Source organism: Pipistrellus kuhlii, unplaced genomic scaffold (assembly GCF_014108245.1).
Source record: "Pipistrellus kuhlii isolate mPipKuh1 unplaced genomic scaffold, mPipKuh1.p scaffold_m20_p_6, whole genome shotgun sequence".
NCBI classification, from domain to species: domain Eukaryota; kingdom Metazoa; phylum Chordata; class Mammalia; order Chiroptera; family Vespertilionidae; genus Pipistrellus; species Pipistrellus kuhlii.
Window position 1 is genome coordinate 31198591 of NW_023425562.1, and position 1137236 is coordinate 32335826.

General features: G+C 39.6%; 8 protein-coding genes, 3 long non-coding RNA genes, 3 other non-coding genes and 2 pseudogenes across 54 annotated transcripts; 6 read left to right on the forward strand and 10 right to left on the reverse strand.

Annotated features, from left to right (window-relative positions):
• Positions 1-24441: 24441 nt before the first annotated feature.
• Positions 24442-596468, forward strand: DLGAP1 (DLG associated protein 1). 12 transcript variants are annotated; one of them, XM_036418494.2, is made up of 14 exons: positions 24442-24917; positions 106484-106645; positions 218511-218613; positions 361333-362421; positions 425915-426129; positions 462086-462263; positions 467720-467960; positions 516810-516839; positions 553566-553855; positions 557026-557117; positions 570192-570613; positions 585826-585917; positions 590240-590392; positions 593122-596468. In XM_036418494.2, exons 4-14 carry the CDS (start codon positions 361405-361407, stop codon positions 593329-593331), a joined length of 2940 nt encoding a protein of 979 aa, XP_036274387.1. In that variant the 5' UTR covers positions 24442-24917; positions 106484-106645; positions 218511-218613; positions 361333-361404; the 3' UTR covers positions 593332-596468. The 12 variants fall into 12 exon arrangements, with proteins under 12 accessions (XP_036274387.1, XP_045430203.1, XP_036274389.1 ...); XM_036418490.2 differs by having other exon boundaries at positions 24443-24917; positions 553482-553855; XM_036418491.2 differs by having other exon boundaries at positions 24443-24917; positions 218516-218613; positions 553482-553855.
• On the reverse strand, positions 34714-34817 carry LOC118708515. Its single transcript, XR_004984595.1, has one exon. It is a non-coding gene; the product is annotated as a U6 spliceosomal RNA (small nuclear RNA).
• Positions 198472-198635, forward strand: LOC118708579. Its single transcript, XR_004984645.1, has one exon. It is a non-coding gene; the product is annotated as a U1 spliceosomal RNA (small nuclear RNA).
• On the forward strand, positions 259988-260092 carry LOC118708623. Its single transcript, XR_004984676.1, has one exon. It is a non-coding gene; the product is annotated as a U6 spliceosomal RNA (small nuclear RNA).
• Positions 528996-546882, reverse strand: LOC118707734. Of its 2 annotated transcripts, XR_006740243.1 has the most exons (4): positions 546114-546882; positions 542660-542950; positions 529836-530031; positions 528998-529219 (listed from the first exon to the last, which is right to left on the reverse strand). It is a non-coding gene; the product is annotated as an uncharacterized LOC118707734 (long non-coding RNA). The 2 variants fall into 2 exon arrangements; XR_004984377.2 differs by having other exon boundaries at positions 528996-530031; positions 546114-546875.
• A 21227-nt stretch (positions 596469-617695) lies between the features above and the next one.
• Positions 617696-625461, reverse strand: TGIF1 (TGFB induced factor homeobox 1). 3 transcript variants are annotated; one of them, XM_036419612.2, is made up of 3 exons: positions 625351-625461; positions 619471-619694; positions 617696-618691 (listed from the first exon to the last, which is right to left on the reverse strand). In XM_036419612.2, the coding sequence occupies exons 1-3, from the start codon at positions 625364-625366 to the stop codon at positions 618116-618118; spliced, it is 816 nt and encodes a 271-aa protein (XP_036275505.1). In that variant the 5' UTR covers positions 625367-625461; the 3' UTR covers positions 617696-618115. The 3 variants fall into 3 exon arrangements, with proteins under 3 accessions (XP_036275505.1, XP_045430296.1, XP_036275504.1); XM_045574340.1 differs by lacking the exon at positions 625351-625461 and adding an exon at positions 624469-624491; XM_036419611.2 differs by lacking the exon at positions 625351-625461 and adding an exon at positions 624018-624256.
• A 68990-nt stretch (positions 625462-694451) lies between these two features.
• On the reverse strand, positions 694452-696559 carry LOC118708332. The gene is made up of 2 exons (XR_004984539.2): positions 696406-696559; positions 694452-695272 (listed from the first exon to the last, which is right to left on the reverse strand). It is a non-coding gene; the product is annotated as an uncharacterized LOC118708332 (long non-coding RNA).
• A 5915-nt stretch (positions 696560-702474) lies between these two features.
• On the reverse strand, positions 702475-719991 carry LOC118708330 (myosin regulatory light chain 12B). 6 transcript variants are annotated; one of them, XM_036419615.2, is made up of 4 exons: positions 719858-719991; positions 709854-710052; positions 707787-707948; positions 705188-705603 (listed from the first exon to the last, which is right to left on the reverse strand). In XM_036419615.2, exons 2-4 carry the CDS (start codon positions 710035-710037, stop codon positions 705431-705433), a joined length of 519 nt encoding a protein of 172 aa, XP_036275508.1. In that variant the 5' UTR covers positions 710038-710052; positions 719858-719991; the 3' UTR covers positions 705188-705430. The 6 variants fall into 6 exon arrangements, with proteins under 6 accessions (XP_036275510.1, XP_036275508.1, XP_045430609.1 ...); XM_045574653.1 differs by having other exon boundaries at positions 719855-719968; XM_045574656.1 differs by lacking the exon at positions 719858-719991 and adding an exon at positions 718878-718898.
• Positions 719992-723752: 3761 nt separating this feature from the next.
• On the reverse strand, positions 723753-733983 carry LOC118708329 (myosin regulatory light polypeptide 9). 3 transcript variants are annotated; one of them, XM_036419614.2, is made up of 4 exons: positions 733865-733983; positions 728520-728721; positions 727726-727887; positions 723753-724251 (listed from the first exon to the last, which is right to left on the reverse strand). In XM_036419614.2, exons 2-4 carry the CDS (start codon positions 728701-728703, stop codon positions 724079-724081), a joined length of 519 nt encoding a protein of 172 aa, XP_036275507.1. In that variant the 5' UTR covers positions 728704-728721; positions 733865-733983; the 3' UTR covers positions 723753-724078. The 3 variants fall into 3 exon arrangements, with proteins under 3 accessions (XP_036275507.1, XP_045430608.1, XP_036275506.1); XM_045574652.1 differs by lacking the exon at positions 733865-733983 and adding an exon at positions 733471-733489; XM_036419613.2 differs by lacking the exon at positions 733865-733983 and adding an exon at positions 729969-730094.
• Positions 733984-742565: 8582 nt separating this feature from the next.
• LOC118707906 lies at positions 742566-747734 on the reverse strand (annotated as a pseudogene).
• Positions 744960-854235, forward strand: MYOM1 (myomesin 1). 2 transcript variants are annotated; one of them, XM_036418951.2, is made up of 38 exons: positions 744960-745128; positions 748666-749002; positions 760891-761031; positions 765643-765874; positions 766458-766615; positions 774344-774436; positions 776139-776227; positions 776337-776399; positions 777476-777640; positions 779478-779639; positions 784351-784492; positions 787144-787343; positions 789163-789219; positions 794295-794419; positions 796690-796873; positions 797651-797825; positions 801850-801971; positions 803158-803445; positions 805591-805787; positions 808693-808819; positions 812082-812266; positions 819237-819351; positions 828635-828791; positions 829361-829467; positions 829668-829712; positions 832269-832405; positions 834747-834891; positions 836056-836115; positions 836842-836909; positions 839845-839958; positions 840454-840541; positions 841815-841853; positions 841944-842049; positions 845181-845347; positions 848005-848041; positions 848307-848329; positions 850592-850647; positions 853475-854235. In XM_036418951.2, the coding sequence occupies exons 2-38, from the start codon at positions 748689-748691 to the stop codon at positions 853763-853765; spliced, it is 4974 nt and encodes a 1657-aa protein (XP_036274844.1). In that variant the 5' UTR covers positions 744960-745128; positions 748666-748688; the 3' UTR covers positions 853766-854235. The 2 variants fall into 2 exon arrangements, with proteins under 2 accessions (XP_036274844.1, XP_036274845.1); XM_036418952.2 differs by lacking the exon at positions 803158-803445 and having other exon boundaries at positions 744961-745128.
• A 22024-nt stretch (positions 854236-876259) lies between these two features.
• On the forward strand, positions 876260-954212 carry LPIN2 (lipin 2). 4 transcript variants are annotated; one of them, XM_045574714.1, is made up of 21 exons: positions 891260-891264; positions 892276-892284; positions 917245-917445; positions 924516-924611; positions 928011-928306; positions 930641-930748; positions 931382-931505; positions 932835-933177; positions 936481-936580; positions 940593-940780; positions 942334-942427; positions 943447-943516; positions 944266-944355; positions 945038-945120; positions 946633-946777; positions 947619-947767; positions 948275-948361; positions 949235-949387; positions 950019-950133; positions 950808-950911; positions 951216-954212. In XM_045574714.1, exons 3-21 carry the CDS (start codon positions 917254-917256, stop codon positions 951358-951360), a joined length of 2682 nt encoding a protein of 893 aa, XP_045430670.1. In that variant the 5' UTR covers positions 891260-891264; positions 892276-892284; positions 917245-917253; the 3' UTR covers positions 951361-954212. The 4 variants fall into 4 exon arrangements, with proteins under 4 accessions (XP_036273498.1, XP_045430670.1, XP_036273497.1 ...); XM_036417605.2 differs by lacking the exons at positions 891260-891264; positions 892276-892284 and adding an exon at positions 876260-876476; XM_036417604.2 differs by lacking the exons at positions 891260-891264; positions 892276-892284 and adding an exon at positions 893832-894058.
• On the forward strand, positions 901856-903271 carry LOC118707402 (annotated as a pseudogene).
• A 1603-nt stretch (positions 954213-955815) lies between the features above and the next one.
• On the reverse strand, positions 955816-995879 carry EMILIN2 (elastin microfibril interfacer 2). 3 transcript variants are annotated; one of them, XM_036417600.2, is made up of 9 exons: positions 995540-995876; positions 994984-995106; positions 973223-973398; positions 970332-972221; positions 967978-967979; positions 960690-961050; positions 959514-959546; positions 958745-958873; positions 955816-957838 (listed from the first exon to the last, which is right to left on the reverse strand). In XM_036417600.2, exons 1-9 carry the CDS (start codon positions 995659-995661, stop codon positions 957501-957503), a joined length of 3174 nt encoding a protein of 1057 aa, XP_036273493.1. In that variant the 5' UTR covers positions 995662-995876; the 3' UTR covers positions 955816-957500. The 3 variants fall into 3 exon arrangements, with proteins under 3 accessions (XP_036273493.1, XP_045430669.1, XP_036273494.1); XM_045574713.1 differs by lacking the exon at positions 967978-967979 and having other exon boundaries at positions 960690-961055; positions 995540-995879; XM_036417601.2 differs by lacking the exon at positions 967978-967979 and having other exon boundaries at positions 960690-961048; positions 970331-972221; positions 995540-995873.
• LOC118707403 lies at positions 981204-991643 on the reverse strand. Its single transcript, XR_004984260.2, has 3 exons — positions 991071-991643; positions 981988-981991; positions 981204-981214 (listed from the first exon to the last, which is right to left on the reverse strand). It is a non-coding gene; the product is annotated as an uncharacterized LOC118707403 (long non-coding RNA).
• Positions 995880-1009297: 13418 nt separating the features above from the next.
• On the reverse strand, positions 1009298-1121996 carry SMCHD1 (structural maintenance of chromosomes flexible hinge domain containing 1). Of its 14 annotated transcripts, XM_036417726.2 has the most exons (48): positions 1121423-1121995; positions 1119014-1119089; positions 1117667-1117828; positions 1113075-1113157; positions 1112131-1112261; positions 1106734-1106848; positions 1106496-1106615; positions 1100634-1100800; positions 1099165-1099255; positions 1098310-1098520; positions 1095362-1095482; positions 1095100-1095283; positions 1093299-1093493; positions 1089270-1089383; positions 1087852-1087958; positions 1086868-1086950; positions 1086603-1086716; positions 1084367-1084444; positions 1084167-1084286; positions 1079242-1079386; positions 1073927-1074023; positions 1070926-1070998; positions 1068641-1068783; positions 1067902-1068036; positions 1063422-1063649; positions 1058281-1058429; positions 1057326-1057414; positions 1055640-1055758; positions 1050984-1051151; positions 1049859-1049984; positions 1045849-1045928; positions 1045196-1045353; positions 1042909-1043024; positions 1041874-1041938; positions 1039038-1039125; positions 1037604-1037735; positions 1036620-1036772; positions 1031361-1031487; positions 1031087-1031206; positions 1028334-1028419; positions 1026114-1026236; positions 1022042-1022232; positions 1021513-1021622; positions 1021177-1021247; positions 1018761-1018932; positions 1013464-1013625; positions 1012852-1012966; positions 1009298-1010477 (listed from the first exon to the last, which is right to left on the reverse strand). In XM_036417726.2, the coding sequence occupies exons 1-48, from the start codon at positions 1121609-1121611 to the stop codon at positions 1010453-1010455; spliced, it is 6027 nt and encodes a 2008-aa protein (XP_036273619.1). In that variant the 5' UTR covers positions 1121612-1121995; the 3' UTR covers positions 1009298-1010452. The 14 variants fall into 14 exon arrangements, 11 of the variants coding, with proteins under 11 accessions (XP_036273619.1, XP_045430848.1, XP_036273623.1 ...); XM_045574892.1 differs by lacking the exon at positions 1050984-1051151; XM_036417730.2 differs by lacking the exon at positions 1036620-1036772.
• Positions 1121997-1137236: the final 15240 nt, after the last annotated feature.

Consider the following 1137236-nt stretch of genomic DNA (forward strand, 5'->3'; position numbering starts at 1 on the left):
GTTAATTTGTATACTCGCTCTGATTGGCTGGGGCGTGGCTGGTGGGTGTAGCGAAGTGATGGTTAATTTGCACATTACTCTATGATGAGGTAGGATTGAATTGAGTGGGCACCCAAGATCGTCAATCACATGGGTGAAAGTAGGTGCTGGCCATTGGCTGGGAGCTATACTGGACTGTTGAGGAAGCACAGATTCGGTCTTTTCAGTATGGCCGTCTCAAAATGAGTCAGATTTCTTACATTGTGCCTCACTGCTCAATATGAATAGCCATTAAAAAAGAGAAAATACAACATTTTTTATGACGTAGCATCTGAAGTCATATAACATTGCTCTCACTCCTTTCTATGCAAACAAGTCACAAGTTACATATCAGTTAGAGCTGAAATACAAAGAGCCAACTTCTTCAGCTAATTTCTATTGGAAGCCTTACAAAATAAAGGTTATTGTTATCTCTTGATTACTCTATTGAATTGTTATTACTTTTTAATTTCCAAGAGATGGAAACCAGCCCTTTTCTAGGAAAGAGGTTTATTATTGTGAGCTATCTTTTTAATAGAATGTACAGTCATAAAAATGATTTCAATAACAAGAAACATATTCATTTTACTTTTTAGTCATAGAAAAGTCAAAGGGTAAAATGACATTGTTGTATTTATCCAGACAAATAGAGCTCAGTTAAATTTTGCCTAACTGCCTGGCAGATAAGCTGAATTTGATAAGCTGCTGGCTGAGAGGGAAGACATGCAGTATAGAAACTTTATCAGTGAAATTTTTTGTTATCACAGAGTAATGGAACATGGCACTCTTTATAATTAAAAATAGTTTTCTCATCATTACACAGAGGAAATCTATCCTTAAAAAAGTCAAACTTTGGGCAAATATACATAGTCATAGAGTATCATTTATGTTTTTAAAATATTAGAAACATCTTAAATGTCCAAAGTTAGGGAAGATTCTGATGAATGTAGCAAATAACAAGTATATTTTTTAGGAAGATTATATTATATGGGAATCAAATGGAAAAATGCTTAGAAAGTACTTATTGAAAACTCAGAATATAAAATAGTACATGCCAAATTGTTTCAAATATGTAAATAGAAAAATTTTAAAACCCCAAATTTTATAAACCATTAATAAGACAAATTATAGAAAAATTTAAAATTCTTGTTTTACTTATACATGTATACATTTCCCTTTTATAATAAAAACCTATAACAGAGATATTTCTACTTTAGAATGTTAAAAAATAAAATGTATTTTATAACTGAATACACACCCACTCAGGTTTACAATTCTCTTCCTTCATACACTTGTCTTACTATATTATAATCTGGCATATTTTCTGACGATGCCAAAGTTATCAATATATCAAATACAACTTTTTTGTTGTTTTTTTCAAATATATCCAGAGAGAATTCTTTGCTCTTAAAATTGTGTTCATATAGGATATTTTTAAAAATAGAGATATAATTTATAATAATAAAATTCACCCTATTAAAGTATATAATCCAGTATACTTTATTACTTCAGTAGTTTTTACAATATTCACAAAGTGGTAAGACCATCACCACTATTTTAATTCCAGAATACTTTTGTCACCTCAAAAAAAAAAAAGAAAAAACACACACAACAACAACAAAAAACCTGTGCCTATTAGCAGTCGTATTTTATTCTTCGCTTTCCCAGACCCTAGAAATTATCAGCTTTCTCTCTCTGCCTATTGTAGACAATTCAAATAAGTGAAATCATATAATTTATGGTTTTTTGTGTCTGGCTTCTTTTACTTACTATAATGTTATAAATATATATCCATGTTAGCATCTATTATTATTTCATTCCTTTTTGTGCATTATTCGATTATATGGATATACCAAATGTTCATACTTTCATCAGTCATTAGGCATTTGTATTATTTCAACTTCTCTGGCTATTCTGAATAATGTTGCTATGTACATGTATGTACAAGTTTTTATGTGAACAGATGTTTTCCATTTTCTTGGGTACATAACTAGAATTGTTTTTGCTGGATCATATACTAAGTCTATAACTTTTTTGAAGAACTGCCAGTTTTCCAAAGTAGTTGTACTATTGTATAGTCCCACCAGTCATGTAATGATTCCAATTTCTCTACATCTTTGTTAACACTATTCATTTTTTGTCTTTTTAATTACAGCCATCCTAATAGGTGTGAAATGGTACCTTATTGTAGTTTTGATTTGCATTTCTTAGTAACTAAAGATGTTGAGAAACTTTTCATGTGCTTATTGGCCATTTGTCTACCTTCTTTGGAGGACTGTCTATTCAAATTCTTTGCCCATTTTCAGTTTTTTTTTCTTTCTATTATTGAGTTATGAGTTCTTTATTCATGCTGAATACTGGTTGCCTGTTACATATATTATTTACAAGCATTTTCTATGATTTGTGGGTTGCTTTTGTACTTTCTTGAGAGTGCCCTATGAAACACAAAAGCTTTTAGTTTTCAACAAGTCCAATTTATCTATATTTATCTTTGATTGCTTTGCTTTTGGAATCATAGCTAAGAAGCCATTGACTAATCTAACTACACAAAGATTTACACCTATGCTTATCTCTAGGAATTTTATCGTTTTAGCTCTCACATATAGGTTCATTATTCATTTTACAGTGATCTTATAGATGGCACATGGAGGACTTTATACAGAACTTTTTATTATACTTGATCCTGTATCACACTTTACTGAATTTATTCTTTACTTTCTTCCTTTATATTTTGATCTCCTAGAATAAAGCACACGAACTGGTAGTAATAAGTCTGAAAAAAATGATTATTTTTTAAAAATGGAATTGAACTCAACAGGTTAAATGGTAGCATTCATGTATTACCTCAAGTCTGTTAACTTTACATGAGTTTCCATGATGGTGGAACAAATGCCAGAAAACTAGGAAGCATGGAATAGGAAGCTTTACTGTGTCTTTATTTTTTTTATTTATTGAATTGAGAGAGAGAGAGAGAGAGAGAAAGAGAGAGAGAGAGAGAGAGAGAGGGATTTGCTGTTCCACTTATCTTTGCATTCATTCATTGATTCTTGTATGTGCCCTGACCAGACATTGAACCCACAATCTTGGCTTATTGGGATGAAGCTCTAACCATCTGAGCTACTCAGCCAGGGCCCCTTTGTATCTTTAGATGTGCCATCAGAAGAAAGATTTTGAAAATGCTGAGGATATGATGTCAAAGAAGGAATCTTGTCAGCTGTACTTACCAAATATTAGCTTCACATTCAATGTGTTAATTAAATTATATATAAATTTATATAAATATACTAGAGACCCAATGCATGAAATTCATGGAAGGGACTCAGCTCTCACAGCCCTGATTTCATCCAGAAAGATGTCTGGAGGTCATTCATCTGTCCAGTCTAATTAGCATATTATGCTTTTATTATTATAGATATGAATTACATATATAAAAATTTTATGATTAAAAATTCCCATTATTTCATATAATTTCAGTTGTTAAGTATCAGAAAAAGCAAATAAACTACAACTTGCCATTCACTCCTATCAGTAGAAAGGGAACTCACTTGTAGTGTACTTACCCCAGGTGAGCTTCTGTAATATAAAGAGGGCTGATGAAGTGGGAACTATTGTACAATAGAGACATTTATGACCTTCCTCATGTAAAAGAAGAGACCTTCCAGGAGGAAGACAACAGGGAAAAGTGAGAGTAATTGTTTCTAGACAATGATCTTAGTAACAACCTAGACTAGAGGAAACAGAAGTCATCTCCTAAAGCAGAACTCAGAGTAGTAGTGCTTTCAATGATAGTCTTGTATAGGAGGGTGAGGAGTTGGAAAAAAAAAGGCCTCAGACTAAGCACATGTGAGAAAGAAAGAACCTAATGTATGCAACCTAATGTAGAAATGTATACAAATAAATTTGTAGAAAATGTAACACATTGCAATTAAGTATTGAGAGACATATAAATGTTTGTGGGTTTTTTGTGTGTTTGTTTTAATGTTTGCTCTGATGGAGCATATTAAGCTGTTTATGGATTGAAAAGAAGAGATTATAGCTATCTGTGCTTTTAAGTTATTAAAAAACTTTCATGAAATAAAAACAACTAATAAAATTGTTTTCAATGCAAAATAAATCATGCACCAATGTTGGAAACAGCACTTACTTTAATGATTCCATCAATTCCATGTGGTGATCCTAGCAGACAAATTTGGCTATCTAAGCTTAAGTAAATTTAGCTAAATACTTCCCCAGGGGGGTTATAAAACAAAGAGAAAACAGCATATCCAAATTAATGAATTTAAGGCTTTGAGATAATTTCAGTTTCTAAAATTATTAACAAGAACACACTCAATGGCAGTGAGTGTTGTAGAAAACGTTTTGTTGCTGTTTGTAGTAATAGCTTACATATGCACAAAGGAAGAGAGGGGAGGGTAAAATAGAATCACTCTATCAATGTTCTATTTTTCTGTTAATAAAGTGAAATTTAGTATATATCTTATTCAAAGGGTGTGTTAATGTAATATAACTTTTTTCAATGAAATATCTATGTAATAGCATATGAAGTGCCAACTCTATGCCATATTCAATTCTATCATGCTGTGACTGTCATCTGTAGCAGTGGGGACTGGAGATGAGAGCTTGGCTAAAATCAGTTTAGGTTCTTGTGTTTATTCACTTGCATTTTGAAGGAAATGTGTATTTGGAGCCTGAACTAGCTAGAGAACCTCAGACAGAATCAAAGATTTTGAAAGGTACAGAATCACAGAGACCACTTAATGTGAAAGAATGTGTAAAGATGAAGAAATTTGCCTATAATTTAGTCATTTGAATTTGATTAAATTTAGAACTTAGCACAGAACTTCCTCATACTTCAACTCCCCCTTATAATAAGTGTGCACAGATGATCGAGTAGATCTCTAATATCCCAATCACCCATCCCCTTTGTTCAATCCTCCAATATGACAGCCCTTATCTTCCCAATCTGGAGCAGAACCATGGTTTCCTAACTGATATTCCATCTTTCAGATTTGATCACCTCCAAGATTTGAAACACTCTTCTTCATGTAGTAAATTTTCAATATATGTTCATGGAATTAAAAGTTGTCTTGGCAATCACAAGAGAAACAAAAGGGCTTTACAGATAGGTGAAGTGCAGGGAATTATGAAAGGGGGCAGTGTTTCCTGAGAATGGTGGTAACATTTGTTTAACTGGAGAATATGGTCATATGTAATGGACACTGGTGGTATTTGTTGGGGTTAGGTTGCAAAAGAACACATATGACCAATGTAGGCGCTCTTAGAATAATATAGGAAATGAAAGCCTGACCTTCCCAATGGCAGATTAAAAGATAGGCATATCTGAAGACAAAAATCATGCCCATATTATATGTATGAAGTAAAGGTGTGAAAATAGAAATCACTTTGTGGTTTCAGCTCAAGAAACTAGGTTGATAATGACATCATTATTTGATGATAAAGTATACAGGAGGTTGACCCAAAATTAGGACACATTTTTTTTCCAGAGAGGGAATTTCAGATAGTGGAAGGATATACTAGTAGAACTTGGCTATTATTCACATACAGTAGGAGGTTGAATTTTTTGACCTTACCATCTCTGAGATGATTTCCATTTAAGATTGGACAACTTTCACACAATGATTAGAGTAAATTCTTTGTATATCAGAAGGAATTTTGGAAAGGAGGACCATATGGCCACCTCTACCCTAAAATCTCTTCTTTGCCTTGATGAAAAATGTCAAAAGAAACAAGCAAAATATTATCTCAACAGCAGCCAAAAATAACATATTGCCTCTCTCTGTACATCCTCAGAGCACCTGGAAAACAGTGAGAACTTTACTGTTGGGCCAAAGTCTGTGCTTAATAATTGAAATAAAGGGAATAACATGCTTTTGTGACTACATCTGGGAATCACGTGGAACAGAGTCCTAGTTACTAAATTGTTATCTAAAGGTTATATCACCAAGCAGGATTATGAAAATCCAAGTACCAAACAATTGCCTTTATTTAAGTTAAAGGCCAACCTGATAAGTTAATTCTGAATATTATCTGGACAAGGGTACAACTGTTTCTTCATATTGTCCCTTGTCCAGAAAGTTTCCTCACTGAAATAGTTTAAAAACAATTCCTTTGGGTGAGTTTTGACTTACTTTCAAGTGTCCTAAATCAAAGGCAATACAGTGTTAGAACCATCACAAAATAGTCTATCTCAATGCAAGACAAAAAGTAAAAAACATGTGACATAATTATATGTTTAAAAAGACTTCTTTATCTAGAGGACTGCAGTAGGTCTTGAACATAGCTTGTTTCATATACAACACATTTAATCTTTCATAACATTTATTGACCACTCTATTAGGCATGAAAATACAACAGGAATAAGTCCTCTACCTTTTGGACTAAATGCTCCTGTGCTTTCAGCAACTTCTTGTGTAATAGCATTTCAGTGCCTGCAACACTGTTTCTCCTGCTCTGAAGATATTCCAGCTTCTTGCCAACAACTTGAAATATAACTAGCAGAAAGAATTTTAATCCTTCAGTAATCAACTGAAATAAGATGTGAAAACTAGAATTCTCAATTTCCCAGATTGGAGAGTTATATGTCTGTTAATGAAACCATGTCTTACATTATATTTTTAGGTAGGCCTGCCTTCTTTTGATTTACATTGAGCTTATATTAAGCTTTTTTAAAAAACAAAACATAAATTGCCATTATATTTTTCTAATCTACTTGATCAGGTGATCTGAATATGGTATGGGGGATAAATGGTGATGGGGAAAAATAATATGAAATAAAAGAAGAAAGATATAAAAAATAATGGGAAAAAGTTCTAACAAGAGGTCATAATATTTATTCTTATTTTGTTTCTGAGCATGCCAAGATCTTTGTGAGTAAATATTTGGTCCTCTGATGTCATCCTTTTCTAGGAATATTGTGGCATTGGCAGATTTAATCAGTTTACCTTCTTTATTCAATTTAGTGACAACATTGTAAAAAGGACACTGGAGAGCCCTGTTTTGTACTGCTATTGATTTTTCTAATTGTTTTCCTCAGTAACTGAAACCATGCATTAATCAGCATTCTTGAAATAAAAATGTTCAAGTAGATATGATTTCTGCTAATTGGGCTATAATCCAGTGATCACTTTTCAATCTGTGCACAGGATATGAGGGTGTATTACAAGCATCACTGAAAATCAAGGTAACTTTCTAGTATTTGTAAGCTTCTCCAGGTTTAGTCAATAATCCTATCTGATTAAAAGTTAGCCTATGAGGATTTTTCCTTATGCATGTTTATTGGTTTGTATTAATGGCTAGTTTCTTTGTTTAAAGAGAGTTATTATAATAAATCATCTTTTCCAAAGTTCTTTGTAACATTTTGCTGGAAATGACATCAAATTTGGCAATATTTAATACTAGAGCTTTTTTTAAAATCTTCTTTTGAAAAACATTATGGTAGCATTGGTACATCTAAGGTCAAAAGTCACCAAACACTTTTTTTTCATCAACAATATTTCTTCACTTGTATTTGCAAGTTGATTCAAAATATTTTCCTTCTACACATTTTATGTACCTAAGGCTGTTTTACCATATCTCTCATTTATCAAGTTTCATCTCTCTTAATAAAGTTTTTAAAACTTTTCTATATTGCAAGACTTTCTCTTTGATTAAAAAATATCATTAACAATAAAAAGGACATGGAAAACAAGTCAGATAGTTTAGTAGCATTATGTTATCTGCCTAAATGATTGTGCTTAGGCCATCTTTGCTCTAATTTCAAATTTGTTTCATAAGTCATCTGTTTTTCCTTACACTAAAATCATAAGAATGGGGGCTGGACCATGTTGTCATAGATATTCTTCATTCTCTGTTTGTCTTTCAACATTGGAAATTGTGATTTTCAAAATCTGAGTTCAACAGAAACACCCCATTGAAAGTCATTTTGTTTCTTTAGAAGCTTTGGTCTTTCTGTGAATTAGGAATAATGTGTGAATGTATTACTTTTAGAACAAATCAGTTTTGAATATCCTACGAGTGTCTATTACATCATATCTATTTCCTCTCTGTAATTTGGAAGTGAGGGAGTCATGCATCATTATAACAATATATTTTTTATTTTAATGTCTTCCTATGTCATTTTCACTTAATACATTCCAGTTTTTATGGTTTCCCTTATTTTTAACAAAGTAATGCTTGGACATGGTAAGAATTAAGTAGTATTAAATAATTTACAGTATTTAATATTACTTCTTACTATTTCCAGTCCTGATACTGAAAAGCAAGCATATTTAGCATATTTAGTAGTTCTTATAGTTATTCTTCTGGTGGTTATACCTTTAATTCAATAATACCTTTAATTCAATTTCTTGATTTATCATACAATTTTATTTATTTTCTTGTGAGTGATTAAGAATTTAGCTCATTTCAAATACCCCTGACTAGCATCTCACAGTGTTTCTAATTGTATTAGTTATTTTATTATTTTAGTTCAGTCATTACATGATTTTTTTACTTTAAATAGAATTGTCTATACAACTTGATCCATCAACTTCAGTCTCTGCTTCAGTTGAAGATATTAGCTCTCCAATTTTCCTCACCTTCCTCCCATTGACCTTCTAAATTCTGTCATACACGGCTTTATCTTTACATATATATTACATATATTGGCAATACCAATAACACTTTATATTCTTTTGCAACTATATTTAAATTTTGCATAAGTTGATTCTGGAAACTCAGTAAATTGTACTTACATTATTACTGCTGTGCAACAATTGCTCCAGGAAGAACACACTGGTCCAGTGTACCCAGGGCCACCAGAGAAAATAGTTGCTTAAATCCCAATCAAACAAATGTGTTTTTTGTATACTTCTTCGATGGCCTGAAATCATGCCTATTTTAATTTGTTAACCATGGAGTTTAGTATAATTCTTTATTTTTCTTGAATTTCTCCTTTGTCCTACGATGCCCTGGGTCATAGAAGAAATATGCAGTCTTCAACATAAGAATGTCCAGTTCCTAATTATTTCATCTATTATTTGGAATTTATTTCATTCTTCTGAAAGTCTACTTAAAGTCCACCGACTGACATCTGATTTGATCCAGTACTTCTAGGCTTACAACAGACAAGTCACTCCAGAATGTTTAATTTTATTCTTAACTCAGTTATAGTTTCCTTCTTGATTTTTACCTTTAGTTTGCTATTGCTTTTATTATTAATTTAAGAGAGAGAGAGAGAGAGAGAGAGAGAGAGAGAGAGAGAGAGAGAGAGAGAAGAGAGAGAGAGAGGGAGAAAGAGAGAGGAGAGAGAGGAGAGAGAGAGAGAGAAAGAGAGAGAGAGAGAAAGAGAGAGGAAAGAGAGAGAGAGAGAGAGAGGAGAGAGAGAGAGAGAGAGAGAGAGAGAGAGAGAGAGAAAGAGAGAAACTTTGATTCATTGTTTCACTTATTCATGCATTCATTAGTTGATTCAAGTATGTATCCCGACCAGGGGTCAAACCTGCACCCTTGGTGTGTCAGGATGATGCTCCACACCAACTGAGCTACCAGCCAGGGCAGAACTTTCTTTAGAATGGGCACACCAAAGGTGAACTTTCATTGTTGCTGCAAGAATTTGCAGTGTCTTTTTGTACCTACAATCAAGTGACAGTTTGAACAGGTATGGACTTATAGGCTGCTTATAAATCTACTGGCAGTGGGATTCTAATTTTGTAGGTTTAATGTTTCTCTCTATCTCTTGCAGATTGATTTTAATTTGTAAAATGATGCTCTATTATACTTTCTAAAAGGATATTTTTACCTTTAATTTCCCAGCCTTCAGCTCCCCCTCCACTGGAAAAAAAAAGAAAAAAGAAAAAAATATTCTGTCAAAATGATTTAATCTCATTGTGATGATGACCAAGTTCACTCAGTTTTCCTTGAAGTAGCCCAGGTTGGGTTTTTAATCAGAAATGGGTTTCCCTCTGGATAGTGGTTCAGGACTACCAGGATCATATCAGAAGTGAAAAGGTCCTCAGAAGTCCCTCTTCCTCCTCATTATACTCTCTTAACTCTATTTTCTATTTCCTGCATCTTTTTGTTACTGATTTAAAGAACAAAAATTGAATGTTTTGCAGGACTGTATGAGAATGAAAACAAGCCCTAAAGAATGCTCCTGTTTAAAAATGCGATTTCTGACTTCTTTTATTACTGCCTTCAGTGATATCTGAATTATTTATACTGTTCTTCATTCTGGACTAACACATGTCAGCGGCTCCCCATTGTTAGCTTACCAATGCTACATGCGTCTTGCTCAATGACACTGAGCATGGGGCTCTCCTTACACTGTGCTGAGTGAGGTGCGTAACAGAGACAACACTGTGGCACCACTAAAACTTGACCCTCTTGTTTCCCAGAGGTCATGAGAAGAGTTGAGCACTGCACTTCTAAGCAAACCTAAAGGTGTTATATTGTGAAGTAAAACTTCTACCAGAAATTTCTTTCTAAATGCCTCTGTGGTATTGGAATGCTAACACAGTACAACACCAAAGTATAATTCTCTGTGGTAGTTTTTATAACCTCCTCATTATTCTGAACTTGGATGCTATCAATCGGTAAAAAAAAGAAAGAAAGAAAATGAATTGCCTAAAATGTCAGGAGGCTTTATTTTCACTTAAGACTTGCAAAGAGCCTAAATCTATGCTACTAGTTCCAGATTTAACTGGAGCAGGTGCCTCATATTTCACAACCAAATAGTCAAGGGGTCAAGAAAGCATCATATAAGGGAAAGGGTACTCTTTAAAAGTATAATGCACTTTGTCTTAGCAGGTGTGGCCCTGTTGTTTGGGAGTTGTTCCATGTACCTAACAATTGCCTATATGTAAGCCTTGATGACTTGGCTAGTGAATTTTACCATACACTTACTAAGGAAATAATAACAATTCTATGCAAACTCTCAGAAAATGAAAACCCATTTTACAAGGCTGGCATTTCTCTGATATTATAACACAAAAATATTACAGATCTACATGCCTCATGAATATAAATGAAAAACAATTAACAATATTTTAGCAAATTGAATCCAGCAATATTTTAAAAGGATAATAAATCATGAGCAAGTGAAGTTTATCACTGGAAATCAGAGTTGGTTTAACATTGCAAAATCAATCAATGTGATTCACCATTAATAGATTAAAAAATGTGATCACCTCAATAGATTCAAAAAAGGCATCTGACAAAATAACAACTGTTACTGATAAAAGTTCTGAGTAAGCTAGCTATTGAAGACATCTTCCCCAACCTGCTAAAAAACATCCATGAAAGTACTATATGTAACATCATAATCAATGACAAATAATTAATATTTTCTTGCTAATTTCAGGAACACATAAAGAATGTCTACTTTCACTACTTCTATTCAATATTCTACTGGAGTTTCTAGACATGAGGGAAAAGAAAGGAAGGAAGGAAGGAAGGAAGGAAGGAAGGAAGGAAGGAAGGAAGGGAGGGAGGGAGGGAGGGAGGGAGGGAGGGAGGGAGGGAGGGAGGAAAAGAACCAAAATTATAGAAGTAAAACTATATTTATTCACAGATAACATCCTGTATATTTAGAAAATCCTATGGAATAAAAAAAGTACTAAAACTAATGAGTTTAGTGGCTCTTCAGAATAGAAAATTAATCTACAAATATTAATTGTATTTTCATATACTTTCAGTAAACAATTATAATTTAAAATCAGAAGTGTTTCATTTATAATTGCCTTAAAATCTAAAAGTCTTCATATAAAAGGTACAACAGTTGTTTGTGTGCTGAAAGCTACAAATATTGTTGAGAGAAATAAAGACCTAAGTCAACGGAGAAATACGCAGTGTTTATGTTAGGACTAGTAGCCCTGCACACGAATCCGTGCACCAGTAGCTCTCCAGTAGCTCACTGCTGCCCTTCTGTAGCTCTCAGCTCAGTGCCTCGCCCTCATGTAGCTCCCCCCACTCTCCCCTTATGCCCCCCTCATAGCTTGCTGCCCTGCCCCCTCCTGTACCTCTCTGCCGCCCACTTGTAGTGGCTGCCCCACCCTCCTGCTGATCCGTGATCCAGTTGTTACAAAGTTGGTCGTTATGCTACATCTTTATTATATAGGATAGCATTTTTCCCCAAGCCAATCTTTAGATTCAAAGGTATCCCAATTAAAATACCAACAGTCTTTTAAAAAAATAAATAAATAGAAATTGATATCCTGATTCTAAAATTAATAAAGAAATGCAAAGCATCAAAAAGTAGCTAATTATCTTTTAAAAGGGTGAACAAAATTGAATTCAATAACTTATACAATCTGACTTTATGATTTATTATAAAGCCATAGTAATCAAGATAGTGTGGTATTGGCATAAAGATCTATACCACAGAATACAAAGTCCAAAAAAGACTCACACATCTGGTCAATTCATTTTTTTAAAAGGTTGCAAAGGTAATTTGGTGGAGAGAGGATTGATTATCTTTTCAACAAATGGCACTGAAACAATAGCATATTTGTATGCAAAAAAATAAAATTTGATTCTCTTCAGTATTTATCCTAAGAAATTAAAGCTTAGGTGTATACAAAAACTTGCACATAAATGTTCAAAAAAGCTAATTTGTAACAGCCAAAAACTGGGAGAAAAATCCATCAACATGCGTATAGATAAACCAGTTGAGATATATACATGCTAGGAAAAACTATCAACCACTATCAATTACACAACAAAGTGGATGACTCTCAGATACTATGTTGAGTGAAACAAACCAGAGGGAACAAAGTAATACTATATGATAACATTTCTACAAAATAAAAACAAACACGGTAATAAGAGGCAAAATGTCCATTGCATTAAAGGAGCAGGTTTTTGGTAAAGGGTGGTAGGAAGATAAAGAGAAAATTTTGGAGGGAATAAATATGTTATCTTGATTGCTGTAATAGCATCATAATTATTTCATACTACACACACCACACACACAACTTGATAAAAATTTATTAAGTGTTATTTAACATGTGCATGTTATTGCATATCAGTTAGATTTTAACAAAGCTGCTTAATGCAACTGCATAGTTATTTACCATTGTATAAAAATAAAATTCCATTTTTCTGCCTAACTCAAGTAATTATTGGGTATATTAACCATGTTTTAGGGTCATAGTTTATGGATAATGTCAGTATCTCTAAAGTTAATTAGGCCCATTTACCCACACAAATAGCCCTGGTTTTTAATGGTTTGTAAAATTTTGATTCAGCTTTTTACAGTTTATTTGTTGCTGGTGATTTCAAAATTGCTAACTTTTGAATTATTGTTTGGAATCTGTTATAGAAATGAAACACATAATTTAGTGTTAAAATTCAACCAAAGATTATAAGATACTAGATGCCTTTGCATGAAGATTCATGTAATTGGCCTTCCTTCCCCTGTCTGCCTATACTGGTTTTTCTCTGGCACCCGGGACCCAGGCCTTCGCTCTGGCCACCGCCTTCTGATTTCCCTTTGGCCAGAGCCTTCAGTCTTCGCTGCAGATGGAGCACCACTCCTATAGCTCCCTTCCACCCCCAACCCACCTCACCCAGACACCCCATCTAGCTGTTCCATGCCTGCATGCATGCTGCCCAGAGGCCCGGAGTACAAGGAGGAGGCCACCACCATCTTTGTTGGGTTAATTTGCATACCCACTCCTGATTGGCTAGTAGGTGCCTCACAGTGACAGTTGATTTGCATAATTCTCTTTCATTAGTGTAAAAATACAGTCTTTGAGGCCAATGAACTTGGGTTCAAATTCTGACTCTGCCACTTACTGTCTATGGATACCAGGAAAATTTTATAACTCAAGTGTCAGTTTCCCCATTGTGGATAATTTGTAAACTTGGTAGGGGGAAAAATAATTCTGTGTATGTAAGGTCTAGTACATAGTAGACACTCCCCAAATTTTTATTTCCTTTCTTTACTGTATTGAATGAATTAACCCTAGCTCTGTAGCTGATAAACCTCAAAACCTCAGAGGCTAAATGCATTAGAAATTTCTTTCTCATAGAAGATCCAATTGTAATTGGTTGTTTTTGTTTGTTTGTATGTTTTGTTTTTGTGGGTCTGTGCCATTTTCAGTACAAGCTACACTCTATATGTTAATATTCAGCCAGGCTTTCAAGAGAGAGAGGTAGTGGAAAATATGGTAAAAAATTACCACAGACCAGACTTGGATGTAGCACATGTCATTTCTACAACTGTATTTATTTCACCACAACTCAGTAATATGGGCATAGCAGTGATGTAGTCTAGGAAAGGCAGATTAGCTCTGTGCCCAGGAAAAAGTCAGAATCAAGTGAACAACCTGTATATTTTTACCATCACTTCAACACACAGGATGGCTGCCCCCATGTGGACATAAGATGGCTGCCAAAAGATGGCCAGCAGGGGAGGGCAGTTGGGAGGTGATCAGGCCAGCAGGGTAGGGCATTTGGGAGGGACCAGACCTGCAAGGGAGGGCATTTAGGGGTGGCCAGGCTGGTAGGGGAGCAGTTAGGCCTATCAATCAGGCTGGCAGAAGTGATCAGGCTGGCAAGAAGAAGCAGTTAGGGGCAATTAGGAAGGCAAACAGGTGAGCAATTGGGAGCTAACCCGAATTGTGAGAGGGATGTCCTACTGGGATCAGGCCTACATGGGCAGTCGGACATCCCTCGAGGTGTCCCAGATTGGAGAGGGTGCAGGCTAGGCTAAGGGACCCCCCCCCCCCCATGCATGAATTTCATGTTCCGGGCCTTTAGTTACTTAATAAAATTATATACATATCATTTCTTTGGAATGCCAACTTTTTAACAAACATTGCACTGTGAATTTTATTAATTTCTGCTTTACAGTATAGAATTCTTAAGGACAAAGACAGCTTTTGGTGTTTTATTTTTTTCCTTCAAGTTTCCTGATATTGAGTAGAGTAAGAACAGTCTGTGACATTTTTTGAAAGAAAGAATATTAGAAACTGAATTCTAACTGCTAGAAAATATACCTCTGTCATTCTAGCTTCCTAGACATGAATGTATACTCACCTTTAAAAGAAAAATGTATCTTAAAATATCTTAGAATGGACATGTCAGTATTAATAATGCATGTCTGAAAGCTATTCTCCGGAGGGTTCAATAAAATTATAACTTATGACAAATTTGTATCTAAAGAAATTGATTCTTGGAGAATATGGCTTATTCATGAAATTTTTTGTGTGTCGCTTATTCAGCTCTTCACCAATCACTAGAAATTCATTGCTGACTTTCTCTAAATTACACATTCTCTCACTAACAAAGGAAGATGATTTTCTTTTAAACCTTTTGAAACAATAAAAACAAAGTAAAATTCGACACAAGCATATGTCCCCATTGCTGGTTAGTGCTGGTGTCTGCTAATTTCAGGCCATTCCAGTCTTATGAATTATTTTAATCTAGATTATCTTTAACAAGCATCATGTTTAAATTGGTATTTTCCTCCAGACTTATCAAGAACATATCAATCTTTCTATGAAAAACTGAAATATGAACTGGAGTTGAAACAGTCAAATTAAATGTAATTGAAAAAATTATTAAGATTAATAACATAATTATTCTTTCAGTTGGCTGGATATATTGCATATAAAATTAAAGGTCAAATTCTAATTACATTATTTGTTTTTAAACAGTTTTACTTAATGTAGTCTGTCAAGAACATTTATGTCTCTGAAGAAATTAGAATACTACATAATTGTAAGCATTTTCTTAAAAGGGTAAAAATGTCTTGCTCAATTAAAATACTAAAAGGAAGATTCCTGTTTTCAGCTTTATTGAGATATAATTGACAAATTAAATTTTAAGATATTTAGCTCTAGATGGTTTGGCTCAGTGGATAGAGCAGCAACCCACAGACTGAAAGGTCCTGGGTTTGATTCTGGTCAAGGGCACATACCTCAGTTGTAGGTTTGATCCCCAGTCCTGGTCTGGCCACGTGCAGGAGGCAACCAATTGATGTGTCTCTCTCATATTGATGCTTCTGTCTATCTTTCCGCCTCCCTTCCATTATCCCTAAAAGTCAATGGGAAAATATCCTTGGGTGAGATTAACAAAAATAAATAAACGAAATATAAAACTTTTAAGATATTTAAAGTGTGAAATATGATAATTTACATATACACAAATTAGTATATATACATATATACATACCTATATACATATATACATACTCATCAGCTCACATATTTCTTTTCCTTTTGATGAGAACATGTAAGTTCTACTCTCTTAGCAAATGTCAATTATACAATACAGTGTTGTGAACTGTAGTTTCCATGCTTTACATTATCCTCAGTTTTTATTCATCTTATCTATAAGTTGGTATTTTCTTATTGATATAGGCATTCTGTGGGTCCAGGAACCCCAAGGTTTGTGACCCACTGCCCATTCTTGGCTTCACACAGGAAAGAATTCAAGTGCCAGATAGGATAGAGTTTAAAGTGAAAGTGAACTTAGTGAAACAGTGATACAGGGAATGGACTACTCCACAGAAAGAGCAGCCCCCTTTAGTGGAATTTACTTCATTTATTGAGGTTCATTTACTGGGGATATTCAATAAGGGAAAGGAATATTTAGGACCTTCCTGAGGAAAAGATGGGGATATCCCAGAGGAGCTCGGTGGGCCATCTTGTATTGGTTTCTAACCATAGTGGTACGGATTTTATCTTGTAGTATGTTAATGTGTTACAATCAGAACATAATCAGGCTAGGGGTTACCATTAGGTGCAGTTATTCGCCATGTTGGATCCAGTGAGTCTGCCAGTTTTAAGCCATAAATTCAATCTGATGGGTGTGGTCTTCCCTCATCTTGACAACTACTGTAATGTTTATTGTCACATATGAAACCTCATTATCAACTCCTCCCTATTTCCCACCTTCACCAGCCACCAGCAACAATTTTAATGCTCTCAAGGTTCATCCACATTGTTACATATGGCCGGGCTTCCTTTTGTAAGGCTGAATAGCACTCCCTTGTATATATATATATATATATATATATATATATATATATATATATATATATACTTATATGTATACACACACACACACACACACACACACACATACATATATATATTAGAGTCCTGGTACATGAAAATTCATGCTCTGGAGGGGGGTCCCTCAGCCCCGTCTGCCCCTCTCACATTCTGGGAGCCCTCAGGGCAGGAGGCAACTTGGCGATCAAAGGAAGGCGACACCCCCATCACACCTCTGCTGTTGCCACTGCTGGCAGCGCAAGCCTCAGTCAGCCCTGGTTACCTGAGCCTCAGGCAGCCCTGGATGGGTGGGCAGTTGCCATTCAAAGCTTGCTTTCACCTCAGGCCAGCCCTGGGCAGCTGGGAAGCCAACATCAAAGGTTTGCCTGAACCTCCGGCTGGCCCAGGGTAGCTGGGCAACCACCATCTGAGGCTTACCTGCACCTAGGGCCAGCCTGGGCAGCTGCAGGACTGAGGAAACTAGGGTTTCCTAAAGGCAGGTGCACAGAGCTGAGGGTACGGGGCATCACTATATTGTGGCTATGGGAGGAGCTGGCTTTAGGAGCCTTCCAAATCATCACCTAAATGGGCTCTTCCTATGATATTCATTCTTTATTTTTAATTTCTTGAGAAACCTCCATACTGTTTTCCATAGTGGTTGTACCAATTTACTTTCCCACCAAAAGGGATCTCTTTTATCCACATTCCCACCAGCATTTATTTCTTGTCTTTTTTATAATAGATATCATAACAGTTTTTAAATTGGGTTATTTGTTTTTTGGCTATTGAATTGTATGAATTTCTTGTATATTTTAGGTATTAGCTTCTAATCAAATACATGGTTTGCAAATATCTCCTTCCAAAGATTGTCTTTTCATTTGTTGATGGTTCTTTTGCTGTGGAAGCTTTTCAGTTTGATGTAGTCCTACTTGTTTATTTTTGCTTTTGTTGCCTTTACGTTTGGTGTCATGTCCAAAGAGTCATTTCAAGACCATTGTCAAGGAGCTTGCCTTCTATGTTTTATGTTCAAAAGTCTAATGGTCTCAGGTATTACATTCAAGTCTTTAACCCATTTTCAGTTGATTTTTGTGTATGGGGTAAGATAGTGGTCCAGTTTCATTGTTTTGCATGTGGCCATTCAGTTTTCTCAGTACTGCTTATGGATGAGATTGTCCTTCTCCATTGAGTATTCTTGGCTCCTTTGTTGTAAATTAATTGACTCTATTTTCATGAGTTTATTTCTGGATTCTCAGTTATTGTCCCCCATTGGTCTATGTGTCAGCTTTTATACTGTACCATACATTTTTTTATTACTATAGCTTTTACTCTAGTGCAAAATCAGGAAGCGTGATGCTTTCAGGTTCCTTCTTATTTTTCAATATTGTTTTGGCTATTCAAGGTCTTTTATGGTCCTGCACAAATTTTAGGATTCTTTGCTTTTATTACAGGGGAAAATGCCATTGGGATTTTGATAAAGATTGCATTGAATCTGTAGCTTGCTTTGGGTAATATAGATATTTTAACAATATTAATTATTCTAATCCATGAGCACAAAATATCTTTCCTATTTTTTTGTGTTTCTTCTTCAGTTTTGTTCATCAATGTCTTATAGATTTTAGTATACAGATCTTTCACTTCCTTGGTTAAACTTATTTCTACTTTATTTTCATTGATGCTATTGTAAATGGGTTTGTTTTAAAGGGAATTCTTAAATGTTATACTAATATGCAAAAAGTATGGAGTACATCTTTCTCACAATATATACAATAATATGTAATTAATCTTTTTTTTTAGTTATCAAGATATTCTGAATTTTCCTCCTTTTACTATTATGCTAATGTATAGTTGGTCTGGCGCATGCACTGGAGTATATATGGATGAATGCATATATATGTACTATTCTTTCTTACATTTATCATTTTTAGATTCATTCATATTTATTTTTGCTATAAATTATTATTTCCAACCAATCAAAAATAATGTTAATAACGTTTTTAATTCAGTAGTTAAGAGTCACGCCACTCAAATAAATTATTTTTATAATTTATAATGAAGAAAGAATTAGATTGGACAAGGCTTTCTATGTTATACCTATACTTTGATTTTATCTTGAAGATAAGGAGATGATTGATAAATGTTAAGCATTCAAGTGAAATAGCTTATTGTTCTGTGAAGTTAAAAAAAAAACTTGGTGACTAGATATAGTGGATATAGTGGGAGGAAGAGTCTCCAAATGACTTCTACATTTCTGCCTTTAGTATCTGAATATATGTGCATGGATCAGTAGTGGGAAACTATGGAAAGGCTTAATGCTGGACCAAAGATGGCCCCTTTGGTTTGTATGTACTGAGTTTGTGATTTCTATACATTTCCTGCAGGTGGAGATGTTATATGAGTAGAAATTCATGTTGAACAATCCTATCTTCTAAAACTTTCTCATTCTTTGGTTTCCATGGAACTGCTGTCTTCAGGGCCTTGTGCTTCTGGGTTTTCTCCCACCTCAAATGCTGGGCTCTTCATTCTTCACCAGGGGGATTGCAGAGACTTCCCAGAGCCCTGACCAAGAGTGCTTTCTCTTCAGAGATCTCACTCTCACCAATGCCCTCAGCTACTGTCTTGGGGGCATGATAATTACAGATGTGGTAGGAAAGCTTAAGGGCAGGTAAGTAGAAGGAATACCAGGAGACAGTAAAGTAATCAAAGTTTATAGTGAAAAAATTGATAAATCAGTTATTCACAGTATACAATTCTAATTAGATATCAAGGAAATACAAACTTCAAAGGATCATTTGTTGGGAAAATTAGACCACCTTTATCAGAACAAAGCCAGGTTGCATGCACAGGCCTCCCACCATATTGCAATGGGTGGAAAGTAAATAGAGGTATAGAGAGGTGACAGGCAGAGGAGACCATGTGTTATAGATTAATGTGCAAACAAAATGACCCGTATAAAAGAAGGGCTGAAGCAGAAGCTAAATCAAACACATTCCAGCATTTATATCTTTAATACAAAATGTTAAATAAAACATAAAGCAAAAAAATATTACTTGAAAAGCATTTGAGAATAGCAAGACTATTTCATTTTCTTTTTACTACTAAAAAGAAAAACTAGACACGATGTCTTCATATGTCTCCTCAATATTTTTTTGTATTCTGTTAGCATGAAAAGAAAGCTTTTCCTTTATTAAACCTGATGAGCAATGGGTTTTATTATCTAGCTACAGTTATATTATGTTATACATAGGGTTCTGCTAAATTATATTAAGATATATACTGACATTACAAAATATTCTCTAAGCAGTTCATCTTAATTCAGTCTAACAAATATGTATTTATTTTCTATTGAGAGCTGATTACTATGGTAGGCATTGAAGTACCAAATATGGATAGCTATAGTCTCCAAAACACAACCCAGATACCCTGAAAATGTTAATATAATGTGGTAAGTACTAAGGTAGCAGTAAGTGCAGTGAGTATTGGCAACACTTAATCCAACTGAATGGTTTAGGCATGAGGTAACTGAAACAAGGATAGAAGGAGAAATAAATATTAGCCAGTAAAGGCAGAGAGAGGTCATTCGAGACAGAGACAATAATGTGAAAAAGTTATAGATATATTTCAGAGCACGCAACATGAATGGCATTATAAGCAGCAGTCGGATGTATTGAAGCATAATGTACACAATAACAGGAACAAAGGCAGAAGAAAGAGGTAAAAGCACGTTTCTGAGAGCCTTGTATGTTATTATAAGGAGCTTAACTGTAGGTAAAGCACAGGATTAACATGCTCAGAGTGTATTTTTAAACAACCATTCTTGCTGAAATGAAGAGGAGTAAGACTAGGGGCAAGAAAAGAAGTTAGGAGGATAATAAACCTAGGATGAGATGACAAAGGCAGATGGGGACATAGGAATGATTCATAGGAATGATTCAAGATCAGTTCACATGGTAAGAGAAATCAACAATGTTTATTGATGGATTAGACATCATTGGTGAGTACAGGAGAAGATAACTTGCAAGGTTCTGGGATTGCTGAGTTGGTGGATGGTAGTGCCATCAGTTCCTAAGGTGTAACAAGAAAAGGAATAAATTTGAATGGAGGGAACAGGCAGAAGGTGGTGAATTTAATTTGCAGCTGTTAAGTCTGTGGGACAAGTGCAAATTTCAAATAGATTTGTTTAACAGGTTTTTGGATACACAAATATCTAAACTAGGTGAGAGATCAAAGCTAAGGATATAGATCTGGGATCGCCATTTAAATGTTACGTAAGACCATGGGAATGAATGAGAATGCTTTGTTAATGGAGAAGAAACTTGTATGTCTTCCACATTTACCATTCACATTGCCCTCTGAGTTTTTTTCACAACTATACTTCAATTTAATGGGATTTTTAAATCTGTTTGTCCATGTTGTGGTCTAAGAAGAAAGCAACCATTTTGATATGACCAGAGACATGGATAGGAACCCTGTCTATCCATGTTTTCCAATCTCCTGTTCTTACCAATACATTGCTGACCCTGCCTGCTTTAAGTTATCTTCTCCAGAAGTAAATAGACCTTTGTGCTTCTTCCATAGTAAGAGCTCTCAGGACACCTGCTACCAATAGTGTGCTCCAAGGATTAGCTAAGCTGTCTATGTCAGTTTCCTATGGCTGATGTTGCTAATTACTAGACACTTGGTGGCTTAAAACAACATGAATTTATCATCTTGCAGTTATGGAGATCAGTAGTCTGAAATCAGTTTAACTGAGGTAAAATCAAGAGGTTGACAGACTGGCATTTTTTCCCTGAAGGCTCTAGGGAAGATTCTTTTTTCCTTTTTCAGCTTCTAGAGACTATCTGCATTCCTTTGCTTATCGTCACCTTCCTCCATCTTCAAAAGTGCATCACTCTAACCTTTGCTTCCATCATCCCATCTTTTTTTCCTGCCTTCAACTTTCTTAATTCCCTCTTATGAGAGCCCTAGAGTTACCCCAGCCCATGGGGTAATTCAGGATAAATGTTTCATCTCAAGATTCTTAATTACATCTGCAAATTTTTATGAAAGATAACAGTCACTGGTTTGAGGGATTGGGACATGGACATCTTTCCTGGGCTATTGTTCAGCAACTATACTATCTATGACTAGAAATGAACACAGTTGCTAGCCCTGGCTTGCAGTATTGCTTATAGGCACTATGCTTATATAAAGTAACTGGCCATATATATGATATTTAAATAGCATTCCTTAACTGAAAATAAGTATATGCACAATTACTACAAAAAAGTGCTATCAGTTTTAGTTGCACAATAGCACTGTTCATTTCCAAATACTGTAACTAAGAAATAATGCAAATTTTATAGCTGATCAATGTAACAGACATTGATCATTTTCTGATGTCATCATCAAATGCTTTTTTTCTGTGTTTTTGTTTGTTTGTTTTGTTTTAAATTCTCTCCTGATTATATTTTTTCCATTGACTTTCAGAGAGAGAGAGAAAGGGAGAGAGGGAGGGAGAGAGAGAGACATCTAGTGTTTACCACCCTCATATCCTGACCAGGGCCAGTGATCAAACCTGCAACCCAGGTACACACCCTTGACTGGTAATCAAACCCTGGACTCTTTGGTAAGCAGGCCAACGCTCTATCCACTGAGTCACACTGGCCAGAGCTCAGATTCTGCTTTTTAATCACTCCCTGAATTTATTTTGAGAAATTACTTATTTCCAATCATGTGTACTTTTGGAAGGGTAATAAAACCATTCTGGAAGTAAAAAACCAGTCCTCTCCCTATGTGGGTACAGCCAGGGAGTTAGTGACTGAATGCAGTTTGGCTAGTCAAATGCTCTGCCCTGTGACATTTTGATCCAGTAATGTGAGGTTGGAAAGAACAGATGGCATTTACTCATATTGACTGAGCAGCACCAACCCAAACTGGTTTTGTCTTCCCAGCTTCCTAGCCCTCCAGTACTATCTCAAACCCTGCTTGTTTGCAAGATTGCTCTCCAGCCCTGCTAGGTCACCGAAGGAGGAACACATGAGGCTAGAATGGTGAGGGATTACAAATGTATTCGACCATCAGCACACCAGGTGGCTGAACTTGGATAGCTCCAGCACCCAGTGAAGGGAGTCGGTGGCTCTTTCTGGGTGGAGAATTCTCTGTGCATACCAGGAGGGGAGATCATGGAATGCGATCACCAGCAGGTAAAATTTGTCTCAGCTAAAGGAATGTCCACAGTGAAATGGCCTTGAAAAGCCAGTTCCTAGGGGATGGGAATCAATTCAATTGCTCTGTCAAACCTAATACCCTCCCTTCAACCATGGAAACTTTCAGTATCTTCCCAATACATTACTTTCTCTTAAATTAACGATACTTGGTTTCTGTCACCGATGACTACCCTGAGGATTTACCTCCATTTCTTTGAGTGTTTAGTAATGGAAAATCACTCAGTAAAATTGCAGAAAAGCGATTATTTTTCTGAGTCATATCTTTATGGAAACTGGTTTTCACTTCCCTGCATTTTTAGAACTGTTTTCTTGAAAAACGGATATTCTATTAATATTTATAATTAGATATCACACAAAGCAGATGCTAAATCTTATGCTATAACTTTATGGGTACAATTACATAAAGAAGATTATATACTCTTTGGCATCATGTTCTCTGTGGGAGCTGTGGTACAAAGGACAGTCTCCTATTTTTTATTTTATTTTTTTTAGTACAGGGGAAACAGGCAAACAGTGATTGACCACTTACTTTTAACTATTAAACTATTATCATTGTCATCTTGAACATCAGTTGATTGACTTTTTTTCTCTTTGGCCCTCATCACAATTCACCCGTCACACCATTTATCGCTCTTCTTACCCCCAGGGCACAAGGATTATGTACTGTTTTCAGAGAATACCCAAAGGTGAGGAGCCTGGCTTCCGAAGGCTCTTGGGGTGGGGGGTGGGAAGTTTCAGAGACCAGAGAAGAGGAGAAACAGATTTACTTTTCTGATTACCCTCTGAATACTACACACAGGAACCGGTGGCCTATAGTATAGTGTGCGATCTAAGCCGCACATTCAAGAACTACAGTGGTAGAGATGGGGAAACGGAGGCATAATTGTTTGAAAGTAATGGCACAGGGTTTCAACGTCGGCCCTTGTGAGGCTAGATTCTTCTCCACTCCTCCATCTCCTCTCTGGTGATTACTTCTTTAAAAATTCTACTAGGGACCTCGAGGATAACAAGGAGAGGACAGAGAGACTCTGTGTGATGAGCTGCTGATTCCCTCCCTAAAGAAGGCCAGGTTAGGAGCAGGGTGCCTTCTCCAAGGACCAGGACACCGCTGGAGGGAACGGATGGGCACGCCCACTGACGGGTGGCCGCCTCCCGGCTCCATCCCTGGCTGCTGGGGCTTTCCTCTCGGGCGGGTGTGAGCGCACTTGTCAGGCGGAGGCTGAGCAGGCAGCACCCGCAGGCCGAGGGCACGCCGGGCCGGGGCCGGGGGCCGTGCCGGGGTGGCCGGGGCGGATGGAAGCGGCCAGCTCCCTGCGCCGCTGCCCGCCCGCCAGCTCCGGTGCGGGGGCGGAGGGAGCGCGGGACTCCTCCCCGCCGGATTCACAGGCACCCAGAGGCGGGTGACCAGCCCAGCTCCTGTGTCCCCGCGCTCAGTCTCTGCGCCAGAGGCTGGCGCTGCGCTCAGGTCGCCAGGATCCCGAGGACACGGCCTCTTGGACACCTGGCGCCCCGGTGGATCGGCAGCATCGGCGGCAGGAGTGGCCGCAGCCGCCTTGGCTCTGCTCCCCGCACCCCGCTGAGAGCCTGTCCCGATCCGGGACACCCCTTTCCTCCCCTTTCATCCTCTGTCCGGAGCTCCTGGGACAGACAGACGGCCTCAGGGAGGACCGAGGGCCGGACTGAAAGCAGCGGCCAGGTAACGCGGGCTGCGCCGGGGAGCTGGGGCGTGAATGGGCGGTGGCGGCCCGGGAACCCAGGACATCGCCACTGCCGCGGTGGTCGGGGTGGGTCGTTGCGCGCTAGGTGTCTTGCCCACGGGGAGATTTCTGCTTCACTCCCTGGGGCAGGGATGTGGGATGGGCTCCTGGTCGCCCGCCCCCCACAGGGACCACTTCCCCTTGCCTGGGATGCACTCCGGGCTCCGGGTTACTCCCTCCCCACCAAGGATCCCGGGAATCCCGGGGCCAGCGCGGCCCTCTCCGGGCGGGTGTCCTCTTCGCTCTCCCAGGGCCAGGGGAGGGGATGGATTTCTAATTGCGACAGGGTCCTGGCAGGGGGAGGGGACCAGAACCCCGCTCCTGGTCCTCTCAGAGAGCCAAATCCACACCCCTCCGCGTCCCCAGCCCCTAATGCACCAGGCAGGAGAGGAGGGGGCTGCTCCCTGCAGGGGTTTTCTCCACTCCTGAGTCGTTTCCAAAGCAAGTTGTTGCACTTGCTTTTAGATGACATTTTGGCATTGGTTGCGGAGCCTCCTCCGTGTGTGTGTGTGTGTGTGTGTGTGTGTGTGTGTGTGTGTGTGTGTGTGTATGTGTATGCGCCCGCGCAAGAGAGAGAGAGAAAGCCAGAGAAACAGAGGCACAAAGAGAGGCAGAGGCACCGGGTGAGATCAAGGTAGAGCAACACACACACACACACATACACACACGCACACACACATGCAGGCACACACACACACACACACACACACACACACACACACACACACACCAGGGTCCTAGGAGGAGTCTACTGGAGAGTTGCTGGCGAATGGGGCGGCGGGCGATGAGACCCAGTATTCAGCGACTTGAATGAGCGCAGTTGGAGCCCAGACCAGATGGGGACCTTTCCTTGCAGCCGGGAGGGATAACAAATTGCACTTTCATTGAGGGTCGGCTGCAGCTGCATGCAGGACGGACCTTCCCAGGGCCCCGCGGGATGAAGACGCTGCATTCAGGGCTCTGGCTGCCTCGCTCTCCAGGCAATGCGAGCTGCCCTTGCGTGGTGGATGGCAGTGAGTGGAAGGCGGCCTGGGAGGGGGCGGCCCGCTGCCTTCGGGCTCCGGTGTCCGAGACATTGAATGCCTATGCCTATGCCTATGCCTATGCCCATGCCTATGCCTGCGCACCAGTCTGTCCCCGCTCCTGGGCTCGCCTCCCTCCTGGCCAGGAGCGCTGTGGGCTTTTCTGTCTGAGCAGAGGGAGGCTTTTGGAGGGGGATGCATTTGAGGTGGAGAGACAGTCCGGACAGGCACCCCAGGTGGCGGAGATGTTGTTTCTTTTATGGACTCAGGCGAGATGGTACACGCTGGACACAGTGAGTCTGGCTCCGCTGTGGGAGAGATCGATGCTTCCTGTCTCACCCGGGAAGAACACGTGAAGTTATGGGATTACACGTTGGAAGACGTATAAGAAAAGTGTCCATGAAAGGCAGAGCTGTAGCTTTGGTCGTCTTCACAGATGACTTTGTGGAACAATGTGAGTTGTAGTCAGACGCTTGGAGGGGGAGTGTGTGTAGAACTAGGAAAGTGATTTTGGCACCAAATGTGAACACCACACCATGTACATGGTTGTTACCAGAAAGGTGCTCATTGCCTTTTGACTTATTTATAGAGCATTTCGTGGCAGGAAACAGCTTTGCACTGGCCTACCTAATTTTGCATACATAGCAATACTCTTTTCCCAACTTGAATGGAAATGACATGAAGGCAAAGATGCTACAAGTATCCTAATTTATTTAATGTCAGAATAAAGTTGTTGTTTTTTTGCTTATATTTTTAAAAAGGAAATTCAAAGCCCAAAGGAAATATTGAATCTATCTAAAATGTATGAAATTTAATGTTTTGAATATAAAAGATTGGTTCAGAAAATCATATGCTGTCATGACATAGAAAAGTTCATAGAAATCTAATGTCAATAGCCTTGTTATTTATTTCCTTAGGATTTATTAGTTCAAAGTTTAAAGGTGCTATAAAGGAAGTCACTGCATTCAAATATTCCTAGTTCCAGACCTAAAATTCCCTGATTTTTAAAAATTGTCTCCCTGAGGAGAAAGTATTAGTTTACTTCGTATGAGGAAAACCTGAATGCATTTGCAAGTATGGGGTCTTTTTTTTTTTTTTTTTTTTTTTTTTTTTTTTTTTTTTTTTTTAAGATTTACATGTGTCTATAAAACACAGAAACAATTGTGCTTGGGCAGAATAATACATATGAGTTATCTTTATGGGATATATTTATGATTTAGTATCTTTAATTTCTTCTTCAATATAAACTTTGTTCTGCCAGGATGAAAACCTTGTGAAACCATATCAGTGATTATTGAAATCAAGACTTTTCTCTCAAAATATTATGGAGCCCATAAAAAGAAATAGCCTAAAACTACATGCTGTTCTACTTTTTAAGTCCTATTAAGCGCAAGAGCCAAATTGAATCACCCTTGGAAATACAAATTACATGTACTTAGATTTAACTCCATTGGGTATATATGTCTTTGTTTCATATAGCCAACTAGATTGGTCTTTTAAAACATAAAATTGAAATTCAGAAGAGGGTAATTGAAGTATTACTGTCTACTCATTTAGCATACTTAGTAGCGTAGTAGTAGTTCAGCTACCACTTAATTGAGACGTGTACCATATTCTCTGAATAGAAACTTCTCTGGAAACGAAGAATTCAGCATTCTGATTTTGTATTTCAAATACATCAAAAATAGTAAAGTGCTATCTAGCTGTATATTTTTATAGTGACATTTCTATGATAGATTCAAATTCACATTGTGGTGCCTTCTTGGTCATTCCCACAAATTGTCCCGCCCTTTATCTGAGCAATTCTGCTCCAAGCTGAAGGATCTGTTTCCTCTTAGGAAATATTCAGTTGGAAGATTTTTATGAAGGTTTCATCTCTATAGAAACCATACTTGGCCTCTCCATGCTTAATTTAAAGCTCTTTTGTTTCTTTTCTCTTTTCCCTTTGGCAATTATTTTCTCCTGCTAAAGGAGCACCATTTAACAGGAAGGCTGTTAAAGGGCTTATGGAAAATCGAAACACTTTTCTCCAATCCTCACCTCCCACACTTAAATCGTATGCCTTATGTCTGTGGTATGTTGTTCTCTTTATATATTTTTATTTTAAAACACAATCAGAAGAAGGCTTTGCTTACGTTCTAGAAAGCTTTGTGCTGCTGAGACACTTGGAAGTTTAAAAGCACCCTATGTCTTGGGCTGTCTCTTTTATTTCCAGAAGCTCTAAGGGCTTATAATTCTCTACTTTCAGAAACAAGGATAATTCCAATGGTCCCAAATGTCTTCCTCCCCCTGCTTAAATATATATATAACATGGGACATTTGCAGCCTGTTACTATCCAGTGAAGGTGATTTTCTCTGGATGAGTGGTCCATCAGGAATTGCCAAAGATGTTGTTTCTAGGAAGGTCTAAAACATTCTTCAAGCACAGAGGAGGATTTAGAACTCATCTTCAGTCATTTACTTTAATTTAGTAAAACATTCACTGGCAACTCATTGTATAGGATACCACGTACCAGTTCCTTTTCTGCTAACACATACTATCTGGCTTATGCAAAACATATATTTGCTATATACAATGTACCATTAATGCATAAAGCATTGCAGCATTTGCATATATATGCTACTTTTTTTTTGTGTAACCCTGCAACATACAAACCTGCAGAGTAAAGCATGGGACTGAGAGCAGGAAAGTTGAGATGTGGCTATTGGGAGGCTAAAATGGTGAATGACTTCCCTTTGAGGTCTTTTCTTTCTTACTCCGATTGCACAGAGTTTGGTATTGCATCTGAGATGTGATGACCTATCAATGTTATATCCTCCACTGTAGCAAATGGTAGGGGCCAGACAACTGGTATATGAGTGAGAAACTTGAGATATTCTCTGCCTTTATTGGCTTAAGATTTCTCCTGATTGGTATTGACGATTATTTTCTCCTTCCTATAGTAGTTGATGATGCCTGGATAAAAGTGACATCCCACTTCAAAAGACACATCACATAAAGGAAGCCCTTTGGATATATATAGCCACAAATCATTGGCCCAGAATCTTGGGCTTTTTCTTGGGTAGTTGAGAACCAACATAATTAGCCTGTGGTTGACCCACATGGGGTTGTTGTGAACTGGGTATCAATGCTCTGGATCTGCTGTCAAGACACAAACCCACAGTCCTGGCAATGGTCTGAAACCAAACTGTGCATTTTCATAGTCATTTATAGCTCACTCATCTGTTGTCGTTGACGATTTCTGAATCTTCTCTCCATTTGTTCAGATTTGTAAAATCATATTTGTAAGCAGCAACACAAAAGCAAGCATGAAAAGTGTGATTTGGCAGCATGTTAACTGCCTAGACCTGCCAGGTCTTCTTAGTATTCAGCAAAGTAGAGGGCTTTTGGAAGCCATGGATAAGCATTAAGAGAGGAGGATTTGTTCTGGGACTCACTCACCCCCCTGGTTTGTGCATCCCAGTTTGCAGCAGGAGGACTCAGAGACATTTATTTAAATGACTCCCTTCGACAGCTCTTGGGAAGGTCTCTCTCTTTAGGCACATTTCCAGCTGACACGGTTTTGGCTAATTTGAAAACATTTGCTAGAGTAACTTCCCTTTTCACTCTGCTACTTTGGAATGGCTAAGAGTATATGATAGGAGGACAGACATGAACCCTTACTCTAACTCCATAATTATAAACTTTCCCAGGGGACCCTACCTTTCCTGGTTTCTGTTATATTTCAGGGGAAATGCAGTATGAATGTGAATATATCTCTGGACTAGAAATTCCCCTGCTAGATATCACTGAGATTTCTTTACAAAGCACATGCTGCAGTTTCAGAGGAAAGTGGCATTTTGATCTTGTCTCAGACTTTGCAAACACTATCCTTTGATGTGATGCATTGCTCTACTCTAGCAAAAAGACAAGGCACAGTTCCTCCTTAAAAGTTCTTTTCCCAGACATGAACCCAGAAGGCAAAGGAACAGTTTTCATTTTTCTTTCTAACAGGCAGGCACTTTTCCAGTGAGAGCTTGGAGTGGGCAGCGAAGGAACCTCGGGGCTGTAAAACCTTTAGAAGTTTATTGTGTGAACCCTGGCCTAGCCATTCAGATGAGACTTACTTGACTCTGTAGCTTCTATGCAACTGAATGAGATGTCTTTCCCCCTCACTCGCCCTGCAACGCTGCTCACATTATTTCTTCTTTCTTAAACATCAGCTGAAAAGTCATTTAGTCAGTAAAGCTTGCCAGCTGAATGCACTTTTAGTGCTCTATATATTTTGGTGTGATCCTTTTATAGTAAATAAAGAGTTGACTTTTGTTATTATCCAATAGACTGCCTTCCCTGCTGAACTGTGCATTCCAGGAAATCAAGAACTCATTATAGCATGTTCACTAAATATCACTGCCTAGCACCAAACCTGGCACTTAAATAAGCATTGGTTGAGGGAATAAACAAGTGAGAGAATGGTCCAACTCTTTAAGGACCATAATTCCAAGGGTGGCATTAACCTGGCTTTGCATGGCCCTACTTGCAGTCTCAAACTCTTTGCCCTCAAGCATACTCTGAAAATACCCAGTAGGTATTTTCATAGAGCTAAAAAGAAAAGGATTAAAAAGCAGAAAAAGATTCCTTCTTACTCAATATATTAATAGCTTCACCACTCCCCTTGTCTGCACATTGACTGTATCCTTGCCTTTCAAGGCTTAGCTCAAACTTCTTTCCTGAACTTTACTCCATCAGGTTGAATATTCCTTCCTGTGCCTCCAATGAATCTTCTCCTTACTTATATCTTGGTTTTGCATTTCATTTTTTTGTTTATGAGACCTTAAGGTCAAGGGATAACAGAGATAGGGGCTAAGATAAGGTTTGCATATGGAAGGGTTACAACTGTTCATGGAGGAATGAAAGATGACAGGGATGAGAGACAAATGTAATGGGAAAAAGGGTGGTGACTACAACTGATTCTCTTCTTTGAGGTTGATTTCTGTATAGGTATTAGTTAGTCTCTCATTCATAGGAGAAATTGAAACTTACCATTTAAAATTATATGAAATCATAGTCTTCTAGGTATTTCCATGATTTTTTATACTAATTTCTGGCCAGCCATGGGATATATTCTGACCTATTCTATGCTTTAGATATTCTGCTTTAAGAGTCCTAAGGGATCTAGATTACAGGTATTAGATATTTGCCCTGAATATATTCATTCTAAGAATCAGCAAACAAAAAACAATGATAATATCTCCAGTAAGTCATTAGTGTGGATAATACAGAAGAGCAAAACATAATTCAAATCCCTGGGAAACTTAAATGCAAAGGATATATCCATTTAATGCAAAGGATAAGATTAAGATGCAATCTTAAGAAGTAATTTGTGCCCAGCCAGTATGGCTCAGTGGTTGAGCATCAACCTATGAACCAGGAGGTCACAGTTTGTTCCCCGGTCAGGGCACATGCCTGGGTTTCCAGCTCGATCCCCAGTGCGGGTTATGCAGGATTGGGCCAATCAATGATTCTCTCTCATCATTGATGTTTCTATCTCTCTCTCATCCTTCTTCTCTGAAATCAGTAAAAATATATTTTTTAAAAGTGCTTTGTCAGAATGTGTTATAAAATAAAACTAAGTGCTTAAATATCTGGGACTAATCATACTTCTTCTTATTTTTTTTTATGGAGAGGCAGAGCTCCACAAAGAATGGGATAATTGTGTAATGCTTCCCAAAGAGGAAGGTCTTAAACTGGACTAGTGTGGTTGGATAAGGATTAAATGGAAGAAGCGTTGGCTTTTCTGATAAGGCAGAAGGTTGTTAACAAAGACATAGAGATGCACTGTACTGGCACAAGAACAGACATATAGATCAATGGAGAAGAACAGAAATTCCAGAAATTGAATCAAGCCATTGTGGTCAATTAATATTTGGCAAAGGAGGCAAAAGCATACAGTGGAGTCAAGACAGTCTCTTCAGTAAATGTGCTGGGAAAATTGGACAGATACATGCCAAAAAAAAAATGACCTAGACTACCATACACAAGAGTAAACTCAAAATGGATAAAAGTCTTAAATATAATTTGTGAAACCATAAAAATCCTAGAAGAAACCACAGGCAGCAAAATCTCAGACATCTCTCATAGCAATATGTTTACAGATACATCTCCTAGGGCAAGGGAAACTAAGGAGAAAATAAAGAAATGAGACTAGCCAAAACAAAAGATTTCTACTCAGCAAAAGGAAACAGTATCAGCATGAAAAGGGATTCCACCATGGGAGAACATAATATTTGGCAATGATACATCTGATAAAGGGTTAATATCCAAAATATATAAGGAGCTATACAACTTAATAAAAGGAAGACAATCCAATTTAAAATATAGACCTGACTAGACTTCTCCAAAGTGGACATACAGAAGGCCAAGAGATGTGTGAAAAAATGCTCAAAGTCACTGATCATCAGAGAGATGCAAATTAAAAGGATAATGAAGTATCACCTCCCATCTGTCAGAAAGGTTACCAACAACAAATCAACATATGACATGTGCTAGCAAGGATGTGGAGAAAAGGAAACCCTAGTACTGGTGGAAATGTAGACTGGTGCAAACCCTATGGTTTCCTCAAAAAGTAAACACCCAGTGATCCCACTTCTAGAGATATATCTTAAGGGACCCAAAACACCAATAAGAAAGAATGTATGCACTCATCTGTTCACAGCAGAGTAATTTATAATAGTTAAGATCTGGTAACAGACCAAGTGACCATCAGTAGATGAGTGGATAAAAACGTGGTACATTTATGCCATGCAGCAATAAAAAAGAAGGATCTCTTGCCTTTTGAGACAGCATGGAGGGACCTGGAAAGTATTATGCTAAGTGAAATAAGCCAGTCAGAGAAAGATAAGTATCACATGATCTCACTCATATGTGGAATATAAGGAATAAAATAAATTGATGAACAAAATAGATTCAGAGACATAGAAGCATGGAACTGATTGAAATCTCAGAGGGAAGCCAGGGAAGAGACCTACCAAAGAACTTGTATGCATATATGCATAACTCATGGACACAGACAATAGAGTGGCAAAAACTTGGAGCCAGGGATGGAGGTTAGAAAAGGTCAATGGGGGAAATAAAGAGACATATGTAATACTTTCAGCAATAAAGATTTAAAAAAATAAAGATATATAGATGCAAACCAATGACATTTTCCTGGTTGAGGAGAATGGTATTCTGTTCTAGTTCCTCTAGTGCATTTTAATTAGGGCTGGAGATGAATTTGATTAGGAAAGATGAATATATACTGAGTGGCCAGATTATTATGATCTCTAAACATATAATAATCTGGCCTCTCAGTGTGTGTGTGTATATATATATATATATATATATATATATATATATATATATATATTATGGAGTATTTCAATGACTACATAAGAATGTTCACAATGGATAGCAACATTAGAAGATTTTGAGTGGACAGCAACATGAACAAGTGGCCTCTTGAATTGATGGAAATAGATGAGTCTACAACTAGATTGGGACAGAGAGAAGTATTAAGAGGCTTTTGCACTAATCAAGCAATAAATGATGAGAACCAGGTCTAGGGAATTAAGAATGGGAGAAAAGAAGACATGAAATATTTTGAAAAATTTTCAAGTATTATTTGACTCTCACTCTCCACTTACTCAGTATCTGTGTCACAAACTATTTTTCAATTATTTATTATTAATTAAAAGTTATTGTGAAGTATTTCACTAACACCCAAAATTAAGTAACAATATAATAAGCACTATCTAGATTTTGAAATAAGTATTAATTAAATATGTATATTGTTATTATTCCCAGTGTACTCTCTCTCCAAGCATGTCTCCCCAAGCTGTATGCTAAATTTATGTGTAACATTTCCATGCATTTCCTTATACTTTTCTATGTATGTATATAAACCTAAGCAATATAGTCTCATTTTGCTTTATGCTGTTTTTAAACTCTGTGTAAATAGTAACATGCTTTTTATAGTCTTCTTCCCCTTGCTTTAATTGATTCGTGTTTTATTCATTCATGTAGGTTTTATTTATTCATTGTTACTGCTATATGGTATTCCATTGAATAATATATCATGAATAATGAACCAGTCTTCTGTTGATAGACATTTAGGGTATTTTCCAGCAAGGTTGAATTGAACATTAATATGTATACTTCCTTGTGCTAACAAAGAGGATCCTTTTCATAGACTATCTCCTTTGGAGTGGAATTGTAGAAAGATGGGATTTATATGTTCACAGTTAGCAAATAATGCTAAATTACCAAAAAGGGTTGTGCCTCTTTATATTCCCATTAGCAGTCTACAAGAGCGCCTTTTTGTCCCATATCCTTGCAAACGCTTGATACATTTTATTTTTTTGGCCAATTTTATGGATGTGGGGTGATATCTCCTTATAGTTTTAATATGTTCTTCCCTGATTGCTAGTCATGTTGAACTTTTTTCCTATCTTGATTAGTAATCAGGTATCTGTGGAATGCTTAGTTATATATGCTGTCCACTTTTTTTTTTTTTTAAATCGCACTGATTTATTAGAGCTATGTATACTAGATACAAGACTATTTCTGTAATATGCACTTCAGTTATCTTTGCTGAACTGGTGGCTTGTTTTTCATTTTTATTATGTCTTTGAATGAAATGATTATTAATTTTTTAACTTTATTGTTCAAAGTATTACATATGTCCCTTTAAAAAAAAATGTGGAGTGCTTCATGAATTTGTGTATTATCTTTGCGCAGGGGCTATGCTAATCTCCGTATTGTTCTACTTTTCTTGTATGTGCTGCCAACGCAGGCACAAAAAGATTGTTTAAAAAGATATAAAGATTTATACTTTTCTCTTTTTTATTTATTATAAGGTATAATTGATATATGTTATAAAAATGCATTTTTTTATTCTTCTTTTTATGGTATAGAGAAGTTATCTTGTTTAAGAAATCTTTTCTAGTTCTGAAGTGATAAAAGGTATTATCCTTTCACATCTCATAAACGATTTAAGTTATGGTTTTGCATTTAGTTTTTCAAGACTTTTTTTTTTCAATGGTTACTTTATAAAGCCTTTAATTTATAACTTCTGTAGGTCTAACATTTCTTTCTCATTTAGTTAGAGTTTGAAGTAGTTGTACTCTAAGAATTCTGCTGCCGCAGCTTTAAAACTTCGTCATTTTATGCCTGGAATATACAGAAGGCTTTTAATGGAACTTCTTGACTCCAGGGTCTCCTTCTAATTACACTTGCACCTAGATTTACTTTTCTAAAGAACTGCCAAAGTCATGGTAAGACTCCTCAGACTTTGTCTTTGAAACAGAAGTGTAACAATCCCATTAATTTTTACTCCCCTGGGTCCCTCAGGTCCCAGCACATACCTGGCCTCTGTTTGGCCTTCAAATGTGTGATTGGACACATGTGTGAAGGTACAGCCGGTTCCCTTTGTTGCTCAGTTGCATTTGTAATTAGTCCCTAACATCAAACCTTTTCCCCACCATGACCACCCCTGCTTGTCAGACTGGGCTTTTCTGGCCTCTTTACTCTCCTTTTGTTCTTTGTACTTCATGCATTTAAATCCTTGTCTATTTGAATTCCTAGAAAAAGAAGAATCAGGGTCCACCTCACTTCATGATCTTCTATTCAGTTTAAGCATTTTATCATGAGCAAGGATTCATTTTAAAATAATTATTTCAAAGCCCTCTTTCTTTCAAGGCCCAGGCAAATCTCACCTCTCACCTGAAGCATTTATGACCACTCTACCCAGGATAAACTCTCCTCTGACTTCCAGTTACATTTTTCTGGATCATTTACTTTATGGTTTGTATTTTGAATATTTTGTCTGCACACTCCTAGATGTTAAGTTCCTTTAAGGGATGTATTGGCTTTTGTTTCTCTCCTAGGCCTGAACTCCAAAAGGCAGGAGAGTGGTTTTTCAATATAGAGCAGCTGCTTTATTTTTATTTTATTTTACTTTTTAAAAATATATTTCTTGTTGAAAATATTATGTATGTCCCATCTCGCCGCCCCCCCCCCAGTGATCCTTTCTGTCCTGCCCCACTACCCTAAGCTTCACCATCCTATTGTATATGTCCATGGGTTATGCATATATGCATTCAAGTCCTTTGGTTGCTCTTTTTTCACCCACTCAACCCACTCCTACCTTCTCTCTGAGATTTGAAAGTCTGTTCCATGCTTCTTTGTCACTGGATCTATTTTGTTCAGATCAATCTTTTTTGATGATGATTATTTTTTATTGGAGATGGCATAGGCTGAGTGGAAACTTGGAGTGTGAGGACATTGGGAATAGTGACATTGCTAGAACATATAAGAGTTTGGAATTAAGAGCTAATTTGTAGTGAGAAAAACTGAGCTCTATTTAAGTCATGTTGATTTTTTGAGACAATATTGGGTACGACTCTCCAGCAAATTGGGAAACAATGAAATCTGAGGTGTTGATTAGGGCATTATCTTTTGGAAGGTGACCATCAGATTCATGATATGAGCAGTGTGTTTCAGGTAGAAATGTTGGCCCTGTCCTTCCCTGCCCTCCAGTTTTGATTCTACTGTTCAGTCATCTAGCTCAGTGGTCGGAAAACTGTGGCTTGCGAGCCCCATGTGGCTGTTGACTAATGAGTTTGCCAACCACTGATCTAGCTAGCTGGATGACTAGAAAGTTAATCTTTTTGAGCCCAGTTTTCTCATCTGAAAAAGGAGAATAATTAAAGTTACATATCTGAGTTTTTGAAAGGATTAAATTTGCTAATCTATGTGAAGTATCTAGTTCAATGGGGGGCTCGTGGTGGGCAATTAACAAAATGCTGTTATTAACAGTATGTTTTATCTGCAATGACTAATCTGCCAACCATCTCTTTATATCAAAGTAGATCCCATTAAAGAATTTAAGCAATTTCTTATCTAGTCATGAAGTATTTTTCTTCTCCTATTGAAAATTCCTATATCTTACTTATTTCACTTTTCTTTATTATGCGGTAACAGTGACAGCAATTCACCAAACAAATTCAGTAATGGCAAGTACTTATTAAGCACCCTGGCCTTTGGGTCCTTGAAGGATACAACTTTCAGTATTTCCTATAGGCTTCATGGGCTGCATTTATAGGGAAAGAGGCCTTCAGCTCCTGTAGCCCAGCCCGGACATGGTACGCTATGCTGTGAGGAGACTACAGGAGAAATCAAAGTCATGTATTTTCCCCAAATATTTAATTGTGAAACATTCAGTGCCTCTAAAGCAACATTTAGAATGGACATTTAATTTAGTCTGGTCAGAATGAATATTTATTAAGGCAAGCTGGGATATGGGAAAAATCCAGAGGCTAACCAGAAAGAAGCAGTTGTGCTTTGACCCTTAGGAGGAACGTCTCATAATAGTCAAGGTGAGCCCAGAGGTGGATTGACATCAGCACGCGGAGCACACAAGACTTCTGATTGCATCCTTCTTCTCTGCTCTGTGTGGCTTATCTTCTGCCCTCATGTCACGTGCCTTCAGTCTGCTCATAGTTCCTTTCTTAGAAAGGGCTCAGCAGATGAAAACCAATTCAAAACTTTATTGATTGATAGGTGGGAAAATGCTATTTTTTTTTCATTAAGGGAAAGGTTTCTGGACAGATATATATTAAAGACACTTTACTATATATGTAGATTATTTGGATCTTAGAGGCTTTCTTATAGTAACACAATATTTCATATCTTGTGATTTCAGTTTAAAACTCAATAGAACCAAATACAAAATAGTTTTTCTTTAGTCCTTATCCTTTCAGGAATTCCTTTTGGGTAGAAATGTTGGCACACATAAAATGGGTTGAGATGGTCCAAAGAGAGCTAATAAACTCACATGAAATCTGATTTAAATATTGGCAATGCTAATTAACAGATAAGGTGTATTTCAAAGGTTTGCTTATAAACTGAACATTTTTAGACATCAAACAGAATTACCACATAGAAATTGTCTTATCTTATGGTGGCTGGCTTCTAAATTTAAATATCTACATCTTTTTGACCCACTTCCTGCAAACAAAATAATACTACTCTTATGAAAAACTCAGTGCCCTATAACTATGAAAAAAGAAATCTTAAATTGTAACTAGGAATATACCTCACCCCTTCTGCCAGAGAATTTGGCATCTCCTGTGTGACACTCAGGCTATAGCAGGTACCATCCCAGAGTCTGGTTTCCCTTGATCTAGGACCTGAAACTGATGAGAGAATGAGAGACCCAAGGGATCTTACACACAGGCACTAATAACTGTCAAATATCTTTATTTATATAAACTATTACTCTTTATTTAAAATTGAGTGAAGGAAGGAAAGTCTAGAATAGCCCAGTTGTCCACATTGTGCCCTGCATCGAGAACCAACATGTGTAGGTTACTTATAAATCAGATGTCAGGAAGTTAGGAAAGTTAGGAGTGATAGACAGAATTGTATTCCTCTGTACTGAGGTCATTTTTGCCAGACAGTTTTTTCTATGTATTTTAGATCCTGAAGATGCCCGCTGTTAGGTGATGGGAATTACCAATTCATTCATTTATGCATGCATGCATGCATCATCAACCAATAACTTATTAAATAACTAGTACAAGCCAGGTACTATTCTAGGTCTTTTGAATGCAGTCTTGAACAAGGACAAAAGACAAAAGGCATGCTCTTGTGGGGTTCACATTTAAGTGGCAGGACGCAGACAACTAACAATAAACATAATGCTTCTTTTAGAATGTTAGACAAGAATAACAAACAAACAAACAAACAAAACAAACAAACAAACAAACAAAAAAACCCAGAACCAGACTAAAGGGGTTATTGAAGTACTTAGTTTTTTTATAGAATTTTGGCATAGAAGGAAATAGGGTTTTTTTTTATTTTTAAAAAATTAGACCTTTACTTGAAATATTCTAGCTTTATGGTTTAACAAACTCTAGGAGAGGTACAGATTATTTTCACTGCTGTGTCATTCTGTTATCCTTTCTGTCTTAACAGCAGTCTATATATTCCTTAGAAACAGTATCTACCTTATTGCATTGTAGCTACTTATTTTTTTTAATTTCCCACTTGACTATGAACTGTAACATAAGGCATGTTGCTTATAAATTTATATCCCTGTAATAATAATTCTAGTAATAATAATAGTAATTATATTTCTAATTGAATGCTTTCTGTGTTACTAAGCCCTATGTAGAAAGTGATATCATGCTTTACAGAATATGTTCTCAGACCACAGAAGTTCCATGGGTAGAGCTGGTAATTGAACAGCGGCCTGTCAACACGAGGCTCTGTGCTCCCTGGGGACCTAACCCAGTGCCTGGCATTTGGTAAGCATCCAAGAAGCTGTAGAGTGAAATGGAAATCAAGTAAGCTGCAGGATTGCAAAACTGATTGTGCTCGGTGTCTCCAGGTGCCTGCAAGATATACTCTCCCCTAGTTTTAAATTATTTCACTTCACAGCCTGGCTGGCCCAGGAGGTGGTTATTTGGAAATTTCTTGAAGTGACACTTCCCTTATTTTTCTTCAGTTCCTGCCTCCTGTTTCCATACGTCTCATAGGGGGAGAACACAATAGAGACAGAATTCCTGTTTACTTCTGCTAACATCACAGTCCTCTAGTTGGAAGGTGAAGCTACTTTGTTCTATAATGTCCATTGTATTAATACCATATGATCTCTCTTGTAGGTAGAATCTAATGAGCAACATAATCTGAGGAAGAAAATAGGAACAGGGGCAATGAAACATGGGACAGACTGACAGCTATCAGAGGGGAGGTGGAAGGGGGACACTGGAGGAAAGAAGATGAAGGGATTAGCCAAAGAATATATTAATATATGCATAACCCATGGACACAGACCACATTGTGGTGATGGCTAGAGGGAAGGGGGAGGGCCTTGCATGGAGGTGGGCGAAGTGGAGGACTGAAGACATCTGGAATAGAGTCAATAATAAAAATAAAAAAAAAAAATATTCCATAGCTTGTTTTTTTACCTTGTGTTTTAGTAGTGCCTGCTTCAATGGGTTCTTTCAGGATGCAGGCATTTTGAAGGCATTGAAACCAAGAGCATGCTTGGCTCCCCTCTGCTTTCCACCTGCCTCTTCCCGCTCCTCAGAGAAGTTCTGTGTGACAGAGGTGAATCTCTGTGGGAGCTTTTGGGGTGTGACCATCTGCTTGCTCAGATGAAAGTCAGCCCCTTCTTTCCAGGAAAGGATTGGCAGGCTGCAAGAGGAGCTTTAGCTCTCTGCTTCCCACTGAGTCATCTATTTGAAAGGATAAATGAGCGCATCCCTCAAAGACAAAGAAACACAAAGACCAGTGAAGTTTGCCATAAGGACACAAGCTAGGAACACAGCAAACCTGCCACACCTTTGGCAATGTGATAAGGACTTTAATGGCAAGCAGAAAAAGCTGTTAGATCATCCTCCTGGTATATCCCTGAAAGAATGTGCTCTCTGCCTCAGGATTCTTTGAAATTCAGCTGGAGAGAATGAAAAACTTCAGGCGGTTTACAGGGACATTGACAAATCAGCATTGCTCTATCCTTAACTCAAGAGCAAGGTGATTCAAATGGACAGTAGAATACAAGAATGCCACTATATATTCTTTTAACTTTAATTTTTTAAGAAAAAGCTAAGTTGACTATAAGCATCCCTTCCTCAGATAAGTAAATATTGGTATGAGATGTGTGGCTCGTGTAAGTTAACAAAAGGGGAAAGGAAGGTGGATGCATACAAAACTGCTAGCGTGGCGAAGGCCCATTAGAAAGTCCTTGCTGTCCTTATGTCACAGGCAACAAATCTTACATTTTCCTCCTGTGTTAACATAAAGATCATTTCCAAGGCTTTTGTTTTCTTCTGAATTATATTACATTCCTGACTCAAAGTAAATTTGAATGTTCAGTTGACAAAAGACAAACTTGTGAAAATTCTAGACTGGTTCTAATAATAGTAATACATATACTAATAAATTAATCTGTTGATGACAGGGAATCTTATGTCTGGAGGGTTGGCCTTTTTTCAATCTACAAGTGCCCCACATTGAAATCCAAATTCAATTAGTTTATATTAGAAAGTTTTAAAGTTAATTTCTATAAGCATGTATGGAATATATATAGTATTAGTCAAATCAGCCTATCTAATATGCAAATTAACCATCACTCAGTTACAAAGATGGTGGCGCCCATAGCCACAAGAAGGTAGCGCCCAGTCCCCTCAACTTTGCTAGAGTCCCAGTCTTGGGGGAGGCTGCTGCTGAGAGCGGGCAGCATGAGCAGCTTGGCAGAATGCTTGTTTTGTCACTGTGGTGACACCCTGGCAGTGGAGGGCCTTTGGAGGGCAGGAGGCTGGCCCCACAGCCTCTACGAACAAGTGCAGGCTCAGAGAGGAGATGGTGGGCCCGCCTCCCATGGAAGCAGCAGGGTCCCCTCACATGGCTCCTGGCTGCTCCTGCAGAAGCAGCCGGCAGCCTACTGCACGCGATATTGTGTGATGGGCTACTACCTTTATTATAATTTCTATAACTGAAATTAAGTAGTTCACATCACATAGTCATATATGTTTAAGTATAAGAAGTAAGGCTAACTAATATTTTTTAAAGATATTTTGTTCTCTTTGGAATTTTGCCCTTTTCTCAACTCCTTTTCACGTGACTGTCATTTTTTTTTCATTAATGCCACTCTTGACCACCATTTATAAAGTAGTTCAACCCGTCCCCATTATTTCCTTCCTCAGCATCCTGGTTAGCATAGAACTTCTGTAAAATATTTGTTAAATATCGGTTCTTAATATTTGCCCAAAGAATGAAAGTGAGGTCACAAAGCACATAGTAATTTACAATTCTTGCTTATAATAATAGGGCATATTTGAACAGAAAGTTTAACTACATTTTAGTTGAAGAAGTTGTGCTTAAATCTTTGGTCTTAAGTCTGGGTTCTATGAATATGCCAGCTCCTAATAAGAGCTTGGCCCATCCGTAGAAACGGCATCATCCCCATTTCAGTGAACTCACAGGCTAGTGAGAAAGAAGGAACAGAAAAGGGTTCAATCCACTGAGGGCAGCGGGATGATGGGGTGTTACAGGACACTGCGGTAGGACTGAGCAGGATACTTAACTCAACAGGAGAGAGTCTGGGCTGGTTGCTCAGAGGAGGAATGAGTGGTGTCAGGGGTGGGAAGGAAGTGTGCAGTGGTTCTTTCCTGAGCCTTTTAAGTCCATTCATAGGAGTCTCCTCCTCTGTAGGTTTCCAGCAAGAATACTCTGTGGCCTGTAATGTGCACCTCTCTCAGGGCCTCAGTTTACCCAGATGTCAGTTGACAGGTCGACCATGTGATTTTGAGGTTCTCTGAAAATACTAATATTCTGTGAGCTGTAATCTTAGGTCAGAGTTGTTCCATGGACATTTCAGTGAAATACCCACTGGAGTTGAACTGTATAATTGTAATGATAAGCAGGGGATCTGAAGTTAAGTTTTGAAACACTGGAAAGTCTGTGAAGGAAGGTTGGCATAGTTCATGTAAATTAGGTAAGCAGCAAGTGTAACAAAGGGAGCTGAAGATAAACTGCATTTCTTGGGGGGACTTTGGGATATACTCGTAGAAAGAGTGGCTGATGAAAGTGATGAAGGGAAAAATAAATGGGGAGAATGGAGATAATGAGGTGGGATTAGTGGGTAAGTGATTGATCATTAGGAGAAAGCATGAGAGATTTTAAGCAGTTGCCTTGAATTGAAAATCTTGGAATAAAAAAAAAACATCAGCAGGCAGTCAGGCTTCAAGTCATCACAATTCTCTCTGTATATATACTAGTACAAATGAATAAATGAAGGTTGTGAATACCTTTAAGGAGCATGAGTTAAAATGTGATAGCCAAAATGATTTTTTAAGGAGGTAAATTAATGTAGAACCTATTAGACAATAGCATCAATCTAGTACTTTCATAACATCTATTGATGCTTTCTTTGCCATGTACTATGTTTGATACTGAGACACAAAGGATCTGCATAGAAAAAAAAATGGGCGATATGTTGTAGAAATTGCACATGAGTTATGATAGAACCTGGGGGATGTGTAAATCTCCCAGAGAAAGTTGTGTAAGCTTTCAATTGTTTTCCTAAAGGGGACAGTCCATTATCTTGATGATAGAATGTAACGCTACTAAAAAGAAACACATCTTTTAAAAAACATATATTAGTCAATGAAGAGAAATTGGTAAACAAAATTAAGAACATTCCATTATAATATGTTACATTAGTTATTATTAATTGATCAATTATTTAGTAATTCTGAAAAATACAAAAGAGCTCAAAAACATTATTCCTACCTTGAAGGGTCTCACTTGGCAAGTATGTTGCAAGAGACTTAATGAATTTTCTCCATCTCTTAAGTTGCATTAAAAATCATTGCTACCCTGGTTGGTTTGGCTCAGAGTGGATAGAGCTTTGGCCTGTGGACCAAAGGGTCCTGGGTTTGATTCCAGTCAGGAGCATGTACCTCAATTGCAGGCTCCTCCCTGTTCCCTGGCCCAGGCCCTGGTCAGGGTGCATGCAGGAGGCAACCAGTAGGTGTGTTTCTCTCACATCAATGTTTCTCTCTGTTTTTCTCTCTCTCTGCCACTTTCTTTAAAAATCAATGGAGAAAATGGCCTCGGATGAGGATTTAAAAAAATCATTGCCAATATTTGTCATCCTTTAACTTTACAGCCATATGTATCAGCAACTCTCAACCATGTGTAGACATCGGAATTATCCAGAAAATTAAAAAATATATGATCTCAGGCTCCATCCTAAGCTTTATCTCTAGGTTAAGTCAGGTATGAGAATTTGCAAAGCTTGTCACATAATTCTAGGACATATAGTTCTAGGTATAAGAACTGATGACCCATAGAAGTGGTTCTCAAAGTGTGGTCTTAGGACCAGCAACATTGCATTATTTGGGAACTTCTCAGAAATGAACATTCTTGGGTCCTACTCAGACTTACTGAATAAGCAGGAGTGGCACTCAGAAATCATTGTTTTAACAAGCTCTCTAGGTGATTGTGATGGATGATAAGAATCAGAACCACTGGCCTTTAGATCCCTACCTCCAGCTAGGTATGCATGTCTCTGTCTGCAGGTCCCACTCAACTTGTGCTTAGGAATTGGCTTTTGCATAGAGGAAAAAACATAGGTCACAGATTGAAACGGGATCATTGCTAGAGTCTTCCTTACGTGTCGCTATGTTTGTGCACTTTCTAGAACACTTTTCTGAGAACTCTCCACCATACCTTCTCCTGGGGATGTTTCTCTGAGCTTCTGACTTTCCCCTTTGTTACCTAAATCATCTTGCATATTTTGAGCTTCTTTGCTGGTCATTCTGGCCACCTTACCTACAGTCTTCTGGTTTCTATCCATCTAACTCGTCTAATTTCTGTTATCTGCCTATAAGAGTTTTGAGACCCTGTGCCCTGAGCTCTTCATGCATTCATAGCCTTTCCTCACCTCTCCTGGTCCCACCCTGTGACCTACTGCCACCGTGCTTTGGTGCTATGAATATGTTAGGAGATGGAAGTGAAATGAAGAACTTATAAAATAGGCAGCTTTCATCTCTCTAGAATTACCTTTTTGTTTAGGGTGTTTTTATTACTGTAATTAAAGAGTTACGTGTTTATAGAACATCTGGAGCAATTGCACTTAAGTATATAAAAACCTCTTCCCAGAGTTAAATTATAGATGTAGCCAATCACCATAGATGGTGTTTGAATTCTGCTCCAACAGGGCATAGCATTCACATTGGAGAGGCAAGTAGATAGATGGGTGTCTCTGATACAGAGCAGCAGAGGAAAATGCTGTTGTATAAGAACATAATGCTTTCAAAATGAAGAACAAGTTTCAATTTATAAAATGGAGAATAGAATGGAGAAGGCTTTATGAAAGACATACATTTTGGGTTGAGCTTTAAAGGAACACTTTCATAGCCAGGCTCAAGTGTGTGAGTAAGCAAAAGGGCTAACATGCAGAGAGCAGTCATTACTTTGTGATGGCTGGAATTTACAGTGTGTGGTAAAATATACAACACAGAGAAGCTTTGGGACATAAACTAGAGAGTTAGGTTTTATTCATTATGCAGCGAAGAATCACTTTTTTTTTAAACTGAACTATCCTCTAGATCCCATCAGATTTTGATGCTAGCTTATTCTTGAAGTGACTGAAGAAGACTATATGAAAGTCAATTAGGGGTTTACGTCCCCAAATCTCTAACATGTAGGTAAAATACTTCAAGGTTCCAGTGATGAGATTATGGAATAATTGGTGAAAGTGATGAAGAATATCCTTGCTGTTATCTTTCAGAATAAGTACTTACTTGCTGTGACAGGAATATAAGCTCTATAGAACGGTGTCAAGTTCGTAAATATTAGATTACCAAGTGAATTAGGAATTTCTATATGTGTCCCCATCACTATGTGTACCATACCATTTCCATCTACTCTCTTCAAAAACAAAGTATTCCAGGAAGAGCTAAGTGGTCTTTACAAATTTGGTTTTTGTAACTGATTTTAGCAAGCTACCATATATGAACCTTTTATGTTAACAGTTGATTATTAGGTTAAAAAAAATAGTTCTCAAGAGCAAACTTAAATTAGGTAAAATTATACTATGCTGAGGCAGGAATCATATTGTGCTGGTTCCCAGAGAGCTTTCATCCATTTCTGGCACCTTATTACAGATTAATTCATTGAAGGCTAGGGAACATAAGTGACAGGCTGAATTATCCAACCGGTGAATGTCTGAAGCCATGATTGGGAGTTATCTTCTAATATGCGGTCCAGTATTATTTCCATTGAATAATGCTTCATGCCCTTTGATTTTAAAGTCAAATCTTAGCTTGAACTATATGAGAAAAAAAAAAAATCTCCATCTTGCTCTGCTAAATTCCCAGAGGGGGAAACCACTTTCTATGGCTGATGAAAAATTTAAATCCTAGGGTGCCAAAACTCAGTAAAGGAGAGGAAATTGACTGTGTTAGAGTTAAAGAACTTGGCATTTAAAAAAATTAAAGAGACATAAGTAGACACATACATTTGATTAACTTCTTATTGGCTTGTTTTTGAGCGTTGGCAAACTGGACTTTTTCTGAGAAAGTAGGCCCAGAGACTTCTTTATTTCTTTATTTTATTATTATTTTTAATCCACATCTGAGGATACTTTTCCATTGATTTTTTAGAGAGAGTAGAAAAGAGAGGGAAAGACAGAGAGAAAATCAATATGAGAGAAACACATTGATTGGTTGCCTCCTGCATGAGCCCTGACCTGGGAGAAGCCTGAAACCCAGGTATGTGTCCTTGATTGGAATTGAACCCATGACTCTTCAGTCTACAGGCCAAGGCGCTATCCACTGAGACAAACTATTTAGGCAGTAGGCCCAGAGATTTATAGAATTACTAGAAGCCCAGTGCATAGATTCGTGCACTGGTGGGGGTCCTTCAGCCTGGCCTGTACCCTCTGCCAACCTGGGACCCCTAAAGGAATATCAGACTTCTGGTTTTGGCCTGATCCCCACAGGCCAGGCCAAGGGACCCCACCAAGCCTCCAGTATGCATAGAAGATCTTCGGTTAATCTCTTCCCGCCCTCCCCCTTCTCCACTTCCCTCTGAGATTCACCAGTTTGTTCCATGTTTTCATGCTGTGCATTGAGTGTCTGCCTCCTGGTGGTCAGTAAGCATCACAGCTACCAGTTGAGCAGTCAAACAGTGGAATGGTCAAATGGTCACTTAGGCTTTTATATATATAGTTAATAATATCCTCTAGAAAAGCCATAAGGGATTGCTACCTAAGACCTGTATTTCCAGGTTGGAAAAAGAAGATCCCAGAGAGATTAAGGAACATGTTCAAGGTTAGAAAACTTAATGACTGTATTGATACTAGAAACCAAAACTCTTAGTTTCTTAATTTGGGAGAAGTGAATATTACTTTTCAGGTATAAAATGCACACTTTTAAAGGAAATTTTTGGGGCTTAAGGTGATGCATTTTTAAAAATATTTTAACTATTTTATTTCCATTTATGATGTGAAACACAACAATTTAACAAATACTATGAGCATCCCATCCATTTTAAGATAGGAGGTCATTGTCAGCCATGAAATGCTCCAAATGCTCTCAGCTTCCTAACTTCAGTGCCTTCCTTCCTCCACAATGAACTACTCTCCTGACCTTTACTTTGTTGTCATATTATCTCTGTTCTTTATTCTTTTGCCATTATGAGCATCATACCAAATTCTATCTTTAATTTTGCTTGCTTTTAGGCTTTACTAAAATGGCAGCAAAATGTTAATATTCTTCTCCTATTTTCTATTTTCATTTTAACAATATGGCTTGAAGATCCAGCATGCTGATGTAGATAGTTAATAATTCTAGTTTTTGACTCTTCCACAATTTGTTTAACCATTCTCTTATTTTTGTATATTTGGATGCTTGATGGTCAATTTTGCTTGTTTGTTTGTTTTTATTGTTATCCACCAGGATGCCATATACATTCTTGTTCATGCATGCCTCTTGATAAGTATGTGCATGTCTCTTGATAAGTATGTATAATCCACCCACTTTCTTTTTTTAAAATATATTTTATTGATTTTTTTTTACAGAGAGGAAGGGAGAGGGATAGAGAGCTAGAAACATCCATGAGAGAGAAACATCGATCAGCTGCCTCCTGCACACCCCCACCAGGGATGTGTCCACAACCAATGTACATGCTCTTAATCTGAATCGAATCTGGGACCTTTCAGTCCGCAGACCAATGCTCTATCTTCTGAGCCAAACCCTTTTCAGCTCCACCTACTTTCTTTAAGTGGATTCCACCCTTTAATGGTAACAAGAGGCTGAACTATGCAGGTGCCAGCTTTTCAAGATAATAACTAGCTGTTTTGCAAGGTGACTGTGCCAATTTGGACTCCCACAAGCGGTAAATAAGACTCCCCAATGTTACAAATGCTTGCCAATACTGTCACCAGCCTACTTAATTTTTGCCAACTTGGTGGGTAGATATTAGCACTCAAAGGTTATTTGTGTGTGTGTATGTGTGTGTGTGTGTGTGTGTGTGTGTGTGTAATTGATTTCAGAGAGGAAGGGAGAGAGGAAGTCAGAGATAGAAACATCAATGATAAAAGAGAATCATTGATTAGCTGCCTCCTGCATGCCCCACACTGGGGATGGATCCCACAACCTGTGCATGTGCCCTGACTGGGAATTGAACCATGACCTCCTGTCAGTCAGGCTTAAATGTTATTTTTACTGTGATTTGGAGTCCAGTATTTTTCTGTAAGAAATACATGTACAATATTATAAGAGGATGCAAAGTTAAAACTTTTTATAAATATTCACTTTAGACAAACTGTGTAAGAAAACCACAACATATTTAGATGAAGAAAGTATGATTTTATTAGAGGATAGGTATTTTCACACATTCAGAGTGATGGTTGTTAATGTATTCAGCAACACCTTCATGCTTGTTAATATTTAATGATAATCTTGAATTAATTAAATGAATAAGTTGAATTTATTCATAGTTATATTATGCTGTTTTTAACTCATTCTGGACTAGAATATACTGAGATGGGAACTATATTAAATATACATGCTATACACACACTTTATGTATTTTATATATATAATTTAGGATAAAATCATATATTGACCTAAATAGATTACATTGTAAAGTTTATAGAAGTAGTAACACACTGTAACTGTTAGGGCTCCATTGAGATTTCCCCAATTTAATATTTTTAAAATGCTTTTAGGTCCTTATTTGAAATGTGCCATTGGCTGTGTTTAGTATGTAATAATTAATGACTATTATGTGACCTGGACTCTTCTGGCTCATATTATAGGTTGGTTTCTGCCCCAGTGAGGTCTGATATAGTAACATCAACTTCTTTTTAAAATATATATATATATATATATATATATATATATATATTTCTTTGTTGATTTCAGAGAGAAGGGAGAAGGAGAGAGAGATAGAAACATCAACAATGAGAATCATTGATCGGCTGCCTCCTGCATGCCCCCTACTGGGGATCAAGCCCGCAACCAAGGCAAGTGCCCTTGACTGGAATCAAACATGGGACACCTCAGTCCGCAGGCTGACACTCTATCCACTCAGCCAAGCCGGCCAGGCCAACTTCTTATTTTTATTTCATGGTAAAATTAATATGGTGCTACCCACCATATTGTGGTACTCACCTCCACCCTCCACTGAAACAAACAAGAGCACTTTGCTATAATAACTTGATACCAAAAATAGAAGAATGAACTCAGAGAAGTGGAATATCTTTTGGTAAAGAGTCAGTTAAATGAGATTTAATGAATATCTTCCTCTATGATCACAGATCTGCACAGTTTACATGTAGGTTTGACAGAAAAGATCATCTTTTTATGATGAAGTTATTTTGTAATGAGATACTGAACATGGATACAATGGGGTCACTTCACGCATTACGATTGCCAAAAGATTTGGGGCGGTCACATATCAATAATCAGAAGAGATAGAGTGTGGTTTATTTTAGGATCTACTTGAAGGTTAGCTTTTCCTTCATAACTTACACTTCAAACCTGTGACCATCCAGAGTTTCTAAAACAATGGATGACAGAAACAGATGTTTTTTTCTATCTGAAACTAGGCTGAACAGGCCTAGGCACTTTTAAAAAATACATATATTTTATTGATTTTTTACAGAAAGGAAGAGAGAGGGATAGAGAGTTAGAAACATCGATGAGAGAGAAACATTGATAAGCTGTCTCCTGCACACCCCCTACTAGGGATGTGCCCACAACCAAAGTACGTGCCCTTGACCAGAATTGAACCTGGGACCTTTCAATCCGCAGACCGACGCTCTATCCACTGAGCCAAACCAGTTTTGTCAAAGCCTAGGCACTCTTGATTCCTACCCATCCCTCCTACTTTCTTTAGGTGGATTTCACCCTTGGCTGGTAATAAGGGACACAATCTAAATCCCAAGCTGTGAAAACTGCCAGAAGCCCTGCCAATCTAATAAAAGTGCTCAAAATGATAAGCTCTAATAATCCTAGTTTCGTTCATTGCATTATGAGGCCCAAAAGGAGACAATATGGATTCCTACACACCTGTTTTTCACTCCAGATTTGCATGATTCAGAACTGAGAAGTTTAGAATAGCCACAGGTGCCTCCTGAGGTTCCATCCTTTGTATATTGCACGTCCTCTTCCCAACTCCACCTCCAACCTTCACTCAAGGTGGACCTAACCCATCTGCTTGTTGCTTTGTCCCCATTTATTCTTCACTTCCTCGGAATGAGACTTTTCTCAACATGATATCACTAGCATGGGAAAGCAGTCTTTCTGCTCCATTTGGTTAATTAATCTCCAACTGTGTCCGTGGATCACCTTGTTCACATGTTTACAAGATTATAAAATATCTGGAACTCCCTTCTTAGTTTTCCTGCATCTTTTTAAGGTAGTATGAAACAAACTCTAATTCAAAAAATTCACTACATTCATGCATTCTGTTTTTACTCACTTAGCATCTATAATACCTCCAACATTAATAACCTCATAATCACTCTCAACAAATCATCTTAACCATATACTTCCAATGTACTTCTAATACTTATTTCATAGTCTTATAATTTAACCCAATACACTTCCTCTTTTATTATAATGCATTTTCCTTGATTATTGCTACTGAGTACCCAATCACATTTTATTGGTTTTACATGATTTCAAATCTTATTGAGAAGATAATGCATATATAAAAGGAAAACATGACAATTTAATAATAGCTAGAATTTCCTGAGATCTTGTGTCCTGGGCAAATAGTAGTTGGCTACATGTATTCTGTGTATAACCATTAAATTCTTACAGTAACTCTATGATGAAGTAATATTATTATCCCCATTTGATGAAAATGGAAGCTGAGATACAGAATTGCCTGTGGTCACACAGGGAGTAATTTGCAGAACCAGGAGAGAGATGATGCAAGCACGAGAAGTCTGGCTTCAGTCCCAGCATTCTTCCTCCCCAGAATCTACTTCTTCATTAGTGTGATACATATTTCACCCTTTATACATCCTTTTTGAACAGATAGGTCTTTTAAAGAAATAAATCTGTTCCTTAGTCCAAGAGTAGTACAACGATGCAAAAGGAGAAGCTGTCACATCCAGTGTTTATTTTTAAAAGAGAGTTTCATGGCTTGAAGGTAGAATAGGACATGACTTTCAAATGCCTATAAAGACCATTTTGGGAGAGATTTTTTAAAAAAATTATTGATTTTAGAGAGGAAGGGAGAAGGAGAAGAGAGATAATGATGAGAGAGAATCATTGATGGCTGTCTCCTGTATGTCCCACACTGGGGATTGAGCCCGCAACCTGGGCCTGTGCCCTGACTGGGAATCAACCATGACCTCCTGGTCAGTGCTCAACCACTGATCCACACTGGTCAGGCTGGGGAGAATTTTTAAATAGAGAACATTACTTTTACAATGGCCTCAAATCTGGCCATAGGATTTCCCACATTCCTTAAGAGTGTGGAGACAGAGGTGAGGGCCCTGGGGTCCTTAAAGGATCAGCTGTTTGTGTGCATTGATAAATACTTTTATCTATGCTTCATAGTGTTCAGGATGCTGTGACTTCTTTCTGTTATTGCTTTTATCAGGAAGTGAATATGGTCTTATCCATTTTGCAAGAAAAAAGATGGTTCAATGTGAACTACTAGGCAATTGGATGTCAGAGGAAGTCATACAATTTTTTATGATGTAGGGTTCCCGCCTTCAAGGAATTTACTATCCTGTTAAGAGAGAAAAGACTGGTGCAATCAAATTCCCTAGAGAAAAACAACAACCTTAATGCCAGTCTTTATAGATGCCACCATAAAACCATTACAATCTGGTTGTGTAAGTTAGAGCATTTGCAGATGGAGAGAGCTAAGGAATAGGGTTGTCTACTTCTCTTCCAACACGGCCTCACTATATTCTATTGTTGAAGTTCCTTCAAAGTAGTGGTCATGTCTGTCTTGGTCACTGCAATGTCCTCAGCATAATGCCCAGCCTGCACAGATGCTCAATAAATGTTTCAAAGAAGAAGCATTTGGGGCTGAAAAATGCGGGGAAACAGTTTTCTGTATGCCCCAAAGCAAATTGATTAAACATTGTGTTTTCAAACAGAAAGGTAAGCATTCGTAGAACCAATTCAGTTCTCTCTGCAGTGTTGTGCTAAGTGTGCCGTGTGGTAGTGGCTGTGTCCCTGGGCCGGTTTCTGGAAAGTGGAGCTGACACCTTTCTCCCCTTGGTATCAGTGGTGAGACATTAGGAGCCTGATCTTAAATCTGGCTCAAATAAGAGCATGAGCGTGTCCAACTTCAGGGCTGGTGGCCAAATATTAAGCAGTTTTGCAATTGGATTTCAAAAACAGTATACAGTATATTATTTTGTTCAAATATGAGTTAACTCTTATAGTGATGATGTGCGGAACCATTTATTTTTTAACTTAATAGTTTTGCAATGTTTTCCTAGATTTTGAGCTTGAAATAATGATAAAGTAAATAAAATGCAAATCAAACTTTAGCCCACTGAAGAATATATAGTAATGTTTCATTTCCCTGGACACTTGAAGGGAATTTGGTATATACTGGACACTGCACATGGGTTGGAGTGCTTAGATAAAATATAGATATAACTATTTTTAAGATTTAAAAGAAGTTTTTCCCCCCAGTAGAATAAGCAAGACAGTAAATGTTAAATTGTTCCTGCTAAGGGAAATTGAGCAATTAATTTATCTAGTAATTGGTTTTGGAAAAGTAAGTAAAGAAAAAGCTTTGAATTTAGTAGTCAGTTTCATAATCTCTCGTATATGCACTTTTTTTTTCAAACAAAAAAAAAATTAAAAAAGACTTTAAAGAAATAAATACTTCAGAAAAACTACTGCTTTCTCCCACCCCCTTCCATTCCCCAATTTGTGATTAATAACTTCGTACTTTCAGATATGCCATGAATTAAATCAGCATCCCACAGAGAACAGTACGCTCAATATTTGGTCACAGTTTGAAGGCAATCCAGATGGTTTTAAAGAAAAAAACTAATTTGAAGAGAATGCAGTATAATTGACTCGTTTTAGTATTTGAAATTATTAAAAGCCCCTTTAAATCAAGAACTGTAGTCACCTTGTATTATCTTAAATGTACATTAATTTAAATATATATTAAAATATTAAATAATAATAAAGCTAGGAAGATGCCATAACAACCAGAAACAAAAGAAAATGGTTGCTAATTTCTGGAGGGAGACAGTTAGCACCTGAGATATGGGACCCAGCGTGGTATCAATGCAATTATATATCTAGAATCAAATAAAATCAGAAAGGAGGAGAAGTTTGCTTAGGCACCCTTCTGATCTACATGGATCCTAGTGTATCCTTTTAGGATTCTCCAGCAACCTTCACCAAGGGCCTCCTAAACTCGTGTGGCTTCAAATTCTCTGCCCTCTTCCCTAGGCAGTGATCTTTTCTGGCTACGTCACACTGGCCTAATAATATCTCAGGCCCTCAGAATCCCAAGGATCTCAGGACACTATAAATGTTGTTCTGAAGTAGCTAACCCCAACCTTTTAAGAATCTTATGAGCTGACAACATCAAAACAGCCTTTTTATGATTAACTTCTGTATTTAGAAGAGGCTCATTTAAGGAGCACTGAGTTTTCTCATTAATAGAAGTGGGGATTAGCATGTCTACCCCCCTGTTTTTAAAGTCAGGCATTAGAATAATCTATTCTGTTGATACAATATGAATTTCGAAAATTTTCTCTTAGATGATGTATGCTGCCAAAAAAGTTTAATCATTTACTATACTTTGTTGTATGAAGGTTGAGAATTCCAACCTGCAAAAACAATTCCCATAAGGAAATGCATTCTTATAGCTTATGGGAAATGCCTTGTGCTTAGTAGGCAAACAGGTAGTCATAATGAATTTTTAAGAATATAACAACCAAATCACTTTCAGAGTTTTTTAATGAATTCTGAACTACTTCTCACTTTAATGTTAATGCAAATGTTCTGCCAGTGAACACTGCACAATTTCTGTTTTTCATTTTATGAAGGGTTCCCCAAGTCCTTCCTAAAACTCTAAGAAGACATTTTTTGATTATCCATTTTCCAGATGAGAAAGCAAATACCAGTGGAGGTGAATATTTATTGGGTTTGGAAGAATTGGTGGATCACATTTAATGATAGCAAAACAGTATCTTCATATTTTTTAGGTTTGGGCTATAAATTATATTCTGCACTGGGAGTATATAAAATATTATTCTTTTATGAACTAAAAATAAATCTTGAAATACGCATTTTCTGAGCAATAATATCACTAATCATGACACTTAATAAGATTAGAACCTCTTCCAAAAGCCATTAAATTTTATAATTTATGTTTATAGCTGTAATTCATTCACAATCTCATTTACTAGGCACACATACACATAACTGGCTTTATAAATGGCTCATGGAATGTATTTACAGTTATAGGTAGCTTTATTTTTATACTGAATGTTTATTACACTCAAGAATAGATGTTTATTCATTTATTATATAAATAGATAATACTATTATTAATATTTTTACTTAGGCAGTTCAATTTTTTTCATATTTGAACTTTTTAATTTGTAATTTTATTTATTTTTAATTGATTTTTTATTGATTAAGGTATTACATATGTGTCCATATCCCCCCACTCCTGTACATGCCCTCACCCCCTTGCTGTCTCTGTCCATTGGTTATGCTTATATGCATGCATACAAGTCTTTGTAATTTTTAGCTAGCAGATATTTGTTTTTTTCCAGATTCACTTGTATATATTTCTATATAGTTTTCTTTTTTAATTGGAAGGTAATTTATGGCCTAATTACATTCAAATGTCTGAAACTTTAGGAAGGATTACAATTATATTTTGAAGAAAAGTGAATGCATTCCTCACACATTAATTCACTTTTTAGTAATTTAAAATTATAAGTAATCTCAGTGAGAAAAATTTTAAAAATTATAGATATAACAAGTTAATAGCATTTTAGTGATTCTATTGATATTAATATTTATAAGATCAAGTAATTGAGATTCTTTTTTATATAATTTGATTACCTTTTTATTTGATGATATTGCAAATCCTTTGCATGTTATAAAAATGGAATTATATTACCAATTTTGATATCTATACAAGTCACTGTATGAATCCAATATATATATATATATATATATATATATATATATATATATATGTCCCACAAATTTTGGTATGTTGTTTTTATTTTCTTTCAGTTCAAAATTTTTTCTTTCTTTCTTTATTGATTAAAGTATTACATATTTTTAACCTTACACATTTCCTATTTGGCTCATAGGTTACTTTGAGAATATACTTTTTATTACTTTAACCCTCTGGGATAGGTTATCAATTGATTTATTTTGTTTTTGTTTTCTTTTCATAGCTGCAATAGAGTCTTTCCAGTGCCCAGAAGTGATGCTATTAGTTTTCTTCTCCTTACAGATTAAACTCATGAGAGAAAGAGAGTAAAAATAGACAATGATATTTTAGTGTTATTACAAAATAGTTATTTGCAGACCCTCCCAACAAGATGTGGATTTCTCCCATGATATTCTATGTGTCATTAGCACATATTTCCTATAATATCTTATATTGGTCTTCCAAACCCGATAACAGCACCTCTTGTCCTCTATAGCTATAAACCAATGTTTAGAAGAGTTTTGGATCTTTATGGTAAGTTTAATGATAAACATTACCCTTGGATATGTAGAATTTTGTATGTCTGTATGTATGCAGGCAGTTCATAGATTTTTTTTTTTTACTATTTCAGGCATTAATCAAACATGTTAAATACTTTTTTTTTATTGTTGACATTATTATGTATGTTCCTATCTCCCCCTCCCCCTTTGCCTGCCTCCACCCTGCTCCCACCCCCCTTTCCTCTGGCCATCACCACACTATTGTCTGTGTCCATGGACTATGCATATATGTTCTTTGGCTAATCCCTTCTTCTTTCACCCAGTCCTGCCCTCACCCCATTCCACTGACAGCTGTTAGTCTATTCAATGTATCTTTGCCTCTAAAAATCATATTGTATGTTTTATGAAGGTCTTATGGTGAAATTCTTACTTGAAACAGAAAATGGTTGATAGCTATTATACATGCAATTATTTTATTTTTCATCAATGAAAGGAACTCAAAGTATAGAATTTGTTGTTAATAAAATGTGCCTTTGTTGATAGTTCCTTCTAATGTAGCATGACTCAAATTAGTGGCCTGAATGCAACCTGACCTTGATAGAGTTCATATATTGAATTAGAAATTATAAGTTATCATGAAGGACACAATTGCTAGAACACCTGATAAAAAAATGACAGGATGGGCAATATTATGTAATGAAGTGTGACCATTTGGTTTGTTCTTTCTTAAAGGACACTGCGTATTTGTAGAATTTCAGATTATATTAATATGTCACTATACATTTAGGTCCTGAAGTACAAATATATATTCTGGCCAGAATGCTTGCCAAGATACCAATGCCAGAATTGAAATACTGTATTTATTGAACAGTATAAATGTAATGAATAGAGTCACAAGTTTATATTTTACTATAAAACCTCAGAGTGACTAAAAGAGAAAGAGAGAAAGAGACATGGCCACTTTGTTTAAATACCATTTGTGTTACCATTGAAGTTGTCAAGGGGGGGCTGGCTGATGTCAGCTGACCATAACATTTATCTACCTGATTGTATCGACTTCTTCTGTGGTGGCTGCTCTCTGGGAGGTTGTAACATGGGGATAACAAGCTCTTTAAGCTGTGAACACTTGTGCCCACTTCCATAGGTCTTTCAAGGTCCATCTTTCCCAGACATCCTTTTTCCCAATTTTCCAATTATTTTCTCCCCCAAGCCTCTGACCAACCAAGCAAGTCATACACCACTGCCTGTACACTGTATTTAACAATCCTTGATACGTATACATATTCTTCCCTTCTCCTATTTTTGGATACCTTAGTAAATGGCTGTCTGCCCCTTAGGGAGAAGGACTGTGAGAATCATTATCATACATACTTGGGTTTCTTGGTCCTTCTTCATAGGAACATTTTTTTTCCTTTAGTTAACAGGCTTGGTGGCTAAAAACTGGCTCAGGTCCACACATTAGGAAAGGGATCATAAATTTTTAATGAGGCAGCTCATATTAACTTGGTGAACATCAACCTTTGGTTGGCTTGGATCATATAATTGAACAGTACTCTTGTTGGATGCTCATCTATCTTTCCATAAAGAATGCTCAAAGACTGAGTTTTATTAGTCATCACCATTACCCGACATGGGTCAAAAAACCCCAATAGCCATTCTGACTGCCATTGTAAGTAATTGTGCTCTAGAGCAATGATAGCCCTTTAGAGATGACCCACACTGAAGCAATGGTGCCAGGCCCACCTCAACCATTCATTGGATGAGTGTTGCTCTCATTGGCAGAAGGAATTCAGGCATGAGCCTTCAGTAGGTGTCACTCCTGGCAGTCAGGTAAATGAATGCCTTGGGTTAAGGAGAGGATTCTCTGTGGCACATCATACCATCCACTACAATTTCTTTTGTTGATCATGACTGTGTAATCCATCCATGTTGGTGAGTATGGCTATTAATTATTAATTCTCATTATATGACTATACTGAAATGTATTCATTTATTCTATTGCTATGAATATTCTTCACCATACATTGTGATGAATATATACATATATAGATGTATGTATTATACATCTATATATCTATATCTATATCTATCTATTTGGAGCGGTTATATACCTGAGAGCAAAACTGCTAGGTTAGGCTAAAGGGTTTGGCTACATGTTGTCAAATTACCTTCAAAAATATTTTTATTGACATTTCTTGGATTTAGACTTTTCTTGGAAATTTTATTATTTCTTTTGCAAAATGCCTTTTGCTCATTATTAATTGGTTTGTTCATTTTTTATTAGTCACTACCAACTATAAACCCTTTGCTATTCCTATGCCTATATATCCCATATGTTATAGCTTATAAGTTGGTATCCTGATTCTATCTTGCCATTGCTTTTCAAATCTTACTGTAATTTTGGCAAATTATTATTTTTTGTTTATGGTTCATGATTTGCCCTATGCTTATAAAGACCTTTCCAACCCCTTGTTTTCCCTCTGATATATACATAAAGTGGTATGTATCGGCCACAGTGGATTGCTTACTGTCTTAGTTCTATGCTGTTCCATGGTCTTTTCTATGCCTGGCCTAGCACTCCTCCATCATACATACAAATACACACATCACTACAACTATAACCAAGAATAAGTACCTGATAAAATATCACCCTTTGGTCAAGACTTAGATCAAGGATACCTTTTCTTTGGAGCCCTTCCCAAGTCTCCTTCTTTCCTCCCCTCTATAAAGCTGACTTCTTTTTCTCATCATCCCCTCTAGGATCACTGAGTAGCTATCGTAATACCTCCAGCATGTTAAGGTCTAAATTGATTGTAGGTTTGTATACTGTCATAGAACTGTAAATCCTTTGGACAAAATATATATTATGTCCATGTCTATATCCCCAGCAGTGTAGGATAATTACACACCAGGTGTCTATTGAGTACCTGTTGGTTATTTTCAGATACACAATAATTGAGTAAAATGGTTTGCCCAGGCTTAGGGAGCCACTAAAAAGCACAGCCAAATCTAATCCCAGTGCTCTGTTCTTTTGACTGCACTGTGTTATCACTGTTCTACTTGTGAGGGAAAGAGGACCAATAAGAGATGTCTTCTATGCAGATAATCTAACAAGTTCAGATCCAATTCCCCTCTTTATGCTACCTAGCTTTCATGCAGCCAGGACTTTTTGCATTTACTTATGTGAAGATGGCATCTTTTTCTCCTCCAAGGGAAAAACTTGAGGATCAAATAATACTGTGGGGTGGTTTTATGGAAGATTTTTTCATTTTCTTTAGCATGAAGTCCTCCCACCCCCAATTTTCTTGTTTCTTGCTGCAAATGTTGCTTTTTTCCCCCCCTTTTAATTGAATTGTGTTTTGCCCATTATTTTTTCTGGTTGGTAAAATTTGTATTGCTAAAGTGGGATTCAACTTAATGGTTATTGTTTTGCGGTTAGAATTGCATGGAATAAGCCACCTTCTTACATAAAGTAAATGGATTTCATGGTTCAGCAACTAACACCAAACTAATTTAATGTGACAGGAGACCACAAATTTAAAAGCAAAGATCCAGATGAGTATATAATAACTGACTTTTTTTTTTTTTTTGAGTTGGTAGAGACCATAGAAACTGCTGTGTCTTTACCTCACCAAAGTCTTATAGGAGAAATAGGCTTAGCCAACTTTTGACTAAATTGTCTCCATTTGCATTTTCTCATAAGACCAGTAATTTTATAAAATTCTAGTTATTATAAGTTCTTTTTATTTTGAGTACTATTGGCCCCCTTATCTCTCCATAACACCTATTTGTTGGGCAGTTACTAAGTTCTCTCTTACTTAGACTGTTGCAATACTCTTCTAACTTTTCTGCTTGTTCCCATCTAAGTCACACAACCACTCCCAACCCATATTCCACACTAATTCTAATGTGATTCAGGCTGCCAAAGGATATATGCCTACCACTTCTCTCATTTCATCTGGTGGAAAATTTGCCACTCCCTGGCAATGTGACCTTGAATGTTTACTGAATTTCTCTTAACCTCAGCATTTTATTTTTAAAATGTATTTACATTCTTTATTGCTGAAAGTATTACATATATCTCCTTTATCCCCCATTGACCTCTTCCCACCCGCTCCCACCCCCCAGCACAGGCCTTTACCCCCTACTGTCTGTGTCCATTGATTATGTTTATATGCATACATATAAGTCCTTTGGTTGATCTCTTATTCACCTACCCTCCCCTGCCTTCCCTCTGAGTTAACCTCAGTATTCTAGGTTAGAAAGGATGATAATACCTCTCCCACCTCTCAGAATGCTTTCACAGGTTAAAATGTATGCATACTAGTAAAAGCCACTATTTAAAATTATGCACAAGGTTTCATGCTAATGAGGACAATGTCCCAGAGGTCTATATCTCTTTTGTGGAACTATCACAGGAAATGCCTAATCGTATCCAACACAGCCTTCTGAATTTGAAAGCCCCACTTGTGTGTCTAAGTTCTGTCCCTTTCAACTCTCTCTCCTTAAATCTCTGCAGCCTGTTCACTGCTCCTATTCATTTGCTTGTAATTGATGCTGTAATTATTACTGTTTCTGCTCCCGAGCAGCAGCACTTTTCCCCCCTGATTTTCTGTTCTTTCCAGTGCCTTTCAGGATGCAGTTCTTATTTTCTCAACACTCTGGCACCTTCCCTCGAGGCCAGCCTGTTCTTGAAAGTTAGTTTTGGTTCCCAGTGAGTGTCACCATTGATCCTGGTCCTCTAAGTGAATTCCCTGGACCCAGGCTCTGTCTTGAGATGGTCCCTGAATGAATACACAGGATAAGCCAATTAGGTGGGAATCAGAAAAAGTCACTTTGTGTTAGATGTGAGAGTGGAAAAGGTCAACTGTGAGAACAACGGGCAGCTATTATGCCCCCTCCCACTATCTACTTTATTGTTATATTTTTAAATTCTCAGATGGCAATTGATTTTCCAAGAAAAGAAGATAAATCAGCACTGAAAAAATATGTGTGTTTTCTTTTGAATAGTGCCTGACACAGTACGAGACTTCAGCACCTATGGGGTTTTCTCCTTCCCTCATCCTCACAGTTAATGATGAGTGTTTCTATGTGATGTTAAGATTACAGAAAGTATCCAGGAAAAATGATCCAAGATGTGCTGCTAAATCTATCATGTGTGTTGTCCACCAGTGGGAACACAGGATGGTACCCTATGATTTTGATCCCATCAAGAAATAGCTATGGTTCGGACACTCTTGCTTTGCTATTGCGCTGTTTTTGGTGCTGATGGAGATTCAGTTTCTAGTTGTTGTTAGTAATGGAGTCTAACCACTAACTGCACAAAACACTGGAACTTCATCTAGGAATGTGAACATTTTCCCAACTGAGTGTAACTAAATATGCTTAATCTTAAGTAGATCTCTGATATTTCTGTTTTTTCTAGACAGCGAAGATTCCATTCTCCAGCATGTCTATTCTCTAGCTCAGGGATTTGCTCAAAGCATAGGTAGGATATAGTTTCCATTTTTAGCTTTTATCTCAAGATCATTGGAAGGCCTGGGAAGAAGTGCTTTTATTTCAGTTTTATGTGGATATCCTATACAGTCGCCCGTGTAAACATTGGGAGAATGTTTCTTTCTTCTGCTGAGTCTTTAAATTTGCTAGGTTTGCCTTGCTGTGTTTCCATGTGTTGTTGCACCCACTGTTTTAATCCGATTTGATGTTTACATTGATATTTTTCCTTTGAAAGTATTTGAAATGATATATGGCAAAATTATGCAGAATAAGAAAATATAGAGCTCATTCCAACTCATTAGATTTATTTTAAACCTTAAAGCTGTTTCTCAGCAATGCATGTGAATGTATGTCACTTACTGCTCATCAGTGTATTTGTATATGCAGTATAACCTATGGTAGTTGTAATTAGAATATACGTTACACCTGGAATTTTTCCTGTGACAAGTGTGTATGTGTGTGTGTGTGTATATATATATATATATATATATATATATATATATATATAGTATGCTAACTTTGGCCTCCTACTTGTCACATTTTCTTACTGTATCACAGAGCATTTGTTAATGTGCTCAATAAATGCAAACTCATTTAAGTAATTGTTAAGAAGGAAAAATGGTTTCATAGGGGAAAGTCAAAATATATTTCAAACTAAACTAGAGCTGAACTTGGGTTAATTAATGATTTTAAATGAGTTCTCATTTGCTTATATTTCTTAATGCATATTGTTAAGAGCTATCTTCTATTCTTTTCCAAGTAAAAAATAGTGAAATACTTATATGCTTGTAAAAAAAAAAAAAGAATGTTGGGTGAAGAACATTTTCATCACTACCTATATTCCTTTTCCCCTTCCATCCCTCTAGAGAGTCTTGGCTTTGGTGTCTGACATAAAGCTTCTCTCATTCAACACTAACCATCTGTAGCATCTGTATAGACCTGGAGTCAGAGCAGTTAGCAGAGAAGTTTTGACTGGGGTTGGGGCACTTACTACAATAGTAAAGGTTGATGACTCAATAATATAGGAAGGAGCAACCACAAGTGAGCAAGTAGGGAAAACAAGCTGCAGAAGCGAGTCAGAGCGAGAAAAATACAATGAGCTTAAGTTCTCTTTAATATTCATAACCTGATATACACATAAAAGTTTCCCCCAGAACATAAAATCCATCCTGCAAATAATCCATGGACTATCAACTAGAGTTTTGCCAGAAAAAAAGAAAGAAGGAAAGAAAGGAGAGTGGGAGGGTGGGAAAGAGGAAGGCGGGGAGGGAAGAAAACGAAGAGAGGGGTGGCTATTTCCATTCTAAGATACAATCTCAGCTGTTTGGGATAATTTTTTTTATTTTTATTTTGCATAACTTGAGTACAAGGTTCTCAGTTTAATATGTAAGGAAACACTGATTTGCATAATTGGAACATTTCTTAAAACATAATTTAGAATTTGGCAGTAATATAGACTTAAAAGGGGAACAACTTTATCCTCAGAATTTTTATATTGTTAAGCATACATGGTGAAATGTTACTATCATTTAAAAAGATTCTTATGGAGAATTTCAGCCAAAGACATCACTAATATTTTTTTCTTTTATAACATGGACAGCATTAAACATGTTGACTATAAACAAAAAGGCAGGTATTTCTTCAACAAAAAGGTTTTATATGGGGGAGGCAGTGGAAAGGATTGTAAGCCAGAACATGCAACAATGGTAAGCCATATGTAATTTTGCTAGAACAAAGGAAAGTAAATTCTTATAGAGAAAGGAAGAGGAAGTTAAGAGGACTCTTACAAAGAGAGTTCTCTCCAGGGCATGATAGCTTCCCCTACAGGCCCTCCAGATTCTAATTTTGGTTGAGGTCTATTTTTTGTTTATTTGTTTACAAACATCATCATTTTAATACTGCATTTGAAAGATGGAAAGAATGAAATAGAATTATTATCTTGGTCAAATTACATTATATTATCTGAATTTTTAAAATTCTACTTATCTGTTCCAGGTATATTGTAGTAAATATTTATAAAAACCACAATACCCGTCCAGTCGCCTTTTTGGCTAAACTTTAACACTTTGTTTATTGACCAGGTAAACATTGCATTTCTTAATCCCCATTTGTGACTGACTATTCACATGTTACCATGGAAACTTTTAAACAACAATAGGGTTTATAATTAAAAAGTAAATTCTAATGTGTCAACTTTAAAATTTGCTGACATTTTCAAATCAGGACTAAGAGTATCTAATGTTATTTAGGAAACAAGCCTTTTGTTTGTGATATTATTCAGAAAAAAAGAAAAAGACATGATAAAGATAACTTTTAATCTGATATTTATTAGCCAGGGCAGGCTCTACCATAACTGAAATATTAAGCTATTACCTTCTGCAATATGATGTTAAGTGAGAATTTTGAAGTAGTCAGTATTGTTGGGGATAAGATCATCTATAAATCCATGGAGTCTTTATTAAAGCTGGCTTGACCGGTTAACTTTCCATATAATTACTTTGTGGGGAGGGGAGGATAGAGAGAGAGAGAGAGAGAGAAGAAGGAAGAAAGGAAATGAGGACGAGAGACAGAAGAGAGAGAATGAATGAGAAGGAGAGAGATTTTTATGGGGGTTGTGGTAAAAACAATAAGACAGGACCCCCTTTGCTGCTGATTATTGTCTTTTCATTAAGGGATGTAGCAGTCTTTTTTACTTTTCTTTTTTCCATCCTCAAATATTGCTTGTGAAATTTTACCTTTGGTTTGCCCATGGAAAACCTTCTAGACGACAGTATTATGTAGAAAATGTGAGTAGGAGTAAAGTGAAAAGTGAGTATGATTTTCAACATAATAAAGAACCCACCTGACAGGCAGACATAAAACAGGACTTTAGCTATTTAAGAATAGACTTTCCACAGGCAAATATAAGACTGAAAATAATTAAAATTATTGTTATTTGTTTTAGATAGATTAACCATTTTACAAAGAAACTTTTACAAATCCATTGTTTTTTTAATAATAACAGAGCAATACTGTACAGTGCGAAAGTCTTAATATCAGAAAACTTGTCGTTGAGATCTGATTTTGATGTTCCTGGGTCATGTGATCTTGGACCTGCTTTTTTAATCCATCTGAATCTGTGTAATTTGTAAAATAGAATTAACATGCTTGGCCTTATTACCTCACATAGTTTTCTTAAAAAGCAAATGAGGTAATAAATGCTTATTATTTTCGGTTCTAACAATGATATAAATGGAAATACCTCTTTCTGTTTAACTTGGCTAAAAATAATCAATGCAAGAATAATTTTCTCAACTTTATTGGATTTAACAAAACATTGCAATAATATAGTTGTGAGTTCAACTATGATCCCTCATACATGTTAAGTGTCCTAAGGAATATGAAACATCTTGTCTATTTTCACAGCTAGATAACATGAAGTTATTAAGTTTAGGTGCTTATTCATCAAAGAGGAGCGGGACCCAGCTGTCACTCTATGGGACCATAAATTTCGTTCTCTGAAAGCTGCAGTCAGTAGCCCCTGGGGCTGGGCTGTGTAAGACCCTGGTTCCTTTCTTTCAAGGAGCTCTGGGCACATTGCTCCCCCTTGTCTGTGCTCTGCAGCTGAGGCTCCACCAGGCTGCTTGTTAAAACACAGCTTCGTGGGCCCTTTTGCCAGTGTGGTTTGGGGATTATGCTTTTTTTTAATAAGACTTTCAGGTGCCACCGAAGCACACCAATGACTAAATATCACTGCTTCTTGGTCACTGCATGCACACCACATTTTATTGCGCTTCCGGGTGTTGTGGTCTTTACAAATTGAAGGCAAGACCCTCTAGCAGCAAACAGAGTATGACTCATTCATCGTATTGTGATCCTTGCTTTATTACTGTAGTCTGGAGCCAAACACACAATAGTTCTAAGGTATGCCTGTAAACTCTGTGTCTGACAATTCACCATGTGTTATTCTTACAAATGTTATACAAGGAAAACTCAGGGGAAAAGAAACTGTCATGTTACTATTGTACTGGTGCTTTTGTTTTAGGTCTTTTTGCCAGTAGTTGTGGCCAGCTTTTTCATTTCATCCAGGACAAACAGTAGTATTTTTTTTTTTGGGGGGGGGATTAAAAATACAATGATGAAGTTGAAGGATTCAAACTTCTATCTCACCTATCATTCAATGAGAGCCTGTGCATGTTAATTGCTAAATTATGCTACCCATTTGGGCAGGAGAATTTTGTAGTGCGAACTGAAATAAGCATTGGTTTGGCTTAACCTATAGCCAAAATAAATGGTCAAAATTTTTCTTCTGACCATTGACCATTTGGGTATAACAGTAACTGTATAACTTGATTCCTGTTTTGTACATGATTTACACAACCTGATATTAGTCTAGATTCCTGGTAATGTCAAGACTTCAAAGTAATTTAGTTTTTTTTTGTTTTGTTTTTCTTTTTTTTGTCATTTTTTTAAATACCCAAGAGGAGTTATCTTGTGATAGATGATGGAAAAGAGGACATCCAGGGCTTTCAGAAAAGGTAAACGTTGGGAGGCAGAGGTAGATGGGAGTGTAAGAGAAAGGAAATCTTCAAAACGTTGAAGCCAGAATTTTCGTTCTGCAGCAATAGCTCTTAAAATGTTTTCCCTTGGCAGGCAACAGGATCAGGACACATTGGAGCTTGTCAGAAATGCAAATTTTCAGTCCCCACCCCAGATTGGCGGAATCAGGAACTCTGGGAGTGAACCCAGCAATCTGTGCATGAGCAAGCAGTCCAGGTGGCTCTTATGCATGCTCGCTCGCGCTGGAGAACTGCTGCTCTAAAGCGGAGTTTGGGAATCCTGAGATGCAGTCTAACTGGGCCGTCTTTCAGTATGTCCAACCTCCAACAGCTTCTGCTAGTCCAGCATGGAGCAGCCCACATGAAAGTGTGCACGGGGGCTGCTGTGGACGCTGTAAGAGCCGACCTGAGAATTTGCTTCTGATGGTCTAGATCAGCGTCCCTCTGGTCCAGCCTGCTCCAGAAGCACTGCCAGCGATCACCCGCCACTAGCCACTAACAGATGCTGTAGCAGCAGGTTAGGAAGCTCAGTCTGTCCTTTCTCTGTTCAGAACAACAGCAGGACCATGCACATGAGGCAAAACCTGCGTGTTTTTACCACTAATCCAGATTATCTTGTCTCTAGCTGAAATCGACCTTATTTGGCCACCTATGAACATATTGTCAAAATCTTTGATGGTCTCCTCTAAACCCATGTCTGCATCCTTCTCTGCTGCCTGTGTGTTTGGGGCAGATCCTGCGTGTGTTGGTATCCCAGGTCTTTCCTTAGTTAGTAAAGGCTTTGGTAATGATCTCAGGACCATTGTGAGGTTTGACATAGCTAGCTTTTTGCCCCCATCAAGTTGCTACTTAAATGATATAGTTGGTTTCAGAGAGGAAAGGAGAGGAAGAGAGAGATAGAAACATCAATGATGAGAATCATTGATGGGCTGCCTCCTGCATGCCCCCCACTGGGGATTGAGCCTGCAACCCAGACATGTATCCTGACCAGGAATCAAACCATGACCTCTTGGATCATAGGTCAGTGCTCAACCACTGAGCCACTCCAGCTGGGCTCAGGTTGCTACTTTGTCTGCATGATAATTAGACTTTTCTTATACACACACAATTATGCACAGAAGGGGATATGGCAGTAGTTGAGAAATCCAGGGCACTTACCCATCAGGCACTCCAGCTACATACACAACTTGAAGGTTTCTTTCCTTTTCCCTGCTCTTTCCAATAGCTAGTTTTTTTTTCTCTTTCTTTCTTTCTATGCTACCTGCTTCTCTAGCTGACTTTTTAAATAGAGCCTACACCTGCAATTTGAAACAAAAAAAGTCAAGCATCAATATTTTGGGATTAATTGTGCTGAGTCATAGTGCTGGCTTTATTTCCAACAGCCTTAACAGAGGATTACTGAGAGAAGATGGGGGAAAAGCATTCTTGAACATCATAGCGTAGAGGGGAAATAAAAAACAAACCTAAAACACTCAACATCAATTATTATGGTTACATTTTTTGTACACTCATTTGATGTTTAACTTTGGACTTTCTGGCTCTCAGTTTCATCACTTGTTAAATGGGATAATAATACTTATTTTTTACAAGGATTTGTGTGCTAGATATAATTACTAGAAGGTGCTTGCTGTCAACTGTCATTTGTAACTCTTGTTATTTTTAGGATTTCCTGTTGGTAGTATATTAAATTTGTTTGCAATATAGAAAAGACAAGTAGTTTTTTAAAAATAGAAATATATCCTTTTTAACAATTTGACATTGAAGTAAGTTATCAAAAAAATGTTTTGAAATTGCTTTCCCTAAAGGTCTTTAAAATAGGTCACATGTGATTTGGAATAGTCTGGCTTGTTTTAGATGACTAAACTAAAAATATTCCCTTTTTGGAGATTTAGTGACTTATCTCTGGCCTAATAGACACATAGAAAATTGATTTAAATGACACAGATGGAAGCAAAGGGATAACGGTTGCTCTCCATTTACCAATTTCCAGTGATTGTGAAGTGGTTTCTATATTTATGTTTTAGTGGCAGCAGTAACATTTCCAACTTCCATCCCTCTAATCATATTCCATCACTTTCAAAACATTCTCTCTACCAGTTATTACGTTAATAGACATTTCAGGCCTGTTAGACTCAGAGTGGGCAAACAATTTGTCCTTGTTAGACAGGGGCAGGCATGTGTAATTTCAGGTTAGTATATTTACTGAACATAAATGCAGTTTCCTTTTTGCTATATTTGTCTTCAACCTCTAAGGTTATTCCTAATAATGAAAAAATTATTAAAGTTTCTTTTTTTTGTATTCCTGAAAAAAAAGCAGAGGAGACTGATACAATACGATATATGTATTTGGTCTTCATCCTGTTGCTGTCTGTTTTAGAGCTCCTAAACTCTTGAAATTTCCTAATTGAGGAGAGCAATAAAAGTGTCTTGTTATGTTAATGAGTGACTTCACCAAAGGATGGAGGCTGGTTGCCAGGGGAGCCAACCATGTGATTGCAGAGTTGGAAATTCCAGTCCCATCCTGGGACCTCAGGGGAAGGAGAGGAGCTGGAGATTGAATCAGTGTCCAAGGACCAATGATTTAATCAGCCACGCCTTTGTAATGAAGACTCCATAAAACTCAAAGGCCAGGATTCAGAGCTTCTGGGCTGGTGAACACACCATGGAGATTCAGGAAGAGTAACATGCTTAGAAAGCACGGAGGCTCTGAGCCCACTCTCATACTTTGTCCTATGCACCTCTTCCATCTGGCTATTCCTGAGTAATATTTTCTGTAATCAACTGGTAATCTAGTAAGTGCACTGTTTCTCTGAGTTTTATGAGCTACACTAGCAAAGTGTGTGTGGCGGGGGAAGACCCCACACACATTGGAATTGGGGTGCAGGATATTAGGAAGAAATCAAAATGTGTAAGATGCTGCCTACTGTTTAAAACAAAAATTGAACTGAGTGAGCATTAAAGATCTTATTCCCTTTGGCAAATGATTCATGAATTGGGCAGCATTCAATGTAGCAGATAAAAAGGAGCTCCAGAGAGTTATACAAAACAAAAGATTGTTTATAAGAAGAAGGGAACAGGACTAAGGAAATTATACTGGACAGCTAGTGGGTAGTTATTGCAAGGCCACTTTCCTTAGAGGATGGCAGGGGGCTATCAGGCAAATTGGTTAACTAGTGGTGATAAGGTAATTCCTGAGAGACTGGTTAAAGATTTTCTTTATCTGAGAAGCAGAAACTATAATTGTCTCAGGTTGGTGGTGTGGAACATAGCATAAGCAACTCCATTTTGGGACTCTTGTCTTGTTTGTTACACTACTCAATGTGTTTAAAATGCTTAAACATATGCTGCTCTTTTCACTGCTTGCTGCACTTAAGTATGCCTTTCCTCTCAATATTATTTTATAATAAGAATTTACAAAATATTTGTTTACTTTAAATTAATATTAGCTATACACTGTATATACATATATACATGCACACACAACAGATATCTTAATACATACATTAAGAACTCATATAACTTTATAGCAAAAAGCAAAACAATAAAATTGAAAAATGGGCAGAGGACCTAAATAGGCATTTCGCTAAAGAGGATATACAGATGCCACATACATACATATGAAAAGATGCTCAACATCACTAATAATCAGGGAATTACAAATTAAAACTACAATAAGGTATCACTTCACACCAATCACAATGGTTATAATCAATACGTCTACAGAAAACAAGTGTTGGTGAGGATTTGGAGAAAAGGGAACCATTGTACACTATTGGTAGGATTATAAATTAGTGCAGCCACTATGGAAAACAGTATGGAGGGTGCCTCAAAAAATTGAAAATAGATCTGCCATATGATCCAGGAATTCTACTTTTGGTTATGTATCAGAAAAACAAACAAATGAACTACTAGTTTTAAAAGTTATATGCCCCTTTATGTTCATTTTAGTGTTACTAGTAATAGCGAAGATATTGAAGCAACCTAAATGTTCTACCAAAGATGTGAGCTATTTATAGTTATAGAGATGTAACTATATGGGTTTATAGTTGTTCATATGGAAAAAGAACAACTATGGCTCTTTCTGAACTGTAAACCTACTTTTGCCAACCCCTGTATATACAATGAAATATTATTTAGCAATAAAAAAGAACAAAATATTGCCATTCATAATAACATGGATTGTCCTAAAGGGTATTCTGCTGAGTGAAATAAGTCAGACAGAGAAAGACAAATACTGTCTGATCACTCTTAGATAAGGAATCTAAAAAATAAATAAATAAACCAAAGTAAATGAATAAACAAAACAGAAACAGACCTATAGATATAGAGAACAAACTGATTGTTGCCAAAGGGAAGGAGGTTGGTTAATGAAAAAAAAAAAAAAATGTTGTTTTTTTTATTTTTTAGAATTAATAATATGTGTGCCTTTTTATCAAATAATTGCAAGAAAATCAGCTTTCTGAAATCAAACTAAGGAAATACAGTTTTTTAATAACTTATACATCCTGGTTATTGAGTAAGCTATTCTATCTACTAAAGAGGGAACATGTTAATTGATTGTCATTTCCTCACAAAGATGGTGGCACCCACAGCCAATAAGGAAGGAATATGCTAATTGACTGTCATACCTTCAAAGATGGCTGCACCCACAGCCACAAGATACCGGTGCCCAGCCCTCTTACCCCACTGGGGTGGCAGGCACGTGGCACAGGTGAGCCTCAGATGGTGGCTACCCAGCTGCCCAGGGTCACCTGAGGCTCAGGTAACCAGGGCGAGCTGAGGCTTATGCTGCTGGCAGTGGCAGCAGCAGAAGTGTGATGGGGCCGTCACTTTCCCCTGATCACCCAGTTGCCTCCTGCCCCTTAGGGCTCCTGGACTGTGAGAGGGGACAGGCGGGGCTGATGGACCCCACTCCTCCAGTGCATGTATTTTCATGCACTGGGCCTCTAATACTAATAATAATGATTATAACCACTTGCTATACTTTTTTCCACTATGTATTATGTTAAACACTTTAATGATTTATTTCCTCCTCACCATTACACTATGATGGATTACTTTACCATACCTATTTGACAGGTAATGGCACAGAGGCTAGGAGAAAGAGAGAAGAGAGAGGGGGAGGGGGTGAGATTTGTTGTTCCACTTATTTATGTAAATTATGAGCATCTGTCTGGAGGTCATGCACTGACTTCTCCCAATAGGATAGACATTAGAAATTATAATTTAAAAAATGAGACAAAAATATTTATTTTAACTTGCTACTTCATTTAAATAAGCTTATCTTGATTTATTTTAAGAGACTATAATACCCACTTTTCTACTTTTTTAGAAAAAAGCAATATAAAAAGATAACATTAAATAAAATTGCTCATTTGGAATTTCATTGTTTCCTCCTTTTTTATCTTGATAGGGAGAAATGTGAGCTTAGATAAGGAATTCCAAATGCAAATGTGCTCTCTTTTACAACATATCTTTCACTGGAACACTTTTTAAAAACAGTAACACTTTTGTTGGAACACTTTGAAGTTACATATTATAAAATTCAAATGAAAGAGTGTAATTTCTTGATAAATAAATAAGACTCCTCCTTCTTTTCTTTCACATTATTTAACACTATTCTCTGACTAGCCTGGGGAAGGTTTTATTTCTACTGCAAACTCCTGGTGTATTTAAGCTTGGCTGGGCCTAATGAAGATATTCTCTGTGTGTAGCTCATCTCCACTTGCTGGAGCTGAGCATGCTTTCCTGTCAACAGAGAACTGAACCCCCGCAAAGCAATTTATGAAATCCCTGAAGAGAAAAGAAATCTTGAAATGTCACTATTGACATCAGAACCTTACTAATTCCTCTGATTATCAACATCTTGATTTCTAAAAATGTACTTGTTCCCACCTTCTTAAAATATCTGCTTAACTGGGAGAGGAATTTATATTACAAATGAAGTTTTCATTTAGGAGCTACATTTCATGAGTAATTCAACTATTTTGAAAAGCTATTTGATCCAGAAATTCGGGAGCTTTTTATAGAGGGGATTTTCCCCCCCCTTCAAATTCTTCTCCAAGAAAATATTTCCATTTACAAGTGCATCTTTCTGTGGTGTTGTTTTATTGTTTAGATGTTGTCATACTTAGATTGAAGGAAGTTCTTTTCAAAATGCCAGTGAAATGAGAATGGAGAAAAAGCATATTTTAAATTCTTACCATTTCAAACTTAGATAGATTCCTGTTTTCTCCTGATTAAACAACAGTAGACATTTGATAATTGATACTTATTAAAGTTTCAACAATGCATTGGCAACAGCAAAATCCATGTCATCTAGTAAATTGATACTTTTTGAGGCTGATGAGGCTCACCATCAGATAAAAGTCTGGTTTGAGATAGAAGCAGAGGACATATAGAAAAGGAAATCATTTCCTGATGCATTTTGGGGATTAAGTAGACATGACTTGCTAATTGAATATGAAGGGAGAGGGGAGAAGCAGGTGACTTGTGTGTTTCTGGATGTCACAGTTGTTCTCTGGTGCCATATTCCAAGAGGGAGAAGCTTGAAGTTTTGAACAGTTGGAGGTCAGGAGTCCAGTGTTTGATTTTGGTCATTCTAAGATTCAAAAATCTTTGAAACACTTAAGTTAAAGTGCCAAATAGGTAGTTTGAAATGTGAGGCTAGATTTCAGAACTGAGATGCAGTCTGGAGATATAAATGCGGGAATCTTAAAACATAAAGACGGTATTTAAATTCAAGAGCCTGAGTAAGATCATCTTAGACTATACAAATATTATAGAGAGATCAATAGGTTATAAATTTTTCTGTCTAATATTAGCCTTTAAACTTAAGCAGGCTGATCAGCCAAGATAAGATATATAGCAGTATCTTTTGTTAGTTGTGCTCAGGAAGTTATTTTTAAGTATAATATGACATGAGGCCAAATTCTTTGTCTTCCTGGAGCAACTGAAGCTTGGCTAATGGTCTCAGAATAAATAATACTCTAGTAAGTGGTATATATTGGGACCTCCAGATCCTTGGTAACCTTTTGAGATAATTCTGATGTATTTTCACTTTTTCTGGTTTTAAGAATCCAATCAAGCTAAACCGTATTTTCCGGTGTATAAGACAACTTTTGAAACGAAAAAAGCCTGCTCAGATTGGCCAGAGTCAGAGAGGCGGTCTATTAAAAAAAGAACTGGTGTTGCCTTGGAAGTGGGGGGTAGTCTTATACAGCGAATATAGGCCTAAACCTATGTTTTAACTGTAAAATTAGGGGGGTCATCTTATACACCGGAAAATACGGTAAGTAGAAGAATCATGCAGCAACCAAAGTGAAGGTGGGTAAGCTCTGCCTGGGAATAACCTGCTCTTTCACTAACATGCCATAATGATGTGAAGTAGGAGACTTTTGTCCGTGGATCTCAAGTTGTGTCACTTATACCTTGTCTGCTTTGGAGATTCCCATCTGGGTTGCTTATGGCAATTTCTGGTACCAGGTCTCATTTTTGTATGACATATGACCTATGAGGAAAAAGTCTCCCTTTCCCTTGATCCATTCTTGCCAAAAGAATAAATCTCAGATTGCCCCCTGAAGTTTTTGCCCCCCAAAAATACACAAATAATAATAAATCAATAATAACAATGAACCTAATACGTTATTCCCCTTTGTCATACAAAATGCCTCAACATTTATTTTTAGGTTAGATAAAGAGGGCCTGATAATTAAGCAATATGTAGATGTGATTTGATCAAGGCCAGACTGTTTCCCTGTTTCAGTGAATTACTGTCTACGGATATTCAGAAACTTCTTCTACCCCAGGGAGATGATTCTTCAACCTGAGAATATCTGCTTCAGGTAGCATACTTTAACAAAGAGGATAGGTCACCTTGACCATGATATAACATAAGAGCCAATTCTAGTGAGCCCAGCTGGCTTGGTTCAGTGGTTGAGCATAGACCTATGAACCAGGAGGTCATGGTTTGATTCCTGGTCAGAGCATATTCCTGGGTTGCGGGCTCAATCTAAAAAGTGGGGTGTGCAGGAGGCAGCCAATTAATGATTCCCTCTCATCATTGATGTTTCTTATCCCTTTATACCTTGCCCTTCCTCTCTGAAATCAATAAAAATATTTTAAAAAAAACATTAAAAATAATTCTAGTGAACAATTCTGAAGGTTGCTGCTGTTGAGAAGAACCAGGTCATTTAAATTGCAAGTCATAATTCAGGGCACTGCTGTGGGCCATGTGGCTGTTTCTTCAATTGCCTTCAAATTAAGGAGATTTTTATGAATTAATACCACTGAAATCATTGAAAATATGTGATAGCCTGCTATTGGTTGGGGGCAGCATCTCTCAGCACTCCAGTTGCAAAAATTAACCAATGACTCAACTGTAGAGGATGGTGTAAAGGATAAAATAGGCTCTTAATTGAGCAATAGACATGTAAAAAAGCCCACTTTGGTTCATATTGGCCAAAGGCAAAATATTGATGAAGAAAGCAAATTTTCTGAGCACATTCTCAGCAACTGGACTTGTCACTTTTCTTGAATGAGAGAAGGGTGAGTAAAGTAACCTAGTTAAATTTCCCTAGTTATAGAAGTTTCCTGCCAAGTGCTGTTGAAAAACTGGTGCTCATGTTTGAGAAAGGGATCACAGGAAGAGCTTTCTTCCCTAGGAAGTACTTTGTCTTGTGGCATTGACAGACAAGCTATTAGCTTATCAGGATAGGCTGTATTAAGTTGCTGTAATAAATGATGCTTTTTGTGATAAATATCCATTTTGGATTAATGATAGCCCTGTTTCCAAACATGCCATATTGTCTCATGAAAAAAAACATTATTTTGTGGAGGGGGGAGGGAGACTTTAGAATGCTGTTTAGAATATCATTATCATAGACAGATGAGAGTGAAGAAGAGATTAAGTTCAGAGGTTAAGTAAGAAAAGAACCAGATAATGAAGTATCTAGTCTGGTCTCAAGAGATTGGACCTTTTTCTACAGGGATTGCGTGCCTAAGCTGGAAGTATGGGGTAAACTGTCTGGAGGACAGATTGGAGACTAGCTATCAACATCAAGATATGTTCAGAGATCTTTGCAGTGTCCCAAGAGAGAAACAAGGTTCTGTGTTAGGGTAATAGCAATACTAAAGAGACATTAAGAAATGGAATAGTTATAAGCTAGAATGTGATACAGAGAGGAGAATTCTAGAATGACTTTGAAATTCCTGATTAGGGGTACAGTGAAGCTAATGATTGAGAAGGGTTTTGAGGGAAAGAAGATGGCTTCCATTTTGGACATATATTTATGGCGCATCCATTTGAGGATGTATAGTGGGCAGATGGGTATGCAGTTTGGGAACCCAGGGGACAGTCATTGCCTTGGAGATTTAGAACTAGGAGTCTTCAGTGAAGACACAGAGACAGTGGGAAAGGATGAGCTTGCCTAGTGAAAGCATGCAGTTCAGTAACAGAACCATAGGGTCAGAAGCATGTCATGGATGAGTAAGGCAGAGAAAATTAAGAAGGAATAATGAGGTAATGAAACTGTTGCTAGCAAGACTCCCGAATTTATCTTTAGCAGGGTCTTTATTAACTTCAGATATCACATTAACATTAAAAAAGTTACTCTCCCCAACCTTCTTTAAGTGATAACTCAAAACTTATATGAATTTGGCACTTGTATTAAGAGGTATTTAAGATCTAACTTAAATCATCAATCTCAAGGTGAGAAAATTTTAAATTGTTCATCTTGTCAGTGATATGGCTTTACTTTAATCTATTAAATGAATTTTTAAAATATGGCCTTTGCATTATTTTCATTCATGTATCTCTTTTTAGGCTATTAAATTCTTCTCACATAGTCTAACAAAATGCCTTATACTAGTAGACGTGTTTGTAATAGGGGCTCAATAAACTGATTTTTCCACTCAACCTCACCCCATCATTCCTACCCTTTTATCTATTCCCAGGGTTTTTATTACCATTCCAATGAGGATGTGAGCAGTTATAACACTGTAGGTGTTCAATAAATATTAAAGAAGAATAGCAAGACTTCCCTTACTAACTTAAATCTTGTTTTATTTATAGGATATTTAGATTAGGTATTTTTATTCTTATTTATCTCTAAGAATTATAGAGGCAAAACTTCTCTTTCACTTCATTTACTCTTGCTTCACAGATTTTATACCCTAATTATACCTATTATGTAGTTGTGATGCTTCACTATGTTTCTTTCTTTGCCTCATTTTGTTTAACTGGCATTTCCTCTATTCTAAACATAGTCTACTTTCTGCATGCTCATCTTTATTCTTGCATTTCTAGGCCATAACAGTGTTGGTCTCCCTATTAGTCATCTTCTCATGGGCTCTGAAATAGTTCCTTCCTGCTACTCCATTTCCTCACAAATGCTATGCATATGTGATCCTTCCCATTAATACAGGACCTCAGAAGACTTCTGCCCATATTTTCCCATTACCACCTGTGCTGATTTTAACCAGCTCTTTGACTTTGGGTAGATTTATTGGCATACCCAGGCATGGCTAACTTAAAAATGTGTGATAACTGTAACTCTTCCTTCTATATAGTACTAATATAGCAGTAACCATGATGAACTATAGTTATATTTGGTAATTTGCCATACCCAGTGGATTATATGTTCCTGAAGAGATGTTTTATTTCCCAAAGGAAGTCATAGCTATCATTGTAATCGCCCCACAACCCATTCCTGGTCACAAATGCACTTAAAAATTTTTGAGTAAATGACCCTTAAGCGGTAAGACACTTCATCAGCTCACATCATTACTTTTCTAAATCCTTAGGGCTGTTTTTTAAGGTCATGTCTTATATTTTATGTAGTTCTTTGTGCTTTACTATTCTTGGAAAGCTTTCATAAGATCTACAAAATGGCAAGTTCTCTACAGACATGATTTGAACAACAGTGCAACATATAGTCTATACTTAGGGACATGGTTTCCTATCTGTATTTGATATTGCTCCACAATTAATATAAGATTGTGCATGACTAAAATGATGAAAGTGAAATGTAAAAAATAAATCTAATTACTAGTATATTATGTGTATGTATATTTTTATTGTACATCTTGTTTTAGAAATCTCAGGATGGCAAGAACCCTGAATTCATAGATTTCTTTTACAGGACCAGCCAATCAATTGTAGGATACCCTGTGGCTTTTTCAAGTTCCATATGCTAATTGCCATTGCTCTTATTTTATTTATTTCTAGTATATAATGTAGCACATTATTCCTTAGAACAACAAGCAGTCTGCATCTCTCAAATCAGTTGTAATCAGCAACAGAAGGGCTTTCTGCTAAGTTATGGACCCTTGACAAAATAAATGTATTGCAATATTTAACTGAAAGAAAATGAAAAATAGATTTGCAGTCTTCTTAATATCATTTTGAACCAGATTTTCCAAGGTCTAAAAAAGGCATTTTAAGAACTAAATCTTCCTCAGTGATTGTGCACCAGTTAAAGATCTCAAATATTAGAACAGGTTTCATTATCTTACCATTACTTTAGCATTTTTTAAGTTAAAAGCTTCATGCTGCTGATATTATCTGGGAGTCCAAATATGAAAGTGAAACTGAAAAAGAAAAAAAAAAGAAAAGGGAAATTTAGTGGCCTAATGGCTAGATCAAAAGAGTAGTTATTAGTGTCAGTAAGGCTGGTTCTATTTCTGGCTCTGCCCTCCCTTCCTGGCTAGGTACAAGCTGCCTCAGCTTTCATTATTACTTATTTTATTGAATTGTATTGTTTTTTTAAAGTGATTATTTCCATGGCAACAAGGCACTGTTCCAGACATCAGGGAGGCATGACAGTCACAGTGGAGTTGGGAATGAGCAAAGATAAAGGGAGAGGAGACAGGAGTGGGGTATGAAGAATTTTGAGGGCAAATGCGTGGGATGGACCTGGAAAAGTACCAAAGACATTTTAATTTTAAATATCAGTTAATGGAAATTTTTTATTTGTTCTTGTTTACTAAGTCAAGCAAATATTGTAGGTGTTTTTATTTTTCTCACAGTAAAAAGAAAATACAGGTGATACTGCCGATGAAATAAGATCTAACCTCCAAACATCAATAGGTAGTCTTTCTTGATCTGGCCCGTCATACTTATCTTTTTATGGGTATCCAAGTTGTCATGGTATTAGCTTTGTCAGAATAATGGAATATTTAGAGACTACATGACCTTGAGGTAGCTCTGACATTGGGGGGAAAAAATACTCCCACTGTTGCTGTTATGGTTCCACTTGTTTTCTAAAGATGAGGAATAAAATTATTTTGATGAACAGGACATGGTAAATAAAAATTGATTAGTCCCTACCATTCCATTCTGTCATCAAGGTGGACTGCAGAGTCTCTATAGGAAAACAAAGGTAGTTAACAGATTCATCATCATCATCATCATCATCATCATCATAATGTAAAATGTAAAAAAATAAATCTAGTTACCGTTATATTATACATATGTATAAATATGAATATATATTATGTATTTTTATAATACAAATTCAACTTGAGCATTTGTAAGATTCAGATACTGCTCTAACCAGTTTTATTTTATTTTAAAAATATATGTTTATTGATTTCAGAGAGAGGAAGGGAGAGGGAGAAAGAGATGGAAACATCCATGATAAGAGAGAATCTTGGCTTGGCTGCCTCCTGCACTCCCCACACAGGTGATTGAGTCTGCAACCTGAGCAAGTGCCCTTGACCAGAATCGAATCCAGGACCCTTCAGTCTGCAGGCTGATGCTTTAGCTACTGAGCCAAACTGGTTAGGGCTCTAAAAAATTTTAATTCATTAAATTACTAAATTTTCTGATAGAGGGAGAATTTTAGAAATCATACTTAGTGTGTACAATTACCTTCCTAATGAAAATCTAGCTCTTACTATATCCTCTGTGGACCTCGAGAAACCCAGATAAAGCTGATGTGAGGTAGGTTAGATACTTTTCAATATTTGTCAGGTACAATATTAAATCATGTATTTAATTCTGTCTTGAGTAGTCATCTTAGTAGAAGGACCAATTTCTTTTCTTTTCTTTTTCCCAATCCTCACCCAAGGATTTTTTTCATTGATTTTTAGAGTGGAAGAGAGAGGGAAAGACAGAAATATCACTGTGAGAGAAACACATCAATTGGTTGCCTCCTGCACGAGCCCTCACCAAGGCCTGGGCCAGGGAGGAGCCTGTAACTGAGGTATGTGCCCTTGACTGGAATTGAACCCACAGGCCAATGCTCTCTTCACTGAGTCAAACCAGCTAAGACAGGAAGCCCCATTTCTGTTGATCATAACCATTTTGGGGGTATACAAATTGTTTCTTTTTTCCAAAAAAAAAAAAATTTTATGGAATTACCATAGTTTTTGGCAACTTTTTCTACTTGTGCACATCTTATTAGTATAGTGGAAGTGCATTTTGCACTAATCTTTTCCAATTCAGTGAGTTCCAGAGAACTGATCTAGAGTTATTTTATTTATTAAATGAGAGCCATTGCAATAATCTCAGCTAACCTTATTCTCAAACTTGTGAATTACATGCACGGGTAGTGGAAGTTCAAATGGAAATGAAAGAAGCTAAATTCTTCAGTGTTATAATGTATAGCTTTTCTCCATTTGGTTACTTAAGAGGGACATATGGTCACATTACATGGGCTTAAAAACAAAGAAGTATACCTATACATCATATTTGAGCACTTTGCATTCTATATAGCATAGTCCCAAAACAATTGCACTTGTGCCTCGAGTAAATATTCCTTTTACGTGTATTTCTTTTCTTTTTTTTCTATGAGTGGGGGTGCTTAGCTTTATACCAATCCATACATAGTTAATTTAATGACTAATCAGTTTAGAACTTTTACCTCCCAGCCTAGTTTTCTTTCCACCACAGCTTCCTACCACTAAACCAGAGATAGAGATCTTACATAGAAATTTTATTATGATTATATTTTCAAAATTTAATTATATAAAGTAAAAGAACGTGAATGTTAATGAAAACTATGAAAGTCTTATTAATATACTGAATATTTTAGTATAAGTCCATATTATTGTACTTGTTAATAAATATGCTTGCACAGTAGTTGACTTTTAAAAGTTAAAACTACAAAAGGTAATGAGCTTTCAATTAGATGAATATTAGAACATTATTCCCCAGGTAATATTTTAATGTTTTTCTTGTGTGTGTGGTTTTTTACTATCTGCAAGATAATGCAGTAATTCCTAGGACATTTAGTCTTTGTAGGAAGAGAGAGTGAAGCTAATTAACCTCAGATTTCTTGGCTGTACTCTGTTAGTGGGCGGATCTGTCATTTGACCGTTATTAGGCAAATAATGTGGTGCAAAGACATGACCAGGAATCCTCTATTAATTCTAAATGCTATTACTGAAATACAACTAGTTTTATGCATGTTTCTTGGTTTCCAAAGTATTTATATGTAGCTGCTTTAGCCTTGAGATAATTCAGCATATTGCTATTTAACCTGCATTGCTGAAATGTACCATGAAATTCATGTTTGATTTAAAGAACTTTAGGAGACCCATTCAGCAATCTTCATTAAATTCTATGTTTTTTAGGTATTATGCTGAAGAGGGAATTGTATATATGTGAGGTAGCATAAAATAGAAAACAAATGGTAGAGAAAAAGTTTCATATTTTAGATAGCTTTTTAAAAAAACATCTATTAACATTCTTATTTTTGAGGATTAGCAGGTAAATACACATATTTTATATCAATATATAATACACATATATTTATATAGATTTGTGTTCTACATATATTATAGTTATACTATATGTATGTATATATTATAATGGATACATATATAGTAAAGTTCAGTAAGGGGGACTGCAAAATGGAATCCAGGTGGCTATCACTGCAGAACTGGCTCAGTCATCCCATTCCACTGGGTGAGATAAGAACAATCTGAAAACTACACTGGAAATTTAGAGTAGGAAGAGACCCATCCCTTCATAATGAAGAGATCCAAAAAAGATTTCATAAAAATGGTGGTGATTTAACAGGACTTTGAGGAATGAATAGGATTTGAGCATATACATGCTAGTGTAAAAATAACATCAAATCAATTAAATATTAATCAGAGTTTATTGTGCATAACAGAACAGTTCATGATCTGGGATTTTTTTAAACTAAAAGTGGAATGAAGCTCAAAGGTGCATTGTCATAGGACAGTTTACAAAGCAAAAAATGCAGAAGCTGTTCAGTCTTTACAATGATTGGTTATCACAATGGAGGTGTCCTGATGGCAGGGAATTACTTAAAGATGATATATTATATCATGTTAGGAAAATGATTTGTTTTGTTCATTGTTATTGGAGGCATTTACAAGAAATAACCTAAATTAACTTTTGCTTGTGTTGCAGAATAAGTTAGATTAGGTTTTGCATACATGGCTTAACAGATTGTCTGTGTGAGGGATTCTCAAGTCAGGTCCCCACTTTATTTTATTTTACATTAGTGAGTGAAGAAGGTTAAACACCAAAGGAATAGGAAATGGTTGGTTCTTATCTGTTGGAACATGAAATGGAAAGCAAGACAGAATGTTAGAAAGTAAGAAATACATTATGGCAGACTTAAAGTGTGATATAATAAAAAGGCACTAAGAGTTCACTAATCTAAATGCTTTTGCTTTATCACATGAAAGATTACTTTTGAAGGGAGAAATCATATTCATAAAAATGTTAATGGACTGACTATTGCAAAATATACTTCCTGTAGCTTCTAGCAATTGGAGATATTTTTGTGATCATATGTTATAGCATAAATGCATCTCTGAATATTATCAGATTAGTATTTCATTTTTGTATTATCATTTTTATATCTATCTATCTATCTATCATCTATCTATCTATCTATCTATCTATCTATCTATTACTATGAAAGCAATCATTGGCCAACCCCAATACAAGAATGGCCACATAAGTTCTAGAACTTCTAGGTCTGAGAAAACAGAAACAAAAGCTCAATAATTTTAACTTGGCAAAACTCTTCAGTAAGCTACATGTCAATCATTTAAAATGGACATATAACCTGGCCAGCGAGGCTTAGTGGTCAAGTGTCAACCTATGAATCAGAAGGTCATGGTTTAATTCCCTCATAGAATACATGCCCGGGATTTGAGCTTGATCCCCAGTGTGGGGTCTGCAAGAGGGAGCTGATAAATGATTCTCTCTCATCATTAATGTTTCTATCTCTCTACCTCTCTGAAATAAATAATAAAAAAAGTATTAAAAATGAAATGGATAAATATATTTTATACACATATTCTATATATATATTACATATTGAGTAGTATTTATTACCTGAGAAATGGTACATGATAGACTGGTTGGAAATTAATGATTAGTAGTGGGAAATTAATTGAACAAATAAATTAGTATTCTTGATTGTTGATTAAAGCTCCTTCCATGTTGACTCAAGATGTGCCTCATGCTTCTATTTAAATTAAGTGACTGGTGAGGAAAGTTGTATGTATACGTGCAGAATAGAACTAAACTGGTAACTACATCACTAAGTTGCCTTCTAGAATATATCTTAAGAGAGGCTGAATCCTGATGCCAGAATGAGGATTAAAGAAAGTCATATCTCATCAGTGTTGGGTCTGAGCAGAGGAGATAACATTGATACGCTGGATACAAGCAAAAAGTTGGGATCTTAGAAAACATATTAATGTTATGGCAAAGCTTAAGTGGGGTAGACAAATAGGAAGTCAGAGGTTATAAAGATGAGGAGATAGTTCATGGTGAATATCTGTTAGATTAAACTCTACTGTCAATGGTATCCCTTAACACTCAATGTGCTTCTTGCAACTGGGTGCAGGTCAGCCTGTAAAGAATACTGTAATTTTGAAAGAGTATTATTATGTTTTAGTGGGAATTAGAACAAGAATGGTTTTCAGAATTTATATTCCTTTTACTTTCTAATGAATACTATTTGGAAAATCATGAAGGATTGTGTTTGTGAAGTAGTATATTACCTATTAGATTATATAACGTTTGATATTCATGAGTATAATTTCACTTAAGATTTTCATCTATCTCATTCTATTTCTGGAAGAATATTTGTAAGGGATATAACACATCAACAATAATATTTTACTTGTAGTCTTTCTATGAGATTGCATCTGGGTTTTGAACATGAAATTGGTGCTTGCCACATGTACTTAAACTAATTCTAAATGTTTAAAGTATATATATTCGTTTATTTATTTTTTTTCAAAATTGCCTCCCATTTTCTAGTATAAAAACATGTCTTTAGAGAACTCTTTTTTCATTTAAATATTTTTATTAGATCTCAATGGTAAAATACATGCCTTAATTACTCATTTCAGTTGAGTGAGATTTAGTTGTATTTTTGGAACATAGGTTTAGCAACTTAGTCAATATAATTCTTGAATGCTTAAAGTGCTCAATATAAGAAAACTATTGTAGAAATGGAGTACTTTATTTTTATTTTTTAAAATCCTCATCCACGGATATGTTTTGCATTATTCCATAGAAGGAAGAAGGGAATGGGAGAAAGACAGAGAGAAACATAGATATGAGATACATCAATAGGTTGCCTCTCATATATGCCCAAACCAACAATTGAACCCACAACCTGAGTATGTACTCTAACCAGGAATCACATGTGACCCTTCCATGTATAGATGATACTCTAACCAACTGAGCCACACTGGCTAGCGCAGAAATGGAGCACTTTACCTCTGCCCTAAAGGAAATCTCAGTTCAGTTAATCGTGTCCTATTCAAGTCATTGCATAACAAAAGGAAGTTACTTCCTTCTAAGGTGCAATTGTGAGGCACAGACTGTGGTGGGGTACACATTGAGGGAGGGAATAACTGCTGTAAATTGGAATTCTAGGGAAAAAAAAGAATTTGGTTGAGCCTTGAAAGATGGGTAGATTCAGAATAGATATAGGGACAGCCTTAGGAATATTCTTTATCCAATATCTAAGACAAAACCAAGCCAAGTTAGCTTAATTAAAATTATTTATTAAAAATAATATTGTTTCCAGTAAGACCAAAGAGACAAAGAACCACTGGGTTTTCTCACGGGTAGAACTAAAAAGTTCTGGGGAAGAAACCAGCTCTGCCTGTCCCCTCTCCTTTTCTCTACTTGTGTCTTCACTCTTGTTCTCACTGACATCATTTGGTTCTTATTCTGCTTCTAGGTGCCTGCAACCTCACTCTCTTCATTTAATAATTCATTTAATAATTAGCACAAGTAGCCCCAGGGGCTTCCTTGTCTCCTGATTCTTCATGCTTGTCCAGCTCCAAGAGCAACTAGTAATTGATTCAGTCTTGGAACAGCCAAGGTGTTTTCCACAAAGCTTGTATTCACTTACACTCCCACCAATAGTGCTATTATTTGTTTATTTCCCCCTCACCAGTTCATAAAGAATGTTTTCTTGACCTCCTTTCTAAGTGAATTATGATCATGTTTATATTTCCTCAGTGATATGGATTATATATTTCATAAAAAAGTAATAATGTACATGTCACAACATAGGGACAATATAAAAGAAATTCTACAAGCAATTGAAGATGAAGTTAATTTTTTAAATCCTGAGGAATATAATATTCTTCAACAGAACTTATTTATCTTTTAAAAGCACATGTTTATTATTCCAAACTCATTGAGATAAAAATATATTTCGTATTTTCTTTAACAAGGAAAACATGACCAATGACTAAAGGTTTTAGAGTTTTTATAAATACTTGACATTTTTCATGAAATTTATTTGAATGAGAAAAATTATCTGGGAGTGTAGGAATAATTAACTTGGATGAATATGCCAGCTTTTTTTTCTATTTAGAACTTGATTGTCTTCTTGAGTAGATTAGAATGGTAGTAAATGTTCTTTCCAGTTGCAAGATAGAACACATCATTCACCTTTCCTTATCCTCTTCTTTGCACCACCCACAAATGTAGCCATTGCCATCATGCCTGAAGTGTGTGTGTGTGTGTGTGTGTGTGTGTGTGTGTGTAATAATGAATACCACAAATAACTCTCTAATCCTGAAAATGCATGGCTTCCATGGTAGAATCCAGACCTTTGAAAGTTCATTATGTTGGGAATAGTGCCTCCCATTGATTTACTAGATGGAGTCAGAATTTATGGAATCAGAAGACTCTGACTACAATGGACCTAATTTATAAGTAATTTAGATAAATCATTTGTCAAGAAAATTGTATTTTCAGTGTGCTCTGGATGGTTGTCAGTTAATCTTCTATTGCCTAAGTATCAAATACCTAAAATCCCAGAGCACTGCTTTGTGTCCAATAAGCACTTAATAAAATTTGTTTCACTTCTACCTATTAAAGAAGAGAAATACTCATATAGCCAATTAAGAATCACTGATCAATTGCTCAGAATCATTCTTCAAATAAGCCTGCCTTTTTAATAAAACTGCCCTTTAAGACTAAAGACTGTTTATTCTTCTGACTTATAAAGTTCCCTGTTGACACTAGTTATATCTTGGCTAAAACAAATATTTCCTAAATTAATGGGCTTTCCTTAATAAGAAATGACAAAGATCACAGTCCTCAGGTAGGAGCAGTAGAGTTCCTATCGACTGAGATGTGGTAATGAAACATCTTTGGTTTCCATAGAAATTAAAACAACCATTTATAACAGTGTGAAGCTACGTGAGATAAAGCACAGGGAGAATGGACATTGAATTCAGCTCTTTTTATGTAGATTATAATATGGATTTGTGGTTTACATCATGGAAAATATAATCAGATTGAAAGCTCTCGAGACAGGAGAGAACAAGTTATGGAACTCTAGGACGTGCCAAAAGCAATTACTGGATATACTGAAAAATAATTTTAGTAAGTTGTGTGGGAGAACACAATGACATTAACATCTGGTTATTGCCTTGACCCACATACAGTATTTGAAATAACAATATTATATATTCCAGGTGTTATTTATGCTTGTGATGGTTTTTAGGCAATTTGATATTTTATGTGATCAAATAGGATTCAGAATTTGAAGTTGGTTTTCATACTCTTATGAAAGTTAATTTTATAATCTACAGATTTTCATTTTTATATTAATATATCAAATATAAATGTATTATAAAGTAAAACCACCCATGTTTGCCAAATTTCCATGTATCATTTATTTATTATTTTAATTTTTAAATTACTGTTGACTAATATTATATTAGTTTTAGGTATACAATCAAGCAATTAGACTTTTATATGCTTTATGAAGTGACCACCCCAATAAATCTAGTATCCATCTGCCATCACATATAGTTATTACAATATCCACCATACTTCTTTGCTATAATTTATATTCCTGTGACTGTTTTGCAACTACCAATTTGTACTTCTACATCCCTCACCTTTTTCACACATCTCCTGAGAGGAACTATCCTCTGGCAACTATCAAAATGTTCACTGTATCCATGAGTCTGTTTCTGCTTTGTTTGTTCATTAATTTTGTTCTTTAGATTCTACATATAAGTGAAACCATACTTGACTTTCTCTGACTTATTTCACTCAACATAATATCCTTTAGGTCCACCATGTTGTCACAAATGGCAAGATCTCATGCTTTTTTATGGCCAAGTAATCTGCCATAGTATATATGTATCACATCTTTATCCATTCATCTGTTGATGGACCCTTAGGTTGCCTCCATAGTCTGGCCACTATAAATAATGCTGCAATGAACATATGTGTTTTGGGTTTCTTCTGATAAATACCCAAAAGTGAAATTACTGGATTCTTCTTCATCTCTTGTTATAGACTTTGTTTCAAAGTCCATTTTATGTTATATAAGTATTGCTGTACAGCTTTTTAAAATATATATATTTATGAAATGTCCTTTTCCATCCCTTTATTTTCAGTCTGTGTGTCTTTCAATCTGAAGTGAATCTCTTGTAGACAGCTTATGTAGGGTTCTGACTTTCTTTTCCATTCAGCCACCCTGTGACTTTTTATTGGAACATTTAATCCATTTGCACTTAAAGTAATTGTTGATAGATACGTCCTTAGAGCCATTTTATCATTCATATGTTTTGCTTTTTTTCTTCTTTTTAAAGAAGACAACTTAACATTTCTGAAAAGCCAGTACAACAGGTTACTGTACAAATCAACACAAGATCCAATCAAGCACCAGAGAAATGATGTGATCAAGAGTTGTGGTAAACACAAGATCTATGAGGCTGCCGCTGGTGTAACTTGGCATTTTGTTTTACAGCAAGCTTTTTTATAAGTAGAAAGAGTATACTCTAAAATAACAATAAAAAGTATATTTGACAAGATATATATGTTAAATATTTGCAATGACTTCTCTACTCCCCATACTTGTAAGAAATGCAGATCTAGGGAGGATTTTTCTTTGGATGAGAGGGCTAAAAGGGGTCAAATTAAAGAAAGAGGCTAACATAATTTTACATAAGAAAAGTGAAATAGAAAATTCTGAGTGTGTATATTGGAGAGGTGAAAAGGAGAAAATGAGAAGATAGAAATGAGAGGAAGAAAGAGAGACCAATGACTGTGTATGTATGCGTGTGTGTGTGTGTGTGTGTGTGTGTGTGTGTGTTGATGCTGATGCCGTGCTGGGCAAGGCTGGCCAAGGGCTGGGCAGTATGTGTAATCAGGGGAGTCATGAAGTGGCCTAGTTATATTGCCTTCACTCTTGGGATTTCTTTTCTGACCCATGTCAGCACCCTAGTCGTCTTGTATTCCCCCCGATCCTTCTTCACCTTCTGATTTCCTCCCCTCCATGGCCCCATGAACATTAACCTCTGCTTTCTGTTGATTCTGCTTCTCATCTGGCCTTTCCTGTTCATTACCACTGCCTGTCTGTAGTTCCTGCCTTAGGCAGGCGTTGATCCTTTCCCCTTGGACTATTACTGTAGCCATTTTTTTTCCTCCTTCCCTACAATCAATTATAACACTATTATTAGAGTGATCTTGCTAAAATTTAAATGCACCTTTCTTCAGATTGTTTACCCAGTGGCTCCCTACTTTCCATACTAAACAGGATAAAGCCCAAACTCCTTAGCATGGCAGGTGACCTGACTCTGGGTGCTTTTTTACCATCTCCCACACACTTCCTATGCTGCAGCCATACACAATTACATGTGTTATTTTTTGCATTTCTTATATTTGTTCTTTCTTTGGTCTGTACCTTTTCAAAGTGGTGTTTGAAAAGGTACAGATCTGCCTCCTCCTCACCATAGCCTCAGTTCCTGTTTCTTCAAGACTCAGCTTTAACGGTACTAGAAAGCTCTCCTTTGTACCTACGCTCTCCCCTTCCCACCCCCTCCCCAAGTACCTTCAATCTCGGGTAGATGGCACTGTTCTGGTCCCATTTATACCCTATGTGCGTGTTTCCCCCCTAGCTTGTATTATTTCAAACTCATTACTTAAGCAAACATTAATTATCAGTACCATGGAATCACTCAACTGAGTCCCTTAAAAGGTCATATCCTGATTCTCCATGGCTACCATTTTTCATAGTGCCTACTAGTGGTAAACAAATGGTAAATGTTTGTTAAGTGAATGAAGTAGTGATTCATTCATGTTTGTATTTATTTAAATATGTGTAATAGGTCACTATTAATGTTACTTATTAGCTATTTCATGCCTGATTATGTATGCCTTGTGGCCCCAAAAGTCTAAGCTCTTCAAGAAATAAACCACAAATTACATTTCTTTTAATCTACACCCACCCCCATCTCATAGCATTTTCTGTTTATTAAGTACACTGAAATTACATGACTGAGAACAGCAACCTGGTCTTGAGAACAGCAAACCTGGTCTTCATATTTCATGTTTAGAGCGATGCAATATATCAGGTTAAAAATGACACCTGTTCCTGTGTCCTACTTCATGACAGGAAATTAAAACAACAGAGCCTTGATAAGAATTAAACCATCAAGGTCATGGGGCGGTATTGAGTACAACATAGAGAGGGCTTGCTGAAAGAAGGACAGAAAACAGAAGATAAATTCAGAAATCAGACTTTTCCTGCTTTGCCACTTTGCCTCAGGCTAATGCAAACACCAAAATATTTACTCTCTATGTGAAAGCGTCATACATTTGTAATCTTCCTGTTTTTTTTTTCTATTCCTAACTGACATAGATGACAGGAGCCCAATTTTAATGATTAAAGACTCAATGATTCAAATTAGAAGTTGTGAGGGTGATTTAAAAAGCTTAGCTCAGTGATGAAATAAAGCAGGTGAGCATAATGACATTTGAAGGGAGGTAGGGTTTGAGTCATCCAAGTCTCTGTGGGTTAAGAGAATTGTCTATTTATCTCACAAATGGATGCCATATGATCTTCCCTAAAACATCACATGGGTAGATATACAGAATGCAAGTTTTAAAGCTAAGCTGCTTAACCATGGATTGCTTAATGCCATGCTTTTGCACAGTTGAGGTAAATAGAGTTTTCTTATACTACTCTCTTAACTGCTCCCCTCCCCCAATCCTGCACTTAGCCAGATACATTGCACTTAACAAAGTGTATTGCAATGGCCTATTCACTTGTCAGTTTTCCTTGTCAGATTATAAACTCCTTGAGAATATTGACATACTTTATCCACAGTTGTATCTCTGCTACCTAGCAATGTATCTGATGTAATATATTAATTTTGGATGAATGAACGTAATGGCTTCTCTTTATTGTTCATGTCACCTCTGAAATTTCTTGAATATTTGTTTCATTTTTGTTGAGCATGGCTCTGTGTGTGTGTGTGTGTGTGTGTGTGTGTGTATGCGCACGCGTGCACACATACACATGCAATATTGTTTTTGTTATGCTATTTTTGTCCAAAATATACACTAGGCTGAATATTGGGGAATGATATGCTATTAAATAGAATTAGTTAATTACCTCTGATGGCTCTCCCATCATAAGATTTTTGACCTTAGAAATCTATCTTTCTTTATTTGAACCTCTTTTTTTCCCTTGGAAAACAGCTATCTCTGGTGCAATGGAGGATGCTGCTCAACTGTATTGTTTAAAATGTTGTAGTTGTCTGTAACCTACTTCATTGCACAGCACTGCTCCATCGATGTTTGCAACAGAAAAATAGAGTGAATGGAAGAAATACCACTTGTTCCTCCCCTTCTTTCTCTCTCTCTGCCCCTCCTGCCTTCCCTCCTTTCTCCCTTAGCCCTCTGCCTCCCTTTTTCCTTCCCCCACACCAAGTGAGAAGTATAAAGTTTAATAACAGTTTTATTTCAAATGGCATTCAATGGATGTTATTAATAAGTTCTTTATGTAAAACCTTTCATAATAAAGGTACATGTGAGGACACAGAGGTGGCATCTAGACTTGGTATAGCCTGAGACATTGGCTGAGAGGCCTCAAACTCAGCACTGCCACTGAATTTGAAACTGTATCAATCTGGTGATTACCACCTGCCCCAAGGAGGTAAAAGACCTATACTCTGAAAAGTGTAAGACACTGAAGACAGAAATTGAAGAGCATGCAAATAAATGGAAGCATATCTGTGTTCATGAATAGGAAGAATTAAGATAATTAAAATGACCATATTGTCCAAAGCAATTTATAGATTCAACACAATTTCTGTCAAGATACCAATGGTGTATTTCACAGAACTAGAACAAATATTCTAAATATTGATATGGAATCACAAAAGATCTCAAATAGGCACAGCAATATTGGGAAAGAAGAAAGTTGGAAGAATTATGCTATATGATATCAAACTATACTGCAAGGCCATAGTAATCAAAACAGCATGGTGCGGGCATAAAAACAGACATATAGATCAATGGAACAGAATAGAGAGCCCAGAAATTAACCTTCACCTTAATGGTAAATTAATTTTTGACAAAGGAGGTAAGAGCATACAATGGGGTAAAAATATTCAAAACTATTCAATAAATGTTGTTTAGAAAATTGGACAGATAATGTGAAAAAAATGAAATTAGACCACCTTCTTACATCATACACAAAAATAAACTCAAAATGGATTAAATACTTAATTTAAATGTTAGATTTGCGACCATAAAATCCTAAAAGAAAACATATTCAGTAAATTCTTAGACATTTCTTGTAGCAATATTTTTTTATACGTGGGCAAGGGAAACAAATGAGAAAACAAATAAATGGGTCTATATAAAACTAAAATGTTTTCTCACAGCAAAGGAAACTATCAACAAAATGAAAAGACAAAACACTGAGTGGGAGAACATATCCATCAAGGATACATCTGATAGGTGTTTAATATTTAAAAAATATAAAGAACTTCTACAATGGAACACCAAAAAAACAAATAATCCAATTTAAGACGGAAAGATGCTCATTATCAATAATCATCAGAGAAATGCAAATTAAACCATGATGAGATATTCCCTCATATCTGTCCGAATGCCTGTCATCAGTAATGAGCAGACAAGTGTTGGCATGAACGTGGAGAGAAGGGAACCCTCATGCAATGTTTTTGGGAATGCAGATTGGTGCAGCCACTTTGGAAAGCAGTATGGAGTTACCTAAACATTAAAAATGGAACTGCCTTAATGCCCAGTGATTCCACTTCTGGGAATATATATACTGTATGAAGAAACCTGAAACACTAATTTAAAGTAACATGTGCAGGTTATTGCAGCATTATGTATAATAGTCAATATTTGGAAGCAGCCCAAGTGGCCATCAGTAGTTGAATGGATAAAAAAAACTGTGTTACCTTTTCATAGTGGAATACTGCTTGGCCATAAAAAAAGAGAGATCTTACCTTTTGCAACAGCATGGATGGACTTGGAGAATATTATGCAAAGTGAAATAATCCAGTCAGAGGCAGACAAGTGCCATATGACTTCATTTGTATGTGGAATCCAATGAACAAAATAAACTAACAAACAAATTAGAAATGTAGAGAACAGACTGACAACTGTCAGAGGGGTGGTGGGTTAAGGGGCTAGGTGTAAAAGATAAAGGCATTAAGCAAAAACAAATAAACAAACAAAAAACCCACATCATAAACACCAAGGACAGTATTATGATTACCAGAGGGAAGGAGTAGGAAGTAGTGTAGAAGAGGGTGAAGGGGGGGAGGGGGAAAGGTCAGGGGATAAAGGGAGATGAAAAATTGACAGGGTGGTGAGCACACAGTACAATATTCAGATGATGTATGCCTGAAAACTATATAATTTTATTTAACAAATGTCACCCCAGGTAATTCAATAAAAATAAAATAAAGTCTTCACAACATCCTGGCATGTTTGCCCAAATACCTGTGACCTAGCCAAGCTAATAAAATTAACCATCATAATATCTAAATCATAAAAAGTAAATATTATTGGCCACATTGGAGATATATCATAATGGGTAGGAATAAAAGATTTGTTAGAAAAATCTTAAATTGTCAGAACAAAAATTTAGCCAAAATGATGCTTTTGATTTACCACTATTTATAAGATGGGTGTTGTGTATAATTATTTTTTCTTCTGAAAATTATGAATTTACTTCAGTGTATGGTAGTCATACATATGTGTACTGCTATTAGTTTGAAAGGTCAATAAAATGAGCCCATTTGTTCTTTACACAATACATGTTGATAAAATAAGGTTCATTAACCTTTTTAGCATTTTGAGTAAAATGTGTGACCAACTCAATACTAAAGTAGTACTTGAAGAAGTGAATTTACTATTTCTGAAGGTAGTCCCTCTGTTTTTATAAAACATTTTGAGCGGGGAGGTATAACATTTGATAGAAGTGCTAAATACTTATAAATATGTGATTTCTTAGTGCTTCATTTATTTTTGTATATGTTTTTATTGATTTTAGAAAGAGAAAAGGCAAAGGAATAGAGAGATTGATGTCCCTCTCATTGATGTTTCTATCTCTCTGTCCCTTAATAAGTTGCCTCATACACTCCTGGTACTGGAGATCAAGTCAACACTGGGCATGTGCCCTGGCCAGAAATCTCTTGGTTCATGAATCAATGCTCAACCATAGGCCATACTAGCTGGACCCTTAGTACTTCTTAAAGAAAAAGTTACTTTTAATTAGGAAACTTTGTAATTTTTTAAATTATAAAATCAAGCTTAGTTTGTAAGATTAAGTAGGAGCAATGTAAAGAGGTTTTAGGAAAGTGATAATGGATATATACTTTGAATCTAAAAATATTGAGCCAAATCACTGACCATTTATTTCTTAAATAGTTCTAAAAGCAGCATGCCAACTACATTTTCTGTAATTATACTATGTCAGTTCTTCTAATGTATCTCCATTGCTATTTCTGAATAACTAACTATATTTTAGACATAATTGGTGTTTAAAATTAGTTTGCCTGATAGACTTGAAGCAAGTCCTTTATAATTTAGGTCAGCAGAGAAAATGCCAGTGTGCTAGATTAGCACAGTTCTCTCTGTTCCCGATCAGCAGCTGCAGGGTAAGAACGCTGAAGATGAAAGCAGTATGCCAAATCATTATGCAGAATTTACTTATTATGAAAGTAAAGAGCAAAAATCAATTTTTTCATGAAATTACCTTGCTATCTGTTTATATTGTGTTTGGTTTGTGGCACAAAAGATCACAGACACTATTGACTTTTCAGATACAGCCTCTAGAAATATGTGTGGAAAGCTTTTTCACATTCTTGATAATATCTCCTGTTATGAGGTAGAAAGAATTCACTTTGGTAAAGGTAACTCACAGATTCTTCTTACCTGAACTGAGAATTTTTGAAAATAAGGAGTGGAGAGCTAAGTAAGTCATTTTGAAATTGTCTGTAGAAGGATCATTTGCAGAAGTGTTTTTCATCTTCTTATCATTGCCTCACTGACATTCCTACATGGAGGTTTTTTTTTCCCTATTTGCTCCTGCATGGAACTTTAATATCCTGAGTATACTGTGTTCTCTTTATGTACTCTGGCCCTTGGAACACAAATCATGGGACTAAGATTTGTCACTACCTACAAAAAGTAATCCTCATGTTTTGAATACTGCATGACTTTCTCTTTTCAGCTCTTCTCCATCAGATTGAGAAATGATTCAGAATTTTTTCTTCAGAAACCTAATTTTCCAAGGAAAATGCACTCCCAAACTCCTTTAAAATGTTTTTATTTTATTTTATTTTGACAGTTTATTTAACAGAGATTTACAACTAAAAACCGGGTAGGGGTGGTTTGGGAGAGAATAATCAGAGCACTTACATGCATATAGATATAATGCATGGACACAGACAATAGTGTGGTGAAGGCCTGGGGCGGTGGAGGAAGTCAATGGGGAAAAATGTGGGACATCTGTAATACTGTCAATAATAAAGAATTTTTTTTTCAAAAAGAACAGCAAAGAAATAAAAAGATTATTGAGCGTTAGGACCCAGACAGTTTTCAAGGCTTTAGTATGATATAAATTCATTTTATATTGGAGCTTGGGTCAATGGAATCCAGATCCAGAGGAGTTTTATTGCCGAATGTAGCAGTAGCTACAAAAATATGGAGGGCTCAAGAGATTGCTCTTTCATTTTGTAACTTTTTATTTTGAAGTTGTAAATTCATAGCAAATGGCAAAAAACAAACAAAAAAAACTGTATCCTTAGCTCACTGGTGAGAACTTGCATAACTACGATAAATTATCTAAAGTGGGAAAAAGACATTGGTATTATTCACAAAGATTATTAAGATTTTACCAGTTATACATGCCCTCATGTGTATGGATGTGTATTTTATGCACTTGTATCACATGTATAGATTTGTGGAATCACCAAGACGATCAAGATCCAGAAGTATTTATAACCATGTGGCTCCCACATACTACCCCTTTAAAGTACACATTTCTTATCCCTAACCCTGGCGATAACTAACATGTACTCTACCTGTATAATTGTTTTAATCCTCACCCAAAGATCTGTTTTTATTGATTGAGAGAGGGGAGGGGAGGGGAGGGGGGGGAGGGGAGGGGAGGGGAGGGAAGGGAAGGGAAGGGAAGGGAAGGGAAGGGAAGGGAAGGGAAGGGAAGGGAAGGGAAGGGAAGGGAAGGGAAGGGAAGGGAAGGGAAGGGAAGGGAAGGGAAGGGAAGGGAAGGGAAGGGAAGGGAAGGGAAGGGAAGGGAAGAGAAGAGAAAAATTAGATTAGTTGCCTCCTGTATACCCCTTGACTAGGAATTGAACCTGCAGCCAAGGTATATGCCCTGACTGGGAATTGAACCTTCAATCTTTTGTTGCTCCAGCCATCTAAGCCACCCAGCCAGAGCTCTACCTGAATAATTTTGTTACTTTAAGAATGTTATTTGTGTCACGCCAGCAGGGCTAAGAGTGAACCCGAGTGAGGGAGATGAAGGATTGAGAAAAGATAAACAAGAGAAGGAAAGCTGGGACTCGATGGGACGCTGCTTCCCTGATGGGGACCCGGCATTGCCACAGACTGCAAATGGAGTCTTTATTTTATAGCCAGATGCCCCGAGGCAAAAAGGCGTGGTCAAGATGTTTACTCATGGGTTTTGATCCTACTCAAATACCTTGCTTCCCGGAAAATAGGACATCCTCCGAAAATAATACCTACTTACAGGTTTCCTTCTGAGTGAAATATAAGGCATCCCCCGAAAATAAGGCCCCCCTAGGCTAAACATGAGAGATTTGGTCCACTGATTCTGAAAGAAATTGAGTCACAAGAAATTCACTAGGAAATTCAGGAATTGGATTGTTATGATGATGTTCAAGAAGATGATGACATGTCATTGAATAAATGAGTAAATTCTTGTACTGTAGGATTCACAGTTTGTCTGGTTTGTGTTGACAACTACCGTACTCCCATACCGTATGCAGATAATAAATTTTCTTTATTTTCATTTAACAATAAATGTGTACCGTATTCTTCTTCATGGATAAATAAGCCATTCCCTGAAAATAAGACCTAGCACATCTTTGGAAGCAAAAATTAATATAAGACACTGTCTTATTTTCGGGGAAACAGGGTACATGCACTTGATCAAGCTTTGTTTAATTGCAGCCTATATCACTTAGGCAGGTGGAGGCAGTGTTCAGACCATAGGTTCAAGCTTACAACTACAGCTGTTGGCTATAATTGTGCTGGGAGGGCTCTGCCCTCCAAGCGGGGACTTGCACGTGGCCACGAGAGAACTGTGCCCTCTCATCAATCCAAGGCTTGAACCTGTCTAAACACTGTAGCCATGCCCCACAGTTATTTATTTAAGTGGAATCATACAGCATACACCCTTTGGGGACTTCTGCACTCAGCCTAATTCTCTTAACATCGATCCAAACTGAGTCTTATCAAACAGTGTCTTTTAATTGCTGAATGGCATTCCATGGTGTGTCTGTATCTATTCAGGCTATTAAGAAAAAAAAGTTACTCTGAACAATTGTGAACAGGTTTTTATGTGAACATAGTTTTTATTTATCTGGGACAAATGCCCAAGAGTGCAATTGTTATGCTCTCTGTTAAGAGCCTGTTTAGTTTTACAAGATGCTGCCAAACTGTTTTCCACAGTGGCTGTCCAACTGTACATTCCCAGTAGCAATGTATGAGTGACCCGATTCTCCACATCCTGGCAAGAATTTTGTGTTGTCTTTTTTTTTTTTAAAGCCATTTGGTTGTGTACATAGGGAGATCTTTTTTGTTTGTTGTTTGTTTGTTTGTTTAAGTGACTAATTGCAGAAAAGTCGGAGCCTACCTATACCTCCAGCTTCTTCTGAGGTAGCTTGAAGTTTGCTAGAAACTGTTCATATTTCAAAATATTGAGCAGCTTCCGTGACCTGCACGTACATATACGTGTTGTCTGTTTAAAAGAAGGCTGTTCTTTGTAGGTTTGTGGGTGTGGAGATCAACTTGGTCTATGGTATGAAGGGCAGAAGCTCATGTTTTTCACAGACCCCACACCTATCACCCTTGGGAGCAGTGGCCAATGAGTGTTTTCATTTATGCCCCAGCCTGAAGGCTTATTCATCCACATCATCTACTTCTGGAAACTAAAACTACTCAGGCATTAGGGTAAGTGCAGTTAGCAACAACCCAGGAATTATCAATTTTATTTCTTGGATTTTTTTTTTTTCATCTGTCAGTTTGTCAGAGGGACAGAGAATATTTACCTTCAAAGTATCTATAAGTTGATATAGTCTTGTAAAATATAGATGAGCCCAAGGCTAAACCACAACACAGAAAAATCTTGAAAAACAGAGTGGCGAGGGGAGAGGCCTCTTGCAGTCCAGAACCCCTTGGGGGGTGTCCAACTGCTGACTTAGGCCTGCTCCCCACAGTGGGACATCCCCTGAGGGGTCCTTAGCATTGCCATGAGCTTCTGGCTGAGTGGCACTTTCCCTGAGGGAGTGCACTGACCACCAGGGGGCAGCTCCTGCATTGAGTATCTTCCCCTGGTGGTCAGTGTGCATCATAACAACTGGTCATTCTGGTGGGTTCAGTCAAATTGGATATTAGGGTTTCATTATTTAGGATAGATAAAGAAATATTACATCAAATAAGAATAAGAGTTTACACATTTCCATATATATAATATTAATAAATGTATATGTATTATTTGTATATGTGTCATATATATTTAAAGTATCTTATAAAGGTTCAAGCTTTCCACATTATTAGGACATTAATGCTTCTCATTCTTAGTCTGACAGTAATATTTTCTCCAAGTCAAATTTGTTCATCATGAAAAACAAAACAAAACAAAACAAAACAAAACACAATGGCAGCAGAGAGCCTTTTATAATGAAGAAATAATCTCGTGATGGAGACAGTGAGAGCTGCCAAGTGCCAATCATGGGAGGCTGCAGCCGGCTGGGGACCAACAGTTGTGCTGCGGTTGTGTTTCTCAGTGTGGGGCTCCCTCTTGAAGCTGCTTGTAATGACTTGCCTGAACAGATGTAGCCACTTCAGGTCACTGGGAAGGTGTCAGCTCCGGAAGGAGATCCTCACGGTGTCCTGACTTGCTGCCCCTTGCTCAGGGGAAGCCTGTTTTGAGCCAGTGCATCCCCTGGGACCTTGAAAGGAAAAACAAGACAAAAGAAAGCAAGAAATAAGTGGCCCTGGGTCCTGGAGGCAGAGTGAACTGGAAAACAGCAGAAAGCTTCAGGGTGCGGTGATTTGTGTTTTAAATGTCATACACTTCTGACATCATTTAAAACAGGAGAGTCCTTGAGAGCCAGACATGTTGCCCACATTCTTGCTTTCTGGTCTTTGGTCACTGTACTTCATAGAGGGCCTTTTGCCTCATAATTTTATCCAGGCTTTTAGAGAATGAGTTAAGGAGCATCCATAACTCCAGGCTGATATTAGCATAACCATAGAGGATATTAGAGTTTGATTGTGCTGAAGGCTCAGAACATCACAAGACCCTCTTTGGAGCTTAGGAATTTGGAGCCCCCTATATGAAAGTAATGGAGAGTCACACACAGAGGGTCACTGGTAAAGAAATATTAAGTCAAATAAGAATAAGAGCTTACACATTTCCGTAAAATACTGCTCATGAGGATATGTTTTAAGGACAAAAGGTAAGAGTGTACAGAATTCCAGGTGGTAGTTGTGGGGGAAGGGAATGTTGGCTTTTCTTAATTCACCTGGAGAGCTCATGGGAAAGATAAGATGTCAGGTCTGTCTACATGGATGAGAGATTATTTGACTCCTCAGATATGATGGAAATTTCAGGCATCCAGCTACTTTATAAAACAAACAGGAATCACAGAACATTTATATTTGTTTAAGGAAAGCTGTTGAGTGTTCCTCACAGTAAGTAAATGTGCTCAGAAAATGTCATTAGCTTGATCAATAGACTTTGAAAAGGATGAGGGGATGGCTGTAGAAGCTACGGTAAGAGAAAGTGGTGTGAATGAAAGTGCTAACTGCGCAAACTCGCAGGATAAGGTGTAGAGAAAAGGGAGCATTTTTCTCTGAAGGCTGAAATTCATGGCATGTGTAATAAAATGGACTTGTCACAGTGCAGTTAGTGTCTAGAAGCCTAGTGCAATTTTTGTTTTAGGTTGCAAGAGAGAACCTTCCAAATTGGGGAAGAAAGAAATTTGGCAAGAAATAGGGAGTTGAATTCTTGTTTTGATGAAAGTGGTAAATGCTTCTGAACGATTGGGTAAGAGTTTTGATGTTTTTACAAAAGTTGTGCAAAGTTTTCTAGAAATAGTAGTATGGATATTTTTCTTCGATGATCATGTTATAGTTTGGCACATTTAGAGTTTTATTCCAGATTTCTAAGGTAAGTGTGGCAAGACAAATCTGTGAGATATGATTCTTTTATTGCTTATAACTACAGAGAAAAACACTGCACTTAAATGATTAAACATGTCAAAACAAACTCCTTATAATGGAGGATATTAGTTTAAAATAGTAGCATAGTTCATACAAAATCTATCAAATATATAATAATAAAAGCATGCTAATTAGACCGGACAACCAAATGACCTTCTGGATGTCCTTCTGGACGAAGCCGTAGCAGTGGGGACTGAGGCAGAGGTGGTTAGGGGTGATCAGGCATGCAGGTAGAGTGGTTAGGGGCAATTAGGCAGGCAGGTAGGCTAGCAGTTAGGAGCCTGCAGTCCCAGATTGTGAGAGGGTGCAGGCTGGGATGAGGGACTCACCCCCATGCATGAATTTCATGTACTGGGCCTCTAGTAAACAAAATAAATTTGAGCCTAGTATAGCTAAATATAACTTAAATTAATGATGGCATTATATATTAAATCTAGGATATTCATGATGGAATTCTAATATTTTGATAAATAATCAGTCTTATTTTTATTGAAAGGAGTAAGAATAAACTGAAGCAGAAATACATAGTTTAGATATTGCTTATCCTTACTTTATTATCAAGTGCTATAGATTCGAATATATCTTATTGTGCTGTGTATATATAGTATGAACATTAGATAGATTTTGAGTCAGAATGATCTCAGATTTTAGCATGTGTAATAAAATTATTTATTTCAGAACTCCTAATACCTTACAAATGATGACTGACCCTGAAATAAATAAGTATGGCTATTTTAATAAATTCTTACAAACCAGAAAACTCCTCCCCAAATATGTCAGGCTTAATTTTCTGCTCCGTGGAGCACAGCTAGGAGGCTAGCAAAGCCCAGTGACATTTTCCACAGTGTGAGTTGCCAACCATTAGAAGCCTGTGGCAATGTTTAAATTTACAGCAAACAAGCTAACAATTGGTTGAAGAAAGGATTATGTAATGCGTTAACATTCCTTTCTGTAGCGTTCACATCACTATTGGAGAGAATCCTAAAGACAGAACTGGTGACTGTCTGCTAAGGTAGCATCTCCTTATAGCTATGAGCCGATATAGCCTTTATGCTCGGTTATTTTGGCTCTCCTCCCCATCCTTTGCTAAGCTTCTACGAAATGGATCATATTGGAGCGTGCTCACGTCAGTGTGTGTTAGAGCTGTGATTTCAGTGGTCATTATTTCTGCAGAGTGGCCTATATTAATTTCAAAGTCTCCTGGAGAGCATTAATTAGTAAGATAATTACATGGTGCTACTTGGCTTATCATATTTCGGTAATTAGTTCCAACCTTCAAATGGAAATGTTGGTAATGGCAATAGGAAGAGTTCAGTTTGGAGGAACTGAGAAACTGTATTTACTAGATGAATACAGTAGAATAAAAGTCAAAAGAGAATCTCTACAAAAGAGTTTGTATGTTCAGATATCCTATTAAAGTTCTAGGAAAATGTGGTTATCCAAATGATCAAATTGCAGCTACTCATTTCCCCCTCCCTGGATCTGTAAATGACATTTGTGTGTATGCACAATAATATCTCATTTACCTGGAGATGGTATTGAACAGAAGGGTGATAAATAGATTTTCTAGATAATTGGAACACATCCTAACTGCTAGACTTAATTTATTTTATTGTTTTGATTTTCAAAAGTGACAGTGTATGTATTTCCCAGCTTTTTCCTATCAGAATATGGTGATCATAATTGCATCTTTTCCTTTTGCCTTCAGGTTGTTATCCTATGGAATTTAGGAAAGCAGTATGTTTATGTCCAGCCATGTCCGGTCCTGTAGGTGGTATAAGGGCTCATAGAAATCCTGATTATCTCAGATCAGTACTTATGTGACTCATACTCACATTTCATATGTTGACTATGGATTTAGTTATATTATAATCCCCTTCCACAACAGAATGAGAAATCCTTAAGGAAAGGGACTGTATATTGGTATGTTTTGTAAATTATTGACAGTATTACAGATGAACCCCAATTTTCTCCTCCTTGGCCCTTGACCCTCCCAGCCTCCGTCCTCCTCCAAGCCTATCCTGTACTAATGTCTGTGTCCATTGACTATGTATATTAGTTCTTTGGTTAATCTCTTCCAGACCTGCTGTCCCACCCTCCACAAGATATGTCAGTCTGTTCTTTAAGTGAAATTTTCTCAGAGAAAATAAGCTCATGATTGCTGTTTAAAAGATTTCAAACTAATGCCCAGCCAGTGTGGCTCAGCAGTTGTGCATCAACCTAGGAACGAAGAGGTCACTGGTTTGATTCCTGGTCAGGGCAAGCGTTTTTAATTTATCAGGCAACATCTATTCAAAAGACCCAGTTTATTGTTTTTCCCACTATTGTTTTGACATCTTTGTTATAAATTAGGTGGCCCCATAAGTGTGGTTGTATTTCTTGATTCTCTGTTCTGTTTTATATGCTATTGGCATAAAGTTTTTCTTAGACACTTTTATTTATTGGGGTGATGCTCTCATTTTCAGGTCATATTGCTAAATTTTATTTTCCTTGTTGATCAGTCTTACTAAGAGTCTCTAGAAACAATTTTTGACATAGTTATTTTCATTATATATCTTTTTTAACTCAATTGATTTCTGTACTTATTATAATATTTATCTATTGTCTTTGAATTTAGTTTGCTCTTCTGTTTCTAGGGGCTTTTAAAATGTTTTTAAGCTTTCATTTTAAAATAAGTTGGGTTAGAAAACATTTAAAAAATTTTACAAAGTTTCTATATACTCATTGCCCAGCTTTACTAAATGTTGATGTATTACATAAACTGTGGCACAATTTTAAAATCATGAAATTAACATTAAAACATTCTATAAAGATTCTTTAAATTTTGCAGATTATACCATAAATGTTATTTTTTTCTAATTTAGGATTAAATCCAGTATTATACATTGAATTTAGTTCTCATGTCTCTAGTGTCCTTTGATTTGGGGAATGTCCTTAGATTTTGTCTCTTTTCATGACCGTGACAATTTGGAATAGTGCTAACCAGTTAATTTGCAGTGTCTCTAAATTTGAGTCTGTCTGATGTTTCTTCATTGTTAAGTTCAGATTACTCATTTTTGGCAAGAATAAAACAGAAACAAAGATGTGACAAAAGTGTGTCATATTAGGAGAAACACACATGATGTTGACATGTCTTATTCTTGGTGGTGTTAAGCTTGAACACTTGATTGTGATGAAATCTGCCAGTTTTCCCCACTTACATTTTTTCCTCTGCAGATAATAAATATTTTGTGGGGGAGACAGTTTGAGACTATGCGAGTATCCAGTTTTCGCATATACTCATTTTAGCCTCTATGAGTGATTCTTGCCTGTGCAACAACTATTACTGGGGTATTTGCAAGATGTTAATTTTCTATTTGCATCATCCCTTCTATATTAGTTGAATTCTCTGGCTGGTGGTTCAGTTGGTAAGAGCCTCATCCTGTACACCAAAACGGTTACAGTTTAATTCCCCTTCAGGGCACATACTAGGTTTCAGGTTTGATCGCCAGTTGGGGCACCTAGGGGAGGCAACCAATCAATGTTTCTCTCTCACATTGATGTTTTTCTTTCTCTGCCTTCCTCTGTCTTTAAAATCAATAAACATATCCTCAGGTGAGGATTTATAAAAATAAACTGCTTTATTCTTATTTATTCATTCAAATAATTATTTTGGGGATGAATCAAGAATATATAGATTTTATTCCACAAGATGAAATTAATTATTGTTTGTTGTTCACTTTATCGTAGGTTTGGCCATTGGGAGCGCCTTCGGGCTGACTCTTCTGTCTTTTTGACATATCATCAAATTTTGAGCAAGACTGGCTGAGAGACAGTTCATTAGGTGTCATCTCCAGCTTAGACTGCTAGACATTTGAGTGTGTTGAAGATGATTTATAGAAAGAGTAATTGCTTTGACTTTTCATTCTCTCTAAAGCCAAAGGTTGGCAGGGGTGCTGAGAAAAGCATCAGAGGTTGGGAATGCTGGATGAGTTATTCACAAAATGAACAAAATTTACTCACTAAGTGAGCAATGTAGAATGCCCAAGATGGTGGTAGATGATAAGAGTGGGTAGAATGCAATGAACTGCAGGGAGTCTGGAGTTTCTGAAAGATACCAGTGTTGGAGATTATGGGATGTTTCCGAGTCGTGAGAAGCTGAACTGAAAGAAGAATCATTGCAGAACATTCCAAGGGGTTTCCCAATAATTCCTCTCAGCAGTTCCCAAGTGAATGGTGGGAGTGGGGAGGAAAAGAGGGAAGGAGGACCAGTGAAGGGAGAGAGGGAAGGAGGGAAGGAAATCCTGCCTCTCCAGATTGAAGGGACTTGGAAAGGAGACTTCTTCTGGATGAACATTACCACAGTTACCACATCTCACAGGTGGGAAATGGCAGTAGCCTGGGGCTGATGGGTGACAGAGACAAGCCTGGAAAAGGCCTTGCATGATATAAGCATAACCAATGGACAGAGACAGCAGAGGGGTAAGGGCATGTACAGGAATGGGGTGGGAGGGCAATGGGGGATATGGACACATATGTAATCAATTAAAAAAAGCACAAGGAATAGGAATATCCCAATAGATAATTATCACTCCAAGTATCCAAAGGCTCTGTAAAGATAATTGAAGGAAGAAAAAACAAATGTGATGACAAAAATAAGCAAACATGCTCATCATCATCAGGAAATGCAAGTTAAAATCAAAGCAAACCACAGAACTAATTTTCTTTGCCTACCAAATACCAAAAATTTAAAATATAATAGGTATAACCAAATGAGAGTGATGATATGAAATTCCTGTTGTTCCCAGTCACTATTGGTACAAATACCATACTTAAGAAGACTATCAGTATACAATATTATAAAGTGTTTATTAATTTTGAAATTCTACTTCTGAGAGTGAAGCATAGTGATTAAGAATTCTGAAATAAGCCGAAACCGATTTGGCTCAGTTGTAGAACGTAGGTCTGCAGACTGAAAGGTCCCAGGTTCGATTCCGGTCAGGGGCATGTACATTGGTTGCGGGCACATCCCTGGTAGGGGGTGTGCAAGAGGCAGCTGGTCGATGTTTCTCTGTCATTGACGATTCTAGCTCTCTATCTCTCCCCTCCTCTCTGTAAAATATCAATAAAATATATTTTTAAAGAAAAAAGAATTCTGACATAAGAATGCAGATACTGTAGTTAGACTGGATTAAAGTCAGAGTTCTGTCACTTCATACCTATATGGATTTCAGCAAGTCATGTGGTTCTTTTTGCCTCAGTGTCCTAATCAGTAAAATGGGATTAATTATAGTAACTAGCTTAAAGTATTATATGGGATATATTGGCTATATTATATAATGCTCCCCACTAGGTTCTGGTTTCTTAATCTTAATCTTCAAAAGAGATTTGGGGATGGATTTTCATACATCAAAGATATTTTAGATCTGAATTTCATAGTAATAAAAATATTAAAAGTTAAACTTTTATGTAAAATGTGTATTGCTACTTTATTTAATAAAGAAAATGTTTATAAACTACTAAACCTTGAACTGTTTATATTATGTCATAAAATAAATAGGACACAATATTGTGTTATGACTCCAGAAAAAAAATAACTAACCATAGAAAAATAGTCTAGAAGAAAAATATTCCACATTATTAGCAACAACTATGATGATATGGTAGAATTATAATTACATATATTTATTTATTTTATACTATTTGCATATTTTTAATAAAGATAGTAAATTTACAATGAAAAAGTAATTTTTATCAACTTGACTTTATGGTCTTAATCTATAAATTTGACTATAAGCAATTTGAAAAGTTGCCTTTTTTGTTAGTTATATTTTGATGGAGGTAAATGTCACTAAGTATCTTATGATAGAGAGGCAAATAGAGAAATTTCTTTGAATATTGTTTAAATTTGTTTTATGTGCTGAATTTTTGCTGGCTAATTTTCATCTCAGTCACTCTGCCTCTTAAAATTTAGTGTAAGTAAATGTAAGTCAAAGTTTATAAAAGAAATAGATTTTTTAATATTTTAATATTTAATAATTTAAGAATTAGATTTTTTTGTGTTTGTTGTTTCTCTGTGAACAGAATCAAAATACAACAAATCACCCCTCTAGTACAAAAGTGTTCAGAAGTAGCAAGGACTTTGATAGTTTAAGTCCCAACTCTACTCCTTTCTTATAGTTGACTTTGACAAATTACTAGTTCCCTGAATCTCAGTTTTCTAACTTTTAAAACGGAAATAATATCCCATTTAAGGATCAAGTGAGATAATTTTTATATTGTACTAGAGGCCCAATGCATGAAATTCGTGCAAGAGTAGGCCTTCCCAACCACGGGTGGTGATCTGAATCCCTCCCTCACAGCCACGGTGACTTCCTTGATCCCATGGCTACAGCCCTGACTTTTTTTTGAAGGACATCCAGTCTAATTAGCATATTAGGCTTTTATTATTATAGGTGCTCAATAAGTGGGCATGCTCTCTGCCTTCTTTCCTAAGTTTTAACCAAGAACAGAAAAAAATGTAAGGGAAGGAATAAAATATAGGGAAGCACTATTTATCAAGCACTGCTAAAAGTACTTAACTCATATTAATTGAATTATTCTTGTCACAGTTCTCTGCAGAGGGCCTACATAGCTTGTCCAAAGAACAAGCTATGCTCTTTGGCTGGGCGGAAACATTAAGCTTGGTGATCTGACCAAGAGCCCATGCTCTTGATGACTTGAGTAGCCTGCCTCTGAATTATGAGTTAAAACATAAGAGTAAGGCTGCTCTTCTTGTAGTTTTCCATCTATACTAATAAAAGCCTATGTGGCCCTTATGTCCTCAGGCGATGCACAAGATTGCCGCCACTAGATGGCTGCCAGGGGAGGGCAGGTGGGGGCCATCAGGCCTGCAGGGGAGGGCAGTTGGAGGCAACCAAGCTGGCAGAGAAGGGCAGTTGGGGGCGACCAGACTGGCAGAGGAGCAGTTAGGCATTAAACAGGCTGGCAGGGGAGTGGTTAGGGGGCAATCAGGCTGGCAGGCAGAAGTGGTTAGGGGCAATCAGGCAGACAGGTAGGCGAGTGGTGAGGCCAGTAGTCCTGGATTGTGAGAGGGATATCCCAGATTGGGGAGGGCGCAGGCTGGGCTGAGAGAGAAACCCTCCCCAAGTGCATGAATTTTGTGCGCTGGGCCTGTAGTGTATAAATAATAGTGAAAAGTTAATGATGAAGTTTGGCCAATATGGCTTAGTAGTTAAGCATTGACCTGTGAACTAAGAGGTCATGTTTCGATTTCCTGTCAGGACTCATGCCTGGGTTATGGGTTCAATCTCTGGTGTGGGATGTGAAGGAGGCAGCTGATCAATGATTCTTTCTCATCACTGGTGTTTTTAACATTTTCTCCCTCTCCCTTCCTCTCTGAAATCAATAAAAAGTATGTCTATATTTTTAAGAAGGTAATGAGGAAGCTCTGCTAACAGTGGCATTTCTGTTTTGGCCCCTCTGTATTTCAGCACATAGTGAGCAGTGCTCTGGGGAGCCATCTATGATTACAACTTGCACCTTTTCTTGGGACACTTTCTTGAAAGGATCAGCAGACATCCAATTTACTCAGATCTAATCCCAGATTAATGGAGTTTTTGCAGAGCTGATTACACTTGACTTACCAAGAGTGGGTAAGTGTTTAAAAATACATTTGCTGTTTTGCAGGTGATATTTGATGTCATGCTGTTTGGAATATTTCTGTCTTGATATAAATTGGAAAGTTATATTAACTTAAGTAGACACATGGTTGGAGGGAAAATTGGTTGCCAGAAAATGGTACATTGATTAATATGTTTATCATGAGCTAAGCCCACACTGATGTATTTAAAGATACTTTTATTACTTATGTGAAGTCTAATGAGTTTACATTTAGTGTAAGGGGAATTTAATGACAAACATTCTTCTTTTAAAATATAACTGCAAACTGTTTTATGAAACCTGTAATTGCTACAGTCTATGTTGTTTCTGCAGCTATAAAATCAATAACTGTAAAACGGAAAGGCTATTTCTTTTAAATTGGTTATGGTGATGTTTATGCAAATCTTTCCCTGTGAGCTTTCCCTACCTGTCTTTCTGGGGCATATAGTCTTACTTCTGCATATCTTTTCCTCAATGTCAAACGTTTCTGTTCCAATATACTAACTTGCCAGTCACTCTAGTCAAGGTTAATTAACAAAACAGAGACTTGGGACTGGGGTGGGGAAAGAGAGCACTGTTGAATCAGATGGAATAGGAGTCGTTACTGCAGAGAAAACGTGGGAGGTGAAGAGGATCGCAGAGGTGACTCTTCCTCAAGCATACAAATGATTCTGCATCTCAAATCCACGAGATTTGAGATGAGTCAGTGCCTCTTAGACATAAATAGAAAGATATTTATGTACTAGACCTCTCAAAATGTGCATTTGCCTATTTTTTCAAGTATTTTATACAAACTGTAGGGAAAGGATATTCCCAAAAAGTCCCTAGTGTGCAAAGCCTGATAAATGGAAACATGAAAGTGGGTGCCCCTGGTTACAGCACAATGGCCGAGAACATCGGCTTTACAAACAGATCGGTTTCTCTGGTTTGAACACTTACTCCCACAGTTTGGTCATGAATCTGGGGTAGTTGTACAAGTTAAGTGAGCCAATTTACAAAGAGTGCTTAGTATTGGACCTGGCACACAATACATCTTCAATAAAATGGATGTTACTATGTTAAATGATTATACAGACATTTATAAGGATATTTGTAACTTTGCCAGTCTTCGATTTTAATAAAGTTTTCTTTATACAAGCTTTAATTTGTCATCTATAAACTCTCTTACTATGTGGAATTTTCTTTATTTTCACCTAGCCAATTATAATTGAGAAGACATTACTATATTTTTCAAGATTATTTTTTTTTTCAAATCTGGCATGTATTAATTTCTGAAGGGCATTGATATTTTAAATTTTACTAATATTGATATAAAACCTGTAGTTTTACAGCATCTTAATATTGGGTAAATTATCTGACTTTTCTAAATTTTATTATATTTGAAGTGAGAAAAATAGAATAGCTATCCAGGACAATTTTTTGTAAAGATCAAGTAATATAATATACAGTGCATGACAAAGAAGTATCCAAGACATGTGAACTATTATTAATGATACTAATATTATTATTACAAATATTTTTCTTAAACATATTCTTATCTACCTTTGTCAGATTGCTGATGCTGTCAGTCTTTAATTTGTAGAACTTGAAGCAGGATATTCTATAGAATTTTTTAAAATAGCATATTAATATGTACAAAATCTCAGGTCACTTTAAGTTTTGAAGACATGACTCACCATTTTATACACTTAAAGTACAATATATTTAATTTAAACACAGATGTCATTTCATGACTTTACTAAATTATCTTCAAGGACAACTGCCTTTAAAACTCCTTAAACTAGATTCTTTCCAGAGGACATTATATAGCTGCCATTTTAAATTGCTTCACATTTTGATGATTCTTAGTGTCAAAGTTTGGCTGTTCCACCCTTAATTTTTCACCTTTTAAAATATTCAGCCCACCTTTTGAATATATAAAGTTATAAAAATAAATACTAGGTAATCAGGATACCATCAGTCTCTACTAACTACTTTATCTAATCTTTCTGAATTTGTATTCTGTCTTATATCCAATGTTCTGAATGCTTAGAATTTGGTTTCATTATTCAACCTTAATGCCCAACTCTGATTCAGATTATATTCACCAGTGAATTTTAGGATCATTTTGACCCCATCTCTAATAGGAAGATCTGATATTGACCATGCAAAGCTATGCACCGGGGTTGATGATAATGTTTTCTATGAATTATTGTAAACAATAAAATAAAAATTTTTGTTTAGATTTTTTATCTTTGATTTTTTTCATTATTTGCTTTATTTAAATGAGTTAGTTGTATGAGCAAATATTTCAATACATATCTAAAGATTTATGACATATGTAGAATTAACCAACAAAGTGAACATTCAATAGAGCCAATTAACTTATATATAACCTGGGCCTATACCACATATATATTTTTAAATATATTTTATTGATTTTTTATAGAGAGGAAGGGAGAGAGATAGAAAACTAGAAACGTCGATGAGAGACAAACATTGACCAGACGCCTCCTGCACATCCCCCATCGGGGATGTGCCTGCAACCAATGTACATGCCCTTGACCGGAATCGAACCCAGGACCCTTCAGTCTGCAGACTGATGCTCCACCACTGAGCCAAACTGGTTTTGGCTAAACCATATTTTTTTTTACAAGAATAGTACTTTACTTACGTATTTTTCTTTTGTTTGGACTAACTGATAACCCTCTTTATTAATCATAATTGATAATAAATAACTAGGTTATTTTTATAAATCTTTACAAACTGAGGTCTAGAAGCTTCTAGATCATCAGAGCCAGAGGAGTCATTTGCTGCATACAGTAACAGGGAGATGTTTTCACAGCAACAAAATCAGGTTCGGAAATAGGTAATTCACAGGGATCATATTGCCCAATCAAGAACTTGAGATATTCTACTTCCTTTGATCAATTTTTATGAAAATGGCATTAAAGTTCTAACAACTACAACAAAAAGTTAATTGGTACTTAAATTGTCATGCAGTGTAAGATATGAATTGAACTGACATAGGGGTCTGTTCATTTAGTAATGTATTTGGTTAGAAATGAGTGCCTTTCATATATGATAGGCATTGATATTAGGATTTAAAGGAAATGCTTGTTATTATTTTTTTTAATCCAAGAATGTTCTCAATTATGAAAATGACCACAAATTCTATATTAATGGTAGTGTTACAGATCTTCCCATCTGAAGTGGGTTGTTTTGGTCAATTGGATGTAGCAGAAGTGATTGAGTAGTCTTGAAAAGTTCTTACACAGTGGACCTTGCCCTCTTGATGTTTTTAATACTTAGTATGCATGGGGAGAAGCACAGGCCACCTGCTAGATGATGAGAGACATGTGACCCCATAACCAGCCAACTGCCATCTAAGACCAGACCCCCAAGCCTACTGTCAAGCTCATCTCAAATGCCTGAGCCAATCTAGCCAATATCAGCTGAACTTGACCTAGATCAACAGAATAGCAAGGCAAGCATATCATTGAGCTAATTAAATGGTTGTGAGCTAGATAAATGGCTGTTGTATTCAGCCATTAAATTTTTGGGTGGTTTGGTAAACAGCAAGTGTAAACTGATGCAGAACATGAAAGTAATGTACCGTATTTTTCGTACCATAAGACGCACTTTTTTCCCCCCAGAAGTGTGTGTGGGGGGGGAAGTCCCTGCGTCTTATGGTCCAAATATAGCCTACACATATACTGTAAAAAAAAAGTTTTTTTACTTGCCCGGCTCTGTGTGGTCTCTGTGTGCTTGCCCGGCTCTAAAATGGTTCTAAATGCTGCTGTTTACTTTACAGGGTTGATTACATGTGTTTATGACTGTGATGTTGGGTTTTAATGCACATAAAATATTTTAGGACACTATTTGTTTCAGAATCTTTTTTTCTTCATTTCCCTTCTCTAAAAACTGGTGCGTCTTATGGTCCCATGCGTCTTATGGTCCGAAAAATACGGTACTTTTAAAACATATAATATATGGTTAAATATCACCAACTTCAATTACTAGAATTTGCTGACAGAGAAATTTTATCCAGTTGGGAAAAATTGAGGAAAAAGAATTTGGCTTTAAGTTCAACTTTAATTCAAATGATGTCCTATTTCTACTAAATTACTAGCCTTCCCTCCAATGCAGGCACTTTGAGGTGACAGCCCAGAAACAAATCTAAAATGTTCTAATGTTCCTGTCCCTTATATTGTCCCATTGTACTTCTCGTTTTAAATTCAGATCAAAAGAAGAGTTGAATTGGGTTGACATATTTGAATGAGGCCTAAGAAATGTGCTTTTAGAATTTCTTGTTTTCACAAAATTAATCTTTACATTCATATAAATAAGTTTTTATTTTACTAAGATTATAAATTTATAATCTCAAGTTTATACACTTGCTATTACTCTTTCCTTAGCTCTTCTATTTTATGGTGCACAAAATATCATTCTTCTCCATTTGAAATAATAAGCCCATAATTTTGCTGTTAGATATATGACAAGAATGTGCCAAATTGAGAGTTGTTGTAACTAATTACTAATCATGATGTGTCTAATGAAAATTGTGATAATACTAGTATATCTCGTTAATAGCATTTGAGCTAAAATTACAATTAATATGCTTTTTATTTCTACTGAAGTCACACTATGCCATTTAACTCTCACTCCCCTTCAGATCATGGTCAAAGAAACCTTCCTCAAATAAGCCTGTTTACAAATTCAATCTATTTCAGTTTACTATGGGTTTTCAAAAAGCTGTGTTTCTTTCTTCATTGGACTTTTTCTTTAAAAAAATGTTTTTATTGACAGAGAGGAAGAGAGAGATAGAAACACTGATGAGAAAGAAACATCTATCATCTGCCTCCTGCACCCTCCCTACTGGGGGGGGTCAACCCTGCAATCCAGGCATGTGCCCTGACTGGGAATCGAACCAGTGACCTCTTCATGCATGGGACCATGCTCAACCAACTGAGCCACACTAGATAGATTATGAGACTTTTTCAATGAATATTTAGTTTTATTCAATGATGTCAGTCTTCTTCATTGAATTGTAAGCTCCTTGAGAGCATAGATAAAACATCTTTAAACTTTCCATTTTATTTTCAGCACACAATGCACTGTCTGATATTTAGTATGCATCAAACAAATATTTATTGAAAAATAAGTTAATGAAGAGCTTTTATTTTGCATGCATAAGGTCTTAGTTTAAATGGTAAGAATAAAATTGCTGAGGTGAATTTATTCCATCCAGAGACAACTGCTGAAATTCTAAACAGAAAAATAAAGTAAAAATAGATAAATAAATCTAGAGATATTCCATATTCATATATTAAAAAGTCCAATATTGTTAATGTTGCATTATATCCAAAGTGATCTATATTTTCAATGTAATCTGAAAATCTCGTAAGTCCTTGCCAGGTAGATCAGTTGGTTAGGGTTGTTGTGCCAAGATTTGTGGGTTCAACCCGTGGTTAGGGCACATACAAGAACAACTAATGAACATATAAATAGGTGGAACAGCAGGTCTCTCTCTCTCTCTCTCTTTCTCAAATCAATAAATTAAAAATAAAATATCTTAATAGATTGACTATTTGATTCTGTAATGCACATGATATCACAAAAAGGGGGGGAGAATCAAAATAATTTTCAAATAGAAAACCAATTTGAACTTACAGTACTTGATTTAAAGTCTTACCATTAACTATATTAGTACATTATAGATTACATTAATCAAGACAATGTGGTGTTCAAGTAAAAATATTTATAATGCTCAATGCGGAAAAAAAGAGAAAGTCCATGAATATAGTAAATTGAATTTTGCCAAATTAATTCAATACAAAAATGCTGTTTTAGTAATTAATGATGTTGGAACAATTGAATATCCATGTGGGAGAAAAATGACATGACTCAACCATTAACTCACATCCTACACAAAGACTGATTCAATCTGGTTTATTTACCTATAATCTACAACATATGTGGGAGGGGGAAAAACAAAGGAGAAAATTTTTGTGAATTTGGGTGAGGCAAAAACAATACGTCTTAAAATGAAAAAAAATTAATAAATTGGATTTTTTAAAATTAAAAGATATTGCTTTCAAAATACACTACTTAGAAAAGTTAAAGACAAACCACAGACTGCAAGAACATATTTGTAAAACTGATGATAAAAAATCTGTATCTAGTATATATAAGAATTCCTAACACTTAATAACAACCTGATATTTTTTAAATGTCATCATTTGAAATGTCATTATTGAAGATAAAGGAATGGCAAATAGCTATTGGCTAGATACTCAACATCATTAGTAATTAGAGAAATGAAAATAAAAATAAAAAATAAAATCATTTATGACTTGCTGAGATGGCTAAAGTAAAAACAGGACTGACAATCACAAAAGCTAGCAAGGATGAAGAGCAACTAGAAATATCATACGTTACTAGTAGAAATGTACAATGGTGGAACTTCATTGGGAAACAGTTTCACAGTTCAAGTAAAGCAAATACTATCTGTGTGTCCCAACAACATTAGCACTAGGTATCTCTCCAAGAGAAATGAACACACAAGGTTACACAATGACTTGTAGTCAAATGTTCTTGGCAGCTTTATTTATAATAACCAAGTTCCCATCAACTGGATGCATAGGTAAAGAAGTTGTGGAATATGGATATAATGTGATGCTATCAGCTTTTATAAAGAACAGATTATTAATTCATACAACATGAATACATCTCAAAATCACTTTACAAAGTGAAAGAAGCCAAACTCAAAACATTCAATACTATATGATTCCATCTACATGAACCTCTGGAAAAGGCAAAACTACAATGACAGAAAAGGCAAAACTACAATGGTTTTCAATAGCTGGTAGTCAGGTGACAATATAGACTACCAATGGGCACAAGGGAACTTTCTGGAGTATAAAAAATAATCTATATACTGATTTAGATGGGGTCTATATAAGGGCATACTTTTTACAAATATTATTAGGTTGTACATGAGCATTAGTAAATTTTATTGCATGCAGTTTATATTTCAACGAAGTGCATTTTATATAAATGGTTGATTTTCTACCAAGACTTGCGCATAACTCATTACATTTACAATCTTGTGTAATTTCCAATTCTAGATCTTTAGATTCATTAAAAAATTACAGAATTTAAAAACTCTTCGTTACTTAAAACTCTGTAGAATAAAAAATATTGGGGAAATATAATTGTCTAAAACAATATTGGTATTCAGTTCAGCCAACTTGGCTCAGTGGTTGAGCGTTGATCTATGAACAAAGAGGTCATGGTTTAATTCCCAGTCAGGGCACATGCTTAAGTTATGGGCTCGATCCCAAGTGTGGGGTGCACAGCCAATCAATGATTCTTTTTCATCATCATTGATGTTTCTATTTCTCTCTCCCTCTCGCTTCCTCTCTAAAATCAATAAAAATATATTTAAAAAAGCAATAACATTGGTCTTCATAAAGAAAATATTCCTGAAAATATTCCTGAAAAATTACTACCTGCTACCTCCTCATTTTATTACATAATACCCAGAATCACCTAATGTCTTAAGTGATAAAATGTATTGATAGAATGTTCTTATATCAGTTTCTAAATTTTCATAATTTGAATGAATTGTTTTAATATTTTCCCCAAATGACTATCGGTTTGGCTTTCACTTTTCTTGGAGGGCTTAAAATCTATCTTTGATGTCCATATGGATACTATCAAGTTTAGAAATTATTAGTGTCTTTAGAGTTTGATTTTAAAGTAAATGTGGCCAGTGGACTAAGGGACTGATTACTAATTATTACTAGTAATCTTAGGTAATTTTTTACTTTCTTTAAGTTGGAAGTTGCTAGAGATAAATCCTCAAATTGTATGAGAAGCAGCTCTGCTATTTTTCACTGTTGTTAAAGGGTCAGTGACAAACTGTCCCCATCCCCAGTCTTGGAGCTGCTGAGTGTTTAGTAGCTGTCTCTCCTTGTCAATGATTCAGTGATTTTGACCATGAGCATGAAGCTCATTAACTGGTAAAATGATCACGATCATATAAAACTTGTAATTATGTAATTTTTCTTATGGCTAACACAGATTGATCTTGTGCAAATTATTCCTGCTAATTCATTTTCTATCACTATTAATCACATAGAGGGTGTCCAAATAAAGTATACACACTCTGAATGATTATGTCAGTGTTTATTAACATATAGCTCATTTTCAAAATTTAAAAGAATCTACAGAAGTTAATTTTTTTTTGTCCCTGCCTGTTTTCAATTTATGACCATTCTGGTTCCGGCACTGCTGATGACACAAAGCAATGAAATCACAAACATCAAGAATAATTTCATTCGGCATTTGTGCCATAAAATCTATCTTTTATATATCCCCTTTAAAATGTCTAGTGGATAAATTTTCTTTGTTCAAAGTTTAGTTTAGCTTCACTCATTATTTGAAATTGGTTAAACCTTAAAAGATGTGAAAATTAAATGAGTTTTCAGCTGTTAAAGTGTATATACCTTTTGATCTGTGTCCTCCCAAAAATGTATACACACCTTGAATAATTATAAAGGTAGTGTTTGTACTTAAACTGTGTTTTCAAACTTGCAGTAGAATTTTAGGGTGAATTTCCTTTGTTCAAAGCTTTTTTCTGACTGAAAAAAAAGAGACATTAATTAAGCTATCAGCTGATTAAGTGCATATACATGTTTCAGAACACCCTGCATATTCATAAATTTATAGTGAATATAAATTCTGACAATCCTGAGGAATCTAAATTTTGCATGTTGAAAATGATGTTTTTTTTTCTCTTCTTCCTAAATGCTTAGTCCTCACACTGAGAGATGAGAAAAAAGCACTGATAAAATTGCTTTTAAAAATAATTTTATCTTATGAATGATGACAAAATTAATAACCTTTTTGTTGTATCTAGTGCTATTTATTAAACATATCTACTTTTCCATTCTTAAATTCAGGAATTAAAATAGTCATAAAGGCTATTTTAAAGTTAGCACCCAGAAAGGCTTCATTAGGGCTCACAATGCATAATAGATACAAGGAGAACAGTGATTTTAGGTAATTTTAAAAATGTATATATTTTATTGATTTTTTTACAGAGAGGAATAGAAAGTTAGAAACATTGATGAGAGAGGAACATCGATCAGCTGCCTCCTGCACACACTCCTCCCCCCTCCACTGGGGATGTGCCCGCAACCAAGGTACATGCTTTTGACCAGAATCTAACCCAGGACCCTTGGGTCCGCAGGCCAATGCTCTATCCATTGAGCCAAACAGGTTTCTGCCTTAGGTAATTTTTTTACTTTCTTTAAACAACATCAAGAATCTTGAGTTAGTCTGTTTTTTCACTCTTATGAGGGTTTTTCTCCTGTGTCATTATTTGTATGTGTGTGTGTGTGTGTATGTGTGTGTGTGTGTGTATAAAACTGTAATTAGTATTTTCACCACAGATGTCTTTTTTAAAGCTTGGAAAGGGCAATTTTAATTCATTATAAATGAGGGCAAGAATGAATTAAAATCATACTTTTTGATTGTGCTTATAGGAAAGACAGTGTTGATTGTACAGCCCGCCATTTGACAGATCTCTTTGGCTGTATGTATTTATCGCCTACTCAGTTTTGCTATTTCTTTGGTTAAGAAGAATTTCAAAATTTACTGTGCAAGTGTGCTCAAGAGAGCAAAAGAATTACAGCTTGAGACCATGAGAGAATATATAAAAATATATTAAATTTACAGAGACAAAAAAAATAGGTTTAATTAAGCTGTTTGGCTTGAATACATTTAGGGGGAAAAACTGCGCTCATCAAATTGCCATCTTCCATATGTGGAGCTGGTATGGTCAGTTTCCTTAGCCCTCCTCCCATCCCAAGCTAGAATGATGCAATCAGCTGTAAACGTGTGGGAGGAATAAACAGTGGGAATGTGAGCAATTTACAATGTCTCTGTCTTTCCCAGAACTGCCTCCTTTCAAAGCATGCTGTGATTAGGGGGGGAAATGTCCGCAGCAGCACCTTCTAGCCTGCTCCCGATAGTATTTTTTAAAGTGATTCTACTGGAATTTAATTAACAATTGATAATAAATTCTTACCACAAAGTGTTAATAACAAAGACACAGTTGAAGGTAGAAGGAAAGGGAGACAAATGATGGGTCAATTTCCCTCTAGGAGTGCAATGGGCTGAGAACTGACCAAAAGGGGATAGATTGGCCCCATAACAATCTTTGCTGGTAGTGGCCTCTGTTCCCAGGTGTGATTGACAACAAGTATCTTTGCTAGTCCCTCCCCTCCCCCTCCAACTTTCGTGGGCTGTGTCTATTCTACCTTTGCTCCTTTCTTGTTATTGCTACTAGGTTAATTATAATGATATCAGGCTTAATGCATTATTTTAGATTTTTGCCTTCGCTTGAATTGGGCTTTGATTTTAATGCCATATTACAACTTTCAGATTTCCTACTATCTTTCACACAGTGCAATTTTATGGTTCATAACTTCAAATCTTAATCCTTATTCTTTATAAAACTTTATAAATTATGCTGTGTCAAGCAGTAGTAATGCACTGAATTTTTCTTCAAATTAAGAAGGGTGAAACTATAAGAAAAATGTTATTGTTTTAATGATGTCTGAAATAAAAAGAATCCTGGGAATTATCCGAGTCATTTGCTATATCTGGATGCTATGATATGCCTTTCTTTTTAACTGAGTCTTTCCTTTTTAGTGTTACCTCATAAGCAGAGAACTACTCCTGTTAAAAAAAAAAAAAAAAAAAAAAAACGTTTAGTCTTTCTACAATTATTAGTCACCATTTTATATGTTTCCAACTGTAATATCTGCTAAAGTTTGCATTTTATCATTTTTGGTGTCAAATTCTAATTATTCTTCAGCTCTTTGCCTTTATCCTCCATCCCATATTTGCACTTGAGATTCTGAAGTGAAACAAGAGAGATACTTAAATAGAAACATAATCATGAGTGAATAGGATGTATGCAACTCACTTTGGAGAGCTTGTTCACTTTTAGACTTCTTTGATATCCATGAATTCAGTGGGGAAATTAGTCATGAAGTAGTGACTTCTGAGTCCTGAGAAACATATTTTACCTTCAATCTTTATTCCCAAGCAGCAGAAAATAGAACAAGAAATATACTCCAATGCAGGAAACTACATTGAATAAATTTTGGTAAAAAAAAAGATTAAGGTAACTCCCACCATGGTATTTTAAAAATTATAATACTTTAATTTTAAATAGTTTAATTCAATAATGGTATATCTATTCTTTTCTATGTCATATATCGGGTCTAGTAATAATTAATGTCGTTTTTTAACATTCGTTTAAAACACATGTGTCAAACACAAGGCCCGCGGGCCAAATCCGTCCCGCCAGGCCTTGCAATGTGGCCCGCACCGCGCTGTCATCACTGCACTCCGCTGCGTTTCCATCACAATGACAGTTTATGACTGTTCAGTAAACCATTCGGCCCGCGATTTAGGCTGGATTTTAGATTTTGGCCCCTTCTCTGATTGAGTTCGACACCCCTAGTTTAAAATCTTGCTTGGCATTGACTTGTATTGATATAACCTTCAAACACGTGGTATTTACAGAACGTGTGAAGTGCAATTAACAAGTTTTGCTTGAAAAAGTTTGTGTTTGGTTTGGTTTTTGTCGCAAAACTAGGGCTAAGAAGATGGCGGATGAAGAGCATATTCGGCACTGCATGCTTTATGAGTTCCAATTAGGAAGAAAAGCAAGTGAGGCTGCAAAAAACATCTGTAGTGTTCTTGGTCAAGATGCAGTTAGCGCCAGAAAATGCCAGCGTTGGTTTGAGAAATTTCGCGAGGGAAATTTTTCGTTAGATGACAAGAGTGGTCGAGGCCGTGTGTCCAATTTTGATCAGAAGCTCTTCAAGCTCTTTTGGTGCAAAATCCTCAAATTACCCAACAAGAGCTTGCGACAACTTTAAATTGTTCACAAAAAACAATTTCCAATCAATTGTGTGCACTTGGCAAAGTCCAAAAGTTTGGAAAATGGGTTCCTCATGAGTTGACCGACAACAACCGTAATCAAAGAGTCACAATTTGCAGTTCGCTCCTCTCTCGTCAAAACCGTTTGCCGTTTTTAGAGCAAATTGTTACCGAAGATGAAAAATGGGTGTTGTATGTTAATTTGAAAAGGCGGCCTCAATGGTTGGACAAAAATGAGGCTCCGCAGCCCACGCCAAAACCTGACTTGCATGCGAAAAAAGTGATGTTGTGTGTTTGGTGGAATTTTAAAGGAATTCTTCATTATGAACTTTTACCATCTAACCAAACCATTACAAGTGCAGTGTATAGTGCCCAACTGGAAAGGTTAGCCCAAGCTTTAAGAGAAAAAGAACCCGCGCTGATTAATCGGAAGGGCGTAATTCTTCACCAGGATAACGCACGACCGCATACTGCAAGAATCACTGCTGAAAAACTGCGCCAGTTGGAATGGGAAGTTCTCCCTCAACCTGCATATTCTCCTGATATTGCCCCTTCCGATTACCATTTGTTTCGTTCTTTGCAAAACTTTCTTCTTGGAAAAAAATTTAATAATGAAGAATGCCTCAAAAATGCATTGACCGAATTTTTGCATCAAAAACACAAGAATTTTACAACAGAGGGATTAAAATGCTTCCTGAACGTTGGGCACAAGTAGTAGAAAACAACGGCAACTATATTGTTGATTAAATTTTGTTGTATTGTTTAAATAAATTCGATTTAAAAAAAGGTATTAGAAAACGACATTAATTATTACTAGACCTAATAATAATTTGTCATGACCTGCCATATGTTATTAGAGCAAAGTAAACATGGTAATAATTATAGTCCCACAAGCAGATCATATCATTTGGAAAAGCTGGTACCAGATGAAAAATTGTATAAGCAGGTGAACATGTTAGTAACAGAATTCCAACAATAAGTACTGACTAGGTGTCCCAACAGGTGCAGAGCAGAGAAGCAGGAAATCTAAGGTCAATAGTGTGATATGACCATATGTATGAAATGGGAAAGCATATAGATTTAATCTTTATGCACAGCACTCTTTCAAATTTTGATTGGAAATAGTAGAAGTTGGACAGATTTCAAAATAGGCAAGTGACATCTCCAGTTAGGATGTCTCATGCCCAGGGCATCTCTCAATGCGGACAGGAGGCCTGGGTGGAAGTGATGTAGTAAGAATGACTGGAGTAGGGTAGAGATTGCTAGTAAAAGATGCCCCCCCCCACAAAAAAAAGCCCACAAAACACACACACACACATGCACACACAAAAAAGAAAAAACCCTCACCATAAAACCCTGACGCAGAGGCGGCAATAACAGTCAAGATCCATGTCCTGAATAAACTAGCAAGCTCAGCAGGGATATGGGCATGGGGGGAAACATCATGGATCTAGTGACCAAATTGTGGCATAAGGTATACAACAAGTCTTAGAAAGGTTGATCCTGATGATTTAAGTAATAACCAGGGCACAGAACAGTGCCAGGACTCCATGCAAAGTGACAGTGTTCATCTCAAGTGCCTTCAGTCCTTCCTGACATGGCCAGGATGTGGCTGCTGCTGTGCAGAGAGTGCAGTGGCAGAGACCTGTGGCTGACGCTCTTCGTCCATGGGCTTCCTTCTTATCTTCTGTGCTTGGAGACCCCTCTACTCAGCCACCGTCCTCCTGGACTCAGTTGCAGCAGGGGAGAGAAGCATGGTGTTCTGGGTTGTCCCTGAATGAGACTGTGCCAGAATGACAGCTGAAGCAGAGCTTCTACCTACAGCTGCGCCACCCTAGCCTTGCCTGATGACCCTCTTCCCCATCCATCCCATCATGTCACTTTACCATAGGAAGGGAGGAGAGACAAGCTACTTGTTTTCTGTGTTGTACACCTGTGTATAGTAAATAGAACTTGTGGTATTATGACATATCAGGCAAATAATGTGAATATTTATAAACTGTATTCAAAATGTTTTTGTATTTTTATTAAATTCCTTTAATATCTGCTACGTAGGCCACATTACCTTTTCTTAGTTTAACTTTGAAAATAACTTTATTTAAAAGCTAATTGAACTTCAAACTGATTTAAAAGGTATAATTGCAATGAATTTGGTCATTAGAGGCATAATAAATAACATTGAATGCATAACATCTAGAAGATTATACCTTTTCCCCTTGTCTACTTTTACAGAGAATTTAAGGAAATTTACTGTTTAAAACTCCCATATACCAATATAATTAGAGAGTATTCAAAAGACATATCAAAAGCTCATTAACAGGAGAATGAGGGAACTTTCAGTACCAGAAATGTTTGTTATGACAACTAAGCATAATTCACTGTGAAATGTCTATGTAGTAACATGGTTACCTGTAGAGTCCATATTCTTGAGAAATATGTAGATAACAACAACAACAATATTAATTAGATGATCTCTGAGTGCATAATAATCTGGCCACTTGGTATATATATTAGAGGCCCAGTGCATGAATTTGTGCATGGGTGGGGTCCGGCCAGCCTGGCCATGGGAGGGGACATGAGCAGTTGGCCGGCCTGCCTGCTGGTCAAACTCCTGGTGGAGGGGACAATTTGCATATTAGCCTTTTGTTATATAGAAAGGAGGAGAATATACACTGAGTGGCCAGATGATTATGCATTCAGAGGTTCTAAAACTCTGGCCACTCAATGTATATCCCACTTACCGTATACCAGGTACTATTATAAGCACATTGCATATACTATATGATTAACTTCTTATAACTCTAAAGTTCAGTTTACAGTTACTATCCAATTTTGCAGATGAGAAAATTAAAATAAGTCACTTGTCCTAGTGAGGAAAACCTAGGGAGACCTCCCTCCTGGTGTGATTCCAGGTCCTATGCCCTCAACCCTCACTCCCAATTATTAAGTGAATGCCCATATGGATAATATTTTAATATTATACAGAATAAATTTTAATTTAATTCTCAGATTTTAATGTTTGGGAAAAATACGGATTTGTTCTTTAGATAATGTTTCTAATAGTGTCCATCTATAAACCATGAAGGAATAACAATGTTTAAAATTATTGATATCAGCAAATTTTCTTTATTTCTGTAGACTCTGGGTATTTAATTATGCTTTTTTTTTTAATCTGGCTTTTAACTTTTTGTTGTTTTTTTTTCCTCTCTTCACCACTATCCATCCCACTAAAATAGCTGTCAACAGTTTTTGCCATAATCATTCCTGAGGCTCTGTTTTCTGGATGTTCATTTAAGGAACATTTATTGTATTTCCTTTCCTGGGCATTGGGCTAAGCCCTGGGGGGAAAATGGGCAGTAAGAGCAAAACTCCTGTTTTTTTTTTTCTTATAAAGGTTATATTTTAGAGGGAGAGACATGCTACAAATTACAATTTTATGATTGTGGATTTAATTACAAGTACAGAAATTCTATGAGACTGTAAAGCGAAGAAACTTTATATAGTGGGGGATCTGGGAAACCATCAATGAGGAAGTAATATTTGAGTTGAGAATAAATAGAATAACAAAAATTAGAAGTTTGCAATTTGGGAAATTGCAGAGGTTTATGAAATCTTTCTAAGTCCTCAGAGCAGCTGTTGCTTGTTTATATTACCAGATGCTCTTTCTCAGATCCCTGTGCATTATTATGTGGTATTAGTGTCTTCCGTGCAGTTTCTAGACATCAGAATCTGCTTACCCAACACTCTGAACCAATTTAATGCTAGTTTGCTCACAATTTAACCCTCAGGCATTTGGAAAATCAGTTTCCCAGTGTTTTGTATATGCAGGACTCTTGGCGTTGCTTTATTTACAACTGCATGAAGAAGATGGGTCTTTCTCTAGCCCACAAAGACTTCTCTTCTTTCTCTGCTCTTGGAGAGACTGAAAATTTTGAGGCTGGCTTCTGAAACCGCTGTCATTATTTTTATTCTCATCCGCCTGGTGGGGGAGGATGTTCTCCATCTGACCTGCAGACATTCCTCTCCTGAACTGCCTTTCTCTCACAAACCTAACTTTATCCAGCATAGAAGTTTTGTAGAAAAAGTTATAGTCATTCCTTTCTTATCAATGTCTTTATTCAGTGTTCCTGCAGCATACTTCCTAGGCATTTTTATTTTATTCTATCCTTTGGTGAAGTTCAACTTGATACCCTTCTTTTTCAACTGATGAAAATAGTAAATGCGATCATTCCAGGAGCCTGTCATCCTGCCCTCACAGTTCCCAGTTGATGAACTCTCTCTTTTTTTAAAATGTTTGAATTTCAATTTCTTATCTCAGGTATTCTTCTAAGCCAGAGTCAATTTGTAGGAGAGAAATGATGACCATCCTGGGCTTTTGACTGATCAGTCTAGTACTTTAGACTTTAAGCTTTCTCTAACACCATATTTTGCTAACACTCAGAATAATAAGATTTTACAATTAGTTTGAAGTATTAAACACATTCTCAACTAACCCGGATACATTTCCCTTCAATAGCCGATGGCTGGCTGGCTCTCTTCCTTCAAGTCTTTTTTGCACAGATAGTCCTTTTTCAACAATGCCTACTCAGACCTCCCTGTTTAATGTTCCAGGATCACTTCAACTGCAGCTCTCCAGCAGTTTTCATTAACTAACCCATCTTTGTTTTTTTATGTTATTCCATAGCACATAGCATCTTTTAACCTCATATAAAGTTACTTATTTATTACATCTACTGTTTATTGCCTGTCTTCTGATTCTAGAGTGTAAATGTGGCAGATATTTACTCTGTTTGCTGATGTGTATATGCCAGTCACCATGAACACTGCAATCAACAAATATTTGCTGGATGATTTAACATAATAGATAAAAAACATTGCAAGCATTTAGTAGAAGAATAAATGGGCCATTTTAAAATTGTATGTAGAAATCTAGGAAGAAAAGTGAATAAATAATGTGGAAAAGCAAAACTGGAATGATTTTTTGTGTGCATGTATAAGCATGCATGCTTGTGTAGTTCACAGCAAAGTATTAATATTAATATTTACTTAATAAATCATTTTATTTTTCCTATACAAATTTTCCAAAGGCATTATTATACTTAACATACTAAAAACATTTATAGTTGTTTTTTTCTCTTTAACATGGAATATTATGTATAGTATAATAAAACATATATTGATGTGTTTATCGATGTTAGAAAGAGAAGAAGGGAGAGAGAAAAACATGGATGAAAGAGAAACATCCACCAGCTTCCTCTTGAACACCCCCTACTGGGGATCTAGCCTGGAACCCAGCTTGTGCCCTAACAGGAATTGAACCAGTGACTTCTTAATGCATAAGTCAATACCCAACCAACTGAACACCACTAGCCAAGCTAAAAGCATTTATATTTTCATGAAAATTAGAAATAATAAAAAATTTCTATCAGTTGGTATAGAGCTTATTATATAAAAATTATTAAGTATGAGATTAGTAATAAAAAGTATTCAAATAAAACTAATATAAGACTAAAAATACGACAATTAAGTTTAATAGTTTTGTCAGGCAAATAGTTTTATGATTCAACTTCATTTTTCAAAATTGAAAAATCCTCAATACTATAGTATAAACTTTGTTTAAGATATAGTGGTTAAGACCATGAACTCAAGAATCAATATGTTCAAATACTAAATTTCCACCTTCTTAGTTCTGAGATATTGAACAAGTTTTAAAATACATCTCAATTTTTGTCTATAAATCACTTTTAAAATATATATTTTATTGATTTTTTTTTACAGAGAGAAAGAGAGAGGGATAGAATTAGAAATATCGATGAGAGAGAAACATCAATCAGCTGCTTCCTGTAAACCCCCTTCTGAGGATATGCCCAAAACCAAGGTACATGCCCTTGACCAGAATCCAACCTGGGACCCTTTCAGTCAGCAGGCCAGTGCTCTACCCACTGAGCCAAATGGGTTAGGGCTGTAAATCACTTAAAACATTGTCTGTCAAAGTGTAAGCACTAAGAACATTTATTACTGAGCTATTCCTTAGAAAATTTTTAATGAAATGATTGGCTTTGGGTCTAGAGAAAACCATTTAATGGTTCACATGCAGAATTAAGTACCAATAATGCACTGCTAAAAATATTTTCAAGAAGAAAAAATTTTAAGTGGCACACTAATGGCCTATAATTTCTCCTGTTGGAATCAATATAGAAATCTCAAGAAGAAAATAAACAGAACTTGACTCTAATACAGCCCCTAGACTATTAAAAAGGATATATTAAAAACCTGGTATTATTGTCTCACACACGTTACATGCATATATTGTGGTTAGTGCTATAGATAGAAAGTGCGAAGGCATCCCTTGCCTTTGGGCTGCTTCTCCAAATGGAGCAGGCAGAAGGGAAACAGCCAGTATAATTATCTCAGTGGGTGCTCTAAAAAAGTGAGCCTGATGTGTAAATCCAGAGTTTTTGTTAATTACAGGGTGAGAAGATTTCTGCCTTTGTCAAAGCTTAGATGTATGCAATAGCGTGCTGAATGGTGCTGCTCCACGTTAGTGCACAGGAGCTCTGAGACAGATGAATTTGCCCCAAAGGGAGAATACTTTTTTTAAATTTTTTAAATATATTTTATTGATTTTGTACAGAGAGGAAGGGAGAGAGATAGAGAGAGAGTTAGAAACATCGATGAGAGAGAGTCATCGATCAGCTGCCTCTTGCACACCCCCTACTGGGGATAGGTCCGCAACCAAGATACATGCCCTTGACCGGAATCAAACCGGGGACCCTTCAGTCCCCAAGCTTACGCTCTATCCACTGAGCCAAACCGGTTTTGGCGAGAATATTTTCTTATCCAGTAGGATACCTGGGCCTCATGCTTTGGAAATGCACTTTGACTAACACCTATGTTTTCTTTGTTTAATGCTGCAGATTTTTTTTTTTGAGTTGTTTTCCTTTGTGGACCTATAATTCATAGGGAAAAAATAAATCAGCATTGTGTAGCTCGAGCACAGAATACATTGCATTTTGTGAGCTAAGTAAAGAAGAACTTAAAATACTGAACTTAAGAGAGAATTACGGTCATGCACTTCATAATAATAAACTTCTGTCAGTGAGGGGCTGCGTATACATCAAGGGTCCCCTAAGATTATAATGGAACTGAAAAATTCCTAGCACCCTAGTGATTCCATAGACATCATAACATTGTAGCCCAGTCCATTACTCACGCGTGTTTGTGGTGATGCTAGTGTAAACAAATCCACTCTACTGCCAGTTGTATAAAAATGTAGAATACACAGTTATGTACAGTACATATAATAATAATATGTGACTATATTACTGGTTTATTCACTTACTGTACAATATGTGTTTTATTGTTATTTTATAGTGTGCTCTTTCTGCTTGTTAAAAACTTTGCTGTAGCTGAAACTGGTTTGGCTCAGTGAATAGAGCATAGGTCTGCAGACTGAAAGGTCCCAGGTTTGATTCCGGTCAAGGGCATGTACCTTGGTTGCGGGCACATCCCCAGTGGGGGGTGTGCAGGAGGTAGTTGGTCGATGTTTCTCTCTCATTGATGTTTCTAGCTCTCTGTCCCTCTCCTTTCCTTTCTGTAAAAAATCAATAAAATGTATTTTTTTTAAAACTTTGCTGTAAAGGATTATGCAACTTTGCACCTGTAGCAGTCTCATCTCATGTTTACCACATCTCTTGATTGCATAATTTTCTCCATTTGAGTTCATCTCTTTGTAAAGTAGCAGGCTGATTGAGCTTGTACTGTACAATCAGTAGGCTTTGCCATGCAGCCTAGGTGTGTATAGGCTATACCATGTAGGTTTGCATTTTTCAGAATGTATCCCTGTCATTAAACAGTGTATGACCACACTGAGATGGTCTGTAAGGCACAGCACTGGAGAATTCCTTTTGTGAATGAAGATCTGGAACAGGGAGATGCTATCTTATATTTGAGATTGACTTGGAGCAGCATTGAATAGAGAATGAATGAAACCTTTCTTTTTTGATATATGGAATACTATTTACTATTTAAATGATAAAGGAAAGAGTATTTTTTTTCTGCCTCTAGATAAGTATCTTGTGTTGTCTACTGAGCACCTTATTACATGCCAGGCAACTAAATTCAGGATAGAAAGAGGAATTAGATGGTTCCTGCCCTGTAAGAACTCACAGCCTAGTATAGTAAATAATATAAAAACATATATATTGTGGGGAACATCGTACTACATATGTATTCAAGGTATTAGGAAATCTAACAGAAGGGGCATCTAATCTAGTTGGAGAGGAGTGGGTTATGGAAACCTTTATGAAGTCATAAAAGTTGAACTAATTACAAAGATTGAGATAAGAGACTTCCTGGGTAAGATGACAATCGACATGTCCTTAACTACTCATACGTATGTACCCCTACACACACCCACAGAACCACACACACTGTTAAAAAAAGAATGAAGACAAAGAAAGTGTAAAATTGAATGCAATGGGGGGAGGGGGGAACTAGCAGCCAAGGACATGAGGAGGATCTTCTGTCATTGCCCTCAGGGATGATTCTTAGCACATTAAACCTTGTATAAGACTTTTTTTTTTCTTTTAGCCAAGTGTTTCATAAGTGAGAAAAGAGCCCAGTCATTCTAACAAGGATGGCAAAATGCCTTGACTGAGACGTTCTCATTTCTCTTGCAATCTCATTACAAAACTATGGCTAGATCACAAAATGTTTAGCCCTAAGTGTAGTTTGGATGGGGAAAAACTCATTTCATGTCTAAGAAATCACTCACCTTCCTCAGAGCAAGTACTTGGGTCCTAGTTTTTGAAAAGTGATGTAAAGAAAAAGGAACTAAACAGTATCATAAAAATTTCATTTTCAGAGAGCCTATGAATTGCATCATATTGCCCCCATCTTATTGGTCAGAAAACTGAGGTTTAGAAATGCTAAGTAACTTGCTCTTGATCACATAAGTAAGAAAGCTCTGGAATGAGAATTTGCAGTCATTCCTGAGAGCCAAAACTGCTGATTTTTCTGACACATCCTGTGAGTCCTCGCCTTCAATAATTATCTTTACTTTTCAGCTAATTTTGAAGACATTGGGTTAAGGAAGAAAGAATGAGCCAAACTGAAATTGTTTTATTTCTCTTTGTGTCTCACTTCTATGAGTAAAGTTTGGCGAAGGCAAAGGCTAGCTTTTAGAATGACGTGCTTAGTTCATTCTGACCTTTAATCTTTCAGACTTGACCTACTCGTATATGAGTGATCTTGTACCTTTTCAATTCCCATCAAAACTGCAGAACTCAGTGCACTTTCTTTCTCTCTTGCTTTGCAAATCTACCTCAGCTTTTAAAAACTTTTCTCCCTTAGCCCACAGAAATCAGCACTGGCTTACCTTCTCCCACATATTTAGTATTATTTCTGTGTGCACTGTTTTCATTTCCCTAAGAGGTTTAAAGGCCTGATGTACACAGCTTAAGATACAACTTTCTCCTTGAGACCCCAAAGTACAAGCTGAGCAATCTGCATTCTCCAGGACCCCTGCTGTCAGAAAGTATCCAGGTAACTTCGTCCTAAATGCAAATGAAACTATATGATGTCATATCTTGACTACGTACAGTGAACCCGGTCATTGTACAGTTTATTGCATGTTTCCAAGTGCATTATTTTAATTTACAGTGTATTAAGTGTATTTAGATGACTCAGTTCTTGTAATGATCTGGAGGTGTTTAATTTTAATCCACTTGCTAATGAATGAAGTAATTACACTTGTTCTTCTGGCCTCCATGTCATTGAAAGACTTGGATTTCACGTCTTATACTGTCTAACAGATTAGTTTAGCTTGGTGAGAGCTTTACAAGGTGAAGTTCATTTTATTTGGTAGAGTGTGATAGCAGTTCCCTTGCCTGAGGCTTTGTGTTTTGTTAATTGGGTTGGCTGCCAGCTTTTCCCTTAGTTGTCCCTTAGTACTTTTCTCCTTTTCCTTTCGTTACGTGAGGCTCTATTACTGTTTGTACAAATGTAAGCCTTTGCTGTTGTGCACCACGCCTGATCTGACTTTTGTAAATTTTTGTCAGCAAGCTCAAGGACAGCCCATGCTTTTTATTATTAATATGATGGAGAGATTTTATGATTTTCCAACATCCCCCCCAAAAAATAAGATGTTTAAAATTATACATATGGTATTTAAAAAAATAGAGAATTTTCTCTTTACTTAGGGTTTTCCAGTTCAATTTGTCTTCCATAAAATTGAAAAAGTCACTGGAGGGAGATATTATAGCTTTCCATATGTGAATTACCATAAAGAACAGCTGTTAGATACAGCCGTTTTTTATCTTGATTTCATGTTTCTGGTCTATTTACCGTATTTTTCGGACCATAAGACGCACCGGACCATAAGACGCACCAGTTTTTAGAGAAGGGAAATGAAGAAAAAAAGATTCTGAAACAAATAGTGTCCTAAAATATTTTATGTGCATTAAAACCCAACATCACAGTCATAAACACATGTAATCAACCCTGTAAAGTAAACAGCAGCATTTAGAACCATTTTAGAGCCGGGCAAGCACACAGAGACTACACAGAGCCGGGCAAGTAAAAAAACTTTTTTTTTTTTAAAGTATATGTGTAGGCTATATTTGGACCATAAGATGCAGGGACTTTTCCCCCCCACTTCTGGGGGGAAAAAAGTGCATCTTATGGTCCGAAAAATATGGTATTAACTGTGTTTTATGTGACTCCACATAAGTGCATATTTATTAAGTGCTAGTGGAAATTGGCGCACAGCTATGGGCTACACGCAGCTTATATGAGGGGAAAAGGAAACAGATACCTACAGGAGGAACTCAGGTTCCAGACCAAGCAGTCCTGAGGTCACATGTCCACTGGCAGTTTGGCAGACACAACCTCCCTCAAGTTAGTCCCAGTTGCAGCAGTTTCCTCGTGTGTTCATGGAAGTAATCATAATGCCTTGCTCATCAATGTGGGTTAAGGTTCAAACAGGATGACGGGTATTTAATGGGTAATACAGAAACTGGCATATCATATGTTCATTACTATACTCTGTTTTTTTATTATGAATAATCAGAATTTCTAAAAATCAGTAATTCTATTTTTAAAATCAAGGCATATTCCTACTAGGGACAGTGATAAAATAGGCTTTTCGTTTTCACTGATGCTCAATACAGATGATTATTTTTAGCTTAAGGAATGAAGTATTTAGAATTGAGGAAACTTCTGAATAGAGCTAAATCAGGGTCCTGAATGTAGAGTTTGTACTACATTAGAGAATTTTTTTAATCAGTACTCAAAATGCATACTAGTAGGAATTATTTCTTCCAAGAAATATAAACTATTTTGGAAGTAGAGCTATTGTGTGTTCAAATTGATTTATGTTATTAAGGCACATGAAATTATTATAACTAGAAAAATATGAAAAAGTACATTTTGGCAATTCATGTTAATGAGAAGCCCCTGGTTAGGTTCAGGCTACCTCTAGTTGTGCCCAATAATGAAGGCAGTGCTGACTCAGATTAGACATTTATTGAGAAGGCTAGTCAACCAAGAAGACAGGGTGCTTACAAGCATCAAATCGTGCCTTTCAGCAAGGTGCAGAGGATGGGATTATATAGGGGAAGGGTCCAGGGTGAGAGCAGGAACGGACATTATCAGCTATTGCCCTTTAGTCATCAGGCGATGAGATGATGTTGATGAGATAATGTTTTGACTTCTAGTGGGTCAGCCTGACATGGCCATGCTTATTGGTTCTGCTTGCTGGATTCACAGCTGAGTCACCTCAATTGCTTTGCACAAGCCTTGAAAAGGAAACTTAAGGAAAAACTTAACCTCCTATTCACGTATAAGAAACTTAACCCCTGTTCTAAGATTTAAAATAACATAATTACTTTTCAGATTAATTTAGTTGCTCTATCTATTGGGTTATAGGTCTCCCTATTATTCATAAAGTTTAATGTGCATCAGAATTACCCAAATGGCTGCTTAAAAAATAAACCGCTGAGATGTAACCCCAGAGTTGCTGATTCAGTAGATCTTAACTGAGGCCCAATACTTCTTTGCTTCTCTAACAAGTTCCCCACATGATGCTATAGCAGCTGGTCCAGGAACCAATTTTGAGAACCTCTGGTGTTAATTCTGAAACTGAGAAGGCTTTCAAATTACCCATGATGTGAGCTAACAAGTTAGCCTGCTGGTTTTATACACATATACTAACAGAAGACATGAAATCCTAGGTTAGAGACACAAGTGGCTTATTACTCAGAAAAAGCAGCAGCCAGAGAACTACCTTGCTTTGGTTGCAGCTCCCCACAACCCAGGCCCCACAGGGCAACGCTCTAAGGCCAGATGTGTACCTGCACTTGCAGTAGGTGTGAATCACAGGGGAAGATACACAAGTGAAGTATCCTGGCATCATTGTTTCTCAAGGATGGGTGAAGAGCGCATGTTAAAATGACAGCTATTTCAAATTGCTAATCAAATACCTTTTCCATTTTCTCTTCATGAATGTTATAACAATAAGGATTTATTAAATTTCCCATACATATATTACATTTCGGTAATTCTTTTGCCCATGTCATGGATCTTCTTAAGCACTATTAAGTATAGATGCAATTCCTTCCGGTCACAAGGTTAAGTAGGCAGAGAGAGATCTTCACAATCAGCTTCACCCTCTGTTGCCACTTGTTAACTTCCTAGCTTGATGGGAAACCTTACTTAACTTCTCTGAGTCCCAGTTTCCTCACTTGTGCAATTGGCATCCTTCCTTTATTCTATTGTTAAAAAATCAAAATAATATTGATCTAGTGCTTTGTATAGCACCTATCACACAACAAGTTTTCAAAAACGGTAATTAGAATTATCAGCAGAGTCCTCTGCTAACCCAAACTAATGCACAGATCTATTTCATGCCCAATTTAGGTGAAATATCAGTGTCATTACCAGGAAAATAACTTCACATGATGCACCGCTTATGGCGAAGTCTTATATGGTGATTAGTTGGAGGTTTAAATCCATCTATTGTCTGAGCAGGAAGTGGCTGCTTTGCCAGGCCTAGGAGAACTGCTTGGGCAAATGCCACCTGTTCCACCAATTTGTCCACAGGTGATAGGCGAAGATAGGAAAATATACTTCCCCATGATGATAGCCTGGCTTCCAAAATGTGGTGGCAGGGGGTGATTTATTCTCTTGCAGCTAAAGTTGCCAACATATAGAGGTAAAGAATTACTTAGGAACACAAAATATTTCATCCAACAGGGAAGGTAGACATTACAGAGCTATTAATCAAGGCAGCCTAGCTGAAAGGGGCATTAAAGGCAGGAGTGAGGAGAGAAGGAGACTGGAGTCAAACTATAAAATGATTCAAGACTGAAGGAGGATGAGCTAACTGACCTGCAGATTTTAGAAATTCAATAAATTGTCCCAGAGAACATGGAACTGAAAATGTGAGCATATATTTCATTTGGGTGGTCTTTTTATTTGCTCATTGCCAGAATGTTTCCTTTAATTTGCTGTTCTTTCCACCAACATGGACCTAGTTTCTTTTCTTTTCTACATTTCTGTGTGTGTGTTGGCGTATGTATACTCTAGTTTTGAACTGTGAGGGCTATAAAGGTGACACCACCTGTGTCCTCAGTGAATTTACAATTGAGCAGGAAGGTAATGCATAAAGTGATAATAAAGCAAAGTCTAGCAAAACCAAGACAAGGAGAGAATGGGCTAAAGAATGTGTTTCTACCTTAATAGCAATTGGCTTGAGTGTTGTATATTTACTAAAAACCTGGGTTATGGAGTGAGAATGTCTTTCTCTCTGATTTATCTTGGTCCTATTATACTCCAGTAAGCCTGTTTCCTCATTGCTAAAATTGTATAATACCACAAAGATGAAATGAGTTGACAGATGTCTGACCCATAGTGAGCACTCAATAAATACTGACTCACTTGACTCTCACATTACTTCAATTATTAATCTCTTTAAACACAATATAATGATAGTAAGTAATATTTCTTAGGAAGAAACCTGTGTTTCAGGTACTTGCTCAGCATTTTACCTACTTTTATTTGATTTTATGAACATTCCTAAGATCTAGGTACCTTCTTACCCCCACTTTATAGATAATGAAATAGAAAATTAGACAGTTTATGTAATTTGCCCAAGGTCACATAGTTAGTAAGAGGAAAACCCATTTATCTGTCTGTCCATCTATTATCTGTCTCTCTACTCTCTCCTGGGAATGTAGAAAGGTCTCTTAAACACTGATTGCATTGAGAAAATGAAGTAGGAATGCATTATCTTAAAATATTCTGTCTTAGTATTAAAACCTTGAATTCTCTCTGATATGATGTTGGGGTGAAGATGAGGTAGGGAGGAAATGGGCTGCAGAAAAACCATTAAAATGCTATATTCTGCATCATAGTTGTTAATTATTTTAAACGCATAAGTTTCTCAGAGTTAAAAGCTTTTTGTCATAAAGATATTGATTCTCTATTCAGGAAAACACATACAAACATAACCTCTTTAACAAATGTCAAATTGTCTTTTACACCTCTGAATAAAAATGAGACTTGGTAATGACATAGAGTCTAGAGAATTTGAGATTTGGTGACCTAATTGTTTTGTCTTTGTCTATGGAAACCTCCAAGAGGACACTCTACTTTTCAATGAGTCAATATCAATATTGTTTTGGAGTGTAGTTTAGTCTGACATTGCCAGAATCAGTGTTCTCATTTTAATCATTGTAACTGTGATCTCTATTAATATTATTAAATGTAGCATATAAGCCAGATTTTATCTGTCTCTTCTAGAAATTAGAAGAGTTGTTTCAGAGTTAAAGTTGGCTCCATCACAGACATTTTTTCAGAGTTATTGCTGCAGGTAGTGTTGCCTCTACTCCAATATGATAATCACATTCTTCATTATTGGAGCCAGCCCCTACCTTTGGCCATTTGCTTTTATTAGCTAGCTCTATACAGAGAAATAAGAAATGTTTGTGGCAGCTTCCAGACATTAGGATCATATTATAATTACCTTTGTCCTTAAAGAGCACCTTGAGGCTGTCTCCTTTTCATTGTGTTCTTTGGAATACTGCGTGTATTGTGATCACAGCTTTCCTTATCCAATCCTATATAATTAAAGGCTAATGTGCAAATTGACCCCAATGGTGAAACAACTAGTCGCTATAACGCATACTGATCACTAGGGGGCAGATGCTCAATGCATCTGGTGGTCAGTGTGCTTCCACAGAGGGAGCACCCACAGCAGAAACCAGCTCATGGCTGGCCAGCACAGCAGCAGTGATGGGAGCCTCTCCTGACTCTGTAGCAGCACTAAGCTGTTGTCAGGCATCCCCCAAAGGCTCCCAGGCTGCCAGAGGGATATCTGATGGCCAGTTTAGGCATGATCCCCCAGGGAGTGGGCCTCAGCCAGCAGTGGATATCCCCTGAGGGTCCTGGACTACAAAAAGGCATAGGTTGGGCTGAGGGATACCTCCCCCCCTCCCCGTCCCCACTCCCTGTGCATGAATTTTCATACACTGGGCCTCTAGTCAAGTAATAATATTCAAATTTTCAAGGCTACCCCTTCCATAGGAATTATAAGCGGGCTACAGCAGATCTTCCCTGCTTACTCATGCTGTTGGCATTTCCTAGGACAATAAGGACAGGGTTGCAGACAGACTGAACTTCACACCTATGGTGATTAGCAGCTTCTCTCAGTTAAAACTCTTTACCTCAAACTGCTTCATATTTTTAAAACTTACTTTACAAACTCTACTGATGATGACGCTTTCACATCCTGCCATTTAAAGTTGCACATAAGGTTTCTTAAAGAAAAGGATGTATAGAGTGAAACACCATGAAATTATTTCCCCCAGAGTGAACAGACCCTGTCAGTTACTTTCTAAAAATGTTTATATTTACTTTTAGTGGCCCTTCATCCTTAGCTAGCTACTAATATATTTAGGCGATAGTACTGGTTCAGGAAGCCAAAATAAATGTAATCCTTCTGCTACATAATATTTCGTAAGATATTTAAAAGCACAAATACTTTCCTAACTTTTCCAGTCTGCATATTAACATCCTCACTTTTTTAATTATCAGTCATATTGCAAGCTTTCAGGAACATTTAATTAATTCAGAAAGCACTTGCACTCATCAATGTTCCTTTTGAAAAGTGACTTCCATAAGCAGTGTTGTACATCAGATGTAGTCTGATTTGTGTCAAATACAATGAGATGATCACTGCATTTCATTCTGTAGCCTAATATATTGTTAGCTTCTTTTGACAGCTTTGTATGCAATAGACTGATATTGAGCCCACTTGTTCCATTTATTTTGTCATTATTCATATGACCCAATGTCAAAACAAGTTTCCCACAGCCTATGTGGCTAAGGTTAACACTGTGAACAAACTGATTACTATTTTTTTGACCAAGTACTATAAAGCAATGTAACAGAGACAGTGCTGTCAAGACAGTATATTATCCTGTGCTAATATGTGACGTATTTCCTGAAATTATTTGCTAGTATCACATCCATATTCTGTACAATTTGACTTTAAGTTGGAAGCATGCTGGCATGGCATAACTAAAAGTGTGCTATTTCGCCGAAACCGGTTTGGCTCAGTGGATAGAGCGTCGGCCTGTGGACTGAAAGGTCCCAGGTTCCATTCCAGTCAAGGGCATGTACCTTGGTTGCAGGCACATCCCAGGTAGGGGGTGTGCAAGAGGCAGCTGATCGATGTTTCTCTCTGATCTATGTTTCTGACTTTCTATCCCTCTCCCTTCCTCTCTGTAAAAAATCAATGAAATATATTAAATAAATAAATAAATAAATAAATAAATAAATAAATAAAAGTGTGCTATTTCTTTCAGTGCTGGGCCTTATTATATGATCACAGAGCATGTTGCTTCTATTTTTTAAGTGCATAAAGTTAACCAGGCTTTGCTTTCTTCAATACAGATACTGATTTAGTAATGCTTTAATTATGGGAAACACGTCTTTTCAGGACAAAGGCATTTTAGTATTTTCTGAAATGCTAACAATGCTGGACATAAACTAGATGTATTGCTTTGCTTGAGTTGAAATGAAAATTGATGATTTTGGTTAAAACTAGATTATGCTTTGTATACCCTAGTTTTATTTTTATAAGGGACTAACTTATTAGAGTATATGTTATCATGAGTATATGTTATATGATACAGATACTTTATCTGTATCAGCTCTACTCACAAAATCATGATATGCCACCAATAGAAAATGCCATCATATTTACTCTTTTGTCAAAAACATTTTCAAAGATATGTATACCAATTAGGGATAATGATCAAGTATATTATTAATAAAATGTTTAGATATTTCTTAGTGACACAAGTTCTCATAACCACGTAGAATTATTTTTAGAATTAATTAAATAGACTCCCTTTTCTAGGAGTTTTATTCAGAGAAAGTCTTCTTAATGATATACAGAGTCATAAAAATAGGAAATATTGATGCATATTTATGTTATATTTATTTGTATGTATACATTTATCTATACGTGTATTTATTTGTTTGTTTTGTGTAAGAATGTGTAAGACTAAGGAAATTAAAAAGTGAGCTCAATGTATTTTTTCCAAAGAAACCCTGAATGCTTATCTGGCAGAAAAATAGCTGTATTCTCTTAGGGATATTGGAAACAATTGGAAACAGCAACTGAAAAATAAGATGAGTGAAAGCTAAAAATAACCAATATCAATGCAAGCTTTGTTGGTGGAACACATTTTTTTTTTTTAATTTGAAACTAAGAAAACAAAATACAACTGTTTGACTCTAACATTTCTCCAACATTTACATGTCTTAGAAGCAGCTAGCTTCTAGCATAATATAGATATAAATTCTAGTACTCAAAAGGTATTTTTAAAATTTCAAATGATAAAAGAGAAAAATAGAATAAAATTATGTTGATAGTTTATTCCAAAATAGTAGGAAAAAATATTATATTTCTTGTAGGGTATGTCAAGTTCTAACCAATGGCAATTTTAGGGTTAAAAGGAAATTTATTTTTGTACTAAGACCATAAAAAAAAAACAAAAAAACCTAACAGACTCATTTGGAAAGAACACAGAGGGAGGAATTAGTAGCAATAGCTTAAATTTTTCTCCAAATTTTTAATCAGAGGTAATCAGTCACTGAATATTCAATGCCAATTCTGTGCCCCATGCTGTCAGAATCACAATTATAAGATGTGATGATTGTTTACTTCAGAATTTGGAAGATAAGACACAAGGGAAATGTGTCACTGTAGATGCTAAAAATTGTATTATTTTTGTCATACTGTAGGAGATAGATAATATTTGATAGATTACTATTTAAAAGTTATTATAAACAGATGAGTCGGTAGTGGGATGGGAAGAGTGGAGGAACAGTGTAGAATTGTAAAAATATCCACAGCCTGAGATATTTTAATCCCAACTATACCATTAACTAGGTATATGATGATTTGAAAATAAATATTTACAATTATACTAATCATATGCTTTTGGACAAGTAATTTATTTACTCTGGGCCTTAGTTTCCTCATTTGTTTTAAGTGAAGCAATGAAGTGAGAGCTATTACCTGTTTTATTCATTGATGTATTCCAACAACTAAGAACAGTGCCTGATAGGATTATTGTCTCAATAAATATTTGTTGGATAGATGAATGAATGAATGATTGCCAGAACAGCAAAAGTGATTCTCATTATATTTTGATTAATTTTTTCTTTGAAGGCATGGCTTCACATTAATTTTTTTTAATTACAATTAAAATTTATTGTTTTAGATTCAGTTGGACAACATAAGGTGAGATATTTATATAACTTATGAACTGATCATCCCAATATATCTAGTACCCATCTGACACCACTCATTACAATATTACTGACTATATTCCCTATGCTATATTTTTTACATCCCTATGCCTATTTTGTAACTACCAATCTATACTTAATCCCTTCCCCTTTTTCACCGTCATCCCAACACCATCTGGCAATCATCAAAACGTTCTCTGTATCCATGTGTCTGTTTCTGTTGTTTGTTTTGTTGTTTATATTCCACATAAAAGTGATATCATATGGTATTTTGTCTTTCCTGTCTGATATATTCCACTTAGCATAATAACGTCTAGGTTCATTCATGTTGTTTCAGATGTCAAGATCCCATTCTTTTTTATAGCTGAATAATATGCTTTTGTATGTATATATGTACCACAACTTTATCCATTCATCTGTTGATGGACATTAGGTTGCTTCCATAATATGCTATTGTAAGTAATGCTGCAATAAACATACCTTTTCAAATTAGTATTTTAGGTTTCGTTGGCTAAATACCCAGAAGTGAATTTGCTGGATCCCTCTTTGTTTCATTCTTGTGATTGCTTTGGCTTTTAAAGTCAGTTTGTCTGGTATAAGTATTGCTACCCAAGCTTTATATTTTTGTTTCCTTTTATATGAAACATATATTTTATCCCTTTACTTTTAATAGATAATATGCTTTTAAGTTTTATCAAGTTTTAAAGAGTTTTTTTAACTATTTGAAAAAATTTTAATACTAGTAAATTTGATATCAAATCATAGGGCTTATCTGCCTTATAATAAATATTTAGTTACAACAAAGAACAATTGTTTTTTATTTCTCTTAATAATATTTAGAATGTCAAGCACATTTAAATCATTTTTTGATTAAAAATATAGTCACTCAAGTGTTTGTTGAATTATGGAAGACCAGATAATTTTACTTACCTACAGATATGTCTGAATTTTATTCATCATGAACTTCACCTCTAGGACCAAGATTTAATTAATGTTTTAATTTTAAATCCCATATAGTCTCCCACAATTAAGAAGGACCTTTGACTATTACCTTAAATTTAATCTAAGTACTCACAGCCTCTTATGTCAACTAACCTTAATATGATAGACATTTCACTGCATATATGTATATCCAATCACCACCTTGTGTCCTGAAATAGTTATATGCCAATTGAATCTCAACAAAGCCGGCAAAGAATCTATAATAACCAAAGCATAACATGCTAATTAGACCAGATGTCCTTCCTTCTAGACAAAGCCACAGTGGACAGTGGCCAAGGCAGAGGCAGCCACCACAGTGGCGGGGACCAACTCCCTTGCACGAATTTCATGCATTGGGCCTCCAGTAAATAATAAGTACTCACAGCCTCTTAAATCAGTAAAATAACATATTACTTGGTGTATCTAAAATACAAGAGATGTTGGATAAACAAAAATTAGTAAATGCCAGTGCTACTTTTGTTCTTAATCTAATGTTAAGAATAAAACATTATGGATGTGTAAGGTTTTTCATTTTAGAATATATTTTCATGAATGCTACTAAGATTACAGTGTGAAGCATTATTATCCCTACTTCATGGAAGAAGAACAGAACATTTAAGTGACCTAAAGATAGTTATACAGCTAAGAGCTATTAAACACTTAAATGCAGGTCTGCTGTTTCTTACTTCAGTGATCAGGGTAATTAGGGGTTTTTATTGTTGTCATTTGCTTAAGAGGACCAAGGCACTCTTTCAGATTGACATTGTGATAATAGGAGTACAATACTGTATCAATGCACAAATAACCCTCTCACGTACAAATTTAACCTATATAACATGACCTTTTTAAAAAAAACTATAGATTTGAAATGAGAATGTTATCACAAAATGTTAAACAACAAAAGAGAAATAAAGAAACAAAGGTACCCAGCCAGTGTGGTTCAGCAGTTGAGCACTGACCCAGGAACCAAGAGGCCGTTGGTGCAGTTCCTGGTCAGGGCATATACTCAGGTTGCAGGTTTGATCCCCAGTGGAGGTGCATGCAGGAGGCAGCCTAATGATGATGTTTTTCTGTCATCTATGATTCCAGCTCTCTATCCCTCTCCATTCCTCTCTCTAAAAATCAATAAGAACATTTTTTTTTTAAAAGAACCAATGTAAGGAGGGTCTTTTTCTCTTCTCAGTCAATTTGAACATGTCCAGGAATTAAAAAAAAAAAATCCAAAAAAGTTTTCTCCCCCTCATTAGATCACCTAACTCTGTGGTTGGCAAACTGTGGCTCGTGAGTCACATGTGACTCTTTGGCCCCTTGAGTATGGCTCTTCCACAAAATACCACGGTCTGGACAAGTCTATTTTGAAGAAGTGGCGTTAGAAGAAATTTAAGTTTTAAAAATTTGGTTCTCAAAAGAAATTTCAATCATTGTACTGTTGACATTTGGCTCTGTTGACTAATGAGTTTGCCGACCACTGCCCTAACTAAAGGACAATCAACAATAGGTTTATAAGATAGTAAAAAAGACGAGAGAAAGGCTTTTAGAGGAGTAGACACAGAGTGAGTGTAGACAACTGAAACTCCATGAAGAATTCAATTTAATGCCAATATTATTTGTTATTTAGGCAAATAAAAATTCAGACAACCAAAATACATAAAGTGAGAGTAGAAGGTAACTTTGTGCTACTCCTGTTGAGTTCTATCGCAGTAGTATCTCTGGACACTGTCTGGGTTATAGTTATATGTGATAACAATCCACAAAAAGCAATTGGCATTAAAAAAAACCCAATAAAGTAGTTACAGGAAGTATAATTGCAAACTGGTTTTTTATACAAAACTAATTCTGGAAAGGTTTTCTTTAAGATGCAACAACAACAAAAAATGGTCTATGGTTTATATACTAGACATCCTTTATAGATGGCATGACGTATATCTTCCCCCACATAAAACCCACACAAACTATTCTTACTTTCCAAATAGGAACATGCCTTTGGTGTTTATGACATTTTAAAATGATCAAAATTGAGATTACAGTTAAACAGTGCACAGTGACTTCACACACACACACACACACACACACACACACACACACACACACTTTCCCTGTTTGTGAAATTGGGTTGTAAATAAAATACTAGGAATTCTGTAAGCAAGTTTTAAATCGTCTCAAATGTTGTAATTCCAAGTATTTATTAATGTTCTTTCTGGTTGGACAAACTGTGGCGTTATTGATCATGAGAAGCTCTGCTGCACACAGTCCCCAGCGGGAGCAAGCCTATTTTTACAGACCTGTATGACCTACATGTACAGAGAGATGATCAAAAGATCATTATACTGGGAATGGGGGAAACCTCCTACTGTTCTGGTGACATTTTATTCCAACTTTTCCTCCATTTTAAAAATCAGCATGAACTAAAGCTACTAAATATTTATTTGTGGTTTAGAAGCTATATTCATTAAAGCCTAATAAGGAACTGAAATATGTAATGAGTTGAGAAACAATATTTGTGATTATTTAACAAATAAAGATAAACATTCCTTTAAATATTACCTACAGTCAGATACCTAGAACTATTTTTAAGCCTTTCTTACAGGTTAAACATGTCATTTAGAGTTTAGAATGGCAGATGTTCATTACTTGGGTTTCTCTGATCTTATAAAATAAAAAGTAGATTTTTAAAATTACCTGTTGGTAGAATCATACTGTGAGACATATACTTTTACCATAAAATATTCCTAACTATGCTAAAATACAATTATTTAATTCGTTTTAACCTCTGTCTATGAACAGAAACTCTGAGAATATCCTAAATAATCAAAAGAACTCATAATTCCTCAGACTGTAGCCCAAGTAATTTCACCAGAGCATAATTATGATCATCTCTCATGGTTCTCCACCCCTCACTTTTCCTAATAAAAAAAACCAAATGTTAGTGACTTTCCATTTATTTGGAGAATGGCCAAAGCCATCACATAGGCTAATTATCTCTCTCTCTCTTTGTTCCCGTTGCCCACAGGACATTTGCACATACTCTTTCCTTAGAAACTCTTTCTTTCCTTGGTTAACTTGGTTATATTCATACCTCAATTCAGTAATATATTTTTATATTTAAGCAAAAGTGTTCCTCATCAAGGAACTCTACCTCCAAATACAGATATTGTTCCTTTGTTGTATTTCTATAGCACATTTTCCTTCAAAATATGTATGTATCTTCAATTTACAATCTGTTATGAGTAATGTTAATTAATGTCCATCTCCCTCTTTCAAAAACAAACTCCCCAAGGGTAGAGAACACATAAGTTTTTACACACAAAGTAACAGTATGGCGAGCAAAATATTTATTGAGCACATAGTAAGTACTCAATAAGTTGTTTTTTTTTTTTTATAAGAATGAACCAAGCTCTTTTCTGGGCACTTAAAATATTCAAGACAGGGTTGGGGGGAATAGCCAAAATCACTTCTTCCTTAAGATGTAATTCTAGCTAGGGCAGAAGGGCCAAAAGTGCACATAATAAACAAATAAATTACGAGGTCTGTTAGAAAATCATAAATGCTATGAGACACAGAAAAGGCTATATGAGTAAGAATAGCAAGAGTGCCAGGGGGAAGGAGACATATTGTGGAAGGTGACATGTGAGCAAAGGCTTGAAGGAAGTGAGCAAATTCACCATGAGGCTATCGGAGTGTGCCTGGGAGAGGGAATGCCATGCAAACTTGGAAGAGCTCCTGGAATGGCCAGGTGGCCAGTGTGGCTGGGTTTGAGTGAACATGTGGACAATAATTATCAGACATAGTAGTAGAAACAGTGAGGACCAGGGTCCGTGAATGGAAGTATTGAGAAGTATAAGATTTTGAAATGCATTTTGATATTGTCTCATTAATATTAATCTGATTTGTAATACTGAATATAATTTTCTACCAGACAAGATTATTATATATTTTCAGATTAATTCTCCAACTGTCCAAATTAGAAGTCATTCCCATTCTGGCAAATAATCTTTTCTTGCATAATGGCCAATCTAGGAAAACAAAAACAAAAACAAAAAAGTTTATTGGAAGCACTTTTATTTATATTTATTTAAATTTGCAGCGGTCAGATTTACATATAATTTTATTTTCACAAAAAGTCTTATTTTTCTGGAGGGAAAAGATACTATAAGCTATAAAAACAACATGCCAACATGACTGTATTGCTGTGCTTTTGAACATATGTGGCATGGTAACTGGTGGTGCAGGGTGAGGTGTTGGAGGGATTGCTTGGTTTAGCCAAGACCAGGAAAAGAAAAGTGAACATCAGTAATGAACCATGGTGCTGGGGAGGCAGAAGGGAAAGAGCTGGTGAGGAGAGATGGATGATTTAAGAGATGCAATCATTGCCCAGCCAGCATGGCTCAGTGGTTGAGTATTGACCTATGAACCAGGAGGTGACAGTTCGATTCCAAGTCAGGGCATATACCTGGGTTGCTGGCTCCACTCCTAGTGTGGGGCATGCAGCAGATCAATGATTCTCTCTCATCATTGATGTTTCTACCTCTCTCTCCCTCTCTTCCTCTAAATCAATTTAAAATTTTTACTTAAGAAAAGAGAGAGGGGTGCAGCCATTTCCCAGTATGGTTGGAAATAGTACTTTCTTTTCTTCCTCCCAGGCTTGTTGATAGAAAAATTCTTGTTTCAATGCTATAATATATTAGTTTCCTAGAGCTTAATTTTCCACACACTGGGGGACTTAAAACAACAGAAATTTACTCTTTCACAATTCTGAAGGCTGGAAGTCCAAAAACAAGATGTTGGCAGGAACACTGTCTCCTTGAAGGCTTCCTTGACTCTTCCTGGTTTCTGGTGACTCCCTACAATGCTTGCCGTTCCCGCCTTGTAATTACAGTCTCTGCCTCTGCCTTCACTTGCCCTCTTCTCTGTGTGCATCTCAGCATATCCTCTCCACTTCTTACAAGAACACCAGTTACTAAATTCAGGGCTCCTCTGATCTAGTGTGATCTCATCATAACTACTTACCTCTGCAAAGACCTTCTTTGCAAATAAGGTCATATCACAGGTACCATAGGTTAAGATTTGAGCATATCTTTGGGGGAAGGTATAATTCAACCAACTACAAATGCTCTTTTGGGAGGACAGTTAGAGTAAGTAGGGAGTCCTTTCACATGTATTGAATTGATATCTCTTGCTCTTTATCTTATTTGGCGTTGCAAAGAGGACCAACCCTGTCATAGAGTATACTCCCACCTTGGCCTGCTCAGGCTCAGCTTGGGAACCAAGGGACTAAGTAGGATTGTTATATGCCGACATTCGCATTTTTAGGTGTTTTGTAGCTGAAATCACTTCACAGGTTGTATAGTGATACTAGATAGAAGTTCGATGTTTTAAAGGGAGTTTCGCTTAGGGATACTATTTTGTGAGGATATATGTGCATCTCATATTAAAAATATGTTTCATATGTAAAAATCTCTCCTGGTTCTAAACCAAATAACACAAAAATGTAGAATGAACTGAAATCACACCACACCATATAGTTTGATCTTTTGATGGATTCTTCTAAAAGGTTATAGAAGAGGAAATCTTATATAAGTTTAGAGGTGAGAGTTTTTAGAAGTAGGCAAAGAATTATGCAGTTCTAAAAAATGAAATACATATTTCTTATATAATATTTTAATACTATCAATATTATTTAACACTGTTAATACTACTCATCTTAATATTCTACTTTCATAAAGTTAGAATACACTCTGCAAAGATTAGGAACCTCATATGTGAAAAGTCAAGGAACCATGAATTACATCTATTTTCAAGACATTCATACAGTTTTTCTTTGCTATTTGACATTTTCTAGCACAGTTATTGCTTATTCTCTCCAATGTTTAGGGATTAGAACTGGGTGCTAATGATAAATATTTTGTTGCAGTCAATACACTATCTTTGAGTTCTTCCAAATTATAAGTTAGGTGCTCTGATTTGCTGTGAAAGCATAATTAGCAATTATAGCACAGAAAATGTCAGCATAATATCTGAAGTACATGTGGACTATAAATTTGGTAATTGCATCTAGTATCATTTTTCTCACTAATTATAGGACCTCTACTTGGAAGAATTGTTGACTAAAATATCACTTCTCAATTTATCCTTTGTCATTACATTTCTAACTGTTTTTCTAATTTAGATCATTTGCAATCAACTAGATTGTGACCTGGGTGATCTCCAGCCCCTTCATCAGGCAGAGTGATTTTTGCTTAGGGCTGGGGAGCATTCAGGGAGGATAGCAGTGCTTCAACTCATGTTCAAGGTCATCTCTTCTCTCTGAAACTTCCAGCCATCTCTCACTAAGATTGAGGCTCTAAATAACCTACATTTTTAATATAAGAATATCCCATTTATCTAGCAGTCAAATTTATGCCAACATAAATTTCCTGAATACCTTCATGAAAGGAAAAACATCGGTGAAGAATTACAAGGAAGACATCAGTCATAGTCTTCACATGCTTGCCTTTGTAGGAGAACAGACATCCCTACATCCTCACAACAGAGCCTCCCGACCATAAATTGTATGCAACATCAAAAGGATTTGATTTAATAAGGGTGATTACCTAATCTCTCTAGCTTTATGATGTTCTCAAATTATATTAAGTCATTATAGCATAATCAATATTGGCATCATTAGATTAGAAGCAGGAAGGGCAAAAGCAAAGGGAAATGGGTGGGTGAGGAGAGACAGTTAAAAATATTAAATAGTACCTAGCCTGTGTGGCTCAGTGGTTGATCATCAACCCGTGAATCAGGAGGTCACTGGTTGGATACTTGGTCAGGACACATGCCTGGATTGCAGGCTTGATTCTCAGGAAAGGGTGTGCAGGAAGCAGTCCATCGATGATCTCTCATCATTGATGTTTCTCTCTCTCTCTCTCTCTCTCTCTCTCTCTCTCTCTCTCTCTCTCTCTCTCTCCTTCCTCCCTCCCTTCCTCTCTCTGAAATCAATAAAAACACATTAAAAAAATACTAAGCAGTAATTGAAACTGAGGATGATAAGTATCACTACCCTCAAAGCTTTCAAACTCTGACTCCATTTAGTGAAGGTGCTTAAGTATCAAAAAGAAAAGATAAAACAATCACAGATATCTACAAGGATGATATTAAACTATCAAGAAAAGATTAAAGTATATTTACTATATTTTCCTCAGGGCAAGGAGTTATGTAATATTTATTGGAAAGAGTTCCAACAAAAATTGTTAAATATTTACCATCTTTGCCTTGATAGGCTAGATTACTATATTTGGAGAATTATTTCACTCATAGTAAATGTTCCTAAAGGAGAGTAAATAAGTGATATGTTCTTTAAGATTGCCTTATTTTCTATCAACTCGTGTATATGAAATTGTATTGTATTATAAAAGACAATGTCAACAAGTAAAGTCTTTATAAATGTTGTACTAGCTAGAGGTTTGCAATCATGGTTGCATATTAGAAACTCCTGGAAAGCTTTAAAATATTGGCCCCGGAGCCCCAACCCCGACCAAAGTCAGATCTCTGGGCATTATTCTGGGCTCTTTGTAAAATGTAGAAGTTCTTTGTAAAATGTTCCCAAATGATTATAATCTTCAACCGGTTTGAAAAAAAAAATAAGAAAAAACAACAACAACTCTGTTCCAAATGAATAAAAAACATTTGTGTATCACAAGAATCTCTGGCCACCTTCTAAACAAGGCATATCCCGGTTTGTTGATGGAGTTGTGAGTCAGTTGGTCTTTGTACTTTCTGAAATGAGTGAGCAGGAGGACTGCTTCTGAAATCCTGGGCCCGTGCTTTAGAAAATAGGAAAGGAAACTTACCTTTTGAAACTGTTACTTCATAAAGGTTAGAGTGAAATAATTCAAACATCAAAGTGACATGGGGAATAGGAAATATTATTCATCATGAAAATTCTAAGGGAGAAATCAACAGCTGAGAGCAGCCTCTGACACATGCCCACACAAAATGCATGACTAGTTCTACAGAAAATTGTTCTTGGAATTTTACTTTGGAGAAGTAAGCTTACCCCAAAAATCTGATTACTGAATAAGAAATTCATATATGCTAGGAGTAGCCATAAAATCCTTCTCAGAGATTTTGGAAGCTTAATTGAGAATAGTTGTGTGTGGGGAGGAGCAGGCATAATTATAAGTTTCCATTTTCCAAAAATGATAAATAATCTAAAATATATATTTTTATAATAGAGAAAAAATAGAAATTCCCTTTTTGTGGTATGTAGATGATAAATAGATATATATATTTAAATGCCCTTCATTTTCCTCTTAAGAAAAGCATATCAAATATTTAAAAGTTTTACTTTTGTGGGTTGAAAACACAAAAAACATTCCGTTTTGGTGAACTATTAATTTATCATGAACTTATTTATTATCCTGGAACGATGTTTCCTGAAGTTTTAAATGAACAGGTCAGTTATTCTAACTGAATATTTTCTCCATTCTCCAAAATGGAGTCATTGGCATTAATGGGATACACCCTGACACCAGGAGCTGGAAGGAGAAAGCTCGCTGCCCAGGAGCAGGGTTAGCACCATGAGGCTTTGCTCTGTATCTTTAAATCGGCTGTAGCTGTGAAGAGCACAAAGTGAAATGAGGACATTGCAAAATGGTCTGCTTGCGAGGTGCCACCTGTTAATAAATCAGCCCTGCACCAGGCAGTCGGCAATACTTTGAACAATGCAGGATTGATTTTCTCAGGGAGTGGGTTCTGGTTCCTCCAGTGAGAGACATTTTGATCATTTTGTCTGAAACAAAATTTTGACAGAGAGCTTATGAACAATGAAAAATGTATTGTTATGAAATGTGAAAGATCCTATCATGAATAGTATGAGTTTGTATTTTCATCATTAGCTTGATAAATATAACCAGGTGCAACAAGGAAACTATTTCTTTAAAAAAGAGCTAGAAGGAGGACATTAGAAACATAATGAGAAATAGAGCTTTGTATGAAATTTTTCATGAATTGTATGGATATCAGGCTTGGCTGGGATGTCAAAGTTACATAAAGATTACTGTGCTTTATTTATGTTACCTAATAAGTCACTAAAAGTTATACATGTAGCCCTCATGCTGATAACAGAAGCCTTCATTTATAACTGTTAACGGAGGAGAGCAGGTCTCATCTCCCCCAGTCCCTTGTGGGAGTGGAATTCTTACAATATCCCGAGAAAAGGGATTTTCTGAGACTTACATGGAACAATGGGTGCTTTTTATTTGAGTGGAATTAAACCCTTAAGTTTCCAAAGTCCCATTTCTCTTAGTTCAGTCATAGAGGACATGGGGCTTCAATAGAACTACAATTAGAGCGAGAGCCCAGAGTTTCCTCTCCATGCTGGAGCCCAGTGCAGTGCAGTGCAGCATCAGGCTAGCTTAGCGTGTGTTTCCCACCTTAGTCCATTGCCTGCGGGGTCTGCACGGGCCATAGGCACCAGTGCAAGGAAGCAGGATCAAAAGAGCCCCACAGGCCAAGAGTCAAACTACGGCCCGCGGGCCACATGCAGCCCGCAGAGGAGTCTGATCCGGCCCCCCAGGTTTTTTGGGCAGTGAGCGCAGCCAAGGTGTTACAGTAGGAATTAGTAGTTCATATAGTCCGGCCCTCCAGCTCTCTGAGGGACCGTGATCTGGTCCCCACTTTAAAAAGTTTGAGGATGCCTGGTCAAGAGCAACAAGAGGAAGGGAACTGCTTTGTTTAGGAGATTATATCCTCCGATTATATCCATGCCCATTCTGGCCAACCATTTCTGTTCCCAAGTGTGATTGGCAGGCAAGTGCCTTCCCTATGTCACACCACCTTCTCTGGGCATGCGTTTGTTTTTTCTTTGCCCAGCATTTTGCATGGAATCAGCTGGTGGTTCCCTGGGGAGTGCAAAGCTGCAGCTTCACCATGAAGCTGCCCAAATGACATGCCTGTAACGCCCAGCCTTCCTTTTGCTCTTTGCCTATGATTAATAACTAGTTAATTACAACAATATCAGAACCATTACAGAGAACTTGTTTGCACAGAATGCAGCTGATTCTTGACCATTGTTGTCATACGACATGGACAAATGTAGACTACTAAATTCACCCAAAGCAGTTAGTTTTCAGTTTTAACTTTCTCCTTCTACTGGAAATGCCCATGAGCAGTGAAATAAATAATAAAATGAGGAGACAAAGAAAAAAACCAAGGACCTCTTGGTATAGCTGGCCCTAAAGAGTTCTATGCTGACCATTTCACTGGGTAGACACAGATAAATGGTTTTTCCCACTAGGAGTCCTCGGGTTCTGCTGTGACACTGATTTTCTATGCTCCCTAGCTCCATATTCTTGTTTTCTTTATCATATAAGCAACAAACAATAGAATCTATTTGTGCATTATCAGTGGAAAATGCGAATTCACATTCTGTCCCAAATTGAGGACTGTTTGTTTTATAGTTAACTGGAATGTAAAGTTACATACAGAGGTGAAGCGATGGAGGTTGGTGTTAATGAGGTAGTTTTATTCAATCTAATTTATTTTTGAAAATCAGCTAAAAGAAAATGGTTCCCTGGTCAAAGTGATCTCTCTGGTATTCTACAAAGTTTAGAATATATTCAATCATTGAGATTCATAATCATATTTTAAAAGCAAAATGTCACAGTAGAGTTCTGCATACTGAACAATCTAGTGGTAATTGTATTAACTGGATTAAAATTTACCAGAAATCTGTCATTTTTAAGTGTTTTAACTGATGCACAAGGAATAGGAAGGAGAATCTTGAGAAGTTCTAGGTGGGTATTGATTGTATTGCCCAGAGGAACATTGAAAAAAAGAAGTGAAAAACACGAAAGAAATTCAAAAGTGATATTGAAAGATTCCATTGACAAATTCTGCCTCTTCATGGTTTTGCTGAGGGCCACGGTAGCAATCGATGAACCTGGAGAAAACCCTGGCATCTCTCCCTTCCCACACAGCTGCAAGTTGGCCTCTGCTGGAGTTGTGCTTCAGAACCAGTTGGAAAGGCTAAGAACTTTAGTTACTATCAATTTAACAAATTTCATCTAAATTTAACCAATTAGCCTGCATTTCCATATGTAATTTCCATCCTTTAATACTAAACATTGAAGGAGAAAAGCAAGTGGAAGTAATGTCCTATTAGGGTTTGGCTCAAGGTAGGGAGGGATTCTGAGAAGAGGGGTGGCAGCCAGCTGGGCTGAGAACAAGCTGTGGGGAGGTAGAAGCCAGGACCAGGTAGGTGCAGCGTTGCAGTGTAAATGCCTCTGGGAAATGAATCCTGTGGACCAAAATGGATGCAACGGCAGTCATCTAGCCCCTGAGAGAGGGATCATCAAGGACAATGAAGTTGGGCTCCTTTCCTCTTGCTGGGTTGGATCTCATTGTGGGAGCCCACCACAGACATCTGATGGCTTAGAGGAGAATGACGCTCAGTGTAGGATGAAGAAACCAACAGTTGCCCTGGAGTGATTATAGCATATAGATATACTCCCTCTTTATTTGTAGTTCAATGTAAAAGGGTTTCCCTGACTCCAGGAATTATTGACACCTTTAAAAAAAAAAAAAAAAGAATCTGCTGGAAAGTGTTATAGACTTTTTTCACCTATAATTTATTTTATCTACCAGACATTTGCCCTCAGAATGTAAAGTAACAAAGCCCATATGACCTTTTCATATTTGTAAGAAGTTGTGGGGAAAGTTGATCTTTGTGTGTGCCGTGTTAAAAAACAAACAAACAACAAAAAAAACACCTTAAATAGAAAATGATTATTTGCTTTAATTATTATATATCTTGGGCAGTTCTGCTATAACAGATTACCATAGGCAGGGTGGCTTATAAACAATACTAATTTATTACTCACAGTCCAAAACCAAGGGGCTGGCAGACTCTCTGTCTGGTGAGAGTCCTCATTCTAGTTCACAGTTGGCTGGCTGTCTTCTCACCCTGCCTTCATGTGGTAGAAGGTGCGAGGGAGCTCTGTGGGATCTCACTTGTGAGAGATTGACCCCATGCATGAGGGCTCCACTCTTGCGGCCTACCTACCTCCCAAAGGCCTCACCTGCAAATATCATCATATTGAAGATTAAGTTTCAATACAGAGATTTAGGAAAGACACGAATATTTAGTCTGTAGCATAATTGATCAATATTAAATGAGTAATGTATTCAGATATATTGGTATGCTGTTGCTTGAGTGACTAATAAAATACAAAATCATGTAAAGGCATTGTTGAATTTTCTTGGCAGTATGTATAACTTTAAAATAAGCTATAGGATCAATGATTTAAGATCAAACAGGATTTCAAAGTCAAGGAAAAAGCAAATGTCTAGGAAACCATTGCATTTTCCACTTCATTTATTTATGTATTGTGACCATTTTTATTTTGGTACATGCACTAGGATAATGGGAGGTATTGTTTCTAATGAATTATCAGTTGGAAAGGTATTGAATCAATTAAATTGAATTATTTTTTTCAAGTCATTAAATTTGATTCCAATGTATATTTTAATTATATAGATATATTTTTTTCAATTTTCAAACTTAACTTAGGTTCTCATCACTTTCTTTGGAAAGAAAAAGTTCAGAGGAATACCATTAATTCTTTTGAAGTAGGAGGACTTGTGTACAGAAGTTTGATTTTCATTACCGGCGTCGTTTTTGACGAGGTGTGCCACAGGGCCGGCCAGGAACGCTGTGCATCAAATGGTTTGCTTGTGTTAATGAGGAGAGTCAGTAGTTCAGCTTGGATTAGCCTCTTCATACTTCTGTGTTGCCTTGAGTTGTCAGAGAACTCTGTGCCTTCCTCCAGTCCTTGTTCTTACATGTGAATATTAAAATAAAGGATTGGATGGGACAGCTCAAAATCTAGTCTTAAATTCTATTGCTAAAAAAATTAATTATTGATACTAAATTTCCTTAGGATTGATTGAAATTTTCTTGATTAAGAAATCCATAGCATTTTATATTAAGCATTATTGCCTTTTTCTTTTGCAAAAGTGAAAAATTTTAAGTTTATATTTAGGGAAAAGTTAAATTTATATAAACTTTAATTGAGGTGTAAGTAGTAACACCTCTGAGCCTTGGCTTTAGACCTGAGCATGTGGAAATGATTTATAAGATGTGTTTTTGATAGACCACTGTGGTGGAAAGATGCTGAGTTTCATCAGTGGTATTTTTTTTTTCCATGCTAAGTTGGCACTTCACTGAATAAGATAAACAATGGCCACTAATAAGCATAGTTTTAAAAATATAAATATATGTATGAGTAAGTAAAGCCACTGAGAAAGACAGTCAGAACAAACAGTGAGGGAAAACAGAATTTCTTTTGCAAGATGATGAAGAGGCAATATTTTGCCAAATAAAAGCATGAATTAAGAGCTCAGAAATCTGCAATTTAGGACTAATGAAAACAAGTTTTTATATTCATTTGTCAGCTTTTTATGTGTCCACCTCCGCTTCCCACATAAGCTTAGTAAATTGTAGCAAAAGGCAATCTAAAGAATAGCTGAAGCTGAATGCAAAATCTATTCCATAATGCATTAAGTCTAAATCCTTGTGCTGGGGTTTTAATCTGGCATGCCTGAAACTAATTTCTACATTATTCCCCACTGTGCCCCAGCACCTCTTCTCTGCTTTGTCCAGGTTGGTTTGGTTTCTTCACTGTTTTGGCATGCTGATTCTGTACCTTGATTGTGGTTTCTCTCTCCATCTTTAAAGGCTGCACATTCTTTTAAGATGTTGTTCTAGTGAACTCCATTCTATTTCTCACCGGATAACACCTGACTGCAGACTGTCTTGACCTATGCTTTTGTATGTTCATACTGAGATGGACACAGTAGGCTTACAGTTATTTATGTGGAAAATAATACAATAATTAATAATAAACTCTGTTTCACACACTCACAACTATAAACCTAATTTAGCCCACTGGGTTTTCTCTGCAAGTGAGCTGCTTCTGTTGTGTTTCTCCAGTTCTCAAAGAATCAAGGTTCACTGCAAACTTTCCTAGATTCATTGTGTTTCCGTGAGAACTCAGAAATAAAGTCAAATGGGAAGAAATGTTTTCTCTTCAACCTTTCCCCAATTTTCATAGACTGGGACAGGCCAAAATGTGCATATTTGTGTTAAAAATAGGCTGAAATTTTTGTTTTCTTTGATTATTGACCTCAGAAAATGGTCTCGTTGTCTGTCTTCTGAAAATAGAAGTAATGTGAGTGAAAGCAGCATTTTAGATTTGGGTATGCTCCCAGAGGCAAGACATTTGCTAGAGATAAAGGTGATATCTTGCCGAAACCGGCTTGGCTCAGTGGTAGAGTATCGGTCTGAGGACTGAAAGGTCCCAGGTTCGGTTCCAGTCAGGGGCATGTACTTTGATTGCGGGCACATCCCCGGTAGGGGGTGTGCAAGAGGCAGCTCGTAGATGTTTCTCTCTCATCGACGTTTCTAGCTCTCTATCTCTCTCCCTTCCTCTCTGTTAAAAAAAAATAAAATAAAATAAAATAAAAAAAAAAGTGATATCTTGGCTGAGGTGTGATTGAGATTAATAAAAACCTACATATTAAACCTGAGTTAACTATACACTGTGGGAGATCTCAGCATTAACATCTTGAACTGTCAATTTTGTACAAGCTGAGTGACCATTGGCATAGTGTTTACCTTCTCTGGATATGAATACCATCAATTTCAAGGCAATTTGGACCAGTTCATCAATTTCTAGGTAATCATTCAGCTTCAAAGTTTGTTTTTTGTTTGTTTGTTTGTTTGTTTGTTTGTTTAATTGTTGATAACTGTGATAATCAACAGAAACACAGTAGGGTACATATGGATCATGGCGTTTCGAGAGAAAAATCATTTCTAGGAATTAGGATTCCAAATTCCAGATCTTGGGAAGAAGGAACCCCCTGTGAAATATTAGCCAAGAATAAGATACAGTCTCTCTCTCTCTCTCTCTCTCTCTCTCTCTCTCTCTCTCTCTCTCTCTCTCTCTCTCATCAACAGTCTCTACATCCTGGGCACAATAATATATGTTGATCTTCACAGTTATTGTGTATGTCTAGAGGGGTGATGAAGGGGAAGAGGGATAAAATGTAAGATGTTATCTACCAAAGACTTATTTTCATCTTCTCTGAAGCATAAACATTTTAGAAAGGAAAGGAGGAAGAGGGTGCTGATACTGAGATGGTAGACAAGAGTGCCGAACCTGAGAGCAAAAAGTAGAAACAACAAGCAAAGTATAATACAAATGTAAGTGGAGGGAACCAATGAATTCCAAAGGAATTTAGTCTTGTCTTCAGCAAAATCTGCCAAGGTTTGGGTAGGGGTTTATGATCATTGTGGCCCAAAGTCATCAGTGTCTAGAGCCTGAATTGTGATTCCTTATAAGTAGGGATGCTGTCCTCAGGTAAAATAGTTCTAAGAAATATGTTTTGTTTGTTACATTTGAATGTTTTAGAATGTCATTTTCCTTCTCTCATTGAAACTTATCTTTTGGATAAATCATAATCCCACTGCTTATTATTTTGTAACTACTCCTAGCATCTTGAAAAAGCTTAGTTAGGGCTGGATGAATGCAGTTGATTAGCCACAAAATCCTACTGCATAGTGCATGGATGTTTTCCTTAGGATTCTTCCTTTAGGTGACTTTACTGAGTTAGTGAATGTCCTTCGCCTCTTCTCCAGAAGCAGAACAAGTTGGTGAGTAGGCTGACATCTCACTTTGTATTGTTCATACTGAGGCAGTCACCTGCATTTATAGTCTTCTGGGAATTTCAAATGCCAGCTATCAGCACTAGGCTTGTTGGTAATTTTTTTTTATCTCTAATACTATGCCACTTTGAGGCTGAAGAGCAATCTCCAAGTGTCTTTAAAGCATTCAGCTTCAAACAATTCTTGAAAGTAAGAAAAAGATGTCTTTGTTTAAGAAAGTAAAAAAGGTGGCTTGTGATAAGTGTGATGGCCCTTGTGATGTTTGAATTGGTTTCTAATGTTCAGCTCTGAGGCAATAAATGGCAGTGACATCTGAGGCAATGGTCTCTGGTCTCATCAGCAAATGTTTTATCTTCAATGACTGCATTTCAATTGTGCAAAAACTGCTGTTCTTGGATTTGAAGGTAAATCTAACCGCTTTGTTTTGTTTTGAATATCCAGCTTTCCCTTCCTTAGCTATTAGTCTAAAGGGAGAGCACAAATGTGTTAAAAGCCTGCTGCTACAAGAGTTGCAAGTTTTCCCTTGTGGAACACAAGAATCCAGAATACAATGCCTCATGGGAATGTTGCCGAATTTTTCATTTTTTCTTCTTCTTTTCTGACTCTCCTCAATAAATAAAATGAACACAAACTTTATTTTCAGTGAAGCCATTGCTAACCTCAACGTCAAATACTCTCATCAGATCCCTTCATCAATACTGAAAGTGATTTTATTTAGTTTCAAAAAATATACCCCTCCAAAATAGATTGTGTGTCAGGTGCCCATTCAGTTTACAGTGACCTAAATGTGTAGACATCATTTTCACACTCACAGTCTCAGAATAACCAACATAAGGCAAAATAGATATGAGAGCAGCTGAGAATTCCACAGAATTCCTTGCTCTCTGTTCCCCAGGAAGGCATTGCCACTCACATGACACACACTGGGCAGACTCCCTGAAGTTCCTTCATGGGTTGTGACAACTCAGTATACTGCCATGTGGGTCACGCTCTCTTGGGTTCCAGGGGTCTGGATACTTATTGAGATATTTAGTCCAAAGCTCTATTAGCCCCACTCTTGAGCTCACGGAGAATCAGAGTGGTGCCTGGGATAGGGTAAATGCACAATCCTTGTGTGCTACCCACCCTCTGTCTATGCTGCCAAAGTATATATGAGGACTTAGAAAGAGGAGCCATGGAAATTATCAATGGTTTAGAAATAGATGAAAAGGTTCAAATTATTTGTCCCAGATACACATAAACTGAAAGTTATACCAATATTCTCTCATCTACAACAGTGGCTTCAAATGTGTATCCAGGATACTTCCAAAACTCAAGATGGAGAAAGGTTCAAGGAAGCCCCACTTATATTTTCTTTAGAGAAGCTCAGCTTCCATCCGTTTTAATATTGAATATGTGCAATTTTATTTGAACTAGGGGTTATAAGGATAGCATATTATTTAAAATCCTATTTTATTTCATAAAGAAAAAGCGTGTGGCAAGAAAATGTACTCTATTTTCACTGGGTTTTAAATGAGGCAAAGCACTTGTGGACATCTGCTTACTCATCTGTCAAATGAAACATTGAATTCTTAATGGGTATTTTTCAACTCTAAGAAAAGTCTGTAATTCTCCAAAGAGACTGTCTCCTATTTTGGTCACTAAGAAAAGCACCTGGGTCTGAGTTAGAAACTTTGTTGTCCAGCTTGACCACATGTTACTGCACTCCCTCAGAGCTCAGTGTTCCAGAAGATCAAGTTTTCAGAGGAAATAAAGTTAACCCTTTGTCCAGCCCCATATCTGGAAAACTTCCTTAAAAGACAAACAATTTATAGGATGTATATCTATGAGAAAGATTCAGATCCATCCCCCTCTCTCTCAGTGTATCAAGTGACTCTTGCAGGAGGTTTGAGGCCTTGTAGAGTAGTTAATGCTCTGACACTCCAGTTCCTCTCAAGTTTTTCTGGGCATTTTAGATTTTACTTGAGTAAATTCTACTTGGATTTTTGTGGTCTCTTTCAACCGGATATTAGATGGGATTATTCTGATGTTGTTTTTTATGGATGGTGTGTATGGTTTTTTTGTTTGTTTGTTTGTTTGGTTGGTTGGTTTTTTTTTAGTATTGAATGTAATGAACACATTAGCTGGCTCAACTTAAATTCAAAAGTTTGAACAAAGTCTTCTGTAGTTTGGCTCCACATGGAGAATCTGGATGATGGAAGTGACATACTGTCACTCCACTTCATGGTGGGAAGTGTCATTGCACAGGCACAAAGACAGCTCTTCTCCTTAAAGGGAAGCTTCTCCGTAAGCTTCAGAAATCCTGCTGAAGAATGAGGGTGACAGGCACGAGGAGGTGCAATGCGGCTAAATAGGAACATACAATTACGAGAACAAATGTTCCTGAGCTGAAAAATAAATTAGCCCCTCAGTAATTTAATTGAACGTGAAATAGAAAACAGTAGCAAAATTCTCTAAAACGAGTAATCTTCAAAATTGTTAGCACCAAACCTCTCAGGTACAGACAGATAAACCACACTGGCAGGTTTAATTGTCTGTTCCAGAGAGTGACAGCCGGGAGCGTTGTACCTGATGGTGGAAGTGAGCTCACCAAGGTGAATGCAGGGGTAACTTCTCCCGGATAACCAGGCCTTCTGTTTCTTCTGAGGGATAACTTCTCTTTGAAGCTGCTGTGGGCAAAGGGCAAAGAAGTCTGGATCCTGGAGTAAAAGAAAAAGAGCACCCCCAACCCTGGGGTATCTGCCCTGCCTTCAGTGAAGTCCCTGAGGAACTTCTGCTAGACTTTAAGTGTGGGACCTACAGCCTTTTCTTTATAAAAAAAAAAAAAAAGCACAAAGAGGTTAAGTTACCTGCCCATGGCCATGTAGCTGAAGAAGATGAGCTTAGAGATATGACTGTGGGCTAAGGAGAGTTTAAAAACGGCCTACTCTTGATACTAAAGTCTGTCATTCCTGAATGGCTACTGTACTTAAACAGAGTAAATGTGTTGCCTGACTCTATTGGTGAGCATATCTAGAACCAACATTCACTGCCATTTATTACTTTTGCCAGGACGTGCAACCACATCAGATCATTAATTTAATGGGCTCGTTAGTACTCTCAAGTAGCCTGGTGCACAGTTGGTCCTTTCACAGTTGGTCTCTTTTCCTTATTTAATAAAATGAAATTCCACTAGTCATTCATTTATTTCCTCATTCATTAATTCAAGAAATATGCATTGAGCACTTAACTATGTGCCAGACAGGATTCTTTGCATTGGTACTAGATCAGAAACAATATAGACCAAGACTGTCCTCCTTCCATGCACACTGTAGAGTGAGTATGCAATTATGAACAAAGTTATGACAACACTAGAGGCCCAGTACACAGCATTTGTGCACTTGGGGGTTAGGGGTACCTCATTCATGCCTGTACCCAGTCCAGGAGGCCTCGGAGAATGTCCAACTTAGTGCTGCCCTAGAGGCAGGCCACTGCGCTCACCAGCTGTCAGCCCAGCCTGTGGTTGAGCAGTACTCCTCCTATGGGAGCACACTGACCACCAGGGGGCAGCTCCTGTGTTTAGCATCTGCTCCCTGGTGGTTAGTGTGTGTCATAGTGACAGGTCGACCAGTTGTTGTGGTCATTCCACCATTCCCTTGCTGGGCTTTTATTATATAGGATATACAATGTAGGCTATGGTGATAAGTGCAATGAAGAGACATGAAGCAGGGGGATGACTGGAATAGCTGAGGACAAAGTTGCATCTTTCAATAAGGGAGCGAAGGAAAAAAAGCCTCACTGAGCAAGTCACAATTGCATAAAGATGGAAAGTAGACAAGTGTGATGCAGACACCTGGATGCTCCAGACAGACGGAGCACACAGGGCCCTGGAATAGGGTGCTGTCTGGCAAATTCCAGAAACTGCATACAGACCAGTGAGCTGGAGCAGCAGGGGTGATGCACATGGGTACAAACACCTTGCAGGACTGAGTGTCCACCGGGATGTCTTCAGCTTTTACATTTTGAGAAAGGAGTAGCATGGTGACTTTTTTTTCAGCTATAATTGACATATAAGATTATATTCGTTTTAAGTGTAATTGACTGGCTTTCTAAGAGGGTAAATCTGACTCCCGTGTTGAGAATTCACTGAAAGGGAGACATGAGGAGGTCATTGGTAAGCATGGGTCGTATAATAGGTATCAGGTGGAGACAGCATGATGAATGTATGAATCTGGAGTTCAGGAGAGCTCTCCACGGATATTTCTAGCTCTCCTTTTCCTATATTCATGACAATGTTTCTAAATGTCTTCCCTCTTCCCCCCTTGAATAATTAAACACTCAGCAGCTTCTATAAGAAATGGATATGAAAGACAGTTAATTAGAGAGCAATTCATGAGCCTGATTTTCTGGAAAAATAGTAGAGGAGAAAAGGAAGTTTACTTCAGGATAACATAAATCCTTATGGAGTGAAATATTCACAAGTGGTGCTGACTCAAATGAGTAAATATCCTTATGGAATTGAAAATATAGTCAGGGCTCCTGAGTTAATGTTCTTCCTTTCACTGTGAAGGTCATTGTTAATTGTTTAATTTGAGGTTTAAAGTCAACATTGATGCTAATGTCTTCAGTTTTTTAATATTTTTCTCACTAAGCTAATTAATGTGGTTCTATAGGAACGTGGGCCAGGCATGTGGGCAGACATCATGGGCTTGTGGTTGGGGCTCCTGAGGAAAGGGCCAGGGAGTCAGGAGTGTGGCGTCTAACTCCGCCATTTGAGGGTGACTTTGATCAAAATCACCAAGGTTTTGTTCATCTCTCAGTCCCCCTGCACCATGTTAATACCCAAGATTTAAAATAGTTTTGCTTTCTATCACTCACATATTGAATTTTATATCTCAGTATATGCTGAATTTTTAGGTTATAGAGCTTTAATTTTATAGTGGAAACCATAGTGAAAAGTTAGGCTACGTTCCCATATCTATCATTCAGTGACCTTGGAAAAGGCATTTAATATTTTTGACTACAGTGTTTTTATCTTTCAAATATATTCTGTGAAAAACATATAGGATAATATTTATGAGAATGCTTTTCATAGCAATGGGCATAGAATTGAGGCAGTATATTATAGTCATGAAACCACAAAAGCTGAGACTAGTCTATGTGGCTTCAAATTTTGGTTCTATTCCTTACCAGCTCATTGAACTTGACTAGGTTTCTTAACCTCTCTGTTTTTCAATTTGATCATCTGCAAAAGGCACTGAAAGTATCATGTGTCATTTAGCTGGTGGTTCTGAAGATTAACCCATAAAAATACTGACAAACATGCCAAATGCATGAACTCACTTAGTAGTGATTCGCAATAAATATTACTATCTTGACTAGCAGTAGTCCTACCCTTGCAACTGCTATGTTCCTCTTCCTGCTACTTCTGCTCTAGGTGAAATCCTAAGATTAGCCAAAGCTTCTTCATGGTTACCAGAATCCCAAGACATTGTATTGGAATAAGATAAAATACAATATCTCATTGGACTTCATAGCTTTGAAATAAGATATAATAATGAAAAATTCTCTCTCTCTCTCTCTCCCTCTTTCTCTCTTTCTTCTCCCTCCTTTAATTTTTCTCTTTTTCTCTCCTGAATGAGATAAATAAAGCTAAAATGAATTGAAAAAATGTCACTACAAAGTTGAAAAGAAACCTAACTACATTGGAATCTTCTCATTCCAAATCAGTGAAATAGCACATGAAGCTTATCATCCATTGTGTAGGCCACAGTGATTCTTGGATAACCTTTGTTACTCTTTTTTTTTTTTCATTCTATGTTAAACTAGAAGAATCTTGTTTTCTCCACTGTTAGGAAAATGTCCTGATAAATAAGGAGAGGTGGTAGAGGCAGATGGGAACATACCCTATAAACAGTCGGAACTCACACGGGCCTAGGAAAGTTGGCCACCTCCTCACTGGAACAAGATATCATAGCCTGTTTGTTCTCTGCCAGACCCTCAGCACCCAGACATGCCGAGTACATAGTGGTCTCACAGTGGAGGGAAATGGAAGCTAACGGTGTGGCAATGTCCTAGATATCGCTGTGACATTTCATTGATGCCAATGCCCTCGAGCTCTGAGTGCTTAGGAAACAGCCCACTTTGAAGCTATCTTTTAGAAAGCAAAACCACCCCCACCCAGAACACTTGCTAATAGAGACATTTTATGTGAGTGAATAACACAGAACAAGGATGGAATAGTTTGAAGTGATAGAGATATGATAGCTATTTACAATTAAGTGTCTACTTTATGGAGTTAGCCGTGTACATACAAATGCTAACAATACAATGTTTGTGCTTCTCTGTTACTGCCAAATCATCCAATTCTATTGCATCCAAAACTGTTATACATAAGTGCTAGAAATTCTAAAGAGAACTGTTCAGAAATAACACTACCTACCTTGGCTTATTATTTTCTCTTTTAATTCGGGGAAGTGAAAAAAATCATTCAGAACATTTTCTTAGTATGTTAAAAAGCGAAATGTAACTGAGAAAATGTTAAAGATCTTATTATCAGGCTGATTTCCCAAGTAGTGCTGATCAGGTGATCCTGAGTGACTGGTTTAAGATTGCATTTCTCAGAGAGCCAGAAACTGTAATTAAGTTAAGGCTAGGTTTGGTGATATGGGGCTTAGTCTACGTCACTCCATTTAAGGCTTGTTATCTTGTTTTATCCAGTATCTACACTAAGTACTTCATAAAAAATATGCTTTATTACATTTTATAATTTTCTCATGCTCTGCTTCTTCTTGAAAATATTAGATAAATTCCCCAAGATTCATTCATACCTCCCCCCCTCATAATAGCAAAGCTATAAACTCTCCTATAATAACTAAGATAAAAATATCCAGCAAAAATTTTTTTATCATCAGCAAGTGGTGCTAAAAATTGCAGGTTTTCAGTGGTAATGTTCATTAAGAAAAACAAAAACAAAAAAAACAAAAAATTCAACTGAGTCCCTTTAAAGATCTAATTGGCTTTATTCAAGGGTTCCAGGGAAGGTCACCTTCCTTCAGAAGACGGTAGAGGCAGATGGCCTTACTGGGGCTGACCAGTTCATTCCAGGTTGGCTGGCTCATGGTTACGTTCCTCGAAGAGATTGAGACTGCAACTAGGTTAGCTATTATGTGTTGCTTTGTTGATGTAGGGTTCAGCACATGTGACTCCATCTTGGAACTTGTTTCTTTTTAGCAGTTTGCATGTGTAGTAGTTAAGGCACTGGATTTTTATGAAAAAGGTTCTCTCATTCCAGGAGGATGCCTTACGCTGGAACTTGCATAGAAAAAAAAATGTAAGCATCTGAACCCTGCCCCCAATCCCTTTGCCTTATTTCCAGCATGTAGGTGTGATCATTTCAGATGAATAAGAGAGCAGGTTTGCACTTTATTGATATAGATGCTCTCAAGCTCTCTAGAAATAGCAGCCAAATCAAATCTTCCTTTAAAAAGGAAGCCTAATGCTTCTTGGCAAAATGATACTGTCCATGTGGGTTCTGATAATGCATCATTACTTCCTGCTGTCAGGTCAATGAATTGCTCTGGGACTCTGTGTGTTATCTCTGTGCTATTATGGTCTGGAACTTGCTGCTCATTTAAAAATCTAGGCCTATTGCTTATAAAGAAAAATAGCTTTGCTAGAATTAAAACTTTTTTGAGATGAAATATTTATTTTATTGCATTAAAAAAACATAGCAATAGAGCTGCTAAAACAGCAAGCTTTTTCATCATTGTTGTTCTGAAATCCCTTACTTTGCTAAAGAAACATGCTGGGAAGTCTCTTTGTAACATAAGCTCCTGAAAGAGAACGTATGTGTGTTTTTGTGGGTTTGTGGTCACCTTTGCCACTCATCACAAGGCCCACTTTTGTCATACTGATGGGAGAGAGGGTATGCGTAGAATGTTGGGGCATGCATAGCAATTAAAATGAAAATATTTGGACTTTACAGAATTAATGCTCTAGCAATAGCCCTCGTGAACACCGTGTGCCAAGCATTCTCCCAAGCACATGTACGAGCTTCCACAATTAGACTATTGTGGTAATGGTCTGAGTCGTCACTAAAATAGCAGTAGACTGCAGCGATCACAGTTGCTGGGAAGTACAATACAAAACTGCTAATATTTGCTCACTTTTATCCTAAAGAATGATAATTTTATACAAATTAGCATTTCTATCCATATAATAGGGATAAGGAACTGAATGTTTATAGAATTTTACAAACTGTTCACAAACTGTATTGGTAGACACTTGCTGCACTTGAAGTAAAGCTCGACCAATAGGGTGTGCTATCACCATGGCCTCGGTAAGCCCCGTTTGTTTTGTTTACACCAGATGCCATTAAGGTAGTACTCAGGGTTTATGCTGCTCTGGATCTCCTGTGAACCAAAGGCAATCTTATCCTACATTCTGTAGCCTGTTAATATCCTTGTGATGGGGAAATTAAAACTTAGAATGATTTTAAGTAACATGTGTATCAAGAAACAGATTTTTATGTGTCCACGGATGACTTTTAATGCTCATGAGTGACTCCCCACTCAGCCACTACACTGAAGTGCACAAGCTTCACAATTGGTTGCCGAAGGACAGCTTCATCGACAAAATGAACTCTGGGTTTGCGGCCGCCGGGAGAGCAGGTGTGCTGGTGGGTGTGTGTCCACCCTCCCCTCTGACTCCGAGGTAGTGCGGCCTTGCTGCTGTGAGCTGCAGCAGCCGAGCAGCTCCCGGGCACAGGCGTCCCTGCGGCTCTAGCCCTCCTCCAGGGCACTGCATGGCTGAACATGCGCAGCGCCAGCTCCCTCATGTCTACCGCTGCCGCCTACCTTCTCCCTTTATTTGTTGCCCCCATGTCCTAATGTTTCTTAAGATATTTTTTACATATATTGATGATTTTTTTTTTTTTTTTTTACAGAGAGGAAGGTAGAGGGAGAGGGAGTTAGAAACATCAATAAGAAAGAAACATCAGTCAATTGCCTCCTGCACACCCTCTACTGGGTATGTGCCTGCAAACAAGGTACATGCCCTTGACCAGAATCGAACCTGGGACCCTTGAGTCTGCAGGCCGACGCTCTGTCCACTGAGCCAAACTGGTTAGAGCTGAAGAGAATTTTTGAACAGTGATATTTCTTTGCTCTGCCACTTTTCCAAGAATATCATGACTCTTTTCTGAAGCAGAAAATTATTTCTAAGTGTGCACTTCCAAGACCAGAAATACCCCAAACTACCCTTAGTGTCAGGGCACCTGTGTTCTTGGGTTTAGGTCTGTCACCCAGAATGAATGCTAGGTGTATGGCGTATGGGCCAGCATACACCAGAGCAGTCAGCTGCCAGAATGAACGGTGTCCTGGGAAAGGACATGGATTCAAAAAATAGGAGGCAAAAATATTTCAAGGTGAATCTTGATCAAGTTGGGACTGGGAGACTAGTCTTACCTTTAAAAAGACCTGAGAGGAAGCTGTCATTTTCTTAAAACAACAAAATGGAATGCATTTTATCATTATGGAGAAAAACATTCTACAAACTGCAATGATGGGTTTAAGGCTGTGGGTTGCAGATATGTGTAACTCTGATGATTTTACTGATGGAAGCAAGATAACACATTATTTTTCTATAAATGGTAGATGAGCATCCCAGATAAATAACTATAAAGGAGAAAACCCCAAGATAGTATCACTGGCCACACAGTATACTAGCAGAATCATTGTCTAGGCTTCTTTCCAAAATATCCAGGAGCACACTAATGTGTAGCAATATAATGGCAGTCCATAAAATCAATATTATGTAAAAATAGAATAAAGGGAAGGAGTGGGGCCCATACTTTACACTAGTAGCATACTATATCTTACAGCCTAGGCTATTAGATTTTGCATTTCTACTTGTTTCAGATTGGAAGCAATTATTTCCTTTTCCTTAGTCATCCATTCAACAAAGATATGCCTCTTTGTAGGTGCTGTGTAATTTCTATCATATGAAACTATTCTTTCAAAGATGTGTAGTTAAGCTGATGCAGTATATTTTTTGCCTGATTTTATCTATAGACTTGTGGTGAGATGTCATCATAATAACTTAATGAAAGTGAAAGGCAGTTTGTGAAAATTCACAGGTAGATTAACTCACCAATTCTGTGACCAAAATGTGGTTCCCAGACAGTACTCTGAGCATCATTGGAAACTTGTCCAGAAATGCCAATTTGGGGGCCTAACCCCAGGTGCACTGAATAAGGCATCAACAGTCCATATTTGAAGGCTTACCATTCATCAGAATCCCCAGGAAGTTTGCTCAGTCACACAGAGCTGTGCCTCATCCCAGGGATCCCAGCAGAAACAGCCAGGAGCAGGGGAAGTTTGGAACAGTGATGAAAGACCTGGCCCAACGCCTGGTAACTTACTGCTTCGGCTTTTAATAGACAAAGACGAATTTCTCAAGTTAACCAAGAAAAGAGATGAAAAAGCCATTGTTTTTATTTATTTTGTCCCTCCTATTATTTTCAGCATCTCCATCGAAATGGTGAGTAAAGTGATAGTGAGTGATGGGCCCATTAACAGTGAGATCAAAGGACTTGTGCATCTTATATTATGTTAGGTATCCGTCATCATTGAACCCAAATGAATGGGTGTACATTCATATGATAGGATGGAAAACCTCATGGGACTTATAAGAAGCCCATCAATTGTTAATCTTTTAAACAGGACCGTAATGCACCTTGAAATAGATCTGAGTATGCCAGTTTTTAATAAAACCAGTTCTCTATTTCAGTCCTCTCAGCAACACAGTTCACAGCATAACAGATAAAGATTTTTCTGTGGATCATAATTAAAATTTTCTAGAAGGCTCTGTTTATGTGTATCATATTATAATACATTTTTTTCTGCTTATTTGCATATTTACTTATATAAAGGAAGAGGAAATTATTGCACAACTTAATCTCTTTTTTCTCGGGTTTTCAACTTGATCTTCCACTTTTGTCAGAAAATCTAATTACTAGAGATTGTTATTAGTCTGATATTGATTTTCTAGGAACATTCTATCATTAAAAAAGGGTCATTTTCTGATGATCCTACATTATTTTCCCTTTAATTCTCAATTTTTTTCTAAGACAATATTTTTATTTTAACTTTTTTCTGTAATAGTATGCTTAAATGTAATAGTATTTATGGAAATATTAAGCATAATAGTTTATTTGTAATAGTATGCAATAAAGTTATGGCATCATGGTGTTTATTCTCTCTGATAAAATATACTGACTAGATTTTGATGCATATATGATTAAAAAACACTTTGTTTCATTAAAAACACATAACAAGTGAAAATCAAGTAAACTAATTATTCACTGGGATTTTCTTGTTAAAAACAACAACTCATGTCTGATAAATGTGTACTGCCTTCCTGTAAAGGTCTATATGGCTAATTGAGAATTTCTAACAAGTAAATTACAAGATGAAAGAAATGTCTCTTTGGAGGACAATCTTGACATGCTTGCAGAACTAAAGATGAAAGAAGATATGTAAACAAATGAGTCATGGGGGGGTGGGGAAGGATAACAATGTGGATCAGGAAATAATATTAGGTTGATGCTGATGGATTCAGTGTTGAACCTGAACAGCTTGGATAACCTGCACTGAGGCAGGTGATACTTTATAACCTCCCCAAACAATATTACATTAGATTCAATTACCGAAAATATCACTGATAATGCAGACAACCGAGGAGGCTTGGGTAGTTTGGTTTTCAATTGAAGACACTTTGCTTAGCATTTGATTTGAGAAAATAGGTGTTGGGATGCTACAGTTCTGACTGTGGCTCTTGAAGCCACTCACCATGATTATCACTGAGCCATAGCATTGACTAGTTTTTATAGTTGAGATTACTTTTTAAAGAAACAAACCACATTTTGTACTACTGCCAAGGGAAGAAATATATTTTTAGATAGATTTTTTTTCTCTTTGGAGGTGTTTTAAATGTATACTAAATAACCAAAGAGTAAAGACCATTAATTCACATTAGATAAAATTGCTTATTCAATACTCTATTGGTCTAAGTGTTCTAACAAAGGATTTATTTCTTTCTTCTTCAGCTCCCTAGTTTAAAAGCCCAAACTCCATCAAATAAATGATGAAACAAATTTAATTTGCCAAGTGATAGATGATCTATTTAATATGTAAAGGGTAGATCAAAATGCAACCCTTTGTATATCTCATACTTAATGGCATTGATCACTGAGGTTTTGAAAAGTGCAAATGCAATGGATTTTCTCAGTTGCTGTTTTGGTAATTATTCCTTAGCAGTTATAAGGTATGAATTAAGTTTGGAGATCAGAGCTTCTGTATATCAACATTGATATCAGCAACACCCTCCAAAGATGTTCAGTGTACAACTCTTCTAACATCTTGTAGTGATTCTATTATGCCTTCGTTCAGCTCAGCGATAAAGTCAACTATAGATGAATTTTTACATGAAAATGCATGGGGCATTTATTATGATTGCTCATTTCTGTTTTCTACTTCTCAAGAAATGGTAGTTTAATACATCAGAGGGTTGGGAAACATTTCACAAGTCTTTACTCTATTAAAAAGTTATTTCAAGTAATTTAATGAAGGTGGTCCATGGATTACTCTTGGAGACATCTTTGCCTGGAGGGTACCCACTTTTAATCATCTGAAAGCACTAAGCAGCTCCCATTGCTAGCTCTTTTGCTTTCAGTAGCCTAAAAGGGCAGTTACATATTTTGATTGGAAATAATGGTGCACCCAGCTGGCCCAGCTGGTGTATCTCAGTGGTTGAGCATCAACCTCCCATGAACCAAGAGATCACTGGTTCAATTCCAGGTCAGAGCACATGTCCGGGTTTCAGGTTCAATCACCTGTGGGTGCATGTGGGAGGCAGCCTATAGATGTTACTACTATCTCTCTCTCCCTCTCCTTTCCTCTATCTCTAAAATCAGTAAAAACATATTTTTTAAAAAAAGAAATAGTGCTACTATAAATGTATAATCCCTTATTATCTTTTTTCATCTTCTTTTTTACTGAGTAAACATTCTCAATAGTTACTGAATATGTATTTTGAAGGAAGGATACAAAAAATAAAATGTGAGAGCAAATATAATTACTCAGTTTTACTGTACATTTACATAGTTGAAGAAATTTTTGGTAACACTGAGAAGACTTTTCTACTTCTTTTTAATTAAAAAACATGCACAATTCATCTATGCTTTGTTGGGATGTTGTCAAATTGACCTAAAAGGCTAAATTTATTCTTTTATATAATTTCAATAACTTCAGATATCAGTCCTTTTTTTTCTATTTAACAAGGGCATAAACCTGACCTTTGGTTATCAAATAGAAAATAGTTTGGAATTGCTATTTAGATTTGATTCATAATTTATGGAGGGTCTTCAAAGAACTTGCATGGATATTCATTTAACTTATGATACTTTGAGGAAGTCAGTATTCTCTTTTACAAATGATGAAACAGACCGAGAGGAAATTTACATCTTACGAATATAGATCGCCATAGCTGAAATATTTTAAATGGTATAAGTCATCTACAAATTTATTTTGGAGGTTGGGAATTTTAATGAGTTTTTATTGTACATAATAATATTGCGTCATAATGTTTTTATTATAGCTTTACAGCTCATAATAATTCATTTGATGCTAGTCATAAAGTAATTACAAAGTGATTCATGTTAACATTAACTTTGTTTAAGATGAAAAATTCACACAGTCATTGAAGCCATTTGTACATATTGCATTTCATCTACTCATAACTCAGGCAACAATTGCTTACTCTTTATTCAGAAACTAACTCTGTGTAACATAAGCATATCAGAAATTTAATAGAAAGATCTTAAGAAAGCGAACAAGTTTGACGAGAAGGCGACAGAGATTATTTCAAAAAAGGTAGTCAATGGCTGCTTGGTGGCTCAGTCTTGGAACTCTTTCAGCTCATTTAAAAGTAATAATTTGCCCCAGAAGCTTCCTTGAAACATTACTTTACCAGAGTGGCCCAGTGGCAAACTGCATTGACTCTTGCACAACTCAAGTTCTCCAGCTGTAGGTCTCCACGAAGCTGCAGGAACTACAAATCTATCCTGTCCTGCAGATTACAAATGGATCATAGTCTTATTTGGTAGTGGAAGTCACCCTGAGCATTCCTCTCACGAGGGCATTTTCTGTCATAAGAGTGAGTCACCAGGTGGCCTTTGACTGTTGACTGCATCCTCTGGGAAGTATGATGGAGTTAGCGTAGTCTTGGCTTGTTTTATATGAGGGTAAATATGTCTGGACCAGAAGAAGCAGTGCACCTTGTTTTCTGAGTTTTCAAAAATAGGAAAATTGCTGATAATCTATCTCCCATGCTAAATTGTGCCACTAAGCCGAAACCGGTTTGGCTCAGCAGTAGAGCGTAGGTCTGCAGACTGAAAGGTCCCAGGTTCGATTCCGGTCAAGGGCATGTACATTGGTTGTGGGCACATCCCCATTAGAGGGTGTGCAAGAGGCAGCTGGTCAATGTTTCTCTCTCATCGACGTTTCTAGCTCTCTATCTCTCTCCCTTCCTCTCTGTAAATTGAATAAAATATATTTTTTAAAAATAAATAAAAAATAAATTATGCCACTAAGAACATTTCTTGAACTTCTCAATAAATGTTTGCTAAATAAAAATGGAGTCCAAGCCATCATCCCATGCACCAAAAATGTTGCGGGTTTGATCCTGGGTAAGGGCACATATGGGAGATAACCAAAGATGTTTCTCTCACATCTCTCACATTACTAGCAATTTGGAGTAGAGAGGATGCTCCAAATTAATGCTGAGCGCTCTCTCTTTCTTTCTTCCTTTCTCCCCCTTCTTCTCTCTCTAAAATCAATAAAAAACATAATCCTAGGATAAGGATTTAAAAAATGGAGGAAAAAGAATGAAGGATTTATATGCAAACAATTGGCTGTTCACTGTTCTAGGGATTGATAGGGATCTGAGTCTTACATATTTATAGATCAGCTAGAACAGTGAGTGTGTAGATAGTATTATTTTCTTTTATGTTGTAGAATTCATTTCCTCTTAGATGATTATTAATAGAAATAACTCAATATGGGAAATCAACAGCATTGCATTGAAATGTTAAGATCATTCATTTAAGGGGAAAACATGGCACAATTTATTTGTAAACTTACAGGGCCTGTGTTATGCAGCCTGGGGATCAGTGAGTCATTTTGACTGGCCTTTAAAAATGTTAGCTCAGTGTACCTGTAGAGCCAACCAATTCCTGAGTTTTATTTGGAAGAGATATAAAAACAGAAGTCAAAATATTACAACATTTTTATACCATTCCAAGTTTCATTGGCACATATACTATGTGCACTTTGCATACTATCCCAAGAGTTATGATGGACTTGATGAAGATCCAGAGAAAGGAAACATGAATGATTAAAGGGATCGTGGCACTTCTACTAAAAATCATTATATCCAACACTGCTTCAATCCTTAGTGTATGCCAGTCAGTAAGGGACCTGTATTTACAGAATAAGTCCTTATAAAATCCTATGGGACAGGTAATGACATTTTATCCCCATTTTACAGATAAGATTAGGTAGGATCAGATAACTTAACTGACTAGCCAAGTCAGACATCTACTAGTAAGTGGCTAAAGCAAGATTTAAACCCAGGCAATCTGGTCCTAAAATCCATGGGCAGTTTAGCATCTATATTTATAAAGTCATCTGTAAGATATGTAGAATTCATTTCCTCTGTAAATTGAATAAAATATATTGAATAAAAGATCTCTGTAACCTAAACACCATTTTCAAATAAAATGGTAACAATATTCTGAATGTGTATGCATCATTTTCTCGATTTTCTTTTTGTTTATAGTCACTCCAATCTTAACTTATCCTTTTATTTTTCTTCTACTTTTTAACTCCATCAAATTAGACATTATGGTTTTCCTGAGTAAATGTTTGTGTACATTAAGTCACGTATTTGCCACTTTCCTATTCCTCAGTATTCTTGCATCTCAGATTTCCATCTGGTGTCACTTTCCCTCAATATATCTTTCCTAAAATATATCTTTTGGAATTCCCTTTACAGGGGAGGCACTGGCAATACACACTCTTCATTTTTTATTTATATGAAGAACTACTTAATTCTGTTTTGTTCTGAAAGATAATTTTTACTGACTAAACAATTCTAAGTTGATGGTATTTTAGGAATCAGTGGGTAAGAAGCAGTGACTTTAAAGGATACAACGAGTTTGTGTTTTCTATAAATGCTTCATGTTTATTCCTTTTTGTCTCTACTGCTTTGGTACAAACATTAACCTGTTCCAGTGAATTCCCCATGTCTGTCTTCCTCCCAAAGCCCATTCCAGCTCGCATTTTTGGCAAGGAGAAAGTACCTTCATTTTAAGAAAAGCTGCACTGCCGATGATGTGATTTTGTTTATTTGCTTTAAAATAATTAAATTTGTTGGGGTGACATTGTCACAATCATAATGGAAAACCATTTGGAGGCTCCTCAAAAAATTAAGAATAGAGTTACCATATGACCCTGCAACCCTTCTTCGGGTATCTATCCAGAAAACGTGAAAATATTTATTTGCAAAGATATATGTACCCCTATGTTTGCTGCAACATTATCAATGCTTTTTTTTTTCCTTTGCTGTGGAAATTGCCCTAATGCTTGTTTTAAAAATGCACCAAATCATTACCTGAGTGTTTAATATCTGCCAATATCCTTGGCACAGAGAAGATGCTCCAAATTAATGCTGATCCTCCTCATTTTTGTTCAGTAAATGAGCCGCTCTGTTTTAATGAAAGGGGGGAAATGTCCTTTTTACTTGCACATAGAACCAGAAGTCTTCACTGAAGTATCAAAATGGTAGGTGTTCCCAAGAGTATTTAATTTTAAGGTTTATTTGGTAAATCAATTCAATAAAAACAGTGCGGCTGGCTGAACCCTACTAGTTAATCATCTGAATGTACTCTGCAAAGGAAACTGTGTTTGCCTCTCTGGTATCTGTTACTATGGTTCACTCTTTCTCTTGAAAATCTTGGTCATTGTGTGAGCCCGTCTCTGAGTGTTGACATAGGTCATTGTAGCAACATAGATGCTACATAAAATAGCATTTTGTCATACATAGCATTTAATATATTATACTGTGATGTCTCTCAGTTGATATACATCTAGATAATTTCACTGCACGTTGAAGTCCTTTTTTTCTTAAATAATCAAGGGTGCTATTTATCTGTATACTATAAAACAGTTGATGCATATGGTAGGATTTCAAAGTATTTTAGAAGAGTTTATTACATTTTTCCCTATTAGGTATAGGTATATGGGATAGTAATAGCACAGGAGTATTTTGCATCTTGTAAAAAGGGAAGCTGGGTGTAAAACATAATGAAATAAGGTGAAGAATAAAAAGAATACATGCCCTGGCTAGTGTGGGTCAGTGGCTAGAGCACTGGCCTGCACACCCAAAAGTCTCAGATTCCATTCCTGGTCAAGGTCACATACTTGGATTGCAGGTTCGATTCCCAGCCCCAGTCAGGGTGAGTGCAGGAGACAACCAGTAGATATGTCTCTCTGCCATCAATGTTTCTCTCTCTCTTCCCCTCCCCTCCTTTTTTACTCTCTCTAAAAAAATCAACAGAAAAAAATATCCTCAAATGAAGATTAACAACAACAATAACAAAAGATATATTTGATATTATAGTAAAATAATTCTCACCTTCCCTGCTAAATTTGCCTAATTTTTTCATTTATCTCTTTCCTTAACTATTTAAGGAAACCATTTTTGTTTAATTGTGTATTTTCTTAGAGGAAATACACACTGTATCAAGAATTGCACTGTAATCCTAATAATTAAGGTAAAACTTATGATGTTTATATGTTTTGTTCCATTAGGGTTCTTTTTCTAAATGAACTGGATAATCAATCATGTTCTCCAAAGTGGAAAATTGGCTTGATTAGACCAAGGTCAAAATGCAATTCACTACTAAAGTTAATTAATTCCAGTCCCCTGGCTAGATTAATAACTAATCTAGCCATCTCAAGTGGTCAACATTTATAAGCTTGTGGCTTGCAATTATATTAGAAGGGGTGGACTAATTTAATATTGGCTTTAAGAGATAGAAAGCTATATAGGCTCTTTCATGTCTAAGAGATAGAAAGATACATAGGGCTTTTCTGTACTCATTGCAAGCTATAAATCGATGTTAAGATTACCACTCTGCCTTGGGTTTAGAAATGTATGTGTGCGCCTCTCTTCATCCCACTCTTAAAGCCGCAGTTTCCTTGTTGGCAGTGCCTCCTCACTTCATTGGTTTCTCTCACTTTCTTTTGATTCTCTGATATTTCTCTTTCTGTTGGTTCTTTAAACATTTCTGCCTCCAAACAATAATCAAAGCCCTCTTTGGACTCCTTCTCCATCTTCATACTTTTTCAGAGATTCAGCGTCTGGGCTTCTTGGAGGCATTAACTGCACTTGACGTCTCCTCCTCTCAGCTTCTGTGGCAACTCCCCCCTCATTCGGGGGCTCTGTGGCCTCCAAGGACACTTCTTTGGCCAAGGTTCCCGAAAACTCTTGGGTGCCACATGAAGAGGCATTCCCACCTAAGACTCCCATGCAATGCATGCTCTCCGCCTCATTCTCTTTCTCTACCTTTGATTTTCAGGACACTGACACCACTCACAACTCTGCTTTTCCTCCTGCTAATCTGGCTAATTTCTGATCTTGTCACAGTCTTCACTCCCTAAGGTTTGGGAGACCAAGGCTTGTTCTTGCCTTTGTCTTGTTACTCTCAGAAAATATTCTCTGGGATGGGGGGATATTCCCATGGTTTTCTGTAGCTGTTAGACACTGCTGATGACTCTATGTTTATAGCTCCCACTTAAAAAGCTCCCAGGGGAGCCATTTCTATTGGAATTTCCTATTGACTTTCCAGTCCCTAAGTGTATCTTATCATGTCCCTGTGATAAAGTTTGCTGTTCTTCCCGTGTTTCACATCTCTGTGAGTGGTCCCATCATCTCTTCAGAGACCCAAATTAAAGTTAGAATAGCCTCCCTATCATTAATCCTCAAACCAGTAGCGAATTCTACACTCTCAGTGTCTCCTTGATGTTTCTATACTTGTCTCCATTCTTCCCTTTGACTGTTCAGGGGCATGCCTGTTTTCATTTCTTGCCTGAATTACTGCAATGGCTGGCCTTCTAGCTGGTTCCCGCCAATAATTTTCCACACCAATCTAAATGCAAGCTGATTGTGTCACATCCTCCTGCAAGCCCTTCAGCTGTTCTCTGTGGCCCTCAGAGTGAAGACATAATCCCTCAGGATCAATGCTGATATTTTGGCCCCTGTTCACTCTGGAATCTGCTTCCATGCAGAGAATGTGTCTTATTAATTTGTATACCCTCATAACTCTAATTTAGTAGCTTGTATTAAGTTAATGCCCCAAACATATTGCTCAATACAGATGAAAATATAAGTAAATACTTTCATTAAACTTTAATACATAGAAGAGAAAGTACCTTATACTATAACATAAATATAACTTAGTTGCCATTTTATTATCCATAGATTTTTTTTGACTTGGTTCCCCCCACTTATGATAAATATGATGTTCATTTTAATATCCTGAGTTACTGGGGGAAGTTTTACAGAAAATTTTTGAATGGTTAGAAATTAATTATCTCAAGTATCATTTCAGCAATGGGATATTTTATATCTATTAAAATTTATGATCCATAAAAATTAATAATACACATGTTATAAGACTCCCTGTTAACCAAAATATTGTAAACCATATTAATAAAAGCATATGACATATCCACTAGGCTATGTAATTTTCATAAAGGTATAATTACTACCCCTATTTTAAAGAATTAATCACCCGATTCCCTTCTCTTACATTCCAGATTAATAGCAGAATAGGTCAGTTTGGGAGTTGTTGACACAAATGCTGTATTTTAGGGACTAAGTGGCTCTGCCAACATCCTGAGGTTTAACAGGCTCCCCTCAAAGTCATCCTGTTTGATGTGCCCCTTGTCCTTCCTGTCAGTACCATCATTAGGCACGAGTTGCCTGCCTTCCTGTCACAGTTAAATGGTGTTTAAATGGACCTCTGTAGATTCTAATACTGCAGGGAAAATGTATTCCTATTGGGAACATCTACTTTTGCTAAAATCTACTTTTGTGGTAAATTAGTAAATTTTTAAAAATGCAAATAATCATATATATATATATATATATATATATATATATATATATATATATGTAAAATATATTTTATTGACCTTTTTACAGAGAGGAAGGGAGAGGGAGAGAGAGTTAGAAATGTCGATGAGAGAGAAACATCGACCAGCTGCCTTTTGCACACCCACTACCGAGGATGTGCCAGCAACCAACGTACATGCCCCTGACCGGAATCGAACCTGGGACCTTTCAGTCCGCAGACTGACGCTCTACCACTGAGCCAAACCAATTTTGGTTATATTTATATTTTTAAAAAGACTTTTATAAAACTCTGAAAACATCAAAACACACTTGCATTTTCTCCTTTACTGGGTGAATGAGCTATGAAAGAATGACCGAAAAGAAGAAAAGGTAGGAAATGAGCTAGAACGTAATTCAGAAAAGCCTAATTGGTACAGGGACTTACACTGATGTCACAAAAGCAGCTTCCCATCTGTCACCTGTATTTTACCTAGAGACATAGTATTTTGTCCTCATCTCAAGAGATTTAAGGAAGATCTTGACCATTGCTTCTCTGTGCAAGCATACTGAGTGATTGCTGATTTTTTCCGGGTAAAATAAAGGGAATAATAGTAGTGATTTATCCCCAAGCTTTTCAAGTAGCATTTGTGCCAACATAAACTGATTCTATCGGGGACCATGTAGGACATTCCACTGAGGAAACACTGAAAAGGACAGAGGTCTTGCTGGCCTCTAATGAGACATCAACTTGTGTCACCCTCTGCCTTTTGCAATGAGTAGGTTTAATGCCTCTGGGATTTAAAGGTCCCCCCCATAAAGAACAATTAAGCAACCTCCTTTGATAGAATTCTAACATTTAATAAATAAAAAGAGTTCATGTATACCTGGCTCAAGCCTGTAACATTACATTGTGAGTCCATCTTTATTTCTTCTGTTCTTAGGGATTATGAGGAACAGATGTTTATTATTCCCTATGAGCTGTTTGTTATTAATGCCAATGATAACTCACCCCTCAGTGAAAAACATCCCGCCATCTGTAGATCTACTGTCATCATAAAAATAGGTGAGGCTTCTTGTAACCTTAGTTCACTAAACAAAGTGGCTGCATGCTAGTGTGGTCCCACCTCACTCACTGTGACAGTGCTCCAGCAGAAAGAACTATTGACTCCCTCTAACTTCAACAGTGTGCTGTGAAGTGAGTTAAGATATACTATCCCTTTTTTATTTTATTCTTCCAACATCTGGTCAATGCTTACACTTCTTTAGAACGATGTGGACTCTAGCATCAAGGTTAAGAGAAGGAACTTATAGTCCTAGCTCTGCCAGTGATGCCCTGTGCATTGCCAAGTCTCTCCTGAGGTCAGTGTCCTTTTGTGGAAATGAATGAGTTCAGCTGGATCAGACGTTCTCTTTGCACAGCAGGACTGCCTGAAGAGTTTTAGAGATTCTTACAGCTCAGTAATTAGCATCTTCTGGGGCTGGAACTAGGAATCTGGAATTATGGGAAATTCCTCAGGTGCTTTCATGTATTAGTAGCTGTTCTATATCTCAGAGTCACTGATTTAGATAAACCCCGTGTCCACTCCAGATCTTCAGAGTCAGGTTTGTTCTCTGAGAAGCAAGTACCTGCCTTTTGTCTACAGAGTTTTCCATTCCCTGGGCCCACTTTCCTGAGTAGTGTCATGTGAATATGGAATATGCAATATGCCATGGCAAAAAATGTCATGGTTAAAAGGCTCTTGTACTTCAATAATTTTTTCCTATCCCTAGTCCAACACATGAGTTATTAATAACTCTTGAGTCCAAATGTTTCAGTCAGTAGTGTCCCACCTCAAGTCAGTCTATGAGCTGACTTCTCATACATCTGCACCCTTTTCTTCCTTGACCCACTGCTTTGAACTTGATGCTTCTCATTATGATCAGAGTCATTCTTCCACTCATTTACTCATTCTTTCATCCATGAATGACTTACTCAACACCTTTTAGTTACATTTTTTATAGGGAAGTGAATTTAATGATGAACCTAATTGAAATGGTGCCAGCCCTCGGGGAGTTAACAGGCCTGGAAGGAATCAGACTGATAATGAATTGTGTATTAAAATGTATGATGAGTCATAGATGACCATGAGAACACTTGGATGGAATAATTCAGTCTACATGGTGAAGAATAGTTTTCCAAGAGAACTTTTCAAGAGAACTTAAGTAAGCTGAAAGAGATTATGTTCAAGGCCAATGAAAAACCACCAGTAAAGACATGGAGAGAAGTTTTAATGGAGGACAGCTGAAGTCAGATTGCAAGTAAGTTAAGGAGCAGGTAGGCGGCCAGGAAGTATAGATAGTGAATGTTTTGTATTTCTTTTGTGCCAGTCATTACTTCTCCTCTTTCATTTCTGATTTTACTTATTTTTTTCCTTACTGAATCTGGTTAAAGATTTGTCAATCTTGTTTATATTTTCAAAGAATCAGCTCTTGATTTTATTGATATCTAATTAATTAATATTAACTAAGGATTTTTGAGATTTTTGGATGTGAAATTCACCCCTCCTGGTCCCATTCCTCCTAGATTTCAATAGCACATATCTTACTGACAGATGGACCATCAACTCCACCTATGGCTAAGACTCCAGCATTAAATTAGTCAAGCCAAGGAAACACTGGACTTTTGTATTGGTTCAAAAGTGTTTAAATGTGTGTTAAAGGAAAATAAACTGTGATTTCATATGCTATTTTCTATTATTTCATGGAAATGTATGTTTTTTTGAGTGCATTATGTCTCAAATTTGCTTTTATGAGTTGGCTTGGAAACCTAATTTGTGATATTTTTCCTGTGGAAATTACGTTCTAGGTTCCAAACATGCAATTTACAAGGGAACTTCCAACCACAGCCTGCAACTACGGTGAATTCATACAGGAAATCAGTATAGCAGCAATTTTAGGTCTTATTTTTCTTTGATTGTTGTCAAGGATAAATAGAGCAATTTTTCATTTTTAAATCTAATTGTGGGAAATTCTCTGTGAATCCTTTTGTAAACCAGCAAATAAACACAGATGCCTTCCTAAGAAAAAAAGCAGAAAAGTGATGGAGATGAATCAACGTGGCAATAGCCTTGGAGTTGGAGTGTATTTCTGTTTTCTTTGCAAAGAAGGGAGCTTAGTAGCTTAGAATAAAGAGGATGGGATGGGCGAGAACTCTGGGGGAGGGAGTGTCAGTATGAAGAAGAAGTAAAATACTGAAGCCTTCAGCTGTGGTGCAAAACACAGCTGATAGTAGTAGACCTTGAGTGATGATGTGGACTCTCTCTGAGTTTGGGGATAATAAAGATTTTTCTTCCGGAAGAGTCTCTCACACCTTGGAGTTAGGGTGACACTGGGGAGCAGCCCCCACTTCCCAGTATCCTCAGATGGCTCTTATCCTTTGCACTGCTTATTTGCAGCTAGTAAAATTAAGTAAAAAAAAAACAAAAAACCTTAAGCCTAGTCTAAGCCTTCATTTTTGCCAATCTGAGGCTCAATTCTCCTTTCTTGTTTCACCTACTTTAAAAACGTTAGGCGTCATGTGAAAGCTGAGAATGCTTGTTTTTAGGCAATTGTAAAAGGATGTTCCTTATAAAGGAAAAATGATGAGAAATTATTTTTGAAACCTATTAGCCCAAACCTCCTCTCTAATCCCCAGGCCCTTACAACACAACAAGTCAAAAAATAAACTAATCTCCATGCTCCAGCCATTGTAATGGCCCATAGCGTCTTCCAGTGAAGGCATCACCAACTTCCGTTCATCTACACTAGAAATTAGCATGGTCCTCTTGGTTCTGCCCCTTTAAATAGGCAGCTTCTCCCACTTTCCCACAGCTACCAATTTAGTGCAGTGTCTACTCTCTTTCCTTCTAATTGGCCCTCTGCCACCAGCCCCAGGGCTAAGCTAGTCCTTTACTTCACATCGATTACTTTTTTTAAATCAAGCAGAGTTACAATCAGGTCAGTCTCCACATTGTAATTAGCAAATGGCTGAGGTTTCTCCTTATTTAAGGCAATGCTGTCCAACTGAACTTTGCAGTGACAGGGAAACACGCTGTATCTGTGCTATGTAGCCAGGAGTCACATGTGGCTATTAGGCATTTGAAATGAGGATGTTGCAGAATTTACCAGGCGACCAGAAAACACACAATGGGTACTCAGAAGATTCAGGGAAAACCCTGTATTTGCAGATGTACTAGTACGGTGACTCAGGGGAGTCGGTTTTCAAAGCCTGAGTACCGAATGCAGAGGGTCTCCCCATTTTCCCCACTTGGTTTCTTTGTCTCCCCAAATATGGACTGGGCTTCTGGACTTTTCACGGGCTTTGCAGTCCCTCTGTGAGTTGGGATGGCAGAAGTGAGATTAAACCCAAAGACCTGGTCTGGGTGGTGCCTGTGATCTTCCCTCTGGCTAACCTGTTACATTCTTGGTGTATGGCCCTTGTAAACTGGAAGTATTTAGGAAACAGAATATTGCCTCAGGAAGGTGCAGTGACTTAATTATAGGCTAACAAGAATGTGCATTAAGATATTGGTTACTGGCACATATTCAGATTGCTAGCCCCCAATTGTTTTATATTCCTCTTCAAGGCTACTGCAACTTAGAAATTGAATATTTGCTTGTATTTATTTAATTTACATTTAAACAGCCACATGTGGCTAGCAGCCATCATATTGGTCATTGAAAGTCTGAAGGATAAGATCTACAATGTTTGGCATGGTATGTAAGATCCTTCACAGGCCAATCACAGCTTTCCCGTCCCCTCTCCCCTCTCATTCATCTGGGAACATAGCTGCTTATCACCTCCTCCAATAGGACCTCATGTTCTGGCTTCTTCTATATGTGTATTGATTGTGTATATTTTTAAAAAATATATTTTATTGATTTTTTACAGAGAGGAAGGGAGAGTGATAGAGTCAGAAACATCAATGAGAGAGAAACATCGATCAACTGCCTCCTGCACACCCCCCACTGGGGATGTGCCCACAACCAAGGTACATGCTCTTGACTGACCCTTTAATCCGCAGGCCGACGATCTATCCACTGAGAAAAAATGGTTATGGCAATTGTGTATATTTTTGCCTAATACAATACAATACATTCTTCCTCTTCTTAACGTCTTGTGAACACCTATAAATGTTGTAAGCTATTCTCAAACGTGATTTCTGAAAGCCTCCTTTTATCTCGTTGGGCATCAGTCCATTTCCTTTTCAGCCTCCCATTACAATTTGTATATTCTCTAACAAAGCATTTAACATACTGACTGGCAATTAGTTTCCTGTCTATTATCCTAAATCTCATGTTTACCCTTAAACAGTTAGAAAGTAAGTTTGAAAATTATTACCTATGGATAGGTAATATGTTGGATCAGAAAGAAAGGTCAAGTGAAATTTCAAATGAATTAGGAAAGAAACCATTGACAAGTAAAGTAGTAAGGGGGTCACCACAGTTACCACCAGTACATACATTGATGCATCTTTTGAAAGAATATAAGGGAAGGGGTGAGCTTTGACCTTCATAGAACATCTAACTTTTTTTTTTTTTTACAATCCCAAACTGTATTCTTTTACATTTTAAGTTTGTCTACATTTCAAATTATTTCTGTCTCATGCCAAATCTCTAAAAACTATAAGTGATAGATTTTTCCATTGAGCACAACATATATATTTCAAGGTTAAGCAAGAGTGAAACACTTTGCCTGGATTTTCTATTATGAAATTGACGGGGAGGGAGAAGGATATTTTTAAAGTGATGCACTGCAGTGGAAAAAGAAATCTGTCAGTTAAAACTAGTACATACAGGCATCCTTATAAATGTTTTACAATCATTGTAAGAAATCAAAGCAAATTAGTGATATTTTTGAAATTTCCCATGAAAAAAAAACCAACAACTTCCTGCACATTAATTATCTTGGCAACAGTTCTACCTTTTGAGTTCACTGGAGGGTAAAGAGAATAGCATCCTTTTTGTACTGATTTTATGGAAAGCAAAGCGATCTGTTATGTTTCTGAGGATGCTATTATTGCCATTTTAAAAAACTGTTATTTGAAAGAGTCTGATCCTTAATACCTATTAGTACCTATTCAAATTATTCTAGTTTCATTGATACTATTATGTACAGGATTGGAAAGAATTATGACTATTAAGCAGATTTGATTACAATACATGAATACATAATGACTGGGTCTCTGTTACTTCCTATTTTTACAGTTTTATACAATAGTTGACAGATTTAACATTATGGACCATGAGTTATTGGACAGTCAAATCTAGGAATGGTGATAACCCTTAGCCTCTTGTTTTGATGGGAATTACTAGTATAATATATCAGGAAAGAATTATGAGGAAGGGCTTAAGCATTAACCCGGTCACCTCTTCTTTTTATGACCTTCAGACTTCCTCAGGCTGAGAGGGGAAATTCTCCTTCATGCTCCAAAGCAACCTGTGTAGACATACATTTATCGTTGGACTTACTGGGTTATATTGTAACTAGCTGTATGAATTTCTGCATCCCCACTAGCTTGCATTTCTGGAAGCAAAAGTACCATGTCCTATTAGTCATAATCGCATCCCCTGGAGCTCAATCCATTGCCTTAATATGAGGTAGGCACTCAGTAAATGTGTCCAGGTGGGAGAAGAGGAGGAAGAGAGGAACTCTGGAGGGGGTTATTTTCTATTATAGGCAAAATGAATGATGAGCATATTCTCATTAAATTTTATAATATCTAAAACCCTAAAGCTCCTCAGTTTTAAAAGACCTAAGAGATTTAAATTGTGTCAATGTAGAAGCTCAAATAAAAACTTATGGTAAACAAATATATATTTTCAAACATTAATTGATAACTACTTCTATATGAAAAATCTGAAAAATAGAAATAGATTCTACCCATTCTTTTATTTTATTTTTTTAAATTCTCACTCAAGGATATTTTTCCATTGATTTTTTTTAAGAGAGAGAGAGAGAGAGAGAAAGAGAGAGAGAAAGAGAGAGAGAGAGAGAGAGAGAGAGAGAGAGAGAGAGAGAGAGAGAGAAACATCAATATGAGAATGACACATTGATTAGTTGCCTCTTCACCACCCCTATCAGGCTGGGGATTAAACCTGCAACCCAGGTATGCACCCTGAACCAGGAATTGAATGGAGATCCTTCTGTGCACAGCCAACGTTCTAACCACTGAGCTAAACCATCCAGGGCTCTACCCATTCTTAAAGTAATTTCTCACAACGAAGTTATGGCCCCTTTGAAAATATAGAATGGATATCAAGGATGCATTCTTGCAACTAGGGAGTATTTTGTACTATATTTTTGCTTTAAAATAACACCCCTTTCGTAAGAGTTTCATGTTTTAATAAAAGTGGTCAGGACCAACTCAGAGTGAAAATCTTCCTATGTTATTTTGTACCTACCCTGTTTCCCCAAAATAAGACAGTGTCTTATATTAATTTTGCTCCCAAAGATGCGCTAGGTCTTATTTTCAGGGGATGTCTTATTTTTTCATGAAGAAGAATATGGTACACATTTATTGTTAAATGAAAATAAAGGAAATTTATTATCTGTATACGGTACAGTAGTTCACTAGTTGTCAACACAAACCAGACAAACTCTGAATCCTACAATATCAAGAATTTCAATGACAATCATGTCATCATCTTCTGGAACATCATCATAACAATCCAATTCCTGAATTTCCTGGTGAATTTCTTGTGACTCCATTTCTTTCAGAATCAGTGGATCAAATCTCTCATGTTTAGCAATAGCACTGTCTTTAAATGAGTACTTCTTGTCAAGGTAGCCTGCTCTCAGTGCATTTGAAATGCAACTGTCAGTGATTTTCTTCCATGAATTCTTCACTCAAGTCACAACTTCTTGCAGTTTAGGTTTCACAAAGTTTCCATGCTGACTTCTCTCCATTCTATTTTCAATGTAGTCATTAATTTCCATGCGCAAGTTGTCTTTGAATGGCTTGTTTGTTACAATATCAAGAGTCTGGAGATAGGTCGTCATTCCTGAGGGAATCATTATCTGATCTATTTTTCTTTCGTGAAGAAATGTCTTAATGTCTTTAGCGCAGTGAGTGCTGGCTGCATCCCAGACTAGTAGACCTTTTTTGGCTCCCTCGCATAACAAGTGGCAGCATTAAATCGACCCACTTCCTTATAACTGCTTGATGGCCCAGGCTTTTTCAGTTTCAAGAATAAAAACACCCAAAACACGTTCAATCTTTTCCTTCTTGCCCTTAGAAATTATTAAAGGTGGGATTTTAGTGCCATCCAGACGAATTGCCAAAATACAGGAAACAAGTGCACTTTCATAAGCAGTGGAGGGAATGTTCTCTAAAGAGGCACCCCACTGTTCAATTATTGTTTGAGATGATTGGCCCATAAACACTGCAGTTTCATCCATAGCAATCATTTTGGAAAGATTGTATTTAGAGAAGTCAGCATCATCAATAAAGGACTTGAATGCAAAGTGCTCTCTTAATAACTTGAGTATCTTCCAACCTAAACAATGTGGTAGATCTTCTTAAAGACAGTTCACTTTGCTGAAGGAAATTATCCAGCCAGTGTTGTGATGCTTTGAAGTCTTCGGGGGATATGTCAAACTGTGATGCCATTGCAAGGGCAAATTCTTGAATCTGAGCCCTATTCACAACCAAAGCCTCTGCTCTCCTGTCAACAACCCATTCACAGATCAGGTCTTCCAGCTCGGAAAATAATGGTTGCTGACCTGATCCACACTTGTGCTTTTTAGCATTTTCCTTGTCAACTTGTTCAATGAGGTTACCATACTCTGCTTGCCATTTTCGGACCAATCGGATACTCAACATCTTCTCTTTGCAGAAAGCAATAAGATTTTGGCCCCAAGAGTCTTCCACGATTCCTTTCTTGTACTCCACGGAGTAGCTTTTTCTTTTTGCGCTCATTTCTAGGGGTAAAAAAAAGGAATTGGGGTATCAAGGTGGGGGGAGGGGATCACTTAAAATGACACAGGGGGGATCAGAGGGGGAATCAAAATGGCACAGGAGAATCAGAGGGGGGATTACCATTTTAATAACCCCTTTTGATCCTCCTGTGTCATTTTGATTGCCCCCTCTGATCCACCTGTGTCATTTTAAGTGGATCAGAGGGGGCAATCCACTTACAATGGATTTAAATTGTTGTTTTCCTATTTGATCATATTTTTAGCATATGGTGTTTATGTTGGAATAGTTGCCATGTGAAGTGAGTGAGCAGATGTTGCTCATCATAGTTTGTGTTGCTATGCTTCATTGATATATGCATGCCACATTGCAGGACCTCCTCAGCGAGAGGGTCATAATAGATAGAATTCAGTTATGTTCTCATATGTTTAGTAATCCTACCCAGCATGACAGATATGTCCACATTGTCTTGACCCACCTCTGACTATGCTAGTTATTATGTTACTAGAGGCCCAATGCACAGATTTGTGCACCAGTGGAGTTCTTTGGCCTGACCTGCACCCTCTTGCAATCTGCAATCCCTTTGTGGTTGTTTGACTGCTGGTTTCAGCCTAATCCCCGCAGGCCAAGGGACCCCACTGGTGCACAAATTCATGCACTGGGCCTCTAATATGCTTATAAGATCTTTGGTTAATCTCTTCCCACCTTCCCTCTAAAATTCAACAGTCTGTTCCATATTTTCATGGCTATGTATGGAGTGTCTTCCCCTTGGTGATCAGTGTGCATCATAGCTATCAGCCAAATGGTTGTATAGGCTTTTATATATATAGATTAGAGAACTATATAGATAATATCATATGATTTGATGATTTTATATTTGGGTTTTGGAATGTATACTCACAAAATCACCATAGTTTAATTGCTAATTTTAGGTAGCAAAAAAACAGGTTTTTTTAAAAGGTTTTGACTAATTTTATACGTTGGCAACTTTCTGAAGTGAACTAGCCTTTCAACTGTAAGCACAGGTACTTTGGACACTGACCCCTGACTAGTGGCTATTTACTCTGTACTGTGTTCTGCTCTCTCTTCTACCAGATCTCCCCCGCTCCTCCCTGCACTTACAAGTTTGCTTTTTGTTGTATATACCAAAGACCAACCATCCTAAAATCTGACTTCATTTTGCAAGTTCTGTTCTGAAACATCTTAGCCTGTTTGTTTCACCAAACAAAGGAATAGACTAAAACTAACAGGTTAAGTGGTAGTATAATCTTATTGCAAAACCATTCTTATCTTTCTTTTTCCAAACAGAGGTAAATATTTAAAATGCCCTGAATTGTGTTTATAATCATTCTTAAATACATATCAATTGAAAAAATTACAAGAATGAATAATATTTACCAACAGTACTGTGATATGGCATTTTCAACTTTCATTATTAAGTACAAAATTTGCATTTTTTTTCTTTTAATATTTTAGAAATATTTTCTAAGTGATTTTGGCTTGCCATAAAGTGTTGATGTTAGTGTTGGTTTTAACAATATTTTATTTTTCTCCTGGCTATGGCTTATCTTTCTGATCAAATTTTACTCAAAATAAAGTAAAAAAAATTGAGCAAAGAAGATTCCCATTACAAAGTTGTGATGATAATAATGAAGAGAGCCTGATCATTTGCCTATTATCTTCATGATTCCTATACTTTCTACCTCCCTAGTATTCTGAAGTAAATCCTTTATTAGAAAAATAAAAATGCATTTAATACCATTGTAGGGATTGTGACCAAATAATTGCCTTACACGTGGAAGGTTAAGGGCAAAAATTACCTTTGTTTCAACATATAGTAAAATTAGTTCCCAGATAAAAATAATTTATCTGGAAACTATAGAAGTCATTTGTCTTTAAATGAAAAATATAATAATGGTACTTTATATCACCATAATAATTTAATATTGTTTTGAAAGTTCTGGCCAATACAATAAGAAAAAATAGATGTAAACATGTTAGAAATAAGCAGTTATTCTTATTCTTTATGTGATATTTGTATATATCATATATCAAAAGGAATCAACTAAAATTTAAAATTAATAAAATGCTGTTAATTTGGCAAGATAAAAGATATTTTGTAATTGTAACTTTGTGAACATTTTTCAGAAAGGAAAACAATTTATTTTTAGTGGCAAAATTAAATAAAGTAGCTAGTAATCATTTTAATAAGAATTACATATGACCTATGTGAATAAACAAAAAATCTTAAGAGAAGACATGTTTCTAAAAAGAGAATAGTATATATTATAAATATTTAATTACCTACAATTAGACAGGTTTATTACAAACTCAATAAAGCCTTTAAAAACATATATTTTTTAAAATACATTTTATTGATTTTTTACAGAGAGGAAGAGAGAGGGATAGAGAGTTAGAAACATCTATGAGAGAATCATCAATCAGCTGCCTCCTGCACACCCCCTACTGGGGATGTGCCCACAATCAAGGTACATGCCTTTGACCAGAATCAAACCTGGGACCTTTCAGTTCACAGGCTGACGCTTTAGCCACTGAGCCAAACTGGTTTTGGCAAAAACATATTTTTATAAGACAGTATTTCTAAGTCACTATTCTAAAATATTGAAAAGGAAATAAATGGGTAAGAAGGTTACAAATGAACATTGTGAGACACTGTCCAACAATAATTAAAGTCATTTGTTGTTATCTTGATAATAGACAGATGGATTATTTTCCATAGAAATAGACTCTAACAAATCTAGAAATTTAGTATATTACTAGAATTATCATAAATCTGTGTAGAAGATAAAAATTATTAAACATACAGTATTAGAAAAATCGGCTAATAAAAAGAGTCAAATCAATATAAACCCTCCTCTCATATAAAGTAGTAAAATAAATCCTTAAGAATTTAAACATTTATTTTTTTTATAAGAGCATTTGAAGAAAACTCAATTTAATATTTACCAACTCTCTGGATGGTCTGAAAGAGATTTCTTATGCTTTAAGAAATGCAACAAAAATAGACATAGTATTTAATGTAAGTTTTTCAAATTCTCAATATCAAAAATTTCCATGTAAAGAGACATAAACAGAATGTTTCATAATATTAAAAAGATTATAAAAATTGAGTGAGAAAACTATTTCAACATACATGAATCTTTAAACTTTATACTGCCAAGTTTTGGAAACAATAGTGAAAATCACATGTAAAATACAGTACCATTTATTTTAAAAACTATTAAAGATGGGCAGCTAATAAAGGTTGAGCATCATTGACAAAATACTTGTAATCCAATTGTCACTAAATAGACACAAGTTACAAAATTGTATATGCATATGATAACAGTGTAAAATATGATATCAACAAAAGACTAGAAGGAAACACATCCCATATTATTACCAGTTGTATTAGGGTGATAGGATAACTTTGACACTTGGAATGTACAGCCTTTTGAAGAATGAAGTTATCTAGGTAATCAAGCTACCACTATGCTGCTCAGTCTCCTGCAAAGCTCTTGGGGAAATGTTTTGCAACCACAAGGAGACCTTTACATCCTCTTTATAATGTCAGGGATGCCAACATTCTCAGAGGAAGAAATACCGTACCTCTGGGATTCAAACACACTACCTTGCCTCCATTATTTTCCTTGGTCCTAAAGCTGAACTGTGAAGATAGTTTTCCGGTAGTTTTCCAAAAACTTAATTCCTAAAGGCAAACCCAGAAATCAGATCTCCTCTATGCATATGTGGTGATTGTTTTAAGGCGGTGTTTAAATAGGAGGTCATTTTCCCTCTGTTCAGACATGCCACATACTATCAGCATGAATGACACACTCCTTTTGGGATGATTATTCATAATTATCTTCATTCAGCAAGTTTGATACGGGTTGTAAAATACACTGTCTGAAAAAATGTTTGTAGATAAACTACCACATGCCATTGACTGGAAGAAACACCCTTATTTTGTAGATATTAATGTCTTTTAGAAACAATGATGTTAACTTGCTTTTTTAAATATATTTTATTGATTTTTTTTATTTATTTTTTTACAGAGGAAGAGGAGAGGGATAGAGAGTTAGAAACATTGATGAGAGAAAATCATCAATCAGCTGCCTCTTGCACACCCCCTACTGGGGATGGGCCCGCAACTAAGGTACATGCCCTTAACCGGAAACTAACCTGGGACCTTTCAGTCCTCAGGCCCACGCTCTATCCACTGAGCCAAACCGGTTTCTGCAATCACTGCTCCTTTGCCCTAATCAGGGAAACATGTTGGATTCAAGCAAGAAGAGATTCATGAGGATGCTTTCCTCCAGTTTGGGCAGAAGGCCCGACCTCCCGAAGGACCAAAGGGCAGGGCAGGAAGGTCAGTGCTTCTGTGCTGCTTCCCTGAGCACCTTGCATACAGGCTCAGAGTGCTTTTTCTCTCGTTCCTTCTTCACGCTCACAAATGCCCCATCGGCATGCTTGGCCCATGATAAGCAGGTGCTGCCTCGTAGGGCCCTTCTAGAGCACCGCCCAAGGCTCAAGTGCTCCCAGCTGCGCCTCCTGCAGGAGGCGGAGCGCTGCAGACTGCGCATGCCCCTGGCTGGCCCTCACTCTTTAGTTTCCTGTGGTCCTCACCTGACAGCGCTTGCTTTCCGTTTGAGCCACAAGATGCCGTGGTGTTTGCGTCCCACTTCGATGCAAGTAAGTGAGAGTGGCATTCCTGGGAGGCCAGTATTTAATGTATCTTTGTGTTGGTTTTATGTGTATCATTGTAAAACTTCAGTGGGTAGCCAACCATTGGGTGCTCACCTATGCGGAGTTCAGGGAGAAAGGTGAAGCTTGGCTTGAGGTTTCTAAGGTATTTCAAGTACCATAAATATCTTGTTCTTATTCGTGTTAAACTTCCGGCAAATTGGACCATATTAGAGATACAATTTTAAAAAAAAACTGCTCAATGAGAACCTTTTACTACAATATCGTATTTTGATAGTCTGGCAGTTCAGACACACCTGGCAACTCTTCATCCTGTTCAATTTGATGAGCTTCGTTTTTGAGGTCAGAGAGTTTTTATTATATTACCAATGATAATCCTAATACGTTTTTCAAGGATTACAAAGGGTGATAGCTGGCTGATGCAGTATTTAATTATGGATTATTGAAATATGTCCTCTAATAATGACTCCTCATAGTTTAGTGGACGCATTACAGTGTTTAAAAAGAAAGAAAGAGAAAGAAATACATGTTGTCGGGACATTTGCGGGGACAGAAGCTTATCACTTTCATTATTAAACCCTTATTGGAGATGCTCTTGTTGGGGGGAGAGAGAATCTAGTTTCTTCCCCAGGTGTAGCTTGTACCTTAAATAGGTCATGACTGTCTTTTCTAAGATTTGGTTTCAGCATCCTTGTCAGCAAGGATTTTCAACTCCCCACATATTGCAGCAACTCTGGGAAATCAGTGCTGCTCCCTACTATTTTCAGTCAATATTTTCTCCAGTTACCTCTACTAGAAATCCCAGCCCTACATATTCTGCGGACAGCATGTCTGAAATGGAACCCATCATCGCAGCGCCCATACCTGTCCCTACGCTCTTGTATTCCATGTAAAACATTGCGGTCCTCTCAGGGTCCCAGGCTAGAAACATCGGGAACGCCTTTAACTCTGCCCCCATTTAGATCCCACACTTAATCCCTTGTAAGTCCAATCTGTCTGATCACGCTCTGCAGGCCGCACTGCCCCAGAACTGTCCTGCTCACATGTGGACTTGAGCATCGTTGCCATGGCACTGCCACACTCGCTGCTAAACTCCTAGCATGCCCCCTTCAAGGCCTTTTGTAGTGTAAAACCAACCTCTTTCTGCAAAACACCTGCCTCGTCTCCTCCCATGGATCTGTAACGCGATTTACCGACGGGGCCTCCTTCCCTTCCCTAGCTCAGCCTTTGAGCTTCCTGCCTTCGTGCCTTCTCTCGTACTTGGGTAGCTCCCCCAGTTTGAGAAGCCTCGCTCTGGAAAGGTTGCCACTCCTGTTTCTCCCTCCCACCCCCCAATTTTCCCTTAAAAATCGTTTATTTGTGCCTCTCCTGTCCAAGTGAAAGGTTTAAGATGCCTCACCAAAAAATGCGCATATATGCAACACTGGGAAATTACATATCATGCAAGTGATGCAAAACCGAAATAAACATACTCCCATAGCGCAAAACCAAAATGAAATTTAAAAATAAAAGTGTGACAATTGGTTTCATGCACTCGCTAGGGCAGCTTTATCATCAGCATAGCCTCTACCTGTCCCTGTGCTTCCTCTGGCTCTCCGTTTCTCCTCTGTCTATCCAACACATTTTACGGTGCCCACAACATATGTCTTTCTGTCTAAGTAGTCAATAAATGCATTGGAAGTAGAAGTTATGTCACACTCCTATTTGTCTTGTTGACAGTACTGCATAAGCACTGGCCGTTCAGGAAACACTGTGTTTTGATCAATGGATTATCCATGAATAGTTCACAAATAAGATCCGCATGTCTTGCAAAGTGTTGGGGGGATTGTTGTTGTTGATAAATCGTTGATGTACAGTCTCCTAGGAGTCTCAAGCATACAATATAGTGATTCAAAATGTATACATATCACGAAGTGATCCCCATGGAAACCCTAATTGCCGTCTGTCACCGTCCCAAGTATTACAGTACTCCTGACTATATTACCAGTGTTTACATTACATGCCCATGATTTATTTATTTTGTAACCAGAAGTGATGTCTTTGTTTGTTTTTTAAATTTGGGAGCGAAGAAGTGTTATTTCTCAAGCCTAGCATCCATAGAAACTCTGCCTGAATCCAGACGAGGTCAGTTTCTGTTCTCTTGGAGACCCTTTCTCCGGAGCCCTGTTACAGTTTGTAAGAGTTGATGCAGCAGCGCGATGCCTTGCTGTCTCCTTTACTGTACTGTCCATGAGAATGGACACCTGCTTGGTCCTCTGCATGACGATAGCCCAGTGCCTGGCTGGACGCATTCAGCACCAGGGGATCGAATAGCGAGTGAAGCACTGCAGGAAGGGCCCGGGCCCACGCTGATTTCGGTTCCCGCTGCCTCTCCTCTCCTCGCTGCAGGAACACTAACGCAAGTCCCGGTGAAGTGTCCCTCCCCACTGCCCACGGGGCAGGGCATGAAAGCCAGCTCCCCCACCAGCATCAGCAACAGCAAAGACACAAGCAGAGTGGGTTTCTGCGTTCTCCTTTTCATACTCCTAAGGTTTATCTTCTGTTTACAAACTTCCCTCATCTTTGGTCGTATTATCTGCTCTAGAGAACAGGTCACCTTTTGGGAAGCAGTGTTTTATGAAAGAAACAGTGCCATCTGATATTCCGATGAATGATTTTAAAAAGGTTTAAAAGTTTGCAGGCCAATTTTGCCTCATGTCATTTTTAGAATAGTTTACAGACAATGGGGTTAAGCATAATATTTTAAGTGTACTCTGCTTATGCTTATGTGTAGATTTAGACTTTTGTAAAAATGCACGTTTCCTCAAATGCCATGTTCTTTCCTGGAGTTGATTTTCATGAAGTTAAAAGGATTTTTACAGCTTCTTAAGTTCTATGTCTCATGAATGTTGGATGGAATTGCTTAATGTAAGAGTCTTCCAGTGCCCATAGACTACCTGTGATAAACTGTTGTACATTTCTATAAGATATTCCTCTCTGTCTCTCAAAAAGTCATCATTGTAGGGGGCTCCTCCTTTTGTAATTGAGTCTTGATTGCTACCGGCCCATTCATGTGTGAGGGCCACCCTTTAGCGGCTGAGGGCCAACCCCAGCTCCAGTGCAGCTGCTGTGCAGGTGCTGGCCACACGGAATGCACCTCTGCAGGGTCTGGGGCCCGCTGAGATGTTTCTTCGCATCTGCTGCTTGTGAAACTTACTGGATCCTACTCTGTTGTCTGAGGCTGGCCACTGGGTGGGCTCGTTCTGAAGCCTGTGGGGAAAAATTCTAATGCAGGCCAATGTCAGACGCTGCCTGCCACTGGCCTTGAGAAATCTGTTCTGAGCTACAAAGCTATGCACAGGTTGTGGCTGCCGCTGCTTTCCTGGGTGTGTGCAGAAAGAACCAAGGTGTATACCAAGGTGGCTTTTACCAGCACCAGGCTCAGGGGAAGGTCAGCAAAAGTCCCAGTGCACCCCAAGGTCCTCCTCCGCATGTCTCTGCCTACTGGTCCCTGTTGGGCTCAGTCCCTGAGAGAGCCTCTGGTGGGACTCAAGTAGGTTCTCCGTGAGTCACGAGGAGGGGCGAGTGGTATACCCCTGAGTGATGAAGGTTCAAACTCTGTGCCAGTGCCAGGTCTGAGGCCACTTAGCAAATGTCCCAGGGAACACAAAGCCTCGCTGCCACTTGCTGGGTGGTCGCAGACCTCTGTGGTGGAATTCAACCTCCAGGGTTCGTCGGGGAGAGAGCTGCAGAGTTTATCAGCCCCCAACATAGAATACGTGGCCCATGGCCAGGGGGCTGCTCACCAGTCAAGTGGGTGAGGGAGGGAATGGACCCCACACTCCTCAGGGGGGACCTTTGTGGCTGAGATATTCCTCAGAGATCTCACCTGCCACCCATGAGAGTGGGCAGGCCCTTTTCAAATCTCTGCTCTTCCTACCATCCTCAATGTGGCTTCTTCTGTAAGTCGTTGGTTGTAAGACTTCTATTCAGTGAGGCTTCAGTTAGTTATTCAGGTTGATTATATATTTTCATGTAATTCCAGTTTGATATGGGAGGAGGTTAGTGTAACATCCACCTAATTTCCCTTCTGATAGTCGTTTATTTATTTAACCAATAATGATAAAACACTAGCAAGAGTCATATTTTTCTCCAAATATCATCAAAACATCCAGTTATAAAATTTTACAGTTCATCATCATTGCTCTAATCATGTCTTTTTCAACCAAAAGCCAAAAAGCTGTTGCAGGGTATTTGCTGTTTATTCCTTTTATAGATATCAGGATTGAAACTGGTGTTAGCGCAGTCAGTGTTTGACTTTTGTTTCCAAGTGATTGGGCAGTTTCACACAGTCATAATGTTGGCTCCACTCAACTACAACTGCAAATCTTCGCTAAGCCTTTCTTGCAGATGAGACAAATCGCAAATGTGAATTATTAACTTTCCTTAACTGATGATTTTATTTTTATCTACTTTCAATAATTTATGCATAATTTAGAAAAAATAAAACATTTGAAAATAAGATTGAAAAAATGAATGCTAGCCAGAGCTGGCTGTCAGGACTGAAATCCAGGCCAGGCTTTCATCCAGCCCAGGCTTTGCTCTGTAGCATGCTTCCAAGAAGCCATGTTGTTGTAGCAGAGCAAGTGGAGTCTTCCGTTCTCTTGGCTTGAGTATGACAACATATTTGATAGCACTGTTTTTTAATTTCACACAGTCGCTGGTTCATCAGTGCCAGCAAAAGCCTATACACATGACACACATTAGAAATTTAAAGTAAATGTCAATAAGAGGAGATGTGAGAATCTCCTACCCTGTGTGGTTTTACATCACCCTTCAAGGGTAAGCTGATTAAGATTTTTTTTTCTTGGGATTTGGATTCTGAGTGCCTTTCTTCAGTGAAGGTTGTTTACTACTTTCACCTCTCTTCTCCCAGGAAATTCATCAATAACTTCTGTCTACACCTTGTCCAAAATGTAGCCTGAATTTCTCCAAAGCCTATGCATCTATGATGTGGCATCTGGCCTCTGTCTCCGGCAGCCACATTGGCCTCCACTGGCTCCCTCTCCCCACCTTAGGGAATAGTTTCTCTTTCCTTTACTTGGAATTTGCTTCCTCTAGATCCTCTCTTGGCAAACCCCTCTTGGCTTCCATGTTCTTTCCTCTTAGGGACAAATGATATTGTTATATTGTTAGGCAATCATAGAAATGGGAAAGATAAACAGATTCCACCTTTTACAGAGTGTGTTCTGGTTGTCTTTCTGGTAAGATGCCGTAAGTATGGAGCAGTGTAGAGAACCAAGTGCAAATTAGTCGAGATTACAAGCAAATAGCTTTGGTAGTTAAGGATTAAATTTATTTTATCCTGATACCTTTCTAAGAACTTGCTGTTCAGGGGAAAGAATAAGTTGCAGTGGTTATCACATAGCATGCTTGTAATACTATCATTCTTGCCTTGAAAGGTACACTTGTACAATCCATGATTGCTATAAGTAAGGACCACTCTGCTTTCTTATACAAAATTGACTCATCAGTCAAATGGATTATCAGTGCCTTTCTTCAATGAAAAGAATAGAATTTCAAACCAGGGCTTTTGGGTTCCTCATAATGTTTCTCTCAGGAGAATGGGAGACAGATTTTGACAAATAGAATCTTCTTTCTTCACACATAGAAAATTTCATAATGAGAGGCTTTTTAATAGTCAGGGGAAAATGATATCCCAAACCAAATGTGTTGAAGTTTCTTTTTCCATTTAGTTAATTATCTTATCTAATTTGATTCTTTCTCTCCTTTGTAATTCCTTTGCAGTGAACCTTTGTGTTGCTTTTGCTTTTTCTTGTTGTACAAAAATTAATTCAAAATGGATCAAAGATCTAAATGTAAGACCCAAAACAATAAATTACACAGAAGAAAACATAGGTACCAAACTTATGGACCTTGCTCATAGAGGACATTTTATGACCCGAAGGACAAGGGAAATAAAGGCAAAAATAAATGAATAGCACTATATCAAACTAAAAAGCTTCTGCATAGCAAAAGAAACTGTCAGTTGTTTGCCTTTTTGTTTTACTGTCAGTAAAACAAAAAGGCAAACAACTGAATGGTAGAAGACATTTGCAAATAACAGCTCTGATAAGGAGTTAAAGTGCAAAATACATAAAGAACTCAATGCAACTCAACACCAGACAAACAACCTAATTAAAAAATGGGCAGAGGACATAAACAGGCACTTGTGGCTTACAAATGGCCAACAGGTATATGAAAAGATGTTCAACTTCACTAGCTATTAAGGAAACACAAATCAAAATTACAATCAAATACCACCTCATACCTGTTGGGAAGGCTATTATCAATAAGACAAGTAAGAAGTGCTGGAGAGGTTGTGGAGAATAAGGAACCCTCATTCATTGCTGGTGGGAAGGTAAACTGGTACAACCACTATGGAAAATAGTACGCAGTATCTCAGGAAATTAAGAAGAGACCTACTTTATGACGCAGCAACCCCTCTTCTGAGTATTTAACCCCAAAATTCAAAAAACATTTGCAAAGATATATTCTGCACCCCTATGCTCATTTCAGCATTATTCACAGTGGCCAAGTCACAGAGATAAGCAAAGTGTCCTTTGATAAGAGTATTGGATAAAGAAGATTCGGTAAATATATACTATAGAATACTACTCATCCATAAGAAAAGATGCAATACTACCATTTATTATTATGCTAAGCAAAATAAGTCAGTACAAAAAAAGCTAAGAACCATATGATTTCACTCATATGTGGGATATAAAACTGAAATTCATAGACAAAGATAACAGTTTGGTGGTTACCAGAGGGGAAGGGGTGGGGATATAAAAGGGTTAAGGGGGCCAAATATATGGTGATAGGAGATGATTTGACTTTGGGTGATAGGCACACAATGTAATGCACAGATCATGTATCACAGAAATGTACACTTGAAACCTATATGATCTTATTAACTGATGTCACCCCAATAAATGTAATAAAAGTTTTTAAAAAAAGTAATATTGGTAAAGTTATTATTTCTTGAAAGAAATTTAGTTATCCAAAGGTCTACCAGTGAATTTATGTAATTGAACTTTATCTGTCCATGTCTTTTTAAAATGCTTTGCACTGTTGCAAAGAGAAACTGATGTGACGTGAATGAATCCTATTGGAAAATATTGCCTAACACATAGTTGGTTTTCAGTAAATGTTGGAATTTAAATTAATGGCTGCATTTTACAGTGAATAAATTAACAAATAAGTAGGGACAAAGAGAAAGTACTCACAGAGTTTTAAGATAAATCCAGTAAGCGGGCAGAAATAACAAAAATATGTACCATCAATTTTTGAAAAATTGCTAGAATTAGGTAAGGATCGAATCATTATATTATATACTAAAACTAATGTAATATTTTAAGTTAATTATACTACAATAGAAGAAAAACTAAAAATTACTAATACAGGATTAGCTTTTTATCAGTCAAAGCAAGGAGGGAAAGATAATCAGATACCAATACTCTTTAGATATAAATTTTAGTCATATAATTTATTATAAAATGAACATAAAATTTTTTACTCACAATACTTCAATTATCTCACAAGAGAGATTACACTCTTCAGTTAGATTTTTTATAAAATATATTGTATTGGAAATAGCCCAAATTTCACCAAAGCAATACAGAAAATTAGCGATAATAATTAGTTTGCTTTTCATCTAACTGAATTTATATGTAGGCAAATATGGGAATATATAAATATGTATAATTTTGTGTCTATATATGTGTATATCTCACATTATGCACACTCAAAATTATATAGTATATATGTGTATCTTTTAGATATATATATTAATACATTTGTATTATATATATGTGTGTGTATACATATATATATATACACATATGTATTAATTGAAAAGGGGAGTTTCCCTAAAAATGGTGTTAGTTCTTAATACTTCTGCATCCAAATCTTCATATAAAATACTTTAAAGAGAAAATTTAAACTTTAAATACAAATACTAGTTTGGTGCATCTATTGGAGTATTTAAAGGAACATTTACTCATGCCTTACACATACTGAGCAAATACTGAGGTAATAGTATCTAAACAGGCACTAAAGCCCTGGGAATTAAAGATAAATAAGCAAAGGATGACTAGGGGAGTACACAGTCTCGTAGAAAGGCAGGAATATACACACGATTAAAATAAATTGTATTAAGTGATCCAATGTTCACAGAATGTCAAAGGCCCAGGAAGTCAGCAGGGAGAAATAAGAGTTTAAAAGGCTTGTCAGGATGGGAGCTACTCAGCTGGGCCCTGCTGGACTTCAGGACAGGGTATTGAGCGGGACAGTCCCAGGTGGGAGGGCAGGCTGGGAATAGGGGGGGAAACACCCATAACTTCTTCTTCTTTCTGTCCACTGGTCTGCAAGCAGGAAGAGGCTGAGGCTAGGCTGGCTGGGTCTGGATGCTCACTTCCCATGCAGCAGCATTTGTCCTTTCTCTCCCTTCCCTTCTGTTCCCCACATGCCCTCTTCCTGCTCAGGTGGGACTGAAGAGCTGGAAGAAAGCAGTCATTATGTGTCCCACCGATTCCCTTTGAAGGTCTCCCCTCGCCTCTGGTCTCTTCCTTGCCTGATACAGGGGATCACTTCTGGAGAAGAATCACCACTCTCCTCGATGTGTCCCACGCCTGGAGCAAACCCGCCTGCTTGGCCCACCAGCCGTTTCAGGAATTATGTCCTGAGTTTCTGTCGCTTTGAGACTCACCAGGTGTGGTTGGACTTGTTCTGAGGGGGAGGAAATATTGGCCCTTCTATTTTCTTACCCCACCATATGCCTTTTGGTCTTTGATGTCCTCCTTCCTTCTTAGCACCCACGGGCACGAGCAAAGTGCATCTAACTCCTGGGACTTTGTCGTAAAAGGAAGCCCAAGCTTCTCACATTCCCTTCTTCAGTTTGGTGTGAGATGAAGACATGTAGCATATTTAATGTATTTTGAACAAAGGCAAAATACAGGTTCTAACCACTTAAATATATAGAATTCCTTCATTAAGGCTGTATACATCATAGTTTGTTTAAATGCATGGTGGGATCCCAGAATGATGGGCAGATTTTACCGCTAGCATGAAAAAAAAACAAAACACTCCTGACTTGTCATTTTATTAAAACCATAAAGTCTGAGGGCTGTTGGCTTTTTCCCAAGTAGTGAGGCCCTAGGTGGTGTGCTGTTTGCTCTTCAAAGATTTATTGATCTTTAGAAACAGTGCCATTGAATGAAATCAGTGTGTCTATTTGTGAGGGTCATATATAATCCCAATTTTTATATAAATTTAAAATAATTACCTTTATACTGAGAGCTCTGTCTTCTCTGGGTTAAGGAAGGTTATGGTCTGCTAAAGCCTAATGGGAGAGTTAATGGTGTTTGAAACAGTATATTTTATTTTATTTTTTATTTTTTAAAATATATTTTATTGATTTTTTACAAAGAGGAAGGGAGAGAGATAGAGAGCTAGAAACGTTGATGAGAGAGAAACATCGACCAGCTGCCTCCTGCACACCCTCTACCGGGGATGTGTCCGCAACTAACGTACATGCCCCTGACCGGAATCGAACCTGGGACCCTTCAGTCCGCAGACCAACGCTCCACCACTGAGCCAAACCGATTTCGGCTGAAGCAGTATATTTTAATGCAGTATCAACCAGTAAAGACCTCACTAGCATGTTGTCCAACAAAATGATCTTCATCTCTATATTAAATATAAATAATTATGCTGCGATTGGGTAACATTAGGATGGCTGTGGATTTTCCTCCCCAGGGTACTGGTTCCAGTGCCTAATGCAGCCCTATATATTGAGTAGAAGCAGATTTAGGTCATGATCAATAGGAGCAATTAAAAAGCCTTTGTAACGTGGCTAAGCCTTTGAAATAAAATTATTTCAGATCCAATGTGGAAAAGAAAAGGTTACTTTTCTCTTAAAATTTATCCAGAATTATTCCAAACATTTGAAGATTTTTCTTCTTTTCACAGTACAGATTTCCTTTGCATAAAGGAGTCCTATTAATCTAAAAATAGACTCCTCGTAGAGTATTATTAACTTTCCTGCGTGGGCATTAATGTACATTGTGTACCATCACTGTCTGGAACAGATGAGAAAATACCCTCCCGTCTCTGTTTTAGGCTGTGAAGGCTTTCTGGTAGAATAAAATGAAAAGGCCACTTAGACAGTATTTAATGTGAAGAAAAGCAATGTTTTAATACCTTACTGGGTGACTAAGAGGCAGAATTAACTTATAGGTACAACTAACCCTTAACATCATTGAAGAAGTGATTTTGCATGAAACACATGTTAAAAGATTACTCGGTTCTTTCAAAGAAACCCATGCGAAACTAAGTTCTTCTTGGCTTCTACAGAGAAAGTTGAAATCCATGGATCTTGCCTTTCTGAAAGAAAGAGGACATGGGTCAGCCAAAAGTAGCGAAAAGAATAATAATTTACAAAGGTAAAGAAATGGGTACAATACTTACCTGGCAAGAGAGATACCATGATCATGAAGGTGGTTTTCCCAGGGCAAGGCTTATCTATTGCACTCTGGATGTGCTGACCCCTGCGATTTCCCCAAATGTGGGAAACTCAACTGCATAGTTTGTGGTAGTGGGGGACTGCATTTGCGCTCTCCCCTGGTAAAAAACAAAAAACAAACAAAAAAAAGCAAACAACTAAACAAAAGTGTTTTATTTTTTTGTTTTTTTTATCCATATAAAAAAAAAATGGATACAAGCTAAGGAAAGTGAAGTGATATTGCAAAAGGTACCAGAGACATTTGTTGATAATATGGTTTTTATCTGAAACATTATGTTTAATAAACATAAGCAGTTTATAGAAATATAGTTATGCATGGAGAAGTAATGTACAAGGAATCTACTCTTTGACCTGCCTGCTCTTACATCATCTAAGAAATCCTATATATCCCTGATATATACCTCTTCTTTCTAAATATTTATTTCCTCAATTAGCATTTTACATTAAATCAATAATTAAATTTTGTGCTAGAATTAAGATTGCCTATTAAAAAAATTAGAGAAGAATCTTTGCTTTGTAGACTCCAAGTGATATACAAAAGGAACTCATGTCTTTCAGCTTTAATTGTATATTCAACTTTCTTGCATAATTAGGATGCCAAGAATTTTATTTAATATACTTTTTAAAATTTCTAAAGAGGTTTCTCATTTGTTCATATTTTTTTAGTCTAACCAGCAGCCATTAGCCAATCTGTGAGGTAGTAGGGATTTATGATTGCTATTTCTAAGGAGCCCAAAAATGATCATCTTTATCTGAAAAGAGCTTTCTTCCTTGTCTGTAATCTTTTCCACACACAGGTCTCTTCCTCCTGAAATGAATTCAAAGTTATCAACTGTTACAGACCATACCTAAGTAAGCTCAACACATTTTTATTTCACTCAGTTTTACCTGTCCATATACCAGCACTTATACATGGTCCAGAATCACAATCCAGAAATACTTTATAGGCAGTGATATGCTGGCAATATTTAATAACCAGATTTCAGAATAAGATGTATAATATTTGCTGGTTTTCGTGTTGTGTATATTTTCTCCATGGCCAACTTTAAGCTACCAGCAAGTCTTCACAGACCTCTGCATTGGGAAGAGATGAGCACAGTCTCCCAGCCACTACCAACAGGCCCCAGCACAACCCTGTAAAATAAACACACACCCGAGGCTCTGCCCATGCCTCCATCACATTCTCTGTAGTTGGCTGCACTGCAGATTGGAATACACATGATGCTCTTAGTGTTTCTTCTAATGTAAGAAAGCAACCGCTGTATTTATTAGTACTACTGCTACTGCTTTCTCAGTAAGAACTCCCCTAATTTCTTTCATTGGAACAAACAGAACATTATCTACCCAAAGTGTCAGCTGGAGATGTGTTTATTAGAACTACCCATAAATTAGGCCCATGTGAGAAGGGAGGGAGCCAAAATACCAGACACTTCAAAAAGGGAGAATGCCAAAGAGATTTTTAACAAGGGAGTAGTCAAGTAAGTGAAAAGTTGATATTTTTTTTTTGTCCAGATGTAGTAGTAAACACTGATCCTTGAAGTTCTATGAGATTAGATAAGGTTACGTCATGTTATGTATAACAGTGTTTTCCACCAAGATGGAGGTATTTTTTTTCTCGTTTTTTAACGTATATTCTTGTGCCACAGGTAGCCATTGCTGAATTTTCTCCTTTATTCTCTGTGAGTTTACTTTCCAACCAACTGTGAAATTAAGAAATTCTCCCTGCAGCAGTCGAATGCAGTGTGTTCAGTTTGTATCTTATCAAAAACAGTTTAAATGGATCTCTGGTGGCATTTCAATGAAAATTAAAAGCACAATTCCAATGTTTGGGAGTAAAGAATGTTTCCCGTTACTTCTTAACTCATTTGGTTTAACTGCCACAAAACTAATCCATCGCATGCAATAACAGAAGTCTAATTCTTTCTCTGGTCTTTAAACTTTGTCACTTCACTTATGAATAACTAGAGTGAGAAAATGGATGTGATAAATGGGTCCCTGTTTCTTAAAAGAAATGTGAAAAATCTTACACATCAATCATCTTATTAAGTTAGGTCCCATAGGCAAGAACATGTGAGGCGCTGTTATCTATTTGGGCAGTAAGAGGATATTTCATTTTTCCTTAAACCCACCAGTGGCTCCTCCCAGCAGAGTTTCTTGGTCCTGGAACTGCAGAGAGCCCTGTTGACCCGTCTGTCTCCAGACTTTGTTCCTTCTAGTCCTTAAGAGACACCTTTAGGCTCATTCTACTCTTGACACTTTTACTGTTGGTTGCCCAACTCTAAGGATCCCTGGCTCCCTCAGAACAACCTCTTCAAAACTCAAGGAAGAGCAGGTATTCATGGAGTTTGTCCTTTCCAAGCAGACCCTATTATGGTGGCTGCATGGGCTTTTGATTCACAAGAGAAAGTCTCAGACTCTACTACACTCGGAAAATATCCTGTGATCAGATTCTTTTGTGACATATGTCCCAATTCTGTGCAAATGCTCAGCTCATAGCCTGGCAAATCCAAAATCTAATCTTACCTGTTTTAATTTTAATGAAATTTTCACCTTGGCAGGTGTGCTAAGTAGTTAGAACTTCAGCCCACAAACTGAAGAACTGCAGGTTCGATTACCAGTCAAGGAAACGTACCTGGATTGTAGGTTTGATTTCTGGCCCTGGTTAGGGGGTGTGCAGGAGGCAATCAATTGATGTGTCACACATCAATGTCTCTTTATCACTCTTTCTCTTTCCTTCCTTACCTCCCTCCCTCCTTTCCTTCCTCCTCTTCCTCCTCCTCCTCTTCCTCCCACAGCCTCCCTCCCTTCTACTCTCTCTAAAAATCAATATCCTTGCATAAGGGTTAAAAAAATAAAATAATATTAGAGTATTTATTTTAATCAATATATTTCATATTACATTTGAATATTCTTCATGTTATATCTTAATATTGCCAATGAGTTAAACTTATAATTTCAGTAAATTCTTCTTCCAAATGATTCTTTTAAAAATTGTGGAAAGACTTTTATCTGAACAAAATAAATTGAAAAAGATTGTTCTCTAGCTTTTTAAGGAACATAACAGTTTGGCTGAGAACACCTAGGAAGTTTTAGCTTCAAAGTACTTGGCCTTGAAATTTATCAAAGTGGCATTCACCCTGCATGGGAGAATTTACAGTTGTTAAGGAATAGCATCATTTAACACATGCACTCAGAGGGTTTTTGTTGTTGTTGTTGAAGAAAATGTCATATTTGACTTTAACATGGATTACATTTTTTCCAAGAATATTGCTTCTGATTTTTCTGTGGCAAAGTAGCTGCTGTTGCTACGCCATCAGCTCTGTTGCTATGGGGGATGGCTTGGGTGTTTGCCAGACTAGGATTGGTTATTTCAGCACCCTTATGTTCGGCAGTTGACATTTTTCTGTGTTGAATCATGCCATTTTATCTTAATTCCATGGACAGGTTCAATGTTGATCAGCCTGGAAAGAACAAAATCAGATATAAAGGAATCCAACTATTTCTTTAGAAGACTTAAGAATTCAAGTGGTATGTGTGAGAAGCATACATTTATGCACTGACATGTAAGACTAAATGTGATATATCTAGAAATTGGCCTGGTTACAAGACGTGTGATTAAGTCACGAGGTTCAGAGAAATAAAAAGGGACAAATGTTGGCATTTATTCTGAACAGAGAAATTATTTTAAATTGGAGTTGACCACATATTGTCAACTTCATTGACAACTGTCAAAATTAATATAACTACTATTTGAGGTAAACACAATTCTCCATAAATGCAATTCTCTGCTCTCCTCTCCGCTTTTAAGATGCTTGTGCCATTGGTAAAGGTTCTCTGCCCCAGAACTAACTTTCTAATGAACTGCCTTTGCCTCTGTAATATGGTGACATTAACTGAATATTTAAGACCGTTGCCAAACCAAAATTCAAAATTCTTTGAAAGGAAAAAAAAAAAGAAGAAGAAACACAGCATCACAATGATTGTCCCCTGGTTTGGTCTTTTTATCTCAAGTGCGGAAGAAATAGCCTTTGAAACACAAGATCTAGGAGCTTCTGTACCCTAGTTGCTTAATCACTAGTCTATTTTAATAGGATAAGGCCCAAATTTGTAATTTTCCCAAATATACATTCACATGTGGGCTCGTAAAAGGGATGTGCAAGTTGGCTTAATAGTGGGGGAATCAAGCTTTTATTACTGAAAAGCATATAATGACCATATATTGTAACTATTTTTACTATGGCATTTTTAATATTCAGCATTAGAGAATACTGGAAGCTAGGTTTTTGGGTGAATTTGATATTTCTGCGATAAAATTTATTTTAGCAAATAACAATCATTTCCTGGAAGCATTGATTGTCAACTGCCGCATGGATTTTTATCTCAATAATTTCTCTCTAAAAATTATTCCTGTTTTTAAGAATTACAAAGGCTATACACATCCAGGTTGCAGAGAACACAATATAGTGTTAATTTCAAGGAATTATGTATTGAGTATATAGGTCATTTTAGACTAGTGAAGTATATATGTAAATGTAGATATAGTATTCTTGAATAAAAGGTACTATTTTAGATGACAACTAAAGAGGACTTCAAAACATGAATAATTCTTATGTCCAATTTATGATAGTATAGTATAGTATATAGCCATATGCGTAATTAAGCCTTAAAATTGAGGTACCTTTAAGAAACAGAGCACAGTGCAGAAATAAGGACAGAAGCACACGTGATTCTCAAGCTGAGTCCTCATCTCCCCCTTTCACCCAAAAGGAAACAATGTTGCATAGAATCTGAATGAGCACTAGTATTCCATGTCAAGATTTGCAAAATAATTCAAATTATTCTGTTTGTTGTGGACATTTGGGAGAAGGGTCGGAGGTGTGCAGGACAGAGAGGCTCTCTGGGCAGGGCCACTTGTCAGGTGGGAGAGTTTAATAAAGGCAACCTGGTGTAACAAAATTTGGAGAGAAAAAAAAAGAGATATAAAAATGGGAAGGAGATGTACAGAAATATGCCAAAGACAAAAACGTGTCTTTCATAGCCTTTTTTTTTTTTTAACAGATGCCCCTACACATTTCCCATCCATGTTGGAAATAAAGGAAATAGAAAGAGGCTCCCTAAACTTCTTTTGCCTCTGGAATAGATTTTCTCACCTAAATACTATAAAAATGAGCACTAGGGCCCTCTATTGCAGCAGACATTTTATTATGATTGCACTGGCAAGTGTAGCAGGTGCACAATTACCTTCTCCTGGATCTTGTGCCCAGTGTGAACCATGAGGGAACCAAAGAAATTGTTACAGTAAATTGCACTTTGGGAGCACTCCACGGTTTACAGCGAACCTCGGCACCTGGACATGGTTCCCTCACTAGGCCTTCGAAAGGCACAGTGAGGAACGGAGGCATGAACAATACAAGGTAGTTCAAATATTATACAATTGCTAGCCATTTAGAGTTTTCTCCACCAGTTGCCATTCAAGGTATTTTTAAAGGTGAATTCTTGTGTCTTTATTCTTCAAAAAGTAGTGAATAAGAGATTCATAATAGATAAAAGCACACTTCTGAATAGTGAGTATATGTATATTACATGATGCATCTTCAGTGGTTCAGCACTTACATGCAAGCTGATAAGTGTAGTGGTTATGAATTTATAACAATAAATTATGTTTGACTTTTCACATCTTTCTGTTGCTGGTCTTTAGTCAGGATGTTTTAGTGTTGTCTCTCAGAGGTACAGTTTTCAGGGAATACGAAGTCAACCATATCTGTTCACTGTACTTATTAGGTGGGTGAGTCAGACTAAAGAATTTTCTATCTTGGAAGACACAAAAGCATAGTTTATGATCTGCTCAAAATATAACATTTTTAAAAACCCTTATTATTGCAGATAAGGGCATTATTGACATTGCAAAATTTTGTGATTAAAAAAATAGATTTAGTACAGTACTTCAAACTGCTCTGCCTCTTGTTTTCCATCATGAAATGGCTTTAAGGTGGCTGTTTCAGACTAAAAGCAAATGCAGCCAGCCTTTGTGACCAAGAGTTCAATTTTGTCACTTTATTATAAAAAAAAAGAGAAGAGATTGTACATTGATTTAGAGGCAGATTTACATTTTTATTATTGTTATTCTTCTGCTCCTGAACAAGTTGACACAAAATAAAGTATGCATAATTTTTTTAAAAAATGTTAAATAGATCAATTTCAGAACACTTAACTGGGGCTTGGGGATTTCAGATTATTCACTTAATTATAGCTGTAATTCTCAGCAGCTATGGAAAATTACTTTTAATGGTCATAAAGGTAAGTTTTAAATGCTGTGGAATTTTCTTAAAGTAGTTTAATTTGAGAGGAAAATATTTTTTCTCTAATCTATGTGACTCACTTTATCCTTAAGTTCCTCAAGAGCAAGAACCTTACCTTATCTATCTTTCTGTTGGTACCACAAAACCAACCACCACCCCTATTTATGTATAATGACTGAGCTTTAATTTTATGTGCAATATAGTAAGTATAGTAATTACCTCTTATGTCTGTTAGGCATTATAACTTTGGATTATCCATATTTCAGGCCAGTATGTCTTCAACATTTTTGTCAGTGAGTAAATTCAAAGTAATTAAATTCATATAATATTTTATGGTTTAAAAGTTTATTACATTTTACCATAACAATACCAGGATGTGAAGTTCCATGAAGGAATTTGTTTCCTGCCCTAACCCCAACACCTGAAACAGTGTTCTAGCACATAGTAACCATTCAATATCTGTTGAATGTATCAATACATTTTTTAAAACACTGTGGAAAAAATAAGTATAGGCTGCCTTTGTGGTAAGGTATGAAGACCCCATATTTAGTATAAAGAAATCTAAATTAGTGTCCCCTCTGCTACTAATTTGCTGTGTGATATCAGATATGCCACCTAACCTCTCTCTGTCTTTCTAATCTATGAAGTGAAGAAATTAGATTTGATGAGTGATGAATTACAGCCCATGTTTAAAAGTGCGTAAGTCACTGATTCATGATTAGTAGTATTCATCTGGGAAGCAGCCAACTGGAAATAAAGTTACAGTTTGTGGCCATGACACCCGTGTTTGCCAACTGGCACGTCAGGGCTTGGAACCAAGACTGGTCTCTGGCTACTAAAAATTTGGCTCTTAACAGTTAAACTAATTACAACTTCATTCTTTTAAGGCTTTTCTAAACTTTGGCATGGCAAGTTGATTTTTAAGAATAAAGAAAGCCAAGTCTGATGCAGAAGAGAAAGGTGTAATGATAAAAATGACTAGAATCAAATCCTGGCTCCAAAATTTTCTGAGAGGTTGGCCAAGTAATTTAATCTCTCTATGGCTCAGTTTTAGCATCTGTAAGTAAGGATAATGATAATATCTAAATGAAGTGATTTATTTCAAGTTCCTGGGACATGATAAGCTTTGACAGCCTTACAGCCAGGCAAATGTAAAGTAATTAGATGAGTGAAAAAAGTGTTCATGAAAATAAATCTGTGTATTTGGCTTGAGGCACTGAAAGGTGAAACTGTGTGAGCGCCTGGCTGAGGCGGTCTGCATTGTGGCACCTCCACCTCCCAGCATTAATAATTTAGGCCAATTCTTAACATCTTTACATCTAGGTCTTTTCAGCTGTAACGTCAGATAATAATAGCAATCAATGTGCATAGAACAATGCCTGGCATGTTGTAAGCCCTCAACAAATTGAGCTATTCTTATTATGTTCCGGTAATTTTTTCCAGGCAGGAAATTAAAAGAGATGTGGAAAGACTATAAGTCCACTGAATGAAGAAAAAACAATGGGAATTCAGCGGGCCCAATAGATAATAATCTAGTGCAGTGGTCAGGAAACCGCGGCTTGAGAGCCACATGAGGCTCTTTGGCCCCTTGAGTGTGGCTCTTCCACAAAATACCACGGCCTGGGAGAGTCTGTTTTGAAGAAGTGGTGTTAGAAGAAGTTGAAGTTTAAAAAATTTGGCTTTCAAAAGAAATTTCAATCATTGTACTGTTGATATTTGGCTCTGTTGACTAAAGAGTTTGCCAACCACTGGGCTAGTGGATTGTTGTGTTTTGTGTGCATTTTATTTTAACTATTTACAAACATATTAAACTTTGAGATTTCAGGGGAAACATGCATGATGTTGAGAGATCCCACTTAAGTCATTGACAATAAATATCCAATTTAATATAAAATTATACAATATCCAGTTTTAAAATCTTGGGTGATGGACCCTTCCCTTCTTATTTTCTTAATCCTCACCTGAGGATACATTTTTATTGATTTTTTTAGAGAAAGAGGGAGAGACATCAATGTGAGAAAAAAGCATCAGTTGGTTGCCTCCTGGATGCACCCTGGCCAGGATCAAACCTGCAACCTGGATGGATATGTGCCCTGACCAAAAAGCAAACCCATAACCTTTTGGTGTAGGGAACAGTCCTCCAAGGAACTGAGCCACCTGACCAGGCAGAACCTTCCTTTTAACTGAGAAACCTGCCCAAGGGAGAAGGTCTTTAGTCTTCTGCCACATGGATTGAAAGACACTGCTAAGCAATGCTCTAAAAGTTGTAAATAGATTAGTATTCTTTTGCTGTCACAGGTGTGACAGCACAATGAGTCCTTGCACACCTGCTGTTCCCCGGGAGCCCCAAAGCATCCGGTCTGTGGAGAAGTGAGTTTGTGTTTGGGGCAGTCCCTTACAATTCCAGCACAGAGAGTTCTTTAGCCAAACTGAAGCTGCAGAGTTGCCACGGATGGACTGAGATATAAAGGAGAGGATGGAAAATAAAGAGTACAGGTCAAATAAACAGAGGCAATTAAATGGAGGCTAAGTTCCCACCTAGCACTACATGTTTTAAGGTGCTTTGTTTTCAGCTGTAACGTCTTTTAAGGAGCCTTAAAGAGACATGAAATAAACACATATTGCATGATTTTGAAGCCGTTTTCAGTTGATTGGAATATTTTTTTGGTTATATCTGAGTGCACATTGCCTCATTTTAAAAAGATCATGTGCAGTTGTTCAGAAATAGGTATAGCCCATTCTTCCAACAGGTTTAGAGTAGAAGGGACTTAGCAGAAAGTCATGGAAAGTATCCTCCCTTAAAATTATTTGTTACACAGTTTGTTTAAACTTAGCAAGAAGCTAAAACCAGTTTGGCTCAGTGGATAGAGCGACAGTCTGTGGACTGAAAGGTCCCAGGTTCAATTCCGATCAAGGGCATGTACATTGGTTGTGGGCACATCCCTGGTGGGGTGTGCAGGAGGCAGCTGGTTGATGTTTCTCTCTCATCATCGATATTTCTAGCTCTCTATCCCTCTCCCTTACTCTCTGTTAAAAAAATCAACAAAATATATTTTTTAAAAATAAACTTAGCAAGTAAGTGCTTCTTTAAAATATAAACTGGAGGCCTAGTGCACGAAATTTATGCACAGGGCCAGTGGAGTGTCCCTCAGCCCAGCCTGCACCCTCTCCAATCTGGGACCCCTCAAGAGATGTCTAACTGCCCTTTTAGACCCGATTTTGTCGGGTCTAAAAGGGCAGTTGGACATCCTTCTCACAATCAAAGACTGCTGGCTTTCAGCTGCTCGCTTGCCTGCCTTCCTGGTTGCCCCTAACTGGTTCTGCTTGCCAGCCTGAACACCCCTAACCACTCCCATGCCAACCTGATTGATATCTAACTGCTCCCCAGCCAGCCTGTTTGCTCCCAACTTCCCTCCTCTGCTGGTCCAGTCACCCCTAACTGCCCTCCCCTGCAGGCCTGGTCATACCTAACTGCCTTCCCTGCAGACTTGATCACCTCCAACTGCCCTCCCTTGCAGGCCTGGTGTCTCCCAACTGCCCTCCCCTGCTGGCCATCTTGTGGTGGCCATCTTGTGTCTACCACATGGGGGCAGCCATATTGTGTGTTGGAGTGATGGTAAATCTGCTTATTACTCTTTTATTAGATAGGATAGAGGCCTGGTGTATGGTTGGGGGCCAGCTGGTTTTCCCTGAAGTGTGTCCCAAATCAGGGTGGGAGTTCCCTTGGGGCGTGGTGTGAAGGGCCTGTAGTGGTTTGCAGGCTGGCCATGCCCCCTGGCAACCCAAGGAGATGCCCTGGTATCTGGAATTTATTTACCTTCTACAATTGAAACTTCGTAGCCTGGAGCGGAGTCAAGCCTCCTGCTCACTCTGTGGCTGGCAGCCACTTCTTTTGGGGTTTGCGTATCTTCTCTAATATGATAGAAACTTTGTAGCCTTAAGCAGAGTCCTGGGCAGGCCAGGATGTGCAGAAAGCTTGGCTTCCTCCATTGCTGGGGGCAACCCTAGCCTCCCGCTCTTTCCAACTGTGGCTGCCACCATTTCTGTTTGGATCTGTTTACCTTCTATAATTGAAACTTTGTAGCCTTGAGTGGAGGCCTAGGCCCACAGGGCAGGTGGAAAGCTTGGCTTCCTCCATTGCCTGGGAAACACAAGCCTCCCTCCTGTTTTCTGTGGCTGTAGCCATCTTGGTTGGGTTTATTTGCATACTCACTCTGGTTGCCTGGTGGGCATGGCTTGTGGGTGTAGCAGAGTGGTGGCTAATTTGCATATTACTCTTTTATTAGGTAGGATATCTCTCAAAAGTGTAAGGTATCTCTTTTATTCACATATTAAGAGTAGATTGTTTTTATTGTCAATTTTTCTCTCTTTCCCAACTGAAGGTTTGACCTTGAAGGCAGTAGAGTGTGAAATGGAAGATTTAAATTAAATTAAAAACAGAGGGACTTCTGAGGTCAGTTGGTTCAATAAAGGAGCTTTGGTCAAATGTGCAAGAAGCTATTTGGGAAAGAAGAAGACATTAGAACATGTGAAGAGAACAGTCTAGATTAATTTAGTTTGCTGTTATATTAGGATTTTCAGTCCATTTCCAATATCCTACACTCAATGCTTAAACTATACATTAATGCTTGAAGCACTTGCTAGAGTGTGTGCCGGTTCATTGCAACAGGGTAAATGTTAATGTCACATAACTAGCAAGGCCCAGGGCATAATGAAAATACAGGTCACTTGTTCCAAAGGCAGGGCAGAAGGTTTGTTAAATGTTCGAAAATACAAGACTGTTTCTTTCTTCTGCCATTTCTCTCTCAACTTATCATAATGTTTACATGTAATATAGTTCTAAGCATAGAAAAACAAAAGTTAAAATTGTTAGCATGAGTTCTACTATTCTACTATTCATCTTTATATTGTAAACTAAAGAATATTTTTAAGTTATTTGCAAAATCACCAAAATTACAATTTATATTTAATAGAATATATATATATATATATATATATACCATTATTACCAGAACAGTGGAAACACTACATAAAACTTTACTGTTTTATTTCACTTCTTGATATGTGTACATTCTACCAACCCTCTCTCTCATTGACTCACTGATGAGTAGGGAAGAGTTGAACAAAAGGAACTGTGGAATGCACTTTCTTTCTCTTTGCCATAGTTTTCAGCAAAACTGGGCTAATACAAGTGAAAAAAACACACAAAGAAATAAAGATGTAAGTGTAGAAACAGAAGAAAAAAAAAGTCCTTCTTCCCTCCTAGGTTCTTTGCCTGATCTAGTAATTAATATGGCATAGCATAAGTTAACAGAAAAAAAAAATTAATTTCTTAGGTATTGGAGCCCCATAAAAAAACAAAAAAACAAAAAACACACAAAAAAATAGACTTGAAAAAGTGACCAATTTACACCTTTTGGACAAGGAAACAATAAATTTGTGGCAAACTAACAAGACAAAGATGTTTGGTGAAGAAGTAACAAGGTTTTCTTATATAGCCTCATGTCCCTAAATTTTCTATCTCTGATGATGAGGATGGTTTACACTGGTACACGGAGAGTATCTTTCCCAGAGGAAATTAATCTTATGCTTTCAGAGAAACAATGGAGAGGGTCAGAGTGTTCTTACACAAGCTGTTTCTCAAGTGCTTTTAATTCAAAATAATCAATATACCAAAGAGGTGTATTTTGGGGTGGCATATTCAGCTCCCCTTTATAGGGCCCCTTGGTCATCTGTGCTTCTTAGCACCATTCCCTTCTTGTGAAGTTCACAGCAAATTCTGGTGGGACGGACAACATGGCCCCTGGGGACTGTCAGCTTCCCCACTTACTTAGTCATGGACATAAATACTTGGCCTCATTCTCATATTGAATCTCACTGAGGCCCCAGAAACCCTGGGTCCACCAGAATTCTCCATCGTGCACACACTTACATGCAGATGAGGTAGCAAGGGTGGCTGCGGACATGCATGATGTGCAGATACCTGCTGCTCACCCACATGCTCCACTGTGCTGTTGTACTCAATCCACAAAACACTGTTTAAAGATAAACACTAAAGCACAGGGCCATTCTCAGCAGGAGGCTTTGTGCAGCGGCCCAGGTTGCACGCCTGTGCATCCAGCTTTGCCTTGAGGTTTCTTATACACAAGCAAGGGATCAATTAGCTAAGTGGTTTGCAAAGGAAGTGGAAAGGGGCTAGTCTTTTCTTTTCTTTTTCTTTTTTTTGTGATCTGACACTGTCTCAGACATATGGAAAATCACAGAATAAATGAAGACCTCTGAAATTCATTCTCCAAGATCTGCAGGCATGAAAAGACCAGGAAGCAGATAATTTAACTTTGCCTTCAAACAATCATTACCTTATGGGCTTTAAAATTTGAATAAAAATTATAAGATAAAACATTATATTTTAAATAATGCTGCTTACTCAGTAGAAGAGGTAATTGGAAAATGAGAGAGATTGATACGGAAGATAGCTATATTACAAGTTAGAAGGCCTAGGTTAGCTCTGGCTTTGCTATTGGCTACTTGTGGCCTCAGACAAGCAATTTTATCACTCTAGTCCTCGTTAACCTAGCTCTAAAACAGGTTGCAAACTTAGATGGCTTCTAGTTTAAAATTTGTTTAATCAAAGAGGCTTTTTATAAATCAAGAGACCCATTTTAAAGATATAATTGTAAACTGTGAGGAATTATTTCCAGAATGTCCAGAGCTCCTGAAATGTGGTTCCTCCACTATATACTCAGCCCTATGGTTTGCACAATCATTTTGCCCATTTTCTGCATCGTCTTTACCCGAAACTACTATTAATTACTGCTAAAAATCCAGAGAGATTTGAGAAAAGTTGAATGACATTTTAGATCTATGAAATTCAGTTCTTTTGATTTTTTTTTTTTTAGGTCCTTTAGCTCCATGGTTGGCAAACTGTGGCTCATGAGCCACATGTGGCTCTTTGGCCCCTTGAGTGTGGCTCTTCCACAAAATACCATGGCCTGGCCAAGTCTATTTTGAAGAAGTGGCATTAAAAGAAGTTTAAGTTTAAAAATGTGGCTCTCAAAAGAAATTTCAATCATTGTACTGTTGATATTTGGCTCTGTTGACTAATGAGTTTGCCGACCACTACAGTTTAGCTTGTATGCAAATCATAATTTACCTTCATATTTTTATCAGGGGATTATTTTCTACATTTTAAAAGAACAAGATAAAAATCATTTTTAAAAAAAAAACTACCAAAATGGAAAGTATGATTTATATTATGTCTGGCAGAAATTTTATTTCTTTTCCACAGAAAGGTAGACTGAATGTTAAAATATAGTCAATAGAGAAATAAAATTTGAAGCAGGAAACAGAAGGAAATGAATATATGTTGAGCTCCTATTTTGTACCAAGTACTGTATTTACATTTTTTATTTTGTTTAACCCCTACATAATCATCTCTGATAGGAGAAAATAATATTACCAGTCACCTATGCTAAGCCAGAAAGTCTTCCAGAAGCTTTTTTGCAAACTCCAGCTCAGACTTCTCTCCCACATCCCAGTTCAGTATAATTCATCCACCTGCAGGACAAGCCCACTTGGCAACATCATCTCAAAATCAATATTGCCAAACTAAGCTCATCCTCTCTCCCCTCAAGCCTCCTTCAGCCACAGACTTTTTCATCTCAAGGGATGGAGATGTACTCTATCTACTGCTTAGGCTAGCAACCTTGGAGTCATCTTGCCTCCCTCTCTTTTAACCCTCTCCACCCAATCCATCCGGAGATCCTTTTGACTCTTGCTTCAGAATAAGGCCAGCATTTTCTCTCTCCAAGATGATGATCTTTCCACTTGTCTCTTTCCTGGGTTCTTAGGTCTGTTCCCAATCAGCAGCCAGGATCAGCCTATTGAAATATAAACCATGGGAATTCTGAACACATACTCCTGTAGTGATCTCCATCTTACTCTTAAAATCTAAAAGCCTTGAGAGACCCTTGATCTATCCCTCCCTCCACCTCTCTACAGCACCCTCTACTATCCTGCCATTTCTTCTAATTTCCCCCCTTCCTCTCTTTATTCTATCCTTATTGGCTTCTTTGCAATTCCCAGAACAACTGAATACACTCCCAAATTAAGGCCTTAACCTTGGTGATTTCCTCTGCCTGGAAACCCCATCTCTTGCACATTACTGATTCGCTCACATCTTTTAAGTTTTTGGTCATGTTTCCCTTTCATAGTGAGGTTCCCTTAATACCCCATATCCTCCAATCCATGAACTTCTGCTCCCTCTTAACTTTTTCTATCTTTCTTATAAGTGAGCATGTTTTACCTTCTAAAATAATCTATACTTTATTCTATCACCCTGTTTATTATTTCTTTTCTGTCTACTCATCTTCACCAACATAAAATGTTCATTGATTATTCCAAGTACCTAGCATTGTCTTGACATGTAAGAGTTACTCAGTAAATCTTTGTGGATGGTGGAATGAATGAATGTGTAAATGAATGAGTGAATGAATAAATGCGTTTATTTATTCCTCATCATAGCTTGACCCAGGTTGGTTTCATTGCCTCCCTTTACAGATAAGGAAATTGAAAGTCAAAAACGATAGCTAGTTAACTTTCACAAGTCAGAAGCCTCATCAGAGACAGAGCTGAGATTTAATGACTTCTGTAATCTGGACCTTTTTCCATTTCTCTCACTGTGGAATGCACTCTACGGAATATAGGAATTCCATAAAATGCAGTGCACTTATCCTTTCTATTCCCCTCTCTCCCTACTCTCAGCCAATGTTTTTTAAATGAACCTCTTAAAATACTCTGGTTTATAGACTAACTCATATGAAATGAATGCTATGAGGTGTATTAGTAGGAGCTGTGGCTGAAGAGTAATAGAAACAAAATAGCTTGAGTTAGCTTAAGCCAAAATAGTAACATAAAAATAAATAATTTTTAAAATCTGCCATAAGGATATGAGCTCATAGAAGCCAAAAGAAAAATAAAGGAGAGCAGGAATCAGATGAGTTTAGAGAGTTCTAGCTCCATCTTCCACGTGTCTCTTTCACTCTCCTTTCTCCCTCTGCCTTGGAGGAGCAAGATGACCAAGCTCCAACCATAACTCTCTGGCCGGAATGAGACTACGATCTCCTAGTTTCAAATTTTAAGCCCACTGTGGGTGAAGTACCTCTCCTGGTCCAATCAACAGTTATCAGGGACATCTCTGAAGGTCGGGACATGCTGAGTGCTGGGTGGAGTCTAGAAAAAGGGGCTGAGCAGACACCCCAAAAGTAGCAGCTGTAGAAGAACCTCATGGAATAGTGGAAAGCACACTTTTAAATCAAACAGCTTAAGTTCAAACTTCCAGGCTTTGTTTTTCTTATTCTTTTTTAGGGTTAGGGACTAAATATTAGTTCTTGGTTATAGGAAATAGCAGGAAGAAAAAAATAAAAGAAGGACTCTTGGGGTAAGGGAAAGGAAAACAATACCAGGAAATAATGATTTTAACATTCTAATCTCAATTCTGTCACCCAGGGGCAAGTACCTTGGGCAAGTCAATTCCCTGGTCTGAGTGACCATACTGGTTTTGAGATGATAGTGCCACTTTCCTCATCTTTATAATGAGGAGCCTTGGCAAGAATCAGTTAGTTTCCCAACCTATTGATCAGGAGAAGGAACTGGGGAGTGTTTTCAAAATGCAGATTGCCCTGACTCTATCCATAAATACTCTCATTTAATACCTGTTGTGTGAAATTCTATAATTTTTATTTTTGGCAGCCTTCCAGGCAGTTATGATTATCAACTGTTTTGGGAACCACTAGCTAGATGACATTTAAGCTACCACCCAGTATTTAAGGTGCTTCTTTATATTAAGTAATTTAGAGAATACTGTAATTGTAATAAAATTGATTTTTTTTTATTTTGGTAAGCATTACCTGAAGACATGATTTCCATTGATTTTTAGAGAGAATGAAAGGGAGAGAAGGGGGAGAGAGAGAGACATCTATGTGAGAGACATATCCATTGGCTGCCTCCTACATACATCCCTACTGGATCTGGGGATCAAATCTGCAATCTAGATCAAAACCAGTTTGGCTCAGTGGATAGAGTGTCAGCCTGAGGATTGAAAGGTCCCAAGTTCGATTCCAGTCAAGGTCATGTACCTTGGTTGTGGGCACATCCCCAGTAGGGGATGTGCAAGAGGCTGCTGATCAATGATTCTCTCTCATCGATGTTTCTAACTATCCCTCTCTCTTCCTCTCTGTAAAAAAAAAAATCAATAAAATATATATTTTTTAAAAATATGCAACCTAGGCACATGCCCTTGACTTGGAGTTGAACCCAATACCCTTCTGTGATAGGACTGACACTCTATTCACTAAGCCACATTGGCCAGGACTAAAATTGATTTCTTATTGTATATCTGGGTTCTGGGATTCTTTTCCAGAACTTGCATATTCTTTCCATTTTGTTTATATGGTCAATAAAGAACAATGTCTAGCACAAAATATATTCTCGGTAAATACTTATAAAGAAATAAATGTCAGTTCTGTATGTTTAACAATAATCAATTTTCCATTATCTTCTTAAGTTATCAATTCTCCATATTTATAAGGGGAAAATTCTTTTCAGAGTTTGTCTGGTTTAGTGGTATAATGAGAATATTTAATAATTATATTTAAATCATGAAAATCATACTTATACTTGATAGCCTTTGATAATGCAATCTCATTTTTATCCTTTGTAACCTGAGTAAATGAGACATATGTGAAAATATAATATTTCCAGCATGTTTTAAGTGTTATGAAAGTACATACTATTGTTATTATTGTCCTTGCAATTTATCACCCACAGCATTATAATTCTTAACCTGTCAACTGTGCCAGTCTCAAATATTGCTCAAACAAGTTCTGTAGAGAATTGTATAAGCCCTCAACTTTTCAAATGTTTGGTATTCTTTTTAGTTTGAGTTTCTAAAGGGATTGCACTTCAAGGCAGAGATTCTGTATGAGTTTCTAAAGGGATTGAACTTCAAGGCAGAGATTCTGGGATGTCCTTCTGCCTTTGTTATTAGCGCAGTAAGATTGAGCTAGCCCCTTCACCTGATCTGGCCTCTAATTCCTCTTCTGTAAGAGAATTTCTACATTCATTTAGGCACTTACATTCTTTTTTTTTTTAAGACATATTTTGTATAGATTTCAGAGAAGAAGGAAGAAGGAGAGATAGGCACATCAATGATGAGAGAGAATCATTGATTGGCTGCCTCCTGCACACCCGCTAATAGGGATCGAGCCCATAACCCTGGCTTGTGCCCTTTACTGGACCCTTCGGTCCGCAGGCCAATACTCTATCCACTGAGTCAAACCAGCCAGGACCAAGCACTGCCATTCTTATAAATAACTTCAAAGGTTAAAGAAAATTATTCACACCATTCAGGATTCGCAATTCTGAATATCATTACATCTCCACTTAATACTTAAGTTTACTATTTTCTTATTCTTTTCTGATAATATTTTAATATGCTAGGTAGGGCCACAAAAGTATATTATTAATACTTAAATGAAAAAAGGAGGCAGAACTCTGTTAATTCTGTCCCTTTCAACACCAGCTCATTTTTGTGGGTAACAACGTCTCTTCTTTGTAATCTTTTCGAAAGGATAGTCACAGTTCATATAAAACAAGTTATGTGAGGATATGTACCTCTGTGTTCGCTTGGGCCCGAGCAGAAGTCCCATTTTAGCACTTTCTTGAGAAGGCATCATTAATCATGAGGGGAATGGTGTGGCAGAGACAATAACAAGCACCTAGTGGTACACTTGGGAAGATTAGGCCATGTCTGTTGCCTTCCTGTGATGTCAGATGAACTACTCTGAAAAGAAACAATCTTTTTTACCTCCCTTGTTAGTCACAGCAGCTGTGTTGAGTGTTGCTACAACAATGCACAGGAAGTAAATACAGTCGTGTGTGTAATATGTCTTATAAAATCAGTGATTGATGCTTGCATTTTATTGCTTTTTAAAGAAGATATAATCGCAAATACCCTGTTTCCCCGAAAATAGGACAGTGTCTTATATTAATTTTTGCTCCCAAAGATGCGCTAGGTCTTATTTTTAGGGGATGTATTATTTTTCCATGAAGAAGAATACGGTACACATTTATTGTTAAATGAAAATAAAGGAAATTTGTTACCTGTATACGGTACGGTAGTATGGTAGTTGTCAACACAAACCAGACAAACTGTGAATCCTACAGCAGTGTTTCCCAACCATCTCTCATGATGAGAATCACCTGGTGGAGTTGTTAAAACACAGATTCCTGAATCCCAACTAAGAAGTGCTAAACTAGAATTTTTGAGAACATATAGGTAAAATTGCATACCTAACTTAGTGCTCTGTATATAAAATCTGTCTTAGAGCACTAGTTAAGTATACAATTTTACCTATATGTTCTCAAAAATTCTAGTTTAGCACTTCTTAGTTGGGATTCAGGAATCTGTGTTTTAACAACTCCACCAGGTGATTCTCATCATGAGAGAAGGTTGGGAAACACTGTCCTACAGTATGTTAACAACAAAAAAAAAAAACATTGAAACCTGTAAAGAATTTTTTCATGAGTTTATTTGAGCCAAAACTGTCGACAATTGCTGAGAAGCAAACCTCAACGGACTGAGATAATGCTCCGAAGAATGGCGGGTTACATTTCTCTATTTATACACAGAAATCAAAGGAGGGACATAGGTGGGTTACATGAAATTCATTGGTGATGGAGTAAGGAGGCGGGAGAAAACAAAGCAGTGGGAAACTCCTGGGATTGGATAAAAAGTAAAATGATGGATGTGTACTCTGGTGAGTACAGGAACAATTAACATGATAACGAAGGAATTTGAGGCATCTGTCCTGACGCCCACCACATCTGGTTGTTCCCCAGGGGCTCCGGAAAAAGGGAAGCTACAAGTTACCCAGACATCTCACAGATATGTTATTTTAGAGGCAAAAAGGCAAATGGGCTCAGTAAACAGATCAAAGTTGATCTTTGTCTGGGAAAATATCTGGGACATGACTACCTACTATAATCTGTTAGATATTTAATTTTCAAACCATCTTTTGTGGTTATCTTAGGTCTCTGGGTTTGCAAGACTGCCACGCAGGCCTTCCCTGAGCTTGTCAGGTTAGCATGTGGCTTTTTTCTTTCACAAGTATCAAGAATTTACTCATTTATTCAATGACAATCATGTCATCATCTTCTGAAACATCATCAGAACAATCCAATTCCTGAATTTCCTGGTGAATTTCTTGTGACTCCATTTTTTTGAGAATCAGTGGACCAAATCTCTCATGTTTAGCCTAGGGAGGCCTTACTTTCGGGGGGATGCCTTATATTTCACTCAGAAAGAAACTTGTAAGTAGGTCTTATTTTTGGAGGATGTCTTATTTTCGGGAAAACACTGTAGTAGAAAAATAGGTTGTAGAATATCAAAGCTACTTATTTCAGTGATATTTTTATAGTTGATTTGATTTTCTGAAAAGCATAGAAGTACAAAGTTTTTTCTTCATGCAAGACCATGGCCATGTAACTTTTCTAGGAACCGGCTCCTCACCTCATTGAGTTGGAGCCTGCCAGAGGAGTTCTTATGAGATCTTCTTATGAGTCTCTTTTTGCTTCAGGCTAGTTATTGCATCTAATTTTTGCATTTTGTTGTTTCAGAACAGTTGCACATCACATGCCCCGAGTGATAAGGGACTAAAACTGCCAAGTTCATATCTGTCCTGTCTTAGAAGCGAGAAAAATGGAGAATTGATATTCAAAGGTAAGCTGTCTTTTTTTCTTTCTTTCTTTATATATCATATCCTTACAGCTTTCTTTTCAACCATCCAAGAAGCAATTGCTTTTTATTTTGAGGGCATGGTATATTTGAATATAAATTTTTATGGATTGTAATTCCAGACACATTAACAGGCAACTGAACTTAAAGACTGTGATTTTTAACTTCCTGGTTGTCTGTACGGATTCTGAATGAGATGTGTTTTACATGTTTCACCTTCATTCTTAATTGTTATTCTGGAGTGGCAAATCGGGCAAATGCCATTTGCATGACTGTGGACCAAACTGTTGTACTTTAGGTTAAGCATGGAATTGTGAAAACAGGTGGCAATCGTATCAGCTTTTATTTTTTCTTAGAGTGTTGTACAAATGTTAATTTATCAGCCTAGACATGCTCAGTGTGATCTACATATGCTAAGAAGGGCAGGGGAAACACTCCCTTTATTTCATTAGCTTTGGAAAAGATTAAAAGAAGGGTCTTAATGAAGTATGACTCAGGAATACTATGCGTGTGGAGTCAGCTACAGGAGATTGATATTGCTGAGTACTTCCGTAAACTAGCATCTTTGTTTAGGGGCTTGTATGAGAGAATTACATGGATAGTTCTCCCATGGATCAAGAATTAGAGAGCAGAGGGTGAATCAGGAAGGAAAGAAGAAAATAAGGGTGGGTGCACTAGTCCTCCACTGTGGACCAGGGGAACTTGATTATTCTGGGACCCCTAAGATGATAGAGATATCTTCCAGAAATTCTGCCTGAAGGGTTTGCAGCAAGTTTATCCACTGACCTTTCCCCTTGTTGTCAATTGCTCCCAGGGGCATTGACAGCACCTTCTTCTGGGCTATGCTGGTACCACATGAGGTAGAAAGCAGAAAGAGTTGTCACTGGAGGCAGACCCTGAAAAGTCCAGAGAACCGAGTGGCACAGAGGGATATGTCTGTGAATGTGGCTGAGGTCAGAGGTGAGCCAAGGCGGGGTGACCCAGGGAGCCAGAGGCATCTATCATAGTTCCTTCTACTTCTTTTCAAAGCATATAATAAATCACTATTCTTCCTCCTCAATGAACTATCTCCAGGAAGAAAATGTTTTGTGTTTTAAAGTTGTTAATAGTGACTTCCTAATTTCACAGAACCAGAGTGAGCTCTGTTTCAAAACTAACTTATTCATTGATTAATTTCCCATTTCAGAATGAGAAGTATATAATGGTCCACTTGTGCATTTGAGAAATTAAATTATAAGATTTGAATATGACCAAAACATTGGAATTACAGATAATGTAATAACAATATACCTGTACTTATTATTTACTGTATATTGTTTTATATATAAAAGGTACTCGTGGACACAAAAATATCTAATTATTATCTTTCCTATCTGGAAACAACCAGTTAGCAATGTCATTATTTGTGTGAAATGAGTGACTTAAATTTGCATGTCAGAACATAATGTGGCAGCGATGGTCAGCCAGCAAAATGGATTTAACACAGTAAAGTGATTAAGGGTTTGTTTGTTATTGTGATGTAAGGATTATAATAAGGATTGACATAAGATTAAAATAAAGTCAGGTAAAGCCTTACATTGTGTTGTGACCTTGGAAGATAATCTGTTTAGAGGAGGGATGTAATTGGTGAACTCTGTAAGGAGCATCTATTAAAACAAACCAGTAACAAACATTTAAAATTAAAGAATATACAGTAGCATGCAAATTTCTCATGAAGAAATGAAAGTGGAGGGGTGGGGAGGGAAAAGGGCAGTAGAAAAAGGCGGGAAAGGGAAACCAGGGTAGTGGCAGATGACAAGACAGAAATGCCAAAGAGGAGACAGAAGCAAACCTTGGGGTGAAGAGAATGGCTGACAGTAGAGAGTATGTCTTAGAACAAATCACATCCCGAGCACAGAATGCAAACTCAGTGCACAGTCCCAGTCACTTTCCTGAGTTATCAAACCAAGAATAAATGACTATTGCCTTCTTACCCGAACGAGGCGATCGCCTGTATGGTCTCATTCAGCTCGGAAGACTTGCTAAATAAAAGTTTGGTCATGTCTGCTTTTTGCTCAGTAAATATTCTCTGATTTATCAATTCGCCATTGTCCAAACTTCTTAACAAATAGTTAAAAACTGCCACCCTGTTTTCCTGACTTATTTCTAATGACTTCACTTACTAGTGGTCTGGACCACTGTCTTGTTCCAAGTGATTTCAATGTACTTTGGTCCTAAAACATGGATTGGCCTGGGATGAGGTTTGGGCATTTGCATTTCTAAGAAGTTCCTGAGTAATGCTGTCCTGCTGGTGCAGAGAACCTACTTTGGGAACCACTGAGTAAAACAAACGATCCATGCCCTAACCGATTTGGCTCAATGGTTAGAGCTTCAGCCTGCAGACTTGAAGGGTCCCAGGTTCTATTCTGGTCAAGGGCATGTATCTTGGTTGCTGGCTCATCCCCAGCAGGGGTTGTCCAGGAGGCAGTTGATGGATGTTTCTCTCTCATTGATGTTTCTAACTCTTTATCCCTCTCCCTTCCTCTCTGTAAAAATCAATAGAATATATTTAAAAAACAAAACAAAACAAATGATCCAGGTTGGCGTCACATGTTCTACATTTTGCAGTTGCAGTCAAGACTTCTGGCAATAGGAGGGCTTGCTTGCCAACTTCCCCGTGTGGGAGGTGTGTCTTCTGTTCAGATACTGGCTTAATATCACAAAATTTTCAATAGTCTTTTGATACATTTTATGCCCTGCTGTGTTATATACTTTAGGTTTATAAATATGTGTTGGATGGTTGGAAGGTGGGGGAAGGGTGTGCAGGGAAGAGAGGAGGGAGAACAGGAACAGATGGACAGGTTTGGAAACCAAGGGTTGGTTTCAGTGAGAAACGTAACTTCTTACAAAGAAACTGCTCTGGCATATGTCATTAGGGAAAAACTAATTCCCTTTGCATGTTAACCTCCCTATTGTATAAGACCATACGTACTCAATATAGAAGACATTTTATTAGGTGGAATAGCTCTGTGCTTCAGAGCCTGAATGTCTGGTTATCAATAGCATTGTGCTCTCTAATAAGCAGAGTCGTTCATAAAGGAAGTTCTGCTTTTTTATTGAGTCCAACGAGGGAAATGTCATTTATATCAAGACAAATTGTACGTTTTACTTTATAAAAGAGGCACTGGGTATGTGAAAGCAGAAAATCACATCTATTTAATAAATTCCTTTTCAAATGTCTCTTCCTTGAGTTTAAATTTTGCAGCTGCAGCAAAATTTGAGTGTTTGTTCACATTTAGGACAATTGAGCTTTCTGTTTTTTTGCTTTCTTGCATTCAAATGTGTTCACGTATCAACATTGCACATTTTCTCTCTGCATCTTTTTATCTGCATACATCATCCGGTGATTGGCTTGATAAATTTATCTCATTTTTCGTGCTAAAATAACTGTTCCTGCTGTCTGTTTTCTGCCTACTCTTTGATTTATTCCAGAAAGTGGGCTCCATGCCTACTTTTTAGAGCTGTGTGAAATCTGTTCTGTGTGTTTCTAAACCAAGTCCCCACATTTTTCCCCCCCTGTGATTTGCTCTGTTGTAGCATCAGCTTCAAAATGAACTCTGGAAAAAGCTTATTGCAGCCATGTATTAACATAAATAGTAAAATATATGACAGCATGAATCTTAAACATTTATTTTTAAAAATTATTTTGTAACTTATTTTAAGAGTAGGACATTAAATTTTTCATGTCATGTTATGGCATTCCTGTTAAGCTTAAATGAAAAATCTCGCTTCCAACATTGTTATTACTTTCTTATATGACCTTGGCTGATTCCTTAGGCCTCAGTTACCTCCATTATGAAAAGAAGGATTTAGGATAAATGTCCCCCGGGGATTCATTCTACTGCCTTATCTTGCAATCTCAGGATGCATATCATAAAGTGCTACATAAAATTATGCACAAGAGTATGTGTGTGTCAATCGACGAATGCCACATATTTGACAATAAAGTTGAAAGAACACGGTTGTGAATACAGAAAGATCTGAGTTCAACACTTAACTTTCACCTATTAACAGCATGCACTTGGAGAATTTACTGAACTGCTCTATGTTGGCTGAATTATTTCGTTCTTGCTATATTCTCATCACGTGCTAGAAATTTTCACATAAAGTGTGTGTGTGTGTGTGTGTGTGTGTGTGTGTGTGGCTAATATGCAAAGTGTCCCTACAGGAGTTCAACCAGGAGACCAGGAGTTAGATCACTTGCTATGACATGTGCTGACCACCAGAGGGCGGTGCAGAATGATTGAAGGCCCTAGCTGGCAGCCAGGGAAGGGAGGGCTGGCTGGCAACTGGAAGGCCCTGATTGGCCCTGATCACCAGCCAGGCCTAGGGACCCTACCTGTACAAGAATTTCATGCACTAGTTTTTATATAAAAGCTAAGGTTAGAAAAAAGATGATACCATTTTAATTAGTGTCAGAATTCTTTACCATTCTCATGTAATCTGGGAATTATAAATCAAAGAAGGTACACATTTGACAATGATAGTGATATACAATGCATATCTCTCTGGTACTTCAAATATTTGAGGACTTTTTGGTTATTGGTATTTATTTATGATTAAAAATATGATAGCAGACATGATTTAAATACTTAGGTATATGCCATTGTAGGAGAGATATCCTAATACTACGTAAATTGACCATCACTCCAACACACAAGATAGCTGCCCTCATGTGGATACAAGATGGCTGCCACAAGATGGCCAGCAGGGGAGGGTAGTTGGGAGGGACCAGGCCTGCAAGGGAGGGCAGTTGGGGGTGATCAAGCCTGCACAGGAAGGTAGTTAGGGGTGACCAGGCTGGCAGAGGAGGGAAGTTGGGATGTACCAGGCCTACCAAAGAGGGAAGTTGGGGGTGACTGGGGCTGCAGGAAAGGGCAGTTTGGGGGGACCTAGGCCTTTAGGGGAGAGCAGTTGGGGGGGCGAGGGGGAATTAGGCCTGCAAGTGAGGTCAGTTGGATGCAATCAAGCCTGCAGGGAAGGGCAGTTTGGGGGAGCCAGGCCTGCAGGGGAGAGCAGTTGAGGGGGGACCAGACCAGCAGGGGAGAGCAGTTAGGGGCTATGAGGCTGGCAGGGGAGTAATTAGATATCAATCAGGCTGGCAGAGGAGTGGTTAGGGGGTGATCAGGCTGGCAGGCAGAAGCGGTTAGGGCAATCAGGAAGGCTGGCAGGGGAGCAGTTGGGAGCCAGCAGTCCTGGATTGTGAGAGGGATGTCCGACTGCCTGTTTAGGCCCGATCCCAATAGGATCGGGCCTAAACAGGCAGTCGGACATCCCTTGAGGGGTCCCAGATTGGAGAGGGTGCAAGCTGGGCTGAGGGACACACACACTCCTGCATGATGTTTGTGCACCAATCCTCTAGTAATTTTATATTTACCCTTAGGGTCTTTGGCTGCTGATATAAGACAGATTAACATGAGAAAAGCACACGAATTTGGGTGTGTTTCTATTTCCACATGTTTGTTGTTGTGTTTTTTTTATTTATTTAAATCTTTATTGTTGAAAATATTACATATATCCTCCATTTTCCCCTATTGACTCCTTCTAGCCCACCTTGTCCCCTGCCTCAGGCCTTCAGTACCTTATTGTCTGTGTCTATGAGTTATGCATATATGCATATAAGTTCTTTGATTGATCTCTTCCCACAACCCACCCACTTCTGCCTTCCCTCTGAGATTCCAGTCTGTTTCATTCTTCTATGTGTCTGGATCTATCATATTTTGCTCATCAGTTTATTTCACTCATTAGAACCATATATTATATGAGTGAGATCTTGTGATACTTGTCTTTCTCTGACTGGCTTATTTCACTTAGCATAATATGCCCCAGGTCCCTCCATGTTGTCTCAACAGGTAATTTTATTTTCCTGCTTTTTTATAAGTTCCTTTGGCTCAAAATAATCCCTGTGCCAAAGTGCCATATTTGGGGGTGGCATATTCTGACTCCCTTCACCAGGCATTGTTTTAGCATTTCACCTAAGTTACCTCACTTAATCTTTACTATCACTTGTGAGAAAACTTACTGTGCAACTACAGGGAGAAATCATCAAATCTATCATCAAAGTAACAGATTCCATGATATTTTCTCAATCATAGAGGAAGCTCACAAAAAATTTGTTGAAGATACAGAAGAATTGAACAACACACAAATACGATTTCTTTACTGGTTATACATAGACTTCTTCATTCAACAGTTGGAGAATACTAACTCTATTCAAGTACATGTATAATATTTTAAATTATGTGCTAAGCCATGAATCAATTCTCAAATGTACTCTTCATTGCAGAGATGAAGAATCTGTGGAAACACTAAATAACTTGCCAAAGAACACAGAGCTAGTATGTGGCAGAGCAGGGCACAAATCCAGACATTCTGCCATCAAGCTACTTGGCTACTGTGTTATATATTCATATTGATTTTACAGGTGGAAAGCAAAGAGTTGGTCTTTAAGAAATAATTTAAACTTTTATATCAGGAGGAGAGAGTAATAGATTAAATCTAATGTATTAAGTTATATTTTAACACAAGGATACTACCAATTTGAGATTAACCAATTGGAGTGTTATATAACCTATGAAGCTAGACTTAGAAGAAAACTGTTCAAACCATAAATTAAAAGTAGGTTTAAATGATTCCCGAATGTTTGAATAGCAAAAGCAAAGCCAGAATGACCTAGTTTGAGTTATTACTAAATTTGTTTCCTTTAATAACCCAGGCATGAATTATTCATCATGTTTGGGGCCTATGTATGAAACAGGAGGACATTCATTGGTGTTTCACGGTCACATTTAACTCATTATTTCCAAAGCTAAACTCATAAATGCCGCCTCCTATCTGCCCCTCCCTCCTCTGCTCTTCTCTGCCCCCACCTTTGTCACCACTACCCACACTCCCAATGGCTTAAATTAGAAATCTGGGACTCATCTCTTAAATCTCTTTGCCTCCCACGTTGGGTAAATTTGAATGAATTTGTTGAATGAAATTCCATATTACCCAAATAGTATTTTATTGCCCTAGTTAGATGGTTACAGTCAAAGAGAGTGCAGATATCAAACTTTTGCTCTGATGATGTTTTCAAATGTGTTTTGGTTTCTGGCCACGCTATTCAATTCCCATGTATGGTTTGTTGTTGTGTTGTTTGCATTTTGTTGTTAGTGGTTATGTTGGTGTTGAGTGTAAACATGTTCATGGAAGATCCACTATAGAAGGTTAAGATGCTTTCTCTTCTCCATACAAATACTGCATATGTTGACAAGTAGAGTGTTTTGCCTTTGACAGCCACACATTCCCAGCAGTATTTCACTCTTTAGTTATTTTCCATGGTGGGGAAATTGGTTTCCTGGCAAGGCAGCTTTCTTAATCAAAGACTTCCTGGGTCTTAAGTAATAGGAAACTTAAATGTTTCTAACTGAAACTTATAGTGCGGCGTATTGGCCATATATTTCAATCTCCTTTTGGGATCTAAAACTCTAAACCTTATATGTAAGAAAATACTTTATGAGGGACACAAGGAAAGTCTCACACATTTGATCCATTTTTATTTAAGAGAAGTAACTGGCAAATAACATATGCATTGGTATTAAAAGCTTGAATAATTTATCTCTTCCTTGACATTTAAATTGCTCCTTCTTTTCTGCTATGTTCATTATATTTAACTCAAACTTGTATCTATGTATGGAGAAATTGTGCATAGTTAAAACATGGGGAACGGTTCTTTGGGCAGGTAAACTGAGGGCCTGAGTTCCAATAGAATCTTAATGTTAAGAGGAACCCTGCTCTCCAACCTCTTACCCCAGGGAGTCAGGTAAAAGAAGAATTATGGATTAAATTCCTGGGAAGACCTTCATTTAAGGGGGCGCAGGAAAGGAAGAAGGAATTAGCTGGGAAGTTCAAAGAAAACCAGAGCTCGACACTAGTTAAAGTATTAAAAGCAAATTTATTCCAGATCATTACCTCACAAATCTCCTTCTAGACATTTCTCTGGTGTAACTGTCCTCGAGGAGGATTGTGTCTCTCCTCCAGACACCAATAGCCTCTCCTCATGGTGTTGAGAACCTGTCATATAGCCATTGTGTAGGGATCACATTTGAGTCTCACAAAATTTTGTTGGGATTCACAGAGCTATGTGATTCGCCTCTCTAGATTACATCTGAATCGCCTAATAAATGCTCAATAAATACGTAATGAGTACATCAATTACCTGTACCTGTTTATATATTTTATTTTATTGAGAAGATTTAAAGCTACTAGATAATAGGAATTATCTTTTTCATGCTCTTGTATCCCTCATACCTACCAAAAAGTAAATTACAGAGAGCAAATAAAAGCACTAGGTTTATTTCTCTTAACGGTTCTTTATGTTGTTTGCCTTGTTCCATGTTGAATGCAAGATAGTTTAGAGTAGAACTTTAAGTGAGTATTGTTTTGCTATAAATTAGTATATCACGAGGCTCTCTTAGAAGCTCATTTCTGCCCCAGGATTACAAACTATTTACATATTAGATAACTGTTTTACTTGGTTGAATGAAAATAGAGATGGAAATAATACCAATTTTTATTGAAACTTGACTGTGTAACAGGCTCTATGCCACATAGTTTACAGATAATATAACATTTTATTCTCACAATACCCTATGGAATAGGTAGTATTTTAAGCCCCCTTTTATTAGTGAGCAAGGAAGGCACAGAATTCAAGTAATGTCCCCAAGGCCACACAGCTAGTAAGTGACAGAGCAGGGATTTGAACCCAGGCACCATGGCACAGAGTCTGTGTTATTCACTCAATTATTAAGTATTTTTATATCATAGTATGTATCAGGCATGATTTTAGGTTCTAACAGGTGACTAATGAATATGTATTTAATGATTATACTATATGAATTCTAGTCAAGGATATCCACTGACTGATGTATAAAAGTAGAATTATGATTTAGGGGTGATTGACTCATTTCAGTGAAAAAATTATTTGCCTAAAGCATTCATTTTTAGTTTTCAGATATTACATGCTATACCAATTCATCCTCAATTAAAAGAAAGCAATTGCAAAGTGACTTGGAAATTGTCAAGTATTATTCAAGCTGCCAAGCTTTAGGAATTAGCAATCTAGAATTTGCAAAAATATAAGCCAGGAAAAAGAAGTCAGAAAGCGCCATTTGTACTGTTTTTGAAATGCCGCCAGATATTAGTAATTGCATTATAATTTGAATTTTGGAATCATAAAATGTCAGAGTTGGATGGGAACTGCAGGATCATCTGTGCCAGCTGTCTACTTAGTGCCAGCTTGTTCGCACACATTCCTAGAGCTAGAGCTTTGACAAATGTTCCCCTAACATCTGCATCTAGTCAATAGTGACAGTTAATGGAATTCTTTACACTGTTACATGACTCAGTGCCTGTGGCTAGCAAAATATGAGGGTATTTGTCCAATCCAGCCAAGGAGGGACTCTTGTCACTCTTTCTGGGATCTCTTCCATGCCTCCGTTTTAGGAATCTGCTTGATACTAGGAGCTGTTCTATTGGGTGTCATTTTGCAATTGTCCCCTAATCCACTAAAGCAGGGGTCAACAAAATCTATCCCATCTCTTCCGAACAGAAAGGTTTATGAGACCTGTTCTTTCACGTACTGTCTGTGGCTGCTTTTGTACCACAAAGGCCATGCCTGGGCAGTTGGAGTAGAGACAGCATGACCCACAAAGCCTAAAGCAGGACTCCCTGACCCTTTGAGAGAACACTTTACAACCTCTCCTCTGAAGTATCACAGCTCTTTGTTATATTTTTTAAATGTCATTACTTCTCATTTTCCTCGCCATGTGAAATAAAATGTTTGTGGTAGACTGAACTTAAATATGAAGAGCTGCACATGTTATTTTTTTCATAATAGTATATAATTATTCTCTCTCTCTCCCTCTCTACCCCACTTCTCTCACTCTCTCTCTCTCTCTCTCTCTCTCTCTCTCTCTCTCTCTCTCTCTCTCTCTCTCTCTCACACACACACACACACACACACACACACACACACACACACACACACACCATGCTGATAAACTGGCCACAGAAATGGTTTTTGTTTCTTTCTGTGCAAAGTCTGAGTGTCTGCAGTTGCCCTATACCAATGGCGTAGTAGTTACATAGTATACTAGCATATCTGAAAAAAAGACATGGTGATGTTTTTTGTGATCATTTAAAGGACTTTATTTATTAAGACCACATAGTGTTCTGTGATATTTTTTTTTCAATAGAATTTGGTGCAAATAAAGACATGAATAAAGCTTTTCTTAAATAAGCCTCATCCTTTCTTATGATCCCTCCCACTAGCTACCTCCTCGCAAAACAAGGAGGATACTTTCCTAACAGTGTTTGCAGAGCCAACTTCTTGCTTCTCCTACCCAAGCATGTTTTGGGTTTGTTTTTGTTTTTTTTTTGGGCTCCAATATCCTTCTTTAGATTTGTGCTAAAATGTCATCAGAGTAGTCTTCCATGACCACTCATTAATGTCTACCTCAACTTTTATTATGTGATATTTTGACTCCACAGTGTATAATTCTCTCATTGTCCACATTCCTGATGTGTGTGTGTATTTGTGTGTGTGTAGGGCTGGTACCTGACCTCTCTACTGGAATATAAACTTCACAAAGTCATTTACTGAATTTATCTTGTTCACTGTTTTTCTAATATTTAATATAGTAGGTGCTCAATAAATATTAAATATTCAGTGTTAAAATGGCAAGAGATATTAATGCACATTTAAATACTATCAGGATCTTTTTAAAAATATCTTATTTTTTACAGAGAGGAAGGGAGAGGGATAGAGAGTTATTTACATCAATGAAACCTCAATCAGCTAGCTGCCTCCTGCACACCCCCTGCTAGGATGTGCCCACAACCAAGGTACATTGCCTTTAACGGGAATCAAACCTGGGACCCTTCCGTCTACAAGCCTACGCTCTATCCACTGAGTCAAACCCGTTAGGGCTATCATCAGAATCTTTACCCAATTCTGCTGAAACCATTTATGCATTAATTTACTAATCGGTCACTTATCATTGCATAGTCATTATTTCAGGTATACATATGTCCCTTTCCTTCTTAAAGTGATGTGGGTGCATTCATGTCAGTGATTTCTCTGGAATAGACACATTTAAACAGTTTGAGAAATAGCAAATAGTTACTTGTCTATATAACTGAAAAAGTTTTATAGGTCAAATGGAGTTTTAGGAATAGCCTGAAAGACCAGCAGGGGGAAAAGATGTTTAATGTTCTTGTAATGAAATCGAAAGGACTACAATAGTGTAAATCACAGTATTGGGGAAAGTTTGATTATGGTAGAAATGCAGTCAATGATTGTGTGATTAAGCTGCTTTGAGAAAATATGACAAGGCATGTGTTTTGCATGCTCTGGATAAACTCCAGAATATCCTGTTCAGTTATGTAATAAATAGTTCAGGATGGTACTAATTGTGTTGATTATTAATTAAATGAAATAAGCATTTACCTAGTGGTTAAAATACTTGGAAAATTATCTTGTAGATTCTTACATCATTTTTTCAAATCACTATTTTAGAAAGAGGAGACTATTTGTCCAAGTCATCTCCCTTGTTCCTGGAATTGCTGCAGGCTGAGTGCCATAGCCCTGACACGCCTGAGTAAGCCATTGCCGAAGTGGACATTGAGTGGAATGTTCCAATGGGTGGCGTGGTCAGAGGCAATTTAAAATAGTCCACAGCTTCCCACTCACCCTTCTCACCTCCCTATAAGTCAGATGTCTTCAGGAAGCCTGCAGCATTCATTATAGTCACTGATGGATCAGTGTGCCTGACAACTTTCACTCCAGTATGTACCATTTCCCAGCCTCTTCAGAATTAGAGAAAAACAGAAGGGTTGACCAGCATGGCCCATTACAGTATTTATATAGAAAAATAGTTTTGCAATCACTACATCTCCATGCATTCCTCTTAAACATGCAGAAACTTTAAAGGCTCCTCTTGTCATGGCTGGTTTGGCTCAGTGGATAGAGCATGATCCTGCAGACTGAAGGATCCTGGGTTCGATTCCAGTTAAGGACACATGCCTGGGTTGTGGGCTCTATCCCCAGTAGGGGGCATGCAGGAAGCAACCGATCAATGATTCTCTCTCATCATTGATGTTTCTCTCTCTCTCTCTCTCTCTCTCTCTCTCTCTCTCTCTCTCTCTCTCTCTCTCTTCCTTCCTTCCTCTCTGAAACCAATTAATATATTTTAAAAATAAATAAATAAGCTCCTCTTTCTTCTCTCCAAACATCATGGTTAGTCTTTCTGTTGAAATTTTCAGAGGGACATCTTTATTTCTTGCGCTGAATGCAATGACTAGAAATTTAGCTCTCACATTTCTGTAGCCCTTCTGTTATGATGTATTCATTAGTTTGGATAGCACAATTGTGCTAAAGGATGGCCTTAGACTGCAATCCCACTCTCCTCTACCCTGACCCCTACATGGTTCTATATGATCATTAATTGTTATGAGTTTACTGCTACAGAACACTGACAACAACCTTTAGATGGAAAATTTTTAGGAATTTTGGAAAACCTTTAAAGTAAAATGACTTAATTTCCAGTTTTCCCCCACCACTTACCAATTCAGTTGGGTCATTGGAATACCATAATCTGTGGCCCAACATATCATATTGGAAATCAAGAAATCTTGCATTTGTTTCTAGCTTGAACACTGATTCTGCTAGCCTTTGGGTATATATTTTACTCTCCATTTAGTGAATGTGTCTGACCTTGGCGGTTTTGTGGATTAACTTTTATTTTTGCTGATAAGAAGATCCATTTTCCTACCACTCTGTACCCATGTTGCCTTTTAAGGAACTTCTTATCCTGTAAGGACTCAGACACTCATGTTGTTCCCATCTATCTTGGCTTTCTGTTTACTGGGGCCTTACTTCACTCATTTGAATAGCATAAGGAGATTATAGGTATCATCATATTTTCACGTGTGAAGTCAGCAGCCACAGGAGTTACACAATTGTCTCTAGTGATATAGAAAGCTGTTACAGAACTTCGTAGTATTTTTGAGAAAACATTATGTAGTTTACAAAGGAAAGAAAAGTTGCATTAAAAATAGGATTTACTCAAACTCAAAATGCTTTAAAAACTCAGTCTTGCTGTGGACTGTTGTATTCAGTAATGTCTTCTGACATGTGAACCTATTTTATACAGTCTTGAACCATGCCTAGTGAATTTTCAGTGATTAGATGATTTAAAATTAGTTGAAAGCCATTAAATTATATGTGCAAATTTAAGATGTAATGTTAGATGCTTTGCTATACATGAGATAGGTATCTTTAAAATCTCTTATATTCAGGTTTTACTTTCCAAGGTTTAAATTTACTATTATGAGAAGAGAAATAGCAACAAAATAGGATTTTTAAATTTAAGTTTATTAAAGTAACAATGATTAATAACATTATATATGTTTCAAGTTTACAACTGTATAATACATCATCTGTATATTGCATTGTATGTTCACCACCCAAAGTCTACTTTCCCTTCATAACTTTGATCCCTTTATTCGCTACACCAAGCATGTCAAACTCAAAGGCTAACCCCGTCCAAATAATGAGGCATGCGACTTATAGGCCTCCAGTTTGACATGCTTGCTCTATACCCTCTTCCCACCCCTCTTCCCACTGATAACCACCCTTCTATTGTTTGTATTTATGAGTTTGTTTGTAACAAAATAGGATTTTAGTAGGTTTTCCTATTTTATAGCACACATGTGCTCTTCACAATTGTGTTCAATTATTCTTTCACGTAATACCTTTTTCCTTCTAAAGAAACATTAAAGCAATTGCTAGTGAGTACACTATTATGGCAATACCGATTTTGCTCCTTTAAATCAACTGACATTTTTTTGTTTCATCAGTGAGTAAACTTAAATGTTTCCAACTGTTCTCTCTGCTGTCCTTTCTCTGCATCTGAGCTCTTCCTTCTATTTCCCTTTCCTCGGCCCTCTTTTCCGTCATACTTCTCTATCTCTCCATTTCTGCAGTAAAATTTGACTAACCATTCTAAGGAGAGTGTCAATACCCTGAGATGTCAGGGAGAAGGAATTAAGTGATTCTTTTCTTTTCAGACAAGTGTTTATTCTTTTGAAATATATTATTGGGGGCTATTCTGTTCTCTCAGCTGTTAACCACATCCTACTTGGTGAAGAGTGAAATGTAGGTGTGCACATGGGAGCCCGTGTTGGTGATCAGAATGTCCACCTTATCTATATTTCAACTCAGATAATTTATTCTAATTCTTTCTTAAAGGATGTAATTGTTCCTAGAAATTTCAACTGATATCACCATGTTCTGAGTAAAATGAGTAGAAATATGAAAGTGCCATTATGCCAATCTTTGTCTTTAAAGTAGAACTAAAAGGCTACTGCTCTAAGTAACAAGAAAAAACAAGTGAAGGAGGTTCATCTTCTGGACATACTGTTCTGCTACCTTTTGTTATGAAGGGGAAACTTGCCTTGATCTGGGGCAGCTATCTGTAGAGGCTTTATCCTTTTTGAAGAGAAAATCTCTGAAAAGTTTCTTTAATATCTAGATATCAGGTTGCTATGATTTAAAAGTAAAAACCTATTTGGCACTATATGTAATCACCATTAGAGTGATAGGGTTGCTGCAACTAAATTGCACAACACATGCTCTGGTTTCTCTTCAGATTGCATAAATCTTTCGCCTTTTAAATTGCACAACACACTTGTGGGTCAGGGGAAAGGCCATTTTATGGTTTTAAGCAGATTAAATATCCTTAAAAGTATATTTCAGTAAGAAAGGCATCTCTATTTTTTTCAAACTATAAATGCATGGCTGACATATATACATACATAAAAATATGCTATATATTTAAACCATCCACATATACATATAAATGCATATACATACACATGCCTTAATTTTGATAACTACATAATCAAAACAAATAGGAACAGAAATGTTTGAAAATGTTGTGCAAGTACTTTATGTATTGGTGCATGGAATTGAACAGGTTAACCCTGGGCTGGCCCTTTTGTGAGCTTTGCATTTTAACGAAAGGAGTAATATAGAAATTGTTCCTTTGTTATTGTGAGCAAATGAGTTTGTGCACAGCTGAGATTCCTGTGGTAATATCTGCGCTTAAGGTAGTACAAAGTCAGCTCCGAGACAAAGTGTTTAATAACGGTACGGAGAGCCCCCATATCCATCTTTGCAATATCTTTTAATGACTCCCCATCCCACCCAGGAGAGGATTCACTTACAAAAGGCTACAGCTGAGTTCCTGCTCGGCATGCTCTCTTGGCCAGGTGCTTCTAATTGCAGGCTTCCGTCTAGAAGCCCGAGCCCAGCTGTGCTGGGATTGATTCCTGCCACACAGGAAACTGAAGTGAAAGTCTGAACTAGGTCACAAAACTGCCTCACTCATCAGGCCGCACAAACTCGGCTGGTGCCCGTATTTCCTTCTTCACCACTGCCTTCCCGCCTGGTCTCTGTGGTTCCTGGACCTGGTGGCTTCAGTCACGCTGGCCCGGTATGGAGGCTGTAGCCTCCGTCTGTGGGCCCAGCTCTGTGCTCTGACTCCAGGACAGGTACTTGGCCTCAGACCAAGTCATAAAGAGCAGTAAACCTCTGGCCAAGAAACAAGTCAGTGTGCATTTAACCTCAGTGTTTGGTCAACTCCCATTAGTTTCTTCACTGTCCTTACTTTTCCCTCTGATTGCAGGTCATGCCATGGAATTGTTTATTTATTTTTGGTCCACAGCTCAGCTCTCCTGAGGGTTACCACATCCATGATCCACATAGACCTGCCTCTTGAATCTTCATTATCTCAGTCCTATTTCTACACGGTAATACACCGGGTCTGAGTCTTTTGCTAATACTGTTCGGTTCTCTGCAATCTGTTGAAACACAGTTTGAGACCACTCTGTTGTTATTAATAACTACAATGCTGATTTCTTTGGTCTGACCAGTTGTTCTGCATCTAGGATTCAGCTCAGGTATTAATTTATAAGCCTCTCTTGCCTCCCCCGCCACCTCACACTCCCATTGCTAGGTTGGGCTAGATGCTTGCTAACTGTGCTCTCCAGATGGCCTGTGCATATTTCAAACATATGCATTGACTCATAATTATCCATTTATATATCTCACCTCCTTCCCCCCACACACCAGTCTTTGTGTCTCCTGGTACCTGGAACAAATATGTGCTTTTAAAAATGTTTCCTGAGTAAATAAGTGAGAATTAAGATTTGCATTCTTAAGTGATAGGTCTACATATACTAACTGACCCTTTGCCTGTATCCTATGTATACCTCCGAGCTTCATCCAGCTATCATTAGGCTTTGCTGACCATTGTCTATGCTTAAGCTATGACATTTGACCACCAAACTAGACTCTATGATTGCCTGCCTGGTGCCCTATGACCTGATTCCCAGGTGCCAACTCTTGCCCATTAACTCTGGCTAGTGGTGGATTGTGTCCTTAAAGATCTGTTGTAGTTTCCATTGGAGTTGACAGTGGCTAAATGTCTGGCACAGATGCTCTCTCTGTCTCAGGCTGGGAAATAGGAACAGAAATGTTTGAAAATGTTGTACAAGTACTTTATGTATTGGTGCATGTCATATGTGAAGGTCATATGATTCTCATGAACTCTGAGCATGCCAAGCCTAGACCTTCCTCCTCAAAAGGAAAATAAAAGTATTGAATGAATCGCCTTTAACACCTTTAATGGTAATTAACAGGATACCAAAGTATTTTCTGGTGAAGGCCTAAAAGGTCAAGGGCATTATTTCAAAGTGAGCAGATGGTGTCAACTGAAGCCCAACTCTGCTGGGTCAACAGCCATTTTGGACCTTGTGGGCCAGAGGCCCTGCTCTGGGGCTGTTTCTACATCAGGGGTCCCAATGTCAGAGAGAGGCCTTTCCTCAACAACACTCAAATTCAAAATACTAAGCTATTTATGGTTGGTGAGAGAAATAACTACTTGTAGAGACAGTATTTAACATTTTTTTTAACCAAAAGTATTACACTTTAATAATTCATCTTGGGAACAAAAATCAACCCATCAGAAATATGCTTTGCCCCCAGCATTCTGTTGGGGTTTGCCCAAAATCTCTATAAGAAGTTGTGCTTAGACTAAGGCACCGAGGAGAAGGAAAGGTGGCCTTCACTTTCCGGATTCCCAGAGCAGAGGCTGAGAGGTTCCACGGTGGATCTCAGAACTCTTAGGTCTCAAGCTGTTCAGGCAGTGGGTCCAGTTTCTTCCTTCACCATTAAAGAGTGAAAACAGCATTCCTAATTGCTCTGCCCACTGGGACTTCTGATCATTTGGGGATATTAGGTAAGGATTACTCCAGATTATCATTTTTTTATATGTTCCTGCCAGAACATAGTTTCTCTCCCAAGTTATGAGTATATTCTAATAAAAATCTATCCACATTTTCTTCAGTTCATTTTAGGGATTCTGTCCTTGCTTCTTCTGAAATGTCCTCACAGTCCATCCTTTCTCACTCTCAGGTCTCAGAGTTATGTCTTTAAGAAAGCCTCCCTTAATGGCCCTAATGAAAGTGCCCTGGTCTCCACCCCATCTCACCCCACCTCTGTTACTTTTTTCATAACACTTTTCATAACCTGAAGTCAACATGTATTTGTTTACTTGTTAGCTGTCTGTTTGTCCCTCCTCCAGCCAACGTCATTAGGATGTGAGTGTTGAGAATGGGGAGTATGTTTACTTTGTTCTCTGCTGTATCCCCATTTTCTGTCAAAGTGTGAAGCCTATTGTAGGCATCTAATGCATATTTGAGGCTTGAGTCAAAGAAAGAAAAATAAGGGGGAGGAATAGAGGAAGAGAGAGAGGAAGAAAGGAGAGAAGGAAGACAGGCAGGCTTTGTGAATGATTTGTATGCATGGCTGAGTACTTTAAATTGGGAAGAAACCCGGAACCTGTGCAAATAGTGGCCAATTACTCTGCCATTTTTTTTTAATCTCTTTTGTGAGGATAAATCTTCAGACCTCCCTCGCTGATTTGAGCACAGAGCTCGTTCCTACCTGTCTATCATTGCCCGACTGACACTGCAGATTTTATAATTACCAGTTACCGCTCAGTGATTCACTTCAAGATTAATCTGTGGGCAATGACTATGAAAAGTCGAGAGACATGTGAAATTCTCCTTTTCATGCTGGCTTTCAGGCATGATATGGAGTAAATACAGAGTCAGTATTGTCTACATCATTTCCTTTGTGACGAAGGCAATAGTCTTTCCACCGGTCAGTGATGCCATCTGATGACCTGTGACCATTTAAATGGGCACCCTGACATATCTAGTAGCAGCTTACTGCTCTTTTTAGCTAGGTGAGCAAATACTATGCTAACATAGTCTGAAGGGGGTTTACTTTTAGGGGTGTTTAATATCATGGCTGGCATGTACACATAAGGAACTATCTGACATTGAAATTGGGACTCAAAAGAACTGTTGGCCCAGAAAGGAACTCACTACAGACTAATTCATTTGCCTCTCAGCATAACTATTATGGCTTGTTGCAGTTTAGGTTCTTACAAGGGTATTTCTTAGATCACATGATCTCACACATCTAGAGGAAATAATGAACAACATAAACAGACCCAGAGAAAGAGAAGCAGTGATCAGACTCTCAAACCTCAGAGGGAAAGTAAGGGAGGGTGGGGGTAAGGGGAAGAGATCAACCAAAGGACTTGTGTGCATACATATGGGCCTAGCCAGTGGCCATGGACAACGAGGGTTGGAGGGGGGGGGGATATCTAGGGAGGAGTTTGGGATGGGAATGGGGAATAAGGACAATTATGTGAGACCATAATCAATAAAATAAAATAAAAAGCATTGTAATAATCTTCATTTGTTTTTAGCCAAGGTAAATATTCATTCTCAAGATAGTGATTGAGTTGATGAGAATCCTTCAATTAAATATGAACCGTAATTCAACACATTCCCTCTTAATAATTCAGCCAGCTGCTTCTGTCAAAAGATTTTTTTTAAATTGTCAATAGCTTTTTTACCTCAGAGAGATACTTAAAATGTAGTCATTGTATCAAGTAAAGAATAGGGGTGTGTGTCAAGTAATTTCACCAGTGAGATGTTTTTATATATCCAAGTGCTGTCTCATTTCATGGGAAATCTTATCAAAAGCACAAGTCTCATCACATTGTGATTGAATTAAAATATGGAAAGAGAAAATTTCTAGTCTAATAATGATCTAAATCTCTGTGGGTAGATAAGTTACTCATCCAGACATAAAATAAACAGATTTTTTTTACAGTACTACTTCTAATGAAAAGAGTGAGAGTTGGCTTCCAGTCTAGCTCTGCCACCAATCACTTGCACGCCTTAGGCACTTATCTTCATTATATGTCTTATGGGTAAGAAGATTCCAGCCCCTTCCCAATGAGTACAAATGCTGTTAAAATTTCAATAGCATTGTGAAACAATAAAATGCTGTTTAAATATAAACCAAGTTGAGAGGGCATGAGCTTTTCTCTGTCCTATAATGCATTAATTATTGGTGACTCCATTATTTAAAATATTGAAATAAAATTATTGGTATATAAAAGCATGTGTGAAACTAATAGAAGGCACCATCTTTGTGAGAAAATTTTTAAAAAGTTTATCCAAAAGGAGTCAATATTTGTATTTGCCTTATTTATAATGCAAAGGAAAAGATGACAGATGACTTCCAGAATAGAAACGAGGATCTCTGCAGATTCTCTTCCTAATAAACAGTCACTCAACTGGATACAGCAATTATTTCTTTAAAATAACCATTTAAAGAGAACTGTCCAAAAGACATAGAACAAATAGAGAAATACTCATTCCAGAAAATGAGAAAAATCTCCTTTAAGGAAGATTCTATAACATTTGAACTATGACCCCCACCTCCCACCCCATGTTCCAGATACTTTAATTCAGAAAATCGGGCACTTTCTTTTCCCCAGCTCCCAGTGTGGGGCCACAATTTCACCTTGGGAAGGACAGGCTGCTGCCATCCTCATCTGCTCCAGCCCCAAGTTGTAAAAGCCCAATTCTAGACAGGCATGACTAAGAGATCCAGGGCGCCTTTATGCCACTTGAAGTTTCATTTGTAGAAACTCTACTCAAGTTCAGCAAACTGGTTCCCTGGTCTCTCTAGCCAGCTCACTTGTAAGGCCAAGTTTCCGCAGGAGGAAAAGCCAAGAAGATGGGGCTATCTCTGCCTCTCCTCTGCTGACCAGGCAGGTGTCACTCTGGGAAAGGTGACACCGCGTGTCCTGCCCCAGCTTTTGCTTGGTGATACTGATGTTCTGCCTGGGCAGGAAGTAGGTCTCAAGAATGCTGAACTCCCCAGTTCTGCCAGAGGAAGCTGACTTTATTAGGAATAGAGCATGGAGAGTTTCATACCCAAGGACATTGTCAAAAGCCATGAACACCTGGGTAGAGAGCATTTAAGAAGGCACTCATGGCTCCATGATACAAACAGAAACAGGCAAAACAGCAGAGCATTGAGAAGTTGGACAGAGAGAAGCAGTGGAAAGAAGAGCCTGCCTGAGATCATGGTGGTCACATGGTAGTCAGGAAGGCTGGGCGCAAGTGCTTGGCTGCACCCATTCAGGAGCAGTGGGAGCTGGAAGTGGACAGGCTAGAAAGCATCCCCTAAACCTGTGGTCGGCAAACTGTGGCTCGCGAGCCACATGCGGCTCTTTGGCCTCTTGAGTGTGGCTCTCCCACAAAATACCACAGCCTGGGCGAGTCTACTTTGAAGAAGTGGCATTAGAAGAAGTTTAAGTTTAAAAAATTTGGCTCTCAAAAGAAATTTCAATCGGTGTACTGTTGATATTTGGCTCTGTTGACTAATGAGTTTGCCAACCACTGCCCTAAACCACATAGAGATCAGTCAGTGAAGGGCAGAAGCCTCATTGGCATTAGGGTTCCAGCAAAAACTGTCTCAACAAAATCATACCTTGACCCAGAGGCAATTCCTCAGAATGCAGGCACGAGAACAAGTTACACCTGGCCCGACAGTCTGCAAGGCCATGTGCATGCCTAAGACGGCTCCTTCTCAGGAGCACTACGGGGGCAGAAATCCAAGCTAGTAGTCCCTGACTAAATGTGGAGGCAACCATTTTGGCCAATAACTGGCTTATGCTGCCCTAGGAGAAATCCCACGGCAGCCAGGCTAAACCATAAAACAAGACAATCTATGGGCTGGGGGAAAGAGATTTCAAGTCATTAAATATATAAATGAATGGCCAAGGAAACAATAACTAACACAAGGGGGCAGGAGTGCAGGCAGTAGGCACAGTTTTTCAGGCTGAAAGCAAATCACACTGGAGAATAATTTGAATCCACATGAGAAAAGAGAGTGCTAATCAAGGTAATTATGTAGGTTAAAATAAAAGAGTGTGTCATTCATTTTATTTTACTCTCTAACCTGACTTAAGAGCAATTAAATAAGACATATGCAATATGATGGTATTGTTGGATTTATAAAATGCATAAATTTAACAACATATGTCATAGTAGCAGCACAGATAAGGTGCATAGGAGCCAAGTTGCAGTGGGCTAGTGAAATGGCATCAGTAGTAATTCAACTCCACAAGAAAGCAATGAAGAGAATTTAAATGGTGTGAAAAGATTAGCATAACCAACTAAGTAAATAGATATTTTCCTCTCTGTTACTTTAAAAGTCATGAGTATATAAATTATGTAATTTTTTTTTTTGGGGGGGGGTTGGTGCTATAGAAAGTAATGGAATAGAGCTATACATAATAAAATTTCTTAATTTTATCGAAATAAATTTTGTATAAGTCTGAAGTGCATTTTGGTAAGTTAAAGTGTGCATTGTAAGCACTAGAACAATACATAAGAAAATAATATATATAAATAGAACTAAAAATTAAAAGAAATAACTTACTACAGTTGAAAATACCATTAATAAAAAGAAAGCTGTAAATGAAAATTGGGGGGGTGGAGGGGGGAGAAACAGATGAGACATATAGAACCGAAAAAATGAAATAACAGATAAAAATCCAAATATATAATAAAAATATCAACCAGTTAACTGCTACGCTTTCAAAATGGAAACCATTCCTACAAGCATCAATATTTTTAACTTAATTTTAAAAATCAATTTGCACTCTAATCGGTTTGACTCAGTGGATAGGACGCCAGCCTGCAGACTGAAGAGTTCCAGGTTCAATTCCAGTCAAGAGCATGTATGTACTTTGGTTGTGGAGACATCCCCAGTAGGGCTGTGCAGGAGGCAGCTGATGGATGTTTCTCTCTTATCAATGATTCCAACTCTCTATCCTTCTCCCTTCCTCTCTGTAAAAAATCGATAAAATATATATACTTTTAAAAAATTTTTAAATCAATTTGCAATGAATAGTATAAAATAAGCATATTACTCACAATCCGGGTGTTCTTGGATATTGTCAGTGAAAATTCTCACACAAAAAAATGATTAGCCTCTGATGTCTCTGACCAGTACCAAGTAGACCATTTCCTTCTTCAGTCTCAGTACTTTTCTTTAAAAATGCTACCTAAATTTGCTGTAAAACATGTTGCTGCATATCACATGACTAGTTCATTTTCATTGACAGGAAATTATCCCAAAACTCATTTTGCATATAATCACATAATAAATGGCTTTAGATAAAAAAAGGTTTAAAATAAGACAAATACAAGATTCTGGATTATTTCTTTAATTATATAATACTAGAGGACCGGTGCATGACATTTGTGTGCGGGTATGGTTCGTAGGCCTGGCCTGTGATCAGGGCCATCTTCCCTGGCTGCCACCCCCCTTCCCCAATTCCCCATTCGCCATCAGGCGATTGAACCTGCCGTTCACGGAGAGTAACCAAGAGGTCAGCCCTTCCCACCTGCTCACCTGCCCCACCCTTGCCACAGTCACCCTCTGTGTGGGGGGCAATTGGCAGGGCAGGGGCCTTGGCTTGGTACTGCCCACATCCCCCACCACCCATCCCCAGTTTCCTGTTCACCATTGGGCTATCGGAACCTGCCACCTGGGGGAGGGACTGAGAGACGGTCAGTCCACCTCATAGTGACTGGTCGAGTGGTCATTCTGTTCGTTCTTGCCATTAGTGTCGATTTGCATAGTCCCCTTTAATGATATAGGACTAGAGACCTGGTGCATGGATTCAGGCACCAGTGGGGTCCCTTGGCCTGGCCTGTGGAGATTGGGCTGAAATCAGCCCAGTGCACGGGTTCTTCAAGAGCATGTCTGGCCCATCTCGCCCTATCAGGGCCAATCAGGGCCGTCTCATCCAGTCGGGGAGGGACCACGGGAGGGCTCCAGGGCATGTCTGGCCCATTTCACCCAGTCTAATTGGCTGAACCCCAGCATCTACCAGTTGGAGCATTTGCCCCTAGTAGCTGGTGCACGTCATTGTGACTGGTTGAACGGTCCAATGAATGGTCGGATACTTAGCATATTAGGCTTTCATTATATAGGATATGTTTACAATTCTTTTCTAGTACAGAAACAAACGAGGCTAACTTTTAATCAGATCAGAGCATAGAAAGAAAATCACATACACCCTACATGGAGGTATAACAAAATGAAAAAAGAAATGGAATCCAAGAACTAAATGATCTTTCTTGATACCCATTTAGTTGAAGGTTGAGGTCAAACATTCCTATCTAAATTCATTACTTTCTTAGTGGAATAGAGAAATCTTCCCTTTATTTTAACAGCTTTATTTTTTGACTCTGTAGATATCTTAAATTCTTTATTTTAAATTGTTGAAATTCCTGAGCATTCTCTCTATATTATTGTTAGTTAGTCATTGTCATTAACCTTTTTTTTATTGTTTTTATTCTTTCTTGAGATTGGTTTGAATATATGTACTTGTCAAGTTATGGTTAAAAATTTTTTCAGTGTCTGAATGACACCTTAGGGAAGAGATGAGAATATGATTAGTAAAAAACAGAACAATCTATATACTAGTGAAGGGAACAAAAATATTTCAAGATATAAAGTATTAAAGGTAACATCTTTATTGATAAATAATTCATATACCATACAGTTCATCCATTTAAAATGTATGATTTAATTTGTTTTTCTGCCAGGCCAGCTCAGCCAAGGGTCCCTTCGAGGGAGGGCAGCAATAGAAAAGACAAAGAGAATAAGCTGGGTCTAGGGGATCTCCTGTGCCTGGCTGAGACACAGAGAGAGATCCAAAGGGCAAGCTGAGCCTTTATTTTATAGCCAGAGGTAAACAAGATAGTGGTCACCAAAGTTACAATGTTCTTGTGCGTTTCACTTGTTTTGGCAGCACTTGCTGTACCTCCCACAGCCCATTAGCTACCCAGGAAGGATCTATGGAGTGTCAAAAGGTCCAGCTTAATTATGCTAAGAGGGCTGTGTCCTCTAAGCTGGGACTTGTTTGTGGCTTTGCCAACAGGTCAGTCCAAGACTTAACCCTATAGCCACTCCCTATACTTTTTAGTGTGTTCATTCAGTGTTGTGCAACCATTGCCATATTCAAATGTGAAAACAATCCATCCATCAAGAAAGAAATCCCCCCCCCCAGTCCCTTTATTCATAATAGTGAGGTAGAAGGCACTGTCATGCATTTGGGTCTTGAGGAAAAGTAAATTGGGAAATGGGAAAAGGGAGCAAGCGATGGGTAAAGGAATGTCTATATTCTCTGTGGATCCAACTGGATTGCTTTGCTTCTCTTAGAAGGCAGACATCTTCAAAAACAGTTTTCCCTAGTAAATTTAGCTTGTGGAAAACTCACTGTGTGATTCCACTTAAACCTAATGGAAGTGTCAGAGCTTATAAAAAGGCTGAGTTGAGAATTACATTCCTCACCACCGGGTTCTCCCTTGCTTTTCAAAAAGGGTTCAGGCTGAAGGAGAATCTAAGCACAGTGTGTATCTTGCTTCAGTAAAGAGGCAATTGTAATCAAGTGGTGCTGTGTTTTAGCTAAGCAATTTAAAAACAAATGCTTCATCCGGTTGCTTTTCATAAGGCCTATGAGGGGTTTTTGTTTTTTCTTTTCTTTAGGATTCAGGGACCAGAGTATTAAAGAAAATCTAGTGCATTTTATTTTTTAATTATCAGAATGTGAATGGAATGTTTATTTAAAGCACAACAGCTATAACAAAATGCATGATTTTTTTTCTGAGAGTTATAAACTCTGCATTGAGCTAAGACTTGACTAAAATTTGAATGATGGCTGGCACTGGCTGTTTATCTTGTTCAGACCTCATTTGGGTGTATATAGAAGTCTTTAAGTCAGAAACATCAAGTATTAAATTAGATATATTGATATAATATTAAAAGTCCTGGTTAATGCCCTTCTTCAAAAATGCTATTTTTCTTTGGACTGTTTTTCTAAGTGGAAAACACTTTGGGGGTTGTCCTTTGTGAATATAGACAGGGCATGACTGTCTCCCAAGTTCTGTGCCTCTGCTCCCTCTGCTGGTTGAAGAGGAGTACTACAGGCATCTCCTGTGTTTGTTGCAGCTCTTGTGGGAGCACATTTTTTGGTCTGTGCCATTAAAAGAGCTCAAAGATGCTGGTGGGCTCAGTGGTTAAGCATCATCCTATGAATCAAAAGGTCAGGATTCGATTCCCAGTCAAGGCACATGCCTGGGTTTTGAGCTCAATCCCCAATAAGGGGGTTGCAGAAGGCAGCCAATCAATGATTCTATCTCATGGTTGACGTTTCTTTCCTTTCCTCTCCCTTCTTTTCTGAAATCATTAAAAATTTAAAAGAGCTCAAGGAAATGCAATGGTCAGTATTAAATTTTCTAACAATGCATGACATTTCTTCTACCCACTCCTACGCACAGGAAGGACTCTCTCCTTACACATCTCCAAATGTGGAAAGGTGACAGATGCAGGGCTTGGGGACATGACAGCTGATAGGGCAGCCTTGTGTCAGCCAATGAGATGCTCATGTAGTGGTTGTAAAAGCAGTGAACTCAGAGAAAGACATTTTGTGTGTGCCGAGCTGTCTGGAAGGGTCCAGGATTCTGTAGGACCTCTAGTGATGTCGGTTGTTTTATATTATAGTATACTATAGTATTTCATAGTACAGTATCTTGGCACTGAATCTGCTGCTCTCTGAGTACAGATAAGGAATGTGTGCTCTCCCTGCCACGTGTTATCTCTAAACTATAAAAAGTAATTGCTGCTTCTTTTAAAAAAAATTATTCTAAGTTTCTTTTTTAAGTTAAATAGGTTTGTTGTTGTTTTCAATTAGTGCTTTTAAAATCCTCTTTCCCTAGATATTTGGATTGGGGTTAAAGAGGTAGTGAGAATTTTTAGAAATATATTGTTCTTAAATTATATTAGATAGCAATGAATGTCTTGCATCTACATGTTTCTTTGTATTAACCCTAAAGGTTAAGGCTAAATGCATTCACGAACTCAATGATAAATGAGTATAATATGGCTTTAGGCAACAAGCTAATTTACAACTTGAGAATGAACTTACAGGTTACTTTAAAATGGTCTTTCTACCTCTGAAATTTTGACAAAGAAGCAGGAAAAAAAATAGCAAGAGACACTTTCTCTACCAGGTATCAAAATGTACTGTTGAGGGTTTCAAACGCCGCCCTCTTCCAGTTTGGGAAATAATTAAACTACCATTTCCTTCGCTGGCGATAAAGCCAGAGTGGGGAATGCAGCGTGGGCTTCCTCTGTCTTTCCTTAAACTTAACTTACCCGCCAGGCCACAGAGAACAGAAGGGGGGACGCAGGTGGCTCCCAGATTGCTGAGGAGGACCGCCAGGAACCTTACCCGGGAGGGGAGCCAATGGGAGTGCACAGGCCTGCAGGTCCTGCCAGTCCCAGAGACAGTGGCCAAGCTTCATTTTCTCAAATCACCCACTCTCCTGGGGGAGACACAGGCGTGGGGAATCCCCATTTAGAGGCATGGGACTGAGTCATGGAGTCTCCTAACACTAAGTACAAAGCAATTAAAACAGCTTACTGTGGGCACACGAATGGATTTAACTGCTTGTGAGAACAGAAATGAGCACCATAACGCATCCAGGAACATGGAGATACTTACTGTAAGGTGCAAAGAGCTATGGCAGGTGTGGTAACAGAAAATCTTATTTCTGTTATCTTATAAATTAAGGTCATTTCGTGGCACTGTAACTGAAAAGTCTGAGGGGAAATGAACCATGGCTTCAGGTAGGGCTTAGTCCAAGGGCTTTACAAACATCCCCAACAATCAATGATCCTGTGTCTTCCTTGTGTCTGCTCTGCTTTCCATGATGCAGGTTTTATTCAATGGGGGGGTGGGGGGGGAGGGGGTCCCTCTCGTGGGTATGAGGAGGCTGTCCCTCACATCTAGTGTAAAAGTGGCCATCGCTGCTCAGCATTCCATGCAAAGTTTTAAGTTTCATTCTAAGTGGCTTAAATTACATACCTAAGCCTCATATGGCCATTATGATACATGGCTGATGGACCCCTCCCAACCCTGAGCATTGGTTCAATTTACACAGCCCATAAGGCTGCTATTAGGTCAGATGGGGTTTCTCAGTCTTTCCAGAAGGTGAGGCAGGAGACACTACAGTAGTACTTCTGCACAGATGGGAAAGAGACAGCAAGAGAAAGTAAGACGAGGAGGTCTTTAGAGGGAAAAATTAAATTCTTGCAAAGTTTATATTTAAAATTCCAGCCTTATTGATATATTAAAGTGGTAAGGCATTCTTCTGTGTATTAAAGGGGGATATATTGTATATATATATATATATATATATGCATTTATATATCCTTATTTATAGATACTGTGTGTAAGCAGTTACAAATATATATTTGCATGTATGTGTGTATATGCACACACACACACATATATATATATTAGGAAACACTAGAAAAATAAGCTAAATTAAATGGGTAAATACAGTGGCAAGATGATAAATAGGTAAAATAAATTCAGAGTGGATAGCAAGACTTTTTAGTACATATTTTTTTATATAGCTGGTTTTTTCCAGCATGTAAATGTATAACCTAGATTTTTTTTAAATATAGAAAATCTAAACTGCAAAGAGCAATTTAAAGAAATGAAGTATACATTTATAACTTTGGAGTAAGAAAGACTTTTCTAGAAAAAAAAAGATACTAACTGTAAAAAAGGGTATAAAGAAAAAAAGCTGATACATCGACATCAACATTTAAAAAATTCACAACTATTTATAAAGCACATAGTTACAGTTAAAAGGCAAGGTAATGACTGTCACAAATACCCACAAAGAACAAATAGTACAAATATATGAGGAATCCCTACATGTAAATAAGAAAAATATCGATGGCAAACTTAAGCAAAGGATACAAACATTCAAATCCAAGAAGAAGAGATATAATTGACAAGGGAGCCTTCCACTTTAGTGTGTTGGTTGTACTTTTTTTATGCCAAAAACATTACATTATATATTTTTGGATTAAAAATCAATTAGCATCTCAGGGGGTGGGAGAAGAAGAATGAATGGACAGAGGAAGAGCACATGATACTCAACCCCAAGGCCACTCTCACCAAGGGGAAGCCCACTGCAAACCCAGGCTCAGTGGCACCAGATGCAGGGCAAGCTGGAAGTGTGAGGCAGGCATAGGGAACCCTGAAAGAAATGAGGCCCCTAAAAAAGCAGCTGGCTGCAGTCGTGTAATTGCTCACTTAAAAGGGTAAGTGAACAGCTCCAGTTTCTCTACCAGGGGAAACTCAGTCAACAGAGCAGCAAGCCGTGGCTCGTGGCTCGCAAGCCACAAGTGCTGAAGAACCAAAGTTTGCCGACCACTGCTCTAGCCCTTTTCAATAAATTTGAGCTTATTTTTCATTCTTGCTGTTGCTTAAAAATACACAGTAAACAAAAGGAAAAGATAAGCAAGCTTGCTTGTTCCCTACAAATGTAATCATTTAATCATTTTACATGTTTTCTTTCAAGAGTGGACAAGTTCACCAAGAGTTTTGACAGCTGATGATAGACTTGTCTCTTAGTTACACGAAATAGAGCTTTATTTATCATAAAGCAGACAAATCTGGAAAATTCACACATATGTGACGATTAAACAACAAGCTCCTGGATAACCAGTGGATCAAGGAAAACATCAAAAAGTACCTTGACCCAAATGAAAATGGAAACACTTATGGGATGCATTAAAAAATGGTTCTAAGAGAAGAGTTTATAGCAACAAATGCCTGTGTTAAAAAAGAGAGAGAGGGGGGGGGGAGGGGGAGAGAGATCTTGCTTGGCCAAGGTGGTTCAATAGTTGAGTGTCAACCCATGAACCAAGAGGTTACCAGTTTGATTCCTGTTCAGGGCACATCCCTGGATTGCAGGCTCCATCCCCAGTACAGGGCATGCAGGAGGCAGCTTATCAGTGATTCTCATCATTGATGTTCCTATCTCTTCCTCTTCCTCTCCGAAATCAATAAAAACCTGGGAAAGAAGGAAGGAGAGAGAGGAGGGGTTAAGGGGGTGAGAGGGGGAAAGAGAAAGGGAGAGGGAGAAAATAGAAAGAAAAAGGAAGAAGAAAAAGAGGAAGAGGAAGAGGAAGTTTTGTGGTACCAGAGGAAGGGAGCAGGGGAGGAATGGGTGAAGGTGGTCAAAGGGTACAAACTTCTAGTTATAAGATGAACAAATTCTGGAAACATACGATATACCATGGTGTCTATAGTTAACACTGTGTTATGTATTTGAAAGTTGCTAAAAAGGTAGATCTTAAAAGTTCTCAGCACAAAATAAAAATTACCTGTGAGATAATAACTAACCTTATGGTTATTTCACTATATATATATATATATATATATATATATATATATATATATACATACACACACACACATACACACACACACATACACACACACACACACACACACACACTAGAATTTGAATGATGTCTGGTCAAGACATATACTAATAAGTTAATGGTAGTAAAGCCATTTTTTACTTAGCACTTTGAAATTTAGAAAACAGTTTATTTATAAATATTATTTGGTCTTAACTCTGAATAGACTAAGACCCAGACAGCAGTTGAATGACTAAACCCAGGCTCAGCAGATGGCTAACTAAGCCTATTCAAAACCCAGTGCTCTTTGGAATGGCCTCTCAGCCTTCTCTTTTCTAAGTTTGATGCAGCAATTTTTCCAAAGTCCCTCCTCACACTTCCTCCCTCAAACCCCGTACTCCTCGGCACCATTTCCCATTTCTGAGCTACATTATCTCCACTAGTGAGAGAGAAATAAAATAAAGAAAGGTATTTATTTAAGATAAAAAGTTCTTCTTTCCCTGTTTCCACCCAGTTTAAATTTTGTGGAAATTACCAAATTATTAAATCAAACCATGTTGATGGCAAAGACAATAATCCCTTTCAAAAGAAGTTTCTGCAGTAAATGGAGATCATCAAGAATGCAAAAGGGAATAAAAACAGAGCCACCTCTGAAACGGGGGCAGGCAGGGGGGAATTGCAGGAGGCAGTTGCAGTTTGTTTGCTTGGACCTGGTAATTAGCTGTGAGGTTATCTAAGGAAACCCTTTATGTTTAAAGCAGGGAAAATACATTTTGGGTTTTTTTGTTTTATTTTTTGTGTTTATTTTTGGGGGGTGAGGGGTGGGGGGAGGGCTGAGATCAAGCAGGATGTCTGATAAGGAGAGGATAAAGGTTTCCTCAGGACCAGACTTCTGATTTCAGCTGGTTTTGCTGAATTGAACAAAGGAAGCAGATTCTTCAATGAAGATACAGCTCCTAATTAGCATGGAAGTGAATAGGATGCTGATGCATATAATCACTGCTTGGGGGAAATAATCAAACCCCAAGACAGCCCATATTTTTTTTTTCTGCCTTGGTGACTTGTCTGTGCAGTAAATAATTAGCTTCTTGATTTTTAAAGAGGTTGACATTTGGAAAGCTTCTGCAAATAGTGTTTTCCCTCTCCGTTTTCATTTATGCATTTAGTTTACTATTCAGTTGCCCTGAGACTGCCTGGTCTGCACAGCAATTTTCTTCTAGTATATATAGAATGGTATGGAATGATCTGCTCTGTATTTATGTCCTGTAAGTACAGAAAACCCTTAGGATATGCAGTTTTGAGTACGTGGTATGTTCCCCCTCAAGTTGATATCTGTTCTTGAAGCATGCTGTCCTTGATTAGAGTCGAGCACAAAATAAAAAGCTTAAAAAGGAGAGAATAAATTCAAATTTTTAACACTGGATAAGGTTGTTAAACAAGTTTTGTAAAGAACCGGTTTTTTCCACAAGAGAAGTTCTTAGGATAAAATAAATGAGAAAACAATATCACGTGAATTTTGTAAGTCCACGTAGATATACATTGATCAATTAATCAACTTGTAAATAAAACATATCTATCCTTATATAAATGCCTAAGACAAAATGATGAATACCAAAATATTTTCTCTACTTGATAAATTATGGGTAATTTTGGTTGCCTTCATATTTTCTAGAGGGAACATGCATTACTTTTATTTTTTTAATATTTTTTATTTATTTTCCACAGAGAAGAAAGGAGAGGGACAGAGAGTTAGAAACATCGATGAGAGAGAAACATCAACCAGCTGCCTCCTGCACACCCCCCACCAGGGATGTACCCGCAACCAACGAACATGCCCTTGACCAGAATCAAACCTGGGACCCTTGAGTCCACAGACCAACGCGCCATTCACTGAGCCAAACTGGCTTTGGATGCATTACTTTATCATCCAGAAAAAGATACATTGTTTTCATAGAAAGAGAAATATGAGCAGAAGGTAGAGACCTTTGTCCTTAATGTAGCCAAGATAAATTAAAATGTTATGAAACAAAACAAAATTAGAACAAACTTATTTGGTCAGGAACCTAAACCTTTTTTAACATAAAGTAAATAATATTTAATCTGCATCTTTACAAAAGAACATCAAAGTGATGCTCAATAAGTTACATAGCTATTTTCTAAAAACACTGCCAAAAAACTCAAGATAAAACAGTAGGAATAATATTTTAACCAATGTTACTCAAAATTAAAAATAAAGTCATCTATGCACTGGCCCGTATGGCTTAGCTGGTTAAGCATCATCCCATGCACCTAAAGGTCACTGTTCCATTCCCAGGCCAGGCACCCACCAGGGTTTTGGGTTCCATCTCGAGTAGGAGGCTTATAGGAGGCATCCAATCAATGTTTTGCTCTCACATCAATGTTTCTCTCTCTCCCCCTCCCTCTCCAAAATTCAATAAAAACATCTTTTAAAAAATAAGTTCCCAGGCCTCTTGCTCAGAGTTGCTGGTACAGTTGGTCATGAGCAGGGCCTGCAATTTTAAAAATAGAGTCATCTGTCTCTTAAATATATTTGAATTGCTGACTTTTACAGTAGGATTTCTACAGACAATTAGATGGGCCTTTCTAGGCATTCCTTCCCTGAGCAGCTTTGTGCTCCGCCCTCTGTGTAGCAGTATAGTGGGGAGCATGTGACATATATCTCTTCTAACTTTGAGTTTGAAATGCTTGGGAGATCCTAACCTGAAGCAAGCCAGGGAAGTGAAGTGAGCTACGTAACTTGCAGGGCCCAGTGAAGAAAAGATTAAAATATGGAATCCCTGGCTCTAAAACTGAGAACTTTGAGGCAGCTACAGCAGAGCAGTAAACCAAGCGCGGTGCAGCTTCCACACACCTGAAGCCAGCCCCAAAGTGAACATGTGCAGGACAGGGCTCAGAATCCTGTCTGGAAACCAAGTGCCTGACTTTCACACATTACTTAACCTCTGCCTGCTCCCAGGGCCAGCCTACATTCCTGTCAGGGGAACTTGCCACTGCCTGTGGCTCAGAGCTCTTGAGTATCAAATGCTTTCCTTTACAGAGGCCTAACAACCTGCAAGGGTAGTCTACTGGCTGGTTTACACTTACATAAGGTTTTGGCACCTACATATTTTTAAACAGTTCACTTTTCCTATTGTCATCTGTAAGATTTAGGAAATTTGTCATCAATTATAGCTCTTCCCTACTTAGAATTACATACATTTTAAATTAGTGTCACCTAAGAAATTACTTGGTACTTAGCCACTTATTTTAATCCATTTCTTAACAATATTTGCATAATTATGCATTTTAAGTGATAAAAGACAAAGAGGACAAAACTGAATTCTTTAACCATGACCCTTTGGGCTACATAGAGTGGATAAACTAATTACATAGAGATCTATTGGAGACCTGCTCTGAGCAGAACCAGTTCCAACTCAGGGCCTCCTTCATTCTTGCGAAGGAAATGAACATCCAGCAAACAATCCCTTATGATATAATAACAAAGAGTGATAAATGCTATGAAGAAAGAATGAAAATAGGTATGTAGCCAGGGAAAATGGGAGCATGGTTTAATATACAGGCACACCTCATTTTAATGTGCTTTATTGCACTTCACAAATACTATATATATATATATATATATATATATATATATATATATATGTGTGTGTGTGTGTGTGTGTGTGTGTGTGTGTGTGTGTGTGTAATATATATATATATATATATATATATATATATATATATATGTATATATTATATATATTTTTTATTATTTTTTACAAACTAAAGGTTTGTGTCAACTTTGCCAAGTAAGTCTTTTGGTGCCATTTTTCCAACAGCATTTGCTCATTCTGTGTCCCTGGGTTACATTTGGTAATTCTCACAATATGTAAAACATTTATTATATTTGTTATGGTGAGCTGTGATCAGTGATCTTCGAACTGTTGCAATCTCTTGATAAAACTTGAAATGAATGAGGAGTTGCTCTGCATGGATGAACAAAGGAAGTGGTTCCTTGAGAGGCTCTGCTCCTGCTGAAGAGTCCGTGAAGTGGGCTGAAATGATGACAAAGGATTTAGAAAGTTCCATAGACTTAGCTGACGAAGCAGGAGCAGGGTTTGAGAGGATGGACTCCAATCTGGAAAGTTCTACTCGGGGTAAAGTGCTGTCAAACAGCGTCTGGTGCAATAAGGAAATCAGTCCTGAGAGGAAGAGTCGAGTGATGCGGCAAATGTCCATTTGTCCCGTTTAAGAAATCGCCACAGTATCTCCTGCCTTCAGCAGCCGCCACTCTGATCACTCAGCCCCTCAGTGCTAAGGAAAGTTTATGACTCACTGAAAGCTCAGGTGATGGTGAGCATGTTTTTAACCAATGAAGTATCTTTTTAATGGGTGTGCATTGTTTTTTAAACAATGCTATTGCACATCTATAGACTACAGTATAGTGTGAACATAACTTTTTATACACTGGGAAAACAAAAAATATGTGTGGCTCACTTTATTTTGATATCCATGTCATTGCAGTGATCCTGAACCAAACCTGTGATATCCCTGAGGTGTGTCTATAATGGAGAGGGCAAAGTACTGAACGAAGGCACAGCCTTTAGTAATGATGCCTCCAAGTACAGTGTGCAGACTCTTCATTGTTAAAACTTAGTTTTGTCCCATTGGGATTTTTTCTTTCATTTTTCTCTACTTCATTGTCTAAGTTCTCCATGTTGAGTCAATTCCATACATAAAAAAAAATAAAGTTTCAACACTGCTAAGATATAGACTAGGTTTTAATGCTGTAGTGCAGCGATTTTCAACCAGTGTGCCACACAAATGTTTTAAACATGCATAGTCAGACACTGACCTCTTTTCCCTTAGATTGTCAGTAAAAAATGGCAACAGCCAGCAAAACAATAGCTGTACAGGGTGAATGCATCAAATCACTATATCTATTTTTTGTCAGATTGACAAAACATATAATTTTGGTGTGCTGCAGAGTTTTAGTAATTAGTTTGTGTGTGCCATGAGATGAAAAAGGTTGAACATTGCTGCCTCCGTAGATGAAGCTTTTATTACTGCACCTTTGTTCACTCTCAGTTCTGGCAAGTTTCTGCCTGGTCCAGTCAAATGGACCAACTCTAGGGCGCTCTTTCCATTTTATATAATTTATAAAAATGTGTTATTCTAAGGAGACAAGAAAAACAGTACAATTGAAGAAAACTATACTGAGCTGAAAACCAAAAGTGAGCTTCAGTTATTTTTTTTTAATTCTTTATTGTTTAAACTATTACTTGAGTCTCCCTTTTCCCCCCATTGACCTTTCCCCCATCATCCTTGCCCCCAAGCACAAGCGCCACCACTGTCTATGTCCATTGGTTTTGCTCATATGTATGCATACAAGTCCTTTGGTTGATCTCTTACTCCCTCTTTCTTCTGCACTTCAGAAGGCATGGAGCAAGGAGGGACTGAGGGCGTGAGATGAGCTAGCTGGAGAGGAGCTCACAGAAAACCAGGGTCTTGGAAGTTCAATAGCATTGGGGGATGGGAGGACAGAGGGACACGTATGAGAAGGAAAGGGGAGAGATATTGAGAGTTAGCAGTGAATTCAGTTCCAATATCAGCTCCATTATTAAATTACAGACAAGTTCTGATTTTTAAACATCTTTAGATTCTTTTCGGATCATCAACATGTCTCTTGTAAGACATCATAAACTCATGTTGCATTTCAAATACAACTGAACAAAGAACAGCACTAATGAGAAACATTGTTGACTTGTTGCTAGTGTGAAGAAATGTCAAGCTGAATCTGTTATTGTCGCACTTTTAATGTTATTATTAATATTTATGTTCTAGATAATTGAAGAGCATTCTGTGCTTGCTGTTGTTTTCCAGATTAATGATGCCAGACAAACCCAGCTGTCTGTCTCTGGTTTTGCTCAATGAGATTCTGGCCATTCATTATTTCCTGTCCATATTTTAGGAACAGTGTACCTGTGACTGAAATCATGAAACTAATTAAAAGTCCAGTCACATGTAAATGTAGCCAGAAGGAAATATAGCTGCCTTCAAATGGAATAAAGTTGCTCAATTCTTTTATAGTTAGAAATTCAGGACATTTTCTATTCCAGTTGGTTATTTTTTATTTTCTTACATCTGTTGAGAAAGGAAAGAAAAGAAAGTAATTTTATTTTCTAGTTATTTTTTATTACACAATAAAAAAAAAGTTTAACCTAATCACAACCTAGAAGCCTAGAATTAGCCATCCTACTAAAATGTTGAAAAATGTTGCCATTACAGCACTTTATGGTATTGAAACAAGAAAGCTCTGGAGAAATGATTGTCACTGATTTTTTTTTCCTAGTGTAGTGACCTGGGAAAGTTGTTGAATGTCAAATGTCTGGCCCCATGAAGTAAACAAGAGGAAAATTCCCATTGGCAAATAGTGATGATTCTGAAGTGGCAAAAGTTTAAGTGATTTTACTGTCAAGAAAACTAATGGGACTAAAGATTTGACCTTCAAAATGTTAGATTATGGAAAAGGGAGAGAAATGTTTTGAGCAGGAATCGAAGTTTCTTTAGTAGAATCTGGATGTCTTAATGCTCTGATTTGTCCTGTGTGTATTAGATGTGGTGATTCACCCATTTATTCAGGAAACATTTTCTGAGTGCCAACAATATGCCAGTATGCGGTATACTGAATGAACACTTACATTTACATTTACAGGACAAGAAAGGATAAAAAACACAAGTGGTCTTTATCTGCAAGTTGTGTTTGTTCAATTAGGCATTTATGAGTTTGTATTTGTTCAATTAGGCATTTATGAGTTTGTTAGCTTGGTGAACATACAGTAGCTAAGAATAATACTTTTAAATGTTTCTTTAAAAATTCCTTGGCCCTGAGGGAGAAGATATTTAGCGTGGTAATATAAGTGGCTGGACTATTTTTAAAGCATACATTAACTTTTAAAAATATTTGGCAATTGATTTGTCTTTCAAAAATAAGATTTAAATGAGTTTCTGAAGGCCATCATAAAATTATAGAAAATTGGTAACAGTGAGACTTTAGAATAAACTTATTTCTGTGGTAAAAGATCCTCTCTTTTCTCCCTCCACTGCGCTCTTCGAAATAGAGCAGTCATTTTTACGACAATTTAAGGGAGAGAAACTTGCGGAACCTTTTCAAGCCCTAATAAATGCGTAATTAAGCAAAGTGTCTAGCTAGAGTGTTAGAAGTAGAAAGAATCTTAAAAATAATATATCTATTCAACATTCTGACCTCCAGAAAAGTTACAGATGCACTAGGGGGTCAAGTCTAATACTTACCCAAGTGTGGGCAGTTAACAGGACTAGATTTAGAATCCATATCTATTAGCTCCTAGTTCAAAGCTCTTTATTTTATAAGAAGCATTCATGTCTCTTCTACTGCATGCATGTTACCTGATGAGTATTTCAAACTTTACAAAGTATTAGTTGTGGGGAAAAGATGAATTTCACTTATTTTCTTCAAAATCATCTATTCCAATAAATGTTCTCTGCTCACAACTAGGTTATTGTAAAAAATGTTCTTCAGTGCCTCTCCATCATCTTATGCCTTTCTGTTGAAAATATGGACCTTGCTTCATCCCTTTTATCTCCAAAAACATCTTACTGGGTTAGTTACTTGTTGTGTTTATCAGAGTTTAAATTGTGAACTAAGACAATCTTTGCTCTAAATAATCTGACTTTTATTAACTCTTTTGGCAAAGGAACTCCAGAAGAGGGTAATTAATATCTAAATGTTTCCTCCCAGTGTTGACAAATTTTTTTTATTATTATTATTAAGCAACTAATGTTGGAGGAAAATACTAGAATTTCTATCCATTTAGTTTTTCATGTGTAAAGAACCTCTTTGTTCCTGGCTAACATTAAAAGAAGATCACTTTGATGTATGCATTGAAACACTTGTCAGAATTTTTAGATTTGCTTCTCTCTCTTGTTCCCCCTTCATTATCCTCAAATGGCACTGCCTGAAGGTGACTTATCTGATTTTAAAGTGTAAAATTGGAGGTTTAAAATGAATTCATCTACTTTTGGGGGAAATGTGCTATATTCGAGGTCACAGGACATTTTAACCTCTTATTTCTCTCCTTACCAAAGTAGGAACTCTTAATTTCATTTTCCTCTTAGATAAACAGCTGCATCTTCTAGGGTTTGTATAGATTTTCACCTTGGCCTGTGCATCAGAAATTGGCATTTTCCAAACCCGACTCTTTTTTTTAATATGCCATCCAGTTTGCACAATCTTCACTCTTCCTACAGTACTTTTCCTCTTCTTCATCCCATCTCAATCTCTATAAAGTATGTCCATGATTATGCACCAGGTGGTCACACTGCTTGTAGTGGGGGAGCCAGATTTTGAATACAAGAAGATTTACTCCAGAGGCCAAGTTCTAACATTGTCACCATATGAAAGTTATTTAAATTCCCTGGCCTCTGTCTTCTTGACAGTCAATTCAAGGTGAAATAATACCTACCTACCTGCTTCATTGAATTGAGTTAAATGACTTAACACTTATAGATAACTCCTAACAGTAAAAACCATAAAGATAATAGTGATGAAAATTTTGATGATGATGATGATGAAGATGAATGTTGATTTCTAATATGATTAATACATTGACTAACGAGGGCAGATCACCTCTAAGAGAAGCTTGTCTCCATCTATGAAAAGAAGGTTTTACCTTCCCAGTGGAGTCAGATTTCAGCTTGAAATGCAGTCAGGGCCTCTTGCCTTGTGGCTCTAAATTATCTGAGCTCAAGAGAATTGTTCTAAAGAAAAGGTCTGCAGAAAAACATGATTCTAAATGTCTACACAGAACCACTGCTACCTGTTTAATAGTCATTATCCATTGTACTGGGGCATGTAACACAGACTGGCAGAGCATGTGCCCTCAGTCTTTACAAGGTAGTTGAAGGAATCAAGAGATAATGAAAATGTACTAGTAGACACAGGTATGTGGGCACATCCCTTATCTTCTGTGTGAAGAAATACTTTACAATGGAGAAAAATACATGTCCTTAAATCAACTGAAACTCTTTTTGCAATACAGCTATTAGGGCTGCATTATACTTGGGAATAATGGGAATTTTGAATTACAAAGTTGACTTTCTCTCTGTAACATGAATGGGTATTTGAATGGAGTTAGAGAAATCCTAATGATAGCCTGAAAGTAGGAAGGCTGTCATTGCCTCTTATTCTTCTCCTTCAAGATAGCTCCAATGAGCAGGCCCATTGGACCTATTACAGTATCAAAGAAAAACTTTTTGTAGTAAGGGGCTTCATACTGGTGTCATTATGATACATTCTGAAATAGTAATTACTAAGACAATGGGGCTATTAGAGGCAATTCTACCTTAGAATGTGGTGATTGCTTGGGCAATCTGAGGTTTGGTTAGTTGTGCTTCAAATCATTAAATCAGGAAGCATTTTAAATAGAAAATGGACAATTGACCAGAAAAATTTAAACAATTATAAGACTTATCAGTTTATCTTTTCAATGTTCAATGTTATCATCTCTTTGTGGGAAAGTATTTATATTAATATTCAATTGTCCCTAGGAAAGATTCAAATAGGAACCTGGGACTTCTCAATAATTTTGCTTTTCCAAGAAATATTTTTGTCAAGTATTTTTGTGTATGTGTATATATTTATAAACATACATACTAGTACATGTGTATATAGTAAAATTTTGTGTGTGTATATATGTATATATTAATATACATAATATACATATGTATTAATATACATATATGTGTATATAGTAATATCTAAAAGACAAAAATAATAATTTAGTCAATCAATCCTACATTAGCTTTGGTTATCTCTGATTTTTAAAAATCACATTTATCAAATTATTAGGGTTCCCTGAAGAAGCATTTCTTGTTTGAGTAGAGATGATAGTAAAGATTATGTTGTTATTTTTACATACAGCTAGTTTCTAATTATTTTTATGGTCTCTAAAGTCTGAGAAATGGTGTTTTAATTCTCACTTTTTAAAAATTTTTAAATCACGTGACAGGTAGATTTCTGAGAGGCATTATTAAAGTCTCTCAACATGATGTTTGACTTTGTACACTTATTAATTTTTGCTTTTCATATTTGAAAAGCTGTTTTATGTTTAGGATTTTTATATCTTTGTAGATTGAACCTTTTTATCTATATTGAAAATATCTTTTAGTCCTGTTTAATATTCTTTGCCATGAATTCTATTTTACCTTATATTAATGTTTCTTTACTTCCTTCTTACCAGTCTGATACATATTTTTAAACCCACTTCTTGCAATAACTCTGTGTCATTTAGTTTTCAATATGTTTGCTGCAAGCAGGCATTCTTTTGTTTCTATTTTTCTTATTTCCTGTGATGCAGGAGTCTCTACATTATAAACAGGGAATTTTATCCATTTGAATGTATTGTGATAACTCGTGTTTGAAATCATAATTTTCTTATTTTGTTTTCATTTTTTTTCCTCCTAATGTAGTTCAAGAATCTTATTTCTAGTCCTATAGGAGTTCTAGTATCTTTAGATGATCTGTCAATATCTGTAACCTTCCCCAATTAAGATAAGAACATTAACATGTTTTTAACTTTCTTTCTACAGCCTTCCTCACTCCCCATTCTTGTTTGATCCAGGTTTAAATAATCTGGGATCTCATTCAGTGCTATTATATTTTTACGTTGTACATCAATTATAGTTTTCTGTGTTTAATCTGTTACTTTATTCATCACTATTTTTCATAGTCAATTTTCTTTTCCTTAGAGTCATGTTTTGTTTTGCCAGGGTACAAACCTATGCCACTTTCAAGAAAAAGACTAGGTTAGGTAGGCATAAAATTAAAGATTCAAAAACAGTTTCCATCTGAATTTTGAATATATTCTTCCATTACATTCAGGGCTCTTGAAGAAAGAAATCCTATTAAATTGATTATCTTTCTCTTCTTTTTAAGTCACTTGTCTGCTCTGCCTAGAAGCCTGTACGAGTTCATATTTATCCTTGCTTTCCGAAATATCCACATAATATGTGAGTCAAGTCTCTTCAGTCACTCTTCCTGGCACTCACAGGATCCTTTTCACCCAAAGACTTAGGACTCCTAAGCTATGATATAGTAATTAAATTATTTACTTTATATCTATTACATATATATATATATATATATATATATATATATATATATATATATAATCCAGTAAAACAGGTGCTGGAGCCCTAACCGGTTTGGCTCAGTGGATAGAGCATCAGTTTGTGGACTGAAAGGTCCCAGGTTCGATTCCTGTCAAGGGCATGTGCCTTGGTTGTGGGTGCATCGCTGGTGGGGGGTGTGCAGGAGGCAGCTGATCGATGATTCTCTCTCATTGATGTTTCTAGCTCTCTATCCCTCTTTCTTCCTCTCTGTAAAAAATGAATAAAATTATATATATATATATATATATATATATATATATATATATATATATATACACACACACACACACACACACACACACACACACACACTACTCTGTTGTGCTTGCTTTGGCAGCACACATACTAACATTGGAAAAATAAAGAAGATTAGCATGGGCCCTGGGTAAGGATGACACACAAATTCTTGAAGCATTCTATATATTTTTTTAAAAACCATCCTCATTGTTCTCTTACCACAAATATTTTAAAACCCAGAATATTAGTCACTGATTGTTCCTTAATTGGTTCTTCTGACCTATTTCTTAGCTTTGATCTCAGAAAATGCGGAACTGTTTCATATCCATCATACTTAGGAAAATTGTTCTGCAAGAATGTATATCTTTACAAGTAACTTTCTTTTAACGTATTTGTACCAGAACCATATAATTTTCTAAGACTAATATTCTTTCAAAAATATGATAGATCATAAATGTATGATTGCTCTGAAGGTATTAAATAAGTCTGGCATTTAGCTATCTCTATTATTAAAAAAAGCAAAAACAAAAAAAACCTTGGCCGTGACGCTGCCACACCATAACGACCAAAAGCCTGGTCACCAAGAGACTGTGCGCGGGTGGGCGGGGTTGTGTGCATGGCAAGGCACCCGCGGGAGGGTGGGGACTTGACTCTGGGTCTTGCCTCCCACCAGGCGCGGTGGGCATCAGCCTGAGTTCTGCCCGCAAAGCGGGTCTGGGTCTCACACAGTATCGCGCACTGGGTCTCTAGTTGTAAATACTTTCACAGAATAGAAAATGTGAATATTCTGAAATATGACACACAGAGATTGATTTGCATGAAACACACACATTCACAGGTTAGAACACCACCTGAAAAGCAAATGAAGAGATAAATTGTTCAGCATTACTTGCCCATTACAGACTCATCAATCCCCAATATGTGGTTTTAAGTGTAATTTGTAATGCGAAGTGAGGGATCTCTCTGTGATATGTTCAGGAAATATTTATTAAGGACCTGTGATGAACCAAGTGCTTCAGATACTTTATCTCACGAGGAATTTAAAGCTAAAATGCTTTTGCCATAAAAGAACTTATATATATGCAAGATCACGATAATTATTATTTCTTCAACGGTCATATGGGGCAGGTGACATAGCTATATCACATAAAATTCTCACATAAATCATATAATGTGAATATTATTAACCTCAAGAGAACATTAAAATTCAGAAAGACTATGCAACCTGTCAAAGACCACATAGTCAGAATGCTACCCTGAGTCTGTCTAACTCCAGAACTTGTGTTTTTTGCTACTGAACAGCACTTTCTTCACATTCTGCTCTTCTAATAACAAGACAGACAACAAACGTGTAAGCCGCTTAGTTTCTAGTGTCTCTGTTTTCTTACATGCACATGTGGAAGTTGGTTTGAATAGTTTCTCGGGTTTTGGACATTTGCCACATTAACTGTTGTTTTACCAACACATGGCACTGTTGTATAGTTATGATTTATACTTGTTGGTTTCCTGTAGTTATTTACCTGGGGCTGTTCTATGAACGGTGGTCTACTCCCTGCAGAATAGGGATTTTTTTCAACTTGGAAGAAATAGATACTCTTCAAAGACAGACTGAAGGCTTACTTTGCCATTCTGAGAAGGATATTGATTGATTAAAACCCTTGAGAAAAATTTAATTCTAAAAGACCCCACCATATGAGAGATTTGGGGGTATTTTTCCTTCCTATTAATACAGTATCTGTCATGGGGCCCTCAGGTGACAAGTGCATGGTAATACTATTCAAAATATCCTCAGAGAATATACATTTACTAGTAAACCTAAAGGATCAGAGAGCAAGTAAGAACCAGCAGGAGAAAGTTCTTCATTCTACAAAGCCAAGTGACAAAATCACCTGAGGGCAAATGGCATAGAAAGGACCAGGACTGCAGTCACACTTCCCATTGAGCTCACCCCAGTAATTCTCAGGTTGGTTTCTGATTAAGAGAATTAAAGAGTTACAAGTGACTCTTTTTTTAGTTTCTATAATACTCTTCCTTCAAAAGAATCATGATGCATAAAATTCACATTTAAGGATGAAATCACCTGTCTCTTATCTTTGGAAGATGTGAGATCATTACTTAACCCTTACCAAAAAAGCAAGTAGTTCTTGAAATATTTTCCAAAGAACACTTGGAGGCTTTTTGACTGATGCCGCACTGTGGTATTTTCCTCACCACCAACCTCTATGGAGAAGATTTGCCTCTTATCTGTTTTTACATGTATGTTTCCTTTCTCTTTCCTCCTTCTTCATACACAGATATGACTTTCATTTCTTTAAACAGCCAGTGTCCTTGAAACTGCAGTTAAGAGTTTACTTTTACGGTGCTTCCTTCAGTCCACCAGTTAGTAGTTTTTCTGTTGTTTTTTAATGCCAAGCAAAATTCAAAGAGGACCCAATGACCGCATCTTGCCCAATCTATTTTTCTATCTACCTTATTTCTGGAGTGATCTAGTTAACATTAAATTAATAAATGGTAGGAATGATGAAGTAATAAGACCATGATAAAAAATGTATGATGTCATATCTGCTAGAAACTCAAAATTTGAATAACTAGAAATTGGAAGCTAATGATCAGTAATTGTTGAAATATTCCAAGGAGTTATCAGGTCCTTTTTTCCTTTATGTTGGACACATATGAAACTTTTTTTTTCTTCAAAAGGAGGATACCCTTGTGGTAAGGAGAGACTAAGGTACCTGAATGAGAAAGACACTAGAAAGTCAGTGAGAGATAGGAGTGGCTAGTCCTGATACCCTGTTGCCCATGAGGACAGACCATCCCTAGAAGAGAAAAGGTAATATGGACTTGAGAAATCAATTTGGCTTAAATATAACTTGTCTTCAGTCATTATTTATGAATGTAGTTATTTCATTGGTACTGGTGTTTGTTGGTGCTTGTTGTGTTTTTGTATTTTTGTTTGTGAGCAGAGGAGGCGTTAGCAAGCAGTGTTTCAGAACCTGCCCGAAGATAAGGCTCACTAAGACCACTGTGCAAATGCAGATTATCAGAATTGTTTCTACTCTTCATTATACCTGAGGTCAAGCTTGGGAATGTGTATTTTTACCAAGTGTTTCTGTTCTTTTTCAATACTGGACAACACTATGGGAAAATGTCTACTTGCTTAATTATGTGCTGATTGTTGTGTTCAAAATACGGTTTTGTAGTGATGTTCTTTGTGGCTTCCTACTATTGGGGGTCACACCCCTATTTTGGGAGGCTTCAAACTGTATTTAGACAGAGCTCATTGATTGTGGGGTGGACCGACTATGAATATCCTCAACCAGATATTAGATGAAGTGATTGACCTCTGTAGGAAAGACAATCAGACTTGAGTAGACTCTGTAAAAGAAATATCATTTGTCCTTTATGCTTTGTCCTTGTCTCTTATTAAAAACTTGTCCTTTAATCTTAAAAGTTGTTGAAGGAATTCTGATTTGCCAGAGGTGAACTTTGCATTTCTTATTTCTCATTCCCTTATCCTTATGTTCAGCCCTTTCACTAATGATGCCCTCTGTTTTGTAAATTATCTTTGCAGTTTCTGTGTTCAGTACACAGCATAGAGCAAATGCACTCTATTACCTAGTTTATGTTTAGTACCAATTTGAAGTGATATTTTAAATGTACATGACATTCATCAGTTTTCATTATTTACTAAGATAATGTTCTCAATTTCCCCTACTTAGTTTTCATTTTCTAACACTTGAAAAAATAACGTTAATAACTGACCAACAAGTTTCTGATTCAGCTTCTTTTTCTCTCAAAACATTTTTCTGAGATTTGCTAGTTCTGTTGCTCATCAGAAAGATACACACAAAAATTGCCTCTGTGTCTGTGGATATTATAAATCTAAGTAGTTGTCCATGAAAGCTTAGTGTACTTGGCTGTCTAATTTATTAATTTGAGCTAGGGATGAGAAAGTATAAAAGAGAAAAATGTGCCTGTCTTTCCAAGATGATCTACAGAGATGAAATGCAAAAAATAAGAGGTAGGTTAGATCTAAATTGATCGAAAAGATATAGGTGATATCTAAATCTTTTTAAATCTTTCACACAGAGAATATTCTCCACTTAACGATTTTATGTGGCTGAGTTAAATATGACATATGTTTGGTTGGTTTTTTTTTTAATATAAATGAATGTTAGTTTCATCAGAATAGAAGGGGAGAACTTCTGAAGAACCATTATTAAATACAGTAAATATTGTTATGGTTCATACATTTCTGCTTTGACATATTTTTGTTTCAGTGTCATAAAATTGGGGATTAATTTCAGGCTTATCATTTTATGTTTCTTTTTATCGAACTTATTTTGGTGGAAAAAATATATATAGTTTTTTAGTACAGTTCTATAATACATCACTTGCATATTGTACTTGTGCACCACTGTGCATTCATCCCAAAGTCAAAGTCACCATCCAAAGTCAACTCTCTTTCCATCACCATTTAGCCCCCCTTTATCCTCTTCTACCTCCGCCTATAGCCCTCTCCTCTTATAATCACCACACTGTTGTCTGTCTATGAGGATTTAACCACAGCTGAACGAGTGGAGACAGCTGGGACTTGACATGTATAAACTATGTTGAGAGAGCAAACCTAGTAAACACACTGTGTCAATGTGACCATCTTAAATCTCTCTAGTGAAGAGATGTGGACTGAGGCAAACCACATGTTTTCTGGCAAAGAAACTATGAGGTGACAGCCAGTACTTTCTAAGGGTTCCTGACAAAGAAATACTGATTTGGAAATTAGGAATATTCTACCCCAGTTAAAGGGGCTCTGAAAATCAAGGGAGGGCCCACGCTGCCCAGTGTGGGCCCTCCCTTGATGTTTACAGCCCATTTTGTGTGTGTGATCACGTTAGAACTCAGTGTCTTTGTTTCAAAAAGTGAGAATCTGCGTTAAATGCTCTGCAGGATCCTTCCAAGTGACTGAATTTCTAGACTAATTCTTATGTTTTCCTCACACCTGCTTTGGGTTTTAACATATCTGTTATTGGAGATGCTTAAATTGATGACCAGCTGAGTTCCTTTTAGCACTGCCTCGTATCAAGGTTTCTAACCCACTTAATAAAAAATATTTTAAAGCTGGCATAGAAAACTGCTAGCTTTAAAGGCGCCTGGTCTATTTTTTCCATAACCGAAAAATAAACTGTAATCTTTCCAAATGCATGATACTTCTAGGCTTCCTAGGTAATATTTGTCAAAGAAGTGGACATGAGTTGTAAATATCGTCAATACTAAATCTGTTGTCACCAAAATTAGACTGACCGTGTACTTAAGAATTTTCAAAACAACAGAACTAAGTGCTATATTTTGGAATGAGATTAGCCAGTGGGCTGTGGTCCATTGGAAAGAGGTGATCCCTTGGTGGTTAAGACAAAGAAAATCAAATCCTTAGCCAGAAACCATTAGCAACTGATACAGTGTCAAATGAGCAGGCAGCCTTCCAGCAGCATGAGAGCTTTTTAAGTGTGTGAGTTACAATTACCTCTTGTTCTCAGATCAACAGATGTATTTCAGAACGTTTATTTTAAAGTGTTTTTCATATATTAGTTTACTTGGTATGTCAGGATTCTTTTTTTTTTTCTTTATTGATTGATGTATTACATATGTGTCCTTATCCCTCCAGTGCCCCCCACACACACTCATGCCCTCCCCCCCTAGTATCTGTATCCACTGGTGAGGCTTATATGCATGCATACAAGTCCTTTGGTTGATCTCTCCCTCTTCCCCCCACCCTCCCCTTCCTTCCCTCTGAGGTTTGAGCATCTGATTGATGCTTCTCTGTCTCTGGATCTGTTTTTTGTTCATCAGTTTATGTTGTTCATTATTTTCCACAAATGAGTGAGGTCATGTGATATTTATCTTTCTCTGACTGGCTTATTTCGCTTAAAAGCACTGGGGATCTGCACAAAAAATCATTTAATCTTAATAGGATGAAATCGGTGAGTCATAGTGAAAACTTATGCACTTAAATTTAAGCATGTTTGTTATAGTACCATAATAGTTATATATAATTTATTAAATATCTTGAAAGTCTTTAATCAGATAAATTTTCAGGGGCTGAAATGCTTATGTCCTGAGTGTTAGAATCTACTGTAGTTTGGAGACCCCTGAGAAAAGAAGGTGAAGCATCTTTGAAATTACTAGATAAGTCTCTGTATAGAACAGATTTATTGCAAGTATCTTTTTTAATCTTCACCCAAGGATATGTTTTTATTGATTTTTAGAGAGCAAGGGAAGAGAGAGAAACAAGGAATTTAATACACCTCATCCTATATAATAGAGGAATATGCTAATTATCCATTATACCATGAGGCATAACGACCAGATCATGGACCTGCAGGAGGGTGGGGCATCGAACTACAAGTGGGTGGTGGAGAGCTACAGGAGAGGGCAGGGCAGTAAGCTGTGAGGAGATAGCAGCAGGGCAGCTACAGAAGGGCAGGGCAGTGAGCTACAGGAGGGCTGCAGCGACTTACTGGCGCACGTATTCATGCATAGGGCTACTAGTATTCAATAATATCCCATATACACCTCAACGGGAGGTGGAACCCACAACTTAGTTGTATGCCCTGACCAGGAATTGAACCTGTAACCTTTTTGGTATATGGGACAATGCTCCATCCAACTGAACCACCCAGGCAGGGCCCAAGCAAATAATTCATAGAACTTCTTTTGTAATGTGGAGTAAATTAGGGGCATCATCTAACATAAGAATGCATGATGTTGGGGAAATGTCTTTGTAATTAAATTGCTTGCTGCAAGGGTGAGCAGGTCCCAGCACTCAGAGGAAGAGGTGCTGGATCATTGGATTTAGTGGAATAGGTTGTACTCAGAAACGACCTTCACAAAGAACTTTAAATGATGATTATGATTGCTGAAGAGCTCCAAGCAGGAAGAGTTGTTAATTTTGGAAAAATTCACTCAATGATGCTTTTTTACTTCCCTCTGCTGCTTCACACAAGACTAATTGTTTCTTAAAATATGTTAAATTTGCTACCAAACTCATACATAGTGGAACGATCACTATTTCACAGTGACTTGGAAAGTGCCCTCACTTATTGAACTTCTGTCCTTAAATCAGAGCTCCTTTAGAAACCTTAATCTGAATAATTAAATGATTAAATTACAAATTAAATTACATACAGATATCTGGGATGGAAGTTAATTTTGGTGTTTGTTTGTTTTTTCATTTAAATTCCTTCTAATGATTTTTAAATTCAGTGCTCACCATTCTTTATGTGCAAATTATATGTTAATGACTCTCTTCAAATATTAAACCTGCCAGTGTTAGTGGATGCTGTAATTGGCCAAGGCATTGGGGCCAAGGTGTTTAAACACTGCTGGGAGTGTTGGCAGCTGGTGGCTCTAAAGCTGTATCCCTTCTGGTGAATTGCCTTTGCTTAAAGGGAGCTGCCTCATCCCCATGGCAACCCACATCCAATGACTGGTCAGTGAAAGGGATACAAAAGCCCAGCCCCCTCGCCTCAATTTGGGACAATTCTGAGAAGCCATCTCAGCTCCAGAGTTCAGTATTTTCCTCCACCCCATCCTCCTTTCCACTTTAGCTGTGTTTTTCCCCAGTGCTCCCCCACTGAACTTTCTGCTCATATCTCCATTCAAGAGTCTGTCCCCAGGAAACCCAACCTAAGATACACTAAGCCATAGCTTGTCACCTGCAAGAGCCATTCTTCACAGTTCCCATCATGTCAAATTCATGGCCGGCAGGCTACATGCCTTTGACAGGCTTGGTTCAAGTTACCCTGTTTCCCCGAAAATAAGACAGTGTCTTATATTAATTTTTTCTCCCAAAGTTGCGCTAGGTCTTATTTTTGGAGGATGTCTTATTTTCGGGGAAACACAGTAGTATAATTGTAGCTTGTTTGACCAACCAGGATAGCCAACATTGAGAACTAGCAAACAATTTCACCTGAGTGTTTATAATGCAGATGAATTACTTTTTCTCATGCCTCAGACTTTGCACCTTATACAGTTTTTTCCCAGCTATCTAAAGTAGAGTATTCCTGTGAAACCTTTGTAAACCAAAATGGCATAAGGACAGAAAAGCAATTATCAGACCTGGGTAATTGAGTCTGGATCATTTTTAGTGTTCCCAAACTCAAACAAAACTACCAAACCATATCAACAACACATTAAAGCCAAGATAGCATTAATATATTGTTAGAACAGAAATATTGTAGAAATACACAGCCTGTAATAAAGTAGAAATAATATATTTATAGCATCGTTTCACTTAGCAGAATTGGGAAGACAGCACATTGGAAGGCTGAGAGGTGGTGATGTTGGGTGGACTCATCAGAGGTTGGGGTAGTAGGAGCTACAGGAGAGTGGGGTATAAGAAAAGAGAAAGGAGTTATCTCTTGACATCTTGTCCTCTGAATTCATCAGGGCAGGCAGGTCACTAATTTCTACACCTTCTATGCCTGCCTGCCTCAGTGTCCAACATTGACATCTGTTGTTTACTAAGACTGATGGGAAGCCTTGAGATAGGACAGTAAGCTTGACTGCTTAGCCTCATGCATTTTTCTGTTACACAATGTTGGTAGGCATGCAAAACATTCTGCAAACCTGCTCTAATCCTATGTGCCCTTTTGAAAGTCATACTTTCCTGCATGGATGGCAGCACTGTCCATCATAGCAAAAATCTTACGCCCGTGCTTCATGTTCAGTCCTGGACAACTTCACTTTTGGCCCCTCTGCTCTTGTGCTTGGTTTCTCTTTCTGTACTTTCCTCTTATGATTGCATCAGTTTGCCTGCCAGTCCTTAGCCATGAGCTGGTCATAAAATAGTTCTTTTGGTGTGTGAAATTGATAGATTACTCAGTAATTACAAGTAAATTCATTACATTTAAATGTTTAATACTCACCAAGAAAGGAAGCCACAAGTTGATAACTTTTAAAGGAATTTAGGGTTTTGTAATTTCATGATGTTAGAAGCATTCTATAGGTATGCAGTGGCCCTACAAGATTGCTTCTATTTCTTCATGAAGGATGAGAAAGCTGCACTGAGAGTGGAGGAGGAAAAGGAGAAATGTCAGAAGTTTGAGGAGAGGAAAGCAAATTAGAAATTGTCACTGGGGTTTGTCCTCCCAACACAAAAGTAGATATAACCTCTGTCAACCACCTAAATTAAGCAATTTAATGCTAAAAATTTTAAATTATAGACAAATATCCAAAATGCACCACACATTTGAAAAGTAGCATATAATAAGATTCTAGGGCCAGATTATCTGGATTTGGATCTAACTAAACTGTGTGATTGTGGGCAAGTAATGACACTCTGCCTCTGTGTCTTCATTTGTTTTATAGAAACAGTAATAGAACCTACCTTAAGATGAATTTTAAATGTTAAATGATCAGTATATATAAATGCTTACAATAGGACCTGATACACAGTAAGTGTTAGCAATAAATACTTAAGGGAAATCAACAGCATGCAAAATTAAAGCTAAAATGAATAAATGACCCCAATGACAAAATAAAAAAAAAACTCTTAGAAATTAGAATTTAATATTATTAAATATTTTCACAGAATATTAAGAAGCTACTACAGTCATAAAACACAAATATGAAATAGGAACAATTTGTCAATAAATGCCAGAAAGCATAGCAGCAACCCAGTCATCCGTGGCCACTCTTTGATGGAAAGGATCAGGAGGCAGAAGGAGTATAAGTGGAGTTGAAAAAGAGAAGGTGGATGTCCCTCCATATTTCTGGTAGAAAGGCTGTATCAGCATTTGCTCTTCTACTTCTGCCTTTGAGTAACCCAGTTTCCCATTGTCTGCATTTGTTCATAGAAGGAAGTTAAATAGAACTCTGCAAAAGAGCATACTTAGTACTTGTGCTACCTGAACAAAAAGCATATGTGAATGTTTATAAATTGTGATCATTATTTTCTCCCATCATCAGTTTGGTTTGTCTTTTATAGCATGGGAATAAAGCAGTTTTGCAGAACAATTCAGAAAGTTGGGAAATGCCGGGCATGAAAAATGATTTTTTATTTTTGCATAGAGATACCTTCAGAAGCTATTTATATCCAGCAACTGTATGTCTTATGATTATTTTTTTTATAGCAAAGCCTCAACAGCTTTCTGCATAAAACTTGGGTAAGTCTTTTGCTACTTGTATTTAGATACTTGTATTTAGAGAGATCCTAAGAGAACATGCAAAAACCTTGTAAAGATAGTCATTTTTTAAGTTTATGTTTAATTTTGTAAAAAGTTAAGTTGATATCTTTTCACAGAGTAGCTGGACATAGCAACATTGTTGTTGCAATATCAATTAAGTTCTCTGAAAATCTTAACGAGTGGAGTGCTCAGCTAGGGGAAACACCCAGCAGGATATGTTAGTTAGTGACTGAATCATTCTTTAAAATGGTTTATGTGATAATTAAGCAAATGAATATTCAAATTGCCCAAATTTGAATTCTTAGCTTGCCATTAACATAAAAAGAAAAGGTATTAAGACAAACTAAAAAGAAAAGGTATTAAGACAAACTAAGAAAAAAAATAAGAAAATCAACTTAAATGTCGACTAGCATCCAAAATACTTATAAATTATATAATGATGAAATAGAAAACCAAGACATAAATAGAGACTATGTCTGCTATGATGAAAATATAACTGCAGTTACATGCTTAGCATGGACCAGGTGCTTTGTTGGATGTGTTGTTCCATGGATTACTCATCACAGACCTATTTCTATGTAATTTGTTTCTTATGGCCACTATCTGCAGTTTATAGAAGGGGAAGTTCCAGTTTAGTTTAAACTGGCAGCATAGGAAGATCCTCTTTCCACAGAATCTACAGCTATAGGTTTCCTCTGTGGGGAGAACCTAGCTGAGAGAGTCCTACAACCTGGGTGAGTGAATATGGGTGAGGGAAACACAAGAGAGGCGGAGGGACAATCACACCATGAACCCCATCCCCCCCAGTGTGGCGAACCACGTGGGAGGAAATTCGCAACCCAGAGCTTTTCCGTGAGGAGCAAAGGGTTTGAGCCTCACCTCTGGCACCCCAGCTTTTAAAACCTGCACCTGTGTATCGAGTCCCCAAAACATCTAGCTTTGAGAGCCATTGAGGCGTGCACAGGTCCCATGCAGAGGCACCCACTGAAAAGGGCCCGTTTTTTGTGTGAAAGAGACAGCCTGAGGGGGAGGCATCCAATTTAACACACATCTAGGGGCCCACTGAAAGGCTGAGGGGCAGCATCTCGGTCCTGTCCTGCCTCCCTCCTCAGTATCTCTCAGAAAGGAAATTGTGCCATTGACCTTAATTTTACGGCTGCTGCCTAGGGGGTCACCTGGCTCTGGTGGCCAGTGGTGTTTGAGGTTTCCTCAGGACTATTACAAAGGAAAAAAAAAGTTCTTAATTGGCTACTGCACAAGGGCATGCCCCCAGTATGTCTATGAAACAGGCCTATCATTCTTCATAGCTGTGGCCTGAGGGGCAGGTTTCTACTCAAACACACACCTAGGGGCTGACTACAATCCTCTCCAGAGATGGGGGAAACAAGCGGGTACCCTTTTCCCCACCCTCCCCCGGTCACCAGTGTCTCCGTGAAGGAGCCGGCACCCAGCTCTTGTCTGCCACCCAAGAACCAGTGTCTGGTGGAGCTTGTGTTCCTAGGTTCAATGGGATGATAGCAAAGAAACAGCTCTTCAGTGGCTGTCCCCGAGGTGGAAGTATAGGGGGAGCACACAGAAACACCCCTCTGCCAGTCTTCCCCTGAAAGGTACACTTGCAGATTTGAAAGCTGCTGCCCATGGGCATTGTTTCCAATTAGCCTGAATCCATGTGCTGACTGAGGTTTTTTGCTTTGGAACACTGACAGGTCTTGGGACACCCTCACCTGCTGGGAGCCACTACAGTAGGCTGTTTGGACAACCATGAAGGTTTGAGAGACAACCAAGAGCAGTGTCATGGTTGAACAGTCAGATTCATTCCTACATGAGGCCGCTCTCTCTGGTCTTGGAGAGGTGGCTATTTTACCTAACACATGGAAACTAACACAGAAAGTCAGGAACACGGAATAAACAAACAATATCTTCCAAAGGAAAGAATAGAGAAAACCTTTGAACAAAACTTAATAGCCATAAAGCTGCTCAAATTCATGAGATAACTAGATGAACAAAGTGAGAATTTAAACAAATAGAAAATATAAGTGCCAACTAGAAACCACAGAGCTGAAGAATACACTAAAGCTGTTTAACAGTGGACTTAGGTAAGTAGAAAAAAAAAGAAAAAAGAATCCGTAAACTTAAAAATAAGGCAGTGAAGCTCAACCAATTAGAGCGTCAAAAAAGAGGAGAGGTAGCTTAAGGACAACATAAAGTGGATCAACATTCAAATTATAGGAAGAAGAAAAGGGTAGAAAACTCTCTGAAGAAAAAATGGCTAAAAACTTCCTAGAGAAAGAAATGGAAATCCAACTCCAAAAAGCCCAGAGAGATCCGATGAGATAAATTAAAGTGACCTACACCAAGACATATTAACTAGTGTCAATAGTTAAAAGACATAGAATCTTAGAAGCGGCAAAGGAAAAAAAAGCCAAAAACTTGGATATCCAAGATAAAACAAGACCTGAAACCACAAAAGTCGTGGGAAAAAACAGGTAGAAAACTTAACATTATTCTTGGTGATGATATTTTGGAATTCATACCGAAAGCAGAGGCAAAAACAAACAAAAATTAATAAGTAGAACTACATTAATCTAAAGAACTTCACAGCAAAGAATCAGATAAGAAGCTAACCTATAGAATGGGGAAAAAATTGCAAATCATATATCTGACACTGGGTTGATACCCAAAATATATATAACAAACTTTTACAGCTCAACAGCAAACAAAGGAACAATCTAAATAAAAAATGGGCAAAGGATCTGAAAAAGTCATTTCTTCAGATACATGAAAAGATACTCAATATTCCTAAACATCATGGGAATGCAAGTGAAAACCAATGATATAGCACTATATATATATATATATATATATATATATATATATATATATATATATATAAATATAAATTAGAAAGATATATATAATATATATTATAATGATATATATAATGGAACAAACCATGGAACAAACCGAACGACCACTCAACCAGTTGTTATGACACCCACTGACCACCAGGGGGCAGATGTTTGATGCAGGAGCTGTTCCCTGGTAGTCAGTGAGCTCCCACAGTGGGAGTGCCACTTGGCAAATGAGGATGAATGGCTACTCCTACAGCAGGCAGATCCCTGCAGGTCACACCCCCCACCAGTGCAGGAATCCCGTGCACCAGGTCTCTAGTATATATATATAATGGCTGTTATAAAAAAAAAAGACAAGAAATAAGTGGTAGTGAGGGTGTGGAAAAAAAGGAACCCTTGTACACTGCTGGTTAGAATATATTTGGTACAGCCAGTATGGAAATGGTAATAGAGATTCCCTGATAAATTAAAAACAGAATTACCAGCTGATCTAGCAATTCCACTCTGAATATTTATCTGAAGGAAATGAAAACACTAAATAGAAAATAATATTGGTGCAACATTATTTATAATTGGTACAATATTATTTCCCATAACTATGGGAAAACTTTATCTATCCATGGAAATTAGTGTGGTGTATGTATTATTCAGTCAATACAAAAGAAAATCTTGTCATTTGCAACAATACTGGTACACCTTGAGGGCATTATCTTAAGTGAAAATGAAATAAATCAGACATAGAAAGGCAAATACTGCATGATCTCACCTATAGGTAGAATAAAAACAAAGCCACAGAGCCCAGCCTGTCGATACTGCTCCTACTACAGTGATTCACTGGATTGCCTTGAGAAGCCACTTACCCTATACAAGCTTCAATTGTTTGTTTTTTAACCTATAAAATAATAGTCATAATACATGCCTTGCTTATTCAGAGAATTAAATGACGTAACATGAATATACTTTGTAAATTGTAAAATGGATTACAGTTATTAATATGGTGTACACCTATTAAATAGGGATTCCCAAAAAGACTGCAACTTTAAAGGAAATCCTCAAGAACTATTCAGACCCACACACGTACACCTGGAGGCAAATATGGGGGCCACAGAGCCTGTTGAGGAAACTCTTGACTTTTTGAAAACATAATCCGGAAAGAAATGTGGGAGGGAAAAGGTCAGTGCACAATCAGAAATCAAAGCCATCCTCTGTTTGTTCAAGCTCTGCACTAACATTTTAATTCTAAAAATGTGCCAAATTATTTCCAGACTGACTTCTCACTGATTTTATATAGGTAATTTTGATAAAACCTGAAAATCTTTCACACCCTGGTTATTATATACTATGTAGCCAAAATTAACAGACTAGAAACACCCTCATTAGTGATTCACTATTTTTCCTCCTCTGATTCATATGGTTTTTCTTTTCCTTTTCTTTTTTTCTTTCCCCAGGATATATATCAGGGAATACTCTAAAAGTCTAATTCATGTATACTTCAGGGCTAAAAAGAGAACGCTAACATTATTAACTGAGGGTAGGAACAGATAATGTTAGCATCACCTTTGTCTATGAAGAACTGCTCCCAGAGAGAGAATTGAATTTCGATTACCTTCAATCATGTAATCCTTCCTTAATTATGGAAGAAACAGCATCTGAAAAAGAGAAAACATCAAGCGCTCAGAAATATAAAGTTACCATCTCTGAAGTCCACATGGCAAGTCTTGCTTACATATAAATAAACTAGTTGTTCAATGACGATGTGATCTTAAGTTACTAATATTCCCCCAAAACTGTAGCTTCTATAGATTCCTCAAAATTTACCCCAGATATATTTTATGCCAGCAATTTTCAACTGCTGTGCCGCCAGGATTTTTAAAACATGCAAAACCTGACTATTTAGTCGGGGCACTGACCTCTTTTTCCATAGATTATCAAATTAAACAATGACAACAGCCAACACAACAATAGCCATCCAATGTGAATGACTCTATTATTTTGTCAGATTGGCCAAAGTTATAATATTGTTTGGTGTGCCAGTGAATTTTAGTAATTAGCTATTGTGCACTATGAGGTGAAGAGGGTTGAAAATTGCTGCTTTAAGCGATTAAGCTCTTGAACGGTCCACCAGGACTTCAGCCAGACTGTTGGCTATTTGATTCCTCTCTACCTGGAGCTCCATCACCAAACACTGATGGCCCTCCTTCCTGGAGCCTGAGGCAGGGCCAGCCCTGGCATCTGTACAGACTATTAAGGCACCTACAGAGCACCGCTATTTGTGTACAAAGGAAGAGAAACACATTTAGGAAGTTGGCTAATGATCACCTCCACTGTCTGCTTGCTGCTCCCTATCCTCTTGGGTATTTTCTCTGTGTCTGTGATGCCCCTCTTCCCAGCATCTCTGCCTGCCTGTATTTTCTCCCTCTATTAAGCCAGCAGCAGATCCCATGAGCATCTGTTTGTCTTTGATAGGAACACCTTCACACAAAATGCCGCCTCTTTCAAAATTCCCCATTTGATGCCTTTGTGAGCCAATCTTTATCTGTAAAGTGAACGATTTTGTTTTCTGGTCAGAGTTGAAAGAGTTTCTGAGCTGGGCATTTCGAAGGGATAACTTTAAATGCCTTGAAGATAAACCTGCTTTCTATGTTAAGCTGCCTGAAGAAAATGAAAATTAGATCCTCAGGCCACTGTCTTCTTTTGTTTCTTTTTTCCCATCTCTTAAGTGTCATTCTCTTCCTATTCCTCTGCCCACACTGCCCAGCTGGACCGGACACAGGACCGGTTCTTATGGTGATCTCTCCCTCTCCACCACTAAGAGCAGAGAATCCAAATATATTTTAAAATATACAGTTATCCCTCAGCATCAACAGGGGATTAGTTTCAATCAGATACTAAAATCCACAGATGCTCAATTCCCCTATAAATAAAGTGGCTTAGAATTTGCATATAACTTACACATGCCATTTCTTACATGTTAAATCCTCTCTTAATTATAACACCTAATATAACGTAAGTGCTATATAAATAGTTATACCATATTGCTTAGGGAATAATGATAAGAAAAAAAGTCTGTACTTGTTCGGTTTGGGTGCAATCATTGTAGGCCCATCTTCATAGCACATGTCAGCAATTATATATATTCTTTCAAATGTTTTCAGCCTGTGATTGGTTGAATCTGTAGATGTGGAACCTAAGGATCTAGAACCTGCAGAATGAAGGGCCGCCAACTATATAAGGTCATACATTGCCTTAATGATGGAGACACATTCTAAGAAATGCATTGTTAGGCACTTTCATCATTGTGCAAATATTATAGGACAAGCCTACATGGGTTAGCTTACTGCACACCCGTGGCTCCTAGACTACTAGCCTGTACAGCATGTTACTGTACAAAACAGCACAAGATTAAGTCAAGCACAAAAGAAAATAGGGCCATCAAGAGATGTGGTAAACAGGAGAGCTAAGAAACTGCTGCCAGCATAAGACAACATATTGTTTTACAATAAACTTTTTTATAATAGTAGAAAGTACACTCTAAAATAACATTAAGCCCTAGCCAGTTTGGCTCAGTGAATAGAGCATCAGCCTGCAGATTGAAGGGTCCCAAGTTCAATTCTAGTCAAGGGCATGTGCCTGAGTTGTGGGCTCGATCCCCATTAGGGGGCATGCAGGAGGCAGCCAATCAATTATTCTCTCTCATCATTGATGTTTCTCTCTTCCTCTCCTTTTCTTTCTAAAATCAATAAAAACATACTTTTTTAAAAATAAAGTAAAATAATATAATAAATACATAAACCAATAACATAGTTTATTATTACTATCATGTATTATGCACTGTACCTCACTGTACATGCTATACTTTTATATGACTGGCAGCACAGCGGGTTTGTTTACACTAACATCACCACAATTACATGAATAATGCATTGTGCCATGACGTTATGGCATCACTAGATGAAAGGAATTTTTCAGTTCCATTATATTCTTACTAATGACCCAGTGCACCTGGTGCACAGATTCGTGCACATTGAAAGGAAATTAATTAGAAGATGGCTGGTGAGGCAGGACTGGGCAAGACGGGCCCGACACTACCTGGAGCTAACCTCCTGTGGTCCGCCTCTGGCCAGCTGCACCTGGGGTGATACCATGGCTTGAAATGTGTCTGCAGAGTGAGCAGGGTCCCTCTGGCAGGTGGGGTCCCTCGGCTTGGCCTACAGGAATTGGGCCAACACCGGCTCTCCAACATCCCCTGAGGGGTCCCGGAGTGCGAGAGGGCACTCTGCAAGGTTGCTGTCATACAGGGTGTGGGTGTGGAACCTAAACACAAGTGTGGAATAAGCCAGATTAGGGCCGACAGTGCCCCATCAACAATATAAGCTACAGCCAATAGTGGAATTGTGCAGCCCCACAAGGAATCAGACTCTCTGCTCTCTGGTTCGGGGTGAGTCACCTGAGAACTACAGCTGCTAAGTCACTGCAGCTTGGCAGCTCCTGCATTTAGTGTCTGCCCCCTGGTGTTCAGTACATGTCATATCAATCAGTCTTACAGACACTTAGCATACTAGTTTTTATATGTATAAAAGATAGATGGGACCACAATCCTATATGTAGTTGGTCATTGAGCAAAATGGTTATACAGTTCATGACTATTTTTAAAAAGACAGATAATAGACAAAGGAGCTCTAAGGCATCAGTAAGTGAGAATCAGTGTAACATAAAAGACCAAATATGACCAATTGTAATTCAAGAATACTTTCCTGAAATTAAAAAAGAGAGAGATTTGTACTACATATTGAAAGGACATACCTGGCAAAATATTCCCAGAATAGCCTTTACCTAAACATAGTCTAATAAAATTATTGATCTTTAAATTTAAAAAAAAATCCCTTTGGGCACCAAATTAAAAAAGAAAGAAAATAAGATTGTCATCAGACTTCAATGGCATTCTCTAGGTCAGAAGATAATGGGGTAACATTTGAGAAATACAAAGAAAACAAACACAAGCTAAGGATTTCATATGCATCACCACTGATCTTTAAATGTAATAGTCACAGTTTTTATGCACATGTAAGAACTGAGGGAGTATAGTTCCTATGAGCCTTCCCTAATTTACTGAAGAACAAGCTTCAGACAACCAAGATGAATGAAGAGATATCAATAAAACTGGTGGTAAACATTAACTACATATTTATTTGTATAACTTAGAATACCTGTAGGTTAAATGGAGAGGGTATAAAATCTAATGGCCATTTGCTTTATATACATTCAACTGAACTGTCTAAAAATGGAGGGAAGTCAATTAAAAAGAACAGGAGACAGAATAGGAATAGAATCAATTCTCTGATTTCTCAAAGGTATCAATGGGGAGTAAGTGGTACTACTATACTAGCAATAAGCTATTAGATAAAATACAATAGTAAAAAGGGGTTAAAGTAAATACACAGATATCCATAAATTCATAAATTATCCTATATAATAAAACCCTAATATGCAAATCTACCAAATAGTGGAATCACCGGCAGAAAAACCAGTCGCTATAATATTCACTGATCCCCAGGGGGCAGATGCTCAATACAGGAGCTGCCCCCAGCCCACAGGCACCAGGCTAGCCAAGGCAGGTGGCATCGGTGGCCCCAATTGCCCCATCAGTCAGCCCTGATTGCCAGCCAAGCCGAGGGACCCTACCCATACACAAATTTCATGCACCAGGCCTCTAGAATAATATAAATTAATATAAAGATATTAATAAAAATGCATTTGGAAGAGAAATGCATACCTAAGTATAAAAATATACACAAAAGAGAAAGCAAATAACCAGTGCTTTTCAAATGATCTATAATGAAGGGAACAGTTGTTTTCCACAAAATCACATGCTTGGACTTTATAGCAATGACAAATTGCCTAAACATTTCTAAATGTTTCTTTTTCTACTTTCTGTACATATATATGGGAAAATATGTAACATAAATATAACAATAGTGATGTCTGTTAAATTAATTAAACAAGGAGGCCATTAGACTGAGATGGCTCCAGTGCCATAGCAGCCTATATAAACACACCAAAATCTAAGCCTGTAAATGCCTCAAGGCTACAAAACTGAAACCTAAGGGCAACCATTCACAACCAACCAACTAGGCTTTAAGCTGTACTCAATCATTTCCCTGCTTTGCTTCCACCTTTTTCTGTAAAAGTCTCTCCCCATGCTCCTAATGGTGGAGTGCTCCTACCCACTTCCAGTCGAGCTCTGCCCAATTAGAATCCACCCTTCTTCTACTTTATCTGGACTACAAAGCCATTCACATAACTTATTGCAGTATATTCTTACAATTGTACTGTTTTATTAGTTATTGTTAATTTTTTATGATGCCTAATTTATAAATGAAACTTTGTCATAGATATGCATGCATAGGAAAAAACATATAGTATATATGATTCAGTATTATCTGCAGTTTCAGGTGTCCACTGTGGGTCTTAGAACTTATCCTCGAATGGGTAAGGGGGGCTACAATATTATAATGTATAATTATTATATATTTTACATATGTGTACTTTTCTCCACTTGGAATAATATGTATATAACTAGAGGCTTGGTGCACAAAATTCATGCATGGGGGGAGATTGTCCCTCAGCCCAGCCTGCACCCTCTCCAACCTAGAACCCATCGGGGGATGTCCAACTGCTGGTTTAGGCCCAATCCAACCGCAGTCACAGGCCCTGGAAACCAGGGGTGGCTTCACCCAGGCCAGCCGCAGGCGCTTGGGACCCCAGGCTGCTTCGCCAGGGCCTGACTTTGTCAGGAAGGAGAGCCAGAAGGTCATCTGGAAGATATCTGTTCTAATTAGCATATTACCCTTTTATTAGTATAGATTCTTTTTGGTGGAGAAAAGTCTACAAATTATGCTATCATTTACCTAATAAAAAGGAAGAAAAAATACATGAGATATATATATGTGTAAATTTTATCTATAATAATAAAAGCGTAATATGCTAATTAGACCAAACGTCCTTCTGGATGAAGCCGAGGCTGCAAGGGAAGCCCAGGTCGCAGGTGCCTGCCAGTGGCCAGAGGGAAGGAAGGCCTACTCTTGCTCAAATTTCATGTATCAGGCCTCTAGTATATTTATAAATAAGTATATGTTAACATATTAATGAAAGGATATCATAGCAATAAAAATAACAGTTACCTAAAGATAGAGGGAAAAAATAGAAGGGGAAATATCTAAAATCAAATAAAACTTTACATAATTATAAAACCAAATTAAATTTAAAAGACAGCAATCCCTGAACATCAAAAGCAGATTGAAACAACTGAGCCTGTATATCCAGTAGGTGGCACAACAACACTAAGTCCAAGGGACTTTAAAACAGGTTTGGATCTTGTTCTAAGTAGAATGTTATCATAACGACAAAAACACTGTAAAGAAGCTTAAATTGGTTTTTAAATCATTTTGCTGGGGAGGATCTTAATATTTATTCTGAAACTGTTAAATATTTATTGCTATATATATAGCAAATGAGCAATTACAATCATGTCATTAAAAACCTGAATATTTAGCCGAAACCAGTTTGGCTCAGTGGTAGAGCATCAGTCTGCAGACTGAAAGGTCCCAGGTTCGATTCCGGTCAGGGACATGTACCTTGGTTGCGGGCACATCCCCAGTAGGGGGTGTGCAAGAGGCAGCTGGTCGATGTTTCTCTCTCATCGACATTTCTACAATAGCTCTTTATCTCTTTCCCTTCCTCTCTGTAAAAAATCAATAAAATATACTTTAAAAAAAACTGAATATTTAACAGAGAAAAAAAAACACATGATAAAAAAATCTTGTTGAATCTGAATAGGAAATATTATTTCATAGTTCATATTTTATAAAACTAAATGATTCCTAGCTTTGTCCTCTGAATAGACTGAGAAACAGTGCTGACATAATGGTCTTCACATACCATTTTCCACTAAAAGGGATCAAGGATCCCTTGAAGAAATAGCTGATCACAGGTATGTGGTAGGAAATGTACTAGTTGATCCCAGGCTGTCAAAGGGCGCTTCCATGATATCAGAGTGCTGACATCAAGTTGAAGATGCTCCCAGTGACCAAAGACAAGAAAAGTCTAATAATGTTAAATAGAGCAACTGCAATGGATTGAAACACATCAAATGTGTTCAAGTTTGTGAATTTCTAAAAAGACTGAAAAAAATAATATCGGTCGTCCTTGAAAACGTGTGGAAGCCAAAATCATTACTTTACAAACTAGCAACTAAAGGAGCAGATCAGCATTTATTCTGCCTTTCCTACACAGACTATTCCCAAGCAGATGCATAGTTGATGAGATGTTTCTTCTTGTATTAGTATTCCACTAATTAAAGAAAGAAAATTTAAAATTTCAATATCACCGTTTTACAAACTTTAATGAATTATTAGATCGAGACAATGGTAATCAATGACTGGCAATATCACACACAAAAAGCCACCAGGTATGCTTCTGGATGGAAGTGGCCTATATAAACACACCAAAATCTAAGCCTGTAAATGCCTCCTTTAAGATATTTTGCCAGTAACTGAATCTTAATCTGACAACATCCCTAGGTCTCTGCTATTCAATACTAGCCATATGTGGTTACGGAGCAGTTGAAATATGGATAGGCCAGATTGATAAGTGCCATGCGTGTACTATGCCCATTGAACTGCAAAATTGTATGGCTGGACTGGCATGGCTCAGTAGTTGAGCATCAACCTGTGAACCAGGAGGTCAGCGGTTGGATTCCCAATCAGGGCACATGCTTGGGTTGCAGGCTCTGTCCCCAGTGGGAGGCATGCAGGAGATAGCCAATCAATGATTCTCTCTCATCATTGATCTTTCTTTCCCTTTCCTTTATTCCCTAAAATCAATTAAAAAAAATTTTTTAATGTAGTATGAAAAAAAGTAATCTATCAAAGTCTGGATATATTGGATTAAAATTACATTATTAAGCTAATTTAAACTATTTTCCTTATTTAAATGCCTTATAAATTCTTATATTTATGGCTAATATTATATTTCTATTTGGACAGGACTGCTCTAATTGTAACTACAACTTACAGAAAATACCTTCGACCAAGGAACATTTGAATTGACACTAGAAGAATGGAAACAGCAAAATCCAGGCTTTCAGAAGCACTGAAATTCATATTTCTAATCCATTTCTAAGAGTCAAAGTTAGTAGAAACATGTGCTTTAGCCTTATAATTCATGTTTAAAGTAGTCTTAGATATTAATATCTATTAAATTATGGTTTGATATTCAGTTTTACTTTCACTGTTGCTCATAAAAAATAAGTACCTTTAAACACATATCTTGCATTGCCTAAAATAATTTATCACTATTGGTATGTAAACTGATGTAAAATACTATAATATAATTTACCCATCCTGAAGTGTTCAGTTTTTAAATATAAACGTTTTTTAAATCTTCTCTATTCTCTATCCATCTATTTTCCCAAATTAGAGATAAAATTAATAAATTATTATAAAATGTCAGAAATTTTAAAAGTTAGGTATTGGATTAAGTTTACTAAGACTTTACTTTGAATATGATCTTTCTTAGCTAACTAACATAGCAGGCACCCAAAATATTAGGTAATTTGTTTCTCACTTCATTAAGTCAGAAATTATATAATGGTTTCTACTTCTTTGTTTATTCATTATAAAAAACGTTTCGAGATTAGCATGCTCTAATATTTTATCATGACAAAAAAATTTTAATTCACAGAAAAATATCTTACACTCCCATATAGTCACACACTGGGTATATATATTGAAAATAAATCTTGTAATTTTTTTCTTTACTCATAGTGCACTAAAGCAAGAGAACGCTAGGGGGCAGTGTTGTCAGCACAAAGATCTCATGGGGATTGGAAAGGAGGACAGCTCAAATCAATCAACTGCTAATTTGGTAGAATAACGACAAAGAATTTGTTTAACCTTCCTTTTCTGAAGAGGAGCTTTGCTGAGACCCTGAGTCTTTTAGCTTGGTGACATCCTCAATTTAATTCAGTTGAATTCTTATTTAACAAAAATATATTAATTGATTAGCCCTATGGCTTCTTGGCCTTTCAACTAAGATCAAGTATAGTTATTAACCTATAATGTCACTCACTACCCACAAAAAGAATAGGGCCAAAACTCAAGGTCAATGCTAAAAAATCAAAAGCTATGAAACCTTTTTACATTTTATAAAATTATATGTTTGGGGTTTTTTTTTTATATTGCAAGGGCATAAATTCTTGTGAGCATTGACTTTATGGTACATTTTGGAAAGTAATGGCATAGTATATAGATGGTTAATATATGACAGTAAGGTAAGCATTTACATGTCAGATAAGAACAAACAGGCTGCTAAGTTCCAATCCTATATAACAAAAGGTTAATATATAAATTGTCCCCTTGACCAAGAATTTAATGGGGTGGGGGGAAGGTAGGGGGAGGCTGGTGGGCCAACTGCCCATGGCCCCTCTCCTCAACTGGCCCTGCCCCTGGCCAGACCCCACCTGTGTATGAATTCCTTCACCAGACCTCTAGTATTTTTAATTTTCTAATATCAAGCAACATACATTTTCTTTTAGAGTATTAGAATCTATGAGTATTTTATGAACTATACTCTGAATTGTAGGTTTAAACTACTTAAATTTAAAAAAAATAATTCTAAGGAGTTTACATAATTTAGTTTTGAACAATTCTTGAAAGTCTATTTGGAATACATAATTTAGCAGCAGGTGAGTCAAGTGATTATAAAAGTACATAATTAATATAATTAATCCTAGTTGATTCTGACTCATTTCTTCAGATCTTTTTGGCTTTGAAATTATAGTTGGAATTTCTGTTTGTCTTGATGTTTGAATAAACAATAAATGATTCACCTTCCTCCATAAAGTGGCAATCATAAAAAATTAAAAACAGAACTTCCATTTGACCCAGGGATCCCACTTCTGGGAATATATCCTAAAATCCCTAAAACTCCAATCAGAAAGAATATATGCATCACTATGTTCATGGCAGTGTTATTTACAATAGCAAAGAGAGAATCTGAAAAGCAGCAAGAGAAATGCAGTGGAAGAGGAGGAGGAGGAGGAGGAGAAGAAACAAATCTGAAAAAAATGGCAATTATTATATAATAAAGAGGTAATATGCAAATAGATCATCATGCTCTACACAAGATAGCCACCCCATGTGGTCACAAGATGACCAGCAGGGGAGGGCAGTTGTGGGCAATCAGGCCAGCAGGGAAGGATAACCAGTCCAGCAGGGAAAGGCAGTTGGGGCAACCAGGCCTTCAGGGAGGGCAGTTGGGGATGATTGGGCCAGCCAAAGAGGGCAGTTAGGGGCAATCGAGCCGGCAGGGGAGCAGTTAGGCATAGATCAGGCTGGCAGGGGAGTGGTTAGCAGGTGATCAAGCTGGTAAGCTCCTTTGGAGGGAACTCTGGAGCACTGTCTGAAAACTAAGAGAAGGCACCCCACCTTCAACAGATGAGGAAAGTTAATCCAAGAGAGGTTAATACCCCCATTCTCAAAGCTAGCATGTTCAGAATGCTTTCCAGAAAATTACTAATACCTACTGTGCCTGGAAACATGATGCTGTTGATCCTATGGTGTCAGGCATTAACTCTTCAGTTGCTAAATTACAGGGCTCTTTTGTGGAAGGCAGGAAGGCGGGGAGCCAGGGGCTCAGGACAATAGTATAGAAGTGTTTGAGATGTCCTCTAGAAAAACATCATATCTGATTAGAACCCTGCTGAGAACAGCTATCCTATAAATGGAAACTGGAGAACTCTATTTCCTCTCACTTTGTCTTTTTAGAAATTAAAGTTCTGTTCTCCTCTGGCCTCTTCCAAAACATTTAGGCACTTTTTTGTCTTCCAAAAAGGAACTATTGATGATGTTCACCATGTTTAAAGAAGGTAACAATGTGAAATCACCTTAGATGGGAGAGAATAATGTGAACCAAATATCCCATTGCCATAATGAGTTTGTCTGTAATAAAGAAGTATTGTTAAGTTGAAATAAAATTATAAAACCCAGCTCATTGCAGACAGTTGAACAGCAGTTGTCTTTGATAGCAACTGCAAATGATTGCTTTGCATTTATCATCCAAAATAAGTTGAGCAGTTCAAAGTGATTGCTGAAAGATAGTAATTACAGGAGTCGATTTAAAACTCCATCTTTACAAAAGAATTTACAAAAATACTTGTCACTCCCTTGAAACAACTTACTTCTGCCAGTGGTTTTGACACAGACTACCTACCTACTAGGCAATGGGCAGGTGGGTGATAGAGACAGGAGGGGGTGAAAAAAGGCAAAGCCCTCAGGGTGTTCCAAATGGGAGGCTTGATAGTCAGGCTGTGAATGGGAAGAGAATGTTTGAGAGGTATGGGGGGAGAGATGGGAATGAAAGATGAAGCACTGCATGCGTTAGCAGGACAATCGAAGCATATATAAATAGCTTATTAATATGAGCAAGGATGGCTTCTTTGACTTCATGAAGTTACGATTCCCATGTCCAAGGCAGATCTATTCCTCTTTAGTAGTCCAGAAAAATATCTGTCTCACTTAGCTGGCTCCCTGAGGGAAGGAAAGAGGCGCATGAGAAAATTGATTTAAGTCTATGATTTAAAATGAAGAGCTTTTGGCTAATGAGTAAGCAGCTGCTTGGTTAAGCAAATGAGTCATCCTGGGATATTTATGGAGCACAACTATTTTTTTTCAAGCCTACAAAAATATAAAGGGGAAAAGTTTTCCTAAGATCCAAAAACAGATGCTCAGTAGAAAAAAAACAAAACAAACAAACAAAAAAAACACTACTAAACAATAAGCTCTTCTTTCTGGTTTATCAATTTATCTATGGAAACATATGTGGGTCTTTCTAATGAGCCTTACATTTCTTTTCATTGAATGAAGAACCTTTACAGAGTGCTCATTTTATGTCAGGCATTTTTTTATGCAAAAAAATAAATAAATAAATGAATAAATAAATTAATTAAGACAAAGACCCCAGCCTTGAAGGGTAAAATCTGATAGAAAAGTTCCATCACACATCCCCAAAATATAATAATTAAAAGTGATTTTATATGTATATATGTTTTAATCCTCACCAAAGGATTTTTTTTTCATTGATTTTTAGAGAGAATGGAAGGAAGGAGGAAAGGGAAGGAGTGAGAGAGACATATTGATTAGTTGCCTCTGGCACACGCCCTGACTAGGGCCAATGGTCCACCTGCAGGTATGTGCCCTTGACCAGGAATCGAAGCCTTGATCTTTTGGTGTGAAGGCCAATGCTCTAACCACTGATCCACACCAGTCAAGGTGAAAAATAAGTTTTTAAGATGACAACATATGACTTTCATTGACTATACGTGGCATAACTTTTTATTTGCTTATAATTTAATTAAGTATAGAAATTATATCTTAATTATATAATGTTAGTATTGTTTATATATTAATGTTACATATTATAATTATTAGTAGCTTAAAATTAATAGTTGAAGAGTTCGCCATGAGACAGGTCTTGTGCATTTGAGGCCTCTTGTTATAAGAAAAGTATGAATTCCTAAAGGAGTTAAAAGTGTACCTAAAAGAAATCTCACACTGAAGAGAGAGGTCTGACTGTAGTCTGAGATAAGAGGTTACTATTGGGATGGAGCATTATATTTGGCTCAGAGATACTTGCTAATCAAGATACAGTAGCAGGACATGTTACTGGAGTTCAAGGAGGCAGATCACCTAGCTGTTATCTTTGAATAAGAGTTCACAAAGGAATTAGAGCTGAGATTGCCTTTGAAGAATGGATTAAGAGTCCATAAATGGAACGGATTTCTGAGAAGGAAAAATGGGTTGAGCAAAAACAGCGAGGCCAATAAAAATTGCAAATGATTGCTTTGCATGGCCACTACTCTGACAGAACACAGGCATCTCAGAGCAATAGGTGTGCCTGTTAGATTAGAATGGAGGACACATGTGGGGAATAATGGGCAACAAGGATGCCAGGAATCAAACACCAGAGAGCTTTCAGGGCAGGTAAGTTCTGTGGGCAGGAGAGAGGCTCAAAGCCTGGATCTGTGGTGGGCTGATTGCAACATGCATGGCTGCCCAGTGGGACTGGAAGTGGGGATCTGGTAAGGAGTTCACTGTACCCTGGCCTAGGAAAAAGGTACAGTAGGTGCCAGTCATGTTGGTCTAGGGTCCACAAGACTGAGGCAGACTAGCTGAGTGGAGACTGGGGGTACCATTTGAATAATCTAGTACAGGTGAAACTGGGGCAACTGAAGTGATGAGATAGCTGAAAGAAGGTTGAGGAGAAAGCACCCCTTAGTACAGGGGAAGAGGGAAACCTATTGACAAATACAGGATTTGGCAAAAAGTAGGTCTACAGTTGTTCATATGGAAAATGGTGCAATAATTAATAAATAGGAATATAAGAATAAACTGTTTTTGCATACTCACAACTGTAAACCCACTTTTGCCCCACCCTGGTCCTCTCTTAAAAGTAAAAGAGTTTGGTTTCTCCCACAGCCTCTCTCCTGGCCTTGCAGATGGAAGTCTACATGCTCTTCCCTCTGTGTCTGGGTCCAAACTTCTTCTTATAAGGATGCCAGTCATGTTGGATTGGGACCCACCCACCTGACCTCATTTTATTTTCCATTTAAAGGCTCTCTCTCCACATATAGTCACATGCTGCAGCACTGGGGTTTAGAACATCAACATATAAACTTTGGAGGAACACAATTTAACTCATGAAAGAAGGCAAGAAAACATAAATAAGCATTAAAGCTTTAACCAAAGCAAAGGACTAGAGAATTACACAGAACTGACATTCTATGAGTTCTTCCCGATTAAACATTATAATAGCATTGCAAAGTGAATTTTCAACATTGTATCTTTTCAATTCTATGTATCATGGAGCATAGTGGCTCTACTGAGTCAAAATTTTTACTAAAGTTGACCTAAATGTGTACAGCAAATTAGCTGAGAAATATACATGATACTCAACATCTTAGGTGGAGTTGATTTTTGTAGAGTAATTTTTTTTAATAGCTTTAAAATTGGCATCCCAAAAGCAAGATGGAAGCCACAAAGAGAAATGGTTAAGATACTGTACACTTTGTTTTAGGATTTTCTGATTATTTTTTTCAAGACTACAAACTAGGGAAGTACCCAAAGCCTTCCCATTCACTGGGGCTGTTTTTTTCTTTTCTTCTGTCTGTCCATAGTAGCCTCTTCTCTTCTTTCCATTATCGCTGACCAAATAGGATGTGCTGTGCCTTGCTGTCTGTTCAGAATTTCAAATCACCTGTCTTTTCATATCGCCTCTTAAAATCACAGCTCCAGGATCCTGTGCTAGCATTTCAGTACCTACTGTCATCATGTAAGCTGAAAACTGCCCGCTGTAACCTTCCTACTGTTATCTCTTCAAAATTAATAGTAATATAAGAGATAATAATAATAAATCATTAGAATGGGCTGATGATTTATTTCCTTATTCTGGAGAGTTTTGCAAATGCTTTCCAGAATGGAAGACTTTTTTTTTTTTTAATTTAGATTATTTTTGTTCTTGGCATGTGGATGGGGTGTGAGGAATGCCATAATCTCACCTACATGGTGGTGTTTGTCATTCTTTGCTTAATTTATGTTCTTTTACAGACTTAATCTGGTACTCACTTTCAAAAGAACATTTTTAAAATTTTATATTGTTTTTAATAAATATAGAAAACTACACTTAAGAAAAACTTTTAAAACAAATTTCATAAAACATACAACCATTTGAGGTTTCCTATTTTCATCTTTCACTCTTCTGTCACATTCTCAAATCAGTAACTGTTAATCATTTAAACTCTGCAAGGCCCTGTGCTTGAGTGTATAGATATATAAGAAAGGACAAAACAGGCTGCTATTATCACTGAGCTGCCAGGCCAGCTGGGAAGAAAAGGCAGAATGATGAGGGTAGAGAGGGCTGTAAAGGAGATGAATGTCTTAAGGGCCTACTGTGTATCAGGCACATAGATAGTAAGGATTTACCATAGGCTACCCTGCTGAAACCTCACCACATCTCTGAGAGGTGTTTGGCATTACCCATCAGTATTCAGAGAAGGTTATCAGCCCTAAATCACAGGTCTGTCTCTCCTGCCCTAAAAGCATAAGTATTTTTTATAAGTCAACTGTGGGCAACAGCATCATGATAATAAACAGTTAACTACAAAAGAGTTGTCATATGGTAATAGCAATGAAAATGTGACTTGAGAGATCTGAGGAGGGAATAGAACGATCTAAGCCATGGATTAGAACGATCAAAGAAATTCCTACAAATACAACCCAATATTATAACATGTATATGGTACAGTATCATGATAGATAGATGATAGATTAGTTAGATAGATGATGCAGCACACCACAAATTCTCTGTTATCCAGCCCAGTCCATCCAGGGACACCCAGCCAATATTTGAACAGCTTTTATTTTTAATTTCAAACATTTTAGTCCAACTTATACAGAATCTGAAAAACATTAAGAGATGCGGGGTGAGCTTTTCTCACTAGTTGACTCTCTGAGCTCTTTGCAGGCCTCTGTCTTCAGTTATGGGACCATCTGGAGCACATGGGCCACCCCTTTAATAGGCAGAGACCATTCCCTCAGACTCCTTCTTCCTTCCTGTCCTCTATGTCCCTAAATTGTTTTGTAACCTTTTAACTCTGTCCCCCATTGTTTGCCTCATCTTGAGGGCTGTCTTCTCGGCCATGTCTGAGTTATGCTAGTGCATCTATTTCCTTACTAGGTTTGAATCATGTCACAAAAGGTGACAGGAGGAGGAAGAGGGGAGAAAATCCAAGCCTCCTCCAAAAACAACAATGATCAAAGTCTTTTAAAAGGAATTCTGATTTAATAAACAAAGCACAGTTTTCCCCACAGTGGCAAATATCCTGCCCTTTGCCTATCCAGAAATATGAGCCTTTTATAGGCAGCCATTTCTAATTTTAATTTTCTTGCATTTTGATATTCCACTGTTTTTGATGTTTTTATTTGAGCACCTTTTAAAAATAGGAATCTATATAAAAATGAACTAAGATCTTGTCTTTAAAAAGCAGCTTCAGAAAATGGAAAGCAGTTAGCATATAGATATATTATCTGGATCCCAGAGAAAGAACAACAGATTGAAAACTGGTGATTTTTTTTTTATTAGAGAAGAATAAGGAAGATATGTGGCAATAACATCTACATACATATCCAATGCAAACCTGTTATTCTGCTAGAAATAAGAACAATGCCCTACCTTTTGAAAACACAATTTAAATTTCATTGAATAGAATTACCAAGGGCAAAGATAAAAACCCCACCTCATTTGGGGTGGAAATTGTTATAATGCCAAAAGCACTTCCTACTTCTGTGCATCAGGCACTGCTCCAAAACCTGAACTCTCAGATTTGGCAAAGTCTTTCTTGTCTAGCTGATGTTCCTGTTCAAAGGTGGGCCACTGCTCCCAGGTCCTGCTACTTTCAATTAGCCAAGAGCCATCTGAGGCAGGTATACCGCCTCCAGAATAGGCCACAGTGCTTTACATCAGAATCTTGTCCATTCCTCTTTTTCCTTCTCACCATCTCTACCTCTCACCATACCTACATTCCTCAATGCAACTACCTCATCCAGACAAGTGGATTATTCTTATGCTTTCTACATATTCTTTATTTAATTCTACTTCTAAAACATTGCTTTATTCCCACTTCTGCCTCCCTGCCCATCAAAATTTGTCCTATGGACAGAGCAAATTCAAAATGGAAATGAAGCAGAGTATGCAAAACCAAACCAGAAAAAAACTAGGAAGAAAAAAAAGAAAGAAAAAAAAAGGTCTTTGAATATTCTAGAATGGGGAGACTTTTTTAAGCTTTAGAAAAACAGAAAAAACTATAAAAGTTAACACACTTTTAAACTGACACAATTACAAATATATAACATTTATATATTTTAATATGGCTTATAAATAAATGAAAAGTATTATAAAATGCTATATAAAAATATCAGTAGGTTATGTGTCAAGGGAATTTTAAAAAGAAAATATAGTTACTAAAGAGTCACATGGAGACATGTTAATGATTGAATGTCACTAGTAATTTAAAGGAATACAAGTTTAAATCATGAAATGCAATTTTTCCCTATTACATTTACATACTTTTTAATATGTTATTAGAGATAGGTCATGACTTTACATACTTTTTAATATGCCACTAAAAGATAGGTTATGACTTTTTACCTTGCTGATAGCATTATGATTTAATACAGATTCTTTGAAAGGCAATTTGGTTTATACATTAAATTCTGAAAATGGATTATGCTTTAACTCAATGATTGCAATACCAGAAACTAGTCTAAGAAAATAATATAGTCTCTTCAATAAATGGTGCAGAAAACTAAAACAGCCACATGCAAAAGAATGAAACTGGACCACTGCCTTACACTGTACACAAAAAACAACTTAAAATGGATTAAAGGCTTGAACATAAGACCTGAAACCATATAACTCCTAGAAGAACATATACATGGTAAATTCCTTAATATGGTTGGGGACAATAACCCTTTGGATTGGACACCAAAAGAAAAGGCAACAAAAGCAAAAATAAACAGGTGAAACTTCATCAAACTAAAAAGCTGCACAGCAAGGGAACCATCCACAACCTATGGAATCAGATAAAATTTCTGCAAATCATATATCCTATCAGGGGCTAATACACAAAATATATAAAGAACTTATACAACTCAATTTAAAAAATCAGTTAATAATTGGGCAGAGAATCTGAATAGACATTTTTCCAAGGAAGACATACAAATGGCAAACGAGTACATGAAAAGGTGCTCAACATTCTTAATCATCAGGGAAATGCAAATTAAAACCACAATGAATGAAAGGTGAAGGCATGGGCCAAAGAACATATATGAACAACCCATAGACAGCAGCAATGTGTGGTGGTGGCAGGAAGGAAGGGAGTCAGCGGTTGGGTGGGGGCAAGCAAAGGGGGGGAAATGGGGACATCTGTAATAGTGTCAACAATAAAAATAAAGGAAAAAAGCACAATGAGATACCACTTCATACCTATTAGAATAGCTATTATAAGAAAAGATAAGAAATAAATGGTGAGGATGTAGAGAAATGGGAACTCTTGTGAACTATTGGTGGGATTATAAATTGGTGCAACTATTATGGAAAGCAGTATAAGGGTTCCTTAAAAACTTAAAAATAGAATTACCATGTGATCCAGCAATTCCACTTCTGGGTATATATAAAAAAAAATTAAATCACTATGTTGAACAGATATTTGCCCTCTCATGATGACTGCAGCATTATATGCAATACCCAAGATACAGAAACAACCTTAGTGTCCCTCAGCAGATGAGTGAACAATATGAGATTATATATATATTAAGGAATATTATTCAGCCATACAAAAGGAAGGAAATCTTGCTATTTGCAACAATATGGATGGACCTTGAGGAATTATGTTATGTGAAATAAGTCAGAAAAAGAAAATTATACTATAGAAGCCCAGTGCATGAAATTTGTGCACGGTTGGGGGGGGGGGGGGGGGGGGGGGGGAGGGTGTGGTTCTCTCGGCCCGGCCTACCCCCTCTCCAATCTGGACCCCTTTGGATCAGGCCTAAACCAGCAGTCACAATTCAGGACTGCTGGCTCCTAACTGCTAGCCTGCCTGCCTACCTGATCTACACCCCTAATAGCCTCTGCCTGCCAGCCTGATTGCCCCCTAACCACTCCCATGCTGGCTTGATGGTGCCTCTAACTGCTTGCTCGCCCATGCCAACCTGATTTCACCCCTCACTGCCTCGGCCTCGGCCTTCTGCCACCATGGCTTTGTCATGGAAGGAAGGTAGGACAACCAGAAGATGTTTGGTCTAATTAACATATTAATCCTTTATTAGTATAGATTATTTCACTTATATAAAAACTACTTTAAAAAATGAACTCATAGATACAGAGAACAAATTGGTGGCTGCCAGAGATAGGGCATGAGAGAAATAGGTGAAGGTGATCAAAAGGTATAAACTTCTAGCTATAAGTCCTGGAGATGTGCAGCATGGTAAAGAATAGTGAATAATATTGTTTTATATATTTAAAAGTTGCTTAGAGAGTAGATCCTAAAGGTCCTTATCACAAGAAAAAAATTGTAAATATGTATAGTGATGGATTTAACAAAACTTCTTGTGTAATCATTTCACAGTACACATACATCAAATGTATGTGTACTGTGAAATGATTTGTATACCCCAAAGTAATACAATATTACATGTCAATAATATCTCCATTTTTTAAAAGACCATTCAAACCAGGATTGAAAAAAATGCAAACAAATCATCTCAAATATTCTTAAGATTTAAAACTAAAGTTCTGATCATTTCGCCAGAATAAAATTCAATGAAATCATATTTTCAAATGGAAGAAGGGAGGGATAAAGTGCATGAACACAATGATAGGTATTCAACTTGTTTTCAATTGTGCATTTTTATGTTTGAAATATGTTCTTTTCATCCTGCTCTGTAAAAATGTGCTCTCTTGCTCTACCTACAATGACAAACATTATTCAAACTTACATTACTAAATGCCGATTAAACGCCTACAACCTAACACAACAAATCTGCCAGCTTCTCTGCCTGTGCCTTCCATCTTAACAGAAGGACAAGACAGCCAAACTGAAGAGAGCCTTTAGTAAAACTGGTCATTCCTAGAGTCTTCCCTTACATATACTGAACATGCAAGGCATCTTACAGGAAGCACATTAGAACATTAAATAAGCATCGTCTTTGGATAGAGTCTCTTAGCTACAATCTGAAAGACAGAATAGCTGGCAGAAGAACGTTGGCACCCTTTATTGAGGACAACATTTTTATTTTGCATAGATTTGTCAATATTCACAGCTAAAATTAAAACTTGAAGAGCTGCATCCTCTTTGCTAATTGCTTAGAAATTGTGAAACATCTTTAACTTGGGCCATGGCACTCCTTTTCTATGAATGAGGGCATCTTTACTCTAGATCTCTTCTATAAATTAGGGCCTGGACCACCCTCTTTTTGCTACGTATATCTTTTTTGTTTTGAGAACAAGCATACTCCTCTCTTTCATATTCTTTCCTACAGCTGGATGTGTCAGTGATGCACCATCAAGTTACTAATGAAGTAGAATGTACAGCAAGGTATTTTGTGCAAGCCAACGGTCACTGGATAATTGGAGACTTCTTTGTGTGTCTGCCATTTTGTCTTCAAGAAGTGACTAAAATACTGATGAACAAGAATAGATCCAGAGACAGAGAAATGTCAATCATACCATTAAACATCAGAGGGAAGGTAGGGGAGGGTGGGGGTAAAGGGGAGAGATCAACCAAAGGACTTGTATGCATGCATATAAGCCTAACCAATGGACACAGACAATAGGGGGATGAGGACATGAGTGTGTGTGGGGGGGGGGAAGGGGGGAGGGTAAGAGGGGTTAAGGGGGAATAAGGACACATATGTAACACCTTAATAAATAAATTTTAAAAAATAAATAAAAGAAGTGACTAAAAACTGTATTTTTTGGAAATTTTGTGTTGATGGGCCATTTGATAATTAATGAGATTTCCAATATAGCTCCAAATATTAGTACCATCAAACTTAGCACATGTAATTGAAAATATTTTTTACCTGAAGAGTTAAACTATCTTAAACTTCCATTTTTTCCCTCTATACTCTTTCATAGTAACTAACTAGTCATTATTTCCTTTGAATATTGTTGGGGAAATAAGTATTTCTCCTTCAAAATATATTCTCTGTCTTCCCAATGCTGCTCATTCACTAGTTACCTCTTTTCCCTTGTTTCATGGGCCTCTTGCCATCTGCAGCATATGTATTTTAAAGGTTGGAAGATGACTCTTCAAAGAAAAAAATCAGTTGTTTTGTTTGTGATTAGTTCCTCTTCTTTACTTCTCATTCTGATGCAAAATGTTGTGCGGTAATTCTATTAGCTCCATAAAGTTGGACATGGTGAAAGAGAAATAAAAAGCCTCCTTCACATGGTATTACTTGTTTGCTGTTCCAATGAAACCTTGATTGGCTATGATGACTTAAGTTTTAAGGAACGGTCTTTTCATTGAATTTCAATTATCTTTACTGTTTCTAGATAACATTTGCACAAATTCTTGACTACCCATTCTATATCATCTCCCAAACATGACTGTGCTCTGAACTCCATTAAACTATTATTTGTCTTTTGAGGACTGGGAATATAAAGATAACTACTTAAAACTCCCAGGATGGTTTCATTTAGGTCAAGAAATGATACATGGTATAGTTTGGTAACTTTCTGTATTTTCAAGTTTTTAAATGCATCCATTCAGCCATTTTATTTTACAAATATTAACTGACTGCCTGTCTGGAGCCAAATGGCAAGCTGGTTGATGAGAATGTGAAGAGAAAAGAGAAATTGTGCTCCATAAAATAAAAGATTGCGATCAACAGCTTAAAAATTATGTGAAATTGAGGCACAATTTAGTTTTTCTTTTTAAGATCATAGAGCTTTGAAGCATATTAAATGCTGCAAGAAAGATACTGATGGGCAGTGGATGGTTTAAGACAGAGGAGGAAGGTGGGGACCTGGGGATATTATGCTTATATTAGAGTTTCTTCATCTAAACATGATCAAAGAAGGAAAGGTATGATGGAATTAGGTACATTTTCAGGATTGGTATCAGGAAGTTTATTTAACTAATAGCATATTTTACCCATGAAGAATAAGAGGTAATATTATTTATTGGGAATGATAAGCAAATAACCAAATAGAAAGTTTTAAACCATTTCTGGGAGAAAGGGAGGCAGTGCTGACAAGGAAAAATGGGCTCCCACTTGGCATCGAAGAGCCATACATCTATACTGGGGCCAATCTGCACTGTTGGCTGATTTCTCAGGAGCTCTCAGTTTTACTTCTATAATGGAAATAAATAACCCCCAAGAGTTTTAAATAGCTCCACATAATCTGAATCTAACAGTAGATTCAAATACACGCTAAGCCAAAATAACCAAGTACTGGCTTCAGAAATGGAACAGAAAGTGATGAATACCACCATTACCTCTGCATGTGATATGTTCTCACTTGATGCGATAATTTTTCCAACGGAGCTTAAATGAGCAAACTTTCCCAATGACCGCCTGCATTCTCCTTACTGGTTCTCACGTGTGTACATGCCTCAAAGTCACCTGGGGGGCTTGCTGAAACACAGATTGCTGATTCAGTTTCTGATTCAGGAGGTTTGGGATAGGGCCCTAGAGTTTGGATTTCTAGTAAGTTCCCAGGTTCTATTGAGGCTATTGGTTCATTTTGGGAATCACTGCTCTAAATCAAAGTCTGCAAAACCAGGATGAGTATCTGAAGTGGCTGAAGTCACTGGAGCACCGATGTTCAGGATCTCTCTCTCTCTCTCTCTCTCTCTCTCTCTAGGTCTCTCTCTAATATATTCATCTTTAAAGTGTATAGTTGGTATATATTCTTGACATTTATTTTTTTATTTTTTCAACTACAAATGACATACAATATTATGTTAGTTTCAGGTATATAACATAGTATTAGATATTTGTATAACTTACAACTGATCACTCCCATGAGTCTAGTACCCATCTGACACCATACAATACTATTGACTACATTACTTATTCTGTAATTTCCATCCCCATGACTGTTTTGTAACTGGCAAGTTCTACATCTTACTCCCTTGGGATCTATTTCTCATTCACTGCAGATTCTCTCCATGCCTATCACAGTGCCTAGCACATAATGGCGCCCCATAACTGTTTTGAGGAAGGAATGTTTGTAAACTAGCATTTCCCGAATGTCATCTACAATTGTGTCAGGCACATTCTGTGAATGCAAAGACACACACACACACACACACACACACACACTAACTCTGATACATCTCTGTACCAAAGGAATAAAATACCATGGCATTGACATAACCTCAGCTCCTAAATAAATAACATTTATTTCAGGATATCTTAGCACTCCATAAAGATAATAAAAGGTCACAATTAAATAAAAATCATTGAAAAGTATAAAATGTCAAAAAGTAGCCCTGGCCAGGTGACTCACTTAGTTGGAGCATCATCCCCTACACTAGGGGTGTCGAACTCAATCAGAGAAGGGGCCAAAATCTAAAATCCAGCCTAAATCGCGGGCCGAATGGTTTACTGAACAGTCATAAACTGTCATTGTGATGGAAACGCAGCGGAGTGCAGTGATGACAGCGCGGTGCGGGCCACATTGCAAGGCCTGGCGGGACGGATTTGGCCCACGGGCCTTGTGTTTGACACATGTGCCCTACACGGTTCCATTCAGGGCACTTACCTAGGTTTCGGGTTTGATCCCTGCAAAGGCGGCAAACAATCAATGTTTCTCTCTCACCTATATGTTTCTTCTCTCTCTCCCCACTTCCTCTCTCTCTCTAAAACATGAATTTTAAGAAAATATCCTCGGGTGAAGATATTTTTAAAAATATATTTGGTATTTTACTCCTGTGCACAAAGCATTATAAATCCCAATTTTAGGGAAAATCTTAAGTAATGTAACCTAAGGCTTTGGTCAGTTTTCTCTCTGTGTCCTATTAAATCACTCAGCAGTTTGCACCAGTTGACGAATCCTTTTTAAACTACTCTCTTCTCTAGGCTCTTCTTCACCTTACCTCCTAGTTTCTCTTTCACTTCTTTAGAATCATTGGAATTCCCCAGGGAGCTCTTTTCCTGACTGCCTTCTCCTCTATTCCTGGATGATCTCATCTGGTCCCATAGATGCTGAGAACACCAATGGGCTGATGTCACCCAAGTCTACAACTCCAGCCCAGGCTTCAGGCTCATTTGTTCAACTGCCAACTTGGCATGTCTTCTTGAATGCCTGATAAGCATCGAAATGCAACAGGTCCAAACCCAGATCCTCAATTGTCTAAACAAACTTGCCCCCAGTTTTCTCCATATCAGCACATTATCACCCACATACATCAGTTGCTCAGGCCAAACTCTTGGGCATCACCTTGAATGTCTTTCATGTGCTAACTTTTCACAAACCCATTTGATCAGCTTTCACTCCCAAACTGTTCCTGATCCAAGCTCTTTGTATCATCTCACCTGCTGCTCCACAGCTGAAACCACTTTCTCTCTCTTCCCCTAAACTAGGACAATAGCTTTGTGACTCCTCTCACAGTTCCCACTCTCACCTCCATTGGTCTGTCCTCCACTTAGCTGCTGGGGTGGAGCACAATTCTCTGATTATAACCTGCCCGAGACTTCCCTCCTCAAACAGGATAAAATTCAAGCCTATAGAGCACTACTTCTCTGTCCTCATCTCCTACTACTTCCCCACACACCCAGCCCATGGGATTTCAGCAATCCTACCATTCTGTCTCCCTCTTGAACATTCTGCCTCTTTCCCTTTACACTGCTCTTCCCTTTGCCTGCAGTGCTCTCCTCAACCTAAGGCCTTTCCTAAGCACTTTGGGCAAAGTGGTTCCCACCACCACATCACTCTCTGTCCTATTTTTATTTCCTTTACAACGCATTTAAAATTATTTATATAGTTGTTTGTCATGCATTTATCTGTAGCTGGCAACTAAAATGTAAACTCCAAGCAGACAGAAATCTGTGTCTTCTTTACTGCAGAATCATTAAAAACCTAGTACACTACACGAGCACGGTGAACTGATGGACTTTAAATCTATTTTTCTTCTTTTACAACACCATGTTGGTGACTTTTTAGGTATTATTTTATAATTTGATCAGACTTCACTCCAATATCTGGATAATGGGTATTCTAATCAGTGTAAACTCATACACACTCCCATGCATTTTTCTTGAATGCCGAAAGTGATAATGTGGATTCAAGACAGGTAACTGGGCTGTTTAACAGAAATCACATGCCGTTGTCTTTGTGTAGTCCTTAGTATTTATTTTTAATTTAGACCATAGACTCTATTTTTGAACTCAATATAAAAACCCCTTCTGGCTAGCATTTTTTAATGTAATAAACAAGATCAAGTTTTTCATTTGAAATAGACTTCAACTTGAGAATTAAAAGTTTCCATGTTGACCTGAAGCCCTGGCTCAAATATATTTGACATTGATTTTATGCTTTGTGGTGTTGTTCAGCATTATGTGTTCCAAGTTTACACCATGGGGAAAAAAATAAATAAAAAGAATTTATGCCTTAATCTATTTACAGAGTTCTTTTTTCCCATGTTTACAGCATCAAAACCAACCAGAATTTCCCCTTGACCAGGTACTTAGAATTTGACACAAATTTGATTACAATTTCTACCATGGCTAATTAATTTTCTTAGTAGAATCTTTTATAAACAAGCAGGAATAAGAGCTAATTCATTCCTCTCAATCTAGCCCAAGGTAAGACTCCCTTGTTTCCATGGCACTCTTTGTTCCCAGGTTTGTACTTTTTCCTCATATTTATGTGCCACGTCTTAAAACCTTTGACTGATAAAAGCTTCCGTGGTTAAAACATGTTCAAGTAATTCCTGAAACATGAAGTATATTTAAAGCTACTATTGACACACATGTCTACCTGTGGCCTCCCTTGTGCCAATGTTATGGGAGGTCTTGGAATATACAAGTTTATCAAGGTTCGTTTTATTAATACACCCTTTTCATTCAAAGCTTTTCATCAGCCAACTCTTCAATGGTGGGCTTCCCAAAGCACCAATGGTCACATCCACTGCATGCACGCTCCTATGTACCAATCCGTAGCCCGATGCTCTTTTCTCAGCATTGTTCATGCTGTTATCTATCTGTTGGACATGTGATAGCCCCAGGACACCTAAAATACCACAATTCAAAACCAAACTGATTATCTTCACACTTCCACTGTCCGTGTATCACTGAGCCCTTTCTTCTTGAATGGTCTCACAATTCACAGGATTAAAAGGATGGTTATTGACCCATTGTCTCAAGCTTGAAACACTGGATTTTTTCCTGAGCTTTCTACCCATCATAAATGGATACCTAAGTCACATAGATTCTACTAAATAATATACCTGTGGTCTGGCCTCTCCTTTTCATCCACACTGCTACCTTTAGGAGATTAACTTATTATAGTCTTTTGTGTTTTGTGATGCGCTGTGAGTATGTATAATCTGTATTCATATTAAATTCATTATCTTAACCCAATCCTCTTAATTTTGTCTAAGGAACAACTCTGCAGCAGTGTGAGTAGTGCTGTTCAATGGAAATAGAATATGAGCTACATATGCAATTTTATACTTTATAGTAGTCACATTATGAAAATAAAAAGAAATAAGTGAAATTAATGTTAAGACTATATTCTATTTAAATAAATGCATCTAAAATATTAAAATATCAAACTGTAGTTAATATAAAAATTAATAGATATTTTACATTTCTTTTTTTTTAACAAAGTCTTCAAAATGAGGTGCTCAGTGGCTTTATATGGTTACTGGCTATCACATAAGATAACATAGGTTTAAGGGGGTGAACTGGAGTGGGACTAACACTCATGTGAAAAGATATGCCTCTAGCTTCAGTGAGAGAGAAGGCCCATGTTAAGGTAATGAAAACAAAGAGGCAATTCATAACTACACTGAGAAGCATTAAGGGAGCTATCAGTGTAGAATTTATAAGGCAGATGGAATTAAAATTAGGATTTAAAAAAGCCCAAATTGGAGAGATGTTGGTCAAAGGTACACATCTGCAACTAGAAGATAAGTCCTGGAGATTTAACACACAGCATAGTGATTAGAGTCAACAATACTGCATTATATATCTCAAAATTGCTAAGAGATTAGATCTTAAGTGCTCTCACAACACACACATACAAAAAAATGATAATTATATGACATGATAAAGGTGTTAGCTGATGCTGTGATCATATTGCAATATGTAAATGGACCAAATCAACATCTTAAACTTACATAATATTATATGTCGATTACATATCCATTAACACATACACACACACACACCAAAATAGACACAAGAGAATGGACCTTCAAGGGTAAAAGTAAAACAAAAACAAAAATGCTCTAAAGAAGCCAGAGGCAAACTGTACCAAGCACTAGGAAGGGCCTGGGGCAAGTGAATCAGTAATTAGGAATGGACTTCCAAACAGTCAGGTAAGTAGGGCACCTCATCCTCAGGCACACATGAGCCCAGAGAGCTGTGATATTTCCCTCCAGGCTAATGGACTATTCTCCCAACAAAGTGAAAGCTCTTCTGCTGCCTTAGGTAAAGAGAAATTCCCTCTCCCTTACCCTGCCAAGCAAGGCAGTCTCACCCATCCTGCTCTTCCCATAATTACAGAAGGCAGACTGCAGAGGTCAGAACCCATATTAACAGAAAAGTTAATAGGATTTCTTGTTTGATATGAGGAAATTCAGTCTTCAATCCTATCCTTTAACATAAATGTAGACAGAAAACCAAAAATCATCACATTTTGAAAGAAAACTATACATTTAAAGAGAAACATCAAACTCAACAAATGGAAGAACTAACCCTGAGGAAACACTGTCAATAAAAAACTAAGGCAACTTTAAAACAACTATGAAAATAAAATAATTATCCTCCTCAAATAGTCAAAGACATTAATAAGAATAAGCCACTATTTTTTTGATTTTCCAGAAGTTACCCATATGATCCAAAAACAAGCACATACTCTCAGTCTAAAGACTTGGTTGCAGGATGAATACAGCTAAAAGAATGTATGTTCTAGGATTCTCAAAAATATCATGTAAACAAACAGAGAGGTGGAAAGAATGGACAGAGTCAACACTTGTAGGAATAAAGAATAGAGTCAAACTTCCAACATCTAATAGTTTTAGAAAAGCAAAAGAGTGAGCAAATTCAAAGAATATCACCCTGAACTGAATGACAGCAGCGTTCACTTCCAGAATACCCAGATATAAATAAATTTATGAATACATAAAAGGTTTCCAGCAGGAGGGAGATGTGGACACAGATTACTCACAAGGAAGGAGGAGCAGATAGGCTAGACATTTCATCAGTGAGTCTGTGTCACGAGTGATAGGATCAGTTTTCCAAAGTGCTGAGGGCAAATGAATATCATCAGTTTGTCTCTACTTCCTACTCAAATTTAATATGAAAAAACAGTCTTCTGAATAGATTTTTACCAAATGAGGTCCTTTCTGGAAAAAAAAAATAATGAATTTATTTCAGCAAATAAATCCAATGAAGAAGAAGGAATAGGGTTTTTAGAAATGAGAATAAAAGAAAATCTTACCACTAAGGTTGAAATGCCTAGGGTTCATAATGCAATACATTAAAACAAAACAAAAACAAAAACCTCAAAACTTTCCAGATTTTTTTAAGTAATACACTAAGCAATTATCTTGTTCCAAAGAATGATCAGAGTATTAGACATGCCCTGTTACTACTCAGCAGTGGAAGCCTTTACTGTGAGTCCAAGAATCTGCTGTCACCTGAGCATCCCTCATCTAGTTCTCTACGAGACCTGAGCAACCTGGAGCCACTGCCTGAGTGTTCCGCTTTAGAAGGCCTGAGGTGGCCTTCATTTTGTTGTTTCCCTTGTGGTAGCATGTGGAGCCTGTGGATCCCCCAAAGCCAAGCCTCCCCTTGCCTCACATTTAGACCATGTTCCAGGTCTCAGGGATGCTGGAACCACCAGTCCAAAGGCCCTGCACCCACTTCCAACACGTCATAGCTCTTCCCCAGATCTTCCCGCCTATGGCTGACCAAGCACTAATGGGTGCACTCAGATGAAGGATGGCCAAAGGGTGTGGGTTACAGGAAGGGGGGGAGGTAAGAACAGAGCTTGGACACACTGGCAGGAGCCCACGTGCATGGCTGTCATAGCATGAGAAGAGAAATGGGCAAGGCCACTAGCTAGGACCTTCCATTTGTGTTCCTATCCTAAACCTCAACAATAAAAAAAGATAGGGAAGGAAGAGAGAATTCAGTAGAGAAAGAAGTGGGGCTGAAAGCTGGCTTAAGAAAAATACCACCCATACATGGTAATTGGAGAGGGAGGGATGGAAGCTCTCACAGGAAGTGTTGGGAAGTTCTCTTCAGTCAGGGACAGAAAACCCAGGTCAAGATGACCTCATTGACATGTACACTTCCTAGTGCTCACACCACAGGAGGGAGGCCTCAGATGGTTTCTTTCAGCAGCTCAGTGAAATCCTCAGTCATCTCTCTCATCTCTGTCTGTGGTCACTGCGTGGCTTGGCCTCTTTGGCCGTCCCCTCAGGGACTCAGGATGATGACCGTAGTTCTGAGGGATGCACCTAAGCAACAAAAACAGAGACTGGAAAAGTGCAAGCCTGTCTGTGTCCCCCTGGCAGAGTATGCAAAGCTCTAGAAGCTCCCCTATCTGCCACCTCCCAGATCTCATTTGTCAGAACTCAATACAGGCCAGAGCAACTGCATTGATCACTGGCCAGGATGGAACCAGGCTAATACAAGGTTGGCCCTGACCCTGGTGAGGGCCCCTGACTGTGAACCGAATGGGGGCTCTAACAGCCATGGCAGGCACTTCCAGGGAGAAAAATCAGAGTGTCAAGGACAGACACTTGAAAGCAATGGTTCTCAGAGTGGTGTTCCCAGGCCAGCAGCAGGGAACTTATGCAAATTCTCTGGCCTCACCCCCAAATCTTTGGAGTCAGAAACTGGAAGTGGAGCTGAGCAGCCAGTGTTTTAACAAGTCCTCCAAAAGACTCCGAGGCACTCTGAAGTTTGAGAACCACAGCCCGTCTCCATCCGCTCCTTTAGGATGAATGCATAAAGGAGAACTAAGGGAGGAACAGATAGGCAGCTGTGAAAGCAAACAAGGGCAAAGAAGGAGAGAGCTGTGAGCAGCGACTAACGCAATGATGCGGCCCCAGTTTGATTTAAATAGCTTATCAGGGGTAGAAAATTGAGAAATGGAACTCAAAGCGGTGATAATTCAAGTGAAGGGCTTTCAAGGGACATCTATGCAGTTTAAAGGCAAGAAAAAAAAAATTCCAATAACAAGCTAAAGATACTGGAAATTAGGTAATACTCAGGGAAGAATTTTCCTGAGAACTGTGAAGAGAGAGATTGGAGCCATGATCTCTAATACATTAACCGCTTGTCAAGTGTGTCTGTGGAGTGATTGGGATGAGGCTCCTCTGAACTGAAATGTACCGTATTTTTCGGACCATAAGACGCACTTTTTTTCCCCCAGAAGTGGGGGAGAAAAGTCCCTGCATCTTATGGTCCAAATATAGCCTACACATATACTTTAAAAAAAAAAGTTTTTTTACTTGCCCGGCTCTGTGTGGTCTCTGTGTGCTTGCCCGGCTCTAAAATGGTTCTAAATGCTGCTGTTTACTTTACAGGGTTGATTACATGTGTTTATGACTGTGATGTTGGGTTTTAATGCACATAAAATATTTTAGGACACTATTTGTTTCAGAATCTTTTTTTCTTCATTTCCCTTCTCTAAAAACTGGTGCGTCTTATGGTCCGGAGCGTCTTATGGTCCGAAAAATACGGTAAATGTAACATACACACTGGGGTCAGAGCCTTTGTATCGATAGACAGAGAGGACAGGCAACAGCCCATTACTAATTTTATACTGATTACATAAACGTTTTTTGATATGCTAGGTCAAGTAAAATATCAAAATTAACTTCAATTTATCTTAATGTGGCTACTAGAACCTTTTTCATTACACTTGCGACTCACATGTTTCTGATGGAGAGCTCTGGTCTCGAGCAAAGGAAGTCTAATAAATTTGGAGAAAAACTAGATGAGATAGAGTTTAGAAGTTCCAGGTCAACATAAGGGCCTAAGAAAAAACACTTGCAATTGTTTCTCCTCATGTTAAATTGGGTCTTCAAGTATTGAGAGAAAAGTGTTTCTGCTCCTTGAAAAGGAAAAAAAAAAAAAAAATGAGGTTATAAAGATATAAAAGCCTATAAAAGACTGGCTTGTTATTTAAAGTTGAAAAAGACTTGAGTTCAATGAGTGGGGATATAATTTGGTGCTAAACTTTCTTCTGCGTTTGAAAGAAAGTTCCAGTAGGTTAAATTAAACTATTGGTGGGCGGAAGAAGAAAAAAAGACCAAACATTATTCCTTGCTTTTTTGGTTACATGCTTGAAAGGAAAAGGTCAGGGTATAAGGATAAGATGCCTGAAAACTCTCTTAATTATTGCCTTTTCTCGGTTTTCATTTGTTGTCTTGGCTACTCCTAAGTACTTGACTTGGCTAGGAGACAACTTCTAGTTTATTCTGTCTTTTTGCCTCCCACAAATTGTCTCTTAGCAATAGCATTACAGTCCCAGCTACCATGCCAGACTGCTCCCCTCAACTACTACTCCTACCTGCTTTTCATGAATAACCACTTCTTCCTCGTTGTGGTTTTAAAAAATGTGAAAATGGGGAAAATGTAAAATGACCCCATTGGAGAAGTTACTTCCATCAAATATAGACATTATTTTAATATTCCCCTTCTAGGTTTTCCTTTGTTTAATATGAAAAAGAGAAGAATAACGAGGATCATAAGAAATCCCTTTAATTGGAGAACTTTAGATTCAAGTACTTTTCTGACAACAGTAAAAGCTTTTACCAGTTAGAGATTTTAAATTTTCAAGTAAACAACATCTAAAATAATTTTGGAACAGAAATGTTTTGAATTTTTCAAGGTTAAATTATGCAAGGTAGAAAGGAAATATTAGTGTGGTTATTAACAAACAGGTAAAAGTTTTAAAAATATCTAACACATGTAAAATCTACCTGGTTATGCAGTCAATTAGAACCCAAATTTCATCCTCTGAATATAAGTGTGTTAGTTTCCTATTGCTGCTATAACAAATTATCATAAATATAGTGGCTTAAAACAGCACAAGTTTATTACCTGCATTTCTAATGGTTAGGAGTCTAAAATGGATGTCCTTGGGTATTCTTCTTCTGGCAGAGATTAGATTTCTAGATTGATAGGATGGTTTGTTTTTTATTTTTAGTGCTTTAAAAGTATGTATATTACTTCTGTGATAGCTGCTGCCATTCTTACCTGTATTCCTCTGTATATACTGTCTTTTTTCTATGGCCGCTTTCAAGATCTCCTGTTTATCACTGGTTTTGTACAATTTGATGATGGTGTGCCTTGAATTCCCATCCTCTTACAGGCATAAACAGAGTTCTAATTATGATGAGAGGGGAGAGGTTTTTAAGATATCTTTTCAGAAAGATAGGTTTATTCTAACACAGATTTGATCTCTTAGTCTTCCATGTCTTTATCTTTTCCACATTTGAACAGTCCCTTCCTTAAAATATAATACCTAAGGCCCTAGCTGGTTTGGCTCAGTGGATGGAGCATTGGCCAGTGGAGTGAAGGGTTCCAGGTTCAATTCTAGTCAAGGGCATGTACCTTGGTTGCAGGCATAATCCCAGTAGGAGGTGTGCAGGAAGCAGCTGATTGATGTTTCTCTCTCTTTATCCCTCTCCCTTTCTCTCTGTAAAAATTTAATTATATATATATATATATATATATATATATATATATATATAATTCCTATGCGTTTGTAAGTGGTAAACAATCGCCTATAGCTTTTATATACTGAGATAAACAAAATAAATACCAATATTTACCTACTATTAAGGACAAGAGATGAAGTCCTTGTCCTTAATACTGTTAAAAATAGTTTCCTTTTTCAGTACAACCTGACAGTGGTGGAAATAAAATGTTTCAAGCAAAAAGCTGGATGAAAATAATTTCATCCAAGCCATGGAGCCCTCAGCCATTTTCTTCCATCTTACTAAAGCCTGCTTTATAAGAATTCCAAAGGGATGACTAAAAAGGGTTCCTTGTCTAATTCCAATATGGGGTGACAGTTTCCGTACCCATCAAGCAATTTTTCACCACCTGAGTGTCCTACTCAATTCTGACCCTGTCTACCTGGAGTTAGCACAGGCCTCACAGCTTCTGGCCTCAATCCTACAACATTGCCCCCTTCCTCATTCCTTCCCTCATGTAAGATTGCAAGTCCAGGTTGTCACCAGTACTTCTGACCTATGGACTAAATCCCACAACTCCCTCCTTGCGTTCCATTAATTTTCTAGAATCCAGGAAACCAGTTTGCTCACTAGATTGCTGCTTGATCACTAATAATATTTAAAAATATGAATCAGCAGCCAGATGAAGTGGTACTTAAATAAGGTCCATGGGGCAAGGACACCCAGCTTCTATGCCCTCCCTGAGCATGCCACTCTCCCCAAGTTTCCACATGACCCCCCACCAGAAGCTCTCTAAACCCTGTTCATTTGGGTTTAAACTGGACGTTTCACTACATAGTCACACTTGCTTAAATCATTGGCCATTTGCAATTGAACCTAACCTTCAGCCCCTCTCCTCTTCTGGAAGGTCAGGGGGATGGAAGGAAAAGTTCTAATGTTTTTCTCACAAGGCTGGTTCTCCTGGCAACCAGCCCTTATCCGCATTCCAAAGTCACTTCATTAACATAATGGAAGGCTTTATAGCTCTCATCACTTAGGAAATTCCAAGGGCTTTTGGAACTCTGAGTCAGAAACAGGGATGTAAACTAAACATATACTTCTTATAAATCACAATATCACAATGGCATAAAAGCTGAGTGTTATTATTACTTGCTGATTGTGATATATCAGATACCTTACTATCAACATTGAACAATATCTCAATGGTTAAAATATATCCACTTGAAAAGTAAAATATGTTCCACTGAGACATACCATTTGCAGGAACTAAGGAAATGGGAAGACTGTTTACTTGCAAACCTGAGATAAAGCAATTTCTTACAATTTTTTTAAAGACCTATTCTTATTTGCTATACTGCATATTTAGTTTACAATTAATAGACTTCAAAATAACCAAGTTCATATTAGAAAACTAACAGTCTTCTAAAGACTGAACACAGAGCCTAACCTTAGTAGGAACTCAGTGGATGAATCATTTCATGGTTAAATATGCAAATGTCCCTATATATCAAGAGAGTAACATGTAGCAATCTGTTCTGAATTGTTTAAAGAGATTCTAAGTACTTATTTACTTATTGTGAACTCCCTCCTGCCTGTAATTTTATTCCATTGCTGATGATTTTGTGGCAACAAAGACAAATTGCTCAGGATCTCACAAAATCTTTTATCTATTATACTTAAAAGTGTACCTGATAGCCATCCTTCGTTATGTAAGACAATCTCATTGAAGTTTGAAAGATGAGTATATATTCAGTTGAATGATCAACATCAAGGTATCCTCTTCTCTGAGAACATTTGCAATGGTTTTGTTTCTGTCCTCAGTATGCTCTTTTGTGTCACCTCCAGCTCAGTCAGTAGAAACACAAGGCTAGTGGGGTCAATTTTGTAGGCTTGTGGCCAAAGTCAGCCAGTTGACTAAATGGAAAGCCAACCCCCTGGCTGTGGTCAAAGGCTACTCGGTTTTCTCCATTTGGGCACCTGGTTAACTCATATCACAAGCGGGACTTAGCCAGCAATGGAAAACCTGCTTAGGGTGTAGGCTTGGTCACAATGCCAGGGCAAGATTATCTGATACATGATGTTAAAGAGCCAAGGAGTTTAAGGAAACCTTCTTTGATATTTTCCCATCTAGCACACACACACACACACACACACGCACATACAAGTATATATGTGTATATATATATATATATATATGTGTGTGTGTGTGTGTGTGTGTGTGTGTGTATGCCAAACAACCAGATGGTGGAAGAATCAGAATGACCGGTCACTATGACACACACTGCAGTGGCCAACTGGCCCAATGGGGCCTCAATCGCCCCTCCCCCACCTTCTGTGACCCCTCCCCCAGGCCAGCCATAATCTTCCCCCCCAGCTGGCCTCCTGTGTGGCCCCCATCAGCCCCCATTGGAGCGGGCTGGCTGGACCCCACCTGTGCACAAATTCATGCACTGGGCCTCTAGTAAAAAAATAAAAGCAGTAAAAATTATTTCCAAGATGGGGAAATATTGTTTTCTTCCCAAAAAAAGTTATAATCTGAGTCCATATTAGTTTACTTTGGTCAAAATTCTACACATGGCATCTTAAAAGCCAGCAAATCTCTAGCAGAATGTAATATGCTATTTATAACTGTCTTTCTTCAGTATAGCAATTTCCCTGTGTTTTCCTACCATCCCACATTGCTCAATAAATCTAATAACCTAAATCTTCAAGAAAATTAGCACTTAATTAACAAGTCAAGTTTTCTTCTTTGTAAACTTAAGAGGTTTTTGGAATTATAAAAGACTTTAGTGGATGCATTTGAAATTAAATTCATTCAGAAAGTAGGACCAAACGATAAACCAATAAACAAAGAAAAATAAAAATGAAGAACCAGTACACCAATTTCAAAATACTTTGATAACTACTCTCCAAACATTTTTAATATATTCATCAAAATGCATATTTTACATTAAAATTTAAAAATCAATTATTTAAGAATTATAAAATACATGTGTTCATTCCAACTGTATTATAATGATTTTCTTCCCTAGTAATATTTTTTATGTATTTATTTGTATATCTGTGTAATTGGATGCTTTTAATATTAGTACTGAGAATGCAGGACCAGCACAAAACCACTGCCAATCACATTTTAATTCACTCATTTTGTTCCAACTAGAATGCTACAGTTTGACTAAGCTCTAGATAAACTGCATTAGTCTTATAGCATGGGGCACATGTGTAGAAACCAAGTGAGCTTTTTTCAGTCACTGTGTAGGTTCTGCTAACCACCAAACCACTTGATTTTTTTTTATATGAAAAGATGAAATAATTTCTCTCTTGAATTATTATTCATCTTTATATGCTTCTGTTTAAGGTACACTCTTTTACTCCTCCTGCTCCCCATTCCCACCCATACATACCCCATCCTTTCACCCCCTACCCCCCACCCCCATGTTTGAACTCCTTCCCAATCTTTCTATTCCTTGAGGATGGATAACTGTCTCCAATAATCTTCTATAATTCATTGATATCTATGCCTTTCTTTTAAATTGTTGTCCAATCGAAATTCCCTTTCAGTTTTATTGTATCACTACAATTAGAATATCTAGTGAACAAATGGTCCCTTTTGAGAGCTGGTAGAGATAAGATGATTTTTGCCAAGTGAATTTACCTCCAGAAAGAACAAATGAAAGCAGAGTTTATGAGTTACCTGGAGTTTCACTTGGAAGTTAGAGCCAGTTTCAGAGCTGTTATCATTTCCTAACCTTGAAAAGTTCTGTGCCTATTTTTCATTCATCCATTCAATTGGCTTGTACTAACTATTCAGTATGTGCTATTCACTAGGAAAATAAACAGCATTGGAAAGAGTCCTTGCCTTGATAGGGCCTGCTGTGTAGTAGGAAAGAGAGATGCTTTCAATAATTAAGCAAATATGTGCTACTGAGGGCAGGCATGGTCTTTGTGACTTGACTGTAACAGAGGGAATTTGACTCTGTGAAGAGGTGTCAGTTAACCCCAGATCTGAAGGTCAAAAGGAGTGAACAAGACAAGAGAGAGATCATTCAAGGAAGACGTACACATGTGTGAACCTATCCCTTAATTTGGGACTAACAACTATTATAATACAACTCTCCATATATGATGACATACTATAGTTTTTGAAGTTTATGCCCTGTAAGTTTATTAAGTAGTTCTGTAAGGTTTTAAGGGATACTCATCCAATTGTGCATTAAATGGTAAATCAAATAGGCAGAGAGACCTGGTCAGCTTGTTCCTGAACACGAAGATATTAAATCTCTGAGTAATGTGGCATTCACTTCCCACTCTGCCTTCAGATCTTAGATATTATTATAAAGCTGCATCTATTCAAATGGGTTTTTTTTCTAGCATATACCATCTGTGTTTTAAGATTTAAATAAATAAATTTATTTTCCCTTAAACAACCCACCATGTGAAGTACAAAATGTGTTGACAAGTGGTCTTCAATAGTGTACATATTTCTCAGTGTGATTTATGCTACTATTTAGTCTAATTATTACAAACAGCTCACCTGTCTTATAAATGATCTTCTTAGAGAGAGAAAATAACAGATTTCTTTTTTGAGAATAAAAAAAAAATAGTATGTATGCCAAATGTTTTATCTACGTGATGTTATATACAAACAATTACAAATTATATTGAGTTAACTACATAAACCCAAATAATGCTACTTAACTCTGAGATAATGTTATGCTATATAGAAAAAGATGTTTAATAAATATAATAAAAATGTTCTGACTAGTGAAATTATCTATAATAATAAAAGTGTAATATGTTAATTAGACTGGACAGACAAATGACCTTCTGAATGTCATTCTGGATGTCCTTCCAGGCAGAGGTGTTAGGGGTGATCAGGCAGGCAGGTGAGTGGTTAGGGGTGATTAGGCAGGCAGGAGAATGGTTAGGGGCCATCAGTCAGGCAGGCAGAGGTGGTGAGGGGCAATCAGGCAGGCAGGTGAGTGGTTAGGGGCAATCAGGCAGGAAGGCAGGCCAACAGTTAGGAGCCAATGGTCCCGAATTGTGAGAGGGTTGTCTGACCCCTGTGGGATCAGGCCTAAATTGGCAGTTGGGCATCCCCTGAGGGGTCCCAGATTGTGAGAAGGTGCAGGCTGGGCTGAAGGGGCCCCTCCACCACACACACACACACACACACACACACACGCACACGAATTTCATGTACCTGGCCTCTAGTCTATAAGATAATGGAGATATAATAGCCATGGTCTTGTGAGGAAAATAGAACCCATGCCACATTACTCACTAGAGGTGATTTAATATAAGAAATTGGTTACAAAGATGGTGGTAAGAACTGTAAAGGCACTTCTATACCACCCTAGAACTGGAGTTGGAGACACAGGGAGCAGGTGTGTCATGAGAACCCAAAGCCACAGCTGGATCCTATGGACACTGAGGCCACTTGAAGCAGAGAGAAGGAGAAACACCCTGGTTTCTCCCTTGCTCCCACCCTTCAATTTCCCACTAAGCCTCCCACAGACTCAACCTAACTCAAGCCAATTGTAAGGGAGGCTGGGAAGTGGAATTTGCAACCAGCCCAGTGAGGCAGAACAGAGCAGGGGAAGTGCAAGGTGTGAACCTGAGGGCAGGCAGACAGATAACTAGCTCATTGCCAGACAGTGATGCTGAACAATACCATGCATAAGGACTCAGGGCCAACAGCATCATCCCCAGTTTTAGTTAATCTGATCATTTTCATCAGCAGAGATTCTAAATCTGTAGCCTGAAGTTATCTTAGGCATCTACTCTTAGAATTATCCTATATAATAAAGAGGTAGTATGCAAATTGACCTTCACACCATAACGCTATCACAAGATGGCAGCAGGTACAGTGGAGGCAGGGCAGCAGGCAGCAGCCATTCCATGCAGCTTCCATTGGGGTTCCTGCAACCCCCCCGGGGGTGTGGGGGTCCCTGCATCAGCTTTGCACAGCTTCTGCCAGGGTTTCCATGGCCCTGTGTGCAGGCCACAGGGGTGGGGCCTCGAGGCCGCTGCACATGGCACGGAGGCAGGGCATCCGGGAAGCACTCCAGGACTCGGGGCCATCCCGAGGCACACTGGCCACGTGGGATGGGACTCGGGGTAGTCCCATGGTGCCGTGCGGGGGGGAAGGGTCCTGAATCTCACGTGATTTCATGAGAAAAGTCACTAGTATGCTATACTTAAAGGAAACCTCATTATTTGAGACCATTGTTTTACAGGACATCTTAACTCTCAAGATTATATATTATTGTTCTTGTTTTATATAAAAGGTACTAAGTAAGTATTTTAAAATTTCTTGGTATTGCCCAGCCGGTGTGGTTCAGTGGTTGAGCTTCGACCTATGAATCAGGAGGCCATGGTTCGATTCCCGGTCAGGACACATGTCCCAGTTGCAGCCAATCAGTGATTCTCAATCCTCTCTCACCATTGATGTTTTTCTCTCTCTCGCTCCCTTTCTCTCTGAAATCAATAAAAACATACTTTTTTAAAAAAGAATTTTTGGTGTTTTCTCTTTCAAAATTTACCTTGGCATTCACTTTAACCTTTTATTAAAGCTCTGCATAAATGTTAGCACTAACCATAGTTATACTTCTAAGCCCTCTATCCTGCTCCAAACTATATTTAAAATATTATTATTATATACTCCAAAAGCATGACATATTAAGAGATCAAAGAATGATGTATGCTTGTTGCTTCAAGTTTGCTTCTGTCTTATAGTCTAGCTCACACTTTGACTGGCGAGTTCTATTTTCTTCTAAAGCACAGTAGTAAATACAACTGGAGATATTCTCTTAGGCAGTGTTAATGAACTCAGACCAGGCACTGATCTAAGGATTTTACATGCATTAACTCATTTAATAGTCATCATACTGATGATGTAAATATCATCATTATTCCCATTTTAGAGACAGGGAAACAGAACACAGAGAGGTTAGTTGGGAACAGGTGAGATTCAGACCCTGGCTCTCCATGGAGTCCCAGAGCCTGGCTTTCAATGGCTCTGTTGCTTCTGAGAGTCTAACCTAGACAAAGAATCCTAAGGGATTTTTGAAAAGAAAACAAAGTTAATATGATGAAAAACCACCCAACTATTTATTTAAATATCAACCTAACTCAGTTAAAAGAACCAGATTCACTGTGTTTTTTCTACAGGGTTACAACAGGCAGGTTCCAAACCTGGGGAGAAGGTTTTGTGAGTCCCTCCGTGGACAAGTATATCCTTCTGTCTGTCTCAAAGGCCTAAGGTAAAAGCACAACAGGGAACCTCTCAACAGAAAGGTGATTCTCAACTTCTTGCTGCCTGTAAGGCTTCTGAGGGAAAATACCTTCTTCAGCACAGTGTTCATTACAGACAGTAATTCTTAAACCAAAGCTGAGCATGCTCCCTCACTGGGCTCTGTCAGTCTGCTGAGGCCTTGGCAGCAAGCTGGCTGGGGTGTCTGAGAGTCTATGTAAGAGGTGATCTGGGGGTGGGGAGGAGAGGATGAGGCCAGAGAAGAAATGTGGGGGTTAGTAGAGAGCTGCCTCCACATGTAGAAGAACCACCCTGATCCCCTTCACTCAGCGGGGAGGACGGCCCTCGAGGGCCTCCCACAAAGGCCCAGACCCCACGTTGAAGTCATGAGGCTGCAGGTATGGTTTGCAGCCTCGGCTATCTCCTCCCTCCAGTGGCTGGCTGGTTCTACTGATTTGCAAATTCATAAAGTGAGTAATCCTGTTAGGCCCAGACCATTTCCTGGCATCCATGTTCTTTTCTTAACATCAGAAAAGAAAAAAAGAAAAAAGAAGAAAAGAAAAAAATCTCTATGACAGTCACTAATCCTCCATCTCTGTAGTTGATCTTTTCAAAACCTTCACAGGGATAAGCTCTTTGTGGATATGGAAATCAACATAGTGTCTCGTCACTAAGTCAGCGACGCCTGGCAACCCTTGGAGCCAAACCTCCAAACCCTCTAGTACAGGTTGTTTTTCTCTTTTCCATCCCTCAAAGCATGTATCTGTCAGTTTAACCTTTTTCGTCCTTGGAAAATGACAGAGACGGGCAGATTCAGAAATGGAAGACAATAGTGAAATTAACACAGAGACTGATCCCAGAGAACTAAATAGTCAGAACAGAGATGGGAAATGGGAGACTGAGTAGAAAGCAAGAAAGAAAATGTTAGCCAATTTTCTCTGAAAATGAATGGTAGAAAAAGCGGAAAATGAAACCACATTTTATATCTTCTTAATAGCTACATCAAGAGATAGCTTAGATAGAAAAGAATGAAAAGTGTTATCAGTCCTGCTTCTCACTCTTAGGCTACATCTGCCCCCCCCCCCCCCAAGTGCCCCATCTCTCAAATTCTATCCAACCGCCCCCCCCCCTCATTTCCAATGCTAAGAGGGTATATCATGGGTAGAAAAATTCATTTTCTTCATAGTTTGGGCAAAACAAAGAATTTTTCATTAGAATTTTGAAAATACATGATTTTAACTCAAGAAACATTAATAATCTACTACGTGTTAAGTACCGTTCAAAATTAATTTTGGCCCTCAAGGAGAAAAAGGCCCAGAGCAGATCAAGGTTTCTGGTCTTAATTCTAGCTACCAGCTTGGCTCACCAGGAAGGGGCAGCTTTACTCCATCACGTTCTGTTCCTCCCATCCTATTTGGGATGGGCAAGACAGTAAGATACCACAGGCCTTTCCTTGAGCAAACTTGGTTGTCACACATTTGTATCTAATAGATTTGCTCATCCTTCTGAGAACTCACTTCCAAGTCTGAATATGATTTTCCTCGATAATCTCTTCTGTCTCCAGGACCTGTAATACGCATTATATTCTGTCGCTTTCCCCTTCCAGGGAGGAGGTATATAATGGAGAGGAGAGCTCCGCCTTCAGACACCAGCACCTTTAGTTCTGAGGCTTTGGGCAAGTGACTTACCAGTAGTCTTCCTTTCAGCCTCAGTCTCCTCAGCCATAAACTGGAAGAACACCACTCAGAGGGCTGCTGTGACAGCCAGTGAAAATGTGTGCAAATCACTGGACACGGGGCCTGGTACACAGTGAAGGCCCTCAGTAAACCACTACTATTGTCAACAGGATGAGATGACCTTGGATGATGCTCTCTTGGATCAAGAAAAGTCTCTCCCTCTCCCCCTCTCTCCCGAGGGTCTTCAAGGCTTCTGATCTTACAGTTTTTCCCTTTGTCCTTTCTGAAATCCTCTGTCTCCAGATTCTGGGATGTAACCTTCTGTCTCAACCTAATTTCCTCTGGCCTGTTCTCTTTCTCATCCTATTGTTAAGACTCCTTCCACCTTGGTTCAGGCTAGGCTTCTGTCCCCAAGGCTCTTGTCAGCATCCCCGTTTAGGCCCCTACAACAGGCCCCCTGGGAGGAGAGCCCATCCCCGGAGCCTGAGCTTACTTCAGAATCAGCGACCTTCCTCTGCTGTCTCAATGGGGGTGGTTCCATTTTGAGCATCGTTGCCCTGCACCCTGCTTCCTGTCTGACAAGTGCAAACCACTGGCTGAGCATAGATCACTGGCTCACCACTCACACTCAGAGGGATATGTTTGTGCCCCACTTGCAAGTCCCATTCATTCACATCCAGATTTTCTGATTTTCTAGAATTTAATCATTGCAGTTTTGTCTTTACTGTGCACTTAAAGGATTATGGCAAACTATCCCATGTCATTTACAACAAGGGAAGAAAATGCTATTACCACTTCATAGCCCGTGGCTTTCTCTACTGTGATGGACTGGGGTGTTCATTTGTTCCTGCCAAGTTTCGTAATAGACTAAAAGGATTTTCATACACCATTCTCTCTTGGGCATGCTCTCTCTCTTTCTCTCTCTCTCTGAAATTTTTAAGTCCTTACTAAAAGTCAGGAAATGCAAAATTATTTCACTCACTTAAGTTCATCTGTTTATCATGTGTACTACGTATATACCTGTCTTTAAAACTCTGAAGAGAACAAACAGAAGAGATTTCAAAGCAAGGAGTATTTTTTTCAGAAGTCTGGATGATAAGCAAAAGGAAGCTTTAATGAAACCCATGATGTAATCTTAGGTCTCGTTTGTCTGTTAAAAGATGCTACTGAGGTGACTGTAGTGCCAACACTTGATTTACAAGGACCAGTTTTCCAGAACTTGATTTTATCTGACCAGGTGTTTACTTATTTTGACTTAAGTTAATCCTTTCATTATTTTTAAAAATATTTTCATTGATTTTTAGAGAGAGGGTATGGGAGAGGGGAAGAGAGAGAGACACATCAATGTGAGAGAGAAACATTGATTGGCTGCCTCCTGCATGCCCCCCAGGGAATGGAGCCTGCAACCTGGGCAGGTGCCCTGATGGGGAATCGAACCACAACCCTTTGGTGCACAAGACCACGCCCACCATCTGGTCCCTGCCCCCAGCTCCTTCTCCAAGAGGCTTTCTCTGGCATCCTCACTACTTCTTCCCAAGCGCTGCTTTATTTTCCCTCAAACCACCTATCATATCTGGTATTGTATGTTCATCTGTTAAATGTCCAGCTCCCTGGTCAGACTGAAAGATTTAAAGGATGGAACGTTTTTCAATTTTTTTTTCTAGTTATTGGACCAGTAGCCCTGAACTATTAACCTTTTTATGCGTGTTAGTGTTCTGATACCCACATGGCCACCACCACCTCAGCTGCCTCCACTCTCAGCACGTCTGCCTTAGGACCACCTTCTTGCTGCTTCTGCTCGGCTCCGAGCTTAGGAACTAGCTGGCTGCACTTTGTAATTATAGCCAGTGCCTGCTGGGTGCTGCCATCCTCATAGCAACCCCATTGGTTATGGTCTATTATTTCTGCTGTTCAATTCAGGAAACTGAGGCACAGAAGGTATACATAGCTTGTTCCTGGTGGCTCAGCTAATGAATGTCAGAGCCAGATGAGAATGAAAGCAGTCTGGCTCCAGAGCCCTCACCCATCACCACCGTAATACAGGCCTATCCCTCTCCACCCGCGCATAGAAAATATTCAATAAAAAGATAAGTTGGCTCTGAGTGAGTGTCTGAAGGGACCTGCTGAGAGTAAAGGACATCAAATTTCATGTGTGGGTTTCGTGACATACCCACTCTGGTTACTTCTCATTTAGCCCTGCATCTCAGCCAGCCGAAAGCAATAGGTGGCTAGTTTCTAGATGTGCAAGTCGCTGTCTTCTTGTGTAAGCAAGACCCGCAATAAAGGCAGGAGCGTAATGGAAAGCAGATGGGAAGTAATGCAGTCCAGAGCACTTGCTTCTCTTCCCACACACACTATTGCAGGAGCTGGCCTCTCCAGAACTCATTCTCTCCCTGCGTCATAAGCTCATCATGTGCTCCCTCTTGGAGTTCTCAGCAAACCAATGTTTGTGGGCGCTTACGTGTCAGACCTGACTAACTTCAAACACCCACACAAAATTAGCATTATCTCTTTATCTCCATCCAGCTTTGATGGATTTCAGCATGGAGATCAGAACTGCTCAGGAGTAGGTCATCATCCCTGGTTCTTTGTTCTTGTGTGAGCTGACAATTGCCACAATATCCCACATTAGGCTCCAAACTGTGAATAGTTTATGTAGACGTTGGCATGCTGGAACCTTTCTAGAATGCTGTTCAATAGCATTCTATTCATTCATTTACTCACTCACTTATTCATTTAAACTACTCTCGGCCAGAACTTCTGCAAGGGTGATCAGACAGACAACAGGGCCTTTCCCCAAGGCATTCACAGTTTAACAGAGAGACAGAAATATCCCTGGTGACTTAATACAGTCTCACAAAATCATAGAAGCCCCTTGGAGGACAGAGCGCCTATCCTGGAACAATGGGCAAACTTGAATAAGCCCTTCTCAATCTAATTTGCCCACCAGTGACACATCAATCTTCCTAAAGTGTGATTATTCTTAAATTTTTCTGTTTTGGAATGTTCAGTGGTATAACACCTTAACTATTCCTTGAGTTTTTGTTTGAGCTAACAGCAAAGTGCTATTGTATTTCTTTCTATTTCCTTAAGGAGGGTAGTTGAGTAGAAATCTCATAGGACCAATAAATGGAGGATGCTTATACTTGCTTTAACCAATTCACAAGGTAGTGGTAAGAATCAAATGAGAACTAGCTGTAGATGTGATGTAAATATGTTACAATGCACTACCTATTGGGTGGGACAAAAGTAGGTTTATGGAAGATAATACAATCTACACTAATAAAAGAGAAAATGCTAATTGACCGTACCTTCACTGTGCCCACAGACAATCAGAGCAAGTATGCCAATTAACCCAACAAAGATGGCAGTTAATTTGCATACTCTGAGAAAGGGAGAAGTGAAGACAGAAGACAGCTTAGAAGGAAGAGGGAGGAAAAGCTGAAAGCAAGGAGGTGGTGTGTGCAGCTATGGTGGCCACTTGCAGATATCTTCCTACAAATGGGCTCCTAGTAATTAATAATAATACAAGAATAGACTGCTTCTTGTACTCACAACTGTAAACCTACTTTTGTCCTACCCTCTACAAGAGAAAAGGGAACTAGCCTTTACTGAGGACCTACTATATGCCAGCCAGGCATGTATTCTTTCTGATGGTCATTACAGTAACTCCATTTGTTCCATTGTCAAAGACTAAATCAATCTGAGAAGTCCTTTGGGCAAACATACACAGCTGTCAGAAATGACACAGGGGGTTACTTTCAGAACTGTGTTTCTGAGTCCTCATTATTCTGCCTTGTGGTGCTTTTAAAAAGAGCCCCTTCTCCAGCCAGGCCGATTTGATCACTGCTCCCTGGACACATTTTCTCTTGGCTGTCTGTCCACATTTTACCCCTCTTCACCACCCTGCTGAGGACCCGGCCTGACCTCTATCAGTCTGTCACTTTCTTTTCCCTTCAACTCTTTATTTGGCACCAAATTATAATGCAGACAGTATGAGGGATCTTTTGTACTATTGTCTGAAATTATTCTTAATTCTGAAAATATTATTTTACTCTGTCTATGTATAATCTTAGGTTACCAAGAGGTGAAGCCTTTTGAAGGCAGAAACTGCACTTTTGTTAATAAAGCCTAGCATGCTATCTCATTCATCCATCCATCCATTCATCTAGATGCTCCTAAATTTAAACATTTTTTTGAATGAGTGGAGGAAGTGAATGAGTCAACAAAAATGAGTCTGAATATTCTCACCTCTGTCGCCTCCTCTGGGAGCCCCTTAGCTTGTTCCCTGCAATGAGCCTTGAAAGCCTTCTGCTCAGACCCAGAACCTTTAGGTAAATTCATACAACTGACATCTACGTTTACAGATCTCAGGCATGGTCGCTAATTAAAAGGAATGAAGAAACTGCAATAGAAATATATGTACATTGTTGCTAACTTCTTTTTAATCAAAGCAACTCCATTTTTAGTGACTAGGCAAAGTGACTATGTAAAAGTAACAATTATCTAGGAGTCCCACCAGAGAGGCCCTCCTTCCAGCACAGATGCTCTCTGTCTGGGATGACACAAAGATCTGACCCCAAAAGGAGTATGTTAGAGCCCACTTGACTGCTTCTCCTGACTCCAAGTGACCCGATACTCAGCCACCTGTTGTCTTCAGACCAGACTATCCATGGGAGACTGTTTTGGGAACACAATGCAAAAAAAAAACACCATCTCTTTTTAGAAGGCTATTAATTTGGTGGGTCCACCAGCTTTTCTGTACAACTGTGGTCCCTGTGAAGGCACTGTACTGGACCCTCTCCTTGTAGCCTAATCTCCTCTACCTGCCCCTCAATTCTGTCTGAACAGCAGGCCAGGTCCCAAACCAATAAGGGTGTGAGAGATGGCGCATTTGCACCATATATTCACTTCCTCTCCCGGAGGGGACTGCACACAATGGTGAGTAGGTTGTGATTAAGGTCAGTGACCCGTGGCCAGGAGGCCCAGGCATTCGGAAAAAGAACAATAAGCTGCACACAGAGAAGTCCCCTGCCCAGAGCTGCGGTGTTGTGTCATTTGTTTGCTCCCCATAAAACCTCGGTGAGAAAGGGTGGAGAGAATAACTCTGGGTAATGGAGGGGATCCTTTCATGGAGTTTAAACTTTGGATCCATCACATTTGATTTCTAAATTGACTATGAAATTATCAAAATGTTTTTTTGGGAAAAACTCCTTAGCAGAAATGGGGTCCTGGGAATAAATTGAATTCAATCTGGAAAAACAGAACATTTCATTTCTGCCACCAGAATTGTGACTCTAAATTCTGACCCTGCTGCCTGTATTTGGTGATGCATAAGCTACAGGAAGGCAGAGGCATCTGTAGTTTCCTTTTATCCTCAGCTCTGAGTTCAGTGGACACTCTACAGAGCGGCAGGAGGCAGAATAGTAAAGAACAAGTACTGCCTCTGAGGTTAGAAGACCTGAATGTTAGCTGCATAAATGAATGAATTCCCAAGTGCATTGCACCACCCAGAGATCCACTACCTTGAACCCACTCCAACTGCCAAGGGCAAATGTTTTCCCACTCATCTGCAAGTTGTAGAGCACGCACTTGGACAGCAAGCTAAAGCCCTGCCCCTCACTCCTCACTAGTCTGCCTTTAGATCTTCCAGTAAGAATCAGGCTGGACCTATCTGCCTTCCACATTGCACCTCAGGTATATGTTCTCAAAACTGGATCTTATTTCTTTTTCTAATAATCTGCACAGCAATTCCTGGTTTTCTATTTCTGGCTAGTACTAACTAGCATCAAGTGGTCAAATGAATATGAAATGGGGAGTTAGGGAAAGCCAATTCTAAGTGGATTTTGTCCATTGGTTCCGTTCATGTGTCAGTCATGCTCCTGATTTCATTTTTACTTGTGGGATATACTGGACAGAAATGAGAGCAGATGGGTTCTGCTACTTTTGTCACATCCAGATTTGACCTCATCATCAGCCAAACTCCCTTTAGCCCCTCAAGGATCCCTGGAGGTGAGCAGCACGTTCTTCAACTTTCCATCTTAGAAGGTGATGCCATAACTTCATTCTGGCACAAACTTGGAAGGGGGTTGTTCCCATCTGCCCCTGCACTTCTGCATGTGCCAATGAGGCATTGTTATTGACTAGATCTCCAGAAGGAAAAACATGCACAAGAGGTCTTTCTAACCCCACACTCTAGGAGGTGGGATGTCATGAATTCTTTGATGTGGGCTGTATCCACTCCCTCATCTATCCTCACCTACCCTCCTGCTGTGGCAACCTCCATCTGCCCTGTGGCTTTCAAATGGCACTTCCCAAACAGGCACCAGTGTGCCAGGTCTCTTTAGATTAAACCAGGTGGGCGAGTTCCATAGGAGCCTTATTAGACTGACTACATTCTTGACACCAACACAACCTTTCTACCTCTGAGATTGGCCTGTGGGTGTCTGATGCAGCAGCCCTCATTACAAGAGAAGTGAGAAATGCAGGTAAGGAGGCAATCTGAGCGATGGGGTGGGAGGGAAGCAAAGAGGCCCAGGGACCAGGAGGACGCAGACGAATCCATCTTGCCACCTCCGGGAGAGGAAATGAGTCACAATCAAGGCCAAGATGACGAAGGAAGCAAAATGTGGATTCCCAAATGCCTTCCTGGGTGCTGTGTTGATAATCTGTACATGCAAAAAGCCTTCTTCTGAAACTGAGGCTAATTACTGCCATAATTACTTTGCATTTTGTAAAATAACCTCTGTCTAAGAGCAACACTTAACTGCTGTTTAGATTTTGGAAAGGAGGACGTTGAAAGTGATGCACCTTTAGATTTTTTTTTTAACCAGGACAAGTGAAATGTTCCTCCCAATTCTCCCTCAAGTTTTTTCTTTAAGAATGCCAGATGGGCTGTGTTAGAATTACTTCAGACATCAACTAATTATAGGCAGATTTCCAGGCCCTATCCTATCCTATTGAGTCAAAAGGGAACAGGGCCACACATCTAGATTTTAACAAGGGTTCCGATTTATTCGGACTTATATGGAGATCTGAAAGCTATTATACTATCTGGCCACCGTCAGCCCTGCCTCTCACCTCCAGTTCCTCATCCGCAGGCCCAGAACCAAGTGAACAGTCCCATCAGCTTAGTGGGCCAGAGCCAAGGTAAATGGAAAGACAGCTTTTGTCTATTTTGCCTCTAATTCCAAAACTCAAAGCTTGCAGCTTACCTCTCCAAGCAGGAAAGGCAGTAAGTGCCAGTTTGATGCCCACGAAAGGCTGAAGGGAACACAGGTGACAGCCTATTTGCCACCACACCAGGCCTGGGAGGAGTGAGCAGGTAGAGGCAGGCAGCAGCACATACAGTTGGCCCAACCTTTAGCTTGGCACAGTGTCCGCGCCCAGGGGCCATGCTGTGCCCTTAGGACCTTCTTCCGGGAAAGGAGGGGCAGGCGGTAGAGAAAATGCTGCTTAGGCTCTGCTCAGAAGCTAATAGAGGGGCCAGCTTAAACCAACTTTCACATAACCATGACAACAGGGTTGACAGTTTCCAGAACCACCCAGGGAAGAGTCTGTCTCATAATATTTCATGAGTTGTTGCTGGGTTTTCTCAATCCCAGTGCTATGTGGCTTCTAGGTGCATGGACAAATATCCAAGAGTTCTCCAGACTGTTTTTATCCCACATTTTACTGTCACTGGAAGGTGGTGTCATTATCACTCATCACACCTACTCTTCTAGTTCTGTCTCTGTGGGATCCATGGGAAGAGCAGTCTTACAGGGATGCTCACAGAGGCCCTGCAACCTAAGTCGGAGGTTCCCACTGAGTCACAGGCCAGAGCGTATGAGGGCGTGACCAGGTGCACACCCTGTTGGGCTGGACCTTTCCAATGGAAAGTGGGCTCAAGGCTGCACAGATGCCTGGAAGGGTAGCCGACATAGGCTCTGAGCCTCAGTCCCCCCACTCAAGCTGTGAAATGCTAAACATGGACAAATGCCAACTTCTAAAAGACTGCTCCAAACACTGCCTCAAGAAAGTAGAGTGAGGATGCTATTAAAAGAGTATTTTAAAATGCAAACCACCTGAGAAAATATATTCTTTTTTTTTTTTAATATATTTTATCGATTTTTTACAGAGAGTAAGGGAGAAAGATAGAGAGCCAGAAATGTCGATGAGAAACATCGACCAGCTGCCTCCTGCACACCCCCCACCAGGGATGTGCCCGCAACCAATGTACATGCCCTTTACCGGAATCGAACCTGGGACCTTTCAGTCTGCAGATCGACGCTCTACCACTGAGCCAAACCGGTTTTGGCAGAAAATATATTCTGTGTATTTGAAAGCCATGGGCTCAGCACTGTGCTAGGCACACAGTGATTAGCTGGCATGTTGAAGGTGTTATTGTTGTCATTAAAATAGAGCTTTCTGCCCTGGCTAGTGTGGCTAAGTGGAATTTCTGTCCATGCATCTTAGAGTCACAGGCTTGATTCACAGTCAAGAACTCATGCCTGAGTTGCAGGTTTGATCCCCAGCCCTAGTTGGGAGGCAACCAATAGAGGTGAGTCTCTCACATCAATGGTTCTGTCTCTCTTTTCTCCTCTTCCTCCCTCACACTCCTTCTCTCTTTCCCTTCCATTCTCTTTAAAAATCAATGAGAGAGAAAAATATCCTCAGGTGAGGATTTAAAATAAAAATAAAAAGAGAACTTTCTGTTAAGTCAATAGAAAAACAGGAAAAGAAAGTGCTCATGGCAGATAGTCCACAAAGGATGAGATTTATATGGCACACAAAGCATAGAAAATAGTACCCTCAATTAGAAATCAAATTAAGATAATGAACCGCCTTTTCCCCAAACGTTGAATTGGCAAAGTTTGCTTTATGCTATTATTTTAAGATAATACTCTGGGGTGGCCAGAGAGCAGCCTGACACTCAGACACTTCCCATAGAGTGAACTGCCACGTCACCTCACAAGATTACAAACATTGGAAATGTCTGTATAGATTTAATGCAGTAATTACACTTGTATGGAATTCGTTCTAAGAAAAATGTAGAGCATGCACAAATACTTTACTATATAGAATGCTCCTCGTACTGTTATTTATAAGAGAAAAAAAATAGAAACTATCTGAATCGTCAACAACAGAGGTTTGACTAAACATATTATTGTACAACGTAAAGATGTTCAGACCCATCAATGATGTTGCAGGCTTTGTTCTCTTATCATACAAATATAGCCAGATAGCCATGATTGGGAAAAGGAACTTACAAAAGGAGCTGATAAAGGTGTAGAAAAAGGTAATGTGAGATAACAATGACTGTCTATACATGGTGGATTTACAATTTTGTGTTTTGTTCTGCTTAAAAGCATTTTCTAATTTTTCTGTAGTGCATATACATTGTTTCTGTATTGAGAAAAAATTTTACTTAAAAATTTTACATTTAAGATTTCAGGATATAGTTGAAGACTTAAATGCATGTCTGAATTGGGATTTCTCTTTTTTCCCTCTAACATCTACAGAGCATTCATATATGTCAGACTTTGTGCTGGTGATAGCAATATTAGTAGACATGTTAGCTGTTGACTATTGGCTTAGTACTTGTTTTACAATATTATTACTAGTAGTACTGGATGGAGATTAGTATTAGTTTTATTAGGGTAGTGAGAACAAATACACAGTCACTGCAGCATAATCATTTCAAGCACTGGGAGATACATGAGTGTCACTAACCCAGATTTCAAAGGTCCAAAGACAGAAGTTTTCCTGGGAAGATGATTAAGTGCCGTATTTTTCGGACCATAAGACGCACCGGACCATAAGACGCACCAGTTTTTAGAGAAGGGAAATGAAGAAAAAAAGATTCTGAAACAAAAAGTTCAGTGTTACCACTACAATGTGTAAACCCATATATCATGCAGAGACTTTCTATGCTTTCTTTGCATAGTTTATGGGTATCTACACATTGTAGTGGTGAGAGAAGAGGCTGGAGAGTGTTTTACATTATGGTAAATGTTATTGGTTTGGTATCACAGAAAGTCTCTGCATACAATATACCGGTATGAAGTTTGTTGCAGTACAAACATTTTGACAGTTACCGGTATAATAGTATGAAGAGAAATTCTGACGTGGCGGCGTTATCAATCAGGGCATCCAGCGGAGGGCAGAGTTTACTGGTGGGCGGAGATCTACAGTATGCCTACCCAGTAGTCAAGCACGGCAACAGAGGGCGGAGAGGAATGATTGGGGGAATAGACGCGGCATTCTTCCGGGCACGGAGTACGGGCCAGCAAGGGGTACAGGCGATGATTACGGTTTGGATTACGCAGTTACCGTACACCGCACCTGGGCTGACATGGAGATATGGCTGCAGCGAGGGCATGGAGGCTGACTGCCATACATGGGAACTCCTCTACCACTCGGGGTTTACAGAGCGGGGCAGACACTCTGGGCACGGAGGAATGGACAATGGCTGCAGCAAGCACACAGAGCCGGGCAAGCACACAGAGACCACACAGAGCCGGGCAAGTAAAAAAACTTTTTTTTTAAAGTATATGTGTAGGCTATATTTGGACCATAAGACGCAGGGACTTTTCCCCCCCACTTCTGGGGGGGAAAAAGTGTGTCTTATGGTCCGAAAAATACGGTATTTACTAGAGGCCCGGTACACAAAATTCACTGTGGGGAGAGGGTGTCCCTCGGCCCAGCCTGCACCTTCTCCAACCTGGGACCCCTCAGGGAATGTCCAAATGCCCTACGAGATCAGGTCTAAACTAGCAGTTGGACATTCCTCTCACAAACTGCTGGCTCCTAACCACTTGCCTTTTTACCTGCCTGATTGCCTCTAACTACTTCTTCCTGCCAGCCTGATCACCCCCTAACAGCTCCCCTACCAGCCTGATTAATGCTTCCCTGTGAGCCCAATCACCCCCAACTGTCCTCCCCTGCAGGCCTGGTTCCTCCCCCCTTCCCCAACTGCTCTCCCCTGCTGGTCTATTCACTCTCAACTGCCCTCCCCTGCCAGCCATCTTGTGACAACATTGGGGAAGGGGGGGAGGAGCATGGGTGGCCATCTTGTGATAATGTGAATGTGTGAGGGCCACCTAGGCTTTTATTAGTATGGATAAGGAAAAAAGGAAGAAATAGTGTTACTAGCAGAAGGAACAGCACAGGAAGAGAATTCAGTAAAAGAGCTGGTACCAAAAAGAACAAAGTTAGTTTGGCTTGGATGCTGCAGTCAGGTGTGAAGGAGCAGAGATGGGGCAAGGGGTAAAGAGAAGAGGTCAACTGCAGTCAGAAGCAGGAGGCCTTGTACACTGTGCTGTGGACTCTGAATGTGGCTTGAAGCTTTTGGATGAGATTTGCTCTATGGGAATGTTTCCTGTTGTGTGGAGAAGATGCCTGAGGCCAGCAGGACTGGAGTCATGGAGCCTCATCTCTCCTCTCCCTTGATTTGGTTTGTGGGGGTCTATATTCCTAATCTGCACATATTTGGTGTTGGCTATAAGTGTGTGTCATTTCAAGACACCTCTGCTAACCTTCCATTACACTTTCAACTATAAGAAGATCCCTGCCTTTTAGCTGAATTCCGATAATCCTGCCACCCACCCCACTGAGTGTTATTGCACTAAAACTCCTTCCCACCTTTCTGAGGAGAAATCGCGTTACTACTCAGCTTGTGGAAAGTACTCCAACTCATTAAAAACTAAATGATTTGTGTCCTTCCTGCACTTTTCTATCCCCTGCTACCTTGGGCTCTCTGTTTTGTTTTGTTTTGTTTTCCTGAACACAGCCCCTTTGCAGAACCTTTGATAAATGCAAAAGGCAAGTTTTGTTATGAGTAGACAACAGCAATCCACAGCATAGAATTTAAAGTTCAGCAGAGACATACAGATTGGGTATGGAAAACATTTCTGGAGATTCTTCTTCTCTTTAATTTATTTATTTTCACTTATGTGTTGCATATATGTCCTTATCTCCTCATTGCTCTCCCACACACCCACTCATGCCTTCACACACACACCAGTATCTGTGTCCATTGGTTATGCTTATATACATGCATATAAGTCCTTTGGTTGATCTCTCCCTCTTACCCCCACCCTCCTCTATCTTCCATCGATCATTGACAGTCTGATTGATGCTTCTCTGTCTCTGGATCTGCTTTTGTTCATCAGTTTATGTTATTCATTATATTCCACAAATGAGTGAGATCATGTGATATTTATCTTTCTCCAACTGACTTATTTTGCTTAGCATAATGCTCTCCAGGTCTATCCATGCTGTTGCAAATGGTAGGGGTTCCTTCCTTTTTACAGCAGAATATCCCATTCAATAGATGTACCACCATTTGTTAATCCACTCATCTGCTTATGGGCACGTAGGCTGTTTCCAAATCTTAGCTATGGTAAATTGTGCTGCTATGAACATAGGAATGCATATATCCTTTCTGATTGGTGTTTCTAATTTCTTGGGATATATATTCCTCAAAGTGGGATCACTGGGTCAAATGGGAGTTCCATTTTTAGTTTTTTGAGGAAACTCCATATTGTTCTTCACAGTGGCTGCACCAGTCTACACTCCCAACAGCAGTGCATGAGGGTTCCATTTTCTCCACATCCTCGCCAGCACTTGTCATTTGTTAATTTGTTGATGATAGCCATTCTGACAGGTATGAGATGATGCCTCATTGTCATTTAGATTTGCATCTCTGAGATGATTAGTGACTTTGAGCATTTTATATAATAAAAGCATAGTATACAAATTGTCCCCTTGACCAGGTGTTTGTCTGGAGTTTGATCAGGGGGCAGGGCCACCTGGGGGAAGGGAGGGAGTACCCAGCAGGCAGCCAGCAACTGCTAGGGACCCTACCAGAGCACAAATTTCATGCACTGGGCCTCTAGTGTTTTCATGTGTCTCTTGGCCTTCCTTATATCCTCTTTCAAAAAGTTCTGGGGATTCTTCTGTTCCCCAGGGAGATGTTTATGAAGGCCTTTCTCAGCATGCACCTAGAAACTGGACAGTTCTGAGAGATGGCCTTGGAATGGCACACAGCAGCATCCTTCTCTGCCTCTGAACACTGGAATCGGAACAGAGGCAGCTAGAAGAGCATTTCCCATCATTGACATCACTGTTGGCATCCGGCAGAAAACCACATGTGTAGCTTCCATTTCAGTGAGCCACACACCTCGGCCCTGTGAGGGCTTCCCTCTTCTCACACAGATGCAGTGACCCAACACCATTGCTGGGATGGTCAGGGCTGTGGGAGTTGTTCATTTCAAATGCATTTGCAAATCTCTTGAGGTAGTATGCCAGGCCTTGATAGCTTCCGATGTAGAGGTCTCAGCTTAGCATGAGATTAGGTTAGGTAAGCAACCTTACTTTACTCTTCAGTTCAGCAGAGTGGGTAGATTTCTGTCTTTAGTGGAGGTTCCATGACTTATCAGCTTTTTTACTTTGTACAAGTTACTTAACCTCTCTGTAGCTCAGTTTCTTCGTCGGAAAGTGGGAGGCTAATTGTACCTACCCTGTGGAATTGTTGTCAAGGTTAAGTCAGCTAAAGTGTTAGAAGTACATGGAACCATGACTGCCACAAAGAAAGGTCTCTACACAAGCCAACTATTATTATCATCATTATTAGCAGCAGCAGTAATATCTCCGTTTACTTCTTAGTTTTTGCTGAAAGTAATCAATTAGAGCATTTAGTCACACCTTTTTTGTGCCTCTTTATGAATATTTTTAAGAAGCAAAATGAATGTCGGCATGATGACTAATGTGAGAAATGTGTCTCTATATTTAGGCGCATCAACATGGCAATAATTTAACTGTTAAAGGGGTTGGCAAAAGGTCTTGTTCCAACGGCCCAATACCTAGCTTCCTAAAAATGAAAAATTACAAGCGTGTCCTTAATGGTCACATAAGTTCAACAAATATATTGAATACCAGGTGCTATGTAGGATATAAATACAGATAGAGGACATGTCCACAGAAACCATAAAGAAGAGAAAAAATAATGATGATGTAGATGGGGAGAGGGGAAAAGGGAGGAGAGGAGGGTGAAAAGTTCACACAGAGGAACATGAACTGCTAAAATGTGTAAAAAATCCCTAAGCAGATAAATCTTCCAGGTCTTCTACTTCATGTGACTAGTTTGCAAGTCAGTTCATCTCAGTATTGTAAAAACTATTATAATAGGGATGAATCTTTTTGTATTGGTGTGTACAGTATAAGTCAACAAAAGTGTAAATGATTCTAACATTACATTTTAAAACCAATTCATACTGTTTAAAAATATAATAAATAATTTACATTTTTACAGTTCTATTTCTTAACAAGTTCCCTTAGTGGCATCCCCATCAATTTACTCTAGTGGACCTTATATTAAAGTACTACAAACATAAAGGAATTATTCAAATTTGCCTTTAAGCCCCAGCTGATTTGACTCAGTGGATAGAGCATTGATTGGCCTATGGACTGAAGAGTCCCAGTTTGATTTATGTCAAGGGTGTGCAGGAAGCAGCTAGTCAATGATTCTCTCTCATCATTTATGTTTCTATCTCTCTCCCTCTCCATCTCCTTTCCTCTCTGAAATCAATAAAGATATACTGTAGTATATATATATATATACACATTAATATTGCTTTCCTTATCCCATGAGTAGAAATGGTTTTTCCAGCATTAAAGTTGTAAATCATATGCATAATTGAAGGCCTAAAACTTTTCTACTATATTTAGGCTAAGAAAAGTACAACTAGCTGCTTTCCTCGTGATTCAATGGAAAATTTATGATTCTTATATTGATGCAACAGCCATATATCATACATTAATGGGAATACAGCATTCATTCATTTTAAAGAAATGTTTTGACAGGCATTGGTACTAAGTACATTATACATGCTCATTTGAATCTGGAATGTGCCAAAATTTAGGCTTCTTTCAATCTTCCAATAAAAACATTTATACAAGAATTCAATCATATACTCATTTAAGCCAGTGGTTTTCCAAAAATTTTAAGTTGTAACTATACTGATACCCACTTTTCCCTACTAGTTTAGGCACTCGTTGGTTATTCTCGCCTGAATCAATTATCAGCCTATGTAATCTTCTAATTATGGGATCACTGATTTCTCATTAGTTCATATTCCACTATATTAAAGAGCTTTCTCTCTAATTTACTTTGTATAGACTGTGTATTCTTATTTTATTCAATTATTTGTTTAGCTGCTCAAACATTTTTTTTAATTTATTTATTTTTAATAGATTTTATTTATTTTTTTACAGAGAGGAAGAGAGAGAGGGATAGAGAGTTAGAAACATCGATGGGAGAAGATCATCAATCAGCTGCCTCTTACACACACCCCACTGGGGATGTGCCCACAATCAAGGTACATGCCCTTCACCAGAATCAAACCAGGGACCTTTCAGTCCTCTATCCACTGAGCCAAACCGGTTTCGGCTGCTCAAACATTTTTAATCTGGTGCCCCAGATTTAGTCCTAGGGAACAACTTTAAGCAAGCTCCTTATGTCATTTTAATATGTCCCCATTATTGTTTTTAGCTTTTTCTTCCTTTCTGGCATAAGAAGATGTTTCAGGATCATCTTGTACTTCCCCAGCACCAGCCCTGGTGATGACAGGGGAGCCATTTCTCCAAGGAGTCCAGGTTCCTTTTTGCCAAGAAGGGCAGTTAGAACCCAAGACCTAGGTGCTAGTTGTGCTCATTGCTACCCTCCTGTCACTGCTTTGAAGTCCTCCCAATAGAAACAGGAAATATGTGAGTGTACATATTCATCTCTAATCTATTAAAAACTATCAGTTCAGACCAGCTATTAGCTATTCTCCCCTGGGGCAATTTTCCCCACAAAAGACATTTGACAATGTCTGGAGACATTTTTGCTTCTCAGAGCTGAGGACAGCAACGGTACTACCCACACCTAATGAGCAGAAGCCAGAGATGCTGCTAAATATCCTACAAAACACAGGCCAGACTCCCACAACCAAGAACTGACTAACCCAAATGCCAGGAGTGCTGAGGTTGAGAAACCCTTGCTTATACTGTTACCTCTCCTTTTAATCCAGCCCCACAAACTTCCTGCTCATGCAGTGAGAAACATGGCCTCCCTTAGCCACATGGCTTCCTTGTGTGATCAATCCTCAATACACAGAAAGCATTCTTCTGAAATTGTTGTCCCATCCCTCTGCAGAAAAATAAACCTACTTACTGAACTCAGTATATTTGTTTAAGATGGGATTTTTAAATATATATATTTGATTGATTTTTTTTTATTTTTTTTACAGAGAGAAAGGGAGAAGGATAGAGAGCTAGAAACATCAATGAGAGAGAAACATTGATCAGCTGCCTCCTGAACACCCCTCACTGGGGATGTGCCCACAACCAAGGTACATGCCTTTGACTGGAATTGAACCTGGGACCCTTCAGTCTGCAGGCCAACAGTACCCACTAAGCCAAACCAGTTAAGGCAAGATGGGATTTTTTTTAGTTTTATTTTTGTTGGTTGTTTTTCTTTTTTTCTTTTTGGTCATTGGCATGAAGATAGTCAAAATACTATATCCAAAAGCTATTTGTTTGTTTGTTCTCTCCTGAATCTGATAAATGCTTGGGACCAGCTTAAGCTTTACTGTTTTTTGTTTTTGCTTTTTTCTGAATCTTAACTTTGAAAACAAACTATATTTTACTTAGGTCTGTATAGCCTGGAGTTTAAAAATATTTAAATGTATTAGCTCTACTGGCCTATATAATTTTTCTGACTAACCTTCTGCTTATACCAAAGGAAGCTATTTGCATAATAGTGTTTTTGCCTTATCCTTTTACTTTAAGAGAGCAAATCATGATTCATGATTATGGCAATTCCAGGGTAAGCCAGGGCATCCTAAGGCTGGATCTGAAAGTGACTGCTCAGGGATAAAAACCAGTGGACAGTCTTCATGTCTAAGTTAGAGACAAATACAAACTCCTAAGCATAGACATGCTACTACTAGGGATTATGGTAGATGTAGTGCAAAATAAAATCTCCATGTTTGCAGATGACATTTTTGGGGATATAATTTTTTTTAATATCAGAAACCTATTATTAAATATATTATAAATGCAACAAAAATGAACTTATGTGGAGTAATGCTACTGGGCAATTTTACTCAAGGATGATGCACTTTCAAATTTGTTTACAACTCTAGAACAGATTTTAGATATCATCATGGAGAATAATCAAAAGGCAGGCAAAACAAGCAGACAGAAAACAAGGAACAAAAATGAGGTGACTTTATTTTTAAATCTAGATCTCCCCTTAGACCACTCCGTATGCTGGATGGCTCCTCTTAAAACCCCACAAGCACCCACTCTCATCAAGTCTAAAGTCGATTGTATTACAGTTAATAGCAACTACAGTTGCAGATGAGCTGTTCTTATGCTGAGCAGAGAACTGGAACATGCTTATTGCCATAGCGCAGCTCAGAAGCTAGGTAAGCAGGTAGTTGGCCCTGTGACCTATTTAATTGACTTGGCAGTATATGCTTTTGTTCACTTATGGCCCTTAATAAGGCCTACATGAGTTTTTCTATTTATTCTGGCATTTACATATTACTTTACAATTTACAGTGTGGTTTAATATTTATTTAATTGTCTCAGCAATCTAACCTTTTGCCTTTTCTTTTTCAAGAAATTCACTGTTTAACAACATTCTCAAATGTATAGGTATAGAAATTGATGGAGCCAGACTTCACACCTGAAAGGCAATATTTAAGTTTCTCCTGTGGTGATTTTACCAATGTTTGCACACACATACCCATTCATTTTTTTCCTCAAATCAATTCTTACAACACTTTCAAGTAGTCTTCCCATTTTATAATTGGGGAAACTCTGGCTCAGAATATTGGATTATCTTGCCCAATATTACCAAGAAAATGACAAAGGTAGAACAAGAAACTAGGTATGAGGGTAGTTTAATTTTTTTCTCTTTACATTTGTGGCTCATACAAGAATGAATGATTCCCTGACACATGCTTTTTACTTTGGTTTAGCTAGAGAATCATCCCAAATTACATCAGTAAGTTGGGAAATTAATCTCTTTTGCCAATGTAGTGATAATAAATGTAACAGAACTACAGTTTTATAAACATACAAGATGGATTTGGGATGGTTAGAGCTGTTGCTGAAAAGGCAAAAAAAAAAAAAAAAAAGTTTTCTCTAACAGTTATGAGTACTGAGAATTTAACTTTTGCCAGAAGAAATAGAAAATAAATAACATTACTGGATGAATCAGAATGTAGCTCTTAATGTTGCGTGAAACTATTAAAAATGGGAAGCAATTGACAAGTGATCTCTTCCTTAAAATAAGATGTGACTAGTGATTGCTATCTGGTCAAAAAGACCTTTTACAACAATAGACATTACTTCTTGGATATCTTGACATGAATCTTTGGGTGGGGTGGAGTGGGATGGGAAGAATAACTGTACTCTAAGAGCCCAATACAATACAACAGAGCACAACACAGATTTACCTCATTGACATCAGGGGAAATTAAAGGATGAGATATGTGGCAATAGGCAGCACTAAATATCCTCTGGAAAAGAAATGGGGCATACATCACAACTGCCAGGAGGCCGCATGGGGAAGGTAGAAAATTTTTAAAGTGGTCCACTCCAATTTTAATGAGTTTAATGGTAGACTGGCTTCTAATGCATCAGAGAAATGGTGAGAATAACTCACATGCCAAGCCCATTCCATCCTACTAGTTCTGTCTCAAAAGCAGAGTTGTTCCTTTTTTACATTTAAGGAGATGAATATAAAAAGGAAGGGTTCTTTTCTCAGGCCTTTAACATCTGCAGAGAATCCACCAGGGAGATGATTCTCACCTCCCAGGCAGCTTTATCTGCCAGTGCTGAGCTCTGCTTCACAGTGCTTCTCACTAGCTCTTCCTTTTCAATGTCACTTTCTTAACTTACTGGTTAAGAGCACAGGTATAAAGTCAGATTACGTCTTTGTTCAAAGCTGGCTCGGTCACTTGGCCTTGGGCAAGCATAAGCCCTACAAGTTGAAGCCTCTCTGGACTCTTACCACCTTACTAAAGGCCTGGTACATGAAATTAGTGCATGAGAGGGGTTGTCCCTCAGCCTGGCCTGCGCCCTCTCCAATCTGGGACCCCTTGGACAACCCTCTCCCAATCCAGGACTGCTGGCTCCTAACCACTCACCTGCCTGCCTGGCTGATTGCCCCCTAACCACTTCCCTGCCAGCCCTATCACCACAACTGACTTCACCTGTTGGCCTGATTGGCCTCTTCTGCATGAGGCAGCAGAGATGCTGGGACCAGCCTCCTCCACACCACACAGAGCCATGGGACTGTGCAGAGCGGCCACCAGGCCCTGCCTCAACTGTGCACAAGGCCATCTTGTAGTGGCCAACTTGTGGCAGCCATCTTTGTGGTGGCCATCTTGTGAGGACCATCTAGGCCAGTGGTCGGCAAACTCATTAGACAACAGAGCCAAATATCAATGGTACAATGATTGAAATTTCTTTTGAGAGCCAAATTTTTTAAACTTAAACTTCTTCTAATGCCACTTCTTCAAAACAGACTCACCCAGGCCATGGTATTTTGTGGAAGAGCCACACTCAAGGGGCCAAAGAATCTCATGTGGCTCTTGAGCCACAGTTTGTCGACCATGGACCTAGGCTTTTATTAGTATAGATATCTAACACATTTCAGTAGGCTCCTCTTTGACAGGATGACTCAAGAATCCTACTTTGGTGGATCCATTTTTCCTTTGCTGCCATTTTAGCTTGCTAAAGTTCATGACTATGATACCCCTTGTGCAACAGCCATCAGCAGCCTCAACCCCTTATCAATCAGTAAATTTAAAATGTCATCTTTTGCAACCTAATTTCTAGCCTTATCTCCCAGTTAAACTCACCAGGACTCTCTATGCTCTGGCCCCAATGCCTTGTGCTTCTGCAATGAACTATCCTTGCACATACAAACTTGGTGAGATCTGTTGTTGGTATCAAGTTTCCTTAACCACCAAGGAAGGGAACTGTTTGCCAAGAAGAACCTTCAAACAAAGCTAAGGATGATAGATGTGTGAATTTCATGTCTTTTTCAAGTGCCTTCAGGGAAGATTAAAATTATTCAGCATGCTTACAAACTGAGTCCAGAGAAAGATCAAGGCCTCCACCAATCTTTCTCATTGACCAACTTTATCTATGTTCGGGAATCTTTGATATGGCATGTATGTCAATTTGGCAAAACTCTTTGTGCGTGTCACAAATCACCCAATCTTTTTGTCCATCCCTTTGCATATGCAGAACTGTGTGTAACTCTTAGGATCCTGTACAGTGCCTATGCTGGTTGGTTGCACTGCATACAGCTTCCCCAGATCTCCATTGCTAGCACTTGCAATTCTTTCCTGATCTTTGTCTTCTTCAATTCAGCTTCACAGTAATTCTGCCATGTTTCCCTTCCTGTCCAGCCCTCCACCACCTGCTGCCCTAGTTCAAAGCCCCATCACTAATACCTCTATTGAAATAGACAAACTCCTAGTTCCCTCCCATTCGGTTTCTCTGGCTGCCACCAGGAAGCGAAGTCTGCTCAGAATGCCAGTTCCTGGAGTAACTTGTAACATGGGTAGAAATTACTCTTTTGCAGAGAAAATTTGTGGAGAAAAGACTCCAAAAACATTGAACGGCTTTCCCAGGGTGCCTCAAGTTCCTGAATTGAATATTCTGTGATATAATCCCATGAGTGGTATTTTATCACTTATCCCCCTTAACACCTGTGTTTTGTTGGTTAGTGGTTGGCTGTTAATCTCTTCTCACCTGTTAATGGCTAAAGATACTTGGAAAACATCTTATATTTATTTTAAAGAAACTGCGGCTCAGATCAATGAAATCACTTATTTGACATATTTGTTCAAAAGTAGAATTATTCTGTGTTGATTTCTACTCTAATCAGCTTACATATTTCAAATCTTAAGTCTGGAGTGCTTCGGTTTCATAGCAACAGACAGGATTTTGAAAACAACAACAAAGCACACAGCTAGTCCAAGAGCCAGGTAATAAGGGGCGTGGTGTGTTTCACAGCTCAGTTTGAATAGAGATGATTACCAAGGACCAAAGAAATGCAAATGTGCAAAGCATCCTCACTCATTGTAATGCTAATATCCTAGCTCTTCTCTACCAGATACTCTGGCTTATTGTTAGATGGGAGGAAACCTGTAAAGTTGTTTTCCTCCTTTTTAACATAGTTAAGAGGAGGGAGGGTTGGGGAGAGAGCTGCAGGAGAGAAGCAAGCTCATTTTCTTTATCTTCCTCCTCCTTTTCTTTCTGCCACAACCATTCTATATCCACAACCTGTGGGGGTAAATGTGGTATTTGCTCATGTTGATATATTTATCTGATATTTTTACTTTCCTACAGGTACCAACTTTTCCTTGTACTCAATTATCATGATATTAGCAAGTTTAATATGATTATCATTGCTCTAGCAGAGTATTTACTACATATCATTACATACATAATGCTGCATGAAGAACCACCCAATATATGCCCAATAGTTCCAGCACGAAAGTCTCCTCTTATTCTGGGATTTGTTTGGTAGCAAATGAAGTTGGGGCAGATGCGTGATATTGGCCAGGTTTGTGTCTAATGACTTGATAAACTTCCACATTTATAAACACTAATGTAGTCTGTTACTCTAGTACATGAAAAAAACTTTATCATCTATTAGGTGACTCTTCCAGAAATGAGGACATAAAGACAACACTGACTGAAAAACAGAGCTATCAGGGTCCTTGGAATGTAGCCATTACTCTTAGAATGTCCACTAGTGCCTTCCCATTCTTGTCCATCAGTACAACGGCAGGATGCTGCTGGCCCCCCTCTATTGGTCCTTCACCCCTTAATGCAACCTGCCTTCCCCAATGGACAGTACAGTTATTTCCTGGGAAATTTACTATAGTGTATGTGAAACAGGGAAATCCCGATGCATCCTCTGTGTTCTTTCTTCCTACCCTTCCCACTCCCCCTGCTACCAGCTAGTCCCCCTCACCCTGCCAAAAGCATCAACCCTAGATTTGAGGGGTGGGGAGGGCAGTAAAGCCTAGTGGTTACAAGCACAGACTCCAGCACCAGCCTCCCTGTACTGGCCTCCTGGCCCCCCCTACTTACCATCTACTAGTATTATTACTTGGGGTAAGTTACTTTATTTCTTGGTACTATACTTTTCTCCTTTGTAAAAGGGGAAAATTAATATTACCTACACTGTAGAATTCTTAACAGGATTTGATGGGTTAGAGCATACAAAGAACTTAAACAGGGCATCTGAAATAGAAGTTTAGTCTTTTAGGGTATCCTGCTCAGTAAAGAACCAAACTGTTAGCAGTGCTTTTGAGAAATAACTCAGAGGTTTTAAAGGACATAGTGATTAGTTTGGATAAGCTTCTACCAGAAGCCTTCATGGCAACCTTGTATGGCCATTGACTACATAGCAACTGTATGTTTTGTATTTTTTTCATTTGGTCAGTTGTAGATGTTGGTCCAAGTTATAAGGGAAAGATTTTCAGGGTGTTAAAGGGATGCTACAAAAGCCAGAATTTCATTTTTCCCAATAACAATAATTCCCACTGCCATCTTCATACCTTACTGATTAGAAGCACAAATAGAAAAGGAAGAGAGTTATACCTCGGACTCAATTTATGGGGGAGGATATTATACTAAACAACTTCTTGGAAACTAAAGGGATGAGTTACTGGGCAGCAGTTCTGTAAACATTATTATTATTATTCACAACAATTATGTTTATATAGCATGTGAATGAATGTCCAAACTTCAGCCTAAGCAGAGAGGAGGGATTTGCTGCCCTCAAGGTCGTATAAGTTAACCCGGGAGCGCTTTGGGGAGAGTTAAGAGGAGTGGAACAAAGTTATTTTTGGCATTCAGCTTCTCACAGTCCCCTTTCGAAAATTGTTCTTATTTGATGCCAAGCAGGTCCTTCTCTGTGGAAATCGTTATCTCCCAAGCATCAGTGCCAGCTGGGATCACGTGCAGTCCTCCTGCCCACTCTTGACAGATGGCAAGGAGCCCAAACCTTCCATATGTGCCTCTCTTCTCTGGGAAGGCATGGCACTGGAACAAATTTGGCTGGTGCAATTGTGACTGTGGGTGTCTCTCAAGTAGCATCGCTGTCCTTGGGCTACTTAGCATCAGACAAGGTTCCAACAAGTTAAACACATTCTGTGGTGGACATGGACAGCACAGAAAGCAAATCAAAACACTCTCAGGTGTTTAACTATAGAACTATTTTTGATTCCCAAGGGCATGTACCTCGGTTGCAACTCAGTCCCCAGGAGAAGTTGTGCAAGAGGCAGCCGATCCATGACGTTTCTCTCATTGATGTTTCCATCTCTCTATCCCTCTCCCTTCCTCTCTAAAAATCAATAAAAACATTTTTTAAAAGAAATTACAACAGAACATGTTTCCAGAATAGGTTTCCCAATAGTCATTTATTTGAGTATTATTCTCTTGGTTTCTGTTTGGAAAAAAATTTTCTTTCTTGTTATAATGTTTTTAAGCTAGCAAGAGATATGGCAGAATATAATTTCAGTCACTGTATGAATTAGGTAAAAGTAGATTTACAATTGTGATACAAATAAATAATAAGATAATTATTAATAATACAATGATAAAACTTTCTTCCTGCACTCACAATTGTAAACCTACTTTTGCCTATCCTGTATATCTATAAGTAGAAGACTAACTGAAGAGAAGTATTTAGTTTAAGGATAAATAATAATGAAAACTGAACTATTAAGACATTTTTCTCATTCATTTGAGATTCTGATATATTTTGGTCCAAGTCCAAAAAGGTGCATATTTCAATTCCGTCATAGAAAAAAAATTTTCTGTTGCTAAATCAGGAAAGTAGAAAAAGTAATTATATGCCTCTTCAGGAAAATTCAGGAATTCACCATTTTTCTACTTTATGATAAATAGAAGCTGTGTTTAACAGAAATATTTACCACTTTACCTTAAAATGTAGTCCCATAACAACTTCCTGCAAAGAATTCAAGGCAATTTTTTCTTACTAATGAATTCTCCCAGAAAGTTCATGAAGAAGTAGCAACTAGAGAACTGTAGGCTGGAACAAACCTGATATCATCTAGCTCAGAGATTATTTTTTGATTCAGCTGTGAAATCTTTTTCTCAAACAAAAACTTACATGGGGCTTGATATATAAACAGAGAAGTAAGCTTCTGTTCTGGTTGAAGCAGAAGGCACGGAGTTGTCCCAGTTTTTGCCTCTTCCAACTCCTAAACCAACAGCAAAGGGGCCCTTTCAAACCACAGTTCAAGCCCCACCTCAGACTATTTTAGAAGCAAGGAAACAGAGGCGCAGAAAGGAGACACGTTGGCATGGCCAAGCTCACCTGTTTAATCATAGAACTGAGGCCTTGGTCTGATCAAGACCTTGTAGACACACCAGCCACTTATAGCACTTGTGAGTTTCTATTTAAGGCTCAACCTCTGCTCCCTGGTTTTTCATTTACTCTTGACATGCAGTATATTTATTTTGTGTGTCTATATATATATATATATATATATATATATATATATATTAGAAAGAACTAGTCTTAATTCAAGGGCATTTTCCCCACAGTTATTAATGTGGATTGAAGTTGCCCCACCTGAAATTATAGTCCATATTAGGTAATAGCCTAATATTTCTAATAACCTACAGTTGTTAGGAATACAAAAAATCTTATTTTAGTTTGTTAAATTTAACTATCCATATGGAATAAATTAACATGTAATGTAATCTCTTATTTTCAAGATAAAAGTAGGTCCAAGCAGTGTTGTTAACTGGAGCATTAAATATCATCGATCAGAGATTTCAAAACAATAGCAGATAATCAGAATCACAGGTGATTTCTATTCTAACTAGAGGCCCAGTACACAAAATTCGTGCATGAGTAGGGTCCCTAGGCCTGGCCAAAGATCAGCTGCCCCCTGCTGGCACCTGCCTTGGCTGGCCTGTCGCTACCCACCCACAAGCCCTGCCCCCTGCCACTGCCAGTCGCCTCCCTCAGAGGGTTGACTAGCAGGGCAACAGGGGGGCCCCAGCTGGCACTCACCTTGGCTGGCCTGGGGCCTGTGGGCTGGAGGCAGCTCCTGCACTGAGCATCTGCCCCCTCCAGATCAGTACATGTCATAGCGACTGGTCATTCCACAGGTCGTTCTGCCATTCTATTTATATATTAGGCTTTCATTATATAGGAAGGATAAGTGCACAGGTGATATTGATGCTTTATCACATGTGTCAAACACAAGGCCCACGGGCCAAATCCGTCCCGCCAGGCCTTGCAATGTGGCCCGCACCGCGCTGTCATCACTGCACTCCGCTGCGTTTCCATCACAATGACAGTTTATGACTGTTCAGTAAACCATTTGGCCCGCAATTTAGGCTGGATTTTAGATTTTGGCCCCTTCTCTGATTGAGTTCGACACCCCTACTTTAGATCAAGAGACCAACTTTGAGACCAAACTACCATTGACCTTTCTTTGTGATGCATTAATTTGACATTGAGTAAAATTTCGACTGCTGACACATGTTGAGTCAGTAGCAACTAAGTAGATGCTATCACTTAGCCTCTTTGGCAGCCCCACTATGGTCCAGTAAAAGGAATCAGGATTTATTTCAATTCCTGCCAAAATTTTCACAGAAGAGCCATCAAGCAAATCAGTAGGAAAGGGACTGGAACTGCCATCTGAAGAACTGCAAATTTAAGTAATTTTCTCGTTGGGTGATTCTGTTAGCTATAACACATCAAATCACTATATACCCCACAATGAGCAATACTCTAGTTATTGGACAACTTAAAAGTTAGCAACTGCCGAAACCTGTTTTGCTCAGTGGATAGAGCATCGGCCTGCGGACTGAAGGGTCCCGGGTTCGATTCTGGTCAAGGGCATGTGCCTTGGTTGCGGGCATATCCCCAGTAGGGGGTGTGCAAGAGGCAGCTGATTAATGACTCTCTCTCATCGATGTTTCTAACTCTCTATCTCTCTCTCCCTTCCTCTCTGTACAAAATCAATAATATATATATATATATATATATATATATATATGTATATATATATATATATATATATATATATATATATATATGTTTTTTAAAAAGTGAGCAACCATCATCTAAGTATTCTAATCCATCTACTGACAGAGTCTAGGAGTAAATTTCTCCATATAAAATGAAGGGAAATTCATTCATATTATGGGGGATAAAGAAAAAAACTTGTTTTTAATAAGGATCCAACTTTAACTTTCTTTGCATGATTACTATCTGTCACACCCTCACCCATCAGAGAAAAGGATTTTTCCCCTTCATTTTTGAGATAATGCATGCAAAATTAACTCAGTTCAATATTTGAGTACTGCAGATAAGCCAACCACTGTACTAAGAATAATCAAATATGTGTAAGAGCCAGCCTTCATCCTAAAGGCCTGCACACTACACATAAAGCTAGATGTCTCAATTGTGCTCCAAAGTAAATGCCCAGGAAACTTTGTCTTCAGAGAGAAAGCAAGTTTCCCTGATAGGCATTTACCATCACGAACTTTGCAATAGGAGTTACATATTTGCTGTATTTGTACTCATCTAATTGAGGTAAGGCTTTCTCAGCTCACAGCTGGAAAAAATCAAACTCTGGAGGGTTTAAATGCCTTATCCTCAAGCAATGTGTGAGCCAAAAACCAGGATTAGAGCTATGACTCCTGATTTCCGGCCAAGTAATCATCCTTGCAGGTTTTGTAGACATTTTCTCTCACTTCCACCCAGCCTCTTGGCATTTATGTTATTTTAGACACCACGGATGGCATCAGAAAGATTCCTTCTAATTTTCTTCAATATTTTTATATATTTAGAAAATGAGGTATCCTTTCTCAATCCTTCATTTCTGTCTGAGAGAGGAGATGAGTCACTCCCCTGAAGCTTGCTAGAAATACAGCTCTATAATCAACATCCCCTGAATGCTACAGAGGCAGGTGCTAGCAGATGGCATTGATTTCTGGTCACCAATTTTGCACATATTCCAAGCAGTCATTTAGAGAGTGTTAATTGCCCTAGAGTGCACTAAGAAGATACTATAGTCCACCTGAAATCACCTACCCAAATGTTGCATTTCATTCTAAGTGGTTATCAAATTTGAATTTGGCCTATAAGAAGCAGGAATTAATGCATGAAATTTTTGGTCTGAAACTATTTGGTTTAAAAAAAAATCAAATTCCATTCTTCATTCTTTGTCTTAAAATCACTAAAATTCAATTTACTCTCATTCTGTTGTAACTAATAGCAACACAGAAATTGCCAGTAAATGTATTATATTTTTATTTCTTTGAAAACAGGGGTGTAAGACAGGGGGTGGGAGCTATTCTGTGGATAATAACATCTCCAGCCTGGCTGTATGGCTCAGTGATTGAGCATCAACCTATGAACCAGGAGGTCATGGTTCAATACCAAGTCAGGGCATATGCCCTGGTTGTGTGCTTGATACCCAATTTGGGATGTGCAAGAGAAAGCCAATCAATAATTCTCTCTCATCACTGATGTTTCTGTCTCTCTCCCTCTCTCTTCTTCTCTGAAGTCAATAAAAAATATAAATATATTTTTAAAAAAATAACATTTCCAAATTACTTGTTTGTGTCTTTTTAGAATTTAAAGGATATAATGGCACATGCTCATTTGAAAGACATTTTAATTGTTTTTTAATACTAGGTAGGAATACTAGATGGCTACATTTATTGAAATGACGTTTTTATAATCCAACCACTAACTTATAAAAGTTTTTAACCATGAAAATGTAGTAAATGATTACTTCTATTTTCTAGGCTACTGCAAGTGCATTCTCCAGAACCTATCAGAAATAATGCTAGGTCAGGAAAGCTGCAGTTTATCAGTATGAGCCTTGAATTTAAGTCACCTTAAAAACAGGAAGGAAAACTACATTTCTTCTAGAAAACTCAAAACGAGTTGAACACAATAGTGTCAGACATCTAGGCAAGGGAAAAACGTGTATGGAATATCTAATTACACTGAGGTTCTTTTTTCAGCATTCCAAGTAAATAGAAAGGTGAAATTATATCACAGGAGTCTTGTAAGGTAGGCAGTCAACAATATCTGAACACCTTCTGTATGTCATACACCAAGGAGATGCCAAAAATGAAGCAGATGGTCCCTGCTGTTCCAGGAATTCACCCACTATTAATACTATACTGGAAGGATTAAGGGCAAGAGAAATCTATAAAGCTCTAAGTCCAATGTTTTCTCTTTTTATTCAAATGCTATTTCTGTGAAATAGGAGTACTTACTACTACACAAAATAAGTAGTTTGTGTAGTAGTAAGTACACAAACTACTTATCGCCAATCAGTAAAAATCAAGAGCAAGAAAAGATCCATAGTCAATAATGTCAACAAACTAGTATCCAGGGTTTTTTGTGTCACTACTGGAGAATTGGTCCCTTTTAAAACTCAGTCTTGCCATGTTATTTATAATAGCCAAGATTTGGAAGCAGCCCAAGTGTCCATCATCAGATGAGTGTATGAAACAGCTGTGGTACATTTACACAATGGAATACTACTCAGCCGTAAAAAGGAAGAAAATGTTACCCTTTGGGACAGCATGGTTGAACCTGGAGAACATTATGCTAAGCAAAATAAGCCAGTCAGAGAAAGACAAGTACCATATGATTTCACTCATATGTGGAATTGAATGAACAAACTGAAATAAGAAGCAAAATAGAGACAGACTATAGATGGAGAGCAGACAGACAACTCTGGTGAAGAGCGATGGTGTGTGGGGGGAGGTGTTAATTGGGGGGAGGTTGAGCAATTGAGCAAAAAAGAAAAAAGGAAGAGCTCATGGGTAGGAACAACAGTGTGGTAATGGCTAAGGGAAGGGGATAAGTGGAGGTAGAAGAGTGTAAGGGGGATAAATGGCAATTAATATAAAATAGAGGAAAAAATAAAACTATAATTAATGGTTTGCCAAGATAGTAGTAACCAATAACAGCACTTTGATACAAAAGTGCAAATTAACTGTATCGCTAGCCAAGGACTGAAACCTCTATTTCCACCCCATTGTTTGGCTTATATGATCTTAAATCTTGAATAAGAGAACTTAGTTGCTAAAACCCTGTATGACATGAATCTCACAAGTCTTCAATGCTTATGGTAAAAACTTAGGAGATGTTTTCACCAACTAGTTTCAACTGTTTAGGACACAAACTACTTTTACCACGCTTTGCCTTCTGTAGCAAAAGTACAATATTACCAATGTTAGATTGTCCAACGTAGAGAGAAGTTCGTTTCTAACTGTGCTCCCTCCTACCACTGCCATATTTCCAGTTAGCATACTTTTTTTACCTACCGATTTCAGCACACAAGCTAGGGTTCCCTGAACACACACACCCTGCCACCAGAACCACGAAGAACAAGGTTAATGAGGCCATTACTGTGGGTTAAGCATCTTAAAAACAAACATGCCTCATAACATCTATTATTCAAGATTAAGGAGTAGCTTATTAAAAGCATGTTCTAGCCCTAGCTCGTTTTTTTCAGTGGTTACAGCATTGGCCCTCGAACTGAAGAGTCACAGGTTCAATTCCGGTCAGGAGCACTCAGTTTCAGGCTCAATCCATTGTCCCGGTATGGCATGTTGATAGGTCTCTCTCACTGTCCCTACCACTCCCTCTCTAAAAAAATCAATAGAAAAAAATATCCTCCGGTGAAAATTCACAACAAAAATTTTAAAGTGTGTTCTAATTAATGCAGAATTGGAGGTTTCATAATATATGTAAGGATGTTTTCTCACTAGAAACATATTTGAGAGAGCCTAGAACAGTCATTTCTGTCCTCTCAAGAATGCCACATAAATAGCCAGGCGCACGCAGATCGAGCAGCTATCAAAACACACATAACCCTGTGGCAGTAGCTGCCCATCGGAGCTGCACAGCAGCCTCCTCTGGCCCCGACAAATCTCAGGCTTTCAGGAATGGAGGCCAGAAACACTCATTTTTCAGAAGCGCTGCCAAAGACCCTGAGTCGCAGCCAAGCAGAGTGAAGAGCAAAATCCTATGGTTACAGACTATTTTTGAGGTGTTTAATCAGCGGCGTGTGAGTGCAGAGCTCTCAGCCCCTATGGCAATTACCTTTAAATATGTCCTGAGATTATTTCTACTTCCCAAGCGCGTCCCACTCACACTCACCGTATCCCTCCCCCCACACACTGCCGCTGGGTAGGCTGTGTTCCTCTCATGCTGCCCGTGAGCCAAGTGAGCAGGGAACCTTGTCAGATTCAGTGTTCGGTACAGTGTCTAGAACATTGGCACGAATTAAGTGTTAAAAATAACAGTAGGAACCGCATGTCGCGTTCATGCACCAAAAATTCTTTCCATGCTCGAATGTCAGGTTTCAGGCCTGCAGTCACAAATCAGATGTGCGGCAACGTAGCTATCCTGAGTTTCCGCAGCAAAGTAAGCTTACCTCCGAGACCCCAACTCTAGTCAAGACCGAGAACGTGGAACACTGGCTCCGCCAAGGTGACAGTCCCTCTGGGCAAGGTTCTTCTGCCTTTTGGATGGAACTTTGGGCAAACTAAACATTCTCGCTGGGCTGGCAAGCGTACCCAGCCTTCTGAGCCGGGCTGGCTCCCCAGAGCCTGCCCTCCCTGGTCTCCAAGCTTCTGCTCCTGCGCCCTCGTCCTTTGTGTTAGCTGAGAAGTGGCGGCACCTGCCTGGCCTCGGGCCCGCTCTGCTGCCTGTTGCTGCCCGCACCTGTGGTCCATCCGCAGCCTCTGATGGTGCCTGTGTCCTCCACGCCCCAGCCACGCGCCTGTGGTTCGGGCAGCACTTCCACAGCCGCTCGGAAACCATCCTCTGCTCCTTCCTTCCCCAGCCAAGGAGGGAGGGGCTCTCGGAGGTCACTCGTTCACCAAGTCAGCCCTCACCGATGACAGCGTGAATCAAACCCCAATATGAAGCTTTCAGTGTCGACTTGTCTTTCCAACTTGTCACTCAGGCAGGAGATCTGGGAGGTTCCCAGACCTATCTCTTCTCTGTGTTTCTATTGATTGCCTAGATGTTGATATGGTCAGCAATGAGCCTTCTATAATGGCAGCACCAGTCATTATATCCACACTGTGTTCTGAAATGTGAGTCAAGGAATAATGCAGTGTTCATAGCCAGTATTTTTTTTTTTTTTAAATGAAGGCTGCTCACCGTACTTTCTAGGGAATGGCCTCTTTATTTTATTTATTATTATTTAATATATTTTATTGATTTTTTTACAGAGAGGAAGGGAGAGAGATAAAGAGCTAGAAACATCGATGAGAGAAACATCAACCAGCTGCCTCTTACACACCCCCTACCGGGGATGTGCCTGCAACCAAGGTACATGCCCTTGACTGGAATCGAACCTGGGACCTTTCAGTCCGCAGACCGACGCTCTACCGCTGAGCCAAACCAGCTTCGGCCATAGTCAGTATTTTAAAATGAAATAGAATCAGGTAGGGTGGCACAGGATCGAGTAGAATAGAACATCCTGCTGGATTTCTTTTATACTGGATCAATAAGGAAGCTACATATTTCTTACTATACTTTTAATCAAACATGGATCAGAAACTCTGGCCTCTCCTTTTGTCACCTTTCAACTCCTCTCTCTCATCTCCAAATGAGGGTTTTTATCTCTGATATCACTGCTTTCCTCCCTAAGAAAACACTCCTATAGAATAGCATTGCCCTTCAAGCTCTCTATTCTGCGGTCAATTTTGTAAACTATACACCGGGTCTCTAAACTCTCTTATGTCTACATTTCTTCTCTCCTGTGTCTGGTCCTGCCAATTTCAACTCAAGATGTCCTAGAGATGACTGCATTTCTTTCTCTTCTCTCCTTTAGCAGCTGGGCTGCCACAGAGGTCAAGTGATAATATTTATTTTTCTGGCTCAGCATATGCCAGCAGTGGAAAATTACTTAATGTTAGATTAGTGCATCACCATGGAAGGTCAGTGGTGGTTTGTTCTCAAAGAGGGTCCCTGGGCCTAGAGCATCAGTACCACCTGCCACTTGATAGAATGCAAGTTCTCAGATGCCTGGCTGGTTGAATCAGGTTGGTTTACCAAGCACTTCAGGTGATTCTGATACCTGCTAAATTTAAAGAGACACAACTCTTTGTGTAACTTTTTGGAGAAACGACTCTTCTGCACTCCTACTTCAACACTCTTTATAATATTTATTTAAATTACATAATTGTGATTCCAAATAGCTAACATAAATAGATTTGAGGGGAAGTCTAAAGAAGCTCTAGAGTCACTTTACTGTGTGAGTACTGTGCCTTGGGCAGCCTGTCTGTGTTTTCAGAGAGAACTGAAGAGTTTCCATTAAGCTGGGAAGTGGATGAGGGAGAATTCTGTGGAAAAGGTTTTACTCTACTTGGGGGAGGGCAGGGGGGAACTCACCATAAGATAAAACAAAGTGCAGGCTGTAATAATTTCTAACAAGCGACCTTATCTACTGGAAAAAGCCCTTTTTTCATGGGGGAAGAAGAAAACAGAAGTTGAGGAAATTCTAAATTCTAGACACAGACACTGGTTAATTGGTGGCTTTGAATAAATCGATTAAACTTCCTAGAGATCAGTTTTTATTTTAAAAATATAGGCATCTTCCACTTCAAAAACCTGTTAGTCATACTTACACAAGATTCCTGTGGGTAAAAGTGGTTTAGGTAAAAAGAGGGAATCATGATCAATTTCTCCATCTGTGAAATGAGGGACTTAGCGGTCAGCAATTCCTCTGGTATGTTTTTTGAGAAGTGGCAAGAAATAGTCTTCAAAAAGTCAGCGACCAGACAATTTTACAAAATGCTGGGTAAAATGTTAAAAGGTTTCTTAACTGCAACACTTCACAGCCTGTAATAAGCTATAACAGGTGTTTCAAATCTCTAAAGAAAGGGTATTATTAACAGCTTTCCTTAAGCATATTGCACCAAATATTTGTGTTGTTGTTTTTTACTTCATGGAATCTCTCTTAGGATTAGAGATCCACAGAACATACCTTGGGGAATTTCTATGGTCCTTTCTAACTCCAAATCTATTCTTCTGCTGGGTCCCTGCATCATGGACTCAGTGATACTTTTAGGCAAATGGTGTTGGAAATGGCCAGAGAAGCAATTGGAATTATTTTTAAAAGACAAAATCTTGGACAACATTAAGAAGGGGATAGACAGTTACCAGAACCTTCTTTGATATTTTCCTTGGCACCAAATAATGACCACCACTAAACTTCGTAATTATAAAGAAATTTGGCCCTAGTTGGTTTGGTTCAGTGGACAGAGCATCGACCTGCAAACGAAAGAGTCCTGGGTTCAATTTTGGTCAAGGGCATATACCTTGGTTTCAATCTCATCCCGGCCTGGGCCCTGGTCCAGGCACATGCAGACAGCAACCAATTGATGTGCTCACATCGGTGTTTTTCTCTGTCTTTCCCTGTCTCTTCTGATCTCCCAAGAAAGAAAGAAGGAAAGAAAGAATGTTGTATAAAGTATTGGATTGATAGAGGTGATTTCCAAATGATCTTTATTAGTTCTTTAGTCCCTGCTCTTATGTACATACATTTCAACTGTCTTGATTTATTATTTTTCTAATGCTAGTGAAAGTACTATATAAAATAAACAGAACAGAAATTAAAGATGATTATGATGATGATGATGATGATGATGATAGAATTGGGCCCTTCTATTAGAAAACCTTGCAAATTCATGCATATTCAGGTGTCTAGAAAATGAGAGAGAGAGAGAGAGAGAGAGAGAGAGAGAGAGAGAGAGAGAGAGAGAGAGAGAGAGAGGGAGAGAGAGAGAGAGAGAGAAACAGAGAGACAGACAGACAGAGAAAGAGAGAGAAAGAGAGAAGATGCAAGAAACAGACATGTTATCTATTAAACTAACATTTAGTGAGCACCTGCTGTGTGTTTTCTAAACACCCATCATTTATATCCCACCATCATGATGTTTATGATACCCACTTTTGTTGGCATTGTTTTTTAGTTCATACTTTTCTAAAAATAGACTCACTTTTAATTTAAACATTTTTATAAGAATCTTTATGTCACTTCCATTTACCTTGCCTCCAGTAGAAGTTAGCTTAAAAATAAGAACAAGGAAAGCAAAACAAGTTGCTCACTTAGGTAGATGCTTAAAAGGGAGGAAAGGCTAGAAGAGGTATTAAAAACATAACATCAAGAATTAGATTTTTTTTTTTTTCTACTTTGACAGAACTAAATGGAATGAAAGAGAATTGAAATGGAAATGATTTTCTCACTATGCCATTTAATGACAAATACTAGGATACCTTGCTCTGGACCAGCTAGTGTGCTGGGCACTGGGAATGCAGACCTTCACTTTCTGTACCCAGAAAGCTCAGTTGAGTAGGAAAATAGGTATTACACAAATGAACACTGCATAGCGCAAGAAGGAAAATCTAGTGTACTGTGGACATTCTAGGATATGATTGGCCAATTGAGAGCTTGAGGCATTCCTTTTAGATTTCTCCCTCAGCTCATTATCACTTGGAAATTAAATTCAAGTCCCAGGGTTTAATTTAATTCCTACTCCATGTGTGGGCTGGTTTCTTACCTCGAGTTGCCGAGAACAAGCATAACAACCTACCTTTATTTTCTGAGAAAACAAAACTAAGGGGAGATTTCTTAGGCTGAGCAGAAATGTTAAAATATGGTCGGAAATACCCAACATAGGTAGAAATATTGCCACATATGGGGATCCAAGAGGCTGTGGGTCAGGTGTCAGATCCTTCTCCCCTGTCAGAGCTACACCCTGTGATGAATCAACCTCTTTGCCCAACCCAAGATTAGATGGTCGCTGGGAGCATAGAGGCCACTATTCCTAGGCAACCAACTCCTAAGTTCTTTCATGTGGTTTAGCTTTTATAGTTTTCAGAGATTATAAAGCTCATTATTGATGAACAGTGTGGAGGACTTTTCCCAGGAAATAGGGATATGTAAAAGAGTGAGGCTCTCTATGCCTACTAGAATCTCTCAGGGTCTACTGAGAAACATATGCATATAAGAAAATCAAATACAGGCATTTCTAGTGGTTGTTAACTCTGCCTACTGATACAACAAATGTATCACAAAAAAAGTGACAAGGGAGCTGGGTCTTTGAAGGAAAAATACGAGTTTAGAATAGTGGAGGAAGGAAGATGTGCATTTCAGAAAGAATCACAGATGTAAGAAATAGAGAGTCTCATTCTCTCCATTTAGCTGGACCAACATCAACATCGCTAGGGGATTTGTTGGAAATGCAGACTCTTGGAAACCACCCCAGAAACTCTTAGAATGGCTTAGGATGGGGTCCAGCAACCTGTGTCTTAAGCCCTCCAGCTGATTCTTATACACACTCAGGCTTGAGAATCATTGTTGTAGTTAATTGATAGTATCAAGTAAGAGAAAAGATAGATTAACATTTTATATTTTGCAAAATAAAGAGATACCTAGATAGATATAGACTTGTCACCCCCACTCCATCTTTTTCACAACTGTTTTACTAGATTATATAGATACTAGAAGCCCGGTGCATGAAATTTGTGCACTAGTAATCAGGCTACCAGCTCCTGGCCAGGTACTCCCTCCCTTTCCCCAGCCTGCCTCAACCCTTGGTCAAACTCCCAGATGAACTCCTGTTTGAGGGGACCATTTGCATTCTACGCTTTTATTATATAGAATGAAAAGGGATAAAGTATATTGCCAAAGTAAAGCTAATGAAAGTAGAATAAAAGTGTGTGAGGGGGGGAAATAAAACCATTAGTGTTTTGTCAGAAATTTGCCAATAAACTTCCTGGTATTCAAGGCCTAAGTGGAAATGTATTCAGCTTCTAAGAGCTATAGAACTGGCGAGATTAAATGGCAGTCGTTAAACACACAGCCTTGCTAATACTAAAACTAGAGGGGTATATCCTCTATGATGCCTCATTCACAAGACACTTTTTTTGTGGAATATATAACATCCAACAATAACAGCCATGCAAGCATGAATACCTGTTTCTTATAATTCCTTTCGACAGGCCAGTGGCTTACTATAAAAGAGAAGTTGAGGGAAAGGAACCTTAACAATTAAGTCAGGTTTACAGCTCTCAGATGATCTGGCTTCCATTTGGATGGAAGTATCAACAAAGATGAAAGCAGAGTAGCATTAAAAAAGCCCAAGGAGAGATGGAGTACTTACACTAGGACATGCACTGCACTTTGTCCTAAGAACTTTATCTCTGAAGAATGTGCTTCCCTACACTCTCTAATCCTTCTAAATTGAAATGTCTTTCATTCCTTAACTTTTGCACCTTTTAGAACTGTTTGTTTTTTTCAAAGGCTTTTTACTTGGGGTAACATATACCATAAAATCTAGTGCTTGCTTGATTAGATTTTGATATATTATTTCCTGATTGTTTCACATTTATGTGGGTTTTTTCTTAGACTAGTTTGTAAATTAGATGAAGCCTCTCATTTCCATGTTTTCTTTAGCACAGGGACTATTTTAAAAGGAGGCTATATCTGTACCTCCTCTGGCGGGAGGAATAAGAATTTGCTCAGTGAATGGAAGTCAGTATTTGAGAGAGCAGGAAGCACAAACAGAACATGGCATATGGGGAAGAATACAGAGGCCAGTGTTGCTGGTGTAAGGGGTGGGGTGACAGGAGACAAGGCTCTCTTGTAGATAGGGAGCAGAACATGAAGATCTCTGCTCTGGGAATGTTTAGATTATATCGTAAGTGTGTGGGGAGTCTGGGAAGAATTTATAGAATGGCACAATCAGATAGCAAAGCTCACATTACAAATCATATTGTTAGCATTGTGAAAAAAACTGCAGAGTGTCTGTGTTAAAGGTGGTGAAACAAAGTCATTAAGGCCTAGTGGTTAAGAGCATGCCATGTTCAAAATTTACTAACTGTATGATTTCATACAAGTTATTTAATCTTTAGTAGTTTGTTTTCTTATCCAGAGAATAGTCCCTACCATACATTGTTTGAAGTTGTCAACATGTGCCTGGTATATAGATGCTCAAAAATTTTGTAATTATTATGGTTACTAGAGGTAGAGGGACCATGCCTTTTTTTATTCGCAAGTATTTATTGGTCTTTGTTTTTCCAACCAAGTCCAGATGAGAAATAATGAGTGGAACCAAGAACTTGGAATAGCATGAACAGAAGCATGAGACTATTCCTAATCAGCTCCGGGAACAGAGCTGAGATTGGACACAGGGAATTTGTCATAGCACCAGTCTCATTCCCAGTGACACTCAGCAGCCCCCCATGTAGGAGGATAGAAAGATGGTGGCATCTGTCCTTGGTTTGACATAGTACAGAAAAGATGAGGCAGAAAGGTCACAGAGCAGGGAGCTGAGCGGAATAACAAAGAATGTTTGGTGTGATATGTCTCCTAGGCTGGCAAGGGAAGGGAGTTAGACCAGATGGGCTAATGGTACTAAAGAAGAGGGAGGAGTTGAGGAACCAGAGAACAGAAGAAATTATCATGGGAGTTGCTTGAGAGCAGTGGATGTGGGAGTAAGGGAAGGAGAAAATTTGAGATATAGGAAGTTGAGGGTGGGATATTAAAAATCTGTAATTCTCTTTCCAGTACTCAGTACATGTAAACAATAGTTATTTAATAAATAAATGTTGACATAAGTTCATGTATATTGATTTGATTTGACTTCATGTCCAGTACATTTCAAGAGTATATTGACTTCTGTCTTCCAGGCTATCAAAACTAAACGACTTTAGCTATCAAAGCTAAATGATTTAACATAAGGACAATGAATGTCATTATGTTTTCCTCTCTAACACTCAGAAAGTTTAGTGGTGAAGGATTTGCTTGTTTAAAATTTACGATTAGATGTAGAAGTTTAGTGGGGAATGAGAGACTGGTTCTAATAGTCACAAAGCTATTTAGGTGAAGAGTGAACACAGGCCCTTTAAAAATTATGTGCAGATGGAAGCAGAAGAAAAGAGTGGTGCTTGAGGAATTGCAAATCTAATTCCCATCAATAGCAGCCATTGCCATGTGCAGGTAAGGCCAAACTCACACGGGGAAAAACCCTCCACCGGACATTGATAATGGCTGACTGCCCAACCAGTATGGCTCAATAGTTGAGCATTGACCAGTCATGATTTCATTCCTGGTCAGGGCACATGCCCAGGTTGTGGGATTGATCTCCAGTTCGGAGTATGCAGGAGGCAGCTGATCAATAATTCTCTATTATCATTGGTGTTTCTATCTCTCTCTTACTCTCCCTTCCTCTCTGAAATAAATAAAAAAAATTTTTTTTTATAAAACACACAATAAAAAGAAAATTGCTGGCTGCAGGACTGCCCTTTCTCTCACCCCCTCTGTGCCATCTGACCACTTCTCTTTCATGGGAGCATGTAGGTACCGGTGATAGTTTTGAAAGAGGGAATATGAAATCTGAATCAGTTTAAGTAGTTTATTGAAGCAATAAATACTTAAACTGGAAAAGAACTATATAAAGACACCTGAGCAATTTCTGAGAGCGCTACTTCTGAGACAGACTCGCATCTGGCCTGTCTGGGTCATAGAGCACTTTGGCAGTGGTTCTATTAAGCCTGCAATTGCCCCAGCTGGACAGGAGGGCCCCTTGGATGAGTATGCTTTTGTGGGCCTTCCATGGTTCTGCCACAGATGACTGCAGGTTCTCAGCTCTGGACAGGAAGCTGGGCCTGACTAGACCCAAACGATTGTTAGGCAGCTTCTCTCTGTTTCTTCCCCTGGGGTGACATGGAGACTAGATCTGCTTCCCTCTGCATGTTTGCTTCTCTCTTCCATCTCACACCTTCCTCTGCAGGGCCCTCTTTCTTCTGCCCCACACTTTCTGATAGCTCTGGCTTCTCACAGTGCCAACACTGACCCTTTCCTTTACTTGACCTTGTAGATAAGAACACCAGGATTCAGTGACTCTAGGGACATTTCCATTTACGTTTCCAGGAGCCAGCATCTGATTAGCTCAGCTAAGCCTCTGCATAGATACCCCTGAGTTGGGTCTTCAAATCTAGTTCAATCAGCTCAGAGGATGTGGTGATTGCCTTCAATGTTCCCAGCCAGAATGTTTTCAGCAGATGCTGCGATTAGGGGGAAAAATTCCCCAAAGCAGGTGTCAGCTGAACAGCTACCACAATAAGGACACACTATAGGCACTCAGTAAAGTAAATTTGTATAGCACATTCAGTAGGAAAAACAACAGCATTTAAAAGAAGGGAATTTACCCTTTTTCAAAAGGTCAAGGAACTAAGCAAAAAACAACAACAACAACTCATAGACATAGACATCGGTATGGTGATTACCAGAGGGAAAGGGGTGGGAAGTGGTAGAGAGGGTAAATGGGGAAGAAATAGTTATGGAAGGAGGCTTGACTTTGGGTAGTGAACACACAATGCAATATATAGATGATGTATCATATTAATAGAATGGCACACCTTAAACCTACGTATATACTTTTAAGCAATGTCATTCCAATAAATCCAATAAAAACGTTTTAAAAATAAAGAACCTGGATTTGCCAACAACCACAGAAGACCAATAATTGACTCTTTTAGTTACTTGAACTAGACATAAATAATAATCAATAAGACACTCCTTAAATTTTATTTTAAAAATAATACAAATTTTAAAAAGAAGGGAATTTATGGGAGGAAAACATTGGATTCAGGCAAAACAAAAACATAAAAATCAACTATATAGTCTGGATGTGAAGCAAGTTGTCTAGAATGTGCCAGAACATGTTCACAAGACTATTCAGCTAGTTATGAGAGATACAGACAAAAATAACTCAGCTTTCATCAGAGGCTATTTTAGCTTATTTTTTTTTTTTCAAATTATGTTGTTGTGTTGTTTTGATTACCATTGTGTTTGCATTTTTTTTCATTTTCTATCATGGCTATCTTTATATCTCTTTCATTTTATTAAATCCTCACTAGAGGCCCAGTGCACAAATTTGTGCATGGGTGGAGTCTGGCTGCTCCCCTACCACGCCCCCCCCCCCCCCCCCCCCCCCCCCCCCCCCCCCCCGAAAGCCAATTGGGCCAGGCAGCAGGGTGGAGGATCCATGGGAGGTTGGCTGGCCGGTCCTGCCCCTGATTGTGCAAGGCCAGTCAGGGGAAGAGACAGCTAGGGGGAGGAGCCTAAGCCAACTAGGGGAGGGGCTGCAAGAGGTTAGCCAGCTGGCCCCACCCACCAATCAGGGTGGGGGGGCTGATCAAGGGCTGCTTCCCCCCCTACCCCCGACAAATTGGGCTAGTTGACTGGCTGCATGGGACATCATAGCAACTGGTCATTCCAGTCATTTTGGTGTTCTGGTCGCTTGGCTTTTATATATATAGATTTCTTTATTCCTGTTTCTCCTAGATTAGTCAATGGCTTGCATGTTTTTCTGAACTAACTTTTTTTTTTTAGTAGACATTGAGGGAATTTACATTCCCTCTTTCAAAACTATCACTGGTACCTACAAGCACCCAAGATTAGACACCTTTTTGCTCTTCTGTATGAAAATCCTGCTGACATCTGTTTTACACCCATACGAAAGGGTATCCCCCTGCCCATGGGGTGCCACCTTAAGAGCTATTTGTCATGTGTGGTCTCGGTGACCACATTCTTTCAGCAACTGCCAGGAATCCAACTGTGGGCATAGCTGAGATAATCAGACACTCTCCTAGAAATCTAAAGGGGAACGATTCCATGGGGAGCACATCTCCAAGGTCACATAGAGTCAGGACAGCCCCCTTTCCTCTTGTGTCAATTCAAAATAATATCATGAGGTTTTAAAATGTACCTCCTCAATTATCTCCACATAAAAATCCCCTCCAAAGTCTAATGATATCTTACTCAACCAGCAATAGGTATACACCAATATTCATGACTTACTAACCATTTCTTAAGGAACACCATCTTTCACCTATTTATGCTCAAAACAGATATGAAACCACTCTTTTAAAGGTTTTATGTGAAAACAAACCAATTGTAATTATACTACCTACTGTGACCAAATTGAAGAAGGTTTTGGATATTATTGAGGGTTTTTTGTTGGTTATTTGTGTTGTGTGTTTTCTTGTACAATACCGTATCTTTTGAAAGGAAAATGCTTCAGAGGCATTTATTTACAGGAGCTGACTCAGATTGATTGAAGGAGGTATGCACAAACAAATTCTAACTGCAGATGATTATGATCATAATTAATATTAAAAACAAGCCAGAATACATACCATGTATAGAAAATGGCTTACCATTGTACTTAGAGCAATATAACCAGTATATTTCAGACTGTGCTTATTCAAAGGTGCCCGAATGGTACTTACATGACTTTTTTTTAAGTATACAACATCTGTAAACCTTCAAGTAGGGAAGCTTAAAAAAGTGAAAGAAAATGGCATTCAGCTCTCCACTGCAGCCACAAATTCAGAAGGTCAGGAAATATCTGAAAAGTGGGCTTTTGGCCATTGTCAACCTCTGTTAAGTTTTATGTTTATTTTTTACCTTAAATTGGCATGTTTTTGTGTTTTAATAATATATTAATTAGAACTATTTCCTTATTTTAAAATTATTTTTATTTAAAATCATAAGCCTGTGCATTTATATGATTTTTCATTTTCAATCTTTATAAAATGGAGACTTATTGTTAATAGAGGAAAAATTGATAATAAAATCTGCATCCATGTTACAAAGAATTTTCTTCTGGAAAAAGTGTCATGTGTTTAAATTGTGGCAGCAACACACATGTATGAGCAGGGAGCCTGAGACAGGCACAGCCCCAGCTGGCCATTCTCTCTTCTGGTTTTCTCCAGTGAACTGCCCAAGCAAGAAGTAACTGCTTCTTTAGATGTTCTTGGCCTCTCCCCACACCTAAATCTGGGCTCTAGCTACAGCCAGAAAAATATTTATAGAGGAAGGCCATGTCACCATCTGTTTTCAATCATTCTCATGGAGCACCTCCACCCACAAAGTGAGGTCCTTTGTACCAGGGTCACAAACAAAGGCTCTCCAGGATTTGGTCCTCACTACCCATCTTACGTGGGAATAGGTCCAGATGAAATGTCAGAAAACAGAAAACCAGTGGCAAAGACAAAGATAAAGATCTGTTTCCTCCCACCTAAACAAGATCCAGGGATGAACTGGTCCTCCACTGTGGTCTGGTCCTTTACCCTGTGCTGCTCCAATTACTACTTCTGCCTCATGTACCAGATCACTCACTGCTTAGCCAGCCTTCAGCTCTGCATTCCAGCCAGGGAAAGGGATATTAAGGGTATGTCCTTCATGTCAGAGACACTTTCCAGAAATTGCACATGCCATTTCAGATTGTATTTCATTAGTCAGAAGTAGTCACCTATGCATATCTAGGGAGACTGGGAAATAAAGTCATTATTCTGGGATTATTTTATACTCTTCAATCAGGGAATCCATTCTTTCTCTTTAGTTGTCTATTATAACCTGGCATGGGTAGGTCTCATGGAGGGAAACCAAAGAAGCCACTTGACCCTGAAAAAATTCACGGAGATTTCTTCTTTCTGATGTCACCCCAAACCAGAACCCTGTTCTCCTGGATGGGGTTCCCCACATTGTTCTTTCTAAAGCTAGTCATTGTTCTTTTCTAAAGCTGCCAGTCCTCACTGAGAGAGAGAGTGGAGCCCTCCATGTGGCTCTTCTCTCTGCATAGAAAGAAAATCAAGAACAGCAGATCTAAATAAAGACATGCACAGAAATCAAAATGAAATAAGGAGTTGCCAGCTTTGCAACACTGTTTTTCTGCTGTCAGCATCTTCTAATATGTGGTCTGTTTTTTCCTTGGTCTAATAAATTACCTACCTTGAGAATTTCCTTTACCTTGCTGCATTATTCTTGCTTTGGTCATCATTTTTACAGGTGTGGCAAGTCCGTGAAAACCAGGTACGTCTTGCCTTGCCTGGTTGGCATGGCTCAGTGGTGGAGCTTCAATCTAGGAGGTTAGGGTTTAATTCCCAGTCAGGGCTTGATCCCTAGTGTGGGACATGCAGGAGGTGTCTGATAGATGTTTCTCTCTCATCATTGATGTTTCGTCTTTCCCTCTCACACTCAGAGCTCATCTCAGGATATCCAATATACTCAAAGAATTTTCCAATCCCAAAATCAGGACATGTTGTCTGATAGCAAAATTAAACTTAGGAGAACAACAAAACATCATTTTAAAGTCATGGTAGACACCCCCCCAAAAAAAAGAGAGGATCATCATAGAAACTGTTATGAAGGCACATTCACCTACAGTCCCCGCCCACACTCAAAGGGGAAAGTATGAAAAGAAATTTCCTTTTCTATTTTCAGAAATCTCTTACAGCCACTTAAAATCTAATTCAAGGGCTAGCAGCTTCCTTATCCAAGAATGCAGACGATAATAAGAATTTTTTTTTTTTTGTATCTTTTTCATGATGAGATGGTGTCTCTCTGAGCACTTCACAAGCTCTTTGGCCCGTAGGGACTGCAGTGTGCATGCTCAGGTCTGCAACAGCAAACCCTGGACTCTGCACAGGAGAGATACACAGTTACACCACAGGCTGGAGCAAATGAGGTCCATGGATGCCACTTACATTCATTGGGAAGGGAAGGGGAAGAATTGGCAGGAAAAAGTATGCTGGGAAGGAAGTTTAAGAGTAAGACCTCACTTTGCAGGTAGAGATGCTTCTCCTTCTCTCATTCTTCATTGTCCTCTTCCATGTGTAATCATAAGGCTTTCTATCTGACTCTAATCCTATTAGATTGTTATTTGTGCTTTTTTAAAATATTTAAAACCATATTTAAAAGGCAAAAATGTCCTCAACAGGACTTGTTTCATATAGACTTCCTCATACAATGGATTTTTTCATCTAAATTAGTTTATGCCACAGTTTTGCTAAAATCATGTATTTAACCTTCTGATATTCCTTTTTCCACACATATTCTTGGAGTTATAATATAATACAAAGCAGTTCCAAAGTATTTTATACTTAAGTTTCCTTTTTCATGAGTCTCTCCTCAGTGGGCAAGTTTTAATTTACAGGCTCTTCCTAATCCATGGGTATTATCTATAATAATAAAAGGGGTAATGTGCTAATTAGACCAGACATCATTTGGGACATCCTTCCTGACAAAGCCAGGTCTGGAGGAAAGCCCAGGTCCCGGATGCCAGAGGGAAGCTGGTGCTGGCAGCTGGAGGATGGAAGGCGTACTCTTGCATGAATTTTGTGCACCGGGCCTCTAGTGAGTCCTGATTTTCCTTTTCAGAGTCAACTTCTTTCTCTCATTCAAACAGATTGTCCTCTATTTGGCAATCATATAAACAGGAGACCAGGCAAAACCTTCAAATTTTTACTCTAAGGCAGTTGGAACTTACCGAGGTGGGATAGTCTTTGCTGGGTTGTGAAGAGTTGGGGAGTGGCACAAAGACCATTCACCTGCCTTACTCTGAAAACCACTGGTTTGTGGAATGCTTGTGAAATGGTCCCTTCCTTCCTTGGCTTGGCCCTTCCCTTATAATACAGTCTTCTTTCCATTCAATAAATGTGACTTGAATCACAGTACAGACCACTCTGGGAAATTTTGCACTAATACATTGATTTATTGAATAAATACTGAGTTCCCACCAACAGCCAGCCAAGCACTTTTTTGGGTGCTGGATGGGTAAGACTCGGGCTGTCAATAAGAACTTGGTCAGCAACTGGAGAACACACACTGTTAGAGTCAGAAAATCCTCTGCCTGGGGCAACAGCAGCCCCTGTTACTAAAGCCAAGGGGAGGCCTGGGCTCGGAGCCAATGAGCTCCCACAGTGGATCTGCAGGAGGGACTTCTCACAGAGGCTGAGCTGACCTTAGCCCAGGTGTTTCGTGGCCTTAGGAACATTTCCAGGACCTTCCCTTTGGCCATCTTGCCATCGTTTGTAAACATTTAACCAGAAACCTATAATCTGGGAAGAGCAAGCAGGTGCCACGTTATTCAAGCTAACCCACTCAAGCTTATTCCTTCTTCAACTGCTCTAGGTTTGTTGACCCTTTGATGACAGAAATATAGGGGCAGGTTGTCTCTACAGCTCTGGTTTATTTGCCAGAGTGTTACTTTTATCAACTCTGATTACCGTGGTGGGGGAGGGGCGCTTGTGTGGTGTAATTGTTACTACAGAATTCTAATGGGAAAGCATGTGACAGAAGATAGAAAGTTATATCTTCGAGTTATAAGGTGCCAGTACACTCCTTTATTTATTCACTTATTTTTATTCGCATTTATGGGATGCTTACTGTATGTGTCCGCATGGCTTGCCTGGTGCTAGGGAGAGGGAGAAAAAGGTGCCTAAAGGTAGGCGGGTCTGCAAGGAACTGAAGCGATCTAGGAAAGCCAGAGACAAATCCGCTGAAGCTGAGAGAGAAGCTGGTGGGGAAGCACAGAGAGGAACTAGTTCTGTCTGCAAAGAGGGGTCGGCAGAGGCTTCCCAGAGATAGTGAGCCTTCGGTGAGTTAGAATTCCCAGTCACATCCAGTTAAGAATAAAGCCAGAGAAGCAAGGGGAAGATACAGCCAGCTATTAGAATCTTGGAGGAAGGAGGAAAGGGGTCCCTTTCAAATAATTTTAAATCATTTTAGCATTTCTATAGTTTCCTTTTTCAGGTTTACTAGCTTTCACCCCTACAGTCTCCCCATGGCTGATTCGAGTCGGCTTCCCCGCCCTACAGAGGTAATAGAGTTTTTCCAGTAATGCCTTACAACTGCTTTCAGGGAGAGTGATGAGTTCTTCTGCCAGAACACAAGCACAGTAGCAGACAGCACCGCCAGACAAAGCAGTATCTATCTACCAAAGGACCTGATAACCATGTCCCCCTCCTGTTCCTCCCTCCCCTCCCCCACCCAGGTCTTGGCGGGAGACGGGTCTGGCACCTGACCACGGGGTGTCCATGACCCCGGCGGTTGCGCCCCATCCGCAATGAAAGGGTTATCCGGCAGCCGCAGCCATCACCACGGGGTCACCTGCGATTCCGCCTGCGACTCGCACCACCACCACCACCACCACCAGGACCACCACCGCAAGCCCTACCAGCTGAGCCCCGTGGAGCAGCACCCGGAGCACCACCCGGCGGACCACCCGTACTACACGCAGCGCAACTCCTTCCAGGCCGAGTGCGCGGGCCCCTTCAGCGACCCGCTGGCAAGCAGCACCTTCCCTCGCCGGCACTACACCTCGCAGCAGGAGCTCAAGGACGAGTGTGCCGCCCTCGTGCCCCGCACCCTGGCCACCAAGGCCAACCGCCTGCCCCCCAACCTCCTGGACCAGTTCGAGAGGCAGCTGCCGCTAGGCCGGGATGGGTACCACACGCTGCAGTACAAGCGCACGGCCCTGGAGCACCGCAGCAGCGACAGCCCGGGCCGCATCCGCCACCTGGTGCACTCGGTCCAGAAGCTCTTCACCAAGTCGCACTCCTTGGAGGGCCCAGCCAAAGGGCCCGGCAGCGTCAACGGGGGCAAAGCCAGCCCCGACGACGCGCAGACCCAGACCGTGCGGTATGGCAAGCGCAGCAAGAGCAAGGAGAGGCGCCCCGAGCCCAAGGCCCGGCCCAACACCTCTCCCAGCACGTCGTCACCGGGTTGGTGGAGCTCTGATGACAACCTGGACAGCGACATGTGCATCTACCACTCCCCGTCGGGCGTGATGACCATGGGCAGGTGCCCCGACCGCTCGGCCTCGCAGTACTTCGTGGAGACCTACAACACCATCAGCGAGCAGGCGGTCAAGGCCTCCCGCAGCAGCAACGACGTCAAGTGCTCCACCTGCGCCCACCTGCCCGTCAGCCTGGACGCGCCGCTCCTCAAGAAGAGCGCCTGGTCATCCACGCTCACCGTGAGCCGCGCCCGCGAGGTCTACCAGAAGGCCTCGGTGAACGTGGACCAGGCCATGGTGAAGGCGGAGTCGTGCCAGCAAGAGCGTTCCTGCCAGTACCTCCAGGTACCATTGCGGTCGGGTGGTGGGTGTGCAGAAATTGTACCTGCTAATTGGATGGTGACTTCTCCTGGGTCTTAGGACTGGCTCTCTTGGGAATTTTCTGCATGAAAAAAAAAAAAAATTGTTTTAACATTTCTGTGTCTAAGGGCTAGTGCTCTTATCAGGAAACAAACCTGCTACCATCTTCATCTGGTTAATCTTGAGTTACCAGAAAGCAAAGTGCTTTGAAAAGCACACCCGCCTAAAGGCAAGGAGTTATTCGTGTTCTGTGTTCTCTTGTCTGAAGGATCGTGGGATAGAGAGGAGAGGAAAGGGGAGCCTACACGGAATTTTAAAATAGATCCACCTTTTTACAAAAGTCAACAATGGCCTTTGGAATTTTGGAGTTTAATTGTGTCTATCTAGAGTTGTTCATTTATTTTTGTTTGTTTTATTTTTAGTTGTGAAATTCTGTTTGGAGTTATTAGTTTGGGGAAATTGATCTATCTTCACCATTGTAATTGTCACACCAATACCAGCACTAACTACACTCCTACCTACCTAAGCCCCCACTGCCCGGGGCACAGGGAATGAGGGAATGCCCTGAGCACTGGGAAGGTGGAGCTGGAGCCAGTTTGGGAGCCTGACAAGCACAGCTGCAGAGACCTAGGACTGCAGAGAGGAGGAGGAGGAAAGCGGGGAGCATCCACACAATGAAATGCAATTAGTGTCAGCGTGTAAATCCCACACACGTACAAACCCACCCCCGGCTGCTGCTCCTCTGCCACAACCTCCTCATGCTTTCCTACTGCCCTCCAGTCACTTAAACTAGATTTCACCTGGAGAGAAAGAAGAAGGGAAGAGTATTTCTCCTCCCTACCACCTTCCTCTAGTATTGTCATTTTTCCTACGACACAACCCTTCATAAGAATGACCCTCATAGTCTTCCTTGTTACAGTGTCTTTTGGCCACTTTCTCCTACTATCCCCATCTTTTTAAAACGTTTTTTACTGTATTATAATAATTTCCCACTCTAATCTTAAGAATTAATGCTAGAAAAAACAGTCTTCCACTGAGAAATTTATCATCTTGCTCTATTCCTGACAAAACTGGTTCCATTGGGCATGCGTCTACAAACCCTGAGAATATTCTAGGCTGGCAGTCAGTGAACAAGGTCAGTGCCAGAGCCCTTACCCAGACTTCAGAAGAAGCCACCAACATGTGGATAGTTTTCACAAACACTACACAATTACATGGTGTGTTGCCTAAATTAGAGCTAAGGAATCATTTAATCCAACCTCTTCATTTAGCATATAAAAAAAACTATACTCAAAGTAAGGTAAAGACTCAGTGGTGTACTGTTAGTGTGTGGCTCTGGTAGGACTAGAATCCATGCCTCTTTATTTATGGAAATGACCATTATAGGAATTATATCAGAAAACTTTAGAACTGCCTTAAGCACATAAATTTCATTCATCACTGAGAATAAAATACTTTGATAAGACTGTCTTGAAGAAAGAATGGATAATGAGATAGAAGCCTGAGAATATATTTTGTCTATAAAGTTTCTGTGACTAGCAGCAAAAATAGAGTAATTAAAAAAAAAAAAACTGGACTTCAATAAATAGTGATGAGATTAGATAAGAAATATCAGATTAAAGAAGGATACTTACATGCATCTGGAGCTAGGCTTTGTTAGTAACAAAATGCTTCCATTGTGTTGCATAATTGCCTATGTTCTTCCTACCTAAAATTCTTTTCTCTTTTCTTTTTATGCCATTGTGAAGTAAAAAGCTCAAGAAGTGGTGAAAGTGGAGAGAGAGAGAGAGAGAGAGAGAGAGAGAGAGAGAGAGAGACTAATATTAATTGAAAACTTACCAAATGCTGTGGCAAACCTTTTCATATTAATTCTCATAATAATTTTGAGAGCTAGATATAATAATACTCTGTTTTTACAAGAAAGGAAACGAAAGCTTGGAAATATTAAGTGAGCTAAAGATATGTGGCCAGCAAATTATAGAACTGAGATTTAGACTTAGATGTATGTGATGCAGAGTAGTTCTTTCCTATATACCCAGCACAACCCTGGAACCAAGGGCATGAAAATGGTGAGCAAGGAGAACAAAAATCTTTGAAGTAAACCTATTATGTATGTTCTTTAGTAAAATGAGAATGAAAGCTTGAAGGTTCAAGTATAGGATTTAGCACAGGCATATTAGTGGGTCTCCTATCATAAAGATTTGGAAATTCTACTTTCAAATTATTTACCTTATTTTAAGCAAATTTTTAAATGAAATACTTGAGGCTTACAAAAAGGTATTTAAAAAAAAAAGTAAAATACATTCCCCTTATACATCATTCAGCAATAGAAATAAAACCTTAATTGCAATGGATCTCATACATTCTTTCCTCAATCCCACTTCCCTCCTTTCCTCCTCAGAGTAATCACTAATCTGATTTTGATACACAAAGCACCTTTATTTCTAATTCTGAAATTATCAAAATATTGAAAACATTTAATACTTTCTGTCCTATACTAGGTAATAATTAACCCTAGCCCAAGCTAGTTCAAGTCTTTAAATATAACTGAGAGTAGAGTTATACTTTCTTTAACAAATGTTGATATTTATTGAGCTCCTATTCTGCACAAGGCTTTCAAACTGAAATATGGTGTAGTAGTAGTTTAGTGAGTAAACTAAACGTAGAACAGTGTGTTCTTCTCAGCCATTGTGCTGATGTCGGAGAGTTCCTCTAAAAAGAAGTGAGGGTGCTGGACACTGGCAAGGGGAGGCAGGAGAATGGGCAGCGCCTGAGAACTGGACGTTCTCTCCAGCTCCTGTCTTGCGTTAGAGGAAAAGGAGAATCTGCTGTCCTGTGCAAGCTCCTCTCAGAAAGATGGATGTAGCCAGCTCCTGCCAGCTCCTATGGGATAATTCCATTTGTAGGCTCATCCTTAGTAGCAAATATGCGAAATTCAAGAGAGATGGGATTTGTGTGTGTGTGTTTCTAGTTGTATTGTTTTAAATACCACCTAATACTGAAATTGGATTTCCAATGTGTTCAATTTCAACATCACAGGGTTTAGTGGACAAGGTGTTGAGCTTTAAATGAGGGTCTGTGTTCTAATCCCTCCTTACCACGAAACGGTGATGTGGATGTTGCCTGGAGCCATTGTTTCAGCTCTTCAGGGTCTCCTTCCTCTGCTATAAAGGGAGACACTTGATCTAAAGGCCTGTGATTTCAGTCTACATCTTTAAACTCCTAAGTTAGATATGCAGAGTACTAATTAAAGCAATTTTCGAGAGCCTGGAGCTCTCACTTAATAAATACCTTCTAAAAGCGAATGTTCTCCCAATGTTATTTAATTTGCTCTTTAAAACCGAAAGGTATTTTACAGTCGAAGAAATTGAGATTTAGTAAATTAGGTTAAGTACCTTGCCCAAGGACACAGCTAGTCCATAGCATCATGGTGGGTCAAAACAGATGTCTGCCTGCAAAACCTGAATTCTTCCCTTTCACTATGCCCAATCCCAACCTTCTTCCAAATATAAAACAAAGTAGCATATATCAAATACTTTTATGTGCTAGAAATCATACAGTATCTCATTTAGTACCTAAAACAACTTTGTAAAGTATCACTGTTTACTCCAGCTTACAGACAACATAACTGAGATACAAAAGATCTGAAATCATTTGCCCAGGAATGCATAGATTGTAAGTGGAAGAGCTAAGTCTTGATCCCAGATTGGACTGAGTCTCTAATGAGCTTCAGAAATAGAAATAAATGTGTTGGGTGTTTTGACCTGATGTATGTGCCTGCATGTTTATGAAATGTGAGCCATCTTAGACAAGCAACAGAATGACTGAAAGGTTCCGAATTTGATTAAAAAATGAGCAAAGATTAAATTAATAGTTACCAATAATAGCATCTAAATACAGTTCTGATTCTCCCTTTGTCCAATTATCACTTAGAATTAATTTAACATAGACCATTGCTGTGATTATATAGAAAATGAGAGGTCTGTAGGTATTTGGCCTCTGTCTGACATTAATTTCAAAATGAAATATTGTAGCTTGAAATCATTGCCAGTTCCAGTTAATACAATCAATTGGTGATAATGTGCTCACTCACAAGCTGTTTGTAGTTTTTTTTAAAAGGACTCTTCGCCCCCCCCCCCAATATTGTTATTTTTAAATGTCAAGAATCAGATGTCTGCTGTGTAGAATTATTGTACCACTGCCAGTGACTGTCTGTATCAGGCTTTGGATCAGGGACATGGATTTGAAGACATTAAAACTGTTTAATTCTCAGTTGAGATGTGGTTGGCTTTTGTACATTTGGAATAGAGCATTTATGGCACATCTCAGGGTAAGTGCTAATAGTTAAGTAAATAAAATAGGAATGGGATGAAAGGAGTAAAAGGAGCTTTTGTTGTGGTTTTGTTTTTGCTTTTAAAAAGCAAGGTTCTTGGTTCTGTATATGCGTCTTTATGTAAACGTTATATGTTGAATGATGGGTATTTAAAGCCATTCAGAAGAGCAAGATTTTAGATTTCCAACTGTTAGCCTAAAAAACAAAACCCCTTCAAGTCATGGATTTTGCGTTCATTCAGCAGCAGAAACAGGAAAAGAGAAAGAAAGCTCTCTCCGGTAGAAGTAGAGAGAGGCACAGAGGGAGAGAGAGAGAGCAAGACAGACCCGGGAAAGAAGGCACTCACAGAGATGAAATTTTAGGAGAGCAACATGATCGACCTCTTTAAGGCTGAGTGGGTTTCTTCAGTTTGTGTGCAAGTTTCAAGAAATGGAAGGACTAACCAGGTTTGGGTACAACTCTTTCATTACTTTGTGTTTGGTGACAGTATGTTGCTGGTTTGTGTGGTCTGAGGTGGAGGAGAGAAGGGGCGATTGTGCTGTTATTTTATTTCTTCTCTAAAGACTGAAAGAGCTAACAAACTAATGTTTGTGCAGATGGTAAGGAAACAGGTTGATACTTCGGACACCCACAAATCTGTGTCCCCAACAGGGGCTTTGTAAAACCTTTAATTGACACAGATGATCTAAGGTGCCAGGTGCTATTAGAGGACATTATGTGGCTAGTGATTGAAATGTGATTAGTTGTTTTCCATGATAAGAATCCTGAATGCTTACTGTTTTGTTGCAAAATTAAAATTTCTGGAGGGTTGAGGGGCTTGGGGGGGGGGGGGGGGGGGGGGGAGAGGGGAACAGCACAAAAGATCACTGAAGTATCATTCATAAAACAGAAACCCAGGATTCTTTTTCAATGCAGGTTCAACTGTTTGTCAACATTTTGTTCAAGATTATTTCAGTCTTTGCCCAGTGAGGTTTTTCTGCCCCTGGTTGAGGCTTTTCTTCCTCTTGTTTTAACACAATGAAATTATACTGAACCAACTAAACTACTTTATGTGAAAGGTATGACAGTGCTGAGCAATTCTGCTAGTGACTTTGGTTACTGTGAGGTTTCCTTGCTGCCTTTTTAAAACCCCCATCAACCACAGTCCTTGATGATTTTCTTTGTTGTTGTTGTTGTTTGTTATTTAAATTGCTTTAATAATCCAGCAAGGAGTGTCAGAAATTTTAATGTATTTCCTCTTTGTCTTGCACAATCTTCTCCCTACTTGTCACTGATCTCAGTAGAGGGGTCCTTCTTTGTTGATTGGAAAATGAGGCTACTCCTGCCTGCTGCTAACTTTGAATGTAGGATCAGTGATCAGCAGCAGAAACCTCACAATCCTCTCCCAGGTTTTCTGCAATTCTCACTATCGCCCATATCCAAGAACTGGGGGGGGTGGGGGAGACAACTGGCAAAGCACTATGTGAAAGCAGGGCTCCAGAAAGACTCAGTGGTGGTAAAGGGAAGATCGAAATGAAATAGAAAAAAAAAATAGGATATATGTCTTGAAGGTTGTTAAAGAAACTTAGTTATTCTTGGTCTACAATTTCATTATTCTAAAGACATTTTCGATAACACCAGAAGTGCTTGGTTATCTGATCCCACAAAGTCCAATGTATTTATTGGAAGCTTTCGCATTGGTTAGCACTGAGTAAAAGAGGAAAACTAGCCTTAGGTCTCTCAGTGGTTTATTTTTCTCAGCTCCCATGCATCCTTCTAGGGAAGTTGCTTGGTTGAAAATTAAAGATAGTAACCCATGTAATAATTTACCATTCTGCAGAAAAATATTTATCCATCATCTCTGGTCCACTTGAGATCATGGCTTTACACAACTTTACACAGTGATCTGTAAATGGTAGAACTCATTATGTTTTGTTTGAGGTTTTATAGGAGCCACTAAAAACACATGCAGTGTTACCAAGCTGGCTCTGATTTGGTGACTAGATTGTTGTTTGTTTGTTTTCATCATTTTGATTTTTGGTTTCAATGTGACCACCTCTTAGTATATTCTTGTGCTCATTGAGATGGAGTTGAATCAGAGGAAATTTCATTTTTATAGATCTAAACAGTTAAAATTACAAATATGAGGTTCAAACTATAGCACCTCATTATTAATAGATTATTTTCTGTCATTTGCTAGGAAAGCTTGGCTTTTTAAAAATAAAAATTGGACTGTTTAAGTAAAATGAGATTACTACTAACAAGCCTATGAAGAGTTATATAATCTCACCTGAAATTTTGAACCTGTAACTTTTCCCACTGGGTAGCAATAACATGAATGTGTGACTTCACATCTAGGGCTCATTGACCTGCTTCTCAAGACCATTTTGCCTCATCCCCTGCCTTCTGGCTCCACCACTGATAACTCCCATTTGGAACAGATTATGGCACAGGGAAAATTCTTTCACTTTATTTTTGTAAGTGCATATTTAGGTGTTTTTATAAATGCTTAATCTGAAACCACAGTTGGAGGGGGTGCTTTAATTTTTTTCAGTGAATCATTTATTCTCTTTCAACCCAGTTCTCTCTATTTGTAGCTCAAAAATAAAGATATAGAAAATGAATGAATCCATTGCTGTTATTCCATTAACAGAGGTAAAGGAGACAATATAGTGTAATGAGAGACATATACAACTCCTTCTGTTACTTTGGACCAATTTCTTATTTCTACATCTTTTTTTTTTTTTTTTAAGAACATTCATTAAGAAACAATGACCAAGGAAAGGCCTCTTCTGATTCTCTAATCTTTTAAGTGTGAGAATATATAGAATTATCATTAAAAACTAGGTAGTTTATTTTTCATTTTCTAAAGTTTGGCAATATGCCCTATGTTATTTCTATTTCTAAGATAAAGAGACTTTTAATTACATTTGCAAAATAAATTTTCTAGATAGGTAGATCTTTTCTTTTACTATTAAGTCATTATATTCTATTAGTTATAGTGCCTTACTCATTGTTCTTACAGAATTAGGAAATGTTTTACAAAATTTAGGCTTGTGATATCACAGAACTGTCTATGAAGCAAAATAATGTGGAGTCCAGGGTTAGTGTTTATTATATGCATGTTGTGACCTATAATTCTATGGTTACAAATGGCATGTAGTATTTTTAACCCCTAAAATAAAGAAATGAGTATGTTTTTTCTCTTATTCCCATCAGTCCCTCCTGCATTCCAATGGTTTTATTATGAGTGAACCACATGCCAAAGGAGAACAAATGGAGATGTGATCTTTAGGCACAGAGGCAGAGCCCTGATTACAGATTTTCAAGACAATGCTCTTCTTGCTGACATATCCCACTCTCTTGGCAGCCAGTTTTCCTCACCTCTCATGTCACTTTCCTAAGATAAAAATTGTTAACATATCTGTAACTGTATTGTCCAAATGTGACATGTAAGAGAGAATTATGGGGCTATGAGGCCTTTACATCAGGACAACTCTAGAAATATGTAAGAGAGATGACCTGACCTCTTGGTCATTACTTTCAAAATGAAAAAGTAAGTAAATGCAAAAAAAACCAAAAAAAAAAAAAACCATCTAGCTCTAAAGTTGAAAATACTATATGAGGCATTATACACTGAGTGCCCAGATTATTATAATCTCTGAACACATAATAATCTGGCCACTTAGTGTATATCCTATATAATAAAAGGCTAATATGCAAATTGTCCCCTCGACCAGGAGTTTGACCAGCAGGCAGGCCGGCCAACCACCCATGTCCTGTCCCCCTAGCCAGACTGGCCAGACCCTACCCATGCACAAATTCATGCACCAGATCTCTAATAAATTTTATATATATATATATATATATATATATATATATATATATATGTGTGTGTGTGTGTGTGTGTGTGTGTGTATGTATATATATACTGAGTTGCCAGATTATTATGCTCTATGAACTATGAATTCATAATAATCCAGCCACTCAGTATATTTATGAAGGTTATTATGAATTCATAGTTCATAGATCATAATAATCTGGCAACTCAGTGTATATATTGGCATCCATATGGGTAAAAATTAGCATAATACCACATTCATCTGCATGTATAGAATCATGTATGTGTGTGGTCACTTGCTTTATCATTGAATATGAGGACAATGGTTCCTCAATTTTATGTATGCATGAAAATCAGTTTGAAAGTGTCTATAAAATGAGCCTTTCGGGCATCAAACCAAAGAGATTCTGATTCTGTACATCTGGAGTGATTCTGTTACAGAGATAAATCCAAGAACCACACTTTAACACAGCTCTGGGGAACAAACAACTAAAGTTATCATTTTACCTACTGAAGGGGGCAGTCAATCCTAAAAAATGAAAACATGGGGTTTAATATTGCCATTGACTTCCAACATGACTTTGGGTTCCCTCTAATTAGTATTTCCATTTCTGTATCTGAAAAGGGTATAATAACACAACCTTTGTATTTGTTCAGGTGTTTAACATTTTTTAACTTTTAAGTTTTCTAATAAGTAAAAGATCTAGTGTTAAATGTTTTGAGCTTACAAATCCTGACGTTAACATGCTTCTCTGCTTCTTCCTGTGATTCACGTACCTTCCCACTTTTTCTTTTATGTTTTGCTGGATCGAATTTTTATTAATCCACAGTCTGATTCCATGGTAAAGGAAAGCCCTCTCCCAGCATTGGATAACAGTAGGTCTTCATCACAGGGTAGGTTTTAGGCTTCTTCGTCAACGTGCTAACTACACATAAAGCTTTGTTTACAAGTGAAAAGATCATAAAGGATTGATCTTTTGAAAGCTTAACATCAGTGGGTCAGATTTTCCCTTGCCTTGATATTTACTCATGGAGCACAATTTTTCTAGCCTCCTCGAGGTTTAGTTTGTTCAAATAAAACCTCCTTTTATTTTCATACCTTAAGTCTGTCAAGACACTGGTGCCTTATTCCAGGAAGCTTAGGTATGTCAACAGGATAATTCAATTAACAGTCACAGCTATGGGGATTGTCTACAAGGGACTCTATATATTCTTCATTGTTTTCTTTATTGGCTTATTCAGGTTCTCTGAGGAGTGTTTCAACCCTGGCAACTTTCATAGGTGGGAGTTCTTCTGCCATTGCTAGCAGATGACAGAAGCTCCTTCTTCGTCACTCTTCCTCACTCCCGCCCAAAGTCCCTGATTAATCCTCTCTATTCTCTGAAGCCAACTGCAGCATACTTATAAGGCTGCAGAAATTCAGACGAAGAACATGAACATCGAAGCCAGCTCTCTCTCAGGAGCTCTGTCCTCCACAGGACCATGGGGAGCTCAGACTTTCTCAGGCAGCCACATACTAGCTATCTCACCTGCTTCCATGTTGCCACTAAAACAATAAAAATAAAACCAATTCTCATTCATGGGAAGAATGGACTACAATTTAATAAAATGATGAATTTTAATTGTGAAAAGTTGAGCAAATAGTTTGCCATTTTTCTTTATAAAAATGGAAATGACTAAAGATAAAGATCCTCCTGTGGGCGCAGTAGGACTCTTGTAAGGTCACCCAGGAACTGCAGCCCATCCTTAGGCCATCTGCTAGCCCAACTTGGATTATGGGCATCGGTCTTGACTGGTGACTCCTCCTGCAGTGAATACGTAGAGAGAGACACGCTCCTGTAGGACTTTGCCTTCAAGTCCCTTAAAGCCATGGTCGGCAAACTGCAGCTCGCAAGCCACATGTGGCTCTTTGGCCCCTTGAGTGTGGCTCTTCCACAAAATACCATAGCCTGGGCGAGTCTATTTTGAAGAAGTGGCGTTAGAAGAAGTTTAAGTTTTAAAAAATTGTCTCTCAAAAGAAATTTCAATTGTTGTACTGTTGATATTTGGCTCTATTGACTAATGAGTTTGCTGACCACTGCCTTAAAATATCCTAACTACTTATAATCCTTAGAGAATTTGTCTTTTTTTTTCCCCCTTCTCCTCTTAACTAGTAGTTTAGCTGGCTTTTCTGTGACTCAGGAGGTGTCAGTGAAAGTAACTGTCATTTGTTTGCAAATGAACCCTGAGCTTTCTGAAAATGACTCCCATATGAAATCTTTCCCCCATAACACTCCTCCAGCCTTCTAGTTGATTTTAGATAGTTTCCTGTTCTCCCACCTCTTGGAACTATTCCATGGCACGCAGAGCAGACACTTTTAGTCAAAAAAAAAAAAAAAAAAAGCCTATAAATAGCTGATTTTCCTACTTGCTGCCTTTCCTCTGAGGCTTTCACAAAGGAGGTGAAACAAATCCACCAGAAACAAGAACTCTCTGTGAGGGGTGAGTGGCAAGGCTTATGGAAACTCGTTTCCATAGGCTGAAAATTGTCGTGTAGGTTTGCCATATTTGACTTATGCAATCATTGAACAGAAAAAGAAACATTTTATTTCATGCTAGATGATCTCAAGAACTAAACAATCAATCAAAAATATCTCATATGAGCTTTCATACTACTTTAAAAATATATATTTTTACTTTCATGCTTTTTTTAATCCCCAAACCAACTATATTTATTAGCTTTTATTGGTAAATTTAGATAACTAAGCCCTATAGCTATTTCATGACAGGAAATTTGAATTTTCCAAGTTATTGTCCTTGCTTACAAAAGGTTTTACTATTTAGCCCAGCTTCTCTTTGTCTTCTATGTGATGCCCCCTGCAAACCCTCCCACCCTCACCCCGCCATTGTTGTCAACACCACCAAATCTCACATAATGATATTATAGAACAACCTGGAAGACTGCCCATACTAAGCAAGACCTTACTATCACCCTCATTTACCTTATTGAAATCAACCTTAGAAATCAGACATGTGTTGAAACTGGTTTGGTTCAGTGGATAGAGCGTTGGCCTGCCGACTGAAAGGTCCTAGGTTCGATTCCGGTCAAGGGCATGTACCTTGGTTGCAGGCACATCCCCAGTGGGGGGTGTGCAGGAGGCAGCTGATCGATGATTCTCTCTCATCAATGTTTCTGACTCTCTGCCCCTCTCTCTTCCTCTCTATGAAAAGTCAATAAAATATATTTTTTTTTAAAAAGAAAAAAGGGGGGAAAAAAAGAAATCAGACATGTGAGGTTGATTATACTCACACCCACTTCCAACTTCCCATGACCTATATCCTTCTGAGCAAAAGAGAATTGGGCTTAGCAGTACTTTCCCCTTTTCCTTTCTTCCCCTTACTTTTTAGATAGCTATTTTATAATATAATTTGGAATAGGAAGCCATCAGTTTACAGATGAGGAGACTGAGGCCTGGAGAAATTAACTGGCATTCTCATGGCTTCTCTCTTGTAGAGGGTCATGCAGAAGTAGGGATAGTAGGAAGTCTTCCTCTTATTCAATCTGTTAGTGTTCCTCAATCATGTAACACAAAACATTCATTTCTCTTAACTACTAGAGGCTTGGTACCCAAATTCATTCATGGATGGGGTCCCTCAGCCTGGCTGGTAATCGAAGCCTATGGAGGGCCCACCAACTGAGGGGAGAGACCCTGGGAGGTTAGCCAGCCAACCCCACCCCCAATTAGGGTGGAGAGGCCAAATTGGGGGAGGAGAAGAGAGGGGCCATGGGAGATTGGGGGGCCAATAGAGGCCCAGATTGGGCCAGTTGGCTGCCACAGTGCCCGCCATAGTCTTTTTGGTCATTGCACCATTTGGTTGCTGGGCTTTTATAGATAGATAGATAGATAGATAGATAGATAGATAGATAGATAGACAGACTCAAGAAATTTGGCCTCCTGCCCCGCCCCTTGCTTTTTTTACTTTAGGCTTTGGGACTCATTTGGTTGTGGCTTACTCTATTCTGTAGTTTCTGGAAAGTGCATCTCGTTGTGCCTTTCTTCTTTATGCACTCCCAGTGAACATGCACAGTCAATATAAGCAGTTATTGGCAAGAACTTCAAAGATCAGTCATCTCAGAGCATTTTACACTTTTAACCATGGAATTTCTTATTTGTATAAAATAATTTAAAACAGAGCTATGCCTAATGAAGCAAGAAGAGGAAGAAAAGGAGGATTCAAGTCCAAATCCTCTTCCCCCATCTACTGCCCCGCATTCACGTTTTCCTGGGGTGGGGAGAAATTTCACACACACACACACACAATTTGAGAACTATTGCCCATTCCTTCCCCAATAAGCAGATCTAAGCTATCAAAGAGAGTTTAATGCCCAGGTAGGTGGAGGGGATATTATATATTTACTCTTGATAAATCTAATAAATCAGAAGACCCTGATAAAGTCCAAAAAATGTTAAGTAATTATCCCATGCTTGGTAAGTTTAATTCTTTGCATTCCTAGAATGTAGTCCTAGTGCCCTGTCCTTTATGAAAACACAACTGAGCATGGGTTGCCAAAAATTCATGATTAATTCACACTATAGAATCACTTCTTAGCTATAACAGAAAATTATTTTTTTAATGTTTTTGTTTATTCCAGAGAGGAAATGATAGAGAGAAAAAGTTAGAAACTTCAATGATGAGGAAGTATTATTGATCGGCTGCCTCCTGCATGCCCCCTATTGGGGATCGAGCCCACAACTCTGGGCATGTGCCCTGACTGGGAATGGAACCTACGGAAGGTCAAGCTCAACCACTGACCAGGCATAACAGATCAATCTATTCACTTTCCCAAAACCATGCAGTGTAAATAGTCCCTTTGATCTTTTTTTACAAGAATGTTTCTTGATGAGAATTTATTTTAATACCAATTTTAAAACATTATTAATTATGGATCCTACCATTGAGCTTAACTGTAAACCCAAGTCTAGTTTGGAGAGTGGTCATGTTAGAAAGCAAGTAATATATGAGGTTCATTTGCAAAGTCAGATATATAAAATATCATTTCATGTAACAGGAAAACTATGTCTCAACCTGAGAAAGAACCATTGCTCCAGGCTGTTTTTGCTTTTTTGTTTGTCTCAATGAGAAACAGTACTATTGGCCCCTTGAGACTGCCAACTTGATTGTAGTTATAACATTGTTAAAACACTATAAAGTTATATCTGAATAATCATTGTCTTCTCATTTTCCATCCTTTCCTTGGATTAACTTGGGAATGTTTGCTTCTATAAGAAGTAATTTCATTGAAATGATGATGAAATAAACTAAGGAGTCCCAAATATGATTCCTCTAAATAAGCATGACTTTATATTTGTCCTTTAGGGAGACCAGACAGTTATTTTCCAGGCATACTGTGAGCCAGAATTCTGTTTGGTGCATGAACTCCTATAATCCAGATTATTAACTAAATATTGGAGAAACTCACCAATTTTACTATCTGATTAATTATTACTCTAATCCATAAGGAAAAGAGATGTTTCCCTAAAGATTTATCTTTAGAATGCTTATAAATTACCTTATAAAAGTATAACCAAATCAAGTCAAGAATATCCAGGACGGAGTACTCATGTGTGTTAGCTTAGAGCTGGATACCTATATCCAATGCATAAACAGCGCTATTTACAGATATTAGTAGAGTTTAAACTGAATTCCTTTAATAAGCAATCATATAGAATGTTCAAACTTTTTAAGTCCATTAAATAGGTACCATATTTAATTATGAACTTGAAAGTCAATATTTATTCTGATTCTCAGCTTATTTTGGATTTTTCCTCAGGTACATGTAGCTCATTGTAGATAATTTCATGTTATAGCAAGCCTTTTTTAATGCCCTGTCCTATTTGTTTAAGCCCAGATGAAGTTAATTTTAAGTAATGGATACAGGCTTAGTATGTTCCACAGCCTTCACTTTCTCTTGATTCAAGATTTTATAAAATATCCCCATGCATAAAATAAAATGTTAATAATTCACTTAATAGGGCTTTGAAGATGATTAAGAAATAAAAAAAATTCCCTAAAATTAAGCCATGCCAATTTAATTTCATTTATATTTTTGAAATGTTTTATTAGATTAATGAATGAATAGAATGTAGCAATGTCTTTCTTATTTTCAGCCAGTGAGGAATCCAACCAAGTATCAAAATATATAATCCCTTTGCATCGTCTAGGTTGTAGAAAGAAAATTTTTGTTGAATGATTTAATAGAACTGCCATTCTCAACAAGTCTTTCATTCAACCAAGATTTATTTAGCACCTGTTCTATCGACCCAGACTGAACTCCAGGAGAGGTGACTAGATACTAGTAAAAGTGGGAAAGGGCTAAAGACCAGCTTGGGGTAAAGAACAGAACTAGATAGCTAACCAGCAGGCTGGCGAGAATAAGTGCAAGTGCATTGAGGATTGGATTGAGTCCCTGATAGACAAGATGATATGGAATCATTTTTTTTTCTAAAATATTCACATTTCCCAAAGATGGAGAATATGATCCAGCCTAGACACCAGGCCCAAGCAATTTAACACTCTGAGCAGAATATATCAGGATAAGCAATGGTGTGAAGGTGACAGAGAAGACAGACAACTCCCCAAAGAGTATAGGAAGCATCAGACTCCTGAGTCCAACAACCAATCTGCTGGCCCTGGAGGCAGTGGGGCTGCCCAGGCCCTAGAGAAAAAAATCTGGATAGTAAGCAGAGTCCTGTTGGAAAAGGAAAGCATCCTCAACATCAGTACCAGGCCAGTAGGAGGCGCTCTCCTGGATTCTGTGGGCAGCAGCAGCAACACTGTACCCAGAAAATGGAGATGCAGTGGGGCTGCCCTTAAAGACATAGAAGTTCAATGGTATGAAAAAAGCAGAGAGAGCAAGTCCAGAGATAACCCCTGGGAGTAAGAGTGGATTTATGATTACACTGAAACCTAACGGCATCCGCAGATCATACACCTGAGAATGGAGCTATTAGATCAGGAAGAGTTTTCTAACAAAGGCATCAGATCTCAAGTAAGATGAAGAGATTCTTGATATTAAAAATGTGTAAAGGAAGGCTGGGTGGACATCTCAGGGGTGGAACGAAGGAAATTTATGGTAAAATGATGGCAGATGGCACATTGGATTCCTTTTAATCAAACAGTCTAGTTCTGTCTGCCCAATATGGTAGCCACTAGCCTCATGTGGCTATTTAAGTTTACATTAACAAAGTTAAATGAAGATGAAAATTTAGTTGCTCAGTCACAGTAGCCACATTTCTAGTACTCAGCTCAGTAGCCAGGTATGGCTGGTGTTTACCACATTGGACAGCACAAATATACAATATTCCCACCGTCACAGAAAGCTAGTAGACAGCATACCTCTTCTTCTTTTGAGTTGGTAATGTGTGTGTGTGTGTGTGTGTGTGTGTGTGTGTGTGCGCGCGCGCGGGCCTGTCTTAATGCACTGATTTCTACTAGATTTGGGGTTTTCCCTATGGAGGTGGCATCCTGTTATGATGTCTCAGTGCTCAGCAGTGTCAGGGCTGGTCAATACTTCTCTGTGTGTGCCTGTGGCAGAGGACAGCTCAGTGAAAGTGAGAGCTGCCCTGTGGGAATGCCTGTTCCTCCACTTACCCACTAGGTGGCATTAAATAATCCAGTCCACCACTCTTAGCTTCTGTTTCTTCCTTTGAAAAAGACTCTCCTCGTGGAGTTATTTCGAGGAATCTATTCTATAGTGTACCTAGTTTTCAATAAGAACAATCAACTTTCACTAGAAACCTGAGGATTTGCCCAGATTCTCATTGAGCATTTACCAGCTACATGTTATGTACGTGGAGCATTGTGCTGGGAGTTTATTTGTTCCCCTGGATCTGCCCTCAGCCCTGGCACCAGCCCTTCCAGGAGCCCTGCTCTGCCCCTGCCTCATATTGTGTGCCTGACTCACCATTAGCCAACTGGGAAGTACCTACAATAATATTTCCATTCACACTCTGAGCTTTGCAACTGAAGCTCTGTCTCGGACACTAAGCCTCATTTGTGATTCTCCTCCTTATTTATAAAAGAAGCCTGTAAAGCATTCCTCCTACTCATAGTTATTTGTAAATTACAATGTTTTGGCACCTGTAGGAGCTGAGCCTGGGTGCAAATGGACTCAGAGCTTGGCAAGGCTTAGTGATTTCTGCTACAGCCAGTCACACCACTGGTGCCAATCCAACAGGCCCTCTCCCCAGCCATCAGGCATGGTTAGCATCTTACCTGAGACACTTCTGTCTACATCACACTCTCCTGCCTTTGATCAAAAGGCAAGAGCTTTCTAGAGAGACCCTACTTGCTATGGGTTTTCCAAGGCAGTGTTTGCATTAACCCTATTCATGAGGTGAGTGAGTCTCACACCTTACCTTTGCACACTAGAAATTTAATTCATGAGTGTCCATGTGAGACTTAAACACACTATTCTGAATTGTAAATGTAGTTACCTATTTACATAATAGGCAGCAGTCGAACAGTCACGGGGATGTCCTTTTGAAAGTAGATTCTTGTTTTGGGGAAACCGGTTTAACCAAACATGTGCTGTCTGGTTTCCTTCGTTTACTTACCGAGCTTCAAAGCCATGTTTCTCATATTGCTCTCTGAAACCCAGTGTTCTTTGGCCATATTTGAGACCTGGGGAGAGAGATGCTTCAGCCCAGAAAGACATGAAATGGTCACAAGCCAGTTGGAAAACTTTACTTTTCAGAAAAGGCCTTTTTAGAAAAGCTTACTGAGGCAGGAAACCCTAATGGAGAGCCTCAGAGGGTTTCCAGGCCTGGAGTGTTCATGGAGAGGTTACTCATAGTTGAAGCAACCAAAGAGCAGAACTGAAGGGCAGCTGGATTGACTGCTGAAGTCATTCTATCTTGAGAAGACCCTTTGGTAGGATAGAGAACAGGGATGGGTATTGAGGAGAACTCAAATGCAGAAAGGCTGGGCATATCTACCTACCTACCTACCTAATTCAAGTGTTCTTAGACTGGAAATGTAGGGTGGGCAAGAATGAACTCCAGGTACTCAGTAAATTCTTGATACTATATTAAAAATTTGGGAGGAGTGTTTTATATTCCTTTTGCTTGGGAGAAAATTTCTTAACATTTATCATATTCTCAAAAGAGATAAGGAGCCATTAATCATGATATTGTTAAATATCATTGTAGTTTTTTTTAATTAGGTAGTTTCCAAAAAAAACTTAGAATTGATTACTTTTCTTCTTTCTTATAACAGTCCATTAGAAAAACCTGTTGGTCATGACCGCAAAATAATTTGAGGAATGTGCACTTGTTAAGGAGTTGTTGTGGTAGCATATTATTTGAAATAAGTAGATTCTCTGTTGGAACTTGAATATCCTATTACAAAGTAAAGCTTATACTAGGATTTACTGTGAAGGAGCGTTTACTGAGTGATCAAGTAAAATAGCAAAAACAGGAGGATCTGATGTGTACAAGGGTTGAAGCTGAGAGAAGAGAGGAATTCAAAGATTTGTAAAATAGTTCCTACTCTCAGAGAGTTTACAGTCAAGTGGGACACCACATAGTTAAATAAATATATAATACAAGGCAAAGTAAGAAGTATAAAGATACCTGAACAAAGAATATGGGGTTTTTTAAGAATAAGAATCCCAACCTGAGCTTAAGAAAGGAAGGGTAGAGGACAAGAAAGATTTCCCAACTGGAAATGCTGTATCTCTAAAGCTTTTCTATAATTTCTATGAAAGAATATTGAAATTTCTCTTAGCATTTTTCCATGTTTATTAATTGCTCAGTAATTCAACCTTGCATCCCCCAGGCCTAACTTAGTGTTTAGCAAACACAATTTATGTGTGGATGGATGGATGGATGGATGGATGGATGGATGGATGATGATGGTCATAGGCAGGAACAAGTGAAAGCCCAAGGGAGAGAAGGGAGGGAGAAAAGAAGAAATAAAGTGTACACCTCTACACAGTCCTTATGTCAGCAGCCAGCTCAGTTCAGAGTTTTGCAGAAGAACAATCAGAGAGATTTAAAAGGTGGACATTTTCATGGATCAGAAGTCCAGGCATGGCCTGGCTCAGCAGAGTGCTGTGCTCAAGGCCTCCCAGAGCTGAAATAAAGGTCCCAGCTTGCCTGGGCTCTTATCTGCAAACTCTGGGGAAGACTCTACTTCCAAATGTGTTCAAGTAAATGGCAGAATTCAGCTCCTGTAGCTGTGCAACTGAGGTCCCTTCATCTGCCAGCCAACAAACGGCACACTGAATTTTTATCATGCTTTGAATTTTTCTAATTCTGCCACATCTTTTGCACTGAGGCAGCAGAAAGCTCTTCTCTTTCATTTTATTTTATTTTATTTTATTTTATTTTATTTTATTTTATTGCAGTAAAATACATGGAACAAGCTCTTCTTTTAAGAGCTCCTGTGATTACATTGGGAATGCCAGATTAATCCAGGATGATCTACCTATTTTAAGATCACTGATTAATGAATGGCCTTATGGCATCTGTAAAGTCCCTTTTGCCATGAAATGAGATCCTGGGAGCCAAAATTCTGTCTACCACAATAGTTATCGGCAGAGTGAGTAAATATAAATAGCAGGTTGGTGAGGGAGTTCCTCCTCTGACAGCCATGCATTTTGAAGGCTACAAAGTTAGTTCTAGGAAGAGTTTTGGAGTCAGGCAGCTATGTTCAAACTGTATTTTACTGGTTATTCAACTTTGAATGCATATGTAACCTCTCTCCGCCTCAGTCTCCTCCGAAGGTTGTGGAAAGGATTAAATTAGCTAATGTAATATAAAGGGCATAGAACAATACTTGGGAAAGGCACATTACATAATGCCTCAATAAATGCTATTATTTTTAGTAAGCCTGAAGGTAGTAGCAACGTAAAATGCAACAACAAAATAGGTTTCAGAGCCACTGCAGGGATTTCATTTTGTCAGGCTTTGGATGGAATGAAATCCTATAGCATCTGTATGTGTTTCCTACTGCTGCTATAACAAGATACCCAACCTCGTGGCTGAAAGTAACGCAGATTTATTATCTTACAGTTCTGGAGGACTGAAGTCCAAAGTGGGTCTGTGAGCTATTGGGTCGGCAGCTAAGTAATTGCGGGTTTCACACATATATGGCTTCAGTTGAATTTTTAGGTTTGCAGACGTAGTACAAATGTAAAACACATTTTGTTATTTGATAGTTGGCTATTCAGCTGTTAATCAGTAAAAAAAAGTTTTTTGATCTGTTTTGTAGTTTTTGTTTGGCGTTCGTTGAAAAATGGAAAATCAAAAGGAACATTTTTGTCATATTTTGCTTTTTTATTTCCACAAAGGGAAAAACGTATCCCAAGCTCATAAAAAGTTATGTGCTGTTTATGGTGACGAAGCCTTAAAAGAACGGCAGTGTCAAAATTGGTTTGCCAAATTTCGTTCTGGTGATTTTTCACTCAAAGATGAAAAACGCTCTGGTTGTCCAGTTGAAGTTGATGACGCCCTAATCAAAGCAATAATCAATTCGGACTGTCACAGAACAACACGTGAGATTGCAGAGAAGCTTCATGTATCACATACATGCATTGAAAATCACTTAAAACAACTTGGCTATGTTCACAAACTCGATACATGGGTTCCTCACGAACTGAAAGAATCACAGTTAACGCAACGCATTAGCAGCTGCGATTTGCTAAAGAAACATAGTGAAAATGATCCATTTTTAAAACGACTGATAACTGGCGATGAAAAATGGGTTGTTTACAACAATATCAAGCGGAAAAGATCGTGGAGCAGGCCAGGTGAACCAACTCAAACAACATCAAAAGCTGATATTCATCAAAAGAAGGTTTTGTTATCAGTTTGGTGGGATTACAAAGGAATTGTCTACTTTGAACTCTTACCACCCAACCAAACGATCAATTCTGATGTCTACATTGAACAACTAACGAAATTAAACAATGCAGTTAAAGAAAAGTGGCCCGAATTGACAAATCGAAAAGGTGTTGTATTCCATCATGACAATGCAAGGCCACACACATCTTTGGTCACTCGGCAAAAATTAATGGAGCTTGGTTGGGATGTTTTGCCACATCCACCATATAGTCCTGACCTTGCACCATCTGATTACTTTTTGTTTCGATCTTTACAAAACTCCTTGAATGGTAAAAATTTCAATAATGATGATGATGTCAAATCGTACCTGATTCAGTTTTTTGCTAATAAAAACCAGAAGTTTTTTGAACGTGGGATTATGATGCTGCCTGAAAGATGGCAAAAGGTCATTGATCAAAATGGGCAATACATTACAGAATAAAGTTATTTAGTTCCATGAAAAAATTGTCTTTGATTTTCTTTAAAAAAATCCGCAATTACTTAGTTGCCGACCCAATAAAACCACAGGAATAGCTGATCTCAGTTCTTTCTGGAGGTTCTAGGAGAGAATCATTTTCTTTCTCTTCCAGCTTCTAGAGGTAGCCTGTATGCCTTGTCTCCTAGCTACTGCTTTCTTCTTCGAAGCCAGCAGTCACCTCATTCTGATGCCACTTCTGTGGTCACGTCCCCTTCTCTGACTTTCCCATCTCTTCCTTTCACTTACCATTGGGACCACCTGGATAACCAAGATAAGCTTTCCGTCTCATGATCATTAACTTAATGATATAAGTGAAGTTGTTGTTTTGATGATTAGTGACTTTAAGCATGTTTTCATATGTCTCTTGGCCTTCTGTATGTCCTCTTTCAAAAAGTATTTATTTAGATCTGTTGCCCATTTTTTGGATTGGATTGCTTATCTTCCTTAAGTTATATGACTGTAAATGTTGGAGATTAAACCCTTGGAGATAACATTGGCAAATCTGGATATTTCTTTTATGTGGAGATAGAAAGAATTCATATGTTTGTTAGACTACTTTAAACTATTAGACTATTTTACTATTTTAAACTAGACTATTTAAACTATGTTAGTCTATTTTAAGCTATTTTAGACTATATTAAGTGAGTAGGTTTAGATTCTCCTTTACTTATGAATCGCATATTTGCTGTTTCTTTTTTATCTAAAGTGTTTATTATTCACTTTATAGTAAAACCCAAAATATTTATATCACTTGAAAACTCCTTCCAATATCTATAAAAATATATACATTTTACACATTTTCAATGATTGTGTCATATACTTTTTTGTCTTTTTTGTACATAATATAATTCTTAATTCAAGGAGCATTAACTATACATCAGACACTCTGATAAAGGCTGGGGCCATAAAGTTGGGGGGGAAAGGCTGATTCCTGTCCACAGACGCTCTCATTATCCTGGAAGAGGGGAAGGATCCTGATCATAGCAATTTTTAAAAAGGAGAAAACATGCCTGAAATACATAATCGCCTGTACTTGGCGAGTGAATGATTGAGTTGTCAGAAAGAGAGGAGTAGGAATGAAAAACAATTCATTACTTGAAAAATTTGGTGCACATCAGTACCTCTAGTTCTGACAGATAATATGGGAGAAAGAATACGTTTGGATGGAGACAATGATTTCGTTCTAGACATTTTGAATTTTATGTGCCGTTTGAAGATGTCCCAGAGGCAGGTATTCATTTATTCAAATGTTTGGAGGTTATTACAGTAATCTAGACACAAGATTATTATGGTTCAAGCAATGAAAGTAAAAGCAAAATAACTCAATTGGTTGGATGGTGTCCTGAACACCCAAATGCTGCTGGTTGGACATGCCCGGGTTGTGGGCTCGATCCCCAGTAAGGGGAGTGCAGGAAGCAGCTGATCAGTGATGTTTCTTTCATCAATGTTCCTATCTCTCTATCTTTCTCTATCTTTATCCCTCTAAAAAAAAAGTCAGTAGAAAATGTTTTTTAAAATTCAGGTGAGGAAGATGGAGAAGTGAAAGCAGCAAATTTTTTATTCTGAAGTTCAGGAAAATGACAGGAATGGAGAAAGGTCATTTGGAAATTACCATGTGGAAGAATCTAAGTGAACGAGATCACATTGGGGGCAAGTGTAACTTAGAAGATGAGCAGCATAAGCCAATTTTCTGAGCTACCCAGACTTTAAGTACAGACAGAAAGCAAAAGGAGAACAATAATAAAGAGGCCAAAAGAAAAACAAGACCATATGGAAGCAAAGGGAGAAGAATATATCACAAAATAAAGAAGCTTCAACAAGATCATCCACCAAACAGTAGTTGAGTCAGGCAAGGAATGAAAGTCTATTGATAAATCTGACAATTAGGAAGAAACTATTGCATTTGCCAGCAGTTTCCCTAAAGTGATAGGGTAAAAATCATGCTGTTCGTTTTAATAAATGCTTATTATTTTAGTAGTATAATTTTAATGAAAATGTACATAGCTACTAAAATATGCTACATAGTATACCATGGTTAAACCCTCCATTTCTCAGTTATTTGGCATTTAAATATTTTTACAATTTTTCAACATTCTGAGTAATGTAATAAGTGTTGTTTTTTATAAATGTGAAAAATTCTTTTCTGGTTAGTGTTCCCAAATGCTATACACTATTCTTCTATTCAAAAAGAGAAGTACAAGTAAATCTTAGTATTTTAAAATAATTTTAGTATTCTAATTTTGAATAATTATTTTTCAGAGATTCCCCCCCCCCCCCGCTCTTTCCATTATTTTCAATAGAGACGATCACAAATGTCTGGACTTGTCTAACCTGGAGTGCACCCTTCTACACAAGCATTGCCTCTACATACTACATCCTGAAGCGCTCTATTAATGCAGCATTATGGTACACAATATTCCGCTTCCTTACTCTACATTATAAACAATTTGATGCCCATTAGTAATAGATTTCTTCACTTTCAAATAATTAATTTCCCACCCATTAGCTATTTTTGTTGACCTCACTTCACAAGAGATCCTCAATCTAAGTTTTATTTTAGTAATCACAATTCTCTCATCTAATTAAAAAAATTGGGCCATTGCCTCAGTGGCCTGCATTCAACCTTATTTTGACTGGTGATTTTCTAATAATATCTCACTCTCTTTTTCACCCCTGTACTTAATATAATAGTAGTTTCTGTTCCATTGAATTCATTCTCTCTTCCCAATTCTCTTTGCCCCACTCTGGTTTTTGTTTTGACATTTCTTTTTCTTTTCCTTCTATTAATTTAGTAACCTATTCAAATCTTTTACTGATACAAATACCTCAAGGGGCATCCGATTATTTATTCAGTAGAAATTCCTAGAAGTGGACGAGGTGGATCATGGAGTATGTAAATTAAGGATTTTTGCATATACCTCTGCATAGGTTGTCTGAATTTTCAGCACAGTACCAATTGCCATACTGGACAATTCTTCTCTATTGTGAATACAAATCCACTTCCCTTTAACTTGGATGGAGAGCCATATGAAATAAACATAACTACGCTTCCACATGGCAGTCCTGCAAATGCTTGATGAAAAGTTATCTGTCCCTAAGTCTTCACTGGTCCATCTTCAAAAGACCTAGTTTCTTCAGCAATTCTCTAAGAGGATTTCCAGCACTGTCAACATCCCAACTGACAAACTGTATCTTGTTCCAAGAAAGCAATATCCCTTTTACCTTATGGTATAATTGTGTGAACAATGTTATAGTTGAATTAAGACTTCACAGCACCCATTAAAAATCTTTGGATATAGCCAAAGCCGGTTTGCCTCAGTGATAGAGTGTTGGTCTGCGGACTGAAAGGTCCCAGGTTCGATTCCAGTCAGGGGCATGTACATTGGTTGCGGGCACATCCCCGGTAGGTCGATGTTTCTCTCTCATCGACGTTTCTAGCTCTCTATCCCTCTCCCTTCCTCTCTGTAAAAAAATCAATTATATATATATATATATATATATATATATATATATATATATATATATAGATAGATTGATATATATTAAATCTTTGGATATAAACACCCTTCTTCTATCAATGCACTAGCTTGTCTGGCAGCCATGCTAACCTATCTCATACTCAGATAAGATTTTCAAAAGCCATTTTGTCACATGAAATGTTGTTGACATGTTTCTCCCACGCTGTACTGTGCACTTGGATCGTGCACAGTACTACATAAGGTAGAATATTATTATATTTATTTTTATTAAATGTCATCGTACAGATATAGATATGCCTTTCTAGCCCAGGGCCACCCCTGACTGTGATGCAGATTATGTGCTAACTGTGGGTGAACATCGTTTATATCAGTATTATCTTACTGTTATTTATTTATTATTGAATACTATGATTTTCCAGCAAATAGCAGTAGAATCTCAAGGAAGAGACAGCTTGTTTCCAATTCCCCCACCTGAAAGTGCCATTTGGACTACCAAAAAAAAATGTCTCTGCTGTCAAAATTTGAGAATACTAAATCTGAAATCTAATACTTTAATTTTTCCCAAGATATGTTATATCTTATAATAGTGTCTAATATATCATCATCAATGTTGATTATTAAAAAATGTTCAGAATAAGGCCAAACAGAAAGGCTTATGCAAACCTCTAGAAACCATTCTATAGTGTTTAATGAAAACATTTATATACCATGTAGAGAAAGCCATTCAACCAGTTATGAATCTCCTATTTAGTTCATATGTCTTTACTTTGTTTCAAAGTATATAATTTTATTATAGGTATTATTGGGGAGGTTCGTAAACTTAATATACAATTACTGAGGAAATTTTGTAATATATATAAGAAAATAAAGATAATAGAAATTACCCAGAGATCATCACTCTGAACATTTATGTGTTGTTGCTGTTCTTTGAAAATATTGGTCATATTGAGGACTAAACTACCTAGTGAGAAAAATAGAAAGCATAATATAAACATTGTCAGGAATGAAGACAAGAACATGGATAACTGTACAGTAGAAATTAAATCTATCATATGAATAGAACAGAAATAGACTTTGTAAACTTAAGTGGGTAATTTTTGGAAAAATAAATTCTTCAAAACTCAATAAAAACAGACAGCTTGAATATATCTACAACAATTTAAAAAAAATGGCACATTAGCTTAAAATTTACACAGAAAATAAAGACCAGACCCAAATAGTTTTATGAAACCTGCAAGGAAAATGTGATCTCATACAAAAATTCTTTTAGATATCTGAACAAAAGGAATGTCCCATTCATCTTAGGATTTAATACATTCTTAAACTGACAAGGACAATTTGAGAAAGAAAAACTTTAATGCAATTTCTTTCATGGACCTGATACAAAAATCCTTAATAAATATTTGAGTAAGATTAAACAATTATTCAATGTAATGTAAAATAACATGACCAGGTAGGATTTATTTGGTAATAAAAGGAAGGCTTAACATTCAAGAAGATATTCACATAATTCACAGCATTAGAAGATTGAAGTAGAAAACACATAGGACTATCTCATGTGCATGAAAGGCATTTCATCATATTTAACAGCCATTAATGATTTAACAAAAATATAATAACAAATTAGCAATAGAAAACAATTCTTAGAGTGTATCTACTTATATATAGCCGACAGGAACTTCATGTGAGGTTGCATCTTCAAAATAATTGCTTTTAAATCCATTAAGAAGATAAACCTCTTCTAAAATGTACTGAACTAGATTTGGCTGCTGTGTTTTTTTGTTGTTGTTGTTTTTTGTTTGTTTGTTTTTTCAATTGGGATATACTTGACATATAATATTAGTTTCAGGTATACAACATAATTCAGTATTTGTATATATTGCAAAATGATTACCACAATAAGTCATTATTCATCACTATACAAAATTTTAAAAATTATTTTTCTTTGATGATAACTTTTATGAACTATTTAACAACTTTTAAATATGCAATACAATATTATTAACTACTGGGGCCCAGTGCACAAATTTGTGCACCTTGGAAGGAACTATAGAGAGTGAGACTGCAGTGGGTAGAGGGGTAGGTCTTGGTCCATCCTATATGCTCCCACCCAGCCCTCCTGCTATGGCCCCCAGTTCCCTCTTAGCCAGCAGCCCTGCTCCCACCACTGCCATTTCCATGTGCTGACGTTACCAGCCATGCTCACACCTGCTAATGGCGATTGGGACCATCACCAGCAGTGGGCATGAGTTGTGGCTGCTGCCCCAAATGCCCCTCAGGAGCAGGGGGAGGTGGAAAAGCCCTCAGGGGCTATTGGGGCCAGCAGCTGATGCTTGTACCCGCTGATGGCCCAGAGCAATTGGGGCCAGTTCCAGGTGCCAGCAGTGGGTGCAAGTGGTGGCTCTGGCACTGGCTATGGGTGTGAACAGGGCCAGCACTAGCAGTGGGTGTGAAGGCGGCTCTGGCACTAGCAGCAGGTGCAAATGCCGGTCAGGACCACGGAATGCAGAAGCAAAGAATTTTCAGAAAATTCTTTGCTTCTGCATTCCTGACCTTGGTCTGGCGCCCCCGCTCACCTGCTCCACCATCCCACTGCAGCTGATGCCCACCATGTCCTGAGCTCTGCCACCTGCTCAATGCCCTCCATGGCTCTACAGCAACAGTTGCTAGTGGTTGTAACCCACAGGTTAAGAACCGCTAGCAGGGTCATCTAAGACCATCGGAAAACACAGATATTTACAATTCATAACAGTAGCAAAGTTACAGTTATGAAGTAGCAACAAAAATAATTTTATGGTTGGGGGCACCACAACATGAGGAACTGTATTAAAGGCTCACGGCATTAGAAAGGTTAAGAACCACGGCTCTAAAGAGACTGCTGGGCAGTAGTCTCCCAAGCATTCATGATCCCGGGGCTTCTTTTGCTGTTGCTGTAGTTATCAACTGTTTGTTGATGATATAATGCATCTATGTAGTCACACATCCTCTGACTCTCAAACCAAACCTACTTTTTTCCCCTCGGTTATTTCATGGATGAACTCACAGGCTGCCTGTCACATGAGAACCCTAATGATAGTCATTTTCAGAAAGAATTTTTCTGGCCCTTCATGAGATTGGCCCACTCACTCTCCATCACCTCCTTAGACCTGGCCTTCTCCACAGCATGCGCTTCTGAGATGGGGCCCTCACTTTGGGGGAGGATATATTTAATGGAGTTTTCTAGGTTCAACTCATACCTCCTGTTTACCTACCACATTGTTATGACCCCTCTTAGATGTTCTGCCTGACTCTGACTGTGGAGTTTGGGGATTTTTCAGCTGGTTTTGCTAAAAATGTGATTTGTGGGTATGGTTTTTATTGTGGTTTTATTGTTTGGAATGGATTCTAGGTTAAGTGAGAAAAACTCTGTTTCTGTGAAAACCAGTCTTGTTAACATTCAGAAACATTTCCCTACTGTTTTCTCTCTATAAAGATGACTGCATAAGAAAGCTCAGGGTGTGTGTTTACTTATCAACCAAGTTAATCTTCAAAAATAAAAATAAAGCACAGGCAGCTTAGCATACTACTTTTCCATAAGCCCAGGCTGCTTCTCTTAGTGCTCAGAGACCTTCCACTTAACACCATGTTCTAGGATGAGGCTGTGTTATATAAATCCAAGCCCATTGGATATTTGGTGATTCAAAAGTCTTGTCCATCATCATTCTTTGCTGCCATATTTCCCTTAGCAATCTTTAAGATTACCCACCTTGATGCTGGGGTCCTCCTGGAAGCTCTCAGAGTACACAAAGACATCATTGGCCCAGGCACAAAAACGTAGGCTTAACGGTTTTAGGTGTGCCCTTTTTTAAAAAAGGAAAATGTCTTCATTGGAAAATTAAATTATTAATCTAATAAATCTCTTGGTATTTTAAATCAACATCCTGCCTGCTCATTTTCTAAGCAAAATGTGTATATTTAATTAATAGTAGTCTTCATGCAGTAATGACACCATAGCCATGTTAGCTAGGGAAAGATATAGAACAGTGAGACTTAATAAATAAGACTAGTCCTCACACCTATCGTAGAACACATGCTTTACATTATTTTGCTGGTAGCGATTATGCTAAATTGCCATTTCACCACAGCCTGCCAATTTCAGAGCTCTTTCATTTAGTCATTCAAAAAAAAAATATTTATTAAATGCCTACAATTGTCAGTCTCTGTGTAAATGCAAAGAATACAAAGATGATCAGAAATAGGCATGATTTCTATTCTCTCCCTCCTTATTGTCAGTGAGAAGATAACATTACTCAGACCAATCACACAAATAAATGTAAATGTAGTATTACCATGGTAGGGACTACTGTTGGATTATGATGGGAGCTCTTCCCTGCGTGTGATCAGAGCTGTTTCTTTCTTCACTGGTACCACGCTGAATATCTTGCACCTGATATCAGAGTGCTGGGTTCCTGAACCCAAAATGTTTATTCCTTTTGCCTTCTCTCCATGAATGCCTCATACTTGCCCTCTTAGGCCGCCCTGCTAGCAATTCTCAATCTGTGAGTCTCGACCCGCAGATTGAGAACCGCTGCTGTAGAACCTAAAACCATTGGAAAACAAAGATGTCTACATTGTGATTCATTAACAGTAACAAAATTATAGTTATGAAGTAGCAACGAAAATAATTTTATGGTTCAGGGTCACCACATGAGGAATTGTATTAAAGGGTCGCGGCATTAGAAAGGTTAAGAACCACTGCCTTAGATAAAGTCAAAAGATAGTTAAAATGGAAGGAGAACCAGTTAGAAGACTAAGGTAGTACTCCAGGTGAAAGAAAATGGACAAAGATGGTGCCATGATATTGAAGCAAGTGAATGGTTTCCAGAGATCACAAATCTACAGAACTGAGTTTTGTGGAAGGTGAAGGACGTGTTCAGAATGATACCTATCTTTCTGACTTTCTCAAAGATGGTTTTTCATTCACTGAAGTAGGGAACACTAGAAGAGGTACAGTGAGGACATGGGGGGGGGAGGGGGCGGGAGGAGAGATGAGAAGACGATTTGACTTTAAGTGCTTTGAGGTATCTGAGTGAAGTTATCAAGTAGCTGAAGTCCATGTGGGAGATAGGGAATAAAATGTAAATCTCTGAGTCATCTGCATGAAAGAGGTTTTCCTGGAATTTACATGTCTCTTCGCCGTGCTTTTTCTTCTACACTTTCCAATTTGAGAATCATTTTCTTTGATAGAGAAAATGGTGAAGTTTGAAAGTCTGGTATTTTGTCCTCTTTTTTCCTCCTCTACATTGCTCCTCCTCCTGCTGCTCTTCCTCCCCTTCCTCCTCCTTCATCATCATCATCTGTTCACATTACCATACACCATCTGCACCAAGCCCTGGGATTGTCCTTGTTCTTCTGTGTTCCAATTCATATATTTTTAAATGGCCTTTTTTTCTGTTCATAGTTTTTTTTTTTTATTATTCCTTTTTTAAAAAATTCACAAACTTCATTTTATTCTGTGCTTTAGCTCTTTGATAAAATTCTTGTATATGCTCCTCGTTCACCTGTATTCTTTTTTATTGTGAACTCATCTCTCAAGTTTGAATCAAAGTCCTTTAATTTGAACACTTCAAAACTCTCCTTCTACAATTCTTTGGCCAATTTAAAAGTATTCTTTTATTCTCATTGCAATCATTTCATATTGTAATATCATCAGAATTAAGGTTTGTGATCCCACTTTCCCTCTTGAATAATCTGCCCTTTTATGTTATCTAATCAAAAACAAGTATCCCCCTATTCTCATTTTCCTCCTTTCCTTTTTCTTCTATTTTTCTGCATCTTTTTTTTTTCTCCTCCTTTTCCTCTTTCTATTATTCTCTCTGTTTTTAGAGTTTTGTCTTATTGAAATTTAGGCATGATTATGCCTTGGCTGGTATTGCTAAGCAGTTAGAGCATCAGCCTGCACACCGAAAGGTTGCAGGTTCAATTCCCCATCAAGGGCATATACCTGGGTTGTAGGTTTGAGCCCTAGTTCTAGTTGAGGTACTTGTGGGGTATATGTGTCTCTCTCATATTGATGTTTCTCTCTCCTCCCCCTTTCTCCCTCCCTTTCACTCTCTCTAAAATAAAAATAACCAATGATGCTGAAACCAGTTTGGCTCAGTGAATAGAGCGTCGGCCTGCGGACTGAAGGGTCCCGGGTTTGATTCCCAATCAAGGGCATGTACCTTGGTTGCCGGCACATCCCCAGTAGAGGGTGTGCAAGATGCAGCTGATTGATGACTCTCTCTCATCGATGTTTCTAACTCTCTATCTCTCTCCCTTCCTCTCTGTAAAAAATAAATAAAAATATATTTTAAAAATAAATAAATAAATAAATAAAAATAATCAATGGAAAAAATGTCATTAAGTGAGGATTAATAAAAAGAAAGAAAGAAAGAAAGAAAGAAAGAAAGAAAGAAAGAAAGAAAGAAAGAAAGAAAATTAGACATGACTAAACACTAGCACAATGGTTCTCTAGATATGTTCACAGCTGATGAGTCCTCAAGGATTTTCTAGGTTTGGGAATGTCCCTACTCTTTTCTAATGCTCCCTATCTACTTTCTACAGAATTTATAATATAAAATTATTATAATTACAAACATAGCATGACAATATTTCTTTTAAAAATTAATAATTTTATTAATATATTTATTGAGATATAGTTTGAAAATCATTAAATTTACTTATTTAAAGTATAGAATTCAATGGTTTCAGTACATTAACAGAGTTGTACAACCATCAATCTAAGAACAGTTTCATCACTCCAATAAGAAACATTCACTTCCCAGTACTCCTACCCCAAACCCAGGAAAACCACTAATTAATCTACTGTCTCCATAGATTATCCATATTATGGACATTTAATATAAATGGAATCATATATATGATCTTTTGTAACTAGCTTTTTTCAAACAGCACATTGTCTTCAAGATTTATTCATGTTATAGCATATATTGATACTCAGTTTATTTTTAATGTCAACTAATAGTCCACTGTCTGGGTAGAATACATTTTTAAATCATTCATCAATTGAAAGAAATTAGGGTTTTTTCCCCCTACTTTTTGGCTATTATGAATAATGATTCTATAAACATTTGTGTACAAATTATTGTGTGGGTATATGTTTTCATTTCTCCAGGATATATACCTAAGAGTGAAATTTCTGAGCCAGATAGTAACCCTATGTTTATCATTTTTGAGGCAACTCAACTAAATATTACTTTTTTCTTTATTATATCTCACTAGAGTCCTGGTGCACAAAATTTGTGCACTTGGGGCGGGGAGGTCCCTCAGCCCTGCCAGTACCCTCTCACAGTCCAGGAGCCCTCAGGAGATGTCTGACTGACAGCTTAGGCCTTCTCCCCTTAGCACTGCTTCAGAGGCAGGAGAGGCTCCCACCACCACTGTTGCACTGGCCAGCTGTGAGCCTAGCTCAGGGCTTCTGGCTGAGCGATGCTCCCCCCGTGGGAGCACACTGACCTGCGTTGAGCATCTGCCCCCTGATGGTCAGTGCACATCATAGTGACTGGCCGTTCCACCTTTCAGTTGATTTGCATATTAGCCTTTTATTATATAGGATTAGAGACAGCCATAGTCTTATTAATTCAGGAGAGGGAAGTTCTAGGGTCTAGTTTGCACCGTGCCAAAGACAAGAAAGGTTTAAAAGTATTTGCTAAGTCACATTGTCCTTGTCTATTGATAACTTAAGACTGGTCTTGCTGTGATTGCACAGTTTACTTGATAAAGCTGGATTTAAAAATTGCTGCCTGCTCAAATTCAATGAACTGAAACACCTGGAGAGGAAGCTGCAACAGCTCTTCTGCCCATCTGGAAATGAGGCACACTTTAAGGAAACAAGATTTTTCTGGAGCACTTTTTACAGAAATCATTTGTTCAGAAGGAAAAAGTGTTTGCCAAAATCAACTCTAAAATGTGTTTATTTCATTTGAAGAAAATTAATGAATTATTAAAGACTATGACATTTTTTTTCTACAAAGAGAATGTGCTGTCCAGAGAACAGATATTTATTGCTATTTTACCTCCGGAGCCCTAAAGTCTCTCTCTTTATTAGCTTTCTGAATGTTGTATCCAATTTGTGTGCCTATACACTTACCTTCAAATTTGTAAAATACATTTGTCATTCCATTGCTAGCAGACTATCACAGGTATTCTAAAAAAAAAAAAAAAAAAAAAAAAAAAGCAGAGATTGCTTCCCTATGTGGATTCCTCCTTGACAAAACATACATTATCCACTTTATGTGAATCAATAGCCTAAGAACCCACTGAGATAATGAAAAAAATAGCAATGTAATTTTGCTGGGGTAGTGAGTATATAGAAGACTGTTCTTGCAAATATTATGCAAAATTGCATAGGCTTAAAATTTTGCACTAAGTATTCACCAACGTGATATTCTTCAGTGATAAGATTTGATTTTATTAGGTATCTTGATATGAATGAAATGTAAAGTTGCAAGTCTAGCATTGTGAGCCACAGCCAACCACTCCCTGCCTCCCAAGTTCTGTGTTTACTGCCTTACTCACTCACTTTGCATCGGCAAATCATAGAGAGAAGCTAAATGCTCTCAGCTGCACTATACCAAATCAACGCTGAGATGAATAATGAACTTAATTTTCCATAAAGACATTCTGTTTGGCATTTCAGCTAATAAGGTAAGCTAATGGCAATTCTGGGCTATGGAAAAGAAAATAAATAGTCTCGTTGTGCTTGATTTCTGTGCTAATCCATAATTCTTCCTTTAATATGCTGCAGTTAATTTCATGTTTCACTATGTCTGTGAATGTGGGATGGACAATTTTATGAAGAGTACCCCTAATGCACCCTTTGCCTCTGATTAGGTTGCTTATGTATTAGAGGGGCAGAGGGAGAAATCCAGCCTTTTAGTAAGAATGTTATCTATATAATAATTTTTTACCGCCCATAGTGCAAAGTGAATTTAGCTAAACAGCAGAAAATTTAGATGCAGCAGAGATAGACAAATGTATTTAAGCACTGCTTATTGAATATCTTTAGCATTTAGTATGACATATAAATTGATATTGAATGTGCTCTAAAGAAAGCAGAATACATAAATCATGTTGGTTTCTGAGTCATTTCATTTCTAAGTACATGTTATTCTCAAGAAGGTAATATTTTCCGTTGCTAACATTATTCCAGCTTTATATGGGTTTTATTTTTTTAAAGATTGTATTTCTAAAATAGCAGCATAGCAGTAATATGAATTTAGGCTATTAGTGTCTTACTTACCAGGGCTGCAATGATTTTAGTTCATATGGAAAATGTACTAGTACTTGTATATTCACTGAAGTTCATGGAATTAAAAACCATGAGACTTTCATATCTACTTTGGTTATGCTTTTTGTGATCAGTTTTCCAGCCTTTAACACAAAGGTTTTTATTTTTGTCAGATTGGAGCATAAATCCCTGAAACCAGCAAAAGCTTAGCAAGATAGGAAGGAAATTACAATCTTTTCTGTAAGGATGAAAAAAAATATGATCAAGATTTATGTTCTCTGGGCTCATTGCTGTGTCACCTGAAAATTAGAGACTCTATTCTCTCAAAGTAGGTGACCTCAAAAGGCATTTTCAGAAGGTCTATTCAAAAGCAGCCAAACTATGTGGAAATTTTGGAGAAATGGAAAGGAAATGTTTCTTCTATTCCTATTGCCAAACCTTCCCATTCTGTTTTCCTGAGTAGGGAGTGGGCTATAGCCACCTGATGTTTTTGTTTTGTGGCAATCTTTAAACATCACAGGCTTTTATAGAAATGAAAGAGTTTTTATGACCCACCCCCCTTTAAAGTGTCCACAGTGCCTGTGTTCCTTAAAAGTGTAAACAGGATGTTTGAGTACAAGTAGTTAGCTGCCACTAATGATTTAGTTCCACTTAAATATCATCCATCGTCCACCAATAAATTTGAGCATTTCTCTTGAAATGCCTCTAATATAGTACAACCATGTAAAGGAGGAGTGTGTCATTTTAGTCTACCACAGTTCATTTTTAAGAATACCAAGACAGCCCTGGCTGGTTTGGCTCAGTGGATAGAGCGTCAGCCTGCAGACCAAAGGGTCCCAGGTTCGATTCCAGTCAAGGGCACATGCCCAGCCAGGGTTGTGGGCTCGATTCCTAATGGGGGGAGGGGCATGCAGGAGGTAGCCAATCAGTGATTCTCTCTCATCATTGGTGTTTCTATCTCTCTCTTTCTCCCCTCCTCTCTGAAATCAATAAAAATATTTTTTCTTAAAAAAGAACACCAAGACAGACAGACATATGTTACCTGTTCTTATTTCAGGACTTTAAGATGTATTCAATTCCATTCTCTGTTTATAGAACTCTGTTGGAAGTGCAATTTGCTGGCTTGGTTTTTATTTATAAAGTGTTCATTTTCTCTTCATCTTTCCCCCTTTCCCTCTCACACCTCTTTGCTCCAGTCCATCCTTAGCTGCCCCATGCACTCTTTTTCTCCTTTAAATTCTAATATCTTTTTTCCATTGCCTTACATCCCCTGGAAGAAATTAACTAGAAAACAAATTTTTGTAACCACCACGTTGTTTTCTTCAATTTTCTGTCCTTTGTACAACACAAAATATTTTATACCAGCATGACATTTTATCCACTATGGCTACCTAAAACCAACCTGCTGATGTCAGTCTGCAAAGCTGTCTGACCAGCTTCCCTCTCATGATTCTGTTGTCTACAATGGTCAACCCACTCATGTTCAAGATGATATGCAAAGCTGCCAAATGCAAGGCATGTGTTATTTACAGACTCACATGTTAACGCTCAGTGTTAATTAATGCAGAAAATCTAGAGGAAGCAGCACCCCCACCTTTCCTTCACACACCCACAGAGCAAAGACCACAGAACAGCCATCAGCTGGGGACAGTGGTAACAGAGACAGCGGCATTGTTACAGATGGCCCGCCATCATAAGACGTTCCTGGCATGATGGCAAGGAGGCCCAAGCAGAAGGCAGCAAACAGATTTGTTCCCAAACACATGCAAAGCTCATTCTTGGGGACAATCAGAATTAAGTGGAGGAGGAGCAAAGATGAGGGAGGACTAAAATATCACTAGACTTGCTTATTGTTGCTAATGTTACCTCATGTAAGCTCACAGTCTGGGGAATGAAAGGATGTTTGCATTATGAAAACAAAGGTATTACTCAAAAGCTAGCATGTCTAAAACTGGGCTTAGTATATTCCCCATGAGCCTCCTTATCCTGTTTCCTACCTCTGTAAATAGCATCCCTGCCTACACAGTTTTTTCAATCCCAGAACATGGGAAAACCTTGATTTTCCCCACCTCTATCTCACCTTCACATTTCCAAGGTAAACTCATAAAAGTCGGTTGGATGAATGGATGAGTGAAGAAATCACAAAGTCTTATAAATGTTATTTCTATTCACTTCTCTCCATTCTCTCTGCCACTATTCTAGTTACATTTCTCTGGTTTCTCACCTTGATTTTTCTAGATACCTCCAAGTGGTCTTCCTGCCTCTGGTTTGCCCTTACTCCAGTCCATTCTGTGTCCTATAGCCCCAAAATGTTTCTAAAATACAGATGAAAATCACCAAACCTACTGCATATAAGTCATCAGTGATTCCTCCTTACTCAGGGGATAGAGTCCAAACCCCTTAACATGATTTACAGGGTATGACATAGGTGGAGACTTTTTCTCCACAGCCTCATTTCCTAGCACTCCCCCTGTTTAATCTTCATTTCAGCCCTACTGATTGCCTTCTCACTTTCTCAAAGGTGCCATGTTCTCCTGCCCAGGGCATTTGCATGAGCTGCTGTCTCCTTTGTTTCTTCCATCCATCTATCCCAAATTTTTCTCTCCCCTGCTTAAACCCTTTACAACCTTCAAGCCTCCTTTGATGGCACTTCCTCCAAGGAGCCCTCGTTGGCCAGGTTTGAGTTCAGTACCCTCTCCCTATATGTTTTCACAGCATCCATAATTTCTTTATCATGCTTCTTCTATTTATAGTATTATCTACTTCACTAACCTACCAATTCCATGGAGGAACATATCCAGTCTCTTACCCAAAGTTAGTAGCCATATAGAATTCATTCAAATTCTATATGAATGCGTGAATAGATACTTGGGCTCCATAACAAGCTTTATTATCTTTTATTTTGGTGGTGTTGCAGAAAGTGTACTCAATGATTCTTTGTTATTTATTCCTGCAAAGTACTGTGATAAAGCGGTTCATCTGTTCCTATCATCCACGCTGTCATCTTGTTCCTATTCCTATTTTATAAATGAGACACCTGAGGCTCGAATTGCCACCAGTCATGTGCCCCTTGGTCTGCTTAATTCCAGGGGCCATCTCTTTCTATCCTCCATATGGGCCACTGCTTCCTAAGAATGAGAGGAAATTTTCATCTTAGAAAATGAACAGTGGATTGGGTAAAAAAAATTTTTTTTAAATCCTTAATTTGTCACTGCCTACCTATTCATTTGCTTTTTGACCTCCAATGGTCTGCCCTGGGTGTGCTTTTCCTTTATTGTTAATCTGAAAGTGCCTTTCTTTGTTCCATATTCTTTATCCTCCAGCTTTCTTCTATAGCCCCTATGTCTCCGGGAGTTTTCTGCTTTTCTTGCTCTCTCCACAGTGCAAGTAGCTGGGCCTCACATTTCTGTTTCATTTCCATTGTCCTTTTCAACACGATTTTTCCCAGTCCTGCTCTATGATTACTCTTTCCACGGTGCTTTTGCCTGAGCTCAGTGAGCCCTTAATGTTCGCCAGCCATAGTCTGATGGCAGACCACTTAGGGGGCTCCCATTGGTCTTTCATCGGGGAAGCAAATTGCTACTTGTTACTACCCAAGCACTTAATGAGCAGTGCTCTCTGTGGGAGAAATATCTGGAAGTACAGCTAGAGAAGGGAAATGTACAATTTCTGGAAAATGTTCCATTTTGTGTCGATTGAGATAGTCTTCAGGTCCTAGTGATGCAAATCAATACACCTTGCACACAGTCTCAGAATGTGAGAGGCAGTACAGCCTTGTGTGAGGAGCGAAGGTTTCTGAGTTGACAGACATTTGGTTTGGATCCTGTTTCTAACATTTCTCTGTCTATGTGACCTTGACCAAATCAAGTAACCTTTCTGCACCTCCATTGCTTCACCTGTAAAACAGAGATAATTATGGTGCCTATCTCATTAAATGATGCCTGGCACAAAGTAGGTACCCAGTTACCTATAATGTGTAGGTGGTTGTGGTATGTGGAAAGTGGCCCAGAATATGCCCATACCCTGATCCAGGAAATAACCAATGTTACCTTACATGGCAAATGTGGCTTTGCAGATGTGACTAAGTTAACAATTTTTGGATGAGGACATTTTCCTGGATTATCTGATCAGGCATGAAAGTTATCACAAGTATTCTTATAAAGAGGAGGCAGAGAGAGACTTGGTCCCAGAAGAAGGCCATGTGACCATAAGAGCAGAGAGGTTTGAAGAGGCTGTGCTGCTGGCTTTGTGATGGAGGAAGGGAAGGAATGCATCTCTAGAGGTGGAAAAGACAAGGGCATGGGTTCTCCGTAGAGCTTCCAGAGGGAGCTCAGCCCTGCCCAAACCTTGGTTCTAGCTCAGTGAGCTGATTTCGGACTTCTAGCCTCCAGAACTGTGAGAGAATAAATGAGTTACATTTAGCCACTAAGTTTGATCATTTGATATGGCAGCCATGGGAAGCTAATACTGTGGTGATACTTTGGGAAATGAAAGATAACTCTGGAAGAGACATGACAAAGGTTGACGTGTTGGGCTGAGAAGCCCTGTAAGTGTACAATGTGCACCCAGAGGCACGGTTGGAGGGATCACAATGTCAGTGTCGTGGGCCAGAGGAAGTGCAGAAGGAGGAGGTGAAAGGGTGAAGCCATGTGCGGGGATTTTAAACATCAGAAGTGAGGTCTTGTGGGGAAGGGAGGAGATAAATAGTGACTGAGGGTAGGATGTGACAGTGCATGGTGGCTGAGCAGATGGTGAATAGTCTGTTCAGGAAAGACAGAGCAGTTAAGAAGAAAGGCTAGTTTGGGTAATTTCCCTGGGCAGCCAGGCTTGCTGAGAAAGGGAGGAAACATGGATTTAGAAAATACGACCTGTGTCCCAGAAACAAAAGCAGCCATGCCTATTGCTTTCAGTGCCATATTATTGGGGGGGGGGGGGGGGGGGGGGGGAGGCAAGCCAATGAAAGGAATTCTGGAAAAGACATGTGCTTTACATCTAGTCAAGACCATTAGCAGGAAACTGAGAGCCTTCAGCTTAATCTATTTCTAGCAGTACCCAGAGAGGCCTCCATCTGAAGGGAAGTCTGTTTCATTTCAACTCTCCGTGTATCATACGTAATTTGTACCTCATACAGAACACATAGCACCATTTCACATGGCCATGCCTCCACATACACTATTTCCTCTCCCTCTTGCCCTGGGCCCAGCTGGCAAAGTATGCCCATCGTTCAAGTAGCTCATCAATATGACCTCTTTGGACCACCTCCCATGCTAATTGCACTGTCTGGTATGTGTTTTCTAGCAATTTCCACAGTTGATTGTAATCACACTGGAGTGCTTGTTACTCCCTCCCTACCACTTTACCCCCACTAATCTCACCGCTCCCTCCAATAGATAGAAAGATCCCTGAGGGCAAATGCAATTTACTGATACTTATATCTTCTGCTCCCACAGTGCTTGGCATATAAGAAGCAAATAAAAGTGAATGGATGGATGGATGAATTGATTCATTGATCAAATCCTATGGGGAGAGTTATCATGGGATAAAAAAAAATAATAATGAAGTTCATGAACCCTAGGTCAGTGTCCAAAGAAAGTAGTCCTTCCATCCTACTCTTCAAAAGCAAGAAATAATAAGAGAAAGAACTTTTTCATGCATGAAACAGGGATTAATTCCTTTATCATTTGTTGTTTGGTTCAAAGTGCAACTCATTATCTGAGCTAGAATTTACAAACAACTTTTCTCCACGCCCAGATCTAATTTGTCATTTCTTTTATGACATGATTTTTTTTTTTTTACCAAGGCAGCCTACAAAAGGAGAATAACAAAATACTATGTTAAATGATGCACACTAATTTATTTTCAAATATAATAAAACCACAGGTTGGTTTTTACCTATTGTGTTGCACATTTGAGGGAAAATTTCCAAGGTTCATATTTTTTCTTTAAAAAGAGATACATATGCTCAATGCAATATTTATAAACAAAGGCTACTATTATAGTTTCATTACAAATATAAATAGTAAGAGCAGCAGTAAAACACATCCCATTCACAACTGAAACAAAATTACAGTAAAACCTCGCCATAATGGACTAATTCGGGCTAGGGGTATCTGTTAAAGCTGGAAGTCCATTATATAATAAAGTAGGTTCTCCAACTGTGTTTATTTTAAAAATTGATAAATTAGTTTACCTGTTTTTACTGATGTAAAACATGTAGACATGTTTGACTAATTAAAATTCAGTATGTATGAAAAGTTTAAATTCCCAGAAAAGCTTTCTATATGTTATTACTATAAATTTAAATTTATACTGAATAGGTCTAGTGAATGGGTGCATTCACCAGTCACCGTGAGTAAACAAATGTAGCCAAAACCAACCGGTTTTGCTCAGTGGATAGAGCGTCGGCCTGCGAACTAGAAGGCCCCAGGTTCAATTCCCGTCAAGGGCATGTACATTGGTTGTGGGCACATCCCTGGTAGGAAGTGTGCAGGAGGCAGCTGGTCGGTGTTTCTCTCTCATCGACGTTTCTAACTCTCTATCCCTCTCCCTTCCTCTCTGTAAAAAATCAATAAAATATTTTTTAAAATTATAAAACAAAACAAATGTACACGGCTGGGGCGTGGTTTAGCACACGTGGGAACATTGGCCAGCACCAGTCAAAACTCTTGCAGAAAGTCACACCGGCCACAACACAACCAATTGCCCTGAGCCATGCCCTGTGATCACACCCTAATCATCCCCCAAACATTGTTCACAAGCAGTGATTCTTGGATTTCAACAGGAAGATTTTAGTTGTACATATGTAATATTTATTTATGTCGGTGAAATTACTACAGGTTTTTTTCCCCCAACACATGGCCTATTCCGTAAATTGTTGTTAAAAATATCAGTTCCAAAAAAATAACCTGTTAACTTATTTATAAGAAAATCTTGGTTTAAAAGCATTTAAAAATTAACAGGGTATTAATTTTCACATATGACATACAGGCTGGAAATTTTGCCCGTCCAATCCGAAGTCCGTTAAACCAAGGTCCACAAAATTGAGGGTCTACTATAATCATAGATATTGACCACATGGTCGAAATTCCTTTACAGAGCCACCTAGATTAGTGTTTGGCTAAACAGCTGGGTACTCTAGCCGGGCCAGGTGGCCGTCTAAGCTAACCTCTGCAGGTGGGAACTTGAGTGGTAGCCTCTGGGGTAGTGGTTGGGAGACTCTGGGCCCAACAGGGACGCTGCAGCGCGAATTGTTACAAAGGTTCTCTTCAGCTGCGTTCTTTCTCCTAAGTTAGTTTGGGTCAAAGACCTCAGTGTAAATAGCAACTGTCTGACCAGCTGCCCAGGAGGCCAGCTCGCAGCCATCCCAGCAGCGTGAGCCTCTGCTGTGCTGACCTGGACCTGCTGCCTTAACACAGTGCCTGGCCCGTCCCTGTAATGGACATGTTTTTAAGAGTGAGGAAATCAATTGTGAAAATTTTGCTTCTTGCTGACAAAGGAACAAAAAAACCTACAGTCACACGCAATGTCACATCACATGAAACAACTAGAAATTTCAGGAACCGATCAGTTAAGCCCTTCTACATTCTAAAAGACCCATATTTCCATAATGACCTGTCTTAATAAAGCAAATAGAGAGCCAACCTGAAAAAAAAATATTTACTCTAACATACTACTAATGTAACACATATCACATTATTTTAAAGCCAGCTGTTTACAAATCTGCCGCACCCAGCAATCTGTGAGCCGCTTGAGGGAAGGGGTGATGTCATTCATTTGGCAGAGGCTGTGTCCTATTCATGCCTATGTTTCCAGTTACAAGGAGAGTCAAGTAAATAAAACAAAACTACTCACCAAATCTTTTGTTTTTATTGTCTAACGTTTTAAATATGTCTCCTTTTCCCAGATTGACCCCACCACCACCACCACCACCCTAGGCTAGCCATTTCCACCCCGGGCAAGCCCCCACTGCCCCAGAGTCTGTGTCCATTGGCTATGCTAATATGCATGCATCCAAGTCCTTTGGTTGCTCTTTTAACACCCCCCCACCTCCACTGCCTTTCGTCTCTGGATCTATTTTTGTTTATCAAATTATGTTGATCATTCTATTCCACATATGAGTGAAACCATCTCACCAAATCTTTTTTACCACGTAGCCTGAGTTATACCTGACTTATTTATTAATCAGTTCAGGATTTAGGAACCTTTAACCCTGGATCTTTCTTCACCAGTGGTGGGGGAGAAACATGGCAGCAGGTCCGGAAGGGCCCCTGTGCATGAAGGAGCTGGCGGGTGTAGTATCGTGGAGGTAGGTTTGAATGGTGGACTCATAACCGGTATCTAGAGGAGAGCATTCCAAGATGGAAGAGGTTGGGAAATGCTCTCTATTGCACTGCTCCCTTAAAGTGTTGCCATCCATATTAGCATCTAAAGATTCCAGATGCCTGAGTATATGGCTGAGTTTATCAGATTCAATTCCTTTTCTTCACATGTACATCTGTTCATTCACCTCATTTACAAATGAAGAAACTGATACCCAGAATGTAAATTGCATTTTACATGGCTCGTAAGGGGCAGAATTCAACTAGAAATCAGATCTTTCTCTTGGACCTGTGTGCTCTCAGCTTTATCATATTGTAACTGTCTACCACTGAGCTCAACAAAATAAAAACATGATTAATCTAGCCCTAGCTGGTTTGACTCAGGGGATAGAGCATGGGCCTGGGGACTGAAGGATCTTGGGTTTGATTCTGGTCAAGGGCTCATGCCTGAGTTGCAGGCTCGATCCCCAGTAGGGGGTGTGCAGGAGGCAGCCAATTAATGATTCTCTCTCATCATTAAAGTTTCTCTCTCTCTCTCTCTCTCTCTTCCTCCCTCCCTCTCCCTTCCTCTCTGATATAAATAAAAATAAGTTTTAAACATGATTAATCTGTATGAATAATTTTCACCCATTTGCAAACTCTTTTGATCTCCCTGTATGGAGATGTAGAAGACTAAATTGGAGGTTTGGAGGTTGGTTGCTTTCTCTGTGGAAAGGAAGAACCATAACAAAAACCCAGTCTTCAGGAATTTACACTTTGTGTCAAGCCCATGCCATTGCTTATTTCACTCAAAGAATCTGTGTTCATAAAACATAGCACTAGATGCATGAGAGTGGCGTTGACCTGTAGAATTAGGCATGTGTCACATGTTTTGCATTTTATATCATGAACCTAGACCATGCCAATCTTTCCCAGTAAAAACAGTAATGAGGTAAGAATGTCTTATTTAGGTAATAAATGATTATCTCTGGGTCCAAAGAACCTTCTATCACCAAAAACTGACTGGAATTCTTCAGTATTCTCTCTCATACACACATGAACACATATGCACGCTTCATATTCAATGTTTTCCCTATTACATTTTAAACTACCCAACGACAGTAACTATTTTTTTCATTTGAGGAAAAAAGAAATTTGGCCTTTTTTTCTTTCTTTACCTTTTTGGTAATGAGTCAAAATGACCTGATTTGGGTTCTTCAAATATTCATACTTCCCAGTGACAAGGCTGCCTTCTGCAAGTCACAGCCACCTCACTGCAGCAGAGCGATTAGGCACTTCACTTCCCACTCAAGTTTGCAATTGTTTGTGCAGAGTAAAAATTCTGAATTAATAGACAAACATTCCACTAAATGCCCCTCCTAACATCCTACTGGACAAAAAGGAATTACTTTCTTTTTCCCTGAGCTATATTTGGATAACATCCAGAACCAAATAAAAATCAAACTGTTTGGTGTCACAATGTCCAGAGGGAACATTTTTTTCATGAGACATAATTTTTAAATAAAAATTTTAAAAAAAAATTAAGCAGCTTCCTAGCTTTTGTCCAAATCAGTCTAATGTCCCCGATAATACTGGGAGAAGTCTGGAGCATAGAGCATATATTCTGGGGTAAGTAGGCCATTATGGGGTAGTCAGAGGCTGAAGGGGGGCAGCTGAGTGCCCGCCCAACTGCCACAGTAGAGGGCTAAGACTAGCTTTGTTCCTTGTACTCCCATCCATCTGGCACCTTGGATTTCTTCTCTTCCACCCGAGATATTGCTACATGTAAATTTTGACCTGATTTCCATTGTAATAAATATACGGGCATAGAGGCAAAAGCAGCTCAGGAGCAATTGTCCCTACCTGGGATTTTTTTTTTTTTCGGGTTGGCTTCTTGAACAAAAATCACTTAAGTAACAATTGATTTTTCTGCCCAGTTTTGCAGAAAGCATAATTTTCTTGAATTTTATGTGAAAAGAGAAGTACATTTATTCACTTTGTTTGGGTTTACAAGACAGCTTCCTTTTGTTCTGATGTTATGCAGACACCAAAAGGAGGTATAAAAAAATGTCTGGGAGGCATTTGGGCATCATAAAATATTTAAATCAGCAGTTTCTCCCACATGTGGTCAATAGAAATAGAGGGAAACTGAGGCATCTGATCTGATGGCCTTTGGAGAATTATCATAGCTTCGTGTAGGAGGATTCAATACGGATACAATTTTAATGTAAGGTACTTGAGAATGTAGATTTTCAAAACATAGAGTACCTCACTGAAAAAAAATTATGTTATTACATTAATTTAATTAATCATAAACAATTCCCATTTTATTTTTAAGAGGTTAATTATATAAAGAAAACATTTAGAGGCTAAATATACTAAAATAATATCTGCAATTTATTCAACTGATAAATTAGCATAAAGATTTACTTATTAGGTGACTCATTGCAATCCTCTTTGAGAAAAATAAAAATATGATACTGAAGTGTCCCTCAGTGTACTGTTAATATGCTAGTTCCTCCATCTGTGATGCTCAAACGTAAAGTGTGGTCTTCATGAAGGCAGGAATTTGGTTTTGTTCAGTTCTGCACCTTCAATGTCTGAAGTGGGCCTGACACATGGAAGGTGAGCATTAATCATTTGCTTACTGAATGAATAGTCCCATATAATAAAGCATTTCATAGCTATTAGGAAGAAGGAGGTGGATCTATAAGCGCTGACATGCAAAGACCAACATATACTAAAGTAAAAGTGTCAAGTGCTGAACAATATTTATGCTTTAATACCAGTTAGTTAAAAAAGAAAATGTGCTTATATATGGATATATAGATATACACACATATATATGCATGAAATATCAGAAGGAAAATGTGAAAGTGATAAGATGGTAGTTACCTATTTTAGGAAGTAAAAACTTGGAGAGCTGGCAGCAGGAGACTTCTACTTTGAACTCTATACCATTTAGAGTGTTTGTGGGGGGTTTTCCATAAATAACATATATAACTTTTATTAAAAAATTAATTCTGTGGAAAGCCACCAAACCCATTTTTATTTTTAAAGATGACATCTGTGAGGGATCACAAGCCTACTGCCAGGATGGGTCTGTTTTTGAGAATTTGTGTTGTCTGTACAGGATCTCAGTCTCCATCACTGGCAGGAAAAACATAGGGGAAAAGTTATAGCTGGAAATTAGTGAATGTTGGGTAGGAGAATTAGAAAGTAGGATCTTTATTATTAAAGTCCTTTTTCCCCCATTTTTTCAGCTTGGGCTAGAATCTTATGTTCAAGGAAAACGTACATGTAACTGAATGCAAAAAAAAAACAAAAAAAAACATATGTTCTGAGTCAGTCGGCACCATTTATTTTCAATGAGATAAAACAGCTTATTTAAACTTTGAAATTTCCCATTGGGTTTAGACGATTCAGCTGTTTATCCAGCAGCACTCTGCTTAAAAATAGATGGAATGACATTTGTGGATGCTTTAAAAAAAATATCCTTTGGAGAAAGAAGCAGAACTCTAATGCCACATTTACCATCCATGTTATGTAAGGAAGGCAAGTTTTATGCTGTGAGGACTCAAATTATTCTTCTTTCTAACCTATATCAACTCTTTGGAACCAATCACCATCATTGAATATATGATATATATATAGACAAAGACATCCCAGCTAAGTTTTACTTTTTTGGTGGCTGTAATTAATTTAATGGAAATCTAAATGTGGTTGGAAAGAGTTTTTAATAATTGCACATGAAGAATGTTTTCTTTTTTCACCCTTCTAATTATGTACTCTCCCATAATTCTTTTGTCAACTATTTATTGAATGTGGCAAATACTGTGGCTGCAAAACTAAATATAGAGATAACTTTGAGTGTATTTTACCTGACTTTACCCATATGTAATAATGTATATAGGAACCTGCCCCAAATAAGTGGTTAATAGTAGCCTAATACTAGCTGTCAAATGACTCCACGGAGTCTAAGATAATAATTCAAATAGGTTGAGCTGAAGTATATACTATCACCCAAATTTTCAAACTGAGTAGACATTCAGAAGCACTACAGTCCATTAAAGTATGAAATATTAAAATCAGTCTTCCAATCTTGGGAGAATTGCTGAAGGCAAAAGATTATGACACAGGGAGAAAATGAAACCGAATGCATCACTTTCCCACCCAGAAAAATACACCTATCTTAGAATCCTCCCGGTTGTATTTATTTAAAAAACACACTTCGGGAGGAAATTGCATTTATTGGCTAATAAGAAAAAGGAAACCAGGTCCGTGTAAGGGCAAAGGCATATGTCATCCTATGCAGCTTGTTTATCCTGGGTTCTTTTATAAGTTTTCTCTGAGTGCTCATAAAAGATAATGGGATTAGATTCTGCTTCTTCCTTCGCCAGGCATTCTCCTGACCCTGAATGCTGTCACACAGATGGCAAGCGAATGGTGTTGGCCCCCTGGGAAGGAATTGTACTCTTCACCCCTCCATTATGTGACTTGAATACCCACCTGGTTTACCTCACTTTGAGCTTGCACCTGCTCCAGCTGACCCGAAACCATGGCAGGGAGTGGTCCGGTTAAGATGGAGAAAGAGTCCTCCATCACCCGTTCTCCCATCTCTACTGGGAATCTGCCCCTCAGAGGGAGCCTAAATGGCCCTCCCACTGGAATCATTGCTTTAACACGACAGTATTTTCCCTTTTTTAGATTCTGTAAACGTTTGGTCCAGGGGCAAGGAGCTTGTGTTTGTTTGTTTTTTACTAGGCGGTATAGTTGAGAGCAGCCCTGGGCATTCTGTACAAGTGATAAATACTCATGATGAACAATGGGGCCGGCTCTGGAGGCCCTGGGGCTGGCTCTAGGAGAACTCAGAATGAGGGGGAAATAATCAAGTTCTAATATAAAGGCAAGATTTCGCCTCTCATTAGGCCCAATGGCTACAGGTGGGAAAGTGTGTTAGTAAGATGGCACGGGGATTGTGTTGAGGGGCTATGGTGGGGGCGGGGGGAGGCCTTCGTGTGGTCTAGGCTTTCAAGATGTGTTTTCTATCTTCTTTCCAGCCGGGGTGTTATGTTATAACAATCCAAACCTAAGTTATTTTCTTTCCCCTTTTCCTTTTATGATTAAACCTTCACTATCACAAGTTAGCTCTCCCTCCTCAATGAACAAGAGTGCTTGTTTCTTTTTCACAAAAATGAAGCCTTTAGACAAGGTGATATTTATGTACACTCTCTCTTATGACCCCTTTCAGCTTTATTTGTATGTGAATTTCAACTCGGGTGTGGACACATTAGTTCTGTCAACAATGGACATTAATCTTCTACTTGATACAAATGCATCATCTTTATAAACAGAACTTTCAGAAATGCCAACAATTGTAACATCTTAGACATACTTTATCATTGAGAAAGCAAAATAGCCCAGATTATCCAAGTCATGTGCAGTGATGAATGCCCCAAACATGTTTTTCTCTCTCCAAACCCGCATGGTAGTTTAGAAAAAAAGAGAAAAACATTTTTAACCAGTAGTACAATATTAGTGGATGACATCCAATTTCTTAGAGATTTAAAATAATGTAGATTGGGATGGAGCCAAGGAATTAAAACAATGGGGAGAGAGAGAGAAGGGAGAAATCGTGTTAGAATAATAGTCAGCCCTCTGTGGTAAGAAAGCTTCAGTGAGTGGATTAAAAAAACTTGAGTCTTGCTGGTGTTTTAGCCCAACAAAATGATTCTCCTATCACTAGCGCAGCGCTTAGAGACAGTAATAAAATCTAGTAAAATATCACTATTCTCTTTGAGATAAGAAAATGTTACAGTGGTAGTTGTTCTTTCTTCAAGGCAATTTTTATAGCAATTCATCCATTTTAATCACCCTGGTCAGAGTTTTTCAGTGGTTAAGGACTATTCCATTGTGTGGTTTACAAACAAATATGACTAGAAATTCTCAGCAGTTATAATAGTAACTGGGCACTCGTGGGACCCATATTTGCCCCAGCAATGCCTGGCACTGTGCTTTGTACACACAGGTGGGCTTCCCATTTTCCATGTTCGCTGTATGATGAAAGTGTAGGAGCTCACTCTTTCCCACCACCACCGATTAACCTTTCCGGTAGCAAGCAACAACTTCTTCTGAGTAATGAGTACGCTCTTAGAGCCAGGTTGTTAACTGTGTAATTCTAAATTTTCTAAATATTTCCAATGGAAGTGGATAAAGATAAAATAGTTTATAACTTGTTCTGAGACTTGGACAATCTAATTAGGCCTTCGAGTTGCTTGCTTGTTGTGGGAAGATGCTCTTTAGTAGCTTGATCATTTGTTGCGATGTGCTTAATTCATATAAGATCCAGCAAACCCTCAGTCTTGCAGACCTCTATTTAACAGACTTAGAATATAGAGGACAACATTTCCAGTTCATATGTCATACATGGAAAGTAAAGCCCAGTTAACTTTCAAATGCTTCTAACCAAGATGTGCTTATAATTAAATTAACAGGTTATTTTTTTGTTATTAATTCACTGTTAGTTTTCACAAATTTTAGGGAATAGACCATATGTTGGAAAAAACACTAGTAATTTTGCTGATATATCTACAACTATAGTCTACATATTTAAATCCAAGAATCGCTGCTGGTAAATAATGTTCGGCAAATGATTAGCATGTGATCACAATGTAATTAGTTCTGCTATCTCATGCAGTGGCTTTCTGCAGAAGTTTTAGCATCTGCTGGCCTATGTTCCCTTGTATGTTAAGCCACGCCCCAGCCGTGTGCCTTTTTCACTTGCTGTGACTAGTGAATGCATGAATTTACTAGACATATTCAGTATAAATTTAAAATTACTGTGATACATGTGGAAAACTTTTCTGTGAAATTAAAATGTTCATATATACTTAATTTTAATTACACAAACATGTCTACATAAGTAAAAACAGGTAAGCTAGCTAATTTGTCAATTTCTTTAACATATGCATTTGGGAAAACCTACTTTATTATAGAACAGACTTTCGGCTTTGACACCTCCTCACCCAATTAGTTCCTTATATCCAGGTTTTATTGTAGTTGACTCTAAATTAAGGAGGTTACCCTAGATAATGGGGGTGGGTTTTGTCCAATGAGTTGAAAGGCCTAAGAGCAAACCATATGCTTTCCCTGAAGAAATTCTGCCTCAAGAAAGTCTTCAACTTAAAGTCCTACCTGAGTGTTCAACCTACCAGTCTGCCCCAGAGGTTTCATAACTGCCACCCCCCACAATCATGTGGTCCAGCTCTTTAAAACAAATCTCTGCTTTTTCTGTTTTGCTCTGAGAACCTTTACTGGCCCACCAACTCTTACACACAGATCTCTGGAGATTCCCCCCAAGTGCACTCATCTTCCTCACCCCAGGTTGAAAGAGCCTTAGAACTATTGCATCATGCCTCATGGTTCAGCTCTATTGAGTTAAATAAGCTATAGGAGTTTGCCCCACATGGAAATTTAGGCATCACTTAGAACACAACTTCTACAAGAAAATCAGCTGAATTCCAAAAAACAAGTTTTTATCTTATGCATATACTGTATATGTATACTTTTATATATTCTTTATCTTCATAGTAAATTAAGTCCCTGAAGTATGTGTGACTGTCCTCATTAGATGTTTGAGAACACTAATGTCAAAAGATGTTAAGGTAACTGGGCCAAAATCACATATCTCATAAGAAATTTAGATTTGGACCCAGATTTACCTGACTCCAAAACCTATCTATGTCCATTGCACCAAGCTCCTTCCATGTGGGTGAAAACCTACAGCAGTAAGAATTACATAGTGGGAAATATCCCACTTTCTTCTGTGCCACTTCCTTAGGTGCTGTGGAGAAGGATTTAAGCATCACCACCTGATATTTATTGAGGAGTTATGTGCCAAGCTTTTGTTTTAAAAATGTTTTAAGTGAAATGTCTAGATTTAATTATACCTCATATGTATAGTTGGACTTTTCAAAATTCTGAGACATGCTATTACTAATGATTTTGTTCTAGACCATCTATTTCAATTGTTGGATATTTGTTTCCCCTGTTCCTAAATGAAAGATGTTTCATGTTGACATTTAATACCTTATTAAGTAGAATAAAAGATATAATTGTTCTAAGGTAATGAAAGTCTTTTTTTCAAAAAATGTGCAAATTAGTTTTGTTTTTAAAAAATATTTTGAACCCTATCACCCCTGCCCCCCAAGGCTGATATCCAAGACATGCAATGAATTCAACATTAGTTAGTACTAACCCTCCTAACGAACCACTCCATCTGATTAGCATCTCTCATTCTGGCCAGAGTATTCTCTCACTCTAGCCTACAGGGGCCCATTCAAAAAGACACTTCCATCTGTCCTCAGGCTGAACATAGAGCGCTCTTAAGAAATATTCTTCTACACAAATACAATCAGTAAAAGTAATGGTAACTCAATTAAAGACGTATTACTTTAAGATCTCAAAGCTATTCATTCAACAAGAACACATTAAGCATTTGCTTTACAGAAGGTACTTTGGGAGAAACGAAGATGAATAATGTTGTCTCTGACTAATAATGAATTGTGGCAGTGCTCTGTACTGGATGTTCTAAAAGTGGTGCTTTTCAAACCAATGGCTGCAATCAAACTAGTGATTAGTGAAATCAGTCCATTGGGTCGTCTGAACAACATTATTTTTAATTAGATAGATTATAATAGAGAAAATGGAAAAGACGATAGAGTGCATGCATGCAGAGAGGTTAAGTATGTCTTTCTTTCAGCTGCATATGTGCTCAGACTGGTTTCCAGAGTAAGTTGCATTTCTTGCTGTGAAATGTAGTCAAAAAACTCTTTAAGAGCTATCACTCTAGAGAGAGAGAAAGATGAAAACAAAAGCCTTGATTTCAAGAAGTTTGCTTCTTGCTGGGAAGATGCTAATTCATGAACAGCAGAACCCTTTGTATAAAAGCAACTAATGACTACGGGATAAGAGCAATGTTGCTAATGTAATGTCCCAGTGGGAGTAAGGTCTAGGGAAAATCACTGTGATAATGTATTACTCCTTCCTCCTTGAAAAGCTTTCTTCTGGTCCCTTCTTACCTGCCCATCTTCTGAGGCTGGATCAATGACAAATGGGCACAGCTCTTGAGCCAGTTCTCTTTCTTCTGACACTCACTTCTCAGGTCACCTCATTCATTCTCAGAGCTGTGAATGCCATGTGAAGGCCCTTGTTTTTTTTTTTCCAGCCCAGATTGCCTGAAATCCGAAATCCCAGATTGGTATATTAAGGTCTCTAGTCAACTTCTCTACTTAGATGGCTCATGGGCATCTCAAACTTAATATGTCCCAAACTGAACTCCTAGTCCTTGTTCCCTTAGGCCTTCTCATCTCAGCTAATGGAAATGCAATTTTTCCTGTTGATCAGACCAGAAACCTCAAAGTTATCTTTGACCCCTTTCTTTCTCTCAAGTCCATGTTCAAATCATCATTAAGAAACATATTGGCCCTATCTTCTCTTGATTCCCATGCTAGCACCACTCCTCACTCTCAACTCTATTCTGGATTATCTCTGAGCCTCCAAACTCTCCCTCCAATTCCACCCTTACTCTAGTCATTCTCAGTTCAGCAACCTAAGTACTCCTTTTAGACTAGAATGTGTGACGTCTCTCATTAAACCTCAGATCTATTCCCATTTCACCAAAATTCTGCTGGTGTGACAACTCCTGTTAGTTCTACTTGTCATGAGCCACAGTTTTTACAATGGCCTGCAAGGCCCATGTGATCTGGATCCCACACCAGTCATTACTTTGTGCTCGCCTTCCTTCTCTTCTCACTCCACTCCACCCACCTGGCCTCTGCCTGCTAGCAATGCAGGCCTGTCTCCCCTAGGGACCTTCTTATCAACTCTTCTTTCTGCCTCAAGCACTCTCCCAGGGCTAACTCCCTCCACCACCCACTGTTCAATCTTTACTCTCTGAGGTCCTCACTGACCATGCTCTCTAACCTAGCATGTCCCTCACCCTCCCATCTCCACATACACACTCTGCTTTCTTTTCCTTCATGGTACATGTCATCATCTAACATACATGTTACTCATTTTGTTAATGCCTGTCATCCCCATTCCCCAGGAAGGCAGATTTTTTCTGTTTGTACATTGCTACATTCTTAGTATCTAAAGCAGCACCTACTTCACAATAATGTGCCTTTAAATATTTTGAAAAAGTCATTAAACAAATGGTAGTTTAACTCCAGCTTAACCACTAAGTGAAGGAAGAGAATACCATAATAAAGTTTTGTGTAAGAAACCTTACCTCAACCCCTACAGTGAACATGCCAGTTGGGACATTTCCTTTCAAATGGGGCTCAAGCTAATTTGGAAATATGGGCCCAAAGAGCAATAGAGTATATCACACTCCCCTCTGCATAAAATTCTGTGTACAAAATTCTGCTGGTGTGACAACTCCTGTTAGTTCTACTTGTCATGATGCCTAATACAGGCTCAAAGGTTGGAATATAGGCTCAAAGTACAAACCTCGAGAGACAACTTCCTAAAGTGAAGGTTATTAAAATGGAATTGTGTATTACCCATGTGCGTAAGGACACCCTAAATAGTATTCCGTTCTTCCCAGATATCAAGAGTTAGATTCACATAATTTGAAATATGATGGTTTTATTGTATTATATTGACTGAGATTCATGAAGAATAGATTCTATTTTGGCCCATTTGAATATAGTATCCTTTTAGGAATTGTGAATGTAACTTGGACTAAACGCCTAAACAGCACCAAGATAGAGTAGTGATGATGAAAAGCAGGAAATGTTGAGTTGTGTCTCTTCTTAAATATGTTATCTTTTTCTTTACAGATGCCAAATAGCTAAGTTAATAATTCACTGAATTTATAGTAATACTTTATAGCCTCATTATCCCAAAAATCAAGCAATGATAGAGAAACTAAAGAAAAATAGTTGCTGAAATTTATTTTAAAATTCATAATTTTGGAATTAATTATTAATACTGGAGATGATGCAAGATATTTTATAGACTGTAAACTAGTTGTAGCATTTGTTCATAATAAGGTTATCAGACTTTACTAGTATGTTCTGAGAGAAATGATTCATACTCATAAGCATTTGACAAGGAGTGGGGTCTCACTCCTGCTGAGAAAGTTGTAAGATTTTGGCCTTGAAGCTTAGTTTTATGAACGATGGTTCTACATCTGGGTTTCCATTGACCCCAGGAGGAAGATCGCTAACCTTCTACCACATCTGTGATTCTGATCACCAGACACAGAATTCTAGTTTGCCTCGGGGAATGTGCCTCAGAGAATGTGGTAGACAGACATTACACTAGTGACCACTGTAATGGAAAAACACTTAGCCCCTGAAACCCAACAGAAAGGCCTCTAAAATGCCAGAAAGACATGTTAAAAATGAACAGCTTCCTTAAAAACTAAGGGCTCTAAATTAACATATCTCCTATGTAGTCAGTAAAAAAATATATAAGATATTCACCATAAGTCTCTGTTGTTTTTATCTTGTAATCTTTAGGATTTTTGTGTTCTTCCTGCTCTTTCACTAAAACTTATAGCCAACTGTGGCTGCTGGGTGATGGGTGTTGTGTGGACTTTTTTTTTTTTTTTTAAGTCTTTTGGTTTTTCCAAGCATCTTAACCTTCATTCCTTATCACAAATTTCAAAATATTACATAGTGTTGTTATGTCCCAGCAACCTCACTCCTGAGTTTTATATTTAATGAAAACTCATTGTCACTAAATTTTGAAACTCATAGACAGCAACCTGGTATAAGGAAAAGAGCACAGAAATTGAGTGAGACAAACCTGCCTTTCAATTCTATGATTTTACTAGCTGAAAAATTTAGTGTAAATTATTTAATAGCACTAAGTCTCAATGTTCTCACTTTTGCAATGGCATTAATAACAAACATAGGGTTCTGGTATTCTGTGACATAATGTAATTATGTATTATAATTATAATATAACATAGGGTTCTGGTATTCTGTAACATAATGTAATTAGGGGTTATACACGAATACCAACAACCGTATTGATATCCGAAATGAGAGAAAATACCTTTTTCCCAGCATTCCGAGGTCCAGAGGCATTTGCTGATTGAACAGGCTTGGGTCATAGGCTCAGCCCTGAACTAAGCAGTGGAGCTGGGGATGTGATGTGCTGATTGGCTGGGCCCAACTCCTGTGTTACTCCTGAAATACCTGGGCCCTGAGGGGTGGGGAGGAAAGTTCCCCCAAAGCAAAATCACGGGGATGTGACTACAAGAACCAGAAGTGGGAGTGGGAGAGCACAACCCACAGATGCCCACTACCATCAAAATACCTGGTGGGTGATGAATGAAATTCACTTTCTTCCCTGTCCCCACATGATACCCGAGTGCAGTATCTTAGCTATTATTTCTTGGTGTGGTATCACAAGGACATCTTCCCAACACTAGTGCCCCCTTTGATGCCAGCCATCACCTCAGTAGCATTTTCTACTGAAGGCCCATGGAGTCCCTCCCCTGTGAGGGTCCCAGGCCTGGCTCCTCTGCGTTGCGCCTGCAGTGCCACTTCTCAATGGCATCCATGCACTTCACACACACAGTCAACTCCCAGGGAACGGCACTACCACCAGGGAAGAGGATTTCTAAGAACAAGCTACCAACACAGTAGGTAATTCATGGGGACTAAAATGTAGTGCTCAACTCAGCTTGACTTGCTTTGAAACCGTTTTTACTCTTTTTCTTCATCCATCCCCCAGAACTGCCTAATCCACTTAAAACTTATAAGCCTCTTTGAGACTGTTTTACAAAATGCTTTAAGTGTTTACCTGGCACCAACTACGGTTTTGGATAGATACCTCGAAGGTACCTGTACATGTCTCTGTGTTAGAATAATTCCATAGGATCTGAGTGAACAAGTCACCATTGCAGAGTACTATTTACAACGTTCTGTTAAATAGCATTTAAAAATATTGTTTGGAGGGAGATGTGGCAAAGGCCATATGTCCTATTGTAAAAGAGGTGGGTATTTACTCATCCTTAAGAGGTCATTTTCGAGCAATCTGATGCAATATAAGATTTCCACCAGCTTCGAACTTCAAGGGGAGTTAGAAAGGGCGGTTACCAGGGAAATCTGATTGGAAAACACCAATCTGCATGCTGCGTAATTGTAATTTTCCTATTCTTGCTCTTTTTTTTTTTTTTCTGCTTTTGCTATGAGAAGAGTAAGCTAAAAAGGCTACAGGGACATTTTTGCCAAGTCGCATTTGTCAAGTTGAAAGCTGTGTGGAGCAGAAAAGCAGTTCTCCCCGCTGCAAAGAAGATGCACAGGAGCCGAGTGAGTAGGGAATCTGAGAGCTCACTAAAAGTGCTTAGAAGGCCCATACATTAAAGCCATTCCTGAGAACAGTGGTAGGCAGGAACTGGAATCCGGGGCGGAGGCTCTACCAAATGCTGAAAAACCAGGGGTGCTTGGAGGCCCCAAAGCCACCCTTGAAAGGTGTGGCTCTGCCGTAAGTTTTCTGATTCCCCCCAAACTGTCCATTTGTGTTTAAGCAGTAACTGATAAGACCTTCAGTAAGTATGCCACAAAACGGTGACATGGCAAACACTGTTTTACTTCATAATTATTGTAAACAGTTATTTTAAATCTTTTATCAGTGCTAGAAAGTGTCAAGATCATATTTATGCTAATTTTATTAATTGAACTTTATTTAAAAACAAACAGTGCAGGTGAGTGGTGCACTCCTTTTTTTTAGCTTATTTTTTCATTCACTCAGTCAGACATTCACCAGAGGCAGGGTAACATTACTTAAAACTCTGTGGCTGGCAAATGCGGACTCCTACTCTTTATTATGACCTTGGGCAAGTCATTTTAGCTTTTCAAGTCTCCGTTTTACAGTAGTAATGCCTATTTCATAGGGCTGCTGGAAGGATTAAAATCAAGCGACATAAGTACCAGTCCAGCCCTTTGAGGTTATTCCATAAATGTCATTTTATTCCATAAATATCCAGTCCTTGCCTCTCCTTTCATAAATACAGTTTTTCTTCCTCAGCATTACCCTTCCCCAAGTTCAGGAAAGGCCTGGTAGGTTGACTCCCCTTGGCCCTAGCCAAGCGCCTTCATGGATTTGGTTGCTTTCACTGACTTACTCTGTGCTTGGGGAGAAACCAACAGCTGCTGAGGGGTGGTCTTGCCAATATGAACCTATAACTGACTTTCACCATTTCAGTCACTGCTCTTCCCTGCTATGTTGCCTTTATTTCTACTCAATCAATCAAATGCCTGAGTCCTTTCTCTCAGCCTTTTTGATTCCTGATGAACTAGAACTTTGCTTTAAATCCCACCCCAGTGTTAAGGTGATCACTTTCTTCCCAATTCCCTACACTGCGGAGCCGCTCAGAGAATGGCCCTGGCCTCCCTGCTATTTGTCAGGACATACGTTCCATTTCAGCTGTCCCGGCGTTCTAAGTGTCTTCATTCCTTTTGTGGCTCTCAGATTTCCCAAAATCTCACGCATTTTCATTACTCCAGACCTCACCATCCAGCTTCCCATCCTGAGATAATCCAATCTCCAGAAGTCACTCACACATGGCTCATCCCCTAGCCACCGTCTCTCGGCCCATCATCAGCGCAGAATGTCTGACTCTATCTACACTCAGTAACCCTTTATGCCTGCAGCCCAAAGCGGGACTCAAACATGGGTGCTTTGAAGGAGCCTTTTAAAGGCAAGTGTTCTCATGTCTGAAATAGTATTTATCATAAGTTTTTATTCCAGAGCATGTAATTCTTATTGATTTTATTGTGGGGTGTTTTTTTTTCCTCCAGAAAGACCTTTAAACACTAACTAGTTGCTTTCTTATCTGAAATGTGTTCTTTAGATTATCATAAAATAATAGTTATTACAAGATATCTAAGATTTGAATATGGGTGAGAAAAACCCTGGAATGTGTACAGCAGACCTAGCGTGGTCACAGTGCCACCTGGACTAACTCCTAACCTCTTGGACCTCACTTTCTTTACTTGACAAGCTGAAATTATAACATTATTCTTATCTTTCAAGGTAGTTAGAAGAATCATGAACATTATGTTGCATTTATACTTAATGTTTTTTGCAAAAGCATGCAGGGGTCCTCAAACTTTTTAAAGTGGGGGCCAGATCACGGTCCCTCAGAGACTGGAAGGCCGGACTATATGAACTACTAATTCCTACTGTAACACCTCGGCTGCGCTCACTGCCCAAAAAACCTGGCGGGCCGGATCAGACTCCTCTGCGGGCCGCATGTGGCCCGCAGGCAGTAGTTTGAAGACACCTGCATAGGTTAATGCTAATTACTACTATTAATTTTGTCACTAAGAACAGGAACATTAAGTTTATAATTACTGTCCCAGAATATATCCATTTCTTGTTCTTATTTTTGCACATATTCTTTAAAGAGATGTTTAATTGATTCTAATATCCTTTTTTATCATTTTAGCATCTTTTCTAAAAAATTGTCTTGAGAGAAACCTGAAACTTGGGTATGTGCCCTGACCGGGAATCAAACCCACCACCTTTTGGTGTATAGAATGATGCTCCGACCAACTGAGCCACACCAGCCAGAGCAATATTTTAGCATCTTTAATATTGGAATATATCCTACAACTTGTGGCATATCAGAAATTAATTGGTGACATTCATTTCTTTCTTAGTGGTACAAAAAATATTGTGGGGTTTGCATTGGTATCTTAGAGTCAGTCAAATGTGGTATTTGGAGCTTAAAGGAAAGTTAGGGAAGGGTAAAAGTACTTTGTCTATCTAAATGGAAACTTTAGCCGAAACCGGTTTGGCTCAGTGGATAGAGCGTCGGCTTGGGGACTGAAGGGCCCCGGGTTCGATTCCGGTCAAGGGCATGTACCTTGGTTGCGGGCACATCCCCAGCAGGGGGTGTGCAAGAGGCAGCTGATCGATGACTCTCTCTCATCGATGTTTCTAACTTGCTATCTCTCTCCCTTCCTCTCTGTACAAAATCAATAAAATATATTTAAAAAAAAAAAAAAAAATGGAAACTTTATTAAGCAAGTGGCAATAGAACCACCCCACCCCCCAAAAAATCAACAAAGTGTTTGAAGCATTCAGATAGAAGATATTGCTTTGAATTATATCATCTTTTAAGGTTCCCTATGGGAAATATATTTTAAGGACCTCCAACTGGTTATAGCTTAGCTCACAGGTCTCCTAGAACTAGTGTGATCCTGATTCTACCGAGTTTGGGGAAGCCTAAGGGGGGCAAATATGGCTGCTCCAGAAAAGAGTCTTAGAAGGTCTTAGAAGAAAGATAAACACATATTTGTGCCTGTGGGCCAAGTTGGGAGAACCAATTTTTACTATAAAAGATGGATATATATTGTAGATGAAATGTTTATATCTATAATATTTATAATTTTCATATATGTGAATTTTTCCATTTTTACATAGGGTTACATATATTCTATTTACATTTATATTCTCATGCTAGAATATCTTCTTTAGTGATTAGAAGTTTGTCAGTTAAAATGCCACTGCTTTTTAACTCACAAGGCGGTACAGCTGGCCATACTTAACATGTAGACATGAAGAGACAGATTTCTAATCTTTATCCTCAGCTTTGTATGGTGCTTTGTAGTTAACAACTATATTCACACATGTTATCCATATTCATTAAACATCTGATATCATCCCCATTTTACAGTTGGAAAGACTGAATCAAAGAGATGAAGTGATGTATCCAAGGTCAAATGCAGTGAATGAAAGCAAAGCTGGTGGAATCCATTTAGTGTCATGTGATCTCCTTCTGGCACTGTACTAGGCCCTAGAAAGAGCAGGATAAACAACAAGAAGCTTGTCCCCTTTACTTTTTCCAGCCTCTTCCTCCCTGACCTGTGAGGCTAAGAGCTGCCCAGAGTAGAACTGTCATGAAGCCCAGAGCCTCTGTGCCCCAGCTGTAGGCCTTGTCAGTCCTCATACCTAGGGAATGCAAAGGTCTCAGCTCTGGGTTTCTAAAAAATACAAATACCAAAGTATTCTGCCTTGGGAACCAGAAGAAGGCATTTGAGATCTGATCACCTGGAAGCTAGCAAGCTAAGTCACCCAAGGAAGCAAGGTCCCCCTTAGTCCTGCATAATAGAAATGAGTCTCAGAGCAAAAAGCTGTGCAGTACTTCCTGATGGGGGCTTTCCCTCAAAAATGATGGGAGGAGACAATATATTAGAAATTCAAGTTTCTGATTACTGTATTTCAATGATTTCTGCCCCTCCGTTACCAGAGAAAACCAAACACGGCATCAGATCTCTTGGAAAGCCAATGTCATCCATCATCAGAGAGCATCTACATGCTCAGTGCCCTGCTGCATGCTGGGAGTCATGCACAACTCCCATAACAGAGGACTTCCCTGAGCACTTCCTGTGTGCCGATGGACATTACCTCAGGCAATCCACAAATAACTATGTGGAGGGGAAAATGAACCAGGAAATTGAGACATAGAGGACTTAATTAACTTGACCATGGAAGTGCCCTGTTACTGGCCCCGCGGGAATTCAAACCTGGGCAGTCTAACTGCACAGCCCACATACTGACCCTTCAGCAATACCGCTCCCCCAGGTTCAAAGAATTTACTGAATATTTGGAGAGATGACACAAAAACACAAACAAGTAGTGTACACAAATGCCAGAGAACTCAGGTGGAACATGTGGATCTGGTTTGGGCCACACAATCTCCATCACAACTCTGCCCTTGTACATGGAAACCAGCCAAGGTCAATATGTTATGAATGGGCATGGCCATATGCCAATAAAACTTTATTTACAAAGAAATGGCATGCTGGAGTTAGTCTGTGAGCTACAGGTTGCTGATCCTTATGTAGATGATCTATGCCATAAATTTCATAAAGGAGATCAGTTCAGAGTGGAGCAGTTGGTGGGAGCTATGGGAATTAAGCCTTGAGGAGAAATTTAGGGGGTGCTTTGGAGGACCTATGAGACCTGTCCTGCCCCTTCTTGCTCCCTGGGCTCTGGCCAGCTGGCATATGTCTCCTAGGCTTTGATTACACCAAGCTTACTCCTACTCTAGAGATTTCTCCTTGACTGATCCCTCTGCCTGAAAGTCCTTCCCCGAGCTCTCCTCAAGGCATTTATGGTTTCAGAAATTACCTTGTTTGTGTATTGTGTACTGGTCTATTATCTGTCTCTTTCTCTTCTCCTTATAGAATGTAAGCTCAATAACATGGGATCAACATTGGTACTGTTCACTGCTGCATATTCCTGGCACGCAGACAATGGCCAGAAAATAAACACGCAAAAAAAAAAAAAATACTTGCAAGGGTAAATGAAAAGGGGGGAGAGAGGCAAAGGAGAGAAAGGGAGGGAGAATTAGGAAATGAAAGCATGCCTCATCATATTGTGTTTAATCTTTCCTTGTTCTGTGACTGAATCGACTGAAGCTGTCATTTGAGTGGCTATCACTCAGTGACCACGACTCTATTTCAGTTCATAAAGCATCCTTATCCTGTAATAAGAGAATGATAGCACTGGTTGTGGCCATTCCTAGGTCAGAGGCAGGTCTTCTGTACTTCTGAATGATGACATGCGGTTTAAGTTACAGACTGGCTATAATCAAAATAGAAAAATCCATAGTAATCTTCATTTCATTTTATAAAAAAATAAAGCTCTCCATTGGTATTTTAATACTTAAGCATAAAAAAGCTAATGATCCTCTTTTTCTCTAACCCATAACTATTGTCATAACTATTGTCAAACTTAGCCTTTATTACATATTTGTTATAGCCGGGTTTTGTTGGATCCAATCACCTCCTAAACTGGTGCAGACAAGCAGAACAGCTGACCTGGCTGCTTTCCTATCTGCTGCAGCTTTCTTCTCTTACCGACTTTCATTTCTTTAAACTGCTGGGACTAATAATAATAAAGGCTTTTTCAGGCAGTTGCAAGGTTAAATTTTTTATTTCCCTAAATCTTTTTTCCCTGTGCAACTGAAGCAGGAAGACATAGCAACCTTTGACTAGATCACTATAGTAGCTGTAACCATGAGTCTCCTTTCTTTTCAATCAAAAGGGGATAATATTTCATGCTCTAGACACCTTACAAATTTATATGCTTTCCTTGAAAACTATGTACCCAATCACTGTCTTCCCCTTTACTTTAGAATGTAAGAGACTCAGAATAAAAACTGTGATGCAATTAGAACAATTTTGCTGGCTCTTAAATTTCAGCAACAGTATTTTTCTTCTCCAAGGTCTTTATTTTCATTTTTGTTTTTACATTTTTCCTAGAACTGATTTATGCATTTTTATATGTAATTGTGTTCTAGGCTATGTTTAGGTGTATAAATCACATATTAATTTTTAAATTCCACTCCAAGATAAGTCACTTACATACAATTTTTTAGCTGTAGTCATTTGAAAACAATGTTTAATTGAAAGATATACTGATTAAATACTACCTAACTGATTCCTTTCTCAATAATCACAGCCTGTTTCTAGTCCAAGTCTAAGTTTCGACCATAAACTGATTTTGGAGAAAACACCTAATCAGAAATTTCCCATGTTCTGTTTCATAAGTGATGTGAGCTAAGATGGCATTAGTCTCTGACATATTCTCAAGGGTAATGCCTATGAACTGCGCATCAATACTGAGAAATGGCAATGTCGTGGGCACATGTATGACCCTCAGCTGTACTAACTTAATTTGTAAAAATTTATCTGCTAAGTCAACAATGAGGTTCTGAACATGATCATATCTTTGCGGTGAGTCATCTGCCAATTGAAGGGAAAAACAAGACTGTTCTCAGCATTTATAATTTCCCTAAGAAATGTCCCCTGTTGCTATAGTGACACTGATGCTTTTTAGCTAAAAAAAAAAAAAAGGAAAAACTCTATATTGTTACTACCATAAGTGAAATAGCAAATGCATCAGATGTGATGGATTATGAAGGTGCCATGGGACCATAAAGTGTTCGATTCCCTAAGGACTACTGAACATAGCCTAGAGAGACAGCATCAAACAGTGATCAAGCGCAAGGCCCATGAGCTGTGAGCTGGAATCCTGCCCTTCATGGCTGGGGCTTGGAGTCAGTTACAGAACCTCAGTCTCATCATTTGTAAAATGGGGATAACAATAATACTACCCTTCTGCTGTGCGGATCCAATGAATTAACATTTCTAAAACATTTAGAACAGTGCCTGCATATGGAAAGCATGATTTAAGAATTCATCTAATAAAATAAACAAGCTTCACAGTGAAACTTACTCATACTTTTTTAGTCTTTTCAGGATTAGAACTTATAAACAACTGTCTTCAGATCCATGAATGGTAGTAACACTTTAATCTGATGTTTCTAGTCATATAGTCAAATTCATAACTTAAGAGAGAAAGAAGTGGAACATCTATTCTCACTTCTTAGAATGGGTATAATATCTATAAATCTATATATAATGCCTGTATGGAACATTGTAGACAATTTTCTTAACACTTAAGTGTTAAGATCCATATGTTGGGAGTAAGTAAATTATGATATTTTGTGTTAAACAAAATGCTTAGATCCCAGTGCTGCCATTTAGTAGCTATGTGTTCTTTGGCAAATTTCTTAAGCTATCTGAGCTCCTGCTTCTCATCCCAGAAATGATGAAAAATGCACAGAGTTGTTGTATTAATGAAACCCTATAAACAAATTGCTTAGCATAGTTAAATGTTAGTAATGAACACTGCATTATCTAATGGATAATCAGTAAATGTTTAGCATCAAAATATTACATACCTTTTTAACTTCGCATTGCAAATTGGGCCAGTTTCCATTTATGGCCCCTACCTTAAACCTGTTAACATGTTGATTTGGAACGGTTCTCAAATTTATTTATGCTTTGTCTTCTCATCTCTGCTGCAAACATGTTGAGGGCAAGAACCAGACTCCCCCTTCTTTTTAAATTAAGCCCTCTGCGTTGTAGGCTGTTACTTCTTAATGTATATAAAGACTGGTAATTATGCATGTCTTTTACCAAGTAGAGGAAGAAATGAGAACCTAAGTTTAGTCCACGTTGAAGTGGAAAATCTAAAAGCAACCAAAGAAAAGTCATAAAAAAAGCTCTCTATATTGTAGTGTAGTGCTCTGCTGAACTCAGAGGGAATGGCTGTAGAATGTACTGAGAACATTATCTTGTGTGGTACCCACAGTTAGGGACTTAGAATAGGATCCAGCAAAGCAAAAAGGAAAGAACAATTCAGATAAATACAGTAATAGCTATCCCAGGTAAGTAGAGACACTCTTTAAGGTGGTGGTGGTAGTAGAGTGTGTGTGTGTGTGTGTGTGTGTGTGTGTGTGTGTGTGTAGATAAAAAAAAATAATTTAAAGTAAGAAAATGCCACTAGCTTTCATGAGGAGGTCATTGGTACCCTTTAATTTGGAGGCTGAATCCAAATTAAGAGGGTTCGGAAAGAACAGGTGATTGGGAAGTCAGTGCAGCTGTTATACTAGTAGACCACTGGTTGAGGAAGAAAAAAGATCAGATATAAGATGGTAGAGTTGAGAGTTAAAGGAAGATGAAAAAAAAAAAACCACTTTAAAAAAATTTTTAAATGACAGTTGAAAACAAATAATTGAAAAACTACGGTAATAAAACCGATCTCCTTTCCAATGGCATTCTTATGCCTGACTCAATTATTCTCAGCATGAAAACTGAGAGTTACAAGTAAATCTGAGCCAATTATATTTGTTTTTCCTAATACACAGGTTGTTTTAAAGATTCAGACATGGATTTCCATGCATTCAAACTATTTTCAAACCAGTTATAGTAAAACACCATTATTGAAAAGTTAATGTCTGAAGTTTTTGGGTCAGAGCCCCTAAGAAAGTAAAGAAAGGAAAATGTAGGGTTTTGTAAAAAATGAATCATCTCTTTTATGTCTGAATAGGTTCCTCAAGATGAATGGACAGGGTATACCCCTCGAGGTAAAGACGATGAAATTCCCTGCCGAAGAATGCGGAGTGGCAGCTATATCAAAGCCATGGGAGATGAAGACAGTGGTGACTCGGACACAAGTCCCAAGCCATCTCCCAAAGTTGCTGCACGAAGAGAAAGCTATCTCAAGGCTACTCAGCCATCCCTCACAGAACTCACCACTCTCAAGTAAGTGTTCTGACACTATACATCTGGTAGTCCAGTTCCTTGCATTATTATTACCTAGGATCAGATTGTGTGATGCCTAGAATAATTGGGACAGAAAGCATTCTATACATGGAGCAATGTGATACATTGACTGGTCTATTGATTTTGACATTAGGTTTGACTTGCTTTCAAAGACATGAGCATCCAGGTACTATGCATGGATATAACAAGCTGAATCCCCAATCTCCAAGATGAAGAGTTTGAAATAATCCAGACTGGCTTCTGGAAGAAATTAAGATTTCTGGTTAATGAGAAGATCCATGTATCCCAACTCTTGGACATTTGTTTAACCACTAAATCTATGAGGAATCTCTTCCTTACAAGACCCTTCAGTTTTTCAGATAATTGAGTAATATAAGAGATCAGATTATACTGGGAAAGCTTATAGAATGTGGTCATGTTTTAAAATTGGGTGATATGTGAAGGCTCTTGACATACATTTTTAAATTTGGTCACTCAATATATTTTGTAAGACTTTAAAATGTGTTTTTTTGTCTTGAAAATATGATATAAGTAATATTTATTTCCAGTTGTGCCCTTTGTAAATAGAGAAGAGCTTTACAAAATAAACTACTAAAATTGAAATTTTAATTTTTAATTTTATTTATAGAAGTAAATATGAGCTTGGAACACAGCATCATATAGCTCATCATTTGGACCTAAATAATATATTATGAATAATTTGTGTTTTAAGTGCCTTTGATTACATGTTTTGAGGAAATACATACTGCTGTTCATGCAATTATATATACTACAAAATAATATATTAAAAGACAATAAATAAATAATAAATTTTCCAAAGGAAAATAAACTATACTATGACCTAGGACAATGAAAAGAAACCAACTGTTATATGATGGAAATTTATTTAAATAGCATGTTACATTATATGTTACATTATATATAGGGAGAGACCCCTCATCAATATTTTTTCATGAATTATGTGAAACCACTATGGATCATTTCAATGAAATAAAAAAAAACTTATAACCAATGACATGAGTAAACCATCTCAAGAAAGAAAGCATTTCTTTCTTTGGCTTCCAGTTGCCCTCCTTCTTGCCTTTATTTCTGCACGTATTCATTTCCTAGGCAGGCCATACTATGACCTCAGTGGCTTGAAACTATAAGAGTTTATTATTTCACAGTTCTGAAAACTAGAAGTTTGAAGTCTAGGTGTCAGCATAGCCTCACTCTGTAGAGGACAATCTTTCCTGGCCTCTTCCAAGCTTCTGTTCTTAACCTGTTATCCTTGGCATTCCTTGGCTTGTAGCTGCAGCACTTTGATCTCTGCCTCTGTCACCGAGTGGCTCTCTTCTTATGACACTGGTGGCTTTGGGTTGGGACCCTCCCTACTGACCTTATCTTAACTTGATTAAACTGCAAAGACCATATTTCCAAGTAAGGTCACATTCACAGGTATTGGGAGTTAGGACTTCAACATATCTACGTGGGAACACAATTCAACCCATAACAAAAACTGCCACGTAAGGGGAAACTTGATTATGGAAATGAAAAACAGAAACAGGTATTCATTGTACTCTGGCACAGCTCACAGAAGCTCATAAAATGAAATATACTCATTGTGAAAAGAACTGGATATGTATTGGATAATAAAGGCAGTGGATCAAGGTGGTATGAAATGGGGATAGCTAAGGACCCTCTGGCAAATATTTTCTATGGATTTTAAAGTATCTCTCCACTAGAGATAATAATAGATAGTCATAGACATGGCATTGACATCTTCCAAAAGATGCAAAAGAAGGAAAGCTGTGGGCAAGAAAGTCACTTGGACATTCAAGATATCAGTTTCCTAATATGAATGCCAAGTCGTGGGATTCTCCAACCTCCAGAGATCTATTCACCTCCATAGTATCCCATTAGTTTACCTATAGGGATGCACTGTCACATCAGCTGAATGACACATTAGGTCCTGAGTGATGAAATAAAGCCATTTTACTAGAGGACACTTCTTAAATTGAAATACCTTTTCTTGATTGCCTATTCTTTAGCAGGCAAGACAGCATCTGACCATTCTAATATGTCTTTCATTTCTAAGCTACCATCCCATTCCCCAGACTTATTTCTCATAGTTATATTTATCTCCCTCCATTTCTTCCTCACCTGTGTTAGAAGCACCATCTCTCATTACAGTCTGCATATTAAGCTTCCATCATACTCAAATACATATGATTATTAGTGATCTCTAGTTTAATAAGATTTGTAGAGATACAGAAGAAAAGAAAAGACACTGTGAAGGCAAAAATTGGGATATGACCTCACTCAAAATTAATGCTGTCTTTTATTCCTTGATAATGTTTTGACTGGAGATAATTACTTTTCTAGAAGTTTGAAGCATTTAGTTCCTCATAAGAAAAAAAAATCCCCATATTCTTGAATTCTGGTTCTCCAAAAAAGAAACTATATTTTTGTTCCTACTGTGCTGACATTTAAGTCAATTTTTCCTCCTTCCTCCTCAGCAATTCACAGCTTTAGGGATGAATCATAGCCATGAACCAAGAGAACTAAAATTAGCCAAGTGAGATTGGGGCAACATTTTGTTTGAGGTTTTCAACTCCCATCTTCTCAGAAATGTTGGAGAGAAGGCACTCCTACACACTCTTACATTGCTTTTCTCTTTTCTTTTTTTCCTTTGCTATTTTCCAAAGGCATCTTGAGGGTTTACTTAAGAGGATGGTTTTCATCAGCTACTTAATGTTGTTGCATTTTTAGATATATAAGGCCAAAGGTCAGCTGAACATTCTAGAGTCAGAGGCAGCTTTGAGATAGTGAACTCCACCTCTGGGCTGTCAAACTCCCATAGCTCCTCTCTGAGACCCATTATTTCTTTCACTCCCTGATCTTCTTCCACAGCTGCAACGAATCCCTTCTCACCACCAGCCTTCCTTTTTCATTATTAGCCAACAATAAACATGAAATGACATATCCACCAAGAATATTATTATTTTCAAAAATACCTTCAGAATGTTTAATAGTCAATTCTCAGGCAAGGAAGGGAGAGATTTTGGGGCCAGAGTTCCAGCTTGGCTCTGATGAAGGACTTAACTCTTTTCCTTGGATTTGTTATGATATGCCATTTATTCTGGAATTGAGACTATTGCCTGCTATCATGATTAGTTAAAACCATGTCCAAATCTTATCTAGGACATTTTTGTGGGTGTTCCCCCCACCCCAATATATTATGAAAAGAATTTTTTTTAAAGTAACATTTGTGAGCTATCATTCAAAAGATTCTAAAGCCAAATTTAAATGTCCATTAATCCAAGGCAAATAACACCTTAAAATCTCTTCCTTCTTCTTTATCCCTCATCCAAGCATGAAGGAAACTTTCCTCCTGGGAGAAACAGTCTCTGACACCACAGACTTGCAAACGCCTCTGAAACTGACGAGAAGGCCCCCAGGCTTCTGAGCGTGTTTGGCTCTGGAAAGCACCAATCAGGGTGCCTAACAATTCTGTCAAAGGGTCTAACAAAATGCTTCAGGAGGGTTTATTTTCCATTCTAAATGCCTTGGAGACAGATAGTTTTTCATTTTCAGAATCGTTAGTTCTCGATTAATCTCATTCTCTCCCCGATGCAACACTTTTTTAAAAAATATAACAAGTTAGTGAAATGCTAAATAGCTCTGTGGCTTTTGGCAACTGGATCAATGTCTCTGTGCTCCCCGGCTTAAATCAGAGGCTTCGGCTGTTGGTGTGGATGGCACCACCTAGAAGGCTCCTCCCATCACAGCTCTCCCAACCAGGTCAGGGGCAGACAGCACCTGCCGACCTCAGCACCCTTCCCACTGAGCACCCTCCCACTGGGCCCAGAACTCCTCCCACCGGCTTCTCTTTGGCCAGCGACTCTCAGTGCTGTCCCTTGTCTACATGGTCTCTGGGGCATCTGAAAGCACTGATGTGGACAATTATAAGGCAGAGGCACAGAAAGCATCGTTTACTATTTAAAGACAAAAGGAAGTGGTATTGATAAACGACATAATTTGAGAAGAGACATACAGGATGTTGTCTTCCGCCTTTAATTCTGGAGATTTAAAATGAGACAGTTCTATAGCCAGAACCCAAACTGTAGGGTCTCTTTTTTTGGTTAGCTTTCTAAGTTTATTTCTTCCCTTTTTCTCTCTAGACACACAGTGTCCTCGCCAGTTCCTCACATTCTGCATGCCCCTTCTCCCCACCTGGGGCTCCTCCTGTTCTTTCTCTTCCCAGAAAGAAGATGGGGGAGGGGGAAGTGATATAAAGATGGGCGCATGAGGGTATTTTCCCCCTGAGGTTGTATCTGGGTTCCCCATATTTGTGGACATAGAGATATGTATCAGTCCACCTTTCTCCTTAGTGTATGAAATGCCTCTGTTTTCTTTGTTCTCCACTTTCCCCAACTGTTCTGCCATTCCTCTCCACCTGTTCCCCAGGATAACTGTTACATATAATAGCAATGCTCCTTACAGTGGGCGGTAGAGCAAATAACACAGTCTGACGCTACAAAATTGTGCTTTTACATCTGCAGAGATAGACACTCAGGACAATTTCCCATCCTTCCTTTATCATGTATTTTCTTCTATCATCCTCTATTCACCCAACTCTCCCCCATTCTTCCAACATAAGACATTTTTTTAAAGTTTAAAGCATCGAAACTCACTCACTTGCTCATAGACAAATTATCTACATGCCTTTCAACCCCCTGCTAGAAATAAGCCCAGTTAAAAACAAAACCTACAAAACTGCAATGAGAAATTGCGTATTATATTCAGCCCCTAATTGCCATGCATTTTGTCTTTAAAAATCTGGTCCTTCTTTAGGCATGAATACCTCCCCAAATGAGATGGATGTGGGTAATAGTGTAATCTGTACCCCACACTGGCTTCTTGCTATGTAAGTGCTCTGTAGGAAAGCCAGTTTGGGAAGGAAACCTGTGAGGACTGAACTGTACCTACAAGGATCATAACCTCAGAGAGGAAAAATACTAGCTTGTGAAAAAATGAAAAATTCAGATTGGTTTAGAGAGAAGGAAACATGAAAGAAAGATTTAAGTTTGCATAAGGTTCTGAATGCCTGACTGAGTGCGAACAGCTTCACGTGCCTTTTTTGTTGTTGTTTTCCCATTTCATCACCACATGCGATTTCCCCCACATTACGAGTAAGGAGCCCATGTCTCTGGGTGCAAATTTTCCATCCCATGGAGTCTAAGTCTTCGGCATAAAACCAGTATTGTATTCCTCTCAGGTACACTGATCCTCTATTTTTAATCTAAGCATGCAAGAAATGAGATTTCCTGAATAATTCACTACTGCTGAAGTACATCACTTCTCTCCCTGACTCATTCATTTCTGTGAACTAAATTACCAGTTTCTTCAATTCCATCTTGAAATGTTGCAACTCACCTCTCACTTCCTCAAGCTTTAAAACTTCACTCTTTCTCACTTGAATGATTGCAATAGACCGATTTGTCTTGCTGCCACTTTTTGGAGTTGTTGCCTCTCTTTGCAGCTACTCCTCCCATAAACTTTCTACTAGGTTACTGAGAATTCATCTCTGAATCCCTTTTGTCTATGTATGTAGTCCTCAACGGCATTAAGAGAGTCACAAGAAGACTTTATTCTACTTTGAGCTCTTCTCTTTTGCTATTCCTTTATGAGGATTCTATGCTTAAATCAAATGGAACTACTAATTGTGCTTGGGACCTATTTTGCTGGCTTTAGGACTGTGCTAATCAGGATAGGCTAAATTACGCGGGCAGTGAAAAACAACTTCCAAATCAGAAAAGCTTCTAACAACAAAACTTTATTTCTTGCTCATGCTATATGTCCATCTTGGGTCATTTTGGAACTCTGCTCACCAAGGACACCCAGGTCTAAGGTATGGACACACCACATAAACAAAGGTTCCCAATGCCACCAAGCCAGGGCAAGTGCATAGGATCTTACCATTTCCACTTGCAAGTAGGACAGGTCACCTCCATTCCCATTTTATGGGCAAAAGCTAGTGGCCTGGCAGTGTGTATCTTCAAAGAGGGCAGAGAAGGCAATCTTACCATGCACTCAGGACATGGAACATAAAACATTATTTGGCAAGTAGCAATAATGACTACCAATGTTTATCTACTGGACAGCAAATATTTGGCTCACTCTCTTTCCCACAAGGAAAATATACACATGCCCTACCACTACCATCAAAGGAAGAAAAACCAAACACTCTGTCCTGGTCCTCTCTTCATCCCGAAGTTTTTAGTCTGGGGGTGACGTGTGATGGTCTGTGTCCATCAAAATGCAGCTCCCCTGCATCTGGAGTCCTGCTACTCACAAAGACAAACTGTCTTCTTCCCAAACACCCAATATATAAGGCAGGACAAGGACAAGACATACACTCTAAACACTCCCATTCAAAATCAAGAACCTGAGAGATAACAGTAGTCACTGCTCCATCACAATTTTGCAATCCCACGAGGTAAATGTTTAGCCTCTCTACCCTGGGAAGGGAATGTTTCTCATTAGGCTGCAATTCTCCTCCCTGGGAGCAACTTCCTTCTTTGTTGTTTTCATGTCTCCTAGCTCTCTGCTCTGGGAGAGTCTTCTATTTCTATAATCTTTCTTGACCATATCAAAAGCACACATCAGGGAAAGTGTGTTCTTGGAGCCCAAGAGACATTTTAGGACTACTCTTAATTACCATGTCTTTTAATTTAGTCTTGTGGTTCTTTAGGGTGAAGTGGCCATATCCTTGATTTGAATTTCCATCATGTCTTCATCACTCAAAGATCTTCTCATGTTACTATGGGAACCAGGCCAGAAATGCCAGATAGTCAAGGCAACCGAGTGTGAAAGGCCTTGTTGATAGTACACTGGATGGCCAAGGCCACTCTAAACATGGGAATCTTAATCAGAATTTCAAGGCAGATATGCAAGGACACAACAATCTCTCAGTATACTGCCCATGCATGCTCTTATATATCCCAAATGATTGATGTCACTGTTAGCAACTGGCCTCCTTTGTTTAAGTGGTATAATACATGGTACTAACCAGCCAGTGTACTGGTGCTGCTGAGAGAGGAGTGCAGGAGTGCAGCAAAGGCTGGAGAGAGGGGAGAGGCCAGAGAGGCAAGAGTGGAAAGCTCAGGTGCTGCTACTATGTGAGGCTGTGAGTACAGAAGCTAATGCTACTATGAGGGAAAGATGTATCTGTTATCAGCTGTATGGGACTTTTCTATGAAGGACTATTTTTTCTGATGGCTATATGGCCACTAGCTTCTACAATATGGACTCATTCTTATACATTCACAACTTCTCATGGCTTCTTTGCCTACCACCCCAAATCCAAGAAGGTACAGCCCCTGGCAGAGGAGCTTGACAGAGACAGTTAGTGCAATGGGCAGAATTTGAGAAAGAACCTTCCCTGACAGTTGGCATAATCGAGCAGAATTCAGAAGAATATATAGACTCAGAGCAGCCAAAGAACACAGTTAACTTTTACAAACTGGGTTGAAGGCAGTTATTTTTTCCAACCCTGCAAATCCACAAATGCCCAGCCTCTCCTTATTCCCTTTCATTTCTGTTGTACTTGCAATCTAACCATTTCTTTTCTGAGTTTATTTCAAACTGCAGAACACCTTGTTGAAGGCTACCAATAGCAACCAACACATGCTATTAACATTGTGTTTTGCAACTACTTGCCCTAGGGTTACAAATTCATTTGTCACATCACCTACTTCCAAGTTGTTGTAAACAAGTGATTTCACCTCTGCCTAACATGTTACCAGCCTCTGATAACAATTACCTTGCTGCCTGCTATCATATCCTGAAATCATAGCTACATATTTTGGGGTATTTTAATTGTTGTTGTTATATGGCTATCCCATTTTTTGTACCAATTTATGTACAACCTACGACAGGCTAAGTTAGTTACACTGTTAATAAATAATCCTCAAATCTCAAAAGTTCACTTATTGCTCACAATATGGTTCCATCATGAATTGGAAGGAGACTCTACTCGTTGCAATTATCTGATTCCCCAAACAGAGGAAATCTGTGCTTCCATGGTTACTGAATCAGAGAAAGGGAATGTGGTGAATTGAGCACTAGTTCCTGGAAATTGTACACATAGCTTTTGCATTTCATTGCTAAAGCCATCCACAAGGCCACACTAATTTCAAAAATACCAAGAAAATGTGGCTATATTTGATGAATAGCAATAATAATACCTCAAGGCCTTGTTTGTGCTATTCCTACCTTATACCTCTGAAATGCCATCTCCTACTCATTTGTTCACTCAACAAATGTTTTCTGTAGCATGTTGCTCAAGAGCACATGCTCTGAGGTGAGGTTACCTGGGTTTAAAATCATAGCTCTGTCATTTCTAAATGGGTTACTGTAGGGAAATCATTTAACCATTCAGTGCCTCAATTTCCTCATCAGTTATACAGGGATGATAATATTTCCTACCTCAAGCCGAAACCGGTTTGGTTCAGTGGATAGAGCATCAGCCTGCAGACTGAAGGGTCTCAGGTTTGATTCCGGTCAAGGGCATGTATCTTGGTTGCCGGCATATCCCCGGTGGGGGGCGTGCAGGAGGCAGCTGATCGATGACTCTCTCTCATCGATGTTTCTGGCTCTCTATTTCTCTCCCTTCCTCTCTGTACAAAATCAATAAAATATATTTAAATATATATATATTTCCTACCTCAAGAGCCATTGTGAAGATTCAATCTGATTACATATGTGAAACACTTAGAGCAGTGCCTAGCACATGGCAAGTGCTTCACATGTTAGTTATTTCTATTAAAACAATTTTTGGCCACCTACTATGTGCCAAACATTAGGGTATATTAGTGGTTAGTATTCCTAGGATAACATAATTTACAATTAAATGGGAGAGAAGAGTAGGGCGGGGGTCAGGGGAGTCTATTCTTTTCAGTCTTCCTCTCAAACTTAACTTCTCCCTGTTGGCTGTTATTCCTTCCTCCTTAGGACTTTAGAAGCTCTGTGTGGAAACATTTCTCAAGGAAGTTATAGCCTTCTCACACACTTTCCTATTTTCTCTCTCCTTTAAGAAATGTGGAAGGGAATTAAACTCTATCTGAAGTAATGTTTGTGAAGCACTTGGCACAGCCCTGAGGAGAAATTAAATGAATGCTAATTCACCATTACGCAATTACTATATATGCCTACGGTGCCTTACACAGCAGCTTCTCAGGGTCGCTCTAAACCATAGATGTTGGATTGGATTGTCATCACATATCTGCCCGGCACCCTTTGGCTGTGTCTGTGCCTCCCTCCCTCTACTTCTGAATCTGTGGTTTGTCGGAAAGCTCCCTGTTCCATCTCAACCCTACTTGGCATTGCCAGCCCACCTGGAGACTCAGTCTGGCAGGTACACATTAGTTTGTTAAAAATAGCTATGCAGCCATCCCTCGTGTTGTCATCCACTCTGAACATTAGCATATCTCCCTCAGTTCTTCTGGGGAATACCTGTTCTTTCTAGTTCTCTGAGGAGGAGGAAAGTGACTCTAAGAAACCAGCAACAGCTAGTCCTTTAGGAATTAAAGAAGCATCCTCTCCAATGATCACATTAACCACCTGTCACTCTTTCAAACTTACTTGTAAACCCAACCAATCACATCAATGAGGAGGAAATATACGTGATCATCTAACCTGACAACGAGTAATATTTTAATTTTCTTCCAAGCCTATTTTTCAAACTGTTATTTAAGTAATTGTAAATGACAGTTTATCAAGTGTTTTCAGTACATCTCATTTGATCCTCCCAATGCTCTCAGAAGGAATTTAGAATTGAAATTAACCAACACTTTGCAGATAAACCAAGAGTTTTGCATGGTTCTGAGCATCATGAGGTAAAGCAAGGCTCAGGGCTGGGTCTTAAGCTCCAGTTTTCTGCTTTCCACTCCAACTTCCTTCCTCCCACTGCCTCATGGAACTGTGGGGACTTTTTCCTGAACAAGATTGTCTTCACCATCTGGACATCATTTCTGACATCCAGCTCAGAAACTTCTTTTGGCTCTTCGGACCACTTCTCTTTTACCAAAAAAGCAGAGCTGAGAGCACTAGGCATAGATCCAGGTTACCCAACTGCATATGAAACTGCCTCCACCTCAGGAGTGTCATCTCTGTGCCAGATTTGAAGAGATGGACACTCTGCTGTGGATACAGGCATTGAAAAGACGGGGCTACCCTGAGAGCTCATGCCTGGAGAGGCAGAAATTAAAAAGCAAGACAGGACCACTTTATTTTGTTGTTCCCTTTGTTCCCTTCCACTCAGGGAAGAAAAGTCACGCTGAGTTTTTTAGAGTGAGAGAAGCTAGGGGTTAAAATAGCTGGCCATGTTCATCAAGCCTGAGACTGCGCTCTTGCTTCATTGAAAAGAGCCGCTCAGCCACATTGTCTGGTGCAGTTGGCTAATAAGAGCCAATGGTGCACATCTCTACCCAACTTCACTCTTGGGGTTGTCACCTTGGTATCCTGATATTGGCCATATGATGGGAATATTTACTTGTAGAGAATATTAACCCTACAAGTCAAAGTGTTTTTGCTCCCAAAGAGCCGGTTTTTAAAGATTTATCTGTATGCCACTGAGCATTGTGTTTATGTAGTCTTTCTTCAGAAAAAAAAAAGATGAAAGAAAAATCTTAGAAGCAAAACTGGAAGGAACCTTACAGATGATTCCAATCCTGTGATATTACAAATTAGGAGGTGAAGGCCCAAAGAAGAGTAGTGACTTGCTTAAAATATTTTGCAAATTTTAGGACGCAGGTTGTCTCACTCTCAATCAAGAATTCTTTCCAGAAAAATCAAAGTTGCTACATTCCCTGAAGGAGACAAGAGAAAGGCTCTATCTCTATGGCATATATGTGATTAAGTATCACCAAGAGTGATGAAAACAATCTTGTATAATTATTTGTAAGTTTCAAAATAATATTAGGGGTTAGACTAAAAGTACTGTAATTGTTCACACCAAAAAAAAATCTATTCTACAATTTGCTCTTTTCATTTAAAATTACATCTTAAAACATCGTTTTATACAAGTGCATGCAGACTAATGTTTTAAAGAATTATCTTCAACAATTCCATTGTGTGCATGTACAGTAATTTCTGTAACCACTTTTCTCTTTGAATGGGGAATGTTATTCATGCAAATGTATGAAGGCAAAAAGGCTTAGTTTATAAGGAAACATATTTACAACATATCACAATTGTTATTGAATTATAAATCTTATGTAATAGTACAGAAATGAGCTAAGAATTTTAAAGGAATTTCAATAAACATAAAGGCTTAGGACCTCACAGCCCTCAATCATTTGAAGAGAGTAAAAATTAAACAAAAAGCATGATATAAAAAGAAATATATTCATAGTCACCAAAATCAAAGGATATATAACCATGAAGCCTGCCATTCAATTTCTCAAAGTTAGGTTTGGTTCTAAGACTCTGCCACTCGGGTTAAATATAAACAATTTACCATCACGAAAATAAAATAGGGCCATTATAAAAATAGGTGGATTTTTGTTTGTTTTTGTTTCTTTTTTAATTTACAGTTGTGGTGATATTAGATCACAGCTAGAAATTTCCTCCTTATTTTCATTTTTGAATATTTTGAGATTGGCTGAACTGTATTGTGGGGGGGAGGATTCTCTTAGGCAGAGGAAATTCCTAGTATTAGCAAGAGAGAGAAGTGACCCTTTGGGGGGAAAAATCTTAGGGTTTTTTCATTTGTCCTGTTTTCCCAAAATAAGGTAAATCCATTAAATGCATGTGCTACTTGACCTCCTGGACCTTCCCTGAGTTTATTGAAGTAGTTTCCCGTAGCAACCAACTACACTATAAGCAGCTGAGCTATGTGTTGTGAAAACAGCTTGGAGGTCCTCTGTCTGTCTCCCATGATTATTTCCTGGGCCCTGGAGATCACTACAGTAAATCTAAATGATTACTTAAATATATTAATAATATTTTTGTGCTTCTTTATTTCTTTTAAAACAAAGAAAACCTCTACTCTTTAAATAGCATGATAAAGTATAGAAAACATAATGGTTGTCATTTGAATCTGCTGGCCACCCTTGATACTGTGAGAAAGGGAATAATTTCAGGGACCAGAAGAATGCTTCTGTGAAGAAACCCCAGCATGAGGGACAGCCTGTTGGCCAACCCCTCCATCTTCTTCCCTCTCCATCATCACAACATCCACTTCTCCAAGGCCCACCAGTCATAAGCAGATCACAGTCTCACTGAGGTAGAGCAGCCAGAAATACCCTGCAAAGGCAGGCCTAACCAAAGACTTGCCCCTTACCACATTTGTACTCAATAAGCTATGCAACCCTGAGAAAACAGGTACGGATAATACAGAAAATATTTTTTAATGAGTATCTACCTTAGCCACCTGCAAAAAACAAACAAACAAAAAAACCACCCTTATCTGCTTTAAAGGAACTTATTCTTAGTTTCTCTTGACATCTAATACCCCTGTTGCTTAAGATCACTCTGTGATCCCTGATCCTGGCCGGTTACATATGTTCACCATTAGAGCCACGCCAATTTAGCCAATTAACAAAGGAAATTTGTTGAAGTTGCTTTCTTACTTAACCAATATGTAAGTTTTCATTTGGTCATTCTACAATCTCTAAGGTATCCTTCTTTATGATACTAATCCCATTGCATGGGAATGAATGCCCAAGCCCACACAATGGGAGATAAGGAGATAGTAGATTTGCAGGAGTCGGTCATGGTGGGAGAGGAAATTAGTGACACAGTTCCTCTCCACCATATGTTATCAGATTAGCCAGATCCTGTGTGTGGAGAATTGGCAGAACTGCCTCTGCTGCTGGATACCTTGGAGAGTAGCTCACAGCCAGGCAGCTACCTTTGATAATTAGGTGGAGTTTCTGCCAACTTTTGCAATCTGCCCTCTAGAGGCAGCGGCCAAACCATGCTTTTGTAGCCACGTGTGATCCCATGTGGATGATTCAGCCCCATTATTATAGGTCAGGCTTTCCTGCCCCACATCAAATTCCCAAGTGCAAGAAGCTCTCTAAACATAGAGGGACTTACTACGTACATCCAGAATAATTTAAACGCCATACAGGGAACATCCTAGGCCCGTGGTCGGCAAACTGCGGCTCGTGAGCCCCATGCGGCTCTTTGGCCCCTTGAGTGGGGCTCTTCCACAAAATACTACAGCCTGGGCCAGTCTATTTTGAAGAAGTGGCATTAAAAGAAGTTTAAGTTTTAAAAATGTGTCTCTCAAAAGGAATTTCAATCGTTGTACTGTTGATATTTGGCTCTGTTGACTAATGAGTTTGCCGACCACTGGCCTAGGTTGTTCATTCACGGGCCCATCCTTAGGCATCACTTCCCATTTCCACAGTCATGTTCAACTAGATATTAGGAGCAATGTTTTTAGCACTGGCATTCTGAATTCAGGAGAAAAAAAAAGTGAAGCAGCACCTATTGAAATGTGCTTCCAACATGTGTTACAATAATGCATTGCTGTCAACTACACAAAGTCTCCTATTTATATAGTAGGTCCACGCTGGTAAATTTCCTGTATTATTGCTGTCACCTTCCATGCTGTCATGGTAGAGAAGGATCAAATGTGGAAGTACAGCCAGGCAAGGAAGCGTGAGGGCAGGCAGTACTCGCAGACCCCTTGGGACCCAGCCAGGGATGCCTTACCCTCCAAAGGAGAAGGAGGAGTTGTGTAGAGTTAGACATGAACAGTTTAAATGCTTATGGCACCCTTGTCTGTTCACTTATTTAGTCAACAAGTATTTCATGTCTGCTGTTTATAAGACACTAATCCAGGCACTTACGGGACCACAGTGAAAACAATTTATAGTAACCCCTGCCCTCCTGGAGCTTGCATTCTTGCTGAATAGACAAAAAATAAGATAGATAGGTGTTGAGTAGGTCAGATGTGAATAAGTACTGGAAAGAAAAAAAATTAGCCGGAAGAGGTGCCCTTCAAATAGAAAGACCTTGAAAGGCCACCCCAAGAATAGGAGATTTGGGTCAAGACCTGAAGGAGGTGAATAAGTGAGGCCTGCGGCTGTCAGGGGGGGAGAAGATTCAGGCAGGGGGTGATAGGTGATAAGTCCTTGAGCGACACCTGGTGTGTTTGAGGCACAGCACAAAGGCCATGTGGCTGGAGCAGGATGGACAAGGGGAGGAAAGTCCCCAAGGGGATGGAGCCAGACTGGTGATGGGCCTGGAAGCCATGGGAGCACTTCGGATTTTACTGAGAGAGGAGGGGAGACATTAAAAGGTTTAGCGGAGTGACATTTGAAAGGAATTACTCTCGCTGCTCTTTGAGGAGAAACTAAAGTTGATCAAGGAGAAAGCTATGGCAGTATTCCAGGGGAGCCGCCGTGAGAGTGGGACTGGTGGCAGCACTGGGAGCAGTCACGGGGCGCAGTGGTCAGATGCTGCATCTGTTCTGGAGGCAACGGCTTTAGAGGTGTGAATGGATCAGACGCAGGCTGTGAACGGAAGAGGCAAAGGGTTTGGGTCCAGAATTGGGGGACTGTCAGAGAGGCAGCTTTGTGAGGAAAGGTCAGAGGATCCTTTCTAGATATTTAGATGTAAAACCATGTCAGGAATTCAGACAGACATTTACTGGACACCCTTGTGAAAGGCCTCTGCTGCTTCCTTTGTCTTGAGCTGGGAAGGCAGTATAACAAGTGCCTTCTATCAAGACAGCTGCATGTTCAGGGTAATTTCTTTTCTTTTTTTATTGGAGTGCAGGTTAATTTCTTTTATATTAAGTAAATTTCAAAGATGTCTTTGATAAGGCCAAGAATTGGCTAGTAAGGATTAAGTACTTATTTACTTCCTTACTTACTTACTGGTGGGTCACAGGTCTTTCGAGGAGCTGATGAAAAGTATGACCACTCTCCCCCAAACAGTGCACATTCCATCTTGTATGCAGTATCGGGAAATGTATGGACCCTCTCCCTCCCACTTAGCTCAAACCCACATGCACATGTAGAGATTATTAAAAAATAGGACAATCCCCAAAGAATTTCTTAATGGGGTTTCTTTTATGCTTTTGTTGGTTTCCCAAAATTCCCCTTAAAGTATATAAGAAAAATACAGCAATCTTAGAAGTATAAGCATGCTTTTCATATATGGCCTTTATTATGTTGAGGAATGATTCGTCTATTACTACTTTGTTGAAAGTTTTTATCATGAATGGGTGCTGGGTTTTGTTGAGTGCTTTTTCTGCATATAATGATATGATCATGTGATTTTCATCCTTCTTTTTTATTTATGTGATATAGCATGTGTACTGACTTGAGAACATTGAACCAATCTTGCATTCCTGGAATAAATACCATTTGGTCATGGTGTATGATATTGTCAATGTATTGCTGGATTCTATTTGCTAATATTTTGTTGACAATTTTAGCTCTATGTTCATTAGCGATATCAGCCTATAATTTTCTTCCTTTGTAGTATCTTTATCTGGTTTGGGAATTAGGATAATGCTTGTCTCCTAAAAATAGCTTGAAAGTCTTCCCTCCTCTTGAAGTTTTTGGAACTTTTTTAAGAGGATAAGTGTAGTTCTTTAACTGCTTGATTAAACTCACCAGTGAAGTCGTCCAGTCCAGGACTTTTGTTTGCCATGAGTTTATTATTATTATTATTATTATTATTATTACTGCTTGAATTTTATTTTTTGTGATCAGCCTACTTAGGTTTTCTGATTCATTTTGATTGAGTTTTAAGAGATTGTATGTTTCTAGGAATTTTTCCATTTTGTGCAGGCTGTCCAGTTGTGTTTTCTTACAATCCTTTGTATTTCTGTGATGTCAGTTGTTACAATACTTTGCCTCTTTTATTTCTGATTTTCATCTACGTGGATCTTCTCTCTTTGTTTCTCTATAAGTCTGGTTAAAAGTCTATCAATCTTATTTATCTTTTCATAGAATTAGCTCTTGGTTTCATTAATCTTTTGTATTTATTTTTTAGTGTCTATCATTTATTTTCACTCTAATCTTTATTATTTTCTTCCTTCTAGTTACTCTGAACTTTTCTTCTTTTCTTTCTAATTCTTTTAATTAAAGGGTTAGATTGTTTATTTGAGCTTTTTCTTGTTTCATGAGATAGGCCTATCATGCTATGAACTTTACTGTCAGGATTGTCTTCGCTGTGTCCCATAGATTTAGGGTTGTTGTATGTTCATTTTTTGTTTTTTTCCAGGAAGCTTTTTTATTTCTTCCTTGATCTCATTCATAACCCATTCATTACTTAATAACATGCTATTTAGCCTCCATGTGTTCAAATGTTTTTGAGGTTTTTTTATTGTAGTTGATTTCTAGTTTCATGCCATTGTGACTTAAGAAAATGCTTAATATAATTTTAATCTTCTTGAATTTGTTGACTTATTTGTGTCCTAACATGTGGTATATCTTTGAAAATTTTCCATGTGCACTTGAGAAGAATGTATATTCTGCCTGCACTTTGGGATGAAGTGTTGTCTTGTATATTTGGCAAAGTAGCCGGATACAAAATTAACACCCAAAAATCAATGGTATTTTTATATATCAATAATGAACTCTCAAAAAGAGAAACTAAAATATCAATCGCATTTACCATTGCAATAACAACAAAAAAGATATCTGAGAATAAACTTAACCAAGTATGTATAAGGCTAATAATCAGAAAACTATAGGACACTGTCAAAGGAAATAGAGGAAGATACAAACAAGTGGAAACATATACCGTGTTCATGGATTGGAAGAATTAACATCATTAAAATGTCCATACTACCCAAAGCAATCTCTAGATTGAACACAATTCTTATTAAAATACCAAAGGCATATTTCACACTTCTAGAACAAATATCCCAAAAATTCATATGGAACCAAAAAAAGACTCCAAATAGCCTCCGCAATCTTGAGAAAGAAGAACAAAGTTGGAGGAACCATGATACCAGATATCAAACTATATTACTATATTATAATTAAAACAACCTGGCATTGACACAGAACAGAAATCCTAGAAATCAACTGCTTACTACCAAAGAGGGTAGCCAGTGGAACTGAACAGAAATCCTAGAAATCAACTCACACCATTATGGTCAGTTAATTTTTGACAAAAGAGGCAAAAAGCATACAATGGAGGAAATATAGTCCCTTCAATAAATAGTGTTGAAAATAGGACAGGTACGCACAAAATAATGGAACTAGACCACCAACTTATACTATACATGAGAGTAAACTCAAAATAAATAAAAGACTTAAATATAAGTCATGAAACCATAAAAATTCTAGAACAAAACATAGGCAGAAAAGTCTCAGACATCTCACCTAGCAAGATTTTCACCAATACATCTCCTAGGGCAAGGGAAACAAAGGAAAAATAAACAAATAAATGGGACTATATTGAATAAAAAAACTCCTGTAGAGCAAAAGAAACCAACAACAAAATGTCAACTGAATGGGAGAATATTTGTGCCAATGGTACATCTGATCAGGGGTTAATTTTCAAAACATACAAAGAACTCATACAACACAACACTAGGAAGACAAACAATCTAATTTAAAAATGGGCAAAAATTAAATAGATGCTGCTCCATAAAGAACATACAGATGGCCAATAGGCAGATGGAAAAATGCTCAATGTCACCAATCATCAGAGAGATGCGAATTACTAGTAAAATGACAATGAGACATCACCTCACACCTGCCAGAATGGCTTCCATCAATAAATCAACAAACAGCAAGAAAAAGGAATCCATAGTATACTGCTGGTAGGAATATATACTGGTACAGCCACTGTGGAAAGCAGTATGGAGTTTCCTCAAAAAATTAAAAATGGAACTTCTGTTTGATCCAGCAATCCAACTTCTGGGAATATATCCTTAGAATCCCAACACACCAGTCAGAAATAATAGTATATGCATCCCTATGTTCAGGGCAGAGTTATTTATAATAGTTAAGATCTGGAAACAGCCCAAGTACCCATCAGTAAATGACTGGATAAAAAAGCTGTGGTACATTTACACAATGGAGTACCATGCAGCTGTAAAAAAGAAGTATCTCTTACCCTTTGGAACAACATGGATGGACCTGGAGACCACTATGTTAAGTGAAATAAGCCAGTCAGAAAAAAACAAACATTACATGATCTCACTTATATGTGGATCTAATGAAAAAAAATAAACTGATGAACCAAATAAGTCTAGGGGCATGGATACAAGGAACAGACTGACAGATCTCACAGGGGAGGAGGGAGGAAGATGAAAAGAAATTAACCAAATAACTCATCTATATATATAAAAGCCAAGCAACCGAATGGCAGAACAATAGAACAACCAGAACAACTGGTAGCTATAGGGTGCACTGCAGTGGCCAACCTGATCAGGGGTGAGGTTGCCCAGACAACTGCCCTTGGCCCCTCCCCCTTGCTGGCCCTGCCCCCAATTTCCTCCTCCCCCACCCCCATCACTGAAATATGCTCTTCAGTGATTCGAAGTAAATAAACGCTCTCCAGCCTTCATAGACCAGGAACCTGAATGACAAGTAATCAGGAGGAAAACTGATCACAGTCTGGACCATCGGTCAGGTGTCCAGGAGAAGTGCCCAGCACAACCACCATCTTCCTGAGTTCGCTCTCAACTGCTTACTACCAAAGAGGGCAGCCACATCACACCACGGCCTCTCTTTAGAGGGTTTGTCAGCAGGGAACTAAACCACATTACCTGTCTAGCCGCAGGGGTCCTCAAACTTTTTAAAGTGGGGGCCAGATCACGGTCCCTCAGAGAGCTGGAGGGCCGGACTATATGAACTACTAATTCCTACTGTAACACCTCGGCTGCGCTCACTGCCCAAAAAACCTGGCAGGCCAGATCAGACTCCTCTGCGGGCTGCATGTGGCCCGCAGGCTGTAGTTTGAAGACGCCTGGGAGAGGCTTAGAAACAGAAGCTATAAGTGTCGCTGACACTAAAGCACCTTTGAAGCTTCAACTCATCTGAAAGCCAACAGCAAATGTGTATACACCCTGCAAAGATCTGTGACACTAATAACTCCCCCCAGCTGGCCCCACCCTGCCCTCGATCACCCAGCTACCCCAATTGGGGGCAGGAGGCTAGACCCCACCTGTGCATGAATTCATGCACCGGGCCTCTAGTATGCATATATGCACAGCCCATGGACACAGACAATAGTGGTGAAGGCCTAGGATGGGGCAGGGGCTGGTGGAGGGGAGAAGTGGGGATAAAATAGAGAGCATCTGTAATAATGTCAACAATAAACAAATAAACTTAAAAACATAATTAATAAATAAAATGAAAACATTGTTATACTTTCTAGGAAAATATATTTTATGTATAATACCTGACTATGTATAACAGTGTATATTACATGATAATTATCATTGACACTTAAGTAAATATTTTATGTATTTTTATCTGAATAAGGCTTCTCCTTCCCTTTCTCTCTCTCTCTCTCTCTCTCTCTCTCTCTCTCTCTCACACACACACACACACACACACACACACACACACACAAACACACACACAAATATGCACACACATATATCACCTTGACTCAGTAAATGGCATCATACAGCACAGACCAAACTTTGACAGCTCTGGATTCACACCAGCTTTATGAATCCACAGTCTATTTTTCTTGTGAGCCACTTTGTTTCATGGCCCCATTGTAGTAATAAAAGTGTATAAAATTAATGAGAAAAAAATGCTGTTTTCACAGTTTTCCCATCTGGGCTGATTTCTGGTGAGTGCTGTTATACTATATTGAGCCAATTTGATTAGTAATTATCATCATGCCTTGCAAAGTTGCTGGAAGGTAAGGTGTCTGTCAGGTATATTATTACAATGCCTGTACCTACTTTTCCAAGAGGGATCATTTTTCATATCCTGATGAGCTGCCACATATTCCCCACCTGTTCTCCAAAAACATCATCATAGTTGACAGGTCTTTATTGCCTCAGCCCAAAAGCCATGCCCCTGGCATCCTGTGGAGGTGAACCTGCACTAATTGATTCTGTCATTTTGAAGAGGCAGAAGCCACATCTGCGGGAGCCTGGTTGGTTCTTTTGTTTTAATGAAGCAAAAGTCACCGCCATATTTGTCTGTGCCTGTCTGCAAAGTGACAGTGATTTATCTCAGGCTGAAAGCAAGTTCAGGGGCCTCCTGGAGAAGCACATAAATCTACCAACCCCCTTGTGACAGGCGCTAAAGCCCTGCCAAGTACCCTCACAATGAGTCCTTCAGAGGAAGCCTTCCCACTTCCCAATGCCAAAAAACTCAGTGTCCAATTCCCTTCTCCCCAAATGCTGTCACATTTCACAGAAACCAAGCAAATACTCTTCCTTCTATTAAATCTAGGGGCTGTTTCCTGCTTTTCTTGAATAAACTCGATAGTAAATATCACAATCTAATTCAACTTCTTCATTGTAGAGATTAAAGAAACAATGATTCGGGAGACTTTGAACCTGTCCATACAAAGGGTAACTGTTGACCCAGGAAATGTGAGGGTGAGAGCAGGGTGGGCTATACTGAGTGTCAGATGCCAGGGGCACGTCCTGTGTAGACACCATGTGAGTGGCTTAGGAGGCGCTAGGACAGGGCAGGGCCATGGAGAGCGGGTGCAGAGCCCACATAGTTCCCATCTGCATCTCCATGGCAGGATCCAGCTTCCTGTCACATCCTCATTCCTTCCCTTTGCTTTCCTGGTCTGCTCTCCCCAGGAATTTTTATCCCTAGTATAGTGATCACTTGTTCTTCTTTCCCATAGCCATGCTTAGCCTATTTCACAAATGTGGTGCTTTGGCCGATTCTGAGGGGCGTGTCTCTCTCTGCCTGAGCATTCCAGTAAGGGATTCCCCAGCCAGCCTGACAAGACTGTGCCTACAGCCCACGCCGTCAGAAAGCCCTTTTTATTGCTAACCTAGATCCTTCCATCAGAAAGGCCTGTTCTTCCCTACAGGTGCTAAAAGGAGAGGCATGGCCTGCTTTATCTGTGCAACATAACAGGCCATTAGTTCAAGACTCTGATGTGCACTTACATTTTTCTCTACAAATTCACTATCTTTCATCAGAGATTCTTGAGTACGTCTCAATGGCAATAGTACAGAGTGAGGGACTTGGAAAAGGCAAGTGAAAGAATGGATGTGTGACAGGTTGCTTGCTTTGGGGATTTGTTCCATATGAGTTCCACAGGCCCCCCTGATCTCAGAAGAGGACCCACACCCAGAGCTCTAATGTCAGATCTGAAGAACTTGTTTCTCATGAACATTTTCCTCTGAATGCCAATACCAATCATTATTGGCTGAATTGTTTAACTGAAAGAAGCAGTGGTCAATATAAAAATGTAAGACCTGCTTTTGACTAGGTCTTGTTGATCCACTTAAGCTTATCACTTATTTGAAATACCTTTCAGAATCAAAATATGCCTACTCTCTACCCAATACAATGATGTTTGTATCACTTTTTATTTATACAAGAAGATATGGCCATAACAATGTGGTATAAAAATTCCAAGTAAGTTGGCTGAGGATTGCTTTCTTTTCCTTACTTTCATTATGAACTATCGATAATAACCAATAGGCCTCTGTGAAATTTACTTTAAGATATAACATGGTAGCTCTAACCGGTTTGGCTCAGTGGATAGAGCATCAGCCTGCAGACTGAAGGGTCTCAGGTTCGATTCCCATCCAGGGTATGTGCCTTGGTTGCAGGCAGATCCCTAGAAGGAGGTGTACGGGAGGCAGCTGATCAATGTTTCTCTCTCATCGATGTTTCTAACTCTCTTTCCCTCTCCCTTCCTCCCTGTAAAAATCAATAAAATATATTTTTACAAAAAAGATGTAACATTGTATATCCTCTACTAGCCCCTCTCCCCAGCCACATGTGCATATTTTTTCATCATCTCTCCCCTTAAACGAAAATATCTATGTTTTTTTCTCTTTAAGATATTCCCTCCAGTTTACCCTCTGAAATAACCATTTCTAGATTTCCATGGGCTGATGTTGAAATGGCCCCTCCCTACTTAGGATACATTTCATCCCAGAGTTCCACCTGGCCACTGCAGAAGATTTCTGAACTTCCCTCTGAACATCTATGTAAACCCTTTTCCTCAGTCTCTACCAAAACACCCAGCCACAATTTGGACTGTATATTTAAAGAGAAACTGAGCAATCATTGAAATACAGGTGTTTGGGGTTTTTTTTTAATATAATAGGCCCTTAAAGCTGATTTTATAAACACATATATGCGATGATTTTCCCAAGGATCTCTTGAATCAGTTTCTTGAAATGGCAGCTGAGCAGTTTCCCCTCTGTCACATTCAGAGCCAGAGAAATCGTGTGATGTCCCCGAAGAAGCATGCGGCACTGGGTGTGGGTGGCAGGGTGAGCGGGGAAAGCATTTTCACTTTTAGGTTATGATGGAGGGTCAGCGTAGCCCCAGGAGTGGCCAAGGTCCCTAAGCAAAGAAGCCAAGAACTGGGTCGATGTGAAAAGTTAATCATGTATTTGTCCCTCCCAGGGGCCAGGCTCTTGGATCTAGGTTGAGGCCCCGTTAGCATGGTGAGATGAAAAAACATGAGAGACTGCTGACTTTCTGAGAATTCATCTCATTTGGGTTCTACAGACACTCACAAAGACACCCCTCCTGATCTTCTAGAACTATTTTTCCTGGAGAAAAAGAGCTCCAGATGATTGTGAGACCGGTAACCTTTAAAAGCCTAAATTGATGTTTCCTTTAAAATTAGACACATATACTCTTCTAGGTTTCTAAGGATTTATATTTCCCTTCTGGAAGCGATCTTATATTCAGTAGACAATCTGTTGTTAATTGGAGGTTGATGGTCTAGTACAAGAATTTCCCAAACCTTCCATTCTCCTTCCTCTCTTAATTCTCTGCCTAATCCCTGGTCATTTCACAGCTCATTCAATCAAGTGCCAGGTGGGAGGCTCAAACAAGCCGACAGTTGTTGAGGACTGAGGTGTCTAGGCAAAGTGTCCAGTGAAGTGAACATCTGTGCTGGGTTCCCAGGATGTGGGTTCAAGCCACTTACAGATCTATAATAATGAAAGCATAATATGCTAATTAGACTGGACGACCATCCGGACAAAGCCAGGGCTCCTAGGGAAGCCTGGGTCCCAGGTGCCTGATGCCAGAGGGAAGCTGGTGTCAGCAGCCTGGGGAAGGAAGGCCTACTCTTGCACAAATTTCATACATTGGGCCTCTAGTTAGACAATAAATGCTGCAGGGTGTTACTGTTTGTGTGACTGCAGTCAGATGAGTTAACTTGAATGCATGTCATTTTATTAATTTACTCATTGGGAATGACAATAACACCTATCTTATTGTAATGCAACAATTCACATATAAAGCATTAAGGGTTGTAGTTATATATATACTATGGTAACATTGTTATCATAGTTGTATAAAACCAAATGTATCCCTTAACCTTCCATCTTCAGTGCCCTACTCTGTCAAATAATGCCTGCCTCACAGAATTCCTGTAAGAATTATCCTTTTTGATAATATGGAAGTATGTAAATAATGGGCAATAATATAGTAGCCATAGCAAGTTCTAAAAAGCTTAAGTCAGAAAAGAGTGATAGAGATTACTTGGGAGACTATGAAAGGTTACCTACTACAGCTGACTAAGCACTGTGAGGGAAGAACCCCAACCTCATGGAGGGAGAGCAAGGAGTAATAAGACCCCAAAGGAGATGGCTAGGTAGACAAGCAAGGTGGCTTGCCACACTCCACAGTTGCCAGAAGTGGACTCTGAGGTGCAATAACAGTTTCTGACTCGCAGCATAGCAAATGGCAGGAACATCAAACAGGCGAGCTGGTTTCCTGCCTCACACACCCTCTGGGAACACGAAAGGCCCAGATGTAAGCCACGCACACAAAGGGTTGTGCAACAGCTGAGACACACAGGGGCCAGGGCTCAGAGCCTTTTGTAGCAAGCAGCAAACATGCCAGGCCTCCTGCTTCCGCTGAGGAGCAAGCAGCATTCACACCATAGTGGCTGTGACCTGCTTTGTTGCTATGTGACCAGCTGCAGGAAGTGCTCAGTATCCGGGGTGGACATGGCTTAAAGTTTGGCACACTCAGGGAGACATGCAGGAATGCTTGGGGCCTATGGTGGACTCTTATTCCCCCAAAATTCCAAGTTTATAAGCCAATAATTCCATTCCTAGGTATATACAAAAATAAAATGCATACACATGTGTACCAAAAGATACAAAATATTCATAGCAGTGTTATTCTTAACATCTTCAGCTGGCAATGGCTACACTGTCCATCGAAAAGAATAGAATGGATAAATAAATAATAGCATATGCATACAACGGACTACTTAGACCAATAAATATACTCTAGCTATATTTATATTTATAGCTATATAAATATACTAAGCAACCAGGATAAATCACATACACACAATGTTGAAAGGATCCAAACACAAAAGAATAGATGCTTTATGATTCCATTTATCTAAACTTAAAAGCAGGCCAAACAAGTCTATGGGACTAGAAGCCAGGAGAGCAGTTACCTTGGGGAAGGAGAGGATGTGTGATTGGCAAGGAGCTTCGGGGATCCTCTCTCTCTCTCTCTCTCTCTCTCTCTCTCTCTCTCTCTCTCTCTCTCTTTCTCTCTCTCTTAATTTTTTTTAGAAAGTATTCCTTTTCTATTAAGAGTTGATTCTGTGGGTTTATTTTCTTCGTGACAAATCGTTGAGCTGTCAATCTGTAAGCTTAAACTTGTGCACTATTTTGCATACATATTTCAGTAAAACTCAGTTGTTTTAGAGTTGTGTATTTATTATTTAAAATTCCACAGTTTCCTATGAGAGTTTCCTGTGATAGCATTTTCTCAGCTAATGAATTGATTTTTAAAGTGTCTTATTTAAAGAAGTAGGGCCAAGTAGGAGACTGGGATGATTGGGCAATGGCTGAACTATCCCCTTTAATGATAAGCACCTCCTGCCATCAGCAAGGAGGCAACTGTTAGCAGGTCAGCCTCTCTAGCAAGACAATTCCACCTCCTTTCCATGACATGCCCTTGACATCTGAACTGAAAGCCTCTCAGACATCACAGATAGAGACTCTCCTAAATGAGCAATAAAAAGGACATCATTGCCTTGGCCAGTTTGCTCAATGGTTAGAGCAATTCCCAGTCAAGGGCGTGTGCCTGAGTTGTAGGCCCAATCCTGGCCCAGGGTTTAGTCAGTGTGTGCAGGAGGCAACTGATCTACATGGACACATTGATGTTTCTCTCTCTCTCTCTCTCTCTCTCTCTCTCTCCCCTTCCTCCCTTCCACTCTCTCAAAAAATCAATGGAAAAGAATATCTCCAGATGATGATTAACCAAAAGAAAAGGAAATTACTAACATTCCCTGGTGATTAACTGCCTTGTCATTAGGAGGAGAGAAATGATGAGGCTTTTGGTGCCTGGCAGACTTGAATCTTTGACCAGGCCTTTTGTAAGGCTTAAACAGGGGACCTGAGCTTCCTGTACCTCGCCCGGGCCAAGAGGAAGATCCTAGCACTGAGTAATCTGAACAGTGTCTAGATGCTACCACAGCCCAGAAGCAGGCACTTGCTGCAGAACTATCCTGAGACAGCTGCTGGGAATTACTTCTAACAAGCAGTGGGACTGGGATGGGGTGCCAGCTGCTGGGAGGCTGCTGAGAAGTACACAGCCTAATTTTGGGGTAGGAGACTAGGCAAAGAAGCATTATTTCTCAGCTCGGATTCCCAATAAGAGAAAAATATATTTTGGTTCTTTCCATTTCTTTTTCATTTGACAATTTAAAACTTCTAACACCTGACTACATGGGAATATTAGCAGAATCTGAATGTATTTCCCTAATAGTAAGGTGACCAGATGTCCCACTTTTGGTGGGACAGTCCTGATTTTTAATCATTTGTCCTGCATCCCACGGCATTTTTAAAAAGTCCCGATTTTTTAAAAGAAAAAAAATCAGGACTTTTTTAAAATGCCACGGGACGCGGGACAATTTGTTAAAAATCGGGAGATTGAGTCACATTACTAATAGGCTTGAGATAATGTAGAACCAGTCTTTGGTGCTCCCAAAGTAGAGGAGATTATATTTATTAATATGCAGTGTACAAAGTCAGTTAAAAATATAATTTAAACTAAAGAGAAAATAAACAAATGGGACTACCTCAAAATAAAAAGCTTCTGTACAGCAAAACAAACCATCGACAATATATTAAGAGAGCCGACTGCATGGGAGAACACATTTGGTAATGATGCATCTGATAAGGGGTTAATCTCCAAAATGTATAGGGAATCATGCAACTTAACAAAAGGAAGATCAATAATCCAATTTTTAAAAAGGGCAAAGGACCTAAGTAGATACTTCCCCAAATTGGACATACAGAAGACCAAGAGACATATGAAAAAATGCTCAAAGTTACTAATCATCAGAGAGATGCAAATCAAAACCACAATGCGGTACCATCTCACACCTGTCAGAATGGCTATCATCAACAAATCAACAAACAACGAGTGCTGGCGAGGCTGCGGAGAAAAAGGAACCCTCGTGCACTGCTGGCGGGAATGCAGACTGGTGCCGCCACTGTGGAGAACAGTATGGCATTTCTTCAAAAACTTAAAAATGGAGAAGGAAGAAAGATGGTGGATGAAACAAAACAATGAGAAGTTAAGGTTTCTGCCAATATTAGTTCATTGGCAAGTGTCCTTTTATCCTGGGAGCTGACAGAGTTCATGGGCCTGTTTAGACACCTAACTCATTACCAATGAGCAAGTAAAGCACTGGGAATGGAGCCCACAGAGAAACTGGTTTTTATTATTCCAAACCTTCCTTCTACAGCGACATATTGCCCTTTCACCTAAAAAAAAAAAAAAAATCGCATTAAAGAACACACAGGGAGCTCATTAAGAATTCCTTCCCTCCAGGGAGTCTTCCAGCCTGATTTTAAAGGGCGAGGCATAATGTTCTCTTCTTTGCAATGGGAAATGCTGGCAGGAACACTGAGGTAAGGGTGAGGAACTCAGCTCAGCATACACAGAGCAAGAGGCGCAGCCCTCTGCCAGCTGGAAGTGGAGTTCAAGGGGGCTTGGAGGAGTTCTGTTCCAATCTTCATGCACACAAGGAACACCTGGGAATCCCGTGAAAACGCAGGTGCTGGTGCAGCAGGCCTGGCATGGGGCCTGCGATTCCACGTTTCTAGCAAGCTCCCAGGTGATGCTGCAGTCCCAGGACCAAATTCTGAGTAGCTTGCTTTTAAAAAATACCCCGAGAGCCTATTAGTGGTGTCGAACTCAATCAGAGAAGGGGCCAAAATCTAAAATCCAGACTAAATCGCGGGCCAAATGGTTTACTGAACAGTCATAAACTGTCATTGTGATGGAAACGCAGCGGAGTGCAGTGATGACAGCGCGGTGCAGGCCACATTGCAAGGCCTGGCGGGACGGATTTGGCCCGCGGGCCTTGTGTTTGACACATGTGGCTAAATTAACTGTTCTAAGTGGGATTCAGAAATAGAGGAGGGGGTGAAAATAATAATAAAATTCCCAAAGTGTTTACTAGGGGGGGAAAAAACACACACCTCATTTCTAAATATATTTAAAGACAATAGGCAGTTACAGCTGGAAAAAGACTAATTTATTATCTGACTTTGCCATGAGAGCCTCTGGTTGCTGTAAAATAGTAAGATATTGCAATAAGTCCATGATTCTATCTCATTTCAAGTTTGTGCTTGTTTTTCCTAATGATCTTCATTCACCACTTTCCGCTGAAACCCAAGAAATGCTAACGCGGAAGGGGCGGGGGGTGTTCTTTTAGCGTTAGATATGTAAATAAAAGCAGCAGGAGCCACCTGGAGTTTTTTTAAGACCTCAGTTCTAGCATCAGCCTTGCCTCTCACTACTACCCTGTTTCCCCGAAAATAAGACAGTGTCTTATATTAATTTTTTCTCCCAAAGTTGCGCTAGGTCTTATTTTCAGGGGATGTCTTATCTTTCCATGAGCTAAGTCTTATTTCCGGAGGATGTCTTATTGTCAGGGAAACACGGTAGTTAGACCGCAGAGCCCCTCTGGGCCTGGTACTCCCTCAGCTGTAAACGGAGAGCCTGAGAAAAGATTGCCACGTCTACCCAGGCCGCATCTTTAAGTCACCAATGGCAAGCATTTAACAACTTGATTTGAGCGAATAACCCTGAATTTCCCAGAAGGCGCCTTTCTTGGAGATTTGTATCATACATACCTACAAGAGGTGCAGAATGTCCTGTACAGCCAGGGCCTTCAGTTCATTCCTCGGCGTCGGCCGCCCCCTGCAGGCGCTCTCCGGGACTGACTCGCCTTGTGGTCAGGGCCCGTGTCCTTCCAAACAGACACACCTCCCCTTCACTTAAAGTCTTAAACCACTGAGCATAGGACAGAGCAGGACGGGGCATAAACGCCTTTTTCATTAGAGCAGAAGCGAAAGCCAGTTAATAAAAACTCAGAGAAGAGGAAGGGCCCTCAGGCTTTAGATGAGGGGAGGAAAAGAGGTGAGTTGTAGCTCTCCCGACAGTAGCATATGAAAGGATAGCTTTGTTTATTTATTTTGTGTAATTCCCCGGACCCCCCGCTGGAGTTTTATACACATTTCTTATCAGATTCTTTGGATTGTTTGCCCCGCAGGTGTGGCTCATTGGTCGCCCTATAAACCAGGAGGTCATAGTTTGATTCCCTGTCAGAACACATGCCCAGGTTGCAGGCTCCATCCCCATTGTGGGGCATGGAAGAGGCAGCCTATCAATGATTCTCTCTCATCCATCTCTCTCTCTCTCTCTCTCTCTCTCTCTCTCTCTCTCTCTCTCTCTCTCTCTCTCTCTCTCTCTCTCTCTCTCCCCCTTCTCCCTTCCTCTCTGAAACCAATAAAAATATATTAAACAAAAAAATGAATTAATTTTTTTCATTTAAAATAAGAATCTTGGAATTTTCCACAGCAGAATATGTATAGTGTATTATATTGCTACCATAATAGAGAATATTTTGACCAGAAAGCTTGTATCTCTTTTTATGTGTCAGTAAATAATTGTTCAGTGCTTCTCTATGGATACGTTAAGCCATCCTCGTTGGGGTAAATATTATATTTCCATTCTTTCTTGCTCAAAGCATAAAAAATTACTATCATTTATCATGATGCAGAAGTAATTAAGTGGGCAGAAGTCATCTTTTCAATACCTGAGTACGATTCAGGGAAAGCTTTTGACTGCCAACAGTCCTAATTATTACCATCTTTGTACCTAATTGATTTACTCAGAGAACATGTGGCCATTTGCATACTATTTGGTTCTGGTGATAATGGATGGGGGCAGCATGTTTTCTTTCATTCTGCTCAAAAAAGGCTTAAAATATGTTTCTGCCTTATATGGTAGGAAATTATACTTTCCGTTCAGAATCTGTGAAGTTAATGATTCTTCACTTTTACTGCAAAACCTTTTTCTTCTTTCTATTTGGGTGAGTGAATAGTTATTTTCTCTAAATATAAGTTTCAGAACTGTTGCGTTTCTACAGCTAACACTGTGGTAAAACATAGCCAAAGAGTGTGCATTCATGGGACATTAACACTGTATTTTAAATGCCTTTTTCCATGGTCACCTCTGGTCTTTCCATGCCTTAATTAAGGCACCAGGATAGCTCTAACGAATCGTGGGAGCCAGCGATGTACTGGAAGGCAGGAGGCGATACTCAGGAGGGCAGTCTGGTCATTGGAAACCACCTGCATTTCCCAGCGAATCAGACAAGAATGTTGCAAGTCAGAGAAGAACAAGAGGAAAGTCCTGCCACCTCTGTTGGCTCAGGCCTTTCTTCCTCTCCACTGACAACAGCACTGACCTATCCATCCAGCGGGGAAATGGAATACACAGGAGCCTCGTGCACAGTGGTGCTCCAGCCCACAGCACAGACCCTGCTTCATCATAGCAGAAGTTTAAAGATTTGGAAATTAGCTGCTTATTCTCAGGCATGAACTCAGGTCTAACATCCACTTTGGGAGTAGGTCAGGGGCCATGTTATTAGTTTTTTTCTACAGATGGTCGCTGGCACGATGGTTCAGCTTACAATTTTTCTATTCTACCATGGTGCAAAGCCTTATGTATTCAGTAGAAATTTGAATTTTGAATTTTTATCTTTTCCTGGCTATTGATATGCAATATGATACTCTCATGATGCTGGTCAGTGGCACTGAGCCACAGCTTACAGTTTATAGCTAGGCATGCAATCAATTACAAGAATAAGCAACTGATAGCCTACAGCATACCATATTGCCAACAATATACATATGTACATAAATAAATATATGTATATTCATTTTATATATAGTATATATTATATATATACTATATGTTATATGCAATATACAATATATATATGTATGTATGTATGTATGTATGTATATGTAGCCAGAATGCCTTAACAGTCACGACCGCTCAGGAGGAGGCTGTGCACGCAGGTGAGCAGGAGGGGACTGCTGTGCAGTGAGGCATGGTCGGTGCAGGCCCACAGAGAGTAGGGCCTGCCAGCCAAGGTGGCAGCAAGCAGGCCCACAGAGAGCAGGGCAGTGCAGGCCCACAGAGAGCAGGGAGCAGGGTCTGCCTGCCAGCCACAGCGACGGCAGTGAGCAGACAGGCCTGCAAAGAGCAGAGAACAGGCCTGCCTGCCAGGGCTCACAGCAGTCCCACCTCTGCGTGTGAACTGCAAAGGAAACACCTTTTCTGGCCGCTCATTGGCTAAACTCCTAGTACGCCACTCGCAGTGTTATTGGTAACATGGGTAATAAGAATCCAAGAAGGTGATCTAGGGTTTTTCCATCTCACTTCTGGAGGAAAAAACAAAGGTCCACTGCTAGAGGGGCTAAGAAATGTCTTATTCTGCCCTAGCCGGTTTGGGTCAGTGGATAGAGCCTCAGCCTGTCAACCACAGGGTCCAGGTTCGATTCTGGTCAAGGGCATGTATCTAGGTTGCAGGCTCGTCCAGGGCTCAGACAGGAGGCAACCAATCAAAGTGTCCCTCTCACATTGATGTTTCTCTCTCTCTTTCCCTCTCTCTTCCACGCTCTCTAAAAATCAATGGAAAAATATCCTCAGGTGAGGATAAAAAGAAAGAAATGTCATATCCTATGAAATAGACATCTTGAAAATGCCTAAAGAAAGTTGTGATTTTTTTTGTGGTGAAGGGACTGGAGTCCGTGTTGATGAAAACACCTTGGCAGCTATGGTGGCGGCAGAGGCAGCAGCAGTTGGGTGATGGGGGTGACATTTTCCCCTGAACAGCCCAGTTGCCTCCTGCAGAGGGAGGCCAGACATCCCTTGAGGGCTCCTGGATTAGAGAGGGTGCAAGTTGGGCTGAGGGACAACCCCCCCCCCCCCCCCCGAATGCATGAATTTCATGCACTGGGCCTCTAGTTTACAATAAGTTTATTGGGATACAAACCTGTCGTATGTCTAGGAGCATCTCTACATTCTAAACCAGGGGTCTTCAAACTTCTCTCATTATGAGAATCACCTGGTGGAGTTGTTAAAACACAGATTCCTGGATCCCAACTATAAGAAGTGCTATCAGGAATCTGTGTTTTAACACCTCCACCAGGTGATTCTCATAATGAGAGAAGTTTGAAGACCCCTGTAATCTAAACCATTCATATCTGAGAGTGGAATTAAATTTCAGTGCCATTCATCTCAATGTAGAATAAAAGGAAAGAAACAAATTGGAGGGAAAAGGTAATATGTTCATTTAGGGGATCAGGATGATTTTTTATACCTGTGGAAATTCCAGATAGCAATGTACAGTAGTTAATTAGAAGTTTAGTTTTAAAGTTTCATAGAAAGCTATGTGCTACAAATAAACTTGTGAATTGTCAGTATAAACTTAGTAGTAGAAGCCATTGATCCCACCCCCCAATTTATATATTTACGGGGTATAATGGCCAGGTTAATTAAAGCATTCATCACCTCGCAGTTACCTTTTTTGTGTATGGTGACCCCACTTAAGATCTATTTTCAAATGCCATATAATCTCACTTATATGTGGAATCTAAAGAAATGAAATTTATACATATAGAAAACAAAGGTAGGGCATGAAGGGTGAACAACCTTCCAGTTACAGCACAAATAAGTCACAGGGATGTAAGTATAGCATGGGGCTATAGTTAATAATATTGTATTTTGTACTGAAAAGTTGCTAAGAGAATAAATCTTAAAAGTTCTCACTAGAAAAAAAATTGTAACTATGCCGTAATATATGTTAATTAGACTTACTATAGTGAGCATTTCACAATATATACAAGTATTGAATCATTGTGCTGTACACCTTAAACTAATCTAATGTTATATGTCAATTATACCTCAATTTTCAAAATTAAAAAATATCTTCTATATCTATAAAAGGCTAAGTTGACTTGTGCATGCATGATACATATAAAGATCTTGCTGGTGCCAATTGTATGCGTGTGTTTCCACCTGTCATTGTCTATAATGAATTTGACACTTCTATTATAGAGAAAGGGTGAATAGCGATATTAAAATATTTCTTCTAATTAATTTCCTTTCAATGTGCTTGAATTCATGCACCAAGCCACGAGTTGTTAATAAATTTCAAGTATACAACATATTGTTTTAATTATTACCACCATGCTATACATTAGATCCCCAGAGCTTACTTATTTTATAAAGTTACATACATTTTTAGTAATAAAGTTAGTCATTTTCTCTTTTGGGACCTCAGTTTAAAATGTCATGGTCTGAGTATCATGGCATTTTCTCTTCTTTGCAATGGCAACCTTACTGATAACTTGATTGTATCTCTGCCTCTCAGCCACCTAAGGGCATCTCATTTTAGGTGTAGTTAAAGGATGTGATAGTGAATGGGACTCAACCAGTCCAAAATCTCAGTTCAGTTCTGATAAACCACGAGAGATGAATTTACCATAAGTTATGTAGAGAGAAAAGTGGGAGAAGATGAATACTATTTCAATAAGCCAACACCAAAAAAGAAACCTAACATAAGAGCTAATAGTTCTGAATATGCACATTTCTTTTCCTCATAGCAAGTCAACTTTCTTTTGGACATAAAGTAATCAATGCACTACTGGGGGTATTTTTAATGAGTGTTTCCACTCAGGAGCACATGTATGTACTATCCCTTTATATTTATAGCTGTGGGCTCTGCTCTTTAAATGTACAGATAAATGAGTTCACTTTCTTATATTTAGTGTATTATTAATGTATATGTTGTTTTATCAGGAATGACTCACCAAAATAGAACTATTCAAACCTTTTTGAATGATTTCTTCACTTTCAAATTTGAGAATTATGCTATTTTTCATTACAAGTGGCCAGGGTGAGTGATTGTTGCAATGAGGCCTCATTTCCCCATCTCAGCCAACAGATATTCATTCTTCAAAATTGTGGAAATTCACTTCTTCTTTTGAATATATTCCATTTATTAAATAACCACCCCATTGCTGCCAAGATAACCATTTGGAACAGCCCGTCATTTATGATGGCAATATCATTGCTCTGGGTCAAGTTGCAAAATAGCCAAAGAAACACATCTGTCATCTACCTTTCAGGTTCTAAAGGGAAGTGAACTTGAGGTTATAATGCATCTAGCTAGGGCTCTCTTCATAGAAGAGATTGTAAAGGGAAAATGAATTCTTTATTTGTTTGTTGGTTGGGACTTTTGGTGTGGGCATTTATAATGGCCCGCTATGAATTGCCATAATAGTACATAACACATGGGAAATACTTGCTTGACAGGGCAGAGGTCTTTTCATATTTGGCAGCTGGCTATTTGAAGGGTCCAGAGGGGGCATTTCTAGAAAGTTTCTCTTTTGTGATAGTAAAATACGTAAGGGGTTCATTTTTATATTAAAGTTTAGATCTGTTTTAATCTAGTCCCTCCCTCAGTATAATTGCAAAAAAAAAATGGCTAACCAAATTTTATGGGTTTAGTATTATTGAGAATATCTTTTTCGGCTATTACATTTAAGTAACTCCGTTAAAGCTTTATGAATGGATGCAACCACCCTAAAATTTAGTGGCATAAAACAATATTATGATCTTGGACTTTGCAAGTCAATAACTCAGATGGGGCAACATGAGGATGGCTTGTCTCTGCCCAGTATGTCTGGGGCATCAGTTGGGAAAATTAATGGCTAAGGGAGCTGGAATCATCTAGAGGTATCATCACTCACATTCTGGATTTTGGGACTGGTGTTGGCTGAGACCTCAAATAGCTGTTGGCCAGAACCTCTGCCAGTGATATGCATATGGGCCACATTGTGGTGGCGGCTTACATTGTGTATGAATATGCATGAGACCCAGACCTGCAGCAGCCACCTTGTAAGGAAGGGAGGTCCCTGAAAACAAGGTCAGAACACAAGATGGCGAAGCTGAGAGATGGAAAGAACCGGAACCACTGAATTAATCTTGAGTATTCTGCCTCCAACTTTCTGTTCAGTGAAATAAAATAAATTTTCTGTATTTTCTGTATATTTTTTTAAAAGAATGGGTGCAATATTATGCAATGCTAAGAGGACAATTGAACTGTGAAGAATATCTGTACCATCCGAGGACATGGACATGGATGTGCATGGGTTTAATGTGCAAATAGTACCTTCCCTTTTAGCAACATTTCAACAATAATTCAACAATTATTAGTGAGACAGAACATCTTTTCATAACTTGGTGGCATATAAATGTATTTTCCTATGAATTCATGTATCTATTTTCCTGTGATTACCTCCTTATAGCTGCTCCCCATTTTATTTGAATTGGTTGCATTATTTTTTATTCATTTATCAGTCTAACGCTTTTTGTTATGTTGTGTAGTGTTGCAGATATGTTCCCTATTCAATGACAGTTTCATTTCTTTTATGGACCAATAATATTCCATTACATGGATATGCCACATTTTACTTATCTATGCGTCTATTGATAGACATTTGGGTTAATTCCACATTCTAGGTTTTATAAATAATGCTGCTATGAACTTCATATAAACTTTTGGAGTTTGTTACATTCCAATAAAAAATTCTGTGGGGCTGGGACCGGTTTGGCTCAATGGATAGAGCGTCGGCTTGGGGACTGAAAGGTCCCAGGTTCAATTCCGGTCAAGGGCATGTACCTTGGTTGCGGGCATATCCCCAGTAGGGGGTGTGCAAGAGGCGGCTGATTGATGACTCTCTCTCATCAATGTTTCTGACTCTCCATCTCTCTCCCTTCCTCTCTGTACAGATTCAATAAAATATATTTTTTTAAAAATTCTGTGGGGATTTTTATTGCGATTGTATTAAATTTATAAATTAATTCGGGAAATTTTTATTACAATATTTCATATTTCCATTCAGGAAAATTGTTTTCTTTTATAGTTACTTAGGCCTTATATATTGCCTGCCATGAAGTTTTATCATTTTCTTCATAAATTTCTGGTGTATTTCTTTTTTATAATTTGGACTTATTTTATAATGTTTTTTCATTGTGAATGAAATTTTCAAATTAAAATTTCTATTTTGTGAAAGCACTGAAAAGAAAGGGGCACAAAGGAAAGGCTTACAAATTACACAGGACAGAATGATGGGGCGAGGCAGTCACAGCCATCATCTCCCCCCCAGATGCCAAGGCAAAGATGAATGGCGAAATTGTTTCATGGTTTGAGAGCATTTAATTGCTCTCTAGTGTCACCAGACCATGATGGTTTCCTGTGAAAGGTTTCCCTCTGCGATACCATGCAGGAGTTGAACAATCATGAGAGGGCATTTATGTTGTTTGCCCCAGCACTTAAGGTGCCATGTTAATGATAGCACTGCCACATCTTATTACTGCCTACATTTTAGAATGTGACTAAATGCATCCCTTTTATTGTTCTATTCCAGGATTTCCAATGAACACTCTCCCAAACTCCAGATCCGGAGTCACAGTTACTTGAGGGCAGTCAGTGAAGTCTCCATCAACCGAAGCCTAGACAGCCTTGACCCTGCAGGCCTGCTCACGTCACCAAAGTTCCGCTCCAGGAATGAGAGCTACATGCGAGCCATGAGCACCATCAGCCAGGTGAGCACCTTGGCCACAGGCCATTCACTGCACAAGGGTTACTGGACACTGAGAGTGACGAAGTGAAGTGACAGTCATTCCCCTAGGAGACTGCTGCTGAAACAGGCAGGAGGTCTGGTCTGAATGCTACTTGTGTTTTGCCCCTGCAAGCATCTGGTATCAACTATCTACCAGCAGGTGAGGGGTCTTCTGCAGATAGATAAAGCACATCAGGGGAGTCCTTGGAAATGCATGAGCAAACACTCAGCATCAGTAAATTTGTCAGCAAGAAGTTAATAGATGAGGCTTCCGTTGTAAGATGCTCAAAGGATAAAAGGACATTGCAGACATCATTGGCAAAACCAAGGCAGTATCTAATCACAAGTATTAAGCAGGCCATCAATACAAGAAATGAAATACCATTTATTCACCTCAAGTGGGTCCTAGGTGAATAGCATGGCTTGGTAATGAGACAGAAGTCCACTTCTAAGAACTGGTACACAGGACTGGGGATGAAGACTCAATAAAGTTTGCCCAGCTAGCATAGCTCAGTGGTTGAGAGTCAACCTTATGAACCAGAAGATCATGGTTCTATTCCTGGTCAGGATACATTCCCAGATTGTGGGCTCGATCCCCAGTGTGAGACATGCAAGAGGTAGCTGATTAATGATTCTTTCTCACCATGGATGTTTCTCTCTCTCCCTCTCCCTTCCTCTCTGAAATTAATAAAAATATATTTTTTAAAAACACTCAATAAAGGCAATGTATTCAGCTAAAGCTTTTCTAGTCTCTCCCCACTCAAGGTCTCAGAGGGCATGGGACAGCAGTGTACTATCTAAGCTCAGGGTTAAAAGGTACTCTTGGGGCACCTGACCTTTTTCTTGTCCTTCCAGAGGAAGCTTCTGAGGCACCTTCTGCCTTTCTGGTGACCTCTGGAAGGACAAGAAAAAGGTTATTTTTAATGATGTTTAGAAACATTTCATTTACATGTATCTCACAATTTAAGAAATAAACACTATGCTATTAATTCAGCTAATATTTACTGAGCTGAACACTGAGCTGGATTATGCATGTTATTCAGTGATGAATATAACATAATCCCTACCACCACCACCCCCAAAGCTTACAGTCTAATGGAGAACATACAAAAAAGTTTAAAAAGTGCTGTCACAAACATTTCTTCTCGAACATTGCATAAACACTCTGAGATAGGCAGGGCAAGAATTAGCAATAAAGCCACCTTTACTAGGTCAGGCACTATGCCAATTGCTTTATATTTTTAAAATATTAGTCCTTCTAAGCTCCCTGTAAGATAAGTAACCAGATGTTAAATGAGACTGTCTTTATGGTCATGAAATTGTCAATAAGATCCAGAAGCGAGGAGAAAAAAAATATTAAGTACCCAGATTCTAAAGTGAGAACTTCTAGGCATTTTAACAAATGAAGTAGTACTTGATTCTTAACTTCAAAAAATGCTAACCTAAAGCATGTGCAAGGAGTAGCAAATGCTCTAGTTTTGATGGAGCTTAGAGCACTTGAAGAGGCAGCAGTGGAAACCTATTCTGAATTTTATTCTGGAGACATTTTTATACAAATGGTCTTGCTTTCCAGACCCAATTGTTTGGAGTTTTTTCATTAGGAATTGGATTGATTAAAGATTAATTAAAACTTTAGCTTTTAAGCAAGCAAGAAATCTGACCAGAATTTAGACATAGGATAATTAATCTGGAAAAAAAAATGTGGAAATGTTAGAGATGATGGGAGGCTAGGGCAGAGAAGCTAGTTTGGAAGACAGACATTGTGATCATCAAGGTGAATTAATGCTACTAGTGGTGCTGTAGAGCTTGTGATGGTGACGGTGATGAAGATGGTGTTAATAGTGGTAATGGTGGTGGTAGTAGAGATGGTGGTGATGATAGTGATAGTAGTGGTAGTGATGGTGGTAGTGGTGGTGGTGGTGGAGATGGTGGTTGTGGAGATTGTGATTATGGGGTGATGGCAGTGATGTTGGTCTAGAGAAATGATAGTATAGTGTGGTATTGGTATAGATTAGACAAATAATGCACTTGAACAAAAAATGGGGGTATTATAGGCTAAGCATTGAAGCATCTCTGATCTCTGAGTGAGACCCTGAATAGAACCATAGCTCTCAATTCACCTACTCCTTGATCTATATGGATTCTTGAAGAGCAAAGAAAGGCAGGACCACAGTGAGATACTGCCCACTGATGTTCACAAATCCAACTCTCGGAAAATAGTTGGTGCCTCATTTGGTGAAGTTTGTACTTGTCTTGTCCTTACTTTTTCACAATAAACAATATAATATAACATTTAAAACTTCTTTAAGCTTATCTTTATTCTGGACAGCCTCATGATCACATAGCCTTCTAGAATTATAAAATCATAAATACAATTGTTATGTGAGCAGAATACATCAGTGGGTTTAATATTTTTATTGAAAAAATGTTCATATATATTCACTGCATTTATAATTTTATGCATTTAAAACAGGAGTACATGCCACTACCTCCATTGGGACATTCTGTGTCACTACCCGCATTGGGGTATTGTGTCCATGCAACTGCCTGCTAGTAGTCCCTGAGTCAGAGATATTACCTTCTGTGAGACAATATTACTTCCTGGTGAGAGTTTAATGAGATATCAACAAATTACTGAAGAAGCACATTGATACTATAGCAAGCAAAGCTCTGCAACTCAGTGGTATCATCATTTCACCTTAAGTAAAATACAGGAAGAATAGCCATCCTAAATGGATTCCTAATGATACCTCATTTTTCTAGTTCTATATCCAATTTTCAGGTAACAGCATCTTTAAGGATAATTTCAACTTTCAATTTCAGTACCAATATTGCCATTATTCAAAGGAGAATAGTTTCTTCTTCAAAGCAATACTACCATATATGTATTCTAGACTTTTCAAAAAGTGGTTGGCTTTTATAATATTGAAGATATGCTTTCTTATAAATCATTAGTAGCAACTCTAATAGTATAGAATTTAAGTGCATTATATCCTGTACCCTTTTAAAACCTGAGACATGTATTTTTCAAAGTCTCCTAGAAAGATCAAAGTAAAATGTTGTAAGCTAAGAAATTGGTCTAGAATAACTAAATAGTATGTTTGACATTCATACCTCACAGAAATAAAATAACCATAAAAACAGATTGTGCTTGAATGTTAGAGAATAATTGAACATCTTTTTATATGGTCACTCCCTTTTCATGTTTTGCTACATATACATAATGAAGGCTTTTAAAAGTGAGGCTTGCCCTAGCCGATTTGGCTCAATGGATAGAGTGTCGGCCTGCGGACTGAAGGGTCCCAGGTTCGATTTCTGTCAAGGACACATGCCCAGGTTGCAGGCTCAAACCCCAACAGGGGATGTGTATGAGGCAGCCAATTAATGATTCTCTCTCATCATTTTTTAATGTTTCTATCTCTCTCACTTCCTCTCTGAAATCAATAAAAATCTATTTTAAAATAATAATAGTAGTAGTAATAGTTGTTGTTGTTGTGAGGATGGAAATGAAAACGTTTGTTTACATATAGTAGCAATCTATTGTTTGCCAGATACAGGCTAGAAGCTTTGCATAGTATCTCATTAATTTCATATGAGCTATAAGATCATTTTTTTATTTACAAAACTCAATCTCAGAGAGTTGGAATAATTTGTCTCATTCTTCTCACTGTGCTATATCAAAAAATAGTATACAATATTTATGCAGTGCCTAAAAATATAGTATGTATTCGTATATATTACTTTATTTTTATCCTTAAAGCATCAATATGAGATAGGTATTATTTTAACCATTTTACCGATGAGGGAAGTGAGGCCATCTAGAACTATTTGATCTATATTTGTGCATAAATTTGATAAAGAATAATCTTTTTATATGAAAAAGTAGTGTTAAGCACTTAAAAACATAGTTATTAGTAAAACTAAGACTAAAGGTAGGCTGAAGTGGGACAGAACATATAGGTTATATGCTCTTATAATGTAAATATAGTACAACTATTTTAAAATAAGGAAAGAATGGAGAGAGCATATGTAACCCCTCCCCCCCAAAAAAAGAATTGCTAACTGTTTTCAGTAATAATATGGTCAATAGTACTATTAATGTGTTATTATGAGGCTGTTATGTATGTATTGTGGAATAAAGCAATTGAATTATTATAGGATATCCCAATCCTGTTATCTCTGTGTACAGGAGAAACAGTATTTAGTATGGAATAAATAAATAATTATAATATAGAAGAGATTACACAAAAACCCTGCAGTCTGGATTTGAATTGGAGCAATTCATAACCTAGTTCTGTCCGCTGAGTTAGGCTAGGAACAATGAATGACCAACGAGTAGCAATAACAACAAAGTTTCCTAGTGAGCAGATTGTGTTCTTGGGATAACAATTTCCGCTAATAGAGAGGAGGTACTTGGGAGGCGATACTGACTCCAGGACTGGGCGGGAAACGTATAAGATGAGTTTGGAATACTTTGTCATAACCAATATCCAAGAAGCTACTTGAGACTACTAGCTCATGTCAAAAGGAGCCAACCAAAGAGGTTCCCACTGGCTAAAGCTGAGGCAAATTTCAGTTCAGTGAGAATAATAAATGAACTATGTTTAAAATCATCAAATGTGCTTACATCTATGAGTTCCTTTTGATATTTTTAAATATACAGTTCACTTTTGTTAAATAAGAGGAAACAAATATATTACCCTGAAACTTAGAAAATAAAAGTGAAAATTCCTTTTTCCAGTAGTTCCCATATCAACTAAACCATTGAGTAACCAAATAACATGAGAGGAAGCATTTCTTTATAAAACTATTCCTAAATAGTAAGAGCTTTTGGAAATAAAATATCACCATTATGCAAACCCTCAATGAGTAATGGATCTGGACATTTGAGCAGAAATAGTTCCTAACAACATAAGAGAGGATTCACACATGATGTGCCTCCTAATGAAAGAACTGTGACTTCTAGTCTTGCCAAAGGGATTGAGCCTGGCTCTGATCAAAATTTTGGATCCAAAGAAAAAGAAAAGAAAAAAATCTGGATCTAGCTTATACTTTTCAGGAAATATAAAAGACAAAAAAGGGCTTATGCAAAATCCCACTGTGAGTATGAAATCTGCAAATCCAAACTATGGTAGTCTCCTAAGGTCAAATGATATAGATGTTTCACTGGATGAATTATGATTTTTAAAATGGATGAAGGAAGACATGTAGGTTAAACATGAATTAAAAGATACATTAATGTTCAAAATTTGTACAACTGAACTATAGAATATAGGAATGCACAATAGGATTTAAAAAAAAAAAAAGAAAGAAAGAAAAGTTAGGAAAGAAAAGGAAAGGAAAAGAAGTGATTGCAATAGCAGAGTATGGGTTACTTTTGGAGGGAGGGTGGGAATTGTCCTTAGGATGGAGCTTATGGCGTCTTGTCTGTGCCCGAAGGTGAGCGAGATGGAAGTGAACGGGCAGTTCGAGTCGGTGTGCGAGTCGGTGTTCAGCGAGCTGGAGTCGCAGGCGGTGGAAGCGCTGGACCTGCCCATGCCCGGCTGCTTCCGCATGCGGAGCCACAGCTACGTTCGGGCCATCGAGAAGGGCTGCTCCCAGGACGACGAGTGCGTGTCGCTGCGGTCCGCCTCCCCGCCGCGCACCACTACCACCGTGAGGACCATCCAGAGCAGCACGGGTGAGTGAGCCACAGCCCTTACACCACACAGTGTGTCCTTGCCGTTATCACACAGTCAGCACAGCAAAACACCACCCCTGCCCTGCAAAGCCTCCGGCCACATGCACACCCAACCTTCTTTCTCCTTCACCATCTCTGCTTTCAACAGAGCAACATGCAGCTAGGGGCCCAGGAGGGACAGCAGAGGGGACCAGGAGGGACAGCCCAGGGGACAGGTCTTTACAAGATCCCCACTCAGCATCCTAGGTGCCAGCAAAGTCATTCCAAACAACTCTGCTCCCCATAACCAGCTCTGACGTTAAGGGGTGTGACCCCTGAAACAAACCACACACCGTGAATGTTGAGCATCCCAGAGTAGGGATGCTCTTTGAATGGCAAGACATCCACCACATGCATATCTCCAAAGGCCTGAGATGAATGAGCCAGTAACCTTGACTGCACATGTTACAGTTCCCTTTCATGTCACAGAAGGCAGGTTTATTTCATTATTTTAAAACCTTCTGACTGTCATGTGTAGAGCGCACCTCCTTTCTCCTCTCAATTGAATGTAGGTTTGTGCCCTGAAACTGTATTTTTATCGGTAGATTTTAGGCAGACGGGCGCAGAAAAGCTTGACTGGTTTTCTTGACACTGGGACCTGCCCGGGGAGGCAGCCATGAGTTACGTACAACAACGCCTGTGTGTTTTTACATTTATAGCATCTGTGTCCAAGAAGAAAACCCCCTCCATCTTAACAAGGCTTCACTTTACGATTAAGTTTAGCATCACTCCAATACAGAGAAGTTCTACGATATCATCAACCCTCGCATCTAGATAAATAATGATGACTAAATTAGAAGAAAAAACTTATGCCACAACACTGCATTATTCCATTTCTGTTCGGGGTGCATCAAATGCCGGTCATTATCATTCAGCCAAGAACTTTGGCAGGCTTGAGAATAAGTCCTCAAACCTGAGTTACAATCCTGTTAACTAGAAATATGAGGTTGAAGTAGGAATCTGGGGGAGAAAAAAATATTAGCGGCTAAACAACAGGAGTTCCTCTTGACGAATACAAAGAGGTGCCCCCAGACATTGCACGGGCCCCGTAGAGATCTCGGCCATTCTCCACCCTCCCCCCTCCTCCCCGGGAGCCATCCCCAAGCAGAGACTGTGGATGTGCCTTCTTGTTCACTCAGAAACTCTGTCAGAACAACCACAGATGAGACTTATAAATTAAAAAGCGCTGATTTATGCAATGTAAAACTATTTGTTTCATTATCATGGGCATGTTTCTGTGTGTGTTTGCATTTGTGCAGTAAGTGCCGCTTCAAGGTCTGCCCTGTGCCTGTAGCATATCACTGTCTTTAGGTGTTTCCTCCCTTTTATCATCCCCACCCCCCATGGCCCTTCCCCAGGGTCTGCTCCATTCCTCACTCCACCAGCTGCTCTTCTGTACGGAAACCACCCCTTCAATACACAAGACGCAGATGCTTGCTCCGAAGAAGGAAGGGGAGGACAGGGGCCACTGGCTCACTCTTTCCGCCTCGGGGGGTCTTACAGATAGAGTGGCAGGAGACTCCAGGTGGCTTGTGTTTTGCTCCCACTCGGAGGATTTCTTGGAAAGACAACTTCCTGCAACAGTTCTTGTCTCATGGTCTTCGCGGCAAACACCTGACCTTTCTAAGACCCTTCCAGACACTCCGGAGGTTCCCGGAGCTCAGCAGCAGGGTTACCAGATAAAATCCAGGTTGTCAGTTAAATTTACATTTCAGGGAAGTAGTGAATAATCTTGTCATGTGTGTAGACCCCAAATATGGCAGGGAACATACTGATCCTACAAAATTGGCTGCCTCTGGCAAGCCTATCCAAGGAGATGAGAGGTAGTCCATTCCTCACTCTGTGGTTATATTTGGGATCCAAATTAAACTGGAGAGGTCTCTGTGGGAGAACGCCCCAAACCAGGGAGCAGGAAACAAAAACGGCGAGGAGGTTATTGCATCTGCTCTTCGTGGGCTCTGTGTGTCTCGTCCTAAGCAAAGAGCCACAGCTGCAGCTCTCCAAGTGGGACGGAGACAGGCTTGGCGGCAGCTGCAGGCGGGCAGGGCAGGAAGATGGGACTTGCCTTTGGGGTGGACAGGCATAAAATATCAGGTTTTTGTACAGGGCTTCACCCTTACATCAAACTGAACATTAAGATGTATCATCTTTACAGTCATGGAAAAATGAACCATTAAAGGAGTTATAAACCATTACAGTCGATTCTAAGTATGCACCTCAGATATTTAGTAGTACCTTAAGAATTTTAATATCACCTTTCACAGTTCTCTATACTATAGATTTTTTTTTTTGGGGGGGGGTAATCCACTGTTTTATGATATAATAAGGTTATGTATCCTTCATTCTACCCTCCCATTACTTCTACATGACTCCCTCTCTCTCTCTCCCTCTCTCTCTCTCTCTCTCTCTCTCTCTCTCTCTCTCTCTCTCTTCCCCTCCTTTCTCTCCTTCCCCTCCTCCTCCTCCTTCTTCTTCTTCTCATTCTCCTTTTCCTCTTTTTCCTTCCCCTCCTCCTCTTCCTCCCACTCCTTCTTCTCTCTCTCTCTCTCCTCTTTTCTCTCTCTCCTCTCCTCCCCCCCTTATCTTCTTTCTTCTCTCTCTCTTCCCTTTCTCTCTCACGTAATCTCAGTATTATTATTATACGAATTTCCTTCTACTAATTTCCTTCTTACATTGAATAAAATATAATTTCATGTAGACACAGAAAATCTACTTTCTCATCAGATGACAGGATGTACTAACTTTTGACAGAGTGCACTCATCTGTGGAAATCAGGAAATTACTTTGCTCTAATTTTAACCATTTCCCCCATGTACACAGGTCAGATTTACATCCATTCTTTTACAACATGGTATGAATTTCCCTTCTGTTTCTCTTCCTTTACTCCTTATTCTTGGATATCACAACACAATGCCTTTTTCCTAAACTTCCCCTTGCCTGAAAACAATTCCTCATTTTGGCAAATAGCAGTTATTATTTATAACTTCCCCCCACAACAGCCCACATTCTGAGTCTTTGATTTTTGTGTTGATCTATTTTAATTGTTCAAATTTTCAACAGATTATACTGTTAAGCTTTTCTCTTCCAGCCTTGTTCATTCTTCATATTAGCAAAATGAAACCATACACAAAAGAGCACCAAAAAGTGGCTGGTGTCATTTGGGAGAGTCGTGGCTTTGGGCTGAGTTCTCTGAGAGGTCCTAAGGATCCCTCAGCAACATGAGTGAAGATGGACAGATTGGTCACAGCAAACCACACAAGTTGGGAATGGAGTTAGAGTGACTTGTAATTAGGTTTCCTTTGATTTATTGACTTTTGGGCTCGTATAAATAGGATAGAATCTTACATTCTCTCAGTCTATATAACCTGCTTCAAGCGCCCAGATATTTCTCCATCTAATAGAGTGAACAAGTTTTTATATAAACAATTGCAACTGGGACTATTCGTAGAAAAGTAAAATGCAAAAATGGGCAATTACCCACACAACTGTGGAAAAACAGACACCCTTACTCAGTCGTCCAAATATTTTAGTTTAAAGTAGGACTTGGCGCCAGCAATATACCCAAACCTTCACTTTAGAGCACATGTGTCAAACACAAGGCCCGCGGGCCAAATCCGTCCCGCCAGGCCTTGCAATGTGGCCCGCACTGCGCTGTCATCACTGCACTCCGCTGCGTTTCCATCACAATGACAGTTTATGACTGTTCAGTAAACCATTCGGCCCGCGATTTAGGCTGGATTTTAGATTTTGGCCCCTTCTCTGATTGAGTTCGACACCCCTACTTTAGAGTATTGAATTAAAGCTGCCTTGTTTGGAATATATAGCTGTTCTTTAGGGTTGTGATATTCAAATGAGATCATTAATAAGAAAGCATTATTTAAGTTATAAACTACAATGCCTCTACCCTGTGTTTGATTTTAAATTTCTCAGCCAAGCTTAGTTTATTAATACTAATAATGGCTAAACCTTTGGTCACTTATTACTTAAAAAGCATTATGAACTGCTGCATAGATTCTCTCAGGTAATCCTAAGGAATATTCTATGATGTGACTTATGCAGTTCCTGACTAGGAATGACATACAGGAAAAAAACAATGACAGCGTTAAGACTTTATTATACAACTTGACCAAAGTACGGTACTACAGCTAGAAGTGGACAGAGCAGGCCCAAATTCTCGTTGCCTGTCAGTAAATGCTTAATGAAGGATGGTATTCCCTGAAATAATTCAATACCAAACCTGTCTGCTAAGTGAGAGGACTCTTTTCTTTAATGCTTTCTTCCCACAAATATGCATTTAATTCCTGCCATGTCTAAAACTTGTGTTTTCCATCAAAATTTCTGAAAATACCTCTTTTTAAAAGAAACTGTTCTGTTCACATAATATTTTTTTTTATATTTTATTAATTTTTTGCAGAGAGGAAGGGAGAGAGATAGAGAGCTAGAAACATCGATGAGAGAGAAACATCGACCAACTGCCTCCTGCACCCCCCTCACTGGGGATGTGCCCGCAACCAATGTACATGCCCTTGACCAGAATCGAACCTGGGACCCTTCAGTCCACAGACCGACGCTCTACCACTGAGCCAAACTGGTTTCAGCTCTGTTCACATATTATTGACATGCTTTTCATATTGGTTTGTCTACCTGTGGAATATCTGTTTAAAGTGAAATTAAAGATGTAAAATATAGAGAAATTAAAATGCATAGAGAAAAGGCATATAAAAAGAAAATACTCTTTGGGCTTAAAGTTTCATATTACACTTTTCATTTGGCATTATATTGGATTTAGAGATCAAATGTCTAATCCTTTGATCTAACTATAGCATTGTTAGCACTGAAGGGGGGGGTGGAGAATTTTTGCCAACTCTCTTATAAACTAAGCAGGTGGTAAATTCTGTTTTGTGGTTATAAAATGATCAGAGGTCTCTGCCTTAGACTAAGTAAAAAATACAATAATTTAATCCTGATCTGACTGGTCTCTTGACTGAGTTGTAAAGCAAAGATGTGAACATTCATAACCCAGTTACAAAAGTCAATGAGAAAACACCAGTTTCATACCTTAAAAGTATATTTCTGACCAAGACAACTCATCCTGAATTTCTGAGTAGGAGTGCCATCCAGTCTCTCTTAAAGCCCAACCTTGAATTTCTTTTCCATCTGATATTTGTATTTCATCATACATTTTCTCCCACAATTAAAGTTTTAAGTTTCAGAAAGCCAGTCCGCACCATCCACTACTTAGCTTCTGAAAAGCCTTCCTCTCTTCCAAAATGTTGACATTGGCCAGAAAGTCATAATGAGACATTGTTTCCTTTTATCATTTTCAAGGAACTTCTTTCCATCCTCTTTTAACTTTTTATCTCTATAAGAAAAGCCTAAGTGACCCTTACAGCAGAACGACCAGGATGACCGGTCACTATGATGGGCACTGACCACCAGGGGGCAGATGCTCAATGCAGGAGCTGCCCCCTGATGGTCAGTGTGCTCCCACAGTGGGAGCACCACTTAGCCAGAAGCCGGGCTCAAAGCTGGCAAGCACAGTGGTGGTGGCGGGAGCCTCTCCCACCTCTGAGGCAGCATTAAGGAGCAGGAAGCAGGCTGGCGGTAAGGAGCGAAGGGTCCTGGACTGAGAGAGGGAAATCTGCCTGCTGGCTTAGGCCTGCTCCCTGGGGGATTGGGCTTAAGCTGGCAGTCAGACATCCCTCTGGCAGCCTGGGAGCCCACAGGGATTGGGCCTAAGCTGTAGTTGGACATCCTTAGCACTGCCATGGAGGTGGGAGAGGCTCCCGCCAGCTCCGTTGCACTCGCAGCCATCAACCTGGCTTGTGGCTGAGCAGAGCTCCCCCTGTGGGAGTGTACTGACCACCAGGAGGCAGCTCCTGTGTTAAGTGTCTGCACCCTAGTGGTCAGTGTATGTCATAGCAACCGGTCATTCCCGGTCATTCTGTCGTTAGGGTCAATTTGCATATTACCCTTTTATTATATAGGATTATCTTAAATATTTTTTTCCACGTACATTGAGGAGGCTATCATACAATGTTATACTCTTTGCTTCAAATGTCAAACATAACTTAGAAAATTTTAGAGAAGAAACGTCTATTGTATTTACTCATGTTTTTTCCCAAGTTTGGGACATTTTAACCCATTATCTCTATGACCACATTTTCATCCCCACTCTCTTTCTCCTGTCCCCTGGGTCTCCAGGGACAGCAGCAGCCACAACACCCTCGATGGGGAGTTTGAGAAGAGTGGTGTCCTTAGGAGAGAATGTAGATGGATAAGCATTTTTTCATCTCTATGATAGGACGTCTTCTGCCTGTCAAAAAAATAAATAAATAAACCACAACAATTATTTACACATTTAGAGATGCCCACCTACCACAACCCAACTCTCACCAATGGGAAACCACCCAAAGTTACATCTAGTTACTGCTTCCTGTACGCAGTGCCTCTTAGCACTGTCAGAACCCATTACCTTCCTTCCCAATCCTATCCAAGTATTCTTTTTTTTTTTTTTACACATATTTTATTGATTTTTTACAGAGAGGAAGGGAAAGGGATAGAGAGTAAGAAATATCAATTCGAGAGAAACATTGATCAGCTGCCTCCTGCACACCCCCACTGGGAATGTAGCAACAACCAAGGTACATGCCCTTGACCGGAATCGAACCCAAAATCTATCCACTGAGCCAAACCGGTCCTGGCCTATTCAAGTATTCTTTATCACCAATCTACAACCTATGAGCTAAATTACATACTCTTTAATAATATTCAACTACTCAAAACAAAAACGACAATCTTCACGTAAAAAAAAGGTGAAGGTAGAGAATTCTCAAGGACAACAGTAACCATTGTCCTTTAAATAATGTAGCATGACTTGAGTGACATATCAAGTCACAGTTGAACTTCAATAGAGCACAACTTCTCTTTAAAAAAAAAAATAATCCTAATACTAGTGATGCTCTGTTTCTATAGCTTATGGAATTTTTTATTTGTTAAATTCAGATGGCAGCTATAGCAATATCTTCTCTAATTTATTGACAGCACATTTATTGTATCTCATTAAATAAAAAGAAGATTGATGTAAATCCAGGTAAAAACTGACACAAATTATAGTAACTTTCTTTTTATTTAAAAACTAGTTACCTGAAACATGAATGAATAGCTGTCCATCAGGGGGAAAAAAAAAAAAAGAAAGAAAAAGAAACCCACACTCCAAAATCCTTTAATACTTTCTAAATTGCTTAAATCAAGAGAAAGAATGCTCTCAACTTTGGTCTATAGCAGTCTTGAAGTCTGCATTTTATTATATAAGGTCTCTATCCAGTACCTTGCAACAGGGTTAAAGATTTTAAATATCACTTAATTTAAGCTTTACATGGTTCAGCAATTAGCCTTTGAAACACAAGCCTACAGTTCTCTCACTTAAGATTTGTCCAATGAATATTTGTTGATAGTTGATAGATAGGTAAAAATAGAGGATTTCCTTGGGAAATTTTCTGCTTCAATGAAGACTAAAAGTTTCTTGGATGACGCCAACATGTACACAGAAGCAGAAAGTACTTGGTTTTTTCTTATGCTTCTGAAAATAAACCACTTCCTTTGGGAGAGAGTGGGATGGTTGCCTGTCTCCCCCACACCATCTTGAGGAACAAAGTTTCAACCTTTTCTTATTTGGGGAAAGAACTTCTGGAAATAAGCGATAATAAGAATCCAGGAGACTGGTGAATGTTAACTTCTACCAAAAAGAAAATTTTAAAAAGGCTTCCATTTTATTCTCAAGCTGTTAATTCCATTTTATGTATTTTATCCCCACTTCTTTTAGCCAAAGCCCCATAGAGGTTACTTCCCTACCTTTTATCTCTCTCATATGTGTAAATATGGAAGCTGTGTTAATAGTATCCTCAGCCCTGACCTGGTCTCAAATTTCTATTTAATTTGTGAATCTCTGTATAAGAGGACTTCATGGGCTTCTGATCACATCTCTGGAGTGAGTATTAAAACATGGGAAAATCTGCAAAGGATTTGCACCAACATTTTTTCTTTATTTTTTCTAGCTTTCCCTTAAAATGAATAATTTTTACCCCAAAAATTATTAAAACATATGAAAGACAAGAAAAATACTGATAAGCTCAAGCATCAGCCTGAGCACCAAAGGGTCATGGGTTCAAAACCCAGTCAAGGGCACATAACTGAGTTGCAGATTCAATCACCGGCCCCAGGCAGGTCTCATGCAAGAGGCAACTGATCAATGGAAAAAACATATTCCTGGGTGAGGATTAACAACAACAACAAATAAAACGCCAAAACTCCCACTCTACTTCCATCTAAGCCCTAAGATACTACCCAAACCATGTGCTGAATTCTCAAGTAACTTTTTAAATGTTCATTATTTTTTAACTTATCCTTCTATAAATCTGTTCTGCAGAAATAATGTGGAACAAAGTAAAAGTTACAAAGATGTTCACCACAGCCTAATTTATGATGGTGAAAGATTTGAACAACCTTTGTTGGTGGTGAATACTTGTCTAACAAGTAAAAGAAAGGTTAAGTAAGTTATAAAACATCATTTCAATGGTTTATTAGAATGTAAAATGTGTTTCAGAAAAGTTATAATAATAAAATTAGAAAACCTGATATTATATTATATTATATTATATTATATTATATTATATTATATTAATACAGAAAACCAGAATAATCAAACAATGCCAGAGAGTTTGGAGTCACACTTTATTATGCACAGGTCCAGAGGAAAATGTCTCTCAAATTATGGACCCCAACATGGAGAAACTTTCCCTATTTATATGTTTTTAACCTTCTTTGTCTCCTAAATATGGGGTGTTTCTGGCCCCTTTTGCAAGTTCTTAAAGAGCCCCTATGTGCTGGGGCCTTGAGACTTCAACCAAAGGCCTGGCCTGGTGTCAGCACTGATAACTTCATCTGGGGAAGGTTTAATGGCCTCTCTGAAGTGGAAGTAGTCTTATTTTCCTTATTATTTAAGCAAGCAAGTATTTACAGAAGCCAAATAGCAGGGTTAAAATTTCAAAAAGCAATTTTCATATAAGATGGATGCTTCAATATTATAAATTTAAGCACATTTAAGAACTATCCAAAACTGTATTTGTGCCTATAGACATATATATATGAACCATGTCAAGAAATTGTGCCCACGGGGAAAAAAAGAAAGAAAGAAAATGCACTAGAATGTTAAAGAGCAGTTATTTTGGTATTGGAACCAAATTTGTTGTTTTGTTTTGTTTTAATCTTTATATTTTATTTTCCAATTTTTCTATAGTGCACATATTTTACTTTCATAATAAAAGAAACTTTATTTTTTAAAATAAATAGCAAATATTTTATGGTTAGAATCCTATAGAAAGCAATAATAGAGCTCACAGCAGTCTATCTTTAGGTTTTACCTTTTTTCTTTTATAGCTTTGTTGTTAAATGAAGTCTCCTAAGCTCAGAGGTTAATTGAGTATGGTCTCTAGAAAGAGGCCCCTTTGTTATTGTCAGTTATCAAAGCACACATCTCCTTCTGAGAAGGAATTCTTTAAAAGCAAAATGAAAACCAGTGTTTAAATCCCTCCCTTTGTCTCCCTGACTCTCCTGGTGGTAGCAGGTGAAGTTTGTGTCGATTTCATTGCTTTTCTCTTTTCCCTTCAGATTCAGAAGCAGTTAGTAATTAGCGACCGAGGGTTGCAGATGGTTTTTGAGGTGAAGGGAGTTCAGGACAATGGAATAAAGCTACATAAGCTCAGTTTAGAGCATCTTTAACAACACAAATCCGTTCCTTTGTAGTTCTTTCCCTGACAAAGCCCAACTCTTATAGGCAGACTTTCAGCTTTTACCAGCCAAAGAAGGCCCCCAAGCAATTACCATAAGAAGTGGATTCTGCCACGGCCACAGTCTAATGTAGTGGTGTAAGCCGCCTGTCTTTTTAGAAAGGCTGTGACAAACTCTTTAGAAAGTAGAAAAAGTGAAGTGCCAAATGGAATTGTGGAGAGTTATAGGAGATATTCCTCATTGTTCTTTAGTGAGAAAGAGTTATGTCTGGCTGATGTGGTTCAATGGTTGAGCATCAACCTATGAACCAGGAAGTCACTGTTGAAGTCATGGTCAGTTCCTGGTCAGGGCACATGCCCTGGTTTCCGGCTTGATCCCCAGGAGGGGGCCTGCAGAAGGCAGCCAACTGATGATTCTCTCTCGTCAATGTTTCTCTCTTTCTCTTCCTTTTTCTCTCTCTAAAAAATAAATAAATAACATTTTAAAAAATAAAAATCTAAAGAGAGTGATGTTAGGAACTCTTGCTCCATGAGAAGTGTCAAGGCAACAAAACAAAGGCGAGTGCTTTGCCGGGTGGATGCCTGCCAGCCTGGGGGCAGCGCTCTGCAGAGCTGGTGGAAATGAAGTCACATTCTTCTCAGCATCTGCCCTTTCATTTCTCAAGCCTCTCCCAGGTTTCCTCTTTCAAACCTTTGCCTCCCCTCTTCCTTATTCTTGTCCAGAGAGATCTCAAAGGCACTTGGTGTTTTTGATCCATTCCCACAGCTCTAGGGAAAACTTGAGGAAAGATGAAAATAACCATGCCAATCAATTATCTTTTATGATGTATATTCTTCTAGATCTCTCTGTTTAAGAGAACATGGCATAAGTGTGATCCAGGAACAAGGGAGGGAGGGAGATTAAGAGAGAGAGAGAGAGAGAGAGAGAGAGAGAGGGAGAGAGAAACATCAATTATCAATTGGCTGCCTCACACATTCACCCGGCCTGGGTATGTGCCCTGACCTGAATCAAACCTGCCACCTTTTAATGCATGGGACACTCCAACCAATTGAGCCACACAGCCAGGGCTTAACTGATATCTGTGGGACAAGTCACTTCAGAAGCATTGTGGAACCTGCATCTGAGGAGTGCAAGAGAAAATGCATCCGCTGTGCTGTCTGCTGAATTTGAAAACCCACGTACATTGGTCCATACTTCTAAACCTGTTAATCCATTAGTGGCATTCTAGTTGAATGTGTGTCACAGGAGGATTTCGACCGGAACCTGATGAGCAAACTGAAGCTTATTTCCTGACTTGTGCTTGAGGGGGTCGCTGTTAGCACTAATGATAACTGAATGTGTCCTTTCAGAGCCTTCCTTCTGGGATTGTTCCTCCCTCCCATCACGCACAACCCTGGTTCTGTCTGAAAACAGTTGACAGTTTGAACTCGTGAGTAGTTTGTAATGATCCTTTCCAGATATAACTCTCCTTTGATTCCAATTGCATAATGGGGAGCCCTAAACCATCTCAGAAAACGGCATGTTTTTGTTGTGCTGCCAAAGCCAGACTTAATAGGATTAAACTACTGAATAGGCAACCCACACTTCCCGCCTCAAACTCGTTCTGAATCAAAATGTTTTAAAAGGTGTGGGGGTATACTCTGGTTTCTCCTCAGATCGTACAAATCTTTCCCCTTAAAAGGTGTGGGGGTGAGGGGGTAAGAAACTTGTGGTCTTCAGATAAAATGCCTTCTTAATTATGGAACTATTTCTGATGTTAATACCACATCCCCAGAATGATTTGGGCACTTCAGAAGAAGGCAGGTTTTTAGTAGTGCCTTTAGTTGCTTGCCTGTATTTTCTTATATAACTCAAAATTATAAATCATTTTTTAAACCTTTTATTTTTAGATCTTCTCAATGACTGCATAAGCCTTGATTATCTGAGTTATATGTCCACAGGTTTTCCAACCGTTATCCATCTTGGATTACCCCACCTTCCTTCTTATCATTTCCAGCTCCTAATCTTCTCACTTGACTGGTTAATATCAGCTTTGGTAGGCTGGGGACCTAGTAAAGGCTCTGGAAAAGGTGAGCGAGAGAGGTCAATCAGTTGCAGCTGTGCAAACTCTAGCTCAGCTGATAGAGCTGTGAAGGGTGGAGGGGAAGCAGGGAGAGGAAGAATTGGTAAAATTGTCTTGGTTCAAAATTACTGGATTATACTCATGGTGGTTCACGTGATGCCTTATGCATATAAATTTCCCCATATCCCGTGTCTGATTTTATACCAAGGCATTGTTTTATGAGGCCTAATTGAAGATAATAACAACTTTAAATGCCAGCAGTGGCTCTTTTGCAAATATTCCCTTAATTCTCTTCCTCTTTCCACCTCCCACCTCCAGCCATTTGAGCATCCATCTGAAGGATATTTTTGTAAGAAAAAAATATATATATCAATAAACTACCTTGCTGTCTTATAAATTTGACTTTCAAACTGATGAATTGATTGAGAGGTCATTGGTTCAGCTTAGAACTGCTTCGATCTTTGGGGCAGCTGCTTAAACTTGCAGTTCTGCAAGCTGCAAAAAGTGGTAACTTCAGCATTTTAACTGAAACTTGTTTTCACCTCCTTCGCCTTCCCATTTTCTCTGCTGGAGATCCCTGCAGTTTCAGTGGCAATGGGCAAAGGAATAACTAGAGGGGCAGTTCTGTGACTTGATAAATCCTTGCCGATAATTAGCTCCCCACCACCTGCCACTGCACACCCCACTTTAGTGCCCTTTAATGGGTCAAGATCAGAGCCTATTAGTTACTTGAAGAAAGTTACTTGAAACACCTGGGGCAGTTTCAGCTCTTCAGAACTGACGTTTATAAAGTGGCCTCTAAGGAGAGCCACGTGGAGTTAACAGGTATAGATGAGAAGCATGAGCTCCACGTAAGATTTCCCAGTGGGAGAGAAACCCTGGAGATAGAGGGTCTTTCTCATGTGAAGCAGAGGGCAACGAAAGAGGAGCTGCTCGAGCAGGCCCCGCACCTAACGTTGCTGTCCCCTGGGTCCAGCCTGGGCGCTGCCGCAGAGGCTGCCAATCTGGGCCTTGCTGCGGGGCGTGCTCTCACCCTCTAGTGGAGCAGGCCAGAGGTGAAGGCAGGGGTGCGTTTCTCGGCAGCAGCTGAGAGGGCAATACATACGGTGAGATTCCCCATTTGGAGTTGCAACCTCAGCCTTTAGACAGAGAAGACTGACTACCAAAACTTCTAGCATTAACCCACTATCCTTTTCCCCCCAAATGTGAACCTACAAAAAAGGCCTCTCACCAGGACCCAGGCATAGTTTCTTAGGATCCATGCAGTACATAAGTCCCCTCTTTTCCATGGGGATACATTCCAAGACCCCCAATGAATGCCTGGAATTAAGCTACCCTGTTTCCCCGAAAATAAGACAGTGTCTTATATTAATTTTTTTCTCCCAAAGTTGGGCTAGGTCTTATTTTCAGGGGATGTCTTATCTTTACATGTGCTAGGTCTTATTTTTGGAGGATGTCTTATTTTCGGGGTAACAGGGTAGTCAGAACCCTATCTATATATAAAAAAGCCTAAGTGGCCAGTAGATCATTTGACTGGTTGCTATGACATGCACTGACCACCAGGGGACAGATGCTCAATGCATAGGCATGGAAACATGGAACAGACTGATGAATCTCAGAGGGAAAAGGAGAGGGAGAGGGCAGGAAGAAATTAACCAAAGATCTTATATGCATATTAGAGGGTCCCTCTGCCTGGCCTATGGGATTCGGGCCAAAACTGGCAGCCTGACATTTCCCAAGGGTTTCCAGATTGTGCGAGAGTGCAGGCCAGGCCGAGGGAACCCACCAGTGCACGAATCCATGCATCAGGCCTCTAGTATATTCTATGTTTTATATATATATATATATATATATATATATATATATATATATATGTATGTGTATATATATATATATATGTATGTATGTATGTATGTATGTATATATGTACCTTCTCATGCAAAGAAAGCACTTTACAGCTTCTCTTTGGCATATCTGAATTGCCAACATCACTTCTCTTGTGCCTTAGGGCCATTAGTAAGTAAAATAAGGGTCACTTGAACACAAGCACAGTGATACCCCAGCAGTCAATCTGTTAACTGAGACAGCTACCACGTGGCCAACGGCCTGGGAACATACACCGCGTGGAAACACTGGACAACAGGGTGGATCACGTCCAGGGCTGGATGGAGCAGGGTGGTGTGAGATTTCATCACAGGACTCAGAACAGCGTGCAATTTAAAACATGAGTTGCTTATTTCTGGAATTTTTCATTTAATATTTTTGGGCAATGGTTGACCACAGGACATTAAAACTGGAAAGAAAAGCACAGATAAAGGAAGCTATTGCATACATTTCTATATGTTTCCCTTCTCCACGGCCCCATCCTCACTTTCTGTGGATAAACCATATAATCACCGTCAGACAAATGCATGTCTTATCCCTAGCCACAGCCAATGTGGCTGATTGTCTGTGGGATATCTGAACCACTTTTCAGGTGGTTGGTCTCACGTGGGTAACTATTTGTATATTTTGTCTTACATTTCATTCTTGTCCCAGTAGACCGATGGGGCTTAACGTTCTATTTACAAACAGGCCAATTCACCGGGCTATCCTTTAACCTGGCTTTTGTAATTCATGGCAATATGATCTGATTCACTTTAATGATAAAAGAATTGATCACTAGAGCCATTATGTGAGGCATCAGGCTGTAGCTTTTATCATCTCCAGTTATCAGGTTCTTATCAGATTTCAGTGCCTGGAACAGTCTGTGATGTGCTTACTGCTTTTCCACTTCCTTTCAAATAATTACCACCCGGGCGTGGCCCAGCATGGTCCATGCTGCCTTTCAGACCTCTCCAGTTATTCTTTTGGACTTTTCTGTTCCAGGCACACGGCCTTCTTGTCCCCCCTCACCCACAGTGCTTCCCAGCTTTATCCCATCGCAGCTGCCCAGATTCTGCCCTCGGCCTTCGCAGGACACCTATAACCATTAACTGCTCACCCGGGCACCTCGGGCAATGGGATGGGGAGCTCTGGCCTTCTGTACCCCAGCAAGGGTGTGTTCCAACCTCAGGTTCCAGCGCTGCTGCTGCCCATCCTTGGAATCCTCTTCACTCCCCCACCCCAGGGTCCTTGTTCTTCCTGGCACTATCTCACAGCCACTGGTGCCACCCTGTGTCACCCCTCTGTCCCTTGCTCTGCTTTCTTTTCCTTCATGACACTTACTGTTCCAGCTCTTTGAAAAGCTCCATCTACAGCAGCTGCCTTAAAAATATCTGTGGAATGAACATGGGAAAGAAAGCTGCGCTCTTCTCCCCACAGTTAATGGTACTGACTCTCGTGGGCGCTTATCTGGGGACAATGTGAAGGCCATCAGACATAGACTGCCGTCCTTTTCACTGTCCCTCCTTCTGACACAGAAAACAAACAAAACAAAACCTCGTGTGCCACTGCAGGGTCTGGGTTAGGGGTGGGAAGTGAAAGGGCGGGAGTGAAGTGGGGCACCCCCCACAATCTATAGGGGCAGGTGAGAGTGTTCAGTTTTCCAAAAGGAAGCATGAACCTCGAACCCTTCAAATCACCTTCCCCACACACACCTTCTCTTGGTCGGAGTCGGTCAGACGGAGTTGGAAAAGGTCTTGGTTTATGGTGGTTAGTCTCTCCTGGTATAAAACGAAGGACTTCAGGGTATTTTGGGAGAGAGCCCATTGCACGGAGAAGCATAAATGCATCCATGTCCCAAGCTGTCTATCCTAAACTCAGCCACGCAAGAAGAATCATGTGTTACTTCAATCAATAAAGAAATTTAAACAAACAAAACAAAACAAAAAAAGCCAACTCATTGGCACTGAAATATAAATGTTAAAAAGAAAAAGAAGAAGAATCAGTATCTCTACTACAGAACATTTTAGTTCTCTATTTTAAACGTTATCTGTGCTGCCTCTCATGGTTGATGGGTGTTAACCCAAAAATAAAAATAAAAGTGAAAGGCAACAAGCATTTATTTGGGATCCAAAGAAAAGTTATTCGAGAAGCACTGATTCAGGAGGAAACCCAAACAGTGTTCCAATTAGGAGGTGAAGCGAGGGTATTCATGAGAAAGGGGAGGGGAGCAATTATATCAATAAAAGGAAGGCATTTCTATAGGGGCAGATAAGCCAACATAGTGATGCTAACTCTAAACAATATTTTTAATCTTTAGCCCAGTAGTCATTGGTCTGGTAGTCAAATATCTGCTTTCTTTTTATCTCTGCAAACAGTTGTTGGAGAGGCAGTGTTGCTTTAGGCCCAGTCTGAAGGTTCTTTTGCCCTATTTTAACATTTCCAAGGTTTGAAGACTAAGATATGCAAGGAAGTTCTTCTGAAATGACAGCTCCGACTTCATTTTAAAGTGGCTTCATTTATATTCTTTTTTTAAGGTATAACCAGGATTCACCATCAGTGGACCTGCGCTTTGGTTTGTGTTCCAATCCATAGCGGAAACCAGACGTGGGCCTATCCTAGAAGGGTCCCCTTGACTCCCAAAGGCAGGGAAACATACCCCCTAGTTCCGATTTCTGTGTTAGCAAAGCATGTCGGTGGTGGGAGGGAAGAGAAAAAAGGAATGACTAATATTATCTAATCCAGCCAGCCAGCCAACACTGAACACTTCTCCGTGCCAAACCAGAGTTCAAGTCTAGGAGCACCAACATGATAAGAAATCATTCCGCCTGGAGGCGCTTGTAGTCTAGCATGCAAACCAACACTTTTTACTCTGACATCATTTGCTAAATTCTCAACTTTTGCACTGTTTTTCCAGGGCAGAATGCTCTAGGACTCAGTCACCACAAATGTGCATGTTCTCTGCAGACTGAAAAGAGGCTGAAAACCCTGGTGTAATCTGTCTTCCTAAACGACTACAGGACTTGTATCCAGCTGACATGTGCAATTACTTTCAACTCTACTGGCATCTTGTTGGGAACTCAGTTCCAACGCAAAAAGTGCTAACAGTTCAGCTTACACCCAAATGGAGCTTATCAGATCAAAGGAGCTGGCTCCGTACTGCTGTTGATTTATTTGTGCACGGTGAAGGATTCTTTTTGGTCGTTTATTAATCCTCACCCAAGGATATTTTTCCATTGAATTTAAGAGGTAGCGGAAAGGAGGGGGAAAGACCGAGAGGGAGAAACATCCATGTGAGAGGGACACATCAATTGGTTGTCTCCTACATCTGCCCTGATCAGGGCCGGGATCAAGCCTGCAACCAAGGTACCTGCTCTTGACTGGAATTGAACCCAAGACCCTTCAGTCCACAGGCTGAAATTCTATCTATTGAGACAAACCATCTAGGCCAATTCTTAAATTGCCCTATCAGAATCTTAGGAGGACTTCTAGAGGGGTGTCTGCCACAAAGAGCTGGAGGCTGGGTGGATCAGCACAGAGGGAACGAAGGTGTCCATGTTAGGTTGCACTGCTGTTTTCTAATGTCATTTGGGCTGGACTGGGATTTGAGTTTACCTGTACGTTGTCTTCTTTTATCACGCTTACCATCGTTTGTAAATAGATATCTCCATGAGCACCTTGAAAGAAAGGTACTGTTTCTTTTCCCATCATTGTACACCCAATGCCTGGCATATAATAAGTGCTTCATAGATATTTTTTGAATAAATTAACTAAGCAAATAGACTTGGTACAGTTTCTGTGTCCCATTCTCTTGGGAGAGTGAATCCAACCAGGTGATAGGAGGTTTAAGGCATCTCAAAGACAGGAATCCCGTTACTCTACCTACAGAAACCTGGTTTCTCTCTCCTCGCTTCCTTCCACCTGATGAGAACCAGAGAGAGAGAAGCTTTAAAATGTCGTATCTGAGTTGTGCTCTTGAGACTTTTTTCTCCCTGGAAAGTTCATTTAAGTCCTCTTTTGTATTACTTTGTTTCATCGCTTTTTACAAGCTTTAGATCACTTCTGATTACATTTACTCAAACTTTTCGATTCTTGTTGGAGAGCAGGTGGCAAAATTGAAAGCCATCTAAGCCCAGATGCCCAAGCAGGTCCCCTTGTCCTCTGCCCTCTCTGAATGTGCGCCTGGAGAGGGGGGACTGGGGCAGGGAGGGACCTCACAGTGCCCATTGCAGGGCCTTGACAGTGAGATGGCATCCTGGGCACTGGTATAATAAGCCATGACTCACCCACCCCCAACACTACTCAGGCAAAATGGGGGAACACCACACCCACCGTCCAGGCTTCCAATTGGTGAGTTAGCAACTCTGACAATAAAGGCCTTGCCTTGATGTAGGATGTGTGTAAGGAATGCGTTGTGTAAGGTATTTCTACCCTTTTCTCACACGTGGAACAGTGTCATTCAGAATTTCAAGAGCTTGCTGCCCTGGAAGCTCACTCCACAAGGGTCCTCTGCTCTAACCACTATGTCTCCCAGAGACTCCAACATTGAATGCTTTGAAGGATTTTACTCCTGTGTCTCTTTAATGCGACCGAAGGAGCTCCTTTCAATCAGACAGCTGTAGTCCTTGCCCTCACAGAAAATATGATTCCCACCCTCCCAGAAATACGACAACCGATGTAGGCAAATATGTCAGTGATTACAGTGCCTCGTCACAAGGGCATGAGAATATCTAGACCCATGCCTTCTGCCTCCACCAAAGCAAATAAGGAAGCATTCTCCCAAGGGTAGCACCTGCATGCCAGTCAATCTACTTGCTTTTGCTCAAACTGACACACAGTAATAGGGAGAGAACTTGGAGTCATGAAATATTAAGATACAGATTATATTAAAACTAGAAGCCTGATGCACGAAGATTAATGCAAGAATGGGCCTTCCTTCCCCTGGCTGCTGGCACTTCCTTCACTCTGGCCGGAGCTGCCTTTCTGCCTTCCAAGCTGCCCACGGGCCCAGAGAGGCTGGGGTGGTGCAGAACACCTGCATCCCACCCCGCCCCTGGCCGCTCGGGCCTGCCTATGCAAATTAACCTGCCATCTTCATTGGCTTCATTTGCATACGAACTCTTGATTGGCTGGTGGGCATCATGAAGGTATGGTCAATTAGTATGTTACTCTTTTATCAGTGTAGATAGATGGACTCACATGTATAAATAAGATATAAGCAAATAATTTCAAGATCTTGGCTTACTAATTAATCAGGTTTTTAGCATCCTGTTTCTCCATTTTGTTCCCACAGAGCTAACTCACAATTTCATCTATAATACCTGGTGACACTCAGTTCTCCCTTTCTAAATTCAAGTCTTCTCTTATATTTCATAATAAAATGTCTTTCTCCTCCCTCCATTTCCAAACTGAGTGGTGCCAACATCCTGTAGATTGAAAACAACATCATTAGTAACTGTCACTGTGAGAGATGATCATCCTGTTGCAATGGCATTGTACGTCGGACACTGTGTTTAAGTCCAGGGCCCTAGATTAAGCTGGGTCCTACTGCTCCTCTGCTGATGGCTCAGGCAGAGCAGCATCTTATGGAGAATTACACTGTGACTGCTGAAGTGTAATGCATCTAGAAGAGGTAAACACAAATAACTCATTCCAGCTGCAGTAGTACACAGTACAATACTGGTTGACCAGGAGGTGTACAGAGCAAAACAAAATTGCATTTCCCATCATTCCCAAAGTTTTCTGAGTAGTCTAGAAAGTTTAATTTTTTTTCCAAAAAGTAAACTGAAATAACCCCTTCATTTATTTTAGATGTCTTTCAGATAGCCTTGCAGATGGTTCGCTGAAGTTGTCATGCACAAAATCTGTGTGGCTCAAAAAATTAAAATAACTTACCAATTTCTTTGCAATACGAACCTGAATTTCTTATTTCTGTCTATTAAACCTATTCCCACATTGCATTTTGTGAACTAAGCTACAGAAAAAATTCCTTAAAGATCCCCACTGTCCTTTATTCCCTAATTCTGGACACCAAAATAGTGTAATAAATGCTAACTTTCCCCTTGTTTGCTTTTCTATGTAATTATGTCTTTTCTCTTTACACAAGACTCCTATCAAAAATACCCCAAAGACAGTAGATACTAATATTAATAAATCCTAGGAGTGTTCTTTCTTCATCTAACTGCATGTATTCCAGCCAATCTCCATGACATCAGCTCAGTAACAAGGAGCTAAAGCTGAAATTACAAGTGCTTCCCTCTGGCCTAGCTGGTGAGGCTCAGAGGCTGAGGGTGGACCTCTGAACCAGGAAGTCTCCTTGGATTCCCAGTCAGAGCGCATACCCGGGTTGTGGCCTCAATCCCCAGTGTGGGACAGTGTAAGAGGCAGCTAATCAGTGATTCTCCCTCCTCTCTCTCACTGATGTGTCTACCTCTCTCTTCCTCTCCCCTCCTCTCTGAAATCAATGAAAATATACATCTAAAAAAGAAAAGTCCTTCCTTCTAGGCCAGACACCTAGGACTCAATGGCCACGGGGCTGGGGAGCTGGGAAGCAGAGAGCCCTGAATCACTGTGTGCTCAGAGATTTTACTTCGAAGTTATTTGGAGAAGAACTGAAAGAATACCTAGCAAGGGCCCTTCAAAATTACCATTTCTCCCTTAGCCATGACGTTCCATTTCAGTGAGGGAACCAGAGTGCCTCCTCCCCACCAAACGGAGCCACGTTGTGCAAAGGGCATCTCTCCAACCCCTGGTCCCTCGCGTGCAGCCCCGGCCCTGAGGGAGGGCTCTCCGCTGGGCTTTCTCCTCCCCAGTGCGGTGTGGCTCCGCTGCCATCACCCTAACTGCTGTCGCTGCAGTCCTGTTTGTACACTTCTTAAAGCATCTGTTCCGGAGGGTTAGGGCTTTACAAAGAAATCTCGATGTTCCCGGTGGTATGATTGCCCAGGTATAGCCATGTCTGCTGCTCTGGGGACTGTGAGATGAGAGGTTCAGCGTGCGGAGGAAGGTGTGTGATGCGGGGCGCGGGAAACCCCAGGGGTTGTTGTGTGCAAGCTGGCGGGCGAGGGCTCCCTCTGGCGGCCGCCCTCGCGTGGTCACTGGGAATCAGGAAAACCCGCTGAAATGCATTCCGTGAAGTTGTCACCATGCAAACAGTTTCCAGAAAACAGGGACTTTCTCATTGTCTAGGGAACTTCTGAACATCCCTCCATCTTCTATAATAAAAGGAAACAAAGGAAAAAACGGCCACTCGCTCTCTGAATAGAGGCCTTCCTCACATTCCCATCTCTTCACTGGAAATCAGAACCACAATCTTTCCTCACGTAAAGCAGTTCCTCTCCTATTCTTTTCTTCTCTGTCTAGTTCGTTACCAGTCTCATGTATTTGTCCCATATAATATTTATCACGATTGCTGCCCTTCTTGTCAGTTTCTCCAACCTATAAACATATAGCTGCCCAGTCCCATGTAAAGGAAATGGGAAAAAACTCCAAACATGTGAACGGGTCTCTCACTGACCGTTCTGATTCCTGCCAGGGCAGCTCCACACTTCCATCCTGAGGACCAGCCATTGCTGGGGAGGCACGGCCTTCACACCACTGGAAAGATTCTGAAATCTGGAATAAAGGATTTCTCTAATGTGCCTAGATCCCTGTCGTCTTTCCTAATCCTTCCTTTCCCTGAACGTCTGTGACCAGCCCACACCAGTGGGCTCCACATCTTCATGAGCCCTGGGTTGATCCTGGCTTCAAGGAATTTAGAACACCCAAACGGCTCTCGCTTTCTTCCATCCTGGCAAACACGTCTCCTCTCTACTTCTATGACCAGAGATTCCCATCTTGTTTTCTTTTCTAGGACTTGGTTCCCTATCCTCTGTCTTCTCACCCTGTTTGCTTACCGTTCTCTTGCCTCTCCGTCCCCTCAAGGCGGGAACGGGCTTCCCTAGCTCTTCAGCTATTTCCTGTTTCTAACCTAGCAGGTGTATCTTTCCAGCTGCACAGTTTGCTCAGACACCAGCAACCTTGTTGAGACCAATTGCTCCTCGGATGGAACATAGAGGACCCTAGAGCCTGCCTCACCCCCCGGTTCTCCAGTCCAGGAGGGAGTTCAGGAGAGGCCCAGTCTCTCCAGAGCAACGCTGCCCAGAAGGCCCCTTCCCTGCCAGGGCCCACCTAGCGGACCACCGTGCCTCTCGGGAACTGTTCTATTGCCATCCTACAGGAAATAGGAGAGGTGACAACCTCAGTGTCCCCAGGTCACCAGCTGGCAAAGAATTCATCAAGTGCTGGGAATCCCCCTTCCCCCTTGCTCTGCCATTTCCTTTGACTTTGCAGCATTCTCATCCTCCTAAACCACATGTGTCAAACACAAGGCCCGCGGGCCAAATCCGTCCCGCCAGGCCTTGCAATGTGGCCCGCACCGCACTGTCATCACTGCACTCCGCTGCGTTTCCAACACAATGACAGTTTATGACTGTTCAGTAAACCATTCGGCCCGCGATTTAGGCTGGATTTTAGATTTTGGCCCCTTCTCTGATTGAGTTCGACACCCCTATCTAAACCCATATTATGATGCGCACATTCTTTAGAAACCAGAGTCCTCCCCGATTTGGGGGAGGGCATGATTGCTACAGGAAGGCCCAACACAGGGCCCTGTCAGGCCTTCCTATCATTAACCACAGCAGCGCACACTGACGTTACAGGATGAAAAATGCCTTCACCCTGGAGATGCGTGAGGCCAAGTTGGTTATTTCTCCCCGCTTCGCATCATATTTTGCTCCTCTGATAAGCACAGGCAGTTTGTACACCGAAAAGGCCATCAGCTTGCCTCTGCCACTGAAGCAAGCAGCACACCTTGAGAAGCGGAGATGCAAAGATGAAATACGTCCCAGCAGCCTCCTCGCCCAATGTGCATTCTCTCCGTCCTTTTCAGATAAACACGTTTTCAATGGAGGAAAACACACCCCTTTGAATTGATCGGGACGCGCTGACTTGGGCTGTGAAAACACAGAGGAGTCATGACCTGAATGTAATCGCATACCAACTTGCGCTGAGTCAGTTACCCTGCCTATCTGACTTTTGCTTTTCTCTTTTATCTTATCTTACTCGGCAAGAAGCCACACCGCTAATCTGATGATCTACAGCTATGCAGTGACTACCTTCGTATTAAAATGGGTTTTCGGACAGGTTTCTGCCTGTGCACAGTATATCTAAGTAGTTTGAATTTATTCAACATTCAGAATTGCAGACTAGTATGTAGGAAAGAGAAAAATCAAGTGCTGGAAAAGATAGTGTGCCTCGTGTTTGCTCCTAGGCATGGCCAATGCAAAGAAATATAATGAGAAACCCAGAATGCCTTAAGCCAGTGGCTCTCAACCTTTCTAATGCTGCGACCCTTTAATACAGTTCCTCATGTTGTGGTGACCCCCAACCATTCAATTATTTTCGTTGCTACTTCATAACTAATTTTGCTACCGCTAATGAATCGTAGGGTAAATATCTGTGTTTTCCTATGGTCTTAGGCTCTATGGCAGCAAAGTAGCAACAGTTATGAAGTAGAAACAGTTATGAAGTAGCAACAAAAATAATTTCATGGTTGGGGGTCACCACAACATGAGGAACTGTAATAAAGGGACAAGGCCGTGTCAGAAAGGTTGAGAACCTCTGCCTTAAGCGAAGAGCTGAAGATCTTGAATGTGATCTGCGGGCTGGCTTCACCACGCCATGCTGCCCGGCCCTCGCGAACACGAGGACGTTCAGAATCAGTGACCTAGATCCAAGCTGCACCATCAGCAGGCCTGCCTCGTTCTGGGAACTTCGCTAATCCGGTTGAATTTCCAGGGACACAGCTTCTTGATTTCCTAATGAATGAGAAAAGTTAATAAAGAAGGTTGGTTGCTGACAGTAATTCAGAGCTCATGTTCATCTCTTCACACGTGTAACAGGAGAGCTCAGTAACAGGGGGGCACTTTATAGCGTTAAGTGCTGAATAGTTGGCACACAGCTGCCTTCTGCAGGTCTCGGACAGCCTTGATCCTCTGGCCTTCGCGTATAGAAAAGGGGCTGCCTTTCCAGGGCCTGAACCGCTGCCAGTGTAAATAAATGGGGAAAGGTACCGAGAGACCTTGGAGAGCTAATGGAGTGAGGGAGGCCATAGATATGAGACTCTGATGCCTGGCAAAGGAATAATCTGCTAACTAAAAAGATAAACCTGCATTTGAACGCCGAAGACCATGAGAACGTTATAACTGATTCTCATTTTGTGCTTTTGATGTCTATGTACAACGTTTTCTCGGGAGGTGAGGGGAAGTGGGTCCGTTTTATTTTGTATTACCGGCAACAATACTCAAAAAAATACATGTAATGGAAATGATTACTTCTCCCTCTGGTAAGAAACACTTAACCTTGGATCTTGAACTAAATTACATTCCCAGAGGCAGCCTATTAAGCAGCCAGAAATTTGTTTCCCTTGATGTTATTTTGATGATGTGTTCAACAATCAGTAAGTTTCTCACATTGTTCCTAAGGATAGCCTCTTAATGTATAAGATGAACTTTAAAAAAAAAAATGACTTGAGCAAATAGAGAGAAAAATATAGACCATTATTTTGTCATTTTCAGGATTTTCACCTTTCCTTGTGTGTGATATTAAATTAATTCATCAACCCTTTAAAAATATTATTGTATGGTGTAATTATGGAATTGTTTAGGCTAATCTCATGTTGTCATAGTAGTAAATGTAAATACAGGCTAACACACTTAAACATTTCTTTTAAAGTTGACTTGCTCAAAGCCATACTCAAGTTAATTTAACCTTTCTGAGTAATTTTTGATCATCTGACACATGTTTTTTAAATTAACCTATTAACTGTGGAAATCATCTGTCCCACATATAAAAGGAAGCTTCCTTTATCAGGGATGGTCTGTATGTGGGTGCTTTTGAGGTTTTTTATTAAACCAGACCCTCATATGCACCTTTGATCCACACCACATCCTGTTTTGTGTGGCATGCAGTACCGCCTTATTTCCTACGTTATGTTTGCTTCTCCCTCACAGTATTAGAAGCCAGCCGCCCTCAGTAATCTAAACCATAAGTCTTGGTCTCAGTGAATAGTAGCATAGATGTAGAGCCTAATTCTGTTGTTGGTGATCAAAAACCTAATAAATTAGAAAACTTGAAGGGGAAAAAATTATATGAAAACTAAAATAGAGTAGACATTACAGGGAAATCAACAGTTGAAGAAGAACGAGGAAACCAAAAGATCAATTACTGCCTTTCCTCATTTCTTCTTTTTTTTTTCTTTTTAAAAAAATTTAAATTCTTTATTATTGAAAGTATTACATGTCTCCTCCTTCCCCTCACCCCCATTGACCTCTCCCTGGCCACTCTCCCCCCGCCCCCCAAGTACAGGCCCTCACTCCCCTATTGTCCATTAGTTATGTTTATGTGCATGCATATAAGTCCTTTGGTTGATCTCTTATCGCTCTTCCCCTTCATCCTCCCTTGAAGAAGACTGGGTTATGTCTAAATGGAGAAGTAAAAGCAACTTCTTGAACTAAATAAAATTTAAGACTAGGACATGTAGCAGAGGCAATTGATCATTCTAGACTTTTTTTAAAGTAAAAATAAATTTTAAAAACTCACATTGAGAAATACTACTATAGAAAAAAATGGTGTTTATTAAAAACAAAGATATCTTTCTGTGCTGAATAGTTTGGCTTAGGACCTCTCAGAAAGTTCTATTTTTCTTTTTCTTTTTTTAAAATATATTTTATTGATTTTTCACAAAGAGGAAGAGAGAGGGATAGAGAGTTAGAAACATCGATGAGAGAGAATCATCGATCAGCTGCCTCTTGCACACCCTCCACCGGGGATGTGCCCGCAACCAAGGTACATGCCCTTGCCTGGAATCGAACCCGGGACCTTTCAGTCCGCAGGCCGACACTCTATCCACTGAGCCAAACCGGTCCCGGCAGAAAGTTCTATTTTTCATTCAGAATAAATTAATTTGTTTTCTGTTAGAAATGAGTTTTTCCTGATATGAGTGATATAAACAGTTTTTCCAAGGACTTGTTTATCTCAGAGTGAATATATAATTAATATTTATGATCTGCAGAGGTCCTCATTTCTTCTTAAAACTTCCTTCTTTTCTACTGTACTTCTATCCGCCTTCTCTGGGCACTCCAGTCACTTCATTCCAAGATCCTGGGACTAGCAGGCCATGCAAGGCCACTTAAAGACCATGGTGCTTCAGAATCAAGGTTCCCAAGTAGGAGAAAATAAATGGTGACAGAAAGAGACTTGGCTTTGGATGGTGACACACAACACAATATACAGATGTTGTATTATAGAATTGTACACTTGAAACATATGTAATTTTATTAACCAATGTCACCCCAATAAATTCAATATTTAAAAGTTTTTAAAGACTAAGGTCCCCAAATCATCTTGGAATTCCCAAAGGTTTTTTACAAGAGCTAAAGATAGCCAAGTAAATATCTCCTTCCTTGGTACTGCACACTCAAATCCTGACCCAGCCCTGAGGATACCACTAAAAATCCTAGAGTTTAAAAATTCTTAGCAATGCTTAGGAATTTCACAAAAATAAGGGGTGGATGAGGCTTGTCAGCATTTCTCAAACTGTATTCCAGGATTTAATAAGGTACTTTATTTTTTTTAAATATATTTTTATTGATTTTTTTACGAAGAGTGAGAGAGAGGGATAGAGAGTTAGAAACATCGATGAGAGAGAAACATAGATCAGCTGCCTCTCGCACACCCCCTACTGGGGATGTGCCAGCAACCAATGTACATGCCCTTGACCAGAATCAAACCTGGGACCTTTCAGTCCGCAGGCCAACACTCTATCCACTGAGCCAAACCGGTTTCAGCAATAAAGTACTTTAGAGGAAAAAAAATTTTTTAAAGATATCTCACATATTGAGATGCTATTGAGTATATCTCACATGTAACCTCTAAGGAAGTCATAGTTTTGTTACCATATTAAAGACTCTTAAGAAACCCTCAGTAAAGCAACCTCTTTAATTCTCATTGATCCAGAATTTTCCAAATTGTTTTCATCACAAAAACCTTTTATCTCAAGATATATTTTTATGTCTGTCAGAACTGGTCTTCCAAGGCTTACAATTTAAGAAAATTTGAACAACAATTATGTTACATGGACTTGGGTGTATAAGTATGGGTGCAAATACTAGATACAGGAGACTATATCTTTATATCCATCACCTGTATTTTGGTTTGCTAAGGTGGGTAGCAATTCCTAACATCTATCAGCTTCCCATTGAAATGGTTAATTACCTTCACTTCTTCATGATGATGTTTATAAGAGGGAAATGATATGTCCACTAAAAAAGGATACCTGATACATATTGTCTAATATATACAAGGACAGAGATTATTTTTCAGACATTCAGAGTATCACAAAAATGAGGGCAACTTGACCCTGGCAGATGGGAAATCTAAAATTACAGTTCTGAAATCCATTAAAGGTCAAGTGGAGAATAGAGCTTATTTGGCAGCTGGATTTGTTTCTATGTTGATCTACTTGATGAAAAGGTTTGTCGTTTGAGGATATCAATTATAGTCTAAGGTTGGGGAATAGTTTGGAGCATTTAACATGAGCAGGGAAATAAATGCACTTAAATTCTGCTAGAAATCAATAATTCTGCTTTTAAAAAGATGCAATATTTTATATATATAAAGAGCCAGGGTCCATAACGTCCAAAATGACCAAACAAATGACCAAACACTGGAAGTCAGTCCTGCAGTCAGTGCTGCAGGCATAGTAACCCAGCACGAGGGGGCTACGGATCAGGCCCAGAGAGAGGCCCAGAGAAAGAAGCAGGGTCTTATCCACAGCCTCTGTGGCAGCTGTTAATCAGCCCTTGCCTCTCTTACTCTCGGGACCTCACCAGCATCCGCAGGGGCTGCTGATCAGCCCCACCTCTCTGATCAGGCCTGGAGATAGGCCTAGAGATACTGACTGGCATTGAAACTGACCAATCAGAACCAAATCTGGGTGAAGTGTGAGGAACCAATGGCTGCCTAGGAGGTGGAGCTTCTGACACTGACTGGCATAGAAATGGGCCAATCAGAACCTAATCTGGGTGAACTACGAAGGCAGAACTTAAGGTGGGGGCTGAGGATGGGTTTTAAGGGCAACAGTTGCTTGGTGTAAGGTATAAGAAAGCAGTTCAAGTTTTTAATGACCAGTTTGGCAGCATAGTGCAAATGGCTGGCTATCAGTCCAGATATAGGGATTATGTATTTTTGTCTGCCAAGAGCATCTCTTCCTGCTGAAAAAGGCTTTTCTCCCCTATATGAGCAATTCTATTCTATATAATCTTTGTATACTAATAAAAGGGTAATATGCTAATTAGACCAGGTCAACCAGCCATCTTCTGGACATCCAACTTCCTTCTAGACAAAGCCAGGGTGGTGGGGGCTGAGTCAGAGGCAGTTGGGAGCAATCAGGCAGGCAGGCAGAGGGGTTAGGGGCAATCAGGCAGGTGAGTGGCTAGGAGCCAGTGGTCCCAGATTGTGAGAGGGATGTCTGACTGCCGGTTTAAGATCGGACCAAGGGGTCCCAATTGAAGAGAGTGCAGGCTGGGCTGAGGGAACCCCACCACTACCACCACCACCACCATGCACGAATTTCATGCACTGGGCCACTAGTACAATAATAATACAAAGAATCTTCAAAGATTCTTTTTAATAGTAAGCATTTATTGAGAGACAGATATAAGCATGTATCTGAGATATAAATATATATATATATATATATATATATATATATATATATATATATATATATATATATATGTTAGGGAACACATAAAACCAGGACAAAGTGAGGGCCTGCTAAAAGTGTGCTGGGTATAAATGAGCTAATTCCTGGGTTCTAAATGGCAGCATTTTCATTATCAAATCTGTTTTTCATAAATACTTCCTTTGAGGGTTCTGGAGGCCAGAAAGGAAGCTGGATGAAAGAAGCCACAGTCTCCTGTATTCATGAGGTTTGTGAAAATATGTAAAGAATCCACAGGGGAAGGAATTGGGAGTGCAGACACTGCCACATGTTTCCAAACCATCCCACATTACCCCTTAACCCATTCCTTAGCTTATTAGCCCTCCGCAATCTTTAAGTAGGACAAATTTTCATTTCTTGTTTTATCTTTTTTCTTTTTTTTTATACATACTAGAATATAATACCTTAAACTATAGGGAGAAATGCAAAATTTATCAACAGTAACGTTCTAAAGTTTATTTTAAGATACTGTGGTAGCCTTACATAAACAGGTATTTTAAATATTTTTAGTTTGTTTGGACTAAATTTGTGTTGTTTTACCCCTGGAGCCTGTAAATGTGATCTTATCTGGCAAAAGGGACTTTTCATAATTACATTGATCTTTCCTTTAAGTGACGAGGATTTTCCATTCCATTTTTGAGGATAGCTTTCTCTGCTTCCCTAACAGTGTTGGGTTTCTACTTTGCACCTCATTCTTATTTCTGATTTTAAAGATGTCCCATTCCAGCTGCTTGCTGTAAGGTATAAGAAAGCAGTTCAAGTTTTTAATGACCAGTTTGGCAGCATAGTGCAAATGGCTGGCTATCAGTCCAAATATAGGGATTATGTATTTTTGTCTGCCAAGAGCATCTCTTGGCAGAGATTCACACACAAATTTTTTCATGTGAATCAATAAATTTAGAATTGATAACCACTAACCATATACACTTTAGATGGGAAAATAATTCTGTCTTACAATGTCACTAATTTTTTTTAATGTATTTTTATTGATTTCATGAGAAGAAGGGAGGAGAGAGAGATAGAAACATTAATGATGAGAGGGAATTAATGATTGTATGCTTTCTGCACGCCCCACACTGGAGATTGAGCCTGAAACCTGGGCATGTGAACTGACTGGGAATTGAATTGTAAGCTACTGGTCCATAGGTTGATGCTCAACCACTGAGCAACACTTCCAATACTTTCAGTATTTCTAAAAGCACTTTTCTATTGTGGTGACTTCATATCACTAGTTAATATTTTCAAAACTATCTATTTGGAGTTTGGTTCTCATCTTTAAGAGTAAATATTATTCAAATTTTGATAATTCTAAATTTGGGGACCACTATCTTATAAGATTTGACAAAATCATCATGTTAACCTATAAAAATGATTAATGAATGGATATAACAAAGCAAGTCAGCTTTTCTGTTATGTTGCTTACATATGCTTACCTTAGTAATATTATTTTTAATTTTTAAAACTATCTTTCCATTTTATGAAGGCTGACTCAGGAAAACCCAGGTAATATAATCAGAAAATCCTTCTAACTGGGCACCTATCAGCTGAAGTACATGAACGTACTGAATACAAAGATGTGAGAGACAGTGCCTGTATCACTTTCCTATTGCTGCTATAGGAAATTATCACAAACGTGGTGACTTACTAGTAAAACAACACAAATTTATTATCTTAAAGTTCTGGGGGGTTAGAATTATGAAATGGATCTCACTAGGCTACACTCGTGTTGTCAGAGCTACTACTTTCCTTCTAGAGGCTCTAGGGAAGGATCTATTCCTTGCCTTTTTCAGCTCTTAGAGGCTGCATACATTCTTTTGCTTGTGATTCCTTCCTTTACCTTCAAAGCCAGCAATGGCTGGTCAAGTCTTTCTCTCTCTGGCTGACTCTGACTCTGACTCTCTGACTCTGACTCTCCTCCATCCCCTTTTCACATATAAGGACCCATGAGATTATACTGAGCCCACACAGGTAATCCAGAATTATCTTCCCATTTTAAAACGCTTAATCACGTCTACAAAGTCCCTTTTGCCAGATAAGATCACATTTACAGGCTCCAGGGGTAAGGACTAGAATAGCTTTGTCAGGACAACTATTCTGTCTCTTACAAAGCCTCCAACATCTGTTCCATGAGGAGGGCCCATGTTCCTACTCTTTCTCCGAGGGTGGGTTGTAGTAGGAAGTGTCCTACTTTATAGATTTTAAAAGGCTAATTGGAACCTGACCGAAGATTTCTTTGGTGTAGGCTGGAATTCTTCTCTTCCTCAGACAATTGAAGTCAGTTTCCATGATCAAGGCCTAAAGAGCAAAAGAAAAATTGCAGGAAAGAAACAGTTTTATATAAAGCCTCATTTGCTCTCCACGGCGTTAATATAACAGAACATTGACATAAGGGAACTAAATACAAATATGCAATATTTATCACCAACACAACCAATGTAGTCTTTAAATAAAGCTACTAATACTATGGACAATGTGTCTATAGTTCTCAAAATCATAGTTGTGTAAACGACCTTCCTCCATGCTTTCTTACTGCTCTGTAAGGGATTCCAGTCACACTCGACCACAATAGTCAGGTTTGCAAGAAAGCCCTCCCATAGCATTGTCTTGGTAAGCCTTGATACTACACCATTTCATATTGGCAGGGGCCTTGAATACCAATTATTGTGCATGATGTAAAGACCCCCCTGGGTTTCAAAGCTTATGGTGTTCTTTTAATGAGGATCTAAAGGGTAGCACTTTTGTATTTGTGCTTAGAGAGACACTGAGTGCTAAAAAAAAATGCACCGTGTTCTTTTTCATATTCCTCTTTTGTTTCCTAATAATGCATCACACTTAAATCCATTTCACAAAAGAACACTCTTGTCAAGTTATAACTACATCAAGGAGAGAGAAAAATGTGTCTATTTTCCACCAGATTATGCGAGCTTCTTAACAATGCTCAGGAATTTTATTTCCAATGTTTAGAAAAACAAAACAAAAAACGGTGCTTTTTAAGTAATGGCAAATGTTAAACTATTGCAACCAAAAGAAAAACCCAATATGGGAATACTCTGTGCTTACAGCTTTTTTTTTTTAAAATAATCCTTAGACATTTTTTCATTATCTGCAAATCCTTGCTTGACTATATCAGATAACTTAGCAAACTATGCTGCCTTCTCTCACAATATTGGTTGCCATGTTGCCAGCTAATGATGCTCTTATATGTACTGCTATAGTTTAAGTGTCTAAAACAATTGCCTCTGATTTTATTTTATTTTTTGCCCTATTTCATCTGAATCTCAGCAATTTTTCTTTTCAAGAGATAGACTCTCTCCCCAGGCTCTGCCTAGGGTTCTCTCAGAGAAGGCCTCTGACTGTCCTGAAGGGGATGTACCAGCCTCCATTGTCTTTCCTTCTTTAACTTCTCAGTGATGATTAGTTACTCTAGCATATCATGGAATCTTGGGTGAATTACTCTTCCTGGTATGTATAATTAGAAAGAGAAACTGATTCATGCAATGCAAGTGGAGAATCAGCAACTTTCAAGAAAATTATGAAAACATCTTCCTCGATCGTATTATTTATATATGATATTTTAACAAGCTGTTCCCTTTCCTAGGGATCATCTTTCAGATCAATAATAGAGCATACTCATTTGACCAGCTGGATCAAATACCACCTTATTGCTATTCCTAATAACAATAGGCATCAAGTATTGAGCCCATTCATGTTTTAGAATCATCTCTATGCTTCGCATTTGTGACCTTATTTAATCCTGTGTCACACCAGTGAGGGAAATATTATTTGCCCCATTTTACTGAGGAAAAGAATTAAGAATCTTGAAGAACAAATAATTTGCCAAAAAAGCATGCACCTAGTAAGAGTCCATGATACCATACTCTCTCCCACCTCCCAGATACTAATTTTATTTCATTCACTTTTTCTTTTATATATATATATATATATATATATATATATATATATATATATATATATTTCAGAGAGGAGGGGAGAGGAAGAAAGAAATAGAATCATCAATGATGCGAGAGAATCATTGATCAGCTGCCTCCTGCACTCACCACCCTGGGGATGAGCCTATAACCTGGGCATGTGCCTTGACAGGGAATCGAACCCTGAACTCCTGATTCATAGTTTGATGCTCAACCACTGAACCGGCCATTCACTTTTTCTTACTGTCATTCCTCAGCAATATGGCTAACAGAATTTGCCTTTTACAGTCATACAAATATTCTCTGAGATGATTTAATACTCCTTAATTATTTGCTTAATGCCTCATTTCCTCTCTGTGATGATAGTCCTTTGTCTGATCCTCATTATCAGGGAAATTCCTCATATGGGGAAAGCTGCTGCTCTGTTTATTTCTAGCCATCTATGCACTTACTATTTCACTTTAGCTTTCAGTTGGGCCTTTAGAACTGAAATGCACCATTGATCATCCCAAATAGAGATGGGAAGGAAGGAATTTCTCAACAGATTTGGAGGCTTTCCAGTCTAACCTTTTCTCCATAAAAACCTCAGGCTAGGTTTCAATAAAGCTATTTTTTAAATAGGCCTCAAATTTCAAGGGCTTCAGGGCAACAGGGTTATCGAGGAAAAGTCAGTTTTCTTTAGGCGGACTATGGAGGGAGGGAGTTGCTCACATTAGAAAGGGTTCTCATAGGCCTGGAGGTGGAAATGGATGGAATGGTTGAGATACCTGAAAGGGATGGATGTGAGCAAAGAAAATAAGGATGAAGAAAACAATAAACTGTGAATTAAGCAGGAGTATCCTATTAGGAACAGGGAAGATCTGATTTATTAGCCCAAGTTTCAGTAGAATGCTAGTATTCTGACCAAGCCTCTGCAAATTTGCCTTCCTCATGTCAGAGTTTGTCTGTTCATGGCTTGCAGCTTGGAAAGTCAAGCAAAGGCAAGTGATACAGTTGTTCTTTGCAACAGATTTTCTCACTAAGAGTTCTAAGTGAAAACAAAAATGTGTTAGGCTCCTTTGGCATAAGTTTGTCCAATTCACTGGTCATTACATTACATATACAGGACTCATTATTTTCCAACTCCTCCTTACTTTCACTCTTCCCTTCTACGGTAATTGAGATTACCCTTGCCCTTTGCCTTATCATTGAAAACCAAAAATAAAATATCTTGGATTTGATATGAGGAGCAAAACAGATTAAAGCCTGGTTACTGGGTTTTTAAAATGGAGACTTTATGAGGAATATTAAAACCAATTGTTCATGGTATGGTGTGCCTTTTTACATTAAAACACACACTTGGTAAGCAAACTGGATGCTAATTGAGCTACTGATTTATTTATTTTTATCCTTGGTGGAGGATATGTTTATTGATTTGAGAGAGAGAGAGAGAGAGAGAGAGAGAGAGAGGAAACATGGATGTGAGAGAGAAACACCAATCAGTTCCCTTTCAGAGGCACCCCCACCAGGGATCAAACTGAAATCTGGGTATGTGCTCTGACCAGAAATTGAACCCTCAGCCTTTTTTGGTGTATGGGACAGCACTCCGACCAACTGAGCCACCCAAACAGAGCTGGACTACTGATATTGAATTTCAACTAGTATTGAATTTCAACATTTACTGCCTTCTAACCATGTGAAATGCACTGTAAGAAGAGCTACAAAAAGAAGTAAAATGCTTGGAATTTGAAACATAGGAGACATTTTGCCTGGAGATGAAGAACTCAGATTCTAAGACCAGAGAGCCCCAAATTATAATCCAAACTCTTCTACCTGGACCTACGTAATCACAGGATGTAACTATCTCTCTGGGCCTCGGTTCTATCATTGTCTGAGTCTGTCCTGCCTGCTCTAACAAAACACCCGAGACTGAGTGGCCTCTGAACACCAGACATTTATCTCTCACAGTTCTGGAGGCTGGAGGTGGGACATCAGAGTGCCCACATGGTCAGGTTCTAAGTCTGGCGAGGCCCTGCTTCCCAGTTTATAAAAAGCCTCACATGTACCTTCACACGGCAGAAGGAGCAAGGGAGTATTCTGCGGCCTCTTTTGTAGGGCACTAATCCCATTCATGAGGACTCTGCCCTCGTACTCTGATCACCCCCTAACGGCCCCACCTTCTAAGACGATCACTTTAGCATTAGGATTCCAACAGGTGAGTTTTAGACCATGCACTGTGCTTTAATCAGAGTGTAAAGATGAAGAGATCATGCATATAAAAGTTGAATCATGCCGAAGCCGGTTTGGCTCAGTGGTAGAGCGTCGGTCTGCGGACTGGGGGGTCCCGGGTTCGATTCCGGTCAAGGGCATGTACGTTGGTTGCGGGCACATCCCCAGTGGGAGGTGTGCGGGAGGCGGCTGGTTGATGATTCTCTCTCATCGACGTTTCTAGCTCTCTACCTCTCTCCCTTCCTCTCTGTAAAAAATCAATAAAATATATTTAAAAAAAAAAAAAGTTGACTCAGTGCCTGGTACTTGGCAGTACTCAATAAATACTAATGAGTCGAAACAGGTTTGGCTCAGTAGATAGAGCGTTGGCCTGCAGACTGAGGTGCCCTGTTCAATTCCTATCAAGGGCATGTACCTTGGTTATGGGCACATCACCAGTAGGGGTATGCAGGAGGTAGCTGATCGATGTTTCTCTCTCATCGATGTTTCTAATTCTCTATCCTTCTCCCTTCCTCTCTGTTAAAAAAAAAAATCAATAAAATATATTTTAAAAATAAAATAATAAATCAATAAATACTAATGAGTGGGGATGATAGTAGTGGCAGACTTGGTGGAAATGCTAGTGATGGCAACAGTGGAGGGGAGAAGGTGGATGAGGTAGAGGTGATGTTGGTGGGGAGTGGTCTAAGCTAAAACAAGTACTAAAAGGGGCCCAGGTAGCCCGTGTTGTATGCCAGAAGAAGGATCTTGTATGTTTTGTAATGGGAGGCTATTAAATGGTTTCAAACAAGGGTCAAGCAGTTTAAACTGGTCAGATGCTCTTTTTTTAAGGTATACTTGATATATAACACTATATCGGGGTCAGGTGTACGACCTAACGATTTGCTATTTGTATGTATTGCAAAATAATAAACAAAATTAACCTAGTAAACATCTGTCATCATGCATAGGTGGTCTTAATAAAGTAAACTAAAATAAAGTTAATGTGCTTAGCTATGGAAAAGTTATTGTTAAATTGACCAAAAATTAATCATTTTGCTTACCTGACAGTTGTCAAATATTAATTTCAGGATATGGTTAATGCAAGCATGGATAATCAGAATTGCTACTTACATTTAGAGACATTGAAATGGAAATCACTTAGAAATTTCTCAAAAATATAACACAGTGTTATACTTGATTGCACTGGCAGAAAACATCCCCTGCGTTTTTCAATTTAGACTTAGAAAATGACAATCAATATTTTTGCAATTCATTTGCCAATTAAAATGAAAACCTCTAAGAAGAATTTGTTTCTGCAGCGTGAATATTGCATTCACGTAACAATTTAGCTGACACCAACAAAGAAGAACGAGGGGATGGGGGGAGAAATAGCTGCCCAGGAAGTGATCAGGTGCCAGGTATGCTTGGAATGCCCTGGGATTCCCAGGAAGCCTAAGTGTGCTCTGCCAAGCCCCATGTAGCTCACTGATGGTCACACACCTTTTGAATTGCTTTAGAGGGCCCATTTCTAAGATTTATCTCTTCTTGAAAAAGAACATATATTTCTAAACTCCCGCAGGATGCATCATTTTGCACCATTGTTAGTGGTTATTACCACCATTTATCTCTCAAGTCACCCACCCATTCCATGTTGTATGTCTGAACGTGGCTTTGTACACACCTAAAAATGCCATTCCCGGTTACACTTCAAAAGGCAGAAGTTGCCGTGGCTGTGTGGCTCCGTGGGTTGGGCATCCTCTAGGGCACCAGAAAGTTGCAGGCTCCATACCCAATGGGGACATGCAGGAGGCAACTGATTGAAGTTCCGCTCTCACATCAATGTTTCTCTTTCTCCCTCCCTTCCTCCCTCTCTAAAAATCAATTTAAACAAAAATTGTAAGGCAGAAGTTAGTTCAAATCATTTCACTTTGATTGTATTTTTCCAACAGTAAAGAGATGTCTCTTTTTTAATAGCATTCACTTCTTACATCATCATATATGCAAGATTATAAAGATGGGGTGCCAAATAAGAAAAATATCTAGGAGGCTTGAAACTCTAAAACCAGTCTGAATCATTTTGTCTTAAAAATTGGGATTGTGCAATATAGTGAAGATTTATTTTTTTTTATTTAACAAGCATTTATCTAGCACTTCTATTTGTCAACCAATGTTCAAAGATGTTCTACAAATATTAATACATCGAATATGGGGCATTTTATTTCTGATTTATGGTGGGCGTAAATTTGCCATTTGAGTTTTTTCCCCAGGAGTTTCTGCAACCAGCGAAGATAGACTCTTATCACCAGAGAGAAGAAATGTCACCACATTTAAATAGACATTGTCACAAAACGGTGATATCTCTCAACTATTTTCTTAAGTTTTCTTAAACTGAGGATATCTTGATGCAAGGTGTCAAGCTAGTTCTGAGGACTGAGAAGAGATTTAGCATCATGGAGTCCAAAGCCGTAGAGAGCCATGTTGGGGAGGAAAACCTTTTTTCCTCTACCCTCTTATGTTTTTTCATTGGGGGCCTGTAAATTAACCTGTCAAAAGATATGTTAGGCCCTAACCAGTTTGGCTCAATGGATAGAGTGTTGGCGTGCAGACTGAAGGGTCCTGGGTTTGATTCCGGTCAAGGGCATGTACTTTAGTTGCCGGCACATCCCCAGTAGGGAGTGCGCAGGAGGCAGCTGAATCGATGTTCCTCTCTCATCGATGTTTCTGGCTCTCTATCCTTCTCCCTTCCTCTCTGTAAAATATCAGTAAGATATATTTTTTTAAAAATAGAATAAAATAAAAAGACATGTTAGTAAGAGAAGACAGATGTTTATTTAGTATGTACATTTCTGAATTCACAGAAAAATATGACTCAAGGAGGCAGTTAGAACTTGAGGCTCATGTGCCATCTTAATAGGGGCAGGGAAGGAAGAGAAAAGCACTTATGAATGACTTTTAGGAAAGAGAAATGGATCCTTAGGGAAACAGATGAGAGATATAATAGTTTTGTGATAATGTCTGTTTCAATGTAGTGACATTTTTTCTCTCTGATGATAAGAGTCTATCTTCTCTTGTTGCAGAAAATCCTGGGGAATGGATTTATAACAACTGAGTTGTTCGTGAGGCTCTGCTTTTGGGAAGATAAGGGAGTTTGGGGGGTGGGGGAACCTATTCTCAAATGCTATCAGCTCAAAATAATTTTATGCCACAGTGGCACCTTCTGGACCCCTTCAAAAAGAACCAGGGACAAAGAAGACTGCTCTTGACTCTCATTCATAGTTACCATTCAGACATCCTTATTTTGATGGTTGAGGAAACTGAGATACAAAAAAGTTTAGTGATTTTTTTCGAGGTCAAATGGCTGGTCAGAGGTACAGTTGATATATGTACCTATTTAGTTTGACTACAAAATTCAAGTCCTTAAACACCATGAATTGTGCCTCTACTAAGCCAGCCTTCTTCCTTGAAAATGTTTGTATTTAAAGCATAACAAATGGCTTCAAAGAAATTTTTATTAATACTATTAATTTGATAATACTATAACTAAAAGCAGTCTTGCTAATAATAGCAACCTCTTGACTCATCCTAATACAATCAATTCTTCATATCTGGTCATTTTTTTCGGCCATAAAATGATATCCAAAGCAGAATAACACTGTATTCATTAAACGTAGGTAAGTCTGACCCTTGATTCATAGTTTCAGTTCCTTCATAGTCTGCCCTTCTATACACCTAACCTGTCCCAGACACCAAGGTCTCATGCTTATTGTCACTCAGCTCAGGGTTGATGGCTTTGATCAATATGCCACAGTATATTGATTCAGAAGCTTTAGTTACTGCTAGAAATATCTGCCCCCAAAGAAATTGGAAACTGAATTAGAGATAACAAATATACTCATGATCTCTCTAAAATAGAGGTTCACTTGATTGAAGCTAAAGCTTGAATAGTTTAGGTCCCTGGATTGTTATAGCTAGATATATTCTAGGTTTAGGTTATTCTAACCCTTCTCTGCCATAATTGGACATGGTGCCTGACAATTTCAGGGACTTAAGGACCCCCTAAGACCCATCCAAGGACCATGTTCTCCTGCCTCCAATTTGGTTATCATATTGACTTTCAATGAGTGGTTAATCAATAAATACTTTGTTTTTTGTTTGTTTGTTTTTAATATTTTATTGATTTTTTTACAGAGAGGAAAGGGGAGGTAGAGAGAGAGTTAGAAACATCAACGAGAGAGAAACATCAATCAGCTGCCTCCTGCACACTCCCCACTGGGGATGTGCCTGCAACCAAGGTGCATGCCTTTGTCCAGAATCAAACCTGGGACCCTTGAGTCTGCAGGCCAATGCTCTATCCACCGAGCCAAACTGGCTAGGGCAATCAACAAATATTTTGGATCATTTTGTGAGTAGCATTGTTGTATGCAACCAACAAACAACACATTTTTGTTGGACATGTACCATCTGCCAGGCACTATGTAGTCATGGTGGATACAAAGAAAAACCAGGTGTAATCCCACTTTCAAGTTTCCATCAAAGAAGGAAGCAGGAAGGCAGAGAAAGGTATGACAATTCAGGTGTGTACCAGATGCCAAAGAGAAGTCTGAAAGGCTTTTACAGCACAGGAGATACTTGAGTTGGTTCTTGGAAAATGGGTAGGTGTATGGAAGCCACTCACATGACCATTCACGAATTCAAATTTTGTCCATTAGAAAGCTATTTAAAAATCTCAGGAGATTCTGCTGAGAATGGCAAAGGAAAAAAATCTTTATTTCAAAATTTCCTTCCAGGTCTTGTCAAACTATGTCTACATCTGATATTTCCAACTCCAGTCTGTGATCCAAGATAAGACCGGAAGCTACAGCCTTACACAGCTTGATTAGCATTCTTTAGACTTTCACTGTGATGGTGTAACAACAGCACACAGACGCCAGGGGGCAGTGCAATCTCACTGAAATCTTAGGAAGTGCTCATGTCTCATTTTCACCAAGAGCATTTACAACATTCTGAGGTAAAGGTGACAGACACCCTTAAGAAACAAAAGGTTCTGTTGAGGAGGGGAAGATGTATAAATCTTTTCCTTGAAAGCTTCCTGAGTTGCCATTAAAATTGCCTTTCAGCCTGTGTACAGCTGAACATTTTGCAATATTCCTTGCAAAAGAATTACTTTTCATTTTTTCTTACTACAGTTGCCCCCGATATTTCCAGTCCTCTGCCTAAGAAATGGGCATCCTCACCGACCCCCAAAGTGTCCAAATTATATTGTTGGAACTTTCTGTTGTAGCCTCTGCTCAAGTGGGGGCTCTCCTCCCTCCATTCCCGTTCAGCCAATCCAGCTGCACCTTTGACTAGCGCTGTGGTTGGTTCCCTTTAAGGTAATTCGGGCTGTGTTTTGTTTCCCGCTTGGCAGCGCCAGGTGTCTGCCCTCCCTTGGCCCCCAAGGATGAGAGATCAAAGGTGTGCCTGCATCTGCCTCCTGGCCAGCTCTTTAATCAGTTACATGTTCAAAAGGTACAAGTGCAGTATTGTGCACTTCAGGAGGGAGGATACATCAGAGAAGTAGAAACAGGCAAAATCCTAGAGTGTTTACATTCACTAAAATGACACGAAACTTATCTGTCTACATAGCAGCCCTGCCATTGGGTAGTGTTTTCATTTTAAAAGACTGTTCTTTTCATTTAAACAGACTGTTTTCATTTAAAAAGACTGTTCAGGTACATTATGGGTAATTGGTAATCTCCCTTTCTTTGATTGGAGCTCTTCTGAACTCTTGTAATGAAATATTGTGCGCGGACCCATTTGATGACTAGCGTTAAGTAGAAATACAGCAAGGCAAAGGAACACACTTTTTAAGTTGTAAAAATGGAAATAAAAGGACAATTATTGATACTTATAAGGGCATGTTCAGAAATAAATTATAAGAACATTTATTTCACTTAGGACAAAAATGGCAGATTAAAAACTTACTGAAATAAAGCAGAAATGTTTTAAGAAAGACTATTTCCTATAGAACAACTATTTACCTCATCCACAGGACTAAATAACTGGGGAGAATGCAATTTCAAAAAACAATTAGATATGAAGAAAACAATTATTCAGGCTGTGGGAATGGAGAGAACCGACTCTTTACCCAGACATCAGTCCTAAGGCTCAGTCCTCCTTTGGATGAAGGGTTACAAGAAAAAGCTCATTAGAAATTATTTCTAAACTTAAACTAAGGAATATATAAACAATTTGAGCACCCTGTTAGATGCTCAGGAAAGCTCCCTGATTTTCACCAAAGACATAAATGTGAGCGGGCATTGATTGTTTTTGTTTTTGTTTTTTTTTTGTGTGTGTGTTTTGTGTGTGTATGTGTGTGTGTGTGTGTGTGTGTGTGTGCGTTTTGTTTTGTTTTGTTTTTTCTCTGCACTCCAGTCCCACACACACCCAGCAGCAACTTTCCACCTCCTCTTCTGTGCGCCAGGCTATAAAAAGGAACTTGGGCAACTTCAGTTGTGCAGAGCGGCCCTCACAGACAGGAGGGCCCTCACAAGGCAGGAGCAGTGGCCTAATATCATGTCACACTGTCTTTCCCAGTTACAGTGGCTTTGAATGGAAATGTGCACTGTGTGTGAGAGAAGAATCGTGGCACAGTTATTAAAGGTTGTGGTAAGGAGAGAGTCCTTATCAGCTGCATCAAATATTTCATTCATCTTCTTAACAAATATTTGCTCAGCACTTACTTTGTCCGGACACACTGCTGGACTCTGGGAATTCAGTGATGATAAAAGAGTCCTGCTCTCTGTCCATCAGAGTTTACAATCTAGAGGTGGAGACCAGCATTAATGAAATAATCACAGAGGAAATTGCTCTGAAAGAAAGAAATACAGTTCTTGTGGGAGAATTTACTATAACAATGAAACTCACCTAGAGGTTCAGGGAGAGCTTTCCTGAGAAAATCCTTGTACACTAAGAGCTGAAAGATCAAGAAGGGTGAGGAGATGTTAATGTTCATGTTAATATTAATATCATGTTAATATTCAGAGAACCAGAAGCATAGTATGGCTATTGTAGACATTTGATGTAAGGTGAGGTCATAATTTAGGGACACCTGTCACTACATAGCTAGTATTGCCCCAAAGTGTAGTTCAGCAGTGACCATAATAGGTCAAGAATTTAGACAAGGTTCAGGTGGGTGGTTCTTCTGTTTCATATTCAGCAAGAGGTTGGACTGGTCTAAGGGGTCCAGGATGGCATTATTTACATGCCTGGCACCTTAGTTTCAATGTCTGGGAGTATAGGCTCAGCTGAGATGGTTGAACAGAGCACCTATAAGTGGCACCACCAGCATTACTTCAAGACTTCTTATGTAGTAGTTCAGGGCTCCCAGAGACAGTATCCAAAAGATAGGAAGTCATAAGTTCTGGGCCCACACACTAGCAGAGCAGCACTTACTGGTCAAAGCAACCACAGAGCTCTCCCAGATAAAGGAGAATGGCAGGCAGCTCAGCACAATTGAAGTTGCCTTAATTCCTTTTTATAACCCTGGTGCAGAGAAGAGGAGGCTGCTGAGCATGTGTGGACTCAGGAATGTGTGGGCACAGGAGTGTATGGGCACAGGAGTGTGTGGGCACAGGAGTGCAGAGGCAAAAACAAAATCAATCAGTGTCCGCTCACATTTATGTCTCGTGAAAATCAGGATGCTTTCCTGAGCATCTAAAGGAAGTTAAGGTGCTCAGATTATTTACATTATTCCTCAGTTTAAGTTTAAAAGTAATTTCTAACTAGATTTTGAACTTCTTCCTACCGCACCCTTCATCCAAAGGAGGAAGGACTGATTTGCACGCTTTAGGGCTGATGTCTGGGTAAAGATTCTGTTCCCTCCATTCCCACTACTTGCAGAATTGCTTTCTTCATACCTAATTTGTATTCTAATGTTTAAACTGTTAAACTGTTAAAACAGTTTCCATTTTTAGTCAGCTATGGTTCACCCTCTGCACACAAATTATTTAGGTTCCTCTGTAAAGCAAACTATACTCACTGCTTCTAAAGCCTTCCAAAAATCGTCTATCTTTATGGCATGAAGTTTAAGTTTGAGATTCAGGTTCTTACCATCTAAATAAGGTCCAGGGGCTAATGAAGTTCCTTTGATGTGGTTCTCTAGTACAGTTTCTCTCAGTATGAAGGTTTGTGAACTAAAAAGAAAAGGCATCTGTTCCACATACAAACTAATGATACAGAGATGAAATCGATGCAATGAGCACTTTCATTCAAAGAGCAGAGAAAAAAGAGGCACACAGCCATCACTGGTACATAGCAATTCTGAAATTCATATGTTGCGAGTTTCTTAACTAGAGGGCCCAGTCCCACTTCCTGGGAATGATTCTCTGCAACTCTTGTCTCCACCCTCCAAACTCTTGGTTGCACCTTCTGAATTATCCTGTTTGTATAGTGTCTTAGACAACTGAGGCTATTATAACAAACTGCCATAACCTGGGTGGCTTAAACAACAGGTACATATTTCTCCCAATTCCGAAGACTAGAAGTCTGAGATCAGGGTGCCAGCATGGTCAGATTGTGGTGAGAACTCTCGTCCTGTCTTGCACGGTGTGCTAGCACGGCCTTTCTTCGGTGTGTACATGTGGAGAGAACGATATCTTTCTCTTCCTCTTCTTTTAGGAACACTAGTCCCATCATGGGGGTCTTACACTCATGACTTGATCAAACTTCATCACATCCCAAAGGTCCCATCCCCCAATACCATCTTTAAGAATTAGTTAGGACCTCAACATTTGAATGAGGAGGAGGGAGCACAATTCAGTCCATGGAACATAAGAAATGGTATTTGCAGCTGTATAATCTTCTCAGCCTATTTCCTGACCATAGGAGATTGGGGCCTTTAAAAACTCTTTCACTTTGAACTACTGCCTATTTTTTTCCAATCTTATAATGCATCCTCTAGTACACTTCTCTTAAAATCTTTGTGGACTGCCTATGAATCTTATTAGACTTTACTCTACTAGACAAAACACACATTCACAATTCTCCTCAATATAAGTCCTTCTTTGGCCTGTGCTCAGAATCAGGCTGCTGTGGGACCGTACCCTTAGGATTCTTAGAAGCCCTCATGTCTCTGTATAAGTTTATGAGGCACACACTTCAATATTTCTAAAATCGTATGAAAGGCCATACCCTAAAGATGATCTCCACCCTAATCAACTTCTTACTTTGAGAGTTTTGCTTTTAAAAAGGCTAGAAATGTGAAACCTTTTTTACCTTTTTCTTTAAACTGACCATTACTAGCTCTATATTTTTCTCTACATATTGTTTGAGAACTGGGCAGTTCTTTTTTTAACTTGTCTGTATCTACATTTTATTATATGCAACTATTTTTTTTTTAATGAATTGGCACTTTAATCATTCTGCCTAGAAATCTTCTCACAAAAATCTAATAATTCACTAAGTATATTTTCTACTTTACATGTTACTACAGGTCATAATGTTGCCAGACTTTCTGCCACTACATCAGAAAAGTTGTGTTTTCTTTCTATCTCCGAGGTCAGTTGTTTTCTGCCCTCCCAGCTTTCATCAACACTTTCCTCCAGGGCCAGGTCGTCCAGCTTCTTTCCTCAGTTGATGTGGTTTATCGGAACGTCTGCACCCGGCCTCTTCATCATAGCAATTCCAAGACTTCTAACCTGGTATCTCAGGGTTCCAAGAGGGACAATCCAACAGACAAGAAGAAGAAGCTGTCTGTTTTTTAGAAAGCCTGGGCACAGACCCTGGGAGAGCATCATTTCCACTGTATTTCAATGCTCAAAGCAGTCAGAGAGCTTGCCTGGATTCAAGAAGGCACATAGCCCCCAACTCTATGGCAACTGGAGGGAGAAACTTGTAGCCATACTTATTCTGCCAACGGCGACATCATGAAGAGCTTTTCAAGTCATGTTAAACTTAAGAATTATAAAATGCCATATAACATTTTTAAAGGAGTGAGGGATATCATATAGTTGTACTTGCTTTGGAAAAGATCACTCCAGCTGCAGTGTAAGAATGCACTGGGAGGAGGATATTAAAAACTGAATGGCTCTTTCTTAGTTCCTCTTTCTCAATTCTTAGCATGCAGAGTCATGTGAACATGGCTATGATAATTTGGCTTAGGGTGATGACAGTAAAGGTGAGAACTGTAGATTCTAGAGATATTTGGATATAAAATGAATTAGCTAACATTCCTTGAAGTCCATTTAGGACATTATCTGTCTCCAACTGGTTGATAAACTTATAATAAAAGCCTAATTTGCTAAGTGTTCAGATATGGGTCAGCTGTTCAACCAATTGAAGTGTAATATGCTAATGATATGCTAAGGATGATGAACCGCTGGCTATGATATGCACTGACCACCAGGGGGCAGACACTCTGACCAGTAGGTTAGCTTGCTGCTGGGGTCTGACTGACTGTGACTGAGCGAGACCAGCTGCCCACACCCTGGAAACCTCCCACAGGCTGGGCAACTTTCCATATTTCTCCCGGGGCCCCATCACCCCATCGTACACCAGTGGGGTCCCTCGGGCTGGCCTGTGCCCTTTTGAAACCCGGCCCCCTCGGGGAATGTTGGAGAACCAGTTCCAGCCCAATCCAGCAGGCCAGGGGACCTTATTCATGCATCAGGCCTCTCATCTTAAATAAAAGAGAAAGTCAAGTGAGATGAAGTAGAATAAATAGGAAAATAAGCAGGGATGTGTCACATTGGGCCTTGATGGCCAGGGTTAAAAATTTTGATTAGTATTTCAACAACCATGAGGTATCATTGGAGGGTTTTAGTGAGCCCTTGTCACACTTTAACCTGACCCTTTCTCCTAAGAATTTTTTAGATCAATTGAAATTAATCATTAGGTGAGAGTGGTAGGAAAGACAGTGGAGTAAGTTTGGAATTTGAGAACTGCTGCAGAAAGCATTTCTGGTTAGTGTTTGGCTCTGACTTGTAGGAAGACAATGGACATGGTCTGCATGAATCACCCACAAGATTGGGAATTTTACTACACTAAAGATAACGAGTTGAGGAAAGAACAGTTTGTTTTCTTTTCCTTTTCTCTCTTTTGTGTTTTTTGTTTTTTCTACCTTTCAAACACTTCTGCAAACTGTGAAGAATTAAATGTGGGGTGGGGAGGGTGAGATCCATTGTGTGTATACAGTACATATGTGTATGTGTTATTGCTCACCCTGAATCCCAGGCAATGTCACTGTCAGCCAGTCACCAGATAATGTCTACTGTGTGTCCGGGAACTCAGCAGTGCTACGTGTATCTTTTCAGCATCAACATTAATCATTTCTTAAATATTCAAACTTTAAAAAAAGTATTCCTATTATAAGATAACACATATACTTTCCCTCATTCTATAATTTTTTGTAAAATGTTCATATTAGCTATCCAACTAGATTTAGCTACTTTTTTTTATTTTCACTATAGCATAGATACTTGCAATGAAAAGCCTATCCTACTATTTTAAAAAAAACAAAAAAAACTTGATTTGAGTTAAAAAAAAAATAATAATAATAAAAACTTCACATGGAGCTAATGAATCACTAACATTTTTATTAAGATAATCTTTATAATTAGAGCCTTAAGTCAGACTTTTTTTTTTTTTTTAACTTATCTTTTTCTCCTTACCCAACAAATGCATTACTGGGCTCTGGTCCATGTCCACCCACATCTCCTATAAGGACGTGTTTAGATTTTCTTTCTTTACTTGCATAGCACCTATTTCCACTCACCGATTAGAGTGCCTTGTCCTTTCACTGTTGCTGACAACATGGTTAAACACAAAAACAAATATGGCAGAAAAAAAATCAATATTTTGACCTGGTTTCCTGTATAAAGATTCCACAGTTTACAAAAGACAGGATCATTGTTTAATAAGCCAATGACTCATACCTCTTGGCATAGTCACCTGACCAAAAGGATGACAAGTCTGTTTAGGCTGTGTTCTTCATTGATTGCCAATGACTGTTATTTCCAAGGTGACCTATGTACAGTATACTTTTGCATATGAAAGGTTTAAAAGGTTTTGAAATTACTGGCAAAGTAATAGTAACTGCTAAGCTTACATTCAGCTTGTTCAGTTAAATTATAATCCTTTTTTTGAATAACTCAGGAAGTATTTTGAAGCTTGGGATTTTCTTTTCTGGGCCTGAGTAGAAAGAAACATCAGTTAAGATAATGCTATGCTAGATCTGGTTCAGACCAGGTTGGGAGAGCCAGTTGTTACATTTTCAGAAATTTTGTGAGTCCATTATTAAACACAGCCATTATTACAAATTAAATCATTTAAACTTATAATTAAGTAGATTATATTAAAAACAAAGGTAATAGTTCTAGCCGGTTTGGCTAAGCCTGCAAACTGAAGGATCCTGGGTTCGATTCCAGTCAAGGGCACATATTTCAGTTGCAGGCTCAATCCCCAGCCCTGGTCGGGCTTGTGTAGGAGGCAACCAATTGATGTGTCTCTCTGACATCGATGTTTCTCTCTTTCTCCCTTCCCCTCTCTCTAAAAATCAATGGAAAAAATATCCTCAGGTGAGAATTAACCAAAAAAACAAAAAATACAACAAAGGTAGTAAATACCTAAAAATCCTTACATCATAATCATCTCACTACATTTTGCTATCTATACTGATAAGGTTGTTTATATCTCCTGTACTTGTATAATGAAATACTATACAATGGTGTTGCTACTGCTTATCTCTTCTCAGCTCCACGTTCAGTGACGTCAAACTGGTAGCTTCAAATACGTCATGGTGGAAGTATCTACACAGTGTGTTGAAGTTGAAAGAGTTTTAATTTAATGACAATAATTTATATGAACGTAAAAAAAATAGTTTAACAATAAATTATATAAAAGGTGTAATGATAATAAATTTATAGGAAAAAGAGCAGTTGGGACGTTAGACAATGCATGAATTTGTCAAATCATGGTTGCTTTGCTGGCTCTGGAGACAAGTGTTTGGCCCAAATCAACAGTAGCATTATGGGAGTGTCAATTGGCTCTAATAGAACTTGCAATAAAGAGTACTGTATATTCTATTATTACTTGTAGATTGTGTACTACACGTCATTCATATTAGCAAAATTTATACTAAGCACACATACATATAGTATACATATTTTTCCCCCTGAAGAGTCCCTTGTTAAACACAGAGCAGACAGACACTCCTGGTTCTGCAGGAAACATGAAATTCAACAGGTAACTTGAAATGTATAATAAATAGCAAGTTTGTCTTTTTTGTGAACATAATCTGCTAAAATCAGAGTGTGTTCATGCTGACGCCCATTTGGTTTACCCATTTTGTTTCCATTTTTTAATTTGAAACTCCTCCAACTTCAAAGAGAACCAGGATGTCAACCAAACAAAGCTGTAGACAATGTTTTCTGCTCAGCCTACAGATCATGGCTATCACAGAGACCTGGGGGAATGTTTATTTAAAACTATTACTTACAAAAGGACACTTTTTAAATCAAATCATTGAAGCAGGTATAATATATCTTGGTTTTGTATTTTTACCTTTGGATTCACCCAAAAAGCACAAGGGTCCTGTGCACTTGCTTCCTGGACAATTTGGCATGCTCGGGTAGTCCTCTCTCTGTCTGACCTGCAGAGAGCCGAACTGCCTAACACTCAGACCGGAAAACCCGTGCAATCCAACCCCCCCAGAGAAGGGGGTTACCAGATCACATCATGGTTTTAACCACCTGTTACCTATTTCAACAGAAGCCCTGCTCCAGCCTATTTCAAAGGATTCCTGTACACAATCATAAATAGGAAGTACTAGTTACTGGTGGCCGTTGTGGGAAGTTTTATTAATCCATTATCTAGTGTGATTTACTTACAGAAATAGTCATACAGATTGGCCTTTGTTTCACCCAGACACATGTCAGATCATTTTCACGAAAAACTCCCTTGAATGTTTTTCCTGGGGAAACGAAGACACCCACGATGTCTAATCACAGAATGAAAGTTACTCAGTTCTTAAAGTCAACGTTTGTTTAGTTAAATTATCGAAATACCAGAAAAAAAGAAAAAAGAAATCCAGGTCTGAAGCATGTGTTTGTTAAGAGAAGACTGGAAAAGGTATTTCTGGTCCATGATATAACTGCCACTTTTTGTTTTTATTCAAGGTGTCATAAAACTGAGTTCTGCCGTTGAAGGTATGTTTTACAACCACAAAATCAGCAATGTTTTGCTTCAAGATTGCATAGCGTGGCTTTACAGCTAGTAAGCTTTTGTGGCAGTGGTGTTTGGTGCCATGTTCTAATTGCCAGCTATTGCCATTCCATCTGTGTTTCTCCTTGTTCTGATCATTTTCTGCCACAAGTCTCTCCACCCTCCACAGGTGGCATGAACGCTGACCTGAGAGGGCAGCATTTACGAGCGAACATATCTGTTTGTATTTTCTGATGTGATTGCCTCAGATCCAGGGCTCTGTAGGGATCCCCTGGCTCTCCAAAGGCCCTCTTTGAGGCTGGATCTTGGTTCTTACCAGGAGCCTTGCCCCCAATCTTTCCCCAGAGCCTTCTCTAGAGTGTTATGGTCCCTTATGCCAATGTAGCAGACATGTTTGCCCAGGAATATATAAGCCTGTAGTCATCCAGGCTTCCTGATGAGAAAATCAAGTGGCTAAGGCATTTGCCAGGAGCAAGTGAAGGTTCTTCCCGAGCTTTGTGATTCACCACCCAGGGGGGGATTTCGAGGCCCAGCTTCTAGAGTTTTCCATATGATCCATATCGGGCAAGTGGCAGCCCCCTTTAGTTATGCATTCAAGAAGCTGAGAAGAAAAGAAAGAGGGATTTCAAGAAAGAGGAGAATCCTTGGGGAAGAGAAGACGAAACGTAGCAGCCTTTTGCTGAGTAACCCCCAAGACAATTAAAAAAAAAAATACCCCATTGTTTTAAATGGCTCATTGGTTATTGGCATAAAGTTGATTCCCTGGCCCTCATAGACGCATATATCTGAAAGTAGAGAATGTGTAATTTTCTCTTTTTGTGAGTTTCTGTGTTTGTTTTGGGATGTGTGCGTTCTCATCTATTGGGAGTTTGTCAGTCATGCTTCGGAGGGGAGGCTCCTTGGAAGAGGTGGTGGGGTTGAAGGTGAGTCTTCACATTTAAAGGGCGATGTGGCTTGATGAATGGGCAATGCATGGGGGTGGGGGTGGGATCATGCAAGGGGGTTGGAGTGGTGAGATCATCCGCTTGACTCAAACAAAAAGTTGGGAGGGCTGAAGCGCCAAGGTTGGAGGATGAGAAAGGGGCTCAGTAACATACCCATTGGGCTGGCAAGTCCCTAGCGGAGGACTCTGTCTTCTGTAGATTTAGTACCATCGCTTCCCCCCCCCCAAAAAAAAAAAAAAAAACAAAGTTTCAAAGGCAGTATTTCTGACACACCTGGCAGAAAGCATGCTGCTCCTCTAAGGCAAGGCAAGGGCCAGGAGCAGGTGCCCGCAGTGGTGCTTCTCGGTCCAGAGGGAGAACCACAACGATGTCGCCCCCAAGAGCTACTGTGGCCACAGGGCACGTTCCAGGCCTCTGTGAGGCTCAGCAGGAATGCACCTTGCCCGTGCCCAGTAACGTGCAATTGGGTTGAGAGGCTTTCCAAACCTCTCTCCGTGCCCGACAAAACATAGGAGAAGCCAGCAGGCCCGTGAGAAAGACCTTGCGGGCAGAGACTCCCACACAAGAGGGCTCCGCGTTTCAGCTCATTATCTGTAGACTTCCAGATAGCCGTTGGTCCGTTCTGGGCTGTTTGATGTTTTTATCGAGAAATGGCCTTGAAGTCGGAGCCTTACATTGCCTGCTTGGTTCAAGCACAGTATTCCACTTACAACAAAAGGACAGAAAAACAAAATAACTTTTTTTTTTAGAAAGCTGAGAGAACATTCGATAAGGTAAAAACTATTCTTCAGCTATAACCATGGTTCTATTCATTAATTTGCTAGTAACTACTGTTACTACTGGGTAGCGTGGCCTATCTGAACCCCTAAAACAGGTATACGGTCTCCAGAGAAAGATGAGAGTGAGGAATAGTGAGGGCAGGAAGCAGGCTGACTACTGGGGGCCTTTTTTGGACAGCCTCCTCATCACCTCCTCTGAGTCACAGGAAGTTCTCTGGAGTGGCCATGGATACCAGAGGCCAGGCCCACTTCAACTGCTGCTTGAGCATCTTTTCGGCAGCTGATTGGCTGAGGGCTGTGGAAGGCTTGGGAGCATGCTCTGTTGTAGCTGTGTTAGGACATGTGTGTTGCCAGGGCCGCCTGGGATGCAGCTGTCGGCCGGGGCGTGTGTGTGCTCAATGCATGCATTCTTGGTGCATCTGGAATGTGAGACTTTTGACAAGCATGCTCAGTGAAATGTGTGTCGGACACTCTCTTGATTCCAAATCAAACCTCAGATGGTAGTCCCTATGGGTATTTAGCCAATTCCTGTACTTGCTATTTTCCATCTGTGGAATGAACTCAAGGCATCGTCATACAACTTATCATGTCAAGGAATATGCAAATCAGTGGCCGGATCCACTGCCAAAAATGAAATCTATTTCTTTTTCTTCAAAAAATGACCCTGTTCTGGATTATCCTAGAACTCTGAAAATAGCATTACTATTTTAGGTGCGTTATCTTTTCCTTTTCTGTTCTCATTTTTTAAAAATAAAATAAAACAATTGTCAAAGTCATAAGAGAAAATCGACAGATTCCATTTGCTCCTTCCTACCAAGCAATTTTGCTCTCAGCTTTATTTCTCTTCTTCTTCTGAATCAGGGGCGCCCCCTTCAGCATTTTGCAGTTTCTCAAAAGCTTTTAAACTCACCAGAAAGAATAGGCCTGTATCACATTAATGGCAAGATTAAAGTGAATGGCCCATGTTTTAAAGACTTAAAATTATACTTAAACAGAAACACGCATTGATGCTTTTCTTAGTTTGAAATGAAGAAATATTTGAATGGGGGAAAACATGTTGGAAAGAAAGAACTGCAACGTTTTATCGATAAGAAATCTGGCATCTAATTTTAGATGGATAAGCCCAAACTCTGAGAACACTGGTGTAGGGGAGAAACATCCAGACAGCAAATTGAGGGGAAGGGGAGGTGGTAAGGGCAATGGCAAGGAGAGAAAAACCATCCCAGGGCAAGAATTCTAAACATTCCTCCTAAAAGGGATTTTTCCTCTTGACATTGAGCAAGGAGGGAGAAGGTGGAGGGAGGGACACATATTTCCACAAGGAGGACCAGAGCAGCAGCCTCATTGAGGAAAAATGAAAACAGAGGTCACGGAGGAGCTGAGTCACGCCTGATTAGAACTGCTCTGATATTCCGAAGGCAGCTACTTCTTTCTGGGGAGGGAGGGCCCGGCCCCAACCAGCAGCTCTTTATCCAGCGAAAGAGGAGATGAGTTCAGACATGAGGGGAGTGGGGAGCACTCGGGCCGGGAGGCGGCAAGTCTGAAAGGGCAAGATGAGGCAACGGAGGCTAATGACAGGCTTTGCAGCTGATACCCAAGATGTGTTCCGTGATGAGACTTGCCTCAAAGGTGATTTGTTCCTACCTGGTAGGCAGGCCAGATTCCAGAATGACATCAAGTTCTTTCCAAAGCCTATCTGAGGGAATGAAGTTGGGCTTTAGCCTTTGCCCAGACCCCCAGCGTCCCCCCCCCCCCCCCATGGCCTCTTGGTGGGGACGCTGGGGGTTCCAGTGAGCACTAGAGGTGAACGGGTGAGTGTCAACAGTAAAACCTCTCTGAACAGCTGTGATTTCATAAACAAAAGCTCCCATGGCATGGGAAGCTTCTGTCTTTCTTTATCTGCTTGTCACTCCACTTCATTTAGATCTTTAAGTGTCTCATTTCTCCCTGATCATGGTCCATGAGCCATCAAAGCAGGGGACTTGGGACTGTTGTCACATCCAAGGTGGTGTTTTTGATGTCCTCACTGCCCTCAGACCCCAGAACTGCAACAAATCCCTCAACTATGGGGAGGATTTAGGCTGCTCTAACAAATTGCCATACATTTATTTCTCACAATAGTGAGAGGCTGGAAGTTTTTTAAGATTTGATCAATAGCAGAACTGATGCCTGGTGAAGACCCTCTTCTGGGTTGCAGACTACTGGCTTCTTGCTGTGCCTCACATGTGGAAGGTGGACAGGAGCTCTCTGGGGTCCCTTTTATAAGGACACTGATTTCACTCATGAAGGCTTTATCCTTAAGGCCTATTCACCTCCCCGAAGCCCCACCTCTTAATACCATCGCCATAGAGGTTACAATGTCAACATATTAATTTTGGCAAACACAAACATTCAGTCTATAGCAACCCAAAATGGTTTTCATATTTTAAAAGTATTCTAAATGTATTGATGTCATTTCCTCCCCAGGTGAATTTTATTTTTGTCACTGTCTTTCTACTTTTTAAGCAAAGCTATGTGTTCGTTTGTCAAGTTAGACTGTGGCAAACCCATTAACAAATAGATAGCTGATGGGCCTATTGCTAGTAATAAATTTGGAATGAAGTTTCCACTATTTACTATTGAAATTAAAGCAAAACCTCCTTACACGCCTTCAAGCCAGATGGCTACAGATAGGGAAGGAATTCCTCCCCATTCCAAAACCCTGAGTGAAATGTGAAGGAGGGTCAGAAATCTAAAAATGCAATATTGTAGAAACTGAAAACAAGACTGGATAGAGTTGTCTCTGCAATTAAAAAAACAAACAAACAAACAGACTTTCTGCTTACAAGGCTAACCTGGAAGCTGGATCATCCTACTAAGCAAATAAGTGTTCCCTTCTCAAATGTATTTTGCAGAAAATTGTCATTATACTTTTGGCAAAATGTTCCTATTACCTAGCAATGTCTCTGAGGGATGAGAATTAAGTTGAGAATTTACCAAATAGCTTCTTAAAACTAGGACCCTCCCGAAATAGCAAAGATGGGGCAATGTGACCCAGACACAAGGTATGCGTAGTTTGTGGTCTTGTTTAGGATGACCCTCAACTCAGATAGAACTGACCTGGAATAACTATTGGCAGCATTTCAGAGCTCTCTCACTTTTTTTCTTCTTTTTGTTTTGTTTTAGTTTTTCTTTTTTTCCTTCCTCCCTTCCCTCTCCTCCTCCTGTATCCCAGCTGCCCTCCTCTGTTTCTACACGTGCAATAGAAGGCATGGAATTGGGGTTGGAGGCCCATCAGGCAACAGAAAGCCAACCATTAGTTTGGCAAGTAACCACTATTTGCCTTGGTGCCCTCACCAATAAAATGGAGAACTCTATTTCTTAAGGCTAAACAAGCTGATTTAACACAGTAAACAGCATACAGCAAGTGCTCAATAAGCTCTTGTTTTCTTCTTCTTTTTTTTTAATATATTTTTATTGATTTCAGAGAGGAAGAGAGAGAGATAGTCAGAAACATCAATGATTAGAGAGAATCATTGATCAGCTACCTCCTGCACGCCCCCTACTGGAGGGGTCGAGCCTGCAACCCCAGCATGTGCCCTTGGCCTGAATCCAACCTGGGACCCCTCAGCCCACAGGCCGATGCTCCTTCCACTGAGCCAAACCAGGCAAGGCTCTTGTTCTCTTCTTTACCTTTCCTCATTCTCTGCTGACTTCCCTGCATCGCTCCTTTTTTCAGCGTCCAAAGGTCTGGCAAACAAATGATCATTCCTCTAGGGTTATATCATAGCACCACTGAAGCCAGTTTCACTTGGGGCAAAGCCATAGGCAAACAAGCAACATAAGCGGTTGCTTCTCAACTTGGAAAGAACTTAGAGGGAATAGAGTTCCTGATCACCTCGCTGGGAACCATGACATAGATGTGTATCCAGGAGCAGTCTCCCAGGTGAACAGTGCCAGGAGTCAATCACAACCCAAACTAGGAGTGTTTCCAACAGATGGAATGTTCCCTCACCTGCTCTTCCAGTCCTGGGGTGTGTGTTGGGGGGGGGGGGGGGGGGGGCCGGTGTTAGTGAGGAGAAGAGGAAAGGTTTTCAGGCTGATCCAACAAAGTGTTAGATAAAGACTGATTTTATCAATATTAATCATATTTTAGCTGAAACCGGTTTGGCTCAGTGGTAGAGCATCGGTCTGCGGACTGAAGGGTCCCAGGTTCGATTCCGGTCAGGGGCATGTACGTTGGTTGCAGGCACATCCCTGGTATGGAGTGTGCAAGAGGCAGCTGGTCGATGTTCCTCTCTCATCGGCATTTCTAGCTCTCTATCTCTCTCCCTTCCTCTCTGTAAAAAATCAATAAAATATATTGAAAAAATATTAATCATGTTTTTTATGAGGTTGATTATAAATTCACTGAGTGTGCCATTTGTCAACACTGATCAAGAATATGGAAGTTTTTGAAAGAGAACTAAAGTGACAACAACCACAGATATCCAGAGAGCAGCTTCCTGTAGCCAAAAACGAATAGTTTGTGCTAACTAAGCAGCCTTGAGTACCTAGTAACAAATTAGCATAACTCAGAAGACAGTTTGCAGCTAAAGCACCATAACCTAGCTTTCACTACCCTCCCTGGGGCAGGAAATAGAAATTTATAAATCAAAGGCAAGCTGTAAAGGAAAATTTGCCTGTGGAATCACTGATTTATTTTTTTGTTTGTTTGTTTTTTAAGAGTGTAATGTCTATATGTTTGTTTTTATTATTTTTAGCAATCTACTGGAAGTTTTCAATGTAAACAAAGTTCTTACTTTAAAAGAAAAGTGAACTGATTAAGCTGCCTAAGAAGCTTAATCATTTTCAATCTAAAATGGTAGTCTGAAAGCAGAAATAAATCTATATATATAAAAGCCTAAGCGACCGCCCAACCATTCAACTGTTCAACCGGTAGCTATGCTGTGCAGTGACCACCAGGGGTCAGACACTCAACTCAGGAGCTGCTGAGCTGCAGTGACTTGGCAGCTGTGGTGACTTGGCAGCTGCAGTTCTTGGGTGACACGCCCACAATGAGAGAGGAGGGAGCCCGATTCTGAGGTGCATCAACCAAGAGCCACCCTCTTGCAATCCAAAACCCCTTGGGGAATGTCAGAGAGCCAGTTTCAGTTCCATCCCCACAGGCCAGGCTGAGGGACCCCGCCAGTGCATGAATCTGTGCACCAGGCCTCTAGTAAATAAATAAAATAAAATGATAGTCTGATCTTAATGTTAATTTTAGGACACACCATAATCTAGACAACTGCTGAAATCACTTACTGCTGTGATTTGAAGTATGAACCAGGAAATCATACTCTTTTAAATTATCCAGGAAAATGAACTATAAAATCGACTTCATGTTAATCCTGTGTGTATTTCATGTTCCACTAAGATGCTTACAGATTTAAACATCGCCACAGCAACATATACCATAGTTTTGTTGAAGCCATGACTGCTTTAATTTGGAAGGACATACATTATGACTTTTGTTTGGTTTCACTGAGGAAAAAAACCAAAGCACTTTTACAATAATATTATCAATGAAATGTAAAATCAAATACCAGTCCAAAAGCTTTGTAGATTGCGAGGGCTGTCCAGCAGACCCTAAACTATGAATGAATGATTACTCTGACACGTGTTTCTGTGAAAGAGAAGCTAAGGGGCTAGTTTGCTTTAGGAGTAAAGAGCCCCAATTGCCTACCTCCTTAGGCCTTTATTGTTACAACAGCTTGAACTAAAATTAATCTCTCGATACAATCAGCAGAGTAAGCATCCTTGAGAAAGTACCTGTATCTTTAATGTCTTTCAAACGAGGACATTTTGAAGTCTAAACGTAAAGATTTTAATAAAACACCAAGGGGGTCAGACTTGTTTGGAAAAGTCAAGACAGGGGCTGGCCACTTTTGGCAAAGTCCCCCAGAGGGCCCTGACCTTCTGAGATTCCTCCTTACAGGCCTTCCTACCAAGTCCCATGCTTCCCCACAGTGGATCTGAAATGTTTTGGAGAAATTTTTGTGGAGTTTTAGATATTTCCTAGTTTTAACCAACATGCATCCTTAGGTGAAAACAGATACAACTCTGTTGAGATTAAGGTTGGTTGAACCATTGCCTGTGAGGAAACACAGTAAACCCTCAAGTTTTCAGACCTTGATTTAACTGACTTCAAATTTAACAGACAAAATTTCTGGTCTGTATGTCATATGTGAAAATTAACACCCAGTTAATTTTAAAATGCTTTTAACCAAGATTTGCTTATAATTATATTAACAGGTTTCTTTGTTATAAATTCACTATTATTTTTAATTAATTTTTGTGAGTAGGCCATATGTTGGAAAAAACACTGTAGTAATTTTGCTGATATAAATAAATATGTATCTATACAACTATAGTCTACATATTTAAATCCAAGGGTCACCACTCCTAAACAATGCTTGGGGGAATGATTAGCACATGATCTCACCACATCAGCCCACTGTAATTGGTCCTATTGTTGTGTAGCATAACTTTCTGCAATAGGATTTTTGTTTTTGCTTTTTTAATGTATTTTCTTATTGTTAGAGAGAGGGTAAGGGAGAAGGATAGAGACATAGAAACATCCATGAAAAAGAGACATTGATCAGCTGCTTCCTGCATATCCCCTACTGGGGATTAAGCCCTCAATTAGGTATATGCCCAGACCTGGAATCAAACCTGGCACTTCTTAGTTTATGAGTCGGTGCTCAACCACTGACCCACATCAGCCAGGCATATGCAACAGTTTTAACTCTGTTTCCAAACATAACATTTTATTACTTCATTGTTAGTAATCTATTTTTTAAGAAAAATTAATGGGCCGAAACCGGTTTGGCTCAGTGGATAGAGCATCAGCCTGCAGACTGAAAGGTCCCAGGTTCGATTCCGGTCAAGGGCATGTACCTTGGTTGCGGGCACATCCCCTGTAGGGGGTGTGCAAGAGGAGGCTGGTCAATGATTCTCTCTCATCGATGTTTCTATCTCTCTATCCCTCTCTCTTCCGCTATGTAAAAAAATCAATAAAATATATTTTTTTAAAAGAGAAATTAATGGATAAAGTTATTAAATGCCTACACTATGCCATGCCCTATACCAGGCCATGGGGATAGGAAGATGAACCCGACCTAGTCCTACTATCCAGAAGAGGCAGCATTTATGCAAAGAGAGAATTAAAATTTAATATGATAAAAATTCAACAGTAGGAGTGAATAAAAGGAGCTATGTGGCCACAGAAGTCAGTCTAGATTCTAGAGAAACTCTGCCTCGGTGGACCACAGAGATGCCTCAGGGAAGATGTCTAGGTCTTGAAAGACATTCAGAAGGCTAAGAGGGAGGGAGGTGCATCCCACTAGGGTGGACAAAGCCAGCTCAAAGACGGAGGGAGGAAAACCTTACTTGTCACCTGCGGGAATCGGATTACATTGAGCACAAAGGGAAAAAATGAAGTATCTCCATTCTCACTTCTCAGACATGAAGTGAGAATGGAGATACGTTATCAAGGTTTCTATGGGTAATAGATAGCGAGCAAATGGTTTTATTTTTAGTATCTATTTTATTTTTTAATAAGAAAAATATTGACATAGTTCAAAAATCAAAATACAGGAGAAAAAATGCATTGACTCCATGCCCAGTTTCCACTTCCCTTAACTCAACATTATCAATTTTCTTTTTTCTATATAGATACATATTTGTGGCATATTTAAGCATTATGAATATGTGTTTTCCCCTTTGTTACACCAAGGATAGTTCACTGTATACAACATTGTACAACTTGGGTTTGTTTGTTTTTCTGCTTAACAATGTCTTGGTACTATCTCCACATTTCCCTTTCCTGGTTATGTTTTATAACTACATAGTATTCCATTATATGGATATATCACAAATCACTTACCCAATTTCCTCTTTGCCACACTTTTAGATTGTTCTCAATATTTTGCTGTTTCAAGCAATGCTTTACTAAATGATTCTGTAAACATCTCATTTTATCCAGTATGTCTTCAAGAATAATCTCTGAAGTGCAGTTGCTAGGTCAAAAGCTACATTAATTAGGTTAAGGTTTGCTACAACAACAAACAACTCCCAAATCTCAGTGGTTAAACATAATTTATACTATGTGGCTGTCAGGAGGTCTGTTCCACACAGCCTCTCGGAGACCCAGGCTACCACATATTGCCATATGCACCTCTATAGGGGCTATAACTTTCGTATTTCCACCAGCCTCTGTCTTAGGTGTACCTTGTAGGTCCTGGACAAAGACCTATACTATTGATAGTTAGTAATAATACCATGAGCTAACATTTGATGAGCTCTTATGTTTATAACTATAGCAAGCAAAGTACATACATTCACTCAAAACCTCACAGCAACTCATGAGGGATTCTTATTTTCACCTTATTTATAAAGGAGGAAACCAAAGGATGGAGAAATTCCTAGCTCAAGGTCATAGAATTCCAAACTCAAGACTGAGTTTAACCCTTGTAATTAACTACTGTACTACCCTCCTTTACAGTCTACAGTACCTATGTTTCCTGATAAGACTAAAGGTAGCCTTACTTCGGTTTGCCATCAACTGTCTAAAGAAAATGGCACATAATGAAATCTCCAGGTTTATATATAGGACCAAATGCTTTCTGGCACAGTCTCACAAGATTGGGTGAGGGAATGGCTGGTGAGTTGTGGATAATTACAATGGAGCACAAATAAGTGAACTTACTCCAGAATGTGTGTCTACAGCAAGGGCCACTGGTCTGGGTCAGTGGTAGGCAAACTCATTAGTCAACAGAGCCAAATATCAACAGTACAATGATTGAAATTTGAGTGCCAAGTTTTTTTAAACTTAAACTTCTTCTAATGCCACTTCTTCAAAATAGACTCACCCTGGCTGTGGTATTTTGTGGAAGAGCCATACTCAAGGGGCCAAAGAGCTGCATGTGGCTCGAGAACCACAGTTTGCCAACCATGGGTCTAGGTGATCTGAGAAAGGGATGTAGGTACTAGTGGAGACAGTTCCCTGAGACTCTGAACAGAAGCAGCACTGTGCCATGGAGGTGAGGTTCTGAGTTTCACCTCTGTACTTGTTGACTCACTTTGGGCAAATCATTTCCTCTGTGTGTGATGTCCTCATCCTGCATTGAAGGGAGGCTCGGGTGGGGGGGGGAGATAATCATGTGATTTAGGAACATCCAAGGCCCTGGGCTCTGCTTCCTATAGAAAATCCACCCTATATCATTTCCAGCATATTATAGTGATCCACATCCCCACTAAATGAATAAGTTTTTTGCAAATATTTTGAAAGATTTTTTTATCATTTTTGTCTAGAATTAAATTTACGTATGCAAAATTTATTCAGTTTGATAGCTGTTGATTACTTGGTAATCATACCTATATAGGAATCCCTCACAAAATGGAAAAAAAAAATTTTTTTTAATTCACAAAATATTTTTAGCTTGTCAGGAGTGGCTCAGTGGTTGAGCATCAATCCATGAACCAAGAGGTCTCAGGTTCTATTCTTGGTTAGGGCACATGCCCAGGTTGCAGGCTTGATCCCCAGTAGGGGGTGTGCAGTAGGCAACCAATCAATGATTCTCTCTCCATCATTGATGTTTCTATCTCTTTTCCTCTCCCTTCCTCTCTGAAGTCAATAAAGATATACTTAAAAATAAAATAAAGTAAAAATGTAATGGAACTTTGTTCATAGTTTAACAGTAAGTGATCTGACATAATGTTAGTTTATAACAGCATTTAATTAAATTTGTATTAGTTTTGATTTTGCAGATTTATTCATGGCTTAATGACAGTGACTCTTTTCCAAGACTCAGATACCTTATCTTTTTGAAAAGCTCATAAGCCAAGGCGTGGCCCTTACAGTGTAGTAACACCTGGTCAGTGCCCTCGCAGGTTACATGTGGATTGCTGTGAGTGAGGAGAATGAAAAGCTATGTCTTTTAGCAAGCAGGAGGTAGAAATCGCTGCCATGAAACCCACTGAGGGAGAGGACCAGGCTCTGTGAGGCAGGCACTGACAGAGTCAAGGGCTCACAGCCTTAGATTTTCCTTTTTGCATATTCAGTGTGTAGTGGCTAGGCTCTGCTTCTGGAAGCTTCTGTGGGAAATCATTACTTTGTCTTTCAGGGCAGGGAGGAGGAGTACCCAGTGACAGCTGCCTGGGTCTTTGTGTTCTATTTCTTGGAGTTTAGTTTCTTTTGCTCCTGAGGTATTGCCTGGTCTGCTTGAGCTGCTGTAACAAAATACCAGCGACTGGGTGGCTTAAAAAACAGACATTTACTTCTCACAATTCTGGAGGCTGGGAAGTCCAAGTGCCAGCAGGTTGGATGTCTGGTGAGAGCTTTTGTCTTTGTCTATGTTCTCACTGGGCCTTTCTACATGGGGAGAAAGAGACAGAGAGATCTGGTGTCTCTTCTCATAAGGCCACTAATCCCATCATGGGCCACCACCCTCATGACCTCATCTGAACCTACTCCCCTCCCAAAGGCTCCATCTTCAAACACCATCACACTGGGAGTTGGGGCTTTACCATATGGATTTTGTGGGGACACAAACATTGAGTCCATAACTGGTACCCTTGGGTGCATATGGCCTAAACCAGATGCGATACATCCTGTCCCTCCTGTTAGTTAAACAGAATACATTTGAATTATTATAAAAGGGAGTGGGTATTCTTCATCTGTGAGTTTCCCCTGTTCTTGCAAATAGTCTTTAGCATGACCTTTGGGGACATCTTAAATCTTAAAAAATTAAAGTTTCTGGGGAGAGGAAAAAATAGGCGCTGCCTTGTAAGGAAGGTAAAGGTTAAAGTCTGTGGGACTTGGCGGGAAGTGAGCCTGTGGCCACAAAGGGAGCACAGCTCAGAGAAAATGACACAGCAGAAAAGGGCCGGCAGCCTTGCCAAGCAGTTTCCGCTGACATTCCAGAGGCCCAAGCAGCCCTTCTGGTTTCCTGGAATGCTTTCATTCAGTCGTCATGTGGTGGCTGAGGAAAATCCCTGCAGCACCCATGGGTGACCTGGAATAATACCTCCTCCGCCCCTGGAACAGATCCCCCTGGATGTGCACAGGGCGCTGGCATGCTCGGTGGCACAGCCAAGGACAAAGCGGCCAGTTGCATGCAGGCTCACTCAGGGGCAGGGTGTCTCACAGCCACCCTCGCAAAGGGACAGTTCACACCACGTCACCAGCACCCACTGTCTCCCAAAGGGGCTGTCAGACCAGAAGGCAGGGCCTAACGTCGGTCAGGCTCGTTCTCTATGTCACGAGAAAGGTGGAGCAGAGGCGCCTGGGGGAAGTCTGGTTTTCCCTCAGTGCTGGCATTTTACTCAGCTCATCGCAAATGCTGTCACTCACCCAGAAAGGTCCAAAATGCGCCTTACTTCCGCTGCTGGAGCGATGGGATGTGGCAGCAGCTGTCTGGGTGACATGGAGGCTGCCCAGGAGGCAGAGGAAAAGTACCAGGTCTGACCAGCCAGGCCAGGGAATGCAGGCAGCCAGGGGGAAGGAGAGCATCCTGGCTGAGGTCGGGCCATGCCTCCTACTGCCGGGAAAAGTCCCATCAGCTGGGCAGCACAGAGAAAGGCTCTCCTGGGAGGGGGGACTTACCCTGTCCACAGAGCCTTGAAGAACTTCAGCAAGAGATGTTATTAGCAGAACTTAACATGGGTTAAATGTGTTATTGGATCCCATATATCTATATATCTATCTCTATCTATTCCTCTATATATAAAGCCTGGAAATAGGAGACGGTGAATATCAAAGATGGTGTAAATAATAGCCATGAATTTCAGTTAATAATGCTAACTGCAATTAATGACAATTAGTAATAATATCACTAAGCATTTCCTTTCATCTGGGTCCTGTGCTAGGACCGGGACATGCATTATTTCACTTAACCTTTCAACAGCTCTGTCACAGAAGTGCAGTTAGCATGCCATTATAGATGGGGCACAGATTCAGAGACCACTCATCACTGATGTTTCTGTTTCTCTATCCTGCTCCCTCTCTGGAATCAATAAAAATATATTTAAAGAAAAAATAAAGTGTGACCTCGGCCTTTTGGTCTCAGGTTAGGCACAAGGGAAGGCAGAGAGGGTCAAGGAAAACTCCCAAAGGCTCCGTCTTCGTCTGCGTAAGCAAGCAGGAGCATGTTAGCTGATTCCCTGGAGGATTTTTGGCTCGATACATAATTCACAGCCAGTCACAGGAATCCCACCAAGTCAGGGCACACCCTGGACACAGAGGAAATAAAGAAGCAGACAGCGAGTGTTTGTGTTGGATGCCCTTTGCGAGGGCCATGTGAGAGCAAATGATTTCATTCTCGAGGCACGGCTCTGAGAGGGAAGTCAAACAGCCCACAAGTTGAAACAAATCAAACAGCCTTATCTTCCTCTTGATTCATGAGTTCCCTTTTCCTTCAAAGCCCTTTCGAGGCAGGACGCGGTGACTTGTCATTGTGAGAGTGAGTGCAAGGTCCTTCCTGGGACATGCGGCCCTGGTGACTTACAGGACCTGGAAGCTCTGACATTTTTCCTTGACAAACCTTTGTTCACTAACCAACACGGGCTTTAGATACATAAACGTAGAAACACACACACACACACACACACACACACACACACACACACTCACACTAAGTGCAATGAGCCAGTCACAAACAGGACACCCACACAAGGGACCTAGAGTCATTCAATTCATGAGACAGAACGGAGAATGTAATGCAAGAGGCTGGAGTCAGATTTGTGTGATTTGCCTGGAGATTGACTGCACAATAGTGTAACTGTACTTATTGAACTGTACATTTTAAAATAGTTAACACGATAAATTTTGTTCTGTATATTTTAGCACAGTTTAAACACACACACACACAGAGAGCATCTCTCCTCTTCTTATAGCCTCAGTGCTTCTCTGTCTTTGCACATGGCTAGCAGGGCTTGCTTACAGCATGGGGCCTCAGGACAACTGGACTGCTTCTGTGGTGGCTCAGGGCTCCAGGCAGGGAGTATGGTAGACATTGCATCACCTTTTTAGCCTCAGACGTCATGCAGTGTCGCTTCCTTCACACTCTCTTGGTCCCAGGCAAATCACACATTTCCCCGAGTTCAAGGAGAGGAGAATTAGACTCCACCTCTTGACAAGAAGTAGCGACATTCTAGAGCAGGCTTAGCAAACTGCTCTCCTGTGAAGTCTGGCTCACCTCTTCGAGACGGCCAGCCTGCTCATTTATATACGTCTCTGCCGCAGTGGCTGAGCTAAGTGTTTGGGACACAGATGGCCTGGTTCACAGAGTCTAAAATATGTATGGCTCTTGATAGAAAAGGTGGCTGGCCCCTATTCTACAAGAACATGTCATATGGAAGATATTGCTGCAATCGCCTTTGATCATTGCCATCTGCTACAGGCAGGGTACCAGCCTCTGAACTTGACTTTCAGCTCCGTATCTGTAAAATGGAATGAAGAGCATACACATGTAAAAAAACACTGAGTACAATTCCAGGCCTGTAACAGATAAAGTGTAAAATTCAGCTCTGCCCTGGCTGGTGTGGCTCAGTTGGTTGGGCGTCATCCCATGCATTAAAAGGTGCTGGTTCAATTCCGGGTCAAGGGCACATGCCTGGGCTACAGGCTGGATCCCCTGAAACCAGGAGACAGCCCATCCATGTTACCCTCTCACACAGATGTCTCGCTCTCCTTCTCCCTTCCTCTCTCTCTCTCAAAATCAATAAACTGGGTTGTTGTTGTTTTAAGTCAGTTCTTCCCTTCCTAGTCTTAATTATAATTTGGAGAGCCATGGAAATGTGTTTGCTATAACTATAGGTCTATCAGCAATATCAGAAATTCCCTGTTTCAGACGCTCCCTGGAATTAAGGCAGACTTTACAGAGACTGCCTTTTAAAATACATGCTTCGTACTTTGAAAGAAAGGAATGTTTCCAAGAATTCTTTTAAATATGCAATCCTCACCCCCACCCCTCAGTGCATTCCTTTGTCAGACTTGCTATATTTTTACTTTTCAAAGAGCAAATACCTAAGGGAATGAAAGTGATCTGGGAAAATTAGGACTGAGCAAGTGGGGAAGAGCAGGGTGGCGGCAAATCTCCGATTGCCGATAGCAAGACTGGAGACGTGTGACCTCCTCACAGCTGTGCTCAGGGCTGCTTCTGCCTCAGACAAAGCATTGAAAAATGTTTTCTTGGCTTCCCCTTCCCCTTTGCCTCCTTTTTCTATTGCCCAGACTTGCTATCTCTGCTCCAACCTCCTCCCACCTGCCAAGATCTCCTTGAGTCTTTTTTCTCTCCTCCCGTGGAATTTCCAAGGCCAATCCTCAAGAGATTGTTCACCTATGACCCGTCTTTCCTCCCCCTGGTCCCATCTCCCCACCATTCCCAGATTGAGGAGTAAGCTTCTGTTCAAGCAAACAGAGAGCTCTGAAAACAGGCACCTACTGTGCTAACATGACACCTTCCAGTCCCCGTTTCCTACCCATTTTCTCCAAACCCCTAAAACTGTCAGTTCTGCTTATGCGCCACTTAACAATTATAATATGTTCTGTCTCCTCTTCCAGTTCCATTAAGACTCCAGTGGCTTTTGAAATCTACTTAGCAGCAGTATTGGAAGAATTGGATTTTTAATGCAGCTATTTGTCAACTGATTACTTTCATGTCAAATATTATGAGTGTTTTGAGGGGCAGTTGGGAGGGGGGAGTTGGCAATTTGATTAGAGACCATCCCCTTTGGTTCAATTAATTTTTACAGCTTCTTTCCCCCTCCCGTGTAGCCCAAATTTGCAATTTTATGCAAATTTTGGGAAATAGTTTGTAGTACCCCCAGAGTCCCAACTCAGTATCAGCCAAAGGCCAAGTCAACTGATGCTGCTCCAGGAAGAATTGTGGTTTGGAAAAGGGACTCCACTGGCTCTGGAAGCAGAAACAGCCAGCACTGCTGCTGCTGGCGTGGGTCCTGCTGTCACAGTTGCACGGAGTTTACAAGGGGCTCTCCCACGGCCTCCCTCCTCGGTGTTCAGAGGCAGCCCTGGCCCAGCGGTGCGGAGGTCACACGTCTCCAGTCTGTCCTGCCATAGGCAACCGGCGGTGTGCGGCCGGGAACCCTGCTCTTCCCCACTCGCTAGGTCCCAGTTTCCCCAGACCCTTTCATTCTCCTGGGTCAGCCATTTTCAACCTTGTTCATCTCACGGCCCACATAAATGAATTACTAAAATTCTGCAGCACACCAAAAATATGTTATATTTTTGCCAATCTGACCCCCGAAAAAGTATAATTTTTAATCATTCCCACCGGATGGCTATTGTTGTGTTGGCTGTTGTCACTGTTTTATTGACAACTTTAAGGGAAAAGAGGTCAGGGCCCTGACTAAATAGTCAGGTATCGCATGTTTTAAAACTCTTGCAGCACGGCAGTTGAAAATCACCACATGTGTGGTAGAATCTGCCGTAGAGAATTGTTCAATCCAACAAGCACATAGAATCGGGAACAAAACTCTACCTCTGGTCACTGTGAGTACTGGAATAAACAAGACCAGAACAAGCCAGGTGTGATGAATTCTGTAATAAACATATGTAGGAGGTGCTAATGGAACCAAATTAAGTGAATCTTGATGAATGAACAGTTTTCCAAGCAAAGAAGGACACTTAGTATATAGAAAGACATCACATAGGTGCCTAGACCAGTGGTCGGCAAACGCATTAGTCAACAGAGCCAAATATCAACAGTACAACAATTGAAATTTCTTTTGAGAGCCAAATTTTTTAAACTTAAAAATTCTTCTAGCACCACTTCTTTAAAATAGACTCGCCCAAGCCATGGTATTTTGTGGAAGAACCACACTCAAAAGGCCAAAGAACCACATGTGGCTCGAGAGCTGCAGTTTGCTGACCACGGGCCTGGACAAACAAATAAGTAAGCAAATAAACAACATTTAAAAAATAACATCAAAGTGTCCTGGCCAGTGCGGCTCTGTTGATTGAGTGTCATCCTGTGCACCAAAAGGTCACCAAGTTCAATTCCCAATCAGGGCATATGCCCAGGTTGCAACCAATCCATGTTTCTCTCTCTCTCTAAAAAATTAATTAAAATATACATTAAAAAGCCAAAGTGACTTAACTGGTAGAGGCATTTATTTAAAAAAAAAAAAAAATAGCAAGCCATCGGAAGGGCAGCCAATGAATGTATCAAACCCAGCTCCTGCCATCTTTTCACCCGTGAAGATCAGTGTGGGTTTGTCTTGTCAGGCAAATGCTCCTTGTGGTCCCCAGACGTGTGGCAGCCCCACAGCTCCGAGGATCTCTTGCTGATGACAATGTCCTGAGGAAGAGAGGGATGTCCCAGACTGTGTCACTGTAAATGGGAGGTAATTCCCACCAGACTTCCCTTCTCGTCCCTTCGTCCTCCAGACCAATGAAGACTCAGGCTCCAAATCTAGGGAGGTTCTCCCCTCTCCCCAAAGTCATGGCTGCGTGGAAAAGTCGACAGCTTGGGGGTCCTCCTGTTGGCAAGCAGGGAGGTTATCAGAAAACAAACAACGGGTCCCACAGGCATAAAGGCATGGAAAGGATGGCATTCTCAAAAGGATAAGTCATTAGGTGTGAAAATGTCAGAAGAGGCAAATGAAATAGGCTGCAGCCACGTGGTGGAAGAGTTAGGTGCCAGTGTTTGTCTGTGTCTTATGGGTTCGTGTTCCTTAAGGGTTGAAGAGTGAAACATCAGACAATATGAAAAGCTTTTCATTATTCTTTTTTTTTTTTAATTAGGCAATCATAAAATTTTCTTCAAAAACAAAGTTAGCCCTGGCTGGTGTGGTTCAGTTGGCTGAGCATCGTCACATGCTAATGAGAGGCTGCCAGTTAAGATTCCCTAACTGGGCATATGCCCAGGTTGCAGGTTCAATCCCAAGAAAGGGGTGTGCAGAAGACAGCCAATCTATGTCTCTCTCTCATCAATATTTCTCTCTCTCCCTCCCTCTCCCTTCCTCTCACACTAATCTATACTAAGTCTATACTAATAAAAGGGTAATATGCTAATTAGGCCAAGTCAACAGGCCATGTTCCGAATGTCCAAATTCCTTCTGGACAAAGCCATGGTGGTGGGGGCCGAGGCAGAGACAGTTAGGGGCGAGATCAGGCTGGCAGGGGGTTAGGGGCAGTCAGACCGGCAGAGAAGAGCAGTTCAGGCTGGCACAGGAGGGCAGTTGGGGGCAACCAGGCCTGAAAGGAAAAGCCATTGGGGGCAAAGCAGGCAGGCAGGTGAGTGGTCGTGGATTGCGAGAGGGATGTCTGCACAGGGATAGGGCCTAAACCAGCAGTTGGACAACCCCCAAGGGGTCCCATATTTGAGAGGGTGCAGGCCAGGCTGTGGGACACCCCCGCCCGTGCACAAATTTCTTGCACCAGGCATCTAATATATACATACAAATGTTAAGTAGAGACAAATATACAGCAAAATATATGGTAAAAATAAAATTGAGTCAATTGTCATAGCATTGAAGACCTAATAGTATGTCTAATTTTTATTCTAATGTTTGTACCTTTTTATGATTACAGTGGGTAATATGTGTTCATTTTTCTAATTGGAAAAATCAGAGAAGCTTATAGAATAAAACAAAAGTCACCTATAAGCCCAACACTGGACTATAGCTATTTGATGTCAGAGTTGGTCCTCATATGCATAGTAGTTTTATATGGAGCCACAGTAGTAAGCGACTTTCTCTTTTCTTCATAAGAATGCACTTCAAAGTCCATTTCTTCTTATAATTTTCTGTCAAATTTTGTGTCTATCAAAGGCAAACTACTTCTGGTCTTTTTTAGAGGAGATAAAAGCAACAAATTAAACACTGGCTTAAGTTACAGGGTGCAACATACCACATCTTACATTAGGAGAAATAAAAGTAATATCACTGTTTTAGGGTTTTTTCTCCCAAAGGTGGGTGACTTTCTGCTTTACAGAGCAGGTCATCCAAACCCAAACTCTGTAACATAGTAAATGAGTAAAAGCAGGGCCTGACTTCTGGCAGAGGAAGAGTGGGAGGGGAAGGTTACATGAACTGAGGCCAAGTCTCTTCTTGGTGAGGCACAGCTTCACTGTGGTTCCAGGCCAAGGCACCAGGGCCTCAGCTCTCAGAGAGGTGTGTGGAAGTTTCTGTTGGCACCTTCAGGAAGGTTGTGCCTGCCCACTGTGCCTCCCCACTACCAGGGGTCAGGATGTACCAAACTCTAATTTTTTACTTCCAATTCTAAGAAGAAAATCTGAACATCTCCTCATTTAATAACAGAAAATAGCAAAATTGTTTTGAAAAGTGTTAGGACCTGCCTAGGCAGGAATCCATTCTGGGTGTTGGTTGTGGTTTTTTGTTTGTTTGTTTGTTTGTTTTTTAATATATTTTATTGTTTTTTTACAGAGAGGGAGAGGGACAGAGTTAGAAACATCAATGAGAGAGAAACATCGATCAGCTGCTTCCTGCACATCCCCCACTGGGAATGTGCCCGCAACCAAGGTACATGCCCTTGACCAGAATCGAACCTGGGACCTTTTAGTCCACAGGCAAAGCTCTATCCACTGAGCCAAACCAGTTTCGGCGGTTTGTTTGTTTTTTTTTGGTTTTTTTTTTAAGTTCCCTTTTATTTAATTTTGTGATTGTTTTTTCCACAAATTTAGTGGCACTGCTAGTTTCTGGGAAAAGTTATGTGTGTGTTTTTGTTTGCAGCGTGTAGTTAAAAATCTATAGAAAGGCTAAGAATATCCTGCCACTGAAAAACTGTGTAACCTTGGGAAATATCAGTTAGCCTTTCTGGTCCTGAAAAGTAGAAAGCTCAAGCCAGGGGTTCAGAGTGGCAGACTGGAGGAGAGTTTAGAAATCACTGAGTTCGGTCCCCTTTGCACGCGGATGACCTGAGATTCAGAGAGAGTGAGGGACCAAAGTCCAACCGCTTTCTCCATAATTGTATTATTTTGATTTCTAACAGTTCAGCAAATTTTAAAATTGATTAGGTTGTGTTTGAAAAAGCAAGTGACCAGGAGATACTGAGGTGTATGATAATAAAAACAAACGCTTAGAGAAATAGAGATAAGATACTGTATGATGGTTATTCAAATTTATAGAGAGAAAGGAAATGAAAACTGTGTAAACTGTGGACCACTCACTGCACAACACTTACCCAACAAACATTTACTGAAGGCTCATTTGGAGCTTCAAGTCTAGTAGGGAATTGAGAAGATAATTGCCATGTAGTACGTGCTCCGTCAAATAAAAGTGCAGTATTCTAATGAGGTCCAGTAGAGGCATTTGGAAGGACAATCCAGAAGTCTGCCTGGAAGAGGGGACACCTAAGCTGATACTTGAAGGAGAAAGAGGAAGAAAGAACTTACTCCATTTGCAAAGGCCGGGGAGCTAAAAGTAAAAGTGGGCAGGAAGATGTAGAGTTCTGAGACCAGGAAGGTGAACAGGAAGCAAGTTATTCAGAATCTCTGAAGCCTTAGATTTGAGACTTTACCCTGAGGGTAGATCTGTCAGCTAGAGAGTGACAGGGTCTGTTTCGTATCTCCAACTCCTGCTTTAAGTGTGTACAACCGTGTGGAAGCAGGACAAGACAGACCCAGGGAGACCAATTAGGAAAGTATCGCTCAAAACATTTTGACAGACAAACAACAGAATGCACACACTTCTGGACACACACACACACACACACACACACTGAAACACGCTTTACAGAACAATTCTTTGTGAGGTGCATCTATTTCACTCTTCGAATGGTGCACCTCAATTATTCCAGGACCCACTAATAAGTCACAACTAGCAGTTTGAGAAACTTGGAGTTAGGAAGTCTCTGTGATCCTCCAGCGGGGAGATAATAGGACTTAAGGAAGCAGAAAGGTGGATAGAAGCATGCGGAATGATCCCAGAGGGATTTAAGAGCTAGGAGAGAAAGAACCAAAGAAAGTAGAGATACTGCTCAGAATTTTGGCTTAAATTCTGGACAAAGGGGTCATTTGCCGAGATGGGGAACATTAACCAAAAGATCTATTAGGAGGTCAAAGACACTGAGCATTTGAGAAATGCCCATTTTTGGTAAACACAAATGTATCCCTTAATTTGTGGCAATTTGGGGAGGGGGGGGGGGTCACCTAAAAACTACATTATATAACTCCAGGAAGTGTTCAAGCTTGTCTACCAGAGGAAACAAACTGGTGGAGATGGGAAGGACGAAATCCTTATGGACAGGTGTGGGCTCTAAGGTCAAGACTGAAAATTCTCCTTGGGAGGGACAGGAAAGCTATAAATCCCGAGAAACAGCCCAGATCAAAGACTCACCTGGGACCGAGCTCTGCCTGCTCTGGGGCTTTTGGGAGGCTGAGTATAGGGTGGGTATTTTGGCTTTTGGTTTACTAGCATGCTGGCAGGAGTTGGCTTCCTAGCACACAGTATTGGCATCAGATTTGGAACCCCCAATCACTTGTTGCAGGGACGTAACAGACAGTGCTTATGCACTCCTTATATAAAAATGGAAATCCATTAACTTTATACTTCACGCACGCCCTCCGACAGCACTGGGTCAAAGGGAGTTTTTTCCCCTTCCTCTGTTCAGAGCCTCCACAGTGCCCATCCTGCTCCTTCTAAATCCTTTCTTTTACAAAACAATAGGGAGTGCTGGTAGCCCATCGCTGGTAGAAGATTTGGAACAATGGGTGTTTCTGAGCCGGCGTTATTGAAATGGTCTTGTCTGTGTCCTGGGGGAGATTGTAAATGAGATGTCAACAGGAGCTCTTTTGTGCGGACGGCATTCAGCCCAGAGAGAGGAATTTCCTTACTGCGCTAGTATTTAAAGCAGATTTGTTGCTGCTTTGGCAAAAACTTTTTCTCCCGCCGCCTGAACTCTCGGCCCGGAATGAGTCACCCGGTGGGGCTGTGACTTCCTTCCCCGCTTAGCAAAGCTCAGCGTCCGTCATTTACATTTAGAAGGAAAGCTCCTAAGCTGCTTTCTTGGATTTTCATCAGCCTGAGCTTCTTCTCTAGACCGTCACGTGAGGCTGAGCTGTCAGCAGCCCGGTCCCCCCGGGGAGAGGGCAGCCGGCCGGGCTGTTTTTCTCACTCCCTGCAAAACTTCTGACTGTTTTGTTCACTTTTTTTTTTTTTTTTTAAATCCAGAGAGAGAGAGTGTGGGACAAACACAGTTTTCCTGCGTTAAGCCTCTTTCCTTTTTTTCTCCCTCCCTCGCCCTTTTTTGGTAAATGGCAAGCCATCTCAGTGTGCTCTAATTACCGCGGGCTGCGGCTGGCTTCATTCCCTCCTCAGAAGATAAGGCAACTGTTTTTTATTACTTCTCAGCCAGGTGCTGCGGGGTGACAAGACTTGCCTGTATCTGGAGACCTGACAAGGTTATCGGCAACGGCCAACAGGCTGGACCTTTGAGCAGCGGCCATCCCTGCTCCCCTTCCTGCTGACCCAGTTCCCCACCCTCCACCGGCGGTTCCTGTTGATTCCTAGTCTAGTCTTTCCGCATTCCTGCACTTAAGCAGTCCTGGCACAGCCACGGTTAGGAACTGTGTAAATCACAATCATGACCCAGCCCCAAACCATGAGCATAAATTTCCAACCTCAGCCCCAAGCATGCAACACAGGATATTCGAGCATAGGCTGACTTGGTACATTTGCAGCGATTTCTTTTTCAAAGAGGTGAGCCTTAAAATCTTTCACCTCTGGCAGCAAAAATCCAACATAATCACATTGTATTGCCATTCTATGGTTCCTTTTGGAAAGTAGAATGCCACCCATACCAGGAGACAGTGCCTGGCTTGCTTTAGGAAATAAAAATTGCTAGCGCTCAATGGATTTATATCTGCATGTTCACTAACATATCATGGTAAGCCCATCAGTTGATTCTTTAATTCGGGCTGTAGGTGTGTTTTGAAAGTGACTTTCACACTGTGTGTACTAGGTAACGCGTTAATGAATGAAGAGTGCCACTGCACATAAACTTCTAGGGGAGTGTCCTGAGCTCCGTCAGATTAGTGCATGGGCCACCCTCCTGTCACCGCAAATTACAGTGGCCAAGGCCAAGGAAAGAATGCTGGTTTATGGACTGCGCTGTCAAGTCAGACTATAGCTTGAGGATAGGGAATAAGAATGAGGAAGAGATTGATGGAAAGGATGTGTTAAAACACACCCACACAACCTTGCAAATATGAAGTGTTTATAAGGACACATCACACTACCCCCACTCTCTAATTTGTATACAGAGGGGTCCACCTTGTGGGAAGAGGCCAGTTAAAATCCCCTGCCAGTGCTCTATTACCATTATAACAAAAACCATAGTGGATGTTTCTGATAGTGATAAACCAATAAACATCCAAAACTCCAATGAGATCAAGGAAAGAGAGGCAAGTGAGAAGGATTGTAAGATCTGATCTTAGATCCCTCTTTTCCTTAAAGCTATAGAAACCTTGCCCACCCACAATGCCAAGTCCGGTACCATCTGCTACCCTCTGTGTGGGCTTGGCTGGGACAGGGCTCCATCCAGGCCCAGAGCTGCCTCTGAAGGAAGCCCTGGGAGGGAACTGCTCCAAGGCATCTGAAGGGCTAGGCAGACATTATTCCTTCACCTGCACTTCTGAAAGCCATTGCCCCAAACCTCACCCTGGAGCTACTTGCAGCGTGAATGTCCTCCTGCCTCCTGCAGACACCAGTTGGCAATTGGCGACCGCTGCTCCAAAGGTTTCCTTAAACCAGCCGTCACCAACCTTTCGGACCTCACGAACCACCAGTGGTCCATGGACCACCCATTGGCGACCGTGGACTTAGAGTAGGCAATTAAGGGGTGCTCCCCCAGACCCTCCTGGTGTGTCATGTATATTAGCTTTCTACAGCCCCAGAAGTTCTGAAATTCAAGCACATCAGACCCAAAGATATCTGGTAATGCCTTGGGACTCAGACACTGCTCTCACAAACGTTCAAAGGTGATCTTAAGAGGCTTAGATGGGAAGAACCCAGTTCCAACCAGACTCCACCCTGGAGAACAGGGACAACCAAACTCTCCAGCTTCCTTATGGCGTGGGGAATTGGGACTGTGGAGACAACTGGTTTATTAAATTCAGGGGATGAGGATGATGGTGGGAGGTAGGCAGAGTGAATCGATACAAACTTTAGTGCTGGCCACACCAGTGTCCTGGGTTATTTTTATTTAATTTTTGGCAAATGATAAAAGCCCAGCTGTAAAGGGGAATTTTCAGTGCAGCCTGTAAGTGGCCCTTTGCCCTCACACTGTGATCGTGCGCGGACTGACCTCGTGATGCGGACAGAGAGCCCCACGCGCACCTGGTCAGGTTCTTCTCCGGATCTGTGCCATCGGTCGCTGACACAGTTGGATAACGAGGTGTCATTTCAAAGTGCTGATTCTGTTGCTTGAGAGGCAGTAAAGGGCTGAGCAAACAGTTTCCCACAGGCTAACCCAGAGAGTTTTTTCCTGTTTTAACTTTGAAAAGATGGGTTCCAGGGAGGAAAGAGGAAAGGAGTAGGATGAATAATTAACTGCCTGACTGCCCAGACCAGGGCCTCCTGTGGCCTCCCACAGCCCAGCTCTCCAGACCCAGGTAATTATTCCTCATCAGGCTGAAACCAACAGGAAGGAATGGTGGATGCATTTTCTTTCTTCTTTACTTCCCCTCACATCCTGTTTTCCCAGGTTTGGGGAGTTGAGTTTGCCTTGTGCAAAAACTTCTGTTCCAGGTCCAGCCCTCCCTCCCCGCCCTCTGTCCACAGGGCAGCAGCAGGGGGCTGGCTTAGGCCTGCCTTCTTTTCAAAGCCCGGAGAGCTTGCTAGGGAGCAGGGGTTACAGATAAATCCAGCCTGAAGCTTTAGTTTGGACTTAGCCTAGCTGGACTCTCATTCGATATGACCTACCCTGGAGTGTACACAGGTCACTCTGTCTGCTTGTCTATCTCACCTTCTCGCGGGAGACAGGTTGGCAACATATGCTCAATGCCTTGTTCGCATCTAGAACCAACCGCTACCCCATATAGCCTCGGAGCAGGTACACTTGAGTTCTATTTTGTTTACTAGACACACAGCTATTGTACATGGCAGGAGAGTCCTGTTCATCTATATGATTCCACTCCAGGTTTTTTCTTGTATCCCAGGCTCCAGGTCCCATTGTGCAGGTAGTAGAAATTCTCAAGAAAAAAGACCAAAGGCAAAGAAAGTTCCCTGGCTCTCAGATGCTCATCTTGTGCAAGCAGAAAGAGCACAGAATAAGTCACAGAATAATGAAAAGTGAAAGGAACTGAGGAGAAGGGCGCTGGAGTGGGCAGTTAGCATCAGGGACCCCTCATATAGCCATCTGCTCAGTGCCTACAAAGCCAACCAGAGAGGATAGAGAAAATTAGGTGGATAACCCATTCCGCTGATAATAGATTGATTTTTCCCATACTAACTCCATGTCAAAGACTGGCCAGCCACAATTGCATTTGGCCAATGGCAAAAGAGAAGTGGGCATTGGTGACAGGAGGTTATATTGCAACATCCAAGATCACTGAGAACAGCTTTGGTGAGTGTTCACTTTACTTGAGTCCTGGTGACCTCCATGTTGGTCACTTTTTCTTCTTGCCAAGAAGTCTCTTTGCATTCCTATTCATTCCTTCTTGTAACAGGTATTTCCCACACATGGTATTACTATTGTTACGTCAGGGAACCATTAATGTTACAGAAAACCGGAGACGAACAAAGCAACCTTTAGAGTAGGGGTGTCGAACTCAATCAGAGAAGGGGCCAAAATCTAAAATCCAGCCTAAATCGCGGGCCGAATGGTTTACTGAACAGTCATAAACTGTCATTGTGATGGAAATGCAGCGGAGTGCAGTGATGACAGCGCGGTGCGGGCCACATTGCAAGGCCTGGCGGGACGGATTTGGCCCGCGGGCCTTGTGTTTGACACATGTGCTTTAGAGAGATGGAGTTTCATTTATTATTATTATTATTATTATTACTAAGCGCAGGCCCAGAGGAAAATGTCTCTCAAATTCGGGGCCCCAACATGGAGGAACTTTCCCTATTTATATGTTTTTACCTTCTTTGTCTCCCAAATATGGGGTGTTTCTGGCCCCTTTTGTAAATTCTTAAAGAGTCGTATGTGCTGGGGCCTTGAGACCTCAACTAAAGGCCTGGCCTGGTGCCAGCACTGATAACTTCGTCTGGGGAAGGTTTAATGGCCTCTCTGAAGTGGGAGTAGTCTTATTTTCCTTATTATTTAAGCAAGCAAGCATTTATAGAAGCCAAAATAGCAGGGTTATAATTTCAAACAGCAGTTTTTATATATTAATAAGATGGATGCTTCACTATGTTGTCTAAAACAGACAACTCTTACATCCTTAGTTAACTCCTTTCTCTCACGGGGTGGGGGGAAATTCACATAAGAGAATATGGGAGAGTATTTCTGAGAAGTGACATCTGAGAAGAATGAAAGCTTGTTGATGAGAAGCTTAAAAGAAAAACGTCCTTCCCTGCTCCGGCACTCTCCTTACCCCATCCTCCTAGGCATGCTGTCTCTCAACAAAACTTGGTCTACTCTCACCTGAGGAGTTGGTACACCAGCTGCCCAAACAGGAAACCTTACATAATTCGGTAACCCTGACCTTGGGCCCTGGATCTTCCCCTCCTGTAAACAGTCCATTCAACCCAGGAAGGCCTGCAGACCTTGCTGTGACAAACTCTGAAAGACACATCGTGTTACAAACATGGGGGGGGGGGGGGGGGAATCCCTAAAGCCTAGAGGAAGTGACATATCTGATTCAGTGGTAGAAATCACTTCATCCAGTAATGGAACAAATGGAAATTCAATCCCAGCAGATGCTACTGCCAGCGCAGTCACTTGTGCGCCTGGATGACTCAATAGCACCTGTTGGGAAGGCCGGGAAAATGAGCCGTGAAAGAGACTACTGGAAGCAACAGCCCTGCCTTGCAGATTAGTAAGCCCCGTGTTCTCAACATCCTGACTTCAACATGCGTGCCTCGCTCTCAGAGGCTGTGACTCACCCTAGCTCCTGGGCAAATGATTCTTACTCAGAGCCCTGGGTTCTTCATCTTCAGTATGCAATTCTAGCCAAATGTCTACTTTCAAGATGTTCCTTTGAAATGACGGATTTCAGGCAACAACTGGTTTTGCATATGGTAACCCTCAATTTCTAATACTATTTAACTTGTTGCCAAACTTCATTAAAAGTCCACATTACAAGTTTGAGGCCTGGGCCCGTGGATCTGGGCCTTCTAAAACGACTTTCCTCCAAACAGCGTTTAACTTCCTTTAATTTAGTTAATTAATGGAACTTTTGAAGAGAACGGTTCCTTTGATCTGAGCCTCTTTCTTAGTTTCCAGTTAACATTTCCAGAGAGGGAGAAAGAACGGCTGCCCTTGCAACTGGCCGGAACCACCAGTAACTCACAGCTGTGGTCCAGCCTCCAAATCGGAGCCTTGCAGAGGAAGGAGGACCTGCGGGAGGGGACTGGTGGAAAGCAGCAGCACCCTGGGCATTTTTGTGGGTGTTTGCCCCACACAGAGATAAAAGAACTACGGTGAGGCTGCGAGGCCTGCTCTCTGGGAGGCTGGGCCTACAGTCTGGAAATCCGAAGTAATCCTTGCGAATAGACAAATGGGGAAGCCAGCCAAGTGAATTACAAATGCTTCTGCCAGAGAGAAAGGCTTTCTGCAGTCGACATACAAATTTGGATAAAAATGGAAAATGTGTGCCTCACCCAGCAGGAATCCTCACTGCCATCCATCAAACCAAATGGCTACAGCAGTTCTTGCTTTTCAACTTTCCATCTTAACAAAAAAATGTTACACTGGCTACTGCTTAAAAAAAATAAAAAAAAAAAAAAAAAAAAAAAAAAAAAAAGGCCTGGCTAGCATGGCTCAGTGGTTGAGTGAACCAGGAAGTCATGTTTTGATTCCCAGTCAGGGCACATGCCGGATTGCAGGTTTGATCCCCAGTGTGGGCATGGAGGAGGCAGCCTATCAATGATTCATCATGGATGTCTCTCTCTCTCTCTCTCTCTCTCTCTCTCTCTCTCTCTCTCTCTGAAATCAATAAAATAAAAAAAAATTTAATTCTGCAACATCAACCCAGAGATCTTACCTTGCAGCGAGAAATTTTTGTTAAGGCAATAAATTAAAAAGCAAGACATTCTGAGTCTTGACTTCCACTCTTCATGTTTTTTTGGAAGACAAGTCCTGCAAAGATGTCCACCCCTTTCTACTGCGTGACTTACCTCAGAGGAGAGCTGGAGATGTCATGCAACATCAGGGATGTCCCAGGCTTGGCCACCAGGGGACACTAGAGAGTACGGGTGCCAGTCCCAAAGTACTTTGTTTTCTCAGACTTTTGGTTGGGAGGGAAGGGGGTGGCGGTTGGGGTGGGGTTGGTGCGGGAGACACAGCTGACTTGCAAAACATCCTTTTTTTCTCTCTCTCTGAAATGATGCCACTTGCCATTTTACAAAGCCAAGGTTGCCACGTTACCTGTTGCCAGGTTCCCGAGAGTGCTTGGGGAAAATGTGGGCGAGAAAGGTACAGCACAAAGTCCTCCAGCCGGGTGGCTTTCAAGCTGTGTTGACGGCAGGCGCTGACATTCGGAGAGCAGCTGCGAGGACTGCCTGAGCCTTGTTTGATTGTGGTTGCAACAGAGGAGTGGCTACGCCTTGTGCCTGGGGCTCTTTTTTCCCTTTTTTTTTTTTTTTTTTTTTTAATGACTAACTTTCTGATCCCTCCCTCTCTGGATTTTGGTACAGTACAGGCACTGTGAGCAACAGGCTCACCTCAGGAAGCCCACGTTTTGTAGCAACTTGTTAAAACAACTTGAGAGCCTTAAAAAAAAAAAAAAAAAAGTGACTGAAACAAACCTTTCCATTCTCCCTTCTGAGAACAATGTTGTGTTTGATCAGCCTCAGAGCCCTGCTCCCTGAAAGGTCTGTTCTCCCCACAAGAAACGGCTGCTATCAGCTGAACAGATCTCTGAGCCAGACATGCCCGGGCTTGGGGCATTTGTCTGGCATTAGGAAGTGTCTGGAATACTAGTAACTACCAACTGGCAAGTCTTACGACTACAAGAGTTATTACACCGCCCCTCCCTCTCTGTCCACATGCCCTCTCCTCCCCCTACACGCTCACACAAGCGTGCTTTTTTTTTCTGCTTCCATGGAGAAAAGGTTAGCTAGGCTTTGTGGTTTCCGTGGAGGATGACTTGAGTGGAAATCGTTCTCATAGCTACGTCCCTTGAGCCAAAACTAACCTGGAGAGAAGGCTAGGGGAAGCCCGCGCCCCCCACGCCTCAGCCCTCTGCCTTCTCACCGTGACGCCGGCAGGGCAGCGGCCACTGACCGCCACGGTTTGGGTGGCCGGTACATGCTATGCTGCAAATATTTTGAAACACGGGAGTGACTTTTTCCATGTGTATTTGTGTGTGTGTGTGTGTGTGTGTGTGTGTGTAAGTTCTCCCTTTTTTTGCAGTGTTTTTTAAAGTTGTCACTTGATACACCCTGTTGACCACTCCAAATTCATTCATTCTCCAAACCTTTGACAGGTTCCTGCAGGGCACAAAGGATTTTGCCAGGAGCAGTTTCCTGGCAGTTTTTGATGGAAGGCCCTAGGCTTCACTGGACCAGGTGTTGAAATGGGTAGCTTAATAGCGGGATGAACACAGGTGGTTTGGGTGAAGGAAAAGAGACGTGATTTGGAGCCCTCGGTATGCTGATTGTATCACTTAGTAGCTGCATAACTTAGCCTGCTCTGGGCCTCAGTCTTACCATCAAACAAATGGGGGCAGTGAGACCTTGCTCTGTCACCAGGCCATGTCTGTTGAATTTTTAGCACAGTGAGTGTTCGAGTACAGATCACTCTGGGTGCTGAGGTGGATCTAATGGCCCACAAAGGGGCATGGAGAATTCTCCGTCCCATCGTCTTTGTTTACACCTGGACTTGTGCTTTTATCCTGAGAAGGCCTCAGGCCAGACTACTGATTGGCATCAGGTGGGGAAGTCCGGCCTGTGTAGTAAACCACCACAGCGGGCCACACCCTCCACAATTCACTGTAAGGCCAGCACTTGTGGGCCTGCTGACTGGAAGCAGCAGCAGTGAACTTCTTTGTTAGCCGTTCTGTCCTCATACAGAATAGTTTACAGCCAACCACTAACATGATAACAATGACAATGAGGGGATTTGTGGTCTCTCCTCTGGCATGGTACCTGTGCTTTGAGAGGTCTGGAAAAATGGAAATGACTTTGTTTTTGCAAAGGCAAATGTATTAGGTATGTTATCCTAGATGCAAAAAGACAACACACAGGCTTACGTAAAGTGAAGATTGACCTTTGTCAGGGAAAATTCTAGCCTAGGACATGACTAAACTGCTTTTAGTTAAGAAGTTTTAATTTCAGACCATCTTATGTGGTTTCTTTAGGTTTCTGGGACTGTAAGGCCTTCACACAGGCCTTTCCTGAGCTTGTCATGTTGAGTATCCTCTTTCCATACACATTATAAGTAAGCAACTTGCTGACATTAAATCCACAATCCTGTAATTGTGCAGTGAACTCTTTAGGTCCCAAGTTTAGATCCTTCCACATTTCCCTTGGCTTTTTTTTTTTTTTTTTTTTTTTTTTTTTACATTATTTTGCTTTCTAAAGTTCCCTGCAGTTTCAAGTTACTTCTCTAATGCGTCCTTAATCTCACGTGCACTACCTCTGCCCTACCCACTGGATTTTAAATGTTTCCTCTCACTATCCAGATGCTTCTCAAACAATTAGTGACAGACCAGTTTGTTTGTTTGTTTGATGTCCAATCTGTTGCAGAACAAACAATACTTTGGTAAAATGCAATGAAAATGAATTACTAGGAAAATGAAATTTAAAAGAAACAAAGGCACACAAAAACAAGAGCAGAATCAACTGACAAACTACTCTGTAGAATTGTTAGAAAAGTTCCTAAAAGCTTACTTTCAATTTTCATGGTGTATCTCACCATGCACTCATCAAATAGTTTATGAATCGACACCTATCTGTGGACCACGTTTTAAACAGAACCTCTGTGCATAGAGATGTGCTGGCTCTCCATGGGACAACTATTAATTTACTGTATAGCATCTGCCAATTTCCATGGTGTAAACACTCATATCAAGTTCAGTTTCAACCTGTTAATGAAATGTCACTGAACACAGACTTGGGAAGAGATGTGCACAATAAACTCTTATGGGCTTGTTCTTGTGTTCAAAAACTTTCTAAAATTTAGTAATCAAGAACTGCTAAAGAATTCTTCAACATGGCTTTATAGTATCTGACCTATTAGCTTAGAAGTAAGAACCCATTTTTAAGAAGATACAGAAAGTGGTTTTGATCCTACACATGCTTTATGTGTGCTGTTGTTTTTTAAAAATATATATTTTTATTAATTTCAGAGAGGAAGGGAGAGGGACAAGAACATCAATGATAGAGAATCATTGACTGGCTGCCTCCTGCATGCCCCCACCTCCCACTGGGGATAGAGCCCGAAACCTGGGCATGTGCCCTTGACCGGAATCGAACCAGGTACCCTTCAGTCCGCAGGCCAATGCTCGATCCACTGAGCAAAACCAGCTAAGGCTCTTTTTTCTTTCTTTCTTTTTTTTTTTTTTTTTTTTACAATATACAAAATAAGTCTATTTACCAGGTTGTAGATACAAAATAATTAGCCATTTACATGCAATAAACATTAATATTTTAAGAAAAACAATTTTAAATATATTACATGCAATAACCATTAATATTTCAAAAAATATTTTAAATATAATATTACCAAAACTGTACTAACATAGTATAATATCACAAAAGTTGTAGAAAATATTAAAAATTTGCAAATATCAGGATTACTTTTATTATTTTCTAAAATATTTTTGTTCATCAGTTTATGTTGTTCATTATATTCCACAAATGAGTGAGATCATGTGATATTTATCTTTCTCCAACTGGCTTATTTCACCTAGCATAATGCTCTCCAGGTCTATCCATGCTGTTGCAAATGGTAAGAGTTCCTTCTTTTTTACAGCAGCATAGTATTCCATTGTGTAGATGTATAATACCACAGTTTTTTAACACCTTCCTCTACTATACTCTTCCTGTCACTCAGACCTCAGTGGATTCTAAGTAACTTGTGGTATTGAATCATGAGAATAGAATGAGAAAAACAAAAACTTAGGAGAGAAGAAGGGTTTGGGGCTTAGTCTGAAAAGCTAGGAGAGAGTGATGCTGGGAAAAATTGGGGGATTTAGTTGTTTGAATTTCTAGAGCAACCTTGAATGCAAAAGATTTGGGGCACCAGAAAGAAGGGAATTGTGAGAATTGTGAGTTGCGTGTTGGATCTTCTTTCTCCTACTTCAAAAGGCAGTCTTGGAGATTTGAACTCCTAATACCTATTTGATGACTGACAGATGGTCTTTGACTCTGACTCCTGGGGTAGCATTGTGCCAAGCTCCACACCACAGTAAAACCTCATCACAAAGCCCCTGGCATAAAAGCACAGCCGTTGAGTCCTGTCCTCTATGCACCTCCCTTATTCTAAGTGGGACAATCTTAAGGTCTTACTTCCTCCAGATACTGGGGCTGGACCAGCCTGTTAGGAAAGACATGTCCCCAGATTTCTCTCTCTCCAATCTAACCTTAGTGGACTTGTGGCATTGCTGCTGCTCTCTAGAAGCCCCCATTGATCAAACTACTGTGGGGCCTAAAAAATATATGAATACTTTTTTCTTCCACCTTCTAAGGTCTTTTAGCTGGGCTAACAATCAAATTAACAGAGATGGAATAACAGGAGAAAATCAAAGTTTTAATACATGCGAATGGAGAATTCACATAGGCATGAAAGACCATGAGGCAGGATTGGGTGTATAATACATTTCTGAACCAAGGAGAAAGAGGAGGGGGCCACAGGGGACCAGATGTCAGAAGTGAGAATGGGTGATTTGCAGGTAATTGAGGAAGAGTGGAAACATACAGAACGGGAAAATTCTTGCTGGGCAACTCAAAAACAATGGGGTATCTAGCTGAGAGGCTTGGAATCTTCCTGCTAGGGTGAAGATTCTTAAGGTGATTAAGCCAAGGCTGTTTTTCCAAAGCAGGTTTCTCTGTCTGAATCTCTTGGGTAGGAAAGGGGGAGGGCAAAGGTTCTTTCTGAGTTTTTTGTTTCTTAATAAACAACATAAGATCAATATTCCTCAAAGCAGTTATTCGGTGACAGAAGATTGGTTCCCTTCAGCACCCAGAGTTATCCCTATGGATATCGAAGAGGAGCTGACAACAGCCCTCCAGATGCCACCAAGTTGCAATGGGCCCTAGCGAGTGTCTCCAAACCCAGTCATTACCTTGTTACTCATGTGTCCCTCCACCTCCATGTCACACTCATCACATCAGGGCAGAATTTTTACTGTACATCACAGCAAAGAAAACGACTCTGTATGTGTCTGCTTTGTCCAGTTTTGACCGTCCACGTTAAAAGAGAAAGTTGGGGTAGTTAACCACAAGCAGTAAATCATCGAAAAGATCAGACATTTGATGTTGGAATGTGGCATGGAGTTTCTTTGAAACATGAGTGGACAAATGTCCTGGGAATCCATTTTTAAGAGCATAATGAGTTCACATTGTAAAGATTTGTTTTAGGGAACGTAATAAAGTGATCTAATCTCATTTGGTTCCAATAGACAGATTCTATCCTCATTAGGGTCACTCCTCCTCTCACCCACACTGGTCTTCAGATGAACAGCCAAGACTTAGCATGACCCTAAGCAGGGTTATCCTGTTCAGACCTTCCTAGGGAACACACGGTAGTGACAGTGCATGGGACTACAGTGGGTAAGGTGGAATGTTGACAATGCTCAGGCTTGTGTTACGTGGCTGGAAGCTTCACTGTGGCCCGCGGGAGAACCTGAGACCAGACTGGTTCTGCTCCTGGCTCTGCACCTGAAGGCACTGTGAGTCTCCCCTGGACACATTGCCTCTCAGGACTGCTGGTTGTTGAGCTCTGTTCTCATGTAAAGCTGTATGTTTTATGCAATATTCTCACATGGAAGGTTTCCCTGGGGTGAGCCTTCCCAGGTAACTGAGAGGTGACATATGTATTGTTCACATTACCCTCCCCCTTTCCGCAAGAGCACATATGATATTGTAATGTAACATCTCTGTGTGTGTGTTTTCCTTCAACTCTCAGGCAATCCCTGGGAAGTAGCCAAACATCTCTGTCCCTGTGGTTTTACGGTTAAGGAAGTCACTCTGAATCACAGGGCAGTCGAGCATCAGGACAATAATAGGGTCTTCCCACTTATTGGTCATTATTGGACGCTTCCTCTGAGTGGCCTTGGGAAGCATCCTATGTTTTGAAGTGAATGTTTCCTTCTGCATGATGGCCCCAGTGCCAGTTAGAGCCAGAGGCAAGGAGGTGGGTTGTGTGGTGGGGACCTGCGACTTGATATAACAGTAGGGACGCTAGCTGAGAGAAAAAGGCATGGATGGGGTGGGGGTGGCTGCAGGGGTGGGGAGAAAGTGATGGAAATACAATAGTTTTAAAGGGACTAAACAAAAGTTTTTAGAAAGCTGATCAAGAAATCTTTCTTTACTGGCAGGGAGTTCCCATTTTGGACACTTAACTCATTTTGATCTGCATTTTCCTGTATCGTGCTACACAAATGGAAAGCTGAAAGCCAGTGTGTAAAGCTTCTTCAAGGCCCTCAGCTGGGTCAATTAGATGGTTAGAGAGAGGGCTGGAGCCTGTTTCAGCTGGAGCCTCAGGAGGACCTCAGCTAACTCACCAGGTCCACAGACACCTCACTGCGCAGGTGCAGGCCCTGAGGTGATCAAGTCGCCCTGAAGGACAGCACATCAGGGAGTGGGCTCAAACAGACACACAGAGCTGATTTAGAAACTAGTGTGTACATTTATTTTACAATTAAAGGAGACTTTGGTGCAGTGTATTACCTCTCAATAGGTAGTTCTGCTCAGAAACAACAACCAAAAAATTCACAACAAAAGTTCATGTAATTCTATCCAGAAAGAGAGAGACAGAAAGGAGATAGAGAGAGAGAAGGGAAGGGAAGGGAAGGGAAGGGAAGGGAAGGGAAGGGAAGGGAAGGAAGGGAAGGGAAGGGAAGGGAAGGGAAGGAAGGGAAGGGAGGGAAGGGAAGGAAGGAAGGGAAGGGAAGGGAGGGGAGGGGAGGGGAGGGGAGGGGAGGGGAGGGAGGGGAGGGGAGGGGAGAGGAGAAGAGAAGAGAAGAGAAGAGAAGAGAAGAGAAGAGACTAATGTTGATAAAAGCAATTTGCAGGAACCTATGATAATATGCTATATATCCCCCAACCCCTACCCAGACACCTCATACTGTTCTTAGGATTTTACATGCTTACAATCTCTATGCTTTCCTTCTTTTCCCAATGTTTATTATCAACCATCAGAATCTTCTTTAACAGGTTACTTGGTTTAATATTACTTATATTTAATATTTTCCTGAGAAGGTAGAGACTACCTGGCCTTATCCATGTGCATATATTATTTCTCAGGGTGCACTGTTGCCTGAGAAGATTTCTACAGATGGCTAATCATGTCTACTTTATGTTGACTGATATTAATTTCCATTTCAGAAACTTCCATCTCCGAGGTTGGTGTTTTTTGGGCTTTTGACCCCTCAGTTTTGTGGGGGTGTCACCTTATGAAAGGCCCTAAGGGCCCAACCAGGAATCTCACTTAGTTTGTCAATGGACTTGTGTTCTTGTTAAGTGTCTTAGTGTGTTTCATGTGCCCTAATTTCCAATGGATGTCAGTTACAATATCAGAAATTAAGACCCATGCAGAAATCACAGTGTCTTTGTTTTCACTGTCTTCCAGTGTCATCTTGCATTACAACATATAAGAAGACACCACCTCCAGTCCCACCCAGAACTACCACGAAACCTTTCATTTCTATCACAGCCCAGAGTAGCACAGAGTCTGCCCAGGATGCCTACATGGACGGACAGGGCCAGCGAGGAGATATTATCAGCCAGTCTGGACTGAGCAACTCCACGGAGAGCCTGGACAGTATGAAGGCTCTGACAGCCGCCATCGAAGCCGCCAATGCCCAGATCCACGGCCCTGCCAGTCAACACATGGGCAACAACCCTGCCACCATCACTACCACGACCACCATAGCAACCATCACTACAGAGGACAGGAAGAAGGATCACTTTAAGAAAAATCGATGCCTGTCAATTGGGATACAGGTAACAGCCTCCCTTTTCTACCTTTGAATTAGGAACCCAAAACTAAGAAATGTAACTTATGTTTTCCCAGATTTGCGGTCTTGTCATTTTGGATGACAGCTATGCCTAGGACCAGATTTTCAAGTTATTGGCTCTGGAATCCCTAAATTGTTAAGCATGATGAAACAAAATTATGATATTAGATTATGTCTATAGATATGAACAGCTATTGTTTTTGTTCTTTAAACTGAATGCGTGACTCAAACTCTAGGGTAATTAAACAAACATGAACACAGTCAAACACAAAGGGCCTCAATTCCTAATGCACATATTGATTCTCAACAAAGGAGTGGACATCCAAGAATAACCTGTGTTCTCGGGTTGTGTTACAGTATGTTCAACACCCTTGAGCAACCAGATGAGAACAAAAATGTGAGTCCCTCCTCATAGATATGGGAGAGAGGGAGAGCACGACCGAAGAGCCTGATGGTGTGGAAAGCAGTTACTCACATCACAGCATCCAGAGGAAAGAATGCACAGCAGTTTCAGCGTAATCGTTGGCCATTTAGTCAAGCATCTCATAGAAATGGTAGAAAACTCATCAGGGCTATCAGTTCAGCTCACTAGTTTTTGCTCCTCAAAGATAACATCAAACTAATTCTTGTTTTTCCCACCTGTTGAGTGTGGCTTTCCCTTTTATCAATGGAGAAGAATCATTCTTTCCCCCCGGTTTTGTTGTGCAGGTGCCCTTTGAATAATAACTTCCTGACGTGGTGTCCAATAAATCTATCCACACTGAACCTTCACTAGGGCGCAGCTAAAGGCCAGGTGCGGGATACATTTTTCACAACAATGATGTATTTTCACAGTCCATTCTGCAGAGTCCACTTTTAAAGGGTAATTAAACTTTCTCTAATAATGATGAGTCAAATGCTTTTTATAACTTGCAGGTTACCATAACGCGAGTTGTCAAATTTCCTAAAAGAACTCCTAGCCCTGATGCTTGGAATTAAATGGCACAGCAGGAGGCATGGGCCCAAAGCCAGCCTCCACCACCATGCCCTCCACATCTTCTTAGAGGCTAATTGCCCTCGGAACACCGAAGGATTTGGACTAGGGAAGAGCAGAGGTCAGTCCTCTGTGGCATCCTAGGCAAATTACTTCATCTTCCTGAGCCTGTTTCCTCCTCTCTCCCTCATAGGATTATTTTGAAAATGAAGTTTCCTAAATTGAGCAACCTATGGGGGTATAGAGTTTCAATATAAGATGATGAAAAAATTAGAGAGATCTAATTTGGTGGTGATGTCAGCACAACAATATGAATGTACTTAATACCCCTGGAACTGTACATTTTTTAAATGGAAACTCTAAAAAAAATTATTGATTTCAGAGAGAAAGAGAGAGGGAGAGAGAAATAGAAACATCAATGATGATAATCATCAATTGGTTGCCTCCTGCACGCTCCCTACTGGGGATCGAGGCCGTAACGCAGGCATGTGCCCTGACAGGGAATCTAACCATGACTCTTTGGTTCATAGTCGACACTCAACCACCAAGCCACAAAAATATTTATTGGCTTATTAGATTGCTATATATAAAGTACCTATTCATATCCTTTGCTAGTTTTGTTTGTTTGTTTGTTTAAATATATTTTATTGATTTTGTACAGAGAGGAAGGGTGAGAGATAGAGAGCTAGAAACATCCATGAGAGAGAGTCATCGATCAGCTGCCTCTTGCACACCCCCTACTGGGGATGTGCCTGCAACCAAGGTACATGCCCCTGACCGGAATCGAACTCGGGTCCCTTCAGTCCCCAAGCCGACGCTCTATCCATTGAGCCAAACCGGTCTCGGCTGTTTGTTTGTTTTTATCTATTAAGTTGTGTTTTATTTTATTTGTGGGATCTCTTTATATCTTTGGACCCTTAATAACCCTTTCTTGGTTGTATATACAGTAAATATTTTCTCTCATTTATCATTTATCTTTTAAATTTTGTCCTTCATTGTAGAGAAGCTTAAATTACTATATGGTCAATCTAGCTTTTAGTTTAGAAAGGCTTCCTCTACTCTGAGTATATTTTTAGAGTTCTCTTGTATTTACTTTTATCCTGTCATATTTAATTTTTTTGTATTTTTTTGTTGTTGTTAATCCTCACCTGAGGATATTTTTTCCATTGCATTTTAGAGAGAGTGGAAGGGAGGGGAAGACACACAGAGAGAAACATTGATGTGAGAGAGACACATTGATTGATTGCCTTCCACAAGAGCCCCGACATAGATTGGGATTGGAGCCTGCAACCGAGGTATGTGCCCAACCAAAATTGAACCCATGACCTTTCAGTCTGTGGGCCAACATTCTAATCACTGAGCAAAACCTGCTAGAACTTCATGCTTAATTTTTTTTTTTTAATCCTTGCCCAAGGATATTTTTCTATGGATTTTTAGAGAGAGAGGGTAAGAGAGAGAGAAATAGTGATGTGAGAGAAACACATCAATTGGTTGCCTCCCGCAAGCACCCCAACCAGGGTCAGGGCCAGGGAGAAGCCTGCAATGGAAGTACGTGCCCTTGACCGGAATCGAACCCGTGACCCTTCAGTTCACAGGCTTAGGCCTAATGTATCACATAGGCTCTAGGTCATATATGAGCACATTTTCTATATGAGCTGTAATATATACATATCTATTTAGAAGCAATGGAGTAATATTTAAAGCCAATTCCTTAGTTTAAGGGGCAGGAGAAGGAGGGAATGAAGATATTCTACAGTTTATCTTAATGAGGTAAATACCTAAATCTCCCAAAATCAATAATTCTGACTACAATCAATTTTCTCCTTTCTTTTGTATTTTGTTATCTGCAAATTCAAAACTTCCAAGAACATAATGCCATGTAGTACTCCCTTCTAACATAGTGCTCACAGGTGAGTACATTCAAATGTATGGAGGAATCACAGACATTTATTAGGCAAAATTTTAAGTGATTAAAATTGCATTTTATGAAGATCGGCAGAGTCAAAGTGCGTGCTATAATAATGTAGTAAAGGCTCTCATTAAATGCAGAAATATTGAAGAAAAAGATTACAAATCACAAAACATTCTAGCAGTGTACAGAGGTTTCTAGTGAGATGTGACATTTGTTTTTCAAGTGAGATAAATAAAATGGAGCACCTCTACATATTTGATTATTTCTTTAGGTGGATGATGCTGAAGAACCTGACAAAGCAGGGGAAAATAAAGCACCCAGTAAGTTCCAGTCCATAGGAGTGCAAGTAGAAGAAGAGAAGTGGTGAGTCCACATGCATTCGTCCTCTTTCATCTTGAGGTTGCCAGTATGGTGCAAGTGTTTTTCCCCAGGATAAACTAACAAGATTCAATGGCATCATCCGTTAACTTTTGGTAGCATTTACAGGGTAAGCTTGAAACAGTATTAGCTGATTCCCTCCTCTACTTTAATAGTGGAGACCACTCCATTAAAGGTTTAGCTAGAATAGTAGAATAAGCACATCACATTTACATACACATAAGCACTGTGTATATTACTGTAGTGTTGCAAAACTATTCCTCTTCAAAAAACCTTTCTATTTGGTACTGTAAACTTTTTAAGATCCGAGGACTTACTTATTCCTTGTTTTCTCTTAGCACTTAATAGTGTTTTGTGTTTGATATGCACTCAATGAATGATAAATAATGAATGAATGGGGAAAAGGAGAAAGAAAATTTCCCATGGTTATCCTGGTGGGGATGTGGAGCAACATTAACTAACTCTCACTCATTGCTGTTGGGAATGCAAAATGGTACAACCACTTTCAAAGACAGTTTGGTGGTGTCTTACAAAACTAAAAATATTCTTATCATATGATCCAGCAATCACACGCCTTGGTATTTGCCCAAAGAAATTGAAAACTTATGTCCATGCAAAAACTTGCCCACGGATGTTTACAGCAGCTTTAGGCATCATTGTCAAAACTTAGAAGCAACCAAGACGTCCACCAGTAGGTGAATGGATAAATAAACTGTGGTATATACAGACGATGGAATATTATTCAGCATTAAAAAGAAATCAGTTATCAAGCCACGAAAAGACATGGAAGAAAATTAAATGCACATTACCAAGAGAAAGAAGCCAATCTGCAAAGGCTCTCTATAAGTATTTTCAATTCTATTATGTACCCAGATAGAATCTCTCTAAAGATTGAAATTTTAAAAAAGCAATTATACCATCTTTTAAGTAAGAGAATAACCTCAAATTTAAAAGTTTCCTTTAAACATTTCCCCTGCAGTCCACTGTTCTCTTACCAAATTAATGCCCTGACACTTGCCCCGCAATCAGAATGAGAAATATTGCATTATTTGGCCTAGTAGCAACCCAAAAACTTCAAATGAGCCCCTTTTATCATGTTATTGAAATGTTGAACATTTAATGAACTGTTGAACTTTGTAAGGATGGTCAGTTCCTCGGTAAACTGAGTAATTTATTTAAAATTCATTCTCTAAAGGACTAGTAAACCCAATGTTGGTGCTTAACTTTCTAAACGCACCCTTCCTTGGAGGTCACTCTATCGTTAGCCTCTGTAAAGTAAATAAGCATTTAAACTGATGCTAATGATGTTTTCAACCTCTCTAAAAGAAACCCATTGTCAAACAGTCAGGGATTACCTATATTGTCTGTCTCTAATTATAATTATTTTTATAATGTTGCTGGTAGTAATTCATTTAGATGGGATCTTTAAAAAAGCAAATTTGGGCAGATGAAATTACCTAATGACAGACAGGGGATTTTCTTAAATTATCTAGTGATAAAGCTGAGACTGTTGTTTTCACAATGAATGGCCAATACAATCTATCTCTTCCTTCCCCAAATAAACAGACTGATACGCAACAGTAACCTAACAAAAAGTGAGAGAAGAAAGAAAACAAAAGTCAGAGGAAGAGAGAGATAGTACAGAAAGAGGAAGAGGAAGAGGAAGACTTTGTAAGAGGCCAAAAGATTCATTATCACCTTTTGAATTTGCCACAATTTAGGAACCAAAACTAACATAATGAAGTCCACCTGGCTGGTTTGTCTGTTAAAGGGTAGACTTGTAAATGCAGGGTGTTCTTCAGTGTTCCAAATCAAAACAAAAGTCAATAACTCATTGGTAGAAAGTAAAATGCACTAAGTAACCTATCTGCTTAAAAAAAAAAAAAAAAGAATCAAAATGAGTATTACAAATGTTGGTATATTTGCAGGCAGCCATGACATCTTCAGAATGCCATTGATAGCCACTATGCCCCGTTCGTTCTGCAGGGCCGCCTCATGGTGGGGCCCTGCACAGAGGAATGCTGATTAGAGGTCTAGTTTACATGCCATGGCAGCACCGAGCCAGGGACAATGCATGCATGTGGTTTGGGAACAAGACGGCTTATTTTAAGGCCATGAAGAAATGCCTCATCTCCATCAAACACTAGCTATCTTCCTTCATTCCTGTTTCTCGGGTTGGCTAGTGGCACTGTTTGGCAGGATCCACACGGCATGTATTTGCTGACATGCAGGGCTGATGCTGAACAAAGTGGGCAAGTCATGCCACCTCCTCCCAGGATTGCTCACCTCCATCCCACAGCCTCCTCGCATCCCAGCTCCATTCTCCGGTCCTTCTGACTACTCCCCAGGAATTTGCATGAGGCCTCCCGTTCTTTCAAGCTGATAATTAGCAAATCTAGTAAACCAATCCTTTCTATTTACTAAGGTGAGAAAGCAAGATCCTCCCAGGGATCTCCCCTTTCCATCTGAGTCACAACTGTGCTTCAATAGTGGTTCAAATTAGACTTCTTGCACTAGCCCCTTAGTGGCTATAACTGGGCACAAAGAGAAAAAAATATTATTTTCATTATAAAAATAGTATGAAAAAGCAAAGTTACTTGGAGGAAAACATGCAATAGCATAATAGCAGTTTATAACTCTCTGATGGGCTTTGGAGCATTTAAAAAAACATTATTTATATATATATATCTTATTATTACATAAAATCTATATTTTCTATAATTGGATAATCAAAGAATAAGGAAAGTAAGTTTATATTTATGAATTATAAACATTTATAAATTACAGAAATAAAATAAAATCCCCCATAATCCTATCCATTAACCATGAATTAATATAGGTGTATAGTTTTACCCATACTTTTCCCAGTAATGTTTTATTTTATTTGAATTCCATTTTGTGTTTATTAGAAAAACAGAGCAAAAGCATCATACTTCCCTAGGTTACTTGTTTCTGACCATCTTTATTTTTTGTTTTGGTTTGGCACAAATTGCCAAGGATGAAGAGAACAGGAGAGGGAAATACACACACACACACACACACACACACACACACACACACACACACACACACAGAGCTTGTTTTGAAAGCTAGAAGGCAGATTGACTAGTGATAACCACTTAGCTGACCAGAGAAACTGAATCTAAAGCCAGTGAGGCAGAAATCCAAGCAGTACCTTGATTTAAATTTCAGAGCCCACAGAAGGCATGGGGATTGACTTTGTTGAAGGTGGAGGTACAAACCTCTTGAACCTGCAGAGCCAGTGACAATCTCTCCTTTCTGTGGCAGAGGCTGGGGTTTCTCCTCTTCAGAGGCTAACACAAAAGGGTCTCTGGTCTGGAAGATAGCAGCACCGTTAAGGGCAGGATTACTGTACTGAAAATAGAAGGTTAAGTGCAAATTTACAAACAATTTGAACCCAAGACCCAAAGACTCTAACATCAAGGATTTGGCAAGGTAAAATGCCAGCCAGGTCATCCTGCAGTGAAGATTAGCCTGGAGGAGCCCCTCCCACAACCAGACTTCTGACTGGTTTTTAGTCCTGGTCGTAATAAGATAGTCTAAAAGCAAGTTCTGAGTAGTGACTTAAAATCTTATATTTATCCACCAAGTTATGATTTCCAGTGTTCTTCATTCCTTTCTGTAGGTCCAAAGTTCCACCTAGCATCCTTTTCCTTCTGCTTGAAGAAAACTTTTTAAACCATTCTTATAGTGCATATCTACCCGGGATGAATTCTTTCAGATTTTTGGATATAGAAAAAGTCATTATTTTGTCATCATTTATGTTTATTTTTAAAAATATATTTTTATTGATTTCAGAGAGGAAAGGAGAAGGAAAGTGAGATAGAAACATTGATCGGCTGCCCCACCCCCCCAGGCCCTCCCATCCTATGGGTATTGAGCCTGCAACCCTGGGCATGTGCCTTGACCAGAAATCGAACCGTATTCATAGGTTGATGCTCAATCAGTGAGCCATGCCAGCCAGGCTGGCGTTTCTTCAATTTTAGATTAGTATTATGCATATATGGAGACTCTTAATTGAGGTCTAGGCACAACCTACTGAGTCTTGCCTTTCTGCTTATTGCCATATTCCCCGTTTGCCATATTGCTGTCATAATCTCTAGTTCAGAAACAAGAGATAAGTGTGAAGTGTGTGTTATAGGTTTGACCTTCGACCCCTGTCGCACCTCGGCTTTCATAAGGTTAGATATTTGTGATATATTTAGTAACAACTTATAAATCAGTCATTCTTAATTTTCACAACTAAGAGTGTTAAGGGATAGAAGTTTTGAACTTATATACTTTTTTGCTATTTATTAACATTGTCAAATTAACAAACTGACATCTGATGTTAGTGATTACATATAGAAACTACTGGTCTCACGATAATTTTCTAGAAAGGAAACTCCAGAATGTAATTTTTCTGGTGTATGCATATTTGATATTTCCATCTGTGTCCTTGTAAAGGACTTCTTAACTACCTGTGATCTTTAGAGATCATCCATGTGAGACACAGTGCTACATCAAGGACGATTTGCCTTCAGCATCCGAGGAATTAGAGAAGAAAACTTTAACTAGAATAAACGGGTATTAAATCACTTTGTGGTTTTCCTTTTCAACCACTCTCTCATCCCACCATGCCTTTGTGAAATATGTGAAGTTAGGTAACAGTGAACATCATTCATAGGATTTGTGTGTTTGGAGCTATGTGTATGCGAGGGAAAGGCAAGATCCTTACATTGGTGTTAATGGGATGGGAATGGGAGCAGATGGGTATTTTGGTGATTTGAAAAAAAGCTTCTGGTCTTTCTTATCTCCAGTTGGTGGAGCCATCCATCTCCTTCTCTCCTAGTATACCTTTTGTTTATTGCAAGGTAATACTTAGGCCTCCAAGGGGCCTCTCAATGCTGGAGTGGGGAGAGTATTGCAGGCATCAAAGCATGCTTGAGAATGACACCTGCCATTTCAGCAGGTCTGTGAATGCACATGTTAAGGTGTGGGAGTTGGAGGGAAGTACTGGCAATCTATTATGAAAGCTGCTCTCTATTTCTAAACGCACATGCCTCAGTGAATAAGATGATTATACTTTTATCACCAAAGTCTCTTCTATTTCTATAAAATTCTGAGTTTCTGTAATCTTCCTTGCTTCATACATTCAAATTCATGGCCTCACAACTGAGTGGAACAATATGGAGATGTAGCATTGCTTTCTCTTTTAGCAAATGTTAACTACTAGAAATGATCCCTTTTGCTTGCAAAGGACTTAAATATGTAAACTTTGGACTTCTAGTGATTTGTGTCTTTTCAACTAAGCAGGACGTTAAAACAAAAAGCCAAAATTGAGACAGAACCTTCTGACAGCCAATTCAGGAACCACAGACTTGGAAAGACCTTTGGCAGACGAAAATATCCGCCTCTGCCAACTCAGAAGCTTTGGATCCATCCCCACTCCTCACAGTTTACTTGGAGTGCTGCGGAGCCTAATACCCACTATTGATCTTATACAGGATTTGGCAAACGGCCCCTTTTCTTTGCCAAGTTAACAATGTGATCTAGCCAAAGAGTTCCTTACAGTACACCTGAGTTTTAAAGGTGCATCATTCATGCGTTTCAAATTTCAAAAGCCTGAAACTTGGCATAATTCCTGACATGCCTCATGCACTTTTTTTTTTCTGTCTCTCCTTCCTTCCTTCCTTTTTCTTTTTTCTCTTCCCTCCTTCCTTTTGTCTGTCTGTCTTTTCCTCATCTCTCTCTTTCTCTTACACATTTTTCAAAATAATTTCGTTTAAAAAAAAAAAAATGCATCTATTTCACAAGCCTACGGCCTCCATTTGACCCAACAACAAGACCACAATAAAAGTAAAAATAAAAAATTGTAAAGTGAGACCTCTTGGGCTTTTAGCTGCCTGAAGGTAAGAGTCAGGGATGACCTAATGCTCAGATTGCAGGAGAAAGCAGCTCCTCCTAGGGCACAGTCGGTTCAAGGATGTTCTGCTGAGACTCCTCACCAAGGTCTTACGGTGCCAGCCCGTCACTGCGCTAGCACCCGCCCAGCTGGTACTGAGAGGAGGCTGGCAGTGTGCTGGGAGCCCTCTGAAGCTATCACATGATGACGAGCCCACTGTGGTAATTTTCCATTTCCTCCCTTTCTTTATTTGACAAATATAATACAATTATTTGAAGTAGAGAGAGTCTTTATGTTGAAAACCGATTCTATTTTCCTTTGCTTAAAAAGATTTTTCATGGCCCTGGCCAAGTAGCTCAATGGGTTAGAGTGTTGTCCTGATATGTCAAGGTTGCAGGTTCAATGCCTGCTCGGAGCACATATAAGAATCAACCAATGATTAAGTGGGAAAAATAAATAAATAAATAAGTGGAATAATAAATTGATCTCTCTCTCCCTCTTATAAATAAATAAATAAATAAATAAATAAATAAATAAATAAATAAGAGAGAGAGATCTTCATGCAAAAAAAGTGATGAACATGGAGGGCTTTAAATAGCCAATGGGTTTTCGAGTTGAGGTAGTTTTAAAATTTGTCGATAAGACAGTGTTAATCACACAAAAGGGGAGCTGGAGAGTTCCTCCCCACTGAATTTGGAAACAAGGGCTGCATTAGGCCTAAGTTCTTCATGCTGCTATACCTGGGAAGCTGATGTGACAGAAAGCATGGACCTTGCCCCAGTCATGTACTCAGTGGTTAGAGCATCACCCTGGGCCCCGTAGGGTCACAGGTTCAGTTCCTGGTCAAGGACATGTACCTGGGCCAGGTTTGGTCCCTGGCTCTGGTAGGGGCTCGTGTGGGAGGCAACCAATTGATATTTCTCTCTCTCTTTCTTTCTCTCTCTCTTCTCCTTCCCGTCTACTCTCTCTTAAAAGAACAATGGAAAAAATGTCCTCAGATGAGGATGAATCACATCATAAAAAGCATGAACCTCTTTTTAGAAAGTTGTAATTCTTCTTTCTTTTTTTTTAATTGATTTTTTTTTTTTTTTTTTTTTTTTTTTTTTTTTTTTTTTTTTTACAGAGAGGAAGGGAGAGAGAGAGAGAGCTAGAAACGTCGATGAGAGAGAAACATCGACCAGTTGCCTCCTGCACACCCTCTACCGGGGATGTGCCAGCAACCAACATACATGTCCTTGACCGGAATCAAACCCGGGACCCTTCAGTCCGCAGACCGACGCTCTACCACTGAGCCAAACCGGTTTCGGCTATAATTCTTCTTTTTAATATATATATTTTTTATTTCAGAGAGGAAGGGAGAGGGAGAGAGAGAGATCAAAACATCAATGATGAGCGAGAATCATTGACCTGCTGCCTCCTGCCTCCTGCATGCCCCCTACTGGGGACCGAGCCTGCAACCCAGGCATAAGCCCTTGACTGGAATCGAACTCCGGGCCCTTCAGTCCTCAGGCTGATGCTCTAACCATTGAGCCAAACCAGCCAGGGCTAGAAAGTTGTAATTCTTGATCTCAATCTCCTCACCCCACATCTTTCTTTTAACCTATCTTTTATTTTATGTAAGGAGATACCTTGGGTTTTTACATCAGTTGAAGGGAATCCTTTCACAAAATACCAAGGTGACTGCACTTTTGAAGAGTAGCATTTTGAGGTCCCACATATATTCCGTCTTGACCAAAGGCTTGGTGAAAAATGTCTGAAGTCCCTTATAAAGAAAGAGCAGCATAGGACTCGTGCTTCTTTTGAAACTAGCTGTAGCCCTGAAAAAGCAACCTCTATGTGAATGAAAGAGATAAAGACCACCAGAAGCCAGAGGATTCTGCAGCAGGGTGACTGAGTCCGTCTCCTTAAAATAATTTCATGGCTTAGGTCTCGCATAATGGAATCCTTGCACGTCACAAGCACGTATTTTCTAAAGATAACGACTGTGCTTAGTTTCTGCTCGTGACTTATTTTGCTTAGACAGACCCATCAGACAGAACAGATGAGAATGGGCCTGCAACTCACCATCTGTGTGTTGATTTGTAGCCTGCTGTGCAGAAAAGTCGCAGGAGGGGGCAGAAAGCCCTCTAATTGAAACATAAACTGGTTTCATAGAAGAAGCACAAAGCAACAGCAGAAGTGAATACTAACAAGTGACTTTTCTCTTGCTATTCAGAACAGACAGGGTATTGTGTCCCATACTGGTTGAGCCAGTCTGCAGTTTCATGGTTTTTTGCTCCTTAGACCAGAATATTGGCCGGTCTGTTTCAGAAGCTGTAATTATTACACATTGTGCCTCCAGGGCATGAAGGACTCAAGAAGCTTCAATGCTGAAGATTGTGGGTTCAACACTAGCAAGACACTGGGTTCAGCTTTTGGATTTTTAGCAGCAACCAGCACCGAATCTGTTCTTTTCAAAAATACAGAAATTAATCCAGTGACTGCCTCTGTGTTTTTGTCAAACATTTAAAACAGCAACAACTTGATTGCACCCTTCCCTGAGAAGGAACTTTGCCCATGAAAGACTAAGCACGTTCCGTAGAGCAGAACATTCTTTGAAAGCTCTGCGTGGAAGAAAGCACTTGCTTGAGGAACTTTAATTGATAGACACGGTGCAGCCGGGCCACGGCTGCCGGAGTTCAAAGGCACCGCTTTTAATCCCAAACCATTTTCATTTTACTTAACTGTTATTTCTCTCTGGGTGACTACACTGCAAACTTCTACTCATCTGCTGCCAAGTGATTTTTCTTAAGGAGGTGGACACTTTACCAGATTCATAGCCAGGAGCCTCTGTCAGGAATGCCGAGGGTACGGTTTTGCGTCGGTAGAAACGGGCCCAGGAAAGTAGGTCATTCTGTTTTGCATGTGAAACAGATTCTGTCTCTGGCAACTTTGCTCCAGTTGAAAACCATAGGGCACTGGTCCGTCCTTAAGTCTGGAAATGTAATGCCTCTGGCAGTACACGATCTTGGAGAGCGCAGCCCGGTGTTTTTTCATAGCTTGGATTTTGTGTTAGTGGAACAGCCACGCTGTCACCTGTTGCGAGGAGAGAGCCATCCAGATCACACATATGCAGCTGGAGAGAAAGTTCAGGAATAAGCGGCTCTTCTCCGTTTCCCCACAAGTACATGGATCTATACCATTGCCTTCAGACTCGCACACTATGTGCTTTTTAATGGCCCATTGGAGAGTTTAAAAACTTATAAAATGACCAGGTATCATGGAAGTGATTTCTTGAAATGGGTTAGTTTAGTCTGGTTCATCTTCATAAAAATGAATCACAACATATTTGATCATTTTGACCGTGCTAATAACTAACACAGATTAGTGCAGCCACTTTTTTCCTAGACATTTATTATCTTGGGGAAAAGGTGATTTATTCAGATGATTGGGACTTCCAGTTTTTCTAAGGGGTATAGAGTTGCAAGTAATTACCTGGTTTGTTCTGGCCATTCTTTATTTTTGAGGGATCAGAGTACTAGTTTTAATTGGCTTTCACAGAGTGTTCTAGGAAAGCATATCTGGTTTATTAAATGCTGTATTGTTTAATGCACTATGGAACACGAAACAGTAACTGAAAATCAACTGGCAAATAAGCAGTCTTAAAGTGGTATAATCATGAGCGGGTCAAGAAAATTTACCACCTCGGCCCCATTAGGATGGCTGCTAGAGAAAAACAAAACATAAATAAGTGTTGGCAAAGATGTGGAGAAATTGGACCCCTTGTGCACTGTTGGTGGGCATATAAAATGGTGTGCCTGTTATGGAGAACAGCATCACAGTTGTTCAAAATTAAAAACAGAATTACCATGAATTACCATATAACTCAGCAATTGTACTTCTGGGTATATACCCAAAAGAATTGAAAGCAGGATCTCAAAGAGATATCTGTACAACCATGTTCATAGCAGAAGAGTCCATCAAGAGATGAATATGTAAACAAAATGTGGTATATACATACAGCAGTCCCCTCTTATTTGTGGTTTTGCTTTCTGAGGTTTCAGTTACTGGCAGTCAATCATGTCTGAAAATATTAAGTGGAAAATTCCAGAAATAAACAATTTCTAAGTTTTAAATTGTGCACTGTTCTGAATACCGTGATGAAATCTTGCTCCATTCCTCTGTTTCTCCTGGGAAGTGAATCATCCCTTTGTCCAGGGCATTAGCTCTGTGTATACTCCCTGCCCTGCCCGTGAGTCAGCAGCAGACTAGGTTATCGGATTGACTGTCTGATATCGCAGTGTTTGTGTTCAAAAAACCCTTTTTGTACTTATTGGCCCCTCAAAGCACAAGAGTAGTGATGCTGGCCATTCAGCTATGCCAAAGAGAAACTGTGTGGTGCTTCCATTAAGTGAAAAGGTGAGTTTGGCACAATGAGAAATTTTGAGAGAGAAAAAGAGAGAGACCCACATAACTTTTATTATAGTATATTGTTATAATTGTTCCATTGTATTATTAGTTACTAAGGTCCCAGTGCATGAATTTGTGCACCTTGAAAGGAATTGTGGGCTGTAAGGCTGTGGTGGCAGGTCTTGGCCCATCCTCCAGGCTACGGACCCCTGGTCCCCTACCTGCCAGCTGCCCTACTTCGATCACTGCCAGACCCATGTGCTGACAATACTGACCTTGCTCACACCCGCTAACAGTGCAGAACAATTGGGGCCAGTGCCAGCAGTAAGTGTGGGCGGAGGCTGCTGCCCCAATTGCTGCTCAAGAGCAGGGAAAGGTGGAGAGCCCTCAGGGGCGATCGGGGCTGGCAGCCACTGCTCACACCTATTGATGATGCCAAGTGATCGGGGCTGGCACCAGGCAATGGCAGCAGGTGCAAGCAGGGCCAGTGCTGGTAGCAGATGTGAACGCCTAGCAGGACCACAGCACACAGGAGCAAAGAATTTTCAGTAAGCACCAGAGGCTCAGCCCGATGACAGCAACCAACACCCCCACCTTGGTCTGGTACCCCTGTTCACCTGCTCCACTATCCCACCATGGCCAATGCCCACCATGTTCGTGTGTGCCCCCTGGTGGTCAAGGCACGTTAGAGTGACCGGTTGTTTGGTTGTTCTGCCGTTTGGTCTATTTGCATATTAGCTTTTTATTATGTAGGATTGTTTTTACTCTCTTACTGTGTCTATAAATTAAACTTTCTCTCAGGTATGAATGTGTAGGGAAAAACAGTATACATAAGGTTCAGTACTAACCATGGTTTCCGGGACCCACTGGGGGTTTGAGGCATAGCCCCATGAATAGGGGGGATTATTATTCACCCTTTAAAAGAAAGGAAATTATGACACATGCTACACCATGGATGAACCTTGAAGGCATTACACTAAATGAAATAAGGCAGTCACAAAAGGACAATTACTTTGATCCCACTTATATGAGAGACTTAAAGTAGTCACATGCAAAGGCACAGGAGGAATGGTGATTGCCAAGCCCGGGGAAGGGGTAGGTAGGATGAGTGGTAGTTATTTAAGGGGTAACGAGTTTCAATTATCAAGAATGAAAAAGTTCTGGAGATGGGTAATGGTGAGGATGCACCTCATGTGAATAATGTACTTATGCCACTGAACTGTAACTTAACACTTATTAAAATGGTAAATTCTGTGATATGTATTTTTTCACAATATATAAAGTATTAGATCAAGAAATTATCTTAAGAAAAAAAACAAAGAAATACAGAAGGGATAATAGACACACGTTGCTACCTTCAGTGGACTTATATTCTCCATCGTTTTCTGCCTGCGCTAGGAGCAATGAAGCCTGTGTGTGTGTGTGTGTGTGTGTGTGTGTGTGTGCATTTTAATTTGGTGCACATCCACATCTTCCATTCCCCTTGTCTGAGGAAGAATTCACTGCTCCTCGGTTCTTCCCCAACCCTCCCACCTTCCCTGCAGGAATCAACCAGGGATGTACAGAGTCCTTTGGTTGGGAAATGCTGATTGCATGGATGTCCATATAAAATGCTCAGGTTGGCCAAAACCGGTTTGGCTCAGTGGACAGAGTGTTGGTCTGCGGACTGAAGGGTCCCAGGTTCGATTCTGGTCAGGGGTATGTGCGTTGGTTGCAGACACATCCCCGGTGGGGGATGTGCAGGAGGCAGCTGGTCCATGTTTCTCTCTCATCGATGTTTCTAGCTCTCTATCCCTCTCCTTTCCTCTCTGTAAAAAATCAATAAAATATATTTAAATAAATAAATAAATAAATAAAATGCTCAAGTTGAATCTCTTAACAAGTTGTCTCCATCACCTTGGTAGAAGGACCGTGAGAAGGGAAATGAAAGGCACAGGGAGGATGGTCCAGGAGAACTCTAGGACTGTGTGCTGATTTTTGCCCCAAACGCTTTGTACCAAATAATAACAGCCACCTATATGATCAAGAGACATGTGACTCCTTACCAGGGAAAGAAATCTTACTTCAAGGGGAACCTACCCATTCTTTAATTTGCTTTCAGGAAGTCTTAGTTGGTAAGAGCTGCCGCTGGGAAAATGTGATTTTTGCCAGATTCATGATAGCCTCGGCCCAGTTTGGGTTGGTTCCGCTCCTTCCCGTTTCTATGCTAGTTACGCATAATGAGATATAACGGAATTGCTCCTTTACCCCTCGCCAATCTGAATTCCAGGATTCAGGCTGTTCAGATTTGGGGAGGAAATAGGCCATTGGACATGATACTGGCTTTGATTGCTCCACTTCTAAAATCTCTGTAGATGTGCTTTAATATTGAATGAAGATGAGAAATTTGTATTCTTTGTTTAAATATTTTTTTTTATTGATTTCAGAGAGGGAGAGAGAGAGATAGAAACATCAATGATGAGAGAGAATCATTGATAGGCTGCCTCCTGTACCAGGGACAGAGCCCGCCAGCTGGGCATATGCGCCACGGGGAATCAAACCGTGACCTCCTGGTTCGTAGATCGATGCTCAGAGAAATTTGTATTCTTTATGTATTCTTTATTCTATATGTTAGAGCTACAGCAACTGATATGGTTGTATCAGGACCTGCCTCTGCAGACTGAGAAGATGAGGCCCCCTATGGTCACACCCATGAAGGAATGTAGAAAGTGGTGTTGCTTCGAGAAATATCCTCGCACTAAATCTCCTTTCTCTATTCCTCCAAGCTTCCGCAGGTTCACCCGATCCAACAGTGTGACGACAGCAGTGCAGGCGGACCTGGACTTCCACGACAACCTGGAAAACTCTCTGGAGTCTATAGAGGACAGTTCGTGCCCGGGCCCCGCGGCCAGACAGTTCTCCCGGGACGCCAGCACCTCCACTGTCAGCATCCAGGGCTCAGGAAACCACTACCACGCCTGTGCGGCCGATGACGACTTCGACGCGGATTTCGACCCTTCGATCCTGCCTCCCCCGGATCCCTGGATTGACTCGATCACCGAAGACCCCATGGAGGCCGTGCAAAGGTCGGTGTGCCACCGGGATGGCCACTGGTTCCTGAAGCTTCTGCAGGCGGAGCGCGACCGCATGGAAGGCTGGTGCCAGCAGATGGAGAGGGAAGAGCGGGAGAACAGCCTGCCGGAAGACAGTAAGTACCAGCTGTGCACATCTGTACGCGGGGCCGGGCACCTGGCGTCTCTGGACCGGGTTTCCTCCCCGCCCGATGCGGAGTCAGGCTGCCAGTCTAACCTCCAGCCACCGGGCGTGTGGGAGAGCGGGGTAGGAGGTGTCAGAGGGGGGGAGGAGGGAGAGGAGGGCTAGTCCAGACGCCCCCGGGCGGCACAATGGAAAGAGCGCCTCTGGGCACACCTGCCCTAGCTCCAGATCCATCACTGGTCGTTCTGCATCCTCTCCTCTGAAAACACCCCGCTCAGCGGAGGGGCGGCTCCTCACGTGGTTCCTCTCCCCCACGGTGTCAGCTGAAGGGGCAGCCGATGCTGGGGAAACCAACAGTGATTCTGATCAGTTTCAAGGTCCACACATACGTGTGCTTTGGGGGCATTTTATGACCTTACAGTGTTACTACTTTCATTAACAAGGCTGGTCATGTACAGGCCGGGAAGAGGCTCAGACTTACTGACTTGCACTCTTAAGCCTGCTTCGCGTGCACGTTCTCGATTCTGTTGCAGGGAGGCAAACTTTCAGCCGCTAAGTTAACATGAACTCCAATTTAATGGCCCAAATGAAGTGATAAAATAAAATATGATGACTAAATAAATCATGGAGACCTGGCACACCTTTCTTTGCAAGCGTGGCCTTTTAGCAACCATAATGCCTAATGGAAATTGACAAAGAAAAAAAATGGCTTTAAAATACAATGATTTCGATGCCAAAACCGGTTTGGCTCAGTGGTAGAGCGTCGGTCTGAAGGGTCCCGGGTTCGATTCCGGTCAAGGGCATTTACCTTGGTTGCGGGCACATCCCCCCGGTAGGGGGTATGCTAGAGGCAGCTGCTCGATGTTACTCTCTCATCGACGTTTCTAGCTCTCTCTCTTTCTCTCCCTTCCTCTCTGTAAAAAATCAATAAAATATATTTAAAAATAAATAAAATACAATGATTTTGAGACATATTTTGCACATTTTCAACAATTCTGAAATTTGATTGTTTACAATCACTGTGTATTCACTTATTTTCCTCCGAAAAACTATTATTCAATGAATGGTGGATCTTCCAGCTGACAAATCAAAGACATTTAATGGTAGGCTGCCTTCTTTTTGCGTGGGAACCAGCTAGGAGAGTATTGTTCTGGTGTGGCTTTTAGGCCTATTTTAAAAATCGGTGTTTAACTTCTTATTTATTAAATTTTTATAACGTGCACAGAAATAGAAAGTTTAATGTAATGAACCTTCGTCTGCCATTGTGAAGTTTAACACTTGGCCGGTCTTATCTTCTTATTTCCCCCCACTTACTGTTATTTTTGCCAGATTCTCTTAAAAAAAAAAAAATCTAAGGCATCATGTCACTTCACTATGTATCTCACACTGACAAGGACTATTCTCTCTCTCACTTAACCATCATGCATTATCATCCCTAACAAAAATAATAGTAATTTCTTAATAATTAGACCGAGAGCCTCCTGTAAGTCATGTTAAAAGGACTTACTAAATAAGCCAAGCTCGCTGTGCCAAGGAGCACTGAGTTTTCCATTAAGGAAGCAGTTTTCAATGAAAACTAAGACTGGGAAATTACAGTAGTTTGTGGGGTTTCCTTTCTGTGTCTACTTTCTTTTTTTAAAAGATATTTTATTGACTTTTTACAGAGAGGAAGAGAGAGAGATAGAGAGTTAGAAACATCGATGAGAGAGAATCATGGATCAGCTGCCTCTTGCAAACCTCCTCCTGGTGATGAGCCCGCAACCAAGGTATATGCCCTTGGCCGGAATTGAACCCGAGACCTTTCATTCTGCAGGCCCACGCTTTATCCATTGAGCCAAACCGGTTTCAGCTCTGTGTCCACTTTCTTGTTCACATCTTTTCTCTCTGATCCTGTCTCCTGCCTAGACCCTGCCAACCTGATGACCAGCTTATTGTTACCTTTATGAGCAGGTTAAAAAAAAAAAAAATCCATAAATGGGTTTCTAAACATTCCTTATATTCTTTCATATTATGAGTACAAACAATATAGCAGTGGAAAAAGTAATCTCCTTGACACTTGCCCCGAAGAGTCGGTGCCTCTGGGGGCTCACCTGGGTGTTGATCCACAAGCAGAATTAGCTTTTTGCCCTCATCACAGGTGAATGAGGCACCACCAGGAGCGGTGGGTGGGGAGAGGCTTCAGTAAGAAAGTCTTCACAGTTGCTTTTTGGTCTCTTTCCCTGTGTGGGCATGCCCAAAGTGTCCTAGATTTTCTAGGAAACATCAGTGTCTCAGGAGCTATGGCCTTTGAGTGCTGCTCAACAGAACAAGCTCTCCTTTGGATTTCAATCTATTCAATTCACTCGTTTGGGACTCATTCTATCTTCCTGGTTGGCTTTCAGTAGGGCCCAGGGAAGCTGTTCATCTGATGTTTTCTTTTAACATGAGACTAGATCTACTTCTCTCAAACCAGCTTCATAATGATGCATTGTATAGACATTGTATAAATATTTTGGAAAATCTTCCTTTAGACTAAAGAGCCATGAAAACTATATGTGGTTGTATCAAAACAATGTATTTCTGACAGTCATCTCGGAAAACCAGGTTCTCATCTTGCATTTGGGACAAAAGAAAAACATAGTTGTATTTTGAAATGTACATGACTGGTAAAGTCCCAAAATAATAAACACAAAGGGACTACTCAAACATGAGCTGTTCTAAAACTTTATATCAGATGTTATTTAAAACATTGATTTAAAAAAAAGAAAAAGATTTTGTATTGATTTTTAGAGAAAGAGGAAAGAAAGGGAGAGAGAGAGAAACATAGATGTGAGAGTGAAACACTGATCAGGCTGCCCGACCTCCGTACACTCCCAAGTGGGGGTCAAGCCCAAATCCTGTGCATGTGCCCTGACCCGGAATGGAACCAGCAACCTTTTGATGCATGAGACGATACTCAACCAACTGAGCCACACAGCCAGGGCAAAACACTGATTTAGAATTAAGAATTATAAATCTACTCCATATGAAGTGATTTTCATTATGACAGTATTCGTTATAACACAATTTGTTCTAAAGAATGATGATTTGCTGTCTTTGTACAAGAAGGTGCCACCATCTCATCATTAATGAACTGTACTTCTTGAGGTGTTTTCTTCAAAATGATGATACATTTTTTTCAAGTCTACCTCTTTATTTTATGAGGTTGCTGCCTGGGGTGGATACTAGGGTCATGATTGCAGAATGAGCGAAAATAACTAGGAATGGGAATACTTTTGGTGCTTTGCTTTAAGTACCTGAATGAGTAAATTGGCTTTAGATGACCAGTATGTAATGAACCCTTCTTCACTGGAGACTTGGCCTCGCTTTGTAGTTTGAAACGTATTTTCATATCAGAACCTCCTTTTCGAATTAGAAAAAAATAAACATACAACACCCACAAATATAACAGAGGGGCAGAGAAGCACTTCCCATAGGACTGCCGGCTTAGCTTCTACCACCCGCAGACCAGGTGCCTAAAACACGCCAGTCCCCACTGCTCAAAATTCTAGGATTCCTGGAATACAGTTTGAAAGCCAATGGACTATCGTGAAAAATTACTTTTTTAAATATAATTTTATATTTTTAGATCAAATTGCTAACACAAAGTTCAGAGGTAAATGCCCTTTATGTATCTTTTTAAAATGTACTAAACTAATCCAAATTAGTAATACCTATTTGTATAAGCCTAACTAGTTTACAATATATGGCTCTTCCTTCAAGTCTCAACTTGGGCCTCACCTGGGAGTCTTTATAGAATGTCTCCCCTCAGGCTGGGCTGGCTGTATTTCACTGGTGCTTCTGTAATAGCCTGCATTTCCAACATAATTTTATAATAATCTGTATCTCTCTCCTCCACTGGAAAGTGAGCTCTCTGAGGACAGAAATGATTACTGTCTCATCATCTACATATATTTGCTAGCACATAGCAGAAGATCCGTCAATGTATATTTGAGTCCTTGAAATACTTGGAAATTTTTGTTTTACAAATGTATTTTATCTAACAAAACATTTCTTTCTAAGTAACTAAAAAATAGTACATAACTAGCAGTTAGTTTTGTCAAAAGATGGGAGGGGTGTAACCTGGTGAGGTGATGAGCCTTTCTCAGCAGAGTAAGGTTTTGCAGGGAGAGAAGCATTTGCCGCAGAAACTGGAGATGGGGCGGTTGTGTGGGTCGGCTGGATGGTCCAGATGAGCCCTGTGTGTCCCTTCCAGCTCTTGGGATGCGATTCCGTTCTGCCAGCACTTGAAGGCTTTTTCTTTCTTTTGTGCTCTGGCAGGTACAAAAGTGGAGCTCCCATCTACTAGCATTCCAGGTTTCTAAACAGTGAGGAGGCAAACTCATATGCTCAGGTCAAAGAGATGACAATTTTAAGTGAGGCAGATCCAAGGGAGGACATCATTTTGTCCTTACAATACCCCCACAGAGGGCTAGAGACTTTAACAGGTGTTGTCTCATTTGCCCTCCAAACAGCTCTCTGGCAGGGTCTTGTCCAAGGTCACAGAACACAGAAGTGTCTGATGGAACAGATACAACATGAATAACAGTTGACAAGATAATAATACTTTGTTGCTTGGTGCTGTCCTCTAAAGCTCTCTCTACATATCTCTTCCTGGTGTCTTGGCAACCACAATTCTGTTCTGATAACTGGGCCTGCAGTTGTACAGGGCCTTTGTCTTACTGATTTTCTAATGTAACTTTCCCCCCCCCCCCAAAAAAAAAGGAGTGGTAAAGAAGAGGGGTCAATTCCGTTTGACAGGCAGAGCCAATTTCTAAGTAACCAGCTTAAAAAAATAATCTGTGTACAGCCAGAAAAATAGTTTGGGCTCCTGGGCCAACCACAGCTGTATCTATCTCCTGGTCAAGCCACCTTTGTGTTCTTTGGGTCCTATACAGGAAGGGCCTCTCCAGGGCACAGGAAGGTGGCTCCTTCACAGGTCCCTCCCGTGAGAGCTGGTCTTCAAAGTCTCCATGGAAGATGAGAAGGATAGAGGGAGAGAAAGGAAGATTCTACCATACTTGCTTATTTTATTTTGTGGGGCACCATCATTACCCCAATTTTATCATCTTTTAAAATATTTGATGAATGTACTTATTATTTCTCTGAATTTACACTTAAAAAGTGTTAAAATGGTAGATTTTACATATATTTTATCACAGTTAAAAAAAATTTAAAAAATCCTCTTCTTTAAAAATGTCTGCAACAGCCCTCGCCAGTTTGGCTCAGTGGATAGAGCATCGGCTTGTAGACTAAAGAGTCCCAGGTTTGATTCTAGTCAAAAGCATATACCGGGTTGTGGGCTTCATTCCTAGTATGGGGCAAACTGAACTGGCAACTTTTTGGTGCATGAGACAATGCTCAACTGAGCACAAGTATTTATTGGGGGGATTTTGCCCCCTAATAAATACCTGTGCTGTTTTCAGTCTGTGGTTTACAGTCTGTGGATATGACTCTGTGCATTGATCTAGGCCATTTTATATTAGGGGACTTGAGCATCCATGGGTTTTTGTGCTGGGGTCCTGGAACCAATGTCCCACAGATACCAAGGGACAACTTAAGTTTGGGGCGAATCAAAAGTTATATGCTGCCTAGCCGTTTTTGCTCAGTGGATAGAGTGTCAGCCTACGGACTGAAGGGTCCTGGGTTCGATTCCAGTCAAGGGCACATGCCCGGGTTGTGGGCTCAATCTCCAGTGTGGGGTGTGCAGAAGGAAGTCAATCAGTGATCCTCTGTCATCATTGATGTTTCTATCTCTCTCTCTCCCTCCCCCTTCCTCTCTGAAATCAATAAAGATTTATTTAAAAATAAGTAAAATGGCCAAATAATTTCACATACTCTTTCTAAAAATAAGAATAAAAAATTACATACTGATTTTCAACTATGGGGAGTTGGTGCCCCTAATCTGTACGTTGTTCAAGAGTCAACTGCATAATATGACACAGCAGAACAGAAGGAGGGGAGGATGAGTTACGAAGAAAACCTATTTGATCAAAGGGAATTTGTTAAGAACGGATTTGGGCTTGGGTGGTTGCAATCAAAGAAAGGAGCCATCCAATTTTAAATAATTATTCAATTATCAATTACTTTATGATGCCGTTATCCTCACTCTGACAGCTGCTGCCTAGGGGTTTTGTTTTTGGCATTCCCTCCGGGCTGGCAAACCCTTTCCCGGTTTACCTGAGGCTGGATAATGTGCGCCACGCAGGGCAGAATGAACCGAGAGGAGGAGTCGCCTCATAACCTCCAGCTAGCTTTTGGAAAGTGTAACTCTAAATCCTTCGAGTGTGTGGGGCTATTCTTTTTCCTGATAAAATAAAAAAGCAGAGCAAGGACTTTCGCTCTTGTTTAAACCCTCATCCCTAAGAGGCGATAGTGGGTTTTTGGCTCGATAACAAAATAATGAGAATCTGCAGGGAGTGTTTCCCTCCACACTGTGGCAGCTGACAGAATGCTTGTTCCCGCAGCACTTGACGTAAAATGATACAAGCTTTTCTCAGACAATGAAGCCCTTGTGTGAAACAGCTGTCTGGGGGAGATGGCTCAGTGCTATTTGACAGTGGCTTGTATGTTACATAGATACGTCTGGTATTATCTGACCGGGAAAGAACCGGCCAGATGGAACTGAATGCTTCTAACTAGGAATGCTGTCTACCACCGCGGGTGAAAAACATCGGCTCGGATTTCAGCGGCCCTCGGGTGGAATACTGGTTGATTGTGCTTGGAAATCTATCTTTGCCTCCTGAACTGTGGACGGCTTATAGGGGGAACTTTCGGGCTCTATCTGAAACGAACTGATAAACCTAGAGCGTGTGTGGGAGGCAGATTAATTCCACTTTAATTTTGCCTGGTAATAGCATCCAAGTGGGTGAAACTTGGCCCCGAGTCCCCCGAAGGCTTGTGAGCCTTGGCAGCGAGTGTGGGATTGGTAATGAAACCTGAAATGGGGCTTGCCCGGTTTCAGGTTGAGTTACGGAAGCTGTGCACAGTCATCATTGTGGCCGTCTATCGGAGCGATCGCCGATCGCCCGGCTCGCTCTGCCCAGTGTCGCCTGTGGCATGGCTCTGCAGCCTGAGAAACAGCTGGTGGCAAGCAGAGCAGCTCTCCTGGCTTCTGCAACTCATCTGCCTGGGGCCCCTGTGTGTTTCTAAGCCGGGAGAGGTGGGTGGTGCGACCTAGCTACTTTCTGTTTTAGTCTCCTCTTACTTTTTTGGAGTAGCCTTCAAAAAGTCCCTCCCCTTCCTCTCCCCCCCCCCCCCCCCCAACACACACACACTGTAATTTTTTTTCAAGGTATGGCCAACCTGAAATTAGTGACTGAGGAGGAAGTGAAAGTAATGAAAAGGAAATTGTGTGTAATGTGACTTATGTTTAACTTTCTAGAGTGTAGAACGCTCAGTTCATTTTGCTTTGCATTGCCCTGGGCACCGAGAGGACATTACAGAGCGTGCTTTTGTGGGTGTTTCTCTGGGGGTGGTCTGGAGGCTGAGGAGAGTGCTGAGGCGTGAGGAGGTGAGGTTACTGCAAGCTGAAGGCAGAACCAGGCCTGGAACAGCGCTCCTGCTCCCAAGGCCAGCGATGGGCCCATTATTCCCGACAGGAATGAGCCCATCCTTCCCGCACTGCAGAGGCAGAGGTTACAGAGAGGGGGGGCTGACTCATGGAGCAAAATCTCCAGTTGTTTTTCTCTAACGGTGACTATTTTTGTGGAATATAATTACAATGGGCTTCAAATACAGCACTGAGTTCTTTTCTTCTATGTTACCAAAGGAAACGTTAACTAATTTCATTTCCTTCAGCCTTCAAAGGTTCGAAACTTGTAGTTAACTATGTGATGCGTATGAAGTTACTACTTTTTCCACGCTGAGGTAAATTGAAATATGGGTTGGAGGGTAACCACCTTTTATGAGTAAGACTCCTGGAGTAGGGACTGGGGAAAAGAAAAGTAAAATTAGCTGAGTTCCTGAAAACTTGCTCTTTACAAACAAAACAGTACCCCAGCCCCTAACCACCACCACCACCATCATGTTTGAGCCCTGTGGAAGCCCTGGTTTTTGTCTATGGGAAAATTTCTGCTTGTGAATCTCCCTCTTTGTTCATTAGCCATCAAGTTTCAGCCACAAAATAAATAAGTAAAATGAAAGCACTCTTGTTAAATGCAAAGCAGCCACTGTCAGCCAAGAAGGAAACACCCATGTTTTCTATGGAGACCTACTGTCCACAGCAGCTCTGGGTCAGGACTGCTGAGAAGCAGCTGGCCAGTGGTTGGAGAAACTCTGTCCCACGAGGTCACCCATGTAAATAAGAATGTCTCCATGTGGACAATGCCCACAGGTTCGGTCTGGCAAATCCAAGGGACTTTAAAATAAGTGGGTTGACCCACTTTATTTTTAAAAATTCCTTTTTCCTCCTTTACCCGTAATGTTTACAACATTGAGAGAGAGAAAAGCCAGAGGAGTACGAAGAACTCAAAACCTGAGGGTAAGGAAGTTTAATTGACACACAATTACATCCAACTTATCCCCAACGGTTTGGCTCTTCCAGCCTAAGCCAACACAAACAATATAAGAGAAACCAAAGAGGAATAATAGTCCAGCTAAGAATATATCAGCTAATCATTTCATCAGGACTATAACTTTAGACATCATAAGACCTTAAAGAATCAGAATAGGTAAGGCCTGGAATGTTGCAGTTAATGTATTTTTCTGGTTAACATAAAGTTGTAGATGAGTCAGTTAATTTTGAAACATGTTTTGTGGGCACAGTCTGTGCCATTGAAGGGCTCGTCTCCTCTGGTTAGAAAGTAAGACCTATAAATAGATGATGCTGGGAAGCATGTGGGAAGGGAGAAGAGGGCTGTGCATGGGAATTTGAGGAGCATTGGGAGGGGGGGGGGGGGGTGAAAGGAGATAGGGCTTTCTGGAAGAGGGACACCTGAGCACAAGGGGAGAGGCCGGGGGAGGCACCAAGGCAGGAGCATACTCAGCGTAGTGTGCAGCCTGAGCAAAGACACTGAGGAGAGAGGCAGCTTTGGATTTGGGAAACTGAGGGCCCAGAGCACAGAGAGAGTGAGCAGAAGTAAGGCTGGGCTGGTGGGCCTTGTCTGCAAGCCATGAAAGGGAGTTTCTGCTTATCCTGTGGATGAAAGGGAACCGTGGACCAGTCTCAAAGCATTAGAATTATGAGATAAGAGTGTAAACGAGCTCCCTTAATACAAGCAAACCTGGCCAGTGTGCTCAGTGGTTAGGGTGTTAGCCTGAGCTCCAAGGGGGCATGGGTTCAATTCTGGGTCAAGGGCATGTACCTGGGGTGCAGGTTCCACCCCTGGCCCTGGCGGGGTCATGTGCGGGAGGCAATCGATGTGTCTCTCTCACATTGATGTTTCTCCCTTTCCCTCTCTCCCTTCCTCTCTCTGTAAAAATAAATACATATACATTTTAAAGAATACATATATTAGTTATGCCTAAGGATTTGAAATACTGATTTTGACTCAGCAAAAAGTCAAGCACTTCCCCAAAGGAAACAGTCCTTTCTTTCACTCTGCTACCACAGCATGCTAACCTCTGCTCAGTTTTGTCATGGATTCACTTGTGGGTTAAAAGAAACTGCTCATTGCCTTTACCCCTGAGCCTTTTACACCCCTTTTTTGTCCACCAACCAAAAATAAGTCAGACCCGGGGGGGCAGGGGAGGGGAGGTATCACATCTTTTAAATGCCTGGGGTTTTGACTGAATGTAGCCAAGAGGTTTAAAATCATAGTTCTCATACAAGACCCCCACACCCAAAATTCTCATTACATGTATAATCTTTAAAAGAAACACCAAAATGTGAACCTTACACCACCATCTCTTTCAAGGGATCCTCCCTGGTTCCTCCATTGTTTTCACAACTGAACTGCGTTTGTGCGACAGTGACTTAGCGGAGGTGTCCTTTGCTCTCCCATAGGACTTCTTCAAATCCCTCCCCCTCCTTCGCTTGACTTGTCATAGATACTGCCCTTCTATCCATGTGTACCACCTAGAAAGTGTTGATAAAGGAAAGAAATCACCCTCAAAAGGCTTTACCTTAGGAGTTTCAGGCCTACTTTTCAGTTAAGTGTTGAGAGAAAGGAACACAACTGGACTGGAAGTGAGAAGACAGGGATCCAGGATTGTGGGGACCAGGGGAAGGATCGTCTTCATTTGGGCCCAGATTTTCCAAATGAAATGCTATCTGTCCTGCCTCACAGGGTCTTAGGAGAATCAAATTAGATGTGCATGTGAAAATGCTTTGAAATACAAAGTAATAAGATAAATAGACAGAGTTTTGCCAGAACCAAACAGGGATGGCCATCCGAAGACTTTTCTTGGCTTTAGATGGTAAATTAACCTGGGCTTGTCCTCTCCATTATGATCCCTCATAACCATCTCTTGTGGACTCTGAGGTTCCTAGCATTATAAATAGGAGTGTTAATAAAAAGGTGCCCACTTTTTAAATAGAAGGAATTTAGTTCAACAGCGTTTATGGCTGCTGTCCTGTACTTCCATTGAGGACTAGACTAACTGAGTAGCTTGGAGGAAAGGAAAGGGAGAAAGGGATCTTAAAAATGCACTGTCAAGTGCTAATAAAACAACTAGGAAGAAGCAGATTTACCAATATAAAAAGGAGTGGCCCAGCAAAGCAAGGCGTATTATATGATTAGCTACTACGCAAATAGATAGTATAAACCCTGGTTGAATGTCATGCTTGGGTTTGCAGCAAAGATCATTATTCTGGAAGATACGTAGAATGTGCCTTAAGGGAAATGGGAGGTAAGAATTGTCAACTACCTACGTGTTGAGCAATCTGGAGAGACTGTATGGACTAGAGTGTGAAGGAAACCAGCTAAATGAACCCAGCAGCACATCTTCCCTCTGGAGCAACACAGGCTGGAAACCTCTGTCTAACTTTAGACAGTCTGCTGCCTTAAGCTGAGGTCTCACCGTGCCAGTGGAATTGCCCCATCTGTCGCTCTCTCGTTTACACTCCAAGGGCCCTTAGTTGTCACCTTACTGGGACCAGGGGGAAAAACCTTCATAAACTCAGGGAGAGGCCTGGACTGTTCTTCTAGTCCAGTGGTTTCTCTGGAAGGGAGGCTAGCGGGACAGAAGTGACATATACATTATCTGTAGAGCTTTATTTCATTGCACAGAGAGAGAGAAAAGAAAAGAAATACAAATTAAGAAGCGCATTTTTAAAAATTGTTTCTTTAGGGAAGACCATATACACAGATGTTTGCCATTTTAGCCTTTCTACTTTGTGTATTTTAATGTTTTCCCAAATAAAAAACAGCGGCATTTTCAAACGATGGCTACTAAAACAAGCTGTTGCCTTGGCTGGGCGGCTCAGTTGGTTAGAGCATGGTTCAAATATGCCAAAGGTTGCAGCTTTGAACCGCAGTCAGGCACATACATGAATCAATGAATGCATAATTAAGAGGAACAACAAATCTCTCTTCCTCTCTCTCTTTCAAGTCAATCAATTTTAAAAATCAATAAATAAAATTATAAAACATGCTGGTTAGTCCAGAAATCCATTTTTATATTGCAGCTGATACCATCTCAAACCATGGTGTGTGTTTGTTTGTTTGTTTGTTTGTTTTCCATTTCTTAAGGGAGTTCAAGGAGACAGAATGTTCTCTAACCACTGTTTAAGGAATTCACTGTCCTTTGAATTGCTCAATCATACTCAGCTGCATCTGATCATTTCAAGTAATCTAGCAAATTCCAAACCTTTAAATCTTTGTTTTTCTGTTTCACAGTCTCTCCCACTGTCTCTCATCAGAATATAATCCATGAGGGCAAGGCTTTTGCTTATCACCATATCATATCCATCCAGTACAGTGCCTGGCACATTGTGTGCCTTTAATAAATATTTGCTGAATGAATGAATGAATTCCCAGAACCCACAAGGACTGTCCCTGGTCCATGGAAACATAATGTAAAGGTTGGCCTTGCCCACCAGCTTCTGCATAGATGCCAAGCTTTTAGGCTCCTCTGGCTTTCTTGGCCACGTCCTAGAGGGCCAGGCCATCCCTGCGAAGTTAACTGCCGCCCTGCTGCAGTAAAATGGTGAGATGCAAGGCTCACTCAGACAGCCATGTGTTCACTTAGGAAGTGTCTTCTCAGACCTGTCTCTGCTATAGGACAGGTCATCAAAGCACACACTGGAAAGATGCACTATCTCTAGGCCTCTTCCAGAACTTTCTAATACCAGGGTGGGCTGTTTTATACGCATGGAGAAAGCCCACAGCTTACTTACTGTTGCTCCCTTATACTTCTTTTCTTAGCATCCCTGACCAAAGTCTTTTTCTTTACATTCTGCTGAAGGATGGTACAGAATGTTTCAGAGTAGTTTCTAAATAACATTACAATGACTCTTTCTTCGTTATCTCATTTCTTCACCAACATTCAGCTTTATTTTTCCTAGTGTTTATTTCCACTGATGTTTACCACATACTGTTTATCAGTTTTGTACTTCCTTAGGGCATATGTAATAAACATGAAATTTATTTCCAGGAGAAAAAGTTATCTCACACCCCACGTTTGTGACTAGTGGACAAACAAAAGAGAACAAATCCCATTAGAATGTCTTCCCTAAACATTAAAATGAATTTTTAATTCTCTGAAAAAGAAAGCATGCAGGTCAGGGAACTATGAGCTATCGTCCGATTGTCCCACGCCCCCCTGGTCCAGAGTTTCCCTCCTGACCCAAATCGTCACCTCCCTACCCAGAGCCCAGGAAAGAACATCACTTGGACCTAGGAAATGCAAATAATCCTGGAGCCAGTAAGGAATTTCCACTCAGGGAGCATGATGGCAAAAACCCGGGAATCAGAAGGGTCATACTCCACCCCAGATATCTTTGCTCCAAATCTAGGGTGCTGGCCAGATCATGCTGAATGGAGAAAGATGCCCCTTTCTTTCCTTGAGAAGAAATCTGAGTTGCTCTTACCTACCATAGTTGGGTGTTGCCTGGATGACTGCTTGGAGCACTTCTTTCTCCTCAATGGACAGTCACCGTCTTAGCTACTTTTAGTATGACTGGCTATGACATAGCGCAGGTATTCGGCTGTAGCTGAGAATATTAGTGCAAAGTTTGAGAAATATCAGAATTGTTCGAGTTCCTATGTCAGTTCCCAGGAGCTAAGTGATCCCAGTCAGCCAATGGGAGACTTAGGTCTTAGATCTAATCTCCCATGATTCATTCTGAAAATTGCTGGTGTCAAAATCCTCCCCTTCAGCAAGATAATTCAGGAACCTCGGAGTTGGCCAAAAGCCATGTGTTCATTTAGGAAGTGCCTTCTCAGACCTGTCTCAGCTCTAGGACAGGTCATCAAAGCACACACCCATCCCAGGCAACCATGGATCACCTACACTTCGGTTTGTTTCCTCTCCTCTGTGTGGGGCTCACAGTGAGAGGAAGTGTAATGTCCTGGCCCTAGGTGATTATATGTTTTTATTGAGTGTTTGCTATAGACAGACACTGACCTAAACAATTCGCATACATTACCACTTTTAACTTTAACAACAACCCTACAAATAGGCACCAATTGCTCCATTTTACACGCGAGAAAACAGAGCAAGTGACTGTCCAGGTCCATGGCTGCTCTAAGTGTTGAAGCCAGAACCCTTGGCCTACTCCGGGCCTGAGTTCTTAACTCCTGTGGCGCCCTATGTCTGCATGTGCTGTCCCTCTGCTTTTGGAGTGTTGAGAAAGGGAGAGGAGGCCTCCAACAACTGAACAACCTCAAAAGCGTGTAAGCAAACTGGAAAGAAGTAAAAACTTTGCTCTGAGCAATAGCTGCCAGCCAGCTGTCCAAGGCGGCCCCTCGCTATCACTGAGCGGACGAATTCCTGCACTTCAGCTGTTTGGTGTGACTGGTGACATATTGGAGAGTTCATCATTGCCCTGAGTTACGTGTGTGGGAATGCTGAACCATGAGAGGAGTGCCCATGAGTAATGTGCATTACAAACCATGAGCTAGCCTGGCAGCTTTAAACAAAGCAGATTTCTAGAAAACCCTGGGCCAAAATGAAGTTCCTTTTTCTTCTGTTTCCCTCTCCTCAGACTTTGTGAGGAATGAGGTCGAGAAAGGGAGACCTGATTCCACTCTGGGTCTCAGGCTCTGTACATTCATAACAAAACCACAGCAAAACCAGTCCTGTAATCTGCCTCCCCGGTGAGGATTCCAAAGCAGGCCACGTGCACTTTGAGATGTCTCCCCTCTGGTTTCCTATGAGCAAGCAGGGTGCCTTCTCGCCTTCCTTCCCGGCAGGGAGGGCGTGTTGAGAGCTGCCTGGTGGCAGGGCTCCAGCAGTGCAGCTGTGCCCTGGTCCCCGCAGGCTGGAGGGAGAGCTTTGGGACAATGCAGACATGAGGCTATCTCTGCGCGGAGCGCCCCGCCCCCCGTCTCAGCACGCCCGTTGGTTGAAAGGTTCTCGCCTTAGACTGTACAGAAGGCAAGAAGTAGCTTGCAGAGGGGCAGGTTTTCGGCACAGTGCTTAGGGAATTAAACGCACGTCAACAATAACACTGGGCTGTGGAGTGGGAAAGCTGGGACGGTACTGGCGTTCCCCAGGCAACAGTCTGAAATGTTCACTCCTTAGAAAGCCTTTCAACTGGCCAGCGGCTCTTTCCTGACAGTGCCAGACGCTGAGCTCCAGACAAATAATGAAAGCTATGGCTGGAACATGGTGAGTGCCAAGAGGTCCCCCACCAAGGCAGGATGGCTTTTCTTGTGTTTGGATTTGGGTTTAAAAACAAACAAACTGGCGGACCCGGATTGCTGACACAAATAAATCCATAACTATACGGTGAACACTTGCAGTTCATCCTTGCAGTAAAAGGAAAAAGCAAAACAAAACCGTTTGCCTCTTCTCTTGGTAACGCTCAGTGCTGTGGTGGAAAACTCTGATCCCTGAGAAATATGCATGATGAGCACGTGTTTTCCCCTCAGTTGGTTTTATGCTTTCAAAACCTCGGAGCCTCTGTCACATAGACCAGTGGAGGAACGACCACGACTGGGCTGTGTGCACGTGGGTGCGTGCACTGTGTGTGTGCTGTTTTCCCAAATTATTGCAGCATAACTTCCTCTTTGCTTTACCAGACTAAAGCTCAACAATGAGACACCATGTGTAAACTCCTTGTATGTTTGCTCTTTTCAGTTCTAGGGAAAATCCGAACGGCAGTGGGCAGTGCCCAGCTTCTCATGGCCCAGAAATTCTACCAGTTCAGAGAACTGTGTGAAGAAAACCTGGTAGGTAACATTCCCCATCACTACCTTTTCCTGCTAGTACCATGAGAAGAGTGTGTCATCAAGATGGGCCTGATTTTGAACCCAGTCAAGGCCCTTGGACTCTCTTGGATAAAGAGTTTTCTGATGAATCTTATTATCTGCTCTTGTTAAAATTAAAAATACTTTCATGCTTTAAAAAATCTTAGAAGAAAAAAACCCAACTAAGTTAAAACTCCATTTCCTGCTTTATGGTAACTGAAAAATCCCCATTTTCCTGGCTTTCACATGGCATCTCTGATTTCATTACTCTTACCTAAATAGGGACCCCCTGGTATTTCAAAAATAATATTACAGAAAATCATTGTGGATAATGAGTTTCTTTCTGGAATAGCCTTCAGTTCATATATCCTTATCAGAGTTCTCGGTTTTAATTCAAGGGCCAGAGGTGAAGGGCATCACAAAGTGTAGATTTGATCTCCCTGAGACACATGAACCCTTCTTAGACATACCAGAACCAAATAAAGCAAAACAGACACAAAGGCACCACTGCCAGTTTTAATACAGGGGCAAGCGCTAACTCACTCACATATGTAGTAGTTTTTAAAAACTACTGCTAGCTCTACAGTATCATTGCACAGAATAGCTTTCATTGGCCAATTGTTAGTCAGGCTGGATCTAAAACAAAGACAATGAAAAGCAACTTGTTTATCTTGCTGAAAGCCAAAACATTCTTATATGCAATCTAATTGACCCAAACTATGATTTCAGAGTTTTAACCACATCTTCTTGTTAACAAGGACAAATACAGACCAAAAGGGATTTATCTAGACAGGATTCGGCCAAGAAAAAATAGGAAGCATGCAAAAATGAATAGTACTCTCAATCCCTTTGCACCAGGCTTTTCCTTTTGAGATCTTCCTTTGGAGCTATCTCTTCCCTCCTGCTCACCATCCTCCCACCTATAATCTGTTTTCCCTTCCCTCAGCAAAAATTACCTGATCCTTCTTTCACCTTCCCAGAAATTCTATTCTGGATTATAAGATAATATATATTAGTAAATGTATTGATAAATGACTACCACAAATACTTTATTGAGCTTCACTTCATGCCAGGTACAGAATTCCCGCTAATTCGTGAACTTGGTAATGTTTCACAGATCTTAATTAACATGATTCTTTGTTCTTCAAATGTAAGGGAGCTCACATAAAGCTATACTTCTCACAGTGGTTGCTAGGTATATCTGGAGCCCAGTGTGCACACAGTGCAGGGCACAGAGCATGCCTTTTTAAAGAATTATATTACAGGCAAATATATCATGTAGTAGAATACAAACATTATGCAGATTTTGAAGATCAAATTGCAGACAAAATGCTTTGAAAATTTTGCAGATGTCCAGGAAGGGTTAACCTTTTTAAAGCCATCTTTTGATGTTTCCTAGTTCCCGATGGGCTCACATTCCTTGGCCACTAGAGGAACTAAGGTGGCAAAATATGAGAAGCATGTAAGAGGTAGATGAAAGCAACATTACCCTGTGGGCCAAGGGCCACTGATGGCTGGTCAAACCATGTCCCAGGAGCCCACAGTGTCAGACCTTATGGAGCTGCTTGTGACATCATTTCTATGATGGTTTTATGGTTGAGGAAAATGGGCCTGGAAAGGCCAAGTAACTTGACCAGGGCCACCTGTAAGAGGCCTCACCAAGATTCATATCTCAGTCTCTTTGACCTCAATCCATGTAAACCCACCCACCACCCTACTTATCCTCCAGAATTTGAGCTGCATTCCTTACTCTTGTGGAGGGACCTTTGCAGCAGGAAGCGTGGTGACCTGGTAGTGGCATTGTTTAGGTCTTCAAAGCTGCATGAGGATGACACTAAGATTAGTCACAACCAGATCCAGTTCTCCTTTCTTGAGTTCTTACTCTGAGGAAGGGAACACTTGAATACCACATTTTATCTAGACCACATGTGTCAAACACAAGGCCCGCGGGCCAAATCCGTCCCGCCAGGCCTTGCAATGTGGCCCGCACCGCGCTGTCATCACTGCACTCCGCAATCACAATGTCAGTTTATGACTGTTCAGTAAACCATTCGGCCCGCGATTTAGGCTGGATTTTAGATTTTGGCCCCTTCTCTGATTGAGTTCGACACCCCTAATTCTAGACTCTCAGACATAGAATGGATGGATGATAGTTGCTTTTTCCCAGTAAAACTAAACCAAGGAACCCAACCCCCCTTGTCTTTTTACACTCTTCACCATTTCTGAGCCCTAAGTGGCCTGGTTCAGACTAAGGCTAGTACTACAACTTCTTCTTGTGCCTGGGATGTCACATGACCCACTGATTCAGAGACTGGCTGGGTGCCTAAGCTCTTTCTCTCTGCTTCCTCTTTTATCCCTTTCATGATATGGGGGTAAAGAGGTTCCTGGTGAGGAGGGAACAAGTTACCCATTATATAGAGTCAAAAATAACTCTGCCTATTGTGCTATCATGTCATGCATTGGTGCACTGAAACAATTTAGCCAATGGAGTTTATGACCTAAAAGACTTTAGTGAACTCCAGAATATGAGCAATTTAGATTTTGGTCAGTAATAAGATAAGGAAATATATTGTGAGACCATAAACTCCATTTGAGAGGTACTTTTTTGTACCTCTCAAATGGAGTTTTGTCCAAACTATTATCTGTCTTTCTGAACCTAGATATTTAGAAACTTTTTTTTTCTTTTAGTTTACTAAATTAAATGTTATAGAGAAACCCTTTCATTAATTCAGGTGTCATTAGCACAGATTTAATACTGAACCAAATACTTACAAACTTTAGAATTTACTTCTTCCAATGAATTTCAGAACTATGGGTAGTTTTAGAACTATAAGTTTATAAAAACATCTTTACTTGTATTTATTTTAAGTCTAGATAAATAATGCTAGTCCACTCAAAGGGCTAAAAAGTTCTTTCCAGCCCATTAATTTGATGATCACTGACCTACACTTTCTGAAATCCTGATATCATTTTTTATGATGGTTTGTCTTAAAAGAATAAACTAGTCTCAAGTTATTATACAGCATAAGGTCTCACAGTCTATCTAGTTGCCTGAATAGTTAGAGGTAACCAAAACTGACCCCAGCTATAAACATCTGACATATGGCAGCTCCCACCAATCTAATGCTTTAGCTACCACTGCAGGTAGTGATTAACAATGAGCATGGCACCTTCAATCTCTTAGTTATGTATTTTCTGTCTTAGATCATAATAGTTTGTGGTTCAGACTTTCTAATACTTGGAGTGACATGTGAATGGAGGCAAAGAAAGCCAATCCTTAAATACCAAAGACTGTTCAATATTATCTAGCAAATGGATCACTATAGGCTCTTTGTGTATGTGTAGATATGTGTTCTCATATTTGCTATATTATGTTATGGTCAGTTTAAAACAAATGCATTTCCAAATGATTTTGCCAAAGTACTTATATGATAAATGACTTCTTATATTAATAGCATTTTAATTGTCAAACATATATTTTATTACTCCTCATCTGTCTTCCCTAGTATTTCACTCAACATTAGTATTAAAACAAATCATATTTTAGATTACGTATCTGTTCTCTGAATAAGTTGGGTAGCAGGTATTCAAATTTCAACCCTAATACCCTGTACTTTTTTCAAAGATGGTATTTTCATTAAATATGGTATTTTATATGCATCTTATCATACATTCTGGATTTTCAAAAGATTACTCTCCCCCCACAGTGTACCAATTACAAAAGAAGAGTTTTATAACCTTGGCATTTGAGAGTCAGATGTGTGTATAAAATTACCATTTGTAATGACCTTTAAAACAAAAAAGTCAAGCTCACAGAAACAGAATAGAAAAGTTGCTGAGGTCTCAGGGGTGGAAGAAATAGGGAGAAGCTGGTAAAAGGGCACAAACTTTCAGTTAGGAGATGACTATGCCTGAGGATCTAATGTCTAATGTGTTGATTATAGTTGGTAACACTGTACTGTATAACCAAAATTCGCTGAGAGAGTAGAACTTAATGTTCTCACCAAACATTTTTCTTAAAGTTGATTAACTTGACAGAGGGAATTCTTTCACAATGTATATCAAATGATCATATTGTACATTTTAAATGTCATTATTATTTGTCAATTACACCCCAGTAAAGCTGAACATATAATTTTTAAAATAATCATTGGCTAATTACTATGAAAGTACCACTTTAATCTGAAAACCAAAAGGAACTCGCCCTCCTCTGTTGTTTGAAGTATTTGAGAATGTTACTTTGGTCCTGTGCTTGTTGTCATGGATCGCCTCTAAAGCGTGGATATTCTTCTTTCTCTGTACAGAACCCTAATGCTCATCCAAGGCCCACCTCCCAGGATTTGGCGGGGTTCTGGGACATGCTGCAGTTGTCCATAGAAAATATTAGTATGAAATTTGATGAACTCCATCAGTTAAAGGCCAATAATTGGAAACAGATGGATCCTCTTGACAAGAAGGTAGAACAATGTAGATTTTGTATGGTTCATTTAAAAACCTGCACAAACACTGGACAGTCTAAATAGGCTTCTGCATTCAGTCTTGCTGTTTACAATGTGAAATGGAGCTGACATCATATTAATTTCATTGTAATGACAATGTTTACATAGTAATCATTTGGGATATTATCTGTAATATGTTTCAGGCATATTTTTAACGAAAAACCTGTCTTTGTGAATTGGAAAATGGGAATGTGGCCTTTTTTTTTTTGTTAATTAAACTTTAAGTTAAACCATTTTAGTCACTGGAAGGAACTGCCTCCATTTTGCTTTTTAAACTAAAATAAATGACAACTTCAGTGCATGATTACATAGAGCAAGAGTTCAACTTCCTTACAGCCCTAGGATGTGTTTCTAAGGAAAATAAGCCCTGAAAGCTAACTGACTTTGATAATCATTTCATAAATATAGGAATAAAGAAACCACTGTTGTCCAAGTCTAAAAATATACACACCATCAAGTTTCACAGTAATCAAAAATGTTGGGTTTTTTTTCTTTATAAAAGAGTTTACTTTTGGTTTATTTGCCTTGGGGAATATTGCTCATTGGATGCAACCATTTAGAAATGAAGACTCATATTTTTTACTTTAAGTAATAAATTGCAATTTTCACATTGGATTATGGTGGTTCCACCAGGCTCACACAGGTATACAATGTCCTCCCTAGGCTGGGCTGTCATGCACCACTTTTTTAATGCCTTGCTTTCCTAAGGCCTGAGGTCAAATAGTTCCAAGAGATTCAACTGCAAAAATGACTCACGGTTATCCCCCTGAAGCACTGATGGCCCTGCCCTTTTCAGATCTCCTCACCTATAGAGAGCTCATGGCAATCCAGTCGGTTCTGTTGCTGCCCATAGTATCAGGTTTCTTAGGGTCAGAGGGCTCCCCAGAGAAATCCAGTCCCAAGGGACAGGAAAGCAACACTATTATCCTCGTCCCTAATTTCCAATTCTCTCACCCGTTCTCTCACCTGTTAACCTGAGGGTTTTAGTGTTAAGCATCAAAATACCATTGGTGTATGTGTGGCCTCTCTCTTGAGAAGCCAAACATTTGCATGTCACCTAGATTGTTTTTGTTTTTTTATCTTTTTTTAAAATTGTCTGCTAGATAAGCTTTTGAATCAGTCCAATTAAAAAAAAAAAACTACAGATGTAAACACACACCCATCTAATTTCCCATTTGTTGATTTTTAAAAAATTATTGTTAAGATATGTAATATACACAAATGGGAAAATATGACTGAAAATGATCAGTATTCATACTTTTTAAAATATACAACAAGAAGTTACTCAAAAATGAAGATTTTTAAATATCCAAAATGAGTGATGCTAAGATAAGATAAGAATGTCAATATGTAATTATTGACATTCGCACAGTATATCACTAGCTAACTTGATTTCTAAATCGTTACACACTTTGTCCACAATCAGAGCTTCTCATCATCCGGAGCACGTTAGTGGGGGGAAATGAATGAGCACAATCAGAGTTGACAGAATACTGTTTGCATTCTGTGCTTCCTCTCCCGTCCTCTGGGCCACCCAGATGCTCCCTCACACGGCCTGAGGGCAGCTCCAGTGCACTCAGTTTAACTAGGCACTCCACCCATGCCAGCCCCGGAGGGACCGCTGTGACCAGCATGAGTGTTAAGGCACAAGGAATGTCCTTTGGAGAATCATAGCATCTACACTTCAAGATACTTTTCACATGTATGACACACTTCGCATGTATTGATGAGGACCGAGGGTATTTTCTTTAAAAAGAAAACATTCACATGGACCATTTCGCAGCCTCAGTTTATCATCCTTTTCATAAGAATCCTTTCTGGTCTAGATTCCTTCTTTCCCACAGGCATTTTTTTTTTTCCCTACGGAAGTTATGAGTGGCTTCTGTCTTTGTAATGGCATTGAATATCTGTTTTATAATTTGCTGTTGCTACGGCAGATGAACTCTTTCAGTCCCTCTGATAGGAATAGCTTTCTGGGCCCCGAGTGACATCCAGTTGGATGTTTTAGGAGCTGTTTTGGAGCTGAGCGTGTAGGCATTATCCATGTCTTCCCTCCAGGGTGACCCTGGATTGTCCACTGCTGTGTGTTTGTGTGTGGTGTGCAAACGAGTGTGACTAACTTCCCGCCCGAGGCATCTACAAAGCTAAAGGAACACAGTCTCACCTCTTCTTCCTCATTTGGCTCTTTAGGCTTGGGGGAAAGGGGGGTCTGCGGAGAGAGTGGTGATGCTTTTAAATGCTGAACCCACCTCCCTGGGGCTGCCTCCCTCCTTAGAGGGCTGCAGAATTCTAAGCTGCTGCGGCTGCAGGGCTGCAGCCCTGGCCCATCTCTGGCCGCAGGAGGAGTCTGGAGCCTCCAGAGAGAACCTTTCAGCAGGGGGCCCTCGGGTACCCACAGCATTTCTTTGGAGAGACCTAGTTCTGCAGTCCAGCCTCACCCTTGGCCTTAAGCTTACAGGTATTTTTTTCCCCCCTGCATCTTTTGAATCCCCAAACCAGAAAGAAAAAAAGAAAAAAGAAAAAAAACGAAGAGAAATTGGTATGCAGTGTGCAGATCAGAACTAACCACCCTTAGGTTAAAAAAAAAAAAAAAAAAGTGTGTGTGTTCTAACCACTGACCTATCCCAGTTTCCCCCAAGCTTGTCCTGAGAAGCTGTGTAATGTCCTGCACCTTCTGCTTTGATCAGGAGAGAAGGGCCCCTCCTCCAGTGCCAAAGAAGCCGGCGAAGGGCCCCGCGCCGCTGATCCGGGAGCGCTCGCTGGAGAGCTCGCAGCGCCAGGAGGCCCGCAAGCGCCTGATGGCCGCCAGGCGCGCCGCGTCCGTCCGCCAGAACTCGGCCACCGAGAGCGCCGAGAGCATCGAGATCTACATCCCCGAGGCGCAGACCCGGCTCTGAGGTCCCGGGCGTCCCCCGCCAGGACCCGCCCGCCCGCCGCCTCCCGGCCCCTGCGCCCCAGCCCGTCCGTCTGAGCCCAGTGACTTCCACCGTCGCCGTGTAGTTAGCCGTCCACCTTGCAGGACCTCCCCCAGTCCCCCTGCCCGGACCAGCGGGCCCATGTTACTCACTGAGCTTCGCCACCTGTACCGAGGCGCCAGCCTGCCTCACCCGGATAGACAGCCCTTTCTTTTCTTGGCAAAGCCAAGCCCACCCGTGCACAGATCGCCCCTGTAAGTCGCCCGCATCCTCAGTTCTCTCAAGCTAGTGTGTCCCTAGAGCTCAGCAATATAACACCGTAGGGTATTTCAGAAATCCAGTATCACAGGGTGATCCTTTGGGACTTAACCGTCTTCCACGCGAAAGAAACGAGGGCTTCGATTCCCTTTTATTTCCCCCAATGGTTATTCTTTTACAAAGCAGGTGGAGCACTTTATTTCCAACCTCCGAAATCATGCCATCTCACCGGAATCCATGAGTGACACACCAAGAGGGGACCGAGCTGGGCTGGGGGTGGGGGACCTGGATGTGTAGTGGGGAAGGGAGGAGCAAAATCTGCGGGTGCTGGGGGTACCCGCACCGCTCACAGCTGCACAAACTGCCTCACTGATCCTTCATCAATCACTGCTTCAAGTGTTTCAATCAGCAGAAGATTGTAAATTCGATCTTTCAGGGAAATCTATTCTGAAAGGCAATAAAATGAGGAAAGGCAAGGCAAAGGAAGCACTGATAGTTTAAGATACTACATAAGTGATGTTTTGTTCTGTTATTTTTAAAAAAATCTTAGACCTGAAATGTTTTACCAGCTGTCATTGTGTTGTGTATATTATATTGTTGTGCAGTAGGACCTTCAAGGGCAAACTGTTGGTTCTGTTTATTTGTTAGTGTCCATCCTGGGGACCCTACCTAACCACACCTATGTAAGTGGTGTGGTTCTAACCACTGAGGCGCTGTAAATGGCAGCCAGGTGGTTTTCAGAGAAGAGTTCGGATTTTCCCATCATCCCCTTGAATGCTCTACAGCCATCTCCTTTAACCTGTTAGTTCATACTTCTGACATATCTCTTCCTTTGGCCTTCTCTCACTGTTACATAGGGTCCTATCATCCCCTAGCATAAGGACTGTGTCCTAGGTCAACCCAATAAAATAAATTTTCTACCCCAATAGACACGCCTCATTCCAAAGAGCTGCCACTCCTCTTGAAGTCCCCGGCAGTGAGAAAAATTTGACGTGCAAGGTTCAACAACCACAAGGAGAGGGGAGAAGTCACGACGCACAAACACTGAGAGATACCCAGGCTTTTGGCAGAGAATGTTGACTTACATTTTTGTCATGCTGGATGGGCAGTATGCACTTTGCTGACGTTCTCCTTAAACGCCCTTATTCATAGCAGTTAACGCGTTTAGAATATGGTGATCTTAAAGTACCACTGGCGTTTTATGTCCAGTTCCCACCCTAAAGTATTAGAAATTACCATTGAAAAATGAAGGACTTCTAAAAACATACATCAAATACGCTTGCACCAGAGAAGCTTTTTCAAAAAACAAAACAAAACGCACTCGCATCGCCAGGTGCTAATTTAATTTTATTTCTGAAATTAAGAGAGGTGATGGGTTCTGGCATCAACTATCTTCATGGACATATTCAAAAACCACTAGAGAATTCGCTACCTCTCAGAGCCATCGATGCTTTGAGCTATCTTTGTAAACAGGGCACAAATGTTTACTGCTGTGGTTTACAAGAAAAGGGCTACTAACTTATTTCAAAACAAACTTTTAGTTAGGGTGAACAGAGCACCTTGAGTGCTTTGTAAAATGGGAGCATACAGAGATTTTTAGCTTCGGGTGTTGCTGGTTCTAAAAAGAATACATCTTTTATTTACTTTCTAGCAGCAATGGAAGGTCACACAAAATTTTCGTTAAGTAAGGCCAACTGCCACCTTGGGTAGCGTATGGTCACATTCAGTCCTGCAAATGACTCACAGATAAACTCACAGATGAACACGAAGGAAGTGGAATCCTTTGGAAAACCCATGTTCCCAACAACAGTTCTGTGCCCTGAGGTAGAGAGAAGATTTGGAGTAAGAAATAGATTTCTAATACAATTCAAGATCACCCTACAGTATTTTCTTTGGAAACTGGTCTAGCCCAGGATATTTTAAAGAGAGACAAGTGAAGTCCTATTTATCTTGTCCCTGTGAGTGGTATTTGTATATTCATAAGCTATTTTTGGTAAGAATTTTAAATCTTTGAGCTAAATGCCCACAGGCATCATGACCTTTGCCTTCCTTCAAAACACAAATTGTACAAACACTTTATAAAGAGCTAGTTATTGATGTTAAAACATGACCCCACATAAAGCGGCTCGTTAACCACTTGACCCCTTTAATTGACATCCATAAGCATAACCTTTGTTACATTGTTCTTTTTGATGTATTTGTAGAAATGTTTCTTAGTTCATAAAGGAAAATGTATGTACCCTGAAAATTATTTATTTTGTTTAACTTTGGTATAAAGATGTTTGGGCATTTTCTTGGGGAGGGGGAGTTAAAAAAGAAGTTTGTCTCCCGCATCAAAAAATAGTTCAAAGAAATTAAGTATTTATTATATTTTTTGCAGTTGTTTCCATACAATTCACATAACCTTTTTGTAAAGAGAGATGAAGAAATGGATTAAAGATTTTTAATATTTGAAATGGTAAATAGAACTAATTTATTTGTAATATATTTCTGTTATTTATAGATGTGTCCTTAATGTTTTACTGTGCATTACCACTTTAATTTAAGCCTTATCCTTGTGAATTTACCATTTCTTTTTTAAAACATGTCTAGATGCATATTTTAAATAACTGGAATGTAAATCACTAGCACATCTGAATTCCCAAATGTAATTTTTAAAAATTATTTTGGTTTGGAGAAAAAAAAAAAGATCCACTTGAAAGCCTTCTGATGGAGGGATGGGGAACATTTTTATGGATTTATGAATTGGAATTTCATAGGCTTATCTACTTAGATTGTGTGTGAACAAAAAAAATTGTAAATAGATGAATGTTTCCCATAATGTAAAAAGATGAAATTAATAAAATAATTAATGCACTGCTTTCAGGTCTGCATGTTTTCACTACAGAGTCCTGCTTCTTCCAAGATATAAGTGATTGCCTTCAGGGGAAATAAGCAATGAAGAAGCATCTCCTTCTAACTTTCATTGTAACAGCACACAGTGCTGGTCCCTGTTGAGCTTGGGGGTAGGTAGGTTTGTATCCCACATAAGGGACTGAAATACTGAAAATGAAAAGTCACTTTACCATGATGATCACACACAGGTAAACGTGTCAAGTCAAAAGCTGTGTATTTTATGAAAGAAGTGATTAGGCTCTCAAACTTGTGCAGCTCTGTATATATCTTGTCCACTTGAATTTCTTTGCAAACACTTCATCAATTTTGTTTTCTACACAGTCCTCCAGGGTAAGAAAAGTCAGAATAATGCTTTGTGGTTTTCAGTTTATCCTTGCTGGTACTGGAACACTGTGCTCACTGATGTTTAGTGATTTGCCCAGTGGGAACAGATTTGAGTCCCAAGTTCAAGCCTTCATTCAGCCTTCAGTAGGGTCTCTATCATGCTTCCAACATTTAAACTTGGTAATTATTTGTCATTGTTGATTTTGTCTGAGGTTTACCTAGGTTATATCCACAAACCTGACTCCATATACACAAACACAGATTTATCAAAAAAGAAAGTAAATTACAGTATTTTATGAAGTGAAGTTGCAATTATCCGAAAATGCTGCAGCTCTGAAGAAACCTATATCCACAGTGCTTCCTTCCCCACCCAGTTCTTGGGCAAACCCATCCACCTTAGATGCAACAAACTTGGAAATTGTTAAGCAGATTAGCCACTTTTCCTGATTTTTATGCATACGCAAAACCAGGCCAGTCATTAAAATAATACAACGTACTTTTTTTTCTCTCTCATTTTTTTTATTAAGGTTACAATGTACTTTTGAAACGGCTTCAAAAGAGTTTGAAGGGGCTGGATCCTTGTGAGGCAGAGAGATCTTATTACTTTGTTCATGCACTGACTATTTCCAAAGTCTCAACTATGATTACAGTTTTCACCTTTCAACAAATTATTTTTTAAATTTTTATTTATTGATGAGAGAGAGAGAGAGAGAGAGAGAGAGAGAGAGAGAGAGAGAGAGAGAGATTTGTTGTTCTACTTATTTATGTATTCATTGGTTGATTCTTGTATGTGTCCTGACCAGGAATCAAACCCACAACCTTGGCATATCAGGATGACACTCTAACCAACCCAGCTACCCATCCAGGGCCTAACAAATAATTATTTTATTGGGCTCCTTAACCATTTCAGCCAAACCCCAAACAAAATGAGTGAGTTTTTGCATGTGGAAATTTGAATTCCAGTGAAGCAATTTCCCATGTTACAGGTTTCACCCCCCAAAAAAATATAGTTTCATTTTTTTATAGAAATTAAACAAAATTGTTTGTTCCGAATATGAATATATTTTTATTTTTATATCTTTGAAATCCACCCCCCACCCCGTTGAAAATATAAATTGATCTTGGTTTAAATAAATGACATTGAAAAATTACAGTGTCTGAATGTGTTCCTTCTCGGGTGCCCCTTTAGGGCCTAAATTGACCTCAGGTTTGCTTGGCTGTTTGACTTTCAGCTGCTGAAGCAAGATGAGGTCAGCTCCTTTTATAAACAGAAGCCAGTGGTCCTGTTTGAAAACTGTCTCAGGGTCCTAACTCACATATTAGTACAAGTTTACAGAATAGGTCTTAAATTCCTCTGCAAAGCACTCATCATCTCCCCTGAAGCAGAGAGAGAAAATAGCTTCCTGCTTCCTGGTCCCTGTGCTTTCCTCCCGCAGGCGGACTGCTGGCCCTGAGAAGCCATCAGCAGATAACAACAAGAATTCGAAGCCCGGTGCCTTCCTGACTCCTGGGTCTCCCAGGGAGCCACGCCAATGCATTATCTTCGCGTCTCCTGTGAAAACAAGCCCAAGCTTGACTTCATAAAAAAATGCCTGAAAGCAAGAAAGTGTTTTAACAAATACTGAAAGTCAAGCTCTGCTGTAGTTTTCAACGTACCCTTGCAGTACTGAAACCCTGTGCTCACTGATGTTTAGTGAACTGTTGCTATTCAATGTACCAAATGTTTCCACTAGTGCAGATGAGGATTGCCATTCTTCCTCTTCACACTTCTAGCCTGCCTTCTGCTAATTTCCTCCTTTCAGATTACTTGATAAGTAAATCAACATCATGAGGGAGCTTCTATTGAGATCTCAGTGAAGAGACACATCCATAGAAAAACTCTCCCTTTCACCTTGAAAGGAGGAAGGGAGAAACAAACAGAGCTTAGGTTTTCCCTTCTGTTACATAGGGGGAAATGCATTCTCCTGTTGACCCTAAGAGGGAGGTTATGAACAACAATTATAGGTTTGGTAGCTTTTCTAATGCTTTCACTGCTGCGGGAGGCCAATGCTTTACAAAGAGAAAATATTCCCGCAGAGCTAGCTAGCCTTCTGAGGTTTGGACATAGAACCATCAATTAATGATGCCTACCTTGTTTGGAGGGCTTTCAAGCCCAATGCCCACCAGCAGTTTAAATATGAAAAGTAAGGAGAAACATCTAAGGGGTTAGATAATACTGTGGATGGCCCATTCAGTGTATTCTAAACATCTGTCCAGATTAAAATAATGATATTCTACTAACTAAAAAAAAAAAGAAAGCCTATTTATAAGAGTTTTGGTTTTAGGGTTAATCTCTTTCTATAGGAGATGTTTATTTCTGTCCGTCAGTAACACTAAAAAACCCTTGAAAAGGTTTTCTTTTTAAAAAACTATTTTATTGATTTTTTACAGAGAAGAAGGGAGAGGGATAGAGAGTTAAAAACATCAATCAGCTGCCTCCTGCACACCTTCTACTGGGGATGTGCCTGCAACCAAGGTACTTGCCCTTGACTAGAATAAAATCTGGGACCCTTCAATCCACAGGCCAACGTTTTATCCATTGAGCCAAACCAGTTAAGCCTCTTTTTAAGGGTTTAAAAAAAAAATCTCTTTAATCCTCACCTGATGACATGGTGACATGTTTAAAGAGAGAAAGGGAGGGAGATAGATAGAAATATTGATCAGTTGCCTTCTGTATGTGCCCTGACTGGAGATCAAACCCACAACCCAGGTATGTGCCCTGACCAGGAATTGAACTGCAACCTGAGCAGTCTTTTGGTGCATAGGATGATGCTCAACCAACTGGCTGGGTGGTCAGTGACACTTTTGAAAATTCCAGCTGTATCACATCATTTCCTTTCTAGAATAAGGTTCTTTGCAACCTCAGCCAATGCAAGTTCTGTCTACAATCCCAAGTGTGAGAAGTAGATCACAAAGGCAGAACTTGAACAAAGATAGAAGGAGATAGGTTGAATAACTTATTTTAGATTCCTTTCTGGTTTGATTTAATGTAACATTCATTGAGAGCTGCCCCTCTTCCTGACTTACTCAGGGAAGAGAGCCTCACTGCCTTTACTGCCTTTTCCGGCGGGGGTTAACTTTTTCAATTCTCTGCAGCCTGGCCCCTGCAGAAGCAGTATCTGGGAGGCCCTGGTGAGTGTGGCACTTTCAACGTTGAGCTTGACAAAGGGGAAAGAACAACTCAGAGGCTCCTGAATTGTTTCTTATGGTAGTCAGCAAGGCAATGAGTCTGAAATGATTGAGGAGGGATCTTTTTCAAGATGCTCATGTCATTTTGTCCTGGCTTGGGTTGGTGCACCAAGGATCCCTTGACCAGCAAGTTGTTCAAAATGAAGTCTTTACAAAGAGAGTGAAAAATTGATCAATAGCTAGGAAAATTGGAACAGTGGAGGGATGTTAGCACAGGAAAATGAGGATTTCCAAACTAAATGCTAGTGGGTGTTAAACACTTACAACTACCATGTTTCCCCAAAAATAAGACATCCTCCGAAAATAAGACCTAGCGCATGGAAAGATAAGACATCCCCTGAAAATAAGACCTAGCACAACTTTGAGAGAAAAATTTAATATAAGATACTATCTTATTTTCAGGGAAACAGGGTAGTGGTGAAGTGAGGAATAAATATTCAGACAAGTCTGAGTAAGTCTGAAGATAAGGAATGAAAGTAAAACATGTTGCTAACGTGGACCCAAGATGTTTTGGCATTTGACTACTCAGGATCTGTCAGTGGCTGAGTCATGATGTAATTGTGCTCAAGGGCACTTCACTTTAAGATAGGCCATAAGGAGGCCAAGGACCAGCTTTCTTCTAGCCAAGGCAACACATTAGAATTGGGTTAAATACTCCACTAGAGAATATGGGTTAAATATTTAGGAAATGCTTTCCTAAAGAATATATGATGTCTTGGCTGCCCTGAAAAACTTGACACACTGTCCCAAGAGAAGTTATTATGAGAACTGAGTCACCAAATGATCCTTATGAAAGAGGGAAAGTTCTTCATCCTCTTGGCATTTAAATTTGTTTATTAGATAATACCACCACAGTAAAGACAGGTCTACACACACACACACGTACGCTTGCACATACACCCACACCATGACCCCTGTTGGCTTCAGCCCAAAGTGAAGAATTTCCCACCAGGTTCCTGTCAGTGATTCCAGATCCATGAGCAGAGAGGATCCATATGGGAGAAAACCAAGGCAAAGGGAAGTCCCCACACACTCCAACAGGAGCACCCAGATGTCATTTTGCTTGTACTATTCTGCCTTGGGGTTGGGTAGGAAGCATTGCCATACTCTTATAACGCATTTACAAAGACAGGATGTCCCCAAAAAGTGCAAACACACACATTAACAGCCAATTCTAGTACATTTTGAAAGTGAAATGTATCTTGATAAACACTGCCTTTATAATCATTCAAAGTGTGTATACATTTTTGGGACACCCTGTATTGCCAGCATTTCTCTTATAAACTGGATTGACCCTCTCATCAGCCTCAAAACTGTGCCATGACTGAGCCTGACTGTCCAGCAGGGACAGGGCTATTCTGTAAGTGAGAAAGAGCTCAGGTTACGGGGCCAGACTGCTCATGTTTGAATCCTAGCATCACCACTTACTAACTGTGTATCTGAGGCAAGTTACTTAACCATTCTGTACCTCAGCTTTCCTATCTGTACAATTAGGATGAAACCAATACTTACAGGATTGTTCAAATAAATAAATAAATAAATAAATATATATATGTAAAGCTCTTGCCCTGGCCAGTGTGGGTAAGTTGGTTAAGTATCATCCCATGTACCAAAATGTTGCTGATATAATTCCTGGTAAGCACATGCCCAGGTTGCGGGCTCCATCCTCAGATGGAGTCATGCAGAAGGCAGCCAATTGATGTGTTTCTCTCTCTCCCTCTCCCTTCCTCTCCATAAAATCAATAAAAACATATTTCACATATATATATATATTAACACAGTGAGTATCTGGCACATGATAAGCACTCAAATGTTCACTGTCATCATCATCATTATCATTATATGTTTACATTTACTGAGAAAGTACCTTGTGCCCTGGCTACACTATTTTATATGCATTCCATTATCCTATGACACAGTCATTACAATAGGTTACTGAGAGATTAAGGAGTAACCCAGGATCACTGGTAAGTGGCAGAGCTAGTATTTGAGTCCAATATAAGTCCAAACCCTTTGTTTACATGTGTGTGATTTGGGCAAGACAAAGCAACTTATCTGCCATTTTCTCCACCATTTTAAAAATTTAGTAATGTATTATTTCAGGACATTATAATCTACCTACTATCCTTAATGGCTCTATAGCATTCTGTTTTATGGATGAATCATTAGATGTTACTTAGTTTCCCCATTTATTGATGGACATTTAGGCTGTTTCCACTACTTGTTATGACAAACAAAATCTGTAGTGAAAATCATTTTACAATGTATCTTCAGTACATATGGAAATGTGTCTATAGGTTATATTCCTAGACAAATAGACATGAACTTTTGTTTTCAAATATTATCAGTTGAGGTGGAAATCAAGGTGAGGTGGTAAACTCATCAAACATGTATGAGTTTTAGCACCTACTTTAGCAAACAAAGAAACAAGGCATTCATAAAGTAAATTCAGAGCCATATTTAAAATACAACAGCCTGGCTGGTTTGCTCAGTGGTTACAGGGTTGGCCTGTGGACTGAAGGTTCAAGAGTTTGATTCTTGTCAAGGGCATGGTTGTAGGTTCCCCAGTGCTGGTAGGAGCCCTTTTGGGAGATAACTAATCTAGGTGTCTCTCTCATGTTGATGTTTCTCTCTCTTTTTCTCCCCTTTCCTCCCTCCCTCCTGCTCTCAAGAAATCAATGGAGAAAATATCCTCAGATGATGATTTAAAACAAAATACAACAACAACAAAAATCTAGGCATCTTCTAGTTGGCTTTAAAAAAAGAAAGTGGAAGATAAGGGTGTCTATAAATGTGGTGGTGGGTTTTTGTTTGTTTTATTTTTTTTAATATATTTTTTATTGACTTCAGAGAGGGAAAGAGAAAGATAGAAACATCAATGATGAGAGAAAATTGTTGATTGGCTGCTTCCTGCACCTCTCCACTGGAGCGGGGGAGGGGGAAGGATTTAAGCTCAAATCTGAGCCTGTGCCCTGATCGAGGAATCAAATCATAACTTCCTGGTTCAGAGGTCAAAGCTCAACCACCGAGCCACACTAGCTGTGATATAGTGGTGGTTTTAATGCAGTCTTTAAAAAATCAATAATATATATATTATTGATTTTTTACAGAAAGGAAGAGAGAGGAAGAAAGAGTTAGAAACATCGATGAGAAACATCAATCAGCTGCCTCCTGTACACCTCCTACTGGGGATGTGCCCAAAACTAAGGTACATGACCTTAACTGGAATCCAACCTTTGAGTCCACAAGCTGCGGCTCTATCCACTGAGCCAAACCGGTTAGGGATTAATGCAGTCTTTTATGTAAATCCCAGAACAAAGATGCTAGAATTCAAGGAAGGAAAAGGCATATATTAGCCCCAGGGTACGAACTCATCCGAGAACTGGGACTATGTCATAAACCTCAGAGGACGCCTAAGAAGCGCCTCCCGCAGCAGGTCTAGGCTTACCATGGGGGTCCAAGCCAGGACTGGGAGCAGAACCCAAGCACTTTGGTGGTTAGTAGGTTTATACCACAGGACACCAATTCCTATCCCTGGCATTTCATTTATTTCTTCTTAGTTTTTGGTGTGAGCTTTTTTAAAAAAAGTAAAACTCTACTTCTAAATAGGCTTAAAGACAATTTACAGAAATAAAACAAAGTACTGAATAATTTTTAAGTGAGAGAAAAAGAAAATTGATAGTTAACTTCACCAAGGCAAGTCCCAGGTCTGCAGGGTCCTGAGTAGTGGGAATGAATAGCTCCCACCAGGCTCCCTGATGGCCAGGGCAATGTGGTCAGCATTTTTTAGTTTGTCTTCATTCGGTTTGGAGACACCAAAACTGAAACTTTCTTCTATGCTCAAAGTGTTGTATCATCGTAAATCAGCTAAGGAGACACAAAACGCCTTAATGAGCCAATTAATTAGGAGTTATTGGGTGTGGCCCAGAGAGAGGTGTTTTTTCCAAATCTCTGAACAACACATATAGGAAGTTCCCCGTATTTATACTTTTTGAGCCTCTTTGCAGATATTACAAAGGGCTCTGTGTGAGCTATTGTTACAGACAGTTGTAACCTTGAATATATAACAAGTTGGTACTTGGCATAAGAATACGGGAATTATTATCAGTATTAGTCTATGTTAGTCTATTACATTGGATGGCCAGCTTGCAAGGTCAGACAGTTAACTTTATCTTTTTCTATTATTTGAACTAAAAACAAAATCATTTTATAGAATAAGAGATTATCTAAAGTGACAGTTTACAATGACAAAGTTTACAGGGCTAGGGACTATCTAACAATAGCAGAGAATTCAAACAGTAGTTTTATACAAGATGGAGGTTACTGTGCTTCAAAAGAACTGCCAACATGATTCTGCATGCATTGCAAACCTAATGTACAGCTCACAAAGCAGGACTGCCTTGCTAATCATAGCACTGACAAGTGACACATAGCATGAAGTACACCTACTGTGTCTTTAAAACCAGCCCTACTGTATTTAACTGGCTCAATTGATTTTTGGTTCTTGGCAAACAAATGGTCTCAGATGAAGATAGAGTCTAACATCCTTTTGAGTCCAACATCCTTTGGAGCTCAATCAAGAATGTGTCCTTCCTTCTAGGAAGTAAGCAATATTTCAGTGGGTACGTTTTTTTCTTTTCTTTTCAAGTAGATGTCTTGACAAAGAAGTCCTCCTTTTCCTGTTCAGACGGACCCATATCAGAGTGTGTGACTTTCTGGACCTATTTGTCTATAAGCAGGAACTCTCATTTCCCAGACGCATCCCTTTGACAGCTAAAGGTTACAACCCTTCCCACCCAGCATGCAGCTGCTCCTAGGCTAGGTGGAAGGCAGAAGACACTGCTGTCCCTCAGGGCCGGCGCCACCTAATAACACCCAGGTTTGAGCTATCACCGGAGGGCAAATGGTCCTGTGCTTTTTAACACACACGAGGACAGAGGATTCTTCCTCAGTGTGGGAAAGCACACGGAGAACTGAACAGAACAGCTTTGATTTTTGAGATCTGGTTAATATTTCATCTCCAGATCTGGTAAAACTATGCTTTGATATTGAATTTAAACCACCATTTCTTTTTCTTTTTTAAAACTGATTGGGGGCCGGGGGGAGGGGGGTGAGAAAGAGAGAGAGAGACTTGTTGTTCCATTTATTTACCAACTCACTGGTTGCTTCTTATATGTGCCCTAAGCAGGGATGAAACACAAAACCTTGGCATAGGGAGATAACCTTCTAACCAACTGAGGCCCCCACCCCTACCTCGCCCTGCCAGGGCAATGCACCATTTCTTTATTACATGTAAAACACTGGGCTGAGCTATTTCTACCTTCCAGACAGTAGCCACATTCCACTGTTGGGAAGGTGGGGAAAAGGGAAGAGGGCAAATACAGCAAATGCCAAAGAAGCAAACCAAATGTAAACTTGAAAATTAGCCAAAGGAGTCTGCCTTTTACAAAATACATCAAGTAGTTAACTGGAGAGAGGGAGGCAAAGATTTATAGAAGGTGGGGTTTGCCTTGCAAGCTTTTAACAGCCCTGAGAACAATGGTGCTCAAACGTCAGTATTCCTAAGAATCATTTAGCCTAGCTGCTCTCTGTCTCCACCCCCCAATTCTGCACCCAGCAGATCCTGACTCAGTGAGTCTGTTCAGAGAGCCAATCAAAATTTCTAACAAATTTACCCCATGGTGAGTCTAATGCCAGAGTCCACGGGCCAGCCTCTGAGAACTACTGGACAGCAGTGGTCTTCAATCAGGGAAGCTTGAGGAAATCAGATTAATGGCATTAGAGTATTTGTATGCAGCAGAGGTTGACAAGCCCCCTCTGTAGAAGCATTTTTTAGCTGCATGACCATAGGCAAATCACTTGCTGTCTTATAGTCCATTTGGGCTGCTATAGCAAAAATACCAAAGACTGAGTGGCTTGAACAACATTTCTTTCTCACAGCGTTGGAGGCTGGGAAGTCCAAAATCAAGGCACCAGCAGATCCAGTGCCTGGTGAGGCCCTCTTCCTGCTTTGTAGCTGGCCATCTTTTTGCTGTATCCTCATAGACCTAGAGGGCCTGTCCCTTCCTCTTATAAGAACATGAATTCTGCCCTAACTGGTTTGGCTCAATGGATAGAATGACGGCCTGCAGACTCAAGGGTCCCAGGTTCAATTCCGGTCAAGGGCATGTACCTTGGTTGTGGGCACATCCCCAGTAGGAGGTGTGCAGGAGACAGCTGATTGATGTTCCTCTCTCATCCATATTTCTAACTCTCTATTCCTCTGCCTTCCTCTCTGTAAAAAAATCAATAAAATATATATATTTAAAAAATTTTTTTAAAGAACATGAATTCCACCATAAGGGGTACATCCTGATGATCCCATCTAAAGCTAATTACTTCCCCACATATCTGAAATGTTACTAAGTGCCCTATGGAGTGATTTGCCTAACATTGAATTTGCATGAACGTTTCATAATCCAGGAAATGCCTGTATTGTTAAATTTGACAGTACTTTAGAAATGATAAGGCATTTTCCTATGGTCTTATTTGATTTTCCCAATAAGGTACATCATAAGCATAGGCTTTACCATTGATCAGTCTTACCCTGCTTCAGGAGCTGCCCTGCCTGGGGGTGTAGGAGTACACACAGAACAGACTTTGGGGCTTTTTCTGCAAAGTAAGCCACGGGCAGTGTGCCTGCAGCTGGAGGAACAGCTGTCCTGACACCTCAGTAGCATAGGAGGGTGATTCTCTCTAATAGGGAGCCCACTGATCAGGTGTGCACAGTGCTGAGCATGCGCATAACTTGGAGGCTTCCATTCACCCTTCTCTCCTACCTCCACTCAACATTTCTCATCAGCTATGCCCACTGTCTCCAAGGCCACAAAGCCCCATCTCCCTTCTCCTCCCCACTGATTAGTCTGGCAGTTCCTCTCTTCAACCTATTGGTATGGCCTAAACTCTATGTCTTGCTGTTTCTTCTCTGCCTTTAATTCTCAAAAGTATAATTTCAGCCCTGATGGGTGTGGCTCAGTTGGTTGGGCATTGTTTTCTGCATTGAAAGTTTGCCTGTTCAATTCCCAGGCAGGGCACATGCTGGGTTTTGGGTTCGATCTCCAATAGGAGGCAGCTGGTGGACGTTTTTCTCTCACATTGATGTTTCTCTCTCTCCCTTTCTCTTACTTTCTCTTTAAAATAAGTGTACTTTCAGAGTAAAACCAATGAGCAAAATGAATATATCTTTCTCTTCACATTGCTTCAATCACTCTCCTCACGGTCCTCAAGGCCTGTGGTTGGTTGCCTTGGGCTGAACACTGAAGAGGCTGCACAAAGTGTGAAGAAAGACAGCACAGGAAATCCTATTCTTTCTCCACAGGGATAAGTTTTGTTGCCGCCACTTACATAGGAAGAGACTGAGATGCTGAATGATAAGTGACTCTTACAGGATCACAGTCAAGCCATCATACACAGCTAAACTGGAGCAGGCCTCCCCACCCACCCACACGTGGGCAGGGAGCATTTTACTCCATCAGGCTGTCTGCTTACCAATGAATATATTGTGGATGTGTAACCCTCACTTTCCTCCCAACAAATGAGACAACAGGCAGAACAGAGTGAAATACTGGCTAAGAGCTGTGTGAGAGTTCATTCAGCCCAGGATTCAAATCTCAGCTCTGTCAGTTACCAACTCCGTGATCTTGGACAAGCCCATTTATTTAGCTGATTCTCAGTTTATTTATCTGTCAAAGACAAATTACTGTATACCTATTTTATCTGCTTCATAGATAGTTGTGAGGATTCAATTGGATGACATGTTTCTTAGAAATATTCAGAAAGGTCCTGGCTTATAGTAAGCACTCACTCAATAATTGCTATCTTAAAATTTTTTCAATAGACGAAGTTTTGAACTTTTGCTTCTTAAACTGAAACCTTTTAGTTACATCTTAGATTAGCTATTAAATCCAACAGCTTCTAACCAGTTGAACAGGTTACTTTATGGTGTTCATTTTTTCTGCACTAGTCATAAAGACTGGATGCCAAATCACTCATTTTCACAACATTTTTCAATGTAAAATTTCAAACACACAGCCAAACTGAAAAACTCTTAAGTGAAAGCCCCAATATTTACCTACTACCCAGATTCCACTACTAAATTTCACTGTAATTGTTATATCATCTATCATCCAATTATCCATCTTCTCACCAGTCATCAATCTATCTTTTTATTAATGTATTTCAAAGAAAATTATGGACATTCCCTTTGAAAATGTCAGTATACTTAACATAACTGGAATTTAATGTTTGTTTACATTTTTTTATCACTGAATTTAGAGTTAAAAGGCACATTGGAGATCATTTTGTCTCACTCCTTTTATTCCACAAATGTAGAAACTCAGTCAGCACATGTCTCTAGAAATAGTATGGAAGTGCAATGGATCCTGTGCTTGGTTAACACTCTGCTGTAACCATCTTAAAATTCTTAATAAGTGTATTTTTGAACTTGTGGTTGTAAATGAAGTCCAGTGGGATAACAGTGGATATGTATGAGGAGAGGCCATACACATCATATGTCCGTAGCTATGCCTTGCTGCCTCATTCTCATATAGCTGTCCCCATGACCATGAGCACAAGATTCCGGGGGACCCACCAGAAATCCCCCCTGGAGATAGTGGGAGATCAGCAAGACTCCAAAGTAGGTTCCAGGTAAGGTGTTGGGTCTATAACTGAGTAAGTAGAGGTGCTGACAGCCCCAAGAAGCCAGGCTTTCCATTAAAACCAGAAAGAAAGCATTGACATTCTAAGAAACATGAACAAACAAGAAACCCTTTCATATTCTTTCTTGCTCTTGCTACTTCCCTATATTAGCCAACTACTTATGTCAAAAATGGTAACATAAAAAGAAAGGGGAGAAAAGATAACACATAATTCCTTCTTTTAGTCCATTCTTAGTAAGGAGAAGGTAATGTTGGTAGGGTATAAGCATATTAAAAAGTAAAAAAGAAAACACAAATAAACAAGTTTATGCAGCCTTATCTCTGTTCTAGTTAGAATATATATATATATATATATATATATATATATATATATATATATATATGTACAAGCTATGAAATAGAAATTGTGTAATTTGGATGACTCCACATATTCTCTCATATTTCCATTTAAAACTGGTAATGCACAAATATAAAGATGAACAGTAAAAGTTAATGTCATGCTAATGAGTCAAAATTGTAGTTTTTCTTTACATAAAATATCATTAAATAGCAAATAGAAAACCCCAGGACAAGTCAACAGAAAGGGAAAAGCTTTACATTTTAGTACCATTAAGGGTACTTTTTTCCTGTTTCTTAAGGTGCCCACATGTGTATTTTGCACTGGGCCCTGCAAACTATGGAGTGGGCCCCGGGTGGAGCCTACTCCTGTATTTGAAAGCCTCTGGCCAGGAGATTCTGGTGCAAAGACGGAATATTATAGAACCTGGGTTCTGTCTAAACCTTCCCAGGGCTCCATTTCTACCCGTCTGTTCCCCCACCTCCTACCATCCACCCGCTCCTCTCCATTTTTTTCCTAACGGAGTCCTGAACACAAAGTAAATGTTCTCTGTGCAGAAACGTTATCTACTCTGCATAGCTGCTGCTCTCGTCAAGTAAGACACTATTCTTCAAACATCCTTCATTTTAAAGCATGCAGTTGTCCAGCTACTATGAAGGAACAGCTGTTTTAAAAGCTCTGCATTCTGACTTCAGAATTTACACGCTTTTCTTCCTCAGAGTCATAAAGTCCTTTCCTATCTGGTTCCCAAATATCCTCCCCTTGACTTATTATGTTTACAAGTACAGTCATTTTCCTAGTCAATTACAGCTTTTCCTGGAGCTCTGTCTGTCAAGAAATCCCCCAGGTCCCTGCGATCCTTTCATCTTCAGTCTCCGGTCAAGAACATCACACCTGGTCTTGACAGGGCAGTGTCCCCCCTCTTCTGGCATCTTCTCAACAGCACCACCCCATACTGTGGCTCCTGATATTCTGCTCTCAGTCAGCTGGTTCCTCTTCACAATTCCCATGAATTATACCTGAACTAAAGCACTTAGACTCTCCAGCTTAATATTTTAACTTAGACTGTTCTCTTCCCTGGACAGAGAGTCATCCCTAGTTTATAATCACCCTTTTGATAGTTGTGTCCAAAGAAAGAAGTCATTTCCTCATTTTGAGAATGCAAAATGTCAACATTTGGAGAATACTGATGTCAGTATTTTATAGAACTTTTATTGATTTCAAATGACCGACACTGTTATCGGGTCCATGTGTATTATTATCTATGCCCTTAGCAGGGGTCTTCAAACTTCTCTCATTATGAGAATCACCTGGTGGAGGTGTTAAAACACAGATTCCTGATAGCACTTCTTATAGTTGGGATCCGGGAATCTGTGTTTTAACAACTCCACCAGGTGATTCTCATAATGAGAGAAGTTTGAAGACCCCTGCCTTAGAGGTTTAAAGCTTTTAGGGGCTGGAGAGATCATCTAGTGGTCCAACCCTTTGCTTTGCTGGTGAGCAAACCAGTTTAGAGAAGTTAGCAATATGCTGGCCCAGTACTGATACTTAGTTCCTCTGAAGCTAAGCTTAGTGCTCTTCCTTCTATATCTGGTGGCAGCTTCCGGTCCCCACTGAAGAGCATCACACCTGGTAAGACTCTCTGGGTTGGTGGCCGCACCTACATGCAAGGAGGGTGGCTCACTCCAGGGCCATGGGGACAGAAGCTCCTACACTCAGGACCCTTCTGGATCTCACCTCTTCACCTGGCTGTTTCTCTGTATCCTTCATAAAATGGCCTTCATAATAAACTGGTGAATGAATAAAAAAGGGGATAAAGAAAGAAAAGAGAGAGCAAAGAGCGAAGAAAGGAGTTGAAGGAAAAACATTTTCCTCGAGTAACTAGGAAATGAGGCAAAAGCAAAGTTCTGAGAACAGACAAATGAAATTCTTTTAAATCAAACATTGTTCCTCTCACAAGACTGGCTGTGATATATGGTAAATATCCTCTGGAGTATAAAACAAAGAAATGAGGAATCTGAGGATTGGAGAAGTCAAATAACTTGAAAAGGTTAAGAGATGAACTCAAATTTCTCATCTCATCCACATGATCCCTAAAAGTCCTTCTACCTTTAAGAAAAAAAAAAAAGAAAAAGGAAAGAAAAATATATACCTATTTCTGCTTCACACTCATAAAATCTTTTACTAGTACAAGAACAGGAAAAAAAAAAAAAAAAAAAACCCTCACAAAAGGCAAATTGAGATGTCTTCAGAGTGTTCCACTGAAGTGTGCCCACAGGGAGAAGAAAGTAAATCAGGGCTCTGAATACTCATCCCTTTGGTAACTAAGAACTGGTGTTCTTTTGAAATTGGCAGAAATGATGCCAGTGCTGAAAATTCAAATAGCTTTGAGAGAAATGAGGATTACCTGGTCTTTGCCATAAGGATCACCACTGGCTCCAGCCTACATTACTGAAGCCCTCACCTCACTTTCTTTTCTTCTTCTTCTTCTTTTTTTAAAAATATATTTTATTGTTGTTTTTTTTTTTTACAGAGGAAGGGAGAGGGCTAGAGAGTTAGAAACATCGATGAGAGAGAGACATCGATCAGCTGCCTCCTGCACACCTCCTGCCGGGGATGTACCGGCAACCAAGGTTCATCCATCCCCTTGACTGGAATTGAACTTGGGACCTTTCAGTCCGCAGGCCGACGCTCTATCCACGGAGCCAAACCAATTAGGGCGACCTCACTTCTTGTATAAACGTCCTAGAGGAGAAGGAAGATGGAGGAAAGGAACTGAACTGCTGCTATTGTAAGAAACCGGAGAAAGGCAGGTTGGAGGTGGGAAGAGCAGGTGGGGCCAGGGCCTGAAGGACAAGATCAAAGGCTGAAACTGGATTAGGAACATTCACCTGCCAGGTGGCAATGCGGAAGCAGATCTCTGAAATGGTAAGTATATAGAGGGAAGACCTTCTATCTCAACAAAACACATTTGTAGGCCAATCTGCTTTGCTCTAAAATTTTTAGAGTTTCCACTTTGTTGCCTCACTTAGTCCTCTCAACAACCTTGAGATTTAGGTATTTATTCTTACCAAAATTAGAGATGAAGACACCCAGACTAACAGATTCCAAATAACTTGCTTAAGGCTATACAAGTTGGGTTCCCTTTTACCCCTGACCCCTCTTATTTTAAAATACCACCCAATGCATTGTAAAAATAAGGCTTTTTTAGAAATCCTAATACAGGCATGAAATCCTGGAGGACAAAATTATATGGGCCTTGAAAGAGCAATAAAGTCCAAGAACAACTATTGACTTATAATTAAGTATAAAAAGAATGCGATGCCAACTGAAAGGAAAAAAAAGACTAGATGTTATCTGACCTACCTACCACCCTTGAGTGTAAATGTGTCTTGTTAAGGAACATTGGCCATTTGTTTATAATTCAGAATTTTCAACCCGCTACCAGAGCCCCAAAGAGCATCATCTTCATGGGCAGAATATATTGCACTTGGTAACTGCTTTACTGATAAGAGTTCTCTTTAACTGAGCTGTTTCTTCCCTTACTTCCAGCATCAGACCAGCAGGCATTAATTTACATACCCACATAAATGTCAGTGCAAATTAGCCGAAGAGGCCTGATTCATCATTTGCAGAGATTTGAGTTACAAAGAGAAAAGCGTTCCCTCCCCCCGCCCCCCCCCACAATGGATGCAAGTTTAACATTGTGACACCCAGTACAATCGCTAAGAATGCCTTTCAAGGAAAACATGCTGCTGTGTGAACCCAGTGGGCAGATGCAGAAACAGGAAGGCTGAGATTAGAGTCGGCATTACAGTTCTTTTGATGTTTTCTCAGCCAACTAGGGAAACCGGTGAGGCTCTGAGAGAGCTGATCAAAGGTACCTCTGCAGGTTCAAATTAGCAGGAGTTGGTGAATCAGGGCAGCACCTGCCTGTGAATAGAAACACATTTCACCAAATAAAGCTAATCTTTTAGTCAAGCTTGGAGTTGGCAGTTCTTTTACAAAACTTACATAGGCCAAGTTTATTCCTGCTGTATCTTGGGTCTCCAAAGGGAAAAGAATGCTCTGCTTTATTTTGTTCACAAAGAGGTGTTTATTTATTTTAAAGCTGATCTTTGCCCCGTGTTGTATATCATGTAAGACCTTTGGCTCTAATTGACATATTGTTTTAGAAAAGGTGGATGTTTGGGGGCTGGAGTTAAGGAGTGAGAAAGCATTCCCATACATTGAATACCAGCTTAAGTATAAGACTTGCACGGAGAAGCTACAAAACATTTCTTGGCATTGCAGAGCTCACTATTTCAGGCCCTGGCTAGCCCTAAGGTTTAGGACACCAGGAGGATGTGTCAGATCCTGCAAGTCTCCTGAGAAGCAAAGGTGGCCAAAGGGATGGAATGTGGCCAAAGAATGGAACGGGCAAAGGGAGAGCGGTTAATACACAGCAGAATGGTAATCTGAGGTACTTGGAAGATAAAACATGTATATTATGATCATCTCCCAAAGCAACCACCAATTCCTTACTGAACAGGGTAATAAATGTGGGATGATTCCAAACTGTCTCCTTTCAGGCATAGTGTGTGGAAGTGTAAGCTTACAGAATCACCCCATGGATGTGGGCTCTACTGCAGCTGGTAACCAGGAAAGCTGAACATTGATGAATCTGTTTCCTTAGATACACAATGGGAGTAGCATCTCATCAGGGTTGTGAGGATTAAGGGAGATATGCATATAAAATGTTCAATCAATATAATAGTAAAATATAGAGTATAAAATATTATATACATTTTATATATTGTCCATTTCAAATGACTCTAACATTTTCATTTGAATATGGGTTTATAGATGATAAATGATATTACATGGGAAAGGCTATTGATTAGATAATTTAAAACAAATGGTCTTCCACATTGTGGAGATTTATTATATCCAAAGGCTGGGCAGGATGGGAAAATGTTAGTGTCACACACACTGGCTTTTCACACAATCATTTAAGCCTGTGGTTGGCAAACTGCGGCTCTCAAGCCACATGTGGCTCTTTGGCCCCTTGAGTTGTGGCTCTTCCACAAAATACCACAGCTTGGATGAGCTTATTTTGAAAAAGTGGTGTTAGAAGAATTTTAAGTTTAAAAAATGTAGCTCTCAAAAGAAACTCCAGTCGTTGTACTGTTGATATTTGGCTCTGTTGACTAATGAGTTTGCCGACCACTGATTTAAGCAATCAAATTTCCAAGCAAAAAAATCATTGGGAAGAAGTTTAAAGCAACAGAATTATAACACTCTCCTCTTAAATAGCCCAAGGAGACAAAACAGTAGATCTCTGAGCATTGTTTTTAACTCGTTTCCAGAGATCAAGTTTATTTTTTTGGTTTGATACTAATGCATGTTACCTTCCTGCAGTGTTAGACCTATTTGTTAGTGGCTTGGCATTACATATTATATGGACTTTATGTATACTTTATGTATACTATAGGATAATCTCAGTGCCACTTTCAAATTTACATTAAACCTAACTGGATAAATTAACTTGGGTGATGACTTTACAGCAAATAACATTTCTTTCACAAAGATGCCCCAAGAAAAAAACTGCAAAAACAAAAATTTTGTCTGGAAAGAGATTCCTAATATTCTACTTATGAAGAGAAACAATGGCTAATTTAAGGAATTATTTAGGACAGTGGTTCCTAAATGTGCCTATGCATTAGCATGACTAAAGGAGCTTTTCAAAATTTCTAAACCCATCCCACAGTTTTTGTGGGGTTTTTGGAAAGCTTTCCAGGTGATTCCAATGTGCAGATAAGTAAACAAATACAAATGATCCAACCCATATAGAGAACCAAGATTGAAAAAAAAAAAAAAAATAGAGCCTTAGAGGCATGTAGGACAATCTCAAGTGATCTAATATAAATCTACTGGAATTTTAGGAGAAAGCAGGAAAAAAAAATGAAATGGCCACAACTTCCCAAATGTAAACTCACTGAGCTAAGCAGCTCAACAAACCTCAAGCATTATATTAAAATATGATAAAAAAGAGCCAGAGAAAAAGACATTATGTACAAGAGAATAACGATACAAAAGACAACTGTTGTTTCATCAAAAACAGTGGACGCCAGCCCTGGCCAGTGGGGCTGTTTGTTGAATATTGTCCCATCCACAGACAGGTTGCTGTTCAATTCTGGGTCAGGGCACGTGGCTGGATCCCCAGTAGGAGGCATGTAAGAGGCGGTCAATCAATGTTTTTCTCTTTCTCTCTCTCTCAAAATAAATAAAAACACATTAATATTTTTTAATAAAAACATATTAAAAAACAATGTAACCAGAAGATAATAAATGCAACAGTGAAAAAACTTTAAAAGATTATCAACCCCTAATTCTATCTTTAGTGAAACTACCCTTTCAAAGGTAAAATATTTTCAATGAACAAAAACACAATTTGTCACCACAAGCCCACACAAGTCTGAAGAAATTCCTGTAAGCTGAAGCAAAATGACATGTAATTTGGACTGACACAAATGTCGAACCTCACAAATGGTAAATATTTAGCAAATAAGACTATATGTACACTCTTTTCTCTTTTTGTAATGCATTTAACTGTTTAAAGGAAAAATGATAACATTGCCCTGTTGGATTTATCATGTAGCCATAATATATATGGAACACAAAGGGAAATAGGAGAATGAATGGAACTATACTGTTGGAAGGTTATATACAAAATTGAAATATTAATACTAAGTAGATTACAATAAGTTAAAGATAAATATTGTAATCCCAGAGCAACCACTTTTAGTGGTTGTTCAGTCAACTGTAACTGAACAAAACTTTTTTAAAAAACTATAGTTTATAAACCAATAGAAAAGGTAAAACCAAAATACTAAAAATATTCATGCAACCCAAAAGGTAGAAAGAGTAACAGAGGAAGAAAAAAAAAACCCAAATGGTAAATAAATCCAAACATATCAATAATTACATAAATGTAAATCAACTAAACACACCAAGTAAAAAAGGCAGACTAGGTTAAATAAAAAAAAGACCCAAATGTATGCTATCTAAAAGGGATGAATTTTAAACAAAATAGGTTAAAAATAAGCAAATGAAAAATATACAAATGTTAAATGCAAATACTAAGCATAAAATAACTTCTACTTGGTTTAGACTTAAAAATTTTAAAATACATTTATCCTTCCAATTACATTTATAATCAATCAACTTCAAGAGGAAAAAAAATAAAACAGGCAATTTGGGGTGACTTTTTTCTTAAACCTTTGTGTTTTCATTTGACCCTTGACGTTTTCTTTAATCACTCATATGGCTTCTTCTTTCCCTTCTGGTATGATTCATAAAACATCTTAACTGGGAAAAGCCTTTTATGATTTGCTTGTCTCCCTTATCTATACTCCAAGTCTCTCAGCCTTTGATCTAGCTATTAGAGCAACTAATGATTTTCAGTCACTTCGATCTCATTTTTGTTTTGTTCCTTTTATGTATTATTTCAGTTTTATCTATTTATGTGACCCTGAGGTGGGAATCAGATCACTTGAGGCTGTTGTGCCTGTGCTCTTACCAAATTATAACAGCACACCTTTTCCTCACCTATTTTTTTTTTTTTTTACACCTCCTGGTTGTAAGTTTTCTTTCATTTACAAAAAGTCTTGGAATTTAGCTCTTTCTACAGTAGGGACTTTCTAGTTTCTACAAACTTAAATTTGGTAGAATTTTTCTATATTCTTTAAACAATGCTGAAGCTCTGAGGCTTCCTCAAACTTAGACAATTCATAGCTGGGTCAGGGCTAGAAAAAAACATGAGTGTCATAACAAAAGAAACCTCATACTAAGCATGACTACAAAGAATGGTTTTGTGGCATGTGACAAAGCTGCTCAACAGTAAGTGAAAGAAACACCACCAATTGCCTTCTGGCCATCCTGGCTTCATAAGTAACATCTATCCCAACAAACTCCGCTTGCATATGGCACCATTTTCTCACAAACTGTGACCTTAGAAAAGGAACCTAGTTAGCAGGCCCACAAAAGATAGAACGTCTGTTTTAATCACTTTAAAAAATGTTTAAAAGGTGATTTCCGTACAAATAATGCTGTTTTTGAATGTAAACTCCTCATCTAACTGTACCAAAGAATAAAGTTTAAAGGGTCACATGAAAAAGGAGTAACATTAAGAGACTGCTTAGTTTGTTTACTTCTGGAAACTTAAGCCATTATCAGGTGCTTTGAGTCCTTTCTTTTCAATACTGGCCATGTCTTAAAATATGCAGGACAGATTACCAAGGGATTGAGTGATTAGCTAAACTCTGATGGAATGATTCATTTCAATTTGCCCTGCAGTTTAAGTAAAGCTTTATGCCTCCTATTGAGAGTAAATATCACACATCCTGTTTATACATACTGGCTTATTGTCCAAGGTTCTTCAAAGAGCTGGTGACACCCCCCAACTCACTCAGCCCAACCCCCCAACTTCCTCTCATTGGCGTGATATATTCCTACTCACTTTTAAGAAGCACCTCCCTCAACAAAACAGTCTGTTACAGTAAATTTTAAAGAAAATACTTTATTGTGTCATGAAAAAAAGGCATCAATCAACTAGATTCATACTTGCTTGAAAAAAATTTGAAAATTTATTAGACAGTATGTGGACATCCTGTTCCACATGGGAATGAGAAGATACTATATAGGTCCTCTAAGTATTGCACAGTCTGAAAAAACACCAACAAAAAAAAGGGGGGGAGGAAGGGAGGGGAAAAAAAAAATCACATAATCTTGGGAACCATATCACATTATGAATAATCTACCAAGAAACATTAAAAAAAACAAAAAACCTTTGTTTCTACAGTAGTTTTGAGTTTATAGTTGTTGGAATGACTGTATTCCATTGAAGACATCTCAGTAACAGGGAGCTTCATTTTTAACAATCCCATGTGCAAATATTAATAAAAAAATATATAAAATAACACGATTTATCTCTTGCCATCACCCTGGCAATCAAAACATTTGTTAGAACTGTTTTGCTTGAAAATAGTTAAGCTGTAAGTTTTGCCTGAAGCTCCATTTCTGCAGCCCGTTTGAGTGCAACATCCACTAGAAGCTGAAATCCACTAAAGTCCTGGTTGAGGTCCGGAGGAGTAGGGGGAGGAGTGTTGAAAAGACCACTTTGTGTAGTTGTGCTTGGTCCAATTTTACACATGTCCTCTGGGTACATGAGGGAGGTGTCTGTAAAGTTGCCGGCTGCTATCTGCTGTATATCTGTGTTTTGTCCCACACCAACTGGCTGACACAGAGAGAAAGGCACATCTTTCAATGCAGTCACAGTGGTATGACAGATCACTGATGGACGAGCCAGGATTGATCCTGGAGATGACGGCTTAGGGGACAGTGGCCTCCCTAGGGCTGGGTTTGGTCCAGTAGGACAGGAATGAAATGGGCTCTCCTCCAAAGCTGGCATGAAGTTTTTGATGCCCATTGCTGACTCCACAGAGCTCACTTCAGATATCTTGGCCCCACGGCGGGAAATTGTGAACTGATTTGGATCTTTGCCATCCTTTCTCAGCATGTCAGGGAGGAGCCTTCGGCGGGCGTTGATGAACCAGTTACAGACCTGAAATGATTTGGGTATGCTTTAACACTCAGCATACATGTTCTGAGAACCTTCCATAGATGCTTAATTATCTCTTTGCATTTAATAAGACATGAAAAGACTTATCAGAAATTACGAAGTTATTCCAACGTATCCGAGCCCAGACAAGAAAGAAAACTGCTTCCTATCATAAACATGCTTCTCTCCAATACAATTCCCTTTTGTGTTTCATCATCCATAAACCTTTTCAGGAGGAAAATAAAGGTATAAATTCTCAAATGTCTAAACATTACTTTAGAGAAGGAGATTTACCTTTTGTCTCTAACTCATATTAACCGATTACCTACTGCCCCAGCATTGAAGTTAATCAACTACAGGAAAATCTTTCTTGTATGAAAAGGGCCACGCCCCCAAGTTACTGATTCTTCTCAGTTCAAATCACTGTGTCAACAGACAGACATGAATTACCTCACTGAGGTCTGTCCTTGTTTAAATATCAAACCAGTTTCCTGGGTAATAGAGTAAGATTTAACCTCCTTTTTATGATTGTTACACAAAGGGAGGCTCTTTTAGGCATTAAAGGAAATGTTATTTGACAGATGACTGTCAAGTGTTTGTTTCTCTAAATAGCCAGTTATTAGCCATCAGCACTAGAAAGTTTAAAAGATATCCCCCACCCCAAGCTTTTGAGTCAGGAGGCACTTAATGACTTGGCATACAGGAATGCTATAAAATGACTTTAGGGGGAAAAAGAAAGAAAGAAACCTGAGTGCATATACCTCATGTTCTTTTTTTCCTACCTGTAGTGTAGATAGATGTGTTTGCTGGGACAGCAATGCTTTTTCTTGCTCTGAGGGATAGGCATTGTACCGATGCTCATACAGCCAATCTCGGAGAATCTGCACCGATTCCTTGGGCAGGTTGCCCCTTCTCCTCCTCTTGCCTGAGCCGGCAGAAGAGGAAAGGTCCAGGGGGATGTCCATGCTGTCATCATCCTCAGTCTCACTGCCGGAGGCTACAACACCTAGGAAAGGACAAAGGCCAGTCAGCCGATTTCATCAGCAGAGCACCTACTGAAAAACTCATCTCTTTTGACCATTCAGCGTAAACATGTTTTCTCAACTACTGAGAGGCAGGGGAAGGACCAGTGAGTGTTTTCTGTCCTGAAATACCAGAGCACATGTAAAGTCTCAAGAGTAATTTGACTAGAAGCATATTCTAGATTCTCAACCAGTTGTCAGAAGCCCTTTCATGTATGCCCACTTTCCTATGATTCAACTTTTCACATTCCTTTGGAAGGATACTCAGAAAAGTCCTTCATGCAATCCAACAGGGGAGACAAAGCCCCACCTCAAGGGAGTAACAGCTTGCCACCAGGAAAGGTGCTATAACAGATGGAATGTGTCTAACAACCTCTTTGAAGTCACTGCTATCTAGGATGAATCTAATGAATGTTCTATTGTACATTTTAAATGCTATTCTTCCTCCTTCCCCTGAAGGTTTGAAATAAAAAATAAGTATCTGTACATCTTTTTTCACTGATATAAGGAGAGAAAATTACACGCTTAACCCAGTTAGTATTCTAAAGATAAAATGCATGTCAAAAGTTCCTGCCTATTCTATAGTCATTTCTTTTTCATGGCTCCTTACATTTATTCAACACCATTTTTAATGGCCAGCACTGATCACTTTTTAGAAAATACAATCAATAAAGTTTTCAGTGTTGTTGCACAAAAAAATTCTATTAGCTTTAGTCAAAGATGCCTTAAGTGAATAAAAATTTTAATTTCATATAAACTTCTACTGCCAGATTAATCTGAACCTAGAACACGGGGTGTCAATAAGAGTTGTCTTATTTACATGACAAATACAACCCTGAATATGTAACCCCAAAGGAAAATATCTTGTCTGTAAGTACTTTAATCCCACCAGAAATTAAGAATTCACAAACCATTAAAGGACATTCAAATCACACACAGACTGGGTTCAACAAAAATTTAGTCCTCGCCCTTTTAGATATTTAAACAGAATTTAGAACTTTATATGATATTAAACACTCACCCCCAATGCGCCCGTGCACGCGCGTACACACACACACACACACACACACACACACACAAAAGAACATGGACAACTCTTAGAACATATCGATCTAAGATTTTAAGGATATAAATGAATCATAAACTAGTGCATGCTCGAACATACCAGTACTTCTACATAAAGAAAATTGATTAAACTAACACAAAATTTAAAGTTATGCATTCTTAACTTTGTTGATGCAAACTTAATTGAGTGGTTTACCTTGATAGGAAATAAAAACAGAATATTCCTCACAGTGATAAGCTACTCAATGTACTTTCGAGGATTTAAAAAACAAAAACATCCTTTTAAAGCCTCTTAACACAATGAAACTCAAAGAGCTACCCATTCAAAGGTTTGCTGATGAGATACCAGGTTAGTTGAGTGTGACTTTATTTGGGACACATGGTTAGTTTTGGACTGCAGGGGGCAGAAGGTGTTGGAGTGTCCACAGAAAAGGCAGGACCTTCCCAAGACCAAGTAGACCAAGTTTAACAAAAGAGCAGGATGAATAACAAAAACCCACACCTGAAACCTGTATGATCATATCGACCAATGTCACCCCAATAAATTTAATTTAAAAAAAATTTGATCTTGCAAATTCACTTTAGCTCAAGCCTTAATAAACAGCCATCAATAAACCAATCACAGAAGAATCCTAAATATTAACCCCATGTATTTGATGTTTTGCTTCCCAGAAGCTTTCATTAAACTGCCTTTTTTTTTTTTTTAACATTGATTTTAGAGAGACAGGAAGGGGTAGAAAGAGAGAAACATTGATTTGTTGTTCCACTTATTTATGCATTCCTTGATTGATTCTTGTATGTGGCCTGGCCAGGGATGGAACCCCCAAAACTTGGAGTATGGGGGTGACAGTCTAATCAACTGAGCTACCCCACCACCAAGGCCTATTAAACTACTTAAAAAAAAAAAAAAAAAAAAAAAAAAAAAAAAAGAGGTACATTTAAAACTGAAACTGCTTTCACTGTTGAAAAGATGAGAAAAATGTTAAACCCATATTAAAACTTGGGTGAAGAGTTCTTCATAAAAATAAAAAAAGAACTTAATAAGTATTTAAGTACATTTTATATTTGCAAAGAAATCTAGCTTTTTAACTCTAATTTTTAAATACTTGAGTAACTAAAGCAACTTTGTTTAAACTTCTCAATGTCTGAAAAGCCAGGCATTCTTTTCAAAGCTGTTATCCCCCATCCCTTTTATATTTTTTTAAACTGTGAAAATTTGCTCATTAAACTGAATTCTCAACTGTAAGTCGATAATAATTTAAAACAACAAAAAGACCCTGAAGCCTGCACTTCGATCTGCTTAAGTTTGACAAGAAGCCTGAACTTTTAGAATAGGTTAATGACATACAAAAGCAGGTTTCAGTTAAGCAACACCAAACTGCAGGGCGACTTTATTCTGTTCTCAGTTCATTTAAACAAATAAATGCCAGGCCTCTGGCCCTCTTAACAAATATTTCCAATATGTGCACAAAAGCTGAAGTAACAGGAAGTTAAGACTTCAGTTTCTTGGCTACACCAGCTGATATTTCACTGCAGCAAACCACGTTTGCTGCTGTCAGGACTATTTTCATTAAAACTCTCCCTCCGGATTGTGGCTCAGCTTGGAAAAACAAAAAGACTTCCACGTTACTCATTTCCTATTGTAACAGAGCCTTTGAAAAGTTTCCCGGTTACGACTTGTTTCCAAACGTCCTGCTCTCTGCTTACACTTTTTAAAAAGTATGTGGTGGGGGGGAGGGGTGCGGGATCACAGGCCTCTTTTACTCCATCCACATACAAGGAAATGTTGTTTAGAGAGCCAGACGATGGCCTATGGCTCCCACGGGTCCATGAAGCAATCTTTTCATTTGAGTAGGAGCGGGGCGTGCGAAAGGGAGCAGAGAAGAGTGCTTGTGTATCTAGAAGAGAACCTAGAAACAGATTCGAATGATGGGAGGAAACGTTTGGGCACACAATTGGGAAAAAGCAAAACTCCCAGATCAGAACAGCTCAGAAGGGACAGGAACCGAACTCAGCCCGAAGGGTACTGGGCTGGCCGCAGCCACAGGCCAAGGTTAAAGGGAGAATCCTTTATTAAATGTCAGAAATCGTGAGCTAGGAGACTTGGGGGCTTTTTCTCAAGGAACCTTCTTTCTGCTTGGCGTGGAGCCCTTTGGGGAGAACTTCGGGCATCCTCTGCTTTCTAAGACGGGACACTATTATCACGAAGCCCGGGCTCTGTGTAGGGTTTGAGGTGACTTTGTTTCCCAGAAAACTTGAAAAGATGTTCAGACTTTTATGAGACCAACAGCAGTCGGGGGCGGGGGGGGGGGGTCTTCCAGAGCCTTCGCTGAGCGGCTCGGAACGCGCCCCCCCCCCCCCCCAGGCAGCCGGCGCGGGGCGGCGGGGCCTAGGGGGGGGGGGCCGGGGGCGGCGGCGGGGCCTGGGTGGGGGGGGAACCGGGGGGCGGCGGCGGGGCCTGGGGCGGGGGGGGCGCCCAGGGGGCGGCCCTCTCTCGGCTTTTGTTCGGCGGCGGCGTCCTCCGCCCGCACGGGGCTCGGCCCCTCCAACGGCAGCGCGAGCGCCGCCGGGACCCGGGCGTCTCAGGTTACAAGAAACCGGAGACGGTGCCGAGAATCTCTACATTCTGAGGGGCCTGCCCACCCCGAAGGATTTGCCAAGAAACCCTAAAAAGGTGCAGAGCCCGGGCCGTCTGCGCGGCCCCGCGCCGGCGCCAAGTTCCCGGCCCCCGCACCGCTCAGGGTTCCCGGGAGCCGGCGCTCGGCGGCAGGACTCCCGGGACCCCCATCCTGCGGCCGGCGGCGGGGAAAGGGGGCGACCCGGAGGCACCCGAGGGCCGCGGACCGAGCGAGGGACAATGGGAGCGAGGGGGCGGGGGTAACCCAAAATCTGCCAGGGAGGGGGCGGGAAGGTACCCTAAAGAGCCGGGGAACCGCGGCGAGGGACGCCCGGCTGCACCTGGGCAGGAGAGGGCGGGGTGAGGTACCCAACGGCCGGCCGGTGGGGGCGGGGGGACCGGGGAGGCTTTGGGGAGTGAGGCGGGGGGCGCAGGTCGGGATCTAACCCACGCTTCCCTCACCGGACCCCGAACCATGCGGGGAGCCCGACCCCCGCGGACGCCGGGCTTTCCATTGGGCTCACAAGTACCACTCTTCCACCCTCCCCCCAACACCCCGCTTCACCCCCACTTCTCCCAGGGGGTCCCAGCGCCCGCGGGAGAGCCCCCCGGGAAGGATGCAGACCTGTCAGTCCTCCCGGAGCAGACATGGCCTTCCAGGGGCGGCCCCCCGCGCCGTTACGTGGCCGAACTTCCCGGCGCCGAGTTGTCACCGTCCCGAACGGGGCTCAGCGGGGAGCCTGCTCCCAGCCGCTACGAAAGCCCCGACCCGGACGCGTCCGGCGAGGCGAGTCCCCAAGGCGCCAGGCCACCGCCCAGAACACAGCACCCCGGGGTGGGCCGGGCCGGGGGCGGCCGCGTTCTAACCGAGTTGTTCTAACTGTCCCCGCGGGGCCGCCCGAAAGAATGCGGCGCCACGGAAACTCCGGGCGCGTCTGCGCCTGCGCGCCCCGCCCCCGCCCCCCCCCCCCCGCGGCCCCCAAATCACAACCCGGAGCCCGCGGCGGGGCGTGCGGGGCGCCTCCCGTCAGGGGCGCAAAAGTTCACCTCAAGAGGGGGAGCCACCATGCTTTGACCTTTCGTGGTGGCAGGCTTTTTTTTTTTTTTTTTTTTTCTTTCCCCTCCTTCTTTCTTTCTCTCTTTCTCTAGTGTGTTTTGTTTTTAAGCCAGACTGACAGCCAGTTTCAGCTGCGAGGCTTCCAGAACGGCTCGTGGAAACAATGACAGGCTCGCCCCCACAGCCCGGCCGGCTTGTCAGAGCGCGGCGAGCCGCTCGCCCTCGGTCCCAACTCTCCCATCTCGCCCCACACGCTTCGTGGGAAAAGTTTGGCGGCCAGGAATGACTATAAGGCCAGCTTTCCTGAAGTTTCCGACCCCCGAGGGCGAGCTGGGGGCCGGAGGAGCACTCCTTTCTGGTTGTGAAAACGCCCCCATCCCCAGAGAGAAGAGAGCGTCTGGGCCCAGCTGGGTGTGTGTGTGTGTGTGTGTGTGTGTGTGTGTGTGGAGGGGGTTCGGGGGAGTGGGAACCCCGGAATCCAAGCCCAACTTTCAGACAAAGGCGCTCCTCCAGGCCGCCGCCGGGGACAGCGGGGCGGGGGCGGGGGTACCCCCGGAGTAAGGGCCCGCACAGCCCCCCGCCCAGGAGAACCCTCAGCGAGAGGCCACGCGGCCGCCCGGGGAAGCGTGGGGCGCCGGCGGAGACAATGAAAGTTGGAGGCGCACAAACAAGGCGGCGAGCGTGTTTCTTGACAACGTGCCAGCGGCGTGGAGACGGAGGCCCGTCTCCCCATAGCGGCCCCCCGTGTTATGTCTGGAGGGGACGCAGCCTCCACAAAGAGGCCGGCCGGCCCCGGTCCCCACGGGGCTGGCAGGTCCCCCAAGTCCCTCTCGCCCCGAGCCCGGCGCGCACGCTTCTCCCAGGGACACGCGCCCTCGGGGCGGCCGCCCGCGGACCTTACCTTTCTTGCTTTTCATCCTGTAGCTCCCCCCTTCCAGCGCGGGGGTCTCGGGGGGCGAGGGCAGGAGCGGGGGTGCAGGGGGGCAGCGGCTGTCCTCCTGCCCCGAGGACGGACTCTCCGGGAACTTGTACGGGACGAGCCCAGGCAGTGACTGCGGCCCCTGCGCTCGGGTCCCGGGCGCCCGCCGCTTGGGCGGAATGCGAGTGACACTTGGGCTTCCTGCCGCCGGGATCGCCTGGCAGCCGGCCGGGGGCTCTCCCTCGCCCTCCCCGCGCCGCTCCTTTGTTCCCCGCTCGCGATCGGCGCACCTCGGCGCTGTCAGAGTGAGCGGTGAGGAGGGGAAGGTACAGGAGGTGCTGCCTCCGCCCCCAGCCGCCCGCCCCGTCCCCCGCCCGCCTCCCCGCCCCTCCCCCACACCTCGCAGCCGGGGAGGGCTGCACGCGGGCCCGGCCGCTCCGCCTCCCCCGGCGCCCCCGGGGCCGCCGTTACCGGTCCCCGGTGGGGGCGGCGGAGCCCCGAAACCCGAGCCTTCTCCCCCTCCCCGGGGCGCGCACGCCTCCCGCACCCCTCGTTGGGCCGCGGCCGCCCCCCAGCCGAGCGCTCCGGGTTTCTCTCCTTTGGGCCTTTCTTCCCGGGGCCCACGGAGGTGTGTTTGGTTAGGAAACGGCAACAGATGGAACTCGGGCCGCCCCCTCCTTCCTCTCCTCTAGCCCCGGGAGGGAAAGCGAGCACACACACATTCACACACACACACACACACACACACACACACACACACACACACACACGGTTTTTGACAGCTGCCCCGGGCTCCAGCCGCGGGAGGAGACAGCCGCTCGGGCTCCAGGGGCGGGGCCGCGGGGAAAGTATTCGGGACAAGAACCAACTTCTTCCCGGGCGCGCGGCTGCCCTGGGCTCGGGGCGCGGCGCGGCGCGCCCTTCTCCTCCGGGGGCTCTTCCTCCGACCGCGGCCGTGCGGGGCCGGGAGGCGGGGGGTGGGGGGAATGAGACGCAGACACCCGAGGAGAATGACTGTTCCCCCGGGCTAGGGCTCAAGCTGTGAGTTCCGGACTGGATTGCAAGGCAGTTTCGAAATCGAACACGTTGCGGCGCACACTTGTCATGCTCACATGCTCTTTAAAAGTCCCCTCCCGCCGCCGCCTCCCGGCCGGACTCCGCCGCTCTCGGACCCGGGCCTCTGCCGCCTTTAGGGAAAGGAGGTGACCACACCGGGGCTGCTCATCTGTTTTGGGAAAGTCTACTTTTAAGACGTAAACCCCTCTCTCATCGGAAGTTTCAAACTAGTCATGGAGACAAAAAAAAAAACAAAAAACCGCATGCTCCTTGTAGGGCTGTCTTGGTGGAAGAAGACTCACAACAGGAGTTCCTTGGTGAAATTACCCTTTCCAAAGGCCAGATCCTGTTTGGCTGATTCCAAGAAACGCAGACCCCCTCCCTCCCCGCCTCCTCCTCTGAGTCGAGTTTTCCTGCGCGCGCGCGCGCGCGTGTGTGTGTGTGTGTGTGTCCGTGTCCTGTTGCTTTGAAGTAAACGAACTGTCACATGGCCACAGTGAGACTTTCGCCGTCACTTAAAAGAAAAAAAAAAAAAAATCCCCAACGTAAATAACCCCGGCAGAGACGTCAGCGCCCGAGCCGGCCTCCGGTTTCGGCTCTGTGCTCTTTTTGTTTGGTAACCTCAATGGAGAGCCCGGTCGGAGCAGCGCCGTGGAAATAAGGTTAAACCAGAGGACCGAGGCAGCCAAACGATGACTAACTAGACTTTGGAGCCTCTGTTTTCGGATTCAATTAAAGCCAGCCTCCCACCCACACTCACCCTCCAAAAAAAAAAAAAAAAAAAAAAAAAAAGACACCCCCGCCAGCAGAGTGAATTGAGGCCAGAGTTTACAAAGCTTGGGTGGTTTTTCCAATGACAGGACCTAAAATGAGTAAACAAGGAAAAAAGCGTCACTCTCAGCAGGCAGCGACCTTACGATCCCCCCCACCCCCCTTCGGTGTTTTGCCGACTGATCAGCACCTAAAAGAACACACTTTCGGAAACGACAAAGCAGACAAACTTGGTCCCGGGGCAAACCCGCACCGGGAAGGCCCCCTGCAGCTCGCTGGAGCGCGGTTCCCTCCCCGGGCCTGGCTGCAGATGAATCAGCTGCCGCGCCGGGAGCGGGACAGATGTGGGGCAGGGACGGGCGGGGGCCGCCCGTTAGAGGGCCGCTCCGTCCCAGCGTTTGAAGGCTGGTTTGTGGCTGGGATTGGCGGCTCACATCCGCTGGGGAACGGGGAGGAGGGAGGAGAGACGCCGGGAGGAGGAGCCGGGGCCGGCCCACGCCGCCACGCCGCGGCCTGAGTGGCAGGAGCCGCGTCTGGAGCCCGGCCGTTACTGGGGAGACGCTTTGTTTGCTAACTTCGAAAGTGGCCTCGGCCACTCCACCGAGCACGCCTCCTGGCCGCTGGCAGCCGCTCGCGACAGAAAAAGAAAGAAAGAAAGAAACACGTTTCCTCCTTCCGCGTGGTTATCCGTGGCCACGCGATGGCTCTCATTCTGTACACAAAAGGCACCTTCTCGTCTAAATGAACTGGGCTAATGACTGCGATTCTCTGGCAACTGAGATGGAAACCGAGAGAGGAAGCGAGTTGATAGCTAGAAAACAAACTTTAGGGGCGGGGGGGGGGGGGGGCGCGCACATCACTTCTTTCAAATTGCGAAGAGTAAAAAGTGGAACTTGAAACGCTCTTGCTGGAAGTCCGGCTTGATCCGGCCAATGCTCACCGTTTGCTGGAGCGCATAATATCAAAGCAATTATTAAAGCTAGTGAGATGGTCCAAAGAGGAACCCGGGCACCTGTGGGTGGAGGACTCCCCTGGTGGAGGTCCCCACCCCCAAACTTGTTTGGGGCTTTGAAACGTTGGTTCATTCTAAACACAGGCAAGAAAAATCAGCAGTTGCTTAGGATATTTTTTTGTGAAAGGTATTTGCTTCTCCCAAGGTGGAAAAGCAAGTTTTAGTCCTGACTCTGTCTGTCAATTCTAATGCCCACCTAGGGCCTCTCTGTAAAACTGATCCAATGACAAGATTTTTTTCCAGTGCTGAAACTTTTTTAATTAATAAAAGTATATTATTAATTTTTTTACACGTGCTACATACTATTTGCTGAGTTCATATAAATGTTAATTAAATTGGAGAACTGGTGCTCAAGAAGTCTGCTAATAAACGTTTTTCACTATTATTTTTTTCCTCCTGGCACACCTCGTTCCAATGGGTGTCTTATCTTCTCAAGCTGTCTCAAGGCCAAGAAAAGAAACAGAACTGTTAAAGTTATTTTTCACAGCTGCGAACCCTTCAAAGGCACAAAAGCCAGAAAAAAAATGTATCAATACATCCAGTTATTGTGATGTCAGGTCCAGGAAGTAATTGGAGAATTACTTCAATTAATCTATTCAACAACCATCGATTAAGCAAGAATTCCATCAGGCCCCGTGCTAGGTGGAGGAATGATGATCCAACCCACTCAGTCTTGTATCCATCCCTTTTGCTTCTAATCTCTGGGGGACAGATATTTTTTTAAAAAACGTACATGTAGACTGTTAGGCTCGCACAAGGATTTTATAGTCATCTCTTCACATCTCAGGCGTGGGGGCTGGGACTACTTAAAGAAAGTTGAACATAGTCTTTTCATACCCTCTTATGATTTTATTGACCCCACCAGGATTATCTCCATCTCTTAATTACATGAATAATGTAACTCCTAAGATACTTTGGTGTGTAATCATTTTTCTCCTAACCTGCACTTCTCTCTTTCCATCCTTTTCCCCTGTAGCCCAGTCCTCCTTTTCCTTTGCCTAGAGGCTTGGATTCAAAGGGACAGAGTAAAGAGATAATTTGAGTATAACCTTTACCCTCTTTTGGCCTCATCATAAATCTGTAGTGTGCTTTACAGTTTATGAAACACTTAGGTGGCCTTACTTAATAGTACAGTGAAGTATGTTATTATTTTTCCCTGAAGTCAATATAACTTAACATCCAAATATAACAAAGCTAAAAGGTATAAAACCAAGTACTGGGCATAATTGCCTGGCTTTATATTAGGTATTCTCTGTCACTCTTAGAAGATCCAATAGATGTGGAAGGCAGTATATAAACAGATTCTAAGCACAGATGATGGTATCAGGGCCTACTAATCATGTGTGGCAATGGCTTCAAAATCTCTTCTTTGAAGTCTACCAGTAATCTTACAAAAGGCTCTCTTCCAACCTACCTGCACTTTGTGCTTTGTGTTCTTTTCTCATTTTTTAATTAAAAAAAAAATGCTAAAAAAAAATTCAAGCAAGAAACAAGTATACAAAGTTAAATGTGAAAGACCTTAATTCCTCTCTACTCTCCAAATGTGCATATGTATACTACACACAAATGTAAGGGATTTTTTATTATTTGCTGTTTTCAAGTTGACTGGGCCTGGAATGGTCCCAGGAGTTTGTAATATCTTGACCTAAATTTATGTATCCTCAATGCTACCGTCCACGTCAGGGTCTCAACCACAGCCCTAAAACAATTGGAGCTGGCCCTTGCCGGTTCACTCAGTGGATAGAGCATCAGCCTGTGGATTGAAAGATCCTGAGTTGCAGATTCAATCCCCACTTGGGGCCATGCGGGAGGCAGCCAATCAGTGACTCTTTCTCATTATTGATGTTTCTATCTCTCTCCCTCTCCATTCCTCTCTGAAATAAATATATTTTTATTTATTGGAGCTGGATAATCTTTGTTGTGTATTGTAGAATGTTTAGCAGCATGCCTGGCCCTAACCAGTACTTGTCAGTAACACCCATCCCCCAAGTTGTGACAAACAAACAAACAAAAACAGCCCAGGCATTGCCAGATGTCCTCCAGAGAGATGGAAATGGGCTGGGGTGGGGTTGGTATGGGTGGGGCGAGGATCATCTCTGCTTGAGAACCACAGATCTAGCTCAAACCATTCTTTACTTCTTCCATAACACCACACTTTAAATTACAGTATTTTGCTATTTGACTATTAACATGTTTATTTTCCTGTGATTCCCACTAAATAGACTTTCAGATACCATACCAGATGTTAACTTATTTCCTTTCTCCTACTTCCATGAATGTAGTTAATCCATTCACATGTGTCCATTATCTTCCCAAAACTGTAGAGGACCCATTTATAATAGCAACAAAACGACGAAATATCCAGAAATAAAATTAACAAGAAATATGTGCAAGTTTTATGAGGAAAACTTTAAAATTCTACGGAGGGACATGAGGAAGACTTAAAATAAAAACTATACCATTGTTTTTAGCAAGATTTAGTAATGAAAGGAGAAGGATGTTTATTTTCTCCAAATCAATCTTTAAATTTAAAGCAATTTCCATTAAAATACCAACAGGATTTTATTTATTTATTTATTTATTCATTAATTAATTAATTTATTTATTTATTTATTTATTCGTTTATTTATAATGACCACATTACAAATTTAAATATCTCACAATAGCTGGGGAAATTCTAAAAAGAAAGTTAGGTGGGGAAGACCCTCCAAACATTAAAGTGTGTTTTGAAGTTGATAAACATTACAATGTGAAAGTTTTGTACTGAGAATAAAAAGGAAACACAGAACAATGAGACATTAGAATAAAGTGAGAGATGGAGATTTTGGCAAAGGTGGCTTTTCAGTTCAGGGATAATTGAATTGAGATAATTGACTACTTTTAGTTGAAAATGAAGCTGGATCTCTGTCTCCTTTAACAAAAATAAAATTCATTGAATCAAAGATAGAAATAGTAAAATGATTTAAAATACATTAAATATGTTCTAGAACAGTGATTCTCCAGAAGATGTGTATGTCACGAGTTGGCCTCCCAGGGACATTTGACATTGTTTGGAGACATTTGGTCATCACTAGAGAGGAGGGGAAGCCACTGGCACCTGGAGAATAGAGGCCAGGGTTGCTGCTAAACACTCGACTACACACAGATGTTCACAAGAAATTATCCAGTCCCAAAAGTCAGTAGTGTGGGGGCATGAATATGATCTTGGAATGGTGAAGACCTTCCCAATCAGGACACAAAACTGAGAAAGAATAAAATATGTAAATGTTGATAAGCATTTTGTTTTTGGTTTGTTGTGTGTATGTGTGTGTGTGTGTGTGTGTGTGTGTGTGTGTGTTTTTAACTGTGAGGAAAAATCCCATAAAATTTTCAAAAGTAAACTACTTGCACACATGTCAGGCATCATCAGACCAATGTAGCTAATATATGAAGAGCTCATAAAAACCATCGGAAAGAATTCTGTTTTAAAAAAGTTGGGCAAAGGAATCCAAATAAGCAAAAATGGCTTTTAAAAACAAATCACAAAAATAGTAATTACAATTAAGTAAATTGGATTGACTGGTATCGGAAGATTAGTAATATATTATATTGATTAGGACTACATTTTTAAGCAAGGTACAGAAATCTATAGTATTATCCCTTTTGTGTGAAAATTTTTATGCCTATTTTTTTTTTTTTTTAAATGATACTCAAGGAAATAGTAGCAGTGGCTACCTTTGGAGGGAGAGAATGGGGAAGGGAATGGGATACATTTCATCTTCTACTTTTTTTTCACAAGCCTGAACTGAGAGTGTGGGTGAGCCACTTGAGATGAAGTTAGTGAAGGCAAGTGCCCAGTCATTGAGTGGTACTGGGGGCCTAGACCGTCATTTTAGTTTACCTTCTCTTATTTCTTCTTCTGTGCTCTTCCTTAAGTAGATCTGGTTTCTGGCCTGCCTCATTTTCTCCCTCTCTAAAGAACTTCTTTTAACGTTTCTTGCAAGGCAGGAAATTTTTAATAACTAAATATAGTGGATTGTAACTATGGATGTACTTTATGTACCAATGTCCAATTATCGTATATTTTAGCTTTGGACTGGTTTGAGTAGGAGAGGAATTTTGCAAATACTCTCCGCGCTCCCCCCCCCCCCCCCCCCCCCCCCCCCCCCCCGCTCCCTAGCAGGGATCTAAAATAGGACAGAGTTGTATATGGGGCCTTTAAAACTGGCTTTGCAGTTCAAGAGTCTTGGGTAGTTAATCATTAGCAAGTGTGAATAAGCCCCAATGACACACTGGGAGCTCATTATTCATCGCCTTTTACAAAAAAATAATAACAAAGGCCACCAAACCGTTTACATTGTTGAATTGGATGACCAAATCTGCAAAATTGGAAAGGTTAATTTTGATGCAGGTAATTTTCGCAGACAATTTGGTCAAGCATTACAATACTTAAAAAGAAAGCAAGATGCTTTCCCCATAATTGAATTAAATGCTATCAACGTATGGATGGAGTCAGCATATCCCCTGCAAAGCAAGGAACATTAAGTAAAGGCTTTCTCTTCTTCTGGCATATTTTTAAAAGGGAACAATCTCCCAATGTTTTCATCAGGCTTCCACAGGATGTCATGCAAAAGCCAAAACAATTCTTCCATATTACCTTAAAAGGGAGGAAGACATTCACTTCCAAGCTACTTGGATATACGTTATTTTTTAAACTTAGATACATTTTATTTTCTCTTTCCCACCCATTTTGGAAGCTCGCCTCAGCAACACATTTATGAACTAGATCGGCGGGGCTCTTACTCAGGGTGAAACAGATGTCTAACTCAGTCCTGACTTTTCTCTCCCCTTTGGTTTGTGCTGGCAGCAACTCATATACAGGTCTACTAGTTAGAATCAATTTTAGTTTTTTAAATTATATTTTTATTGATTTCAAAAAGGGAGGGAGAGGGAGAGGGAGAGATAGAAACATCAATGATGAAAGAGAATCATTGATTGGCTGCCTCCTGCGTACACACACACACACACACACACACACACACACACACACACACCAGGATCAAGCTCACAACCCAGGCATGTGCTCTTGATGGGAACCGAACCTGGGATTCCCTCTTCCCTTTTACTTTCTCTCTCTCCCTTTCTCCTTTTGAATATATTATCCTTTCACGGAAATCACATATCTGTTATTTGTCCTTAATAGTTTGTCCTTCACAAGAATCCCATTTAGCTTAAAAAAAAAAAAAAAAAAAAAAAAAAAAACTAAACAAAACAACCCTTTGAAAAATGGGGCCTAGATTTCTTGAATTAGGTTCACTTTGCTTTCATCTGATAAAATATGCTCATCCTATCAGCTTCATTTGGGAAAAGAATACAGCAAAAGCCTACAGAAACATCTACTTGATCAGTCACTTGTCACTTCTTATTGTTCTGACCAAAAAATACATTTTCCAAAAGGGCTAATGATTCTGTAATCACAGTGCTTTGACTGTGTCATTGTTTCATTGAACCTGGGAGAATTCTTGAGACATTTGGGGGGTATAAGGGAGAACTAGGAAAAGCAAGTGTGTGTTTAAGTTATATTAGAAAGTAATCTTTTTCTAAACAACACTGTTAGAATAAAAAACGGGGAGGTTATTTTGTGAACTGGATTTCAAGGCTACATGGAAGGACTTGTATTTCAGGACTTGCTTTTCCTAGTTCTCTCTTACACCCCCCAAATACATCTTTTATTATTTTGTAAATTGTAATCAAACCATTTCTGTATTTTTAAAAATGCAAAATAGACTGGTCAGGTGGCTCAATTGATTGGAGCATCATCTCATACACCAAAAGGTTGTGGGTTCGATTCCCGATCAGGGGTCAGGTCACATACCTAGGTTGTGTGTGGGATCCCTGGAATCCCTGTTTGGGGTGTGTGCAGGAGGCAACCAATCATTCCATGTTTCTTGCTCTCTCTCCTTCTCTCTCCTTCTCTCTCTGTCTCTTTCTTGCTCTCCCTTCCTCTCTCTCTGGAATCAGTAAAAAACGTATCTTTAGTAAGGATTTTTTTAAAGCAAATTAAACTTTAGTCCAAGAAAAAAAAGTAAATTTTGTTTGCTCATATTCAGGTTTTATAAATAAGACTTAACTAAGTTACTGTTAAGGAATCCTTATATGCTATTAGATAGATTATGCTAGAAAAATATTTTAAATACTGAAATAGGAAATTAATATTCATTCTTCACTGATTTAGCTGTAGGATTAGAATGCCTCACCTCCACCCTTGCTGTCCCTGTTCACACAGAATAGTCAACCCTAGTTATGGATTTTTGTTGAGAAATAAAGCTGAGAAATTTTAGAGACATACAAAAAGAGTTTATACAATTTCTTTCAATTAATGAAATTGAAGTTGTATTTTTTTTTTTTACCTTCCAGATCCACTCCAGACTTTATTTGAATGTACCCTGAAACAAAACAAAAATAAAATTGTGTATTTCTAGGATTCAGCTCCACCTGTTGCATCACTATTGCCTATGTGTAGCCCTAAATATAAATAATGCCTATGCTGTTGTTGGGGGATTGTGGCTTCTCACTCTCTTGCAAGTTTTCTGCAATGAGCTTGGATTCTTTCACTTTCATTATCATGAAAAGAAATAGGTCTTATTTTTTAAGCTAAAAAAAAAAAAAAAAAAAAAAGCTGCCTATTCTTGGCACCAGGTTCTACTGTAGGTATAATTACTGGTTCTACACCTGAGCTGGAATAGTAATATTATTCACTTGACAGATACTGACAAATATTCTTGAGTGGTTACTATATGCAAAGTTGTAAACTGGATTGTCAGAAGATAAAATAAATAAGCAAAGTAGGTGAATGTGCTAGGAGTTCAAAGGAGGAGAAAAGATGAGTAATTAAGTGAATTTCAAAAACTGAAGGAAGTAGATTTGACAAGGATTTGGAGAAAATGAAGCTTTTGTTCAAAGCTGGTGAGAGAACTCAAAAATGTATATATAAAGTCTTGGGAGCACTCTTTGATTCCCCAATCACACTTTTGGGGAATTTATTCTGTAAGCAAGAAGGCAAGCCCCCCAATTTAGGGGTCCTGGTAGTACACAAAGCTTACTCAGAAGCCAGGCAGCAAGGCAAATATCTTTACTCCTGCAGGAGGGAGCCTGCACACACATTGAGCACGTGGTCTGCTAGGCTTTTTAATCCTGAGGCACGTGACCAGTTTCTTACTCTTGATTGGAGAGCTCAGGTGCATAGTCTTTTCCAATTGGCTAATTCAAAGGGAGGGGTTGGCCTTTGTTGTTTCAAGATGGCGGCCCCCACGGGAGCTGCAAGTCACCTGGCCAACATGGTAGCTGCCAAGGTAAGCAGTCCAAAATGGTGGCTGTTTAAACTGTTCCTTGACAGAAAATGTGACTGGTTTATTCTCACAATTCTAAGGAGTGGTGGTCTAATTTGATGGACGCAGGAGGAGGGAGTCATAGAAGGCAAACTGAAAAGGTATTTTAAAGTTAAATTACTGGACTGAGGAGGGGTCGGGCTTCCTCCTGTAGGAAGTGATGACAATTTAACAACACTTTAGGAAGAGGAAGTTTGCCGTTTTCTCCAGAACAAATTAGAGGCAGAGTCTGGTTAATAGGGTCTTAAAAAACAAAAGGCCTGAAGTTGCACTGTGGCTGTGAAGATGAAGGGATTTTTTGCACTTGGCACTTTACCTTTCTAAAAATAAGACGATTGACCTGCCTTGATATTGGACGCCATACAGGCAATTACTACCAGCAAAGTATAGAAAACTATTGTTTATACCATTAAAACATAATGAGTCACCCAGCGGGGAGCATGAACCCGCTCCAGGCCAGGCCTGGCCAGACTGAGGCTGCATAAACAGTTCCTTTCCTTTGCTCCTCCTCCCTGTCCACACTGCAGAGGTCCGGGGCGCAGAGGTCACGGGGCGAGTGTAAAGGGCCTGTTCCTCAGTGTCACCGGCCTCCTTGGGAAGTGCTGCCCTGCAAGCAGGTTGCTGACGAATGACTGTCTGACTGTCCTGATTACATTGCCCCCAGCAGCTTATCACCATCGTGTGAACAGGACGCTTCTCGCTCAGACCAACTGGCAGGATGTTAGGAGACCTCCGTGGGGAAGGAGGCTGCTCCCACGTGTTTTTGTGGAACAAAACTGTAGCTGTAATCAGTTCTGGGCGAGTGAGGCTGGTGGTGTGGGGTTAAAGGGTAAATCCGGACTGTCAACCGTCACTCGCTTTGTGTGTAGGTGTGATAAAAAAAAAAAAAAAAAAAAAAAAAAAAAACACACAACGTTAAGATGACCATTTTCATTATTTTCTAAGTGCACAATTCCGTGCACTGAGTACATTCACACTGCTGTCCAGCCTCACCACCGCCACCTGCTCCTGCACATTTCATCTTCCCCAAGGGCAACTGCCCTCATTAAACAGTGACTCCCTTTCCTCCCTCCCCGCCCCTGGCAACTTCCATCCCACTTTCTGTCTCCAAGAACTTGAGCTCTATAGGTCCGTCATATAAATCAGACCCTATTTGCACTTCTAGGTCTGGCTTATTTCACTTAGCCTAATATTTCCAAGGTCACATGTTATTGCATGTGTCAGAATTTCTGTCTCATTTACTTTAAGCATTTTTTTTTAATTTTTTTTTATTTTAGAGAGAGAGAGAGGGGAGAAGGAGAGAAACACCAACCATCTGCTTGCTGTACACACCCCAACGGGGATTGATCCAGCACCCCTGGCATTTGCCCTGACTAGAGATCAAACCTGCCACCCTTAGGTATCATGGGATGATGCTCAAACCAATCGAGCCACACCAGCCAAGGCTTCATTTACTTTTGCAATTTTCATATAATTTCATCCTTACAAAAAGTGGTAAGAAGAGTACAAAGAACTCCCATATACTCCTCACCACCCAAATTTTTTACACACACATTTATTTCCTTCACATATGTCCTTTTTTTTCTGAATCATTTGAGAATAACTGGCAGATATGTTACCCCTTGAGCCCTAAATACTTCAGTGTGAGTTTCCTAAGAACCAGGACTTCCTCTTACATGATGCAATTATCAAAATTAGGAAACTAACACTGATATAATACTGTTACTCAATATACAGACCAGATTCATAATTTGCTAGTTGTCAGATAATGTCCTTCAGACAAAAGCCAAACTTTCTAGACTAAGCCAATCTAGGATCACACGTGGTATTTAGTTGGCCTATCTCTTTAGTCTCCTTTAATCTGGAACAGTCTGTCTTTGTCATTCACGGCCTTGGCATTTTTGAAGAGTAAAGACCTGTTGTTTTACAGTCTGACCCTCACTTTGGCATTATCTCATATTTCCTCATAGTTAGATTGAGGCTGTGCATTTTTTGACAGATATATCACAAAAGTGACATTATGTCCTCAGTGTATCATATTAGGTGGCAGATCATTTCAATGTTGACCTCCCTTTACTACAGTGATTTTCAGCCTTTTTTGTCTCATGGCATACATAAATCAATTTCTAAAATTCTGCATCACAACAGAAATTATATAGTTTTGCCTGTTTAACAAAAAATAGGTATGATTTTGATTGATTTACAAAAAAATAATAGTAATAATTACTTACCCTTTTTGCTCCAATGTGACTTTTTAAAAATCAGATGCTTATATTTGTATATAAGGACTTCTGGTACCCATAATTAACCAATCATATGCAACTTTATTATGCGATATAACCAATAAGATGCAACTATATTATATGACCTATATATTTATGGTTCAAGACAGGGCATTCACACTGGATGGCTAATGTCATGTTGACTGTTGTCATTTGTTAGCTGGGAATCTAGGGGAAAAGAGGTCAGTGCCACTGACTAAATACAGGTTTAAAACATGTATTTCATGTTTTAAAAATTTTTACAGTTTCAACCCTGGTTGAAAATTGCTGCATTATTGGGTAATGTTAACATTGATTACTTGTTAAGATGGTGTCTAATCCTTCATGATTCTAGTTTGAATCAAATATTACTACCATTTCTATCAATTGGTGATTTCTTTTTTTTTAAATATATTTTATTGATTTTTTATAGAGAGGAGGGAGAGGGATAGAAAGTTAGAAACATCGATGAGAGAGTAACATCTATCAGCTGCCTCCTGCACACCCCCCATTGGGGATGTGTCCGCAACCAAGGTACATGCCCTTGACTGGAATCCAACCCGGGACCCTTGAGTCCGCAGGCCGACGCTCTATCCATTGAGCCAAACCAGTCTCAGCTCAATTGGTGATTTCTAACACAATCATTTACATTTATTTGTAGGCTTTCTACTATACACAAATGCTTTTCCTTCCCCATTTGCTCGTTAATTTATATCTCTGTGGATGTATGGAGTCCTTTTAGTGAGTGGGTTACAGCTAATTACTATTATTCTTTATGTTGGTGCTCAGATTGTCTCAAATTCAGCCAATGGGAGCTCCTCAAACTGACCCCCTTATCCTTGTGACTTGACTTCATCATTCTTTGAGGAATTTCTTATTTTTTGGAATGACAAAATGTTCCAGGGTCATATTTTTTTTTTCCTGAGTCATTTCTCCAAAAAGTCCCAGCCATTTTCAGTAGAAAGTGGTATTTAGAATTAAGACATGGGCTGTATGTGTGCTTATCACTACTGGAGTGTCGTGACTTCTACCACTCAGTGGACAGAGGTAAAATGTGCAGCATGCACACACATGTGCACGCATGTATGCATGTGTGCACACACACTCACACCTCTGTGACCATATAGCACATTGAAAACCATGCATTCATACTGATTACATTTCATTCCAACATCACAGGAATCATTTCAACCTTCCCATTTTTCATAGTTTTAATTATCTTCTCTGACAGTGAGAAACCTGTTTCCATTTACTCTCAAGATAATTATTACTTGTTCAATCTTAGAATATACCAGACAAGTCTCTGCAAAGAACAAACCTGCTACAATAATTAAGTATTCATTTATTTTTTTCTTTACTTTAAGGATATAAGGTCAAAATACTATGTAAGTTACTAGAGTTAGTTCTTCTATACTTTTCAATGTGACTGTTATTCTTTTGAAATACATTTAAAGTTTATTTTTTAAATTTATATTCCATTTTGTAGTTCTCACACATTCTTTTGATTTTATTATTATTTTTTGGTATTTAAAAGATTAGAGTTGTTCCAAAATCAATACTAATTAGGTTTACCTAGAGAAGTGTCAGTTCTGTAGATTCTTCTCACCATGCAGGTCACCAAGACCATTGATTTCTAGTATTTCCTTTCTGGTTTTTTTTTTTTACACAAACAAAAAGCAGATATATGGATATTTTTTATTATGCAATAGGTAGTTCATGATAGATTAGTAATTCTCAAATTTTTGTGCCTTGGGGACTCTTTAGATTATAAAAGTTATTAAAGACTCCTGGTTGGTTTGGCTCATTGCATAGAGTATTGACCTGTGGAATGAAGGGTCGGTCCTAGGTTCGATTCTGGTCAAAGGCCTGTGTTGTAGGCTTGATCCCCATTGGGGTGCGTGCAGGAAGCAGCTGATCAATGGTTCTCTCTCTCATCATTGATGTTTCTCTCTCTCTCCCTCTCCTTTCCTCTCTGAAATCAATAAAAAAATATTTTTAAAAAAGTTATTAAAGAGCCAAAAAGTTTTTGTGGGCTATAGCTATTATAGTTAATGCATCAGAAATTAAAAGTGATTTTTTAATTTGGAAATCACTCCATATGTTTATAGAAATCATCCTTATTTTAAATTTATTTTTATAGTTCTCATTGTATGAATGTACCATACTTCAATTATTTTCTTATGTTTGGGCATTTAGGCTGCAATTACAAATAATGTTGCAATGAACAATCTCATGCATATGTATTTTTACAATATTGAAGGTGTATCTTAGGAATAATTTCCTAGAAGTGCAATTGTTGTGTCAAAAATAAACACGTGTGGTTTTGTTAGATATTGCCAAATTCTCCTTCACGATGGTTGTACCAATTTGCATTTCCACCAGCAATAAATGGGAGTTCCTGATTCTCCACAGTCTTAGCAACAAAGCATAATACAGAAGACAGACATGTAAATTAGTAATATATTAGATCCATAGTTTATATACAAAGCTGACACCAGCCTTTTCTGAGAACTTTCATCTTCAATATTGATCTCGAATTAGCCAAAGATGGCCCACATTCTCTATTCTGGTAACTCTTAAATTAGGACTTCCTGTCTGTCTTTGTTAGAAAATGATGTAAAGATGGAACCAGTTCAATCATATTTGGTCATATACCAACCAAAGGAGAGGAAACTAGTTTGCTTAGACAGTAACCTCAGTTACTGATGGCTTCTCTATTTCCTATTTTAGATTCTGTAAGGGTTGTTTGAACTTCCAGCCTTTGGATTACAGTAGATACTTGCTACATGCTATTATTAGCTGATACTAGCAATATTATTACTTCGATACTTATAAAAAGAGTCATAACTAAGAAAAGCAGTTATAATACAATGTGATATGACACTGTATTGATTAGGCTTTACACTTGACTTGCTCTAACAAGGACACTATCAGCTTCAAAAGAATTTTATTTCTCTTTGTGTCACAGTCTGAACTTATGCACTTCAGGGCTGGTATGGCAGGTATGAGGTACTGGGGACCCAGACTCCATCTATATTGTTCCTCCACGGTTGCTTTTTTGTGATCTAATATGGTTGCTTTAGCACTTGATACCTATCAACCTCTTGGCTACTGGAAGAGAGAAAAGAACAAGGGGTGGCTTGCCTATTTATTTTTTATTTTTTTAATATATCTTTATTGATTTCAGAGAGAAATGGAGAGAAAAAAGAGATATAAACACAAATGATGAGAGGATAATTGATTGGCTGCCTCCTGCATGTCCCCCACTGGGGACCAAGTCCGCAACCCAGGCATGTGCCCCCGACAAGAATTGAACTCAGGACCCTTCAGTCTGAAGGCTGACACTCTGTCCATTGAGCCAAACCAACCAGGGCTTGCCTATTTCTTTTAACAGCCCAAGACTATATGGCATGTATGATTTCTTCTCACATCCCAGAACCAATTCACATGGTCAAACCCCGGTGCAGATGAGCCTGAGAAATTCACACTTGGCTGAATGGCTGTGTGTTAAACTAAAATTTGGGTAATTCTATTGCTAGAGGGAGAGAGGACAATGCAAACAGAGAGGTGACTAGCAGTCCCAGGTATAGTCCACCTGCAGATCACCATAACATCCTGCTCACTCTTCTTCTTTTTTCAAAATATATTTTTCTTGATTTCAGAGAGGAAGGGAGAGGGAGAGATAGAAACATCAATGATGAGCAAGAATCACTAATTGGCTCGCCCCTTGCTGGGGATTGAGCCCACAACCTGGGCATATGCCCTTGACCGTAATCGAACCTGGGACACTTCAGTCCACTGATGCTTTATCCACTGAGCCAAACTGGATAGGGCACTCTTTTTCTTTTTACACACAAAACACATTTTTCTTCTGATCTAATGAAACAACACAAAGTTCCATTTGTCCCCTTCATTCAGCTCAAAATCTAGGACCTCTGAGTGATATGCACTCCCCTCAAGTGTACATGTTACCCTCATGTGAGCATCTACTGAAAAAGAAGCATCTGTCTTCTCAAGACCACCATAAAGAGAGTGGCGAATTAAAAGCAACATTATAAAAATCCTCTCAGAAAGAGAAAGAGAGGGAAACAGCAATCATCGGACTACTGCAATGACGTAATGCCCACTGAGATTAAAGGCTCCCTGTCCTGGCAATAATGTGTTTCTACATTAGATCCTGACTCAGCCAAGGGATCTCCTTCTTCATTGTCCTCTGTGGCCTTTGGCTTTCCCTCTGGAAGGCTCTTCCACCTATTATCCTCCATAGCCACATCTAAAGTGCTATCGAAGAGTATGCTCTCAGGTGGATTCATTTGTAGGGACTGGGAGATTGCTTTAGAAACTGAAGAATTACAGATTCTTAAAGGCCAGTCTGTGCATTCTTAATACATTTCTGGTATATTTCTTTCCATCCAGCTCCTTGGTGAATTAACCACAGCCATACATCTTGTCTGAAAAAAATGTTCTTAAATCTGAAGAGTCTATTCTTTTACTCACTGGCTGGTACATGGCACAAACCCACACCCATTATGATGGGTGTATTATGATGGGTACCCTGAGGCCATGTGAAAAAATAGGTTGGGGTTGGAAAGCAACCAAACTTTAATCTGGCCAACTCCCATTGTCTGGTAAAGAACATAAGAGAAAGCCTTAGCAAAACATTGGTGGAAAGGTATTCCATTTCACTCTGTTTTCAATCTGGCTAATGTGTGCCTGAAATCATCTCTCTCATAGAACTTAGATAAAGGCAGAAAAAGAAGTCAACACACATTCTTACTTTTCTCAAACACTTCCCCCAGAACTGTGGATCTGATTGGCATGAGCAGTACTTTCCAATATATTACAGGAGATAATTTGCCTGAAATTAATATACATACTGCATCTTTCTTTTCATTAGTGTAAGCATGGTATACCTTTCTTTATCCCTTTACTTTTAATCCATGTCTTTATATTTAAATTGGGTTCTTTTGGATAATATAGAATTGGGTCTTGTTATTTTATCCATCTTGATAGTCTCTGTCTTTTCATCAGTATATTTTGATAATATACATTTAAAGTGATTATTATATAGTTAGATTAAGAGCTATCATATTTATAGATGCTTTTTAAAAATATTTTATTGATTTCAGATAGTGAGTGGATGGGAGAGAGAGAGAAACATCAATGATGATTATTGATTGGTTGCCTCTTGCACTCCCCGCACTTGGGATTGAGACTGGAACTTGGGCATATGCCCTGACCAGGAATTGAACCATTAGCTCCTGGTTCATAGGTCGATGCTCAATAACTGAGCCATACCAGCCAGGCATAAATGCTTTTTATTAATTGTTCTTGTTCTGTTTGTTTGTTTTTTAATCATCCACTATTTATGCCTTCTCTGGTTTAATTGAGCACTTTATATGATTCAATTTTCCTTCCTCTCAAAATATCAATTATACTTTAATTTTTTTTAAATCATTGCCCTAGAGTTTACAATATACTTTTACAACTTATCTAAGTCTACTTTGAAATAACATCAAACCACTTCATGGGTTTGCATGAGAGGCAGCCAATCAATTATTCTCTCATAATAATATTTCTAATTCCTCCCACCCATGCTATATAATAAAAGCCTAGGTGGTGTCTTGCCCTCACATGATGCCCTCATGCAACATCATCACAAGATGGCCACCACAAGATGGCCAAACGCACAGGAGAGGCAGGGCCTGGTGGCCACTCCATGAGATGAGGCCTGGTGGTCCTGTGACTCCACCACCTTGCATGAAGGAGGTGGGTCGCAGCAGGGAAGGGCAGTTGGGGGCGATCAGGTCGGCAGGGGAGCAGTTAGTCATCATCAGGCCAGCTGGGGAGCGGTTAGGGGACGATCAGGCTGGCAGGTAGAAGTGGTTAGGGGCAATCAGACAGGCAGGCAGGCGAAAGGTTAGGAGCCAGTGGTCCCAGATTGTGAGAGGGATGTCCAACATTCCCTCAGGAGTCCCAGATTGGAGAGGGTGCAGACCAGGTTCAGGGACACCAATCCCCCACCCCCACCCCCCATGTACAAATTTTGTGCACTGGACCTCTAGTATTTTATAATACTGCTCTCATATACTGGTACTTCACTTATCCATAGCTATACTCGCCCAATATACTGTTGCTATTTTTTTAAAATATATTTTTGTTTTTTTCAGAGAGGAAGGGAGAGGGAGAGAGAGATAGAAACATCAATGATGAGAGAGAATCATTGATCAGCTGCCTCCTGCACGCTTCCCACTGGGGATGGAGCATGCAACCTGGGCATGTGCCCTTGACTGGAATCGAACCTGGGACCCTTCAGTCCGTAGGCTGACACTCTATCCACTGAGCCAAACCAGCTAGGGTGCTATTATTATTATTTTTAACTAACTATTATCTGTTAGATCAATTAAGAATAAGAAAAAAATATTTTATTTTATCTTTATTTCTGAATGCTTCATTTCTCAAACTCTAGGTAGATCTGAATTTTTAAAGATTTTTTAAAAATATATTTTATTGATCTTTTACAGAGAAGAAGAGAGAGGGATAGAGAGTTAGAAACATTGATGAGAAACATCAATCAGCTGCCTTCTACACATCTCTTACTGGAGATGTGCCTACAATTGAGGTACATGCCCTTGATTAGAAATGAACCTGGGATCCTTCAGTCTGCAGGTCAATGCTCTATCCACTGAGCCAAACCTGTTAGGGCTGAATTTTTTTAAATTGTGGTAAAAAATATATAACATATAATTTATCATCTTAACCATTTTAAGGGTACAGTTCAGTGGTGTTAAGTGTACTAACATTGTTATGCAAGCAAAACTGAAACTCTATATCCATTAAACAACTCCCCATTTCCTTCTCCCCTCAGCCCCTGTTAACCACGATTCTACTTCTTGTTTCCATGAAATTGGCTTTTTTAATTTTTAAATTTTATTTACTGAATGATTGATTTTTTTTTTTACTTATTTATTTTAAAAATATATTTTATTGATTTTTTACAGAGAGGAAGAGAGAGGGACAGAGAGTCAGAAACATCAATGAAAGAGAATCATCAATCAGTTGCCTCTTGCACACCCCCAACTGGGGATGTGCCCGCAACCAAGGTACATTGGTTGACCGGAATCGAACCCGGAACCTTTCAGTCTGCAGGCCGATGCTCTATCCACTGAGCTAAACTGGTTTCGGCTGAATGATTGATTTTAGAGAGAGGAAGAGACAGAGAAAGAAATGTCAATTTATTGTTCCACTTATTTATGCATTCATAGTTGATTCTGTATGTGCCGGGATTCAAACCTGCAACCTTGGTATATGGGGACAACCCTCTAACCAACTGAACTACCCAGCCAGGCCCTAAAATTTGCTATTTCATACTCTTCACATAAGTGGAATCTTATGTATTTGTCTCAAACATGTGATTGTTGGGTCATATGATAGTTCTATTTTTATTAATTTTTTGAGGAACCACCCTACTGTTTCCCATAGCAGCTACATTCTCACTCACAGTGCACAAATGCTCCAATTTCTCTACAGACTTGCAAACGTTTTTTGTTTTATTTTGTTTCAGTTTTTTAATAGTAGCCATTCTATTATCAATAAGTAAAAGGTGTGAGGTGATTTTGATTTACATTTCTCTAATGATTAGTGATATTAAGCATCTTTTTATATGTTTGTTGGACATTTGTATATCGTCTTTAGAGAAATATCTATTCAAATTATTTTCCCATTTTCTAATCAAGTTATTTTTTGCTATTGAGTAGGAGACTAATTTTTTAAAATATATTTTTATTGACTTAAGAGAGGAAGGGTAAGGGAGAGAGAGAGAAACATCAATGATGAAAGAGAATCATTGATTGGCTGCCTCCTGCACACCCCCAACTGGAGATCAAGCCCACAACCCAAGCATGTGCCCTTGACCAAAATCAAACCCAGGACCCTTCAGTCCGAGGGCTGATGATCTGTTCATTGAACCAAACTGGCTAGGGTGAAACTAATTTTTATATATTGCTAGTTCAGGATGGGAATCAGAAGTCATTATATGGATTACTAGTTTTATGCATTATATTTAGCAATATATAAGATCAACATAAAAAAAAATCACTTCATAAGAAAGGATTAAAAGACAGAAATGGAAAGCACTCTCCTGACCTAAGACAATCATTGCTCCCTACGTGTAGTATAAGATTGTAGTTCTGATTGCTGAAGGTCAATAAGGAGATAATTAAGCTCATTATGGTCCAGAGAACTGTGGAATGGGGAACCAACTAAAGCAGAAGTTACAGTCTTTTTGCCATTGTCACCAGTTTTTCCCTATAGCAGTTTAGGTCTTTAAGACTTCTAAAATGCATTTTGTCAGGTAATCTAACTTCGTTATTTTCAAATGGTTATCCAGATCTCATCATTGATTAAATAATTTTCTTTTCAAATTCCTAATTGAAAAAGTTGCCTTTTTATGTGCTAAAATCCCATATGAATTTGAGCCTGTTTCTGGCTTTCCTAGTCTACTCCATTGTTTTATTTATGCTTTATACCAGTATCACAGTAGTTTAACCTTATTATATTGGGGAAAAAGTCTAGTAATTTATCCCAACTATTCCTCCTTCTACCTTCAACCTGAATTTTAACTGAACATGTTGATATGCCTGACAGCTGGGCACTGTAGATTACAGCTTACCTTGCCAACTGGTGTGGTCATGTGACTATGTGACTAGGATGAAGCCCATGGTGAGTGAAGATGAGGTGTGTAACTTCATCAGGTCATTCCCTTAAAGACAAGTCTACTTGGCCTGGACTTTTCTGAGGGCTAGAATGTGGATGTGGAGGTTATCCAGTGTCTACCGTGTGGAAAGGACCCTAACCCAGGTAACAATAGCACAAGATGAAAGAAATCTGAATGCTTGAATAACTTTGTAACACTGGACCATTCACCTCTAGATAGTTTAGGGAGATTTAATATCCTATCTCATTTGAGCACAATAGCTTGTACCTCTTTGTCTACAACCTGGGTGTACAATACTATGATAATTTTATTATTTATTATACTTATTTTTATTATGGCAGCTAAAGGACAACATTTTAAAATCAGCAACTTTTTAAAAAATATATATTTTATTGATTTTTTTACAGAGAGGAAGGGAGAGGGATAGAGAGCTAGAAACATCAATGAGCGAGAAACATCGACCATCTGCCTCCTGCACACCCCCTACAGGGAATGTGCCCGCAGCCAATGTACATGCCCTTAACTGGAATCGAATCTGGGACCTTTACCCAAATGGTCGTCTGGAAGGATGTACAGAAGGCTGTTCGGCTATCCAGTCTAATTAGAATATTACGCTTTTATTATTATAGATAGATACATTAAGAATGGCAAAATGGGTTTTACAAAGTTCTAATCGAATCTCAATTCAATTTTGGTGGGAAAAGTTTGCCTAATGATTCTAAACTAATTTCTTTGGAAGAATAAATAGCAAACAAGGTAACCTTTGGGTGGTAATTAGCAAACTTCATTGCTCAAGAGTCAGGTCAAGAAGAATAAAAATGTTCACTCGCCACGTTTTACTCTTGCAACATGAAAATAGTTTTCTTGTTTCCATGAAATACAAGTCTCTTGTTTTTCTGCTCTGTTAAAGAATGCCAATGAGAAAATTAACAGTTCTTTGTATTCACTACACTATTAGTATCTGGGTGTACTTAAGAATAAGGAATCTTGCCAAAACTGGTTTGGCTGAGTGGATAGAGCGTTGGCCTGCGGACTGAGAGGTCCCAGGTTCGATTCTGGTCAAGGGCATGTGCCTTGGTTGCAGGCACATACCCAGTAGGGGATGTGCAGGAGGCAGCTGATCGATGGTTCTCTCTCATCAATATTTCTAACTCTCTGTCCCTCTCTCTTCCGCTCTGTAAAAAAAATCAATAAAATAAAAAAAAGAATAAGGAATCTTTTATCTTTTACATTTCTTTCTTTCTTTTTCTTTTTTTGTTAATTCTCACCTGAGGATATAATAGTTTCCCTATGATTTTTAGAGAGAGTGGAAGAAAGAGGGAAAGCCAGAAAGAAATATCTTTTGTGAGAGGAACACATAGATCGGATGCCTCCTGCACCTGCTGATGGGGCCAGGGCCTGGGAGGAGTCTGCAACCAAGATACATGCCCTTGACACTCTATCCGCTGAGCCAAATCAGCTAGGGCTATCGCTTACATTTCTGAGTTCACTAAGGATTATTCAATACATTATCTTTCTCATACTTGAAAAAACCTCATGAGGTTGATTTTATTTTTTATCATTTCTATTTTATAGAGGAGAAAAACTGACTTACACAAGGAAGCTTGATAAAGTAAAAAAGTGTGAAAGGCCGGAAGTAGCAGATTTCACACAATGTAACCTTCCCTAGGAATCTGGGGATCTGACTCCGTGTCAGGAGGATGCAGAGGCAGTAGGGCGAGGCCTTGCCCCTTCCTACCTGTGTCTTTGCTGACCACACTGCCTCTGTGGACAGGGCAAGGTGAGCTGGTGCAGGACCTGGGCACCTCCCTGCCTCTCTGAAGGCTGGTCTCTGGCACTGGCCCTGGCCTTTCCCAGCTGAGGCAAATTGCTGTTGTCCTACAGGCTTCTTTGCCAAACAGATAAAATGCTTTTGAACAATTCCTGGCTATGTTTCCTTATGATAAGCTAGTTTCTGTTTCCTGAGCCCTTTTTATCCTGGAGCAAGGGCAGAAGTCATCTCCAGAAGAAAAAGGATATGATGAAGGAGAAAGAGGAGAGGAGCCACGGTAAGGGGGTGGCTGGTTGAACGTGTGTTCAGGTCTTCTCATTTTGGGCTGAGATAGGTCACACACTGTGGTTGGAGCAGAGGAGAGTGGAGTACAGTTTCCCAAGCTGCTCTTGATTCCCAGGAAGTTTCATCAAATCCAGAATATTCCGAAGGCAGGTTTCATGATTGGGGAAGACCCAAAGGTGGTTGACTTGAGAACCAAGGAACTTGTGGTGCCCCCAGAGGGCAAAGATAAGCGGACCTGACAGCAGAGGTTTGGATTGACCCCTGGCAAGGGCCTAGTGAGAAGTGGGGCATAACTCAGAGAAAGAGAGCCCATTAGGCACTGAACAAGCCATAAATTACTCCAGCAGCTAACTTCACCAAGCAGACAGAGGACCTTGCCTCTGGGGCCAGAGGAGGCCTGGGTACTGCGCCATCCAAGCCTCTTTTATCTCAAAGGCATCAAGAGGATGTATAAGTCCTGTCTGTCTCCCAGATCAAGGAAGAGAAGTAGGAGGAGACTAAATTTAAGAGATATTTTATCTAAAAACATTCACTCCACTTGAAGATTTTATTCAGCCCTAATGGGAAGTTGAACTTGGGACCAAATGCTTATACTGAAACAAACCTGTGTAAGTGGGAAGAGATAGGAATACTGTGAAGGAAAGAAATGAAGCTTCCCCCCTGATACTTGAGAAGTGAAGAAGGGAGTGGCAGAGGGAGGTATGTTTGGAAATGAGCAATCCTAGGGAAAAGGAACTTGAAATTTTTTTTTCACATCTGATTTGTGTAATTTTACAATCTTGCTGCATCTTATTTCCTCTGTGTTGTAGGAATTGAAAGGCTGCGTGTAATGGGAACTGGGGGCATATACACAGCCCTTGGATTTCAGGATGCTTGTCACTTGTCTCTTATATGTGTGCAACTTAACAAAACTGAGGGAAAAGAGTGTTCAAAGGGGTGGGGGGGACTATTCCCACATGATACTATTCCACTGCTTTTCCAAGAAATGTCTTTTTTAAAAAATATATATTTTATTGATTTTTTACTGAGAGGAAGAGAGAAGGATAGAGAGTTAGAAACATTGATGAGAGAGAATCATGAATCAGCTGCCTCTTGCACACCCCCTACTGAGGATGTGCCTGTAACCAAGGTACATGCCCTTGATGGGAATCAAACCCGGGACCCCACAGTCCGCAGGCTGATGCTCTATCCACTGAGCCAAACCAGTTTTGGCCATTGCTAATTCTTGATGTAGTATTTTCTGAAATTGCCTGTTGACTTCCTGCCATGAAAGGCAAAGATTGTCCTCACCTCCACTTCTCCCCTGCCACTTTTCTCAATAGAGCTAGGTTCTCACTTTGAGTTCCTATCTTGGTTACATTTATAATTTTAAATTAGCACCTTCATTTCTTGTTATGTCATTGACATTATCTATTTTCTCTCATCTCTGCTCTTGTGTTGTTGAGCTTCACTTTGTTGTGCTTTACAGATCCCTACTTTTTTATAAGACCCTCCACCAGCAAAAAGATAATGACTCGCTGAAGGCTCAGTTAGCATATTTTGGCAATAAAGTGTTTTAAAGTTAAGATGTGAACACTGGTTTTTAGACATAATGCTATGGTACACTATCAGGCGTCCTCAAACTTTTTAAAGTGGGGGCCAGATCACGGTCCCTCAGAGAGCTGGAGGGCCGGACTATATGAACTACTAATTCCTACTGTAACACCTCGGCTGCGCTCACTGCCCAAAAAACCTGGCGGGCCGGATCAGACTCCTCTGCGGGCCGCATGTGGCCCGCGGGCCGTAGTTTGAAGACGCCTGACTCACTACAGTATAGTATAAACTTAACTTTTTAGTTGTTATTGTTAATCCTCAACCAAGGATATTTTCCCCCATGGATTTTTCAGAGTGGAAGGGTGGGAGAGAGTGGGGGGAGAGAGAGAGAGAGAGAGAGAGAGAGAGGGAGAGAAACATTGATGTGAGAGATACACATCATTTGGTTGCCTCCTGCAGGAGCCCCCACCAGGCTGGGGATTAAACCTACAACCCAGATACATACACTTGACCAGGAATCAAACTCTCAATCCTTTGGCATGCAGGCTGACACTCTAGCTACTGAGCACACTGGCCAGGGTATAAACTTAACTTTTATATGCACTGGGAAATCTAGAAATTTGTGTGACTCACTGTATTGCAATATTCACTTTATTGCTGTGGTCTGGAACTGAACTCACAATATCCCCAATGCCTGTCATCTGTGCTTTCATATTGTCAATAGCCATAACCTTGCTGTTTCCTTCACTATAAACACTCATATAGTTATGGATCACTATGGCTCTTCTATAAACATTTTTGTTTTTATTAACTATTTTCTTGACATTTCTAACTGCTACCAAAGTCTTAACACTCTATTGAAGATCTCTTATGGGTTATGTATTATCATAAAAGTGATGTGATAGATTCCAAAGAAATTCCCCAAAGACTCCCTGGTCTCCACAGCTTTCGTCACACAAGGGACCACTCACTGAATATGATTCTAGTTCTGGTTCTGTCACATGTTAGTTATTTGTCCTTGGACAAGCCACCTGAACTCTCAGGGCTTCAGTTATTTCACTTTAGAATGGGAAGAATACTAGCCTTTCAAGATTTAAAAAAATACATATTTTATTGGTTTTTTTTTTTTTTACACAGAGGAAGAGAGAGGGATAGAGAGCCAGAAACATCGATGAGAGAGAACCATCGATCAGCTGCCTCCTGCACACCCCCCACAGGGGATGTGCCTGCAACCAAGGTACATGCCCTTGACCTGAATCAAACCTGGGACCCTTCAGTCCGCAGGCTAAAGCTCTATCCACTGAGCCAAACCAGTTTCGGCCCTTTCAAGATTTTGCAAGAAGTAAGAACATTTGTAAGAAAGTAAGTGCTTATAAAATTGTATACAAATGCATCCTATATTTTAAAAAGGCCAGGGACCATAAGTGGAATGACCTGAACGACCACTCGACTAGTCGCTATGAAGTGGGGGGCTGGCGATGGGAACTGGGTGGCTACTGGTGGTGGGGTGGTGGCGGGGAGGGATGAGGGCCAGCGAGGGGAATTGAGTGGCTGGTGGCAGTGGTAGGGCAGGACCTGAGGCCAGCAATGGGAACCAGGTATCTGGAGGAGGCAGCAGGGTGGGACCAGGGAGTGGTGAGTGGGCAGAAGGTGGGCCTGTTCACAGACTAGGCCTAGGGACCCTGCCCATACATGATTTCATGCACTGGGCCTCTATTATCATAAAAACTAAATCCTAGTCCACTCGAAGAAATTCTTGTGACTAGCAGCAAACATGTTGTGGAAAGTATTTTTATGTATTATGGAAAGAAAATAAACTTTCTTTCCTGTATTTTTATGGAAACATTCGAAAGTGTCCCTTTCTAGAAGCTAGTTGGAAGCTGGAAGGAAGAAAGGGACACTTTTGAATGCAAAGTCATTGAAAACATCCACAATTATTATGCCTGGCTGCTGAGCAGATCGAGGCATTATAATAAATTCCACAAGAAAAGCCAAGGAATGAGCTCCACAGGGGAGTGCACTATGTGAAAATTGGAGCTCCAGGCTTTTGGATAACAGTCAGGTTTTCTGGGTTCAAAAACTTCCATTGGCACTAAGACCATGATGGAGATAATTAACCTTTCTGTGCCTCAAGTTTCTCATTTGTAAAATGAAAGTATAACAAGCTCCCATCTCATGGGGTTTCTCTGAGAATTAAGTAAGTTAATGCATTAAGGTTGCAAGGGAAATGGCATCATACAAAAAATATTAACCACTATTATATCTATTATAGATAGCCTAATGGCAGTTTATCCTGATTTGAGGAGACTTTTCTATGTAAGTTCAGAATACTTAACTGAAACCTTTGAGTTCGATTGTACTTTATGCTTTTGCTAGCAAATGGTATGAACTAACCTCTGTAATCATTCCCTTCTCATCTACCATGCTAATTCCTTTACTATAAACACTAATACATTTACTGATTACTATTGCACTTCTGTAAACATCTTTGTTTTTGTTCACTCTTGAAATTTGTTTTCCAGGTTACATGCATGATGTCATTGTGGTTCTATTTTCAGTGGAGATAGACAGAGAGTTAGAATTGTCTTACAAACAATGCTTTCATTGAGCATTTGAAAATGCCGCGCGCGTGTGTGTGTGTGTGTGTGTGTGTGTGTGTGTGTTTATGTTTATGTGTGTTTTCTATCACTCTGTTGACTCACATTCAGCTTGTGGTCTGCTTTCTTTCCCAGACTTTTCCCCCTGGTTCCATCTAACCAATGGTTGCCCAGTTTGTGTTTATGGAATTTATTCCTTCCTTATCCACAAAAATCTACCTCTGTAACCTCAAAATGTATGTGGGTGTGCCCATCAAGGACAAACAGTAGAGATGTTGTGTTTTGGAGCCAACCTATGCACAAGATCCCAGGACATGAGCATTTACTTTGGGCCAATGTCATTTACAAATACAAAAAGCTATCCCCTTGGCTGAATGATCTCAGAATTCTCTGGGGTGAGGAACTGGGAAAGGCAGTTTCAGGTTGAACCTGTTTGGTTTCTTTTTGCTGGGGCAGGGTGACCACAGTTTAGGGTTTGCTTTCTCTGCCCTGAAGTTTCAGAGCTTCCCTGGTGAACTTTGAAGTGAATGAAGTAACTGTCTTATTTTATGCAAACAGGGGCTGCTTTGTCACCCAGACAGCGAGCCTAGTATTCTAGCACAGCAGTGGCATGTGCTCAAAAAGACAGACATACCTGCGAGAGCATTACCTTCCCCATGCCAAAGCACTTGGTAAGCTTTGAATCATAAATTGGCTATGCAGAATGCCAACAAAGGGAAATAACTCTGTAACAGTATTTTTACCAGAATGCAGGAACCAATGATGTTTTGTCTGCTTTGGAATATCTGCCTCTTGGTCCAGAACCCCCTTCCCCAACATTGATGCAAAAGAGCATATATTTTCTTGCCTTTCTTTCCTGTTTCTAGAACTTCTTGGTTGACACTTTCTAGGAAAATATCTTCTTTCTTTTCTTTCTCTCTTTAGTTGTGAACTTCATAGTGCCTCCTAATAAGTTGTAAATGTACATTATGTTAATCTAATATGGGATGTATTTATAAATTTTATTCTGCTTTTTTTACTTAGTATATTTTGGGCGTTGCCCAATGTCATTAAATTTTTTTGAAAACCTAACTTTTGATGCTTTCATAATGTGACTACTTATGCACTATGATTGCTTAACCATTCCTTTTTTTTGCCATTGGATTGTCACTTCAATATTGCATCTGATTTACATGTTGGTTAGCCATTTCATCTGTAGAGGATGACTCTGGCAAGTCCCCTGCTAAATAGGACACAAGATTTAATAAAATTATATTAATTAATAAGTTAATAAAAGGCATGTCTGCTGTAGGGAAGGAAAATAATCTTTTCCCTCTATTCATCTTAGGCTCATTGGGGCCCTGCAAATCAGACTGTCAAGACAGATCAGAGAAAAACAGACATATGCATTTAACCTGGGAGTACTCAGTGAAGAATAATAACTCAAAGAGGGTGGTTAGAACTTAGGCTTATATAGCATCTTAAGAAAAAGTAATAGTTTTGTAGAAAAGTTACAAGACAAAGGAAAATGACTTTGAGCTTCTAAGGGTAGCAAATTGTAGAAAGGCACATATTGGGGCAAACAAAGGAAGATAAAGGGTAATTAGTAAAGTTTGTTATGTAGATTTCTTTGATGCTATCTCCAGGCTGATAAGAGTCTAGAAGTTGTCTCTGGTGATTAGCTTCTGTGCTTTCTAGTGAAGAGGGCTTCAAAGGGGGTACATCTTTATAAATTTATGCTGCAATTTTTGGCAAATAAGGGTAGAACAGAGCTTTTCTTGTATTTGCTTTTTCTCAGTTGTCTTCTGCCCAAAATAATCCTATGTCAAAATGACATTTACTTATTTATTAAAGATTTTAAAAATTGATTTCAGAGAGGGAAAGGAAGACATAGAAACATCAATGATGAGAGAGAATCATTGATTGGCTGCCTCCTGCACACACACACCCTAACTAGGGATTGAGCCCACAACCCAGGCATGTGCCCCTGACATAGGAATCGAACCTAGAATCTTTCAGTCTGCAGGCTGATACTCTATCCACTAAGCCAAACCGGTTAGGGCAAAACAGCACATTTTAGGAGGCATGTTCTACTACTCTGCATTGCATTGAAGCCAGTCATCTTCACTAAGGCTGACATCGGCTTCTAAGCGGACTTCTGCCTCAGATATCCCTGCTGCGGAGACCAATCAGTTGTCGAATTTGAACCCACAACTGATTAAGCCGGGGTAGACACCAACCCAAGGGTAGGCCAGAGTCAGTGGGAAGGATGAACTGGGTCAGACTGAGAAATCCTGAGAGTTGGAGGCAGTTACCCTAGAGAGGCAAAAATGAGAAGATGCAGATAGAAGCCTTGAGGCAAAAAACACAGTGGGAGAAAGAGATCCGAGATTTGAGTTCCATCCTGGCTATGTCACTTGATCTTGAGGAATTGACTTAACCCCTTTAAACCTCATTGTTCTCATCATAATTTGAATAATCACACTTACCTCTTAGGGTTTTGGGGAGGATTAGAGATAGTGTGTATACAGGACTTCACCAAATGGTAGCTGTTATTATACATAAAAGTATTTTTGAAGAAGGAAATAAATACAGTAGAATCTTTTAAAATCATCACTTATAATAAAGAATAAAATATATAGAGGAAGTAAAAGATTTATAGAACACAATAGCTAGATTTTAAGTTCTTAAGACTATGTCTTAAGACATAGTCCCTTTTAATCACTTATGTTTATACTCACAACTTAGCACAATGCTTGACAGATCTTAAGTGCTCAATAAATGTATATTGCTTTCAGTAAACAGCTTCAAAGCAAGGTTTTTCTTTGACTGTAGTACCACTCAGATACCTAGGTGACTGAGCATTTTTGCCTCGTCATGACTTGCCTCAGTGAAATTCACTAAGCCCTTTGTATGTGGAACCACTGCAGCAACTATAATTTTACTTCGAAAGCTTGAGGTTTATGAGGCCATTTTTCCTTCCGTCTTTTTAAAAATTTATTATTCTTTTAATCCTCATTTGTTTTTCAGTTTCCACCATATTTCACATACAAGCAAAACAAACACAAAAGACCTTTCATAAAAGTAACTTTCCCTTGTTAACTCCTGTCCCTGAAACTTTCTGGGAGAATAAAACAATCACAAAGAGACAAAATACAAGCTGATGCTCGTTCCCCAACTCCTTAACATGATACAAATACTGATATTGTTAAAGAGAACACCACCATCTAAACTGGTGGCATTTGTGTTTAAAGTCCATAATACCAAACCTAGATTTCATACCTGACTTAATTCGTGTTTCAATTTTTGAGAAATATAATCTTAATAAACCAATCTGGAATTTTTCTGGTCTACACCAATGAGGTAATCTGTTACCTGGGCTCCCTCCATCTCCCATAGAGAGAAGAGGCAATGTGCATGATAAAAATGCTTGGTGTTCCTCTCCCTGAAAAAGAAAATGTCCTAATCTAAAAATAATCCTTTCTTTTCTGTTGTTCATAGTTCCCTCACCCCACCTTCTTTGTATAAAAACTTTCCATTTTGTACACCCCTTTGGAGTACCCTTCTAGTTGCTAGATGGGATGCTGCCTGATTCACAAATCACTCAATAAAGCCAATTAGATTTTCAAATTTACTTTATTGAATTCTGTTGTTGTTGTTGTTTCCCAACAGTATTTTAGTAAAAAGGTTTTGAGGTCCTGGAAATAACCCTTAACCAAAGGCAGATGAGGCATAGGAGAGAAAGGAAACACAGCTAAGGCACCAGAGAGTATGAGGTATGGTAAACCTGTTGCTTTTGTCTTCTCAATACAGCACTCCTCTTACACAATTGGTCTTCACAGATCCCATGGGACTGGCCATGGGGATGAATACATTAACCACCCCATCCAATCATAACATCCCAGCCATGTTTACACAATGCAATTGGGCTCTGAACCATGTAAGTCCATTTATATTTCTTTCAAGAGATTTGATATATGAAGTACTGGGAAAAGGGAGCATTTCCTCTTTGCATTATAAATTATAAGGTTATCTAAAGGATTTTGGTACTAGTAGCCATATTTCCTGCCACAAATAATGAGCATATTTCTATCAGAAGAGAATTAGGCCACATACAGGAGAAAGAGAGAGGAAGAGAGAGAGAGAGAGGGAGAGAGAGGGAGAGAGAGAGAGGGAGAGAAAGAGAGAACACCTCAGAGGAAGAGTAGGAAATATAATTCTGATTACATCATGTAAATACCTGAATGCAACTGACTAAAACCATGGTTTGAGTGGATTGTAAGAGCAGAAAATTAGTTCTAATGTCCCCACCCCCACCATAATTCCAGCTCCAGGTGTGGTAAAATGTTAGGAAGGTTTTTAACAAAGAGGAAAGTTACTCTGCAAAGAAGCAGGTTGTGTCAAGAAGAACAAATCCTCAAGTGATTAACTGTCAAACATCCACACACCATTTGAAGGGGAAGATGAAACTATTGTATAATAGATGTAACCAGAAATAGACAAGAGGTATCTAGTCAAAATTTAACTAAAAAATCCTGCAGCTTCTTTATTCTAGAATATGAACTCTATATATGAAAGACTAAGCAACCAAACAACTGAATTACTGGTCAACCAGTTGCTATGACGTGCACTGACCAACAGGGGACAAACGCTCAATGCAGGAGCTGCCCAGTGGTGGTCAGGGTGCTCCCTCAACCTCCCTCAGACCCTTACTTTAGCCAGCCAACCTTCTGTGGCCTTTCTCCCCCTATTCCCCAACTGGCTGGCCCTGTGGCCCCGATTGCTGGCCAGGCCAAGGGACCCTACCCATGCATGAATTTATGCACTGACCCTCTATTGTCATAATTCATAATATTCTTGTGTTGGGACAATAGAATTTAATTCAGTCACCTCTTTTTTTTAAAATATATTTTATTGATTTTTTACAGAGAGGAAGAGAGGGATAGAGAGTTAGAAACATCGATGAGAGAGAATCATCGATCAGCTGCCTCCTGCACACCCCCTACTGGGGACGTGCTCGCAACCAAGGTACATGCCCTTGACCGGAATCGAACCCGGGACCTTTCAGTACACAGGCCGATGCTTTATTCACTGAGCCAAACCGATTCCGGCTAATTCAGTCACCTCTTGACAGGTCTTTTTATTCATTGATTCTCCCATTACTTCTATTTCTTTATTGTTGACAAATTATCTGGTATATGTGCATGGGCAAAGTGATTCCTATTTCTTTCTTTGTTTTCTTTTTCTCTCATTAATTTCACTGGTTACAATGGTAAAGATCAACAAAGAACAAATCTATACTCTGTACTTCCAGGTTGGGTGTATCAGAATGACCATACAGCTTCCTGCTGTCCACTCATTCACTGGTTGCTGTAGATATTGAGCCACTGAATAGCAAAAACCATGATGTATACCATAATAGTTAACATCCCTTCCAGCCTTAAAATTCCATGAACCCAATTTCATATTCCAATTCACCAGCCAACCACAGAAATTAATGACCGGGTGGAATGTGTGTTCTTTATAGGTAGACAATTTCCTATAAACCTAATACAAGGAACTTACAACGATTCCTTTTCCCAAGTATTTTGCCGAAAGAATAATCTTCAGGTGGGGAGAATCTAAATGTATTAATTATCTACTACATGTGGTATAAAATAACTAGTGTTTAAAGTACTAGAAACAAATGATAAAGGTTGAATTAAAAAGACTAGGTAATAACAAAGACATTGATAAGCAAAAATATGAATTAATAAAATGTATGACAAGAAAGATTTTTTTTTCTACCTTTCTAGGTTCTTCTAGCTGATCTAATAATCAAATTAGCATGAAAGCGATTAGCAAGAGAAAAACAAGTTAAAGTTTATTAACAAAGACTGAGGGACACTGAGTAACTAAACAAAATGGCAGAAGTTGTGACCTTAAATACCACCTTCAGCTAAAGTCAAGAAAAGAGGATGGGGAGTCAGTTAGGGGAGATTACCAGGAAAATCACAGTAAACAAGGGTAAGATTGTTATGCAGATTTAAATTCATGCCTTCTCCATTAACAACAGTTCTAGAGATTTAGATATTCTACATTTTCTGGTACACTGAGGAAAACATCCTTACAAGTGGAGATTTCCCTTATAAATGTAAATGTCCTTTACAAAGGGCAACTTCTACTTGGTTTTCAAAGTTTCTCCCTTATCTGCTGTTTCTTAAAATTAACCAACCTAAAATAATCAATATCCCAAAAAGGCACGTTTTGGGGTGGCAAACTCTGCTCCCCTTTATACACAAGGAGGTCATTAGACTGCGGTGGCTTTAACGCCTTAGTAGCCTACATGTAAGCAAACCAAACCTAAGCTTGAAATGCCTCAAGGTTAAGATAGCAAAAACTAAAGACCACTGGTCAAGAATAGCCAAGTAGGCTTTCCCAAATAAGGCAAACCCAAACTATAGCCATTCAAATAATTTCCTTGCTTTACTTCCATGTCTTCTCTATAAAAGTCTTGCCCCTGGCTATTGTCACTAGAGCATTCTTAATTGTAGTGCCTGATTCAAACTGATTTTTTTTATCAAATAAAATCTTAAAAACTTTTTTTTTTTGTATTAATCCTCACCTGAGGACATTCTTTCCCACTGATTTTCTTTTCTTTTCTTTGGGGGGGTATGGGGGAGGAGAGGAAAATGGATTAGAGAGGAACACATTGATTGGTTGGTTCCCCCCACGTGCCCCAGGGAGCAAACTACAACCCTTTGACAGGGAATCTAACCCCCTGGTGCGAATGACACAGCGGCCAGGGCAAACAATTAAAACTTTTAACAAGTTCTTGTTTATCTTCTGTCAGCCATGTTGTTCTTAAAATAATTTGTGTAACTTGTAGAAAATAAATGTCCACAGGTTTAAAATAGATTTTTCAATCTGATGAGATACAGAGGAAGACTTCAAAAAATAATTTGCCTCCTAAATGAATAATCTTTGTTTATGATGTCAAAGTTTTCTTCTAAATCAATATTATATGATTTTGCAATGAATGGCAGTGACCTCCTACTGGGATTGGTCATGTTTACTAAATTGAATGATTCATTGATGTGATACAGAAAACAATTTCTGGTATTTTGTATTGTCTGTCTGATACTCAGCACATGAGAGACCCTTAAATGCTGAGTCATGAGAGCAATTCTATGAACTTTTTAAAATATATTTTATTGATTTTTTACAGAGAGGAAGAGAGAGAGGGATAGTTAGAAACATTGATGAGAGATGAGAGAGAATCATTGATCAGCTGCCTCTTGCACACCCCCTACTGGGGATGTGCCCGCAACCAAGATAATGCCCTTGACCGGAATCAAACCCGGGATCTTTCAGTCCGCAGGCTGACGCTCTATCCACTGAGCCAAACCGGTTTCGGCTGAACTCTTGTAATTATTTCAATACATCTGAATATTTAAATATTTAATAATAATACTTCCCAAATTTTCCCATTTAACTTTGTCATTTTCGGGGCATTTGGAATCAGGAAAGGTCAGATTTCTATGGTGAGGGAATTTGGGGACAAATCCAAAGCACTGATGTCCATTATATGATCAAACTGAGCACGTTGCTTTGTGATTTTTTTTCTGTTTTCTCCAAATACTAACATTACATACACAATTCTCAGAGAAGTTTATTTATTTATTTATTTATTTATTTATTTTTATTAAGCTTGTTGGGAAGAAAAAACTTTTCCTCTATCCTCTTAGGTTTAGTAATTAGGGACTTGTGAATTAAACCAACAAGACAGATTAACAGGAGAAAAAGCATAAAATTTTAATTAATACTCACATGCACAAGAGTTTACAGAAAACAGTGGAACTCAAAGAAGTATTAAACTTGGAACATATTCTCTTTTAAGAGAGGAAAGAAGGTTGGGCTTCAAGGGGTGATAAATCATGAAACATAAAGGTTATTTTCAGGAAGGCATGTTTATGAAAGCTCATCTGAGTGCCAACTCCTCATCCATGGTGATAAGATCTTTCTTTTCCTTCTGGTGGAGGAGAAGGAGACACCTTCACGAAGAGAAATTTATGTCCTGCTTTTAGGCAGGTAAGGGAGGGCAATAACTCTTCTTACATCTGTTGATTCTTAATACTCTTTAGCTGAAAGGAATCCTTATACCAAAGGGACATATTTTGGTGTAGGATATTCTGATTCCCTTCAACTTATACATTTACAGATTGTAAAATTCACCATTTTTGCTATTAAGTACTATGAGTTTTGACAAACATATACAGTGGTAACCACTACCACAATTAAGAAAGTTTCATAACCACCATCCCCAAATTCTACATGCCCGATTGTAAAAAACTTCACCCTATCTCTCAGGAGGATTTAGAACAGAGCATTTTCAATGCAAAGAACCCAAACCCTAAAGTAAACAGATCCTGTTTCCTAAATCACCATAACTATTCTTAGAAATAGTCACTGAAATTTAAGTGAAAAGCATGAATATAAAGCAGGCACTAGAAACAAACATAAAAGCCCTCGCCCAGCTTTCTCAGTGCCTGGGAGCCTGGTGGAGACCCCACCCCACACCTCTGCTGCTGGTCACCATGTTCAGGGTGATTAGTGGGGCAATTGGTTCCCTGCTCACACCTGTTTTGGCCTGATGCTGCCTGCTCACTGCTCCACCATCCCACCATGGTCTCATTCTTGCTGGGGCCCATTGGGACTGGTAGCACCTCTACTGCCACCTGCTGCCAGCACCACATTGCCAAAGCCCACTATGTTCTGCGCCACCCCTGGTGGCATGTCATGTGCATGTCATGGCAAGCAGTCGAACTCCCAAGGGGACAATTTGCATATTAGGTTTTTATTATATAGGATTGTTAACTGTTAACTATCCTATATCCACGTATGTAAAGGAAGTATGTGTCTATTATTTTTTAATCCAATTCCAGAGATTTCTCCTGCTTTGCATTCTCCCATCTCCCTAATCTGCCATAGATGTATTTCACATAACCTCCTTTTATCTCCTTCTTTATAATGTATAAAATATTCTCTGAAGCATTTTCTCAATCCTTTGTGACCTTGCTTCCAGCAGTTATCACCAGGTTAGCTCAAATAAAACATAAAAATTCTCTTCATGTTTGGCTGTTTCTTACATAGTTGGTACCCCACAGTAGACAAACTGAAGGAGATGATGTAACCTTAGAGTTAGGATCACACACATAACACCTTCCATTTCATAATGGCCCTGTGTCAAGCCTGAATTCCCCAGGCTTAAAAGGCTATCGTGATCCAAACGTCCCACCCTTGTCTAGCCTTCTGAGGTGTTGGGACAGGCAGGGGCAGCAGGAATCTTTCCAGGGTATGGAGCAAGGGCTTAGTCAGAGACAGGAAAGCCCCATTAAATAGGAGTTCAATTGCAGTGTCCCCACGGAGGCCTCTGAGGGACAAAGACTCAACATAGATGGCCAGGCAACTCTTTGCTCAGGCAGACTGAGCCCTAGACAGGCTGGGACTCAGTTACAGGGATTAAAACCCCAGCACAAAGTTTGTTTAAAAAAAAAAATGCTTCCTGGAAGTTGTATGCCCAAAGGTGTACCCAACTTCAGAAAATTTGACCATAAAGACTCTGACAATATCATCAGCCTGGTTGGTTATTTTTCAATGCCTCCTGTTTGGGGCTGCCTTCTGTAGAAACTCCTCCTGTGGCCATTAAGGTAACTTGCAAAATCCTGATTCATTTTCTCCCAGTTTGGTGACCAGAGAAGCATAAAAGCTCAGTTCCAACTAGGTTAAGTACATTCTGACAAATGAGCTCTGAATGTCTAATGCAGACCTGTTCAACACATAGAGAAAAAGGTAGTTGCCAAAATCAGTAATAATTAAACCAGTCTAAAACAATAAATGGCCAAGTTTGAAGGTAAATGAGGTGTTGAGAGGAATGTTGTTTAGGAAGGAAATAGTAACTGGGTTGGGGGAGTGGGGGGGAAGCCTCTTTGAAGATTGCCCAGCTTTAAAATGAAACTTGTTCTTCAAACTTTTCTAAATAATCACAACCCATGTACACTAACCAAGTCTGTATGCTAATCCATTTCTATTCTTCTCCTGTGGACACTTTCAAAAAGAAGTCAGTATTTGCACTTTATTTTTTACTTTTTAATTGAATTTATTGGGTTGACATCTATATATACACAAAAGCCTAAGCAACTGTTATGACCGAATGACTGGGATGACCGGAATGTCCTGTTGACCAGTTGTTATGATGTGCACTGACCACCAGAGGGCAGATGCTCAACACAGGAGCTGCCTCCTGGTCATAGCCAACCTCCCATGGAGCCCCTTCTTTCCCTCCCCCCTGACTTCCCATGGCCTCTCTCCTTCCTCCACCCATCTGGCTGGCCTCTCAATCAGCCCCGATTTGGGGGCTGGCCAGCCAACCTCCTGTGGCCCCTCCCCACAGCTATCCAGCTCCCTGCTAGACCTCAGTCGCCAGCCAGGCTGAGGGACCCCATCCATGCACAAATTCATGCACAAGGCCTCTAGTTGGTTAATAAAATTATATATTATAGGTTTCAGGTGTACAATTCTTTATACATATCCTGTACATTGTATTGTGTGTGCACCATCCCAAGTCAAGTCTTTACACTTTAGATGCAAATACTCACAACTGGGGAAGAAAAACTAGGGAATTCTACTTTATTTTGTCCCATTGAAATAACAAGTGAAAATAACAAGATGTTTCTAAATTTTCATTCTTAAGTGATTAATTTCTGAAGGGAATATTAAGTCTAAGTATGAGCTGATGAGCTACAATCACATTTTTATTTCTTAATGATTCAATGCTCCTGTCAAACCTTTTGATTTTCATATCATTTTTAATGAAACCTCCTATATAATAAACCATTTTCTTTATTTTTCAGAAGCAAGTTCCCTCTGCCAGTGATTTTCATAGTGTGATCTATAGTTCGTATTATTGACTTGCCTCAGCCCATATCTGCGGAATCAGAATTTCAGGGAGTGTGACCTGAGAATCTGTATTTTTCCAGATGATTCAAGTGCACACTAAAGTTGGAGAAGCAGTGTAGGTAATCTAGGGTATAAACAACTTGAGATCTTGTATTCTCCTTGACAAGATCAAAGGGCAGGAGTGGTGAAGGCTAGGAAACATTTTGAAAGGCCTCCAACAGTCAAGAGAGGTGTAGAGGATTATTCATAACCCTTTGGTGCCAAGAAATCTGGGACTTCTAAAGCTTAGAGCTAATGCATCTTGCATTAGTGACTTACCATGCAGGAAATCCCTCCACCCACAGTGCCAGTGGCACAAGGAGTCTTGGCATCTCTTACATAAAACAAAGTTGGAATTTTTACAGGTTACCTAGGGACATCTGATTTCCTACTTGGTTATCTGAAAGTATGAAAAATTATTACACTCCTTTCTTCTTTAAGGTGGAATGAGTATACCTGGTAATTTTTCTTAATGGAAGACATAAAATAGTGATTTGAGGGGCGATATTGAGCAAATGGTTCAGGAAAATAGACCTGGTGAAAGGCTATTGTTTCTTTTTTTCTTTTTTTTAATATATTTTTAAATATATTTTATTGATTTTGTACAGAGAGGAAGGGAGAGAGTTAGAGAGCTAGAAACATCGATGAGAGAGAGTCATCGTTGACCGGAATCGAACCCGGGACCTTTCAGTCCCCAAGCCGACGCTCTATCCATTGAGCCAAACTGGTCTCGGCAGGCTATTGTTTCTTGGCAAGAACAGAGCAGCCTGTGAGGATGTTGATGTAGCTTGTCTTACTGTGCACAATCCAGAGTTCTTATAGGGCTTATGGCCCCTTTGCATTCTAGAGGTAGTTTGGGTTTCCTTTTATTCTGGGCATTGGTTGGGTCTGGATGCTCTTTTTTTTTTTACTTTAAGTTAATTTTAGACTCACAAGAATTTGCAAAAATAGTGTAGTGAATTTCTGTGTTTCCTTTCCCTCAGCTTCCCCCAATGACAATATCTTACATAATAATTAAGTAGTATCAAAATCAGAAAATTGAAATTTGTACGATGTTATCATCTGTACTACAGACTTGGCTGTTTTTATGTGGTTGTCTAGGCCAGTGTTTCCCAACCTTCTCTCATGATGAGAATCACCTGGTGGAGTTGTTAAAACACAGATTCCTGAATCCCAACTAAGAAGTGCTAAACTAGAATTTTTGGGAACATATAGGTAAAATTGTATACTTAACTAGTGCTCTAAGACAGATTTTATATACAGAGCACTAAGTTAGGTATGCAATTTTACCTATATGTTCTCAAAAATTCTAGTTTAGCACTTCTTAGTTGGGATTCAGGAATCTGTGTTTTAACAACTCCACCAGGTGATTCTCATCATGAGAGAAGGTTGGGAAACACTGGTCTAGGCAAAATGACTCCGGAGCCACCTTAGGAAACATGATATGCACTGATTATGTACCCAATGCTCACTAAAAACACTAGTTTGGTTTCAAACTCTGTGACAATTATATGAGCAACTTTAATGCCCTGTGAAAGGCCGCAACATTTTCTCTCCTGTAAGGCTTAGCCATTGTATCTCTGCATGGCAGTGAGTTTTGGTTCAAGTTTGCTGAGGCCTGCAAACAAGAACCAACTGCTAATTGGTGTTAACCTAGTTTTCTTATGCTCCATTTTGCTTCATGCACTTAATACAATTGCTTATATTTCTATGGTGTTTTGAATATACAAAACCTTTACACATATCACATTTCCCCCTTACAATCAATCTAAGACAGTAGGGTTTATACTATAATTTATATTTTATAGGTAAGAGTCAGAAAGGTTGTTTAAAGACTTGGACCCTGCCCTGACTGGTTTGGCTCATGGATAGTGTTGGCTTGCAGACTGAAGGGTCCCAGGTTAGATTCTGGTCAAGGGCATGCACCTTGGTTGGGGGCACATTCCCAGTGGAGTTGTGCAGGAGGCAGCTAGTCGATGTTTCTCTCTCATCGATGTTTCTAACTCTGTACACCTCTCCTTTCCTCTCTGTAAAAAATCAATAAAATGTATATTTAAAAAAAAATAAAAGACTTGGACCCAGCCTTCCATTCTGATCAGCTCGCTCATTATAGTGTCTCATTTTTTTCTACTTTCCAAATATTTTGTGGTTGTTTTTAAATTTTTATTATGCATATCATTTTAATGAATCAAATGACTACTTTGAGGTAATCAATCTGCCACTCTTGAGTAGGAGAAAGGGCTGTTGGTCATTGGGAGAAGGGTAGGAGTGCCAGATAAAATACAGGGCACAGTTACAAATTTGAATTTCAGAAAACAACTCATCATTCTTTAGTGTAAGTATGTCCCATGTAATATGTGGAACATACATATACTAAAATTTCTTTTGTTGCTTATCTGAAATTCAAAATTAGTTGGATATCATGCATTTGCTAAACCCAGCAACCTTAAGTGGAAGCAGATGTGAATAACCTCTAGAAATACTAACTAACCATCCTGTAAGCTTTGCTGAAACAAAATCTTATAAGAAAGCCAAATATACTTTAAAAATTTAATCTGCTCAAGTTGAAGCACGGATAAGGGGGACTCTCTCCCATTAGCCCTCTCCTCACTTCACCTTCCTTGCAATGGCCCAAGGAGCATGCAGCAACTTCTTCCATCTGGGGGGCAGGGGAGGTTTCTTGGGCTATTTCTGCAGACCTCTGGAGAAGGTCCTGTCCTTCTGTGGAAATATTAGAGCAGCTCTGGAGGTAGCAGAGACCTCTCCCACGGTGGCATCTGTTCTAGATGACCCGACTATATCCCTTGGGAAATGGGCTCAGGTAGGCAGTGCAGGTTTTCAGTTAGCTCGATCTTGGAGGCGGGTAATGTGCATGGTTTTGGAAGCCTTCTCTGGTGTCTAGGGGGTCTGATAGGTGAGTCACTGAAAGGACTCTAGGTACAAGCATTCAAACATGTTCATTGTACAGGACACACGGAAGGAGAAAAAGTATGTGTCTTCCTAGACTGGCATCATTTAATGGAGAACAACATGGTATGCTTCAGTACATGATATTCACTATTTTCATACTTACACTTTTATTTTTATTTTTTTATTATTATTTTTTTAAATATATTTTATTGATTTTGTACAGAGAGGAACGGAGAGATAGAGAGTTAGAAACATCGAGAGAGAGTCATCGATCAGCTGCCTCTTGCACACCCCCTACTGGGGATATGCCCGCAACCAAGGTACATGCTCTTGACCGGAATCGAACCCGGGACCCTTCAGTCCCCAAGCCGACGCTCTATCCATTGAGCCAAACCGGTCTTGGCCATACTTACACTTTTAAATACATTGTAATATATGACAATGGCCCAAGATTCGTTCAAGACAAAAGAGTAGGGAAAAAATAGAACTATATTTGGAATTCCTGAGTATATTTATAATTATACACATTATTATATTATATCAATGGATCTTACCTCTCTCAATAGTATATATTGAATTAAACTGATATTAACTTAAAGAGACTTTGCAGTTAAAAGATATTTGTGACAGTGAACAAAATTTTGGACTACGAAAGACAAAAGAAAAATGATCAATGTAAATGAAAAGAGTGCAATGAATATAACAAAATAGCACAAATGATAAAGCTTTTGTTTTTTCCCTCAAGCAAAGCGATCATCAATCCAAGACAGATGCCAATGGAGCATCTAACTGTTTAAACTGAGAGTAAGGCTTAGATAAATGACACCCTGGAGTCCTGAAAGAACTTACAGATGTGATCACAGGGCTATCTGAGCAGGAGGATTCAGGGAAGGGAGAGATGGAGAGACGACAAAAGACCAGAGATGAGCAAATAAGATCCAGATTTTCCAACACAACAGCAAAGGTGACTTATGGATCAGGGTACTGGTTAAGTTTAATGTTGAGCTTCAGAAAAATGCCAGATGGATGGTTAAAGTGGCTTTGTGTCTATTTATTTAAAAAGTGGTGACTGCTAGGCACTCCCACTGAAACCTGAGCTCACTCCAACCAACCTCGTTTCCATTTGCTTCACTGGAGAAGCAGGAAAATCTTGTAGTCAGAATGACGTATTTTAGCAAGACATTTGCCAGAAGCCTCTTGTGACATCCATGTGGATAGAGAAATGTGTCTGGTGATACCAGGGCCCTCTGTATTCTAGTATTCACTGCAGGAAACCTTAGCTCCAAGGGTAAAAGGGAAATAAAATGATCAGAACAGAAATCCTTACTAATGAAATTTTAAAAAGCTAACTTGTTAAAGTAAGATAGTCACATTCCAGTATCCCTCCTCACATGTATTAGTTTGTTAGGGCTGCCATATCAAAATACCACAGACTGGGTGGTTTAAACAACAGACATTTATTTTTCCCCAATTTTGGCGAATGTGAATCCAATATCAAGGTGTTAATGAGTTTGTTTCTCCTGAGGCCTCTCTCCTTGGATTGTAGATGTCTACCTTCTCCCTGAGTCTTCACATGGTCTTTCTTCTGTGTGTGTCTGTGTCCTAATTTCCTTTTCTTATAAGGACACCAATAATTTTGGATTAGGGCCCATCCTAATGACCTCCCTTAACAGACAGGCAGTATTATCTCTTTAAAGGTCCTGTCACCACCGGAACCAGTTTGGCTCAGTGGCTAGAGTGTCGGCCTGTGGTCAAGGGCATGTACCTTGGTTGCAGGCACATCCTCAGTAGGGGGTGTGCAGGAGGCAGCTGATCGATGATTCTCTCTCATTGATGTTTCTAATCTCTATCCCTCTCTCTTCCTCTCTGTAGAAAATCAATAAAATATATTTTAAAATATATATAAAGGACTTTCACCAAATATAATCACATTCTGAGGTACATGAGGTTAGGACTTCAACATATGAATTCCAGGGGTCACAATTCAGCCCCTAACACTACTTACTACCAGAATCTATCTCAATCTAAGTCATCAGTGTCTTTGTTAATTGCTTGATGATTTCTTGTATAACATAATCATAAAAATAAACACTGTAGTATTGAGAGAGAGAGAGAGCGCCGAATCCTAACCACTAGACCACCAGGGACGCCAAAAATAAACACTGTAGTATTGAATGTTTATTATGTGCCAGTACTGTTTTATGAATTCATTTAATATTAATTTAAAAATCTAGATGATAAATATTATTATTAACCCATTTATACATGAGGCAATTGATGTACTAGGTCAAGTGAGTGATAGAGTAAAATTTCAACCTGGATGAGCTGGATACAGAACCCATTTTAATAGCTATCTTTTTTGCAGGAATTAAAATCAATTGCAAAGTGAAATTATACATCTTACCAAAAAAATTATAGGATCTCAAGAAGGCTTTTGGAGATTTACTTGAATGAGGCCCAAAATAAAAAACACCTACACTAATTAAAATATTATAGTATTGGCATAAAGTAGATATATGGACCAATGGTATAAAATAGAAAGTCCAGAAATAAACCTTTGAATATATGGTCAAATAATTTTCAGAAAGAATGCCAAAACCATTCAACAGGGAAAGGACAAACTTTCAACAAATGGTGCTGGGCAAACTGGCTAGCTTCATGCAAAAGAATGAAGTTGGAACATTATCTGACATCATATACAAAAAGTAATCCAATATGGACCAAAGATCTAAATTTAAGAACTAAGACTATAAAACACTGAGGAGAAAACCTAAGAAGGAAAGATTCATAACATTGGATTTGTCAATGAATTCTTAGATAAAATACCAGAAGCTCAGCCACAGAAGAAAAAATAGAAAAATTGGACTTCATAAAAATCAAAACTTCTGTGCTTTAAAGGACACTATCAAATGAGTAAGAAGGCAACCTATAGAATTGTTTGAGAATATATTTGCAAATAATGTCCAGAATATATATAGAATTCCTAAAACTCAATAACAACAACAACAGAATAAGCAATCTAATTAAACACCGAGCAAAACACTGAGCAAAGGACATGAAAAGTCATTTTTCAAGAAAAGATATACAAATGGCCAATAAGCTCATAAAAAAATGCTTAACATCACTAATTATTAGAAATTGCAAATGAAAATTGCAATGAGATACCACTTCACATCTATTATAAAGACTATTATAAAAACAAAACAAAATAGCAAGAGTTGGCAATATAGAGAAATTAGAACCCTTGTGTGTTGCCAGTGGAAATGTAAAATGGTATAACTAATGTGAAAGATAATATGACAGTTCTTCAAAAATTAAACATAGAATTGCCATATGATCCAGCGATTCTATCTACAATAGGTATGTACCCCAAAAATTAAAACAGGGATTTAAACAGATATTTGTATGCCAATGTTCACAGTAGCATTATTCCTAATATCCAAAAGATAGAAATAATAAAAATGTCCACCAGTGAATGAATGCATATTCAAAATGCGGTGTTCATTCAAAAAAGGAATGAAATTCGGATACATTTCAAACATGGATGAACCTCAAAAATATAGTAAATAAAATAAGCCAAACTAAAAAATGCAAATATTATAGAATTCCACTTATATGAGGGACCTAGAATAGTCAAATTCATAGCTACAGAAAGTACCTATGGGGAGAGGATAAGGAGAATTATTGTTTATGGGTATAGAATTTCAATTTGGGATGATAGAAAATTCAGGATATGGAGAATGGCAATGATTGCATAAAAATGTGAGCTTAATGCCACTAAATTGTATATTTAAAAATGGTTAAAATGGTAAATTTTATGTTATGTACATTTTACCACAATAATAAAATGCAATGAATTGCACAAGTTTTAAAAGCACCATTCAAGAATTTTGGCAACTGTGTAAATGTGTGTTAACCAAACCTCACTCTAGATATAGAATATATATCTATTGCCCCTAGCCAATAAATTCTTGTCTGAACCACTGTTCTATTTTCCTACAATACATTCAATTTGCCTGTTCTAGAATTTCATGTAAATGGAACCATACAGCGTGAACTCTTCTGTAAAGCTTCCTTTATTCCACTTAATTGTTTTTGGTTTCATCCCTATGTTGAGTATATCTCAGTAACTCATTGCTTTTTATAGTCTACTAGAATTGCATTGAATGAATATACCACAGTTTGTTAAACCTAATGGACATCTCAGCTGTTTCCAGTTTAGGGCTATTATAAATAAATAAAGCTGCTGCAAACATTCTTGTACAAGGCTTTGTGTGGACATATGTTTTCAATTCTCTTGGGAAAATACCTAGGTGGAATTGCTGGGTCATAGGGTAGGTGTACGCTTAGTTTATAAAGAAACTCCCAGATACTTCCCAAAGTGATTGAGAAAATGACTTTTTAAATTTTAGTAAGTATTTTCTTCATCTGTGGAAGGTGGGTCTCTTTATGATCATCACCTGCCAGCCAAGGCCCGCTGTGTCCCCGTGTTAGCCCCTTGCCAAGGAAGCCCCTGGTCCTGTGGGAAGGAAGCCCCTGGTCCTGTGGGAAGGAAGCCCCTGGTCCTGTGGGAAGGAAGCCCCTGGTCCTGTGGGAAGCAAAGTTTGGGTACAGCCCTTTTCACGAGAGAAAGGTTTCCGGTTGCAAAAGTTCATTGTCCAGGTGACCTGGGGGTTATCCTAGGCAACTTTTCACACAGCTCTCTGCACTGCCTCTTCCTTTTTATTTGATCTGAATTGCCTTTGGAGCACTTTTCCTTTTAAAGAAACATGCCCTGCCTAAAAGATGGAGGGGCCCCTTTTCCTTACGAATGAGACAGTGGACAGCTCTGTGCCTCATGGTGTTCCACTTGATCCTTGAAAGTCAGGACAACAACATTTTTATTTCTCAGCTTTAAATGTTAAAGTGAAATATAGTCTGAACCTCTAGTGTATATGACTGACATTTTCTCACCCTCTGGAACACATGGCAGTAGGTAGTTTCAGGTAAAGAACACATAGTAAGCCTCTTTCTTTCTCAATGAGGCTGATAATTGGTACTGGATACTGTCACATCTGGTTGGCCTGAACTTGATTACATGGCTCCGCTGAACTGCAGAAGAGGCTGAGATAGAACCTAAACCAGATATAGAGAGCTCCCTTCTCCGAGTTATTCAGTGAGTCAAAAGGGCCTTTGTGCCTGGAGACACTTAGCACATCCCTGGAGACAGAAGATAGTAAGGTGTGACGCTGGGGAGGACATTGCCACAAAGTATTGCCCGAGGTTGCCCGCTATTTGCTGTGACTGATCTTATTATAAACAAAACCCATCTTATGGGAGTGCATTAGTTAAGATGGGCCTCAGAAAAAGCTCACATTTCAATAACTTAAATAAGGCAGACATTTATTTCACTCTCGCAAGAGTCCAGACACCAGCAGCCTCGGGCTACGACAGCTCCCTGATGGTGTTCCAAGGCTCATTCCAACAAATGAAAGAAGGCCAAGAATGCTCTTCTGCCTTCCAGAGCTCCGGAGTAGAGAGTGGAGCTCACTTTAGCCTTTTAAAGATTTTTATTTATTTATTTATTTATTTATTTATTTATTTATTTATTTATTTTAAATCAATCTTCATTGTTCATATTATTACAAAGGTTCCTCATTTCTTCCCCCCTCCACCAGGTTCCCACCCCACCCTCTGCCCTTTCCCCACCTCCCATTGTCCTCATCCATAGGTGCACAGTTTATGTTCAGTCTCTTCCTGCATCCACCACTCCCCTTTTCCCCGAGAATTGTCAGTCCACTCCCCTCCCGTATCTCTGATTCTATTATAATCTAATATTGTTCATCAGGTTTTTTAATTTCCTTGTTTTTTTTTTAATTAAGAAACTTTTATATTTTTAAGAATAAATTTTAAAATCTAATCATTTTAAACTTTGTTTTTTCTGTCCTGGGAACTGAGAAGCAAACTTGTTTACATGTAAACTTGCCCTTAGGCTAGCAAAAGGCATAGCCATTCAAATGTCAAGTAGCAAATTAATTACTTAGCATTTTCTCAAATCAATAATACCTCCACATTCCCAAGGATACACTTCAAACAAAAGACACATCCAAATATAATAGATCAACCAACCTCATCCAGACCCCACACAAGGCACTCACATGTCAACACCCCAGCGCTACAACAACTCAACACATGCAGATCTAAGCCTCCATCACTTGATTCAGCAGACCCTCAAGTTCCCCCAAAAGTTGCCAGCCATGTCTGAGAAGCAGCCCTGGGGCATGGGCAGGCGAGGAGCGAGCTGTTCCAGCCAGCCGGCTGCTCCGGGCCTGGCCTCTGTTGCTCCGGGGCCCCTCCACAACCAGCTGCTCCAGGCCAGGCTGCTGCCTCCCCAGGCCTGGATGCTGCTGTTCCGGGTCCTCCTGCTCCGGGCCCTAAAGATTTTTTTTAAAAATCCCAAGCCAGGCCGAAGCCGGTTTGGCTCAGTGGTAGAGGGTCCCGGGTTCGATTCCGGTCAAGGGCATGTGCCTTGGTTGCGGGCACATCCCCGGTGGGGTGTGTGCAGGAGACAGCTGGTCGGTGTTTCTCTCTCATCGACATTTCTAGCTCTTTATCTCTCTCCCTTCCTCTCTGTAAAAAATCAATAAAATGTATTTTTTTAAAAAAATCCCAAGCCAGATGTTAAAGCGGGAGGAGTCAACAACAACAACAAAAAAATAGATGCCTTTTCCCATAAGGAGACATCTTGGTGGTATGGATACCCTCACATCTGGTTGGCCTGAACTTTTGGTTACATGGCTCTGCAGAAGAGGCTGAGATAGAACCTAAACATCGGGGTTCTATTATTAAACTAAAAAGGGGAAATAATCAAGGTACAAAATCAAGGTACAATGTGGGTAAAAAAGGACTTACTACTTGCCCAGTGAACAGTCATGGTTGAAAACCTTGAACATTGTGATTATGTATAGGAAGCAAGTAATCACAGTGATTGTGTGGAAGTATTTTTGGACCTGAGAAATGAAGTAATTTCAAAATCCCCCCAACTTGCTTAAACAGTTAGGGATGGAAAGTTTGTGATTACAGTTTCTTATTCCTTTCTCAGTTAGAGTGTGAATATACTTGTGTCATTCATTACTCAAAGGGGTTCATTTTCTTTAACAGAAGGCTGGTGAGCAAAGGCCTGGAGGCAATTGCCCTTGAACAACTGTTTCTTTGGCAAGTTTTGCTAGTGCAGGAGAATGAATGGCGCTATTATTTAATGTGGATTTTTTTTGGGCGGGGGAGGGCAGAGTTAAGTTCAGTCCTTTTTACTTTATGATGGTTATTCAGTAGTAAAGCAAGAGTGATTCTATCTCTCAGCTGAAACTTGCTAAGTAGTGACATTAATTCCCTTTTCTGAGCTATAAAATTCCTTCAGCCTAAAAAGCCCATTGAGGAACTGTCCCATCAGAGTTCTAGAGAAAGAAAAAACCTTGTTCTAGGTTACATGTGAGAAATCTGACACTCAAAAATAAATAGGATGTTTGGACTGACACCTATTTATCTCCAGCTCTTTCTTCAGGGACAGATATGTATTATTTTTATTTTTAAAACAGCAGGCACATGCATTGTGATATAATCACTCAAATATCTAATTATATTAATTAATGTGCACTTTATATATATATATATATATATATATATATATATATATATATATATGAAAGCCAAGTGACTGAACGTCAGAACTACCAGTGGCTATTACATGCACTGCCAATTGGGGGCGGGGCTGGCCAGCCAACCACCCGTGGCCTCTCCTCCCTGCCTGCCCCATCCCTCCCGCACCCCCCCCACCCCCATCACTGAAGTGTGCCCTTCAGTGATTCTAAGTAAGTAAACGCTCTCCAGCCTTCATAGACCAGGAACCTGAATGACAAGTGATCAGGAGGAAAACTGATCACACAGTCTGGACCATTAGTCAAGTGACCAGGAGAGGTGCCCAGCACAACCACCATCTTCCTGTGTTCTCTCTCCACTGCTTACTGCCAAAGAGGGCAGCCACATCACACCACGGCCTCTCTTTAGGGTTTGTCAGCAGGGAACTAAACCACATTACCTGTCGAGGGAGAGGCTTAGAAATGGAAGCTGTAAGTGTCCCTGACACTAAAGCCCCTGTGAAGCTTCAACTCATCCGAAAGCCAACAGCAAACATGTAGACACTTGCAAAGATCTTTGACATTAATAACTCCCCTAGCTGGCCACACCCCTGATGAGACACCCCTCCCACCCACCCCCGACGCCATTGGGAGCGGACTGGCCAGACCCCACCTGGGCATGAATTCATGCACTGGGCCTCTAGTTAAACTATAATTTATCCCCAACCTGTAAGTCCCACAAACATACACAAATCTTCCCATCTCTACCTCTCTTCCTCTAGCCCTCACCACTCAGTGGGCCCCAGCTGTCAAGTGGAAGAAATTCAGTGCTTCCCAAGATGCGTAGGAGCGTTGGACAAGGACTAGACCCCGCTCTCTTCATTCTCTGCCTGGCAGTTTTACACAACTTTTGTTTCTTTGACTTTGGGAAGAACAACAGCAATAATAAAATTCACTTTACACCCCTGGTAACCTGATTTGATTTATGGAAGACATTTAAGGTTTCTATATCATCTCACCAACAGTTTTTCCTTTTAGTGAAAGAAAGTCAGCACTTTGGGGTATAATGAGGCAGGAAGGCTAATGCTTCTAGGGAAAACTATACTATGTACACTTTAGTGTTGGGAGTAGGGTTGCCAGATAAAATACAGGGCTCCCACTTAAATTTGAATTGATAAACAACGTGGACATACTTATATAAAAACATTATTCATTGTTTATCCGATATGCAAATTTCCCTGGGTGTCCTGCATTTCATTGGCTCACTCTGGCAGCCCTGTTTGGTGGTGCCCAGCTGAGCTCCTCTCCTGGGAACTCCGCTTGGTTTCCGGCAGTGAGTTATTTGCCAGGCTTGCTTTGGGAGTTGGTTTGAAGTTATTTGGATTTGATGACCTCCTCTCTTTCTCCTTTGTGCAGGAATGCACTTTCCAAGACAACTAGAGGAAGTAGTAATCAGATACTGCTTTCTAGAAACTCTATTAAGTAAGCAGTCACATTTTCTCCACCTTCCTTCAGTCTTGGGGAGAGGATCATTGGCATAAAATCATTCTGCCTCCTTCCTTTACAATTCTGTTTTGCATATCCTTTACTGGAATATCATTCTTTAGAATGGTATTTAGTCAAAAGCCCCATTATTTAGGCATATAAACACTTGTTCTCTGATGTTTGCCTTCTGGAACATGTGAACAAGAGGTGGGGGCCAGTCTCTCCTCTCTCTCTCTCTCTCTCTCTCTCTCTCTCTCTCTCTCTCTCTCTCTCTCTCTCTCTCTCTCTCTCATTGCAGCTGAGATTTAGTGCATTTCTGTAGACAGAGGAAGAGCCTTTGCAATAGCCTCTCTCGCATTCCCGGCTGGGCACAGCATCTAAACGTCCAGTGAGGCTGCATAGTAGTAGCAAGCCAGTATGTTCCCTTCCCTGCTTACTGCCAACACTGAGAAGTGACAAGTGCATGGGCTCCAGCAACTGGCTGCTCTGTCACCTGCTGCCTGTGTGTCCAAATGCAGTGACTTAACCTCTCCATGCCCATTTTCACATATCAAATGGGAATAATGTTATCAGTATTTGGATCCACGGGAGTTAAGAAAAGCAAAGCTCTCAGAATAGCTCTCAGGAAATATGCGTTTTTCAAAATTTATTTTTATTTTAGAGAGCAAGGGAAGGAGACAGAGAGAGAAACATCCAAGAAACATCAATCGGTTGCCTCCTGCATGTGCCTGACCAAGGATTGAACCTGCAACTTGGGTATGTGCCCTGACTGAGACGCGAACCCACCAACTATTGGTGTATTAGTTCTAACCAACTAAGCCACCCAGCCAGGGCAAAATGTCTGTTAAACAAACAATAGACCATTGCCTTCCGTTCTAGGCACTTTTCTGTTCTCTCTAGATGCCATCTGATAATGCTTATTACTGTTCCAACCAACCTACATGATTTCTACAGGCATAAGTTAACTCTCTTGGAGTGCATGTTCTTAGAGAAGTTGGCCATTCCGTATGGGAAAAGTATAAACTGTTATCAGGAATAGATTCTTTTTTTTCAATCTGGGAATTTTTCTAAGTCACAAAGAAGGATATGGGGGAGGTGATCATACCCTTTCCGTTCCTGGGAACAGAGCGAAATAGGAGACTCAGAAGTGCTGAGACCCCGAACTACTCTGAGTGAGGTCCGCTGTGGCTGTGCCCAGGCAGGGCCCAGGAATTCCTCCTGCTCCTTCCGCAGGGCTGATCACCCAGCCTCTGCCTTCTTTTCTCAGGCCCCAGAAGTTATCACCAAACCCTCAGAGATGATTTGATAATTAAATCTGAAAACCCACCAACCACAGCACTAATATAAAGGCCTGTTGTGTTAAGTGCCAGCAGGTGTGGAGACCGGAGACACAAGCTTCTTGATAGGATAAGTGAAATGCAGTTAATGGGAAGAAGTATAAAAAACTGAAGCTCTAGCCATAGCCAGTTTGGCTCAGTGGATAGAGCATTGGCCCCTGGACTGAAGGGCCTCGGGTTCAATTCCAGTCAAGAGCACATACCTTGGTTGCAGGCTTGATCTCTGGCCTTGGTCAGGGCGCATGCGGGAGGCAAACAATCGATGTGTGTCTCTCTCGCATCCATGTTTTTCTCTCTCTGTATCTCTCCCTCCCTTCCATTCTCTCTAAAAAAAATCAATGGAAAAATATCCTCTGGTGAGAATTAATAACAACAACAAAAACACACACAAAAACAAACAAACAAAAACCCTGAAGCACTAAATAAAGAAAGGAGCTTTGTACTAACACTGGGTGTGGATGCCTGCTTTAAACAGCCGGAGCCATAACTTCTCAGGCCCTCGGGATGGTGGTGGGTGTCCAGCTGGAGTAGAGTCTCAGGGTGGGTAGTTTTTAAAAGCCTCAGGAATTAAGAGTAACTACTTTGGTATATTCTAAATCCTCAGGCTTACATTATTTTATTTAATTCTAGCAAAAATCCTACTTGATAGTTAATATTCTTCTTCCCTATATGAAACTGAGAGCCAAGGAGCTGAGTAGCTTGCTCAAGGTCACACAGCTAGTGAGGACGGGGACTCACTGGGAGCTCAGATGTGTGCGGCTCCGAAGGCCAGACTCTTTCTATTGTACTAATTATCTCCCGCTCCTAAGGCTTCCAGATGTTTGAAGAAAGTCGAAAGGTCTCTTGCCTGCCTTGAGATTCTGCCTTTAAAAAATTATCTTTAATTGTTATAAAATACACATACAAAAATTTACCATTCAAATTATATTTAAGTATGCAATTTAGTGGCATTAAATACATTCACAATGTTGTGCAACTATCATCACTATCAATTTCAGAACTTCTAAAAATCATCCCAAGCAGAAGATTCTTCCTTCTTAATAGGAATTTTCTGCCCACAAATAACAAGCATGGGCGGTTTTTGTTTGTGTTTTTAATTTATAAAAACCCAATAAAGAAACAAATCAAAAGACAAATGAAATTTAGTGATAACTTTAGAATTTAGGGTTAGATATAACTTAGAATTATCCTATATAATAAAAGGCTAATATGCAAATCGACCAAACCACAGAACGACAGATTTCTATGACATGCAGTGATCACCAGGGGGCAGATGCTCAATACACAAGCTGCCCCCTGGTGGTCAGTGTGCTCCCACAGGGGAGCATTGCTTAGTGAGAAGCAAGGCTCACAGCTGGAGAGAGCAGCAGTGGTGGCAGGAGCCTCTCCTGCTTCTGTGGCAGCATCTCTCAAGGGCTCTTGGACTGCGAGAGAGCGCAGGCTGGACTGAATTTCATGCACTGGGCCTCTAGTTAGATAATAAAAAAAGAACAGTGAGATCATTTAGAATCACCCAGGTCTGATTTGCTCTTGTCACAGTTCCCAGGAGGTGCATGGTTGGATGGACATGTAGGCTTAGATGTCTGCAAAATGTTAGGACAAGTTCACAAGCATGCCAAAGGTTGGGAACTCTGGAGAAGGGGATCAACATATTCAAGTGTTAATGTTAAAGCATAAAAAGAGAGCTGTCCCATCCAGGGGGAGGCTGTAATTTAAAGCCTCATTCTTCCATTTTCTCACTCAGTGACCTTGGGTGGATTAACACCAGCCTTCCTAACTTCCCCAAGGAACAAACAAGTGAGCTTGCACACATTTGGAAACCATAAAGCCCTATCTAAATGCAATGCATTGTTGAATAAGCACAGGCATATGTGAGCGTATTGTTTAGGCTTAAATTGCCCTGGAGGTTGCGTTTACATGATATTTATGTGTGCTAGGTATGAATTAGCTCAAAGTAATTCTTGTCTTGTTATCCTCAAAAGACAAGTACTAAAAGTAAATTTTGTAAAATAAATTTTAAATCTGTTATCTCTAAAACTCCCATTCAGGTTAACAGAGAAAAGCTTGCACAGGTTTACAAGAACTTCACCAAAAAAAGTTAATATCCAAAAAGATATTTTCTTACAAGCTGCTGTAAGCATGAGGCACTCCAAAAGGAGTGTTCCCCTTACAGCATCACAGAGGAGTCCTCCCTGTGTCCAGTCTAAGGTTCCTTCTTTGTAGAATTTTGACATTGTCAGGCAATCCAGAGGTGAACAGTTTCTCAGATATGATTCACACTAATCAAATTCACAAGCAATAGATGTATAAAATAGAATATCAAATAATATCAATTGAGTAATTAAAATAAAATACTATTATAATTAATAAACACATATGTAGGGCAGATACTCATATTTGCTGATTGGCACAATTATTTCCAGGAGGCAAATCCATGAAGAAACTTCCTTACAGTACTAGACTTCCCTGCACAGCATGGGGTCAGAATGAAGGAGAGTAAAGAAGAGTCCTCCCACTCTATTACAATATTTTGTTATGGCAGCTCAAGCAGACTAAGACACTGTCAAAAAGGAAATCTGAATGAAGAGAACGCAGACTTTTTCAGGTTGTTAGAAGCATCATGATGCTGTTATTCTATGGTTGCATACATTACAGGAGTGGGGAAAACTGATGGAAATGTTTTCATGTTGAATGATCAAAGGAGCTCTATTATTTATTGGAATGAAATTATTAAAGCACAATTTCACACATCACCTTAATAAAATTTCCAATCTAGTAACTGATTGGTTCCTTCCTCCCTCCTTCTCTCCTTCCCTCCTTCTCTCTCTCCCTTCCTTCCTTCCTTCCTTTCATTCAATCATTCAATCAACACTTACTGAAACCGACTGTGAACCAGGCCATGTTCTACATGCTAGCACTATATCAGTGATTATTAGAGAACTAGAGGCCCGGTGCACAAATTCATGCATCAGTGGGGTCCCTTGGCCTGGTCTGTGGGATCAGGCTGAAACTGGTTCTCCAACATCCCCTGAGGGGTCCCACAATCCGGACTGTGGATTGTGAGAAGGTACAGGCCAGGCTGAGGGACCCCACCAGTGCATGACTGGGCCCAGGGGGAGGACACAGGAGGTTGGCCAGCCAGATAGGAACCATGGAAGGGCTCCAGGGCATATCTGGCCCATCCTGCTCAGTCCCAATCAATCAGACCCAGCAGCAAGCTAACCTATCAGTTGGAGCATCTGCCCCCTGGTGGTCAGTGCACATCATAGTGAGCACTTGAGCAGCCTTAGCATATCATTAGCATATTACACTTCAATTGGTTGAATGACCAGGCACTTAGCATATTGGGCTTTTATTATATAGGATGAGTTTTTTGCCCTCATGGAACTTAATTATCATAGAGGTAGGTTGTGGACACAAAGATGCCCCCCTCACATCCCCTTTCAATGTGCCAGATGTGAGGAGTGGTCAATTGTAGATTCAGCTGTCCGGCTCTTTCAGGGTCATTATCAGCAGCAGACTGCTGTTTTGTCCAAGGTCAGGCCCTTCCCAGGGCAGCCCAAATCCAATGGCTGAGCACAGCAGGGGTGTAAAGGCCTGGCCATTTTAGCCCGATAAAGGACAATTCTAGAGTTCCCTACCAAAGTGACCAGTGTTTTTTCAGGCTTGAATCAAATTCAGCTTCTCCCTCTGTCCAATCCTGCTTCTCTCAGATCTTCCTTTCATAGGTGTTGACCCCTAATAAACATCCTGCACCCCAAACTCTGTCTCATTTTCTGCTTCTAGAGGACTCAACTTGCTGCATGGACTATTTTATATGTGCTATTATTTTATATGTTTGTCATGAAGGTTTTTAAAAAAATATGTTTTTATTGATTACTTGTCAATTATACCTTGATAAAGCTGGGGAAAATAAGATCTTGAAGCAGTGCCTGGACTGCAAAGACCCCAAGGGAATGTCCCAACAGCTGGGCCTAAAGATGGATTTTTATAAACTTCGACATTCCCTCCCCTGTCCTCACTATCACCTGCCTCCACTGCAGGTTTCCAGCGGAGAATTTGAAGAATGTATGGGTCTTTGGAGTACCAGTAGTCTTGGAAATACTCCCCCAAGGGATTCTGCAAGTTTAAACCAGAGCAGATGGAATCCTAAAAGCAGTTTGTGTTTGTCCCTCATTCCTTCTGGCAATGTATATTGACACGGGGGTGGAGGTGTGGGGGAGGGGGAGTAAGTAAACGAATCCTACACTCACAGGTTTGCAGTCCAGTGGAAGCAGAGACCGGTCCATGAAAAAAGTTCATCAACTTACAGGTGCTGTGATGGAATTCTGTAGAATACATAATAGGGCGCAAAGAGAGAGGCTTTCCTTCCTGGGGCAGTCGGGAAATGGCTCGGAGCTGAGGTGATGCTTGGGCTGCTGTGGAATGTTGTTGAGTAGGCGCTTGTGAGATGGATTGGGGGCAGGGTGGGGGTGCAGAGGAGGAGATTCTGCAGGAAAAGCAGAGATCTAAGGCCGTGGCTTTCACCGCTGGCTACACATTAGAATCATCTGGGGAAACTTCTAAAATATGCTCCTGCTTGGACCTCACTTCAGAGCAGTTAAATTAGAATCTCTAAGGGTGGGCCCAGGCATTATATATTTTAAAAACTTTTCACATAATTCTAATTTGCAGACAAGATTGAAAGCCAATTATCTCAGACCTGTGTGTGTGTGTGTGTGTGTGTGTGTGTGTGTGTGTGTGTGTTAAAGAAAGGGGTGGGGCGGGTTGTCGGCTGGTGTGACTCAGCGGTTGAGTATCTACCCAGGAACCAAGAGGTTTCTGGTTTTTGATTCCGGGTCAGGGCACATGCCCCAGGTTGCAGGCTCAATCCCCAGTAGGGGCATGCAAGAAGCAGTCAATCAATGAATCTCTCTGATCATTGATGTTTTTATATCTTTCTCCCTCTCCTTTCCTCTCTCTCTTTAAAAAGAAAATAAATAAAAGCAAATTTCATATATATATATATATATATATATATATATATATATGTGTGTGTGTGTGTGTGTGTGTGTGTGTGTGTGTGTATTTTAAAAAAAGGAGGGGGCATGCTGTCGGGTTGGGAAGCATTAAGGTGGAAAAGGGTTGGGGTTGTCAAAACTGGCGGAAATCACATACATTATAAACAATGAGAAAGCATGTGATGCAGGTAGCTTTGTTCCTGATTAAAACAACAACAAATCCATCACTGGCCACCAAGGGGCTGCATTCATGGAGATGGTCTGACGAGCAAGTATAATAGATACTTCATCTTTATTTAATGAATGAGTGAATAATTTACAAGCCCAATCTTTATAAATTAGACTATTTTTAAGGGTCTCTTTTAGAATCCTTAACAGTTTCTCCACTCTTCCAAACTCTCAATTGGCCATCTTTGCAGTAATGGTGATCACTGAATGGTATTTAGAATTCTACTTATTCTGGAAAGACACTTTCTCATTGACTCCTAATCTTGGATGAGGCTATCGCCACCTCTAATTTCAGTAGTTCAGATTTCAAACAAACTGTCTAAGAAACTAATATTCTCATTCTATTAACAGTTCCTAAATCTTCTATGTCTAGTGTGTAATTTGAGGAAGGAGTTGGACTTTGGAAGTGTTTGGCAGATCTCTTGTCTGATGAATATTTTAGTACCTTCAAGTAGCCCTTCAAAACTGGCAGTTGTCTCTCTAAACATTCATTCCAGTACATGTGATAATTTGAAATAAAAATGCTGCCAGATTTTGCATTTGCAAAAGTAACATTCAAGAATACAATACCAACAAATGAATTTTCTTTGCCATGAATGAATAAACAGCTGTTTTCTTTACTCATTAGAAGGATAGGAAACTAAAATTATAAGGTAGCCTATCGGCATATGATTTAAATTCTTATACCGACTCTTCAAAAACTGAATTAATTAATTATTATTATTATTTTTTTTTTTGTTAAATAAAATACACTGCACTCCATGTTATAAAAATCAAAGGTTTTAGAGTAGGGTTGTCCTAATATCATCCTAGAATAGTTAATACTAATAGATAAAAGAAGATATTTACTTTTTTTTTTTTTAAATAAATTTTTATTGTTCATATTATTACAAATGTTCCTTTCCCCCCCTTCTCACCCCACCCTCTGCCCTTTCCCCACCCCACCCCCATTGTCCTCATCCATAGGTGCACAGTTTATGTTCAGTCTCTTCCCACATCCCCCTCTCCCCTTTTCCCCAAGAATAAACAGTTCACTCCCCTTCCATACCTCTGATTCTATTATATTCAACAGTTAATATTGTTCCTCAGATTTTTTTTTTTTGTTTCCTTGGTTTTTAGATTCACTTGTTGATAGTTATGTATTTGTTGTTCATAATTTTTATCTTTATTTTCTTTCTCTTCCGAAGAACCCCCTTCAGCAATTCATATAATTCTGGTTTGGTGGTGATGAACTCCTTTAGCTTTTTTTTATTAGTGAAGCTCTTTATCTGACCTTCGAATCTGAGTGATAGCTTTGCTGGATAGATTATCTTTGGCTGTAGGTTCTTGCTATTCATCACCTTGAATATTTCTTGCCATTCCCGTCTGGCCTGCATGGTTTCTGTTGAGAAATCAGCTGACAATCGTATAGGTGCTCCTTTATAGGTAACTACCTTCTTTGCTCTTGCTTCTTTTAATATTCTCTCTTTGTCTTTTGCTCTTGGAATCTTAATTATGATTTGTCTTGGTGTGGTCCTCTTTGGATTCCTTTTATTTGGAGTTCTGTGTGCTTCCTGGACTTGTAAGTCCAATTCTTTCACCAAGTGGGGGAAGTTTTCTGTCACTATTTCTTTCAGTATGTTTTCGATATCTTGCTCTCTCTCATCTTCTGGGACCCCCATAATTCTGATGTTGGATCGTTTGAAGTTGTCCCAGAGGTTTCTTACATTATCTTCAATTTTCTGGATTCTCTTGCCTTCTAGCTTCTGCAGAGGAGTGTCTTCTGGCTCTTTATGTTCCAAATCTTTGACTTGATTCTTGCGATCTTCCATTCTGTTTTTAGGACTCTGTATAATATTTTTTATTTCAGACAATGTATTCTTTATTTCTTGTTGATCCCTTTTCATATCCTCATAGGTCTCATTTATTTTATCGCCTTTTCTAGGAAACTCTTGAAAAACCTTATAAGTGTGGTTTTGAACTCTATATCCAGTCGCTTTTTGTCCTCCATTTCTTTCGTTTGTGATCTATTTGGTTTAGGCATTTTCGCAGGCAGCTTTCCTGATGGGGCGGGGTTTCAAGGTGGAGCCTACAGCCTTGGCTTCCGTCAGCCCCGCCCTATGCGACTCCTGAGACTCAGGGTCCTTCAGTACTTGTTGCAAGCGCCTCTGAGAGAAAGGTGCCCTCGATTTTTGCCTGCTGCCAAACAGTCTATGCTCTCCCCCAGTGAGTCCAGTATTGGGGTTCAGTTCAGTTGGTGGGATTGGAGGTGGCGTTCAGAGCAGTATGGAGCCCCTGTCTCCTTCCCGTCAGGGCAATCCCGAGGCACAGCCGGCTGTCTCTTCTCTGCACGCAGTGTGTGCGCCTCCGGGACCTCCTTTTGCCGCTTCCCCGGAGTCCTGCCTTACAGCCCGGCTCCCTATGGATGAGCCTGGGTCCCTGGGGTCTGGCCTAGAATTGGGGTTCAGAGCAGTTGGAGCTGGGCCCAGCACAGTCGGAGCTTTTCTCTCCTTCCCGCTTGGGACCGCCAGCCAGGCACTCGGCCTCCCTCCTCTCTGCCTCTGTCCTCTCCACGTGCGCCGCGTGTCTCCGTACCTTGGGCTTTTACAGCTTCTCCGCGCTTCCTTCTGGTTTTCTCCTTGCTTCTTGTTGTAGAATTTCCAGTCAGTCAACTTTCCTGTAGTTCTGGGTAATGTCCATTTTATATTTTAGTTGTATTTTATTGAAATTGTTGTGTGCGGTTGCAGCTAGTTGCCTACCCGAGCAGCCATCTTGGATTCTCTGAAGATATTTACTTTATTTAAAATATTTCATTGGGTAAAAAGGAAACCCCATAGATCTCTGTAATTCATTAAATCTTAAGGTATTTTCTTTTTAGTAACTACTCAATTCATACAAAAAGAAGAGTATCTTCAAAATATAATCTGTAAACTCATTAGGAAAATCTTTCCTGATTAAAAACCAGATAGAAAATAAGTCAGTGTATTTAGAAATAGTCTCTGGGAAGGAATATGTATAAAAGAGGAATGTAGATAAACACACATTTTTTTTTTCCAGTTCTATCTTCATCAATTACTAATTGTAGCTTAGTAAGAATTAACATGCTTAGCAAGATATTAGCAACCAATACTTACTAATTTTTACATGTACATTTCCAAAAGTATTTATTTGGTATCCTATATAATAAAAGGCTAATCCTATATAATAAAAGGTTAACATACAAATCAACCAAACGGCAGAATGACTAATCGCTATGATGCACACTAACCACCAGGGGACAGATGCTCAAGCAGTGTGCTCCCACAGGGGGAACACTGCTCAGCCAGAAGCGAGCTCACAGCTGGCAAGCACAGTGGTGGTGCTGGGAGCCGCTCCTGCCTCTGCAGTAGTACTAAGGATGTCTGACTGCCGGGGAGCAGGTCTCAGCCATCAGTCAGACATCCCCTGAGGGCTCCTAGACTGTGAGAGGGCACAGGCCATGCACGTTGAGGGATCCGCGCCCCCCCTCCCCCGCCAGTGCACAAATTTCATGCACCAGGCCTCTAGTTTATATATAAGATGTGACAGAAGATTTGACAGTGATATACTAACACAATGTAATATACAGATAACATATAACAGAATTGTACCTTTGAAACCTATATAATTTATTAATCAATGTTGCCTCAATAAGTTTAATTTAAAAAAAAAAGATGTGAGTAGGCATTCACTTATTCATTTGTGCACTCATTCCTTCACCCATTCTTCCATTGAGACCTTCCTTCCTTCCTTCCTTCCTTCCTTCCTTCCTTCCTTCCTTCCTTCCTTCCTTCCTTCCTTCCTCACCTCTTTTCCTTTATCTCTTCTTTTCCAGGTTTCATTGAGGTTGTTTTAAAAACTTTACCTTTGGTAAATATATTCTCAGATACTTTTTAGAGGCTTTAAATGACAGTATCAATGAACTCTGGAAATTTGTTCCTGCCAAAAAAAATGCTTATTTTTTATAGTACAAAGGAAAGACATAGAAATGTTAGAGATTAATAAAATTTTCTTGTAGGAATAGTGGAAGTTAGTTATGTGTGATAACTGTTGAAACATTGAAGGTTTTCAGTTCTGAAATTGTATTTCATTGGTTTCAACCTAATGACTTTGAAACTATCATTTATTGTTGCTAAGTGTAACTTTTCCTTTCTGGAAGTAGATATGTTCCTACTAACTATGTTCATGGAAGCCTGGGAAGCCAGATGCAAAACAACATGGTTGCTATTCATCACTTATACGTACTTCTGTATAAAGCAATAATAGCACATTAGGGTGTTACAGTCAGCCTTTCTAGAAAGACTGACGAGTAGTTGTTAGGAAAAACCCTGTCGGATCAGAGAGAAAATCTACAATGAGTTACCTGGGAAAACTACATGTTCTACAGAGCATAATCTGTTCTTTCTTTTAACCTGGCTGTTCTGGGAACTGCCATGTCACTCACTGTTCAAGTCTTAGGACACAATGTACCCACTGAAGTATACATTATGTTTTCATCCATATCAGCTACACTGCAGAAGATGTGCCCATTAAGGCAAATTTTCTGGAACTAAATGAGGGACTGAAACACAATGCAATGAAAGATGTGTCTTGATAGATTTTAGTAAAATAAGGGAATCTGGTTAATTGTTAAACCTTTAAAGTTGTCATGGAATAAACTGACAGGTTGATAAACGAAAAGCAAGAAACTCTTAAAGATTAAAGTGACCTCTCTGCTGAACCAAATATGAGGAAATACATTAAAATTAATAATTTTACATAACTTAATTCTGATATTAAAATTTATGCCTCACCACATTTTTATGGATAATTGACCAAAAATGTAAAAGATTGATAATGTCCAGTGTTGGCAAGAGGGGGAGGAAATAGGCACTCGAATGCAGGGTTGGTTGAAGAATAAATTAGTAAATCTTTTGGAAGGGTAATTTAACACAGCCTACCAAAATACAAAATGTGCTTATTTGATCCAGTAATTCTACCACTGGCTATTTAGTTTATGGGATATACTTTCAAAAGCATATCCATTTTCATGCACAGAGATATGTTTATTACAGCATTAATTGTAATAACAAAATTCTGGAAATAACCCAGACATTCATTAGTAGGAGACTGATGAAATAACTTATGAAACACAATGAAATAATGTGAACCTGTTAATCTTGAATAGGTAAAATTGTATGTTTCATGTGAAAGATCTCTAAGATATGTTATTAAGTGTAGAAAAAAAAGGCAAAAATGGACAAGGTTTAGTGTGATGTCATTTGCAAAGTATATATACATATACATTGATATTTACATAAAGATCTCTTGGAGGATAAGTATACTTTATATTTAATTGAAATAGTCTATATTTGGTCAATATAGTCTAGAGGAATAGATGTTGGTAAAGAGGGAGACTTCATCTTATATCTTTCTGTACTGTTTGAATTTCTTTTTTACTATGTATATGTCTTTTTTTTATTTTAGAAATGCCTCTTTTTTGGGTGCATTCACTACATTCATTCAAAAAGTTTGTAAAATTCAAAATTGTCTAGCCTTATAATTTTAGAGTTGTGATCCTGCTTCATAAGTAAGAAAATTGAGGATCAGAGGTGGAAGGATCAGGTGACTTGGGTGAAGTGATTGAGTAACCTGGTGACAAGGGCAGGAGGAGAAGTCAGGTTTCCTGACCTCTGGTCTAGCTGCTGACCCTTGCACTTTGCTACTTTGATGTTGTGGTATCTGGGAAATTGCTGCAAATGCACCTGAAATTCCAATTAATTAGATCTCATTGTTAACCATTTCCTGAAAAATATGATACTTTACATATATTGAAAATGTCCTCAGAGTTATTAAATGTTCTCCGTTGAATAATTTTGAAGTGGCCTAAATGCATGGAAAAAACAATCCCCTCTGCACTGAGGTTACTGCTGGTGTGTAGGCACCTACCTGATTGATTCATTGGCACCTGGGTATTCTTGCAGAGCAGGTCCACACTGTGTCCCCGAACATATCATGTGAGTGTCAGGCAGCACAGTGCATGGCACCAAAGTGATTAGATTTGCTCTTAGGACCTCTTAATAAGCTAGTTTAGGTTAAACCATCATTGCTTCATAAATTCTTCTTTATGAAATATAACTTATGCTTAGTAATAGGCCAAGTCATAAGTGTTCAGCTTGATGACTCTCTCTCTCTCTCTCTCTCTCTCTCTCTCTCTCTCTCACACACACACACACACACACACACACACACACACACACTGTAGCCACCACTCAGATCAAGCACCCAGCAGGCTACCTCAGGCCACCTTCTGTCAATATCCCATAAATATAACCACTATTCTGGCCTTTAACATCAAAATTTACTTTTATTAAAAACAACAAAATATAAAACAAGTAAAAGCCCCACAGCTGATCTAATGGGGTAGTGGACTAGAAAAGGAAGAGGAATAAAAAATGTTTTAATCTATTCAATTAAAACAATCTCCTTGTTATATTTTAACTTATCTTCCTTGTGCACTGTGTTCTTTTAAAAAATTATTGTGTAAAAGATCTTAGACTTACTATATCCTCTTTTCCCAGGCTTCTCTTTTTATAGTTTATTTGTGCTTGAACTTTTGCCACGCTCTAGAGATCAGAGCAAACTTAACAGTGCAGAAGGAAGAAAAAAAATTACAGGAGCACATTAATTTTTGTTAGTCTTAACTTCTGTTTTTCATACCTGCTATATTTCTTGCTGCTTATATTATACTTGAAATCAGTGCCTACCTCTACAAATTCACCAAAATTGTATATAACATCTAACAATACATGTACTGAAACACGATTGTTTCTTATTTAACAGTTAAGAATAAATGCAGTAAGATTACAGAGTGTGACCATGAAAAAAGACTTTAGGGAGGAAAGCAGGTCATAAAATGGACTTGCTTAAAGTTTGAAGTCATTACTCAGAAATGCTCTGGTGAAATCGGACCCTTTCCAAGGGGAGTTGTCTGGCATGGGAGACCAATGGGATGTGGGAGCCCGCCAGGTACAGCCCAGCCCAGCGTTTGGCATCTGGCCATCAGTTGACCTCATGTGGTTCCACCTACCCAGAGCATATCCCCTCCGGGGCTGTAGGGTTTCAGGTTCTGAGAAAACTCCAACTGCAATATCCTTTCCATCGTGTTGAGGGAAGCGAAGAAAAAACTTCAAGAGGCTGGAGGAGGCAATGACAAAGACAATTATGCCTACCCAGCCACTAAGGGTCAGAGAACTAAGACATTAATGGAAAAGCTCAGAAAACAGTTGAATGTAAACTTCCCATAGTATTGCAGTGAGTAGCAAAGATCTTGTGTGAAATGATAAAATCAGACATCAGTATAAATTCAAAACGTTGAAGCAAAAATGAAAATTGAGCCGAAACCGGTTTGGCTCAGTGGATAGAGCGTCGGCCTGCGGACTGAAAGATCCCAGGTTCGATTTCGGTCAAGAGCATGTACCGTGGATGGGTGTGCAGGAGGCAGCTGATCGATGATTCTCTCTCATCGATGTTTCTAACTCTCTATCCCTCTTCCTCTCTGTAAAAAAATCAATAAAATATCAATATATCTTTAAAAATATATAATGAAAATTGATATGTACAGGAAATCCTTGAATAACGTTTTGTTCAACATTGTTTTGTTATGCTGATGAGAAACCAAAAAACTCTGGCATGCCCTTACCCTGTCTGCAGGGGTTTCCTCTCGGTGCCAGCCACCTGTGTAGCAAAAGTTGTGCTTAAGTAAGGGTACTATTGTTTAGGGCTCAATATATGTTAGTAATAACTGTTATACTTATTTTTATTCACTCTAATCAGGCCTTTCAAATGAGTGAGATTATCACTTCAGGCCAGGCTGATGTTTTAGGAGACAGCCAACTAAGGAGGAAAATACAAAAGACGAGTATCGTGCAATAACATACATCAGTAAGAGTTTTTGAAGCTTGCCTGGAGGTATATTTTAAAGTGTCATAAAATGCCTTCATTTATTTAATAGAAATACTTTTGGGTTACCATAACCAACAGAGTTAGGAGCTGGAAAATAGCTGATGGCACAGGGGAGGAGGTATTAGTACTTCTTGGTAAATTTTTAATTTTATAAATAATGTGGTAATTAGTTTCCTAATAAAAATATAACTGTATATCTTTGGACAGGTAAGAGTCATTCATTACCCATCAGAGCTTCCATTAGGGAGACATGGGAGCCATTAAAGATATTTTCATTTTTATAATATATTTGTAATGATTTCAGGGAGGAACGGAGAGAGGGACAGAAACATCAATGATGAGAGAGAATCATTGATTGGCTGCCTCCTGCACGTTCCACACCGGGGATAGAACTGGTTGTGATGCTTAATCCCTGAGCCACGTGGGCAAGATGGGTTTTCTTATTCTGACAAATATATCCACTCAAGCTGCAGTTATCTATTTGTCTCCATCTAGGGATATTTGAAGAAGACTTGGGGATAAGATGAGAGACTTGTGAAGCTAGATCATAGAATCTCCTCTAAAATTAAAGGACGTTAACAAGAAAGAAAACATACTCCTGACTGCAGATTATCAAAACCCACACACTTCGTTTATCTTTTTTGTTCCTCCATCGCGGCGGGGCGTGGTGGCATGGTTGCCAGGGAGAGGCACTGGCAGGTGAAACAGAGGTGAAGAGGAGGAAATAAATGCCTGTATTTCTCCTTGGCTGGAAACAAAGGCATCATGGTTCTACTCTTAACTGGAGAACGTCATTATCTGAGAGTAAATATACTCTACCAATAAGTGTAGTGAATTTTGGTACAGGAGTTTTAACCCAAGGATAGCAAAAGAGCAACCATGAGAGCCCACAGCCCTGGGTGAAGCTCCTCCTTTCCTCTCACTAGCCCCTCATCCTGCAGACATACTATACTCATGGTCTGCATTTCCCCTCTTCCTTAGAATATATATTTTTACTGCACACAAAGCCACCAAAAAACCCAACACACATTTCCAAGCCACCTTTGTAGCTAGGTACAACAACATAGGTTTTACATTCTGGGCAATGAGCTATAAGATGAAGTTATGTGTACAATTGTGGGAAAGTGCTTGAATAGAGTGGGCATTCCCCTTTCCTCTTCTCTCTTTCTTCCTGCCTATAAAGTAGAGGTGATGGTTGGATTTAGAGTGACCACCTGGGGCCACAGGGTAAACTTGAACTTAAAACACTAGAGGATCATATTAACTGTGATGGCTGGTGCAGACTTCTGAGTGAGAGAGAAACAAAATTCTTTCTGATTAAGCCGCTGCTACTTTGAGTTTTCTCCCCTAAATTCAAGTTCACTTCTAACTAATAGATGTTCCTTCAACTTGTCCTCATTCAATGACCAATATTCTATTGCATATATGTACCCACTCTTTTTTATCCACTTGTCTATTGATGGCACTTGGTTGCTTCCATAGCTTGGCTATTGTAAATAATGCTGCAGTGAACACAGGGGTGCATATATCTGTTTGGATTAGTGTTTGGGTTTCTTTGAACATATACTCAGAAGTGGAATCATTGGGTCATAAGGCAGTTCCGTTTTTAATTTTTTGAAGAATATCTGTAATGTTTTCCATACTGGCTGCACCAATTTGCATTCCTATCAATAGTGCACAAGGGTTCCCTTTTCTCATATACTTGCCAACACTTGTTTGTTGATTTATTGATGGTAGCCATTCTGACAGGTGTGAGGTGATATCTAGTTGTGGTTTTAATTTGCATTTCTCCAATGATTAGTGATATTGAGCATCTTTTCATATGTCTATTGCCATCTGTATGTCCTCTTGGAGAAGTGTTGTTCAGATCTTTTGTCCATTTTTTCAATTGGATTGTTCGTTTTTGGAGGGTTGAGGTGTATAAGTTCTTTATACATTTTGGATATTAACCCCTTATCAGATGAACAAACCTTTTCTATACAAGGCCAGATAGGAAAGCTTTGCAGGCCAGTATCTGAACTACTCAGCTCTGCCACACAGTGTGAAAGTAGTCATAGACAATTCTCTAAACAAATGGATGTGGTGGGTTGCAATAAAACTTTATTTATAAAAAACAGATTTGGCCTGAAGTTGGTAAATTGCAGAGCCCCCTGACCTAGATGACAATTAATCGTGCAAGAGACTTGAGACTGCCAGGTTTGATGATAAATTGGCAGCTGACTATGCAATCTTTCACAGGTCCAAGATGAAATCAAATAGCAGAATTTGGCAGAACACAGGAGCCAAGCTGAATTACAGAGCTTCCAGAATATATACTTATGCATATACATGACACAACTTTTGGAAAGATAAACAAATAATGGTCAGTTTTGGTTCTCTCTGGGAAGTGGAGAGGAGATTCAAGTAGGGAAACTTGCTCTTTTTCTTTTATATCCCTGTTTATTATACACTTTTTTAGTCTTGTGCATTTTATTACTTTAAAACAAAGTCAGAGACCATTTCCTCACTGAATGACTTGGGACATATAAAAAGGGAGAGTTTGATGTTTTATATCAAACAAATACTTGCCTTTGTGGCATTTTATTTTTAAGTAGAAGGTTAAAATGAACAGATCTTCTGAAATTACTTTGTAATGATAATATGTGACCATTCTTTTATCAGGGTAATATGACTTAGTCTGTGTTTTGGCTCACAACAATCATTTCAAGGTCAATTTACAGTTCCAGTCCATGTACTCCAAAGACTGTAGGAGGCATAAATAAGGAACACATAGGATTAAATAGTATCAAAGTCAAGAAAAATTTTAATTCAGTTTATTAATTATGTTTTTAGTTTTTTCTTATCTCAGAATTAATATTCTTGACAGCAAAAAATAACTTTATAATTCATAATTATACTGTGCTAAAAGGCAGAATATTTATCAACAAAACTTGGAGAAATATTAATGACCAAAGTGTCTTGAGTACTTATGATGAGCCAGACACTATGTACTTACCATGGATTATAGTAATCAATGCTCACAACATGCTTCTGAAAGTGGACACTAACATTATCTCCATTTTACAGAAGATAAAAATGAGGCTTAAAGACAAAACCAGTTTGATTCAGTGGATAGAGCGCCAGCCTGCGGACTGAAAGGTCCCAGGTTCGATTCTGGTCAAGGGCATGTACCTTGGTTGCGGGCACATCCCTAGTAGGGGGTGTGCAAGAGGCAGCTGATCAATGCTTCTCTCTCATCAATGTTTCTAACTCTCTATCCCTCTCTCTTCCTCTCTGCAAAAAATTAATAAAATATATATATTTTTAAAAAATGAGGCTTAAAAAGGTTTATAAGTTTATCCAAACCAACACAACTAATAACTTCTGAGAATCAAACCTAAGTCTGATTTGAGTCCTTCCCTTTACTCTCAACATTTTACCCCATGAGCAGAGGAGTAGGGAGTGGACAATTCAGGAAGCATTTCAAATTGGCAATGGAAGGCACTATATGACTCTCAAATGTATAAGGAGGTGGGAAGATGGGAAGGTTTGCAGGCAGCACCAGTGACCTCCCTCCATTTTATTGGCTTAGAATATTGAATAAAGCTGGCATTCCATTTTTAACAAAATGTCATTTAGTCGCAAGGGGGAAAGAGCACTTTTTAGAACATCTGTAAAACTTATTTTGTTTTAAAATGTATTGGTGTTATTGGACATACTAACCAAAGAATAGCTGTAAGGAAAAAAATCAACATCAATTCAATTCCTCCTGTAATCTAAATGTTCCCTTGCTCTAGAATCACTACAGGGTTTCTCAAAGTGCTTAGGAAGGCCAATAAACACACTCTCAGAAGCAGGCTGAACTTGCTGGGTCAGAGCCAGATATGACAAAAGAAAAGAAATAACAGGCGGGATCAGAAGGAAGTGATGAGTGCTTAAGCCAAGGAGAGAGGGGCTGGAATTTAATCTGCCGAGTAGGAAGCAATGTGTGCAGTTGGCCTATGCAGCTGTAAAGAGGAAATAATGTAAACATTTTAACAAGGAGGCTCCTTCAAATTTTTGAAAACCCGTTTGCCCTCTGGGTGACCGAAGCCCATATAAAGATAATATTCACAATCAAGCCAGCAGTTTGGTGCAAATTAGGGCTGTGAGAGACACCCAGGCCAAGGACTCAGAAAGGTCAAGGGCCCACGGATCATGGTAGCCAAGCAAGCTCTCGCCAGTGTGTGCAAATGTTTCCATGTCTTTTTTTTTTTTTTTCCCCCTGGGTGAAGTCTAGTTTTATGACTGAAAACAGAGTACTGAAACTTGTAAATAATTTACAAATTTTGTTTTCATTTTTCTTGTCCAAGATCCAATTCTTTCTGAGCCTGGCGACTCTATGGGCGTAATTGGTATAAAAATGGTGTCACGTATAAAAGTGTAAACCCCACTCTCCTCCCCAGAGGTTACGTTTGTTGGAGTGCTTAGCCACTGTGCATTAATGTCTCAGCCATGAAAGGAAATCACACATAGGTAGACCACCAAGTGCACACCAAGAATGAAAGTGCATTGTACACGTAGAAACTGTGGGAATGTAAGGCACCACAAGCAGTTCAGTGGTTTCTAAACCCACGGGACATCCAGGGGATGGCTGTCAAGCGTGTTCCAGGGCACTTTCTCCAGAGATCCTGATTTGATAGGTCAGGACAGGAAACTATTTCTCACAAGCCCTTCATGTGCCCCTGGGATCTGGACTGGCTTTTGAGGATCCCTGGGTGCAACTGTTTTCCACACTCACCGCCCTCCCCCCACCCTACCTCTTCTGTCAGGCAGTCCTCACCTTGCCTCATTCCCTGTCCAACGGCTCTTCTTTCTACCCAAGTAAATTTTATAATTGCTTCTATTTTTGTCTTCTGCCCAATCTAGCCTTCTTTCACGTCATATTGGCATGTCCTTTTCCTTCACAGCCTCTAAATATATTCCCTCTTTCCCCTAAAAAGTACTTTTTAAAAAATGAGTTCATATGAATTTGGCATAAAGTTTAAATTGGAGAGAATATGAAGGAATTGGGAGTGCTATAAAAGTACTGGTGGAAACTTTCAAACTACAGTGGTGCCTCACACAACGAACTTAATTCGTTCCAGGAGCAAGTTTGTTATGCGAAAAGTTCGTTATGTGAAACGCGTTTTCCCATAACAATACATGTTAAAAAAAATAATTCGTTCTGTAGCATAAAATATGCTAAGATGACATAAAAAAAGATAAATTTTTTGTTATTATTTTTATTTAGATACATCTAAAAACATAATTAAAAAAAAACACACACACATTTTTAAAATTTTAAGACAGACTAAGTAGAGTCTACCGAATCTTGCACATCTTCATCCATTTTCTGCTTTTTGGCCGATGGTTTCATGAAAAACCTGTCCAAAGTCGTTTGTTTTTCTCTTTTCTCCAACATCTGCCGGAAATAACGGACAAGAGTATCGGAGTAAAGATCGTTGATCCTGTTTGCTTCAGCTGAATCCGGATAGTGGGCATTGGTAAACTCCTGAACGGCTTTCCATTTGACCAGGATGTTCTTGATGTCAGCAGTTGGGATTGGTTGATTGTTTGATTGTTGCTCCTGGTTATCAGATGACGCTTCCCTTTGAGCATTGTCCTGTTGCTGGACCAGAAGTGCTTGGAGCTCTTCAGTTGTCAGCTCTTCTTCGTGTTCCTCAATAAGTTCCTCTACATCCTCTTCCTCTACCTCTAATTCCAACCTTTGGGCCACTGTGATGATGTCCTTCACCACTTCTGTGTCATCAACTACTGCTTCTTCCTGGGTCCACGAAGGCACAAGCATCTTCCAAGCAGAAATGAGGGTCCTTTGTGACACTTCTTCCCAGGCCTTCTGTATAAGTCGTATTGCCATAAGGACATCAAATTTCTCCTTCCAAAACTTTCGGACAGTCATATTGTCTCCACCAAACTCGCATTCTTCAAACACCTTATTAAAGAGGGCTCTAGTGTAGAGTTTTTTAAAGTTCGCAATAACTTGCTGATCCATTGGCTGAAGAATGGATGTGGTGTTTGGTGGAAGCTCGGGCGAAGCAGTCGTGGAAGCTCGGGCAAAGCGGTCGTGGAAGCTCGGCGACTTCATTGTGTGAAACGAAGTTCGTTGTATGAATCATGAAATGAAGTTCGTTGTGTGCAGCGTTCGCTGTGCGAGGCGTTCTTTATGTGAGGCACCACTGTACTTATGTATACATTTTGGAAGGAACATTAAGATTACACAAGAGAGGGATGCTTAACACACAAGTCACTTATACTTAATCCAGAAGAACTAACCACCAGTTGAGAGAGGAAAGAGAAACATGGTAAAGACATCATGGAATACAATCATCAAAATCCAATTGATTAGTACTCTACTGGATAAGATACTCAATAATGTCAACAAATAAATTGCAAGAAGAAAACATATACTGTAGATTTAAAAAGAGTAAGAGATCTATTGACAAGATACAATGTAGGGACTTGTTTGGATCCTGATTTGCAACCCAACTGTAAAAGGTTTTGTCTTGAGATGATAAAGGAAATTTGAATTCTGATTGGATATTATTATGTAACTAGAGGCCTGGTGCATGAAGATTTGTACAAGAGCAGGCCTTCCTTCCCCTGACTACTGGCACCGCATTCACTCTGGCTGGAGCCAACTTTCCTCCTTCCCACGCTGCCCAGAGGCCCAGAGCAGCTGGGGTGATGCAGAACACCTGCATATGCAAATTAACCCACCATCTTATTTGGGTCAATTTGTATACTCACTTCTGATTGGCTGGTGGACATCATGAAGGTACAATCAATTTGCATCTTACTCTTTTATTAATATAGATGACATGTGTCAAACACAAGGCCCGCGGGCCAAATCCGTCCTGCCAGGCCTTGCAATGTGGCCCGCACCGCGCTGTCATCACTGCACTCCGCTGCGTTTCCATCACAATGACAGTTTATGACTGTTCAGTAAACCATTCGGCCCACGATTTAGGCTGGATTTTAGATTTTGGCCCCTTCTCTAATTGAGTTCGACACCCCTAGTATAGATGATATTAAGCAATCACTGTCAATTAGAGAAAAGCTTGCATTCATGTCTCAGGAATCTAGATGGGTTGCCCATTAAGGGTGGCATAACCAAAGGGTTTTATGTATCTGGATGTTCCATCTGCCCCTGCTGCTTCAGGAGAGGGAGGTAAGGGTTCTATAATCTGCTCCTTCAGTATGTTCTAATTCATTCATTTCTCGATCCCCACTTCTCTTGCCTTAATTCAGGTCCTTCCGAGAACATGGCCTCCCAGCAACAGGGGCAGGAAGGTCATCCAGGCCCAACCAACACAAACACCAAAGTCCTCATAGCACTGTTACCAGGAGCTGCCAAGCCCATGGTATTGAAGAGCCATTTGCTTACAAAATGGGAAGATACATGCATATCTTACATACATATCTTCAGCACTTACAGATCTATGCAGAAGAACCATGGTGTATTGTAGAGGGCTGCCTGAGAAGGCACATGGACATCCTTTAAATTGTTAGCTGAGCCCTAGGCACTGGCAAAGTACCTTTGTCCAGGTGTCAGCAGGGGCGGGTCTAGATATTAGTAAATCCAATAATGCTAGGGCCTACTTAAGTATGCAAATAAGCTCCTTTAAATAAACCTGTGTGGCTTGGGGGGGTCGCCTTACTGCCTCTCCATTAGAGAGATGGTGCCCACCTAGCACCCAGCTTGATGAATCTATTTCTGCCTCCATGTCACTTTCTTCTTTCTCTAATTTCTTAATCCCCAACTCCTCCACTCAGGAACCGGTCATTTTCCGTGATGGACACGGAAAACAGAGAAACAGCCCACCACAGTGTATAGACATGCCACGTTAATCCCCCTTCAAACTGAGGTGACAAGTGGGATTTTCTTTTTCCTGTGCAAAGGGATACATGTTTTGGGGGAAATCCTTTTAGATTTGCTCAGTCTTGTGGGATATATTCTTTTGCTATGATTACCAAATGTTTTAATTTTTTTTTTAAACACTATTCAAGATCTTTTTTTAAAAAATATATATATTTTATTGATTTTGTACAGAATGGAAGGGAGAGAGATAGAATGTTAGAAACATTGATGAGAGAGAGTAATCGATCAGCTGCCTCTTGCACACTCCCCACTGGGGATATGCCCGCAACCAAGGTACATGCCCTTGACCAGAATCGAACCCGGGACCTTTCAGTCCCCAAGCCGACGCTCCATCCACTGAGCCAAACCCGTTTTGGCGAAATGTTTTAATTTTTAATAAGAAGTGCAAACAAAAGTTTGAAAAATTTTTTTTAAAAAAAGTGTTTACGGTGAAATTGAATCTCCCTCACACTTTTGGCTACCAGATTTTCATCTCAGCCGTAATGAGCTTCTTTCCAGGGATATTTGAGGAATGTATGTCTGTATGAATGAATACATGTGTGTTCTCACATGTGTAGAACACATTATATACAAGTGGATTTCTTAATATAGTGTGGATTTTATTAAATTAATTATTTGTTTTATTTATTTATTGTTATGTTTTTTTAAAATTAATTTTAGGAAGGGAGAGGGGGGGAGAGAGAGGGAGGGAGAGAGAGAGAGAGAGAAATATTGATGAGAGAGAGAACTTCAGTTGGTTGCCTTCTGTAGATGCCCCATAGGATATCGAGCCAACAACTCAGGTATGTGCCCTGACCAGGAATCAAACCCGCAACCTTTTGGTGTATAGGATGACACTCTAACCAACTGAGCCATACTGGCTAGGACTGGACTCTATTTTAAACAGAAGCTTCAGATTTCCATATCCTTCTGTCATTCTGGCCTTCATGATACAATGAAGCACAAAGTCTGGGGCAATGCACTTGGCCCTGGCCCTTACCCTCAGTCTCTTGATAAACATCTCTTCCTCCAATTGGGAGGTAATGCATTTTGCTGCCCACTTCCAATTTAGCCCAGATGCAAAAAAAAGTAGGGCAACATTTTTATATTTTCTAAATCAAACACATCTTTTCAAATAAACTAAAAAAAAGTGTCACAAGAGAGTTTGAAAATTGAGGTCTGTTTTGAAATATTCGAGGAAAGTAGCAAAGTCAGGATGGTGACAGACATCTGGAACACAGGCGGTAAAAAAGAAAAAAAAAATCACAACAAAAACCACATGCATATAAAGGGATAAACACACACAAAAAGATAAGCAAGAAGACTAAGGTGTTCAATCCCCGTGATTGTGGAGAAGTGCTTATTTTTCATCTTTTGAAGACAACCTTGTCTATTTCATCTTGGTAGTAATTTGATTGCCTCCATTTACCTTGCATTTTCCTTTATTCACTCGGCTCTCTGCCAGTCCTGCCGGCTGGAGGGGCCAGCCTGGATTTTCAGCTCTTTCCCTGTGACCATCTTGGACTGACAATGGGTTTGCCTTTACCCCTTCCCAGAGGAGTACGCGATGAATTTGCTTCAGTTCAAACAGCCAACAACTCTTCCTGGACTGCACGTTGGAATGGCAAGCCTGTTAGGTAAAGGGAGGAGGGTCGTGCTCTAGTGTGGGTGGATGTTTTATGAAAAGGTCGGGGCCATAGACCCTTTTTGTCTTTTTAACAGGGAAAGAAATAGCCAGACTCACAAAGTCGGGGGGGGGGGGGGGAGTTATGGGAATGTGATAGGGTGCAAGGAGTGTGCTGTACACCCCCTCCTAGCTTCCCCTCTCTAAGAGCTGGGAACTATGACCTAAAATGAGGGTAGGAAGAGAGACTGAGACATAAATCATTTTGCTTGGGAAGTTTCTCGAAATCACTGGTTAAAACTTGCCATTAGATTGTCTTCTGAGATTGCTCTGTTTATTTGCATGAGTGTAAGAATTGTTCCCTATTGGCTTCTCTGTTTAAAGATTCTTGTCTCTGTATTTACATTCAAAGTTTGGGCCCCCAGTTGTAAAAACACTGTGTGGGGGGAAAGGGGAGAGGAAGAGTAGTGAACTCAAGAACAATTTAAAAACAAAGGGAAAAGGTCTTGAGTTGGGTAGAGAGAGCCAATCCTACTGCCTCACAGACGGGTGAGGAGGAGGCCGTGGCGGTAGAAAGCCAGGAGGAGGAGACTAGTTCTGCCACAACTGGCAAAACACCTCAAGCGAGGCTTGAGAGACTGGGGGGCCTCAGTCTTCTAACCAAGAAGTGGGGGTTCCTCTGTCAACATGCCTTTCAGCAGGTGCTCCCTCCTTTCAACTATTTATAATCTGGTAGGGACATAACATAAATAATACCCCGAATTTCTTCAACTGTCTCTAAAATAAGCAGAAAATCTTGAGAATTTTCAATATAAAATTTTAAAGTCAAGGTTGTTTTCATGTGTTTGCTTGAATTCTTAACTATATAATTGGCTGTTATGAAGGCAATTACAGTGATGCTGAGAAAACGCATCATTGTCAGAGAAGCATCTTTAAAAAAAAAAAAAAAAATACATCTTATCCTCCTCACTAAACTGTTAAGACATCAGCCATCGCTCCAGCCAGAGAGTAACGGTAGAGAGAGAGAGAACTAACCTTTATTATGTGCATCCATAACACTTAGCATAACACCTAGTAGGATCAGAATCTTCGTATCTCCCACAATCCTAGAACACATCATTCACCTCAAAGAGTGAGAACTGAATAAAGAGATCACACATCAAAAGATTACTAGAGAAAAGTACAATGAGCACAGCCTCTTAAAATAAGCCATTGTCAATTTATACTCAGATTCTTACAAAATGTGAATAAAGTTGTATTTCTGCTGAGCTAGTCAGCAATGTCCGTGAGGAAATATGCAATGGCATCATGTTTATTCAGAATGAGACTCTGAAAGGCAGTATTGTGTGCTGGGAGCAAAATCAACTGCCGTGGAAGTGGGACTCGTAAAAGATTAGGTTGGCTTCCTGCAAGATAGGTTGAAACATTTTTTAAAATATTTAAACACACCCATTCATACACACCCCATGGCATGCTTCAAGTATCCTTCTGCTAAAACACTTCAGACCTGTCTACTTCATTTTTTATTCTGATAGTGTTTCTAAGAGTAGGTAGAGGCAGGAATAGTTCTCAACATTCTTGAAGGAGTATTAATATTCATATAGATAGAATGATTTATAAAACATTTCATGTAAATTCATTGGTTCTGTGCTATAGTCTTCTCATCTCTGAAATAGAAGTGATGATAGTAAGAGTGACTTGCACATGATGACACACTCGGTAAGTGGCAGACTCAGGTCTTACGGGAACAAAGCCATTTTCAACAAAAGTCCTTACTTCTGTGTGAAAATAACCAGAGCATCATCACTGAGATCACAGTACTTTGCAGACAATAAATATTTGTAAGTGAATGAAGGAATGAATACACATTGTAAAAAGGATTGCTTCTTGCATTTTAGGGTTCAGGAAATAGTATGAATGCCGCTGCAATAGACTTTGTTATCAATGACAAAGTTACAGCATTATTGGGACTAGTGCTCTCTGCATATTCCTATTCATGCTTTATCCCCCTAAAGTTTATTTTAACATGTTAAGTGCCATGTCAATTACCGGTGACTGAAAGGAAAGGAAGACAAAACAGGCTTGGCGCTTAACATGTTAAGGACTAGGTTATTACAGAACCAAGATAATAGTGCCATCTAGTGACACTTCAAGTTATTGTCTCTAAAATTGCATATGACATGTTATTAAAAAGGTTCACTTGTTTGAGTGTGACATGTGCAACCTGTGATCCTCATATAATTTTTCTTCCCAAGAAATTTTTTCTCAAAATTTTACTATGTGGCAAACTTTCACAAGCTCATTCATACTTCCCAGATGACCTATTTACTCCAGATTTTTCAGTAGTTTGTATGTTTATATCTCAAAGACTGTTTCCTTAAGATCTATCAATTTTAAGGTACATTACAATTGCTTTTTAGGATAAAAATATTAATATAAAAATTGACTGTAAGACATGTTTTCAAAAACATTAAAATTAAAACAAAAAACCAAATTTACAATAAAGAAATTTTATTATTCAAGTATTTATTCATATACATATTGAATTTTAAAAATTAATCTTGTGCAGTTAATTTATCAGGAAAGGTGATTCATTAAATATATAATAAAGTATAATTTCATTGTTGAAAATATCAATGGTTTTCATCTATATAACACATATAGCATACATAAATTTAAAGTCAAACAGAATTTTAGTCAGGCTGTAGGTATCAATAATTATTAATTAATTATAGGTTTAATGTGAAGCACTGTATCTCGCTCAAAAAAGTCCGGGATAAGACAGTGTCTAGGTATATAAATTTGAGCAAATAACTTCTGTAACTCAGTATTGCCACCTGTATAATGGAATAACAATGACTAACTTATCAACCTACTAGAATTTTGAGGAACAAATGCAATAGCAAATGCTTTTAAAACTACTCTGTGGAGGTAAGAAATTAGGGGTGTTATTTCTAATAATTTTTTTACTGGGAGGGCAGGTGCTAGAGTTAGACTGCCAGAATCCAAATTATGGCCCCGCTGCTTACTAGTTAGGTAACCTTGGATAGTTATATTTCTACTCCTCAGTTCCTCATATGTAGAACAGGGATAATGTAATACCTCAACGGGCAGTAGTGTAACATGCTTATTAGCACACAGTAAACATTCACACGCACGCGTGCACGCGCGCGCACACACACACACACACACACACACACACACACCACATTCCCACTTCAATGGCCAAGGGATCAATTGTCAACTTAGGAGATCGTCACTATGTGATTCTCAACAAAAATATTAAATAGAGGGTTTTCATTGTCATCAATATTTATTGGACACTTAGGCAGGAACAAGGTCCCAGCCTAAGTGCCTTAGAATACTGAATTCCGTAACTCTCTATAGATGCTATAGATGAAACAAATAGGATATGTTAGCATAAAGTATTCAATCGGTGAAGGGATTAAGAAGTTACAAAATAACCCCGGGGATATAGAGTATAGCACCATAGGGATATAGTTAATATTGTTATAATAACTATAGATGGTGCCAGGCAAGATATGAGGGCGGCTTGGGCTCGGGCAAGCTTCCTAATAGGGAGCCTTCTCACTTTTATCTGCTCTTGCCCCTCCATTCCAATACAAAGCAGCAAGGTTGGGTTTTCATGCTTCTTCCCTGCCCAAAACCCTGATTTCCCACTTAGACTACACAGCAAATACCATTCCTGTATTTTCCTCTTATGTCATAATGCTCCTGGCACATGTGCCTTGAAAGGACCCATCTCACCTGAGGCCATGTCCCATAGTACTTCAATATGATTCAATAGGAGCCTGTCTCTCACTAGAGAATGTGAGCCCCAGGGGGTGCAGCATCCTTGTTTGTTCTCCCTCCCCTCCCCTCCCTCACTCCTCAGTTGTTTATCACCAACACTTAAAACAGTTTCTGGCACAAAACAGGTGATGGATTTATTCAAGATCAATATTATCCCCATCTATTTCTCCCTTTCCTTAAACAGTAATCACTGGTTTTGACACTGCATGGTGAGTAGAAAAGGCAGCCATATGTGGATTTAAAAAAAAATTTGAGAGGAAGGGGGAGAGTTGTTTCACCCATCTATACATTCATTGGTTGATTCCTGCAATGCCCTGACCAGAGATTGAACCTGTGACCTTATTGGTATATGGAATGACATCCAACCAACTGGGCTACCTGCCTGGCCAAAACCAGATGTGGATTCTTATAGTTGGAGTAAACAGATGCTTCAATTTCTCTAACCTTCAGCCCTCATAAAAGAATCAGGAATACCACCTCCCCTATTAACCTTTTAGGCTGTGAGTGTTAGATAACAAATATGAAAGCTCTTATGAACTGTGAAACACTATAACCACAAGAGTGTAACTGCTCTCATTTTAAAAATGAAAAGGAAGCCCAGAAAAAAACTGAGTGACAGCAGCAAGTGACCAAGATTTGCCTAATGCACAAACATTAAACAATATGTAATTTTAAGCAGACATTATACCAAAAGAACACTTTTAAGTGAGGGAATAGATGTGAAAACTACATTGGAAACTTTAAACCACCACTCCCCACTTTTGTTAGGTTTCTCCCTATTTGTAATATTGCTTGGCACCTTGAGGATTTTAAACAAACTCATAGCGGCCTTATCTATGTTTGTCAGTCACATGGTTTACCTTCAAATATTGAATTCATTATAATCTTTTCTGTTTTTTACCTGGATAGAATTCTGAAATTGTTCACATAATCAATTTCCAAAGCAGATAATTTTAAATTTCAATAAATTGCACCATTTTGTTAGAAAGTAATGGAAATATCTTGATCTTTCAGGCATTTGGGGCTTTTCATAGAAACCGTACTCTATGCTATGGGGTTAGGCATCCCAGGTCACACTTCCTAACAGTGACTCTGATCACTCACTCAACTACTCGGAGCTCAGTTCCCTCACCATGAGTATGAGGCTAGAAATCAATCTCACAAGGTTGTTGGCAAGATTCAATTAAAATCGTCCGTGTGCAATACTTCACACACAATAAAAGGATTTTTTTTTCCAGTTTTTCGCCTCATCTTTTTAGACTCTTAGATCAACGAAATGTTGAGTGTTTTCTCAGATACATTCTATATTTATAATTTAGTAGTTTAAACATCTGACTTCTTGGAAGTGTAAAAAAAGAAGAAAAAAAAGGCTAACTAATAGTTTTTATTGCATTGTGATGTTAATCTGACCGCTGAGCCACTGGCAGGGCTATCCTTAAAAGTTCTAAAAAACACTGTCCCATATACATGAGAAAATCAGTTAACCATGAAATCTAAAATACATAAAGTTGAAAATATGAAAATAGGACTACTCCCACCTATCACTTAACTTTTCATTACACTTCATTTGAGTCAGCATAATCTTTATTTCAAAATAGCATTTTTATTATATAAAAATGTAAAAATCCAGCAAAACTAGAAATACCAAATATATTTTCCTGGGCTTTCACATTGGTTGATTTTTATTTGCAAACTCTTTTTCAACACAATTTATATCCTTATCCCCATTTGCAGTCTGATTATACAAGTGCTAAGTGGCAGAAAAGTCTGGAATAAATACATCAGAAAAAAAAAAGAGGCCAAGCTGTGGAACAAAGTTGCATGCAACAGGTCTGAGGATGGCGGAGAGTGTCGAGGAATAAAACAGAGTAAGACAAAGTAATTGGAAGGTGTTAGCTAAAGTTCTTTCAGTCATCTTTATCTTTTGCTCCATGTTTAAGGATGCGTGTGAACTCGATGTAATTGAAATTTCCCTTTTTGTCAATGGGCGCTTCTCTGTACAGCTCATCCACTTCCTCGTCTGTAAACCGATCTCCCATTGTTGTCAGCAGCTCTCTCAGGTAATCTTCCTGAATGGTGCCTGGAAGACATAGAAGGAAGGGAATCATGAATAATTCCTGGAACTTTAATGGTTAGTTTCTACACTAGGTCAATCTTACAAAATACTTCAGAACATACATATTTAAACAAACAAAATAGTGAACTAAGACATTATGTAACTATATTATTATGTTTTCCTCTTACTTTGAGTTATTTACAATATTACATTAAATCATTTAAAAAGTTTAGTTAACAGAGTGTAAGCATGAATGATGGTACATCGTTGACAGAAATGGGGAAGCAGTAATAGGGTGCAAGGTACATCTGAGGAGGTGATGTGGGTACTGAGTTCAAATGTAGGGTTAATATAGAAGAAAAGATGAAAATGAGAGAAGTAAGAAAAGTGAATAGTTAGGCTTTACATACTTCAAAATGAGAAGGGGGGAAAAAAACCCTAAAATTTTAATAACTCAAGTTTGTTAACTACAATCATGTGCTGCTTAATGGATACATTCTGAGAAATGCAGCATTAGGATATTTCATTGGTTATACAAACATCAAGTGTACTTACACAAACCTAGATGTTATAGCCTACTATATACCTAGCTATAGGTATAGCCTGTTGCTCCAGGCTACAAGCCTGTACAAATATAAGATTAAATCAAGCACAAGATGCAATGATGCAATGAAGGGATACAACAAACAGGAGATGTATGAGGCTGCTGCTGGTCTAACATACAGCATACTGCTTTACAGAAAACTTTTTTCTTAAAAGTAGTACACTCTAAAATAACAATAAAAAGTGTAATATAGTCCTGGCCAGATTAGTTGGCTAGAGCATCATCCTGATACAAGGTTGAAGGTTCAATCCCCAGTCAGGACACATACAAGAATTAACCAATAAATGCATAAGTAAGTGGGATAAATCAATATTTCTCTCTATATATAATCAATTAATAAATAAAAATTTAAAAGTAGTATAGTACAGATACTACCCTGTTTCCCCGAAAATAAGACAGTGCCTTATATTAATTTTTGCTCCCAAAGATGCGCTAGGTCTTATTTTCAGGGGATGTCTTATTTTTCCATGAAGAAGAATACGGTACACACTTATTGTTAAATGAAAATAAAGGAACTTTATTACCTGTATACGGTACGGTAGTACGGTAGTTGTCAACACAAACCAGACAAACTGTGAATCCTACAGTATCAAGAATTTACTCATTTATTCAATGACAATCATGTTATCATCTTCTGGAACATCATCATAACAATCTAATTCCTGAATTTCCTGGTGAATTTCTTGTGACTCCGTTTCTTCCAGAATCAGTGGACCAAATCTCTCATGTTTAGCAATAGCATTCTGAGACAGAGCCTAGGGGGGCCTTATTTTCGGGGGGATGCCTTATATTTCACTCAGAAGAAAACCTGTAAGTAGGTCTTATTTTCGGAGAATGTCTTATTTTCGGGGAAACACGGTAGTAACAGTCATTCTCAGTATTCTGTACTGTACATAATTGTATGTGCTATACTTTTATACAACTGGCAGCGCAGGAGGTTTGTATATACCAGCCTCACCACAAACAGGTAAGTAATGGGTGTACTCTGATGTTATAATGGCTATGATATCACTAGAAATTTTTCAGCTCCATTATAATCTTGTGTGAACACAACTACTGTGCTTGATCAAAGCAGCTGTTAGGTGGCACATGATAGTATACTTTCTGGTGTGATTTATAGTCTCTTGAAGAAGTTGCTTTTATTATTTAAGAACTACTATTTCACAGACATCCTCTTTGGCTTTCAGGAAGCTCAGATCCAAATTCAAAGAGTAACACCACAAATTCTGTAGCTTTATGATCTACATATATCTGTGTCCTAGCCATTCTCATTATACCATTGTAAATAATAGTTTCCCTTTATTCATTTTTAAAAATGTGTATATTACTAATTTTTTTCTTCTTTTTAAAAAAAGTATTTTTATTAATTTCAAAGAGGAAGAGAGAGAGAGACTCACTGATGGGCTGCCTCCTGCACACCCCACACTGGGGGATTGAGCCTGCAACCCATGCGTATGCCCTGACCAGGAATCAAACCTTGACCTCCGGTTTCATAAGTCAACACTCAACCACTGAGTGATACTGGCTGGGCAACTATATTTTTCATTTTCTAAAAAAATGTTTCAAACAGTCTGGAATAAGGACATAAACAAAGAGCACCCACCAGTTGCTTCTTCATCAAAGCAAGCAAAAGCATTTCTGATGACATCTTCGGGATCTGTGCCATTTAACTTCTCACCAAACATCGTGAGGAACATGGTGAAATTTATGGGACCTGGAGCCTCATTCATCATGGCATCAAGGTATGCATCTGTTGGATTCTTTCCTATAAGAGTTCACATTTTAACATTTAAGGACAAAGATCTAATTTCAACAAATAATTGCTCTGTTATTCTCCCCAACACATTTAAAAAGGTATATCATCCTCACATAAAACTAATTTTTCAATTAATTGCATTAAGGCCATTTTAAAAGACAACTTCTGACATCATAAAAAATCTCTGATACACCATTATAAAAAAGGGCTTAGGTTGAATGTTGGTCATTTATCGATACTTTCTATAACTTTTCTTTCACTATTTTAAACAAAACAAACACTAAAACTATGGTCCAGCAATGCCATGTTATTCATTTTGAATGCTGATAACATAAAAGGCCATCAGGGCATTTCAATACCAATTATTAAAAAAAAAAAAAAAAAAAAAATATATATATATATATATATATATATATATATATATATATATATATAAATATCCTTATTTCCAATTATGGTACAGTTGCCCATGAATTGGTAAGCTTTAAAATTTTATTTGTTGGTCATTTAAGTGAAAACTATTAGGCTGGTTTAAAATTGGGAGATTATTTTGAACAATGTTACAAACTGATTGCCACACATACTGCCAAATGCTGTTGATTCATGTCACTGCCCTGCATTCTTGTTTAGTACTGTTCATAATGGAAATCTTAGTCTTGGTTCCAACTGAGAGCATTCTCCCTCTTCTAGTGCAGTAATGAGGGATGTGCCCGACCCCTCTCTCAAAGTTTGGAGTAATTCCCCTGGAATGGCCACATAAGGTAGGAGTAACAATGAATGGAATAGCAGTCTAGAAGGAATAGTAGAATAGAAGGTCTGGAATTGTGGTTTGCATTTCAGTTCAGCTGCTGGCTGTGTGACCTGGGAGAAAGTGGCAGGTGTCCAGGGTTTACTTTTTAAATCTGTAAAATGGACTGATTAAATTTGGTACCTGAAAGGTTCCTTCTAACACTAAGTTTGTATGATTCTCCATAAAAAGGACATCTGTAAGTTGGATATTCATATCTAAGGAGGCACCTCAATATTACATCCAGATGCACTTACTGATAGTCAACTCTAGAATTATGGTTCATACGGTATGTAAAGTTTTAATCCTGGGAATCTGGGTGAAATTTAAATGCCAAGTCAGTATCTGTCTTACTGCTTTACAATCTTCACTCATACCTACCCAACAAAGATTAGCCCAAAATTAATCTCTAGATTCTTTTTTTTATAATATATTTTATTGATTTTTTACAGAGAAAAAGAGAGAGAGATAGTTAAAAACATTGATGAGAATCATCTATCAGCTGCCTCTTGCACACCCCCTACTGGGGGTCAAACCTGTAACCTAGGCATGTGCCCCTGACCAGGAACTGAACTGTGACCTCCTGGTTCACAGGTCGATGCTCAACCACTGAGCCACGCCTGCCAGGCTACTTTAAATCATTTATCTTTACATTTTCTTTTCTTTAGTTATAAAAAAATTTATAAAATTATGAAAGTCCCCTTTCCTGTGTTTCCTTTTCCAGTAGCAATGCCCTTCCTCCTTAGACTATCGTCATTATTATTGTTACTTCCTACCTATAAACGGTCCTCAACATTTATTACTAACTGGCTATATTATTAGTCACACATTTTGTTATAAATTCCAATATTTTTCCACCTACCCATCTCCTGGCTGTTCACCTAGACCTATAATACTGAGCTGTGAGGAACTGAGGCCTGCCTGGCCAAGTACCTGCCAGGTCCCCAACCCTACAGGCTCATCCTCTTATGACTGGCCAAACCCCAACATGCCACCTCCCATCCAGGCATTTCTCAGTAGGCTCTGGAGACAGGGCAGGAATATTTGGACATCACACAGAAAATGATTCACAGAATGCTGAATTATTATTTTTTGAAATCAGGCATATTAAGAATATAAAAGTCTACCTAGAGAAGCGAGCATATCGTGCAAATCTTCCTTGTCAATGAAACCATCTCTGTTCTGATCAATCATGTTGAAGGCCTCTTTAAACTCCTGAATCTGTGACTGATCAAACATGGCGAACACATTGGATGTTGCGCGCTGGGGGCGCTTCTTGGTGGTCTTGGTCTTTGCCTTTTTGCTCGACATGGTGGCTGCTTAATTCTAGAGTTAAAAAGCAAAAGCAAAAAAGAATGCATAAAAGATAAAGCAAAAACAGAACTTATAATACCTAAAGTTAAAGAGTAAAAATACCTTAATGTAGAAATATTACTTCATTAGAGCAGGAATAAATATATATACAAACTCTATTTCCAATGTGACAATTAAATGGCTAGAAAAAAAAAAAAAGCAGTTTCAAAGAAATTAAGAAACAATAGATATTATTGATGTAGCTTCTCCTAAAATTTCATTAAACCCATATTTATTAAGTGGGAATTAATTTTAAAATATGTAACAACCTAGCATTTACTGAGTGCTTACTATGAGCCAAACAGTTATGCAGACAGGGGGCTCCGCTAAAGAGAAGACTCTAAAGTTGGTATCTTATTTTTACAAGGACTGCCTCATTTAATCCTCACAACAATCCTCCATTTTACTTATTTCCACTTTATTACCAATGTTGCATAACCTCTCTGAGCCTCAGTATTTTCAAAACATGGTTTGAAAAGCATCGAAGCTCAATCAATACTCTGTTTTACAGCAAAACACGATATTTATTCCAGTGCACGTAAGAATTAAACAAGATAACATACACAAAGAAACTGTTATAGTCACTATATGGTGCAAGTTAAAAAGGCTATCGTTTAAAAAAATCATCAAAACCTGTCCTTTAATCTTGTATCCCTTCTTGTTACTTTTTTATTTCCCATTTCCCTTGACAAAGCTTTCAGATTAATACTCAACTGCCTCCATTTTCTCATCTTCCCAATAACTCAATTCTCTGTAACATGGTGTTGGTAGCAGCCTCCAATACTCTATTGAAAGCCACCAATAATTTAAATGCCAAAAAGAATGAACACTTTTCATCCATTTTTTTATTTGTAATTTTAATTACAACATCCCAAGTCTGAATCTTAGCTCCACTATTATTACTACAATACATATAACTTCAGAAAATCCAAGGACACCAGAGTAAATTTTTTATCCAGTGTATATTCAACCTTCACAAATTCCCTATGAAATCGATACTACCTAGGTTAAAAAACAAACAAACAAACAAACAAAATCAGTGGCTCCTGTGGAGTAAGGAACTTAATTTTGCAAAAAGGAAAGTCTGGCCTTTGTCCTTGGCTCCTGGAAAGTAAACTCAAGGCCTTGAAATGTCACACCTGGTATCTGGGATCTTGGGTCACACTAGATTTTTTAACAATGTGATTTACCATGGGGCGTAGGGTCATGTGTTATCAGTTGACCTCTCAAGGGGTTGGAGGCTGAGGTAAGTTGTGCAGCAGTCAACTGTATCTAAGTGCCAGAGCTCCAATAAAATCTATGGATATCAAGGATCAAGTGCGTGTCCTTGGTTGGCAATACTCCATGCATACTGTCTCACCTTGCTGTCAGAAGTCAATACTGTCCATGAGAGACAACAATTGCAAGCTCTGCATTTAGAAGACTCCTGGACTCTGTACCATGTGTCTCTTCCCTTGGATAATTTTAATCTGAACCCTTTTACTGTACCAAACCAGGGGTATAACAGCTTTCAGTGAGTTCTGTGAATCCTAGCAAAATATTGAACCTGAGTTATCCTGGAAACCCACACTTGCCATTGGTGTCAGAAATAAGGGTGGTCTTGGGGACTGTTCTTTAACTGCAGCCACTGGGCGTGAAAGCAGATGACTAGTTGGGGCAGTGGCTGAGCAAGGGAATTTTTCTTTCTCTTTCTTCAATCTCTAAAATACCCCACATGGGTGTTTTGAAGTTTGGCTTGATGCAGTTTTGAACAGAGCAGATACAGGCTCAATGTAGTGATACCATCATTTCTTTTTTTTAAAGTTTATTTTTTTCTCTGTACTTCATTTAAAAACAGTACATTTATACATGTATATAGTACCTATAAAAACTATACATGTAGACACATAAAATGAAAAATGTGAGACAAAGTTGTAGCAAAACAATCAATCTGCAGAGAATTCTGGCCCACAAAGAAACTACTATCCTTGGTCTCCTTACCTACTGAGAGAAGTAGGCTTTCTCCACTTTCGCACTTCCCACTAACTTTCCACCCACCACAATCTGGCTTTCTTTTCTCTACTGCAACTACTTTCAAATTACCAAATCCAGTCTAAATCTCCTTGGACCACTCTGCTGTATCTGATACCATTTTATTCCTCTTTAGAGACTCAAAAATTCTTGGTCTTAGTGAAAGTCACAGTAGAAATGAACTGTCCCAATGGAAAGAGACTGCAAGGTTCCCAACCTTGAAGACCTTACCTCTAATGAGGAAGGCTCCTAAACATTATATTGGAAAGACTGATTGATGTAAAATGCTGTATTTGACTTGGTGTCACCCATATAATCTCTCTCAGTTCTATGGCTGGTCCTCCTCCATTTTCTTGTTATGCCTTTATCTCTTCCACTCAATTACATTAAATATTCATGTATTCTAGCAGTCAGGACTTGGCCCTGCTTGGATGATCTCATTGACTCTCACAGTTCTGACCACACCTATGTTTCCTAAGTCTGTTACCTCCAGGTTTGACCTGTCCTTGAGTTACATACTCAAATATCCAACTGCTTGTGAAAAGTATCCATTTGAATATCCCAGACACTCATAACCAATGTGTTGAAGACTGAATTGTCTTCCCCTTCCTAAACTTTCTCATCTTTTTGTTTTCTCTCAATTAATGGCACCATCACTTACCCACTGACCAAACCAGAAACCTAGGAGTCACCGTGACTCATGTCTATCCCTGATGAATCAGCCTTACCTCTTAAATATTTCTCAGATTTGTTCATCTTCCTCATTCCAGCTGGGCCCTCATCATCTCTGTGCACTTCTATAGCCAACTAAACAATATCCTTGCTTCTTAGTCCCCTCTAAACTACCCTTCATGTTCCAGCCAGAAGTGTCTAAAACATAACTATGACATTACCATTCCCCCTTAAAAAATCTTCTTTGGCTTTCTACTGCCTCATAGGACAAAGTATAAATTCTTTAAAAAATATATATTTTGTTGATTTTTTACAGAGAGGAAGAGAGAGGGATAGAGAGCTAGAAACATCAATGAGAGAGAGAATCATTGATCAGCTGCCTCTTGCACCACCCTTATTGGGGATGTGCCCGCAACCAAGGTACATGCCCTTGACCGGAATCGAACCCGGGACCTTTCAGTCCCCAGGCTGAGGCTCTATCTACTGAGCCAAACCGGTCTCGGACAAAGTATAAATTCTTAAGCATGGCGTACCAGGTCCTCCTCTGTCTACTCTAGAATGACCTTTCCAGCCTCATCTCTAGACCTTCTCTGCTTTGTGCTTTTCCTTCAGCAATCCCACACTGCTTGTTTGGGCCCAAGGCACCACGCAGTTTGTGTACTGCACTTTTGCTCTTGCTATTTTTCTAGCTCAAAATGTTTTAAGAACAGAGAGAGAATTAAAGGCCTACTCAACTAATAGCTACTACCATTTATTGAGTGACTCATGTGCTAAGCACATTATATGCATTAAATTTAACTGGTATATGCCTGCTGTACAAATGAAAAAAACTGAAGATCAAAGATATTAAATAATTTGCCAGAGATCACCTAGTGGCAAGCTAGGAGTCAAACCCCCTTTACTCAAGGTTATTTCTATCTATATGTTTTCTCTGTATTAAATGCTCTTCTAATATTTTGAGTATACCTAGGACGTCAAATTAATTTTTAACCTATAACTGTAAAGAAAAACAACCAAACCTTACCCTTAAACTACAGTTACAGAAAATAATATCCATATACAATATAATGTAGCACATGATGTAATGAATAACCCTCAATAGCAGGAAGGACTTTTTACTTCCTCTTCAAATTTTTAATTATTTTTTATAAATTCCCAATATAGAGTGAATTTAAGGTCCTAAGTAGCGTTCACAGAGGTTATAAAAAGGGCAGGAATAAAAAAAACACACAAAAACCCTGGTATTATAGGTGGCTGTGGCATCAACATATTCAAATAAATACTTGCAAAATCACTTGCAATACTAATGTGCAAATCAAAACATGGGCACCATAATCATTAATAAGCAGAAACTGCTTGTGAACATCATTCAGCCTACATAGCTTTATTGGAAGCTTGTGAATATGGTGATGAGGTATATTCTATCAGCTATGTATGAATTCCTTGACATTTTTTTAAGTATCTTAAATTAGCTAATTGCTGTCACCATATGGCAAGTAAATATGGCCCTCACAGTAGTTAACCTTCTGCTTTCAATCTTGACTGTACATTAAAATCACCCTGGAGGTTTAAAAAAACTGATGCCCAGGTCCTACTCTAGTTTAACTGAAAATGAATGTCCACGGGCAGGGCCCAGGAATCAGTATTTTTAAAAATGTACCAGGTAACTCCAAAGTACTTTGAAGGCTGAGAATCACTACATTAATTACATGGAAGGTATTGGCTGAACTAATAAAGGTATCATGGTTTAATGGTGATGCTGGAGAACAGGATTCTAATTCCAGTTCTGTCATTTTCAAGTTGTATGGCTTTCAGTTATTTTAGCTTTCCTGGTTCTCATTTTTTTCATCTATAAAATAAAAGGTAGGTAAATCAGAAGTCAAACTGGCAGTTACCAAATATATGCAGTCTGTAGGAAGTTCATTTAGTATCCCCAGGTATGGTCTTTTAAGTGCCTTTTTAAATTACTGAACTCGTTTTAAAAACCTGAATATTTTACTTTAATAAAAACAAATTTCAGGAATCTTGGAAAACTATATGATAGGAATCACTTGACCAGCATTCCCAAATTCCTATAGATAATGAGTGTTCAGTGAGCAATTCCTACTATTCCCTCTTATCTTCCTGATGGTCAGTATTTGTTTATGTTACCGCCTGTATCCTGAGTTGAATCTGTTCCCTGGTGGTAGCCAGAATCCAAAATGGCCCTCAACATTTCCTCATGTCCTTGTGTAGTCCCTCCAATAAAAAAGATTGTTGAGCCGAAACCAGTTTGGCTCAGTGGATAGAGCTTCGGCCTGCGGACTGAAAGGTCCTGGGATCAATTCCGGTCAAGGGAATGTACCTTGGTTGCGGGCACATCCCCAGTGGGGGGTGTGCAAGAGGCAACTGGTCGATGTATTTCTCTCATCGACATTTCTAACTCTCTATCCCTCTCAATTCCTCTCTGTGTAAAATCAATAAAATATATTAAAAAAAAAAAAAAAAAGACTGTTGACCTGTGAAACAGTAAGGAAGGTGAAATAACCCTCTACATTCTGAGTTCTTCCTGACACCACTGTAATAATAGATTAACAAGAGAAAAACAAAGAGAAGTTTATTAACATGTATACATGGATATATCCAGAGAAAAAACAATTATCAGAGGTGGCTTAGAATTCAGGCTTAAATATCATCTTCAACTGAAGACAAAAAGAAGAAAGATATGTTATGGGGAGAAGCTAGTTATGGAAAGTTACCAGGAAAAGCAAAGCAAACAAGGGTAATATTTGTCATGTAGACTGAAATCAGGGCCTTCTTCACTGATAGAGTCTAAAGTTGGCTACAGAGAGTGACCTTTGTCCTTCCTGGTAGAGAGGGAAGGAAACCTTTATAAATTTATGTCCTGCTTTTGTCTTGTTTGGCCTCTACAATAAATTGCCTTTAGCTCAAAATAGTATTTATGTCCAAGTGGCATATTTTGGAATGACATATTCTACTACCCTTCATAACCAATGGGATATTGCAAAAATAATAGTGTGACTTTGTCGTAACAGACACTGCAGCTTTTGCCTTGCTCTCCCCTTTGGATCACAATCTGGGAGAAACCAGGACCAGGTTATTAGGGTAGTATGCACCCTAAGGAAAGGTCCATGTGGCAGAGAACTGAGGCCTCCTGTCAATAGTCAGGATCACCTTGCCAGTCATGTGAATCAGCCATCTTCGAGGCTGATCTTTCTTCAAGATTGCAAACCCACCTGGCATCTTCATGAGGCCTTGAGCCAGAACCACCTAGTTAAGCTGCCCTGAAATTCCTGACCTTCAGAAACTGTTTACTGTTGTTGTTTTTTAAGGGCTAAGTTTTGGAGTAATTTGTTATATAGCAATAGAAAACTAATAAAGCCACGGTGTTTCCTTAGTCTCTTTAATGTTAAAATAGGTCATACCTTTATGTCAGAGTTATAACCACAGAATTTTGAAAAGTCAAAGGGGCCATAATCAAGTTTGCACTGTAGGGAATTTTCTATTTCTGATTAGAAAATGTCAATTCCTTCTGTTCAATTTCTCTCCAACTTCTGTGGGTTCCTCTTTTAACTGCAACAGAGTCACCCCTTCTCCAACATTCCCATCTCCACTATCCTGTTCTTCTTACTGATTCCTACGCTGATTTGCTTGCTAGTTCCTGCCTCCTAATTGGAATTTCCTTTAGGGCAGTCCTTGAATGACTTTGCTTTTAAAGTACTGGTTGAAAAACTGGTAGCACAAAGTTACTACTCAAAAATGAGGTTATTAAGGAGGGAAGAGGAACTGGTTTTGTGAGCAAAGGGATGATATAAAGATCAAGTTTTGGCCACGCTGCAGCAAAATGGCAGAAGAGATGCCTGAAGCAGGATGCTTAAGAGATCTCCATTGGCAAAGCCAACTTCTGAGCAAAGGCACAGGGTGAGACTGAGAATGGATGAACACAAAAAAAGCAGAGAGCAGCAGTTCTTGGGCTGAAACCTAAGATCACTTCGATTCAACTGTCATCTTCACCAAGGTCTATTTTTATAAATTTCTTACAGATTCCCAAGGTCATTACCATAGTTCGGACAAATGTTTGTGCTCACTGGATTCATGAGCAACAGTTTGAAAACAGCAATTATAAAGAAAATTTAGTACTTATGTTAAAAAACCCCACAAAATTAACCTCATATATTTAATAACGTGATTGTTTTTAAGATGCATATTTAGGCAAATATGTAATCAATTCAATAAATTATATCTCCCCCCCCCAAGAGCTTTACTCAATGTTTACATCTTTTTTCTTAGCACCAGTTAAATTTTCCTTGTAGTTTATGGTTAAATTTTAATGTTTAGCACATGCTGTCATTTATTTTTATTTTTATCCTTACTGGAGGATACTTTTTTTTGCTTGTTTTTAAAATTTTTTTAGAGAGAGTAGAAGGGAGAGGGAGAAACATGTATGTGTTGCCTCCTGTACCGACCCTGATTGGAGATGGAACCTGCATAGGTTATGTGCCCTGACCAGGAATCAAACCCGCAACCTCTTGGTGTACGGAACGATACCCTAACCTAGCCACAATAATAATATTAATATCATTTCATAATAATATTTCTTCATTATAGATTTTATGATTGTCCCAGTTGGCAGTAAACTTTCCATGCTCTGAACTCCTATATAACTTTGTTTTATTACAATAAAATTTATATCTGATGAAATGCACAGATCTTAAAATAAGTTTTGGTAAATGTGTATACTCATGTAACCACCACCCCAATCAAGTAACAAATGTTAACATCATGCCAGTCAGTTCCCTCGAAGTCAACCATCCTCTCTCATAGGCAACCATTGCTCAGATTTCTATCACCATAGATTCATTTTGTCTTTGACTTCTATAAATGGAATTATACAGTGTACATTCTACGTGCCTGACTTCTTTCACTCAATGTAATGTTTCTGAGATTCGCCTAACAGGGGTTCATTCTTTTTTTTTTTTTTTTTTTTTTTTAACTGCCTAGTAGTATTCCATTGCCATGCCATTTACATATACATTTTTATGACATTTAGCCTTTCTACCTTGGATTGCAGGTCTACTAGAGTGAGTTACACACGGCAGGTGTACAATAAATACTAGTCACGTAAATACATAAACATGCTTCCTTCCTATCACAAATAGTTACATATATAGATGCATATTATAAGGTAGGACCTGGATCTGATTCCCAAAACAAGGCTTTTCTCTGTGGTCTACCCATGGATTAGCATAAACTTCACTGAATCCTTCCTGCAGAGATCCTTACCAAAATTACCAGCTACCGTTATTTTATACCTGGAAGAAACAGTACTAATAGCCAATAACCAAGTGCTAAATATGTGCGAGGCATTGGTCTAAGCATGTTACGGTTAACATATTTAATCCTCACAATAACTTATAATACAGATGAAACTATTATCCCCCTTTCTTAGATGAGAAAAACAGGGCAAGAAGAATAATCAATTTGCCTATGGCCATGCAGCTAGAAAAAGGTAGAGCTTAGATCCAGGATCTCTCCTCAGGAAGTCTAGCCCCCCAGAACCTGTATCACTAATCAATTAATATAATATCCTGCATATTGGCAACTGAAATTCTCGACCATGAAAATATTCATAGCCAGATGGGAGTAATAAGCAATGCCACCACACTGCTCAAGTGTGAAATGAGGAAGATCTCAAAAGTTGGCGGCAATGAAAACCATTCTTAGATACCTGGTGTCTGAATCTTGGGAGAGGGATAACCAGCCTCATTTAGGGGGTCCAAGTCCTCTTATCTTTGCTAACCCCTACAGCCCGGACCTGAGGACTGTCCTTCCTTCAAAGTTGCCGCTCATCTTGTCTAAATTTGGTCCTACTGAAACATAAATGAAGGTTGACTCAGCCATTGTAGTTGTTTCATTCAACAGAGCCTAAACAAACACAAACTTGTATATTTTGTTATGAAGTCCAGGAGGGTCCACCTAATGCTTACAGAGAAAACGGGGGGCATCCCCTCAAATGATCTTAGGCAAGTCATCTCACTTCTCTTGGTTTGTTTCCTCAATCATAAAATGAAAGATAATCTATAAAGTTCTTTTGAATTCTAAAATGCTTTTCTTACCAACGGACCAATGCAATTTCATCTTAAACAAAGGCTGCCAAACTAATCTCTAAATACCCTTTCTTCATATTACTTCCTTGGTGAAGAATCCAAAACGACTCCCTAATGCCTCTTATGTAATCTTCTCTTTTTCCTCCAGTTTACAAGGCATCCTAAAAAAAAAAAAGGCCACATTTACCTACCCATCCACCCCCCTTATTTCCAGCGATTACTCCTTATAGTTCTGTTCCATTCAAGGTCGTCTTCCCACCATCTCCTTTCCACTCGACACAAATTCCCACATTGGCTGCTTTTGGGCTTGTGACCTCCTACCACAGATCCAACCAGAAAATACGAAATTCTCCCTTCTAGGGCTGACTCCAAGGCTTCCAACGAGGCCACAATTCAATGGAAAACCTTCCTGATTTTTATGTATCCTTTTCTCCAATCAACACGAATGCACTAAATCTTTATAAGATGCAAGCTGCAGTGAGACAACTCCTAGGGACATCATGACATTGTGTAGCCTATACTAACCAGTACCCGGTATAGGTTAAAATGTTTCTCTAATAGTTTCCTTGGACGTTTCATCTAAGGCAGGAACCGTGCGTCCCTAGACTCCAGCATCCCCCAAAGGCTCAAGCCCTGGGTGCGGTACAGAACCGGGGCTCAGCCCCCGAATGGAATGGACCGCCTGGGCCCGCGGGGGCGGGGGCAGGGGCAGGGGCAGGGCAGGCACCAGGTGTGATGTCACCCTGGGTGACGCGGGGCCGGGGCCGGCCACCTCTTCCAGCCGGGCCTTTTCCCAGGCGGCTCCCTCCGCCGGGAGCTTCCGTTCAGGCCTGGCCGGGCGGTGGCCAGGGCTCCGCGCCCACCCTGACAGTCCCCCGCCCTCCGCCCCCCACCCCCAGTAGCAGTCTGACCGCCGGCGTGTGCCGGGAGGCAGAGGGGGCCCCTGGGGCCCAAGGGGTGTCGGCGCGGGGACAGGAGCCACTCACCGCCGCCGCCAGACACCAGAACGCGGGCTGCCCTGCACCAGACGACCGGCGACTACGACGATCGCGGAGCTGTGGCGCGGCAGAGGCGGCGCCCGGCACTTCCTGCCTCGGGAGGCGGACCGGAAGGCGCACCGGAAGGCGCGGCGGGAACCAACTCGGGAAGGGGGGGGTGGGCGTGCGGCGCGGTGCTCCGTCGGGCTGGAGCGGAGCCCGCCGCGGCCACCGGGAGCGGGGCCGGCCGGCGAGCACGGCCGGGGTCTTCGCCGGCTTTCTCAGCCCGGCTGGTGCGGGCGGGACGGGCAGAGTGCAGCCCCGCCGCCCGCGTCGCCCCCCTCCGCCGCCGCGGTCCCCGCGCCCTTCCGCATTCCCGGCGCCGGGGCCTGGAATTTGACCCGGGCGGGGCGGGGCGGGGCGCGGCGCGGCGGGGCGGGGCGGGGCGCAGCCCCTCTGGGTTTCAGGGTTTCGGGGTCCCGAGCGTCGGGAACCGCCCACCCGGGGCTGCAGAGTTAACCCATAAAAAGTACAGCGGGACTAGTTACATTTGAACTTCAGGTAAAAGTAATTTTTTGGGTATGTCCCACGAAATACTGGAAAAGGGAAAAGGGCACGGGCTCCTGTCTGCTGGCAAACCTTTTAACACTGCACTCCAATCCGAATCATCTTTTTACTATCAAATTATAAGGTTTACGATACCAGGCCAGGGACAGCAGGTTTCATTCCCTTTCCAACCACAAGAAAGTTTTATTCAAATTACTTGCTTTCTTTTGGGTCTGAAATTCAGGAGATGTCAGGAACACACACGCATACAATCGCTCTTGGCCAAAAAGGAAACGGCGAAGCTACATTATTCAAACTTTGTTTTGGTTACTGTTTATGGCTGTGACCTCACCCTGGAATAATATAGATAGCACTATTTCTGAATGGAGGATAGGCAACTTAATAGCAAACCTTTATTGAGCACTTGTGATTGCTTGAATGCGTGCTGGGGAGATGAATAATTCATTTATATTCTAGAAATGTTTGATCAGTTCCTAGATGTTAGAAACTGTGTTCAGCACTCTATACAGTTAGTTCTTAAATAGTAGCATGCATAAGGAAAACCTGGAGGGCTTGGTAAGATTCTTGAGCCCCAGCCCCAGATACTCAGATTCAGTGGGTGGAGGGTGAAGTGATAATTTGTATTTCCAGGGGATGCTGATGCTGTGGTCCTTGTCCCAGACCAAGGTCCAGTTCCTAATAATGCATTTTCTCAATAAAATTTGAAAAGCAACTGCACAGAAGTCATACCTGGGTTCTAAAATATTCGATTTTCTGTTGCTGCATTCTGTTCTTGGTCCAATAGTTTAAATAATTTCCCCCCCAAACCTAAGGTTTTGGCTTCTTAGGTCTTTTGTCTTAGTACTCAGATTCTAAGTATGGTCTGTTACCATTGCATAACCCTCACCCTGGCCACCTTAATAGCTGAGACACCCTGACCGTACTTTGGCCATTACCATAGTAAGTTCTACTAGGTAACAGTTCTAAAAAAATAACTCTAAGGTATATTTTTCCTCTCAAGATTCAAAAGAAAAATAATATTAATGAAAAGCTGAGTATCTAAATATCTAGCACTTGGGAAATGGTTATTTATGGCATATCCTCCTTAAATATGTCTAATATAACTGAGAAACTAAAATTTAAATTTATGGTTTTCATGTTTTATGGCTCTATCTCCCTCTCTTCAGCCCTTTTACTGTTTTCTGATTCTTCTTACAACTTGCTGGCATCCCTCTAAGTCTAGGTGTGAGACCTCTTGCTGTCCTTTCTCTCCTACTCTGTAGAAAATCATTGCCTTTCCTTTTCAGAATTTGCTTCTGTCTCAGAGTCTGGCTATCTTCCCTTTTGCCCAGTAGCACTCACCAATTCCTGCTCTCCAGTTATAGGCTTCTGGATCAAGAAAATTTGGGATCTGGAGTCCAAATGACAATATAATCCTAACAAGGCTACCCCTGTTAGGTTGGTTTCAAAGAACGTTTGAAATGGTTTGTTTCAAGTATGATTTTCATCATGGAGACTGGTTTTCAGTCAAATCCACTGTTGGAGTAGATGCTTTAGCTCTTTATTAAGCAGTCAACTTCCCTTAAGCAAAGCCTACTTACTACCTAGAGAATGCTATTACTAAATTAGGAGACTTATTTCACTAGGGAGCCCATGCACTGCTCCTAATGGCAGCCAGTTCTTTGAGCAGTTAGCTGAAATGGAAATGGGGACACTGCAAAAAATAATTTTAGTAAATGAGACCACTTTTCTTCCTTAAGTGGAAAACGTTATTTGTTCTTAACTAGAAATCTGTTAACAAAGCAGAAGTGATCTTATTTTCAGTTGAAGTGGAAGTTCGATTCAGCAAAGTAAGATTTTAACTTCATGGCTATAGCCTGGAAAAAATACTTAAGGCAGGTGGTTAAGATTCTAACCTTAAAGGGGCAAGAGGCCGAAACCGGTTTGGCTCAGTGGATAGAGCGTCGGCCTTCGGACTGAGAGGTCCCAGGTTCAATTCCGGTCAAGGGCATGTACCTTGGTTGCTGGCACATGGGATGATGTTTCTCTCTCTCATCAATGTTTCTAACTCTCTATCCCTTGCCTTTACTCTCTGTAAAAAAAAAAAATCAATAAAATATCTTTAAAAAAAAAGGGAGCAAGAGCAGTTGTGGTACTGGTCCTTCTACTCCTGTTCTATAAAGCTGGCTCACCTATCCTGTTGAGTGCAAAGGTCTGCCACCCTGAAGTTATTCAATTAATTGTTTATTGAGTGAGGTAATGATTTTGTCTAAAGATAGTTTGGTTAATAGTCAATAAAATGTAAAATTAGAGTAATTGTCAATTACTCATCTTTATAGGCTAATTGTAAAATTTTCAACCAACTCCTCCCACAATGCTTTAACTTTTAAATTCATCAATCTTTAGCTTTTTGAAGTACAAAGCAAATCAAAGTGTCAACCATTTCCTTATTAACTCTGAAACAGTCCTGCATTTCTGAAATAGCAGAAGTTATTTTGAGTATTGAAATAATGATCTCACTTTCCCAAGCACTTAGCTTCAGCTGTTTTGTTTGTGGGCAGGGCAGGAATGTCCAAAATTCACACATGGACTCATGGTGAATCTCTGCATAAACAAACATGGTATTTCAATATGGATTGTGTTAAAGAAAAGTTTTATATAATAAAAAAAATGGTGTACTGTATTTCCAACGTTTTGAAATACAAAAAAAAAAATGTAACTTGTTAGAAGCATTTCATAGACCCTTTGAGTCTAAAATAGTTTTAAAAATTAGGACAAATTAAAATTAAACTCATTGGCCTGGTCTAATTTTAAATGACACGAAAAGCTTAGGACAGATAAGAATGTTGGTAGGTATGTTAAACTTAAGGATTTAAAACTACTAAAACTATCATATACAAATTCTATAGCAAGTTTTTATTATTATTTTTAATATATTTTATTGATTTTTTACAGAGAAGAAGGGAGAGAGATAGAGAGCTAGAAACGTCAATGAGAGAGAAACATCGACCAGCTGCCTCTTGCACACCCCACACCGGGGATGTGCCCACAACCAATGTACATGCCCTTGACCGAATCGAACCTGGGACCTTTCAGTCCACAGACAGACGCTCTACCACTAAGCTAAACCGGTTTCAGCGCAAATTATTTTTAAAATTGGAAGACAAAGTGCAGGAAACACAGTTAAGGAAGTTAAACTTGTATTTCTTTGGGAGGGAATGAATAGCAGAGGAGATAGGACTGTTAGAAAAACTGGGAGAAGTAAGAAAAAGGTCTAACAACCACACCATTTTCTTTCATTGGAAGATGCAACTAAAACCAATAGAAGTCTATTTTGATAAATAAATAAGTCTTAAACAAGTAAGTTTTGATCATAAAATTTAATTGTTTCAGAAAAAAATTGAGCTAATTACTTTCTCTGAAAAAATATATTGACTCTGTGTAGTTTTCAGTTATGGGGGAAGATGGAGGCCGGTAAGTTCAATGACCTATTTTCTATTCTGAAAATAACAAAAAGTCCTATTTCCAGTCTGATTATAGAGATGCATGTGCCCCAAATGGCTGAGAATAAATACCACAAGAAAGGCAAAAGTTGCAAAGCTAGGGCATGTTATAGACTCTAAGAAAAAGTCTCAGAAATACCCAATGTGGCGGCAAAGAATATTTGGCTACAACTTGGAGTTCTTTTCAGTCATCTTTATCTTTTGCTCCATGTTTAAGGATGCGTGTGAACTCGATGTAATTGAAGTTTCCCTTTTTATCAATGGGCGCTTCTCTGTACAGCTCATCCACTTCCTCATCTGTAAACCGATCTCCCATTGTTGTCAGCAGCTCTCTCAGGTAATCTTCCTGAATGGTGCCTAAAAAATAAAGAATGGAGGTTCAGAATATAAACTACTCTAAAGATTAATTACAAGGAGCATCTACACTTCACTATGCATGCTCTATGCTAAGAACTGTAAATATGCACATACATGAAATACAGGTCTCTACATGGTTAAGTCAGCCTCAGCAGTTGCCTAGAAAATGGGTAGTTGCCTAGTGGTATTAACCTGCTCTGCTCTATCAATCTTCCTCCACATCCATCTCCTGATCTCTTGATAATAAGGGCTAAACTTATGCCTAAATAAAAGCAATATAATATGATTAAGGAATCTATGCTGCATAGTTCCTTAAAGTAACATGAATGGTCATACGTATTCTATAAGTAAATAACTCTAAAATCAATACCACATTATAAAATCAATAAAGTGCTTCAGTGGAAAGAATGCTGGAGTCTTGAGGTCCAGTTCTAATAAGCTATGTTATTTCAGGTATTTCACTTTAACTCTGACTTTGTTTTTTAATATATAAAATGAGATTCTTAAATGTGTTCTGTTTTGTTTTTTTTTTAATTTAGATTTCATAACAAATATGGCCAGGTCCAGAGTGTGCAAAAATATTCTATAAATATCTGAGCATTAATTATGCCACAGTCACTGGGCTAAGAATTGGGGATAGGAATGGAATGATGATCCGACAGGTGTGCTTTCTTCTCGGGAAGTGTGAAAGCAAGTTTCTTATTATATAAAACCTAACTGCACATGACAATCAGAATCATCCACAGAGCTTAAAAAAAAGAAGTCCTGATGTCACTCTTGCTTTATTATCTGGCATTGATATTTTTATTCTTTAGAATTGATTTTAGAGAGAGGAAGGAAGGGAGTGGGAGAGAGGGAGAAAGACATCAATGTGAGAAACATTGATCAGTTGCCTCCCCCACAGGTACCCGGACCAGGGATCAAACCCGGAAACCTGGGTATGTGTCCAGGCCGCGAAATGAATCCGCTACCATTTTGTGTATGGGACAATACTCCAACCAAATGAGCCACTTGGCCAGGAAAAAGAAAAGAAAAGAAGAGAAAAAAAAAAAATATATATATATATATATATGTACACATATATATATTTTTTAATTATTATTATTATTTTTTAATCTCATATTAAATTGGAAAAACAACAACAAGAACCATAGCTCTAGAGTTTCTTATGGGAAGTGACCTTATAATTTAAACTAATTTTATAGGAAATATATTATCCTTGGGTGAGGATAAAAAAAAAAAAGTAACAAAAATCTTAGATTTTCAGCTTATAGAAATAAATCATCATCTATAGCCAAGTCATTCAACTATCACATGAACTAATCATTGACTATGTGCAATGGGCTGTGGTGGGTGGTAGAAGGGCTTACAGAGATGGGAAAATAATGCCATTGAAGACACAGCCATTACCCTAGAAACAGAGACAGTGATGATTGGAAGTACACACAGTATGTATCAGAAGAGAGATAAATAAAATTATTTGGAAGTGGAAAGAAAGGAGAGATGCCCTAGCTGGTTTGGCTCAGTGGAAAGAGTGTCGACCTGCGGACCAAAGGGTCCCAGTTCATTTCTGGTTAAGAACACATGCCCAGGTTTCGGGCTCGATCCCCAGTGAGGGACATGCAGGAGGCAGCCAATCAATGATTCTCTCTCATCTATCTCTCCCTCTCCCTTCCTCTCTGAAATCAATAAAAATATATTTTAAAAAAAGAAAGAGACTTTAAATTTTTTGAGTAGGAAAAAACTATGAAAATATAGACTAGGCTCTATAAAGAATATGACAATTGAGGAGTTTGAAGAATGGATAAGACATTTTACTCTTATGGTTTTATTCCCCTCAATTAAAAACAAACATCTGCTTACAATTTAAAAATTCAATCAATACATAAATGTCTTTATGAGGAAAATAAAGTAAGTCTCCTCTGCCTGCCTCTTCCCCGGTCCTCCCAGAAAAAAAATTTTTTTTAAAGAGTTTCAAGTTCAGGAGGAGTGAGAGGTGGTATGATGAGGGAGCCTTAGAGGCAGAAATGGTGGAGGTAAATTAAGACACCAATGCATGGAAGGAGGCTAAAAAGATGATATAAAAGTCGAGAGTGGTATATTTGAATAGGGCAAAAGAGGCTATATTGTGGGGAGCCTGAAAAGCCAAACTGGGGACAGTATGCTTCCATTACCAAACTGGGCTTGGCTTATTTAAACTACTCCAAGTAATGCATAACCAAAGGGTGTGCCTTCCTTTTAAAAGCCTGCCCCCTTGCCAAAGCCGGTTTGGCTCAGTGGTGGAGCATCGGTCTGCGGACTGAAGGGTCCCGGGTTCAATTCCGGTCAAGGGCATGTACATTGGTTGTGGGCACATCCCTGGCGAGGGGTGTGCAAGAGGCAGCTGGTCGATGTTTCTCTCTCATCGACGTTTCTAGCTCTCTCTGTCTCTCTCTCCCTTCCTCTCTGTAAAAAATCAATCAAATATATTAGAAAAAAAAAAAAAAAAATTGCCCCCTTATCTTTTCTCTATATACACTCTGTCAAAGGATCAGGCATTTATGTAGTTATCTTTTTGGTTTTTTCCTGAGAGTTAATTCTGGACCAGGCAGTAATGCTATTATCTCATTTTCTCATTTAATACAACAACTCTGTGAGGTAGCTAATATTATTGCCCATTTTACAAATAAGAAAACAGATTAGATAGTTAAGTAACTTGCCCCAACTCACACAGTTATTATGCAGAAAAGGAATATGAAACCAGAGAGTTTCATACCAAATTTAAACAATCTCAGAACTGAGAGGTACCTGATAAACACAGGACTGTACTGGTGTCACAGCCTATAGCAATTTATACTTTACCCAAGATTGCACTGGTAAAGTTATTCATTCAACACATATTTACTTTAAGCCTAACCCTTATGGAGTATAACTTCCTAAAAACTTTCAAATACACCCATTAAATTTTAAATCAAATATTTAAATGCAGAGGCAGTAAATTGAGTGATGCCATAGGAGAAGCATATCTAAAATAAAACTGAAATCAATAAAATTGGGGTGTGCAGGAGGCAGCTGGTTGATGTTTCTCTCCCATCGATGTCTCTAACTTTATCCTTCTCTCTTCCTCTAAAAAAATAAATAAATAAATAAAATAAAACTGAACACACAGGTAAGGTATAAACCTGAGAGTACTATGTCATCATATTTCAAGTTATTTTATATATATATAAAATATATTTTATTGATTTTTTTCACAGAGGAAGGGAGAGAAAGAGGGACAGAGAGCTAGAAACATCGATGAGAAACATCGACCAGGTGCCTCTTGCCCACCCCCACCAGGGATGTGCCCGCAACCAAGGTACATGCCCTTGACTGGAATTGAACCTGGGACCTTTCACTCCACAGACCAACACTCTATCCACTGAACCAAACTGGTTTCGGCAAGTTATTATGTATTTTAGTTACCATAACTAAAAATTAAATCATGGTAATTACCAGTTGCTTCTTCATCAAAGCAAGCAAAAGCATTTCTGATGACATCTTCTGGATCTGTGCCATTTAACTTCTCACCAAACATCGTAAGAAACATGGTGAAATTTATGGGACCCGGAGCTTCATTCATCATGGCATCTAGATACTCATCTGTTGGATTTTTTCCTAAATGAAAAAGAGGACCATAATTTTGATTACATCACAAAATAGATCACCTATTCATCATAGTACATATTTTGGCAAAAAAAGACTGTCAATTTGCTGTTTACCTTCATGATAGCAAAACTATTAGGAAAATAGTCTTCTTAATGAACAGGGCCTATATTAAGAGTGGAGATTATATACTATTCCATTGTAATGTCAAAAGGAATGATAATGCTCTCATAATCAAGATCAGTCCTTGCAATACAAAAATAACTGGCTCCTAGCCCAATCATGAGGCCAGAAATATGCAGGTGGTCCAAGGACCCTACTTTGGGAGACAATACTCTAGACTTTGAATCTCATTTAGTAAACTATAACATCATTAGACTGGCTTCACAGAGCTTTAAGACTTAAAAAATAAAAATAAAAGACTTTACAAAAATCCTATCTTTAATCATAAAAGCATAATATGCTGCTAATTAGACTGGAGGTCCTTTTTGATGTCCTTCCTTCCAGACAAAGCCGAAGCGGATGAGGGCTGAGGCAGAGGCAGCAGAGGCCCCAGCCATGGCAGTGGCAGGGCGAAGGCCCTTGCACAAATTTCGTGCATCGGGCCTCTAGTCTAGTATATTAATATTAAAACTGATCATTACCCAGGGAGGCAAGCATATCATGCAAATCTTCCTTGTCAATGAAACCATCTCTGTTCTGATCAATCATGTTGAAGGCCTCTTTAAACTCCTGAATCTGTGACTGGTCAAACATGGCGAACACATTGGATGTTGCGCGCTGGGGGCGCTTCTTGGTGGTCTTGGTCTTTGCCCTTTTGCTCGACATGGTGGTGGTGGTTAGATCCTAATTAGGAAGGGAAATATAAAAAGACAAAGAACAACAAAAGGTGAAATGAATCTTCCTTATATGTTTAAGCTACTTAGAAACGTGTCTAAAAATTATTCAGCAGGATAGTATCACTTGGCAAAAATCTCTCAGTTAATTAACATTACTCTTGGAACCAAACTACAGAGAGAACCAGAATCAAGCTTTGAGTTCACTCATCTTAGTAGTTGTGACATTTAATCAATAGTTGATCACTAACTTTAACTTCCAAACTATAACCAACATTAATTCAAAGCCTAGAGCATATCAAGATTGCATATCCCCATGTTGCTGTATAGCCTAATAAGAACTGATAACCAAATCTACTGGTTTAATAGCAATATAGAAACAAGAAACAAAAGAACGCAGGTACCTTGGGGAAGCAGTTCCAGTTCTATACTTCAGTGACTTGGAAGTATTGAGGAATACTAATTCATTTTCAATAGGTCTATCCTTCTACAGCCCTAGCCTATACTAGTTATTCCATTCTAAAGTAGACAGAAAGTAGGATGACTAACTGATGGAACACATCTTCATCTCTTAATTTTTATTGCCAAATATTTTCACTTCTAACTGGCGTTTCTTACTGCACTCTTACTTCTGGAATCTTTGTCAAGAAAGTTATTTGTTGCCCTAGCCGATTTGGCTCAGTAGATAGAGGGTCGGCCTGAGGACTGAAGGGTCCCGGGTTTGATTCCAATCAAGGGCATATGCCCAGACTGCAGCCTCGATCCCCAGTTGGGGGAGTGCAAGAGGCAGCCAATCAATGATTCTCTCTCATCACTGATGTTTATATCTCTTTCTCCCTTTCCCTTCCTTTCTGAAATAAAGATATATTAAAAAAAGAAATTTATTGAAAGGCTAACTGAAAAGTATAGAAAACTCTGAAGTTAATTAATCTATAATTAATATTTCCACTCTACACAAATCAATTTCTTGCACAGTCAAGATCGAAGTGACTAAGTTTTCTATACAAAATCAGAGCACAGTATTTTTTAAAACTAATTTAGTTTTTCTTTTTAAAGTTTGGAAACTATCTTTGCTCTTTAATAATCTAAATTTATCCCTATAAAATTTAAGTTAAAAGCAAGAAGAATACTAACACCTAAAATGAAAAGGCTGAATCTTTAAAAAACAAACAAACAAAAAACAAAACAAAACAAAAAACTATAACATTTTAGTTGGGAGTAAAAATCCCATCGTCATCAGATAAAATTTTACCGTACCATCCTTCAGAGCTGAGGTGGTGATAGTAGTCTGCAAAATCTCTAATGAGCAAGACTAAGACACTGTACTGAGTTATATTCTTCCAAGCAGATCTAAAATAGGCACCACTGATTTCATTCTCTGACCAGGATAACAATTTTAAAGCTTACGTTCTGAAAACATTTAGCTATGATGTAGCAAAACACTATGCCCTTGGTCTAAAAATAAGTCTGTGGGTTGCAAAGAATGAAGCACTACCTAGATCTCAGCACTGCAAAGTGACCTTAGAATACAATGCTTTGTATGAGTTTAAAGTTACTTCTTACATTCTTTCCTTGGTTATACCACATTTTCCAGACAAAATTCAATCATGGAAATAATTCGAAAAGCTCTGCCTTAGTTTCCCCTCCCCCAAGCTAAATATGTTCTTAGATTTTAGTAGGAAATTCCACAAAGAAAACTCACAAATTTTAGTCCATCCAATACAGCACCCTGTGGCGAAACACTGGAATGGAATGTTGGCAAGATATAACTTACATGACACTGAAATTATGACATATACTTTTTCCCGATTTCCAAGTTTCCTTTAATCACCCTTTAGAAGACTGTCTTTCATAATTTACCGAAACCATTCACAAAAGCATTATTTTCATGCTGTAACACCTTCTCTGGATAGTAAATTCCATTATTAACTACATAAAGCTGTAACTTCCCCCTCTACTCTAAATGTAGTTTTAAAAACTGCAAGAAGTATGAAGTATATTATCCCGTCATCTCCTAACTGTTCTGAGGGACTTAGGGTAAGTGGTTGAAACCCGATGAGTGGCACTATTTACCAGTGCAAATCTGTTTATTATTTTAGGCATGCCATGTCACTGCAAACCAAAGCACATGTTTAAAAATAGTCTGTTTTGTTTGACAACATTGTCTTCCTCTAATGATGCAGGAATGTCAGTTATTATAAGACCAAAGAAACGGATGAGAATTTTAAGTCAATGGTTGACAACTGATTTTTCAATCTACAAAACCTCATGTTGTATGGGAGGCGGGGAAGGGGCGGCCTCTAGGTACTTTTTAAAAATACTTAATTTGGGTTATAAAGTAATATACATGTTGAATTTTGATGCATTTTCTATTAGTCTTTCTTTTAATCATGCATTCTTTAAGTTTGTAAATGAGTTATAGTTTCTTTTAAAGTTATAGTTTTTTGGGTCAGCATTTACCGAGAACTTTTCTTTAGCTCATTCAATATTTATCATCAACCTTTAATATAATCAGTTAATGGCAATAATGTGCATCAAATGTCACTAATGTTGAAAACTATTTAAAAATTAACAAATATAAAGCAAGTGTCCTATCTTTAAGGAGCCTAAAATTATGTTGGGGAGGCAACGATAAATAAATAAAATGATTGGTTCAACTTATGAAATGAGTCACATAGTTTTCATTCCAGAAGTATGACTCTCAAGTTAAAACAATGTGTGACAATAATGAAAAATAACTCAAAGGTAGTACATGATTACAAAATACTGTGAGTTCTGAAAAGATCTTTGTTTCTAAAAGAGAGGAGGATAAAAAGACCCTGAAAAACTCTGTTCCACTTAAGAGCTACAAGACATTAAAATTAAGAGATGCAGATGTTAAGTCTTAAATTCTATCAAACATTGGTAGTGCAACATTGGGAAAGTTACTACCTTTTCAAGGAAGTTATAATCTATTCTATTCATTTATCTCCTATCAGAATTCCTGGGCCTTTCAGGGATAGGGAGTTTAGCTTCACAGCTAGTTGTTCCAAACAAGGAAAGTCAAGTGTATTTTTTCCTACTAAACTAAAAGTATGGGGTGGAATAAACGCCAGTGGAGAGGGAGCCAAATCAGGAACTGTGCTATGATCCCAAGGAGCAAATTAGTATGATATTGTCATTATATTCCTTGCTATGGCTAAGTTTTCAGTCCATTTTTACTTTCCCCAAACAATTAAGACTGTAACTGTTTTAATATAACAAGACCTCAGAAAATGCGTAATTCTCAGAGAAATTTAGAAATCTGGGGTAAAATGAAAATATTTTATATAGCAATGTAAGTATTCTTTATTTAGCATGGGAAGATTACCACATAGACACCCGAGAGTTCCCAATTATGAGGATCCTCACTCATTCTAGAGTCTATTTTTCAAGCATTTAATGGAAGATCTTTGGTGTGAAGGCATATGTGTTGTATGAAACTTAAAAACAGGGTGATTTGCAGATCACGCTTCTTTCTATGAAATACATCAAGATTTCAGATGCTTGAGCAAGTCAATAAACAGTCAACCAAGGTCAAGGAAATTCAGTTTACAGATCTAAAGGAACAAAATGTTTTAAACCAGGGGAGTGAGTGGAGTGTTGGTGACAAACGACTTTGTGGTTTCATTTATTTATTTATTTTTGCTTGATTAAATATAAAATCATTTAGGGGTATGACAAAAGGAGAAATACATGCAAGGAAGATGTTAGCATAGATTAAATAGTATAAGTGAAAAATAAAAATCCTCAAAGAGGATTTCCCCACATACCAACGGCAACCAGATTTTTCAGGATCTCTCCATACTATGGTTTCATTTATAAAATGAGATTAATCCATAGTAGTATTACATTAGGCTACTCTAGGTAGAATCCTAGAGTACAACACTTTTAAAGTGGTAATAAATGTCAGATAACGTAAGACTTTTTCTGTAGAATTACCATTCAAATTGACAGTATTGTGGGGGATACGATATATTCTTTAAGAAAAAACTCCCATCTTGGAAACACTTTCCAGTATTCGGTCAGCTTCCCAAATACAAACCAAATAATTTAACCAGTGCACCTTTTTTTCAAGCTAATTATATGTAACATTTTTTGTGCCAACCAGTTTTTTAAAAGTACGTTTTAAAGTAGGTGCTTCTGTTCTAACTAAACCAAGTTTTCAATTCCTGTGCAAACTTCCGGCTGCCGGTAGGGTGAGTTTTTTTTTTTTTTAAGACTGCCACACCCAAAAAGCTCTCAGCACTTGACAAAGGCATTTAGTTGTCGGGGTTGACTTGCCGGTAAAGCCTCATGTTGGAAAAGAAAACGTTTTTCTGGTTAACTTTCATCAAAAGCCTTCCAGGACATGAAAAATAATAGCAATTTTAAACACTTTCTTCACCTTTGGGTATAAAATTTTTTTTGCACTTGTTAAATTCTCAACTGAACACCTATTTCTGTTCCAAAGTTCTGTAAAGAACGAATATGTGTCCTCATACGCCCAAAAGTTAACACTGGCAAACTGACTTAGTCCAAAGTCTCCACTCCAAAGGAACACGGTGTTATGTTTTGGAATTTTTCCGCAAGCCGCAAACAAACCCCCTCCCTTTATTTATTTATACATATATATATATATATATATATATATATATATATATATATATATATATATATATATATATATATATTTAAAATAGTTCTAATTACAGAAATGGAATACTGAGCTGAGGAAGCTAATTTAATTAATTCTTCCTACTAAACGTAGCTCCGCAGCTGCAACAACAGCTGCAGCGGCGGGGCGGGGCTCGGACGCCGGGCTCGGGTTTTTACGCAAATTCTCCCGAATCCGGCAAGTCTACGTTACAAACTAAACATAGTCCCGGAGTCAAGAGCCGGGAGGCTCGGGTTGCACTGGCCGGGCTTTCGCCCAAGCTGGCGGCGCCGGCGGGCTGAGCCACACTCCCCGAGCCCCAAATTAGGCGAAGGCGTCCAGGTCGCAGTTGGGCCGCTTGGGCGGCGGCCTCCGACTCCGGAGCTGGCCCTGCGGCTTGAAGCCGGGTACCCGGCTCGCACACCTGCCCAGGTGCGCCGCCGCCCTCCCGGCCGCCCGGCGGAGACGCGTGCCGCGCCGCGCCGCGAGCACCACTCACCCCGAACTGCCGCGAGAATGGAGCGCTTCAGAGACCCTCCTCGCCGCCGTTATCGCCGCCCTGCTACACCCGGAGCCGCTAAAACACAACACTTCCGGCCTCCCCTCCGCAAACCGGAAAGGATCCTGGTCACCATTCTTTGCCAACAGGATGGGCCTGATTTACTGGGAAGGCGACAGGGGTGCGCAGTTGCCACTGTTCTAAAAGGGCGCAATTTTGACCGAGTGCACAGGAAGGACTATAAAGCGGCGACTTAGGAATGAGTCATATGTAGTGGCTCGTTGGATATAACGTCTGAGTTTTTGTGTTTTTTGTGCCCACTCTTCTATGGATTTCTCTTCCCCCCCGCTTCCTGTGAGCAGATGGTTGGGTCTGTCCTTGGGGTTAGCCTCTACACACCTACCAGGGTACGGCCAGGGGCGGGGCTTGTCAGTCCAAGTCCTTGTAAGGGAAAGCGCCGAGAGGGCTGCGCGGCCCACGTGACTGGCTTCGCCCCGCCCCCCAGCGCCCGGATCGGCCTCCCGGTCGTGCGCCTGCGCGTAGGACTCACCTCTGGGGCTGGAGCTACGCTGGTGGGTCGCACAGCTGCGCGCTCGCGTCACCGCGTAGGTGGCCTTAGCGCCAGCGATTTGATCTCCGTGCACCGTGTTCTTTTATGAAGTGTCCCACCCCATCCACGCGGGAGCCAATTTTGTGAAGTCCCAAGGGCCCTCAGCCAAACGGCCACTACCGCTTTGGCCCAGACGGATTTCAGAAGGTCACAAGCGGCCGAAGCCTTCCTTCTTCAGAAACGTTTGCTATTCTTTTTTCCTGTCAGAAGAGCCCCTCTGAAAACTAGGAGAGCTGACTGGATCCGACCTGAAAGACAGGCGACTAGATACAAGAGCTTACTAAATCTCGCCCCAACCTCACTGTGGTGCAGATTTGTGGCCTGTTGCAAACAGGAGTCAAAAAGTCAGGGCTATTTGTCCCCCCTCAGCTCTCCTGGCCTAGGGACAGCTCTGAAAATTCACCTTGTTAGGGGAAAAGAGAAAGCGTTCCCTTATTCTATCTTTTTCCGCCCAGAGTCTGGTGTGGTGCGGGTCACCTCAGATCTCTGACCTCGTCCAAGAACAAGGTGAATGGGGTGCGGTCATCCTCAGGTCAGCACTGAGGTTCAGTGCCCGGCCTGGCTCCTGTGCCAGCACAGTTCTGAAGTGTGGAGTAGCCCTATGGTCCCCTCCTTTTAAAAGCTGCTCTCACTTGAATCGCCATGCCGAAAAGAAAGGTAAAGGTGCAGAAGAGTACATTCTAAATATCGAGCTGCACTTTCAGGGACCTCAGGAGCATCTCATCTGTTAAACAATCAGACAGGGTGGCCTCCCAAAATGTATACACACTTTGAATAATTATTAATTCCAATGGGTTAAATCTGAAAAGAAAGAAATAACTGAGCCATCAGCTGCTAAAATGCATATATTGTACATTTTTGGGGAGACACCCTGTATATTTCAAGTTAAAAGAGTTAAAGTCAATGAAAAATAAATGACAGCCCCCGTTCTATAGCATGACTGAAACAAAGATGGTTAATTTCCTAAACTTCCTTGATAGTAAGAATCACTTGGAATACTAGTTAAAAATACAAATTATTCAACCAACTGAGTGAGAATCTATTAGGGCAGGTCCAAGGAAGTCATCAATTTAACAGAGTTTCTAAGCGACTCATCACAAAAGGTGGGAGCATAGAGTTAGATGGCTTAGAGTCTAAGGCTTGGGCAGTGACAACTCAGACTCCAAATGACTGGGTGGGAGACTACAGTTCTTGGAGTTTGGCTTGGGCAGCAGTGACAGGACCCTACAGTTGAGCACCCTGCAGTGCACCCACAGCTCCACTGAGTGGAGGTCTGCCACCACAGAGAGCTCAAGGCTTCCACAACTGTCCTTGAGAAAGAAAACTTTAACCCATAATAATGAAATCATTTTGTTTCCCCTTCAGCTCCGAAGGGAGCAGAAACTTTTTTTTTCCCTTCTGCAGTGTCAGAGAATTGCCTTGTTCATCTTCCTTTCCCCCCTCAATGAACAGGTAAACAGTGACTGCATTGCCAACGCGCCCTTTAAATATACACGGTGCTGTGGTTTATGGTTTTTTAAATAGAACATCATTGCTACCTGTTGGATGGAGAGAGAGGGGATAGCAAGGACCACAAAGGCACAGGGGCTGTTGGGGAATAATTGTGGTACAGATCATTACAGTACAGTATAGGTAAGGCCTATAGAAGGAGCACACAGGAGGAAATAAATCTGTCTATAGAGACTTGTGGAAGCGGAGGATTACTGAAGAACTGATTCTAGAAGTCAGGGGAAAGAGAGGAGAGATTTCAGGCAAAGGGAGTCGCATGTTTGATTGTATGAAGGTGATCAGGAGGCAAATATTTTTAATACCCACAAATAAAATTAATACCTAAAACAAAAATTAATGGTTTAGGCTTATTTCAACAAATTCTTTCGTTTCCTCATCTGAAAAAGGGCATAGTATTAATACCCACTATATTCAACTATTATGAGAATTGAGACAATCCATGTTATTTACTTAGAAATATTTGGTTGTATTAAGGCACTGAAATTTGGAGTTTGTAGAATAATTAGCCTACCCTGACTAATTAATATACCAGTGCTTTGTCTACTCTACTGGAGGAAATAGGCTGAACTTCAAGTGGGCCCTTGATGCTACCTTGATGCTCATAACATTTCTGTAGTTCTTTAATGCTCCTGCTCTCTTAGATGTCAGTTTTATAATTTGTTTTCCTATACCTTCAACACCTCCCATTCTTGCTCTTCTTTCTAAGTCGCTGAGTAAAAAATGACTCCCACAAGCTCCCACCACCACACCTACCCACCAGCTAGCATCTGTCCCCATATGTTATCTTCACCCTCCTCTCTGCTTTCTTCACCAGTCCTCCATTTGCTCTCATGTCACTCCAGTAATTCTGTCCTCTCCTGCATCATCAAGTTGTGTTTCTCTCTCTTTATCTCCCCATCTCTTTCCCTCCAAGTATTCCCATCAACAAGTATGCTGTAAGTGTCTTATATGTGGCAGGCAGAACCAGGATTCCTCAGAGACGTCCACATCCAAATCTCCAGAGCCTGTGAATATGTTTGGTTATGTGGCAAAGAATTAAAGTTGCTAATGAGCTGATCTTAAGATAGGAAGATTATCCTGTGCTATCCCAGTGGACTTGATATAATTACAAGGGGCCTTAAAAGTAGAAGAGGAAGGCAGGATAAGACAAAGGGAGGTAGAAATGTGGAAGAATGGCCAGAGTGATACAGTGTTGCAGACTTTTCTAAAGATGGAGGAAGGGGGACATGAGCAAAGAATGTGGGTGACCTCTAGAAGCTAGAAAAGGCAAGAACATGGCTTTTGCCCAGAACCTCTAGAAAGGAATACAGTCTTGATTTCACATTCTCTGCCCCTCCCCCCTAGTGAGACCCAGTTTGGACTTCTAACCTATCAAATAGTAAGATAATTAAGATGTGTTGTTGTAAGCCACTAAATTTATAGTAATTGGTTATTGCAGCAATGGAAAACTAATAATGACAAAAACAGCAATCCTCTTCCTGATGCATGATCCTTCAGCTATTGTCTTATTTCTTTAAAAAAATATTTTTTTATTGATTTCAGAGAGGAAGGGAAAGGGAGAGAGAGATAGAAACATCAATGATGAGAGAGAATCATTGATTGGCTGCCTCCTGCATACCCCACACTGGGATCAAGTCCACAACTTAGGCATGTGCCCTGACTGGGAATTGACCTTCTAGTTCATAGGTTGATGCTCAACCACTGAGCCACACCAGCTGGGCTTTTATTTCCCCCCCCCCCCCCCCCCACACACACCTTAGTAAGACTCTCAAAAGAGGCACCTATTCTCACTGGCTCTAATTCTCTTTTAACCCTTTCTAATAAGACCTTCCCCTCCCAACCACCCCACAAAACATGGGCTTATCAAGGACACCAATGACCTCCATGTCATTATGACCAATTATCATTCCTCATACAGGTTTGGTAAGGTATTCACTTCCTCACCTTTGAAGCACTTTCTTCTCTCTTTTCTAGGATGCTGCATTCTCCTGGTTTTTCTCCTTCCTTATGGCTACTCTTCAGTTTCCTTTGCCAATTCTTCTTAATTTCCCTAGTCCCTTGGAGTAGCTGAGGACTCAGTGCTTGGTTCTCCTTTCTGTCAACACTCCGTCCCTAGCGGCTCTCATTCACTCTGAAACTTTAAATACTACTTAAACAGTGAGTGCCCCCTGCGGGGCTGAAAGAACTGGGGGACTCTGGCAGGGCTGAAGGGACTGAGGGGACTGGGCACCACCATCTTGTGGCTATGGGTGCCAACACCTGTGTGACAGTGTGATGGTCAATTTGCATATTCCCTCTTTATTAGATAGGGTTCATATAACATCTGCATGAAGAGATCTACTAGGCCTCTCATCCTTCATATTCTAAAACGGATCTCCTAATCTTACTTTGTCTTCCTACTAGCTTTTCTATGCAGGTTAATGGCAATTCCATACTTTAAGTTGCTCAGGTCAAAAACCTTTGACCCATCTTTGTCACTTCTTTTTCTTCCATGACCCTCATCTAACCTTTCTTTTCTTTTCTTTATATATATATATATATATATATTTTTTTTTCTATATATATATATATATATATATATATATATATATATAATTTATTTATTTATTTATTTATTATTTTTTACAGAGAGGAAGGGAGAGAGATAGAGAGCCAGAAATGTCGATGAGAGAGAAACATCGACCAGCCGCCTCCTGTATACCCCCCACCGGGGATGTGCCCACAACCAATGTACATGCCCCTGACCAGAATTGAACCTGGGGGGACCCTTGAGTCCGCAGACCGACGCTCTACCACTGAGCCAAACCGGTTTCAGCTAACCTTTCTTTTTTTTAAAATATTTTTTTATTGGTTTTGAAATAGGAATTTTAGGGGGATAGAGACAGGTTTAGGAAATTTGAAAACAATGAAAGAGGTCCATGGAAAAAAAACACAGGGCTACAGACTGGGAGAAATTACATTTTCATAAGACAAGAAAGTTGAGGGAGGAAGCAGTTACATTTCCACATGACAAGAGAGAGGCAGCAGTTACATTTCCATAAGATAAGGAAACTTGGAGTAGCGATGAGGGAGGAGGGCTTCACATGCCCCGGGTGAGATTTGACCTTTGAGCTCAGGAGTTGCTATAGTGACCAAATCAAAGGGAATATTGAAAAACACACACACACACACACACACACACACAAAACACACACACACAAAACACACACACACACAAAACACACACACACACACACACACAAAACACACACACACACACACACAAAACACACACACAAAGGGAATATTGACCAATCAAAGGAGATATTAGGACACAGGAACGGTAGCCTTCATAAATCCAGGAAAAAAGGAACTCGGTGGGACTCTACCCCTCCTCATGTGGGAATCTGTACTTGTTCTTCAATCAGTTTCCACCTTTGCTATACTGTTGTAGAAGTCCAAGGAAACTCAAGCAACACTTTAGAGAGATGGAGTTACACAACTTAATTATGCCAGTGGTATCAGAGGAGTCACCGCCAAAATCTGAGCAAATCAATATGGTAGAAGCCATATTTGGCTTATTTGTTCCTCTAAATATGGATGGGGACTTCAGGACCTTTTGTGTGTATGAATCTCTTTCACGGCCCACGTAGAAAGAGTTCCAATTCAGGGTTCAGGTTCTGGAGAAGGGCCACACACAAATGAAGAGACTTGAGACTTGAAGAAATTCAACTTGGCAATATAGGGGGCCAGGCGGTAGTCCAACTCTAGTGGGAGAACTACTCCTGCTCTGGCCCTGCCATCCCCTTTTATTGAGGCTTTGGGGATAACATCTTAGGCAACATAAATAGAAATTTACATGTAGCCCTTAGGCAGGAAATAACAAAAACTTACATGGGACAAAACGAGGTGGAGGCTGCTTCAGCTAACAAATATCTCAACTAAAGATTAGAGCAATTAAGGTTGTTGACCAGCCTTCCTGGCTTCCTGTCAACATTTTTTTTTTTTAGTGAAACTGACTTGTTTTCCAGCACTTGTGGACTTTGCAAAAAGCCCCTTGGGTTGGGATGGGAGTCTTGAGATCATATCTAAGGGCCTGGCCTGGTGCCAGTGCTGATAACCCCCCTCTGGGGTTGTGTCTTGTTCATGGTTTTATGGCCTCTGTTAAATGTGAGCATTTAGGTAACAGGTCTTGCAAGACCAGTTTGTGGAGAAAGGGGCAATGACTTAATTATAGGTTATCAAGAATGTACATTAGCCAAAACCGGTTTGGCTCAGTGGATAGAGCATCGGCCTGCAAACTGAAAGGTCCGGGGTTCAATTCCAGTCAAGGGCATGTTCCTTGGTTGCAGGCACATCCAGTAGGGGGTATGCAGGAAGCAGCTGATCGATGTTTCTCTCATAGATGTTTCTAAGTCTCTGTCCCTCTCTCTTCCTCTCTGTAAAAAATCAATACAATATATTAAGAAAAAAGAAAAAAAACAATGTACATTAGACTGCTGGTACAGATTCAGATTGCTAGACCCCCAAATATCAGGGTTACATTGGAATTAGCCTTTTAACCTTCTCAATACCATCTTCCATCCGTGGATTCATTTTTTGACTCTGAAGGACAAAGAATCAGGGAACCATCCTGCCCAGGGGAACACTGCATGTACCAGTTGAAAAATCCCATATCAATTTCAGAGAGGAAGGGAGAGAGAGAGAGAAGAGAGAAAGAAACATCAATGCTGAGAGATAATCATTGATCAGTTGCCTTCTGCATGCCCCACACTGGGAATCGAGCCCACAACCCAAGCATGATTAGGAATTGAATAGTGACCTCCTGGTTCATAGGTTGACGCTCAACCACTGAGCCATGCCAGCCAGGCACCCTCACTCATCTAACCTTTCAAACAAAGTATCTCCAGGGTTTAGAACAGTAATTAGTGCAAACCTAGTGATCAAGTCCTTTAAAATATGTCATAATATGATTGTTTCACTATCTTAGAAATGACACAGAGGAAAGAAGAGAGAGACCTAAGCAAAAAAAAAAAAAAAAAAAAAAAAAAGAGCTCTATGAGACCTAACTGACTCCATTAAAAAAAGCGATCTGTAATAATAAAAGCATAATATGCAAATATTTGAAAGGATTACTCTCTCTCTCAAGCCTAGATTTTTGCAGTAGCCTTTTAACTGGTCTTCTTCTACACAGCCACAGAGTTATCTTTTCAAATCATCAGTTAGATCATGTCATTATTCTGCTTGACAATTCCAATAGTATCTTTCCTCATTCAGAGAGAAAACCAAATGCTTTACAATGTCCTGCTAAGTCATTTCTAGATTCCTATCTCTGATATCACTGATTCTTTCCTCCATCTGGTTGGCTCTGTTTCTTTTTTCTTATTCTTGTGTTTTTTGTTTTGTTTTGGTTGGCTGTGTTTCTTATGCTCAGGGGTTCACTACTAATCTCTTTAGTTGAATGCTTCATTTCCAGGATTTCTGATTGGTTCTTTTTAAAAGTTTTGATCTCTTTGGCAACGGTAGTAGGAAAACATAAGGGAGATTTAGGAAGTATTGTAGTTAAGTGAGGAAAGTAGCCCTGTATTGAAATTCAACCAGATAAATGTTATCAAACTTCTGTATGGCCTGCTAGGTCCACAATAAAAATTCCTGAATGCATTAAATTGGCTAATTGTGTTTTCTCACATCTTATTGAATGTTTTCAGAATTACAATCTTAAATTATCTGTTATTTATATCACATATTTCCATGTGTTCTAGTTTGCAGATGTTCACTACAGCATTTTTTTCTTTCTGAGCTACCTCGCTACTGTGGTTACTCGTGGTATGTGTTGGTCTCTTCTGTCTAGGTATCTGGATATTATTGACCCTTCTCTAGCAGGCTTCTCTGAGAAGTATTTCTACTATTTTCCAGTAGGTGGCGCTGAAACACAAAATTTTTACTTCTGTGGTCTACCTCAGCTAACTTCCCTGGCTGCCATTAGATAGGATAGCCATGCTGCTTGCTGCTTGGAGGTGGTGGTGGTTTTTTTTTTTTGTTTGTTTGTTTGTTTTTCCCCCTCACTGTAATGGTGATCCTGGACCTCCAAAGGGTACTCTACCTCCCACCCCATCGTGCACGTGACCTGGGGATAAGTCACAGAGGGATTCTGCTGCAATAGCTTTCCATTTATAGGTAATATACTCCTCAACCCAAAACCAAGAGCGACAGAAGGCGAGTTTTGCAAGTCCAAGAGATGGCAGGGCTCTGTGGTCCCATTTCTTTGTCTGAAACTCCAATCACCTGGCAGTGGATGTTGTGATAGAACCCCTGTGCTGTGCCCTTGCCCCAGACTATTAGCAGGATCAGCTGCTGTTCACACCCCTTCTGCTGGAGTGCCCACCGAAATTCCCTCTTGCTCAGGCTTTCTTCAGTGCAGGAGCCAGTTTTTTTGTGTGGTTTTTAAATTTTTTTCTTATATTTTTATTGATTTCAGAGAGGAAGGGTGAGATAGAAACATCAATGATGAGAGAGAATATTTTATCGTTGCCTCCTGCACGTCCCCCCACTGGGCCTGCAACCTGGGCATGTGCGCTTGACCGGAATCGAACCTGGGACTGTTCACTCTGGTGGATGATGTTCTATCCACTGAGCCAAACCAGCTAGGGTTGTAGCAGCCAGTTTTATTATCTCTTTCTCAGAGGGCTGCCAGATAATATATTTGTACTACTGGGGATGTGGGTTAGCTTGGTATCCAGTTCCTCTTCCTCAGAGATCTTAAGAATATGGGCTGTCAACCACCATAATGGGTAGGTCAGGGCAGCCAGAGATCTCAAAGATGTGCTCAATGTAGGAGAGGTTGTCTTTGTCCAACTTGTTGTGATTTTCCAGGAAGCTAAACCAGGCACTGCCTGTTGTCACCTCCTCAGGCTTTTCACTGGGGATGTCCTCCTGGTTTGAGCTGTTCCAAATCATCAAGAGTGATGTTGTCGATCAGGTCCTGGAGGAGGGTCCTGTACTTGGCCTTGACACCTCTGAGCTGAGTACACAGAGTACAGGCACTCCAGGGTCCCTGGTTCAGGCCATGCTGAGGGACAGAACACCCTCCCCCTCCCCCCCCCCCCCAAATTTGTGCACTAGTGTTATTAGAAAAGGTTGTATCAAGATGATGTTATAGCAGAAATATCATTTAGGTCTTGCTCATACTTCTTTTGTCAAACTTGTAAGAATATAAATGGACATAATACAAGTTAATATTTAATAATACAAGTGAATACTTGGGGAACATAAAGCTTGGAAAATTCTCCTATGGGTTCCAGACAGTGCACTTATGCACACTACCAAGGGGTGTATTTAAATAAAGAAACGCCAGTTTAAATTTTATCAGAACTAAGTGAAATATATCCTTTTATGTACTTTAGGAAGCTCAGAAGCTGACCATCAGTTATAAGTGAAGACCTATATTGCAATTGAAAAACTATTTCCAAATATTTAGTTTCTAATAAACAAAATGTCACTGGCGGGTGGATATGACAATGCATGACAAAAAGTATATGGGCTTTGGAATTCAAATATCTCTGAATGTATTGCATTTATATCATCCACTAGCTGTGTGCTCTTTGGCAAATGACTTGGCCTCTCAAAGCCTCCGTTTCTTCAGCTACAAATTGAAACTAATGATACCTGCCTTTCAGAGTATTATGAGAAATAATGAGATTATATGTCTATAATAAAGTGCCTATCACAGTGTCTGGATTTGATAGGTCCTCAATAGTGTTAACTGTGGTTATCAAGAAAGTACTTATAAAGTAGACTACAATATAATAGTACTATCAGAACATAACCTGCTCAATACAATGAGTTTAAAATTATTGTATCAGTAATAATAATTTGACATTTACTTAATCTTTATTTTATGGCAATCCTGGGTTGTGTGTTCTCTGCATTATCACATTTAATCTCCACAGCAGTCCCACAATTTGGATGTTGTTATTCCCATTTTAGAGAGCAGGAAAATGAAGCTTAGGGAGAAAAAAATGAAATGTTTGAGGTTATGTGGCTATTAAATGCAAAAAATGGCCTGAAATCTAGGTCTAGTCTGAATCAAAAGTGCAGGCTCTAACTACCAGGTTTTGCCACCTCTTACTTAGTTATACAGTCTGAAAAGAAAAAACACACAAAGAAAAAGAATCTCTTGCCGTTTTGGGGGTCAGTGGATAGAGCGTCGGCCTGCAGACTGAAAGGTCCCGGGTTCGATTCTGGTCAAGGGCATGTACCAGTGGGGGATGTGCAAGAGGCAGCTGACCGATGATTCTCTCTCATCAATGTTTCTAACTCTCTGTCCCTCTCTCTTCCTCTCTGTAAAAAATCAATAAAATATATTTTAAAAAAAGAAAAAGAAAAAGAAAATCTCTTGTTATATAGAATGACCCTACTCAACCTTTAGCAAAGATAAAACATGTTGCTTCTCAAAGGTTTTAGTTAATGACTAGGAAATCAAACATTCAAACTTTAAGCTCTGACTGTAAATGTTCCTGAAATGAAAAAAACGCATGGCTGTATCATCAGGTCACAATTGCCATCACGTGTAATCCATTTCTTACTTGTTTTGCCTCTGGTTAGCCTCAAGTTCTTTTTCACCTGTGTCTTTTAAATGCACTCTACATGCGTTATGAACAGCACACCCAGAAACATATCTTGGCATTAAAATTCCATGAAGTCTATGTTGGGAATCAGATTACTACCCTTATTTTTAGCTCTCAAGATTACACTCTTTCCATTGCACTTTTAAATATTTAGTGATAAAGTAATATTGAAAATAACTCCTCTAGCCAAATAAAAATCCTAACTTTGGTTTAATCAAGCCAGACCCACTGAGTGGCATTAATATAATTACGTTACTGAGGCAGCTACCAGCCTGTGCCTCTCTTCTTCCTCTCAGTTTAGGACTAGCCTCATTTGCTGCTATATTTATCTGCCTTCTTGGCCATAAAAGGCTGGCTGTGTGGCTCTGACATTCTACTGCCTGACCACATGCATTATTTTTGAACTGGCCCCCAGGGTCTTGTCTTCAGTCCTGCTTCTTAACTTTTTCTGGAATTCAAACTACGTGGGTTTTTCATCTCTCATCCAGTCCTACAGCCACGTTGGAACATTTTTACCACCGTCACTCTTTTGGAACCTGGTAAGTGTGACAATGAGACAGAAAAATGCTCTAGATATTTTATGTGCTTATCAGTAATATGGTGTGTGTGGTTTCTTACTATCTTCTGAGCTCAGCAGTTTTCTCAAAGAGATGTCAGAATAGCAGAGAAATAGGACAGTGGAGCCCCTGGGAAGGAAGACAAGAGCAACAGAGTGCCAGTTTTTGCTGGCCCAGCTCTTCTCTCAGCTCATTGTATTATTTTTAAATCAAGCTACCATTCCTGGAAATAATGGCTGTCTCGGATGGAACTGTGTGAGTCAGGTACTCTTTACAATTGAGTGATTTGGTTGAAATCTGGAATGGAGATGCCGTGACAGGAAATCATGTACTTTCTATCCTTCGTACTCCTACAATACTCCCTGATTACAAATCAGACCTAAAGAAGGTAAATTAACTCTGAAGCCTCTAGTTTCTAACTCAGTGATTTTGCTCTAACATTGCCATATAGGTAAATGTAAGAGGGCATTATTATGATATTCCTGACCTGAAAATGGTCAGACAGTATCTCAGAGGCAACATAGATCCCCACATAATGACCCTGAAGTTAATTTAACACTTTCTGTGACTAGTCTTTATCAGCTTTTGGCCTCTAATGTCTATACAAAAGTATCATATTAGGATTTCAACTATGGGGTTAGCATTTCTTCCTAAATTCCCAAATTATTTTCTAGCAGAAAATACAGGTCTTAAAGGAACAGAAGACAAACCATTTTTCCTTCTTACATACTCTAGATGTCTTGTGTTGGGGATAATCCTTGCTTACAGACAAAGAGACAGTAGTTGTACCTTGATTCCAGAGGTCAGAGCTGTGACGATCAGCTCTGTTAACTTAAAGCCAAACTCTGTATACTTGTAATTTGTTATCTATTGTATTTGCTTGGAATATTAGGTCTTATTAAAAATAAATATATTTGGGGAAAATAGAAATCAAGTGGAAAATGTAATTGGGGCCTTAACCAGCTTGGCTCAGTGGATAGAGCATTGGCCTGCAGACTCAAGGGTCCTGGGTTCGATTCTGGTCCAGGGCGTGTACCTTGGTTGCGGGCACATCCCCAGTTGGGGGTGTGCAGGAGACAGCTGATTGATATTTCTCTCTCATCGATGTTTCTAAATCTCTGTCCCTCTCCCTTCCTCTCTGTAAAAAATCAATAAAATATATATATTTTAAAAAAAGAAAAGAAAATGTAATTGAGGCAAGATATTTAAAAATTTTATTTTGTGAAAATAACAGCATTTCAAGTCATCCAAATTGTGAATTTAGCTTATAACACAATACATAGGAAGGTCATTAATAATTTATTTGAATCTCATTCTAATAGCATTTGTTACGTTGCAATGCAGTATGTATCATTAGAGAAATATCTAATATCTTTAACACTTCCAAACATGATATACTTTTATATTAATTTTATCCCTTTGTTTTATCAAAATTTATGTAATAATTATTAATTACACATGATAATTATGTATATTTTAGAACAGAAAACAGCAATCTATTTAAGGGTTGAAGCAAAGTTGCTTGCTAGTCGCTATTTTTTTTCTCTTGGGAAATGCGATGTAGATCGATATCCTTCATAGCCTGAAGATAAGTATTTCTGGAGTGAAGTTTATTGGATTTTCTTCTATAGGGTATACATGCTGACTTTTTAAATAGTTTAAATAAAAGTAGATTTAAACTTTGACAAGAAATATGGCTAATTTGAAGGATTTACTCCTCATTTAGAACTTAAAGGTTTTGGAAAAAATTACTTTTACTTGTGAAATTTAAAAAGAACACAGGAAAAGCATTAAAATTGGAATGAGGACTCCATAAAACTATTATTGCGTCCAGGGTTGTCAGTGTGGCTTGTAAGCTTCTGTCAGTGGACAGATTATTCAAGAAAACTAATGAAATCTCCCCACTCTATGCTAAGCAAACATATTTAACTTTCAGTAGAACTCTTGGCTCAAGTTCACAATGAAAATTGCTATACTGGGCCGAGACCGGTTTGGCTCAATGGATAGAGCTTGGGGACTGAAGGGTCCCGGGTTCGATTCCGGTCAAGGGCATGTACCTTGGTTGCGGGCATATCCCCAGTAGGGGGTGTGCAAGAGGCAGCTGATCGATGACTCTCTCATCGATGTTTCTAACTCTCTATCTCTCTCCCTTTCTCTCTGTATAAAAATCAATAAAAATATATTTAAAAAAAAACAAAACATTATTCTAAAAAAAGAAAATTGCTATACTGGTAACTGACTTTTTTATGTTATAGAATTAGAAACCTTCATATTCTTAATGGAGCAAATTTTTCTGGTTTGACACTATACCTTTTTTTTAAATCTATTTGTGAGATTTGAGAGAGCTCATCATATATCGATAATATAAGCACATTCCAGGGTTCAGTCTTTGGACTTCGTTTTCCATTTTCAATCATTCTCTCTCTCTCTCTCTCTCTCTCTCTCTCTCTCTCTCTCTCTCTCGGATTTTTCATTTAAATATCATGTATAAGCTGGTGAGTCCCAATAGTCAGTCTTCATCTTGGACATTTACCCTATACTCCAAAGTCACATACCCAACTTTCCATTTTATATCTCCACTTGGACATCTAGCAGGTATCTCAAATGTAGAATATCTTAATCAATCTTATATTTTTCAATCCAAACTGCTGATTTTTTACAATCTTGCCTATCTCAGTTAATAGCAACTTCAATCTTGCAATTATGCAAAAACCGTAGAGTAATTTCTCACCCTTTTTCTTTCACATCCCAAGCCAGTACTTTCAGCAACTACTACTGATTCTACCTTCAAAACATGTGGGGAGTCTGATCACTTCTCACATTTCCACTGCTGCCTCTATCATCTCTAGCCTGGACTAGTGCAATGGCCTTTATATTAATTTGCTAGAGCTCCCATTACAAAGTGCCATAGTCTGGGTGGCTTAAACAACAGAAATTAATCTTCTCACAGTTCTGGAGGCTAGAAATCTGAGACCAAGGTGTTGGCAGAGTTGGTTTTTCTGAGAAGGTCACGTTGGATTTCCACTCAGGGCATATGCCCTGGTTGCAGGCTCCATCACCAGGATTGGAAGCATGCAGGAAGCAGCCGACCATTATTCTCTCTCAAAGTTGATGTTTCTCTCCCTCACTCTGAAATCATATATATATATATATATATATATATATATATATATATATATATATATATATATAAAGTTCTGAGGAAAAGCACAATGGCCAGGAAAGGGAAACGGGTTGTAAAAATCGAATATATATAAAGGGAGGAAGGAAGGGGGGAAAAGAGAAGAAGGGGAGGGGAAGAGAGAAAGAAGAAAAAAAAAAAAGAAAGCTGCGCAAGGACAGCTGGGCATGAAGTAGAAAGTTCAATGGATAACAACCAGTTAAGCTATATTTCACATCATTTTCCATTTACTCTTTGGAAAAGATAAGAGTATTAATGTTTACACATTGGTTTTGATTACTTCTTCTCTAGGATTTGCTTCTTAATAATTTACTCAAGCAATTGTTGCTTTCTTATAGGTTGCCTGGTCCCCTGGGGGTTCATGATGTCTCTGCCGTTTTATCAGAGATTGCATGATCACTATGATCGCAGCTACCGTAACAAGGACCTTCGCACCACCATGAGCCAGTACCATGAGCAGGAGAAGAAAAGTTCTGCCATCTACACACATGGTTCAACGGCCTACAGCAGCCGCTCATTGGCTGCGCGCCGCCAGGAATCCCAGGCCTTTAGCCTGGCGTCATCGTCATCGGCCTCCTACCTGCAGCAGGCGTCCCAGGCCACCACCGAGTCCTCCCTGGCGTCTGCAGTCAGTCGGAAGGCGGCCTCAGCCTACGATTATGGCTACTCCCACGGGTATGTCAAAAGCAGCCTTCTAACCTTAGGGCAAAGGCTCATTCTTCAAATAACCCCTCCCATATCACGTTTTCTTTTCTTCCTGCATTTAAACCAGATGTGGAACAACTGTGTGTATTTGGGAGACCTGGGATCTCCTATTTCCCTTCACCCCATCTCTTTAAGTTTCACAAAGTGCTTCACAGTCATCTTGAGGAGCCTTGCTTGATTTTTAGAAGCAGATACGGTTTGCCACAGGTTGCATTCAACATCAGAGAGCCAGAAATATCATTTCAACACTCACAACAGTTTCCTGGCTTTCAGAATGTTTCTACTTAGATGAGAAGGCAGTAGAAACTTAAAATTCACAGGTCACAGGAGTCCACACCTCCACAAAGATGGGTTCCAGTTTTTCAGTATCCAAAAACCAGTGTTAAAATTCAGCAGTTAGTTAGGCAGCAGATATTTTCTTCAGCTGGAACATTTTATTAAAACACTAGAGGCCTGATGCACGAAGATTCATGCAAGAATGGCCCTTCCTTCCCCTGGCTGCTGACACTGCCTTCACTCTGGCCTGGAGCCGCCTTTCCACCTTCCCTTGCTGCCCAGAGGCCCAGAGCAGCTGGACAGTGCAGAATGTCTGGTGGTTGCCATGGCAATGATGCAAGCCTCCCGCCCTGCCCCTGGCTGCTTGGTGCCTACATATGCAAATTAACCAGCCATCTTTGTTGGTTAATTTGCATACTCCCGATAGGCTCGTGGGCATTGGTCAATTTGCATCTTTCTCTTTTATTAGTGTAGATGCCTTACTTCACTCAACGGAGGAATACTAGGAACAAACCTGGAGTCTCACAGAATTAGATTTATTGACCCATTTCAAAGAAAGAGTTACTATAGGATTCTAGAGAGAGTGGAATTTAGATGCAAGTCTGGTCTGCAAAGGGAACCCACGATGCCATTTTTTTGAAACAGTGAAGTTGAGGGAAGCATGAACTGTCCTATTAAACCCATTATGTGGAATCAGCTCTGGGGCTGGGGATCAAGCCTCTTTTCTGTGTCAGCAGCTCCCGAGGTCTTCCAGGCAAGAGTGTGATGTCATATTCTTACTGATAAAATTTCAAACAGCAACCTAGTAATTTTTATATTAGAGAAGAAAGTTTCAGTGGTCACTCAAAGAAGGAAGTTGCCATGACACCTTATAGTAGTAGTGTTCCTTGGGAGACATGTGTCCTGTGACTTTGCTTTTGGCTTCTCTGTCTGTTGTTCCAGCCTGTTGAGTAGATATTTACTTTCTCAGGCCAAGCTAATTTAAAAAATATATATTTTATTGATTTTTTACAGAGAGGAAGGGAAAGAGATAGAGAGTTAGAAACATCGATGGGAGAGAAACATCGATCAGCTGCCTCCTGCACACCTCCTACTGGGGATGTGCCCGCAACCAAGGTACATGCACTTGATTGGAATCGAACCAGGGACCCTTCAGTCTGCAGGCTGACGCTCTATGCACTGAGCCAAAGGTAGTCCAAGCTAATTTTATTTTATTTTTTAATACCCAGAATGAAATGTTTTATGGGATTAAAGCCCCCTGGCAAGATGTATGTGATTTCATTAAAAATCAATCTATTGCCGAAACCTGTTTGGCTCAGTGGATAGAGTATCGGTCTGCGGACTGAAAGGTCCCAGGTTCGATTCTGGTCAAGGGCATGTACATTGGTTGTGGGCACATCCCCGGTAGGGGGTGTGCAGGAGGCAGCTGGCCGATGTTTCTCTCTCATCGATGTTTCTAGCTCTCTGTCCCTCTACCTTCTTCTCTGTAAAAAAAATCAATAATATATATATATATTTATTTATAAAAAAATCAATCTATTGTCCTCACAAAGAATTGCTGAATTTTAACACTGGGCTATGTGGTAAATAAGGACCTGCTGCCTCAAATTCTTTCCAAACCATCTGACATAGGTTGCATTTTTGTTCTAAATTTGAAATTTTTGTTCTAAATAATGAAATTTTAACTCTTACAAAATTTGAGCCCACAAATATCTGTTAGGACACCTGGAAAAGGCATGTGTTTTTTGAAATTAAAATAGTGATTGAGGAAACAACACAGTGGTTTGTACGAACAGAGTGAAGAAGGTTTCTGAAGGCAGAAATTCCTGATTTCCTATTGGGATTAAGTAGCACCTGATGTAGGGCTGTCATTTCATGGGCATGACAGTGACCTCCTGGGAGCTTCTGCTATGTTCAGTAACAGAGCCAGAGTCCGGTGGGGTTTACCTGGAATGTATGATGTCAACATTTTTAAATTCCAGTTAAAACGGAACAGGCTCATTTTGCAATCTCACTTTCATGAGTCATATTCTGCCATAGGATATTCATAAGGATCTCAAATTGACTGCAAATGTGGAAATATTGTCACTGAGAGAAATTAATTTCTTTTAGCACTTGCTTCAAATGAACTGTCTTGCAAAGGAAAGTTGGAAGGAATTAACACTATCTGTATGTAATAGTATCATTTTGCTATCCTGAACACTATCCCATAGATATGTTTAATAACGTCATTTAGGAAAGCAGCTGTCTTATAAAAGAGGAGGGTTGTATTTGAAATATTCATTTTCCTGGACTATCTGTGCTGACTCTATAGAAGATGGTATTTTCATTATCATACCATTTTTAATTAACTCCTTGTGTACTTACTAAATTTTCCTAATGTTATAGAATCTATAGAATTTATGAATTTGTATTGTTGTGCTCTTTACTTCTTCAACTCTACTAGTATTGCTAAATTCTATGTTAAAATTGTTTCAATTTTACACATTTTTAACCACACATGCAATATTTATATTTATTCATAATCTGATCTATTACAACAAGCATTAGTAATTAAACTTTTGAGAATTTTTATATTTTATTCAGTAAAAAATATTTGCTCTATGTAATTATTGGAAGATTTAGCCATTTTAGCTATAAAGAGTCTCACATAATAAACTTTCTATAGGAAACAGTACTGTAATTATTTTTCTACAGTCAACCTCATATCTTGTAACTTCCTGCTATGTATGTATAAATATTTATATAGGTAGGTATTTATTAATGGCTTTCTGTATTTGAATAACTCATGTTATTCATATAAAAACATGTTAACCTAGAAATGAGAAGGAAAAAAATGCCAATATTTTCCTTTGTATAATGCAATGTAAAAGAAAAGAAAGCCAACCTAATTCTGGGAATATTTTAATCTTTCTTTTTTTAGACCTAGAGCTAATACATGCAGGTAATATTTCTTGAACATTTCAAAATCTTCATAGTTCCTATATGTCCTATTTTAGCCTTTTTTAAAGTGCAGCAACTTTTTCCTGCTAAGTGAATATCTCTCTGGATTGTGGTCAGTTGTTTATTAAAACCCCTACGGGTGGAACTGCAATTCTGTAGAGTGTGTATAAGCACTAGGTGTGATCTAATTTTAGCCTCTGCTTTGTAGTTAGATGTCTACCCTGTTTCCCTAAAAATAAGATAGTGCCTTATATTAATTTTTGCTCCCAAAGATGCACTAGGTCTTATTTTCAGGGGATGTCTTATTTTTCCATGAAGAAGAATACGGTACACATTTATTGTTAAATGAAAATAAAGGCAATTTATTACCTGTATACGGTACAGTAGTATGGTAGTTGTCAACACAAACTAGACAAACTGTGAATCCTACAGTATCAAGAATTTACTCATTTATTCAATGACAATCATGTCATCATCTTCTGGAACATCATCATAACAATCCAATTTCTGAATTTCCTCGTGAATTTCTTGTGACTCCATTTCTTTCAGAATCAGTGGACCAAATCTCTCATGTTTAGCAATAGCACTGTCTTTAAATGAGTACTTCTTGTCAAGGTAGCCTGCTCACAGTGCATTTGCAATGCAACTGTCAGTGATTTTCTCCCAGAATTCTTCACCCAAATCACAACTTCTTGCAGTTTAGGTTTCACAAAGTTTCCACGCTGATTTCTCTCCATTCTATTTTCAATGTAGTTATTAATTTCCATGCGCAAATTGTCTTTGAATGGCTTGTTTATTGCAATATCAAGAGTCTGGAGATAGGCCGTCATTCCTGCGGGAATCATTATCTGATCTATTTTTCTTTCATGAAGAAATGTCTTCATGTCTTTAGCGTGGTGAATGCTGGCTGCATCCCAGACTAGCTTTTTTTCTTGTACACTTTTTTTTTTTGCACTCATTTCTTTGGCTCCCTCGCATAACAAGCAGCAGCATTAAATCGACCCACTTCCTTATAACTGCTTGTGTGGCCCAGGCTTTTTCAGTTTCAAGAATAAAAATGCCAAAACACGTTCAATCTTTTCCTTCTTGCCCTTAGAAATGATTAAAGGTGGGATTTTAGTGCAATCCAGACGAATTGCCAAAATACAGGAAACATGTGCACTTTCGTAAGCAGTGGAGGGAATGTACACTAAGGAGGCACCCCATTGTTCAATTGTTGTTTGAAATGATTGGCCCATAAACACTGCAGTTTCATTCATAGCAATCATGTTGGAAAGATTGTATTTAGAGAAGTCAGCATCATCAATAAAGGACTTGAATGCAAGTGCTCACTTAATAACTTGAGTATCTTCCAACCTAAACAATGTTGTACTGGTAGATCTTCTTAAAGACAGTTCACTTTGCTGAAGGAAATTATCCAGCCAGTGTTGTGATGCTTTGAAGTCTTTGGGGGCTATGTCAAACTGTGGTGCCATTGCAAGGGCAAATTCTTGAATCTGAGCCCTATTCACAACCAAAGCCTTTGCTCTCCTGTCAACAACCCATTCACAGATCAGGTCTTCCAGCTAGGAAAATAATGGTTGCTGACCTGATCCACACTTGTGCTTTTTAGCATTTCCCTTGTCCATTTGTTCAATGAGGTTACCATACTCTGCTCGCCATTTTTGGACCAATCGGATACTCAACATCTTCTCTTTGCAGAAAGCAGTAAGATTTTGGCCCCAAGAGTCTTCCATGATTCCTTTCTTGTACACCACGGAGTAGCTTTTTCTTTTTGCACTCATTTCTAGAGATAAAAAAAAGGAATTTGGGTATCAAGGTGGGGGGAGGGGGATCACTTAAAATGACACGGGGAATCAGAGGAGGGAATAAAAATGGCACAGGAGAATCAGAGGGGGGATTACCATTTTAGTAACCCCTTTTGATCCTCCTGTGTCATTTTGATTGCCCCCTCTGATCCCCCCTGTGTCATTTTAAGTGATCCCCCTCCCCCCACCAATGTGCCACTGAACACCTTCACCAGACATTCCCCCTACGCCTTTATCAGACATTTACCCCCTGAGGCCTGCCTAAGGACTGTCACTGGGCTTGCTGGGGCCTGGATCTGGGCTGGAGCAGGGTCTGCCACTGTCTGAGAACCTTCAGTCATCATGAGGGCGGCCGCAAGCATCAGATAGTGTCATCAGAGACCGACAAGCACTCACCACCTTCGCCGTGTCCCATCTGCTCTAATCCTCCTGTTCTTCTACGTTTCCACAGACCTATTAAAAACATTCAGTGAGGCCGGGACCGGTTTGGCTCAGTGGATAGAGTGTCGGCCTGCGGACTGAAAGGTCCCGGGTTCGATTCCGGTCAAGGACATGTACCTTGGTTGCGGGCACATCCCTAGTGGGGGGTGTGCAAGAGGCAGCTGGTCAGTGTTTCTCTCTCATCGACGTTTCTAACTCTCTATCCCTCTCAATTCCTCTCTGTGTAAAATCAATAAAATATATTTTAAAAAATAAAAAAATAAAAAAATAAAAACGTTCAGTGAGGACTTACTGTAAAACGTTCTGGGATTTGTCTTCCAGAATTTAAGTAACAAGAAATTGACAAGTCACATTGCTTCCTATTGAGTAGGAGAAGGTCAGAAGAAAATCTTATGCAAGTAGAAAAGCCAGTTAGTTCTTTAAAAGGCAGTGAAGTTATGTTCTGCATCCCAAAGGTAAACCCTGAGTTCCAGGAGAGGAGCTCTCACCAGGCACCAATCTCTTGCCTGCAGTCTCACTGCTGTAAATGTGCAGCTCTTTGGCAGAAGAAGAGCCTCACTTCTGGCGATACCAGTTTCATATAATCAGCAATTTGTATTGTAGATGAAAAGGACTGTGGAATGTTAAAACAGGAAGAGGCCAAAAGTTCACCTAAGTCAAGCCCCTCCTTTTATAGGCATTTTAACCGAGGCCCAGAAACATGTGATTCATACTCTGCTTCCTGTGCAAATACTATTTGCAGGTAAAACTCAAGTTTAGATGATACAACATACTCTCAGAAAGACATTAATCTTCCCTCGGCAGGTGAGTTATGCTGTCAGAAGGAAAGCATGTCCTTTAATAGAGCAGGAATGGAATGAGTCAGCTAAAGGTAGAGGAAGGACAAAGCCGTTACCTCCCAGAGCTGGAGGTGAAATGTTAGCTGTGTCCACTGTTAGCTCTGCCACGCAGTTGGGTGTAACTGAGCTTCCCTGCAGAGATCTCGGAGTTCTGGAAGGTTAAAGGATCCATTGCAACAGGCTTGACCTTTTCCACGGCAGGCTTTCTAAATGAAACAAGAGAAATCAGGAGCACCTCAAATAAGGATGGTAACTTTCATAAAATGTCTAATAAACCAAGGGACTATCCCCAAAGTGGAGTAGGATGTGGATATCTGGCTGCTTTGTAAATAAGTTAATAAGACTAATCTTTATAAACTCTGGACCATGTTTAGTCTGCAGACTTAGACTCCATAAGGCATCTTCTGCTACCATTGTCAAGTGTCCTGCATACTATGATTTCTAGGAAATATGAAGTAAGTTTTTCCACTTCTGCTTAAAAATAGGTCATAAGCTAGTCTAGTTAAATTAATTTCTTAAATAGTCAGAAACAGATAAAAACGGAATAGTGTATGTAGATAAGACCCATAAAAAAATTAAATCTTTCAGTGTTTTACCCACCTACCCTTTCTGGGACACATGATTGTTCTACATTCAGGGTGAGAAGTGTTTCAGACCCTAACGGTATTTGCTTTTAGGTCAGCTGAGAAGAGTTACTGAAAAGAAGAGTTTAATATTACTTCTCAGTGGAAATTTACATAATAAAAAAGCAATAAATACAAGAAAAAACTATGGTTATACTTCTATTTAACCTCTCGGTTTCTTCATCTGTAAAATGAGGAAAAAGATTATCCCTCAAGTTGGAAGATCTTAGCTAAAATTTTTTAAAAACTAAGTGAGATTTTTATGGCCATGAGATTGAAATGAAAAAGGGGGGAGGGGAAGGGCTAAGTGTATGGTAAATAATGCAAAAAAATAAAAACAAAAAGCCAAAGAATACTTATTTATTATGATGCTACATGTCAGTACATTTCAAGGGTGATGTTGGTCAAACTAAATTCATGCTTTCCCAGCTGGTGTGGCTCAGCGGTTGAGCATCAACATATGAACCAGGGGGTCACAGTTCAATTCTAGGTCAGGGCACATGCCTGGGTTTGCAGGCTCGATCCACTGTAGGGGGCGTGCAGGAGGCTGCCAATCAATGATTTTTTTTTTTCATAGCAGCTTTATTTTATTTATTTGATATTTTTTAAATTAAATTATTATCTTTGTACATATACCATTACCCACCCCTCCCATTCAGAGTTTTGTGTCCATTGGTTGTACTTATTTATATGCATGTATATAAGTCCTTCAGTTGATCTATTATCTCCCCCAGATCTCCCTACCCTCCCCGCCGCAATTTGACAGTCTGCTTGTTGCTTTACTGTCTCTATATCTATCTTTTGTTTCTTCAGTTTATAATGTTGTTTATCATCCATAAATAAGTGAGGTCAGGTGGTGTTTCTCTTTCATTGACTGGCTTGTTTCACTCAGGATGATATTCTCTGTTTCTCTCTCTCTGTTCCCCTTCCCTTCCTCTCTGAAATCAATAAAAATGTATTTAAAAAAATAAAAATAAATTCATGCTTATAACTTACAAGATACATTTTCTGCAAAGTGTATTAACACAAGATGGGCTCTTTTCCGTATCCTACATGTTTACTAAGTTTGATGTTCTACTGAGACCTATATAAGTGTCCATATTGGGAAACCAGAGAATGAAAGATCAATAGAAAGTATTGAGGCTGACATGAAGCCAATATCAAAGGAACAGCATAGAACAAAACTGCTCTAATTCAAAAGTATATCCAAAATAACTTTTTCACAAAAGCTTAAAGAAACTATTTTCTTTTAAGAGGAGGAAATGTGGCTGATAGAAAAGTTGACATGAGAAAACAGAATGTGAACTTCAAGTGCTTATTCCTGACCCTCCTGGAGATTTTGAAGGTGAAACAAATGGAACTTCAGATACCAGAGGTCCTGAGCAATGATAGCCAAGAAAGGCATTCTTGAGAAGCTGGCCCAAGGGTCAGCAAAACCACTGCTCCTTTCTCCTCTGGTACACAGCTGAGCATTTTGTTTATAAGCAACAGTATTAAGTTGTAAATGTATATAAATATTTTAGTTTTAAAGGGAAATTTTTAGAATAATAAAAATGAGTTCAGCTTTTTAATGATCCCTCCCTCAGTAAAGTTTAATGGCAAAACATATATAATTCACCAATCAAAATTAAGCTTTAATTTTTAAGCTTTTTTACATACAGCTCATTCTGGGATGTCTTACCCATCTTTCAGTGCCCAGCTTTTCACAAAGGGTTCCCTGATAAGCCCAGGCAGAAATTTTCTGTAAGCCTGTGAATTCTAATTTTGTTTGCATTTATCTTTCTGCTTATCTACCCGCCTTCTTCTGTCCTTCCATCCTTTTTCTATTGACATAATACAACTTGCCAGGGCTGGTAGTATTTACTCCCCTACTGGATATAAAGCTCTCAGAAAACAAGGGTATTTATCTTCATATTTCCCTCCCATCCCAGTGTTAAGCCCAGTACAGAATTTTTCACATAATGAATGCCAAATAACTTTCTGTTGAAAAATGAAATTGCTATAGAAAATTCAAAAATAAAATCTGAAAATTTCAGTGGTACTCTAACATATAACATAATCCAAAAGTCTATTGTTCCATAAAATTTGAAGTCAACTTATTACTGTATTTTCTAAAGTATCAGCTGGTTTGGATGCTAAGTTTATGGCAACTTTATAAGGAGCTATGCCATTGTTTTCCAAAATAGTTATTAATATACCATTTTACATTCCCAAAACAATATATGAGGAGTCTAGTTTACAAATATTGTTTTTATTCTGTGTCTTGTCTTTTCTTTCTCTTATCAGAGTCTTTCAAAGACTAGAATTTTTAATTTCAATAAAGTTCAATTCTCCAATTTTTCTTTTTGAATCATGCTTCTGGTATTATATTGATACCTAAGAACACTTTAGCTAACTCAACACCATAAAGAGTTCCTCTTATCTTCTAAGAGTTTTATAATTTTAGCTTTTATATTTTAAAATATAATCTATTATGAATTATTTTGTGTGTGTGATGTTGAGTAAAATTACAAATTAATCCTTTGACAAATGGATATACAATAGTCTCAGCACCATTTGTTGAAAAGACTATCCTTTTGAGATCAACTAAAGGACTTGTATGCATGAATATAAGCCTAACCAATAGACATGAACACCAGGAGGGTGAGGACATGAGTGTTGAGGGGGGGTGTTGAGGGGTTAATGGAGGGATGAGGACACATATGTAATACCTTAATCAACAAAGAAATTTAAAATAAAAAAAATAATAAAAATGCTCATATACGATTAAAAAAAAAGACTATCCTTTTGTTCATTAAATTCTTAGCACCTTTGTCAAAAATCAGTTGACCATGAATGTAATGGTTTATTTCGAGACTCTTGATTCTGTTCCATTGAACTAGTATATGCCTATCCTTATAATGTACTTTTTTTTTTTTTTAGACAAATTGCGTTGGCTAGAAGTGCCAATAGAATGTTGAATAGAAGTGATAAGAACAATATTATAGCCCTGTTCTAACTTTAGAAGGAAAGCATTTGGTTTTTACTATTAGATATGATATAAGCTATACATTTTTTTATAGATGGCCTCAATCTGGTTGAAGAAGTCTCCTTCTATTCCTATTTTGGCAGAAGTTTTCAAAATGAATGGATGCTGAATTTTGCCTACTATTTTTTCTGTATCTATTAATTGATAATGTGGTTTCTTTTTTTTTTATTCTATTATACTAATTGATTTTTAAAATGTTAAAGAAACCTTGCACTCCTGGGATGAACTTCACTTGGTTTTATATGTTGCTGCATTTAGTTTGCCAAATATATATATATATATATATATATATATATATATATTTTATAACCATTTAAGAATATACTTTATTTAATTAGCACCCTCCAGTTCAGCATTTAGATCATTTTCAATATTTTAGTGCTGTGGTAATGCTTTTTTTTTTTTTTTTAAATCAATCTTTATTGTTCATATTATTATAAAGGTTCCTCATTTCTTCCCCCCTCCACCAGTTTCCCATCCCACCCTCCGCCCCCTCCCCATCCCCCATTGTCCTCATCCATAGCTGCACAGTTTATGTTCAGTCTCTTCCTCCCTCCCTTTCCCCAATAGTAAATCCCTTTTCAGATAGTAAATCAGTTACTTAGCATTTTCTCATATCAATAATACCTCCACATGCCCAATGATACACTTCACACAAAAGACATTTCCAAATAGGTCAACCAACCTCCTCCAGGCCCCACCCAAGGCACTCACAGATCAACACCCCAGTGCTATACTAACTCAACACATCCAGATCTAAGCCTTCATCACTTGATTCAGCAGACCCTCAAGTTCCCGCAAAAGTTTCCAGCCATGTCTGAGAGGCAGCCTTGGGGCGGGGGCAGGCGAGGAGCGAGCTGTTCCGGGCCTGGCTGCTCTGGGCCTGGCCTCTGTTGCTCTGGTTCATTCCACAACCAGCTGCTCCGGGTCTGGCCACTGCCGCTCCCGACCTAGTTGCTCTGGACTTGGCTGCTGCTGCTCTGGGCCTGGCCGCACCCAACCCGGCTGCTCTGGCCCGGCTGCTCTGGGCCCGGCCGCTCCGGGCCTGGCCGCTCCCAGCCTGGCAGCTGCTGCTCCGGGCCTGGCCGCACCAGACCCGGCTGCTATGGGCCTGTAGTTTGCCAAATATTTTTAAAGGATTTTTACCTCTATGTTCATGAGGTAACATTGATCTTAGTTTAAAATTTTTCAAATGTTTATGTTTTGTTTTTTAATTGTGAGAGAGAAGAAGGGAGAGAGAGAGAGAAATATTGATTTGTTGTTCCATTTATTTACATATCCATTGATTGCTTCTTGTATATGCCTAAGACCATCTGAAAACACAGATATTTACATTACAACTCATAACAGTAGCAAAATTACAGTTACGAAGTAGCAATGAAAATAATTTTATGGCCGAGACCGGTTTGGCTCAATGGATAGAGCGTCGGCTTGGGAACTGAAGGGTCCCGGGTTCGATTCCGGTCAAGGGCATGTGCCTTGGTTGCGGGCATATCCCCAGTGGGGGGTGTGCAGGAGGCAGCTGGTTGATGATTCTCTCTCTCATCGATGTTTCTAGCTCTCTATCTCTCTCCCTTCCTCTCTGTACAAAATGATAAAATATATTTAAAAAAAAAAAAGAAAGAAAAAGAAAAAGAAAAAAAAAGAAAATAATTTTATGGTTGGGGGTCACCACAACATGAGGAACAATATTAAAGGGTCGCGGCATTAGAAAGATTGAGAACCACTGGTCTAGAGGGCTTTCTCATTCACTTTATTTCTAAAGATAAAAGATAATTATAATGTTAGAGATATAGGATTCTGTGACACCCCTCCCCCCAGTTAAAACCTTATTTTATAAGTATTTTGAATATTTTAAAGACATTTTTGCTTTTGTCTGATATTAGGGCTTTTGTTTCAGATTTACAGATTCCAGTCTGATGTTAGAAGATTATTCATCCAAGTTGAGCCCCCAAACAAAGAGAGCCAAGAAGAGCCTTCTCTCTGGGGAGGAGAAGGAAAATTTGCCAAGCGACTATATGGTACCCATTTTCTCAGGACGGTAAGTACGCATTTTGTTCCTGGCCTTGATTATAATAAAATGGAGAGTAAATGTCAAGTAATAATAATAATAATAATAGCAGCTACCATTTATTGACCATTTACTATATACTATGAGAAAGGTCTGAAGAACCCCGGAACTCTATGTAAAGGGAGATGTGATCATTGTTAAAGTCTTTGCCATCACATAGGATGGCTACATGAGAAAAGAGAATGACCAGTAACTTAAAAAAACAACAACACTGATTTCTATGCCCTAACCTGTTTGGCTCAGTTGATAGAGCATTGGCCTGCAGACAGAAAGGTCCCAGGTATGATTCCGGTCAAGGGCATGTATCTCGGTTGTGGGCCCAATCCCAGTAGGCAGTTAATCAATGTTTCTCTCTCATTGATGTTTCTAACTCTCTATCCCTTCTCTCTGTAAAAAAATCAATAAAATATATTTAAAAAACTTATTTCTAAAAGGAAGGAAGAGCGAGAGAGAGAGATAAAAATATTAAGGATGAGAAGGAATCACCAACTGGCTGCCTCCTGCACACCCCACACTGAGATTCCAGCCTGCAACCCTGGCATTTGCCCTGACCTGGAACTGAAGTCCAACCATCGAGCCACACCAGCCAGGCAGTAACTTAACTCTATTTATGTAACTAGTTGAAATTAGAAAGAGTTTTGGGTGCTAGTGAATAAATACTATATCTAGTCACTATAAAGTGAAAGAAAGATTCAAAACTCTTAAGATGTTGGATGAACTGAAAAACAAAATAAAGTGATATGTTTAGGTAAATGGAAAATATCTTGGTTGCCTGTGTGGTTTTAATTATTATTCATTAGGAGGAAAAAATGTTAGAAAACATAGACTTAAGGAAAAGAATTACATAATATTTTGATGTCTGGCTTATATTTGTTGAATGTAGAATAGATTATTTGAGGTAAATATCAAACAAAATAACCACTGAATCACAAGTCTGAGTAATTTCTCAAGTCTGAGTAATGCCAAATTTCTGTGTTTATAATATAAACATGTTTTTTGAACAATAATAATATCCAAAGGAATCTTGAAAGAAAACTTGTCTGAGACACCAAAATTAAAATTTAAGGGGAATTTTATGAGCTTTCACCTGTTGATTTTCCTTTGAATGGAGGAGTATTAACAGAGTTAAGGTGATACTCAAAATGAGGTCATTCTCTCAGGAAAATGCTGTTAGGAAATTCAGTAGGCAATAATGTAGTTATGATCTTTGTTTTCCTATGTTTTTCTTCCCCCTGCTCTTTGATGGCTCCTTTCTGAATTGTTTCAGAGGCTAATGTCATAATTGCTCTGAACCCAATTAGGAAGATAAGAGAATAAATAATATTCAATTTTTAGCCTTTTATTTGATATCTTTAATTTTTTGATATCTGATTTTTAAATGAACTCTCCAGAGAAACATGCTTATATTACTAAGTATACCTGCCTAGACTTAGCCTCTTCATAGTTAGTGTAATATGTACTCACATTTGTTATAGGAGATGGGCAGGGGAGATGAGGTGAAATATTTTATTTTTTATTTCTGTCCTCACTGTTCTAAAAAATTATTTAAAAACCATCAACTTAGCATTAACCCTCATGGCATACTTTTCTATCTGTGTGGCATGAAATGAAGCTTTCCACTGTCTTCTCCCACCAAACAATTTTGTGTCTTCAAGGCCATTCTCAATAAATCATCATTTATAAAATAAACTCTGATAAAAGAAAATGTGAATTAAAAATAGATATTATAGATTTTATTTCCAATTCTCCTTTATTTTTTAAATGGAGTCATCTATATTTATTACTATTTTGAAAATAATGCTTCATAATATGTTTACAGTATTAGCAATCTAAGAGAAGGATGGGAAGGAATGAACATTTGTTGAGTACCTATTGTTTTCTGGGAGTCATACTTTATAGAAACTATTTTGCTAAATCCCCAATATAGCACTAGAAAGGTATTAGTATATCAATTTTTGGAAAAGAAAATCAAGGCTCAGTGACTTGTTACAAGTCTCATGGCTGGTGATAGAAGAGCTGAGAGTCCCCTTAACATTGGGCAATGTAACATACATGCATTGTATGTATATTTTTTGAAAATACAATTTCTTTGCATGGCACTTGAAAATTCTATTTCTTACACTGACATACTTTGAGTTTTCTGTGTCACCACAGGTTTTGAGTTGAGACCATCAGAGATAATCACAGCATCAGGGAGGTTTTAAATTTATTTTAAATTAGTAGTATATGTTTGTCAGCATATTAGCATCATATTATTGTACCCAGATTATAGCAGGCTTATCACTGACCTGCATTTATATTTACTTAAAGGCAAATATTCTTGCTGTTCTGGGTTAAAAATATTTTTTAAGTGTACTTGAGTTTTCATGTGAAATACTTAGAGCTTTTTTGAGGTTAAGCTTATTTGTAAATGGAAAAAGCATGGAGATTGTGACTCTATTCTGCCCTCTAGAGCTATGCTAACATGTCCTCAGAAGTAATGTAAGCTTAAAATTAATGTTCTCTTACATAGTGTTATCACAATTCAGGGCAATACTAGCACTGAATATAATCCATTATTATATATATTAGAGACCTGGTACACAAAATTTGTGAGGGTGCAGGCCAGACCCTCCCTCAGCCTGGCCTGCACCCTCTAGTAATCAGGACCACTGGCTCCTAACAGCTCACCTGCCTACCTGCCTGATTGCCTCTAACTGCTTGCCTGCCTGCCTGCCTGATCACCTCTAACCACTTGCCTGCCTGCCTGATCACCCCAACTGCCTCTGCCTCAGCCTCTGTCACTGCAGCTTCATCAGAAAGGATGTCCGGAATGACATCTGGAAGGTCGTTTGGCTGTCCAGTCTAATTAGCATGTTATGCTTTTATTATTATAGAAATTGAATCATACTAGGAAGTTCATTTTAAATATTTCTATTGTATTTTAACCTCTACAGAGAATTGCAGGCACTTTCATTATGGTTTGTTTTGTATTTAGTTATTAATTCATTCCCAATCTCATTAAAAGAAGAGGAGAGGTTATTATATTAAGACACTAAGCTAAAATTGTTCAATTTATCTTTTTCTCCTCCTAAACTATACTGTATATACTACTAAATTCCTTAGTAGAGACTGGGTTATTTATATTTGGAACAATAGAGATATCAAAAATGAAATTACAACTTATTAAGTTTAGTAAGAAACAGAGTAGATTAGTTTTGTCTACCAGATATTTTAGTAATATTCCATAAGAAATTCCAAACTTGGGAAAATGTTGACTCACATTCTTCAACAATTTGCATAGATTCAGGTGCCAGGAACTTGTAAACACAATGGCAGTGTTTGCTTAAATTTAGAGGTAATTATTATTGTAAGAAAAGCAAATATACAATTCTGCCTTGAGAGGTCTAGGGAGACTCAATTTCAAAAGTATCTTCAATCTAATCAATATACTTCCTCACTGAAACATCTAATGGGTTCATAACAAAGGTATTGAAGGAGATAAAAATAATCCAAGTATTTTTTACAACATTAATAAACCATAGCACAAATTCTATTGATATCATAAACTACTGCAGAGCACTTTTGGATATTACTACTCACTTGCCATTGTCATCAATTATAAATAAAAACAAGTAACTTTTATAAATGTCACTTCAAATGCAAGTTTTAGCATCTCATCAGAACTACTAATATGCTGTATTTTCCGGCGTATAAGATGACCCCCTAATTTTACAGTTAAAACATAGGTTTAGGCCTATATTCGCTGTATAAGACTACCCCCCACTTCAAAGAAAAGACTTACTTTGCCGTCAAGATCTGCAGGTAACTTTTGTGCAATTTTGGTCTTTTGCCCCTGATTTTCGGTTGACTTTTTTTCGTTTCAAAAGTCATCTTATACGCCAGAAAATACGGTATGTGCAAGTACAAATAAACACCATCATATTAAATATATACAAATATATACACACACACACACACACACATATATGCACATGAAACCTTTATTATTTAGAAAAGAAACTCAGTAAGCATAAGGATCTCATGTAAATTTAGAACTTATTTATACATGCAATAGCTCTGGCCAGTGCATTACATCACTGTTATGGATCTGAGTTATAGAATCCAGATTAAGCACGTTAGTCATGTATCGGAATCACAGCACACAAACTGCATTTGATTTTATAGTATCACTAAGAGGCCTGGTGCACGGGATTCGTGCACTTGTGGGAGGAGTGGCCTGCGGGGATCGGCCTGCTGTGGGAGCACCGCTCACCCGGGTCAGCAGAGAGGTGCTCCCGCTGTGGGAGTGCACTGACCACCAGGGGGCAGCTCCTACGTTGAACTTCTGCTCCCTGGTGGTCAGTGCACATCATAGCAATTGGTCGACCAGTTGATATTATTATCATTGTTACCACTTTTTGTTAAGGTGACAATCACTTCATATGTAAAGAGTTAGTTCCTAATTAACAGGTTTTTCTATCAAGTTTTCTTTGGGCATGGTGCACAATGTCTGAGGTCTGGTAGTTGGAAGTTAGTAAAATTAGGCAATGTTATCACTGCCATCCACAATATCTATATTTTGCCATTGTTATATTCTAGCCAAGTGCATGTCGGTGGAATTACAGACACAGAAGAAGAAAGAATTAAAGAAGCTGCTGCTTATATAGCCCAGAGGAATCTTCTTGCTAGTGAAGAAGGAATCACAACATCCAAGCAGTCCTCAGTATCGAAACAGTCTTTGTCCACTCTCCACCAGGAGGAAGTTTTTGAGAAGAAGTCAAGAAAAGTTGCACTTCGAGAAAAGGCAGAACACCTGTCACTAAGAAAAACAGTAAGAAAAGACAAGCTAATATAACTTACAAAAGTAGAAATGCATGTAGTGTGTGTGTGTGTGTGTGTGTGTGTGTGTGTAGATAGAAATTGACTTGTTTCAAAAGAAGAGATATGTGATCTTGTGGAGAAACAAAACTAAAGAAACTATGAAGAAAACATCAAAATATATTTTCTTCTTTTTAAAGAACACTCTTTAATATTTCATTTAATACTGGTTTGGTGGTGATAAACTCTAGCTTTTTCTTATCTGGGAAGCTCTTTGTCCTTTGATTCTAAATTATAGCTTTGCTGGGTAGAATAATCTGGTTTGTAGGTCCTTGCTTTTCATCATTTTGAATATTTCGTGCCAGTCCCTTCTGGCTTGCAAAGTTTCTGTTGAGAAATTGAGTACCACATTTACCTACTTAGTACTACCATCTTGATCAGAATAAATGGTGGATTTATTTTAAAAAGGAGCAAGGAATATGCATTTGACTTAAATATAAAAGTCAGGTTCCAAATGGAAGAATTATAATTTTGGTTTTTGCTTATTTTAATAGAATAAATAACTCTGATTTTATAATATTTTGATTTTTTTCCAGTTAGAAGAAACTGAGGCATTTCATAGAAAGATGAATGAAGATCATCTTCTCCATGCTCCTGAGTTTGTCATCAAACCTCGTTCCCACACTGTTTGGGAGAAGGAAAATGTAAAATTACACTGTTCTGTATCCGGTTGGCCAGCACCTCGTGTCACATGGTATGTTATCTTTTTTAAAACTACTCCTAAAATCAACTATACAAAATTATCATTACCTCTAGTGAAAATATTCAGCATTATAAATATGCAGGAGTCATTGAAAGCATTTACAAATTTGTATAGATTTTTAAAATAGTGAAGAAAGTATACTGGGATTAATATTTTATGTATGGGAAAAACAGTCTTGTATACATTATGATACATACATTATAATTATACTGGAGGTCCAGCGCATGAAATTGTTCATGCCCCAAGCCATAAACCACCTCACTCACCCACCACAGTGAGCCAGAGGGCAGGACCAAGAGATGGTCAATGCATGTCATGGCAACTGGTCAAGCAGTTGTTCCGGTCATTATGTTTATGGTCCCTGGCCTTTTATTATATAGGATTATACAGATGGGTCTTTATCTTATAAAAGTGTTAAAATTTTATCAACATATTTACATACAAAGACAATGTATATCTATAATTGCTATGGATCATAAAAATTTTTTCTCATAAAATATAGATATCATTTTGTGATGAGAAGCAATATTGCCTTTTAAAAAATAATTAAAACCCAAAGGGATCCAACTCTACTAATCATCTGATTTGAGGTCTCAATGTGTTTTTTCTAAAGCTAAGAAAAAGAGGTGGTTTGATGGTAAATATCCTATATAATAAAGATGTAATATGCAAATTAACCCTCATGCCCTCACAAGATGGCTGCCTACCAGGCTGGCAGGGGGGTTAGTAAGGGATGAACCAATAACTGAATAAGCAGACCATGTGGAGTCACCAGGCCAGCAAGGGCTTAGTGAGGGATGACCAAATGACTGAATAGCTGACTGTGTGGGGTGACCAGGCTGGTGGTGAGGGGGGTAGTTGGGGTGACCAGACCAGCAAGGGGGGGCAGTTGGGGCAACCATGCTGGCAGGGGGGGCAGTAAGAGGTAACTAGGCTGGCAGGAGGGGACAGTTGAGGGTGACCAGGCTGGCAGGAGGGGCAATTAGGGGCAATTAGGCTGGCAGGGGGGCAGTGAGGGGTGACTAGGCTGGAAAGGGGGAAGTTGGGAGTTGGGTGCAACCAGGCCAGCAGAGGGGGGCAGTTGGGGGCCACCAGGCTGGCAAGGGTAGGCAGTAAGGGGTGACCAGGCTGATGAGGGGCAGTTAGGAGAAACCAGGCCAGCAAGGAGGGGGCAATTGGGGGCAACCTGACTGGCAGCAGGGAGCAGTTAGGGGCCACCAGGCATGCAGGGGAGGGTAGTTAGGGGCATCCAGGCATGCAGGGGTGGGCAGTTAGGGGTGATCAGGCTAGCATGCAGAGGCAGTAAGGGGCAATCAGTCTAGCAACAGAGGAGGGGGGGCAGTTAGGGGTGACCAGGCATGCAAGGGTGGGCAGTTAGGGGTGATCAGGCTAGCACACAGAGGCAGTAAGGGGCAATCAGTCTAGCAGCAGAGGAGGGGGGGGCAGTTAGGGGTGACCAGGCAGGCAGGCGAGCAATTAAGAGCCAGTGATCCAGGATTGTGAGAAGGATGTCTGACTGCCGATTTAAGCCGGATCCTTGGGATATCCCCCAAGGGGTCCCGAATTGGAGAGGGTAATGACTGGTCTGAGGGGACTTCCCCCCCTTTCCCATGCATGAATTTTGTGCACTGGGCCTCTAGTTACTAAATATGGGTCCTGAAGGAAGCTTCTTTTTATAAAGAATAAATGCTCCCTTTTTCTTTCCATTATATATGGTAACAAAAAAAATGTATACACACTTTGAATGATTACAAAGTCAATATTTATTGACATACAGTTCATTTTCAAATTTTAAAAGTATCTACAGAAATGAGAAACTTTTTTTGTCAATGCCTGTTTTTAAACTAATGACCATTTTGGTCTAGGAATTGCTGATAAAGTGAAGCAATGGGAATTGCAAATATCAAGAATCATTTTGTTTGGTACTTCTATGCCCTCAGTTTATCAACTGTTGCTGTTATGTATTGTAAACACTATCCTTTTGTAGCCCCATAAAAAGCCTAGTGGATACATTTTCTTTGTTTAAAGCTTAGTCTGGCTTCACCCACTATTTCAAATCAATTAAACCCGAAAAGGAGTGAAAATTGAGTTATCAACTGTTAAAGCATTTATGGGGGGGACACTTTGTGACCCCCAAAAATGTATACACACTTTGAATAATTATAAATGTATACATACTTTGAAAATTTTGTACTTCAACCGCATTTTCAAACATATATATATTTTATTGGTTAATAATAGGAATAATTGTGTGATAATGCTTCATGTAGTCATGCTGCCTCTGTTTGCAACAGTTAGGTCCTGAGCCATGTATTTCAAAGGCATGTGTGCCTGTGCCTGGCTCCCTAAAAGCCCTTTCCAAACTTGATTCCAAGTTTCCACTAGGCACCCTCGGGTCATGGAAATCCCTGAGGTCTAGCAAATGATACGCACATGCAGCAGCTGCTCCTTTGTCAGTCCCACATTGTTTTTATTAATATGCAGTATTTATATAATAGCTTGTACGACAGGCTATATATTGGTTTAAAAGGTAGGGGAACATTTATATCTGTAGAGTCAGGAAATTCCATATCCACAGTTTCACATCCACGGATTCAACCAACTGGAGAATGAAAATATTCTGGAGGGAAAAAAATCCCAGAAAGTTCTAAAAAGTAAAACTTGAATTTGAAACATGCTGAGCACTGTGCTGAATCAATGCAAATGAAATTATGTGTAGGCACGCTTTATTGTGGCCTATTTGCAAATATAGATTACGTGCAAACATTACACCATTTTATATAAGGGACTTGAGCATCTGTGGATTTTGGTATCTTCAGGGGTCCTGGAACCAACCTCCTGTGATTCCAAGTTGTATTTGTTTTATTTGTATAAAGGAACTCTGGAAGAAGAGGTAAGAATGGTTGAGAGTCAACCTATGAATCAGGAGGTCATGATTCGGTTCCCAGTCAGGGCACATTACCAGGTTGAAGGCTTAATCTCCGATGGGGGATGTGCAGGAGGCAACCAATCAATGATTCTCTTTCATCATTAATGTTTCTACCTTTCTCTCATTTCTCTCTGAATTCAATTAAAAACAAACAAACAAACAAACAAACACACGAAATGAATCTAAGGAGAGCAACAAGCTATGGGGAAGGAGCTGGGTAGAAGACAGACAAGTGTGAGGAAGGAGACTGCTCCCTGTGCACCCTTATACTTTCTGGTTCTTGGACCATACAAATGTATTGCCTAGTCATTTAAAAAATATATATATGAATTACAGTGAAAGAGAATAAAAAGGAGAGAATTAAAAAGAGCCAGATTTCATTGGGTTTCCAACCCAAAGTCTAGATCAATTTTATCAATGAGAATATGGATTGTAATCTGCAAGGAGATTCACACAAACTCACTGGAGCATGTGTTGGTATTGGTGAGCAGCATTCATTCATTCTTTCAGTCATTCAACACCTTTTTGAATCTATATGTGGATACTGGGCTAGATCCTTAAGTGAGACACGTAAAATACATGTTTAGAATTCTTCACATTGCCCCTAAGGTTATCGGCAAATAAGGACACTTAAAGAAATTGTCATTAGGCATGATAATCATTTAAAACCTAGGAATGAAATAATAGAAATATATTTTAGAAATAATGTAGATTTGGAAAGGTCTTATTCTATTTTTGAATATAATGAGAATTTATAAATTCTATTATAGATTTGTATTGAATTTGTTTATAAGAATAGAGTTATTCACAAAGTATTTAAATCTAGTATTTGCTGCCATATTAACTTAGGAAAACAACGTACATTTAGAAAAGTTAAAATTATTTGTAATTTTTAATTACCTCCCAACTTAAGGGTTTGGGGTTTTATTTTAGATTTTTTTCTATTTATATAATTTCAAAATCTATTCAAATGGGATAAATCTCTCTCAGCTCATTGGTTTTTAAATTGGGTAATAACTATTTACTCAAAACATAAGGTTGAATTCTAAAATAGTCACCTTTGTGGAGGGATTCAATATGATAAATACCATCTTGCATGCATTATTTGCTGATAGAAAAAAATTAGACTGAAGCCTTTTTACTTGACGATGCTTTATACCACCAAAGACCTTTCATTGTTACCCTTGTATCCAAACAGACATTTGTTTAGGGGAATTTAGTGTGTGTTTTACACACATAAACTAAGAGTTTATTCTAGAAATAGTTATAGTAAAATACAAGCTCATTAATTGTTCATAGAGGCTCCATTAAAATGATAAGTGAAATAGTATACATCTGAATATTCACGAGAATTTCAGAAACCTCTTGACAAAATATCCAGGTTGTAGATTGCTCTCCAGAATTAGCTGATGACTGGCCACTTTGGAATTTCACTTTCCAGAATTAACAAGCTGTGAGGCATATACTAATACAGAGCAGGCCAAACATCCTTCCTTTCTTTTCTGACTTAATACTGAAGATAGCCAGTGTCAAGTGACCCCGAATCTGAATGCCTTGGTGACTTCCTTGGAAAACAGAATTGAATTGCTTTTTACTCCTTGCCTGACGCTTTAAAACGGGCTTTTCTTACCGTGACAGCTGGTATACTAGAGGACTAGGAAGAACCTCAAAGTGGGGTGTGTGTGTGTGTGTGTGTGTGTGTGTGTGAAACTGATTTAATGTGCCAGGTGGTCACCTTAGAAAAGTCGTTCAAGTGTTAAGTTGGTTAGTACTGGAGAGCAAGGAAGGGGAACAACCCTGGGAGCTGCAAAATCCCGTTTTAACTCAAACTTTATGGAGATATGAACAACATTTTTTGTCAGAAGCCAAATGGACTGTCACCCAGTTGTTGGGTCAAGTAGCAAATACCACAGCCTTTGGTGTCATATTTCTCCTCTTATGCAAAAAGGAACGACTGAAAACACCCAACACATGAAAACTGAGCAAGAGGGAGCTTGGAATCAAGTGTGAAATTACCTAACCTAATTCAATCAAAAGAACATGTCAATTAACAGATTCTACCCTGTCATTTGTCAAAATGAGGAATGTTTGAAATTAGAAGCGGCCAGCAGATTTCTTGTTACAGCCATCTGATCAGATAGTCCTGTCTGCCTGGGGCCCTGTGGGGAGGCAGCTGTCTGAAGCTGCTTCTGGGCTGGCAGGAAGCAGCTGGCAATGTGTTCTATGGACTAGGTAGGTTATGCCACTACGACTGCCACATAACTGCAATTTTTTTTTCCACTTAAAATTTTTTTTTCCAATTACAATTAATGTATAATATGAAATTAGTTTCAGGTGTACATCCCAGTAATTAGACATTTACATAGTTTACGAAGTGATCACCCTGGTAAATCTAGTACCCACTTGACATCATGCATTCAACTTCAATTCTTAAGCCAGTCGAGCCCTCTCGTTTTAGATATGAGAAAACTGAGACACAAAGAGCCTCAACTTACTGTTTTCATGTGCACTTATTTTAAATTACCCATACCAGAACTCTGTTTCTTTGGCCCAAAATTATGGAGCTATAATTAATCAATTGCATTACACAATAATTCCATTCAATTTCACATACACAGGGTGCCAAAGATGTGCCCAGGACTCATATTTCCTTGAGAATGGGAATAGAAATAAATATGGATGAAACACAGTCTCCATTATCAAGGTACTGGGAGCTTAGTAGAAGTGACACAGATTTAGCAATAACTTAATATATTAGACCTTGCAATTTGATACAGGTAACACTGATGCAGAGAGGCAGGAAAAATTAATATTGTGTGGGATCTTAGGGAGGAGTTTATTGAAGTGGAGTTGGATATGAATATTGAAGGATGAATTGGGATTTTGATAAATGGAGAAGGAGAATGATACATTTTAAAAAGTGCAGAAAATGGCCCTCGTGGGGTGGCTCATTTGATCATCCCATGCACCAAAGGGTTGTGGTTCGATTCTCGGTCAGAGCACACACCTAGATTGTGGGTTAGATCCCCAGTTGAGGCATGTAGGGAAGCAACCAGTAGATGTTTCTCACCCACATCTATGTTTCTCTCTCTCTGTCTCCTCCCCACTTCCTCTCTCTCTAAATTCAATAAAAACATATCCTTGGCTGAGGATTAAAAATAAAATAAAACAAATACAAAGTATAGAAAATGGATTTGTGTTTTAGGGGCATAGAGGCTGTGTGCACACACGTATGTGTGAGTGTGCAAGTTGGCAAGGGGAAGGAACTGATTAAAGATTATTTTCTTTCTTTCTCTCCCTTTTCACCACTTTCCCTGATCCCAAACCTCTATATAACCATTTCCAGAAGTCTGAAGAAATAAAATGCTGCTAGAGAAAATGGAAGCATCACATGTTATCAGGAGCCAGACTGTCTGGGTTCAAATCCCAGCTCTGCTATTCCTAGCTGTGTGAACGGGGACAAGTTACTTAGCCTCTTCGTGCCGGGGCTTCTTCATCTGGAAAATAATGTTAGAAACCGTTCTGCCTCATATGGTTGTTGTGAGGGCTGCATTTACAATCTATTCATAAAGTGCTGTGAACCTCACCTGGCTCTAGTAAATGTTCTGTGTCAGTTGTGGTTATTCATGTTATTTATGTTATCTGTGCACATAAAGTGGCATGTCTGAAAGGAAAACAAGTGAAATCCAGCTCCTCTTTTGGGAGGAAATGGCTTAAGCAGGAGAGACTGGCACCATAGCCGCTGGCTATTGAGACCTTGAGGACATAGTAAAGAATCAAGGTGGCACTGATTGGGAGACAGTGTCTCAGGAAGGACTCTTCCATGTAACTTCTCTCTCTGAGGTCTGAGAGGCTTACCTAGAGGTGGGACAGTCAGAAAAGGGGAAGCCTGCAGCTTATATTTGTCAGATTTTTTTTTCATGATTAATATTTTAAGTTCTTCCAAGCCAAGAGCCATGCTTGCTTATGAGTGAATAAAACTCTTACATATAATGAGCTTTTAATATAACTGACACTGTTTTTTCACAGCATGAAATGTTTTTATAATATTTTATAAATGTTTTCCCAACAAGAATGTTTTATAATAACTCACAAATAAATGGCATATAATAACCCACAAATAAGTAGGAAGAATGTTTTACTTTAATCCTACACAGACAGCCAACAATAAAATCCCTAACACATAAATTTCCCCTCTGTTGTGTCAACAATGGTCAAGTTTTTCTTTAGATCTTTTACTGAAGGATAATATGCATACAAAAAGTGCATATTATATATGAATGTAGAACTTTGATGAATTTCTGTAGACTACACATACCCTGTAACCAAGCACCCAACTTGCCTCCTTGGTATTTCCTCCACCCACCCCTCCGCTCCACTGCCCTCCCTGACCCCAGGGGGAAATCACTGCTGACTTCTAGCAGCATGAATGGGTCTTTTTTGGTTTTGCACTTGATATAAAAGCTATCATTGTACTGTGTACTTTCTTGTGTCAGGCTCTTCCACTCAACATTATATATGCAAGAATCAACCACATTGTTATGAATGGTCAGCTTCTTAAATGTACTTTTCATGATGAAGAACAGGAAAGTAAGTGCATTGAGGAGTTTTATTGCATTAACTGTACATTTTTATTTAATCTACTGTAGACTTGCCTTTATTGAACAGATGTTGCTGCTGACTTCAGTGCCATGTTTACAGGTGTTCCTTCAAGAATTGTGTGTGCTTTTAATCATGAAGCTATTTGCATACACTTCAACTTACTTTCTCTTGTTCCCATTGTCTCGTAGGTATAAAAACCAGGTGCCAATAAATGTCCATGCAAACCCTGGAAAGTATATTATTGAAAGTCGATATGGAATGCACACGCTGGAAATTATCAAGTAAGAAGACATCAGAGTCTGTGTGTGTTGCCTTACAGTCTCTCATGGAGGCATTTCACCTCTCCAATAACAGCTATTCCCCCTCCTTGTTCCCAATGCAGCACGATCACAATGGGGGAGCAAGCACATGCATTGCTTCTCTAGGTGCCTAGCTAAGAATGATATGCATGATTCATTCTTACCAAGCCCACTTTACCTATTAAAGTGATCTTAAATTTGAATTTAGTCAAAGATGAGAAAAAATTCACAACTTTTTATCTTTTATATGCTGGAGAGTTTTTCTTAGACATCAGTAAGAAAATAAGTTACATAAATAGACATTAATATTTAATTATTTTTTAGCGTTCCAAATCATCATCATCATCATCATTATTTTCTTTTGCCTTTAATTAGTAAAGGCCATGAAGGTTGGGGTGGATGGCAAAGAAAGGAAGTAAGCTGGACTAGGAGAAATTGCTCTTTCTGTAAGCTCACCAGGAACTATGGAAAATTATCCACCTGCACTATCAACCTGTAGATGGAGGCAGGGTGGACATTGGGATGTTTTTAAAGCAAAATTCAAAAGCAAAACCCATATTAAAATTTCTAAGTCCTCAAAAGTTTATTGTGTCCCCTCAGATGGCTTTGCAATCCAAAAAAATTAAACAAACTTCCACCATCTTCAGTTCACATAAAACCATGACATGCTGAGATGTCAAAGTAAATCCTACAGCATTCTGATCTCAAGAGAGTTAGAGCCTTCTCTTTAGAGCAGAGCAATTGACCTGTGATGCTGGGTTTCAAAGAGATGCCTGGCACCATGTGACATCACCAGCCTCTGACCCTGACCTCAAGTCATGTCAATTCTGCCGGTCAGTTGTTCCAACAGTGAGTAACGTGGTTGCTTGATAATTAAATGTTATGAGAAATACAATTGCATTGACCCTCCTGGGGTTCTGTTCATGTCTGTGAAATTTCAGCAAGAATTAAGTTTTTATGACTGGAACTAAACATTCAGGGACAATGAACAACACAGACACTGTTAGTGATAAGACACAAAATAACCTGCTTGGTAATCTTAGCCTGTTCATCTTTCTGTGTGATCATTGTCTCCCTAAATCCATTATTAAGACATCCCAATTTCCGTATTATAACTCAGAGGACCTTCCAAATGGCAGTTCTTGTGTCATGCTGAGGGCCAAAACTCTAAGTGTGGCCTAAACCTTAGTAGAATTAAGGGATGAGTAACTTGTATTTTGAGGCAAGAATCACACATTAGGCCCACTGGATCTGGTCTGGGGCCCAGGGAGGCCACAGAAATCTAAAAGGAGGGATTGTTTCTTTCCCTGTCGCCCCTAGACTGAAACTCACCCTGAGGGAAGCTGTGCCCTCAGTTTATCATAATGCTCTTCATGCTGCAATGTATGTGCTTAGCGTTTTATTAACGTTTTTTGACATTAAAAATGAACCAGAGCAAGGGTCACAATGGACTCCAGGTCTTCTCCCTTTCTGTGCTGCTGGCTTGAATCTGCTGTAAATTTCATGAACTACATAAAATCCCACAGGGAGCCAGATCAGAGAGCAGCTTCTTCAAGAGTTCCTTAGAACCAGGCTAGCCACTGGTTTACAGTGTGCCGTGGTAGCAAAGAGACCCTTGCAGGAGCAGCTAGTAATTACAGGGTGTGCCACTGTGGTGGCCACGCGTTTCTCTACGTTCTTTCAGGTGTGATTTTGAAGACACCGCTCAGTACCGGGCCTCGGCGATGAATGCTAAAGGAGAGCTTTCAACATATGCCTCGGTTGTGGTAAAGAGTAGGTTTGCTGGACTTGTTTTATTCAAAATGCACTTTTTAATAATTTATTCTGATTGCTAAAAAGCTAACTAGAGGAACCTCACATGCATTTCTGCTTTCTCTTCTAGGATATAAGGGAGAGTTTGATGAGACTCGCTTCCGTGCTGGGGCTTCCACCCTGCCCCTCAGCTGTAAGTTTAAAAATAGATTTGCTAAGTGCCATCTCCATTTAAAATTCAGCATAAAAGGCTGCACACCTGAAACTAATATAATATTGAGTATTATTAAAATAGAGATAATAATAGTACTTACCTAATAGGGTTATCATGAAGCTTGAGTTAATAGATATTAAACATTTGGAACAAACTGAACTCAGTAAATGTTAGCTTGCCTTTTCAAATTAATACTAAGAGATCTTAGGAACAGAGATGAAGCATGAAAGAAAGGGCCCAAGTGTTTGGAATTGAGCAGTTATAGGTTTGAGTTTTAATTTCCCATGTGATACCTTTGAAACCTTGTCATTAGCTCTGTATTTGTGAACTTCTACATCCCATCTGGAAGAAAGGAAAAACTAATATCTATGCCATGGGGTTTTTGTAAGGATTAAATGGCATGCCAATGGTAGCTTGCCTGGCATATAATAACCCACAAATAAATAGTTGTTATTTTCTCAAGTCCTTTCCTTTGAGAAAATAGAAAATAAAACCTGGGAGATTTTTTGATGCATGCATTTACACAAGCTATAAATAAGACATTTCTAAGAAAAGTATTTTTAAAGTTACAATATTTTAAAGGTTTCATTTTCTCCATTGACATTTCTTGTAATACATCTTTTACTCAGATTATTAAAGAAACTAAAGCAACTTCTGAAAAACTAAACTTTTATGATGAATGGATATAGCTATTTGTTCCCAGATTACAAGCAACAAAGTTTAAATGAACTCAGAATCTAAAATTAAAAGTGCATATGTATATTGAAACTAAGTCTAAGCTAAATGTGGTATTAATTTATGTTTTATATAAAATGACCTTTAAGTTATATTAATTATAAATAAGTTTTTCTGACCAATGAAGCAAGAATTTTCATGTATAGAATTCCCATTTCTCACAATGTGCTATGTACTTCTTTTACAAGACTTCCTTTTTGCTTAGATAAATTATTTGATCAGTATTTGTTGTGACTGCTCTCTGCCTGTGGTTATTAAAATGCTTGTGTCTCTTTGATGAAAAGAAATAAATTGCTGACATTTGTTTTTGTTGTACCCAGTTGCCGTGACCCCTTATGGCTATGCGTCCAAGTTTGATATCCACTTTGATGACAAGTTTGATGTGTCTTTTGGGAGAGAGGGCGAGACGTTGAGTCTAGGCTGCCGTGTAGTCATCACCCCTGAAATAAAGCATTTCCAGCCAGAGATCCAGTGGTACAGAAATGGTGAGCCTTGATAATGAATTCTCAATTAGGTTCTTATTCACAGAAGGTCACAGACTGGGCTTGGCACTGGAGCATGAATGTCCATTAGACTTTTTCAGGGTTGGCAGAATTTGAATATTAGAGGATGTTTTAAAAGATTTTTACACATATATTAAACTAGCAGAACTTCTATAATATTTGTGAAAATTATAACTTACTGCTAAGTAACATGAAAAGGATTACCAAAAAATGTTGTTTTGCTATTATTGTAAGTTGGCTATACATTCATCTTATAAGTTACTTTTATTTAGTAAAATAAATGGAAGTTTATAAACCAGTGGGATTAGGAAGCATGCCAGTTGTGTATGGGGTCCCTGGGAAGTCTGGGGCAGCCTTGGGCCCCAGGGCAATGTCTGGGACCTGGACCTGGGCTTAGACTGAAACCAGCATGGTGCAGCAGCAGCACTGGTGTGGACATATCCCTAGAGGAGGAGAGGGACAGCATGGGAGCCATCCATGGAGGCCATCTTGCCTGTCCATCCCCAGGATTTACCTTTGAGGAATCTGCATAGATATTAACTCCCTGGCCTGAAGACTGTCAAGAACTGTCAGCAATCAGACAGTAAACTTTGTCAGTAAAATACTACAAAATAGATGTGTGTACATAGACATTGCAATAAAGGACGTAAGGTAGTTGTTAAAATTCTTCAAAGACTTTAGAATCTCTGGTTATGAAAATTACCACAACATTGCAAAGCAACCATCTACAGACTTAGATAAGTTTAAAGATTGTCCCATTCAATGTAAAAGAACACTATTTTTGTATGAAACTTTGGGTGAAGCAATTATTAACAAGGAAGCTAATTTTGAAGTTAATTTTTCCTCTTAATTGAAGAGATAATGACAGAATGCATAAACATGTGTTTGAATTATATACAAACCATGAAGTCATTTTCAGTTTCTTGTATGACCACCACAAATTATGGGACATGTTAAAGAAAACATTAAGATGCAATTATGTAAATTACATTTAAAATTAAATTTAGACTTACATGAAACTCATTTGTATGGGAGTTAAATCTTTTTAGAAAAATTGTTCTTCAAGAATAATCAGCTCTAGAGTAGTAAAATTTATATTTTGAAATAGTTTATCAGCAAGTTAACTTTTTGACATCCTAACTATATGAGACTATTTAATATAAATTTATGTAACACCATAACTAACATTCTTAACAGCTGTAATAATAGTGGCATTAGCAGAAGAATTCTTCTCAAAATGAAAAGTTTTCAAATTTCCTTTGTGATCTTGTATTTGTAAAGCATGAGTGATGTTGCTTTCAATTACATCCACTTAAAATGAAATTGTTAAAGGTATGAATTTGATGGCCTAATAACTGAATTTGAAGAAAATCAAGCCAGAAATATTATCATTAAGATATCACAGTAATAAAGTATTATTTTTTGTAAAATAATGGCACAAAAATATTAGTTTTTGTAGTTTGTATTATTCCTATTACATTTTATAATTGATAAACTATCTTTAGAAGAAAAAGCCTTATACTTTTTAATGTACTTTTTTTCTCTGCTCTTTGAACAGAGACCTTTCCATTTTATTTGCATTGGAGGTTATGCATCTGGCACTGGTCCCTCGCTTTTGGTCTAGTATTTTTACCAATATAAATATGGCAGAATGACTCAAAGCCCTAGAGAAATCCTCTTATAGTCAAATAGCCTTCAATATAGAAAGAGAGAAATAGAGAAGGGTAGAGGGAGAGGGAAGAGAGAGGATTGGAGGGGAGAGAGGAAGAAGGGAGAAATAGAGAAAAAAATCAGTTAATTTGCTGACTTCTATCCCCAGGAATACCTGTTTCTTCATCAAAATGGGTGCAAACCCATTGGAGTGGAGAGCGGGCATCACTGACATTTTCTCATCTCAATAAAGAAGATGAAGGCCTCTACACAATCCGTGTACAAATGGGAGAATATTATGAACAATATAGCGCTTACGTCTTTGTTCGAGGTAAGACCTAGCAGAAAGCATCTTTAAAGAATCTTTAAAACACCGAGACCAAATCAATCTATGCAAACATGTTTTATGTAATGATAAAAGAGCTGTTTGAAAATTCTTCCAGATTACATGGCATAGGTATATCAACTTCCAGACCTGATGCAAAGAAGTTAACCCTGAAGGCACTATCCCAAAAGAAACTACTTTCAAAATTGTGTTACTATCACTAATGTCAGTACTTTCCTCATCTTCAATGAGCCAACCATGCAATTTTCTGTAGGTGTTCAAGTGGAGATGTTAAATCCTTTATGAAAAGCCATCTTAATTTATAGAAACTGCAACAAAAGGATGATGTGTTATTTGGGAACTTACTCTTTAATATCTATTAGGGGAGCAAGTTTATTATTTCATTTCTTAGTTTTTAAAATAGTTTTGGCTTTAATGGACTAGTAAGTAAAGTGCTACAACTTAATTCTTTTTTATTTTTTAACATTTAAAAAAATCATTTTTTAGAGAAAGAGAAAGGAAGTGGGGGAGAGGGGGAGAGAGAGAGAAACATCCATGTGAGAGCAAGACATTGATGGCCACCTACCTGGGATCGAGCCTACAAGCCAGGCATGTGCTCTGGCTGGGAACTGAACTGATAATCTTTCTGTTTATAGGGTGATGCCCAACCAACTGAGCCACACCAGCCAGAGCTATAACTTAATTCTTAAAACAAACTATAATAATCAATTTTAGGATTCTTTCTTTTCCTTCAGCAGTGTCTTGAATGGATCATATATGTACAAGTGAAAATGTTATTTCTACATGAGGCCCTAGCACATTGGGAGGGCCACTAATACATCTAGGCCTGTTTTCAGTGTTCTTTTATGTGATGGTCAGCCAGGTGTTGCTACAACAGGAGTAAGAGGAGAGGCTCAGGGAAACAGAGAGGAAGGGAGAGTGAGAGAGAGAGAAACTTCAGTGATGAGAGAGAATCATTGATCAGGTGCCTCCTCCAAGCCCCCTTCTGGCATTTTAGCCAGAAACCCAGGCATATACCCTGACCAGGAATTGAACTGTGACCTCCTGATTCACAGTTCAATGCTCGACCACGGAACAACACTGGCCAGGCAAAACAGAGTATTTTATACTTACAAATCCAGAGACAGGAGGCAGAGCATACCATGTAGAGCACATGGGAAAGAACTTCCATTGGTTGGTCAGGAGGCAGCAGGGGCAGGAGTTAGGGGAGAGCCTAGATCGTGGCCTTTAATGAAGTTTCTGTGGGAAAGGCAAGACAGAGCAAAGAAGTTTAGGATTGACTCCTGTGAATAATTTAAGGATGGTACCTAGTTATGCAGTACCTGGCCCTGGGATGATTAAGGCAGAGGAATATTTCCCCCTAGGACGCATGGGCCAGACAAGGAGGCCTGGCTCTGGATGAATTAATTTGCATATCAAATACATGCACCAGGCTGAGGCCTCTGCTATCTCCAAGAATTGGCTAGCTCCAGCCAGAAAGGTATATAAGATGTCAACATATCATATGTACAGAAAGTAGATAATATGTGCTCTTCGTGGGGAAGAAAAAAGATAAAATAAAAAAAAAATAAAAAAAGAAAAGAAAAAAAGAAAAGCCTTTCATTAGTTTACCATTCAGAGATATCCAGTGTTATAATTTTGTTACATAACTTTCTAGACCTTTGTAAATGGGGTGGGCAAATACAGGTTAATAGTTGTGAATACACAAAACAGTTTATTCTTATATTATTATTTTTTAATTATTGTATTATTTTCCATATTAACAACTATAAACCTACTTTTGCCTGTATTCTTTCCTCTACATCCCTATAGAGAGAGGGTGGAGGGAAGAGTTGATAATATGATAAAGGATGGGATAGAAATGTCATGAAGAATGAATTACAAATGGAAAATATGTAAAAAAAAAAAAGTTATCACTAGTAATCAAAATAATTAAAATGATAAAATGTGTTAATCTATCAGATTGAAAAGAATGAAAAGATTTTTTAAATCCACTGGGATAAAGGAATGGAGGGACCAATCCCTATTGTAGTGAGTGTAAATCTGCTTGACTTTTCTCAGTGTGTTTGCCACTAGGTATTGTAGGCATATTTTCAATAATTCTAGGAACTTGAGTGGACAAAATTGAAAGAACAAATTGTATGCTTATATGAAAACTAATGATGTATGCTTATATGTGCGATAATATATCAAGAAAAATCCGTTTACATGAAATTATATAGTACCATTCCATTTTATTTTAAAAACAACCACTTCTGAGTTATAAATATAGAGAAAAAAAATCTAGAAAAATTTAGGCCAATATGTTAGTAGTAGTATTCTCTGAGTTATGGCATTTAAAAGATATTTTCATCTATTTTTTTGATTATCATATATTTAACAAGCATGCAGTACTTTTATATATAAACTAGTGGCCCATTGCACAAAATTTGTGCACGGGGGTGGGGTGTCCCTCAGGCCCTATAGGGATCGGGTCTAAACTGGCAGTCAAATATCCCTCTTGCAATCTGGGACTGCTGCCTCCTAACCTCTCACCTGCCTGCCTGCTTGATTGCCCCTAACCACTCTGCCTGCCAGCCTGCTTGCCCCCAACTTCCACCTCCTGCCAGCCTGTTTGCCTCTAACCGCCTCTGCCTCAGTCCTGCCACCATGGCTTTGTCTGGAAGGATGTCTGGAAGGTCTCCCAGTGTAATTAGCATTTTACCCTTTTATTAGTATAGATTAACATTAGAATTATTTCCATTTTGGATAAAATTATTAATAACTTGTGTCAGATGTTAAAATATAAAGAGAAGCAGGATAATCTTTGACCTAATTAATCAAACCTACAAAATGTTTGGCTATTTGGAGTGTTTGGAGAAGGCAGGGCAGAGGCTAAGGAAAGGTTAACATTGACTGACTGGGGGCTGTGAGCCAGAGAGTCCATAGCAGCTGCTAGGAGCCAAGAGCACAAGTGTGAAGTAACATAACACAGTATTTGAATTTGGCTTCCAGCAGCTGCTAAAGAGAAGCTGTTTTTGAAAGACTGTCAAGCCCATATCTTATAAGCAATTTTATAAAAGTGCTGAAAAATGACTCCCTAAATGCCAACTATTAAGTACAATGGATGTTCAGTGAACTAAATTTCTTTTAATGTATTTTTTAAAATATATTTTTACTAGAGGCCTGGTGCATGAAATTCGTGCACAAGCGGGAGAAGGGGGTTCCTCTTAGGCCAGCTCTTCAGTCGTTACTGTGAGGGCATCCTGACCAATTTGCATGTTACCCTTTTATTAGTATAGTTTGATTTCAGAGAGGAAGGGAAAAGGAAAGAGAAATAGAAGCATCAATGATAAGAGAGGATCCTTGATCTGCTGCCTCCTGCATGCCCCCAACTCGGGGTGGGCCCACAACCTGGGCATGTACCCTTGACTGGAACTGAATCTGGGACTTTCAGTTCTCAGGCTGATGCTCTATCCATTGAGCCAAACCTTCTAGAGCTTAATTTTAAAAAATACATATTTGTATTGATTTCAGAGACAAAATCACACTCTGTTGTGTGGCATGTAGGCATTCTGCATTTGTTTCAGGCACCAATTAGTTTTCCTCTAGCAGGAGACATTTCCCCAGAGACAGACTGCAGATATGGGGCAAGAAACATAATGTTCCAAATCAAAGTGACTTGAACTATTCACAATGTGCACTTATTAAATTCAGAAGTAGACAAATATTTCTGCCCTGTTATCAAATGTTTTAGTAACTCAGAAGAGCTATGCAAGTGTAGCAGATAGAAAAAGAAAGTGTTTATTCAGTCAACAAGAGCATTTTCCCTTGGGTAAGTGGCTCTGCCTATCTCAGCCTCCTCTCAGACTAACTCCAATTCTGAAAAGGCTGACCAGATGTCAGAAGAAATTGTCAAATGTGGATGGATTCCTTCCCTCAGGGACTCTGCCTCCTGTCTTAATTGTTCTCATTTAAAAGGCGACTGATTATTTTTATTCTTCTTCCTCTCCTCCTAAAAAACATCCCTGATTCACCAATTTAGCTGTGACTGAAGACACTGCTGAGAGGACCCCACTGTCAGAGGACCCCATTTCATAAATGGTCACTGTCCTCTGTTTCTTGTATAATCCTGGACTTTTATTAAACTCAGATAAGCCAAACTCAGATGTGGGTATTACATCAGAGTTCCTTTCACCAAGGAACAAACATTTGATTGAAATAAATGTTTTCCTTTCTTTTCCAAAACAGTAGTGCCCAGCGTAGGAATAGGCAAAGCTTCATGGTTCTTATTCTCTTGTGGATGCATCCAGAAGGTAACAGAGGGGGCTATTTGTTCCCCTTTGGAGATATTCATAGTTTCTGAGTAATATGACACAATAAATATCTTAAGAACAGACTTTCTGGCACAACTTACATTTGACTTTTCTGATAGCAATCCTTGATATCTACATAATTATTTTCTTTTAGAGCATTTGGGAAGTCAAGGGCCTTGAGGCAAAGGTCATGAGTCCTTTTTAGAGCCCTTTCTAACATAATGTTCTTGGTGCTGATGGTGAAAAGCACACATTGTTATGTTGGTAAGCATATTACAAGTCTGAAGCTTGCTCTACTGGGGTCAAAGATGTAGCCGTTGAAATGTGTGCACTCAGAACCCAGTCCGAGGGCTGCAGAGTGCATCTGAGAGGGCTAATGGGATCCTCCTGTATCTCCACAGATGGTGATGCAGAGATTGAAGGAGCCCCGGCCTCTCCCTTGGATGTGGTGTGCGTGGATGCCAACAAAGATTATATCATTGTCTCCTGGAAACAGCCAGCTGTGGATGGAGGGAGTCCTATTCTGGGATATTTTATTGATAAGTTAGTACTTAGTCTAACTTTAGTTAGAGTGATTTGGCCATAGAGATGCATGCTTGATTTCTCCCACTGTTTCTAGGTGAAATATTTTCTTTTCTGGTCTCCTCTCACTCCTTCTCTCTCTCCCTCTATCTCTCTCTCTTTCCCTCTTTCTTCTTCTTCTCTCTCTCTCTCTCTCTCTCTCTCTCTCTCTCTCTCTCTCTCTCTCCTCTCTCTCCCCTCTCTCTCTTTCTCTCTCTCTCACATAAATGTGTATATTCATATGTGTGTGTATGTATAGAAGATGTAGACAGATACAGATATAGCTATAAATAGGTATATACCTAAATTCTAAAGATAATCTCTGAATTTGATGACCAACACATGTCACTAATTTGGCAAGAAAACTATAAATCCATAGACTTAATAGAGGCCACTTTAGAAGTGAAATAGTGGTATTCAATATATTTAATGCCCATATTTCTAGTATGTCAACAATTTAGGAATATTACATGAAGAATAATACTTTATAAATACTAACAAAATTTTATTTAAATCTCAGGAAGTGATTTCAAATTAGAAAAAGAAATCACAAATATCAATAGTATTAAATTATATTCTATTACAAGTTCTTACTGTTTACATTCTCTAAATCTTAGAGACTTTGATTTATGGTAATTGGGTTTTACGTATTAATTATACACTAACTTTAGACAACATAGATAAAAATTTCATATTATCAACCTAAATAAACTATCTGATTTAATTTTTATTTAAATAGTTGCTCTAATTCTCTTTACATTTTTTGAGCCATAAAATTTGGTTGTAAAAACCACAAGGAACAGATAATTTGGCTACTATGATACAATGAAGTTGTACCAAGGTATATTAAGCCTGATATTTATAGCAGTAAGTAAATATATATCTATTGGGCTCAATACCATACAGAGAAAACTTTATAATAAATTACATACCATTTAACTGTATACTAAATACTTCTACGTTATTTTATTTTTTAGTAACAAAGAACTGTGAAGTTTAAGATAGATTCTTTTTGCATCCTTACAATTTCTGCCTTATTATCTTTGGCAAATTTCTAAGGGATTTTCAAACTTTGATCATTGAAAAACCAGAGACAATAAATACATCCTGTTTTTCTCTTGCCTTAGTAAAAAAAAAATTTTAAAAAAATAGCAGTATTATGAGTAGTATTTATTCATCATTTGTCATGTAAATGACACTGTTCTAAGCCCTTCTCATATATTGACCGCTAACCCATAATTATCCTTTGAAAGGTAGGTACTGTTATTACAATTAGGAAATGAGTAGCTGACCCAAGGCCACATGCTAATGAGGAAACAGTCGCATAGGGTAATTCTAGCAGAACTAGAACTCAGAGAGCAGCCCTACTATGTGTGTTTTTTCTGCCCCATCATGCGGTAGACAGCTCGGAGCAGTGGCTCTCTGCCTTTGACCTGCCCACAGGAGGGTTAGGAAGCATGCTGTAGGATCACTGGGTAACCACGACAGAATCTACAGAGAGAGGGTGGGAGACAGGGGCAGTTAGAGAATTATCCTAGCCTCACCCATTCATTTATAACAGCTCCATAATTTCTACAAAGGAAGATTTAGGGGAAAGTGGATGTAAGGCAAGGAGTGAAGCTATATTTGCTAACACTTTACATAAAGTTGAAGAAAATATTTATCTCAAAGAGGAAGGGTGATGGTAAGGAAATAAAGACAACCCCCTCCCCCACTACAACCACCTTTACACTGTTATTGGAACCGCCCGGCCCCCATGAGAATCACTTGGGAATTATACATGTTGGACATAGAGCTGTGTTGGGGAAGTGATATAGACAGAAAGTCCAGTACTCTACTCATAAAAAAAGATGAGTTACTTCAATGCTATACACTTCAATCACATGTTGAGCCTCTAAAGCCCTGTGGATCAGGCTATACCATGATAGAACTCAACATCTTTGTCTCCTGAGGTGTGGTCACTCTATCCCCAAGCATCAACTGCTGAAAAAGCACCCAGTTAAAATCTGAGGTTTCAAGTGTTTAAATCCAGGCCTGGGAATTTCACTGCATCTCATCAATCTCATCTGCTAAGAAACGATTACAGTTCCCTCCTCGCCCTCCCACCTGCACAGCAGCCAGTGACCATCATGTGAGCTCTCTCCAAACTACAGTACAGAAAGTTTATTTTAAGGTGCTAACTTTCTCAGCAATGGTTTCATAATTTAAACAAAAATGCTTAACGAAGTCGCTAATGGTGGAACTGAAGACATCAGCCAGGCGGAAGTTTGAGCGATCCTGCCCCTTAGTTTTCTCAGTGTAGAGATTGTACATCTCAGCCTGCTTCTCCCCCCACCCCTGACCATAGCTCCTCTACTTAACACACAAGGCTCTTAGCTGCATATTTTTAGTGAGGTCAAAGGACATGTATGTGTCAAGAAGGAGCTGAGCTTCTTTTACTTGTTAGAGAAGATACGTTACCGTTGAGTGGAGTTGAGTATGATACATACCTGAAATTAAATAATTATTGAACTGCACATGAGCTGGATATTTTGTAGAAAAATCTGAAGCAACTGGGTAGTTTTGCAGCATTGGAACTATGAACTTAGCCATACTTCTCTTAATATTCTTATTGCTGGCTCTCTTTTTTTTAGATGTGAGGTGGGCACAGATAGCTGGTCTCAATGCAATGACACACCTGTGAAGTTTGCTCGTTTCCCAGTCACTGGATTGTTAGAAGGTCGTTCTTATATATTCCGAGTTCGGGCTGTGAATAAAACTGGAATAGGTCTACCATCTCGTGTTTCTGAGCCTGCAGCTGCTCTGGATCCAGCTGAGAAAGCAAGACTTAGAAGTAAGCATTTTTCATTTTCTAGAATCTTTCTGAATCTTTTTTAAAAATAGAACTACAGATCTCATTGCAAAGTTATTCCTCCCCCTTCCACTAGAGGGAACAGAGAATAAGAAATCCTTTAATGATCAGAAAATCCTTAAGGTGGGAAGGGGGACTGAGGAGCATGAGAACAAAAAAGTATTTGTTTTTTGACTCATCTATTCACTATTAATATCTCAGTACAGTGAGTTTCTTTATATTAAAGGAAAAAACAACATTATATCTAATCTATACTTGAATTTCCTTATAGACAATCAAAAATAATCTGTCCATACAGTGAGCCTTTAAGTATCGATGTTGAAACTACGGTACATGAATTATGTTCTGCCTTTGTTTCATGGGAACCCGTATGGCACCCTCAATAAAAGGAACTATAAACTGGCATTAAAAGAATTGTTGTAAATTAACATTTCCCTCTATACCAGATTTCTCAACCTTGGTCCTGTTGATATTTTAGGCCAGATAATTCTGTGTTATGGGGTTCTACACTGTATATTATAGGATGTTAGCAGCATCCTGGCCTCTACTTACTACAGGCCAATAGCGCTCCCCTACCCGCTCTGTCACTTGTGACAGAATTATCTCTGGACATTACCAAATGTCTCTGGGGAGCAAACTCACCTTAGATGAGGACTTCTGGTTTGTGATTTATTTTCAGTTTTGTTGTTGTTGTAAATCCTCACCCAAGGATATTTTCCCATTGATTTTAGAGAGAGTGAAAGGGAGAGGGAGGGACGGAGAGAAACATCGATGTGAGAGAGACACATCAATTGGTTGCCTCCTGCATGCACCCGTCAGGACCTGGGAACCTGCAACCAAGGTTAGTGCCCTTGACTGGTAATCGAACCTGGGACCCTTCAGTCCAGGCCGATGCTGTATTCACTGAGCCAAACTGACTAGGGCTGCAGTGTTATTATTATTATTATTTTTTTACCTTAAGTACATGTAGTGGAATCATAAAAATCTAAGTAAAATAATGCTACTTTTTTAAATTACACTACTTGATAGCTTTCTGATCACTTTTCACCTAACACCCAGCTTCCATCTCTCTTTCCTAATTCCATCTCATACATTCATTTACTCTTTTTTTTATATAAATTCAAATAAAAAATAGGATTTCTTTGAGCTGAAAATAAGTTATACTGTTTATTACCTTTCTGTTTTTGCACAAAATCTGGCCAAAAGTCCTTTGATTAAAGCAGGAGTTGAATCATTTTCTCTTTCTGGTGTCTATGGGATCACAGACATGAATTTCCTTTTTAACTTTATACTCCTCATCTCATCCATTTCCCCGCTCAGGATCTAAGCTGGTTTCCTTTGTAGACAACAGTTTTTTAATGCAACGGCAAGAAATTGCTTTTGTTGAGCCTTACTGCAGCATCAGCGCCCCTCTCCTCTTTCATCTTTGTTATGACAGATAAATAGCTACTGGGCTAGCAATTGTTCTGGAAAAGTTTCTCCCTTACGGAGATATCAGAGAGCCTGCATGTTTCAGGAGATCTATATGGAACAGTAACTGAACACAGATTATTTACCTCCCTTAGGTAAATACAATTCTAGAAATGTCGACTCAGTTCAGGTAGGTTCCAAGCTCTAAGAGATTGTGAATTCTTCAAGAACACAATACTGTATACATGCTCAGTAAGATTCTTTAGAACAATACATAAGTCAACTAGTAACAAACCCATTTGTTACTAACCTGGCCAGTTAATCAGTTTATTAAGTGCAGTTGAAACTGCTTTTGTGAATGTTTGTGATTTTTATTTTTATCTCTGTACAGGTCAACCTTCAGCACCCTGGACTGGACAGATCATTGTCACTGAAGAGGAACCTAGAGGTAAAAAACTACATTTCCTTCGAATACTATTGCCAATGTTTTTTTTACTTTGCTGGTTAGCTGTAGTAAATGGTACACTGCGTATTAAGATATTTTATTAAAAAAAACATTCTGAAATATTTGGATATCATAAAAGTAACATATTGTCAGAGAAGCACTTTTCCTAAAACGTTTTATTGAGACATAATTGACATACATTAAACTACATATCTATAGAATATACAATTTGACATTTTTTTGATGTGTTCACCTGTGAAACCATCACCATGATCTGAATAATGAGCATATCCATCACCCCTAAAATTTCCTCACTTCCCTTTGTAATACTTCCCTTTCATTCCTTCTCCATTTCTAGGCCATCACTCATTTGCTTTCTGTCATTGTATAATAGTTTGCATTGCTCACAATTTTAGATAAATGGGATCATACTTATTTTTGTCTGGTTTCCTTTACTCAGCATAAATTATTTTTCGTTTTATTCATGTCGATGTTTGTATCAATTCATTTCAGTTTACCCAGTCACCATTGAAAAGTTTCTATGAAAAGCCTTGTGAAGTGTTTGTGTGGACATATGCTTTCATTTCTCTTGGATAAATACCTATGAGTTGAATGGATAGGTCATATGGTATGTGCAGCACCAGCACAGCCAAGGGTGAACCTGAGGAGGGGCAGTGAAGGATTGAAGAAAAGGCAGACAAGAGAATACAGCTGGGGCTCTGTGGACCTCCCGTGCTGGGATGAGGACACAAAAGGCCTAGCCTGCAAGCTGATGGGTTATTTTATAGTCTGATTAAAACAAGGGTAGATTAATTTGTATACATGTTTTGGCAACACTTGCTACAGCTCCCACAACCCATTGGCTACTTAGGAAGGAAATAGGGAGGGCTATAAGGTCAGGTTGAACTATAGGAGAGCTCTGCCTTCCAGGCTGAGACTTATTTGTGGCTCTGCCACAGGTCAGCCGAGGTTGACCCTAGAGCTGCTCCCTACAATGGCAAGTTTATGTTTAATTTTTAAGAAACTGCTGACTGTTTTCCAAACTAGTTGTACCATTTTACATTCCCATCAGTAGTTTTTCTATGGGAGTTCCCCAGTTGCTCCACATTGTCACCAGTACTTGGCTGCAGTCTTTTAAACTTTAGACATTCTGCGAGTGTATAGCGGTGTTTTATATTATAGTGATATTTCATAGTGTGGTGATAGTGGTTTCAATTTGCATTTCCCTAGTAACATGGAATTTGATTGCATGTTTGTCTATCTATTTCTGCAATTGCAGAAATTGGTAAAATTGCCGAAACCGGTTTGGCTCAGTGGATAGAGCATTGGCCTACAGACTGAAAGGTCCCAGATTCGATTCCGGTCAAGGGCATGTACGTTGGTTGCGGGCACATCCCCAGTAGGGGGTGTGCAAGAGGCAGCTGATCGATGATTCTCTCTCATCAATATTCCTAACTCTCTATCCCTCTCTCTTCTTCTCTCTGTAAAAAATCAATAAAATATATTAAAAAAAAAGAAATTGGTAAAATTTATTTTCTCTTCTATGTAGCTTTATAAGCCTTATGGGTGGCTTTTTGCTTTGTTTTGTTTTGTTTTTAAGTTTCATTGTTTTGAAGTCAGATAGTTGTAAGTCCTCTATCTGACCCCACTCCCAAAGTTTATTTGGCTAAATATTTGAATTTTTATGTAAAATTTAAAACCAATTTATACATTTCTACAAAAATCTGCTGGGATTCCAATTGTCTTTTATATCCTTAACTAGAGGCCCAATGCATGAAGTTTATGCAAGAGTAGGCCTTCCTTACCCTGGCTGCCGGCACTGGCTTCTCTCTGGCACCTGGGATCCCGGCTTCCCTCAAAGCCCTGGCTTCATCCAGAAGGTCACCAGAAGGTCATCAGATCTAATTAGCATATTATTATTATAGATTGTTTTCTATCTACTCGTTCTATCAATTATTGATAGTAATGAAATCTTTGACTAACTGATGTATTTATCAGTTTCTTCTTTTAGTTCTACGAGGTTTGCTTCATGTGTTTTGATGCTGTTATGAGATACGTAAACATTTTTATTGTTATATTCTTTTATGAATTGACCATTTTATTATTATAAAGTAATTCCCTTTTTCCTTAGTAATGTGTTTTTTCCTTCTTGGAAATCTACTTTGCCTGGTAATATAACCTTTGGATTTTATATTGATTAGTTTTAGCATGGCATATGATTTTTATCCTTTTAATCTATATGTGTGTTTATATTTAAATCATGTTTTTTGTAGGCAGCATAAAAAAGCTAGATCTATGCAATATGGTAATCTTTGCCTTTTCATTGGGGTGTTTGAACCATTTACATTTTGTGTGATTAGTTTTATGATTTGACTTAAACCTACCATCTTGCTATTTTTTTTCTGTCTATTCCATGTGTTTGTTTCCTACTTTTTCTACTTTTTTTATTAAGTATTTTTTATTATTCCATTTTCTATGTTATCTTATTAGCTATAATTCTTTTTTTACTTTATAATAGTTTGGAATTTATACTACACATTGTATCACAACCTATCTTCAAGTAATATTATATTACTTCACAAGTAGTATAAGAACTTTCAATGATATTATTTCATTTTCCCTCTGAACCATGGTGCTATTGTTACCATACGTTTTATTTGTATATTTATTTTAAACCATACAATACAATGTTATTATTTTTGTTCAAATCATAGCTTATCTTTCTAAAAGACTTAAAAAATAAGAAAAATATTTTTAATATTCACTCATTTTTACCATTTCTGTTGCTCATTTCTTTGTATAGATCTGGATTTCTATCTGATATGATTTTCTACCTAAGGCATTTCCTTTCATATTTTTTGTAGTGCTGGCCTGATGGTTATGACTTATTTTATTTTTTCTTTGTTGAGTCTCTAATCTTCATTTTAAAATGTCTTCACTGTGTGTAGGATTCTGATTGACAGTTTTTTAAAAAATATATTTTTATTGATTTCAGAGAAGAAGGAAGAGGGAAAGATAGAAACATCAATGATGAGAGAGAATCATTGATTGGCTGCTTCCTGCATGCCCCCCACTGGGGATTGAGCCCACAACCAGGACATGTGCCCTGACCTGAATCAAACTGTGTCCTCCTGATTCATAGGTTGACACTCAACCACTGAGCCACACCAGCTGGGCATCCTTTTCTTCATTGGTGTTTGACCTGATGTGAATTCCAGCCAGTGGTTTTATTTTTAAATTTTTGAATTGTATATAATTTTAATATTTTTCATGTTTTTAATTAACATGTTCAATCTTTACTTTTTTGGACTATAGAATATACTTATAATACTTTTTATTATGTCTTTGTCTGCTAATTCTATCATCTGTGACATTATCTGGTTTTGTTTTTATTGATTAATTTTTTTGTCCTCATTATGGTTTGTATTTTTTTGCTTCTTTGCATACTTGATTTTTTTTATTTTTTTTATGAGATGCCAAACATTTTAAATTTAGTGTTTGGTGATGGATATTTTTGTATTTTTATAAACACTCTTTAGCTTTGCTCTGGGGAACTAATCCTTTCAAGGCTTGCTTTTGTTGAGTGTAATCAGAGAAGCCTTTAGTCTAGTAATTTGGCCTTACTACAGAGGAAATGCCCTCCTGAGTACTGTCCCGGATGCCCCATGAATAAGGAGATTTCCATTCTGGCTGGTGGGAACATGAACTCTCCCAGGCCCAACGTGAGCTTTGAGGATTGTTCCCTTCAATTCTTTTATGTGGGTTTTCTCCACCTCAGGTGGATTTCTCACATGTCTGAGCGATCAGCACTCACGTGAGCACTCCACAGGAACCCTCTGCAGATCTCTGAAGCCTCGCTCTCTGGGAAGCCCTCTCCTCCAGTGTTCATCCCTATGATTCTGTCTGTAGATCATTACCCTCTGGGAAGTCCAGCCTCTCCTCCACCCAGGGAGACTGCCAGGCCCTACCTGGCCTCCTCTTCGTGAGCTGCTGCCTTGACACTCTCTCCAACTGCAAGCGAGGGCTATGGCAGGACTCACCTAATTGCTTCCTTTCTACAGGGAATCATTGTCCTACAGCTGACTAATATGTTCTAGGCTGTAAACAATCACTTCATATGTTTTGCTCGGTATTGTAGTTGTTTCACATGGAGGGATCACTTTGATGTCAAGAACCATGGAGGGTCTAAAAGTTTGCCCTACTTACGAGCTAATGTTTCCTATTAGTTTCACAGATTCTGGCAAGAGACATGAGACTCCTGGGTAAGAGACAAAGGACTCTTCTACTCACAGCACTGCAGACAGCATGAGCTTCCTGTTCTCACTGGTTTCCCTTGCCCCTCCCCACCAACCCTACCCTACAGCAGAGGTGGAGGCTGCACACACAGTAGATCTGTGTCTCAGCTGAGAAACCTTACTCTTAGGAAACCGCAGTCTTATTAGGGGGCGTCACCTAACCAAACCTAACCAAAAGTTCTCTGGAGAAATATAAATTTTTTGTTATCCTAGTCAGAAAACAGTCAACTCTTTGCACTGGAGGATATGCTATGTCTATATTCCAAGGGTGTTTGCTATTCAAACATCCTTGAAAAGATATTCTATTAAAAAATAAAGCTGATAGAAGTTGTGCCCCACCCTGTACTGTAATAACTCTGTATTGTGTCAGGTGGGTACTAGGAAGAGGGATCACTTTGTAAACTAAATAAATGTCTAACCATATGTTGTGCACCGAAACTAATATATTATGTCAATTGTAATTTAAATAATTAGAAAAACTTCAATCAATTAATTGCATTAGAAAAAACCATTATTCTACTCCTTTTGGTAAAAATATAAAAGATAACTTGTGTCATTGCAACTGTTTTTTAGGGCTAACAAAGAAATTAAAATTGTCAATCAAAGAAAGTAACATGTGGCTTTGAATCAGGAATGACTATTTTAGGAGGAATTTTAGAAACAAGGTACTTCTTTATCCTACGAAGCAGTAACTAAGTCTTCCTTCAGCCTTAGAGAAACATCTGTGCCTGAGTGTCCTGCGTCTCCCAGGTGTGTGCGCTCACTTTCCTTGTTGTGTTTCAGAGGGTATTGTTCCTGGGCCTCCCACAGACCTCTCTGTCATTGAGGCCACCCAGAGTTACGTGGTGCTGAGCTGGAAACCCCCTGGCCAGCGTGGCCATGAGGGCATCCTGTACTTTGTGGAAAAGGTAAGACTCTGGGATCAGCATTATTACCTCATGCCATTTTCTGAAGCCTTCTTTTAAAAGCAGACATTACATTTTCATTTTGTCCTGAACTCTTTAAAACTTTAAAAACTGTGAACAACCTCCATAGAAAAATACATATCACACAGAACTTTGCTGGAAAGTTGAGGGGATTTCTGGATGCTAAGGCTCATCCATAGGCTTCTAAGAGGTCCATGGACCCCAAGTCATGATCCCTTTATGAAGAGAGATGTTCCTGAAACTGCAGATTTCCTGTGTGACACTGCCTTCCGGAGACGTTCTCTGCCTCCCTTGCTCTAGTAATGGCTTGTCACCTCTCTGCCCCTAGTCCCTCTGCAGTAGGGAATGAGCATCAGTGAGGGTAGATGTGTGAGAGGAGTGGAAGTTAAAATACTTTCTAATGGCTGAGAGAGTTGAAGACAGAAAGTCCTCACATGCTGCCACACATTTGAGCAGCACCACTCTATGTGCAGTTTGGGATCAGAAATGACAAAACAACATAACATATTGGCTAGTTCTTTCCCTCAAATATCTTACAAGTATATTGCACTTATGTTAGCATACAATGAAGGCCTAAAATGAGTGAAATCCTTTTCAGGGTGCCTTCCTGCCTTGTGTCTTGAGCTACCAAGACAGTGTCAGGTCGCCCACAACCCTGAACTGGAATAAGCAGTTTGGAAAAGCATTATCTTACTTGTTTTTATTAATCATTCTTAAATCTGTGTATAGCTCACATTTATTTCAGTGTTTAATATTAGATGTGTTTAAGGTCTTTATTTAGAAATTTGGTGTTTTGGTTTTTTTGTGTGTGACAGAAATATGCTCTAGAAATGTAATTCTTGTTTGTATCAATTAACCTGTGATAAAATTGTTTTCATTATACATCCTTTCGCCTAAAGTTGAAGTTTCCCAAGAACCTATTGGCAATGTTAAGTGAAGAGTTACTGTGTAGCCCGATAGAGAGGCTTGTACGGGCACAGGTGGCACATTCTAAAAGTCAGAGATGTTCAGGTGTTGGGGAGCAGCACCGGTCCTGGGGCACATTCACAGAGCTATCCACCTGCCAGATCCTCCGAGCTGACTCTCAGATTATTTCTGATAATTATGTATGATAACAGCTTCTCATACATTGGCCTCTCAAAGGGAAACACTCCCGTGCTCTTGTTCTGAGGCAAGTGTCCATCTCCAGAATGCTCAGGCCCACAGCAGTGCTGCCTCTTTGGCTATTGCCATGCCTGCATTTCTCCGTGGAGCTTTTTACCTGGGATTTGCATGCACATAAAGCACTTGCCTGTCATGGCCACAGGCTTAACACCATTTACAGCATGTCCCCAAGCCCTGAAATGGTTAAAAATGAGGGGTTTATTAGCAAGGGAATCAGATGAATCGGTCTCTAGGGCTCCCAGCCTTCCTATGCTACTGTGGTCTTTTCCTCGGGTGTCTTATATCTTGAGCTCTTTCTCTCATTCGCCTGTCAACATCTAGTCATGTCAGAGACAGGGGCAGCCTCACTCAATAGCTCTGTTTCTACCAGCAGGAATGTTGCTCAGGACCAGGCACTGCACGCCTGTCAACCCACTTAATCCTTATTGTAACCCTCAGAGGGAAATACTTTTCATCATGCTTATCTTGTAGATGAGGAAACTGAGTCTCACAGTAAGAGGCAGAGGGAGGATTTGAACCCCGCAGTCTGACTCAGGTTCATATACATCCAACAATTACACATTGCTGCTTTTAAACCTCCCCAAGCCTACGTCCTCCCTCAGGAAAACTTTGATAATCACACAACACTACCCCCACAACGCCTACTTCAGAGCACAGTGTAGAGGACTGAAGAATGACAGTGGTGAATAAAGCTCTTAGCACAGTGAAAGGCAGCTATTATTTTTATGGTGAACGTATAAATGACTGATAATTGCTTCTGTGTTCCCCAGGGGAGAGTGTGTCAAAATGAATGAAAGCCATAAACTAACGGATTAAGAGTGGGAGAATTTTATTCCTCAGTGGGCAGCAGATTGACTGTTAGGGGGAGTTTACACTCTTTATCTCCCCCCCCCCTACACACACACACACACACACACACACACACACACACACACACATGACATTATTATGGAAGGCACTGCAAGAATTTTAAAGGTTACCTTGTCAACTCAAGTAACAGGAAATGATAAATAGCACTGAGATGCCCTGCCGAGAGTCCCCATTTATTCCTGCTGTGCTTTCAATGCGTCTCCCTGTTCTGGCTGCAGTGTGACATGGAAACAGAGAACTGGCAGCGGGTGAACACAGAGCTCCCTGTGAAGTCTCCCCGTTTCGCTCTGTTCGACCTGACTGAGGGGAAGTCCTACCGGTTCCGTGTCCGCTGCTCTAATTCAGCAGGAGTTGGTGAGCCCTCAGAGGCAACGGAAGTGACTGTGGTTGGGGACAAACTTGGTAAGTGTAGAGCTTGGTTGAACAACTGTAAACTTATTTATTTTTCTTCAAAAGGAAATTCTAAAGCAAAAATTTTATTAGAATATATATATATATATATATATATATATATATATACATACATCATATTTACTGGTATGCATATTATGAAATAAACGTGGTGACATCTTTTCTACTAAAAATTTAATTGATGACTATATTTGACAGATACATTTTTTAATTTATGATATGTATTATCAAATTTTGAAAGTAAATTTCTTCAGGAGTTTCAACAGTATTGATAATGTATTTTTTCTGGAGTGGGTTGGTGTGCTCCTGGGTATTTGGTTTATCATTATTCTCTCAACCTAATATATTTATTAGTTTTAACAATCCTATATACAGTAAAAGGTAATATGCAAATGGACTGAACAGCAGAATGGTCACTATGACATGCACGGACCACCAGGGGGCAGATGATCAATGTAGGAGCTGCCCCCTGGTGGTCAGTCAGCCACAAGCAGGGCTGCTGGCTGGTAAGCCCCATGGCAGTGGCGGGAGTATCTCCTGCCTCCATGACGGCTGAAGGGCACAGGCCGGGCTGAGGATCCCCTTCTTCCCCTCTACGTTGCCCCCCTCCCCCGCTCCCAGTGCAGGGCCTCTAGTATATTATAAAATAAAGCAACCATTTACTTGATATGATTATTTATATAAAATTTATGTATGTGTGTTTATATGTGTTAAGAATGAATTTTTTGAAATCACCTTGAGTTCATCATTATTTTTCTCTTTTCTCAGATATCCCCAAGGCTCCAGGCAACATCATCCCAAGCAGAAACACGGACACATCGGTGGTGGTTTCATGGGAGGAATCCAAAGATGCTAAGGAGCTGGTTGGCTACTACATAGAATCCAGTGTCGTTGGCTCTGGCAAGTGGGAGCCCTGCAACAACAACCCGGTGAAGGGCCCACGGTAACTGCACACTGTGTACGCGTATGTGTGGTCAGGTGGTAGGGACATCTGACTAGAGCTACAGAGGCTGTGAAGAGGAAACACAGCCATGGACCCACACAGCAGCAAATACATCCAATGGAGGGATTTTTAAAAATAGTTCAATACTTCTTTATAATTTTTATTGAGTTTATTATGGGTGACATTGGTTAACCGTAAGTTTCAAGTGTACAACTCAATAAAACATCTGCATACTGCACTGTATGCCCATCACTCAAAGTAAGGTCCCTTTCTGTCCCCATTTATCCCCTCTTTGCACTTGTCCACCAATGCTCACCCCCCTTTCCCTTTGGCTATCACCATATTATTGTCTGTGCCTATGTATTATATATTGTATTTCCTTTTTGCTTAACCCCTCCACCTTCTTTTCATCTACCATTTACCCCCCCCCCCGCCCCGACATACAGCCTGCAGCCTACTCTATATATCTATGCCTCTGCTTCCACCCTGTTAGTTAAAATATTTTGTTCATTAGATTACACATATAAATGAGATTATATGGTATTTGTCTTTCTCTGACTGGCTTATTTTACTTAGTATAATACTTTCCAGGTCCATCAGGCTGTCACAAAAGGTAAGATTATCTTTTTTTACAGCTGGGTAGTATTCCATTATGTAAATGTACCACTGCTTTTCTTTTCCTATTGATTTCTAGAAGGGGGAGGGGGAAGAGAGAGAGAGAAACATCCATGTGAGAGAGACATATCGATTGGTTGCCTCCTGCACACAACCCTACAAGGACTAATAAATCTGCAACTGAGGTATGTACTCTTGACTGGGAATCAAATCCAAGACCCTTTGGTCCACAGGTTGATGTTTTAGCCACTGAGCCAAACCAGCCAGGGCTATCGTGCTTTTTTTATCTGCTCATCTGCTGATGGACACTTGGGCTATTTCCAGATTGGTTATTGTAAATAAAGCTGCAGTGAACACAGGGTTGCATGTATTTTTTCTATTAGTGTTTTAGATTTCTTCAAATGTATTCCCAAAAGGCAGATCCATTTTTAATGTTTTGAGGAAAACTATTGTTTTCCACAGTTACTGCAGCATTCTGAATTCTTACCAGCAGTTGTATTAGGTTCCCCTACACTTGTTTGCTGATTTATTGATGATAGCCATTCTGACAGGAGTGAGATGACATCTCATTGTGGTTTTAATTTGTATTTTTCTTGATGCTTAATGACATTTAGCATCTATTCATATGTCTATGGACCATCAGTATGTCCTCTTTGGAAAAATTCTTTATAAATTTTGGATACTAAACACTTTTCAAATGTATCATTGGCAAATATGTTCTCCCTCTCAGTTTTTTGATGGTATCTTTTGCTATGCAAAAGCTTTTTAATTTGATGTAGTCCTATTTGTTTATTTTTTCGTTGTCTCCCTTGCCTGAGGAGATATAGCAGAAAAAATATTGTTGAGAGATAGCTGAGATTTTACTACCTATGTTTTCTTCTAGGATTTTTATAGTTTTGCAACTTATATTTAAATCTTTAATTCATTTTGAGTTTATTCTTGTGTATGTTGTAAGTTGGTGGTTTAGTTTCATTTTTTTGCACGTATCTGTCCAATTTTCCCAGTGCCATTTATTGAATAGACTGTCTTTACTCCATTGTATATTCCTCCTTCCTTTGACAAATATTAATTGACCATAAAGTGTGGGTTTATTTTTGGACCCTCTGTTCTATTCCATTGATCTGTATGCTTGTTCCATACTGTTTCATATGGCCTTGTAGAATAGTTTGATATCAGGTAGCATGATACCTCCAACTTTGTTTTTCTTTCCCCAGATTGATTGCTAAGACTATTTGGGGTCTTTTGGGGTCTATATATATTTTTTGGAATATTTGTTCTAGATTCATGATATATGCAATGGGTATTTTAATAGGAATTGTATTGAATCTATAGATTTCTCTAGGTAGTATGGACATTTTAATTACGTTAATTCTTCCAACCCATAAATAAGGTATATGCTTCCACTTATTTGTATCTTCTTCTATTTTTTTCTTCATTATCCTATAATTTCAATTAGAGAGACTTAAAAAAATACTGTACTTTAAATGTCCAAATGAATTTAAAATTGAATATATCTACTATAATATATTTGATAAAAGGCTTACTTGTTATATTAAACACTTAGAAATACTTAATGGCAGCTATGATAAGAGTTCATTTAGTAGCTCTTTTCTGATTCTTTCCTTTATGCTATTTTGCCTTTTTACCCCTCTGTTCTTGTCTTTAGTAGCCAATGTTATACTAGATTCTAAGGATATAATAGGCTCTAGCTAACACAAATTACCCAGATATTTTAAACAAACAGAAGAAAACATCAAACTCTGACCATCAACATGATTACACTCAGTGCTAATGAAACATAAGTAACCAAACCAAGGACACTCAGAATATTTTACCAACACTTTGCTTCTAATGTGAGGATGGTTATTTTTCTTGCTCTCAAATAATTTATCAACCAGCTTTACAAGTTGATGATGAATTCTGGCCTGCACCCAAAATCTGGGCCTCCTTTGATTTAGGATCAACCTAGGAGGAGAATTCCACCCACAAAATTGTCACAGGCTTATTAGGCAGCTCCTTCTTTGACCACTTACTTCTAAGTCCCACCGGTTGAATTGCCTCTTTTCTAAAACTTGAGAGAATAGAGACAAACCAATTAACGGGAGAAGGCAATGTGTTTTTACAAGGGATTCATTGCGCTTGTCTGCTCATTTCACTTTTACTCTGCATTCCCAGCATTTTCCTGGGACTATTTAGAAACATTCATGGAGGAAATCCTGCCTTTCTGGAAACTGACGGATGCAAGGACGGGCACCATCTTTTATTTGTCCTTGCATCCACAACACCCAGCTTAGTGTCTGGAACACTGACATGCTCAATAAATGTTCTCTGAACTGAGCCGACCTAATGGTTGGCCTAAAATTAGGACTGGTGTAAATCATAGCTGACTTTGTTAAATATTTCAACATGCAAACAGTAATAGAGTCCTTAGCAGACTTGTTATTTCCTCTGGTTACAGTCCTTAGAATGGATTAAAATGTTAGTGATTCATGAAACGGCTTTTATAACCATAATAGCTATTAAAGAGTGAGGTTGTTTTGTGTGAAACGGCCCATAAATTCACACCTTGTTATTGAATTTTTATATCTAACTGGTAATTCTGGAGCCAATTTTTCACTTTACTTTTAAGTTCAAGTAAAATTTCTCAAGTAATTGTACCTTTCCTGGCATGCAGAAAGGCAGAGCATAGACCTCAGTGATGAGGAGCCTCCTATGCTTATGGCTCTAAGTATGCACCTGAAATAACCATTAGTAATATTATTTATGCCACTTATTATTTATTAAATGCCTCCTATATGCAGGCCCTGTAATAGGTACTTTAAATACTTTATGGACAATATTTACACAAAATTATTATGTAGATATAATTATCCCCATGTTACTGATGAGCACACAGAGGCTTAGAAAGGTTAAAGGACTTATGCAGGGGAATACCAGGACTCCTCATCGTTTGACAGAGTTTAGAAAACTGCCTTCACTGCCTTCTTGTCTAAAGCACATGTTACCTGCATCTCTCTACATCTTTTTCTTCCTTTTAAAAAAAAAATGAATCATGCCCTAGAGACGGTTTGGCTCAACCGATAGAGTGTCAGCCTGCAAACCAAAGGATCCTGGGTTCAAATCCTATCAGGGGCTTGTACCTTTGTTTCACGCTTCTCCCTGGCCCAGGCTCTGGTAGGGGCTTGTTCAGGAGGCAACCAATGGATGTGTTTCTCTCCCATCAATTATCCTCTCTGTCTTTCCCTCTCTCTTCCACTCTCTTAAAAGACCAGTGGGAAAATAGCCTTGAGTGAGGATTAACAGCAAGAACAAAAAATGAATCCTTTTCATAAAGCCAGATCGTTCATTAACAATCATCTTCTCTAATTTTCCTCCATAGAAATTTTTTTGAAACTTCCTTTCCTTTCAGATTTACGTGCCATGGATTGGAGACTGGTCAAAGTTATATTTTCCGGGTCAGAGCAGTTAATGCAGCCGGACTTAGTGAATATTCACAGGACTCAGAAGCAATTGAAGTAAAAGCTGCTATTGGTAAGTTCCTTAGGCATGACTTTGCGAAGAAAAAATGATTTTTTTCTAAGTTATAAAGGCAGATACCACCCTTTCCAGAAATTGTTTAAAGCTTCTACTACTGCTCCATGATTCCACCCTCAGATGATCATTTTCTCTCACTCCAGGTGACATCTAACCTTCCCTTAGCTGTCGTTTTACAGATCTTCACCACTTATCCAGATTCTGTGCACCTGTAGCCTTTTCATCTTCACAAGTCCAAGTTTCCTCAGATGTTTCCCATTGTGGGAAACTCCGTTCTAACTTCGTGCTCATCACGGGAGTGTGAGGGGCCATCCGATTCCAGGAAGTGGAATATCACCCATAACACAGACCATCTTGTACCTAAAAGCTGTTTCATCTGCCACACAGCCTGGCTTATTTTCACTAACAGCAAACTAGCATGCCTTTTATAAACTCCTCTAAAATTCCTGCAAAGACACATGTGGTGGCTTAATCATGCTTCATCTCTGCCTGCAAAGTAACCAACAGAATGAAACCAGTAACAATGTAATTCTATGTATGTACATGATGTACCTCGCAATCTTAGATGACATGGGGAAGGGATCCTGAACTTTCAGAGCAATCAGAATGAAGTTTGTCATATAGTAACTCATTTAAAGGGAAAGACCATTAAATATAATTTGTCTTCAGTTAGTGTTCCATAGTACTTTTTAATATTCCTTGTAATATGGGGAATAGTGAACATGTTGCTTTGAGGTTGAGAGGTACAGACCATTAATATTTCACTAATATACACCATTCTGTTAAAAAAAAAATCAGGAGCTTTAATGTACGTCTCTTGTGTACTTTATGTTTCTTTCCTCCATTCTGTTGAATAATACAACTTATATCTTCCAAGAAATATCTGAGATTTGCTTTCTCTTGTGTACCCTTGGGTTCTGCAAATTTAAAATTGTTCCTGTTCTGTCTGTAGTTCTTTGTTCTCATTTCTTCTTTTCCCAGAATATGGAGAATTGAAATATTTCCTTGTTGTACATTATGTAAAATGTATTCTCTCCATATTTTTGACAAATCCAAGTGACTTAACTGAGATTGTTTTTGTTCTGTCTGTGGTCCTAATGTTTTTCTCTTTGTTCTATTAAGTAAAAGCAGTTTACCCTGTGTCTGGGCTTTAAGTGTTTCTGTTGTTATCTGGCGATTGTAGGGGGCGGAGTGTCTCCAGATGTGTGGCCTGAACTGAATGATGCACCTGGTGGACTAACAGACTCCAGGGGAGGCATGCATGAAACCTCCCAGCCAGCCTTTATGAAAGATGCTTTACTTGATAGCAAACTTAGCAAACCTTCACTACCCAGTAGCTCTCACAACCTGGGCCAAAAAGAAGTGAGTAATGTAAGTGAAACAGTTCAGGAAGAGCTTGCCCCACCACCACAGGAAACAGCTCTTAAGGGGGAAAGTAAGTCTGATGATCCAAAAAAGAAGAAGAATCTAGGTGAGAGTTCAACGAGTAAAAATGTTCCATCTGTCTCCATCAGCGTCCTCGCCTCTCATTGTCTAGATCACATTCCTCCATCTGTGTTCACTTTCATCCATGTTTATCCTTAATTTTATGTTTTCAGCTATTTATTTACAATAGTTTTGTAATCTTTTATGGGTTTGCTTTTATACATAATTCATTGTGCTTAATGACAATAGCATATTTAAAGTAAATTGGTTATACAGTCCTTTTAGGTTTCTGAGGCAGATACACCCCAGGCCTCATTTTGCTAAGGGAATTAGAGATGAGAGCAGGAAAGATTTGATCATCGTAGCTTTGTGAGGTTCTTTGCAACACTCTTACTTAGTACATGCATAGGAAAAGGATTTCACAAAGAAGGGAGATTTTACCAGGATCAAAGTTATCAACTTCTGTTGTTCATCTTAAAGGTTTTCAAATTACCCTTCACATTTAATTAAAATAAGTAAAAGTAACATTACTCTTTGAATTTCCATGAACAGTTCAGCAGGGTATTACAATCACATATACTAGTAGCTATGTTCTGTGATACATGACCCACACTTCCAGTACTGTTTTATTTAAGACTATTTATCAATAAATTAAGGATTTTCCAGTTAAGATAATTGGTACTTGTAACATATAGTCTAGGAGACAATGTTTTTTTTAAATAAAATAAAAATGAAATAATAAGCATGTAATGATACATTAAAACATGCCTCACATCTATCCCCTATCTCTACCACACACCTCCCCTCCCCGCCCAACTCCTGTCAAGGCTTCTTTTTTCTTTTTTTTCTTTCTTTTTTTCTTTTTTTGACACTTTTATCTGTCCCTTCAACTCAGCGGAAGATGGGATATTCTTGTTTAACATTGCTCTGAAATAGGGAGAAAGAGAGAGAGTGCTCGTTTGTAAAATGTAAAGAATGAAGGAGGTTGGGGGTGGGGAGAGAGAAACAAATGTATTTTATGTTTTAAATATTTACTGTTCTGAGATTCTTTTTAAATAGTAATGAGATAGTATCTTTATATTTGAGAAGCCAAATAAATATTTAGAAAATTCTTTTTAATGTCATTGCATTTCTAGATAGATTTTTTCCCACCACCACATCATATCTATCTTTATAAAAAACTATAATTTCAGTAGTTGATCAGCAAAGCCACATAAATGAAGAAAGATTTTTAAAACATCCTCCAAATATTTTTATGGCTAGACACTAATAAACACAGAAATAGCTATGTAATATTTTATATAATCTATATGAATAATATTCCATCCCGTTAAAAATAATGAGACAAAAAGTATTATATACTAAAAAAAAAATCACATGGAAGATTGTGCCTATTTATAAAAAAAAATTAAAGGTGACATTTAGCCTCAGAAGAAGATTTTTCCTGTTTGTAGACAGAACCTACATAGTTATAATGTCTCACCAGGGTACCTGTGCCTGAATGGTTCATTGCTAATAACTCTGGAAACACATAGAAATTCTCAATAAATGAGTTAAAGCAGAATTTTATTTAAATATTCCATTTTCCTGAAGGATCAAATAAACACAAAATGACATAATGAAACAAAAATGTATATCTTGGGGAAAATATTCCTTTTTTTAAAAAAATATATTTTATTGATTTTGTACATAGAGGAAGGGAGAGATATAGATAGTTAGAAACATTGATGAGAGAGAGTCATCAATCAGCTGCCTCTTGCACACCCCCTACTGGAGATATGCCCGCAACCAAGGTACCGGAATCGAACCCGGGACCCTTCAGTCCCCAAGCCGACGCTCTATCCATTGAGCCAAACCGGTCTCGGCAAAATATTCCTTTTTCAGGGGAACAGAATCATTTCACTGAATATCACACCATTTTGCTTTTAATGTTTCAAAACTTATCCATCTCAGGGACCAGGAGGTAGGTTTTTAAAAAAATCTTTAGACGAATAACTGCAGTGCCCTTTTGGCCTTGCATAAATTTTTTCCTCATAGACCAAATCGGATGCCAAGTTACTGGTCAGTGCCACATTTTAGTTTTATACCACAAGACCTAGTGCCTTGTTGCATGGCACCAGGGAAACAAGTTTAATGTACATAGAATCATGAATGCATTTCTGTCTACTCACAAGTATTCATATTGCAACAGCGGCACCATCTCCACCCTATGACATCACTTGTCTTGAAAGTTTTCGTGACTCAATGGTTCTTGGATGGAAGCAACCAGATAAGACTGGAGGGGCTGAAATTACTGGCTATTATGTGAACTATCGTGAGGTAATTGATGGGGTGCCAGGAAAGTGGAGAGAAGCCAACATCAAAGCTGTCAGTGAGGAGGTATATAAGGTAAGAAAGTAACCTGTAGTGTGAAGTGTCACATGAATGATATACTCACATGCACACATTTGCACATGCATGCACGTGCCCAGCACCTTGTAAAAGATTTATGTCATTTCTTCAGTATCAATTGCCTGCAATGACATGACTTTTGTAAAATGTGTATGAAGATAAATAGGGTGTATATTTATATGTTTATTCATAAACCTAAACATAATTTCTTAGAATGTTTACTATGAAAGTATACTAATTGTGAAGGCTAATATTTCTTACAAAAATTAACTTACAAAATATAACAAGTATGCCACTAGCTTCAAGAGTCCCAGAATCCAAATGAATCTGGATTTTATTTTTTAATTGAGAGAGGAAAGGAGAGGGAGAGGGAGAGAAAAACGTCAATGTGACAGAAATATTGGTTGGCTGCCTCACACACCAGCCTTGATGGGGGATCAAACCCACACAACCTGGGAATCGAACCTGCCACCCTTTGACATACAGGACAAATGCTTTAACCATCTGAACCATACAGGCCAAGGCTGGGATTCCTAATTTTAACACAAAAATGTCCTATATCCTTGGGAACCCTGTACTCCCAGAAAAACTGTAATGGTTGGTCACAGTAATAAAGCCCCAAAGCAACCCTGGTACCTAAATAAAGGACATTTAGATCCAAGTTTTCTACCACATGGTTTCCCCATAATTAAAAAGATTTTTTTCTTCTTAAAGGGAGCGTATGTATTTAACCAAAAAGGGTGTTTATATCAATCTGCTACTTTAACAGCCACTATATTCTACTTATACCCTAAATAACTGATTTTGGATGAGCTTATGACTTTATGATCAAATCAGATGTAGACTGGATCATGGATTTTTATTTGTCTTGGCTTAAATCATACAATAGGTAAGATTTGTTAACAGCTATTTCCAGCAATAGTTCCATTTTAATGTTTAAAGGGTTGTACAGTCCATGGATTTTTTTTTTCTACACTAATATATTCCATCATTTCTATTTTGCAAATGTGGTCATAGTCTTTATTTTATTATATATATTTACCCTCATAATAACCCAATTCCTACTGAGGGATATAGAAAATATTAGGCTTCTCAGTAAAAGCAGAAAAATTACAAGAATTTGAATTTTTTTATTTCTAGTCTAGAAATCATTTCATTTTCATCTGTACATGCATTAGGTTTTTATTGCTGTATAACAAATTACCATAAACCTTGTGGCTTAAAATAACCCATGTTTGTCATAGCATCATTTCCACAAGTTAGGAGTTTAAGGCTCAGCTTAGCTAGGTCCTCTGCTCAGGGTCTCATAAGGCAGCAATCTAGGAGTCAGCTGGGCTGCATTCTCCTCTGGAGCTGGAGTGCTGCTCCCAAGGTTATTCAGGTTGTTGGTAGAACTGAGTTCCTTGCAGCTCTAGGTCTGAGGCTGCCCTTCTTCAAATGCCAGGGCTAGGTGGTTCTCAAAATGACATTTGCTTCTTGATGACCATTGTGACAGTGCTTAAATTCAGGAAGGTTCCAAACCCCATTTTATGAGTCCCTATCTGATTAAAGTCAGACCTTTGAAAAAACTCACTCTTTCTCCTGTGTGTTTTTCCTTTATTGTTTGTTTTTTAAATATATTTTTATTGATTTCGGAGAGAAGCGGGGGGAGAGAGAGAGAAAAAAACATCAAGATGAGAGAGAATTATTGATTGACTGCCTCCTGAACGCCCCGCACCAGGGATCAAGCCTGCAACCAGGCATGTGCCCCAACCAGGAATCGACCAGGAATCCAACCGTGATCTCCTGGTTCATAAATGGACACTCAACTACTGAGCCACGCTGGCTGGGCTCCTTTATTCTTACACTGCAATCACACCCGACACTTCCCTGACAACAGCTGGGTGTCCTACAATTTAACTCAATTCTGACACTACCTGGAGATAGAATCAGATCCCACATGTAGAGGGTTTGATCCCACAAATTTACCCCTCCCCCTCAAATTCCAGTGCTAAGTCTAGGTTGTCACTGAGCATCTGACCTGACTGATTGGCTATAAATCAGAGGTTCCCACAGCCTCTTCCTCAGGGCCCATTAATTTGTTAAAGTGACTCCCAGAACTCAGAGAAATGTTTTGTTTATTAAATCATCAGTTTATTATAAAGGGATTTATAACTCAGGAACAGCCAGATGGAAGAGGTGCACAGGGCTAGGTATATGGGATGGGCCAATGAGCTTTCATGCCCTCTCCAGTGCCACTCCCCCAGCACCAACCTGGAGGCTCTCCAAACCCTGATCTTTTGGGGGTTTTATGGAGACTTCATTATGTAGACATGAAATAAATCATTGGCCAACTCAATCTCTAGCCTCTCTTTCCTCCCCAGAGATCCCAGTTGGTGAGGCTGAAAATTCCAACCTTCTAATCACATGACTGGTTTCCCTAGCAACCAGCCCAATACCTAAACTACCTAGGGGCTTCCCATTTCATTAACACAACAAAAGAACATTTAAAGTTTTGCATCACTTTTAGGAGCCCTGTGCCAGGAATGTTGATAAAGACCAAATATATATTTCTTCTTATTAGTTATAATATGGAAGTCAGGCAGGCCCACCAAGGATAATCTGGTTCTCTTTTTACTAACTCAAAATTAACTGATTCAGAACTTTAATTACATCTGAAATATACTTTCTTCTTTGCCAAATAATGTAACATAACTTCAGAGCTCATATTACCATATTCTGTGGCTAGAAGCAGGTAACTCGTTTTGCCTACATTCAAGGAGAAGAGATTACAAAAAGATATGACTCACTGAGAGTCATTTTAGAGTGTGTTCAACACAGGAGGTAAATAAATAAAATGTTGAACAATTAGAAAAAAACAAACCTGAAACATTCACTCCCTGTGATATTATCTATGTTGCAGATTAGCAACTTGAAGGAAAACACCGAGTATCAGTTCCAAGTGGCAGCCATGAACATTGCTGGGTTGGGAGAGGCCTCGGCAGTAAGCGAATGCTTCAAATGTGAAGAGTGGACCATTGCTGTTCCAGGTAAGCCCTGAGAACTCAGACTTTCTTCCAATAGACCCTACAAACTTCGTAGTGCTATATAACTTAAGTGCTATATAACAAGTTCTAAGGGAAATGAATTCTCTTGATCCCTCATGTTTTCATAAAATATTTTCACAATACTATTAAATAACTAGAGGCCCCATACACAAAATTCATGCATGGGTAGGGTCCCTAGGCCTGGCAAGATCTGAGCCTTCCTTCCGCATCACCCCCTGGTGGTCATCACACATCATAGCGAGTGGCTAAACTCCCAGTTTGTCGAACTCCAGAGAGGACAATTTGCATATTAGCTTTTTATTATATAGGATAGATACCAATATAAAACTGAGTATAAATTTCTTATGCTTGTATTCCAAATAAATCCTAGAGCTCCTGCAGCTCAACCTCAGCATGGAGTAAGATTGACAGAAGCATACAACTTGAGTGACACATGATCATTTAAAAGGAATTCCAATTTTTGCCTGTGTGTGTGTGTGTGTGTGTGTGTGTGTATTTTTTTTAATTGATTCCTCAGCATGTGCCCTGACCAGGAATCAAACCATAACCTTCAGGTTCATAACTCGGTGCTCAACCACTGAGCCACACCGGCTGGGCTGCTTGTGTTTCTTAAAGGCCATTAAAGGGAATCCATATCACACAGCAACGTTCCTCAGATATGTCTTCCTGTACTTCCTGTGCTCATTTACCAACCAAAATCTCTCCAGAATCAGGCATTGTGCCTTCTCTTCCTCCCTGACTCCCTGCTCTTTGCTCTCCATCTCTCTCTCTCTCTCTCTCTCTCTCTCTCTCTCTCTCTCTCTCTCTCTTTCTCCCCCCTTCTCTCTCCACTTTTTTTCAACTCTACATCACAATAAAGATCCTAGAACCAACTGGAAATACTCTTCTTTGGAGTTCATCATGGGGATGGAGAGTGGGGGGTGGTGATGTTTGGGCAGGGAAGAAAATGAGAAAAAGGCTTTTAAAAAAATCATCACCTGAGGATACATTTTTATTGAATTTAGAAAGAGTAGAAGGGAGAAAGAGAAACATTAGTATGAGAGATAGACATCAATCAATTAACGCCTGACTGGGAATCCAACCAGCAACCTTTTCGTGTACAAATGACACTCCAACCAACTGAGCCATCCGGCCAGGGCTATCTATGCTTTTAATTCTCATATAGTTACAACAAATTTAAAAATTGAATATAAAGAAATTTAATAAGTCATAAGATTCAGAGTCACAATATTAATGTATTTGGTAGATGGTTTTCTTTTGCTTTAAATGGTACTAACTTCAGGGACTGAAATATTTTAGTGCTACAGGATAACTAAATTCTTCCACCTGGGTTTGATGTTCAACATGTGTAATGGCCCAGCATCAACCATATTAGAACACCAGGCCCCCAGTGCCACCCACTTCCTATTTGAAACCTTAATTGCCTTTGGAGAACCATCACTTAGCTTTTAATTAGCAAGTGCCCATCTGCATCACTTCTCAAGTGTGAATAAAATGATTACAAGATAAACTTAAGAAAAGTTGAAATTCTTATTCAACTTCAGTAAATACAAGAAGCAAATACTGTCTTTCTTTGCACCTCCTTGAATCCAGTTGATATTTTGTAAGTTCTATCACCTACCCCAAAGTGGATCTGTTTTTACATTCTTGCAATTCCCGGATCAAGTTAAAATGTGAGTAACTAGAAACTAAGAAATTCTGAGCAAGCCTGTGGAAAATGTTTTGATGGAAAGGTAGTTTGCAAAAGAGGTGGCAGGATGTGGTCTTAATTCAGAGGAGAAATGAATTGGATAGTTCTCTGTCCCTTGACCTCTGGTTTTTCAGATCCATCCTTGACTTACTGAGTAATGGCGGACAAGCCATAACTCAAGAAAGCTCTTAAAGAAGAGAGCATTAAGGATGTTTTGTCATCCCTTTGTTTTACAGATGAAAAATTGAGACCCCAGAAGGGTCCACAGGTAGTAAGCGGCAGTAGGATTGAAAACTAGGTCTCTTATTCCTAGAGGAGAGGGACTAGGGAGCAGCAGAGCTGAGTTCCTTCTCGGTAAAACAGAGGTGGTGTTACCTATCTGTTTGCGTCACTGGTTCTGAGGATGATATAAGGAAATCATTGTAGAACAGAACATGCCACATCCAGTGTGAGGTATTGTTATTATTATTTAAACCTATAAAAAGAGTCACAAATATGTGTCATCCTTCTCTTCCCACACATCTTTGTGTGGGAAGTCAGGGATGACACATATTTGTGACTCTTAAGCCATGGTAAAAGGTCCAATGATGAACTATCGATTGCAAAATGCTAAAGAATAGCATGCTAGAGTCTGTGTTTATAGTTGGCTTTCAGGCCACTGTGAGTCCATTTTGATTGGCTGGTTAGAAATCAGTTGTTATTTTAAACAAATGAAAATAAACATATCACCTGCATAGCAGCTAGTGGTCATGCAACGATAATCCACTTAGTAGTTTGGATCCTCCCAAAGTTTAAGGAACATACATGCAGGAAGAACCTTCCGGCTTTCCTTCTGAACAGGTTGATCAAGTTACTTGGCTTCTCTGAGTTTTCCTTTAATTATCTTAAGAATGAATGAGTTAAATGAGTGCAAATTACCTCACAGTGTTTGGCACAGATTCAGGACCCACAGGATTGATTGTATATATTTGGTGAAAGTTCTTTGTAAACATAACGATAGTTTGTTTTGACCCCTAGATGGAATATATGCTTTATAGAAAATATTTCCCTCCAGTGGGTAATTGTTTTATAATATATTCTTTTTTCTTTTGTAAGAAATATTATTACCTATATCCATATGCCATCAAACAGAGTTGCTTTCTTCATGCTAATTTGAGATTTGGGAGAATTTTCAGATTATTATCCAAAACTGAATTTGCAACCAAATTAAACTGTTGTGATAAAAGGTGAGAAACACAGACCTGAGAACAGCCTGAAAGGCAAGTTTTCATCCAGCCTCTGAGGAGTATCCTGACCTGACCTTAACCACCTGCTGCCCATGTCTTAAAAGGATAATGTAGACTCGTAGAGCAATGAGGAAACTTGATATGTAATGACCACAAAGTACCTATTTCCATGGAAGTGGTAGATTTGAAAACAAAACAAAACAAAATAAAACAAAACAAAACAGCATCAGATTCAGCTGTAAGACCTTAAATGTGGTTCTAGATTTATACGTATTTAAGTTTCCTTATCTCCATTGTGATTTTGATGCACTTTCTCTCTCTTTCTTAGGACCACCACACAATCTTAAGTATAGTGAAGTCAGGAAAACCTCCATGGTTCTACAGTGGAAGCCTCCAATCCATTCTGGACGGACTCCAGTCATTGGCTACTTTGTGGACATAAAGGAAGCCAATGCCAAAGATGACCAATGGCGAGGACTCAATGAGGCAGTTCTTAAAAACAAATACCTGAAGGTAAGAGGATGCTCATAGTTTAAGAGACCTGTTTAAAAAGATAAAAGGCTCTTCTAATGATATTAACTTAAAAGTTAGCAAGGTAAGGCAATATTTCTGCTTTGGTCTGTGTCACACATTGGGCTCCTGGTAAGATTTTATTTGGCAGTAGTTGGGTTTTGGCAAGGTTTCTGATGCTTAAAACAATTCGGTTAGATTTTATCTGAATTCCTTAGCCTAGCTTTGGAAAACATCCACAAGTCTTCCTCTCTCTAGTCTTTCCCTTCTTATCTCCACTTACCCACCTCACATTTTGTTACTCATAGTCTTAAGACATTTTTACTTACGATTCCTCAAAGATGACTTCCTTATTTCTTCCTGTAATTTTTTGAAGGTTTTTATTTGGGGATCTATTTTTATAGGTCTCGTGCCAGTAAGCCTTTAACTGCTAATTCCTTTGAGTCTAATTTTGTCTCACTTAACCTGTTCCCTCACGCTTGTGCTCATGTGAGTTCTCAGAGACAAGTAGAATAGGTTCACTCAACTCTTGACCTTATCCTCACCCTTATCTATGTCATTGCCTTCCAGATTCCTCTAGATTTTTTTAATTGAACCAGTTTCCAACTCTGTCTACCAAAGACCGTTCTGCTAAAACCACTGAATCTCTCACCTGTACTAAGAAATCTCAAAAGAATGTTTTCCCTTATTGTCAGCGGAATCCAGAGACCCTGACTCCACTGTAGGGCCTTAGAATATAGGGGCTGTCTGATTCTAGTTCTTGTTACTTAGAATGAAGTGTGGCTTCACCACAGCCATACAGAAAGCTGAACACTTCATTTAGTGTGCAACCCCATCTGTTGACAAAATAGTCACTGCCTAGAGGGTGGGCCTTAAAAGATATTCAAAGAATACCTGGTCTAAAAGATCTCTCCTGTAGACCTGCCACTATGAACTAAAGTTTATGCCATCTGTCAGCTAATCTCTGGAGTGAAGGCATTTATAGTCCCCATAAAAAAATGTATATATGTGCTCCAGGAGAAATGACCCTTAAGCCATTACACCCAATATGTCATTGACTCAATTTAGCATATACCAATTTAGCAAAAGGTCAAAGATGGTCTGGAGCCAAAGATGCTGTTTAATTGTCCAGATGAGTCAGGAGGCCTCTAGATACAAAGAAACCCCCAGAAGCCAATATAAAATAAAGGACAGGCATATCCTGGATAATGATGGTAAGAGTTTATGGCCAGGTGATTTCTAAATCAGTCTACCAAGAGCCTGAAGTTGGACCTGACTGGGGTAAAGCAAGGCCAGATGTCATTATTCCTTTAAGAGTGGGAGGGTGTTACTGTCACTCCAGTGACTAGATACTAGGACGTGGACTCACCTCCTGTGTCATGATGCAAAAATCTGACTCACAGCCACATCTTAACCTTAGTGGCAGGTGCAGATGTGGCACACACCTGGAAACTGTTCTATTTTTATCACAACAAGGAAATGTTTTTGTTTCTTTCTGTAAATCCATACTTACTTGGCATTATTTCTAAACATAGAATTTAAATACATTAAACTCCGTAAATTTAGTCTGTACCTAAAATCAAGTTCATTTACAGATGAAAATTCACTTCAAAATTCTATTAGCTACAGTGAAAGCTATCACTACATTGTGACATTCCATTATCACAAACACAATACAATTAAATTATTAGATTAAAATCCTAGTGATTTAATACATAGCTCATTTAAATGAATAGTCACATCAAAACTGGTTTGGCTCAGTGGATAGAGCGTCGGTCTGTGGACTGAAAGATCCCAGGTTTGATTCCGTTCAAGGACATGTACCTTGGTTGCGGGCACATCCCCGGTAGGGGGTTTGCAGGAGGCAGCTGGTCGATGTTTCTCTCTCATTGACGTTTCTGGCTCTCTGTCCCTCTCCCTTCTTCTCTGTGGAAAATCAATAAAATATATTTTAAAATAATATCTTAGTTGAATAAATATATTCTAATTTTATTTTATTTAAATCACATTTTGGATAGTGACCTCTATCACAACATTATAGGTAAAAATTGGACCATCTGTGTGTAATTTATTTCTCCTTCAAATAAAATATAGCTTTTAAACATTATATATTTTAAAAAGAAAAATAATATTTGGTGAAATAGTAACATGTTTTATAATAGTAATAAGATTGTACTGAACCCAAAGAAAGTTATAAAAAGTTATGAAGTGGAACTGTCATATAAAAAGATATTTAAAAATTTTATAACCCTTATACTCTTATAACTCTAGGTCAATGGCACATATGTAATAACTTCTCAGCAAACATCTTCTTGAACAATGAAAATGTGGGGGTTCTACATTTTACATTTGAAACCAGAGTGAAAGTAGAGGAAACATACCTCAGCATAATAAAGGCCATATATGACAGACCCACAGTCAATATTATGTTCAATGGGCAAAAATTAAAAGGGTTTCTCTTAAGATTAAGATTTTATCACTCTTATTTAACATAGTACTGGAAGTATTAGCCATAGCAATCAGGCAAGAAGAAGGAATAAAAGGCATCCAAATTGAAAAGGAAGAAGTAAAACTGTCATTATTTGCAGGTGATATGAAAATGTTTATGGTAAAGGCTCCACCAAAAGACAACTGGAATTGATAAATGAATTCAGTGAAGTAGCAGGATACAAAATTAATATCCAGAAATAAGTAGCATATTTATACACCAATAATGAACTATTATTAAGAAACTAAGAAAACAATCACATGTATAATTTTAAAAAGGAACTAAGAAAACAATCCCATATTGCATCAAAAATATACCCAGGAATAAATTTAACCAAAGATGTATAAGACCTGTACTTGGAAAATTATAAGATACTAAAGAAAGAAATTGAAGAAGATATAAATAAGTGAAGTCAAATACTCTGTTCATGAATAAGAATAATTGAGATTATTTTAATGTCCATATTACCCAAAGAAAGCAATCTATACATTCAATGCAATTCCTATAAAAATACCAATGACATATTTCACAAAAGTATAACAAATATTCTCAAAATGTATATGGAACCACAAAAAACCCCAAATAGTCTCAGCAATCTGGAGGGAAAAAAACAAAGTTGAAGATATCACATTACCTGATATCAAACTATTGTATACTATGAGACCATAATAATCAAAATAGCCTGGGATTGGCACAAAAAGAGGTACACAGATCAATGAAACAGAATATAGAGTCCAGAAATAAACCCATACGTCTGTGGTCAATTAATATTTGACAAAGAGGGCAAGAACATACAATGGGGTAAAGACAGTTAATAAATGATGTTGGAAAAATTGGACAGGTACATGCAAAAAAAAAAGAAAGAAAAAAAGAAATGAAGGAAGGAAGGAAGGAAGGAAGGAAGGAAGGAAGGAAGGAAGGAAGGAAGGGAAAGAAAAGCAACTACAGCCGAAACCAGTTTGGCTCAGTGGATAGAGCGTCAGCCTGTGGACTGAAAGGTCCCAGGTTCAGAGGCAGCTGATTGATGATTCTCTCTCATAGATGTTTCTAACTTTCTATCCCTCTCCTTTCCTCTCTGTAAAAAATCAATAAAATATATTTTTTAAAGAAAAGAAAAGCAACTACAGAATCTTCGTACACCATACAAGAAAAAACTCAAAATGGACTAATGACTTAAATGTGAGACTTGGAACCATAAAAATCTTAGAAGAAAACATAGACAGGAAAATCTCGTACATTTATACTTTCCCTGATATATTTCCTTGGGCAAGGGAAACAAAAGAAAAAATAAATAAATGGGACACTGAAACCAGTTTGGCTCAGTGGATAGAGTGTTGGTCTGCAGACTGAGAGGTCCCAGGTTCGATTCTGGTCAGGGGCATGTGTGTTGGTTGCAGGCACATCCCCAATGGGGGGTGTGCAGGAGGCAGCTAGTCGATGTTTCTCTCTCACCAATGTTTCTAGCTCTCTGTCCCTCTCCCTTCCTCTCTGTAAAAAGTCAATAAAATATATTAAAATAAATAAATAGATAAATAAATAAATAAATGGAATTACATCAAATTAAAATTTTTTTTGCACAGAAAAACAAACCAACAACAAAAAAGATAACCCATTGAATGAGAGAACACATTTATCAGTGATACATCTAATAAAGGATTAATATTCAAAATTTATAAAGAATTTATACAACTCAACACCGAGAAAACAAACAATCCAATTAAAAAAATTGGCAAAGGATCTCCAGAGAGGACATACAGGTGGCCAATAGACACATGAAAAGATGCTCCATGACACTAATCATCAGAGAAATGCAAATTAAAATCACAAGGAGATTACACCATTATACCAGTCAGAATGCTATCATCAATAAATCAACAAACAATAAATGTTGGTGGGGATGTGGATAAAAGGGAACCCTTGTGCACTGTTGGTTGGAATGCAGATTGGTGTAGCCACTGTGGAAAACAGTATGGAATTTCCTCAAAAAATTAAAAACGGAACTGTCTTATGACTCAGCAATTCCACTTCTGGGAATGTATCTGAAGAAATTCAAAACACTAACTCAAAAGAATATATGCACCCCTGTGTTCACTGCAGTGCGATTTACAATAGCCTTGTATTGGAAGAAGCCCAAGTGCCCATCAGTAGATAAGTGGATAAAAAAAAGCAGTGGTACATTTAGAAAATGAAATACTACGGTAAAAAAAAAAAAAAAAAAAAAAAAAAAAGAAAGAAAGAATCTTACATTTTGCAACAGCATGGATTGACCTGGAGCGTGTTATGCTAAGTGAAATAAGCTGGTTAGAGAAAGACAAATACCATATGATTTCACTTATATGTGTAATCTAATGAACAAAATAAGCAAACAAAAAATAGAAACAACAGTATATCAACAAGTAGACTGTCAAATTACAGCGGGGAGGGGAGGAAGATCTGGGAGAGATAATAGATCAACCGAAGGACTTTTATACATGCATATAAGTACAACCAATGGACACAAAACTCTGGGGAGGGAGGGGATGTGTGGGAGGGAAAGAGGGGGGCAAAAAAAAATCAATAAAATATATTTTAAAAATAATAATAATAAAAAAAATAAAGCTTCTCACAGGATTCCAATGAACTGCAATTTTGAAAGCCACTATACATGAACATTTCTATCTCTGGAGTTGATTTAGGATCACCTGCTTCAGAGTCATCCTGGGAAGATTATTGGAAATGTAAATTGCTGGCCTTTATCCAAGACCTAATAATAAGTTTAAATTTCTGGGAGGCAGGAATCAATAGTTTCCATTTTAAACAATCTTCCCAAGTTATCCTTATAAACATTACAGTGTAAGAATTTATAGTGCAATACATAATTCCATGTCTTCAGCTTCTTTTGCATCTCTTCCTAAAATTTAATTTTGTCTTTGGTGCAATTAAGTGAATTCAGTAAATTTCATTGACTGAGACAGCTGAAAAGGTCACATTGTATATTTTACTAAACATAATTACAATATTAAATGGGATTTTCATTTCCTCCATTAATAGTCAACAAATGATCTATAAAGGAATTCATTCAAGATGAGTAATAAAATATACCCAGTAGGTTTTTATTCTTTAAAATAATTAAAAGACATTTTAAAGGGTGAGGTTAGGGGTTTCAGTATGTGAATATATTTAACTTTCCAAATTATTATCTCATGTAGTTAAAAACAATTTCTGAAAATAAGTTTGTGAAAGAAGTAAAAATAAAGCTCATTGTGACATTTAAACCATAAAACAAAGGCCAAATTTAGCAGATTACCTGGATGTTGCTGAACACATGGGTGTTTTACATCTGAATTTTTTTCATACAGATGTGTTATGAACATATTAATCTAGTCATCATATTGTATCAAGTTGCAAGATTGCTAAAATGGCCTACTTATTTAACTAAAGCACTTTTAAAAATATCTATTTTCCACAGAATACTATAAACACTTCAAAATAATTTCCAAAGCAAAGATGATCTAAAGACTTTGAGAATATTATTATCATAATTATTTTATGTTACTATTTATAATTATAGTCTCAAACCATCTATAGGCAAAGTGTCCCCTCTAGTTTGCCTGGGAGACCAGAAGTTTGATCGCTTGCTATGACATGCACTGACCACCAGGAGCAGCGCAGAATGAAGAAAGGCCCAGGCTAGCAGCCAGAAGGCCCCAATGAGCCCTGATCACCTGCAAGGCCTAGGGACCCTATCCGTGCAATAATTTCATGTACTAGGGCCTCTCTAATATGTTCTTATGAGTTTTTAGCACATTTAAAAATACAAATGAGCTCTCCCAAGAAAATGCTTACTCCTTCAATAGTAACTTCAGATTTATACGTTCAAAGATGTATCTTACAATCCTACTGCCAATATCTCCCTCCTTTCAGCATATATATTGGAAAAATAGAACTCCCAAAGACATGTGATCATCAATAAACTATTTTAGCCCCTAAAAAAAAAAAAAAAAAAAAAAAAAAAAAAAAAAAAGAAAGAAACAGACTCATAGATATAGAAAACAGACTGTCAGCCATCAGAGGGTAGAAGGGTTTGGGATCTGGGTGAAAAAGGAAAAAGGATTAAGAAAACAAAACAAAAACAAAACACTCATAAACATAAACATAGACAACAATATGGTGATTACCACAGGGAAAGGGGTACGGGGAGGAGGTAGAAGAAGGCAAAGGGGGAAAATGGTGATGGAAAGAGACAACTTTGGATGGAAAACACACAATACAATATATAGATGATGTATTATAGAATTGTATACTTGAAGCCTATATAATTTATTAACCAATCATAAATTCAATACAATTTTTTTTCAAAAGAAAGAAAAAACTTTGTGTATAATTGATCCATGCAATTCAAATCTGTGTAGTTCAAGGGTCAACTAGAAATTGTTATTACAGAGGAAGAGCACTTATGTTTAAGTGACACAAAGTTCCCATTGTATTCATACCTGTTTCTTCCAGGTGCAAGGCCTCCAGGAGGGTGTCAGCTATGTGTTCCGTGTCCGAGCCATGAACCAGGCAGGTGTTGGCAAGCCATCCGACCTTGCTGGGCCTGTTGTGGCAGAAACTCGACCAGGTGGGCTTGTGCTCTTTCATGAAAATTAATCTCACTGTGTAAGATACCAAAGTAACATTCAACCTAACTTTCTATGCTTTCCCTAGTTTTCAAAATCATCAATATATGGGTATTTGCATAGTTGATAAGTATGACCTTAGGCATGATAGTCATTTACCACATCATAGGAGCCTCAGGACAGGGGTAAGTCAGGTTTGAGATGGTCCAGGGCTATTCTGGTTCATTACTAAAAACAGGGGTGTTCTTGGTCAAATGATGAGTCCTGGACTGACTGTTTGAAGCATACATTCCTGGGACATTATCCCTATTATACCATGGTCATATAAAGTCCACAAGAATATTTTTCCAATCATAGGGAAAGCTAGAACGGCAGTTGGCAGTCACAATCCTTAAACAAATGCAAGTTTTTAAATTAGCTTAAACCAAGGGTCAGCAAACTTTTCTTGTGAAGGATCAGATAGTAAATATTTTTTACTCTATGGCCACCTGGTTCCTGTTGCAATATTCAAAGCAGCCATAGACAATGCATAAACTAGTGAGCATGAATATGTTAAAAAAAAAAAACTTTCTTGTGCACATTATATACATTATATAATGCAATGTATTATATGCATTGTGAAATTTGAATTTTCAATAATTTTACATGTCTTGGAATATTAATCTTCTTTTGATTTTTTTTCCAACTGTTTAAAAATGTAAAAATCATGGTTAGCTTGCAGGCCATAAAAAAGAGGCAATGGGCCAGATTTAGCCTACAGGCCATAGCTTGCTGACCCCTGGGTTAAACTAACAGCAGGCCTGGATGAATGATCTATAGTAGGGGTGTTGAACTCAATCAGAGAAGGGGCCAAAATCTAAAATCCAGCCTAAATCGCGGGCCGAATGGTTTACTGAACAGTCATAAACTGTCATTGTGATGGAAACGCAGCCGAGTGCAGTGATGACAGCGCGGTGCGGGCCACATTGCAAGGCCTGGCGGGACGGATTTGGCCCGCGGGCCTTGTGTTTGACACATGTGATCTATAGAGTTGAGGCAGCCCTCACTTCACAGTTTTAAGAGAGGTCATGATTAGACTAGGCAAGACAATCTTTCCCTTTTTTATGGAAACAAAGTTTATAGTGTTCAGTGTGCAAATAGTTTCAAATCAATATATAATAATTTGCTTTCTCACTTAACCTCTATCACTTTTCAAAGTTGTATATTTCAGTTCATTAAAGTTGCATAAGAGAAAGCACTAGAAATGAGAGAGGATAAAAAAAATATTGACCAGTTATTTAAAATTTATATTCATTCTAGCCAAGCAGTTCCACTTTAATTTATCCCTATTTTCAGACTGAAATAAAGAGCAGATAAATAATGTCGTATTTATTTTTGTGATGAGAAAACAATGTAAACACAGAAAACTCTGCTCTCACTTTGTTATGTGGAGAATACATCAAATGTACCCTTTGAGGAAATATTTGTCTCTTCCATTCTATTATTCATAACCTGCTTTTAATTATTCTTATAACTTCTCTCTAGTGTTAGGTGGGACAGAAGTGACCTTCTTATAACAAAGTGTGTAAGTGCTGGTGAGAGTGCCATACCTCCCTAAGTCCCCTTTGCAAAATTTCATGAGAAAACAGGAAAAATGCTAGGAACATATATGCCAGGTAAAAGGTAACACACAAAGACCCCAGCACACATATTCCTATAGAAATCAGATCCTTCACGTGCCAACTATGAGAAAATATAAGGTGGCAAATGGACATATAAAAGGACCCAACTGCAGAGTCTACCCCTGTAAGTATAACATTTAGACTACTATAAAAGTAAACTCTTAATCTAGTCCTGTGTAAACTAAACTCTTAATCTAGTCACTTTAAGCACTGGAATCCAAATCTGATTGGTTGAAGAAAGCTTAAATTGATTTATTATTTTCTTATCAATAGCCTCAGAGTGGTAGGTGACTACAGATGCCATAATGAAGCCTTCACTATGAAAATTTTACCACCAAGAAAGGATCTGCTGGTAGGCTCCTGGGTAGAGTTTAGTTTCATTGATTTGGAATAGGCACCAAAAGTCATTTTGGTGTGGCCATTCCATTCCCAGAATATAACCTCAAACCACAAATACAGACATTATCACATAACAGCACCAGATTAACCCCACTTGGGAACCACTGGATCCCAGCCTAGAAAAGAATCTTGGGTGCACAAAGTCAAAATGTTTTGCCATAAAGGAGCACCAAGACCCAGGAGACATTTGGACTTGTTCCATATGCAGCAGGCACATTCATTCTTGCAACATGTGTTTTTTGAGATGCTGTGTGGGCACCAGAAGTAGAGTAATGTGACATTTGTCATGCTTATTAGGCTTATGATCTGGTGGAAAACCCAGAGTTTATAACAAGCTGCAGTGAGAGCTAGATAGATGTTCATAAAATATTTCCCATAGCTGAAAAAGGCCATGAGCTAGGTATTAAAGTTTTATAACTCCTTGTAAAAATTTATATGTAGCATAAGGATGTCTGTATTTATTAATTTTGTTAAATGCTAATATGTTACTTTTAACAAGATATTTATTTTATGTTAGATGGATGAGAAGGAGGTGGGGAGTATGTTATCAATTTCAAGATTTGTGATGTAAAACCCATATTGTTATTTCAGAACGACTTCTTTTGGAATGCATTATTAACATTTCTGATAGAAAATAAAGCTTATCATGTAACAGCAAACCTTTAATACATCTAACAGGACACCTCATGTGTAATTTGAATTCCACTTAAAAGTTAACCTAATCCACTGGGGTTTGTAGGATCACAGGTCTCCCTTTGATGTCAACAAAGATGCCAGTAGAAATAGCTCAGCCACTGCCACAAAGTCTGATCTAATGAGGATCTAGAAAATGAATGGACTAAGTGTGCCACGCTCTACAAATAAATCTATTAGCTAAAAAATACCTATAAGAAGAATAAGCTGAAAACTAGTGTACATTTGTTAGTACAAAAAAGGCACTTCTATTCTTGATATTTGATATTTATCAAACCGTATCTGGGTTGATTGCATCAGGCCTGGGGTGAGATGGAGATGGAAGCAAGGTGAGCCAGATCAAACGGGAGATAAGAAACAGACCTGCCAAGGTGTGGCAGGTGATCTGGAGGGCAACAAATAACTGGCAGTACAGGCTACAGCTATTCTTAGCAGAGAAACAGCATGGGCAGGAGGCTTCAGGTGATGCGCAAAAGAACCCAGACACAAGGCAGCGTCCCAAGCAGAAACTGATGACTGGAAATTAGGATGTGGTCACCGAGAGCAAGGCAGGTTAGAAGAGCACAGCACCAGATGACATAATGATCTGGGATTGGGTTGACATCCCACTAACCAATCCCAGTTTCTAAAAACTGGTTAGTCATGTAATCTGGTAGGGTTGAGAATGTAAATGTGTGCTCAATGGCTGAATGGTGGTCTTGAAGGATTCTGAAGGAGGAATCCAGACTTACTATTAAAGATTAGGTCAGCTGATTTAGAAAACTGCACTTGTATTTGCTTAATCACTGGTCTCTTCCATCCATTAAAACAATACGTCCCAACCTTGGCTGTGCGTTAGAAGCATGCCAAATACTTTCTGAAAATACTGCCTGCGTTCCAGACTCCATTCCAGGCCATTATTATTATCAGAGTCTCCAGGACTGAGCCTGGGCATGGTTTCATTTCTGTTTGTTTGCTTGTTTGTTTAGTCCCTTGGGTAATTATAGGTTGAAACTCATTTGTAAACTATGGCCTCCTTCAAAATAGAAACTTGCTTTACTCTCTGTATGCTGAGAGCCTATACCTGGTGTATAGTAGTCACTTATTAAATGAAAAACTAATGAATGACTGCCATGTTTAGGCCAGTGAGTGTGACTCCATTTTGAAGCCACAGAATATGTACTGAACCCTAGATACCTTGTAGTGAACACCCTGGCCATGAAGCTGGGAGAGAAGCTGGGAGAGAAGCATCAACAGGGGCTGCGTATGGAAGTAAAGTGAGGGGTCAGCCAGCAGTCCTCATCTTAAATATAGGGGAGCCCAGCATTACTTGTAACTGATTACATTAATTCACTTTTTTTTCTTAAGCATTTATAAAAAGAACAATTCATTTGAATAGTGTATTACTAGTATATATCTTTTGTAAAATTGCAGTAGAATTTTTTTGCCCACTCCTCATCCAGTACCCCTTTATTTAAGGAATTTTACTAATTAACGTCTCTGAGATTTTAATATGTGGAAAATTGGCCTTTCCACATTAACATATACACTGTCTTTATTAAATAAAGAGAAATCTACAATCCAACATACCTTTCCTTTTTCAGATACAAAAAATTCTGAGCTCATTTAAAAAAATTTTAGTCTACTTTTAAATTTTCTAAGAAATGTCTTTTTGTTTTAAACTCTTCTCATTTATTCTTTGTTGTTCCAAGTAGTTTTAAAGTAATTCCAAAAATATTCAGCCTGCAGGAAAGGTCTACCTTTTTTCCAAATGCAACTCCAATTTCTCATTCTAGGTATTATTGTAAAATACTTGGTCTACTGAGTCACTCTTTAAAAACATCTTTATTGCCCCGTCAGCGTGGCTTAGTGATTGTGTGTCGACCTATGAACCCAGAGGTTATAGCTCAATTCCTGGTCAGGGCATATGCCTGGGTTTTGGGCTACATCCACAGTAGGGGGGCATGCAGGAGGCAGCCAATCAATGATTCTCTCTAATCACATTGATGTTTCTCTCTCCCCCTCTCCCTTCCTCTCTGAAATCAATAAAAATGTATTTTTTTTAAAATAACACCTTTATTCAAATAACTATATTAACAAATTAATTAAAACTTAATAACCGCCGAAACTGGTTTGGCTCAGTGGATAGAGTGCTGCCCTGCGGACTGAAAGGTCCCAGGTTCGATTCCGGTCAGGGGCATGTACCTTGGTTGTGGGCACATCCCCGGTAGGGGGTGTGCAAGAGGCAGCTGGTTGATGTTTCTCACCGACATTTCTAGCTCTCTATCCCTCTCTCCTTCTCCCTGTAGAAACTCAATTAAATATATTTTAAAAATATATATTTTTTTAAAAAACAAAAACATAATAACAGAACTCTTTGAATTTGAAAAGCCTATTTAAAGAGTCTGATAGCATCAGCATTGTAATTAGTGTGACAAATAAGCAACTAGCTTGTAGCATTGACCATTTTTAAGACAATAATCTGATAACATTGTCTTATGTTTACACAGAGATACTATAGAAACGGCATTCTTTCTCTATAATACAGTATTAAGTTATTCTGACTAAACATTATTTTCTAATGAGAATTGTTGGAGTTCAAGAAATATGCTTAAATAACTAATATTGCAATTATTTTCAGTAAATTTGATTTTTCAAACTTTTGAGATTCTGATTATATAATTTTTATTTTATTTTTTAAATATATTTTATTGTTTTTTTTGTACAGAGAGGAAGGGAGAGAGATAGAGAGTTAGAAACATCGATCAGTTGCCTCTTGCACACTCCCTATTGGGAGTATGCCCGCAACCAAGGTACATGCCCTTGACCGGAATCGAACCCGGGACCTTTCAGTCCCCAAGCCGACGCTCTATCCATTGAGCCAAACCGGTCCCCGCTGATTATATAATTTTTAGAATGATATTTTCTGCCAGTTTGTGGCAGGATAGTAAGAAGCTAGAAAAATTCCTGGGCAAGTACAATGGGAAAACTGAGACCAGAAAATTAAACAGGGCCAAACAGTTTGGAGAGCTTACAGCCAGCTTGTGAATCAAAAGACCTTATCTTCCCCAACCAAGGACACTTGAGAGCAAATGGTTTATACCTCTCCTCCCTAACCAGATAATACATAGCTTAAATCAACCTGTTCTGGGAAAATAGAGAACAAAGATCCAATTAATGACATTTGTGCCAGCGAAACCCAAGGACAAATATCACTTGGGGAATGTTAGGCAGGCAGGATACATAGCTGCTAGGGCAGCAAAGTGGAGAAGGAGGGAAGAAGCGGGAATTTTATCTCACCTACTAAGCAAAAAACTCAGCCGTCTTAGGACGAGAGAGCCAGAAGTATGAACAAACATTCCAAGATAAGCCCCAACAATGCAGAAGAGAACTTTGAAACCTAGTCTGCTACCCTAGATATCTGGCAGGAGACTTTAGTTTAAAACCTATAGAAGGAAGGGTGTAAGACCCCTTGAACCTCCGCAGGAGGGCACACTCAGACTAGCTGAGTTGCCCACTTGTGCTTTATGTCGAGTATATTTTTAATAAATTAGTTTGCTTTGCTTCTTTAATAAATTCACTTACTTTGCTTCGATGCTGCTTTATGTCATTCGCCTAAATTCCTTCTCATGGGAGTGACAAGGCCATAGAGAACCGGAGAGCCCTCCACACACACTCAGGGAGCTGTCAAAGAGAACAAACTTTGATTCTAAGTACAAAATTAAGTAGGAAAACCACTGTCACTAGAATTTTTTTCTTTATTGCTACTTTCATTTTATCTTTCAAAATTTTGCATTTACACTCAAGCTTTATTAAAACAAGTTCCAATAAAATAAATGTTGCAATTCTAAACTGACATTTTTCTTTTAAATCTGTTTTTCCAATCTAATCCCTGGCACATATACACATGGAAAATATGGGGGTGGGGGTGGGGGAAAATCCCTACCTTTGTAGAATTTAACTTTATACTCGATAAAATAACCAGTGAAGCTTTTTGAAAAGAGAAAATCTAATGAAATATTCATGATAACAAGTATTTTATTTTTAAAACTGAAGTGTCAAAAATAGTTTAAATAAATCAACCGATAGCACCCATTAGAGCCACAATTAGAGCATAAATTGAAGAAATATTCATACCTCTCTTTCCGATCCACTATATTGTCTACAATGTGCTGATTTGACCTAATTGATCAAGAGAAGCTTCACAGTTGAGAAGAACTCTCTTATGAGTTGACATTACATTTAATTCCTACTTCTTTTGACTCTCCTAGTAATCACTTATTTTTAAATTACAAATTTTAATCTAAAACTTGCTATAATGTCTTTGGGCCTGCTAATTTTTTAATTTTCTGTCTCCTCTCCTGCTGTCATGTTCCTTATTCTCAGTGTGCCTGCTAATAGCATCTTACTTCTCTCTCTTTTGGGAGTTTAATCTTCTGAGAGAAGCCAACCAATGAGGCTTGCTAGAATCATCTCAAGCTATAATAAGTATAGATTCCAAGTCTACGGAGTTCTCCAGTGAGTTTCCAGAAATACTACTATGTGTGGACTTTGTCACATCAACACTAGCTCTTAGAGGCTTGTTTTCCTTACTTTTTCATTTTGGACACTATTGCAGATGGGTGAAGTATTAGAGCGCAAAGGTTATATATGGAATTCAGAGAAAGGCTAAGCCAATTAAATTGTTTCTAGTTTTTGTTTTGTGACTCCTTTGCCAGAAAAGTCAAATGTTTGACATAATATAAATCAAGATTCTTAATTTAAGCAATATTTTTTTTCTGTTGTAAACTTATGGCATACCTCTAATATAATAAACAGCAATCATATGGGTGATTCACACTTCCTTTAAAAGGGATTACAGATAAACAATGAATGATTAACATGAACGATTGCGGTGCCTTATAATGGGCTTTATACACATAGCAAGAAAGGTTTAGATAACTTCCATTGCTTTCTTTCCCTCTTCAAAACAATACAAATATACAGAATGTTTCTGATTTACATTCTCTCTGTGACTCAGTCATGTTAACTGTTTATTATAACTGCCTAAACCTCAACATACTTCGGTGTTAGTCTTTTCTTAAGTTTTAAGTACAGTACCTGTTCATTATTTGATATATTGTACAACAGTGGTTTGTAAGGGTGTTATTAGGAATAGAAGTTATTACTAGGAATAGGAGTTATTTGTGTGTTATTGGGAATAGAAGTAACACATGGTCTGCACTGTCCAATGGAGTAGACACAGCCCCTTAAAAGTAATACATGGTAGGTTTTTCACGTAGGAAATAATTCTTTGCCCTAACCAGTTTGGCTTAGTGGATAGAGTGTTGGCCTGTGGACTGAAAGGTCCCAGGTTCATTTCTGGTCAAGGGCATGTACCTTGATTGTGGGCACATCCCAGTAGGGGATGTGCAGGTGGCAGTTGGTCAATGTTTATCTCTCATCGATGTTTCTAAGTCTCTATCTTTCTCTCTTCTTCCCTGTAAAAAAAAAAAAAAATCAATAAAATATGTTTTTTAAAAGGGAAATAATTCTTTAATTGATCATTATTTCCTTTTACCCATATGACCAAATATAAAAATAACCCAGTTTTTTTTTAAGTAATTTTTAAAATCTCCTAGAACTAGTCTTCCCTAAGCTTCCCATCTGTTAAAAATCACTTTTTAGACATTTATAATTGAAGCACACACTGCCATCAACACGGACAGTGTGTTATTAGATCAACTGCCAGGCTTATTGGCCTCATGTCACTGCTTACTATTTGGGAACTCATATTTTTTTGGCCTTCCCCTCAATGACATTTTGCAATTTTCCCCCCTGACAGTGCGGTTATCTTATGATACAGTATAAAGAGAAACCCTTCCATCCCTTGGGAAGTATCTATTGGAAAAAAGTTTGTGCTTTTAAAAAATGAAGTTGCATCTTTTGAGAATAAATATAATATATTTTTCTTGATACATGGAAATACATCAAGTTTAGATTGGTAATTGAATGCATGTCAATTTAAAAGGAGCATTTTACTTTTCAAACTGAATCTAGATGTAGATCTAAACACTTTATATGCTGTACAAACTCTCTTTGAATTGCTATATTACATACAGGTGCAGTTTAGTATAACTTTAAAAAAATAAAAGAACTCAAAACATGAACAGAATTGTTTTCTTTTAAATTCTAAATGCCAATCTTGAAACATATGGCTCTCTTAAAATTTGTTTCCATTTAAATTTCCATACAATTTTATAACAGTCATTTCTAGGTTGCTGTTGTTTCCATCCAGAAGGGCATTTTTAGATTGAGTTATGGTTGCCTGATCAGCAGAACAAGTTTTCATATATTTCTCCATTTTTAAATGGTCTACAAAATTTGAATAGTTGACTATAGACAATTCTTAGCACCTCCAATTTCTCCCCTTCAATTTCTCTTTGGTTTTCTTATCTCTTATCTATCCTTTACTGATGATGAGTTGGATATGCCAAGGATATATCAAGGAATTCTTGGTTGATTTTTACCAGAAAGTATCAGTGCCTCTTTTTTCTTTTTCTTTTTCTTCTAGGAACCAAAGAGCTTGTTGTAAGTGTGAATGATGATGGAATAATTTCCTTGATCTTTGAATGTGATCAGATGTCTCCAAATTCTGAGTTTATCTGGTCCAAAGATTATGTAGCCACCGAGGACTCGACACGTTTAGAAGTTGAAAGCAAAGGCAACAAGTACGGACTGTTTCAGTTATAATCATGGGTTTCCTTTTCATAATAAGAGGCTGAAGTAGGCTCTTTGCTTTCCATTTCAAATAGTATTAAGTGATGAATCACAAATATTTTATATCTGGCATGTAATATAAAAAGTAATAATCAGCCAAAACCGGTCAGTGGATAGAGCGTCGGCCTGTGGACTGAAAGGTCCCAGGTTCAAATCCGGTCGAGGGCATGTACCTTAGTTGCGGGCACATCCCCAGTGGGGGGTGTGCAGGAGGCAGCTGATCGATGTTCCTCTCTCATCAATGTTTCTAACTCTCTATCCCTCTCCCTTCCTCTCTGCAAAAACAAACAAACAAACAAAAAACAACAACAATAAAAAATATATATTTTTTAAAGGTAATAATCAGTATAAACTTTAAAAAATAACAAACCTTGCCCTGGCTGGTGTTGCTAAGTGGTTAGAGTGTCAGCCCATGCACCAAAGGAAGGGAGTAGCAGGTGCAAATACCTGGAAACAATGCAGGAGCAAGTCCCTGGATGCCGCATGGATTCCTTTCTTACAAAAATATTCTGTTCTTAAGGACAAAACTGACCTTCAAAGAACTGGGGATGGAAGACTTGGGCATTTACTCCTGTGATGTAACAGACACTGACGGAATAGCAGCAAGCTACTTGATAGATGAGGAAGGTAAGGTTAAAGCCAGTTCATTCACAAGTCCAAACTACTTTGTTTGTTTTGTTTTTTGTTTTTTGTGTTTTTACCTTTTTAAATTAGATTATCATCTGTGTACATATTCCAACCTACTTTGAGTTCTCAATGATTCTCAATCATCAAGTGATGTTTGGTTTAGTAACTTAAGGTTTAATTGTTCTCTTTTCTCCCTACAGAGTTGAAACGTTTACTTGTTCTCAGCCAAGAGCACAAGTTCCCAAGTAAGTGTCCACAATACTTTCACAGAGTTTAGCAATCCTACTAGGTGGCGACTTCTGGAATAGGGCAGATAACAGCTCTGACAGGAGTAAGAGAAGAGGCTCTTGAGAACAAATAATGGAACATACATTGGTAATTACAGATGCACTTTATAGAAGTGCTGCTCTTCTCTTCGTTCTCAAGAGCTGAAGAGAATACTAGCATAGGAACTATATTTCATGCTCTGTTTCATAGAGAAGTGGCAGATTACATAGGCATAACAGCTGTGTAATTAGGTTCTCTTTTTGCCTACACATTTTAGAATTTTTGGATACATTAATTCCTGTGTCTTTTAGGCAAGTTAATATCCTAAGCAAATTTAATGTTGGCACTTAATAGAAGAATCATACCTCTAAGTACAGATCTTACCTGCCTATCATTTTAAACTCCTGAAAAATATGACTTGGTCAGAAAAAGAATTTCTCTGGACTAACTACAAACCTTTCAATAAAACATTTTCCACAGAAAAGATTAAATTTCACATTTGACACCTAAAAGAAGAGAAAGAAGTCTGAAATGACACTCGGAAAGTTCCACTGGCCTGATAAGGTCTCTTGTCATAGGTACCTGTTGACCAAAGTAGGTACTTATCCAGAAAGTTACACCCTAGTGTTTGAGAAAACAAATAGAAAGGTATTTCATATACTCACTCTTTTACATCACTATTTTTTTAACTCATTAATCACTAGACTATATTTCATTCACTGCTATGGGAGTTTCAGAACCCAGGAAACTATACTATAACCCCAGATTATAGACAAAACTTTGTGTTTGTATATGTGTATTTTTCTAGGGAGAGGCTGTATAGCTTTTCTGAAATTCTCAAAATGAGACTGTGATTTTTTAAATCAATTTCCGGGTATCTCTTTCATCCCTAAGGAATGATTGATGATGCAGACTTTTGAATTCCAAGGGAGAACCATTTCTCTTCTGTATGCTTAGTCACCATAAAACTGGAAACATAAGCCAAAACCGGTTTGGCTCAGTGGATAGAGCATTGGCCTGCGGACTCAAAGGTCCTGGGTTCGAATCCGGTCATGAGCATGTACCTTGGTTGTGGGCACATCCCTAGTGACGGGTGTGCAGGAGGCAGCTGATCGATGTTCCTCTCTCATCGATGTTTCTAATTTTCTATCCCTCTCCCTTCCTCTCTGTAAAAAATCAATAAAATATATATTTTTAAAAACAACTGGAAACATAATACCATGAATGGTGTCTTAACAATTACATATATTTTAAAATTGTATGGAAGGTAGAGGTTTGGTCTGAGCCTCCTTTTAGCTTTGTGTTGGAACAACCAAATTTTATAGTGAATATAGAAGTGCAAATGGAAGGTATCCCTTAAAGCTTGGAAAGGGTGGTTTTAAGATAAAATCAAATAAACATTAATATACATTTGATGCAAGTTTAAGAAGCTTATAATTGAAAATGTAGCAGTGCTACATAAAATTCTGAGATAGGTCTAAGGGTGATGATTTCTCCTAAAGGAAGTAGAAGGACTACTAAACTTTGAGAAACAACCATGCTTTTCCACAAAGTATGCCCTGGAGCCACCTCTGGTACAGAACGATTGGCTGAAGGAGGCTTTTAGAGAAAACCTTCACTTTACAGGAAATTTAGAAACTAGTTTTAAGAGCTGTCAGCCAACTTTTAAAATTTCACCCAGACTCAAATGGCTTAAGTGGTACAGATATAAATCAGAGATACGTGGTTCTTTCACTTCTTTGTGAAGTAATCCATGTGCTATTTTAATGTAGCTTCTCAATAGTGACTCACTATTTGCCGCTGAAAATTTTTTGCTTGGTTTGAGAACTTAAATGAACTGGTATTGCATGGGGGTAGATATGGTTTAAATGACAAGCTAGTTCATCTATATATGTAATTTAATATATATAATTAAAATTAATTCTTTTTAAATTTTATTTTTAAAAACATTTTTAAGAACCTCCAGAGGGAGATAAATTGTTGAAAAAAAATCAAACTGAAGTCCTTTCCAAATATTTTGAAGTAACTCTGAGATGGGGGAAAAGGAGAATATCTTGGCTAATTAGGACTTTCAGCTCAATTTCATTCATTTATAAATGAGTTGAATGAGGCCCAGATATGCAAAATGGCCTGCCTAACCTCACAGCTTGTTAGTAGCTGACGTTGGAGTGGGCTCCAGCTCTCCTGGGGCCAGCCCAAGACTCTTTTCATTGCACTTTGTCAAAGCCACAGAAGAAAGTCACAAAGGTTAACTGAAGGACCTCAGGGTGCAAGTTCACCCTCTGCATTTTTACCGTGGAGACATCTGCGACTCACAGGAGGCAGACGACTTGCCCAGAGTGACCGTCAGAATTAGAACCCAGGTCTTCCATCCTTCTGTGCCGGGCTTTCCCTCCAACGCCCGCACTGCCGCCAGGCCTTTCAAGAAGCAAGACGCTCCATTGCCATTGCCATGGAGTATTTTTTCACCTGTTGGAAAAATCTGTGTCAATAAAATTGGTTACCGACATAATTGTTATTTCTATTTGTCATAGCGGTCGCAGTTAAATCAGATTTGGCAGTTGAAATTTTGGAGAAAGGTCAGGTCCGGTTTTGGATGCAGGCTGAGAAGCTGTCTGGCAATGCCAAAGTCAACTACGTATTTAATGAAAAGGAAGTTTTTGAAGGGCCGGTAGGTTTTCCACTTCCAGATTTCTAAGCATACTATTATAGAATGTGCTGGGGGAGCCTATGAGAATGCAGGTAAGTTGTTATGAAAACCACTCGGTGTGGGGTGGGGAATCTAAATTTTCTCTAAAAATGCAGAGATAAAACATAAATTGATTGTCTCATACTATCCAAACTGGAGCACTTTTGAGAATGAAAGAGGGTACTGGTAATTTTTCCCAGGACGAGAGTCATAAAACAAAACCATTCCCAGCAAATCAGGAAGTTTAATCACCCATGAAATAGAGCTTCTCGGCAGAGGAGCCAGCACCCTGATCTGAACTCACATGCTCACATCAGAACCCCCAGCAGGGATTTGGTTCTTTATGTGGAGGAAATGGCCTCTATTGTTCCAATGGCTCAGAAAAAAAACAAAAACAAAAAACTGCAGTAAAATATATTTATTGCTTTTCTGGTTAAAAAGGTAATACATCCTTATTGTAAAAAACTTTAAAGACTTAGAAAGAGCAAGACACAAATTTTTGCAACTTTTTTATGTACATATTGGTATGTATTTTTTTATCTTTTCCTATACATCTGTGTGTATATGCTCATTCGTATCTTATTTATATAGGCGATTGTGTATATCTATTAATTCGCTTTTAACGTAAGCATAGTTTCCATAGAAAGAATGACAACATTTGTGCTTTCTTCATCCTCTCCAGACATCAGTAGAGCCAGGACCTGGCCAGTGCCTGGTGGGACTGAAGGACGTGGGTTTAGGGCCCCTGGCTCTCATCTATGTTACCGTGGTATAAATGGGAGACTGAAAAGACAGGGGAGAGATATGGTTTGTGGCCACTATTATCAACCTATTCTCCTTTGATTAAGATAGGTTTGTGAAAGATTTGAGGGGTCATTAGGGAGGGAAAGAATGAGTGACATTATGAGTAGATGGGTATGCATTTTATTCCTTTTCAACTCATACAGTAATTATGTGTAGATATGGGTCCGCTATGGCCCATCTCCGCCCTGTTTTCAAATGTTCTCGTAAACTGCTGCGATCACCACCTGGCCAGTGGAAAGGAATGAAAAAATTTGTTGACATCACTCTATGTCACCAGAGCCAATGAGGGAACAATTGTGCACATGTGTGCAGAGACCCACTCCCTGTCATGTGCTCACATGCTTACATGTTGCTGCATGCACACACAGTTTATTGTCATTGCAATAGGCTGTAATCATACTGTTTTATTGGGTGGAAAATACCTTAGGTCAGGTTTTCTAGAAGGAGATTCTGCAGTAGTGTTTCTCTTTCAAGAAGAGTAGAGAGTAAGAGAAACAAGGGAGACAAAAGCTAAGCAAAAAAAGTGGTCTCAGTTGGAGAATGGCTTCCTCGGGGGAGGCTCCAGGACCTGAATTGCACCACAGAGTTGATCCCAGACCTGAGTCTTCATTCTGTAGCACTTTATAGAAAAACACATCAATTCAGATTCATCATGGAACTTGTACTGGTATGTCTGAGAGCTAAGATTTACCTTTATACTGGAAAAAATAGCTGCCCAAGCAACAGGATAAAATAAGCATAGTCTAACAGGGTAATTTCATTAGGAGAAAATGGACTTCAAATGCTTTGGAAGCATTTTTTTTCCTCATATTAATTTAGCACATTCTTATTCATTGCCTGCTACATACCATGCATGTGCTAGATAGTAGGGATATAGCAATAATGAGACAAACAGTTCCCTCATACTACCTATAATTAATTTTGCATTATTCTGATAATTAAAACAAAGGCAATCTGGAATGTAAATGGAAATCTAAGAACAACTTTTTTTATTCATATGATTTATTAGATGTCTCTATAATTAACAGAGGATAATTATATTTGGAGAAGATGTTGGACTTTTTAATTAATTAATTAATCATTCTTCATTTTTATTGTTGACACTTGTGAATGTTCCCATTCCCCCCACCCCCCTCCACTCCCCCTTCCCTCTGGCCAACACCACACTGTTGTCTGTGACCATGGGTTATGCATATATGTTTTTTATGACAGAAGGTGAAGGGATTAGCTAAAAACAACTTTTGGATAACATTTTGTGGCTTGGGATAACAAAACTCTATTTATATTTAAAAATTAAATTTCAGTCTTTTAGTAATCATTTCTGGTTATGGTCATATATATTCCACATAATATTTTATCCTTCCTGGGCACAAAATTTTGAAAATGTGCTCATCTAAAAAAAGTGTTAACAAGAAATTTTATTAAAATTATGATTCTTTGGAGTTTGTATTTCTTTTATCAGGCTTATTGTCATCATATCTACCTCATTGATTTCTCTTTTTTCCTTTTCACATTTAAGAAATATAAGATGCATTTTGACCGAAACACTGGTATAATTGAAATGTTCATGGACAAGCTCCTGGATGAGGATGAGGGAACATATACTTTCCAGCTTCAAGATGGAAGAGCAACTGGCCATTCTACTCTTGTCCTCATTGGAGATGGTAAGACTTCTGTGAAATGTTAAGTATTAACTGGAAGACTTTGCTGCACCCTTTAATGAAAATGGCACAAAAGTGGTTCTGTGGAAGATAGTAGGAATTGTTCTTGTTTGAATTCCCTTGCTTGAAATACAATTCTCAGCTAATACTTTCCATAGTATTTCATTACATGTAAGTGAAAGTTAATTTAAAAGGATACCAAATTTATCCCTGACCTACAGGCAGAACTATATATTATGGGAACCCCTTTCACGTCCCACGTGGTTCAGAGTTCCAGTTCTGGAGAAGGGCCACATGCAAACTAAAGAGACTAGAAGAAATTTTATTTGGTGATATGGGGGGCCAGGCGGGAGACCACCTCTAGTGGGAGGACTGCCACTAGGCTCTGGTCTTGCTATCCCTTTTATTGAGACTATGGGATACACCTGTTACCCTTAAGCAGGTTTGAGATACACTCATAGCCCTTAGGTAATAAGTGAATTATTATATCAGTAAGGATTTACATGATTACAAGATGGGGAAGTTGCCTCAGTTACCATTGTCTCAATTATAGATAGGGAGTGGTTGGCTCTGACTTTTCAGAGCTTCAAGGTTGACCAGCCTTTTACATCTTTCTATTAGTGAGACAATGATCGGTTTCCGGCAGTATATAAATTATCTCTTCTATAAACAAATATTTACTACTAAAAGTAGTAAAGTGAAGGACATTGCAATACAATCAAGATTGTGTATGTGTCTCAGAAACAAACTGTGATACTATCTTATGATGTGTGTTTACCTTAAATTACTTAAATTAAGAAGAAAAATATGCAAAAGTAGAGCATACCTCATTATTAATCATACATCAGATTGTATATCAGCTACTATAAACCACTGTGGGAACCATCAAGATTTAAAATGTGGCATTTAACAAAGCAATGGAAGGGTGGCCTGCTCTCTTCACTTCCAATATTCAGTACTATTTCACTATTTCCTCGCTTCATGACCTTGAACAAATTGCTTAACCTTTCCAAGCCTATTTTGTTATCTATGAAGACTGAAGATGAGTCAAGTGTCCATGATGTATGAATGTTATAATAATGAACATAAATCACTTATCACAGTGACTGTCATGCTCATTTATACCACTCCACTTAGTTTCTTACTTTCTTGTTTTTCAATTTTTAGTTTATAAAAATCTCCAGAAAGAAGCTGAATTCCAGAGACAAGAATGGATCAGGAAACAAGGTAAAAACAGTCAGTGAGTCAAGAAATAGCTTCAGTTTCTTGAACAAAATATTCCAAGATTATTCATACAACAAATTAAAATGAATGTTACTACTTATGTTAATAAGGCTACAAGAAAAAATGATTGAAAATTTTATCACTTAAAATATTTAAAAACTAAATCTTGATTTAAAAAAAATTCACTTTAAGTATAAATCACATTAGAATTTAAGAATGAGCTTTGATGGTTGGGAGCATCAAAAGGTTGCAGGTTCAATTCCTGGTCAGGGCAAATGCCTGTGTTGTGGTTATGATCCTGGTCAGGTGAGTACAGGAGGCAACTAATTAATGTTTCTCTCACACATTCAGGTTTCTCTCTCTGCTTTCCTTCCTGTCTCTCTAAATCACATGTGTCAAACACAAGGCCCGCGGGCCAAATCCGTCCCGCCAGGCCTTGCAATGTGGCCCGCACCGCGCTGTCATCACTGCACTCCGCTGCGTTTCCATCACAATGACAGTTTATGACTGTTCAGTAAACCATTCGGCCCGCGATTTAGGCTGGATTTTAGATTTTGGCCCCTTCTCTGATTGAGTTTGACACCCCTACTCTAAATAAATAAATAAACAAATAAATAAATAAATAAATACATCGTTGGGTGAAGATTTAAAATAAAATAAAAAAGAATGAGCTTTGATTTTGCTTTCATGACTAATAGAGAGATCACTGATATTATTAATATTTTCTAGGTCCACATTTTGCTGAGTATTTGAGCTGGGAAGTGACTGGCGAATGTAATGTACTATTGAAGTGTAAGGTAAGAAATAGATAAATTTTTAACATTTGAGACAAGGGAAACAAAGATAAAATAAAATGTGAGAAGAGGAAGATCAACTTTTCAACTCCTCCATGATAAGCAACACATCCTTACTGTTGAATGTTACTGCAATTGTAAGAAATTACAATTTGTAGGAAAAATTTAAAATAAAACAATATAAAAATATGGGAAGGCAACATGATCATTCTTATTCATTACCCACACCCTAGTCAATAAGGACAGATTATTCTGTGTGTTTTCCTAAGTAAGACTTTTCAGAGAAGCTTTAAGTTCACTGTAAATTGAAGGGAACATACAGAGATTTCCCATAATCCCCCTGTCCCCACACATGCACAGCTTCCTTCATTGACAATATCCCCAACCAGAGTGGTTCATGTGTTACAATTAAAGAGCCTGCACACGGGTCACATCATTATCACCCACAGTCTGTAGTTTACATTGGGCTTCACTCTTGATGTTGTACATTCTGTGGACATGAACAACTGTATAAATGACATATGCCAAACATTGTAGTATCATACAGAGTATTTTGACTGCTCTCAAAAGCCTCTGTGTTCCACCTGTTCAACACCACCACCACCCCCTTTATTTTTGAATTATTAATCTCAGAAGAATCTCACATTGTCTTCATTTTAGGTCAAATCTGTATTTTAAGTGGTAGATCTATTCCAGAATCATTCCAGCTACACTGCTTTTCATGAAAATTTAGCAATTTCCTATTTAAATTGTGTGACTAGTACAATAATACTTTTGTGTATTGGCCAGCTCTGCTACTGGTTTTGAGACCACCATGCTACCATGAAGAGAGGTAAAGTGTTTGCAGCCCAGAACCAATTGTTTAGTTAGGCCTTTGGAAAGATTTAGAAGAAATAATTCACACTGCATTCTGAATTATTTTGTACCTTAGCATATGGTGGTATTCAGCTGAGTGAGTCAAGTTTTGGATAAGGAACTCTGAGGGATGAGGTTGAAGTGTGAAGGTTGTGATGGTTAAAAGGTACTCCAAAGTAGAAGTGAAGCTTTGGCATTTGGCATGTAGTTGTCATTATAAAAGCCAGAACCCAAGTGCCCCAGTCTCTTGTAGGTCTGATGAAATTCAAAGAAACAGCAGTCTACCAGAAATGTATAAGAAAAATAAATTCTAGGTTTTATCCTCTCAGGAAATGACAAAGCTTAAAAACAATTTCTCAGGTAGCAGCTAAAATCCTCACTACCTCTTTCTCCTCCTAACTGTCCACTTCCATATTGCCCCCTACTGACTTTCTCCTGCACGCTGCCTACCCCATAAACCAAAGAGGCCCACATGTGCATCTTCCTCCTTTGTGTGCTACCTATTGCAGGTACACTTCTGGGAGGTGAGCTCTAGGGTTCCATCTGATGGCTTTCCTCAGGAGAATTAGCCCGTTACCCAGATTCTGGACAATCAAGGGAGCCTAGAAAGAGGTCCTGAATATTCATAATACTGTATTGATGCTGTTACAATGTCTGGAATGGCTTTCTTCTTTCAGTTTCTCTGATAAAATGTTTTCTCAAGGCCCATGTCAGTCATCTCTTCCATAAAGCCTTGCCCTTCTCAGTCTAGGTAGAATGAACCTTCCTCTGTCCTTTCATAGTTCTTTGTTTCATTATTACAGCAATTTACGTACTCTTGGCAATTACATATTCATTATAGTTAATGCAGTATGTGTAGCCAAACATTCAAACTCCTGGACTATCATGGGCCCCACTTGGAACTCGTCTACTCATAAGAATATAGGATAAGAACCCCAGGTTGCCTGCAGGGTGGTACAGGGCATTCCTCTCCTGTAGGAGTGCATATTAGAAGTGCCAGCTCAGTTGCAAGGAGATAAGATCCACTTTGGTCAGGTATAGGAAACACTGTAGCTTTTAAAACACTTCATTTCCCAAGGAGCCCATACCCCTTACAATAACTCCCTAGCAGAGTTTCCGTGGTCCCCATGAGGGACATGCACAAATTACAAGAATCAGTATAGTCAAGGAATCCCAAAGCTATGGAGTCCATTTCTAGGCCTGGGAGGGATGGATGCAGCTCGCCAATCAGGGGTAGTTTCTATTCTAAGCAGTGTTGCCTAGCAACACACTTTCTATAATTCAGAAACCAGTTGACAGGATCATAAAGAACATTTGTATTGGTCTCACTGTGTTGTTACCCATGTTGGTTCTTATTTTATTAACCCAAATGTTTTAACATTTTAAAACTTGAATATCCTTGTTTTTAATGAGTTATAACTGACATATAAGCTATAAGTTTAAAGTAAACAACATAATGATTAGATATGTGTATAGTGAGATGATTAACTGAATAACTGGACAAATGTATTTACAATTCCCCAAAGAGGAAATACAACTATAAACAAACAGATGAAGGAGATGTGTAATCTTATTTTTAAAAATTTAAACATAATCCCCCTCCACATTTATTTGCAAAGCTTCATTTATCTTTAAATACACACACACACACACACACACACACACACATAGAGAGAGAGGGGGGGGGCTTACTGGTTCTGTTCTTTTGATAAGCCATTTGTTTTATCATGTGACACAGACTATACTTTAATCTGATAGGATATGTCTCCCTATAGTTTTCAGATCTTTATTTTCATTTAAGTCTGTATGTTAGTATGTATCTAGTTTTTTTCTTTTCTTGTCCACTAGAACTATTAAAGTCAAGTTTTACTGCTGGAAATAAAGATGCTACTAATTTAGGTTTATCCATTTGTAATTCACTTTATTCTAAACTTTTTATCAGTTAAATGCTTTGAATTAATTCCTTTAGAATCTTCTAACTCTAAGGTTAGTGCTTTTCCTTTTATCTGATGCCACATTAACAACTACTCATAAGAGTTGCATTCTCTTATTATGAGAAGTGTAATTATGGTTTTCCTTCTAGGTGGCAAATATTAAGAAGGAGACCCATATTTTGTGGTATAAAGATGAGAGGGAGATATCGGTGGATGAAAAGCATGACTTTAAGGACGGTATATGTACCCTGCTTATAACAGAGGTAGGTGACTATAAGTGTAAAGCGTGATATCCAACCAATATCAGCTGGACACTACAATTTTCGTCTCTGAGCTACTTGTTTCCATAGATGGGTGAATGGCAGGGAGTTAAGTAGATCCTTCTTCATTTGCTCTTAAGCCTCATGATAACTTGTTTCCTAAAAGTACAATCAGAATAGTATTCAAGTGTAGATTTCTATCTCTTTTTTGTCTAAAAAAGCATATATGTGATCATTAGTCTTTAATATGAAGGCAGGCTAAAAGATATGGACTTATAAGTCTCAAATCAATTATAGCCATAGAAGATGAAAAATCAGCACTGCTAGGTCAAATTATAATGAATAGGTTTATCTGTAAACTGTTTGTTGCTCACATGGTTAGATGTTGTTGAGTGTGTGTTTTGATGCCAGTTCTATAAATAAGAGGGCTTTAAAAATGCAAATACCAACTCTGAGGCCGTGATATGCTACAATGTGGTATATGTATCCCTCCCTTAGTTTTCCAAGAAAGATGCTGGGATTTATGAAGTTATTCTGAAAGACGACAGAGGAAAAGATAAGAGCAGGTTGAAGCTTGTGGATGAAGGTCAGTCCCGCAGCTGCTGGGGTCTGTTTTGTGTGTTCTATTATATATACGGGTGACCAGAATTATGAGTGAGGCTGAGCAGGTGATCAAAGTCATACTGATTTTTTTGTCCACGGATTTTGCTTTAATGGAAATTCCAGCAGAGTGAACTACTGTTACATTGAAAAATCCTTCATTCTAAATTCCCCTCGAAATCAGAAGTGTACTTTTGATCCTCAGAGAATTTATAGTCCACAACCCACCAGGGGTTTATTTTCAATATAAATCATTATTTTTGTTTCAACCCTATAAAAAATGTTACAGAATCAAAAACTGTGAAAAGCCTGTTGCAAAATAATCCACCCTTAAACGATGACAAGAAAAATTTATATATGAAACTCCAAGCCTCTCAATTATTAGCCAAACATGAAAGCAATTTCCACTTTTCAGAGACTACTAAGGACATAATACATCATGATAGCAAAGACCTATATGTGACCCACAAACTTCCAATTTTGTTCCTGAACAAGATCTTTAACAATATTGGTAACAAACAGCAGAAGTCTGACTTTGATTTCACCTTCCTAACTCTTGGTGGAGATAGGACTAAATGTGTTTACTGGCAAAAAGTATTATTAGGCTGCAAAATATCAGATTATAGATGGTTAATGTATTATGAATTGATAAAATAGATAAGAAAACTTTCTCTAATAGGAACTAAGGCTTCCTGGGACTTAAGAAAAAGAGATTCTTTTTTAAAAAATATATATTTTATTGATTTTTTTACAGAGAGGAAGGGAGAGAGAGAGAGAGCTAGAAACATTGATGAGAGAGAAACATTGACCAGCTGCCTCTTGCACACCCCCTACCAGGGATGTGCCCGCAACCAATGTACATGCCCCTAACCGGAATCGAACCTGGGATCTTTCAGTCCGCAGACCGACGCTCTACCACTGAGCCAAATCGGTTTTGGCAAGAAGAAGAGATTCTTAAAGCCAAGAAACTTCCTGGAAAACTCATTGTGGCTCTTTCTCTAGAATGTAAATGTGATGAAAGTTATAGAGAATCAGAAGGGAAAATATCAAAATGAGAGCAAGGATCTTTTACAACTTGATAAAAATTGAATTATTTACTCCAAGACCACTTATTTTCAATTGGTCAACAAATTTATCTTGTGACCAGTACCCTCCACCAGACAGATAAGTTTTGAGAGCACAATGCTGATAGTTCCGAGATTTGATCTTAAAATGAGAATGTCTGTGCTAAAGCTTTGTCTGTGAATCTCCATCCACAGCCTTTCAAGAACTGATGACTGAAGTATGTAACAAAATAGGTAAGTTAAAACATTCTCACCATGACAGTGCTTCATTATTCTTCTGGTTGGGTTTACAGGTGTATGAAATATGCTATTTTCTTCTTTCAGCTTTGTCTGCTTCAGACCTGAAAATCCAGAGCACGGCTGAGGGCATCCGGCTGTACTCTCTTGTTTCTTACTACCTAGATGACCTGAAAGTTAACTGGTCCCACAAGTAAGTAATGGGAGCTTAATTGCTGTGTAGAAATTCTTTCTCCATTGAAGGGAAGAAAAAAAAAAGTTGGAAAAACAACAGTAATCCTCTGTCCTCTCAGCTAAAGAGTCGTCTGATTTCTCAGGCCTGACCTTGGTGAGTATAGGACAGAGCACCCAGACCGTTCCCTTTGCGTGAGTCAGCACTTTGCCTCAACACATATAGGGCGAAGCCAGTGAGGCCCAAGAGCATGTCTTTGTGATCTGAGAAGGGTCATAATTCATGCACATCTTTATAATGTGACCTCCACCTCCAGATGGTTGTGTTTGGACTCCCTCAGCATCTGAGAGCCAGATGCAGATTCTTTCTTTCTTCCTACACACAGCTACCCATGCTACGGTCTGGAACAAAACTGAAGCAGCATGTACCAAGAGACACCAAATTCCCCACTATATGAATTAGTGGCCTAATTCACCAAAGAAGCCTAATCTGAGAAGTGCCCAGCTTTGTTATTGTTGTTTGTAGCAACTGGCATCTTTGGTCCTTAGCATGTATCTTGTTCCCCCCCCCCCCCCCCAAAAGGCTTTGAAGATCTCAAGATCACTTTGGGAAAATGTATTTGAACTGAATTGAGCCTGAAGATCTGTTCTAATCTCGGGCTTTCTTTGTAGAGTTCTAGAGGGGTTCCATTCAGGTTCACCTCTGGGATTCCAAGAGCCAAAATAGGTTTCTAAGTCAAACCAGTTCTCCCACTTATATTGTGGATATTACCCTTAACCTCTGTGCTTCTTTGAAATTCCCTGAGCTGAAAGAGAGCAGCATCCTGGCAGAGAAATCTGATGGGCACAGCCGCCTTGAGTCCACACTAAGGATGCAGCTGACAATCCCAAAGTCTGATGACACCTACTGAGCAATAGGTCACTGCAGCACCCCCCGGAGGACACAGATAACAATGTTCATATCTTCCCTTCAGTGGGTAGTTACAATATGCCTGGTACTTCCAAGCCATTTAGATGTATGAGTTCATGTGACATAGCCAACTTTTGGAGGATATACTTCTTACTTCAGTGAAGAGGAAGGTCAGGCTGAGGGATGTGACTTGCTTAAGGTCACAAAGCAAAGTGGTGAATGGAGGGCTGAGTTCAGGCAGCTTGGCTCCGGAGACCCCCTATCGTGGCACTAGCCCTGTGTTCAAGTTGCATAAGAAGTCTAGGTTAACATTTAACCTGAGCTGGGTCCCACAGAGCAATCATTTGTGTTTTCTTTAAAATGACTTTCCTATTATGTAGAACAGTGTCTTATTATTAATTTCCTGAATTCTTAAAAAACGAGAAGTGAAAGTCCAATGTAGAATTCTTAGGGTTTCATTCCTTTATCCAATTTCTTTCAGAATATATTGTAGGAAATTATAAGTTAAGATAGATCAAATTCCAGGAAATTCCTCTGTGACATCTAAGACATTCTAATATATCAGTCTGAAGAATAAGAGAAGATAAGGTAATTGAGTCATCAATCAAAAAGCTTTCTACATCATCTCTAAAAGAATTACTTGTTCAAAAAACTTAGAACTATGAGTTTTGAACAAATTGCTATTAGTCTAACAAGGTATAAACTTCTTACATCACTTGGTTTAGTCATTTAAATAAATCTTTTTGTATCCACTTGCCTATGAAAGATTCAGGAGTCAAGGATTGTGTTCACTGTCTTTATGTAAATATGTGACATGATGAAAAAAATACTTGAAATGGGTTTTAGTCTTGACATTGCTCCTCTCTTTCCATTGATATTAAGCAAGTTATTTAATTTTCTAAATATCACTCAATAATACCTTCTTTATCTCATAACACTGATGGGCCCAACGAAAGAATGAAATTATTAATAAACCATAAAGTGCTTTACAAGTTTAAGGTACTGTTATGCATGTTAGCCAGAGATTAAAGAATTCAGACATTTATTATAGCAAAGCAGAGAACTGCCTGTCTTTCTAGCTCTCTAAGACAAATATATTGCTTAGGCCAAAGTCTATGGATACAGATGGGTTCCTTTGTCTTACATTTTATGGTATTTTAATTTTACTATCTTTTATAGAATGTATTGTGTAAGAAAAATGCTGACTATTTGAAAACAGAAACTTTTTAATGGAGATTTTTATTTTTCTATGTTTTTTTAAAGTTTATTTTGCTTATTGTAATGATAAGCAGAACACATGTTTGTTTAAGAAAATATATTTACAATATCATATGATAAGTTAGAAGGTATTTATAATATGATATTATCCATAGTTTTCCTAGTCATGTTATAAACATTTCAGGATTATACTTTAATTTTTTTCTATGCATACTTGTTAGTAAAATTAGGTAGTTCTAGTGCCTTTTCCCCTTATTTTTTGAAGTTACTTTTAACATATTTGAGAGTACATCTACCTCTACCTTTCTCTTACTTCCTCTATAAGAGCAACATTTCTAGATCCTCAGATCACAGAACAAAGGGTTCTATTTGCTTGTATTCTCTTGCAAAGAACACAATGCTTGGGTCTGCTCTTGACCTACTGTAGGACGCTGTGAAACTCACATCCAGGCACAGAGAAGGTGCCTCATTCATTTTGGCAGCAGCTCTTCTTTTCATTCACTCTTGGCCTGCCTAGTGCAGAATTACTTGTGTTTTAAATAGCTTTCTAACAACATATGTCAATAGATGCCAGCCACAGATGAACCTCCTCAGGTCTGTTTTTTATTAGCTTGTAAAAATCCGATTTATATTCATGGAGCATCTGCATGAACTATGCAGTAACATAATATGTACCTTGGCCTTTTCACTTTAAAGATTCCCTTAGTCTTACAAATAAGCGCAAGCAAAAACAAAGATAATTAATACCACTGAGAAGTATTAATGTTGCAATCTGCTTGGGCCCCAGACTGCTATTGTGAGTTAAATGTGAGCCTCTCAGACGCCCACCCTCACCCTTTACCCTGGGTCTTGAAATCCAAGTTCAGTGACTCAGGGCCCATCATTGCTCTGAAGCTGTAGACCACATGTGGATCCCATATTATTTGAAAGCCTATAAAACTTTATGGTAAGACCATCAATAAAGAAAGTAAAGGTCAGCTCTGGATGAAAGCAAACAATAATGATGTTTTCTTTGATTTGAACAGTGGGACTGCCATTAGGTACACAGACAGAGTTAAGAGCGGAGTCACTGGGGAGCAGCAGATCTGGCTGCAAATCAGTGAGCCCACTCCGAACGACCAAGGGAAATATGTAATGGAGCTTTTTGATGGCAAAACAGGACACCAGAAGACAGTGGATCTTTCTGGACAAGGTAAATGGATATTCTGCAGGTTCAAACTTACTATATAGGAGTGGGCTTTTTTAAAAGAATGAAAGGTGAGCCCTAGCTGGTTTGGCTCGGTGGATAGAGCGTCAGCCTGCAGACGCTCTATCCACCGAGTTTGATTCCAGTCAAGGGCACATGCCTAGGTTCTGGGCTCGATTGATGATTCTTCTCATCACTGATATTTCTCACTCTCCTTCCCTCTCCCTTTCTCTCTGAAGACAATTAGAAATATATTTTAAAAATAAAATAAATAAAAAGAATGAAGGGTGATAAGTGGTCAATACATTTACCTATTGAAAGATGATTGGAGATTTTAGTAAAGCAGTTTAAATTCAGCAACAGTGGTAGAAGTCAAGAATTTCAATGGGTGGAGAATCATTGAAAAGTTAGCACTACACTTTCAAGATGCGTACAAAAGAAAGGCAGGTTGATTTATGATCACTTGAGCAAGGACAAACACTGGAAAAGCATAGTTGTTATGGGATTGAAATGTGATCATGTTCATGGAGTCCAAGAAATCCGCTGAGTTGGAAGGACTAAAGATGTGAGTGAAGGGAATAATTGATGTATCAGAGTTCAGAAGGATGGAAGGGTGGAGATCCAGGGCAGGGTGGAAGTAAGTGTGAGTAAGCAATGACAAATACTGAGGACAGAAAGAAGCAGGAAAAGTTGGATCCTTATGGTCATCAGCTGAGAGGATGGTGGGGGCGGGGCTTCTGGAGAGACAAGGTAAGAGAAGAAAGTCACAGGAGATGAGGAAAAAGACCTTCCACCTGAGAACATAGATGAAAGGTGATGTGTAGCCATTAATTAAAATTTAAGAAGTTAAAACATACAGTCATAAATAAAAAATTAAAAACACTGTGCCATTTCTCTCTCCTAGTACTGTATTCTTCATCTTATTTATTATTTCCTTAAAAAAATAAAATAGTCTGTTTGAAGTTACCAGAAAAGATTGGAGACTGACTTTTTCTTCCACTTCCTCATATATTAAAATGCAACCTAGCCCTGGCTGGTTTGGCTCAGTGGATAGAGCATCGACCTGCAGACTGAAGGGTCCTGGGTTCGATTCCAGTCAAGGGCACGTGCCGGGGTTGCAGGCTCAATCCCCAGTTGGGGTGTGCAGGAGGCAGCCAATCAATGATTCTCTCTCATCATTGATGTTTCTATCTTTCTCTCCTCCCTTCCTCTCTGAAAAAAAAAAAAAAAAAATGCCAGCTAAATTTGTAATAGCTCTCAGTGTTTTAATCCTCAGAGGGTAGATTCATAATTTAGAGAATAGTCTTTCCACCCTGCCTTGAGTGGTTTTGTGCTGTCTCTTAACCTTGCCCCGCCCACCCACGATTGCTGAAGGGTCTCTGTAGGGATTGAGAGGCTGCCCCCTGGGACTACACACAGGGCCACACTGCCCAAGCCACACCCCGCAGTGACAGGGGATTTCTTCTGCAGTCCATTGGAGACTTCGAAACACAGTAGAAAAAGGAAAATAAGAGGTGGATAGATTTAAAACTTAAACTTTTTTTCTTTTTCTTTTACTCCCTCGCCCATCAGGGCTTAGTTAACTACCCTGCTCTCAAGTCCCTCTTAAGCCAAAGGCTGTGGGTTGCCTTCCAGCAGGACACGGCCACCCAACGCAGATTGGTTCGCCCGTTCCTGACTCTCCCTCAGGGTGGCGTGGGCAGAAAGAGTACTGAACTCTCAGCCTGGTTTAGCCTAACTAGTCTACCTCCAGAGACTTTAAGCCTGGCTTGATGCTCACATTTCTCCATCTGTAAAAGGAAGGGGGTGGACTAGTGTTAGATAAATATTTTCTGGATGTACAATGTTATGATTCCTAGACCACAGAGGCTCTTTAAAGGAAAGGTGAGGGCATGTGACAGGAGGTAGGGGAGGCTGGGGGAAGGTCAAGGGGGGGAAAAAAGAAGATATATGTACTACTATATATAATACTTTAAACAATAAAATTTTTTAAAAAAATAAAGTCAAGGTGGGAGAGATTTCAAAATGAAGCTGCCTTTTCACCTGACATCTTCCAAGTGGCTCACCCTGCAGTCTCAGGGAAACAGGTCATGTTAGAACTCTGTAGCTCTCCTTTCCTTGTCTGGCTTGCCTTTCATCTCTTCTCTGCACGCAGAGAAGCATTGTTTCAGGCAAGCATGGGCACGCGCTGTGGCTGCAGGAATCCCTTGTGCTCTTTCATACAAATAGGTGGGCCAGACCACCGGACATAGAAACATTTAACCGTCTAGCAAGGAGGACATGCCATGTGGGATGATTTAATAAGAGAAAAGCCTTTTTTGAAGCTCAGGATGCTTATTAGACAACTGACTTATATTTGAAACAGACCTTTACTCCCTTTTTATCCTTGGTGGAGCTAATTCTCGGCCTGCCCGTTTGAAGAGTTGAGGGTCTCTCACAGAACTGAGAACTCCTAAAATCCACTGTTCCATATTTTCTACCTAGAAAGTATTTGCTTATGTCCATCACGTTGTACAGTGAACACATAGGTGCAGTCTCATCCAGAGTCAGCTTAGTTTTATCTGCCCTGATCACATGGTCCTCACGTTGTGACTTTCAACAGCCCCTCTGTGCTGTCCATTCTAGCTGAGCAAATTCTAAACTTCTCTTTTTTCCCCTTAAAGATTATGAGGAAGCCTTTGCCGAATTCCAGAGATTAAAGTAAGTCTTTTTTTTTTTTTTTTTTTTTTTCCCCCCTCACAAAGGCCCCGTGCATGCACTAATTTCTCTGGAGCACCCTGCGTGCTGCTCCCACAGGGAGAGTCTTTCCTTTAAACAAGTGCAGGGAGACCAGTGCTTCCCCTGCTTTGTCGAACAGTAAAATGTATCTGGGGCAATGAGACACAGTCAAGGTTAGCTGCTCTGAAATAGCACTAACGCCATGTTCTTCTTTGTTTGTGTGTTTGTTTGTTTCTCTCAACCGCAGACAAGCAGCCATTGCCGAGAAAAGTAAGTAAACCTCGTTCTTGTTTATTCCTGGCATAGTTTCAAAATGTAACTTTTATTTTCTATTTTAACTGCACATGGAAAAAAAGTGGAAGTAGGTTTTTTTTTTCTTCTTTTTTTTTTTAAATCGTAGGGTTCTACACATGTTTTCATTTAGTCTCTTGGGTAAGGATGCCTATGAAAAGAAGGTCTCAGGTTACAGTATGAGAATGTCACCCAGCTCTTAACTTGAGCCAGCGATTTGGAAAAAATCTCCGGGCTGCAACTCATAAAATAGGTTGTTAATCACGTGCATCAGGCATAGCATATCAGAAACATTTGGGTACATTAAAAAAAAAGAAAAAAAAGAAATGAGGATCTTTGTAAATTCACAGCAGGTAAATCACAAGCACTCCCCATGTTCCTGAGAGGCCCGTGGGAGAAACGACCCCCAGTCAGGAAGGCCTTCCTCTCCTTTCACTGGACAGTCCCGGTGAACACACACCAAACTGTCAAGTCCCCCCAGAAATGAGTTCTACCAACTGTTTGCTTCACACATAGAGATTTCGAGAAGGACTCAGTCTCATGCCATTCCACAAGTCACAGACTGATTCGTCATAATAACTCTGGTTCTTCAGCAGTGGGGGAGGCATGACTTGAAAAATGTTGAGGGTTAAAACTTGGAGTTGTCCTGAGCTGGAGTGGAAAGGGCCTGAGCGGGGGAAGGAGTAGGAAGTGAAGTCATCTGTCTGCCTCGCAGTGGCTCCAGGCGACTTGGAATGGAACTTCTCACCTTTGCCATGTGCTGCTGTCCTCCCCCTTCTGCTCTTTCCCTCTCCCTCCCGCTCAGGCCCTGGCTTGTGAGGTGGCTGCTGGTGGTGAAAAGGGCAGACGGCAGCAGCAGGGGCCTGAGGGGAGTGTCCATGGACAAGGGAGTTTTTCTTGTTGGCACCTCCCACTCGAACACACAAGGAAAGCCATGCCTGAGGCAGCAGCAGTTGACAGCCACGCCCGTTTTGAACTCTCTTGTGGGCAAAGAGCCCAACCTTCCCTCCAGTTCCTGAACAGTTTCCTAAGATCTCTGGGCCACCACAGTTTAGAGCTGGAAGAAATGTTAGAGCTCTTCTAGCTCCATGTTTTTAAACTTCCACAAGCCATAGAACACCGAATTCACACAAAACCTTCCACACAGACCCATTATAGAAAGTGGGCAAAAGCGGAGTTATCTTCATTAGCTCCTTGACTCAATACTCCATCTTGACCTCCTCTCAGGCCCCCTCAGAGGAATCCCGTGGACGCTGTGCACATGTCTAATCTAACCCTCCCCCCATTCTGTAGATGAGGAGACTGAGGTCCGCAGTTATGTGACTTGCTTAATATCACACAGCCAGTGGCACAGGGACCCACCCAGCTGATGGCTTGGGCTTATAAGTGGTGTCAGGTGCAGTGGAATCAGCGGGAGAATGCAGTCAACACTCAGCTAAAGCTTCAGCCTGACTTAATGGAGGAGGAAATTGTAGAAATATGGATCAAGGGCTACACATTCACGAAGCAGGCCTAAAAAACGAGACATGGCAGCCACAGCATTGGTGTCAGAAAGGAGGATTTTGAGTGAGTAATAGAAGGCGTCCTACCCTGGGGCTGAGCAGTCACACACAGAATACATGGCTTGGCTAGGGAGTCAGCCCTGGATTTCAGCACCTTGGCTGAACTTTGTCTCCTCACCTTGGAGCCTTTAATACTCATGGCCATAGACAGCAGCCCTGCCAAGAACTACCAGGAAACGAGAAAGGGAAGGTGTATAGGGAAAGCCTCAAAGAAAGCCCATGTCTGCTTGAACCTCCAGATCTCCCTGACATAACACTTCTAATTATGCAACCTTTTTTCATCATAGGGAAGCCCATAAAAGAGGCCACACTGAGCTTGGAGGCTGTCTGCAGAGATCTGCTCTGCCTCCTCGAGCTGAGCCCCACTGAGCTGTGAAGGGCCAGGGCTGAAAATAGCCATGAAAATGACAGAGCAGGTCTTGGTCCAACAAAGAGATCTCAAGCTGATATTTTAGGCACAGATAGAGGCTCCTGCACTCATGAAATATGTGTATGAAGAAGGATTAACATTTCAGCATCACTGGGTCATTTTTAAATTTTACATGTTAAAAGCTGGCATAAAGTAACTGTAAGGAGAGGGAGACTAAATTGGAAAGTTAGTTCCCCCTGGGGTGGTTTTGTGAATATGATTGCTGATGCTCAATGTTCAGTGATTAAACAGAAATGCTTATTCTTGCAGATCGTGCCCGGGTGGTGGGTGGTCTCCCCGACGTGGTCACCATCCAGGAGGGCAAGGTAAGCATGGAGCACTCCTGTCCCTGCTTCTTCCACACGAGGAGTGTGTTCCAGGGCCTCACACGTTGTTCTGTCTTTGAAGATACATACCATCCTATGCAATGACTGCGTGTGCTTGACTTCAGAATAGCCAACACAAGGTTCAAAAGGCAGCCATTTCCCCAATCATCTTAATATTTTGGACCAAGCGTCAGGATGCAAGTTTGTCTAATGTGAGCACATGTAGTCTACTTAGTATCTTTCTAGAGTTGCCCTCTAAAATCACCAGGAGTGGAAAATGTTCAATCATAACTACATGACAAATGCAATTGAAGAAAGAAGTGACCTCTTAACACCTAGTGGCAAAGGGCTATCCTATTAAACGCCTCCACCTTTGAAAGGAGACATGCTGCTCCATGAATGCCTATAAGCTCTATTTCGGTTGAAAACTGATTTCTGTTCGTAAGTTTTAAATTAGCATTACCTGGCTCCATCATGATCTCTGAAAAGCAATGAACATAATTTCTAACCTGGATTCCCTTTCTTCATCCCTGGTTCATTAAAACAGGTTTAGTATCAACTCATGAACCAGGAGTTACAGTTCATTTCTAGTCAGGGCACGTAACCAGGTTTCAGACTCAATCCTCAATAGGGATCGCACAGCAGGCAGCTGATCAATCTTTTAAAGTTGCATAGATTAAGAAATGTTTCTCTCTCATCGGTGTTTCTGTTTCTCCACCCATCTCCCTTCCTCTCTCTCTAAAATCAATTTTAAAAACAAACAAACAAACAAACAAGTTTAATATACCAGTCATAGGAGTTTGGGTATTTGTAGTAGAATAAAACCTTTTCTCACTTCAAATGGTAATGAAGACATGTGATGGGTGATTGGAACTGGAGTGATAAAACAAGGTATATCTAAAAATGTAGTGAGAGGCAGGTTTCATCCACCTGTGTTTCTTCGTAGTGAAACATGACTACAGTTTAAGCTCAACCATTTATAGGGTTGCTTTTGTTTTAAACTCTATTTTTCATTTTCCTCACCTTATACAAAATATACAACTCACTGGGTCATAGTGAAAATTAAGTGACAGAAGGTATGTGAAAGTACTCTGTGATCTATAACTCAAATCTAGAGTATGGATAATAGTTTTCCATAACATCAAAGGTACTTAGTTTTGTTAAAAGTTTTAACTTCCAAGTAATCACAGTTTCCAAAACTGGGCCCACTTGGCGAAGACTAATGGCAATAGGTTGACTCATATTTTTCTTGAAATGTATTTGTAGAATAATTCAGTAAGAAGTGCTAATTAATCCTAGAAAGAAAACAGATTTCTTAATCTATGCAATTTTAAAAGATACTCATATAGAAGAGATCACAAGTGATCATGTTATTCAGAAGGATATTGTGTGTGTGCCCTAGTTATTTTTCTTATAATTACTGGACTTTAGGAAGAAAAAAATGTGAGAATGGAATTTAAAATGTGAAATAAATTCAACATTTTTGGCTCTTGGGAAATGCAAATTAAAACCACATTGAAATATCATAACACACCTATCAGAATTGCTAAAATAAAAAATAGTGACAACAGATGCTGACGAGGATGCTGAGAAACAATCACTCATACATTGCTGGTGGAAATGTAAATCAAAATTGAAGCAGCCACTCAGGAAAATAGGTTCACAATTTCTTAACATATGAAACATGCATTTACCATATGGCCAAGCAATTGCACTCCTGGGCACTTATCATAGAGAAATTAATGCTTATGTTCACAAAAAAACAAAAAAAACACAAAAAAAACCCTCTACACAAATGTTTCTAGTAGTTTTATTCATAATGGCCCAAAACAGGCCAGATAACCCTTAGAGACATGACCACACCATGGCACATACTCAATGATAAGAAGGAACAAATCATTGGTACTTGTAATAATTTGGATGAATCTACAAAGAATTATGCTGAGTGGAAAAGGAAATCCAGAAATGATACATATTGTCTGATGCTATTTATATAATGTTTTTGAAATTAGAAAATTTTAGAAACAGAAAACAGATTAGGAATGAGATTGGGAGATTGGGAGGTGGGGAGGGATGGTTATAAAGGACAACATGAGAGATCCTTGTGATGGAAATGTTCTGTATCGTGATTGAGGTGGTGGATACATGAATCTAGACAGGTGATAGAATTAAATAGAAGTAAACACACACATACACAAATGAGTACAAGTAAAACTGGGGAAATCTAAATAAGACCAATGGATTGTACAATGTCAATGTACTTATTGTGATGTTATGCTATAGTTTTGTAAAATGAAACTATTGAGGGGAACTGGGTAAGGGTGCACAGGATCTCTCTATTATTCATTACAACTGTATATGAAACAGATTGGGTAGAGTCTGGGGGAGAAATAAAACAAGGAAAATGGAATTTGAAAATTCATCACATGATCTGAAACAGCTGTTAGGATTCTGCTGCTGGGCTCTGTGACGCAGTTGAAATGCAAATGTGAGCAGGTGGTGATTATGGCAATGAGACTTCTCTACCGAGACAGAGTTCGAAATGCCCTATTGGAGTAAAAGGCATCTATTTGTGTGTTTATGAGAGTGAAAATGGAGATGGGATCTGGAATAAGCATTCCCAAATCTGAGTCCCTAAGAAACCTTCTCAGGTTTGTGTTCAAGCTGTAACTCACACAGGTGCATACACATAACCGGTTCAAACCCTGATCTGGGAGGGTTATATTTATCCTCCATTGAGTCATGCCACACCATCAGAGGACCTTTGAAGTTGGATCATCATTATATCTGATATCTCCCTTTTCCTCTCCTAAAACCTGTTTTGCAGACACTTAATCTCACTTGCACCGTGTGGGGCGATCCAACTCCAGAGATCTCCTGGCTGAAGAATGAGAAGTCCCTGGACTCTGATGACCACTGCAACCTCAGGTTCGAAGCCGGCAAGACGGCCTTCTTTACTGTCTCCGGGGTGACCACTGCCGACTCCGGCAAGTACGGGCTGGTGGTGAAGAACAAGTACGGCTCAGAGACCATGGATTTCACCATCAGTGTGTTTATCCCAGAGGAGGAGGCGAGGATGGCTGCCGCAAAGCCTCAGACGGGCAGTAAGGCCAAGTGACCGGGCCCGCTGGGAGGGCACCAGAAGGAATCTTGTGCTACTAGTGTGCAAATGGTTTGGTTACGCGTAAGGAAGTCATGTGCTTTCTACTCCCTATTTTTGGCATGGGGGAGGAGAGTGGGGATTGTCAAATCTTGTATTCATATTTTTAAAAAAGCACCAACTAATATTTTAATAGATAAGAAAATGCCATTGGTTGCACAGATATTAGGAAAGGGTTTTAAGCAAAAGACCGGAAAAAGAGGGACATTGAATAATGATCAGAAAGCAGACGAATGTGCTGTGGAGCCGAGTTTGGATGGAGACTGCAGTTATGCTCCAGTATCCTACTGAGAACGAGACTAGTTGTTAAGCAAACCAGTATGTCTGCATGTTGTGGAGGTAGCGGTGTGCATCTCTGTGCGCGCGGTCTTTTAATTTGGAACCTCCTCGGAATTAATAAACAGCCCTCACACCTTTTCTCTTCTTCATCAGTGTTTCTCTCATTGTTACTGTTTGGCTGCTCAGTTGGGTCTCTGCTGCATCTCTCTTGTTGTTTCTTGTAGCTCGTCTTCTGATTTAAATTCCTTTGGGTTAAAGCAGGACCTTCATAGTAACATCAGGTAAGTCATCCAAGGTCAATTGAGGTTCAGGGGTGTGAAATTGCTCTGTCACTGTTCATCTGTTATCTTACTGGACAATCAATGTATTCCATTGTTAAGATACCCAAAGTAATTGAATGAGTTGTGTCAATTAAGGATAATATTGTAAAAAGGTCAGGTATATCTAGTGTTAGAATTTGGTGACTAAGGAAAAAAGAGCCCTCATTCTAAATGCAGAGAACTGCCAGATTCGGGACCTGCTCCTCTTTGCAGGACATGCCTACAGGCAGCATTCTGCTTTAGAAAATTTGGCTCTTCTCCAACTCTATTCTCAACCCACTGCCCCTCCCCATCCTCCTGACACACACACTTGAGTGCACACACACCACTGGAGGAAAATAGTAATGGTGAAAATAGGTTCCTCTCTTCTTCCTCCTGTCAAGGGTCAGGAGTGGGACAACAGACTCTCTTATACTGTTAGAAGGAGCCCCTATGAATCCTCTCCTGTGCAAAGTTCTGGACTGGAAACTGCATCTCATTTGACTGTTGCCAATTCCCTTGTCCAGCCAAGTGCCCCAAGCTATTGCTGTGACATTGAACACGGGCAGGAGAGAGATGCTGTACTGTCACTAGCAGGCATGGCAAGTAATGAGATTCCTGAGAATCAAGAGGACCCAGTGGAAGGCAGTCTGAAGTTCTCCCTCCCTCAGCAAGAAGGCTCCTTCTGGACAAGTGGACCCAGAAGGAAAGTGGACACAGCCTGGGAAGAGAGAGGAGAAAGGGATGAAGTAGGGGTGGATTTGTGTGTCAAGGAGCGGTGCAGATGAGAGGCCCCTAAGACTTCACACCGAACCTAAGTGCACCCCTCACGAGACCAGCAGCAGAGTCCCAGTGTTGGAGAAGATGGGGAGGGAGGTGTGTGCTAGCAGAACCCACTACCCCATTCCTCATTTCCATGCCATTGGAGTCAAATTGGAGCGAAAACAAGAAAGATTTTGAATCCAATAAAAACACAATCTTAAAACAATGTGTTCTAGCCCTGGTCAGCGTGGGTCAGTTGGTTGGAGCATCATCCCCTACACTGAAAGGCCTCAGTTTGATTCCCAGTCAGGGCGCTAATCCAGGTTGTGGGTTTGATCCCCGGTTGTTCGGAGCACGTACAAGAGGCGACCAATCCATGTTTCTCTCTCACATAAATGTTACTCACTCTCTCTCTCCCTCTTCCTTGCTCTTTTTCTAAAATAAATAGAAACATATCCTCAGGGAGGATTAAAAACAACAACATTGAAAACAATGTGTTCTAAATTCTGAAATTGTTTGAAAGTTTAGGAAATCAAAGTAGATTATCACTAAGATGCACGCCATCCAGCAGAGATTTTATGGAACAACGTAATGGTGAGGGAGAAAAAAGACTTTCAGATTCATAGCTCAATAAAATGGTTATTAGAATTATTTCAGCCATTATAATGACCAAACTAAATAAACTATGATTTGATGGCTTAGATAAAAAGCTGTTGTTTCTACAGGGGAAAAAGAACTAAAACTATACATCTATCAATTTAATGATGTTGAAGGTCCTTTTAACATAAAAATTCATGAATCTGTGACCTGCTAAATGTTATTTATTGGTACATAGAGGGTTTTATTGGAGCACAGAAAAGACTCTTCAGAGTTTAGTTTCACAAAATTAATATTTAATATATTAAAGTAATAAAATTAAAAATCTAGAGCTTCCTAAATCCTTGAAGTTGAGCTTTAAAATCTCATTTCTCATTTAAAAATCTATTGAAAAAAGTTATTCTGAGGGTACTTTATAGTATAACTAAATTCCCTTTGACTTGTTAAGCTGTATTTATAAGTTAATATATTTGTTTTTCATTTTAAGTACTACTATTTTCTGACTTACCAAACAAAAACTTTGCAAGACCTTAAATAACTTTAATTACCTATAAAATTAAGTACAATATATGAAATTTGAGTCCTCTTAAATGTACTTCTTTGTAGATAAATTTAGTAAGACTGTAACATAAAATCACAATCATTGAACATTTTAAGTTAGAATCATAAAATTAAACTATTACTAGGATAATTTTCTAAGCCATTATAAGTACATAGAAATCAAATATACACAGATGTCATAATGCAAAAATAATAACATTACCCAGCTACAGTCCCTATGGCCTGGGACTGGAGTTTTAATACCTGTTAGAACAAGAGGCATGAGCTCAGATTGCTCATATTGGGGAGCTGCCTGCTAACATTTCTGCACAAGGCTGCAAACACAAAGGGTAGCATAGTAAAACACACACACACACACACACACACACACACACACACACACACACGGAAACTTGCCATCTGCCTGGGGGTGGTTCTGGGTAGAAAAACAAAGTTAACGATTCCTCAAGCCAGTACTGAATACTTGTGGGATTCACTTGGTTTAAGCATCCTAAGCCAAGAGTTCTCATAAAAATGGCTAATGTCTGGAGCCCCAGAGAAGCCAATGTAAAACTCTACTACAAGGGTCTTCTGTGTCTGCCCACAAAGGATTACTGTTGTGGAAATTGTCCTCCCACCATAAATAACTAGAAAACCAGGCAAAATACATGGGGGGAAACTGGGGCATTGGCTCAATGGAAAGAGTGTCGGCCTGTGGACTGAAGGATCCCGGGTCCGACTCTGGTCAAGGGCATGTACTCGCAGGCTCGATTTCTAGCCCTGGTCAGGGCCTGTGTGAAGGCAACCAACTGATGTGTCTCTCTCACATTGATGTTTCCCTCTGTGTGTCTCTCTCCCTTCCACTCTCTAAAAATCATGGGAAAATATCCTCAGGTGAGGATTAACAACAACAAAAAGAAAAGAAAAAGATGAGTGAAAATAAAGGGAACTCTTAATTTTTATGCCATGTATTAAAAAACAACAACAAGCAAACAAAAAACACAAAACCTTCTCATCTTTGTGATGCATCAATAAACCTACATTAGGCAGCAGATCTTTTACAACAGAGGAAATAAAATCCAGTTCTCTCAGGCATATAATCAGGAATTTTTTTTACTGCTTTGGCAGTTACTGGAACACTTCCATGTACTATGTAGTTTTTCTGGTACAAACTAACATTGAATTGTTATTAGCACAAATTGTATGTTCTGATTACTTCTGAGAATCCACTAGTATCAACTGAAAAGTGATTTGTGGGTTAATAATAAACCACTGGCGTAGTTTCAAGTATTTATTCTGCTCTACTCCTCAGCCTTGCTTTGCTTATCCATAGAAACACGTTTAGATATAATGCACAGATTTTTTATGAGAACTCTGAATTTTTGTAATTTCTTAATTATGTCCTGTCCTTAGATATTTGCATTTTGACCTTTACCTGAGGGCCTTATAGATAAAGTGTTTAACAAAAATCTTAGATGATTTAAACATTCTGAAGAATTAACTGAATATGTCTATTAAAATCTATTAAAATCTCAGTCTCTAAAATAACTATGAGCTAGGTAAAATTTCAGAATTACCTCTCTCATAGTTGTTAAGATCTAAGTGACTTTTTATGCTATTTTTTTTTTTTACATTCTTTCTTATAGTCTAGTGTTAAGAAGAGATAAGAATACAACACTTGTCCCAAAGCTCACACATATCCTCCAGGTACCCAGAGACACTTCATGTGCCCTTCTATCTCTATTTACTAAGGACAAATGTCTTCATTCTGAAAAGGGGAGAGAACAAGTAACTCAGTTTCATTTAAAACACTTAGGCAACAAAACATACCCTGCCTTGAATAAATTATGAAAGGAGTATTTCCTTCCCGGATCTTGAGTTTCTTAGCCTCCCTAGCCTCTTCTCTCTATTTTAAAAAGGACCAAAAAAAAAAGACCCCGAATAGCCACAGCAGTCCTGAGAAACAGGAACAAAGTAGGAGGGATCACAATATCATATATCAAATTACATTACAAAACCATTGTAACCAAAACAGCCTTGTACTGGCACAAGGACAAGCACAGAGATAATTAGAACAGAACGGAGAACCCAGAAATCAATCCATTATGTTCAATTAATATCTGACATAGGAGGCAAGAGCATACAATGGAATAAAGACAGTCTTTTCAATAAATGGTATGGGGAAAATTGAATCATGCCAAAAAAAAAAAAAAAAAAAAAAGGCAAAGAAAAAACTTAGACCACCAACTTATTCCATATAAGAAAATAAATTCAAAATGGCTTATATTACCAACTGACTTAACTCCAGGGTGTTTCTGTCCTGTCTCACTCAGTCCTGATCAGCTGGACCCCCTGCAGCAAGCTAATCTACCGGTTGGAAATCTGCCCCTGTTGGTCAGTGCACATCATAGCAACTGGTTGACAGGTCAACTGCTGCCTGGTGGTCAGTGCACGTCATAGCAACTGGTTGAGCGGCCTATGATATCATTAGTGTATTATGCATTGAGTGAATGGCCGACTGGACACTTAGCATATTAGCCTTTTATTATATAGGATACCTCCCTACTTGAGTCTGCCCAGTAACTGCCCATAGAAAACCTCTCCACGTAGGTCTCCATGCCAACTGCAGCACATACATATTAACACACCTCCTCCTCTTTCCCCTCCGTTCTTTACAGTTTAATAGTCCCAGGTGGAAAGATAACCAAGCTTCAGAACCCTCTTTGCTCTCAGACTTACTATCGATATATGTCAGTACAGGCATCCATCCAGTTCATGAGCTTCCCCTAGAGTCCAGTCCCCTTTACCAGAAGGTCACATGAGTAGTATCTCTTCCAAACACATCCAAAACCAGGAACCACGTTGCCAAGAGGAGCTTTCTGTTTCACTGAAAAGAAAACGGCAGAGGGAGAAGAGAGCAATTCATTGCTGGGACAGAATCTAGAAACCTGAAATCTCGATCTCAGGAGTGTCAACAGTGTTGAAGTGCAGATGAAGAAATGATTAAAAGGTGGGGGGGGGGGGAATCCTTGTTCTTCTTAAAACTGAAAAAAAAAAACAAAATTGAAATAGAAGGCAATTATCTATACCTTATACTAATGAAGACACAATTCATCACTCTTTCTACTCATATGTTCATCCAACAAGTACTGACTTCGCACTGGTCTGGGTCAGGCCCCTCAGCACCAAAGGCTGGCCCACGGTGGTAGAGCACCCTCAGACTCTAAAATTCTGCCTTCCAGCCAGGTTCATGTCTGCAGTAAGTGGAAAATCACAGAAAGTTTTGACCTCTGGACAGGCATTATTAGAAGTCATGGAATTGAACTGGGGACAGAATTGTTTTTTTCCATCTCACTGGACAGAGTGGGGCAAGATGAGAGTTGCTCAGTGTGTTGGTGCCTGAGAGGGAGGTGAGGGAAGAAAAGGAAGAGAAGGGAACATTTATTGGCTTCAGTGTCTAAACTGCTTATCTATAAAGAATTAGACTACTTTCTATAAAGGTTTTTAATTGGACTTTTTGTCAATTTTATGTTTCTTCAGGCTTGTAATCAGCAATTTTGTTTCTTATCTAGGCTACCTTATGGTTGTTAACATTCCATAACATTGCTCTGTACTTATAATGCTGTATTAAAGAAGGTAATTGGCCCTGGTGTGCTCAATGGTTAGAGCACCAGCCCACACATTGAAGGGTCTCAGGTTTGAGTCCCAGTCAAGGGCACTTAGCTCCGTTGTGGGCTCAACACCTGGCCCTGTGCGGGAGGCAATCAGTCGATGTTTCTCTCTCACGTCAATGTTACTCTCTCTCTGCCCCTCTTCCTTCCTCCCTTCCACTTTATCTGGAAAATGAGTGGAAAAAATATCTTCAGATGAGGATTTAAAAAAGAAGGTTGTTGCCTGAAAATATAAGGCACCAAATAAATACAAAAGCTATGAGTAAAAATATGATAAACTATTTTAGCTAGAGTAGCAAGAAATTTTTATTTGTATTTTAAAATCTGGTCATGCTAAAATCACTCTATCTTATAAACAAGAGACATATTGATGGCCCTAGTTCTACTAGAATCTGAGTCAATGACCATTGAAGAACTTTTATGAAGTGGAAGCAAATTGATCTCCTGGAAAGCACAGATACAAAGTTAATTTGTCCCACTTCCACCCTACTTTAATAATACAAAACTACAATAAAGGGAAAAGCTTATCACCACAAGGCTGAGGATATCCTTTACGTCCTCAGAACTTTGTTGATAATTTAATGCAAAATAAGAGACTAGAAGTTTAAAAAAACACCAAACTCACATTACTTGAATGTTTATTACAGTGGTGGGTTAGAGAGATATAATTACATATTATTAACATTGTATCAGTTATGTATTATTTAGAAATAAATAGATATATAATTGTATATTATTATTGCATTATGGTCATACTGGAGGCCCAATGCACGAAGATTCGTGCAAGAATGGGCCTTCCTTGCCCTGGCTGCTGGCACCACCTTCGCTCCAGCCTGGAGCTGCCTTTCTGCCTTCCCATGCTGCTCAGAGGCTGCCAGCGTCTGGGGCAGTGCAAAATGCCTGTGTTGTCCCTATGGTGACAACACAAGTGTCCCGCCCCCAGCTGCTTGGCTCCTGCGTATGCAAATTAACCCACCATCTTTGTTGGGTTAATTTGCATGCTCACTCCTGATTGGCTGGTGGGCATGGCAAAAGTATGGTCAATTTCCATCTTTCTCTTTTGTTAGTGTAGATTATATTTCTATAATACATATGTGATAAAGATTAGAGGAATTGATCTCTCAAAAAATTACATAAGGACCTTAAAATAGTAAAACATTTGGCACTGGTCCTCATTTTTTTGGTAGCCACAGTTACAGAAATGCCATGTATGCTTTGTCAATTCAGGAAGTTTATTACAAAGACATCATTCAAAATAAGAGTTAAACTCTGGGAACTCCCTTTAAAATGAAATGGAAAAAAATCAGCAAGTGTTTACTTCTCTAGACTTGAAAGTATTTTACATAGAAATCAGGCAAGTCATTGGGAAAAAAATATTCTAACCCAATTCTCTTCTGCCATGGACCTCTTGCACAAGCCAATTATAATTTCACAGGGTTACAGCATGACATTCTCTCTCTCTCTCTCTCTCTCTCTCTCTTTCTCTCTCTCTCTCTCTCTCTTCCTGTCCCCCTCTCTCTCTCTCAGTTGACATTCTCTCTTACTTTATTGAGCAAAGACTGAGGACACAAAGATGGAGATTTTCCCTCAGGGTGCTACATCTCCCAGATGCAATGACAGTGACATGAATATCATAACATGAACAAGTTCATAAGGAAAGCACAGACAACATGCTATTACCTGAGCTCAGAGGAGAGACGCAATACTTGTTCTATAGCGAGGGGAAGGTAAAGAAGAGGCAAAGTATAGGATTCATAAGAGGCTGGCAGAAGCACGGGAAATGGGGGAGAAGGTAGCACAACACACTGCTGATTCCTGTGTCCAGCAAGATGGACAGTGGTCACTGCAATTCCAACTTGTCATTTCTGGCCCACAGTGTTCCCACTCTGACTCCAGGAAAATGTCAGAACTATTTTTGCCAAGCCTTACAGTACAGGATGTCTTCAAGCTCAAGCTACTGCATTAGCTGCATTTTCCAAAGTAGGCTAATTTAATTACCAAAAAAAACACACCATATATTATCAGAAAAGAATGTTGTACCTTCTTGTCTTGTTATTTCCCGACAAGAATAATTTCTTTTTACAATCAAGTAATTCATGACAGATGCTGTCAGAAAAAAATACTGTAAATTAAAAGCTTTATTTGTTAAAGTTAATAAAGTACTATGGCAGAATTATGAGGCATATATATATATATATATATATATATATATATATATATATAATGTTGCACAGCTAGGAAATAAAATCAAATAAACATACTCATATTTGATTTTTGCTTTCATACAAAAACGTAGTAAAGCACAAAGTCAGAGAAAAGGAAACAACCATCTATAATCCCACTCTATACCATTTACAGTTTCACGTATGCCCCCTTATCTTCTCCCCTCTGCACTCATCTATATGATTTTAAATATTTAGAAAGGAAACACACTTTCTGTCAGCCTCCAAAGCCTCCATGCTTCCATCCGTACCATATGCCTCCACGTTCTGAACTGCAGAAGCAGCAGAGGAATAGGAAAGAGGAGAGAGATGTGAGGATGTTCTGGGAGAGCTGGATCTGGTGAGTCTTAGGCGCTGTGGCTGAGGAAGGAAAGGCGGGAGGAATCAAAGACGACTGAAACCTCATGCCTGAGCGTTGGGAAGACGGTAATGTGTTTATCTGGGACATACAAGTCAGGAGAAATAGAATTCGGGGAACAGATGATGCATTTGACTTTGGATATGTTGAATTACAATTGCTATCTAGCAAGCAATTGTAAACTCGGGTCTGAAATTGAGGAAACTATCAAGTCTCTACACACACATTTACTAGTAGGACATACTGGCCCAGTGTGACAGCAGAGTGTATGAGACCTCCCCAGAAAAGGGGTCATAGTGAAGAAAAGACCAGTACCAGAGTCAGAATCTTAGTTAACACCCCTATTTCCTGGATGGAACAAGGGTCCAGGACAGGGCCCGGAAAAGGGCTGTCAAAAAATGGAAGGAGAAACAAGAATGCGCGGTGGCACAGAAATCATGGAAGATGACAGCCCAAGGCTCACAGGCGGGTGCGTGGTGATTCTCTCACCAGTGACCTCTTCAAGAGCGGTGACCTTTGCCGAACGAGGTAGGCGAGAGCAGAGCTCAAATGCACACTCTTCTGTTGAGAAGGGGTCACTGGGAAGAAGGGAGAGCTGGGGATGAAAGCAGGATAGGAGATGGATGTTTACCTCTTCCTTACCTTCCCTTCGCTCTAGATTAGAACAAGTATTGTGTCTCTCCTCTGAGCTCAGGTAATAGCAAGGCATTGTGGAAAAGCCACAGGATGACAAAAAAGAGAGCTTTTCCTCGAGGACAGAAGAGCAGGAACGGAGGCCAGAGGGAAAGGTGAGAGAAAAACGTGAAGGCAATTGCATTTCTTGATATGCTTGGGCGGGATTTCAGAAAATGTGAGGAGTAGGTGGTAGATGGAGTAGAAGCGCAAGGGGGGAGGGTTTGGAACAGGATGTGTGAAGGATCGCCTGGTGAGACTGAAGAGGTGAACTGGGGTTGGAGGTGGGAGTGGGGGGAGGGGACTGGTGTGTGGCGTGCAGCTTTGTCAGCAGTGTGGCAGCTGAGACACAGAGCACCGGAAATGCAGTGCTCCACGTAACCCCTCACGTGGGAACCGAGGGGTCAGGGGTCTTGGGTGATAGCAAGAGCTTAGCTGAAAAGAAAGACTAGGCCCCAAACCAATGGAGTCAGGCAGGGGAGGAAAGGTCCTTGAGGGCAGAAACTGAGTCCGATGCCTCATTATAGCTCCCGGCTCCTGGCACACAGTAGCTTCTCCATGAATATTTCATCCCAAATGAAGGAGTGGAGTATGTTAGAAAGCCTCGGGAAAGTGCCTACTGGAGAACACAGGCAGATTCGGGTCACCTCAGGCCACGGTGGTCAGACCGTTGGGAGAATTCTATACAGAGACTTCCTCTTGGTTTTTTCCTGCCACTAGTGTTTTGTCCTTCTGATCTTTCCTTTATGACTTCAGTAGAGTTAACTCCTCCTCTTTGCACCTGGCACTGGGTGTTGTACAGCACAGACATTCCATGTATGTTGACGGAGCTGAATGCAAACCAAGCTGTAATTGGTATTTTGTTGCCGTTGCCTGATCGTTTGGGAGCATAAAGCTTACTGAACAGAGGAATCGCCGTTTCTGTTTCCTGTTGCCCTGTGTCCCTTGGCCCTCACCCAATCTGTTTTGCTCATTTTATACTGCTGCCTGGGCAGCCTCCCTACAATCATTTTAGCCTTTATCCCTTTCATCCTCTGCTGGCCTTTGAAATAAGCACCCCTCAAAGCATACCAGCCCAGTGTGACCCAGGCTTGACCCTGAGTGGCCTTTCTCACCTGCCTCCTCACAGAAGGAGCCCCGGCCCTCTCTGGACTCCCTCCCAGAATGCTCAGCCTCCATCTCGGCTACCTTCCACCAGGATCTGCTCTCTGTTCAGACGTTCCTGAGAAAATACTTTCTGTTCAACCCAAGCCTGGGCCGTCTGTGGGTGGCCCATCTGCACAGTTCACCCGTTTCAGCAAGAACTAGACCAGACCTTTTGATAATCCTCAAACCTTTAAAAAAAAAAAAAAAAAAAAAAAAATATATATATATATATATATATATATATATATATATATATATATATAATAAAAAAAAAAAAAAAAAAAAGCCGAAACCGGTTTGGCTCAATGGATAGAGTGTCGGCTTGGGGACTGAAGGGCATGTACCTTGGTTGCGGGTATATCCCCAGTAGGGGGTGTGCAAGAGGCAGCTGATTGATGACTCTCTCTCATCGATGTTTCTAACTATCTCTCTCCCTTCCTCTCTGTACAAAATCAATAAAATATATTTTTAAAAAATAAAATATTTTTTTAATTGATTTTGTACAGAGAGGAAGGGAGAGGGATAGAGAGTTAGAAACATCCATGAGTCTACAGGCCGATTCTCTATTCACTGAGCCAAACTGGTTAGCGCAATCCTGAAACCTTTTATTGATAATTCTGCTATTCTGGAATTCACAAACTACTTCTCCACAAGGGAGGTCTTTTCAGAGGTAGTTTACAAGCATGTGACGGTGGAGGTGAAGCTGCTAGTACTATGACAGCCATGCAAGAGAAGCCAGAACAGAAGCCCTGACTTCTGATTATATATGCATTTCAAAGCTTTTCAGTAAATCTTTCATAACTTCCTTTCTTTCCTAAGTAGGAATCCTGGCTATCACAATGGAATAAAGCACAGAAAATACTGTAGAGAGCCAATCCCTAGACTGGACCAAAAATCTGGCTGAAACAGAAGGTGGGCTATGGGACTTCTTATCAGATTCTATCCTATCATTACAATTGCAGTGTTGACCTTTGAAAAACCCTATGCTTTTTTTTTCTTTTTTTTTTTTTTCCTTACTTTAAGTTCAGACTTGGTGTGTTCTTTCATTTTTGTTAAATCAGTGTGTTTGTCTATAGTACTGTGACATGTTCAAAACAGACAAGACCACTGTCTCCTAAGAAATTAAAAATAACCTTATGGTTGAAAGGTGAAGGACACTGGCTGACTTAGCAATGCCGGGTGGCTTAACCAACAAAAACTTATCTCTCGCCGAAACCGGTTTGGCTCAATGGATAGAGCGTAGGCTTGGGGACTGAAAGGTCCCGGGTTCGATTCCGGTCAAGGGCATGTACCTTGGTTGCGGGCATATTCCCAGTGGGGGGTGTGCAAGAGGCAGCTGATGGATGACTCTCTCTCATCGATGTTTCTAACTCTCTTTCTCCCTCTCTGTACAAAATCAATAAAAATATATTTAAAAAAAAAAACACAAATTTATCTCTCATAGTTCGAGGCTGTGAGCCTGAGATCAGGTGCCAGCACGGCCGGTTCTGGTGAGTACTCTCTTCCTGGTTTTCAGACAGCAGCCTTCTTTTTGTGTTCTCACAGGGCAGAGAGAGAGAGAGAGAGATCACTCCATGCAGTCCACAATAGACACCTACTAAGAGCCAGGTACAGTGCTATCTGCTAGGGACACAACAATTACAAAATAGGCAGGGTCCTGCCCTAAGGCAGTGGACAGCCCCACAGGGAAGAGAAATGATAAGCAAACACAGACAATTACAGAAGAAAACAAACAGGATAAGAAGGTTATCAGTAAAAGTCTCTGAGGAGGGGCCTTTTGAGCTCAGACTGGGAAAGACCCGCAGGTGACAAGAGGGGGAGGGATATGCAGGTTTGACTTAGGGCAAGATTTTTTTTTAAGTGCCTGAACAAAGGAATGTCCTTGTGAGTGCCTCAGTTGAACTTGAGTTTGTCTGGGAGAAAATTGGAGATAAGTGAAAACCAAAGCCTGGGCTCAGTGACCTAGTTCCCTTGTTTTTGGCAAAGAAGGTTGGTTGGCCTGGCCGGGTGGCTCAGTTGGTTGGAGCGTTGTCCTTTGCACCAAAGGGCTGGGGTTCCATTCTCCGTCAGGGCACATACCTAGGTTTTGGGTTCTATCCCCAGTCTGAGAGCAACCGATTGATATTTCTCTCTCACTCTTTCTTCCTTTCTCTCCCTCTAAAATAAAAATTAAAGAACAAAACAAAACATATCCTCTGCCCTGGCCAGTGTGACTCAGTTGATTGTCATCCCATCTATTGAAAGTTCAAGTCCCAGTCAGGGCACATGGGTATGGGAGAAAACCAGTTGATGTTTCTCTCTCATGTCAATGTTCCTCTTTCTCTCCCTCTCCCTTTCTCTCTTTCTCTCAAGGAAATCAATAAAAACATATACATTTTTAAAATGATATATCCTCAGGTGATCATTAGAAAAATAATAGTGTTTTTTATGATGTTTTTTTATGATGGTGTCTTTGAAATATTGTGATTGTATGGACTGAATGTTGTGTTTTCCCAAAAATTTCTGTGTTAAGGCCTAACCTCCAAGGTGATGTTATTAGGAGGTGGGGCTTTTGGCAGGTGATTAGGTCATGAGGGTGGCACCCTCATGAATAGGATTAGTGCCTGTATAGAAGAGACTCAGAGAGTTCTCTCTTCCACACAGTGAGGATCTGTTAAGTCCTCATGTGCAACCCAGAAGATGGTTCTTACAAGAACCTCATCTGATCTTAGACTTCCAGCATCCAGAACTGTGATAAATAAACTTTTGTTCTTTATGCGCCATCAGTCTATAGTAGTTGGTTACGGCAGCCTGAGCAGATTAAGGCAGTAACATGTCTTCAGAAAGTCATAGGTTAATGGGGGAAAAAAAGATTATTGACACTTGTATTTATTTTCTTATGAAGCTCAGATGAGATGGGGACTGGGAGGAATAGAAGTGTGGCAGGCAGCTGAAACTGGTTTGGCTCAGTGGATAGGGCGTTGGCCTGCAGACTGAAAGGTCCCGGGTTCGATTCCGGTCAAGGGCATGTACCTTGGTTGTGGGCACATCCCCAGTAGGGGATGTACAAGAGGCAGCTGATCGATGATTCTATCTCATCGATGTTTCTAACTCTCTATCTCTCTCTCTTCCCCTCTGTAAAACATCAATTAAAAAATATATTTAAAAAAAAAGAGAGAGAGAAATGTGGTAGGCAGTTAGAGGGACTTAAGCAGAGCAAGCACAATGGGCCAGGTACAGGTCACCAGGGTGGAAAGGACAATTGTAGGGTGGGACCTGAGGGTGCAGTTTGGACCCCCTGAACTTTCCTCCCTGGAGATGACATTTAGGCCTCAGTTGTATTTCAGCTCCAGGCCCAGAAAAGGATCAGCTGCATTGACTAATGACCCCTTGCCCTGGCACAACCAATCAGTGGAGACCTAGACCCTGAAAGGACACACATGGAAAGCTGCTAAATGTTCTATTGTTCTATTGAGATTTTCCCCTGAGCCCTCGCCTAAAATCTCCACCCTTAAAGCCCTTAGGATGGAGGACCCAGAGCACTCTCCCTCCCAGGAGCCTGCTCTCACCTTTTGCTTTCACTTTTGATTTCCCTTTCCCTCTTTTTCACCCACCTCCAAGGGTGTTACCATCAACTTCCTCACTCTCAAGCTTCAAGGGCCCTTCCTTTACCCCTATAACTTGTTTCCTAAGCTCACCTCTCTTATGAATTATTTCTACCTCTGTAATTTTCCAAATAAACATTCTCTTACAGTTTGGGTCTTGGCTCTGAATTCTTTCCTACCCAGAACTCAAGTACTCAAGGTTGCTGAATCCAGATCTGGTCTAATCCCACCTGGTGTTGTTCCCTCTGCCTACAACAAAAGCATGCAGCACTTTAATAATAATAATAATAATAATAGCAATGATCTGTCAAGGGCTTACTATGGGAGATTTTTAAGGGATTTTTATTACCTCATTTACTCTTATAACAAACCGGTGAACTGATACAACCATTAGATACATGCTCAGCTGCAAGTAATAGAAAACCTCAAAACAGTGCCTTAAATAGATAAAGATGGGGTGGGGTGGGGGATATTTTCCTCATATAACAGGAAGTTCTAAGGTATATAGTCCAGGACCACAAGAGCTGCCCAGTGATGCTGTAAAGGACCCAGAATACCTCTATTTTTCAGGTTATTGGTGATAACTGTGACTCATTGCCCATTCTAGCCACAAGATTAGTGGCATTGGGGAAAAGTGTACAGATATTGGTAACTATCTGTTATTGTCATTATTACCAAAAATATTTACCACTAAAACTTCTGTCCCAGGCATTCAAAGGCCTGCAGACTCGTGGTATCTAGTGAGACTTTAAGTTGGGGGCTACTTGGCCCCTAACAACTATATCAGTTGCACCCATACAGCCTTCAGGTCCTGCTATCGAACAGTGACATGGAAAAAGTTTTAGCAAACACAACATAATTAGGAGGTTTCACTGAGTACAACTCAGAAGTGTCGATAAGACTCTCTGAAGCCACGGGGGCTTGCTTTCAGGAGCCTTCTATGGCCCAAACAATGACAATGTGAAACTTCCCGACACTGAAGCAGAAGAGGTAAGGGGTGTCAGCCTGGCATGCCCTTCTGCACAGTGGGCCAAATTTAGACTCAAATATGAGGACAGGAGGACAGATTGTTTCCATTGTAAATCCTACACCCCCAGTCTGACTTTCCATTAGTATCTTGTAGAAACCTTTTAAAGCTCCCCCCAACCCCTACCCCTCTCCCAGGCTGCATCTGCTTCCAGATTGTAGGCACACAGAGCTGTGTTTTCTGGCACAGAATCCTTAGAGAATTCCAGAAAGTTTGAGGAGACATGAAACGCAGAAAGAAAGGTGGTTATCTGACGGGGTTAACAACAACTCTGGAGAAGATCTTTCTCCACAGCAACCCTTCCCCCCATCGCCAAGCTGCTCTTGTTTCTCACCCGTGGAGCAGTCAGTTGTTAAAGCTGATTTCTGATTGTGTACAGAAGCACGAGTTCTCTCCTATTGTTTTCCTCTTTGCTACTGTGGGGGTTCAAGACAAGTTGCTCCAAGACGTGCCTCTGTGGTCTGCAGATTGTTTTGAGCTAAAGATAACATTAACCGTAGACTCAAGAGAAACTTCTGACCCTCCCTTAACTACCTAGAAGAACTTGAATTTAGGGCCTTACCCAAAATTAACCATTATCAGAGATGACCTCTTTGGATCTATCTAAGGGCAAGACACACTACTAAGCATCTACTCTTATCGTCATCCTGAAATGACCCTTTGAAGCCCCAAGGCACCTTTCCTCATGGGATGTCTTATATACCCATGTTCTCTTTCTGTCTCTGAACCTCTCCAGCATGTGGGGTCTCTGACTTTTTCATGTATGTGGGGTTCCCATACATATGTATTAAATTTGGTTATTTTCTCATGCCCATTTGATCATTAGACCAGTCAGAACCTTGAGAGTAGAGGAAAGTTTGTTCCTACCCCACCCTACTCCCCTGGTTATGTCTTGTCTTTATCTTTTCCCTTCCTATTAAAACCGAAAGTCTTAATAGTGTGTGGTGTGTTTTGGAAGGGAGGATGGAAAGGAAGTGGGATAAGTTGGCTGAGGGTGAAGGATGGCTGGGAAAAGAAATTGTTTCAACAAGGAAACATTTGAGAATCCCCTTTCCAACTGTACCTTTTCTTTCTTCCTGTACTCTTGGAGACAAATGCTATGTTATTCTCTACCCACAAATTAATAGGCACAAACAGAGTCATCCTTGAGTTCAAAAGTAGTCTGTTTCATCATAAAAGTTTGTGGAGGGTACCTAGTAACCAACCAGCTCGAGATTAGCATATATATATATATATATATACGCCTAAGCAACCATTATGACTGAAAGATGGGAACAACTGATCAACCCATTGCTGTGATGTGCACTGACCACCAGGGGGCAGACACTTAGTGCAGGAGCTGCCCCTTGGTGCTCAGTGAGCTCCCACAGTGGGAACACCACTCAGCTAGAAGCCTGGCTCACTGCTGGTGAGTACAGCTATGGCATTGGGGCCTCTCCCTCCTCTACCGCAGTGCTACCAAGTGGCAGCAGTGGTGGCAGGTGCAGCGAGGCTGGAATGAGTGGCAGTGGAGCTGCACGGCCCTGGTGAGGCTCCTCCCCAGCCACTTGCTGCCTCCCCTGCCCCCCCCAATCCCCTCAGGGTCCTGGATTGTGAGAGGGCGCAGGCCAGGCTGAGGAATGCCACCTGTGCATGAATCTGTGCACTGAGCCTCTAGTTAATTAATAAACTACATAGCACTCTAAATTTGCTAAACATTTACTTAATGAATTCTGAGGATTATTACTGAAAGACAAAAGACTCCCCTAGTGAAAACACTGAAACTCAAGTTCTAACCAGGAAATAATCTACAAAGTCATAGACCTTCCCCTGATTTTTCTAACATCAAAAGACATTTGTCTACCTTTAGTGAGCCATTTAGAGAAATGTGAAGGAAATATTGTGGGGGAGAGGAAGCAAAACATTTTGGGTTGCCAAGAAAATTAATTAATGAAGAGCTTTTGTGAGGGAGAAAATAGGGAGGAGGAAAAGAAGAGGAGTGCATATATCATCAAGAATCATTACTCAGAACTAACACCCCCAAAGTGGGGAGGCACAAAGAATTGCTTTTGAAATCTTTTATCGATAGAAGGGAATAAGGCGATCAGATATACTCTGCAAACACATTCTTTTAAGAACAGTTAGCGGTAGTCCAGACATTCCATTCAAATTAGTGGCTATTTTTGAAGAAAATAAAAACAGTAGCTGCTGAAACAAGCAATCTGGAAGCACAAGAAAGTTGATATTCACATACGAAAAGGTTTTCAGGCTGGTCTCAGAACTATTGCTGTAACAGTGAAGTGCTGAGGGCTTTCCAACAAGCTGGCGGCAGAGCCCTTCTTAGGTGAGTTAAAAATCTCTCATCCCCTCCCCTGCCTTCCCCTTCCAAAATTATCTTATTATTATCATTAACAGTTTATTTGGTTGGAATGTAAAATATATGCTGATGGAAGAGCCCTACAAAAGAGCAAGAAAAATCTCAAGGCACTGATAGTAAAATCCTTCTATGAAATCTGCAGAACACACTTTCTCTAAACTGCCCAATTGAAAACTATGAAAGATAATGGGCACTTCCACTGAGTAGTCTTTTGGGGAGAGTCTGTCTCCTAGATGACGTCAATCGCCCTCAGAAGATCTCCCCCATGGAAGATCTGCCTACTGATTAGGGCAACAGTCCTAACTGCCTTATGTTCTGAGTTACCCCAGCGTGATGAACTGCCCAGGACAGGAGAGATTCAAGCACAGACAGGACAACAACAACCACTGCTGAGATGTCTGCTCCTGCATAACCGTACATGACCGTACATGACCAGTGAAAATCAGAAAGGCCATGGAATGACTGGAAAAGTTTTTGTTTCCAGGTCTAAGAATTGTAACTGCTGATTTAGAAGAATGCAAACACACCTAAATGGAACGATTTGGAGATAGGTATATTATGAGTAACTTATTAGTTAGAAGAGTGTTCCACTTCTACTATTTCCTTTTATACTTCTGGTCAATCTTATATTTTTCTCCCTCCTCATTTGGAAATATATATATATTTGAAAAAAATCGTTTATTGCAGCTTGTTAGGGAAGTCCTAAGATGTAAACGTTTGCCTTATGAGAGATTAAGGCAAACATAAAACTTGTGGGCACACAATAACACTAAAAAATGTACAGGTGCATTCTGTTACATTGGTGTGTTGTTTTTTTCTAACTCTTTTGCTCTGTATTTCTAACGATTTTCTCTCCTAATATAAGCTTTTAGGTCTATGCATTTTCCTTTAACTCCTTGTTCAGTTTTATCAGTCAAGCTTCCACATATGGCATCAAATATTTGATACATAGAATTGAAATATTGCCCTAGCTTCTCGATTCCAATAATTACAAGCTGTTGTTGTTCCTTGTGATTAAGCCCCTATCCCAGTGGTCGGCAAACTCTCGAGCCGCAGTTTGCCGACCACTGCCCTAGCTGGTTTGGCTCAGTGGCTAGGGCGCCTGTCTGTGGACTGAATAGTCCCGGATTTGATTCTGGTCAAGCGCACATGTCTGGGTTGCAGGCTCGATCCCCAGTAGCGGGCTTGATCCCCAGTAGTGTGCAGGAGGCAGCCAATCAATGATTCTCTCATTATTACTGTTTCTATCTCTCTCTCCCTCTCCTTTTCTCTCTGAAATCAGTAAAAATATTTATGGAAAAAAGAATTAAAATATTGTCATATATCCATATGATTTGTTTTTCTATCCTGAGTTTCCAAACAGATGGGTGTTTCTAGTTATCTTTTTAAAAATTTGACACTTGACTTAATTGAATTGTAATAATATAATACAAAATTTTTGAAATTGGTTGCTGTGCCTTAATGATTTTGTGGTTCCAGTTTTATTAAACTCCTAGCTTAAAGCAGGCACTAGGATTTTACTCCTGTCCCCAAGATTCCCCAGGCAGCAAAAACCAATATTCAAGTTCACTAAATTCAGCAGATATCTTCCAGGCAAAAGCTGACTGTAGGCTCTGCTTACCTCTGTGGGCTCTGGCCTTTATTCTGTCCTGGTGCTATTTCTTAACTTTTTGCCAGTTTATAGATAAAATATTTTTAATATTCTATCCAGTATTTTTGTTGTTGTTTTCATTAAAACTAGTCCAGACACCCTAGCCAAATATATTACTAGAAATGGAAATCTTCATTTATTTTTCATCAGATATGTATTGGGCACCTACTATGCATAGAATAAGTGTTATGGTAGTGATCTGTACAAGGTGGACTAGTAGTGTGAGAAAAAGAGACATTGATTGGGTGGGACAAAAGCGGCAACTAATGGAAGGTGATGGTTTGAGAGTCAAGCAGGCCTGGAAACAGCCCAGAGTCATGCTCACTAACTGTGAGACCTGAAGGAAGTCACTCAACCTCTCGGTGCCTCAGTTTCTTCATCAATAAATGGGTGTTTACAATAGCAGCTACCTCAGAAGTTTGTAGTTAGAATTACTAGAAGAGCTACCGGTAAGCATTTGGTAATGGCTCAGACAATGCCAACTGGTCTTTGTCCTTACAGAAGAGATACATACATACAAACAAACATATATTTCTGTAAGGCTTAATCACCTCTCCTGGGAGCTGCCAGAGGGAGAACATAGCACCACGTCCCTTCCAACTCCAGGGTGGGGAGACTTGATTTTTACTGTGCCTGCTTCTTGATTCCCTCAAATAGAACCCTTCTCACGGTCCCTCTCCTTCCTGATTTTGATTTAGAGACAGGAAGGAAGTGTCTTGCAGGCAACTTCTGCTTTCCAGAAGATTCTTGAGACAAGCAGAATGAAATATAAGGGAGAAAGAGGAAATACATGGAGAAAAACAGAAATCAGTATTTTAAAAATTACCCTACTGAAAAGGGAATGGCTAAATCATATTGGCTATTAGGAGAGAAAATTTGAAGGGTGGGGAAAAAAGAGCATCTGGATGCCATGCTAGGGGCCTTGGACTTTTTCCTCTAGGCAGTGGATTGTCAATAATTTGTGCAGGGTCAGATCTGCAATTCAGGGTAGAGGGTACATAGAACTCTGAAAGGGCGGGGAGCCCAGCACGAATGTGCCTGCAATGAATCATAAGACATGGTGAGGGAAGGCTGGTTGTTAGAAGAGTGAGGCTCCATGGTAATGAAACTGTGGAGGACGTTGATGGTAGCCAACAAGGCAATTCTGCAGAGAGCTTAAGAGAACGGAAATGGCAGGACTTGGTGGACGTGGAATGGGAGCAGAGGGCAATGAGACTCCCGCTTGCTTTCTGGCTAGGATGACTAAACGGATGATGGAGCAATTAGCCAAGGTCAGCGATTCAGGAGGGGCAGGTTTGAAAGCAAACATGATGGGCCTGAATATGACCTCCCGGTGGGCGGTACTGGTAGAAGATGTATAAAGTCTCTGAGCACAGGCATGTGTGGCTCTCCGAGGGGTTCGGGCTGATGAGAGGAAGGAGTCTTAAGAAGGAAATTGTGACCCATATTGTCTTTCCCTATCGAGATCACGAGAAAGAAGACCTGAAAGAGATCCATTGCTTTTGGCAACCAGAGGTTGTTGGTGTCTTTAGTCTGAGCTGTTCCCGGGGTGGAAGAGGAGCAGGAGCAGGACTGCAAAAAGTGAAAAACGTGGGGAGGAAGTTGTGAGGTAAGTTGATGGAGTCCGGGGGGAATAAAGGGACAAAAAAGTCTGCATCTTCTTCTCTTCCTCCTCTTCGTTCTTTCCCCTCCACCCTTCTTCTTCCTGAGTGACGGAGCTGGAGGGTGGTGAGGTCAGAGGGCAGGTGGAGGAAAAGCTTCCTTCCTCTGACTTTCCACTGGCTCCCCACACACCTCTTAGGTGTCAGGAGCAAGAAGGATCTGGCTATCATGTAACAAATATTTAATGAATCTCTAGCTTGCTTTGAGTGGTGGCTTAAAATAGGGAAGAATGAGGAAGTCTCAGAAATGTGAACCACTCATTCAGAGTGAGGTGTGCAATCTAAAACCGGAGCCTGGGAGGGATGCCTGTAGCTTCCCGAATGGTGGAGGGGTGAGAGGAACCGTCCCCTCCCCAGGCAGGAGGTGGTGAAAACAGCCTGGGGGACTCAGGAAAGTCTGGGGGGGGGGGGGGGGAGAATGGAAGACAGTGAGCACTGACAGCACTGTTGTAGGTTCCAGACACAAAGCTAAACTGGACATTTTGTAGGCCTCAAAAAACCATCCTGGGAGAAAGGTACAACTGTTTCCCATTTCATTGATGTAGAAACTGAGGATTCAGCTTCTTTTTTTTTTTTTTTTCTCTCCCACTCTAATTTCACTTCCCCAGAGACAAATAAAATGCTTTGAAATATGGAGGGAAAATTCCAGCCCTCGTCTTTTGAAATTTTTATCTCGCTTGGGAAGTCAGGTGAAGGCGCCAAAGAGGAAAATTCCTAGCGTGCTTGCTTGAGCCACTGAAACCACCTGCATCTCTGCGGGGCCTTGATTACTACCTTAGTGAGGATGAGGTGAAGCGTGGCGGAATGTTAAAGGCCAAGGCAGTTGGTTGAGGAAGTGGCTGCCAGTTCCTTCTGGAGGGACAGCCGCGGAGGGGAGCCCTGTGGCCATGAGACTGTCCCTGGTCCCAGCACAGCCCAGTCATCCCACAGTCCGTCTGTGGGGAGAAACTGTGCCTTGGCTGGGCTCGTACACAAAAGCTTTATATAAATGACTTCCCCTCAGTATCCTCAAAGGTATATACATTATCACCCACAGGATGTATATGGAGAGATTAAATGGCATTGGAAAGAAATGTACATGCACTTCTATTCATCACAACTTTCAAGAGAATAGGCCACAAAAAGATAAAAAACCGGTGTGCAATGACAATACACACTGCTGATAATCCATTTGTTTAAAAAAAAAAAAAAAAGTAGGTATATTACAAAGGGATGCAATAGCACTTGGGAGCCGGGGAAAAGGGTCAAGAGAAAGTAACCAGCTAGACCGCTACGGGTGATAACATGTGGCCACCATTCGTGCCCTATACTTTTTTTTTTTGCACTTCAATAATACGTATTCTTTTTTGGCAACTGGGGCTCGGAGGTCCACGTGACTTGCCGCAGGGTTGCCATGGAGACCAGAAGAAACTTTATTTTTAGAAAAGTAACGCTCCGGTTGCGGCGGAGCCAGGGAGAGGTCGGGGCCCGAGTCCCGCAGCGTGGGAGGTGGGCGGCGGCGGCGGCGGCGGCGGCGCGGAGGCGGCGGGACCCGCCGGGAGCCGCGGGGCCGAGGGGGGGCGGCGCGGAGCGGCGGGGCCACGTGACCTGGGCGGGGCCTGCGCGCCGTCCGGCCGCCGCCGCCGCCGCCGCGTCCCATTCATGAGGGCCGCCCGGCTCGCCTGCGGCCCCAGCGGCTCCCGAGGTAGCGGCGGCGGCGGGCGCTGGAGCTGCCCGCGCGCCTCCGGCCTGCCCCGCCCCCTCCGCAGCCCGCGAGCCAGCCCGCTCCGCCGTCTCCGTCCCGCCGCCGCCTTCCCCGGGCCGCCCGCGGGCGCCGGCGCCGGCCGGGAGCCCACCCGCCGCAGGTAAGCGGGCGCCGCGCGTGGTCCTCGCGCCTCCGTCCCGCCCGCGGCGCGCGCTGTGACCCCGCGCTCGGCGGTGGGTGGGGGCTCCGCGGGCGCGCGCGGGGCTGCCCTGCGGGCCGGACCCTCGCTCGGGGCAGCGCGGGCCTCGCCGCCCCCGCCGGCGCCGTCACGTAGACGCGGCCCCGCCGGCGCCGTGGCGGGACGAACTCGCGGGGTGGGCTGGGGGGGACCCTGAAGGGTGGACGGGAAGACTCCCGGCCGCTGCGCGAGGTGATGGTCATGGGGACCCCCGGTACCCGCCGGGCTTCTGGCGGCGTGGAGGCTCGGGCTGAAGCCGAGCGGAGGGTTGGCCAAGCCGGTCGCGGCCGGGAAAGTGCCGCCGGAGGCCGCGTCTCCATCCCGCCGGGTCTTCACGGGGCGGGGGAGGGGGCGCCGGCACGTGACCGGGCCCGGGTGGGAAGTTGCAGTTGCCCCCGCGGGGCGGGTGTCGGCGGGCGTTTCTGCCTCCAGGTCGTGGACCGGCCCCGGAGCGGTGAGTCCTCTCTCTCTCTCCTCGGGGCCCCCCCCCTCTCCCCTCGGCCAGGCTCCCTCCGGACGGAACTTGTTCACTTGCCCCCACTCGGGGCTTCTCTCCCAGCTTTGAACCCCGGCGGGTCCCCGTTTTTCTCCGGGACTGTTGTTCTTACTGAAAATCGGGGGTGGCATTTTGGAGGCATCGTTACCGGACCAGAGAGGATCACCCTTCCTTTCAGAAATTGCTGGAAAACGCTATTTGGAAATGCTCTGAAGTTTTTGTTTTTTGTTTTGTTGTTTTTTTAACAAGCCTCTAGGCTAATTTTAAATGCACATCTGGGGATTATTATTTCAAACCTGTTTTTGTTTGTTTAAATTAAAAAAGAAGTCTCTTGCCTTGGGGTCAAGCCAGGCCCTGTTGAAGCTCTTTTGCTCAGTAGAGATGCTTGGGTGCTACTGTTTATTAAAACTTGGCCCCGTTAGTTCATGATGCTTTGACAGCACAGCATTGAAATATATTGTGAAATATTTTACAAATTAATTAGTGGCCCCTGATGGTTTCTTTGTTGATGGGATGATGATGATGATGATGATGATTGTTCTTAGTGGCTTAAGGATGGGAAGTGCGGCAGGTGATGTGGAGATGGGGCGGCAGAGCCCGCAGCCAGGGGCAGGGGCAGGTGCAGGGCAGGATGAGCTCTTAGCCCTCCGTGGGCAGGTCCTCTGGTGCAGAACCCTCACTTGGCCTGAAGAGCAGCCAGCCTCCCGGCCCAAGGCCACGCGTGAAAGAGTGTTGGGCAGCAGGGATGACTTTTTTTGCCCGATTAAGTGTGCAGTTGATTGAGGTTTATTAAACTAAAGTATCTCCACACCCAAATTTTGGTAGAGATGGCCATAGAATGCTACAAATGAGACGATCTTAGTATTTGAGGGCACAGGTGAGGACCAAGGAAAGCTCTGTGGATAGAGCATCGGCCTGCGGACTGAAAGGTCTCAGGTCCGATTCCGGTCAAGGGCATGTACCTTGGTTGCGGGCACATTCCCAGTGAGGGTTGTGCAGGAGGCAGCTGATAGATGTTTCTCTCTCATCGATGTTTCTAACTCTCTATCCCTCTCTCTTCCTCTCTTGTATATATTAAAAAAAGAAAAGAAAGAAAAGCTCTCTGTTTAAGGGGAACTGGAAATGGGAGCGTGTGAAAACCATTGAACGCTAGAGTAAAGCCTCTGTTAAGAAACAAACAGGGCCAGCGGGGGCTTTGTGTCCTTTATTGCTACATCACCGTGAACTGTACTTTTGGTTTACTGACTGGCCTGTCTCCCACTCTAGACCGGGAGTCCTTAAAGACCAGACAGACTCTGGTTGCTGTCTGCTACCAGAGGCAGAACCGGCTTTTAGAGGAGCCTCGGGAGAGGTCTGGTCAAATAAAAGTAGGAAGCAGCAGACAGTGTCCTTCCCAGTGAGTGACCTGAGAGCCGGTAGCACTTCCTGAATGAGTTCACTCATCTTTCCTGAATTGTGAGCTTTGGATGAATAATCCTGGCAGTGCCAAGCATTCGTGGTGGTAAAAGGTTAAATTAAGTTGATGATAGTTACAGTGAATATTTTGCAATGTTTAGTTTAAATGTTAATATTTAATTTACTTATAGCTTGGTCCTTTTTGTCAGCAACTCTTTCCTCTGGGTATGCTTCTTTGCATATTTCTTTCTGTGTAGCAGAAAGAAATATGCAAAGTTAGGAGGTAGATTAGGAGGTAGATTCAGCTACCTCCTTTAGGTGCTTAGCAATCTGATCAGGAAGTTTTCCTTTAAGCCTGATGTAAGTCTGTCCCCCTTTTATATAATCCTTTCCTTTTTGCTCTGACCCCAGGGGCTGATTTTGTGTGTGTGTATGTGTGTGCATGTGTTTATAGTGACTTGCCCAATCACTAGGTAGTGGCTTTATTTTGGAAGACAGTTTTTATCTTTTTTATTCCCTTCTTTTATAGGTAAGTTATATATACTCCTGTCTGAACCTCAGAATCTTCTGGTTCTATCATTTGCCTTCTTGATGAAATAACTCACTAGTTGGTAAGAAGGTATTTGAATAAAAAGTTTTGGTGGCTTTGCTAGCATTTAGCTGCACTTGTTGGAATTTACTTTTCCTGCCATGGTCTTGATTCTTTATTTTAGTAACATACTATTAAAAACACTAAAAACATATATATATGTGTATATATATATATATATATATATATATAGAGAGAGAGAGAGAGAGAGAGAGAGAGAGAGAGAGACAGACAGACAGACAGACACACGGGGGGGGGGGGCACACAAGCGAGCGAGCGAGCGCACTGCACTCTGCAAAAGACAAACACGAGGGAAAGTTACTCACCATAACTGGGTATTCTTCCAAAGTCAGTGGCTTCCTGTGTGTGGTGGGGCCACTCCAGCTCTGCAGTCCTCACCTCCTGCAGCCCTCCCTGCTCCTGATCAACAGGAAGCTCTTGGCCCAGGCGGTCTGAAATCCTTCCACTAGATGAGTCTGCTCTGTTTTCAGTTCAGGGAAGGAGCCCTGGTAAGGTGTTCACTTGGTTAGAGTGCCATCCCTATATGCCAAGGTTGCCAGCACAATCTCCAGTCAGGGCACATATAAGAAGCAACCAGTGAATAAATGCATGACTGGGTGGAACAAAGGGGCATTGTTTCTCTCTCTAAATCAATATATTTTTTACAAAAAGGGAGGGAGAACAAAAAAATTCGTTAGGATATAAACTGCTGCAATGCAAGATAAAAGCCTTTAATGTGACATTTAGGATTAGAATGATGATAAAGTGTACATTATTTTTTTCTTACTCAATTCGCTGACTACAATTTAGATTCTTTTTATTCTAAAGCCTTTCAGTGCTGTATTTCATGATTCTATTTGTCACTTTAGATTGGTGTTAAAATTATTACTAAGACATGAGGAAGAAACAAGCCAGAAATCATTTTTCTTGTAAAGCATAACAAAACAATCACAACATCAGCTCTTTTTTTCTACCTTCATTTCACCCCTGTACAGAGAGTGTGGCTGAAAGGCAAAGAGGTATAATTGTTAGAAGTGGGATCTTCTAGATTATTTAGGTCAACTGTATAATTTGAGAGAATACATAAATGCATTAGAAAAGTGAAGGGAGAACTCTTAGAATGTGTGGTCTTAAAAATCCATTTAGAATGTGGTACCTATTTTTGTAACCTTTGAATTTAGAACTTTATTTATATTTTTAAAAATATATTTTATTGATTTTTTTACAGAGAGAAAGTGAGAAGGATAAAGAGCTAGAAACCGACCAGCTGCCTCCTGCACACCCCTTACCGGGGTTGTGTCCACAACCAATGTACATGCCCCTGACCAGAATTGAACCTGGGGGGACCCTTGAGTCCGCAGACCGACGCTCTATCCACTGAGCCAAACCGGTTTCGGCAGAATTTAGAACTATTATGTGGTGTTTACATCTCTCTTTACTTTGAACCTGAGCCATCCAAAAAAGGTTTTCCAAAGTTTTGGAGGAGAAACACTAGCTCGCAGAAAAACACCTTGTGATGTTCAGGAAGCCGGTACATTGCCTTTATCTCACTTTCTGGCATATTTGAATGGTCTAGAAAATCTATACTTCTCTAATCTTATGAACAGTAACTGCATCTTTATTGCCTTTGTTTCATATTCTTATTTTTGTCTGATTCCCTTATCTTATTGTTTATTTGTCCGAGCTACATCAAATGATTTTTTTCAACCAGGCAAAGTATAAATACAATTTAAAGTGATTTATAAATTCTAAGTTCTTTTCAATTCCTAGATCTATTTATCTTTCCTGTTCAAGAATCTACAATAATTCATTTCACCTGGTTTAGCAAATCTAAATTTCTCATCTCAGTTCTCTCAATTCATTTTTCTTCCTACCATCTCCACCTGCCCCAAACATTTAATTTTCTTGAGTACTCACTTTCCTTAATTACCTTCAGAAGGAGGACTCTCACCTCTTTACATGTGTTGATATTGTGTTTTTTAGTGTTCTCTGTGTATTACTTTGTGTTTGCTCTCAAGTCATCTATGACTTTCCTCTAGCTGTTAATCGATATTTGAGTAAATAACTATTATCTCCTTAATTTTCAGGCACTTGCCTGGTCATTTTTCCTCCTTGGCTTTCTATAAACTGAGCAAAGAGGGGAGAGATGGAGAGAGTCAAATGGAAGTAGTAAGAAGCTGGCCTTGAAGGTTTGTCTGATTCTAGTAAAAAACGTAGGATTTGAGGAGGGAAGGAAGGAATGTTTAAACATGGGCACCTTTGAAATATGGTCATAGGGACAGGATCTGTTGAATTTTAAAAGTAGTTTTGAAGGGGAAAAAGGAAATCTTCATAGGTTGCACAGAAGGAGCTCAAATGCAGTAAGCTGGAGTAGTTGAGCTATCAGCCCTGTTATTTTTGGTTCATTGGAAACTTTTTGAAGGTCTGGTGTGCTCTCTCCCATTGTTTTGATTTTTAAAAAAATATATATATTTTATTGATTTTTTAAGAGAGGAAGGGAGATAGGTAGAGAGCTAGAAACATCGATGAGAGAGAAACATCCACCAGCTGCCTCTTGCACACCCCCTACCGGGGATGTGCCCGCAACCAGTGTACATACCCTTGACCGGAATCGAACCTGGGACCTTTCAGTCCTCAGACCGACGCTCTACCACTGAGCCAAACTGGTTTCGGCCCATTGTTTCGATTTTTAATTTTTGTGGTCATTTGTTAACTTAGTTGAAATTTTAAGTAACATTATGGGGGGTGTAAAGGGACATGGATTTGAAAAGAAAAAAGGAAACATGGTTGTTAAAAACTAATATTTCAAAAGGGATGCCAGGATGCAGGTTTAACAATTATTTAGTGGCTGTAACTAAGTAATTAGGAAAAGAGGAGGAGCTGATGATGGGGAAAGCATCCTTCAGAAATTCTAAAGTTGGAACTAGTGATTTTACTGCAAGAAAAAAGATAGGCATATGGTAACAAATAACTTCTTTAGTAACTGGCTTTCTTCATTTACCTACTTTTGAAATATGATAGTTGATTTAAATCTATAGGAAAGATGTTTTCTTTTAAATAGAAATTATCATAAACAAAAAGTTCATTGGTTAACCTGGAATTGAAATCTACCCAAGAGGCTTTTTTATACCTTTGAATATACAGTAGAATTGTATAATGGTCAAGATGGCTCTAACCTATTCAGTGCATTATGATATGGCACTTAATGCTTCTAGCAAAATAGGTATGTCCCGCTGTACTAAAGACTTGGTGTTTAACTCATTCTAAAAGAGGAGTGTCCAGAATAGCCCTTAAAAGGTTTTTGGGCATAATCTATTTAATATAAAGACATTTGATAATTTGATTATATGATTTTGTAATGTAATAAGACAGTAAAGCCATCAGATAGTTAATGTGAATTAAGAACTCTGAATTGGTATTCTTTGAATTGTGGTATGGTACTTTCCCCAACAGTTGAGCTTCTAAATTTTTGGCTCTCATATATTGATGTGCCTTTCTTCTGAACCAATGTAAGTCAAGGAATACTTGAGTTTACTGAAGAACCATAAGGCATATACTTTTTGCTTCCTTTGGGATGCTAAATGTAATTATTTTTCTTGGTAAAAATCCCAAAGTGTCTGTCCATATGTTATATTTCTTTAAAATCTCAACTTTTTTTTTTTAATGAATATTAAATACCTATTTACTCCATCATAGAGACTCTTGGTCTTCAAAAGGGTCTGATGCCTATTTTTTAGAAACACTAAATGTTTCTAGAAGGTGTTTCATGTTTGCAAAAGATTGTCCTTATTAGAGTTACATGATTGAACATCTTCTGGCGAGGCGTTGTGCTGTACATAAATTATCTCTTTAAGAGTTAAAACAACCCTGCAAGGTAGATATATTAGCCTCATTTTCTAGCTGAAGACAATGAAGCTCAAAAGAGATTTGCCAAAGGCACACAACCGTGTGTTGGTGTTGGCTTAATACCAGTGCCCATGTGCCACCACATTGCCCAAGGACTATGAGAATTCTTATGCATCTATTTGACATGCTTAAATAAATTTTATGGTTTTGTTTTGACTTTATTAGACAGAACTGGGTAACTTACTGTTAATGTTAGCATCTATATAGACTAATGCCAGCTCTATAGGGGCCTTGGATTTCTCTGAATCATTGGTGTATACAAATCCAACTGTATTAGGGAGAAAATACCAGCCAAGAACACAGTGGGGGTGATTCAGTCCCACCAGGCCTATTTGGTGTTCGCTGTGGAAAGAGGGAAGCTGTCTGCCTGCCACAAGGCAAGCACATCACTGCTAAGTTGGGACTGAGTATCAAAAACTGTTACTGTTGTTCTCAGCTTGAGAGCAAAGTGATTCTGTTTAGAAGGAGAAGTGGACTCAGTTGGACTTTTATGAGGCATGGGATATCAATATACAATATGATACCTTCTTCAAGGATTTTCCCTGGTATTTTTTTACTATTCCTGACTTGAAAACTATTCTATAATCCCTGGATTACATGGGACTGGACTGTGTGTAGGAGTACTGAATTACAATATTTCAGAGTTGGCAGAGCTTCTAGCCTCTTACTCTATTCAGGAACCCTTGTCCCATCATATTGTGCGTAGCCAGTTGAAACCTCTAATATTGTTGAGTATCTGACGTTTAGTTTATTTTTTTGTTTTTTAATCCTCACTCAAGGATTTTTTTTTTTTTTTTTTTTTGAGAGAGAGTGTGTGTAAGGAAGAAAGGGAGGGGGGAAAGAGACACACACACACACACACACACACACACACACACACGGATGTGAGAGAGACACATCAATTGGTTTCCTCCTACACAAGCCCTGACCTAGAGTAGGGATTGAAATCTGCAACCCAGCTACCTGACCTTGACTGGGAATCAAACCCTTGGTCTGAGAGCTGACACTGACCACTGAGCCAAACTGGCCAAGGCTTCACTGTGTTATTTGGACTCACTTGGTAACTAATACATGTGTGGATACATTCTCTCTAATGAAGTTTTAATAGTGTTTTACTTACTGTAATTGAATAAATGACTTGGTATTTACCAACTGTTCAATACAGAAGAACTTCTCACTTATACAGAAATACATTCATAAACTTTTAGGAATTCCCAAATTCATGAGTACACTTTTGGTATATATTATAGTTTACTCAGTTGTATCACCTGTAAAATGGAAATAATACCTACTGATGGGTTAGATGAGGTTGTGTATTAAACCAGAGCACAAGCTGCCTAGATGCAGAGGCAGGGCAGCAGGCTAGGAGCTCCAACAAGATGAGACAGTGTGAGACGCAAAGGAGAAAAGTAGCTGAAAGTCTTTGGAAACTTTGGCATATAGAAACTCTGGGGAAAAATGCACATTTTATTTTAATCCTCACTGTATATCTTGGTATACATTCACATGCAAGGTGGAATTAAGTCTGTTACATAAAGTAGACTTTTATAAAATGCTGTAGGGAGGGATTAAGAAGAGTACTGCATGAGTGGTTGAGTATTAAGTTACAAAAGGTATCTTGAAGAGAGCTTTTGTGCTTATATTTTTAGCATGAGAATATGTTTAGTTGAAAGGTGTTTGTGTCTTGAATAAAAATACGATTGCCTCATGTGCTTGCTTAAAATTTGTTTTGACCCAGAGTTTTTATTTTTATAGTGTCAAAATAGAAAATATACTTTTATAAGTTAGTAATATTGTATATAAATCTTATGCACTACATGTTTCTAAATTTAAGCCTTGTTAATTTTGCCATTAAAATTTATCTCTGAATTTTGTTGTCCAGGCCTGTAGGTGGAGCCTTATCTTTGTTTAAAAAGCAGAGCTGTCTTTTATACGTAGTAAATATAAGATGGGCAAAAGTAGGTTTAAACTTGTAAGTACATGAAACAGAGTTTATTCCTTTGTTATTATTTATTAAGTATTGTATTACTTTCCATACAAACAGCTGTAAACTACTTTTGTCCCACCCTGTAATCGTGCAGATGAGTACTTAACTGCAAAGAATTATTCTGTTGCTGGCTATTTCATGAAGTGGTTAAGTAATTAACATTTTTCTATGAAATCTAATAACTGATTTTTATAAAAATTTCCCTAGATAATAAAACTACATGAAATTTTATTCTACTTGAAAAACTCTAATATACATGTACTAAGGTGGGTGGTTTTCTTTTCTTCTTTTAATTTTCCAAATGTTTAATAAGACTTTTGCTGGTATCCTCACCATAGAATGGAAAAGGGCTTTTGGCCCGGCTGGCATGCCTCAGTGGTTCAGTCATCGTCAACACAAGGAGGTCATAGTTCAATTCCTGGTAAGGTCATCCCACAGATCAGCCCTGATCACTAGCCAGGCCTAGTGACCCTACCAGTGCACAACTTTTGTGCACAGGCCTCTAGTATCAATAGTAGTAGTAGTAGTAGTAGTAGTAGTATAAGCATATATTGTAGTAAACTGGCAGTCAGACATCCCTCTCACAATCCGGGACAACTAGCTCCTAATTGCTCGCCTGCATGCCTGCCTGCCTGCCTGCCTGCTAGCCTGATCACCCCCTAACTCTCCCATGCCAGCCTGATAGATGCCTAACTGCTCCCCTGCCAGCCGATGCCTCCCAACTGCCCTCCCCTGCCGGTCTGATTGCCCGAAACTTCTGTACATGCACTTGACTGGAATCGAACCTGGGACCTTTCAGTCCACAGGCCAACACTCTATCCACTGAGCCAAATTGGTTAAGGCTGTATCATTTTATTTTCTCAGTATTCAGTGTTCTTATTTTCATGACTAAATATTGTTCAAAAGAAGCATGTGTTATGATTTTATTTCTTTTCCTTTTCAAAGTGTTGTTTCTCTGGACTTTTTTTTTTTTTTTTTTTTTGGCTTATGCTTCTCAGTAGCAATCACAAATTCAGGCAACCAATTTCTGACAACTACAAAACTTCCCAGTGCAGTCAATACCTCACCCGAATCCCAGGAATTTCTCCGGTGTTTTTCCTGTTTACTACTTACTCTTTTCAGCATGTTTCCTTATTTTAGTGGGCGCATCCTCCTGTAGCTTTTTGAGAAAGGGACTAGAGGAGGTCATGTCTGTCAGACAACTTACATGTCTGGAAATTTAGTCTAGCCTACTTGATTGGTAGGCTGGCTATAAAATGCTAGAATGAAAATAATTTGAAGTCCCAGCTTTTACATTTGTTTCTCTCCCCCTCTACTTCTCTTTTTCTATCATTCCCATTTTCTCAAGATTTTTACTTGTTTTAGCACCTTTACTGTATCTTTTTAAAAAGTCTCTCCTTACTTTCTCATTTCTTGATGAATTGCCTTCATTTGTGATTTTTAATATTGGTCCCTGGACCATTCATGGTCAGGGAGTGATTGGAACACCTGTGTAATGCCCTTCTCAACCTGGCTCCATGGGGGAACCTCCAGTCCTGGGCTTGTTTTGTATACTTGCTCCTGGTTAAAAGGCAGGTATGTCATTGGCCTCAGTCAGAAAAGCACAAAAACTCAAGAGAATGTAGTAGGTGCTTTTCAGGTCTGGTGAAGCTTTACCTCACAAGCAGAATCATCTGCGGCTGTGTGTTCTCATGAACTGTTTGGGAAGTGGCCAAGCACTGGGATACTATGCACCTCTGATTGAGAGCATGTGTATCTGCTCTGTGTAGCTCTGCCCACTGAAGGTTTCTTAATCCTGTGCCCTTAAAGAAACTCCAGAGCCTTTAACATTGTCTTTTGGCATCTTTCTGTCCCTACTACCTTTGGTGGAGGTGCAGTCCCTCCCCATCCTTTGTTCTGGACACTTGATGGGAACTTTCAATTTGGAAAATAGTGTCTTGACTCCAGGAAATGTTATCATTCTCTCCCCCCTTTTTTTCCTTCCTTCCTTCCTTCCTTCCTTCCTTCCTTCCTTCCTTCCTTCCTTCCTTCCTTCCTTCCCTCCCTCCCTCCCTCCCTCCCTCCCTCCCTCCCTCCCTCCCTCCCTCCCTTGTTTTTTGGCATATCTCCATTAACGTCAGCTTTGTTTGAGCGCTTCCTTGTCTTCCCCCCCCCTCCATTTTTTTTTCTTTCAAAAACATGACCTCTTTCATTTCCTATAATTTTCCCTAACCATGCTCTTTTGTACTTGTGGGTTTACACCCCTTTTATATTTCTTTGCTGTTAGGTTAGTTAGTGTATTCATTTGCTAGAGCTGTCTTAACAAAGTCCCACAGAATAAGTGGTTTAAACAACAGAAATTATCACAGTTCTGGTGGCTGGAAGTCTGAGATTAAGGTGCTAGAAGGGTTGATTCCTTCTGAAGCTGTGAGGGACAGTCTGTTCATGCCTCTTTCCTAGCTTCTGACTGTTCGCTGGCAGTCTTCGGTATGTCTTGTAGGTGCAGTACCTATCTCTACCTTCATGTCCACATGGCTTTCTCCCTGTGAATGTGTCTGTCTTTGTCCCACCTCTCCTTTTATAAGGAAGCCATCCAGTCCCTCATTGATTTAGGGCCCATCCTAATGGCCTCATTTTAACTTGATTACCTCTGTAAAAATCCTATTTCTAAAGAAGGTCACATTATGAGGTTTTGAGGGTTAGAACTTCAACTTATCACTTTTGGGGACACAGTTCAGTTCATAACAATGAGTTTCAAGATAAGTATGTGACATCTGTGTTTAAAAGAAGGTCTAGTTATAGCAGTATTTTCAAAGATGGTTTAGTCACATCTATCTTAACTGAAGATCAAAAACAACTCTCGGAAGTACTTTTTAGATTACAGCTGGAGATTTTTGTTCAGATTTTTGTGTTACTGTGAAATTTCTACTTATTTCCTGAATGTTTAATTTAGTATCTGAGTCATCTCATTTTCTACTCTTGCTTTGTTTCTGAAGTAATTTGAAGGTTGTAAAAACAATTAAGGAAAGAACAGCAGCGGTGTCTTGTGTGAAAGTAAATCTTACGTTTGTGTGAACATGATCTTCCAGGTTCTGATGCTCTGTCTCCCATGTTATTTATACCCATTTCTTTCTCAGATGTGAGCTTTCCTGGAGTTTGTTGGTTTTTTAAAATTCTGTCACACATTTTCTTGATTTTTGCCTTCCTAAGCCCTTTCTTTAGAATAGCCTCCTGCCCTTTCTTACTTTCTGAGAGCATCACTCTTTAATTTCCTTCATAATAGAATTGATCCATGATCAGGTTCATAAGTCGATGCTCAACAGTTGAGCCATTGAAGCCGGGCATAATTTTTTTACTACTCAAAACTTTAGTTTTCTCACCTCTTTATTGGTAATTCAGTAGAAATATATTGTTATTCCAATGTATGACCACTGGGGGGAGTATCTTATTTTTATGTTTTGTGTTAAAATCAGAATATAATTTCTGGCATAATGATATTTCTATTGTATCAGTGTAGCACAACTTCAAAATAAGAAATTCCAAATTAGAAAGTTTTAAATAAATTCTTAATTTTTCTTAAACCTAGATATGTTTACTAATGGGGTTAGTAGTAGAAAAAAACACAAGTTATATATTCTACTATCAGCTGTGAAATCTAAACAAGATTCCGACTTTTTTTTTTTTAAATCAATCTTTATTGTTCATATTGTTACAAAGGTTCCTCATTTCTTCCCCCCTCCACCAGGTTCCCACCCCACCCTCCGCCCCCTCTCCATCCTCATTTATAGGTGCACAGTTTATGTTCAGTCTCTTCCTCCCTCCCTTTCCCGATAGTAAATCCCTTTTCAGATAGTAAATCTGTTACTTAGCATTTTCTCATATCAATAATACCACCACATGCCCAATGATACATTTCACACAAAAGACATTTCCAAATAGGTCAGCCAGACTCATCCAGGCCCCACCCAAGGCATTCACAGATCAACACAGATCAACACCCCAGCCCTATACTAACTCAACACATCCAGATCTAAGCCTTCATCACTTGATTCAGCAGACCCTCAAATTCCCACAAAAGTTTCCAGCCATGTCTGAGAGGCCGCCGTGGGGCAGGGGCAGGCGAGAAGCGAGCTGTTCCGGGCCTGACTGCTTCGGGCCTGGCCTCTGTTGCTCTGGTTCGTTCCACAACCAGCTGCTCCGGGTCTGGTCACCGCCGCTCCCGACCTAGTTGCTCTGGACCTGGCTGCTGCTGCTCCGGGCCTGGCCGCACCCGACCCGGCTGCTCTGGGCCCAGCTGCTCCGGCCTGGCCGCTCCCAGCCTGGCAGCCGCTGGTCCGGGCCTGGCTGCACCCGACCCGGCTGCTCTGGGCCCAGCTGCTCCAGGCCTGGCCGCACCAGACCCGGCTGCTCCGGGCCTGGCCGCTCCCAGCCTGGCAGCTTCTCCGGGCCTGGCCGCACCAGACCCGGCTGCTCTGGGCCTGGCTGCCCCGGGCCCGGCCGCTCCGAGTCTGGCCGCTCCCAGCCTGGATGCTCCAGGCTTGGCTACTGCTCTTCTGGACCTGGCTGCTCCCAACCCGGATGCTCTGGGCCCGGCTTCTCCAGGTCCGGCCACTTCGGGTCTGGGTATTCATGGACTGGCCACCCTGGGCTTGGCTGCCTCCGCCTCAGGTCTGGCTGCCACTGCCCCAGGTCTGGCTGCTCCAGTGCTGGCTGTTGTTGCTCTGGTTCTGGCTGCTGCTGCTCTGGGGCCTGGCCGTTGCTGCTCCGGGCCCGGTTGCCATTGCTTTGTGCCTGGGCACTCTAGGCCTGGCCGCTGCTGTTCCAACATTCTGTCCTTTTTTTTTTTTTAAAACCCATTTATGTTGCAATGTTGGCTGGTGAGTTGAGTTCTGACTTAGTCTTTGATTTTTCAAGATCTTCTTTGTATTCTTTCTTAAGTAATTTTACTATCTTTTGCTCTCACTTGATTTCTTCACATTGATAACTTTGGTTTCTTCCTCCTTGTCCTGGGAGCTCAGCAGGTTGGCCTGTGGCACCCCTTTGTTCTCCGCGGGCTCCCGCGCTGCTCCAGCCTATTGCCGGGGTCGGCGCCGCCCAGGAAGCAGCCCCTGGCCTTGGCTCCGTTGCCTGCGCTCAGAGGTTGGTGGCTCGGGGGCACCCCCTCCCTCCCCTGGGGGCCCCGGCGACCAGCTCCCTGCCAGCGCCCAGCTCCCTGCCAGCGCCCGGCTGGCTGGTGTCCGGGGCAGGGGCTCCTACTCCTGTCGCATTCCTCCAGTCTGGAGCTTTTTTTTTTTTTTTTCCTCCCTCCTTCCTGCTAGGGGAGTCCAGGATCAGAGTCAACATTCAGTCCTCTGCGCGTAAAGTGCGCGCGACTCTGGGGGCCCTGCTTTTTGCTGCTCGCTTGGGATTCCGCCTCACAGCCCCGTCTCCCCCGCCGGAGCCTGGGTCCCCAGGGTCTGGCTCATAACTGGGGCTCAGCGCTGCAGGTTCGGGGGTTCAGCCCAGGCTGGGGGTTTTATTTCCTTCCTGCTAGGGAATGCCAGGCAGCACCCAGCCCTCTCCTCCTCTCTGGCTGCGACCTCTCTGCGCGCGTGAGTGCGAGCGCGCAGCATGTCTCCGTACCTTAGGCTTTTTTCGGCTCCTCTGATTTTCCTTCTGGTTTTCTCTTTCCTTCTTGTTGTAGAATTTTCAGTCAGTCGACTACCTGTAGCTCTGGGCGATGTCCACTCTACATTTTAGTTGTATTCCATTGAAATTGTTGTGTGCTGCTGCGGTTAGGTGTCTACCTGAGCAGCCATCTTGGATCCTCCCAGATTCTGACTCTTTTGACAAGCAGTTTAGTTTTGTTTCCCTAAGATGGACTTAGGAAAGAGTTAAGTCTTGGGGAAAAAGTATCCCAACTTCTATGCACCTTTAAGGAAAAAAAAAAAAAAAAAAGATCATGAAGATGCTATGCAAAAGTAACAAGTAATTTTTCTTGATATTCAACCATTGTTCTTATCTGAGCCTATAGAGAAAAAGTTTGATCATATACAGTAGCGTTTTTCTTTGAAAAAGTCACATGTGTGATTAAGAATTATTGGTTTGACTTTTAACTCTTACTTCTCAAGTCTCCAAAGCCACCACTCAAGTGATAGGCTGGAACCAAAATATTGGGTACCAGCTTGGGGGTTACGTGATCCACAGGTTACCATATGAGAGGAAGCCGAAGGTGTGTGCCTCTTGATTAAATAGATGTTTGGGAGATGAGCTCACCATCTGTTGCTCCATGTTGCATGCTCCCTCCCTTGCAGTCAGAACATTCTGTGAATCATCAACCCAAACACTGAAATAATTTCAATACTAGCAGGAAACTGAAGTGACTGGCCTGGGGCCTGCTTGTCGCGTAAAAGGCATTTGAGGTTGGCAGAACAGAGGTCATACCCTCCCTCCTGGATCTCACTTCTCTTGTTAGGCCTTTCTTCCTCTTTCCTGCCAGTCTCTGCCCCCTTCCCTGCTAGCACTTTCTCATGTCTTAATCTGGCAGTGTGGAATAAAGGGTGCTGAATCAGAAACCTGGTGTCAACTAAAGTGGGTGACCTGGAGCTAATTGTCCGACTCCTTTCTGGGCCTCAGTTTCCTCACATTTAAAATGGATGAGGTTTTGCCATGGCCAGTGTGGCTCAGTTGGTTGAGTGTCCTGCCATGTACCAAGAGAGGTCATGTGCAGGAGGCAGTCAATTAATGTTTCTCTCTTTACCTCTCCCTTCCTCTCTCTCTAAACTCCATAATAAAATAAAATAATAAAATTAAAATAAATTAAAATTAAATATAAAATAAATAAAATGGATGAGCTTTTTCTCCATTTTTTCTCTTGCCCTGAATTTTCATTCTTCCATCTACCCTCCTACTTACATTTCCCCTTGCATGTTTTCTCATCTCTTCCAAGTTTTATTTCTCCTATGTTTCCTTCCCTTCCCACACCAGTCCATCACCTTTAGGGGTGTCGAACTCAATCAGAGAAGGGGCCAAAATCTAAAATCCAGCCTAAATCGTGGGCCGAATGGTTTACTGAACAGTCATAAACTGTCATTGTGATGGAAACGCAGCGGAGTGCAGTGATGACAGCGCGGTGCGGGCCACATTGCAAGGCCTGGCGGGACGGATTTGGCCCGAAGGCCTTGTGTTTGACACATGTGCATGTCCTTTGTCTCCTACCTTTTATTTCTCCTTCCATTTTTTCCCCACTGGCAGTACCCTAGTATCACTTTTTTCTTACTACTGTCTGGTGTCAGGGATTCGGAGCTGCAGTAGTACATGGAGGAAGAGGTTTATATTTTTATACAATTCATACTATTTAGACTTTCCAAAAATCCACTTCTTGTGAAAGGAGGAATTTGTGTACATGATGTGTATTAAAGTAAATTACAAGTGCCTGTGGGCACTTCATGTACTCTAGGCTCAAATTAATATTTGGTAGGCTGGGCAGCAAGCAGTATAACATATTGAACATAAGGAAACTTTTCCCATTTCTGATTTTGGTGAAATTTGTTTTTAACTCTGCCATTTAACATTTTTATTATGTGCATATTAGTGTTATATTGCTGCAGTAAACATTATCAACCCCTGTTAATTTGGTCAGTCATTTGGAAATTTTATCTTTTTGTAATGATTAAAGGTAGAAATAAAGTTTTAATAATATGAACATCATTAAATGTGAGAGGGCCAACTAGTATGTTGTTGATGAATTATAACTAAATATTTTCATTTAGTTTCATGAATGGAATGTTATGAGAGTCACATATATAATTTTAAATTTTCTAGTAATGTTAAAAAGTAGAAATAGGGGACCCTTTCCCTCTGCTCATGTGGGAGTCCATTCTGTGGGACTCTTGCCCTCTCCCCACGAGGGAGTCTGTACTTGTTCTTCAATCAATCTCCACCTTAGCTCTGCTAAAATAAATAAATAAAAATAAAAAGTAAAAAAAGTAAAACAAAGGAGGTAAAATTAACTTTAAATATATATCTTATTTAACTCATTATATCCAAAATGTTATTTTAACGTGTAACCTATATAGTATGTAAAAAATTATGAGATTATTTCACATTCTGTTTTTATTCTAAGTCTGTATTTTATACTGACAGTACATCTTAATTGGTACTAGCCACATTGCAAATATAACCACATATGGCTAGTGGCTATTTATAATGAACAGAACAGTCCTAGATACTGATGAATAAAATAGTATATTTTAATTTAAAAATTAATACATTTTGTCTGTCTGTATTTTAAGTTTGTTGAAACAATTCAATTGGAGTTCCGAGCTAGAAATTCCAAGAATGTTTGAATTTTATAATGTTGCATTGTCATACTCTTTAAGTAAATGGTTCATTATTATATAATAATATACTTATAATAACATTAATCTACTTAAATGTTAACACTTTATTATTTGTTCATTATTTACAGTCCAGAGCAAGCTATTTTTCTTCCAAAACTTTGAAAATATGTTGGGTCATGCCAGTATGACAAAGTAAAAAATTTTGGGTAATTGAGCTCTAAAAAACATATATACCCCAACTATCTTTGAGAAGCTCATTGATACTTACAAATATACATAAATGATTTTCCCTTGCATGATTACGTTATATAAGTTTACTTCTCCATATTATAGTTGTTTTTATTTCTAAAAGTGAGGATGTGATTGATTTAGAGAATCATTAACTCAATCGCTGTCCTGTGTGATGGAAGCTGCAGTGACTGTCATGTGATTGGGTAGGACTTGGTACCTATCAGTGTAAACACATGGCACAGCCTGTTCCATGCCCTCTCTTATCTCCTTCAGAGAGAAGGGGTTGAGTCGTTTTGAGCAAATCTTATTGGTAAAGTTGTGTGTGTATGTATTGCTTTTTTTTTTTTTTTTTTTTTTTTTAATATTTAAAGAACCTTTTCCTTTCAGTTTTAACCATATTACTGTGTCTGCAAATAGTTTGTTAGCAGAGCAGCTTTCTGTTTTAATAATTTAGAATTTTGAAAAAAGACATGCTTGATAAGCTAGTTTAATTTTAAGATGTTTTACTTAGAAGATGATAGTGAAGATGAGAAGGTTCATGAGGACTCATTAAGTAAAACTGAAGATGTTTACTATGGAAAGGCCCCAGCTGGTATCCTGGTGAGTTTCATCCGCCTATGTCCTGGTCACTGTGCTTGCTCAGTCTGGATAATACTACAGCAAATGGCTAATGCCTTCTCTTTGGGAAATGTGGTGTCGCAGGGATTTTATTAATTTTTAAATGGTAGGTTTAACAGAAATCTTTGCCTACCTGGTCTGTCTCATTCACACTACACCATCTTTCTACCTTTTTCCACTTATTAGTTAACAATGACTTTGTGCCTAGAAAAAGAAAAGGTCATGGTTTAAACTGAAAATTAAAAAAAAAGAAAAACCAAAAAAAACCCCACACAGCTAGTTTCAAACTAAATGTATCTGGTTTTAGCCAAAAGTTTTGAAAACTAAACCAATATTGTGAAACTGGCATTTTATTCTGACATATGATAGAGAGGTGTCACTGCAGTCTTTTTTCTTCTGTGATTGCAAACAAAAAGATTTTGTAAACTTGAAATAAAAGGGAAAATGCATATTGTCTGAGCTTTTTAAAAATATTTTTATTTGGATGTTTTACATATATATACTTATTTGAATGTCTGAGATTTTTTTTTTTATCTAGAGTTTTATCTTACAAAATATAAAATAAGTCACATAAACTTAGTGTTAAGTTCCAGAAGTCTGCATTAAGAAAAAAAAATCAGAAGAATTAAGGGTAAGATTATTTAACTCAACCTTTGGAACCCTTTCCTTTAAAAATAATCTGAAGTAAATGCAGTGAGGTAAAGGTATTTTTTTAGAAGACTAAAAAAAATGTTTTTATGAAGATAGATATTAAAAAAAAAACGGCAGAAATTAGTTTCTAAAATCTGTGGCTCATAATTAGGTTGGTTTTTAGTTTTAAAAATTTTTATCACTTTTTTAAAACATCGTTTTTGCTTTAGGGTCTGTTTTGATAAAAGTACTTTTTCAGGGTTCCCAGGAATTGATGGAATTGGACATTATTTGAATATGGACATCATTTGAGTATGAGTGGAAGCCAGGTGCTACTGAGAGGCAATTTCTTTTAAATTTCCATTGTAAAAGCACTAATATACAGTATATGTAGATTCATGCACTTTTGTTGTAAAGGTCAGAAAGGAGACCAGTGAACCCAGCTGATACGAAGTATTTAAAACATTTATTTAGTGAGTAGCTCTAACCTAAACCATCCGTCATAGGAAAAAGTTCTTATGCTTCCTGCTTTCTAAAGGGGTGTGTGTGTGTGTGTTTGGGGGGGAGGGGGTGTTTGATTAGGTTGCATTTTATTATCAGCTCCCTTTTATCGTAATGTTAGGACATTGATCTGTGGGTTACCTCCCTGCCCCAAGAGAAACTTGGATTTTCTGAATGGCTAGTGTTCAATATTGGATTTGATATATGCTTAATAAGCTTATATTGATTACATAAGAGTTAGACTTTATAACCTGGGTGTGTATGTGTGGGTGTGGGTGTGCGGCCAGGTGGAGAGGGCGAATCCTGGCTTTCAGGGTCCAGACCCTAGGTGACCTGGATGCTCCCTGCTAGTCATAGGCTGTCTGCACATACCTGCTGTTGGAAGGTGAAAGTTTATCTTAAAGAAGGTGATAGTGTGTATTTGGAATGTGAATGCATATCTAGTAACTGTGTTTCATTGGGAATATTTTTTAAATAGTGTTTCCATAATTTCTAAACAAGTTAAGATAATTCTTTTATTTGGTAAGGAAAAGGCAAAAAATAGTTTCATATTCAAATGTCTTGAAGTTTCAAAATAATTTGCTGGCCTTAACCCCACTTACTTTAAATTACCTTGTTTGCATTTTTTAAAATTAGGGCAAAATGTACTATCGGAATTCTTAGCCAAACTTGTAATACTAAGAAATGCTACCAGAATTGAGTCTTTCTGTGGTTTAGAGCTGAAAGAGAATCTAGGGGTTATCTGACCATGCTTTTTTTTTCTTTTTTCTTCCAACTTTTATAACTTCTTAATTTTTTAATTATTGATTTAGGTATTGCATATGTGTCCTTATTGCCCCATTGCCCCTTCCCCCCCAAAAGCCCTCAACCCCCTGTTGTCTGTGTTCACTGGTTATGCTTATATGAATGCATACAAGTCCTTTGGTTGATCTTACCCCCGCCCTCCTCTACCTTCTCTCTGAGGTTTGACGGTCTGATCGATGCTTCTCTTGTCTCTGGTTCTGTTTTTCATCAATTTATGTTGTTTATTATATTCCATAAATGAGTGGGATCTTATGATATCTATTCTCTGACTGGATTATTTCGCTTAGTATAATGCTCTCCGGTTCCATCCATGCTGTTGCAAATGGAAGAATTCCTTCTTTTTTTACTGCAGCGTAATATCCCATTGTGTAGCTGTACCACAATTTTTTAACCCACTCATCAAGTGCTGATGGGCACTTAGGCTGTTTCCAAGCTATGGTAAATTGTGCCACTATGAACATAGGGGTGATTAGATCCTTTCTGATTGGTGTTTCTAGTTTCTTTCTTCTTCTTTTTTTTTTCTTTTCTTTTCTTTTTTTTTAAAGGAGAATCAACATGCTATATTGTCGTCTTTTTTTTTTTTTAAATATATTTTATTGATTTTTTACAGAGAGGAAGGGAGATAGAGAGCCAGAAACGTCGATGAGAGAGAAACATCAACCAGTCGCCTGCTGCACACCCCCCACCAGGGATGTGCCTGCAACCAACGTACATGCCCTTGACCAGAATCGAACCTGGGACCTTTCAGTCCACAGACTGACGCTCTACCACTGAGCCAAACCGATTTTGGCAGGTGTTTCTAGTTTCTTGAGATATATTCCTAGAAGTAGGATCACTGGGTCAAATGGTAATTACATTTTTAGTTTTTTGAGGAAACTCCATACTGTTCTCCACAGTGGCTGCACCAGTCTGCATTCCCACCAACAGTGCACAAGGGTTCCTTTTTCTCCACATCCTGCATCCTCGCCAGCACTTGTTGTTTGTTGATTTATGATGATACCCATTCTGACAGGTGTGAGATGGTACTGCATTGTTGTTTTGATGTGCACCTCTTGGATGATTAGTGACTTTGAGCATGTTTTCATATGTCTCTTGGCCTTCTGTATGTCCTCTTTTGAAAAGTATCTATTTAGGTCCATTGCCCATTTTTTTGTTTGGGTTGTTTAGCTTCCTTTTAAGTTGTATGAGTTCCCTGTAAATGTTGGAGATTAAACCCTTATCTGTGATAACATTGGCAAATATGATCTACCATGCAGTGAGCTTTCTTGTGGTATTGTTGATAGTTTCTTTTGTTGTGCAAAAACTTTTTATTTTTATGTAATCCCATTTGTTTATTTTCTCTTTATTTTCCATTGCCCATGGAGTTATATTGGTGAAGAAGTTGCCCTGGCATATGTCTGAGATTTTGCTGCCTGTGGATCCCTCTAATATTTTTATGGTTTTCCATCTTATGTTTAAGTCCTTTATCCATTTTGAGTTTATTTCTGTGTATAGTATAAGTTGGTGGTTTAGTTTCATTCGTGTTAGATATGAGGACCCCTCCTAATGATGCGGAAGTGAGACTTGACCTTGCTTGGATCTTTATATTTTCACCAGTTACAGCGGACTCCAGGAAGCATATAGGAGGCAGTGCTTCTCCACCCTTGTCCCTCTGCTCCCTTTATCAGAGCACCTGGGCACTTGTGTGGTTGAGTCTTAAAAAGCTTACTTTTTTTTTCATAGAGAATTTAATATTTTTATATTACTTAAGCTAGATTTATTAACATAAACAGTGGTAGAAGATAGCGAAGTACCCTGTAGGTATTTAGAGTGTGGCTTGGGGCAGTGCGCTTTATTTTTTTTAAATATATTTTTATTGATTTCAGAGAGGAAGGAAGAGGGAGAGAAAGATAGAAACATCAGTGATTAAGGAGAATCATGGATTGGCTGCACGCCCCCTACTGGGGGTTGAGCCAGGAACCCAGGCATATGCCATTGAACAGAAGTGAACCTGGGATCATTCATTCCGCAGGCCAGTGCTCTATTCGCTGAGCCAAGTCAGCTAGGGTGGGACAGTGCACTCTATATTGAGTTAGGAAACCCTCACTAAGGGTGGGGGTGGGGTGGAGAAGATGCCCTAACTCCCCCACACACATACTCCTTTCCCAACACATTTGCCATTACTCCCTGCTGCCAGAAATCCTAGCATAGAAATGTTCACAAAACTGATTATTTAGTGGCATAGAATTTTATTTCCTCACAGGAATGTGGAGATGTTACTAGTTAGGCAATATGAGGGAGTAAATTCTGTTAGAATCTTTCTGTTTTCATAAATTGTTGCCACATTTAATCCTGATGCCACAGATGAGCTCAGGTATCTAGGGAAGAATAACTTAGAGGCTTGGTGAGAATTATATCTAGGCAAGGTCCGCTAACTCAATAGTCAACAGAGCCAAATATCAACAGTACAACCATTGAAATTTCTTTTGAGAGTCAAATTTTTTAAACTTAAACTATATAGGTAGGTGCATTGTTATTAACTTAATTAGGGTACCCCTAAGCTGGCCTTTGCTAAAAACTCAAGGGGCCAAAGAGCTCCATGTGGCTCGAGAGCTGCAGTTTGCCAACCACTGGTGTAGGTTCTTTGAAAATTATTATGCATTTTTATATTTATGACCTTATCTGCTTTCAGAAAGAAAGACTTGGAGCTAGCTTACAATGAAAACATATGCTCTACAATATTGTAGAGTGCATGACTAAACAATTTAAAAAAACCAAAATTATCTTTATTCAGTAAATATTTATTTGCCACACTGAGTCTGCTAGATGCTCACAGACTTTTTTTTTATTGCATTTACTAAAATGACTGAATTGTTTGCTACTTTGATTTTGTGAGTACCATACCTGGACAGATATCCAACAGATGCTTATGTAAAATACTAGCTCTTTTAGTTTGCCCACATACTCTAAGATAGTTGAGTATTTCACTCAGTATAAAGATGTAATCCAGGTGCTGGTCAGTTAGTTTTGTGTGTAGAAAATAAGTCATAATCCCAACACTGTTTTTACGCATTTTAAAAAGTCAATTGTAGGTCTAGTCTAGAGGAATTGGATATAGCTATTTGAAAATATTACCTTTCCAGGAAAAAACACTTATTTTTTTATCTATCTGTTTTACAACCATACCTTAGTTATTAAATATTCAAGACAACCTAGTTCTACTGAAGAAAAAGTTATAGACACCAACCCTAGAGTAGTAGATAATTTTTGCATACGGTACTTATCTAATTGAAAGAGAAAATAACTAATTTGTGGAATATAAAGAACATTATAAACTGTTGAACAAAAATATATACAGAGGCAAAAAGTGTCGAACATACTGTCAAACTACAGTAGGAAGGCAGGGGAGGGTTGGGGGCTAAGAGATCAACCGAAGGAGTTGTATGCATGCATTATAATAAGCATAACCAATGGAAGTGAGACACTGGGGGTGAGAGGTGAGGGCATGTGCGGGGGGATGGGGAGACGGTAAGGAGAGGCAGGGGGGAGGTCAATGGGGGAAATAAGAGACATGTATTATTAAAATACCTTAAATAATAAAATAAATTTTTAAAAATTATTATTTTTTTTTAAATAGGGAATTCCACTGATTGGAAGGCAGAGGTTGAGAATGTCTGGTGAGGGCATATCATTTAGTGTGTCCCTGCTAAGGTAACCACAGGCAGAACTTGAAATTCAATAATCTAGGGCCTTTTTTTATAGCAACATAATTAAGTTGATAATTTTAAATGGCCCACGAATGATATAAATATTCAAATGGCCCTTGGCAGAAAAGGTTCTGAACCCCTGAACTCAGCCTTCTAGGAAAAAATGTCCTGTTTCTTGTGGTGGAATGGAAACTGGTCCAGTTTTGTGGCCAGCATTCTTAAAAAATTTGTTTAGAGAAATTGAAAACACTTGGGAATGTTTAGTGATTTGAGTGCACAGAGTAACCATATGTACAGTGTGGGTCAAAAGTAGGTTTACAGTTTTCAGTACAGGAAACACAGTTTAGTATTGTATTGATAGTTATTGTTATTTTTTTTCATATAAACAACTGTTAACCTACTTTTGACCCCCCTGTATAATATGCATACAACTCACTCAAACAAATGACAAAAGTCACAGAATTTCACTAAAACCAAATTTATTTTAATCCTTGAATTATCTTGTTTTTGATAAGGCAGTATGCATTCTTTTCCTAAAGTGTAGTTTTCTTTCTAAAGCAGGTTCTTTGTTTATCAGACTTCTTCATAAAAAACCCTTCAGTTTTGAACTTTTGAGGATGCTTGGATGGTGAACTTTAGGCCTACAGGTGCTTGTGAAGTTAGCATCTGCTAAGTTAAAGTAAGTGCAGTGACCATCAAATCCTACTGAGGTAATTCATCCGGCTTGTTTCTACCTGAACTTAACTATATAGTAATAAGATGCAGGTTGAAGAATTTTCAACCCAGGAATAAACACAATTGGCACAACTTAATTCTTCTGAGGTACTAAATGACATTGTTTTAGGGGGATAAGAGAAAGATGAGTGAAGCTTAACATGTCTTTCCCTAGACCAATGGTTGGCAAACTCATTAGTCAACAAATCCAAAAATCAACAGTACAACTATTGAAATTTCTTTTGAGAGCCGAATTTTTTAAACTTAAACTATTTAGGTAGGTACATTGTTATTAACTTAATTAGGGTACTCCTAAGCTGGCCTTTGCCAAAAACTCAAGGGGCCAAAGAGCTGCATTTGCCAACCAGTGCCCTAGACCTGCAAACTGCAGGAATTTGTTCATTTGTTCCCATTCTCATGCTATAATTTCAAATGTAAGAGAGTCATGATGCCAATTCCTGACTTCTAGATTAGTGAGTAGGTAGAAAGAACATCAAATAAAGTCAGTGTTTCAAAGAAAATTATATTCTATCGGTGTCAAAAGTCATAGTCATCAATACTGTGTATGGTTTTCATGGAAACCTGTTAAGACTGTGTGCTTTTCATATGTGAAATTGAGGCAGACAATCAGATTTCCTGTTTTATTTTAGACTTACTATGATTATCAATGACCACCACCAAAAGAAAACTTAGAATTCTTTTATCATAGAAAACTTAGAATGAGAACATGTTTCCTATGATTATGACTATAATGTAATCATATCTTTAAAGCTACTCATAAAAAGCTTAACATTTTCATGTATAATAGCATGTAGAAGAATCATCAATCATTGCCTTCTAAATCCACTTATGAAATTCTTACACAAAGCCCTGAAAATTACATAAACTTAGCATTAATGTTTTTAGGAACTCGTGGTTCCAAGATACAGTAAAAAGAGCCTGGGCATATGAGACATACATGAGCTTTTGTCTATGCCTGTCACTGTATAACTGCTTATCTTCTCTGAACCTATTTTCTTGCTAATACAATGCATATAACTTATTCCTTACCTAATCATGAGGATTAAATGAGATGAGGTATGTAAAATGGCATTTGGAAGGGATAAATGTTACTGTCCTTTTCTACCCCCTTCCCCCCATTACTTCCCCATGGCTGACACTAGGTGGAATACTGAGTAAAACATCGAATTATAGTTTAGATTATATATGCTTTATCAAGGATATGCATACTAGTTTAAAATATTATGGTGCGAGTAAATGAAGAGTTTGAATTTTTGGTGTTTTCTAGCTGGTCAGCCTTGATCTTTCCCATAAGGAAATGGCTGGGTGGCTTCAGAGAACCCAGGTGCCTTTGCCTCAGGGGAGCAGCCCAGGCTGGTGAGGCAGGGCAGCAGGGCAAACCCGAGCAGTTCTGCAGAGGTGGGGAGGCCATGGCGGGGAGGCCATGGCGTCCGGCAGTAACTGGCTGTCGGGTGAATGTTGTGCTGGTGATGGCCCACGAGAGCCTAGATTTAAAGGAAGAGATTGATATTCGACTCTCCAGGGTCCAGGATATCAAGTATGAACCTCTCAGCTCCTTGTGGATGATGATGCATGACTGCTGCAGCTGGACATCCTGGAAACCACTTATTTTACATGCAGTAAACATTAATGTTTCAAGAAAAACAATCCTTCATATAATAATGTTACATGCAATAAATACCAATTATTTAAGAAAGTTATCTTAAATATAGTATTACATGAAATAAACATATTTTAAGGGGGAAAAAAAGGACCTTAAGTATAGCAATATTACCAAAACTATACTAACATAGTATGATATCACAAAAGTCATAGGAAGTATTAAAAATCTTCAAATAACAGTATTTTATTCTAAGATACTTTCCCCCCTTTGGCTCTATTTTTGTTCATCAGTTTATGTTGTTCATTATATTCCACAAATGAGTGAGATCATGTGATATTTATCTCTCTCTGACTGGCTTATTTCGCTTAGCATAATACTCTCCAGGATCATCTATGCTGTTGCAAATGGTACCAGTTCCTTCTTTTTTACAGCATTGTAGTAGCCACAACTATTTATATAGGATGAAAGCTCTAGATGCCATCTGTGCTGCTGAAATCCCATTTCATATTGAAGGTCCGGCATCCCTGTTCCTTAGGGAAGGATTTTCGCTCCTACCTGCTAGAACTTCGAAGCACTAGTACTCCTTCCAAGGGTGTGCACAAGCCCTCATTGATACCCTGCTGGATGGCTATGAGACAGTCCCCTATGGTTCTGGGGTCTTTGGGCAGAGAGAGTATGTGCGCTATCAGGAGGCCCTGAGTATGCTGGCCACCGTGGTCAAAGTATGAAGTGGGAGCTCCCAGCAACATCAGTCAGCAGCCAAAGACCTAACTCAGTCTCCTAAAGTTTCCCCAGCAATCATTCCGGTGACCTATCTCCCTTCCAGCCAGAAGAGTAAACATGCCAAGCACTTCCTTGAATTGAAGAGCTTTAAGGACAGTAACACACTCTGATGGCACTGAAGGACTTGCTGTTGATGGAGCCAGAGAGACTGCATTGTGCTTGCCAGGTCCCCCTCAGGCCTCTGGATCAGCTGAAGCTCCCAGGCCTCCAGAGCTTAGAGCTAGCTCATGCCTAGCCAATCATTCTCCAAACTTTCTTATGGCCAGTTTCAAAACATCAGTTAAGACTTTATTTTCCCCTGGTAGCACCTTCTTTTCTGGACTTGAATTAAGATGTTTTTCTTAATGTTTCTGTCAGAGCTTCCTTAAAAACCCTCACTTGGTTTTGATCATAGTTCATCTGCCCTTTTCTAGACTATATTCCCAAGGGTGAGAGAGTTGGGGTAACAGTGCACTGGTCTGCCTAGAGGCCCAGAGCACGACAGTTTGTGCACTTGTGGGGGCATCCCTCAGCTTCGCCTACACTTCTCACCGTCTTGGATCCCTCGGGGATGTCTACTTGCCAGTTTAGGCCTGCTCTCCAGAGGACTGGGCCTAAACTGGCAATCAGACATCCCTCTGGCAGCCTGGGAGCTGACATCCCTTGGGGGATGTCCAACCAACAGCTTAAGTGCGGGGGGCTGGGATCTCCCTTTCCCGTGTCCCGCACGGGAAGAGAGATGAACGAATGGTTCTAAGTGGAGGTGGCCAGGGATTGAGAAATACTAGAAATAAAGAGAGAAAACACAGAGATAGATTTTAAGCTGGGAGGGCCGCAGACCTCCTCTGCTGGAGAGCAGACTGACAACCTCCTAAGCCACGCATCACATCTCTCTATACTCCAATCCAACAAGGGGTTTCACAGGAAAACAAGGAGCCTTGGAGAGCCCAGATTCTACCCACTCCTTCCTCCTGGACAAACACAAGCCAGGAACTAAGAACATCTCAGCACTCCCAGGGCGGGAGTGCATTTGACATGATTCTGTCAATATCCCGGGCCCAGTCAGCAGCAATCTAAAAAATATCCAGGTGTCTTCCCATTTGGCCTTCTACACTTAGGTCTGCTCGGAGTGGGACTAAGCTGTCAGTCGAACATCCATAGTGCTGCTGTGGAGGCGGGAGAGGCTCCTGCTACTGCCACTGGGCTGGCCAGCCATGAGCCGGCTTCTGGCTCAGCTCCTGCATCAAGCGTCTGCCCCCTGGTAGTCAGTGTGCATCATAGCAACCGGTTGTTCCCGCTCGTTCCACCATTAGGGTCAGTCTGTATATTACCCATTTGTTATATAGGATAAAATGAACAATGAAACAATAAAAAAAGTTGAATTTTGACCTGTATAAGTGTATTAACTCCCATATATGAAAATTCAAAATTATGAAACAGTTAAATTATCGCCACTTTATAAAATAATTTAAGAAGGGATTTATTTTAATAGCAAACTCCTCATAGAACACTAAAGATAGCTTAAGAACAATAGCTGCAAAATCAACCCTGAAAAAATACTTCTAAGCAATTCCACTCCTAAGTATTTAACAAAGTGAAGTGAAATTTCATTCACACAAAAGCTTGTACACAAATGTTTTAGTACTTTTTTTGTAATTGCCCCATACTATAAATAACCCAGCTACCTTTCATCTGGCAGATGAACAAACAGATTTTGGTACATCCGTACAATGATCTACTACTTAACACAAGAAACAAACTACTGATACCTTCAATAATGCTGATTTTATTTTATTTACTTTATTTTATTTTATTTTATTTTATTTTATTTTATTTTATTTTTTTAGAACAAAAGTAAGTTTTATTTAGATGGAGAAAAAGAGGCTAGAACATGGGTTCCTGAAGACAGGATTGAGATTGACCCTCCTATGTCCGTCCGTCCCCTCCCCCCCATTGCAAGTTTCCCAGGGTGCTACAACAGTATTGATTAATCTCAAATAAATTAAGCTAAGTGGAAGGAGCCACAGTCAGGAAGCTACATACCTTACGGTTCTACTTATGTAACATTCTAAAGAAGGCAAGACTAAGGGACAGAAAACAGATTTGTAGTTGGCAGGGGGTGGGGAGGGTGGTGGATATTGGCCACAAAGGGCATTAGGGGTGTTTTGGAGTGGCGATCTAGTTCTGTATCTTTGTGTCAATTTCACTCTAGGTAAAGTGCACACTTAATTTTTTTTTAAAGTCTATTTTGAATAGTTCAAAATACAGATATAAGTTATTGGCTAAGTAATTGCTTAATATCTTTCTAGATTAATTGCAATTTTTGTGTTAATCCTCACCCGAGGATATTCTCTCCCCCCGCCCTCCCCCCCAATTGATTTTAGAGAGAGAGGAAGAGACAGAAAAACATCAGTGTAAGAGAGACACATCAATTGGTTGCCTCCCGCATGTGCCCAGATCAGGGCCTACAACCAAGATATCTGCCCTTGATAGGAATCAAACCTGAGACTGACACTTCAGTCCGAGGGCTAATGCTCTTACCATTGAGCAAAACTGGTTAGGCAATTAATTGCATTTTTAATTTTATTTCTGTATTTCTAGTCAGGTTAAATGTTCCCTGTAACATTTATGATCTGTCACCTCATGTACAAATAGATTAGCACTGGGGGTATTGTAGTCAGGATAGGAAAAGATATCACAAAGCTTCTTACAATGCATTATTCTGCAATTTGTAATAATGGAGAAGCAGTGAAGAGAAATGAAGGAATGAGAACCGTTAAATATTGTAGAGCTGTGATAGTTCAAAACAAGTTTGGTCTCAGGAACACTATGGGAGTTGAGGAAAGTAGTTGGGGTCCCCAGTGTGCTGTTTTTTACTTTAGGATTTATTCAAGGAACAGTTTATTGTGTATTAAAATCTAAAGATGTGTGTAAAATTGAACATTTTTCCTTGCTCTGTACCAATTCTGTTGCTGAAGAAAATGGATATTCTGGTACTTGCTGAGCGTTAGGAAAATGAAACTATTGCTACCTGCCGTTTACCTTGAAGGTTGTGCCCTTTAGAATTGTGATGGGCATTTTCATGTTAAGTAGATTGACTAGTCGGCAGTGGTAAGTTTCTTTCACTCTGTTTTCTGTACTAATCTTGGTCACGTTTTGACCATTGTCTATTGAGCCTTGCTAGTACCTCAGCTGACTTCCCCACACCAACTTCCCCTGACAGACCAACAGTCTCTCTTCCGCCACGAGTCTCTGTGAGACTGGCTGTTCAGTGTTCTTCAGAGCGGTCTGCACGGATGTCATTTGTTCTCACAGGGATATTTTTAGATTTACCCATTTAAGGTAGGTGTCATTATAATTGATACCCACGTAGACTAGATTTATGTAAGTTTTTCTCTCTGAGGTTTTTACCAGCATCCGGAGGTAAAGCATTGGTTTCCGAATGTCTGAGCTTCGCTTTTGGAACTTTGGGTTAGCCTCCACTGTTTTTTGTTATTTTTAAATATGTGGCGCTGTATGTATGTGTGTGTGTGTATACAAATGTATCCTTACCTAATGAATTTCTTATTCAGGTTATAATACCAAAACATTGTATTCTTCATCCTTCTTGCTGATTTCTGTCCACTAGATCTTGCATTCATCCACTTGTTAATTCATACATTCATTGATTGAAAAAATACTCATTACCTGGTAAGAACCTGCTATTGCTAGTCCTTGTGCCAGGCATGCTTGGGGAATTGGTGAAGCATACAACACTGCTTTTTTTGTGAGAAGTCAGTTTGGAGATGTGATAAACAAATTACTGCAGTGTGGTGAGTGCTTATATGATGTGTTAAGGAGAGGGTAGGATGCATCAGAGCACACAGCCACAAGCCCTTTGCTACTGCCTTCTGCTTTCTTCATTGAACCCACACTTTCCCATCTTTTTTTGATCTTCTTTTCCATTATGCTGTGTGTGTGTGTTCACAATCTCCTGTGGACATAGTATATTTATTCCCATTTCCTCATCCAGGAAGCCTAAAACATCTTGCTCCTCATATCAAATATTGGATAAACAGTAGTTGATGTATTGAGAAGAAAACTAGTATTGGATTTTGAAAATTATTGAGTTGGTGACTAGGATGGAGAGTGGGGAATTGATGGTGTTTGAAGATGCAATAGTTGACACATTATCTTTCTTTAGTTGTACTGATGAAAATCCAAAACAAATAGTTGAGTAAAACTTGGGACCACCACTTGGGAAAGACTGTATCAATAATAATAATAATAATATTAATAATAATAGTAGTATAATATGTTAATTAGACTAGACAGCTGAATGACCTTCTGGATGTCATTCCGGACGAAGCCACAGTGGTGGGGGCAGAGGCAGAGGTGGTTAGGGGCAATCAGGCAGGCAGGCAGAGGGGTTAGGGATGATCAGGCAGGCAGGCAGAGTGGTTAGGGGCAATCAGGCAGGCAGGCAAGAAGTTAGGAGCCAGCAGTCCCAGATTGTGAGAGGAATGTCTGACTGCCTTGTGGGATTGGGCCTAAATAAGCAGTCGGACATCCCCTTAGGGGTTCAAGATTGTGAGAGGGACCTCTCCCACCCATTCACGAATTTCATGCACCAGGCCTCTAGTATTTCTATACTGGCATAGTGTCTTCCCTTTTTTGAACCTTACTCAGTCAAAAATAATTATCTACTTTGTATTGTAGATAGTGAGTGTGGTAAAATCTTAGAGAAGTGAGCCCAGTGAGCAGAAATCTGTGCTACCAAATTTCTTAAAGTATGTTTTGACAGGCTTGAAATCTGAATTTATCACCCAATTAGCCTTGACAGATAAGCTTAAGGCCAACCTCATGTCACCTTATTAAACAACAAAAAACAAAAAAGCCTGAGGTTAGTACAAGGAGGCTTTCACTGGGTTACATTGGGTTATTTTCTTTCTAATTTTTCCAGGGTGTTTTTCAAGTTAGAATCAGTATCAACATGTTTGTATTTTAAGTCCTTTGTTGGCAGACATCCTCCCCACTCCTGTGTCATTGAGTTACTTCCTTGACTACAACCACTGCTGGTGCCCATTGCCCATGAGATACACTTGAAGCACAGGTCCAAGACCTTGCATAATTTCTCACCTTTGCCCCATACTCAGCATACCTTTCCATGTGTTCTTCTCTCTGTCTGGGACTGCCCACTGGAACCTCCTTTTCTAGGCCTAATATACTCTTCACATTTACATTGCTAGGACAAATATTTGCTGCTTCCTGAAGCGTTCCTTGACTCATTTTTTTCTTTTCTTTCTTAGTCTTCCTAAAAAGTCACCAAAATAGCATTACCACAGGCATTATGTAAGTTAAGACTTATGTCTCTTTCTCTGTTGGACTCAGAGACCTCTGAGAGAAGGATGGAAGGATTTTATTTACAGTGGATCCTCAATTCTCAAACTTAATTTGTTCCAGAAGGCTATTCGAGAAGTGATTTGTTCGAAAACTGATCATTTTTTCCCATTAGAAAGAATTCTTATTTGTTCCAGACCCACAAATGCTCTCCTGTTTAAATCTTTCTTATATACAGTACATATTTAATGTACTGTTTAATCTATGAACAAACACTTCTTAAATTTATCAAACCACCCCCTACTAGCCTTAAACGAGTCACTTTCAGCACTCATTCCAGGAATGTGTTTTAGGAAGTCAGCATATGGCATCTTCGCTTTTTCATATATCACTGCCTCCAAAATACTACTGTCACAGATAGCTGCTTTTCGTTTATCCAAATCAACAACCACTTTCCTATGTATTCAATTGCTTATGATCATTGTTTCTTTCACACCATTATCAAAAGTAGTATTCTTGATTGTTCATTTCTTCAGCAACAAAAGTAAAAAACACACACACACACAAAAAAAATCACAGCATAATTTCCTGAAAGGTTAACAACTCTATGTTTAGGGGAAAACTGACTGGCATTCTCTCCTTTGTGGCCTGAGAGACACTTTCTGTCATGCTGATACATCATGACAAAGGGCTGTGAGATCTAGAACCTAAGTTTTATTCAATAACCAAGACATGTTTTTCTGTGAAAAACTAGGTCAAGAACTGAATTGTTCGGAATGGGATTCATTCGAGAACTGAGTTTTAACTATCTTTATATTGCAAGGACTTACTGTGGTACCTGGCATGAGGCAGGTACTCAATTTTGTTTGTCTATATGAAAATTCTATCAGACAATGTCAGTATAATGGACATTTTGACAAGTAGATTACAAATTATCTGTTGTGTTTCTTGAAGGAATTACACAGTCTTGTTATGTGATTGTTTCTAAATCAAATCTGCAGAGGTATGACATTGGAAGATCTCTCCTGTGACAAATAGGCTATTTGGAGAACTTCGTGTATTCAGGAAGTTTGCCTGGAGTTTTGGTTTGGTTTTTGTTTCACAGATTCTGTAGATGGGGCACTAAATGGTCTAGAAATGAAGGAGAGCCCTGTTCCAGCTACCATCCTTTCTGTGGAGCAGAAAGAGACCTGCCATGTTTTTGAGCAGATGTTTGGGGCAGTGCATTTTATTTTTTATTTTTTATTTTAATTTTAATTGATTTTAGAGAGGAAGGGAGAGGGAGAGAGAGATGGAAACATCAATGATGAGAGAGAATCATGGATTGGCTGCCTCCTGTACACTCCTTACTGGGGTTGGAGCCCACAATCCAGACTTGCCTTGACCGAAATCGAACTGTAATCTCCTGGTTCCTAGGTCTATGCTCAACCACTGACCCACACTGGCTAGCTGGGGCAATGCATTTTAGATATGCAACTATCAGCATTTCCTCAAGGATTTTGGCTTCAATGAGATCCAAATGGGGCTTAATCAACCATCTACTTTGTGAAGCTCCTGGGGTTGGGAACTATCTCTCTGATTGAGGACAGGGGCTGTATCTTGTGCTACCATTATATTTCCTGTTTCTTATTTTTTAAAGCAAATATTAAAAGGCAACTAGGTAGCTCAGTTAGTTAGAGCATTGTCCCCATACACCAAGGTTGCAGGTTATATCCCCAGTCAGGGTACATAAAAGAATCATTCAATTAATGTATATCAAATCAATTTTTTTTTTAAAGGCTAGCTGATAGAAAATAAGAAAAAATAAACAAGTTAGCATTCTTGCTGTGATGGGACAAAAGAAAAACTGAGAGGTACAGAGTAAGTCATTTAATTGAATTTAAGTGGCCAAGAGCAGTTTCTTCAGGAAGGCTGGGTTCTTTGTCAGTTTTCGCATCAGTTGTTTGTGGCACTGCTTGCTGCTCACTCAAAGACTGCACCTATTTTGCTTTATTTTGTTTTGTTTTTATTGATTTCAGAGAGGAAGAGAGAGGGATAGAAACATCAATGATTAGAGAGAATCATTGATTGGCTGCCTCCTGCACACGCCCTTCCATCCCCCCCACCCCCTGTCTCCCCAGGGATTGAGCCTGTAACCCGGGCATGTGCCCTGTCCAGGAATTGAACTGTGGCCTCTTCATTCATAGGTCAACACTCAACCATTGAACCATAATAGCCAAGCAAGACTGCACCTGTTTTGAATAGTTCTTTGTTCTATGTGTTTAGCTATGTTGTAACCTCCTTTGGGTCATTGTGGTTCCCATGTGTCCGCTGAGCACAAGATACAAGTTTTAGAAAATGTATTGCCTGAGTTGTAGGATGTAGGCTGGGGGACTTTCATCCCCTACTGTCCCAAACCAGAGAGGATCTTGCTGCAGGTGCTGCTGTGTGCCATTGTTACCTTTCATCACCTACTTTTCAAGAAGTAAAGGTTTCAGCCAGGCTGAGTGGTACCCTTCTTTTGGGGACTCTGGGAGCCTTGGAGAACTTAAATAAACTTGAGTTCAGCCTTCAGATCTCTTGTCCTCAGGAACTCCAGTCTGAAGATTTAAACCACAGATAGGAAGTAGCAGGGAGGTTGGAATCCTGAGTCACAATGGCGCTGCGTTCTAGTGAATAGTAGTAAACACCTGTCTCAGTCTAAATGCAAAATGAAATGAATGATGTCTGCCTTGCATGACGTAAATTCTTCTTTTGAAGATCAAATGAGGTATGTTTGAGAAAGTTCTTAAAAAATAGTGCTACTCAAATGCAGAGTGTATGTAAGCTTGGGTGCCTGGAGGAGTTTGGTCCCGGAGCATAATCTTCAGTTCCACAGTACTCTTTCTGTGTGGGCATCTTTATCAGTCTGATTGTCTGATTATGGATTGTCTTTGCTTTTTCTCTGAGATTTCACTTGCAGCAGGGAATCTGGGGGTTCATCATTGCTTGGAGCAGTGGTTGGCAAGCTGAGACTCGCCAGCAACATGCGGCTCTTTGGCCCCTTGAGTTTTTAGCAAAGGCCAGCTTAGGAGTACCCTAATTAAATTAATAACAGTGTACCTACCTATATAGTTTAAGTTTAAAAAATTTGGCTCTCAAAAGAAATTTCAATGGTTGGACTGTTGATATTTGGCTCTGTTGACTAATGAGTTTGCCAACCACTGGCTTAGAGCATTTCTGTCATTTAGCAATTCAGAGAAGGACATAGGCTCTAGAACAGGGGTGGGTAATGTCTGGCCCAACCACTTGCAGACCCTTCCCCTGGCCAGACCCACCCCTGACTCACCCCACCCCACCCCACCTCAATCAGGATCAGAGGTGGGGCTGGCCAGCCAACAGCCCACGGCCCCTCCCCAGGCCAGGCCAGCCCAGCCCAATCACCCCGATTAATAGGGGATGCAGGTCAGACTCCATCCGTGCACGAATTTGTGCACTGGGCCTCTAATACTAGTATAAAATGGATATATATGAAGATAAAACTTAGGAAACAGATTTTGATTATATGTATAAAAGCAGTTTAGAATATATTTATTTTGTATTGATAATAATTTTTAAATTGTAATATTTTAATAGCTACCTATATCTTGGTAGTTACTCTTTTCCCTAACAAACGTTATTTTATTTCTGATTGAACATATTACCTTTAAGTAATTTTGGGCAGTTTTTGGAGGAGGAGGGAGGTCTGTATTTGAACTATTTACTGATGCTTTCCATTTATAATTCTCTACTACAGTGTTTCCCAAACTTTTGACATATGTGTACCCCTTCTATAATTTTCGTAACGCTGAGTACCCCAAACTGTGGAACTGATTTTGTACTCACGAGAACGTAAAATTAGGCACAACTAAGCACAGTGCAGTGCATATCCCCACCAAACTCCGGTGCAACACCTACTTCCACCAAACTTCCCGTGCCCCTGGGGGTACGCGTACCACACTTTGGGAAACACTGCTCTACTACAAATCATGATGATTTGCTTTAGTGTCTCTCATGCTCAGGTAAAGTTGCTAAGCAAATCTTTAAACTTTTGGTAAATAATTGAATCTTGAAAGCTACCCATTTTATTCCAGGCACCAGTGTATGTTTAAATTATTATATTTGATAAGAAAAATCTAATAGTGGACAACATTGAATTACATATATGAAGGTCTATTTAATCTATTGAATTTTATGTATGAAGGGCCATTTGACCTCTAATAATTTTTTAGTTGATTACCCCCTACTGTGTTTTTTTTTTTGGTTTTGTTTTTTCATTTTTAGTATAGTGATCAATAAGTGCCTGCCAGGCCTTGTCTCGCTTTGGACCTCCCATTTAAAGAAACACAGACAATTCTGTGTTTAAAGTGAAAGTAAGCATAGTCATTTCAGATATTTTAAGAAATAAGAATGCTTAGCCCAGAATAAGTGAGACCATGTTGTGGTTGAACAGTAAACTTTGGTGTGTAGTAGTATCGTTTAGAAGAAAATGGTCCATAATTCATTGTGATGTCCAGTGGACATAATAACTAGGGCTGTCTGATACTGTTGTGAATTTCTTGGTGAAAGAAGTGTCTCTCTCTGTCGATTGGAAGCATCCCTAAATTGAAAAGCAGTGTAGCATAGGATGTTAAAGAAGATACTTGCCTTAGCCAGCCCTCATCCTAGATGTAGACAACTACTTCTCACTGTGTCCTCATATGGTGGGAGGAGAAGAGAGCATGCTCTGTCTTCTTCTTGTAAAGACATTGATCCCATTATGGGGGATCAATGTCCTCATGACCCCATATAAACTTAATGACTTCCCAAAGACCGCATTTCCAGGTTAGAGCTTCAACCTATGAATTTGGGGTTTGGGGGCTCACATTCAGTCCATAATAATACTTAAAAACTTTTATTATTAATTTTATTATCTTTAAAAATAGAAATTATACTTACCTACAAGGTGGTTCTGAGATGATAATGCTTAATAAGCTTAAGAATAATAAGCTCTCAAAAACAGTAGTAGCTGCTACTGTGATGATTGTTAACTTTATCATATTTCAGAATAAAATGTTAGAAGCATTTTTGGTATTTGTTGCAAGACTGAGTTGGAATAATTCTTTCAGTTTTAAGAATCAGTAAATGCATTTTAATGTTTTTCTTCGTGCTTGTGAGCTGGAAGATAGAGATGCTGTTCTATGAACATTCTTCAGTTCCACAGTCTATGTCAGCCTGCTTTCTAAGTATGTAATGTCTTTGCTTTGTCTCTGAACTTTTATCTGTCTCTTCCTGCATTCCTCTCCCTTGGCCTCTGTCACTCTCTGTTCTTGAGTTAATGTTCTCCTCTTCTACTCCTTTTTCTCACCATTCACTATAAGATATGATAGTTTATTTTGTTATATTTTTTAAATCTTAGTCTTATTTCAAAAGCTTATTTTACTGGCTTACATAACCATCTCTTTTCTGCCCCCACACAAAGTCCTGCTTTCCCAGACTATGATCAGGACAGGCTGGTGGTGTCAAAGACCTGACTTTGCCCTCACTGGTTTTTATTATTGCTAGTGCTGAGCTGGGCATGTAGGAATATTGTTTTATGCTGCTAGAGTCTGCTTAAAAGAGGAAGCTGTTTAAGGTATCATATGTTAGGTATACAATGACTAACTGCTTTTCCCCCAGACATAACCATGAGGAAGCCCTCCTCCCTCCCCCAGCCTTTTTGGATTCTTCTCCTAGCACTGTTTTGTTCCTCATTCCCAGGGTATAGTGACTATTAAGGCATCAGGCCTCTCAGCCTTTGTAACATAAACAGAATTGTTTTATATCTACTAAGAGAAAATTAGTCATTCAACAGACTGTATTTTTCTACGTTTAGCAACTGGCATTTACACAATAGACTTTCTTTTATAACAAATAGCATATCCTTCAACCATGGTAATTAAAATCATATTGAATAGGTGTAGCTACACTTAATTATGGATTCCATGCTCTAGTTTAGGGGTGTCGAACTCAATCAGAGAAGGGGCCAAAATCTAAAATCCAGCCTAAATCGCGGGCCGAATGGTTTAGTGAACAGTCATAAACTGTCATTGTGATGGAAACGCAGCGGAGTGCAGTGATGACAGCGCGGTGCGGGACACATTGCAAGGCCTGGCGGGACGGATTTGGCCCGAGGGCCTTGTGTTTGACACATGTGCTCTAGTTGATGTAAGCTTATCATAGATTTACTTTATAAGACTTGTTTATGGCCTAATGAAGTTGCATAAAAGTTATTTTCAGTTTCTTTTAAGAAAAGACTTAATTAGCTATGAATTAAAAAAAAAATTATAACAAAACTCATTTTAAAATTGTCACTACCAGCCTGGCCAGTGTGGCTCAGCTGTTGAGGGTTGACCCAGGAACCAAGTGGGGTTTGATTCCTGATTAGGGCACATGCCTGGGTTTGAGGCTCAGTCCCCAGTAGGGGGCATGTAGGAGGCAGCCAAGTGATGATTTCTCTGTCATCAGTGTTTCTATCTCTGTATCCCTCTTCCTTCCTCTCTTTCTAAAAATTAATAAAAACATTTTTTAAATAATTGCCACAATCAGTCAAGCAATAATTCAAAGATTGACTACTTGGGTGCTATTTGTTTGACTAATGTATATGCCAGGAAAGGCAAAAAGCATGATGTGAATATATATTACTTAGAGAATATGAAAATTCTTTTATATATAATGGATTTTATTTTTTAAAATTTTTATTGTTGAAACTATTATATATGTCCCATCTTTTTCTCATTGATCTCTTACCCTAGGCCTTTACCACACTGTTGCCTGCGTCTATGGGTTATGCATGTATGCATACCAGTTCTTTGGTTGATCTCTTCCTACCTACCTTTCCTCTGAGATTCATCAGTGTGTTCCATGCTTCTGTGTCTCTGGATTTATTTTGTTCATTAGATTCCACATATGAGTGAGATCATGTGATACTTAACTGGCTTATTTTGCTTTACATAGTATTTTCCAAGTATCTCCATATTGTCTTAAAGGGTAAGAGATCCTTTTTTACTGTTGCATAGTATTCCATTGTGCACATGTTCCACAGCTTTTTTATCCACTCAAATGCTGATGGGCACTTGGGCTATTTCCAGATCTTAGCTATTGTAAATTGTGCTGTAATGAACATAGGAGTGCATAGGTCCTTTCTAAGGTGTTTTGGGTTTCTTTTTTTCTTTTTTCTTTTTTTTAATATATTTTATTGATTTTTTACAGAGAGGAAGAGAGAGAGATAGAGAGCTAGAAACATCGATGAGAGAGAAACATCGACCAGCTGCCTCCAGCTGCCTCCTGCACAACCCCCACTGGGGATGTGCCCGCAACCAATGTACATGCCCTTGACCGGAATCGAACCCGGGACCTTTCAGTCCGCAGACCGACGCTCTACTGCTGAGCCAAACCGGTTTCGGCTGTTTTGGGTTTCTTATGATATATTCCTAGAAGTGGGATCACTGCAGCCACAGCAGGTGTGGGTCACAGAGACAGAAAGTATTTCCTGTGGGCCTTGTAGACTTGTCAGATGCCCTCACCTCCTTTTTTGGCTCGGTCTATAGGATTCCTACAGCCTTGTGATCCTGGTTTGAACAGTGAATTTTGGCCAAAGAACAAGATTAAACCCAATTTTTGGCTTTGAACTTTGTGGAACATGAATATATGCTCCAGTGAGTTGTGCTGTAGCATGAAGGGATTTTCCCTAGAAGTAATGTTGTAAATTAGATTAGACCCAGTCTAGCTCACTAGTGTTTATTTAATCTAGCATCTGTCTGAACCTTAATATTCCATTATAATATCCCATAGAAAACACAGCTCTCATTTTTCTTTCATCAGGTTTCTCCTGGGGATGATCTTTGGTCTTTTTTTTTTTTTTTTTTTTTTTTTTTTTTTTTTTTTTTTAACCTGTTTGTCTACTATGGCCAGAGAGGATGCAATAGCCAGGAGTACCCAAGAGTCTTGGGCAGACGGGAAGTGATGGTTGTCTGGGTTCTTTGGTGGCTCTGTACAGTTCTTTACTTTTCAGAAAAATATCTAATGGCCTCTAGCACCATCTTTGATGATGGAAAGGAAAAGGCACTTGTGTATACCTCAGATACAAAGGAGGACGGTGTAGAATTGTCCATGTGTGGAAATGTATAGAAACAGTGGTAGCATGAGACTAATGGGTTGAAAATCTAGGCTACTAATGGGCCCTCGCTGGTTTGGCTTAGTGGATAGAGCGTTGGCCTACGGACTGAAGGGTCCCAGGTTCGATTCCGGCCAAGGGCATGTGCCTGGATTGTGGGCTCCATCTCCAGTAGGGGGAGTGCAGGAGGCAGCTGATCAATGATTCTCTCTCTCTTCATTGATCTCTCTCTCTCTCTCTCTCCCCCTTTCCCTTCCTCTCTGAAATCAATGAAGAAATATATATATATTTTAAAATATATTTTATTGATTTTTTACAGAGAGGAAGGGAGAGAGATAGAGAGATAGAAACGTCGATGAGAGAGAAACATCGACCAGCTGCCTCTTGCACACCCCCCACCGGCCAGCTGCCTCTTGCACACCTCCCACTGGAGATGTGCCCGCAACCAATGTACATGCCCCTGACTGGAATCGAACCCGGGACCTTTCAGTCCGCAGACCAACGCTCTACCACTGAGCCAAACCGGTTTCGGCAGAAATATATATTTTTAAAAAGGTTACTAATGGTACATAGTCTAGTGCAGCGTTTTTCAACCGCTGTAGTGTGCCGCGAGATGTTGCCTGGTGTGCCGTAGGTGCAGACAAGACAAGAATTTTATAATTTTTCACTATTTTGTTTACTTAATATTTCATAATAAAGTAATTATAAAATACTTTCTTTGTGTTTATTTGATTCCTATTCAAGAGAATTACTTTATATATAGTCAATATAGGCACAGAGTTAAATTTTTTAAAATTTTCTAATGGTGGTGTGCCTTGTGATTTTTTTCATGAAATAAGTGTGCCTTTGCCCAAAAAAGGTTAAAAAACACTGGTCTAGTGTACAAATGAGTAATGTAATTTTAGTCACTTTAGTTTTTTTCTTTGTCATTGTCATTAAATCCACAAATTTGGTATTAACGTTGCATCTAATTTTTTCTTCTTCTTGTCTTTTGTAGTCTCAAACCATGAATTATGTGGGACAGCTGGCCGGGCAGGTGATTGTCACTGTGAAGGAGCTCTACAAGGGTATTAACCAAGCCACCTTGTCCGGGTGCATCGATGTCATTGTGGTGCGGCAGCAGGATGGCACCTATCAGTGTTCACCTTTTCATGTTCGGTTTGGGAAGCTGGGAGTCCTGAGATCCAAAGAGAAAGTGGTGAGTGCAGGACACAGCCTGTTCTCCTGGAGGGTGAAAAGTTAGGTGACAGTAATGAGTAACTCATTACTGTGAGCTCTCTGGGTCTTTGGTTTTAAATTTGTATGATGTTAAAGACAATGGTATGAGAAGTCAACCTTCACTGCATTTTGAAGTTGCTTCTAAATTCAAAAAGCCCTACTATAGTAAGTCTCTCCAAAGGAAATCTCTCAGTATTATTTAGACTGAAAATTATTTGATAATTCTATGTGCTGCAGCTCAGATGAGCAAAACAGAAACTGAAGTTACAAATGGGGGTATTAGGTATATTTAGAAGTTCCATTACCTTAAATAGCATTTTAAAATGTTTAGGGTAATGCCTTAATAACAATTCTGAGTGGAATAGACTGACATAATCAAGAATATGCTACATTTGTTTGAACAGTTAATGCTAAATTTGTTTATTTGTTTTGACAAAGCTGTAAAATCTTATTTGTCATCTAAATTTTGTTGATAATCAGGATTTGTCTCCAAATCCAACTGAAATGCAAACACAAAGGCCATAAGCTGGTTAACTTCTGTTTATTTTAGGGAAGATTCATTTAAAAAGACATTTGTGTTGGCTTTTCTTTCTCTTACATTCTCTTGCCTTCAGGAAATGGAGCAACTAGAAGGTAAGGTTTGTTAATATATCTGATGTCAATCTAGTTAGAAAATTGAGCTAAAAATAAAACTTAGCAGGTACATACTACTCTTGGCCCACAATATCTACCTAAACAGTGTGGGGAGATTTTGTCAAAATTTTAAAGCACAATAAAAGATCCACACCATTTTCTGAACTAGAACTACAGTGTATGTATTAGAAAACCACTGGCATAAGTTGAAAACATCTATTTTCAGATTTGGACTATTTCACATAGCAGATCTTATTCTTTAAAATAGAAATTTCTCTGAAACCGGTTTGGCTCAGTGGATAGAGCATCGGCTTGCAGACCAGAGGGTCCCAGGTTCGATTTCAGTCAAGGGCATGTACCATGGTTGCGGGCACATACCCGGTAGGGGGTGTGCAGGAAGTGGCTGATCGATGATTCTCTCATCGATGTTTCTAACTCTCCCTCTCTCTTCCTCTCTGTGAAAAAAATCAATAAAATATATTTTAAAAAAATAGAAATTTCCCTTTATATTAATTAAATTTAGATTATTTTGAAAGTGAAAGATAAGGTTTATTGGTTTCACAAAGTAGATGGAAAATGTTAATTTGCATACTCGCTCTGATTGGCTGGTAGGTGTGGCTTGAGCGGGGTGATGATTAATTTGCATATTACTCTTTTATTAGGTAGGATAAGCATTTGTGCATCTCAAATGATACCTTTTTCTGCATGTTGTATGCTTCTAAGAAAGTAATACAGTTTCTATACAAGGTTATACAAATTATTGTGTTAAATGTGTTAATTTCTTCTTTTCCACTTCTGGCTTGATATTCCAGAAACTCAAAAGATATTTTGGGGAGGAAATTTGGCTATTTGATCAAAATACAGATTTTCTGTAACAATAAAATCATGTCCACCTTAAGATTACCTGCCAATTTAGATTGTATTAGTCTTTTTTTTTTTTTTTTTTTTTTTTTAGATTGTATTAGTCTTATTTTAGGTCAGTTTGGATTATGGAAAGCAATTTATTGATTTTAAACTAAGGTAATTTTCAAATATTGTACCACCTATGAACTGAACTTTAGAAAAAAAAATATTGATTTTTTTCTATTATATTACATATTATTTCCTCTGAAGAGAGAAGGGGGAGGGAGAAAGATTGAAACATTAAAGATGAGAGAGAATCATTGATCAGCTGCCTCCTGCACACCTCCTATTGGGGATCCAGCCACAACCCCAGCATGTGTCCATGGCTGGAATTGAACCTGGGACTCTTCAGTCCTTAGGCCGATGTTCTATCCACTGAGCCAAACTGGCTAGGACTATGAACTAAACTTTAAGGTGAAATCATAATCACCTTAAAAACCTCTGGTTAGAGAAAATAATAATTTTCCCACTGCCATTGGTATGTTCTTGTTTGATAGAATCCCAATATTCCCAGTATGTTTCATAACTCAGGAGTTTAATTTTAGAAAGTAAAACTGCACTTGATTTTTTTAAAAATATATTTTATTGATTTTTAACAGAGAGAAAGGGAGAGAGATAGAGAGCTATAAATGTCGATGAGAGAGAAACAGCAACCAGCTGCCTCTTGCACACCCCCTACCGGGGATGTGCCCGCAACCAATGTACATGCCCTTGACTGGAATCGAACCTGGGACCCTTCAGTCCACAGACCGACGCTCTACCACTGAGCTAAACCGGCTTCGGCTGCACTTGATATTTTAAAATATATTTTTATTGATATAACACAAAACATTATGTAATTACTTATCAAAGTTAACCCAGTGTATTAGGAAAGACAGTTTTTATTGTGAATGACAAAAACCCACCTCACACTAGCTTAAGCAAAAGGAGAATTTACTGGTTTGTGTGATTCAAGTCCAGGGACACCCGAAACCGGTTTGGCTCAGTGGATAGAGCGTCAGCCTGCGGACTGAAAGGTCCCAGGTTCAATTCCAGTTAAGGGCATGTACCTTGGTTGCAGGCACATCCCCAGTTGGGGGTGTGCAAGAGGCAGCTGATCGATGTTTCTAACTCTCTATCCTTCTCCTTTCCTCTCTGTAAAAAAATCAATAAAATATATTAAAAAAAAAAATAAAATCCAGGGACATTTGAATTAACCAGGCTTTATTTAGAGTCTCTGAAGGTATAACCAGAGCGCTCTTTCCATCCACCTCTCAGCTACACTTCCCTTTGTGTGTATTCTAATACAAGATGGCCACCAGTACCTCTAGACTTACTTCCCATTAACTCAGCAACCCTAGTGGAAAGAGAGGTTTCCCTTCCTACACTTGAAAGTGCTCAGATGTTTATTGACAATGATTTTTCCCAGTGAGGACCATGCAGAGTTAAGTATACTTAGATTATGAACTATTCTATTTATATTTATATCATGTCTTTATCTACAGAGTGGGGCAAAAGTAGGTTTGCAGTTATGAGTAGGAGAAAACAGTTTATTTATGTATTATTATTTATTAGTTACTAGAGGCCTGGTGCATGAAATTTGTGCACGGGGGCAGAGGGGCCCCTCAGCCCAGCCTGCACTCTCTCCAATCTGGGACCTTTTGGGAGATGTCCGACTGCCCTCTCGCAATCCTAGATCTCTGACTCCTAATGTCTCTCCCCCTCACCCCCACCAGCCTGATTGCCCCTCACTGCCTCTGTGTGCCGGCCTGATCATCCCTAACTACTCCTCCCCCCTCACTGGCCTGGTTGCCTCTTACTGCTTCCCCTGCCCGCCTGATCACCCCTAACTGCCTCCCCTGCCAGCCTGGTTGCCCCCAACTGCTCCCCTTGCTGGCCTGATCCCCCCCAACCAGTCCCCCCTCCCCACCGGCCTGGTTGCTCCATGCAGCCTGCTGTTCAGTCATTTGGTTGTCCCTCACTAACCCTCCTGCCGGCCTGGTTGCTCCACACAGCCTATTTGTTCAGCCATTTGGTCGTCCCCCCTACTGGCTTGGTCATAGGCAGCCATCTTGTGAGGGTGTGAGAATCAATTTGCATATTACCTCTTTATTATATAGGATTGTGTTATTTTTCATATGAACAACTGTAAACATACTTTTGGCCCAGCTTATATGTTTGCCTTTATTTGTATTCCTTTCTCAGTCTAAAACTAGAGTTTACAATATTATTCATAAAAGTTTTAAAAGTTGGTATTCATTTATTATTGTACAGTTATCATATTAAAATAATTGATTCACAGCCTAGAGTTAAACAACTATATTACTTTTAAGTGATATAATAGTAGTTGATATTATATACAAACACTCCTCACTTTGTATATAGTCTGTCTGATTTGTATTTCTTAGGATATTTTCTTAGAAGTGGGGTCAGTAGGTTAAAATGCAGTTCCATGTTTAATTTTTTGAGGAAACTCCATATTGTTTTCCATAATGGCTGCACCAGTCTGCATTCCCACCAGCAGTGTACTAGGGTTCCCTTTTCTCCACATCCTCACCAACACTTGTCATATGTTGATTTGTTGATGGTAGCCATTCTAACAGGTGTGAGGCAATACCTCATTGTCCTTTTAATTTGCATCTCTCTGATGATCAGGGACTTTGAGCATTTTTTCATATGTCTCTTGGCCCTCTGTATGTCCACTTTGGAGAAGTGCCTATAAAGGTCCTTTGCCCATTTTTTAATTGGATTGTTTGTCTTTTATTAGGTTGTATGCATTACTTATATATTTTGGATATTAACACTTTATCAGATGTATCATTGCCAAATGTTTTCTCATACATTGGGTTTCCTTTTAATTTTGTTGAAGTGTCTTTTACTGTGCAGAAGATTTTTATTTTTTTAAAATATATTTTATTGATTTTTTACAGAGAGGAAGAGAGAGGGATAGCTAGAAACGTTGATGAGAGAGAAACATCAACCAGCTGCCTCTTGCACACCCCCTACTGGGGATGTGCCCGCAACCCAGGTACATGCCCTTGACAGGAATCGAACCTGGGACCTTTCAGTCCGCAGACCAATGCTCTACCACTGAGCCAGACCGATTTCGGCTGTGCAGAAGATTTTTATTTTGATGTAGTCCTATTTGTTTATTTTCTCCTTAGTTTCCCTTGCTAGAAGATGTAGCCACAAACAGTTTGATAGGAGAGATGTCTGAGATTTTGCTGCCCATGGTTTCCTCTAGGATTTTTATGGTTGCACGACTTACATTTGTCTTTTATCCATTTTGAGTTTATTTTTGTGTAAGGTATAAGTTGTGGTCTAGTTTCCTTTTTTGCATTTATCTGTCCAATTTTCCCAACACCATTTATTCAAGAGGCTGTCTTGCCTCATTGTATGTTCTTGCCTCCTTTGTCAAATTGAGCTTAATGGTTTGGGTTATTTTCTGGGTTCTCTGTTTTGTTCCATTGATCTATTTACCTGTTTTGTGCCAGTACCAGGCTGTTTTGATTACAGAGGCTTCATAGTATAAGTCACATGTGTCAAACACAAGGCCCGCGGGCCAAATCCGTCCCGCCAGGCCTTGCAATGTGTCCCGCACCGCGCTGTCATCACTGCACCCCGCTGCGTTTCCATCACAATGACAGTTTATGACTGTTCAGTAAACCATTCGGCCCGCGATTTAGGCTGGATTTTAGATTTTGGCCCCTTCTCTGATTGAGTTCGACACCCCTAGTATAAGTTGATAATCTGGTATTGTGATCCCTCTAAATTTGTTGTTCTTGTTCAAGATTGCTGCAGCTATTCAGTGTCTTTTTGGTTCCATATAAATTTTTTGGAGTATTCGTTCTTTATGTTTGAAATAGGACATTGGTGTTTTAATAGGGATTGCATTGAATCTACAGCTTGCTTTGGGCAGTATAGACTTTTTAATAATGTTATTTTACCAATCTGTGAACACCACATATTCTTCCACTTGTTTATATCCTCATCTACATCTTTTTTTTTTCTTCTTTTTTTAAGTTTTCTGAGTACAAATCTTTAATCTCCTTGGTTAAGTTCATCCTTAATACTTTTGTAAAACTTACAAAATTAATACTTTGTAAGCTTAAATCAGCTCCTAACTTTTCAGCCTTTGAACTTTCAATATCATGAAGTATCTTTGAGAGTTCCTTTATCCTGAAATTTTTTTGCCTGTGTCACTTTCCTTAGGACCATCTTCATCACACCACTTTCCTTCTTTGTGTGGATAAGCTCACCTTCACCAAGTTCCTTGGGCTGCACATCTTGAGTCTCTAGAATGGCATCAGGGTCACTGTTCCTACCGTCAACTATTTTTTTCTTCATTTAAAAAAAAATCTTCACCCAAGGACATATTTAGGAAGAGGAAGGTGCTGAAACCAGTTTGGCTCATTGGATAGAGCGTCGGCCTGCAGACTGAAAGGTCCCAGGTTCGATTCCGGTCAAGGGCATGTACCTTGGTTGCGGGCACATCCCCAGTGGGGGCTGTGAAGGAGGCAGCTGATCTATGTTTCTTTCTCATCGATGTTTCTAACTTTTTATCTCTCTCCCTTCCTCTCTGTAAAAACTCAATAAAATATATTTTAAAAAAAGAAAGAGAAAGGTAATGGTGGGGATACAGGGGGGAGAGAGAGAAAGAAGCATCAATGTGAGAGAGAAACAGCAATAGGTTGCCTTCCATATGCTCCCCAACTGGGGATCAGACCTGCAACACTGGTAGGTGCCCTGATCAAGAACAGAACTGGAAGGCTTTTGGTGTACTGGGCAGCGCTCAGCTACCTGAGCCACTCTATAACTGTTAACATTCCATTTGAATTCTACTTCTAATACTATTCCTCTTTTTTTCTGTACTCCACTTTGATCTTTGGCCAGTTTCCTTTTTCAAGTATCCATTTTTATAAAATATTACATGAGTTTATCACAGGAGACAAGGAGGCAACACAACTCTGCTTTATTGTCTGAAACCAAGTAACAGTGCTAGGACCAGTCACCAACAGACTTTGAAAAAAATGACAAGATAGGTTATTGATCATGATGGGCCTCTATTTTTATATAGTGATTTGTGGACGAAAGAGCTGACAGTGAAATTTGTACTTTCTGCAGTTACTCACAATTAACATATATTGGTAACTGAAATTTGTGTTTATCTGAACTGTGCTAGGGAGACCTACCTGTGATATAACTCTGAAAGTGTGCAGATGTTTATTGACTATGATGTACCCCCTATTCTATGATATTTAGGAATTAAATAATTTAAAATGTTTATATGTTATAAAAATAGATGATAAAACATTTTCTTTCAATCCCTGATCACCATCCCCTCCCAAACTGTCCTCCACGGTTTGTTTGGCTTCTTTGAGGGGTGGGATATGGGGCAGATAGCATTGTTTCTCTGGGGCTGTCACTCTAGAACTTCATTACTAAGTTTGACTTGAGAACCCAGAATTTAGCCTTAGCTTATTAACCTGAGTGAAAGACTCTTAATGCTAAATTGCATTTTGTTTCTCCTTTTAGATTGATATAGAAATCAATGGTGATGCAGTGGATCTTCATATGAAATTGGGTGACAATGGAGAAGCTTTCTTTGTGGAGGAGACTGAAGAAGAATATGTGAGTTCTAGTGGGTCACATCCACTTTATTCATTGTATTCAGGTCTCTGGTGCATATCCCAAAACAGAAATATTCAGTTTCCACGGTTAGCTGTACATCAGAAAGGAGCTAGAGGAGTGGAGAAGGATCTTTTTTCCATGCCACATTTCAGGATTCAGAGAGAATGCAGGCCTTCATACTTGCTTTGTTTTAATAAGGAAAGGCACATCTGTTTTTCTAACATTAATGAGCTTTCTTATCTAGTGTCTGTTACAGTTTATACCTTGACTTGAATACATTTGAGTTCTGCCTACGTAATCAAGGTGTATCTCTTCAGATTATGTGTGTGTTGGTACACATGTGATCTTTAAACTTGGAAAGCAAGTTTACCATTTTGATTTAGGACATTATATCTCAAACCTTGAATAGTCACAGTGAAGTTTATTATGGTCTCAAGGGATTTAAATCGGTCTCTACCCTTTATAAGTAATTACTGCATGCTTGGCTTCTTTAAGCAAGAGAGCACAACTTGTCCTTACCAACACGCATTCCCTTCCTTTCCCACCCTCCTCCTCCCCATCCACTTCCCCATCCTTCTCCTCTCCCTCCCCTTCTCTCCTGTCTCCCCTTCTCCTCCCTTTTCCTTCCTCTCCTTCTTTCCCCCTCTCTTTCTCTACCCCTCTTTTCCTCTCTCCCTCTCCTTTTTTTTTTTTTTTTGTATTCATTGATTTGAATTGGTGGTAAACTATCCTTGATAGATTTAATGAGGATCTTTTCCAAAATTCCTAGAACACATTGTTAAATCTTCCATCATCTATATATCCTCCTATATAATAAAACGGTAATATGCAAATTGACCATCACACCCTCACAAGATGGCTGCATACGACCAGGCTAATAGGGGGGTTAGTGAGGGAAGACCAAATGACTAAACAAGCATTGTGTGGGGTGACCAGGCCTGCAGGGGAGAGCAGTTGGGGGTGACCAGGCCTGGAAGGGGAGGGCAATTAGGGGCAACTGGCTTGCAGGGGAGGGCAGTTGGGGGTGGCTGGGCAGGCAGGGGAGGGCAGTTGAGGGCAACCAGTCTGGCAGGAGAAGGCAGTTAGGGGCTATTGGACTGGTAGGGGAGCAGTTAGGCATCAATCAGGCTGTCAGGGGAGTGGTTAGGGGGTGATCAGGCTGGCAGGCAGAAGCATTAGGGGCAATCAGGCAGGCAGGCGAGCAGTTGGGAGCCAGCAGGCCTGGATTGTGAGAGAGATGTCTGATTGCCAGTTTAGGCCCAATACCTGTGGGGTGCCAGATTGGAGAGGGTGCAGGCTGGGCTGAGGGACACTGCCCAGTGCACGAATTTCATGCACCAGGCCTCTAGTCCTATATAATAAAAGGCTAATAGGCAAATTGTCCGCTCAACCAGGAGTTTGGCCAGGGGATGGGGCCGGCTGGCCAGCCACCTCTAGCCCTTCCCCCCAGCTAATGCCACCCCTGATCAGCCCCCACACCCCGATCAGGGGCTGGGCCGGCCAGCCAACTGCCCATGGCCCCTCCCCCTGGCTGGCCCTGCCTGATTAGCCCCGATCAGAGTGGGCCGGCTGGACCCTGCACATGCATGAATTCACGCACCAGTCCTCTAATATATGAATAAAAAGATTATCATGTAAAAAAAAAAAAAGTACAAGTAAACTTTGTAACAAAGACCATTAAATTAAAAGACTTCTGGTTGTCAAAGACCACAGTCTGTCACTTCAATAATATCATATCATTGCAGTTTTTCTCTAAGTATGTGTTGTTGGTGAACACAAATTTTGCTTGGGTAAACAAAACTTTGGCCTTGGGGTAATATATTTACCAAACCCAAATTCAAAAGCTTAATTTAAAACAATTATGAAAACCTACTTATTTTCAGTATATTACATAAAAACTTGAGTCTTCTGAATTATATGAGGCTATAGTTTGGATCTCTGTTACCTACCTTCCATTTCCCCCATGATATGAAAGAATGAAGCAAAATGATTAAGAAGTTAATTTCCTGAATACCAGACCTGATCATTTATTTAATGATAAAATAAGAGTTTAATTATTTCTAATTTTGGGGATTTATTTTCTTCTTTTGATTTCCTAAAAGGGTATCTTAAATGTTTTATGATTTAAAAATCCTCTAATTTTATTTTTTACAGAATATTGTTTCTGTTACAATCGTCTTCCTCTATCCTTAATTAATTTGGCAAACACAAGCATTAACTATAAATTTTACCAGTTTCTCACTTTACTTAACCCGTTGATTCCCAACGTTGGCACATGCCCCACAGGGGGGCAATTTGATTTTTAAGGAGGGCAATTTGAGAATAAATTATTAACAGTGAATTTTTTGCATTTCTTATGGTTCTAGGGGCCTCATATACTATATATAAATGTTTATTATGACATTTATGCATGTTAGTTCTCTTATCTTTTTTTTTTTAATATATTTTATTGATTTTTTACAGAGAGGAAGGGAGAGATATAGAGAGCTAGAAACGTCAATGAGAGAGAAACATCAACCAGCCGCCTCTTGCACACCCCTTACTGGGGATGTGCCCGCAACTCGGGTACATGTCCTTGACCGGAATCGAACCTGGGACCCTTCAGTCCGCAGACCGACGCTCTACCACTGAGCCAAACCGGTTTCGGCAGTTCTCTTATCTTTTGAAACTTTATTTGCTATTTTTTCACATCACTTCATATTTTTAAACAATTTCTTAGTGATTTCTTCCTCCATACTTCAACTGTCCTTTCCTCCTTTATTTTTCTCTTTCATGGATGCCATATTCTTTAGAAGCTTGTTTAGACCAAGTTAATGGCCTTTTAGGCTTCCTTCACATGAATAGGAGTTGAATCATATGCTATAATTCCTAACATATAATTCTTATTCAAAAAGTGAACGGAGAAGAGAGGGGACATCAGGATTTTAGAGATGGGCATGGCCAAAAAAAGGTTGGGAATCACTATCCTATTGTCCATTGTCTGATGGGGTATTTTCGTCCTTGTCTTCTGCTTTGTCTGTTCTTACTGTTCTTTGTAAGTTCTTTATAGAATGCTTTTAACACTTCCTTGGAATTCATCTGCTGCTGCTTTGAACTTCTTTTTACAGATAATTTAATTGTCTTTGCTTTAATTATAACTTTCATGTTCTATGCTATCTTGGCATAATGGTTCCTCTAAACATTGAGTTAAGTGGACCAAAGTTAGCTAACACAGCTGTGTGCAATAAAGTAAGGGCCTTTTGAAGTAGAGTGGGCAGTGCCCCAGTTCAGTGTGACTTTCTTACCTTCAGGGACTGTTTTTTCTGCCACTATGAAAATTTAGATATGCAAAGAATTTATTATTATTTTGGTTTTCCAGTTTGCCATGGACAATTTTTCTTTCTGTATGTTTTCTTTAAGGAAAAACTTCCTGCTTACCTTGCCACTTCACCAATTCCTACCGAAGATCAGTTCTTTAAAGATATTGACTCCCTTTTGGTAAAATCGGGTGGAAATGAAAGACCATCTCAGAGTTCCAACATCTCACACATCTTGGAAACAGAGACGGTTTTTACTCCAAGTTCTGTGAAAAAGAAAAAAAGGAGGAGAAAGAAATGCAAACAGGAGAGTAAAAAGGAAGACCAGGCAGCTTCTCTTGCTGCAGAAGACACTGTGGATCTGAGCTCTGATGATGACAAGGCGGCCCAGTCTGCAAGGTAGGGCTCTCGGTCTGGGAGGCACTTTGTGCAGGTGCCAGATGTTCATGCATGCTCCAAACAGAACACAGTTAAAGTGAGAAGCTGTTTCTTTTATGGGTTTACAGTATGAGGTTTGGACTTGTTTTTTCTCTTGACAGTTTGTTGTGGAATCAAGTAGGAAAGGCATTACCTTTTTTCTTCCCGTAACTTGGCAAAATTTGCCATCAGACATCCTGTGGTGGTGCTCAAATATCATTTAAAACAGACTGGCAATGTGTGTTTTCATCCAGTAAGTTTCCAAAAGCCAAATAAATTGTAAGTTTCAAGGAAGATCTGAACTAGTGACTCACCTCTGGGTATGGAAATATAAACATCAGGTATATTTATTTCCTAACCCAGTGGTCTTGGGCTTGGTATCTCACCTTTTCCTGAGAATTATTAAAAAGAAGAAGGGGGAAAATATTTTAAAATATGGACAATAAAATGTCAATAAACACATACCTTCAACAAATGAATCTAAAAAAAAGGAAATGAAGTAAAACAGAAGCAATAATAGATACAGAGAACATTTTAATGGTTGCCAGATAGGAGCAGGCTTGGGAGTGAAAAAATAAAAGGAATTAGAAAGTACAAATTGGTTTTTACAGAAGAGTCATAGGATGTAAAGTACAGCATAGGGCAGTGGTCAGCAAATTCATTAGTCAACAGAGCCAAATATCAACAGTACAACGATTGAAATTTCTTTTGAGAGCCATATTTTTTTAAGCTTAAACTATATAGGTAGGTACATTGTTATTAATTTAATTAGGGTACTCCTAAGCTGGCCTTTGCGAAAAACTCAAGGGGCTAAAGAGCAGCAGGTGGCTCATGAGCCGCAGTTTGCAGACCACTGGCATAGGGCATATAGTCAATAACATTCTACTAACTATGCATGGTGTAGGATGGGTACAGACTTATTGGGATGATCACTAAGTAAGTTATATACTAATGTCTAATTACTGGGGTGTACATCTGAAACTAATATTATAATGTATATCAACTGTAAATTGAAAAATAAAAAATGATTAAAATTTTTTTAAAAAACACCCTATAAGTTAAAGAGGGAAAAAAGGGTTTTGTTTTAAGTGAGAAATCTCCAGACTACTTATTCACCAGCTCATTAGAAGAGCTCGAAATAGATGCCAGTTTTCAAGTCAGCACTGTCTGAGGTTGAAAGGTAGCAATTTGGGGTAGGACATGTATTTTTTCATCCAAGAGTCTATTTTTAGAAGATTATCTCTCAACCTTTTATACTCAGTGGTTGCACTGGCACAGGAAGGATCATAGGTGTGTCAGTGGGGTGCTTATCTTCATTGGTAACCATTGAATAAGAAGCTGCTGCTCACAAGCATCCCTAAATTCTCAAATCTTTTATGAGAATTGGGGTGGGAGAGGATGGCACTGTGCCGTGTGTGCTGGTTCCACTTGTACGCTTTCATCTCAGCTGCTGAAAAGAGATTATGCCCTACTTCCTGGGAAATAGTGCTTTAAAGTTCTCTTCATGGAAAATGATTTCTGTCTCTACCCTGTTTCCCCGAAAATAAGACAGTGTCTTATATTAATTTTTGCTCCCAAAGATGCACTAGGTCTTATTTCCAGGGGATGTCTTATTTTTCCATGAAGAAGAATACGGTACACATTTATTGTTAAATGAAAATAAAGTAAATTTATTACCTGTATACAGTACGGTAGTGCAGTAGTTGTCAACACAAACCAGACAAACTGTGAATCCTACAGTATCAAGAATTTACTAATTTATTCAATGACAATCATGTCATCATCTTCTGGAACATCATCATCATAATCCAATTTCTGAATTTCCTGGTGAATTTCTTATATTTTTTGTAATATACAGGAGAGGGTAGTGCAAAGAGCAAGGGCTTGCTTGTTTTTAACCCAGCAACTTTACTAGCTTCTTTACTTTGAGCAAGTTAGTAAACTTCTCTGGATTCTTGATTACCTAATATCTAAAATAGAATTATTATTACCTTATATTTGTAAGGATTGAATGAAATATACATAAAGTCTCAGTTTTCTTTTAGCCTTTGAATCAGTTATTACTAAGGGAGGTAAAAATGAATTTTTAATCACATCTTCTTTTCTTTCTGTTTATCCCATATTTAAATAGTGGTTGTAGTACGGTATGTTGGGTGACATCGATGAATCCCCCTTCTCCATATTTTAATTTTCAGGGGCCTTTTTCATCATTTAAACTTTAGATGATGTATCAGTAGATTTCGGGACATTTTTAAGCTGACATAGTATCATTGTTCCTGCCTTTCTTTGTCTCTCCCCCTCAACCCCCTTTCACAGAGGATCTTCAAATGCTTCCTTAAAGGAAGAAGAATATAGGGAGCCTCTGCTCTTCCATTCTGGAGATCACTACCCCTTATCTGATGGAGATTGGTCCCCTTTGGACATGTAAGTATTTTCAAAATTTCTGCTCCTTAAAGGAAAGATATATTAAATTGCCTTTTCTGTTATTGAACAGTATTGGTGTTTCCTATTTCTCTCAGACAGTAGAGGCACTGAATGTGTACTTTTAATATGAATATGGACCTTTTATCTCAATTATTTTGTTCCTAAACTTGATTTAACTTACTCTCACTGTGTTGGCACTGTACATCTGTATAATCAGCATACAGTTTGGCTCTCTACAATTCTTAATTTCTAATCTTTTAGTATTAACTATTAATTGTACTGTGTATAACATTGTGACTGTCCAGTTTCTCATATGTAGAGATGTTAATTTAATTCATCTTTCCATGCACTTTCTCGCCTGTAAAATTACTTTTCTTATAGATTTTTTGTGAGAATCAAATGGGATGATGCAAATTTTTATAGCAAGTCCACCTTTAATACTAGTGTTCACTGTGTTTATTATTAATAAAAAAAACTCGAGGAAGAAATAATTGACATTTCTAAAATAGATTCTTTATATAAGCAGAATACAGTTGATATATTCAAACTTACATTTCTTTTAATCTGTCAAACTCGGCAACACCGAAGTTCCTGACTTTAAATTCATTATGTTTCTTTGTAATACGTTTGCAGCCCGTATTCCTCGGCAGAATGTCCGAAGAGTGATTCGGAGCTGGAGGTGAAACCTGCAGAGAGCCTACTCAGATCTGAGTCCCACATGGAATGGACATGGGGCGGGTTCCCAGAGTCCACCAAGGTACTGGGGCTTGCTTACCCACAGAGTGCTCTGTGTGTGTTGTCCCTGAGGAAAGGGGTGACATCTGACTGACTCCTATGAACATTAATGATGGTAGTGCCCTCATGGAGTTACATAAGTAAATTCAAAGTTAATGTTTTTCGTGTTTGCACTGTTTACAACAAAGGAAATCTAGCGTTTTCTGTGTTTCTATTTAGTAAATAATGTTGATTGTTAATTAACATTATAGTAAAGAAAATTTAAAAGGTACCTAATGGAATTTTCACACTGAAGTTTTAAATAGGAAATTTATTGTTAAAGCTTTCTTGCCAACTCATAATGAAAGAATTGGAAAGATACATTTTTTTACTTGTTCATTTATTGAGAGAGACTGCTTTTATTTTATGTGTGTGAATTACTTCAACTTTAAGGTTTTCTTTCTGATTTTTAAAAATTTACTTTAGAGTTGACAAATAAAATTATATTTGTTTTAGGTGTACAATATAGTGATTCAGCATTTATACCTTACAAAATGACCACCATAATGACTCTAGTAACCATCTGTCACCATACCTAGTTATTATGATATTACTGATTCTTATTTCCTATGCTATACATCACACTCCTGTGACTTTTTTATAAGTGCAAGGTTACACTCTTAATTCCCTTGCCCTTTCTGTCCAATCCCACAACCTCCTCCCCTTTGGAAACCCATCAGTTTGTTTTCTGTATTTATGAGTTTGTTTCTGTTTCATTTTGTTTGTTCTATTTTTTTATGGTCCACATATAAATGAAATCATATGGTGTTTGTCTTTCTGTCTCTTGGAAGAGGAACTATTTAGACCTCTAGTTTTTTAAAGATACACATTTTGCTTATATGTGTGATTGCATTGGAGACTTCACTGCCCACTTTTACTTTTTTTAAAAATTGGTTTGTAAGATGTAAATTTCAGGTGTACAACATAATAACTCAACATCTTACATTGTTTTAACAGAGCCTGAAGGTAGTGCAAGGAGGGCTAAATTTTTATGTAGCATTCAAGTTTTCTCCCTGAAAATGAATATTCTCCTCCTTAGTATCTAAAAGTTGCCATCTATTTCCTCAGTCTTCTCCAATATTGAACTCTTCCTAGTAGAACAGTTATAAATATAACTTTTATAAATATGATATTGAACAAAATGCAATTACTATTTTTCCCATTTTTCTATTATGAAATACTTAACACACAGAAAATAATGTATTTACTGAATATGTTGTTTAAATAAAATAAGCACATTTATTTGCATCCAACTCAAGAAATAGGCTATAACACTTTGGAAAGTAATTTTTAAACAATTCAACTTTTTTAGGTCAGCAAAAGAGAGAGATCTGACCATCATCCTAGGACAGCTACGATTACTCCATCAGAAAATACTCATTTTCGGGTAATTCCCAGTGAGGACCACCTCATAAATGAAGTTGAGAAGGATGCATCCATGGGAGAAACGGTCTGTACCATAGTGAAACCCAAACCCAGAGCCTTGTGTAAGCAGATGAGCGATGCAACTTGTGCTGCAGAACTTGTTGAGCCTCTCCTTGAGCCTCAGATTTCATCTATGTTAGATGCAGACCACCTTCCTAACCCATCGCTAGGGGAGGCTCACTCAGAATCAAAACCAGCAGCGAAAGTAGACTCGCCATCTAAGAAGAAAGGTAATTATTTGTTTAATTTGGCATTAGGTACTCTAAATTTAGATGGTAGATTTTTTCAGTGTTTCAAATAATGTGTGATGGCTACCATTGTATTTGTACAGCTTGATCAAAACCTGTCAGAACACAATTAGGATCACTTGTTTCATATGGCTTCCCCATCGCACTATAGGATCCACTGGAGTGGGACTCTGACTTCTTCCCTGCTCTCTCATAACTGTTGCTGCTCAATAGGCCCTTGAGAAGCACTTATTGGGGTGGGGGGGGGGGGAGTATATTTAAATGTTAATGAATAAAATAAACCACTTTATTGACAAGGTGTGTCAATAAAATGAAGTGGGATCCTAAAAAATTATGTTTAAACAACAAAAAACATTAGACTAGAGAAAAATACTTTCACTTAAAACTTCTGGTTAGTTGAGCCAAATTAAGTATTTTTTTTTCTCAGTAATATGAGATATAAATAAATGTACACTAATTATTAGCATATGTTCTCTTTCATTGACTATTTTCCTCTAAAACAGAATATAGGGTTCAACTCTTGGCTCAATATCTCCATCCCACTTTTGAAATATAAGTTTAATAAACCATAACATTCTTTCTCTTTAAAAACAAAAGTTATTCATTGATACTTGATACAGTAAGAACCAAAACACTAGCCTTGGATCCTATTTTTAGGGAAGTAAAACCTTACCTAAAAATATCCATTGTTACATATAGCCAAATATCTACTTCCATTTTTTAAAATTCTTATTAGAATAGATAGGATAGATAATTAACTTAGTAAATCTTCACTGCGTGTATACATCTTCAGGGTCACTCAGAAATAACTTATCCTATCTAGTAACAGAGTAATATGCAAATTAACCATCACTCCACAACAAAATGGCACCCCCCTCCCATAGCCACAAGATGGTGGCACCCAGTCCCCTCAGCTCTGCTGCTGGAGTGTCCAGCCTGTCCACAGGAGCAGTGAGGCTGGATCTGCCCCCAGAGGGGTTTTTGATCCGCCCCAGACATGGCAGGCAGAGCCCAGACAGCAGGGCTTGGGGGCTTCCTTAGCAAGGTGCGACAGGAACACCCCCAGGCCCACAAACAGAGCCAGGACAACAGGACATGGGGGCTTCCTTAGTGTGTTGGTGTTGGCGAAGCCCCCAGGCCTGGCAGACAGAGCACACTGCAGGGCATTGGGGCTTCCTTCTCATGGCGCATGGCGAGGCAGGCAGAGAGCGGAGAGCAGGGGACTTCATCTCAATGGCTGCAGCAAAACCTCCAGGCCCGCAGAGAGCAGAGAACCACGGGGAATGGGCCTAAGCCATCAGTAGGACATCCCCTGAGAGCTCCTGGATTGTAGAGGGTACAGGTTGGGCTGAGGGACCTCCATGCACAAATTTCGTACACTGGGCCTCTAGTTTAAAATAAAAGGCTTTGACTGTCAAGGGTATTTGTGGCCAAATACGATCATCCAGCTGATGATCCAGCTTAATTTGGCATCTTGCTTTTTCATAGATCAGCACTTCTCAAACCAAAAGCCCATAACCATGTATTCTTCTAAGAAATGTTAAGGGGGTAAAATCCAGTTGTCAGGTGAATGCTTTGTTTTAGTTTAGGAAATACTGATCTCCCTATTCTTAGTACATAGTGTAGAAACTGACTAAAGCTAGGGACACGAAGTGGTTTCCACCATTCATTTGACCCCATTTCTTCCCCTCCCCCACCTTTTAATGTGAAAAGTTTTACGCATGCATATTTGCATGCTTTCACTCCCCCTTTATCTCTGTCTCTTTGTCTCTCCACTTGCACAGAATTTTTTATGGGTTTAAACCATTTGGAAATAAGGTGCAGGTATTATGTCATTTCACCTTTAAATACTCCAAGATACACTTTGTGTGGTTTTTTTAATTGAATTTTTTGGAGTGATATTGGTTAATGAAATAATATGGGTTTCAGATGTACAATTCTATAATATATCAATTGTATATTGTATTGTGTGTTTACAACCCAAGAAGATACATTTTTTAAGCATAAGAACCTTCTCTAACACAAACAATTGTCATGTTGAGGAATCTTATTCATATTTTCCTAAACACGTCAAGAATAGCTTTTTACCATTCTCTTCCAAACCAAGATCTCATCAAAGTTCACGTGTTGCATTTTTAAATTTAGAATACCACCCCCCCCCCCACACACACACACACACAGTCCCTCAAACATAAACACATACTGCTACACTTTTTTCCTTCTCTACACTGAAAATATTGACCTTTTGAAGAGCTCAGTCAATTATTTGGTATACTTTCTTAAATTCTGGATAATCCAATTATTATTTTTTCAAGATGACATTCTCATATTTTCTTCAACTGGAAGTTTGCTATGTCCTATAGAAATGAAATGCGGATTGCCTATATAATTTTAAGTCGTCTCACAAAAGAGTAAAAAAACAAACAAGTGAAATTGTTTAGTAATATATTCTATTTAAAAACCAGTAAAACCAAACTATTACAATTTTAACATGTAACTAATATAAGAATTATTGAAATTTTGCATTCTTATAAAGTAAGTCTTGGAAATCTTGTGTGTGTGTGTGTGTGTGTGTGTGTGTGTGTGTGTGTTGCATTTTTAAACAAATTTTACATACCTCACACCAGACTAGGACAGTTCAAGTTCTCAGTATCCACATGTGGCTGGTGACTACTATAGTGGGCTTAATTCAATTTGGGTTACATATTTTTTATTTTGGAATTGAAGATAATGGGATGATTGGATGCTTCATATTGAACCTCCTGATGTCTCACTATTAGTGATGCTAAATATGATCACTTGTTTAAGGTGATCATTGTCTGCCAAATTTATTTGTTGTGAAGGATTTTTGTCCTTTTACAATTAGAACAAAATACTTAGGCACTAAGTGAATACCCTATTTTCCAACAACCTTTCCTTCGTGGTTTTAGAATAATGGCTTTTTCTTGATGCCAGTTATTTTGTCAAACTTGGTCGTGCTTGATAAACTTTATTGTCAAATATAAATTATTTTTAGGGACTAGGATTATTCATATCAGCAAGTGAAAGAATGAGTAAGTAAACTAGCCTGTGTTTATTGAGCAACTATATAACACTGAATTTCACTTCCATTGGCATGGGTGGTTGAGAACCACAAATGAAAAGGTTATTTGACACTTTTAAAAATAAAGCCCAATTCAAATCATGATGATTGGCTTTATTGTTTGGAAACTTTTGTTTTCTTGCAGAGTTATAAATGAAGAATAACTAACTTCTTTCTCTGATATGTTTTTCTTATAAAAATAGGTGTCCACAAGAGAAGCCAACACCAGGGACCTGATGATATTTACCTAGATGACCTAAAGGCTCTAGAACCTGAAGTTGCAGCTCTCTATTTCCCTAAAAGGTAGTGTGTTCCTTGTGAGTTGAATGGTGAACAGCTCTGACATAGTATAGCCATTTCTAGAGCAAAATATTTAATCTGAGAAAAAAGAGCATGATGATGATATCCTTTAGTTAAGTTAGAGGATTGCTTCAGATTTAGAAGGTTCTGAAATTGTATTTGTGTTGATTTGACTGCAGTGATTTGAAACTAATAACACCTATTTATGTAGAAGTTTTTAGTGTAATAAGAAGAGGTATGCTAGTTAAACCTACATACAGATATACAATGGGTCTGGCTTCATGTTAGCACTATTATGGTCATTAATACAACTTAGCATGGTTAAAAACATTCTTTAGCATTTGTCTCCTTTCTTATATGTTTTAAAGATAATATATCTTTTTTGAAAAACTTTTTACAAAGAATGCCTTCACTCCCTCACTGAGTCTGAGCTCCCATGCTTTTTCTGAATTCAAGCCTGGGTCTGGTGAAGCATCATTCCAGCTGGCCTCGCACCCCATATCCTCTAGAGCTCTTCCCTTCTATCTCTCTTTCTCTCCCTCCCTCATGATTTTCCTCTTATCTAACTCTAAAACCTCAGATAGAATATACTTCTGTTTCTGAAGTTCATTTTCATTCTTATGGGAATTCCATTCCAATGTACTCTATGATTACAAAAAAAACACAATTTTCCCTTGGAAAGGATGTTTTGAATATTCTGAACTGTAGGTATACATAATTAAGCACTTTTAAATAAATTATTGGAAAATATTTAAGTTTTTATTTAAAAATAGATGGGATCAATATAAAGATTATTTAAATTTTTGGCAGATACTTTTGGAAGGTCCTTAAACTCTTTTCTACTAGCTCTTGAAATATATCTCAAATACTTACTTCATTTGAAGTAATAGTTTGTAGTTGTTGTTTTTTTAAATTTATTTTTATTGATTTCAGAGAGAAAGGAAGAGGGTGAGAGAGATAGAAACAGCAATGATGAGAGAGAATCATTGATTGGCTGCCTTCAGCATGCCCATGACCTGGGCATGTATGCTGACTGGAAATGGAATTGTGATCTCCTGATTCGTAGGTCAGTGCTCAGCCACTGAGCCATGCTGGCCAGGCAGTAGTTGGGTTTTTAAGGTGAGAGAACTGAAACTGTCCCATTTTTTTTTTTTTAAATAAGGTTAAAATGTAAGCTGTCTTAGAATTACTACTTTTCCCCCCAGATTTCTTAGTTCTTAATCATTTACTTACATCACAATTCCTAAGATAGCTTTCTTAGTTTCCCTTTTTAAAAATGGGGTAAGTGTTCTGGCCAGTGTGGCTCAGTTGGTTGGGTGTCATCCCATGCGCCAGAAAGTTGCCATTTTGATTCCCTATCAGGGCACATGCCTGGGTTTGGGCTCAATCCCTGGGTAGGGGGTGTGCAGGAGGCAGCCAATCCATGTTTTGTTCTCAAATCGATATTTCTCTCCTTCTCCCTTCTTCTCTCTCTAAAAATCAATTAAAAAATTTAAAAAAAAAGATTTAAAAGGGGAAGTAAGCAATAGAACCCTACCTATGGTGCTCGATTATAATTTTACTATTTAGGATCATTGTCATTCACCAGTACAAATAGTAAAATTATAATTTTACTATTTAGAACCATTGTCATTCTTACCTCATGAACGAATTACATCTCATACATAATTAAAGATAGGGAAACTGTTATAATGCTTATAAGCATATGTTTTGTTAGGATTGTTTTTATTGTTATTTTGACTAAATATTCAGTATTCATAATTAAACTTTAAATCACATCACCCTTGTGGATTTGGTGACATGTTGGGTCAGGTGGCATCTTCCCTGTATTGGTTAAAAGTGACACTAGCTGCTCTGATAAAATGCAAGACCTTAGTGGCTTACCACGATAGAAGTTTGTTTCTTGCTCATGTAATAATACAGTTGATTCTTGAGCCATATGGGGCTTGGGTACCAACCCCCCCACCCAGGCAGTTGAAAATTCACATATAATTTTTTGACTCCCCCAAAACTTAACTACAATCATCCCTCCACAGGGATTGGTTTCAAGACCTACCCTGGATTCCCACGTTTGCAGATGCTCAATCAAGTCCATTATATAAAACTAGAGGAGGAGGCGCCCTGTGGGGGCTGGGACCTGCCCCTGACTCATGCAGCATCCTCTGCCACTCCCCCTCCCCCCAGCCTGTGTCCACTCCAGGGCCACCCGAGCTACCGTGCCAGTTCAGGCAGGCCCCCTTGCCTCTGTCTCAACCTCCTCCTGCCTGGTTGTGACCCATTACAGTCCCGGCCTAATTTGCATATTGCCTCTATAATATATACGATAGATGGTATAGAACAGTGCATACAGTCAGCCCTCCTCTTCCCCAGAAAATTTTAATTGATTTTAATCCATGGTTGGTTGAATCCATGAATGTGAAACCCAGGAATATGGAGGACTGACAATATATCTCTTGAAAAGATCCATGTAAAGTGTATTGATACTGTTCAACCCATATTGTAAGGGTCAACTGTATTCCATTGCTGGTGTTTGGTGGGAACCTTGCACACAGGAATTCAGGAGCACAAACTCCTTCCATCTTCAGGTTCCATCATCCCCTTAGGGACTCAATAGGAAAAGGAGAGAGGATCACATGGGGTATATAAGGGCCGGGCTTGGGAAAGGGCACAGCCCACCCTTTCTGTCCACATCAACAACTCGGTCGTCTGGTCACGTGGCCCCACCTAACCATAATGGAACATAGCTGTGTGCCCAGGATAAAGAGGAAACAGGTGTTTGTGTTTTACCCATGAGGTCAGCCTTCCCTTCAGTCCTAGCAGAGCAGTAGGTTTTGATGCCTTATTATTGGCTTTGGCTTTTTCACCATTTCCAATGAAGAGAATATTTTAAGTTAATTTCAGTATTATGGTATTGTGCACTGTTGTTAAGACAGAACATTTCCAAAAACCTAAATCTTTTGTTGGCTCAGCTGCAAAACTACAGCTTTTGAAACTGCTTTCTAGGTATGACATATCTGTATTCTGCTGCCATCTACTGCTCAAATTTGAGATTTTTTCTGAAGACCTTATAACTACACTCGACTGTGTATATATTATTGATCACATACATTACATATATTGGCTTTTTGAATAAAATAAAATAATTTGAAAATTCTGGAACAATAAATGTAACATCCATTCAAAGGGTATAGAACAATTAAATGTTCATGACTAAGAAATTTAAGTTGTCATTTCCTAGTTCTTTCTCTCTCAAATTTATGCTTCACTGCAGTTTCCCTTTTCATTTTCTGAAATCTGGCTTCTTTGCTTTATCATCTAGAAAAATGAAAATATTGAATAGCGTCATATTTATTTCTGGCCCTCACACTAGTGTAAGGACAGTTTATTTTTAGTTTATTTCTTAATGCATTTCTTTTCATGGTGGGGCTAGCCTCCTGACACTTTCTCCTGCTTAACTTTTTCTGTTTTGTGGAGTAACAGATGAATTTAGACCAGACTTGTTTTTAAAAATAAAACAGCCTTGGATTACAGTAATTTCCTCCAGGTTGTCTATACTATCACAGCTTTTTCTAGGAAATTGGGATCAAAAGTTTTCCAAACATCAGATTTTTCTTAATTGCCCTGTTATTTTCATCATGAAAATATACATATATGCTTAAAACTTTTGTACTCCTTGAATTAAAATAAAAAAGGTTGAAATGTTTGTGTTATAGTGAATAACTTACAGCAATTTTTGTGATATTTACTGTATTTTCAGTTAATTCCTCGGAGTGCTAATAATAGGTTATTTTCAATATTATGACATAACTCTAAACACTACTTAAGAAAAGTTAAGTGTGCCTTGAAGTTGTTAAGGCATTGCAAGAGGGATGTCCGACTGTCTAATTGTAGCTATCTGTTGCTTTTTAAAGGGGATTTATTATTTGATGTGAGCCCTCAGAGAATCATGTAGTAAGCTAGGAATACAAGAAGTTGTAATAAAGCAAATCCTTTTCTCCCTGTTCCCTGCCCACAGTGAATCAGACCCTGGCTCCAGGCAGTGGCCTGAGTCTGACACGCTCTCTGGCTCCCAGTCCCCACAGTCTGTGGGAAGTGCGGCCGCTGATAGTGGCACTGAGTGCCTCTCAGATTCTGCCATGGACTTGCCCGACGTCACCCTCTCCCTTTGTGGGGGCCTCAGTGAGAATGGAGAAATTTCTAAAGGTAAAGAATGGAGAAATATCTAAAGGTACTGGGCAGTCACGCCCTGTCTTCGCTTGAGAAAGAACCTGGTCATCACTTGATTAAATGGCTATTGAGCCATTTCAGAGTACTAAATTTTTTAATCATCTTGTGCAGGTAACAGGTGTCTCCTTTTTTTTTTTTTTAATGTATTTTTTATTGTTGATAGTATTGCAGATATCTCCTCTTTTCCTCCCCTATCCCCTATTCTCCCAGCCCCTACCTTACCCCCAGGTCTTCACTATTCTATACAGGTGTCTCCTTTTAATGTAAGACCTTTAGCCCCTCACTTAAGGTACCTCATAAGGGGTGACATCTATACTAATAAAAGGGTAATATGCTAATTAGACCGGACGTCTTCTGGACGACCGTCCAGACGTCTTTTCTGACAAAGCCAGGCCTGCCTGCAGTCCCAGGCGCCAGCACCTGCAACTGCAGCCCGAGAGAGGGAGAAGCCACCCACCCCCAGTCCTGGGTGCCAGTGCTAGCATTTGTGGCCCCGTGGCTGTGGCCTGCGCGAAGCCACCCGCCCACAGTCCCCTGCAGCTGTGGCCAGCCCAGGTCCTGGGTGCCTGTGGCCAGCCGTAGGAGGGGATCCTGGGTTCTGGGTGTGGAGCTAAGGCAGAGGTGGTCAGGGATGATGATCAGGCCAGCAGGGGCACAGTTAGGGGTAATCAGGCAAGCAGGCAAAGGTGGTTAGGGGACAGTCAGGCAGGCAGATGGGTTAGGGGTGATCAGGCAGGTAGGCAGGTAAGCACTTAGGAGCCATCAGTCGTGGACTGTGAGAGGGGTGTCCGACTGCTGGTTTAGGCTCAAACTGATAGGGCCTAAACCGGCAGTTGGACATCCCCCATGCTGTCCCAGGTTGGAGAGGGTATACGCTGGGCTGTGGGACACACCCCTTCCTTGTGCGTGAATTCCGTGCACTGGGCTTCTAGTTACATACAAATAGCTTGGATGACGAAGTGTGCCTTATAGGCTCTCACTTCACATTAAGAGGTTGAAAGATCTTGGGCTGCCCTATTTGCTGATTGGCAAACCACTCAGCTTGGTATCAGGGTCAGCCCAGGCTGTGTCAATTTTCTCATCTGTAAAGTTGATATATCTGTGGGACTGGGGCCCAGTTCCTTCCTGGAAAGCACTGACTCTTACATGTAAGAATAGAGGTTGAAGTTGTCAAAAGTTTATTGTTCATGAGTAAATGGTCTTTTTTGGCAAAAGGTAGAAGGGATTACTTTCTTTCTCATTCTTGAGAGTTGGCCCAGGAGAATAAAGTTGCTCAAGAAAAATGAGGAGCTTAGCAGAGGTAGTTTGTTTGTTTGTTTGTTTTTAGCTGGGGGAGGAGTGGTGAAGGAGGGAAAGGATGGAAATGTTTTTTCTTGTTCTGGGGAAAAAATTGATATAAAAAAGTTCTTTTTAAAAAGCACATTTTATTTTATGCTATAGCCTTTTCAGTTCATAGAGTAATATGATAATGTCATTTGGGAATTTACATAATCTCTATCCAAGTTAATTGTTACTATTTTACATTGCAGAAAAATTCATGGAGCATATTATAACTTACCATGAATTTGCAGAAAACCCAGGACTTATAGACAATCCTAACCTTGTAATACGGATATATAACCGGTAAATATTCTTGCTTTTGTAATTGCTAACAATTTCTGCAAGGTTGTTTTCCAAGTTCTCTTTTTAACTATTACCATCTTTTTTAGTATAAAACATGTCATTTTATAAAAATGAGCTAATGGGTGATGAAGCTTCAGCTCCTTTTTTGGTAATTAATCCTCACCTAAGCATATTTTTTCCCTTGATTTTTAGGGAAAGTGGAAAGCAGGGATTGGGGGGGGGAGGGGGGGCATCAGTGTGAGAGAGACAGTTCGATTGGTTACCACCTCATGTGCTCCGGGGCCGGGTATCAAACCTGCAAAGCAGGTAAATGCCCTTGACTGAGAATCGAACCCAAGACCCTTTGGTGCACATGCTGATGTTCTAACCTAGGGGTGTCGAACTCAATCAGAGAAGGGGCCAAAATCTAAAATCCAGCCTAAATCGCGGGCCGAATAGTTTACTGAACAGTCATAAACTGTCATTGTGATGGAAACGCAGCGGAGTGCAGTGATGACAGCACGGTGCGGGCCACATTGCAAGGCCTGGCGGGACGGATTTGGCCCGCGGGCCTTGTGTTTGACACATGTGTACTGGCCAGGGCTTCAGCTTCATGCTTAAGTGGAGTATTAAAATGTTATTTTTGGTAGATTTTATTGATTCTCTGTTCAGAGAAGTTTCACTTAACAAACAAACAAACAAAAACTTAGCTGACAATGTTTTTAAAGAAAAGAATAAGGAATTTTGTTATATCTCTCTTTTTATATATATATATTTTTGTTGATTTCAGAGAGAGAGAAACCTCATGGATGAGGATCATTGATAAGCTGCCTCCTGCACGCCCCCTGTTGGATATTCAACCCGCAGCCTGGGCATGTGGCCTGACCGGGAATTGAACAGTGGTCTCCTGGTTCATAGGTCAACTCTCAACCACTGAGCCATGCCAGCTGGGTTCGCCTCTTTTCTTTATCACTCTTCACCCTCTTCTCTCTCATTCATCATTCTGTGTAATGGTTTTACATAATTTTTATTTCTTACAGTTACTATAACTGGGCTTTGGCTGCTCCAATGATCCTTAGCTTGCAAGTATTCCAGAAGAGTTTGCCTAAGGTGCGTTGGTCTGCTGTTTTGTTGTCTTCATATGTCTACAGCATATAGTATTTAGAAAATTCCATATGTGCATATTTCTAAACTGGGTACTTTTCAAGGTTTTATTTAATATTATAAAAGAGCCAAAAGAGTTCTGTGTGCCTACTGAAATGATCTCATGTCCAAAATCTAGGAAGTTACCTAAGCTGGCACATCATTGTCATTTTTACTAGGTATTTATAACATTTTCTAATAGTGTTTAAAAGTTCAGAGATTTTTTTAATAGTTAAACATAGAATGAATGAAAAAAAAAAAGATCCTCTTGTTAATATTGAAAGAAACAGCAAGAAGAGAATGATGTAGCTGCCCAAAGCATAACATCAGTACGATTAGGTCAAATTGTGGTTAATAAATTAATGTGGAACATGAGGTTGCTTTGAATCTGTCCTGCAAGAAGACATCATCGGCCTAATTGGTCCTCGCAGCTCGGTAGAGATGTGAGAGCAGTTCACCTGCCAGCTCCTGAGGAGGCTGTTCCTCTGTGGCCTGAAACCACTTCGTCTCATACCACGTAACTGCCATGAAGCCGGTTGCCATGGAGAAGACACTGTCCATCTTTCTGATGTTAGAAACTCAAGAGCAGTTTCAGCGATGAGGAGATTGTTGCTCAGACTTCGCGATAAGGCATTTCCTGCACGCTCGTGGGAGGAAGTAGTTGGGTGCTTCGTGACTGACAGATTGCTAGACTAACCTAAGTTGGTTGTTTCCAGGCCACAGTCGAGTCCTGGGTCAAAGATAAGATGCCAAAGAAATCTGGTCGCTGGTGGTTTTGGCGTAAGAGAGAAAGCATGACCAAACAGGTAACCAGCCTGGAGGTATCCTTTCCATAAGCCGAAAAGAAGTGAATCTTTGACTTTTTTTCAAAAAACTTTGTCAAGCACAATAAAGTCCATTTGGGGTATTAAATTTACAATAATAGTCGCCATTTTTGAACAGTTGCCATGTGCAGGTACTATGCTAGGTGTTTTACATGTTACCCCTCACCTTTACTATAGCCCAAAAGTATAGATGTGTGAGTTCGCATGTGTATAGGTAAGGAAGGTGGGCACTAAGAGATGAAATTCCTTGACTGGGAAGGGTCAGAGCTAGGGTTTGACCTTGAGTTCAGCTTTAATGCCTGGGCTCTTTCCACTTGGCTGCCTTACCTTCTAGTTAGAGCGAGAGCTTATTGCCCTCATACACAGGAAGTGGCGGCATCAGTCCCTTCTATTCTGCAATCCCAGTGTCTTTGCTGTGGACCATTTGTACTATATTTTATGACTTGAAATGGTGCTCTTTTAAAATTTTTCTTCTGGCTTTATAGTGACAGCTCATAGGTTTTTGTCCTATGGCTCAAACTAGAGAAGGTCAATTTTCTTGAGTATTTTTAAGTTGTGGATTCAGAAAGTAGTTTTGCTCATTCTTGGCAAGGACTGCTGATGAATTTTTATTTGTCAGTAGAGAGAAAAGCTGCACTTGACTGTTATTATCTTGCTTTTTTAGCTGCCAGAGGCCAAGGAAGGGAAATCCGAGATGCCACCCACCAGTGACCTGCCGTCAAGCACGAAGGAGCCAGCCAGTAGCAGGTGGGGACTCCCCATTTTTCTTCCAGGCTCACAGCACTTGGGCCACCCCTGCTTTGGCTATTGCATTCAGACTGATTTGGGTGATTTTGTTTCATTTTTAGTCAGAGACATCTTTCTCCTATGGACATAGGTGAATAAATGTCTTGTTCGTGCCACTCAGCTAGCAAATGATAGCTTCTGCTTTTCTGAAAATATTCGTGTTAGCCCTGGCTGGGTAGCTCAATTGGTTGAAGTGTTGTTCTGTACACCAGAAGGTGGCAGGTCTGATTCCCAGTCAGGAGTTGCGATGCATACAGAAGGCGGCCAATTGATGTTTCTCTCTCACAGCAATGTTTCTTTCGCTCTCCCTCTCCCTCTCCCTCTCCCTCTCCCTTTCCCTCTCCCTCTCCCTCTCCCTCTCCTTTTTCTTCTCCTTTTCCTCTCTCTAAAATCTGTGATCATATCCTTGAGCAAGAATTTAAACTACATATATATTATTCATTTAGGAAAGTAAGTAGCTCATCACTGTTACCCAAATACCTTGCTCCTCCATCCTGAAACCATGGAATCGATGCCTATGAAATAAACATAGGCCTTTGGGAAGGGGGAATATTGAGGAGTCCTAAGATGGGCTGTCTATGGTGCCTCTGCTCCATGGCTTCCTGTAGGGCACAAAAGGGAGATATAAAAGAGAATCTCTAATTGGTTTGGCTCAGTGGATGGAGCATCAGCCTGTGGACTGAAGGGTCTCGGGTTCGATTCTGGTCAAGGACATGTACCTTAGTTGTGGGCACATCCCCAGTGGGGGGTGTGCAAGAGGCAGCTGATCGATGTTTCTCTCTCATCAATGTTTCTAACTATCCCTCTCCCTTCCTCTCTGTAAAAAAAAAAAAAAAAAAAAAAAAAAAAAAAAAAAAGAGCAATAAAATATTTTTTCAAAAAGAGAGAGAATCTCAGAGATTGTGGCTTTCTTTCATTTCTTGGAAGAAGTAGCACGCCTTTCGACATTCACATTGGCTTGCTCTTAGAGGAAGTGCCACCATATACCCCTTTCTTCTTTCTGCCATCGGTGTACTTTCCCCAGTCAGCTTCTTTCTTCTATTTCCTAATTCTTTAGTTCAGTAGTCTGTGTGACAGTACACTCTTACTCTTTATCCCATTCGGTTAAACAGTATGTACGAAATCTTTCTTGTTAGTTTTTTAAATCTTCATAAGCAAGTATATTTTCTTTTTTGTACCTTTTGAAATATACGTATCTACTTTTACAAGTAGCATTCACTGGTCATAGCAAAAATGCCCAGTGATAGCTAGAAAGTAACCTCTGGCCAGTCATGAGAGGAAGGAGGAAGGTGGCTTTATCACTTCATGAAACGAATGTGCAGGCATGGGAGCAGGATGTGGGAAAGTGGCAGAGGGAAAACTGTTTCCATTTCTAGAATAGATTTAGGGTCTCTTTCTTTTGATCCTAAATGAAAAGCTCTTACCAGTAAAACAGTCCGCTGTCTCTCTAGTAACTGGGTTAATGTTGAATAGGCCGGCAGAGGATGACTCATCCAGTGACGAGGGGTCACAGGAGCTTCACGAATCAGTCAAAATGGAGCCCATCCCCATGGAGGCCCCGAGCCACAGCAGCACCACCTCCTATAAGAAGTCTCTCCGCCTCTCCTCCGACCAGATCGTGAGTAGTGTGTGATCCATGTGAATCTAGTCAGATATTATCTTAGTAACTGTTCAAGTTGACCTCCTTCCTTTTCTGTCCATTTGATCACAAGCCTCACACACTCAACACTGTGTGTTTGTATAGATGCTTACATATAGATGCTTACATATAAATGTCCACCTCCAGGGAACATCAGGATCACCTGGGGAACCTGAGATGTAGTTTCCTCCACCACCCCTGACTCTCCTACCCCAGTTTCTGGGAGTGAGCTGAGAAATCTGTATTTTTACCTTGTTTCCCCATGAATCTTAAACAGCTTTCTCATCACTGTCTGGAGAACCACAACAGAGAAATAATGTTTTCCTATTTAGACACTATGTCCCCTTTCCTGTTTCTTTTTACTCCCTGCTTTTCACCTGTTTTCAGTGTGAAATGGTTTTGCTGTGCTCCTAGTCTTAGGTATAGAGAAGGAGCAGAGAGGTGATTTTTTGTTTGGGAGATGAGAAGTCTCTTGGAATCCCAAGCACTGTTCAGGCAGTGGCCCCCTAAGCCCAGCTCATTGAGTGAGCCGTCTTGTTTGGTAAACATACAGACTGTGCCAAACTGTTTTCAGCTGAATTTTTTAAATATTCAGTTATCTTGTTAATGCATTCCTTCCCATTTTTATGTATTTATATACACACACACACACATATTTACACATTGTGGAGATTAGGTTCCTTTTCACTTAACATTATATCTTAGGCAATCTTTCAGTGACTACAAATTATTGGAAAACATGACTTTTGATGTATGTAATTGCATCAGTATTTATAATTCTGCCTCTGTGGTTTTCTTTATTTGTCTACTTTTTTAAAAGGCAAAACTGAAGCTCCAAGATGGTCCAAATGATGTCGTGTTTAGTATTACAACCCAGTATCAAGGCACCTGCCGCTGTGCAGGGACCATTTACTTGTGGAACTGGAATGACAAGATCGTCATTTCCGATATTGATGGAACAATAACCAAGTAAGCAGGAGCTTGTGGGGGGTGGCAGGTCAGGCAGTGTGCAGTGGGCCGGAGCGGGGGGCAGGTTTCCTCAGCAAGCACCCAGCTCTCAGCCATCATCAGGAAGGTTTTTAAACTGTATACACGGAGACATCCTGAGTGCAGTCCACAGATGGATGGAGGGGTGGGTGGAGCCATACAAATGTAATGTCAAACATAACGATTGGGTAATATTTAGTTTCTAAATTTTGGCATAAAAAAACTTGAGAAACTATTGAGATTAAGAAAGAGAAAAAGGTGTATAGTTGTAAATTTTCTCAGAACGAACAGCTGGTTCTCATGTCTGATCTATTTTCAGAAGCTCCTCAGGGGTGTGTTTGCAGGAGACTGCCTCACTGTAAATTGCCCTGTCAGTTGTCTTGCCCCTCTACCCAGTGCTTTTCGGCAGCTGGTATATATCTAAAAAGGAAAACACTTGGCTTTTATATGCTTGATTCCCACTACCTTTTCCTCCGTTTACCCTCTTAGGTCTGATGCTCTGGGACAGATTCTTCCACAGCTGGGTAAAGACTGGACTCATCAGGGTATTGCAAAGCTCTACCATGCCATCAATGAGTAGGTCTCCTGTCCCACCTGCTAATGTGCTCTAAATTTTGCTTTAAGAACTATTGAAAAATAGTGTACATGGAAATCACATGTGATCGTGACCCAGCTATGCCCCCTCTTCTTTCCCACTCCTTTCCTGTAGCCTCACACAAAGGAAAGTGGCAGCCAACATCTATCATCTCATTCTCACAACACTATTCTGTATTTATACTTACAGCTATAATTGGGTTTTTAGCTGTAATGTAACGAGCCGATTTTTAGTTTTGGTTTATTAATTGGGTACTTGGCTACTTTTAAATTGGGTTTTTCTTTGAGGATGTTATGCATGCACGGGGGCAACATTTCACTCCTGGGGTCTTCTATGCCAGTGCCACAGAGAACAAACAGTGCCATGGCCTTCATGGGACCCTGATACATATGAGTTAAATTGAAAAATTACAATCTTAAACATTAGTTAAGGATGTCCTAATATGAAAATTATGTCAGTCACCAAAGTATAATTTTGTTCCTTGGCTATATAATGGCTTGCCTTCTGTAAATTGTCTTTATAAATAAGATATTTTGTGTCTTTCATTTATAGCAGGTCATTTAAAGATAGTCTAATATTTTTGTTCTATAATCTGCCTTTCATTGGACTAGATGATGAGTGTACATCAGTACTTGTAAACTTAGCATAATCCTCCCCCCCGCCCCCCCCCCATGGTGTTTTCCATGGAAATGTGAAATCTTTATAATCCTATTTTCCTGTTAAATTCAATAATTTAATTTTCACAATAAATGGGAGGATCTCTACTTGGATCTTTTACAAGAAAAGTGTGTGTAGGTATTTTTTTCTACCTTTACCCAAAGCAATATGGGCTAATGAGACATATTCTCTTTCAGGAATGGCTACAAGTTTCTGTACTGCTCTGCTCGTGCCATTGGCATGGCCGACATGACCCGTGGCTACCTGCACTGGGTCAACGACAAGGGCACGATCTTGCCCAGGGGCCCTCTGATGCTTTCCCCCAGCAGCTTGTTCTCTGCCTTCCACAGGTAACTGCCCACAGCAGCCCCTCTGAGCGTGGGAGGGGGGCTGGGGCCTGAGTGGACTATGTGAAGATGGTGTCAGGCTCGTTGAAAGGGATTGTATCTGTTTCAGAGCTTGTCATAGTTCTTTGGCTTGCCCATAGCATTCTTTTTTTTTTTTTTTTTTTTTTTAATGTATATTTTTTATTGATTTTAGAGAAAGAGGAAGGGAGAGGGAGAGAGAGAAACATTGATTGGCTGCCTCCTATATGCCACCCTACCTGGAATCAAACCCGAAACTTAGGTATGTGCCCTGATCTGGAATCAAACCAGTGACCTATTGGTGCACAGGACAGTGCTCAACCAGTGAGCCACACCAGCCAGGGCTCCCCCATAGCATTCTAAGTCACAGCTCGCCTGGCCTATTTCAAGCATGGACAAGGAAAGTCAAGTTATAGGAGCGGCCATTTTCTCTTTCCTCAAACCCCATCAAATTTTCTTAGTTATCAGGTTGACTGGCAGAGAAGAAAAAAGAAACCTGTTACAAAGGATTTTTTTTTAAATGGGTGGTCGTGCACACTAAAATTTTTCAGTACCGTACACCAGCAAATACTACCATTTTGAATTTGGTGACTTTATTTGAATTTTTCCTCCCTAGGGAAGTGATAGAAAAGAAACCAGAGAAATTCAAAATTGAGTGTCTAAATGATATCAAGAATCTGTTTGCCCCATCTAAGCAGCCCTTCTATGCTGCCTTTGGAAACCGTCCAAATGTAAGTGTCTCCTTTGGGCTGCACATTCTGATGTGGGGGTAATTATTGAGCAGAGTATACTTTTAGGGTGTTAGCTATGTTGTAATTCTCAAATGAATTTTATAGGCAAAATGCATGTCTGTTCTGTTAAATAGATTTTCACTTTATTCCAAATTCTTAGAATAATCGGGGAGATCCTGGAAGAGGAGATCTGCCCCAGAATTTAATATACGATGAAGGGCACTTTCTCTGTTTCTGTGGCTTCAATTCCTCTTTCCTCAGGTGGTTAAGCCTTGTCCTTAGATCCACCCCAGAACCATGGCATGAGTGCTCATCCTTAACTGACACTTCCTGCCTCCACTCAGAGGCCCTCAGACCCCTCGGGCATGCAGAAGGGGCTGCTTCCTGGCCGCTGGTGGGCAGTGGGGCTCCTCTTGCTCCATGGTGCCCTGGTGTCTCCTTGGCACCCACATTTTCTGAATATCCCAGCACCCTCTGGGCTTGGCTCCACTTTTTGTTTGGATTTGTCTAAAGCTCCGTTTCAGTGGCACAGCTACGTGGTGCCCAGTTATACATGTTTTCTGTAGACGGTCTTTTGTTTGTGCAATTCTGCCTCACGAGGAAGTGGAGAAGCAGTTTCTTCTCCCTCTAATTTCTTCTCCCTCTAATCATCCTCCTGATGTTTTCTTCTTCAGGACGTTTACGCTTACATACAAGTTGGAGTTCCAGACTGCAGAATATTCACTGTGAACCCCAAGGGTGAATTAATACAAGAAAGGACCAAAGGAAACAAGTCATCGTAAGTGTGTTCCCATTTCTCAGCCTCGCACCCTGCAGCCAGGGTGACACAGATGCTAAGGATCGGGCCACGCTCAGAGTATCAGAATTACCACTGCCTTTGGAGGCTTTCCTCATGGCCTGGGTATTTTCCCCTCTATTTGTGGGATTGCCGGTTCTCTTTGTGCCCAGGGAAGGGAGGGAGACCAGTCTCCGATCCTATCCATCTGAGGAACCTGAGTAACTAGCTTTACAGCCTGTGGTATTGTACTCTCAGATCAGCCTCACAGTAAGAGTCTGTGCTCTTCTTCTCCAACCCCTTCCAGGTATCACAGACTGAGCGAGCTCGTGGAGCATGTGTTCCCCCTGCTCAACAAGGAACAGAATTCTGCCTTTCCGTGCCCAGAGTTCAGCTCCTTCTGCTACTGGCGGGACCCAATCCCCAAAGTGGACCTGGACGACCTGGCCTGAGGCGGCCCCTCTGGGAGGTCCTCAGTCTCTCGTCTTGCAGCTAGGGAAGGTGACCGGCACTTCTGCTGGACAGAGGACACTGGGATCCCTCTCAGCCACAGGTGTGGGGCAAGACCTATGCTGACAGCTGGGCACCAGCAGGGACAAGGAGAGGCTGTGGATCAGGAACTGCCCTCTCCTTCACCCTCCTGGCTTGGCAGTGTCACAGCTCAGTGCCCCAGCAGAATTGAGGGCAGCTTGGACCGGAGGTCAAAGACCGAGGCTCCTGTCCCTGGTCGGTTCTCACGCACACTCTGTCAGGTTGTGTGCTGGGTGCTCCTTTAACTGCATAATTTAAAAAGAAGCTAGCTAAGAGTGGACCAAAATATTGCACAAAGTAAAGTGTTATAATTTCCACTGGGCAGTTGGAAGTGTTTCTCTGTAAAACCAGGGCTTTGTTAAGGGGATCTGGGTCCACCGAACTGCTTCAGGTCCCATTAATGATGTTGGCTCAAACCGCTTGCTCATGTTTGTTCTGTGGGTTCCTCCTTCCCTGCTACCCTGAGAGGAGACGCTGCTGGGGCCGCTCATCCCACCCCACATACTCGGGCTCCTGGCAAGGAAAAGCCACCTTTTCATCTGTGAACCTCGCAAGAAGAAAGTTTTGCAAGATATATGTTATGTCTATAAGAATAGGAATAATAGTGAATGTTGGTTAAGCAGCAAAGAACAGCTCTGTTTTCAGGGAGGCCTTGGAAATGCAGATGTGCACTTACTGTGGCTCCTGGGAAGGGTTTTTCTCTCTGTCCCGCCTGCCCCTCAGCTTCTCAGCCTGGTTACCATGAGCTCAGGTCAGAGTCCAAGCAGACAGCACCGGGGAAGCTGAGAGCTGAGAGCCTGGAGAGGTCAGGTTGGGTGCTGACAATCTACTCAGTACTAAAATCAGCAGAACTGTTGGAGAGGAAGCTTTCAGGGGACTAGAACTGACCACACAGCCCTCTTGGTGAGAAAGCACTGAGCCGAGTTCCAGAGCAGAGTGGGAACTGCAGGTCCAGGCACCACCTCGCTCAGGATGCTTTCCATTTCCACCTGTTCTTGTGTTAGGGGGCTCTCCTTGTTTTTGTTTGCTCCACCCAAAATAATGCTGATGTAAAGATGGAGAATGGGGTGGCTATTTGTCCAGATTGGAGAGTTGGAAGTCCCTGATGTAGCTCAGCCATTTTTCCTGGTGCGTTTGGATGCAGAGACAATGGCGAAGGCCCTTGAGTACGGTTCTTAGTGGCAGCACCTGGAGGCACACGTTCCCAGAGGGGAAACAGCACACTCTTCCTCCAGTGCACACTTCCCCGCCTTCAGCAGGTCAAGGTCTAATTGTTCAATAAGTTCCTTTATGTACAGTAGGTAGGGAAATTAGGTAATGCTTTTATAAAGTTCTTCCCAGTTAGTGAATTAAATTCCTGATAGAGTGGCCATTACTTGATCTGTAGATGCTGTCAGTGTGTCCTCGACTGTGTTTGCTTTAGAAGAACTTTATGTGCTTGACCTGAGCCTCTGCTATGTGCAGTATGAAATATCAATATTTATCTTTTGTAGAGAGTTTTTGACTAGACAGTTTCTTTCTCCGGACACATGGGCCTATCTAGAAGGTTCACCATAGGAACACAGGTCTCCCAGTTCTGTGTTGAGGGTGGCTGATCCCTTTGTCCGAGTGTCTGTAAGCACTATACTGTCATTTCCTTGCTGTAGACTGATCCAGTGGGTACATACACTAATTAACATACGTTTTTCCTTATTTAAAGGAGTCCCTCTTGCTGAAAAGTAGATGATTGCTATTACTATAGTGTGGTAAAAGTATTAAGTTTGTGCTGGAAACCCATTGCCATTTGGTACAAATGACATGTATTCTTTCTGTGAAAGAGAGATGCCCTCAAGTGTGTTTGTACACAGACCCTTACGATGGTGAGTGAGTGAAGAATCATCAACCTTGCGCTGCTTTTGGTGGTGGATGGTATCCCAGGGAGATTGCAGGCAGATCGGGCTCTTTTAAGTCATTCTCTCGGTTGCTTCACTGGCAAAACAGCCATGGCCCCTTCCCTCTTTCCAGCTCAGCCTGACGTTAGCATCTGCGTCGATGTCCGTGTGGTGAAGCTCGTGCGGCTGTGGCATCGGCATTGGCACCTTCGCAGGCGTGAGGAAGTGCGTGTGTGCCCACAGCATGCCTGTGTAGCGTGTGTGCTGTGTTTACTGTGCTTAACACATCTGCATAGTTTTCAACTGGAAAAAGGAAAACTTACTACTGTGATGTCCTAAAGTGAAAGCTGCTAACAGTCACAGGGAGAAAGCTGGAAAATGACTGGGAGTACTTGTGCCCCCAGACTGGGCACGGCCCTTCCCCAGGGTGTGCTCAAGGTGCAGCCAAGGCCTTTACAGACAGGCGAGAAGTCACCTCTTCCTCTTTCCAACTTGGTGAAACAGGCTTTTCCAGGGAATTTTACAACTTTTCGAGATCATCATGCTTACTCTAGGAAACCTTGTTTACCCATTTTAGAGCATGCTGGGTATAATGTAGCTAGTTAAAAATTGAGTTTTTGTTTCAAGTAAGTGCTCTTTCCAGATGAAAACTATGTTTCTGGTTTGAAGGTAAGAAGGGAGGGGGAAACTTTGTCCTTTTAATTTAATAACTACATTCTGATGAAGTATTTGATTTTTAGACAGCAGTGTCACTAATAAGTTTTAAGTTGTCAGAAATTGTAAGCATCAGTCCAGTACTCTTAGTTGTGGCAAAGACCATTGTTTTAAGATAAATGGTTCCTATTTTGGTGCAGTGTTTGATGTTCAAAACAAAATGTTACAATAAACAAACATAAACTGAATGCGTTGGACTCTTTCCTTCAGAGGACATCTAAACCATCTTCTCTGTACTCTTGCCAGAAATTGTTAATTTCCATAAATTAGCATTTTAATCTTTGCTGACTCTTAAATTTGTCTACAGAAAGGACTTCTTTTTGGTGCTTATTTTTATAAAACCTGACTCCCAAAGTGAGGCTACACCCTCAGGAACTAACCTCTTGCTTTGTAGGTTGTGCCAGGGAATGATTCACTCATCCATATGTGATTTCTGGGGTGTGCTCACTGGAATCCTTGAAGCTGTGTTTCCATTCCACCCCTCAGTCCTTCAGGTTCCCCTGGAGTCCCTCTCACAGGACCCCACCTTCCACTAACCCTTCCTCAGGGTGAATACCAATTCGCAATCCTGATGTTTTCATCAGCTTAGGAGAGTCAGTGAACTTGGATTAAAAGCCACATCCCACGTGTTATTTAAATGAGCATCTTTTTATCCCTTCAGATCGCTGGGCCCTGCCAGATGCAGCATGTGCTGGACATGTTGAATCTCAAAAAGGCCTCCTTCCATGTGGAAAGCGCTCATTTCATGCTGCTTTGCCGCGCCAGGATGGTTGGGTGAGAGGTCGGGGAAAGGGAACTGGGGCTGTGGGGTGGGGTTGTTTTTTGTGGAGAGAGAGGAAGAGCTCAGACTGGGGGGGCGGGGGGTGATTATAAAGGGAATGGCTTCCAGCTCTTCAGGGAGGAGCAGCCGGGGCCCTAACCCGCTCTCAAGAGGCCTGCCTCACTGCAGCTTTCTTTTGCTGCATTCTGCACCCCTTAGAGCAAGTCAGACTAGGAAAATCCAGCTGGCACACACGCATGCTTTTGCCCTCTCTCCTTTTCGCATGCCTCTTCCGCCAGCCCCAAGTTTGACATGCTTGCCTTAAGAGTTTGCGCATATCCACATACACTTTCTAAACAGACACGTGTCTGTTTAGAAATGTCTGTTTAGAAAGTGTATGTGGATATATGCAAAGCCATGTTTCAAATATACAAGCTTGGACTTGGTGTGTCTATGATCACAAATACCTCTATCCTTTCAAACTATAAATCAATTGTGGAAAACAGTTGGAGAGATGATAGGGTCACTGAGAATGCTAGATTAATGTGCTAACATAGAAATAATTGCAAGTGCAATTTACATTGATTTGCATTCTTTATTGCTGGGATCATTTTGTTGTTTGCAGTCATTTGGCTACTTGTAATAGTTCACGTGGGGAGAGAGAATGTCTCGGTCCTGTCTCTCTTAGCTTAGGAAGTGCTCTGCCCTTTTCTCAGCAACAACTCCTTTATTTCGCAAGTTGTAACTCTGCGCTGCTTGGTCCTGGGCTTGTTCCTGTGTCTCCTCGCAGGCACAGGGCTGCTGCTTTCTAGGAAGGGGCTGCCCACAGCTCCTGCAGCCTTCAGCTCAGAGACCGTGTGCTCTCTCTTGGTCGTTCCCTCTTGAAAGATTGTCTCCTAAATGGACTGTGACTCGGCTTTCCTCCGACTTCATCCTGAGTGAACACAGGACCTGCTGTAGTTAGACTTAGTGTACTTTGCTCACTGTGGATACACGGAACCAAAAATCTTTTTTTTTTTTCTTCTCTCCAGTAAATGAGTTGGAATGCACTGAGAGAGGAGGACCAAGTATTACTTGGTGCTCTAGAGAACCATCTGTGGTCCCTGTGTTTCTGATTATTATGCACTTACTCCCTTTGGCACCGAGTTAAGGTGTTTACAAGGGGTGTGAGGGCGAGAGGGCACTGGATCTTCCTGAAAATGCTTTATGGCACTGGGGTTTTCCATGAGTCATTTCTAGGAAGCCATTGATACTCTGACAGCCACCGTTAGCCAGTCTACCAGCTGGAGAAATGGGGTGAGGATGCCACTTTTCCCAACCCTCCTGGACAGAGAGACCCAGACTTACTTTAAAATACTAAAACAGCAAACCTTCAGGCTCCTGGCCACTCCTCCTTTGCCCAGGGGTGGGTGAGAAAGAAGGCTCCTCTCAGCGGCCAGGGGCCACCCTGTGATCTCACTGGCAAGCAGTCTTGGAATTTTTACAATTGTTACAGCATCATAGCATCTGGTGGCTCAATTCAGTCCAAGGAAACTTGTCTGTGGTCCTGAGGTGCTAGGGGACGTGCCTCCCCAACAGATCTGACCAACCTGATGAGCAGAGACCGCCTGGAGCAGCGCCTGGCATGCCTCGCGGTTTCTGTGGCTGTTGGGAAGGGAGTAATGTGCTGGGCTTCCCCGGAACAGAGTGTGCTCTGCAGGGGAAGGCGCCTGCTTCTCTCAGATGATCTCAGCTTTATGTTGGGCCTCTTGTTGCCTGGGAACCGAGTTTAAAGCCCCATCTGTGTGGTGTGGGCAGGGAGCGATCTCATTTAACTGGCACAGCTGCTAATTAGATGTGAGTTCTCAGCACGCCCTGGAGCGGCCCCCCTTCAGCCATGGGGCTCCGATGGAGGCCCTGACCTCCCGGCACATCCTGTTTTTATAAGCAAAGAGGAACCGAGTGTACATCATGGATGCCGAGGAGGGAGTTAAATGGTTGAGATTAATTTATTCAAGCTTACTTTCTATAGCTGTTAAAGTCAACGTCTTTCTACGGTTTGCTTTTTTAGCAACAACTCTTAAATCCACAAGGCACCGGATGTAAGTAACTTGAAGTGGTTTTACATCTTTATTGACACTCCCTGTCTTTGCACTCAAATTGTACATGTCATTCAAGGAGCCCAGCGAGCTCACGCCAGTCTCTTGGATTCCTTCACAGCTGGGCAGAGGCCCGGGGGAGCAGGCTGTGAGCCCAGGACTCGTGGTGGCACGTGCCACTTCAGTGTTTAAACTTCTTTCCTGCATGCAGTACAAACAAACAGACGCTCTGGTAAAGACTGTGGCCACAGGTATCCGTTCGGCCAGCCCTCCACCTCAGACCTGCATCCAGCAGCATTTCCTTCTCCATCAGCAGGACCGGCTCACACTGCCTCGCCCAGGGTGGCACCTTGTGGGCCCAGCTCCGGCCCCTTGGGGCAAAGCCAGAGCTGGCTTAGAGGTAAGGGCGTGTCCCAACTCTCAGCCCGTGGGCATGACAAGAGTCAGTCCTCGCTGCCTGCTGGGGAGCTCTAAGGCGTGTCCGTGGCCTCCAAAGCCAGAAAAGGCCGTTATCTTGAGAGAGGTGGTGGGACGTCGACAGAATACTAGACCAGTGGCTCCAGTTACATACATAACGTGAATAATATTAAAGCTTTCCAGTTCTTACAACTTCCTTCGCCTTACCTCTCCCCGGTGCCCTAAAGGTGGGACTGGAAAGGATATAAGAAAAACCCACTAAACGTGGAGTACATTTCGTCAAAGTCCGTGTGAGCCAGCCTGCCCCCAGTCACCACGATGTTGACGCCGTCTCCCGCCTTCAGGTGCACGATGAGGTGGAAGGCCCCCGGGCCGCCACAGGTGTGCAGGGCCCCCTGGGGCCCGTGGTGTTCCAGGAATTCCCTCCGGTAGCCCGCTGTGTGCAGCTGCGCCACGCTGGCGTTGGACACCGACAGGACCGCTTCCACGTACGTGTCCCTCTCGGGAGTGAGCGTGGCCGTGATGAGGTAGCGCCCGTCGAACGGAGCCGTGAAGATCCCTGGGAGGAGGAAGGCGGACATGAGTTCACGGGCCGTCACCCAGCGCTCTGCAACAGGCTTTCCGTCCGTGCACCTCCACCCACCCGCTGACGGGCATCGCTCTTTCCCACCGACCCAGGCCTCTCTGCAAAGCCCACCGTGGAATGCTTGTCACATCCAGAAGAGGACAAATACTGCAGAACCTCCAGCCCTGGGTATGATGACTGCACCTCACCGACACCCAGCGCGGCCCCAGGAGGAGCTGCCCCTTTGTGCCCTGCGCAGTCAGAGGACCATCTGGCCTTGCCGGGGGAGAGCTCAGTCCTAACACTGGCCTCAGTGCGCCGCCCGGGCTTGGGGAAGGCACAGGGCCAAGGCCCAGCCTGGGCCTGCTCCCCCCACCACCTAAGATACAGTGAACAACAGCCACCCAGGTCCGGGCTGCCTCTTGGAAGCTTTCTCCACTGAAAGTGTCCCAAGCCAACTCAGAGTCAGCCTCACCGTTTGAACCCCCCTGTGCTCGTGGGCCGGAGACGGCACCGGCGGACCCGGCAGCTGAAGCGGTTTCAGAGCAGGAGACCCCACCGCAGGGCCACCCTCCGCCCTCCCTGGCTCTGCTCATCATGAACCACCAGCTGCGGGAGGGGACGGGGCGGGGCCGGGCGGACTCCACTGCCTGCCCCAGGGTGTGACGCCCACAGACTGGGAGAGCCTCTAGCTATCTGCACAGTCACGTGAACACTCCCAGGCGAGGGCTGGTATGCTGACATCATGACTGGGACATGTCACTGCACACCCACCGCCCTGCAGCTTGGAGCCCCCCTCACAGCCCGCAGCGGGGAGCAGCTGCACTGCCAGCTGCCCCTCCAGGGCCCGCAGCTGTGGGGCATCCCTGCCAGTACAGGCCCCCCGCCCCCCAGACGTACCTGTGCTGGGGTCGTACACGTCCCCGTCGTTGACCAGCACTTTGTTAAAGAGGACAACGCCCCCGTCACTGGGGAAAGGCTTCTGGGTGAGCCCCGCGGAGAAAGACACCAGGAAGGGCGCCGGAACCCCTGGAACAGAGAGGGCGGGTGTTCACAGGCAGTGGGGGTGGGCCTGGAAGACGAGGCCCGTGTGCCTGTCTCAGGAGGCAGCCTCCCCGCTTTGCTTTGCCTTCAATTGATAGAGCACCCGGGGACACGGCCTCTGAGAGCCCGGCAGGCAGACGTGCCGTGAGGAGGACAGAGCTGGGCTGTGGGACAGGCACTGGCTGGGAATGTTCATGTGTGAGCCCATGTGTGCAGCACTGTGTGTGAGAGAACTGATGCTGTGTTGTGCCTCATTGGGGGGAGGGGGGATGGAGGGAGGGAGTAGATAATGGGAATAGTCTAGGGAGCTGCTTACTCATGGAAGAACTAACACCTGGACCCCAGGGAGCTGGTCAGGGCCACACCAGGCTTAGGTCCACCCAGTGGGCCTCTCGGGGAACTCCACAAGCTGGGTGCACGTATGAGGGAGAATTCCTGTCTGACCTGCCTCTGACCCTCTCTGGGGAGCACAGCTTGCAGGGCTCGGCCCACTGCAGTCAGCCAGGCCCTGCCCACGGCTGGGCCCCGTCTCCACCCACACTCACAGCCCGAAGCGGGGAGAACATGCAGGGCAGAGGCTGCCACAGAGGACTGGCCTCCTGCCCACGTCTCCTGGCAGACGCACCTGGGGAGGCTGCAGGCGGTGACTTGGGGTATCCTGGAAGACAAAATGGGAATGGAGCATCAAACATCCCACACAGCTCCTCATTTTCAGAGCCTTCTCACTGCTCCTCACACTACTTTGGCTTGGAGTGGTGCCCTTGCTCTATGCCTCCTTCCTAGAAACAGACGCACATACCCCTCCTCCCCCCACCTGCCTCCTCACTAGCCCCCTTAGCCCTGGCAGGGAAGAAGGCCCTGAGGGTGAGCTGGCCGAGGGACTAAGGAGGAAGGTGAGGCGCTGGGGCTTCTCAGCCAGGGAGGAGAAGTCCAGACTGAGGCACCCAATGTGCCAGAGACCCTGTCTGTGCACAGCTTCCCGTCCAGCGGGCTGGAAGCAGTGTTTGTCACATGGGTGGGTGGAAAAGGACTGCATGGATGGACAGACAACAGCTCTACAGAGCATAAGCAGTCCCGACAGTGAAACTAACTGCTCAGAAAACATCTGTTTACAAGTCATAGCCCTGCGCCTCAGCGTCCTCATCTGTGAACAGGACTAATAACATCCCAGAGCTGCCTGGGAGCTGCGAGAAACGGACTGCCTGGTTCAGTCTGGCACATGGGGGGATCCCACAACTGTGCGCGCTCTGCCTTCACCAGTTAGCAGGGGACCCGCCCCCAGTGGTGCCGACACACGGAGCACTTACTACGCGCACACGCACTGAACTAGACTTTCTTCCCTGTCCTCCCTCACTCCCTGAGTCCCTTCACCACCCTCGGCAGGAGAAGGAGCTGACCCTCAGGTCAGGGCCAGCCCAGGGCCCGGGCTGACGGTGACAGCTGAGCCATAACTCTCTGGCTCGCCCGCTCTGGGGCGGGCTGTCTCTGCTACATAAGCTCCCGGTGCACATCTGGTTTCCCAGGTTCACTTCCTGCTGGGCAGATCAAGGAGCTTCCCCTGGCCTGGATTCCAGCCCAGGGGACAACTCTAAGTAGTTTATTGCACTATCCCAGGGTGCCCCAGGCTCGGGGGGATTAGCATGAACGGGTCCCTCAGGACCTCAGCACTTTGGAAAAAGCTCCCTTTTAGACCTTATACCCTGAACCCACAAGCCCCTGCAGCAGGCCCCGGAGGCTCAGACCGCCCCTCCACGCAGCCCACCCTCTGCAGCACACCTGTGCTGGCCCCCGTGAGCCTTACCTGGTGCTCCCGCGAAGCCTTCCGTGCTGGGGACGGGCGCCTGCCCCGCCTGGCCATTCAGGCCTCTCCCCGACACGCCCGTCCTCCCCGGAGGCCCAGCCTCTCCCGTCTCCATCATGACCCCCGTGGAGCCCGGCAAGGAGGGCAGGCCCGCCCAGCCGGGCCACGCCGGCCAGGGCAGCGGCTTTTGGGGTCTCTGGGGCGGGACGGGCCGCTGTCCGGGGTGCTCGAGAGGCGGGGGCGCGCTGGGCTCCGGAAGCGGCGGCTCCGTGGGGGCCTCTGCCCGCGGCGGGGGCTTCTCCGAGGCCGGCGGGGCCTCCCCTCGGGGCCGAGGCGGGGGTGCTTCCGAGGGCTCCTCCTCCTCCGCTGCGCATTGGGGAAGTGGAGAGAAACAGAGTTGAAAACCTCAGGCCTGACTGCTCGGCCACAGCCCCTCTGTGCTGGGTGGCTGTCCCTATTGCAGCATCAGCGAAGCCGGCTCTGTCCCAGGGGCAGGAGAGCAGCCTCCACAGCGCGGGCACAGGGGGGCTGTGACCAGGGGGCCCGGGAGCCCCTGAGGCGGCCGCGGGAGGCCCCGCCGGCCCCCTCCACGATGGCGTGCTCTCCCCACAGACCCCCTTTGGCTCCAGCACTGACACGTCCTGGTTTCACCGTGGAATGGCCCCATGGGGGTGCCACAAGTTCCTGAAAGGAGCCAGCTGACCTGACACGCAGACCAGCCAGTCGTGGGGTCACTGTGGACGATTTCGCAAGCTGAGGGCAAGGCGACCCCAAGCAGGTGTCTGGGAGCCGGTCCCCCTCGGCAGCCAGGGCGATCCCCGCAGGGGGTTTCCACCAGAGGAACCTCCTGATGCAGGCGCCCGCCCTCCGGGATGGCACGGTGACGCAGCCAGGAAGCTGCCGCCCTGTCCTCCGCCAATGCCTTCCTGGCACGAGGCTTCCTTTAGAGGCCCCCAGGGCATCTAAAAATAGCCAAGCCTTGCCAAAACCAGTTTGGCTCAGTGGATAGGGCATCGGCCTGCAGACTAAAAGGTCCCGGGTTCGATTCCGGTCAAGGGCATGTACCTTGGTTGCGGGCACATCCCCGCTTGGGGGTGTGCAAGAGGCAGCTGGTCAATGTTTCTCTCTCATCAATGTTTCTAGCTCTCTATCTCTCTGCCTTCCTCTCTGTAAAAAAACAATAAAATATACTTTATTTAAAAAATTTTTTAAAAATAGCCAAGCCTGGCCAGACACCCCACCTCCTCAGCCCACATGGTGCCTCTAATGCCCAGGCTCCAACACTCTAAAACGATGTCCTGGCAAAGCCAGTGACTGCATTTTGAACATTTTAGTTCGATTTTAAAATTCACTGAAGTAACTGTGGCATAGAGAGTGTTGAAAAGTGAGAAGACTCCAGAATAAATACATAAAATCTAGCAAATGATAACGCAACGCTATTACGAATTCAGCGAAAATAACATACTAAGTGATTGCTGAGCTGTTTAGCCCATACTGGCATAAGTACTGCCCTGACGTTTGTGCTGGAACTCTGTTGAGGGAGCAGGGAGAGCCGTGGAGAGCCCAGGCCGTCTGTGGCTAAGTCATATAATCTATACAATGTCTACAGGCTACCTGTGACATCGGTACAGGAAGACGGAGGAAGCCACTCAGTCACTTTAGAAATAGGGAGGCAGCCGGAGGAGCTGCACGTGGGTGCCCAGAGAGAGATGGTGATGGGGAGACTCGGGGGCACCGGCCCAGATTTTCATCATCAGCTTCCTGGCACCATTTTTCCTGTTTTTATAAAATATAATTGTAGAAGACGCCAAGGGCCTATTCAGGGGTGGAGGGCGTCTGGCCCTCAGGCCACAGAAGGCCTGAGACATCACTGGGTCTGGCCCTGCCAAGGCATTAGGAGTGAGTTCATTAAATGTGTGACCAAAGTTAGCAGGCTAATATTTAGCCTGCTAAACATGATAATTGTGCACGGGCCTCCAGTGATTTTATAAACATCCAAAGGGCCCCAGGCAGAACAAGGTTCTCCCCGCTGGGCCCTCTTTCTCCCCATCCCTTCCACCCGTTTCAGTCTCTGTCTTTTGTCTTCTCTCCTCCCCCTCACTGTCCTCCCTCCCAGGGCACACCTCTGCCTGAGCTGCCATCCCACATCACTGCTCTGTGCGCCCCTTTCCTTCCTCCCACCGAGTCCTTCCTTTAAGCCCAGTTTAGGTGCCTCCACCCAAATGTACATATAAAAAATACTTCCCTTAGTCCGACAACCCCAATGAATTACAGTCAGCAAAGTACCTTAAAATGGCAAAATCCAGGCCTTAAAATTGGTCCTTTTCGTTTCTCCCCACCAAGCCCTTTTAACCAACCGTGTCTCTGAAATCCACTGGCATTTTCCTGGTCTCTCATCCAGACACTCAGAGCTCAGAGTCATACTTTCCTCCTCGCTCTTCCCTCCCTCTTTTCTCTCTCCCTCTCCTTCTCTCTCCCTCTCTCCCTCTATCTCCCTCTCTCCCTCTTTCTCTCTCCCTCTCTCTTCTCCTCTCCCTCTCCCATATGTTGCTAAATCCAGCTGACTCTAGTTCTGAAATACTTCGGCTCCTCCTTCCACCTCTTTTGCACAATGCCCTGTAGAAAGCATTCTAGCATCGTTTCCCTGCTCAACACTCTTCATCTGCTTCCCGCTGCTCATCAAGTCCGATCAAACGGTCTCTGCCTGGCGTCACAGGCCCCAGCACCTGCCCCTCTCCACAGGCATCAGCCTCAGTGGTGCCGGCTCTTATCTGAGCTCTTCCTGTGGCTTTCTCTCTCTCTCTCTCTCTCTCTCTCTCTCTCTCTCTCTCTCTCTCTCTCTCTCTCTCTCTCTTTCTCCCTAAATGGCCTCCTCCGGCTCCCTCACCGAGAGAAACACACCCAGCCCTGAAGTTGCAGCTCACATACCACCTCCTCTGTGAAGCCATCCTGGATCTGCCCGGTAGGGCTTGAACAATCCTGTCTCTGAAGCACGAAGCTCGCTGGGCCTCTGGGGGCTCTGTCAGTTCCTTACCCAGCCTCCCTGCCAGGCGATGAACACTGGAGGACACATGTTAATGGCCTGTCATCCCCAGGGCCTGGCATAGGAGATGGTCTGGCGACTGAAGGAGGCTGGAAGGATGGCAGGTGCTAGGGGCCACACCCACATTCCTGCCGGCCTTTAAAGTGGCATCTTAATTTTGCCAACTGCTGCCCCTCTGGGGTCCTGTCAGGGTGATACTGGTGGGCAGAGTCAGCGATCGTTCTCTCTCTCATAGTCATCTCTCCCTCCACACCCAGACCCCTCACACTGAGGGGAAGGAGGGGGGAGAGAATGAACAAATACTCTGCTGGGGCAGATACCCTCCACTATCCTCCCTGGGAGTCCTTCCATAAGCACCGAGCGCTGAATGCTCCACCACCCCTCCCTCTTACCCCCCATCACATCCCAGCAAAGAACGAGAAAGCTGCACAGCTGCACACGGACAGACGGAGCCCACCCCGGCTCCCCAGCCCACACTCCCGCCCGGCATCCCTGGCTCCTGATGCAAACACTTTCTACAAACTTGAAACCAAGACGAGACAGCGCTTTGCTCACTCCAGAAAGATAGCTGGCAGCCAGGCTCGCTGAGCTGGACATGTGTTTCTAATCCTGACAGCGACCATTGGAGCCGAGTGTGTCTGCCGAGTTTTCGGCGTGAGGCTGGTGAGCAGTGGGTCCGGGCATATGTGCTGCTCTGGGTCAGGGACTGGGCCCCAGGCACTGCCCTGATGCCAAAGTGTGGCCTCCGGAGCAGGCCAGGCAGGACCCAACCTCACCATGGAGGGACTGGGTAACAAAAGCCACTCCCTCTCCTTACAAGTTCCCACTACAAGCCAGTTTCAGCTTCACTAAGACAAAGGCCTGCCTTTAACAACCACCAAACCCACGAGGCTGGTGTGCGAGAACACGGCCTGCAGCTGAGGAATGCTGGGCTGGCCCTCCTCCTGCAGCCGCTGGGGGCCCTGGAGGCAGGCTGGCCGCAGTGTGAATCGAAGCTGCAAAAGTTAAGGCTCCTCAGCATGTTCCTGGCTCTTCAGCGGCGTTTTGGCACAGAGCACGCGGCTGTGGGTCAGGCACTGGCCTGGACATCGGCGTCGGTGTCCGTGTTCCAGGCCTGGCGGGGGGGAAGCCGCTGAAACCTCCTGAGCTACTCCCTCCTCCACTGCACAGGGCTGGCGGGGTGCGCGCCCCTAATCACAAAGCAGGGTGCGCCCGGGAAGGGCAATTCACCGGAGGCCTGGGCCAGGGGACACAGCCTGCAGACCAGATGCTGCAGCTATGGGAGTGCTTTACAGACGCCCATCAAGGCTCCTGGCTTTAAAAACCCACCAAAGGCCGACGACAGGAGGAGCTAACGTGTGGGCGCAGGACGTCCCAGAGCCGATTGCCACACCGGGAAGCAGAAGCTCGGTTTCTGGGAACAGCCCACGCCACCACCGCCAGGAAGTCCCCACGGTGGCTCCCGGCTGACCGCACAGATTGTGGACACACACACACACACACACACACACACAGGGGCCCCGGAGGGAGAGGCGAGAGCAGGCCAGAGGCACCCCCCTCGGGGGGGGCAGGCAGGCGCCTCAGAGGAAAAGCCGCCCTGATCCCACGGCGCAGGGCGGGGGAGCGGTCCTGGCGGGAGGGCTCCCCGCGGAGCACAGGCTGAACGCTGGCACCGGGGCCTCACCGCAGGGCGCGCCGCGTCTTCCTCCCAGGGCGGGGCGCAGTGGCTGGTGTGACCCCACCGGAAGCCCAGGGGGTCGGGCTGAGCAGAGAGCACGGGTCCACGGGTCCGAAAAGCTCACCGCTGACAGCGCAGCTCAGGTGCCGCGTTAAGAGCGGTGGCCGCGCCCTTGACGTGGGAAATACTTCACTCTCTGGATCTCAGGGAAGGGGCCTCGCCTGTCTGAATCCCTCCCGTGGCAGAAACCCACCAGCTGATTCTAACATGTTATGGAAAGGCGGAGCGGACCCACGCCACCTGATCTGCGCGGACTCATTATCCAGCTGCAGCCATCGAGACAAGGAGAGGCAGGTCGATGGCGAACGCGGAATCGGCCGCCCTTCTGTTGGTGGCAGGTGTCCCGTCGGTGGTTTTAGTCGCTCTCCCCCTCTCCCTCCTGCCCACCGCTCCCTTCCGGGCACGGCTGGTCCTGGCAGGCGGCTCCTGCTCCCACTTCCGGGGCCAGAGCGAGGCCAGGGCTGATCACTTTCATTACAAACTCCTGGGTCTCCCTCATCCCCGAGGAACAGGCACCTCCTGAGTGAGGCCTGGATTCCCGGTGTAAGCTCCCAGCGGGCTTTGCATGCATGTGGGGAGCTCCGTCCGCAGAACACGGCTTCTACATGCGGTGGCGATGGAGAAAGGCAGCCGCTATTTGTACCAACTAAAGAGCCGTTGCCCTGGCCGGATGGCTCCGTGGGCTGGGGCGTCATCCTGTACACCAAAAGGTTGCAGGTTCGATCCCCAGTCGGGGCGTGTATGGGAGGCAACCAATTGATGGTTCCCTCACACCGATGTTTCTTCCCCTCTTTCTCCCTTCCTCTCTCTCTCAAATCAATTTTTAAAAGCACACATATCCTTGGGTGAGGATTAAGCAAACAAACAAAAGCAGATGCCTGCAGGGTCCAAGGCTGTGTGTTGTCTGGAGTTCGTGTGGTCTGAGAGTATGGAGTTCGCTTAGCCCTTCTATGTTCATTACAGCCCCAGGCCCACTGCGCTGCTTAGACCTCACCGGGTCCCCCACCATCATCAGGCCACTCTCCCCGGCCCGCCTTCATGGTTGGATCCCTATTTGTTTTTGTTTTGTTTTGTTTTGTTTTTTTAAATATATTTTATTGATTTTTTTACAGAGAGGAAGGAGAGGGATAGAGAGCTAGAAACGTCCATGACAGAGAAACATAGACCAGCTGCCTCTTGCACACGCCCTACTGGGGATGTGCCCGCAACCAAGGTACATGCCCTTGACCGGAATCGAACCTGGGACCTTTCAGTCCGCAGACCGACGCTCTACCACTGAGCCAAACTGGTTTCGGCTGGATCCCTTTTTGAAAAACTCATGCTTTTTCATTCTGACAGCACATCTTAAAGTAAGCAATGCGATACTGATGGGATTCTTAAAGCCGAACCACACCTAAGTGAAACATGACTGATACAGCTGAAGTAGTTGCATGAGACGTGAGCAGACAGAGGAGGGCGGCTGGGAAGGAAGTGAGGCTGTGGTCTAGAGGATGTTGAAACAATCTTGTGGCATCGACTCAGGCCGGTCGGTCCCTTCTTGGAACCGTGACGAGATGTAGGGGAAGAGAGCTTCCCTGATGCACGGAAATACTCGTCCGCCCACATCTCTGCTCAGTGAAGCCCCGGGTTTCCCAACTCCAGGAAGTCCCCTCGTCTCCCTACTGGAAGGGGAACCACCCAACACCGGAATCAGCCGGCTCAGGTCTCCCGCAGACAGGCAGAGGCTGGACGTGCAGGCCGGCCCGGCTGCAGCCAGTTTGGGCTGAGGATGCTTGCAGTGTAGGCCCGGAGGGTTCTGGGCCCAGACAGGAAACAGATTCTGCCTTCCCGCCTCCGCTGACTTCAGTGAGGCTGAGCTGGGCAGCGTGGGGACCAGGTGCCACCGAAGGAGAGGGAGAGGGTGCTGGGGAGTGTGTGCCGGCCGGAACCATGCCCACCTGTGGAAACGGGAGTGAGTGTGTCCAGGCAGAGCCCATGGAACAGAAGAGCAAAGGATGAGAAGCCCCCTGGTCCTTCAGAACCTACCCTATCCCCGAGGGCCACGCTTCTGGTAGAAGTATGGATCACGAATTCTGAATGCTGGCAGGGGCTAGATTACTAGGCGCTTTACACTGTCTGCCTGGCCCACAATTTAACAAAGAAGAAAACAAAAGGGAAAGAAAAGAGGGAGAGACGCCCTTGCCTGTCCAGAGCATTCTGCAGAGAAGCCCGGAGCCTGACACCCAGAGCTCCCCTCCCACCTACTCCTCCGAGGCTGAGGGAAAAGGGAGAAAAGTCTGGCCAGGAACTGACTGCCCATCCATTGAAGGGACGGAGGGTTAAAGTAATGGGTAACATCTACTGAGTGATCACCACGGGCTAATGAATAACCACTAGTTAGGAGCGTTAATCCTCATAACAACTTCCTGAGGTGTGATTCCTGTTTCTAATCAGTAGACGCAGAAAGTTGGGCACTAGGCAGATAAGTAACTTGCCCCAAGTTACAGAGAAAGTTTGGGTTTTCAAACTGCTTCCTGGCTCAAAATCCTCCGATGGCTTCTCATTGTTCTTAAAATCCAAATCCTTTACCACAGCCTCTAAGGTCCTGCATGCTCTGCTTCCCACCCCCTCTGTGGCCTCACTGTCCACAACCTTCCCCCTTGCTCACAGACTTGATCGGACTGGCATTCATTGCTGCCTCCTGACCAATGCAAGCCACATTGCCCTTCAGAAGCTAACGTGCTTTGACCAACAGAATGTGGCAGACATAACACCATACCTGCTCCTGGCCCAGCCTGGAAGAAGCACAGCAGCTCCCCCCTTCCCTTATGGCCAGTTGCCGTGTAGTAAATCTGACCACCGTGAAGCCACCCTACTGGTGACAGAGCCCAAGTTAGCCACGTGGAGAGAGAGAGTGGACATAGACAAGTGACTGAAGCCTTCCTGGACCTTCCAACCCAGACAGGCCAATGGCAGCTGACTTGCAGCCAAGTAGGTGGCTCAAGTCAACACCAAATGGGGCAGAAGAACCGCCAAGCCAAGCCCTGCCCGAGTTCCTAACTTGCAGAATAACGGAGAATAACATGTCTTTGTTGTGGGCTGTTACATGGTAACAAGTGGTTCATTCACACCAACTCCTCGCCAGGTATTCCCTCCAGCCTCCTCCCTTTCTGATCCCTACTCATCCCTCCATTATTAGCTCCAGTAACACTTCCTTCCAGAAGTTTCTCTCATCACTCTACCTCACTCCTCACCCCACCAGCCTCTGAATTCTCCATCTTGGACACTCAGCTCAGGTGCTCTCTCCTCTGAGGAGCCTCCTCCACTTCCTCAGCAGCCGTGGGTGCTCCTCCCCAAGCCCAGGGCACCCATGAACACCGCGTTCCCATAACCAACCCTGTTTGCTTGCTTCCCCTCAGACTGTCACTGTCACATCCGCATACTCCACACACACACACACAGCTCATTACCGACCACACAATACGGGTTCAATAAGATCCTATGAACTAAAAAGTAACCCCCTACACCACCCACTGGACCTGTGCATACGGTCTCATTCAGGTCTCTGCAGACCTGTGTGCCTTCGCCACTATGACTGACAATGCCTTGCAGGTGAAGATCGTGATACTCATCTGTATCCCTCACAGAGCCTTGCACATAGCAGGAGCTCAATACATGTTCTGTCGACATTTTACTAGTCAATGTGTGACTTACTCTGAGCTCCTAAGGTACCCATGGAGTTCCCAATACTCAGGTCACAGATATGCCAGCCCTGGAGGCTACACAAGGCGGAAACGCTCTGCTTGGTTATTTTGGGCTCTTTGAAATTCCCAGAAGTCCATGCATTCCACATTCACAACACTGAGTTCATCGCAAAAGGATAATCTTTTGGAAGCCACACCTCCAACTCCTATTTCAACAGACAAACCTGAAAGAGTCCACACAGCGTCCCACACTGCCTGGGCGGTGCAAATCAACTGGAAATATCTGGTTCAATAGGTTACTATACAGCACTGTCCAGACACACTGTCACCACAAGGGACAGTCATTCTGTGAGCACCCGCAGTCTTGTGACCGTTACACAACATTCCAGAGATACAGGAGCTTCGTGGGCCGGGGAGGAGGGGGCGGGTTATAAATAGTGTGGTGTGGGGCCCAACACTGGGTCAGAGGCCAGCTTCCTGCCCCTGGTTGACATGGGTAAGTCCTTATCTACAAACGCCGTATCTCTGACCACCTCGGACCTTCCCCATCCTCCTGAGGACCTGGCCTTGCTCTCCCCGGTCAGGCCAGGGCTCATCTACCTCTCATGCTCCAGCCGCCCCCTGCTCACATTTTATGTCTCAGCTGGGACCTGATCCTAAATCTTATAGGCTCACACCAGGCCGTGAAATTTCTACTCAATGCATAAGGGCCTTTGTCACCTGGAGCTGCGCAAGGCAGAGAAAGTGATAAAGGCCCAAAGATGAGGAGAGAGAAAAAGAAAACGAAGAGGACAGGTCAGGAGGTGGTGCTGGTTGGGAGTCCTTCTGTCCAGCTGGCCCTGAACAAGTCCTCATGGACTCAATAAGTCAACGTTCAACTCTGGGAGACACAAAGGAAACGTGCGCTGGCCCGGAAGACAACAGTTCCTGGATGCAGCCCACACGGGTGCTTGAATGCTACAGTGATGTCCAATTCTTTTAAAAGCTTCTAGATACTTGTTCTGGATGTTGCTATTTATGCCGTTGCTGCCCGGCACCAAATGATTCACAAACCGGCACCCATCTGTGAAGCACACTTTGAGTAGCACTGATGTCATCAGTTCCACAAACTGTGCAAAAATCTAGCACAACGCACGTTGCAAGCACATACAAGAATGGTATCGTAAAGGCCAACTTACCTGGTGACGGCTGAAATTTGATCAGATCTTGCAAGTCGGTGGAAATCTGGAAAACGTGGCTGTAGAACTGCTGCACGGAATTCTTCAGGCCAGAGATGTCTCTGGAGTGGGATCGGAGGGTCCCGTTCATCTGCCTGACACAGCTCCACAGGCCGCTGACGTGCTTGCTGAGCCCTTCCTTGATCCTCTGAAGACTCCCCGAGATGGAGTCCAGTTTGCTGCACGTTTTCTCCATCTGAGACACCCTGTCCTCCACCACCGAGACGTCCCTCTGGACTCCGTGCGTGTTTTCCTTACAAGTGTCCAGCTCGGCGAGCACCTGGCCCTGCAGCCTCTGCCATCGCTCCTCCAGCTGGCCGCAGCAAGGAGCCGCGGGGTCCTGGGGGGTCGGCAGGGGCTCCGCCGTCCTGTCTCGCTCGCCCCCCTTAGGAAACCCGTCCACGCCGGCGTCTTCACCGTCCCTACACTTGATCAGCTCATTCTGGAGATGGTCCATATCCTCTTCTGTGTGGTTGAGTTGAGAATAAAGAAAACTAAAATCCTGTTGAAGTTTCTGGATGCTGCGCTCGGTTTCTTGAAATTTCCTGTGCATCGTGTCATTCAGAGACCTCAAAAGGCTCACACTGTCACCCTCGGCGTGGTCCTCTCCATCTGGCAAAGCGTCTCCTATCCCATGAAGCTCTCCCTGCCGGCAAATGTCCTCCACAGCTTGAACTTTCTTCCTTAAGTGGTTTAACTCCACCATGACCTGGTCACGCCCCGCCCCTGGCCGGCCTGGTGGTAGGGCTGGAGCCGGGGGAGTGGGCTCTGCTTCCGTGTGGTTGGTCCTCTCTGGGAGCAGGCTCCCCAGGCGCTCTTCCAGGGACTGTATTTTCTGGTCCAGCAGTTGCTTCAGGTCATCGACCTCTTCGTTAATGGTCCCCCGGAGGGTTTCCTCGATGTAAAAGCAATGTTCTTCCGCGTTCTTCTCCGTCACGTTGATCCTCGCGTCTAACTCGTCCCATCTTGCATCGAAGTCCACGTCCGGCTCTGGAACCTGGAGCCGGTCAAACTCATTGTCCAGGCGCCCGTTTAGCATTCTGGCGGCTTCCGCAACTCTTTCAATTTTCTGGTCTAACGCCTTGATCTGCTGCCCAAAGTCACCGGCCTTTTCACCATCACAGCAATCTGGCCGGGCCGGAGGATCCTGTATCCGGGCTCGAAGGTCGTTTATTTCTTTTTTCAGGTTGGCTTCCTTCTCCCCGATCAGCTCGATCACGCCCAGGTAGCTGCTCCCATAGTCATCACACGGCTGCTGCACACCGATCAGCTTGTACTCACAGGAGTTCTTCAGGTCGGCCAGCTTCCTGTCCATGCCCTCCATGAGCTCCTCCCTCAGCGCCTCGATCTTACTGTCCACGTAGGCTTGGTAGAGCTCATTGGTCGTCATGGTCACCGTAGGGCCCTGGGCGGCCTCCTGGAGCTGTTTGAGCTGCCCTTCGTAACCCTTCACTTTGCCGTCCAGCTCCTCCAGCTTGTCACTCTTGGTCTTCAGAGCATCCTTGACTTCGGCCAACTCGGATTTGATGTCCTTCATGCCGGATTCCTTTTTGTTGAGGGCGCCAGGAAGCTGGGCCGTTTCAGTGTCTCTACCAACCGTGGCACTGTCGGGCCCTGGCTGGGGGTGCAGCATCTTGCTGGCGTCGTCCTGAATGGTATGCTTGATGTTTTCATTCACTCCAGCGATGGAAGACTGGAGGTCAAGAACCGTCCTGGTGAGCCGGAGCACCTTCTCCTCGAGCACCTGGATTTTCTTATCCTGAAGTCCTGGATCCACTGCCCCACTTGGCTCCGATGCTCCCGTTGGTGACAAAGTCTTCTTGGGCTCTGAGACCTGGCTTGGCTCATTGTCTGTTATAAAGAAAGAGTTAGACATGACTCAACATTTTCTACTTTTACTTGTTTCCACAAAGACAATAACTTACAGAATACACTTAAATCTTCGCTTCCACGTCCACTCTCACCACAGTAGTTAGAGTGGAAAAGACTATGGGCCTTCAGTCAAACAGATGTCCACGTGCATGCTGCCTCTGCAGTTTACTGTCTGCCCTTGAACATGTGAATTAACTTCTGTGAACTACAATCCCCTCATCCATGGAGCAGAGGTCCTATCTTCCCTCCTGGTGTTAACAGAATATGTACATGGCACATGATACTCAAAAGTCTCTTTCACCCTGAAGGGAAATATTCTTTATCTACTTTATCATACAAAAATACCATCCCCCACACGAGTGAACTGCAGCCACGCCCCAATGGTGGACTGCATACTGTTAGACCACAAGAAGCCACTTTATGGAGATCCACCCATTCGCTGTTGGGTGGTATATTGTTCGAGCAGCAAGTCACTCTCCATGTGACTCATAAACGTTCTTTTACTTTTATTAGCAGCCCTTTGCTAGAAGAGTCTCAGACATTGTTTGGTGCTGCTATGCAGTTGGGGAAACTAACAGCAAAAGAGAGATTAAGCAACTGATTCTCCGGCATCTGCTAACCATGGAGCCGTTTGGCCGTATGTAGGAAGGTTCACTAAGTCAAAGAATACACACTTTGAATATGTGATAATCCTACCTTGAGAAATATGACCCCGAGGAAACAGTACAAGAGGAAAAAATATTATAAAGATGATTGTGATGAGTCATAAAGTGAAAATAGACTGATAGGTACAGAGAAAGATAAAATTAAAAGAGTGGACGGGAGAGGCCAGTTCAGGTCGCAGGCGGCAGCTGTGAGCAGAGGGGGGCAGCGAGGGCTGGAGGTTTCCTAAGGAGTGTGTCACCGATGTGCTGGGTGTAACGAGGTGCTGTGTGAGGGGCACTGGGAGTGCCGGGCCCTCCCGGCAGCCAGGCCGTTACCTGTGGGCTTCTTCAGGCTGCTCCGGGGCCGGGCGGGCGTGGGGCGCGGGGCCTTCCCGGGGTCTCGGGGGCCTTCCTGGCAGTCTGGGCCTCGGAAGCCCGGGCAGCACCTCCATTCCAGCTGGGTCACCATCTTGTACCTGGTGACGAACCGGGGCCGGAAGTTCACGCGGTAGCTGCGGGAGGAGAGGGGGGTCTCGTTACGTACGGGCTGTCACCCCGGCTTCCCCCGGGGACTCAGGGGAGAGGCCCCAGGTCACTCCGGGCCCGCGGCTTCCTGCCAGTGTCCTCCGCCCAGCAGCGACCCCCTGGGGTACGGCCCACATCCTATTGGCCTCCTCCCCCCGCTTCTCAGGTCCCACCCACCGCACCCCAGCACCCCTCCCGCTCACGGCCGGGCTCAGCACAGCCTGCCCCACCGTTCCCAGTGGATACGGCCAGTTTCCACACACTGAGCTTTCGTTCCAGAGTCTGCTGCTTCGTGGACAATTTTTCAGGTGTCACTCTGTCTGGCTGACATGATTCAGTGGTTCGGCGTTGACCTATGAACCAGGAGGTCATGGTTCCATTCCCAGTGAGGGCACATGCCCGGGTTATGGGCTCAGTCCCCAGTGGGGGGCATGCAGGAGGCAGCCGATCAATGACTCTCTCATCACTGATGTTTCTATCTCCCACTCCTTCTCCCTCTCCCTTTCTCTCTGAAATCAATGAAAATGTATTTTAAACAAGCATCCTGGCCCCCCTTTTCGCATAGAACCCAGGCCATGAGCCAGCCCCCTCGCCCTGGCACTAACAAGGTGGCAGTCCTCCAGCTACTCAGGTACTTGTGTTCAGATTTTTTTTTTTAATATTTTAAAAATACATTTTGTTGATTTTTTTTTACAGAGAGGAAGGGAGAGGGATAGAGAGTTAGAAACGTCAACGAGAGAGAAACATCCACCAGCTGCCTCCTGCACACCCCCTACTGGGGATGTGCCTGCAACCAAGGTATGTGCCCCTGACCGGAATCGAACCTGGGACCCTTCAGTCCACAGGCTGATGCTCTATCCACGGAGACAAACTGGCTAGGGCTGTGTTCAGATTTTTAAAAATGTCTTGACTCCTACAGCGAATGGGAGAAACAGGAATTAGGATTGGAACCATCCAAAAGCCCCTTTGAAAGTGCACGTCCCCTGATGCACATGCCATCACACAGACCCTGTGACAAGCTGTGAGCCCCCTCCCCCCCAGGCCTGGGCCGAGACCCGACAGCGGCCGGCACCCTGGCCGGCGCACAGCTCAGGCGCGAGCCGGCTCCTCCATCCCCAGCCTCTGCTCCTCTTGAACCTGTCCCTCCTCTTCACGCTGAGCACCAGCTCTCGCACCTGGGCGTGTTTGGGGGCCGATTCCCAGGAAGAAAGAGTCTTTGTGTCCTCTCCCCAGGGCTGCTGTGCGCTGCTCAGGGGTGGGGCTCGGGTCGACCAGCTGCCCGGTGGCTGCGGCCTCTGCCCGCCACGCAGGCCCACCGCGGGCAGCAGCCTGGCGGCGGGCGCTGTTCAATCACGTTCCCACCTGCAGTGGAATCGGGAGGGTCAGACCGGGTCACCCAGAACCTGGAATGGAAGGCTCTCCGCCACCAGCCAGGCCAGGCGGCCCGCAGAACCCCCAGAGGTGCACCTCCCACATCCCTGTCCCCCCGCGGGTTCGGCCGAGGATCACTGAGCAGCTGAGCAGCTGTGCCTCCCTCAGGTGCCGCTGACTGGTCTGTGCAGGGGCGGGTGTGGGGATGGGGAGAAGGTGTGGTGGGAGCCCTTTCCAAGGAAAACGGGAGAGAAAGCCCAGTAAACAGAAGGGCTGCTCAAGGCATGAGGGGTAAAGGGTGGGGTGGGGGAAGCAAGACCTCCTTTCTCGGCTCTTCGTTCTCTCCCATCTCCTCCCACACCTGCCAGCAAGTCCCCACACCCATTCCCTCTTCTCACAGCGAGAAACAGAGGCTCAGAGCGGCTGTGACTTGCCCAAGTTCCAAGGGTCAGGAAGGGCAGGGCTGGATGGAAACACGTGTTCTCCTCCGCCCCCACAGCGTGCACACACACGCACACACGCACACGCACACACACGCACACGCGCACACATACACACACACACACGCACGCACGCACGCACACACACACAGCACACACAGCACACACGTGCACACACACCACACACACACACCACACACACACCACACACACGCACCACACACACACGCACACACACACACGCACACACGCACACACACACACACACATGCACACACGTGCAGCAGCAGCAGCAGCGAGCCCCTCGGCACTTGCCCCCCGGGCACGCCGGCCTCGCCTGCAGAGATGATCTGGAGGACGTGGCCGAGCAGCAGCCCCTGCCCTCAGCAGCGCTCCTCTGAGGTCTAATTGGGTCCAGGTGCACTCGCACCCGGGGCCCCACCACCCACCCACCAAGAGTCCTCTGTGTGGTCCCAGAAATGATATTAAAACAAAATCCCTCCCCATTGTTTTGCACGCTCAGGGACAGCATCATGCCGGAAAAATGTGCAGCCTCAGAAAAACTCCTCGGCGCATCGGAGATGGAATGCCCGTGGGTTTTGCTCGTGTGCCAGGAGATGACGGCCTGGCTAAGGCCTCGGGTGAGGCTGAGCGGAGAGGAGGCTCGGTGTCCTGGGAAGAGGTTCGACCTCGCACCCCGCCCAGGGCCGTCCCCCCGGGTGGGAGAGTCTGGCTGCCCCGCCCGCTACTCCTCCCCGCGAAGGCGGTTCTCCCGGAGCCAGGGAGCCAGCTCACAGTCCTCCTTCCCCTCCGCCCGCTCCGCACCGGCTCCGCCTCCCCCCGGCCGCGGGGTTCCGGGCTCAGCGATGGGGATCAGGCGCGGCGCCCTGACAGCCTCAGGCCCAGCAGGGAAGCTGGGGTGACAGCTGGAACCCATCAGAGCAGCACCGCTCACCTCACCGTGGGAAGCGCACGCCCCCACTTCTCTGTGCGCCAGGACACGGACCCCAAGGCCTTCGGGGCCTCGGACCTCAGGGTGGGGAGCGGGGAGGAGGCAGGGCTGCCAGCTCCACAGGCGCGCTGGGCTTCCCCCACAGAAACGGGGTGCCCGCCTCCACCGCAGCCCCGGGGGCTGCGCAGAGGGTGGGAAGGAGGCATGGGATTTCCACGGCCCCAGAGCGTGGCACACAGCACCGTGGCCAGGGAGCGTTACCGGAAAGCCTGGGCCTTTCCCCCTCACCATTCTCCTTTTCACTGGCGTGGGGCGGGGGCACCCAGGTCTCTGTGCCTTTCAAAACCTCCCCACGCGGTTGTCCAGCGCAGCCAGAGGCAGGAGGCAGCCTCGGACCCAGGCCCGCCTCTGCCCGAGGCAGCCAGGCTGGGTCACCGCAGGGAAGGGACTAGAGCAGCGAAAGCAGCCCAAGTGTTTCCAGGGTTACAGGGCCCCTGGGCTGTAGCACATGAAGATACTCGACGACGGAAACTTTCTCAACCAGCTAACCCACTGCACCAGCTGGGCCTCCACACGGAGGCGGAGGCGGAGGCGGGGCTGAGGGACCCACACCCACAGGAGGCGCCGGGGGAGCTGGGGGCAGACCCAGACTGCGCCTCGGGCCCTCCCATCGCCGGGCCCTGGGGAGGCGCGATCCCAGCGGCCGCAGCATCCTGGGGGACCCTGGGGACTGCGGCCTGAGCCCGCCCAGACCCCTGCCTCAGCCGTGCCCACCCGCCCCGACTCTCCTCTCCCTCTGGGACTCTTCGTTGGGGTGAAACAAGGGTTTACCATCTCTACCAGCCCAGCCCGGGAAATGGTGCTGAGAAGGACGGGGGCAGGAAAAGAACTGAAGGCGCTGAAGCAGAGTTCAGGGACCACACGAGACTGGAAGGGTCCCTGTTGGGACAGAATGTGACACAATGACTGCGCCTTCATGTGACCTCAGCCCCACGGCTCCTTCCTCCCGGCCTGAGGTGGGACCTCCTCCATCCACGCTTCCATTCTCACCGGCACCTGCCTGTTCGGGGCCTGTCTTTCCTGCAGGCCGTGAGCCCACTGGGCAAGCAGACCTGCGGGTGGTGTTCCCCACGAAAATCACAGTGCCTAGCCTGTGGTAGGTGCTCCATAAACAATTACTAATCAACTAATAATTGATCAAACAATAATTAATTAGTGATAGGTCTACTTTTGACAAGGTTTTGTGGAGTCCAATGTCCTAATTAAAAATTTCAGAATGACCCTTTCAGACACGAATACCCGAGTCTTCCCCAAACCAAACCAACTTCGGGGCCTCAGGACACGGTGAACCGGCCGGAATCACACACCAGGTAACCCAGAATGTGCTGGCCAACAGGCAGCCATTAACCCCAGGTGGCTATTTGCATTTAAACCATCTAAAACGGACTAAAATCAAACATTCAGTTCCTCGGTCACGCCGGCCACATTTCGAGTGGCCAGTAGCCCCAAGGGGCTGGCCCATCTCATGATCGCAGAAGTTTCACTGGCCAGGAGGGGCCTAGAGAGTCACGGATTGTCAAAGGCACACCAACGGCACACGTCTATCTGCTCATCTCTGGGTTCCCATCTCACATCCACCCGTTGTCTTTCTCCTCCCACGTCCTAGAATCGCTGGCAGAGGGACATCGAGACAGCTCCTCCCCGGGGCAAGAATCTTTGGCCTGCACTTTGCATTTACCTGAACTTTATTTTAACGCCAGCCACCACACTGCACCCACCGGAAGCCCAGTGCCCCACTGGAGACACTCATTTGACCGGAATTTTTTTTTTTTTTTTTTTTTTTTAGTAAACTCTCTCCTTCCAGTCACTGGCTTGCCCTCAGAAATCTGGAGCCAACCCTTCTGGCTTCCCTCTGCATGTGGCTCTGCACAGCACCGCCCGGATGGGCCCGGGCTGGTGGGAAGGAGGCCAGAGGAAAGAGGTGCCCCCTCCCACGGAACCAGGATGAGATGTCATTTTGCCGAATTTCAGGATGCTCTCAGGGCAGCCTTGTGACTGGCACTCAGCTGCCACTCCAGGGTTTCATAGAGCAGCCACGAATTCCTTTTTCTAAAATTGTGGTAAACTACACAGCACATACATGTGCCACAGCCCGTGCCAGAGGGCAGTTGCATGAAGCACGTTCACATCGCTGTGCAGCTGTCCCTGCCATCCATCTCCCTAACTTTTCATCATCCCAACTAACACTCTGCCAGCCAACCACTACTCCTGCCAGCCCTCCCCTCAGCCCTGGCCACCACCGTTCTACTCTCCGGGTCTATGACTCTGACCTCCCCAAGCACCTTATTCAAGTAGAATCATATAGTTATTTCCCTTTCGGTGACTGGCTTATTCCACTTAGCATAATGTCCTTGTAGGGAAGGAAAAACACACACAACATTTTCTCTTAGGTTTGTTCTGGGGCCTATGAATTAAACTGACAAAGGACAGACCACCAAGAGAAAAGACATACTGATTTTACTGATGTTACTAATTTTACACGCATAGTGGCTTCACAGAAGAGAAGAGAAAAATCCAGAGGAAGTGGTCACACTCAGACTTGCATACATTTTAACATGGGGCGGTAAGTTGTAGAGTTAGACAGAGGAAAGGGCTTCGGGCTTCGAGGGGTGACCCATGGTGGGAGGATGGCTCAGAAATACACGGGGGGACTAATGGAGGTTAAGGCCTGTTCTAGGGAGGTTTAGACAGACGCAGGTCAATGCTGCCGTCTGCAGTTCCAGGCTCACTGCCCTCATTCCGGTACAGGGAGGTGAGGAATTTACACTCTGCTTGTTCCTCAGAGCAGAGGGGGACCGAGAGTCCACCTTTGTGTCTGCCGATTCTCAATGCTTTCAGCTCAGAAACATCAACATGGGATGGCACAGCCTGATCCCCTCCCTCCTCCAGCTTCATCCCTAGTGTACCATGAGTCAAAATCACCTTCCTGTTCTTTCCTAGGGTGATTCACTTTTACCAAGTTTGGTCTCCACGGCCCAAGTTAGAATTGACAAAACAGTGGACTGGTTTTCTAGGAACAAAGTGTGAGTAAGAGGTTTCCCCCTGTTCTCTGTTTGTTTTTCTATCCATCAATAAATAAACACATGAGTTTTTAACTGAAGTAACCGTTTGCCAAAAGTGAGTGCAGCCAGGCAGGGGAGACGGCAGAGTTTGACGTTAGACGTGACCGCAGAACTGCGAGGAAGGAGCGCCGCCCTGCCGGGCAGAAGGGCACTCGCCGTGGGCATCGGCTGTGTCCTGCTGGCTCGCCACAATCCGAGGCGGTGACGCTGGCCCACGCAGACCCCCAACATGCACTTCCCACGGTCTGAAAAGGTCTCCCCGCCAGAGATAAAGTGATGGAGCCAAACACAAAAATCAGAATTTCCACCTTATCTCTTTCCGCGACAGTACACTTTTTTAATCAGGTCTCTGAAATTAACAACATTAAAAAAATGCAAAATATTTTCTTGACTTTCTAGGAAAGTCCTCCTAAGTTTTAAAGGCCAGAAAGCTTGGGCAAATATTGCAATATATTTCTGAAATACAGACTGTATCTAATGAATCTACAAGTCAGGCTGATGGGCCCTGATGGAAATCAAATTACAACAGAGCTTTGTATACTTTAAAAAAAAAACCAAACAGCTCCTACATCAAAGCCATGTGCTCACCACGAAAATGTGCACAGAGGGGACTGTGTCCCAGGACAAAGGAGATGTTTGCTGGAGAAACCACAGTTGTAAGCTGCTGGTTTTTCTGTTTCCTTTTGAATTCATTTCCTTATGGACTGAGATCGTCAAGTCAGATTTCACGACCCGAAATTCTCTTTACTTCTACTGATTGTACCGCAGGATATGTAGAAATTTTCCACCATGTATCACCCGCCTTCACCCTCAGGACAGTCCCGGAGAAAGGCGATTACAGAAAGCCACAGGGGCTCAGCTGCAAGGCTCCGCCCAGCGCAGCTGTACAGAGAGTTAACTTTACTGTCAGCGCAATCAGGGCCTTCGGACAGGCTCGCATTGCTAAGAATGACATCATCTGCAAGTGCAGGGCGCGTCCAGCCCGTGACATACAGCTTATGCATCAGTTCCAATGAGCCCACGGTCTCAGATGTAACTTCCTCGCTTTGGGAGAGACACATTACAAAACTCAAGTCGATGCCGTAAGAGTGGGGAGCAGGGCGGGGCACCCGGCAGGGTCCCAGCTCACCGTGATGGCTTTCTGGGAGGGCGAATGATCCAAGATGAACGAGGCACCCTGTGCTCCCGAAGAATTCTTTCGGGAAGGGCCATCGCTGTTGCAGGCCATTTCCCCCAAATAAATCCTATACGATTCCATTTCTCGAGCTTATATCACGTGCCCTTCTTCCTGGAGTCAGAATCCCAGAAGGCCCTCCTCCTCATCACTCCCCTGTGCTCACACTCCGCGTTCCCACAGTGCGGGCCAGGAGAAGGTCGGAGGGCCTCAGCCTTTCCCATCATGCTCACCACAGTATGATTTCCCGTGGTGTCGGGGTCCAAAGTTTTCCAGTGCCACCCAATAACTTCATTTTGAGTATTTCCTCTTTTTGTCAAGCAGAAAGATTACTTCTCAAATTATCCCGCAAAGTCACAGTAATTTTGAAATCCTTTTTTCCTGTGTGCCTCTGGACTGGGTTTGCAACATCCATCCCTCCCTCTCAAGTATCTCAGCCACTTTCTCTCCTTCCTCAGTTCCATATCCTCCAGCCACTCTCCAACTTGCAGCGACACACCCATTGTTCTTAGTGCTGCTTTTTGGTACTGAAAAGGAATTGGCTATGACATCCCATCGGTATCTATTTCACACCTTTGGGTAAAAACGCTGGGTGCTGGCAGGCTCTTACACAGGCCGCACCTGTAACTGGGAGGAAGTCCCTTAGAAGCTGAGAAAATGCTGAGAAAGTATGAGTTTCTCTGCAGATATAAATAACATTTTCTTCCTTTGGGCCAAGTCATTCTCAGTTTAAAGAGTAATAATCTGGGAAGTGAAAACACAGGACACTTACATTTTTTTTTTGTAATTTATGACCAAATTGGGGGCAGGGGGGACAAAAACACTAAAACATAGGTTCATATTTCTCACATCATCCAAGTTGATCAGAATGACTTCATGTTTTTAAAATCCACGCTCAGCACAGCGATGTGGCAGCTTTTCATCCACCTGCACTCTGCTTGGAGGAGCATTGTTTTTCTTTGAAAGATGCTGCCACAACCCACCCGCCCACTCCAAGGTGTGGGAAAGTGGAAAGTGGGGGCTAGTTAGCAAAATAAAAAGAAGAATTTTGCTGGTTTACCTTTCCATGGGAGTTGGCAATGGAGCAGTAGGTCAAGGAAGAGGAACTTTCCTCTAAGAACACATGGGGTGGCCAATGGATTTTCAAGGCGGATCGCCTGTGGTATCCCTAAAGCCATCTGTGTTGCTCACAATCTTCAGAACAGTCCTCACTGCTCATGCAGACTTGTGGGACTAAAAATTTTTTTTAAGGAACTTGAGGATATGGCATTCCCTACCTTGGCCAACCCCATGTGGTTTTAAGAGAATCACCACATGTGGAGAGCGGCTACCTACAGTGTTTGGATAGGTTCAATCCTGGGACTAATAAGAGGGCATGATCCTCTCATGGCAAAGCCACGTGCAAGCCCCAGCACAATCATAGCCAAAGGCTACAGTTGTAAGCTTGACCTTATGGTCTGAACCTGTGGTCCCACCTGGCTGAGTGATATGGGCTGTGGGAGGTGCAGCAAGGAAACAAAGCTTGAACAGGTGCATGCAATTGAGTAGATTTGAAACCTGCAAGAGTATTGTAAATATCTTGACCATGCCCTTACTTTGTCTTGTGGAATCCTATCTAATAAAAAAGTAATATGCAAATGAACCATCACTCTGTGACAAAGATGGCAGCACACATAGTGGGGAGGTGGGGATAGACACTGGTGGCATCACCCTGGCGATGTGAGCCCAGTGTCCCATGCCCCGGCCATGCGGAGGGAGGGCCTCTGGCCAGATGCCAGGGTGTGGGGCGCTGGCATCGTTGCAGGCTGGGCTGAGGGACCAACTCCCCCCTACCTGCCCCCATGCACAAATTTCGTGCAGTGAGCCTCTAGTCTGGCTATAAAATAAAGACTCTCCATCAGAGAAGCAGCATCCCACCTAGCCCCAGCTTTATTCTCTTGTCTGTCTTTTCTAATCCTTCACTGCCTCTCGTCAGGTTCACCTGTGGCTGTGCTGAGCATGGCACAACCACAGAACCCAGGTATGTAAGGGCTAAGGGCATTGCCCCAGGTTAGAGGGAAGCTTTTGGGCAGGTATTGAAAGAAATTTCTAGATGCAGATGGAGCTGCTCCTGCCCAGGGTACCACATCAGCAAAATGAGCTTTCATGTTCATGTAAATGCTCAACTTGACCAAACACACAGTATCTCCAGCCAACCAAGCCCCAGAAGCCAAGCCAACTCTGGGCTGTATACCTGTTTCTGTTCCTTCATCTTTATTCAACCACAGCCAATCATGCCCTGTTTCAGTGCTGCGTCTTCTAACGTTCTATAAAACTCACTCTTGCTGTGAAAATTAATGAACAGAAACCTCATTTGAAATGGAATCCAGATGCCTGACTGACATGGCTCAGTGGTTGAGTGTTGACTTATGAACCAGGAGGTCATGGATCAATTCCCAGTCAGGCATATGCCCATATTGTGAGCTTGATGCCCAGGCTGTGGGCTTGATCCCCAGTAGGGGGTAGGGGATACAGGAGGCAGCCAATCAATGAGTCTCTCTGATCATTGATGTTTCTATCTTACCCTTACTCTCTGAAATCAATAAAAAATATATTTTTAAAAAATGGAGTCCAGAGCCTAGAAGAAAGGACACTTGCATACATGTCACTCAACACACTATTGATCCCAACAGGAAGAGATGTGCCGTACATCTCAGACAGTGATACTGCTTTTCTGAGTCCTTGCACAGTAACAGCTCAGTCAGTGGGAGACCTGCCATAGCTCAGCCAATGAAAAGTCACTATACTTCCAGCTTTCAATTTCCTCCAATGAACTCTTTGTTTACAAGAGCCCCTCCCAAGAGTGACAAACAAAACTCTTCTTTGTTTCTCTGGACCTGCTGGTGGTGGCCTTTACACCACATGTCCCTATTTGTTGTTCCTGAATTAACCCATTTTGTTGGAGAAATATCTGGCCCTCTATTTGTTTAAGGTCAGGAGTGCCCAAGATCCTTCAGGAAGAGTCTCCATTGCTTGTGAAGCACTGTACTCCTCCTCCCCATTGATGGGCTGTTTTCCCTTGAATAAAGGACGAACTTGTTACTAAATTATATAATTAGAGGAGAGTAAGACAAATATGGAGACACTGTGGCTTTCCTTTGAGCCACCAATATCAACTATGGACCAATCACGCTTTTATGGAGACCATATGGAAAATGACAACTAATTCTATCATCCAGAACAAGAGTTACCATAAAGTCTCAACTCAGTCAAAGGCCAATTAGATCAGAGAAGTCCTGAAAACTTCTCTAATCCTCAGTTTCCTCAAATATAAATTGGGATTTACAAAATTTGTTCCCTTCTACATCCCAGCTAGTGAAAGAATAAAATTAGACAATAGCTGTGAAAGTTGTGAAACTATAAACTTTACATAAACGAAGTTTATAAACAGTGTTTGTGTATATACACACATCATAAGGCAAACATTTGAAGTAAAAAACATGGGTTCCTGTTATAATAATGGACTCAACTGCCTTCACAATAGATGTCAGCTGATCACCAAAGAAGATGAACAGTGAGTTCCTGATTGTCCTGTGGATAAGAGCAACCCTGCCATTATCTCCAAATGATGGTCCTTGAACCAGTAATTTGCTTTCCTTTGCAATGTGTGGTCCTTTTTTTTTTTTTTAAATATATTTTATTGATTTTTTTTACAGAGACGAAAGGAGAAGTAAAGGGAGAGGAATAGAGAGTTAGAAACATCAACGAGAGAGAAACATCGATCAGCTGCCTCCTGCACACCTCCTACTGGGAATGTGCCCGCAACCAAGGTATATGCCCTTGACTGAAATCAAACCTGGGATCCTTCAGTCCACAGCCCAACACTCTATCCACCAAGTCAAACCAGTTAGGGCATTGTGTGGTCCTTTTTATCAACACTCTTGACATATACAGATTGTTCCATGACAGAACGTCAGTTTTCCTCAAAATCCATGCAGTGCTAATCATGCGTTAAGCACAGAGGAGGCCACCCACATCTGGCATGGGCTGCTGCTTCTCATCTTCTCCATGGCCAGGTCTGCTTCTCCAATCACACCCACCTCAGGTCGGCATGGGCTGTGGCCATCTCCCAGCAGGGCCCCTCCTACTGCCCCTCATGTCTACCCTGTTCTCTCATCTCCTTTGCACACATGGCCAGTGAAACGTTTGGAAGTGTACCTCTGATGGTGGCCCAGATCAAAAGCCTGCCATGACTCCCCTTTGCCTAAACCGTAAAGCCCAAACTCCCACCCATAGTTATGAGTTGAACTGTCTCTCCCCTCAAATGGCTATGTTGGAATCCTCCCCCCAGGGCCTCAGAATGTGACCTTCCTTGGAAAGAAGAGTCCTTGCAGAGGAAATGGAGTTACAATGAGATCGTTAGGATGGGCTCTACATCCAGGATGACGTGTCCTTCCATAAATAGGAAACTTGGACGGAGTCGCATACGAAGGGAAGACGTTGTAAAGAGAGCGAGAAGACGGCACCTACACTCCAAGGAAAGAGGCCGGGTCAGACCCTTCCCTCACAGCCACAGAACCAGCTGTGCCCACACCTCGACTTACTCTCCGCCGTGATGTCCCTTCACGTCCCCTCCCCAGGCCCTCTCTCACGCACTCTCTTGGCTTATGCTGGCATGCTCTCACCTCTGACTGCATTCGCTGGAACCATCCTTCAAAGCCCTGCTAAGGTGTCACCCCACAAACAACGTGCCTCCTGGCGGGAAACGATTTCTCCACCTCGGAGCATTCTCCGCTATTTGTGCTTCTCTTCTTGCAATTCTCATGTCTACCTTTTATTTTGTAATGCTTTCCATTTATGTCCTATTTCACCTAAATGACAGGAACTTCTAGAGAGCAAGAGAGAGGTTGGGTCCCTTGCTAGTCCTGTGCCAGACATAGGCCCTGCACAAAAATGTATTTAATGGAAATGAGTAGCCAACAGTCTTCAAAGAACAAGTCCTCTTTAATCCTATTGAGCTTTCTGCCAGTTCATAGTGTCTTGTACTAATTTTGTATTCTTAATCCAACATTTTCAAGGGCTATAAATGTGAAATGTAGGTGGGTTTTTTTCATTTCATTATGGCTTTACCTAGTGTTCTGCATTTGTTATGTATTTATCACTTCATTGGTCTTTAGAAATATCGGAGAAGTAACCTTACTGTCATTATAAATGATTTTCTACATTCTTTTTTCACCAGTCCTCAGTTGAAACACAACTACTCTATAGAAATCGTGGTGTACACATACAAAGGAATATTAGTGAACAGTAAGAAGTGATCAACTATTGATACATAACACACACAAAAATGTACTTTAAAACAATTACGCTTAGTGAAAAAAAAAAAAAAAAGCCAACATAAAAACAGTGCGCACTGTCAGAAATGGCAAACACATCTCCAGTGAGGGAAAGCGCCTCAGCCTGGGGAAGGTGTGTGGAGAGAACCTGGAGGGAGGAGATCATGGAGCACGGGGAGTCTTTGTGGTGATGGAAATGTTCAGTATCTCAATTGTGGTGGTGATTTCATGGACCAAATATTAAATTATCCAACTATAAATATATACACAATATATACAGTATGTCTAAGTTAATCTCAATAAGCCAACTATTTTGCATCGGGGTTATTTTTAAATCTCTTCAGGACTGTGGGAACAAAATGCTAGCTAGTCTTGTCCCAACTACCCAAAATATATCTCTGTTAAGTGGAAACCAATCACAGCATCATTGAGTCTTTTTCAGAGTTTCAAAATGAGAATTAAACTAAAGTGTGGTGGTGTGTGTGTTTTTTAATGTGCTGGATTACTCTTCAGACACACAACTAATTGCTTTGTCTATTGGGAACTGACGCTTATAGTTATTTTTGAACTTTTAAAGGTGTGGATCAATGATTAAAGAAAGACATTGAAAACAGAAATTTTCATAACTACCTTCAAATCGCCATTTTGTGTAAAATAACACAAAGTATCAAAGACATGAATTAGCATTTTGAAAAGCAGACGGTCTACTCATTGGGATTGTTTTGTAGTGACATTTCTGACATGGAGTGTGAGGGGATGCCTGGCTATTTGATTCGTGCAATTAGCCGTTAAAGGTATTTCTGCTTCCCCTCCTGCTCCGTCGGTGAGCAGGGAACCTGTGTTACATCTTTCCAGTTGTTTCTTACAATGATCAACACAATGACTCCCAGATATCTCAAGAGTAGCCAGATGATGCAACACGTTGGGATGGGAAAAGGCACATCATGTATCATGACAACAAACCTGGGCCCAGACCTGGTCCTGTGGTCCTGAAAGGGCTGTGCCAGCCGGAAGCAGCTGACGGCTCTGCAGCGTGGGCCACTGACACACGAATCGGGTCTGAACACTGTCCTGACAACAGGCTAGACTGGAGATTCTGGAACATTCTGCATACTCAGAAGGGCTCCACTCTACCTCCCCGCCCAAGGCCCTCAATTCCACCAGCGTATTGAGAGCATTTTGGCTTGAAGTGGACTGAGCCAGAGAAATGCTTCAATGGTGAAAAGACTGGACTGAGGACTAGAATGTGAAACTCGTCCCTCCCTGACTTCTGTGGCAATCACCGCCTCAGCTTTTGGGCTACACTTTCAAGATCCAAGATCCGAGGGAAAGCCTCAGCAGGGGAACAAGTGGCATTTTCACTTTCAAAAATAGTGTAGGTCCGTAGGCCGTGATCCTTCAACAGCCTCCCCGTTGAGAAGCTGGACGCTTGAAGCCAGAGGGACATTTCTAGTGCCCTGTCCTACAGTTGGTGATGGGGAAGATGAGCAGATTACACCCCTGCACTCGGCAGACAGTGTACAAGCACTAGATACAAGGATGGTGCCCTAACCGGTTTGGCTCAGTGGATAGAGCGTCCACCTGTGGACCCAAGGGTCCTGGGCTACATTCCAGTCACGGGCATGTACCTTGGTTGTGGGCAGGAGGCAGCTGATCAAAGTTTCTCTCTCATCGATGTTTCTAACTCTCTATCCTTCTCCCTTCCTCTCCGTAAAAAAATCAATAAAATATATTTAAAAAAATAAAGATGGGAAAAGTTAGGGAAACACTGAGAAGCCTCAGCGCAGATTGCCTTTCATCGAAATGACCATTTTGAGAGGCCTCCACCTAAACCATCTGTCTTGTAACCAAATTTTGTTTTAACCAAACACACAGTAAAATACAGTCCTGAAAGGCCGACCAGATAAAGAATAACGTCTAGGCGTCTTCCCTAGTCATCTGATATTTTCTTAGGAGGAAAAAAAATAAGGACAGCTGGGCCCTGACACACCCAGGAAAGTTTGCTTCGACAGCGTTTTCCACCCGGGAATTGGGTTAGTTTGAGCCCTGCCCACTTTTTCAACACCCATCACCACTTTAAAACAGGAAGGCAAGGAGAACATTTCCTGGGGAGTCTTTCTGTGATCCGTTATTTTCCTCCACTGTGCACCACCACGACAGAAGCTACTGTGCTCCTGTCCTCACCCTTCCAGGAAATCCATCTCCGCGAGAAGTCACACTTTGACCAAGCGGTCTGTTGCTATTCTATATATATATATAAATAAATTATTGATTTTTCACAGAGAGGAAGGGAGAGGGAGAGAGAGTCAGAAACATCGATGAGAGAAAAACATCGATCAGCAGCCTCCTGCACACCCCCTACTGGGGATCTGCCCGCAACCAAGGTACGTGCCCTTGACGGGAATCGAACCCAGGACCCATCCAGTCCACAGGCCGACGCCCTATCCACTGAGCCAAACCAGTTAGGGCCCATTGCTATTTTTAAGTGCAGAAACTGCTTCATTAAGGACGGTAGCCGTTCATTCTCGGTAGCAAAAATGTCTTGTACCCAATAATAAACCGAAACAGCTGGGTGACAGCCTGGGAGTAATCTGAACCCTGGCACAGTTTGTCAGCTGTGGCTTTTAAAAGCCAGCATGTAGGACACTGACCGCCCTGCAGAGCCTACCACACTCTCACCCTCAGCAACGTCAGTAAGAGCCACCCTCACGATACAAACACAAGGCAGAGGATGTGTCCTGAAGGTAAAGCATGAAAGCAGCGTGTCAATGGCTGGGGGTGGGCAGAGCCCGCCACCCCGGGGGCACCAGGAACATGCAGCTCCCCCCCCCCTCCCACACACACACACACGGGCCTCCCCGGGGTGCCCCTGCCCCCCAGCCAGCCACGCCCATGCGGCTGGACCGCCTGCTATTCCCGGGAGGAGAAACGCTTCCACAGCAATCTCTGCGAGTTTAACTTTAAGAGTCAATGTCAGCCTTAACGGTTTGGCTCAGTGGATAGAGCGTTGGCCTACGGACTCAAGGGTCCCAAGTTCAATTCTGGTCCAGGGCATGTACCTTGGTTACAGGCACACCGAATGGGTTTCATTCTTTAGCCCTCCCATCTTTCCCCGCCGTGTCAGGAAACATTTGCTTCAAAGGCAAAGCCTGAGAGATAAGGCCCCTGAGCGGCACCAGGACCGGCACAGTCATTGTCCTGCTGAGTGCAGCTCACCTGAGCGAAGCAGGCGCTTCTGCACAGTTCTGTCCGCTATGGCGCCTCCCGGAAGGCAGAGGTGAGGGCACCGAGCTGCAGAGCCGGGGAGGGGCTCGGCTGAGGGCTCACAGCGGGTGGAGGGAGAGCTCAGCCGGAAGGTAAGACTTTCACCCCCTCTTTGGAACATGTTGGCCAAGCCAGCCTTGGGGGACACCCCCCCCCTCACTCCCACCCTCCTGCTCACCTCGGAGCTGTAATTCCTTTACCGAGTGCCAGCGTGGGGACCAGATCAGGGGAGGAGGACCAATGCATGGGGGGCCACAGCGGGGCTTGCCAAGAAGCAAAGTTTTCCTTAAGGCCACGGCCTCTACTGGAATCCCATCCGTTTTCCCCAAGATAAGGTGGGAAACGTGGCCCAAAGCATCAAAGCGCTGTTTCCAAGACCTCTGCCTGCCCCATCCACTCCCCTGCCGGAGCTGGCGATGAGACAGGAAACGCGCACGGAAGCTGCCGAAGGCGCCGAAGGCTCCAGTCTTATCTGCCGGGAACCAGGGAGGGGCAGAGGTCACGGAAGCTTGAAAGGAAGGTCTGAGGGGTCTAGGGAAGCTCACAAGACACAACCCCAGAGGGCAGACAAGGATGGGAAAGGCGAGGGAACCACACCAGGGCAGCGCCAGGCTCTGGGTCTGGCTGCCCCGTGCCCGTGCTAGCAGGGGCTCTCCCACGCTCCCTCCGCCTCCTGCATTCACCCCAGCTTCCCCGGTCCCCACGCTGTGCAACAGCCGAAGGAAAAAATCCCCGAAGCCATACACACAAGAGGCTCGTCTGGAATTGTTCCTGGAGATGCAGAAAACGTAGAATTATTGTCTCTAGAAAACATAAGCCCTAGTCTTAAGTGTTCTTAGTTTAGTTTTTTGGTGTGTGTGTGTTTTTTAAGGCTTTTCCTGGCTGGGATTACTCCTTAAAAGGCAACTTTCCTTCCAGCTGAATGACCATCTGCTCCCGCTGGAACCGGAGGATCACACACGTTCTGGAAACTCAGCGTTTAGAAGGCACACCTGCTGCTCATGCGCAAACCCCGAGCCTGTGTTATCACAGCGGCACAGGTCCCTTCGCTGGCCGCATCCGGATCCCTCCCCCGACGGGCGAGATTTTTTTAAAGAGCGAATAGGAAGCATTTCACCAAGATGCCACACTCCCAAGGAGGGGGTGAGGGCAGGGCTGGGGAGAGGCTGATAAGCCCTAGGCAGTTTGTGGTGTCAGAGAACCGGAAGCTGCAGCCGGACCAGCAGCGCCTGGGCCCTGAGCTGGAAGAGGAGCCGGTGCCAGGGAATAAGCCTGCCTCACATCTGGGATCCTCAGGCCCAAGGGCAAGGCTCCAGCAGGCAGCTGCTCCAGACACAGGACGCCCCCTTGTCTCCAGGCTAACATCAGTCGGCTGGACCACCGCTAGCTGAGTGGGAGGTTATGCAACTATCCCAATTACTGCCATGAGGCATGCATGCTGCATGAAAGGAAGCAATGCCCAGTCCAAGGAGAAGAAGATAGTGCTGTTGCTATGGCTGGTACTCCCCAACACCCCCCCACACACACACACACAGGGGCTCTGAGAAGCCTCCAGCTCTTCCCTCCTCCCCTCCCATCGTCACAGCGCTGGGGTCGGCCTGTGTCACACACACACACATCCTCAGGGTGCTCACCCCAGGGTGTGGGTTTAGACAGCAAGGGGCTTCCGGGGTGTGCAGTGGGAAGAGCCTAGGCAAGGGCTTGAAAATAACAGGCCTAGGCCTGAATCCAGGCTCTGCTACTTCCTAACTACTACATGCCCTCCTGCAGAACGGGGTGCCCGCCCATTACAGGGATTGCTGTAGAGACTGAAGGCAACGAAAACAAAGGGGCTCATCCTGTTACAGCGATGCGGGCCTGGGAAGCTGCACTAAGCCTCCCAGACAGTTCTCCGTCCCTGTTGTGGGGGAAACGGCCTTGCAGGACGAGGGCGTCAGAGTTCTTTGTAGTGGAGTCCTGTGCACTCTACACTACAACAAGCAAATGCATTCTCCATCCCAGGGGCAGAGGCCAGGCATCACGTGTGGGAAACCGCCTATTGTCTTCACCGCCAGAGAGGTGTGGACAAGGAGCCCGGAAGGCTGGTGACCTTTGAGCCCCTGCAAAGGTCAGAGCTGTGCACCCACTGAGACAATGGTAGCTGAAGCAACTTCCCCACCCGACAGTCATGTAATTCCTTACCGATAAGATGCTCTGTCACTGGAAATTGCCTGCCTACGGGCTACAGGTGTATCCCAAACTGAATAAAAGAATGCCAAGGCATGAGCCCAACGGCAGTCCTTCCTCTAGAGTTGGGCTCTCACCTGGTCCCCCCATATTTCCAAATTATCATTTCTTGTCTTGTCTCTCTCATTTGCGTGCAGCCCCTCTTCCAGAGCCTGAACCCTGAGCCATGCCAGATGTGGGCCATTCATAATCATGTGACCACAGGCGAGTCAGGAACATCTCCCGTTTCCTCACTGGTAAAATGGAGACAATGGTGTTCATCTGGAAGGGTTGTCATAAGAGTTAATGTAGAGAAAGCAAAGTCCTAACACAGAGCCTGCCACTCGGAAGGTCTTTACAGCTTCAGAAAAGGTACTGCTCAAAATGCCCACATCCTATATAATAAAAGCCTAATATGCTAAGTATCTGGCTGACTGGTCAGCCATTCAACCAATCAAAGTGTAATATGCTAATGATATGCTAAGGCTGCTCAACCACTCGCTATGATGTGCACTGACTACCAGGTGGCAGATGCTCCGACTGGTAGGTTAGCTTGCTGCTGGGGTCCGGACAATTAGGACTGAGCAAGATGGGCCAGACATGCCCTGGAGTCCTCCCTCAGTCCCTCCCTGGCCTGCCAATCTCCTACATCTCTTCCCTAGGCCCAACCGTGCACCAGTGGGGTCTCTCGGCCTGGCCTGCACCCTCTTGCAATCCGGGATCCCCTCAGGGGATGTCAGAGAGCTGGTTTCAGCCTGATCCCGCAGGCCAGGCCGAGAGACCAATGGTGCACAAATGTATGTACTGAGCCTCTAGTATCATATAGAAACCCTCTCTGCTCCTAGTTTCACATATCCCACACTCAATTTGCAATCTCAAATCTAAGGCTCTTCATACGTGCCAACGGAGCATTGTCTAAACTCTCTGGAAATGCCCATGGAGGCTTAGTGCCCAAAGACAGACCAGGCACAGGCGCTCTCCCCTTCCCCCATCACACCCCTCTCTCCTCGCCTGTCCCACCTCCGTTTGGAGCATATTCAGTCTCTCCCTCTGGCTTCCTCACTTCTCTCCTAAGCTGCAGAGTTCCATCTCTTTAATTTTCATCTGCTTGGCTGCTATCAACTCCCTTTCTCCACCGAAGCCTTTGAAACATCTGATTCTTGGGTAACTGGGCCTCCTCGTGTCCTCCCTTCATTGCACAGGAGGCACAACCCTGCACCCCTGAAACTGCCTCTTTCTGCGTAAGCCAGTCTCCCTGCTAGCAGCACCTCAGGCCTCTCATCCTGAGGTCTCTATGATGTAGTTTCCTCCTCCAAAAGCTTGGCTTTGTCCCCCCACCCCTCCCCCCCGGCCCGGCCCCTCTTCCTCCTTTCCCCAGGCTGCCCCTGACAGCCCAGGCCCGCCCCAACTGGACGCACGCCTCGCTGGCTCACACCTGCCACTCCCAGCCGCTCAACCGTTACCAGATGCTCAACTGTGCTTCTAGCTCCAGATCTCGGCCAGCCTCCAGCCCTATCCAGGCGGACCTTGGAGGGAGTGGGCTCGTGTCCACGCCACCGCACACAGCGAGCCCTGCAATCAGCGAGATGCAATCTTCCTGCGGGAGGAAGGCCTTGCCCCTCGTTTGTGAAAAACCCAACAGCTGTGAAGGGCGAATGAACAAGCACCGGTGCTGCCCACCCCCCTGGAAGGTGGTCCGTGACAGCCTCACTGCCACCGGCCTCAGGGCTCAGGCCCCCGCCAGGCAGACCTCACCTAACAGCCTGGGGGCTGGGAGAGGTTCCTCACCAGCAAACCTAGAAAACGTTATGCCACTCTTTCTCCTTTAAGTATTAAAAAAATGTCTCTTCTTTTGTCTTCATTCATCTGCTAACTCTCAACATTTAGAAAACATTTTGTAGCTGAAAAACAAGGTAAATCAGGCCTTGCCTGTCTCTAAAGAAACAGAAAGAAAAAGAACAGGACTGAGCTAGCTGCTTAAGTTAATTTCAAGGTTTTCAGCTTGATTAATCTGTTTTTATTTTTATTTTTTTAATTTCACTTTTAATGCAGTCACTAAAGCACATTTGAATTGTTTACACGGTTATTATTGAAGAAAAATCCTGAGGTCATTGATTTTGGTCCTGTTTCATAAAATAGCCACTTCTATGCTTCCCATTGGGTATCCTTCCCCCCCCCCCCCAACCCCCGCCTCTCTCTCACCTGCTGATCTGGAGGTGACTCACCCCTCACTGAAGATAATTTACTTTACTGATTTTGATGAAATTCAACAATTAAATCACCACTCGATTTCTCAAGCACTAAAATAATCTCAGAAACTTAAAAAAAATCATTTAAATGAAAAGTATTACCTCCCCAAGTGGAAAGTGTATTTGAGTTGTTACAAGTAAATATTAAAGTTATAACGAGCCACAAAATTATATTCTTGTGTAAGACAAATGAAATATTCCTGATTAACAAATCTAGTTTTATAGAAATCAATTCAAATTGTATGGAATAGGTACAGGTCTCTACCACGACATAAAAGTTTTACTTGGTTCTGAATTCACCAACTGCTAACCAGAGGTGGTGAGTTTGTATCTTACCGACTCCAGACGCAGACAGAGCGACTGCACTGCACCCCTGACATTCCGCCCAGCTCAACGCCCGCCCGGGCAGCGATTCCCCTTCAGCCTGTTTCTCTGTCACCAAAGCTGGGACCTCTCCTAGGTGGTTGGCCACCCAGAGGAATGATCCCTTTTCTGTCTGCAGTTCCCACAGCAGCCATGGGGGTGACTTAGGGACCACTGCACCTCACCTGCCTGAAGGTTCATGACTTCGGAAGGTTTGACAAATCCGCCTCCTGGCTATTATTCTTTGCTGCAGTGACAACTGTGCTCTAAGACAACAACGCATTCTTAGGGGAAAACAGTTAATTTCAGCCATTAGATGTGCTCCCCAGCAGCCCTGTGTTCACATGGGCGCACCCTCGGACAGCGGCTTACGCAAGAACACAAGGCGTGCCCCAGCACTGAGTGAGTGTGCTGTCTTTAACGGAACCCTCTCTATTGCATTGCTTCCTCGTGTGTGTGTGTGTGTGTGTGTGTGTGTGTGTGTGTGTGTGTTTAAGCTGGTGAAATCTTTCTAAGCAAAAAGATGATTAATTCTTCCCCTTGCCTTTAAAACCATGTTCTCATGACAACCTCTTAGCCAATCCCCTAATCTAACTTGGATAAAAACAACAACAACGATAACACACTTTTAAAGCAAGTTATTCCCGGGACTTGAGAGTTTCACAGCCCTGGACGAGGTCAGTTTTTAGGGACATCTGAACAAAACTCATCTGTTTCAGGGCACTCCGCTAGTGGATGCATAGATGGAAGCACTTCCAGCAGTACGCACTGTGAAATTTCTGTATGGCCCACAACTCACAATATGGATCTAATTAGGCCCAGCTGCCTTACGTTAGTAATAAAATTGGAGAGAGAGGAGAGGAGAGGAGAGAATAAAGGGTGAGAGTAGGGGCTTTGTTCATCCCCCCGCTGTGCCCGGTGATCACCAGCAGGTCGTGAACATCCTCAAGGCTCACTCAGGCAACACACGCCTCTTCACCACCCTGCAGCCCCGGCCCCGATCGCGCTGAAACTTTCCAGCCGCGGAGCTCGCCCCGGCCCTGGGAGAGACTCACGCACCGACCGGCCCTCCCCCCCTCGGACCCCACCCCGCCGCCCGCCCGGCCCCGGGACTCACACGAGCGCGGACGGGCAGGGCGCCTGGCTCCAGGGGCAGTTGTACTGAGCCTGGATGAAGCTCTCGCTGCCCTCCTGCACGGAGCAGGTCACGTTCCTGTTCACGATGTAGGCGCACCAGTTCCTGGGGCGGAGAGAGGGGAGGGCGGCTGTCAGCCCGGGGCCGGGGAGACGGACGGGCGGGCGGGCGGGCGGGCGGCAGATGGGGCCGGAGAGGGAGGTCGTGCCCCCCGCGGAGGCGGGAGCCCCGCCGAGCCGGCACTTTCCCCCGAGAGAGACGGGAGGGAAGCCCCGGGCCCTAGGATCCCCAGGGGGGCCCGGGAGGAGGGTTCGGGTCCCTCTGCTCGGCGGGAGCGGCCCGGGGGGGCTGCGCTCCTCCAGGCGCCGGCGAGGCCCCGGGACCCGGCGCGGACCACGGGGCCGGCAGGAGGCGCCCCCCGAGGGGACCCCAGTGCGGCGCATCTTTTCCGCAGGACGGTGTCGGGGTGAAGGCGGGGGCCCTGGGCGCTAGAAGTGGCCTCGCCGTCCTGGGGGCGCAGAGGGGGCCCCACACTTACTTGTTCCTGGCGCCGGGCCGCGCGGGGGGCCGGGGCTGCGGGCCGGCGTGGCACAGCCCCGCGCCGCCCAGGGCCAGCAGGGCCAGCGCCCAGCGCCAGGGCGCGCGGGGCCGGGGCCACATGGCGCGGGCGGCGGGGCCGGAGCGGGGCGCGGAGTGAGCGCGCTGCGGGGCGCGGCCGGGAGGGAAGCTGGAGGCTCGGGCCCTTGGCCGGCGCCCCCTCCGGCTCCGCGCACCACTTCTCCTTTCCCAGCCGCGGGCCGCGGTCCCTCAATGACGCACCGGTCCCCCCGGGTGCCGCCCTCCGTATTTCACTTCCCGCTCCGGAACGTGACTCTGCCTGCGCCACGACTCCCTGTCTCCAGCCCGCCGGCCTCGCGGCAGGGGGCTCGGGGTGAAAGGGCCAAAGGGCCGGGAGCAGGGTCTGCATTGCAGCATTTCCCATTACTCATATTCCTTTGGTCTCTGCCCAGGAGCCGCGCCCCCGCCTCCCACCTCCCCGCGGGCGCGCCCCGGGCCCCGGGGAGGCGGCCCCGCCGGCGCGGCGCAGCCCGCACGTCGAGGGGGAGCCCGGGTGCCGGCCTCCCGGGGAGAGCGGGGACGCCGTTATCAGCGCTTTATCGCAGGCGACTCGGATTTCCCCTGCTGGCCGGACGCGGCCGTCCCCCCACGTGTGGGTTTAGGAGCGCTTGGGGGCAGATGAGCGCGGATCCTCCTCTGTTTCTTCACCCAACGCGGCCCCATCATCCACCTAACGGTTTCCAAGCGGCCGCGCGGCGCCGCGGGGGACCGTCCGCCTCCCCGAGCTTCTCAGGCGCCTCGCACTGACCTTCCCTGGCCACCCGGGCTCCGCTGCCGCCGTCCTCCTCTGAACTTCGTTCTTCTGTCGACATGAAAGCCATTCACTCCACCACAGTCGATCTGCTTCTTCTTCTTTTTAATAATAAATCTTTATTGTTCAGATTATTACAGGTGTTCCTCTCTGCCCCCCCCCCAGCTCCCCTCCACCCGATTCCCAACCCCCTCCCCCCATGCCCTTGCCCCCGCCACTGTCTTCATCCACAGGTGTAAGATTTTTGTCCAATCTCTTCCCGCACCCCTCACCATGGCTTGTCACTTGCCTGCATGCATTCTTCCTATTCGGGAGCCACCCTCATCTTTACCAGTTTCTTTGGGGGATGAAGCAAACCCACTGAATAATGTGACATAAAATCCAGACCCGAGGGTGGTGTTCTTACATTGGAGTGTACCCGCTGCATCGAACGAACACTAGAGTGAGGTTATTGGCCTGGGGTAACTGTAATAACCACGATCTGTCATGACGCTGATGGCTGCAAGTTATGGGGACAACCATAAGGCTTTGCGGTGGTCCCTACGTCACGACATGAGGCCCTTGGCCCGTTTCATTTCTAATATGTTTTGAAGGGGGAAGCTGGCCTTTTGATTTGCAAATGAGAGAACGTTCCCTCGGTAGAAACTGTGTAAGATCCAAACAGAAATGACACCATGTAAGGACATGGTCTGCCTATGAACTCTCTAAGTGGCAGATCCTGCCAATAAGGGATTGAAGTCATCCCAGCCTTCAAAAGAGCCACCCCAAGGGGAAAAGAACGGAAAGGGACAAGAAGCCGCCTTGCATAACCGATCTCTGTCTTTCTGTGAGGCTGCACTGTCGTCCCCATCCTAACACGATGTCTGGTCACAGAGTGTCCTAGGGAGGAAATGAAGGAGAGGGACAGCAGAGGGGGAATGGAGGAAACACGCAGGTGTGTGTATATCTAAAATGAACGGCTAACAATCCCAGCTTCAATACAGATAATTCTCAAACTCGAGTGAAGTTGAACTGATCAAGTCAAATCTATTTTTTCCCCATTGAATCCAAGTTAGAGTAGGAAGTGATATTCTAGCTCCAGAATTTGAGGACCAACTTCTCATGGAGAGGACCACAAACTCCATTTAATCATCTATAAATCAGCAAATAAATTTTATTCTGCACATCTGCTCCCTGCTGGGCATTGTGCACAGACACCTGAGGATTGTCCCACCTGACGTGGCTCTGTGCTGACCGCGCCTCTGTGCGCTCCTGGGCACTGAAGGGTGTGGCGTTTCCGATGTGCAGTCATTACATGAGCTCACGGCTGTTACAGACAAGCCCTCGTGTCCCGGTGTGGGGCTGCTCTGGGAAATGGAAGAAGACTCTTGGCTCTCAGGCCAAGACCCCAAGAGATTCTTCCCTTCTTCTCCCCTCACCAGAGGAAGGGACAGTGCACATGGAGGAACCAGAGAGCACACACACCCCAGCTTCCTGAGGATGGAGAGCTGACGCGCCTTAGGAAACAGGCTGATGTGGACAGGTCATCTGGTCCCAGCCACAAGCAACAATGTGGACATAAATGGCAGAACGCTGGAAGTGTGGATTGCTCATAAGCTGCCCACAAGCCTTTGAAAAGGAAGTTTCCTATAACAATCTAAAGGAACTTCTGCTTTTAAATAAAAAGTGCCCCATAGTGACTTAAACTCTTAATTGTGTGACCAACTTACCTAAAGCAAAAACGCGAAGTAGAACTGCTCCATAACCCATTCCCTCACTGTTGGTCATGATGAAAGATGCTCCTCGGGCTGAACTTGGGGGTACCCTGTGTCCCCGAAAATAAGACAGTGTCTTATATTAATTTTTTCTCCCAAAGTTGCGCTAGGTCTTATTTTCAGGGGATGTCTTATCTTTCCATGCGCTAGGTCTTATTTTCGGAGGATGTCTTATTTTCGGGGAAACACGGTACTTCTGGAGGAGCAGTGAGCCTGCTGGGCCCTATCCCCTGGGCCCTATCCCCGGCTAACACCACTGCAAGTCATGATCCTCACTGAGACAGCAGATGGGATGTTTCCCCCATCACCACGCTCAGTCATCTGGGCACAAGACATTGGCTCAAGATGAACAGATTTTGCATCTCGGATGTGCTCAAGCCTTTAAGACTTGCCTGGGTGTCCCACCCTTCTCTCTCCTCATCTTTGCTTTGACATAGGAAATGCCCAAACCTGTGGGGAATTTTTATGAGTTTGACTCCAACTGCTGACAGCTGCTAGGAATCAAAATCTCAACGAGTTGAGAAAACGCTCTGGAGGAGGGCAGGCTTGCAGTCCATTTTATGCATTGCGATCAGAGGAGGAGGCGTAGGGAGGGTGACATGAAAGCCAGTGCCGGCAGATGAAGGCCGATGGAGAAAGCAGAGCGGGGAACCCTGGGCCTGGAGAAGTAAAATGGAGAGACACAGAAGACACACACTTCTTTCACATCGGTGGGTACAGGGTGGCTGACTGACATTCACAGCACACGGACATGGCTGTGCAGGGAAGCAATGCGGGGCTCTGTGGTCTGCTCCTGGGTGTGGTGGGTGATTTCTAGCCCCGTTTCTTCCTCCCGCTCCCCGTGAGAAAGCACGCAGCTCAGCTCACTGCTCAGGAGCATTAATACCACAAAAATAAATGCAGATCACTGGGCAATTCAACCATGAATATCTTCTTCCTTAAAAAGATGAAATTAGTTACTAATTCATATCCCTTAATTTTTCCCAGATGTTTCTTCATTCTAAGGCTGCTCCCTATAACTATAAGCCAAATATTACATTTGAGAATTTTTTTGTTGTCACACTTATATGATTCTGAACACTTTTTTTTTTCTTTATAAGGAATAACTGACAAAAATAGACTCTAAGAATGTTTCTTACCAAGAGAGCTATAATAGCTTAGGCAATAATTCTTCATCATGGCAAGCCCCTTCAAACTATGTTGTAGTTCATCATTTATTTTTGGAATGAGAGTTGATTGTTCTGGAATCAACAAACTGTTTTATACAGGTAGAATGAGTTTGATGATTTTGAGTTAATCAGCTTTAGCACAATCTTGGCCCATGCTCATGAGAATAATATTCATGAGCAAATTAACTCTCCCCAGTAGTTCAGGTTGTGCGGTTCCAAACAGCAGTCTCAGTATTTGAATCCAGCCAATCCCCATTATTTAGCATAGTGCATTCTATAAAGTTGCTGCAAACACTGAATTAGTGAATGCTATACATTGCTTCTAGGGGAAATACAGGGCAGTTCCTATAAACCTCTGGTCACAATAGTTTTGTTAACCAATCAATACATAATCCTGTTTTGTATGTGTTTCTTACTATATGTTGTTGGTTCATTAACATTGAACTCATGGCTAACACCACTGCAAGTCATACTTAACTAGCAAACGTATGTTCTCCATAAGGCACATCACAGCCTTCTTGTGCTTAGAAACTCCAGACAGCACTTCAGCACTGTGACGGAGGCCATTTTAAACAGCGAAATGACTCACAAAAAGCACGAATGCGAGAAGAATGCCTGTTGACAGCACGGGAGCTAAAAAGGAGGGCAGAGCCTCGCCTTGCTGGACGTCAGCTGGGAACGTGTACAGCGGGCAAATCAGGTTTCTCCCAGGGCCACTGAGGAGAATGAGCGTGCCGCAGTACGTGCTGCTTTTGGAGTTACAAGTAAACTTAGCGAGCCTATGAATAATGAGAATCAACTGCATTTCAACTGTATTTCCCACTGGAAACAACGGGAAAATGGTATATTTGGGAAGATAAGAAGTTCTTTTAAAAAAAAAACACATATATTTTACTGATTTTTTACAAAGAGGAAGGGATAGGGATAGAGACAGAAAATCAACTAGAGAGAAACATCGATCAGCTGCCTCTTGCACACCCCCTACTGGGGATGTGCCCACAACCAAGGTACATGCCCCAACCGGAATTGAACCCGGGACCCTTCAGTCCGTAGGCTGGTGCTCTATCCACTGAGCCAAACCGGTTTCAGCAATAAGAAGTTCTTGAGGTTTTGTGGCCACCCAAAGATTTGTTTTGTTGGGAGCATATTGAGGAAGTTTTGCCTATTGAACACTATACCAGGCGATATGGAAGCCAGAGAAAAACAGATTTAGCTTTTTATTATCTTAATTGACTGGGAAGCAAGGCACACGTGTTTGGAATGACTTCAGAACATGCACAAAGTTACATTTAGTAAGTAGAATAGATAGCATTGTCCATGGAGCAGACTGACAGCTGTGGAGGGTAGGGGAGAGGGGAGACTGGAGGAAAGAAGGCGAAGGGATTATCCAAAACTTATATGCAAAACCCAAAGACACAGACAACAGTGGTCAGAGGGAAGGGAGGATAGGAGTGTGGGGAGGTGGGCAAAGAAAGGGGAAATGGGGGCATCTGTAACAGTGTAAACAATAAAAATAAAGCACAAAAATAAAGAATATAGCATTGTGAAAACAGCTTACCCCAGTAATGATGGAGAGAGAGACATTGAGGCAATCAGAAAAGTGTAGCATTAATTGGAAAAGGCCATGAGAAGTGTTTTTCTTGCTTTGTTTTGCTTAAACCCATCTGAGATGATGAAAAATGAATGTGATCGAAAGAGAGGAAGTGATTGCAGTTGTGACCTGACACTGTGTGTTTTTAGTAAGCAAAGGCAGGAGCTAGCCAGGAGGTTGGCTGGACGAAAGCATGAGGTCTTCGAAGGATGTCGGCGAGGCAGAACCAGTGGGACTGAGGAGTCATGCACATGAGAAACGGGTGCAGGACATCTCGCTGTTAAAGGGTCCAGTGCAGCTAGGGGAGAAAAACAAGCTCTAGTTTGTTTGTTTTCATCCCTTATCTGGAGGTGGGGGGGGGGGGGGCGGGGGGAGTGCCCAGATACCCTGGTTTGCCCGGGCCAGTCCCAGGTTCCTCCGTTGAGGGTCAGTTAACATTGCTAATTCTTTTCAGTGTCCCCTTTCATCTTCCAAAGTGCCCTGGGTTTGGATAATAAATTACATGGTCACTCTGAGAGACCTAAGCTGACCTGAAAGCCACACTGTTAGTTTAATACAAACAGTATTTATAAAGGCTAAACTATTAGTAAACGTCAATGCAAATAATAAAATCAGAAAATGAGAAAGAATTGAACTGCTCTAAGTCATAACTTTACTCGGGGGAAGTTCTCCTGTTCCGCTATTACCTCATGTGTTTTGGTAACTTTTTGAAGTTTATATTGTAAAAAACAAGTTCATTAAGCGCTGACAACTAGGTTATTTAGTTGTGAATGAAGCAGGATATTTGCATGAGGTTCTTTGGCTCAGTCTTTTCAGACTTACTTACTTTTTCAAAAAAATATTTTTATTGGTTTGAGAGAGGGAGGAAGGGAGAGAGAGAGAAACATCAATGTGGTACTGGGGATTGAATCCACAACCTGGATTGTGCCCTGAACCGGTAATTGAACCAGTGACCTTTTGGTGCATGGGACAAAGCTCAACCAACTGAGCCACTCCAGCCAGGGCCAGACATAATCACTTCTCAACTCACCTGAGGACGAAGAAAGATACAGCACCATGGTGCGACATTATGCTCACATTCTCTGGCCAGGTCCCTGCACACTTAAATAGAGCAGAGCAGGGGAGGGCATGCTCAAATGGACCTCACCATCTCAGCCCATTGACATCTTTGAACATTTATTGGTTGAGACTATGACAACATAAATAATAAGCCATGGGCAGGTAAAAGTTGCTAATATATTTTTTAAAAATATACTTTATTGATTTTTTTACAGAGAGGGAGAGGGATAGAGAGATAGAAACATCGATCAGCTGCCTCCTGCACAACCCCCACTGAGGATGTGCCCGCAACCAAGGTACATTCCCCAGACCGGAACTGAACTTGGGACCTTTCAGTCCACAGGCTGATGTTCTATCCACTGAGCCAAACCAGTTTCGGCGCTAATATCTTTTGACAAATGGAAAATACAGGTGAGACGAGTTTCATATTCAGAGAATGTTGAGGGGTCAAGGAGGAAAGTGACTTAGTCTTCTATTACACTCTTACACGTTTTCCTTAATCTTAAAAATATAAAAACAAAATATTGTGTTCCCAGAATATTCTGAGGTTATGCTTTCCAAGAGGTTGTTTGGAGGCAGGGGGGTGAGGGGGAGGATAGAGTGGTGGTGCCAGGACTCCTGGGAGAAATAGAACACTAGAAAAAATGTACCAGCACTCAGTTCCAGCGTGTTTCAATCCTAAAACAATCTTTCCCTTTAGGACGAGGGATTCCAATGTCATAAGCACTTAAAAAAAAAAAAAAGTATTTATAGTTTTCTAATGTAAATTTTATCAACATACCGCATTATAAAAAGTGCTTAAATCACAAGTGACTTATGCATTTTCACAAAGTGACTGTGCACCCAGCACCCAGATAATCAACAAGTCATTACCAGCCTCCTCCCAACCACGGATCCTTTCCGAAGGTCACACCGACTGACCTCCAACACCACTGACGACTTCTCCGCGCAGGTTTGTGGAAGAAAAATGATTCCGTTATTCTCCTCTCGTGCTTTAACCCTCTGCCTCCCACAGTGCCTGGCACACATTAGTTGTTCACTAACACAGGGTGAATGAGTGAAAGGAAGCAGACAGGCATCTGGCTTTTGGAAGACGGTTGACCAAGGTCACATACCTGGTACACGGTGGTGAAGTGGTATTGAATTTGGGTAAGAGCTGGGAGCTGGGGATGCTAACTTGGACACAAGTTGAAAACTCAAACTTTGAACAGAGGAGCCTGCTTCCGCTCGATCTTTTAACGAATGTGCACAACGTGAATAAACCCAAACGCCCCTTACATCTTCCTTGGGCCTCTATCAGCTCTGCTCACATCAGGGGCCGGTGAGGCCAACCTCGGAGGCTTGTTTCTCGTTCCCACTGGGAAACGAACCCGTATTGGAGAGGCCCTCCGCCTGACCCAGGCAGCCAAGAAATGACTATTTTCAGCTTCCCCACCCCACTCGGAGGCCCCAGAACAAAACAAGAGTCACCCTCTCCCCAGGCCAAGGCATGTGGTCTCCAGCCAGAGCGCTTCCCGCCCTCGTGGATGAGGTAATGAGGGGCCAACTGAGGTTTCGAACCTACGCTGCCTTAGAATTCATTCTCCTTAACTTACTTCTAAAAAGCTGGACTCAACCAACCATTGCCAAATCACTGCTTAGCCAGAAAGGTCTGTCAGCTGTAGAGACAATAAATAAAAGGAAAATCTGTTTTAAGCTTTGAAGTGCGGCTCCTCAATGATTGCCAGGGAAATAAGAATTAAAAATGTCTTCTGAAGGATCCAGTCATGCTGCATCATCTCATTAGGTTAGGGGTGGAGAGTTTGAACGGGAGTCTGGACGACGAACACCGCTCTGTCGGAGGAGGTTCCCCCCTCGCCCAGAGGCCTGGGGTGCTGGGTCCGCGGGGAGTCTTCCAAGGCGGAGCGCAGGCCCAGCTGGAGCAGCACACAGTGCCGCGGCATCCACACCGAAGCTGGTCTTTCAATGGAGAATGTTAAATCCAGAAACCAGTCTAACTTGCTTGCGGAGGGCTGAGGAGGGAAAGGGATACTTTCCTCTTATTACCTGCTTCCAGTTATGTCTGATTGAAGGCCCTGAAGCGGATAACATCTGCGTAAACTGCTCCCTCTGTGGCATTTTCTTCAGGCCCGGGGACCTGCTGTCCACCCTCAGACCCCGGCAGTCCTCGCTCTCTGACGCTTTCCCTCCTCCAGGCCCCTCGCATGTTCTCAGCATGTAGCTAATAGAGGTGATGAGGCCCTGACTGGTTTGGCTCAGTGGATAGAGCATTGGCCTGCGGACTCAAGGGTCCCAGGTTCGATTCCGGTCAAGGGCATGTGCCTTGGTTGTAGGCACATCTCAGTAGGGAGTGTGCAGGAGGCAGCTGATCGATGTTTCTCTCTAGTTGATGTTTCTAGCTCTTTATCCCTTTCCCTTCCTCTCTGTAAAAAATAAATTATATATATATATATATATATATATATATATATATATATATATAATATATATAATTTAAAAAAAAGAGTTGATGAGGAACTTAATGAATCAACAACAAATCAACAAGACAATCCCATGAAGAAAAAGGCAAAAGACTGGCATCTGCACTCCACAAAAGCAGCAAGTTAAATGGCCAATAAAAAAAAATGCTTAATCTCCTGGAAGTGCGGAGTAATTAATATCTATGATAGATGCTACGGTACTACATCCTACCAGACTGACAAACATTTTAAACTCTGACAATACCGTTAGTGTGAATGCGGACGGAAACGCTCCTATATGGCCAGAGGGAGTTTAAGTGGGCACAACTCCCTGGCCCGGGTGCTCAGTGGTTGGAGCGCTGACCTGCATACCAAAGGTTCCGGGGTTGGATTTTCCCAGTCTAGGGACATGTGCCTGGGTAGCAGGTTCAATCCCCAGCCCCAGTTGGGGAGGGTGCAGGAGGCAACCAATTGATGTTTCTCTCTCACATCTGATGTTTCTTTCCTCCCTTCTCTTTCCCGCCCCCCTTTTTGTTCTCTCTGAAAATCAATGAAGGGGAGGGGCTTCCATGCAGGCCAAGGTCAGCAGCTCCGTGACCAGCCCGGGGCTAATTGGCAGGCGCTACAAACCGACCTGTGGTTGGCAGCTCCCTGCGCTGGGCCTGGAGGTGCACGGAAGAGGCCACACTGTGAACGGAGGCTGGCTGCCACTGTACCGAGCCTGGGCAGCTCTGCAGAAGGCATAGGGCACCATGAGGCATAAGGCTGCCCACAGGGCCCAGCCCCTGAAGGAGCTGTAGACTGTACACAGTTGGGTGAGACAGGGTCTAAGGAAGCTACCAGGGTGGAGTGAGTGGTGTCGTCCAGGTTAACGTAGATTCCCTTTGGGTGCCGTTGCTGAGCCTGGGACCACACAGAAAAAAGCACAGAGCACACTGAGGCCGGCGGTCACGTGCCTGAGGCCTGCAGACCTTTGAGGTTTTAAGGGGAAAAAAAAATTTTTAAATTGGGTTTTCTTTCACTCTCCCTATTGAGTCATATGAATTCTTAATAAATTTGGGTATTAACCCCTTATCAAATATATGATTTACAAATATTTTTGGTACTTGGACTTTTCATATCGTTGATGTTACGCTGGTCAGAAGCTTTAGTTTGATGTAATCCCACTTTTTTTAAAACATTTAAAAAAATTTTTTTCAGAGAGGAAGGGAGAGGGAAAGAAACATCAATGATGAAAGATCACTGATTGGCGGCCTCCTGCATGTCACCCACTGGGGATCGAGCCCACAACCCAGGCATATGCCCTGATCAGGAATCAAACCAAAAACCTCCTGGTACATGGAGTGCTGTTTAACCAACCAAGCCACATCAGCCACAACTTCTGGTGTTTTCTTTTCACTCATCTCAAAATATTTTCAGAAATCCTTTTGATTTTCTCTATAACCCATGGGTTATCTAGGAGTGTATATCCAGGAGTGTTTAATTTCCAAGTATTTGTGCTTCCCAATGTCCCCGTTATTTTAAACTTCATTGCATTGTGAGCAGAGAACCTATCCTGTATATTTGTCCTTTTAAATTTTTTTGTTTTATAGCCTAGCCTATGGTCTACCCTGGTAAATGTTCTGCATGTGCTTAAGAATACGTAAGGTTGTTGTTGGGTGAAATATCCTATGTGTTTCTTTAATCTAGTTGGCTTATAGTGTTCTTTAAGTCTTCCATTGTGTTGTTGGTTTTATCTATTAGTTGGTCTAACTGTTCTACCTATTACTGAGAATGGGGTATATCTGACAACAAAACCAAAGAGACTAAAACCCAAAAAAATTATAGGCCAACATTCCTGATGAACACAGATGCAAAAATCCTCAACAAAATCCAGTATTAGCAAAGTGAATTCAGCAATACATTAAAAAGATCATATACCATGATCAAGTGGAATTTATTCCTGGCATGCAAAGTTGGTCCAATATCCACAAATCAATGAACAAGATATACCACATAAACAAAATGAAAACTAAACTTTGTATGATCATATAGATGCAGGAAAGCATTTGACAAAATAAAAGGTCCATTTCTGATAAAAAGTCTCAGTAAAATGGTGATAGAGCATCCCATAGCATAATAAAGGCCATATATGACCAACCCAAAGTTAACATCATACTTAATGGTGAAAAGCTGAAAAAAACTTAAAAAAATGTTTTTACTGAATTGATGGAGAAAGACTGATGAGAGAGAAACATCAATATGGATCAGCTGCCTCCTGCACAATCCCCTACTGAAGAATGAGCCCGTGACCCGGACGTGTGCCGGGAATCGAAGCGGTGACCTCTAGCTGCCTATGGACACTCAGCCTCATGGACCAGGCTGAAAAATGTTTGCTTAAGATCAGAAACGAGACTAGGATGTCCATTTTCACCACCTTTATTCAACACAGAATTGAAGTCCTAGCCATAGCAATCAGACAAGAAACAGAAAGCATCCAAACAGGACAGGAAGAAATCAAACTGTCATTTACAGATGACATGATACTTTACAGAGAGAACCCTAAAAATTCCACCAAAAAACTATTAAAATAGATGACTCAGTAAAGTAGGAGACAAAATTAATATTCAGAAATCAATTGCATTTTTATTTACTTTTGTTAATCCTCATCTGAGGATACTTAAACTATTTGTTTTTAGAGTATTTGGGAGGGGGAGAGACAGAGAGAAACATTGATGTGAGAGAGATACATCGACTAGGTTGCTTCCTGCATGCACCTGAACTGGGCCCAGGAATCGACCCTGCACCCAAGATACATGCCCTTGATAAAAAATGAACGTGAGACCATTTAGTCTGAGGGCCAACATGCTAACCACTTAGCCAAACCGACCAGGAAGATATCAATTGCATTTAAAAAAAATGTATTTTTATAGATTTCAGAGAGGGAGAGGGAAAGATAGAAACATCAATGATGAGAATCATTGATCAGCTGCCTCCTGCATGCCCCTTACTGGGGGGTCAAGCCCAAAACTCAGGCATGTGCCCTGACTGGGACTCGAACCTCCTGGTCCTCAGGTCAATGCTCAACCACTGAGCCACACCAGCTGGACTAAGCTGCATTTTTATACATCAATAACAAACTACCAGAAAGAGAAATTAAAAAGGCAATTTCATTTACAATTGCATAAAAAATAATAAAATACCTAGAAATAAATTTAACCAAGTAAAAGACCTGGTCTCAGAAAACTATTAAACACTGAATCAAGAATCTGAAGATATAAATGGAAATACAGTGCTCATAAATAGGAGGAACTGGTATCATTAAAATAAATGTCCATACTACCCAAAGCAATCTACATATTTAATGCAATACCTATCAAAATACTAATAACATTTTCACAGAGCTAGAAAAAAAATCCTAAAATTTATATGAAAGGAAAAGAGACCCTGAATAGTCAAAGTAATCTTGAGAAAGATTAAAGTTGGAGGTATCACTGATGTGAAACTATAGTACAAAGCTATAGTAATTAAAACAGCATGGTACTGGCACAAAAACTGATAATAGATCAATGGAACAGAATAGAGTCCAAAAATAAACCAATATCTACATGATCAATTAATCTATGACAAAGGAAGCAAAAATATACAATGGGGCAAAGACAGTATCTTCAAAATTAGGAAAACTGGATAAATACATGTAAAAAATGAAAATGGATCATTTTGCAAGTTGTAAATGTCTAATTACTATGTTGTACATCTAACACTAATATAGCATTGTATCATAATAAATAAAAAATAAAAATAAAGCGAAACATCCTTGCCAGTGTGGCAGAGGTTAGTGTCGTCCTCTGCACCAAGGGTTGTTTTGGCTTGATTTCCGGCCGCCAGGGCACACACCAAGGCTTTGTGTTCAATCCTGGTCAGGGTGCATACGGGAGGCAACTAGTTGATGTTTCTCACATCCATGTCTCTCTCTCTCTTGCTTCCTCTATATCTAGAATCAATAATGATAATAATAAAACACCCAAAACAAATCCTCAGGTAAGAATTAAAAAGAAAAAAGTAAAGGAAAATGGGGCACAGTCGGTTTTTCTTGTTGGTTTTCTTACTTTCTGTCAGTTTGTGCTTCATGTATGTATTTTGGTTCTCTGTTATTAGGTGCACATGTTTATGTTTATATTATGATGGACTCACCCATTTATGATTATAAAACGTCCCCTCTTTATTTTAACATTTTTCTTTTTAAAGTCTATTTATAAAGTTATGTTTTTGTTGACATGCATCTGTATTGAACATATACAAACATTTTTTCTTGTCATTATTCACTAACAACATAGTATAAAAACTATTTACATAGCATTAAGTATTTTAATATAATCTAGAGATTTAAAGTTTAAGGTAGGATGTGTGTACAGTGGTGCCGTATGTTATATACAAATACTACACCATTTATATAAAGAACTTGAGTGGTCATGGCTTATGGTATCAGCAGGGAGTCTTGTAACCAATTCTCCGTGGATACCAAGGAATGACTGTATCCTCTTTTTTAAGTCAAAACAGGTATTATGTTCAACAGGCATGCAAAATAAAGCATCTTAATTAACATGTATGAAAATAATTTTATAAATATAATTCCATAACAGAGAAGGGGAAAAGATGATTCCATGAAAATGTTTATCAGATATAACTGAAAAGTCATTTTAACAGCATAAAAATGACAAAAACTTTTTACTAAAAAATATTTGAAAATTTACACTAAAAATATAACTGAATTAATCTCACCCATTTAAAATAACTGTAAATAACCAAGTCAGAGAAGCAAAAGTATAACATGGGACTTTGATGTTTTTAGCACTAATATTTAAGAACAAATAAGAACAAGTTTCACTTAAAAGGAATCCAATCTTTCCTTTAGCTAATTCTATTATTGCCATTTTATTTGTCTGTTAAGCAAATCAGTTAAATGACTTCCAATTATAAAGACAGGTTAACATTGTAATAACTTTTACTAAGGTAATAACTTTTAGAAAGCTTTCAATTAAAAAAAAACTATTCAATAGGAAAACCACCAGTTATTAACCTCACTGTGTATTTAGAAAGGATTAAAAATACACATTTCCAGGGACACAAACTGTACCAAAAGTATTTCCTTACAAAGTAACTTTACAGAACAATACAACTTGACTTATACAAAGACATATATATTGACATGTTAGCTTTAATACACAATTCAGATGTGTTGGAAGTACCTTTCTAGCAGGGCCTTATTGCATTGATATGGAAGTGTACAACTTCTTTAAATCTTTAAAAATAGTAATAAAAAATTACAAAATAATGCAAATGTAGAATTAAGGCTGAGACTATATAATCTAGTATTAATAGAATTAAACAATACTTATAAAAATGGATGCTGTGGCCTATTTTATATATACAAGGGTAAAGTCTTTAGAAATTTAAAATGCTACTGCTGTCACAAGTTCACTCATGTAGTTACTATTTTTTTTCATGTATTTTAACATTTGAATTCCCAGATACCTGGTGCTTTTTCTTTTCTCTTTTGAATTCTTCATTAAGAGTTTCCTCACATATTTAAATTAAATACCTAACCTCTGGAACTTTCCTTAGGCACAACCAACAAGAGTTTTGTTAAATAAATTTACACAAAAGTTATTAAAAAAAATTGTTTCCAAGAAATAGTTCTAGCAAATTCATAGTAATCATATTGAAAATAATTCATAAACTTTTCTTCAGGATTAATCAATGCTATGTGCCAATTTTACAGTCACTGCTATATTTGCACATTTTCCTCTGACACATTTGCAAGATAATGACAACCAAAGGGCATGTGGACTGGAATAATTACAGAAAATGCATATCATCCAGTAAGAGTCATAAAACTGAATGGTTGCTTTCAGTCCCATCTGGACAGACATGGAAATGAATGCCCAGGTGCTTGTACTGTCCCCATATAGGTATTCAGTCTGGTAAATCATCTCCTTAGTCTTCCAAAACAGAGCTGCCGAAGGCAGGGTATTCAACTGAGACCAAGGTCCCCTCTTCTCTGTCACCTTTCACACATTTGTTTTGGTTACAGTTCTGGTCATAATGGAAAAAGAAAAAGAAAAAAATAATAAATTATATAAGTCAAAGTTTTCCTTTCCCAAACTCCCTCATTAGACCTGTATGGTTAAATATCCATACAGGATATTTGGGCTATTATGATAATTCTTTGTATAATCATATTTAATTAAGTCTTTGTACATAATCACTTCTTTGACATGTATGGGGGGGGGGGGGAAGTAAAAAAGCCTTAAAATAAAAGCAGCAAACATATATAGAAGGGGTAATTTGTAACAGTTTTTTACAATGGTGTACCTCAGACACCAAATCTGAAGATTTTCACTTACTTATCCCCCTTTTCCTTAAATGAAATTATAATATAATTTAAAAAATTAACAATTATAATGCTTATTACAAAAGTTATAAAGACAAGGAAAAAGAAAAAACACACAAACAAATACTTATATTTCTATTTACATAGAGATGAACATAGTGAATACCTTGCATATAAATCTATGCAGACATTTTTATTCAGGTATATCTAAATAATTTATTTTTTAATGATAGTTCCTTAAACTCCTATTTCCAAAAAGATACACATTTTTTATAAAGCTAATTTTTTATCTTTATGAGTAGAAAATGAATTAGAAAACTTAAGTCTCTATTAAAGAAAATGAGTCTACTATGTAGTAGTATTCCATAGTGCTAAGTATATTTTGTCGACTGTACAGTCCACTAAAATCCACCTTGGAATGTCATGAGTTAATATGCAGTGTTTTTCTTTAATGTTAACAAAAGTTTCTATAATGTTTCTCTTATAATGAATTAAAATAAATAACATCTTAAAGTTGATGAAATATGGTAATAACTATAAAAGCTTATAATATATAACTATGTAATACACATATGTAAATATAAATAAAAACATACACACACATTTTGTTGCTATTTCCTATTATTTAATTTGTTCCTGACTGTATGGATGAAATATACCATTATTTCAATAGTAAGATGCTGCTCAAATGTTTTAATGTTTTTGAGATGGTGTGAGATTAGTCCAAAATTTATGGAGTATATGATTGTGTATGAGAAAATTACTAAACACTAATTTATGTTTTATATAGAAACTTATGAAATTTAAATTTTAAATGAAAATTTAGAGTGATTTTAAATTTCCCAAAGATAAACAAGATGCAAAAAGGGAGAAAGCCATAGGCTAGAATATACCAAATTTTCAACCTAAAACTTCTAACACTGCCAACACAAAGCTAAACAATAATGGCGACCTTTTGATGTCTGCACTGATAATAATGGTTCTCCCTTTCACTCTCTGAGAAAATTTACACTCTTCCACCTTTCCTTGACAGTGAGGGGTGACCAGGCCATTGGGAGGGGCAGTTAGGGACAACCAGGCCGGCAGAGGGAGGCAGTTGGTGGTGACCAGGCCAGCAGGGGGGGCAGTTAGGGGTGATCAGGATGGTGATCAGGATGGCGATCAGCAGGGGGGGGCAGGTAGGGGTGATCAGGATGATTAAGGGTGATCAGGCTGACAGGGGGCAGTTAGGGGCCATCAGGCAGCAGGCAGCTGTACAGTTAGGAGCCAACAGTTCTGGATTGTGAGAGGGACGTAAGGTTGAAACCGGCAGTTGGACATCCTCTGAGGCATCCTGGATTGGAGAGGGACCTGGTTGGGCTGAGGGGTCTCCACCCCTGTGCACAAATTCATGCATCAGGCCTCTAGTGTAAATAAAGGGGCTTGGATACAAATTCCAAATACCACAGTCTCAAAGGAACTCCTTCTCTAAGGTTAATATGAGACATGTTTACAGGAAAAGGCTATATTTAAACTTTTAAAAATGATATACAAGAAACCCTTATACCATGGTATCCTTCTGTGTGAGGGCCTCACTAATATCTAATCTAAAAAGGATAATTTTCTTACTATTGAGTTAGGTTACGGATGGCTTTGTTGTTTTTTTGGTGAGCTATCTAAATGGTATAAGGTTTTCTAAACCAAACATGATATGCAATTTTAAAATAAGTAATGTAAAATGGTTTTGCATATTCTATACTTACCAAGTTGCTGATCCTATGAAGCAGAATGCAGTTTTTTTTTAAAGTTAAGCCAAACAACAGAAGAGCAATTTAAATATTAACTTTTAACATATAAAAATAAACTATTAAACTTTCCAAATAATTAGCAAACATTATGTAGAAAACGGGAGTATCCTAGAAGAATTTAATGATTATGTTTTCTTTCATTATACATCACTTGGTTCAATTAAAAAAAATGCTAATTCCAGATCAAGGGGGAAATTAAAAATAAACTCACGCTATTTTTTAAAGCATAATGAGACAAGACTTTTGATAAACTAACCAATGTTAAGTCTCAGATCATAAATAGACTCACCTATTTTGTCTTGTAATTTCTCTTCTCATTCTTTTAGGAGGATTTGGACAATCTGCCATTTCAACCTTTGCTGGATGAAATAAGGAGTCACTGCACTTACGCATGGGAGTTATACCTATAACGATAGAAAATTAACTTTTAGAAGACTGAAATTGTAAGCAAGAAAAGCAAATACAGTGCTAACTGGTTTGGTTCAGTGTCGGCCTGCAGACTGAAGGGTCCCAGATTCAATTCTAGTCAAGGACACATGCCCAGGTTGCAGGCTTGATCCCCAGTAGGGAGGAGTGCAAGAGGCAGTAAATCAATGATTCTCATCATTGACGTTTTTGTCTCTCTCCTTCTCTGGAATTAATATATATATATATATATTTCATATATATGAAAAGCAAACACATCTTAATTTATAGACGAAGAATAAATAATACTGAGAATGATTCTTACTACTCCTGCTGAGAAAATAGTTTAAACCACTTGTCAGATGACTTAGAGGTCAAGAGTCTGTAGATTTAAGTTCTGGATCATTCGCATTCTTTCTTATGGTTGAACCTCTTTAATCATTAATATTCATCTTCATGCTAACAAAATAGACGTTGACAAAAAGTAAGCACATACCTAGAAGCTGTTGCTCCATTAGTTTCAGAGTTTTCTCTCGTTCATCAAGTTCTTGTTTTTTCTTCTTCATTTCTGGAGATTGCAGGTACTCTAATTCACTGTTAAGTTCCTTGGTCAAACTGTTCAACTTGTCCAGAGCATTACGATACTGTTGAAGAAGATCTGCAAAGAAACCAAAGGCATTTGATTTAAAACTACTGATATCATATGAAATTAGGGTTTTAGGAAATAAGAATTAGCAACATTGGGTACTACCATGTTTCCCCGAAAATAAGACATCCTCCGAAAATAAGACCTACTTACAGGTTTCCTTCTGAGTGAAATATAAGGCATCCCCCCAAAAATAAGCCCCCCCCCCCCCTAGGCTAAACATGAGAGATTTGGTCCACTGATTCTGAAAGAAATGGAGTCACAAGCAATTCACCAGGAAATTCAGGACTTGGATTGTTATGATGATGTTCCAGAATATGATGAGATGACTGTCATTGAATAAATGAGTAAATTCTTGATACTGTAGGATTCACAATTTGTCTGGTTTGTGTTGACAACTACCGTACTACCGTACCATATACAGCTAATAAATTTCCTTTATTTTCATTTAACAATAAATGTGTACCGTATTCTTCTTCATGGAAAAATAAGACATCCCCTGAAAATAAGACCTAGCGCATCTTTGGGAGCAAAAATTAATATAAGACACTGTCCTATTTTCGGGGAAATAGGGTATGTTACAGTAACATGTGGGAACTATTTTTAAGGCCACAAAACATTCAATGTAAATAAATGAAATAAAAAAGCACACTTTAGACCTGAGCACAAAACTATTAACCTGCTAAATTTTAATTTTCTTCAATTGATCGGCTTTAATAAATTCATTTCTGTGTAAGGAGTTTTCTACATCAAAGTGCTCTGTAACGTGTCTGATCTAACTCGATAGACACATTGAGGAGGGATGCTAATGCATTAAAGGAAGACTGTCAGAAAACCCCTGTTCCTAACAGACGTAACTGTTACCTTAAACACAGCTTTCAAAGATGCACTTTTGATAGAATACTTTAAAAAAAAAATTAACTTTCCTTATATTACTTTTCTTAAAATGTAGTGCAACACAGACAATAGTGTGGTGATAGCCAGAGGAGAGGGGGGTGAGGCTAGGTGGAGGGGGCAAAGACAGAGGAGGGGAAGAAGGGTGTAAAGAGTTTTTGTTTAGGGCAATGGGCATACGATGCAGTCTGTAAATGATGTTTCATTGAGTTGTATACTTAAAACCTGTATTGTTTTGTGAACCAATGTCACCCCAATAAATTCAATTAAAAAAAGTAAAAGTAAATATATTAAATTATTCAAATTTGAGACTATTGTCTGTAAAATTTACTTGATACTAAATATTAAATACAGTGACTACACTCTAGTCCAGGGTTAGCAAACTACAGTCCATGAGCCAAGAATGCTTTATACAATTATAATGGTTATATTCTAAATGGTTATATAAATACCTTAATACTACCCTTGATTTTACCTCTTGGCTCACAAACCTTAAAATATTTAATGTCTGGCACAAAAATGACCAATATTCATGAGAATAAAGTGTAGTTTACATATAAAACCGTGAAAGATATTATTTAAGAGTCGGGTGATAGTCTTTTTACTTTTTCAAATTGATTTTAGAGAGGAAGGGGAAGATGGGGGAAGGAGGAGGTAGGGAGGGAGGGAGGGAGGGGGAGAAAATGAATGTATGAGAAACATTGACAGGCTGGCCTTCCGAACATGCCAGGATGGGGGATGGAACCAGCAACCTGGGTGTGCCCTGACCAGGAATCAAACGCCACCTTTTGGTGCACACAACAATGCTACAAACATCTGAGCCACATGGGCCAGGGCTAAGTGTCTGCTTTTTAATTAAAGAATTTAATGTATTTAAATGTTGCTCAAGGTCTTATTTCTAATCATCTTATTTTGTAACATGTAAATATTCATTTCTTCTATTTTTTAGTCTGATTTGCTGTTACCTCATATTAAATATTACAATGCAAAACACTATGTAGGCAAAATTATTTGAAGACATTCTGCTTGTAATTGTGTTAGTACAATTTTTGTGGAGGTAGTGTAATTGAAAATTGTTTTTTCTCTGCAAACATCCCATGATACACTAGAAGGATCCTCCCCAAAGCTCTGTTTTATCTCGTCTTTTACTATGCTGGTTGACTCATGGGGGAAAATCTCACTCCTAGGAGTTGTATAATAGAATCTGAGTAGTGTTAAAAGATGCACTCCAGGGTGAAGGTGAAAGAAACTCAAAGCTGCTGAAAGTCTCAGAGCCATTTCTGGTTTTGTCCTTGTTTATTGCTAATCTTCTTTGAATCTGTGATTGCTTCTAAAACATTTCCTTCTTGCTTCAAGTGGCCAGGGCTGGCTGCTATTGCTTACAACCAAAAGTACTTTGTACACATCAGTAATCTTAAACTGTCTTGTTTGATTTTTAAAAACTTATTTCTCAAATATTCGAATTTTTATGATTGAATCATTAGTTTGTATATGGACTGTATCTTTGAAATATATATCCAAAGGATTAAGTATCTGTTATATTTCTGAAGTCCTTGTATTTTCTATCAACCTTACATATTCAAACAATGGGCCCAATAGAGCACACAAATCTTTAATTACAATATTTTCTTCTCTAAATTCTATAGATAATGCCTGATGGGTATACTGATATCCAGGTACCCAGGTAAACTGGAAATTCTGTTTGTGTGGCACCTGTGTATGGAACACAGCATAAACTGTAGTGCTAGAGTGATTAAGGGTTGAGGCTTTTTTATGTCGATTCACTGCTTTCCCCCCCCTTACTTCTTATCATTTAAGATGTTCATTTACTGTCTACAAAGAAGATTTTTGTAAGCATTCAATGCCATCATAAACTGACGTAATGGGCCTCTGTATTGTATATCATTTTAATTTTCTATATATTGTGATATTTTGACATCTTTAAAAACCTTTCTGGCTGGGAAGCAGACTGCCCTCACAGAGTTAGCCAATACTTGAAGATAGCAAAGGGCCCGGTGTACCTTTGATAAGTAACTAATCCGGAGCCAAACCTCCTCTATCTGGCCTGTGCACACCAAGACCCAATATTCTTCTGCCTTATCATCTCAGGGCCAGTTACCAGGCAACTAGCTAGACCACGCCTATAACCCAAAGCCCATTGGAATGGCTCATCCTGTAATATGTGGCTCTCCCTCAGAAACTCCTATAAATGCTGTGGCCTCAGCATTCTCCTTCCTGTCTTCTGCCTCTTAACCACATGGGTGTTTTTCCATGTGGCCCTGCACGGTGTGTGGTAACTTCTGTCTCTAGGACCTGTGAGTGTCATAAACTTTGTTTTCCAGTCTTCCCTTTCTCCCGTTATAGCTGCACCTGACTAACCATCTCATAAAAGAATATAAAATAACTTTTTCCCACTACGTTTCCCACCTACTATTCTAAAATCGCTGGGGTCTGAAGTAACAACAAAAAACTGAATACTATCCAAATTCCTCAACAGTGGAATAAAGAAATAAACTATGGTATATTTACACAATGGAATACAATCCTGCAATGTAAATGAACTACAATTATACACACAGTATTGAGTGAACAAAACCAGACACACAAAAGAATATGCAATGCATGATTCCATTCACATAAGGCAGTGTTTCCCAAAGTGTGGTATGCATACCCCCAGGGGTACAGGAAGAGTTTGGTGGGGGTACGCGTTGCACCAGAGTTTGGTGGGGATATGCACTGCACCGTGCTTAGCTGCGCCTAATTCTACATTCTCATGAGTATGAGGGGTACTCAGTGTTACGAAAATTATAGAAGGGGTACACATATGTCAAAAGTTTGGGAAACATTGACATAAGATACAAAAATGAACAAACTAATCTATGCTATTTTAAGTTAAGAAAGTTATTTTCTGAAGAGGGAAGTTGTTTATCTTGTGAAAATTTATCAAGCAGTATGTCATGAAATGTACATGTTTCTGTATGTTTGTCATGCTTTAATACAATTTAAGAACAAAATATGGTATATATACACAACAGAATATTAATCCTAAAAAGAAAGGGTTTTCTGATAACGTGGATGCACCTGGAAGGCATTAAGCTAAGTGAAATAAACAAGCTAGTCACAAAAGGACAAACACTGTGTGAGTCCACTTATATAATGGGCCTAGAATACTCGAATTCAGAGAAAAGAAACCCTAGTAGCTGTCAGGACACCAGGGTAAGGGGTCAAGAGGAGCAGCTGTTTAATGGGTACAGAGTTTCCGTTTCAAGGTTTGAAGACTGGTTGCACAACAATGTGAATGTACTTAATACTACTGAACTACACATTTAAAAATGGTTAAGATGATAAATTTTATGTGATTTACCACATTTTTATAAAATATTAATAACAACAAACCGCTTTTTTGCTGAAAAAGTAGGTACCCAAGTATATTAAAGCTATATAAAATTAAGAGCAAATAGGCTCTAAGGTAAAGCCTGGAGCAGGCTTCCTGGGAAAGTACAGGTGACCTTTAGATAACATAGGTTAGGGGTGCTGACCACTTCTCCCCGCTCCTCTGAATCCCAAAATTCACAGATGCCCAAGTCCCTTACAAAACATGGCGTAGAACAAGGAATAGAGTCAGCCCTCCACATCTGTGAAATCCCAACTGCAGATGGAAAATACTGTTTTCAATCTGCTGTTGGTTGGCTCCAAGGATGCAAAACCTGGAGATATAGAGGGACAACTGTATATTTAGTGAAAAAAAAATCCTCATGTAAGTAGACATACAATTCAAACCTGTATTGTTCAAGTGTCATCTGTATGTACACTTCAGAGCACAGATATAAAAACAAGTACATGGCTAACTAAAAAGAACTCATAGAAGGGAAAATGGGGGAGGTCACATGTCAAGAACAAAAACATTTTATTCGTATTTGTTTTTTTTTGTTTTAAATATATTTTATTGATTTTTTACAGAGAGGAAGGGAGAGGGAGAGTTAGAAACATTGATGAGAGAATCATCAAACAGCCGCCTCTTGCACACCCCCTACTGGGGATGTGCTTGCAACCAAGGTACATGCCCTTGACTGGAATCAAACCTGGGACCTTTCGGTCCTCAGGCTGATGCTCTATCCACTGAGCCAAACTGGTTTCGGCTTATTCATATTTGTTACTGGATTATTTTTCATGTTAGAATATCAATACACAAGCCCCAGATAAAGAATTAAAATTAAATGGGAAATTGTTATTTAGGAACTTATCCAACTTACCTATTTGTTGCCCTAAGACCAGGCACTGCTTTGGTACTGGAGCTCCAAATACCATTCCCCGAAGTTTGTCCATTGGGGGAGCTTTATTCTGAAGGCCCCCAAACTTTCCATTACTTCGAATGCGATCTCCATCTCTTGTGAGCAGTGTAGGGCAGTGTGTGATCTTAACAACCTATTTTAAATAAACAGATATTAATTAGTGAGTCCATAAAACTTATTTCAATTGTTCTATGAAAGGAGAAATCATTTAAGAATTCTGAGATTAGAAATGACATGCCCATGCTAGTATTTATATATTTTAATAAGCTAGTGATATATAAGATGAATTGGGGAAAAAACAAAGGCAGGGCAATAAGTTAATATGAATGATTCTCAAGTGTTAGCCTAAGTTAGAATAGTGACAACACAAATGGAAAAAAGTGAAACTGACAGTTTGCTTGATAAGAAGGAAGAGAGAGGGACCAGCAAGAGTAGGCTGTGTTTCTGAAAGCTATGGCAGTATCAAGGCAGAATCAGTAGCTTCTGTTAAATACAAATTTTACAGATGACAAAAAAAAAAAGGCAGAGAAGAAAATACAAACTGAAAATAATAGTGCTTAATCTTTAGTGGACAATACTACAATACACATACACACACACACACACACACACACACACAATTGATTTCAGAGAGGAAAGGAGGGAGAGGGAGAAAGAGATAGAAACTTCAATGATGAGAGAGCATCACTGATTTGCTGCCTCCTGCACAACCTCCACTGGGGATGGAGCCGCAATCTGGACATGTGCTGACCGAGAATCAAACCATATCCTCCCATCCATAGGTTGACACTCAACCACTGAGCCATGCCAGCTGGGCTGCTTTCCTAATTTTTAATACTTTTATTTCTTGAATTATATTAAACATATTTTTAAAGCCTGCTCTATGTTCAATATAGAAATTATTTCAGTTCAAAGATAAAGATGAATTCCTCCAGAGAGAATCTGTGTTTCCTCTGATCACATATCTAAGGACACTATCAGTTCAGCACCATATGAAACCAGATATTTACCTTCAGATTTTTTAGACCATCCAAATATTATGAATGCAGGCTACAGACAGACATGAGGGCAAACCTGTTATACTTTGATAGGGCAACCTATTGAATTCTCCAGGAAAACAATTTAATCTTTTTTTCTTTTCTTCTTCATAAAACCAAAGGTTCAAAAGAGGCAATTTGCTTGCAGTCTCCAGGGACACTTGGAGTTGAGACCAAAGTAACAGGTATATTTCTTTGTTTACTTTTACACTAAGGGTTAACCCTTTGGGAGTTCCAGTTTATTGGGAAAGGATCACCTATCACTACTTGGAGAAACTCACAGATATATGGGAATAATATGTGTTACTGTTTAAAGCAACTTTTGGAATGTTTGTTATATAGTAATAGATGACTGAAGCATGTATACTGCCCAGCTGTGCCTTCTAAGATGTTATGGGTTGAATTATATGTCAAAATTCTTAGGTTCAAGTCCTAACCCGTATCCCTCAGGATGTGATCTTATCTAAAGGTAAGGTCTTTACAGAAGCAAGCAAGTTAAAGTGTGGTAATTAGCCCTGGCCAGTGTTGCTCATTGGTCAGAGTATCAACCAGCACACTCAAGGGTCGTGGGTTCTATTCCCAGTCAGGGCACATACCTGGGTTGCAGGTTTGATTCCTGGCCCCCGTCAGGGCATGTCTGGGAGGCAATCAATCTTTGTACCTCTCTCACATCAATGTTTCTCTCTCTCTTTTCTTCACCTCCTTCCTTCCCTCTCTTCTACTCTCTCTCTTAAAAGAGAGAAAAAGACAGCCCTAATTCAATGAATGGTGCCTTTACAAAAAGGAGATATAGTTATGCACAGATATAAATAGAAGCCGACAAAACAAGGACAGAGGCCTGAAAGATATTATTCCCTCACAGCCCTCAGAAAGAATCAACCCTGTTCAGACCTTGAATATGGATTTCAAACATCTAGAACTGAGACACAATAAATTTCTGTAGTTTAAGCTACCCAGTCTGTGGTACTTTGTTACAGTAGCCCTAACAACTAATAAAAAAGGAATACATAAAATTACATTTCTACCAACATTAATGATAGCACTCTTTTCCAATTTCCAATACCATCATCAATAATAGATATTAGTTTTTGAGTCTTCGATAATTTCATAGCCCCCAAACATGCATGATTTTAACTTGTATGATGGCCCATTCATTATTTTACTCAATTTTATGTTGCTTATTGATATGTAGGATTTAAATGGGTTTTCACAAGGTTACTTAATCATTTTCACATTTATCATAAAATAACTTCTTTCCCCATATAGGTCTACAATATATTAAATTTAAAAAATACATAATAGAATTAGAGCTACAAGTTAAAAATGAATTCAATACATACCTCTCTTCTATAATGATTGGCAGCATCCAAATTATCCAAAATAATGGTGTCTCCTAATAGCATACCAAACACTAAAAAATTCAATAAACAAAATTTTAACTTATAACATATTCTTTTATTATATTAAAATATTAACACACACTGAACATTTTTTAAACAAAGACTGCTAGTTTAGAATTTTATTCAACACTTTCCTATAATTGGAAAAAATTAGAGAATTAAATATTAATAAAATTGTTACTTATAAATGAAATAAGAACATAAATTCCATAATCAGTAATTTATATGTCTGATCACATATAAATTATAAAATAAAGTCATCATAATTTCCTTCACCTGTTTCACAATGTTCTACGTTATCTGGAAACGTTAACAAATCTCGGGCAAAGACTGGATCTCCAATGGGTCTAAAATATAATTTTCCATTTCGGTAATGAGGCAAAGGTCTGAATGAAAAGAAAAATTTAAAAAGTATTAAACAAAACTCATAACTTTTAAATTAAAAAATATAAAATATGAAAAACATGAAGATATTGCATATTACTGTAATCATTAAATCAACTCTCCATCCACAAGTAAAACTCCTAAATGATTATGCCCTTAGAAATGAGTTTATGTGTGTGTGTGCTTGTGTGTATGTTTCATATATATAAATTACATTTAATTAGCAAATTAAACATGGTCAGCATATGTAATTCATCTTAATGAAGTATACACATTTGTGATGAAGATAAAGATAGAATAATGTTGATGAGTCACTTCTCTGTTTTAGGCATCTTTTTGAGAAATTATTTTAAAATTCCATGCTTAGTTTAAATATGTATATTACTGCAGGGGAAAAAAATTACTTCCACTTTTTTCTAACCTTCTCCAATCTGGAAGAGTCTTCTTATAAATAGAATCAAGTGGCAACACTTGCTGACGACCTTGGGTTTCGTCATAGATACGACGCGCAGCATCAGTGGTCAAGGTGACAACACAATCCATATCACTTGCCAGATGCCAAGAAATAACCATTGCAGCTCTATCATCTTCAATTTGTGCCAGGTGTGCAATCTATAATCCATTAAAAAAAAACAACTATAAAACTCTAAATATATAAAAATTTGATAATAAATATTTTAAAAATCCAAGTCTAAGGAGTAAAAACACTTCTCTGGAACACTCACATAATTTTCACAAAAAATTATCAAACTTTAAAAACTTACTGGTTTGAATATCAAACTATTCTGTTGTTAATTTTGGAAAGAATTGTTGTACAAATTAAACTCCAATAAATTTTACAAATGAGCAAATAAAAATTTTTTTGTACTATTACCTGATAATTAATGAAGTACACTTTTCACCTTTACTATCTCCACAATTGGGAATGTGTTTTAATTAAGTAACCTTAAAATACATTTAAGTAATATGCATCTACAATAAATGGACTTTAAGATTCAATTAAACATAAATATAGTTACATACCATACCCTTCTAAGTAGATATTTTACTCTACTACTAGAGAGTTTTGTTCAGAAAACTAGTGTAAATGTCACAAATAAGAATTTCTTCTGCTTAAAAGAACACTTTGGAATTTAGGCTAAATAAGCACCCTCCTATTTACTAATACCTTAGTCACAAACATTCTTGCTCAAAATACAACAGGGTTGAAATTTTGAGAACAATTTAAAAATTTCATTCACTGCACTGGAATGGTCACATCTAACCTTTATTCATACCTGCCCTAGCAATGAGAAAGTAGTCTGTCACTCTTAGAAACATCATGATGTCCACCTTTGTACTCCAATTCTCTTGAAGTTAGTGGAAAAAAGACATGCAGAAAACTAGCAAATGTAAATGAAGATAAAAAATATGTCCTAGCAAACAAAGGAATGATTGGTAGTGGCAAATCAAATTAGGTGATCTCATTCTATTTTTGACCTCAAGTGCTAGGACAGATAGGTGTCTACTTTGTGATTATTCACAAGTTACCCTAATCTTATAACTGTAATAATTAATTCTAAATGAAGATATGATTGGGAGCTCTCAGTAGACTCCTTAAAACTATATACTATCTCCGTGAGTTTTCAGGCAATATAAAATATATATATATATATATATTTTTTTTTTTCTTTTTCTTTTTAATCGAATGCTTTCTAAGATGTACACTTGCTATTTTTAAGTTGTATAACACGATGTTCTGTTCAAGCCTTAACTACTTCTTAACTACTTTTTTAGTTTTAAGTGTACCCTACCTATTTTCATGGATGCTACTAATTCTTTCTTAGGGGCAAGACATAAATGGCACTTAAAAAAATAAAAAGGAGCTCTGCGATGTGGCTCAGTGGTCGAATATTGTAGACCTATGAACCAAGAAGTCATCAGTTCAATTCCTGGTTGGGGCACATGCCAGGGTTGCAGGTTCAATTCCGAGCAGCAGGAAGCAGCTGATGGATGTTTTTCTCTTATCAATGTTTCCATCTCTCTACCACTCTGCCTTACCCTCTCTCTAAAATCAATAAAAACATATTTTAAACAACAGAAATATAGATGGAATCTCAAGATATTTGCAATAAAAAAAAAAGAAAAAAAGATATTTGCAATTAAGAGGGCAACATTAAAATATCCAAGATAATGGAAGTATTTCACCATGTTAAAATATACATTGTAAATCTTCTGTCTCCTACTATATTTCACACTTATTTATTCTAGTTCTAGGATAAATGCCAGGAAAAAACAAACAAACATTTTTTAAAAAAGGGATCAAGGAAAGGAGATTAAGCATGATTTGGGGAAAAAAATTCTCTTGCTGGATAGGAAAGGGCTTCTGAGATGACAGAAGAAACTATATAAAACAAAATTTCAAAGGCTTCCTCTCTGATTTTTTAGAGATGTGATGAAAAACGCCTGACTGGAAGACTTAAAAATACATTCTGCTACATTTTATTTTATACTTTGATAAAAATATTACATATTGAGCAAGAATTTTGTATTAAACGAAACACTGAATGTGGAATGTTAGTACCTGAAAACAGGCTATTACAAGTATCAATATGCTTAGAATCATAGGACTGCTTTTTTCTATAAAGACTGATTCTTACTATCAATTCTATAAATTGGCTAAAAGGAATAACAATTAAAAAATTTTAATTATAAACTGTTTTCGGTTTATAAATTTACATTCTTTTTAAAAATGTGTTTTTATTAATTTCAGAGAGGAAAGGAGAGGGAGAAAGAGAAACATCAATGATGAGAGGGAATCATGGATTGGCTGCCTCTTGCACACCCCTCATTGGGGATCAAGCCTGCAAACCTGCCATGTGCCCTTGACTAGAATTGAAACTGGGACCCTTCAGTCTGCAAACCGATGCGCTAACCACAGAGCCAGAAACGACTAGTGCACAAATTTACATTCTTAACTTTTCAATTATATTTGGGGTTTGGAATATAAGGTAACTTGGTTTCAGTAGTAAACACTACCATTCCCTTTGAGAGTAACCACTACCCCTATTTTCAGAGTGCAGTTTGTGATGTTAAGGAACCATTTATAGATTTTTTACAGAGAGGAAGGGAGAGATAGAGAGCGAAACATCGACCAGCTGCCTCTTGCACACCCCGTACTGGGGATGTGCCCACAACCAATGTACATGCCCTTGACCGGAATTGAACCTGGGACCTTTCAGTCCGCAGACCGACACTCTACCTCTGAGCCAAACCGGCTTCGGCTAAGGAACCATTTATAAAGAAACTGTCATGGACTCTGGAGTTAGACTTAGGTTTATGTCTAAGTTCTGCTTCTTAACAACTATATATTGACAAGTTATTTAAGTTTTCTGAACTTCAATTTCCTCGTGTAAAAGTAGAAATATAAACAATCATAGTGGTTGTAAAAGAATAATGAATAAAGGCAATTAAAAACAGTAATAGCCCTGTCCAGGGTGGTTCAGTGGTTTGAGTGCCACAGGGTAGTTTCCTGGTCAAGGGCAAGTACCTAGATTGCAGGTTTGATCCCCAGGTCCAATCCGGGCACATTTGGGAGGCAACCAATAGATGTGTCTCAAATTGATGTTTCTAGATCTCTCTCCCTGTCCCTTCTACTCTTTCTAAAAACCAATGGGGGGAAAAATACTCTGGTGAAGATTAAAAAATACACACCAAACAGTAATAAACAGCACTGACTTTGGAGTTAAGACTGGCTGGGCTTGAGTTCAGGCTCTGACTCTTGCTATATAACTTTGAGCAAGTTTTTAAATCTCTCTGTGCCTCAGTTTCAGTTTCTTCAGTTTTATAGCAGAGATAAAAGCAGAAAGCTAAGTTTAACAAGTGAGACACACATACATATACCATAAACCTTAACACCATTAAAAAACTGAAGATGTTAGGGACACTTCTATAAGAAATACTTTCTATTGAAAAGTATTCAGGATTAAATAATGGCAGGATAAAAATAAAAATAAAATTCTGACAAAAGGATAACCAAAAAGAGAACAAAAGAAAGGGAAAATTGGCACTATTTTGGCAGCAAACATATGAGTTCTGTTGTTACTATTGTTTTTTCTTAAGTTCTAAGAAAATCTAAGAATTCATTCTCTAACAATATTAGACTCAGATAAATTAGATAAATTCTGATCTTTCTCTTTCTCCTGTTGTCTCTCTAAAGTCTGAGTCACATAGAAAGGTCTTGGATCTATAAAGCCATGTGACATGAAAGCATTTCTAAGTAGGTAATAAGCCTTGAATTAAGATATGTTAACAATTTCTACCACAGCAGAAAGAATTATGGAATTAAGAATGCATTTCAAGTTTTATATTCTTCCAAATCCCTATTATGATAATGAGAATAACTAATTTATTGGGGGAAAAATACAAAGAAACACTATCTTATTATCATGTAATTTTAAAACACATTTTGAACAAAACAAGATAATAAAATGTGCTGCCTCTTAAACACATACCTTTCCCAAAACATTTCCACTGCTTTTAGTATAGTTTGGAAGGGTACATGATCTTCTTGGCTTTTTCTTTAGTTCTTCTTGTTCTAATATCTTTCTTTTTAAAACTGCTTCAATGTATGGCACCTGTAATTTATAAAGGAAAATTAACTACAAGGCCAATTACTCTTGTACCAAGCAGTCTATAATGAGAACAAAGAAAAATCAATAATTTGGACAACTCAATAACAAAGTTACTAAGCAGCCAAGACCGGTTTGGCTCAATGGATAGAGCGTCGGCTTGGGGACTGAAGGGTCCCAGGTTCGATTCCGGTCAAGGGCATGTACCTTGGTTGCGGGCACATCCCCAGTAGGGGGTGTGCAAGAGGCAGCTGATGGATGACTCTCTCTCATCGATGTTTCTAACTCTCTATCTATCTTCCTTTTTCTCTGTACAAAATCAATAAATTAAAAAAACACACACAAAAAAACAAAGTTACTAAGCAGACAGTACTTTAAACCACGGGTAGCAAACCTTTTTTTCTGCCAAGGGCCATTTAAATATTTACAATATCATTCGAGGGCCATACAAAACTATCAGCTTAAAAATTAGCCTGCTATATTTGGTCAAACATTTAATTACCTCACCCTCTCTTTCTTGGCAGGGTCAGAATAAGTGGGCCATATAAGGGCCAGATGTTCCCCTCACTCCCGCTTTAAAATATGGTTATAGAATGTAAAACTTTCATTCGCCTCACTGATTTCTTTTCTATCTTAAGAAATACACAGCCTATAATAGTACTTCTTTTTGCAAGTGAGTTATCCTATCTAATAAAAGAATAATATGCAGATTGACCATCACTCCTACACACACATAATATGCAGATTGATCATCACTCCTACCCCCCATGGGGTCAAAGATCCTGCCCCCATGTGAATACAAGACGGCCACAAGATGGCCAAAAGGGGTAGTTGGGAGGGACTAAGCCTTCAAGGGAGGGCAGTTGTGAGTGATCAGGCAAGCAGGGGAGGGCAGTTGGGAGGCATCAGGCCTGCAAGGAGGGTAATTGAGAGGGACCAGGACTGCAAGGGAGGGCAGTTGGGGGTGATAAGACCAGCAGAGGAGGGAAGTTGGGGGCAAACAGGCTGGGGGGAGTGGGGGGGCAATTAGATATCAATCAGGCTGGCATGGGAGTGGTTAGGGGGTGATCAGGCTGGCTGGCTAGCAGGCAGAAGCAGTTAGGGGCAATCAGGAAGGCAGGCAGGTGAGCAATTGGGAGCCAGCAGTCCTGGATTGTGAAAGGGATGTCTATGGGCAGTCGGACATCCCTTGAGGGGTCCCAGATTGGAGAGGGTGCAGGCTGGGCTGAGGAACCCCCTTCCCCCAATGCCTGAATTTCGTGCACTGGGCCTCTAGTATAGTACATAAAAGAACACAATTTTAAAATACTCTATTGTCTTTTGTTACTTTATTTTTTTTGCCATCACACATATTGGTTATAACTTACATAGTCTCTTCAGTGCAGTTATCAAGTTGTTGTGTTATTAATTTTACTTATTGGTGTTATTACATTAGAAATACCAACTGCAGCCTGGTTGATGTGGCTCAGTGGTTGAGCACTGACCTATGAATCAGGAAGTTATAATACCTAGTCAGGGCAAATGCCCAAGTTAGATCCCCAGTTGGGGGCGTCCAGGACGCAGCTGATAAAAGATTCTCTCTCATCATTGATTTTTCTTATATATATCTCTCTCCCCCTTCCTCTCTGAAATCAGTAAAATTTAAAAAAGCAAAAAACAAAAAACACACATAAAAAAAATCAAACCTGAAATTTATTTGAAAAGAGAACTCTATCATTTTGCTAGCCTCTTTTTATTGTCTAGTACAGTGGTTGGCAAACTGTGGCTTCCGAGCCACATGTGGCTCATGAGCCGGGGTTTGCTGCTCTGTTGACTAATGAGTTTGCCAACCACTGCTAGGGAAAAACACTTAAAAAACATTTTAATAACTAATATCTTTAACCTGAAGTTAAAACTTCTGGGTAAGGATAATGCCTTACGCAGTGGTCGGTAAACTCATTAGTCAACAGTTTGCCAACCACTGGTCTAGTAAGTGACTAGACTACAATCCACATGTGTCTTAGTACCTAAAAGTAATAGTGCCCATAAAATTCCTAATATGAATTGCAAAAATAAATAAATAAACTAGAATAAAAAAAATTCACATACACTGGAAAACTGTACCTGTTGTGTTGTAGGAATGTCAATATTATTTGTTTTTAGTTCATTTCGCAACTGGGCCTCTTTTGATTTTGCTACTTCAACTTGGCCTAAAATTAAAAAGAAACAAAAAATCCCTTGCATCAATGTATAAAATAAAAATATTTAAAAAAATATTTTCAGTCTCTTTTACTGTCTTCCTTTTAATGAAAGTCCTAAAATAAAATCTAAAATTAAGATTCCGCTCTAATATACAAAAATAAAAAAAATTAATTGGTTAAGAGATATTACTAATACATTATACTAAAAACTCCAAATAATCTTGGATAATTTATTTAATTCTAATCCACATGCCTATCTATATATACATACAGGCAATCCTCGGGTTATGTTGGACTAGACGTATATCGTTTTGTAGTTATGTCTCCATCTCCATTTATTAAAAAAAAAAAAAGGTGCGTCATTTCGACGTATGTACCTATGTGCTTTATGTTTTTTATTATTTACTGTATTTACAAGTAAAGGTCAGGAATTATTTTCCTTTAACATTTTTTTTTTTTTTACTGTTTTACTTTATTACTGCTATGTATGTGCTCCATGTGAGTGATGTAGGCACTTATATAGGTAGGTTCTGATTTAAGGTGAAAGCACGTTACCTTGCGCCATTGGAATAGATCTCTGACGGAACCTGAGGGCCTACTGTATGCAAATAGATGGAACAGCGGAACAACTGAGCCACTGGTCACTAAGACATGCACTGATCACCAGAGGGTGTTCGCAGTGGATGGAACATGGTGGGTGTGGGACATAGCAGAATGGTGCAGCAGGTGAGTGGGGGTGCCAGACCAAGGCGGGATGCCAGTTGCTGTCATCGGGGTAATCCTCTGGGGGTTATTGAAAATTCTTTGCTCCCAGGTGCTGGGGTATCGTACCACTGCCAGTGCTGGAGCCGCTGCTCACATCTGTTGCCAGTGCCTAGCACCAGCCCCAATCGCTCGGCGCCATCAACAGATGCCAACGGTAACCGTTGGCCCCGATCACCCCTCAGGGTTTCTCCACCTACCCCTGCTTCTGAGGGACAATTAGGGCCAGCAGCCGCCTCTTGCACTTGCTGCTGGCGAAGGCCCCACTTGCACTCACTGTGGCACTAGAGCCGCCACTCACACCCACTGCCAGTGCTGGTCCTGCTCACACCTGCAACCGGCACCCGGTGCAGGTCCCAATCGCTTGGCGCCATTAACAGGTGTCAGCAGTGGCTGCTGGCCCCAACTGCCCAAGGGCTTCTCCTCCTCCTCCTGCTCGTTAAGGGTAATCAGGACAGCAGCTGCTGCTTGCTCCTGCTGTTGGCACTGGACTCAATAGCTCTGCACTGTCAGCGAGTGCCAGCAGGGCCAGCACCATCAGTATGTGGGAGAGGCAATGATGGGAGCGGGGCTACCAGCTGACAGGGTATCAGGAAGGGCCTCAGTGGGAGGGGCCAGGCGGGGGAGCGGGGGATGGGCAGAGACATGCTCCTGTGCCCACCACAGCCTCACGGCCCACAGTTCCTTTCAAGGTGCATGAATTCATGCACTGGGCCTCTAGTCTACATATATACAATATAAGCCTATGTGACTGGACAACCTGCCAGTAGCTATGATGCACACTGACCACCAGGGGGCAGATGCTCAATACAGGTGCTTCCCCCTGATGGTCAGTGCGCTCCCATAGCAGGAGCAGGGCCAGATGCCAAGCTCGGCTGGAGAGCCTCTCTCAAAGACACTTCCCCTGCTCGCCCGAGCAGTGGAGGCAGCAGGTGCAGGGGGGTTGGGATAAGCGGGAGTGGCTTGGTGCCCAGCCCAGGCTCTTCCCTGGCTGCCTGCCGCTTCATGCACTGCTTTGTGCTGTGCAGGATTGATGTGGACAGCGGGCTGGAGCCTGATGAGGTGGCAGGTAAGGCTAGGCTATGGCAGTGAGGAGGTCCACTGATCCCCACAGGTCAGCCTGAGGGACAATATCGGTGGCATTTGTGCATGGGGCCTCTAGTATATAATATACACATACAAGGTTGTTGCAAGAAACAAATAAAATTTTACTTAGTTCCTATTATCTTCTTAATACCCTTAACCTTAGAAAGATAATACAAAAGTGAATGTTCATTGATGGAGGCAGTACATATTTGTTGGTAAATGGGTCAAAATTTTAACTATATAATTAACATAGAGCCAAAAAAAAAAAAATCTGACAAATGGAAAGAGATGTCAGAGCATAACTCATCAAATGCCTTAGAAGTATACAAACATTAAAATTTGCAGCAAACATTCCATGTATTGATTAAAAAATAAGTAATACATTTCTATATCAATGTATGCTGTCCTGAACACCTCCATAGTGTGGAATATTTAAGATATTTTAAGTAAAACACACAGTTTCATTACTCAAATAAAAATCACATTATATATCTCCCAGTGATATTGTCATCTAATATCATTGCCAGAACCTGGAATTGGATATAAACATTATTATGTCAAGGCCTTAAATTTCCACAGATTTACAATTCTTAGAAATCTTGAATTTTTGTACGTAAACAGGATATAAATTCACTTGAAGTAAAGAAATACTTCATCTTAAGTAGCTCAATTGAGGAATAGTGCAAACCACTATTACTACCTTTCTGCAGGTTCTGCAGTTCACTTGTAGTTTAGGAAAGTAGACAATGCTTATCTCATGGTCTCAACATTCTGCTTCATCACTCCCCCATCATATTTTTTATTACCTTTGAATACAAAATGACTTACACTTCATTTCATCAATAAGCTGTTTGCTGGTTTCAAATACAGTTCTATACATTTCAATAGATTGAGATAATTCATCCTTTTGTTTTGCAAATGCTAGCATTTGTTGCTGCTTCTTAACATCTAAAAAGAAACATTCAGATAATTTAATTCAATTAAAAATTGTGACTTTTAAGTATTTCATAACATGACTAACTAATAAGCACAATATTAATGGAAAGCAAATCAAATAACACAAACACTAAGAGTTTAATCCTCTATTTTCCTAGAAACTTACCATTAGAAAACATAAATGGTAGAATATATGATTCTAATGATCTTGATAAATCTGGTAGCTGAGGCTCAAATATAATAAAGTATTCAGTACTATCTTTTCCAGGACTATTTTCTGCCAGCACTAGACTCTGTGTAAGTAAAAAGACAGTAACAAAAAAAAAGTTAAAAAGATATTTGTCAACATTTAAACATTATACCTTTTATTGTGCTATTTCCCAACAAGTGGTAAATTTTAACATTGATCAATCCTTAAGATTAAACATTTTACATTTTGATATTGGTTAAAAAACAAAAATGATCTTATCAGTAAATGTATATGCAAAAACATATACAATGGAAGATTACAAGAAAAAGTATCTTTTTTTTAGACCTTAGAAATATCTTCCTGATTCAAACCTTTTAAATTGAAGCAGTGCGAAACAGTTGATGGTATGGAAGTTATAAAAACCCAAAAAATTTTTATACAAAAAAATGCCCAAAGTCCAATGCTGAGTTTAAGTTATAGCCGTCACCAGTCCCAGGTGACCAAACAAGAGGCCCTGAAAAAAAGCTCTGAAGATTTATTATTTTTTATAAAAAATTGTGTTTTCTTCATTAATTCGCGCGCGCGCACACACACACACACACACACACACACACTTTTTAAAAAAATATATATTTTATTGATTTTTTATGGAGAGGAAGAGAGAGGGATGGAGAGTTAGAATCATAGATCAGCTGCCTCTTGCACACCCCAAACTGGGGATGTGCCCACAACTGGGGATGAGCCTGCAACCAAGGTACATGCCCCTGACAGGAATTGAACCTGGGAACTTTCAGTCCACAGGCCAACCCTCTATCCACTGAGCCAAACCGGTTTTTGGCCACACAGAAAAACTTTTGATATACTTTAGTTTAAAACCACAGCATCAACTAGTAAATAATGCAACTATAAATATTTATATATTAAATGGGTTTTCCATAATCTTACAGGAAACAGATGCTTGCTGTTTGGGTTTTAGACTACGTAATACAAGTAGGATTTCCAAAAATGTAAATCAATAGAACATGGTATAAAACAATCCACAAAATAAATTACAAATTATAGTGAAAAATTCCTAGGATATAGAACACAAAATCATTTAACTGATCCCCGATACCACTTAGTTTCTAAAAGATGTTTTCAGTGTATTTACATGAATATAAAGACAAATAAAAATAAAATACTATTTTCATTTAAAATAGCATATACTTTATATTTCAGCAATTTGCTTTCAGAATTTGATGTTGATAAATTCCAGTGAATGACTAGATAACAATTTCACGTAGGATAGATATACTACACTATAATACTGAATGATAAACATCTAGTTTAGTATTTTTAAAAATTATCTATTGCTGAAACCTATTTGGCTCAGTGGATAGAGTCGGCCTGCAGACTAAAAGGACCCAGGTTCAATTCTGGTCAAGGGCATGTATTGAGTACCTTGGTTGCGGGCACATCCCCAGTAGGGTGTGTGCAGGAGGCAGCTGATCGATGTTTCTCTCTCATCGATGTTTCTAACTCTCTATCCCTCTCCCTTCCTCTCTATAAAAAAAAAAAATCAATAATATATTAAAAAATAGTAATAAAAATTATCTATTATGTAGAACACAGCAAAGAAAATATCTTTTACAACTTCTTTGTATGTTCTCTAGAATGGGTACCAAGAAATGTACCGTATTTTTCGGACCATAAGGCGCACTTCTTTTCCCCCCAGAAGTGGGGGGAAAAAGTCCCTGCATCTTATGGTCCAAATATAGCCTACACATATACTTTAAAAAAAAAGTTTTTTTACTTGCCCGGCTCTGTGTGGTCTCTGTGTGCTTGCCTGGCTCTAAAATGGTTCTAAATGCTGCTGTTTACTTTACAGGGTTGATTACATGTGTTTATGACTGTGATGTTGGGTTTTAATGCACATAAAATATTTTAGGACACTATTTGTTTCAGAATCTTTTTTTCTTCATTTCCCTTCTCTAAAAACTGGTGCATCTTATGGTCCGGAGCATCTTATGGTCCGAAAAATACAGTAACTCATTAAAACAGGTAGTATCAAATTTCCTTTAAAAAAAAAAGGCAATATCCTCTTGCCATTAATGTTTAAACATATCTATCTCCCCCGATGCTGGCCAAAACCTATCAATCATGTATGCCTTTTTTCTATAAAGATGGATTAAAAACAACTAGACATTATTGCTTTAACCGGCATTTGGCACTGAGGCCTGATTGGCATTGAGGTCATGTTTACTTGTCATTTATACTTTCTACTCCATTAATTCATATTCTTGGGTCACTTGTTTGTCCACTAGATTGTCTTTTTTCTTTAATTTGCAGGAAATTTTTTAAGGAGGTTTAATATATTAATCTTGCATTATATGTAGAAATATTGTTATACATTCATATTCTTGGGTCACTTGTAATACACACATAGCAATATATACGTAGCAATATTTTTATCCAATTTATCTTTACAACTTTATTAAACAACCATATAATGAATCCCTACACCCTACATAACATCAATCAGAATTAATAATTATCAACATGTCACCATTGTTCTTTTATTTCTAAGATATGTTTATGGTATATAGTTTTAACTTCCGATACAGTTTAAAAAAAAAAACACACACACACACACACCTCTCCATTCATGTCTTGTTAAAGAATTTCCTATCTCAAAGTTTTAGTTTAATCTCTGATATACAGCTTTTCAAAAAAAAAAAAAAGAGCATATACAGAATAACAGAAATGAAAAGAACTGAAGAGTCCCAACTGAATCCACGTACAAATGAGAATTTGGAATATGATAGACAAATGCATAGCAGAATGAAATTTAATACTACACTTCTTTCAGAAATTTCCAGGTTAAGTAGGCAAATAATATAGAGACCTTGAATAACACAGGTTAACAACCTTAAAAATTATATATTCAGATTATAACTTTAAAGAAAGCAATTCAGGTTCTTTTCAAACAAATGTGTAACATTAACAAATACATGTTGTATACTGGTCAGTGTTTCCTAAGTGTCCCTAGTGATAATTACTTGCCTATTATAAATCAAATTACAGAACCTTGCCCCAGACCTACTAAATCAATAAGTGGGTCAGAAGCCAAGCAGGAATTGAGGTTTTTGCTTATTCAGTGTGATATTAGGTACCTCTAGTGGAAATTCATATGTGTGACATGAAGCTTAGATTCTGTAGATAATTATAGGGGAATAGTTTATGTCATCATCTCAACATCAAAAAATGTATCCAGTGGGATTAGCTATTTGAAAAGCCTACAGAGGGGCCAAGGAAACAAAACATATGTAAATTGGAAATAAGTGGACTAGGTGTATTCTTCTAAAACAAACGTACTTTGAAGTGTCTCGTCCCTTTTGTTTTTCAACATGTGGCTTTCATTACCTCATTTTTGTGAGGGTACAAGAAAATTTCACTTTACTCTCCACTATAATAAAAAATAAGACAAGTGTAAATGTAAGTATCAGCTGACACTTGCTCTCAATGTCAATAAATGAAAAGATGTGCCGAAACCGGTTTGGCTCAGTGGTAGAGAGTCAGTCTGCAGATTGAAAGGTCCCGGGTTCGATTCTGGTCAAGGGCATGTACCTGGTTGAGGGTACATCCCCAGTAGGGGGTGTGCAAGAGGCAGCTGATCTATGATTCTCTCTCATCAATGTTTCTAACTCTCTATTCCTTTCTCTTCCTCTCTGTAAAAAAATCAATAAAATATATTAAAAAAATAAATAAAAAATAAATAAATGAAAAGACGTGGCATAAATAGAACTGAATGGAAAGTCCTGCTGCCCTAAGAGAATCTTGGTTCAGTATTGATATGGCTTTTGAATTCTGCAAATAAATCAAAAATGCATACCTACCTTTATGTAAAATTTCTAGAACTTTAAATGTTGGAAACGAGTTAAAATAGAAATGCTATAGTGGTCCATCACTGCCAAATCAACTGACATGTCTACTGGAGGCCAGTTGCAAACTAGCAGTCTGACTGTAAGCTTAATGTTATTAAAACAGTGTGATATGTTGTACACCTGATATATCATATGCCAACTATAATTTTTTAAAAAGTGGTATTAGCATTGGTCTAGATACAAAAATAAACACTGACAAAAAGGTTGACACTTCAAATTTTCTGGTACAGGAAGAATTATTAAGTAAATGATACCAAGAAATTTAGTTGATGAATTTGGAGGAAAAAAAGATAAAAAATAAAATTCAAACAAATCAAAAATTAAATGTATAAGAATACTATAGCTAGCACTGTGGATATAATTTTCCTTCCTGCCCCAATATAAACAAAGCCCCCATAAAAGACAAACTCAGGAAAAATATTTATATACAAAAGAGCATTAATATCTTTAGTATAAAATTAAGAAGAAAATGATGAACATTCCAAAGAAAGTTGAAGAATAATCCTACAAAGATCACAAATATGAAAAATGTTCAACCTTAAACTAGTAACAAAAAATTTTACATATTTCTTAAATAGAGGAAACTTGGTTAGAAATTTAAAAATTCATATTTGGGATTGGTAATATTGTAAGGATATACACATACTTCTGGTGGGAATATAAACTGAAGAGCAATAAGCAATAACTACTTAAAGCCTAGTCTCTAATATTCTACCAATTTCTTACAGAGATAATCAGATATATGTAAAAAGGGATATCCATAGAAGCTGATGGAAGCACTGCTGATAAAATAAGCTTTGGAAAGAAACTAAATTTTCACTTAGGATTTATCAAATAAGTGGTCATCAATATAATAATCTAGGTTTATACTTATTGATGAAGAAATACACTAAAGATGTGTTAAAATAGAAAATACTTTTATAAAAGCAATGTTCTGTAATTTCACATACACACTACCCCAAGTATATAAATCATATATACACAGGGTATCCACGCAATGCTGTGTATATATTAAAACTCTGAAGATTATACACTCAATTGTTAACCATCATTATCTCCAAAGGGTGATAATATGATGATTATTATTGAGTTTTTGCACTATGTATTTTTTATAAGTAAAATTATTTCCCTTTTGGGAAAAAAACAAAGATAAACTGATTTATTAAATTTTTTAAAGCTATGTATACATTTTACCCGAGCTATGGTTCATTGTTTCTAACCACAGAATGATAACTTTTCAATGGAACATAAATATATTATCACTGAGGCTAAAAGTACAGAAAACTCATCTATCAAAAGATGTAAAAATTACCGTGATATCAGCGGAACCTTTTACAAAAGGGAATTCAAGTGTTCTGACTTTCCCGATAAAGAGTGGTGTATCAGTATCTTCCTCATTAGAACCTTTGATGGTAGCTATTATAGTGCCAACCAAATCAAGTCCAGTCTGATTGTTGAACTCATCCTTAAAGTAAACAATGGAAAATAACTAATTAGAAGAACTGGTAAGAAAATTAAACCCGGTGAAGGGCATGTGCAAATAAAAAATGAAACATTTTAAATTACCCTGATTCTTCACTCTACGTACGCATAGAATTCAATTCTCAGATTAAGTGATTTATGGACAGAAAATAATACCAGAAAACAAGAAAAACCAGCAGTTTCCAACTAATACAATAGCTCCTTTCTTTTTTTAAAAGGGCTCCTATTTTAAAATGTCATCTTGTTATGTACTTTTAACATCTATTGATCTGGGGCTGAGAAGTTAAGAACAACTTACTTGTCTAAAACAGGAAAATAAACTGAAAGAAACTAAGTACACTACCTGCAAAATTTTCCATAAAGGCAATGTCCCACTACTGTAGTATTTTACTTGTTTTTGTTAATATTTACAGAAATTCTATTGCTGCTTAGTCTCCAGGTAACCAAAAGTTCTCACTGAGCAGCAGCTCTCTTAAAAATAATTAATTACCTCCTTATGTCATGTATATGGTAGAATCAATTTACTCGACGCATGTTTAATACATATATGAAATAGGAGATGTAAAGGGGATATATTGAAAGGCAGGCAGGTTTTTGCATTTTTGAGTCAGTTCTACTTAGTATATCTGAATATATTTTATGTGTTATGTATGCATTCTCTACTTGTATTCAGAGATGTTTGTATTTCATTTATCAAAACAATTTTTCCCTATAACTGGATAATCAAATTCTGATTCTATAACAACTATTTTGCACCCTGAAATTAGAAAGAATTTTTGGTACCCAATGCAATTTTGGAATTAATAAACATTACCGTGACAATTAGATGTAAATCTTTGACCAGGGTCCTATTGGCAACTGAGTGAACATTTGAAACAGCTGGTGTGGCTGGCTGAATTTTAGGTACTAACTTCACAGGTTGATTAGGTTGAACATCAACTATAATCTTTCAAAACAAAAGAAGAATTTCAATTAATAATATAAGTTGATAGCTGAGAATTCAAGAGTAAGAGAAGAAATATTAGCATATACTAAATGAAATTTTAAACATGTACTTCCTATTAATCTCTTAAAATGATTTAAATCAACTTTTAAAAAAATTGAGGATAAAAATGTGTATCAAAGATTTAATTTTTAATGAAACTATTTAAGAACAAATTTATAGACATGTAAAAATACAGGTAATTTATAAAAATTTGGTACACTACCATTTGAATGGAAATGACATGTTAAAACTACCTTAAACTTCATTATCTATACTAGAGGTCTAGTGCACAGATTCATGCACTGGTGGGGTCCTTGGGCCTGGGTTGTGCCCTCTCGTAATCCGGGATCCCTCAGGGGATGTTGAACTTCTGGTTCAGCCTGACCCTCACAGGCCAGGTTGAAGAATCCCACCAGTGCACACAAATTGATGCACCAAGCCTCTAGTCTACATATAAGATCTGTGGTTAATATCTTCCCGTGCCCTCCTTCCCTTTGAGAGTCATCAGTCTGTTCCATGTTTCCATGCCAGTGCGTTGAGCATCTGCCCCTTGTTGATCAATGCACATCAAAGCTACCAGTCCAACAATGAAATGGTCGACAGGTTGAACTGTCACTTAGGCTTTTATATATATATATATATATATATATATATATATAGATATAGATATAGATATAGATATAGATATATAGATAGATATAGATATATAGATTTTAGCATGTGAACTGTTATTAATTGAAAAATTTTTATCTATGATTGATAGGAGCAACCTTACCATGATATACACTAAAATGCTTATTAACTGAGTCTTTGATATATAAAGAGATGAAAAAAGTAACTTCTGCAGCAGATCCTATTTTTTAAAAATACATTTTATTGATTTTTTTTTTTTTTTTTTTTTTTTTAACAGAGAAGAAGGGAGAGGGTTAGAGTTAGAAAGATCGATCAGCTACCTCCTGCACACCCTCTACTGGTGATGTGCCAGCAACCAACGTACATGCCCTTGACTGGAATTGAATCTGGGACTCTTAAGTCTGCAGGCCGATGTTCTATCCACTGAGCCAAACCAATTAGGGCAGATTTATTAATTAACATAATTTAAATGCATTCTATTCTAATATTCCTGAAAATGTCATTATTTATATTTTGTATCCAGTAATTAATTCACTTGTATCCAATAATTAATTATTTTAAAACAAAACATTTCTTTCTTAAACAAGAAAATGTAAAGCTAACTATGGTATAAAAAGAGAGTAAGCAAACCTGTTCACTGTTAAGAATAAGTGCTTTATCCATCGTAAAAACAAACTGGATACAATATGTCCCCACTTTATTAGGAATTGCTTTATCCCTAAATTAGAAAGAAAGAGATAAAATTACTCACAACTTTCAAATAATTGTGAATTCATCAACATTTCTGTTCCTTCCTCAACAAGAAAATGCATAAAAAGACAATTACTTCTACATTAGTCTACATCAGCAAATATTTCTGAAATATTGGCCTTAATTCTAGGTCCCTCTTCCCTGGACATTTTTTCCACAAAACATCTAGAAACCAGGCTCTGAGTGTGACAACGTTGAAAAAATAGGAATATGAAGTTCATAAAATAATAAACACACAAAAAGCGTGGAATTATACTAGTATGTGAAGAGAATTTTGCTTTAATTCTACATAATAAATTTCTAACTCAAAGTTTTATATTTCAAAATCACAGATTATCCTACTTATCTTTTTATGTTGTATTTATATTTTAAATACTTAACTTTACAAGGCATTTACTATGATTTAATTATCAATAAAGAATTTAGTGCCTATTAAGAGGTATACTTACTAGCCTGTTTTGATCACACTTAATTACAATGAAAATATAAATAACATTCTATGGTATACTTTGCCCGGCATGTACTGTATGGATTATGATCTCTACAATAATGTTTGCATGTCATTTATAATCTAAAAATACTGGCATAATGTAGCAAAGAAAACAAAGACTTTGAATACATACTAGGTGTACCAGTTAATATTATGGATTTTATCAATGGAGTTACACATATGTTGATATATATGCGATGGAGTTACAAATATGGTGATATGTATGCTATTTTGTTGTATTGACAGCAAGCTCCAAAACTTCATATGTCAAATTTGCTGAAGGTGTTAACATCATAGATATTTTTATTTTTAAAAATGTTAAATTTGGTGCCAAAAAAAAAAGCATTTGCAGGAAGTTTTAATTCATTACTTTATATTGAAGAAAAGTGCTGCCAAAAGTTACTGTATATTTTGAGAAGCTCATAGTGAACATTCTCCATCTCAAGATACTTGTGAACACTGGTTTAAATGCTTATAAAAGTGACGATTTCGATGTGAAAGACAAAGAATATCCAGATCAACTGAAAAAGTTTGAATACCAACAATTACAAGCATTATTAGATGAAGATGCACGTCAAATTCAAAAACAACTTGCAGAAAAATTAAACATTGCTCAGCAAACAATTTCTGATAGTTTACAAGCAATAGGAAAGATTTTAAAGGAAAGAAAAGGGGTGCCACATCAACAAGTCATCAGTAAAATGTTGCTTCATCAGCACGAAAGAAAGACTTTTTTGCATCAAATTGTTGCTGTCAATGAAAAGTGGATTTATTTTGAGAATTCCAAATGCACAAAATCATGGGTTGATCGAGGTCAACCATCAACATCGACTACAAGGCCAAATTGCTTTGGAAAGAAGACAGTGCTCTGCATTTGGTGGGATCAGGAAGGTGTGGTGTATTATGAGCTTCTAAAACTAGGTAAAACGGTTAATACTGATGACTACTGACAATGACAATTAGAAAATATCTTGACCAAATAAATAATAAAAACCCAATATAAAAAGATTTGTGATTGCTCCTAAAATTATTCATGTATATACATAATTACTAATATGACACTATTAAACAAGACATTCCTATAGAATAAATCAAGAATTAGGGACCAGCCGAAACCAGTTTGGCTCAATGGATAGAGCATCGGCCTGTGGACTGAGGGGTCCCGGGTTTTATTCCGGTCCAGGGCATGTACCTTGGTTGTGGGCACATCCCCAGTAGGGGGTGTGCAAGAGGCAGCTGATCGATGATTCTCTCTCATCGATGTTTCTAACTCTCTATCCCTCTCTCTTTCTCTCTGTAAAAAAAATCAATAAAATATATTTTTTTAAAAAAAAGGAATTAGGGACCACTTTTTCCAGTTATTTTTGTGAGGCATACATGACCTAGACATCAAATTTGAAAAAGAATATGCACGAAAGGAAATGCATTAATGTAGATGGAAAAATCCCAAACAAAATATTAGCAAAACAAATCCACCAATACCTAAAAGTGATAATACGTTATGATAAAATCAAGTGTATTCCAGTAGACAGTAACATGAAGACAGGAAATAAAGATCTCAATAAAGGTAAATACAGAAGCAATTATAAATGTTAGCATTATTTTAACAATGGTTTGTAACTGCATTTTTTAGTTTCTATATGACTTAAGGACTAATACATTTAAATAAACTATAATTATCTAATTTTCTATACTATCTTTTAGTGATATAATGCTTTTTGCTTTGTGCCACTGTTCTTTATTTTAAAATCTAAAAAAAAATTATCATTAAAAATAGATAAACAAAACCTTAGACATAGCCTACTCAAAATTATTTTTCATATTTCAAAATAGAGGTCCAGAATGCAGAAGCAACATCTCAAAGGAATATGTACTTTAATAGTAAAAAACTAGTCCAGTTTTTTTTTTAACTTTCTAAAATCATAACTAAGATTATAGAAATTTCCTATAGAGTAAGATATTACAAAGTACTCTGACAACATAGTGTGATTCTTCTTCTGATGGTTTTGGTAATTCTGAAAACATATATCACAACAATCTTTCACCAAACCATTTTACAAAGCTTACAAACAGTTATAACGCATATTCTCAAAAAAATTATTGGAAAAAAATAAAGAGTATTATTTTTATTCAATCACAAATTATTTTTCTCTAGTTGGGCAGGCAAAGGCTGATTTAACTATGTAACAAAGTATGCATAAAAATATGAAATGACTTGAAAAATACCTGAAGTAGAAGCAGCCATCTTCCTTGTCATTACCTTTTATTTTATTACAACTAAATGTTTCTGCCTAGAGAGAGAAGGGGACAGGGGAGAGAGAAATCACAAACATTTAACATAGTATACTTAGGATGAAAAGTTACTAGTATATCACCTTTACTGAATGTGAATGCAAATCACATCTGAATTTATAAATACATAGGCTGTATGTATATATCTTTACAATGTATATAAGACACAATATGAGATTAGCCACAGTGGAAAGACATTATTAAAGGGTAGATCTCTTTGTTGGTGATACAGTTTAAGGTAATAACTGCTTGATGAGACTAATGGTGTCAATTAAGGAGGTTAATTTCCTAAACAGATAATTACAATAAATCATAAATTATGAAAGGCATTGTTAAATTGCAACCTTCTGATATAGTATAAGGTATAGTATCCAATAGCCACATCTGGTTACTGAGCCACATATGGTGGTGCAAACTAAAATGTAATGTAAGCATAAAATACAAACCAAATTCAAAGACCTGATAATTTTCAATAGAGTAGGTTAAAACTACATTAACCTTAATCTTACTATTTCTTTTTACACTTTAATGTCACTACTACTACAAATATGAAGTATAATATCATGCGTGACACATTTCCATTAGATTGTTGCTTTAAATCCCCAAACTATTCTTAACACTCTATCCCCCTTCTCTAACAAGTCTATCAATCATATCTCTTTACTATTTCATTTTCTATACTATCTTAGTGATATTATGCTTTTTACTTTGTACCACTGTCCTTTAGACAAGATCATTTTATTGTGCAAAGTTACTGAAAGTTTTATAACTATCACAATATAGGCTGCCTTTTTTCAGTAACATCAACAGTTTTGAAATATTCTGATATATTTTTAAATCCCAAGTGATGTAGTGGTTTAATTTCTAGTTCTTCAGTATATACATACTGCATTTTTACTTAAGTTACATTTAATTTTAAGATAAATGTAAAAACTATTTATAACTTCTAAAATGCTTCCCATGACTCACATTTGCTGGTGGTCGGTTCCCATTGTTAGAGTGCTTCCACATTTTCATGGTAATACGTGCTGGATTAATATTTTTAATGATGCTATCATCTTCAGAAATAACAGTAATCATAAAATCTGTCATGAGGAACATTAAAAAAATTTATTTTCTTTCTAGTTCAACTAATGAATTTGGCTAAATAATTGCACAGCAGATCCTCAAATAACATTGTTTGGTTCAAACGTCGTTAATTATAATAATATCATAGGAACTTAAATCTGATTTATAAAAATTAGCCTACAGTAAAATTAATTTTGTTTTATGTCATTTCACTTAAAATCACAGAACCTATCAACGATGTTAAGTAAAGACTTACTGTACAGGCATACCTCAGAGATATTGTAGATTTGGATCTAGACCACTACAATAAAACAAGTTACCATACATTTTTTCCTTTCCCAAATGCATATAAAGTTATGTTTGCACTATACTGTAGTTTAAGTATGCAATAGCATTATGTCTAAAAAAACCAATGTACATATTTTTAATTAGCCTATTGGAAAAATGCTGCTCACAGACTTGCTCAACACAGGGTTGCCAAAACCTTCAATTTGTAAAAGAGCAGTATCTAAAAGGCTAAATAAAACAAGGTATGCCTGAATGTCAAAGCATACAACTTGTTTAATAAAATTCTGATGAAGAAAATAACACTATTTGTTTAATCAGCATTCTCCAACAATTTGTCTATAAAACTTATTAATAATGACAGACAACTCTGGTGCTAAATCTTTCCCAGAAATCCATACATACATCTTTGCTATTAATATTCCCTTGTCTTATTTTCATGGTCTGCTATGCTGTAAGTTTTATCATGCAAGACTAAAAAGGTTAGACTGTGGATATTCAGCAACCAGTAATTTGGGCAGCTGGTCATAAATACATATGCTTTGTGAATTCTAAGAATACAATGTTTCTTTTCTTTAAAAAAAAAAAAAAAAGTATTTTATTGATTTTTTTTTTTTTTTTTTTTTTTTTACAGAGAGGAAGGGAGAGCGAGAGCCAGAGACATCAATGAGAAAGAAACATCAATCAGCTGCCTCCTGCACACCCCCTACTAGAGATGTGCCCGCCACCAAGGTATATGCCCTTGACTGGATCGAACCTGGGGCCCTTGAGTACACAGGCCGACGTTCTATCCACTGAGCCAAACCGGCTAGGGCTGTTTATTTTCTTTTATGATTTTTAATAACATACAGCAGCTAAATTATTATCACACATAATTTTCCCCTTATATTTATCACCTGTAACATTCATTGACATCGGTTCCTTTTTTAATCACAGAAAATAGGTCTTATCTCCCCAAACACTTAAAACACTTGAGTATAAAGACAATGTCTATATGTAACGTTAAGTAGTTAAAAGAAGCAGACCAAAAAAATTAGATTCAAAAATTAACAATTTCTAACCATTATATCTATATACAGAAATTAATCCCTTCAAGAAAATCTAAGTCTTCAAGAAAATAACCTGTATGAAGCAAATACTATTTCCCAGTGATCGGCATACTGCGGCTCGTGAGCCACATGCGGTTCTTTGGTCCCTCAAGTGTGGCTCTTCCACAAAATACCATGTGTGGGCGCACATGTTCAGTGCGATTGAAACTTAGTGGTCCAAGAGCAGAAGTCGGTTTTCAGCTCTCAAAGGAAATTTCAATCATTGTACTGTTGATATTTGGCTCTGTTGACTAATGAGTTTGCCAACCACTGCTATTTCCTATTGACTTGGCACCTGCTAGACTACACTGAAATTATTTGCTTACTTGGTTGTCTTCTACATTAGACTGAGCTCATTGAAAACTGTCAATACTCATTATTGGAACTAAGAGCCCAGTATAGTGCCTGGACATAGGAGGCATTTAGTAAATGTTTGTTGTTCTGAAGTATCTTTAATCATAAATTCTGATTGATGTATTTCCTTCCAAATTAACTTAAAAATCTGGTTTATTTTGTTAATATTGCAATACATTTAGTAGAGCCCATTTAGCAGTTTATATTTCTTTTGCAAGCAGAATTACCCAAGGCTATCAGTTTATGTATGAACTCCCAGTTTGTTATGTACCATTAAAGGAATGCAGGATAAGAGGTGAAAGAAGACATAGCTAAGTCAAATGTACTTTCTTTGTAATTTAAAAGGCTATTACATACTTGCTTTCTTTATCATACAAAGTACCAAGAATAGATACTTTATTCCACTAATGTGAAAGGCAAATTATCATTACAAATTTATTTTAAAACTGTGAATTACTCACCAGTGAAAATACCCCCTGCTAAAAATAAAGTATCTTTGTCATATTTAACATTGAGACGAATGGGTTTTTCAGGGTCTGGAAGAATCATTAACTTAATTATAGGTCCTTCTATGGTATTCCTGTTATGGATGGCTTTCACCTGCATAGTATGTTTTCCTCTAAAAAGGAAAAAAACAGGGAGAAGGTTTAAATTACATTAGTTATAATCTAAAAATTCTGAGAATTTATACATAGTTTAACTTATTTAGGAAACTACTCTTGCTCATTCTATCACTTAGCACTAAACAGAAGGTAGTTTATTACTCTTTTCTTTTTAACTCCTCAACAGAGGATATTTTTTCTATTGATTTTAGAGTTTGGAAGAGAGTTGAGGGAGGGAGGGAAGTAGGGAAGGAGAGAGAAATATTGATGGGAGAGAGACACATTGATAGGTTGCCTCCCGCAGGTGCCCCAACAGAGGCCAAGGATCAAACCTGCCACCCATGTATACTAGTATGCCACTGACCAGGAATGAACCTGCGACCCTGCAGTGGTTGGGCCGACACTCTAACCATTGCTCACTGGCCAGAACTGTTTATTACTCTTAACTTCAGCAAATAATAAGAAAAAACTGTCTGTATAATACTAATAACCGGTAAACTCTCAGTTCTTACCTAGGGGCATAAACACTGAACACTCCCAAATTAGCCCTGCCCCTTTCATCAGTTTTATACTGTTGGTTTGAAGGAGTGAGCTAAAAATAAAACAAAATAAAACAATTAGAAAATTCTAAAGATCAAATTCAATTTCTTTATTAGGAATTAAAAAGTTATAGTTGCACACACTTCTAAAACCTACAACTTGCTAATTTCACAAATACTGTATATTCCAAAACTGGGGTTCTAGGGAATGGCATGGGAGAAATAAACACAAACACACACACACACACACACACACACACACACACACACACACAATTCAAGGCATCATACTATAATACATGATAATACTATGTCCATTATTACTTCATCTTTTATCTTTTTTTCTCCCTCACCCAAGGATATCCTACCCCCCCCCCCATTTATTTCAGAGGGAAGAAAGAAGGGAAAGAGGAAGGGAGGGAGGGGGAGAGAGACACTGATGCAAGAAACATCAAAGGCTGTCTCCTATATTTGCCCTGACTGGAGGTGGAATCCAAACCTGGGTATGAGCCGACTGGGAATCAAAGGCATCATCTTTTGGTGTATAAGACAATGCTCCAAACAACTAAACTACACCAGCCAAGGCTCATTATTATCTTTGTATCTATCAAATGTCCTTCTAAATCTTTGTTGCAATGCTACCTTCATAGTGATAACCCAGCTTCCACTTTCAGGTGATTAAGAATCAGTTGCCACATTTCCTAATCATTGGTTAGAAAAGTCTGTCAGCATTTTTATCTAGTAACTAGAGTCATATTCTTATTTGGGATAGAAAATAATCAGCTTAACCCTCTTAGGAACAAACATTAAGAACAAAAGTGAGCCCTAGCTGGGTTGGCTCAGTGGATAGTGTCAACCTGCGGACTGAAGGGCCCCAGGTTCAATTCTAGCCAAGGGCACATGCCTGGGTAGCGGGCTCGATCCCCAGTGTGGGGCGTGCAGAATGCAGCCAATCAACAATCCTCTTTCATCATTGATGTTTCTATCTCTCTCCCTCTCACTTCCTCTTTGAAATCAATGAGGAAAAAAAAACTTTTTAAAAAAAGAAAAGTGAATTTGTAAAGTGATAGAAGAAAATCACACTCCTAAACCCTAATACTTATTGCAATGTAACTTAAAGATTATATAACTATAGCAGATGAAGAAAAAAAAACACACCAAGTGAAATGATGGAATAAATTCCTGTATTTGTCACATTTATCCTCTGATCCCTTGTCTATTTTTCTCAAAATAGGCCCTAAATCCTTATTGCTAAGCCAGAGAAGCAAGTCTATTTCTGATTGTATAGCAGCAATATTATTTTTTTGACAAATTATTTTAACCCTGATTACTTAACTATCAAAACAAGTCCATGTGGATTCTCGGCACTTTAAAATCCTGTACGTCTTTTTCTTTTTAATCCTCACCCGAGGACATGTTTATTGATTTTAGAGAGAGAGGAAAGAGGGAGGGAGAGAGGGAGGGAGAAACACCGATGTGAGAAACATTGATCTGTTGTTTCCTGTCGCCCCAACTGGGAACTGAATCCTCAACCTAGGCATGTGCCCTGACAAGGAATCAAAACGGCAACCTTTTTTGCATAAGGGATGATACCCCAACTAACTGAATCATCAGCCATGGCTCTCTTGTATGTTTTTTAAGATCAACTTAGTAGGTCCTGGTAAATCCCTATTGGGATTCTTATTGAACTAATAGATTAATTTCAAGAGAACTGTGTATTTACATATTATCAACTGTTTTCACTCACTAAAATTCAAGTCTGGCTGATTATTACCTCAGGAACTCTTTCTGTGTTGCCTGCTGTTATTTTATGGAAGTAAAGTTTATATCTTACAAATACTGTAAGAAGGGGCAGTAAGAAAGGAATTAAACTTTACTTCCATAAAATAACAACCTTGCTAGAGCAAATTAATTCTCTTCAACCAATAGGAGGGATTGTGTCAAAACACAACTTTGTAAGAAACTGGCAACTTCTTGCTTTCCCCCTCATGGTAGGGCCACCAACCATTCAAAGTCCCTAGTAGATCTTAAGAAGTTGGTTATCCCAATACTTAGGTAAGAATACTTAATATCTGACTTCCTAATATCCAGTAAGCACTATGTCTGCCCCCAAATATTACAAGGCCATGTACATGCCTGCCCCACAAACTAGAACCGTGGCTGGCAAACTGCGGCTCGCGAGCCACATGCAGCTCTTCCACAAAATACTATGGCCTGGGCAAGTCTATTGTAAAGAAGTGGCGTTAGAAGAAGTTTAAGAAATTTGGCTCTCAAAAGAAATTTCAACCGCTGTACTGTTGATATTTGGCTCTGTTGACTAATGAGTTTGCCGACCACTGCCCTAGAACAACCCAGGGTAATTTTAACAGCTATGCCTAGTCCTGGGAGGTACCTATCATGACTTTTTTTATCCTCAGCTTATAAGTTTCTCCAATAATACCTGTTACTGAACTCATATTGTGGGCGTATCTACCCTTCAGTCACACCTTGTCAGTGTTATCTATTAATCCTAATCCAAAATCCAAGTATTAGTATTATATTGGGTCGGCAACTACGTAATTGCGGGTTTCACACATATATGGCTTCAGTTGAATTTTTAGGTTTGCAGACGTAGTACAAATGTAAAACACATTTTGTTATTTGATAGTTGGCTATTCAGCTGTTAATCAGTAAAAAAAAGTTTTTTGATCTGTTTTGTAGTTTTCGTTTGGCGTTCGTTGAAAAATGGAAAATCAAAAGGAACATTTTCGTCATATTTTGCTTTTTTATTTCCGCAAAGGGAAAAACGCATCGCAAGCTCATAAAAAGTTATGTGCTGTTTATGGTGATGAAGCCTTAAAAGAACAGCAGTGTCAAAATTGGTTTGCCAAATTTCGTTCTGGTGATTTTTCACTCAAAGATGAAAAACGCTCTGGTCGTCCAGTTGTGGAAGTTGATGACGCCCTAATCAAAGCAATAATCAATTCGGACTGTCACAGTACAACACGTGAGATTGCAGAGAAGCTTCATGTATCACATACATGCATTGAAAATCACTTAAAACAACTTGGCTATGTTCAAAAACTCGATACATGGGTTCCTCACGAACTGAAAGAATCACAGTTAACGCAACGCATTAGCAGCTGCAATTTGCTAAAGAAACGTAATGAAAATGATCCATTTTTAAAACGACTGATAACTGGCGATGAAAAATGGGTTGTTTACAACAATATCAAGCGGAAAAGATCGTGGAGCAGGCCAGGTGAACCAACTCAAACAACATCAAAAGCTGATATTCATCAAAAGAAGGTTTTGTTATCAGTTTGGTGGGATTACAAAGGAATTATCTACTTTGAACTCTTACCACCCAACCGAACGATCAATTCTGATGTCTACATTGAACAACTAACGAAATTAAACAATGCAGTTGAAGAAAAGCGGCCCGAATTGACAAATCGAAAAGGTGTTGTATTCCATCATGAAAATGCAAGGCCACACACATCTTTGGTCACTCGGCAAAAATTAATGGAGCTTGGTTGGGATGTTTTGCCACATCCACCATATAGTCCTGACCTTGCACCATCTGATTACTTTTTGTTTCGATCTTTACAAAACTCCTTGAATGGTAAAAATTTCAATAATGATGATGATGTCAAATCGTACCTGATTCAGTTTTTTGCTAATAAAAACCAGAAGTTTTTTGAACGTGGAATTATGATGCTTCCTGAAAGATGGCAAAAGGTCATTGATCAAAATGGGCAATACATTACAGAATAAAGTTATTTAGTTCCATGAAAAAATTGTTTTTAAAAAATCCGCAATTACTTAGTTGCCGACCCAATACAATAAATACTCAGTCATAATTGAAGAACATTGCCCCTTCTTACAGTACTTATAAGATATAAACTTTACTTCCATTTTTAAAAAACGTGACACCTAAAGACATTATAAGAATGAAATTGAGAATTTTAAGTGGAAATTATTTAAGGACATTTAAAACTTACCTTTAAATTGTTAGCTTTTATGATATTTATTTTAACCTGTGGTACAGGTGCTGGATTATCCCACTGATCACAAAGTTGAACAATGAGAGGATGCTGTAATTCTTTTCCATTAATCACTGGAACAGACTGATACACATATAAATATTTTAAGAAGCATTAAATATGTATCAAACAATATAATTATCATTTGTATACTAGTACTTACAAATGGCTTTTCATCAATTAAAATAAAAATTTATTACTAATGATCCTCATAGAAATGATTAATAATTCAATAAAAGGTCAGGGTGCATGCAGGAGGCAACCAATCAATGTGTCTCTCACACATTGATGTTTCTCTCTCTCTCTGCCTCACATTGATGTTTCTCTCTCTCTCTGCCTCCTTCCTCCCCTCCACTTCTCTCTAAAAAAGAAAAAAAGTCAATGGTAAAAATTCTCAGGTTTTATTTAAAAAAGGGCAATCTCAAACTAGGGCAAAGGTACGTAAACTCTTCTTAAATGATCCGCTTCTTTAAGAAGTAAATTTCATCTAATACCATGGTCATTTAAGTTCATTTTCCTTTAGAAAAAAATGTAAGCTATCATACCAAAAGGTGCCTTGCTATACCATAAATAAATGCCAGAATCTAAACATTTCAATATTACAATTTTCAGAATTTAGTAAAAGCTCAACAAAAGTAACAGATTTGACAGGTATTTGCAGAATTAGATTTTAAGATTTAAGTACTTGCATAGGAAGACATAATAAAGTTTTTATGGTTATAATGACTTGATATCTGATAAGTGTTTTAAAACTCCAACAAAAACATTTTTTAAGTCAGTGAGAATGAAACAAAATTGGCAAAAATCATTAAGAGTTTTATTATACTATTTTCATTTTTATGCATGTTTGAAAATATACTTAGGATTTGAATTATTATACTATTTTCTAACAAACAAGGACACAGTAATGAATTAAATAATGAAGTATAAAGAATCGTATTTCTTTGCCCTTTTGCTATTAATGTTCCTATTGTTATCTGTTGTTACTTTAATAACAAAATATATCTATTTTGATCTACTGACAAACTGAAAGAAGCCATGTGATATATTAAATTCTTTGAATCAAGGCAGGAAGTTACTTACCTCCTTTAATTCTGGCCAATCTATAAGGAGAAGTTTAGCTGGTGGTCCAGAAATTAGCTGTACTCGAATAAAATCAGAAAACTCACGCCAAGTAAAACAAAGTTCCTTATTTCCAGGAGGACCTGGAATAAATTTGATGCCTCTTACACTTATACTCTGTGTATTTTCCTAGTGAGGAAAAAAAGTACATTGAGAAGATAGAATGATGTGCTTCTGGGTAAAACAATTGCAAATAACTTGCACACATGTCAACATTGACATACCATGAATTTCATTTCCTTCAGAGGAGAAACTAAATTTCTTTTTTTTTGTGAAGGAGAGATTTAAAAAGTCTGGCTATGTACTTTTATCTTACTTTGTCTAAATCCTATCTTATTTATACTTATATGGGTCTCCTTTCTGTTCCCACATAGCCAAGCAGGTGTCTGCCCAATAACCTTTGCACTTGCTCTTTTCCTCTGTAACATTCTTTACCAGATATTGACATGGCTTTTTTTTTTTTTCCCCGCATATAGGATATCTTATGCAGAGAGGTATTCCCAGACGGATCTATGTAATGTCACACTTTTTCTTACCATGATTTATTTTTCTTCTTAGTCATATTTTACCTATTGCATGCTCTCCAAGAAGGATCATATTGCATGATCTCTAAGAAGGTAGGAGCTTTGATTTGTCACTGATTAATCCCTGCTACTTAGAATACCTAACATCATATTAATGGAAACCAATGAAACTAGCTTGTAATTTTTACAATGTGATTGAATGACATAAACCAGTTTTATACTGGCAGGAGTACTGTAATATTGGAATTTTAATACTGACTCTTAATGAATTCATCATCTTAAATGTCCACTGAGTACAAATTCACCATATTTTAAAAATTAAACTTAAAATTTTATGTTTTTTGCAAACAATTGTTTGTAGAATATTTTCTGTAAAAAGACATTGTAAAATAATCCACATTTATCTCCCCAAAACCCCAATGAGCACACAGCCAGTGGGAATTTTTTTAATATTTTAAAAACAAAATGAATATTCATTAGTAAAACATATTGAAAGTTAAAAATAAGTGAAATATAACCTAGAATTTCACATTTAATATGTTTTGATTTCAGAGATAGGAAGAAAGGAGAGAAAAAAGCACCAATGATGTTAGAGAAGCATTGATTGGCTGCCCCTTAAATGTCCCCCTATTGGGAATAGAGCCTACAATCTGGGCATATAATCTGATGGGGAAATGTATGGTGACTCCTGGTTCATAGGTTGATGCTCAAAACTAAGCCACACCAGCGGGGCCAGAATGTCACATTTAATAGTGAAACACCAAAAGCCCTTTTGAAGAAGTGATTTATTTTTTATGTCACGTTGGAAGTTATTCTGGTTTTACTTCAAATCTTGAAAATGTAATCTGTTTATGCCTTTGAAAATTTCAGATAAGTACAAATAGAATTCAAATAAAATTCTTAAAGGCACACTGTTAAGGTCTAATGTTGAATTTATCAGAGGAATGCATTTCAGAAGAGCAGGACATTTTATGTAGATACAGAAATGGAATGATTTTAAGAAACAACGATATATTAAAACTACTTTTTATTTAAAAACCACAAAAAGCTCTTTTATCTCTGCAGAGACTGCGGGTAGATTCCTGTTGTTTGAAAGTGAGTCAAGATAGTACATATCAGTTATAAAATGACAATTTGAAAAAATAAAGTCTTCTTGGCTGGCAAACATTAAGCTATGAAAGAAGAAAGGTGGCAGATTATGCTGTGGAGGAATACTACTAGGTTTTTTAGGCCATATTTAGGTGAGGGAGTCTAAATTTAAAATGTAAAATACTGATAGGTCTGAAAGATGGAATGAGAACTAAAAACTGACAATGAATTTGGTCAGACAAAATAGGACAGAAAAACATGTTGAAGGGGTCCTTTATTTCCACAGCAATCAGACAAGAAGAAGAAATAAAGGACATCCAAATTGGAAAAGAAGAAGTAAAATTGTCATTATTCGCAGATGACATGATACTGTACACAGAAAACCCTACTAAAGACTCCATCAAAAAATTATTAGACTTAATAAATGAATTTGGCAATGTAGCAGGAGACAAAGTTAACAACCAAGAAATCTATGGCATTTCTATACACCAACAGTGAACTTACAGAAAGAGAGACTGAGAAAAATATCCCATTTACCACTGCACCAAAAAAATTAAGATACCTAGAAATAAACTTAAATAAGGAGGTAAAAGACCTATATGCAAAAAACTACAGGACATGAAAAAAGAGATAGAGGAAGACAAAAAGATGGAAGAGCACACCATGTTCATGGATTGGTAGAATCAACACCATTAAAATGTCCACACTACCCAAAGCAATCTATAGATTCAATGCACTCCTCATTAAAATACCAACAGTATATTTCACAGACCTAGAACAAACTCTCGAAAAATTCATCTGGAATAAAAAAAAGACCATGAATAGCTGCAGCAATCCTAAAATGTAGGAGGGCTCTCAATACCAGATATCAAGCTGTATTACAAAGCCACTGTTCTCAAAACTGCCTGGTACTGACATAAGAACGAACATATAGACCAATGGAATAGAACAGAAAACCCAGAAAATGACCCAAAACACTATGCTCAATTAATATTTGACAAAAGAGGCAAGAGCATACAATGGAGTCAGGACATTCTCTTCAGTAAATGGTATTGGGAAAATTGTACAGATATATGCAAAAAAATGAAAGTAGACCACCAACTTACACCATACACAAAAATAAACTCAAAATGGATAAAGGACTTAAACATAAGATGGGAAACAAACAAAACAAACAAACAAAAAAATATATATATTTTATATATATATATATATATATATATATATAAAATATTTTTTTAAGAGGAATCCACAGGCAGCAAAATCTCAGACATATGCCAAAGCAATATATTCATTGATACAGCTCCTAAGGCAATAGAAACTAAAAAGAAAATAAACAAATGGGACTACATCAAAATAAAAAGCTTCTGCACAGCAAAGGAAATCATCAACAAAACAAGAAGAAAACACACTGCATGGGAGAACATATTTGCCAATGTTATCACCAATAAGGGTTTAATCTCCAACATTTACAGGGAACTCATACAACTTAACAAAAGGAAGATAAACAACCCAAACAAAAAATGGGCAATGGACCTAAATAGATACTTTTCAAAAGAAGACAGAAGGCCAAGAGACATGAAAACATGCTCAAAGTCACTAATTATATGAGAGATGCAAGTCAAAACAACAATGAGATACCATCTCTCACCTATCATAATGGCTATCATCACAAATTAACAAATGACAAATGCTGGTGAGGTTGTGGAGAAAAAGGAACCCTCATGCACTGCTGGTGGGAATGCAGCCTGGTGCAGCCACTGTGGAGAACAGTATGGAGTTTCCTCAAAAAACTAAAAATGGAACTCGCATTTGACCCAGTGATCCCACTTCTAGGAATATACCCCAAGAAACTAGAAACACAAATCAGAAAGGATATATGTACCCCTATGTTAATAGCTGCCCAATTTACAATACCTAAGCTTTGGAAATAGCCTAAGTGCTCATCAGCAGATGAGTGGATTAAAAAACTGTGGTAGATCTACACAATGGAATACTATGCTGCTGTAAAAAAGAAGAAACTTCTACCATTTGCGACAGCATGGATGGAGCTGGAGAGCATTATGCTAAGTGGAATAAGTCAGTCAGAGAAAGATAAATGTCACTCATTTGTGGATTATAAGGAACAACATAAACTGATAAATAAAAACAGATCTAGAGACAGAGAAGCATTGAACAGATGCTCAAAACTCAGAGGGAAAGTAGGGCAGGGTGGGAGTAAGGGGGCGAGATCAACCAAAAGGCTTGTATGAATGTATACAAGCATAACCAATGGACAGAGACAATGGGGGAGTGAGGGCATGTAGGGGAGTGGATTGGGGGGTTATTGGAGGTATTTGGATATATATGTAATACCTTAATCAATAAAAAATATTGGGGAGAAATAAAGAAATTGCTTCAAAATGATATCATAAGGAGGGAAGTAATGACTTGAAGCTGAGTGATGGGAGCATGAGATTTATTTATACTATTTAATCTATATTTTGCATATGTTCAAAAATTTTAATTACCGTATTTTTCGGACCATAAGACGCACCGGACCATAAGACGCACCAGTTTTTAGAGAAGGGAAATGAAGAAAAAAAGATCTGAAACAAATAGTGTCCTAAAATATTTTATGTGCATTAAAACCCAACATCACAGTCATAAACACATGTAATCAACCCTGTAAAGTAAACAGCAGCATTTAGAACCATTTTAGAGCCAGGCAAGCACACAGAGACCACACAGAGCCGGGCAAGTAAAAAAACTTTTTTTAAAAAGTATATGTGTAGGCTATATTTGGACCATAAGACGCAGGGACTTTTTCCCCCCACTTCTGGGGGGAAAAAAGTGCGTCTTATGGTCCGAAAAATACGGTACAAAAAAGTTTTTGTAATTCCTTATATGACTTTTTTGCTATAAACACTAAAATCAAATTTCTTTTAGTTATTTTAGTTTCCCCCCCAATTCTGACACATGTAAACCAATGGCATTAGCCAACTGTAGTGAAAAGCAGCCATACCTGAAAGGTAGTTTTCAACTGTGAGCTATCAAGTCCAGTACCAGCAATTCCCAAGGCAGATAAAGAACTTGGTGAAAATGCTTGAATCAGATTTCCATACTGATCTGTAACTATTACAACTAAAAGGAAAGTTTGATTTTAAAGAGATATCCTTTAATAAAAGATACAAATATCTATAAAATAATACTTATATACTTCAATAAAATTATGCCTAAAAACTCACTCTTTGTACTTGTTTGTATTTTTATAAAAAACTAGTGGCCCAGTGCACGAAATTCATGCATGGTGTGTGTGTGTGTGTAGTGTGTGTGTGTGTGTGTGTGTCCCTCAAACTGGCCTGCACCCTTTCCAATCTAGGACCCCTTGGGGGGATGTCTTACTGCTGGTTTAGGCCCGATGATCAGGCCTAAACTGGAGTCAGAATCCCTCTTGCAACCCGGGAGGTGCTGGCTCCTAACCCCTCGCCTGTCTGCCTGCCTGCCTGCCTGATTGACCCTAACCACTTTGCCTGCTGGCCTGCTTGCCCCCAACTTCCCCCCAACAGCCTAATTGTCCCCAACTGCCCCCATGCTGGCCTTCTTACCCCCAACTGTCTCCTCTCGCTGGCCTGATCACTCCCAACTGCCCCCCCCCTGCCAGCCTGCTTGCCCACAATTTCCAACCCCGCTGGCCTGCTGGACCCAACTTCCCCCCCTGCCGACCATATCACCGCCAACTGCCCACGTCCTTGCCGGTCTGCTCATCCCCAACTGACCCCCCCGCTGGCCTGATCACCCCCAAATGGCCTGATCACCCCTAACTGCCTCTGCCTTGGCCCTGCCACCATGGCTTTGTTCAGAAGGACGTCCAGAAGATGTCCAGTCTATCCAGTTTAATTAGCATATTACCCTTTTATTAATATAGTTATACTCACTTTATAATCAATCACAAACAAAAACATCAAGAATATACATATATGCATTTGTATTTATATATTTAAAATGATGCTGATGCTAACCAGATTCTTACCATGAAAATTTAAAGAAAATAATTTAGTATTACATATCTAGATCAGCAATTTTCAACCAGTGTGCCCTGACACCCTGGTGTGCCACAAGAATATGTAAAAGTTGTAATACCTGACTAGTCAGGGACACTGATCTCTTTTCCGTTAGATTAGCAAATTAAAAAGTGATACTGGCTAACATAACAAAAGCCATGCAGTGTGAATGTCCTGTCTTAAACCATAAATATATAGATCATATAATAGAGTTGCTTATTAATCAAACTGCATAATAAGGTTGTATCTGATTAATTCTTCATACTACACATACAAGTGTAGGCACCTGATTTTTTAAAAAGTCACTTTGGAGCAAAAAGAGGAGGTAATTACCATTAGTTTATGTGTAAAAGAAGAAAAAGGTTGAAAATCACTTCTAGATATATGAAAAGAACTGGATACATATGTATTCACTGATATGAGACAACATTTTTTCCAACAAACCTTTTACCAAATTAACGTCATAGTATGTCAACCTGGGCAAAAATAGTGAAAACACTTCAATCTTTTCTGACAATGGATTTTTAAGCCAATAATTATATATAAACCCAAAGCTTTCCTTTCAGATTATATATGTCAAAACATGAACATAAATACGTATTATATACTTTTATGTGTGTGTGTTTTTTTAAGCTAGACATACTAACCTATTTCCCCTTGAAGCTCTTGGCCCATCTGTACTGCTTTTGCTCCTTTCAACTCACACTTTAGATATTTAGGTTCATCAGGTAGGGGTCTGAAATTGGTTAACAAGTTAAAAGGTTTTAGTCACACCATTCATTGTACAAAAAACTTAAAGTAGTTACAATATGTTAAAAATATATGTATCACTCACCTTCTAAAACTCAAATGCAGTAATTCCCCTCCAAATAACCCAAGAGTAAATAAAGATAGCTTGCAAAGAGACTACAGGATACTGACAGAAAAAATTATTTAAGTGTTAAATCATAATAGCTATGCTGTATTAAAAATAAATTATAAGAGAGCACTGAGAAAGAAAAGGTTAAAAATAACCATTAAGAGATCTGGCTATAGTTGGAAAGCAGTACATCTGAAAATTTTCTGGAGCTATTTAAAGTGTTGGAAATAGTATGAAAATGGGTAGAGGAATTGAAATGAAGGAGGTTGCCAGAAAAGAGATGGCCAAGGAAGTGACAGGTGAATGTGAAAAAATTTTAATATATTTACCTGCCTTCCCCTTTTCTATAAGTTCTATATATTGGGTCTGGCTGGAGTTAGCTTTGAAACTCAAAATAACCAAGGAATATTTCCTTCTGAACAATACATTGACTAATTAGATTGTATATTTCGTATTTTTCGTGTCTTTCCTGTTGCTTGCACAAGGAAGACTTTCCTTTACTGAAAGTTCTGGTTCTTACAGATACTAGAGGGCTAAGTAATTAAGCCCAGAGCTATACTGATATTAAAAACTAATCACTATCTCTAGTAAGATTCTATTCCAAAGATAATCTACCATATTTCACAGAAATTATGGTATTTCCTACATTAAAAAGAACTTTTACATGAGTGCTCTTGAGAAAAGTATTTTTGTTGCCATATGCTGAATTTTGAAATGCTTCCACTTGTAATATGTCCACAAACCTTACTGTAAATGCACTTTCCAAAGACACATGATCATCTTGAAATGAAACCTGGCAATAGCGCATATCTTTTACAGATGTTGGTACTTGTACATCAGGAAGCAGACCTTTCAGCAACTGTTCTTTGCTAATCTCAGGAGTCCAGTTAACCTAAGAGAAAAATTACATAGTTAGCAATAATAAAAAGTGTAGTCTAATATTCTCCTACTGCCAACTAACTGTTTTACTAAGTGAAGACTTTTAAAAAAATATATACTTTATTGATTTTTACAGAGAGGAAGAGAGAGGAAATAGAGAGTTAGAAACATTGATGAGAGAGACATCGATCAGCTGCCTCTTGCACACCCACTACCGGGGATGTGCCCGCAACCAAGGTACATTGCCCTTGACCAGAATCGAACCGGGGACCCTTCAGTCCGCAGACCGATGCTCTACCACTGAGCCAAACTGGTTTTAATATAAGTGAAGACTTTTAAAGTTAAATTATAACCCAGGCTTTCTCCCTCTGAGGAAAAAGTCCCCCTTATAACCAGAATGATGGTGGGTCATATATTATCATGATAAAAAAGTATCTTCTATGTTGTTTCTGCTGTTAATGTTGCCATATCTTTCAATGCAATAAAATGAAGATTCTTAGGTTATTTCTTTAGAGTTCTGCTACAAGATTCTCACTGTGATAATTATGGTTTAAAAATAATATTCAGATCAAATTACACGATCAATTCTTAAGAGGTAATTTTTACTTTTTGAAAAGAATCTTATTAATAAAGACTTTGAAGAGATTTTGAGTGGACCTTTGTTCAGCAAACACAGAAATTATGCCCACCGATGGTAACAACCTCTGGCTACCTTTTGGCTTTAATACATACTTTTGCTAAATCTTTGTTATATTTTAAAATATATTTTATTGATTTTTTACAGAGAGGAAGAGAGAGGGATAGAGTGTTAGAAACATCGATGAGAGAGAAACATCGATCAGCTGCCTCTTGCACACCCCCTACTGGGGATGTGCCAGCAACCAAGGTACATGCCCTTGACCGGAATCGAACCCGGGACCTTTCAGTCTGCAGGCCGATACTCTATCCATTGAGCCAAACTGGTTTTGGCTAAATCTTTGTCATTTTTAAAATATATATTTGTTGATTTCAGAGAGTAAGGGAGAGGGAGAGATAAAAACATCAATGATGAGAAAGAATCATTGATAGGCTGCCTCCTGCATGCCCCCTACTGAGCTGAGTATGGAACCCACAACAGAGGAATATGCCCTTGACCAGAATCGAACCCATGACCCTTCAGTTCACAGGCTGACACTCTATTCACTGAGCCAAGCCAGCTAGAGCTAAATCTTTATTGTTGAAAAGTATTACATATGTCCCCTTATTCTCCTCATTGACCTCTTCTAGCTTTAATTCATTCTTGAATGCTTTTAGATCTAATTTAATTTTGCACCTCTTGCATCCCATGTTTTAATTTGTTACTAGATCCATATTTTAAACTTGATTATCCCACTCTATCCTACTTTTAAACTTCTAATCCTTTCTATATTCTAATATTTTCATCCCCGTTTATGATGCTCTTATTGGCTTAGTTACCTTTTAATCTTTTAAAACCATGTTTCATTCTCATTTAGTCTTTATTATACTTATTATTATTTTTTTTAATAATGGAAGCAAGTAGGAGTTACACAAAAAGCTGTGTTATCCCTTCAATGAATTCCTAGTTTAGGTTGACTTTCCTCAGTATTGGAGAATTCTATAAAGACCACAAAATAAATAAATAAATAAATATATATATATATATATATATATATATATATATATATATATATATATATTATTGATTTATTTTTTTTTATTTTTTTTTTTACAGAGAGGAGGAGAGAGGGATAGAGAGCTAGAAACGTTGATGAGAAAGAAACATCGACCAGCTGCCTCTTGCACACCCCCTACCGGGGATGTGCCCGCAACCAATGTACATGACCTTGACCGGAATCAAACCTGGGACCTTTTAGTCCACAGACCGATGCTTTACCACTGAGCCAAACCGGTTTCAGCAACTCAAAAAATATTTTAAAGACTATACATTTGATTAAAACAACAGTACTTAATATTTGGTATTATCAATGAAGAGGTGTTTTAAAATCTCTGGAACCCAAGAAATATAAAACTACTAGATTTGAGGCAAAAATGTATCAAATGTAGGCCACAAGCTCTGAGAATGGATAAAAAAAGGTACATAAAGGAAAAGGCTCTCCAGTCAATTCTTCTTTAGCTCAGTATGAAAAAGAATGTGGAACCAGTTTAGAAGTCAGGTTCTTTGGCACCACTTTTAAACCACTCATCCAACTCTGCTGATATAAGTAAAAATGACTTGTGCCTTCCTTTAGGATTACTTTTCTTCTCTTATTAATGAGGAAAAACATAAACTGGCTGGAGCAGAGGTTATTCCAAATAAAAATTTTTAAATATGGTCAGTTGAACCCCTAGTTAAACAAGTCTTTTAAAATATCAGTTATTATTTTTGGAAACTCAAGATGACTATAGGATAGCCTATATAGAGGTAATATGCAAATTGACCCTCACACAAGATGGCCATCCCCATGCGGTTAAAGATGGCCACCACAAGATGGTGGGTAGGGAAGGGGAGTTGTGGGTGATCAGGCCAGCAGAGGAGGGCAGTTAGGAGTGACCAGATCGGTAGGAGAGGGAAATTGTGGCGACCAGGCCAGCAGGGGAGGGAAACCATAAAAATTCTAGAGGAATCCACAGGCAGCAAGATCTCAGACATATGCCGAAGCAATATCTTCACTGATACTGCTCCTAGGGCACTAGAAACTAAAGAGAAAATAAACAAATGGGACTACATCAAAATAAAAAGCTTCTGCACAGCAAAGGAAATCATCAACAAAACAAGAAGAAAACACACTGCATGGGAGAACATATTTGCCAATGTTATCACCAATAAGGGTTTAATCTCCAACATTTACAGGGAACTCATACAACTTAACAAAAGGAAGATAAACAACCCAAACAAAAAATGGGCAATGGTCCTAAAGATACTTTTCAAAAGAAGACAGAAGGAAGGCCACTTGATATATGAAAACATGCTCAAAGTCATTAATTATATGAGAGATGCAAACCAAAACAACAATGAGATACCATCGCACACCTGTCAGAATGGTTATCATCAACAAATCAACAAATGACAAATGCTGGCGAGGTTGTGGAGAAAAAGGAACCCTCATGCACTGTTGGTGGGAATGCAGCCTGGTGCAACCACTGTGGAGAACAGTATGGAGTTTCCTCAAAAAACAAAAAATGGAACTTCCATTTGACCATATGATCCCACTGCTAGGAAAATATCCCGAGAAACTAGGAACACCAATCAGAAAGGATATATGCACCCCTATGTTTATAGCATCACAATTCACCATAGCTAAGATTTGGAAACAGCCTAAGTGCCCATCAGCAGATGAATGAATTAAAAATTGTGGTACAGCTACACAATGGAATACTACACTGTGGTAAAAAAAAAAAAAAAAAAAAAAAGGAATTCTTACCATTTGCAACAGCATGGATGGAACTGGAAAGCATTATGCTAAGTGGAATAAGCCAGTCAGAGAAATACAAATACCACATGATCTCAGTCATTTGTGGATTATAATAAACAACATAAACTGATGAACAAAAACAGATCCAAAGACAGAGAAGCAGCAATCAGACTGTCAAACCTCAGAGAGAAGGTAGGGGAGGGTGAGGGTAAGGGGAAGAGATCAACCAAAGGACTTATATGCATGCATGCACAACCAATGGACACAGACAACAGGGGTTGAGGGCATGAGTGGGGTTAATAGGGGAATATGGACACATATGTAATACTTTAATCAATAAAGAAATTAAAGATTGAAAAAAAGAAAAAGCAATATTAGAATTATAGGTATTCCGGAGGAGAAGTAGAAGCATGGAACAGAGAGTCTATTCAAACAAATAGTGGATGAGAACTTCCCAACCCTATAGTAAGAACTAGATCCTCGAATTCAAGAAGCAAAGAGAACACCTAGTTATCTCAATCCAAATAGGCCCTCTCTAAGGCACCTGGTATTAAGGCTGTCTAAAATTAATGACAAAAATCCTCGAAGCAGGCAAGGAAAAGAAAGAAGTGACCTACAAACAAAGGAAGTGACCTATCAGAATTTCATCCAACTTCTCAGCAGAAACTCTACAAATCAGAAGAGAGTGGAACCAAATATTCAAATATCTGAAAGAGAGAAATTACCAGAATTACCAGCCAAAAACAATATATCCAATTAAACTTTAAATATGAAGGAGAAATAAAGACGTTCCCAGACATATAGAAGCTAAGGGATTTTATCACCAGAAAACCTCCATTGCAGGAAATACTTAAGGGAGTTATTGTACCTGAAACAAAGAACATAAGGTCACAAAAAAGGTCACAACACTACAAGTAAGATCATCAAAAAACTTACAGCTAAAACAGGGATAATTTATGATAACAAAAACATAAAAGGAAAAACACTATGGCACATATGCAACTTAAGTTTTTCACAAACCTAATAGTGACCACACACAAAAATCTCCAAACCAGGATATACATAATAGGTCAGTCCTCAGGTTACATCTGAGATCCATTCCTATAGCGCAACATAATCTGATTTTCACCATAAATCAGAACCCACCTACATAAACACCTAAGTCACTCACAGACTTAGCAGACTGAATAAAAAAATAAAACCCAACCATAAGCTGCCTGTAAGCTGCAAAGACAAAAGTAAAAAGTAAAAAGTTGATTCTCTAAGCAAAATTTCTTATTCAGAGTCTTCCAAACAAAAAGTTAAAAAAAAAAAATTCTTAAAAATAACCAATCTGTTGCATAGCCAGTGTAACTCAGTGGTTGAGTGTTGACCTATGAACCAGGAGATCATGGTTTGATTCCTGGTCAGGGCACATGTCTTGGCTATGGGCTCCATTCCCAGTTAGGGGCATGTAGGAGGCAGCCAATCAATGATTCTCTCTCATCATTTCTCTCTCTCTCTCTGTGTTTCTATCTTGCTTGCTCTCCATTCCTCTCTGAATTCAATAAAAACATATTTTTTAAAATAAACAATCTGTTTTAGATACTTACTTTAATTTTCTCTGCTAAAGTTGGTGTTACATGGATTTCTCTTTCTCCTTCATCATACATTTGAAAGATAAGATTACGCATAACATCGCCTGCTATCCAAGTAACCTCATCTTGGTGTTTGATCTGGATTGCCTTTTGTCCTTCCACACTGAATATCTGTAATCTTGCAACATGGCTACTGGGAAGCAACTTAATCGTTTTCTCCACAGGTGCCACATCTTTACAACTCTAGAAAGAGAAGAAAACCAACATATGTTGACTAACATCTGTACTTTTTGAAAACAGTTTTTGGCTTTAACAGTGAAGGTTTTATTACAACTGCTTAAAAATTTATTCCAATAATATGAAGGATCATCTTATATACTATTAACATTCACAGGTTTTGCCAAAACTGGTTTGGCTCAATGGATAGAGCGTCGGCTTGGGGACTGAAGGGACCTGGGTTCGATTCCGGTCAAGGGCATGTGCCCTGGTTGTGGGCATATCCCGATTGGGGGGTGTGCAGGAGGCAGCTGATCGATGACTCTCTCTCATCGATGTTTCTGGCTCTCTGTCTCTCTCCCTTCCTCTCTGTACAAAATCAATAAAATATATTTTAAAAAAAACAAACATTCACAGGTTTTGTAACTAAGAGTTATTGTACTATCAATAATTCCATATTTTATACCACTAAGTTATAAATAAAGATAATGGCCACTTTCTTAAAACCAAAACACTAGCATATTTGGACTTAAAAGGATTTCGTTCTGTTTATTTGTAAATTTACTTAAAAGTGCCACAAACTTGTAAAATTTTAATCACATAACTGGGATTTGGTGACTAAGATTCATTAATAAGGTTAAAAATGTAAAATATTAAAAGCTTTCAGTAAAATCAGGGACAACTAATTGCCATCAAGTACATTATTTAATGATATTACGTTACATTAGTGCTTTTTCAATTCATTATTAAATGGGAAGTGGACAAGTTTGCTTATAGCTAGATAAGGACTTTAAACGTCTTAAAGACTAAGCTGGCATACTTATAATTTATTATAGTTATTATTTCAGTGTTTCATAGATCAATAAAAATGAGTTGGATGAGATCCAAGATGGCTGCGCCCAGGTGAACACCTAGCCGCAGCCGCACACAACAATTTCAATAAAATACAACTAAAATATAAAACGGACATTGCCCAGAACTACAGGAAGGTTGACTGACTGGAAATTCTACAGTGAGAAGCAAGGAGAAAACCAGAAGGAGGTGCAGAGGAGCTGGAAAAGTCAAGGTACGGAGACGCGGCGCGCGGAGAGGACGGAGCCGAAGAGGAGGGAGGCCGAGTGCCTGGCAGGCGTTCCCTAGCGGAAAGGAGATAAAACTCCGACTGTGCTGGGCCCCCGACTGCTCTGAACCCCAGTTCTAGGCCAGACCCCGGGACTCAGGCTCAGCCATAGGGAGCCGGGCTGTAAGGCGGGACTCCGGGGAAGCGGCGCGCACACTGCACGCAGAGAAGGGACATTCAGCTGTGCCGCGGGATTGCCCTGCCGGGAAGGAGACTGGGGCTCCAGACTGCTCTAAACGCCACCTCCAACTCCACCTCCAACTGAACTGAACCCCAATACCGGGCTCATTGTGGGAGAGCATAGACTGTTTGGCAGCAGGCGAAAATCGAGGGCACCTTTCTCTCAGAGGCGCCGGTAGCAGGTCCCAAAGCTGCAGGCTCCACCCTGAAACCCCGTCCCATCTGTAACTGCGAAATGCAACAACAAAATAGATCACAAACGAAAGAAATGGAGGACAAAAAGCGTCTAGATATAGAGTTCAAATCTACGCTTATAAGGTTTTTCAAGAATTTCCTAGAAAAGATGGATAAGGCCTATGAGGATATGAAAAGAGATCAACTAGAATTAATAAGGAGTCATCGAGAAATGATAAAGGGTCAACAAGAAATAAAGAATACATTGTCTGAAATAAAAAATATTTTACAGAGTCCTAAAAACAGAAGGGAAGATCACAAGAATCAAGTCAAAGATTTGGAACATAAAGAGCCAGAAGACACTCGTCCACAGAAGCTAGAAGGCAAGAGAATCCAGAAAATTGAAGATATTGTAAGAAACCTCTGGGACAACTTCAAGCGAACAAACATCAGAATTATGGGGGTCCCAGAAGATGAGAGAGAGCAAGATATCGAAAACATACTGAAAGAAATAGTGACAGAAAACTTCCCCCACCTGGTGAAAGAATTAGACTTACAAGTCCAGGAAGCGCACAGAACTCCAAACAAAAGGAATCCAAAGAGGACCACACCGAGACACATCATTATTAAAATTCCAAGAGCAAAAGACAAAGAGAGAATATTAAAAGAAGCAAGAGCAAAGAAGGTAGTAATCTATAAAGGAGCACCTATACGATTGTCAGCTGACTTCTCAACAGAAACCATGCAGGCCAGAAGGGAAAGGCAAGAAATATTCAAGGTGATGAATAGCAAGAACCTACAGCCAAAAATAATCTACCCAGCAAAGCTATCACTCAGAATCGAAGGCCAGATAAAGAGCTTCACTAATAAAAAAAAGCTAAAGGAGTTCATCACCACCAAACCAGAATTATATGAATTGCTGAAGGGGGTTCTTTTAGAAGAGAAAGTAAACAAAGATAAAAATTATGAACAACAAATACGTAACTATCAACAAGTGAATCTAAAAACCAAGGAAATTTAAAAAAATCTGATGAACAATATTAACTATTGATTATAATAGAATCAGAGGTATGGAAGGGGAGTGAACTGACGATTCTTGGGGAAAAGGGGAGAGGGGGGCGTGGGAAGAGACTGAACATAAACTGTGCACCTATGGATGAGGACAATGGGGAGAGGGGAAAGGGCAGAGGATGGGGTGGGAACCTGGTGGAGGAGAGCAATGGTGGGGGAGGGGAAAAAGGAACATTTGTAATAATATGAACAATAAAAACTTATATTAAAAAAATGAGCTGGATTAAACTTTATAAGTTAATTTTAGGCACAAAAAATTAAAATCTTACATCATTATTTCATAACCAGGTATAATGCATTTCACAAAATTCAAAATAAGCCTAAGCCTAAAATACCTTTACAATCTTCCTTAGCTCATGCCTCTTTCCTTATCGGCTACAGTCATTCCTATCAAAGCCCATCCACATGATATTCAAAATTCCTACTTCACAGAATATCAGATAAATAACCCATCCCCATCATCCATCCTATGCATATATTATTTGCCTGACTCAAACTCAAAACTCAAGAGTCACAACCTTTAGATAACATTTTCTAACTGCTATACTTTGGTCTTTGCCTTAACTGATCTGGATTCTTGGGTCCTATGCCTGTTGCTGCCCTGTATTTGCATAACCCCTAATAATTTGCTATTCTTGCTTCTAAACCCAAATTCCTTCCTAAATCCAAATCTTTTCTCCTTAATCTTCCTGATAGTATGCTCAAAATAAGTTGATCATATTATAGAAAAAAGAAAATACATAACAAATATTTGAAAATTATCAAATACAACCAGTCTGAAAATAAAATATTTAAAGTCATCTCATTCTAATAAAAAATAAATAAAAGCTGTCTTTTACCCTTTTGAGGTTTAAATGTTATATGATGTATAATTATTCAATCAACTGGAATTAGGATATTCATCAACTACTGCACCATATATAAAGAAATCACGTTTAAGTATTTGTTATCCATTCAACAATCTTAGGGAATCAATTGCTTATATCAAGTTGGCTTCACCTTCAGCCCTGATGTATATCCAATAAAAAAAAAGTATCCTATGGTTCCCCGACTGGCATGGCTCAGTGGTTGAGCATTGACCTATAAACCTGGAGGTCACAGTTCAATTCCTGGTCAGGGAACATGCCTGGCCTGAAGGCTCAATCCCCAGTGTGGGGCATGCCAGAGGCAGCTGATCAATGATTCTCTTTAATCATGGATATTTCTATTTCTCTCTCCCTCTCCCTTCTTCTCTGAGATCAATTAAAAAATATTTTTTAAAAATGTATCCTATAGTCATATTAACATAAAAATGTCTTTATATGAAAATACTAATTAAAACCATTATTTTTTAAATTACACATACAAATTAAATGCCTATAGCCATCAGTGATAGTTTAAATGGAAATATTTACCAAACTTTCTAAGAAACAAGTGTAAACTATAAAAAATAATACTGACACGTAAATGTCAAATTTTTATATAAGAGAAAATTTATTTTAGGAATATGTAAATCAATAATACTACAGAAACTGTAAAAGGTTTGGTAAAAAACAAAACAAAAACAACCATAATATTTTATATAAAACATTATTCATTATACCACTTCATGCTTCCTTATTTCCCTTTGGCTAAAAGAACTGCACAAATACCTCATTTAAAAAAGTCAAACAACTTTACAGAACTTATTACAAATCTAAAGATTATTTGTATGAACACTCAATATAACACCACTGAATAACAATAACAACTTACAGGTATTTCAATTTTAGCTTTAAGCGTCTGGTCTTTTTTAATATTCTGAACTTGAATGGCAGGTCCTGATAAAATACTGGTTCCAGAACTACTGCAATCCACAGTGTAGAGTGGAAGGTTAGGAGCACCTGAAAACTAGAAGCACAAAAAATCATTGAAGACCTCAATAACTTAAATAATTGTTTAAATTTTCAAGTACTTCACTAGAACTACTATTTCTGGCTATAAATTAGAAAATTCTAAGTAGAATCATAATGTTCTAGGGAATTTATGATTGAAGAGAGTTAATTTTTTATATTTCTAGGTAAAATTTACCTGTTTTGGAAGAAAATCTGACTTCCTCAACTAATATTCTTCCTTTTTTCACTTTACAAACTACTTGGGTTTTGCTTTCCTTTTAGTCATCTATTTATTGATCCATCCATCCATCCATCCCCAATCCTGAAGGATATCTATTCATAAATTAAATACTTCACCTGAAATGAGGTGAATTAACCATGGAAGGAGAGAAGGGGAACCTTTAGTTCATAAATTTCTTTATGAAACTCGGTGTAGCTGACATCTTTATTGACTTAGGGATCCTGAAAACTACTGGTAATGCAATATCCCACAAATTTCTCCATGGAAAAATCAAGACCTATATACTACACAAGACTTACTAAAAAGCAGCTACTACAATGGGATTACTACAATGGGATTCAAATAAAATCTACATATTCTTTATCTTACAATAGCTTACCTTACAATGAACAACCAATTTTGATTGTGTTGTTGTTATATTGCCTGATTCATCCAAAACTTCTACCTGAAATGGGAAAGCCGTTCCATTTTCTATAACTAAAAATTCAGAATCAGGTTTCACTTTCAATTGATGAGGGGGACCTACAAGGAAATTATACAATGAAATATAGATTCAAGTTTCTAAGGTTGAAATATAAAAATATCATAAGGAATAATTTTTAATATTTCAAGTTTTAATAATTTATAAATAATGCTGAGAAAGGAAAAACTAAGTCTTAACTATGTTTCATCATTTCTATTCCCCAAATACATAAATTCTATATCTGAGCAGGGTTGTCTCAATTGTATAAAAATGCCTGATGTCTAGACTTAGTTTTATGCAACAAATTGTGACACAGTGATAACTCATGCTAGAAATCACCTATATACATACATTTTTAAAAACGATCCTGGGGGGAAAAAGTAGTCAAGAAGAAAAGCAAAGTTTATTATACTTTTACTAACTTCATCTTTACACAATGACTGATTTCTCAGGCACATGTAACTACATGTCTGTTTAAAGGATAATGTTCAAATGATCAGTTCATGTAGTGATATGACCAGATAATTTGTCAGACTGCCTACTACTTTGCTGTCACAAGCAAATTACAACACAAGCTTCCTCTAAGATTAATAAGAGGGCTTACACTTCTGTAGCAAGATGACTTGATGTGTTCTATAAACACTGGTATTTTCAAAATTCAATTTATGCTAAATACTGGTAACAAAGTTTATAAAGAATAGTTACAAGAAAAACTTATTTTACTTTATGATATTAGCTAATATTTTTTTACTCTATGCCAGGCAACATGTTAGTTTTAATTAAGTACTATCTATACTAATAAAAGCATAATATGCTAATTAGACCAAACATCCTTCCAGAGGAAGCCGGGGCTGTGAGGGAAGTCCAGGTCCCAGGTGCCAGAAAGAAGCCGGTGCCAGCAACCAAGGGAAGGAAGCCCTACTCTTGCATGAATTTTGTATATCAGGCCTCTAGTTCTCATATAATCTTCATAATGATCTTAATAAATAAGGTAATACAGTATTATTGTCTCCACTTTATAGACAGGTACTGAGATCAAGAGAGATTAAGTATCTTGTTCAGGACAAGTCGCTAGAGAGTAGCAGATTCAGATTGAAGTTCTGGTTTATAATATGAAACCTGATGACCACTCTCACGATACTGTGCTAATTCCTACTTTACCACTTTCACTCTTGAATTCCAAAAAATGTCAGAAACAACTGATTACTAAGAATCTCTCTACTCCAATCCATATTTTTTTTTTAATGCAATTTAAAAAAATTTTATTTTTTAATATATTTTATTGATTTTGTACAGAGAAGAAAGGAGAGAGAAGAGAGTTGGAAACATCGATGAGAGAGAGTCATCCATCAGCTGCCTCTTGCACACCCCCTACTGGGGATGTGCCCGCAACTATAATAAAAAGTATTACATATTAATAAACACTTAATTCTTTCATTTTAGAGGTTAGCTAAAAGTATGGATTAGAGCCGAAACCGGTTTGGTTCTATGCATAGAGAGTCGGCTTGGGGACTGAAAGGTCCCGGGTTCGATTCCGTTCAAGGGCATGTACCTTGGTTGCGGGCACATCCCCAGTAGAGGGTGTGCAAGAGGCAGCTGGTTGATGTTTCTCTCTCATCGACATTTCTAGCTCTCTATCCCTCTCTCCTCCTCTCTGTAAAAAATCAATAAGATATATTAAAAAAACACACCAAAAAACAAGTTTACTTAGTGCATTAAGAGTCAGTTTAGATTCAAACCTAGAAGAGATGAGTCTAGAATATACTCTGTGAATTTCTAAAATACTCTTCCTCAAATTAGCCAGCATTTTCTACCCTGTGAAACTTTAATGTAACTTCATTTTCAAATTAACAACTTAAATACATGAGAAAAATTTTTTTTTCCTTAAACGAAGTAATCACTGTTGTATCAGAAGAGGTAAAAGACTGATCCAGTTGTAATATAAGCCTAGTAAGTACAACTCTAAAAATAGTTCCCAAATACATTTTCAATATTCAAATTTTCCTCCCAAAGTTATTTTTAGAACATCACTCAAGTCTGCTTCCTGTCAGTGTTATGTTTGACATTCATATGTCTTTTCAAGACTTATATAATTATCACATCAAAAGATATTATTTTAAAAAAAGAAGATATTATTACATATTATTATAAGAATATTATTTAAAAGGTAAATTTAGGAATATTTCTTAAAATAATATTACCTGGTAGGAATCTAACTTTCAAAATCTGTGAATCTTCTTTAAAACCCGGAAGAATAACCTTCAGATTAAAAGTCTGTTGAAAAAAATTTAAACAAATCCAAGTCTTAAATAAATACTTATTTTATCACCTCAATTCTGATTTATTTTTTGCTTTTTATTTTCATACCATTATAGAAGTCTACTTAGCAATTTTATATTGACACTGGAGGCCTGGTGCATGAAAATTCATGCACTCGATTGGGTCCCTCAGCCCAGCCTGCACCCTTTCACAATCTGCAACCCCTCAGGTAGGGTTCCTAGGCCTGGCTTGAGATCAGGGCCGATTGGGGCTTTCCTTCCACTGGCTGCCGGCAGCTGGCCCTACCCCTGCCGCTGCCACTACTTGCCATCTGCGCAGAGCTGCCCCTCTCCCCTACCACCAATGGCCTCCCACTGCAGGCAACAGGCTGGCCTGGGCGGGGAACAGCCCTGGGAGGGGCCCTCTGCCTACTTGATCTCCCCTAACCACTGGTCTGCCTACCTGATTGCCCTTAACCACATGCCTGCCTGCAGATTGCCCCTAACCACTTGTTTGGGGGTGGGGCCAGCCTGGCGAGAGGCTGTCTGCCTACCTGATCTCCCACTAACCGCTGGCCTGCCTACCTGATTGCTCTAACCACTTGCTGCCTACCTGATCACCCTTAACTGTTGGTCTGCCTGCCTGATCACCCCTAACCACTCTGCTTCCTGCCTGATTGCCCCTAACTGCTTGCTTGGGGCAGGGGAAGCCCTCAAAGGGCCATGGTGGTCTGGTCTCGGGTTGTTTCGGTCATGATGTCTCTGGCCTTTTATTATATAGGATTATATGTAATTATATATTTACTACAGGCCCAGTGCACAAAATTCGTGCACGGGGGTATGTGTCCCTCAGCCCAGCCTGCACCCTCTCCAATCTGGGACCCTTCGAGGGTTGTCCGACTGCCCATGTAGGATTGGGCCTGAACGGGCAGTTGGACATCCCTCTCACAATCCAGGATTGCTGACTCCCAACTGCTCGCCTGCCTGTCAGTCTAATCACCTCCTAACCACTCCCCTGCCAACCTGACTGATGCCAAACTGCTCCCTGCCAGCCTGTTTGCCCCTAACTGCCCTCCCCTGCAGGCCTGATCACCCCTAACTGTACTCCCTTGCAGGCCTGGTCCCTCCTAACTGCCCTCCCCTGCTAGCCATCTTGTGGTGGTCATCTTATATCCACATAGGGGTAGCCATCTTTGAACACTTCTTGTGTGTTGGAGTAAATGTCAATTTGCATATTACTTTTATTAGATAGGATAGAGGCCTGGTGCATGGATGGGGGCCAGCTGGTTTGCTCTGAATGGGTGTTCCAGATCAGGGTGGGAGTTCCCTTGGGGCATGGGGTGGTCTGGATGAGGGATCTGTGGTGGTTGCATGACCTCCAGCAATGACCTCCGGCAACCCAACCAGAGGCCCTAGTCTGGGATTTATTTATCTTCTATAATTGAAACTTTGTAGCCTTAAGCAGAGCCAAGCCTCCTGCTCACTCTGTGGCCACAGCCATTTTTGTTGGGATTTATTTATCTTCTATAATTGAAACATTGTAGCCTTGAGCAGAAGAGGCCAAGATAGGCAAGGGCTGCAGAAATCTTGACTTCCTCCATTGCTGGGGAAACTCAAGCTTCTTGCTCGCTCTATGACTGCAGCCATCTTGGTTGGATTAATTTGCATACTTACTCCTGATTGGCTGCTGGGCATGGCTTGTGGGTGTAGTGGATTGATACTTAATTTGCATATTACTCTTTTGATAGAATGCATGTATGTAAAAGACATAGGTAAAAGAAATGACATACTGCTTCTTTACAGACTATAATTTTAAGATTTATAAGACATAGTGTTGCTGGAACTGGTTTGGCTCCGTGGATAGAGCGTCAGCCTGTGGACTGAAAGGTCCTGGATTCGATTCCAGTCAAGGGCATGTACCTTGGTTGCAGGCACATCCCCAGTAGAGGGTGTGCAGGAGGCAGCTGATCAATGTTACTCTCTCATCAATGTTTCTAACTCTCTATTTCTCTACCTTCCTCTCTGTAAAAAATCAATAAAAAAAAATATTTAAAAAAAAGTGTTGTTAATAGTATTATATCAATATTCATTTCTTTTTTTTTTAATATATTTTATTGATTTTTCACAGAGAGGAAGAGAGAGGGATAGAGAGTTAGAAACATCGATGAGAGAGAATCATCGATCAGCTGCCTCTTGCACACCCTCTACTGGGGATGTGCCCGCAACCAAGGTATATGCCCTTGTCCGGAATCGAACCCGGGACCTTTCAGTCCGCAGGCCGATGCTCTATCCACTGAGCCAAACCGGTCCCGGCTCAATATTCATTTCTTAGTGTGTATAAATATAGGATGGTTATGCAAGATATTAAAAGAGAAAGCTAGATGAAGAGTATATGTGAACTCCGTATTCTATCTTCTAACTCTTCTATAAACATACTTTTCTTTATCCAAATACCAAACCTATTATGTTTACAGAAGTGAGCTAAAGTTTCTCATATATTTGTTTCTGTTCTAAGAATTAAAAAATGAATGAAAAAAATGACAGAAAAATGAATACTGGAAACATTGGAGGAATCACTTTGTAAAGTATATGATTGTCTAACTGCTATGCAGTATTATCTGAAACCAATACAAAATAATATTGAAAGTAAACTGTAATTGAAAATTTTTAAAAAGAGAAACAATACAGTACTGGATTAACTGTATTGAAAAAAGACTTTGTATGTGAAAAGACTGAAATAGATGAAGACAGTTGAAAAATATTGAATAAGTGTTTAGCAAAAATAACAGATTTTTCTTAGAGATATATATGGTAAGTCAAGTGACATGATCCTAATTAATTTTTAAGAACCCAACATTACTATCATTTTGTTACAAAAATAAGTTATTCAATTTTAAATTTACAATTTCATTTTGACAATTGTAACATTTATGCCAACGCTTACCTTGCCTTGACAAGAGTTTACAGGTCCCTTAGCTGTAACACCTCGAATTATACAATTTGGTCCCTTTGTTATTCCTTCATATTGTAAAGATAAACCACTAGAAAAAAAAACAAATTATTTTGTAACTTCTCCCCATTACCTACAAATAAGCTGCAAATATGTTCCGTTTCTCATATGTCAGTCACAGGTTTAATTCATATTTTAAATAAAACAGTATTTTTAAAAATGAATAACTGAACAAAGAAGCAAATTCCTATGAATTTTTTCCTATAGAAAAATGATCTAACAAGTATAGATAAATGATACCAATAAGCCAATACAAATGGTAGACATACTGTAAAATGTAAAGCTTCATATAATGAATTAGTAAAGTACAAGGTAGGAAATAAGCAAATGCTAAAATATAGATATAGGCCTAAGAAGAAAAAATAATCCAAATAAGCACGGTTATGCATTTCTTCAGCTTTTGCATAGATTCTTTCAAATCTCTCACCTTTACCCAGATAGTTGTGTTTCATTGGTTAAGCAGCAGCCAATGAACCAAGAGGTCCCACCCAGTTTAATTCCTAGTCAAGGCACATGCCTGGGTTATGGGCTCAATCCCTAGAAAGAGGGTGTGCAGGAGGCAGACATAGATGTTTCTTTGTCATGGATGTTTCTATATTTCTATGCTTCTCCCTTGCCCTCTCTCTCTTTCTCTCTCTCTCAAAAAAAAAAAAAAAAAAAAAAAAAAAAAAAAATCAATAAAAACTTATTTTAAAAAAAACATTTTATCCAATGAAATTTCAGAGAACTTTTGGCACCTATACTGAATGGCAAATTAAGATGAAGTAAAAAAAATAAAATAAAAATCAAGTATAGTCTTATAAAGATATAATATTATTAAAATATATACTGAGATCCCTAATCTACCACCATGGGCAATTTGATTTTAAATTACCTTTGGACATGTGTAGATCCTTAGTGTGTAAACATTTTACTTTGTCAAGGGGTAAGTGAAAAAACAAAGAGAAGTACAACGTGATGGAGAAAACACCTATGTTTTCTGAAGAACGAAATTTAAAAATTTAGCCGAAACCGGTTTGGCTCAATGGATAGAGCGTCGGCTTGGGGACTGAAAGGTCTCGGGTTCGATTCCAGTCAAGGGCATGTACCTTGGTTGCGGGCATATCCCCAGAAGGGGGTGTGCAAGAGGCAGCTGATCGATGACTCTCTCTCATCGATGTTTCTAACTCTGTATCTTTCTCTTTTCCTCTCTGTACAAAATCAATAAAATATATTAAAAAAAAGAAAAGAAATTTAAATATTTAAAAGTATTGCTGAATAAATTGCAAAAATTAAACAGCATGCTTTGCTTGAAAAAAGACACACAGTAGCATTAGGATAAACTTCTTTAGGATGATGAACCATCAGAGGCACACATCTATTTTCATTATCTCATAAAACCTTAGGAATATGCCAATGAAGAGATTTCTTTAATTTATTGTAAAAGACAGAGTTAAAAAGAGAGGAAAGGAAAAAGAGAGGACAACAAAACTTACTAGAACACAGTAGCAAGTAACCTAGTTGTCTAAAAAAAAATTTGAACCCTAAAACAGCAATGGAAAAAGTCAGAAACCAATCTATACCGCAGAATTCCCAGGTATCACTCAGGAATTGGTGGTACTAGTTACCTCTAAAAGTAGTTTAAAAATAGAAAAGCAAAATGATAGATAAATGATGAATGGATGGACGGATGGATAAATCAATATCCCAAACCTCCCCTCTCTGCCTGTCAGATGACTAAAAGATTATTTTTTGAAAAAGGCTAAAGCAGAGACTCTCTGAACCAGGGGAAAGCACGTAAACTGCAAGAGAGGTTAAGATAATAAATAAAAAAAATAGAAGGCTAAAATAACAAAAAGAATTTATTAATCCTAAATAAATGCATATAGATGCTAAGACCTTCCCATCTCCATTCTCATCCCAGCTTTGTTACAGGACAGGTTATGAACTTGGAGTGCTAAATATTCCTCTCAAAGCAAGAAGCTAAATATTTTTCTTTGAGAAAATAGCCAAGCCCAAGAAAGAAGAAACGACTTAAAAATACTGACAATAGGATTTCTTTCCAAGAAAGTGTTACAGGCAGATCATTCTATAGTGTAGTTCATAGTCATCAGCATCTCCCACACTCCATCTGCACTTTAGTTCTCCACTCAATTATAAGAGATGACCAATAATTATCATATATCTGAGTAATGAGATGAAAAATCAACATGAGCAACAAACTTGGAAACAACAGAGATTATCTATGTAAAGTATTTTTAAAAACAGTAATTTGTCAGGGGGAAAAATTTTTATATTCCTAAAACAAAAGAAGACCTATAAAAGAACATTCAGAAAACCAGGAAGAACTCTCAGAAATTAAAAGTATAGCAGAAAGGAAAAATTCAATAGAAAAGTTATAAAGTTGAAAAAAAAATCTGTCAGAAATTAAAAAAAAGAAAAATCAGAGAACCAGTCTGGAAGGCTCAATATCAGATAAATAAGAATCCCAGAAAGAGAAAACAGTACTGATGAATAGTAGAGAATGAAGTACTTCAAATAATTAAGAAACCTAAACAGGCATATATCACTATAAAATTTTGTCCTATTAAGAATAAAAAGTAGCTCTAACTGCTTTGGCTCAGTGGACAGAGCATCAGCCTGTGGACTGAAGAGTCCCAGGTTCAATTCTGATCAAGGGGATGTATCTTGGTTGCGGGCACATCCCCAGAAGGGGTGTGCAGGAGGCAGCTGATCGATGTTTCTAACTCTCAATCCTCTTCCTCTCTGAAAAAAATCAATAAAATACATTTTTTTAAAAACAATAAAAAGTAGATCCTATAAGTACCCAGAGAGCACATACAGGAAACATAAAAAGGAAAACTAACCAAGTTTAAATTTATTAGCAACAGTTCAAGTTCAAAGGCATAAATGGAGGAATTCTTTTATAATTTTGACAGAAAACCAATTTCCACTATTCAATCAATCAAGTACCTAGGTAGAAAAAAAGACATTTTCAGAGCAATGCTTTTATCTCACATGTACCCATTTTTTTTAAAACATATTTTATTGATTTCTTACAGAGAGGAAGGAAGAGGGTCAGAGAGCCAGAAATATCGATGAGAGAGAAACATCTACCAGCTGCCTCCTGCATACCCCCTACCGGGGATGTGCCCGCAACCAAGGTACATGCCCTTGACCAGAATCAAACCCAGGACCTTTCAGTCTGCTGGCGGAAGTTCAATCCAATGAGCCAAATCGTTTTCAGCTACCCTTTCTTAAGATACAGGAAGGATGTGCTTCAGCAACAGGAAGGGAACATAAGATTCTTATAAAAATAGGAGATCCATAAAAGATTAAATGCTAAACAAGATAAGCCACTTCACAAACTCACAATTCAGGAATATTTCCTTGCCCAGGGATTGGATGCCACTATCTGAGTGAGCTACCTGGCCAGGGCTTTAGTGTTTTATTTTTAAACAAACATGTTTAATACACTTAAGCCTCAACAATCTGGGCTTTATGCAATATTAAAAATAAATACTGTAAATGTAATTTATCCTTACGATTTTCTTAGTAACATTTTATTTTCTCTAGCTTACTTTATTGGAATAGAGTATATAATACATATGACATATAAAATATGTGATAATTAATTGTTATATTATTGGTGAGGATTTCACTTAACAGGTGACTATTAGTTTAGTTTTGGGGGAGTCAAAAATTAAATGTGAATTTTTAATTGTGCAGGGTCAGTGACCCTAATCCCTGCATTGGTCAAGGGTCAACTATTTACAATTCTCCCTTTACTGTTTAATATTCAAATGAATGTGATATGTCAAAAGACAGGAATCATTTTTTGCAAATAGAACAAAAATCTGTAAAATTCAGTTTTTATTTTTTATAAGTATGTATTGCTTTTCAGGAACCTAACCATGGTATAAATCTAAACACTAAACAATCTACACTTCCCTAATCTGTGAACTTCTAGAAGACAAATACTATGTCCTTATTTACTTCTATAACTCCAGTTAGCAAATGTCTGGAATACAGTACATGTTCAAATGACTGAAATAGTAAACATTTATACCATAAGAGGAAAAAATACATATAGATAATAAAAGAAAGCAAAAATAACAAGATGTCCCCAAAGGACAAATTTGGCACCCAATGTAAACACAAAAACAGCCAAAACCAGTGTGGCTCAGTGGATAGAGTGGATTGAAAGGTCCTGGTTCGATTCAGGTCAATGGCATGTACCTTGGTTGCAGGCACATCCCCTGTAGGGGGTGTGCAAGAGGCAACTGATCGATCTTTCTCTCTCATCAATGTTTCTAACGCTCTATCCCTTTCCATTCCTCTCTGTAAAAAATCAATAAAATATACTAAAAACAAATAAACAAAATACTTAGCATTCAAGCTTTTTAAAGTAATTAAGAATTTCTACCTAGATACTACAGAAAGAAGTGATGGGAAATAATGAACCTCCACAATTACATCACTTAACATATTATTAATTTTTTGTTTTTTTAAAAGATATTTTTATTGAATTCAGAGAGGAAGGGAGGAGGAGAAAGAGAATCATTGATCGGCTGCGCCCTGAACACCCCACACTAGGGTTGGAGCCCGCAACCCGGGCATGTGCCCTGAGTGAGAATCGAACCATGACTTTTTGGTTCATAGGTCGATGCTCAACCACTGAGCCGTGCCAGCTGGGCACACTGTTAACTTTTTAAGAGCTATTTATTAATATAAGCCAATCACGTCACTCTAAAAGATGGTTAAGTAAAGTCAAATTCTAAGGAAGAACTTAAATTTACATGGGAAACATATACTTTATTGCTATAGATTTTAAAACAAAAATAAACTGCATTAGATGGTTAAAAACCTAGTAGATAGTATTTCTCAGTTTAAATGTCCATAACGTCTAAGGCTAAACAAATAAAACAAAATAGACATGTTATAACTAACAATTACCAGAAGACATCATATCATACTTGCCAAAAGAAATGGAGTAAAAAAGGCAGAACTATCAGTCTTATCTATAAAATTTAACATTAAATTCAATGAAAAAAAGAAAACTTTAGCGAGTCAATTTATACATGACCCTGAAGTCACAGAGGATAACTTGGGGATAAATACATCCTCTAAATATCATAAAAGCTGCTAAACATTTTAATGACAATAGTGAAGGTAACCATATACAAAATATTTAAGCCAAAAATGAAATGAGAGAATGTAAATGTTTAGTAAATATAAAGTGTCAAATACAAGTTTGTACTTCAAATTACCTTGCTTCAAGAACTGGCTGAATATCATTTATTAATTGACTAGCATGACCAAATTCATCCTGAAACTCCAGAGGGATGTTGAATGGAACTCCAATACGAAAAGGAGAATCCAGAAGACCAAATGAAAATTTTTCTGGCTTACCCTCTAAAAAAAAAAAAAAGAAAAGGTAAAAATGCAAAGCAAATTCAATGTAGGCCAGAAACAGATGCATTTATACATGAGAAATTAAACTACAATAAAGATGGCATTTAAAATCTGTGCAAAATTACATAAATCCACTTCAGAAAATAATAAAGTTAGATGCCCATCTCATACCATTCATAAAAGTAAAATTCTAAAAGTAGAGATTATCCTATATAATAAAGAGATAATATGCAAATTGACCATCACACACAAGATGTGGTGGCCATCTTGTGGTGGCCATATGGACACAAAATGGCCACCACAAGATGGCCAGCAGGAGAGGGCAGTTGTGAGCGATCAGGCCAGCAAAGGAGGGCAGTTGGGAGGGACCAAGCCTGCAAAGGAGGGCAGTTAGAGGTGTTCAGACCTGCAGGGGAAGGCAGTTAGGGGCGATTGGGCTGGCAGGGGGGCAGTTAGGTGTTAATCAGGATGGCAGGGGAGTGGTTAGGGGTGATCAGGCTGGCAGGCATAAGTGGTTATAGGCATCAAGAAGGCAGGCAGGCGCGCAGTTGGGAGCAGGGAGTCCCGAATTATGAGAGGGATATCCGACTGCCCAGTGGGATCAGGCCTAAACAGGCAGTCAGACATCCTTCCAAGAGTCCCAGATTGAAGAGAGTGCAGGCTGGGCTGAGGGACATATACCCACCTGTGCATGAAATTTGTGCACTGGGCCTCTAGTCCTATATAATAAAACCCTATGATGTAAATAGACTAAACAATCACTATGACCCACAATGACAGCAGGGGACAGACACACAATGCAGGAGCTGCCCCTGGTGGTGGGAGCTGCCCCTGGTGGTTGTGCCGCTCAGCCAGAAGCCAGGCTCATGGCTAGTGAGTGCAGTGGCTGTGGTGGGAGCATCCACTGAGGGGGTTGAAGACTGTGAAAAGGCACAAGCCAGGCTGAAGGACCTCTTCCCCCTCACCAGTGCACAAATGTTGTACACTAGGACTCTAGTTAGAATAGCCTATATAATAAAGAGTTAATATGCAAATTGGCCATCACTCCAACACACAATATGGCTGCCCCCATGTGGTCAAAGATGGCTGCCCTATGTGGACCCAAGATGGCCAGCAGGGGAAGGCAGTTGTGGGCAATCAGGCCAGCAGGAAAGGGCAGTTGGGAGGGACCAGGCCTGCAAGGGAGGGCAGCTGTGGGCATTCAGGCCTGCAGGGGAGGGCAGTTGGGGGCAATCAGGCCTACAGGGGAAGGCAGTTAGGTGTGACCAGGACAGCAGGGGAGAGTATTTGGGGGCGACCATGACAGCAGGGGAGCGCAGTTAGGGGTGACGAGGCCAGCATGGGAGGGCAGTTAGGCATTGATCTGGGCAGTTGGGGGCGATCAGGCTAGCAGGGAAGCAGTTAGGCATCAATTAGGCTGGCAGGGGAGCAGGTAGGGGGTGATCAGGCTGGGAGGCAGAAGTGGTTAGGGGCAATCAGGGAGGCAGGCATGTGAGTGGTTAGGAGTTAGCAGTCCCAGATTATGAGAGGAATGTCTGACTGCCAGTTTAGGCCTGATCCGGTGGGGGAATGGGCCTAAACCAGCAGTCAGACATCCCCCGAGGGGTCCCAGATTGGAGAGGGTGCAAGCTGGTTTAGGGACACACACACACACAAACACACACACACACCCGTGCATGAATTTCATGCACTGAGACATTAGTAATAAAGAATATGCTTATAACCATATTGTAGAAAAAACTAAGGCAAACATTATTAAACACATAATTAATATTATTATATACAATCAACAAAGTTAAAAGAGAAGTCCTATATGAGAAAGTATTTGCAACACAGGTTTGAAATCCAGAATACGTAACACCTCCTCTAAACCAGCTGTTCACAAAGTATGTTCTCTAGTGTAATAGTTTCAGACATCCCTGGGAAATTATTAGAAATGTAAGTCCTAGGACTCATCTCAAACTACTAAGTCAGAAACTCTGAGAGTGATGTCCAGCAATCTATTTTAATAAGCCCTACAGATGATTCAGATACAAGCTCTAATTTGAGAACCACAGCTTTAACTATTGAAATGGCCACAGCAAATTAACAGGCTTTCACAGATGACATAAAGTGTCCAATAAAGGCTAGAGGAACTGCATAACTTAATAATTAAAGGAATAATTTAACTGCCAATTAGCAAAATTTAAATTTAGGCTGACCAGAAATGATCATAGGGAAGCTGGAACTCTCATAGTCTTTTGGTGAAGGTACCACGACCTTTTGGGAAGACAATCTGACAGTAAATATATATAGTGTGTTCCTCAAAAATGTACACACATACTTTGAATAATTATAAAGACAGTGTTTAATAAAATACATTTTATTTTCAAAATTGAGCTATCAGCTGTGACAGTGTATACATATATTTTTTAGGGGACACGCTGTATATATCTTTAAAAAGTTTGAGCACATACACTTCAGTTTGGCAATTCTACTTCTTGGTATCTACAGTAGAGAAATTCTATCGGGTCTAGTAATAATTAATGTCGTTTTCCAACATTCGTTTAAAATCTTGCTTGGCGTTGACTTGTATTGACATAACCTTCAAACACGTGGTATCTACAGAACGTGTGAAGTGCAATTAACAAGTTTTGCTTGAAAAAGTGTGTTTGGTTTGGTTTATGTTGCAAAACTAGGGCTAAGAAGATGGCGGATGAAGAGCAGATTCGGCACTGCATGCTTTACGAGTTCCAATTAGGAAGAAAAGCAAGTGAGGCTGCAAAAAACATCTGTAGTGCTCTTGGTCAAGATGCAGTTAGCGCCAGAAAATGCCAGCGTTGGTTTGAGAAATTTCGCGAGGGATATTTTTTGTTAGATGACAAGAGTGGTCGAGGCCGTGTGTCCAATTTTGATCAAGAAGCTCTTCAAGCTCTTTTGGTGCAAAATCCTCAAATTACCCAACAAGAGCTTGCAACAACTTTAAATTGTTCACAAAAAACAATTTCCAATCAATTGCGTGCACTTGGCAAAGTCCAAAAGTTTGGAAAATGGGTTCCTCAGGAGTTGACCGACAACAACCGTAATCAAAGAGCCACAATTTGCAGTTCGCTCCTCTCTCGTTAAAACCGTTTGCCGTTTTTAGAGCAAATTGTTACCGGAGATGAAAAATGGGTGCTGTATGTTCATTTGAAAAGGCGGCCTCAATAGTTGGACAAAAATGAGGCTCCGCAGCCCACGCCAAAACCTGACTTGCATGCGAAAAACGTGATGATGTGTGTTTGGTGGAATTTTAAAGGAATTCTTCATTATGAACTTTTACCATCTAACCAAACCATTACAAGTGCAGTGTATAGTGCCCAATTGGAAAGGTTAGCCCAAGCTTTAAGAGAAAAAGAACCCACGCTGATTAATCGGAAGGGCGTAATTTTTCACCACGATAACGCACGACCGCATACTGCAAGAATCACTGCTGAAAAACTGCGTCAGTTGGAATGGGAAGTTCTCCCTCAACCTGCATATTCTCCTGATATTGCCCCTTCCGATTACCATTTGTTTGGTTCTTTGCAAAACTTTCTTCTTGGAAAAAAATTTAATAATGAAGAATGCCTCAAAAATGCATTGACCGAATTTTTTGCATCAAAATCACAAGAATTTTACAACAGAGGGATTAAAATGCTTCCTGAGCGTTGGGCACAAGTAGTAGAAAACAACGGCCACTATATTGTTGATTAAATTTTGTTGTATTGTTTAAATAAATTCGATTTAAAAAAGTATTAGAAAACGACATTAATTATTACTAGACCTAATAACAGAAAGCAGCATAATCCACCCCCCCATCAAAAAACAAAAAACACCCAATATTATTTGTAATAGACCCCAAAAATGTAAAACAGTCACAATTTTTGTCAACAGAAAACTGCAGAATGTGTTCCACAGCTGTTTAAAAAAAATGTGGAAGATTTACATGTCCCAAAAGAAAAGATCTCCATGGTGACCCATCTCTTTAAAGGCGGCAAAATGATCACAGGGTCTTAGATCAGCTTTCTCAAAAAACGCATAAAAATAACACTAAGAGATTTGTGTGTTTTTTTTCTCTTAAAGAGGCCTAAACATACAAAAAAAAAAAAACAACCAAAACCCAATAAAAATAGGACAACAGTAATAAGGGCAGGATCTTTGACCCCATGGGGGCAGCCATCTTATGTGTTGGAGTGATGGTCAATCTGCATATTACTCTTTTATTAGATAGGATAGAGGTGCATGGGTGGGGGCCAGCTGGCTTGCCCTGAAGTGTGTCCCAGATCAGGGAGGGGACTCCCTTGGGGTGTGGGGTGACCTGGGCGAGGGGCCTATGGTGGTTTGCAAGCTGGCCACGTCCCCCTGACAACCCAAGTAGATATCCTGATATCTGGGGTTTATTTATCTTCTATAATTGAAACCCTGTAGCCTGGAGTAGAGCCAAGCCTCCTGCTCGCTCCATGGCTTCTGACATTTCTGTTGGAATTTACGTATCTTCTATATTTGAAACTTTGGAGCCTTAAGTTGAAGGCTGGGCCGGCCAGGATGTGTGGAAAGCTTGGCTTCCTCCATTGCCAGGGAAACCCAAGCCTACTTCCTGCTCTCTGTGGCAGCAACCATTTTGGCTGGGGTGAATTTGCATACTCGCTCTGATTGGCTGGTGGGCGTAGCAGAGTGATGGTTAATTTGCATATTGCTCTTTTATTAGACAGTATTTCTCCTTAATTTAAAATACCACCTTTAGCATATATCAATAAATATATATTAATATTTTGCTTACCTTTAACAGAAAATTTAATTGCTTTAGATGGTAGTGGTCTTCCAGCATAAGTGTCTGCATTACTTTCATTCAATACAACTTGTAATTTCAATGTGTAATTCCCCAATTTTTGAATATTTTCTAGAAAAATAAAAAATAAATTATAAATCAAGTCAACATGAATGACATTGATACAATTTTTAACATTTAGAATAACTCACCCATTTTTTTAAACCAGTAAGGCCATTTTCCTCCATGTTGACTGATATGTGAAATGATTTCTTTATTTCCACTTGAAGCTTAATAAAAAAAAATAATAAAAAAGCATTTATTACCTGTGAAACTGAATATGAATATAAAGTGTTACAATAGCATCAAATAATTTCTTTTTTTTTGCTTTAATTTTTAAAAGTTATTTTGAAAATTTTAAAGATCTAAAGCATATATTCAACTGCAGCCAATCAAGCCCTGTTTCAGTGCTACTCTTCCTAACGTTCTATAAAGCTCACTTTTGCCTGTGAAAATAAACAGAAACTTCAGTTAAAATGGAGTCCTAATACATTGAAAAAAGAGATAGAGGAAGATATAAACAAGTGGAAAAATACTGTATTCATGGATTGGTAGAATTAACATCATTAAAATGTTCATACTACCCAAGGCAATCTACAGGTTAAATGCAATCCCTATTAACCATATTAAAAAATAAACTATTTAAAAGTCAACTCAAAATGACCACATGGGTCAAATAACAGATAAAATAATAAAATGTAGGAGCTAAAACTGCAAAACTCATAGAAGTAAACATTCAAGAAGAGCTTCATAACTTTGGATTTGGCAATGATTTATTTGGAAAGCACAGGCAACAAAAGCAAAAATACACAAATTGGACTATATCAAAATCTAAAACTTTTCTGCATCAAAAAATACCATTAATAGGGTAAAAAGGCAACCTATAGAGTCAAAGAAAATACCTACAAATCATATTATCTGACAAGGGATTATTGCACAAACTATATAAAAACTCTTAAAAATCAACAACAAACAAAACATTTTAAAATGGACAAGGACTGGATTAAACATTTCTCAAAGAATATGTAGGGATGGCCAATAAGCATATGAAAAGATGCTCAACTTCACTGATCATTAGGGAAATGCAAATCAAAACCACAATACAGTATCACAAATAGGATATTAAAATAACTAGCATGTTGGCAAGGATGTGGAGATATTGGAAACCTTCTATATTGTTGATGGGAATGTACACTCATGGTGTGGATAATGGATAAAAAAGTTAAAAAACAAGGTGACTCAAGATGAGCAATAATACCCACTTCTTTCCTCTTTACCAAAGAGTGGGTAAGGCTTATTATGTGAACCAAGTACTTTTGGCCAACAGTATTTTCTTTTTCTTTTTTTTGTCACTTTTTTTATTTTTTATTAAATTATCATCTGTGTACATATTTTAACATTGCCCCCCCCCCCATACATACCCTCCCTTCCCAGAGTTTTGTGTCCATTGGTTGTACTTATATGCATGTATACAAGTCCTTCAGTTGATCTCTTATCTCCCCCAGATCTGCTTGTTGCTTTACTGTCTTTATATCTGTCTTTTGGTTCATCAGTTTATAATGTTCTTTAATATCCATAAATGAGTGAGTTCATGTGGTATTTCTCTTTCATTGACTGGCTTATTTCACTCAGCATGATGTTCTCTAATTCTATCCAGGTTGCTGCAAATGATGAGAATTCCTTCTTTTTTATGGCAGCATAATATTCCATTGTGTAGATGTACCATAGTTTTTGGATCCAATCATCTGCTGACGGGCACCTAGGCTGTTTCCAAATTCTAGCTATTGTAGATTGTGCTGCTATGAACATAGGGGTGCATATTTCTTTTCTGATTGGTGTTTCTAGTTTCTTGGGATATATTCCTAGGAGTGGGATTACTCGGTCAAATGGAGTTCCATTTTCAGTTTTTTGAGGAAACTCCATACTGTTCTCCACAGTGGCTGCACCAGTCTGCATTCCCACCAGCAGTGCATGAGGGTTCCTTTTTCTCCGCAACCTCGCCAACACTTGTAGTTTGTTGATTTGTTGATGCTGGCTATTTTGACAGTATTTTCTACTTAGAGGAGATTTAAAGATTATTTACTGAGTCACAGTATTTTCTACTTAGAGGGGATTTAAAGGTTATTTACATTCCTATCTAGTACAAATTACTATACATGTATTTTAGCCCATATAGTTACCTACATGGGTAAATTCAGAATAAAGTTTTTTTAAAGATACTAAGAATATTATCAATTAAAAAACTCAAATTATTCATAACACATTTGAAATTCCTAACTTTAATAAAATCTAAGGTTGCTAAGTTATCCTTAATTATATAAATATATTAAAATCTGTATTACACATTTAAGGACAATATTAAAGATCCAAATTAGTTTTTATACTTACTGTGTAATATAACTTTGAGCTCAACTAGGAGTTTTTTTGACCCTCCATGACCTGTTCCTGGAAGCTTTTGCATCGCTTCTCCTTTTTTATTCAGTATTTCAATCCTTAATGCACCTATTATTCCAAAATTTAAAGTAAGAGTGTCTTAGTTACACCCAATAATATGATGATTGGGCCAGGTTTTCACACTGCATTTTAATTTTTCATGGTCTTTTATATATTGGCAATGTCAGTATTAAGAAAAAAAAACAAATGAAAAACATACCAATGGTGGTTCCAGCAGGCCTAATCTCATTGGGAAATAATTCATCTCCTTCAGGCCAAGTTACTGACAATCTATCAGGAAGCCTAATAGGAAACCGACACATTAATGTTGAAGCCCACAATTAAGAAAAACTAACATTTTGAGTATTTCTCCATGTTATAAATTATTTTCGTACACAAAACACTTTAGTTTCATAAACTGTGTTAATTATGGTTTTAATTAGAAAATAGAAGTTACAAGAAACTTTAGTATTTGTCATATATTTTGAAAGGTTAAATCTGAACTTCTATATGACTAATAATATAAAAGTATTCTCCACCTTAACCATGGTTACTGAAAAGTCAGGCAAAACCTCTTAGCATAAGAGCCAGAATTTGTCAATTTTTCAAATTTTTTCATTATTGTATAAGTTATCCTTTGAAGATATAATAAATTCTTAAGAAGAGAAGGACTACCAGTTAGATTCAGTGAGAATCAAAATGTCTCCATCATTAGCTACATAAGAATCACAGAGAGAATTTTGTTTTTCAATTTCCTTTTACTTCTCTTGTACTAATCTTTACCTCTCAGAAGTTACTACAATTTTCCTCTTGTTGTAGGCCAAAGTTGTTTTTTCTTTAAAATATCCTAATCATAGTGCCTATAATAGTGATACTTTAGATATATAAAATCTCTTTTTTTCTGTAAAACAAATATTGGATTCTCGATATATTTTTTTTTTTTATCTTACCACTTGCAGTGATTTTTTTTCCATTTTTTTATTAAGGTATTATGTGTGTACATACCTTACCAATCTCCCCCCCCCTCCCATATATGCCCTTCCTCCCCAGAGTTTTCGATTTTTTAATGTTGTCCTAATATATACATCTAGACTACAAATGCCCTATTAGAAGAGCATAACAACACACTAAAGAATAGTTGAAAGCATTATGATCTACTCTAGATTTTTTTTATTGCTATCATGCATCTTGAAATGTGAATTACCTTGCCATTTCATCTTCTACGTATTTTTTTACAGCTTTCTCAGCAAAGGTCCTATCCAGTTTTGCAATTGGCACAACTTTTGTTTCATCATACAGTGCTCGAGGTTCCTAAATCAACAAATTAAATTTATATCAACCTTTCAAAGAAAACTGTTTGAATTTAACTGCAATACATTCATTTATTTCTTCCAAAGAAATATATTTACCCTCATTAAATATATAAATTCATGTTATTATTACATTACACCTCTGTTTATTTCCATTTTTCATGTTATCTCCATAGGCCTAATTAAATACCATTCAAATATTAACAAAAGCATGGTATAGAGATAAAGCCCAATCAAGTTTTAGAGTCAATTTTTTAAAATTTAAATTTTTTACTGCCATTTATTCCCTCTATGCCCTCTTTTACCAACACACATCCCCTCCATCCCTGCAATCACAATACCGTTGTCTATGTTCACGAGTTCTCTTTTTTTTTTTTAATATATATTTTTATTGATTTCAGAGAGGAAGTGAGAGGGAACGATAGAAACATCGATGAGAATCATTGATCGGCTACCTCCTGCACGCCCCCTTCTGGGAATTGAGTCCGCAACATGAGCATGTGCCCTTGACCAGATTTGACCCAGGGACCTTCCAATCAGCAGGCTGACACTATCTACTGAGCCAAGCCAGCTAGGGCCAAGAGTTCTCTTTTTACACACTTTTTTTACTCAATCTGTGCCCCCAGCACCTCCTCTACCAGAGCTGTCTCCCTGCTCTAAGTCTCTATTTTGCTTCTTAGTTCAGTATGTTCATTAAATTTCACATATGAGTTAAAGCATATGATACTTGTCTTTCTCTGACTGGCTTATTTCACTTAACATAATGTTAGAATAATTCATTCTTAAGAGAATTCTGGCTCTAGTGTTTCTGGTTTGTGGGCCTTGGATGAAATGTGCACTTTACAAAATCATTGTGGTAAGTAACAATAATATACACTGAGTGGCCAGATTATTATGATCTCTGAACGCATAATAATCTGGCCACTCAAGAGTGTGTGTGTGTGTGTGTGTGTGTGTGTGTATGCGCGCGGGGACATGGGCAGTTGGCCTGTCTGCCTGCTGGTCAAACTCCCAGTTAAGGGGACAATTTGCATATTAGCCTTTTATTATATAGGATATATACTGAGTGGCCAGATTATTATTCATTTAGAGATCATAATAATCCGGCCACTCAGTGTATGTATATTTGTTAAACATTGAGCATACAAATGTTAAATTCTATATATTATTAAAACCGCCAAATATGAAGTATAAAAATTCATGCTAACACTACGCAATGAAAAAACGTTTGTACCTTTATTTCTACATTTAAGCAAAAGTAAATGGTACCAACATACTTTCAATAAATATTTTGTATCACTTGTTGTCTTACCATTGCAATTTGAACCTCTCCTCCAGTAGCATATACTTCTCCATCATGATTACCATAAAGAAAAAATTTTTCTATGCTTCCATAATAAAGAGGAAGTGTCTTGATTGTCTTCACCTAGTATTTAGTTTTGATAGAAGGCTTTAATGTTAATATTTACTAAGAGAAACAGATTAATAGAATAATTATTTCATACAAAAAATATTTTAAACAAAGGAAAAAATTTGGTATCTATCATTAGAAAAATGAATATTTAAAAAATCATTCCAACATCCCAAAAAATTAGAATTGTGAAGTTCTCAATTATTATTCACAACACATTTTATAAAGACACAGTACATTTTTCTATGCATATATCAAAGTAATTATTATAAATACCAAAGTTTCTCAAATCTTTTTCCACCATAAAATCTGGTTTTCAAACTATCAACAATGACTTACAAACTCCAACTAGTTATGACTTCCTTCAAATAAATTAGCTTAATTCTTACCTATAGCATTTCTTTCCCTTACATGGCTTAAAAAAATCAAAGAGTAATTTCCGTTATCCAACTCAGAAATTGACAAGAACTATACGAGTTGATACTTAATCTTTCAGTCTAATTTCTAAACTATTTCTTTTCACATACACATAGCCCAAGTTTACCATTTGCTGTTTCTCTAAACTTACAAATATCTTTGTCTATGCTCAAAGTAACTGAGAAAGAATTTGACAAAGCTGATCACTCCGCTTTTCTTAAAACTCTTCACTTGACCTCCATATTCTCCTACTTTCCTTCTATCTCACCAGCTTTCCCTTTCACTCTTTTCAGCTCCCCCTTTTTCATTCTAATTCCTAAATGTTAGAAATACATGCAGTATGAGAATCCAAGATGGCTGCACAGGTAAACACCTAGCCGCAGCAGCACACAACAATTTCAATAAAATACAACTAAAATATAAAATGGACATTACCCACAACTACAGGAAAGTAGACTGACTGGAAATTCTACGAGAAGCAAGGAGAAAACCAGAAGGAAGAGCAGAGGAGCTGTAAAAGCCTAAGGTATGGAGACATGCGGCGCACGCCGAGAAGACAGAGCCGGACAGGAGGGGCAGCTGAGTGCCTGGCTGGCGTTCCCTAGCAGGAAGGAGATAAAAGCTCCGACTGTGCTGGGCTCCAGTTCCGACTGCTCTGAACCCCAGTTCTAGGCCAGACCCCAGGGACCTAGGCTCACACAGAAGGAGCTGGGCTATAAGGCGGAACCCCGGGGGAGCAGCAGAGGAGGTCCCGGAGGCGCGCACATTGCGCACAGAGAAGGGACGGTTGGCTGTGCTGCGCGCGGGATTGCCCTGGTGGGAAGGAGACAGGGGCTCCAGACTGCTCTGAACGCCACCTCCAACTCCACTTCCAACTGAACTGAACCCAATACCAGGCTCATTGGGGGAGAGCTTAGACTGTTCGGTAGCAGGTGAAAATCGAGGGCACCTTGATCTCAGAGGCCTTGCAGCAAGTACTGAAGGACCCTGAGACTTAGGAGCCGCATAGGGAGGGGCTGACGGAAGGCAAAGCTGTAGGCTCCACCCTGAAACACCACCCCATCAGGGAAGCTGCAAAAATGCCAAGACAAAATAGATCACAAACGAAACAAATGGAGGACAAAAAGCAACTGGATATAGAGTTCAAATCTACACTTATAAGGTTTTTCAAGAATTTCCTAGAAAAGATCGATAAGACCTATGAGGATATGAAAAGGGATCAACTAAAATTAATAAGGAATCAACAAGAAATGATAAAGGGTCAACAAGAAATAAAGAATACATTGACTGAAATAAAAAATATTATACAGAGTCCTAAAACCAGAATGGAAGATCGCAAGAATCAAGTCAAAGATTTGGAACATAAAGAGCCAGAAGACACTCCTCCGCAGAAGCAAGAAGGCAAGAGAATCCAGAAAATTGAAGATAATGTAAGAAACCTCTGGGACAAGTTCAAGCGAACCAACATCAGAATTATGGGGGTCCCAGAAGATGAGAGAAAGCAAGATATCAAAAACATACTGAGCCGAAACCGGTTTGGCTCAATCGATAGAGCGTCGGCTTGGGAACTGAAAGGTCCCAGGTTCGATTACAGTCAAGGGCATGTACCTTGTTTGCGGGCACATCCCCAGTAGGGGGTGTGCAAGAGGCAGCTGATCGATGACTCTCTCTCATCGATGTTTCTAACTCTCTCTCTCCCTTCCTCTCTGTATAAAATCAATAAAATATATTTTTTTCCAAAAACATACTGAAAGAAATAGTGAAAGAAAACTTCCCCCACCTGGTGAAAGAATTAGACTTACAAGTGCAGGAAGCGCACAGAACTCCAAACAAAGGGAATCCAAAGAGGACCACACCAAGACAAATCATAATTAAAATTCCAAGAGCAAAAGACAAAGAGAGAATATTAAAAGCAGCAAGAGCAAAGCAGGTAGTTACCTATAAAGGAACATCCATACGATTGTCAGCTAATTTCTCAACAGAAACCATGCAGGCCAGACAGGAATGGCAAGAAATATTCAAAGTGATGAATAACAAGAACCTACAGTCAAAAATAATCTACCCAGCAAAGCTATCACTCAGAATCGAGGGCCAGATAAAGAGCTTCGCTAAAAAAAAAAAAAAAAAAAAAAGCTAAAGGAGTTCATCACCACCAAACCAGAATTATATGAATTGATGAAGGGGGTTCTTTCGGAAGAGAAAAGTAAATAAAGATAAAAATTATGAACAACAAATACGTAACTATCAACAAGTGAATCTAAAAACCAAGGAAATTAAAAAAAAAAATCTGATGAACAATATTAACTGTTGAATATAATAGAATCAGAGGTATGGAAGGGGAGTGAACTTACGATTCTTGGGGAAAAGGGGAGAGGGAGATGTGGGAAGAGACTGAACATAAATTGTGCACCTATGGATGAGGACAATGTGGGTGGGGAAAGGGAAGAGGGTGGGGTGGGAACTTGGTGAAGGAGAGCAATGGGGGGGGGGGGGGAGGAAGGAACATTTGTAATAATATGAATAATAAAAATTTATTAAAAAAAAAAAAAAAGAAATACATGTAGTATGACTCAGAAAAAGAAGGTAGTTATACATAGTACTTTTAAGTGATTGCATCCAAATTCGAGTTTTAAATACATGACAATGATTCTCACGTTTATGGAGAGAATGAACACACTTCCACCTTTGTAATAATCTGTGTAAACCTGAGCCTACTTCTTTCAAGGTCCTTACAAAAGCCTAAATAATTTCATGATTTACTCTCTTCTCCTAGGCCCATCCTTTTTTCATAGTAGTTATCACCTTCTGACTTATTTTTATGTTTAGGTTATCTATTTTTAAGCTATAATAAAGCACATCTAATAGATCTCTGAATTCTCCACAACACATTCTTGTAACATCTATAGCAACTTAAAGAAGCACATAATAAAATTTTAAAAATATGTATTTTATTGATTTTTTACAGAGAGGAAGAGAGGGAGAGTTAGAAACATCGATGAGAGAGAGACATCCATCAGCTGCCTCCTGCACACCTCATACTGGGGATGTGCCCGAAATCAAGGTACATGCCCTTGAACTGGAATCAAACCTAGGACCTTTCAGTCCACAGGCCGACGCTCTATCCACTGAGCCAAACCGGTTTCAGCAGCACATAATAAAATTTGCTAAAAAGTCATAATTTCAAAACACATTAAACACTGAAAATATCTATTTGAATAAAGTTTATTGCAAGAAACAATAAAAACCTTGCTAACTGAGCCTTAGGCAACAAGAAAGTTTTGTGGTTTTTTTTTAATGCCATGCTAAATTATGAAATTAAAATTAGTTTGGCCTTTTCATTTTTTCCTGGCTCCTGAGGAACCAATCAATACATACATTATTTTTAATTGTTGCTAAATTCTAATACATCAAACCAATGTCACCCCAATAAATTCAATAAAATTTTTAATTCTAGTACATCTATTAGTTTCAAATTCTATTAAATACTGAATCTAAAAAAAAAGTTAAACCTACCAGCTGTCCTGCTTTGTATATTTTTCCATCCCATTCTATTGCTGAGTATGTGGCCCAGGGGCCCTGTTTTCTAGCAGGAAGATCAGGGCGTGTGATTATTCCTTTAAAAAGTGTAAATTTTATTTGTTTGTCATACTTTTCATGACAGTCTTTGAGCCAGAAAGAAAATTCTCTGTCAATTTTCACTCGCTGCTCCTGTAAAATTTGAAAACATTCTATGAAATATAGTTAACAAATACAACCAAGAACACTTGTCATTTATTCCATTTTTTCTTTCACATACCCACCCAGAAAACTTAATAGCTAGAATATTTTGCTGGATTTTTCTTCCATACAAATTTAGATTTCTAACAAAACCAGTATTACAGAAAGCAAATATTTATTATTACCTTGGAACCAAGTCTTAATAGTCAATACCAACAATAAAACTTTACTTACCTGCTTTAAATCTTAGGATACACAAAAAAAATTATGAATAGTAGAGGCAATGAGAAAGGGGTAAATAGAAATCTTATCACTGTGAATCATGCAATTCTCAATAGGGCAATAAATAACTTTTTTTTTAAATCAATCTTTATTGTTCATATTATTACAAAGTTTCCTTATTTCTTCCCCCTTCCACCAGGTTCCAACCCCACCCTCTGCCCCTTCCAATAAATAACTTTTTATGTATCGAGAACAGCTATATATATATATATATATATATATATATATATATATATATGTGTGTGTGTATGTGTGTGTGTGTGTGTGTGTGTGTGTGTATACACACACATACACACACACACACACACACATATATACAATATATATAGTACACAAACATACGTAAGGCATATCTATGGTATTAAAATATCATGGGGGAAAGCATAAGAAAAATAAAGGTCTAAAAAAGGTTCCAGATGAGGGTGATAATAAAAAAAGGATTGAGAAACCCTCCTATGCAAAACACATTTTTCCTTTTAATTATGTAACATATATTTATTACCTATCCCAAAAATTAAATCATAAGGTAAAAACAGTGTTTTCTAATAATATATTAGAAAGTATTATTGCGTATCATTCTTCACCCTGCTAGGAGATAGTTTAGAGATTTATACTCAAACATAAGCTGCAATATATTGTTTACTGCCTGTCTTTAGGAGTAGGGAAGACAATCTCCACATTACATGCTTTCATAGAAGACAATGCACAAAATTACAAAAGTTCATTTCTTTCTACATCAAAAACTATCATTCTCATTTTATCAATCAATGCATGTATTTTAATACTGACCAATCTCAAATCACCTTTTAACCCAAAATATTTCAGTTCTACCTCAAGTTCATCCTTAAGATTAGATTAAAATTGTATAGTTTGGTTATTAAAACACAAAGACAGTCCTATATTAGATAAAATTGTTCTTATATGCTCTCATTAAATAGACATCCTTTCATAGCTTCTATTCACAATGTCACAGTATTGATATTAAAATCTAATAAAGAACTTTAAATTTTATTCAAAATCATATAACCATTAGCAATTTTTAAAATTTTGTTTTTTAAATTGATTTTTAGGGGGAGGAAGAGAGAAACATTGATTTGTTGTTCCACTTATTTATATATTCATTGGTTGATTATTGTATGTGCACTGACTGGGGGTGGTATGAACACATAAACCCTCACAGGAAAAATTTATATATGTTCTTTTGATTAAAATAAAAAGTATATAAATTGTCTATAAATCTACACTAACAATGACTTTTGTTGTACATAAAATAGAACATTTGCAAATAATCAAAACTTGATATTTGTAATCATACCTGTCCATTTGAAATCCTTGTAAAAAGAGTGTTCTTATCTTTCAATTTTAGCTCAAGATCCATAAAAGTCAGTTTATTTGTGCTGACCTGGAATCTGTCATTAGTGAATAATGCACCAGATATTCTATTGTAACACTCGATTGGTGCAAGCCCTCTCTTCTTAGGAGGAGCACACCAGTCAAAGCTTGAATAGAACAAAATAGTAGTTAGTAAAAAGATTAGGTTATAAAACAATATAATTTCAGTAAAAATAAAAACTTACTCTTCAACAGATGTATATGGTATCAGACGTCCATTCCAAAAACATTCAAAAATAGGCCTTTTCCCTCTTGCACCTTTCTCAATTATATAACAATCCTCATCATCATCTTCATCTTTTAATTCTAGAACGCAGGAATAAGTGGTACAAAATGTTTATGGCTATCAAGTATATGAAACTTTTTAAAAGTATATGAAACTTCTACCACTGAGAAATCAATTTCTATAAGTAAAATGTTAAAGTTGCTTCAGAGAAATGGTAACAAAAACTCACGTTGTATTCTAGAAAACCTAAAGGTAGCTTTATTCTTAGTTTGTCCTCAGAAAGGAAGATTTCCAAAATGGTTATATATTACCAATGTTATTTCTCATTTAAAAGCCAAGAATTACTGGTTGGTATGCTCAGTGGTTGAGCGTTGACTTATGAACCAGAACGTCACAGTTCGTTTCCAGTAGGGGCACATGCCCAGGTTGTGGGCTCGATCCCTAGTGAAGAGCATGCAGGGGGCAGCCGACTAATGGTTTTCTCTCATCATTGATGCTTCTCTCTTTCCTTCTCCCCTCTCCCTCTCCCTTCCTCTCTGAAATCAATAAAAATCTTTTTAAAAGAAATAAAATTAATAATTACTTATATACTAATCAATGTGTTAGGTGCTACACTAGCTAATAAAATTGCAATTAAAACCTGTTTATAAAGCAAAATAATCACACATCCGAAGACACTGTGCTCTAGCAGAATCTCTCTTCCCTAGAAATATAGGAGCATAAATTCTATGCCTAAAACATAAGTTTCAGCCCAGCTGGCGTAGCTCAGTGGTTGAGTGTCAACCTATGAACCAGGAGGTCATGGTTCTATTCCCAGGCAGGGCACATACCTAAGTTGCAGGCTCAATCCCCAGTGTGGGGAGTGGAGGCAGCTGATCAATTATTCTCTCTCATCATTAATGCTTCTAGCTCTCTTCCCTCTCTTGCTTTCAGAAATCAAAAAATATATATTTAAAAAAAAAATACAAGTTTCACAATTTTGTCAGAATCAGTATTTTCACCTAAATATTAGCTGGGAAACTATGGTATCCTAGTAGCAACAAGTTTATCTAATTTGGGCAAATTAATCAGTACTACTAAATTTAAGTTTAACTTTCATAAACTATTAAATTTGTGAAGATCAGATCCAGGTGATACAGCAAAAATTATGTTACAAACCATCAAACATATTTAATGCAACTATCTATAGCATTTTATGTTTGTTAGCAATACATTTTTATATATCCACTTAAATCAGGATCAAGCATTATAATAGTATATAGCAACATCTCAGTTTTTCTGGCATTAATTCAGCCCCACAAATAAGGGCTTCTTCCCACAAAAAAACCCATCACAAGGAGTCCCTAAACAAAAGTCCCTTCACACCAAATTGCTTTGCTCTTAGAGAACCCCTCTAATCATCACTCCATTTATTGGCTCTTACTTTAAGAAATCATTTGAAGAACCTGATCTTCCTATCTACAAGCATACATATATTAGAAATGGCAAATTAAACAGGGAGTGGAGACATCACAAGAGGTAGAGTCACTGAGTAGTAACATGTATGAACACTGAATAAATAATGTTGGACAAAAAAGCAGCAGTTTCTTATTTACCCCTCAAAATACCTCCATGAAGCATGAGATATATTTTGAAAGGTAACCCCTCTCATCTCACAGATAAGGAAAACTGAGATAGGCAGTAAGTACTTTGTCAAAGTTTACACAACTGAAAGTGGCAGAGATGGAATTCAAATCAGGAAATCTGGTTACAGAACCCACAACACTAAGTACATAGAGGACGTATTCTGAATGAGAAAATTTAATATTTTTAATCTCTGAATTCAATGAAATCTAAATAATCCCACCAGGATTTTTTTTAAGTGAATGTACAAACAGATTTCAAAGTGTATCTAGAAAAGTAAAAGATTAAGAAATAAGAATTTTGTCAAATTTCCAAAATTTGTCTTGCCCTGCAGATATCAATATATAGTATATAGCTACAAGAAGGTACCATTACTCACATGAAAAATACAAAATAGCCCTAGTCAGTTTGGCTCAGTGGATAGAGCAATGGCCTATGGATTGAAGGGTCCCAAGTTCGATTCTAGTCAAAGGCACATATGCCAGGGCTGTGGACTCGATTATCACATGAGTAGAGGGTATGTAGGAGGCACCCGATCAATGATTCTCTCTCACCACTGATGTTTCCATCTCTCTCTCTCTCTCCCTCCCCTTTCTCTCTGAAAGCAGTAAAAGTATATAAAAAATAGATCTATAGTAAAGAAACCAGATATATACCCATATAGGAACTTAATATTATAAAAGTGATATTTCAAACTATTTAAAAAATCGTTAACATTCAATATAATTGGTGCTAGAAAACTGAAGGTGTACATGGAAAAGTATTAAAGCCCTACCTTATTCTATACACAAAAAAGGGAAATTAAATTTCAGATACATTACAGATCTAAACATAAAATAATTTTTTATAACTACAGGATCACTTTATAGTCCTGAGAAGACTTTCTACAATAAGATAAAATCAGAAAGCATGAAGAAAAACTAACTACAGAAAGTTTAAAACTCCTTTATAGATGCCATAGATAATGGGAAAACAATATGGGGGATATATAAAAGATTAATATGCAGTATGTAACTAAAAGTTCAGTTCAATAAGAGATCTAAGGTAAAATATGTAATGTTTCTTAAAGCCAGTGCTTTATTCATCTAAAAGTGAATATACTCAAAAGTGAAGACTTACAATATATAAATTATAAATATGTAACATCTTTAAAAGATTTGCGTAAGGAAAAAGGTTTTAATATTTATCTAGCCTTAATAGCCCAATTAACAATAATCATGAAAAGAAATAATCACTATCCTAAATCACTACACATTTTGTAGCTAAGACAACAGTTTAACATACTTGATGGAAAGCATGGATCATCAGGGTAAGTTTCTCTATCATATAAGAAAGGGTGATATCGGATAATCCCTTCCACTACACCGTCTCCTTCAACGTGAGCTTTGAACTCAAAACTATCAGTTGCTGTGTTTATATACAACGTCTGCATGTCATCTTGTATTTCCCTTAGGTTGACAATCTTAGGTGCCTTCCCTTTTTCAAACATAGAAATCTAAAATAAAAATAAAACAAAAATAATTAAATTCTATGGTGACTTTTGTTCTCAGCTATGATCCAACAAAGGAATAGGCAAATACTACCTTTATTTGTACAAGTAATAATTTAGCTGAATGAAATAGTTTACATGATTTAAATAACTATAAGTAGCATATTAGTAAAAAATATACTACTAAAAAATAGAAAGCAAAAAAAAGAGCAAAGCAAAGCTGAAAGACAGGTAAGTCATGAGCACATTTATCAAGTGTCTTGCTAGAGGTAGGAAGTGGGACAATGATGTACATGAAATTCTAACAGAACCCAACACTCAAATGTTTTATTGTTCTAAATCTTACTTCACCATTATAAGACTTCTAAAACCAAAGGGAAAATATGTCCCTTTTCCTCTCTGCTCTAAGACACAATATTCAGTAACAACTCATATCTCTATAAAAGACAAAAAAGAAACTAAAAACAAAGATTTCAGAAAAACACATTTCTAAGAATACCTCTTTGTCTGGATATCAAAATACCAAAATACATTAGTAAAAAAAAGAGAGAAGTTGTTTCTGTATTGTCTGATTTTTCTTATCCAGAGTCACCTGAACTGGAACAGATATCTAATAATTCATAATAGTTGAAAAAGGAACTTTATCTTACTTCAATATCAATGTTGTTGAAAGGTCCAACTTCTTTTGATGTATGTTTTTCATTTCCTTTTGGGCCATGAATATAGTAATGATAAATATGCCTAAAATACAGAAAAATAACTTTATACTTTTGATTCACATAAAATTATAGTTCATATATTCTTCTATCAAAAAAATCTATAACTACTAATAGCAGTACCTAATAGACATTATATCAAGCTTTTTAAAACATATATCCCATTTAATGATAAAAAAAAATCCTGAGATACAGCTATTATTATACCTCATTTTACTAGAATACATACAGAAATTGGGGTACAAGGAGTTTATATAATTTACCTAAGGTCATATAACCTAAGAGTTTGGAAGAGTGGAGGCTTCAATCCAGGCCTTTCAAAGTTTACATACTTTATCTTTCCAAGAAATGTAATTCAAAAAAACACTAGAAGGCAAGAGGCTATACTTCTACTTGTCAGGGATGTCAAGGATTAAAATATCAAGGAGTATATATAGGATTGGATATGTTTAAGATATCTGTGCAAAATGAGCACACTGCTTTATAACACTCATAGTTCCTCTCCTATAGCAGTGAAAAATCTTATTCTAATATTCCCAAACAAAAAAATCACTAATGCATTCAATATTACTTCATTAAAAAATCACTTTATTTTTAAACCACTACTTTATTTTTAAGTAAAGGTTAAAATTAACTATATTTTGGTGACATTTTTTTCAGGGCTAAAACATACCAAATCTAATTATTCTTTAAACAGGAAGTTGCAATCTTCCTTCATATAAATTTTAATTTTAAAAAAGAATTAATTATCCTGTTTAAAATACTATGTAATAAAAGAAAAATCACTAAAAATTGTGAGATATTTCTTCAGACATATCAAAAGCATTAGCATTATAATCAAAGGTAAATTACAACCATACATTAAGAGTTATTCTTTGTTAGTGTAGGTGTATGTACTAATTATATGTTTTATATAAACACATAGACTTTTTTCATATTAATAGATTTGCTGCATTCATTTGATAAACACAGAATATCTACTATGTAACAGGACACACTGGGTAAAAAGCAGCACATTAAAAAAAAGACATTCCAATAGGGGAAAGCAAACAAAAAAATAAATAAAATATATGGCATGGAACATTATGACAGATCCTTAAGAGAAGCACAAAAGGAACCTGTGGGAATGATGACATTGAATTTGATAAATTTTGGCTTATTTTTATCTAAGATGTTATAATGCCTGTGCTTCAAATATCAACCAATACATAACAGGTGACCAATATATTTACAGAATAGGGAACAATTTTAATGCTGACATCGGAGTACTAGTTACTATATTAAAAGGAAGAAAATGGGACAGGAGCAAAACAGATAGCCAAGAAGCTTCAATGTACCTGTAATATTTTCATTCTTAAAAATGGTAAGTAGAAACATGTCCTCAACCAAATATAAATACTTACGCTAACTGTCTTGTCCAAAGATGGAAATAATTTTTCAAGTACAGGATATGTTCTGGTTGTACTCCTGTGATAACCACAGCAGTAAAGCTTTTTTTTTCCTTTTCCTCTGAGATAAGACAATGTAGAAATCTTTCATCATCATTTGTAATGTGAACAGAGTCAGATGGCTGCAGAATGAATACAAATAAAACAGATTACACACAGCTTAGTTGTAATTATAGAAGTAATATTTTGTTACTCACTTGGATAGCATCAAATAAGGTGAGGACAGAGAAACTTTTATACAGACTGCTAATCTGGCAAACATAAAGGATTATCCTACCATAATGCCTAACCAATTTTAGAATCATGAAGAAAAGGGTAAAAAAAAAGAAATACTGCCAAAACCGGTCTGGCTCAGTGGATAGGACCTCAGCCTACGGACTGGGGAGACCCAGGGTTCAATTTCGATCAAGGGCATGTACCTTGGTTGCGGGCACATCCCTTGTAGAGAGTGTGCAAGAGGCAGCTAATGGATGATTCTCTCTCATCGATGTTTCTAACTCTCTCTATCCCTCTCTCTTCCTCTCTGTAAAAAAATTAATAAAATATATTTAAAAAACAAAAGAAATACTAAATTTTAAAATGCTGGGAAAAATTAAGGACACTTATTCTAGAATGGGATGAGGCCTTGCTTGAGATACCTACCACTTAATTTAGTCAAAAGCAATGCCCAGCCCTCCATTAGAATGAGCAATAAACCTAAATAGATACTTTTCAAAAGAAGACATACAGAAGGTCCAGAGACATATGAAAACATGCTCAAAGTCACTCATCATCCAAGAAATGCAAATCAAAACCACAACAATGTACTATCTCACACCTGTCAAAATGGCTATCATCAACAAATCAACAAATAACAAGTGCTGGCGAGGATACAGAGAAAAAGGAACCCTCGTGCACTGCTGGTGGGAATGCAGCCTGGTGCCACCACAGTGGAGAACAGTATGGAGTTTCCTCAAAAAACTAAAAATAGAACTCCTATTTGACCCAGTGATCCCACTTCTAGGAATATATCTCAAGAAATTAGAAACACCAATCAGAATGGATATATGCACCTCTGTGTTCATAGCAGCACAATTTACAATAGTCAAGATTTGGAAACAGCCTAAGTGCCCATCAGCAGATGACTGGATAAGAAAACTATGGTAGATCTACACAATGGAATACTATGCTGTTGTAAAAAGGAAGGAACTCCTACCATTTGCAACAGATTGGATGGAGCTGGAGAGCATTATGCTAAGTGAAATAAGCCAGTCAGAGAAAGATAAATACCACATGATCTCACTCATTTGTGGAATATGATGAACAACATAAACTGATGAACAAAAACTGATCCAGAGACAGTGAAGCATCGATCAGACTGTCAAACCTCAGAGGGAAGGCAGGAGAAGGAGGGGGTAAGGGGGAGAGATTAACCAAAGTACTTGTATGCATGCATATAAGCATAACCAATGGACACACACACAGGCAGGGTGTGTGTGTGTGAAGGCATGAGCGGGAGGGGGGTGGGGGGGCAGGATGGGGAGCAATGAGGGGATAAAGACACATATATAATTCCTTAATCAATAAAGAAAAAGAAAACTAGGATGCAGTCTGAATTCAGATGGCTTAGTACAAAGGCACTTGTGTAATAAAATCATCCTGGCCTCAGTCCACTTTCAGAGAATATCTATAGCTTGCAGAATGGAAATGGGAAGAAGGGCTTGGGGTGGGAGGGTGTTTGAAGATAAATGTTATAAACTTCTTAACTTTTACTATGAATCTATATGTGTTAAAAATTGCATGTATATATACATACTATGTATGTTGCCACATACTAAAAACTTATAAAGATAGATACTGAACTATTATGTCTAGGAAAATGACTTATTTTTTGGGTTTAATAGGCATGTATTATTACTTTCTTAATAAAACAAACCCTGCAACACCGTTCAACCATCCTTTATACTAAATCATTAATATTATAGCTACAATGTATAATATAGAATATTTTTATACACTTATGAGAGTTAGAATAGTTTAGGTTTACTAATTATGCAGGTTAATTATCCCAATATTTATCTAGTACCTTCCAAATCCTACCTATGAGTACACCCAGATACAAGGAGATACCCGAGTTCAAGATACCCGAGTTCAAGATACCCGAGTACAAATTCCATCTAGTAAGAGGTGAGAAATAAATGATTACAAAACAATGTGCCATTATAAAGATATGAACCAAGAACTACAGAATTAAGTCACCCAACAGACAGCTCAATAAGAACATTCCAGACCAAAGAGAACATGAAGGATTGGAGAGTATAAGGGAAACACACTAGTTTAAAATGACTAAAGATGAAGTTGGAAAAGCTGAATCAAGCAGTAGAAATGAGTGAAAGAGAGGGTAAACTATTTTAAAAGACAGAATTAAATGTGAATGATTAACAATTACTAACTGCTTGGTCAGGGGATGCTGTTAATTAAAAAGGGTAGTTATGAGAAGCAAAGGAGACAATATGAAAGGTTAGGATAATGTTTGATATCAGATGTACCACAAGTAAGTCACCTATGGAACCCTGGGAGAAGAAAATCCATTTGAAATTGGAAATAAGTATAACAGATGGTACTCAGCAACCCATTTACACCACCTTTTTGTTTCCCTCCTGGCTATAGATAATAGAAAAACAAAAATCACATTTCTCAGACTCCCTTACATTTTGGGTTGTGGGTGCAAATTGGGTTTTACCTAATTAGAAGCACTAGCCAAAGATTTTGAAGAGGAAAAGAAACAGCAGCCATTTCTTGAGGATTCCTGAAGGTTTTCTGTAATGATGAAAGATACTAAAAATACCATTATCTTGGTTCCAGCTTTAAGTGTAAGCATTGATACAGCACTGATTATGCCAGACATTCTGTATTCCAGTGTTGGGGCAATTGTGACAGCGAGGCTTTTCCAACTTACAGGTAAGGCAGTGTATTTCTGAATTCCAGATCCAGGTCCTCCAGCCACGTGATTATAACCTATGTTGCAGCATCCCTTGCAGGTCAACTTGGACAGTCTTAGAATCATTCCACAAGGTTTAACCTAGAGTTCATTCCTTCATCCCTTCCAATAATCATGAAAGTATCTAGCTCCCTTTACTAAATCCTTTTCCCTTTAAAGTGCTTGGAATAGTTTGTCTCCTTCACAGAGAGTTCAACCTGATTCAGTGTCTCAATCTTAACAGTCACTTAACAAAAAATAGATTTGAGAACTGTTGATATTAAGTGACGTGCATGCGCGCGCGCGCGCGCGCGCACACACACACACACACACACACACACACAGAAAAAGCAAGACCATTGGTTATATAAGTAGAGATCAAGAACCACAATCCCAATCTCCAATATCTACAGGCAACTCATACAACTTAATAAAAGGAAGATAAATGATCCAATAAAAAAATGGGGAATGGACCTAAATAGAATCTTTTCGAAAGAAGACAGAAGGCCAATAGACACATCCTCAAAGTCACTAATTATCCGAGAGATGCAAATCAAAATGACAATGCAGTACCATCTCACACCTGTCAGAATGGCTATCATCAAATCAACAAACAACAAGTGTTGGCAAGGATGCAGAGAAAAAGGAACTCTCATGCACTGCTGGTGGAAATGCAGACTGGTGCAGCCACTGTGGAGAACAGTAAAAAGTTTCCTCAAAAAACTGAAAATGGAACTCCCATTTGACCCAGTGATCCCACTTCTAGGAATATATCTCAAGAAATTAGAAACACCAATCAGAAAGGATATATACACCTCTGTGTTCATAGCAGCACCATTTACAATAGCTAAGATTTGGAAACAGCCTAGGTGTCCGTCAGCAGATGACTGGATAAGAAAACTATGGTAGATCTACACAATGGAATACTATGCTGCCATAAAAAGGAATTCTTACCATTTGCAGCAACCTCAATGGAACTGGAGAGCATTATGCTAAGTGAAATAAGCCAGTCAACGAGAGAAAAATACCACATGATATCACTCATTTGTGGATAATAAAGAACATTGTAAACTGATGAACAGAAAGATAGATATAGAGGCAGTAAAGCATCAAACAGACTGTCATATTACAGCGGGAAGGTTAGGGAGAGGTGGGGGAAATAAGAGATCAACCGAAGAACTTGTATGCATGCATATAAGCATAACCAATGGATGCAAAACACTGGAGGGTGAGGGCATGTATGGGAGTTGAGGAGGAGGGGAGTCACTGGTAAGATATGTACACATATAATACCTTAATTTAAAAAATGAAAGGAAAAAAAAAAAGAACCACAACCCCACACACATTTTAGCAAATGTGAACAGGTCAGGGATATAAGAGGAGTTGGGGGAGAGGGAAAAGAGTATGTTAAAAAGAATAAGTCAGGAAATAAAAAAAAATCAAGGATCCATTAGTACCCATGAAATGTTTGTGGGGATAAACAAAGTACAAGATACAGGAAAAACTGTCAGAAAGGATGACCCAAGAGACCTCAGCATACAGGTTTGAAAATCACTTGTAGAAATGATAAAATGAAATACTACTAAGCAAATACAGTAAGATATATAAACTGTTAATTCAAAAGGAAATAAAGAAATTTCCTGGAAAAAAGAAGAATGTTAAGCTATAGAAAAAAGTAAAAGTAGCCAATAAACATGAAAAAATTTTCAGCTCAGTAGTAATTAAAGAAAGGTATTATTTTTACCTATCAAATTGTCAACATTTTGCTGCCCTCCCCTCTTTCAAAATAAGAAAATGATCAAATAGGTACTTCCATATACTGTTGGGAGTATATTTGATTTGGGCTCAACCTTTCAGAAAAGTTGTTTTATAATATATATTATAAAGATTCATAACGTTCATAGTGTATCACAGCTGTTAAAATTCTAACGATCTATACTAAGAAAAATTATAATTCAGGCAAAATATTAAGCAAAGATATTCACAGCATTATCTTTATAATTATATAAATCAAAATAAATTATATGTGATTATACTCAAAATAATAGTTAAGATATAGTACATTCAGTCCAAGAAATACCATAAAGCTATTTAAAGTGTGTTTAATTTAAAATGTTATTTTTAAAAATGTGGTTCAAACTATAAGTATGTAATAAAGAAGTTAGTCTAGAAGAAAATTCAACTAAACATTAAGTACCTTTTTCTGGCATTTGAGACTTTTAACTTCTTTAATATTTTCTTTAAATTTTTTATATAGTTTTAGAATTAAACAATAATTCTTAAAAACCTCAAAATTACTTTAAAATAAAGATTTTAAAATTAAAAACTCTAAAGTGTTTTGAATGAAGAAAAACTGAATATAATAAATTTCACATACATAATCAAGATGCAAGTTTATTAACATTTTGCTTATTAAAATGAAAATTTGAAAGCAAATATCCAACAGAAATGAACCGCTCATTACTTTCTCTAAAGCTCTGATTTTCTAAAAGTCTATTCTTTTATCCCTGTTTTCCATTCTAGTTCTATGATTATACAACAAAGATTTAAAAACTCAGTCAGTGCAAGGAAAAAGTTTACAATCTTATGAGCACTTTCCAGGAGGCTTACTCAGCTTTCCAAAAAATAATTTGTTGTCTAAAGAATTCCAGCCTGAGAAAACATATAAATGATCACTTTTGCCATTCACATGATTAAAGAAAAAAGAATAAAATTAAATTAACTTATTTTGAAAACTCCATACTTTCAAGTTTTTTAAAGCAACATTAATATCTTAGATAGAATTAGAAAAAATATTCTTGTCCTATCACCCATACAAAGTAATACATTTACAATTAATGAGTTAAAATGTAGTGTACCTTTCTGTTTCTAATAAATCCACTATATATTGACTCATTATTTTTCTCCTTCTTCTCAAAATCTTCTTTAGAAATCAGAAGCTCGTGAACATCTTGGGAATCTGCAGGTTTGCTTATCATCTGTTAAATATTAAGAAGAATACTTTAAAAATCCCTAAAAGTTAAACTGATTAAAATATTTAGAGTCAACCTCAAAATAGTCTGATCAACTTTCATTTACAAAAAATTTTTTACTCACTCTGGCTGATTGTCCAACAAAGAAAACAGCCTGCTTGCCTCCAACACCAAAATAGGAAATATCACTATTTAAACTGCGTGGCACTGGTACTGGTCGAACATATCCTGAATGATCACTAAAATAAAACATTAAATTAATGCAGTGATATTAAAGCAGCTATTTAGGCGCAAATAGAAGCTGTTACAGCACTTTTATTAAGTGTTAATAAAATGATCCCCAAGTCAAACGATACCCTATTCAAAGATAAAAGAATCAGAGCCAGAAACTGAGACATCATCTAGTCCACAAAGAGAGGAGAGTGCAGGGACATCCATGTGTGAGAAAAAACATAATCTCCCACATGCGCTCCGACTAGGGGGTCCAACCTGCAATCCAGGCACTTTCCCTGACCGGAAATTGAACTGGCAACCCCTTGGTGCACAGGATGACACTCAACCAACTGAGCCACTCTGGTCCGGAGGATATATACATTTATTTTAATTAAGAAAATAGAAAAGCAATTCAATGTAGTAGTTAACTTTGGTGAGGGAAAAATAGAATAAGAGAGGAACACACAGATATAAGTTATAATGAATATTCTACTTATTGTACTAGGTGGTAGATTATGGTTATTCAACTTATTAAGTTTTATAATATAGACTTTAAAACAGGACTGAATAAGCTGTTATAAATCAAGAATTATGATTAATCAAGTTTTATGAACCTAATGTTTATTAAGAAAAATGAAAGGAGTAAATAGGTTCTACTACTTTAGTTACTATGGCAACACTTCTAGGAATAGGTTGAAAATACCCTCCCCTAAATATTCTCCTTAAAATAGGTATGAGGAAGTATATAAAAGTTTAGGGAGGGGAGCGCTCAGAAGTAAAACAATACATACATAATTAATCTGATTCAAAACTAAGAAACTCTGTTCTGATTAAGAATTACCCAGTCATAAATTTCCTTTTTTAACCCAAACCATCCATGCAAACCAAACCTAGGAAAATCAATGTATTTCAGCAAATAAGGCTGAAAACAAAAAGTTCTAGTAGGTTTCAAACTTGTGTGCATACAAAAAAATTCCTGTATCCACACTAAAGGGCTACATAAATATCACTTCATGAAGTAGGAAAAAAAGTAATCTAAGAACTTATGAAACAATTTTGCATCACAGAAGCAGTCCTCTGGAGAATTTAGAAAGTCAACTTCCTCAGGAATAAATTTGTATCACAGTCCATAAGGATTTCAGAAATTATCTCATTCATATTTTTTTTTAAATATATTTTATTGATTTTGTACAGAGAGGAAGGGAGAGAGATAGCAAGTTAGAAACATCGAGGAGAGAGAGTCATCGATCAGCTGCCTCTTGCACACCCCCTACTGGGGATGTGCCCGCGACCGTAATCGAACTCGGGACCCTTCAGTCCCCAAGCCGACGCTCTATCCACTGAGCCAAACCGGTTTCGGCCTCATTCATATTCTTATATAAGCAGGTATTATATCTTTGTCAAGTAAGAGTATTTGATTTATTAGAAGAGAGAAAAGCAAAACCCACATTGAAACAAGTAATAAAAAAGAACAAAAGAAATGATCAAATTAGTTACAGAAACTAAAAGCAATCTAAGTGACTTCCAGGAATTATGGTAGAATGACTACATATGTGAGCGTTTATATCTATTGAAAACAACTAAATTAAAATAGGATGCCAGAATGTTACACACTATTTCTTTAAATTCAAGTGAATAAATATATGTCACAAAGTAGTAAGTGAAACTCATCTTAATATGCAGAAAATACTGAAGACAAAGGAGCTTTTTCTTTAGAAAAATTAGGGGGAAATCCTGTTGAGAGGTAATTTCTGCAACCTAAAAGTGGCATGGGAAATTATCATGTAGCATGACCCATTTTTATTTTCCCAAAAATGGTTCCTTAAGTTGAGGAAACCTATTAATTTCTTTTTTTAAAAATATATTTTATTGATTTTTTAACAGAGAGGAAGAGAGAGGGATAAAGAGTTAGAAACATCGATGAGAGAGAATCATCGATCAGCTGCCTCTTGCACGCCCCCTACTGGGGATGTGCCCGCAACCAAGGCACATGCTCTTGACCGGAATCGAACCCGGTACCCTTTAGTCCAGGGGTCCTCAAACTTTTTAAAGTGGGGGCCAGATCACGGTCCCTCAGAGAGCTGGAGGGCCGGACTATATGAACTACTAATTCCTACTGTAACACCTCGGCTGCGCTCACTGCCCAAAAAACCTGGTGGGCCGGATCAGACTCCTCTGCGGGCCGCATGTGGCCCACGGGCCGTAGTTTGAAGACGCCTGCTTAGTCCATAGGCTGACACTCTATCCACTGAGCCAAACCGGTTTCAGTGAACCTATTAATTTCTGAACAAGGTGAAAGTGCAGAAATTAGCACTGATCCAACACACACTTGATTATAGTCACCCAGAAGACCTCACTAATTTTAACCTTTCTTTCTTCCAGAAAATAATTAAATGAACACATAATATAACTATGTTCTAGCTATCTAATTTAATTTCCAAGACAGTGATCATAATAGTGCCCAAGTCATGAGAAAATTTTCTAGATTCATGTAATGTTCTATATCTTAATAGTGGTTTTGGAATACATAGTATTATGTATCAAAATTGAGTTAGTAGGGTGAAAACTTCCAAAATGGCACAGTAAGGACCTATGAAAATCTACTCATTGATAAAAGCAATAAAAGACTCAAATCAAAACCAACTTTTTCAGAACTCTAAAAATTAATCGGTCTTGCAACAATCGAAAGTATTTTTGTTCAAGACACATAGCTGAATTTTGGTAAGACAGCTGTATGCCCTATCCCAATCACCTCTCACCAGCTCCACAGAAGTCTTGAAAAAGGACAGCCCTGCAATCATAGTGAAAACCGGTGGCTTAGGAGTCACTAGAATAAGTTTGGAGCTCTCTATACAATGGTCATTATTGGATCTGAAAGTTCTCCAGAAACCTCCACTCAGGATTTGTCTTTTTGTGACATAAGTCAGAACTTGCTCACTGTGAACAGCTTTTTCCTTGGGTCACTTGTCAAAAACAATCAGTGGCAATAGTTGAGCATCACAGCTGACTAAAGCAATGAAAACAATTGGGAGAAAACAAGAATTTGGCCAAAAACTTACAAGGAAAAGCTAGGGAATGAGAAGTATGGTATTTGGTATTTAAATATGGTATTTAAAAGCAGCAACATATTCATGAGAATTGAGGTCACAATCGTGGCCAAACTCTCATTTCTGGCTGACTTTGAGGTCCTGTGTAAGAAAGAAGTAAATGCTAAGAAAGAGTTGTAAGTTTCCTGCTGGAACACTAAAAATATAGACCAATGTGCACACAGAAACCCTTGGCAAAGCTGGGATACTTCTGGCTCAACACATTTAAGGACATCACTAGGTTAACCATTAAGCTAGCAGAGCCTTCAGTGGCAACACAAGATAAAGAATTCAGATTTTACATAATTAGTTTAGGGAAGTTACTACACAACCATCAATCACACACATACAAACACACAAAGCAACAACAACAAACAAACAAAAAAACAGAAGCAACAACAATCCCTGTTAAGAAAAATAAATCTGACTTCCAGAGTTACCCACATTACATTATTAAAATGTCCTGTTCTCGACAAAAAAATGAGTGACACACATAGAAATATTAAAATATGGTCCCCTCACAGAAAAACAAATTGTTGGTAGAAACCATGCCAGGGAAAGAACAAGCTTGGACTTACTAGACAAAGATTTAAGTCAACTATTTTAAATACATTCAAGGAAATAACAGAAATCATGTCTAATGAAGTATGAGAACAGTGTTTCACCAAATAGAGAATAACAGAGAGAAATTATTTAAAAAGAACCAAACAGAAATTTTGAAATTGAAAAGAACAATAACTGAAATGAAAAAGTCAGTTAATGAGCAAATATGAATTGGCAGAAGAATTAGTAAACTTAAAAGGCAGATTGATTGAGATTATTCAATCTGAGGATCAAACAAAAAAAAAGAAGTAAATGAACAAAGCCTCAAAAACTGATAGTCACCATCAAGCTTATCAATATATGGATAACAGGAGTCATAGAAAGAGAGAGAATATTTGAAGAAATAATGGCCAAATTTGATGAAAACATTAATCTATACATCCAAGAAGTTCAGAAACACAAAGTAGGATTAAATGAAAAACACCCAAACCTAGACACATCAGAATCAAACAGTCAAAAGCCAGGAAAAAAGACAGAATCTTTAAAGCAGATAGAGAAGAGATTAATTGTATACAAAGAATGCTTGGTGAGGTTAACAGCTGATCCTTCATCAGAAACTATGGAGTCACTCAGTCAGGAAGCAATACTATATGCCAGATAGTCACTTGGTCTTATTATGCCCATTTTACAGGTATGTAAACTGAGACAAAGAGAAATAAAGTACCTTGATCAACATTAGACTAGAATTCAAACCAGGCTAAATGATTCTAAACCCTTCTTCTTCATTATATTGCCTCTCACCATGACACTATAAGTCTACAAATTTGATAAAGATTGTACAGGTGCTAAAATTTCAGAAATGAAAAGACAAAGGTGTTAATGACATTAACTTTTAATACATTATTGAGATTAATCCTTCAATTTGGGTGACTTGCCTTTACATAAGAAATACCAAAACAGGACATGAACAAATACTATTATTACTTAATAAGAATACCAATAGATCTTCCCAAGTATGTTTCCTAAAGTATACAACATAGCTTAAAATATCAAAAGACTTGTTGATTATTGGTTACTAGAATTGAGTTAATATCCCAAGAACCTAATCATTATATTCCTGACAGTTTCTAGTATATTTTGTTTCCTCTACCACATTTTATTCAGGATATTTTTTACGAACACATTCTTATGTAAACTCCTGACTAGATTATATTTTCTAACAGTTGTAAATGTTTTATAACGCAGATCCCCAAAAGTAGACTAAGACCCATAAGTAGAGTAATAGAGCTCAACCGAACTAAGTGCATTAGACATCGTTAAGTGGTATTAGTGATTTCTAATGCCTATTTTAAAACCATTCTACTCCTCTAGAAACTACGCAACTTCCATCAAACTTACTAAGAAAAAAAGGGAAATGAGTCAAAGTACTCAACATAACTCTTACATACTTCAGAAAATGCAAAAACAATTGTTCAATGAATGGGCACAATGTGATTTATAGTAGTTTTGACAACTTCTAAACTAAGTTTTGATCATAAAATTTCTATAATATAAAAGTCTAAGTAAATATGTTAATAACATCAAAACCTCCAATGTATCATGTATAACTAAAGAAATATGAGTTCTTGTCTTTATTAAAATACCCAGCTCCCATAAAAAAGTGAGTAATGTTTTCTAACCTTTCAAAATCTCCTTGCCTTGTAAACTTGGACAATCTATACACAGCCCAGTTATTAAGCTGTTTAGAGGTCATTCCTCTTCCGTTATCTATCACTGCGACAGCAGGTTTTCCTTGTGTTTCATCAAAATGCTATAAAATAAGTTCAAAAAGAAAACATGAAATGTGAAATATAGAAAAATGATTCAATGGGCTCACTCATACATTTCTGGTGGAATTTTAAATTAATACAACTTTCTTAAAGGCACTTCAGCTGTATAAATAAGAAATCTGAGAATTCTGCATGTCCTTGAATCCAGAAATTTCATTTCTTAAATTTACCTTGATGAACTAATCAGAGATGCAAAGAAAGACCTATAAGAATGTTTATCATGTCAGCATTGCTTACAGGGGCTAAAATACAGAAAAAAATCCAAATGCACAATAATAGTAGGTTGACTAATATTATATTTATATTATACTAGAGGCCTAGTGCATGAAATTCATGCATGGTTAGGGTCCCTAGTGGCTACCGGCCGGGGCCTTCCTTTGTTCTGCGCCCTGGTGGTCCCCACACGGGTAGTCTGCACACGTCCTCACGATGGATCTAACTCCCAGTCAATTGAACTCCCAATGGACACTTCACATATCAGACTTTTATATATAGATATTTTATTATAATTTATATCATAGCCAATAAACCAACCTGCATCAAGGGTATATTATATTGCAAACATTCATGATATGGCAATGTACTTACTGTGGAGGGAAAGATCATAAAAAACAAAATGTACACTGTAATCACACATATGCACAGAAAAAAGGACAAGTGAAAAATATTAACAATAGATGAAGAGATATCAGATCATTATTTCTTTTAATTTATTTTTTTACTTCCCCCACAATTAACTTGTACTACTTTTATAAAAGGAAAAGCTAAATTATTTAATAGTATTGTTTTCTTACCAATTTGATCTGTATTTTTCTAATCCCAGTGTTACGAGAAGTAGCAGACAACGAATTGTCAATTAACTCTGCAAGAGCAAATGCTGGAAAAGATGAGAAAACATTATTACTTTAATTTTCCTTTCCAAATACTTCACATAAAATTTCACAGAAGAAATTCTGAAGTACCATAAGCCATCACTTCTATTTTCAAAATAACTAGAATTAAAGTATTATCCTGATCCTGATGATGCAATATATAATCAAAGGCATCATCACCAATCACCACCAGCCTAAAAAAGCAGTCATCACCCAATACTGCATATTGTTATATGGCAAGTTTCAGCCAACCATGATTCCTGATGTCAGAGTTTATAATCAACAGACAAACATATAGGCACAAGAGACAGAAGACTATTACAATAAAAACCCAACATTAAGAACTCTATAGTATGTAATCACATAATCAAAAAGTCTAAAGTACATACAGAGATATGAAGGCCAGTAGAAAGCAACTCTAAACGTGTGTGTGTGTGTGTGTGTGTGTGTGTGTGTGTGTGTGTTAATAGCTAATTTAGATATAGAAATCTTATGACAGCAACTTGTCAAACAGCAGAACATGTCTGGTTAACTGACACAGAACTGCTATTGATTTTCTACTATACAACCAAATGGATGTTTCATGTATCACAGGCTCTGCTTTGTCCCAAATATTCTTTCTTCAAGGTCACTACTTAAATTATTTCTCACTTTTATTCCCTTTACTAGAGGCCCAGTGCACAAAAACTCATGCACTCGGGGAGATCCTTCAGCCTGGCCTGCACCCTCTCACAATCCGGGACCCCTCAGGTAGGGTTTCTAGGCCTGGCCCAAGATCAGGGCCTATTGGGGCTTTCTTTATACTGGCTGCCAGCAGCTGGCGCTACCCACGCCGCTGCCATTGCTGGCCATGTGTGCAGTGCTGCCCCGCGCTCCCTGCCACTGGTAGCATCCCTCTGCAGGCAACAGGCATGAGGTGTAATGGCTTGGCTGGCCTAGGCCTCCCTCTTTCTTTGCTGGGAGGCAGGGTCAGCCCTGCCAGGGGCCGTCTGCCTACCTGATTGTCCCTAACTGCTCACTTGCCTACTTGATCATCCTTAACCACCTGCCCATCTGATCACCCCTAAATGTTTTCTGGAGGGCATGTCCAGCCCTGTGAGAGGCCGTTGCCTACCTGATCACTCCTAACCATTGTGCCTGTCAGCCTGATTGCTCTTAACTGCTTGCTTGACAGCAGAGCCATCCTGGTGAGGGGCCGTCTGCCTACCTGATTGCCCCTAACCACTAGCCTGCCTAACTCATCATCCCTAACCACTTGCCTGCCTACCTAATTATCCCTGGAATCACCAAGTGAAAAAATTAAGAGGAGATAATGAGACTAAGGGCTAAGCCCTGAGGCACTTACTTCAACATTAAGAAGGTGGGGAGATGTTTCAATTATACCTCAAAAATTTAGAAGAAAAAAAAAGGTATGGAAAGAGAAGAGAGAAGGCAGTCAGTGGTAGAAAGAAAACAGAGTGTGACCTCTCGAAGGCCAAGTGAAAATTATATCAAAGAGGAAGAAGTGATAAACTATGTCAAACAATGCCTTCAGTTAAATGAGAGCTGAAAATTGATCACTGGATTTAGTGTCTGGTAACCATAAAAGAGTAAGTTCAGGATCGTGAATAGAAGAGAATGGGAGGAGAGATATGGTTAATAGTGAAGACAGTCAACTCCTTTGAGAAGTTTTGTTATAAACAGGAGCAAAAATCTGGGCAATGGCTGGAGGAATAAGATTATGATGTTTTTAAGACTGAAAAAATAAGAGCATTTTTTTGTATGAAAGGAACAATGTCAGAGATAATATTAGTTGCACATAAGGTAAGGATGTGCACAATGATTTAGTCATAAGAATATTCAGTCATTTGTAATTTAAAAAACTGAAATAACCCAAATGTCTAATAATAGAACACTGCTCAGTATATTGTTATCTAGTGTTTAACCACTAAAAACAAATACATATTGACATATTAAAGATGTTCATTTTATTTGAAACAAAAAAAGTAGGTTAAAATAACACACATCATATATTGTGTCTAGTAATAATTTATGTCGTTTTTTAACATTCGTTTAAAATCTTGCTTGGCGTTGACTTGTATTGACATAACCTTCAAACACGTGGTATCTACAGAACGTGTGAAGTGCAATTAACAAGTTTTGCTTGAAAAAGTTTGTGTTTGGTTTGGTTTTTGTTGCAAAACTAGGGCTAAGAAGATGGCGGATGAAGAGCAGATTCGGCACTGCATGCTTTACGAGTTCCAATTAGGAAGAAAAGCAAGTGAGGCTGCAAAAAACATCTGTAGTGCTCTTGGTCAAGATGCAGTTAGCGCCAGAAAATGCCAGCGTTGGTTTGAGAAATTTCGCGAGGGAAATTTTTTGTTAGATGACAAGAGTGGTCGAGGCCGTGTGTCCAATTTTGATCAAGAAGCTCTTCAAGCTCTTTTGGTGCAAAATCCTCAAATTACCCAACAAGAGCTTGCAACAACTTTAAATTGTTCACAAAAAACAATTTCCAATCAATTGCGTGCACTTGGCAAAGTCCAAAAGTTTGGAAAATGGGTTCCTCAGGAGTTGACCGACAACAACCGTAATCAAAGAGTCACAATTTGCAGTTCGCTCCTCTCTCGTCAAAACCGTTTGCCGTTTTTAGAGCAAATTGTTACCGGAGATGAACAATGGGTGCTGTATGTTCATTTGAAAAGGCGGCCTCAATGGTTGGACAAAAATGAGGCTCCGCAGCCCACGCCAAAACCTGACTTGCATGCGAAAAAAGTGATGTTGTGTGTTTGGTGGAATTTTAAAGGAATTCTTCATTATGAACTTTTACCATCTAACCAAACCATTACAAGTGCGGTGTATAGTGCCCAATTGGAAAGGTTAGCCCAAGCTTTAAGAGCAAAAGAACCCGCGCTGATTAATCGGAAGGGCGTAATTCTTCACCACGATAACGCACAACCGCATACTGCAAGAATCACTGCTGAAAAACTGCGCCAGTTGGAATGGGAAGTTCTCCCTCAACCTGCATATTCTCCTGATATTGCCCCTTCCGATTACCATTTGTTTCGTTCTTTGCAAAACTTTCTTCTTGGAAAAAAATTTAATAATGAAGAATGCCTCAAAAATGTACTGACCAAATTTTTTGCATCAAAATCACAAGAATTTTACAACGGAGGGATTAAAATGCTTCCTGAGCGTTGGGCACAAGTAGTAGAAAACAACGGCAACTATATTGTTGATTAAATTTTGTTGTATTGTTTAAATAAATTCAATTTAAAAAAGTATTAGAAAACGACATTAATTGTTACTAGGCCTAATAAAACCACTAAAAATAGAAAAAAACCAACATGAAAAGATCTGAAGTTATACACACCAAAGTGTTGGTGGTAGTTATATCTGGGCAGTAAAGCTATGGATATTCTTTAAGTTCTTTTTGCTTATATATGTTTTCTAATTTCCTATAAACTATAATGTACATACAGTAAAACTATTTTCAATTAGAAAGTTTATAACGAACATATAAGTAGTATTAAACACTTAAGCAGGGTCCAAAAGAAAAAATTCTCTAAGTTAACTTGTAAAGTTCATTAGTCAACAATCCAAAGATAGGATAAAAACTTGCAAGTGATAAAGATGAAAGGAAATAATAAAGATATGAAATAACAAGATAAACCATTTATTCATGCAGTTCAACTACACAAATTGGCAAGACAAAACAATTTAGAGGCATACAGGAGGAGGAAGAATCAATCAGAGAAGTGAGTATACATGAGATCGAACAGTAGTTCCAAACTTTTTTTTTTTGCCATGCCCCACCTAAGCATCTCTAAAATCATGATGCCCCCTGCTGTGTGGTATATAATTTTTACTATTTAAAAAGTGAACTCATATTCAAAGGCCATTACGTTGGTCTAAACAAGCTTTCAAAGAACATAACATCCACGAACCAGAAAATTAAAAGAATGAAAGGGCAATTGAAGTACTGAGGAAGAAATCATTAAGAAATTAGTAAATAATAATAATAATAATAATATGGATATGAAAAAAACCCCAGCAAATACAGTTTCAAAACATAAAATACAGAACTGACATGCATAAACATGTCACAATATATATTTATATACTATACATGAGGCCCCTAGAACCATAAGAAATGCAAAACATTCAATGGTAACTCATTCTCAAATTGCCCCGCTTAAAAATCAAATTGCCCCCTTTGGGGCGTGTGCCCCACGTTGGGAACCACTGAGCTAGAAGAATGTGTAGAAACAAGATCTCTTATGAGTTGAGATGGAATGAATTCTAAAACTAGGTTAGTTTTAAAGGAGAGGTATCTTTACTCTGAAGTAAGATGACATGTAGGAAAAGAATTATATTGTGATGAAGAGTTTGAAGTAAGGAAACTCACAATGATTTGTTACAGTCTTCTAAAAAATTAGAATGAGATAATTTTTTAAAATAAAGGAATGGGACAGTTGGTGAGGAGATAAGGGAGAGCAATATTTCAACAAAATTAGTATAAATGGAATACTTACGCAAAGGGTTTTGTCCTTCACTTGCATAATATTCATACATGCCACTTTTAACCAGTGTGTCATAGTGAGGTAGGAATTCAATTCTTTCTTTTGTAGCTGTTAGTAGTAATTGGTCGACTGACTTTAGTAAGTATAAAGTAACTCCATCTTTAACAGTTTCATCTGTAATCAAAATGTAATATCTTAAGTGCAAAGCTAGAATCAGAAACACATGAATTTATAATTTTAAAAATGAAAACCATATCTATTCTATGAAATATCTTTAAAGATGATACAGGCAAAGCCCCAAATAATGGCTCAATCTACAATTTCAATTGTGTTTTGCTAAGAATATCAGCTAAGCAGAAACCGGTTTGGCTCAGTGGTATAGTGTCAGCCTGCGGAATGAAAGGTCCCAGATTCGATTCCAGTCAAAGGCATGTACATTGGTTGCAGGCACATTCCCGGTAGGGGGTGTGCAAGAGGCAGCTGGTTGATGTTTCTTTCTCATCGACGTTTCTAGCTCTCCATCTCTCTCCCTTCCTCTCTGTAAAAAATCAATAATAAATATATATATATATATATATATATATATATAAAGAATATCAGTTAAATAGGCCCAAATACGTCCATGCATCTGAAACCCTCAACTTAGTAACTTAAATTTTCACAGGAAGTTAGATGAACTACATTAGAGTGTTATCAACATGAAAGGAGAAGAGTGCTTAAATTCAAAAGGAAATCAGGCATGAAAAACTGGCAGGTTTGCCCAACCAGTGTGGCTCAGTGGTTGAGCGATGACCTATGAGGTCATGGTTCAATTCCCGGTTAGGGCATGTGCTCGGTCCCAGTGTGGGGCATGCAGGAGACGGTCAATCTATGATTCTCTCATCATTGATGCGTCTGTTTCTCTCTCCCTCTTCTTTCCTCTCTAGGATCAATAAAAATATATTTAAAAATAAAAAAGCTGACAAGTCTTACAATCCAATTGGATAAAAAAAATTTAATGGAAGAACCCAATCAGGAGAATTAGCTTCTTAAGGGCCCACCAGGAAAGCCTGTGGCTAGCTGTTGGGCAAGGTCTCATCTTCTGTAGCCATAAATGATGTCAACTATATTTCTATAACCTTGAAAAATATGACCTCTGTACAAACTGTGAACTTATAGACAGTTTCCACCCCACACAACAAAGTAACCAAAATCAACAGTTTTTTATGCTTATGTATGTAATCTAATAGTTATTGCGGTACAATGTACTAGAGCAATGGTTGCCAACCTTTCGGAACACCAGTGATCCACGGACTACCGGTTTGCGACCGCTATACTAGAGCATATTAAATATAAAAGCATAAAGTTAACATTGCTTACCAAAATTATCACTGGTAATTTCTTTCCTACTTGTTGTTGTAATAACAAATTTTTCCTCAGGTGAAATGCCAAGTCTCTATCCAAAATAATATAAATAAAATAAATTATTACACAAAGGAAATATATGCACCAATCAAGTTTTTAAAAATATGAAAATACTAATAGTATGTAATCTTGTAACAATTACTACAACTGTGTCATAATATTTTAAAATCTTGCCTTTTCATAATTAAACACAAATCTATAAATTATTTGCTTAACAAGGTTTTTTTCCTACTATTATATGCCACCTAGGACCATGAGTGTATAGATGGACATTTTCGAAAGGTTTCAACAAAAGCAGACTCTTCGCAGACAAAAGACATTATTCCAACACAATATATAGGTAAACTTATTAACATATGTTCACATACATTAAATGTTTAAGTAGGTAAAATAAAAGTACCAGAAAAAAATAGAGGTAACATTTTATAACACTATGGTAAAAATAGCCATGCTATGCATGTTACCTGTATTAAAGACTCATTTTATCTATTGTAACTCTTCCCAAAAGAGTAACTCTGAAATTGTAAGGCAACTTATAAATTGGGGGATTAGGGAATTGGTTGCAAGAAGAGACAGAGTTACAATAGCATCCTTGGGGGGGGGGGGGGTGGTAAGAGCAGAGGGTGTGGCAGGAACCTGGTGGAAGGGAGCTATGGGGGGGGGGGAGAAACAATTGTAATAATCTGAGCAATAAAGATTAAAAAAAAAAAAAAAAAGGGGGGGTCTAGCCTGGCTGGCGTGTGAACCAGGAGGTAGGTCATGGTTCAATTCCCAGTCTGGGTACATACATCCACCCTCAGTGTGGGCGTGCCAATCAATGATTCTCCCATCACTGATGTTCCTCTCTCTCTCTCTCTCTCTCTCTCTCTCTCTCACTTCCTCTCTGAAATCAATGAAAAATATATTTTTTAAAAATGAGGGTCTAGCCTTTGGGTGGTGAGCACACTATACACAGATGCATGTATTATAGAATGGTGCACTTGAAACATGCTATTATCCAATGTCACCCCAATAAATTTAATACTTTAAAAAAAAATGAGGGGTGAGGATACAAAGAAATAACCCCAAGAGCTAACAGTGGTTATAAATTTTACAGTGAGGAAAGGTTTACTTTTCCCCCCTGCTGGTTCCCTATTTCCTTTATGGCGCTGATTATTTTTTGCAATAAAAAAAAGATAAACAAAAAAGTTTCATTTTTCTGGGATGGTTCTGAGTACAAAACACTCATCAAAGAGGATACCCCATTCTTTCATTCACTCTAAAGACACAGGGGAGTCTTCTATATACATCCAGGCACAGAATGAACTCCCAAGTTCACACACTGTGGGCCGCCATCCCGGTAATTCACTCTAACGTGGGCCAGGCACAGTTCTAGACCCTGAGCAATAAGAGTCCCCGCCTCTCATGGTTGTGGATGTCAGTAACTTCAGCAGTTACAGAGTTATGTCTTTTACAACATCTTCCCGCTCAAGTTAACACACTTTCACCCCAGCTTCTTTTTCCTTGAGAGTTCTTCCTAGCGTACCAAGAACCTCCTGTGGGTCCCGCAGGGCAGGACACCGTCCCTTCGGTGAAGCTCAGGGGGCACCGCCCCCTCCCATCGGCAAAACACGGCCGGTTCCCTCCCACGGCCGTTCGTTTCTTAAAGGGGACACACACCCTCCTTTGGGGTCCCCCGGACACCCTCCGAGTTCAGGAAGTCCCAGCGACGAGGGCTCAGACGACCTAGAAAGCGAGCCGCACCTGCAAGGCCGCCGCGGCCCGGGGCGCCCGCCCGCGAGGGGAGGACCCCGCCGCCCGCGCTCCCGACAGGCGGCCGGCCCGCGGAATCTGCGCCTCATGGAAGGAACCTGGGAGCACACCGACTCCGGGAATCTCACAACTTCCATCGCCCCCAACACTCCTGACAGCCATCCGGGATACCTCTGCTCTCCGGTTTCGACAATAAAAAGTTCCGCACGAGAGAGACCCCGGTGGAGTGCCCAGCGGGCCCGGCCCGGCCCGGCCCCACTGACCACCCGAGGTCCCCGGGGCAGAGGGAGGCCCGCGGCGAGGCCGAGCCGGCCCTCCGCGGCCCCGGCGGGGCCGACCCCGAGGCTTCCTGCCGCTCGGCCGCGGAGATGGCGGGCGCCCGGCAGCGAGAGACAGAGACAGAGACAGAGACAGAGACAGAGACAGAGAGAGAGAGAGAGAGAGAGAGAGAGAGAGAGAGAGAGAGAGAGAGAAGCCAAAAGCCGCCCGGGACCAGGGCCGGTGACAGGTTTATGGCCCCGAGCAAGAAACTTGGCCTTTCCCCGTCCCCCTCCCCGCCCCCCAACCCCAACTGTCCGCTCCCCGCGCATCCCTCGGCGGCCCGCCGCCTACCTGGCACACGGCGGCGCGGAACCCCGCGAAGTCCAAGCGCTCGCCGACCTGCAGCAGCCGCTCGCCCTGCTGCGACTCCTTCTCGCGCCGGTCGAACACGTACACCTTCCTGCTGCGGTCGCCGCGGCCGCCCCTTCCAGCCCCCGCCGAGGGCCCGCCGCCGCCGCCGCCGCCGCCCGCCGCTGCCATATTGGGAGAAAGGAGGAAAAAACAGCCGCGCCGGCGCCTCCGGCCGCCGCGCCCAGGGCCCACAGACGCAGGCTCCGCGCGGCGCCCTCAGCTCCGGTCCCCCCGGGCGCGAGGCAGCTCCGCCTCGGCGCCCCGCAGCTCCTCCCTCCGCGGCGGTGGCCGAGGAGCGGCGAGCGGGAGGTTCGGGCCGGGAACCGATTCAAACAAACTCCTGCCTGGACCCCACGTCACTTCCGCGGCCAGCGGCTCTCGGGGAGGGGGGCACGGAGGCGCTGCGCGCGGCTCGGGAGGGCCCAGACCGGCGCCTGCGGCCGCCCACGACAACCCGAGGCGCGTGCCGGAACCAGGGCCGCGGCCGAGGCCTGTGGCTGCGAAGGAAGAGGAGCCGCCAGCGTCCCCCGAGGGGGCGGGGCCAATCCGGCAGGCCGCGCGGGAGTGGGCGGGGCCGCCGCGGGGGAATGGGCAGGGCCAATCCGTCTGGGCGCGCCGGTGTGGGGTGGGCGGGGCCTCCGCGCCGGGCCCGCCCCTTCGCCTCGCGAAGTTGGAGGGAAGCGCGCGGGCCCTTCGCGGGCGCCTGACCTATGGGGGTGGACGAACCCTTTGCTGAGGCCGGACAGCCTGTCCCGGGAGTGGCGGGGGAGGCTTCCGAGGGACCATGTTCTCACGATCGAGAGTGGCCTGGTTTTCTTCCCGCCTCGCCACGGACCGGACCGAACCGGCCGGGCTTCGAGCTCTCGGCGCTGCGCAGGCGGTGCCCGGCGCGGCCGGTCCTGTTAAGGCGGCGCGGGGAGCCTCTGGCCCGCAGGCCGCACTGGGGGAAACTTTCCCCGCAGCGAGCACGTGGGTTTCCACGGGGAGAAACATGCCAAGGAGCCACCTTTTCTTTCCGTCTCATTTCCTAATGGATCCGTGTGGGCTTCCAGGGTGGCCGCCAGGCAAAGCTGGTGGTCCCTGGCTGGTCCAATGGTTCTGGGACCTGGCCGGTCTCCTTGGGACCTCCGAGGCGGGAACCCCGACCGGCCTGGGGCAGGTCGCTGGAGCATCTTCTTACCACCCGACTCACCTCCACCGCGGCTGCCATGTTGCTGAAAATTGCCAATTAGAATACCAATGCCAGAGTTATTAGGTTTAAAATGTTTAACATGTAGTACTCTAATTAAAAGCCTTTGTGTTTCATTAAACATCGTTATTGTGGATGTGTAGTACCCTAACTCAAAAAAACAAAGAATATGGTCCTTATGCGGGAGGGGGGATGGGGTTCAATAATTTACTCTGCAATTCTTAAAAATATTTAATGAATATTTTGTACTTGAAAAGAAGATATTTTTACCAAGCCAAGGAGTAGCAGTCTGGGGGATTTTTCAGTTCTTCAAAGCAAACCTTTAGGTTATATTTAGTACATAGGGTATCCCAAGATAAATGAACAATCACTTTGAATGATCATAAAGCCAGGGTTTATTAATATATAGATCATTTTCAAAATTTAGAAGAATTTACAGAAATGAATAATTTTTTTGTTTGTGTCTGTTCTCAAACTGATGACCATTCTAGTTCAGGCACTGCTGATGACAAGAAGCAATAGAATCCCAAACATCAAGAATCATTTTGTTGGGTATCTGTGTGCCTCAATTCATTAGCTGTTGGCAGGTTTTGTACTGTAAACTTTATCTTTTATGTATCCCCATAAAAAAAAGTCCAGTGGATAAATTTTCTTTGTTCAAAGCTTAGTCTGACTTCACCCATTATTATTACAAATCAGTTAAACCTGAAGAGGAGAGAAAATTAAATGTATACACACTTTGTGTTTTTTTTTTAATTTATTTTAATTTATTTTTTTTTTTTTTTATTTTTTACAGAGAGGAAGGGAGAGAGATAGAGAGCTAGAAACATTGATGAGAGAGAAACATCGACCAGCTGCCTTTTGCACACCCCCTACCGGGGATGTGCCAGCAACCAAGGTACATGCCTCTGACCGGAATCAAACCCCGGGACCTTTCAGTCCACAGACCCATGCTCTACCACTGAGCCAAACCGGTTTCGGCTGTATACACACTTTGAATAATTACAAAGGCAGTGCTGGTGCTTCAACTGTATTTTCAACTTCCAGTGGCATTTTAGGATGAATTTCCTTTGTTCAAAGTTTAGTCTGGCTAAAAAGAAACATCTGTTGAGCTATCAGCAGTTAAAGTAGTGTGTATAATGTTTTGGGGACAGAAATGACCCTGTATTTTCGGTCTTACTAACTTGCCAAAGTCTTCATGGTTAATTATATGGATAGATTTATATTGCTAGTTAGAAATCTAGATTTGCTTGTCCATATGGAGGTGTTCCAAAAAAGATTACAGCTAGAACATAGTTGGATCAAATATGAGAAGAGGTGTGTTTGTGGGAACGTGGGGAGAATGAGCAGTGGATTTTGGAAGAAAAAATTGGAAAGAGTCAAGTTGTGGCCAAATGCCATTCCTGTTCTTGAAGGGGAACTGTATGGGTAGAGAGAGATCAAAGTAACCCTCAACTCCTATGGGCTTTCTTTGACATCACATGTTTTACCTTTCAAATTCATGTGAATTTATTATTCTATTCCATTATATAATGGTGTTTGATTTTAATGACCCAAGAAAAATACAAATTGTTTTTCTAAATCTTATTTAATAGATAATGTGAATTGCATTTTGATTTCATCAAATTGGGACTAGTGCTGAAAATTCACAATCAAGGCTATATCTCATTCCTGTGTAATACCAAATTATACAAAACATGAATACAAAAATATTATTTTCTTGTCTTTAGAAGAGATGTAAGTATAATTGCTAGGAAGAAGATCCAAAATACTACTAGAGAAGTGTATTACAATAATATGGGCAACTATTGATAAAAACATTGATATCTATCTTTTTGTTAGAAGGTTAAGTCTGAATACTTATATAATAGTATGGCAGTCTGAAACATCCTCAGAATCATTTGCCAGTCACTTTTGTCTCAGATAGCTTTTTTCAATAAAGGTTAGTTTTTTCTTTAATTTTCATTACAAAGATTTGATTTTTATGTATGATACTGAAAAGAAATCCAATTTCATTTTTAAATAAATATTTAATGTCTGAGCATCACTTATTAAATAGTCCATTTTTTCCCTGCTGTATTTTGTGTAACTTTTTTCATATACGTACCAAGTTTCCACAAATGCATGTTACTCTGTTCCTGGGTTTTATAGTTTATTCTATCAGTAAACTTTTCCCCTCTCTGCTAATATCGCACTATCTTAATTATGTAACTTTATTATCTAACTTATAAAGCAAACCACCTCACCTTATTCTTCATAAGTGTAATGTAGTTGGTTTTTAAGTGTCAAGAATGATGACTGCCTCCTCTTTTTGCTCAGTGTTTTCTCACTTAAAGGACACTTGAGATTGGCCAACCACACTTATGTAATAGCAAAACCCATAGGTTGATCAGGAACTAAGTACATAGGATAGAGCAAAAGAACCTGCATTCTTTTCCATATAAACAACTAGAAACCTACTTTTTTCCTCACCCTGTAAATTGTGGGCAAAGGCTAAGTACTTATCAAACTGTTCTTTGCAATGAAACGATTTGATGCCCAGATGGACTCTTTTTGTCTTCCAGGCCATCATTTTGTGCACTAATCCAGAAAGAAACGGAAAGAACTTAAAGATCTGTATTTGCCAATGTGATAATTTTGCGTGTGTAAGTCTTTTATAGTTGCAGTAGAAAAAAACTAATTCTGGGGACATTCAATATTTTGATTAGCATAAGTGAATTCAAATGAAAACATAACACTATCTTCATGTTGGTGAATGAAGATAGGTGATTATTCTGTCCTTCTAGGCTCCTTTCAGGTATTTTAATTCCCTCAACAAATATTAACTGATTAATCATTAGAAGCCAGGCCTGTGACAAATTTAGTGGGCTACTTATTAATTTAGCAGAACATGTAATTATTGTGCTTCTGCTATATGCACTGATGCCCTGCAAGGTAAAATTAATATGTTTTGAAATGGACAAATAAGAAACCTAAACTTGTCCTAGCCAGTTTGGCTCAGTGGACAGTGTCTGCCTGTTGACTCAAGGGTCCCAGGTTCAATTCTGGTCAAGGGCATATACCTTGGTTGTGGGTACATCCCCAGTAGGGGGTGTACAGGAGGTAGTTGATCGATGTTTCTCTCTCATCGATGTTTCTAACTCCCTCTCCCTTCCTCTCTGTACAAAATCAATAAAACATATATTTTAAAAAAAGAAACCTAAACTCAAGGAAGTTAAAATGATTTGTAGTCTCTGAAGCAATGGTAGAGAATGCCTAATGCCATCTATGCACAATTTTAAAAAAAAGTCTAAAGACTTTTAGTGATTCTCCAAGTTTAAGAAATAGTTTTAGGGCAAATGCTAAAATTCTGGTTCTTTATTTTGAACCATGAGATAATGGCTGTACATTGACTAGCTATTTTGCCATTATTTTGAAACAGTGCTTGCCATATGTGGTTATGGGGTCTGAGAAACCTGGATGAATACAGGCATTTGAAAAATAGTATATAACAATTAAATAATTAAATCTAATAATAATAATGGATATCATTTTGATACTAGAAATAGTAGTTTGTAAATAAAGTTTGGGTATATATTCATAAAATATATGCTATGAATATACTAGGAGCTCTTCATTTCTGGAAACATTGCATTGTATAACTATTTCAGAGTTCTGCAAAAGTTGTAAGAAGTCCTACCTGGTTTGGCTCAGTGGCTAGAATGTCAGCCCCGGGACTAAAGGGACCCAGGTTTGGTTCTGGCCAAGCACACATGTCTGAATTTAGAGCTGGAACCCCAATAGGGTGTGCAGGAGGAGCCGATCAGTGATTCCCTCTCATCATTGATGTTTCTCTCTCTCTCTCTCCCCCTCTCCATTCCTCTCTGAAATAATATATATATATATATATATATATATATATATATATATATATTTTTTAACAATTGTATGAGATATATTTTCTATGTAAATCAATAGAAGTAAAACACTGAAAAGTTCAAGTCCTATACATTCTTGACTTTATACAGAGTTTATACATGCATGTGACAAAACTTTTAAAGATGAATAAAATTGGAAACTTGCCCTCACCCCCAAAATCCTGAAGTTAAAATTGGCCCTCTGAAATAGAATGATGTGCTATTTTATCCTGTGACCTCTCCGTCCCCTCATACCTCAAATTGAGAAGCATGGCTAGTGGCAGTCAGAAACAATAGAAAAACTTTATACATGTGAGTGGCATAATTAGATGTGGCCTAAAAATATATAACTGTGGGGACAGTGTTAATGAAGGACACCATTTTGTGCAGACACTATTATGAACAGATTATACCTTCTTTAGATGATAAAGTGACAGTTATTAAAGGTCTTCATGGGGCTCATATTTTATTGAGTGAGACAAACAATTTAGCAATTATATACAGAATGTCAGGTGGTGATTAATATGCTATGGAGAAAAATCTAAAGGATGGAAACCAGAAGGCCTCAATTTTATATAGTGGCCAGGAAGCACTTTTTCCACCTAGGGCATTATTTGAGCAGAAAGCTGAAGAAGCACGTTGTAAAGAACTGAGACAAATGTTGCTTGAGGGGGAAAACAAGTGTAAATAAGTTTTGAACATGGTTGGCATTGTGTGAGAAATAGAAGATGAAAACAGGAAGAAAAATGGAAGAGAGAAGGGATAATGGTAAGGGCCTCCTAAGAGCAAAATCTGTTGTTTTTCTGAAAGTTTCAGTTTTAATAGACCTTCTTTCCTTTTTGTGCCTGCAACCAAGGTACATGCCCTTGGCCAGAATCAAACCTGGGACCCTTGAGTCCGCAGGCGGAAGCTCTATCCACTGAGCCAAACTGTTAGGGATAATAGACCTTTCAATCAATTAGAAGTTTGAGGCGAAGTGCTATATTGGTGAATACACTAGGCTCTTCTTCAGATGGAGTCTGTTACCCCTGAGACATTATAGTACCACAGCAGGTTCAAAAGCACACACTATTTGTGCTCTTTAAAATAAGTTATAAAAAACACTGCGGTTACCTAAAATACAATGGCAATGGGTTTGAATATTTGAAATTCACTGCTAGAAAAAAACGTTCCTTAGCAATGAGAGGTGTAAATAAATAAAATAAATAAAACTGATTATCAGAAAAAGAAACTTGTGGTTTGTGAGCCCCTGAGAAACACTTATAGCACTCAGGGGCATATTCTAATATTTATGCAGCATTAAAGAGGCAACATGGTGTGAGGGACAAGAAAACTGAACTAGAAGTAAGAACTTGTACTCCCAAGTGCCAAACCTAATTCCTGTCTAGCTATGCAACTAAAGGCAATTCAACAGGTACTGAGCACAAGATTAACTAAGCAGAGATGAATAAAACACACCGAAATATAAGTAACTGCAATGCTTTCTTAGAAGTATTCATTTGTTTATTAATTAGTACATTCAGCATTTGTTGCCAGCCATATGTCTACCGTGTGCCAGACACTGGGGCTTCAAATATGAACAAGAGAAATCGGCCCCTAGCCCCCATCCTTCCATGAAGCAAATGGCCCAGGGAATAAAGACCAGACTTGTTATGGCATTGACATTCCACTCCTCCCTCTCATAGACTTCTCTCTCCCCTTTCCATGATCCTTCTTTCTTTCTTTCCCAACCTTCCTATACCCTTAGTTTAACTAACTGGTCCCAATTCAGACCTTATTACCCCAAGTAAGACTTTCCTTACCCCACAGACTCTGGGCCAGATGAGCTTTAGAAACCTTAAACTCTGAAAATATGATCATGTTTCCTGCTCATAAAATAAAATCTCAAACGATAAAATGGGTAAAATTATATATAATTAAACTATTTTTCCAGATATTTTAGACCTTGGAAAATCTACAGTAGTATAATTTGAGTATTATCTCTTCATGGCCAAATACATTTCAAACAATTTTCTAAACCCCTTCATCATCCCCAGATGATTCTAAAATACTATTTTTCCCTGAATTAAAAAAAAAAAAAAGAGGTCAAATCCCTACAGGCCCTGGAATCACCTTAAAGATTTTTTATTCTATCAGGACAACAATGGGAGTAAGGAGCTATTAAATAAAGCCTTTTAACCTAAAATGGGACACACTCAGATTTACACTTTATTTTTTACTAGTTGCATCCGACCACGCGTTGCTGTGGCTCAGTCTGGTTAAATGGAAAAGAAAGAAAAGAGAAAGCGCAGTTTGTTTCTAAAATGTTTAATTTCACAATGCTTGTGGGTATACAATATTTTTTGCTGTTCCCTTGTCTGTGCAGATATAGAGATTGTCTGGTTTGCTGACTCTAGGACACACAACATATAATTGTCCATGTGAGAAGCAATCCGTGTCTAGATCTAAACAGCACAATTCTTAAGATTGGCCCTGAGCTTTGTTGATGGTGATTGCAAACGCCAATCCAATCAGGAATTGCAATCTCTTAAATTGAAATGGCATATCCGTTGGAATCATAGGAATGTGAGAAAAGAGGACATCGTCACCTTTGAAAGATCCTCTCAAGATTGTTGCTTCTACAACTTGCTCATTAATTTTTGTACTGCAAGCCCCCAGCCGTTGCAAAGCTTTGACTGGTTGATGTTTCACAACATGATAATTGGCATGCCGATTTTTAGTTGCAGTAGGCGCGGTGGCATCCCTGGCAGATCGAGGGAATTCAAAAATTCTGTTGGATAATTAACCGCTTCATCTGCTTCCACAACAGTGTGGAGGGACTTGTATGTGACTGCCTCGCTTTGAATGTTAGACTGAATAATATTAAGTTTGTAGACGTCTTTGTTCTTGGCCGCAAGAATAACTTGTTCACTCAGCCAATCGTGATTCTTATAATTGGTTTGAATATTGGGAAATACTTTTCAACCAATTCTTCTTTTGACGTCACTAAATTGCAGAAGTTATGGGGCAAGAAAATTTGTTCTGAGGTCAGATCAACTGGCACCTTTCCATTTCCAATTTCTAGCAATTGATGTGAGAATATCTCAGCTGATTGATCGTTTTGCAGCTGGTCAAGCATATTTGTCATTAATTTTAACGTCTTTATGTGTCACCACAAAGTAGAGTATTTCAGGCAAGCATTTATTTTGTCCGATGTTGTCGATCGAGGAATTACAGGTAATGTTTGCCTGAAATCTCCTGCAAGCAATATTAATACGTTCCCAAATGGTCTGATGTTTCCACGCAAATCTTGCAATGATCCATTAAGAGCCTCGAGTGATTTTTTGTGCACCATTGTGCATCCATCCCAAACAATAGTTTGCATTTCTGCAATACTTTTGCCATTCTGGATGCCCTGGAAATGTTGCACGTGGGAGTTTCAATGAATTGCATGTTCAATGGCAATTTCAAAGCAGAATGAGCAGTTCTTCACCTGGTAGCAATGTCGCAGCTATTTGGACAACGTAAGAGCTAAGGCTATGTATGACATTTTGGGATTGAATTGCTGCCAGAATCAATCTAATTAGGAACGTTTTACCAGTTCCTCCTGGTGCATCTAAGGAGATTTCTCCAACCCCGTTATTGACAGTTTGCATTATTTGGTCGTAAAATGCCTTTTTGCTCAAGCCTTAGCTTAGGAATATTTGATTGTACGTACGATAAAAGATCAACCGTGTTGTAATTTTGTTCACGATACAATTCTACATCGAACGGAGCAGCAGCAGATCGATTCCATGATGGCATTCCCAATTGATTGAGAACTTTGTTCGCGATTTCTAAGCACAAATCTTCAATCATTATCAACATTGAAATGGAATGGTAAAATTGGAAATTTGGAAATCATAAATGGATCGTAAATCGGAAACACTGAAAATGAATTGTAAAATATTTACCCTGTTTCCCCGAAAATAAGACAGTGTCTTTTATTAATTTTTGCTCCCAAAGATGTGCTAGGTCTTATTTTCAGGGGATGTCTTATTTTTCCATGAAGAAGAATACAGTACACATTTATTGTTAAATGAAAATAAAGGAAATTTATTACTTGTACACAGTACGGTAGTACGGTAGTTGTCAACACAAACCAGACAAACTGTGAATCCTACAGTATCAAGAATTTTACTCATTTATTCAATGACAATCATGTCATCATCTTCTGGAACATCATCATAACAATCCGATTCCTGAATTTCCTGGTGAATTTCTTGTGACTCCATTTCTTTCAGAATCAGTGGATCAAATTTCTCATGTTTAGCCTAGGGGGGCCTTATTTTCGGGGGGTGCCTTATATTTCACTCAGAAGAAAACCTGTAAGTAGGTCTTATTTTCGAAGGATGTCTTATTTTCAGGGAAACACGGTAGTATAGCATGTGTTGCTTTTATGTCCTAAAGATGGCGCTAGTTTTTTTTTAAGCATGTTTTTACCTGTCACTGGTGTGACATCTATATAACAGAAGGTATAAGGTATATAAAAACGTGCGTAATCGAATGCAACATTGTGTCAAAATTTCAAAGTAATTGGTGAAGAACTTTCGGAAATTTAAGATTTTGAACGAATATTTACATTTTAAAAATATTTTATTGATTTTTTTTACAGAGAGGAAGAGAGAGGGATAGAGAGTTAGAAACATCTATGAGAGGGAATCATTGATCAGCTGCCTCTTGCACACCCCCTACTGGGGATGTGCCCAGGATCCTTCTGTCCGCAGGCCGACGCTCTATCCACTGAGCCAAACCGTTTAGGGCATGAACATTTACATTTTTATTTATATAGTTTAATCTTTAAAAAAATTTTATTGATATTTTACAGAGAGGAAGGGAGAAGGATAGAGAGTTAGAAACATTGATGAGAGAGAAACACTGATCACCTACTGGGGATGTGTCTGCAACCAAGGTACATGCTCTTGACTGGAATTAAACCTGGAACTCTTTAGTCTGCAAGCTGATGCTCTATCCACTGAGCCAAACCGGTTACAGCTAGATTTATACTTTAGAAAGTTCTTTCTAACTGTAACATGAAGAATGGCTCACAAGAACTTAAACTAATAGCTTGTTGGAAACCCAATCAAGAGATTATAGCCAACTGCTAAGGGGTGCTTTTTGAAGTGATAAAAATATTTAAAATTAGGTTGTGGTGATGTTTGCACAACTCTGTGAGTATATTTAAAACCATTGAATTGTACACATTAAATGTGTGAATTCTAGATATGTGAATTATATCTCAATAAAGATGTTTTCAAAAAAGCAACAGATAATAAAAAAAATTATTGAGCCTAAGTAAATGAATGAATAAAAGAGGTTATGGTTGTATTAGGAATTGATATGAAAGACTTAGGAGAGAAGAGAAGGAAGTAAGGAGAGGTAGGAGTCAAGGATGACACTCAGGCTTTGGGTTTAGGCCACTGGGTAAATGGTAATGCTTTTATTGAGATAAATGATAATGCTTCCATTTTACTGGAAGCTCACCATAGTCAAACTATAAGTATTTAAAGGGAAAAAAAATGTAAAATTATCAAGGACACCAAGTTTATATTAGTCTGTTCATGGTGGGGAAAAATAATACTACCTTCTCACACAACTATCATATTTACAAAGATCAATCATGTCTTCAGATATCAGAATATAAAAAAACAATCTTTAGAGGGTTCAGACTTACAGGAAATTTTCCAGGGGTTATTATTCTGGAAGCAGGACTAGTCAGGATGAGCCTACTTAAAGGGGGGGAGAGAGAGAGAGAGAGAGAGAGAGAGAGAGAGAGAGAGAGAGAGAGAGAGAGAGAGAGATGTAAGAGTGCAAAATAGATTTATTTTGGTTTCAACTACAGTATGTGATATGCTTAGTCATATTGGAAAAACAAGTGTCAGTTTTGCTTCTACAGGAGATTAGTAACAGAATAAAGCATGCAGAAGGAAGGAAAGGTGGCCAGAAAGATGGGATTCACGGTATGTAAGCTTATGTTGGGTTGGGCGTGGCAGGTATGTGAGACGAGGAAGCATTCACTGTTACTGGGGCCCTCGTCAGCCTTGTGTGATTACTAAGTTGCATCAGAGGCCTTGTGAAGCCACACAGCGGCCGGTCTAAAGAAAACAGTAAGGGTCAGTGCAGTGTTTGTAGAAAATGAAACTGAACGCCTAAGTAAGGAGTCATTACAGTATCTGGAGAAAATGAAACTCAAAAAGGTGGCAGAATATATTGCCTGGCTCAAAGATCACCTTAAAGATTTACCGGTAACAGCAGCCCACCATGGAAGCCTCAGTCTTCAGCCAGTGGCAAATAGTGGAGAAAGTGTTTCTAGGCTTCTCCATAGGGAGTCAAAGCCTATGGGAAATCACCATTTCCTGCAAAAACAGTCTAAAGGCTACGCAGATGGCAACAGGAGAATTTACACACAGACACTGTAGAATAGCTAGATTCTGAAACTCCAGCATTTCTCTTGGGATTTCTGTTGTTGTCACCACCACCTCTCTCATGAAGTCTCTGTCAGCTTCATGAGCACAGACCCCCTCCTCATTCCTGGAAGCAGAGTTGAGATCCTACTGGGGTGTTCAGAGTGTAGTATGAATAAAAATAACCTGTGAGGGGTGTTTAAGATACAGATCCTGAAGTTCCATGCCAATATTTCGAGTTAATCAAGTTCAGGATTATGCATAGCCCTGGACACAGACAATAGTGTGGTGAAAGCCCGGGAGGGGCAGGTGCGGGTGCGAGGTGGAGGAGGTCAAAGGGGAAAATAAAGGGCACATCTGTAATACTTTCAAAATCAATAAAATATATATATATATTTTAGTTAGATTCAGGATTAGGAATTTTTGTTTTTAACAACTTCCAGGTAATGCTAATGAAGGCAGTCCAAATACCACATTTTGAGAAACACTGGGCCACGGGCGACATAAAAGTGGGTAAATATAGCAAAGAATACATAGTCTGATTTACAAAAATGCAGCTGGGTCAATTGCAGTGTATAGTCTTGGCCTTTAAATGGTCAGAGAACATATTCCCCTAACAATCAGTAGTTGTGCAAACATGTCTACCTTGTTTCAAAGATAGTTCCCAAACAAAGCCCAGAGAGAAACACAAATTCCCCCATGGACTAAGTTTCCATTTGTTATATAGGTTTTGTTTACTTTATTTATTTATTTTTTAAATATATTTTATTGATTTTGTACAGAGAGGAAGGGAGAGAGATAGAGAGTTAGAAACATCGATGAGAGAGTGTCATCGATCAGCTGCCTCTTGCACACCCCTGACTGGGGATATGCTCGCAACCAAGGTACATGCCCTTGACCGGAATCAAACCCGGGACCCTTCAGTCCCCAAGCCGACGCACTATCCACTGAGCAAAACCGGTCTTAGCAGGTTTTGTTTACTTTAAAGAAAACCAAGTTCTTCCTGAAAACCGGGTACTGCTCGTTCCCTCCTTACAAGGAAGTTGGTTGGCCTGTTATAAATTTAGATTGCAGCATCGTTACAAGAGATACAGATATTGTAGCAGGTAATTCACTTATTTTTCCATAACCATATACATTATGATAATGTATTTTACACTTTTTTTAATGCTTCTTTTCTTTCTTTTTTTTTTTTTTAAATATATTTTTATTGATTTTTTAAACAGAGAGGAAGAGAGAGGGATAAAGAGTTAGAAACATCTATGAGAATCATCGATCAGCTGCCTCTTGCACACCCGCTACTGGGGATGTGCCCGCAACCCAGGTACATGCCATTGACCGGAATCGAACCTGGGAATCTTTCAGTCTGCATGCTGATGCTCTACCCACTGAGCCAAACCAGTCCCGGCTATTTTTCACTTTTCTTAAAGTCTATATATTTTTTTAGCTCTAAATACTTCCATCAATAGTTCCATTTAACTTGACCTTTGCCAAACTCAGGCCAGTCAGTACCTCTTCCAGACCCTCCTTTAGCTTGAGGGGAACATCACTCCCATAATTACCCTTCTTGCTGTCCTATGGGACTTAGCTCATACCTCTGGAAAGTGATCTAAAAATAAATACTCTCCAGAGGAAACAATGGGTTTGCAGAGGTAACACTGTCTGGATACTCTGCATAAAGAAAAGCAAATATTCCCAACTCCCAACCATACATTATCAAATGTGGACTTTTACTCTTCAGTTTGTGAGTAGGTATTTTCTGCTTCTACAGCTCTTGGGGTGTGTCCCTTCCCCTGTTCCTCTGACCTAAACCTAAAAATATGCTTCTCAAAAGAAGTTGAGCAGAGTCTCAAGTACACACACACACACACACACACATTATACTTTACAGCCTCCATGAACAGTTTAGATTTTTAGATTCATGATATCCTTTCCATGGTAGAGGATGTTTTTGTTTTACCTAACAAAACTAAGTCTGTCCAGCCTGTTACTTTTTTTTTTCAGAACGAAGAGAAGTTTATACTAAATTGTGTGTTGTCTCCAACTTTGCTAGCCTACGAGAAAAAAATGCTTGCGCCTCAAGGTGTTCTTGCTCAAATCCAACCACAACAGGAAGGGGAAGTACAGAGTGTCTTATATTCAGTGTAATTTTGTGGTTGCCTCCCCATGGTTGCCTTCAGTCTTCTTATAAAACAGTGTCCAGGGAAGTGCAGGAACAGCTGCTGTGGAACTGAGGAAAGGTTCATCTTAGACAGTTCAACTTCTGAGTGGCCTCCTAACTCCACACAAGCCATATTCCTTCCTCATTTTCTCTGCTCTAGTTGAATTTTTCCTGGAGTGTTTTCCTCTAGAGTCACAACCCCACTGAAGCTTTTCCATGGCCTCCTGGTCAGCCAAATTACTCTCCCCAGCTAGGACCTTTAGTTCAACTCGAATTACATCCTGAGAAAGTACAAAGCAACTCTGCTAGGGTCAAACTGTGATAATGTTTTCAACAGGATGGAGGGAAGCCAATAGAACAATGTTTCTAACCCAACGGTAATTAATGCTATACTGAAGTTGCAAAAATGATTAACAAGCACAACCAACCAAACCTGAACTCTGTCTTAACTGAGACATCCCAAAACCAGTTCTTCCTGACTACAAGTTCAAAAGCTTTGGCCTTTCCTTTGGTTAGATACTGAAGTGTCTAGCAGGAGCAGACTGAAGCAGACCAGAGCAGGGCGAAGCAAACTAGCATGGAGCAGGGCAGAACAGACCAGCGAGGAGCAGAGCAGAGCTATCTAGCCAGAGGTCCAGGTGCCAGGGTCACTTCCGCTGAGGGCTGCCTCAGAGCCGTCCTGTATAACGATTGAGCTGTTTTGCACTGGCTAAAGTTTCCTTCTTCACCGCACCAAAAATTGGGGATTCCTGATGGCATTGAATTAGCACCAACCATTGGTTGACAGTGCTCCAAGATCTACTCTTTACTCACCACCTTCCATTAGAGGTTTCCTGCTTGATGTGCTGCACATACCATTTCAGCCTTTTCCCCTCTCCATGGCCAACGTTATTTCTGGCCTGATTCAATTCCACATCTTTCCTTGCTCACCTGGGAGTGGACAACTTGAAATAGCCAGTTGGTTCACATCCCCCCCCCCCCCCCCCCAAGATGTGAGGCATGAGAGTGTATTAGAGCAATGGGTAACTCCTTCTCTCTTCAACATACTTAATCTCACCTTCCCTACTCCAAAGCTGTCAGATACTTAGGAAATCAGTTTTTTAGCTATTCCATTTCTCTCCCAGCATATTGGTAAAGTTTTGCATTCTCCATCCTTGAAAAGGAAGCACTCAAGGGACTTCTCTTACAGGCCTGAGCAACTAGATCAGTTGTTCTCAACCTTTCTAATGCTGCGACCCTTTAATACAGTTCCTCATGTTGTGGTGACTCCCAACCATAAAATTATTTTCGTTGCTACTTCATAACTGTAATTTTGCTACTGTTAATGAATCGTAATATAAATATCTGTGTTTTCTGATGGTCTTAGGCGACCCTGCTAGCGGTTCTCACAGTGAACCGCCCACAGGTTGAGAACTGCTAGCAGGTCGCCTAAGACCAAAGAAAATAGATATTTACATTATGATTATTAATGTAATTACAATTATTAATGTAGTTTACATTACAATTCATAACAGTAGCAAAATTACAGCTATGAAGTAGCAATGAAAATAATTTTATGGTTGGGGGTCACTGTATTAAAAGGTCGCAACATTAAAAAGGTTGAGAACCACTGCTCTAGAGGCTGGCAGAGTTCTTGAATCAGCTGTCCTTTCTGTCTTCCCAGTCTAACGGTGTTGGGAGAGTTCAAGACTTCAAACCCAGTTTCCTTTCTTATGTTTCCCTGCCAGAACTGAGCTGTTAATAGGCTTACATTGGCAAATGGTTTGCATTTATACCTGTAAATTTATTAATTCTTTTAATTTATGTAAAGCTGTAAAACAAGTCTTTAAGTAGTAACAACAAATTTTGGTTTTCTATTGTTAGGTGAGATCATTAGTTGCCAGCAACATTCCACTGTGCATGGAAAATAAAATGCTTAAATAAACCTGAAATACAAACAGAAAAACTTGTACAACCCAAAGGAAAATTAATAGTTTTACATACTTACATTAAAAAAAAAGAATTAAGATAAATGAATTGATGCCAAAACCGGTTTGGCTCAATGGATGGAGCGTCGGCTTGGGGACTGAAATGTCCTGGGTTTGAT

Excerpts from the sequence above, each read along its gene's own strand:
- LPIN2 (XM_036417604.2), top strand. The coding sequence starts at position 893,957 with ATGTTTTACTTAGAAGATGATAGTGAAGATGAGAAGGTTCATGAGGAC. Across the intron at positions 924,612-928,010 it reads AGGAGACTGAAGAAGAATAT|GAAAAACTTCCTGCTTACCT; the intron begins GTGAGTTCTAGT and ends GTTTTCTTTAAG. Across the intron at positions 931,506-932,834 it reads GGTTCCCAGAGTCCACCAAG|GTCAGCAAAAGAGAGAGATC; the intron begins GTACTGGGGCTT and ends CAACTTTTTTAG.
- TGIF1 (XM_036419611.2), bottom strand. The coding sequence starts at position 624,042 with ATGTCTGCTCCGGGAGGACTGACAG. Across the intron at positions 619,695-624,017 it reads TGCTCCGGGAGGACTGACAG|GTGTTGTAGCCTCCGGCAGT; the intron begins GTCTGCATCCTT and ends GTCCTTTCCTAG. Across the intron at positions 618,692-619,470 it reads CACATCTATCTACACTACAG|GTCTGTAACTGGTTCATCAA; the intron begins GTAGGAAAAAAA and ends AAATCATTTCAG.
- LOC118708329 (XM_036419613.2), bottom strand. Across the intron at positions 727,888-728,519 it reads TGATATGCTTGCCTCCCTGG|GAAAAAATCCAACAGATGAG; the intron begins GTAATGATCAGT and ends TTTTTCATTTAG. Across the intron at positions 724,252-727,725 it reads CTTTGATGAAGAAGCAACTG|GCACCATTCAGGAAGATTAC; the intron begins GTAATTACCATG and ends TTTATTTTTTAG.
- SMCHD1 (XM_036417726.2), bottom strand. The coding sequence starts at position 1,121,611 with ATGGCAGCGGCGGGCGGCGGCGGCGGCGGCGGCGGGCCCTCGGCGGGG. Across the intron at positions 1,068,784-1,070,925 it reads GAAAGTTAGATTCCTACCAG|GTCCCCCTCATCAATTGAAA; the intron begins GTAATATTATTT and ends ATTTCCTTGTAG. Across the intron at positions 1,039,126-1,041,873 it reads GATGGCTGCTTCTACTTCAG|GGATAAAGCAATTCCTAATA; the intron begins GTATTTTTCAAG and ends TTTCTAATTTAG.
- MYOM1 (XM_036418951.2), top strand. The coding sequence starts at position 748,689 with ATGATGTCTCTGCCGTTTTATCAGAGATTGCATGATCACTATGATCGC. Across the intron at positions 749,003-760,890 it reads GATTATGGCTACTCCCACGG|ATTTACAGATTCCAGTCTGA; the intron begins GTATGTCAAAAG and ends CTTTTGTTTCAG. Across the intron at positions 797,826-801,849 it reads AACCCGGTGAAGGGCCCACG|ATTTACGTGCCATGGATTGG; the intron begins GTAACTGCACAC and ends CTTTCCTTTCAG.
- EMILIN2 (XM_045574713.1), bottom strand. The coding sequence starts at position 995,661 with ATGTGGCCCCGGCCCCGCGCGCCCTGGCGCTGGGCGCTGGCCCTGCTG. Across the intron at positions 959,547-960,689 it reads AGGCTTCGCGGGAGCACCAG|GATACCCCAAGTCACCGCCT; the intron begins GTAAGGCTCACG and ends TTTGTCTTCCAG. Across the intron at positions 958,874-959,513 it reads ACCGCCTGCAGCCTCCCCAG|GGGTTCCGGCGCCCTTCCTG; the intron begins GTGCGTCTGCCA and ends TCTCTGTTCCAG.
- LOC118708330 (XM_036419615.2), bottom strand. The coding sequence starts at position 710,037 with ATGTCGAGCAAAAAGGCAAAGACCAAGACCACCAAGAAGCGCCCCCAG. Across the intron at positions 707,949-709,853 it reads CGATATGCTCGCTTCTCTAG|GAAAGAATCCAACAGATGCA; the intron begins GTAGACTTTTAT and ends GAACTCTTATAG. Across the intron at positions 705,604-707,786 it reads CTTTGATGAAGAAGCAACTG|GCACCATTCAGGAAGATTAC; the intron begins GTGGGTGCTCTT and ends TATGTCTTCCAG.
- DLGAP1 (XM_036418490.2), top strand. The coding sequence starts at position 361,405 with ATGAAAGGGTTATCCGGCAGCCGCAGCCATCACCACGGGGTCACCTGC. Across the intron at positions 467,961-516,809 it reads GACCATCCAGAGCAGCACGG|GTGTCATAAAACTGAGTTCT; the intron begins GTGAGTGAGCCA and ends TTTTTATTCAAG. Across the intron at positions 557,118-570,191 it reads CAAGTAGAAGAAGAGAAGTG|CTTCCGCAGGTTCACCCGAT; the intron begins GTGAGTCCACAT and ends TATTCCTCCAAG.